We start from the raw sequence: 979,546 nt of genomic DNA on the forward strand, positions 1-979,546 counted from the left end.
ACCGATTACAACTATCCATTATGATTTTGTGAGTTTTGAGATTGATTTCTACCGAAATATAAAACAAACAACAACAAAAAATACAATTGTAAATTAAACAAATGAAAACAAAAAAAAATAAATAAAAAATAAACAAAAAAAGAACAAAACCAACCAATTTGCATTTTTATTATTTCTTCTACATTTTACTTAGTGCTACCCTGTAAATAAACACTCTTTTTGTTTCTTAGATCCTGGTTTCTGCTTGCCTGCGCCTGCCTGATAAATGGGGAAAATGTACCCAGTGAATCTTTGTTTTACTTCTGATTTGGTTTCAGTTGCTGATTTATTTATGATTTGCTGTTCTTGACGATTTCCGGTATCTTTGAGTGATTCGTCTTAGCCGATAATCATGAAAAGCTAATCAAATGTATCTTTCATTCTTTTCTTATTTTCCCATAACTATCCATATGAATTGTCGAATAAACCAACATTTCTTTTGAGTAGTTGATCAAGTTCGCTCTCTAGTTAAAACTAATTTGAATGAGAAATCCTTAAACAAAAACTGAAAACATGTGGGAGAACCTGCTGCTTGATTCGATCGATTGATTGGTTGACTGTTTTCTGCAAACATCATCAAAAAGATAAAAATTGAAATGTAAAAACCAAAAACCGAAATCCACCACCAAAAACGAAAACTAAACCAAAATATAAACCTCGCCCTCGATCAATTCTCCATGAACCCGCCTTGACTAACCAAATCTGATCCAAAATGTGCCCAGCGTCAACTAACATCATCAACTACAACTCCAAAAACAACAATCACTGCAATAATTTACCAAAATAGCTAAAGATATCTACTAACAATCCGAACAGCAATAGCAACATCTACGGTATCTGCAACAGCAACAACCAAAGTAGTCTAATTTTTCTACTAACAAAAGATTTTAATTTTTAGTTTTCTTTTTATTTACTTCTTTTGCATTGGAGCATAGACAAGTATTTGAATGTGATCCCGCTATCATAAAATCTATCTTTGACCTTGAAATTTTACTTTGACCTTATTAAAATTCGTTGATATAACCCCAATCCAATCACAACAACATGAGCAAACCATCAGCCAAGACCTCCAAACTAATTCAAGTGATTTTTGCAATTTATTCTTTATTGCAGGAAAAAGAAAAGGAGAAATTATGATTAAAATTCCTAAGCAAAAGAAAGAACACACCGTATAAAAAATAACAAATTAAACAATATAAATATGAGGAAACCCCACTAACTGAAAGTAAAATGCATTAAAACATTACATAAACTACATAAAACTAGCGAGATCGAGCATGGTAATGATACCGAAATAGGAAAAGCAGTCACAAGAGAACAAGTTGTGTATCCATGTCCCTGTCCCAATTCCCCTGCCCCCGGCAAAACTGCAAAATTTGTTTAGCAAAATTGTATTTTATTAATGAAATATAAAGGAAAAGCAAACAATTAATATTAAACAAGAGGAAACCGAAGTAAATCTAAAATAATATTAAAATGGAAAGTGATAGCAGTTAAACGAACACTAATAAGAGAATATGAATAGACGAAGGCAGATGACGATGAACTTTAGCAATTAACCTTAAACTGAATCGTTAACTCCAAGCAAAAATGTCGCACATGCCACCCCTTTTCCCACGCACCCTCCACCTGAAGAACAGAATAATATTGTACATAACCTAAAATGTTGAGAAATGCTGAAGAATGCCGTAGAAGCGAGTAGCCAAGGCTCTGTCTCTCTCTTTCCTAGCAGAAGGACTCTTTATACGACTATGATTTTTAGGTAGCGATATTTTGAGGTTAGTTTTTTGTTCGAGACGGAACTTAGCAAAGAAAGCAGGAGATGCAAAGCGGAAGCGGAAGTGACGGCGCCACATTTAAGAGCAGATGGCGGAGGAGATCTTGATGAAACTCGATGAAATGGGAGACCGTTTGCAAACGACGTTGAAAGAACCTTGTTTATTTAACTTAGTTAATGCGGTGTATTAAACTGTAAAACTGATGATGAACTTTTTAAAAAATTAAGTAGCGCGTTATGAGTATATTTTTAAAGGATTAATACCACAACTAGTAGCTGATGATGGAGAGGTAGACGAAGCGTTGGAAGCGAGAACATTGTATATTGCATAATTTTAGGAGAAGAGGATGGACGTAAATCAGATGCGTACTGCCAAAACTTGTAAAGTTCAGTACTATTTGCTTAGCCTCATTTTTGGTAAACAAAAACTAAAAAACCAAAATCAAAACACACTAAAAACTAAAAACAAATAAAAGGAATCATAAGCTCTGTTAACTCATTTCTGTTGTTGTTAATTTCGGTTGTTTATGTATGTATAATGTATGTGTATAAAAATCGAATTGCGAAAGAACTAAGAACTAAAGCGGTCTTCAATTCACACCCTAACTCGTAATCATAAATTATAAATTTGTATGATTTTAATTTTAGTTACATCTGTTTTCAAACGTTTTCATTTCCGTGTACCTTTCGTTGTTGATTTTTTCGCCGCCACCAAAGCTTTAAATATTTACATAGTAAACTGTGTTCTCAGCAAAACGATCAAGTTAATGAAATGAAATTATGTTAAATGATAGAAGTCGAGACGATTTGTATAGTAAACTAAATGAGCATAATAAACAGAACCCTTGATACAACCAACAAAGAAATGTTCTTGTTATATATATAAATAAAGAATATATATATAATTACTATATATATACATACATATATATATAGATCACGTGTGTGTGTGTGCATGTTCGATTACATAGTTATATACATATGCGATGAATTACAAAAATAGAAGAAGAGGGGAAAGGTAAATAATAGCCTAGAGAGGAGACTTTTTGGAAACCGTCGATAAATTCTCGTGCATAAGTTTTTTATTCATGTACAATTGTACAGTTTTTGTGGCTTATTTGTGTATAACAACTATTAATGACAACAACAACTACTACTTGTATTACAATTGATCTATTATGCATAACTGTACATTAAAGTGAGCCGAGCCCCACTCTCCCACTTTCGCCTGAGAACCTCCTTCATTTTTTACTTCTGGGCTTGAACCCATCCGACCAACCGACTCCCCTAGAAAACATCCCAGACGTCCTTGAACCTCTTTGAACTGAAAAGCAAACCCAACAACACGAACAACAACAGCTACGATACCTATTTACTGCTATATTGTATGACGCAATGTTACCCACAACAACAACTCAACAACATGAACAAGTAACCATACACACGTAACAAACTTTAAAGCAAACCCAACCAAAATCAACTGCGGAACACTCGTCAACTATGCTATATATATATTTAAATATATATATATACAACTACATACTAACGAAAGGATGCAAAAACCAAACGGAAACTATACATACTTATATAATATACACCTATATACAAACAACCACATACGCAGTATTGTATGTCTTTTTGTACAGTAAACAAACGACAAACTACTAAGCCTGACAACAAACAAATCGAGTATCCTAACTACAACTCCTCAGATAGAACATATGACGCCTCCACAGCACCACTACTCACCCCTGGAACTCCACATCCATCCCCATTTTCACCTTATGGTCAGGTCTCCCTATCATTTACCGATCACCGACCGACAACGATCCGTTGTTTACCCATCAATTGTGGCTAACTATCGAACAGTATAATCAACAAAAGCAGAATTTCTTAGCACACACTTTTGAATCTCACGCGGTAGTCGCTTCATGAGTAGAGCAGCTAGATGTGAACATCGGACGGAGCTCTAGTTGAGTTACACAAGAAGGAACCTTATATATATTATATATATAACATATAAATAAATAATATTAACAATTACATGTACTTTTAATTAGTCGCATAAGCCAAATGTTGAGGGGAGATAAATCACAAGCCGAAACGAAAGCTAAGACTAAACCCAAGCCAGAAAGCGGTTCGCATCGGTTTTCCCGGGATTGATAGATACAATTGACAGGTTAGGTTTGACTTTCAGGAAGGTCCTTGGTTTTATATATGTAATTCCCACGCAGCGCAGCGAAAATTAAATCACAAATGTCTCTCTTCGACTTTCCGAGCAGTGCGTTTCGGAGCTGTAAAACCCAAGATAACAAAAAGGACAAATGCCCCCAAAGTTATACTATCATTGTGCAATGAAACCCACAATTTCCACACTTGTTATGGCATTGAAACTCACTTGCAGCCCCAAAACACATTGTGCGCGAAATCAGAGCCAAATGTATGTTTATTCAAAAATATTCTTTTTGGCGTATTCACTGGCAAGTCACACATTTGTATGAATTCCGGCTCTGGGAAGGAGCAAGCTTCCGATCGAATGGAGATGAGAATATGGTGGAGGAGCCATCAGCCGGCCAGGCTGAGATTCCTGCGAACCGAACCCAGAAAAACCGAACTTTGTTTTCCGCAGGCGCCCAGGGTAGTGTTAATGAAATCTTTAGGAGACACTGTAGGAAAACAAATAATTGCCTTAGGGTTTCAGTAGAAATTAAACAAAACATTAACGAATAATTTACCTTTTAAATCATTTCCCTTATCGGCGACTTTGAGCAAAACGTGTGACTTGGCCTTAAAGGGGGAGTGACATCAGCACTCTATAAACCAGTTAGAACTACGGGTAAACACGGTTCGCCATAAAAACCGATACCGAAACCGAAACCGAAACCAAGAGCCGAGAGTAGTAAAATATTCTGTAATCCACGCTAGTAACCGAATGTCACACAAAACACACACATGGGCCGGCGGAGGCAGATGGAATCCTTCCGGGATGAGTTAGATATATAGGATAGCTAACCGCATAAGCCTTTAGGGGAGTTAGAAGAGAAGCAGATGAAATCAATTAAGTGCCACGCCCACGCCCCTCTCCTAACCAGACTTCGCCGTATGATAACCAAATAGAACACGATACCAGATCCCGAGGAAGGATTCCAGATGGTTCCGGGGGCCCCTGCGAAATGTCTTCAACTAGAGCGAACACAAAGCCGTTTCAGAATACTAATCGATAAAACTATGATTTTTAGCAATTTATAAAAATTACATATATACATACAAATACATAGATAATGAATTATGGAAACCGAAGCTAAAACTAGACCTAATCCTAAATCTAGACCGAAGAGAAATCACAAACAAGTCAACAGGGCACAGCGCTTCTTAACTATATTAATTTCGACAAGCAGAACTTTTTCTAAACCTAAACCTAAACCAAAACCAAAACCAAAACCAAACCAAGAAAATGTAAAACCAACGCTAATCTTAAACTATAACTAACTTTTTAAACTAATATTGAAATTGAACCCAACAAAGTGTTCATTAAACTAAAACCAAAGGAATACATATGTGTATGTACGAACATGTATGTATATGTACTTAAAGTTATACATTAAAGAAACACAACATTTTGTATGGCTATGGCAAAAACAAATCCGAAAAAAACCGAACAAAATAACGAAAAACAAAAAAAAAGAAGTAAGCAGAAGATGGTGAAAAGAACCCAACAATTTAGCTAAGTAATTTAATGTAAAGAGTTTATCGAATAAATTGAGAGACAAACAAAAAAACAAAAGAAAACTTTAATGAAACTTTCATCAGATTTCTAACGAACTTTACGAATTTCCAATAAGAAGAAAACTGCGCTCTTTACGCCTATCTACCGAACATCTCTTTACATAGACATTATATGATATAAATATAATTATAATGGAGGATCAAGTCCAGGGAAACCGAGACCGAGGCCGAATACTTACATAAGCATACACTTGTTTTTAGCACTAAATGAAATCTCTTGCGTTACTTTTGTTTAACAAATACTAATTAAACCAAATAAATTAATATACATACAAAACATACTATAAACATACATACTATATATACATACATTACATATAAATATATATAAATAGAGTTTTTTAGATCGAACGCCCGACGAAGAAACAAACCCCTATCCCCAAACCAAAAACCAAAAATCCCAGAAACTAAACACGCAAATCTCGTCTCATCTCACGGATGTGCTACACTAAATTAGCAACTAAACTAAACTAAAACTAAACTATTGTTAAACCATAAAACACACGCATACATACACGAACACACAAGTCATTAACTAAATATTACATGGCGGAGAACAACCAAGTTAAGAGTTTAAGCCAGTTTAAGCGAAATCAAAGTGGAGAGTGGAGAAATTGAGAATTTGCAGCCGCTGGCAGTTAGAACTTGAAAAATCCCCGAAAAAAGGCAGTTAGTAAATGAAGTGAAAGTGAGCCGAAAGAGACCGTTAGTGCAGTATAATAAACAACAAATTGTATTATATCTAAGCCCATGAAATTAAAATAAAGGTTAAACATAATGAGAACACGACAAAAATGTTAATTACAAGCGCTAAACAAGTAAATAGCTAAACCAAACCAAACAGAAGGAGCAACCAAGGCGGCGTGGCGGCTATTTATTATTAAAAGTGATTTATAGGGCAGAGTTGAAATGCAAATTTCAGCTAATTTAGATTAATAACAAATAAAGACCGAAAAACCACAAAAAAAATATTTTAAAGCAAGCGCTTGAATTGTACATTTTTACAAGGCAACTGTACATTAAGCGCCCACGGCATTAAGTAAAAAATAAAAACAAAAAAATAAAAACCAAAAGAGTTGACAAGCACATAAAACAAAAGCAAAAACATAAAAATATAAAATCCAAAAAAATATACGAGACAGCAACGGAGTGTGCGGCTGCTACCCGACACACAAGAAGTTGCCTAGCCAGAACGGAAATGAGTTTATTAAATATATACATTTAAAAATTCATAAACAAAAATCATGAGAAGGAAAAGAAACCCAAAAATTCGTTGCATAATATTTAAAACGAAGGTAGTATTAAACTCGATTGCCTAATTCTAATATTAAAACCAAAAGAAAACAAAAAACTATAAAAACATTAACATTACAGTAATAATAATAATGAAAACAAGAACAACAAAAAATGTTATTATACTTATTATACCGATTAAAATGAAAACAAAAACAGAAAACCGACAAAAAAATGAAACAAAACAAATTAAAATAAAAATTTTATTTAGATTAAAACCTTGCACTTTCGCTACTCTACATGCACAAGCGGAATCCAAAAGGTGGGTACAAGTCCAAATTGGTAATACCCATTTCCTACCACTCTTACCACTGCTGGTTGTTACATAAGACGTTCTGCTAAACAACGTGATTATCAGTGAGATAAATATTTATTATGTAGTCCGCATACTGTTTATTTTTCAGAACATAATAAGATAAGTAACCCCATTTCGCAAATACAAGCCAGTTGCCAAGTTGAAAGAATTCCATGCGAGGCAGTTCAAGGTGGCTCCCCATTGCGGATGCGATAAGGTTGTTAAGATGTGTGCTCAGGTAACCGGCGAGGTACACTTGACGTCGAGGCAGGGAAATCTGACGTCATAAATTAAGTACGCTTAACAGGTGGTAATAATAATTTTTGCTTTATTTAAAAACGTCACTACAAAGTTGGTTGGTTGCATCATGGTTAATGGTTAATATTTGATTCAGATAACACGCAAGTCTGTACTTTAAAATGCGCTACACAAATAGATCGTAGTTAGATTTGTATAGGTATAGCCATAGCTTATATAGTTCTTTGTCTTTGCGTCTCGAAAAGGTACTAAAGGAATCTGCTGTCTGCGCTTCTGTCCTGTTCCAAGGGGTTCGTAGGGTTTTATCTTGGTTATTCGGCTTCCGGGCAACGCCGGATAGACCTATTGTATACTTCATAGCTCAACTATAAAATACTTTTACAAATATATATATATATATGTTTAGGTATGTATGTAAGTACATAGATGCTTATTCGTTACATCTATGCGAGGGAGGGCTAAGATTAACATTCATAAATTATGCACAAAATAAATATATATTCAAACGGTTCGCGCTTAAACAACTAAGAAAAACATCGCACAGCTGTCACCAGTCTGGATGTGGACTTGGTCTCTGTCTGTGTCTAGGCATACTTTCACTCTTGTCCATTCGATTGTATTACATTGTCGTTTGAGGTGGCCGCTGCGCATGAGCGTGGTGCCTGCAGCAAGTCCGTGTACTGGAGCAGTGCTTCGCGCAGCGATCTCGATACTTCCGGCGACGTTGTTGTGGTGCAGTCCACCAGGTATGGATACAGGCCAATCAACTGATCCCAAGCCGGCTTGTTGACTGCGGGAAACGAAACATGTAACTTAACATAGCACACAATCTTTTTTAAGTTATTAAGTTATTTTTACCCTTTGATGCTGGCGCTTTTTTCATGGATACCACAAGTGTTGCAATGGCTTTTAGCACGAACGATATCTCAGACAGCCGGAACCTGACAAGAAAGTAAATTACATGTTTCATGTGTCTGTGGAACCTTCAATCTAATCTTACCTCGGAAGCGGGCACTTTCCGCTTTGTCTCTCATCGTCGTTAAACCGTTTGAGCACTTCTTGGAAGCGATGCAGCAGGGCGGTAACTGCTAGCCTGCCGGCAAAGTCCTTGCCACCAGCTCCCGTGGCCCCAGCAGCCAGCACATTGGCATTGAGACGATTGTTGTTGGTGTTGGCATAGTCCTCTAGGAGCGAGAACTGCAGAAGGGTCTCGAAACACGTTTTGGCAAAAATCTCACGCAGCTTCCAGTCGGACTCGTAGCATATATTCGTGTCTGAGGCGGAGTGAATAGAGCCCTTGTTCAGTAGCACTACAATCTGCATGATAAACTGGTGCGGCATTTCGTGGGAGTGAGGCAACACCTCGTCCCTCAGCAGCTCAATAACCTGGCAATCGATCGTTTCATCCAGCACGATCTCCTCGAGACCCCGATCCTCAATGGTGCACACACTCGCCGGAAACAGGAACTTGTCCAGGGTGTCGGCCAAATCGTCCCACAAGCTTGCGAAGTGCTGCGGCTTAGCCCGCGCCACCTTGAGACCAGTATGCAGCACACTAATCAGGCTGGAAATGGCCAACTTCCATGTGCTAGAGGACAGGCATTTGTACTTCATTGCCAGCGGCGTGCGCAGAGCCTTGACGATGTCATGCAGAATCTGCTCCTGCACCACCGGATCCTCGGTGGCCGTGGTCTGGTAAAGCTTTACGCAAATACTGATTGACTTCTCCCCGAAAGGTATGTAGTTCATGCTGACCACCTCAACGGAGGCGTTATTGGCATAGTGTCCCGAGGACTTGGCATACTTGTGCTCCACACTTTGCTGGAATGTGGGCGGGGCGCAAGCGAATTTACTGAATATCAGCAATTGCCGGAAAATGGCAGGGATAAGCTGGCTGATGTGGGAATCCGTTTTTGTAGCCTCCTATTTAAAGATTGTTAATCACAAATTATAACGCATTGTCTTGGAAATTCTTGCCTTCTGTATAAGTTCCATGCAGTCGAGAATGCCATCGTGTAGCGGCGTCAGCAGGGTGTCCGACACAGTGGACATGATGTAGGGAACCGCATCGGTCTGGACGGGAATACATACAGCGTTCGTGAGTACCGTACAGAACTTGTCAAAGTCTGTCGCACTAAACCTGAAAGCATTTAAAATATAAATTAATCTTGTTGAAAAAAAAGACCTTAAATATATTAAGCATAATGTATAAATCACTAATATTGAAATGAAAAGATCTGATACATATTATTGGGAAATTTATGACAATGCGTTCTTCCTATGTAGGTCTGTCTACTAACTTGACTTGAATGTGCTGAAAAATGGCGGGAAAGATTTGGATCAGGGCGGTGAGGAAGGCCTGACTGGGAATGTAAAAGTCGTCCTGAGTTTCCGCGCCATTGCTGTTTTGCTGCTGCAACTTCGTTGAGGTCGATGTAGACATTTTGGTGCTCTCCATGCCAATGCTAAGCCAGATGTTCCAGGCAATCTGCTCAAAAATAAGGAAGACAAAAGTCCATTTAGTATAAATGTACAAAAGACAAGGACTTCGGTAGGCAGCTAACGCATCCTAATCTCTAGACTACTCACGGTCCAGATTTCCTCGTCCTGCTCCTGCGCCATCTGAGGATCCTTCTCCGTTCGCTCTGCTGTGTTGTGGTACATGATCTCCTGCAGAGACTTAAGGGCAGCAAGTGAAACTTCACCATTTTTGCTCAACGCAGCATTCTGGATGAACTCTAGGATTAGGGACCAGGCTCGCTCAAAATCACCCAGCATCTGAAGCAGCTCCCGTTTTGTATTGAACACCCTGCAGACGCCCGATAGAGTCAGCACCTGCGTCTCTGCCCACTGCTTCTGGGCGGTGTTGCGCGAGTGATGGATAAGAATGTTGCCACTGGCGTCCACCTTCTCGTTGCTGGCCGAGCTGCTCAGAGCACGCACGTTGTCCAGCAGCGGGAAGAGAACCTGCCAGACCAGCGCCTGCCACGTAGGCGGATTAAGCAGGCTGCCGTGGGCGGAGATGGTGGAGAAGAGCGTCTGGCCGGCCGATTTACGCACCGCCGGACGCAGATCCACACACAGCTCGCCCAGCTTGGCGTACAAACACATCCACAACTTATCGAACTGCGGCATCTTTACTGTGCCTGGGAAGTCGGGCAGAATGGCCACATCCTGCAGCTGAGTGGACATAAGCTTGTCCTGGTTTTGATTAAAAAAGTCTGAAATATTCCACTGCAATCAAATAACACGATTAAAGTCACTCAATAATATTATGCCTGCGATAGTTTATCTAAGATTTATAACATATCTTACCATTAGACCGATAGCCGTTAGAGAAATGTTCAATTCCTGGGTCTGGGAGCCGAACTTGGCAGCAGTGCTGATGCACAGGGGCAGACACCGCCATGGCATCACGGTCAGGAAATCTGTGATAACCAGCTGCAGGCATTGGAATGCTGTGCGAATTAACGGCTCTCCGTGGTGCTCGTTTACAGCACCAATGATCTCAATAATGGCCGGCCAGCCAAAGGAGAGGATTTCCCCTGCAGTGTTTAGGATCTGAAGCACGCAATCCAGCTGTCGCTGTCGAACATCCGCATGCAGGACAGTAGACAACTCAGAGAGAGGACTGAGCAGCATTGTTTGTAGTTCCTAAACGAGAAAGGGCTTCATTTATATTTTCTTGTGGAATTAATTATTTAAAACACTTTTCAGTGACGTTCTACAATAATTGTAAACGAAAAAAGGGGACTAATCTTACCATGTTTTCCTTGAGGGGCGTTTTGTGCTTGAACTGAAGGGCAGACTTAACCAGGTAGGTAATGGCTTCCACGCCCCACTCCCGCATTCGAATGTGGCGATGTTGGCACACCTCCAGCAGGTGATTGGTGAGTGGTCTCCATAATACCTTTATGCGAGGCATGTTCACTAGGCCAGTCTCTAGCAGTTTGGCTACCGCAAAAAGCGACGGTTCCCGATTGGCGTAAGCTAGTTCCATGGCCTCGTGGGAGAGCTTGCACAACGCATCGATCAAATGATGCAGCGCTACATCGTCCAGATATTGACTGGACTCAAACAGCTGGCTAAGCATTTGTGACAGCACTGGAAGATCAGCCATCACCGTTTGAATGCCCACATTAGCCTCTATAGCTGGCTTTGGCATGGCCTGCAGACTGCCTCCGGTTGAAGGTTTCAGCCCCAAGATCCACACTAGGTGCTGCAGCGTCTGCAGCACAATGTGCCAAGAGGTGCCCAAGATACCACCATTGTTGTGCGCCAGGAAGAGAATAGCTCGCATGCACTGAAGATTCTTGTTAGTCAGCATCACCGGCGCCTGCATCACGCTGTGGGGCAGCGATGCAGATGGCAGTGGTGTGCCCACCGCTACGATTTGGGGTCGGAAGTCTCCTGCATCGCCACTGCAGCTATTTATGAACTGGCTGCTTAGATCTTGACTACCGCTGCGCGTGTGACCTGTAAATGATAGGTTTGGTTAGGCTTTGCTTTGCGTAAATGCAATTCGGAACTCACATCTTAAGTCACCATCCGACTGTGTGGTATTGGCAAATATGGACATGGCATAGTGGGGCGGAAAGGAGGCGCGGCACATGGCCATAATAAAGGCGTCTCGGGGCTGTAGCTGTTCCAGCATTCCGCAAAGAGCTGCATAGTTTTGCATAGCCTTAAGGATGTTCTCCGTGGTGGCTTCGTCAATAGACGTCTCCACCAACGGAATAAAAGCGCTGAGAAGGGCAGACCAGCTGGAATTCACTAGTTGGAGGCACAGAGGCTTGTGCTCCTCCTCTGTGATCACTGCCGTATTATGGCTGGGATGAAGCTCTGGGGTTCGCTGAATGACGCCTCCAATCGATCGTGTCATATCCAATAGAATAGCATGTCCCACCGAGATGCCATAACTTTCAGGAATATTCGATGCATCTATCTTATCCAACATTTCCAAGCTGCAAAAAAAAATTGTGAACAATATTTTAAGTAAATAAGCATATATTTCCACTTACTAAACCGCTTTAGAGACGCCTGGTGCATAAGTGGCTACCAAGGGAAGGTAAGCACCTCGAAACATGAAGCCACATTGATTGCTTCCCGACAAGGTTGTCAGCGAATTGGCGACTCCATTCTGCTGGCCATTCAGCATGGCCGACGCATTGATCAGGGAATATCGAATATAGCTACCCATGGCGGCAATCATGTCATGCACAATGTTGGTGGCATGATTTTTTAGGTCGTACGACTTGCAAAAGAATGCAATCAGTGAAGAGCGCGTAACCAGCTTGTGGATAACCTCAAGGGCCAGGGCTCGCTGCCAAGCTGGCTTATCCGGGTCCAAAAACTTGATAATTAGCGACAAAAAGATCTCACACTCTGTTACCAGTATGGTATGGTATTTTTGTATAAGTATAGCCACGAGGCGCAACAATCGCATGCTGATTGGAAAATAGGGTTTCTCGGCCGGCACAGGAGCGTTTCCATTGCTGGGCGCAGGCAGCTGGCGATGCTTCACGTTTGGCGAGAAGAGCTTTATGACCAAGGCACACACTCGTTCCTTAAGTAGCAGTCGAAAGTCGTTACTCTAATTAAAAAAAGGAATCAATTAATATATAAATTTATATAATTGTGTTGTTGTATTTATTAATTAGGTTGTTAAAGATGCTTTTTTTGTAATTGAAAATTAAAAGACAATCGACAATCGACAAAAGACAATTGACACTTCTCTGCCGATTTGTAAACATACCTCGTGAAACACGGCACTGAAGTTGGTCAGCACGGCCTCAAGTAACTCCAGACCAAAGGTGCGCGTCATTTCGGTCATGCCCAACAGCCAGTAAGGCTGATCCGCGTTTACCAGCTGCACGAGATCCTGAAATAGCAGGAATGCATCCGAAGCAAAGGTCTGCACGTCCTGATTTGCGCCCTCTCCCTCAGCTGGCAAACCACTGGCCTGTTGCTGCTGAAGACTGGAAACCGAGTCTTTCTCCAGGTACACCCGCTCGAACACCAGGGACACCAGTTGCCGGATGGTGGCACCGGCTGTATTCACAATTGTGGGATTTTTGGCGTAGTGTAGGCGAAAGCACAGAACTAAGGCCTTGGCCAATGTGTCGCCGTGCACCACCGTATTGGTGGTCAGCAAAAGTGTTACCGTTTGCAGCACCTTCACTTCCTCGATGTTGTTCTCCATTAGGGTCCACAATGCGTTGGTGATGTAAAGGGCGCCTTTCTGGTCCACCACCTGCTGGGTGATGAGACGCTGCATCATGCCTAAGCAAAACTGGGAAAGATGCGATAGGAATTATATATGGTTACTATATAGTGAAATGGCTGATCTTACCTTGATGATCTTGAGGTCCTTGGTCTCACATCCCTGCACCAGCGGATAGAGTATCTGGTTGACGGTGTAGTACACCGAGTTTTGCTGGCTGCTGCCAGCTGTGCAGAGCTTGGAAATGGCCTCCTCGCACGCCTGATTGGGAATTGGAAACGTTAGAGAGTTAATGTGCAGGTGGAAATGTCATAAAAACAATTTCATATGCGCTGGCTATCAATTTCATAATTGCGTAGTGGAAGCACAGGTGGAACCAGAGCAAACCACCCCCGCCCACCGACGTCCTTCCACCACCACCCAACTGGGTTGGTGGGTGACACACACTCGTGTGTCGGCGGATAAGTGCCGCAATTAGACAACCACGGCCGTGAACCACACGTCACCAGGACTCACCTCCTTGATCTGAGGATACTTCTTCTTGGTCTCCAGCGAGAGGGTCTTGAAATCCGCCTGCAGGGCCTCCACAAACTTGTGCACGTCCTGGCCGCCGCACCCGCCCCCTCCCACAAACGACATGGTCACTGGTTGTACTCGCTTCTGATCACTTGACACTCACTGCACCGGATGCGTGCCACCTTTAAGTACCGCAACCGATCCACGCATATGCTATGCAACCGCTTTGGACTCGGGAAAATGCAATAATAATGCACCGCACAATAAAAGCCGTGAAAAAATTGTGATTCGTTTTGACAGCTGACGTACACAGTGCAGAGTTGCTGGTGGTTGGCAACGCGAGCAGGCCATGTTAACTAACATAAGCAGAGCCTTCATTAACAGTGGACTGAATAGGGCCCTTAACAGAGCAGGAGTTTCTGAGAAATTTTGTGGTTTGCCGGAAAACGGAAAATATATATGTAGATATACATACATATGTAGATAATGGCAAGAAATAAGTATTCATACCGGGATAAGGTCCCATTCCCAATAGACATATATATTCCATGGCATAAATTCAGCCAGCACCCAAATAAGACAAGTAAAAAGAATTCACAAACATGATAAGAACAAAAAGTAAGGTGTCAAGTAAGCATTTATTTTATTGTTTATTAATCGAACTTAGTAAACATGACTTTTTGGTGCTTGTGTCAAATCCACCTTGTAGAGCGGACATATTCCCGGCAAATAAGTACTAACTTATAGCCATGGCTGGCCGACTGCTGCGCTGCATCGTCATTCTAATCCTTTCCAGCTTTACGGTCTTCATGTACGTTTCCAAGGTAGCGACAATTGAAAAAGTCGACTATTTTACGAGAGCCAAGCCCGATGTAGTGTCCAAGAGTCCTGGAAAGCAGTTAGTGGACCAAGCGATACGGCTACTATCCTTTCAGGAAACTACTGAAGATTTGAACGGTGGGATCGCCGTTCAAGTTTCAGGAAACAGCAGTGCCAGGCACAACGATATGTCCACAATTATTGATGAGAATATAAATGTTGCGGATTCAATTGCGCTCATTAGAAACAGAAGAATTGACAAGGATAAGCTCCAGGGTGAGAATTATACATAAAATATATAATATAACGTGTATAACTTGTTGCTGAACACTTGATTAAGCCAATCCCTAGCATCACTATTTCATTAGTCGACTATAAATATAAATTATTATTTTGAAGTGGTCACTTTATACGGTTCTTTCACAGATGACAGGCCAAAACAGAAAGTGCTTTCAGAAATGTTGCTAGACTCGAAGCATATTTTAGCTTGGAAATCAGAGCAATTGTTCTCAATAGATACCGAAGTTCCCGTCCGAATGCCGCTCGTAAGAACTATCTACAAGCCTGGTCACCTGGACAGTGGGATTGATATTGAAAGGAGATGTCCCCGCGAAGGGTTATTCACAAAGTTGTTGGTTTTAATAACCTCATCCCTTCGACATTCGGCAGCCAGAATGGCCATACGGCAGACTTGGATGCACTACGGCAGCAGAAGGGACGTGGGCATGGCTTTCGTCCTGGGAAGAAGCAAAAACAAGACGCTGAACACGGCCATCGATCAGGAGGGTTTTATGTACCAGGATCTGATAAGGGGGCACTTCATAGACTCGTACAACAATCTCACTCTGAAGACCATCTGTTTGCTGGAATGGGCTGATCTTCACTGTCCGAAGGCTAAGTACATTCTCAAGACGGACGACGATATGTTTATTAATGTGCCGAAGTTGATGACCCTCATGAACACGCTTAAAGACAATAGATCGATATACGGAAGACGGGCTGAAAATTGGAAACCCATCCGAAACAGGTCGTCTAAATATTACATATCGCACTCTCAGTATAGGAATACTACCTTTCCCTATTTCACCACCGGACCCGCTTACCTGCTCACTGGTGACATTGTTCACGCTCTGTATGTCCAATCGCTGAGTACCGCATTCTTAAAGCTGGAAGATGTCTTCACCACGGGCATCGTGGCTGAAAGTCTTGGCATCCGGCGGGTAAATGTGCGAGAGATGGCCAATAGCCGCACTAAATTCGAGGCGTGCAATATCCGCCAGAAGATTACCATCCATATGATACGGAATAACGAACAGTTTGACTTGTGGAAGATGTTATTAGATGACACCATTAAGTGTGATAACAGGTAAAAAAGGCACCTTTATACTTGCACAGTTTGACTTTTTTGGAAATAAAAATTATAAAACGATTTTTTACAAACAAATAATTATATAAGCTCAACGAAAAAAGAAAATAAAAAGATTTAGAGGGCGCTGGTTGGCTGGTAGACATAGAACTGTTCATCCGCCGATTTGCTGATCCGTAGCTTTCCCTCTTTCTCCAACTTGCTTAGGTGGTGGTTCACGTTGTAGGCAGCGGCGGGCCACAGGTTTTCGGGTGTCTCCTTGTAGACCACCTTCACGACGTCCATAGCCTGCAAGCGTTCGTTGGGCCGCTGTGCGAAGAACTGCAGGATTTGCTGCTCGCGCTGGTTGCGATGGTTAATGTAGTACTCAATCTTGCCAATCGGTTCCTCAATGACATTGCCGTGGCCTGGAAAGATACGCTGCGGCTTGATGCTTAGTATCTTCTCCAGGCTTTTCATGTACTCAAATAGGTCTTCGAAGACTGCGGTGCCCTCGCCCAGGATGCAATCGCCGCTGAAGAGTGTGCCTTCGTTCATTGCCAACACCACATGGTCGGTGGTGTGCCCGGGAGTGTGAACCACCCTCACATTCGCTCCCTCCGTTGTGAACTCTTGATTGTGTGCTAACGGATGGAGTCTGATATCCGTCGGTATCTCGGGACACACATCTGGGGCATCTGTACGCCCGAACTTGAATACCCGGCAATCCTTGTCGGCCAATTTGGTACCCAGAATGCTCTTGACGCCGCCGACATGGTCGTGGTGCCAGTGCGTCAGCAGGATGGTGTCGATGGCAGCCTTTTCCTGCTGCAGGACATCTTCCAGGTGAGCGATGTACTGGGGCACGTCTTCGTCGCCAGTGTCGATCAAGATTCGCCTTCTCCCGCTGCCGAGCAAGTACGTGTTGGTGCCCTGAAGCGTCATGGGGCTGGGATTGCAGCCCAGTATCCGAATTACGGAGGAGGTGAGTCTGGTAACAGCCGGAATCAGCGCCATCTCTTCGTGCACGCAATCTAAGAATGGGAATAGTAGTTTACGTATTCCGATTACTCTGCTGAATAAAGGTTGCCGTAATGATTATATACTTGCATAAACTAAGGAGGAAGATGAAACACTTAAGGAAGATAATATTAAGGTCCAATTTATTCGTGGTTTTAATGAACTTTGGTCTTATCAAGAAAGGCGCTTTTACATTGCTACAAATCAAACAGCTGTTGGATTACAGTGCTGTTAACCGTCATAAAGTGACCATAACATATGCATGTCAACATAGTTATCGACTTATCGAAAGAAAATCATCACTAATGTTGAGCTAATCGCGAACAAAATCGGTTTGGTTTTTGGAAGTGGGAGTAATGGTGTTCCCACAAAAAAGGAGGAAAAAATTGGAATATCTGCGGCCGCTGTAACGCAGCAAATTGTGCAAAGCCCTAAAAGTGTCATAAAGCCGCGTTTCATCTGCAAACTGCATCCGAGAACCTCCCAAAAAAAATCGAGGGCAACGCGAAATAAAATCAAAATCTCTGCTTCGCAGCAACAACAAATCGCTTCGTTTGCCAAGGTGTTAATGCTTATTTATTTATAAAACATGCCCCGCATGACTAATGAAACGGGTTGCCGTTATTAAAATCGATTAATGTCGAAATACGCGCAAAGCTAAAAACAGAAAGAAAATTCCCCAAGGCACTCGATTTCCGTGCTGGCGCCTGGAGTCCAACAACAACAACAGCACACTAGGATAACACAAGTTACAACAGCAACGATAGCAATTCATCATCGTTAATTGTCAACAAAAGGCATATTTATTAACGTTAAATAAGCACTAAAAATAAGCAAACAAGTAATTATGCTTGACCCTGGTCCCACAATAGCACCATCTCAGATTCCAGCGAACGAGGAAGAGAGACGCAGCTAAACCGCACTGGGAGGTATGTTTATAATGAGTGACTCTGGCTGCTCGAAGATTCGTGGATTTCGGAGGGGCTTTAAGCCTCGGCGACGCAACCATGACTATGCGTTGCCTAGGGTTTTTGTTTAGTTTTTTTTTTTTGTTATTTTATTAACACACATTTACGTCTGCTTAAGCAACCGATGAGCGCACATTTCCAAACTCCACGGCCGGACATTGCACCACCAGTGGGCCCAAGTCAAGTGGAGGTTTCATGAACGCCATCCAACCTCCACGTTGATGTGATCTTCCTCGTATCACTGGCTTAGACTCGAATAATGCTCGATTTCTAAGAAATCTAAGAAATCCAAATTATCGGTAATTTCTCGGAGTTCCGCAGAATTAGGTAGAGTTACATATTTGTAGATGCGCTCCCCAGAAGTCCGTACCAAAAACTCTCTTAGCAACTATGATATTTCCGCTTTCTCAGTGATCTAAAGTGTACGATTCATAGTAAGTTTTGCTTGCTGAGAGCACAAAGAAATGGGTTCGAAGAGTCATTTTTATTTCCCGACTTTAATTTGCATATAAAATAATTTGAGAGGAAGTTAAATGCCAAGTGAGCTTTCCCTCTAATTCTTTCAATGCAACTCAAGACTCGCATTCATGTGATTAAGCTTTTTGGTTAACTTAATGACTCAAAAAATTGGGCTGCTATCTTAAAACTAGTAGGAATGCAGGTTTTAGTCGAACTTTATACGACTCTAGAAGCACCTCCTTGGCATTTCTTATGAAGACTTTCATTAGCACGATTCAGAGTCCAGCTGAATCTTCCTGGTCGAAACTCTGATTGATAGTGGGCCGTTGGAGTGAAGATAGTTTCGAGGCGCCCGAAAACCCGTTTCCCGTCTAACCGGCGATTATCTGCGGTTCATTGTACTTATTAGCAGAGCTGGAGTGGGGCCACGAAAAAATATAACCGACCGCTAGCCGGATTGGAAGCTTGGATCCACTTCCGCTCACCACTCGTCTCGCGGACTCTCCGACTTTTTCTGCTGAATCCGAGTTACACTTCATCAAATTACGCGCTCTCGTCAAATTTCACGGCTCTTTGGTAATTTCGCACACAATTACAAGGCACTAAAACAGCTTGCTAAAAAATGTGCAACAATCACAGTCCAAGTTCTCTAAATTGAACAGTTATATGCCTAGTGATTGATGATTGATGTTTTAAAAATCTAATTATGAACAGAAAGCATAGTTTGTGCTGATAAAAAACTTCTTAAATGTGCATTACTTGCTGGAATAGTAATATTAATTAATAATAATAATATTAATATCATGTTTATACTCCGCAAGGGAAATGAAAGTCTGATAAGAAAGAATTACAGAAATTGCAAGTAAGATCCACATATTCTTAAGCGATTAAAGTGTAATTAACCTATGCATAGTTAGTGATTCATCACATCGCACAAGATAAGTCACACTTTCACTCTTGATGGTAAAACAAAGGGTTGTCTCTTATCAATGCGCTGCGCGTCACGCTGCGGATCCAAATAGAAGTAGAATTTCGCTGTACTATGTGTACGTCCGTCCGTTCAGCTTCACGATAAGCCATAAACACGATACGACATTGTCGGATTTAGCCCCAAAAAATTCCATTGTGGCCTTACTCGTGGCTATTCTATCCGCTTTCCGGAAGACAGTTGACCAAACCACACGTCATTGATGAAGTTTATCAGCCCATTTCGCTAATAATAATAACCGTTTAATAGTAGACCAAATATTTGATGAAACTATTTTAATTAAATGTCAGTAATGTGATAGTCAGAATGGCTATCAGTATAGCATTATCTCAATAAAGAATTAATACATTTTGTGGCGCAGCATTTAAGTTGTGTTGCACTTTTTCCAATTTTCTTTTAGTACATCTTAGTATTTGCCATTTTTAAAAAAGAATTAAAAAACGCAAGTACAACAATAATTCGATTAGAGTTTACCTTGCCGAATCGCGACATAAAGTGTTCCTTCACCTCCGCTAAGCAGATAAGATAGTTCCAAAAACAGCTAATTGTTTCCAATGCTCAAAACGATTTTTAATCATAAGTAACAGACAGCAAGATAAGTGAAGTTATAGCAAAAATGTTTTGACAGCATTTTCCAACAGTTATTGAATATTCAGACACGTGTATACAACCAATTTTGGACAAGAGAAGAAGACCCCGCGCTTAATTATACTTTTCAAGAAAACATATTGTACTAAAACAATATTTTCATCAGTATTTATAGGAAAAAAACTAAAATGAAGTTCGATAACATATTTGGCAGTAACAAGCGGTAAATTCTATCTGTTGATATATTTAATTTTTGGTTTTAAGTAATTAGTTACTTACTCAGCAAATATCAAATAATTTAGTATTACGTATCAGATATATGGCGCTTCGCCGCTAGATAAGATTTGTGTTAATAGGTTGACAGGAACTGGCTTATCGACAACAAATAAGGTAGCACCACAGTGACGCAGTGTTCGGGGCCAATTAAAAAGTTGCTACATCGAGCTGTTGCAAATAAATCTATAGGTATACTGGAATACCAAGAGCGCCCTGAAATACCCAGATAGGATTGAACGATTAAAAATCTTATCGGCCAGCCGGCCATGGAACACCATTCAAGTGGTTCGTTCCCTGCCACCTGGAGTAGGGTCTGTCCAGTGCTTGGAATTCTGTTCTGCCACCGTTAGGGATCTCTTGAGTCGCGGAATAGGGTCAAGACTGTTGTTGACTTGTTCCAGCGCATGCAAAGCAGAGACACAGCCGAGGGCGATGTCGTGACGATTCTGGATGCTGTGCGTGTTCTCCTCTTTCTGGCAATTCATTAGCCCACGGAAACTTCCCAATTGCTTTCCAGTTCGTCACTCTCATTACCATACAAAACAGCAAAGCCCTTGCCTTGTGTTTTCCGAAATAAAATCGGATATAGCCCTTGAGATATTCAGTTTTTAAAAAATGTGCAAAATCCTAAAATAAAGCGTTAATTAATTTTAAGTGTTCTTTTGTAAACGATTCGAAAAGTACACAAAAGCGTTATCTTCCACTCGCTCGCTCTCTACACAAATGTTTGCATTATTCCTCGCCAATGGTAGAAAATGCAGTAAAACCGAGTATTTGGCCATGCTCGACTTTAAAATACCATTTTTTATTGGATAAGAAAATATTTACGATTTAATAATATAGCCTTTAAGGAACTTTACTGCCCTGTTTTATTATTTTATTATTGCGCTGAACAGAAGTACGTTTTCATAACTAATAATCTCGGCCCCCTTCGCCCTCTCTCCTTCTATATCTTAATGTGCCCAGGTGTGGGAGCACTTAACAAATCAGCTGAATCAGTTATTTACCTTTATTTCCGTTGTGTTCTCATTGCAGTTGCATCGCATTCGTCGTCGGACTTGCAAGCGTGCAGGGATCGTTTTATCACAATACTCACAAATTGAAGGCGAGAAGCGGAGTCCAGACTGAAACTGAGACCTAGACTGACTGAGATTTGAGAGATTTAGCAAGTGCCACCATGGCGGCCGTGGGCAATCTGCACAACACGCGCATGCTACGCTTCTTTTTAGTTTTAATCGTGGTGATCCTCACCATTTTCATCTACACATCCTACTCAACGACGAGCACCCTAACAGCGAACCATGTGCACCCAGCGGCATCACCGCCACAGCAGCTGATTGGCGGTCATCCTGGGCGACAGCTGATTGACCAAGTGCCGTCAGTCAATAGCACGGACAAGGAGTACAATTCGCCTACTGGTGAAAGTTCGTCAAAGCAGCAAAGCATATCCAGCAGGCACTCACAACAAGCACCCCCGCAACCGGCGGAGATCCACAAGAAGCATCCGCAGCACAGGTTGCCCACCATCGACGAGGATGCTCTGCTCGACGGTGGCTCGGCGGGCGCCAGTCCCCAGGTGGGTGGCCCCGAGCAGACGCCCAATGTCATGGCTGATGAACTGCTGGAGGAGCAGCAGTATGGCCAGGGTGTTGATGCCATAACCGGTAAGTGGGTGCACTAACGCTGCAGCGCTAATTGAGCTAATATTGTTTATTCCACAGGCAACATCAACAGTAGCGCCAACAACAACAGTTCTGCAGACACGTTGGTTGTTAAACCATCGATTCCCAACCAGTCACCACAACAACAGGTCCCCCAGTCGCAGGTGCAGCCAGGTCTCTCCGATGCGGACCTCCTTATACCCACTTCCAATTTGCAAAAGTTTATTGAGAACGCCGATAGGATACTAAAAAACATCACCTCGAACAGTAGCACAGGTTAGTATTACACCAATACTTATTGAGACCTATGTATAGATCCAGGTCACAAATTCGAAACCAGATCGATGAACAGTTTAGTTTTGTATCTCCTTCGAGTTGATCCTCTTTTTGTTTACCTTATTTAACTTGCATAACAATTTCCTTGAGCTATTTTGTTTTATTGATATATAACCCCTCCGAAGACAAACATTTGCTCAGACAAAGACACGCTGACGCCGCACCTATTTGTATAACTCGACGGCAATGGATAGCAAATTGTACAGTCCACTTATTTGGCCAGGTTTCGTATTTCGTTATGAAACCGCTGTAAACATCACGTATTGTTTCATACTATTGAATTACTGTCGAACAGATGTGTATGGGACGGACTAGAATAAGCTTGAGTTTTCAATGTATTTGTATTTCAATTAATGGTGTGGTTTCTACTTCTAAATAAAGGCAATCCATCGGATATGGCTCAACTCAACTCAGTGGACGGCAAACTGGAAGTCTCGGGCGTTGAGTCCGAAAAGCAGGAACCGGAATCCAAGGTGATACAGGAAATTAAGGAAGCCAAGAAAGAGGCGGCAGTTCCGCAGCCTAAATCCGCAAAACCACCATCGCCACCTGTGAAACTGACAAAAGGCAAGAGCATGGTGCCAAGTGCTCCTGTGGATCCCTCGAAGGGAGTGGCCACCGAGACTCTCTACGAGCCAGGCCACCTGGATGAGGAGATCGATGCGGACCGCATATGTCCAAAAGGCGGAGAGTTTATTAAGCTCCTGGTTCTCATTAGCTCAGCGATGTCTCATGATGCAGCCCGCATGTCCATACGGCAGACATGGATGCATTACGGAACGAGAAGGGACGTTGGCATGGCATTTGTCTTAGGACGTGGCACCAATGAAACCATAAACAAAGCTCTTACCCAGGAGAACTTCATCTATGGGGATCTGATACGGGGAAATTTCATAGACTCGTACAACAACCTCACCCTCAAAACGATATCGACGCTGGAGTGGGCAGATGTGCATTGCTCGAAGGCAAAGTACATTCTCAAGACGGACGACGACATGTTCATCAATGTGCCCAAACTGCTGACCTTCCTGGACAAGCACAAGGACAAGCGAACCATATACGGTCGCCTGGCCAAAAAGTGGAAACCGATTCGGAATAAGAAGTCCAAATACTATGTGTCCGTCGATCAGTTCGCGGCGGGAGTGTTCCCGTCCTTCACCACTGGACCCGCCTACGTTCTCACCGGAGACATTGTGCACGAACTCTACGTGCGATCTCTGAAGACCGTTTATCTGAAGCTAGAGGACGTGTTCACCACGGGCATAGTCGCCAAGAGCCTTAATGTTAAGCGGGTGCAGGCGAACGAGTTCGTCAACCGACGCATTTCATTCAACCCGTGCAACATCCGCAACGCAATCAGCGTGCACATGATCAAGTCGAACGAACAATTCGATTTGTGGAAAAAGCTGCTGGATCAGACCACTAAGTGTAAATAGTATTTTAAGTTTAGAGTGTAGTTTTCCAGTATGAAGAACACAGTGTGGTCTTTCGAGAAAAAGGGCAAACATATATGTAAAACGGTAGGAGTAGAGAATGATTAGCAAAGGCAGCTAGCTATATAGGATTATACAATTAGCCTAGTCTCTAAGTCCTAGAAATATCACAAACTTTGTTGTCGCTATCTGCATCTGCCTATATGCATGCGATCCAACAATGATTCGAGTACTTTTAAAACATCTGTAATTTAATTCTAGCATTCTGAATGCCATTATTTAAATGATAATTACTGAGCGATAACTGTGGTTATATATTAACACTAAATACATTAATGTATATCGAGAGAATCATAAATTGCCTTTTTATTTTAAACAGCTCCTTATGGGGGATTTGTAGCTTTCATCAATTAAAATTTTGTGGTAAGAAACAATAGCTTTATTAGAAGTCTGATAGTTTTGTGGTTAATTCACTTTCATTAACAATCTATTAGTAATTCAAAAGTTCGAAATAGTTACCAAACACTTGGGCACTTACTCAAGATAAAAATATTACGAAGTATTTGAAGAAATTGCGGTGATTTTTAAAAAATCAAATTTGTTGAATTTTTCAATGTTCCATTTTGTTTCTTTCTAAACGTCGGTATTTTCGCGACAAAAATACCGCAAAAGAGCAGTTATCGACTATTCGATAGGCTGAAACAGTAATTCGATATATGAAAACCCGCCAAACTTGAAAACAATGGTAGTTATTTATTTTAAAATTTGTTAGACATACACTTTGTTTAACATAAATGTTACAAAGTTAATTACACAGGCGATATTACAAAAATAACAAATAGGTCTCTTCGGTGCCAATCCGATGAATACATAGGTAATTTTGTAAAGCTCGAGAACTTGCTACGGATTAGTCACTCAAACGATAAAGACTTCTTATTTTGATAATACCTTTAACCATGTTAGAGTTGCACATATGGAAAATTCTTTGTATGATTCGGCTATCAAATAACATATCTAAATAAATTGGTACTAAATTTATATATAGTTATCGTGTGTACGGTACGTGGGATCGGTGGATCCAATAGAGCCCCGTGTGGTTTTGTGGACTCACATAGGCAACAGCGAGTGGCTAACACTGCTCTCATGCGAGACGGGTCGCTCGATGGTCATTGACGACTGCGGCACCTGGCTGTCTGTGCTGATTCCCAGACTGGCGTAAATCTCCTTCATCACGAAAAGGATTGTATCTTCGGAGCCCCTGCGTTAGAAAATCCGTAATTGTTAAATACATCTATATTTACTGACTAAATTAAGATGATTACTTACCAGTAGCACACATGGCTGCTCAAGGCGAAAATATATTCGTTGATGAATTCTAGGGGCGCTTCCTGAAGCACGTAGTCCACACGCTTTGAGTCGTTCAACTTACCTAGTGGGAAATCAAGTTCTATAAACTCGGGGTCAGAAGCCGTCGTCGAATTGGAATCGGTGCGATTTCGTAGTTTGTAAGACGAGCTGGCAACTGAACTCTCGTCCTGATCTTCGTTTTGCTTTTGAAAAGCTTGCGATGATGTCTGGCTCGTCTCTTTCTCCAGCGACTCCTCGGCTTCTTTTTTAACCTTCGTCACTGTGGTCAAAAAGTTTACGCTGTCTAGGGTGGTCTTGAAGGTGTCCATAAACCGCTGCTTGATATCCGCACCCACACGTGTCATCGTCTCCTTCAGCTCCAGGTGCATCCGTTTTCGTCCCTTGTGGTGCGGAATCAACACCGGTCGAATGCCGTTCATGTCCGGATTGACAAGGGCCTCGATCCGATAGGCTACGGGATCGAAGGGATGGAATATGTTGTAGAAACCCGGACACGTGGGCAGGTGGAAGTCGAGGCCAAGCTTATCGATCCCCCTGATGGTTACAAACATTCCTATGGGTGAGCCCAAAGCAAAGAATTTCTTGGGGTGGAATATGAGCTGTGTGTATGTAATCACAGGCTGCCCCGTTCCCTCCGGACCCATCGCATAGCTGACTTGTTTTGGCAAAAGATCGCTGGTGGGAAGCTGAACCTTTTGACTCGTTTGCTTTTGGGGAACTTGGTCGGGATTCTCCTTAATAGATGAAATACGTTGAAAATAAGTTGTTTTACTGACCGCTAAAGTTTTACTCACTTTATTCTCCTCCTCGCTTTCCTTGAGCGGTTCCTGATGGCACAGCAAATCGAATAGGATTAGGGAGCCGAGACTGTGTCCTGCCAACGATACTCCCCCATTAAATTCAGGGTGTCGCATTCGGTACTTCAGGTAGACATCGTTAAGCGCATCTGCCACCGTGTTCATGATCTTTTGGCAGTATTTCGGACTGGTGTAGAACAGCACGTCGAGCAGCGTGTCATTGGTGAAGTTTCGCAGGCGAGGAATGGACTCCAAAGTGATGGACTTGAGCTTTTCGTCGATGCCCAACTCTTCAGAGTGCAGGTGACCGTGCCACGAGATGGGCAACACTTCAACGCGACCCACCAGGCCCATATCTGTTGAATTTTTGTAGTGCGATTGAACTAGTTGCTGGGCAATAACACGGAAGTCATCCACTATAAATGAAAACAAATGGTCATTTGCCAGAAAACTTAGAGACTCAAGTATATAACTCACCCACTTCCTCCACGGAGCGCATTTTTAAATCGCATGCTGAACCAATGCCATGGACCATGAAAAGCAGGTGATCGACTCTCTGCGATTCGCCCTGTTCGATGGTAAAGTCATCCAGGTCCCTCTTGACAACTCTTGGGCGCATGGAACCCTGTGTACTGGCTCCCCAAGTGTCTGCATTCTGTTGCGGCAGGAAGTGAACGATGACTGTAGGTCCGTGAAAGACCACCTGTTCGCCATTGGCCAGCATGATCTTCTGATGCCATTCGCCAGTCTCGGCAGATCGCTTGTATTCCGCTTCGAGTAGTGCAGCCGTATCCTCCGTGTAGGGAACATACTTGGAGTCTACTCCCTTGTAAAACCAGGAGCAGCGTCGCACTTCGATGGCCTTGCCCTCCCAGTAAACTGGAATCTTGGTGCGTTCCTTGATGTTTACATCGTAGCGGCCACCCTCAACGGGAATAATCAATGTGGAATCGTCTGGAATTGCGATGACTTTACTTGAAGTTTGCTCAGATTACTAAAAGAATGTGCTTACCAAGACTTAGGCTGGTTTCCAACAAAGCCGAATCGTAGTGGCTGAATGGTGTCCAGATGAACTTTGTGTCCACGCTGCGCTTGTAGAACCAATGGACCACCACTGGTGAGTAAGCCTAAACAAAAAGTTGTTAATTCGTGTAAATAGTTCTCAGGTATTTTTTAACATACTATAGCCGTGGCAGGCGTCGCCACCTGAGCCTTATCGCTGCTGGCACTTGCCATTCTGAGCTCTCTGAGGATCTCCTCGGGCAACTCGCCCAGATGCTGCTGGAATAGATCGTCGCCCGATTGGCGATCGGCTGGTGTTGGTGCTGGTGCAAGGGTCGAGAACTCTGAACAGGCGGACGAAGGCGGCTCGACAAGATTTGAGACGGGCGTCTGTGAGCGCGCTTGCAGCTGCTTTACAGCCACTCCGCTGTGGACGATGTCGTACTTGAGTTCACCTGGTGCAGCGGGTTGATCCTGCAGTGGCGGATTGTTGAAGAAGTTTTGGATGCGCTGATCCTCGTTAGCTTGCTGGATTTGCGACTGGGTCTGGGGAACTTGATCGAAGAAATTGACGGGGTCGCAGTTTGTAACTGGAGCAACAGGTGCTGCAGCTGCCTCGGGTGCGACTGTTGGTGGCGCAATGGCAGTAGGACCGCCAAAATAGCCGTCAAAAGAGTTGACACTTAAATTTTGGATTGAATTATCGACGAAACTTGGTGCTTGCTGGGTTTGGCTTAACAAATCAAACCCTAGAGCAGCTGTGGCTATATTGGAAACACTAGCCTCTGGCGGTGGCTCTAGTGCCAATGGTGGCGGTGCAATACCCTGCTGCACTGGCAAATCAGGAAATACGCTGCCAGGTGCTGGACTTGCGAGGAAATTGAAGTCGGCGGATGTAGCTGTTTCTGTTGCTGTGCTGAAGAAGCTCTGCAGGGGCGAGGGAGCAAGTGGTGGCTGTCCAAGAACTTCGGTTTCGTTATTCGGCGCAAAGAATCCAATCGGAGGTGGTACCAATTCCGGTTTCGTTTCCTGAACCAGAGGTGTAGCTTTAGTTTGTGCAAATGGACTAAAAACCGTTTGGGTTTCGGAGTTGCCCTGGAACAGCTTATTTGCGGTGACCTCTGGTGATCCCTGGAAACCAGGAGGTGCATCAACCAGCTCAGACGATGACCCAGGAACCAGATCTGGTGTAGATGCTGTGGTTGTTGGTATGGAAGCAAACAACGTAGCAGTCGTTGGCGGAGCCGGTGTAAGTATTGTTGAATTTGAAGATGGTGGCGGCGGAGCAAATAACGAAGAAGTAGAATCCACTTGAGCGGGGGAGAAGAACGATGACACAGAAGCAGAACCAGGGACAGGAACAAAGAGTGGAGCACTTAAAGCCACTGGTGGCGCAGTAAAAATCGCGTGTTCGCTAGTGGAACCAGGTGGCGGTGGATATAGTGGTACGCCCTGACTTTGTCCCGACAAAGATGGTACTGGCACGAATAATGGAATCTCCTGCTGCTCCGGGGCAGATGGCTCTGGATAGACTATATCTTCTTGATCTACCTTACTTGCGGGCGGAAAGAGGGGAACACTCGATTTCCGGCTAGCTGCTGGGGTTTGATCTAGAACGGGTTCAATTACAGGAGGACCAGTGTGTGTATCTTCTCCGAGTCCGGTTGATAAGTTCGCGCTTTGAGTAGTTTCTTGTGGTGGTGCAGATGAAAGTTCGTCTTGAATCTCGGATCGCTTGGAATCCTCTATTGGTGTTATTAACTCCTGCTGAAGTTGTGGAGTAATAATATTTGCTTCCGCTTTCACTGATTCTGTCTCGGTCGCTAGATTTCCCCTTTCTGAGGAAACACTTGGTACTTGGTTCTCCGTTTGGGTTTCTGACGGAGATGGGGCGTCAAAGAATTGACTTGCGGCGACTGCTGGAGCAAACAAGGAATTATCTTGATTTAATGCAGGTCCTTGCACCAGAGCTTCCAATATGGTCGATGTTGCAGCGGCGGTTTTCTGTTGGCTCAAACCAGTTGTTACTTCCGCAACTGTTTGTTGCGGATTGAAGAAAGGAATAGCCGTGGAGGATATTGTTGGTGCAGCGAAGAGGGGTACACTTGCAAAGCCCGCAGTTGGAGGGGGATTGGTTATAGATGCAGATAGCGGAGGAGCAGCACTTGCACTTGCTGTCGCCGGTGGAGGGTCAATAGGAGCTGCTTGTGGAACAGCAACAGTTGCACTTGGAGCTGTCACTTGTCCTGGTGAATTATACACTGGCGGCGTAAAGAGTGGAACTCCTTGGCCAGTTTGAGCCTGTAGATGGGCTACTGAGTTGAATCCTGGTGCAGGTGCTCCGAACGGATTAAAAATTGCTGGAGTTCCAGATATGGCCGGAGGAGCGGCGAATCCCAAAGATGCTGCGGTTTCCTGAGGGGTCAATGGACTCTTGTAGAGACGAGTTCCCTTCTGAAGGCGATATGAAGCTTGTCCAGCGGCTGGCGGTGGTGCAGCTGGTCCTGGCAAGGGAATCGGATTTGAAGCTGTTGGGACACCAGGCTGAGCGGGTGCTGGTTGAAAAATCCCTGTAGGTGGACCTGACGATGTAATCGGTATGGTTGGAACTGCTTCTGCTAAGGGACGAACTTCTTCTGGATTTAAGAATCCTACAGATTGCGTTGCTGCTGTCTCTTGTGTTGCAAATGGTCCAACAGCAGGTGGAACTTCACCTGTGGTAAAGAATCCTCCTAGTACCGATGTTGGGGGAGGATTGCCTGGTGGAACTGTTAAAGGTATTGTTGGAACAGCTTGTGTGTCAACAAATGGAACTGCGGATGGAATTCCTTGGGGGATTGTCGTTTGTGCAGGAAAAGCGAGTTCTCCTACTGCAGATGCGGCCGGAGGATTGTTCGGTGGCAATGCAGATTGGTTTACAGTTGTTGACTGCGGGGCAACAGGCGGAACAGATCCTGGAGTAAAAACTGAAGGCGGAACACTTGGGACAGTAGACGTGAAGAAGGCTCCTACAGCTGGGGTAGCAGCTACTTGTGATCCAGGCAAGGGTATCGTTGGCGCGAAGAAGTTTCCTACGGAAGGAGGAACTACTACCTCCGCTGTGGGTAAAGATGTAGGTGCTCCAGGTACGAAATAATTACCTCCTGGCGGAAGCGTTGAATTTTGTCCACCAAATAAGTTCGTCTGTGGAGCTGGTGCCGATGCTGTAGTAATGTCTAAGTAACCTCCTGCTTGCTGGGCATTAGCGTGTCCTGGTTCACTGCTTCGCCCAGTGGCTGATTGAACAAGGCCTGTGATATTCTGAAGGACTCCTGTGGGTACAAGACTGGTCAAGGAGAAGAGTCCTCCACCGGATTTGCGTTCCTCTGTGGGAATTGGAGCTGGCTGTGCTGATATGTCAAATGGAGCAGGGTTTGCTGCGTATGCTGGCTGTGGTGGATATGGTGGCGTCTGGAATGCTGGCGCCGCTTGGGGAGCCTGTGCAGGTTGTCCGGATTGCTCTGAAAATCCAGGAATAGGAGCGTATAGCTTTTTCCTGGCGGTGAATCGGTAAGTATTTGGATTTCCCGATGCAGGCGGTGGTGCAGGAACTCCTACGTTCGGGGACGGCACCTCAGTGGGTGCGTAGAACTTGGGTGGTTCGGGGGCGACCACTTCATTGGCGCCCGCTGGCGGAGCTGCATAAAAAGGAGCGGGCACTGGCTGATGGTAGCTGGCCTGCTGAATGTAAGGGGGCTGTATGTCTAGCTTGGGCTCCTCCGAGGACTCCCTGCTGCCGGCGTAGATCCGCTTCGAGAAGGTGGAAAACACATTGGAGGCCACCGCAGGCAGGGCAGTAAAGGAGGAGGCCGCTTGACTCAGCAACGAATCGTTTCCAGCTTCCGGTGGTGGTTCCAATAGAGGATTGGCGTTTCGATCGCCTGCGCCTTGATATGGACTCGATCCAACTGCGCCAATGGAATCCTCGCTGCTGGTATTCAAGTTTATCTCGTCGAGGGCTTCGCTGTCATCAATGCCCGATGGCTGACCAACGGTGACCAATGATTTGGGTTCTGAAATAAAGACAAAAACCCATTGGTCAGAAGAAGCCTCTATATTTTAATGTTCAATGGACTCCATTCCTATGGAATGTATTATTAGGAGCTGACCAATTCCCCACACTCCCTCTCGTTCTGCACTCAAAAATAAGAAACGTAAACTCGTCAAGAAGTTATGGGTGTACTGAATGCTAATTAATATCGGCACAATTCAAAACGGAACCGCCATAAACGAGTTTACGGATTCGCACTTGGAATCGAAGGTGGAACTGGACTTGGCGATGTGGGTTGAACTAAGCAAGCAAGAGCCGCAATCAAACATGCAGCAGCAGTATTACCAACAAAGTGATTTACTAATTATGTGGGGATGGTACAAAAGATGTTTTGAAAGGTAATTTAACACAAATGTCCTTACATTAAATCACAATTAGTTTGAAAAACCAGTGCTATTTAAGAAACTACTGGGGAAGGTAAGCCATGGTTTATAATTGTTACTGCACCGACTGATTGCTCTCAAATGGTTTCCGGCTTCAATTCGGCTACATATAGTCTTGATGGTTCAACATTTTGATTAACCCATAATAAACAGCTACAGCCATGGGGAACTGGCAAGTAAACAGGTCAGTTAACGTTTTAGCGCGCTTAATCCACACTCCTATTCGGAATCGGGTTTCTCTACTGCATTGGGGGTGTCATAAAAAGCCAAGTCTTGACATTAGCCGCAATATAAATGCCATGGCATTTGTAGAAGCGCCGCGAAGTTCCCGATGAATGTGAAATGTGAAATGAAAGCACATGGCAGCAAAACATGGCAAACGTGTCATTTGGCCAGCGAATACGTCAAAGAATTCACCTCGATCTTGAAACGTGATTGGATCCGAGGCGTATTTGCTGGCCAAAGGTTTTCACACCTCGAGTAGAGACTATTTTAAGAACTGCATTGTTCACATGCTCAAAAGCGAGTTTGGAATTCTTGTCGCAGCTGCATAACCAGATTCCAAAGCCAGGCCAATGATTTAGAATTATGAATATGGCAAATTATGGGATTCTAAATGCGATCTTTGGATCAAACGGGCTTGCTTCCAAGCTAGTCTACCTGGTCTGAAGTCCACGTACAGATGCGTCCGTAATGGTCAGGTTTCATTTGCATATCAGTGTTGGTTTCGACAGTATTCAGTGTGCAATCCAGTCTATTAATTACTTTCATGCATTAGTTATTCAGGCAGTGAATTGCTGCCCATAAATATGCTAATATCGTAATGATAGAATGCAAGTAATCGATATTTGATAAGAGATCCTATAATTTCGACGGAAATATGGTATGAGTTTAATGATAACATTTATTAGAAATAATTGTAGTGCGACCTGAAATGTTACATTAATTAACTACCTTGTTCTGTACGGTTAAACATTGTACTCGATTAAATTATTCTTTCCATTTTGCATTTTTTGTAATCTTTAAATTAACACAAAATATACATTTATTAGCTTGGAAAGTTGAAATATAAATTTCCGAACTATAATTTGATTGGTAACAAGTGATTATTGAATTATTTAACGTATTGATTGATTAATGTGTACTTGTGGCTTCAAGAACTGGTTGGAAAAACATGATTTATTTTGCCATTTTCCAATGAATGTCAAGTAAAAGAGCTTAAATCACGCGCAAAACTATTTTTTGCCGTATATTTTCGCCACTTAAAGGCACTTGACATTGTCGACTTTGCTTTGTCACTTTAAGGGTCGTCATTTGTAACGGCTAGGCAAAGATTAGATATAGCAACTGTCCGAGGTGGGGCTCGGAAAATATAAATAACGACGAAAAATTTCCAGTTTCCAGTTGAGCCTAAGGTGGTTTTTGTTTTAATATTTACAAATGCTCGCAATGACAATGACGCATTACGACAAATGTGTTAAAATAAATAAAGACGCTCTAAAGACGGCTCGTCTAACCGCAATGGTGGAAAAAAGTAGAACAGCATAATTCATTCAAATTGCGACCCTACACTAAAAATAAACACGCACGCACACATCAAAATGTGGAAGAATTTTATACCTTACTTATAAGCATGACATCATAACCAGATTTCGGTCACTTTCGAGCACTCAAAAGAAGCAGCATCTGAGAGATCTTCAGCTCCGTCTTTCTGTCCCAAGTGCCTGCACATAATGGCACTCAAATAAAACAATTAAGGCCCACATGAGGACGTCAAGCACGATGAAATCATTTGCAGGATACCCGAGCATAATGTGTATTCGAGCCACAACAATGCCACTAGGAAAAAGCTGCCCCAAAAAAGATTGCCATCAATTTGGGAATTTAAACGCTGGCCACAGGCTCGTGCAGGTCGCATGCCAAAAACGCGATCCGAAAAACAACTAAGAAAACAAAGGACGGCAAAAATGTTTGGCATTGAACCCCCGGGCCAAAAAATAAAACACGAAGAAAAGAGACCGAAATGAAATCAAAATAAATCTCAATAAAATGCGTGCTTTTTGGAAATGATGCTGAAGAAGCTCCTCGAGACGTCGGCCAGTCTGCGTCTGCCAGCGGCTAAATGGTATAAATAAACCGGGCACGACTTCCAATGCTCTTCCCAGAGGTTTTCTACCTCTATTTAAGCGATTTTGGCGATCCAGTTTATTGGAAAGCCGACAGAGGAATAATAAATAATCGATCTTATTTTCCAAAACGGATTGCTCAAAAAAAATTACTCAAAAATGTAATGTATTGTAGCTTGAAAAAATATATAGAATTCCACTGCCGAAGTAGCTGCCCCATTATCTCAGATTTCTCTAAATTTCTAGTAAATGGTATATGGTGCAATTTATTTATTCTTATTCCATAAACTGTAGAAAAGCAATGCTCTGAATTAAGCAATTTTTCATATTTCTTGGCCAAAAAGCAATTTCTTACTTTTATCAATGGTTTTACCTAGTCTCTCGTCAATTTTTTCAGACACTTTAATTAGTCTTCTGCTCAACTGTGTAAGTTTATCCACCGTTTTCTTGAACAAATGAATCATATTTTTTCCAAAATAAGTGTTTGTGCGTGTCGGTTCAATACCCGAATGCTTTTCTTGGTAGTCAATGAATTCCATAACGTACTGCATTTGTTCTTTTGGGGAAGTAATCCTGTTGGCGCGATCTAGACAGCTCTGAAGAAATTCGACTTGGGAGCTGCACTTTTCCATATTTGATGCCCGTTTGATGGCGTCTTCCAGAGATCTCCTGACGTTAAAAAATATATTTGACCACGAATCGTTGGTATCAACATGCTCCAAAAGTTCGCAGTCATTTCCCTGCTCCACGGGAAACCCACTGGAGAGACTCTAGGATTGCACATGGAATTAGCCTAAAGTTACTTCTACTGCCAAATTCTTACCAATAAATTGAGTGATATAAGTATTCCAGAGAAACGCATATTACGCTGGTTTTAAAAACACTGATTGCCCAAGACAAAATTGTGCTCCTTTTATAGGAGCTGAAATAATTCCCTGAAGGAATTTATTCTTTGAAATCTCCCATCAACTACCTGCATATTATTCTGAGCATTAATAGGCTCTCGACAAAATTATGTTACCCTTTAGTGGAAGTGTGTTGTGGCAGGAGGTTCGAAGAAAATCCAAACTCAGGTAGCCACATCTGAGATGTGGGGACTCCCATATTTTCGAAGGAATTCGATAAGAATTTCGACTTCTTGATGGTGTCAGTCACCCACTGCCAAACCGCTCACTCGGCTACTTTCGACCATGGATTCCTTTCTATAGTATGCATTTAGTTATAATACTATTATATCCTAACGTTAGTGATACAAAATACCAATGTTTTCCCGTTTTCATTTACACAGCTTTCAAAAATGGGTTTTCTTCAACCGGGGAGAGTACAGCGTGGGAATAGAGAAATTAGATAAGGTATTTATAATCGTATCCCCACTCGTATCAATATGTGCCACGAAATTATAATATTCGTTTTGATCTTTCACAGTTTGACTCAATTCGCGTATATCGTCTTTCATTTTTTTTATTTCTGTTGAATACACGTATATATCCTCGTTTTCCTCATCAGCACAAGGACCTCCTTGATATTCCTCTTATGTAGACTTAAGATATTTAATTATTTCTGACCAGGGACTGGATGCACGTAAGTCATTTCCACGATTTTTTAGGTTTTCCAGGGAAGCAATATGTTCCTTACAGGAACGATGTGATTTTTTATATTTGATTTTAGTGTACAAAATAAAATTAGCTAAACTTTTACTCTTTTCCAACCGATCATACTCATCGTCTTGAAATCTGGCAATATTTCTGATAAATTCGCAGACACTCGCATTCGGCTCCAATGGATAACTAATCGCTGGCAACTTGGTAAACTTAGTTTAATAATTTACTTTCGAAATGGTTCCTGCATATCGTACCAGCCAGACAAACAATTAGGAGATGGAAGTGCATTTCCTTAGTCATTTTATAGAACTGAACTCTTCCGATACATACACGCTGCTTTATAGATTTGCGTTGTGACTTTCGCAGTATCGCTAATTTCTATAAGTACACCGAGATTATCTGGACGTCTGGCAGACAAAGAACCGTTTATATATAGCTCGGCCATTGATCTGTGGTAATCTTTAGAGTTTAAGCTTTGGAAAATCGGAGCAGAAATATACACAGAAATATTCACATTGTGATATTTTTCATGTCTTTCACGAAAAGTGCATTCTTTCAGGACGGACTAACAAAAGACTTAGGCAACAAACTCAGGTAGCCATATTTTCGAAGGTATTTTTCGGGGTTTTTTCAACGAACACATGAGTAAGCCCTTCGTAGTAGGGGTATGCTAATTGTGTCAGCCACCCATGCCACACCCACTGACCCGTGACGCATCTGGCACAATCTCGCTTCCTCCGGGTTATTCCGATTGCGGATTCCTATGACTCTGTATCTTATCGATGGGGCGGCCTGAGGTGTGCCATTACTTTTCAACGTTTAGCTACATATATCCATTTGCAACCAATTGTTCAATATTTAAACAATTTATGAGCCACAAAAGCATACAAAATATAACAGTGCGACAAGTACAAAAAGGTCAGTAATTAGTGGAGTTTGTTTTAGTCGATCGACAGTCGTGAAGTGCTCCAGTGCTCCAAAAGTGCGTTCAGTGAATCGAGTGAAAACTGCGAAGTGACACCGAAAGGATTAAGGATATTATTGTAGTCTATACCGCCGTGACGTCAGCAATTGTGTTAGTTAATTATTAGCAAAAAGCTGACACCGCCTTGCACCAGTTCGTTCTTCGAGAGGCTCGTTTGGCTGCCACTGCGAAAACAAGTTGGTAATTTTTGATTAACACTCTTGGGACATGCGTACGTGTTTATATATTCATCATAAAATTAAACCAGCCTCGGCTTCCATATGTGAGCCATAACAACAACAGCACAAACCAAATCACAGGCCGAGCAAGCGGCAAATGGAACGATAATCAAAAAAATCGACACAAGCCGATTGCCAAATATTTAATTTGTTTTATTGAAAGGGTTTTTCTTTTGCGTTCGTTGCCGGAAAGTTGTTAATTGAGGCAATGCTCGAAAGCAGGAGCAACTGCAGAAGAAGGCGATCAACAAAAATTGATTGCATAATTATTAACGAAAGCACGACAACAGCGTAATATTCGCAAAGTGAAAATTGCGTGAGCTGCATAAATTCTGGATGCAATAAATTTGTTTTCAAAACGTGCGGAGTTATCTCCTTGCCATCGACTCTTTGATACTCTTGCAACGTTAATACAGATCTTCAGCAAGTAAAAATATTGTAAGCTCCTAAATATGTCAAATGTAGTAGTGATATACCCTAAACGCTTTCAAACTAAAGTCTTACCAAATAAGAGCTTTGACCACATGCCCATGTCTCTTCGCTGAAGCCGCACAATTAGTACTTAATAATTCAACAAAGTGTTGCTATTCAAACCGCAATACAGAGTGGTTCAATGGTTTCTGCCAAAGACCTTAGTATTGGGAGGTTTTCGAGATAGGCACGTAGGTCAAGATGGGCACGATTCCGCATGGAAAATAAGTCATGTCAAGCTCAAGATGCTCAACAATTTGTCATACAAGCTAAACAGCAACAGAATCATTGTGCTTAAACGTCGTGGTTGTGCTTACATAGTTTTTTGAACAATCTAAGGTTCTGCTGGAATAACAATAACATGTGTTTTTACAACAGAGCATTCTTGGTTGTGTCGCACACATTATTCATAGCCAAAAGAATGGGATAGCTTCGTTTTTCGGGTCTTACAGGTACTGCTTAAGTGACAAGCCCACACTAAACTAATTTCTCTGGAATTTGTAGGCTCAGGTAAAGAAAGCAGGCTAAGCCCTTTGAATAAATAGAGGAAGCCTCAACGTTTCCGCATACAATATTTAAATGAACAAGCAGACGTATTCACTGGCCCACTATATACGTACGCGCTTGTATTTATTATGATTTTGTTGATGCCATCAGCGACTTCCAGTCGGAGTTGTCATATTAAATTCATTTCACGCTCCATTTTAATGCGCCGGCCAGTCGGGTAGTCGAACTTCCTACCCAAGTTCAACGTCGGTCTGTTTTGGATGAGTTTTGACAACCACCAGCTCGACCACTATTACATATTCACTTTGCATGCCACCAATGCGGTTATTATTTGCCGTAATGATTCCCAAGCAAAAAAGGTCAACATGCAAAGAACTCTGCCAAAAAGTTGCAAAATTTTATAACTCTGAACTTGAAAAAGTGTAATTCGATTTGTTTTTAGATTGATTGGTTCGAGGTCACTGTACTTCCTTAGCTTGTTCCTAGGCAAAGATTTTAAATCGTTTCAGCGACCCATTAAAACAAAGATATTCTTACAAATTATAATAATCATCTTTAAATAATAAATAAGGCAAACCCTTCTATTAAGCAATAATATAATTGCTTCGAATTATACTTTGATGAACTTTACTATTAAGAATACCAACTTTCACGGTAAAACCTAAACTTAATATATTATTAAACCGCAGCCTTTGAACTTTCGACAAATATGGCGTCTGAGTTACTAAAAAAACACCAGCAAGTTTCTTTCAATCACAAGCATTACAAAACTTATTTTTATAACATAAAATGAAAAAAAATGTGTGCCTAGTATTCAATAGATAAGGAATATAAATATTAAAAAGAAAGCTGATAAGAAAACTCCTATAAAACCCGGAGGGCGCATTGAAAGAAATGCAGTCACTTTCAAAGATTTGCGAAATGTTATTTCCCCGGATCATTTTTTTCCTGGTGCTGCTGGTGAGTTGTGCCAAGAGGAAACCCACTTTCATAACGTAATCCTCGTTACACTCCTAGGCATTTGCCAGGAGTGATCCTGTGGAAAGGAACTCAGCAGCCATATGCGAGTTTTTCCAAACCGTTCGAGCGATTCAAGAAGACTGGTGGGATGAAACAGTAATACTGATGAAGGCAATGTTGCAGGAAATGATCACTGCCTTAGAACTCTATCCCGAATTCGAAGAGTACAAGAAAACCATGCAGGACTATCTTGAGCATGGAGAGACCATAGTTTCGTCAAGCAGGTTGGAAGATAAAATCAAATTTGTTTATGGATTCAATGAAGACGGTAGCCAGCCAGTTCTAGTCGGATCTCCTGCTAAGAAGCTGGCGCTCAGCAGACCTTTTATCAATTTTCAATCGAAAATGATTTTCAAAGTGCTCGCAGATTTCCATAAAAAGCTGCTTAAGGCTACAGACGACTTGGAGCGAGTTGTGCGATTCCCGGATAGCTCTACTAGCGGGGAACTTTTTAGACTTCTCGAGAAATATCGGACGACTGGTATTGGAAATCCATCTGACGACATAGCTTCACGTATCCTGGCATTGAAGGATAAATACCAATGTGCTTAGACAAGAAATCAAGACCATATCTTTAGTACTAAATACTTTTAGTTTCATAAATCGATTGCTTGTCAACTAATTTTCAATTTCTATATACATCTGTTAGAAGACAATGACTGTTTGTTTGCCGATTAATTATCCAAACTCTTGTAGTGTGTATTTACACTATTACTTTAGAATCTTAAATATATGCAAATGGAAACATATTTATCCCACTACTTGTGACATATTGACACGAAAGGATCTAGACATTTCAGCTGCGGTATCAGCATGTTCAGTGTTGAGAGTGATACAGCTGTGATTGCATAACAGGTTGATGATACCATGGGAACAGAACTGCCATCTGAACGAAGATATTTCCATGGCGCTGCCACCAAACATTCGTGTCATGAACACATCCAATTGTGGCATCAGCTCGGCTGCTCCAGCACGTTGCCTCGGTTTATCAGTGGCACGCTCTTCTAGATTCCAACTTCTGTGGCCATATAGCAATAGCAGCTACAGTGGCGGGTTTACCTATACCCAGACCGCTATCTATATACCTGCTGCGTCGGCCAAATAAAGAGAGCCATGCCAACCAAGCCAAGCCAAGCCGAGCCGAGCTGATCTGATCGGATGGGATCGGTTTGGAGTGGAGTGGAGTGAATATGAGCAACGAACTGCTCCGCTGGTCGCAGCTTGTGTTTCTGCTTTCAGTTTCATTTGAGACGTTGACGCGATCGCCAGCGAAAAATAAAGTCAGCTGCCAAAATCGCAGTCAACAACTACAAGTCGCGCATGAGAAATATATTTAAACGGGTTAATCCAACACACGGTCGCAAATCGAACGCTCTTAATTTAGTACTTTTTTTGTTTCGGTCGCTTGCAATTTGCTGAGCGTAAAATACTGCAGCAAGTGAATTTCTGAATATCTGTGTGGTGGAGTTTTGTTGTTGTCGTGATTTGCATAATCTGCAAGTTAATAAACAATGCAAAGAAGTGGTCAAAAGTCATAAACAAAGTGTACCGCATGAGGTGTAATTAAAATTCATTGAGATTTTTTCGTGCGCACAGCAAGGAGAAAACAAGTTTGTTGCCTAAGTTATTTGTTTTGAATTTCGAAAACTCACAAAACATTTAATAATAAATATTAAAAAACAAGCTAGAAAGCTAAATTGAGTCCAGACCACGTCGACAAGAAGTTTTACAAAAGGCAAGTGAATGAAAAGCAGGTTTAATGAAAACATTTTTATTTCAATCAAATTTAAATATAGTACATAGGAAATACCTAAATGCAAAGTAGGGCAATAAATAGCAAACCGAGTGGGAGAACATGAAATTCAGTAATCAAAAAATGAGAAACAATCCTAAAAAATATTTCCGAATCACAGTTTACACTTCGCCTTCGCCGCCGTTTAGTTCTACAAACAGAATTCCATTAGTTTTGTTATTCCTAGGCCCAACCGAGCCCTTCAAAGCACTAAAAATCAACAAATCAATTGGCTTTTCAATGTCAGGAAAATAAACAACAAATGCGCGTGGGCTCACTGAAGGGTTTGATCCCCCCGATGCCCCGATCCACAATCACAAGTATTCATCACTGATGATCGTCGAGTAAAGCTGCCACAATTAGAGTGCATTTCAAGTCGATTCAGCTGACACGAAGGGGCTGGTCAGAGCGAAAGGGGGGAAATAGGAACGCAATTTGAATTTATAATTTTCTCAATTATTTTTCATTAATTTGTTGTAGCCATAAAAACGGCAGAACAACGTCCGAGTGATATAAAAATATAAAAAAAAATGGCGAAAATAAATGCTTACGCGTCTGTTAATCACATCTCGGCGGCTGACTCCCCGTAATTGCAAAAGCAAAAATACAACAACGAAAAAAAATATGTAAATAAATAAAAACCGACAACGTGCTCGCCTCTCTAATTTGTTTATAGAATGATTTTGTTGGCGCTGTGTGTTTTTTATGAGCCGCAACAAATCAGCTGCTGACGGCTGTGGCGACTGATTGATGAACTGCCCCAGCGGGATTCGCCTTTTCAGTTTTATCTAAGCACTTTTCCCTGATCACAAAATGGAGTGCCTATAGATCATGAAGAATCTCATTGAAATGATGGTTTGTATGGGCCACTCTAAACACTTCTGGGTTTTAATAATCTCAAACATTGGAAGCTAAGCAATTTTCAGACTACCAATCATTATTTGGCTACTCTTTGAAAGTGTATCTAAATCGCATCTTATCAACCCGGTATAACCAAAGGTCATTTCCCTATATGTAAATTGAAACAAATATGTACATAAAGAATCACAAAGTTGATCTTCGTAGAACTTTATTTCCCGAAACACAACTTTCTTTCCTCAAAAGCTTTCATCTTCTCGGAACTGAGGAGTTCCCCTAAACCTAAGGGCAATCTATCAAAGAATTACGTGACACGCTGAGGCAGAGAATTTGAAATAAATAAAAGCCACCCAGCATTCGCCCAAAATGTCTTATGAATGGGGATTGTGCAATGGAGTTTAACATTTAAAACGATAAAAACCAAGTATGGAGACGGCAGACGAACGTGTCTTTCACGAATTTATCATGACAAAGTTTTCGAAAAAAGAGAAAACGCGCTCGCGGAGACCCCAAGAGAGGCCTAAGCTCTGGGTTTTAAATTGCATGATCCATGATCCATGATCCCCCGCTGACCCCCGATTTGGTGACCTTGCAACGCACGAAAATGTACAAATCGATTTGGAGTTGATTCGGGCAGCCTGCCAAACAAGAAAAACGAACGCAGAATATTTTAACTTAATTTATTTCCATTTTACGCATCAATGCGATACTTTTGGATTTCGACTTGAATGTATATATCATTTTATTTTGGTTTATTTATTTGTATTTTTGTTTTAATCTTTTTTTGCGGCTTTGCATATTGTTAATTAATGGCAACTGCTCGTTTCTGAGTTTTTACACTGCAAATCACGGGGCGAGAGCCAAAAAATCAATCACTCAAATTGATTTGTGGGTAATTTGTTATTCAAACAAGTCACAAAAGAAACGGCTGCAAAGTTGCAACCAAAAGTATAAACACACAAACAGTGCAAAGTGCAAAGGAAAATAGCATATCATAAAAACGTTTTGCATGTTGCCTTAACCAATGTGTTAATTGCATTTGCTTAATTAAATATTATAAATTGATCAAATTGAAGCCTCAAAGCTAGCGTGTTCCTCCGGCTTTAATCAAGTTTAAACATTTATTTTTTTCTTTATTCACAAATGGATTCACATGTGTGAGTTTACACAACCACGAGAAGTCGTTTGATTTTTTTAATGGCAAATTTGTTTTATTGTCAACGTCGTCTTCGCTTTCTGTGTTTCTATTTTCCTCACCTGCAGCAGGTTTAACAAAACCTTGACCATAAATTTGTATATGTGTATTTCATACTCTACCCGGTTATTTCCGACGAGCTACTTCGGTTTTTAGTTGCTCTTTGGCAAAACTTTTTATCCCTTACTACTGTTTTACCAGTCCTTAAGTAGTTTGGATAAGTTCGTGATTCAAGGCTTATTTTTACATTATTGCATGCTCATGAACATGACTTTGGCAAAGTACTTTCGGCTCCTCAAAAGCTTTTTATGTTTATTCAGATAGCTTTTTTTGATTTTGTGACTATGTTAGTTAAATGTCCTTTACAGATATAATATAATTTCTTTAGGATGGAAGCCATTAAAGTTAAACTACCAATTACAATCATGCCAACTAGTCTAAGATCATGTTTGAACAAGGTTAGCAGCAGATTAAATTAAAATCAGAGCTAGTATAATTATAGAATTTGTATTTGTATTTCCTGATAGTTCTATCTCTGAAAATGGCAGCATTTCAGTTTATACAAAACCCCTTTGTCTATCGTTTCTCCCATTTCAATCCATATTCAAACACTTTTATGTTGTAAAACTAATTTTAAACAACAAATTCCCCAGAATTTCGTAGTTAAATGGAAATTTCCTGAAAACTTAGCACCGCCAATTTGCTACAAATGTTCGATTTGTCAGTCATAATTATTTAAAATGATTTTAACAACGAACCAGATGATTATCACAATGAGCAGTCATAACATTTCACTTTTCACATTGCGAAAGTGTTGAAAGAAGACCAACAGTCCAAAAACTAGACAAAATCTATAGAAAAACTAAAAATAACGGCTCAACAAAAGTAAACTCGAAATAATAATGAATAATTGCGTCAATTAAGTAAGCGAAAAAAGTCAGTCAATTAATCAATCAATCATTGAACTCCGAAAAGCTTTCCAAAATCGTATTTTGACATATTTCTTTGCTCCATCGTTTTTTGCAGGCTTTTATGCTGACAACTGAGGATAGCTAAGATCATATATCAATCGAAATGATTTTGAGAACGCAACTCTGGCTGGGAGTTCTTCTGGCGGCGTTGCTTCTTAACCCCGTAGTTTCTGGAGAGGATGAGGACTATGGCGGCGAAATGATTGGCTCTAGCCTTGGAGGCAACGATGATATCTACGATCCTGCTCAACTGGACGCCGAGGTTGAAAAAGAGATGGAGCAGCATCGCAATAGCTTGGAGGAGGATCAAACTGAAAGTTCCCAAGTCATGGAGATGGAAATGAGCACCATGAGGCCCATGGAGAGCAGGATGAACACCATGGCTCCGTATTCCGGAGAGCACTCAACCGTCGAAATGATGGACGATGCTTCAACCCAGAAACGTGAGCCAAAGGTGGACAAGCCCGCACGGGATTATTATTACGAAGATGCGCCTGAGGATGAGATGGTGGCCAGCACCACAGCAAAAGTGGCCACCACCATGATTCCGGAATATGTACGCCAGGCCAAGGCAGAGAGATTCCCGCAGCGCGATCAGGAGCACACTGAATCCGACTATATCGAGGAGGAGGCCACCAAGTCGGCGGATGAGCAGCCTCCAGCTGATCAGTTCTACCGAGTTGAGCAGCACGAACCCATTCCACAGGCTCAAGTCCAACAGCTGCCCAGTCGGGACAAACCCAAACCGTTTGAGTTCTCCTCTGAGGATGAATACTACGATGAGCATGCAGATGTTAAGACGACCACAACAACCACTACCACTCAGGCACCTTTGCCCATACTGAGGGCTCGTTTTGGCGGGTTCCCCTGGACCACCCAGGCACCCAGTCCTCCTGCCACTAGTTCAACAACCTCAACGACAACTACTTCGACCACAACAACGACCACCACATCAACCACAACAACGCCCAGTCCCAGAAAACAGCCTAAGCACATCGAAGTGACCGGTGGCTTGAAGCCGGAATTGTTGCCCGCGGATCAGTTGCGCAACTACATCAAGGATGTGTACATTCGCATGCCCCTGGCGGTGATTGTGGATCCTTCGTCCGCATCCTTGGAGCAGGCAAAGCGTCTCTATATCGATGCTTTGCAGGACAAGAACATCGATATCAAGATTGTTTTGGTAACACTTAATGCAGCAGGTAAGTCAAGATTGTTTTCCAACCAATCTTTCTTGCGTGGATACGAGCTTAAATAAGGAATATCTTGAACAAATTTCCATTCTATTTAGGTGCTCCCTCTGCCTTCAGCTTCAACAACACCCGGGAGTTCATCGCTGGCTTGAATAGCACCAAGGAGCACGAGGGCGGCAACTCGTTTGTGGGCGTTTTGCATGCCGCCGAGCTGGTTCCCTACGACAGTGCTGTTTTCATCTCGACCGCAGTCATCCCACCGCACACGGAACTGGTCCAAGATGCAGCCATCACTCTGCTGAAGAAGAGGATCAGGGTGAGTTGATCAACAGATCAAAGAACCTCTAAGTGAACATGTTGTACGATCTAAATTACTCTTTGCAATCTGCCGGATATTTTTGTAGTTATTCCTTTTGTGGTACGGAGAGCGATCGGGCAGCGAAAACGAAACGGAGGACGCAGTGGGCGGCATTCTGGGTGAGGTAGCCATCCGATCTGGCGGCGAGATCATCCACATTGTGAGCACCGAGCACGGACAGCATATAGCTGGCAATACGGTGAGATATAAACGCGATGATAGCAACGAGCAAACCCGACCCGCAATTGGGGTAATTAAAGTGTGCGGGCCAGAGCCAGATTCGGCGGGGAAGGCCTAAGTGTTGAGAAACTGAAAGTGGCAACCAGATCCAGCCGACTGTTGCCCAAGCAGCCAGCTGAGACGGAGCCACTTGGATTACCTCTCCAGTGGCCAGGCGGCAACGACAGCGGCAGCACCGACAGGTGGTGCTCAAGACCCCGCGACTTGTTGTCGATGATGGTGCATCTTTTGTGGCTGTGCGGCCACTGCAAAACTAGGTTATGGAAAGAAAAGTGAAGGGCAAATCTGTTGGTAGAAAGGAAGCCTAGACAAAAATGCCGAAATTAACCCACACAGCTAAAATGGCAAATTGAGTATTTTGTACTCAAATTCTGCGGAATGCGGAATAATAAATTTGCATAATTTCAATTTCCTGTGCTGGGTTTGGGAAACCCAAAAGCAAGGGTACTTTTGTTGTTGGTCTTAATGTGTCCATTCTGTCTAGGGCTTATTAACTGAACAGCTTTATAATAAGTTCAACTTATGTGTTCCTACTGAGAATGGACCTTCAAGCCTGATATTTATTTAGACTACCTACTACTTATCCTTCGAGTTGGATAAATATTGTTAACACATTTGGCATTTATTGTTTTTTCAGCTCACCCTAGTAGCGGACGCGTATCAAGGCAGTCAAGAGCTAGATCTGCCGGTAGACACGACGCTGTCCAGTCTCCATGTGCGAATCGATGCGAATATGAGACGGGCCACGCTGGAGACGCCGAATGGTGGTTAGTGATCCTCGAAAAGCGAGTTACCAAGCACCGACTTCGTTTGCTCTATCGCACTTACTAACGCAGGGTTGTATTTTAGTGTTTAGCGACTTAAATGTGTAGGAGTCTGTGTGCCAAACCTACGTAGATCCTAAGTCTAATCCTCTTGATAATGGCACAAGCTTCGAATAACTTCCCAGATGTATTGACAACTGTACTACTGTGTAATTTATGTCCTTAGCCCGTAAGATCATTGACTAACCCCCGACCAATCGCTGCTCTCTAATCCCAAGTCAGCTATGCTGATCCTTGTATATAGCCGATGTCCCAACGCTTTCCTTAACCAAAACGCTAGTATAATAATAATGCTCAACGAAACCACACTTGACACTAAACTGTAGTACAAAAGAAATTTCAATATATATGTTTACTGTTTTACAGTTATAAAGTAATAAATGTTTTAGCTTTTTAAGGGTCCACAAATAAAACGAATCGATGAAAATCAAAGCTATTTGACACAAAACCACACAAATAATAACGATTTTAAATGCAGACTGTTAGTGGTCAAAAAAAGCTGTATTACAAAAATGCAATACAACTTAGCAATTTAAAATCGAATATTTTCCGTGTGCATCTAAATTATGTTTTTTCGAACTTCACCTTAACTTTATATCAGCACTTTGTGATCTAGTCCCTTCTGTGTTTTGTCCTGTGAGGTGAGTATGTTTAATATATTTCTAATCCGATTTAATCATGGAGCACTTGCAACTGTCCGGCACAAAATGTTATTATTGACTAACTTAAAATGTTGAATGGTTGAAAGAATGGATCAAAAAGAACGAGCGTTCCCTCAGATTAATCATAGCCACGTCGAACGAGTGGACAAAGTCCAATTTTGTATTGTATAGCTAATAAAATGATGATTGCACGGGGTCAGACAGAAAATAATTATGACTCAAAAATTACGGCACAAAACATTTGTAGTCAAAACAGCGACTTATCGCACAAAACAGAAAATGCCCAGTGAAAGTATTGCAATCTTTTTATAACTTATGGAACTTATGGCCGATTATAAACAAAGTTATCTCCCGGAAGTTACCAACACAAACGCACTGCACATGTACAGACTGAAAAAAATCAATTTTTGGGGAGGTTTTTTTCCACTGCCTGCCTCAACTCTCAACAAATTGTGACCTTTCATAAAAGTATTTTAAAACTCGAACAAAAATTTCATTTAAGCGTAGTATTTAACCATAAATTTATAAATATTAACATCCTTTGAGGTATATGCGAACCAATTTCAATATTTTGAATGTTTGAGGCGACGCTTTTTCCCTTTATGGTTAGATATTTTCACTTTTTTTGTGAAGTCGGTTTTTCTTAAAATAACAAACATACATACGTTTTTTAATAACAAAATTAGGCAAATCACATCACTATCAAGGGCAAATTTAGAAACTGACCAGTTTTTGGTGATTTATTGCACTGGGCTGGTATGTCGTCAGCAGTGATCTAGACTGGTAATTAATATGCCTTTTTGACAACACTTAGCGGCCTACAATCGTACGTTATTTGCTAATTTTACAAGAAAAAACCATTGTTTTTGTCGCGGATTTTTGTAGACGTGTTTTTCTTTCACAACAACTACGGCGCAGCTGCCAGGGCAGGGTTGCCAAGGTCTCGCAGTTGGCGACAGATTACGGCGAAATGTGTTTATTTAATGTTCCACTAATTATAATTATTGTGGCTATAAAAAAACACGTTTGATAGCTTACGGATTGAATGTTTATTGCACAATTTTGATGTTTTAATTAAAAGTGGTACGCAATGCTATGGTCTGGCAACGCCGCGCAAATACCTGTAACAGCTGTTTGCGTTGCGTTGTGAATGGCAAACAGCTGTTAGACTTTTGTTTATTTTTGTGTTTTTTTACTTTTTAGAGATAAATTTGAAGAAACTTACGAAATTCGGCGGAGTTAATGTCACCGAAACGTCAAATACACAAGAACTAGACGCCTACGTACCGCTTAACAAACTACGACGCGCGACGATTTTCAAACTAAAGTTGCAGTCCGAGCTGCATGAGAAATACAATGTGTTTGTGCGCGCCGAAAGAAAAGCGGATGTGTTCCTGGGTGAGTTAAAGTGACAAAATAACAAACAACCTGGCGGTATTGATTGCCACACAGAACTGAGCCCCCGTTAGCTAAATAAATGCTGTGAGTCTGCGTTTCGACTGATAAGGCCCGGGATCTGCTTTGTTTGCCCCAATGAATACGAATCTCGACTGATAACCGCACTTCAACCTTGGATGGAATCGTCAGCGTTGACGCCATCATCGATCTAAAAAAACACGTGTGCGGAGCTAATTTACTAATTGTTTTCTATTTTTCCCAAAGGCGACATCATCAAACGCATCGACAGCTACTACAAAACCGGGCAAACCAAGGCCAAGTCGGCCAAAATTCAGTTTCCCGACAAGGAAAAGGATACTGAAAAGCTAGAGGAAGATGTGGACTCACCGAAGAGCGAAATCGAAACCTTTTCGGATAAGGAAATCCAGAGTTCTCCGAATCTGAACCAAACTCAATATGCTCTCAGTACAGGACAACCGAGGAGCACCCTAAATGCCATGCTCCTCCAGCGATGTGGCACAAAAATTGAGTTGGGCACAGAATCGAAGCTGCTGGTGATGGCTGGTCAGACAGCTACGCTGCTCTTTGAGGTCACTAACATGAAAACGGAAACGGTTTACTCAACCATTCAGGTCACCGACGAGCGGCGCTTCCTGGTTCAACTGACTCCTACCAGGTTAGAGCGCTTAAGAGCGATGTCTTTACTTTATACATTATATATATTATATCGCGTACTTTTGCCTTTGTAGATTAAGCCTGCGCGCCCTGGAGACGGCCACAGTGCGTCTGACTGTTCTGGTGCCCACTGGCACTACTCAGGGAACCACAGACCGGATTACGTTCACCAATTATGGCCGCGAAACAACTACTCTGGCGGTAAATCTCAAAGTGGTTACCAGCATAGATGCTCAGGTATATGAAGTGCCGAACAGCTGATTATGAAAGCATAATTGAAATTTTTAAATGTAATTTTCAGGACTCAACTGGACCTACGCTGTCCTGGGAGTTTGGCAGCCGCTGTGATTACCTGACGTCCGAATCCCTGAATTGTGGCGAGCGTTTTTGGACTGTCGATGTAACCGCTCAGGATTGGCAGTCGGGAATGATGCGATTGCAGGCCACGCCACCAGAGGGTCTTTTCTACAGGAACTATTACACTGCTGGTAGCACAGAGCCCCTGAAGGCAACCTACATGGCCTCTTGTTGCGACCCAAAGGTATCCCTTGTCGCTTTTGATGCGGCCGGGAATCAGAGGAGCCTTACCATCGATGTCAGAGATGTATATTTGAACGAGGCCGCCATTGTAGCCATTTGTCTTGGAGTCATTCTGCTGCTCCTGCTTATTGCAGCCCTCATATGGAGCATTGTGTGGTGCTGCAGGCGGAGGAAGACGACGCTGGAGCTGCCTACATATAGATCCCACTCCACTAGGAGCATGGAGTAGATTGTTGTTATGCTATTGTGCCAAGTTAGAATCCAGAGGGACTCGGAGGAGTCTAATAAAAATGCCATGGAAGTATACTATATAAAGAAGCCACAGTTTTACTAAATTTACGCACATACTTAAGTGGTTGTCCCTCATAAAGTACTGAAAAGAACTGCCAAGTAATTTCGGAAATCACCGATGACTAAACTTGCAAAATAGATCCTAATCTACAGCTTATCAGGAAAAACATTATCAAAAAACATTCACATTTAGATTTCACTTCTTATGATTTGGGTGCTTCACAATAACTATCCCAACTTGTTACCACATTGAGTCAAGTATTCACTTCTAATTAAAGAAAACTATTATATCATATCATTACATTTGTTTAACAAGTAAGACATTCCTTTGGTTATATGTACATACATCAACTTGTTTAAGAATGAACCGGTGCTGACTTGACCCATTTCTCTATGCACTGAAAGTGGTTGATCTCTGATAATGTAATTCACAGTTTGGGAAGAGGGTTAGAAGGTCAAGTTCTTGGCTTATCAGCTTATCATTATTGAAACAACCAGCAACAGGTGACCCCCACTCCGCGCTAGATTCCCCATCGTACGGTGACCCACTTACCACGGTTCAAGATGCCAGCGATGAGGACGGGTGCCGCTGGAGGCGTGGCATGGACCACGGGCGGGGCGGCAGGCAGAAGCTGCGGCTTGTTGGGGAAGTCGTCAAAACTCAGGCCGGTCACGGAGGCGCTCAGAAGTGGATTTTTAACGACACGCGTCGCGTTCGCGTTGTTGTTTACGCGAGCGGACACGTCACCTTTCGATCTTTCCGACATGCTAGCCGCCGATCTGGTGCTTTAAATTGGGTTAATTCGATATTTAGATGTGTGCCAAGTGCACAGCTGTCGTAGGGATATTTTTTATTCACAGGATATTGACACCCACGGCGGATTTATAGCGTTAAACCTAAGAAAACTTCCAGGCAGGCAACTTTCTGCTTCTTTCCGCACTTGGCATTCACAATTGAAAGCTTTCGACCAGGGCTGCAACGGATGTAAAATTGAGCAGGCAAAAACTGATAATCAAAATCAGCAAATAAAATATTTTAGAATTCTACACCTAACTATTTTGAACTGGTGCCAAAGAAAAGAGCCATTGAAATAATGTAAAATAACTCTTTATGACAATATTTAGAACTTTTTTAATACCAAAATAAACTGAAAAAAAATCAACAAATTTTACCTGCTACAGCCCTAAATTTTGCATATTCCTGTGAATGGCAATTGGGCAAGAACAAGAGTGAGGCAGGCAAATCTTGGTAATTTGTGGAAATATGAATTTTTAAATAAAATTAATGGATTTGTAGAAATTCTGACCGTCTTAATCGATTTTAGGACTACAAGTGGCGTGAGTCGCGTCATGCCACTGCTTTAGTACAGGTGGAAAACCTTTAGAACAATATTTTTTGGGGAGGAGACTACAACAAAACACACCCACCGAAGTACCATTATTACTCATCGCCGGAATGTCTGGAAATCCTTTCGACAGCGACGAAGATCAAAGCTCGACCAGTGGAGAGATTCTAGAGGGCTTTCTATGTCCTATTTGCAGGGCGGATCTCAAGTCCATCGATGTGCTCACGGATCATTTTGCTCGCCAGCACGCCGAAGAGGAGGCGGCCCTAAAATCCTTCAAAGATATTTTTACCAAGGCGAAAAAGAAAATCCTAAACCCTTTTGAGGATGAAAAAGGAACATCTGCATCCTCGCCCGCAGGCTCCTCCTCTTCAGTGGCTGCCAAGAATCCCAGTGGCAACGGAGATCGCAATGGACCCAGTAATGCACGCTCCCGTCTTAATGTTTTTAACCACATGTCCAGGCAGCAGGCAGGTGCTGAGTGCTCCCATTTCGATTACTTTCAGTCCATTCGCAATCCTCGCCTGGAGCGATATGCTAGCGAAACGAACAAGTTAATCATTCGTTTGCACCGCCTGCTTAAGGATCTGCCCGCGGATTCAGTGCAGCGGCGTCAGCACGAACAGCAAACGGTTGCCTGGCTGGATGGTAGTTCCGTCAAGTTGTGCCCCAGTTGTGCCAAAAGTTTCCACATCGCCCGAAGACAGCACCACTGCCGTTTGTGTGGAGGCATAATGTGCAATGATTGCTCTAAGTTCCTACCCCTGGAAGATGCTAGTTAGTATACCGGATAATTGATGAAAAAGTTTAACTAATTTTATTTTAATCCCGCAGTGCAGCTGGCCAGTCTTTCCACCACAAGAAGCGAGCCACTCCAGCAGCTGCATCAACACGAGAACGCCATTCGGCTGTGCGAGCACTGCCTTTGGCTGCTGGACACGCGAAGGGATATGCACGAAAGTCGCACTTGTCGCCCTCTCCTTGTTCAGGTCTATGAACAAATTCGTCAGCTACAAAAAGAAGTTACCCCGGATCTGGACATGTATCTAAAGATCATTAATAGCCTGAACGAAGGGGACACCATATTCACGTTGGCGGATGCTGGAGCTCTGCGTGGCAAGATTGGACAAGTGGCAGAGGCCATGGACATGAGGAGCAAGCGCATTCTAGCCATATTTTGTGAACCTGGTAGCCGGGAGGAGGCATTGAAGAAGGCTATTCGGTTGGGCTGCATCCAAGCTATTAAGGAGCGCATGCTATCGCTGCCACCACTGCCAGAGGAGTCGCACATACGCCAGATGCAGGAGCGTAGACGCATGGAAACGGAGCAGCGTATCCTTACCGAGCAGCGCATGGCCATGGAAGCCTACGAGCGGAATAACATGGCAGCTAACCAATCAGGCGTTGGTGTTCCGGGTCCGGAAAGCGGATCCTTTGCCCAAGGAGTATGTAAATGATGATTCTCAGCAAGTCTCTATCTCTAACCTCTTTTCAATTTGCTCCACAGTCTGATCTGCAATCCCTGACCAACTGGTCGGCACCGCAGGCGGCTAGCAAGTCCAGCCTAGACGATCCGCTGATTGAGCAAATAAACATCATCAAGGGCTACATCAAACAGGCTCGTCAGGACATGAATTTTGAGGTGGTGGAAACGCTGGAGCTAAATCTTCGCGAGCTACAGCGAGAGGTGTACGAGCGACAACGCCAGTCCCAAGGCAGCACCGCCGCCTCACCCACAGAGGCCTAAGCAGTATCCTATATAGTTTAATGTATATCCATTCCCTCTATGACAAATTACATGGCTTACGTTACGAATTTGTGGTGTATATTGTGCGAAAAATCGAAGTTTGTGCGAAGTTTCTGTAAGTCACAGATTGTGCGTTTGACGACAACTGAGACTATAAAATGCAATATTCTTTCTTGATTAAGTCTAGGACTTCAGACCAACGGCGGCGATCAGTGCCTTTACCTTGGTGATGTAGGCGCCCTGGGCGTCGGCATTGCTCATTCCCTTGCGGTTGTTCCACGCCTCCCACTTGGCCTTGCCCTTGAAGTCCAGGAAGCCGGGTTTATCTGCATTGGATCTGAATTACCGATGGTGCAACGAAGTGGGAACTATGCCCGAGACCCACCTGTATTGCAATCGCCCACTGTAGCCTGTTTGTACAAGCTGTAGAGCTCCAAAAGGTCGTTGTCCCCGGGCGTGGTGTTCAGGTTCTTCACATCTTCGGCCGCCTGGTTGAATTCCTGTGTAGGTTAGGTTTAGGTAGGTTCAGACTTAAGGATTCGATTACGAATTTTATGTAGATTGCCTAGTTCACCTGCAATTCGGACATTTTTGGTACTATTTCTATCTAGCGGAAGTATTGGAAAAAATTGCACGATTTTATTTGACCGAATCTATCGGCGCCTATCGATATATGGTCTATATTTTTGTGTGACCAACAGTTTTGCAGTTTAAAAACGACAAACTGTTGCGTTTTATGTTGCGGGTCTGGCAGCCTATCCTCGAATTAAACGTAAATATCATACATATTTCCAAGTTTATGTTTATATGGCGAACTTAAATTCATAATCGAGGCAGCAGTTTGGAACATATGTTATAATTGGTTAATAGTTTTCTGCACAAAACAAATGTGTAAGGATCAAACTTATGGATTAATAACGCAATATCCGTCTTAGCAATGTGTCCTGAACATTTTTAAGATATTGATAGATATTTGAAATAAAGCAAGTACATTTATGTTTGAATTTCCTCAATTGAATATCTTTTAGCCCACTGTCCTGCACTCTCGAAATGTGACAACGAAAATGAGAGGTTTATGGCATAGGAAACATGGTTTATTAAGTAACATACGAAGTGATGATGTTCGGCAAGGCAACGTTATGAACATATTGTACTTAACAATTTATATATCCCAGCATCAAACTTGTATATAATGTCTATAAATTAAATCTATAAATTAAATGAAACCCAACACATAGCTCGAAGTCGTAAATACATGAACTTAACTTTTTTCATGTTACTACCCTCGCATAACCGACGCGAGAGAGCGTGAGAGCGAGTTCGATGGCTCTTTCGTTTTGCATTTTGTATTTAAGGAGAAGGAAGCGCTAAACACCATTCAGTTCGAAATGTTTTCATCTGCGGTGTACTCGCGTTCGGTGCTCCGCTAAAAGTAACAAAAAGTGCATAAGTTGCCGGGAGAAAATGTTACATTAACGATATTTTCGGTTTCTACTGAGTACACGGATACGGATACCACGCTATATACGCAGTTCACAACCAAAATCTGTGCAATACACAAATTAGCGCAAACACAACGAAACGCCTGTAAAAATCGAAGCCGAAACGAAACAATAACAAATGCGCTAAAGTGCTTACCAAATAATCTGCACCAACAGAAAAAGAGTGGTGAAAAGTGAGCAAAAGTGATCGAAAAGATCTGGAAAGTTTCTTAAAATAAAGAAAGTGGATGGTTCAGTGTGAGTTTTTGGTGATAAATCGGTAAAAATCGTTCGCTTTCGTTTTTGTTGTGGTCGCCGTTCGCAGAGCTTATGCAAATGTGGTAAGACACCGTAGAACTTGGGCATATTTTCTCTGTTTTGCTCAACTCCAAATGCCTAGCAACTCGATAAAAAGGGCGCTAAAAACGTGAAGGTTTCGCCTCGCTTAACAAATTCGAGAATCACAAATAACAAGTGTGAAGAGCAGGCAAACAAGAAAACGAAACGCATTTGATTTCCCATTCTGATTTCCCGTGTTCTAGTTCTTTGTGTTTTTCTCACTTTTCCCTCTCCATCTCCTTCTGTCCCGCTCGCTTTGTTTGACTTTCCTGGCCACTCTTGATCTCGCCATCTCCCTCGCACACCGTGTATTTTCAGCTGTTGATCTATTTTTAATTTCATTAACGTGCACTGCAAGTTTTTAAATCCGTTTCTGTGTCAATTGGTTTGAGGAATTAGCGCAGCCATGAAAAGGCGTCAAATCAACGCAAATAACTTTCATTTGTTTACATTTCTTTGCCGCGATAAGCGTTTCGGCAGGTAACCCCTCTACTTTAAGTAGCTTTTCCTTTCATTTCCAGCGATAACGCCACTGGAAGTTGACCCTCAGCTTTACAGTCAGATTAGTCATGGTCATGGATGAACGCTTAAAAAGCGAGAGATAATCATAATGAGCTTGCAGTTGTTCTTGTCCGTACTAGCACAAAAATATGTATGTACATATGTACTGAACAGAAGTTTGAAATTTTGTATGTGGTGGGGAGAAACCGACCGGATGCCCCTTTGATAAACGCAGCATAATTCCTATTGCATATTCTTCTTGGGATCAACAAATGTGTATTATAATTAGAGTAGTTTTGGAAAAAGAATTATTTTTTGTAATATTTAATGATTCTTGTTTCTAGTAGTGGCCTTCTTGCATATGGTTTAAAAAGAGGGCTGAAGCGTTATCAGTTTTGGGTCTTGAGCACATGGCACTGCTGTTTGTTGTTTGGTGCAATGTAAATCAAGGTGTTTGTTTATTATTTACACACTTCAATTTTATGTCTGTAGCACATGACTGCGGTTAAAATAACCGTCAACAACAAACAATTGAATTCAGGTTTAATGCAAGTTTGGGCTGCAAATGGTTTACTTTTGTTTGTAATATTATTTTTATCTTTCTGAAACTCATTTGTATTTGACAAATGCAAGCCGCAGGGCATTGTAATAATTGTAAATATTTCGTGTTGACTCATTTTCAAATGAGGCATTGCATCCGATTTGGTCTTGGCTTCGGTGTCGCTTGTTGCGTTCCCAGATATTTATTTGCAATCAATAAATGACGCATTTCATTCGGTGGGACCCACGACTATCGCCAGTCTAGACCTGTGGCATTATCACGGCTTGGGAATCTGAATGTATTTGGGTTTTGTTTTCTCAATAAAACACTAATTCCAGATGCTACTGATGAGTTCATGAATATTTTTAAACATTACATATGTATTCAACTGTTTCCTTGTCATAATTGCCTGTATATATTTGATTTCTGACCATATCAATCAATGGTTTTCCACTTTGATTGCAGCGTTTGTTCTTTGGGTCTGTTTAGTGAAAAAAAAGTTTGTATAGATCTTTAAAGAATATTTTGCTTTGATTTGCGGCTATTCGCATTTGAGTTGGTTTCCGAAAAATGCTTGGCGAATATCTTAGAGATAAAAACTCTGAGATGTACACAAATCAAGTCATTCAACTGCAATGCAGTGAGCAAGCCAGGAGCAACATTGATTAATTGCCAAAAAGGGCTAGAAAATCTCCATCATTAGTTCTCATTTCATTTATCAAAGTAGTTTTTTTGATTACTTCTTCGTTGTAAGACGGACGGAAATGTTGTTCCAATTAGTTCATGTTGCCCTTGCAACCTCGGAAAGTTCTCCACAAAATGTTTCAGTGTCAGTGGCTAAAAGTCGTTACCACAGAGCACCCACCCACCGTCAACAGAATTTGGCACGAAAAAATGTCACTTTTATTGTGGAGAACCAACCAACCGAGCGACAACAGACCGTTCACATCTAACCCCAGCTATATGCCATATACTATATGATATATCTATACTATATGTGTGCAGATTGGATAGGTAGCCCTTTTGGATGGAAGAGGATGAGTTGAGGGAGTACGTTTTTGGGGAACCACATTTATAAAACTGCAACAGCTGCACTTATTTTTCCGCTTGTTTTGTTCGTCTCTCAACGATGCCACTGAGATTTTTCTTTTGTGTTCGCTGGAACCCTTTATTTCATACGCACCGTTTCCCGCCTTCAACAGATTGGTTCGATTTTAGCATATAACCTTTTTGAGCGAAAAATCCACTTAAAAATGTAGGAAAATATACATACAAGAACTTAAACAAGTTGTGTTCGAAAACAAATAATTTTTTAAATTAGAAAGCTGGAATCGTTTGACCACTGTTTGCCCCTTTAAAATTAGGATTTGGTTATTGAACTAGCCTAATATTTGGCCATTTCAGTGTAAAACAAATAGTTGTGTTTTTGTAAACCACACCAAAGACATGACCTGTCCTATTTGCTGTCTTATTCCCAATGGCTTTCCCACCCTTCCGGTTTTCTGGCCAGAACACCTGCAGGTAAAGAGGATGCATTTTAAGGAGGCGAAGGGCAGCAGCTGTTATGGTTTCCTCTGCATTTTCCTACCTGCTCTTGGCCTTTGCCTTGCTGTGGCCTTTTTTGAACCGAAATACTTCAACAAAATGCTGCCGCCAGAGGCGAGCAAGAAAACTAAAATAAAGAAAACGAATTCCTTAACATTTTATGCGTTGTTGCGTCATCGCACACGGAATATGTATATATGTATTTAACCCCAAACAGAACTTATATATAAGACAGTATCTAGATACAATAAAACAAAGGTCTCATTCTGCCTGAGAGTCTGGTTTGAAATTTAGTCATCTGCCGGGTTCTCGCCCATAGAACTCGTTTCTAGATGTTGCTTTATTTTAGCGCTTTTTAACGCATACCAACAGCATATTCTACATTTCATGTGAGAATTTCCTTCATTTCCACATTAGCTAAGCTGTCACCGCTTCTAAATGCCTTAATTAAATTTTAGTTTTATCGCAGTCAGTTTCTATCGGAAATAATATACATCTATGCTTATCGTGGCATTGCGGGTCCGCACCCAGCAATCAGAAAATAAAATAAATATAAGTTTGTATTTTATAACATATTTATTCAGACATAGTATTCATTCAAATAGTTCTTGATATATCGAGTATACGTGTATGTAGATAATCCTAGATGGTTGACTTCTCATGCGTGAATGTTTTTGTTTCCGATTTTTCGCACTGTTCTGAAGGCCGTGAGAAACCAACTGAGTCTGGGTTTAGAATTTTCATTGAGTTTTCTTCTCAATTATGGTTCCCTACAAATTGTTGTCTTAGTTTTCGATCTTGAATTCCCCTTTACCAAGTGTGCAATGATGCGCGTGAATGCTTGTGGCCATGCTTCACTGACAGCCGGGAATTTATTTATTTACAAAGAATATTTGTCTGCTTCTACGGCATCTTGCTATCGTGTAAGCAAGATATTTAAATAGTTAAGAAACAAAGTTTCATGATAACTATCACAAAGTATGTTTCGGTATTGATAGCTCACGAGCTAAATAATATTATTTCCATCTAAGCTTTCAACTAACCCATGACCTTAAATACACTTTGGCTAAGATACAACTTTTTAATCGAGTTGTTAGATAACTTTGTACGTCCTTTGACAAGCCCCACCTTCGTTTAAATGAAATGCGCTCCGTTTCAGGGCCAAAACCTGTTGACTCAACTGTATCCCTCGGGTCGAGCTGAGCCAACTATTTGGTAGCATGTTAATGTCAGGTCGTAATCCTAGGGACCGCCTGCCAGGACGACACTCATTTGACATCCTAGCCCGCACTCCCTCCCGCTCCCAATTTTCCCAATTTGCAAAAGAAATGTGTCTGGAAAAACTGTTGCGTGTCTTCTCTGAGGGATTGGGGAATGGAGCGAGGGTCGCACCAACTATTTCGTTGATGTATGATGATGAATGAGGGAAGCATGGCATTTAGCACTTGGAATCCTCCTGTTTATATTTGAAGCAGGGGTCAAATGGCAACGAAACTAGCAAAACTCACTGTCATAAAACGTCCAAAAATGAAATGAAAAGTGGAGAGGATATCCAGTCCATTAACATTTCGCTACATTTGTCACCATTAATGCCACGTTAGCGGGACGCGACAATTTTCCGGGCGGAGCAATTGCACACATGTACGTGCTCAGCGGGCTTTGGCCTTTCAAATAGATTAAAAAGGGCAAAGACATAAAAAGTCCATGTGAAGTAAACCATAAAAAAGGGGAAGCGAAACTAGCTGCTCCTGTTCCTTTGCCCGAATGCATCAGCCAAATTGTTTGTTAATGGACAACAAGGCAGGATCTACGCCGTTTTGCTCCCTGTCCCGCTTTAGACACACGGCACACATGGCGGATGTGTAATATGCTCTGACAGGTCAAACAGAGAGGCGCGCTGCACATTTTATGATATTTGCACACTATAGAGAGAATCCACAGGCCGCAACGCCCACTTGCCCCTGCCACTTTGTAGTCGATGCTCTTGTGCACAGCTGGTGCAGTTTACCGTGGGCCAGATGTATGATTCCACTGGCATTTCGCTGGTTACCCTACCTATTAACTACTAAATTTATGTTGAACTTGTACATTACTTTCGAACACAGCTGCATGGTAATTATTTAAGTAATAAACCCGTTGAGTGGCAAAAGTAGATGAACCCAAGTTCATTCAACAAACTTTCTAGATGTGTTATACTGAATACTACTTTATTAAAATAGAAATAGATGTGACTGAAAATGTAATTCAATTGTATTTATAGACATCCCCAGAGTTTATTCCACGGTAACAGCGGTGAGGGGGCTCGTTCGCCAAGATAAATGTAGGCCAAGATGACGAATATGCATTTTGGTTAGGCCGCCCCCAATGCTCCTCCTGCTCCTCCTTCTCCTCCTGCTCCTCCTGCTCTTTCTGCTCTTCCTGCTCCTGGTCATCTCCTGTCACTTTGAGTGAAACGAAGGCGTTGGCCACAGCTTGTCGGCCCATTAGCTCACTCCTTCTGCCCAGCGCCACACACAAAAACAAGTTAAATGTGTGTGCTTGTGGGGTCGCAACCACTTTGAAATTAATTTCCCTTGTGAAATTTACGTACACGTAATGGCGGGAGCTGCCCTTACCCTGAACTAATACATACATAAAAGAGCGAGGAAAGCGCTGCAAGTGACCCAAATCTTCTCCAGATGAAACGACACTGCTGCCGATGCATGTGAAGTTTACGATTCCATTCGGATTTATCACACATTAACCATAAATTGTGTGATTCAATTAACCCTTGCTGATTAATGCGGGCTGAAATGGTACTCGAAGAATAATTAATTGGGTTTGTGGCTCGTTATGAAATATATTGTGACCTTTTTAAATGCCGGCTGCTATTGGTCAAATAATACGGTGTTAAATTTATGAACATTCGTACTTTTCCTTTTTTGGTTGGATGGTTTAGGTATTTGAATAAGGCTGTATTTTCTAGGCCCATTCTAGACCATTATGTAATCAAAACTACATTACTACTACTTTTCGCTTTAGAAGGACTCGACAACTTCATACAGAACTTTTCAGCAAATAAAAGCGTTTTCCGCTCATTTCTTTATTTTCATCTTATTACAAAATAAAATGGCATGCGAAGTTTTCCTCTTTTATGGGCAAGCTTGCTTTTCAAACGCACACCAAGAATGTCAAATTAAGTTTTTCATTATTTTCGCTACACCCACTTTTCGGAATCAGCATTGCGTGTTATTCAGTAATTATGCTTTGATTCTCGGATAGTTACTTTTTTAAGCTCCCGAGTCCACGTGGCAACAAGGGGTTAACAATTCGCGGAGTAGTGACATTGTCAATTTCCACAGAAGGTGACGTCATCAACGTTCTAAAACAGGAGTCAGAATCAAAAGTAGTGTGACAACTACTGCAGCTAGAAGTAGTAGGAAAACTGGCAGAGGTATCCAGCCCAGCGCAATAATTCTTGGATTACGACGTTAAAAAAAGGACTAAGCCTCCACAGAAAAGCCGACACTAAAAATAGAGCAAGTTGAAAGTGGGCAGAAAAAAGAAAAGCTCAGGCCACTCGCTGGACATTCGTAATTAATGGTAAATTAATGGGCCACAGACACGCGGCAAGGGAGGCAAGAAATACAGACCAACCGGACAGAGATTAGTTGACTTTGTCAACGCTTTTCCGACTTTTCCGTTTCGCCAGTGCACTTGGGAAAATAGAATTGCAAATATTATTGCAAGAGTTGCCGCCCAGACAAAGTTCAAGTGACTGGGGGACTTGGCTATGAAGCTGCTCTAATGAATGCCAGGGGGTTCAGGGGCTCCAAGACGAGCATGAAGGTCGGTCTGATGATGGCAGTCTGGCAATTGAGTTCTTCCCTTGCAGCTCAATTTCGTTATTCATGTAAGCCGCTTGAGATAAAGCGCTTCGTCTTGGTTATTCAGAAAGTTCGAGAGAGTTGAAATGGGTGTTGTGCCAGGGATATGAAAAGGTTCCATTTGGGCGAAGACTAGATAGAGATTCTGAATATATGATTGCAAAGTTATCGGTCATTTGTACTTGAAACAATGATTGTTCAGAAGAAATACTTCAAAATCACGTATACGCCACATGGCCCACACTCTGGGACATTTTGCAACCAGCTGCCTGCGTTTCGTCCAAAACAAATGTTAATGTTTGTTTTCAAGTGCCAAAACATGCATTTCATCTACATTGAGCATATCAAACAAGGGCAACACTGGGAATCTCAATACCGACAGCGACATTGATGTGTCCGCTGCAAATATGTGTGCCAAGTTAACCCAATGAAAGCACACATGGGAATGCTACTTATGTTTAGAATTGAAAGACAATAAACATTCGATCGGAATGGAAATGGAACTCGAATCGAAACTGTAACAGAAAACGAAAACGAAAGCAGCCAGCAGGCCGAAGGAGGAGGCGCCCCCATGATTGCGGACAGACAACAGCAGCTGGTCCCTCGATTGGCACATAGATATCTGGGTATATGAGTATCTGAGTATTATACACATTATAATGCTTATATTATAATCACAAACGGCAGCAGCAGCTCAGCAATCGGCGATGCGTGCATGGCACATGAATTAGTTGCGAATAGCACGCGGGTTAAACCCAGATCTCCTGGCATTTCATATTCATTGTCATTGCGGGCGGGAGGCCCCTTTCGGGTTCCCCAAAAAGGGGGTGTGTGCTTTGGAATGCCTGCAGGCCCATAATCAAGCCCCAAGCATAGAAGCAACACGTGTCCCATTCGATTTTGATGGAACGATGGAGACGAACCCTTCTCTTTCCGCGCCTGAAAGTGCAAAACAGAGCCGATTATGAGCTTACTCCGTTTATGTAACGACCGAAATTGAAAACCCCCATATGGTCCTCGAAAATAGCGCACAAATTAAAGGAAAACGCGGGATCTTTAGCGTTTATCATCGAAGTTCTTGATAAGCTGCATTGTGTAGCTACGAAGTTGTATTTACATCAACTGTAATAGCACGCTTTTCCCCAAAACTATCTCCCTTGTATCTTTTTCTGCCGGGATTGTGTATTAAACATCCATATAGACAGTCGCATTTCCATCAGCATTATTGTGCCATTAGACATCTGCTCAGACACAGAAACCCCGGTCTGCCGCCTCCCCTTAATCCCCAATCCCCAACAGGCAGCATTTACTTTGTTAAAACAGTAGAGTGCTTTTTTTGTTTTTCATATGCCTACCACTGCTTTTTATCGCCACTTGGGGGCAAACCGGCTCGTTGTTGTGGTTCTATCATTCTTTTTTGCCGTCTAGCTGAATCTGTTTGTTTGCCCAAGGGCGGCGGGAAGGGGGTGCTGGGAAGTGGGTGGGCGTGGGTGGCCGTGGGAGGTTGTGGGGTTAGGTGTGGCACCACTTGAGGTTTGTCGGCTCGGTGGCTCAACTGCCAGACGCTCGCTTTTCGAATTTTCTGCCCCTCTTATTAACTGACATTATGTCGGATGTTCGGATATATGTATTTGCGTTGGAGGCGTGGGCGTGGGGCGTCTCTTTTCCCCCCTTTTCGCACTCTTTGTTGCTTTCTTTGTTTGCCCCCTTGTTGTTCTTATTAACCCAGCCAAAAGTGTGGAATTAAAAGTTTTGAACATGCCAAATTACGTCATGGCTGTTGATCTTTTTTCGCCGTCCACTGAAATTAGCAGTTTTGTTTTGCTTTTTTGCTTGTTCTTTTTTGCGTTGTTTTCTGCATTTGTAGTTTCACTGTGCATGTGAGGCATTAGGTCAGGAATTCATGCCGTTTTTCTCTTTTATATGTGACTTGAGCGGTTCTGTAAATTAGCCAAAGAAACGAATTTAATGAAACAACTGATAAAGCTCTTCGGAATAAGTTCTAAATAATATATATGTCGTCTTGGAAAAATTAACAGAAGAAATATTAGAAAAAAAACAGTATATACGTTCTTTTACGAATATTTAAGATAACCAAAACCAAAAAAGTGGTTGGAACTTTGCACAAACTATGTATTTATTTCAATTTATTAAATTATATTATTAAATTTATATTTATTGGAATTCCAACATTGTCCAGTTCTTCTTGCAAAACCTCTCGCAATTAACTTCGTTCAAAAATGAATTTAATAGCCTCTTCAGAGATTTGATATGCTTCTTCGCCATTATCCTTAGCATTCTGTATGGTTTTCTTTCGTTGACCCGACAGTTTCAGCACCATTAGTTTAAATCGTAGTCGAATAAATGCCACATTATGTGCCATTGAATGTCAATTACACAACCTATATAGGGATGGCCCCCACTCCTAGTCCTTACTCCTTGAAGCTTGAGCTGCATGGCCACTCCTCGTTCTTTTTGAAACTGGAAATTGTGAAAAGCGGAAGCGGAAAATTGAAACTAACCCCACCTAATTCAGGATAGCGTGCGACTACCGAGTGCCACGCCTTCTTCTCTGCTTTGGCTGGATTTTATTTGCTTTCTTCGCAGTGTTAATTAAAAGTGTGCCAAAGTTTATATCCGTGAAATATTTTGGCCTTCTTGGGGTCCGCTTAATTAAGGGCTATTAATCTTTAAGTCTTAAAGTGGTAGCAACAGGCATTGCGGGGTTCCTTGGACTGCAACTCAATTCCAATTTTTTGTTCTCTTCATCTTTAAGCTGCTCTGCGCCGCTTGTGGCAACAAATTGCACTCGAAGCTGAGGCTTTTATGAATGCTACTGGGTTGGAGTCGAAGTCTGAGTCCGGAGACGCATCTGGAGGAGAACGGCGCCGGAAGCACCCATCAAAATGGTCTTCAGTTATGCGTGCATGGTGCTCCAGCGCATCGTGGTGCCAGCGGTCCTGGTACTCGGTGAGTATATGGATTTCCAGTGAACCGCTTCACTTTTAAAGATACATTTTGTAATAAAATATCTTTAATCTTTAGCTGCCCTGATGCGACCAGTGGGCATATCCTTTGTGTACCTTCTCATGTTCTTCGTGTCGCCCTTTGTCCCGCTGGCCACGCGACGCAACTTCAAAGGATCTGTGACTGCCTTCTTCATCATCCTGCTGGCGCTGAGCACGCTGGTCCTCTTGGGCCACATAACGCTCCAGATTCTGGCGGTCAGCCTCACGCTGCCAGTCTACAACTGCTCGTTCAGTGAGCGACTGCTGCGACACATTGGCTTCGTGAGCTTTATTGATCTACAGTGGGTGTGTTGGCAATCACGTGGTGCCCGTTTATTAATTCTGTATCTCATTTGCTTAGGCCATTTGCTATCATTGAATGGCTGGTGCCAGAGGTGCTGGTCTTCGCCACCTCCCTGGGATCGTATCTCACCGTGAAGCGAGTGGCCTCTCAGCCGTCCGGCGTCGAGCAACTGGAGAACGGCGATGTGGCCGATGGCCAGGCGGAAAACGCACAGACATCTTCTCAGCCTCCTGCCACAGATGCCAATGCCAATGGAGGAGACGTGCAACAGGCCACGGTCACCACGCCACTGCAGCAACAGCAGCAGCAGCTGCGGAAACGAGTGTCCATGATCAGCCAGCACATTCACTTTGAGGGATTGGTCAAGATCTGTAAGTAGAAAGTACTGCGGGGTATTCTTGAATTTTCCGAATTTTCTGTTGTGTACTTCATGGCTGTTAAAGTTTGTTGTTATGTTCTGACAAACATTATAACAATAAGTTCACTATGAGAATAATTAGCATAAACATTTTCTTTATATACATTGAGACTTTAGTTCCCTCACGGAATTCATGGGCACCCCCAACGAATGTTTTCCAATCAAATTTAATGATTCGCTTCCATCGACAGCTCCTCTGTTCTGCCTGGCCACGCTGTTCTTTGCGGCCGTGCTGCGTCCCTCGGTGCCTGGCGGATTTTACTTTCTCATTTTCCTGCTGGCCGGCACCTACTGGGCAACATGCCAGACGCTGCAACGGTGCGTGTCCCATCAACGCCATCCATTCCGGACGCCCTTCTCACTTTTCCCTTTGTATTCTCGCACCTTTTCTGCAGGGGCTTCGCCTTGTTGCTGCGCTGCGTGATGGTCGTGCTCGTGCTGCACTCCCTGTCCATTGTGTCCTACCAGACGCCATGGATGCAGAGCCACCTCAATCATACCACCCTGACAGCCCGGTAAGTAGGAGCGGAGAGGAGGCGCGTGGAGTTTGCTGTGCCGGGAAATCATTAGATTCTCATCTTTCTCTGCCCACCAGTTTGATTGGACTGGAACCGCTTATTGAATCCTACTGCTCGCCGGATATACGAGTCTTTCTGTACAATAATAAGCTGTCCCTGGACTCGTACCTCAATCCCTTTGCGTTGTTTTTTGCCTACTTCGCACTGGCCCTGACCACCAAGCATCTAATTAAGCCACGGGTAAGTTTCAAGTGCGAGGAATTGATTCCAAAAGACTTCATATGACGGAACAGAGCGTACTCTGGTTTAGACTGCTTTAGAGCAACTAACACGGATCATGCTATCGAACTACAGGCATAATTTAACAAGAGTGAAAGCTAGTTTAAGTAGAATTATTACAAACATGCATTATTTATTGAACGATAAACGTTTAGATTGGATCTTGATGCCTCTCAAACTCATTTTACGTCTAAGAATTGAGTTTAAAAGTTGCTTTCATTCTTATTAAACATCTGGACAACACTGGGATATAGTTTTATCTGCTCTCAATTTCTGCTCTTCTTATGCTGCCATACGCATCCGGATAAAACACTTCAATTTCAATTCTTTTAACACAAAAATCTCTGCACGCCTAAACAACAACATAATAAACACTCCTAACACCTAACAAAAAACCAATTGTCACTAACACACCCCTCTAAACACCTGAACACCCAAATCCACGAACACCGGAACACCGAACTCCTTAGCTGGACCCCAAGCCCGCCACCGCATTTGGGCAGCAACTAGATTGCAATAGCAGCAGCATCAGCAACACCACCGGCAACAAGGTCAACCGCCAGCTATCGCTGCTCACCTCGCAGACATCGCGCGGTCGTCGGGATGGGTCCAATCCTGGCGGAGGTGGAGCCACCATCACCACCACCACCACGACCACCACCACCACCTCCACGGCAATCCGCAATCAGCGCTTGAGTGTAAGCGAGCGAGTGGATTGGGCCAGGGTTTCTGTTTCGATCTCCATTCAGTGTGTGACTGTTGAATATTTCTGGGGATTTCGGGTGCACAATGAATAGATTTAGGATTACTAGTAGGGGGAAAGAAAACTCCCAATAAGCCGGCTTACCGATATGACCTGAAAAGTATAATCCATTAACAAACTCGCTGGAAAATGTAGCTCGCCTTGAACTTTTTTATTTGCTTACTTATCGAACGCGCTTCAGGGTTTATAAACTTTAAAGTAAATACATATATTTATTTGGTTATTTGGATATTCCTTGGCGGATACCATTGCAATCCTTTAAATATGTTTTTGATACTTTACTGAAACTTAAAATCAATATTGTCTTACAAAACATGCGGTTACCAAATTAGATGCAGGCATAGAAATAGGTCAAACACTAAACACAACTAGTGACCTCAACTAAAACCCAACTGAATGTTCGTCTGTGCCTTAACGTTTAACACCAAAACTCTGCCGAAATTTATCCGATTTGTGTGCGCTTTTGCTGAAGGCTGACCTTTATTGTTTTGCGATTTTCCTGCCATTTTCCTTTAGTACGTTTGTTTTTCTTTTGATTTTTGTTTATGCTCTCTCTTTTATTACTTCCGCTTTAGGTTTCTTTGCGCCGTGATCAGCGTGCAACGTTGAATGAACCGACTGAGACGACGCCTGTACGTAAACTAACTCCACTTTGCGCCAATACCTCGTGTATCTTCTCCCAGCCTAACCCCAAATCATTAGACTAGTTCTAGCCTATCTCTCCCTCTGTCTCTCTATGTATCATTTGGATTAAGCTTTTCTAACGTTTGCCATTTGTCCATGTAAAACTGTTCTCGTCTAACATCTTTACCAATCTGTAGTATAAATCGCCGTAGTAGTTCCCCCAAATCAAGGGGTATTCTAACCCATAATGTAAACTAAGCATAGTACTAACTACGCAAGTGTGTCTGTATGTATGTGTTCTGGGCCATGGAGCACCGCCAAAGCGATACAAAATAGTTTGCAACTCTCACCCGGATAGTTACCTATCGCCATCAACACCCGTAGTGCCCTAGAACTTTAGAACTCTATGTACATATCTTGTTTAGTAAGCTGAACTCTCTCCTTTATGTGCGTCTCGTAGTTTCTAATTCTAAACTAATAAGCCGGTATCTGAATCCATAGTTGGTGCGCCAAAGCACGCGCAAGGCGCGCACTCCCCAGCCGCTGGAGAGTGGATCCTCGGTGGCGCCCAGTGCCACTCAGCGCGGCAACGACATCCAGCTGGACTCGTTGGAACAGCGATCGGAGCAGGAGAACACCACCACGTCCATACTGGATCAAATTTCGTATGGATTCGTCAGCGTGGGAGGATTCATATATCAGAACAGCTATATATTCACCAACATTCTTATGATGGTAAGCCTGCGCAAATATTTAAGCTTTGTGTAGTTTAGTTCAGTTATAGAGTATAAGGTATAGAGTGTTTCGAATGTCTAATCCGATTTTCTTGACAGGCGTGGTCCATTGTGTATCACAGTTGGCTGACTTTTGTCCTGCTGCTGTGGGCCAACGTGCTGTGGATGATTCCTAACCAGAGGAAGGCCATGATGCGGTCCAGTCCCTTCATAGTCCTATATGCTGAGGCCCTTCTGATTGCGCAATACATATACGGCATGGATCTGAACAACGAAGAGCTGCCCACGAGCGTTCCCGTAAGAAGGCGACGCTTCCATTACGAATTAAATTTAATTAATTGAAGTATTTGCAGACTGCGGGCATTAACCTGCAACAAATTGGCTTCGAACGACCCATCGAGAACCAAATGCGGCCATGTGTGCCGCTGATCGTGAAGACAGCCTTTGTGCTAATGTTTTGGGTGACGTCGCGGCAGTTCTTCAAGGAGAAGCGTGATCGCCGAAGGGACAGCACTTTGGCGGATATTATTGCCCCACTGCAGATCACTGTGGGATCGGCTGGCTCCAGCTACCTCATCAACGATGGCAAGAAGACCTCAAAGTTCCTAAAGAAGGCCGGCGATGTGATCAAGAATCTACTGGTGCGCCTGTGGATCTGGCTACTGGTGCTAGTTATCTTCCTTTGCGCCATCACCGGCGAGAACATGACCGGCTTCCGCATCTGCTACATGGCTCTGTTCCTATTCTTCTTGCTAGTCTTTCAATCGTCGTCCAAGGCGTGGGTTAAGATCATGTACGGCTTCTGGCTGTTTCTGATCTTCTATGCCATGTCCATACTTATATTGATCTACACATATCAATTCGACAAGTTCGACAAGTACTGGAGCGACTATCTTAATGTGTCCGCGACTTTGTAAGTTAAAAATTGTGGAACTCGGGCACCATACACAAGGTTAAGACAACCAATCTAACCAAAATGATTATATTTCAGGCAAAAGGACATCGGCCTTAAGCGCTACCAAACCAAGGATCTGTTCCTTCACTTGGTCTCACCGACGATAATTGTGATCCTGACCGTCATCCAAGTGCATTATTTCCACAAGCGCTTCATCGCCTCATTGCAACAGCAGCCGTTGGCTGGCGGATCGGCACAGCAGAAACCCACGGAGACAACTGCCTTGGAACCAGCGCCTTCAAAGCGACGTGGCAGCGCTGGTTCACTGCGTAGATCCCAGGGTCCATCGGCGGAGGCCGCTCCTGGAGCCACCACCGATTTCGAAACATCTGTGCGCGACTTGGTGCGCATTTCGTTCCGAAAGATCAAGAACAAGTCGGAGTACATTTTCAAGAACTTCAAGGATGTTTTCTGGCGCTTCCTGGAGCTGCACATCATGAAGGCTGTCTATATTGCAGCCTTCGTGTGCAGCGTCAGCGAAGTCTGCGTACTGCACATTATCTTTGTGGGTTTCTGTGTGCTGGGCGCCACATCGCGCAAGGCCGTCCAGGTGGTGATCAGCCGCCTCATCTCGTTTATTGTTACCATCATAGTTCTGTCGAAGATGATCTACCAGATCGAGTACTTAAGTCACTCGCAGCACAACGTGGTTTGCGTAAGTAAATGTTGTCCGTAGAGGAGGGTAATTATAATTTAATCTTGATTATACTTCGCAGTCTGACAACCGGACTGCCAACAATGCGGAGTGGATTGGCCTCACCAAGGCCGACAAGGTAACGGGTGGACTGATGAGCCTGTTGCGCACCTACATAATCTACATGGTAATTGTGACCATGCACGCAGTGATCACTTTGCGGCAGCTTCAAATGCGCGTTAAGATCGGAGCACTGAATGCTCCACCCACCAAGCTGCTGTTCCCCAATATTATTCGAGCTGATGCTGAGAAGGATCTGGTGGGACTGGTCAAGTATCTGCTCAACTTCGGCTTCTATAAATTTGGCATCGAGATATCGCTCATCGCCCTGGTGTCCACCATCACATATCGCCAGGATATTGTTGCCGTTGTCTATGCCCTGTGGCTGGTGGTGCTCTTGCTTCTGAGGAGATCTCAGTGCGCCAAAATATGGGGCGTGTTTCAGGCATTCTTTGCCATCTCCATACTGACACAGTACATAGTGCTGGTAGGATTGCCGCCGAGCTCATGCCTGGGTATGATATGAAACAATCACTTCAAATTATGTTAGCTAACTTCATTTAATGTCTTGCAGTTTATCCCTGGGATGAAGGCCCCTTCGGTGAGGGCATACAACGCTGGACAATGCTGCCAGGAGCCCTGCACTTTAACCACGTTCCCAAGCTGATCTTCGACTTCATTGTCTTGGTTATTCTGAACCGACAGAAGAGTATCTTCTGCATCGAACAGCGTTATGCCAGTAGCGACGATTATCCTGGTGGCAGCAACCGCAGTGTGATCGCGGATATTGCTCAGCTAGGTCGCGTTCCCTTCGACAATCCCACCCATGACTTTTGCTCTTACATACGGAACTACTCGGACATCCTGAAGAACGGCGTGCTGTGCGGCTTTTACTGGTTCACTTTAGCAGTGGTTTTCCTGGCCGGCACCAATATTGCGGATCTGCTGGCCCTGGGTTATCTGATCGGAGCGTTTATCTTTCTGTGGCAGGGATCCGATTTCTATCTGCGTCCAATACACACCATCATCTTTCGCTGGAAGTGGCTGCTGGCATTCAATGTGGCCAACATACTGATCAAGACGACCTTCCAGATGGCTGGCTGTTTGTTCATGACACAACTGACGAAGGACTGCTGCTGGCTGGTGCACATGCTGGGCATCACCTGTACGAGCAATGTGCTCACAGAGCAAATAATGCTGCCCGAGGAGGCGGAATTGGCGCTTAAGCCAGGCGAATGTCCTAAGATCACCCACCAGGTGGTCCTCCTGTGGGACACAATTTGCTTCGCCTTCATCATCTTCCAGCTGCGCATCTTCAAGTCGCACTACTTCTGTCACATCATAACGGACACAAAGGCGAATAACATCCTGGCCTCCAGGTGGGTTTATTACAAGGCCCCATATTGTAAACTTATCAATTAATTGAAAAATGTCCGTCACAGAGGAGCCGACATCATTGAGAGCCTACGGCACAAGCAGATTGCCCATCGTCACGACCATGAAAAGCAGGTGCTACATAAGATCAAGCGAAAGATGGAGCGCATCCGAGCCACGCAGCAGAAGATGCTTCGACCCTTGGACAAACAAACCCACTTCGATGGTAAGTGCTTACACATTCACATCCAGGGATTTTTCCCCCCTTTCTGTAATTTTTTGGAGCTCGAACTTCTCGTCGCGTTTTTTTGCAATTTCCGCATTTGTATTTTGATCGTTGGAAATTGTCGCGTGTGTGTCTTCAATTAATCTTTGGATTCCTAAAGGGCGACGCACGCCCTCAGAGCACGCCATGTCCGATGTGGCACCTTTGGCCCACAATAGCAGCGTCACCTCTTGTCAGGGCTCTGGTTATCTGACCCCAGATGATCGTAGCTCCGCCACCTCAGCCACTTCATCGCCAGCAAGGGCCTCGATCCTCTCCAGCAGTGGAGGCAGCATGGAAAGCGTGGACAGCGCAGACGCTGCCGTGATTATTGAACCGGAAATCAATGTGATGCCATGTGAGGAGATTACGGATTATTTGGATGTGCAGTCGCTCAGTGAAGAGGAGACAACTGTAGAAATGCCTAAGAAGCTCTTGGAGTCCTTGGCCACTTCTAAGGACTCGCAGTCGAAGGAAGGTGTTTTCAAAAGCCCAGAGCCAACAACGCCAAGTACAGATGCCTTGTCTACTCTCCTGACTGAGGGATTTTTGGAACCGAAGAGGATCTCTTTGGGATTGGCTCCTTCTGAGCGTAGTGCTCCTGTTGGGATGCAGAGCCTGGCTCCTCCGTTGGCTGCCTATGCCACAGCCATGGCTTCCAGTGCGGCCAGTTCCGTGCTGTCCTCCAATCTGACTCCGAATCTTCGCCGAGAACATCGCCGCCAGTCGTCAACCAATGCCGCTGTTTCCTGGAACGAAACTGTTTCTATCAAACGATCTCCCATGAAAAAGCAAATGGTAAAATGTGAAGAGTGTCGGATGCAAACCGTTCAATTGTGTTATTTAGTTTAATTAAAAGATGATTTAGAAATTGAAAATCTAGAAGAATAACTTCATAAATATTTATAAGGGGTAAGGCTTGCAAGTGTTCGGTTTGCATCCGCGGAGAAAAAATCGGTCACTCATTTCTCCCACTTACCAAACAGTCGGCGGATAAGGAAGAGCTGGTAACCATGCGGCACAAGTCGCTCCACCGCCGACACCAGAGCATGGGGAATGCCAGTTACTCCTTGGACGAAGCCAGCCAGTCGCAGTCGCAATCGCAGCGCAAGCGGCTGTCCAGCAACTTATCCGGAACTCGGGACGAGACCGCCCTGCGATCCGCACAAAGACCGCATAGCTGGGGACCCGTGGGTACGACCTCCTATATGGAGTCGCTGATGTGCGCCTTCTACGAGCCTGCTCTGCTGCATGGACCATGTATTGGATGAATCCTTACTATCAGATTATAATGATAATTTTGCTAAACTTTAACGAAACTCTGTACAAAAAACAAAAAACCATTTGCTCCATGTGCGTGATCTTCAATCTCTAATAAAACCGATTGGGGTCCTGTGTAGCAGACCCCAAGAAACTGCCTCCATGAGTCTGGCCTGTAAATAACACTGATCTAGATTTACCTAGCTCCCAATTACTTCTGTTTGGGTTCTTGGTTAAGTGCGCAATCAGAACTGCTGAGCGCTACTACAAGTGTATTATAAATCTCTTCATCGATCTAAATGTGATTGCTAGAATCGATTTTTAAAGCTTCAGGGGGTTTACTTATGTTGTAAATTAAGATTTTTGATCTGCATGGACAATCTATCAAACTTTCCAAATTTTCCTTAAAGCTTTTTATAATACTTTTTCTGAACTTAATTTTATTTCCCTGAAAACGGATATGGAATCTGGGTTTATATTTCCACTGTCTATAAGCATATTGAATGCCTTCGCATCGGTTCAGAAATGGGAAATTTACAACATTTCAGGCATCGGCTAGCCGTTGTTAGATTATGTTCTAATTCCATCTTCATTTCGATTAAAGCCAAATGTCTAAATTCTGTTCGTTTTTCAACATTTTATTTTTGATTGTTTTGTATTTGATTATTTTGTAGAACACGGTTATCCACTTCCTGCACCAACAGTACGCAGAAGGAAGGAAATTAAATTACATCCACATGGTAAAGTTTTAGTTTGTTGTGACTTATTTGTTCGATATTACCGCCCGCTATCTAAGCTGCCCCATGCCATGTATATACATATACTCGTATCCCGATATATAATCTCTTCCCGATTAACTGCATGAAATTCTGTGTGCTGCTCTGTAAATTGAATGCAACAACAAAAGCCTACTCCTAGCAACTATTTCTAATGCTCGTACCTATCTGAATGTCGTTAAACACTATAACTGCTACACTTCGTTGGAGCCGTGTGTGATAATGTTCTTTCCGATGTTCCCTGCAGCTACCCGTGCTGGTGACTACTATATGTTCGAGGAGATGGACGATAAGTTTGAGCTGGACTTGATACACGACGAGATCGACTTCCTCGAGGAGGAGAACATCACCGAGAGCGAGATGAAGATGCAGCGCCGCAAGACCCTCTACGATGTGAGTTTCCACTTAGTTCCTGTTGGGATTTCCTCTGAGTTAGGCCATGCTGCATGCCATCTTTGCCCGCATGACTTTGAACCGTACTTAAATTCTTGTAAATTCCCCCAAAAAAACCAAAACAAAATCCAAATATTGCCCCGACTTGTGATCGAAGGTGTGGAAGGATCTGAATGATGCCGAGTACCGTCGCCACTTCTACATGCGTGAGCGTTCCTACGCCTCAGAGCCGGGTTCTCGCATTGTCCTGAAGTTGGACGACGAGAAGGAGAAGATTGGCCCCGATCTCGGCCTGACCAGCGACGACGATGAGGACGACGATACCATTGAATGCGACCTGGGCATGCGCACCTCGACGCTGTCCGAACCGCTCGACTTTGGTCGTCGCAGCCAGACGCTGCTCGAGGTTGTGAGTCTATGGAGCAGAGCTACCTGCATATCTTGTCTTTAATTGGCGCACCTCCCGTTGATTTCACATATTTTGCTCACGAGCTCAAGTTTTTCAACTGCGCCCGCCATATCAACCTGCCGACCAGCAGTTGGGCGCACTCACCTCAAAATACTGTACAAAAACATACAAAACTACAAACGAATTATTGTATCTGCATATTGTATAAGCTTGGTTTTTCGTTAACATCGTGTAAATGTCTTTCTTACAGCTATTTCCAGCCAGTGGTCTAACTCGCTATATTTATTTGAACCCACAGAAGTCGAAGGACGCACCCACTGGCGATTTCCCCTCCACCAGCAAGGGTATTTCCAAGGAACGTGATGCGGCGGCGGCTTCCAGTTCGGCTAGTCCAGCGCCCACTAGGGATGTGGGTGATCTGCCCGTGATTCCACCACCTTCGACTGGCCTGGGACGCGAGCAAACCTCCAAGGAGACCTCCGATAGCAAGTCAAAAATGGAAGTGGACAGCGGAGAGGTGACGGCCAAGGACTCGGATGAGGACTTTGATACAAATCCCATCATCAGACTGCTCGAGGGCTTCTTGGTCACGCTGACCATAAGACTGAACCGCTTCTCGCGCAACTATCGCTTTGTAAACCGCATCCTGGCCGGCGAAAAGAAGACCTTGAAGGTGGGTGTCCAATCTATGCATCTATGGTACTGCTAACTAAAATGCTGCTGTTGCTTTCTTTTACAGGAGTCGAGTTCGCTGAATCGTCTGGGTCTGTCCACTGCCGCTGCCATGTTCCACTTCCTCAAGTCCAATCTCGAGAGGTATTTAGAAAGCGATGCTGGAATACAGCTCCAGTGTGCGCCGCTTGCGTTAAGTCTTGAATTAAGTTTTGATTTTTGGAAACTGGAAACCCGAACGTCGTAGAGTAGCGTGTTCTGGTCGCGTTACGAAGCGTTCAATTAATTTGTATTTGTATTTGTATTTAAGTTTGTTAAGCGTTGTGTTCGGTTTTTATTCAATATTTATTTGGTATTCCTTTTCTTCTTTTTATTTGCATATCCGTTTTACTTTTGTGTTCCGTGTGTTTGAAACTCTGTACCTGCTTCCACAACATACTACTACTATCGAAACCAACAACACACCTGCCAAAATGTTTCACCACCTCACCTCCATCATTTGTGCCACCATGTTGTTGTTGATACTGATACCCGATCGATCGATGCTGCTGTTGCTGCTGCTGAAGCGATGAAAGTGACCCGCCCGCCTCCTCATCCACCCCGCGGCGGGTGGTGATCGCACCACCGAATGTCACCGAGCACTCAGACCCCACCAGCACCACACTGAACACGAACACGACAACCACACCGCTATCACCACCAGAACCACTGCAACCAACTACAACCAGTACACCGCAGCAACAGCATCAGCACATTCGCGCTGCCGAAGAAATCATCGAACTGCCTGTAGATACCGTTGATGGAGTCGACCCTAGGTAACCCAAAACCACAAGAAAACCGTTCTTTTGAATGCGGCAATTCCAAGAAATGTGATCTTATCTTCTATTCTACTGGACCAGTTCCAAAATTGGATTTTTCAATTGAAATAGAGATTTTTTTTAGCAATGTTCGCCTAACAATACGACTCAAACACAGACAAAATTAAGTTGCCAAATACTTCAATCAATCTGCGCCGCACTATTTGTTTCACATGTTCTTACAAGATCTTTTTAAAATTAAAAAATAATGCATTTACCCTCATTTCATTAGAATAGAAATTAGTTCCATGTGATTATGTATATGTCAGACAACATTTCCAGAATGAACAAAAACAGATCCTTACTAATTTATTTTTCTTACATTTTACATTTTTCTGCGCGCATTTCGATCATCCGAATCAATTTTTGTTTTGTTAGAAAACAATCAATCAATTCATCGCCGCCAGCAAAAGGGTAAGTAGACCGAACCATACTACCAATCTATACCTAAACCGAGATCAGTAAAAACCAACTAACAACACATCTAAGTGGCTGCTCTCTAAGACTCTACTAAGATCTCCGATTACTTGAGCAACTCTCTATATATATATTTGTAAACCTCATCTAAACTGCATTGTGACACCTATTTTCCATTTCACCCCATTCCATTTCTGTTGCCCCTTCCATGCGCTGTATCAATATGTATAACTCGTATATATAGCACGATGCTCAGTCGAAAATCGGATTGCGGCCTGCCCGAGATTCGAATTAAAGCGCCCTCTGTCGAGCGCGGTGCACACTATTACCATAATCACCACAGCGGCGGTGGCTCGGGATCCTTGAGCAAACACTGGTCCTACGAGCAGGTGGACAGGTACAGGTCCCGCCCACTAACTATGCGTAGAGCCCACTATCCCCTAGCCTATTGATGTGCCTATTCATGTGTTGGTGTCTTTCGGTTTGTGCTCGTAACGCTCTACAACTCTTTCTTCACAGGCGGGTCGATCTTACGAAAACTGAAGCCCAGGGTTTATAAGCTTTTGCACCTTTTTTTAAATGGAACTATTTTAATATAAATATAATAACATAATAACAACATTTGTGAAAAAAGTTAAATTTAAAAAATATTTGAATTAAAATCTGCTGGACTTAAGAAAACCTTTAAATATAAATGTATTACCGTTTTTTCCAAATGCATAACTAATCATTGCCGGTTAAATAACATGTACCACACATGAAGTCCAGCCAACCAGTGCAGTGTAAATCGACCCACCCAACTCTATATCTTCATATCTATCTTTTAAGCTCATGCCCATCCTCATGACCATGATCATCGCCCAGACCCATGACTTTTATAAAATCTATCTCTTCCCTCTGTATCTTTTGGTAACTGTAACTGCATCTGTTTCTGTATTTGAATCCGTATCTCCGCCTCTCCACTAAGTTGCATTCGCTGCTATGATTTAAACCTATCTCTATGCGTTCTTTGCTAGTATGTACCGTTGTCTGGCTTCGATTTATCCTAGTTTATAACAATTCTTGTGTTCCACCCGAGTTCCACACGATGCACTCGCATGTAGACTGTGGAGCATGCAGCGCACACATTTCAAAGCGAAACGGCACCCAGCATGTGAAGTTGATAATTTCCACGAATGCATAGGGTTTTTCATCCATGTATCTAATATGGTTCTGACGATCTTCCAGCGCGGGCGAATTCAATCTGGAGGAGGAGAACTTTGCCCAGAGAGATCATCACATCATTGTCGAGGTGCTGATCTCCTCGTGGTACGCCTTGTTGGCCAACACGGATCTCATCTGCTACATTGTGGTGTTCATCAACCAGGTATAGATTGGATTCACATTCCCTGCAGTTCTGTTTGATTTCATTTTCCATTTCCATTTCTAGGTGGTCAATGCCAGTCTCATTTCGCTGCCGCTGCCCATCATGGTCTTCTTGTGGGGCACATTGTCTCTGCCGCGTCCCACCAAGACGTTCTGGGTCACATTGATTGCCTACACCCAGGCCATCGTGCTGATCAAGTGCATCTTCCAGTTTAAACTGATCTGGTCCAATTACCACCAACTGCCCAATCAGCCGTTGACACCTGCAAAAATTTTCGGCGTGGAAAACAAGGCCCACTATGCGATTTACGACCTGATCCTGTTGCTGGTTCTATTCCTGCATCGATATCTGCTTAAGTCACAAGGCCTGTGGAAGTCGGGCTACAAGGACACGGACAACCAGTTCAGCAAGCCCACCGCTAGCATGTGAGTTACAGATTATCTCCAAGGACAGACTGCTTTATTTTACCCTTGCTTTTATTTTAGCGATGAACGCGACGATAGCGACAATTTATCCCAGCCGGATTCCCGCCAGCTAAACGATGATGCCGCTCAGAAGCTGAGTCTCCAAGTGAGCCAGGCCTCCTTACCAGGATCGCCAGAATTCAGCAAGACTGGCATCAATCAGTTAGAGTAAGTGAAGGCAGACTGGCAAAGATAAAAACCCTTAATAAAATAATCGATTTTATTTCAGGCGCACCAAGTACACCTCATCACTATACAAATTTTTCTTTAGTTTGGTACACAAATCCCGTCTAGCCACAGATGTTTATGCTCTGATGTTCCTCTGCGATTTTGTGAACTTCTTTGTGCTTCTTTTCGGCTTCACTGCATTTGGAGTGAGTGCGATTTAAATGATTTTTACAGCTTTTGGGATCATCACCATTCTATTCTCTGCCTTTAGACTCAGCAAACGGAAAGTGATGAAGGTGTGCAGACATATCTCGCGGAGAACAAAGTGCCCATACCATTCCTGATTATGTTACTGGTTCAGTTCCTGCTCATCGTCATTGATCGAGCCTTGTATCTGCGCAAAGCCCTGGTGAACAAGATCATCTTCCACTTCTTCTCGGTAATCGGAATACACATCTGGATGTTCTTTGTTGTGCCTGCAGTTACGGAGCGCACTTTCAACTCCCTCGCACCTCCAATAATTTTCTATGTGATAAAGTGCTTTTACATGCTGCTCAGCTCCTATCAAATCAAATCCGGCTACCCCAAGCGCATTCTAGGCAATTTCTTCACCAAGGGATTCTCGATGGTCAATATGATTGCCTTTAAGGTGTACATGCAGATTCCATTCCTGTACGAGCTGCGAACTATATTGGACTGGGTGTGCATTGACAGCACAATGACCATTTTTGACTGGCTTAAGATGGAGGACATTTTCTCGAATATATATCTTATCCGGTGCACCCGTCAGTCAGAGACAGATTTTCCGGCCATGAGAGCTCAGAAGAAGGCCTCACTTTCCAAGCTTTTAATGGGTGGCACCGTCGTCCTGCTGATAGTGATTTGCATTTGGGGACCACTGTGTTTGTTTGCCCTTGGCAACGCGGTGGGCACCCCGAATGTGCCCTTCCATGTGTCGCTATCAATACGAATCGGACCCTATGATCCCATCTACACTACGAACAACTACGACAGCATCTTCGAGATCAATCCCGAGATGTATTCTCAGATGACTAATGCATACATAAAGGAGAAACAGGCTTTGACGTTTATTGCTGGTTATGATGCGGCGGATGTAGCTGCGGTTCGACTTGCTGGGAACTCACCATCTCTGTGGAACATAGCACCGCCGGATAGGCAGAGACTACTGAATGATTTAAGAAACAGTAAGATATTTTCATATTATTTGGTCGGCTCATACTCAGTGTCATTAATGAACCTATTTCTTATTATTTTAGATCACACGTTGAAGGCCCGCTTCTCTTATTCACTTACCCGGCAGGCTCCTGCCAAGGGACTAAAGGAAAATGTGGGCGACGAACATGCCATAACTCTGGACGAGTCCTTTGAAGGACGAGCAGCACTCATTCACATGCTAAGCGAAACCCACGACGTGGAGCCAATTCACAGCAATGCCACAACAAATGGTACCACTCCCGAAGTCGAGGAGGTGGTGGTCATACCCGGTATGATACCCAAGTTTATCAAGGTGCTCAATTCAGGCGACGCGGCGGTGGTAAGTGTGCTGAGCCCAAAACACTACGACTACCGACCGTTGGTTATCAAAATGCATCGCGACAACGAGACCAATGGCTTGTGGTGGGAGATTCGGGACTACTGCAACGATACCTTCTACAACGAAACTCTGTCGAAGTTTGCATACAGCAACTGCACTTCAGGAATTGTGATGTACACGTTCAACGATAAAAAGTTCCCTTCTACGTTCAGCTTCCTCACAGCGGGAGGGTAAGTGACAGGGCAAATGAATCCCAACAATACATGCTCACACTTTAATATGTACTCCTGTAGCATCATTGGCTTGTACACCACCTTTGTGTTATTGGCCTCGCGCTTCATGAAGTCCTTTATTGGCGGCCAAAACCGAAAGATAATGTTTGAAGATCTGCCTTACGTTGATAGAGTGCTGCAGCTCTGTCTGGACATTTATCTGGTAAATCAAAACTTCATGGTTTTATATTTGCAACGAGCCCTCGATAACCTCTTTTCGGTTCCAAGGTACGGGAGGCGTTGGAATTCGCTCTGGAAGAAGACCTGTTTGCCAAATTACTCTTCCTATACCGATCGCCCGAAACGCTCATCAAGTGGACCCGTCCCAAGGAGGAGTACGTGGACGATGACGGCGACACCGACTCGATTCCCAGTCGAATGAGCGTACGCCGGCCCGAGCAGCTGCAGCCACAGCAACCGCAATAACATAGGCCTAATCCAATCGCTTAACTAAAGTAGGGTTTGTTTACGTATTTAGTACGTATTGCGTTATCGTAGGTTTCATAGTATTTTTTAAAAGTTTTATAAGGAGAAAGAGAACTCAAATCAAAACTCAAATGTACGCATCACCCATTTATAACAGTCGATCGATTTTTTGTCAAAAGTACTGCCCATGTGTATAACTGTGTATTTAGTAAGTAAGCTAAAAGTGTTGATGTTTGTTAATTCAAACAATTGAAAATAATAGTGAATTATAATTGCCTAATCAAGGAAATAATTTATTTAACTTACTGCTAAATAAGTGTAAAAATTGAAGATAAAGCGCGGAAATACTAATAATAATGATGAAAACTCATATTCAGGGAATTTAGCATTTTACAGAAACCGTAATTATAATAACTAATCTAAAGCATCCGAGTTATTAAGTAAAATTAGCGATTAAATAATAAATGTTTTATATTTATACAAAAGAGTATCATGTAAAATTACCCATTGCTTTCGCATACATTTCTATGCTGTTTGCCTAATTGTGCCCTTTACAACTGATTAAAGATATTACGTTTACTGTTTACTAAATAACTAAATCGATACATATTGCATATATAGAGCGTTGACTTTAGTTTTAGGCATATCACTTGACATATTTTTGTATTGAATGCAAATATCATTTGCTTAAACGACTCTTTTCTAGGCAATTCATATCAAAATTAAATGATATAGTGCGTTGGCTTCGAATGGAAATTTCTCCCTTTTGCAATCTCTTAAAATTAGTAAACGCCAATTAGCTCGGTATGTTCTTTTTTTATATAGCAAAACGAATCTAAAATGATAAATGTAAAAATATTTATACTAAGAAACGTTTAATCTAAAACGTAAATGTAATAGGTATGTATTTTTTTAGCGACTAATTTCCAAAACTAGCTTATCAACTGGAATACTTGCAAATTAAAATAAAGAAATAAAATTGATTGTAATAAATATGAAATGTCTAATTGTGTTTCAATTTTATCACATTGTAGTTTTAAAAAATGGCTTTTCACAAATTTCAGAAAATCATAAAAATGTATGTTATTTCATATGTGAGTTGTCATATTGAGTTCCTTATATCAAAAAGTAAAGTAATGTTAAAGTTTGCCAATCTTTTTTATGGTTTTTGGTCGCAAAATAATTTATGAACAATAAAGAATTCGATCTTAAAAGAATTGTGCCATTAAAAACTACATATATTGTTTTTAGACTATTTTATTGTTTTTACTTAATTCAGATACAAATTTAAAGATTATTTATTATTATTAAAGATGGTATATCCACTCAGGGAATACGCGTGGCACAATTTCTATAGTGGGTGAACCGCAGTTCGTTATCCTCACTCATGTCACTCTCGCTGCTCCCTTGGCGAATGAACTTGACGGCAGGATACACCTCCTCCCATTCCGATTGACTGCGACTTAGGACACCTCGCCGTCGCGGCGTTGTGAAGGCGCTCTCCGGCTGCGATCTGGCGGTGGCAGCGGCTGGTGCCGGAGGCATAGGATTGTTGAGCATTTGGGTAACGCTTTTGGACAGTCGGATCGACTGGATGCGGTTATATCCACTGCCCGTTGGCTTGTAGCGTTCGAGCCTTGATGTGAGGCGCGCCATTTCATTGCTCATCCACTCTGGAGCGCGCATGGTGCGGTGTTCAATTGCGACGACTGCTAGTCAAGTAAACCGAGTGAGGAATTGGTCAAGAGCTTTTATAGCCAAGGTAGGTGACATAAGTGGAGGCGAAAATCAATACGGCTTGCCTTAAGCGAGGTTAGGGCTCAGTTGCTCGGGTTTCCACCCCCAGTGTTATTGACCTATTAACTAATCAAACACTCGGCCATGTAACACCTTCGATTATTGCAACAAAATATACATAACATTTAATTAAGAACTAGGCGAACGGCGAGGGACACAGAGAGAGACAAGTTAAATAAGAATAACAGAATAAAATAGCTACAACATTCGAGCTAATGGTGGGTCAGTGCAACAAAGATATGTCAAACTGTGCTATATACATAATCTAGATCCGGCGCTTCTCTGCTTAGGATACCTTGCAGTTGTCGTCGTGCAAACGATCGCCATCGAGCTGAACATCCTCTTCATTGGTGGAGAAGATGCCACCCTGCAAAACCTTGTTGACTGCGGCACGAGCCAAATAGCCCGTAGTCTCGGAATATGGCAACGAATAGAAAGCTTTGAGATCCTCATTTTTGGTTTGCTCATGCTCCGGTTTTGGTTGATGCTGTATGTTGTTGTCCTTGCAGTACATGGCAAACGCTTCCGCCAAGATGCCGTCCAAGTCGAGAGCTTGTTTAAAGTGCAGCTCGGGATTACTGCAACAAAAGGTAATCAATCTCAAATATCTCGATTAATTGGGTGTCTTTTTACCGATTAAGAATGGTGGCCACAATGCACAGAAGCTCCACGGTTATCTGACGCCTTTCCGGGCGGTCAATGCAAATCAGAGTTTCCTCGACCAGTAGATTAAAGGTCAACTCGCCGCGGCTCATATTGGTTAGTGTGGGCGTGGCTGGCAAATGATGTCCCTGGGTGAGGATGCCTTGAGGGGTTCGCTGAAGGATTTCCCAGATTTTGTTATAAAAATGTTTTGGAACACGGCACAAGCAGCCCTCCAGTTGACGACGTTGTAGAGTAGTAAGCCTAATAAATACAAATATATTTAAATGTTGCCTTGAGAACATAAAAAAAACATAAAATTTGAATACTTACTTTTCTTCAACAGCCCATTCGCTAACAGTTAAAACTTTCTGAAGAAGTATGCGGACTTGGAAGGGCGAAAGGTTGTCCACATCAATACTCTGTTGTCCTGAGATTTGCAAATAGATTCGCATAGCCTCCAGCACCCAACCAATACGAATTTTTAGTATACCACGGAACATGGATGGATTGGTGGCTATTAAACGGCCACAATACAGAACAACTTCCTGCTGCAACACTGCCTGGATGACGTCGTAGGGTTGGACACTCGTGTACATGACATTTTGAATCTCCGCCGGCGTCATGGGCTTGTCGAATACCGTCTCCTTTTGGCCAATGATGCCCACTGTCAGTTCCTTGCCATTCACCAACACAGTGGTAATGAATGGACTAATGGAGTCCACAATATGGTGAAGAAGCGAAGAGCAGTATCGCACGGCACGCCAGTAGCGCAAGGAACCTGCGCGGTGGTACAGCTGCGTCAAGGCCGTGTTTACGTTCAGACCGTTTACCTCAAAATGAGGTCCCTCGCGGTTGAGAATAATACCCCACAATTGGCACAAGCAGTAAATGGAATCCGTGCTACGTAGTGCGTTGATTATGTCGGGCGTGGGTTTGGTGTCGAAGTGCTGCAGCATAAATGGGTTAATGAAAAATGGTAATCTTTAATATTGTTACAACTAGAAGCACTAACCGCAACAGAAATCTTTTCCTCCACATATGTCAGAGCTTTGGGCACATCTGTTAGCGATTGGTAGCCAATGTACTCATGGTTTATCTGCGAGAACGCATTCTCGTTGTCGGTCAGATCGCTTTGGTTCATAAAGTCAAGATGCTCGATGCACGAACTGCTAATCAGATTCTGTAGACGACCGATGCGAACTTTCATGCCGTCGCAGTAGCCCTTCTTGAGCATGGCCAGGAGGTCGAGCATCTCCTTAAATTGCGGATCACGCATGTGCTCCTCCCGAATAAGCAGACACACTGTTGGTCTGCCCGATAGTCGCCAGTACTTTCCCACAAACTGTAGCTCTGTCTTGATGTCATCAATTAGTAGAGCCATGTCCCGGTAGAGATAAAAGTCGGAGACCTCAAATATTAGTGGGTAGCAGAGAACGGTCATGCCGCAGATGCGATACACCTTGCTGGTGCCCAATGAACCCACAGGTCTGGACGGACGACCAGACAGGCCCACCTTATTGTTGACACCGAGATGTTGATATACTTTTATGAGCTCGGTGGAGCTCCAAATTTGCACAGGTTCCACCTGTTCAAAAAATGTTTAGATATGCTTGTTTCAAAATACGCGATCTACGTTTCGACTTACCTCGTGTGGCGTCTGTGTTTGAATGCCATAGGTGGCCATCATAGCCTGCAGTCGCATGGACTCGGCAATCAGGACAATCTGCACCACAAGATCAGTGGCAGTGCCCTGTAAGGATTACCGAAGTATTATTAGAAGATGCACTTATTTTTTGACAGTACAACATGTTAGGATGCATGAGGCCAATTCAATATTCTTGGATTTTAATCACATGACAAGAGAATTTGGACTAGCCAGATGCCAAAATGCAAAAACACACAAAGGTAAACATAAATTGAAGAGAGGATGAGAGGAATAATAAACGTGCGGGAGTTGGGAGAGCTTAAGTAAAAGTTGGAGGATATAAACATGCCAAACAAGTATTAGAACTTTATGATATCTTAAAATTTGAAAGCCCCATTAGTAAATTTGGGATCGAATTTTGAAAAGTTTATCATACGTGATCAAGAACTAATTTGAAGAGATAACCGTGGCTTTTAAGGATTTCCAATTAATATATCTTCGTGTTCCTATTCAAAACTAGGCCAGTGAAGACCCAAAATTTCGACCCAAAAATTACCTTTTTGTCATCCAATATTATAGGTATGCGTGGTTTCTATATGCACAATGCGGAATGTTTAGTAGAGGAGCAATGGCAGTTAATTAGTAGTCAACATTTTCTAAGGGCTCAACCAAAGCTGCTGTCCTTTGGCATTTTATTTTCAATTGCTGCCCCGAAAAACACGTGTAATTAAGAATGCATTGCACTTTGGAAGGCGTGATCATTATATTGAACTTTTTAAGGCTAATTCCCAGTGTTAGCACCTTTGAAATATCAAGCCATTTCAAGCTTCTGCGGCCATTTGGTTAATAACATGAATTAGGAACTGCATACTACGTAAATAAACCCAAAAGTCTGGTGACAATTACTTACAGTGCCCGGTTTAGCCTATAGAGCGTGTGTTTATGTTCATTTTTAAACAAAATATGCAGTATATTGATAGGTATATAAGGAGGAAAAGAAACCGAAAAGAGCAGAAAGAAAACTTTTGATTTAGATACCAAAAAGAATTTGTTCACTATATACAAATAAAACGGGAATAGAGAAATAATAATTCATACTGGAAATAAGCAAATAATCATTTCTATAGTGTAGGTGTGTGATTTGATCGTAAAGTGTGTCATAGTTATATATTTTCGATCAGTGTGTCTTGCCATGTCTTGAACATAAAAAGCCACAATGTAAACTAGGTGATCTTTTGTGCGAATGTGTCTGTGGTCTAAAAAGCAAAATTTAGTTTGTACACATACGTATAATTTATGTTTTAGATAATTTTGAATTTGGAAATCAATAAAATAGTTTGGTACAGCAGGACATCTACTTACTTTGTGTTTTTCATCAATAGCTTTGCCCTGTTTTTACGAAACCAATTATTTTACAATTTGGGGTTTGATTTTGATCATATTGGATATATAGACGTGTGGTAGCAGTAGTATTTGGTAGTGGTTGGTAGTAGAGAATGAACAGATGTAGATAGAATTAAGTATCAAGAGCCAATTATAAACTAAACCCATATAATGTACTTAGGCAAAAAACAACTTATGTGTAAAGTATTCCAATTGAGATCGAAGGCAGACACACACGGCAGACACACAAAACTCATCAGCGGCAGCGGCGGCAGAAGCGGAAACTCCCAGATAGGCATTTAGGAACCCTTATAAACCGACGCTCTGAAATGTCTTCCCAATGGCTTAGAAGCAATCAAAGCTTTCTGATTTCAGGTAGGACGATATGAAACTTCAATTCAAAATATAATGCTTTGCCATTGGTTAAGAATTTCAGAAAACACTTCATAGCCTTTAGTACCCTGCAAGTATCAGGATTCCAACTCACCTGAAAAGCCGAATAGCGACCCGCCCTTCTGGGGCGATTATAGCTTGGCAAGTATCGACGGATTGGATCCAATTCATTTATGTGTAGGAGTCCTGCGGTCAGCAGCTGGGCTATGATAAAGAAGGACTGTCCCCAGAGGAACAACGATTGCGATGGAGCACGCATGTAGGAGCCATCTCCATCCGGCGCATAGTACATGGTCACCACGGGATCTCCATTGACGTCAGTACGCAAACAGCGCCTCAGATCGTTTTGGAACTCTTCGATTTGTTCATTGTTATTCTTGAACACGCCATCGATAATCATAGCTATGAAAAAGAGCGGCCATTCACATTCCAGGCCTTCAAATTCCTTTAGCTCGCCAGAGTGATAATAGCGTCGTGATTTGTCCTCGTTTTTACTGAGGAATCCATCACGGGTGAAGCGCTTGAATCCCATTTTGCAGCGCAATCGATTTACAACATTTTGTTTGGTCTGCTCCACCAGACGGTCTTCATGCGAGGCAAAGGCTGGGAAGGAAAGGGTGAGGAGCAGTGAAGCATCCACTCCCTAAAAGTAGACACTCAAATGATGCAAATCACAGATAAATTCATTAGATACCACCTTCGAGCTTGATTCTCTGGGCAGCATGGTTTCGAAAATACTGCGATTGCGGTTATGGGCATCAATGTCCACATAGACAACGCTCCATGAAGCTCCTTTCTCGCCGAACAGATTGCATCCGTTAATTGCCTCCAATGCAGACTTAGCCATGCCAATGGAGGAAGCATGGATCTCTGGGGTGCCATTGTTATATTTGGAGCCACGCTCCCACATGCCGAAGTCGGGCGTACGATAGGCGCGCTCCACATAGTACACAAGATTCTGGACAAAAGCCACCTCGTCGTGGGTGTAAATGATCTGCAGGCCAGAGGTTATCATCTGGACGAGGAACAACAGATAGAGAGAAACCTACGGGAGAAGAATCATTGCGTTTTAAAACTCTTTGATAAGAAATCCTCTAGCACTCACGCAATCGATCTGCAGGTGATTGTAAAACTCATCCGGATAGATCTTCTCTCCGGTGTGCAGCTGGAACTTGCTGTGCAGGGCGTGCTGATTGGACTGGCGCTGCTTAAAGAGCTCCACCCGGGAAGCCTGTTTGACCCAGCACTCCAGAATACCTCGCATGCACTTCACAGTGCTCTGACCCAGTTCGTAGGACTTTCCGCGGTCGTCATCAATCCGCCTGTAGGCCTGGTACAAGCTCCACACGGCGGATGCGCAATACACACTGTCCCGCACGGATCCCACCACCTGGTCGGTGCTCATCACGGGAAACAAGCCGGTGATGGGACTCTGGTACCGCAGCAGTTGTCGCTTGACTGAGGGAAGAGAAAGTGTTAGATTCACCCGGTTATCGCCTCTTAATTGGCTATGCAAATAAACAAACGATTCTGTTTACTATCAAGTGTGGGGCGTCGACATTTCGCGATGTGCGATGCTTATTAATAGACGCCGTCAATTGGTGCTCAATTGCCTGCCCCACAGACGACTCCAAGGTTATATAAATCCTCACCGATGCCATAGTAGATGTCCAGCTGCTTCACCGTGTCCTCGTAGTTAGACGTCTTGAGGAACTGGTCCAGATTGATCTCCTCCAAGCTATTGTGGCGTCCACTGTCCGGAGCACCCGAACTGCCGCCTGGAGTTGTGACCGAGAGACTGAGACTGGAAGTTGAAAAATGCTTTGCATTTATCTGCGACTATTTTCTATGCTTCAATACTTACGATTTCGGCACATCGCGCATTGTTCCTTCAGCAATTGCAAATTATATTGCAATTGCGCTTAAGAAAATGTATCAAAGTCAAAAAAAAGTCAAACGCTTCTAACAGCTGAGCAGCTTTCGATGCGATACGGCAACGCTGCGGGGTAATATCGATTCTGGAAGAGCAATCGTTAAAAACAGAGCGGGTAATTTGAATCGGAAGCAGGTATTTCGATACGAATTAATGTCTGTTAATGTTTTGAACTTTAAATATTTCGGTCATTATATTTTGAAGTCAATATATATCATTTTGATTTTAAATGAAATTCAGAAAAGCTCGTTAAATATCCAATTTAGGGTGACCATTTTGACAAGTGATGCATTTCGCTGTTCAGTGTCATTTTGTACGCTATGGTCACTTTGCTGCCGGCTTTTTTTTTGTATGCTATTTGTTTTTGTGCGATTTATGCTGTGGTCCTGATTGTCCTCCTGTCGAAATGCGTGCGCCTAATGCGCTCGTGCTCCTCCTCGCTCTCCTGCTTCTCCTGCTGACCTACGTCCACGGAACCCTCGCCCCGGACAGCCACAAATCGAAGAGCAAAACCAAGGAAAATGCTCTGCGTGGCGGTCCGCAAGACCAAGATGTTTTCGACCTGGGATTGGTAAGTCCCGAGCCCCTGGCCAAGGACATCGTAGGCAATCACCGAGGGTACTTCAAGGAGACGGGATTGCGTCGCTTCAATGGCACCACCATGGGCTATGTGACTCCAGTAAGCAGAGGACGCACTCGCACTTTTTGTGCATGTGTAGTAATCAATTGTTTACTTTGCTCGTAGTGGAACTCGCATGGCTATGATGTGGCGAAGATCTTCGCCAAGAAATTCGACATCATCTCGCCGGTTTGGCTGCAGATTGTCAAGCAGGGAGATCGCTATGCCGTAGCTGGCACCCATGACATCGATGCAGGTTGGTTAACCGATGTCCGGAGGAAGGGTAAACAGGTACACAATCAGAGAACAGTTAAAGGTACTGGGAAATGATTTCCGCTTTCGTTAGTCTATATTCACGTTTCCTTGATTTCAGTGTATCCCCGTTTTATATTCGATCACTTCACTGATCGGGACATTAAGCTCCTGCTTAGCGACGCCCAGGAGAGGACGAAAGTCAATGAAGTGCTGATTAAGTGCTGTAAGGATAATGGCTTTGATGGACTCGTCCTGGAGGTTTGGTCCCAGCTAGCTGGACGCATAGATGATAAAATTCTGTACACATTGGTCCTGCAAATGGGTGAGTTCAATGGGTTGCAACCCTCGGCTTATTTTAATACAATTATTTTACATAATTTAGCCAAAGAACTCCAGAAGCAACAGCTGCGGCTCATTCTGGTCATTCCTCCATTCCGCAAGGAAACGGGCCACCTTTTCGGAGAAAAGCACATGGACAAGCTGTTCAAGCACATATTCGCTTTCTCTCTGATGACTTACGACTTTTCCAGTGTACAGCGCCCTGGAGCAAATGCACCATTATATTTCGTGCGTAAGGCTGTGGAGACAATAGCTCCAGAAGGTTGTACTGATATGAAGGCAAAGCGGGCTAAAATTTTGTTGGGACTGAATATGTACGGTAATGATTACACGCCCGATGGAGGTGGACCCATAACCTTCTCTCAGTACTTGGACCTGGTCAGGCATGTGAAGAAGCACCTTACTTACGATGAGCGGGATGTGGAAAATTTCTTTGAAATCAAGTGAGTTTTTTATTGAAGGGAGTATAGATTTCGAATATAATAGATTTCGTTCCTTTTCAGAAACGACGACGGTCGCCACATTGTCTTTTATCCCACTCTCTATTCCATAAACGAGCGAATAAAGCTCGCCCAGGAATTAGGCACTGGCATTTCGATCTGGGAACTGGGCCAAGGCCTAAACTATTTTTACGATCTCTTTTAGTTAGCTTGTAAGCAGCATGCAATGCACAATACCTATTCCTAATAAACAACATTATATATTAGCCATAATGCTTCTTACAAATCAATCTGTCTAAGATTCTTCAAATAGAAAAGGAACTTCGTATTAGTACCGCCACCTATGTGTCATTCTGTGAAGTTATCAGCTGGCAAATCAAAATATTTGCTTTGTAAATGTAATTGTTTTCTTGTTCAATAGCTAATCCCATACAAGTGATAACTAAGTTACAGTTTTGTTCAATGTATTTACGTTTCAAGTAGCCTAACTTTCAATAGTGCCCCATTTTGTAACTCTCAGCCGCTTGACAGCACTGTTTAATTTATCGAGTATCGTAAATGTATATCGAGTTGCACACCCGTTTCGATCGATACTATCGTTGATGGTTTTTCAGCTCTAGAATAAATTTGTTGTTATTTTTTAAGCCGGTGGGAAATCCTGAAATGCGATTTCTTTACGCATGCTTTGTGATCGTCCTGTGCGCCCTGATCTTCTGCGAATATGTGGCGGACTTTGTGGTGCTGCAAAAGTGCAAGTGGCCGGAGATAAAGCGAAAGAAGTATGTGGACGATCCGCTTAGGGCAATGATTCTAGCGGATCCGCATCTCCTAGGACCGCATCGTGGCCACTGGCTGGACAAGCTCTACCGGGAGTGGCACATGACGCGGGCCTTTCAGGCTGCATCCCGTCTGTTCCAGCCAGACGTGGTCTTCGTCCTGGGCGATTTGTTCGATGAGGGCGACATGGTCAGCGACAAGCAGTTTCAGGAATATGTGTGGCGCTACCTGAAGATGTTTCACCTACCACCGGGAATTCCGCTCATCAGTGTTGCGGGAAATCATGACGTGGGCTTCCATTACAAGTAAGTGAATACAGTTTTATATTCTACTATTTATTTCACCGCGCTCATGTGTGTTTTCCAGAATGCATCCCTTCTTTATGTCGCGCTTCGAGAGCTATTTAAACAACTCCTCGGTTAATTTGTACACCATTAAGCAGATCCATTTTGTGGTGATCAACTCGATGGCTATGGAAGCCGATGGCTGCATGTTTTGCACCCAGGCCGAAGATCAGTTGAAAAACATTTCGCGGACATTGCACTGCATGAAGTATCCGCTAGAGGCGGAGTGCGCCCGCACCAGGCGGCACCCATACAGCCAGCCAATTCTATTGCAGCACTTCCCCACATATCGCATTTCGGATACCATGTGCGAGGAGCACGATGCTCCGTACATCGAGGCGTTTCGAGAGCGGTTTCATGTGCTCTCCAAGGATGCCACGGATATGCTGGGAGAGCTGCTTAAACCTAGGCTGGCATTCGCCGGCCATTCACATCATTTTTGTCACAGTGTAAATCGGCTGGGAATCGATGAGTACACGGTGGCCTCCTTCAGCTGGCGAAACAAAGTCAATCCCAGCTTTATGCTGGTGGGTATTATATTTGTTCTTACGACTGCAAGCCCTCCGAACTTCTACTAACAAGCTGTTAATTTTAGGCCACTATAACCCCCGATGACTATGTCGTTTCCAAGTGCAAAATGCTGCCACAGCAGTTTGTCTTCAATAGCTATCTGAGTGCTGTCATTCTTTGTCTTATTGTCATAGGGTTCCAGCTGCGAAAGTGTATCCAAGGAAGAAGACAGTCGTCGGCTGCAGTTCATCGGAAGGTTAATTAGTATGTACAAGCATGCCTATACAAGGCACATCCTCTTTTGTGATTGACGCCTAATTGGGGCTTAGTTTAGACTAGTTACGCCAGATTCCAGACTCAGATCCCAGATCCAGACGGAGGTCATATCATTCCTGCTGCTTTGCAATCGCTTAACTATATTCTAGGTGTACAAAATTCGGATAGTATGTATGATCTATTTATTGAATTTATCACAGACATTATGCTTGTAAAGTCATACGGAATACACAATGAGACACAGTCTGCTGACTACAAATCGAAAATGCCAAAAAATAATGCTTGAACAAAGGCTGGAAAGTAAAGAACAGATACAAACAGAACAATTAAATAAAGCTATATTATAATTCAATAATTATATTACGCTAATGATTGTGCACTCGGGATTATGAGATGCAGATTCATAGTTTCCTGTACTTCGGTTGTTTGTTCTCCAATAGCTGGATCGCATTGTACTAGACTAGGCTATCTTTAAGGTAACTACCACAAAGCAACTACTACTACAAACTATGCTAACAAAACAGGGTGTGGAGTTCAATGAAACAGGTATAGGACCACGATTTCTCGATCAAATCCATCTAGTTTGGCACAGGAAGTTGGTGCGTCTATTTTAGGAGACGTTTAGGAGGTTTTTGTGCGCCTGCGCGTGGAGATTGCGACCACTAAAGCACTCTTTCGGAAGGAATCTAAAAGAAAGTATTTACTTAATGACAGAAGTTAAAAACAGGGTTACAATAATTACCTGTGAATCACTGGTGATATTAGATCCGGATCTAGAGTTTTCATATTTGTTGGTTTGGTCACAAGGGAGACTAATGCGCCTACCACTATGACTGTGGCCACGCCAATGGGATTTATCCAGTGGTAGGACAGTCGGTACAGTGGAAAAACTTGTTCCTCATCTACCCATATATTTTCCCGAAGGGTTACATTGCCCACACATCCGTCCACGGACACGGGAAGCTTTTGAGAATTCAATTCACCTGCTGCAATAGTAAACTGCGTACCAAAGGATATCCACCCGGCGAGCAGAGCACTTGCAATTCCGCCCACAGCAGTGCCTACAGTATTGGCCCAGGGAACGAGCATTCCCAGGGTAAACAGACCAAAAGTGGTTCCAGCTGCAATGGCCGTCATTGAAGTGCAAATGCTCAGGATTCCACTCAGTTGTTCCAGGACAAACACCAGCGAGAGGGCCACCACGCCAAGAACTATAATAGTTGACTTGACAAGAATGGTTGAGGCTCTTTCACTTGGTTGCATCTTGAAGCAGCCGCGAACTATATCCTCCAGGATTACCAAGGATGTTGAGTTTAGGACCACGGAAAGGGAACTCAAGGCAGCTCCAAATATTCCAGCTATAAACAAACCAGACATACCATAGATGTGACCCACACTCTGGACGACAAAGAGCGGCAGTAGTTGATCGTCATGCTGCAAAGATAACCGCGTAAGCAACGTTGAAAAACTATTTATTATTTACTTACGGTTATTAGTCCCGCACTTAGAGGGTCACAATCTTTATACATCTCATAGATTAGCAGTCCCACATAACAACAAACAGAAACGAAGGCAGCTACACCAATAGTAAAAATAGCCATGGAAGCACGAGCCTTCTTGAGCGATGGAAGAGACATGTATCGCTGAACCATGGTCTGGTTAACAGCATTGAATGAAGTCCAGTAGGAGAATCCCCCGATGAGAACGCTCCAGACCGTATGGCGAACATAAGGCGATGGGTTTGTATTATTAAAGATCAATCGGCCGCCTTTGGCAGCATCATCAAAAAGGACATTCAAGCCATTTGCATAGACAGTGGCCAAAACAGCCACAGCAAGAACGGAAAGAAACATGACCAGCACCTGCCACGCATCTGTGTGGACCACTGCTTTGATTCCTCCCTGTAATATTCCATTCACACGCCATTAGTATAAACACATAGGTATCAAACTCTTGAAAACTTACGACAAATGTGTAAAAAACGCACACGACCACAATTACCACTGCAATCACATGGAGATTAATGCCCGATACTGCAGGAATATTGAGAGGTTATAGGTGTGTTTGAAGCACTTGACAAACTAAGCTTACCCTGATTTAGAGCTATTGCTGGTACATACACAATGAAAGGCAGAAACAGAATCTAAAATTGGATAGACTATAAATACAACTTAGTAGTCCCAACTTGAATTTGTACTTACCTCATCCAGAATAAACATGAAGGACGCAATACTTCGTACCACCGAATGAAAGCGCATTTCCAAGTACTGCAAACAGAATTATATTTCATTATTCAAATGACTTGCTTTTAGGATTTGAAAACTAGCGTCATAAAGAACAAAATGAAAGCTTATTGCTCGACACAATTGTCAAGTGGCAGCAAAACATATTGCAATTAATCATATCGAGCCCCTGGAATACAGAAAAAAGTCGCAACAAGTGGGCGAGCGCAAAGTCCGAGAAATTCCACTTAGAGGGTGGTCTCCGATTCCCAGTTAATTAAAGTGTTCACTACGTCCTCCGTTCATTGATTGGAAACAAATAGAAAAGTAAAAGGGGGAAGACGGAAGCTTCTTAGATAGTTTGTCATTCTTATCAACCACTACAAACTAACTTGTCTATCTTTTATTTTAACCAACTCGTCATGGAAGGAAATGGTGAGTATTTTGTCGTTCAGCTAGGTACCAAATAAGTAAATATTTCAGTTTAAACCCCATTTACATTTTTAGTTGTGCTCCGGAAGTTAATACTTTTACTATAACCATACGATTCTCGGCTTATTAGATTGTAAATTAATAAATCAGTTTCTAGAATTTACGAGTGTCGTACCTCATAGGAAGAGCCTACTTGAAGAGCCGAGAATACTGGTATGTAGACGTAGGAGACGGCAATGCCTTGGAGCACTATAGCGATGGCTATAAACCAATATTGCGTGCCATAATTGTAGATTTCAGAGGTAGTACCCAGTATGGTAACGCCAGATATATAGCTGAAAATAAAAGGGAACAGATTACAGGGATGTTTGGGTGTGGTAATTACCGTACTCTACCTGGCTATCAGACTCATGGCAACAGGGAAAACTTTCAGATTGCGTGACCCGAGCAGATACTCGCTCATCTTCTCCGATCCGAAATCGTGTTTCCGCCTTTCTGGCGTGGTGGTCGGCAGAGTGGGTTCCGCCTCCTCGAGCTTCACCTTGCTCTTCCTGTAATTACAGCAATTGTTTGGCAATATTCCGACGATTTCTTCAAAGGTCACTCACTTGATGCACCCGAAATAGATTCCCGTGCTGGTGGATAATACGATCATACCCAGGAAAACTGCATAGTCCACACTGCCAAATCTGTAGTTTTCCATGCCATTCTTTGCAACCTAAAGAGAAGAGTGCATTTATGTTCAGCTTATGATCTTTATGCGATAATTACAATAAGGGTTCAGTATATTTTACAAATTTAGTTTATAGTTTCTTCTCATTTTGCTTAGCAGTGAGATTCAGAATCCTATTTTGTTTCATTTGTATGAACAAGTGTGTGAAATTAACTTAAAATTCGTATAATCATCGCACGTCTGGGATTGTGGCCATATACTTGTAATTGCTGTAGTTTTTCTTAAATGGGTCATAAAATACTATTAAAGCACAAGCCGTCTCAAACCCTAAACGAATTTTTTAAAATAAAAGTATGAAAACCTAACAAATCCATGCTAATAACAATTATCTCGCTTTATTTATATATTACCCACAATACATTTTTATCTTCTTTTAAACTGTTTATTTCGCTCGTTCAAAACGCCATGGCTTAATCATATTATTAAAAGTGGGACTTTAGTCCCATGCATCAACAATTCACCATGTGGAGTTATGGGAATCAGGTCTTATCAGCAGGTGCTTGCTTATTATTCATCAAATATCAGATCAAAGCGGTCTGGCCAATCTCAAGGGGGCAGACACTTTAACCTGATTCCCAATGTGTTATTTATTTACCATGTTTAGCAATCGCTTAACAATTACAAAATATTTTATATAATGTATTCGCAATATTATCAAAGGCCAATTTGGCAAAGTAACTCGTTCTGGAGACTGTGCATTATTCAGCTTTGGTTTTCTAGATTATTCAATTTTTTTTTTTGGGCTGAGCATTCACTTTTAGTCTTTCATTTCATAGCTGACGATGTAGACGATGCTTAGCATAAATTACTCATTTTTCCTCTGGAATTTCGGTTCATTGAGTGAATGATCAATCGAAACCGATCGAGTCTCAGAGAAGAGACTTCAACCGTTTTGCGCAATATCTCGAGCAGCATTATCGCCCTGGACTTGGACTTTGTAACCCAGATGCCGGGTCCCCGCTCCCAAGTTCCTAAATAGCTCTGAATATTTGGGACCGGCGAAAGATGCGAATACGTACCGCTTCCATATTGTTGGGGACCGGCAAACGATGGGCTTTACGATGGCGGGGGTGGTTTCCAGAACTGGAGCAGCGGAGGTGAATGGAAGATTGCGCGTCCCTCACGGAAATCAACAACAAAGCAAAGCACGATAAACGGCCAGAAACAGCAAACTACCAACAAATACCGCAAAACGTAATGAAAATTTTCTTGTGGCACAAAGGGTCAACGGATTCCGTGTGTTTCCATTGGTTTGGATAAGGGTTCCATAAACGCACAAAGTCAAAGTTCCAATCACATGGAAGCAGCACAACACATTAAATCAAAACTCGTAAACGTAAGGGAAAGTTTTTTAGGACGGTTCTATGCGCTCTTGCCGATTCTTTGAAGTCGAAAATACGAGGTTACAAAAGGAAAATACTTCGCGTCCGAATCGGAGCAACAATATCAACCGATTCCGCTTCCGAACTGCAACTGATGTCTACGAGCGGGTTGAAAATAAAAGCCACTGGGCCAGCTGCTTGTCAAAACAAGTGGGACAGCTGGAATGAAGAGAACCGACCAGAATATACCCATTACCTTATATATTAGATAGGAACAACTCGGGAACCGGAACAGAAAGCCCATATATAAATAATAAAAATAACAGCATAAATTACTTTTTATAGTTATTGGGCATACATACGATATATTCTGGATAACGGGCATTATCTGTCACAGGAACAGAATATACCCCTAAATACTGCGCTCGAAAAGCTCCCTCTCCCACCCATTTATAGTCCCAGTTCGAGAGAGAAAGTAAAAGAGCGAGCATTGTAATTGTGTGAGGGTTCGGGCGAGAGTACGTAGTAGGAGAGAAAGCTTCCGTGGCTTTTGTAATCTTCAATGTATTATGTCAATGTGAGTGGTTACTTGACCATTCGATCAGCCAACGGAGCTATTAACGGAAGTTTGGAGCAGATGAATAAATACACAAGTGTTTTTCTCCGCTGTTCTTAACCACTTTTATAGGAATCATTTTAAGATCACATATGTACATAGTTACATAAATTATGAATATAAGCGTACCTTATGGTTAAGAAAAATGGTAAAACAAATAAGTCTTTTATTTACTTACAAATACTTGATTTATTGGCGACACCGGGTCCATCTATAGTTTCAGTTCAAGGGTTTTAGGGGGTTACGGGTAAGGTGAGATGACCCGTTCACCCCACTTTCACTTTGGTTACTCCAATGGATTCAAACCTCTGGATTCAGAAAATCAGAAAAGTCAATAGCAAGTGACAGGTTTTCATGAAAGAACTTTTTAGAATGAGCACCCAACAGATAATTGCACAATTGTCAGTGTCAGACTTTTGCCACCTCTCCACTCGCCGTGAGTTTCCAATGAGGAATGTAATTGGATTAGGCAGCAACCAAGTCCGAGACCCAGTCTCAGTTTCAGTCCCAATGGCAACGGGAACACTCGGTAGTGCTCCAGATTGCCACGAATGCGTAGTCAGAGCTGTAGGATTGCATAATTTGGAAGCATGAGCAGGGAAAGTCGCTCGAAAATCGCTTTCAAGCGAAAAACGAGCATCGGGAACAAGAGTGCCCAGTTAATGGATTACGAACGCATCCGAGGAGAGTTGGAAGTGGTGGTCCCGAGCCCTCCTCCTCCTCCAGTTGTGACACCCAGTGCATCCCTAGGAAAACTTAAGATAAAGTTGAGTTCTGCCAAGATTTCCCTACGAAAAAACTCGCAGACTCCGCAGAATAATCTACAGACTGCTCCCTTACCAGACGCAGTGCGTCGCAAATCAGCACCACAGCTTTTTGCCTTCACCATTTCCCCAAAGAGCGAAGCGAATTCGAAAATACAACTCCCATCAGTGCCAAAGCTACCGAGTTTCGCACCAAAGAGCTCCATCCGAAGGTCGAGGACTTTGGGATTGTCGAATGGTGCCCAAGCAGGGACGTCAGGGACAGGGTTGTCCAGTGTAGAACTCGGAGTGCAGGATAGGGACAGTGGCAGTGAGCCCACTAGCAGCTTGGCTGGAGGTGGTAGCTCTACTTCCCCTGAATCCCTACTGGATAACATACTCAGCGGGGCCTCCTCCGTTTCCGTACAAAGTAGTAGCAGCAGCCAGGCCAGCAATGCTACGGTGGCACAACCCATAAAAGCGAAAGAGCAACTGCATCCCAAGAGGCTACTCAGCTTGAAGGCTTCTCCGGAGTTGAGAGTATCACCTCCAACTCCAGACACTACGCAACCCCAGGTGCAGATGCTACCTCAACTTTTGCTTACAATGTCTCCAAGACCAGAGGTCTTCGATGCCCCATCACCACTGACCAGGAGTCCCTCACGATCTCCCGCAGTCTCACCCCCTGTCTCACCATCACCCAGCATTATTCTGAGACCCAGTACCCCTCCCGAGAACCCTGTAATCTTCACAGATGATCTCAAGTGCGGCATCTGCCTGGATGTTTACACTGATCCCAGGACACTGTACTGCTTGCATTCCTTTTGTCTCCAATGTCTGGTCAGCGAGAACTTCAAGGACGAATCTATATGGGATCAGGATCAAGCCCGTAGCGAGGAGCCTTCGAACTATAGCTTAAGGTCGGAGATGGGTGGATCCAGTGCGGAACTTACTGCGACAGTATCACCTGCCAGGCAGCGAGGAGCCAGTTTTACTTTGAGAAGAAAGAAGTCCATGGATCGCCTGGTGATCAGGGTAAGAATTGAAGAATCGTACAAGTCTCCAAAAAGATACTATATCCTGTGCTTCCCTACTTTATTCTAATAGTCAAAAAGTGAAGGAAAGCGCTCGAACAGTTCCATCGGCACCCGATTCACCGGAAGTTTTGTGAGCGAGGTATCCACCCGCTGCATCCAGTGCCATACCTGTAACTATCCCACGGATCTTCCCTTAGGAGGAGTACGCCAGCTTCCACAAAACTATTTGCTAGTGAGACGCATAGAGGTCTTGCGACTACAGGCTGGGGAGGATGTAATCTCCAGGGTCTGGTGCTCTCTTTGCACAGAGGAGATCAGCGTAAGAAGGATGAAGTCATTAAGTGATTTGAGTGCTGTCTAAGGGTCTATAATCTTTTCCAGGCCACCTACCACTGCATTAGCTGCACCTTAAACCTCTGCACCTTGTGCAAAGAGGCACACGAAAGGCAAAGGAGCACCGCAAACCACCGGATGAGAAGCATCCTGGAGCTTAGACGCGCCAGAAAGCAAAAGCAACAGCAGATGGGATTGGGAGACAGTAGCAAACTAGTGCTTCGATGTGGAATCCATACCAACTTCGAACTGAAGGCATTCTGCAGCCAATGCCGACAACTGGCCTGCACCGACTGCTTGGTACTCCTCCACAAAGGTCATCGACATGAGACCATATCCCGGGCAATTGGACATCAGGGAAAACTACTCAAAGACGCTACGGATCAAACTCGTCCCCTCTGTCAGTATGCGGAGCACTCTATCGAAAGGTTGAACGCCATAGCACGTGGAATCAACGACAGGTGTGACGACATCCAGAGTCAAGTGGAGCGGTATATGCAGCAGTACATGGAGGCCCTGGCAGTCCATCGCAAGACTCTGCTCCAGCAAATCAGCAGAGCCAGGGAGTCCAAAGTGGAGTTGGTACTCAAGCAGCAACTTGATTTGGGTAAGACACTTTTCATTTGATTAAAGCCCTAGTTATCTGAGGTAGTCCTTTAGAAAAACGCACTCAGCAGGCCATGGATGCGGTAAGATTTAGCCAAGAACTGTGCGAGATTGGTGCTGATGTGGAAATTCTGAGTTATGTGACTATACTTCTAAGGCGTTTAGAGTACTGTCAGCAATTTAAGCCGCCCGTGGATCCCAAAGTAGGTATCCCACTTGCTCGTCTAAACTTTTCAATTATATAACGCACACAATTGTTTTCAGATATCTGACTCGCTTCACTTCCTCCCAAAAATACGCGCTCCGTCGACAAGGGAGCAGCGCGATATACCTCTATATGGCATCATCACCATGCAAGTGGTGGAGCCTGGCTTATGCACCTTGGAATGGGAGGGATTTTCCCAGCTGCGCCTCCACAAAAAAGCGGACCTTCTACTTCACTCCAGAGATGCCGATGGGGTTTCCCTATGCCACGGTGGCCTGGAGATCAACTGCATGCTCAAGTACAAGGACTCGAGCTCAAAGTTCCTGCCCGTGGAGGTGTCGGACAATCGGGATGGCACCTACAACATATCCTTCACCCCGGATGCCCAGGGCGCATTGATTCTTACGATCACCATTAACGACCGGCCCATCAAAGGAGGTCCTTTCACCTTCCAGGCGCGTCAGGTTCGGCCGCATACGGGCATCTACCACTGCTGCTCCTTCTGTTCCGGAAAGGGCAACCGGAACGTCTTGTGCTCGTGTGAGGGTCACATGCCTGGATATAGTGGCTGCGGTCATGGACATGCTGGACATCCAGGCAGACGACACTGGTCCTGTTGCGGTAATGTCCTAGAGAACTCGGAATGCAATGTGGCAAACAAACTGTTAAATTCTTAAATTAATTGATAGACATTTCTGCTTACAACGAATAAATAACCATATAGTCAGGTTTCGTAATTTTTATTATTGATATTGTGAAATTTCAGAAATCTTTTAATTCATATGCACGCACAGATAGAGAACAAAGTTAGTCCAAGGGTCGTAAACGCTTTTTCTATCTGCACACAATGGAACAAAAAACAACAGGCCCAGATTGCTATGGTCAGAATTATTACCATATGGACAGCATATGCGTATCATATCCTGAGCGTCGGCCAAAAAGATCGAAATATAAGTAACTTATATAGACTCCTGCAGAACAAAGGTTTTTTTATTCATAAAAAAAGGTTAAGATAAGATAAATACAAACACTGACGCTGGACAGAAATATAAATTTAGTCCGATGCTTCGAGTTGTGGGGGGTTTTGTAAGCGCCTGCAAGAGGCTATAATGCTAAGTGTGTGGTTTTTCGTTAAATGTATAAGCGTTTTTATTCGCTCTGTTGATGCCGCAACTGTACCGCAGTTTAATCTTCATTATCCGAATACCAGGACAGGCGCTCCTCGTAGAAGTGGATTACCATCTGCGGGATTTTTTGATTGGCCACAGAGGACGGCACCATTTCGGCCTGGTCCACGCCTTTGAATTGAATGAGGAATGTCAGGCGGCCATTATTGTCGGACGCACCCAGGATCTTCTCGGCCTCCAGGCCGCGATCGAATCCGGTGGATCCAGAAGCGGAAATGGTGTCCTGCTCTGCATCCGTCGTACGTTTTGATTTGTTGCCAGCGGGCGCTAAGTAAATAAGATAAATAATAATAAATACAGTGCGCTCTTATAAATTATGCAACTTGAAAGCTTGACAGTATTAAACTTCGTATTATCTGTATTGAGCTGAAATCTATTTCTATTGCTAGGACCATGGAGCATGCAATTCTTGTGAAGGCCAACTCTTGTTTTTTATTTGTTGATAAGACGTCAAGAGAGGTTTGAGATATGAAAGTTCAATGGTGGCTAAAACTTTTTTGAAACTGCCAATGGATACAGTAGGTACTGTTTAACATTATTTACTTTGAGGTACTAGTTTGCGCGGTCAAATTAAAACTTTGTGTACAGAAAATATTTGTAGATACACTCAATTCTTTTGCTCGCTCCTGGATGGGTTGGGTGGCATACCTGTTGGTTCTTCGGACTTTCGCTTGCTTGCTGCGGACGCCGAAGTACTGGCGCGTCCCGGAGTTTCCTTGGCCTTGGTGCTGCTGCTAGGACGATCCTTTTTGGAGGCCGCTGACTTTTCCTAAGGTTCGAAACGAGATGTAATGTAAATCCAAGCAAGCACAACTGTACTAAGCACATCGCTGTACTGCACTCACATCGTCCTTGCGGCTCGCCTCGTACTGCTGGATAAGGTCTTGGCAGTCAAGATTGTTCTCGGGCTCCCAGGTGTTCTCAGTTTCTGAATAGCCCTTCCATTTGAGATAGTATTCCACCTGCGGGTGGAAAATGCTGTTTTAGGACCAAAAATAATGGGATGTCTGGTTTGGATCACTTACCTTTCCCTTGCGCACACGCCTGTCGATGATCTTCTCCACGGCGTACTCTTCCTCCTCCTCACCGTCAGAACCCTTTACTGAGCTCTCAGGGTTGTCGATTTTCTTGCCCATTTTGTTTTTATTAAAATACTTAACACGGTGTAAAATATAGAAATAACCACACACACGCACGTACTCTTTTAAGTCGCTTCTGTTAACGATGTTTTCGTGACCTACCTAGATTAAATAAGATATACACTTTATGAACCAAATGTGATGGCTTTTTGTAAGCCTGTGTGTTGGCGCCAGGAGACTTTTCCACAAAATGAAAAGTCTGCAAAAAAAAATGCGCGTTCTAAAGTGACGCCGGTCGAACAGTGTGCAAAAGTACGTCTTTGCTGCTAGCACCAAGTTATAATTTATCGATACATTTGCACATTCTAATATTATATATATTTCTATTTTATATTAAATTTAGGAAATATCGGGTACAATAAAAACAGTTTTAATTTAACAATGTAACTATAATATTTAACTGAACCCCATTCAAATCAATATTTGAGGTTGTAATAAATCGATGTATCGATTAAGGATCGGTTCTATCTCAGCTATAAACGACGCGTATTCCAACACTGCATAACTAGCGCGAATTTCCACGCATTTTTTTTCGCCAATTTGCATTTTGTTCCTTGTGTTTTACGGAAATACTATAAAAATGCCCAAAACAAAGAAGCAAGATTCTGGCTCAGATAGCGATAGCGGCCCTGATGACGTAAGTTGACCAGAAATACCAAAAAACTTAGTATAACTATTAAAAAACTTCTTTCAGCGAAACAAGCCGGCAAGCAAAAAGGCTAAGGAATCGCCTGCTCCAAAGTCGGCTCGGCAAGATTCCGGAGGAAATGACACCACCACTTGGACCCTGGAAGGACTTCGCCAGGTGCGAATCAACGAGTTCCGCGGCCGCAAAATGGTGGACATTCGCGAGTTCTATGAAAAGGGCGGCGAAACTCTGCCCGGCAAGAAGGGCATCTCCTTATCTGTAAAGCAATGGAAAAAACTCCTTGAAGTGGCTGAAGAAGTCACCCGCGCCGTCGAGAATTAATTCTAGTTCATCCACATTGCAAACTCAGCCTAGCGGCTTCCATATGTACATACATAGTTACTATAGACCACGTTCAGCATCATTTAACTGGGACTTATCCAGTGAATAAGCGTTATCTTAGGCACTTGTATTCGAAAATCTGTATTTTCACAGATGGCGAAACATTAATAAATGATCAAATTAATTGCCTAATTCTTATCTGCGATTTGGTGGGACTACTAAAAGCACATATGTATGTATATAGATAAGCTGTTCCAGTTGAATTATCTTAATTGCTTCCGTGTATTATTATTTCCATAACTTTCAAAATGTCATCATACTTTATTGCATCTCAGTGCTATTTTGGACATACATACATATACTATATTAAACTACACCACTATATAAACGCGCATTTAACTATAAAATAGAGATATTAGATATTAGAAATAGACGCCCAAAATGATGCAGATGGACAGGAGAATGGCAAACGGCAACCAGGTCTTGATAAAGCCCCATATTCCGACATAGCGTCCGCAGACAAAGAGCCACATACTGAGGATAATCATGTTCCATCCGGTGCTGTTGTTGTAGCGCATATTGATGAGTGCCGTAGCCACATGCGAATGGCAGTTGTCGCAGAAGATATTGTGGATGCGGGTGCCATAGAGCACTGATGCTTTGGAGACCGCCTCGTCCCACGCGTAACTGCCGCCTTCCACGTACTTGGGGTGCAACCTCAAGTACCGAGTGGGTCGCCCGAACGCCATATTATCCTCCGACACGAAGTAGGCACCGGCAAAGTCACGTATCACCCCGGACGATGTGCAAATGCCCATATGTCCGATCATGGGCAACAGCCAGGTGAGCACTGGAATGGGAGTCCAAACGATGCAGTAGGGGAAGCGCTGGTCCTTTTCGCTGATCGGAGGCAGTCTGTCCGGCACGCCGTCGCCGGCTCCTCCACCGGAACCGCCCATCGAGATCTGAACCTCCTCTGAATGTTGCCGCTGCGGTCTTGGGTTTGTCGACATTATTACACTCTATTAGGTTGATATTTGTGCGGGAAAACCACAAGAACAGTCACTCACGGTCTTTCCGGTCGGAATGCTCACGAAACCGGGCGCTAACAATTCCGATGTGGCTTTAATTGTACGATAAGGAGAAAATAAAGCAGACGCAGTTCCCTCACATCTACCTGCGTATTTATTTACATGGAGAGTGACAGTGTTGGAAAGCATTGCTGTATGGCAGCGGCGTCTGAAAAGGGGTCCCACCCTGTACATATTTAGTCCCACGAAATTATTAACTACAAAACACTGAACAAATTATTACTTTTTTTTATGTATATATTTAATTACAGAAGCATCTGTTAAATTGCAGTGCTAACCCCCTAAACTTTAGCTGTGGGTACACCCCTGCTGCGAACAGCTGTTGCAGCATATGCTATTGCGGTGGAAGTGAGAACTGGTGCTGTTCATCGGCTGAGCTTCTATTTCTATTGCGAAATATTCATTAACAATCGTTGGCCATGACACAAGTGTTTATCAACGGTGCCAGGGACGATCCCAATGTACGGGAGTTCGAGAGCCTGGGTACGAAGTCGTGAAGCACTACCATGTCACTATAATTTGTGGTCCGTCCTGCAGATCCTTCGATTAAGGAGCTCATCCTGGCTGCTACGGAAGCGAGGAAGCAGGCTTATTGTCCATACAGTAACTTTGCCGTAGGAGCTGCCCTGAGGACCAGCGATGGCTCCATATATTCCGGATGCAACATTGAAAACGGGGCGTATGCCACCTGCATTTGTGCGGAGCGCACGGCAGCCGTCAAGGCCATCAGGTCAGTAGGTCAATATTCTCGAGGTCACATACGCATGGCTTGAGATGTGTACATATACATACATATATCGGGAGCGATGATGTTTCGCCACTTTTTGTACCCTAGCACCAAAGCACTATGAGGAATTTGACCTGGAACATAACGAACATTTTGTTGGCATAAATTAATATCTCGTAAACTATATAAAATACGATGATAATTTTTTAGTTTTTCTAGTCTTTTATACACCTTAACAATTATTTTGGCAAAGTGGGCGTATGGCTACCGCCCAACACGCCCCCACCCCCCTCAAGAAAAAAAAAATTGTTTTTTTTTTTACTCAATATATTCTTCAGTATTTTAACGTTAAAAAAATGCATTTTCATACATGAGGATCATTCAAACATGTTCAAATTCGCACGACATCAATTCAGTGACTTCTCGCGGAACAGGAAATCGCTTTTCTTTTTGAATGCGACTGCCTAAATTTAGAGATGATATTATGGGGCTCAAAATTTTCGATCTTTTGTGAGACACATCAGTAAAGTAAATTTCCAAGTAAGTTCAAGCTAAGATTGCCTTCCGTCCATGCCGGGTATTTTGCTGCAAACTAATCCAGCTTTCTATTGTATATATCGTATATCGTATATTTAAATTTGAATATTGCATTCAGTTTTTTTTGAGCTAGCGTCACACTTCTACTAGGGCCGCATTGCTAATCGAGAGGTTGCTAACTAAAAATGTAATTTTCGCGAAAAGGCCCAAAAAGTCGTAAATTATGACTATATCCTCGAATAGGAGATTAATCACTCTACAATATGTTGCACATTCAACTCATGTTGCTCATGAGCTAGAACTCTTACTCAACAAATTTCAACAATTTTTTAAATTTCTATTCAAAGTTGAAATTTTCTTTTAAAAGTTGGCCGGACGACACTACTTGCTAAATACACAAATTGCTAAATTTACACGCACAAAATAAGCAACATATTAGTAAAAACACCTAGTACACATTTGAAGAATGAGTATTCATTTCAAATTTGATGGGCTTAGGCCTTGTGGTTGAAAAGATATGAATTTTAGTAGGCCCTAAAAATGAAGCTCACCGATGGCACGTTCCTTATGTCTGCCACAGCTGACTTTACAGCTGTAATTTTTTAACATTGGAGTGTTAATTCAACATTTCCGTTACATAACATATACCTTTGATCAATTCTAAATCCGTTAAAAACAATATTTTCAAAATTTTTAGAAACACATTTTTGCCAAAAATCTGGTTGAATTCCCCATAGTGCAAAGACATTAGAATAATAAGATGCGTAACGTCCATACATTGGCTTTGCACTATGCAGCCACTTTTTTGGTGGCGGCAATACTTGCCTCTCCCCGCTCGCGTAATTGAGAGCATGAAAATCTAAAAATAGAATTCACTTGTTTGTGTGGGTGAAAACAGTAACTAAAAAAGTGTGCATGTGTGCGTAGTTTTGCTAGAAGACGATTTTCGGTCCGAATTTGATTATTGATAAATTTCGTTGTAATATGATCTAATAAAATATTATTTAAAAATTGACTAGTATTTTTTTTTAAGAAGTTATTTTAACATTCGCTCGGTAAAATCGCCGCTCGTATTGGCTACCGTTTACATATGAACTTTACATATCAACTTTTATTGAATATTGAAGGGCATATTTTGTCAAATTTACAAACATGCACGCATGCAGTGAAAGGCACAGCGAATTCCGTATTCTTGCGTTGCCCAAACTGAAATGACTCCCCACTCCTCAACTTCTTTGACTCAACCGTCGTCATATCAACCTCACTCAAGATCGTCCAATCCAGTGTTCTCTTTCTCTCTCACGGAGAGAAGCGAGAACGCTTATGCCCCTCCCCTTAATTAAACAGAAAAGTGTTCTTTCCCGGAATGCAGCAGAAAAGTTTTTTTCCCCGACTTCTCTCCGACATTGTATATACATATTTGGTTCATTATTCGTAACGCTAGCTTACCTCTGTACATATGTATGTATGTATGCATATAGTATTTAAATTAGATTTTAACATATTGACAGCAATATTGTAAATAAGAATGCTAATCTGTAATATGCTATCTGTAGCATATGTTGTTTGTACATACAGAACTTTAACATATGGCCGTACTCTTCTACTAATCTTCCTACATATTATCTTGGCCTTTTCAAAAATTAAACTAAAATATACCTTTCTTTTAGTGAAGGCAAACGAGACTTTGTGGCTTGTGCAGTGGTGGCCCAGCAGGATAATGGCTTCACCACGCCCTGTGGCGTCTGCCGGCAGTTCCTCTCGGAGTTCGTCAACGGCAAGGACATCCCCCTGTACGCCGCCAAGCCGACCAATCTTCCATTGAGGGTGCTCTGCACCAGCGTTCTCCAACTGCTGCCCAACGGCTTCAGCTTCGCGAACGGAAAATAGGAAAGAAGATCCCAGCCAAACCGGACAGGGTGCATCCATGTGCAATAGTTTATGTGACTTTGTAATGTTCTGTAAACCCACCCCTCGTTGTTTGTTGTTTGAATACAAGGCAAGGCATCTGCTTGTGTTTTTACCGCTCTCCGGGATTGTTGCTTATCAGGCTAATACCTACATATGTACTGATGTGGTTCACTCTCACGACTTGACCAAAAAGCTTATTTCTGTCACCACCAGACGGCGGAGAGTGATATCAGCATAGCCAACTTCGCGCGTCGCCGTCACTACAAACCGTCCATTAGCCACCGGACATTCAAGGGAGAAACACTGAGCCACGCACTCACCCTGCTAAAAATACATCAACAATTAAGAAAAGTGCCTCCATTGGACCAAAAGAATTTAAATAATATGACACATCTGACGAAAAATTTCGCACGTCCGGAAAAGAATGAGGAGGTTGTCTCCTTCGGTAGTCTGGGTAAGATTCCTGCTCCAGATTTATCACAAAGCAATTCTTAATGTGTTTTTTGTAACATAAAAAGCCTTTTGTTATAAGTTATACCACATTTACTCATTGACAAGATCTAAGTTTAATTCTTTTGCATGGCGTGCATTGCTTCGACTTCCAGATCCGTCGGTTCAAGAACTTCTGACAGCTGCTTTCCAAGTGCGTCAGCGGGCATACGTTCCATATAGTGGCTTCAAAGTGGGGGCGGCTTTTCGGGCCAAGGCCGGTGGACAGATCTTCACTGGCTGTAATGTGGAAAACGCTGCCTTTACGCCGTGCTCTTGTGCCGAGAGAACGGCCATTGCCAAAGCCGTAAGCGAGGGAGCCACCGAATTTTCCGCAGGGGCTGTTTTGGCCTACGAACCTGATGTATTCACCACTCCTTGCGGCGTTTGTCGTCAGTTTATCCGCGAGTTTGCCAACGGGGATATACCCATCTACGTGGCCCAGGCTTTCGATGCGAGGATTTCTGAAAATAAGGATGTCTTGCAGAGTGAAGATCCCGTCCTGTGCACCTCAATATTTAATCTATTGCCGAGCAGCTTTCACACCTATCGAAAGTAATGTCCACTGCAGGCAAGAAACGAAAAGACACAGAAGGGAGATAGTTCAAGGTTGTCCGGCAAATAGTCTTATCAGTCTAATCTAATCAATTGCAATAAAGAAAATTACACTATTTAAGAGCGTTCTAGCTTTTTCAATCAATAAGTGGGGGTGGTGATATAAATAATGGAAAGTGAAATATGGAGAAAAGGTCGATAAACGACTTGTGATTAATTATTATTAATTAGACCATGTCCTGCACATTTAAAAGTGAAAGATTCTTTAAAAAATTTAAAATCAAACTACTGCCGTTTGAATCACAAATACAAAATATAATTTTTCTACAGCTCTATAGTTAGTTGGGAAAACAAGAAATATCGTTATAGTCGTGGCAATTTCTTTTAACAATCGTGTATGGTCAGTTTTCGAGATCCTGACGTTCTCGCTATCAACCTCGCTAGTAAGCCGCAATCAAAACATGTCACGACATTCCACAATTTTTAAAAATTTCTAAAGGTATGATAATGATAATGAGCAGTTGTTCTTTGGGTAATTGTCGTCTAAGTAAGTATCAACTGTAATTACGTTAATGCAAATTCAGGTAGCGCAGAATAATATATAGAAAAAAAATATATTTTATTTTTTCGATGAAGTGACATTAGTGTGTCTTACAAATTGCCTACAGATTCAGTATTTGATTCTGGCTTTCAAAAATTGTTTTCGTTTTAAAAATTTGAAGTTACCAAAATGACCGAAAAGCGGAAGCTCCTTCAGCGGTACATGCGAAACCTAAACGATCTACAGGATGAGCTCAAGCGGAAAGAGCTGGAGAACAAGATGAAGGAACTGGAAATGTTGCAGGTTAAGCTAGCTCGTCGCCAGGAGCAGTCTGGCACCAAATGCGCTGGCGGTAAGATCAAGGACTTGCGCCAGAAAAAGCTTCGAAAGGTACTAGGCAAATATATGATGACCCTGGAGGGATTTCTTTGCGAGTTGGCCCGCAGGGAGGCGCGTCTAAGTGGCGACAAGGGTCGCGTTAGTGAATCCGAGAACCTGCCACATCCGCAGATGTTGGAGGAGTACACAGTAGCGTTCTGTGCTGTCGGTAAGGGCTGGCTACAATGGTGAATCCTGCGCATTTCTAATCACACCGTCACCTTCAGGTGAGGACGGTCGGGAGCTGTTAGAGGCGGCTCTTTCTGCACGCCGGTGTGCCTATGCACCATACAGCAACTTCAAAGTAGGAGCAGCCTTCCGTGCGAAGTGCGGCAGGATCTACACGGGCTGCAATATCGAGAACGTAGCATTCACTCCAGGTAATTGTGCGGAACGTTGTGCTCTGGCCAAGGGAATAAGCGAGGGCGAGAAGAAGTACACGGCGGGTGCTGTGGTAGCCTATCACCCAGATGGGTTTACCACACCCTGCGGTGTCTGCCGGCAGTTCATTCTAGAGTTCGTCCAAAAAGACATTCCTATCTACATTGCCAAGGCTCCGCCGCCGGAGCAAGAGGACTGCATTCCTGCGATTCAAGACGATGATGAAGTGCTGGTCACGTCCGCTTACCATTTGCTACCTTACAGCTTTAACTCATTTGAATGAAATTTTCCTCTAATCATATTAAAAGGAGTTTGCATACTTATGTACCATTACGTTGTTTTGGGACTAAACAATATAATGATTTTATTTAATGCAATATATATTGCAAATAATTTAAGTTAGCTGCCAAATGAAAACCAAGTCAAAACGATGCGTGGAGAACTGCTAAACGTACTTGATAACTGGTTCCCCCGAGCCGTAGATGCCGTATTCGCTTTTCTCGGCAAACGGAGTGACTTCCTCGTGCACTAGTATGGGCTTGACATCGGGATCGAATTCAACCATTCGGAATTGTGGGTCCGTGAAATTAGCGCGCACCTCGGTCACCATTCCCGAATGCGGCACTCGTTTCGTAAGGTTTTGAAACTCACAACGTCGCTTTGGACAGTTATGCGTATTACCCTCGTCACACATTGTAGGATCCTCTTCGCGGGATACTTTCTGGATGGGCGGCATCTTCTCCGACCAATTCCAGTATGTGATATTGTCGTGGGCAGCCACTCCGCCACTTAAGTCCTCGGGACACCATCGCACATAGGAAAGATTGTATGTGGTTGAGGAGGGATCCAGGTACTTGCTAAATGACGCCTGCGAACGGTCGATGACTATCTTGGTGGCTGCCACCGGAGTGGGCATTGTTACGGGCAATATTTCCTGTTCCTCCGGCAGCTCCTTAAGCACATACGAGTCATGACTGACACTAGAAATGGGCTTCATCTTTCGCTTGACAAAGCGAAGAGAGGCCTCCTCAAATGGTTTCATGTACTGCGTTTTCATGTTCAGCGAGGGATTCCTAAGTGCGTTGGGATCGGCATACTGGAAAATTAAGGTCAAGTTTGACTTTGGTGCAACAAAGGCATATCAATCCACTCACCTTCCACACATAATTGGCCATACACTCAGAAGTCGGCTTCTCAGACAGCAGCGGATCTTTCACATAAATACTCTTATCCGCAAACTTTGCGTTCAGCTTATTGCCCATCCTCAAGTCTGTAATGTGACGATGGCCTCGATAGTACGAGGTCCTCCAGTCGGGATCTGTAGCGCTGGCAGGGCGCTTGTAATCGAAGACTCCAAACTCATCCATGGCGTATGGACTTTGAAATATATCTAACTCTGACAACGAACACAATTTTCAGCGACTATGGCAAAGTGCTCTCCTTGGGACGCCAAATTTGGAAACCCTTGATGTTGCCCGGCTACCGAGTCGACTACAAACAATGCTACTATACTGACTGCTCACAAACAGGCTGCCTTCTGTACAATATTTCTCGTTTATATTCTGCTTCAAATGCAAGTGTTTACAATACAGTTATAGTTTATGCTTTAGAGAGGAATGCTTGTTTGACAAATATAAAAGCGCTCTGTTCACAAAACAAATGAATATTCGTTAATATAATACGTGGGCTAAGATAATAATGTTGCACTCGGTCTGGCCTGTGCAATAATAAACTGTTTGCTTAGCAATTAAACAATTGATTTACTTCGTCTCCCGGGGGTGTGTAATCGATGAGGCGTGCGTTTCAATGGGGTGTGTAAACAATGTGCGGGTGACTCATCCTTCTATTGTTTGTCCACTTCCGGCTCCCCGTCTCAGGCAATCTCTTTGAGCGCTAGCAGCGATTGGCGCAGATATTCATACTGGGTCTTGGCATGCTTGATCTCCAGTTCTGAGAGCTCGACGAGGCTGTTTTCAAAAAGTGATAGTACAATTCAGAGAATAAGAATAGTTTAGCAGCTGCTAGCTTACCTCTTCTTGAAAGCAGCTACCCGTCGGTTGCGGAAACCGATCAGCTCCTCCTTTCCGCACGCAGACATAGATTCGAACTTTTCACAGGCCTCCGCCTGGGCAGTCTCAGCCTAATTGGAGGGTAAACGAAAACGTTTATATATAGTGAACACAAGTTGGCCACAGAAAGGGCATGCTAGAGTGAATACAGGTTGAGCAACGGTGGAGCACATGCAGCAGTTACGTGGGGTGGCGACACATCTACTAAACCGACGGTTAAAACGTTAAATGCCAAATACCTCTTGCACCTCCAACGGCTGCAGAAACAGAACCACAAACACGCACAAAAAGTGAAGAGGGAGGGACAGGCAGATCAGAGAGCAGAGTTGTGGGGTTGTGTACGGTAGAAATAAAATACAAGAAGGCAAATAATTTGTTATTTGTTATTAGTGAAGCGTGAGAATAAACTGCCCCGCTGTAAACTTTTTATAGGGAAAACAATTGCTCTTTAAACGATCTGAAACATAGTTCTGGAAAAACTAATTGTGATCATCCCACAATCTTACCGCATGAACATCCTTGTTTTTGGAGCGAGCCTTCTCCAGGTTTCGATTGGCCGTCTCATAAGCGGCCAAGCACCGCAGTCGCCGGATTAGTAGAGCTTTGGCAGCGTCACTGTCCCGCTGATAGTAGCGCAAAGTGTCGCCCAGCTTGAGATCTTGATCGCTGGCCACTCGGGTTTCCAGATTCTTTAAAAGAAAATATTAAGAACATAATTTGCCAAATATAAGTGTGGCAATAGCTGAGCTAAGCTCACCTTGATTCTTTCGAATATCTCCGCTGTCTTGGCCACAAACGTCTCCACATTGCCCTTTTCCGTAGTCGAAAGCTGCGTCAGAGCATTTGAAATCTTCTGATGCGAGTCGCCTACATCCTTGTGGCGTTGCGTCATTTTCTCCGTCCTGAGTGCTGCCTCGCGCAAGTGTCCATAGTACTCGGTAAGGAACTGCAGTTCGTTCTCAAAAAAGTCATTCACATCCCGAACAGTGGCGCTCAATAAGATCTCGTCTGTGGTCTTGCCTAAGGATTTGACAAAGCCGCCAAATATGGCCATCTTCTTGCGTGGCTTCGCGCACAGATCTTGGTCGTATTCGAGGAAAACTTTCAGGTGTTGATCGACGCGAAAGACGGGATGACTAGCGAGGCGGCGCAGGAACACCTCGTGCATGGCCACCGTCTTTTTGAATGTGGCCAGGTACTCACTAGCAAGTAAAAAATGTACATTTGAATATAATATAAGTATTTGGCGGATTATTTAACACATACGCCTCCAACTCTGACTTCATCTTTTTGAACTCCTCTTTGGTCATGTTGCCCTCGCCTTCGCCAAGGCGCTGTAGCTTCTCCCGGGAGGCATCAAAATCCGGACGAGGTGGACAGGGCGGAATCTAAGAAAGTTATTAAGGTAAGCAGTGGAAAACGTTTTGAGCAAAAACTCACGATGTAGCCAGCATAGTCGTCGTTCTCCTCAATTCGGTCATGGAGCCAGACGAACTCTTCGTGCTGGCGCACTACGTTATTGTCCTTTTTAGAGAATCCCGGCAGTGTGGTGCGGGTGTGCACAGTAAATTTAACCTTCTCCTTTTCGCTGAGAGCATCGGAGATCTCGACGTGAAGGGCGTTTTCGCCTAGAACTGCCGGCGTGGCTGGTGCTGAAGAGGAACTATCCGGCGATGTGGCGGATCCGCTGCCATTTGTGGCTGCACTTGGTGCGGGTGCACCGCCTGTTGCTGATGGATTGGCAAGTGGATTCGTGGGCGAGGCGATTTCCATTGAGGCGCCATTGTTGGTGGCGGGGCTGTTTAGCAGACTTGAGTCATCCGTGCCGTCCTAGGGGGCAAAATAACCATTAGCTTTGTACACTCTTATTACGCCCATTTTTAATGATAAGACTTTCATTGTGTGCAGGCGAGGCGTCATTTGAGAAGCCACGAAAATGAAGTACTACTGAGCATTTTCATTGTTTGAAAAATTCCAATATTGATTTTTATTTGCCTTTCCGTTTGTACTTACCATCATCTTGCGGCCAAGTAAATAACAAATGATTGGGCTAAAAACAAGTTTTTATTACAAATTACAGAGAGCGACTTTCAGCTAGAGGTGGCAACAGGCGGACTATCGAATAAAAAGTAGCGACAGCTCTAAAATCGATATCGAATAGGCTTGCTATCGAATTTGAAATGTGAAAACGAATTAAATGGTTCACAACTGCAACAGAATTAAATGGATATATTTATATCTCAATATATTGGCTCTTTATTACTAATACTCTATTACCATAATAATTAAATGTTACAAAATGTATTATTAGATGTTTGGTTTTTTGAAGTATAGACATCTTTAGAACGAATTTTTGTTTGATTAATTTATCAAAAAATTCCCAATTGTCCTCTTTTTCACCCACAAAGATTTAAGATAAAATTTATTAAGCGATTATTTAGACGACGCAAAAATCGATGAATAAGACCTTGAGTCTTTAGTTACGATGGAAATAAATTATGTGAATAAAAGCCAATTGCTATTGTTATCATACTCATTGTATTTGAGTAGGCGTAGGTACATGTATACACAATACAAGATAAGTTTAATCGCCTTAGACTATACTAAATGTAAAACATGAAATGGCATTAATATTGTATAACATGGAGTGAGTGTGTGGTCTTAAAGCTAGTTCAGTATATTCACAATGCCACTAAGTAGTATTGTTTCTTAAAGGCCCCAAAACAAGTAAGTTGAAATTTTAACATTTTTAAAAGGTTATATCGAGTACTGTTTCATTCTTTTAACAATTATTTCTCCTATGATCAACTAAAGTCACTACGTAAGTTGATTATATTTAAAATTTTCTATTAAAATTTCACTTAAAACTCCAACTGAGTTGCATAGAGGTCTTAAACTTAAGCTAATGGCTCCGGGACGTCCTAATACCTTCGCTGCTCCTTCTCGTTGACGGTGGATAGTGGCTGGTAGCTGGGATTCGAGAAGGCCTCCGTGGCTCCAGCACCCCCTCCACCTGTAGTGGTTTTGCCGGGTATATTCTTTCTAGGCGGCTTCACGTTCACATAGTTTTCGGAAGACTCCCCGTTGACTTTGGTCTCCACATGATGGCGAGGGGACGGAGTGGGCGTGACATATTGCTGCTTGAGGGCCTGATTGAAGCGCCTTCCCTGCTCCGGACTTTCATCCGATCCGGTGGAGCGGCGATGCAGCATAGGTATCTCCTCCGGCGCCTGGTCCGCCACATCCATAGTGGGCATGCCGTTCTTCTTGCGGAGCGGCTTAGACGATCCGCTGTTGAGATTGTTACTCAACGTAGGCGACTGTCGCGCCCCTGGGAAATTGAAAGTGGTTTCGCTAGAGAAGTCCGGAAAGTCGGAGGTCTCGCCTTCGAGGCGTGTGGGTGAGAATATGGCGGTGCTGGCATCGGGATCGGAGTCCGGGCTCATCGCCATGTAGTCATCCGGCAGCTCCTCGATGCCTAAGTTAGTGTGCCAGCGAGAGTGGGTGCATTTGGATGGTCAGATGGGTGTGATCGTGCGCAGTTAGTAACCTGATACATGGCATGGCTGAAGTAATACTCACGTATATCGGGCACTATGTGCCCGTTCACGTAGCGCGGAGCTGCAGGCGCCAGCTCGTCGGGTGAACCCATCAGTGCCAGGTAATCCGTGGACTGCTTCTTCATGTACTCAATGTTGCTCTGCATGTACGGATTGTTTAGGTCTAGGTAGTGCTGTAATTGGGAAATTGGGGAATTGTCCTTTACTATTATTCTTCTGAACATTGAATGTGTTTCCCACTTACACTGGCTACATCCTCGCCCAGCATGTTGCCAAACCGCTTCTCCAACTCAGCAAACAATGGTCTGCTCTCGGGACTGAAAGAATCGAGAATAATATGACGATGGATTCGGATGAAATGATGGGGCTAAACACTTACTTCTTTCGCCAGCACTCTAGCATAATCTCGTAGAGCTCCTGGTTGGCGAACTTCGGCTTCTCCATGCGGTAGCCGTCGTTCAGTTTGTTGAACAGCTCTTGGTTGGGATCGATGCCCGGATACGGCACCTTGGCCAGCGAAAACATCTCCCACAAAACGATTCCGTAGGACCAAACGTCGCTGTATGTGCTGAACACATGATCGCTCAGCGACTCCAGCGCCAGCCACTTGATGGGCAGCTTGCCACTCTCTAATTAATTCGTGTTTATAATATTAATAAATGGTTAAGTAACAAATGGATTCACAATTACCCGACTTCTTGTAGTTATCCCCTCGGTACATGGATCTCGCCAGACCAAAGTCGCAAATTTTAACAACATTGTCTTCGCAAAGGAGTATATTTCTCGCGGCCAAATCGCCGTGCAACACCTTCTTGGAGGACAAGTAATCCATGCCCCTTGCCACTTGGAATGCCCAACTGATCAGGTCAACGGTGGTCACCGTCATCGCCTCTGTGGAATCGGTTTTGTAGTTGGAACGCCAGGCGGGTTGTATGGAGTTGTTGGACATTATCTGATCATCTGTTGATTAAGATTCAATAAGATTGAATTTAATTTCATATAAATTATTTTTTAGTTCAGTATTTCATGTCTCTTGTTGTTTGTTTACTAAAGTATCTTCATTGTAACTCATTCTGCTTTATTAAACAGTTTCTGAACCTACCTTCTGGGACAGTGGTCATCACGGTGGCACAGGTATCCATCTGCCGGTCGTAGCTATAGGTGGCGGTTCCGGATACGGTTCGTCCGGCTCGGGTGCCCGATCGGGGATCATTGTCCGAGTTTCTGCGATGAGGTGGCGGTTGCGTGTTATTGTTGTGCGGCTCATTAATGTAAGAGTGGATCGGGAAACCGACATTGGCGTACTTCAGGCCACCACCATTTGTATCGCTGTTAGTTGGAGTTAGGTCGCCACCACAAAGACACAGTATAGACACACAGAGGCGGGGAGCACAGAGGGGAAGACCACAACCAGGAGCGGGTTCACAAGCACCGGTGCAAAAACATTCAGTGTTTTTAGAGTGTGTGTGTAGTTTAGTTAATTGTATTGTGTTTGGTTGTTAGTTAGTTGTTGGATAAACAATAGTGGTAGTACCAAAACCATGAAACAAAATTTTCAAGAGTTAGTCAACACAAAGGTTATCTTAAGTTAGAGTCAGTCAGCTGTGAGATTCTAAGCCGCGTATTTACAATTAATAAATCGTAATAATACTAATTTGTTAGTCACCTTCCTGGACCCTAATTACTTACCGGTGCAGATCGTAGTTATCGGACATGCGCTGGGTCATGATGCTGGGGTCAATGTGGTCGGTATCTGGACTGATTTGGTTGATAAAGCACTTCCTGTTCCTCAGAAGGAAGTTCTGAATGTTGCCGAAGCGACAGTACTCCACAATGACCATGAGTTCGCCTATCCACAGATTAATAGTAATCATTAATAATCATTATTTAAAAAAGTTTTCCTTGTAAATATTGAACTTTGGTATAAGCAATGGGAAAAACGTGTTTTTTTTTCAAAACAATAAAAATAATGGTCTTCATATGGAATGTCAATCGTTAGCATAGGTAAATTTCAACCTTTTTTCTTGAAACTTACGCTTCGCAATGTTTTTGGTGACGGCACCCAGGAGATTGACCACATTCAAGTGCTGTCCCAGATGCACCATGATCTTGAGCTCGGAGACCAGTGCCCTCACCACCTCATTGTCGGCCGTCGCCTTGACCATCTTGACGGCCACCGTGGTGGTGGGCTCCTCTCTCCGGATGCCCCTGGCCTCGCCTTTGAGCACCACGCCAAAGGCCCCAGCTCCCAGCTGCTTGCCCAGCTTCAGATTGTCCCGCGGGAACTCAAATTCGCGATTGTAGGGCAGCAGTTCGGCCTGCTCGTCCAGGGTCAGGTCGGGGTTAATGTGTCCCACAGCGCCCTCCTCGAAGTTGGCCAATCCAGCTTCCTTGAGGGCCAGGTGCCGCTTGTGCTCATTTTGGTAGCGCACGGCCAGGAAGACGCACAGACCGATCAGGATGAGGAAAAGTATCACACCGAACCACACCCACGTCATGCTAATACCGGGCAGATCTAAAACAAATATTAAATATGAAACTATAATTCCAAACAGCAATTACAACTGAAAACTCACCTGAAATCACCACCGTGAAGGAGCGCTCGATTCTGTCCAACCTGTTTTCGACCACACACTTGTAGACGCCTTCATCTCCGGGATAGAGGTGGGTGATCAGCAGCTTGGACTCCTTTTCAATGAAGTGCCTGAGCTTGGATTCGGTCAGCTCCTTGTCGTCCTTGAACCACCGCACCGTGGCCACGGGAATCGCTGTGGAGGCACACTCCAGCTCCAGGGTTTGGCTAAGCTTTCGCTTTAATTTTGAATGGCTCTCCTGGCCGGCGACTAGCCACTGAGGAGGAGAAGGATCGTGGACGTACAGATCTATCTCCCGACTGGTGTAAACGGCGTCGTTCTCGTTGTGGAATGCCCGGCACTCGTAGGTTCCCCGATCCCTGTCCGATATCGTAGAGATGTGTACAGTGCTCTTGTAGGAGTACTTGGTATGGCTGGTCTCAATGCGCAGCACTGGGGAGCAGATGGTCAATATTAAGGAACTGCACATGTAGAAAGCACTTACGTTCTGACTCCTTCAAGTCCTCTCCATTAATGAACCATTTTAGGTTTCCATCGAAGTGATAGGCCAGCGCCTCGCAGGTGAAGTTCAAATTGTCCTCCTTGGCAATTTTGTGATCCTTGTCGTAGCCATATATGGTCATGTTTTCGGAAATGTTGCCCAGCAGAACGTGCGCCTTCGTCATGGTCCTTCGTTCCTTTCCATCTATTATATTTTGGGCAATGCACGTGAGGATTCCCGGCTCCGTGGGCAGGAAGGATACCTCGTATATGCGTTCCACGCTCAGCTTTCCGGGTCTTGGTCGAGTCTGGAACTGGGGATGGAACACAAAGTGTTGGTAACTGTGCACAAAAGGTTCGGAAATTGCTTTAAACAAATACCTGGTATCTCTCCTGTTCACTTGGCAACTGCAGAACGACAACACCAACGCATGGGACGACACAAAAAAGCAATACAATTATAATAAGGAGGACAACATTAGGTAAGGAACCCATCAGATATACCCTTACACCGGGCTCGAATACATATATTAATATAATAAGTCGGATCGTGCTACTTACGCTGAAGTTCTGATTGAGCACGGAGCAAGTGGGCCATCGTGGTTCCAGGGTGCAGGGGCGGAAGAAAAAGGTGACGATAGCCGGCGGATAGGAGCGTACGGTGCACTCCAGTCGCGCCACGGATCCCACCTGGACATAAGCGTCCGACATCGTCAGCGCCGGGGCGTCCATCACACTGACGTTGTACTCCCGCTGAACGACGCCAAAGGCATTGGATCCTCGGAGGAGGTATGTGCCGCTGTCCTGCAACTGGGCGTTCAGCACCTGGAGTACTGTGCTCAGTTCCGTGGAGAGAATCTTAAAGTTATTCTCCGACTGCCGAACCTCGTTGCCGTCCGGCTTGAACCAGCTGAAGGTGGGCGTGGGAAATCCCTCGAAGTTGGCCATCATCTGTATGGAGCGATTCGCATATTGCTGCACATTGTAATGGCCCGAGGGTTCGGCCACTTTCAGGTAACTTTCGTTTTGCTCTGGGGATTTGGTACACAAATAAGTAGATTCTTCATAACACTTACTACATTCAACACTCACTTAGGACCTTGATCCTGTAGGTGGCATGCTGAATCTTTTGGTTGGACTCGTCTGTGGTCACGCACTTGTACACTCCAGTGTCTGAGGGTTGTGCATTCAATACCGTCAAGGTGCTTCTGCCCGTTTGGTGGGTGACGTTCATGGTCTTGGGATCGGTTATTGACTGGGAGGCAAATATGCGATTCTGCGGGGAAGCATTATCTCAGTGCTGTTCTCTTGAAACTTTAGATTAAGTTTTACTGACCTTATCCCAGGTCGGAGGGAACCATTCCATTCCGTATACCGATTCAGGGAAGGCGGACTGCTCGCAATCCAGGGTGAAGTTGGTGTCCGTGAACACGTGATGCTCCACGGAGGACCTGATCACGGGCTTGGGTAGCGGCTTTCCGTCTTCTTTGGCGTTGGTAGAAAGTTTAGCATTATTAGATACCCGTTGCAAAGGACTGGGACTGGCAAGCAATGCTACAGCTTCATGCAGATGGTTGGGTTAGACATAGACGTGGACACAGATGGGTTAACGTTTCTACAGTACTTAGGCGGTAGGTGGCATTGATTAGTAACGAATAAGGTTAAGCATTTAAATCAGTCCATAACCAACATAAATCGAACACAAAGGATGCAAGAAATAATAGCACAATTAGCACAACCAGGACAAAACAACATGAACAGAATCGACACAAGAACAGATCAACAACAGCCAGGACAACACTTACGCCCTGGTCTGGGTGAGGGCGACGCATTCATCGGAGCCAGGCGGACTGGACTTCGCCGTGCCCGCTCCCCGGATAAGGATCCATCACCACCACGGATTAGTGCCACATTGCCCGGCGATTGGTTAGTAACAGTGAGGACTTCCTCATCGTCATCGGTGACACCTGGTGCGTACGTGTACCCCATGTTAGTCGGGAGGGTACTAGGAATTTCCAATCCGGTTTCTGGAGGAGTTAGCAGATTAACATGACAGTGGGTGTGGGTACGGCAGGGCAATCAATAATTTGAGGACAGGGGGATAGACTAATGCAAAAGTACCATTGCTTAAAACACACTTTTGTTACTTGCAAGCCGTGATTTTTAGCAGTGTGCAATTAAAGTTCATTTTAGAGTTAGTTATTAAGAAATGTATATCTTCATCATTCGGAATTGAGAGATGTTTCGGTGTAAAGAACTCGCTTTATTGTTAAATCCTTAAGCGATTTTTTTACCACAAGAAGGGGACTAGAAGAAACAGCTTGGATTTGAGATCAATTTTATGAACTTTGTGCGAAAGTCTACAACAAAATGCGTGCAGTGTAGTTTCGTGTATGGGCTGTAGAGTGTGATTTAAGGCCATTAATTTGGAAGAGAAGGCAGTTGCATAGATTAGATCCTTGTTATCAGGAAACCAACACCATAACCGATCCAAAAACTGCTTCCGATGATCGATTCCAAATATAATTGAATAGTTGAATAGTGGAAAGCAATATTTACGACATGTATAGACGGAAATCACAAATCACAAACTTTGGGGTGCAAAAACTCACTATCAATGTGACCGTTACCAATAAAGCGCACTTCTATGCTGGTCATCTCCTCTTCGTTGTGCGGGAATGGCGGATTTGGGCGGCAGTAGTAGTCCCCGCCATCTACGATGCTTCGGATTTCGATGGTGAATCCCCGTTGCGGATCGTACCGACCGACCGATTTGCTGGAATGCATCTGCACAGAGGCATATTGGTCAGATATCAAATGGGTATTGAAAGGGTGGCCTAAAATCGGACCGGCTTACTGCTGCCTATCAACAGAATGGCGAACTGGGAGCTGATTTGTTAATACTACGCTATAATAATATACTATTATGTAGGCATGTCTGTACAGTATAGTTCGAGTATATACATATATGGAGCATAGGGGCTTAACTACGAAATTAATTAAAGACAGACTGCGACATACTTTCTGAGTAGGCAACGTAAATCGTGAAATTCTGTCCCAACGTTTTGCAAAGTAAGTATCCGGATACATTGTCATTGACTCGGAAGATGAAGCCCCATCTGGGGTGGTACCTCACGCGAGTAAAGAACTCGGGTCTACCCTGAATCTGACCTTTCGAGCTGATTTTCCACGTGCTCTGCGCGCCGAGAAAAGAAGGTCATAAGTTCGAGAGTAACAAAAGAAATACATAGGGCCTGCATGAATTTTAAGCAATCCCAAAGCAGCCTAATTTTGATATCAAAACAAGAGAGAACGCTTTATTCGCGTTCCTCGACTATCAGATACCCGTTACCGAACGAGAAAGTTGAACAATCATTTTGGCACATCGATAAAAACCGTAAGAAAATTATAATAATAATAATATTAAAGAAAAAAACAAGAATCTGCATGCTTAGTCTCAACTTTCTCTTGAGATCTCGACGTTCATACGGACGGACAGACGGACATGGCCAGATCGACTGCGCTACTGATCCTGATCAAGAATATATAAACGCTATCTATAAACGAATCTAGTATACCCTTTATACCCTTTATTGGGTATAAAAGTCCGAATTGTAGGACTAGGAAGAGTTAAATCTTTGCCTAGTACGTGTTAATTTCTTATAGTTGTTTTCTAATTTGGAAAGTACTTTGTATCTTGTATCCCCTTAATTTTCGTTCCCTGTGGTTATTCATGCAGGCCCTTTCTGGTCGATTAGACTTGATGTTTTTGAAAGAGTTTCCAAGCAGTAGATCCTGCCCACTTACTTCTCCAGTACTGGTCTCCAGCACGACCTCTGTGTCCGGCATGGCTGGTTTGCAGGGTACGACCACGTCGGTGTATTGGCGTGCAACAACCACGAGCTGACCATCGACCAGCTTGGAGTCGGGGTCGTTTACGTACACGTAGATGGAGCTGGCGTGTCCCTGATTTACCAGCTCGATCATTGTCTCGTCCGACTGGTCCTTTACTTCGATCGGGCTGAATTTCGAAGCCTTCACGCAGTAGAAGGCTCCCGCATTGTCAGCCGTCACCTCGATAAGGTGCAGGATGGATCCGAATGGTCGAGCCGGATCCTCCGTATTATCGAACGACTCGGAGGGCGGGTACTGTAATTGGTTGGCCCACCAGCTCATCGGTTCGTCGGCCTCGCACTTCAGCGTGGTGCTCGTCATGGCATCCAGGATTATGGAGCTCTTGCAGGGCGTCATCAGGGGAGCTCCATTCTCGCCGCCGCAGTTCTCCGTGGTGTCGTCGGGATCCGGCGAGAACTGCTGCAATGGCACTGAAATCGTATAACAGAATATGTAAGTAAATTAAATATGTATACAATAATTATTCACTTTATAATATTGCAATAAGCCGTATATATTAGTTCGTCTGTCCATTTGTCCGTATCTCTGTCCGTATAAATTAAATATGTATACAATAATTATTGACTTTATAATATTATAATAAACCGTATATATTAGTACGTCCGTATTTCTGTCTGCATAAATTAAATATGTGTACAATAATTATTGACTATATATATTAGTTCGTCTGTCCGTTCGTCCGTATTTCTGTCCGTATAAGACACATCTATTCCACATCTGCCATCGGTGTACAGCAGGAAGGTCAGCTGAACTCGTACACTCGTATTCTTCATTGATCGCTCGAATGCCCTACAATGGGGCACTTCACATGCCGCTTTATCTATTGCCGGGTTCTAGCCCTCGGCTTCCCCTCTGGTCAACAACATCCCCATCCACTGGTGGCGCTAAAATAATGGCTTCAAGTGATTTGCGGTTGAGCGACCCTCTCGGGGCATCATGGCCGCAGATGCACAATCCTTTGCCGTGGTATTGATCGTGGTATCCCAAAGGCTGCGCGTAGCTACGCCTCTGGTGGCCGCTCAACTAGTTTGTTTGCTTACGCGATAACAATGGAGTGATAGGCATTTTATTATGCTCTGCGCTCAGCCTCGTGCTCTACAAAGTGTAAGTCTTTATAAGTGCACCACAATATCAAATCGTAGCTAATGCAAACGACACTTGAATTGAATAGCCCAAAATTCGGGGATAGATCAACCAAAGTTCAAAGTTCAGAGCGGTGTCTATAAACTGTAGCTGTCGGATCTGTCTGGAGTGGCTCAAGCGTAGAGATGGACAGATTATGGCATCACACAGAGAAAAATGTAAGGCTAGTCAACAAAAATGTTTAATGGTCTGTATGAGGATAAAATACCAAGTGGCATTCATTTTTGAAGACACCAAGGCATCTAAAAAATGGCACTGCAATTATATTAATAATTAGCCAGTTATTCTGATGCAACTGAGATACTCGGTTTTTTTTAGTGTACTTAATAATAAAGAATGCGCGATTGTTGACAGGAAGCAAGCCATACATAAATATCAATGCATATTCGCAGATATGTATTGTTTTTTGAATTGTACAAATGAAAGCGTTATCCGTAGTGTTTCTTTAGCGCTCCACCTTATCAGTTGCATAAAATTCTTTGGAATTAAATAAATGGTCGGCAAATATGTGGCTTTGAATGAAATTTGTACTGGGCTACTTACGAGCACCGCTCCACGTGATCCAAAAAACCAGGAGCAGAGGCCGCAGGAACAACCTCGGAAGCATCGCCATCTGGATTGGTTAGTTTGTTTCCTTTGGGATTATGTATTGTGCTAATTTTACACTCTGAATATTCACAATTTTAACACATTTGGCCCTGCAATGCCATGGTCACGCTGGAAGTCACTTTGCTCACTTAGCGATGCACTGAAAAAAATCAACGGATTTCTTGATTAGAGTTGGAGCCGTGAATTAATACCGTGCGTTTGTTTCCGTATTATTAGGATAGTTAGTTTTTAATTCGTACTTATGGTTTACTGTTAAAACTGTCCCTACATGCAGTTCATTTTCTACTAATCAGTAAACACGATGCTCGTTATTTATTCAGTTAAACACATTTCCTTTATAGAATTTCGGGATTGGACACATTGTTATTTGGGCTTTCGTTATATATCCGGGTTTTCTCCGCTTTTCGGGCCCAAGTGAACAGCTTACAAGTCCGACGAAGAATAAAGCTTTGCTGGGTGGTCGGGGCAACGACGCGATAAGCCTTCATTCAGCCCGATAAATTCAATTAAGCGGAAATAAAAGAAAATAAATCTTGGATGTCTTCGTTCAGATATTGTGCTAACGCATAAACAAGAGGAACAACACAATGCGCGCCATAGTTTTTCGAATGCGTTACATTTTTTGGTGCCACATCCGCATTTTGAAATGCGAGTTTCCGGGAGATATGTTTTTTGGGCACACGGCAAGGCGGCGGGCCACACCCACCGTCGGATGAGGCAACAGGTCAGCCACGTGGCCATAACTCACTGTCACACAAGCTGAGCTAGTCTAAGTCCCTAAATGACAAGGGGACATGCACAATTAAACAAACTGACTAGCCATTGCCCACACAGCCGCAAAAAATACAAATTAAAAGAACAGCGCTTTTATGCCCACATGCCATACCCTCTGTACAGGGTATTAAAGTTGTTTTCAAAGGTTCTGCCAAACAGAAAATTGATAACGATGTTTTCATATGCTTACTGTATGTAGTGAGATTCGACACTCTCCATTGCTTGTTTTCATGTTTTTTATGTTCACTATCCACAGTTTCTTATCAATACAGTATGGGATAATAAACTGCTACTTTTAATATCTGTGTGACATAATTTGATGAATACAATTAAGAGGTTTAAGAAATAGTCGTTATATGGAAAGACGGTTTATTAAAGCAAATGAATACATTTCCATCAAGATTTCCACTTAACAAAACAATTGAACTGCAATTTTTCCAGTGTGCAACTGGCGCCTCCGGTTGCCGGCAATTAGAGCAAACGAGCTGGCTGCTGATGGGCCACTTCCGTGGCCATGTCGTATGAGTGTAATCCCTCCGAGCCTCGGACAACAAGTGTCCGACTGCTCGCCTGACATCAGTAAACTGGAATTTAATTTGCTGGCCCACTTCGGGGGCACTCCTCCAGCGCCTTCGTGATGACATTTTGGCCTACTCGACTCCTGCTGGCTAATTGCCAGGTGGTCAGCCAACAAAGCCATTCATCTTTGTCACTCCCAGGACTCGAGGTCAGTTCTCAGCCCGATTCAGCGTTTCTTGCTGGCCAATTGGAACTGCTCTGGTTTCTCCCGCCCCACATATCCGCAACAGGCGCATTGCGGATTAGACGCAATCAGCCGGCAAATATTGACTTGGTCGCTAATCACCTGTGAGGAGCAGCTAATGGAGCACGAACTACGATACCCTTTCCTTCGAGCAAAGCAAGAGTTGCAATCTGGAACTTATATAACGTACAATTTTGTGCTCAATAAATATTCGACATGACTCATTTTTGGAATTATTTGTTCATTTTGAACAATTTACTGGGTTTCTAAAATATACTGGGCTTTGCCCCGTCGATAAAAGTTTATCTGTGGCTCAAATTGAACACATATGTTCGAATACTATTTCCTCAACTGGCACTGTGTTCCGAATCCATACTTGACAAATCCATTATCGCATCAGGAATGCAAGCGAGTGAAACCCATAACCAGTGGCAGGCATTGCATCAAATGTGTCTAGCTGTGGCACGTTGCAAGTTGCAAGTTGCAAGTCGAGAAGTTGCTGGCTGTCGAGAAAATCTTGGACTTTGACAAGGAGAACTTAAGACTTGCAACTCCGTTTTCCGCCAGTCACTCGCCGCTACACAGTGAGAAAGTGTGCTTTACATCGATTTGCAGGTTTGCAACTCATAAGCGATGGTCGATAGTGTGACGAATTTCATTACCTTTAGCAAGAAATAATTGTGCATAGCACTGAAGTGTGTTTTTAAAGTTATCAAAGCAGCTTTCAAACCTAGCTGGTTTCTTTCAGTGCACCGGTTTGTGTTGTCGCTGGAATGCATGTTGTCATGACGACACGCCCACTTTGGCCATTTTCAAGGGCGACTCTGGGCTGTGGCCTTTTCCTTCAGCCCGATTGCGACTATTTATATCTGGGCAACAGTTTTTCTGTTGCTCTTTTAAGTGCCTCACGTGCCCGTGACGCAAATTACTGGCCGCCCTAATTGCCGTCCCAGCTGCAGGCGAATCCCTTTTCTTCCCAGCTCTGATATTTCTCTGATTGTCTGCAGGTCGTGCAATTAGCCATGTGCATAATGAGGTAGGAGGTTGGTAGGAGGTGGATCTCCAGCTCATCGGCGTATCGCGAGTACACAATTCTGCACTTAGTCATTTTCCGCGGCGAAACCGAGCTATTTGAGCTTTTTGATTTGCAGTGATGGAAGTAGCTGCTTATCGTTCCGTACTGGTTTATAATCTTGTTTGTAATGCCATTGGAAAATACTGGTAATCGATTATATTTTTAGAAGGAAATAAACAAAACGCCGAAAATATGACGTGTCTGGCTTACGAAAACGAATATTGTTGTGATAATTTTTTAAAAATATTTTTCAATCGAAAGAGATAAATGGGTTTCAAAAGTGAATGCTAAAATGAATCTCGTTGAAAGAAGGAAAACACAGCATGATAAATAATTTCTTCGGCATCATTGGCATTTTTCATCTGTCTTGCTTGAGCAAAGAAAATATCATTTCCCAGTCACTCATCTTGTATTTTTTCTGGTGCAATTTGCCTCGTAATCTATTAGATTCTTTAAGTTTTGAGTGTTTGTGTGGGTTGCGAAATTGATACAATTATTCAAGTTAAGCCTGAAGCTTTCATATCATTTCACGACTATCAATCCACAGCGATATACAACATATGTTTAACACACAATTGTTTACCACCATCAAGGGGTATAAATAATAAAGAATGACGTCATTCCATGGTCGAGTGGCGCCGCCTTAATTCGTTCATTCATTCTGCAATGTCCCCCACATATTTAATGACCCCCCTTTCTGCCTTTTATTTATTCATGTGTGACGTTTGCACTCACGTTTTCGTTTCATGTAAATCTGTTTATATAAGTGACGATATTTGCGTACTAATTAAACTGCCTCGCACTCAGACACAAACACATTTATATCTGTTAATTGTTCAAATACGTATTTTACTCATATATTATATTATAAAACTGTATAGCACGCAAAACCGGTTGGAAATCTGAATTTGTAAGGGGAGAACTTTCCTTGAGAGCAAGTGTCTCCTCGCATTCATCATCATCATCATCATCATCGCATTGATCGAACACATATGTATTGCGAAATCTTTTGTTCCGAAGAGTGATCTTGCAGCAGAATATATGGAAGGGAAGTCATTGAAAATCGATTAAGGAGCTGCCGAGGCATTAATAACAGCGGACTATGTAATACAATTACAAATTCAAAAAAATAACCATATCAAGTAGATTGCTAAAAAATTATAAAGAATGCCGTTAAGAATTGTTAAACAAATATGGGTTAAAAATGAATTTCTTCTTTATAAGCTCCAATTATTTACTTAAGTTTTTGTGATTTTCCAAGCCTTATTTAAATACTTTTCTAAACACCTTTTACCCAGAACACAGTACTAGACTTAGGCAAACTTTTGAAGTAAGTTTATGCAATGATACAATGTTTATTTATGGAGAGACAAGTGAACTCTTTCATGCGTTTTTGCCATAAAAACGGATGGCCATTTAGGTTCGGCGAGCAACATTCTTATTAGTTTCATGTTTTCCCAACATAAATAGCACCACCACATTTGTACGCCGAAACTTTTGACAGTTTAACGCCGTGCCGGGAAATTCTTTGAACGTTATTTGGTTCTTTATGGCCAATGAGTGGAAAACTCGAACAGCTCGTGCTTTTCACGCGGTGCATGTGCAACAGATTCATTTCGAGGTTTGAGTGTGGTTTTTGTGGCTTTCCGTCACGTGTTCCTGGAAAATTTCACTCTGAAAATTAGCAGGCTACGTGCCTGGACTTCAACGGCTGACCCTCATCACGGTGAAATTTTCCTGCAGCTTTCCACCTCTGTCCATTTTAATTTGGAACTCCCTTGTACAAATTGAATTTATATGGGCCACAACTCAGTGTTTATTTCTGCAATTATCCCGAGTCGAGAAAAGTGTGTCTCATTGTTCGGACTACCTTTGCTTTTTGTTTTTTTTTGCCTACGTCCCAGGGAAATTTACGACTCTTTCGCCTGAGTTTTCCCGTGCTTTTATTTGATTTTCCCGTTGACCTTTGGCGTTGCGTGCTTTTGTGTTTGTGCAAAAGTCAAGTGTTTTCGCTTGCTTTGCATTACAATTGAAATTTCGCGCCCCACATCTTAATGGAAAGTTGGGCCGTACACGAATTCTGTGATTGCAATTGCAAACATGCCGCTGGCTCCTGGCCAAAATAATGAGCATTCAACCCGGAGGAAAACGAAAAATACTTGTATCGGAAAATATTTTTATCCATCTGCACTGCCTGGAAGCGCAAAAGGGGTGTGGGCTTGAGTTTACTTCATTAAAAATCAAAAAGCGCCACGCTGCCAAATTGAAATTTGCTATTTGGGCCAAGCTGAGATTTGCTGACTCGTAAATCAAACTATTTGTCAATCGGTTAGCAACGGTATCAAGCGATCTGGGCCCAATCTGCCCACCCAGGCCAAAAAACCGCGTGTGGGCCTTTTGGCCAACTCTCGTTTTTCGGCCCGAACCCATTCCAATCGTTCTGCATAATGACGCTACTTTGCCCAGTTTGCGTGTCTCTAAATGACGGAGGCTATGATGGTGCTGACATGGTTATGTTCCTGGCGGGGAATGCCAGCTAATTCCATTAACCAATAGGCTTTCGTCAGGACAACAAATGTCCGTAAGTAGGCGTGAGCTAACCAGAAACGCTAATGAACCCAAGGATGTCATAGGGATAAGCATTTTATTCGCTTAAAATGCGAAAAGATAATGTAATTGCCTTGGCAACCCAAAATATAATATATCTTCAAAAATGCCAGAGAACTTTGAACAATGTTTTTTTGGGGTGACAATAATTTATCATGAACTTATTCTCGTAATCAGAAAAAATAGAAATGTTTGTGAGTTGTGACATATTAATTAAAATTGGCAACAAAAAATAAACAAAAATGGCTGCTGAACAGATTAGCAATATGACATTCCTAGTGTGCTGTAAAAATTTAGATATGGGTCCAAATATTTTTCGGCACATAAACTACTTTAATAAAAGCTAAGGCTAATAATATTAAGCGAGTAAACGCTTTTGACAATTCCAAGGTTATAAGTCCAAAGACGGGAGAATTAATAGATCTCGACTTGATTAATTGAGCAGACGGTTTACCACCCTAAGATTGAGGTCACTTTTCTTGTGGGTGAGCTATCAGCGGGAGCATCTGGTTTAATGTCTCTTGTCGTACTCTAATTAATTGATATATGGTCCCGTTCCAATTGACATTTTTTGGGCAAGTGCAGCGCCCGCTGTGAATTCCGCCCACAAACAAGAGCGAGTTTCGCAATTTCTGTGTTGGCTCCACTGGCGTCGGCCACGCCCCCCAACTACGCCCATGACCACGCCCCCGCCCATTTGGCATTCCACACTCCCAGCTGGGAATAGAAATACGGGCTTCTGTGCGCAGATCTAATGCATTTTGAAGCGATAGCAGCCGGCAGCGGTATCTGCAAGATAAATGCATAAACAACACCAGCTGAGAAAGAAACAAAAGTGACGCCTTGATGGATTGGCAACTGGAAACGCAGAATAATGGTTTACGGAAATCGGCCGCCAGTCCCCGAGAAGCTGCAAGATAAAGTTGCCAGATCCAAGAAACCGTTGCTAAACTGCGGGCGCTCACAAGATAAACTATCTGGCAGATACCGAATTCTCAACGTGGTTTCGCAACGGTCTATCTTTACAGCCAATCTGCTGCGATAAGGGCTAGAAATAGATATGGTTTGGTCGTTAAGTAATAGTTGCGCAGAAGCGGCGAAAATATTTAAATGTGTTTTTGCATAACGCGCAAAGAAAGTCAAATGTCATAAAAGTGAAATTACCGGAGCAGGTAATGTATCTTTTAGATGAGTCATTTGGGAAACTTTTTTAGTTGCGTAACCCTCACTCGCGCGAGAGATTGGGAAAAGTTATTTCTTTTGTTTTCCATAAACTGGGAATTTAATAAAAATAATAGAAAGAGCGTTGCCAGTGAAATTGAATCGCTGGCATTCTGCCAGATATTATACAACTACAACGCGTGGCGACAACAAGTTGTTGGCCAGCTGCTGGCAAATAAATAGAAACGTTATATGCGTTCACTTAATAGCCGACAAGTGTTTAATTTGTTTGTTTTGGGTTTCGCCCGATTAATAAATAAATATGCCCAATGTATATAGCCCATTTCGTGCCTCGCCGTGACCTCAAAAGATGGCTCAATTTTCTTCGATTTGTTTACTCAATGCATTTCTTGTGTGCCTGACTGCCTTCATTTTGTTTTATTCCCGGAGGAAACAAGATTGCAGTTACACATACGAGTAAATTTGTCCTATTTCCCTGATTCGCCGAAGTGCACTTGACTAGATACTTTATGGGGCGGACAAAGTTTTCCAATGAATAGTCTAGGGCCCAGGTGAAAGCTTAGCCTTTTTTGCAGATTTATGTCCAGGTTATTGCCACCTCTCCACGCAGACAGCTCCAATGGACGCGCCAAAACATTTGTTGTCCGCTGTCCATTTATAATTTATTATTTACGTTCTGACTCAGACCACAGCGGATGTAAGGAGGCGAAGGTGTCCATTCATAGAATGCCAAGCCAACCACACAGAGCGGTGTGAAAACCTGTTATATGTTGGTAGAGGCTGGTGGAGATTGTCCACCGAATCGGTTTTATTTATGGCTATTGGCAACCGGCAAATTCAATTAAACAGATATTATCTTAAATGGAAATTTATGAGCCCGTTCGCCCAAAGTTAGGGGGCTTATGTAGCGCTTTTCCTAAGACTGCTTCAGCTGATCCGAAGTAGTGAGAAAAGCGGAGAATGGTATTTCTGTTTGGAAACAAGTCACTTTGCAGTTGTATAACATCCACCCAAACTAAGTTCAAGACAGTGCTTTTATCTAGAAGAGGAAGTCTTCTGTGCATTTCCAAACCTCTTGAGATTAAAAAGAGGTCTGGTGCATTAATACATATCAGCTTTCCAAATATCTCCAGGGATTTTACAGTCGCTTAAATATACACATTCGTTGTCACACATATTCTTCGATTACTTTTAAGTCTATTTTCAGCGAGTATTGCTTTTTATGTACCTAATATTTTGTGTGTGTTTTAAATTAGTTTCTATACATGTGAAAGAAGTACTATTGCCATTTTCCTCGGTGCAGGCAAAGTAATTTATTCGTAATGGAGCTCTCTACTTCAGCATAATCAACTACAGTAAAGTATCTCTAACTTGACACCTACTGAGGGGGAGGGTGTGCGTATCTGGTGGATACTTGGCCGGCCATAAGCCCCATCTGATTAATGAGCCATGTGCATAATGGGAAGGTGTGAAAAAGAGCTGCAAGCAGGCGGAGCGCATTTTCCAGGAACCCCTAGTATCCATTGATTATTCTGGCTTATCACAACAGTGGTTCAATGTTTAATGCCTGGCGAATCGCGAATTGCGAATTGGGCAGGGGATTCCAGTAAATATTTCATCCACACCTTTCGCGGACATTTTTATGACTCGAAACTCCGACGATTCCTGGCTGCCTGCCACCATTTTCCACTGCTGCCCGGAAAAGTGATTGAGAACGGGCAGCTTTTTGAAGTGGTCAGAGATAAATGGAGCAGACGGCGAACTGGAGGTCTGTTTTCAATAAACAAATTGGGCACAGTGTGCAATTGGAGGCAATGAATTATGGGCCTCTGATTCGATCGGAACTTCTGGATCCTGAGTCACATTTAGGGGAAATGTATGAACAGTGTGTTTGGTCAAGAAACGGATGGACTGGAACCGGTTTAAGAAAGTCGCTATAGACACATTCAGTGGACCAGGCAAACAAAAGAAAGGCGAACCCTTCATTTTTATACCCACACACGTTCATACATATAAGCGAACTTAATTTGGGAGTTTCTGGAAGAACTGAGCTGAATGCCTAAGATCGAGAATCGTAGAAACCGTAGGATTACCCATACTCATAGTCTTACGCAGTCTACCGTTCTACCGCCTCAGCTTGGCAACAAAAACAACTCTTGTAGATACAACGATTACAGTCACGATCGGCGATGAATCACGATTTTGAATACCTGGCACCGGAGTTTGCAGCCTCGATTACTTGGAATGCCGCTGACGTATTCACCATAGACACAGACACACTTTTCGTACACCCAACACTTATCAATGAATAATGCCAGGCAGTGATAATACCACTCAAACACACACACGCGCGCTTTGAAAAAGGTCACTGATAATGGATCATAGTGACTATTTGGTGTTTTTCAATTGCATTGCATTGAATTGAACAGCACTGGCATCGAATTCGATTTTCGGGCTTACAATTGAATATCACTCAGAACAGAACTCTTGTCAACCAACCACCTGTGGCCGAGTTTGCATTTGTATTCGAATTCCGATTCGTATCTGTGTTTGTTATTTACTTTTGCGAAGGTGTGGGTGCGCTCACATCGATATCTAAACTTTCGAGTGCGGATTCATTTGCTTAGCACCTTTTGATGCTTCACTTATATACGGCACGATTTTGCTTCGATTTACTATATTATCGTATCTTCGAGCCTTCCAAAAATTACCGCTTACGTTGTGGTTTTTGTGTTTAACACTTGCTGCGTGGGGCACTTCAGAATCGGTTGCTTTTAAAATACAGTATATACTGCGTCGTCGGCAAAGTTTGAACAGTTAGCCGCAGAACACAAGTGGAGAGCCCGCGGTATTTTGTTCCGCACTGACGTCCGAACAGCTCGAGAAGTTAACGTGAACTAAAATAACGAGCTAAAAATTGAACGGAGTCACGCTGTTCGCGGTAGTGCCAGACCGCTGGAAAACAGTGCCATTTGGCCAGACGGCGTGAGCCAGAGCTGTCAGTGATGCCAGAGCTTTTCGCTTGGGGTACTAAATTTCCTAACGGTTTTCGTTTTAGATCGCAGTGCTTAAAATACATATTTCCTTTATTTTTGAAAGTAAAATGCAAAAGTAAAATGCATTTTATTCCGGATTCACGAAGTGACCCTGAAAATAAATGTTTTTCTTATCGCGAATGACAAAGGCAAAAGGATGATCGGCAATAAAATCTATAGGCTGCGGCCTAGAAGCGCTCTTGAACACCATATCTATTTTTGTTATAGCCGCTGCTTCGGCACCTTCTTCATTAACCTCAATGAACGCCTTTTGAAGGACGGACTTCACAAAAACGCCGCCCCCTACCATATCTTCGAAGTTAGCATTAAGTGTGAACGCATCTCGAATGCCCATCTGTAAGTCAAATCCATAAATTATTAGGGTGCAGCAACTGTACCAAATAATCTGTAAATACCCACCGTATTAAGTTCTTCGTTTAGAAGTTTGGAGAACTCCATTTTGAACTTGGGTAGCTTTAAATTCACTTTATCTTCGGAAAGTTTCAGAGGGAATCCAACGATCTCTTTTTCCAACTCTGGTAGACCATCGACCTTATCCGGTAGATAAATGACCATGGAGAGGCTTGAATTTCTGTATGGCAGCTCGATAACGCGTGCACCTAATGCCCCAATATATGCTGTTCGATATATTCCAAGTTGTGCCATCATCTCAACAGGAACACTCTTTTGTTTCGAAATGTGGAAACTGACCTTCTTCGTCTTGCTTGGATCAAATTGGTTCTGCCACTGGCCTTTAAAGTAAATTGCGTTTAAGACGACGATTAACACATCAACCAAGGCATTGGAATCAACTATCTTTGTGATTTTACCACGCGTTTGATCATCTACCCACTTATTTATAATTGAAGCCGCTTTTTTGGTATCGGTCATGTCGATTGCCACCGCTTCAGCTTTAAAGGAATCCTTGACCACCTGATTGTACTGCGGTAATAGCTTTATCTTATTGTTCACGTATATGCGGTTCGCCAGAGTAAGAATGGCTACTTTCTCACGACCTTCGAGTTCAGTCAGAAGATCCTTGGTTTTGGCTGCCACCTCCTCCCTGTTATCGGGCAGTCCCAAAACATTAGTTAATTGTTGGGCTGTCTTTGCCCCGGCTCCCATGTAGATCATGCTCAGTGCGATTTCGAGCGAAAGGGGAGAGGAAATGATATTCTCGTTTGCATATTTCTTGGCCAAAAGTTGGTAGAAATCGTCGGTAAAGCGACAGGTCACCGACGTGGCCAAAAGAAGCAGACCTGCGGTGCAAATATTACTTATTGGGATTTGCTCAATTCGCTTATTATTTAGTTCACTTACACAAATACTTCATTTTCACGTTTGGAGGTAAGAACAAGGTTCGGATTATATATAGCCTGCATAATAATAAAATTGGACTCGCCTTCGCGATATACAATTAAAGCAATTCAATTGGAATTCGTTTGACAATCTTTTACAATTACTTTGCTTAGACAATTACTATTTTGTTTAGACATTAGTCGAACATGCTTGTACCCTTGAAGGAGGTATATTGTTTAGATTAACAACCGAGTCGATATAGCCAGGTCCGTCTGTACGTCCGTCAGCTTGAAAGCTTTCTTTCCAAAGGCTTCTTTCACTGTAGGTTGTATGAAAATTGATACTTGCCGGATGGGACTACTATTTCAAATAGTAGTAATATAGAAATGCTATAGTTTTTTGTCAAAGAGCGTTCCAATTCGGTGCACACATCAGTTTTTGGACAGTATAGAATTTCAGTTTTAGAGTGATCAGCATTGATAAATAATATCATATAGCTGCCATGGAAACGTCCGAAGAATAAGAGAAAACAAATCATATTTTCGTTACTTTTTAGGAACAGGGTGTTTTTGTTCCGTAAACATCAGATACGAAATATGCTTCCGTATTAATTGTATTGAATCCTTAGTAATTGGAAAGCATGGCATTGTATAATGAAACTAACTCGCAAAAATTACATAACAATATACGTAACTTGTCGTATCTAATTTTATTAGTCCACTGAGTATAAATAGTCTTCTAAGCCTTGAAGAACAGCAATAATGAAGTTGTAGCTTGTAAGGTAAGAACCCATAATTTCTAATGAAATACCTAATAAATAATTGGCAGGTCGTTTGTCTGCTTCATTTGTAAATAAGTGGATATGAGATATGGTCGTATTATAATGGCAGAACACATTTAAGGCCAAGAACACGGAGAAAGTTGCATTTCGAAACGAAATTGCCACTATTTGGATCATTTAGGGCTGCTCATATAAGCGAATTAGATTAGATTATCTCCACGGTCATCATATCCTACCGGAAAGGATCGATGGTTTCTCAGAGTTGGAGAAAAAGATCGTTAGGTTCTCTGGCAGCAGAGGTTTTGACCCTAAAACTTATGGCGTTTCTGATAAGAGTTCGCTTTCAAAACTGCCCAACTGATCGCGGGCCCAATTACACTTTTGCTACAAAAATGATGTAATTGTTGTCGAACATCCGTGCCGCTACATTTTTATCAATTGCATGACATTTAATGCGCCACAAGAGTTCTCCTCGACAAAGCAGTGACATGGCACACAAATAACAAGAGTGATGACCACTTATCCATTACAGAAAACTGATTTTAACGGTCTCCTGATGGCTCGGCTTCAGCCACATCTATATGGTTTCGGATGCAAACACATTTCGGGAGATCGGGAGATCAAAAGCCAGCGACACGCTAGAAATACAAACATTATCATGCAGCGAGGGTAATTAAAATTGGACGGCCATAATGTTTCGCAATTCCGACATTTAGAGCGATCTAATGGATGACCGTCTGGCCAGTGGAGTTTCAGCAATCAATTGAGCCGAACGATCGCTGATCGTTGCAGTCAAATACCGCTTAATGCGCAAATAATTGTGGATTTCGGGAAAACGGGGCCAGCGAAAGTTCCATATAAATAGCGGTTGGGCCGTCCAGGAGTTTCCAAATTCATCCAAACTTCCAGTGGACAGAATGCTGCGACTGATTGGCTTGTTCCTGCTCAGTTGCCTGGGCTTCCAGGCAGCCCTGGCTTGCGTAAGTATGGCAGGAGCTCATCTGCAGGCCGATCTATAAGCTATCTTATGCCCAGAATGGCTACAAGGCCAAGCTGGTCAAGATGGAGAACTGCGCTGGCGAGGACGCCATTATGACGGTGGGCAGTGACTTCAGCCTGAAGCTGAACAAGAAGTGCGAGCTGGTTCCCTCGGGCTGCATCAGCAACAAGCCCTTCGGCACCGCCGTGGCCAAATTCAAGGTGCAGAAGGACGGCGTCGTGATGAAGGAGGGCAAGATCGACCTGTGCGCCGCCATCGACCAGGCCTCCACCGAGGGCAAGGACATGCTGAAGCTCTTCGGAGCACCTTCCTCCTGCCCAGTGGCCGAGGAGAAGGTGTGCGCCAACGATCACGCCGTGGATCTGAGCAAGTACAAGGCCATGTTGGGCATGGCTCGCGGCCACCTCATCATCGATTCGGAGGTCAAGCATGACACTGTGAGTCTACTTCCCCCATATGACGCATATTTTGATCACACCTTGTTGTATTTTGCTCCAGGGCAAGTCCTGCATCCATGCCGAAATCGAGATCACCAAGAACTAGGGGCGCAATCCGGTCGGTGGCCTTATGTTTGTATTATGAGTCTTGCAAATCATGTAGTTGTAGATACGCGGGTAATCAAAACTGGTAATGCGGTGCACACAGAGAATAAATACACAGAAAATACCGAATTAAAATTTCTGCAAAACTCATTGCACATATCTGAAGCAAGTTCCAAAGGAATCTATATCGCAGGTGGCGGTGCATCTGCTGCTGGTGCAGCTTCAGTTACTCCTCCCTCCGCTCCGGGGGCAGAAGACGTCCCATTTCCGGGCTTGGGCGGCACTGGCATAGCCATGTGGTAGTGACATGCATCCCTGCACGCCTCTAGAGTGTGGAACTCGTTCCTCCTGTAGAGCTTCCGGCAGTTTGTGGTCACCTTAAATGGTCAAAGGTCTTAGAACTCATGCTCACGCTCGTTTCCCGGTTCTACCTTTATGCAGTCGAAGAGGACTCGATGGAAGGTGAAGTAGACCCGACGCCGGGACCTACAGGAGCTTTCGTGGGCATACTTGTTCCTTACCAGACAGGCACTGTTCCTCGCTAGAAGATCGGTGACTGAGTCAAAGGGTGCCCTACACAACGGGAATCAGGCGGAATCTTACTCCTTCTTCTGGCACCCTCTATAAGCGGCCAACTGATGGCAACAATCGCCCACAACAGCAGTAGCTTCATGACGGATCACCAGACGGGTGGAGACTAAGTGGACGTCCACCCAGCTGGCGGAGCATCAATAATTAACACCGCTTCACACATGCAAATTGCAATTTTCCATAGAAAGCTAATGCTCACATGCTCACTTATCCGAAATGGTTAAATGGCGAAGGCCATGTCAAGCTCCTTAGGAAAACATCGTGACCTTATTAGTAATATCTCTTTATCAGTGTATACAATTGTAACATTCCACAACACTTTCGGCTTACAAATAGGTTTGAGAAACAGTTAAAACTTAAGGTTAGTCCGATACGAGTAGCGAAGGTAGAGTAGTTAAGGTAAGGAAGCTGTTCATCGAAGACCGTCTTGGGCAGAGTGAGGATTTGGTAGCTGTCCAGCTTCAGCTCTAGCAGATTCCGGAGAAGCTGTAGTCGAACTCGGTGTTCTTCTCGTTCAGGCGGCCCAAGTACTGCGAGTGCTTGATCCCAAAGCTGTAGGCGGGCACATGGGAGAGGTTCACCTGCGGGCAGGAGCATTGGGAGAGCAGAGAAACCCACTGATTACTGTGTTCACTAAAGGGATTTAATGGCAAAGTGCACATGCATTCTCAAATATTGTCGTAGGGCTTGTCCGCCCGATTCTCCAGCAATGAGCGAACACATCGCTGCGGAACTGTGACTGGCAATGGTTTCTTGATATACGGGGAGTGCAGGATGCCGAAGGATATGGCCGGCGGCGAACGTTTCTCCCAGTACTGCGGGAGGGATCAGTTTGAGGTGAGATCCATTTGCATTGGGTGAGTGGGATGCCCACGGGTAATGACCCTTCTATGGTATCTTTGTCCCGAATTTCCAGAACTATCTAATGTACCTCAAAACTATCTAATGGAACCTTAAGGTTCTAATAAGACTTAATGGCGGGATGAGGGCTAGTTTTAGAAGCCTGCAAGTGGCCTTCCCCAGACTCACCTTCTCCGGACAGTGCGCTCCGGGTCCGGGCTTGGAGTCCTCGCTGCCCATCTTGTACTTGCCGCGCATGGAGAAGACTGGTGGCTTCGGCTTGACCACCGTGTACTCGCCGTCGTAGTAGCCGGGTCCGGGGAAGATCATCACCGGAATCAGCGGCGGCTTCTCGCGACCCGTAATGGTGTACGCCGGAGCCGAGCGAATCTTGCCCTCCTTGCTGCTGCCCATGACGGTAGGTATTTTGTAGACATTAGGAGCTGTCAATGATGGATAGTTAAGTGATAGTTAGTTGTGGCAGTCAATTCACTGGTTGTTCGGGGGCTAATTCAATGGCTTGACTCTTGGGCTGGTGTTTGAATGGTTCGGGTTAGTTTCGGGTTGGATTGGGTGATCTTGGTCTGGACATGACGTGCCTGCAAATAAACACACGGAACGGCAACGCAGGCACCAAAGAAATTGAGTACTAATATCAGTTGGCATTCGGCAGAGCTCGATAATATTGTAGTTCTTTAAAACAAAATATGAAAACTAAAGTGTGAATGGGTATTCCATATTATACTGTATACTCAAATTTTACTCAAACGACTTATGCTAAATAAACAAAAATATTTTTCTTTTGCAAACAAACTAGTTAAGTACGTTTTTTGCACTAATTCAAAACAATAAAATGTATCTTGAAATAAGATTTATGAGCAAATGCAACGTTGCGTATGAGTAATGCAAAATCTTCTTCGTTTCCGTACTCGTTTTCGTCACTCTTCGCAACTTTCGCTCTTTCATGTCACCCCAGTTACCTGATAATCTTCTCCTGCACGCTGCTCGCCTCCACAGCGTACTTGACCGTCTGCATCCTCGAGGATTGGCCACTGGCCACAATGGCGCCATCCGGCTGCACCACGGTCTGGTGGCTCACGGCCGCCGCCTTGGTGGCACTGGTGTCCGACTTACCGCTGGCCACCACCTTCAGGTTGCCACTCTGCTTTTGGGCGTGGGCAACTTCCTGAATCCTGGTGGTGGCGCTGACCATCTTCGAGTGGTTGCCATTGGAAAGCACACTGCCATTGCTCAGTGGTGCTTGCGATGCGGACCTAAGCTCCTGGTGGGTGCCATTCACCTGCTTGGTGGTTTCCTTCTGCTGCAGCTCCGGCTGCTCCACCCCGTTTATGAAGGTCTTTGTGGTGGTGGTGGTGGTGGTGGTTGTGGTGCTGCTGTTACCAGCATTGTTGTGGGTGTGGCTGGTGGTTGTGGTGGTGCACTCCGCGTTGCTGCGTACTGTGATTTGGCATAATTTAAATCAATTGACAACAAATAAATGCAACAATGGAGCGGGATGTGTACACAAAAGCACATTTTACTTTACACGAGGAAAGCGATTCAAGTAGACCAGTTTTCTTTATCCGCATTAGTAAAACTTCATCGAAGTAACATACAAAACTGGCACTTAAAACGCTGGCAATGATTGAGTGATCTGGAGGATTCTTACCGGGACTGGCCAGACGACGTTCGCGTCTTTGCACAATGCGATCTTCGATGTACGCGCCCCTGGGTTCTGGTGATTCGTGGGTATATACAGAGATGAGAGCATGGCCAGAAAACCGAGGAATGGGTGCGAGCAAACATGGAACAAAGAACAAATGGGCACAACAACAAAAACAGATCGTATGGATCCGGACGGAGTCTGCGGAATCCGGCACCAAAAGCGCAGCTGGGTGTCACCTACCTGGAAGCGAAGCAGTGGGCACTGTCTTCAGGCCAAAGCTGTAGGCCGGCGAGCTGGCCAGCTGGCACTGCTCGGGATGATAGTGACCAGGGGCTAAGTGGGTGGACGGGGAGACAAACAAGGAAGCGGGAGACATGCGGTACACACAACAGCAACATGCAACGCGGTCGGAGCCCGCTACTTACCTGGAGCATCAGTGGTCACGCGGATATCCGACTTGGTGCCGAAGCTGTAGGCGGGTGTGGAGTGCAGTGAGTGCTTTTCCGGCTCGTACGCGGAGGGTGCTGCAATGGTACTGATGCTCGTTAGCGATGGTCGTCCAGAAGTTGGGGATCTAACGCTATTATGCTTCAGCTTCATCGATTCCAGGGGAAGCTACTTGCCTGGTGTATCGGAGATGCGCTCCCTGCCCAGTCGCATGCCGAAGGTGAACGCTGGTGTGCTGTCCTGACGCACCTGGCACTGCTCCGGATGGTAGTCGCAGGGCGCCGGCGTCTGGCGCACGGGATCGGCGGCTGGACGACCTGCAATGGTGTAGGCGGGTGTATGGTCGAGACGAACTTTCTCGGGGGCGTAGTCGCATGGCGCGGGATGAGGGTGCTCCGCCTTGGGGTCGTGCTTGCCGCCAAAGCTGAAAGCGGGTGCATGGTCCAGTCGCACCTTCTCCGGGCTGTAGTCGCCGGGAGCGGGGGATTCGCTCAGCGATCTCGGATCGTGTTTGCCGGCGAAGGTGAACGCCGGGTTGAAGTCCTGCCTGACCTTCTCCGGGAAGTAGTCTCCGGGCGCCGGCGTTTCACTGGGCCTCTGCAGGTCATGGCGACCGGCGAAGGAGAAGGCGGGATTGTGATCCAGCCTCACTTTCTCGGGGTGGTAGTCCCCAGGTGCTGGCGTGTCATTGGTAACCTTGGGGTCATGTTTGCCGGCCATCGTGAAGGCGGGATTGTGGTCTTGCCTGACTTTCTCGGGGGCGTAAGCTCCGGGGGCAGGGGTCTCACTGGGCTTGTGGAGATCATGGCGGCCGGCGAAGGAAAATGCGGGCACATGATCTTGTCTAACCTTCTCAGGGTGATAATCTCCTGGCGCCGGTGTGTTGTTCTCCAGCTTTGGGTCATTCTTGCCCCCAAAGGTAAAGGCTGGAGTGTGATCTAAGCGAACCTTCTCGGGACTATAGTCACCTGGAGCTGGCGTGCCATTGGTGATCTTCTCCACGTATTTGCCAGCCATTGAGAAGGCGGGATTATGATCCTGCCTCACCTTCTCCGGCGAGTAAGCTCCTGGAGCAGGGGTGTCGCTGGGCTTGTGAAGATCGTGGCGACCGGCAAAGGAAAAGGCAGGGTTGTGGTCTTGCCTAACTTTCTCCGGATGATAGTCACCTGGAGCTGGGGTATCGTTTTCAGTTTTGGGATTGTTTTTACCAGCAAAGGTAAAGGAAGGCGTGTGATCTAGGCGAACCTTCTCGGGACTGTAGTCGCCAGGGGCAGGAGTATCATGGGAAACCCTGGAATCGTGCTTGCCGGCCATTGTAAAAGCAGGATTATGATCCTGTCTGACTTTTTCAGGAAAGTAGGCTCCAGGAGCGGGAGTGTCGCTGGGCTTTTGAAGATCATGACGGCCAGCAAAGGAGAAAGCTGGGTTATGATCTTGCCTGACTTTCTCGGGGTGATAGTCACCAGGAGCTGGGGTGGTGCTCTCCACCTTGGGATCGCTCTTGCCCCCAAAAGTATAGGCAGGCGTGTGATCTAGACGCACCTTCTCCGGACTGTAATCGCCCGGAGCTGGAGTATCGTTGGCGATCTTTTGGGTGTGCTTACCCGCCATGGAGAAGGCCGGATTATGATCCTGACGGACCTTCTCCGGACAGTAGGCACCAGGGGCGGGAGTGTCACTGGGCTTGCGAAGGTCGTGGCGACCAGCAAAGGAGAAAGCTGGGTTATGATCTTGCCTGACTTTCTCGGGGTGATAGTCTCCAGGAGCAGGAGTATTGTTCTCCACTTTCGGATCGCTTTTGCCACCGAAAGTGTAGGCCGGAGTATGGTCTAAACGTACTTTTTCCGGGCAGTAGTCTCCGGGAGCCGGTGTACCATTAGTCAGCTTTTCCAACGGCTTGCCCGCCATCGAAAATGCTGGGTTATGATCTTGACGCACCTTCTCGGGGGAGTAGGCTCCTGGAGCAGGAGTATCACTGGGCTTGTGAAGGTCGAGACGTCCGGCAAAGGAGAAGGCTGGATTGTGGTCCAGCCTCACCTTCTCCGGATGGTAATCTCCTGGAGCCGGGGTGTTGTTTTCTATTTTAGGATCATTCTTGCCCCCAAAACTGTAGGCGGGTGTGTGGTCCAATCTACACTTTTCGGGACAGTAGTCTCCGGGCGCCGGAGTGCCATTTAAGGTCTTCTGATCGTACTTGCCGGCCATCGTGAAAGCTGGATTGTGGTCCAGCCTCACTTTCTCCGGCGAGTAAGCACCTGGGGCGGGAGTGTCGCTGGGCTTGTGGAGGTCATGACGGCCAGCAAAGGAGTAGGCTGGGTTCGTATCTTGCCTGACTTTCTCGGGACTGTAGTCGCCAGGAGCAGGTGTATCATTAGTAATCTTAGGATCGCACTTGCCGGCCATGGAGAAAGCCGGATTGTGGTCCAGCCTTACTTTCTCCGGGCAGTAGGCTCCTGGAGCAGGAGTATCACTTGGCTTGTGAAGGTCGTGGCGACCGGCGAATGAAAATGCGGGATTGTGATCCTGCCTAACCTTTTCGGGATGGTAGTCACCCGGGGCCGGAGTGCTATTCTCCACCTTTGGAGCACTCTTCACGCCAAAGCTGTACGCCGGAGTGTGGTCCAGGCGGACCTTTTCGGGGCAGTAGTCCCCAGGAGCCGGACTATCGCCGGACACCTTCTGACTGGGCTTCCCGGCCATCGAGAAGGCAGGGTTGTGATCTTGACGCACCTTCTCCGGGGAGTAGGCTCCCGGAGCGGGGGTGTCACTGGGCTTGTGCAGGTCGTGGCGCCCGGCGAAGGAGAAGGCCGGATTGTGATCTTGCCGGACTCTCTCGGTCTCGTAGGCTCCGGGTGCTGGTGTGTCGCTTGGCTTGTGCAGGTCGTGGCGTCCGGCGAATGAGAAAGCGGGAGTGTGATCGTGCCGCACTTTTTCGGGACAGTAGTCGCCCGGTGCCGGAGTGGAGCTCTCGAGTCGCTGCTCGTGCTTACCGCCGAAGGTGAAGGCCGGCGTGCGATCGCTGCGATACTTTTCCGGGGCATACGAACCGGGCGCCGGAGTCTCGCTCACGGACCTCGTTTCGGGGCGTCCGCACAGGGTGAATGCGGGCGTGTGGTCCAACCGCACCTTCTCCGGATTGTAGGTGCCCGGCGCGGGCGTGTCGCTGCACCTGGCGAGCTCCGCGCGGTGGCCAAAGCTGAAGGCAGGCGTCTTGCTCAGCACGCACTTCTCGGGTTCGTATGCTCCGGGCGCTGCAAGAGATTGGGTAAGGTGTGAGATTGGGCTTGGTGTGGGCTGCGCGCTAAGACTACTTTGAAGTACGAAGCTACCACTCACCAGGTGTGCAATCGACCACGTCCTGAGCGGCCTTTCCGGCGATCGAGTAAGCGGGTGTGGAGTGCAGCCGGGACTTTTCGGGGCTGTAGGCACCGGGTGCTGGTCAAAGGAACATGAAAGCGTGCTCTTCAACCAAGTTACTACTCTCAGCCGAGCGGGAAGCCTTACCTGGGGTGTCGCTGACCTGGCTGTGCTTGCTTTTCAGGCCGAAGCTGTAGGCGGGAATGTGCTCGAGGACAACCTGCTCGGGCTTGTAGGTGCCCGGCGCTGGTGAAGGTGGCAAAGTGGTGAGAGCATGAAGCGGCTATTAATGTGGCCAAGTCCTAGGGACGTACTGTGTACAAACCTGGCGTGTAATCTGGTCTCTGCTCATGGTGCTTGATGCCGAAACTGAACTCCGGCGTCTTGTTGAGCTTCACCTTCTCAGGACAATATGCGCCTGGAGCTGCGGATGGGATGGATATCAGTATTGAGTTGGCCAGAATCGAGGCAATTGAAACGGAAAGCGCTACGGATACTGTCCAATTGGGTTCGCTTGAGCAAGTGTGCCTCGATCAGATACAGATGCAGTTGCAGATACAGATACAGATACAGATACAGTTACTGGAGAACTGGGGTTTATTACCTGGTGTGCCCTGATCGTGTTCGATTTTAGTTCTTCTACCGAAAGTGTAGCGTGGCGCATTCTTTTTTGATTGCGTGACCTTTTCAGGGCAATAGCTATTCGGAGCTGTTAGTGTTAATAAAACATTCGGTTTTAGTCTACGCGAATCAAAGCTAGAGGTCTACACTAGGTGAGCTACGACTAAGGTGAATACGGTGGGTGAAATACAGATGTACAGATAGAAAGATACATTATTTCGGGAATCAGTGAGGGGTGGCATTGAGTCGGGTTAGAAGTTAGAGAGCGGAGCTAGACCAACACCAAAACGCAACGTGGGCAAGGAGAGACAGTTAGTTGGGTTACCTGGATTGTTAACCAAATACACGTTAACCTTAATGCGAAAGGAGTATCGTGGGGCTCGCCGCTTGACGACATCAAGTGGCACCACTTGGTAATGGTTGGGACCTGGGTTTCGATTGGCCACGGCCATCATTCGTTGAAAGAGAAAAACGTTTCAAATTAAATTCAAATCAGGCAACATAAAAACACGCACACAATTACCGAGCCACTAAAGTAACACATATACAGAGAACACTGTAGCTAGGAAAAGCTAAGAATAGGGGAAATAATAATAAATGAGAATTGGAATACGTGTAATCCTAAATGGACATATTTTTGGGAAATTAAGACATCTGGTCCCGTTTCCGTTTGACTCATGAATCATTTGTGTGAATCACTTTGAGCCAAGATGGATGACCTTATAAAGACATTGCCAATTCCTCCTACGCAAATTTTGGTCTATTTTAGGAACACAAAGAAAGTTCAGAGAATGAAATCAAATAAATCTTTTATAGTAGTCCACAAGGTGCTCACCGATAAAAGCGACAGACTTTTGCCGAAGATTTACATTTTAATTGAATACTTTTTAGTAAAGATACTTTGACCAAAGATACTTTTACAGGGTGACATAACTACGATCCCTTCACAAGGATACCAAAGATACAGAAGAATGTTCTACGAAATGCGGTACAACTACACTAGCTACTGAGATAGAGATGGAAAGTGGGAGAAAGTGGGAGAAAGGGGCGTAGCAACTTACGCGCTGCTTGCAGGAAGATGCAACTGGCATGGGTTCGGATTAGTTAATGATCGCTGCTATGTACAATGATGTCCATGATTGAAATTGATTGATGATTTCCTCCTTCCGCGCATGCAACAACAACAACAGCACCAGTGCGAAACACACCGAATTCAACGCCAAGTTCAAATTCAATTTCCAAGTTCCAACTCCGAAATCCAACATCAAGTCCAAACACCATTCAAACACCAGCGGAACAGCCCGAGACTCACCTGGTATCTGGAAGGTCTTCAACGCGACCGGCCGTTGGCCAAAGGTGTACTTGGGCGTGGCATCGATCACCGCCTTGGCCGCCGGAACCACATCGTATTCTCCTGGCCCGGGATTCGAGAAGCGCGTCAGTTCCTTGGGCCTGCTCTGCAGCGTGGCTGCTCGCGGATAGTCCCGACCCTTGGCCCGCATACCCGTCACATTGTACTGAGCCGGACCCGGTCCGGAGGTGTCGTACTTTCCGCCCAGCTTGTGCCCGAAGGAGTACGAGGGGGCGGCTTTCTTCTTCGAGTCGGGCACTTTGCTGCCTAAATGAAGTCATGTAATCACTTTAACGTACTAAGCATAGTCTTCCCGCATCTTACCGATCAAGGTTGGAAGCTGGACGGTGGCTGGACCCGGATTGGTGGTCTCGGCGGCGATCCTGCCGATCCTGACAGTCGGAGTCCAAGGACGCTGCTCCACGTTGCCGCCCATGTTTATCGGACGAATCTTACGCACCCGGGCGCAGGGTCCCTGATCCTTGTTCTTGTTTTTGAACTCGACCTGCAAATGGAACCAAACAACAGCGTCAAGGAATCCATTCGCCCTAAGATCTTTAACAGGCCACCTTATTCATCTTGTTGTCTTAGGTTTACAGGGTATCGAAGTCTGAATACTGTGCCCCAATGTAGAAAAGAATAGACAAATTTTACGGAACTCCCTTCGATGACATGTACACGTGTGAGTGAGTGATAGGCTCGACCCCCAAATTTGGGTAACCTAATAATCCAATTCCGCCCTGCTCCAACAGCCAGTCGATGACACAAAAATCAATCGCCTGGCTCTTGTTTCGAACTTTCTGGGCCAATTCCGTGGGGCGGCTAATAACCAGGCGTGTGGCTGGCTATAGAGCCATGCTATCCGTGGGCGAAGGGTTGCAGTGGAGGGGGCGTGGCGTGTGGCGGCTGTCACTCCTTTTCTTCTCCGCTGCAGTGGCTGTTGCGCGGCATTTGTTGCAGGTTGCTTCCTTTCGAGCCGCGAAAGACAAACACTGGCAACAACTTTGCGGTAGGCTCGTAATTCTCAGGCGCCGCTGGCAGGGATAAAAGTTGGAGGGTGGCATTGCAGCCAAGCCAAACTAGAGGAACTGCAATTGAAGTCCTATGTGTTGGCGTTTCAGCTGTAGTTGGGTTTAAATATAAAGGGCATTCACCCACCAATTATCGTAGCTTAAAAACCCTAAATTGAGTTGGTGAATGGTGCGAAATATTTAGCATCTTAGCAGGACCCTTGGAGTGATTTAAAATTGGATTTCCCAACGAAAAGGAAATAAAGGGATAGATTGTAAACGCATTTAAATGCAGTTACCAGGGCAGACAAGTTTATTATACATATGATTGCCCATAAAACGTAACAAAAGAAGTAAAAAAAGAAGAGTTTCCAGCTACGCATAGTAAATATTTAATGGGAGCCCCCCTCAACAACATTTCTATTCCCCAAAACCGGCTGCCCTGGGTGACGACCTTCTTTCACAGCTCAGCACACGGGAAGCAAGTGTTGCCCATCGACAGGCGGGCAGACCTCGGAAACAGACGGTACCGGCTGGTATCAGGAGTGCCTGCCACGGTCCACCTTTCTGCCTTTCAGCGCCCGGAACCAACCATCTGCGAGTGTAATCGATATGGGGCTGCATTTGGATTCGGACTCGGATTCGGATTCGACGGGCGCCGAGATTTGGGGCCTGGTCAACAAGGTTGCGCCCCGAATCAAAGCGGAGTATGCTAAGTGCTAATGCTGCCCATTTTGTGGGGCATGTAAGCCAACAAAACGATTACTTTTAATGACTTATGGCCGACAATTGCATGACGGACAAAGGGGGCGAAACTAAAACGAGAACCGAAACAAAAACAAACTCAAACCCAGAAGAAATGCCACCCAAAAGCATGCCACTTCTTTTGGCCGTGAAAATTCGCCAGCCTGTGTAAATAATTACAACAATGTTGGGAGGCGTGGCCTGGCTGTTAACAGGGCCAATAAAGCCGTCGTTCTGCTGCCAAGAAAAGCTTTTTACTTTTACCCGCCTGCCGCACTTGTTACTTGCCACATTCGACTCCTGACCTCGCATGCAATTCACATACGAAAAGCAATGTTCTCTTCGCAAGGCAGCACTCATCAGCCGGTCTTATAAGGCAACTCTTACATCACCATCATGAGGTTGGAAAGCCCACACACCGCGCCGCGTGTTCAATTGCTGTTCGAGGCCAAGATCAGCTAAGAAAACTGAAAATCTGCGATGAATCAGAGCCGGCAGCTGAGCCAACAAAGTCAGACATCTGTCAGACAAAGAGTCTTGGCTCCCACATAATTCGCATTGAAGGAAATCTGTCTAGATATTTATTAATATTTCAATTAATATTAAAAAACAATTTGAATTATGTTGAACCCATTTTCCTTTGTTACTTTAAGTTTTCAACTGACTGTGCTAATAGGCTGTCGCAAAAATAATAGTGAATTTTGTGTGTTATGTTTGCTTACATTAATTTAAAATGTTATTAATAAGGTTAGTATCCTATCTTGTATTTGAAAAGCATTTTTAGTTTTCCTGATATTAAGTTTCAAAGACGAGCAGCATAGGGTGTGCTAATCGGTTGTCGCGCAGTGTACGTCTAAAATAAAGAAAAACATAATCGCGCCAGAAAATTGTGATTGAATAGTACCGATTGCACACATGATAACAGCACTGCTGTGGTTTTGGGAGTAGTTAAAGACAATATATTTGTTTTGAGACATAACTTCACAGAACTAAGCAAGCAAAAAGGAAAGTATAATACATCATCATATAAGAATTATATTAAGCTGTCTCCAATTTTTAAGCTAATATGCTTTTTTTCTGAGTGCAGTTTCAATTGAATGTTTGGGGCGCCCGGCCAGGAGGTCGCATTTAATCAAGTTAATAGAGCGTTGGCTCATGCAATTCATTTGCATGTGGCGATCAGATTTCAGTAATCAAATTATAGATGGTGATGCTCGATAGTCTATGCACGGGGGTCAGTGTAAAAACCGGGAAAGCTATATAGCAAAATCTTATCGCCCACACACTCGACTTTCGATCTCTCCTCTCTCCATGTAATTTTGCTTGCATTTTTTGAGAAACAAACAAGGCTTGGCATTCATGATTAGTTACAGAGATACTGACGAGCACATATTGCAGCATTATCTTTGCGACCTTCAGAGATTTGTTTATGATGACTCGTTTGTGTTTGATTTAAATTGATATTCTCACAGTTGACCCGACTGGGAACCCGTGACGAAAACCACAAATTTAGCACGCGTCAGCTTTAATTTGTGATTTCAACTTTAAAAATACAAAAAAATGCTGTAGCCTCAGCCAAAAAGATGAAATACCCTGTATAATAATAATTCCACGACTAATAGTATAGTTGTGCTTATCCAATTTGCTTTTATTGAATAAATCCTGCTTTATTCAATGATAAGGTATTGTATATAGATATATTTAACATTTAATATTGTGCCAAGTTCTAGTAATATTTTAAGAGATCTTAATCATTTTAGGGTTGGTATACCCCAATTTGTACTGAATGTGAGGTATGGGTATCTCTGACCTGATCAACAATCACTCAGTGAAAACGTTTTTATGTTCTTTGGACTCATTTCACGCTCTCCAAGTCGCGAATTAAATATGAGCTCATTCCCAAAATTTAGACAATTTCCAGCCGTCCATTCCGGAGGCTTTACGCCCAAATACGGCGGCCGCCGTTTCCTTTAGCCCACATTGAGTTGTCCGAAAAAGCCAGTTCGGAATTGGGTTTCCAGACGGCAGATCGACCCACGCAGAGCTGCGAAACTCCATGACTCCGCGGTATATAGACATGTAGCAAATAGCCATAATTCGTGTGCTGACTCTATTAACTATCAGCTTTTTCGCCTCAGACAGTGGCGCTGTATATGTTTAATTAACGGCGAACAAGTTGAGCGATTCCCTACCAAAATCAGAAACCGACAGCAAGTGAGCAGCCGGCAAAAGGCCAAAAAATAGCTGAATAAGAGCTGGTAAATGAAAACATGAGAGCCAAAGACAAAACATTCGCCATCCGCACCGAACTGAACTCTCGACTGTGATAAAAGCCAAGACCGACTGACGTCAGCTGTGTGAACTAGTTTGCGATCGGCCAAATCTAATTAAGTTTCTCAACATTCTCGGTGCTCTGCAGCGAACGTGTTTTGGCTTTGAAAACCAGAGAAAGCTGGGAAATGAAGCGGGAAAAATTGGCAAACCTTCTCCGAGTCTTGGTTCTCAAGGCAATGGCAAAGTTTCCAAATAGCAAATGGTTAATTTGCGATTTTAATGGGAGAAACACATCCGCTACCAAATTCTGGAGCCTGAGATCACTGGCTGCCACCATTTGCATGTTTGGATACATAAATACCTGTTGGGTTGGCTAAATATTTATTTAGCGATTACTGCATTTCCCCTTAGCAGTTCAGCTTTCTGTTTAACCTTTTCCCACTCTTTACTTTGTTATTTTGTTTTTGGTTAACGCTTTTTTGTGTTGTGCCTGCCATAATCAGTGACTTTGAAAAATGAGCTGACTCGGGACGACCGGTTATTAGAGCTGATGTCATGGGCTCCATGGGGCAAGTGAAGGTATCAGGAACCGCGGAAGGGTTACATTATGCCAACAAGTGACATCAATACGAGTACGCGAGTGTCATTGACTAAACAATGGGAGGAGCAATGTGGATTTGGGGGCGGAACTGAACAGCTGACTGCTGGGAAACCCAGCCCTACGCCACCAGGAAATGCCAATAGTCAGACAGACAGTCAATGAACTTTGGGGTCGGGTCAGCACGCAATCCACTGGCTGCTCCAGTCGGGCTGCCCCGCCTTGGTTAACGCCTACTCCAGTTTATCCTTACCGCAGGCTACTTTTCGATTTGGGGTATCGCGTCCTGCTTCCGTTGTATCGCTTGATTTCCGCAACTTTCTTTTACACAGTAAAAAACTTCACTGTATCGCGGTGCTAATGGCGCGTAATGCACACAGTCCTTGCCAGGATTAGACGCGATTTTTGGGCGATACTCAAAACATCTGTGCACTCAAAGAGTTGGCTATATTCGTTGTCACTGTAGTTGGTTTCGTGGCTGGTTTATTATTTCGTTGATTCGTTCGTTGATTGGGTTCAAGTGACAGCTGCTTTCGAGTGTCGGTCTCCGACTGGCGTTTGAAGTCTATTGGAGGTTTCCAAAACAAAATACACTTTGCTGATTTATTTATACCGATTGGATTGGCCGCTGTGAGCTGCGTTTTCTTGAGGAGATGGAGCTGGAACCGCACTCGAGCGCTGTCGAACAGAAACTGCCGTGCAAAGTCGCTAACGCTCGCTTTTCGTTTCAAATTTTTGACGTAGCGTATGCTACGTAGCTGCCGCGTTGGCGTTAACAGTCGACGTAATAGTTAACATATGCTGCCCTGTTAATTGGCTAAGGATTCTGCTTGCTGGAAACTGTTGCTGAATACTTTAAAGAGTTTAAAAATCAAAACTAAATTTGAAAATCACATATAAACAAATACACATAGGGGTAATATTTATAGGTTTATATTTAAAGATATCTATTCTCACCAAATTTATTTTGCACATGACCATTAGGTGCCTTTTACCAATTTCCTTGTTATCAATCTATTTTTTTATAATTGTGTTATTGCGTATTATTTCCAATTTAGATGTAGTGTTAGAAAGAATTCATCATAACGCTTAAACTTACAAGGAAACATTCAAATCAAATTTCTGGGAGTGCTATCGACTGACTTTCCCTGCCCAAAACATCATTTCTAAGATCGATTTCCATTTAATTGACTCATTTACATTTTAAGAAAGCCGTATCTAGGGGAAGGTCGCCTTAGATAGACATTGCCCCCGGTCTCCTGCCCACGGTTCAGTCGTATCTTAATGGCTCATTGACTATCTGTAATTCGCTGGGTTTGCGCTCATCGGGAGGCCTATTTATGGCCGTGCTCACAACAAATAACGCCGCTTGACTGCGGTTATGTAATGCGAGACCGCGATCTTGCCTCCGGCGAATCGATCCGCCCGCCGACCCACCAATTTATGGACCACTGCTGCGGTGGCACATAGACAGCCTTCACCCACACACGTGCCTAATGGAGCATGACAAATTATTGGCAGGGAAACCGCGATTAAATTTTATTGGAAAATCGTTTACTGCAAAATTGGGATAGTTGTATTTTTTTGGGAAAAACTATTAAAAGTAAAAAGAAACAACTAAATATGAAACGTACGTATCAAAGTTACTGAAAATAAAAATTGTCAACTTAAATAAAAACTTTCCCCATTGAGCAGAACATTCAATTGTTTTTTGTTTAATTTTTGTTTGTTTATTTCGTTTATTTTCCAATAGTAGGCCATAGAACATAATAAACCACATATAAAAATCCAAAATCCAGTATAAAGATGATGTTTTTATATTTCAGACCTCCATACTTATGTGGCATAATTTCAGGCTAAATAGCAATGTTATCAGCAAGTGAAGCAAAAATGTCTTTAAGCGGGAATAGAGTTTTAGATTCTATGAATTTATAAAATATATATAAAATTTCATGAATAAATTGCATTTTTCTTTAGTCGGCGGGCGAGAAAAACCGCAACGCTCCTCAAAGCTGGCTGTGATATGAATATTGCTGACAACATGTCACCGCCACTTTGAAGACAGTTGAAGTTTTCACTATTGCGAATTGCACGAATCCCCAACTATGCATAAAACATCAGAGAGCAGCAGCAGCAGGAGTATTTTCGGTTCTTTTATTAGCAATATCACGTTGATGATTTTTGGTTTTGTTTTTATTTTTCTGGGAGTGGGTTTCATGGCAATAGACGTATTTCGTATTTATATCGTATCGTTTATCGTATGTATTTATATATAGCTCTATATGCATAGGCGCAAGAAATCAACTAAGCCGCGTATTATAAGTTAGTAGTGTAATGTAGATTGCATACGTGTATGTTGACCGTAGTCTGGATAGTGGCTACTGCAAGGATTTTGCGGATGGGCAGGAGAAGACTCTATCCCCAATCTGCCCTTCGCTCAGCAAAAGGAATCATCATAGATAGACATTACCAGTTTTCTTGATCGGCTAATGCTACATATAGTCGTACGAAGGACGCTTACTAGCTACCACATTCATATAAACATAGACACACCTTTGCGGTTGCTGTGTATAGTTCGTATCTCGTATCAAAATGCTGTATCAAAAGTTTTACAAAATGCGCTTTTGGTTTGCGTGTTGGTGTTTCGGCTTGTTTTGTTGCTTTGTTTGCTTTCTGTTTGGTGTTCTCTTGTATAGTCTGGCTATAAGTCTATTTGAGTTGCATCTATTTTGGTTCTGTTCTCATTGCTTCGAATTCTTCTCGGCTGAACTTGGCTCGCAAATGTTTTGGTGTGAAACCGAGTTCTGTGCTAGCAGTCTCCAAAATTTTGCAAATGAATACCAAAATAAGAGGGTGAATTATAATAAATGTGTATCGTACATTTTATTTGATTTTCGTTTTTCTTTTCTCTTTTGTATTTCTGGTTGCTTAATCAAATGATAAAATTAATTAAGTAAAACTTTCATAAAAATACGATAAAATATGTTTATAGATATATCGATTCATATCGCATAGACATTGAAAAAAAACGAAAGAATTCAGTTAAAATATATAGCATATCGTATAAATTTCTCGTAATTATACCGCATTTGTATTTGATTCATACTTTGAGCGTGGGAAAAGCCATCGCAAGATCAAAATTAAATAAAAATAAAAATCGTCTGCAAGAATTAAACAATAAATCACAAAACTTAAACTAAGCACGTACAAATGTAGTCTAAAAACTGTTTATGTTTCTTGGCGAACTTCTCTTATCATCCTTCGGTTCCTTCATCCTTTATCAGTTGTGCAAACATTTCGCTTTCGACTTGAGGCTTACATTTAATATTTAATGCATAATCAGTTTTCTTGTTTGTTTGTTTCTATCATTCTTTAGGGATAATCATATTTTACTTAGCACAGTGGCTCGCTATTTAAAAAAGCACATTTAAATATCATATCATATGCATGTATCGTTATAATTTTTTAAATCGCTTTCGGTATGTGAAGTGTATCAAAAATTTGACTATTAACTACAGTTTTCCATACTTTATGCATTTCCGTTTTCTCATTTAATATAGTTACTATATGTGACTGTCAGTTGTTGCGCTTCGTATCTCACCGACTAACAGTTAACGCGTTCATAAACATAATGATATCATTCGCTCAGCTCTAATTCTATAAATTAATCCAAATATACCATAATCATATGGGGCTTGTGCCGTAATTTAAACTGGCACGCGCTTAACTAAATCTTATGGTTCATATACAGTATGTGTAAATCTAAATATATCTTTCTTTCGCCCCTTTCGTAACCTTAAATGTAATGCCTTTAACGTTCTTTAATATCTTAAGATGCTTCAGTGTGTTCAGTGCGTGTTAATTTCAGGCGATGGGTGCCGCAATCTGTCCGCTCCTTAGTCGGTAAGCGTCTGGGCCACAAGAGCCAGCTGATCCATGAGCACACGGAACGCGGGACGCTCCTCGGGTCCATGTGACCAGCACAACTTCATGACCTATGAAAAATGATTACCAATTAAAAAACTCTGTCAAGATCTATATGTACAATGAACTCACATCATAAATCTCCTTGGCACACGACTTTGGTTTCTCTAGGATAATTCCGCGCTGCACACGCTCCACAACCTCGGTATTCTTGAGGCGACCGTATGGCATCTTGCCGCAAGTGAAGATCTCCCACATTAGCACACCTAAGACGGCGAAATAATAGATATTAAGTTAAGAATTCAATACGTTAGAGTTTCAGTTGTGCGGGACAAAGACTCACCGTATGCCCACACATCGCTCTTAGAGGAGAAGCGCGTGTAGTTGAGCACTTCGGGCGGGGCCCACTTGATGGGGAACTTGGTTCCGCCAGAGCTGGTGTACTGATCGTCGAGGACGTATCGGGCCAATCCAAAGTCGGCCACTTTGACGACATTCTCGGAGCCCACGAGGCAGTTACGGGCAGCCAGGTCCCGGTGAATGTAGTTATGGCGCTCCAGGTAGGTCATGCCCTTGCTCACCTGTATGCACATGTCCAGGAGCAGACCCATATTACCAATCAGAGTCTTCTCATGCCGCCGCAAGTAATTCAACAAGGATCCGTGCTTCATGTACTCGGTCACGATGTAGATGGGCCGGTGCTTGGAGCAGACGCCATATAGCTGCACAAGATTCGGATGCTGCAGCTTGGTCATCACCTTGGCCTCCTCAATGAAATCGTCCTCGGACATGGTTCCCTCCTTCATCATCTTGACCGCTGTATCGATAGACCCACGCCACTTGCCGCGCCGCACAACACCAAACTGCCCCGATCCAAGCTCCTCCATCAGCATCAGCTCCATGGGATGGATTTCCCATTTGTCGTGGGATAATCCCGCCGTCGGTGGAACTGGGCGATCGCAGGGCGAGGATTTGAGTCGGCAAGCCAATCCGCCAGAGTTGTGCCGATGGTAGTTGATCAGATCCGGAATTGTTTCACAGCAATGCTTCTCACTCAAATAATACTCGCAGCGAGCATTTTGCTTGATGTGGTAGTGCTTCACATGCGACTGTGGACTATGGATAAAATTACATTATTATTCATACTTATTTTGGTTGCTTCGCTCAAACTTACACTTTGGTATGCAGCGATAGTGTGTAGAGACCCTTGGTCGATGACTTCCTGACCACAAAGCAGCCCTCCTTGTCCCCTTGCTTCAGCAGGGACTCGGCTCTCTGTCGTGACATGTCGCCCACATACCATCTAGAAAAAAACAGAAGCAGAATCGTTAGTTTCCAGTCTGATCTTTTGATTTTTTCTTCAATATAATAAATTGCCTCGTTCTTGTATTATTCAATAGTTAGTCGCTAGATGATTTATTATTTGAAAAATGGTTTTACTCACTCATAGCGCTCCAGGCCAAGAAGTGCCTTCGGCTTGACGTAGTTGCTGGGTATATAGCCGACATTGCCCAAGGCATCTTTGACCTTCCACCAGTGCTCCTGTGAGTCATCTATCACTTCGTATTCGGCATTCTGTTAGTAAATCAGCCGTATTAGCTTTGCGCTTACAGGAAAAAGAGGTTTCGTAACCCTTACCTTTTCAAGCGATAAATCACCGCCTTCGATGGCCTTGAATGGATAGAGAGCCACCACAAGCTTGACAAAGTGGGAATTGTCCTGTCCAAGAAGCTCAAATTAGAAAACATTGCTAATACATTTCATAAGTTTTTCTACCTTGGCTTTGGAATTTGGTGTTCCGGGGGTGGGTATACCGCCAGGCATATTGGCATCCAATAGAGTTCCGTTGCCGTTCAATAGAGTTGGGGACTGCTTGAAAGTTGTCAGCGAGGACTGTTCGAATTGAAAGTTGGTTAGATGCGGCTTTAATTATGGGGCTATGTGTCTGTTGAACTAACCTGAGGCTGCAGCGATGTGGGCGTGCAACTGCCGCCACCTCCTCCTCCGCCTAGGCCAAGGCTGCCTCCGCCTCCCAATCCGCCGCCCACTCCTCCGCCGAGACTCCCGGAGCTGTTGTGCTGCAAGCTGAACTGGCTGTTGGTCGTGGAGCTGTTGGGGCTGATGCTGCGCGTTGAATTCTGGGCTGGAGAACTGCCGTTGCCTGCAAAATGCAAAAAGAAAACCAAACTGATTAGAAACCTTGTACAAGTTCGTTGCTGAAGTCTTTTGTTCGCTCAAGTTTGTTGCTTAAGTCTTACAATTAAATGAACGTCTTAGTCTTTCATTTTGCAGTAGCCGTTGCATTAAGTAAATAAAACATAAATAGCATATATATTTGATATAAAATCAAGCTATGCTGCTTAAGCATAACGCGACTATTTTGCTTAGTGTGCCATGTACTACACTCAAATCTACATTTAAACATTTTCAGGCCCCAGGGCTGTCCGATTAATTAGCCATCGACAAATATCGCAAAATCGCCTTATGCTGTCTGGTTTTTTTGGTGGCTTGCGATTCTTGCCAAGGTGATAATTAATTAGACGCTGGCCAAGCGCTGACACTGAACATTGACAAGATTTTCAACGGTTCAAGGCGCCCGCGCGGTCGCCCACAATTCGCAGATAAATCAAAGACATCGGGCATTGGAAAGCTTTTTGATGAGCTGCACGGACTTTGCTCGGCTTAATACGATTTCAGTGTTTGCCAACTGGGGTTTTTCGAGAGCCCGTCAATAATAATAACGTTAGCTCGAAGTGAACTCGAAGTGTAACCCCAATTAAAGCAAAAATAAATAAAGATAAATAAATGAAACTTAAATGCCAGTCGAGAGCAGTCGAGTTTCGGCATTTGAGTGGGCGTCTCTTATGCAATCGCCCTCAGCAAATGAGTCAACTTTTCGCCTCATGATACACATTTTGCTGTCTGCCTTAATTTTTTGGCCTGATATTTTGATTTTCTGGCGCTGCCACCACTCGGAATCCACTTTTGCATCGGATGAGCAAATGGAGAAGTGCTTCAGGTAGGCGCCTGCTCGAGAATCGCGAGCGCCGAGCGGCTAAAACAAAAGTGAAGGTTAATCGCAAAGCGAAAGTGACTGCCAGCGGCTTTAGCGATTTCCCAACCCGCCATCTACACGTATTGCTATAAGTTGATACAAAGTATGGAAGGAGAAAAATTGCCCTGCAGTTTGCAACTGGTTGCCGCCACTGGCTTTCAATTGATAAGCCAATTTTCTCAATATCACAGAAGCACAAAGCAGCGGTGCGCGCATTTTTCATGTGAAAACTTGTTGCGTCTGGCCCGCCCCCTTTTTCCACCCGTTCTCACAAACAAGCCAAACAACAGCGTTACGAGGAAAACGTGCCGGCAAAAGATGACAAAAGGCTGGGAGGCACCACTCCAAACTACGTAGTACGTACAATGCGGCACAATACGGCAGTTGGGTATCCGTACCCGTACTCGTGCCCCTGCATTGATGCAAGATTGAAACCGAAAATAGAAAGTTTTCTTTCTTTCCCAGCCAAATGCACACAATCGCACACTTGCCGGTTGTTAAAGCCGTGTTCAAGCTTTTGTTTGGCCATTTTCCATGCAAATGAAAAGCGCTCCAAGCATTTTCTCTGCTTACATATACTTATAATGAGAAAATTGCTATCTTTGATGTCTGACTTCTTCCGAAAGGTTGCAGTATTTTGTGTTTTGCTTGGTTGGGAAAAGTTCAGATATTCTTTCCAGTAACTTAGTTTGATTATATTGATTTTTAAATTAATTATACTCGAAAAATATCAAATTATTTTTAGTAAGAGTAGGAAGAAAGGCTTAAATTGTTAACCACTTTTTGAATGACAGAGTATTAAAATTCATAAGTCCACAACTGGATTTTCCCGCTGCACAGCCACTTGAGTATTTAAATCATTTTTAAAACACTGGTAAATTGCCAAACGGAAGTACATATTTTATATATGCACATAGCCTGCAACTCTATTGTAAATTTTCTATAAGTGGACAGGGGAGATACTAGAGGTAAGCATGCATTTTCGACTTAGCGAGTGCCACATCAACAGGTGCGTTGCATTTCCAGGCCCACTTGCAACATTTGTCATTACTATTGTACAGGTATTTACAGCTAATTGTGTAATTGTGCTTTGTCTCTGCCCCGCTTTTGCCGCCCCTCCTCCATCGACCCCTTTCAACACTCCTCTGCCAACAATTTGTTATGCAAATTGCTATTCTTGTTATTGCCATTAAGGCAGCTCTTGTTGTTGCAGCTGGTGGTGCTCAGCCTCGAACCGAGTGTTTGTAGAAATCAAAGGCTGCAAGACTTTCAAACACGTGTTTGCTTCTTTGTTCTCTATTCTGTATTAGTAATTCCAAGCAGGTGAAACTTATCAAAATGCTTGTGCGATGACTCAAACACAGCAGCGCAAGAAAACGCCCACAAAAGTTACAAACAAGATCAGGGTCTACAAAAAATTAAGGAGCGCACTGAAAAAAATATTGAAATTAAAATAAATGCCATATAATTGTGTGCATATAATTGCGTGAAAATGGCAAATATGTATAATTGTAAATAAAAAAGGCAGTTCAATTAGGGAAGACTGACTTACATAATATTGTGTAAGCTTCTTGTTTTATTTCATAAAACTATAATTTGGACCACTAAGACACGCAACTACTTTTATTCGCTAGTAAGTGGAACTTCTCAATAAAAAATAGGACCAAAATCAAATCATAAGACCACGATGATCCCATCTTACCCAGCTTCAGTGCCGATAAAAGCATCATAGTTCAGCTTCAGGGAAAATGTGCTGTGAAGACTTCGGAGGCTCCACTCGGTTGAAATTCCACTGTTTGGTCGGCGATATGTTGCAGTAATTGTGTCAATTCACTTTCACATAAATCGCTTGTTCGGTTTTTATGTTTCTTCTTTTGATTCGATTTGCAATTCTTTGAACTACAGTTTCAGGTTGTTGGCAAACTGGTTTCCCAGTTGCTTCCTTTTTGCAATCTGCAGTTGTTATTTGTTATTATAGTAGTTGATGTTGCTGTTGCTGTTGCTGCTTTGCTGTTGACCTTTAAGCGTTTCCCATTCAGCGATGCTGAGCGGCTTTTACCGTTAAAGCGGCCCACGAATAAAAAAAACTCAGAGCTTCCTGTGCTCAAGATTTTATTTCTAGTGATCTCGACTTGCGCTGCACATTTATAATTATTTATTTCAGCAATATCTGATGTCTGCTTTCACGCGATGGCCAAAGGCGTCGCCATCTTGAAAACATTTTCCATAGGCCGTAACTAATTTTCCGTGTTCTGTCATGAGTTATGTTTATAAACTTTGTTATTTCATTTTATTTACGACACAAATCGAATGACAACAACTGTTGGAATGGATTTATTATGTCTGAGAAATTTCTTTCTCCTTTATATCAAATCAATTTTTACTGCGCGACGCGAACTGTTTCAGTTAATGTTTAAAAGCCAACTGACTGAAATGGCAACTGAAATTTTTTTAGCCAGACAGCAGCAACTTGGCCCGGAGAAAAACAACAGCAACAGCAACAGCAGAAACAACTTCCAACACACGGAGGCCATAAACATAAAGTAAAACTTAATTGTAGCAGTGGAGAGCGGAGAGTGGAGAGAATGGAGAGCAAAAGCAGCAGGCTCCACAAAGCAGAAGCCGCCAAGCGAAACGACGACAACTTGAGCAACATAAACAAACACTGGGAGTAAATCTGTGTAACTTGTAACGATTAATCTATATTTATAATAAAATTAATATTTTTTATGCACGACCTAACTTTAATGGAGTAAAATGCCATTGAGGCGGATACCTACTACACTTCCATTTAAATAAAAAATAATACACAAAACCTTAAAATTTATAGAGGTTCATGTTCCAGAAATATACACAAATTTCTAACATCATAAATACAGATTCTTTGTTACAATAACAGAAAGAATGTCCCGTTAATTTATCTTTTCAAGTGTTGTAATTGACATATGCAATGGCAATAATATGTATTTTTTGCCGGTGTATCTACAAATACACATGTGCTTATGTATATACATATATCACCGATCAAGGTGCAGAGTTGAGACCCAGCTCTTCTGTTTTTAGGCTTATGAAGCTGCAACTATGATTTTTAATTTTTCTATTATTTTTTGTTGTATTTACCAAGCGATGCTCCGTGAACTGTAAAATGAATTTTCTTTGAATGTTAACGGTAAAGTTTCCATTATGCTCATACGCCGGAAAAAAACAACAAGCGAGATTACAACAATAACATCAATGTAACGAAACAAAACTTTTGAACTTTGCCTGTACGCCAAAGTTTTTGGAGAACAAAAAGCACGAAAAACTCACTTGTATAATAGCAAAGTGTGTGGAAAAAAGAAAAAAGCCGCAACACACAAGACGAAATAAAAAGGCAGTTTCTTTTGTTACTTCTGCTTCTTTTTTGCGAAGATGAAGCAACAGGCGGGAAATTTAGCGGGCGTGAGCGAGACAGGTGATGTCTGCACACCTGCGCAGGTGTTTTGCAGTTGTGTGTGTGTGTGTTACCGGTAGCTAATGAATATGAATCGGTTGGCAGTAGCAACAAAAGTTGCCAATGCGCCAGCAACATGTGGCTGACAGAATATTGCATGAATATTATAAGTTAAAGTAATTTGTTATAAACAAAAAAACATTTTCTTTAAATATTTATATATTGTTCAACAACAATTTTAAATGTATTTTTACACATAACCTCATTTAATTACCACTTTATAATTAACTTGCATGTGGTACATCAGAATTTAAATTTATCTGTTTATTTTGAGCAACAAAAATATCCTAGTGAATATGGCATTTAAAACTTTACTTTAGTTCTATCCCGTTTTATTGTGCAGCTCCACTCTGCCTGAAAGTAGGCAACATTGTTTTTAAAATATCAATTGTGGCAACAATCAGTCGTGTGGTAAGAAGAAACGAATAATAGTAGAGGTAACAGAGAAAATATGATATCCATGCCAAAGAAAAAAGGCAGTTGGCACACGCTTAAACGTTAGTTACTTAAAGTCCATTTAACGCCTTCAACAACTGAGCTGGTAAATATGCAGGAAAACTCGGAAAAAGACAAGACAGACTGACTAGAATGCAAGTGTAAAAATTAACCGTGTTTCTATACAAAGTAACAGATAAATTTCAAGCATCTTACAGCCATGAAACGCACTTCACGTAAGAGCCGAATATAAGTATAGAAAAAATTAAGGTTAAATGTTTACATCCGAGGCTCATAAAAAAGCGTGTGAAAAATTGTTAACTAATTGGCAAGTTGCATGCGGCAAAGAAAACAAATAATTACACGCAAATTGTTTGAAAAATTGTGCAGTCAGCGACACCAGCGACAACAAATATTAACAATAACTACAACAATGCAGTAATAGCAATCAAACAGGAAACGGCAAAAAGACATACAACAAATTGTAATCGTGGCCGCGACTCTGTTTATGTTTTTGTTTTGGTTTTTGTTATGCAAATGTGGGTTAATAACATTTTAACGCATGCGCCATGAATGCAAAGCTTTGCGGCAAGCAAGATACCCCGTGGAATTCTAATCATTTCGCAGCTATTTTATTCAGCTGGCAGAACATAGTTTGTCAAGTTGATTGAAATGTTTCTCGCGAGTATCTCATGGATTGGTGCTGGGTGTTCCTTTCTCCAATAACTTTACACGACTTGATTAATTGCCACAACTGTAAATGGCTTAGCCAATTTATGGCAAGAAAATGCATCGCATTATGCATTCGATTTGGTTTTGCATTCTGGCATTCAATTAATGCCAGACGGAAGTGGCATTTGAGTGGGTAGTAAAAAAGTTTGCAATAAACAATCAGTCAATTTCTTTAGGAAGATAGTTCCAGAGACTGACAGCCAAAGCTACTGGAATTAAATACTTCAATAATTTACATGTAACTTTATGTAACTTGTACTTTTTATTACGAAATAAAACTTATATAGTAATTTTTAGTTGCAGTAACTCTTTGAAAATAGAAAACTAATTAAATACTATTTATTCAGATAACTATTATATTGAATTTACTTTTTTGTTCTAACTGCAGTAAATGGATTTGTTGAATATATAATTTTAATACTTTGTAAATAGGGTATTTAAGATCGGCAACTTTATTTAGAAACTTTATTAATGTCCCTTGGCCATCCGATTTTCAGTTTGTTGTCACATTATGCAACTTTTTAAATTCATATAAATCCCACGTCCGAATTCCCCCGAAAAACTATATCCCTAGGTGATCGACGCCTGCCTTAAATCACTTGAAAAATGCAAACAAAGCTGTTGGGATTAGGGGCCGCCCCTAAGCGATTGCCACGCCCCCCGTGGGGTTTTATGTCCCCAATTAACACAATATAAAACAAACCTCGAACAAAGGAAGAAATAGTCGGGGACAAAGCGAAATCAATCGGACCAATTTGCATATGAAAAATGACGTCAAAATGAAGCGGGCGTTGCTGCTTGATTTGTTTTTGAATGTGAAATATTTTTTGGGTTTTCTGGTTGATTTCTACCCGCAGCTTGCAGCGGCGAACTATGGTTTTTGTTTTATTTTTATGCATTTTTAATGAAACCCAGAGACCAGAGGCAACAGATGGAAATTGTATTTATGACAACGAGGAATCCCTACGTATACTCGTATGCCTTAAAACTCAAAATCATAAAGTTGATAAGCAACTTTTGAGCTGCGCACTGACCTTGGTGCTTTATGGTTTGTTATTTCGGTTTTTTTTTTTATTATCGGTTTAGCCTGAAAGACATTTTTCCATTTTCAGGCGGTCTTGTCAGTCTTGTCAATAACTTAATGATTCGCATCTCGATGCAAATTGAATTTACAATAAATAAAAGTGGTCAACCGGATGGTAAGATCTTGGGTACTTCGGCATGGCAACTGAACCACTGAGCCAAGAACGGAGATCGCGGATGGGTGAGCTAGCCCAGGTGCAGAATTGCACGTATGGAGCTTCGTGCCCAGAAGCAAAATGAAGCTCCATGGTCTGAAGAGTCACCGATTGCTGTGTCGGGCCAAAGACAATTTACAATAATATTTAAATACGCTTTTTGCAACTGCTTTGACTCGCCAACTGGTTTGGTGGCTGCCCAAGTTAACTTAACTTAACTTAACCCGACTTGAATTGAGTTAAGTTGAGCTGAGTTGAGTCGAACGTGCCATTGCCGGTTCACAAGATTTGCGTCTCTGGCGTTTCAGTTTCAATTTCAGTTTCTGTTTCTGTTTTCGGTTTCGTTTCAGACAAATTGAACTGAATGCGAATCCCGCGAAGGCTATTTGGGGTAAATTGGAAATGGTATCGCACTGGGCTACAATTGGGTTTCCTATCGGTAAAGTGTATAAATTCTAGCTAAACACGAGTAAGATCAATTTTTTTGGTTTGTGACAGGTGTGCCGCCTTAATAATTAGCATCTGCGTCAAGTTTGCGGTGATTTCGCATTGCGACACGAACTTAGTTCTGTGACGTCATGGCAATCAACCGTTTTCACTTAGCAAAATGATGTGAGGTAATTACTACAAATATTCTACATACATTTTTGCACTAAGATTCAAAAGACCACCTAAAAGAATACGAAAATCACCATTATCCACAATAATACACCGAGAAAACGCGTTGAATACGCAGCTCGACATGCACATGAAAACGTACATAGAGCAACAACTGGAAAATAAATTGAATGTTTCTGGTCAATTGATTCGGTCAACTTTAAAGCACCGACACATTCAACAAGTGGCTGTGTGGGACAGAGACAGAAGCTGCCAATGGCTTGTGCTTTTGGCTCAAATTGCAAATGCAAATTGCAAATTTTTGTGGTCATTGTTAAGTAAAGGCCATAAATAGACCCACACAGCCAGTCAGCAACAATGCAATAATTTTATTGTCAACTTTGGCATGCCAATCAGCCGAAAGAAAAGAAAACAAAGCAAAATGAGCACACAGTAAAACCGAAAGTCTAGCTAGATAAAAAAGCACACAAAACGCTCCAAGTGGGGCGTGCTAAAAAAATGGATGAAAAAGGGGGACAAAGTGGGGGCCTAGAGCAGGCATGATGGAGCAGCTTTCAATCTTCGTCGTATCTCATACAAAATTACTATGCAAAAACCGACTTTTCGATTGGCATTGATGCATCTGCCTGGAGAGAATCGTAGAATCTGCCATTTTACCCTCCCCATCGTGGCACTTTCGGTTTTATTGCGACTGGATACTGGATGGATGGATGGCTGGGATCCGCTCTTCGGGTTTTCTTCTGGGCTTGGTCGACGACTGCTAATTGATTTCAATTATGCAATTGCCATGTCTACTCCTTTGTTCTTCTGCCTTTCTTTATCGTGTGCCTGGCATCGTCTCGCCCTGCCGCTGTCATATGTTCTTATGCATGCTGCATTGCTGACGATCATCTAATAACCGCCTGCCATCCGAGCCATGGCCATATAATCATGATAATTGTCAGGGAGCGGAGATCCAAGAGCGGCCAGCACCGATCCCATCCACAGACTGTCGCTAAATGCTGGCTTGGCTCAAGCACTCCGAGAAAGACTCATGTAATAAAAGAAGTTTTCATTTTGTATCACTAGGTCCTCTGATATTTACGAGTAGATATTTGTAAGCATTTAGCAAATTACACATCTGTTTTACATTCGTTGCAATAACTCTGGCTATCTTGATCTATATCTTTTAACATTTTAACACCTTGCCGTTCCCAGTTTAATGTTGAAGCTAGCTGATCTAAAGACCAAGTATTCCGCTCAGTGCAGGATTCGACTGACTGCTGCATTGGAAGGCAATCATCACCAGCGACGCCTCTGCGGGATGACTTGGCCGCATCTGCTATGGAAGTTGAGCTTACGCTTTGCATGCTATGTGGCAATACATATCAGAATTGGATATGGATCCCCTCCTGCAGATGGAATCTTGTTTACAATTGGCATGGCAAAGCCTCTAGAAATGTTTACGCTGCAATATATTTACGTAATTGATGCACTCTTTGCGCCGATTGCCTGCAAAGGATTAAAATCATTTGTTTTCTTTGGGAAAACTTCCGCTTTATGTAAACAAACAAAGAACCATAATACGAATCTTATCGGAAAGAATATATATTTTAGATATTGAAAAGATTGTTTGCACAGTACTTGGATGGACGCAAGAACTTGGAAAATCGCAGAACTTTTTTCGTTTTTTACACTCATGTCAAGATTGCACTGCAGATACATTGACCAAATATTTAATCACAAGTACTCTTAGGCATGACAAAAATTTCACTGGCAGATATTATGTAAATCAATCCCTAATGCTTAAGCCGGTTATAGTCATAAATTTTACTTAAAAATCAAAGCGACAGAACCTGTATATTGTTTTTCTAAGTTATGTGTTAACACCCCAAATAAATGGTGTTAGTACTATAAATTGTTGTCAATTTATCGGTATTGTTCTTCCCGTGATGTTTGCTAGATTAAGCCAAAAATAGTTTTGTACATCTTATTAGAGCCGCGAAGTAAAACACTTTTGGACTGGTAAACGCCATTAGGCGACTTCATATTTACCTTCTTTGGTTTTGGAACTGGTCAGGCTGTGACCAATGTGGTTCCAGAAGTTGAGTCGGCAGCCGAACACCTTCATTTCCTTGACCCGCTCCTTCATGTTGCCAATGACGCTCGTTTCGGCCAACCTCACGCAGGGAATCATTTGGGAACGGATGAGATCGCTACCAAAAACGCTGGCGTTGCACACGCGTTTTTAAACTCGAGTTTTGGGCACTATTTTAATTGAACTTTTACTGCTGACAGGGGGAGAAATAAATTTGTTTGAGCATTGACGTATTCGTGGGTCATTAAAGTTGAGTTGGGCAAGCGGTTTCGAAGCCATTCGAAGCGATTTGTGCTTGTTTTGCTTTTGTTTTGCACCGATTTGTAATTGCGATTTCTTAAAGTCACACATAATGAGCTTCTGCTCAAGTACGACGCGTTTGCGGAAGCAAACTACAACACTACTTAAAGTCCATCAAATTCATGGATGCCTTAATTGCCCAAAAGGCAAAAAATGCCTGGCCATTGAAACAATCAATCAAAACAACAACATAGCCAACAGAAGAAGCCGACGAAATTTCAATTCCTGTTTTGGCAATTGAATACAAATATTGGAGGCATGATTTTAACTACCTCGTGTACACATGAAACCCCCATAAATCAAACACATTCTGCATTTGACTTATGCTTTGTTTGCAGAACATCAAACGTGTCTCGTTTTTATAGCGAATTCCTCGAGACGGGCTCGAGAGTTTCCTTAAAAATGCTTGGCACAGATTGCAGCTGAGAAGCAGATGAGCGAAGCTCCTAAACAATCGGGGTTAGCCTGCTGCAAATGCTAATGATGCTGCAAATGCTGCAGCCAAAGTCGGTTGAGGTTGCCCCCATCATTATCGACAATCATCATCAGCTTCATTGATTTTCGCATTGTAATTGTTCGAGTGAATCGCAGCAGCCGAAGATTAATAACGATTTCCATGCGGTGGAAGCTAATGACGCATCCAAACTTTAAAACCAAAATTGATTTATGAGGCTTTGAAGTAAGTAGAACAATTTTCATTTACTTACAGCACGGTACTACTACAAATTAGGCAAGTGGAAACCTTGAAACAAACAAAACGCACCCAGTCAAGAGAAAAAACGCCATCAATAGCAATCTGAGACAACAATCTATAGCCGTGGGCAGAGGAGACCTAGGCGCAGTTCATTGAGCTCCACTGTAACGCACACACTCGCCTGGGTGTCTCTTCTTTTCATTATTTTTTTTTTCATTTTAGTAGCAACTGTTGGCAACATAATTAACATCAATTTCAAGTCTTTTCTATCCAGTTGGTTCCTTAATTCAGTGGAACAAACCAACGAAATCTAATGAACTTTCAAAATGATTAACGATGCTCGGCGTGCGGTTTACGCAAAATGGGCGAGGTGCGGTTTCTATAATTAAAGTCTATTTACAGACGGATTGGTAGGAGCTTGATAAACAGTTAAACCGATATCTAAATGATCAGGTGTGGACGGAATTTGATTGGAAATGTATCTTATAAAGTGCTCAAAGTTATGTAGTATAAAGGCGAATCAAGGTAATAAACTAAAAAAGCGGTGTAGGTGTACAAACATGATATAATATAAACTGTTTTTATAAGAGGTCCACCGAACTTATTGTTTTGTTGGATAAGTGAAAGGCATTACCCCTATAAATTCTTACTTTATGCCATTAAGTCATAAAGACTGTAACTTCCACGCTTATGTTCAAATACCAAGGGCAGAGAATAGTTTATTTGAGAAAATTCAAAAAGCTTAAAAGCTTCATGAAAGTCGTGGGAAATGTAAAAACAATAGAAGTATTTATACGTGATTGAATCAGAGTTTTTAGGCACAGCTCTTTGTTGTTGATTTGCCAGAAATTAGTGCTACAGATTGCCGCTTGAATCTCGTGTCGAATTGGGAAAATGAAATTTTCACGCCTTACACAATTGGCATTAAGGTTTGGACCTTAATGACGTGTGAGTGTTGACACGAAAAACGGGGGAAAAAGTTCAACTTTAACTTGTCGTAAACTAAAAACAGACCAATGAATAAATGAATAAGTAAAGCGGTGACATATGAACGTCTCATTGACCTTGCCTGACCCTGCAAAAATGCTGAAAAGAGTTAAGATGCCCGCGGGCGAAAGGAAAGCGCTGCCCAAGTAAAACCGAATACAAAATAAACCGTTTGGGGCGTGGCAATGGGAAAGAAAGCAACCGCTTTGACCTGATTCCGAGAGGTAAACGCTAAAGCCGAAAAAGTCCAGCAACTTGAGGAGCGTGAACAAAGCAAATCCGCCAAATAATTTAAGGCGGTCAAGAGGCGGCGGCGGAAAAAGGGAGTGAAAGAAGCTATAGCTTTCGCTTGTCATGTTTTTTGTACATTTTTATTCCCTCCTCTGTTGTGGTCCCGACTTCGTCTTTCGTCTTTCCCTCCAGATTTGCGAATTGGGTTTGGGGTTTTTCGGGTTTACGGCGTGGTGCTAAAAAGCTCCACAAATGAAATGGCACGTAGCTGACCTTGACCCGTTGCTTTTGGGGCTCCCATAAAATGCAATCTTTATGAACAGGCAGCCGCAACAGGCAAAACAGCAAATTGCAATTGAATCTTTGGGCCAATTTACTTTTGGCAAATTGCTAACGGTACCGCAGAGGAAAATAAGCAACAAAAAACTAAGTGCAGGCTTTCGCAATTCGCGAAAAAAAGAGTTTTAACCAGTTCCAAAGAGAGCTGCCTAAGGAAAAGGCAGAGGAAAAGAGATGGGGCGAAAAACTTGTTTCCGATTTTTATTTGCAACCTTCGAAGAAGCATCCGAAAACTACCTTTTCGTATCTGTGTGCCTGACTATCTGAGCCAGGGTGTGTGCATGTGTGTGTACTGCCGCATAACCGTTAGGCGGAGGATCCTTCGATTTTAAACCTGGTTTGCATTATAAATTGAGCCGAGCAGCCACACAAGTGGTTTGGCCTGTTTGCGAGTGGAAAACATACATTTTTCCTACCGATAATTAACATGGACAATGAATAACTCTCTTAGGTACCTGCCACACATAGGCACATACCGCACAGCTGCGGTCAAGAAAACAGTTCAAGGAGGTCAACAATTTTGCAGAATCAACCTAAGATGTGTAAGCCCTTTTAATAAGAAATTTATCACTAAGTATTTTTTGAAAGTAGTCCATGAGAAAAAAAAAAATTATATTACTTATGTATACTTTTTTTAAGACTTTATTTAAAGTTCCAATTCTTTCGCATCTAGTTTACACAATTATGTTGAACTCAACTGTAACTCAGTACATCACATTGTAAGGAGAATTTTTACTGTTTGCTCATTTGCTCAGAACATTTTGCCTCGTTTGTTTTATTTACGTTTTTGGAAAGGTTAGAGATGCCAATCGTATTTACCAGGAATTATCCACACACTCAAGAGGAAGTTAAAAGAAGGCCTCCCGCCTTGTTTAATCGGCTGCCATCAAAATATTTGTAATCCAAACATTTATGACTCGGTAGTTACATTTTGGAGTTACAAATTTAATGACCCGCCATGTATGGGATTTTATATCTTTCACTCACTCCCCGCGTTGATTTCCCCACTAATTTCAGACCCTTTGTTCGGCTTTTTACTCAGTTTTTAATGACAATTTCAAGCTACCTTTTAATGGCATTTTGGTTTGTTATTTTTATGGACCCTCTTTCCATGAAAAGAACACCATGGAAGCGGAGATGAGGAGAAAATATTTTCTATAAACAAAAGCTTCACGAAAACTGAGAAAACACGAGTAGACTTGAATTGATTTCTATTGAAATTCGAAACGGCACTTTTAGTGCTGCCTTTGTAATTTTTTAATGGCCCTGTCTGGATCAACTAAATGCAATGCCATAATAGCTAAACTGATAAGCCAATCGCGAGTTGAGAGAAATGTGTAAGAGCAACTGCAGTGTAAGATTACTGGGGAGCATTGCGAGGAAAACGGTGACAAGAAATTCTACTTGAGATGGTATCATTACCAAAGTCAGTTTTTCAAGATTATACAGTAGGGGCTGTGGAGTTTTTACGTTTTGATCTCCTAAAAGCTACCCATCAAATTATGGATTATTAAACTATGGATACATTAATAAAATTTTTAACAGACATTTTTATTTCAGCACATTCCATGGCGCCTATTACAGGATCATAACAAAAGACGTGCAATAAACCAGATGATTATATGTATCCCCTAAGACTCGATGAAGATTGATACTTCCTTTTCGGCCACTCCCAGGCAATACGTCTTTTTTTATAGTGAGTGAGTGAGTACCTTCTGGCTCTCGGTTTTAAGTCGGTAGTGTTATTCCATGGCTTTCCACGGATTGCTTTTGAGCTGGGTTACGTGATAAGCAGGCTTAAGTATTTAAGCATTTGCCTGAACGTGCTGGCCTCACAAGAGACAACAAAACAACGAAAAATAAACATAAAACAAACGGCGAACGGCTAACAAATTCTCGTTAAAGCAAAGTGACCTAAACTCAAAACTCAAGACTCAATCGAAAGGCAAACGAGGAAAGAAACGAAAAGAGAGCTGTTTAAGATCCTGTTTGGGCAATATACAAATATCCACAAGAACAATATTGAATTACACAACAGTGGAATATTTCGGGATGGGCTATTTGGGCTACCTGCTTAGGAAAATTCTTCAGAGCCGTAAACGACTTTGAAATTGAAGTTCGTTAGGATCGGAGGCGCCCCTCACTTTGCTAATTGGTTTGGTGTGAAAAGGAAAACCAAACTAAAGAAAGACAGGTAGAGATCCTCAAAAATAAAACTGTTTAAGGGGAGTAATTGTCATGTTTCTAAGCATTCGTTTTAAATTAAACAATCAATATAATAAGAAGTTTCTTAGGCCTAAAAATAAAGATCTATTTTACTCGTTAGGAAATAATTATTTTCGTAACTGGCTGATAAAATGGACAAGCTTTAAAGTCAATATAAGCTTGCGTAAAAGAAAAAATCAGACGAGTTAAATATGATAGATTAAAATCTCTACACGTGCCCGAACTAAGAATTTACATCCAATGCTAAATAAAAGAACACAATAGAAGACTATAAACCATAAAAAAAACCTTTGAGGATTTCTTTCTCGTGTAAGTTTTTTGTATTAAGTGTTTTTTTTTCGACAAGTTAATTAAGCAAATGGGCAGAAGAAATAATGAATTTCTGAGAGGGGGTGGCAGGTGACAGGGGGGACTGTTAGAAAATGCGCAAAAGATAAGCACGAAAGCAAAAAGCAGAAAAACTGCTGTGGCACGCCAAAAAGAAACAAGTTAAACAACTTTACTCGGCTCCCCAGAGTTGCCAGATTGGTCCACTAAATAGGGTTTCAACGCAGATATTTGTATTTGTGTGTGTGCCGTGACATAAGCAACTTTTACTGTTAGAAATGAGTTTTGGAGATGAGTGATATCTCCAGCGGTAATAAGTCAAGAAAGGCACAATTTCTTCGCTTCGCCTGGCTGAAAACACTTTTGCCTCTCAGTTAATTCTTTTCTTTTTTTCGATTTGTAGATATTTACATTTGGATTTATTTTTGGGGCTGAGAACACTCTTTGGCCTTTTGAGCAAACTTCACTTCTGCCTGAGCATTTACATTTTGTCGCCGCCGCACGTTTTGGCCGTAAACAAATTTTCTAATTTATTGCACTTTTGCGGCTTAACACGGCCAGTGATCTAGCAATTTGGTTATCGTGGTATGCAGTTGGTACTAAAATCAAACTACTGTGTTTTTCAATGGCACACGCGACAATCGAAACAACAGCTAAATTCGAAACCGCAACCGCTTTTCGATTTGCGCTTTCCGCTCTGCGTTGTGCACTCGACGACGGTTCAAAAGAAACTCGATCGGATTTGGATCGCGCAGGCGTCGAGCGCTTCTCAGCAGCTCAAGAAGAAATGGTGAGCGCAAGAGTGGGAGAGCAGAGTGCACAGTCAAAATTACACCCAGAGAAATACATCTTAGAGTTGTAAAATTTGATTTTCAATATGAATACAATTTTTAAGCAACTGATTTTGTTTTAGCGACATAGCTGATTATCATATTTTAATATAGTTACTAATTAATGTGGTGGTACTAATTAATTAAAGGTGGTAAAATTTAAGGTTTTTTATTTTAGGAAAATATGTATATTCATTAAACCGTATCCATAAAAATTTATAATATTTAATATTTTAAGTAAATTTGTTTTTTTTTTTAAGTGAAAATGGAGTGAACAGCGAAGTGTGGGGAGAGATCTTCTATTCAGCGAAAAAGAGACAGCAGATATAAAGAGAGCTGCCAAGTAGGAGGTAAAATAACAACACTGGAGCCAGCAGAGTGGAGAACAGCTGGTATAGAGAATAAAAAAGCAGAAGAGAGCAGAGAATAAGAGAGCAGAGAGAAAAATGCAACAGAGCCAAAGAAAAGAGCGATTTTAACCGCAAACGTTGTTGCTGTTTTTGTGGCGTAGGCAAATCAATGAGCACTTGTGCACTTAGCCAGTCAAAATTACAGTTAGAATCGCTGAAAAATTAGTTACTCGCGTAAATGCAAGTGGAAACGAGACGCCACGGGAGTGGGGGTTATAACACTAACCAAAAATTATATTAAAGTTTTAAGTCGAAATGAGCAGAAAACGCTTAAGAGCAAGTTTTGTTTATTTTTGTTTTTGGGCAAGGCAACTTGTAATGCAACACACACACGAAAAAAAGAGGTTGTTAGAGCGAGAGAGCGGAAGATGGAGAAAGGGATAGGAAGGCGGGGTGGTGCCTGCATCTTTCGGCTGATGGCCAAAATGGAGTGGAGAGAAAGAAAGAGAACAGACATGGCTAATATCAATTATAAGACGCAATTAGGGAAAACATTTTGTGGAGCACAGCAAGTAAACAAAAACAAGGCGACAGGAAAAGTTTGGGAAACAACTTCAAAAGAATATTTTGGGGATTATTTTTGTTTTCCCAATAAAGCGAAACAAGAAAGTTTGTGATGGAATAGAAATAGGAAATTACTTGATTTCTTATCTAAGGAAAGAAAAAAAAAAACTATTCAATGATTTAGCACAAAAATAAAAGACTGATGGGTTTTTTTTGTAAGTCTTAAGAATTCGCTTGCAGTTGACAACTTTCTTTAGCTTGTATTTCTGAAATGTATAAAAATTCCGCTTTTACATTAACATAAGTATAAAGAGATCATTATCATACCATCCATCAAATGAATTCGACCTAAACCTCGCAATATCACATGATTAAATGCTTCTGATTAACTGCCAAACCTGCTTGGAGAATGTTGGAAATTCTTTCCTAATTTCCTTGGCTTTTTGCAGACATGAGGTAATTACCGGCTTAGCATAACAAATCCTGTCCCAAGACCAGACTTAAGCGTTTATATAATACAAACCATATTGACGATTATGGGAAATCAAACACTTGTCACACGCCAGTTCTTCGTGAAAAGAAATTAATTGGTTGATAAATTTGCCAAGATGTTATGTATGGCCAAAAATAATTATTGCGTGGTCTTTTTCGAGATGGAAAGGTTAAGAGATTTGAGTGAGTTAACAAAGGAGAACGGGCCAAAACGAAATAAATAAAAATGAAGGGTTCAAACCATTCGAAAGCTCGGCTTCTGGTGCCGATTTCCCACGTTTAGAACGAATCACAACAGAACGCATCATTAATCATGGCAGGATGACCAGGGGATGCGGTGGGGATACGGTGGGGATGGTGGGGATGCCGCACTCCGACCGCGAGGCGGCCTAAAACTTTTTGAAAGACCCGACCAGAACCAAGCAGAGCAGAATCCACAGAATGGAGCCAAATGCGAGGCACATTGGGCAGGTCGAAGGCATCCCAGCCACCAGCCACTGAAGATGCATGAACAAAAAGCAGCAGCAACAACTAACACAAGGCGCAAAGGCGCGTTTCTCGTCTGGCAGATTGGTTTTCAAGAACGGGAACAGCAACGCGCTTCAGACTGCATGCACTTAGAAAAACCGTAGCAAACTTCACAATCAACATAGAGAAAGCCATGAAATCAAGGATACACGTTCCTATATAAGCAATAAACTCACATATGAATAAAGCAGGAAATATTCAGTATTAAATGTTTGAAAGTAATTCGTTATGCAACTTGTTTAATAGAATTATAAGTTTGTTCCCAGTGTACTGTGACTTTTATCGGACTCGGAGTTTAGGTTCGTTTTCATGGTCACTCACCCGACGCATTTTGGTGTTCTTTTCCGAGCTGCAGGAGACAACAAGGGGCACCTAATTACAATCAAATGGAAGGAGGCGGACGTCTGGCCAAGATCGGTTAATAGCAAAATTAATCAAATCATCAGGGGGACAGGCGCACCGACATACTGACAGATAGACAAGCCAGTTCCTCCCTATCCACAGAATTCAGAGCCTGCGGCGGCCAAAGAAAGGAAGCAGCATCGGCTCTATGAGTCTATTGGGTTCCATCCTAGTTCTTAAGCCAAGTTCAATGCACGTGCCTGGGCACACTCACACAATCGCAACAATGGTGATACCAAGATACTAGCCAGCAGTTGTTGTTGTTTACTTTTTCCATTCGCGGCTTAAACAATTGGCCCAGGCCAGAGCCAAAATAAAAACCAGTTTGTGTTCGGGTTTCAGCTTTTTTCGTCGGTTTGCGTTTCTTTGGCTGCTGCTGTTCTCTTGGGCACTGCTCTTAAATATCGAACTGGCTGCCTTTTTGGATACATCCGTGGTGGCTAAAAACCGAAACCAGTTTGGAGAACTGGCCACTGGCCAAAAGGAAACCACCCTGCTTTTGGTGGGGGTGTTCTTAGGTTCGGTTTGTCAAAATAATAAAATAAAATAAAAGGAGATACGAAAAAAAGTGCAACCCAAAAACCCAGGTTAAATCTTAATAGAAAGCTCGCTTCTTTGTTTACGAGTTCACTTTTTTATGGGCTAGATATACCCCCTTCCTTTTCACTCTTTATTTTCTTAACCCTGCAGAGCCCAGATAATAATCACAACATGAAACTATTTTTGAAGCACTTAAAACGAGACCCATAAATCTTGGTTTTCGGGAATAGTGGAATAGAACCGAAAATCCGAGCCACAAAAAATCTGGAGAAAGAGCAACGACATCGTTAAATTGCAGCTAGCGGACCCTTCTTTCTGCGTATCGCCTGATATTTCAGCTTAGGTTTATTACTTCATTTATTTTCATCTTTAACATGAATCGGGGAAGATTCCAACATTCTTTCTTTGTCGCCTTCAGAGTGTTATAAATTGAACAATATATTTTATTCTTTTGTATGTTCTTGTATTACCATAATGGTAACGATGATTACGATATATGTACAAACTCGTAGCTAGTTGTTATTCGTAAAGGGTTTTTAACTTGCAACTCATTCCGAGTCAATATTTTATTGCAATATACTCGTATCTTTATGGTTGTCAAAAGCTCAACACTTTTCCTCTTAATCATCTCACCCTCGATTTTTCTGGCCATTTCAAGAGTCATGAAGTGGTTTTAAAATGCAATCATACCAACACATCGCAGGCGATGGCACGCGGCGAAAGTCAAAATGTGGAGGGAAAAGGATTTCGGGTAGCGTAATTAATTTCTGAAGACCTCGGGATCGCGGGGGCGTAGGGCCGTGAGGTGTAGTGAAAGATAACCGAAGGAGAAAATTGACAGGCTAATTTATTGTAACGGCAACTGACAAGCCGCCGCAATCGCTGGCCCAGTCATTCCACTTTCATTGTCTTCGGCTGATAAATGAAGATGAAGGCGACCTGATTTTTATTGTTATTTCCGCTTGGCTCCTTGCAGATCCCTTCGAGATTCTTATTCCACCCAAATGACTGGCCGAAATTGGCAGACTTAACGGCAATTTAAAGTGACGCCACTAATTGATGTCCCCACAGTACGGAAAATAAGAAATGAAAATGGGGAGAATCCTCGTGAAGATATCGCCACCAGGGGCAACTGAAGTTGGTTGGGCTCTGAATCCGGTGAAACTGTCAAACAGTGAGACACAGTGTGGCTGGCCACACATGGCATTTAGGGGTCTGTCTTCTGGTTCCCAGTCTCGTTCCCATTTCCAAATCTAATCTGATGACACAAATGAGCAATCAGAACATCAGCCTCACATCTGCGGGCTGGCGGCGAATGGGAAAAGTTCTCGACCATAATTTCAGCTGCCTCGGGCGGTCAGGGGTTAAGGTTGGAGAAGGTTCCCGGACAATTGGTAATCTACATCAAAATATTTATGACAGCCGATAATGAGAGCAAAGGATTTGGGATATAGTGTCAAGCAAAATGGTGTTTACATTGCTATCTCACACATTAGACCGAAACTATTGTGCTGCATTTCTTTTGGAAATTTGTTTTGGGTTTATTAAAGATAACGAAGAAAGGTGCCTTTCTTAACCATCTTGTTATTTGTTAATTTCCTGGAGAGTCTTTTATCTATTGCTAACCAAAGATTTGTTTTGATGACTCAAAGACTGTGACACAATCTTATGAGATCAATGGTAGGTCTTGTGTGCTTGATAAAACGGGTAAGATATCTTCTCGAGAGTTTAGTGACGAAAGCAGTAGGAGCAATATAATATTCATTTTATTTTAGCTATTATTTTCAAATTCGTTTCTTTTGTGCAGCAAATGTAAGGGTTTCCTGCAATCCACAGGCAAATATGGAAGACAAACTTTTTAGAAACTATTTGCCTGTGGTACGTTATAAGGAATTAGCACCCAGTCAATAAAAAAAAACTTACCGACAGGTGCCAAGTTGCATTAGAGTTGTATACCCAGCAATATGCCCATTTTAGTGAGGTATTTGTTCCGGCCACACAGAAGTATCTGCAAGTGCCTGCCAGTATCTGCGTAACTCAGATACTCAGATACTTCTCTCCAAACTCAGACTCCTTTCGAGCCTGCTCATTAACGGCTTAGAAAAGTAGAAGAGCTGCACTTGAGACACGCACACACAATATAGAATGAAAAAAATCCAAATGGGGAGCCAGTTGGCACCGCAGACAATGTGTCAAATAAGGCCTGACGACAGGAAAAAGGAAAAGCGTTGCAAATGCAGAACATGTGTGTGAAAAACAAGGGGCGATAAGTGAGAAAAAATGTGCAGATACAAAGGAGCATTTTCGAATGGAGCGGGACAGTTCCCCCGAGGCATATCTAGGGGTTTTTGGGGGCAGTGGGGGAGCTCCCACAGTTGACAATGACATTTGCCTGACACGGCAAGGAAGTCGCCAGTCAAGGCTAGCTTCAAGAGGTTCTTCAACTGCGCCAGGGAGTCGGGGCTCGTAGCGCATTAAAGATATAATTCTAGTCTAGAAATCACAACTCGTTTCGTAAAACTTTGTGTATTGAATGTATTGCTGCACTTGCTACACACTTTAATTGACTTAACTAAGATGAAACCCCCTTATTTGATCTTTAACTATATTAATCTTCCCTCTTTATATGCTTTGAAAACATATTGACCATTATACATAAGTTTACATTACTTACTTGGATTATTGTTCGCCTCACGCCAATGGGCGGCTGCTCTGCAACCAAAGGTGGTTCGAGATAATCCCTTGCAGCAGCTCCACTTCTTTCCAGACCACAATCCCGGATGATAGCGATACGATTTTGGAGTATTACTATCCTCACAAACTAAAAAAGAAATAAATATAAATAACAAAGTTTACAGAATTGACAGTATTAAATAATGCCAATTTTTAAGAACTTATTAGAAGCGTCCATGCTATACTATGCACTATAATTTTCCATGATTTTATTGCCATGTCTCCAAAACTGCTAAAGCCATCTGCTTTTAACCACTTAAGCTAACCTGATTATTTTAGGCCACTTTTCCCTAATTTACAGGCGCTCCTTGAACTGAACACGACTACTTCTTATCGATTTCGATGCATCTAACCAAAAACAGATGCAGTTTGGCTCCCTCGCCTTTGTTTATTGGGTCATCATCGACCGAGTCAATGGGGGCTCACCTTGGCGGATGGCGCGGATCCACTCGCTGCGCTCCTTTTCGCTGTTGGCGATCACGTAGAGTGTGTACTGTGGCACCGCTCGCCCACTCTGCTGACCCTCGATTCCGCCCCCGCCGCCGTTCTCCAGCTGATGCGAATTGGCCGACGAAGAGATCTCACAGTAGCCCACTTGGAACGGATAACCCTGGATGGATGAATGGGGATTTGAACGTGCGTTAATGAAATATATTTTCCCAACATTTCTGGCTACTCACATCCGGTGCAAAGGGATCGCCGCCCTCGCCACTGACCGTCGCCTCCTCCACCAGGCGAACGCCCTTCAAATGAATGCGACCACGTTCGCGTCTCCGCTGAAAGTGAATCAGATGAATGGGATAGTTTTAGTTATACGGATAAACTAATTTTGCACTTGGTTCGAATGGAAACGTTGATTTTTATTTTGGAGAAAGGAAATATAAATTTATAATATAAATATCGACGTCAACCTATTTAGGAACTGTAAAAGAAACCGACTCCTCTAAGAATATACCCTAAATTACACTTTCTTCCAATTAAAAGTAAATTAACTTAAATTACTTCCAAGCGTATCCAATTCCCTAATAAATTGTTGCTTGTGGACTATACGAATCGATTAAAAATATAGTTCTGCTCCAATTCATTCTAATTAAATTCCACCACGAACACGGAAGTTCGTTTTCGTTTTCAACACATAAGAAACACTCCGAGCAAACAGACTTTCCATTACAGCATACCCTCGATAAATTGGCTTCTTCAATCATCATCATCGGACCCATTAGCAGCCCCATGTTCATCGGCATTATCATCTTTACCACTCATCGCACTAACTCACACATTAGCAGCGCCAATTTAACGGATCGCCTTGTGGATTTTCCTGCTCATTTTCGAGTGGAGTGCGAGTTTCAATTTCAATTCTCAATTGGCCGCCAAGTTGGCTTTTCCTGCCCCACACACACACACACACATGCATATACGCATTTTCAATTTCATTACGAATTTGAAGTTAAAGTTGAATTTGAATTTCTGCTGGCTCATGGTTCCGTCTTCCCCACTCGCTCCTCTTTTTTCATCCAACCTTTTAGCTTTTGGCTTAACCCAAATAGGTTTTGACTTTTTATGCACAAGTTTTATGTACACAAAGAAAAATTGATCAAAAAATTTTCCGAAAGCAGTGCTAATAAACCTTGAGATGATGTCTATTATCTCTATTTTGTTGTGATGTACTAAATGATTGTACTTCTATAAAGTATGTTTCAATATCTCGACATTATTTTCATTTAAAAATGCACAGATGCACAATTTTGTATCTTAAAAAGGTAAAGCTAGTATTCAGTAACAAAAAAACATTTTGAGCTTCCCTTTTTTCACTGTACTTCTTAAACAACTTGAAGTTTCGAAAGCCCAAGAAGGAAGTTCAATTTCTTTTCTTGAATTTCAGTCTTTGGTTTTTTTACTACACTCCCCCTCTTGCTTGTGTGTTTTGTACAGCTTTTGTTTTTATTTTTTCTTATTTTGAAATTGCTGCTTGTTTATTTGAGGTCTTTGTGTCAACGCTGTTGTTGATGAGGTTTTTATGTTGCGTCTGCCGTTGGTTGCCTCACTTTGTGTTTGGATAGATTTTTTTCTGGGTTGCTGCGATAAGTAGGGGCCAAAAGCTAACCCGACAGCCAACAACGTGCTTATCGGCTGGTCCTCAAAATTTTCACTCTCCAACTGCCTGTGTGTTCCAGCGGATTCCCCACTCCACGCCCTGAAAGTTATACGTCTTAGAAGGCAGCCTTTGTTGGCCGTCGGAGTCAATTAGGCCAATTACGTTGACTTAATTGAGCTGGCAGCGCTTTAAGGTCTTCCCCAATTGTTGCACCGTCTTGGCCGGGACTCTTCCCCTCTCCTCAGCCCCCCAAGCTGCCGTCAAGTGGCGGCACACGTGCAAAAATTACCCTGCGCGCAAAAAAAAAAGGACGTTGACGACGTTGCTCAAGTGCCGTCAAGTGGAATGCCAGGACGATGCCGAAAAAAGGAGCGAGACGAGTTTAAATGGCTGACATTGTTCGGCATTCAGTTAACTTAGTTTATTGAGCCTGTCAGCGTGCGGGAATGATATGCATAGCAGGGAATATCTGAAAAAATTGGATATATGGTAGTTAAGGGACGTACAAAGTAGTTTTTCAATGAAAAGGAGGTACATACATTGATAAAAAGTCTCTACATATGTTTTGCAAAGCTTCCTCTAAACTGTAAAACGAAAAAAAAACTATATATCTTAATTAGTGGAGCGCAGAAAATACCCCATCCTTACTTTAATCTGTAATTGTTTTAATATCGCAATCTGCAACAAAGAATGCCTTATAAGCCAACGCAGCTCATGCCCCTCTCCCTAGAAACCAAAACGAACTTTCAGTGAATTGAAAAATCCAACGTAAATGGAGTGGGCGAGGTATAGTACCATCAATAGGAGCAAGAGGCAGAGATGATGAGGAGGGGCTAGGAAAATAGTCCGACAGCTAGATGACATCCGGCGTCTGTCAGCCCAATTCAACCCAGTTTCAGTATAGTTGGCCAGACGATGCTTCCTGAACACGCCAAGTTAGCTTGGAGGAAAAGAAGGAGCAGGAGGAGCATGTCGTGCCACTTTCTCGTGAATAGCCAACTAACTGAACATAGTTGCGCTGAACGAACTGAACTGAACTGAACCGAAATGGATGTAGAAATGAAAAGTAGAACTACATACATAACTGCAAAAAGAGTATGACTGCTAGTTATGGTTTCTGCTTTGATATCTGCGAACAAAGTTCTGACTTGGAGATATTTTCCATTGGAGAAAAGGTCAATGCACTGGCACATACAAATGTATCTGTATCTGTATCTGTTGCCAAAGGTTGCGCAAATGTTGAGCATGTGTTCCGACATGTGGCATCAATAAGCGAAATGGAGATGCAGCTGCTACTGATTCCAGGCGAAAACGAGCTAAAAATTGCCGGCAATTAAATTGAGATCTTTCAAACCCGTATGGAAATTTCCTATAGTTAAAAACTACAAATTAAAGTGGAATACCCTGTAAAGCAGATTGGCCAAAATTCTGGTAAAAAAATAATAATATACCCTCGCTTAATGAAATGGAAAGGTCCGGACAAAATGAAACTCCTCAAAGTGAAAGTCAATTAGGGCAACATTAATCAAATTGATTAACAAAATGCAGTTTGGCTCTCGAACATTTCAAAAATTGCCTCAAGCCAAAAAATAATGCCATAAAAACAGAATGAATATGGAAATGGAATGGTTTATATCTGAAGCTGGTTTTGGTGTTGAAAGTTGGTTAAGCAAACAGGAAAAGAAAGAAACCAACTTCCTTCGGGCTCATTCTTTAAGTCATGGAAATATTTTACTTCATTATTATGTGCTTGTTAAAAACGCGCTTTTCTTACATAATTTGACAGAAGAAGAACATACTTTTTTCTTTTCTGCTGCACTCTCTAAATGGCAAAGTAATTTCCGGATGCAAGTGAATAAAAAGCCGTCGAGGGACCAACGGTAACACAATATGCCAAAAAGGACAACAGGTTGAAACACGAAACGCACCTGTAAAGGTACCAACGTGTATCCTTATTTAATTCTATTGTTAAAGGGAAAACATGGAGGGTTGGCAACAGAGCATCCTAATGGCACGGCAATCACCTGTGCATAATTGAGAGAGCTGTCAAAGCAAAATGCACCTCAGGTAGGCAAAAACCGAGGAGAAAATACAAAATATAATGAAAAATAGGGGAGCCGGCGCAGGAAAACGCAACAAAGTCCCGGAAAATTGAGTACCAGCAGCATAAAGAAAAACGATTAAGTGAAAATTGCCATTGCCGAGGGTCAAAGTGGAGTGGGTTAGCAGAAAGAGAGAGCGTGGAAACTGAAACGATAATTGAAGAATAGGTGAAGAGAGTATAAGGGGAAAATGTAATTAAAATTATAAGCTACTATGCATTTTCTAGAATTTTTACTGCAGTCTTTAAGAAACTCGCAATGGTGTTCAAGCTCAGTTTATAAATAAAACCCGTTGCAATAAAATAAAGTTACTTAATACTAGCAACAAAAGAACTACACTTAATTAACATACATTAAAGCGCATTCGCACTGTGGAAAGAACACTCCCTAAAACTGATATTCCCACGGTACCGTCCAAAAGTGCTCTTAAAAATAGAATGATAGAAACCCGATTATATTGCTAGATGCACTCCACTGGACAGTTCAGTGAATGCCCTCCCACTCTGCGTCCAAATCGCCCACTCAAGTGCATCCTCGAGGTTCAAGAGTGGAACCTTTACAATGTTGATTAATGAAAACCAAACTGCCCCATGTGGCATGTTAAAATGCCATTTCGGCTCGACTTTGAGCTGCGTAACGAATCGGGCAAGATATGTACTGTGTACACATGTTCACTTCGATTGATCGTGGGGAAACTACATGTATATAGAGTGGGGGGAACCTCCTGACAATTCCCATGATTGATTGCAACTGGGAGGGAGCGCTTCTTAAACTGACCGCATGTGGAGTGCGATTGAAAAATCGCCTCAAATAAATTATAACTGTAATAAAGATAAAAATCAAGTATACAAAATGCCTAGGCGTAATGGTTTTTCAATTTCCCCAACCTCCACGGGTTTTTTTCTAATTATTACAATTTCACGCGTAGGAGCGGCGACGGGCGATAAATTTCAGTTAAAAGAAGTATGTAAACAAAGACTGCCAAGTTGTTTCCATGCCTTGCATCTCATTCCCCAGTTTGGTGGAAAATTTATGCATTCTTCCAATGAAAACGAAAATTTTCCTTCGCATAGTTTTTAGTTGCTTTCGGTGTTCGTTCCCAGCCATCAAAAGGACATGGTTGGTTGACTCGGATGTTCTGTTCTGGTCAAGACGAAGTAATTAATTTTAGTGTGGGTAATTTGTGCTAAATCATTCCATGTTCATCTATGTCGGCTGTCTTCGCCTCTTCCTGTCAACAGAAAAACTTCACTTCCTCTTCGTGGTTTTATCGCTAAATTTGCATTAAATTCAAACCGTGCACCACATAAAAAATTATATTTGTGCAGATTACGTATTGTGAAAAATATTGTTTGGTTATTATAATAGTTAGAATAATTAAAATGCCTGCAAATATATTTTGTTTAGTTTAATATGCACGTATACATATCATAAATATTTTGGATTAATATATAATGATATACGTACACGTATGTATATGGATTAATGTACTAACTTTGAAGAATTTTACTTTTAAAATATTATCTTGAGATATTTATGTATGTAAATTTCTTTATTTTTTGAGATATTTTGTATACCTCAGCTGAAAGAAAAAAGTTTTGCGCTTGCGTCCTGAGAAAAGGCAACAAAGCATAAACTGCTGTTTAGCTGGAATTCCCCAGCACATGGGAGTGATCCATCATTGGGTCGCAGAATAAGAGAAATAACCAAGGAAATCTTGGGAAAAACGAAAAAGCGTTGGCGATGTAATTAACGATAAGACAAAGTTCAAAGTTGCCTTCGGGCAACCCTAATAATTAAATTTATAGAAAAGACAAGGCAACGACAGAGTGGAGAGGAAAAATCGAATCCAGATAGGCATCAAGAAGAGCTTGCACATCCACATACATACAGCTGATCAATCAGCGATCCCCATTCCCCACCGCTTTTCCTCTGTAAACTCTATAAATATGAAAATCGTGACTTGAACGCTTAAAAAGCGCTTAAAACGTATTAAGCAAACACACATATGGAAAACTTGTATGCCGCGGAGACAAAGAAAAAGAGGAATAATTGAAAAGTGAGTGGGGAACAAAGTGCGATAGCAGGGGACCCAAAGAGATAAATGTGCTGAGGAAATTGTCAGTCATAAGGTCAGCGGCGAGTGGATCCGAAGAAAACCCCTATCCCAAAAATTCCTATCCCTCGAAATCTACCCAATATCATGCAATTGCATGCGAGAGGAAAGGGTATTTCTTGACAGCTGTGGAAAACGAAGGAAAAGCCGAAGACGAAAATGTACACATGTATACCCCTACGCAAGAGCATTTTCAAGCATTTTCCTCTGCTTGGTTAGCTGTTTAAATATATATGCACATACAAATTCCTTCGTTGGATATTTTGAGGGAAACATTTGGTCGCTGCGCCCTTTGTCTATTTCTGAAGCAATTCGTGTTTATTTTTATGTTTTGATAAATGCATTTTCCAGCCGCATCCCATTCACAGACATCGGCGAATCGTTGGGGAGGTCGTTAACTGCACTTCAGCTACTTTTTCATCTGTCCTGAATGGAAACTCTAATTGGGATATCAATACAAATCGGATTAATTTTCGAATTCGATTTTGAGCGGAGCCCATTTTGAAATTTCATGGTCTAGGGCTTTCGTAAAATCCTAGAATAATATTACTGATTAAGCAACTCCAGAATTTCGATGTAGGCAATTTAATTTGTATTCGGTTATAACATTGAATTGGTTGGATTTTTCTATAAATAAATCAGTACAATTGTGCATATGCACACAAGTCTAAAAACATCATTTCTTTATTTAGAAACAAAACAAAGTATTGCTAATATTTCCCCTGCCATGTTGAGTTCTTTTTGCATAGAAAATGCAAAAATATTCGCTGTCAGAGAGATGTTTTTATCTTAATAAATTAAAATATTAAACAAAGTTTTAACAGTTTTAAACGGATTATAGGCTTCATTAAGCCTCATTCACAACAGCCAACTTAAAAAGAGAGTACAGAACGGCAGAGCGCCAGAACAGTTCTCTTGATTTTGGCGAGCTTACTCTTATTCCGTTTTTCGCGACCCTGTTTCCATGTGCCCGGGTAGCTCAGTCGGTAGAGCATTGGACTTTTAATCCAAGGGTCCAGGGTTCAAGTCCCTGCTCGGGCGATCTGCTTTTTTACTTTTTAATTCCACAACTTTTTTTAGCGCAGACTAATTCATTTTTATAAATAATTTCCATTCGTGTGGGAAAGAGCTGGAGGCTGTGATTCATTCATAAAAATGTGCATGTGCAACAACATAATTAGGCCAGGAAGAGGGCGTTAAGCTTTTATTTAGAGTGAAGCTTCGATAAAACCAATCCTTACAGTTAACATTGCTTGAAATATTAATATTCTTTGCTTAATATTCTAAATAGCATATCCTAACATTAACAATAGATGTTGTTAGCCAGCAAATGTATGTAATGTTAATACTTTTATGACAGAAAATTTAAAAAAGAGGAAGAATTTATAATCAAGACTTTGAGTAAAAGCCAGATAAACCCGCGTTGAAAGGCAACACTACATTTTACTATAAAGTGCCATTTATCAGGTTAACACTGTAGCTTGGACTGGCGCAACCGCATACTGGAGCTGATACACCAGTAGAGAACACAAGCAACGGCCGCCGGGGCAATTTGTCTGGGTCGAAACTCTGGAATCCTCCTCCTTCTGGCAGAAACGCAGTGTCTGCGCCAATTCCTGACCGATGACTGCGAAACGCCCCCCAAAACTAAAAATGGAAAAAGAAAGAGCCACGAGTGGTCACCACTCCGCAATGGCGGGTGAAAGAGCTGCCTGGGAAACTGTAATGGAAACCGGAAATGGGGTGGATGCCAAGCAGATTGAATCACTGGACATGCCTACATGTGATCCTATGCTGCAGTCGGGAGAAAAGTAAAAAAAAAAAAAAAGCGAAAAAGTGAGTCGCCGGCTGCGTTTCATATCGGGATCTTTTACACGACAGATTCGAGGGAATTTTGATTTGGCAAAATTGCACTGGAAGCGGAAATTAGTTGGAGTCAAAAGCGGCAAACGGCGAAAGTCATTTATCATTTTGGACATTTTTTGAGGCAGTGTGTGAATATTTTGTTGCCCGTCTGCTTGGACAATTGCTCGCATGATTTTACAGTTACGCATTTTATGAGAATGGGTTGATAAACAGTGGAAAAAAAGCTTACTTCAAATTAAATAAAACTAAAAGTAAGAAACATAATTTACATGTTGGTTATGTAAGATGGAAATCGATTTTTTGTAAGTAAGTTATTTTTTGTTAATAGTAAGTTATACTACTTTTAATAGCTTTCCTACTTTGCCAAAATGGCACAAAGCTATTGAAAACGTAAGCTCCTTGTGTTAATGATTTATGCCAAGTCGTAAATGTTCACCGACTTGAAAAAGTAATTTTGAACATTCGCTGTAATTACATTTTTTCCCACAAGGCGAATGCATCTTTTTTAACTGTCCGAGCTTACGTTTCGTTCCATAGTACTCTAGCAACGGCCTTTGTGTGGGCCAAAATAAAAACGGAGGAAAGTAAGTATCGCACGCAGCTTAAACAGAACCGAAACGACAACCCACATTGAGTTATGAACCTAACCCATCCCTCCCCCCTCATGCGATCCAGCGCTCCTATTTCGCCGCCAAAAGGCCATAAAGTACAAAACAGCTAACAACTTATGGCGATCGCTGCTGATGCTGCTGCGGCTGCTGCTGCGGCTGCTGAAGAAGAAAAATATGTGTTTTTTATGATGACTCACGGGGCGAGCGGGCCGCGATAAGATCAATCATCAACCACAAAGGTGGAAAGGGGGAAGCTACGAGCTCTCGACAATCTGGAACTCGGCGACCGGAGCCGCGTTTGCGGTCTGCGTCTGGCCATTCGGACCATCTTTCATGATAACACTATTGAATACGAAAGTAGACAAGTTTTCGGAATCGTTTTCAGATACAGTGCGTTTCGAAAATGAACGGAACTTGGCTTAGAATAAAAAAGCTAAATAACTTGAATAAATATATTTGAATACCAACTTGACATAATTTACTGAAACAACTATACAACTTGGCGACTTTAACTTATTATCTTAGCTTATTGAGAATTTATAATATCGAACCGCACTGTCCCACACATGCTCACACATTTGGATGAAACCGGCTTTGATTTCTAATTATTGGGGGATCGGTTTGTTTTTTCTGGGTCTACGGTTTTTTTTTACTTTTGATATTTGATTCGATGGCTCGTGAGCTTTAAATTAACAGCGGAAATAGCTGAGGCGATAATGCCAATAAAAACGCATAAGACTTTTAGTTTTTCCATAGAAAGGCGTTTATTTTCGAACTTAATTCCAATTAAACGATGGTTTATTGTCTCCGGCCGATAATAAGGCGTAAAGCGTGTTTAGGCTTAGGCTCACTTGCTGTGGGAGCAACGCGATTGGAACTTGGCTTTCTGTTTATGGCCAACTTTAGGGTCGGTTCCCTGTCTGGATGTAATAACTCAATGTCAGCTCGTGGGCGAAGGAAAACAAAGGGAGCCAGGAGGACGAATAGGAGAGATTCATTCAAGCCAGCATAATGAAGCATGAAAAGCTTAAGCTTCAACAGACAATGCGACGTCTGGAGTCCAGGCACAAAAGGTATGATATACATATATGTACATATATATATATATTCCTTGGCCCTCTGGCTATTCCTTCTGGGATTTACAACTCATTAGACGCTGCAAAACCTTCATTTGGCATTCAAGACACGGCGGATAACACCAAAAACACCTCCATTCATCGCATGAATCATCTCGCGGTCTTAAATCCGTTAATAGGCAAATCATGTACCAACAGACCACCACAATTGTCCAACAGGTTTTCCTTATAATTTTATTACCATCATGCTCCGTTCGAGTTTCAGTTCGAATCCGAGTCTGGAGTTGGAGTGTTACCTTTTCGATTGTGATTCATAATTGTTACAAGTGCTTACGAAAAGGGCTTGGTCTCTGCACAATTGATATGTATTGAGCATATGTGCACATGTAAATGGCTCGAAAAGTGCTTGTAATTAGTCAGCATATGTCGGGCTGTCATATGGAAAGGGGAATCAAATTTGGGATTATTGTTTCCAAGAATTTTTAATGCCCTCTTAATTGATTGCTTTTGGGCGTACAAAAACTTGAGTAAATATCGCATTACGTTCAAGGTTACAAAAATAGATTGCCCTATTACATTTTTCTTATATTTCTGCAGAATATCCTTATATACCCTGCGCATTAAGCGGTAGCATCCTTAAACAAGTAACTGTAATCAGGCTTAAACTTCTCGGTCATTTAGCCTGCGGTCATTTGCCACTGCAGCTGCCAACCGCAAGGAAAGTCAGGTTGGCTCCAAGGTCCAGGAACAGAGTCATGCCATCCGATCATTTTCGGATCTGAAAAGAAGGCTAACATATGTCAGAGTCGCGTTCCCCAGCCCCGACCAACAACAGAAGACGAGGCTTATCAAAAACATTTTGGCTTTGGCGCCAATTTCGTGTTAAATAAAATGCAGCGCGAAGATTTATAAAGGCATAAAGACAGCGATTGGAAACGGGACCACCCAACATATGAAAAAATATTCAGCTCCGCTCGCTAATTTGTCAGCATTGGGAGGGTGGAGGAGGGGAGGAGGAGGGGAGGAGGAGGGGTAGGAGAGCGATGCGGGTTTTGTAATTCTACGAAATCAGCTTTAAGCCATTCGGCGGAGGCCTCCCAAAGGTGTCAATTCGTGAAGAATTTTAAAATGCATGCGATGAGTAATAATCGCCACGACAGACACATATTTTTCTTTCACCGAAGCGGCTTAAAACCGGGGTGGAATAAGAAAAAGTTGGCGGCCAGCAAAGTGATAAATTTGAACGTCTAATTGGGTATATGGCTCACAATTGTGGTAGATTGATCAGCAGCTCTAGGCCGGGTTCCCAAACTGAAAAGATACCTTGAAGTGCACGTCGTAAAAAGATAAAAACTCTCCGAAAAGTCGTAAAAAAAGTTCTTCGCTGCGTATTGGCTACTGGACAGGATTAGTCCTCGCACACTCTCACAGGCAAACATCAATAATGGGGAAAGCATTTACAGCATTTACATTTACGAGCCAAGGTGGCAAGGAACTCCATTAGCCAAAGGGCAGTGGCCACTGGCTCTAAAATAGATATATGGAAAGGGTATGCACATTATATACTTATCTTTCGAAGCTATAAATACATCACATATTGGTGGCCAGGGAAAATATCATTGGGTTCAGTTAAAAAGGGGTTAAATGGAGTGCGATTAGAACTGTATCAATGTAAGCATACAATCGATTTCGTTTTTAATAATTTTGTATTCCTCTGATTTATATATTACATTTTTACAGTTTGCTTAATATAATATTAGGTCCTAAAAAGGTAAGATTTTCTAATTCTCCCGCCATCTTTGATTGAAAGTGCATTCCCACATTCGTTATTCACACTTCGCCCCCAGTTCATTTCCCCATTTAACGCGGCTTGCGAGGCGACCCGCCTCCTTTTGGTAAATTGTTATTTACAGCCTTAATCTGTGCAAAATGTATTTGAGAGCAGAACGAACGCATTGGCACGGAGCGGCCAGCGTAGAGAACTGCAAAGTGTTGGCAAACAAAAAGTCCAGGTTCAATTAGCATACCACGGCGGTGAGCCATAGAGGATGGTTCGGCTCTCCAGACCCCAGACCCCAGAGCCCAGCTCCCACCTCACTTCAGTTCACCCTTTTTCCACTCGTGGGACTGCGACTGTAACTGGGACCTGGCCCAAGCTGCGATTTTTATGACAGGTTAATGACACAACTACAACTACGACAATGATGGTGCTGCTGATGATGAAGCCAAGGCGGGAGTGCAATACCCACAACCAGGAAAGGTACAAAAAATGCTAGAACCTTTTTGTTTAATTAGGCAATGAATTGAACATCAACCAAACAAAAAAATTGCTAGAAATTGATTGATTGATCTAAAACGTAAGGCTCAGCGACTTTATATATATTAGAATGAAGTAATGGTGATAAAGCTGCTGCTGATTCACGAGTGATAATATTATACTTTAAATATTTTACAGCTTTGAAAGGACTTAGATATGGATCCTCTCTAAAACAACTAACCCTAGTATGCCAGTACTTATTCATTTTTTGCTAGTGTATAAGTGCAATGACTAGGTGACTACTCGGATGAGTGGGCCGACTCAGCTTGTTGCTGGCTAGCCATTAATCAGTCCGCCCTGTGACCAAGCGACTGACCCCAATAAACATGACAGGCTCGGCCATTGGATTACAAGGCAGGAAGAAAGGCAGACTGAAGAGTGCCAAGTAGCAGGACTTATCCTCAACTTTACAGAAATGGGGTGGGACCACACAAAGAAGCCACCGCGAATCAATCAATTAATTGCACATTTTCTACACGAGTTCATCGAACCCCCGAACTCCGCAGCAGCCCTTAAAATAGGGACAAAAGAAAAGTGCCAAAGGAAAGCCAGCGAAATGAATAAATGTATAGGAAAATGATGGGATCGAGTGACAGGAGTGATTGACACTCGACTGCCGGTGGCTTTGAGGTTCAAGGAAATGGAAAATACTACTAGCATGATATATAATTCGATTTTAATGAAGTAGTTTAGCACTAAAAGTGGGTTATAGCGGTGATACTTTACAAAGAACTCCATTAAAAGCTTAACTCCTTAAAGGAATAAACATTTAAATTTCGGTGAATTTTAATAAAGCATAAAATGTATATTTATTGCATAATTTCAGCCGAATTCCCCAGAAGGAAAACCCCAATGTAATTCAATTACGATATTCAAACTTGGCACGTAAAACTAGTACCTCCCAAGGGGTTTCTCCGTTTCAGTTCAATGCTTACCTAGGACTAAAAGTGCGTCCTTTTGGGCGTCAGGATAATCCTTTTAATTTAGGCACAGGCACACGAAATTCGAAATTCGGGGTGCGGCAAAAGTAGCAAAAGCAATAACAACAAAAGCACTGGGACTCACGCACATACACAAACGCACCACGCACGCACACAAAGGCAGCTGGGTACACTTGAAAAACTTTTGCCTTGGGTGGGGCGTTTTCTTCTCTCTTTTTTCGGTGGCTTTCGGTTAGATTCGCAAAAAATGTTCCAATGACGCCATGGAAAGGATTTGCGATTTAAATGTTTGATTTGGCTGTTTTCTTCTTTTCGGCTATCTATAGGATGCACTGCACTTTTCGAATCATTTATATGATTTAGTAGAGATAAAATATTGTTAGAACAATGTTTAAACAGCTAGAAACAGGGTAAATAAGGGTGGTTTCACTTAGCCGCTGAAAACCAATCCAATTTTCAAGGGTAGCGGCCGGCGCATTAGAAAAATGATTGTAATTTGAAAAGTATTGCAAATAAATACGGCACTCGAGACTTTAACACGCTGTTGTTTATTTGAAATGTCATGCAAATCAGAAATATGTTTTAAAACAACTATAACAAATTCTTTGGGCTTGATTAACAATTTATTCGAACATTTACCGCACGTCCACACGCGACGAAGCCAGGATAGAAACTCCTGCCACGGTTACTGAACTTCATCCAGGATATTCAGAGGGAAACTCAAGGGAAACTCCGCTTCCAATTGGAACGGCATAACGGGATAGGACACCGAGTCTACACCCAAGGACTTTCGAGGGTGGGTTTCACACACATTATGCCGGCTAACAGCTGCTTTTGTGTGTGTATTTTCCATCCCCCACAGTGCTTACGTTCCAGCCGGAGACTGGATGGTGGTACATATACGACCCAAGCCGAGCAGACTGGAGACTTTTCCCGAAAACCACATTTGTTTTGAAACGAATGCAGCCGGTCGCCGGAGCAGAGTAGCTTTTGAGTAGCGGTAGGTGCCGTAATAACGACGCAATAAATGACGAGCCCATGACGACAAGATGAGACGCCTACTTGAACATGCATAATGAAAGGACTCTTCTTAATTCACCATTTTGCCCAATTCACAACGCCCAGTTTCCGGTCCTTCGAATCCTAGGACCTGTCATTGTCAGTCGGACGGCCAACTGGCTAACTCCGATGTGCCTTATGGCTAGCATACTCATACAATTTCCCTGATCTATTATTTTTACAAGATACTTTAAATTAAGTGTGCATAGTGATATAAACCATTTGAAGTATTAGTTAACTTATAGCAATTATCCACCGCTCCACCACTTATAATACAAATTCTAGATTATCCATGAATAATTCCTATGTTATCTACTGATAGATAAGCTATATGAGTTTATTGATTTCGAATAAAAATACACAGCACCTTCTCATAGTATTTTGGGTTTGCCGATGTTATCTACATTGTCATTTTGTTTAAATTATGTTCATTCAATATTTAAGGTGATTAGTGTTTGCCAAATGAAACCTGTTGGCTGAAATACCGAAAGCATTTGAATGACTCACCTCCACATTTTCCACATCGAAATAGCTGAATGTTCGCTTGGTCAACTCAAACCATCGATGTTTGTAATTCACGGGGGTGAAACGTTTCTTGTTTTGGGCCCTTTTGACCATCGATCCGCTTTTAACAACGTCGTACAGCCTTTCAGACATCAGATCCATTTTTGCCTGAAAGGATTTGCTGCTCGATCGCAACGATGATGATGACTTAATGCTGCCATTGACATGTGAATTTCGATGTTTTGTGCCCATCATCTTGACAAGAAAAAGTGTCTGAAAAGACAAGAAACATATTAGCTAACCAAAAATGAATGTTAATATTTACACGCACGCCAAAGCGGTTTTAACCCTTCGATATAAGGCATATTTTTATTTACCTAAAAAAAAGTAGATACATAGTGTAAAACGGCTTTTAGAAATCGATAAGGTACAAAAACATGTTGCCTATGCTTCGATTAATTTTAAGCAATGCATACGTATGAACAGAAAATATTTAATGATATAATTAAACTTCCCATCGGCAAAGAAAAATGTTTAAATATGTAGTTTAATGGACCGATTTGTGGGACGTCAGAATGGATGTCGCATTGGCAAACAGAGGGTTAAAATTAGAAGCGCTCGCCCAAAAAGATTGGTTACAACACACTCTGAAGACAAGGCCATAAATCTATTTTTGGGGGGCGTGGGCGTGCGAATCTTTTCAGCGCCGCTCGAGGCATTGACCGTGGAACATGGAGCCACTGGAACATTGGAGCACTGGGAGTTACCTGGTTGACTAATTGCCGTGGGCGTTCCGGTTGACATCAATCAGAATGGGATGCCGAAAAGTAGGGGAAAATATAGTTATACATTTACAGATACTGCATGCTGGCTATTATTGGATAAGAGAAGAGTGGACAGACAAGCCAGGCAGCAAATCGAACGATTAAACGGACAATTAATTAGCCCCCGACCAGACAGGGCATATAAACCTCGTATATATGTATGTAGACTAGTAAAGATCACTTGCTGACCTTGAAGTCGCGCACAGCGGATTAAAGGATTAGCCCCAAAGCGGGATATTCCCCATTCTCTTGCCGCTTCCCTTTGCCACCTTTCCCCGCCACTTCCATTTCGTGTTGCAAAGCGAGAAGCGTGTACACAAACAAACGGCCCGTTAAAAAGGGGCTCCAACCAGAGGAGCAGCCACCATGCGATCTCTGGCATTATCACACTTCAACAAAAGCTAACAAGACGCAGGAAAGGCTCCAGGAGCGAAGTGCTCTGAATTCGGGAATGGGGAGCAGTGCGACATTTGACCTAAAAATATCGGAGATTGTTTTGTAAGATATAAGATATAATATTTATTTTGAAAATTGTAAATTTATTTTAGGAAGTTTTTGAAGATGATTTGATAACGTCTTAATTTAATAGACCAGAACACAATTATTTCTTCTTTTAAGATGTAGTTTTAAGCTTTCTACTAGAAATTATGAAATTATTTATTATCCTTCTGATTCAGAAATCCGCTCCTGATCTCCAAGGAACATGAACGGACGCGTCTGGAACAGAGCGAAACAAAGCTGGAGCGACAAATGCTCGTGCGACAACAACAACTGGCTGGATCTCCCCCCATCCTCTCTTCCTCTTCCCCGTCTCCTGCCCCACCCCCTGGCACTTTAATCAAGCAGAGCCGCTACAAAAACAGGAGCGGAGTGCGGGGGAATGGCGAACGGAGCGTAGAAAGGGGGGCCCGGAGAATCTTGAGCGCAACGCGCATGGCCATAAGTAATAAAATAAACACGGACCGAGGCACAGAAAGGAAAAAGGATGGCAAAAAGGCAGAAGGCGCAATGTGTACATAAATCTTTTTGGTGGAGCGAGAGGCCCAAAGACCTGGGCTATATGCACAACATACATGCATATAAATGTACATATACGTACGCCTGTATATATACATATAGCGGGCGTGGTCTGGCAACTCGTTTTTGACTTTGAATTTCGCCACGCAAATGGTCGCGCTTAGTTTGTATTCTTCTTTGCATTTAATTTTTGTTTATTGTCGCGCTTTTTCTAGTCAAGAGGCGACGAAGAAGAAGACTGGAAAATCTGCGACCTTAGCAAGAATTTCACTCTATTTTGAAATCAATTTTTAGGTTACTTAATCTACTAATAAGATTAATTTTTATTTTAAAATAAATAAAGCATATTCTATGCTTTTGTCCTTAATTGGTATTACTATTTATTGTTACTATAATATGAAAATGTCTACAATTAGTTTCTAATGTGACTTAAAGCTAGAGTCGCCATTTATTCTTATCAGAAACAAAGCGCTTATTTTTATAAGCTTAAAAAAACCCTAGCGCAAATCTTGTATATTAACACTGATTTATTTTTCGCCTTCCATCGAAAAATGCGACAAAGGCAATATATTCAGAGAATGCGAAATGCAAGGGCGTCTGATTAGAGTGCATTGAGCGCAGAGTTCGTATTTCTTATCAGCCCTAACGAGAATCCAATAGTTTCAAGCGCAGCTTGCTAGGCAATTGAATAAATGCTGATAAGACAAAGAACAAAAGAAGTAATTCGATAGCGATAGAAAGGGGACAGAAAGGAAGAATAAAATTGATAACTGTGCCAGTTCACCAGCTTACCACAAGTGCCGTTGATTGATCAATTTGAAGCAATGACCCGACCGCATAGCAACAACAATAACAGCAGCTACAACAACACCAGCGCGCACCACTAGCAAATCACAATTCTCCAATTGGAGGGGCAGACGCAATGGGCAACAATAACAAATCACTTTCGTTTGCGCGGCGACGAGAGTAAATACGAAATATCAACCGACCGGCTTGTTCAGCATTTGCATACTGCGAAAAAAAAAACTTTATAAACAATATATATCGCAGGCACAGCTGAGACGCTCACACAGACGAGCGGACACCCGCACACACCTGCACCAAATTTCAGAGAGAGGGAGAGGAGCAACAGGCGCAACGTAGGATTCCTGGAATTCTTCACTTAGTGGCGCCCATGGCAGTTGCACTTGCGATCCTTCGGTTTAACTGGAATCTTCCGTTTTCACGTGGCAGCTGTATTAATATTTGATTGGTTTGTTTACACTAATTAACTATAATTAAATAGTAACGATTTAATACGAAACTAAACGCGCCGCCGCAACTTCGTTGGAGTGTGACCGCAGTTCGAGTGGGGAGATATACCAAATTTGATATAATTACTTTTAGAAATGCCGAGACTATAAGAAATACCACATATACTGCCTTTAGTTTTAGTTTCCCGCGTATTTTCTGTCTCAATATTATGAATTAAAAAAAGTCACAATTTTCAAAATGTATAAAGCGGTAAGAGCAATTGAAGAGAAACTGCATATATTTAGAACGCAATAATAATCGTTGCTGTATTCAAAAGAAAAACTACTTGATATTGTCACGTTTTTAAGTTTCTAACATTTAGGAGAACTATGCATGCGCTACTTTAATCAAGTTATTCATTTTTTATTTGAAAAAATACTGTACTTAAGTACTTAACTAGCTAGAATTCATTACACTTTATCAGGCCTACAAAAATAGAGTTTAGAGTTAAAAGAGTTTTGGTAATGCACGACAGCGGAGTAAGTTCGACACAAAATGCTAGTTAATTTTGGGAATGAGACGCCCTTCAAGTCCACTTCACTTCTCCTTCTTCTGTATTGAGGCAATGCGCCAGGCGCCCACCAGATATCGCAGCCAAATCATAAACAGATCCCTTCCCATTTGCAGCCACGACCAAAATGGTGTCAATTTCGAGCCATCGATCTCCGTCCATCGAACGGCAACCTCGGACAAAGGCAGATTCAAATTTTCGGCCAAGTACAGCAGCTCGACATCGAAGGCCCACCGTTCCACATGAAGACTGGTGAAGAGTTTCCTGGCCGTCGTCCGGGTGAACAACTTGAAGCCACACTGGGTATCGCGAATGGATCGCACAGCAAAGAGCCAGACGAGAAAATGGAAGCCGTGCATCAGAATGGTTCTAAGGAAATGTTTTGTCAGCTAAAGCTTAAATGCAAATTTCATATGCCATCTTACCTAAAGAAACTCCTTGTCGCAATGGCATCGTTCTCCAGATGAGCTCTCGATCCAATGGCAATGCCATCGTCTCGCCATTCGGGAGCTAGTTGCTTAAGGGCCGTCTCCAGTTTATCGTAGTCGGGGAACTTGGTGGCTCCATCCGCATCCGCGAAGAGCAGATGACGACCCCGCGCACTTAGCATACCCATGCGAACGGCACCTCCTTTTCCCCGATTTTCAATGAGTTCCAAAACGCGAACCTTCTCTGCTCCGTGCTTTTTCGAGTAACCCAAGGCGACGGAGACTGTGGCATCCTGACTGCCGTCACTTACCACAATTACCTCGTAAGTGAAATTGGGATTGCCTCCAGATTTCTGTTCGAGAAAGGCCAAACACTCGTCCAGCATAGAGGGCACTAAAAATGTATAATTAATACAAATAAGATCATGTTGTCTAACTAATGTAAGTTTTTAGCCAAATTTTCGGAAAAAAAAACTATAGCCAGTGAATGGAGTGAAGTTGCGGTGAGGTGTAGACAGTCAACCATAAATGGACATAAATGAAATGTTGACTGTGATTCATCAAACAAAACAAAAACGAACATACAGCGCTCCTCCTCATTGTAAGCTGGTACAATGACACTGAGCTCCAAACTTGGCGAGTCCTCGAGGCTGGGAAAAGTCACTGTTTTAATGCTGTGCGGATCCAGGAAGGTCTCCTCATCCTTGTGCCGCTTGATGTTGGGATATGGCTTCGTCTTGTAGAGCACCAGAGCTACAATCTAAACGATGGATTATCAATAAAATGATAATGATAGCGAATGTATTCATAATCTGACCAACAGCGCTGCGACTGCAATCGCAGAGAGTAGATAGAAACAGAGCTGGCACAGACAGGTCCACATCGTAGGGCTTTTTTAGCAACTAGTTTGTATGAACAGGTGCGCCTGCTACCTGTCAGCAGACATTACTTCTCCAATTTGTGCGAGATAAACAGAGCCACGTATTTAATTCCAAGAATTTCAGCCCGAAATGCCGCAGCTGATTAGGGTTGTCAACTCAATTTAGGGATGGCACTTCTCAAAGAACTCGTGACTTAGACGCATACACTGTGTATATCGATTAATTGTCTATCGCAGTAAAGAATACTACAATTTTCAATATTTGAAATATTGCAATAATACATTACATATGTTACAATAGGGCATATTAAGTGTTTCTAGTCTTTTATGTACATACAAATAAAAACTTAACCAATGTCTACATCTTCGTACAATCAATCATTTACTATTTTTAATCAAGATACATACATATATGAACTTTATTCCAAACTTTAAATTTAATATAATCATTAAAGCTAATCCGTATCTTTGTAGTCAATGTATTTCAAAACTGTATTTGAAAACTGACCTGTCACAAATTCTCTGCGTTATAATTGAATAGCGCATGCGCGCTCTTTGAAATTCAAAAACAATTATGTAGTTCTGAATATATATGTAGTCCTCTCCCATTCAGATACACACCATTGGAATTTTTTCATCGACTTGGTGCTGGGCGGAATAACAATTTGTTTATAGTCAATTAAAATGTGCTTGTGAATCGTAAAACAAAATACATAAAATACAAAATGAAGTTTTTAAACTTAATAGTGGCCGTATTAGCTTTAATCTGCAAGAAAGTGGAGGGGATAAAGCTGCAGGCAAATGTTGGGGAGCTCTTTACCTACAAAATCGAACCGCAACTCTTTAACTGGACACACCAGGTCATCAGCCAGCAGTTTCGCTACAGACCCTCCCTGCAGAATTACCCCGATTTGCCCAGTTGGATGAGATATATGTATAGCCATGAATACCACGCCGGTTTCCTATACGGAACTCCACCGGCATCGGCGGCTGGCAAATATCTGAGTCTGGATGTGGTGGCCCTTAACCGTCAGAATTACGAAACCCGACGTGTTGTGGTCTCGATGTTTGTGGCCCACAAGTTTCCCACCCCCAATGTCGTGCAGATGAAAATAAACAACCTGAATTGGGTGCACCTAATGGATCCCGGTAGAAGGGAGAATTTACGAAATATATTCCGCAACGATCTGTGGCCGAATAGTAAGGAGGACTTGAGTGTGGTCTTCATGGAGTCGGCTGTAAATATGGGGGGACGACTTCCCCTGCGACCCCAGCAGCGTGAGGGGTAAGCTGGTTATCCCTAACAACTTTAAGTTCATATCTGTAGCCCCCAAAACATACATTGAGATTATATTAATATGCAACCCATTACAGAGTCATTGTCCATGTGGGCAGCTTTGCCCAGTTCTCACCCCGGCTCCAGGAACTCCAGGAGGAAGTGAGACCCCTATACAAGCTGCCCTCTTGCACCTACAAGCGCACATCCGTCCAGAAAATCTTTGAGAATGTGGGCTTCAAGCTGGACTGGTGCGCCTTCCGAATGGTGGGAATGGAATCGCCCACGGAAATCCTCTTCCACAGTGGCAAGCAGAACGAGCAGCAGGTGGCGGAGGATCAGGATCATAGGCAAGAGGATCGCTGGATGGGAATCTCCAGGGAGGACGTGCCCGAGCGCAATTACATCGATGAATTTGCCTTTGCCTTCGCCATTCCTGGCATGATTTTAGCCATTTTAATCGGAATGCTATCCGCTGTTTTGTGTTTCCAGCACGAGAAGTTGTGAGTTCCCAACTGGGAAATTTCGAAATTATTTTCTTTATTTTATAGTTTGTTAATTGCTGTTATCTTTCGTTTCCTTGCTCTTCAGTTACGATCCGCATTCTGAGTTTTTCTTTGCCAACATTTTCCACATCTGCGAAGAGTCCTGTGCGCAAAGCGCGTCAAGCGATTCTGGGGCGGATGATGGTTCCGAGAGGTGATTTCCCAATAAACATATTGTTTCCTTCTTTCCTTTTACTCATATAGAGCAATGTAATTCATATTTTCGTTTTCAGCTCTTCCAACTCGGACTATCCCATGGCATCCACTGTTCAGATGGTTCAGTGTTCGGATAGCAAGTCCAATCAACCCATAACCACACTGAAAAGCCTCAAGGATCCCAACTTTCTTCTGGACAACACTAGCATGAGATCTCAGAGGTTGGGCTGTAAACCTATCTCATTCAGAGCCCTCATGTCTAAAAGTATATTTGTCTATTGCAGTCCCAACAACAGCTTTTACCAGTTGGACTGCGGAAACTCCAGCATTTATGCACGACCCAAGCCACCGCCCTATAAGGGCGGCACTTTGGGACGGAATGGAGTGGACATTTGACAAACATCTCCCCGAGTGCTCTACTGCTGAAGGGCATTGAATACGAACGTATAAAGTTTCAATAAGCAATATCGAGGAGCGTTATATCAATTGCATAAATACTCACACCTGCCGAACTAGACAAACCATATCGTAATTATCATTTTATATAGATATGCAAGCATTAAACTAGCCAATTAGTTTGCCATTTATGAATAAAGGCAATCAAATAAAGGATAATTTTTTAGCAGACTTTCGTCTTTCGTGACCAGTGGTTCATACGGACAAAGGACGTATAAAATGTTCGCGCCTTATTTTAAATTCCTCTAGAAACGATTTTTAGACAGCGAAACGATATTTCAGATTAAGCCAGATATCGATGTATCGATGCGAAAATCGATTTTATTTCCAGCTCTAGAATGAATGTTCCGCAAGTTTTCGTTTTTCGGAGAAAGTTTTTACAGTTTTTGCGGGCATCATCGCGCCGGACCAATTCGCAATGGCGGTACCCGAAAATGGGATCCTTGAGGTCCTCGAGAACCTTCTCGACCGGTACAAAATCAACCTGCTGCAAATGATGTTCGGCACTTTCATTGCAACGATCGTGTTCTTTGGCGGACTTATGACCTTTGTGGAGAAGTACCTGCCCAATAGCATACGGCAGTCGTTTCGGTATGGAAAGCACAGCTTCAAGGGTGAAACGGATCCTTTGGTGGCCTGGTTGGAGGTTCCGAAATCCTGGTTCAAGCATTTCTACATCTTTGCCCTCTTTTGGAGCTGGCTGGCATTTTACATCCTCGTTTCAACTGTACGGGAGCAAAAGGAGGCGCCGGAATATGTCCTGCGATTCCTGGACATCATGGGCGGCGGACGGAGTCACCGGAAGGTGGAGATCGACTCAACAACTGCCTGTGTCGGCGCACTCATGCTCACGTTGCAGTGCACCCGGCGTTTTTACGAGACCAACTTTGTGCAGATCTTCTCCAAGAAGAGCAAGATCAATCTGTCTCACTATGCCGTGGGTTATGTGCACTACTTTGGCGCCGTCATAGCATTACTATCCAATACCTCCGGCTTTGTGCGCGGCTCGAAGCCCTTGGAGTTCAGCCTGGACAAGCTGACAGGCCAGCAAATACTCTACCTTGTCGTCTTCTTTCTCGCCTGGCAGCAGCAGTATGCCAGCAACATGATATTGGTCAACCTGCGGAAGGATCCGCGGACGGGAAGTGTAAAAACGGAAAAGCACCTTCTGCCCAAGGGTGGTCTTTTCAATCTGCTTTCGTCGCCACACATGTTCCTCGAGGTGGTCATGTACTTTTGCATAGCCGACCTCTACATGCCAGTAAGGATTTGGCGACTAATATTCCTCTGGGTGGCAAGCAATCAAACGATCAATGCTCTGCTAACCCACAAGTGGTACCGGGAAACATTTAGGGAATATCCAAAGAACCGACGTGCTATTATTCCGTTCCTGCTCTGAGTCCGAAGACTGGAAACATTTCGCATTTTTGTACAAATAATTTAGTAGTGGAATTTATTAAAGTCGTTTTACACACACGAATAATGAGTGCTCGCTGGTGATTTTAACTACAAAACGATATAGGGTGAACTTGAACTGGAACAGGACTGCAGTCGATTCTATTTGAACAAGAAACTGTTGGGGAAAGAGAAGCAAACTTAAATATTTGGTAAATTGATATTAGGGTAATAATAACTGACCTATAGGGATAGCCCTGCGCCTTCGAACGAAAAACGGACAACAGGAAGGAGAAAAACACGGTGAGGAGCACCAAACCAGTCATCGCCATTATCCTATTCTTGTTGTGTATCTTTGGTGTCCCCGATTCAATCAGCAGAATCATGCCCAGTACAATCATGGCATCTGTAATCAAAGTTAATAAAGTATATATTTTTTAAATGTGTAAAAAATGGTCAACACGCTACTTACTCAGGAACATGACAATATAGGTCTCCACCACTAGCTGACCCTGGGAGGAGCCGTGGATGTAGGCCACGCCACCATTTTGCGACTTGTGTACCAGCGGCGGTCCACGGATATGGTTCCACATCTGGCCCGAGATCATGGCGAAGCAGAAGAATACTGCGATGGCACCCCACAGGTTCTTGTTGTATAAAAACTCCAAGTTATTCCGCCGGATATAGAGAAAACTGCCCACCAGGGCCACCAATGTGATCATTGCCACGGTGCCCGAATAGTTTGGCGGACGGAAGATGCGGATGGTAATGTCCGTTCGCTCGGCCACGAATTTCGCAATAGAATCGGCGGCGAAGCCGACGCGATGGATATCCATGGTGTCAGCTCCCTTTGGCTTGCCCTTGGCCGGGAAGTGCATGAACACCGGGGCGGTGTTCAGGCGCAGAAGTTGGAAAACCTCGGACCCATCATCGAAATCCACCATAGCAAAGAATAATTTGTTGGAGTAAGTCGAGGAGAAGCGGTACGAGTTGGCCACAATGGCGAATTCATCGTGGGCGTGCCTACAGATCTGGCATTGCCTCGATGGAGCCAATGCAGTGAGCATTACGATCATCGAGTAATTCCGGGGTGCACTCTTCACGTACTCCCGGAACTTGGGTCCATTGAAGCGGAGCAGCGGCTTCTTTGCGTTCATGTCCACCAGGTTTTGTACTTTTTCCGACAGCGAAAGTCCCGTCTGAAAAGCATTTGATATCCATTAATAACAAGCTTGATTTACCTCCACCCGGCATTCTAGGACGTGGAGCTAGAATATCCACGGAAAAGTGACGTGGCCACAAACAAACCTTGGATTTTGACTGCGCGGCTGCGTAAATAGCGAATATCGCCACCACCAGCAGACCGCTGAGCAGCGTCTTGTGCAGCAGCCTCATTATGCAGGCGATTTAATTACCAACTTCACTACTTTAACGCAAAATCACAGAAAAACGTTTAATCAAAAATATTTTTTCCGGCGCATGCAGCTGATTGTGAATGGCAAGCGAAACCTGTGCGCGTTTACTGTGAATGGCTACTTTGATTTCCTAGGTGTGGGAGGAATTTATGACGATACATATTACAATTTATTTTGGTAAATTGTTCAAATTTGACTTTAAATCAGCCAACGAATGACACTATAAGTAAAACGTTATAGTTGAATTATTTAAAACTATATTCATATAATCTAGATCTCAACTTATTTAGTTTTATAAGTAAAATAAAATGTTATGTATTTGTGCCGATTGCGTGGGCGATATATCGATATGGTTATCGATACCGCTATTATCAGTATGCCGTCACTAGACGGCAAATTTCGTTGTCTTAATTTTAAGTTTTCTAAGAATTGCGATTTTAAATATAATTTAGCACATTTTTACTGCATTTATTAGTATGAGCGATGTGCTAAAGAGCTCTCAGGAGCGATCACGCAAGCGGCGTTTGCTTTTAGCGCAAACCGTAAGTATTAACGCGACTTAAAAAGCAGTCGGCGTCGAATTTAACTCATAATTTATGTATATGTTTCCTTATTTACTTAGTTGGGCTTGTCGAGCGTCGACGATTTGAAGAAGGTTCTGGGAAATGCCGAGGACATTAACAATAGTCGCCAGCTGAATACCGGTGGGCAACGAGAGGAAGAGGATGGTGGCGCCTCGTCCTCCAAGAAAACCCCTAATGAAATCATCTATAGGGACTCTTCCACCTTCCTAAAGGGAACCCAGTCTTCCAATCCGCACAATGACTACTGCCAGCACTTTGTGGACACTGGTCAGCGTCCCCAAAACTTCATCCGCGATGTCGGACTAGCTGACCGTTTCGAGGAGTATCCCAAACTGAGGGAGCTGATTAAACTGAAGGACAAACTCATCCAAGATACCGCATCCGCACCTATGTACTTAAAGGCGGATCTGAAAGCCCTTGATGTCAAGACTCTAGGCGCCAAGTTTGATGTTATACTGATTGAACCGCCGCTTGAGGAATATGCCAGAGCAGCACCTTCGGTAGCCACTGTAGGGGGAGCACCTCGAGTCTTCTGGAACTGGGATGATATACTTAGTAAGTTCCCAAACAAACATCGATTAATATAACCTAGTAACTTTGTTTCCCTGACAGATTTGGATGTGGGCGAGATCGCTGCTCACCGATCGTTTGTATTCCTTTGGTGCGGCTCCTCGGAGGGCTTGGACATGGGCCGCAACTGCCTAAAAAAGTGGGGATTTCGGAGATGCGAAGACATTTGTTGGATACGGACCAACATTAACAAGCCCGGACACTCCAAGCAGCTCGAACCGAAAGCGGTCTTTCAACGCACCAAGGAACACTGCCTGATGGGAATCAAGGGAACTGTACGCCGCTCCACTGATGGTGATTTTATCCATGCCAATGTGGACATTGATTTAATAATCTCAGAGGAAGAGGAGTTCGGCAGCTTCGAGAAGCCCATCGAGATCTTTCACATCATTGAACACTTCTGCTTGGGTCGACGACGTTTGCATTTGTTCGGCAGAGATTCTAGTATCCGACCAGGATGGTTAACTGTGGGTCCAGAACTGACGAACTCGAACTTCAACTCCGAGCTGTACCAGACCTACTTCGCTGAGGCTCCAGCCACCGGTTGCACTAGTAGGATTGAACTCCTAAGGCCCAAGAGTCCGCCGCCTAATAGCAAAGTCTTAAGAGGAAGAGGACGCGGCTTTCCACGTGGTCGTGGAAGGCCCAGATAACCACATTTTTACTCAACAACTGCATGTATTTTAGTGTATAAGATCAAAATTTGTTAAGACTAAGAATAAGATTAACATTAAAGACTATTGCTGCAGAATGCTGAGTATTCTGTGGATTTTCATGGTTTTCTTTGGATATTGAGCCACCAGCAGCTCTTTATTACTAAACGTGACTATTCTGAAGACTATGGTGATTGCTTAGATGCCTCATGTAGATATCCAAGTCATCTTCGCTGGAGACGGCATTCTCTTCCGCAGTGTGCTCCTCCAATTCCTCCTCATCCTCGCTATCCTCGAAGTAGGCATCTTCTTCATCCTGTTCAATTTGCTTTAGATCATCAAGCAATGTGTTATCATCTACGTCAGTATAATCAAAATCCTTGTCCTCCCCACTCAGAAAGCGTTCTTTCATCATACTCAAGAACTCATTGCGTAGCAGTTCTCGCTCTCCAGGATTATAAAACTCCGGTGTAGAAATCTTAGTTATATTTGTTGGAGCTCGAACTACTGCATTTCGACTCGTTGAACAGGCAACTGGTTCATCATCTTCAAAGCCACCCCACTGCTTTCGGCAAGCTACAGGAACTTCAAAGTCCGCGGGAGGATTGGATTCACTGACCTGCACGCTCTGTTCTCCTTCCTCCTGTGTTTCCTCTAGCAATTCATCTCTTTGCTTTTTTTCTAATGTATGCATTAGTATTCCTGAGAAGCTAGTATTCCGAACATCGTAACTATCCCGAGCCTTCTTTTCCGCCTCCGTTAGGTACTGACCAACTAGCTCCTGATAGAGATCCGGAGCCCTTTGCATCATTTCGTGCTCGCTAAAGTATTCTCCCTTGTCAAGGAGTTGCTGCATAGCATGGTATCTTCGATTTTTAATAGATACCGCACGAGTGCTAAGTTTTCTCCTGAAATCCTCTAGCAGCATACACATCTCCTCCAGATTTTCATCTGGTTTGATGGGTTCCTTGACAGCCAAGTCCTGGAAGGACCCCAGTTGTCTCACATTCAGGAAGCCTCCAAATCGGATGAGGAAGTTCTCACGATTCTTCTCGAAGGCATCGCGTGCTATTTGCTGCTTCTCTTCGACCGGAATTTCAGGATCATCAATTTGCTGCGACTTAAAGACGATTTTGTTGTTTTCGGACAGTGATTTAAAGATGTCCATTAGCTCTGGAGGATGTTCTGGATTTGGCACAATGTCATTCTTGCTCTGGTGCTCGCCATCTCCGTCAGCTTCGCTTCCAGTTGTCATAATTGTTTACACAAATTGCAAAAAGTGTGAACTAAAACGTAAACAAATGCTTCTTCTTTCTTGGCCAATGTCATTCACAAAGAGTTGCCAGGGTTATTATATATTTCGATAAATTGGCGATTGTGACAACTAACCAATTTCAAACTGCCCTTTTGGTTTTGCACTATTTGTATCTCTGTTCGAAAAATATATTACGATTTAAAAAACAATGTATAATTGTTTATAATATAATATAATTATCATTGATAATAATCCATTCAATAGAAGACGAAGAACGGTGCCCGTTCAGCGAATTTCATCACAGTTTTGGTAGTTGGCAACCCTGCGGCTCCACAGCCGCTAGTATTTTCATTACGAACTTTATCTGAGTCCAATTGTTGTGTTTATCGCTTTGTTTAACGCCACTCGGTGGTTCCGTGGTGCAAATGTGCAGGCAGCGATGACTAACTGAACAAAACTAACGAAAGACCGAAGAATCCCTCAACGATTTCGATCGAAATGTCGCCTGTAGATTGGGGCGACTTTGCCTGGAACTGGACGCAGTTCTGTCCCACGGGACTGAAGCCGTTCGCCAACGAGACCAACGACCTGCTGCCCTGCTTCCAGGAGATCCTGCTCCAGCTGCCCGTGTACACCGTCTTCGCTGCCATATCCGCCTACAATTTCGGCAATCAGTCACGACCCGTCGTCCGCAATGGATTGCAACTGCGAATGCTTTGGATCCGGACCCTCCTGGCCATGGTACTGGCCCTGCTCCCGGTGGCCAAGGTGTTCGCCTTCCACCAGCAGGGCGTTGAACTGTTTGCGGCGGATCTGCTGGTAGTCAGTGCCGAATGCATTATGTGGGTGGTTCACAGCGGTGAGTGTGCGGTTTTCCTTTCTCCGGGGGTTTACATCGCATCTATCCCTTTCTAAGACTGCGATTGTATATCCTACTTTCTTTTTATCAATTGCAAATATATATGTGAAAAGTGCTTATCAATTTAATGCTTACCCCTTTTAAACTAGATTTTTGAAAAGAATATCTATTTTATCCGCAATACAACGTTGTTCTTTCGTTCCACCTATCTAGATTTATTCAGACAATTACGACTCCCTTTGTTTTACTTATTTCTTAACAATTATAAACCATTTTCCGTTGTCTGTTATATACAACACACAACATACAACATTTTCTGGGAAAAGCAGAAATACATTATTCTGCAACAAAATGATAAGGCTAAACAATAATTTATGACCCCTTTGATAATCAGTGCTTCTCTTCCTCCCCCACCCACAGGTTTTCTACTGACAGCCCGTCAATATGGAGAGCTTAGTCATCGGGGATCGCTGCTAATCAATGTCGTTTGGCTCACAGTAGTGGTTTTGGATGCAGTGTGGCTGCGGACAAGTCGTCACTTTAGCTGGTGGCCCTGGAGCTTGGCCACGCTGGTCTGCGATCTCCTGTTTGGAGCCACCTTAATACCAAAAGGAAATGCTGTTTACTCCAGTTTGCCCAGAGTAGGAGCCTCGGCCAGAGAGGATGAGGCTCTGCTATCCCAGCGATATACTTATTTTCAATTCGATCTGAATGAGAGCCACTTGGGTCATGCCCAGGACGATGCCAATTTGGGATCGCGTTTCCTCTTCCACTGGGTTCAGCCCCTAATCCTAAAAGGAGTGGCTGGAAAGCTGAGAAAGATTGAGGATCTTTTCGATCTCCCCGACGCCCTGAATATAACGCGACTGAGCGAAAAGTTGCATTTGGCTCTATCGCAATCGCAAAGTTTATGGAGAGCACTGCATAGATGCTTTGGTGTAGAATTTTACCTTATTGGAATTCTTCGATTGATCGCCGACTTGAGTGGCTTTGCTGGTCCTTTACTGCTCGGAGGACTACTCCGACAGGACCACGCAGACTCCAATGAAGTATATTATTATGCCTTGGGTCTATTCGGCAGCACATTGCTGTCGGCTTTGTGTGCCACCCACTTCGACTGGCGCATGGCAATGGTTTCCATGAAAATGCGAGTGGGAGTGATCAACTCCATATACAGGAAAGCACTGGAGGCGAGGGGCTTAAAGGAATCTAAGCCAGATTTGTTAAATCTTATGTCAACGGATACAGATAGGATTGTAAACTCCTGCATAAGCTTTCACTTTTTCTGGAGCATTCCCTTCAAGCTGTTTACCACGTTATACTTGCTGTATCTTCAACTAGGAGCAGCCTTTCTGGCGGGAGTAATATTCGCTGCTCTTCTGATTCCAATTAATAGATGGTTGGCCAAGAGAATAGGCATATTTTCAAGTGGTCTGATGACGGCCAAGGATGCAAGACTATCTGCCACCTCGGAAACAATGCAAGGAGCCAAGCAGATCAAGCTTAATGCCTGGGAGGACATATTCATAACAAAGATTCGAGGACTTCGTCAGGAGGAGCTGCGATTTTTATCGAAGAGGAAATATCTGGATGCCATGTGCGTTTACTTTTGGGCCACCACGCCCGTGCTTATGTGCCTGCTTACCTTTGGAGTATCCGTACTAATGGGAAATCAATTGATAGCTTCTACTACTTATACCAGCGTGGCCTTGCTCTATATGCTCATTGGACCTTTGAACGCATTTCCATGGGTGCTCAACGGCTTAATTGAAGCCTGGGTTTCCATTAAGAGAGTCCAACAACTGATGGATGTCCCCAATTTGGATTATTCGTCGTACTACAATCCCATTATGCGGGGAAGCGGGGGATCTGGGGCAGGAGATGATGCTCCTTTGGATGCTCCTAAAACCAGTGTGCTGCAGATGAAGTGCGCCAGTTTCAGCCACGACAGCGATGAACAGGCATCTCCAACTGCGTTCCGCATGAAGGACATAAATGTGGATATAAAAGCAGGACAGCTTGTGTGCATTGAAGGCCCTGTGGGTGGTGGTAAAAGTAGCTTTCTATCTGCCATTGTAGCGAATCTGCAGTGCACCGATGGCGAGGTGTGCGTCCAGGAACTGACCACTGGATTTGGTTATGTGCCGCAATCACCTTGGCTCCAAAGGGGCACCATCAGGGATAACATCGTTTGGGGCGCCCAGTTTGATGAACAGTGGTATAAAACTGTTTTGCATGCCTGTGCTTTGGAGGAGGATCTCCAAATCCTTGGAGGCGATCTTGTCGGTGTCGGTGAGAATGGAAGGACACTTTCCGGGGGCCAGAGAGCAAGAGTTGCACTGGCAAGAGCTGTTTATCAGGATAAAAAAGGTGAGAACCTCTTCAATAGATTTTTTTTAATATCCGAAGTGAAAGCAAATAATTTACTAATTTCTTGCTCTGTTGACAGTTTACCTTCTGGACGATGTGCTCTCCTCTTTGGATGCCCATGTGGCCAGGCATATTATTAAGCACTGTATTCTGCGACTCCTTAAGCACAAAACGCGCATTGTGGTCACACGAAGTATTCAATTATTTTTCCACGCCAATCAGATCCTTCAGGTGAAGGATGGTCAACTTCTTCCGAGTGAATATATGACCCAAAGCATTGACCTAAGCCTGGATGAAGACGCAGACGATGAACAGGAGCCATCGGCCAGGCGACGTTCGGTGGAGTTATACCACCAGGACGACAAAAAGAGTGTGGATAGTCTACTTTTGGAAGAATCAAGGGAGTACGGACATCTTTCTGGAAACGTTTTTACTTGCTACTGGAAGGCTGTGACTTCCCCACTGGCATTTGCTGTTTTGCTATCAGTAGTACTCATGCAACTGACACGGAATTTAAGTGATGCCTGGCTGGCTTATTGGGTCACTGAAACCACCTTGGATCCCCACTCAAATGACACCTCCCTGGATCACATGCTGATGCGACCGACTGTGGGCAATGAAACGGTGTCTGGGCACACAACAAAATTCTATTTGAGCATCTTCACCGCAATTGCTGTAAGCAATTCCTTGGTGACTTTGGCCAGGGCGTTTTTGTTTGCCTACGCTGGAATAAAAGCGGCCATCTTTATGCACGAAAAGCTACTAAAGAAAGTCATGTTTGTAAGTAGCTGCTGGTCCTAATTATCTCTAGAAATCGTTTAACACAAACCGTTGTTTCAGGCTAAGTTCAACTTCTTTGACATCACCTCAGTGGGTCGCATTCTGAACCGCTTCTCATCCGACACCAACACAGTGGACGACTCCCTACCCTTTATTTTGAATATTCTATTGGCGCAACTTGCTGGCCTTGTAGGAGCTCTATGTGTCAGCCTATATGCGATGCCTTGGCTGGGATTGGTGGTAATTCCCATGGTGCCCATCTACCTAAACTTACAGCAGCGTTATCGGCACGCCTCCAGGGACATCAAACGATTATCGAGCAATGCAATGTCTCCGCTTTACACTCATTTTACTGAGACTCTACAGGGACTGACGACAATAAGGAGTATGCGAGCTAGTCCCAGGTTTCAACGGGATTTCCAAGTGAAACTAGAGGAGAGCATAAAGGCTCAGTTGACACAGTCGGCTGCCCAACAATGGCTAGCTCTGCGACTTCAGTTGCTGGGAACGCTGCTTGTCGGAGGAGCAGGTCTTCTGGCAGCCATTACCGCCTCTCACACAACCAATCCTGGCTTGGTGGGCCTATGCATCTCCTACGCTCTCTCCATAACTGGTCAACTGGGAGATCTACTTCATGCTGTGGCTGAAACAGAACAGGAATTGGTCGCAGTCGAGCGTATAGATCAGTACCTGCAGCTGGAGGAAGAGCAGAATGCCTCCGGCAGCGCTGAGCCTCCTTTTGGATGGCCTACCCAAGGAGTTCTAAGTTTTCGGGAAGTCCAGCTAAGCTACAGAGAGCACTTGGCGCCGGCTTTAAGAGGTATAACCTTCCAAACCGAAGCCTTCGAGCGAATTGGCATTGTTGGACGTACTGGAGCTGGTAAAACTTCTGTGTTAGCTGCCCTTCTGCGAGTGGCACCATTGTCGCACGGAGAGATTCGATTGGATCAGGTGAATCTAAAAACATTGCCTTTGAGTATGCTTCGGGAACGAATCGGAGTTATCACTCAGGAGCCCTTCCTCTTTGAAGGTCAGTGTAACGATTTTCTAATGTAAACTCTTATTAGAAACGTAATAATATATCTTAACGTTCCTCAGGCACTGTGCGGGAAAATCTGGATCCGCGTCATGGGTTCTACGACTCGGAGATCTGGCACGCCATTAAGAACTCCGCAGCGGCTACTCTGCTCGTTCAGCAGTTGGGTGGGTTGGACGGCAAAGTTGAGACATGTGGCAACAACCTATCCGCCGGTCAAAGGCAACTTCTTTGCTTGGCAAGGGCCCTGCTCAAAAACGCCAAGGTGGTGGCCATCGATGAGGGCACTTCCAGCTTAGACGACGAATCTGATCTGAGCATTCAGCAGGCCTTAAGAAATGCTTTCAAGAGTTGCACACTCCTCTTCATCGCACATCGCTTGCGCGGACTGCACGCCATGGATCGCATAATAGTGCTGGATGATGGACGGATTTGTGAGGAAGGCAATCCCCAAAGCCTGGCCTCAGACAGCTCAACTATCTTTTATGGCATGCTATTGGCCCAGGACATTAATCCAGAGGACTTCATCAGATCGAATTAGCACTAAGTAAAGATTATGAACTACCAATTGTATATAAGTCAATTGTTATACAATATTATTTATTATTTCGTTTAATTTATATTATACTTGTGTTCCTAACTAACGATTCCATTATGAGTTACATTCAAAATTAGGAAATTTGATGAGAACTAACATCACTTTTCTCTATTTTTATTTCATTGTACAAATTTAAATTTGATTGACATACTATTATTGTAGTGAATGCAGTTGGATCCGTACAATGTGTACAAAAACGTTATATTATAAATATTACATTATAAAATATAAGACGTGTATTACATGCTGAATAATTGATGCGAGCGTAAAGCAGGAGTTTTGGGTATTGAAGAATCGGATATATATATATATGTATATATATCATGGATTTTACAAAATTTTGTTAAGGCACTGTGGTTCGCTGAATAGATATCGAAATTAAATGAATTTACGCGTAGTTGTATTAAACTGGCGTAATAAGCCACGTGAATCAGTAAACTTTCCGTTGATGACCACGATATCCATACTTGTTCACTCAGATTTCGTAGTTGAACAGCTTTTCGCCCGGCCTGCCCATAATGTGATCGTACTGATTGGGCAAGTGTGGTGGCTTGGACAGCATTTCATTCACGGAGCGCTCGTAGAGGTCAATGTAGTAAAGAAGGTTTTCGTCTGAGTACATCTAGGATATTGATAAAATCAGGATTAGTAATGCATAATGCTGGTTGTGAAAGTGGTTAAGTAGTTAATGGGTGATCTTGTTAATATGTTGTATATGAGATTAGTGCCCGAATGAGACCAGTGATTAGTACATTAGTCCATTAAATGGCCCACTCATACTGATACCTTGTATTGGATACATTCATTCCTTGACCTATAAATGCAGCAGCGGATGGCATTCGAAAACAAAAAGTTGTATAGAGTGTAACAGACGGCTGCATGGAATCAAACCAATACCTTCAGGTAACAGCGCACCGTAAAGATGATCCGGCGCAGATCATGAATAGCCTGATAAATATGATGGTACGAGGCATTCTCGCACTGCACAATAATGGCTCGCACATCTATAAATTCATCCTGGCATTGCTGATAGAAATCTGGGTACTGAAAGTGTAGTAAAATTAATAAACAGCTATAGAAAATAAACTAAGAAAACTGACATAGTTGCGAGTGAACTGCTTTTTAAAGAAGCGCTCCAAGTGATTGAGCTCCATGACGCGGTCACTGAACTCGTACAGCTGACGGGTAACCTCTTTTCCGATCAGGCTAAATGGATTTGTGAACGCCCTTACATCTTGCAGACGCTCCGGCATCGGAGATGCTTTCGGAGTTGGAGCATTAGGAATCTCTTGAGCAGGCAAAGCATGTTGTGCAGCATTCCACTCCACGTATTGGTCCTTCGGCTTTGAAGGCGGCATCTCCAGTTGCTTCGACTCCTTTTGCAGTGGTTGATAGGTTCCGGTTTTAAGATAAGTACCATTGGCATTCACATTGCGTTGGGTTTCCTCCGAGTCCTCAATCATGGTGTACAGATAGTTCAGATTTAAAGCACATTTTGGTTTGTAAAGGGCAGATGATGTGGGCTCTTGACAATCTGCAACTGCATTCCGTATTTGATTCTGCGGTGTACTAAAGGCACTGGGACCTTGCCCAGTAGTCATCCCTTGGTGTTTCTGTCCCAAGCTGCTGCTATCATTGCTATCTATAAAACTTCTTAGAGAGCTGCTACTGTTCACGTTCATAAGAGCCCCATCCTTTCCAGAAAAGCTGTTTTTCTGCTTCTGCAGCAGGTCATCCAGACTCACGAAGGATTTTATAATCATCTGAACAAGGGACAGCGTCGAGACCTGCCAGGAATCAAAGGAAGCCATAAAACCAGTCGGCAGCTCGTCTTTAATCTTGTTTAAAGCATCGGGGGTGTTATAGACATAGCCCTTCAGAATGACCCATGCATTTACTATGCGAGTAAAGACGAAGATGAAGTCCTTAACGGCCCAAGCAATCCCCTGGGAGTTGATGTTGGGCAGCACGCCATCTGGACGCAGCAAATCCTGCTTCAAGCGAGCACACAGAGTATCGATCTTCTTGAAGCACGGACGATTGCGATGAGCATTGGCCAGACGTTCGGCTATCTCACTGCCCTGCAGTGAAACTCTAGTGATGTCGTGGAGGCGCTGTTCCAGCAACATCACCTCCGAGTTGCGCAGCAAGTTTTGGACTCGCAAACCATCTCCTGCACCGCTTTCCAAAGAACTAACGCTCGATTCTTCAGGAACAACACTGAAACGTATGATTTCTAATTATTTAATTCAAAAATATAAAAGTGTTAAAATAATTGAGATTTTCTGCAACTTTTTAAACAACTTAACTATAGTTATTATTTTAGTAGCTTACTACATTAATACATACAATCCAAATATTTTGGGAGATGTTTTAAGAGGATTTAGCCTTACCGGTCTGAAATAGGCACTGGTCCTGGCTTCTTGGAGCTCACTACTTCAAGGCCGACATCCACCTGCGTGGCCACATCGCAGCCGGTCTTAACGGGCTCTTGGGTCTGGGTGTAAGCGGCACAGAACTGCTTTTTCGGCGGGGCATGACTGCAGTTTCCGTGGTACTGTGGCAAATAGAGACCGGCAGAGGCCGAAGCACGAGCGGAATACACCTGATTAGGGCCATAGGCGTTCATCGAGGCTGGAGGGAAGTGGTAATCAATGAAATAGTGTTTACTCTAGGGTAACCAGAACGCACCCGAGCTGGCCGCATAGTACTGCATACCCGGAAAGGGCATATAGGTCGTGAAATGGGGATTCATAGCCTGAATCGTGGCGCTATGATGAGAATGTCCATGGGTACTTGCGGTCATAATGGGGCAATTGGCAATACCCGGTACAAAAACAGCCGATGGACCGGCCGGGCCCATTGACCAAGAACTCTGCGAGACGTGTTTATGCACAAATACATCGGTGACCATGCGATTGCGATCCAAATAGGTTTGCTGGTACAAGGATTGCTGCTGGTGCATCGACTGCATGGTCACCGAGGGCACTTGATATATGGGGATGTTCATGATCCTGCCTAAGAATGAGGTTTAAAACTAAAAAGAAAACAGTTGGGAAAGCAAAAAGGTATGCTTAGAATTTGTTTCTCGATTTTAAGGTTATCCGTTCCAAGTCACATGTGGATTGTGTTATTCTTTGTAGCAACTTACACGGACTAAAGTGTTGGTATTTCCTGACTACACAGTGTCAGCTGCCGAAGATTTAAGACCGGTCTGCTCCCTAGGAATTCAGAACAGAAAAGGGAATTTTTTTTCAAAACGGCCACCAGAGTTGCCAAGCAATCCATGGAGCTATCGCCTTTCAATTCCCACATCGCATGCTTTTAGTAAGACCAAAGCTCTGGATTAGTGTTGAGTGACAATATTTTTACAGGGTATTCAAATATATCGTCTCTTGGATCGACACAGGCTAGCGGTTCTGTACTCCTCGAGACGTAATTGCAAGTTGCTACGAAATATTGTGCCAAATGATTGTGTTTGGTTGAAATTAGATGTTGTAAGCCATTTGTAATAACTTATTAAGGGAGTAAAATAACAGATTACAATGAGAATTTTACACAAATGTTTGTAGAGTTCACATAACTTTTTTTTTTTAATTTTGTCGGTACGAACGGAAACGGAAACTCAAATTTTGAATTTGTGGCTTAACGGCGGCGATAAGTATCGTCTATCGATAACACCAGTGTGACCACTCAACGACTCAGTGTTGTAAAGCGACTGCTTAAGTATCAACTGATTACCTTTTATGCGTTCGGTGCAAAATTGAGAGAAATCTATACAAAATGACAGAGGAAGCCGATTTTAGCGAGCAAATCACAGATGGAAAAAACAAATCAAATGTGCGCTGCCAGTTCTGCAACAGTTTGATGCTGAAAGCCCAGGAGGGCGCCTACAACCAGGAGAAGGTGAGTGCGAGATGGCTAAGCCCTTTTGACTGGGCAAACCATCTAATTGTTTACGTTTCTTTGCGGCCAGGTGGATGTGCCACTGATGATGCAGAAACAGGACCAAACGGCGGACAGCCTGAACAGCGAGCCACTGAAGGACTTCTGGCTGGTCAAGGACATGATGACGTTCGAGAACATCGGGTTCTCCAACACGGTGGACGGCAGAAAGTTCCTGGTTTGTGCAGACTGCGAGCGAGGACCCGTGGGCTACCATGATCTGAGCACCCGCCACTGCTTCCTGGCCCTCCAAAGGGTGGTTCACAAGGACACCTAGCTGCCCCATGCTGAACACTTGTATCCAGTCTCTTGCAATCCATTTTATCATGCCACAAGCCGCTTATCTTTGATTTCTCAGTTTTTTATGTCACGGAATTTAAGCGATTTTCATTTGATTTAGTGAGGGCCTTGGAGTGATTCCAGAAAGATTGACTATTTTGTAAACTATCATCGTATTGTTACCTCAATTATCTATGCTTTTACTAAAGATTGCAAACGAATTTGTTGAAAATCCGAGAAATTTTAAGAATAGTTTGTCGAGTTTAGATTTAAGCGAAATAAAACGCTTTAACGTGTCTGGTTACCGAATGATTTTGAAGCCTTTTCCAATTAGTCGTTTAATTTAATCTTTTTTAATTCTCAGAAATGATCTCTGGCCACTAAACACATTGGTCTTTTGTATTCATATTTATTGTTTTTCACTTTAAACATTTTACAATTTTATTGCATTACAAATATTGCATTTGAGAGGAGATTCTTAACTAAAAAAATTTTTACTATAAACTGTTATTTTGCTAAAAGAACTAAAAACAATGTATTTGTTGCTTTGGTTTCTGTAACGTTTTAATGTATTCCTTTGATTCTGCAACCGCAATTATTGCTACTTTGGACAAAAGGTTTCATTGGTGTTTCCCCTACAGGATATCGCAAATATTTGGTATTCATTTTCTCATTGCTGGGTGGTGCCTATGCGGTAGATGAAACGACTTCAAAGATTTCCTTTTTGGCAGTTGGTTACAACAACGAGTGTTTTTTCCCTTGGGAGTGCGGAGATGTGGGCGTGGTCGTCGCCCCAAGCGTGTCACAACTATCATTTTGGGTTATCCAGGGACGACTATGCTCCCAATTGCTTGCTAATTATTCTACGAAGTGTTCGCCTCGTTGAGCATTACTTTAAAATTGTTTAGTTTTTAATGTTTGCTATTGCCGAAATTTTGCTCAAGTCTTGTGTTAAATAAAAATAGACAAACTTAGGCGAAGAGTGTTAACATTTATTATGTACTACTTTTATTTTGGTAGCCTTAATTTTTAACATCGTTAGCTTTGTGGCCATCTTTGACTTATTCGTTACTTTCGATTTGTTTAATACTTTCAACTGCGGTAGGTTTTAGTTTTATTTATTCGTTATTTTCCTTGATTTCGTTTAATACGTTAGTTGCAAAATTCCTGTTAATGTAAAAAGATTTGAACGATTATATTGGCCAATTGTTACATGCTCTCTTTGGTTTTTATATACACTTCTAGTTAGGGAATTATGTTATCATTTAATACTTTGTATAAAGCTTTTACGGTTCTCCATTCAAAAAATGTTACAAAATCAGGCTGGGCCAGAGCTAAAAATATATGTTTCATATTATAGTTTGCGTTCAGATTAGGTTGCATTCCTATATTACCTGGCTCTGGAGCAGCTCTGCGAGTGGACCTTGTTAATGATGTGCGGGGCGGGGAGAAAGCGTTGAAAGTGTCACAGAAGTCAAAGAGACAGCAGCAATACGAAAGAAAAACTGGGTGGATGCATTGATAAAACAAACAAAAACAACTGAGGGACTCCCTCGATTCCGCCCTTAACGCTGCAGATACTGACGGGCACTCAGCAGGAGTCCCACCATGGCCGCCACGCCCACCGCCGATGCGCCCATCGCTCCGGCTCCGTTGCAGTTATCCGTATCGCAGGAGCAGACCACCTGCCGACCTCCGAACCCGGCGCGCTGATAGCAGTAGTTGGTGGAGGTCTGGTTCTGATAGGCACAGGTCCTAATCACACGGCTATCCGGGGGCACTGCAATACGATTGTTCCGTTCCCATTACTACTATCCCATTACTTGAACGCATCCCATTGTCTACTCACGGCTGTTCACCGAGAACTCGATGATCTGCGTAATCTTGCGGCAGTACGTGGGAATCCCCTTGCCGCGGGACGAGTACTGCTCATCGCAGTCCTTCAGCAGGTTGTCCGGCGGTATGTCCAACGCACAGTTGGCGTCTTTGTGGCTGTTGCAGACGAAGCACTTGATGGCATATCCTGAAACAATACCAAGCAACAAATAACTATCTCAGTGACACCATTTAACAACTTGATGAACGATATGCAAGCACTTGGTTGCTTAACCTTGTTATGTTCCCAGAGTTCCAAGTGCTGCTCTACTGGCCCTACAAAGTAGTTTCCGTAATTGTAATTGCATTTGTGCATCCTGAGTGCACATTCCCTTCCATTAGATTCCTATTAGCTGCCACTTTTTACCCCACTGCAATCTTTCGCTTAAGTGACTCAAAAGCCATAGTTAATGCCAATTAGAATATTTCCATTGGCAGCATATGCTTAACCTTAATAGTTTCACAAAACAAGCGAATCTGAAAGAAACAAGTGTAAACAAATGCGATATAAAGAGATCTCCGGTGCTGGTGACTACTTGTGTAGCGTCGGGCTAAATTGAATTTAAGGTCGTGCGCGACACGAGATTCGCATTATTTAATTTTCCAAATATCCGAGCTGGAAATGCCCAGTGCCGCTTGTCCGTCCATCAGTGTGCCACCTGCTCCACCGTGGAAATACATGTGTGCAGCCTGCGATGCGCTTTTCCTCACGCTGTGCCAAAAGTGGCACAATGGCATGGAGATGCCAGCGATGCCAGCGATGCCAGCGACGCCATCGACGCCTCCATTAGTGCCAGACTGCGAGGCTCTTAGGAGTGCCTTGCTAATTGAGCCATCGGCATTGCTAATGGACTCGAATAACTTGCCCCACCTCGCCGCCCTCTGCATACTCCCAGTACTTCTGTCTATTATTCTCCCTCCATTTGGGTTACATAAGCAGGGCGGAAAGAATGTGCTGCCTACTTCGGGGCGAAGATACTTGAGAACAATGGGAAAGGTCCTCTGCAGGATGAAACACTCCTCGGGATGGTCTAGATACTCTGAGAGCTGGAAGCTCATCGCCACAAAGGGATGCAATATTCTACAAAAGTGCCGAGTATGGAGGCTTCTAAGATGATCCGAAATCATGTGAATAGCTGTTTCTATTTTAGGAAAAAAACATTGCTTTAATTTGAAGTAAAGTAGCTTTAATCATTATACTTAGATCGTGTGCTTAGGTCTTACAAACATTTTCTAAAGAGTTTTCATGCTGACGTTTTCAACATGCCAATTAGACTTTATTGAAGTCTATAAATACTGATAAATTGCCTTGATTGAATTGCCTAGAACGCGAAAATGTGGGTTGCATTAATAGGAATATATATAGGAATTTCCTAAGAGAAAATTTTGGTTTCCTTACGAAACAGTAATTCAATTTTATTTTATATAAGCCTGAGCGGATTTTGGTTTCGGGTTTCGGCCAACTGCAACTGGCTCCCAGGACCTTTAACCAAATAGAGTGCGCATGTCCTACATAATCCTCGCACATACACACATATGTGGGAAAATTTAAATAGGGATTTGCGGTGAAAGGAGGAAGGAAAAACTCGGGGCTAAAGCAAGTTCCTGGCAATTACTCTTTGCGAAAGCATAGCACATTGTGCACTAATTAGTACCTTTTTTAATTGAGATGTCAACGCGCCACGACCCCATGGAAAACCCCTCCTTCTGCTACTCATCCTTCTCATTTTTCCTCTTCCCAGCTCAGGAAAAAAGCTGCGGCAGAGAGCCAACCAATGAAGTAGAGAAAAAAGTTTCCTCCTCGGAGAGAGCTCACGACACCCAAGTTATATCTATATCTATTGAATGCAAATATTACACAGCGGGGTGGCCAAAAAGGCGCCACGTCGACCGGCTACTCTAGATACTCTAGATACTCCAGATACTCGTACTCTGCCCTTTGCTGGGGCGCCAGGACGGCGCCACAAGCTCTCCCATTTCCCAGCGCCCCCAGGCAACAGCCCCCCTCCCTCTCTCCCATATCATAGCTTCCGTTATGTAATCGTGTAATCGCGTCGTCGGAAGTCCGCTGGCTTAAATCCTGTTACCTTGCTGCACGGCGATGGCCAAAATCAGCGCACTAATCACATAGATGTACTGCATTTTGTTGAAATATGCTTGAAACACTTTTTAGCTGAACACTAAGTATTAGTTAAACTAGTCGGGCTACTGGCTCGCTCACAGTCGACTTAATGCACAGATTTTGCGATTCAGTTTCGGTTATTATCGCTGAACATGGGCTGCTTCCACTTAATGTATATATAAATATTTCTTGCAAGAAACTAGCGCTCACGGCAAACGCTGGCAAACGGTTGACAAACGGCAGACGACTGGGCGAAGCAGCAGCCGCACTCGACAAAAGTACCACGAACACGAATTGCGGACGGCCCACGGGGCGGATGAGTCGAATCGGATCGCATCGGCTGGCGGTGGGTGGTGGTGGGTGGTGGTGTTTTGGGGCATGTGGTCGCTGGTTGCTGGGAGGAGGCCCAATCCCAGCCTGAAACTCGGATTCAGTTTTAGCTTGCAGCCAGGGAGCTTTGGCCGCGAAGCTTTCGAGTGTGCGTCCTCCTTGCGATTTCCACGGTGTGTGTACTTTTGCAGTCAGCAGATGCGAATGTGTGGCCGCAAAAGTATCTCACTGGACACTGGCCTGCAGGGTTGGGGTTTCAATAGGTTTCTATTATATTTTGCTACCTTTGGTGAAATCATATTCAAGCATACAAACACATTTTATACATTATCATTAATCTCTACTCTCAAATTTAATTGAAATAGCATTTGATATTAGCCTTCCTATTCTCAACCTATATGTTTTCTAAATTTTACAAAGTTTGAGATGAACATTTTATGTATATCTACTTATTCAATTTTAGTAATCAATCACATAGTAACTAATTGTAGCACGCATTAAAAGTGGGAATTTAAATCAAATCCAACCATGGCCTATCAATTGTTTGGCTGTTAAAGGTTATCTTAGAAGCTAAGCTTACTGAAATATTTGTAAGTACAAGCACATTAATCGTGCTCCCCGGAATAGGTCACCTAATAGCCAGATAACGTAGTTTCAGTTGTGTGGTTTTAAAACACATGTGATTACATATTTTCCAGAAAACTTTAATCAATTACTAATCTGCTCCTAGCCACTTAGCCTACGTTGTGCTCACTCTGGCAGCTCACTGCTTTATTTATGTATATTAAAGTAGCCGCAATTAGAATCTGCAATTAGCCGAAGGCAGTGCACTGCACTATCCGCCATCCACTATCCACTTATAACCCTGAGCGCCATTTCAACTAGGCGTCCAGACGACACTCAATCCGGAGCCGGAGACCAGGAGGCGCACGTGAACAGCCGGAGAAGTCGCGCAGCCCAGCTCGAATCTGCCCGGTGGATTAATTAAGCTTAATCGCAGGCTTCCTCTTGGAGCTTGGAGCTCCAGCCACGTAGCTTATCACACAGTCGCACAAATTGCTGCCCCAAGACGCTGGGCAATTGAATTAAGTCTCTCTTTCACTCGCTATATGTACCATATATAGGCATATATATTTTTGCAGATCGGTTTGCCTGGCTTTTGTGCCCCAATCAGTGCGCGAAATTGAGGAATCCGTGGGGGTGGAGATTTCTCCCTTTGGGGAGATTCGTTTTACCCTGTCTCCCAGTTTCGTTTGTACGTACACTTGACAAAAATGCTCCTTACTTTTCTTTCTTTTCTTTCCTAAGCTCGGCAATGTTGGACTGCATTTACATCCTGGCATCGTTAAATCGGGCTTGAATAATATATTTATTTAATTTGCTGTATATGTATAGGTCTCCAAGAATAAATGGTAAATATTTCTCTGTGTGATGCCCCTCAATTGCTCGCATTAAATAAAGTCTGTGACTATAAATAGCGGCAGTAAGAAAAGAGTTTCGGCTTTGGATTGGGGTTAAAGTACGAGTAATCAAAATGTTGACTAACATATTAGCCAAAAAATTGCTAAATTTAAATAACATTGAGCCCGACTAAAACACGAAGCTTTGCAATCTTGAGCTTTCAAGCTACAGCTTCTAATGAGTTGAAGAACCGACTAAAAGCTTCTTCTAACAAAATACGGGTTATTTCCGTGAGAATTTCCCCTTGTTTCAATTAGAGCATTAGCCCCAAATATATAGGTTTTCTTTATTTACTTTTTGCGTCTTGTGGCTTCGCATTACCATCTCATTTCATGCGCAATTAATCATGAAGTCCGCATTTAAAGTCGCGAGCAGCAGAGATACATTTCCACAAATCACTTGCTAGAAAAAGAAATCAGCAAACCGGTTCCAGCAAACAAGAATCTGTTCATTTGCCTCAGTTTGCCTTTGGGTGAAACGATTCCCAGTCTGACCTCCCAAAAACGCTCGCAGATCAGCTGTTTTATGATTTCTGATTTCTGACTTCGATACGAGCCCAATACTCAATGCGAACTTGGCTGAAGACAAAGATCACATATTCACAGGCCTCAGTTACACGTTGAATTTGCAGTGGACTGGTTCTACAGTCGCTGGGAACTTAACACTTGAAACCAAACAAGCATCAACTAACACAAAAGAGCGTGTGTTGTGTCAAACTTGCAAAGGAAACAAGGTATTCCTTTATTACATTTAATAAATTAATAGGGGGAGTGAGAAGTTTTTCAACTTATTTTCCTAGCAACCACAATTAAAGAACAGATAGTTCATAATTTCTAGAGCAGATGTCCTAATTATAAAATAAGAATTTAGGAATTTATAGACCCCGGTAACCGAAATTTTCCACACGATCACAATCACAACCATTTTATCTACGGCCTTTGACGAAAATTTCCACTTTCATGGAGAGCTGTTTCGACCAAGAACCACTTTAAACTGGCTAAAACCGGCAACTGAACGCGGAGTATGTATATTCAGTGTGGCTTGCTGCTCCACAAGGCGTGGAAATTAAAAATTAGTTGCATTGTTTGCAGAATCGTACACCTAACGAATGCATTGCACAGATACCCCAACAACTATAACTTATAATGATGAGTCAAGAAATCGGCGCTGCCGCTTGGTACCGCCTTGAACTAGGAGCGATAAGCACAACCCACTGATTTCCCCAATTAAGATGAGTATGAATGTCGGACTTCGTCACCGATGTGGACTAGACCAAACCACCACAGCTGAGTTTTTGGAGGTGCGAACCAGTTTAAACTAATCAGCGCCGTTGATAAGGAACTGCCATTATATGGAACTCGTACGGTCCATGTTATGGCGGTCAGAACGTGCTCCTATCGCAAAAACCCAGCTCACCGGAACCAAACCGATCACTCGATAGGAACACACTGCAGAGCCAATGACATCTCGGCCCGAATTCCAGATTTCATTAGGAACTTCCGAGCGCAAGCCACCGTCCACTAAATTTGCTACTACTTTTTTATTGATGTAGTAGGTAATTTGCTCTTCCGATTTTGCATTCCTCACCTCACTTTGTTTTTATTCTAATGGAGAAAGGTGCGAAAATAAACCCAGCTATTTGTTACTCATTATTGGATTTTATTGGCTGGCGCCTCTATTTTTTGTTGCATTTCAATCTGACCCAAAAGTGTTTGAAATATCTCTGTCTGATGGAAGAATAGTTTAAAATACGACCACTGTCTTGTTGGGGGAACCTTAAACAAGGGATATCTTTTAATAATAGTCACAGTAACTGGGTACTCAGAGCTAGGTCAATGTCTAGTGTGGTACGTACATTGCGTACTACTTTTTGGATCTTTTGCGAGTGACGTCACAACTCGGACCTAACCAGTTCGAGCCGGTGGATTCCATTTGGCCCGTGTTTTGCATTCGGGTTAAGAACCAAGCTGAATCCAACCGAAGCTGGAGCTTATCAATGCGGCGAGGGAACTACCTTGTGTAGCATCCCCCTATATACTAGTAGTGTATATATACTCGTATGTGGCACATATGTTGATATAACACGACCCCGTAAAGACGATCGAGTGACGGAAGTTTTACATATTTTCCAATTGCTGGCTTTAGGGCCGATCTCTCTTCGCTCTCTCGGAGTGGCTCTGCTCGCTCTCCGTTCGCGCTGAGCTGGCTTTTTGAAAATCAACGTTTTTCGAAAAGTCAAATACGAGTTTTCAGATTCATCTCGACGGTGCTCGCGTCCAGTTGTCCGTTCGCATTAATCAGCAGTAATTTAGTTGTGCTTTGTAACTTCCCATGACCGCAAAGAGTTGCTTGGCTTTCAATTGAAAATATCAAGGGTAATCACGAGCATTCCAATTCGATTCTGATAGGTAACCTTTGTAGTGAATAACCAGTGCTTTCAATGACTTCGACACCTCATTGTAATCCGCGATGCATATAAGCTAATTAAGCAGAACATAGTATTAAGCTTTGTTTTTAAACTGGTTCAAAACTTCAACTTATTTGGAAATTTTAACAAGAAACACTTAAACTCTCGACAAAAACACTTGTGTTTACTTTTTAGATCTACATACTCGCAGCTTGCAATCCGCCTCATGAGATATTCAAATCTTACAAAATCCCAAAGTTGCATTAGTACAGTACTTGCACTTGTCACGTTTAATGGCCACGTTCTGATACCGGTTTGCGAGTGTATATAAAAGTCGTATACAAGGATTTATAGGTTATTAATATTGCCAGAGGCTGATAATTAAACGATGCGCTGCTTTTAGCGCTAATCAAATTACAAATAAACCTCAAAACAAAAACAGAAAAATCTGATAAATAAAACGGAAAATCTAACACTTCTTACAGCATCAGCGTTGGATAAGTCTATTGAAATCTAGTAACTGCAACCAAAAACCGCAAGATGTCAACCACTATGCTCATCTATGCCGTGTGCCTTGTTTTGGCCGCCAATTTGTTATCAGGTAAATGTCTATATCTATCAGATAAATCGATAGTATTAAGCAATGAAATAGTTACACAGTTTTTTATGATTGTTTCAAGCTGAAACTGTAATTACCTTTTAGTTAGATTTAATCGTAGTGTAAGTGCTGTTCTATGTTTCAAGTAATCAGCCAGCTTTTGTTCTGCTAATCAATTGAAAATCACTTTCGCTACATGGCTATTACAAAAGACCAATTGGCAACACTTTGGGGATTGTTCCAATGGGTCCGTTCGCCCATTGATTGATTTTCCCCCAGTTAAAGTCACCCAAACCAACCACAACAAATCTATCCATATAATCAGCGGGCTGGAAACCGATGCCAAACGCTTTTGTGACTCACCAAAACTTGTGATGAAAACTGATGCTCATTCAAGCGCCAAATTTAATTGTGTTAACCCGGATTGAGCGTAAACTAATTGAACTCTTTTATTTTATTTTCTACGGCAAAGGAAACCAAATATCCAAATGAGGGGGATACGGATATAAGAATGGCAAATTGTCATCCTAAAAAATAGCACTAGATATTTGGATTTATCGCACTGAGAAATGATGAATCAACAAATGTTTTAAATATATTAGGTGCACAGCTCTTTTACAAAAGATTTGCTCTGCTGAATGGAAATGTAGCATCTTTGTAGGCAAGCAAAAACTGCTGTTTATTTGTTTAATTTTTTTCCGGTTCGTGGAAGCACTTGATTTCCTTTATAGGTTTAATAATTAAGCGATGCCCACAGTGTTTGTGGCAATTATATCATCATTCCACGTACCACTTCTGCGTCCACCACTGGGCAAAGTATTAATTTGTTTAAATCCGAGAGTTTTAACTAATTATCCCCCCGATGCACACACGCACACACAATTGCCAGAATCGTTTGTAATCCACCGCCTGAAGTAAATTGATTGTCCAAGCAATTCGGCGACTCGCACTCACTCGTTAAGGGAACATTAAATGGCGTTAAATATATTCAGTATTTGCACGCCTTGTATGCATGTATGTATTTATTAGGTATAGGTATATTACACATGTATATACCCTCGATCCATTAATCGGTTGGGCAAATATGCACGTTTATGGGCATTCCAGGGGCGAGTGAGTAGCACTCGACCTTTTGCCCGGCAAACTGAAGCGCGCGTTTCATTAGCGAACAATTGTCAAGCGAAAAGCTGCAACAGTTGAGAGATGCTGCGCTCCACTGCCTCGATTTCCTCCCGCTTTTCCGATTTCCCTCAAGTTCACTGCAAGCCGCATGAATATGCAGCAAATGTAAAAGGCAAATGCTAGAAATGCAAATTCAGTTTTCCCTGCGCTTGCTGTGGAATTTTAAGGTGGTGACTTTTTATTACTGCATTTTTGTTTGCACTGCCCTGGATTCGTTTAATTGCCAAACGCCCTGCGCGATTAAGTGAATAGTAACCAAAGTGTTATAATATTACCCATACGCCCCGTTAGACATTTGAAATCATCGCAAGCTCAGACACATTCGAGTTTACAAGGACGAGTTTCAGGTTACTGTTCCAACAAGTCAGCATGTCCTTGCCCTTTGGCAATGTATTTTTTTCGCTGGGTTCACTGTGTGCAATGGGTAAATTCTCCTTTGAGTGACGGCTTCAAATGTACCCATCGTTTCCTAACCAAATTGGATGGAGACTGTCAAATCAGCTGAAGGGAAAATTGATATGCTAATAGGCAGGAGCAATGAAACGGATAATTTCCTAATTCGACCAGGTCTTAAGTAAGTTATTTAATTATTTACTTTGACTTACGTCTGTCAAATAAGTCTGGTTAAATAATTTCTGATGGCATAAGCATAGGTACTTATACAAAATATCAACATTGTCATAGCTCATCATTAACTGAATCATAAATTTGTGTATTTAATTTATTATTTAATAAATTTAAATCACGCTCCTTGCATTTTCCATATGCTTCAGTTAGGGCCACGGCACTTTGCATCAATTTAAGCCCAGTTTGTGTGGAGTTCTTGACGGTTTGCGTGCCAAAGTCTGGTTGTTTCGGCATTTATATGTTACCTCCAAGCAGTTGACATGCAATTATTCAGGTTACTGCAGTCGAAAGGACTCAGCTTGTCAGTCAGGAGAGGCCTTAGCTGCCCATTGTTTTTCGTAATTTTTGGGGGCTGGTGGGTGGCTAATAAAACAATTTCTGTCAGTGTGACGGGCACTTTGAAAAGGGCGAAACGCGAGGCATTTGAATGCCATTAGTGGCTGCACGTATCCAATTACTGTCGAGGAGGGGGGAAGTAGTTTAATTAAAGCGGCGGTTTGCCTTATCGCACATGGGACAAAATCCATGCAGCTGGGAGGTTCTAAAGTAATACATTATTAAATTCATTTCTGTACTAATTCGTGGGCTTGAGTTCCCACACATTACACAAAGTTATTGTGTTCCCAGCCATTAAGGCAATAGAAAATATCGAGTTGTATGCCTCTAAGACTCTAACTATTTCTATTTTTAAGAGGACACTCTAGAACAAGTTCGAAAGCTAATGTGTCCGTTTTAAATGCATAAAAAGCAATTCATTAACGTATCCCGTATCCCGTATCCCGTATGGTTGGTGTTTCCTTGCAGTAAGTGCCATCCGGTGCCACCAGTGCAACTCGCACGACAACGAGGACTGCGGTGGCCTGGTGGTGAACACGCCTCGTGCCCAGAGGGACAACCAGTACCTGTCGGACTGCATCCCGCCCAGCGGCAAGGAGGCCTTCTGCCGCAAGACGGTGATCAAGTTCGAGCAGAACAACGAGCACAGGATCGAGAGGAGCTGTGGCTTCATTCCGGAGAAGATCCAGAACGCCTGCTTCACCGCCGACAACGAGGGCTACAAGCAGATCATCTGCACCTGTCCGGAGGAGGGTTGCAATGGAGCCACCTCCTTGCTGGGAGCCCGCCAGGTGGGCTACAGCGTGGTGGGATCCGTGGTCAGTCTGGCACTGGCCAGCATTCTCAGGCATTGAGTCATCGATCAGCTCAGCTCCTACATCCTGCATACTGTATCCTGCATCCAAAACGTACCTTCCTAACTGGTTAAGCTAAGTCCTAAATAATTTGCACTAAGTTCTTTGCTGTTTGCCATATTTAGCTATGTCGTGGCTATTTCGCGTTTAGTCTTGTATTCTGTATTTGTAATTAATTACCGTAAAAATATAAGAATCGTATTTAAATGAAATCTATTGAGTTCAATATTTATGCGTTACCAGGGACCGATATTCTGAACTTTCGCCAATTGTATAAAATCGAATTTTTCATGGAAAATGAGAAGGACTTGCCCACGCACTCCGTCCTGCTCCCACTTCCGGCGTTCTATCTCTGTCTTTCGTCCTGTTACTTGCTGCCAAAATGTCTGCAGAAATTGTTTTGTGGCCCAGAGTCAAAGTCACTGGCTACGCAGGCCAAAAATAATAGGGCAACTTTGTTAGTTTTATTGTTGAGGATGAGCACGAAACCCTGACATGTTAGCCCATTAAGCCAAACACAAGATTACACTGAAAACGAAAGCCAGGAAAGCCTTCCAAATGTATTCGAAATGGTTCAAGCGGATGACAAACTAAGTAAAATTAAAGTGCAATTTAATTACACTAATAATGCATGTAATGTAAGTTTTTTCAATTAAATAAATACAAGTTTTTCAATTCAATGCTTATACTTAAAATACATTGAGTAAGTAGTATCCAAAATATTTGCAAAATATTTGTACATTTTTATGATTGAAATTGTCTAGAATTTAAACATTATATAGCTTGATTTCTCAGGGTGTCGCCCATTTGCTTGACTTTAATGCGCCGCAGAGCGCTTTTTGTTTGTTCTCCGCACACACACAGATGTGAGAACACGCTCACACAGATACGCGGAAGGAGATACAAATACAAATACAACTTCTGGCCGACCTACATGCGTTAGCATTTGTGTTCTGTCGTCGCCAGCTCAAATGCTCAAATGCTCAAATGGCTCTGCAGCTTTTGTCTATGGGTCTATGGGTGCGTTCTGCCGACCGAATGGCGCCTTGTTGCCACCGCCACTGCCACAGCAACAGCATCCGCCCCGCCACGCCCCGCCACGCCCCTTCCACCCATCTGCCCACTGGTCGGGCCACGCCCACCTCCTGCCCAGGCTCATTGGCAGCCTTTCTTCCTGTCTGCTCAGTCGTTGGCTTCCTTTTATTTTCGTGGACAGCCTGGCGCCAACATAAAAACATTGATTTTGAATTCACTGAGCGCCCTCGCCAAAAATGTGGTCCAAATCATTCATTACTGTTATTTCAGCTTGTTACTGGACTTTCCTCGGTTTCCTATTTTCTTTAATTGTTTGATTTGCAGGCAGTATTTCTTAAATATATATTAAAGTAGTACAACAAGTTAGCTCAACTTTAACTTTCTCTCAAGCTGTTCGAATTCCAAATTTTTGATTCAGCGTACTCAAATGAATACCTTTTACATTTTCTTAAGCTACTTATATAGCTAGAGCATTATTTTAAAAATATTGTACGTAAAAGTTTCACACTTGAGTTACCCCAAATTCTGCATCACAAAAGCGAGCTGGAATAAATGTCATTACGCGCCAAATTGCGCATACGCAGAGTTGGCGCAGCTCGGAAAATAACAAAACACCACAAGGGGATAAAGTTGTCGTTGTGTTTTGTTTTCTTTCCAAGCTATTGCGCAAATATGTGTGCACTGCAATGTCCATTGTTTTATGGTTGGAATTTCCATCCACATAGCAGTGGTAAATGTGCTTTATAATTAATGGGAGCTCAAGGTTTAGTTTAAAAATGCAACTCTTTACTCTGCGGTGGATGGTGTCACAAAATCTAGTTGGTAGATGATTTCATCTCCTTTATGTGCTGTTTTTACACAGCACTTAAGCTGATTATGCTGTTTATCTGAACTAAAACCAGCTATGTTTGTTTTGCCAGTGGTGAATCTCAAGAAAGTTTTCCTTGCCTCTGCCATTGAATAGCATTAAAGAGCGACTCGCAGATTTCGCATGTTAATCAGCTGCATGATTTATGCATGGCTTTGTTCTGGCCAAAAGCACATAAATATGTTTTTATTGTTCGAAGAGCACATAGAGTCACGTTTCGGAGCCATCGTGGCGTATACGCAATGCGGAGTGAATATTATCACCAGCCACCTAGAAGTATGCAACGATATTTTGTATTTGTCACGCCCTCTCAGAAGCTGATTGCTGTAGATGCTGATGGCAATGTGGCGATGCCATGCTGCACTTGCTCCCAAATTCGTGTGGCACGTGCAGCACAGGAGACACCCACAAATTGCGGCCATAGTTCTTCGCTGCCTCGCTTCTTCTTTCGGCCCAGCATCCGTGCTCAGTTGGCTCATTGACCTGTGAATCGTGGAAAGGTTGGAGGGGAAAGCAGCAGGAAATCGCTGCATTTTCTTGGTCGCTTTTCCTTTAGCCTTCGGCCCACCTGAGGCGATGGCAGTCAAGTGCAAGTGATTGCTGGAAAAAATGACGTACTTGGGCATTGTTTGCCTGGCAAATTGATTTCACCTGCTTGGCATGCCGGAGATGATCGGCCTGGCAATTGTTCAAGTGACTGAAAATAGGAAAATATATATGAAAAATATTTGTATTGTATCAACATTCATTTCTTAATAACTTAAATATATGTATATAAGTAGAAACTGGAAACTATAACTGCCTAAATTGAACTATTTTAAAGAACTTTAAACTTGTGTACAATCTAATATTTTCACATTTAAATTTAGTAACCCATACCACAAGCAAGTGGTTTCGCACGTCAATTGAAATTTATTTATATTTGAGCTTGAGCCAGTTGAATCCCCCAATCAGCCATTACACATAGTCATAAAATACCTTCGCAGGTACCACATATATATGGTGTAGAGCAAAATAATCCTCCAAACTGTGTGTGGGATTCTATTGCAAGTGTGCAAGAGTTCTTTTTATGTTCCGAGTCTCCAGCAAATCGACCCTCCTGCACCTGCAAAAGTATTGGTAGCGATTGATTTGCCCAGAAGCTGCAGATATAGCCGACGATAAAGTTTTATGTTTATTGCTGGCACGGCAGCTAACTGGTATTGGTAATCTGGCGTCCTTGGCAGCTGTACAAACTAATTGGCTACGGGAACCGGCGGCAAAGTGCGTGGAACGGTGCGTATACGTAATAAAGCTTAATTACACCAGAGTCAACACAGAAGTCCACCGTTTTCCGACTCGGGTTCTTTTGCGACTGTGTGGCTTCAGCTGGGTATGTCTGGAAAGGATTGTCTGGCACAGTTTTACTACACAGCCGTAAATAGTTCATCAATGTGGTGGAGAAGCAAAAAGTTTTTCAATTAGCATGCCAAGCGAAAATTTCAACTAATTAAAGGTCATTTTGCGGATGCAAGTCCACAACAGCAGAAAAACTTTTGACCCAAAAAATGTTGTTGCGTTTTCCCTTATTTTGAAAAACTAAATTTATGACCATGGTAGGGCAGACTGAAAAAAGAGAGAAAATACGATTTCCGACTTGCACGGCTCGATGCAAAGATAAAAACGTTGTAAACCGAAGTAGAGTTCCTACGAAAATGTGTCAAGTTGTAAATGTCGAAAGCATATAAATTATGCCCTGCATTCTAGCGATCCCAATGAAATGAAATGCCAACCGGAAACGGAAGCGTGCATAAACAGTTTTAATTATGTCCTGTTGCTGTTAGCAAATGAAGTGGCGACATGCGATGCGGAGAACCCACCGAACACCTCGGGAATTATGACATCAACACTTGGATGCCATCATGGCCGTTGTCCAGAAAGCCTGGAATGTGCCCTTGTCATTTGCAACCTTATTCGGTGGTAAAATTTGAATCTGGAGTGGATAACATCGACTTACCCCTTTTAATAAAGTTGTTACAGTTAAAACTTTTAATACCCCAAAAGTTTTGTCTTGCGCTGTTTGCTTGAAGTAAATTTTATTAGTTGTTTTTCTCGAACTTCTAGCTCCCCAATTCCCTAATAAGCTTAAGGCTTATGTACAAAAACAATTAAAAATGCGCTATAAAACTAAGCTCAGAAAATATTTTCTAAATTCCACTGAAGCTTTAAAGATCTTAATGATTTTAAGCCACTGCAAGGTAAGTGCCTGGAGGTAATTCCCCATTCACCTGCAACCACACTACTACTCCTGATTATCCACCAGAAACAAGCGGTCCCATTAGCTAACCCTTTTGGTGGGTTTTTGGGGCCAGGGTCGCGACCTACACCAATCACGGTCTGCATTGTTTATGATAAATGGAAACGCTTGCCAGCTGCTCTGCCCCGCGGGAGATATGGAACGGCTCGGATTCGGATTCGGTTTCGGTTTCGGATTCGGGTGGGGATGCGGTTTCCTGTGTGTGAGAACAAGCGTTGCCTGGCGATAAATGGGCGCCCACGCCCAGGATGTCGTCCTGTGGCGATGCGACGAGGTCAGGAGAAAGAATAGGGAAGCCGCATTGCAGGAACGCGGATGAGTTTTCGCTCTTGGGTGCCACTAATTGCTGCGCTTTGTGGCTGCCACCCAATCCTCTGGGCACCTCCCCATCTGCATCCTTTCCATTGAGTTCATTTTTCCACGTTTTCGCAGCTCTCCAGGCACTCATATTCCAGCAGAATCTGCCAAACTACTCTTTTCGCGTTTTTTTATGAATACATAATTTAATTTCAGCTTCAGTGCTACAAACTAGAGTTATTCGATCCACAGCATTAAATTTTGAAAGGCACTTAAAAATCGCATAAAGTATGAGCAATACTTTGGTCATTTTGGAGATAGCCGAACTAAGATGAATTAGGTCGCACATTTCAATATTCAAAAGCACTTACCATTCTTAATATTAGATATTTTCTTATTCAAGGAATATGAAAACAAAGTACTGAAAGGAGCCATTTCTCTCTGTGTATATCCCATTTATTCTATTTACTCAGTTATTTTTTGGAATAAAACATTATTATTCAAATTTCTTGCCATGCTATCTTATTGGCTTTGGTGTTGAGCCGCGATGCGGAGGCCCAGAGTGTTTGGCCACAAGGAAATCGCATTTTTTCCTGCTGCTCCTGCTGCTCCTACTGCTGTTCCTTTGACGAATAGTTGGCATCTCTGGTTTGGGCTGGCGCATTTCGCATTTTGCAATTTAAATAAATTTCCTTTGCTGCCATGTGGGGCGGCCAAGACGTTATTACTGTCGGAATCAGGAGCCACTCAAGCGACGCACCCACGCAGGAAAGGGATCCCAGGACGAAGCAGGAAGGACGCAGGACGAGCAGCTTCGTTTGGCTTCGTTTCGTATGGTTCGGGTCGGGCGAAAACGATGACGTAGTCGTCTTCTCTTGCAGGCAATTGCCTCTGCCAAGTTGGCCACCAGTTTCAGTTTGCCTTTGGCCAACGGCAGCGAAAGAACCTACGGAGCGTCTTGGAGCGGAAAATTCGAGAAAATCGGGAAAATCGCAGCGCGCGAGTGGCAGAAAATATTTGAAAAATCTGCAACCGAAGGGGAAATAAATCAAAGCGAGGAATTTATAGTGCGAAACATGTCGGGAATCCTATTGCCACTGGCCCTGTTGGCCCTCGTTTCAAATGGTGTGTGTTGCCTGCGGCTATGCGGCTTGTAAATTCCGCAATGAAAATGTAAAAAATAAAAATGTATATTGCATATCCCACAGGCGCAGCCATCAGGTGCTATGTCTGCGATTCGAGTGATAATCCCAGCTGCGCCGATCTGGCCACAAATTCCAGCATAGAGGCGGAGGTGAGTTGCCAGGACATTATCCATTAGCGCCTTGATTGATTACTGGCCTGTGACCTGTTGGTGGGCCACTGGGTTGCCAGGTCAAGTTGGCTCAACCTCTTCAAGCCTAATCGCCCTAATCGGATTTCAGTTGACCTTAGTTCTTAGTCAAAAGCGCTCGCCAGACGGTCGCAAATTTAAGCTACATTGCACATAAATTTTCAGCACCAAAATAAAAAATACGAGTAGTACAGGGAAACCGTTGCAAATACAGCCCACAAAAGCGGAAACGGAAACGTGCTCCGTCGTCGTCCACTTGTGGTGGAAACCCACCTTCCGCCGCCCACTTTACTCCTTTTCCGGGCTAAGTGAATTTTCTGTTACTGGCATCTCTCGCCCTTTTTAGGCTACTGCTATTTAACCCGGCCACGTGCCAAACAGTTGAAATACCTTCGCCAGAGTCCAACACCGTAAATTTCGGCTGACAGGTTCTGGTGGAAGTGGGATTACTTTGATTTGAAGTGGCGACACCTGAGCTCAAGTAGCTTATAATGCTGCTAAAAATGCCAAACACTTTTATAAAAAGCAATAAGTTGTTAAAATTAGTCGTGGTAAATAAATAAAATATAAAATTATTTTTACATAAAATATTATACAAAACAAGACGAAGAGTTTCCAGACATTTATTTCTTATAATAGACATTATTCATGACGCTTATGAATTACTTACTTTAGTTGATAAAACTAAAGGTGTTGATTGATTTATTTCCACAAGAACTATAACTGTCCTGGCATATCAAAAATTCACTGTCAAACTCGTGAAAAGTCCCGTGCGACTTTCTTATCACTGCTTAAAGCGATAAACAAATTCGTATTTAAAGTCAAATTACTTCTTAATATTTATTTCATTTGTCAAATCAGAGGTGAAAACGCCACCACGAAACTGCAAATAGCGAAGAGTCTTCTGATAATTCTCTGAATTATTAATCATGGAAATCTTATCTTGTATTGACCGAGAAACTCAATTCTGTGTCAAAATAAATAATGCAGAATCAAATTCAGAGTCAAATTAATCCCATCAAACAGAAGATTTTATTTCGCAAAAGGTACAACAAATGTGATACAGCCATTTAGTTATTGTTATGAAATGGAAGTTTAGGCCAACTAAGAACTTAGAAAACCCTTGTAGTTAGCACACAATATTTATGAATTGCACAATATCAATTCTATCTTTATGTCGAATTAATTTCGTATAGCTCAGTACGATCTTCACACTGCGATCTGTTGTTTATCCACTTTATCGCGAAAACATTAATGGGGTTTCCCCTTTCTCAGTAAATGCGGATACCTAAGTCTTTCCAAGAATCGTTTTATATCACTACTTATGTGGACTAAACAATATGGTTCAAGTGCTTTTGGTCTGAAGCAAGGCCATCTTGAAAGCGCATCGTTACCGATATGGTCGATAAGATAAATTAATACTTACGCACCGAGTGCAACAGCAATTAATACTTTAATTAACCGAAGGATTGCCATGCAATAATGATTGCCATAAATGACATGACTAACAGACTAGTAGGGCGACTCATAGCATTTGACTGATACCATTTTAGGAGTGCACTTTGGACAAAATGAAATCCCTGGACACCTGGCTATTCGACTTGAATAAATTCTCATATTTCGATAATGGCGCCAAAAAAAATCCGCTGATGAATTGCCAAAAAGTGGTGGCCAAGGACCGTGAGTATTCCTGCGAAGCACTTGTATAATTTAATATTGTTTACACAGGCTTAAATCTGAATAGCTTTGCATCTTTAATAGCATCTGAAGAATTGAGTCACATTTTAGGTGAACTTGAGTCATTCTCGCCTTGGCTTATAAGCAATTCTTATCAGATGGTTAGAAATAAATCTGCAATATGCAGTACGAGTAAAATGTCAATAAAAGGAGCCGTAAAGATAAAGAAAATTTTTATAGTTCACGTGAAATGTCACACATTGTTCATTCAAAGCACTTACTATTTATGACACACATAGTGTGGCAATTAAGTTTATTAAATGCCAGTTACTTTCAGTTGCCTTATCAACCCTAAGATTTACTTTCAATTATTTGAACATTAGTGCAAGAGTCATTTTAGGTGGTGAGCAATTAGGAAACCTACAAGAATCACTAGGACGTTGATAATGATTTCTAGCCTTTAAATAAATTCATATATGAATATATATTCATATATTGAGCTCAACTAAAGTAGTTCCTCAATATTGCTATTTTCACCAGCTGATACAAAGAAAGTGGTGACTGCGCGCTTCTGCCAACTGGACACCGGCGACTCGGATGCCTGTGACATCCTGAGGACCAAGCTGCGCATCTCGAGCGCCGAGGAGCGGGAGCAGCGGAATCGCAACCAGAACAAGCGGAGGAAGGGGAACGGCCAGGATGCGGATGAGGACGACGAAATCTCCGCGGAGGATGCCTTCTACTGCGGCATCTGCAAATCGCACCGCTGCAATGGAGCGGCGGCCGTAACGCTTTCCGTGGCTTCGGTTCTGGCCATGATTGCGCTCCAACTGGGCTGCTAAGGAATGGGCGTGTGATGGATATATGTACACAGATAACCGTGGAACGAGTGGTGGCATGATGGTTGCATTTAGGTTGAGTTACCCTTAGCGTTACCCTCACCGATTACTTTGTAAATATTTGAGTGCAATGTCGCTGATTCGTACAGGTGCTCCAAAGACACTCACCTAACCCCATTAACCCCTTCTGCCCTCCACCCTAGAAATGTAAGCACAGCACACACGATACACCGATACATTGCGTACATGGAGGGAAAACTCACACAGAAACTCGCTTTGATTCAGAACAAATTGAAACCTTCGATTTCCAAAGTAAATACCGGAAAATAAAGAGTAGGGGTAGGGATATGTGTGTACCCTGCTTGCAGGGTACTACATCCTATATATCAATGTTTGGCATTCTATGTCATTAGCTCTTCTTGTTCAGCTTTATTATGTTACTATTCGGATGGTTAGTTTTAATGGCTTGGAGCGATGAGAACAGGAATTCACCAATTGCCTTTAATTCCGATATGATTTCTTAGGTAAATTCCAAAGTGCTTAAATGTCTAGTCATGAATTCGTGTTAGAATATTGGAAATTTGATAGTCGTAAATTTACTGTGCAAGCCGCAAGCAAAAACAATCAACTTAATGCAAAACGCGAATTTAAAATTAAAGTGAAACAAATGCAATAAAGGTTAATAAATGTGCAATTAGAGGAAATGTCAACGAAAAGCAATGCAGCAATTATTCCGTGAGCTTCAAATTGCCTAAAAGCCACACACTATATAGTACCATATGTTTTTGCGACGCGTCGGGCTCTCAGTTCTGCTTAGTTTATAAGCGGTTTTTGGAATGGAAACTAAATTGAACATTAAGAGCACACAATAAATGCTGTATGACAGTATGAAAGAGTTTGGCGTACGAATTTTTACTACATGATAACGATGGCGGGGCTTTTATAACAGTTTTGGCATCATGATAAAGGGTATTTGGGTTCTTGCTGGAGTTTTAGTTTTGACGGGCTTGGGAGAGAGTATCTTTGAAACCAAAAGTATTTTCGCTGGCCCATAAAAAGATGTATTTGTTAACACGCCCTTATTTTATTCACATTATGTTCTATGTTGTGATAGATAGAGTATCTTTTAAGACAAATTGCCTTGTTTATTTCCCCAGTTTTTGTGTAATACACGGTATAGAACCCTTCGAGTGCCGAAAAAACCAACCCCATATCACGCATTTTTCTTCTGTTGTGTTTTTCTCCTTTTTGGACTTGTGTTCAGCAATCAATGATAATTTTCCCATTACTCATGTAAGATGCTTCAGTTTTCCGCCCCCACCCGCCTATCAATAGCTCCACCTCTGTCGCTCCATCATGCCCTCCCTGTCTTTCGCCTTTAATTTGAAAGTCTGGCCGATGCTATCGCATGCCGCATGTAGTTTCTTCCTGCGCTTCCCGTGCACTACATGTTTCACCAGCCCCGCAAATCATGAGTCAAACCCCAAGTCCCAGCCCAGCCTTATGGGCATGGAATTCAGTTTTTGATCGAGCAAACAACAGACTCCGGAAGGTTCTTTGTGCCAGTTCGATTTGAATTTTCGGTAGCTGCTGCTGACACGACGGCAGTGCGGTAAAAAATATATATATTTATAAGAATAGTCCATAGAAGGCGGCTCAATCTGGGAAAGTTGCCTGCTCTGACACCTTGACGTTTGGCAAATTGAAAGTTTGAACCCCACTACCTGGCCAGAATGCGCTCCTTGTGGCTTCTACTTCTACTGGCTTTCGTTGGCTGGGGCCCAGGGGCTTCAGGTATGTCATAAATCATCGAATCATCCAATCATCGAGTGGTGTAAGCCCTCCTCATGCTAATTGATTGACCCCGAGGCGAGTTGCAAAAGTTGAGCCAAACATAGGGGTGCGCTTATTGCCTGGGTAATCCAGCTGATAAGGTGAATCTGATAAGGCACACCCTCACGCACACACGGGTAGGCGAAAAGGTCTATCTCAAGGTCATAGGTTCTTCACTTCGACAACTATGGGAGCTGAAATTTGCATATTATTGGCTTCATTAGTTCTTTGTTTAGCATAAAACTGACAAAAATATTAAGGTGCCTTAAAGATTTGTGTTAAATAAGATATGACAATAAGCTTTTAATTAAGCAGAACATTAAAAAATGTTCTAGGCATGAGGTGGGTAGGTATTTTATGTTTAAAGTGCTAAAAATCTAAGTTGGTATAACTTTACTTTTCGCTATTATTTACTTAAAACGTCTTCTTTGCCCAGCGTTGCGTTGCTACAAATGTGAGGACTGCGATGAAAATACGCAGCTAAGTGACATGGATGTGTGTGAAGGTCCACTGATGAGCGGCAATGGACCAGGCACACCTGCCGTCTCCAGTCCGAGTCCAAGTCCTGCTCCCTCTCCATCTCCGTCGCCATCACCCGCTGAATCGAATAATACAAATATTGCTCCTGGCAACTCCTCCGGTGCCGGGGAAGAGGAAGAGGACGACGAAAGCGAGGAGACAGCTACCATAGGCATCATGCCAGCAGGAAATAACCTACTCATCAAGCCCGGATCCGGAATCGGTGGCATAGCTCCTGCAGGCGGAGCACCAGCTGGAGGAGCAACTGGAGGAGCAACCGGGGGAGCAGCTGGAGGAGCAACTGGCGGAGCAACCGGGGGAGCAGCTGGAGGAGCAACTGCAGGAGGAACCGGGGCAGCAGCTGGGGCAGCAGCTGGAGGAGCAACCGGGGGAGCAGCTGGAGGAGCAACTGGCGGAGCAACCGGGGGAGCAGCTGGAGGAGCAACTGCAGGAGGAACCGGGGCAGCAGCTGGGGCAGCAGCTGGAGATGTGGTGAGCGAAGAGGAGGAAGAGGACGAGGACGAGGAGGAGGAGCGACGCAAGCGGAGATCGAGGGCACGACAAGTCGATCTCGATGTGCCAATCGCCTTCTGCTACACAGTGAGGCTCCAACGTAAGCAACTGCCTTTCATTCCCATGGCTCCACATAGAAATCATAAAAGCCGCGTGGTCTGATGCTCCCACCCATGGCGATAAGTTATCTACGACTGAGTCATGGGCAAAAAGCACAAAGTGCAAACTGAAATGCACTGGGAGTAATGATTTGTATATTGATGGGAACCAATTATTATTATTAATAATTGCTTAATATTCATTCCTCCCACCTGCTCCACAGGTAACGAATCGACGATCACCAAGAGGGGCTGCACCACCGCCAGGATGAGCAACCAGACGGGTGGCTGCGAGGGACTCTTCGAGAACTGGACGGTGGCCGGGTGCCAGCTGTGCCAGGACGACGGATGCAACCAGCCCATTGCCAAGGGATCAGCCAGTGGAAGCATTGGACAGCTGTGGACTCCTCTGGCACTCACGCTAATGGCATTTGCCATCCGCCATCCGATATAGTAGACACCAGCAGCCGCGCTGTGGACAATCGATATGATATATAGAAATACAAGATATATGGCCCACAATTCGAATTCGACTTTGGTGTCTGAGTTCATTGTTTTTTGGGAGCGTTTGCCGATCAACCGGCCACATGATTTGTCTATTTATGGGTCGCTTACCACTCGAAGCGAAACGTCTGGGGGCCATGAGCACACCTGAGCTATTTTCGCATAATTGTTTAATTGGCATCGATAAGGCACTGTCCCTTGTTCATTTTACCAGCTAGGGAAAGTGCTTGCTCACTGGGAGCCCGTTCATTCAGTTGCAGCCGTATCGCAATCAAATCAATTAGTCGCTGGCGTTAACTGGTGACGATGTAGACTGGACTTGGAATGAGTCGTGTGCTCCCGTTCATCGAATCGAATGCCATGACTTCATGCAACCCGAAAAAGGCTGATAAAGTGATACGGCGATCAACTGGCCAGCCGTTTGGCGATAGGCGATAAGCGTTAGGAAGTCGAGTGGCAATTGCTGCCTTAAGCTTTTGCCAGATTTATGGTATTATTAGTTCGGGGTCCGGAATTAAGTAAAGTTCTTAATAAAGCGATGAGGAAACGCGGCCGCCAGCCAGGCAGCACTTTAAGGAAACTTGCTCTAAGCCGCAAACGCAACTGCCAATTTCGGTTTGTACATATATGTATGTTATATAAACTCCTCGATTTGTGGGCTCGCATTGTGGGGACTTTAAAACGCTTCCCCGTTTTATTTTCGTCAACTTCCGGGTCGGTAAGTACCTTGTTATGACGAGCAGGCCCAAAAGCCATTCGAAAACCCGGCTTTCAGCCGATTCTCGCAGAGAATCCAAAGAGAATCCCAATGAGAAAGTGCATTCAGCGCTCTACGTGATGTCGTCGACACTTTGGAAGTTATATGGGCAACTTTTCCCATCCACTTTTTGTCTCCGGGGAAGTTATGGTTTTTACCTCCCGTCTGCGCTTTTCAGACAATGCGTCAGTAAGCCAGCCGGCACTAACCAGATTAACTCGACATTTGGCACGAACTGCGGCCGGTAATTGATGAGTTATTTGCATATGGCCAAGACACACGATCTACGAAATGCACCCGTAAGGTTTCAGGGCCGGGCGTTATTTAAAAATGTAGAGTCGACTTCAATAAATAATGTTTGGGTTACTGTGAATTATTGGGCCATTCATACGCCGTTTCTCTTTAAGTGCTAGAATGTATACATACATTTAAATTTGCTGCATGAGTAGATTACAGGCAATTAGGCTATCTTGAACTGGAAATGGAAACATTGAACGAAGAACCCTAACTTTCGAGAACCAACACAACAAACAAGACTCCACGCCTTACCAAAGTTCGGCTTATCAGTCGACCTTGCCCCTTCAGTCTTCAGGCTCTTTTCTGGGTCAGCCGGCGAATTGAAGTAGGTTTCGAGCAAAAATGGCCTTGGGGCTTACTGGACTGGAAAATTTCGGTAGGCTTTGCGAATCGGGGGTTCTAAGATCGCAAAAATAGCGCAGGTGCCAATAGAGTGAGCCAATACGGACCACAAAGAAATCTCTGTTAATTGATCGGCTTTTTCTTATTCGGATTTGTTTGCTGTTCGTGCTCTGATGTTGAATAATAATCATGGGATATCCACGTTGATAAAAAGTGACGAATATTGTGTAATTGAGCGGGCGTTAATTTCTGGATTACGCACGCTGACTAACAATTAACTGCTTAATTATCGGGAAACAACGAATTTCCGCGGGTCTGGAATAAAGTGCAATAAAAAGGTTGTGAAGAATGGTACAAGAATGTGCAGTGAATCCCCAGATTCTGAATCATTTGCTTGGGGGAAATTCAGAAAAGCCGAAGAACCGTAGATTTTAACCCGGAAAACCCATTTTCTTGCATTACCTATTTAAGAGAGCAAAACGCCTCAGTGAAAAGTGAAAAGAGCACAGAAGCTCTCTTCGCGATCAATTAATTTGTTGCTCGTTTGGTATGCATTATAAATTAATTTGTTATCAATAATGAAAACCGGTAAACTTGTTTTACGGCCCGCTCTTCATCTGCCGCCCTCTCTCGCTCTATCGGGCTCGTGCCGTCCCGCTCTGGCAGTCACTCTCTTAGCCATTGAAGCCACTGACGTCGCAGTAGCAGCGCAGTCCGCATTTAAAACTCTATAAAAAGTCTCAAACAAATCACAAGATTTTCAGTTAAATTTCAGAATTCGCAAACTGCGGTCGCCTTGATAAAAATAAATATATTTAAACGAGAAGCGCGAAAACCTAAATGCAAACAGCCCAATTAAACTAGCATAAATACTATACCAACAAGCAATTATTTGAAATATATCTAGAATATATTTATTTCGAAATAAACAAATACCATGTTCAACAAAGGTCACATCGTTTTGGCCAGCTCTTTGCTGTTGCTAATCGCCCTGCCAGGTAAAAAAAGAAGCATTTTGGGTATTTGCGGCTATTAGAATATCGTGAAAAGTGTCGTGATAACTTTGACGTGCTTATTTCACTCAAAACGGTCTAAATCATGGGCATATATCTGATATAAGATATCAGATACCAGATAACGGCAGAAGGAATCATACGATCTGATAAACAAATCGTGAGGATTTTATACCTGCGCTATAAATACACGCTCGGCTCTCAAGTGTTGCTATTGTAAAGATACAGATACAGCTACAGCTACAGATACAGATACATATATGCAGTTGCCAAAAATCAAGCGAAATCTATTCAGAATTCAAGATCACGATCATTTGGCCATAATATCTTGCATATCAAGCAGTGACATTAAAAACGCTACATTTTGTTATTATTATTTAACTGTCATAAATAATGCAAAGATTGTTGCCAATTTGCAGTGATTTTTTCATTCAACAGTAATGCTGTGTTGCGGAAATGTCATAGAAGCAGGCAGCTCCCACCCTTTGATTCGATTATAAATTGCATTATCATTGGGGGAAGGCCCTCCTCTCTAATTTATGCCCAGATGAAAAGGAAAAGTCAGCCGGGGAAATTGTGAATACCGAACAAATATTAGTTGACATTGAAACGGGCTGGCAGCTGCTAATTGAAAATGTTATAGTTACACTTAACACATTTCGCAAAGGCGGACGGCCCGAAATGGAAAAACTCGTCAGGCCATTAGCACCATTCAGAAAATAACCGAACCAAACCTGAATTTATAATACTTTTTCACGATCTTTTGACGCAATTGCAAATGATTTCATTTTTTGAGTCGAGAACGTATATATTCCAAAATCCACTTCAAACTTGTTTGTTTTCTACATTAAACGGGATAGAACGACCCTTGACTTGAGAATTTTAAATGAGTTTTCAATTGCTTTTACGCAAACAGCATTTGCATCACAGATCGCTTTACGGATTTACCCAAGTAAATAACAACCCAACCCTTGCTTGAAGAAAAAGTGGCAAAAATCATCAAGTTGCTCCTTTTTATAATGTGTAAACTATAATAACAATAACTAATTTTTAATACCGCTGTTAATGAGGGGTTCAAAGGGTGCAAAGCAAAAGGTGGCTCTTATCACGTGCCATTAAACCCCAACAATGTTTTCATTCCGCCCCAGAATTTGAGATCCCGCCTTCAGACCCCCAAAACTCGCCATCAATCACAATGATTTATGATTATTATTTCCAATAATAAATCAACAGAGCAACAGAGGCTAGGCAGAGATGTATTGATCCATTTGATTGTGGCGATCTAACGAAATTATTTTAAATATTTGGGCATGATAGTAGCTTAAAGTCAGCTGCAGTTAGTCACTATGCAAGAACTTGCCTTTTCGGCACGAGTTCTGTTCCGATATCAGCTATCAGTATCAATATCATATGGAAATTAACTTCCAAGTCGGATTATCACACACGTCCATGGATATGACTCATTTCTGGTACTCCGTTGGAATTGGGTTTTTGGAGGGTAGCCATCTTCACTGATAAGGCAATTAACGCAATTACGCCAGTGTTGCCACGCCGATAGGTTCCTCTATTTACCTGCTGGCACCTGGCAAATATTTACCGTTTGCTGCGATGACGATAACATGCAAATGTAATCGATTTGCTGGGGAAGGGCGCCTACATAAAACCAGATAAAAACAGCTACTAGCGCTAGATCAAAGGCTATGGAAAAGCACGTACAACGTAATACTAAAGAATCGGCAATTAATACGGCAAATACTTGGGATTCAAATTGATTAATGGTGCTCACATGTTCTTTGGTCCTATTGTCATTTTTTTGTTATCGCAATGTTTCTGTTTGCCAAAGCTGTAAATTGAGCACTTTTAAATAATAGATATCTTGGCGTCCAATAAAATAAGTACGTAAAAAGGGTTTACGCCATTTGCAAGAAAATCATAAAAATGTCAAATAATTAATTAAAGAGGATAGTTGAATAGGCAATGTATTTTCGAATTTGTATTTTCTGGGTATCCATCATAAAATACATACATATTATCATAAAAATATCTATTTAGGTCAACTAATAATAAGACAATATCAAATCATAAACAAGTCTGGACTATAAATTAGGACGATTTACATAATTTGATTGATAAGCAGAAAAATAGTCATGTTATTAAGGCAATGAATTCTTTATATTGCAGTAATACGCGCCGATCTCATGTGCTACGTGTGCGATGACTGTGCCCAGCTGCCTAAGGATGCACCCCTGCTGGCGTGCAATGAGGATTTCTTTAATACTGGCGGCAGCACGGAAGCCTCCACGGTGACCACCACCACAACCACCGAAGCGGGCACCACCACGTCGCAAGAGACCACAACAGCGCCGGAAACAACCACTATGCTCACGAGTGCTCAGACGGATCCACCCTCAACGGAGTCCACGACCACGACAGTGGAAACCACCACCAACGATCCGACCACCGAGAGCACCCAGAGCACCGAGGCTCCGATACCCACGCCCGGAACCGCCGGACCCGTCCAGACGACCACCGGAGTGCCCACGCCACCCGCCGAGGATCTGGCTGCGCTGGCGGCGGCCTTAAACACCACCCGTTTGGTGCCGGTGGAAGCGGAAGCGGAGACCACCACGCCCATTCCATCGCTGGCCATCAGGCAACGGAGGTCGGTGATCGACACCGACTACACCTACCACTGCTATTCTGTCCAGGTTTTAGGTGAGTCTGCATAAATGATAGCCATCCGATCATAGATCGCTGTATTGAAAATATGGAAATACTATCTTTAGTATACGTTCAGTAGAAATCTATAAGAAACTATAATCCTCTTATCTTTCATCTCCGTGTCCAGTCAACGGCACAATGTCGACGGATCGCGGTTGCTCCCGGGTGAGCACCATGGAAGGAGTTTGCGAGCAGCTGAAGATCCTGAACAACAACACGGAGCTGGCCAACTGCAATCCGTGCAGTATGAACGCCTGCAACGGCAGCTCGGCGCTAAAGAGCTCCATTCTAGCCTCCCTGCTCCTGGCCATCGTGGCATTCGCCCTGCAGCGCAACTAGGGAGCAGATCATCATCCATTACCCGGTGCTTTAGTCTTAGTATTCCTCGTTTCTTTAAGGCGAACTCACACTCATCAGTCCGCGCTCATAGTTAAGTGTTTCGAAAATTATGTAACTTTAAGATATGCACAAGCCCGAAAATCGAAATATATACAATCGTATACAATAAACTTAATCTAACCAAATGTAACGCTCCAGGCGACTTAATAAATAATGTGTAATTATTAAAACAAGAAATAGCCCCTTCGTTTTATTTCAACTGTAAAAAGAGTCTGCATTTGTAAAAGATTATATATTGAAAAAAAAGTGATACATGACATCATTCCGTGGCACAGATAAATGAACCCATATATCTAAGCTTTATAGCACTCTCAGTAAATATCTTTAGAAGAATTTTTATGGCTCTACTTTTATATTGTGAAAGATAAATGGAGCTATAAAAGCACAGAGCGATCAAATCCTGTCAAAATGATCGCCTTATACAAACAATCCTATAAATAAATAGTAGGCAACTGAAACGTTCAAGCTATGGCGGGATTTTAAAATATATATTATAAATTAAGTGACTAATTCATTAGAAACTAAATATAGAAAAGAAAACAGTTTACACCTTACCAATGCCAATGTCACGTATACGCCTAGTGGTACGATTTCATTTACTGAACAAACATGATATGTTAAAAAACAAGGCGGTGGCATACTTTTAGGCAATTTATGCTAAACAAATTTGCTTAAGACAAGCCCAAAGACAAAATCAACAAGGAAATCAAACACACAATAACAATGGTTTATCATTGATTAGATAAGACATTGTTACACAATTTTGGAACTTCGAGAATCACTAAATGCAATAAATATGCGACCACGCACTTTTCAATAAAAATATTTTATAGTGCCATATAAATACTACTATAAAGTGTGCGAAGAGCGTAACTATGCTACTATGCTACTATGAATGTTTTTCTTAAATATTATCTAATCTCAAAGTTTAACCAATTATAGCAATTATTAAAACTGACCTGCACGTTTTACAAATTGATAAAATCCGAAATCAAATGGACTTGCCGAATTTCTAGAATTTCGTCATAGATTAGACTAACTTATCAGGTGTAATTGATTTTCAAAACAGCTGCACTCGAAGGCAATCAATAATTAATTTTTAAGTTATTTCTAAATTGTTCACAAGCCCAACAGAAGTTTTAAAAGCTCCAATGTCCAAAGAAGTACCCAAAGTAACTACGACTTGGGTGCTCATCTATTAGGCAGCTGTCCAAAAATGTGTGATTCATGATAAATAAATGTACATAACACTGGTTATTTCCCTTTGCTAGAAAGCAATGAATCATTCTAAGTATATGAATTAAATGGCATTTGGCTGCACTGATATTGCAAGATTATTAAACGATATTATTTTTGCGAACGGCCAACACTTTTACTTTACCAACTTATTTGCTTTACACTCGTAAAAAAACTGATATTTTAAAATCCGTTTATATACAACCAGTGTACATTTATTACTTTTCTTAATAGTATCTTTTGCAGAAAAGAAATATATAGTACAAAGAAAGAAATAAATGTTGTTATTCAAAATGTTGCTGATTGAAACAAGAGCTCTTTTTTCTAAGTGCCTATATTTGCCAAGTTCTTATACATATCTTAGATTTATTGAGCAAATTGGAATTGGATCCGACTGATTAGAAGTTTTCATAGATAAGATTGTTCGAGTTAAAGATATTATGACTAAATGTGGCCAGCAGGACTGCACGCTCGAAAGATTCTATCAGCCAACATTTCCAAGAAACTTTAGCTGTGTTGTGGGTCAATGCCACTTGAGGCGATTCCCTGTGTAGATCGATTGACCAATAATGCAGCGCGGACTTCCATATACACCCAATAAATGAATTTAATCAGACATCCTGAGGAAGTGAATGCCCAGTACTTCCCCGAGGACCGTAAAACTCCTTATCGGCGACTAATGTGGCCAATAATTTTTATTGCTAGACCGTGGGGTTGGCCTACACAATGAGAATGCTCTGCCTTCCTTTGCTGCCGCCGCTTATCAGTGACTGAAAATGATAAAAAAGCCAGAAAAGCCAGGTTAACATTATATTTAATTGGTAGTTCCCTTTCAACCGTCGTGTGGTGCGATTCCTATACTTTGTTCGCTCCGATCCTCGCTGAAAATATTCAACTCGGTTAATATCCTTTCGGTCATAGGAAAAGAAAGGAAAAATGCGTGTGATCACATTCAACCTTTTGCTAATGGCAATTTGTGCTTGCTCAACTCTTTGGCCAGGTTGGACATTTAATACTATTATCTAAAAGTGCAGCGCAACGACATTTGATTGAGTAAAGCAGAGCTTTATATCATTGATTGACGGACGTACAAGTGGAATTTACCAAAAATTTATGAACTTACTTAGTTCGAAAAACAGGAAAAACTAAAACAACCGAGACATCTTATCTGCGTGTTCCCGGAAATTCCAGTCAAAAATAGTGCCATGGACAGTTCCATTATTGAAATTAGTTTTGTTGACGCAGACACCATTTAGCCTCCATATTGAGAATCGAAAATTATCATCAATCTTTTAAATTTTCAAAAAGAGTTTAAAAATAACTTTTTTTCTTTTTAAAAACATACTATTGTAACAGGATTTTTAAAGCTCTACATTTGCTTAAACTGTTCTAAACAGCTTAAGATGTTGTTTTCTATAACTGCTGGTTTTAAACCTGAATTCCTAGAAGTTAATATTCCTAAAGCACAAGTTCACAAGTTCAAAGATAACAACATTACGTGTGTACATTGACCAATTTCAATCGGTTGGTAACACAAGGATACTTGTATACTTGTATGAACAATAAATGTTGTACATACATACATATATGTATTCTGTCGTGCTCCAGATTAAAATGGGACCATCGAGTGTAAAGGTTATCTGATAAAGGAAAATTCAAGCACAATAACCCAAAAAGAAGCACAATGCGAGCGTAGAAAGTAGTCAGATTTGCTTTGTGAGGCAATCGTTCCGATGTTATCTTGGTATTTGATTTATCAATCAGAGTTATTGCCCGCTCTTGAGCGACGAATTTTATCTCGTTCGGCCTTCGGGCAACCTGCCCACTCCTCCCCATTCTACTGATTCACCTGTTAACCACTTTTTTCAGCGAGTGCCCTGGAATGCTACAGTTGTGTTGGAGATGAGTGCCATGTGGAAACGGTTCCGACGGTTACATGCACTCTAGATGCCTCTGCAGCATTTGGATTGGATAAAATCGCCGCATTCAATCCGTTCAAACGGTCTCTTCTTTCTGTGATGCCACGAGCTGAAGACGATGTAAGTTGGATCATACAATAGCATCCTACTAATTGTATTAATAAATCAATGATTTACCCATTTGTACATGGACACAGGACCCCACAACCGCAGAATCCTCAACCTCCGATTCTACAACAGATTCTTCGACAGCCTCCTCCAGCACAAATGGAGATTCTAGCACGAGCTCATTGGCTTCTTCCACCACAGATATTTCAACATCCGGTTCAACTTCAGATTCCTCGGCTGCTTCTTCCACCACAAATGCAGATTCTAGCTCCAGCTCTTTGGGTTCTTCCACGATAGATTCTTCAACCTCCGATTCTACAACAGATTCCTCAACTGCTTCCCCCACCACAAATGGAGATTCCAGCACTAGCTCTTTGGCTTCTTCCCCAACAGATTCTTCAACCTCCGATTCTACAACAGATTCCTCAACTGCTTCTTCCACTACAAATGGAGATTCTAGCACTAGCTCTTTGGCTTCTTCCCCAACAGATTCTTCAACCTCCGATTCTACAACAGATTCGTCGACTGCTTCCTCCACAACAAATGATGATTCTAGCAGTAGCTCTTTGGGTTCTTCTACAACAGATTCTTCAACCTCCGATTCTACAACAGATTCGTCGACTGCTTCCTCCACAACAAATGATGATTCTAGCAGTAGCTCTTTGGGTTCTTCCACAACAGATTCTTCAACCTCCGATTCTACAACAGATTCGTCGACTGCTTCCTCCACAACAAACATTGATTCTACAAGTAGCTCTTCGGCTTCTACAGATTCTTCATCGTCCGAATCTTCCACCAGTTCTACAGCTTCTTCGCCATCTTCAAGTCCTTCACCTACTCCCCCAACAAAGTACAAGGTTGCAGCCTGTTACAGCATCTACAAGGACGGAGGTGAGCACAATGTTTTTTTTGGAACTCAATTGTTATTCAAGATATTCATTTCATATTTTTTAACCGAACAGTGTTAAACCGCGGTTGTGTTAAGGTGCCCGAAGAACAATCCGGCTGCCAGGCTGTGAAAAATGATCTTGGCATAACTGAAGACTCTGCCGATCAGTGCGATATCTGTTTGTCAGATCGGTGCAATGGAAGCACTAGTCTGAAGGTATCACTTGGCGCCATGATTCTTCTCTTGGCGATGGGACTTAAAAATGTGCTGTAAGAGATAGTGGAAAAATACTATGAATTATGTATATACTTGTTAGTAATTTGTATTCATTTTTAAATAATAAATGTTTATCTTGTATCACCTAATTTACTTTGGGACTAGGGGCTTTTTCATACCACGTTGCCAAGGAGCTTAAATCTTTTCATTTGAATTGATTGATGGATTAATCTCATACAGCTATCTTTAATGAAATGAAATTGACTTTTAAACTACATTATTTTTGTGAGAGGGAAGAACCTTTGCTTGTTTCCTAACACAGATATGAAATTAATACAGGCTAATTCAAAGCATTCAAAATTGAATATTTGTGACTTTATATAATTAGTCTCTTCAGTCTCTTCAAAAACAATGAATACATATTAGCAATTCAAAAACCTGGTAAGGAACCACCTCAAACTTGTGTGACGAAACATGGTTTTACACTTAACTAAATAAAAAAAAAAATATAATGCTTTAGTAGAGTTCCCCGGCGATCAGATACCCGTTAGACACTTTTAGAGGTATGCCACTTCAAAACCGATTAAGATAAGTTAAGTTATGGTGTTCGGAACTTCAGCCTTAGGATATTTCTTAATTTTGTTGAAATCAAAAAAATTAAGATTTTTAGAGAATTACGACAGAAACATTTGGAGGTATGCCACTTCAAAATCCGATTAAGATAAGTTGAGTTATGGAGTTTGGAACATCAGCCTTAGGACATTTCTTAATTTTTTTTAATTTCCACAATATCGTAAAATCAAAAAAAATTACAAAAAAAAATTGAAAAAAATGAATTTCTAAATTTAAGTGCAGAATTAAGAGAATTACGATAGAAACATTTCGAGGTATGCCACAAAATCCGTTAGAATAGCATACTTAGGAACAGAAAAAATATTTTATTTATTTTTAAAGGCACTTCTTTGCTCTTAGCTAAATAAATACAAATAGTAGATTTTTAAGTATTTAAAGTATTTAGCATACACACACGGACAAACATATTTACATTCACACAAAATAACACATTCAAAAACATTATGATTACTTAAACTATAATTAATCAGCTTAAGATTCGGTGACAAACACATAATAGCTGATTCTCATGAGGAAAGACTGTGATTCTGGCGGTCTTCGAATGCCTGTAATCAATTTGTAAAGTATTAAACATTCATGGTTTTTTAATGATAAAAAACAAATTAAAAACAAACCTTTTGTGCGATTTTCAGCAGGACCTCATAGGTTGCGTGACCCGTCTGCTTGACCATACCGTGGAATACCTTAGAAGCCGCCAGCGTCAGCAGCTCATAGGGCGTTCCAAACTCCACCGCTCTTCCAGCATCCATCACCAACACTTTGTCCGAGTCCATGATGGTGTGCAAACGATGGGCTATCGTCAGTACAGTGCACTCCTTGAACTTGTTGCGAATGGTGGTTTGGATGAGGCCATCTGTCTGGGGATCCACATTGGCCGTTGCTTCGTCCATTACCAGAATGCGATTCTCACGCAATATAGCCCTTGCCAAGCAGACCAATTGACGCTGACCCACGCTGAAGTTGGTTCCGCCCTCGGTGATTTTGCTCTGCAAGCCACTGGGAAGATCGGACACCACCTCCTTTAGCTTTACCTCCTCCAGGGAGCGCCACAGCTTTTCATCACTGTACTCGTCAAAGGGATCCAAGTTGTATCGCATTGTGCCGGAAAACAGCACGGGTTCCTGAGGTATGATCGAGATTTTACTGCGCAGGTCGTGTAGCCCCATCTCACTGGTATCCCTCTTGTCTATCAGCACGGATCCATCGTTGTAGGACAGTCGGAACAGGGCATTAATTAGCGAGGACTTTCCGGCTCCAGTGCGTCCCACGATGCCTACTTTCTCCTTGGGTCTTATTACAAAACTGAGTGACTTGAGCACATTTTCCGACTTAGGATCCGGCGTATAGCGCAGGCTCAGCTCGTCGAAAACGATTTTTCCCTGCTCGGGCCAGGACTTAGGTGGCTTCTTATCGGCCGGAGCTTCCAACGCTCCTTCCGGTTTAATGTCCTCGTACTCAACCACTCGCTCCACAGCAGTCATTGTATTCTCCAGCTCGGCTGACTGACGCATTCCCCACTGGACCATGCCGGTCATTCCCATGGCCTGTAGAACCCAGATAGGTTGGATGAGTCAACGCTTAAATAGTAATCCGTGTTTGCTTACCTGTGTGATTGCCAATCCCACATCACCCCCGTTCGCAGGAGGAAATATGAAGAAACTGAGAGTGATGATTGCTATGTAGATGACACAAAAACAGTCAAGCCAATATCCGAAGGCTCGCGAGGTGCTAATGAACATATAAAATGCGGAGCTATGCATGTCCTGGTAATTGTCGAACTCCGCCTCCAGAACACGTTGCGCTCCAAAGGCACGAATGGTGGACAGACCGGTCAAAGAGGCAGCCAAATGCGAGTATACTGGAGACCGAGCTATACGAACAAAATTATAGAAATATAAATATAGATGGATCGTATTTTCATAAACGGGCACGTACTAATTGCTTCCATGCGCTTTACATCCCTCGACGTTTTAAGATAGAAGGTACGCAGTTGATAGAAGATAATCCCCAGTACTACGGTTGGAATAAGGAACAGCGGATTAACAACGGCTATAACGATCACAATGCCAGCAAGCGCAAGAAAAATCTGGATGACGTCCATCATCACGGCGGGAAGTATCTCGTCAACTTGTCCCATATCCTTCGAGAAACGGTTTAGAATGCGGCCAGATGGATTCGTATTGAAGAAATACATGGCAGCTCGAGTGATGCCGCGAAACATGGAGTTGTGCAGACGAATTGAGGCTTTCATGGCTAGATTGAAGAACAAAAACGAGCGAGCCACGGTCACCAGAATGGTCAGTACTGTGATCACCGTGAATATATAAGTATCCAGCATTTCAGCGTCCACAGACAATCCAATTTCACGCAACCATGTTGACAAACGAGGCTCAAGTTCTTCAGCGCGAGTTGTATCATTATTATCTGCACGGTAAGCAACATTACCCTTTTTGGTAACCCTAAAATGTAAAGATATATATAATATAGATTTATCAAAGAACTCCCTAGAGCAATTCCTCACCAATACGAGAGAAAATAGTCACCCAGCGAGGCCAGTCCTTGCGAAAGCACACAGAAGCCCATCATCACGAAGAAGGCAAAGAAACCTCCACCAGCTTTGAAGTATTTGCTGTACAACCGCAGGCCAATTTGACCCGCCTCCTGGCGTTCCTGGTTGTTAGCTTGCTCCGCCTCGAGGTCATCCAGGCACGACTCTGCCATGGAAAGCAAAGACTGCTCGCTGTTGCGCCGCTGGTCCGAATGGCTATGAGTGTAGCTGCCCGATCGCGACCGGGATCGCTCCTCTGATTGCTCATCTCGCTCTGGATCGGCTAGCATGGTGGCGAAATCCAATCCGGATTCGCGTAGCGACTCGTAGGTGCCCACGGCGCTAACATGACCTTTGTCCATGATGACAATTTGATCGGCGTGCTGCAAGAACTGGAGCTGATGAGTAGCCAATATAACAATTCGCTCGCGTAGATAGCCCCGCATGCACTGCTCGAAAAGGTGGCGAGCCACGTGGGTGTCCACGGCACTCAGTGGATCATCCAGCAGGTAAATGGAAGTCTCCCGATAAACAGCCCTTGCCAAACTGATTCTCGCCTTTTGGCCACCTGAGAGGGAAGCTCCACGCTCACCAACTATGGTTTTATCCTTGAACGGAAGCAGCTCAAAATCTCGCTCCAGAGCACACTTTTTTACCACCTTGGCGTATCGACGGCGATCCATGGGCTGGCCGAAGAGAATATTTTGCCGCACAGTGCCAGAAAAGAGCCACGGTTCTTGGGAGGCATACGACATGGAGCCATTGACCTTTATCTCGCCAGACTCTGCGGGCAGTTCACCCAGGATGGCTTGGATGAGACTGGATTTACCAGATCCTGTTCGTCCGACGATGCCCAGCATGGTTCCAGGCTGAACACGAAGGTTTACCCCATTAAGAGAGTAATCAGGGGAGTTAACGTCCCATTTGGCCATAAGTCCGCTTATCGAGATTCCCGCCTCCGACAACTTGGCGTTCTCATTAATAGTTGCAATTGGTGGTCCTAAAAGCTTATCCTCAGCTTCGTCGCGTTCCTCATCTCCATCGCCATGAACCGTTTCCTGATTGCTGCCTTGGAAATCATCAGTAAGATCCACGCTCATATCCATCACATTGGTCTCATCGGACTGCATATACTTCTGGACACGCTTAATGGACACCAGGGTCTCCGCCATCTGGGAGATGCCTTGGGGAAAGAATACCGTCATGGTGGTACGCAGGATATTGTAGTAGGCCGTGATCAAGAAGGCCACTTCCGGGGTTAGGAACGCTCCGAGCAGCACATATCCCACCAGGCTCAGAAAAATTGAAACTCGCGTCAGGAAGATGATGAAGGAGAGCAGTATTCCCCGAATGTAGGACACATGGCGAATGGCATTTATCTCCTTCTTACGCGCATAGGCCACCATATGTTCGAATGGTAGTTCCCATGCATACATTTTGATCACCTGAATGCCCGAGATGATTTCGTTCATCATCCGAACCCTTTCATCCGTGCGTAAAGCGGTTCTAAGTCGAAGAACCGATGTTCTCTTTCCCAGATACGCCTGCATGGGGATGAACAGCAACATGAAGGCCACACCAAACACAGCCGCGATTCCAATCTGTAAAATATTTGGGTTTGTTAATCCGGGCCTGTTGGGTTCAAGAGATTATCGCATTGCTCACCTCACGGTACATCAGGTAGGTGATAAAGAGGGTCTCCAGCGGTCCCACCCACAAGTAGTGTACGAATATGGTAGCCAGATCTAGACGTCCCACGTCGTTGGACATAAGGTTCACCACATGTCCAGCAGTGGTGTCTCCCAGTGCCGACTTGCTCAGCTTCAGCGCCTTGCGGTAGATCATGCTGCACATACCAACGCGCATCTTGAGTCCTGCGAAGAAAACAGCATTTGTTAAGGTAACATGGACTGCAAATTATACATATATGAGAATAATAATTGGTTACAGCCCTTATTACAGCAAAAAAAAAAGTTTCAAACTGTTCGACAACAACCAGATTACCTAATTAAATCGGAATTTTTAATTGTTGGTCACCTTTTTATCAATGTATTTTAAAACGTTGACCGGGCATAAATTATCATTTAGACTAACAGCTTTTAGGATGAGATAATAGGTGCTAGTAATATTCTTATATATAAATAAATAATTGTTTACTTAATTTAGGATCGCATTGCTCAGAGTTGTGTACTAAATAAAATTAATTGTAAGAAGATAAAATTACGACTCACCAACATGCATTGTCCCCAGCATATACGGATGCATAATGATGACATTGAGGGCACTGCAAAGGATCACTCCAGCAGCATAGTAATAGGCCGACTCAATGGATTCTGAGCCATGTGTATAGTAGGCGATGAGTTTTAGCAGGAAGATTGGCTGAAGCGTTCGGAGGCCCAATTCCAGCAAGAAAAGCACCAGGCCAAGAAGTGCGAAGTACCAGCCGAAAACCCGGATAAGGGCTCTTAGCAAATTGGGTTTTCCTTTGGTCTTCTCAAGTTCCAACTCCCAGGAAGCGCACAATTTGTTTCCCAGAGTTTCTGCAAAAATTTCACAAGTTAACACAATTTAATCGCAGACAAGGGACTTAATTAATTCGGATTACGAAAACAATGATTACCCACCCATACCCACAGTTATCAATTTGGAAAAAGAAACACAAAATCTCAAAACAATTGAAGACATAAAGCAAATCAATTAAGCCGGTCAACGAACATACTATGTACCATGTACATGCATGCATCGATCAATACAATTTATTGTTCCCGTGATAACTACACACAGTGCGTCCAGAAAATGTAAGTCTGATTGAAGTAGACATTTGGAGTGATCACTTCATTATCTGCTGTCTTTATACACAACTATGACTTGCACAGATAACAAAGAATCTCCAATGATGTATTTATGCTTAAATCGATTTGGAATTTCGCAATTCACCATTAGGTGAATCATAATCACAATTTCACCATACCCGATTTGTGCTCTTTCAAGGCCCTGTAAAGATCCTTGGTATCCAATGTGCGCTTCCGACCCTTGATAAAAGTGGGCATGGTGTACCTATAAACATTGTTAAAAAAGAAACAAGTTACAAATATGTTTAAATTAAATGTGCATATGGTACTACGCTCACCAAAAACATGCTGCCGAAATAAAATTGGAATGTTCCCGGGGATTCTCCGGCAAATCTGCCGTTTTCAGCGACTGCATGTTGGACTCCCTCTAAAGAACTGAAATAAACGGCGTTATAAGCAGCGGAATAGATAAATAATGAACTGAGCTGTATTGGATAAGGGAAATATGTAATTCTGCTGAGTGGTTCTAGAACAATAGTCGATATGAGCACAAACACGACACATCTTAATCAAACAAACATTGCCGTTTTATTTATCAACGGTTCGTATAGACGAAGTCGTTGGCTTGACGACTCCAAGAAACTCGACGTACTTTTTTTTTAGTGGAAAACTCATTGGTTTGGGTGCTAAGGGATGGTGAATGTGTCACTGCTCATGAGTTTGTAGTTCGTCATAATAGGGCTTGATGTAACGACAGGCCCAGGGAATCAGCAATGCTGAAGAGGGGTTTGGTTCCCTAAAACCAAAGTCATTTCGCAGTACAGTGAATACCTGGTAGAAGTGCATGTAACACCGCGTACTTGTTCTACATTCTAAAGTTACAAGTTAAAAATTTGTTTAAATTACTGGAGAGATATTTGGTTTATATTTATTTATTTACAGTCCTTTGCTGTGGGGTGACAAATTTCATACTTTAAAAATAACTCGTGATTTTAAAATTCCATAGCACTGTAGCAAACAAGGGTTTTTCATTAAATTCATAGGAGGCATATTCCACACCTTATTTAAATATAAACACTTATTAAACGTTCCAAAAATATATTCTGTTTTACCGTTTTTTTTTTTTATTAGCCCTGTAACTTAACAGTTGGTTAGCTTACATATGTACATATGTACGTTGTAAAGCGTATATCTTCCAACTGGGATCCACTGTAATTGTCTGTTTCTCACTGTCTCCCTGTTCCACTCACACCCGCCCGAATGACCAGAACAAGCACTTCGAGCATTTACCGTTTACCCATTCGTAATATAAGTGCATATATATGTGTATATATATACATCTGTAAATATACATATATTTATGTGCGGGTGTGCGAAACGTACCACGTTGTTGGTAGCACAAAAAAAGGGAAACTTTTATTCAAACGTACAACTGCAAACACATTACATTTATCGCTGAACAAACAATAATCGCGCGCAGATAAAGGCCGCATCGATGGTTTTTCGTTTGTCTGTAAATTATCTAATCACATGGATTTTTTCAGGCACCCAATTACCAAGCAATCGGCAAGCGCACAATTAAAATAATTGCCATTGCTTGCGAATCTCATGTATTATGTACGTACTCTTGTCTCAATATTGTTTACATTCAACAATATGGTTATTTCTGCTGGCGAACGTGAGAAAATCGCGATAGAACCCGGCAAAGCAACACAAACTACATATATACAAATGTTGTAAATAATAAAACAAACTTCGGTCCGAGCGCCAGAAAGAGCAGCAGGCTACTGAATGCTGAATTCTGAACACTGGCAGTTTCGGTTTCGGCGGCTATCGGCTCCAAATACGAAATGCGCCCCCAGCCCCAGGAGCTCGCGAGCTACAGTGGACTCTGCCTAACAGGAACCACCATAGTTACTTCTTCCTTCTACTAATAATTAATTATAAAAACACAAAGGAGTTTGAAATCTGCTCAATACTTGATATAGCACTTTGCCACATACAACATTTTATCTATCAGCACTGCCTAATCGGAATTATATTACTGTTCTGAGAGCGCACTGTGCATGGCATCATCGTTAAATATTTTTTTCATCTTCCAAGACAAACTCCAACTCCAATCTTAACTATATTTATATGTACATATGTAGGAGCTAGTTTCATGCTCCATTAGAAGCTCCATACGTATGTATCTTCATATAAACATATGTTCATACATATGTATATTAGACAAACGGTAGTATACAGTATAGAGAAGTAAATATACATATGTGAATTCCAAATTTTTAATCTTAGTATTATTAATATCATGATTTATAACGGAAGCGCGATAACCGTTGGATTTTCACAAAAATATCAATGTTAAATCAATGATTATTCGAACATTTCCCCCATCTCATATAATAAATACATATGTAAGTATGTATGTATCTTACATAGGAAAAGTTAAATCAGAGATTCAAACATCCTAGCCATTCCTAATACAGAAGTACCACTGTACAATTGTTCCCTGTGTGCTACCCCTAGAGTGTGGCACATACATGCAAACATTTGTACATAAATATGTGCATATGTGATTTGTAGTTTCTTGCTGAAAACCATGCAACAAGTGACTGTATAGGAGTGGAAGATTCCAATTTCGACATTTGAATAGCTGTAATTGTTGAACCTAATGCCATTTCAAAATTAAAATCACTTCCTAATTCTGAAGAAAAATGTAAAGACCCCTAGAATTAAGTATGAAAATTTAGTATTTCATGCATTGGTAAATTTTACGTTCAGCTCAAAAAATCAAGGCATAAATGAAGATGCGCACTATCAAACAAAATTTTTCATGGTGTTTTTAAAAATCTTCCGGCTGCACATATTTCAAAGCGATCTTGTTTTCAAAACATTTCTATTAAGCTGTTTCAGTCAGCCTTTAGTTCACCAAGTTGTAACATTATTGGAGATGCCACAGAATTTCAATTAAAACTAAGTTCAAAAACTAAGGGTATCTTAAATGCTTTTGGTTTTGAAAATCAAATCCACATTATCCATGTAAATAAACCGCGCAGCAATTGTTTAGTCTATAAAATAGTTCCGATTTCCAGTTTTATTTGTTGGGTTTATTGGTTGTACATTGATGGAAATGTAGTACCCCGCAAGACTTGAAAGCAAACTACCAACTAGCGAATCAAGGACTTAGGCAACCAAGGCGGATGCGGTGCTCGACTCGTATTTCCAGTTGGGGGGCAGGACGCTCTTGGTCTTGTAGTAGCGGGCCAGGCGGTGGATCCTGGACTCGACCAGAATCAGACGGAACTTGCCGTCCTTGTCCTTGCGGTTGCGCTCCAAGTGCTTACGGATGGCGACGGCCTTCTTGATCATATGGTACAGATCCTCGGGAATGTCGGGCTTCAGACCCACCGACTTCATGATGCGGAGGATCTTGTTTCCGTTGACGAAACGCACCTGGGCAACTCCGTGCGAGTCACGCAGGATGATGCCTGTAAAAACCGGAATCGGGATTAACATAACCTCAAACAACAACATAAACGGAAGCACTCACCGATTTTGGAGGGCGTCAGACCCTTCTTGCCCAGCTTCTTAATCTGGTCCTTAACATCCTCGGCGTTCAGTTTCAGCCAGGATGGGACAGTGCGTCTGTAGGGGAGGGCTGATTGGGAAATACCCTTGCTGCGAACAAAATACACAATTGTTAGTACGCGTTTATGGCGGTGCCTGTCAAACACGAATACGTCTGCACCATGTGCTTGCCTTTGCGGTCGATAATGAAACCACTAAAACCCCCGGGGAATTGCATTTCACACATCCATTCGTTCGTCCCGCACGGCAGACACATTTTGCATGCATTCAGGTTGACCCACAGTCATCGAAAACAATAAAAAATTGCATTTTTACCCAGGAGCGTGCATACGACCCATCTTGATAGTCTAGTTTTTGACACCGAAAAGAAGGTGGAGACTTTTGGCACGTTGACAGCTCTACGATTGTGGAGACCTGTCAAAGCAACTATCGATAACAGAATGCTAAGCGATATTTCTTTTCTAATGCGTGGTGTAGTGATATTCCAAACAATAAATTATGTGATTTTTATTTCTAGTCTTATTAGGGCCTAAAGGTAAGTTTTGTTGCTAGGGTGTTATTAATTTAGCGATCGATATTTGTGTACTATCGTAAGCTAAACTCTACATAAATACAGGAGTGCTTTGGGAAGGTTTTATTTCTGACAGCACGCTAAACGGTCACACTATTGTTTTCGGACCAAGAATTTACCATTAAAATGCATTTAGATAAATATAGTGAACTAGTTGAGCGGCTTGAGAATGAGGAATTCGAAGTGAGTGATTGTTTAATATATTCACTGTATATAGAAACTTAAAACCCTTTTCACAGCAAGTCGAACTGGGAGCTGAAGTCTACCAGCAATTACTTGCTATTTATCTCTACCAAAACAAACTGTGAGTGATAAATTTAAAAAAAAATAGATATTTTAATCTTGTGCTAAAGGGCCGCTGCGAAGTTGCTGTGGATGCGAGTTCCGGCTAAACTAAAGGAGGACAAGGAACTGATGCAGCTGAACCTGCTCAATATCGCCCTTCAGAACAATAACTATGCGGATTTCTTCAGAAACATCAAATATGAGTGGTCCGAAAGAGTAAAGTCACCCGTGGAGGATCTTCTAAGTACAGCATACCTTCAATTTTACTAATCGCTTATAATTCTGATAATGTATCCACCTAGTTAAGCAACGCGAGGAGCTGTTTAAACTGATGGGCAGTGCCTATGTGTCCATTTACCAGAATAATCTATTGGAATTGTCACTAATGTCGGAGGACGAACTAAAACATGCCTGTGCGGCCTTAAATTGGACTGAGGAACTGGACGGCGACCGGGTGATCCTCAAGCCCAAGGTTCAGGAAGCCCCGCCAACTCGTGGAAACGATGACCAGTTGCTTAAGTTGACCGAGTTTGTAACCTTCCTCGAGAATTAAACCTCAGTAAATTTAAATACTTTTTATGAATAATGTGTGTAATTCATGTTTATAACTTTCTTTTTGTATAAACTTTTTTTTTGTATAACTTTCTTTTGTATTTTCCAGGAATCTTATGAACAAACAGCCGGTAATACGCTGAAAAAATGACATCGATTAATATTGTTAAATGTTCGATAAATTACCTAAATGGCGCTTTCCATCAATTAGCTTTTGGAAGCATACTAAAAATATTTTTCGAAAAAAAACTTAAAATTTCCCAAGTAGTTTTTGAAGATATATTAACTTGTTCTTGGAAATCTTTAAAAGGGAAAATTCGAATATTCTTTTTCAGTTAAAAAGAATATATGGCAAAAAGACTATCGATGCTACGACCCGCAAACACCGATAGTATCTAATAAGCATCGATGTGTGTTCCACCTCTACCGTTGTGTCACTAGAAGAAAAAAATATTAATTTGCACCAACGACATACGTTTTTCATTCGCAAGGAACAGCAATCAGAGGATAATTGTCTAGATTATTTGGAAATTTAAGGCGACGGAATAGAATACCTTGCAAAATTATTTTGTAACCTTGAAGAATAAGAGAATTGCGATTCGCCAGAGGCCCAAATCGAAACCTCGTCGATTGCCTGCAGAATAGAAAAACCGATTTTCAGTGCGTTTGTGTTTGTGTGTGGGCAGCAGCAACAGCGGAAAAAATGGCAGCGAGCGACAAATCGGTCGACGATTCACTATATCCCATTGCGGTTCTAATCGATGAACTAAAGAACGAGGATGTCCAGGTTTGTCATGTTTTAAAACCCCAAATCCAATTGTGTCTCAAGAAGAATCTGCAGAAATATTCTAGGGCTTAAAATTTTGGGGTAGCGTGCCCAACTCCCTGCTTCATGTGCAATTGTATTTGTGCAAAAATGCGTCACTGTGTGTGTGTGTGTGCATAGGCATTTGTGTTGGTGCGAGTGTGTGCATCGAAATTATACCGAATTTCGATATACACAAGATTAACGCTTTGCGAAATAACATAGAGAAAATTAGTTGCAATTATCGGTAAACGTATTTGTCCCCTCTTTATTTGTGGATTTTGTTATCCTTCATATATGTATGTATGTGTACATATAAGTTTATACGCATTACCTATTTGCGAAAACAATTTACAACTGCGTGTTTTAAAAATAGCACATCTTCAATCAATAGTAATACCATTACTGATGTTAAAATGAGATAGTTACCTCGAATAATCTAATCGTAATTATAATTTCTTAAAGATGTCCTAAATATATATATTTACTACGATATTTTTTTAAATTTATATTACATATATTACATGTATTATATCGCTTTATTAAAAATGTGAAGTGTTGGTAAACTACGCCCTTTATTTAAATAAAACCGACATCAGCCAAATTAAAAATAACCTAAAAATTGTAGAATTAGTTACCCATTTGTCCTACAATTGATCACCGTGTTTAATAAGCTTCTTCAATGACCTTCCTCTCCCGAAACAGCTTCGATTGAACTCCATCAAGAAGTTGTCCACCATTGCCCTCGCTTTGGGCGAGGAACGCACACGGTCCGAGTTGATTCCCTTCCTCACCGAGACCATATACGATGAGGACGAGGTACTGCTGGCCCTGGCCGACCAACTGGGCAACTTTACAAGTGAGCAAAAGAATTGTACATCCTTCTACGAAATATTTCCAACCATTTTCCGCCTTTACTTTCCAGGTCTCGTTGGTGGACCAGAGTTTGCCATGTACTTGATTCCACCCCTCGAGAGTTTGGCCACCGTAGAGGAAACCGTGGTGCGAGACAAGGCTGTAGAATCTCTGCGCACCGTGGCCGCTGAGCATAGCGCCCAGGATCTGGAGATCCATGTGGTGCCGACATTGCAGCGCCTTGTTTCCGGTGACTGGTTCACCTCCCGCACCTCTGCCTGCGGCCTCTTCTCGGTCTGCTATCCACGCGTCACGCAGCCAGTGAAGGCCGAGCTCCGCGCTAACTTCCGAAAGCTCTGCCAGGATGAGACACCCATGGTGCGCCGAGCAGCAGCCAACAAGCTGGGCGAGTTTGCCAAGGTCGTTGAAACCGAGTATCTGAAATCCGACTTGATTCCTAACTTCGTCCAACTGGCACAGGATGATCAGGTATGCAGATACATTTCCAAGGAAATAGATTAAAATAAAAATGTACAATTGGGAAATATGTATTTATATTAAACAAAATATTAATCCCAACCTATTTTTCAGGACTCTGTTCGTCTGCTGGCTGTAGAGGCTTGCGTCAGCATTGCCCAGCTGCTGCCACAGGATGATGTAGAGCACGTATGTTAATCAGTACTGTAATCATGAATACCGTGGCTTACACAAAATATTTCTTTCTTAGCTGGTTCTCCCCACGCTGCGCCAGTGCGCCAGCGACTCTTCTTGGAGGGTGCGTTATATGGTGGCAGAGAAGTTTGTTGATCTGCAAAAGGCCGTGGGTCCGGAGATTACTCGGGTGGACTTGGTGCCTGCCTTCCAGTACTTGCTCAAGGACGCCGAGGCTGAGGTTCGCGCTGCAGTGGCCACTAAAGTGAAGGACTTCTGCGCCAATCTGGATAAGGTCAACCAGGTGCAAATCATCCTTAGTTCCATTCTACCCTATGTGCGCGATCTTGTCTCGGACCCCAACCCTCATGTGAAGTCCGCCCTGGCCTCAGTGATCATGGGCTTGAGTCCCATGCTGGGCGCCTATCAGACTGTGGAGCAATTGCTGCCCTTGTTTCTCATTCAACTTAAGGATGAGTGCCCAGAAGTGCGCCTTAACATCATCTCAAACCTGGATTGCGTTAACGACGTCATCGGCATCCAGCAATTGTCACAGTCGCTTCTGCCTGCCATCGTCGAGCTGGCTGAGGATTCCAAGTGGCGTGTGCGTCTAGCCATCATCGAGTACATGCCCGCTCTGGCCGGTCAGTTGGGTCAGGAATTCTTCGACCAAAAACTGCGCGGTCTCTGCATGGGATGGCTTAACGATCACGTGTACGCTATTCGTGAGGCAGCCACCCTCAACATGAAGAAGCTCGTCGAGCAGTTCGGGGCTCCCTGGGCAGAACAGGCCATAATTCCAATGATCCTGGTTATGTCGCGCAATAAGAACTATTTACACAGTAAGATATCCTAATGAAATTGAAATGATCAATATATGATGATGGTTTTTATAATTTTTAGGAATGACTTGCTTGTTCTGCCTGAATGTTTTGGCAGAGGTCTGCGGCACAGATATCACCACCAAGTTGCTGCTGCCCACAGTTCTCCTGCTTGCCGCTGATCCCGTTGCCAATGTTCGTTTCAACGTGGCAAAGACCCTGCAGAAGATCTCGCCCTTCCTGGAAGCCAGTGTCATTGATGCCCAAGTAAAGCCCACACTCGACAAACTGAACGCAGACACAGATGTGGACGTCAAGCATTTTGCTGCACAGGCCATTGCCGGCATAGCTGCAGGTAAGCATTAATCAGTCTAATACAAGTTAGGGGCTTGACAGGGATCGGAAGAACACAGCATTAATAAGGGCATACTCTCTAAGTTATTGAATAATATATCGAATTTTTGAAACGACAGTATGCATTAACACACGTTTGAAGAAAAGTTGGGAGTCTGAGAGTTACACAAATGCATTACATTTGAATAAATGTCAGATAGCGCAAAGGCATTAATTTTAATTGCAATCCTGTCGTAGAAATGGAACTGAATGTGTTTAGAACGGCAATACCGCCATGCATGGGTGCGAAAATTGAGGCGGCAATGGACTCCAAGCTGATCGTAGAACCGCCCCGGCAGCTGGAGGCAGCTGACAATGACATTTTGCAGGAGATGAATGGCAAGGCTGAGGAGCCGCCCAAGCTTGACTCGGAATGTTAGAGGATGAGTAGCCAACCACAAGACGTGTGACGTGCCTCCCGCTGTCTCCAGCCAGTTCCACAGCCAATTTGTTTAATCCTCCCCGTCTTAACCGTATTCACATATGATTGTTTGTTTGTTCAAGATAACAAAGCTAGATGTCAGATCTGATTTAAGTGCGAGTGCAATGGATCAAGTTATAACCGATACTAATGTAGTACCATATTTTTGTCTCTTTCCCGGTATCATCACCACCGCGTGGTTATCTCTCCATCCCACTCTGTGTTCGTCTGCAATAATGTATTTTGTATATTTGTTTACAGCGTAATCAACCTTCTTGCATCTTTTTTTATTCTATTTTTAAAACTGTATGTATTTAACGCCGGCAACAAACATAATATGTAGCAACAACACTTAAGAACGGAAAATTGTAGTGGATCCCGAAAGGTGTTAAACGCTGCAGCCGATGCTGGATAAGGGATGGATGAAGCCAAGAGTCAGAGGAAATAGAAATCGGAGAAGCGCCGCATGGAGCGCAAGGCGGCCAGCATGGGAGGAGACCCACTAAACGCGACACACAACTAAACATTACTTCTTACATACTTATATTATATATAAATTACCATAGGCATAAAGATCATTATTAAAACATTTGTAGAGTTTGGAACATTTGATCGCATCTGAATGCAAAAATAAAATTGTAGTGAAACAATATCACAAGATTTATTGGAAAGCTTAATGTGCATGAAATATAACTAGGAAGTTGAAGTTGAATTGGTTATTTGTCGATTGTAGGGAAGGTACATTTCTGATAGCTTATACAAATTGATAGATTTGATTCCAAATTAAATTCTTAGAAATACTGGCGATCTTCGTTTAAATAGAAACTGTTGATAGTTTGCTTTTATATTATAACAAGCATATGTAATTATTAGGACCTTACAATCATTAATTTTATTCGATTGAATTTTTCTTTCGCTATTACGAATACACAGATGTTCTTACCGTATACAAATACTGTCAAATTTTCAAAACTTAAAATCACTTAAAAACGATTTGGACTGCAAGTTGCTGATATCGATAGGCCCCAAACAGACACCTGGCGATAGTTGGGGCTTCTTTTTGTTTGGATTGGTCGACGGTGCTGGTGGCGAGCAGTTTCGAGCGAGAGATCAGTTTGACTTTTGCGACGGGGCAATACGTTTGTTTGTTTCGTCGACACGCTGCGCGCTGGCAAATGTTTGCCTAACTCTCGATTCCGATTGCGACTGGACTCGTAAGTGCCATTGAATTATTCGTCTGCCGCTCGAGCGCCATCGAATCAGAAACTGCGTGGAATGTGGAGTCAATAGGGGAATCAGATGCAAATTTGATTGGGCAAATGGGTGGAACCAATCAATTATGTGTGCAAATACAACAAACTTTGGTGTTTGTGTGCCCAAACACAGCCAAATACGGAACTTTATCAGCTTACCCACGGGTGTCGCAATCTCCGCGTCCGTTTACAGACCACTGACCTACGATCCACCTGCCCCCGTCAAAGCAACAAGTGTCCGGTCCGTAAGCGAATATTTATAGTGTATGGGGTATGCGTTTATTACTCACATATGCCAAAAACGCTGAGCTGTTATTACAATTAGTGCTGCATTAATTTGTCCGATTTCCCCAAGTGGCGCGTTTCGCTAAGCGTTATTTTTTACCTTCCGCCAAGCACTTGGCGCCGATCCGATCCCCTCGAGCTCAGTGATACCCCTCGTGCGACACCATTATCTCACGGCTAATTTTCCCCCGATAAGCCGGAATATAAATTGAAGTGCTCTTTATTTATGTCCGCAGTACAACGGCGAAATCGAGGCAAAAAAGGCCGGTACTTAAATTACTATTGCGTTGGGGAGGCAACGAGGGTCAGGGGTCTTCAATTTCAACATAGTATATCTATCTACAAACATTCCGACAGTCAAACTTCCCTCAGTTGGATATTTTGAGACTGAGGAAAATGTGTATAGGTTTTGATCTGTTTTGCTTATATGAAGGTAGTCTATAGAAATCGGCAACAAACACAATGTTAAAAAATATGTACCAAGCCAAACTTCAACTTCTGTTCCAATTTAGGGACATTGGACTGTAGCTTACAAATGTGTTTCAATGGCATTGCTGTAATTTAAAGTCTGCATATTTAACCACTGTAGTTTGTTCACTTAGACCCCGGGGTTAAGGTAATCTGTGGCAATAGACAGCGGGCCCTGTAGCTGGTCGAACTGACAAAAATTTCCCCTTTTTGATAGTGGTATTATTGAGATCAAAGTTACGTGGACCGCCAATAAAAAGAGTATTACTTCTTAATAGTTCAATTAGGTCACAACAAAATTGGCTTAAATAGCTAGTAAATGTATTAAAGAAACATAATTCTTAAATATGCATATTGTAAAAGTACATATATAGTATAGTATTGGTATAAATAAACCAATCATACTAATGGATCAATAATAGTTATGACGGTCTTTAAGTTTCTAATTTGCAACGAGAAAACTTTGTATTATTCAGCTTACTCTTGCTGGGGAAACCAATTATGTTGCAATTTGAAATCGTGAATGGGGCTTTGCAACTAGCTACCTGTACAAAAATTAGTAGACTAACTGGCGACAAGCCTTTTATGGCTTTCATTCAATCACAATTCAATTACTCCTCAAGTGCATAATAGGATTAGCGTTCGATTAAACTTGTACAGCCCGTAGAAGTGGATGAATAATGGGAGATTTAGAATTTTTGATGTGCCCGGAATCGGATATTCCACGGTAGGAGCACATGAATAATGCATGGATAGGCAATAGCTTGGACTACCACACGGACTTTGCTGCCCTTGGTGCCACTCGTGTGATTCACGATGCTCATGTCGCAAGGCTTTTTTGGCCGAATTCACCATTACTATCTTATCCGAAAAAGATTGAAATTTAATTAGAGTTATCAATTTCAATGGGGTTTAGGCCACGCCACAATAATCCGGCTAACCGAGTGCTCGGCCCAGTCTTTGCCAATCACCGCATGGGACCAGAGGATATCCGGACAACCCACTGGCCACGTAATCAATCACTTTATGGACTAATAGCCGACAGCCATCATAAACATGCACAAGGCCATTAAAAACAAATCCAGTAAGTAAGTGTATGTAAATGGAAAATTCCGCTAATACGATTTGGATAATTATTGCACAGGGCTCCTCTGCGGGCTCAAAAACTCCAAGGCGGATCTGACGACAGCTAAGTTTATATTATATTATGGGTAAGAACTATTAATATGATTAATTTATAATGCATGTTGTTAAACTAAAATCCGAATTTTTGTTAAACAATATATTCTAATATATTCAGAAATTCACCTATAGTATTATCTTGTATCCACAGGCCCACGGTGGCAGATAGCGATATCTATGACCTAACTGATTTCCAGAGTCTTTTGGAGGACGAGCATTTAGATTTAGCCAAGAACACTGTGCTCTATTTGCACGGCTACTTGGAAGATCCGGATGTGGAGAGCATTCACGTCATAGCCGAGGCCTATCTGGAGCGCAAAGATACCAACCTTATCGTCCTGGATTGGGGTGAACTGGCCGATGGCAACTACATGTTCGATGCCTTCCCGAACCTCAAGCAGTTGGGCCCAGAATTGGCCAAGGTTCTGCTCAAAATGTTTGACCATGGCCTGGACATTGAGAAGTTCCACATTGTCGGTCACTCGATGGGCGGCCAGCTGGCAGGAGTCCTCGGGCGAGAGATTTCTAAACGCACCAAGGGTGTCAGAAAGCTGAAAAGGTGAGAGGAGCGGGGTATCAATTATCTGCACAAAATGTTATTATATATGTAAACTATTTATTGACGTTTTAGTTTAAAATTATTTTGTCTTGCTTTAATCTTTGGTCACTGTCAATTTGACGACGTCATGATATTTGAAAATTCATTTAAGTGTCCAAAGTTCAATACCTTTGTATCGCAGAAAGGTTTATTTTAAGAAACATAAACCAGTTATTCATAATAGAGGTTTTTGTTTTCAATGTCTAATTCTTTTTCAAAGCTTTTTATAATATAAATTGTTAATTTTATATTTAATACTTTCCTTGACTCACTAATCTTAAATCTTGTTTTATAGAATTTCCGCTTTGGATCCCGCATTTCCGCTCTTCTATCCGGGCACGCACCTGTCTGCCAATGATGCGGAGTTCGTCGACGTGATACACACAGACGCCTGGCTGTACGGAGCACCGACGAGCACGGGCACGGCGGATTTCTGGCCCAATGGGGGATACAGTCTGCAACCTGGCTGTCCCAAGCGGAACTACAAGATGCTCAGCGACAACGATTTGTCCAGTCATCGGCGGAGCTGGTGGTTCTGGGCTGAGAGTGTGTCGGATCGGTATCCCATCGGATTCGACGCTGTGCCCGCCAAGAAATGGTCAGACTTCAAGCAGAACAAAATAGTGGAGAATTGCCCGCCCGTGGTGATGGGTCATCATTGTCCCACGACGTAAGTTCCGACTAATGTGCATAGCGCAGAATGTAGTTTCATCGTTTCTAATCGTAATTTTCAGAATTCATGGCGACTTTTACTTACAAACCAACGGACATACACCTTTTGCTCGAGGTAAGGAGGGCACTGTCTACGTCGACCCCAAGGATCTGCTGGGAAATACCCACAGTATCACCTGTGACTGCCCATCGGAGAAAACGAATTAAATAGACCATTTACAATTGCACTGTGTACATTATGAAATGTATTTAAATTAATGCCTTACACCGTTACGGGAAAAATATACTTAAATTTTGTTGTTGAATATATATCTTTTTATTATCGTATGGTATTTATACATAAATCTTGCAGTTTTAAAATCAGTTTTAATTACTTGATTTTTCACCATAGAGTTTCTGTATTTGTGTTACTTTTAATTACTAAACAGACATTTTCAAATAATTTAAATCTGATGCTGGTTCCGCTCTTGCATTCTGTGCGGAACCAGTCGCAGCTCGGAGGTTCGATATCGATAGGACATTCACTCATCGAGCCGTGAACCCATGCTACCGATAACACAGTCTTGAACAATTAAAAATATTGACAACAAAACGAAATTCGGCGGATAAAAATGAAGATAAAACTAATAGATTCGGTGGTACGCAGCTTCAAGGTGGCCAAGATCTTCCGGGAGAACACGGACAAGATCAACGCCATCGATTTTGCGCCCAACGGTGAGCATCTAATATCGTGCAGCGAGGACGACCAGATCGTGATCTACGACTGCGAGAAGGGGACGCAGTCGCGCACGGTGAACTCGAAGAAGTATGGAGTGGATTTAATCCACTTTACGCACGCCAACAACACGGCCATCCACAGCTCCACCAAGGTGGACGACACCATTCGCTATCTCAGCCTGCACGACAACAAATATCTGCGTTACTTTCCCGGCCACACCAAGAAGGTTATCTCGCTATGCATTTCTCCGGTGGAGGACACTTTTCTCTCCGGCTCCTTAGACAAGACGCTGCGTCTGTGGGACCTGCGTTCGCCCAACTGCCAGGGACTGATGCATCTCTCTGGACGCCCCATTGCCGCCTACGATCCCGAGGGCTTGATCTTCGCCGCCGGCGTTAACTCAGAAAGCATTAAATTGTACGATCTGCGCTCATTTGACAAAGGTCCTTTCGTCACATTTAAACTCAATCAAGAGAAGGAATGTGACTGGACTGGCCTTAAGTTCTCCCGTGACGGCAAAACCATCCTGATCAGCACAAATGGATCGGTCATCCGTCTGGTAGATGCCTTCCACGGCACTCCGCTGCAAACTTTCACGGGCTATCCAAACAACAAGGGCATTGCTATCGAGGCGAGCTTTAGCCCAGACTCGCAGTTTATCTTCTCAGGCAGCACCGATGGACGTGTGCACATCTGGAACGCCGACACGGGGAACAAGGTGTCCGTGCTGAATGGGGACCATCCGGGACCGGTGCAGTGCGTTCAATTTAATCCGAAGTACATGATGCTGGCCTCCGCCTGCACCAACATGGCTTTTTGGCTGCCCACATCCGAGGAGGGCTTGTAGGCAATGATTCCCGCTTGCGTAGCTAATAAGATTAAAGTTTAATTTATAAATAATAAGCCAATTTAACTTAAACAGAGGCCTTTAACTGGATTCCTTGGGCTGGCCCTTGTAGCGGTCGTATCCTCTTCGTATGCTGTTCAAAAGTTGTCCAAGATTGTGACCCATTTTGGCACTAATGCCAAGCACGGGATTTTGCAGGCGACGCTGAAGTTCCTCAAAGTTGCTTTGGCTCTCTTCCACGTCCAGCTTATTGGCCACCACCAATTGCGGCCGACTCGCCAGACGTCCGCCAAACTGGCGCAGCTCGTGCATTAGCTGCTCATAGTGCGTCCACGGCTCTGGTGCACTGGCATCCAATACGAAAAGCAGCAGCGTGCAGCGCTCGGCGTGCTTAAGGAACTGTATGCCCAAGCCCTTATTGCGATGGGCATCGGGAACGAGTCCAGGAAGATCGGCAATGGTGAGCTGGACATGGTCATCGTATTGGACGGTTCCCAAATGAGGACGCAGCGTGGTGAAGGCGTAGGGAGCCACCTTTGGCTTTGCCCTTGTCAAGGCATTCAGCAGAGTGCTTTTTCCGGCATTGGGATAACCAATTAAACCCACATCCGCCATGCTCCGCAGTTCTAGAGTGTATGAAAGGTTTTCGCCCATAGGTCCGTACTCGCTAACTTTGGGACTTGTTTCCTTGTCGGTGGTAAAAAAGCGGTTGCCCTTGCCTCCGGCTCCGCCTCGAGCGGCCACAAACATAAGATCCGCTTGTCCCAGATCCCCGACAATTAGACCCTGGGCATTCCTGATTACCGTCCCGATTGGAACCTTAATCACAGAGTGCTTGGCGTTCTTGCCATGACAGTCCTTGGAGCTACCCGGCTCTCCTTCCTCCGCTTTCAAAACACTTCCCACGTGGTTAAAATTGCGCACATCGTTAGAAGCCTGGAACACCACGTGGCCGCCGTTGCCACCGTCTCCGCCATCTGGACCGGCCCTTTCATTGCACCATAGCTGCAGGAAGGACACGCACCCGTCGCCACCCTTTCCGCCGATGGCACGGATCTTCTTGGCATCGGAGAAGAATTGCGCCTAGAAAAGGGAACAGATAAATGTGTCATTAGTTATGTAAATTCCAATGCAAGCTGAAGATAATACCTCTTTTCGGGTGGACTTCGCCTTCTTTGGACGCAGCGCAGATGCCACCTGGCAGTAGTTGGCTATGAGACCAATTGGTTTTACATTTCTGGATATATCCAATGAAAACCGCGCGAGAAAAGAATTGCCGGTAAATAATAACATTGCAGAAGTCTTGTGAGCATGAACGTAGTCAGAAAAACATCTGTGTAAAAGGGGTCGAAATATAAAGTGAAATTTAGCGGAAACCTTTTATAATATTTTATATAATATATTTAGATATATTTTTAGAGAGGGTACAAATTGCTTAGATTTAAAAAAGTATTCAAATCCCTGTCTACGCCTGTGGTAAGTCACCTGCTGATACATACACATATGGAGAGGACTATCGAAAGCTATCGAACCAGATGGAAATTATGATTTTGTTCTCCAGAGGAGCGAGAAGCTTTCAGCAGTTAAGAAAGATGTCTATTAAAGGAGCACTCATTGATCTCAGTGGCACCTTGCATGTGGAAGATGAACCTACTCCGAATGCGGTTGAGGCGTTGAAAAGGTGCGATAGCAATAGTTGAAACCAAAGTATTCGTAATTACATTCATAATTGTCGTGAAGATTGCGTGATTCTGGGGTAATGGTCAAATTCGTAACAAATACCACGAAGGATTCAAAGGCCACTCTTCACGAACGGCTCTGCAGGATTGGCTTCCAAGTGGACCCTTCTGAGATCTACAGTTCCTTGAGCGCTGCGGTGTCATATGTGGAAAATGAGAAACTGAATCCGTACTATATTCTGTCTGAGGATGCACGTCAGGACTTTCCTCCGGAGGACACTAGACGTTATAAGGATTCGGTTGTAATCGGTCTGGCACCCAAGGCCTTTAACTATGACCAGCTAAACGAGGCTTTTAAGTGAGCATCGAAACAAGGATAATATTAACTTAATTAACGATTATCTTTTAAAAGCGTTTTGTTGGAGAACAAGAATCATAAACTGGTCGCTGTGCATCAGGGTAAGTACTACAAACGGGCCGATGGTCTAGCCTTGGGTCCAGGGTGCTTTGTCAAGGGTCTGGAGTTTGCTACAGGACGAACCGCCAAAGTGATTGGCAAGCCCAATCCTTATTTCTTCGAAGGAGCTCTGGCTGGTCGGGATCCTGCCTCCTGCGTTATGATTGGCGATGTAAGTAGAGTAAGGAATACATTTTGAAACTTACCAAATTGGTTCCCAGGATGCCAATGATGACATTGTGGGTGCCATGAGCGTGGGCATGCAGGGAATTCTGGTCAAGACTGGAAAATATTTGCCAGATGTTAAGCCATCGCCGCCACCAACAGCATTGCTGGAAAACTTTGCCGAGGCTGTTGATTGGATAATACAGAAAAACCTTTCTTAGGCTTTCTTAGTTTTTGAAATTATGTTTATCATGACTATAACATCATACATAGATACTCACAAGTTTTTTTATTTTAAATAGTGACTTGATATGACATTACTTATAAAGTTTAGATATAATTAAATGCTCAAAATAAGTTCAGTTTTGGTTATAAAGTTTGTATGTGGAAAACAATAAAGACCCATTTTTAAAGTGTGAACTATCCATACCATTCCATATCAGTTTTTAACGAATTACGGATACAGCAAAACACATTATTTAATTTAGGTGTATAAATGCTTTTATTTTATAAATAGCCGTAAAAATTCATTTGAAATGCTGTTTAAAACAGATCAACAGATTAAGGTTAAGCATAGTTGTGTATCAAAATTGTGAGTAATTGAAGGTCTTGCCGCTTCCGAATCCTTTATGGTCTTAAGACAGTTTGGATTGAGCGAATTTGCTGGCCAACTGGACAATTTCGTCCACCTTTTCGAAGTTTGTGCCCGATGCCTGGGCGGATTCCGGCTTGCCACCTCCCTTGCCACCCAGCGTAGCGGATACATGCTGCACCCACTCGTTGGCCTTCAGGCCCTTTTCCACGGCACTTTTCGGCACCGAGCTTAGACAGAATATCTTCTTGGAGTCCGCATCCACTGACAAAAACATGGCGGCAGCGTCGGGCAGCTGGCTGCGCACTTGCTTCAGTGCAGCATCCAGTGCCTTGGTGTTATTGAAGGCTTCCAGCTGCTCAACCAACACGGTGGCATTGGGATTGGCCTCGCACAAAGCCTTGGCGCGCTCCACAACAGTGACTGAGACGGCGGCACGCAGGGCACGTTCCTTGTCGTCCAGAGTTTTCTTCAAACCCTTCAGGAGGTTACGCATCTCGTCCTTTTTTACGTAGGGAATGGTGGCATGGGAGATCTGTTCAGTCAGCTCAACAATCTCTTTAACATGCGACTTGGAGTCTTTACCAGACTTATCGGTATCGATGGTGGCCTTAAGCCGAACGATTTCTTGTTCAAAGGCTTCAGATTTCTTCAGCGCTTTTAAAGCCTCGGGTCCTGTAAGAGCCACAATGCGTCGGATACCCTTGGCGATGGCTTCTTCGCTGCTGATAACAAAATCCATGATATGACCCGAGCGCCTCAGATGGGTGCCCCCGCAAAACTCGACGGAGGTTTGTTCTCCGGCTTCAGAATCGGGATTCTGTTCCAGGTCATCTACGGACACTCCGAAAGAGATTACCCTAACGGGATCTGGGTAAACTTCGTCAAAGACAGATCGCAGGCCTCGGATTTTCTTGGCCAGGGCCAGTTTCGACTCCTTTGCGTAGATCGGCACATTCTTGTAGACCATCTCCTTAGTCAGCTGTTCCGTCTTGGCCACTTGCTCTATGGTCATTGCTGCCTTGCTGTTGAAGTCGAAGCGGAGCTTTTCTGGCACTACCAGAGAACCTTTCTGATCGGTGTCCTTACCCAATACTTGCAGCAAGCAATGGTTGAGGGCATGGGTGGCTGAGTGGTTTTTCATGGTCAGCCAGCGACGCTCCACGTCGATGTGCAGTTCCAACTCATCACCTACCTTCAGTGTGCCCTCTACAATGCCGATGTGAAGAATGTAGCCTCCGCGGTTGTAGACACGGTCCACAAGGAATTCGTTTGCCTCGTCGTTGACTTTAACCAGTGCACCTTGGTCGTAGATTTGACCACCGCTCTCTGCATAGAAGTTTGTCTTGTCCAGAACGATGCCCGCCTTCTGTCCGCTGGTGATCTCGTTTACAAACTGGTTTTCGAAACGCAGGGCAACAATCTTGCTATTGCACACGCCGTAGTTGTAGGCGGAGTCACGTTCATCGGACACAGCCTCGTACTTGTACTTGAAGGTGTCGTTGGTTGGTGGCACACCTTGCTCCTGCAACTGCGAAATGGCGTGCACATCCAGATTGATCTCCTCGATCTTGCTAGCACCTTTGCCCTGCGAAAGTACATATGAATTATGCTTAGCTGCCTCGTAGCCATCCATATCGATTTTCAAGGATTTCTCCTCCGCCATAAGCTGGGTAAGATCGACTGGGAAGCCGTAGGTGTCGTACAGCCGCCAAGCCACATCTCCGGGAATGGTAGTCTGGTTACCCAACTTTTCGATTGTGCGGTTCAGCAAATTGCGCCCGCGCGTCAAAGTCTTAAGAAACTGCAACTCTTCTTCGTTGATGATATCAATGATGTGCTGAGGATCCTTTTTCACCTCTGGGAAGGCATCACCAAGCAATTCAACCACTGTGTTCACCAGGGTGGCGAAGAAACCGGGTTTGGCATTTAACTTCTCTGTGGCATAGCTGTGGGAACATAATATAAAGATTATCAATTTTAGCATAGTGCAATTTCTAAACTGATTAAGAATAAAGATTGGGTAATGATACCATTATATACATAGCATTCAAATGACCTATTATGTGTGTATGGCGTAATTCTAAGTTATCTTACCGCACAGCGCGACGAAGGATGCGTCGCAGCACATAACCTCGGCCAGTGTTATCCGGAGTGCCGCCATCAGCCAAAGCAATGGTGATGGTGCGGGCGTGATCGGCAAGCACACGGTAGGCCATGTCAATGCCGTCCACATCGTCGGGACCCACGCGACCCTGGTAAGCTGGGGCACCAGTGCCCGCCTGGATAGCATCGAAGAGTGGCACAAACAGATCGGTATCGTAGTTGGATCGCTTATTCTGAATGACGGACACCAGCCGCTCAAAACCCATGCCGCAATCGATATGCTTCTTGGGCAGTTGCTTCAAGCTGCCATCGGACTCTCGGTTGTACTGGATGAACACGAGATTCCAGATCTCCAGGACATCGGGATCGTCCATGTTGACCAGTTCCGGGACGCTGCGTCCACCGATCCGGTCAAAGTGTAATTCGGAGCATGGGCCGCAGGGCCCAGTCTCGCCCATCTCCCAGAAGTTGTCCTTCATGCTGCCGGGAAGGATGTGCTCCGGCTTCAGGCCCAAGTCCAGCCACATTTGCTTGCACTCCAGATCGGGCTCCAGGCCGCTGGCCTCGTCACCACCAAAATAAGTCACATACAGACGGTCCTTAGGCAGGGCGAGCCGCTTCGTGAGGAACTCCCAGGCCCAGGAGCAGATCTCCTTCTTAAAATAGTCGCCGAAAGACCAATTTCCCAGCATTTCGAAGAAGGTGTGGTGATAGACATCCTTGCCGACATCGTCCAGATCATTGTGCTTGCCGCCGGCACGAATGCACTTCTGCGTGTTGGCCACGCGTACCCACTTTGACATCTCGCTGTTTGGATCGGCGGTGCCCAGAAAAATGGGCTTGAACTGATTCATGCCGGCGTTGGCGAACAACAGCGTGGGGTCGTCCAGCGGAATAGTGCTGGAGGAATGAACATAGATGTGCTTCTGCTCCTTAAAGAAGTCCAGATAGGCGTTGCGCACCTCCTTCGCGGTGAGTAACTTCATTTTGCTGGTTCTGCAACGGACAAATAGTGAGTGCACTTAGCATAAAACGTTGCCACGCGACAATTGGGGCTCCCTAACCCCTCAAAACGGCCAAAAATCGGAGCAGTGAAAGTGCACTCTTCACACTACGTGACATAGTTACACAATTCGGGAGCAAATCGAATCAGAAAAACGTTTTCTTGATCATTTTTTGTATACATTAATAGCCCGGACTTGCACTTAACCAAAACAAGTTATGTATTACTCACGTTTTGAACAGTAAATGCAAATGCAAACAATTTCGTCAGCCGACTGCAGCAACGTGTGAGGCTGGCACCTATACGATAGACAATGCGGCAAACTACAATGTGAGATATCGATAAATTTAGGGATGGCAAAATTAGGCTAAATAACAGCTTTTTTGTGTTTGATATTTAATATGAAGTCCAAATGCCTAATTTATATTTATTGCACTTTATAACCGCCTAGATGATAATCGTAGTTTTCATATTAAAATTGTATCTACTAAATTATATTCTTCCATGCTTCCGATCCATTAAAAAGTCACAAATATTACAAAATGTATTTAGATTAAATTCTGAAATGCGCCTATATTTGAGCTAAGCTAAAAATGTCCAACAATTAAAAGTCCATTCGCTGTGGCAAGTGTTCCTGCTCCAGGTGGTGCTCGATCTCCTTCATGCGCAGCATTAGTTTAAAGTTCTGCTTATCCTCCTGGCCTGTGAGGAACATGGTTAGCAGGGCCTGCAGTCCGATTATGGTTCCCAGGGCCGGGACAATAGGGCGAGTAAATTTCCGCCACAGCTGAAACACCTCTCTCGGACTTTCCGTGATCGAGGGAATGCGGTACGTGTAGCAGCGGGTTGCGAACATAAATGCGGCGAATGGGGCCAGAATTGTGGGATATACGATGCCCAGACTTGTCTGGAAGGCAGCACTGCGCACCTGGATGCACACGGGGCACTCTCCCAGCGGATTTAAGAGGATGGGCCGTTGAATGAAAAACTTGTGCGCCAGCATCGTGAATATGGCGGGAACGGCGACAATCGGCAGGTAACTGGATAACCGACCATGTCCTCCGAGTCGCAGCTTGGTGCGATAATGGTTATTTATGTAAGCTCCCGTTCCCGCCGCCAAGGCACTCAGAATTCCGGGCGTGTAGCGCAACGACCATCTACAAGACAATAATTGGATCAGTTGTTAGGTAAGCGGCTTCTTTCGAGGAATTCCTGCACTTACACATCGCCGATTTTGTCCCAGGCAGTTATAATCTTCCATTGGTATTTAAGGGCCTGATCCTCTGTTATAACAACCGCGTCCTTGGGCAGTTCGCCGGGCTTGGCACGGGATAATGCCATTTTCCTCTAAGTTTTCAAAATATTCGGTTCGCAGCAAACCAAAAACAGCTGATTGTTGGGCAGTGTTGAAAAGTGTTCAAGCCGGCGTGAGAATGCATACAATGGGTATTCGAAAAGAAATATTAAAAAGTAGCGCGAATATTAAACAATAACTTACAATACAAATTATAATAAATGATACATTCTGTATTTTATTCGTGCCAGTACATTTATTTTTGCAGTGTTGTGTTCCACTGTGGAACAGTTGACACTTTACCAGTGCTGTTAAATATACGAATCAGTGTGGCGTGCTGTTTTTTATCAGAGGCGAATTGAAATGTACTACCGTAATTCTTGCGGGCCTGTTTAAAATGCCACACAAACGTAGGAACGTAGTCCATGCCAACCAAAGGAATTCTACAACACGACGCGTCCCATTGGCCCACCTGCCGTCTGCACCGCCGAATGTGCTTGTCGAATCCTGCAACGGTCTTGATGCAGAGATCCGCTCACCCGGCAGTCCGATGGCGAAAGGGGACGCTATGTCTACCGGGAAAAACTTCCCGGCGAACAAGTTAGCCGTGCCCCAATACAACACCACCGTGCGCAAGCAGAACGAGGTCCAAATCATATCCAACATAAAGCTGGACTCGAAACTTCAATCAGGAGCTAGGTCGTCCATCGCACCAAAGGTTAATTAATGCCTTCAATTGTGTAGACTGTCTTTTAAAAACATATTTTGATTACACCCCAAAGGTCACCCAAAAGATGAACTTCGCGCCGAATCAAGCTGTATTTAGGGATCTGGTAACTCTCAATGTCAACGATTCTCTGCTGGCGCCGCACAAGACCAAGAACGATGCCCCAAAGAAAAAGAAATCGAAAAAATCCGAATCAAGCAAGGTCATAGGCGAGCCCCAACTAATCGACTATGCGGAGAAAGTAGATCCCATTGTCATGGAGGTTAAGGAACCTACAATCCGCTTGGATTGGGTACAAGCACCCTTCGATTTTTTCGGCGCATATAGGAGAACATACAATTAGTTACATTTTATTTATAAATATATCCGAGTCGAACAGTACACAGCTTTGTTAACCGATAAAGTTCATGACCACCAGGTGCAGGATCACATGAGCGAAGATGAAGTCGGCGAATCCACGTTCCGGCGAAATGCCGGCAAACACGCTCTTGTTCTGGGGATTGGCCTGCAGGCGAAGGCACACTGCCAGGACGAAGCAGCTGACGGTGCTGATGAACCCGGATAGAAAGGAGTTGAACGGGAAGGTTCCCACCAGGCAGCAGTAAACAAACTGAATGATGCCGGTGAGCAGAATGTAACCTAGGTAGATGTCCACCAGCTTCAATTTCTTGGGGGTGTTCTGCACGTAGTCGTTGTAGAACTTGGAAATAACGCTCGACAGCTCAACCATCTTTCTATTTTATGTGATATTTGTCCGGAAATTTAAGGATTAGGGCGATTTTTTATAAATTAACCGCAGACACGTCACAAATTGGGAGAGAACTCAAAAGTATGACCGTTCGTCTAATTTTAAAATAATACTGAAGCTTTATCGGTGAAGGCTGAAGTACAGTGGGCACTTAATAAATAATGGCTTAAAACATATTATAATAATTATGTTTTAGTTTAGGATATAAATTGATACACATTTTAGATTTTTATTAGCAAAAGGTTATATTTATTAATATTGTCAAGTTGAATAAGGTCTAAAAGGGATGAACTATTTTCATTTTAATAAAGTAATGCAAACTAAAGAGATGAATTCTTTTTCTAAACTATTATAATTCTAACCGATTTTCACTGTACTGCTAATCAGTGAATTAATCGATAAATACGAATATCAACCTCGATTGCTGTGTTTTGCTTTGCATCTTCAGTGCTTGTTTTGGGGTGAGAGGCAATTGTTATTGCGTGTTGAGTTCGAAGAAAGTAGTAACGTATGTATTTAAAACACCACAAAAGGATATCGTGTGCGTTGCAACGTTACAATAAACATTTGCTATCAATTGAACAACAGTGATGCACCGTGTTATCAAACTTATTTCATATGAACACAACATGATTCATTGCTGATGTTTTCTCTGTTCTATTCGCAGACTGGGAGAAGATAATTGGCAGAGCCTCCTCCCTCCACGCACCCCAAATTCTGTAATTAATGAACTTTTTTAATTTGATTGGCTCTGCGCATTGATAAACCAGCGTTGTGACCTTTGCAGGAGCACCCATTTCATTGCCAGTGTCAAGCGGAAAAAAATCAATGGAGGACTTGACACCACTGACCAACCTTCAACAGGTAGAACAGCCACACATATCTGGTCATCAAATTGCGCATGCTGAATGGGCTTATTTTGATTTTGTATCGTACATCTGTTAATTATGTTTTTGTTCCAGTTTTAGTTTTAACATCATAATTTTTGCAACTGTCCAATAGACGAGTTCCTACAACTACGTAAACTCAAGCGCGAACTCGAACATCTTCAGTTGAGATACATCTAATTTCCGATATAGTCAGTGTAAGTGAACAAATATAGTTATGTATCTCTGTAATGCCGCACTTCGTTGTGCAAGTCTGTGATGCAAGATAAAACGAAAATAAGTTCTTAATGCTTTGTTTGGTTTGGTTTATTGCCCTCAAATAAAGATTTCTTGGCATAAGTCTGCTGCTTATCTGGATTTAGGTAGACTTTACGATATAAGCACTGTTAATTCCTCGCATAGAAAATCTCTCCTCTAAAAACTATTTTATGTACATACATACATATATGCACACTTGAATCATTAAATCTTTTGTTCAAAGATATTAAAAGGGGACTATTGAATGCGTATTACATAAATTGACTATATGATGATTGTTCACAGAATGATCCGAACCCAGCATTGATTATTTGATATTTGATCTTTGATTATTTTTTGTATTTGTTAAGCAAACACTTTCATTTCATGTTTATTTGCGAAAACTTTTTTCGCTTTATATGTTCATGCAAGGAAGTATTAAATATCAAAATAATGCCTAATTGTGCTTGCAACTGGAGTACATAATTCCGTCTGCTGACTCAAGCCAATAATCTGAATATAATGGGTGGATATTTCCACCGTCTGGATACACATTATAAATTGTGATTTATGAAGCTCACTGGCTTTGCAGGAGATATGCGGGTCTTATCACCTCGTATGTATTGTTTTTCGCGACTTGTTGGTGTTTTCGACTTTAAAGCTATACTCTAGTGGGAGACTGGACTCGCCAATTTCTCATATGAAAAGTAATGCAATAATCGTATTAAACGTACTTTGAGTCTTAGTCAAGTCCAAGGCTAACTTCGACTATCAGCATGGTCAAAATTTTCCACTCCGCACGGCACGCGTTCACTGTCCACTATGCACCGCACTATCTGAACCTCCTATTATTATAAGCGTGGAAAACTGAGTCAGCGGAAAAATTCCGAGGCGAAAAGCGGGCGTCTCAAGTTGCACTTTCAGTGTGTTTCGTGCAGCCTGGGAGGGCGCATCATATAGTCCCACGCTCTTAGTAACTTACCTACCGCTGTTTCCAGATTCCCGAGGGTCCGCCGCGCAAGAAAAAGATGACGGAACGCCAGCCGTTGCTCCTCCAGAGCGATGCCTCTGACTACGAGGGCAGTCGAGGATCGGCGGCACGACCCGTGCGCAGCTCTCCGCCGAACAACACGCTTGTCAACGTGCACAGCGAGGACAGCTTAGCAGGTGAGTTTGAAAACAGGTCAAAAATCCTTTGTTTAAGTCTTAAGTAGATCTTTAAGTAAACTAAAATGTTACTACAAAGAAAACTGAGTTACGACGATAAACTTACAATTTTTTCGCTTTTTCTCTGTGAGTGCACGCAGCTGCCTCTGGATCGGGAGATGATGAAATTGGATCGACGGATAAGTCCAGCTACAACCCCACCCACCATCGCGACCTGGAGCATCCGACGTCGAACTTCGACACCCTGGTTCATCTGCTGAAGGGCAACATTGGTACGGGCATCCTGGCAATGCCGGATGCCTTTAAGAACGCCGGCCTTTATGTGGGACTCTTTGGCACCATGATCATGGGAGCCATCTGCACCCACTGCATGCACATGCTGGTTAACTGCTCCCACGAGTTGTGCCGGAGATTCCAGCAGCCATCATTAGACTTTTCGGAGGTGGCATACTGCAGTTTTGAGTCAGGACCCCTGGGACTAAGACGCTACTCCATGTTGGCTCGCCGGATCGTTACCACGTTCTTGTTTATCACGCAAATCGGTTTCTGCTGCGTATACTTCCTGTTTGTGGCGTTGAATATCAAGGACGTTATGGACCACTATTACAAGATGCCTGTGCAGATTTATCTACTTATAATGCTTGGACCCATGATCTTGTTGAATCTGGTGCGGAATCTAAAGTATTTGACTCCAGTTTCGCTGGTTGCCGCCCTTCTAACTGTTGCCGGATTGGCCATTACCTTCTCGTACATGTTGGTGGATCTGCCGGATGTGCACACGGTCAAGCCGGTGGCCACCTGGGCGACGTTGCCGCTGTACTTTGGAACCGCCATCTACGCGTTCGAAGGAATTGGTGTTGTCCTGCCTTTAGAGAACAACATGCGCACCCCCGAGGACTTTGGCGGCACCACAGGTGTCCTCAACACAGGCATGGTGATCGTGGCATGCTTGTACACAGCTGTCGGTTTTTTCGGCTACCTGAAGTACGGTGACCACGTGGAGGGCAGCATTACCCTAAATCTGCCACAGGGCGACACGTAAGTCATTAAACTTTCCATTGCCAAAAGGTTGTAGTTGTATGAAAGAGGGATTTAATCAGGCTCTAAGCAAGCAAACCAATTTTGTAAGGTATTTGTAGACTGCACCTTAACTCATACAATTGCCCTCTTTTTCACCTATATAGACTGTCCCAGTTGGTGCGGATTTCAATGGCGGTGGCTATCTTCCTCTCATATACACTTCAGTTCTATGTGCCTGTAAACATCGTGGAACCCTTCGTGCGGAGTCATTTCGATACAACGAGGGCCAAGGATCTTTCGGCGACTGTGTTGCGAGTTGTTTTGGTCACTTTTACATGTACGTATAGATAGTAATTATTCAAAATATTTTAATCACTATCGTATTTTATTTTACAGTCTTGCTAGCCACCTGCATTCCCAATCTAGGCTCCATTATCTCGCTGGTAGGAGCTGTCAGCAGCTCAGCTTTAGCCCTAATTGCTCCACCCATAATTGAAGTTATTACTTTCTACAACGTTGGGTATGGGCGCTTCAATTGGATGCTATGGAAGGACGTTCTGATACTGATCTTTGGACTCGGTGGCTTCGTTTTCGGCACCTGGGCCAGCTTGGCTCAAATTCTGAACGACAGAACTCACTGAGTTTAATCGAAATGAGCAAAACGAAAACAGAACCTGGCTAGTTCTGCTTACAAATGTGTGCGAATTTATGACGAAGGCTTTATGTAGTTACTCTCAGACTACAAATATGTATACCCTTAGTTGTTTACCATTTCCCAACTGGTATCGGTCCAGTCCAGTGGCGGTGCTTTAGTGTGAATTATTCATATTTATGGCAAATAAGTTGCATTTTTTGTTATCAGCCAGTTGCAATCGTACCAGACAATAACTAGCATTTTAAGTAGAAAGTTTTTCAACATTTGTTCAGTTTGTTAGTTGGAGATTATTTCTGTGTTAACTCGAAGACCGCACAATGCCAAACGTGATTTTACGTAGTATTCTTAACTAAATTATTATTTAGCTTTTACTATGTAGTCTAGGTCGGGGCAGATCATTCCAAAGCAACTGCTAAGAATTTCCCAAAACCGAAATTAGCTAATGTTATCTGCATACTTTTATCGTTCGATTATTTGTAATTATATATATATATGTATACTCCTCACCGTACTGGTCCCGAAATAGGGACCTACGAAAAAGTTTTGTAAATACATCAATTCGGTGTATCAGCAAATGTTCTTTAATAGTTCAACAGTAACAAAGACAATAATTAATATAATGTTTATAAAAATCAGTACAATGAATGTCCTTTGATATTCCTACCACAGGGCTTGAATGGTCACTGGAAATGGTATTCCATTGGAATTAGCCACTCTCAATGGACTCGAAGATAGCAAAATCAGTCCTTGAGCTTGTGGGCGGCTCCTAATCTGCTTGGTCAGGCGAGCGGGAGCCTGCTGGATGGGCTGAACTTCCTCTGCATCTGGATCGGGTGTGAAGTCTTGCGGCTCCTCATCGCTGGGAAGCTGCTCAACTGCATCGGTGGGCGGAGGTCCGTAGGTCAGGTCCGGTGGTCCATAAGTCTGATCGGGCACTCCTTCCTCGAATGGCACCTCTGGCTTCAGTTCGTCGGCGGATGGGTAGGGTGCTGCCTGCTGTTTCTGAAGTTGCTTTGCCAGCCTCGCCGGCTGAGCTGAAACCGCTCCAAGTACCAGGATCAGGACCAGCAATGAACAGGATGACTTCACGTAGATACACATATTGGCTTGAACGAATTGGATACACAAACTGATGAGGGAATCGTTGTTGATTGATTGATAACTTGCTGTTCATTACCTGTCTTTTTATATGTTTTTCGGGAACTACGTGGATGGATTAATCAATTTTTGGTGACTGGGTCGTCGATGGCCCTTGTAGTCATTTGGAGTTGTCGTTAATGTCACGTTGCAGGTACCCAAAACGGGAAATCAGTGAGCACATTAATTTCAGTGTCAATGTTAGCAGAACCATTTGCCTTTAAATAAATTATGAAAAAATAGGTTGCATAAATAGGTTTTGATACAAACTAAGTATGTAAAAGTTGCTGACTGCATATCACTAATTCCCATGCACTGCGTTCTTAAAATTCCCAAGTTCTTATTCCGCAAAGCGTGCGTATAAAAGGCGGCAAGCATCCAGTGCAAACGTGTTGTTTGGAAGGAGAGCAAGTTAGCACTCCCCTAGACAAGGATGGAACACATAAATGGTCGGCTAGGCACAAGACAAAGCCGTCCACAATTTTTTTTTTGTTTCGCATGGAAATTGTTTTACTTAGTAGGAAAACAAAAGAAATTGGTGGAATACATTAAATTTTGCAGTTGAAAAAGAAATTCGTTGATACTTATGACTTCCAAAAGCTTTAAGTATCCGTTAATAAAATAGACAAAACATCAAACATATACATTATCTTATATTCCGAAGCTCTACATGTCAAATGGTAAAAATAATCAGAGGTAGAAAAACAAAGCAATTTGGTCTAGAGATTCCCAAAATCGAATGTCCATTATGAGCACATTGATAATTGTAAAATCCGGTTCTTACAAAATATCATTCTGTGCACACTAACTAACTTAGAATCTAATGCCTGTTTAGCCATTTCTGTGTGCTAGGTAGTGGCTGAAGGTGGGATCTATACTCCTGGCACAACTTGGCAGATATGTAAAAAAGGTACGACGAATCCGGGAACTGTTGACAAAGCGCAGGCTGTGCTGAGCCTGCCAGCAGAGACGGGATTGCTTCAGGATGATCTGAAGGACTTCCTCCCGAAACGACTTCTTAAACTTGTTCGATTTTTCCATGATGTCCTTGAAAAGTGCATAAGGTATGGGGTTTTGTTGGACTATCAGCGGATCTATATTAGACAACAGCGGAATCAATTTCTTTTTCATCTCCGACAATTTACTCATCTTGTGCCTGTAGCTTTCCACTTCCGCCCGGGTTTGTGGGCCATATCGCTTACCAAATCTTCTACAAACCCACTCCCGTACCTCCGGAATTTGGTGGCCATTGTGAAGGCTGGCCAGCACCAGCTTGCGATCGCGACGCAGGACTTCAAAGCCATCGCTCAGCATTTGGTCCATAAACTTTTCGTCATCCGGATCGATTCGCTCGCGGTCGTAGACGAGGCGTTCAGTAGAAGCCTTGGGAGTCGGCGTAGTCGGCACCGCCAGCAAACTCTTTTCAAAGATTTTTCTCACACACCGGGAGACAGCTTCGTTGATGTGGCTGCTCCTCATGGTCCCCAATGCAATTCCTTGCCGATGCTCCAGATTTTCGTCAAGTGCTTCCATCAAGGACTTCTTAATGACATCATTTGTGTCCAAAGATTTCGTGCTGTCCCTTTTAAAAATTTGTGCATAGTTGAAGGCGAAGGTCTTGTGGTTTCCGGGTGCCGTAAAATATTTAGGTTTGACCTTAGAAACCGATTCCTTAGCGAGGGCATCTTGTTTGGCATCCTCACCAGCACAGAGTCGCATCATCGCACCACTCCTGTCGTACAGACGTCCCCATTCACCTTGGAGAAGAAGCACCTGGGGCGGAGCCTCCAAGCTCACGTGCACCAATTCGTTGCAGGCAACACACCCTGTTTTCCGGAAAGCAGGCACACCAGGACTATAGCCCTTGTCACCAAACTTTAGCAGGTACTCATCCACGTCGCGATTGAGGTGATGAATAATCCTCTCCCTGGTAAGCTTTACCAGAGAAATTAAAATATAAAGCCAAGGACGAAGCCAACAGTTATTAAATAAATATATGCTACTGTGTTATTAGGACAACTTACTCGCTTTTCAGTCCCTTCCAAGTCAATCATATCCAAATAGCGTCGTCGCTGCGCTTGCAGAAACGCCTGACGCTCCTGTGATCTAGTTTCCTCATGGAACTCGCACAGATCCCTCGCTTCCTGTGCAGGATCAGTGGCAATCTCGTCTATGTGGTCGAACATGTGGCACAGTTCGTAGTTGATAACTGCCTTAACAGTGCGTTGGATGGGATGCAACTGAAAGTCGGCGAACCATCGGTCCTCATCCTCCTTCGGATCCCCCACTTCGTTAGGAATCTGAGTCTTTAACAGCGGGGAGTCCGATAAGAACTGGTTGGACCGACGGACCGTTCTGGGACGTGGCAGCTTTTGAAAGTAGGGCCTCGAGCTCTGTTCCCTTTTACGCAAAGACGATGATTTCTTTCGAGATGTATGCGAGGACAGAACTCTGCTCAGAGCTCTAAATGTAGCTGGGAGATCCATAGGCATTTCTTCATCTATCTTTTTTGAATTGCGCGTAGGATTCGGAGTTGCGAAGGAAGGCCGAGCAGACCGATTCTGGAAGAGCACAAGATTTTTATAATAGTACATCATTAATATGATTAAATTACTAGCCTGTTGATCGTTCAGCGATACTTTTGATTCACCGATTGCATTTCCATGTAGAGGTAGAACTTTGTCTAGAGCTCGAAAAGTTGCGGGCAAATCTAGATAGGCGATGGCCGAGAGCAAGAGTTGTCCATTGACTGTGTACTTTCCGCAAGAACCGCCAGTGTCGTAGTGCTCCTGGAACAGAAAGTAGAGAAAGGCCAGGCTCTGGCCACGACTGAAACGCACAATTCTAACGAGTTGACGGTTCCTGACCAAAGGACGCACTCCCAGGCGCAGCATGCAATCCCGAATGGACCTGATATCGAATTGAAGTGCCATTCCCAGGTCATCAGCTGCTTGCATCTGATCGAGCGACAGACCCCGATACCAACTAGCCATGGGTAGACCCAAATCAACTTCCGGATTCTTAACCATGTTCCCAGCAACAAGATACGTTCACAAGATAAATAAGGAACGAACAATTTAAGAAACTGTGTGAATTTTGTGGGTGATGCAAATAACTAGATTGAGGCAATTCAGAAATAATACTCAGTGCAGACCAGTCGATTATTGTTAGGGAATAGATAAAATATAAAAGATACACATATGTACGTAATGAAGACTGGGGATGAAACGTTGGGGAAAAAACGTTTGACTTAAACTATCTATTTATAATGAAATCATCCGACCAGTTTAATCTTTATAAGTTTATTATTAAATGCAATACATTTATTATTAATTAGATTAAAATATTTTTCCTATATGCTTACGCCCACTGCTCTGCTTGGCAAACGAAAGATTTTTTTTCATAACATTTATCATAGTAAACATCTTTAGCATAGATGTACACGCAATGATGGTGCGTATTTGTGGACTTTTTGGACTTCCATTTCAGAAGTGGAGCTTTCCTTCCGGATAGAGCGGAAAGGAAGGGCGCCCCATCTTCGTGGCGGTTGGTGATGTCCACCCAGTACTGATTGCTGGGGGCTTCTGCGAAGATTTCATTCAGCTCCTTCTCATTCTGGATGCTCGCCAGGTGACCGCCCATTTGACGACACTGGACGTATGCGTCATCCCAGGTGTACATACTTTGCTTTTCCAAATAAAAGTGCCTTAAGCCGCCCTTTGTGAACACTGCCGTGTTGATCTTGTAGGACTTTTTTATGTTTTCAATGTAGGGTGGAATTTGTTGCTTTAGAGACTGAAGTAGTGCGTCCACCTGGCTTTGAAGGGCCTGCAATCGCATCTCTATGCGTTGCATCATGTTATCAATTCTCGCCGAAGTTCCATTTTGTCTTAGGGAATTGTAAACAAACCAGTGCTGCTGGTGCACTCCAAGGTTCTCGATTGTATAATACGGCATTGGTGGCTTGGACAATGCAGCTGTGTGTTTGGAAATATCCCCATTTATTGCACTGGCTCCCCAAAGGTTCCATAAAGCGAAAGCGCACAAAAAACTAGTTGCGTACTTGTGCATATCGAGGGCTTAGGGTCGTCTGTGGGACCAAATGTGTAATTCCTCGTGTGACTAACCCTCTTTTCACACTTCTTAACGAGGTAATCTCCCAGAACATAAACTTTTTAAAGCATTTAATACTCTGTTACAAATTTGATATAGAGCCTACAATTTATGTAACTTTCGAATCAGAAATATCCAAGACTTTTAGTAATTGAACATTGTCGGATATCTTTTGATAAAACAAAATTTAATAAGAAAATGATATTCTGTTTAGAATATGGGTCATGGCGGATACCATTTCCAAACACTTCAATCCACGCAGTCCAATCGAATCGAATCCTGTCCGGTGCTATTGCAATATTTCAATAGTGGGTGGGATCCCAGAAGTCACGGGGAACCACTCCAGAGCGTCCCACGCAATTGGGCACTCCATCGCTATCGGGAAAAAAGTTTAAAGGATATGAGGTCATCAGCAAAACTCACCTGCTTTCATTGTAGTTTTTTCGAGTGATTAAATCCGAATGCGAACGTAACGGTCGACTGTTTATAGCACCCTGCTATCTATCCTTAACATATTGTCAACAACAATCGGCACAATACATGCTATTTCTAAAAGAAGATTTCATGTTCATGTTTAAAAATAATCTCTGATCTATGGTATCTGTGTCCCGACAGTTGGCCCATTTGACGCCATCATATGAAGAGCGTGCCATTCAGTTTCAAACAAACAAGTACATTTTACCAAGTTTTATAGTACACTTGGTTATACAATTATATAATATTAATTAATTTATTCAATTAATTAAGTTAATTAATTAATTGTTCAAAACTGATCCTAATCAAGAATATATGTATATATTTTATAGGTCGGAAACGTTTCCTTCCTGTTACATACTTTTCAACGAATCTAGTATACCCTTTTACTCTACGACTAACGGGTATGATTAGCAGCAGTACAGTCTTAACAGCAGTACAGTTAGTTTTCCAAGAAATTATTTGGTTAAAAGTCTCAAAAAATATATATAGTTCCCAAGAAAGCGAGCAACAGAAACAAAATATAGGTTGAGAACTGGAAGATAGTGCCGAGCTCGGTAGTTCTATAACATTTCAAATATAGCTTAAATATTCGTTAGAGCTCGAAATATGCATAAAAATCCAAACAATATAAGTAATCATTAAGCTTGCAATTTATTTTCATTTTTATTTTATAAAAATGCATTCAACTTAGGGGCAGTAAGCAGTCCAGGACCATTGAGACCAGGGAACGCACTCCTTCAATGTGGGGTCGAATCCGGTGGTCACGCTATCTGCCGACTCCGCGCACACCACAGCCTCGGCTGTGGAGCTGGAGGACTGACACCACCAGTAGCGGGTGGGATCCCAGAAGTTGCGGATTTTCACTTGAACGTTCGATGCGTTGCTGCAGTCGGGCTGGTTGTTGGTATTGGGATCGCATGCGTTCACGGCGGTGAAGAGCACCACAAAGAGGGCAAGGCAGACAAAAGCTAGAGCTATGGATCGGCGGAGAATGGTATTTTAGAATTGGGAATCCTTTTCGATTTCCTCAGTTGACTTACTGGACTTCATGGTGCAGTTGAGTTCCTACTGGTTCTGTAAGTGTGCTCTAACTGGGCAAATTGGCAAGCTTTTATACTCCAGACCGCCACTGATACTAGCTTTCATTAATAGCAGTTATCTCTGGTGGCGAAAAGCCTGTGCAAAATTCTATTTTGGCAGCGACATGAAATCGTTCTAAAATAATCTCACCTTGTATCGCACACTGTATCTCATTGCAGAGTATGAGCCCCTAAGTTTCGGTGACGCAATAGTTCGATTAGTTTGAGGTGTCGTAAAGGTCATGCCGCGTGCAGCCCTCCAAAGGGGGTTGGGCACCTTTCAATAAGTTAATGAACGTAATTTAAAGAGTATGGTCCCGATTATGCCAAATGGATTTCGCTTTTAACTTCCAATACCCACTTACCTAGGGGGAACTCCACATTCTTTCCTTACGAAATTATTTATTTATATTAATCTACCACCCTTAACTTTTAGTGATATCACTACCGAACTACTACTCTTAAGAAATTACCCTACTTAGCTGCATGACCGAATGGGTAATACAAATCGTAAAATATGCTTTAATTTCAAGAGAGAACAACATTTAAAGATCAAAATAAAGCACTCCAAAATAAAATATGAAATCTCAGTAGGTGTGACATAACTAATTATACGCTGTAGTAATGAGTACAAATTTTTCGTGACAGATCTTCCTCAGTAATGGAGTCGAGGGTCACCAGTGGCACAGGTCAGCCGAACACCATTATGATCCAGCTGGTTTCCCAACAGCCGAGTTCTTGTGGACAGATGCAGGCCATGCCCATCTCGGTGCAGACGATTCCCTTGTTTCCCAATTCCAGAACATCGACAGAGCGACCTTCTCGATCGGTTCACATTGCACCGAGTATAAGAGCTCCGCCGGACGGCCCACCTGGAACGAATTCCAGAACCAGACCCGAGAACTATGCTCCACCCAAGCGGAAGCATTCGCAAAGCCAGTTTCGTCATTTTTCCCGTGGTATAAACCAAGCTCCACCGGTGTACTATGTTCTTCGTCCAGAAGACCGAGTTATGCCCATCTACATACCACCTCCTAGGCTTAGCAATGGGCAAGGAGCAAGGATGGGGACGGGGTGTCCTTGCTGTGGCCGTGCAACGACATTGAACACGGAGGAGACTCTAGGAGTACACGTATCGCAGAACCCGTTCGCCAAAGTAGAGGGTCACCAGAAGGAAACCCCTAGACAACGGGATCAATGCACTAACACCACTGATCAGCCGGATCTGGGAAATGTAAGGGCGATTTACGAAACTTTAGGACGTGCAATGGTTACCGCAGCCGTAGAGGCTGCTCAGAAATCCCAACTAGCAGGACCCTCAGACTCGAAGGATTCCACAAACATAATAATGAAATTATTAACACAGATGGGGGAGCACAATCAAACCGCAGGCGGTGGTCAACCTTTAGGAGGAGCAGGAAGCCCGGACGATCAACCACATATGAGCAAGCGAAAAGCCAGCTTTTTGGAAAAACCATCCATTGCTGAAGTGCCATCAGATGACCTAGTTGACCAACCTAAGCTTCCATCTATACAATCTGATGGTCGTTTCCACGTCGAGTACCCCAAAACGCCTAGACCAACACCAGTTTTCTCCTTGGAATCTGGAAACACCCCCAATAGCAATATGTCTTCGGAGAGATTAAGACTCGATTCCGGATCCTCACCAAACGTGGGGAACTCTATTGGACATAGCAAGGCATAGCAAGTTCTCCGGTCGCAAGGGCTTTCGAAGTCCCTCGATCAGGAGGAGGTATCCCACGTATATAATGGATCCCCCAAAAAACATTTTGTCGTAAACAGACAAATAAAGCCGACTTAAGGCGACTATATCTTTTGGGAGAATCAAGCAAAAATCAAATAAAGCGACTTCGAGCACATCGGAAAACAAAATGTTGTTTATTGCGTTAAAGTTATCAGACTGGACTATTACGTTGCTATGAAGCTTAAGTAGACTTTACTTGCCCCAGTTTCAGTTAAGCCCGAACATTACTTAATTCACTATACTGTACGTCGCAATTCATTGTGTAATATCAACGACAAGGTCGTAGAATCAATAAAATCAGGCTTAAGAGAACACCAGTGCAATGCAAAGAGGAAATATTCGAAACGTGTAGCATGATTGGCTTAGATTATGGGAAATAACGTGATAAGTGACAAAAATGTATCATATTTAATTTCACTGGTTTGTGGAGATAGCGAAATTCCGCAAAAAACCAGCGCAATTCCCAATAAGCTGATAAGGTGACACGTTCCAAAAGACTTCCATTTTTGTAATCGGGAATCGTCTGCCGGAAACAAAAGACATCAGTCACTGCCGTTTTATATCGTTTTGCATCTCCCTTCCAAATTGGACATACATACATACATCTAATGAATTGGTCATGTTTTTTTGGCTGAAGTTGCTGCCGTTTTGTCGATTGCAGCCAGCGGGAACGGTGATAATTTCTTAACGATTCTTAGCTGCCTTGTGATTTGGCATCATTTCGAATGACTGCCTTGGTATGAGCAGATTCCCCCTCGGGGTTTCCACAAACATTGCTACCCTCTGTGGTCCCATTACCTCTTCTAAGTGCACTGAAAAAAATACCATTGAAATTTAAATATTTAAGGTTTTTAGAAACGTGACCATAAAAACATATGTATATATATTTTAATGCACTTTTTAAAAATGAAAGTTGTAATTATAGTTTTGAAATAAATTATTCAATGTCTTACAATTTGTTTCCTTCTAAATATTTTTAAATTTGATCTTTGACGGATGAATATCCGTAAACTTAAATACTTTATTTTCTGTGTAGTTAAGTTGAGTTAGGCATTGCTCACTAGACGCTACCTGTTAAGGAAAGTGAAATTCCCGACCAGATTGGCGCAACTGATGATGGACGCAGCGAAGCGGACACTTTTAGCTCCAAATTGCACACCACAATTTGTCGCCACTCGCCTGCAATCCCTCGGATTTGTTATAAAGTCGATGACATGGCGCCGGCGAGCTTAGTCATCATGTTCGCCCGCAATCGTAAGCTTCGGGTCACAATTGGCCTTATCTTCTGGACGAATCTCGCCGTGGCCCAAAATGCAAGTGATGAGCGGGTTAGTGAGCGGTCTGGTAGCCAACTGGACCTGGCTGCCTCGGCCAACGCCAAGAGTTTCGAACCTCCGCCCGAATTCTACAGGGGTCCAGCCTCAGGAGGAGGATTGGAAGTCAACTCACCCATAAGTTCCAGCGGTCATCCCTCCCTGGGAAGTGTGGGCGAAAGTCTGAGTGATACCTACAATAGGTGGCGAGCTGGAGGTGCACATCTCCAGGATCGTATCAGTGTGGGTGAGTGGCCATAAACAAATAACCGGGAATGCGTAACCCTATTCATTTTAATATATATAATATATAATACATTTAATATATTCCTTTTAGTTAAGTATTGTTCTATTATTAGTATTTAAAACAAACTTAGCTAAACCACTTATTTTTTCTTGTTCTATAACTGAAGCGAAATTAATTAGTTTTTTTCCCAAAAAAGGTCCCTATGGAGCCGTAGGAGTAGGGGCATCGCATGCACCGAATGTGGGCAGCTTTGAAAGTAGTTCCCACCCGTATCCCTACGAGTACTCCCATGTCAACGGCGGAGGAGGCATAGGGGGAGCTGGTCTAGCAGGTGGAGCTGGCAGCGGCGCTTATTTCGGCAGTTCCAGTGTAGAGGCTGGTATTCCCTTCGATGTATATGGATCGCGACCGGGTCACGGTGTTGGACATGGTCACTATTCACCGCCCGAGTATGCGTATCCGTATCCGCTGGATCACCACGAGATAGCCACGCACAAGGGACCCGGATACGGCGACGTATCCCCCAAAGCCCTGTTGGCCAAAAGCTTTCTCATCCCGTTGGCCAGCGCTGCAGTTCTTGGTATCGCCGCAGCCCTGGTCAGCAATCCTCTACTCCTCCAGTTGGGCACTGTTTCGGGACTGGGAACCATCGTCGGCAAACGCAAACGGCGTGCAGCAAGTCGAAATCCGCTAGCGAGGAAAGCCCATAAATACACTTTATAAATATGCCATTCATAACATAAATAATGGAAAATAGGCGGTTGCCTTCAATGAATCTCTATCGACAAGTACGATCCGTGATAAGACTTTGTTGTGGTAAATTTTGAGAACCAGTCCTTGTATTCGTAGAAATTTAATTATTGTCATTATCATTCATCAATACGTAATCGCTATGATAATAAATCATTTATCAGCAGAGCAGTTCGCGTAGTATTTATTCAAACACAAAACGCATTGTTAGTTATTTTATACAATATTATATAAAGAAATGTATTAACTAATAAATGTTTAAATTGTTATCAAGTTCTTTAAGATTCAAAATATTATTCGATTTCGATATTACATTTTAAATAATATTATTGGCGCCAATAATTTCGTAGCTCGCCTTATCGATTATTCGATTACCTATCATACGTTATCATTTTGGTGTGGTCACACTGGTTTCCATTCGCGGCTATATAAACTTCATAAAATGTAGTTCCTCTCGAGAAATATGGGCTCGAAACGTAAACATAGATTCCCTTTGGAGGAAGACGATCAGCAGGAAAACAGCCCGGATGAGGATGGTCCAAGGGTCAAGCAGCACTTTACGTCAAAGGACTTAAACATACCCAGAGACAACGAAAGAATTATTTTGGCGGAGTCCACATCCACTCATCAGAAGAACACTCTCTCCAGGTTCCAGACAATGTGGCAGACGCTTAACAAGTCCGGCATGAGCAGCAGTCAACCGGATTCTCCCGGAAACTCCAGTTTCTCATCATGTTCCCAGCATCTGAACACCAGTTGGCCGGGAATGAGGCGAAGAGCAAAAGCATTGCCCCTAGCGGTCCAGAATTTCCCAAGAACTCCTCCCTCAGTTTCATATAAAGGGCGTGAAGCAACCTCTTTATTCCAAACATCTTGGAAATCATTAATGACCCAAACAGCTTCTTGCAACGGTTTGTCAGAGGACTGCAGCATTGACTCTGATCCACCTACTCCTCAACAATTGACAAAGTCTTCATTCCAAAGTTCTTGGAAATCGTTAAGCCAAAGCTCGCTGAACAAATCTAACTGCCCCGGTGTGACCGAGGATAGCTATATTGAATCCTCACCAGCTATTCAACTTGTGCCTTACGAGAGTCCAAGGCAGTACCTGTCAATAAGCCGGAATAGGGTAAATTTGATGTCAAAGCAGCGCTTTGTAAGAGGAGGCTATGCCGAAGAATTCCGTAAAGTCCTGAAAAAAGTGCGAATGGATCAGCGTCAACTGGAAAACCATGCACCCACACACACGGTTCGAATTTTGTCTGTTTCAAACCAGTATGGTGTTACCATGGCCCTAGTAGCACCTGAAAATGGGTCAAGTTTCAACATTCTTCCTCCAAAAGGAGAAACAACGCTACTTACAGTTGGCTCAAAAGTACAATTTTATATCGATCCGAAGATTAAGCCCTTAGAGCTAAAAAACAACTTATTGGTCCACTTTCGTCCATACAATATTGTATTAAAAGCATAAAATACATGTTAGCGCATATTGTATATTTGCAGTATCATATATAATATATTAATAGTATTTTTAAGGACGGAGTTGTATGCCATTAAAGCCATATTAGTATGTACCATACATTCGCCGCGAATTAGGCTTAACTTTATAAAGGAGTTGTATCTATAATTGGTTAAATATAATTGCATTCGCCTCAAAAGAGTACATTATTGCATCGAAAAGTAGTAACGAAAATCAGTCTTTAAGTTCAGAAAGCCAAATCGGATCACCAGCATACTGACTTCTCCTGAAGTATGTTAGCATGGATGCGTTGAGCTAGGAATCTGTAAATATAAATTGATTGAACAACTCATTCTTTAAAGTAAATAATTTAAATCAAACCTCATTGCATGCGAGGGCACCGCTGCGACAAACAACAAAAATATGACATTTCCTAGCTCATCCGTATGGGCATAGCACTTGTGGTAGTCCGAGCAGCTATATTGGTCCACCAAAGTCGTTTTAGTGCTGGACGGCTGTGCTTCAAATTGGTGGACTGCATCCATAGTTTGATCGAAAAACTTTTTAAGAATGTCTAAGCGCTGTAGATCGCCCACAATGATGCGCTTGACACTCGCCGATTGGTTTAGATTTCTGGTAAAGAGACTTTTTCGCGTGTGTCGATTAATAAGAATGATGGCCAGCACATTTCCATCGATCTCCAGGTGCTCGGGCAGGCTACGCGGCACACAGCGCTCGGCGGCTGCCAGAAGGTTGCCTTCATTTCGGTAGGCACTCATAGCATGTGCATGTAACTCTCGGAAGGAGGCATTCTCAGCGCCACACAGGACACACAGAGCACTGTTGGAGGCCACGGGAATGCTGACAAAGCGATACGCTATATGGGGACTTTTAACAGGCAAATAGACCGGCACATCGTGTTGCAGTGTGCTCGATGAATTCAACAGAAACAGCAGAAGCTCGCGGTCCCGAGTGTCCAGATCCCACCAGCCCTCTGTGGCAACTGCGATGCGATGTCCTACAACGAGGCAGCAAAAGAGCGAACCGCAGTGGCCACTAAACTCGTTAAGGCACTGAAGCAACTGGGCGTTTTCCGCCGCCAGCAAGCAATCCGTGTAGCCCAGGAGCTGTGTGCCCGCACAGGCGGCGTCCAGAATGGCGTCCACAATCGGAACATACTTCTTGGCGTCTTTTTTTAGTCTGTCCAGGAGGGTGGCATGTGCCATTTCCGCGGCCCGAGTGATAAACATGCCTATCGCTCCAAAGACAAGATCAGCCAGCGTCTGAAGCAGTTGCTCCGACCCCACGCCGCAACCGCAGACAATCAGGGTGATGGATTCCCTGTCCCGCCATATGTAAATCCACTCCTCGGCATCCGCGGGAGCCTGATTCTGGATTGGCTGCTGTTTGCTGGTCGTTGTGGCCTCCAATTGGATCCCTAGCGATTTAAAGAACATGTGGAAGCCGTTCAGAGAGGCCACCGTGGAAAACGGCAGCTGTATAAGAGAAAGATGATTAGGAGTGATTAGAAACGCAATCAGTTGCTCTTACATTTTCGCATTCTCCCTTCTTTCGTGTAAACACGGGTAATCCGCCGCTTGTTGTCAAACATAACAAATAAATGGACATCGCAGCTCTTCTTCTTTTCCGAACCTGCTACGTATGATGCTTACATCGATTAAATCGATTCTTATTGCAATATCGAAAGTAAACTATTCACCAAAAATCGACCGCTATTCGATCGTTAAAATAAACCAGACAGATAGTGAATTAATACTTTTTGTCTGAATTATTTGCCTGCTAATGAAAACACATTTTATTATTATTTTTTTTAATGTAATAAATCATAAGGTGTTTTTCTAGTTGACTAGAAAAACAGTTACATTTAAGAAATATAAACTGTCCATAATATAAACTGACAATTAGTAACGTATTTAAAGTTCTAAAAGCTTTATAGCAGACTTTGAATAAACTAACAAGCTAAAAATCTTCATTCCATACCATTCAGTTATTTTATTCGATTTCCCATCGATAGCACATCACAGCTATCGATCGCTTTCCGTGCATGTCTGCCACCAGGGCTGCGGACATATGTTTTCACCAAACCAACACTCAGTACAGCACAATACGGGCACATTGTTCACACAAATTGCATTTCGCATTGTCCGTCGTCGTCGTTTTCACACGCTGCTCTTTTCTGGAATTGGAAAAAGGTAAGCTGCATAAGTGAATTGCACGTGTATGATTGTTTATTACGCACCGCGTCCTCGCTGGCGCGTGTGAAAAGCTCCGAAAATTGTGAAATGCCGCCGCAGTTGCTCGTCGCATTTGCGGCGGCGATGCGTTCGCCTGTGCCAGTGTGTGCGTGTGTGTGGTGGGCCGAGCGCTTGTATGTGTGCGAGTGCGAAAAAGTGTAAGCGCGCGCAGGCAGTAAGCGTGTGCTTGTAGTTGTGTGTTCCAAAAAAATGAAATAAGAAAACAAAAAAGAAATAATGGTTGCCTGCCGACAGGCAGAGAAGTACGCAATATGTATAACCAACGGTCTTCTTTCCACAGCTCCAGGTCCAGTCCCGGCACCAGATCCAGATCTCGATCCAGATCGAGAGTCGCCGCTCCTCACCGTCATCAGAGTGCGAAGAAGAAGCAGAAGCCGCCACACACATCCGATAAATAGAATAAAAAACAGAAAAACAAGAAATCCAAAGGGGAAAACGTGAGATCCGAGATCATCCGGCGGAGGAGGAAGCCAAGAAGCTATCAAAATTAACGCGGACACAGCTGCAGAGCGACGCCGACGCGAACGCCGCTTCTACTACAAAGCGATGGCGACAATGCTGACATCGGACGAGGCGAGCAAGCTGCTCGACTTCTCCCAGAAGCTCGACATTAATCTGTTGGACAAGATTGTCGAGGTTGTGTACACAGCGCAGGGTGAGCAGTTGCGGCTCGCCCAAAGCATACTGACCACGTTGAAGGAGCATCCGGAGGCGTGGACGCGGGTGGACAGCATATTGGAGTACTCACAGAATCAGCGGACCAAGTTTTATGCTCTGCAAATCCTCGAGGAGGTCATCAAAACGCGCTGGAAGGTCCTTCCGCGCAACCAGTGCGAGGGAATTAAGAAGTATGTGGTCAGTCTGATCATCAAGACCTCGTCGGATCCCAATATTATGGAGCAGAACAAAGTGTATCTGAACAAGCTTAACATGATTTTGGTCCACATTCTGAAGCGCGAATGGCCACGCAACTGGGAGACATTCATCAGTGACATTGTCGGTGCGTCCAAAACGAACGAGAGCCTGTGCATGAACAACATGGTCATCCTGAAGAACCTTAGTGAGGAGGTGTTCGACTTTTCGCAGGGTCAGATCACGCAGACTAAGGCTAAGCACCTGAAAGACACCATGTGCTCGGAGTTCTCTCAGATCTTTACACTATGCTCCTTCGTGCTGGAGAACTCGATGAATGCAGCCCTAATCCACGTCACACTGGAGACCCTTTTGAGGTTCCTAAACTGGATTCCGCTGGGCTACATCTTTGAAACGCAGCAGATTGAAACGCTGATATTCAAATTCCTTAGCGTGCCCATGTTCCGGAATGTGACCCTGAAGTGCCTGTCCGAGATCGCCGGCCTGACTGCGGCAAACTACGACGAAAATTTCGCGACGCTCTTCAAGGACACGATGGTGCAGTTGGAACAGATAGTCGGCCAGAATATGAACATGAACCACGTGTTCAAGCATGGCTCCGACACGGAGCAGGAGCTGGTTCTTAATTTGGCCATGTTCCTGTGCACCTTCCTCAAGGAGCACGGTAAACTGGTCGAGGATGCCAAGTATGTGGACTACCTGAACCAGGCGCTCATGTATCTGGTGATGATTAGCGAGGTGGAGGACGTGGAGGTATTTAAAATCTGCCTTGAATACTGGAACAGCCTTGTGGAGGATTTATACAATTCGGAGTTCTTCCACCCCACCCTGGAGTCTACGAAGAGGCAACAAGTGTATCCCCGCCGACGCTTCTACGCCCCCATCCTGTCCAAAGTGCGATATATTATGATCTCACGCATGGCCAAGCCGGAGGAGGTGCTTGTGGTGGAGAACGAAAACGGCGAAGTGGTGCGCGAGTTTATGAAGGACACAAACTCGATCAACCTATACAAGAACATGCGCGAAACGCTGGTCTTTCTTACCCATTTGGACTCTGTGGACACGGACCGCATAATGACGCTAAAGCTGCTTAATCAGGTGAACGGATCGGAATTCTCATGGAAAAACCTGAACACGTTGTGCTGGGCCATTGGTTCCATATCCGGTGAGCCATTTTTTGTTTTTTTTTTTTTTTTTGTTTTCCCAGTCTGTACTTGGTTATTGGTTATTATTAATTGCAAATATGAATTCCGTATTTTTTGTGCTGTTTCTACTCTACAGGTGCTTTCTGTGAAGAGGACGAAAAACGGTTCCTGGTCACCGTCATCAAGGATCTGTTAGGCCTGTGCGAACAGAAAAAGGGCAAGGACAACAAGGCCATTATTGCCTCCAATATCATGTATGTGGTGGGGCAGTATCCACGCTTCCTGCGCGCCCACTGGAAGTTCCTCAAGACGGTGGTAAACAAACTCTTCGAATTTATGCACGAGACGCACGATGGTGTCCAGGATATGGCATGCGATACATTTATCAAGATAGCCATTAAGTGCCGCCGCTACTTTGTCACCATCCAGCCGAATGAGGCCTGCACCTTTATTGACGAGATTCTCACAACAATGAGCAGTATCATTTGTGATCTGCAGCCGCAGCAGGTAGTGCCTTTCTTGATTACAACATTTGAAACTTATTAAACAAAATATTTAAGATTGTGATTTGATAGAATACTAATGTTTACATGCGTTTGTAGGTTCACACGTTTTATGAAGCTGTCGGCTACATGATCTCCGCCCAGGTAGATCAGCTACAACAAGACGTGCTCATCGAGAGGTACATGCAACTGCCCAACCAGGTGTGGGATGACATTATATCCCGTGCCTCCAAAAACGTTGACTTCTTGAAGAACATGACGGCTGTCAAGCAGCTGGGCAGCATCCTTAAAACGAATGTGGCCGCTTGCAAAGCCCTGGGACACGCGTATGTCATTCAACTGGGCCGCATATATCTGGACATGCTGAACGTGTACAAGATAACTTCGGAAAATATCATCCAGGCCATCGAGGTGAATGGCGTCAATGTAAACAATCAGCCCCTGATCAAAACAATGCATGTGGTCAAGAAGGAGACTCTTAACTTGATATCCGAGTGGGTGTCTCGTTCCAACGACAATCAGTTGGTGATGGATAATTTCATACCGCCTTTGCTGGACGCTATACTGCTAGACTACCAGGTAACTACCAAATAACATAAGGAATACATTCACTTGCTCTCAATTTGATTTCCGTTTTAATCAAATGATGAAGTTTAGTTTTAAGCAGAAGATTCATAGCTAATGTTTTTTGTTCTTATTTTCTAGCGCTGCAAAGTTCCATCGGCACGGGAGCCAAAGGTTTTAAGTGCGATGGCTATCATTGTGCATAAACTGCGTCAGCATATCACAAATGAAGTACCAAAAATATTTGACGCCGTCTTCGAGTGCACGCTGGACATGATCAACAAGAACTTTGAGGATTTCCCACAGCACCGGCTTAGCTTCTACGAGCTGCTGCAGGCGGTTAATGCGCACTGCTTTAAGGCGTTCCTTAATATACCGCCGGCTCAGTTCAAACTGGTCTTCGACTCGGTGGTGTGGGCATTCAAGCACACAATGCGAAATGTGGCCGATATGGGATTGAATATACTCTTTAAGGTACATTTTTTTTACTTTACTTGCGAAATTTGATTTTAACGCGTCTCTTCTTTGCAGATGCTTCAAAACTTAGATCAGCATCCCGGTGCGGCGCAAAGCTTCTATCAGACGTACTTCACAGATATTCTGATGCAGATATTTTCGGTGGTCACTGACACCTCTCACACGGCCGGCCTGCCTAATCATGCCATCATTCTGGCGTACATGTTCTCACTGGTGGAGAACAGGAAGATTACGGTCAACCTGGGTCCGATACCGGATAATATGATATTCATACAGGAGTATGTCGCGTCCCTGCTGAAATCGGCATTTAACCATCTGTCCGATAATCAGATCAAAGTCTTTGTCACTGGCCTTTTCAATTTAGACGAGAATGTGCAAGCATTTAAGGAGCATTTGAGAGATTTTCTCATACAGATTCGCGTGAGTATTAGTCGAATAATTGCCATTGCAGCGGAATGTAAATAGTGCAGATACAATTGGCAATTTCAACTGCTTTTAAATATCATTAACCGAATATATATGTATAATTTCAATTTCAGGAGGCCACCGGCGAAGACGATTCCGATCTGTACTTGGAAGAGCGTGAAGCGGCTCTGGCCGAAGAGCAGTCCAACAAACATCAGATGCAGCGTAATATTCCAGGAATGTTGAATCCGCACGAATTGCCCGAGGATATGCAGGACGAATAGATGTCGATGTCGATGTCCCTGAGCTAGAATGTTTTAGTTGATGCTTGAGAATGATAAAAGGATGGTGATGTATGAGTGTTTCTCGAGCGAGAAAGTATAAATGTTTGTTTGATTGAATGCATATAAATACGTTATATATATAAATACACCCACACAAGACCCAACACACGTGCATACACATACACCTATACAGATATAGCTGCGTTAAATGGTGAATGAGTAAATGGTTATTCGTGCGCAATTACATACATTAATATGATTAACATATTTTTGCGCATTGTCCTCGACATACCAGCATAAATAAAAAGCCCAGCCAGTTCCCAACTCCCGCCCCTTATTCACATTATATAGTTGTAAAACATCATACTACACGCAACCGATACGAAAGATGCAAACTTTATTGTACTAATATAAAATAATGTTTGTTTGGAATTTTTTAAATGAGTAATTGTAGAAATATCGAGTATGAATGAATATTTGAGCAAACACAAACACACCTCTCAGAGAACCCCACACAAACATAAGCAAAGGAAACAACAAAATGATGAAAAAAACCCTAAAGTAAAATTATATTGTAGTGACTTAAACAGATCAGATGCTGCAGGAGTAACAAAATTATATGCAATCTTTTTGCATAAAGTTAGCATTAACCCGACGTTGAAGACGATGGACGCAATAAGATGATCAAGAAAACACAGCATCATAACCAGAATAGAGTTCATGCAATGTGTGAAAAAAGAGAACTAAAACGCAGATACCCAAAACACAAATACATCAAGAAAAACAAAAATAACCATAGTAATGCGTATTAATGATCATGTTTAAATTTTTACATAATTAGTTTGTACATTAATTTAAATAAAAATCAATTAAAACTACATTGATGTATGATGCAAAGCCACATCTAAGTTTCACTTAAAAATATAATGATTGACCATCTTCTGGATTTAAGGCGACGCATACATATTTAACCACACAAGTTAGGCCTTGCTAAACTAGTGTCCATACATTTTTATTTCGAATATTTATAGACAATTTAGAGAAAGATGTACAAAACATTTGGGGTGGCAGTATTACCGAACAATTTGAAAGTTATACAAATTATTTGTGACCCAATTTTCGAGGCACTGACAATCTGTTGTTATGTAGAAAGAGTGTGTCCTTTGAGTAGGCCTTCCAGGTTTCGAAAATGTCCTGGGAAATAAACCAGGTGTTGCCAACTGGGGTCACTGGATAAACGTCGACTTTGTTGCTAAAAGGCAGTTCGATTTCCTGAGAGACTTTCAGCTTGAAAGCGGTGCCGTTAAAGGGTCGCAGGGAATGCAGGGCCACTGTCACATCTTCCAGGAAAAGTCTCCAGCGAGGCCTATAGTAATCGCTCACCAGGCCGGACCACTGTTTGCACGCGTAGTCCAGAATTTGACCATCGGGACCCCAGGCGGTGATTTGGTTTCTGGCATTGAATTCGTAGTTTCTTTGTTCCCCAGGGTGGGGAGCCGCCTGCTTAGCCTGCTGCAGCCAGTTGCCCAGCAGAAAGTTCCTGCTGCTCGCCAGGATCAGCTCCATATCATCAAAGAGCTTCAACAGCTTGGAGCTAAGGAATTCGAAACGCGATACCTGTCGCTTTTTATAGGCCGACCTTAGATTGACGTACAACTGATCTGCGCTGATCTGCAGAAATTGCCTGGTTATGTCCACCAAATCGTGCTCGTACATCTCGTATCTGTCATCCTCTAGCGGAATAATGGCTCTGGAGGAGAGCAACAGGTGCCAGGCATCGAGCACCGCGCTTGCATTGTACCAGGTGAAGGGTTCTTGCTTGAAGGATGGCCTTCGCGTCACCACATACTGTCCCCTCATCTTCTGCAGACCATGGAAGGAATAGACACTATTCTTCAGCTGCAGCCAAGCCTGCTCCAAACGCTCATCCTTAACGCCATAACGGGCGTGTGAAAAACTTGTGAACCAGCTATCCAGATCCAAAGGTCTATTACTCCAGCCGCGCTCCAAGGTGAATGAATACATCACATAGTTCTGGCCAATTCCCTCGGGTGTGATACCCGTTCCCACCAAACTGCTGTTGGGCAACCGACGCGCCTCTTCTATTCCGGAATTTATCAGTTTAGCTGATCCAAACATTCCAAGTGTGCCGCCAAAATTGTGAAGCATGCACCATATGAAAGGCTGTCCAAAGTAAGAGCGCGTTAGCTCGTATTGCGGAAACTGTTCGCTCTGGAGATCGAGCACCAATATGCGACCACGTGGTGCGGCCGTGAGGAAAGCCTCAGCCATGTCCGTAGTCCAAAAGGGATTCTTCACGAACATCCAGCCCTGAAGCAGCCAAATGGCCTGAGGATCAAGGCGGCGTATGGATTCGTATATCGCCGCCGCCGTAGAACGCATGTATTCCGGCTTGGCCACCGGTGGCTCCAGTTCGTTAAAGGGATCGCAGAAGAAGATGTGATTTGAGCCATAAGCTGTAATAATCTTCTGCAGGAAAATCAAAGCTATCTCGTTGAAAAGATTATCCGTTGGTTCCAGAAATAGGCCGCAGCAATATCGATCTGGGAACTGGTTCCATCGCTGCACTTCCATAAAAGTCGAGCCGGGATGTAGGCGCTTTAGAGCCCGTGGCACATGACCTGCAAAGGCGGGCAAGGCCACACTCATGCCCAGATTTCGCTGGGCAGCGATGATCTCCTGCTGGAGGAGTAATTGATAGCGTCGCCACTCCGGCGTCAGTGGTCCCGCCCACCCACGGATGTTGCCCATGCGCTGCCAGGCCTGAAAAGCTGGTCCAGCCAGATGTTCATCGATCTCCTCCAGGCTGAGGCCCATCTCCGTGTACACTTCCACCCAAATGGCTTCCTGAACCGGGGCTATGGTCAGACTGATGCCCATCAGGGCCATCCAATCCAGGTGACGGCGCCACTGCTCAAAGCCCCACCACACAAAGCTATAGCTCCAGGTGCACACGTTCTGGTGATAGATAAACGGGCTCGCTGACTTGGACTCGATGGTCACATTGGGCAGCTGCAAGTTGGTGGGCAACTCAATGCGCATCTTGAACCAATCCACGTCCTTATTTAAAACGTATTTGAGGTAGTGATGGAAGCCCTTGCACACGGAAACGCCATCCCATCCCATCAGCAGAATCCGGCCATCATCCAACTTGGTAATCTGCAAGGTAGAGCGGAACTTTCTTATTGGCAATATTCAGAGATTGATTCACTTGTTAACCCCTCTTTTCATTATTTGTTTAAGTAAATTTTAAATCTTTGTATCAATTAAGCAAATATTATTGCCATACGTACCTACCTGAAAGCTACGTAAATCCATATGCTTATTAACCTGCACCATAAACAATTGAGAAGATCGTTCGCCGATTACTCTACTGATAACCGCCATGGCGGCGGTTTCCTGCACATCTGTGGGGGTGCTGGGCGCCAAATGGGCAGCCATCTGGCGTGCCATTTCAGCGCCTGAAGCCGCATCCAAGCTAAGTTCTGATCCATGCCCGAGTTGCAGGCGGAGCAGCGCCAGCAAGGCCAAGGCCAGATTCCAATTCAGTTGCATTTTTCCGTCCGTCTATCCAATGCCATGTGTCAATGTCAACTGGCCCCAAGTGACTGACTGACTGACAGCTCCTCCTCTCGCAACTGGAGCTCTCCCGAAGAATGCGGGATCTGAAGAAAGAGCGCTAAGTGAACCCGATGAGCACACAATGGAAGAGAAAAGCTGCTGGATTTGATCACTTTCTTCTTATCGCCAAATTGAACAATGACGCAGTAGAGTTCTGAAACGGGAGGGATCTGATACACTCACTAAGAGTATTACAACTTTGATAATAAGTTGTTGTAATTTATTTTAACATTGTCCTTGAACTCAAAACCCCTAAGAAAGTACTGCTGTTTAAGCTGATATAAAGGTTTAGAATAACAAAAAATGGAAATTCAAAATCAATAAAGAAACAGTTAAATGGTGAATGTACAAAAAAATTATCAACTAAAATAAATTTAAATTGGGAAAATATTTTTATTTTCATTTAGCGATTAAGATTGAAATTTATTAAGCACCGAAAAATCGCATTTTTTATTAGAAGCAAAAAAGCAAGAACTTCAGATCTCGGGAACTAGTCAAATTAGAAGGGTATTTTAATATCGGTATTCATCGAAATCCTTTTGTGATCTATGTTATCTCTTTAAAGAAATAGCGGTGAAGTAAACTCAAAATTACCAGCGAAACCCATGATCCAGATCTGATATGATGGTATGTATAATGCCCACTTTAAAAACATGTAATTTACAGGGTCATTTGAGCTTTATTGCACGTATTCTTCTTAAGTACATATGTGCATACATGAATGCAACTGCAAGAACATTGATTTTATCTCGCTCGTGTAAACCGAAGAATGCTCCTTGAGGCAATCAGTGTATATTACTCTTAACAAATTGAATAACAATTCAGCGATATATGTATATGTAAAAAATTATAAACTCACAGCGGACAATGCAACGCGATGCTTTCTACCATTGTTTTTTTTTTTTTGGCAACAAAATACAAAATCAAAGCCTTGGCCAACAACAAACGTACGTGTACGTCGGTGATGTGTTTTCTGGTGCTTATGAGCTACACTTAAGTATCTACCATGTACAATTTTAATGTTAAAAGCCTTTCGTGTTGCTCACTATTTTATATGCACAAATTCAAAAATGACTAGATCTAAACAGCCGCTGGCTGCGATGTAAGTAATGCTATGTTAATATCCTTAAATACAAGTTATGTACGTATGCAATTCACGTCTATGTGTTTATGGCTTTCTGAGTTTACTGTACTGACTACAAAAACAACCTGGTTATAATATTGTTACTCGTTTGCGTTCTAGCTTGGCGCATAAGGAAGCAAACAAATCTTTGGACAAATCACTCTTCAAATTTCACTTTACTACAATCTCCTGCAGTAAATTCGTTGTGCAACACGTTCTCATCAACCTCCATAGCTTTTCCTTCCCCCATCCGAGAGAGATCCATTTCCATTTAATCATACTCCCTTGAAAATCCCTTGAAAATAGTAGAAAAGTTACTTAGCTCCTTGTTAAGCTTTCATAATCAGAAGTACCAGCATCACGAAAATGTTTCTGAAAAAGTTTAAAACGTTATGAAGCTTATTGAACATTTGATAACTCTAAAATATTGTACGCTTTCATCAATCTCTTCAACAAAATCCTGTTTGATCCCATGTGTGGTTAATTTTAGTAGTTTATGTTCATATTTTTAAACAAGCTATCATTCATTTGATCTGCTCAACCTTCTAGTTGCACAGCTTGTGTTTCAATTCGATTACTGTTCGGAATTTTCATCTTCATAATTGGTCAACATTATTCAATTTGAATCGAACAATTCGGGGTTAATAAATCTTTTGGCCACTCTTCTTTTACGTTTGTACTCTTTTTGATCCGGTTTTTTTCCTTTCGTGGTGATCTTCATTACTTCTGAATTTAGACACTTCCTTACATTGCTTGCAGCCGATCGACAGGATTCTGATTTTGCTATCAAGAGCTCCTTACATCTTTTTGTATTCAGATTTGGCACAAAAAATGTGGGGTTAGATCCTTAACTTAAATGGTCTATTTCGCCAGCGATCTGGTGCCATTATGCTTCCTGTAAATTCGTTGTGCACTCGGTCTCCACCAATCCTATTCCTGCTGCCTGCATTTCACTCACTTATGGAGTAGGCCTTTCGTATGCATTTACTGTGCCTGGTGATCCTCAGCTCCTCGGCATCGTGCGACGAATGCTGGCGATGCGTCACTGTTTCTGGCAGTTCAGTCGAAGACTTGTTCAAGGCGTAAGTGCGGATGAAATCGATGGTTGAGTAGCCTTGGGTCCCGGAGCATTCTGTTACCTTCTTCGCTTGAGTATCTCCCGCATCAGGAGAGATGCTGTTCAGGCTTTGGGACTGCATGGGGGGTGGGGGAACGTCCAACGTATTACCTGACTCAGGCGTCACTGGAGCAGTGACAGGTGCTGGGGTGGAGATCAGTGATAAGCCGCTGCCAAATCCATTGATCGCCTTTGGTGAACTAGCCGGTCCCACGGGACTTCGCGGCTGATCAAGATCAAGCACTATGTAGTTTACTCCGCAGCTGCCCGCCAAGCTGGTGGGCGTGGCCGGCTCTTGAGTGGAAATTGGTTCCCTCGGCAGCAGTGGCAGCTCCAAGCGAGTTACGTTCTCATAGCAGCGCTCATTGCTCAGATCGAAGATCAGAGCTTCCACATTGGCGTACATGTGCACAGCATCGTTGGGACTCAGAACTGGAGCTGGTGCTGGCGCAGATTCCAGGGGAGGCAAGTCCATTGTGCGCCTTCGTGATGACAATCTATTGCCAGAGGGCGGAGTGGACAGCAAGTCCGTGGCGGTGCCCTCCAGACAGCAGTCCTGCAAAGCCCGCAATGGCTGATCCAAATAGGCACTGGGTATCAGGACTGGTGATTGCAAATTGGGCGGAGAGTCTTCCACTTGCGAGTCATTAGCCTGCAGCGGATACGATGAGCTGGTGCTCGAGGGCTCACTGTGGAAGTTGCCCAGCTGCCGGTTCATTAAGGGAGCCGGCTCTAGGTAGTTATTTCCCTCAGTTCTACCCATATTCACGGACACCGAATGAGCGGAGTTTACTCTTTCTCGTTCGCCCTGCACAAAGGCATCTGTATTTACTGCGTTGATGTAGCGCTGGAACATGGGATACAGCTGCTCGGCATTGTGGACTCGAAAAGTGTAGATCCCTGGCCCAGACATGCACCTGCGTCCTGCTTCGAAGGAGAAGAGATCGTTATTCAGGCCATAACGTCGGAGGTGTTGCAGTGCCCACACAATGGGCTCACAGCCCGGCGTCTGGAATATCAGTTCTCGGGGCGTTAGCTCCAGGTAGCCACTCCGGATGATAGGAGTACCCGGAGTTGGTTGCAGGTGAGCCACTCGTACTCGGAACACATTCTCATGACCGCGCAGCTCGTTTAACTTGCTGCTGCTGGTGATGCAGCCCATGGTGTTGCACTGAAGGGCAGAGTATCGGGTATTGAATGGTTAACCATTGTAAGAATGTTCAGTGAATATAAAAATGCACACCTGGACAGGCAGATCCGCCTGGCTCTTATCGCAGCGGGCATGGAAGAAATCATAGGCCGATAAGAGCACCACCCACCGCCACCTCCAGCTGAGACCAGCTACCCAGTGGAACTGGAGACCCTGGGGTACAGGCGAATTGTCTTGGTAGTATCCTGGCTAAATTCTCCTGCTCTGGTTAACTCCTGCTCGTAGGAACTGCTGGCTGATTCTTGTTATTTGGAGAAAGAAATTCCGTTCGTGTGGTATAAAATTTCTTCTGCGAATTTTACCCTCGCCCAGCAAAACGCAATTGTGAGCAACGAGCATGCCAACTTAATTTTCCGAAGAGGACTTACAAGAAACTGTTAAAAAAAAAAAAGAACGGAGCTTCAAATTATTACAGCTTACATTATTATTATCATTTACAGAATATAATGTTAATGTTAATTAAATATTTTTTGCTCTATAAATTTATACAAATTCTGCAATCATAGCTTAATATAAGTTATTCAAAAGGTAAGAGAACACTCTTAATAGAATAAGAATAAGTTTTATTATTTATTATTTTTGCAGTAAGTTATTATAATTATGGCTGTAAAATTCTTAATTGTGATCATTGATGTAAACACACAAATAATATAAAGTTGATAAATAAAAAGTTTATAATTAAATTAAATTAAGTCAATAATTATAAAAAATAAAATGATACGCTTCATAATTTTCAATAACATTTTAAACTTTAAATTATATATAATATTTAATTAATAGATAATCATTCGGCGGGAAATCAGCTTCGTGGACAGCACTATTACTAGACCCGAGGCACTAACGCGTTCTAACACCCTAACGCGACAAAAATACCAGAACCGAGCGGACATTTTTTATTTGTGGAGCGCGCAACAAGAACGAGAAAAGAAACCGAAACGGAAAGCAGGCAAAAAGAGCTGCTGCCAGTGTAGAATCGCAAAGCAAAGAAAGAAGCAAGTGCGTGTGTTTTTAAACCGAAACCGAGAAAATCGAGCCAGGTAAATTGCACTTTAAGTCATAAGATCAGAAAATAAAGGCGTTAATTTAAAAAAAAAAAAAATTAAACAAAAGCCAAGCAGACAGACGGCTTGCGTGTGTGTGTGCGTGAGTGGTGCTACTTTTGAAATTCTGTATACCCGCTCTGAATTTCGCGTTTGTTTCGAAGGAATTGTGATTAAAAAGGAGACAAATAGTTTTCGAAGAAAAGTTAGTAACTTGTTTAAAGAAATGCTAACTGTATTTGAGGCACAAGTGTTTGTAAAAGAGACGCCCGCCGACGCACACACACACAGGCAGGAAAAAGGACGCCATGAAAGGCGGCTTAGTGTGCGTGAACGGTGAAGAATGCTAGAAGCAAAGAGTAAAAGAGATCTTTAAATGAAGTTGTATGCATTTGAGTAGAAATTTCCTTGTCATAAACCCCGCCCCCGCAAAATACATCTTTCGAATTTTGCCACTTTGGAGAAGTTGCCTTTTTACAACATTTTTGGGTGTGCCGCCTTCAATGCGTCGGCGTTGCCACCACGTCGGCGTCCGCAGCAGCGGCGCAGGCAGCGACGGCGGCAGAGGCAAACACCATGCCGGTGTGGCTTTGTATCCGTTTCACTCTGTCTCTCCGGCTCAGTCGCACTCTCTCTCTCTCCTTTTTGTGCCTCGCCTTCCTTCGCCCTGCATGCTCTTCGCTCTGGTCCTTTGTGCCATCGCTTTGCCTTGACTTCTGGTTCATTGTCGTTGTCTCCTCTTTGTTTGCATTGTACGCCTGATTACACTTGCCAACATGTTTCTCATTCTCGGCCAAACATCCTTGTGCAAGGTGCACGCACATAGCGAGTGCCTACTGTGACTATTTGATCTTTGAATGTATTTCGTTCTGCCTTTCGTTCCCTTTTGCGTCTCAGTTTACTCAGATTATCGATACGAGGATCGTCTTTTTGTTTTTTCTACACTTTTGTTGCGAAAAACTGCGTCGCACTTTCTGCAGCGTCGGTTTGTCACTTCGTCCGTTCGTCAGTCCGTCACTCAGTCGTTCAATCGCAGACGGGCAGACAGCCACCGCCCTAACTGGCGTCGCCTACATGCCTTTGTGTGTGTGTGTATGTGCTTGCGTGCCTGGCGTAGTGTGCCTGTGTGCGTGTCTCGCTGCATGTGTGAGTCCTTTACGAATGAAGTGGGTGGGCATAGGCCGAGGAGGAAGAAGCAGAAGCGCAATCACAAGATTTTCGATTGTCAACTGCAATTTATATTGCAGCTAAGGGAATTTTATGAACTACTTGCAACATGGAATGCTAATTCGTTTAACGACTTAAAAAATATATGCATGTAATTAAGATACATTAATTTGAAAAGACTAAAAGTGATTGAATTTCCTAGGTTTGTAAACGCATTTAAGAACAAAACTACGTTTGGCAAATTTAATTGCATGATTGGTGTAGTGAAATCGGCTATTCTGAAATTAATTTTCTTCTTTTGTTCTAACCTGACCCACAATATTCCATTAATTATATTTGCCAGTGACCCAGTTTAGGCATCAGAACTGAAAAAAAGATTCAAAATCGTATTAATTCGATTTGAATATTTGATAGGAATGGAACATGCCTTTTAAATTTCCCCCACTCCCGAAATTACAGCAAATTGAATTATTTCCCTGCGATTTCAGTTAGCGGTCGGCAACCGAAGTATCTTTCAAATTAGTTCATTGTTAAGGAGGGAGGGGGGCGCCTCATAGAAGTTGTGGCGGGTTTTCCTTGAAGTCGGCTCGAATTTCGTGTACATATTTGCCAGTCGTTCACTGGGGAGGAGTATAATGCTTTTTGCTCTCGCCTTTATTGGCGAATTTGTCAACGTTTGCTCAAACTCGAGTAAACATTGCATTGCGATACGGCGGGGAGGGACCGGGGACAAACATACCGTTTCCTCAAGTGCGATTCGCGGTTAACCTGCTAAGCTCGATCGCACAATTGGCCTTAAAGCTGTCGATTGGGGTCTTTAGCTGCGAATTATTCGGAAATAAACAGAAATCTTTTCCGGAATTCCAATACAACCTTAAGAGCGCAGAACAATTTATGGAGGTTCACATACATATGGTTATAGAATTTGTTGGGAAAGTAGGTGGCAAAGCAGCATGTATGAAACATATTTTTGGATATGTACCAACGCATGTACAGTTTATAACTTGATTCTAGGAACAGGGCTTATGTTTATTAACATAGTAATTAGGTATCAATAGTGATTTAGCTACTTCCTGGAATGAGTGAAAGTAGACATTGTGACTTTGAAAGTAACCGATCCGATCTAATGGTTCGCAGAACGGAGACGTAGGTCTGCCAGGGCATTTGTGCTAAACATACGAAGCTCAAAGTCCAAAGCTCAATTGGGGAGCATGGGTTACGTATATGGGTGTGTGTAAGCCAAAGTGTTGAAAGGTCCCTTGTCACCGCTGCCATACATCCGTATCTATATTGTGGGCACAAAAGGCGAGCGAATTTCTCATTTCATATGCAAACATCTGTGTGAAAGATGTTCGAAGGCTGGCCGTTGTGGCTGTGCTGCGAGTGGAAAACGTTTGCAGATTGAGCAGATTTTCATTTCGCGTTTTCTTCTCGAATAACTCGAGTGATATATGTAGCCCTCAGTTCGACCACTTGAGGCCACTAATTCCCCAGGAATTCGGTATGGTTCAGGCATACTATCATAATTGCTGGGGCGCACATTATTTGTGGTGTGGCTGTTGTTGGTTTTAGGAGGCACTTGGCGTGCCGAATAGGCATTGTATAAATGCCAAATCAACAAAAATGTGGAAAATAGAAAAATATGTGTAGTCCGCACTAAAATCAATCGCAGTAGGCCCCAGAAACCAAAATAAACAAGGCGAAGATAAGCACCTCCAATGCGATCCGATCTCCATCATTTCCCCCACTCACCCGATCATGATTTTTATTCAAATTCAAGCTTTTGGTGGCGTTCGATTTCGTTGTTGCGGTTTTCTGATTTGTCATTTTTGCGCTCCTTATCAAAGCCGCTATTTGTTCCCAGTCGGCGAAGGTACAGTAATCGAAACAAGTAAGAAAACATCTAGTATCAATTGTTTCACAAATTACAAACTATCTCATCTGTATATGTGGCGGCCAGTGTGAATTTACATGGTAATACTATGTATGTTTAATTTTATATTAATGTATGTTTGTAATTTCTCTGTACGCAATTTCCGAAACAGATTGGATTGAATCTATTGGATATGATCGCAGTTTTATGGGAACCACTTCCAACAGGAGTCAGTTCCATTAACCCCGCGACCACAGCAGAGATTTATCTTAAATTGGAGTGGAGTACCCCCACGAAATGCAAGCCCATTCCCCGATACACAATTACTTTCCCATTCGAGGGCGATAATTAAATCACAATACAAGAGTCCCGTTGACTGTTACACCACATATTTTGGTATTTCGGTGATTCTTCACGCCTTCTCTTTCTTTTAGTTTTGTCTCTGTGTGTGTGCGAGTGTGAGGCTCCCCCTTGCATATTGTTTATTCCCGCTGCCTGCGCTTGCCTCTGTTTTTGTTGCTTTTGCTGTTGCATGTGGGGTCATTGTGTGAATGGCAGCAAAATAAAGCAATAAAGCATACGCATCGACGCCGCCAAGGCTCATTAGTTTGTTATTGACTAAGGAGTGAGAAGAGGAAGAAGAATCAGATGGAAAATGGCCAGGGGGTTATGGTGGGGTAGGGTAAGTGAGAGGTGGAGTGGCACCAGGAGCACGCCTTTATCTTTATCGGCAGCTGACGGTCAGTAAGTGTGTATGTGTGAGTATGCCCGCATTTCTTTGCTTCTATTTTTTTCGACTCCTCTGCTTCCGGCTGACGTCGCTGCCTCTGCCGGCGCTGACGTCGCAGTCTCTGCCGACTGCAAGAAAAGTTTCTGCTGCCATTGATCGCGACTCGCTCTCTCAGTCATCGTTTTTCGCTCGACTTTAACGGTTCTCGTGGGGTTTTAACTCCAGCCTGCACACACAAATAAAACAAGCTAAACGACGCGGAGTGCCAAACGACTAAACTATTACTCTCACTAGTTAATTGCACAGTTACCACAGTTAGTTTTCACCCAGTTAAGAGAGAGAGAGAAAGAGACCACCCGCGCGGTTGGCAAAAATAGTAAGTACCGGAAATTGAAGAATGAGGTAGAAAACGCAGCACCAAAGGGGTCTAATGAATTATGTATAAAATGAAAGAGGATCCGTTTACAACAGACACACTTCGAGTGCCCACTGTGAATTTCTAATCAGAAAAGCTGTGTGCCGCTGCTGCTCTTTGCGGAAAATGAATGCTAATTGGCCACGCTAGCTAACTTGTTGTTGTTACCACTTTTTAATACACAACTTACAACTGTCGCACGCCTCGGAGTTTTAATTAACCGCAACGATAGAGAGAGAGTGAGAACAGGAGACCGAGAGAATCAGCAAAGAGTTGAAGCAGCAGGAAAAGAGAAGAAAACCGAACCGGTTTCGTGGGCGCTCTGGTTCTTTTTTCAATGCTACTTTCCGCCGATTTACTTTGTCTTCGTTTTTATCCTTTTTTCACTGAGCAATGAAAAAGAAGGAGAAGCAGAAGAAGAAGAGGTGACTCTGCGTGGGCAGGCGACAAATTTATTGGCACTTATTCGCTTATTCCCGCTTTTCCGCCCTTTCTTGTCTATAACGAAAAAAAAAGGAAGCCAAGCTTTGAATATTCAAATATTTATTGTAATTATTTTCAACACCGGCCCACAGCGTAGTTGATTTAAGTGCGCGCTCATTTGATACCCTGTAATGGGTGAGTGGGGAGGGTATATTAGGTTGACGGAAAGGTGTAATAGGCTGAGAATAATTATAAAATTTAATATAAATTAAACAGAATATAGAAAATGAGCATACAACCAAAGTTGTTCAGTTTCCAGTTTGGATTCTATACTATAGAAGTCGTTCCCTATCATACAATTTAGAAAAGTTATCAAAATTAGATAACTACTTCAGACAGAGAAAGTTAATCAAATGGTGTTATCTATTCATATCTGCTTTAACTATGTATTTTATAGCATTGCCGTGGTTTTTTAAGACTTAACGCAAATAGATAACTTCCAACGGAATTGGAAAGTACAAAAAGAACTGTGCACTCATCTTCCATTAAAACCGTATCTCTTGCCTTGAAGTGTAATTTTCTTCGCTACAAAAACTTGGGTTCTTCCATCATTGCTACTTGTCTTCCAGATTACACATTGTTGAAATATTTTCAAGTACATACAGCCCCACGGCAGCATATTTCATATGCCATTTCGGGTTTTGCGCCTTGCAAAAGTTGTTGGTATATGTTTCTAGCCATCATACATACATACTTATATGTATGTAAATGGCAGAATATGAAGGAACGTTCGTACAAAGACATATCGGACGTTCTCAACGAGCTCATAAAATTTTACGGTTCTTGCTGATGATTTTATGCGTTTTGGACCTCATTATATTTCGTACATGTGTGTGATGCCGATTGTGTGGCGGTTTTGATAGTTTTTGAAAGGCAGGCCAAGAGGAAGAAGATATTTTCAAGTGCGTCTAATTTTACGATCGATGCCCCATACCCACAATGTGCCCCATTCTTTCTTCTTTCCATTCTTTGCATGTTTGCTTGTGTGTGGCAAAGTACGAGAATATCTTGAAGATATGATAAAAACCGGCTAGATAAGCCGGTCGTATCTGTATCTGCTGCCATGTTGTGAAAAACTTGACTGGAGCACGTCTCCACAATGTGTACACTCTGCAAGTTCTTATTTCGTGGGGCAGGTAATGTTTGCCAAGATCACCGAGACTGGCCAAACATGCCTAATTTCGGACTAAATGTTTCGCTAAAACATGGGTGGTACATATATTAATCACGTAGCACCCGGTCTTGGGGGTTTTTCTGTTAAAAGTCGCCCGCATTTAGTGAATCACTTGCTGATATGGTTTTTCTTTGTTTTCTTCCTACAAATGCTGCATTTATCAGTTGAAGTGCCGTGTGCCTGCACACTAAACCGCCCACTTCCCAATAGCAGCTAAAAAACGACTTCCTCTGGTCTTATCGTCATTACTAATAGAGCTATAGAAAAATAGGTTCCTGGGTACCGTTAACAATGATTCTATATTTTATTTTTGGCTATGTGAATGTATCCATATCAAATGTGATTGTAAAGACACACGAAACTGAAAAGGGGAGGGAGGTTGTCCGTTGTTCGCTTTCCGTACAGAACATTCCGAATTGACCGGAAATGATAATTGAAAAAAATATTTTCTCTTTTCTTTGGGTCTTGTCAACTTGTGCGTGTGATATGTGTGCAAGGGAGTGTGTGTACTTGCTACTAATTATGGAATGCATTCATTTTACGTATCGTATCATTTTCACACAACTCCACAACTCCAGTACAGCACTCTCGCCCAGCAACAAGGATTGTATCCGGTGGTTACTTGAGACACTCGTCTTGTTGTCAATGTTTTGATATAGTGGCCTGGCCCATTGCTCTTCTCGGTTTCGTTATTGCCTCCTGGTTCTTGCATATTTTTGGCTAGTGGTTTGGCTTTAAAAACCCAATTCGGGCTAAAAACACGAAAAATGTGGAATTGGACATGGGGTATTTGCATGTAAACTTGTTTTCCGGACGAAACAGTCAATTCATTTCATTTTTCTTTAGCTACTGCGATTATTGGAATTGATTTAGTATGAATTTTGCGTCTATTTATACGATTTGATAAGCGAAAATAGCACTTTGATTTTGTCTATAGATGTGATAATACAAAAATCAAACTATTAGTTTATATTTGAACTGAGTCTAGACTAAAAGTTTTTATTTTCTTTATTTTTTGTAATCTATGTATTCTGCAATCTTTGCTTTAAAATGCAAGTGATTATATACTCGTATTAAATTCAAACTGTAATACAATTTTCATGTATTTCTTCTCATTGACGAAAAGAAACGATAAGTGAAGTATTGTATAAATAACAACATTCTTATCATAGAAAGAATACATTTCATCCGCACGCTTTTTGGGAATCATAATCTTCATCTGCTCTTAGCTTGCCAATAAAATTGTATCCGCATTGTGGGTGTGGGTGTGTGTGCATATTTTTTGCGTGGGGGCCTCAACAAGAATGTTTCTTGATGACAATTAAAGTGGACTGCGACGGCACAATACAGTATACGCGCTCAATAAAGCCAAATGCTTCGCCTGATTGCTGCGGCTTAGGCGTGGCTTATCAGAGGCAGCGAAGGCAGCAATGCAACGAAAGTGCACTCTGCTTTCTTCTGCTGTTCCTTCCTCTCCGTCTTATTGTTCTCCCACTCGAAACTTGGGCCTACTTGAGCCTGATTGAGGGAAACTTTCCACTCAATTGAGAGGAGGATGGTTGGACGGACTGACGGAGGGACTGGACAGACGGTTGGATGGATGGATGTTTGATGTGTGTGAGCGATGCCATTAACGATCTCTCTTGATTAGTTTATAAAAGTTCAATTGCGCTGGTGCGCATGCACTCTTCTCTCAGACATTGTCCCTACCACAAATAGTGAAACTTTTCAATTTTAATTGCACAACAATGTACACATCATGATGCCACACTGCCACTGATCTTGGAGGGAGAGCAAATGGGTTTATTGGAATGGAGAACGGAGAATGGGAATGGGAATGGTGGCTCCGCGCCTGCGCTTTAACAAGCCAGCCCGGCATCTCCCAAACGCACACACATTAATTTGTTTGACCGGCCGGGCTGCTGGCCGGCCGGCTAGACATTCAGACGGTCACTCAGCCGGCACATTCCAGCACAATCAATTTAATTTACGTATCAAAACGTCTCATCGCTCCCTCGCGGGCAGGCGAGAATGAGACGGCCAGATGGATGGATAGCGTTGGGATGCGGCTGAACTGTCATCTTGACTATTTTTAGCTATATTCCAAAATCAGCTATCTATCAAATTCGCTGGTCAATATTTTAAAAATCGTTCTCCTGTAGTTTTGCGTTTCAATTTGTAAAGTTAGAGAAATAAGAGTGCATACATAGGGACTGTTTAATTAAGATATAATCCAGTATATTTTCTCAACGTTGTTTACCCATATTATTTAGCTGAGTTTCTTTCGTCAGCACTATTCGCAGAAGAATGCAGGAGCAGCAAAGTGATACACAACAGCTTGGAGTGTCAAAATTGATAGGCGGCTGCGTCCGAAAGGCAGGGGATGGGAACGAATTGAAGCTCACACTCACGCCTCTTTGTGCTGTTGCTTCTTTTATTTTATTTTCGAACACACTCCATTGTTGATAAATGCGCTTTTATTTATAGACTGCGGCTGCTGTTTTGTAAGCTGGGAGCTGTGCCCTGCGTTTTCCTTTGTCGTCCATCGGCTCGACAGCTCAAGGGGAATGGAACTAAATGAGGGGAGGGCGTGTGAAAGTGGGCGCCCATGTCAAAAGCCATGTCTAATTGAATTAAACTAATAAAAAACGAAGACACAAAGACCCCGAAAACTGTCGTTGTCGCCCATTAAGTAATTTTCATAGATTAGATATTTAGCCGGTCTTCCACCCTTGAAGTGACTTCACTCCATAACTTCAAACTCCCCGCCTCCTGAACCAATTTCAAAACTGCAGTGGTACTTTTCTAATTCTAGTTTTAGACATTCAATCAGAGTTAACTCTACAAAGCAAGACATTTTGCAATAATTGCGATATAAAGAAACATGTATTTAAAACAAAAAGTTCCAAAAACATGTTTCCCAATAGTTTTAGGCAAACGAATACGGCTTCAGAATACTCAAGTTCAAGTTTCTCTCTAAAAGGAAGTATTTTCGGGCTGAACTGGCAACGCCATGCATGTGTGTCCTACTGCATCGAATAAACGTTGGACCGCACTCAATTATTTTCACACGCCCCACCACAGGGGGTTGTGGGCAGAGGACGAGGATGGGGACGATGACGATGACGATAAAGGGGAAAAGAAAGGGGGCGAACAACAGTTGTTGCTAGGTTGGCATGGCAACGTGCAATGACCAGACCCGTTAATGTTATTATTGTTGTAGTTCCCTGCCAAATGCCGGCAACCCTCGCACTCTCGAGTCCTTTGGCTCTAACTCACGCTCTCTGCTCTCTCTTTGTCCTGCTCTCGATGTCCTTTTGCTGATGCGTCATGCGCGCCAGTTTACTTGCGCTTTTATGTTATTACCTTCTATGACCAAATTCAGTGGGCTCGTTGGGGGAGTATTCCGACATATTTCGGCCATTACTCATCCGGTTTGGATAGACATAGGCCAGGAATTAATAGCCTCATTCTTTGCCCATCGGATATGTGGCTCGCTCCGCTATCACTCCGATCGAAATACATAACCGAGGAGCTTCAGTTGGCCCGGTGTTGTATGGTATACGTAAGGTATTGTGTCGGGTTGTCTCGTATTAATTGCTGAGCGGGGTTCGTTGAACCTACAGAGTCTTGAAACTTGAGTTCTCTTTTCTTGTTACGTATTTAAATTGATATGATGTACTTGTGCCGAGTGCACGATTGTTTGCTTTCGGTGCAAATTTGAATCTTTTGGTTTTATTTCTAATGGGGATTCCAAAGCCTAAGGGGGTTTGAGGTTCTGATTATTTGTAGTACGAGTTATTGAAGAGCACCGGCATACTCATTCTATTCTTGTTATTTGGTATACATTTATATACCCTAATTGATAAAGTTATGACAAATTGCCCACACCTTTGTTTAGTTGACAACGCCCTTAGACATCAAAAGTGAGTCAAAGCTCTTCGCAGAAACTCCAATATCAGAACGTTTTAATTTGCACCTATCAGACGGGAATCATTCACTTCGTTAATGTTTTTTTGCTTCCTGCCTCGGCCACGTCTTGACTCACGTCAAACTAACTAGGCAATAATAAATTGAAGCTAATGAGTCACTGATGGATTCCCGGAGAATTCTTAATTTGCATATGGCGCTCCACGTGCCGGTGGTGCGTGTGTATGTCTGTAAAAAGTGGAAGTGGAATTGGATTGTGGGGCGAATATGCGGATGGGTCGGATGTGGGAGGCTGTTGATTCACCGGGTCTGATAAAGCTGTCGGAACAGCTGCTCTTTTAGCCTTTGTTGTCTGTGTGGGTCGGGTTTGGTGTGTGTTTGCCGCCATTTTTTAGCGGCACACACCTTCCCCGTTTTATTTCCCACTTACAACCCCTAAAAATGCAAAAACTTCTTGCTGAGCCACCTCTTACCGCCCAAAAATGTTGGTTCTTTGCTACGGTTTCTGTTTCATTCACTCTGGCAAAAATGTTGTGTTTGTAATTCGATTTTGGTTGAACATGACGCATTGCATGCTAAAAACCCTCCTCCCCTTTTCTCTTTTCTTTGCTTTTGTGTCCATTTCGTTGTTTCATATAAACTTCCCAGTAAAAAGAAAAACATTCAAGTGTCGATGAATCATGTGAGGCGCTGAAATTGTTTACGATTACTGATGTCTGGTTGGGCCGTTGCAGTATTAATTGTGTAATTGGAGACGACAGTAGACATTTGATTGCAATTATAATTAATAATTTGCAGAACATTCTTCTCCAGAATTTGGGTAACTTAGTAAATAAACTCATTGCCAAAATTATTTCTAAATATTGCTTTAAGAAACATTTCACATTTATAAAATAATTATATTAATGTAGTAAATACACATCGCAATTGTTTTCTTCATGGGGTCTAGCTTATTTGATAAGCCCTAAGTGTTGGACACAATCGACAATCCTTAATGAGGTCATCGAATTGCATTGAACGATCTAGAGTGCGTCTCAGTGAAAATGTCAATCACAAAAAATAGAAGAAACACTCTAAAAATAAAAAGTGCCGCCGTACTTGTGCCATTTCCCACTCTACAATGTTTCACATTTAAACTAATGACTCACTTCATCTGCTTTCAGTTTACACTAGCGACTAACGGAGGATCTACAGGAAAAAATGGGTAAAACTCAGAGCAAGCGTTCAATCGACATCACCACCGATCCCAAGAAGGTCGGAGAGGGCGATGAGGTCGCCGGCAAGGTGGAGAAAATCGATGTGGACCAGAAGACGGACGCGCCGGCTGTGAATGGAGATGCTGCCACGCCCAAAGAGGGCGGTGATGAAGCGGCGGCGGTAGAGGTAAGCAAATCATATTTTCAAATGTGTACGGGTCATGACTGATGTATCATTTGCCTTGATAGAAAAAGGAAACTGAGGAACATTCTGAAAATGACAAAGATCTGACCACCGAAAAGAATGCAGTCGCTGAGGGTGGCGATGCGGCCGCTGAAACGGCAAAGGGCGAGGAGGGATCGCCCAAGGAGGCTGCTGCAGGTGAGGATATCACTCCGCTGGCAGACGAAAGCATCAAGTCCAAGTCCAAGAAGGACAAGGTCAAGAAGAAGTGGTCCTTCCGAAGCATCTCCTTTGGCAAGAAGGACAAACAGAAACCGGCCAAGTCGGAGGAGGCTACGTCCCCCACCTCTGGCACAACGTCGCCCACGACGGCCGAGGCAGAGGCTGCTCCATCTGCAGATGCGGCTCCCGCAGAACCATCGGTCGTTACAAATGGCGAGCCTGAAAAGCCAGCTGAGGTAAGTCGACAGTCTATGTAGTGCAAGAGGAATTTATTTAACATATCTTAATATTATCAGACGGCCACTGCCACCAGCGAGCCGGCGTCCAAGGATGAGAAGCCCGCCGAGAACGGATCAGCGACCGAACAGGAGAAACAGGCCAACGGAGAAGCCGAAAAGGAGGCGCCAGCCCCTTCCACAGTTGAGGAAGCGGCGAAGCCCAAGCCCGCCGAGGAACCAGCCACAGCCACTGCCACCGAGTCGAACACCACTGCCACCGAAGAAGTACCCGTGAAAGAGAGCCAGCCAGAGCCTAAAGTGGTCACCAACGGACATGGGGACGGCGAGGCGCTGACCAACGGATCAAGCAACGGACTGGCCGAGTCCCCAGTGACCGAGACAGCACCTGTCGCTGACAACATTCCGAGCAACGTTGATGACGAGCAGCCTCACCAGAACGGCACCAATGGCACCACCACGCCCCCACCCACTCCTGTGGCCACGGAGATCGAGAAAGGACAGCAAATTGAGGTAAACAACCACACAAGAACTGACAGCACCACACAACACAACAGCAAAAACCACACTGTAAATACAAGTACAACAACAACAAAAACAACTGAAATCACAGAGAACACTGCACTAAAAACTATAAGTACAGAAACAGAAAGAACTTGCACAAGCACTGTGACCGAGACCGTTGTAGCAGCCGCAGAGTTAGTTCAGACCCAAACAATCCTAACCAAAACAACCAACACGATCCTTCCCACCTCCCACACGCAGGCCAGCAGTGAAGTGATTGAAACAGTAACCCCCAGCCAAGCGGAAGAGGAAGTTGTGGCAGCAATCATCAAGGCGGTTAGCAGCGAACTTGAAGCCGAAACGGAGATTGAGTCGGAGGCCGAGGGATTCGTGGTTGTTGCTTCTGTGTCCACCGAAGTCGAAGTCCCCGTTTCTATTTCCCCCGTTGAACCTGTGGCTGAGGTGTCCCAAGTTGAAACTGAACCGGTGGTCGAAATTCCCGAAGTTGAAGCTAAGTCCGTAGCCGAAGTGTATAAAGCTGAATCTGAATTCGTACCAGAAGTTTCTGAAGTGAAAACTGAACAGGTGGTCGAAGTTCCCGAAGTTGAATCCGAATCCGTTACAGTGGAGACGAGAAGCAGCAGTCCGCCACCTCCATTGCCCAAATCCCCGCCTCCGTCTCGTGTCTCCGCATTTGTGCTGTCCGAGGATGTTATCGAGGAGCAGCTTACCCCGAAGGTCCCTGAAGTAAACGAAATAAAGCCCGATGAGATCGAGCAGCAGGCTATCAGTATGGTGGCTGAAATCACCGAACAGGCAGCAGAAATCGTCACCGAAAAAGAGAAACAAGAGGAGGAGGCCAAGGCGGATTTTGTTCCCGAAACAGTTAAGGTTGAAGTGGAGGAATCCATCTCCACTGTTGAAGATAAGGAAGATTTACCAGTTCACAACGATGAAGTAGCGGCTCCCTCTCCTACTGCTGATGAGGTGCAGAAACTTATTGAGGATGAAGCTACACCCGACAAAGAAGATTTTTTCCCAGTTCCAGCTTCCATTGATCCTGCCAACTTAAGCGATGATGTTGCTGTTACAGAATCTGTAGATTTTGAAGTCCAGAAAGAATCGGTTACCATTAGCTTCAACGTTGCTGAGTCCTCTTCAGTCTCCGACGACCAGGCGGTAATCGAAAATCAGGATGAAATCCTCCAAGAAGAGCTGAAAGCTGTTGAGGAAACCATCGAACAAGAGACATCAGACCAGCAAGTTATATCCGAGGATGCGCAAAGCGATAACGATAAGGAGAATGAAATTGACCTGGTTGAAAACATCATCAGCGATCTGGATGCCCCGATTACCAAAGCAGGTGGCGATATGCTGGTAGAGTTGGATGTAAGACCCACGGAACAGGAGGGCGAGAGCAACAACAAGGTGAATAACAACTGGCAGTGAGTCTTAAACTGCAAACTCAACTGTTCAAAACACATCGACTTCAACACACCATATTACCATTCTTGCATCTGCCGGTCCATTTGGTGGGCATGGAGTTATGGGCGTGCTTCTTCTGCTTTCTCCACTCTGTGTGTGTTTCTCATTCAAATGGCATCAGATATTCTGCTGCTGGTAGCGCGCTTGTTGCCGTAGTTAATACGTAGTTCGTTAGTGTTTGGTACATTGATTGATGTTGATTGAATTGCTCGGGGATTGCATGATTTTTTGGTGATAAAAAGCGAATGAAGTACGTAATACTAAACTGAGGATAGCGACTGCATTGTATTAACCGCAAGAAACCAAGCCCATAAACACAACTTAAACGCATTCATCCTAATCCTCCACACATGCACACCAAAATACAAATTTAGAAAACAGAAAATTACTCCCAACCCATCTACCGCTCTGTCCTAACTCAATATCTGTTTGGCTGTCGTAACTCTTGGCTATCACTAAAACCAAAGACCATAAATACACAACTGTACCTTAATGTTGAAAACACACACAAATCGCTTATTATTACATTCATTATTTTGTATACTATTTCGTTTTGTTCTTGCGCCGACGAATGCCTTGTCATTGTCGTGAACTTTCTTCCCCTTATTGTTGTTGTTGTGCTTTCAGTTTTTAATCTTTTTTTGCGACACAAAAAGCAAAATCCTTGACCAGATAAACAACTAATATTTTCCATTGTTTTTTCACAGGTGGATCTCGCCAAGGATCTGAAGGAGAAGAATGCCGCCGCGGCAGACGTTACAACACAGGAACAACTGCCCGTTACATGCGAATAATCCTACTCATAATTATTATATATAATATTACATATTATTAAAAACAAAACAACAAACGATACAAGCAACAAAAAAAGAACGCAACGTAAAACAACAAACAATTACAAGATAAACGAGATAAAAACAAAACAAAAAACAAGTAAAAATACATTTTTAAACATTTACATATTTTAAATAATTTTTGTACGAACTTCATATCCCTAATCCAAGATATACGCAAACAAAAAAGTCCGAGTTACACGTGACACCACTGCAACCACACCCCACTCAAACACCCACGCGCAGGCATCAATAGTTTTTTTATTGGTGCCTCTGAATTCCAGATTGGGATAACCCCCCAAAACACATCCATCACCCATCAAGCACACATCCACCACACATGCGCATACATACCATTCTCATATTGATGATCTTGATAGAGAAAGAATCAACAAATCATATACGATGAAAAGATGAAAGTGAGGAGAATTTTTTGAATAATTTCTACTATACATTTAACTGTAAGTTCGAAGAAATTTGTAAAGAATTTTTGGACGAAATATTGGATAAAATATATATTATAAAATATAAAACCCAAAAGCGTGCTTCACTCATATCCGCCGGCTGAAAAAAAAGAGAGATACGAAATACGATGAACCGCAGAAAGGAAACACTGTTTTGAATGTTTTAGTTCTGTTTCGAGTCGAGTCCCAATCCTCTTCTTTAATACACTACCAAAATAGTTTTTCTTTACAATATACACGATGTAACAGAGTGTTACAAAAATAATCACTTGTCCTGGTATTTGGAGTAAGCGCTAAGATTATGTTCTAAGTACGTTCTTAATATTTCGTAATGGTTAATTTAACGTAACAAAATGTTACTACAAACAAACTACAAAAGCTCCAACGAAAGCTTCAAAAGCGAAACAAACGATACTAAGAAATGATAAAGAAAAGCAAATACTAACTGTGCGTCTTTTGCAACTAAATAGAAAATCCTACTAAGTACACTAAATGTATTCAATAAATTAAAGCGTTAATTTTACGCTGCGCAACGTAAAGAAATATGGTCAACAAGAATTTGCCAATCAACAAAGAGGCTTATATAGGTGAAACCAAATTGTTTCCAAATCAAATCTAAATCCAGAGGAGCACCTCTCCTCTTCGAAGGTCCCTCAGCATCTGACAAAAAAGCGCTGCTTGTGCAGGTGTAGTTGCTGCTGCTTTCGGCGATAATCCGGCACGTTGCGGAGCATGAAAACGGCTGCGAAGAGCACGTAGAGCGAGGACAGCATGATGAGTACGGGAAAGGAGAAGACGATGTGTGCCATCCGGACCTTCCGCTGCGCTGTTGGGGGCGAGTAGATGTAATCACCTGCAACGATCAACGAGGTTATATGGTTACCGAGCATTGAGCACTAATAGATAGTTATCGTTAGTTGTGTATCTGTATGCCACAGAAATCCGTTCCAACCGAGACCATACAACATTGGAAGAGACTTCGGTAGCAAGCCTGATTACTTTGCTATGCAAGACCACCTACCATTCCAGCTCTTGTAGGCGCACCTTTCTCCATCGTAGTCGTTTACGCAGAGGCAGGAATGGAAGACTGTGTTGTTTACCATCGGATGCTGGAAGCAGTGGCCACCGTTCAGGCAAAAGCTAGTATTGTAAGCTTCGCTGCAGGGCAGCATCTGAATCTCTGTCTCCTTGTCGTTTGGGCTGGAAGTTGTGGAGCCTGGCGTACTGGACGAGCTTTGGTCAGGTGGCGGTTCTCCGGTGTGCGTAACTGTTTCGGGTGTTGTCACTGTCTCGGAATCGGTGATTGGTGTGCTGCTTTCGCTGCCCAACCAGGTGACAGTACTGGATCCGAGAACAACCCCATCCTGTTCAGGATCCGCAGCATTGAAGTCGTCTGCGTTTGGTAGTTGGCTGCCAGCGTCTGGACTGGTATCCGTATCAGGTTGCAGCTGGTCTGCCTCCTCCTGAGCGGAAGCCTCCAGTTGCTTGCGCTGCAGCTCCAGGCGATTGAGCAACTCAACCGCAGTCTCCTGGATCTGCTGCTGCAGCTCGTGCGCATGCTCGTGCATGTGGCTGTGCTGATGCTGCACAATTTTCAGCGTATGCTCTCGGAGAAGTAAGATCCGGCTCGAACAACAATCTGCAGGATACAGAGGCGTGTGATTACACAAAACGGACATTTCTACTGCATTAAAAAAATGTTCACAGATACAGATTAAACAACACTGTAAAATTTAAGTTGAAGTACAGAAAGCTTTTGCGCCAAATTTTGGAAATGCTGGTAAATAACTAAATGATAAATAATCAAAAAAGCAAAGTTCGGCCAATATGTTTCTTTATAAAATACATTATTTTTATCAAACCCAAAAATATCTTTAAAAGTAATTTACAAATCTATTATCTAAAGTTTACTTTAATCAGATTATACTTTTTTTCCCCCAATCGTCATTTAGGAAAGTTTGAATGAATGAGCATTAAAGATATAACAGAGTCAACCCTGCGTATATTTTATGTTTTGTTTTGGCTGTTTTTCATTTTTTCGACGCTAAATATAGCTATTTTTGTAAGAGAACCTGGCAATACTGGCCGTAGTATTCTAAATATCTAAAAATCAGGTGGGATTATGTACTTACCTGTGACGGCGACAATTGTTGAGAGCACGAAAATTACTTTGAAAATCCGAGTAAATGGGATTTGCATCATTGGAAAACGCTTGATGGCGCTCCGAAAAATATTGGGGGGTGGACCGATTGTCCACCACTAGGAAAACTGAGTCAATGAAGGGGTCTAAACGATCGAGGGATCGAGCGGCGTGCTGGCCGCAAATGCAATTTGGCGTCGCAACAGAAGCTGAAACATACTACACACTTGCATCTCCTTGTGGATTTTACTGCAAAATAAAAATAGAACATTTTAGCGCCTCCACATTTTCTGTCGCACGAACGCACACACACGAAAAAAATACAGCATTTAAAATTGGTGATCCAAAAGCTTTTTATAGATTATGTTAGACGTACTGGAGCTGCTGTATCGCCTGTGGAAGGCTTCGACATTATAATTATTATAATGACTCGTGAATCATTTTATATATCGGGCAAGTAATTAATTAGTTAATCTAAAGAGCAGCAAGCGCGGGAAGCGGGCTCTTGTCTGCTCCACTTTGATTTTAGGTGTTGTTGCGCGCACGTCGGAAAAGAGACTGGGGAAAACAGAGCCAGAGAAACAGATGGACCCCATCCCTACATTGGCATTGGCATGCGCCATGAATGAAATCGATCGGTGAGCGGGGAGAAAGAAGAGAGCGCCTCCAAAGAGAGATGCGATTGCGACCGATAATTGTCAAAGAATCATATGGATATGCTAAGAGCAGCAAGACCGCCCATGAACAGTTATTCAATTCGCTAACGGAAATACTCACTGCATACTTCTGGGGCACGATATACATACGGACAAATGTGAAATTTTAGATTCTCAGTTAGACATAAGCAGGACTTCTTCGAGTTTGTTTAAATAGACAAGTTTCAACTGCGACCACTCATCACTTAACTTTTTCTAAAATATTGTTAGGGTGTTTTGACTCCAACCAATGATACTTAAAAACGCAGTATTCCTTTTTTAGGCATTAATTTAGTTAATTTATTGCTTAGATTTATGCTTATCAACGAGTACAAGACTCTAATTTGATATCAACTAATATCCCAGTAGAATTTGAACTATTACGCGCACTTGATAAAAAATAAATTCAAAACAATGGCAACTGTACATTAGATTTGTGGTTCCAGCGGAGCAACGCCCAAGTGACTGTTTCCCAGGAAATCCAGTTCGGCACACTGACTGATGACGCGGCCGATGTCCTGAGGTTGGAGAAACAACGGAGCATTGGCCGCCGCCGGTGGCAACTGTTCCAAAGTCTCCTGTTGCAGCTTCGCCGCCAAGGAGCGGCGAACCAATCTCTCCACAAAAGTGCACAGCACTTGTCCGAGCATCGAGAGGGCCAGTGGTTGGGAGATGCCAGGCGGAGATTCCTCCGGTTCCAGTGTGATATTAATGTCCTTGCACATTTCCTGGACCAGCTGCAAGGCCGAATCCAAGTGCTTCGGCGGAGGTAGATAAAGTAGTTGACGATTGTTCATCATTTTTAAGTTAGTTTCCTTGGGTGCTTGCGCGTGGGGCTTGTCCACACCCAGAACATCGATGAACTCCTTATCCCGCATCTTTTGATCATTCCCAAGCAGACGTTCGGATTGCTTGGTTATCCAAGCTTCCAGCCGAGTGCCGGAACTGAGACTGCTGTAGGCCGATAGTTGCGGTTGAGGCTCGCCCTTGAGTTGCGCCTGAACCCGCTGAGCCAGTTGCTCCTCGTCGCCCAGTTTTTGTTTTCTCCTCTGCACGCCAGGTAAAACATCTTTGAGAGGTGGCGTATAACCATGAACCCTGGCGAACGCCAATATCTCCCGTAAACTCCAGTAGTGTTCCTTCCCACTATTATTAAGCTGTTGCAGCTTGTGGTGCTGCATCAGACAGCGACGAAGGAGACGTGCCCGCAAGTACTCAAAGCAACGTTGTTTCAGAGCAGTTTGCTTGTGGAACGAGTCGAGGGTTTTACATGTAAAAGGGTACTCCTTCTGCTGATCAATCCCTGTAAGCGGCAGGCGGCGCAGCAGGAACTCCACAGCACTGCGCATGTTTCGGAATTGGGCACTTCTAAAGATAAGCTCCAGCCTTCGGGGTCGCGATTGTAAGTAAGTGTCTACCATTGGAGGCAACAGCATTGGCTTTTCCTCCACCTCGCCGCTCATGTTGGCGTACCCATGATCGTGCTGCATGCATTGCAGCACATGCCATCGCGTTTCTGACGGTGGCTTAAGAAGACTCAATTGTGGTTTCAGCAAAGATTGCTGCTTCGCAGCCTGCTTAAGCTTCCGTTGCAAGGGATCGATAATGTACAGCTTTCCTGCTCTCTGAAACACGACATTCTTCTTGCCCTGGTGATGGCCATTGGGCACAGGCTTTATTGGAGGCCGATCCGGCGAGTATTCCTGCCACGCTCTCTGGGGAGATGCCGGTGGATAGTGCATCACTGGCGAAAACTCCTGCCGCTGCCTTTCTGACAAGGATTCCTGCCTAGGACTTCTTCCGTTTACTGGTAGATAGACCACAGAAGGTTTAGAAGCGCTGACCGGAGCCGCATTTAACCGAAGCTGAGGCGTTGGCCTGGGAGGCGTTGATGGAGTAGGCAGCTGCTTTCTGGGACTGTAGCTTAACTTCAGGGGCTCCGAAAACAGAACCGTTGGTTCAATTTTTTCAATGTCGTCGCTGAGATCAATTTTGTTGATGCCAGCAAACAGATTGTCATCCAGTTCCTCCTTATTTTGAGTGATGGAAATGGTGCGCGGTTTGCAAGACTCTCCAGAAAAAGCGAAAATAGAAGGCTCTAAAAGATGCGGTGCAGCTAAATGCGGATCAGAAACTGCAGTCTGCTGTTCGGGGGTAGGAGGAGGTTTAACACTATTATGTTTCGCTCTTAGCCATATTTCCACAGTAGTCTCTGCACCCATAGTGTGCAGGCCACACATTGTTTTATCCAGCACCACTGTGTGCATCAGTTGCACGGGCTTCTGCTGCAAGTGCTCTTGGAAGAATAACTGGATGCGCATCGGAAACTCGCCCCAACCATGTCGGTTGAGCTGAAAGGGAGGATGGTGCACGTCCACAATGTCGTTTGGTCGGTATGACGGATGTAGATGGAAGCGCACCTATAAAGGCCAAGAACACATTGTATCACTGTGTACTTTTTTTTTGGAAATCACTTACCTTTTTAATGTACTTTTCCAGAGGCTCAGGTAAATCCTTGCCTTGCACATAGACCAACCACTTGTAGGTCAAAGCTTGCCCACCTGTGGCATTCTCTCGAGAGCCGTCGCCAATGTACTTAGAGGTATTTCCCACCACAAAATTGAACTTGTTCTTGTTATTAAGCCGCGAGGCGTTAAGCTCCAATTGTTTTTCATGTGCCTGCCGGCTGGTGCACGGCTGCTCGTCCTCCAACTTAACGGAAATGGGAGGTTCCTGCACTGGCTGATCCTTGGTGTCCTTGGAGTGATCGGTTACGATGCCTTGCTCCTTGATCTTCTGCTGTCGCCTTCGTTCCGCACGACGATGAGCCGGATTCCTTAGTCTTATGGTTTCTTTGGCCAAGGTGGCCGCCGTGCGCTCTGGCAAATGATTCTGGATGGGAACAGGGCGCTTGCCAACGATTTTTTTGATGGCTGGATGCAGTGGCAGCTGCGGTGCGGATATGTCGTCCCCAAAAAGGCTGTCGCCACGGACCTTGGCAACGTCGGCACCAGTGAGGGGGACCTGTTGCTTTCGGTAGTATTCGCTGACCACCTGATAGCGTAGTCTGTCCAACATTTGTCTTCCTTGCAACAGTCGTCGGTCGATCTCGGCCAACTGCTCGACCTTTTGAGTGATTTCGCGCTGGAACTCCAGCCGGAGGAGCTCCCGGATGCGCTGAAATTTGTCAGACGAAGTTGGCATCTCCTCCGCCTCTTCCGTCTTTGCCCGTTTTCCCTGAACGTGCGACTCGGCCACCAGACAGGTTTCTTCCTCATCCTGGCTAGAAACTTCTGTTTGCTGATAATCTGGATCGTGGTACTCGCTGTGCCTGCGTTTTTTTGGCGGCGTCGCCTGTTGCTGGTCCATGTGCGTGGTAGCTGGCTCACGCACAGGACTCGTATCACGCGAGTTCGAAGGGGAACAGCTTTAAGTTGGGCCCGAACCGCTCCGTGCACATTTATGCCGGGGTAATTGGCTGTTATTTATAAAAATGTGTAAACAATTGATGCGAACGAGGCGGCGCAAACAGAATTGAGTGGGGGAGTTGCCACATCGCGGATGTAGATGCGTGCACGCTGGCCTTGTCCAACACTGGCCTGCCAGCTGTTTACTCTTTACGCGGGAAGCATAGACGCCTAAACTCAACGGGAAATCAGCAATAACCACGAAATAAACGCAGATAAGCCAGAGCAAAATGGTCGAACGCATCGAGGATCTTAACCTGCCGAACGCCGTGATTGGCCGGCTCATCAAGGAAGCACTGCCGGAGTCAGCCAGCGTCAGCAAGGAAGCGCGAGCAGCGATCGCCCGAGCGGCATCTGTGTTTGCCATCTTTGTGACATCCTCGTCGACGGCTTTGGCCCACAAGCAGAACCACAAGACCATCACGGCCAAGGATATTCTACAGACCCTCACCGAGCTGGACTTCGAGAGCTTTGTGCCCTCCCTGACGCAGGATCTGGAGGTCTATCGCAAAATGGTCAAGGACAAAAAGGAGAGCAAGGCCAGCAAGAAGGACTCCAGCACCACCGAAAATGCCAACGCCATTGCCACAGCAGCCGCGGAGGTAGCTGCCGAGTGATGACGGATCAATTATCCTTCTTAGTCCTTAAGAACAAAGCTAGTATTAAGCATAAGCAAATAACATTAAATATAAGCAGTATCTAAGTACGTCACTTGTGTTTTCTCGCTTTCTTTACTGCTAAATTATATACGTTGGTCACGATTGCCTCCTTTAGTTTAGGTTTGCAAAATGGCCTTTAAATTATTGCTAATCATTAATAATAATCGTAATCATTTTGCATTAATAATCATTGCTAATAAATAATGCGGAATTTCAATTCAGTTTCATTAATTATTATACAGTTTTATTCATGTTAAAGTTATCAGCAGGTATCAGAATGACATTTAGTTACATATTTCAGGTAATAATAGGTTGTCAAATATCTCCCCTCCCTTTATAAAAAGTGTTACAGTGATCGGATTTAGTTCAAATATGCGCCGTTTTGTTCGATAATCTGTTTCCATCTAGACAGCAACTTCATAATACCTTCCTCGTAGAAGGCCCCCTCCTTATTTGCGAAGAATTCGGACAGCCACTTTTCACAAGCCTCTTTTGAGTTCAATTTTACACCACCAAGGGCATTCGCCATGGACAGGAACAGGTGGTAATCACTTGGCGCTATGTCCGGGCTATATGCTGGATGCGATAAAACCTCCCACCCGAGCTCCCGTTGCTTCTGACGAGTCATCAACGAAGTGTGTGGTCTGGCGTTGTCCTGGTAGAACACTACACCCTTCCTGTTGGCCAATTCTGGACGCTTCTGGTCGATCGCCTGCTTCAAGCGGTCCAGTTGTTCGCAGTAGATGGTAGAATTAAGCGTCTGGCCATATGGGAGCAGCTCATAGTGGATGATTCCCTTCCAATCCCACCAAACACACAGCAAAACCTTCCTGGCCGTCAATCCCGGCTTGGCCACTGTTTGGGACGATTCACCGGCCTTCGACTCCGACCGTTTTCGCTTGATATTGTCGTATGTGATCCATTTTTCGTCGCCAGTCACCATCCGCTTCAAGAATGGGTCGAGTTCGTTCCGTTTCAGCAGCATATCGCAGGCGTTGATTCGGTCCAGAAGGTTTTTTTGCGTCAAATCATGCGGCATCCAAACATCAAGCTTTTTTTTGTATCCAGCCTTATGCAGATGGTTTAAAATGGTTTGGTGACTAACTCCCATCTCCTGGGCGATGTCACGAGATGCCACATGCCGGTCTAACTCGATGTGTTCCATGATTTGATCGGTATTTGTCGTCACAGGTCTTCCGCCGGCTGGCTTATCCATGGTGTCGTTTTCACCGGCTCTGAATCGTCGAAACCATTCCTCCGCGGTTCGAAGTGATAGAGTACCATCCCCCAAAACAACATTAATCTCACGGAACGTTTCTCTAGCGGATTTGCCTTTAAAGAAGGAAAACTTTAAAATAGCGCGAATTTCGGCGTTAGTGAACTCCATGTTTACACGTATATAACTGTTGAACGCAATATCACCACATTCCGTATTCCAGCTACATGCCCACGTGCCTTTTTCAACACTACAAACAGCTGTTTAAAAAAGCGCGTCTGGTCGCAACGAAGAGTTTAGTTATTTATTATATTGCATGTTTTATACAATAAATATTTTAGTATAAAATGGGAGTTACGGGCCTGTGGAAGCTCATTGAGCCGTGCGGCAAGCCAGTGCCCGTAGAGACTTTGGAGGGTAAAATACTCGCCGTGGGTAAGCATCGATTTCGTCGCCTAATGAAATATGTACTTACTGATTTGAGTTGTACATGTATTACATGTATGTTTATTCCGCAGATATATCAATTTGGTTGCATCAGGTTGTAAAAGGCTTTCAGGACAACAAGGGATCGGCCCTGAGTAATGCCCATTTACTGGGTCTGTTCCATCGTCTCTGTAAATTGCTTTACTATCGTGTGCGACCGGTTTTTATTTTCGATGGATGCGTGCCGCAGCTCAAAAAGGACACCATTGTGAGTTATTATAGTGAACTATACCGAGATTGACCTCCCAAATTAAATCCTCTTTATGTCATCTTTCAGGCACGTCGTCAGCAGCAGAGAAATAAGCTCAGCAATGAAGCAGATCGAATTCAGGCTTTGCTCCTTCAATCCCTGGCCAAAGAAAAAGTAGTGCAGCAAGCGCTGGGCAAGAATGCGGAACTACTGCTAAAATCTCCGGTTAAGCGGCCGCCTCCAGCCAAGAAGAACGACGACGATGACTTGTTTAAGCTGCCAGAACTGCCGGCTGCATCGGAGGGGCAAGATAATCAAGGTGAAAACGAACAGGACACCAGTGCCAGTGCTTCAGACAGCTCCTTCGACGAGTCAACCGCTCGACATTCTTACAACTCCAGTTTACAGGCCATCGATGTAAAGAGTCAGCACTTTCGGAATCTGCCAGCCGATGTGCGACACGAGATCCTCACAGACATCAAGGAAACGCGCAAACAGTCATCATGGGGCCGACTGCACGAGTTGCCCGCCCGCAGCGATGACTTCTGCTCCTTTCAGATGAAGCGACTCCTAAAGCGTCGAGCCGTTCAGGAGAGCTTAGAGCAGGCGGAACAGGAGATGGGCGGACATACGCTGACTTATGCAGAGTTGTGCGACTTTTTCAGCGAGGAGGGCATACTCACCCCAACTGCCATTGAACACTGCACCCGACAAATCAGCTCGGATGAGCACACACGGTTCCTGCTGGTCAGGGATCTTAAAAAGAAAGCTATGGAGAGCACCAAGCAGGAGGTTAAAATGGAGATGATTGAAGAGGTACCCGCGAAGGAGGATGAGAAGCCAAGCACTTCCACCAAAAAAGAGCCTGCGGAATGTACAGACCTAGGCACGGAGTTCGATGAGGATTTGGCCAAAGCACTGTCTATGTCCATGGAGGAAACCAAGGTTTACGATGAAAAGGACTACGAGTACGACTCGGACCAAGAGTTGCGCCTCAACCGAGCTCAATCCAAGCAGTTGCGTCATGCAGCCAAAGGACCTGCACGGGCTTATATGATTGAGTACGGCGGAATGAACGAAGAGGAAGTTGGCAACATAATGGAGGCCACTCAGTTTAATGACACTCAAAGCCTTGAGCAGCTGCTAGAGGCCACCACGGTCCAGACCGACATGGCTGACAACTCGATTGAGGAGGCGAAACTTATTTCACAAGCTATTGAAGAGAGCAAACAACTCTCCCAAGCTATTGAGGATAGCAAGAGGAATCTTAACGAGGATAATGTGGAGATTATAGATACTGATACCGACTCAGACTTGGAGGAAGTAGTGGAAACTCAAGAGCTAGGTAAAGGCAAAAAGAACCTTGAGATTTGTGTTGATATCACTAAGAACCAAGTGGACTCCAATGATCTGTTTGCGGATATTTTCGAAGATGGAGAGGCAAATAAAATTGAGAAACATAAAAGCGATGAAGAAGACGACGACTTTATTGAAGTAAAAGACAGTGAAGAACTAAAATTAGACTCTGGAGACGAAGCTAAGCCAATCAATAATACAAGTATAAAAAAAATTAATGAAGTCAAGCCGTTCATTGATGAAATTATCGAAGTGAAAGATAGCCAAGAAACGATTCCAGCAGAAGCTAATCTAAGACCTGATCTAGACTCTATTTTAAATGAACTGAAAAAAGAAACGGATGCAGTTAAAAATATTCAACTAAACTTAATTGAAGATGCAAAACCAAAACCAAAGGTTGAACTCAGTTCTATATTGGATGAGCTAAAAATAAAGCTGGCCGACGTTAAAAACATTAGTCTGGATCACGTGAAATTAGGCAATAGTGGCCCTATCGTACTATCCTCCGACGACGAAAGTGCCTTGAAATCGTCGAAAATAGTTCTGAAGGAAGAGGTAATTGAGTTGTGCGACAGCGACGATAATAAAGACAATCGCATATCTCCATGCAAAACCCCCAGCAAAAACAAGTCCATAAAGGACTTTTTCGAGACCAGTTACGTGGTCAAGCGAACGCCCGACAAATCACCAGCGACAAATGAAACATCGCCTGGAACACCCAAGACCCCGCAGCCTTTTTTCAGGAAGAGAACTCCGAAGTCCGGACGTAAAAGAGCTTGTAATGCCAACGAGGACAGTGATGAGGAGGTTTCGCCCACTACAAGGCCCAGTAAGGCCTCGAAATCGCTCTTCGAGCCAAAAGAGGCGGAAAAAGAAAAGACTGTAGATCCTGAGGTAAGTATTGTACTGATTAATTTGCGAAAGTCTCTAAATATTTTATTTTAATAATTTTGTACCCTTACAGGAGCTTATCAAAGATGCAGCAGAGGCCTTGAAATCACAGAAGACCTCAGAAGAGCTGCAGGAGATGGCTACCAACTTAGCCCAGGAGCGAAAGGAACTGGAAATCGAGCGGAACCGGCAAGACCGAATGGGCATGTCCATCAGCCAGCGCATGAGTATCGATTGTCAGGAGCTGCTACGCCTTTTCGGCATCCCGTACATTGTTGCCCCCATGGAGGCGGAGGCGCAGTGCGCCTTTCTCAACGCCACCGATCTCACCCACGGCACCATTACGGATGACAGTGATATCTGGCTTTTTGGTGGCCGAACTGTCTACAAGAACTTTTTTGCCCAAAACAAGCACGTTCTGGAATTCCGGGCGGAACAGATTGAGCAAACCTTTAACTGCAACAGGGGTAAACTGATCCAGTTGGCCTGTTTGGTGGGCAGTGACTACACTACAGGAATTCATGGCATTGGTGCTGTAACGGCGCTGGAGATATTGGCCTCCTTTTCCGGACAGGATGCGAATGGGTCAGGTGTCTGCAACCAATCGGTGTTACAAACGCTAGTAAGGTTTCGCGACTGGTGGCAAGCACACAAGAGCAGCAATCTTCCACCCGGCAGCTCGGCTCGCCTTTCTCTCCGCAAAAAACTTAAGAACATCGAACTGCACGAGGGTTTTCCCAATGGTGCAGTGGTCGAGGCATATTTAGCGCCCACGATCGACGACAATCGGGATGCATTTAGCTGGGGCACACCGGATGTGGAATCCATACGGGAATTCACGCGGAAATCTTTCGGCTGGACTACTTCAAAAACGGATGACATTCTGATGCCCGTTATGAAAAAAATTAACGAGAAGAAGATACAGGGTTCCATACGCAACTACTTTACGGCAAAGAGTGCTCTGCGAGTTCAACAACCGCACGTCAGCAAACGTGTCCAACTGGCCATTGACAAGATGTCCGGGAAGATCGATGAGACGCCCGAGAAACCGAAGAAGGTGACACGCACAAGACGGGCAAAGGAAGCTAAGCCAATAGATGATGATTTAGCCAACGCGGAAGTCGAGCCGAAAACTGCTCGCCCCAAAAGGGGCAAACGCAAAGCTGCACCTGAATCGGAAGTAGTGGATGGGGAAGTGCCTTCCACATCACAGTCAGCACCGAAGCCTGAAAAGTGTCCTCGAATTCCTAACACCGTTGAGGTTATACCACAGAGGGAAAAGGACCTGGAGCAGATGCGCCTAAACAAGGCCAAGGCAGCGGAGATTCTTAAGAAGTCATCAAAATCCAATAAAAAATAAGTTGCACAAAACTATTCCATACAATGTAGTTAAGTTTGCATCGCTTTTGTACTTAGTGTTGCACAGCAACCTTGGCAATCTACGTCAGTTTTATTATTTTTTTCTTTAGCAGAGCTTGTATATTTACTTTAGTGGAACTTAAAGATGATTTTGAAACGAAATAGTGGTCGATCAGCTTCCTACCGGATATATAACAACTACCTTTTTATGAAGGGTTTTAGGGGGCGAAGGACGAAAGCGACTAAATTGCAACAAATCTTAAACAAACTTATGAGTAAGGCGGGCAATTTGATTAACAGGATCCGGAAGATGTCCATGCATAGAACCCGATCCGTTTTAGCTGAATCCATTAAATTGCTAAGGCGAAGAAGTCGTGAGCTTCAAACAAATTATCTGCAAGGTGAACACAATGAAAGAAGGCTAAAGACACTCTTACGAAAATTATATGATCATAAAACACACAGTTCATTTCTTAAAAACATGTTGAGAAATTTGAAGATTCAAATTAATGAGCATGATTGCAGTAATGTTGGAGAAATTTTAAATTCTCAACTGGAAGTAATGACAAAACTAACCACAGGCAACTTAAAGGAAGCTGAAGAATGTATCAATGTTGCAAGCCACTTACGATATATGAGAAGAAGTAGGTCTAAGAGACGCAAACCAAAAAGTTCTTTGAAAAAATCCAAATGGATGTTCTTAAGCTCACTAAAAATGCAGAATAGTGTCGCAACAACAAAGGAAATGAATGACAATAAAAATGTGTTACAACCAAAAGTAGGGACCTTGTCCACGCTGACAAGTCTTAATGAAAAGCCATGTAAAAAACATATTCATAGACGACGCAGTGTACAGTCAAAACAATTAGACACAAAAAACCTTGATTTTATGAAGGATTCAAGTATAGTTTCTCAAAAAATAACCACTCAAAACTTACCAGCATCCAGGCTAAAGGTTAAGGTTTATCCACGAGAAAAGACCGAAACACCCTACACCGATTTAACACAGCCAGATTTAACAATCGCATTTGGAAATATAGTAGTCGATAAAGAAGAGGATCAGCAGGGAGCCTGGAGAAAGCCCCATTATACCGACTCAAAAATACTCAAAGGTAGAGTCAGAAAGAGGACGAAAAATAAAAGAGACTCGAAGTTGATTAAGGAATTTGCGTTAAGGAATACACTTCCCAATTTGAAAATGCGAAGCCACAGAAGAGTCCGAAAAAACTGTAAAAAGATTGAAGCCGAATCCTTGCAGAAAGTTCAATCGGTACAAAGCGAAAAGGAGAGTCATTCAAAAAATGATCTTACTAAGTTTTCAAAAACTCCAACCGTTAACAAGAGACAGCATTCCTCGACGTACGAAAAATTGAAATTAGCGTACCGAGCGGAAAGTTTACAACCAACGGAAAAAAGGTCAGTTCTTAAAAGAAAGGACACGTCCGATGAAAGCCTAGCCAAGTACGATATGACTGTATCGAAATATTTCGAAATCAAATCACAGTTTAATCCTGTTTTAAGCGCATCTCAGATATCCCAAACAAACTCCTTTTCAGTAGCAAAACCGAAGGCTCATTCCGCGCTTTCGGCAAAACCCTCTTTGCGATCATTGGATGGCGTGTCAAAGGATTTAATACAGCCAGCCATTTCATCAATGGCCACTACTATTATCAATCGTTTATTCGAAGACAAGCCAATAGCTTCTGATACACCAAGATTTCACAAAACAATAGACGCTACAAAAATGTCAGCAAACAGTTTCCTGGGAACGATATCCAAGATGAAGCCCTCTGATCAGATAAATGCGGTGTGGAACGATTTGCAGGGGAAATATAAAGAGTGGTGTTCGAGTGCTAAAACGCCCGAGGATGTTCAGAAATTCAGGGAATTTCTCAAGTGGCGCTATATTCACAATGTCCAAAAGGTCCTACACAATCATGTCAAGCAGTTCAAGATGGACGTCGACGGTGGACGATCAGAAACAGAATCTAGAAAATCTGTAACGTCAAGTAGGGTATTACGCCCCCATCACCAAATACCCACTAACTATGGATCTTTAGGAGTGGCCAAAAGGGCATCTAGCACAGACCTTTCCCAGCTCAGGCAAACGCACGACGCCTTCGTTCGGTCGCAAATGGAGTCGTTGAGGTCTAGGGCTTTCGACAAGGATGTGGGGCAAATGGAGCTCATGATCATGAATAGACAGGTACCCATAAGCGAGGAAGAAGTTGAAATCTTTAGGAAGTATACATGCGACCCTCAGCACTACAACGTACTGATACTAACGTTCGGCAAACCCATTTCGGACGAAAAGTATGAGGAAATGCTGCCAGTTCTGGAGAAAAATTTCCAATTTATAAGCCAACAACTAGTGGTACTTTCCAGGGCAAAGAGGGTTCAGAAAATGAAAGCCAACATCGAAATACAAAGAGCAGAGGAGGAGGTAACATCAAAAGTTTCACGTGAAAGCTACCATACGGATCGTACAGACTTTAGTGAAGCATATCTGCAGAAAAGGAGGGACTTGTGGGCAGCCTACATTGCCAAGCAGCCCAAGACTCCCACTGAGATTCTTTTGGCCCAAGTCCGGTATAAGAAGCGAATGGATCAGCTGGCCAAGAAAAGGGACGATCGCGAGCAACGAAGGCTGCAAGAGCAGCGGTTTCACAAAAGGAGAAGGTCACTTAGTGCCCTATTTAGAGCTCCAAGGCAAACGCACCGCGAGCGACAAGCCATCGAGGATATTAAGGAGAAGCTGGAGGTTGGGAAATCTAGGTGCTCGCTTACATCGTTGTGCCAGTGCAGCAGGTGCGGCGTGTCCTGGACACAGAAGTGCTCCGAAGGCTCCAACGATAGCTTGGCAGGACATATCTGTCAAAACGTAGAAGCATAGGTCTTGGACTTGTACAACTTCCGTGGCAAAATCCTACTTCATGGTGGTACAGAAATCTCCTTCCACCAAATTCTAACCGAAAGCGTGTATGATTGTTAGAAAGAGATTTTTCTACTACCAATGATTGTTATAATGTTGATGTGAGAGGTGATCTTTGGAAATACATATCTGTTGAAGATGAGTACGTCAATACTTATAAGCGATTCAAAGTGTAGGAATAATTTTAAACCATTTCCAAAAGGAACTTTCGATTTCCTAACGTTACATTTATTCAGCGCTTAAAAACTGAAATATTTCAAGGCATAGGCAAAAATCAAGGGGCGACGAAAATTAAAAGCCAGCTTCAGACGCCTTGTTTCTTTTTTTGCTTGCTGAGTCTTTTTGAGTCTGACAGTCACAGACTCTTATCTTATCTGTGTATCCTAACTTGGTTGAGAATAGAGCAAAAGGCCCAGTTCGACGAGGCGGAATGTTTCCAGGCGTGAGTGGTTGCTTGGAAATTTAGTTCATTTACTCCGAGTTCTTTGAAAATCTTAAAAAATATTATGTGACTTCAATAGTAACTAGAGAGAACTCTATGGCGGAGTGCGAGGAAGATATGCAACTTTCTAGCTTTTATAGTTTCCGATATGCGGGATTGAAAATGCTTCATTCTACTTGTAAGATACTTTTCAACGAATCTAGTATGCTGTTTTACTAACGGGTAACCAAGTTGTTATGACTTGAGGTGAATTTGTAGCTGAAATTGATCAATGTCAATAAGCTGAAGTTTTAACACCCACCGGACTGTACATCTCTGAACTTTTGCAATTTAAACGTTTTTTTTTACCATAAGTAGATGTGCTTGCAAAACAAGATCTCAAGAAGCTGAGAGATTAGCGCCGCCAGCCACTCACTGTCTTGCAGGATCAGATCAAACATAATCTCACCATCAGCGCCAAGCAATCTTCACATCCGTGAAGATATGGGCTACAACATCCTCGAAGAACGCCAGACTTACGAGGAGCTCGTGGAGATGGGATGCGCCTGGGTGAGGTTGAGTGCCCTTAACTGCGTTTCCTCTTAACCAATCACCTTTGTGTTGCTCCAGACGCATAATCGCGATTGGCACCAACACTAAATGACGCATACACGCGGCTGCGGAGCGTGCCGCTCGCCGAGAGGAGGATCGGATGCCGGATCGGAAATACGTGGGCACTGGGTGTGTGCTCGGCCAGCAGCAGAAGCAGCCATACTTCAAGGTAGTGCGCCAGTACCTGTGGTGGACACTTCGTCATCGCCATCGATCGATGGGCACTCACTCATGTCACGCCTCATATTTGGATACCATATGGCAATTATATTAACGACTGATATAATTCAGGCGACGGCAGCGATAAGGAAAAGCGTATCACGCACGGGCGTCATAAAACCAGTGATAATGCGCACCATGAACGTCACCATGGAAGCTGACCAGCCGGCAGCCAATATGCAAATGCGAACTACCACTACAGTGAAGCTATTCTAGTTCGCTCCACGAAAGTCTGAAATACAAAAGCTATAAGCACTGCATAAATTAACCTTCTTAGGATAATGAAAACAAGTTTATTTTGGAAATTTTGGCCATAAAATATGCTCTCTCTTAACCAAGCCAAAATAGCAAAATAAAAACTTAGGAAGTGGCAATTGTGAACTATGGGAGTTGGACTGTACGAACGATTAAGCTTGTAAGTGTGGCCGAGCAGCGACTTTGACAATATTTCTGACACTTGGACAGGACTTGGAACATTTAGACTTGGACCCCACTCCGCCAGCCTCCGGCTCCATGGGTATTTATAATTGGCCGCTTCCGCCGATCGCAACTGGTTGCCGCTAATTAGAGTTGATCGGTGGCCATGTCGCCAGCTGCAATTGTTGCACGTTGCACGTTGCAACTTCTGCTGATACACTCAATATGTAAACACACTAACCGCTGTGTTTATTCAATTAAGAAGAGTGCGGGGCAGAGATTTCGCGGGGAGCGAGCAGCAAATTGCCACTGCAATTTCCATTGCAATGTACTTGGCCAAATGGCCAACAACGGCTCATTTGTCTGATGGGTGCTCATTCGTTTGTCCGCAGTTGATAAGCAATTTCAGTGGGATTAGGCCCATCGGGGTAATCTGTGCTCATCCACTCCTGGCATACATGGGTTGTTTATTTATAATAAGCCAGGTTCATGTTTACTGTCCAAACAACTATGTGAAGTACTTGTAGGATGCACTGCGGAAAATGGATTAACATAGGTTTTGGCTTGATTTATTGCACTCTATTGGTACTTCAGCTGCAGGAGTTATTCAAATTTAATAAATCCCATCGCAAGATTGATGATTTCGTAAAGTCATGATATTAACGTGAAATGATAATATTATCATTTAAAATACAGCTTAGGCACCAATAATTCCTCTTTATTTAAATTGAATACTTGGATAGAACTTGGTCCTATCGTTGAAGAGCATGTTAGAAGGAAGTTTCCGGCTCTCTAATGTAAACATGCCAAAAAAAGGGTATCGGATAGTCGAGGAACGTGACTATAGCGTGCGCTCTTGCCACTTTAATGATTTTGAATATCTTCCTAATCAAGTTCTGTTTTTTTGGACATCATACATAATACAAAATTTAATAAACGAGTTTGTATTCACAACAAATGAATGAATTCAACTCAAAACAAGTATCTGCCCAAACTCACTTGACAAGCTCATCATGCCTAAGACAGATTTGGCCATTTGCGTAGCAACAATTGATGGGACTAGCAAATATCCCACTGCTTTCAATGCATAGCTAGGTAGTCCCTCCGGACAGCCTGTCCAGTTGCACAACACGATGCCATGCGACATGCAGTTCCAACTGCAACTTTAGCTCCAGCCAAGCCTGAGAACCAAGTGAACCGAAGCAAACGTGGAAACGTATAGAAAAGCCGGGCGGCGCATTTTCAAAGAGAGGTGTCAAAGTCGTCTCACAATTGCCATAGCCTGGTAGAATCCTCCTGCTGGGATTCCTCACGGCATGTCTTTAGCTGCGAAAGGGGTGGCTCAGTCTGGGTTATTTATGTGACACTTACAATCGTGACAACGCTTGCCAAATACGCCGGGGGAATACATATGCATTCAGATGGAAATATCTGAAGAACAATGCGGCAACATTAGTTAACAGCATCGGAGTAGGAAATAATAGGGAGGAGTGACCCAGGTAACGAGTATTTCCTAATATTCGCATAAATCTGATTCCCTCGGCGACGCCTCCTGGCTAAGCTTAGCTCCAGTTTTATCCGGGCATCTCCAAGATTTATAGATTCCGCACGAGGCCCCGAAGCTCGACTTGTACTTGTACTCATTAATAAGCGTTTAGAGCCAACGCTAATTGCCAACGCCTCCAGCAGCAGGCCACAGCAGGAAGAGGGAAAACCCAGGACGGCAAGTTGGCCAAACAATTGGCTATGTGGGCGAGCAGGACATGTCGGGCCGCTCCATGTTGCATGGCCCTCCCATTGTGAGGTTCCACATGTTGCACGTACCCATCGGAACACCGGGACAAAAGGCCGCGGTCAAGCACTGATTGAAATGCCCACGCCTGCCCACGTCCTGCGGCTCCAGAGGCCTCCTGCCCCGCCTCCTTTGTCCCTATCGTGCTGTACGTGCCGGAAAAATTTAACGCCTAGGTTCCAGGCATGAGTTGTGGCCTCTGCCCGCCAGCGACGCGGAAAGTAATGTTGCATCTAGAACAAGTGGGATAAACGCAACGATGAATCGAACCTGCTGTTACCCTATTGTTGGCCATACCTCTGCGGTACATATGTATGATGAATAAAAATGTTCAAATAGAGCATACAATCCATAAGTCAAAACAATATATTACTAGTTTATTGACGTATAAAAAGCTCTAATTCTAATTATGCTGTTTTCTATATTATTTCAAAATGTGTCACCAATGTGTTCATAATAAAGACTTATTTCAAAACAACTCTGATTGCAATTTGCAATGCCTGCTTATCAGGTGATAAATAAGTAACCCCAACATTTTTGTATACCACATCAGATGCATGAATCACTAGGAAAAATGTTATATATATTAGGTGTCATGATTAATTAATTAAATAAAGATAAACCTCGTTTGTAATGTGTGTCATAGAAAATCTATTGGGTGTTTTTATCACTGCAAAGAAACTCCACCAAAGTGCAAGTATACAGGGTATCCGTCCGTGGTGCACGCAATAATTCTTCTATAAAAAAGCCCCTCCTTCCCCTTGTAAAAAGGGGCGATTTACCATGTTGTTCCACGCTATTGTTGTAATTTTCATGCCTTGAAATGGATTTCGCGCCTGAAATTTGCTGGCCAATTTCCATTACAGTCCCGACTGTCGAAAATTGCCAACCCGCTGGCCATTGTCATAGGCAGAAACTATGACCCACCCCTTTCCCCTCTGATGACCGGTTCGGTTTTTGTGCATCTGCTTTCTTCTGAATATCTATTCCCATAGAGTTTCGACATAAACTTGAAGCCATTGACAGAATCTCTCTCCACGCGGAATCAGAAAAAAAAAACTGAAATTGACAGCAGATGCGGGCAATTGAAAATTGGGGAAATTGGGGAATCGGCTGGGGAGGAATGCAATTATGCGATAAAAGCAAAATAAAAAATTGTGTTAATTGTTGAGGAGGCTCGGATCGAAACTTCGGTACGATCCACTCCGCCAAACGACGATGTCTTGTTTGTCTTTCGATCTTTTACGGCCACATCAATCTTTTCGGGATGTCCGAGTGGCCTGAGTGCTGATAGCCGGAATGGTGTTCACTGTACAGTAATAACAGCAGGCGCATTGAGTGAGTGGCACTTGGCTGTCGCTCCGCCTGATTGAGTGATGCATCTTCCAGTGGCTCCTGGTCAATTAAATGCTTTTAATATGCAAAGCATATGCAAATTGATCCTGAGTGCAAGTCTGGATGAGGGGGCTGCGGGGCGAGGTGCCACAGACTAATTAAAAATCACAAATTGGCCCGCTGGCTTTGCGCCGTTGGGTAATTAGCCACAGATCAGATATCTCTCAGCATGGCCCGTGTCCATAAGACAGGTTTCGATATTGGCCAAGTCACCTCCAAATTCAAATGGCTGGCTGGTTGCAAATCCAAAGCCGGTTGCCAATAGTTGGGGTTATTAATCTCTGCTGTCAAGGACACTTCCTTGTGTAGTTTAATAGCTTGTTTTGCTCACTAATTTCGCAATTTCTCACACTGATCATATCAATTGATTTGTATTGGTTCGATCGACCAAAGCTGTCCATTAATCTCTAGAGCCGCTGATTTCAACATTTGCTACAAAACTCGATTTGGCGGGGAGTGTCCTTCTGTGAATAATAATGCATGCAGTTGGCGAACAAGTTGGGTTTTGGAATGCCAAAGATTTCTGTCAAAAGGTAAGAGCATTGAGAATCACTCTTTATATGTTACCTTCCCATTAAAAGTCAATACAAATGCAATGTTAAAACACATAGAACTGAAGTTTATTAAGTAAAATCCTTCACACATAGATAAATAGATACTCCTATGCAGACATGGTCAAATTAAAACAATGATAAAACTGAAATTGCGGCAGATAAGACATCTTTAAGCGAAAGCAACTGCACACGGTGGGTTGAGGGGTTTGGAACGCCCGAAAAGTCAAGGATCCTGCCTACCACATAGTCGACGTCTGCGAAGGAAACATATTATTATAGAGGTCTTCAAGCAAATAGGAATTGCAGAACACACCACAATGACTGCGTAGGTGAGTCCGATGCCAGATCCTGCCAAGACATCGGACCAGTGGTGCTTGTAGTCGGAAACTCTGGTAAGAGCCGTATACCAGGCGAACATAAGCAGAAGGAACTGGAGCAGGTGGCACAGCATTCTCATCTGCTTCCAGTGCATTCTACGATGTAGGTAAATCTGGAAGAGATGGTGATTGATTTACCTCGTTTCCCAGCCTCGGATTGACTCGAACTCACCACCAAGTAGAGCATGGAGTAGCAGGCGAAACTTGCATGTCCACTGGGAAAGGACAGGCGCATGTCCTTCAGCTGCTTCGAAGTTATATCCACCGCCGCACAGGTGAAGTCCTCGATATAACGAGCAGCGTTTATGGGATCACTGCAAGTGGTGCCATTCTTCATGACGGGCTGACAGAGCTGCGGGCACAGTGATGCAAATTAAAGACTTAGGGAAAATATATTAGATCTTTAGCTTACTGTGTAGAAGTGAGGCCTCAGTCTGCCAATGGAATACTTTGCGATATTCGTGGATAGCTGCTCTACGCCCAGCCCGAAGATAAAGATTCCCATCCTGTGGTAGCACTCCACCAGCCAAGTGGGCAACTCCAAGTGGCAGAGCTGATAGCCACTGCCCACCGTGTTCTTCTGAAAGGGACTGTGCAATCGCTTATCCTGGCCCCTAAAGAACTCCACCACGAGCATCTGCAAGGGGTAAGTCCATTAAGTAAGGGGTAAGTAAGTTAAGATAAAGCGCAACTTACCACTGAAAGAGGTAAGGCGCCACACATCAAGTATAGAATCCAACTGGGCATGCTGGAGTCCCTGTAGGGATGTTTCAAGGAAGAATCATTGCAGAAGAATCCGCGGTTGACGGCCTCGCCCCAAAGCGAAAATCCCAGCATAGGTAGACCAACTGAAAGGATAGGGATATCAAAAACACGCTCAAAGATTTATCCTCCATGCCCCACATTTTTATCATTTGCAACCCGAGTGGGGCTTTTTGGGTGGCCCAGCACAGATGTGGTGTCCAATTCATTTATAGGCAAGGTCTGCTGATCCAGCCTTAATTGGACCAGTATAAACACAACGATCACAACCACGTTGATGGTGGGGAAATGAGTTCAGCACAATCAAATGAAAAATGCTCCCCTCACAAAAAGAACTTGCCACAAATTGAATAAAATAAATCAGTCCGAACTCGATGATGCGCGAATAAATATATTTTTTTGTGTAGTATCTCTTTTGGGGTTCGCTCGTGTGAGAAGTGCCTGTTCACTATTGAAACATTGAAACGCACAGCAGAAAGCCACAAAGGAACCCAGTACATCACGCAGTTGGAAACATTTTAGGGCAATTTGGAAATGTTTTTGTTTGAAAACAAGGCGGGAAGAGGCGCTAGCTTACCTACGGTTTATGTATACATAGTTCAGCACGATGATATTGTTCAGGGGCTTTGTTGCATAGATAGCGGAACCCTATCTGGGTGATGGATTCAGATGGGGAATGAGTTTATGACTGGCAAGTGCAGGAGATCAATTGCTGCCACATGATAACAGATCATAAAACGTGTGAAAGGCCGCCGGGAAAATGAGATAATACTTTTCTTGAAGTTTTCAATTCGCTTGGCGGGGCAAGAGCTTTACGAACTGTGGTTGATATAGTAATATGATTTATTTCAGACTTCGATTAGAACAGCTATTCTCAACGGTTGAGTGCCAGGGAAATGGGAACATTTGAAATGCCATTCGGTTATTTTGAGTTAGTATTGAAACAGCATTTTCCCAAGAAGACTGAATAAATCCAAAGTATCTTAACTTATAATGTTTCCACTGACATCTATAGAGAACTAAGAATATCCGGAAAGTTGTTATTTCGCCTAGTTTCCATTTGATGTGTTTAACTTTATTACTTTGTGTGATTTGGCTAACCTAAAAGAGTAACTTTATCAAAGCGTGTTGTTTATTTATTTATTTTTAATGTGCCCGTCTGCTCTGTGAAACATGTAGGCAAGTTTACTACGCATAATATTTATAAGGTAAGCTATAAATTATTCTAAATACTCTGCAGTTTTTTGTTTAAGCATGCGAAAAATGCATAAAATACGAATGTTATCCGAAGAGGAAGAACAGGCGTCTAATAAATATAAGAACAATGAAAACAGGCACACAATAAAAGTGGTTGTTTAACCCACAGTTCTCTATGTGTAACTTCCGCTTTACAAATCGCCATGATTCACTGGAATTTCTCACTAAATCCCAGATACTGTTAATTTGCTCCAAAGCCTTACTCACCGCAGCTAAGCAAACAGAGGTCCATGAGAATCCTTCCGAGGATTTTTCGGGGGCCCCGCAACGGTGACTTGTTGTTGCTGGGTACCGCGTACAGTGGGCCCTGGCTGCGGGAGCTCCCAACGAAGTTGGGCAGCTGCAGGTCCAGTTTCACATTGTTGTTGTTGTGGTTGGGAGTTTGGTTGGAGTCGGCGGCTACGATACTGGAAGCCGTCGGAGAAGAAGGCTCTTCGCCGCTGCTGCTCTGGCTCTCGAATCTCTGGAGCGGCGTGGTATCGCTAACGCTGACCGGTCGCAGGGAGCTCATTGTGACTTAAAGGGGTCTATCTGGCCTCTAATCTCGCCGAGCTTCAGTGTATGGCCCTATTACACCTGGACGCCACTCCGGTGGTCATCTTATGGTCAAGCGGATGCGGAGACACACAAACGAATATTTGGATAATCCTCGGGAGTGCTTTCCTCTTCAGAATGTGCTAATGGGCGCTCCCTCTTGCGCGGCACGTTGATAACGCGCAGGTATGTAAATAGAGCTCACAAATCAATACTGATGTAAGAAGCCACGGCGTCGGCGTTTCGTGGGCGGTACGAAATTGGGTAAGGTAAACGCAAAGGTAACGAAAGGTGAACGCGAACGCAACGCTATTGTGCAAGCGATAAGCGATGAGCGATCATGATAGCGATCGACTAAGTCCGAGTCGAAATGCTGCTCAATTACTAAATACTGCTGGCGACGCACAAAGGTAAATACTGCGAGGTAAAAATCTGTGCACTTATTTGGACTGCATTTTCCCGCTGCACTTTATGGCTGTTTGCATTCGTTTTGTCACATCGAAGGTATTTTCGTTCTTGGTCTAGTTCTTTTCACACTTGGTTCTGTTTTCCTATTTGTTTCGCATGCGCAGCGCCGCTACGAAAATGGTAGGCGAATAAAACTGGAGTAAAACCGCTGACCAGCCCGACGATGATCAACCGTCCGCACCGTTCGACTACGAACGAAGAAGTAAACGCCGCGCTGCCGAAATACAGATATCCAGAAAAGCAATGAATGCAAACAGCTGTGCTCTCTCCCGTTTCCCATTGCAGCTCTCCCTCGCGCTCTCTCCGCCCGGATAACTGAGCGTGGTAGTGGAATATTGGAATGGTAAAGTGCTGATCAGTGATCCTTTAAATAGGTTTAGTAACTTCCTTACAAATTTATCGGCTGAATTCATATCAGAACACCCGAAATATTAAAAGTATATTAAAATATCTAGTATGCGCTGATTGTACATAAATTTATTTTATTTCGCATTTAGTTTCTATTAACATGAATATGCGCCAAAAGATAGGCAATGCTTTGGATTACTATATACTGCTTTGGCAATAAAGTGCACGCTAAAACTAAACTAAAAAGTACCTTAAACTGGCGCGAAACTGCTGTTGTTCTAACCTTCCAGTAAAGTGCACTTTTACATATTTCCAGAGAGAGCGAGAGAGCCTCTCCGCACATATTTTCGCTTTTGCGCCGACACACAAGCCACGACGGTTTATCTTCACAGTCGCCTTTTTCAAGCGGACGCGTTCGGTTCAAATGCTCTGTGTCGCTCGTCTATTCGACCAAAACAAAGAGCTAGTACGAATCGGGCGTATGTACATATATGTAACCCTTATTTGTTGATACCGATCGGGTCTAATTGAATCGGAAAAGCATACTATTGCGCAACAGAAAGAAGGCGGCAACGATGACGGAGAAGTCAAGGCTTGCCTAAAAAAATTTCGCAACGCTCCTGCTCGGTAAAGGTAAATTAATTAAACAAAGAAAGTGTTTATTTGTACTAAAGCGAGTGGGAAATGAATGTGGATATATCTTGGCCATTTTATCGATTTGCTTGGCCGGCAAACACAAAGTGTCTGTGGAGCCTCACAAATTGATGGTCACATAAACAAACTGCGAAAAACCAGCGAACAAAAGTACGTACATATGTGGGAAAATTCATAAATTATGCAGGTGGCAATGGAAATTGCGTGGGCATATTTTGTTTGGCTTAAAATCGATTTTCCCACCTGCAACTGGGTTCTGTTTCCCGATGGTCAAGGTTGCTATTGTTGTGCCAAAAAGGAATTTCACTTATGCGTAAAATCAGACCATTGAGTTCGCGAAACCTTATCACCGATAGCTTATCAATTGTTGAAACGCAAAACCCCGCGCATTTCGACGAGTGGGCCAAACACGGGTAAACAGAATTTGGCCTTTCATGCTTGTTGGGCTTTATTGGCTTATTGGCTACGTCTGTTATGGCCATTATCGGTGAGAGTTTTCCGTCATTTCAATTTCAATTTCAATCCCATCCCAGAATTCTGGCATCTGGCCAAGTGGCTAGCTCTTACAGAACGTTTTCGGGGCGCTCGGTTTTACACTTTTGTCGAATCAAATACTTTACATACTTGTAGCTACTGTAGGGCCATCAATCAAGTCCGAACTATTGTTCATACAATGCTGAGTGCTTTCGGCGTAAAATTTTTGCTCATTCTTTTGGGCAATTTGTAAATGTTTTTAGTGCGAGTTGCTGCACTTGGGCAGAAAACACATATTTTTTACGACTTTGGCATATATGCATATGAAAAAGCTCTATACCTTAAGAGCAGCACCAAATTCAGATTATAGCACTAAACCTGTTACTCAAGCTAATGCCATTGTTTCGAAAACCGTCATGTATTTGTATAATAATATCTTATCTTTATTTGCTTATATTTATTTGATATATGTGTATATTTTTTATTTTTATTTTTCATCTTAATCTGTAGTAGCCCTTTCGTATTCTTATTTTGTGGGCAACGTTTTTGCCAACTCGTATTGGATTTCGTTGTCAAGCGCGTGTAAAATGTTGGCCGCCTTCTGCTGATTTCAGCTAGAATGGAAATGTATTCAATAATAATCGTTAGCAAAGCAAATAAACAAGCATTTACCGGGGTAAATGGGTTGGTTGAACCTGAGACCACGGACACTGTGGCAGGTGTAGATTTCCTTCCTTTCGTCGACAAGTTGTCTGCAAGGTTTCCCCTTGAAATCGAATTCAATACATTAAAATAGTACAAAATAATGTTCTTCGAGTCTGAAAGAAAACCTGAAAAGAACAATCCATTTTGAGACCAAGAGATTCGCGTGCACTTGTTGGATTTTAATGATGCGGCCTGGCGCCTGTTATTTATGTAAATTGTAAAGCATTTCGTTTGGCGATATGCATATTTTTCGAATTTCAATTTATTTCCATCTTGTATGACCTTAATTCGCGTTGAGATATTCCGAAAATGACATTCGATTGGACAAAAGGGAGGGCTGCTCAGCTTGTGGTCGTTGCCCGACAAAAGTTAATCGTTCGGATCTGAAATTAAAATGAAGAGGAGAGGGAATTGGAGAGGGGGCTTCAGCTGCCTGGGATTATCTTGATTTTATAATTACTTGTAATGCAGGGTTAAACCGACACGTCCTGCGACACGACATGCTAATGGGTTCAAACTCAAATTGCACATTAATGGGCTTGCGGTATTAACTTACATGACGACTCTAAGATGGCTTAAATATTTGTAGATAAAGCTTTAAAATCACTTGGGATATGTGGGCATTTTAGTAAAGTCATTTCAAAGTCATGCACACTGCGTATCATAAATTAAAAGTGCTTTAAAATGTACAACACGAATTGGTTAAATATCTTTTAGATATAGCTTAGTCTAGCTTGGCAGACAACGATATCTTTGAAATTTCGAAATTTATTGAAGTAACGAATTTAATCACAGGTTACCGTGGTAGTCGAAATCGTAATTATGACTTAACTATTTCTCAATGGGAAGCGCTCACCCAACTGCCAATGTTATCAGTCCCAGCCCTCTACTTACTATTTTATCGCAATTTTTGTAGAATGCTTGCGATAAGATAATGCCGAGATATGCAGATATAAATGCAAGATTAATCTTCCGATAATGGGTCAACATGGTCGTGGGCCTGGTAGTGAGCAGGCTATTCTTGGCTCGATTGATGACATTTTAATTTCCGGGAGCCGAGCTGACAATTAAAAATAATCTCAAAGCTAGCAATCTCAAGTGCGTGGAAGCACGCTCTTCAATCCGCGGTCGATAATATCGCAGTAATATCGCTGGTCTCTTTTTGTACTTTTAATTAAGATGTTGCCTGCTGTTTTGTCATTTGCTAAGAACGGGATGGAGGGCCGAAAGGCAGGAGAGAACATTCATCAGGAGAATCTGAATCCGAATCTGAATCTCTAGAGACCGCAGACCCCCGGTGCAGGCATTAAATTGGAACGGAGGAGTTCAGGATCGCTCGCTATCTATAAATAGTCGTTGCCGATCGGATGCATTGGCCCGGTTGCCTTGGCCTGGCCATAACCGAAGCTGACAACTGCAATCCCTCCTTGTTTTATGCTGTACAAGTTCTTTGCTCCTTTAACTCGGTCTCTAGTTGGAGAAACGGCTGAAGTACTGACTGACGTTTGCCACTTCGCGCTTGTGGCTTTGTGGCAAATTAAGGCCTTGTTGCTCTGGACCTCAAGCTGTTCTTCAGGAAGGCCCATGCTTGGTCATTGGAACGCCCCGTTCATGGCCAAGTTGATTGCACAAAATTATAGAAATTCAACTGGCTGTAGATAGCGAACGGGGAACAAAAGGAGCTTATGCAGGGTTAGGGCTATTAGAAGCATTCCCCTGTGCTCAATATATATTTCCTCAATATACTTGCACATACTTAGATCCTGTTAATAATGTTAAATATCATTTTTTGCATCCACTATTTTCTATTCTATTATATAGATCATGAAGCCCTGACAATAAAATGATTTTAAAATTCTATTATTATTTTATGCAACCTAGTTTACTAGCGTGAATCAATGTTTTTACTCCAATAAAGTATATTTAGAACTAAAACATTACGCTATTTAGAAAAACAGCCAAATAATCTTGCTCAATATTTGCATGATGACTTAAATTTGTTGACTTAATACATACATATTTAAACACTTGCGTTTCCTAAATAGTTTTGTTATGACGTTTCAGAGTGATGTCACAAAATAAAATATGTTATGTTTTATGTTTCAAGATAGGGGAGTTCGACTGTAGCGTCAGTGTCCATTCAAATGCCATTCAAGGGTAAAAACGGAAAGTTTATTGTTCATTTGAAGCGACGTCACTTGACCCGTTTGAGAGGTACCCCCTCCCAGTCACTTGAGTGCTAATAAATCATGGAATTCCTCAATCAGTCATTAACAAGAAGCGCGTCTTTGTGACAGGGGAAGGCCGACAGGGCGGGAGTAAAACACGTCACAACCATTGTCCGTCATCATCGGCAGGGATTCCTCGGCCTATTACTCACCGAGCATTATTCAACAATTTCACTTAATAATTTATCTCGTCTCCCTCCTCTCCCTAATTCAACAGAACTGAGGGGGAGCCATTACGTATTCCCAGATTCGAAGTGAGATTCTCGCTCTTAAGATCAAGTTCACGTCCAAGCACAGCAGCTTAAAGACAAGCAAAGGAGGCGAGAGCGCAAAAGCTTTTTTTGAGCTTGGAGCTTTTCAACAGCACCCACAAAACGCTACCGTGAAATATAAAAATGAGTAACGAAACGTCGGCGAGCGAGTCAACACCTCTGCGACGGCCGGAAAATCGGACACCCGTTCCTAACGTGGCCCAAAGTAACAGCAACAGTCGCCAAACAACTATTAATAGCAACCACAGCGGCGACAACAATAACTACGGTGACTCGGTTCAAGTGCGTCTGCAAGAGCAGGACAAAGATAGCGACAGCGAGCAACAACGAACGGCCACCATGGACGCCAACAAAAGAATCCTCTGCCGCGTGGGCTTAGATGTTTTAATCTTGCTATGCGGTGAGTACAAATTTCGGTATTTCAATGCCCAAGTAACTGCACTAACTTGGCAGCTACACCTGTTCACCTCCAAATGCTAAACTTCGATCGCATCGCGCTGTGTATTTAAATTACAGGCGGTGTTTATTTTCTGTCGCAATGTTTATTATTTCTTTGGCGTGCTTCTTCTCGCTCACTCCACCCCTGAATTCACATAATAGAAAAAGCTTTGTGGCTCTCTCACGCTCTCTACCACCAGACTCTCTTCGAAAAATCTGCTTTGTTTTGAATTGGCACTGCACTTAAACTTATGGAACTCAAGCTTATACTAAGCCGTATTCAAGTTTGTAAACAATAGAGTTTTTTCCTCACTATTCGTCATCATAGATATTTATAAATGTACGGCAAAAAAATAGTTGAAAGATCCATATTGGCTTATCAGTGTCCACAAAATGAATATACATACATGCATTATTGCAGTATACAAATTTCTGAGGCTCTTTGAGAAATAAACCACTTTCTCGCTGTTGCTATGTTTTTCAGTTTCCTGCCCACCTTACCTTTATTTTTATTTGCAGCGCAAACAAAAGCGGAGACAGTTAAATTGTGTCAGGTAAAGGTGGACAACCTGCACGGGCTGACTGTTGCATTCGATTGGGGGAGTTGCTCAATTTCCACAGCCAGCACTTTCCGCTTTCCCATAAAACGTTATCAGCGAACCAAAGAAAGAAAGCACCACTAAAATTATAAAATACCCATTATTCCTGAACAGGGGAGTCTCGTAGGAGCCAAACTGTTCGACCTTCAGCAAGAAATACTTACCCTATAGCCAAGCTTTTTTGATTTGAGAACCTTTATGTCGATTCCTCCCCCGAATACTTTACGGAATCCAGTCAGTAGCGTGCATTGTAGCGCAACCGGTTTACCTGGCAATCTTCATTATTCAGCTTTGCTGTTTGCTTACCTGGCTGACTCACGGAGCGCCGCCTTATTGTACCAGTGGTACTTTGTAGATTTTTGCAATTGGCACTAGAGGAAAGGCTATCTCAAACCGCCATATTTGAGCAACTGAAAAAGGTAGCTGAACATTCGGTCTTGCCAATCAGCCAAAGCGTGAATTTACGACTGCATTCCTGGCGTAGAATTGGTGCCATTTTCTCCGGAGTTGGATCCAGCATAAATGCATGACACATTATCTTAGCCAGGTAGCCAACTTTCGCATTTCAGTTGACTCACCTTAAGGCAGTAAACCCAAAAAATCCCACAAGAATCATTCACCAAAAACCCCTTTATTAATCTGTTGCCAAAATTAAAAAGATTAAAAACAGTAAACCCTGAATATAAAAGGGTATAATAAACTTCTAATATAAAACTCATGCCGTGTGCACATTGCCAGTTCCCTCAGCCAGAAAGTTTCCATCGATTTATCAACAAATTATGGAGAGGACTGTCCCCGTAGGAGTTCTGTGAATATATTAAACAACTGGGACAAAATATCGATCTGTTTTCCAAATAAATTCCAATTAGTTAAATCTGTTACAAATGTCTGTGGTCTGCATCGGCAGGGAAAATCAAAGAATCCATTTGAGATGCTTGTTTTTAGTGGGTCGAGATTAGTTTGCCAGGTCGCATCTATCTATCGGATGCATCTGATGGCCGCTCGTCTGTCGACGACTAATTTTCGGGTGTAAATTACTTTTGACGCTAGGCAAACGCTGATAAAGTGGTTTTGGGCCAAGGGGCTGACGAGAGTGACGGTGGCACTTAGCCAAACAAATTCCTCGACCTCCGGAGAAACCCCAACTTCAAATTGAAACTCCGTTTGACGTTAATTGAATGCGAACGAGCTGCGGCACCGAGTTCGTCTCCATTCCCCGATTCTTTCACCTTTCTCCTTGAGGTGGAGTCATTAAACCCATAAAATATACACAGAAACGCATATCGGGGGTCGGCTCCCAGAAATTTCCCCTCCACTGCTGCACTTCAATAATTTATCGAGCGTGATTGCGTGCGCGTGTTTGCTTTTGGGGAAAGAAATTCTCCCATTCAGCCTGACCAAAACTAAGTAGAAGGAACAATATTTATGCAATGCATTTTGGGCATGAGGCAATTGTTGGCTCATTGTTGTTGTTTACCTTCCACCCAACGGCAAACATAGACCAAAGACAGAATACAGATACATTTACAGATACAAATATGTGGCCACAATAGATACAGATGGAAACGAAGATACATGGCCTGCCAAGATGGATGTTGATCTTCCATGTGTTTTTTGCGCTACATTTCCTGGGACAAAAGCAATGAACATTTAATTGCCAGCAGCTCATGACTCATGACCTGTCAGGCAGAGAAAGGTCGAATCGGATTGGAAACCGAAATCGTTACCTGTGTGACACCTTTTCAGTTTCTGTTTCGGATATCTAGATGCGGGTGACCTGGCTGGGTCAATAATTCTCGGTAATCATTTTCGATTTCTTGGCAGCCATGAAATTGCCAAATCCCACATCAATAATTCTCGTTTTTTAACGGACTGCGTCTTTGTCCTTCGTCGATCAAATCAATTGGCAAGGCTAAAGTTCAGTCATCCTTAATCTGTGCGAGTGGCGTTGTGAAGTTGTCTTTTAGTTTATCTTGGCACTAATTGGCTTTAATTTGACTTCCGTCATGTCTAATTAATGCGGCAAGTGCAAGTCAGACGTTTTTAATTAGATGCTGCTCCGTATTTGCCGTATTTGAGGTCAGATTTGAGTAGACTTTCTTCTCTTGCAACTCGGCAAACAGATACTGCGATAATAGAGATACCGTGCTAAAAGCAAACATTTGGTAACTTGAAAGGCTGGCGAGCGGCACTCGCAGCATCCGAAAGATACAAAGATGCATCTTCAGCGTAGGCCGGTGGCTTTTGAGCTGGGTAAATCGTAGAAGAAAGCGGCGGCGTAGAGTGATCTTCTGAAGAAATCTGATTCTCGAGCGGGCTGAAGTGGCCGCGCTTACCTCTTTGTTTAACAAACAATTTGTTTATGTTGCCCTCTTCGCTGTTGGTTCAATTACACTGTAGCTTGCAGCAGGCGGCGTCTTTAATATTGAAACGAACTTGACACCAAATGGACAGTGTTTTGTTTGCTATGAAAGTGCGGCATAGGTGCGTTACAATTCGGTTGAATTGTTGCAGTCCCCCTCGAATAACTTAAATTAAGCATTTCCGCTAAGGGTACGGCTCCGGTATGATTGTTCCTAAACGGCTTATGTCACCCTCATAAAAACACAGAAACACGCACAAAACATCAACAAAATTGATTCGTTTTTGTGTCTGCCATTTAACACAATTTTCCCTGTTCAATATTTCCATTTTCAACGCAAAGTTCGAGCTAGTTAATCCCCTGCCTATGTAGATCAGGGTAAATCTATCTCCAAAGGCTACACTTTCGTTTTCCATGCCGCAGAGTCGTAAAAACATTTTAGTGCTACCGGGCGGCTGGCACAGGATTAGGGTTCTGGGGCCGGAGAAAGGGAGGACTCCTAGGGCCAACAATGGGCCACTTGCTGTTTGTAATATGACGCTAATCTCTGTAAGAATTCCAGCTCTGCAACTTTCCCAGCAGCAGCAGAAGCCGTCGGCGATCGTTAAACATATCCGACAATGATTCCAGACACTGATCTAGATTTTGGGACCTGATACAGCTGCAGGCCGAAGAAAGGAAAGAATAGAATAGACCTCTGCTCGGCATTGTGTCACCCACCTTTGTGGGACCTCAGCGATCGCCCTATTCACCCTGCAAAAATGCAATTAAGCGACAGACAAGTCGCCATCGAGTGCCGGCTATGCACTTCACTCCTGACTTCCATCCATACTCCATGCATATGAACAGTATTCCCTAGCTAATGAGCACTTCAGAACGCAGAACTTTCCCAATTTTCAACGCCTCGCTGACTTGGGCCAGGTCGTCGACATCCAGAGTTCTTTTCCGCCTGCGGTTAGTATGGCTCATTGCAGAAAGGCGATTAGGTAAACTGGAGCGCTGGAGCGCTGGAGCCATGGCTAATGCAGTTTTAATTATACACTACATAAATGCGCTGTGTACAGCAAAGCAAATAGAGAAGCCGGGCGGACAGGCGATCCATCAGCAAGTACGCATCACAACTCGTACAGGCTATTATTGATGGCAGCGAATTTTTAATTAGACAGGCCCAGAAGTCGCTGACAGATTTCCCTGGGCGGAATTACTTTATGATCCCCATTGAGACCCCGCACACGTTCGCTTGTCACGGGAAATCTTATCGCCGACTTAGACGTATCATAACTCAATAGCGTCTCTGTCTCCGTTGTCCCCAAGAAGATAGTGCCGCAGCACTTAGGGCCCGATGACCCACTGAGATGAGGGGGAATACACATTGATAAATTGGTGGTGTTTATAATTTCTATTTCCAATTTTTCGCCTTCAGCTGGTTTTCCCATACTGCTGTTCTTCCTGCTGGGCGATCCGTACAAGCGGGGCTTCTTCTGCGATGACGACTCGCTGAAGCACCCGTTCCACGATTCTACGGTCCGGAACTGGATGCTATACTTCATTGGAGCTGTGATACCAGTCGGCGTGGTAAGTGAGTGGGGTGGCTGGTTGATGGACAGCCCGAAATTGTGTCAAGCAGCTGTCGGATACTTGAGCGAAGATTGCGCAATCGCCTCAAGTTCGGTTGTCGGCACTATGGAGCTATGGAGCTATTTAGCTATGATGCAAGCAAGATACCACATGCATGCTCCACTGTCCACATGTCGGCAATTAAAACTAGAGCAACATGTGTCTGGCCCTAATGGGCCTAGAATAGAGATTCGGCCATAAATATTTGCATGTGCGCCCCTAACGACTTCCAGAGAAAAGGGTTTAACGAGCTGCTAACTCGAGGAACTCACTCCCATTCCCATTCCTCTTGCTTTTCCATCCCGCAGATATGCATCGTGGAGGTGATCATTTCACAGAACAAGGCCAGCAAGGACAATGGCAATTCCAGCAGTCGGAGGTACGTCTTCATGAACTACGAACTGCCCGACTGGATGATCGAGTGCTACAAGAAGGTGGGCATCTATGCATTCGGCGCTGTGCTCAGCCAGCTGACCACGGACATTGCCAAGTACTCCATAGGCCGACTGCGTCCCCATTTCATCGCGGTAAGTGCATATCTGCGTGTCCGTGGTTGGCAATTTCTCAGCGGTATCCCCGTTCTGACATTGCCAATTAATTTTAATCTGCAACATGTGCAGCAGGACAGGCGACAGTGACAGCGACAACGAAGACAAATCCAAAGTCGAAGTAGGAGACGAACTTGTGCAGGGAACTCGGAGACAATGTCAAAACTCACACCATGTGGGGATTGGTTATTAATAGTATTTGGCTAAAAGGGGAATAGTGACAGTGCCTTCGAGTGCTGTAGTTGAATACACTGTCTATGAGGGAATAGTTTATGAAAGGTAGCAATAAGCACAGCTTATTTGTAAATACTCCATGGGTAGCTGTGAGCTGCACTAACTAAAACATTTTACCCATATTGATTAGCTTGTGGTGAGAATAGTAATTAGAGAGAATAGTAAAGAAGTTATACAATGACCCTTGATTTAACGTTAAGAAAAGAGTTCAAGTACACATTCCTGCACTTCTTATTCTATGCAAAGAAAAATTATTTGTTTATTTACAACTCGTCAGGGTATTTCTGATTTCAATGAAGCCCCAATAGCCCAGAGCAGTTGGCTTGCTTATTTATGATATTTTGACTGGATGTCAGACAATTTCATAAATATTCGCGGCGGCAAGTGGCTTGTTAGCTGGTTGTCGTGCGCTTCATTTGGGGAGATGGAATAGGGATCGCCATGGGGATCTCTTCAGAAGGGGAGCCGCAGCACAGAGCCGCCCTATTGTTTAGTGAAGTGCGGCAACCGGGCAGAGAGTGCAATGCAACTGCAGCTGTTGCCTCATTTCCAGCAGCGACTTCTCTAATTTGCGGCACATGTGTCGCAGATCCCAGTAAACTCCAGCTCCACAAATAATCCCTAAGCTTAACTCCAAGTCATCATTGGCTCATACCACCAATGCCTCCTTTCCTGCCGTCCACAGGTGTGCCAGCCCGAGATGCCCGACGGCACCACCTGCGCCGATCCCATCAATGCGGGGAAGTACATTGAGGAGTTCACATGCAAGGGAGTTGGATCGTCGGCGCGCATGCTCAAAGAGATGCGCCTCTCCTTCCCCAGCGGCCACTCCAGCTTCACCTTCTTCGCCATGGTCTATCTGGCGGTAAGTTCATTGTCATAGTCACACGATCCTAGCCTCATTGTTCTCCATACTTCCAAACTTTGCAGCTGTACCTGCAGGCTCGGATGACCTGGCGCGGCTCCAAGCTGCTGCGTCACCTTCTCCAGTTCCTGTTCATCATGGTGGCCTGGTTCACCGCCCTGAGCCGCGTATCGGACTACAAACACCACTGGTCCGACGTGCTGGCAGGATCGCTCATTGGCACCATATGCGCCTTGGTTGTGGTAAGTTGAGCCCGGATTAAAAGTCTCTTTTCCATTTGAACCGTTTAGATATTTCCCAACTGCGAACCCAGCCTTTCCAAGCACTACATTAAACGTATCTTAGAGATACGAAATAATTCGTAAGAATGAAAAGACCTATTTGTGTAATGTACGGTTCATGCATGCAATCGCCCCGCCCCAAGTCTTGATTAAGGTTCAATTCAGCTTGCCAGACATTCATATGCAACACTTCCCTCATCTTTTTAGAGCTACGGTTTGCCCATGAGTTGGTTCAACTTACAAACAGTTTGGCCCGCCAAAAGCAAGGCCAAGTAAAAGAGGAGCAGAGACAGTAACAGAATCAGCTTATGACATTGTAAAGAGGATTGGCAATTAAAGCATCACAAATTCTGCATACCCCGACTACTCATTACTAACCTGGTGGTGGCCATTAGCCTTAATTGAACTGCGGGATATGCTCTCCAAATTGGCAGAACTCAACACCTAGTCGCGGTGTCTGTGCGTTGCGTGTGGTGCCAATCAATGCCATCCGCAGCAGGAAGCCTTGTTTCCAGGTCGAGCTGACTCTTCCACCCAGTTTTCTATGCAGCTGTCCAGCTGTAATTTCACGCTTCACTTGGGGCAGGGGACATTCCTGAGGGGGACGCTCATCATACAAGGCAATTAAATAGATATGAAGGGGTACGGATACACCAACGCATACTTTTAGGAGCAGCTGCTTAATGTTTCAAGCGTGGCATTGTGATCGAATGAAACTTCGCACTACAAAATGCCTATCCAATGAGTCAATCGTTTTAAAAACCATCACAACGCTTTCGCTCTAGATCCTACGAGTTATCCCAACTGAGCCATTTATAATATATTTGTATAGAGTAAAGGCAAGGAATGTTTTCTAATGTCTCTGGTAAAGGGTATATTAGATTCGTTGAGAAGTATTTAACAAGTAGATGGAAGAGTATAAAGTATCTATGTACGAGTATATGTTCATTCCAGTTCACTAGCAGAATCGATTTGGCCAAATCCTTCTGTCCTTCCGCATGAAAATCTAGCTGAAAGTTGAGATTTAGCATGTTTTTTCAAAACGCTGCCACTCCCATTCTCCCTTTTGTTAAATGTTTTTCATTTTGTTTTTCTTTTATTTCGATATGCTGAAAAATGTTGCATTTTTTCCTTTGCTGAGTAAAGGGCGTGTGATATTCGACGTACTCGAGTAAAGCGGTTTCTCAGTTTCTCCCTCCCTTACAAGCATATACAAAAATATAATAACATACAGAATTGAGAATTTTTGATGACAATTTAATATAATTTTTTTTTTCAACTTTGTTATATATTTGAAATTAATAAAAGCTCTTTAACGATTTGACAACATGGAAAGTGTATTAATAACACTATTTTCTTCTTATTTGCAGGCCAATTATGTATCCGACTTGTTTCAAAAGCCCAACACAAAGACCTATTTGGCGCGTACAGTGCAAGACATGAATGCATCGCCAGCACAGGGAATTACGATTACTTCAAACTAACCCGCAGAAGTGCAAAATATGAATTATAAGTTCCACGCGTTGTAGCCGAACATTTTTGGAGGATTTCATTATCGGGACAGTGAAGCCTAGCTTTGCGTTAACCTAATTAATGTATTCCTGTACTGGCATTTTAAGAGCTGAGTGTGATTAGCTGGAAGTGCACTGAAGTGCCTTCTTTAATATTTAAACTAGAGCAATTGATGTGTAGAGTAGCTATTTTACTATACTAAATATTTTAAGCTGACGCAACAATTTCCACAAATCAAGTGACCTTCAAAACAGAGCTGCGCAAAAAAAAATGAAAGCAATAAGTATTATGTAGCTAATTTTAAGCTTTGAAAACGATAAGGTAATTAAAATATGTTTAAATGGTAAATTTAATATGTTAATTTATAATTTTTAGCGAGAGTTGACCTGTTTTTCGCTGAAAATATGAAAATAAAATATAATTAAGAAATAAATGGATGTGGTATTTTTATTTAAAGGAAAAAAGAATATCGAGTTTTGGGATGCAAATATATGTTATAAACTTGCGAAAACAGAGGGAGATGCTTAAATAATAGAAATATTAAAGAAAACTCGATGTTTACCTTTTATACATGGATTAGGTTTAAAATTTGCAACAGCTACGCAAAAAAAGAATTTATTTTAGAAATGTACGTTTTGAATTTTTGGTATATTTAATATTTACTCAATAAATACCATACCATCCATATATAAATTCCAAACCATCGGTATTTTTAAGTGGTCGATCAACGGTCACACTGCAGTATTTGTACACAATAAAAACCGGCTCGTTTTTTCGCTGAAAAAGGTAATAAACTTAAGTTGAATCAGGCAAAAGTAACAATTAGAGTAGTTGACTGACAAAGAAGAAGTTTAATCTCACCTCGAGTCTTGGCTAAGACAGGAATGACCAGAAATCGCGATATCCGCACCGCACCCATGACGTGTCACTCGCCCACTTCGTTCTAATCAATTACTTTGTTTTTAACCATAGGACGTTTCTCTCTCCAAAATGATCACCGACGTGCAATTGGCCATTTTCTCCAACGTGCTGGGCGTGTTTCTGTTTCTGCTGGTGGTTGCCTACCATTATATCAATGCCAACACCGGAAAGTTAGTAATCAATGCAGTAAAGAAGAGGAAATCCAGCCAGAAATCAACAATAAAACCGATTCTCGTTTATTTACAGGCCCAGCGCAAAGGCAAAATGATCTAGGATGTTTCCGCTAACAGACTAATGTAGTTGTACCAGGATAATGATAATGCTGCTTCATTCGCAAAATAAATAGTTGTACAAATCTAATCCAGGATATCGTTAATGGCCTCCTTCATGGCCTGGACATCGTCCAGCGTTTCGCCAGATCTCTGATCCTTGCGAGTGTAGAAAGTCCTGTGCGTTTGATGTCCAAAGCTGAAGGCCTTGACGTAGGGCAAACTTCTAGTTTCCACGGGCACCTCGTCCACCTCCATGGAGTTGGGTTTGCTTCTGGGTTGATGCTTCTGCTTGCCTCTATTCTTGCCCTGATCAAAGCGATAGTTGGCCGGAAGCTTGTGCGTTATGATGCAGTGATCTTTGCGCTGTCGGGGAGTATGGAACTTGATGGTGCATTCCTCCAGAAAGCAGGAGAACATTGGCTTGTCACCTCGCTCCACGCTGGCGGCAAAATAACAATCGTGCTGTTCGGTGATGTGCAGGTCCAGTAAATGGGCAGTGGGCAGCACTTTTCGGCATTCTGCGCAGCTGTAGGACTGATCTTTATCCCTGATTCTAACTCCCTCATCCTGGTCGCCCACGATGTCATCGACTTCCACGAGAACTCCAAGCTTCTTGAAGGGAGGCAGACTTGGTGCGGGCGGATCCGTGGGCCTTATGAATCCCGCTGGCACTTCGCTCAGTATCTTTAGGATTTTCTCTCTGGAGAGATATCCTACTCCCGCAGCTTCCGAATCCATTTTGTTTGTGTCCCCAAAATGTTTTGTTTTGGTTTCGACAAGTGATTTAATATGTTTCCACTGCACTGCGTCTTGAAAGTTGTGTGTTTTCCTTTTTTATAAAATGTAAAAGAAAAGTATTTTTTACTTTGAAGTTCAGAATGCGGCTTACACTAAATGAAACCGTAAATTGCTTAACTTTCAATACAAACCTATGTGTGTCCGTGTAATGTTTTCGAATTATATTTACAGCACATTTTAAAAGCGTTTAAGTAAGAGCGTGGTATTTACTGACGAAATGTTGCCACATCGCCAGATTTAGACAAAGCTTTCGAAGCGGTGGCATCGCCGTGCAGCACATGTGAACCTAAACTGGTTCCACCTAAGAACCGGTTCTTTTTGGAATACGAAGCTGACACCGCGTGGTGTTTTTGCTGTCGATTCCGCATTTATTTTCCTTTCGTCGCGTGGAAAATAAACAGATCCTGCCAAGATGAGTCTGTACAACTTCAAGAAGATCATGGTGGTTCCGCCAGCCAAGGTAAGTGTCTACGGGAGCGCCCGTCCCGCGGAGCACCCCTTGGAGCCCCGACATAACCTCACTGCAGGTGTTTACCAAATGCGCAATATGTAAATAATGTCTGGTTTTTCTTTTTTTTTTTCCACAGGACTTCATCGACATTATGCTGTCGAAGACACAGCGCAAGACCCCGACTGTGGTTCACAAGGGCTACAAGATATCCAGAATCCGGGCGTTCTACACCCGCAAAGTGAAGTACACGCAGCAGAACTTCCACGATCGCTTGTCGCAGATCATTCAGGACTTCCCTAAGCTGGACGATGTGCATCCTTTCTACGCCGACTTGATGAACGTGCTGTACGACAAGGACCATTACAAGCTGGCGCTGGGTCAGCTCAATACAGCCAGGCATTTGGTGGACAAGTGAGTGCCCCAGCCACAGACCCTTAAATCAGTTCGATTAACTACTCTTTTATCCTTCAGTGTGGCCAAGGACTATGTGCGCCTGCTGAAGTACGGTGATTCGCTGTATCGCTGCAAGCAGTTGAAGAAAGCTGCCCTGGGTCGCATGGCCACCATTATGAAGCGACAGGCCTCCAACCTGACGTATCTGGAGCAAGTGCGCCAGCATCTCTCGCGTCTGCCCACAATCGATCCCTATTCGCGTACCATCATCATCTGCGGTTTCCCCAATGTGGGCAAGTCCTCGTTCATCAACAAGATCACCCGCGCCGATGTGGAGGTGCAGCCCTACGCATTCACCACCAAATCCCTGTACGTGGGGCACACAGACTACAAATACCTGCGCTGGCAGGTCATTGACACACCTGGGATCCTGGATCATCCCTTGGAAGAGCGCAATGTGATCGAAATGCAAGCCATCACTGCCTTGGCTCATCTGCGTGCCTGTGTTCTGTACTTCATGGACATTTCCGAGCAGTGCGGTCACTCCTTGGAGGAACAGGTCAAACTGTTCGAGAGTATCAAGCCTTTGTTTACAAACAAACCCCTCATCCTGGCCATCAACAAGATCGATATTCTAACACCCGATGATCTGCCAGAGGAGAGAAGGGCGATTATCACCAAGCTGCAGGAGGACAAAAACATTCCCGTAATGCTCATGTCCACCGTACAGGAAACTGGCGTCATGGAGGTGAAGACCGAAGCATGTGAGCGCTTGCTTTCGTACCGCGTGGACCAGAAGATGCGTACGAAGAAGGTGGACAACATCCTGAACCGCTTGCATGTGGCCATGCCAGCGCCGCGAGATGACAAACTTCGTTCACCCTGCATCCCAGAAAAGGCCTCGGCGCGCCTGCAAGAAAATGCCGAAAAGGCAGAGCGCAAGCGCAAGCTGGAGAAGGAGATCGAGGAGGAGATGGGAGACGACTACACACTGGACCTCAAGAAGAACTACAGCGAAATCCCCGAAGAGGAGCGCTACGACATTATCCCAGAGTTCTGGCAGGGCCACAACATTGCCGACTACATCGATGCCGACATCTTCGACAAGCTGGAGGAGCTGGAGCGCGCGGAAGGACTGCGGGAGGAGAGCGGCATTTACACAGTGCCCGATATGACCATGGACGAGACGCTCAAGGAGATCCGCGAGATGGCCAAGCAAATCCGTGGCAAGCGCTTCGAGCTGCGCGACGAAAAGCGACTATCGTCGCGAAAGAACAAGCCAGTCATCCCACGAAACAAGCAGCCCAAGGTGCGTGATCGTTCCGTACAGAAGCTGGTGTCGACGATGGAGGGCCTTGGTGTGGACATGTCCGGCAGCGAGAACGCCAACTTCACCAAGTCCGTGGTGGATCTGCGTCGTGGCCAGGTGGCAGTTGGCTCCAAGAAGGTGCCCATGCAGCCGCTGCTCGACAAGGAGTCTTCTGCGGTGGTCAGGAAGACTGGTCTGCCTCTGAAGCGGGCGCCGTCGCGCGACACACTGGGCATCAAGAACTTGGCCATTCGCAAGAAGGCTCAGATCATGGCCAAGCGGGATATTGCCAAGAAGGTCACAAGCAGGGGTCTCAAGGGCGAGGCGGATCGCTTCATCGGCACAAAGATGCCGAAGCATTTGTTCTCCGGCAAGCGTGGAAATGGCAAGACCGATCGCCGTTAAGCGCAGCAGCCTTGGCTGGTTAAGTAATTCTACCTGGTGGGTTCGCCTGCTCCTCTGTATAAACTAAGCGACTTATCTTTATCCCTCATAACATTTTAAAATACAAGATTGTATTTTTACAAGCTGATCAGTGTCTACTTTTTGGCTTACTCAGTATACTTCGGTGGAAGTATTTTCACTTTTTAACCAAACTTTTGTTTAACCATCAAAACCATAGAGCCTTGCCTTCTGGGAAAGCTCATATGAAAGGGTGACCACATCAAAAGGATTATTGTGTTCATCAAAAACAAAGTTTACCCCTATTGATATATTCTACTTTCTTGCTTCACCTTGGCAACGAAGAAGTTTGTTTGGATTTCACCAATTTTCTTGTCCAATGAGTACAAGTTTTTCGGCACAGCAACATGTCCAAAGCCACCACAATTAAGGAGGCCCTGAAGCGCTGGGAGGAGCGGGAGCAGCAAAACTCCCTGACTGCCAAGGTTATTGATCTGCAATTCCAGTGGCCACCCATCGAAAAAATGGACAGCACATTGGGCACGCTGGTGCAGTGCGAGTGAGCTGAAAAGTTCCTAGTTCTTCGAGGAGAAATACATCTTTTTGTTTCCCCCAGGAGAATCAGCATGTCTACAAATATGATTGAAAAGATATTCGGCCTATCGGGCATGAAATGCCTCAAGGTTTTGTCTTTATCCCGAAACTACATTAAGCAGATATCGGGACTGGTAAGAGAAAGTAGAAGCAATCCTTCAGGACTTCATTGGCTTCTTTTATGTAGGAGGCGGTGGCTGAAACCCTGGAAGAGCTGTGGCTCAGCTATAACCTAATCGAGAAAATTAAGGGATTGACTGGTCTCAAATGCCTAAAGGTGCTGTATATAAGCAACAATTTAATCAAGGACTGGTCGGAGTTTAATCGCCTGGCCGAGATCGAGTCCCTCGAAGACCTAGTGGTGGTGGGCAATCCCCTGTCCGAGGGATTAGACGAGCCCACTTGGAGGGCGGAGTGCATCAAGAGACTGCCCACAATCCGTAAACTGGACGGCGAACCAGTCGTGCTCAACGAGGAGCCTCAGCTCTAAAATCGGTGGCTATTCGGTTGTAATGGATGTTGAAGAGATTGGGTTACCCATACGAATAGATGAGAAAATACAGAAAACAGAAACAGGTTTATAATTGCATTTCTATTGAAATATTGCACAATAAATAGAAGCAATGCAAATGTGGTGACGATAATACATGTCTTCTAAGCTTATGCGAAATATTTGTAAAACAGGTCAGTTGGACGAGCAAGAATTGCGGCTTTGGGATGATTCAAATGCCTGAAACCAGATATAGCATAATGGATTAGCTGTTGGATAATACTAATCGTATCTAACCTCCTTGGTGATTTTCAGCAGTCCTTCGTAGGTGTCTCGACCGGACTGATTGACCAGGTTGTGAAACACCGTGGAATCCGAATTAGTCAGCAGTTGATAGGGCGCTCCAAACTCCACAACACTTCCAGCATCCATAACCATCACCTTGTCGGAATCAATGATTGTGTGCAACCGATGAGCAATCGTCAGAACAGTGCAATCCCTGAACTTGCTGCGAATGGTGGCTTGGATGAGGCCATCTGTCTGCGGATCCACATTGGCAGTGGCCTCGTCCATCACGAGAATGCGGTTCTCACGCAGTATGGCCCTGGCCAAGCAGAGCAACTGGCGCTGACCGACACTGAAATTGGTTCCGCCCTCGCTGATTCTGCTCGCCAAGCCCTCAGGAAGCTCCGTCACCGCATCCTTCAGGTTCACGTCCTCCAGGGAGCCCCACAGCTTCTCATCGCTGTACTCGTCGAACGGATCCAGGTTGTATCGCATGGTGCCGGAGAACAGCACGGGCTCTTGGGGTATGATCGAGATCTGTCTGCGCAGATCGTGCAGACCCATGTGGCTCGTGTCCCTCTTGTCAATGAGCACGGATCCGTCGGTATAGGAGAGTCGGAAGAGGGCGTTAATGAGCGAGGACTTACCCGCCCCAGTGCGACCCACGATGCCCACTTTTTCCCTGGCTTGAATGACGAAGCTGAGTGACTTGAGCACGTTCTCCGTCTTCGCATCTGGTGTGTAGCGAAGGCTTAGATCGTTAAAAACGATTTCTCCCTGCTCTGGCCAAGACTTGGGCGGCTTCTCGTCATCCGGCGCTTCCAATATCCCTTCCGGCTCAATGCTCTCGTACTCTACCACTCGCTCCACGGCTGTCATGGTGTTCTCCAGCTCGGCGGATTGGCGTAATCCCCACTGAACCATGCCAATCAGTCCCATGGCCTGTGGAGAATCAAAGGGACTGGCAGGTGATGGTGAATACCTTTGTATGATGGCTCACCTGTGTTATGACCAGACCCACATCAGCTCCGTTGCCCGGCGGAAAGGCAAAGAAACTGAGCGTGATGATTGATATGTAAATCACGCATATGCAGTTCATGCAATAACCAAAAGCCACCGAGGTACTTATGTACATGTAGAATGCCGAGCTGTGCGCATCCTGGTAATTATCGAACTCCTTCTCCAGAACGCGCTGAGCCTCCAAGGCTCGGATGGTTGTTAGGCCGTTGAGTGAGGCAGCCAAGTGCGAGTAAACTGGAGACCGATCTGTGTGAGTACTAAACTAGCATCAATACTGAATGTATTCCATATAACGACCTCATACTTATAGCTTCTATGCGCTTCAAGTCCCTCGAGGTCTTCAGATACAAGTTGCGCAGATGATATAATATTACGGCCATAATAAGAGTGGGAGCAATCAGCAGAGGATTGGCATTGGCTATAACGATGAGTATTCCAGTTAGCCAAAGCGCAATCTGCAACACATCCACCAGGACCACGGGAAGCGCTTCGTCTACTTGGCTCATGTCCTTGGTAAAGCGATTTAGGATGCTGCCGTGCTTGTTCAGGCTGAAGAAATGCATGGAAGCTCGGGAAACTCTATTGAATATGTTGTTGTGCAATCGAATAGACGCCTTCTTGGCGATATTGAACAACAGAATCGAGGACGACAAACTCATGATAACGGACAATATTATGAACAGCGTGTATTTGAATGAATCCATGCTCTTCGAGTCCATGTGCTCCACATCGCCTTGGGCCACTGCAGCGCGCTCCTTCTTGACCCTAAAAATAAATCGATAATATTTCCATTAAGCTCAGTCTTTTTGAAGCAAGTTCTGATCGAGTTTGGCCTGAACAAAGCCAACGAATATGTCGTTCACTAACCAGCAAGTGAGAAAGTAGTCACCTCCAGTGACGGCCACCTGGGTCAACACAGAGCAGGTCAGCATGACAAGAAAAGCAACCAATCCACCTCCGGCCTGAAAATACCTCCTGTACAGCGCCAGATCGATGCTACCTGATTCCTGGCGCTCCACGTGCTCCTTTGCCGAGCTGGACTTTCCGTTGGTCTGCACTGGGTTTACGTTGATGGGGGTGACTTCGTTTGTGGTGTTGGAGCAATTAAGCGCGGACAAGTCTTCCTTCTCCTCGTGGTAATCTGTCCTTGCCAGGCTGCCCAGACTAGTGATTAAGCCCGTTTTGAGTAGGGACTCATAGTCGCCCACAGCCTTGATCTGTCCATTCGCCAAGATCACAATCTGATCGACGTCCTGAAGGAACTGCTCTTGATGGGTGACCAGAACTACCGTGCTGCCCCTTAGGTGATCCTGCACGCACTGCTTGAACAGGTGACGGGCTACGCTGGCGTCTACTGCACTAAGTGGGTCATCCAGGAGGTAGATAGACGCCTTCCGGTATACACTCCTCGCCAGACTGATCCTGGCTCTCTGGCCACCCGACAGGGAAGCTCCGCGCTCTCCAACAATGGTATTGTCCCTAAGGGGAAGCAGGTCGAAGTCCCGCTCCAGAGCACACTTCCTTACAACCTCTGCGTACCGCTGGCCATCCAGCGGCTGGCCAAAGAGGATATTCTGGCGCACAGTGCCGGAGAAGAGCCACGACTCCTGGGAGGCGTACGACACGGAGCCATTTACTTCCAACTGGCCGGACTCCGCCTTCAGCTCGCCGAGAATGGCCTGCATGAGACTAGACTTACCAGACCCAGTCAGTCCGATTATGGCCACCACATTGCCAGGCTTAATCTGTAGGTTAATCCCACTGAGCGTGTAGTCTGGTGACTTTGCATCCCATTTGGCCTTTAGGTCCCTAATGGAGATAGCTGCCTCTAGAGGAACGGTCTCGGGTGGATCTGCTGCCGCATCCTTGGGGGCACGTTCACTTTTGTCCGGGTTATTCAGCTCTTCGGACAGCATAAACTGCTCCACGCGTTTGATAGAGGCCAGGATCTGGGCCGTCTGGATGATGGCCAAAGGTACGCAGATGCACACGGCGCCTAGCAGTACGTTGTAGTAGGCGGTAATCATGAAGGCGATTTCCGGCGTTAAGACCCTTTCCAAGATAACGTAGCCAACCAGACTGAGGAAGATGGCCACCCGGGAGAGGGCGATTCTGCAGGCGAAACCGAATCCCCGTATGTACTGTCCTTGGCGAATAGTGTGCATCTCCTTTTCGCGGGCATCAGTGACCATCTGTTCAAAGGGCTGCTCCCAGGCATACATCTTCAGCACCTGAATGGCGGAGATAATTTCATTCACCATCCGAATCCGGTTGTCCGTCCGTTCGGCAGCTTTCAGTTGGATCGCAGAGGTCTTAGTGCCCAGATACATCTGTAGCGGCATGATGAGCAACATGAACAACACCCCAAACACGGCAGCGATTCCAATCTGCAGATTTAAGTGGATGTTATCAGTTTCTGGGGAGCGGGACTTTGCTTACCTGCTGATACATCAGGTATGTGACGACCAGAACTTGAAGTGGGCCCACCCATAGATAGTGAACGAAGTAGGATGAACTGTCCAAGCGGGTGATGTCGTTGGAAATCAGGTTAACCACATGGCCCGATGTAGTGCCGCCTAGTGCCCCCTTGGTCAGGCGCAGGGCCTTCCGGAAGATCATGCTGCCCATGGCCACCCGCATCTTAAAGCCTGTAAAATGATCAGCAATGATGTAAAATGAATCCGTTTACATACGTGTAGATGGCAGACTCACACACATGATGTATGCCGAATTCGGTTGGAGCGGAGATCATCACGCTTAGGGCACTGACGAGGATCTGAGCGACTGCATAATAAAAGCCAACACCGACAGCTCCTGAGTCGCCCGAAAAGTACGAAATGAGCTTCACCAGGAAGATCGGCTGCAGAGTACGTAGTCCCAGCTCGACCCCAAAAATTGCCAGACCACGGACTCCGATTTGCCAGCCAAAAACCCGCAGCAGAGCTCTGAGCAGTTTTGGGGATCCGCCTTCATTTTTCAGTTCCTGGTCCCAAGAGGCACACAATTTGTTGCCGAGTGTATCTAGAACGATTGCCAAGGATTAGTCACATACATGTTTTATTATTAGTTCGGATTCGTGTACTTCTTACCCGACTTCTGCTCCTCCAAGGGTCTATAAAGGTCGTTTGAGTCCAAGGTTTTTTTGTAACCCTTTCGAAATATGGGTATAGTATACCTGTTTTGATGCATTATTGTTGAGTCACAAATCATTTGAATGTAAGACTTACTTACCAAAAGCATAAGGTCGATAGAAAATTCGATCGCTCTCGCGGATTTTCCGGAAGGACTTTCTCTACAGTAACAAAAATAGAGTACAATCTTAGGATCATTACTTATGATTAATATCATAGGGATAAATTCGAAGACATCATATAAATTTTGATTCTGTTGAAGCTGGCTGATTAAATGGCTCTCGAAGTAAATTAAATATGCTGTTATTAAATAAACCAAAACTTTGACTTTTACCCTTTTCATTCTGAGCAGAATCAACTTCTGAGCTTTTGTTTTTGCAGTGTTCGGTCTTGTGTCCAAGTTCGAAGCATTTTCGGCATATGAGCGGCAGAGAATTGTTAGCTAACAAAGATTCATCTCGGCTTTTTTTGGTCAAGTCGACCTCACCGTCACTACGGCTATCGAATACTTTCTTTTCTAGAAAAACAGATTCTTCTGGTGATGTATTCTCCTTTCCTGAATCTGAATTGAATGTTGGTTCCAAAACAGATTGCTTGTCCATGTTCGGTTGTTCAATGTGTTTCAATTTCTTTTCAGGCTTTTGAAGTATTATATGCACGTTTATTTTCGCGATTTTGGGCCCATAGCACGTCTTTACTCGTCGAGTTATGGGCAGATACGGAGCTTAGAATTCTCAATCTCACGAATAAGATAACCTCCGCATGCCGAAGTTTTTATGCCCTTTAAGGCAAGTCTAAGATGTCTGGTGTTTACGCCAAGATATGTGGTTCGACTCATGAGCAATGCTAACATGGCTAGATTAGATTAATGTGATGGTGCTGTAAAGACAATATGTTTCTACCGAAAACCGAGAACCGAGAATGTAAAATGATTTTATGGCACACAATCTTTTCACCTGGAGCTTTTCAAAAGCCAGAGAGAGGGAGAGAGAGAGAGAATGATAGGGTGATAGAGTGATAGAGGGCGCTATCTTTTACGCATACACGTGGGCAGTGTATGTGCGCCGCGAATTCTTAAGCATTGTTGTTGCAGTTAACAATTTATGCGTGCGGAGGGTGCTCGTTTTTTTGGCGCCTCCAAATTATGTTGGCTTGACCATGAGAATCTCTATAACCGTCAAGATCTGTTAAAGCGTTGCCTAAAATTGGTGATCAGACAGACGACTTGTGAAATTCCTGTGTGGGCAAGTTAACTTGCATAGTCCTTGCGTTTGTAAAATGTTGTTTTTAACTCATTTATTATTATTATTTTTTAATTAATGAGGTAAATGTGGTAAACCACAGCCATTTATGTGGAATACCACTTGGCGTGTACCCCTTTGTATGTACATAAGCATTCTGTGAAGGTTACCTGATAGTCGACTTACTTTTAATCACCTAGTTTTTAAGTTTATAGTTTTAAGGTAGCCATGCTTTTTTTTTCTTTGGTTCTGGTTATTCGGTTTTTGTTTGTACGTCGTCTCGTCCGCGTAATTTACCGCATCTTACTTTTGTTGCGCCTTTTTTCAGTAATTTCAAAATGTAGTCCCTCCAATTTAGCCCAGTGTACGTGGACAGATTTGTTAATATTTAACAGCGAAGTTTGCCGAGAACTGCGTCAAACGGCAGTTTCTGAGTTCTAGCCACTGCAGTGTAACTGACCTATTGGCCAACTTTTGGCCAGCGCCTGTTAGCGCTCTGTTAACCGGGCTCCCAAGGCTTTCGGCCCACTTGCTGCCGCATTGCTGTTAGTGGTTACATTCCTGCTGGTGTTAAAATTGATGTTAACTTCCCCGCCCACTCACTTTCGATTTCAGTCGCAGTTCGAGGCTCAAAGCGTTCGCAGCTGTTGCGGTGAGATTGCTCAAACGGGCTCGGATATTAATAACGTGCTAGTCGGACATCGAATTAAATACAACTTAGGCTCGTCTCAAGTTTGGGAGCCTCGAAGATGTAATATGCCATATTAAATGGCGCGTGCTCTCCAAATGAAACGCCAATACAAGTGCGTTTAGGTAGGATGTAAATGTTGATGTATTCCCAGGATACTTTGGGCCCGCCATTAGCCAACTTGCTTGTATAAATGTACATGCATATGTATATGTGTACGTGTGTATATTTACATGTTTTTACGCACACAGCACAGCCGACAACAACAGCTTTTTGGAGGCTGCGCGAATCGGCCATTTTTGGTCGGCTTCCATTCTTTGGGCCCCAATTTCTCGGCAACATGTGTTCCCTCTGTGTGCGTATTTAATATACAATTTTTCTATGGGCCGTAGGCTTTGAAGTAAACGCAAAGCACTAGGAGTGCAGAGCAGGCAGAAGAAGAGTGTCCGTAAAATCCGTCTATTATAATGCCCGGAACGCCTGGCATAAACATAAAGTAAGAGTTTTCCGCTTGGGCAGCGGACGCAGCACCATGAAATGTGCTCTCAACAAACAAAACATACCAAACACACCGCGAGAAAGGAGAAACACAAATCGCATGCCTTTGAAATAAATAAACACGAAGTTAAATTTATTTAGTTTAAGCAAATAGCATATCCTGTTCCACCTTATGGCGTTCTAAGTAAAAATATCTGTGTGGAGTTCTTGGTTATTACTAAATTCCCTAATTAATTTCCGAAATGTTGAATATTAAATGAGCTTCTGTTGATATAAATAATGTGCAATTTTTTTGATTTAAATAAATGTGGAAAATGTCTTCAAAAAGTTGCACATGCAGTTTTTCCCAATGTGTTACAAAAACTACAGACTACTTAGGAGCGTGGTCCGTAAACGGAGAGCGCCCAACCACCCACCCACACTTACACTTACACCCACCACCAGCACCACCTATTCCCACCCACACACATGCGTAGAGCAGCAACAAAGTTGCGATAGAAAACAGATGCTTCAAATATGCAACAGCGTATAAATAACAGACTAAGGCTAGCCAGATTGGCCGAGTGCGATGCAGGTGTCTCTGTTATTAGCACTGACCTATAGTGTTAGCTTAGCAGAGGCTGTTAGGCGGGCAGCGGCGCTGACGGCGGCAGCGACGCGGGCAGAGGGCAGAACTGATGCCAAGGGTAATTCAGTGTTGGGCGAGATTTCCATCAGTGGACACGCCGTCGTCGGTTAACGCAGGCTTTCCCGAGCCATACCACAAAAAAAAAAAAAAATAAAAAATAAGCAAAGGAAAAAGACATCGTGTTGGTGTGAGTGTGTGCTGGTGTTGGTTGCCTCATAAAAGATTCAACAGCCTGCCGAGTTAACAAATAAATAAAAAAACGTGTGTTAAAGAAAAAAATTAAATAAATAATTATACATAAATAGCGTAAGAAAGGCAGCACAAGTTAGTGCAAAAAGTGTAAAACAAAACAAGAGTATGGTGAGAGGCCAGAGCATCGATAAAACAGAAAGCGGAGCAGCCTACAATTGAATAAAAACAATCAAATTTTGGATGAAACGAAAATTAACAACATAAAATTCGACAAGGGCAGTAAAAAGGAGACTCCGTGTCTCTTTCTCGCCCGCTCTCCCCACTTGGAGTAGTCCCCGAATATAACGGTAATAAGCAAGCGTGTTTCGGGCAGCATCCTTGTGTGTGCGTATGGAGTTCTGTGGCTCCATCTGCGCCCGCTCTCCCTTCTCGCTCCGCTTTCCCCTCTTCTTCCCCTCTTCCCTCTGGCCGACTCATCTTTTGCGTTTGTTTGCTGCAAGACATTTATTTGCTCTTTAACGTTTCAGCAGCACCAGGCCTGTTTCGTTCCGGCATTCTTTCTGTCGTTCTCGTCCTCCGCTCGTTCCGTTCCCTCCATTCCAGTCTTCTCTGCGCCTCTTCCGCCCCCTCGTCCCCTCGCCCCATCCCCGCGCTGCGTCCTCTCGCTCTTTTCGGCTCTGGCATGCCGCAAAACAGTTAGTCCAACACTCGAGTCTCCGCGTCCGTGTGTCTGCGTGCCTGTGTTGGTGCTTGTATGTAGAGCGAATGCGAAAAAAAATACAGGGCAACTTCATATATCTGCAACTCCCAACTTTGAAATGTGAATAATTTTAAGTTCTTTTAAAATTGTAAAAATTTTACCTTACGCCCTCTGCCGAGTAATTAGCTTCAATTTAAGAAATTAATTTTTTTCTGTATTTATAATCAGCTAGGTATTATTTATATATATTATACTTTCTTTAAAGTTGTATATATAATATATACCTCGATTTATATTTTTTACTTTCCCTAACTAACTAAAAATGACTACAAATTGATAAGCTAGATAAGAACTACTTGCATTCTGCAATCTGATCGGCAGAGCTGCGTAGACGCAGAAATTCAACAATTCAAAAGTTCAACTCCAAAAGTTCAAATTAGGGTGGCCGCACTGTATTACAAATTCGCCCACACAGATACGGAGTGTACATGTACATTCAACAATTTGCTGGCTCCCTTTGCCTGGCGATTTTATTTTTTTCGTCCTTTACGCCCACCACTTGCCGTTTTTCCTGGGATGCTGGATTCTGGCAGGCTGGGAGCCAACGTCAACAAGTTGAAGCTGTTGCCGCTGTCCAGCTAGCCTCGTTAGTACGAGTGGCTGTGTGTGTGTGTGCGTGAGGGGCGCCCCCAAGTATGCCGCAGATAAGGATAAATCATAAGCTGGCCAGGCCTGCTAAGTTCATTTTGGTGTCGCAAAGTGACGAGAATCGATGCCAATGTCATTTGTTAATTAAAAAATTCCTTGGCTGGCGCAGCAATCCTTCCACACGATTAGCCATTTATCTGGGCCCGAGAGGAACGGATCTTAATTAAAATGAATGCACAATTAATTGTCAGACAGCAGGCCCGAGCTATAAACAAAGCCATGTGTGCGTACATTTATGTACGAGCCATATGTAAACAGAGTTTTGTAAGCAGCACAAACAGCTGAAATTCCAAGTCTTTGAAGTGAAATTTGATTAAGGTGTTTATACAATACAGCGAAATACCAAATCAGCGCAGAGTAGGAAAGGAAAATGGGACCACGAAATACTTATATTTACCCATCGATTCCCACTCGACCGAAATGCCTGGATTTGGCCTCGATTTTGTCCCCTGACTGCCCAAAGATGAAGTATGTACGTAGGAAGAAGTTGAGCTTAAGAGGAATTAGGGGGATGCAAATGAATATAGGAATCTGGGTAATGGTAAATTTACTTTTCCCTTTGTGGTGTTCATTTTACGCATTTTTTAATTACGTACTGGGCCAATCAAAGCACTTTATCAAAGCTGACCAACCCTTCCAAACTCCGTCGCCCTATATCTATCTAGCTATCTGAAGCTGACACATCATTAAAACTTTTGGTAACAGATGCCAAAGCGTAGATTACCCAAAGTGAACACTGAGTGTAGAGAACAATTTAACACATCTTTGGGGCATTGCCTTTTTCCAGCTGCACTGGATTTTTGGCATCGGCTTTGGAACATCAATCTCTACGATTTAGCTGGAAAGTGATTGGAAGCCAACATGTCGTATGGACCATATCACAAAAAAGTTGAAACTCTTGGCGATGATGCCTAAGCTCTTGGCTCGTTCATTATAAGCTGTTTTCTGTTCTTTTTGTTGGCCATTTTTGTTGTGGCTCCTGCAGAACTTTCCCTCCGAATTTTTTCCTTTCCACTCAATGTGTGTGTGTGTGCGTGATGTGTGTGTGATATGTATGCATGTGACATGTCTGACGTCTCATTTTCTGCCGCATAAACCCGATGCTGGGATGCTGGATTTTGCCTTAATTTGGCATTAGGGCGTTTCAATGGAAACTCATTTGAAACATTCTCTCGCAAATCTGTGCATAGGCTTCCTGTGCACCCATCAAAAAACCTTAATATTTATATGCGCATATTCGTGGCATTGTGTGTGTGTTTTGCGCCTGACCGAGCACTGCCTCAATATTATTTTTTTCGGCCCGGTTCTGGATGAGAATACGGCAGATGTTTGCCCAGGCTGCGGACCAATGTATATACGGATGTATATGAGGTATGTACTTGCCACAACGCTGTTGTGTTGGCGGGATAAATAATACATATAAGTGAGTATAGTATATGGCTTGCGCGTATCGGCCAAACTTCGCTCCTCTTCGCAGAAATATTGGCTTTCGGAGTCCTAAATCATCGATATTCTCGTATTCTCGTTTTGTCGCGGTCCCATTTATCAAGTATTTTCAAACCTTTGGGCCATATTGAGCATGCTAACCTCGCACATATCCCAGCTGACCGATTTTTGAACATTAAATCGGCATTGACATTTTGATCCGTATTTTACATACGCACTTGTCGTGCCTAATTGATGAGCTCGGCGGATACCTTATGCAGAATATACTGGCCATAAATCATTAGCAAATCATAGCATATTCAATGCAAATTGCATGACCTCTTTTGATCTTGCCCCCCGGTTACATGTAAAATTACGAAAAAAAAAAGTGAAAACTAGGCTAGAATGAACAGCAAATTGTGCAGTATTGAATTAGCCAGCCATTCTGCGGCTTGAATGCGGTTTGCGGGTTGGCCTTGCTAACCAGCTGGCTGCCTCTTGTCTTCGGCAACTATTTTCCGTAATTCCATTTGCTCCGAGCACGTTGGCAGACAAAATGCAATTAGCATTAACAAGGATGGCAGCTTCAGCTACGAAACCCTTGAAGCCAACCCTTGCAGCCGGACAAAAAAGGCAAAAAACCATTTGGGCCACAATTTAAGCAAACATTTAATCAAACAGAACGCTCAAACCAACACGATTTAAGTTTCTCTTTAAAGTGCGCTCGATATTTGAACTACTCGGATGGGGAAATTCCAATTAAGCTAAACCAACATCAGCATTTACATTTGATAAAGTCAAATACAAGCGGATTAAAACGAGGGAAATTCAGGCTATATAAAATATCTTTGGCAGCACCCATTGGATAAAGTTATTGGCTTAAATAACAGAGCAAGATTGATAACTGAGATTATTGTAATTAGGCAGGTGTAATTTAGTACACTATTGTTTTTGACTTACTTTGTTTAATAATTTACTGAAAGTTTCAGGTTAAATGGGTTCTCTTTTTGAAGTAAAGTTTTGGTTGGATTTAACTTCTGTAAATAGTCAACATTTTTCAATGAAGGCTTGAAGCAAATTAATTACAAAAATAAAGGAAAAAGTTTTTGCTATCTTGAGATCTTGCTATAACAAGATTCGTGAAAACTAAATTTTAATAAATTGTTAAAGTTTGGCATAGCCTAATAAATAATTTCTCCCCTGGCTTAGTTGGGATATACCAAGGATAAAGCCTGGCACCAGTTGATGTTTCTCTGCTGAAATTAAAATGAACTATTCTGGCTTGACCCACTTTCAGCTGGTTTGTCTTAAGTCCGGCAGCTGAAACCTCAGCAAAAGCGAGTAAGTCAACTGCCAGAATTTCGGCATTAGGGATTCACAAAGATGGGCAAAAGAATTCCCGCTGAAAATGGCGAAAAGTTTCCTAAAGGTGTTTAACAGGTCGCAAGTTTTAGACAGCTGGGGAATGCAACTGTTGCACCAGAGGGCCTGCAAAGTAATTGTCATGCACCTGCAAGTGCCTGCAGCATATGCATATTTGTATGTGCAACTGGCTCTCCAAGTGCCCCACAAATGTTGCTCATACGTCGCGTGGTACGGCCAACAATTTTCCGTGCCAGCTTGGCGGAGAGACAACAAACCACAAATTGACATAGCTGCGTTGAAGTGCGTGTATGAGACTGGGGAAATACACTGAAAAAATACAATATGGCTCAATTTTGAAATTGAATAGTATACAAAATAAAAATATCTAAATTAACAATCTTATATGCCCTTGCAATGCATGGGATGAAAATTCAATACAAAATGTATATATGCATTCAATAAGTTAAACTATGGAATTAAAGATAAAGATTTGAAAACGTTTTGTCATTGTAGAATATTTTTGCTAAGGTTATTATGGCACCACAATGCCATTTACATATTCCTGGGCCTGGATTTCAGTGGAAGAGCGAAAAAATTCGCACATATTTTAGCCTTTTTGCATTGAAACATTCCGAATCAAAAAAATTACAGTTCGTGTTTGGCTGAGTGCGAAAAGTGCGGGGCAACATGACATTGACTAACGTGCAACGTGGCAGCAAAAACTGACACACACACACTTTTGCGCCCAAGCAGCAGACACATGCAAGCCAACAATTTGCGGCGGTGAAATTTAACACGAACAATTTAATTTCAATAAAAACGCACACAGCGACGCAACAGCAATAACAAAGCGAGTGCAAAGACAAAAGGATTGCTCATACGACACGTGTTCTGTCTGACTGTGAGTGGGTGCGATTGTGTGTGTGAGCAGTACTTGTGTGGCTGTGTTGGTGTGTTGTTGTGTTGGTGTGTTGGTGTGTTGTTGTGTTGTTGTGGGCGAGCAACGTGCATAAATGCAATTTAATTTAATTGCTCGATCTTTTCCACCTGGGGATTCTGATGTTGATTTGCCACCACGCGCTAATCTGTGGCACGTAATTCAGGATTAAAGTGTCAAATAAACTATTCCATTTCCCTCCACTTTTGTTAGACTAACACATTTTTTCCCATCAATGCAATTGACTGAAAAGTGGGACGATAAGGGGCGTGGCACTGGGAGGGCGTGCTATTCCTTTGGTGGAAACGCGTGCTGCAAGGTTACGGCTGCATCTGTTAGTGTGTGTGTTGTGTGTGTGTGTGTTTGCCTTTTGTGCACGTGTCTGCGTGTGAGCTTGTGCTTATGTGAGTGCTATGCATACGGCTGAGTTGCTTAAATGTCAGTTTATTTCTCAAGGATAAGCTGTTTCGCCCCATGGCTCGGTTTGTTGGGTAACTGATGCCGACATCTCCTGTGCCTCCAGTGCCTCCTGCTCACATTTTTGCCTGCAACAAGACGCAGCGCACATAAACATAAATAAAAACATACATACTTATAAGCAAACATGGCCCACAGATACAACTGCAAGCTGCTTAGTTAAGCTTAGGTCGTGCTCACAATCGTTATCCTTACGCCAAGCATTCGTTTTTTTGTAGCTCATGGGGTGTTGGCCTTAATAAATGCCACTTTCAGCTAGCAGCAAGTGCGAGGCTAAATCGAAATGCTAAAATTGGATTCCAAGCGTAGGGTGAGTGGCCAGGTTCCACCTCTACTCCGATCGATATGAGATTTCTACCTCGATTGTCACCGACTTCCTTCAGTCAGACTTTATTCAAAACCACAGGAGAAACAAGAAATGTATACAAAACTACCTGATTTTCGTTTGATACAGAAATAAATTTGAAAGAAATAAAACTTAATTGATATAAAGTAACAGAACTAAATTTAGCTTGAGCTGTAACAATAACATCTTTTATCTTTTTGATAAAATTCTTAATTTTTAGTATTAAAAATAAATGGTGTTATTTGTAGTGAATTACATTACTCAATGCTTTAAAAAGTAGTATATTTTTGTGGTTAGTTTTACTTTATGAAAGTCTCTATTTTGAATGTTGAAATGTGCAAAGCGTTCAAAGCATTTCCCCGAAATTTCTTCTCCCTGAAGCTTGCATTCAGTTATGGCCAAAAATAACTTTTATTTAAACTCTTGTATTCTAATGACATTTGATTGCTTTTCAGCAGAGCTATAAATAAATCAGGAATAACAGTTTTTAATAGCCCATTTCTGCCAATTGAAAGTCAAATTGGCCATTTTATTTTCACCTCTTCTGAATCCGACAATTTGCGAAAGTTGCACTTCATAATTGGAATGCAGTTTATTATCCCTCCAAGGGTGATTCCCTGGAATTCACTCAATTACTGCTTGTTTTTGAGGTCTCACAATTATTTGCAGCGCGTTGAATCTGGGCGAAAAATAATGTTGTTTACTCACTGGAATCACTGAGTATTTTTGTGCACTGCCAGCAGGATATCGGTGGCTGTGGCTGTGGCTGTGGGGGAAGTCACAGGGTTTCATTAGCCATCATCCATCCATCCATTCAACCATTTGCCCATTTATCCCGGCCGGGGTCGTAATGAGCATCCGTTAGCAGGAAGACGAGATAAACTTGTTGCAGCGATAAAAAGCTATAAATTTCGCCAGCTTCGCGGTGAGTGTGTGTGTGTGTGTGTGTGTGTGTGTGTGTGTGTGTGTGTGTTGTGTGTGGGAGCGTTCTAATTAATAGCTTAGCGGAGGAAAAGCACCCAAGCACCCACACACACCATCGCCTGTCCCCCCTTTCCAAGGACCGCTAAATGCCAGCAATTAAATAGTACTAAAAATGCGTGAGAAAGTTTCCATGGCAGATGTTGCCAGCGTCTAATTCTTCTGTTTTCCGTTCGCGGGGCCAAGTCGAAAATGTTGCTTCATAGCCGGGACCATTAAATTTACAAGTGTTTGGGCATTAGCCGCAAGTAAAACATGGGAAAATGCCGTGGCAGAAAGAAAAATCCAACAGCAGCGGAGAGGGGTGAAAACTTTTCTGGGACACAAGAGCGGAAAAGGGGCAACTTTCTGTGGACTCCACTTGAAGTACGGGCCAAGGTCCGACCAGTCCGGCCACAACAACCAATCCTGGCCAGGCCAATTGTGTAATGCATATTTGATTTGTATTTACGCTCTTTGCGTTCGCAAATCGATTGTCATTTGAGTGCTGCCCCACCGCTTTCCCCGTTTCACCCCCCTCTCGCTGCTTCCTGTTTGGTTTGGGAGCGTGAACAAATGTGGCGCCATTACCAACACCAATGGCACAATAACAGCCAAAGCAGCGCCAGCAACAAGGGCCAATTTTAAAACAACAATATAAATACTGCAGTGCAACTTTTTCCCCGAGCCGAAAGTATCTTGCCCTCGTAGAGTCAATAAAAATGATTGCCCCATATTTCAGGGCTTATAGAAAATGGCACGGTTAGCCGGAATGCTGGGAGCATGGGACTAGGATTATTTTCAAGTTCAAAAGATATTTACCGATCATTTGCAGAGCAAAGGATTAGTGGGCCACATGGGCTTTCGTAGTGCTAGGAATTTGTTTCACTTTGCTGGAACTTTGGGCTTACATACATTAATTTGTGACCATTTTAGGTTTTAGTTGCTATCGGGTAGAAACATTCAAATCAGAGTAAAGATAATCAGATAACTGTTCTGATTCTGAGCAAGAATATGTAATTAATGGTGTTCTCAAATATTTGTGAATAAGTCAAGAAAGCAATATGTAGAACAGAAAAGTACAGTATATATGCTTTTATTTTTTGTACAAATTGGAGTTGAAATACGCGATCCGTTTTTCACTATTTTCTTGAAAACAGCACTACCTAGTCAATGAACCCAAATGCATGTTAAGAGCATTCGCAATCGAAGGTACTCATGACTTTCTGTGGAAATTAATGGAAAGCGAGTTCCATTATTTTCCGTTTTTCCTCTGCCGACCTTTCTGTTTCAACGGACAAGGGCAGTGGGCAGCGGGCTTCCAATTATGTGGGCTTCCATGCGTATACGCAATATTTGACCATTTCCCTTTAATCTGCTTGTATTTGCTGCGAACATCTTGTACGACAGCGGGTAAATTAAACAGAAAAAATGTTCCGGAAAAGAAGGAGGTATACATTTAATTGCTTTCGCCCGTTCGTTGTTGTCGGCTAGACAATGGAATTTGTGTGGAGTCCGGAGCCGTGGGCCATTCATAAAAATGCCAAACGCACAATGCCGCAACCAATCGAACTGAAACCGGACGGAGTCGAGCAAAGCGGAACGGAGCGGAGCACAAAGGAAAAGCGGTCGAAGGAGCGGAGGACGGGTTGGCAAGCAAACACCGAATGAAAACAGCCAGCGACGTGTAAATATTTAGTTCGAATCGTGTGTTTATATCAACCCCGACGCCCAAAAACAAGAATCTCCATTTGATGGTTTGATTTGTGTGATATGGACGGCTGAATCAGTCGATCTGGCTGATGTAATTTTGAAAGCTCTATAAATACGAGCGCTGCGACCTGTCTTAGGGAAATAAACAAGAGGCGACGCATTCCGTTGCCAGAATTCCCCCATGGCAGAACCATTACTCATACGCCACGTGAGCCTCCGGAGTTGCGGCCAGGGTTCAAGGTCGGGTCAGAAAACCCGAGATCCCTGCAGCAGTTTGGGAATAGCTGAACTTGAGCAGCAGATGAAAAAGGAGAAAGGAGCAGGGAGGGAGCAGAGGAGGCCGTGTCCACAGTTGTCAGAGTTTCCCTGCAGCAGTAACCACGGCCAGGGTGTCGCAAAGGCGTGCATACGATCCTGTCTGTCATAAAACTGTCAGCCTGCATTTCAGACTCTCCACGAGAGGCAATGCTTCACCATGGGATCGGGCAGGGTATAATTGCAGGGCATCCATCCAATTACACATTTATCTGCATGTAAATTACTTCATTTGGTGCTGGGAAATCGAGTGAAACACAGCTCAGCTGGCTAAGGTCTCTATTGCGTTTAGCATAGGTGTGCATTTGCATTAATGGCAGCCTCAAAATACAGAAGCAGCATAAATTCATTGAGGCCCCAGCATGCTTAAGTCTTGCTAAGTAAATATTTTTTGAACAAATGTTTTGTACATTGGAAACTGTTTAAATATGTTTCACAACTTTACATATATATTTAGATTTTATTAGCTTTATTTGTTTTTAAAACTGCAACAAAGCACAGCTGAACTTTGATTTGAAATATCTCTTTGGTGTTTCCAGAAAGTTCTGGGTTCCTTGCATTTACATATTTCGCCCATGGTACTCTCGCTTTTCACAGGCGTTCTGATGTTCTGATGTTCTGATGTTCAGATGTTCAGATGCTCTGCATTTCAGCTGTTGCCATTGCCAGGGCCGTGGACATGCACGTGGACATGGACATGGACATGGATGTGGATGTGGATGTGGATGTGGCTGTGGATGTGCCTCCGAATATACACGTTGGCTGTGGATGCTGCTGTCGGACCCACGGACCTGGCGACAGACAGACATTTCTTCACAGACAGTTTTCACTAATTATCTGACACAGTGATGGCTGCTGGGCCACGGCAGTTGCACTTGATGCACGCTGCGGCGGCAGGGAGGTCCTTTTTGCTGCAGCTCGTTGCGGCCAAGGACTCATTTGAATGTGTGTTGTTCTGGTCCTCGCACTCACACGAGCACACCAACTTTACGTACACATCTCAGAACTCTAATTTCAAAGGTCGTACTAGTGCCAGTGCCAGTGCCAGTGAAAAGTGGGATGGTGTGCGAAAGGACGCCTGCTGTGTTCAGCTTTATTTTCGTGTCTTTTTTCCGTTTTAGCTTGTCCGACGTCTCTCGTTTCGGTGTCATGTGTTTTAAGCCATGTGCATGTTTTATTTGGCGAACAGCTTTTCCTCGTTTTGTTGTGCTTGGGCTGCATCGCATCGGTTGGCGAACCGAAAAAATGTGCGAAGGACACCAGCGAAGAGGGGCGTCAATAATTGAACGCCCCCGGCCGAGAGTTTGGGGTATCAGCTGCAGTATCCAGTATCCAGTATCCAGTTTCCAGTTGCCAGTATCGCGTGTATGCCACTGGGCAGCTGAAAGTTGATTAAATTTAAGTATTCGAGTTTTGGTCGGTTCACTCCTCCTCCATCCGGCTGCAGCTCCGGCCATTTGCATTTGCTATTCCGTTCTTGATTTGGAGCCGGGTAATTTTGCTGAAAAATTATTAACAATTACGTATTTATGCGGCAGCTGGTGGGCGTGGAATTCGGGCCATCCGTTGATGGGTGTTGCCCCACGTGGAATATGCGAAATGCTCTTGAATATCACGTATACGCCATGTACGCGTGCAAAGTGCGGATTTCTATTTGTAGTTCCGCTTGCGCATACATTTTTATGCACATAAATGGGATGATTGGTGCAAGTAAACAAAGCGTGAATTAACCTATAATTTATGGAAAGCCATTAAATTAGTAATTGCCAATGCTGAAATATAATAATAAAGTGTTTTCGTGTATAGACTTATAAAATCAATCGGAACCATAATCCATGTTGTACCTTTAAAGTTGTATACCTGTGTATATACAATATATATTATCTTTCAATGGGCCAACTCTATTTTATCTTTCTCGAAGTTATGATATATAATATTATATTATATTATTTATTGGATTCTAGCTTAATGCAAGTGAAAAAACAACACATTAGCTCGTTCAGTTCGGTTTTATAAACGCAGCAAATTTAGTTTGTGACTAGATTACACTAAATTAGGATGAGTTTTCCCAATTTCGGTTTCGCAGCAGTTTGGCAACTTTTCGAGTGCCGTTATAAAATAAACCATTCAACGCAAACTCCAACCATTTGGAACCCGGCAATGTGTGTCGCCAATTACGCATTTGTTCAGCTTGTCATTGACACCAAACTCGGCAGCCCTGAAAGTTAGCCGGGCTAACCAGCTGCAACGAGCTACCGAATGCAATCACATAAATCTAATGGAAAAACTGTCAACTACTTGGCTAAAAAGTTCAGATGTCCCATTATAAGCACACACCCGCAGGGGATCATCAGCAGCAAACATTCCTTGAATACGCAGCGCAAACAGCCGCGCAACAAGCAGGTTGTTAACAGCGATGCCAACAGCTTATGCTAAAGTTGGCCAACAGAAGTGGCAGCTGCGCAGAGAGCCAGCGGAGCAAGGACTCTCTCTTGGCCCTTTGCCTTTGCATTTGCCTCTGCTTCTGCACAACTGTTGAATTTTCCGCTGCCGCGGCAACAGCAAACTGTTAACTGTTATTTACTTTTGCGGCAGTGGCAGCAACAGTTATAATTTTTGCCTGGCTTCCCTTTATGTCCTCGGATGATTTATATCCGTGCCGCCTGAGACGAAGGAGCCAGCCCGTTACTACGATACTTCGCAGTACGGCACCAATGGCCCTGGCCATAAGGCATGTGGTCTTTGTTTGGATTTATGCGTGTGTGTTTGCGATGCCCCCCCTTTTCCACCGCCTCACTTTCTTTTCATACTTGCCTCTCTTTCCCCGGCACGCAGTGGCTCTCTTTCATTTGCCTAGATTGTTTGCACGCCTGGCTGGTTGGATATTGTGTTTGGGCCAGAGATAAGACGCTTAGGCTGTGCACTCACAGAAATGGTTATTGTTGTCGTTCCTACTCGCATGTTACTTTGAGGATTGGATGCATGGAAATCGTTTGGTGGTCAGTGAGTGGCTTTAAGCCAATTTTCGGCCAAATCCCATTGGGATCAATGTGTTATTTGCTCGAGTTCTCGCTGGCTAGTTAAGGTAACTCGATTTCTGTTCACAAGTTTCGCTTAGGTCGCTTTTTAGGTTAACTTTTGTGTGCAAAGAAATGGGGCAAATTGAAAGCAAAACAAGTAAGCAAGTTTATGATGACATTCATTGATCCCTATGAAAGTATCATTTTGCATGCGGCAACTTTCAGTGCGCAAGTGTGTGCGCCTGGGCCAAGTATTTGATCCTGTTAACTAAAATTTATGCAAGCTGGCTGCTTCAACTTTTTCTATTACCCGACCATATCGTTTAATTGCGATTGCCTCACGGTTTCCACAGTCGCGACACGCTAGCTGCTCCGCCCTTTGCATGTGGCATGTTGCATGTTGTGTACGAGCATTGTGGGGCATTATTTTCCTCTGCTTTGCATTTAATCATTTTTTAGATGCCCCATCATCTGCTGCTGCTGATGGCGCCCATTGTGGCGACCCTTTTGTGTGCCATTTGCATCACAGCTGGCGTCGACATTCACGAGCCTCCGACTGGGATTGCAATAGCGCCAGTGCTCTGCGGAAATGAAAACAATATCCATTTCCATTGTAGGTCTTTATTCGGTGTGTACGAGTATGCATGCACGTACATATACATTCGGAATGGAGGGCCGTAAAAAGCGCATTGGAGGCCACAAGGGAGTCCTGGCGCTGCCATTTTCCCACGGGCCTAGGGCCAAAGCTCCCACATGTATACGAGTATACGCACATATAGACCCACATTTCACACGGCGACTGGGAGCCTGGCTTTACCAGCAACTCGCACTCCCACTTACCTGTCACAGCTCGATGCTCCCGATTCACTTGTCCCGACTCAGTGATGTCCGCCTGGCTTTGTTTTTCCCTTAGCGCGGATATTACAGCGGCAGATGAGGCGGGAGCCCACATGGAATAGGTGGAATATGCATCGATTGCATCACAGAAATAATACAAAGTAACAAAACTATGCAACTTTTGAGTTGACAACAATTTAGACTGCTCTTTAGGAACTTCGTTTTCAGACAGGCCATACCATGTTCCCTGTGTTTTCCTATCATATTGCCCAATATCCTTTCGCAACCTGGCCATAAACAGGCGAAATAAATGTGGGTCATCACTGACCACTCGACATCGAGTGCTGCTAGAGCGCCATGAATGTGTGGGGTCCTTTTCGCATGAGTGGGTAGCTCGTGGGGGTGGAGGTGTGTGCAACAAGTTGAAATCTGCTACACTCATGCATAATGGAGGCAGACGCGAATCCGCGCCAGAAAAGTGAGCAAAACTATTGGCAAGCTGTCCTCCCTGGCGTGGTGCTTCTGCGTCCCGCGCCCCAAGTAACTGCTCCATCTTTTGTGAGTCCTTGAATGTGGTGATGGGGGAAGGAGGGTTTGGCGAAGGATATTGGGCGATGATTGTCTATTGAATTGAGTGGGAGAGTCGGTCTAATGTGCGGGTGCTCTTGTTGTTGCAGCTGCAGCCGTCGCCTTTAAGCGCCACTTGATGCCACCGTGACACACAAAAGAGAAAGATTTGAAAAGGCAATTGACGAGGAGATAAACGAGAACGAGGTAACCAGGAGGCGGCGGCGATGACACTGAGGCATCCAAAGACGTCGCCACCCAGATGACGGGCAGGCACCAGCAGGAGGAGCCGACGACTCAGGAGCAGGAGCAGAAGCACCAGCACAACCCCGAGGACAAAACAAACCGATCAACGTGTCAACGCGTCGAGTAGAATGCAAATAGGCGCTAGCACCAGCAGCCAAAGCAGCAACAACCGCCTCCAACCACCAGAGCCTGAGCCCGAGCCTGAGCCGCCCATTGAGCCACCACCCACCATCCAACTAGGCCAACATGGCGGATGCGGACGATAGCAAGAGTGGCACTGGCAGCGGGGGCAGTGGTAGTGGTAGTGGCAGTGGCAGTGGTCGTGGGAGTGGCGCCGAATCCCTGCAGCTGCTAACCAAACTGGACAAGGCCGTCTCCACCAACGATGTTCTGCTGGATCTCCAACGGGCGCTCACCTACGAGGCTGTCTTCAGCACTCTGGTGGAGCACAAGATGCAGGCCCTCAAGCGGGACTACGAGGAGCACAAGAAGGCGAAGCGGCGCAAGCGGAAGTCCATCGGTCGCATATTTCTGCCCAGAAAGCTGTTTGGCAGCGGAAGTCGCCGTTCCAGCAGGGAGGACACTCCGCCACCGGAGGATCACCAGGTCCAGCCCTCACCACCAGCCACTAGTAGCGGGAAGACCAAGGCCCAAGCAAAAGGCAAGACCCGGACGGATGACATCGAGGAGGCCTGCGGCTCAGTGGCCAGTTTGCAGCGATCTCATCCGAAGCGTTCGGAGAACTTGGAGGACAGCCTGGCCAGCACGCTGAGCAACTCCTCGGGAGCCCAGCGGCAGTACAAGCACAGCCACAGCTTACTTGTTCGAGCTCAAACGCACACGCCTGCACACCAGATGGACATGGATGCGGACCGGCGATCCATTAGCTCGGAGGCGGAGCTCAGATTGAAGGCCCAGCTCCCAGCCAAACATTCCACAACGATTAACGGCGAGTCGGCACTGCCCCCGATCTCCGGACACGACAATACCTCGACGACTGCCACAGCAACTGCCACCGTGACCGCCACGGCCCACGGAGGAGTCCTCCACAGCTCCACGCTGGCGGACGACAGCCTGACCGCCTCGCTACGCGGCAGCCTTGAAAGCCTCTCCTACAGTAGTTCCCGCTGCACGGTCAGCTTTGGCGGAGCGGAAGTGATCACCGCAGGCGGCGGGGAGACGGAGTCGAGGGAGCGGTCGCGACTGGCCAAGAGACTGAGGATCCTGGAGGCCAAGTCCATCAGCGCCCAGTGCAGCCCCATCTTTCCCAGGCACGTGGTGCGCTCGTTTCCGCTGCAGTCACCCCAACAAGCGGTAAGTATTTGAATGACCAAGTCCAATGGGTTGACACGGAAATGGGTTTAAATCTTCCTTGAAAAAATTATTAAAATTTTTTGTTTTTGCGTTCCCCAGCGCCTGCACATCAATGTTCCCTCCAGTTTGGCCAGAACTCAGCCGCAGTTGCAGGTGCATCAGCAGTTGCAGCCCCACGTGGCCTTGGAGATTGAGACGCTACCCGCTCCACTTCCCCAGCGGAGGCGTCTGCTGCCCAAGCAGATATCCTGCACTGAAAGCGGAGCAGCAGGGGATTTCGGCGTGGGAGGAGCGGAGGCCTACACCAGGTACTTCTCCCGCCAGAACACGTCGGAGGACAGCGCCAATGTGACAGTGAGCACGGTGCTGGCCCAAAGCGACTCCCAGTCGCTGCACGCCACGCCCAGCTATGCAAATACGCCCCCGGCGATGGGCAGCGCGAGTCAGGAGCGCCGCAAGTCCCGCAGCACCGGACTGCTGCCAGTGCGGCCGCCATATGGCTTGGATGGCACTGCCGTGGTGATTCCCATGGAGGACGGGAGCGTGGAGCGAGCCAGGACGAGGGCCCTGGTGCCCGACAAACTACACCGGATGACCTCAACGTCGACGGGCTCCAGTGTGGCCGCCACCGGTTGCTGCAGCGCCACGAAGCCGAAGGAGAGGCCGGGCGAAGCCTTCAAGCCCTCCGCGATGCCCTCCTCCGCAGCAATGACTACGGCCCAGAGCACGGGCAGCGACGACGAATACCGCCGTCGGAAACGGAAGTACAGTAAGTGGCAGCGAGCTGCAGCGAAAGGAGCCTCAATCATTCAGATCTCCTTCCATGCCCTTCTCCCCCAGAGCGCCATCATCGCTGCTCGGATCCCGCCCTGGTCTATCCCACGCCCAGTGGTCTCCAGCACTATGTGCACGTGCTCGGCATCAATCCGGATACACAGCAGCCCATGTAAGTCAGTGATGTGGGGATGAGGAAGCGAAAGGTCGTTGAATTGCAAGGATTCAGATTGCGTTCTGGTCATGGCTTCAATTATTTGCCTTTTTTTTTTTTTTTTTTGAAGGGATAAAAAATACAGGAAAAAATACACACTAATGAAGCTACAATAATTAATGATAATTGAACCAAATGGAGTACTGAAGTAGCAAATATTATAAATGACATGGGTGCTTCTTGTGCTTCTTGTCGTGTAACAGAGAAATCTGCGTGATAATGCAGTTTTTATACCCCTTACTCGTAGAGTAATGGGTATAGCACTCTCTCTTGTTTCTATTTGAAATGAGGATGACATTTTTATCTTGCTGAATATCAAAGGTCATAGCCGCTAATGTGATTTATTATCCGCAGACAATGCCCGTACGGCGAGGACTCGCCCTGCGACCTGCAGCTGGACATGGACATGGACTTGGACCTGGACCTGGACGATGCCGATAAAATCGACGACCTTGAGCAGATGGTGCCCAGTGGTCATCAGCGACATCGCCGAAAGCATCGGTGAGTGGCCACCGGACGTCCCTAAATCCTTTCAGCCAACAAGACATATCGGCCTTGCTGGCCGTTCTGGCCAAAATCGGCTTGAGTTGAGAAATGATCGGAGCGCACATAAATAATGCTGATGGCTGATGGATGAATGGTGGCTCGGTTCGACAGCTAGGACATTCGGACAGGTGCTGCAACAAAGGACTGGCCGTGTCCTTGGGCTGCACTAATAAATGTCCTGCCGATTGGCGATGCGATGCGATGGCGATTGTGATTGCCAAATATGCCCTAATGCGTTGCCCTCCTCCTCTGGCCACCGCCCACATTTCCTCTGGGAAGTTCGCGTGACGTTGAGCAGACAAAAATTGATTGACAGGCTTTGTGCGACTATTTTGTGGGGGGAACGGCAAGGGACTTAGGTGGCTCACTGGGTGGATGGCTGGTGGGTGACTGGGTGACTGGGAGACTGGGTGGCACAATGGCATTGACTGTCAGCAGTGCGATGTCTGCCGCTGCTCTCCTTTTTCCGCCCATAGCCAGGAGCAACTTCCGTTGCAAAAATCGAGCCATGTTGTTTGTAGCGAACGGTGGGTCGGTGGGTCGGGGGGCTGCGGTGTAGGGGAAATTGCGGCAGCTTTGTAATGCGGAAGTTTTGTAAAACCCAAACGGAAATAGAGCAAATATGTTTAAGCTTCTGCTGCACGTTGAGCCCACATATGTGGCTGAAGGCAGGGCGACGCTCAGGCACACAAGCTAAACAGATTAATGTGCAAAATTTCTGCCAGAAATAATCATCAAATAGCATTAAGGGCAATGCCAAGTACCTGCAACTTTATTTCCCCTTACAGGCATTTAATCAATTTATGGCATTCCATTCAACTAGCAATTTCATTAGAAGAACATCTAAAATGAATTTGTGTCCTTATATGCTTTCAAGTCTAAGATTTTTTTCAAATGCCATGTGTATGCCCTTTAAATACTATCCCTTAGAAAATAGATTAAAATTTAAAGCTATACGTTTTCAGAATAAAGTAACTGAAACATTCTTAGGTATTAACCCGATCGTCTTTCTTCCACTTCACAGACATCGCCACAAAAAGCGACATCGGCACAAAAAACCAAAGATTCTGGTGCAGGACTTGGACACAGAAGTTGTTAAGGTGAGTCAAAGCCCACAGCAACAAGCTCAAAGTCGCAACCCAACATTCATGGCATATATCCTTCCAGGTGATCGATCCTCATGATCTGTCCCAGCGTGCCCGCTGGACAATAATTGCCACCGCCTGTTTGTTGCTGCTCATGTGCCTCATGTTGATTGGAGTCACTTTGCGCATGGCTCCGATAATCGATGATATGGGTAAGTCCCTTACAGGAATACCTAATGCTATATCCCATATAAAATACTGTATCGTATGTGTTATACCCCGCTTGTATTGCTTGTATTGCAGTGCAGTTATCCACTTAGATATTAAGCGAACATAACTCTAATGGAACAAGTGATCAGGCCTAGCTTAAGATACAGAATACATAAAATGCGCCTCGTTATTATCCTTGAATGTGGAGTAAAGCCATTGTAAATACGCATTATTCGTAGACACGAACAGATATTATACAAATTTGTGCATTGATATTATGATCTGTTTCTATATTAGAACCAATCGATAATAATGGCAGTCACATTTCTAATGCGTTGCGTATTGTGTTTTGTTTCATTGTATTTCAATATTTAGAATACCTAACGAAATGTAAGTACAAGCACAAAAACAAAAGACAATGCTGGTAAAGTATTACATCGGTAGCTGATATAATTCTGAAAAGTTGTTGAAAAACTGAGTTTTGCAGAATGAGCAAACCCAGTTTGGTTTTGGATGTCTTTAAATGTTAGTGTTTTTTGGAACCCCTTTGAGGGACCTCCATGTTTCGCTGTTACCAAAGCTTTACTGTTACGTTTAAGGGCCGTAAAAGGGCTTTGGGAAAAGCTCAGGTGGCCCGCAAGCTTGTGTTGCATTTTCAGGAAACAGCTTTAAGCTTGGGACACCTGGCGCTTTCAAGCTTGAGTTTGTTTCCCCGCAGCTTGAGCCAGCTTTTCGAGTGTTTTCGAGGGAGCTTTTGGGTGGCGCTCGATCTCAATGCCTTTGCAACACACCCCCCACCCGAAGCGGCACTTTGCCACCCCCTGCTGCGCTTATGTGTGCCATTGTGTTGCATAACAACGCAGTAACGGACGCGGAACTAGGACAGTGTATCACATGTTGCATCTCACACAAATACAGAAGCAAACAACACCACCAACACCAACACACCAACACACCAAGTACACCATGTACACAAGCAGCCTGTGTCTTAGTATTGGTTCTGTGTTTTTGGCATCCCGATTTGCGAACTGCATGATTTGTGTTGCTGTTGTCGTTGCCCTTTCGATGTTGATGTTGGATGTGTTTGGCCCATCAGACGTGCCCGTAATTATCAATCATCAATCATGCATGCCTTGGCTCACCTTCATTAGAGTGGAGAGCGATATAATTAGATGTTGATTAGAAGACGCCGCCCCCTCCTCCGCCGACAATTTGGGATTCCCCATTGCGATGGCAGTGCAAACTTTTGGCTGAAGGCACTGAAATGTCAACAGGCAGCAGCTGCGACTCCTGCTTCCAGTGCTAGTTATATAGTACCCACCATCCCTGGGCTCCCTGCTGCTCCTGGCCCTTTCCCAAGGAGACGCACTTAATCGGCAGCCACGACGGTGGCAGCACAATGGGGCTCACCGCAGCGTGACAGGGCCTGGTTAAAACTAATTTGTGTGCCGGCACGCTTGGCACAGTGGATCTAGGCAGTTGAGGACCCTTAGGAAACTGGCTATCACTTATAATCACAAATAAACAGGAGTTGAAGAAATTAATTTAAAAATTTAAAACGATTGTCTACTCTTACTACTGGCGAAGCACATTAGTATTACACATAACAAATGTTGAAATCGCATATCTGGTATCGACCATTAGGACGACTTAAGAGTAACTCGTAAAGCTGAGTGTTGCCTTCCTAGCATTCAAATTCTTTGGAAGCCCTTGGCCAGGAAAATATAAAGAACCATAATCAGATTAAGAAACGGTTTTGCAGCGGAGGGAGATGATGGCTTCCAGGTAAATGCAACTGCAACTGCAACTGCGACATAAAACCGAAGAATAGAATGGCGTGCTGGCCTTCAGGGAGACCGAAGATAGATATAAATACCACTGCGAAGCAAAAAAGCCATACTACGACCTCGATACACCGAGCAGGTGCATATCTGAAGGCGGATAAATACCCAAAAGCACTTTGATTGGTAGCAGATAAGTCTGGCAATATCCCTTGGATGGTAATAGCTTCGGAATCGGGTGTCAAAGGCTTGAACCACAGTCCGTGGAAAGTCGCTAACTGCAGCACGCACGAGCGCAGTTCTGGCCAAAATGGCGGCTAGGCGCTGCTTCCTGTTCCTTGCTGCTCCTGGCTGCTCCTGGCTGCTCCTGGCTGCTCCTGGCTGCTCCTTGCTGCTCAACCTGCTGAAGAAGCCCACCCATCCAGGTCGCCCATTTCTCCCGCTATTCCTGCTGCTGCGTTCATTGTGAGCGCCGAGTGGAAAATGTGGAATGCTGCCATGCATTTCTTAAACCAAATCAGCGGCCATGACAAAGCAGCTCCGCAATGCCCTACCCTGCTGTTTGTCTTTGCTTTGTGCTGGCTCTCAAAATGGGCGAAAAGAAAACACCGCCCCAAACTCGCAACCCCCTAGCCACCCAGCCACCCAACCACCCCCCCAGCCAGCTGATGACGGTGCAGCCGCTCTTGACTTCGACCCGGCGAGAAAGTTTTTCCACTATGCACGCAATTTCCTCGAGAGGAACCATAGTTTGTTGCACTGCTGCTGGTTCTTTTCCATGTTTTCGCCGCTCGGCTCTTGCAGCTTTGATGCACAGAGACAAAAGCATAATTACTCCATTTACCTACTGCCTTTTGAATTCTCAGCTTGTTCTTTGTTCATGAATAATGGGTTTTCTGAATCCCTTACTTTATTAATATGTATAGTAGGGTATCTATTCAGTGTCTGCAGCTCTCAAATAATTCTGCGTGGTTCCGGAGCATGGGTTAATATATAAATAGTTGCGCAAAATGGTATTTATTGGTATGTTTTGAATAAAATATTTTCTGTATTTTTCAAATATTTGCCCAAGGGATTTTGTATACATTTTGAAATATGTTTAATGCTATGCGATAAAGTTTTTCCTGCTTTTTGGCAGTACCATACTGATGTAGCAAATGTAATTATATTTCAATACCATGTACCATGGTATGTTTTGAATAAAATATTTTTGTATTTTTCAAATATTTGCCCAAGGGATTTTGTATACATTTCGAAATATGTTTAATGCTATGCGATAAAGCTTTTCCTGCTTTTTGGCACTACTAACTTTGGCCTTCTGATGTAGCAAATATAATTATATTTCAATACCATGTACACATAATGAGTAATACCACCCAAATTTAGATGTTTTAATCGTTTTTCTCAGCATTTGTTTTCCTCCGCTTTTACTTGGATTTTTCTCTGTGCCGCTCCGCCTCTACAGTAGTTGGTGTTGTACCGCCCGAGGCAAGCGGTCGCGTTGTCATTTTGGTGGAGCGCGTAGATGCTCTTGCTGCTGTTTCATTACTTTGCCGCATAAAACAAATGCGCATAGTTGCCGTCAGTTATTATCCACTTGCAGCAGCACTTTGTGGCAGCCACCATGTCACCATTTCAGCGTTTCACCAGTTCACGGGGAACACGGAAAACGGCGGGAATCATGGCAACAATGCGCCCCCTTGGCCAGAACGCGTTTTCTTCTTTTGGCTTTGGGAGCTGGCTTAATCAACACGACAACGTTACTGCGAGCCGCAAAAGGCATTCCAATTGCCCAGGCTCAGCATTCAGGCTCGGGCTCAGTTCCAGGATTCAGCCAAAGGACCTAGCCATGGACAGGCCACGCCCCCTGCTCAAGCTGCCCCCCGCGTCCGCCCCGAACACGGCCGCAAGTATTTCTGGGACCAAATTATTTTCATAGCTTTAGCTTAAAAGCTGAAAATTCTGCTGCCCCTCTGGCGCTGGCAAAGAATTAAAAATATTTACAGTATTTCCAAGTGAGCCGCACAAAACAAAGAATACAACAAAAAACAGGAGGAGCTGTATGTAAAAAACAAAAGGAACGCAGGAAACTTGGACGAGCATGAGACAAAGGATATGTCATCTCTGTGTGTGAGGGATCCTGTGCGTGTGTGTGTGTGTGTGTGTGTGTGTTTGGTTACCACAACGGGGAAAATGGAAAGCATTCCAAACAAATATGATAAACCATAATTCCGCTAGCGACATAGATACATAGATACATACTGACATACACACATAGCTAGCCGTCGAGATGAGAACTTTTGTCATTTTCATTTTCCCCAATTTGAGCTAAAACCACAGGCAAATATCGACAGCCCCACAAAGGATAGCGCCATGACCAGGGATTAAGACCGCCCCAACTTTTCATGATTAATGACGCTTTGAAAAGTTGGCCATGCTTTTGCCGTCGCCTTCGCCTTTGCCCTTGTCACATTTCCCACTTCCCATTTTCCATTTTCTCGGTGTGCGTTTGTTTCAGTCAACTGTCGACAATCAGCAGTCGGCGGTCGGCAGTCATCACATCATTTCAAAGCGATTTCCTTAATGATTGCCCATGGATGTGGGTGGCACTGGCTCCACTGCCGCCATGCGACCATTTAACCATCCATTGCCCCGGCTGCATAACTGATTTAATCAGGCCCGAGCTGCATTCAAAAGTATTTCAGCAGCGTTAAGAGCAATGCGCTTTTTAATAGACCAAAAGCCCTAAAACCCTCTTGACTCTCCCGGCTGACTTAATTGCTTTCCGGTAAAGAAAATGCGAAAAGCGAAACGGCAAACGGCGAAACCACCAGGCTGTTTTTGGCAAGCTGCCCTGTCTGCAGCCGAAAATTAAATTGGCCATGTTTAAACAGCAAATTTGGACAAAATTAGGCGGGCCTTTATAGTTTCCCAAGCCCTTTTGCGTTCCGGCCGTGCAAGAGGCAGTGGTCTGCCGGAGAATTATTCAAACCTCGGCTGGCCAGTGAAATGAAGCAAAGCCACAGCCGCAGTTATTTGAGGTGGGCCGTGACCACGTAATACCCTGTGATAACCACTGCCCGAAAGTGGGTGGTCCACATCCACATCCAGGCAGCGCGAAGCCGCGAGTATGCGGACAAATCCCTCCCAGTCCATCAGTCTGAATCCGTAATGAGATGAGTGCACCACGGACAACTTGCGCAAATATTTGGCAATTATCTAGTTCGGTTTCGGTCCAAGCCCTGAGCACGGAAAACAGGACTCGCAGCATCTCGACGAAGCAGCCACACCGGCATTATTATAATGACTGAACATTGCAGCAAATTAGTCAAAACAAAAAAGTTGCTGGTGCGAATGAAAGCGGGAAAAACTGAAATGTACACTCTAGGGGAAAGAACGAACTGTCGCATACCCTATGTGTGGAGAGTTTCCCAAAGAATCCAATAGTATTCCACTTGTGTTACGCTGTAAATATGCTATTGCTCTTCTTGAAGCCAGAATATTTCATTTAAACTATAAGCCAAATATGGAAAAATGAACCGTCCAAATCCCAACCATATTATATGTTCATTTAAATCAAATCTTCTGTTTAAGTAAAAGCCAGACTTCGCCTAATTTTTAATAGACCAGTTCCAAAAAGGGGCTTCGAGATGGAAACTTCTGTGAACAAGTCAGCCCTGCTTCCGACACCATTAAGAGACCCCATATTAGGACATCAGCCATAAATGTTGGTTGCGCATCCTGGGCCATCTCCTCGATGGGGGGCGGGCTGGCGCCGGGGGCGTGGTTGCGTGCTGGCGGACTGTTGAGTGGCCATCGGGCGTGTCAAAAGACAAACACCAGGACGGCGCGCTGCGGGTCCCTTTGTGTTTGCTGTTTGTCCAAATGCGAGTGTCTTTTAAATACTCATTACAAAATGAGTTCGGGGAAAAGTTTTGATAAAAATCCTATTATAAACATAAATAAATAGGCTGGCCAGAAGCGGCGGAGGGCTTTGCGGGGTCAAAGGACAAAGCAGTGACTGTGCAAACAATTGTGAGTGTGCAAAGTGTAACCGGGGCGGGGGCGGGGTCGGGTGTCCTTGCTAGTGAAAGGCAGTGCAAAGCCAAAGTCAAACAATGAGGCAGCGAACTGTAAAGGACGTGGGCCGAGACTTTATTAGTGCTCCTCCACAATGTATGCTGGTGTCGCCTTGCTCCCGGAATTTCGGTTTCTCGTTCCCATGTATCCTCGCCACCCGGATCCCTGCGATTTCGTCCTGAAAAGTGCCGAAATGGTTATAAGGCGTTATGGTTTCGCCACTCGCTTGCGGTTATTCAGCCGCTCAGTCCGCGACTATGGCCATATTCAATATTCATATTTCGCTGGGGCAGGGACATGTATTACCCGCAAAAAAGCACACAAGTGCACTTTAAGAAATCCTCATAAAGTCGTCAATAGTTTTGTTAAAAAAGTTGCTTTTCAGTTGTAGCGTTTTTGCTACTATTGTACTTATAGAAAAAAGATATAGAAAATGTTGTAAGTATGATACATTTCAAGAATGCCCTCCAATTTAACGTTAGAAATGACCCGTTCTAGTGCCAATTGTACCAAAATAATAAAACTATAAGCTCTTTTTCCTGTCTAGAATCATCGATGTGCCATAGGTGACAGGCGAATCGGAGGGCGGGACCCATCGTTGTTGGGTAAACTAGAAAGTCTTGGTTCTGTTTGGCCAACGTTCGGCAGAATTTAATCTCGAGCTGGAACCGAAGACATTTTGCCAGTCAGCTCTCGAAACTGCCGAGCGAAATTGCTTTGCCCGACCATGCCCCCAAGGTGATTTGCATAGCACAGGTGATGGCGAGGGGCAAGTGGATGGGAGGTGGGTGGTAGGTGGGTGGTGGGTGGTGTACGGACGTCCCGGTTACCGCTATTCAAAACGTGTAGTGTCAGTCAAAGAATGGTGGCATATGGCTGTTGGTGTGCGGGATTGTTTGAGCATACGCTCAAATTAAAAGAGCTGGTAAAATTAGGAAATCGAGTTTGAATAATAGACGCTTTACTCTGCCTAGACAAACTTTATGAAAATGTAATGCCCAAGCTCCACCTTGTGGTGCTTAAATAGCTGAAATAGCTAAAACAGTTGCTTAAGACAAAAAACCAGAAATGAGAAAACGATATGGTCTAAAACAACGACTATCAGATACCTGTTACTCGCCCTGCGAAGTCTAAAGAGATTTGAAAGTTGGAAATCGACTGCTTCCGAGAGTGCACATGAGCTCCACCTAGTGGCGGTTACAATAACTGCTCAAGACAAAGTCTTTGCCTCAATATTTAATAATCTTAATAATTTTGTAAGTAACAATGTGAATCGAAATATATTTGATAGTCCGCTAGATGATTTCTTATAAACTCTTACCATCCAAGTAGAATTTAGTTATTTAGTTATTAGATTTAGTTATTTCCGTGCTTGTTCAAAATGTTTTTGTATGGGTGCACAAAAAAAAATAAAAACATTTTGCAAATGTTTTGGCTTTGAATTTGGCATTCGCCATAATACCAAGATCTCAGGCGATACATTTGTAATTAATATAACATTCCACAGAGATCTGGCAAATTTGCTCAAATTTGTTTACCCAATTAAACAGCAAAATGATAGCTCCTCTTTCGAGTTATTCTTTAGGTCACACGCAATTACGACATTATTAATCAGATAATACGGAAAAATAATGCAGAATTAACCCATTAACATACAAACTGATTTAACCATTCTTTAACGCGATCGTTAATTGCCTGGGATTTTTATCTCCTGAGAACCGCAGTTGGGTTACAGCGCTATAAAAGACCAGAAGTGTTGATAGTTTGCTAGTTTCCAATTCAACATGAAGCAGTTCGCATTGTTCAGCATCTTCCTCCTAATTCTGGCTGTGGGTTTGGTAAGAGTTGAAGGGTTCTCAATCAGCCACGTGGCCTGACCAGAGGTTTTCCAGGCACAAATGCCCCTGCAGGTGGCCGCCCAGGGCCAAAATGGACAACCGCAGGGACAGCCGCCAAGACCGCCAAATGGCAATGGAAACGGCAACCAGCAGAGTGGACAAGGACAAACCGGGCAGAACAACTAGAGCTAGAATGTTTCTGGGGGACACTCCTCCTGGCCACTTTCCCCCAGTTACTTAAATAAACACTTTTCTCAGCAAACTAAAACTTCGTTTCTTGAACCCTTTAAATTCTGCAATGGCTAGCGCCACAGGAAAAAGATAAATTCAAGTGTAGAATTTTAAAGCGTATTCAAATCAAAGGGCAAACAACAAGCTTGGAAAACTTCCGCTATCAGTCGAAAACATTAGGCCCACGTTTTTGTTTATGTGACTAAGAAAGTGCTGTGTTTTACACAAGTTCTTGGAGCTTTATTGTTTAACAATTGTTATACAGTCTTTTTCATATTCATGCTCCGCATGGCTTTGTGTATTTTCACTGCGTCTCGGCCAAGCCGAGTTGGCAAACTTTATTAATAAAGTGCACAAATTATGAGCATGAAACTCACGCCCCGCGAACATGGCCGTAGGTCCATTCCTGCTGATGAGGCAGGAGTTACAAAGGGGTTTCAAGGGGTTACAAGGACGGGGTGTTCGAAGCGATGGAAACCTACAAAGCGCAACTTCTTCAGCGACTTGCTCCACATTTTGTGAAATGCAAATGCTTATTACTCGTACCAAAGGAGCTGTGCCGCCAGGCAGGGCATAATTGCATTATGGCAGCCGGAGTCTGGATGCAGCTAACCCTCTGTCCCGTTCGTCCTCCGATCCCCGAAAGAAACACCTTCTAAGCCGCTCCACTTCAGCAACTGCAGTGCAGCCATGTGTGAATGCACCTCGGAGACTAACCGAAAAAGTTATGCAATCGCTATCAGTCAAAAAGGATACATATGTAGCTGCGGTCTCCGAGGAGGCGAACACTGGAAATGGCCATTATTATTCCTTATTTTAAATTAAAGCAAATTCCCCTAATCCTCCTGTTCATTATGACTGCAGAACGAGCACGAGTAGCACATGAAATATGTATGTTTTCGAATCTTACATAACATATGGTTGGATTCCTACACATCCTGTTCTGTGTAAACTTGTGGAAATTAAAAAGTCTGCCAGCTAGAATCAAGTCCTAAAGCGAGTGTATTCTGATAATAGCAAATAGATACACAACGCACATTTCATCCGGGCCGACACAAATCAATCTGTTGTTTCGGTGGCTGTGTATGCAAATCATCCTAAAAGTAAGCCAAACGTCAAGATTTCTGCTGTGTGCCAAAAAACGTAGCCGTCCCCAATCACCAAATGCAGAGGAGCAGGCGGCTGAGTAAAGCGAAGCGCATTCCCTTTGTTCGATGGCAAAGTAATACACATCCCGTCATATATAATTTCCGCTGCGAAGGATATCCAATGTTCGGGAACGAGGACGCAGCTCATCATCGTCATCGGGACGGAAGCTTCCTTGGGAATCCGCGGCGCGGCGCGGCGCGGCGTGGCGGAGCGGAGCAGGAAACCCACTCGTTGGGCGTAGGCGAGCAAAACAAACGCAGCTTTCACTCCAAGCTCCGTCTCAATGCCAGCAAAAGCAACACGTGACGCCACAGGACGAGTGAGTTGCGCTCGAAATTGAGATTTTCTAGGGCCAGGAGCAGCCAAGGATGTGGCTGTGGCTCCAACATGTTGCTTCCCGAGCCCAGGACACGACCACGCACACGGCCCGAACCACGAACCTCCAGGCACGACGCACGACGCACGAGGCACGAAGCTGCGACGCGAGTCCTGCGTGCCGAGCCGAAGGACGAGCTTGCCGAGCGCAGCGCACTGATGGCCGAGCGATTTCAGCCACGAACTGATAAAGCCGCAGCTTCTCTGCTGGTCTACAGGCTAGCCACTCGGTCAGTTGAACATTTTCCATGCTGTGATCAAGTTGTCTTTTCCTTTGAGCGCCGAGCGCTGTGCACGCCTGGGACTTGGAACGTTTCGAAATCGGGCTGAAGAACATTTAGAAAGTATTCAAGAGAATATTCGAAAGTTAAAGCGCAAATATACATGGAGTCCCCGACTTAAGCCACCAGTTTAGTGTGTGTATTCTCGGGCAGCCAGTGTGTGAATGGGTGGCGGCCAAGCGCAAGTGGTTAGCGGATTGTCGTGGCGAAATAGGCGTGGCAGCTTGGTGGGTGCGGCTGTCCTCAGCAAGTGCAACATGCACTTGTTGTTCCCCCAGTTGTTGCAACATGAGCAACATTCATGGCTGGCTGCCACTTTCCCACGATAATTGCTTTTCGATTGCTTGCCCTCGGCTGGCTGCCAAAATTGTTGATGGTCTAGTATCGAGTTTCGAACTTAAGTGCGCCTGGTTTTATTGCAGCAAACAAATCCAATATCCAATATACAAGACACAAAAATGTTGAAACGACGGACTGACTTACATGCATTTTATTAGTAAATAACAAATACTCGTACAACCGAATAAAAACCCAATATCATTACAACCGAAAACACCAACGGAAAAAACAGCCGCAAACATTTTTGTAAAACAAATGATTAAAAAGGTTTCGCCAGCAAGGAAAAACAAACAAGCGCGTGGAAATCGAATGCTGAAAACCGCCCATACATAACTAAACTATGGTCAAACGAAATTAATTAAAAAGGAATGGAAAATCAAATCAGGCAAGATAATTAAAACAGTAAGCGCACACGGCAAATAACACGACGGCAAAAATTGAAAATATCTTGTAAGACGGCTGAGAAAAACGACGGGCTCCACGAACAGAAAGAAAATGAGGTCGGCGAAGGCAAACCCAAAGCCCGGAGTGGATCCCAAAATTGTAATGTACACAAGAAAAGCAAAAGCGATTTGCACAATAATTGAATTCGCATTATACACTTTTTCAAATCCACTCCCAATAAGCAATACACACACAAAGAAATCACCAGCTCATGCGACATTGCAACAAGAAAATAGCAGACTCATCCCAGCGAGTTCTCTGTGCAGATGAAAACATTTTTCATTTTTCAAACATTTCCCGCCCATTGCTCTGCGATTTTCTTGTCGCGCGTTGCCCCTAAACAATTACACATTGTCCGTCTTCGGCACAAACAAAGGCATTTGCAATTTCCATATCATCAGCCTTCACTCTCAAATCGCCCCAAACTCTACGTCTAAATGTTGTATAATCACAATTCCATTTTTATCTGTGCATCTGTGCATCTCTCGAGTTGCCAGGATTCAGCCAAATAAGTCGAGTCAAGATCCATGAAAATTAGCTTTTTATAACTTGTTCTAAATATTGGTAAGGGGTGGAACCCCATTGTAAGCTTATTGATTTATCCTCGCTGATTGTGAATCGAAAATGTTTTTCGCATTGCTAATATTTAATTGCCGTGATTTCGACGTGTCCGGAGACCTTGGCTCATGTCTAATGAATTATAATTTAATTATGCATAAGGTAATTGCAATTTGGGCGGGCTCTGCGGCACCATTAATTACTGTATTTGGTTGGGAGTGGCGGATAATGATAGCTGTGCTGATTATTTAATGGCATTCCCAAGAAGACGGCGGAAAACATTTTCGCTTTTTAATAACCATTACCCGCCCTCCACTCCTCCTGAAATTGCAATTCTGATATGCTTTTGAGTGCAGACCGTTCTTTTAAGAGTGCAAATATGTTGATTGATTTCTGCCCAAACATGTGGGAAATATGAGTGATTTACCAATCATTTTCCTGGGCTGGCCCATATTAATATGGTTTTTACATTTTTATATTATTTTCCTCTTTTTCTTGCAACTTTGGGCGTGTAAAAAATGATATTTTCTGCATGTATGGAATTCTTTCAAAAGTAAAACACATAATTGTGCGAATCAATGAGCAGAACAACTGAAAGCGAATAATGGGTCCGAATGATTTATTCGATGTATAATTTGAACAATTAATTAGCCTGTTATGTTTCTATACCATGCATACGCATAAGGAATCACTTTAGAATTCACGATTTCTGGTCGTGCACAATATTAATATTTTATCCCGCAAAATTATTATGACCAATATTCGCTTGAACCCGCTTACACTCATTGAGTTTGCCATGCATTTATGTTTTATTTTAATGTTGCTGGTGGAAAGCCACATCGAAATTCCGACAAATAAAGTCGAATCCTCTGCCCGCACATAAGTGCGCCATATAATTTGCATAAGTGCTTGCCATGCATGTGGCATCCACGTCCACGTCCACATCCGCTGAGATCCGCTGCAAGCCAAATGTTCAAATGGGTCACACAAAGTCCCATAAAAGTGGGTTAGGGTCGGGTGGCGTAAATCAAAGTTTCCAACTAAGCTGAGCGACTGAGAAAAGCGATTCGGGCGGGCGGCTCGTCTCGAGGGGAAAACAAGTCGATTTGGACAAAGTCCAAAACTGTGGCAATTATGTGGGGAAAAACAGTCAATAAAACATTGTAATCACCGATGCTGTTTGCCCCGCTCATGACGACTTCCGCATGCGGCATTTAAAATGGGATTTAACCAAATAAACAAGAAATTAGGGGCGTTTTTAATTAGCCAAATCCCCGATTAGTCCTGGAGTTTTGGCGCCATTCGCTGTTAGTTCCAGTCACGTTTCATTGTTTACTTGCTGTGCGAGTGTATGTGTGCCAGCCCGTATTAATTAATGCATAGAAATGTGTATTTAAGCATATTTTAAATATTAATTAATGTAATTTCTATTAAAACCGGCTATCTGCCCGCCCGCCGCCTCCCCTCGCCGTTGAAAACCTTTCAACAAGCCGCACAATTTTAATTAGAAAAGTTTCAGCAAGGCCCTGCACATCCGCCTTGTATGCTTAACCGAAAAATATGTTATACAAGTATATACAGATGGAAATAATATAGCTTTGGCAAACACAAGCCCGATTAAAGTGGGACATTTTGGCCTATTTTTGCTTATTTTTTGCTTATTTTTTGCCTATTTTGCGGTAGCCAAAGAGCTGGAATTACCGTGAAAACGCTTGGGTATTTGCATTTAATTTGAATTAGCGTTTGTGTTCGAAAATTTGAATTTCCACTTTCGGGCAATTGAATAAGTTTCCGGCCACTTTTACGCTTTAAAAACTTGCCATTCCATTTACGCATTAAAATACAGATAGTGGCACACTTTTTCGTTTTCTGCATTTCAGGGAATTCGTTGGGAAATTCGAATATCAATTTTGTTGTCAAGCCTCAGGATCTTTGGTTAAATGTAAACCATAAGCCCTGCGGCAAAGCTTGCGGAAAACTACCAGCTGGCCACCTCTTTTTACCAAGATAAAACAACATTAGGACATTTAAGTTCGAATTCGTAGTTTGCATACCAATTTACTTTGCATAAATGTTTGCCCACTGCGCGGCAGCTTTAAGGACCTTTTTGTTCAATTATTAACCATTCGCCCCGTGGTACTGCCCACACAATACACCACAACAACTGCAAAAACAGCAGTGCAGCGAAAGTGCTGCCAGCTCTTTTATCTCTGCCCCACCGCCCACCGCCCACAGCCCCCAGCCCCCAGCCACGCCCACTTTTACTGCTGCCACTGATGCTGATGGAATTATTGTGTGCTCAACGAACTGCAAACAGAATCTGTGCTCCGCTTCGTCGTTTTTGTTCACATTTTTAATACACATAAAACTGTGCTTTTTTCGCCACTATTTTCAGCTCGTGCTGGCCGCCTTATCTTGGCCACAATTTGCTGTAAAGTTATATCCCCAGCGATGGCCAGCTGGCAGGTTAAAGCTCGCGTTTGCTGGCTGTTTGTGTTGCAGGTGCGTGTTGGCCAGGAGCGATTCCCGCTTATTAATCGCTGCTCGTTTGTTTTTCGGAGTCAAGCCAAAGTTGCTGACCAGCGCAGACCAATAAATCAAATGTCAGAGACAAAAATTAATTATGCCCGCAATAGCGCCGTCGTAATTTGCTATATAATCCGAGGTGCCCGCACAATTTGTCATAGCTTTTGGGCAACACGGCGGGCGGCAGTACTGAGTCCATTACATGTGCAAAATACCGACTTGCAAAATTTAATAAAACAAATTCCGACCAGCGACTTGGCCTCCGACCGAATTCAAATCTCGGCAGCAAGCAGCAAGCCAGGAATTCCGTAGCAGGCAACATTCCGCAATTCACGAGGGATAAGGCACCAGGCAGGGTTCTTAGCTCCGCATTCCACCTGATCCTGAGCTGGAGCTGGAGCCTCAGCCTCAGCCCCGAAACTAGCTCAAGAACCGGCTAACCGGCTGAGTCGGACTGGAGCCCGGGGCCACTGACGGCACATAGTTCGAGTAGCAATTTTTCAGCAACTTGTGCCCCACCTGAACGATGCTGTTGCATACTTTCAGCTTTCAGCTTTCAGCTAACAAATTCCGACTCCGACTACCTGGCGCACTCATCTATATACGTACGAGTATGCACATATTGTACACATATCCCTGTCCGCCGGACTGACATCATGGCCACACGCTTGAGCTGGTTGCACAGCTGCCTTTGTGGAATGCGCTCATGAATTTCATATGCCCCTTCATATGCCTGCAGTGGCATCAACATGCGGCAGCAGATCCCTTCGTGGCAGCGGAGCCCGTCAAAATACGCTCGTCCAAATGGCAAGCAGTGTGGAGCGCTAACAGAAAGGACACCAATTGCATATTTGTTGTATTATGATAATTTTTGCTTTCAAGAAGTAACTTCTTTACACCAAGGCCCTGATCCTAAGCTTAGATTCATTAAGTTGGGGAACGCTCAAAAGTCCTTAGCAAGGCCAAAAAGGAGCCCGCCGTTCTGATGACCTGCAACATGCGTGGTTAATATCAGAAGTGCGGCCAAGCAATCCAAAACTCAAGCCAGGAACTCACCCAGAGCAGCAGGGACAGGTCCACATCGAACATGAAGCCAAAAATCCTTGCGGGGCGCTGGGCCCGCATGATCACCATTTGCCAGAGTCTTCTTTGCCTGGGAGCCATTTTTGGCCAATTGCTGTTGCCATAAACTGCGTGCGCAATTCCCAAGCTCTGCTGCTTGAGATATTCGCCGCCATAGCAGTACGAGCTTATTTGGATGATGATGGCCAACAGGAAGGTGGCTCTAAACGGCAGTTGGGCACTCCAGCCACTTCGGCTAAAGCGAAAGGCCAGCATGCAGAGTTGCAGGTAACTGAGCATGTACTTAACGAAGACGATCTCCGCGAAAATCGCACTGAGTTCCTTGGCCAAATCAAGAGCTATACGATGACGACGAACACACTCAACCAGGCGACAGTCTGCTCCATTCTGCTGATCCTTCTCTTCGAGAGCCAGCTCCAGCAGCTGGTACTGAGCCACCACATTGTGAATCAGCCAGGAGAACAGAGTGTCCGTTGCAATGGCCCACCAGGCGGCAGCTGCCACGCCCAGTACGCCCCAGGCGTAGATGGGCCAATAGAACTGGGCCTTTCGCTCATCCAGCCAGAAATTGAAATCCACGGGCGTGGTCGGGGTAAATACACCCGTTTCCACATATTCCCACAGGCCAAGCAACATGGGCGCCAGGGCTGAGGCACAAACCACTCCGTAGGCGGCATTTCTAAACGACCTGGAGACGTACCTATCCAGTTGGTTCTCCCGCTCGATCTTCTCCAGGTGCTTGGGCGTGGCACTGGCCGCCTCGTTCAGCTTGTGCAAGCGGTGAATCAGCGACCCAATGCGCCTTCGCTTCAACACTATGATCAGGAACTTGAAGGTACTCTGAACTCCTTGCAGACTCACCGCCAGATTGTCCGTGAGGCGGGTTATGTTGGACAGATCCTGCAGGGCATAGAATGCCATGGGCCAGTTGTGGGAAACCAGGGACAGCATGAGTATGCCGGCCCAAATGGGATGTTGCAGATTCAGTTGCGGAGTACTGGGATCGAATCCAGCTATTTCCAGAGCTCTTCTCTGGACGGCAAAGTAGCTGGAGTCCATGTTGGGCTTTCGACGCGGTTCCTAGGTTGCACCAACTTTTATAGGAGCCACTGAGGGGCAAGGCGGGGCTCCAACTAAGTGGATGCCGTTGCCGCCCCTGAAATTGTGCCTGAAATATTTATTTCATCCGTTAACTTGCTACGTGACACGGTTACCACTAGCAGTGTTTTGATTGGGAATTTTCCCATTTCCATTTGGGGGGCGTAAATATCGTATTAACAAATAAATACCCAAACAAGAACAACGTCGGGGGACATGTTGTTTACCTATTTGTTTACACGCTATTTGTTATCTATATATTTATTTTCACTTTAATATTTAAATGCCTGCCTGTCGTTAAATGTCGTTAAATGGCCGCAAGGGTTATGATTATGAACAAGTTGTGATAGATAGATATATTTTTTCTGAGGCCTTGACATTTGACCCGTAGGGGCTAGACCCAAACGAAAGCAACTTTTCCTCATGCCCGCCGTTTTTAAAATTGCTTTTAAATTTGTGTGTTTTGTCCCAAAAAGTTGGCGTAAAAATTCCCTGTAAATACAGCAAAATGAAATTAATTTTTGGGCTCCCCAAAAAAGCCCTTTTCCCAATTTTTTTTGCCTTACAACCCATTGGGTCCGCACTTTATTCGCGAGTAATTCAATTACGTTGGAAATCAACAAGTAAATCTGCTGTCGAATTTTATCGCGGGGACTAGGTCAAATCGAGTGAAATAGCCATTTGCCAGGCCATATTATCTGCAACCATTTTCCAATCCGATTTGCGTTTGGGTCCTTTGTTTTTGGGTCCGGCTTATGTCACCTTAACTGCTCTCAATTAATCTCAAGTGGGTGAGCCAAATAAAGACCTTTTCCTGGAATTTTAATAACCGCCATTTGCATTTTCCCCACCCAACCGAAAGATATTTGTAGCTGACGGCTTCTCACTGGCTTGTTCAAAGTTGTGGCTACAAAAGTTATGCAACGTTATTTAGAGCAAGCTATGTTGGCCCCTGGCAAATTGTGAAAACAAAGAGTGATGGCTGGAAAACATGCTCAGTAATTAATTAAATTTACACTTGCAGATTTTTATTTAAATTCCATAGAGTCTGAGTCGTCATTGCAGTCGCACGTTTCACATTCGCCCGTTTGCATGTGAAATTGATATTTTATGCAAAATATTTACCGAAAAGCCACAAAAGCAATAATGCTAGCGGCTGTGTGCGAAAGAGAGGCTCAGGATGCGCGAAAGAGACGGTTGTATGAGGGTGAGAAAGAAAGAAAAAGGGACGATGGGGAAAACGGAGGAGAGCACACCTGCTGCTCGATAATTTTGACGTTGGTCCGGCTTTTGGACTCCTCAGCAATTTGCTTACCATCTGTCTCTTTCTCCTCAAGCATCTCCCTCTCTTTTGCACACCATGTGTCCGTCTCTCTCGCTCCGCTGAGGTTTTCTGTCCTTTGTGGCTTTGTTTATTTCATTGCCTTCATGTAAGTGAAGGTGTGCCTGTGTGTGTGTGTGTGTGCATGTGCGACTCCTTTGTGTGTCACCCATTTTGGAGGTTTTTTATGAGCTTGTGGCGAACCGTAAAAAAACCGTCTTCCAAATGGAGTGGCATGCCAGGCTTAACCAGCTTGCCGAGCTCTTCCCTGCCAGACCCACTTGCCCCATCCGCCATCCTTTGTTCAGTTTAAGGAACTAGCAAAATGTTTCACATCATGTTGCTCATTTGTTGCCCTATCAGCGGGAGTTCAGGGGTATAGATGGGATGTATGGAGTCGGGAGATTACCAAAGATACCATAGGGAAAACATTTTATTTAACACGAGCCGTTGATCCTTTTTGCTGTATTTCATTAGGTTGTTTATTGGAACACAAGCCCCACAGACAAGATAATAAGATTCCGACTTGATAACCTATGCTAAACGTGAAATATTAGCTATTTAAGTTGTTGTTATAGTATGTATTATTAAAATCTACATGTTTCATTTGTTGAATCCCTAATCCTCCATAAAATTTGTTCTTAAAACCAATGCAAGGGTATCTGTGTCTCGAGTGCACTTAATGGCTATCCTGCAACTAGGATGCGTCCTAAGTACTAGCAATTTTTCAGCCACATTACACAGCTGCTCTTGTCCGCCTGAAAATAGAGGGTACAACTGAGAGAGAAAGGGAGGGCAGGATGCAGTTAGAGAGAGACAGGTTGCGGTACATCGAATGTGTGTTCCACATGAGCAGCGAAGGAATTGAATAAAGTTAGCATGCCGCCGCAGGGAATGAGCCACTCTCATCCTGCGTGGCAGTATGCTGGTGGGGAAAAAGCATCATTCAATAAAAAATTAATAGAAAAACATTCAATGAACGTGGCACAAAGGCGCCAAAGGGCCACCGGCAGATATCCAGTTCCCGTTCCCAATCGCTTCGTGCTCGTGCTCCTGCTCGACTGCAACGCTGATGAACAAGCCATCCTGTGTTCGGAAATCACAGGTAATGTGGTTTTACGAGCGCCGTGAGACAGGTGAATCCTGCCCAAACCCCTGCCCCCTCCCACTGATAAGCCCCGGCTGCAGCCCCGCTCCTGCCCCCGCTCCTGCTCCTGCTGAGCCTGACAGCGTACAGGGCATACAAAGCATGCTAATAAAAACATATACTACGTCATCTACATGTTCGAGGGACTTGGCCTCGCTGCGGGTGTGGGTTTTGTAAGCGGATGTGCAACACTTTTTTGTACAGCCCGGCAGGCAGCCAACCGTTGATTATACTAAACTTGTTTACTTATGCTGCTGCCAGTACATGTGTGTGTGTGTGCCTTTCACTGCTTGTGTGTGTGTGTGTGTGTGCTCGGAAAAGTGCAAATTTCAGCATTACCAAGCATCCTCAACGACCAAACTCGCTGTGCCTGTGTAAATTTTGGCTTAGCCACGCGGGCGCTAAGCAGCAGCAAGAGCAAAGCAAGCAGTGGTCCCAAAGCAAGCAGTGGTCCAGAAGGATGGAGGGAACGGGTAGGAAACGGGTAGGGAGCGGGTAGGTAACGGGTAGGGAACGGGTAGGGAACGGGTAGGGAACGGGTAGGTAACGGGTAGGCAACGGGTAGGGAAGGTGGTTTCCACTAGGAAAGGAAGGGGTGCAGACGTGAGTAAGGAAGGTGTGAGAAGTGGAACAGTGAGAAACTGCTATTACCAAGTGCAAAGTGTGGCTCAGTGTGATGAACGACGCCAAAAAATTTGATGGCACCCGATTAACATAATGATTTGCATACGTTTAGCGTGTCCTTGCAGCACGAACATCTCAAAAGTGTCGAAGAAAGCTCCTCTAACGAAGGAAGAGTGTCGTCTTGATTGATGGCCGACTGGGAGGCGGATGGGGGGCGTCAGTGTTGCATTCGAAGCAGATGCAGTAAATGTCGAAGAAGAAGACGTAAACTAGCGTGTGAAGGTCCTTAAAGTGATACATCCTTAAAGATTTGCATATCCATTGCTGTATTCATGAACAGTGGGTAAAACCGGTAAATATCTCTGCAGCATTTTCAAAAGTATATACAGTGTTGGAACAAATAATAGAAACAAGAATCGCTCCTGCATGTAAAACAAAATTACTAATTATGTACGAAGTTGATTTCGCTCTTGTTATAGCGACATAGCGATATTTGAAGTGGTCACGTGTTTGAGCTGGAAAAAATAATAGAAACAAGCTACGTTTCTGCGATTTGTTTGAGTTCTTCCCTGTTAATTTTGTAAGAAAATATTAAATACTTTCATTATTATTCATTCATTCATTCATATATTAAGTACTTTCTTATGTGAATTTTGCAGGATTTGCATGAAAGTGAAGACTTATTTTTGGTTGAACTTTAAACGTATAATGTGTGTGCGTACACAAGTACCCTAATACCAGAACATTTGCACAAATTGTGGGGCATCCATGCAGTTTTCGTGGTTTTCGCTTTTCAAAGTGGTTTCGCATGTTACATTTTGTACGTGAACTGGCATTACCCCCATATCGAGCTATCCGGATGCATACATGAACAGCTATGCACTCTTTCCGTACAGCTCAAATTAATTTGAAGGCAAAAAGTAGACAGGGGCAAACACAAAGCTATTACCTGTGGAGGGAAAGTCGAGAGGATTGTGCTGCAAACGGCATAAATAAATAAACGAACCAAAATCGAACGTACTGCGAGCTGCGAGAGTTGCGCAACTGCAAGAGTTGCGGCAGAAGTTGTGAAGGAGGAACTCCAGCATAAACTACCAAATCGAATAAAGGAAACTTCGTAGACGACTGGAGACTCGCTAGAAGTGATTGCTGTTTGCTTAAAGCCTTAGCTGCAGCGGGACAAATCTGAGGCTCCAAGGGAAGCATATTAATTATAGACAAATATGTGGTAATTGACTATAGCAAGACACACACAGCACCGGAAACTCGGATGCAGCTTGAATCTCAGCTGGAGCTGAGCGCTATCCAGTGCACAATGAGCTAATTTTAAGCAAATATTTATGCAGCAATTAAAACGCTTCACTTGCGCCGAGTTCGACTTGCGCCACGGTGACGCCACCCTGCCGGCTTTCCGTGGAAACTCCACCACAACATTTGCTAAGCAAACAGAGTCGAGGAACAAAGTCTCACTGCAGAAACATGAATGATAAGCACACCCGCTAGAAGCATCCGGATCCGAATAATATTTGGTTTGTTTGCAGCGCAGTGGAAATAGACGATGAAGCGGTCGATGCAAGTTTTTGGTAATTGAAGCTAATGCTAGATTCCATCATACTCGTAGCATAGGATTATCGTTATTAGACCCTCGACGAAATGGCGCAAATGGTGTGATTTCCTTTTAAATGCACCTAAGCGAGCATTATAAGAGTCCAAGTGCTATTGCCTCGAAGGAAAAGCTGAATGGCACTGCCAACGTGGTGTATTGAAAAGTTTGGCCCTAAGCCCCTGGAACTCATCGCTGGGATCAGCAACATCAGCTTAGTCACAACTTGAGGCCAATAAGGCGCCCTCATCCGAGCATGTGAAGTGTCAGATGTCTCTGACTTTCGCCTTTGACTTGGCCAGCACTTTTCCAACGGGCGGCAAACACTCTTACGCCCACATTCATATGGCCACTCATCTGCCTAATTGAATTCCTTAACGCTTCCCCCCCGTTGTGCCGATGAAATCTCGGGGAATGTTTCCTTTTCCGTTTTGAGTGCCAGTGGCATGCCATCTCGACATCCACATCGACATCGCCATCGACATCGACGAGGGCCCTGGCACCCTGCTGTTGGCCACTTTGCACGCCTGTCAGCCAAGTTAGCGGGGCCCACTCTTTCTCGGCTCTGTCAAACTATGCGCCTAAGTATGTCGACGGCTATGTCGTTGCCCGCATGCCTGAATGCCAATTCTACATGTCGTTTTTAATAACTGTGTCAATCGTGTGCTCTGAGCACTACCCAGCAACCCATCCCGGCTGGGAAAGGCAGCAGCTTAGGACCACCCAAAGAGGTCACTCATCTGTGGCCATTATGACATCAAAGCGAGTGTCAGAGGGCGGAGAGATCGCAATTAGTGGTTCCAGATTGGCCATATATCGACCAGTCCAGTCATCTACCAGTGCTCATGCATATGCACTGGACATTTACATTTGGATTAATTAATTGCAATGTCCGCAATTGTCAATACCCACACTAATTGGCCTAATCGACTTGCGGCGGTGGTGTCTACCCCCTGCCCTCTGCCCTCTGGCCTGCTCATTAATAATAAATGTTTTGTGTGTAATAATTGACCAAATGCCGTGCTGCAGGATGGCGGAGCTACTGGCAAGTAGATTACACCGGGGTAAACCAGTGGTCCGTTTAAATTGAGTTAATTAAGCAGGAATATATAGTGTTGCAGCGCAAATATGGTGTCAATGTTTTTCGTTTTCCATTATATTTATATTCCATTCCTTGTTACGTGAGGCATCTCCATGAGGCTGCACAGTTTTTTCCAGTGCCGGATTGCAGTGCGCCTGCACAGAGCAGACTATCAGCTTAATTAAAATCAGATTAGATACCCTGTCAGTTAAGCATCGTTTACCTGAGTGCATGTTGCGAGCGAATCTCTAATTGATTTTAATACACTCTCTCTGGCCAGCATCTAATTGGCCCACCCCCTCGTTTGGTTGCTTTGGTCTCCGAATTCATTCGCCAGCTGCCAGTAGCTGGTGTCCTCCCACTTGTGTTGGCTTAATCGCTTGTCAAGCGACTGACAGTGGGCCACCCACTCGGCAGCTTTCCACCGCTTTCCACCGCTTTCCACCGCTTTCCATGGCCTTCCACTGACCCGACGGTCGGCATGCCAAACTGTTTTTCTCATTACCATGCCTCGATTGGCGCTTGACAAGCGCGTTATTTGATGTTTTATGCCCGGCCTTTGATCATTTATGCGCTTTATCTATGAGAAACGCTGGAAAAATAAGCAACGCGGGCAGATGAAAAACTGCGTTGACAATGGGGCCGGCCGAAAAAATGCGGACGACCTTGATGCCGACGGTTATAATGGGCGCAGCAACAAAGGCGCGCTGCTCCAACAATGGCTGCATTAATCCTTAATAATGGCGGCTAATCTAGCCGAATGAAAGTTGATTAAGCCAGGCCGATAGCGAGGCACAAAATACCAGGGGGACGGGAAAATCAACAGCAGCTGCTGCGGACTGATGTCAGCTGCAGGCCCACGTGGCGTATGCGCAATGTCAGCAGCATCATGCTTACATGTTTGATGTAAGTCTGTAAGTTCTGCAGATGAGTGCTGGGCGCGGGCGAGGGGTGTGGGCGTAGGCGTGGGCGTGGGCGTGGGCGGGGTGGAAAAGCGCTGGGTGCTGGAAAATCCAGCGCTCGCCGGAGAGCAACACTCAGCGTTTTTCTTTTCGAATAGTTTGGCCGGGCCAAGTGGGGGCTTAATTAACATAAGCGAGCGAACGAGCGCATTTCGTTGAAATGGGGCATCCCTTCCTGGCTGCCCCAACGAGCGTGTATGCTTGAAAGCTTTCACCACACACATACTGTGGCACAGATCAGTAGCTGGCTTGGCCAAAAAGGAGCGGCAAAACTGTCAAAATGCGCTTGAGCTGGGCGGAAAAAAACCGCGCACATTTTCAAGTGCAAAATTGTCAAGTGCTGCAAATGCAAAAGTTGCTCGGCATTTTTCGTCTTTCGGTTTTTTTTTTTTGCGACAGACAGACATCAATATGCAACAGGGAATGCGAACAAAGCAATGCGATTAAAAAGGCAACAGAAACAAAGGGCGCAGCGCAGAAAATAGTTATTTATGTGCACTCATTTGTTCCCCTATACACGTATATGCACATAGAAAACGGGCACAATGTCCTTTCGGGGTGTCCTTTGCAAGTGGGGCACAGTCCATTTCCTTGACCGAAACGCAACCGAAGGCTGGCGCTATATGCACTCCTTAATATTTATAGCCGCCATTGTCCAAGTGCAAGAGTGTGTGTTGCTGTGAAGTAAAAATAAATGCACTTGAGTCCTTGTTGTGTGTGTGTGGGTGTGTGTCGGTGTGTGTCGGTGACGTCAGCTGATTCTTATCGAAGCAGCCAAGAAAATCAATCTTCCGCCCGCCTCGATTGAGAAGCGAACTTGTCTCGAGAGCAAATTTGCACACATTTGCAACTAAAATGAGTTTCAGCCGGAGGGCAGAAAGGGAAACTATTCCGATTACACGCCCGAATAAGTTTCCAGCATCAGAGCAGGATCAGTCCTTAAGTCCTCAAAGGAGGTCACAAAGGATAGCAGATAACGGCAGGGTCCTGAAAGAAGAGCAGAGCTAACAGACACAGACTGACAGCTGGCAGAACAATTCCACACGAATCCTAGCACCTGGCCCGAATAAAAGCTGTTACTAATCTGCAGCTAAGATGTTGCTAGTTGCCTTCTAAATATCGCACGCGCTAGATGCAAAGCAGCCAAACCATGGCAGTGAGCTGGGATTGAGGACTTGAGGGGTCCGAAACGGGCAGCCAGCTGGCAAACAATCAACTCCGTTAAGCCTTTGTTTCTTCTGTTGCATTTGTTGACAGACGAAACCGCGATATGCGCGCAGGAAATTGAGTGTGCAACATCCTGGGGCAGTAGCCCACCCACCCACTCGCCGTCATCCTCGTTTTCGGCCTCTTGGACTCCATCCTTCCTGCGCTTGCAATCCGCAGGGACCACAGGCTACACGGAATTGCTTGGCCAGGTGGATTATCTCGACCTTGGCGGTTCATGTGGCCGCAGAAAGCTGCACTGAAACCAATTCGCAACAGATAAGATGACAAAGAATAATTGAATATATTTATAAGGGTTAAGACTTTCAATTTGTATTTGGTACGTTGAAGAGTAAACTCATTTTTTTAATACACTTCACAAGATTGAAACTCATATTAGTTTTTTGGACTTTTTGTACATTCCTTTATGTTTGATATAGTTTTTGGCCCAGAAACAGACAGCCGCATCATCTTCAATCAGCTGCCCACTTGGGCAGCTACTTTCGCCACACTTGATCCCTTTGTTTATGCAAATCAAAAACTGTTGCCCATGGCCCACATTTCAGTGGGTAGGAATCCTTTTCCTACCTCAGGACCCTCCCCGCTCCACGGCACTTTTTCATTTGCCAGTTTCATTTGCGTTCATTGTCAGTTTCGCCTTGGCTCGCTTCCGTCTTCCTTCTTCGCAAGTTATTTGCATCAGGCTGAGGCATTCTTTTCAGTTTCGGCTTCAGTTTCTGCGCCATCTGGGCAAAAAGCGGCGCATTCTTCAAGGCAAGGGCCCAATTTGTTGCAGCCTCTTTGGCTGATGCAGCTGCTCGGCTCGTAATGGCCACTAACTTGTCCCACAAGCTAGTTGTGTGTGCATGAGGGGGGTGGCGGTGGCGGTGGCGGTGGGCAAGCAATTAAGTCTTTGTCTGCGTGAATTGAGCAAGGGATCCCCTGGCAACCGGGTCATTTTAATGTCTTGCGCGAACTTGACCAGGCCAGGACTCAGCTGGCAAGTCGCAGGACTTGACACGCCAGGACAATGCATCAGTCAAGTTGTTTTTAATTAGCCAAGTCGAGTGGAAGGGGCAACTTGTCTACTTACTCACGAGCATTGTCTGTGCTCGCATGCAATATTTGAGCGCCAAGTCCGCTCAAGCAATTTAAGTCAAACAATGCGAATACGAGTCAGAAAGTCAGCTTCAAGTGCCAAAGCAGTCAGCCAAGTTGCTCACATCTCCGACCTGTGCTCAACTTTCGGAACTGTTTAACTCAATAAGAGCAGTGCAAACAGGAGCACAAGGGCGTTCATTGTACAGGGCATCTTCAAACGGAAACTTTGCGCTCGCCATTGTAATCGGAGCCACGGCTGATAAACTTTTCGGCAGCCAACGGACTGAGAAGGACTAATAAAAAATGATTTTAATATGCATAAATCGCTTCTCGAGTGCCGACTTCAAAGACGGACCTTGTGACGCCGGCGTGGAGCTTACACATCCTGCTCGGCCGTCCGTCAAGGAGGATGCTCGTCCGTCCGCCGGAAGTGGTGCTGCTACTGACACTGAACTGACGCAATCTCAGCGGAGGCGGAGGCGGAGGCGGAGGCAAACCTTTCGCGAACCTTTGTTCCCGGGGGAAATGGAGCGGCGAGGGGGGCGGGAGGCATGTGTCAGCTTGGGATTGACCGGGGCACATCCATTTGCGGTCATCATTGACATTCGCTTCGGCCCCAACATTTCCGACGAACGACACAAAGTTGTAGCCCTCATTTCAGCTGGCGATGACAGGCCATCTAATCGGCTCCTGAAATAGAATTCCCCAGCGCAAATCTGTCATCGGCTCGCACTGACAGCCTCCGTTTGCACTTCACCCTTCAATCCGCACCGTCCATCTCGCAGTACTGCAAAAATAGAAAATGCATTTTCCCACCATTTTCCGCAGCCGCCGTCCGTTGCCCCGACGGGCATTCATTTCCCGCACCCTGCTACTCGTATGACACCAGCTGGTTGCGAAATTTTCAGCTCGCTGCGCAAAATTCGCGCAATCCTCCCAAATTGCGTATACGCCACGTGCCACCGGAGTTGCAACGACTATTTGCTCGAATTAGCGAGTTTCTTCGCATTGGCTTGGCGCCCTGACGAGATTAACCACAACGACCCAATTTATTGCTATCTAAATTATCATTATGGCATTTTCATCTTTAAATGCTGACGAACAGGCCCCTTTGTGTTCAATAAAGCCAACAGCTACCTCCTGGTTTTTAAAAAAGCCATGATTTTAAATAAAATAATCTTATTTGTTTAGCCTTCACAGTCATTTCGCAAATTGACTAGTGTTATTCCATTGTTCGATTGTTTGGTTTGCGTAAATCTGGGGATAAAACTTTGAAATATAACTTTTTAATTATGTTTATTTTCTTTGTAAAACGTTTGGTCCCTATTCTAAAGCTTTGCTGTTCATGTATAAATGCACGAAAACAAGTTAAATGGTTCTTTCTACTCCCCTTGCGTTTTTTAATTACTTTAGTTAAAAGGTAAAGGAAAACTTTACCTACACATGCACGTAAAACGCAAGTCGTAGCCATATTTGGCTTTAATTTCCCCAGGAGAGTTGAAACGTATGATTTCTCAAACTTCATCCAGTCGAGAGCTCATTCCCCCTTCTCTTGTATATATTTTTATTTACTTTACGGCGGGAAGTCTTAAGATTTCCGACACGAACACTTAAAAAACGATTCAAGGCTTCCGCCACCGGCCCTCCAGCAGATCCAGCAGATCCAGCATCCTGGTTGCGCTCCATCGAGGCGGCCTAAACGTGCCAGAAGTTGTGCTACATGGCCTAATGTCATTTGCATATTTCGTCCGCCATTTTGCACTCAGACGCACACACGCACACACGCACATGCGAGGCTGCCCCGCCCAGTTATCCTTTTTCGCTTCTGTACTGCCAGGATTTCATTTCATTGTTGAGCACAAGCAAATATTGAAATTAGAATACAAATTAAAAAGCTTTTAATGCAAACAGGCAAAAGGTCTCGGCTTCGGTCGCCGGTCAAAGTTATCGTCTGGTTTTGGTTTCTGGGAAACTCTCCTTGTTTATGGCCGAAACTGCCGCGCCCTTCTAACATTCTGCCAACCGCTGCTGTTGACTCGGCCTTGGCGCCCAGGGGGCCAAAATTTATTTCCCCCAACATATTCTGATATGCCATTTTCGATTCCACTATAAAAACGCAGGCAGACCACAGCGATTTGTGTTTTGGCAGTCGTAAATTGATTTTCACATGGGCTGTGCAACGAAAACTTCAACTGAGTAAATACGCGCTTTTTGAACTGCTTGCAGGCATAGACAGATTTGCAGTATTATAATATTTTTGTATATAAAACAATAGTAAAAACAATTCCCAATGCAGTTTATAGCTTTGAAAATCAATGAACTCGGCTAAAACTGCCTGCTTTATAATTCCAATTTGGCTTACAAAAAGACCCCTCGAAATGCCACAAAAACTGTCCATTTGAGCCGCGACCAATAGATAAAAATATTACGCTTCAATTGCGCGCTTCTGGATTTTTGCCGTATTTATCCAGTGTCGCCACAACCAGTGCCACTATATCCACCCGCATCCTACGTCCACATCCCTTCCGACTTTGCCGTTCCTATCGCCGTTCCTTTTCCTGCGCGGCGGAGAGCAAACTGGGCCTCGACAACGGCAGAATAAACAGGGCAAAGCAAACAAACAAAAAAACAATTTTACGTTTCACTTTGCACAGGACGCGGGGCTAAGGATATCGGCGGGGCGGTGGGCGTGGCAAGAACACAGGACATAAAAGTATTGACCTGCTTTTGTTCACATGATGCCAAATGCGCCGCATAAGTATGTGTGCTCTGTTGGGGGAGTCAGTGTGTGTGTGCGGGTGGGGGAGTCCAATATTTCGTCAATCCTGGGCGCGCCACATGGAGCGGCCCTACATTGATGGCCCCGAGTGTTGCGGGTTGTCCGCTGCGGTTATTGCAAAAAAGCGCAGAAGGGGAGGAGTTGGGGCGGTAAACCGAAACTGGTGGGAATGTGCAGCAGCTGGTCGGCGATAACAGTCTAGTTCTTGTTGTGTCCATAGGCCTGCAGCAGATCCTTTGCCGGAGCATCCATCCTCGAACCCTTTGTATAATTACCGCAACATAAATAATCCATCAGCGCGGCCTTGTGCGCCGGATAATGGATTGTGTTTCGAATTTTTTGCCGCTCGCTGGCTGCTTCTTTATCATTGCACGCAGTTGCATAATTGAATATTAATTATTCACAAATTGTTAAATTGCCAATTCGCGCTTAATGAGCCCAGCAAATGTTTGCCCTCCTGCCCCACGGGGCAATAAATCAAGTGGATGGAAATGCCCCTGCCCTTTGCATACATACATTTACATATACGTGTGTATATGTACTTTGGCCAAGACTGGCTTGGAAGTCTTTTGAAATCCTTGGGAGGAAAGTGCAGCAGTTGATTGATTAATACAATAATGCGCTGATAGACCGATAGGCTGCATTCACCCTGGTGCCTTTTTCCTTTTCCGTGCAGGTGAACAAACAGCTGCCGGCAAGGGCAAACAAAATGAGATGAATATCCATTTCGCAGATTGGCTTGAAGGGGGAAAGGGGCCAGAGGGGTGGAGCTCACCTTTGATGATTAGAGTAATGCACTATGGGAATGGATTTATATGGCTTCCTGCGCTGCTGCACGTGCGGCTAGGTGGCGTGTCCATAAACTGCATCGAATATTAGCAGAAAAAGTCAATTTCGAGAGCCGCTTTTCAGTTTTCCCCTAGACAGGCGACAGAAAATAAAAATAAATGAAATGTTGGGGCCGCGCGCTGCTGCAAAGTGTGTCAAAAGAAGCTGCACAGCTGCAACAAAAAGTGACAGTAAGCCCACCTTGCAAAGCCGAGTTTTGAACACTCTAACAGTAATTTCAAAGGGGGTTTAGCCCCCCTAATTATGTGAAAAGCCCAGCGAACTGGCACATCAAATATGTGGGAGTGACAAATAAATATTTTGTATCATACATCTTATTATATCTTATTTATAGATAAATGGTAACGGGTTTTTCGGGATATGGTATAGTTATAGTACATGGTACAGTTATGGGATATGGTAGACGCATGGTATATGGTATAGGTATAGTATATGGTATACGCATGGTATATGGTATAGTAATAGTATATGGTATAGGCATGGCATACCATAATAGGTATAGTTATGGGATATGGTATAGTTATGGTATATGGTTAGTTATGGTATACGGTATAGTTATGGTATAGTTATGGTATATGGTATAGTTATAGTATATGGTATAGTTATGGTATATGGTATAGGCATGGTATATGGTATAGTAATAGTATATGGTATAGGCATGCTATATGGTATAGTTATGGTATATGGTTAGTTATGGTATATGGTATAGTTATGGTATATGGTATAGTTATAGTATACGGTATAGTTATGGTATATGGTATAGTTATGGTATATGGTATAGGTACTATAGTATAGTAGTATGCAAAATAGGTAGTACTACGGAGTATGGCGAATATACTATCCATATACACCGTATCACTTTGCATTGGTGGCGATGTGATTACTTTTGTGAAAACCATCTGACCGGAAATGGAGGTACACCCTTGGGCAAGAGACAAAGGAAAGCGAAAGACACGTCTTTAATTTAGCCGTGCTCTACGGCGGAAGTTCGCTGGCAGAACGTCGATTTCCATATCCATAACCGTGAACGAGACGGCGAAAGAGACAAGCAGCGAGATGTGCCAGCGGAATTGATGCAAATGAAAAATGTCAACTATTTGCGAAATGAACAGCGACTGTGCGACACAAGGATATTGAGAGGAGGTGAAAGGGCGGCATATGGGACGGCAAAAATACTGCGTTTATGCTTTAAGATTCCCGAATTCGGGCGAGCATGAAAACAAATTTGATGATATCAAATCAAATTTCCTAAAGGCAGTGCTAGCTTGGCTCATATCGCATTATTCGTCCTTAGTTCTTCCTATTTAGAGGCACGAAGTAGCATTAACCATGTGAAATGGTCAATAAAACAAGTTGACAGGCTGAATTCACAGTCAGCGTTCTCGTGCAGGCGTGGTGTGTTTGCACTGGGGATTTCATTTCGTGAAATGCGCATGGCATAAACATAAATACAGGCACACTCGCAGGACCCTGTGTGTAGTACATGTGTGCGTTCGCAGGACCCCATGTTTATTTATTCATTGCAAGTAATAAGCCAGCTTCCCTCGCCAGAGCTCCACGCAGCTGTCCTAGACATGCGAGCGTAATGTAATATTTTTACAAATTTATATTCATTCCATTTGGCGATGTGAATTTTTAAAGCAAACTTTGAACTCATAACGGCGAAGTGGACTCATGTCACACATGAGCTACATTCGGATTGTTTGTCGGCGAAAGACGTGGGGGCGGGTGAGGCGAGGGGCGTGGCAGGACTCCAGGTGGCCAGCAGCACTTGTAATTACGCAAAGAGCATAAGCAATTTGCAGTCTGACCGAGCTCTGGAAACCTGAATACCGGGAGCAGGCGGATTAGCCCTTAAGCTGCTTGGTTTTTGGCCAGCTACCATTAACCGAGTTGGTTACATGTGCATGCATTCTAAATTAAAATGCAGAGAGCTTTGGCAAATTTGAATTGTTATTGCACATATCTGAAAGATACACAGCAGTCCATTGCAGAACAAATGAAGTGCAACATAAATTTGTTTTGAAATGGTAAATGAAAATGGCTTTCATAATTCATAACGTCGCCCTGCTGCTGTAAGCATATTTTCTTTACTAACGCTTTTAATTACATTTTAATTGGACTGAAACCTGAAATCCTTTTAATGTAATAAGATATGGAAGTTAGAGTGTTGCCTTTCACTTCGCAAATGTTTTAAATCCCGACTAAGAAACGCAAATCAAGCAGCTTAACAATCGATCAGCCGGATTAAATTTTGTTATTTGTTGTGTGAAGGACACGTTATGGCAGGATTCCTATGAGTACGGGCTTCTCTTTAAAGTTGGCCAGCACCGTAGAACAAAGTCAAGCCCAAAAGCAGCCGCCCACTCGCTGTTGCATAAATTTCCACCGTGTGCGGATGGTTAAGCATACGCACTGTGTACCCAAGCGTGATAAGGACGAGCGACAGGCTTTGGTATTCATAAATTAGCATGGGAAACATGGAAAATGCAGAAACAGCTGGGAAACAAACTGCGATTGTCTTCGCTATTTTGCATTTGCACTGACGTCATACCGAAAGAATAATAATTGCAACAATATTTCATTTGCCACCCGTCGATGGGCTGCCTTTCACTTGATGGCATCAATTTGCATTTTGCCAAAGCGCTGCAACCTGTCTCTGTGTTAATTACATGCAATTATTGTTTATGGCCGCAATGAAAATGGAGTAATTAATTCGCTCGGCCAACAGGTGACCGAGTTTTGTGGCAGGTGTCGAATGGGCAGCCTTTGGCCAGCCTTTGATTGGACCACCGCAAGCATATCCCAGTCCTTTTTCCCCACAAAGTAATCAGTTCGGTGGAGAAGCAAACAAGCCTGGGCCCCCATATCGCTTTCTGCTCCCAGCCGTAAATTGAATGTAAACAGCTCCTGTTCGCATGACCCCACCCCTCGCGCAGAGCAATTCATGAATTTTCAAATTTTCCAACCTGCAACAGACGTAAACGAGTTACCGCAGGATGCAGGATGCTGGGTGCTGGGTGCGGGATGGCTTGTTCCCCAGCAACCTGCTTCCCCGGACAATGTGGCCGGGCCCATTAATATGATGCAGCAATGCACTGGACACGAACACTGGGCTCCACACACTCGGACAGAGGACACAGATTGACAACTGTGCTAATTCCGCACTCAAATGTAATTTGAGCTCAAATTACATTTCCAACTTGACGCCGAGATTGGATGGCTGTGGGATGCGAGAGCGAATGGGAATGTGGTGCTGTGGCGATGCGGTGGCGTTGGGGGATTAGATTTATATTACCAATTCTAATTTATTTCCCACTTAACTGTTGCCAATTTTAATGCAAATGACTGACTAGCTGACTGACTGGCTAACTAGCTGACTGATGGTGGTTCTCTGTTTATGACGTGCAGTGCGAAAAGTGCCCAAAGTGCAGCTGGCCTTCCCGAATCTCTGGTCAGCTTTTCCAAATGGCCAACGCACTCGATTGCGGACATCCTGCTGCCTTTGTCCGACTATTAATGGAACGGATTTGGCCGAAACGAGCAGCCATGAAAGGGGTCAAGTTGATGAGTGCACATCTCGATTTGGCAACTTCCATGGCCCATTTGAGTATCCCATTGAGCACGTTTAAAGCCGATCAGGCTTCGAGTTCATAATCACTTATTCTTCTGTGGGTAAACAGTTGCTCCCAAACCATGCGCTTATTTTAAATTTATATTTCTAAGAATTTAACCAGACTTTTCCAGTCAGAGGTGTCCAAATTAAGAAACTAAAAGATACATAGAATTCAATTAAAATCGGTTCACAGCGTTAAAATATTCGTTTGCCCAATCGAATGGAAACTAAAATACTATAAGTAGTTTTCCGTTTTCCCTCCCGATGACTGCATGCCAAATGCTATATATTGTATTTTTGCTGGCCCTGGGACAATATTGACTTTCCATTTTCCACAATAATTTCTTGTCATGCCCACGCACACACATTTACTTTTGCGTTAGCTGTGCTAATCCCTCAATGGGAAAAATAAAGCAGACGATATCCTTGAATTGTAATCAGCTTACACGAGCATTGCAAAAATGCTCGAATGGAGAACAGGACAAATAGCTGGAAGCTCAATCAGAAATGCACAAAAAATACAAGTAATACGTATACGCCATGTGTTACAGCATCCCATTCATACGTCGCCTCTTGTAGTTTGATTGGATTGAAATGGGGCGTGGTCGACGCATACAAAACGTGCGCAAGCGGTGAAGTTATTTTCTATTCATAATTTCAGTGCGACTCCGAGTCCAGCAACTGTATATCAGGTTCTCAGTGCACTGAAAAAAAGTAATTTTTACATGTTTTTCCACAATGTTTGTGTGGAGGATTGGTTAACAGTAGGAGAGGAACCCTGCTGCCTGAGAAGAATTATAAAATCCCAAAATACTATAAATTTAAAGAGAAATTAAATTTGAGAAAAGCATTTTCTTCCGTGCATTAAGCGCAGAATGGACACTATCAGTCTGTTTTTTGTAGCTTTTGCTGCAGATTCGTGAGATTTATGCGATTTAGTTCGGCGCCCATTTCTATGCAACTGTCGTTGACAAACTGCAAACTCGCGAGCAGGGAGTCCAGGCGGCAGGAGATGGGTTGGGATGGGTTGATATGGGTTGAATGGAGTCGTGGGCCAGGTGAACGGTTGGGGGCAGCAACAAATGAACATGCCCCTATGATGGAGCACCTGAACGGCAGCGACGACACTTGAAATTGTTTTGCGTGCTGCTGCTGCTGCTGCTCCGACCAGAGACATTCGTCAAAAGCGGCGGAACATCTTCTGGAGACATTCATCACGTCATTCGTGTCAAGCATCAGTGTCAGCGTTTAGAATGCGCTTACTTTAAGTGCGTGTTGCGGTTGTGTGGCGCGTTTTTTCCCGATCCACACTCGCATCCATAAACCAGCTGGGAAATGATGTTGAGAGCTGTTGCGAAAATTCCCAGCCCAAATGCCAAAATAAGATTAATTAGCCGGGGAGCTGTTTAGACGATAGCAGCTGGCAAAGGCGAAGGGAAAGCGGGGAAATCGCGGAAAACGAGGAAAGCTGGGAAACGAGAGGCAGCAACAAAGGCCAGCAAAGCAAACACCTGAGATTTCCGTTTCCGTTGGGAAACGTCCTCTGCTTCGCTTCTGTTTGCCTTTGTTTCAGGCTCCGCGTTTTCCTTTGTTTCCATGTACATGTGCCTTTGCCGCTGTCGTTATGTTTCCTGTTGCCATGCCAATATCCGTCCTCCAGCTCTGTCGTTATTCCGCTGGCCTAATTTATTTATGTTTGTCAAATTACACAACATAAACGAATCAATATGGTCCAGGGAACGAACCCAGATCACGTTCACAGGTTTTTCCCAGCCACTGCGGTCGGTCGTAGCCTTCACAATTTTCCAATTTCGACTGCAGCAGCTGCTTTCTGAGCTGCATCTGAGTTATTGCGAAAAATTGTGCACCACTGGCAGCGGCATGCGTTCTGATTATGGCAAGGAATAATGTCGCACATGGAGAAATTGCTTTGATTTCATCCATTATAAATTTTATTTCAAGCAAAACTAACCAAAACTGTGGATTTCCTTACATTTAAGCTAGCGCTTATAGCTATAGTGATTTATATGCTGTTAACCAACACTTAGTTCCTAAGTCCGTTCAACAACACTATATTTCTGAATTCAATGCGATTAAAAATAGCAAACGGGAAAGTAATAAATATGTTGTAATAATTTACTAAGGCGAAGCTAACATAAGTTAAAGATATTTTAAACATATATAGGAATATGTATAATTTCAAAATAAGATCAACATAATCGTCTTTCTAGGGATTTCGGAATTGCAACAGGGCAAATTTTGGTAATTGTTGTTGATGTTTAGCCCTTTAGGAAAGTGCCCGTTCATATTAGGCTAGAACCAAATGGATTAACAATAGATTTCTTTGCGTGCAGCTTTCCTTTCCATAAGCATTACGTCTACTCTGATGCTGGCGGCATAAATCAATTAATTTCCCCTGTCACAATACATTGTACGTAGCACAAACAACGAATAAGTTTTTCAGGCGACAAGAGCTGCCACAAATCGAACTTGGATACGTGGCACGCATACGTCCCTAAGTATTTATGTGTATTTTTGTACATTTTGTATATTTTCGTATATTTTCGTACATTTTCGGGCATGACAGCCATTTGTTTGCGTTTTCTTATTTATGCGCTGTCATTTAATGAAGTCCTACGACCTGCCCGACTTTCAATATGGCGCACTTGAAGCCATCGTGTGGATTACCTACTTTGGCAAATCCTGTTTGACTGAATTTATAATACATGCGAGGGAGCTGCGGGGCTCATTGGTGTTTTTATTTTTACTTTTGAGCCAAAGTCCCTGACAAAGCCGGTGGAAAGTTTTCAAATCCTTTCCAGGCAAAAAGTATTAATTTGAACGTTGTCTCTCATTTATCTCACTTCTCTCACCTCAAGCCGGAGTTCGTCCTTTGGCAAAAGTTGTCTCGCTCGCCTGGTCGCAGAAACAATTACACAACGCATAGACAAAACATTAAAGAACAATTTGGGGGGCAAAAGAGTCCGTGCGAATTTATGAATCAGCCGAGGGAAAAGCTAAACACATACGAGTGCCGTAAACAAGAATTTCCTTAAGTCCAACACAGGGCCAAAAGAATCTGGATGCCTTCGGGCCGGGCCGGGCCAGAACAGTTTGTTTGTCTTCCGTTTTCCTTGAAGCCATGCTGGGTTTTCCTGGGTTTTCCGACTGTTCTCGTCCTGTTTTTGTTTGGCCAGCATACGGCTGCTACTCTGTCGAAATGAAACTTTATGCTCGAGCCTTCATTACGGATTGGTTCGTGCGGTGCCCAAAAGCGATAAGTGAAATAAAATGATGCCAACCCATACCATCACCATCCTCAACCTCATCCTCATCCTCATTCCCATCCCAAACTCAAATCTCAGCTAGCCGCTCTGTGGTCACTACAAACTCATTTCAACCCGGCCACAGCCTTCAATCCGAGTGGATAAAGTTTCCGGGCCACAGTTTTTAGCTCATTCCGGGCCACTTATATTATTTCTGGTCAACAATTCATCAGACCTGGCTTAGATGGCCGTGGAAGTCGTCCTGGAGCTCGATTCTCGGACCCCACTTTCGGTAGGAACTTTGTGGAATGTTCTTTGCGGCGACAGAATGTGTATAAATTTTGTCAAAAGTGTAGCAAGCATTCAAGAATTTGTTGAATTGTGTTTTGCGAAAGTTTTCTGTGCAGTTATTTAATTGAATTTGCCACCGAAGGCGCTGGTTCAGCTACAACTGCACTGGGAAAAATACCTACGCCCCAGTGCGCTTCGCAAACATTGTTGCAATAGGATTAAACAGCGCCTATTAAAGTTGTGTAAATTTCGTAATCAGTTTACAAGGTTAATATAAGTTTTTTATTTTAAGTTTGCTGCACATTAAATAGAACTTCCCAAATCAGTATCTAAGTAAAATTCTTCCTTATTCATAAGGGCATTCATCAGATTGGCGTTAGGCTTCTAATCAGTTTGTACCGGATGCCTGAAAGATTATCCGGTTTTTCTCTCTGTACCGCCCATCACAAAAGTTGAGTTCTTAGCCTGCGAGTGTGTGTGTGAGTTCGTAATTTCTCGTTTAGATTTGCCCCCCGTTCGGCGGGGGATAAGCGGAAATAATGTGGCTGAAATACAGGACTCTTTGCTGCACTCGCCAGTGCTTCGAAGTTTTTACGATTGTTTATTAAGGAACTAAGCGCACTTAATAAGATTATGGACAGGGCGTGGTCCTGCCGGTGCCTTAGTAGCACTAAAACTGCTTGCCCTCCGCAAACAATTCAAATTAAACCGGAGTCCAGCACGCCCCACTGATGCCCATTCCGTTCGACTTCGGCTTTTGCATTGCCGCTGACAGCAGCCAACGAGGAAAGTCGACACACGCACACCATCACACAATGCGAGAGTGGAATTTTCTTTAAAATAATATTGCATAACTGCAGGCGCCGCTTTCCTTTTCGCAATGCAAAGGAGCTGCTCAGCTGCTAAAAGAATGAGCGAAATGTGGAAGTTGGCCAAAACATTAGCATTTGCTGGGTGCGGATTGTGAATTTGGAGCATGGTGTTTCAGGAAAGCTCAGCGTCGGGAAAAAGGAAAAGCTTGCATTTATGACACTGGAAAATAAGTGGCAAGCAGACAGGTAATTCTGGTAGGGAATATGTCTGCCCGGCTCTAAGTGCAGCTTGTTTGGGCTTTTCAGACTGCAGTCGCAAATGGGCAAATGTTATTCGTATTTAATCATCTTGCGGCTATTCCTGGCACTCAAATTGTTAATGGGGCCCAAATGCCATGCACTGCACTTAGAGCGCTCGGCAGCTCTCAAATTACGCTGATTCCGGGCAATCTCTTGAGCACACTTCTCAATGTGATGGAATCCGAAGAGCTTGCGATTAGAATGATCATTATCCTTGTCACTCTGCTGCGGAATGAAATGAAATCAGCACGAGCTCGCAGTTTTCCATGTGTGAGGGAATTTTAATTGTGCCGAAGGATGAGGATGAGGCTGGAGGTTGGAGGTTCCAGCAGCTCCTTCATCGCTCTCGAGGACATCGCCTTGCCGACAGAGAATGCATTCCCTTGCATAATATTCGTCGTTTAATCGGATTACGGCGACGTCACAGCAGGAAACACAGCCTTTCCACACTCACACACTCACACACTCGCACGTCGAGTCGTCGTCCTTGTGCAAATACATTTATGGCCGAAAAAGATTTAAGGCAAACACGGTGCAGAGATTTAATAACATTAAGTGGCAGCTGTTGTCTTCGCTGGCGCGAGTCGCTTCGGTTGTTTACGACAACCGTAGCCACCAGAAACCAGCGAAATTAATTGGTCGCACTTACTGCCACGCCCCCTCCTGCGGCTGACCCCGCCAACCGAATATCCAGCCAGGTTCTGACCAAGTGCGTGGGCGTGCGTTTAATGCCCCTTTGATTTTCACACCAGCGCGGCCAGAAGCCGCCAACGCCAGCCGTGTGCCTCCTGCTCCTCCTGCTGCTCCGCCTGCTTGGTCTGATTCCCATGAAACTCCCCCGAGGGGGCGTGGCACGCCGAGGGCGTGCCTAATTACGCACGTATGGCTGTTTAAATTGGGTTTGCCGTCGGGTCGGGATGTTAGTTTTATGTTAATTAAGTATTGTTTGCGTCAATTAGGGCGTGCGGAATCGAAGTGGGGCATTGGGATCCAAATCGTATTAGCTGGCTGAAAGAAACGGGAAATTAATAGGGCTCGCTCCTAAGAGGTGGCAACAGACGTCTTAATAGAGAGCATAAAATACACAATTTAGATAAGCTGTCGAGGAAGTAATAGGTGGGGGTTGCCCAGCAATTATAACTTGTTAATAATGGATTATATTCGTCAACCAGACAACCGCCTACCATCTACATCTGCTTTAAGCACTAATCATGTTTGGAGTTCCTAGTCAAATACGAAGGCATACATTTCTTCCTATCCAGCTGGACAGAGTATTATTTTTATGAACTGACATAAGCCATATCTGTTCATTTCCGTCCAACTCATTACTGCATGCTCCTGGACAGCGAGCCACAGTCAATCATCCTTCAACTTTCACCTTTCGCCCGCCTTGCCAGCTGGGCAGGAATCTGCTTAGGATTACGGAGCATATCACAGTGGCGCCTCTGACCCGAACACGATTTTGAAATTAAATCCAGGCCCGGCCAGGAATCCGTCTCGCAAAAATGTGACACAAAAGACCTCGCTGGAGAAATGTGGCAAGTGTCGCTGCACAAAGCGAGCGCCCGAGACATTCGATAGGCAGCCAACCAGAGCCACGCCCACCTGCCCCAGCCGCCTCCAACTTGTGATATAATGCCAGTAGCAGCCGTTGCCATTGACAGTGCCACATGGTTACGCTGGAGGTGGGCTCGCCTCCTGAGCCCCTCACGTACATACACTCGTATGTTTAACTTCCACTTAAGCTGCGTTAAACATATTTAAGGTACGTGATGCTTAGCGTCTTCTGAGCATTTGGACCCCTCCGCCTTTTTGCATAGGCAAATTTTAATATGTTTAACTCGTTTTGGTTGCCTCGGCTGCGCAACCTGAGACCTGGTGGGTCTGGAACTGGGAGGGCGACCAGGCCAGGCCAAGATGGTGGCGTTAATTTTTAACGGGCAACATTTGTGCCAGGCTAGGCGGGCATCGTACATAAATGTCACCGACGCGCTCATCCATCAATGAGCTCTGAAAAATTAACACTGTGAGTGACAGTGGCAAAGGACTTCTGCTCCACGAAGCCTTTTGGCCAACTGAAAGTGGGAGTGGAAGTGGCCTGTCGGTTTAAATTATGCAAAACGCTACAATTCCTCGGCTCGTGGCCTGCCAGAGGTACAGCCGAATGATGAATTGTGTTGGCCAAAGAGTTGCCGGTGCACACGGGGGAGGAGGGCCCGAACTGGGAATTTGCGGCTGCGAGGGCAGTTCCATAGATTAAATTTGATTACGCTACATTACCCGACAACGAGAACGAGTCCGCTACGTGATCGACTTGCGGGAATCGACTTAATCGGAAAAGGCCGTAAAGCCATTCGGTGCAGGGCCAAAAACTAAAGGGATTATCGTTTTAAAAATGCATGAAAAAGTTTCGATGAAGCTCTGGGGCGATTAAGAGTGTGTCCCAAACGGCAGGAGCAAACTGAATTAATTATCTGTTTTTTGAGTGCATTAAAAACTATGTCGAGCTAAAATCGTGCGGTTGGCAAAAGTTGCACAAGTGCTTGCTAGTGAAGCACTTGATTCCTTTGGGATATTTGACAAACAGGATAGCAGACTATTAACTTTGCATTTCCAATTGCTTAAACTCTCACTATGTTTATTTTCCCAGCTTAAATCTTTTTCGAATTCCTATATTAAATACTTTCGCCTAGCTCGCTCAATTTCCAAGCTAAAACTAAAAAACTATAACTAACTAATTAAACTTTGGCTTGCGAAAAAGTTGTATAATTGCTTGCCCTCAGCATGCACTTTTAAATTGAAATGAAATTTAAGAAAGGATAAAGGAGCTCCTAAGCTCACTGGACCATTCGCAATGACTCATTAATGAGAGCTTGACTCGGCTCAATTAGGAAAATCCATGGCGTTATTTTCCCCATTTTCCTCCACTTTAGCTTTTATTCTATTCGCTCTCGGTCTTCTGTGTACTTCCACTTGGTCTCTACAACATTCTGAGGCTGTTTTCCATCACTTACTATGCACATGGCACAAACACCACACGATATCACCGAAAACCACCCACCACCCACTACCCACCGCCCACCACCCCCCACAGACCCCAGCTTGCTAATACGTTTTTTACGAATTTCTCTCTTTACTTCTAGTTGTGCTTTTGTATTTGCCAATTTTAATGAGTGTAGCAAGCAAACCAAGCAAGAAAAACAAAAACCAAATCCAAAAAACAGAAATAGAAACAGAAACCCAAAACTTTAGCAAACAACAAAAAACACCACAACAACCACATCAATAACAGAGCATTTTGTACAACAAGCACAACAAAAGCTAGCAAAGTCCCACCATTATCATCATTAACAACAACAACAACAACAACAACAACAACAAAAGACTCATTTGAATTGCAACAACTAAAAGACAACAAGAACAACCAGCACGTACACAATGTGACAATAAAACAGTGTGGCCAGTAGCAGCTAGAAAGCAAAAAGCCAAAAAGGCATTTAATTGCACGCACTAGACGAGAAGTAGCCATAAAAGAGCCAGCAAAAAAACGCCAAAAACACCAAAAACAGCCAAAACACCGAAATAGTGATAAAAATCGAGAACGAGCGCACAAGCAGAGAGAAATCCATAAGCGCAGCCGAGAAAGCAGCAGTTACATAATATCAATTCAAGCGTACTTTTCCAACTTTCCTCTCTTGTTGTCGAATGTCCTTGCACCGCCCTTAAACTGTCGCTCTGTGTGTGTGCATCCCGTTCACATGTGTGTGTGTCTCCCGCCCCACCAGCCACCTTCCCCCACATCCGTTCCACGATCGGTGACCGTGTTTGTCGTGTAGCACCACCACCTAGAGCAATCCAGCACCACCAAACAGCAATAGAGAGCACCCTCACAAATCTAAATAAGGTCAAAAGCGCAGCAACCACAATATATACCACCTGCAATAGCAATAGCAATAGCAATCGACTCGGCGGTGCAACCACCCAAAGAGCCAGCTGAACCACCGACCTCTGGGGCTGACAGGTCAGAGTGAAGTACCCACTAGCCAACCCACATAGCCTCCTGGTTCCTGGTTCCTGGTAGCTCCCGATAGCTCCCCCGATTGATCCACTCCACATAACCACATACCAGCACCACAATTGCACATTACTACCATAGATACCCCCGGCAGTACTACTACCGCATGGAGCGCGGCACCAGCGGTGGTCAGCAGCAGCACCAGCAGCAGCAGCAGTCATCGCACCACCACCACCAACACCAGCAGCACCAGCAGCAGCAATCGTCGCACCACCAGCAGCAGCACGCGCACCACCAGCAGCAGCAGCGACACCACCAGCATGTCGTCGCCGTGCACAGCTTCGATCCGTATCTGACCGTCGGCGGGGCGGACGAGGAGCACACGTCGGGCACCTCGTCCTTTGACAATCCCGCCACCAAGAAGAAGCCGCCCAAGCTGAAGCCCATCCACCGATCCCTGTCCATGGCCATCGATAATTATGCACCCTCTTCCGGGGATCTCGACATGGATTTGGACATGGAAATGGGCATGGAGATGGGCATGGACATGGACCTGGACATGGAGATGGACCTGGAGGGCGAGGGCATCATCATCAGTGAGAAGCCGCTGATCCACCGCTCGGCCTCGCCCCTGCCCCATCCCCGATCCGGAGCCCTACCCCCGCAGACCCTAGCAATCCCAGCACAACAGCAACAGCAACATATTGTATCCCATCCCAGCCAGCGTGGCGGCGGTGGTGGCACCGGCAGCGGTGCCGTTTCCCCAGCCCTCTCTGCCCGCCAGCAACACCATCACCTCCTCCAACAACAACAACAACAACAACACCACCACCAGCAACAACAACACCAACAACAACAACAACAGCAACATCAGCTGCACTTGCACACTTTCCAGCAACTTGCCGCACAGGCAGCTGCTGCACGGCATCAGACAACCCACCAGCAGCATTCACTATCGCACCGCCAACATCCGCAACAACATACGCATCCACATCAACAGCTTCAACATCCGCATCCGCATCAGCATGCGCACTCGAAGAGCTCACCAACCTCACACGCGGTTAGCCCGGTGCTGGGCCAGCAGCACCGCCAGCAGCCGGACATTTACCTGGTCAGCAGCAGCAGCAGCCTGGGCGATGGTGTCGGTGTGGGTGTGGGTGTGGGCAGCTTGGGCGTGGGCATGGGCATGGGCATGGGGCGATCGTTGGGCGGGAGCACATCGCCCATTCAGTTCATCGACGTGGACGATATGCCCAATCCGACGGTGGCCCCGCATCAGCGCCCAATGCATCCGCTGAAGAAGAACCTGTTCCGGCGATCCGACACCATTGACGTCCATCCGTCTACCAATTTTCAGATGAAGAAAACGCATTCCTTCCACGCGCAACAGGATCCCGCCGCCCTGGACCAAATCCAGCTGGCCGTTGCAGCCGGCTCGGCGACCTCCAGTCGTCGCACCAGCTCGGTGAGGGGCAACTTCCTAATGCCCGGTCCGCCGGCCGGTGCCAAGGAGATATCCCGCTCACCGTCGCCCAGCCGACGGGGCTGCCGCTCCCACCGATCGTTCAACGATCCGGGTCGGAGGCCCAGCGTGAAGCCGGACTCGGTGGTGGAATCGCAGATACGACATCCCTCGCTGAACGACGACCTCATGGAGCCGATGAACGGACGGAATCTCTTTGCGGCACCCACCAACCTGTCGCTGGAGAACGAACTGTTCGTGGACACGCGCTCGCGCAGCAACAGTCACACCAAAATGGAGGAGCTCGGCCTGGCGGAGATCACCGCCGCTGCCGTGGCCGTGCAGCGCTTGCGTAAGAGCTCCGGAGCAGGATCCTTCGAGGATGCAGCCGCCGGTCACAGTGCCACCCACCCGCCTTCAGCAGCAAACAGCATCAAGCAGAAGCGGGACTCGCACCACCCACACACCCGCCAAGTTAGCACGCACAGCTTGGAGCTAGACGGACGACCATCCACCTCTGCAGCGGCAGCGGCAGCCGCAGCGGCGGGCGGACATGGCCTGCAGCTCCACAGCGCGGCGGCGGCGGCCAGTGCAGCGTACCACTTCAAGCGGGGCGCCCAGCACGGACGGTCGCTCTACCTGTCTCCCAGCAATCTGGAGGAGCTGGCCGTCCACCGGCCAGGTGTTCTGGCAGCAGCGGCGGCCTTCCAAGGCACCAACGCCAGTGCCAGTGTCAAGCAGGCCAAGGCACTGCACAGCGCCAGCGTACGACTCCGTAGCTATCGGGAGACACTGAGCGCCTCCAAGAAGTCCAAGAGCTTCATCGGAGACGCCAGTGCTGGCAGCGGTCCGCAGGCGGGCGACGACTTCGAGCTGAGCTCGCCCCACCGACGCAACAGTCGCCCGCTATCCACAGTCGTGCCTGGGTCCAGCATCGAGGAGATCAAGAGGAGTCCACGACCCATTTCCGCTTCGGCGGCGGCGGCTGCCTTCTTGGAGGAGAAGCGACCCAGCTTCGAGAGGAAATCATCGCTGACGTACGACCACGAGCTGAGCGATGCCGCATTTGCGGCCCAGGTGCTGAGGCCCTTTCACCACAAACTGGCTGCCGGACGGAAGGGGTCCGTGACCGGAGGCTCCCACAAGCTGAAGAAGAAGTCGCTGAGCGATGACACCGACGAGGACGAGGCGGCGGATCGCAAGCGCAAGCGGATCGTCTGCATTGTCCTGTCCACGGTCCTCTTGTGCCTGGTGTGCGCCAGCGTTTTTGTGCTGACCATCACGCTGACCTCCAGCTCCGGCCAGGGCGGAAAGAAGGCGCATTCGTTCAGCAGGGACACCCCCGTCCACTGGACGGGCATGCGGCCCTCATGAACTCCAACGCAGAGGCTGTGCTTCGGCCATTTCACCAACCTGCCAGCTGGTTATCCCCTGACTTTGGACTCGATTTCGTTAACGTTTGCGTTTTCGCTTCCGCTTCGATTCCGTGCTGTCGTTCCGCTCTACGTTTTGTTTCCTCTGAGTCTCCGGGTCTCTGGTGGCCCCGGCCCCGGCCCCGAATTGTCCAAATGACGTTTAAGGACTGCGGCAAGGAAGCACCTAGAGGAGTGGCAGCGGCAACTATCGAAGAGTCTGTAAGTAGGCAAGGCCATGAGTTTGTGTTTCCAAAAGTAGAAATGGATGTGGCTCGATTTGCACGAGCATCAAACGGCTGAGAGCTTCGATTGTTGATAAATGATTTGCGTGAAGAAAATAATTATTTTCATGCTGAGTGCAGCCTTTTGTGTGGCCCCACATTGGGCGCCAATTTGTTGTGTTCGTACTTCAATGGCTGCTGTCTCTTGGTATTTAGTGAGTTAAAGCTCTAATATATGTGTGTCTGCAGACGTGCAAATAAATATAAGCGTTTCATTTAATTCATTTTAATTAACATTTGCCCTAAATCGAATACTATTACGTCGAACAGATATCAACAATCGAATATTCCTTGGTTGGAATACCTTAAACTGCATACCATCTCCACCCCATCGATGAAAATCAGTGAACGAGGTCAGCTCGAGTCCATTATCGGGCTTAAAGCACCACAGTCGGTGTGGCCATATTGCAATATGTCCTTACAGACCATAAAACTGTGCAAATACAAATATGTGTGTCAACTCCAACTCCCCTCTGCCCACCAAGCGCCCTCTCTACCCAAACACCGCCCCAAACAGGGCGAACAAACAAACAAACAAACACACGACGCAGCAACTGGGGAGGAATTTTCAAATATTGAGCTGGCAAAAGCTCAGCAAAATCTCGAGCATTACATAACTGACTAACTGACTAACCTGCCAGGCAAACACGCACCCGGCCATAAAAAATGATGCCGTACTTACTTACCATGACTTTAATGACTTTGACTGCATCAGGAGCCGCAGCATCGTCTTGCCGCAAAGCCAAACTAATCAGCACGTGTGTGCGTATGCGTGTGGGAATGAAATGGGCGTAGGGTGGGTGTGCATGTGGGCTTTGTTGTTTCTGTTAGTGTTATTTAGCCGAGGACAAACAATGCTTAACCGACTCCCGGTGGGTGGCAGTGGGAGACCAACTGACCGACTGGCAGGCAGTCAGACAGACAGGCAGGCAGACTGGCAGGCTGAGCAGCCAAGGCCTGCGGAGACCTTTCCCTTGGCCATCCTGCTCTTTTTACACACTCGCTTGATAGTTATTCCCGTTACTCGCTGAGTAGAAGGGTATACTAGACTCGTTGGAAAGTATGTAACAGGTAAAAGGAAGCGTGTCCCATCATAAAAAGTGTGTATATTCTTGGTCAGGATGGACAGCGTCTGTCCGTCCGTACGAACGTCGAGATCGCAGGAACTATATAAGCTAGAAAGCTGAGATTAAGCAAGTCTTCCCAGAGGTTCCACTTTTTAATGAGGCTGCAAGCCGTAACCGCTTTAAAGCATCACTGTAAAAAGCAAAAATCTGCTGTGGTCGGACGATCATAAGGATTTATTATTAAAGCCATCATTATTATTAAAGTTTAGGATAGTCCCGAAAAAGTTTGGCCACGCCTGCTCTAACGTCCGAAAGCCGCCCACATTTGTTTTGTTATTTTTTAAAATTTTATTATTTGCCTTTTTGCCATAGAGAATGTGGAACTTTCTCGTTCGCACTCCCACTGGCTGAGTAACGGGTATCTGATAGTCGAGGAACTTTTCTTTTGTTTGTTAACGTGTGCGTGTGTGTGTGCTGGTGTGCTGGTGTGGGTGTGCAGCATCATTACGGCACGGTGCGCTCGGCTTCCTTTTTATTATGTGTGCGTGTGCCCACAGACAGGAGGCACGCTCACACTCATAGCATTAATTTCACGTTGACGATATGGAAACTAGGTTACTTTTTCAACTGCGCCTCAGTGAGCGCCAAAAAGGGAAAGTGCAACAACTACAGCGATGACAACAGCAAAAATAGCAGCAGCAAAAAATAAACTAACAATTGTTTATTATAAGGCAGCGCCAACTGCAATGCTGATGACTTTGCCGGCCCAGTTGGCTCTGTTGGCTCCGCTGGCCTTGCCAAGTCGGGAGTCCCGTGTGACCGCTAAAGTCCCCAAGTTGCCAAGCCCACCAGCAAGTTGCAGCTTACATATGATGAAGCGGCAAATTGACAGTTCGCCCAAGAAAGTTTGGGGTCTAAATAAATGCAATCGGACAGTTCGCTCCTATCGAAAAGTTCAAGAGAAAAGTGTATAAGAAAGCACTTGGTTGAACCGCAGAAGGTTCCAACTTATTTCTGACAGGATTTTTACCACAAATCTCACATATCCATCACTCAGTGTGCAATCAACTTGTGTTCTAAGCCCCAATCGAAAAGTTGAACAGCAAAGTTTAAGGGCAGGTGGCGCCAACTTACTGCTCATGAGCACATGGGAGAACACAAATAGAGGCCCTGCGTTGGGCGCCATTTAGTTTGGGCAGAGCCATTCGTTTATGCAACACTTTACAATGCCATCTCAGCTCGCTTGGTTCTTATTTACACTTGACGTAGCTCCTATTGTCATATTCATAACTAAAAGCAATGCTGGACGAGTTGTTTCAACAAGCTTTCCATTACCACGGCAAATCTGTTGCATGTTGCATCTCCATCATGCTCCAGTTAAGCCACAAAAGAGGGAAAAAAGCTAAAGCCACTGGCACGCCAGACAGCGGAGGCAACAAAAGTGCATCAATAAATTCAATTTGAAGGTACAATAGATGCAAAACAATCCCTGGAGCCAGAGCTGGTTTCATTCCCAGGCTGCTAATTAGGCGTCGGTTGCCATCCGTCAGGCAAGCTGGCGTGACGGCCAGGACCCACAATCTGCGAGGGGGGGAGAGGGTGGGGTCCTTTGCTTTCAACGCCACATTTATAATTAAACAACATGAAAGACAAAGCGCCCGGCAGACAGAGTGGGCAGCTGAATGGAAAGCGTGGGCGGCGGAGCAACAGGAGCGGTAGAAGGGCGGGCATGGGGCTCAAAGTTACTCGGCAGCATTTATGAGCGCCCATAATGGCTGTTAACAATTTAACTTGTTTACCGGTGGGAAAGTTATATGTTAATTGGTCTCGTATAGCCTGGCACACAGAGGCACGCGAGCTGCTCAGCAACTGGGCACGCACATGGCCCAACCACGTCCTTGAGGACAGATGAATGATCAACTAGGCTATGTCCTGTAGCAGCTAACTTGTTTTAAGGTGGTCAAGTTTTTGGAATTCAAATTGACATCATTAACAACAAAATAAATATCCTGCCGAATTTTGCATTAGCTCCCATAATTGCATAAGGAGCGACCAAGAAATAAGTTTACTGCCTCGCATTTGAATTTACCAAAGATCCTAGAACGGGTCTAAGAACTCCTAGGGGTCACATAAGCTGTTCGCAAACGAAGGATGATTAATACATATTACCAGGGAACCAACCAAATCCGCCCTTCAGGCCACTGGCCAACTTCAGAGCCCGAAAGCAGGCCAATTGCAAGAGGCATTGTGCTGAGTAGCTCCTACTTGCCAGCGCAGCAACAAAGCCGGCAGCAGCCAGCACTTGGCCAAGTGAATAATGGCAGGCATCGTCACCTGTTCCGAGCCACATTCCCCGCCACCCGCCTGTCCCACTGTGGCATTAACACGTTGCGATTACGCCTCATAGGCCATGCAAAGGCACGAGGTGGGGACAGGAGACGGAGCTCCAGGATGCCTGGACCGTCCTGGCCGTGCGGCTGGGAACCACGCCGCACTACGTGGCCTGTGGCCTTTGGCCCATATAGGTGTATGCATATGAATTTGAGGACGACGGCTGCAGCAACAGAAGCGGCAGCAACGATGTGTGATGTTGCAACGCTTTGCAACGGTTGCACTTCCACTCGTTAAAGTCGCTGGCTGCGGGTGGAAATGGGATTACTAATTTTTGCAATTAAATAAGAGCGTAAAAAGGGGAAAATTACTTACATTTTTGCACTAGCCCTGCAGCAGAGTGTGTGTTTTTGTGTGCGCTCGCTTTTGGTATGTTTGCTGGCCGTTTGGGGCAGGAATTTTTTAATTAAATTTCAGCAGGGCGCAGAGTGTGTGCAGTGGCAAGTGTATTGGACGCCAGAGGAACTCTGTGAATTAGCAGCTTTTCCGGTAAATCAATCAAATTATACACACAACACGGAATTCCGAGCTTAAACAGACAAAACAAAAAACCGAAACATTTGCTGGTGTGCAACAGTTTCCCCATGGGAATTGACAACCAAACTTGGACTGAACCGACAACTGCGACCTGCCCCAGTGTCCGCGTGTATGTTTGTGATTGATTGGCAAACAAATTTTGACACTTTACACAACACCCACGGGCAGGTACCCAATGTTTGCCCATCCAATCCAGCCCCACCAATCCCACTCCCGCACCCATCGCCAGTTTGTTGAGCGTTAATTAAAACTGCTGTAAAATGCACAAAAGCGTTGAGCAAACGGCAACCGCGTCGACAATCGCAGGGGGTCATGTCAGGGGGTTTTTTCGAAAAAACGAATGTCGTGTGTGGAAGGGGGATTTACACATACATAACATATATACATACACGTATACTGATACTCGTATGTGCACACATATGGGAACGTGATAACCCAAAGCGGAAACGGAAATGCGAGGAGCGGAAGACGAACAATGTTGGACTGTGTTTAAAGTAAATAGTCTGGATTGATGAAAGTTGCATTCGAGAATTCATCAACAGGCATTTACTTCAACTGCAGTTTGAACGAAATGCAACAGGAAAATAACGAGTGCGCAGTGAATTATTCAGATTATCTACACACCATGAGCTTGTTCCATTAGAGTTATGAACTAGTTTAGAGCAGGAACCGGTTTATTTACGAAATATTGTAAAAGCCCTAACTGCTTAAAGCGCTTGGCTACAGGGCACTCTAACTGAATTTCCCCACAAATTATAACCATTTCAACCTGTGCTATCCGAGATCATTTACACCGATTTCTATCGTTGACAGTGCGACAGGAGAACGAGCGCAACTTCCGCGAGAATCTGGAGCGCACCTGGATGATGAAGAACCGCACCGAGCTGAATCTGCAGCGCCAGCAGATGGAGATGCAGCAGCACGCCGTTCCATGAGCGGAAGGAAGGAAGTGACGCCGCTGGAGCAGATGCGACCGGATGAGATGTCAGCACGAGCTGGAAATGTCAGCGGTTGGCAGCAAGGACAACAAGTTTGTGGCAGGAAGCCGGAGGACCCTTCTGCCCCCCACTTCCTGCAGCCCCCAACTCCCTTCCTGCCCCGCCCAATCAAAGTTATGCGCACAAATGCTACAAAGAATAACAGAGAGTACGAGAAATCGAATCAAAAGAAATTGTTAACTAAAATTTAAAGAGGATGGAGCACTCCGAAGTGCTCGGCTAAACCTAAGCCTGATGCTAATTGTAGTTAAGTCTGCCCAGGCGGTAATCACTTGTTTTATATCTAACTGGGAGGTAGACTCCACTTAGAGCAAGCCCACATAATTCAATGGTCGCGAAAATCAAAAGTGATTCAGTTTAGTCAATAGTTAAAGCGTTGTTTATAGAGTAACTTCGATGACATTTTAAATATTAGATCGGGAACGTTCTGGTACTCAATTCAACCTTCTCCGGTCAATTGTAATCAATTGAAAATGCGTAAAACAGTCGTTTTATCCCAAGATCAAAAGTAACTTGTACGGATTTTCACTGCCTGACCTAGGCACATTAGCACTTGGATTTAAATGAAAAAAGCATTGTATTATAATTTATTAGCTACTTTTCAACTGCTCGTAAAATGATTCAGTTTGATTCACTTAATAGATATGAATTCACCATTGAAGTTGCTTCAAACTTGACGGCTTTCCGACGAAGTTGTTTACCAGAACCGACTCGATTGTCCTGTAATTATTACGCCAAGGATATGATCTACTTGGGGCTGCAGGACGACGCCAAGCAGAAGGAGCAATTAAGCGAAAGGTTTCGATTGTTCAGTTGATTAGCCAAATGGTTTCAATTTTTCTTCAGCCGAGCTTTTCCTTGGTTTTCCCACCCGATAAACACCCCCTGAATGGCGTCGACAGGCAGCTGGAAAAAGAGGAGAAAAGTTGGTCAATAGTTACGTCTGAAACTAAGTTGTTAACTGAAAGTACTCCTAAGTAAATGTTAATAGCAATAAACAAGCGAAAGTTTTTGTATCTCTTAGACGTTAAAGATGTTGAAGGGGAGTTGGCAGAAAAGCGCAAGCATAAGTATCAAGTATTCCACGATACATTTTGAGTAAAACTACAATTCATAGGTTAACAATAATTGTAAAGGAGCAAAGAAACATTCAATAGATTTACTTGAACTTGGAAGTCAACTTGTGCCAATCCTAATGAGAACCTGCAATAAATGTGGCGTAGCGTAACTTAATAAACAATTGAATAACAAAAGCGAGGGGAGTTAGATAATTAGCGGATCGATGTGAAACTGTTACTTAAGTGCAAAACGAGCTTGTTGTCGAATTAATTTTTAAACGGATTAAACTAAGTGAATCTAAGCTAAATGTTAAATGTTTTTTTAGGTGTTCAATGTTACAATTATTTGTGGTGGAGCAGCCGAGGAGCCAGAATTGATTGCCCAGCCTTCACGAAATGAATAAGTTTATGAACCTGTGCTAACTCAGTTGCAAGTCTAACGACAAAATTAGCTTGAAGCAAACTTCTATCGGTTTCAGCCAACAGAGCGTTGCAGGCTTGAAAGCGAAGTTGAGAACGAACTTCCCTGACCGCCCATCCATCAGTCCAGTTAACAATTAGCCGGATATGAGCTTATCAGCCCAAATCTTTCCCACTACTTGCCCGATTGCACAAAGGCTATTTAATAATTGTAATAGGTTTTTGGGCTCTGGCGTTAAATAACTGTGAGACACAAAGATTGTTTGTGTCCACAAAACAAATTTACGTGCATCACAATTTAAGCATCACACGAAAACAAAGGGAAAAATAACAAAGTGCTGGAGTCTTGTTTTTGAAACAAACATATTTTTGCTTTCTTTTCAAAGCTCATACATATATGGTTAGCTTTTAGCTCCAAAACTACCAAACTCTTTGCAAATTCTTTGATTAAAAATATATCTGATTTAAAGCCACATGGTAGAGGACAATGAATTAATTTAATACAGTTTCATTTTTCTGTGCAATTAATGATCTCTGCTTACAAATGAATATAATTTTGGGCCATTCGGGGAGCAGGGAAGCAGAAGTTCAACGATGGGCAGGACGAAAACAAATGGAAAGCTTTAAATTAGCTCAATAAATTGTAAACTTAAACATTTAATCTACTTAGAGCGGGTCGTTGTTAAATGCAATGCAAGTACATCTGAGACAAAGAATCACACACCTCATTCAGATTTGTAAGATACGCATTTTGGCCTAGAAAGCCATTCCAATTTGACCACACCACACACAGAGGCTAAAATAATCAAATTTGCGCAAGGCAGCCACAAAGGATATTTAGTGTAAACAATCAAACAACAATGTACTTAGTAATTGCATTTAACACGTGGGGCAGAGCATATCCACTAGGTTTGCAAAATTGATTTAACTGCATGCTTAAACTAACGAAAGTAAACGGGATATTAAGTGAATGAAGGTAGGGGAGACCGAGTTAAAAGAACACAACTAATGTCTATAATTATGGCTAGCTAAGTGTAAAAATGTAAGCTGAATTATTATACAAACAACTACAACCGAAGCAAGTAAATTGATGTAATTGAAATACTCGTAACGTTCTAGGGCGAAATACCAATAAATATTGAATAGCGACACAGGTTAAACACAAACACGCAGCAAGCATAAATTAACGAATAACGAAATTATTTCTCGAGAAAAAATCAAACTTTTTAGCCTTTGAACGAGAGACTTTTGGTGCCCAATCCAGTTTGAGCAATTATTTACAAGAGAAAAAGTAACGAAACACAAAGAGAGAGACACTCACACACACACACACACACACACACACACACCACACAGCAGATGTAATGTAAATAGAGCCACAAACAAACCAAATGAGTAAATACCAAGTAGGTACATTAATAACTAATGAGAGGGCTTATCCGAGTAAATCAACATTAAATAAATTAACAACGGAATTCAAACAAAAGCAGGTAATACTTCAACTTGTGTGCAAGGCATCAACTTTTACTGTTAATTGTTGCTGGCAATGCAAAACGCAGCGCCGACCGAAAAACGAAAACTACAAAAATAAACCATGAAAAAGGAAAACAAATATATTTAAAATACATTTGAACGCCTTCAGCGTTTTATTCATCAAGCAAGAAATGTTGAATCGAAAGAAAAAGTCAAGCAAAGCCATACAAGCGATAAATCAATTTGTGTCACCTGTGTAGTAAGTATATCTCAGTATTTGTAACTGAACATGAAAACCGTTGAGGTGCAGGCATCAACCACAGAAACAACAAACCAAATCAAATGAAAATAAACTGAATTTACAAGTGCTCTCTGACTATTATTTATTTCCCTTCATTTCCCAAATCAGTTGACTTCTGGGGAGCAATATTTCTCTGTATGCTTCACAATAGGTAAGTACTTGTACTTGGACTGGTCGAAATGTAAAATATTCCTTTAACAGAATCCTCTTGGTTGCGCTTAGGTTAGTCTCCTTACAATAGGCACTTCAGTACAGTTGTCTGTTGGTCTTTAAAACAATTTATTCTTTATTTATTTATTCTTTCATTCTTTAAAAAATCAAAATAACTACATTTCGAGAATAAACAATTCGTTGCATAACTGAAAGATGTTATCTTAACAGCACAGCCCTTCAAATAGGCAAATGCCGTTTTAAAGCGGCTCTTTATGGACTTGAAAGCAACTGGCTTCAAAATTAAATAAGTTGCATGCTCTTGCTTTTGGCAAACCCTATAAACCCCTATGAAATATACTATTAAATAGTAGGGAATTTATTTGTACCATCATTATCAAATTAGTTTTTAACAACCGTAAATAGGGCAAACTTCTAGACCGCCATCTGGTGAAAGCTTTGGGAACCGCGTGCCAGAAATACCGCAACCGATAACTGGCCCCGATTAAATACCAAGACACACCGATGACTGGCCACCCGAAAAGCTCTGACTCACCACAATCGATCGTCAGCAGTTTATCGGAATCGCGATCTGATCTGAAATGTGGAAAAGCTGTGCAGATAAATTAATTAGCAATTAGCAAGTGCAAACAGAGTGTTGTCAGCCGACTAGTCGAAGCAGCTGAGCTGATAGTTCCGCCTTTGGCCCCCGCTTTCGCCCGATGCTAAACGGAACCAAAATAAACAAGCGAGTGAAAGGTGGTGGAGAAAGAGCGCGGGAGAGTGAGCGCGAAGTGTTGTCGGAGGGGGAGGCGGCGGAGGAGCTCAGGAGCGGACATCGAGGCAGAAACAAAAGCACAAAACGGCAGACAGAACCAGTCGAAACAAAACAACAAACCGGAGCGGACGCACTCGAAAAAAGCGAAACGAATTTATTTCTGTGCTTAGGGCGACACTGTCTGCGTGCCACTGACTGTGAGTGTGTGTGAGCGCATGAACGCGTGTGTGAGTTGTGTATATTTAAACAATATTCAAAAAATCATACGCCAGACGAATAAAAAACGCGACGAAAACGAAGGCGAAGATCTCCTCTCGCAGCGGAGCAGACACATAAATAACAACAGAATCCGACACAAAAACAACAACGCGACTGTGACGCGGCAAGGTGCTGGAGGTCACTCGGTCCATTTCGCACCGCACTGAAGCACTAAATCAGTATATCACTATAGCAGTCTAGCAGTATAGCAATATAGCACCACCCCCCGACCACCCCCTTCTAACCAGTTTCAGCTCCAACCGCCCGCAAAAAAGAGCACGCGCGATCGGAAAACTCGAAAAAATACAAGCAGCAAAAAGAAACAAAAGCAACTCACGCGCTTCATCGTTTTATTGCTCGCCGCCCTCTCGACTGATAAACGTCAGTTGATAAATATATATATATCGCATCGCATCTACACTAAAGCAAATCCGCCAGCAAACAAACACCAATTATTCCAATAAAGCCAGCGCCAAGTGCGAATGCGCCCTCGATTTGTATGCCATCAACAGCACTCGGTGGCCCATTCCCACTTTGAGCCCCACGTCCAGCCCCACTCCCACTTCCATCACCAGCACCATCACCACCGCCATCCCAATCCGCCCCACCACCATCACATTTACGGCGCCACTGACGTCAGTTATCGGCGTTATCGCACCGCTAGCATGGTGGTGGCCGAGGGAGTTATGGGCTCCGGGTCGGGATCGGGCACGGGCACGGGATCGGGCTTGGGGAACTTCAACGAGACCCCGTTATCCGCACTGGGCATCGAGACCCGCAACCAGCTGTCCCGCATGCTGAACCGCAAGAAGGTGCTGCGTTCCGAGGAGGGCTACCAGCGGGACTGGCGGGGCATCTCGGAGCTGGCCAAGCAGAAGGGATTCGTCGACGAGAACGCCAACAATCCCATGGATCTGGTGCTGATCAGCTGGAGCCAGCGGAGTCCCCAGACCGCCAAGGTGGGCCATCTGGAACACTTCCTCGGCATCATCGATCGGTGGGACGTCTGCGACGATATCCAGGAGAATCTGGGTAGGCATTAACTATTTTTTGCTAATGGTAGTCGCTATCTACAAATATGTCACTTGAGTTTTGAGTATCATTACTTTAAGATTAGCTTTAAATGATGGTCTGACGATTCAAACGTAGATTGCCTAGATGTTCTATACTCGACTGTTCCAGAGTTGCGCATTTAATTATTACAAGATAAAAAAGAATTTCAAATAATAGTTGGATAACAAACAAACGAAGGGAAATAAACAAAAGATATTTCTTAGCACAATGTATATATGTACATATCCAATGATTATATACTCTGCGCTCGTATACATACATATGTTCTTCAATTAGAAGCATTGGAAAATGACCCATTACATTTTTATTAATAACGAGCAACAGCTATCAATTACTTTTGGCTGATCCATTTATGGATTTATGACCGGAAAATCTGTTTCGAGTTTATAAAAATGGACCTGGTAATCATTACAAAATCGAGTATATGCAGCAAGCGTACTTATTTAACCTTACTATCGCACATTTATCTAAATCAAACAAAGCTTATCTTCGGATACATATAACTATTGAGTAATGATGAATAGAATGGCAGAAACAAAAGTCTCCCAATATCCAATGATTAATTTGTGTTTCTTTCTATTTATTTCCAAATTAAATGTTTCGACTTGTAAGAATTTCATTACCACATCCCGAAAAATCGAAAAAAAAAACAATGAATACAATGACTTTTAATAGCCGCAAGCAACAGAACATAGACTATAGAAAACGCCAATAATTTAGATACGAAGTTTTCTTATTTATTTGCACAATGGGGATTCACCCAACAGAAACTGTTGTCATTCATAAAAAGCCTCGAAACCCCCATTTTTGTTTACGAGCAGATGTTGTATAGAAATAATATATGTATTTGTTTTGACCAAAATGGTTCGAATTAATTAACACACTGCGAAGTTAAATTCTCGATATATGAAAAAATAATTAAAAAGCGTAGAATGTATTTTTTACAGAATTATTTTGGACTCGACCGAAATTCTTCCTAATGACCTTTAATTGGTTTTTTAGTATACGTGATAACTACTAGAATCTAGAATACGCTACCCAATGCTAGAATGTTCTGCTCTGCTGACAACATAATTTTTAATAAAAAGATGTGTTAGACATTGGTTAGTGCTAGATATTTAATAAGATATTTGAATGGATATTAAATAATGCATTGATCTTAATTTGAATCAAGAGAAAACGCTATATTCGAGTTCATCGACTATCAGATATATCTGATATACCTGATACTGAGCTATATATCGATAGAAATTGACAACTAAAATTTTAAAAAATTCAACAGAGTGGTCGTCGGAGGTTTTGGGCGGTTTGTGGGCGCTAGAGTAGGCATGGCCAAAATGTGTTTGACTATCCATAGAAATAGGAAAAGCAAATAATAAAATTAGAACACATTTTTCAAGAATGTGGGCGTGATAGTTTTCAGCTCTAGCTCTGGAATCTCTAATCTCAAATTTGTAGCTTCCATAGTTTCCTAGATCACGACGTACATACGGACGGACAGACGGACATGGCCAGATCGACTCGGCTATTCAGGATCAATATACATATGTACTTTTTACCTGTTACATACTTTCAACGAATCTAGTATACCCTTTCACTCTACCAGTAACGGGTATACCAAACTCCATTTATAATATTAAGTTGTACATACATATATAAATAATACCAATGTATTATGGAAGCTTAAGTGACTAATTGTCTGCAGAAACTAAGATAAACTTTACTATGACATTCCTTTTTCCTCTTATCATATCAACAAAGAGTTATATGCATTATTTAATAAACATAATTTGTTTTTCTAAATAATATTTATGACTTGTATTATTTTAAGAATTATGTTTAAAAAAAGACTTTTATCTAGTTTTTTATGATCATAATTCCTTTAGTTAACGTTACTGTTCATTTTACTGTCCCCAAAAGCCAAGGACACCCAACGCTTCATCATAAAACAGGAGCAGCGACAGACCGCTCTAGTGGAGGCGTGTCCGCCGCCCCCCAGCGACTGCCTCGAGACCAACAACAACTACAGCAGCAGCAGCAAAAACATCACGGTGGGCCAAAGTGTGCAGATCCTCAGCGACGAGGACCAGAGATGTGTGCAGATGGGCCAACCGCTGCCCAGATACAACGCCTGTGTTCTGTACGCGGAGGCAGACATCGATCATGCCACCGAGATCATGAATAATCTAGAGTCTGAGCGATACAATCTCAGGGTGAGTGGGATGCTCGGGTGCTGGGTGTTCTATTGAATAACCATGGAACGTTCTATTGCAGCTTTTCCTGCGCCACCGCGACATGCTAATGGGCGTTCCGTTCGAGCATGTCCAACTGTCCCACTTCATGGCTACCCGCTGCAATCACCTGATCGTCGTGCTCACAGAGGAGTTTCTTCGGAGTCCGGAGAACACGTACCTCGTGAACTTCACCCAGAAGATACAAATCGGTGAGTAGCTGCTACGCAGTTGTATCTCAGAGTCAGAGTCACATAACAAGTTCAACGATTTGCTTTTTCGCAGAGAATCACACTCGCAAGATCATACCGATTCTGTACAAGACGGACATGCACATACCCCAGACCCTGGGCATTTACACGCACATCAAGTACGCCGGGGACTCCAAGTTGTTTAACTTCTGGGACAAGTTGGCGCGTTCGCTACACGATCTGGATGCCTATTCGATCTACTCCACGCGCCAGGTGCAAACGTAAGTGTTTCTACTTTCTGCGATATGTGTATGTATCTGTTTCAAAAATACTTGATACATTTTAGGGGTAGAAAATCTAAAGATACTTTAGATTGCTAGGCAAAAGATAAATAGGATTTGCAAACTGAATAGGAATACATGGAAGTGATCTTCCAAATGTTAAAAGCTGCTTTAAGTTTATACATTTTGTTAGCTTAATGTTTTGCCTTTGGTGTGCAATTATATATTTTTCTACCGCGGGCTGTAGGGACTGCGAAAACGTTTCACAACATACGCAGAAAATGTGCAAAATGTATACCAACTGCTTGTAAACAAATTATATAAGCAAATATCGCAAAGTTTATTAGCGATCAACTTTAGAATAGCCAGCAGGTATTTTTATTTAATTTTCCTAAATACAAATGAGATACGTTTGTTTCAGAAAGATGAACTCAGGCGATTTTAAAATAAGTGCTCAGGAAGTAATGCACTGCATATGAGTAATCAATTTTGAATCAAATTTATAAACGGGAAATAAAAGTATTATATATAAGGGGGAAGATTACATTAAAATTAAATAAGTTTTGCGGTTAATCGTAAAATATGGAGGAATTTAATCACTTAGATAAACACATTTAGTAAATTTGGCATACTCTAAATTTCCCTTATGCAGACCATCGCCGGAGGAAACGTCTCCACGAGTGACCACTCCCAGCATTCGCATACAGATCAACGACAAGGATGTCACTGATATGCCAAACTACAACAGCTGCAAAGTGCCGGAGGCGGAGACCACGATTGTTTCGGTTTCCGGTGATACTGGGTCCCCCCTGCCGGAGCACAAACCGAAGAAAAAGGATCGATTCCTGCGCAAAATCACACACAGCTTCGGAAAGACGGCGCGGAGCGATGGGGCCAGCGCCAAGACCCTGCGCCATGCGCACTCCGTCAGCACCATAAACGTCACGGAACGCGAGAGGACCCTCAGTGCCAGCAGCTCCAATATCTCCACCACGTCGGAGAGCAAGAAGAGTTTCATCAAGTGGCAGCCGAACATTCTCAAGAAGGCCCTCTTCTCACGCTCCAGCAACAAGCTGCAGACGCCGGGTTGATATCATAGTGTTAGGATAGCCATTCATTCGATTCCTCGATTCCTTGATTCCTTATCGTGTGCCCAGTCTAGTTATGGCCGCCGAGTCGCCAATGTCGTCACCCTCCATGCCTAGTGATAATCTTTAGCCTAATCCTTATCAAAGTCAACTAACTTAATATACTTAGACGCACCCGTTAACTTATATAAGACAACAACGAATAAAGACAATACCACATATCCGCACAAATGTATCACTAAAGCACACAGACTACCAAGTACGACACTATATGCTCTATGTATACGACTCTAGACTTGATAAACAGACAAATTGGCAATTGCGTTAAGTGAGGTTAAATACGCGACACTGTTAATCGAAGCGCTCAATTAAATGTTAGTCACGCGTTCGATAGTGACTTACTTAATTTAATTATCTCGCTTGCCGTTCTCGCAACTCAGACCCCATCTCGAATGAGTAATGAGCACATATTACGAATACGTATGGGGCTGCATTGTGTGAGTAGTTCTTTATCATTTTGTAAACTGCTCAAGCCGTTTAGACGATTGCTAGCAATAAGTAAACTGTTTGTTTTCGGTACCGCCATCGGCTGGTTCGCCCATGTGATTAGCTTTAGCTGTTAGCGATTGTTACTGATTGCTGTGAATGCGTGCCTAAACACACTCACTTATTATAAAGCAGAGACCACATCAATACCTAAGATACGTCATCCATCAAATCGTACTTTTCAATGTATCTAAACGCTTTATATATAGTATTATAACTCGGAACAGTGCGTTTCAAAATCATAAAGGGTCGACAACCGTATTGCAAATGTCTAACTTATGTCAAGCGAGATTAATGTGGACAAAACGCACTATATGTACATAAGTCGCTCAATGTCGGGCATCGAACGCAGGAACCTCGACCCTCGCGCCACCTGTCACTTATGGTTATGAAACGCACGGTATCCATATCGGAAATAAGCAAGCTCCAGTTGAGCGGCAATAAACTGTTCAATGTTTGGCTCAATAATTTATTGTTGAATGTAGACAACCTTTAGTTCGTTCATGTTTAATAAACATTGCAGTTGATGTGTAAATCCCCGTATATTTACATACAGTTGTTTGCGTACATATTGAGTGGAAATGTTTATCGACCAGTTCCGGTTAATCTACAAGACAGTTCGAATCGGTTTAAATTTTTTGTATTTTTTTTTGTTTTATTTATTTTCGGTTTTTATTGTTTAAATCGTTTAATGTTTTAATAATAGCTCCTCGCTCACATTCCTCATTCTTCGCAACCTGCGTTAATTTCGCTCTCTGTGTGTTACAATTTACACTGTGAACAAATATGTTTTTTAGCCTTACTGCTCCTCGCGACTTGAGCTTGTTCTTTAAACTTTGTTCTTTGTTTTGTTTTGTTTCGTTTCGTTTCGTTACTTTTAATTGAATTTATGTTTTTGGGTTTTCTTTGGTTGCTTCTCTTCTCAATGTGTGTTTTTATGTGAGTGTGTGTATTTATAAATCGATTTATATATGTTATTAATTTTATCTGTCGTTTGTTATTCGCTTAGCTTTGTTTTCCTTCGTTAGAGTTATTTTAATGATTTCATTATCGTTTAACAAAATTAATAAAAACAGTTTGTAATTTGTTTGCTCTTTGTTGTATGTATATGTTAATTGATCAATTTATCGTAATTCGCATATTAAAACAATGTAACGCATGATGTTGCATCTTCTGCCTCGACTCGCGCTCTATGAGTATTATTTGCAAATTGTTTCGTAGCTTAATTAATGCCTTCTGGGGATGTCTTACATTCGTGTTGACTTGTTATTCATCTTATAAATCTAACTGATTGCATTTACACAGAGTGTGTGACGACGAGTCTGAGTGGAGGGGCAGGGCAGGAAGGGCAGAAAAGGGCAGGGCGGGTCAGGATGTGACACTGAGTGTGGAACTGGAATCTGGTGACTGTAGTGTTCCCGGACTGAACTGGCGCCTCGGGATGGAACAGAACCTAACTAACTCAACCGCAACCAAGGTTCGTGTAAGTGTATGTTTGTTCGTTTAAAGCGTTATCCTCTATAGTTAAGTGTTAACAATGATTATGATTATGGAAGTCAGCTGAAGAAGTCTGTATCGGTTTGGAAGTTGAGTTACCATCGTTTTGTGAGTTCCCGCCTTATAAATATGTTATGCATAGGTATTTCCGTTCTACCTTCCTCAACCTCTATAACTCGACTCCCCTCCCTCTTACTCCGTCCTTTAATCATACATACATACACATGGAGATATATTCATCGGCGAGTTTTGGGTCGCTTGTCGTTCTCGACTTACTAATAAATTAAAACAACGCTAATGAATTTCTTTTTCGCCTCGCTAATTGTGAGTTCTCGTTTAACGTTCTTCTTTATCGCTTGCTTCTCTCTCCTCTAGCTTTTCGTTTATTATCGTTATCAATCAATTATCAATTTCAATTTTCATTTATACATACTAGTTTTTCATTAAATTTTTCCGCTTCAATGCTTTAGTTTTGTGCCTTGGACAAATGTCTGTTAAAAGTCGCTTTCTTTTTCCGCTTCTCGATTCCGTATTACATTTAAGTTAGTTTTGGTTAGATGGGAGTACAGTGTTGGCTGATCTCAGCATTGTCTAAGGATCTGATTGCGCAGCGGAAGTTACTAAATCAAATGCACACAGATCTAATCCAGGGGACAGTGACTAGCAACGTAGACCAGCTACGTTTGCAATGGAATACATGTGAGGAAAGTAAAAACAAGTCTATATAACATTAACAAAACAAGTCGAATTAAGGTTTTACGATACTTCACAAATGTTCCTGGGTAAACAACTATAAAGTGTAAAACTAGAAGCATAATATAATTAAACAATTCACAGAATTTTTAGGTAAACTTGCAGTTCACTACGTGAGAAACCACATTCTTCCAATTATTAAAACAAATTCTTTCTTTCGATAGATATATAGTATGTGGCAAACTTTCTATGTCCTTGCCAAGAATCCTCCAACCCAGTGCTCTCTCAATTTATCCCGATTGCTTGATACCCGTATGGAACAGTCAAAGTTCCGGAAGTCGAAAGCCTAACCCCAATCCCAACGAATGTGGATGCAGGTGCGAATGCTAATGGCGATGTTGGCAGTGTTTTCGCTTTTACGCATTGTTCAATTACGATTTCGTTTGCGATCGTGTGATATCTTCTGATAGATACTCCCAATGGATCTACGGCTGATTCTGGAGGCCACGCGAGGGGGGCGGTCTATATCTACTACACATATTTTAGTCTGTCGTCAGGCATTTGGCGAGCATCGAGCATCGAGCGTCTTGCTTATTGTTTCTATTCTGTGTTTAAATTTAACATTGTGCGCGATTTGTTGAACGTTTGACAACACTACAAATAACGGCAGTTTTACATGCTGATGCGGATGATTTCCGGAATTTCTTTTGGGGCAGAAATGCAACAAGATCAACAAATAATAGGCCTCTTGCTGAAGAGTAACGCTGTCCAGGAACTATACAAATGCGGGGTGGGGGTCAAAGCAAATGAAAATGAGGAACTCACTACATAGGAAACGAGAGACCGACCGAGCTTCAGTTACCCCGTCATCATCGTTTTTCTGGCAACAACATTTTATAGTCTCTGTTATCTATATCTCTTTCACAACTTATAGTCTTTGGGGTTAGATTAGATTTCCTGACTCGAGTGGCAGTCTGTGTGTGGGGCTATCCAACTAAATAAGGCTATTTTGGCACACAATCACAACGGAACACGGAACATCTATTGTACAACAACGATAACAACACAAGGATGGCTGGTACTGGGGCTAGCAACTGATCTGTGGACTGAATTTTGGGGACTTGAAATCGAATCTTACGAATTTTGAATTCGTTAGCTGGCTGCAGACGGTGCAGTGACATTCTATGTGGCAAGCACGCCGCCTGAACGTCTCCAACTAGCCATGCTCCTGCTCCTTATTGTAACGTCGGTCCCCGTCTATGAGAATTCTGGCTAAATGCTACAAAAACGGCTTTTAAGTGGTTCGCGCTTGTTGCTGTTGTTGTGGGCGTGGGTGTGTGTGTTTCTGGGTGTGTGGCGGCTGCATTGCTTTCGCCTTTTTATAATTCACGTTTACGCTTACTTCACTATTGTACAATGTGCGACTTGCATTATTATATTCTCGTAATTATTTTATATAAGTATATATGTATATATGTATGCATGTTGGAGTGTGTGTGTGTGTGTGTGAGTGTTCTTGTGTCGAGCTGCTGGGCTACTCCTATTTTTGTTTTTTCCATTTTTTCGTTTTGGTTTCTGTAAAATGCGCTAGTTTATTGATACCTGCTGTGGCGCCCAACGTGGCACAGTCGTGAACCTGTGGGTTTGCCCGTCTGCCCGTCATTGGCACTCTAAATTCTGTCCTCCTCATCCTCTTCCTCCTCCTCCTCGACCTCCTCGCCGTTCTCCTCTAGCTCCTCCTTGTACCCAGGATGCTCAGAGATGGCATAGTAATTGCCATTGTAAATGACGCCCAGTTCGCGCAGCGCATCGCCGCGTATTGTCGCCTTTATCGTCCAGTTGTAGCAGTCGTCCGACTCGGACTCGCGATCCAATCGCTCCACGTCAAGGATCTTGGAATTGAGGCGTTCCAGTATGATGCCGATGTCTTTGATGCTAAGGTGACGCTTCTGGTCCACCGACAACTGGTCGATCAGCAGCAGAAACTTCTCCGTCGTCGTCTTATCGTCCTCCATCACCGTGTTCTCCGTTTCGCTCTCGGAGCTATCCCGCTCGGGGGCGATGTCCAGGAATCGCACATGGCCCTTGGCGCCTGACGAGCGGCGTTGCATGCTGCCGCTTCCGCCGCCACCGCTGCCGCCCAGCATAGGATCCATAACCGATGGTGCCGACTGCGGCTGGGGACTGCTGCTTCCGTCCTGGATGGGCGACGTAGCCACGCTCTTGTGCACAGCAATCTTGCGCCCCTCCTCGTGCAGCGCACAGCAGTGGAAGTCGCACTCGGTGGTGCTGGGACTGCCCGCCCTGCTGGGCGTGTGGGCGTGGTGGGCGCATTCCGGCGTATGCACGTGGACCGCTCCCACGCCCACACCCACGGTGCTGTCGAAGGAGCTACCCTGCTTGGAGAGTCGCCTGCTGCCGCCGGGTATCACAACTCCTGGCGGCAGAACAACGCCACCGGGATGGTATATGCTCGCCGGTCCGTCGTCGCTGATCACCGTTATTTGAGGGCTGGCATAGCGTGGCTGGGAGGACTGCGACGACACTGACTTGTTGTCCAGCGAGCTCTGAGCGGAGAGGCCCTTCTTTGAGGGCGAGTACTTGTCGGACGACAGCAGCCCATTGCTGCTGCCCAAGCCGGAGCACATGCTCCCCCCTCCGCCACCGCCTCCTCCGCCGCCGCTTCCTCCACCCTGCCGCTGATCCCAGTGCAGAACGACCGTGACACGCCCTTTGTTATCCATGATCTTCCACGACGGTGTCTCATCGTGCAACTCCAGCGCATGAATCGTCTCACAGACGATTTTCGGTATAGCTGATATGGCTGAAAAAGAAATGATAGAATAAGATCTGTACGGCTAGGATATCCCAACTAAGGTTGAGCACGAAAAGATGAGAAGGTCAACTAATATCTCAATACGATACGGACACGAATGAACTTAAGAATCGGCCGACGTGTTTTTGAATGTCTAATGGCTGTCATTTAAATCTCGATGTAGCATTTTCCTTTTGTTTAACTTTTACATGTTACGCTTTTGTTTACAATTAAATGTTAGCAGTGGAAAGCTTAATAGCTTTCCCACAGGGATGATCGCTTTAAAAACATACTGAAATTTATTGCATTTAGAATCGTATATGTATGTCTCAAAACGGAAGTTTTATTTTAAATTGTTTAAATGGCCGTTCTTTAGAAATTGAATAAGCTCAAAAAACTATTTAAAGACTTTAAATTCATTCGCAAACAATTGGCCTTGAAATCAATACAAACAAGCTCCATTGGTGTGATCCAAGGTGTGCTAAGTGCTAAGGTAAATGCTTGCTCAATGAATTGGTTATTTAATTTAAATGAAATGGAAAGAGTCGTATACTCAGGCCTCTGATTAAATATCAAAATATACTTTTTACAATTATTCAGCTATCTCTTTTAAGTGGGAGGCTCATGAGTTACGCAGTAATAACAAATATTGAATCTATCTTGTATCTAAACAGATAGGTCTAAATCTAAATATAACTGCAAGTTCCTGGCTCGCTGACAGACATTTCCCTGGCCCAGTACTGATCCCGAAATGCAGACCAACTCATTAGACCCACCAGCCTTTATGACATCGACGCCAGTGGGATACCAGCGCTCGCCCTGTCTTAACAGCAGCAGCACCGTATTGTTGGCCAGGGTGCGAAAGTATTCGCCGTCCTCGATTTGGGTTCCATCACACTCCAGAACAACGCGCACCGGTTCTGAAGCAGGAACCCCCAGCTTATCCTTGCCGCGGACCAAGAGCTCCTCGAAGGTCCCAACTACGACGCCCTTGCGCACATTCCGCCAGCTGTCCCAGATTTTCAGTGGTCTCTTGCCGCGAGACTCCTGCGAAGAGAAATTCGGATTAGTTGGGTTTTACGAATTACAATTCCAACTGCTGGCGAAGGGAAAGTGAAAGCTGAGATGTGGGAGGCGTAAGGTGGTATGGGGGTGGGGTGATGCGGGATGTGGGATGCAGGGTGCAGGGTGCAGGGTGCAGGGTGCAGGATGGGCGTGACACCTGTGAAACGCTGCGCACGAAAAACGGACAAGTGGGTGTGGCAGCAGGCCCGGGCTGTGTCATAATTTCCTCAGCCCGCTAATTGGGCTTCTCTGGCTTGGCCAAAAAGGGCTCAAGTGTCAAGGCCACAACGGCTGAAGCTCATATTAGTTGTGGAATTTTTATAGATTATAGGTTTAAACAAATCTACTCCCCTCATTCGGAATAAAATAAAGCTAAGTACTAGTCTTAAAAAAGGAAGCATATATATGTAAAGAGGGCCAAAGAAAATTGAAAACGAATCCTTTTGGCTAACAGCGCACACAGCTGTTGGCTAACAGTTGCAGGCAACAACAACGGCCACCCGAGCAGGACGAAAGCTGCAATGTTTAATGTATTGCAAGGACATGAGTGTGGCGCTCCAGTGACCCAGTAACGAGTGCAGCACACGAGCCATATACAAATATCTCTCTTCGGCCAAGCAAGCCCCCAATCCCCCGATTCCCGATTCCCCAGTTCCCCGCCCGTTCACCCAAAATAAAATGTTTGAAAAATTACAAAAAATTCATGTTGACATTTTGCTTATTCCTCCGCACCAAAAACAAGCAGAAACTTTTCATAAAAATATTTCATTTCCCTCGCCCTGCCCAGTGTTTTGGGTGCTCCCTCCTCTGCTCTCCCCGCCCATCCTCTTCCCCTTCCAAACCATCGCACCGATTTTCCTCTTGGGATAGGTCAGTTGCTGCGGCCCAGCACCATATGGCACCGAGGGAGTCCAGCGGGTCGGGGATTTGCTGGCTATTATAAATTATGAAACTGACCATATTATAAACAGCAAGCATTGCCAATTCTAAGGCTCGATAAATAATATTAATGCCCTAAAAGAAGTGTCGAAACCTGGTTGATTCTCCTAGCACTTTAAAGTTTTGTCGCTCACCAGTAACTTTAAAAACGATGGAAAAATAAGATTACCTAATGAACATGTACATATAGCAAAGGTTGAAGGTGATAATTTATCTTTCCTAAGATTAAAAGTATTTTCATACTTTATAAATACAATATGAATTAAATACAATGAATTTACAAAATTTTAAAAAATAACGGCAGCCTATAGAAGTTCTCGATTAGTATTGCTCTATAAGGTTTATACGAGCATATTAGCCAGTGTGAAAAGCGTTTACGCAGGTACTCAGAATTGGCAGTACATTTTGCTGTTGAGCCTCAACTGGAAACCTAACTGGATAGTGGACGGATTAGGTTTTTTTGATTTAGAAATGAAGGACACTTGCATCCGATGAAAGGTAAACACGAAATACGTATGCCCCGCAAGGGAAACATTACCATTGCGGACAGTCCGCCGTTTGTGGCCGACGAGGGTCCCGTTGTGATGGCCCCACCACCCACTCCGGCCCCACCCGCCGCCGCGGCAGAGGCAGCTACGCCCTGCGTGGCCTGGGCCGCCGCCGCAGCTGCGGCTGCCACTTGTCTGATGCTCAGACAGTTGCAGAGCGGCTTCGTCACGCCCAGCGTGCACAGGGCGTTGGACCACATGGTGGTGCTGGTGGTGCTGTTGGTGGTGCTGCTGCTGCCAGCCACTTTTAGGCCGAGTCTCTGCGCTGGTGGCTTGCAATGGTTGGCCTCGTCGCTCCCAAGGTCGTCTTACACTTGGAGCTCCAAGCTCTGGTAATCCATGTCCGTTTAAAAATCCGTTATATAAACTCGTACCCGATGTACGCCTTACAAAATCCGAAGTTTCGGATACTTTTACCAAAAGTTCTACAAAAATTAAAGCTTATTGCTTATTGTTGGAGTCATAAATGCCTTGCGTTCAGGGGAAAATTCGTAATTACAAAAATTGTTAAGGGGGTCACGAAAAAAAACGCACTTTGCACAAAATACAGCTTCTGGTAAAAATGTTTTCTTTCACTTCCTTTGAATTCTTCAGTTTGTTGTAAAAACTTGGAAATTTTAAGTGCCTAGAATTTCGCTTTTCACTGCTCGTGCTTCGCATTCGTATTCGTATTTTTGGGGCAGGTCAGGGCGGGTTGACCTTCGCACTTTCACTTTACGGATACTACGCGCCTGCAGCGCCCTTTTGCCCGTGAAACCGCCGAGTTTTCATTTTCAATAGTCGCTGTGCCCCAGTACTTAGACTTAATTATAGCTCTTTTTTAGAAACTTGATTTTGTAGAAAAACGCTGGATTTGTTTAGTTATAGCACCCAGTGGGAACCTGGTATTTCCACAGGCCAAAGCAGCGTCTTTTGCTGCCTGTGTGCTTGGCAGCCTGGCAGAGCAAACTGTGAGTTTTCCCGACGAGATGCTCCATCGGATTTCACTACGCCAGCAGCTGCTGCTGCTGCTGTTTCTTCTTCTTCGACTATTGGGGCTGGGTGCGTTTCTGCAGCGCTTTAACAGCGCTTGAAATGAGCACGAGGCATCAGCGCGAGAGAAGTGCAGTGAGAACGAGGTGAAATGCAGCGCAAAGCTTTGCGAGAGAGAGTAAGACAGGTGGATGGGGTGGGGGTAGAAATCCCGTTACTACTATTTTCTCAAATTAAAGCCTTCAACGTTTAGGTCCACAATTAAACCGTATTTGTTTTATCCAACCCACTGTCTCTCCTTTACTCTTTTTTTCCCTAATTTTCGATGTTTTAACAGGTAAAGATATTTCTCCGTGCTTTGGCCTACATTTGTATCGATGTGATATAATCAGGACGCCAAAGCGCGCGCACCTTCTCCCTCGAAACGCTTTACCAGCATTCAATTCCATAAGATCCCATCAATTTGATTTTGTAAATATTTACTTCCAATCAACGGCGTTCAATTAATAGAACTGCTATTGGATTGAGTGTCCCAGGAAAATATTGAGCTTTCTTTTAGACTTGCTCAACATGTAAACTCTAATATTAAACATTGAGGTCTTTTAATAAAAAGGGTGATACAGAGAGTAATGCACTTTTATATGAAGCTCTCTCGCTCTCGCAATAGCATTGCCAGCTGTAAATGTAAATGTGAATGGATAACAGAGCTCTAAAATAACTGTAATTGCTGCTGGCCGAGATTTTTAATTGCAGTAAGAAGAAGAGATAATACTGTTTTGTTTATCCTAAGTAATGACAGATCAACTGCCAACTAAAAGCAATCTCGGCTGCATTTTTATCAGCTCTTAAAGAAATTCCTGCTCTTTTGGAATTCGCAACTAATTTATTCTTGGCGACATCCTCTCAAAGCAACAATTTTGGAAAGGCCAGAGAGCGAAATTCCTTTTAGAGGGGGTGGTAGAAGAGGAAGAACAACAACAGTTGCAGCCACATGTGGGGTGGGGGCAGCGGTAAAGAGGGGCGTTGGGGGTGGCACATCTGTGAGGCGTAAGTATTACCTCTGTTATTTGGGTCAAAGCTATTCACTCACCCGCAAAGCAAAACGAAACGAAGGAACTGCATAAAACATGCACAAACACACACATATACACACATGCAGAGCAGGAGCTTGAGGGACACGCACACAAAGAGACTAATGCGGGCCACAGGCTTAATAGGTTCCTCTAGCGGATGCGGACGCGAGTGCGGAGCATCCGCAGCGATACGCCTTGCTAGATACACTCGCCAAAGGTTGTCATATGAAAAACTCAGATAGATGGAGCAGTGTGCCTATACTTTAGGCCAGGCATGAATCGTATCCATTGCACTCAAACCCAAGCAACAAAATAAAAATTTGCCTTATCTTCTAAAAGTTGCATTGCATTGTCATGCATTCTGTTGTGTTCTGTGGCGTCTTTCGGTTATTTCGGACTTTTGAAGCAACTAGGCAGAACAAATAAAACCTTTCAGATGATCAAGATTTTGTTCAGCTGACCAAACAGAATATACACATAGTACTGCTCAACAAAATAAAATATATTATAAATTTTAGTTTGTTCAAGCTGCGTGTAATTAATAAAACCAATTACCTACATGTTATAATTCTAAATCTTTTTATGTTATTATTATTTTTGTTATTATCACATATGTACGTTCTAGTTTTTGGCAGAAAATTTTTTTTGTTGTACATGTGTACATATGTATATGTATATACATATATATTTACATATGTACAAATTGTTTTTAATTACATTATTATTTTCTTGTTGTAGAGTAGAGCTAAACTCTTTTTTTGGAAATATATAGCACAGGGTTAATTGTTCTAATGTTGGGAAAGGCTGAAACCGTCGGTTTTAGATATGGATGATGGGGGGTGGTGATGAAGTGATAACAGCTGATTTTGGCAAAGTAACTTGCGGTACCGTGGTGATCGGAAACTGAAACGGTTAAGCCGTAGTTGCCGGCTTTGCTTTGCTTTTAGCACGTTTGCACTTACCTCTCTGGCCATTACGACATGTTATCACCAGCGGCGCCCGCTTAGAGGGTCTGCCATTTGCTCAGCGGCAACAACAACAAAAACAACGCGGGAGCGCCTCTGAGAGCGAGGGAGTAGGAGAGGCAACAACAAAGCTCACGCTTTTCGCGATACGAGAGCGCTCGTATGTTCGCTTAGGTATGTGTGTGTGTAGGCGGCAAATGGTATAAGCGGAGAGACAGAGAGAGAAAGAGTGTGGGAGGTGTGCGTGTGAGTGTCTCAAAAATTCTCTACTACACGTTTATTTTCAATCTTCTCTTCCCGCACATTTCTCCAACGCGCCGATGCTGCTTCGTTCTTCCTCTTGCTTTTCTATCCTGTCCTTTGGCTTCCTTTACTTCTTCCTCCCCTCTCGCTGCGTGGGTATGTGTGTATAGGTGTGTATTGGAATTCGCAAAGGTATTTGATTAGGACAGCTGGGATTTGTTTAAACAATTAGCGTACATCACTATTTGCAAATTGGTTACAGTAACTTGTCTCTACCCACGCCCACTTTTATAGGTGCGGCTGTTGGGCAGGATTCGCTTTTTGGCAGTGGTGGTGGCGTGCGTGTGCGGTATGCTTCTGTGTGCGTGCGAGAGAGCACATTGGAGTACCGTTATCGCTGGTGGAGCCACATTTTCTTATTTGACATACACTTTTTTATTGCGATTTTCGCCAATATTTGCGGCACACGCGTTTCGTTGTTTTTTCTTACTTAATCAAAATTAATTTTCTTTACTTTCTTTCTTAATAGCTTTCTTTTAACCGTTTTTTGTCCTTATCGCTGGGTTGTACGGCACACACGCTTCACATACGTTCTAGATTTTGGCAGTTGTTCAATTGCTCGAATTTATTTCGATTTAGTAGTGCGGTTGATGTAGCGATTTATGAGTTTTTTCGGTGCGGAAACAATAACATTTAATTCATTTTAAGCCGAGTAGAAATGCAAATCAATTTTTATTTTCGGCAGCACTCGAAGTACTATCGTTATCGATAGCGATTTCTTTTACCTGTGGTATTTCTTGTAACATACTTTTGGGTGGTGCAGAAAAGAATCACGCTGGGCTGCCAACTCTGTTTTTGAAATGTTCTTTGGATTTTTTTTTGTTACACATTAAAAAAGAAATTGTTAGGAAAAAAAATACACGTTTTGAAATATTATTTCCCACGTTAAAATGTATCTATTTGACTATACACGACACTGTGATACTTAAGCCAAAGTTATCGATTACCTTAATACTAAGAAAGTATGCCCAGTTTATGGTATTCCTTACCTAACTATTTACAGCCACACTAGGCTTACCATTTTATCTACTTCATTTGAGTAACAAAAAAAATTATATATCTTACTCGAAGCGTGAAACGTTCCCCACATATAACTTAAGATGGACGACATACGTAGCAGCATAGACGATATGATGGACCGCTTTAACGAGAGTATAACCCACTCGGCGCCCAAGAAACTACTCTTCAACCGGCTTTCAGCCTCTTTTGATCTAGGGGCTTGTAAGAGTTTTTAATGGTTATGTACAGGGACATACCTAGAAACTAATAAGTAACTGCTCTTCTAGCACCCAAAAAGCGTCGCTTGGAGCGGGAATCACCGGAACGAAGTCTAAACGCCAGCGCCACTTCCCTCAATAGTTCCGCCAACGATCCTTTGGGTTTCTTGGAGAACAGCAAACTGCGGACCGAGCTGATCGAAACCAAGGCCACAGTAATCCAACTGCGAAACGAAATTGAACAGAAGAGCCGGGAACACAGAAAGGCCTTAATGTTAGCTGAGAACAAGAGTACGGCCTTAAAGGAGCAGTGCGATATAACCAGCAAGAAGTTCTTGGATGTGCAGGACGAAATAAAGACGCTTCAAAACCGAGAGATGGCCTTCAAGAATGAAGCCAGTCGGACCACCATTGAGTTGAACCGACTTAAGCTGAAGCACGATGAGGCCATGATGAAGTTGCAGAGGGAGAAGTATCTACAGGATGAGGATTCCCGCAATGCCCATCTGTGCATTAACAATGAACTGGCCGAATATCGCCGGATTGCCCAGCGGAGCGATCTCGAGCTGCAGTCTACGCGCAGCGAACTGGACCGCCTACGTCAACGCCATGAAGAGTTCAAGGCCAGGGTTTCCGGTTTCGAGGAGCTTCGCGCCAACCACGAGAAGCAAACACAAAGCTTAAAGGTGGCCAACGACCGCATACAAGAGCTGGAGTTCGAAATTCAGTCATATTGCGACTGGAAGGAGGTGACCAAGACCTCACAAGAGCGTCTGGCCAGTGTTCCAGATTTGCTTGCTGAGGTGGAGCGTCTGCGCAGTCACAACAAGCATTTAAACACTCTGATAGGCGATAAATTGCTACTGGAAGAACAGGTCCACGACTACAAAACGCGACTGGACCGTGAGGAAGGTGCTCGGGCGGAAGCAGCCTCCCTGCAGGTGAAACTGGTTCATGTGGAGCAAGAACTCAAGGAGTGGGTCAAGGTGGCCCAGGATCACTGTTTGGCCAACACTCTGGTCAGCCCAATGGCCCTACGCTCGCGCATTGAGCAGCTGCTAAAAGAGGACATCATTCACGTGGCAGAGAAGACTTCATCGGATTCGGATACTAAGCATTTGCAGGTAGGTTTTGTCAAATGATTCTTAAGTCCAATTTATCTAACTTCAGTTCATAGACCACAGTTCGAGATCTAGAACAGAAGTGCGCCATTTATTTAAAGAACATCGAGGATCTTAATATCGGTCTGAAGCGTCACAAGAACTTCAAAGAGCGACTGCAACGCAAATTAATCACCGTGTCCAAGGAGCGTGACTTCTACAAACAACTGGTAGAAAACTTCGACAAGGACATGACCATGAGTAATGCCAGTGTGGCGGACATGACGCAGGACATGCAGGTGCGGTACCGAATGGAGGTGCTCGAACGCACCGTAACCGGATACAAGGATATGTGCGCCACGTTGGAGCGCGAGATTCAAGCCATGCGCCAGCAGGAACTACTGAACGAACCAGCTGGAGAGGGCTACGACAGCGTCAAAAAGGAACTAGATACGCTGCGGCTGGAAAACGATCGCCTGCGTCGGCGTAAAGAGGAACTGGAGCTGGAGATGATGCACCGTTGCCTGCGGGGCGATTTTAACATGAAGGACTTGAAGGTGGTACACTTCAATGAAAATCCCGCAGCCGAAGCCTATGAATCCAGCAAGAACATGATGGAGAAGCTGCAGGCCGAAATTGAGCGACTGAAGCGCCGCAACAAGAAATTGGAGGACGACCAGGAGCAGAGGCTCAATGAAACCACCAGCACGGGCGGCATGACACTGAACTTTAAGGAGTTCAATCAGCTCCGTGCAGAATTGGAGTCCGCCAATGGCAAGATGCGAAAGATGAAGGATTGCTTTAAGGCGGCCAGAGAGGAATTCCGCGATGTGTGCTACATGCTGTTGGGCTATAGGATCGATCGCATTGGTGCCAATAGCAACTATCGGTGGGTCTCGAATCATTAGGTGCTCCCTAAAAGTTGTTAATACAACATTTTTTTACAGCATCTCCAGCATGTTTGCAGAGGGACCGGATGACTATCTGGACATTAGCCTCAACGAATCGAACTGCTTGGCGCTGCTGGAGTCGCCATATTCCCATACATTCAATCCACCTATTGACCAGCAGCTGGCAGCCAGTAACTTTCCCGCTTTCTTTTCCGCCCTTACCCTAGAACTTTTCCAAAGGGCCACTGTCACGATGACCTAGAAGAACACTATTTTAGTCTTAACTTAAGCTAGCCGAGTTGAAATTTATTCTGGTCCACATCAGATATACGATTGTTATTCTTATTCTACCACAATAACAATAAGCTCCGCCACAGACTGCATTTGAGAATAAATATAATATTTGTCTACTTTTGTATAACATTAAATAAATGGAGAAATATTTATTAAAGGACACGTATACATTATAGTAGTGCACAATAGAAATTGGAATACTCTATCGACTAAGTAGAGGTCAGGATGTGAGCCACCTGCTCGGGCGTCCTATGCAGTAGTTGCTCCGGCTGCTCGAAACCGTTGGCCGGATCATGGACTCGCTCATAAATCTGCTTGTAGATGGCCACGATCACGTTGAAAGACCTTTTCTGAACTGCGGCCCGGTGACTGCTGGACATGATGAGCTGCACTTGCGGCAGGAGCAATACATCGGGTAGTTCCAGAAAGGCGTCCATCTTGGACATGAAGATTTTTAACAGGTTTGTTTCTATTTTGGATTGATTGCTCTGTAGGATAGCGTAAATGGGACCCAGATTGAGGTTCGCCACCAGAGATGAAGCCTGCTCGGAGGTTAGTGTGTCCAACTGGGCATCCGACTGCGCCTGCAGCCGCTCCACACGCTCGTCCATATATTCGTAAACAGCCAGCGAGCTTTGCATGTGATGCAGACAGTTTAAAAGGTACACACCCATGTCCACGGTGGGCAAATGAGCAGCACTTTCTTGCACGGACTGCAACAAGGGATCTATCACGCAGCTAACGATCTTTGTTATGTCTGCCTGCCGACCATCGACCATGGTGGCCACTGAAAGAATCTCTTTGAGCATATTCAGCAAGCGAGCAACACTTGGCGGCGGTACCAGATCCCTTTGCGGGGGTTCCAAGGCCAGACCAGATCCTCCAGAGGGTCGCTGTAAAACACCTCTCACCTGGGCAGCCAAGGCGCCTAGGTAGATCTGCTCACTACTCTTTTGAAGCTCCACCAAGCACTCCTCCAGGCTGCCGCCATGCACCACCTGGCGCATTATTTGCTGGTAGAAGCGCAACAGGTTTGAAATGGTAAACAACACAATGGTGTCCTTCTCCGCCTGCAGTATGGTCTCCACTCGGACCTTGAGAGGATGACATACTCCATCGGCTATGTAACCCAAAGCGTTCTGCAGCTGGTCTGAGATATCTATTGCAAAACAAAGACCATTAGGTTAGTCCCTTAATGGATTCATTTACTTATCTTACCCTGCTTATCACACTTTTTGAACAGTAACGATAGGTTCTCCTTTTCGGTGGGAATGCTCTGATGCAGCCACGCAAACATGTCGCCAATATATCTCTTCGGATCATGGGCATGCAGCTCAATAGGCTTGGGGTTTCCTCCAGGACCACCTTCCGTCAAGGCTTCAATGAACTGACGCACCAAAACAGCTCTCCTCGCAATGGCGTATTCATCAATAACGTATCTGCAAAGCGACTAATTTTACAAAGGAGGCATGAAATACCACAGAATCACTTACTTGAATAGGACTGGACGGTCCTGCAGCCGGCTCATGGCTTCCACAATAAGCGGACCTATTTCGTTGTTTTCCAAACTGCGACAGTGGTTCTGGGTCCATCGGTAGAGTCTCTCCAGAGCGCCCTCCTGGTGCAAAGTCATCTCCTCCATGATGTCGATGGCAGCTGTTTGGTAGCCACACTGCATCAGCAGCCGGCAGTCGGCGTGGATGCTCTGTACTCTGTCCAAGACGCGAAAGAATTCCGGCACAATAGGTGCATCCTTGGCAGCGCCATAGAGCAACTGGTGTTCGGCTCCGCTTAGCTGAAAACGGGCTAGAAAAGCTTGGGCAATCTGCTTATGGACCTCCAAGCGGTCCCTTTCCCGCTGCATGGTGTTGGTCTGCTTGATGAGATCCTTGGTGAGGGCCTTTGAGGTCTCCAGATCCGATTTCATGGTCTCCACTGACGTGGCCATCATGTCTAGATCTTCGCACACGGCATCCAGGGAGAGCTTCACTTGGCGGAATGCCTTCAGAAAGTTCTCGTTGATGCCCACGGAGCGGTGTTCGATCTGGCTACGCAGATTCCTGCGATTCTGCAGGGTATTCTCCGTGAAGAAAGTGGATAGACCACTCAGAGCGTCCAATGTGTCCTGGGTCGTGAACGGAGTTATTAGTTATTGTCTACTCTTGGGACCATTAGGGACTGACCTTGTCCGACTCCAGGCGTGTCTCCAGGATCTTGTTGACCCTTTTTTGGATCCTGTCCAGCTCCTCCGGTTTTTCTTGCGCCGAGCTCATCTCAAACATTTGAGAGTGGCCAGGTTTCCGAAAAGTAAACATATGATTGGAAAAAACTAAATAAACAAATGAGTTTTGTGAAATATATTTACGTTATTAATATTTTACGTTATTCATAAAAAAACACATAGCTAAAAAATGTTTTAAGCGCCAAATCATTTTTGAGGCTTCACACAGAAGACTGTGGCGGTCACTTTTTTATACCAAAAATACCAACAAATGTTTACTGAGGCCCTGGTTCGAACACTATAGAAAAATGAAACAATTTTGTTTTCGACAAATTTAAAGCAATATTTTGAAATATCGCAGCTTTAGGCATCCATAGCTTAAATTCGTCAGATAAAATGGCGGCCCTGGCCAGCTTGACCGCACAGTACACCGATTCCGAGAACGAGGGCGATGCTAGTCCGGATTCCCAAAACTCCACCGCCTCCCAGGTTTAGTTTCACCTTAGTTTTAGTTAGTTTGGCCACAAGTTAAGAATTTTAATAACCGCATTTCCTTATACCCAGGTAATCATACCGCCCAAGCGACCCTCGCCGACGCCCACAAAACAGGATGAAGAAACCAAGCGATCCAAGGAGAAGAAAAAGAAGCGGGCCAAGAAAGTGCGACGGCTAGTGAGCTACCAGGATGACACCTTGATTTCCGACGAGGACGAGGACCGCGCTGCAGCGTCCTCCAGCGAAGAGGAGTCCAGTAGTGGCGAGGAGAGCAACAGTTCTAATTCCCCGAGCGGAGACAGCCTCAAAGCCAAGGATAAAAGCAGTGCTGGTAGTGGTTCCAAGGACGGAGACACCCCCATGGAGGTTGACGAGGAATCTGCGGCGTTCCCGAACGAAGAACGCACGGCTGAGAGCTACGAAAAGGACCCCAAGTACGCCAAGTACAAGTTTCAGCTGCCAGCCGAACCAAAGGGGAAACCGTCCGCGGAATTAGTGGCCAAAATCACTAAGATGTATACAAAGATGAACCAGACAAATATGGATATGAATCGCGTCATACAGGATCGAAAGGAGTTTCGCAATCCCAGCATCTACGACAAACTAATAAGCTTTTGCGACATTAACGAGTTCGGTACCAACTATCCGCCCGAGATCTATGATCCCTTGCAGTGGGGCGAGGAATCCTACTACGAGTCCTTGGCAGCAGTTCAGAAAACGGAGATGGTGAAGCGGCAGAAGGATCGCAAGGACATGGACAAGGTGGAGCAGGCCACTGCGTTGGCCAGGAAAGTCGAGGAGGAGGCCAAAAAGCGGTAAGAATGCATTTAATCCCCTGTTCTTATTGAATTCGTTGTTAATTCGATTTCGTACTGCAGCAAATCCAAGTGGGATCAGCCGGCACCTTCCTCAACCGTTGTTAAGCCCACTCTTCCGGCTCTGACTACCACGGTTACGGGCACCAAGGGCACCGTCATCTCTGCCTTTGGGTCGCTGCCGAAGAAGCCAGCCGTTTAGATTTTATTCTAGAAATAAACTTTTACTTTAAACATTAAAACATTCTCGTTAAAAAGTTTTTATTACGGAGAAGGAATACCCCAAATACCAAAATCACATACGGATATGTACAGTGGTATTTTCTTGGTATATTAAAACTTATTCCGCATATTTTTCTCACTGTGGCGCGGTCACATTGGTTCTAACTCGAACATTCGTGTGTGTTGGGTTGTACTTTTGCGTTTTAGATCACAAGAAAACAAATAAATACAGTGTTTATTCATTGGATGCAGTCGCCGTTATGATTTGAAAAAAAGAGTGCGTGTTACTTAATTAGATTGAAAGTTTTAAAGTCAAATTTGTTGAACGCAACGCAGGGCAAAGCAACAACAACCACACACCGAGAGAAAAGAGAGAAGACAACGCAGCAACGTAAAAGAATTTTTCGATCTGAGCGGAACGAGTGTGTGTGCAAGCGAGATGGCCTAAGATTTGTATAAAAAGATGAAGAAGATGCCGAGATAATTGTTAAACCCAGTGTTCGTGTGTGTGTGCGAGTGGTGAAAAATTTAGTTTAAACAATCTTGGCCGTGCCATTAACACAAGGTGCATTCAAATGCGGATGTGGCCATTTAAACGGCAACCGGTATTTCGTCTGCCCTCGCTGCCTATCCTTTTTTTAGCTGCGCGAGTCGCTATTTTGCCGCAACTTGGGCTGCATCTCTCCTTCCCCTCGCACTCGCTAGAAAGCTTATTTATAAACCCAATTGCAAGAGCGGAACAGAAAAAAGGAAAAAGAAGCACCGTTCAATTGTGGGCAATTTCAATGGGTGAACGCCATTGTCTCTGGAATATGCATAATATTTAGCAACAGAAAAAAGGGGGAAAAGTGGGGAGAAAAGAGCCTAAGGAAGAAGAACAAGAGCAAATCCCCATCACTTTGTTTCGCTCGCAACAATGAGATGCGCTGTCCCTCTCTCCCTTGCCTGCCTTTTCTCTCTCACCTTTCGGTGCTGCCACTTGTTGGTGTGTTTGTTGTTTGCCGTGCGTCTGTGTTCGTGTGTTGCCCTGCCCAAAAACAACTGAAATCTATTCAGCTTGTTGCTTTCTCGGCCACAGGAAATCAAATGAGAGCGCATTTTGATAAAGAAAATACTGTTCGGCATCAGGTGTTAAAGTGCTAAACAATTCCAAAAGGTAAAGGAAAGTAAACAAAAACGCGACGCGTGTGCTTGTGTGTGGCGCCTATAAAAGCCAAAAACAAAATACTGATATCCAAACACAACAAGAACCATATTAATAATAACCAACTAAATACAACAACAAGAAGCTACGGCATCGAGTGATTCAACGCGGCGCACCAAATAAACCATGTCGGATTCGTATTATCAGGTGAGTGTGCGTGCGTATGCGTGCATGTGTGAGAGTGTGCGTCTGCCGGTCAAATCGGTTGCTTAATATTTTCCCTATCAGCTAGCCGCCCCTCCAGCGCCCTCCTTCTCTTTCGTGGAGTCAGCTTTGGTATTACAGACATTCCAACGAAAAATACAGTCCAACGTCGCTAAATCGATCTTTTAATATTCAAAGAAAATACAAAATTGTAAATGTAGTACATTTTATATTTGTATGTGTTTTCCTTCAACTACCCAAAACGCCAAAGGCGAAAATTTAAAATTTTTTTAAATAGTATTGCAAAAAAGGTAGTAATCACCAATGACTATTAGAAAAATTAATTGTCTATGTGAGCACCTCCGATTTAATGTAGAATAACTCCTAACTATTTCGGAACAGGACCCTTTTTACTATAATGTTTCTATTCAGCATCCAACCAAAGCCTTTCATTGATAACCTCTTAATTTTTATAAATTCTGCCAGTATATTTTCTGCAATATTTTGGTTGCAAATTGTCAGATTTTATATATACTGGACAGGTTAGGTGCACTGTTAATTTAGGTTGTGGCTTATCGAAGCCCATTTCTGGGCTGGGTAAAACACCTCTCCTTGTGACACACCTGTTGCGCACCGGTTGTTTCCGCTCCAGCTGACGGAAACCACTTGTGGGTTATCCCTGGAGCTCTTTTGTAGCCCCCTATCGACCAGGAATAATAACAGTACCAATAAGAACAGCAACAAATGCCTGCAAATGACATCACTTTCGTTAGGTGGCGTGCACAAATCGCGTTCCACATTCAAATTCACATCCAGTGCGGCAAGTGGCAATTGGCTTAAGTGCGTGACCCGCAGCCTAAAAATAGATACTCAGCGGTTAACAATTTTATGAACATTTTTAATACCTTCTGGGTAATTTGAACGCCTCGAACGTAAATGGAAATTATAGAAAATGACCAAAGGCAAAAGATCGCGGTTAAAAGTGATTTGCAATTTCTTCAGTTTTAAAATCCTACATTGTAAAAGTACAATAACTACTATTCGATTTCCGTAAGGAATTCTACTTAGCATCAATCTATTTGTAAAAATTCTTTGAGCCTTTTAAATAGATTTACCCTTTGGACTTGCTTGTAAACCTCTATCGCAACTTTTTTCCGTGTAGTGCAATTACTGACGGGTTACAATTAGTGGGGTGCCCTGCAATCAGTTGATTACAGGGTATTTAAGTGTGCAGTTTATAAATAGAATACTCCACCAAGTTGTTTTTTGGTCGATGCGACGCCGCCTTATCTCAGACTCGCTTATCGCTCTTTATAAGTTCTGATTGTAGCTTCTGTAGAAGTAGAATGGCATCGGGAACAGCATCCATCACGTAGTGAGTGACTCAGAAAAATCATTCAGCACTGACCCATTAAGTTAATTTCATGAATTCATTCACCAGACCTTGCAGCTACTTTCAATGGTTAATTTTTGCGGGATGGGATTTTGAAAGTGCAAAACCCACCGAATAATATAAGCCCCCAGTGGTAATCACACTCGGTGTTTAGCCAGAAAACCAGATTCCTGAAGGAGGAGCAGCGGCAGCTCCTACTTACATACTTTTGCCATTTACGGCGGTGCACCTGAGTTGAAGAGGAGACGAAATCTGCCCGCAGGTTCGCTTCTGTCAGATTTCAGAAAGCAGAGAACCGGTTTCGGTTTCGATTTGAGCCATCTTGGCGGTGTTCTATAGCTGCTCGGCAGAACAGGGTCAGCCTGTTGGCATGGAAAACGGCACTCTTGATAAAGGAAAGCCTAGAAAATGTTGCACTATTTGATCCAACAGATTTCTTGTTAAATATTCGATTTACAAATGATTGTTAAGCAGTAAGGTAAATTTAACAAATGCGAAAATAATACATGTTAAGTTAATGCTGCGCTGAACTTCATTTTTATTCCATTTAATAATCTAAACTTTAGAAAAATGTGCTTGCTGGTTTCTTGAGTGTTTTGAGTTTGGTTTTAAGCATTGTTGATTTGTTTAACAAATTTGCAATGGGCAAAAGGCCTCAACAAACACACTTGCCATGCTTGCGGAATGTTAGGCAAACAATTGGTATGGAATGGCGGTTGGACCATCAAGTGTCACGTGTCCCTGCCTCTCTGCCTCGACATCACCCCTCCTGGCCATCTCCTGCTTCATTGTGTGGCCACATCTTGGCCACTGACAGGCTGTCAGAACAAACAAAGGGCCACACAACGGGGTCCGAGCGGCGTGCGAGGAGTTCTGCAGCTTGTTGTCTCTGGCCGTTGTTTACCTTTGGCTCCGACTGCATCCCACAAAGTGCCTGCGACTGCGAGATAATTCCACCAAGTATACCAATTAAAGGTTTATTTTTCCACTCAGAAATGGGTGTACAAAATATAGCCTTTGTAAAGGTTAATTCTGACTCCAAAAGGTAGTGAAATCACAGCATTGGAATAAATTGTGTTCTTTATATCCATTAGTGTTAAAGAACTAACCTTGGAATGCAGGAATGACAGGTTGTATTTGGGATTCAGCTAAGGTAACATGTTTTTGCGACTATATTTATGAGAATAAGATTTTGTGATGAGTAATCATCAAAACATTCCCCACATAATGTATCTTTGTAACTTATTCAGTATTTCTCTATGTATTCGTTTAAAATTTAAATATTTTTCAGCGATGGGTTCTGAAGACGATGCAGATACTGCAGTGAATTTCTTTAATTAAATTGCCACTCAGTCGCCGTCTTGTTTACAGCTTCAATTTTCCTCTGATTCCTCGCTGTGTTTCCGCACATTTGTTTTGCACGAGTTTTCCTCAACCCTGGGATGGGATGCATTTAATTAAATTCAATTTGTATCTATTAGGTTGGCGTGGGGCAGCCTGATGGAGGCTGATAAGCTTATCATACTGCGACTAGTCGTGATTCGTATACGAGTATGTAAATTTCAGCTGCGCAAAAAGTTTTATTTCGTTTGAGCGATGATGCGACTTAGTCTTGAGCTTGCGTAAAAATAAAACGCCTTTCCACTTTCTCTACCCCCCGCAAAAACATTTCCCCTTCTGGGGCGAAGCTCCACAGATTATATTATTTATATTTCATTGGAGCAGCCAGTTGTTGTGCTGATGTTTTGTTATCAATTCGACCCTCGGAGCTGCTTTGCCTGCTTACATAAATTGAGCAATTAAATGTTGCAAAATATATGCATCGCTGCTAGTCAAGCGTTCAAACGGAAACTTTATTACCATTAGTTTTCCCTCTTCGATTTTCCCGAGAGGCAAAAGAAAGTATTTCGTACCGCGGGGTCGACGGGCATTGAAAATCATTTAATTAACTTGCTGCCTATCGCTGGCCTTTTGTTTGTGTTGTTCGCTGGCGTTATATCACACCCATTTGCCCCTCTGCATTTGACTAAGTTAATTCATAGCTCGTTATTGCTGTACAACCCCCACCACCACCCCTTCCACTTCCTCCCGCCGTGGGCACATTTAATTGCTGCAATTGATGAGTTCAATTGCGCAAATTATTGCGCTGACTTTGTGCTACAGCTACAGCTGGTGCTTCGTTCCTTTTCCCCGGCTCCATATGAGTTTGTGGGTGCGAGTGCTTTCGGACTGACAGACTGACTGGGTTTGGGGTCTAAAGCAACAGGTGAGGAGCTAGGATACGTGAATATTACCTTGGTAATCTATTAGAATGGATTTGTGCCGGTGCTTCATAAACACAAGTTATTGGCCTGCGAAAATTAATCAAAAGCTATCGTAAGGAAATCACTTCTGAATTGATAACAATTAGGTGTGCTATGACCTTTTGAAAGGAATGATCTTACCTAGTCACTCGAATCTAAGTCAGCCCTCTACGTGTTTTAACCATGGAACCAAGCCAATGACTAAACTTCCAAGCACAGTTTTCTATGAGTTGTGATTGCAAGACTGAACTATGCATGTGCCCCATTTCGGGTGCCTCACTTTTGGCTTAATTCTTTCTCCTGGATTTTGCTCGGCGAACGGGTTTTCGCCTTGAACTCGAAAAGTGGAAAACTCGAATTCGGCGCATGCAGGTGTCCCCAATTACAGTGGGTTCTCGAAATTGGGACAACGTTAGTTAGCCAGCCTGTTCGGCTCGGCTCTTTTGGGTTGCAAATGATGTGCCCCAAAAGGAGTGTGGCAGGAGTGGAAGCCAAGAACCAAGAACCACAACAAATGCAGAAACTAGTTGCAGAAGTAGAACTCGTCTCGCCTGACACTTGGAATGTGGTGCACCTTAAGCCAGCGTCTTGAACTTGCCACACTCCGTTTGGAGTTGCAGTTGCAGTTGCAATTTCTTTGGCAACACAGCAACCGCTGCACGTGCAGCCGTCAAACAGCTGGGTATTGTTGTTTGTTTGCTTGGATTTGGTGTCTTTGCAGCCGTTGCTGGCCGTTCATTTCCATCCAATTTTCCTCTCCTGCGACGGCTGCTGCGGTAACATTGATTTCTGTATAATTTTCGTAATTTTCACTTTCACTCGACCAAAAACGAACAAATGGCAAACAAAAACAAAAGCTAGGCCGCCACTACGACAGCAACTGCGGCTATTGCCATAAAGCATTTTTCAATCAAATTAACAGCATGTTAATAGCATAACAGAGACATGCCTTTTGCGCATATGTGAGTGAGAAAGAAATAGAGATAGGGTTGACATATGCACTGAGCGTATCTGGGGCTATTTAATATACATTTTTGAGTTGGAATGGTAACAACTTTATAATTTGAAGCTAAATTGCGAAATCAACGATATAATACATTTTATTTCATTAGGTGATTTATCCAAATAATATTTACTACATTTTATACCTAAAACATGGAAATTAACCTTTACGTAAAAAGAATTTAACAAATTCCTTAACCATTAATATGTGTATATGGTCAACAAAAGTACGGCCCTATATGAAATTTTTCTCAGCACCGAAACCATGTTGCAGTAAGAAAGAGAGGAGAGAAAAGCGTGCCAGGGCTCTAATACAATTGTTTGGCAAACACCTGCGATGCTCCGTCCCTCTTCTCATCTCGCGCACTCTCCACGTTTGAGAGCCTCTCTCTGCCAATTTTCCCACTCTAAGCTGGCTTCCTCAAACAAACGTCGCTGTTGCTTTTGTTGCTTTTTTTTCGATCGATGCAAGTGTTGTTGACCGCCGAGTTTGACGCCAAAGCCAGAGCCTCAGGCGCTGCTCTCAAAATGCCGTTGTTCGTTGATTGAATGCAGCAGCAGCAGCAGCAACAACACGCCACGAGCAACAAACAACAAACAATGCTAAAAGGCTGCCCATTTTAGAGAAGAGTAAATAAATTTTAGTCAAACGGGAAATATGTTCCAGGTAATGGCAATAAGTGAGCTCTGTGAAATATTATAATATTCCTCATTTTATGCCATTTCTAAATACTACCTTTCAGGTGTTGCGTTAATTATTAATAAAACGCTTGCTACCGCTGTACTTTTAAATCAAGCAAATGACTACAATTAGTGCAAACTAAATTTTTAAGTATTACATTAGATGCTCAAAAAAAGAGGGGACATTTAGAAACAATTAACGTTGCTGTAACTGATAGTCTGAAAATAACCAAATTAGGTCTTGATAAACTCCTTATTTATGAAGCCCTTATTTAATGACATAAATAAAATTAAATAATGCAAGTGTCTGGAAATTCGATGCATTTAACTCGACCGAGTCATTCCTTTATGCATTAAAGAAAAGTTATGGTTTGAGTTCTGCGAGTTTTCCAATTTGTACCCATTCCCTGCGATAGTTGTAATCGCAGCGATAGGTGCTGCACTAATACCCCTCCTCATCTGCTATCCGCATGGTGGTGTTTGTGCGGAATCTATGTTAATCACATTACGTGAGCTCGGCTAATGCCTCGGCGATTCTGTGGGAATTGCTCTGATTTTTGTTTTTATCGGTGCAGCATTTGCAGTTGCACCTTTCAGCTCTTAATGCAATTAGTTGAAGCCGTTGTTGTGCTCCTCCCTACCTGTGTTTTCCATCAAATTCTCTTCGACACATCAGTTTTCCCACCGAGAAGTAACTGTAATGCACATGCTTTATCATTTTTAACTGTAGCGAAAACTCTGGCATATTAATTGGGTTTCCGTTGCTTGGGATTTCGGGGATAAGAGGCTTTCAACTGGGGCTGCTTTACTCTTTTACTGGCTGTTGAGAAGATGCAAATGAGAGTCGACACCCTTCGCATGATGTCTTGAAGTCAGCCATTCGGAACTTTTCAGGGGAAAAGGCGCCTTCCTCTTTGACGTCGGCCGACACTGTGGGCCCTTTTCCCTGTCTTTCCCTCTTTTTGCCCGCCCAGCCCTTCCCTTCCATAAATGATTCTTCTTGCTATTCTTCAGCCATTGTTGCCGCTGCCCTGTCATTGTGGCAACTTACAGTCCAACTTCTTTGTTGTTAATTACCGAGAACGTAGTTGAATGAAGTGCGTTGGATTTCTTGCTTTAACTAAAGAAATTAGTACCTGATTTTATAAATTAGAAAATAACCTTTGGGCAACATTGCAGTTTAATAACTTCGTTTCCTATGTTACATCATTCGTGTGCGAGATGCTTTACTGTACCTTTCCTGTTATTGTTGTACTTGTTACTGCATGTTGCTGCAGACGACAACGATGTCTTCCCACAGCCGCATCGATGCGACAGCAAAACTCAGACACAGAGCCAAGTTAAAGCTAAAGCCAAAGTTAAAGCCCGGCGACAGCCAGAGTTTTCCCTTTCGTTACGTGACAGCGCCCAAGCAATCACACGGCCCGAAAAGCACCATCCTACAGATACATTTTCAGAGACATCTACGTCTGCAGATATGTACATCTGCAACAGCCGTGGCTAAGACCTGAGACAATCTGCATATCCATTCAGATCTTAACTCGGCTTTCGTTTGCAATGTGGTAAGAGTATTCGCTTTGGCATTGTTCTGGGCTCCGTTTCCCTTTTTAATGACATAATTGACAGGTAGCCATTTTCCGGCTGAACGCGGCAAACTTTCCCGAAATATCCAATCCATTTCCATTTCATTTAAGATCTTACTAAACTGATTTCGAGGTTTATGCAACTTTTTGATAATAATGTTTTCCAGTCGTAAATTGCTGATGTTTGGGAAAGATATATCAATTTTTGTTTAAATAATAGTAGGAAACGCGTTGAATTAATTTAAGAATGTTACTGAAAAAATGTATGTGTCCTATACATACGTATATGCGATAAAGCCTAGGGTACACAGAGTACATAGCCGTCTCTCGGCTTGGACACTTTTCCTTTTTTTCTGCCTTTAAAGAAAAGGAGTTGGAAGAGAAGCGTGTAATTATGACGAAACTGGCTGACTTGTCTCGTTGGCTGGGCAACTTTTTGGGCGCTGTTTTCGAAGCGAGTGCGTGGCAGTGTTTATAGTGTTTTCATTCAGTGATCGGTGTTCGGCGTTTTGGGACTTGGGTTTGTCAACCTCTGGGATCTTGGATCGACGTGGGCTGGGCGACTGGCATGACGCATTCGACGCTTTTTGGTTTGATTGCCGCGTTTCGGTTTCGCTTTTCCGAGCGAGCGAGACTCTTATCAGTCGCTGCACTTGGCATTGGCCACATTTTCTTTTTGGCTTGCCGTTTTTTATTTTGGCTGCACATCCGACATCCGGTTTCGCGTTTTGCCAAGTAATTTCCGTTTTCCCAAAGTGCACAGTATCGGAAAACACACACCCCCACAGCGAGCCACACGTATCGATTCAAAAACCCTTTAATAACGTCATTGAATAGGTCAGCCGGGTGAGTCAGGGCCGCCGAAATGGTTGCCGGAGTGGGCTGAAACGGGACCGCCCTGGGTATGGATATCTAATTAGTCACTCGTTTGAGGGGCTTCTTCACATTTATTTTGCAAAGGGTTGACGGCCTTCAAGTCAGGTGGAGGAACTTGCAATTATTTATTCGTAGCAATGGGAAAAGTTACCAATATAACACTTAGATCCACCTTGTGCGTTTAATGAGATATTCTTAAATATTTTTGTATAAACATGCATATTTTGTGAAAATTTGTTTTTAAACAACAAACAAGAGAGGACGCTTTAGTCAATTTCCCTATCAGATACACGTTACTCAGTTTTGGGCGATTTGTGGGCGCTGGAGTGGGAATGCAAAAATAGTTTTTTGGCAAATCGATAGACATTTACAAAACGAATAAAAAAAATATATCAAAACATTTTCCAACATAGTCGGCGTTAGAGTGGAGTCACGGGTATACAAATGATTCCCAACATACCTGCATACCTAGAAACTAGCAAATAAAGTTAATAAAGATCCCGTATTTGATGGTTTGTTCTAGAAAATGAAGCCTTGGGTGAAAGAATTTCTCTAGAGCGGAGAAAGCCTTGGGCAAAGAATTTTTCTAATTGAAACGGCGCCACGCTGAGCCATGGAATTTCCCTCACTTGCTCTCTTCCCCATTTTTCCATTTTCCAGCTATTTTAAAGCTTATGCAAATGACGATACTTGGCTTATCTTCAGGCTTATTCTCCAGAATAAACAATAAACAAAGTCGTGGCCAGCTTAAATGTGTGACAGTTTCATAATAGTCGAAATATCGGAGAGATGCCGCGAGCATATTCTTAAGTTCGGAAAGGGGAGAGGGGATCTCTCTCAAATGTTAATCAAACATAGCTGTACAATTCCCAGAACTGGTACAATGGGAGTGTTGAGAAAAAAAAGAGGTGCTGGGGGGATAGAGCCAAGAGGAAAACTGAAAAGAATCTGAGCGGAGCCAATTAACAAACTTGAGTTGCAGTTATTCAGCCGCACACTCTCTTTGTGGCTCTGTCTCTTTTTTAGAGTTACTCTTTCCGGAGCATCACTTCATTGGACTACACTGGCAGAAACATGCTTCGGTTTAGTTTATAATTCTTCGAATACCACATAAATTAAGATACATAAGGATCCCTATTCTTGACCTTTTTTGTTCCTGAACTGTACTTTATATTTATTTTGAAGTGGATGATTATTGATCGAACATATCCCACTTTTGCAAGTCCCGACCCTCGACTAAGGTGTTCTTTCTAGCTACTTAGGCCGAGCTTATCCATGTATTTTCATATGAGTATCTCCCCTTGGCGATTGTGGATGCAGTGCTCTCCCACTTTTCAAGCCTTTCTTACGCTCTCCCACCAACTTATCGCTCTCTCGACTTGGAGCTTCGGGCATTGGGTCGGTGTGCTTGTCTTCAGTTCGCTCACGGACTTTGAGTAAGCCGGTTGTGTTGTAGTTCGCTGTGGTTTCGGTCGATGTTTCAGCTTGCTCGCCTGGTTCGTTTGTTATTGTTTGTGTGTGAAAGTAGCAGCGTGCTGCAGAAGCGAGTTGCATAAATTGGGAAGGCGAAGACGAAGCCTTTGTGCCTGGTGATTTTAGCGTTTTTTCCGTCGTACGGGTGTGCAGAAATATATGCTTTCAATGGATGACGCACGGATAAATGCGTTTTGGCCATGTCAATGTCCTTAATTTCGAGAGGCACGCCCACGCAACGCGAGTGCAAAAGAAAAAATACAAATCCGGCAGATAAACTTGAAGATACCTAACCACAATGGGATTAGCCGATTTCGAGCTGAGTGTAAGTTGCTAAACGAATCTACGCGATTTGGACCATTTATTTTACGGCTTCTTCTTCGGCTTCAGCGGATTTCTAGTTAATAATTAAGACAAAAGGCGAAAGATAAAAGACACAGATACAGATACTCACAGATTCCGATACACCAAACGGCGCTTGGGTGAAATTCCATTTCTCTTTTACTTTTATATTTCGTTTGGCTGCCAATCGCTTCGTAAAAAGTGAAAATCCAAGTGACAATCAATTAAAATTCGAGACCAGTCGAAAATCGATTTTCGGTTTCAAGCGGGCCAACATTTTGTTCTAATTTTGCCACAATTTCGGTGCGGCCACCTCGCGCCTCCTCTTTCACCCCTTCTTCATTGCCGCGTCTCTTTCGCTGCTTTTATTGTTATTTACGGTACTTACGCTACCGAGGCTTAACCCCAATTCACTTGTTGCATGTGCTGAATAAGCAAAAGTCGTTAAGAAAAAGAAGTGTTGAAGAAAAATGAAAATTTTCGTTGTTTTTAGTATTGTTGTCACAATCGTCGATGCCTTTCTATGGCTTTGCCTTAATGCCATGCGACTGGGTCAAAACCCCCTGCACCTCCCCCCGTTAGCCATTTTCCATATTGGGTCGAACTCGAATTACGAATTAAAAAATAAAATACGAAATAAGAAGCGTTGACAGCTTCAGTTGTCAACTAAACTAAACAAATTCATCAGCACCAGCACAAACATACTACATATGCCATAATAAGTTGTGCTTGCCTTTAAGCGTTTTTGGAAAAGTTATAGTTGACACTCGGAAAAACTCATTTCCAATTCAGTTCTCCTGCCTTTGCTGTTTTGTAATGCAAAATCTCACACTAAACCCGATTTCAGTTTGTTTAGGCGTTTGTCCAAAATATACAAAATAGTAGCAATAATAACAAAGCCAGTTTCTACCTGTCCAAATTGTAAAGCAGTCTTCTTCTCCTAAATGGTCAAGTAATTTGATTTTTTTGGCACCTTACTTCGCGGAAGCGGGTAACATGAATATGAAAAGTGAATCGGCTTTAAGTTAATTACTTTTTTGTTTAGCATTTCACTTTGTAAGGATGAATCTTCTTTAAAAACATATACTTTCTCTAATGATTTATTGTCTTGATACTCAAGCAACCGATCTTCTAGCCTTTTTGTGTTCTTATTGCAAGTTCAATCGCTAATACCTTGTATGAAGTCTGAAAATTGTGTAGATACATGGAGCGAAGATAAATTAATCAATACTATAAATTGCAATTTTTAGCCATATGTGCAAATTGCAGAGCATCTGCGTTTCTCCATCCCCATAACCACTCTTTATGTAGTTTCCTATGTAGAGTGCGAAAATTAAATCGCTCGTTTGAACCACAAAAATAAAAATACAGGCACAAATATTCCCCGTGTACGTATGTATGTGTTTTGTGGACGTGCGTGGGCCGATCAAGTGAAAAAGCATCGGATCGGCCAAGGGTACGCTATGATTTGATATATGTTTATGTTGATGTGTGCCCGTGGAGTTTATATAGCTGGCGACCTTGTTTTCGGTTTGATTTCATGTGCGTGCGGCAAACGCTTCGGGGTTTCCTGCCCCGCCGAATTCCCTTAGTGCTGGAGCTTAAATAGCAGGCTCGGTTTGCTTTTCTGTATGTTATGATATTTTTCTATTTTTTCGGAGGCAAACGACCGATTAGAAATCGTAAGTTTCATTGTTGCCCATCGGCCATTGCCCGCTGGATCGACCTCTTCACCCCCCGATGGACAATTTCGACTTCAAAGCGGGCGCCAATTATCAATTTATGAATTGCCGCGGGCCGAATCAAAGTGGTCCATCATCATTATCATTAGTTAACTGAATTTACTACGACTTGATATACTAATAAATGTTTTTCTCTTTTCTTCTCGTTGCAGGTAAATGGAAAATGTGTTTGTTTTGAGCGAAATTTGTAGAAGTTTTCCGACAGATAAAAATTCCACATAATGTATCTGGTGGATACAAGCGCACACGTGTCAATATCTGTTTGCACTCGCTTCCCTTTTGCATTCGCATGCCAATTTCAAATGCGAATTTTGTTATTTTTTCCGAAATTATGTGCGCAAATCGAAAAGCTTTCTAATCGCTTTTCCGACGCCAGAGCGTAGCGTTTTTCCTTCCTAGCATTGCAGTTTGCGACTTGGCAGCGCCTTGACATCGTCGCTTTTTATATTCGATACTCGATGTGTCCGATTCGTACTATATACATATAAGTGTGTATATATCATTAGTCCGTCGACGTGGAGGTGGGTGCCTGGTGCTTTTTATTGTGACAAATATTTGGCCAGCTTTCCCACAGCGATACATTTTTTGCGTTGTGCAATTTTTCTTTTGGAAAATGAGTATACAAATTTTCGCCTATTTCTACAGTGAGCTAACGAAAAGAAAGAAATTAAATTTGAATATACTGCAAATGTGTAACTTTCGGTGTACGAATTTCACACTCGATGACATTTGTGTAAAATAAACTAAGCAAATAGTGGAAACCCATACTATGGCATTGACCATGAACATGGTTTTCCTCAAGGACCTACGATCGCGCCTCAAGGGATATCTGCACGTATGTATTCAGGGGTGGTATTTAAACTAAAGATATGTTGGAGTTTAGGCTTATGTAAAATTTCAGTTATTTGTATTATTACCAAAGTCTACTTCCGACGACTTGCAGTTGTAACTGAAAATTCCAACTTAATGTACAGGAAACATTCCCTAAACAAGCTATTGTTATTAATAATTACCGCTATTAAATCGCTAATGTGCTTGTACATTCCGTTAAGCCTTGGTTAATTAGTTCATTAAGACAAAGAAGCTGATAAGTGAGTCGAAAAGGCTGTACGTTCTCGCTTGTTCAGTCCCTTTCTCCACGTATTTTCACTCGAATCTTCATCCCACACAAAAGTGGCGTGCGTCAACAAAAATTCATAAGTTTTTGAAAATTTATTGAAGTTTTCTGACCCCGCCTCTGCACATTTCCCCGTGCTGGGCTGCATTTTTGTGCAACTTTCTCAGTCAGGTGGTGTCATTAGGCATGTAGCGTTTATATATCGCCTTTGTCTCAATGCAACCACACCGAGTCCCGACGTATAATGAACATGTCGCTATATAGCGTATTATGCTGATTATTCAAGTATGTTGTCAGTTTTTTTTCGTTGCTCCGCTATGCTGGGCTTGCATTTTCCTTTGGCTCTCTGTAATCACGTTATGCAATCTCATTTGGCTTTATTACGGTTATCAACATCAAGATGTTTTCAAGAATGCGCCGCTGAAATTTCACATGCGAGCACATTTTCCCAGACAAACATTAGCCACACTCAAGAAAAATATCACACTTAATATATGCAACTAAAATATATTTTAATATGCGACTTATATGGGTCATAATATTCAAAATGTTTATCTAGGTATCTTTCTTTCGGAAGGGAAAAATACTTTTTTAAATTCATAATGCCTAATGCATAATTCATAAAAATTTAAATTCATACCTTGTTTGTATAGCCCTGTTTAAATTGTATATAATAATGTGTTTTGGGCTTACAAATAGTTTTTTTCCTTTACTCCTGTTAGGATAATGCATTTAAAAAAGCGACTACCTTTTTTTTTAGTTTATTATTTTAATTCAGATTACAATTATTTAACAATCATTACAAATCGACTCGTTTACCATAACAGGACGTTCCCATCATGTCTTGGGAACCTACCATATATTTTTTCAAGTGTATTTGCGATTTTGCCTAATAATTTAACTGTCCAAATAGGATGGGAAGGTGGGTGTCTAGCTGGAATTAAGTGTGGATTGACTTTTGGCACTTGCAACTCACTTTCCCGAGTTGGCTGCTTGATGCAGCATGCCGCTCCCTATCGGTTTTGATTTTAGGCTAATTGGCAATTAGCAGAGTCCACTTAAAATCGCATTACCCCATTAAAGATACTTCAGTACGTGCACCATCTTCCTTCGGAAGGAGATCGATGTTTCGGCACCAAACAAGACGGTTGCGTTCGCAGCGAATTGAGTTGCGTGGTTTGAGCTTATCGGCGGCGAACGAACCTGTTGCTGCTAAACGATTGCCGTTCGCCACGATTCGTTTTTCGATTTTTCTCCCTAACAAAGCCACACACGTACACACACACACTGGCGCACACCTAGCCGCTCGGGTAGCTGGATGTTCTCAGTAACTGTTCGGCTATAGACGGGCGTAGTTAATTCCGATTTCCCACCGGAGTTTGATAGCGGTGACTCAGAGGTGTCACCTAAGTACTGGTTATTAATCTGTCCAAGTGCTACAAATATTAACATAACTATTTGTGAAGTGCCAGTGATTCAAAGGGAAAAAGAACTAACAAAAAATGAGCAGTGTGGGTTGAAAGTGAATCAAAATGTATGAGTGTAAACAAACGGCTCGGGAATTCAAAGTTTCCTGCCAAAGTTATCTGTAGGTTCGGTGATAAGAAATCGTTACGCACTCTTTTTATTAGGTTTCTGCCAATTCAGGGCCGTATTTAATGGTGCAAGAACCTCTTTAGAAATAAATAGCAAGTTTGAGGGTCGCTGAAGCCCCACAGTGAAGGAATCCAATACAAAACATTGATTTATTGTGAAAGACGAAATTTGACAGTCATATTTAATAAAATAAGAGAACGTTTTAAATGTAAATCCCTTTGGCGACTTTCCTTACTATAAAATCCCACCAAGCACGCAATTCTTTCGGTGGTACGAATTCAAAAATAATGAGTTTTCCATAAACAATTGTTTATTGTATAGTGTTTACTCTGTACCTCTCTGCACTTGCCACTTTGTTTGGGCATATATATATGCACATGTTTTGCAAATGTAGATTTCAACAGGAATTGAAAATAAACATATTCAATCGATAGCACAACTGGGTAACTTTTGTTGCCTATGGCTCATTGTGTAAATATATACAGGCGGCTCGCCCTTAAATACAAAATTTGTGAATGCGACGAATATAAAAACTCTTAAATTTGTTGTTTTTAAAAACATAAAAATGGTTCATATGTTTCTGACAGATATGAATGAACTTGAACTTTATGAATGAGTTTATAAGATATTATGTAGTACACATTTGAATTCCGTTTTAGATTTTGTTTGAGTATAATGTGGTTGGATAAATATTTCCCAATCAAATTGAGTAATTTTTGTAGCAGGAACTCTGTTTTTCTAGCTCTGTTCTTGGGAAATACTATTTAGTTGAGAAACTGAAGACGGATAAGAAATAACGCAAACTCATTAGTTAATAAAATAAATGATATTAGGCACGTGCATATAATGAATGCGTTTAATTTAATTCCTTTTGATTTTTGTTGCCAACTGACTTTCCATTCAAGCAGACTTTCGCCTATCAAACAGTTAAGTTAAGTTAATGTTCTGATAACTAAATTCGACGAGAAAGTGTAGCACAGACAATGACATTCAATTGAAATCGATCGATTAGAATTCCAATTTGCATAGCAGTTACAGTCGGCTTGTTCGCTTGTTTCAAGTGACACCTTTGTCGACTTTTCCCGGCAAAAGAAACGACGAGTGGCTATCAGACAGAAGCAATCGAGAATCGTTTAATGAGAAAGCCAAAGAAACTTGTTAAACTTCTAGAAAAAGAAGAACAAGGAGGCAAGCAGGCAAAAAGGCAGAAGAACCTGGAGGGGGAGGCAAAAACATTTTCCAGATAAACGGCAGTTGGAGTCGTGTGAATAAAAGTGTGTATTTTTTTGTGGGTCAGGCTGTTCCTAATTACCGTGAACTTGTCAGCGCACACAAAACGGCTGTAAAATGACCAAAGTGAGGTAATAAACCCGGAGGAATTAACGAGAAACTCGAGTGAATAATGTCCAAGCTGGTGAAGAGAATCCGAAGCATGATCAATCCAAGCAACCAGCGGGATCGCGAAGATACCGCCTCGGTATCCACATCAGAGGGTTTCAGTGCTCGCAGGAAGTGCCACTCACTGCCCCGAAGGAGCAATAGACACCCGACCGCTCGACGTTCGAATAGTGGTCTGTGGAATCGACTGGTCACCAATGTCTTTGGAACGGAAGATTCGTTTGACTTTGATAGCGATGACGACAGTGGTGGTGCTATATTTTACACCGACTCGGTTAACGGGTCAAACTATGAGATATCTGCTGAAGTGAGTTAGTAGAACGAAGCTGGAAACCATTTCTAAGATTTTAAAGCAATTAACTTTGGCTTGAGTTTCCAACTTTTAATTATCATTATATTAACCATTATATTTTGGTTACAGTTCTTGAAGTGTATTCATCTCCTTGGATTTTAAATTCTCTGTGCCAATCTGGCACTTGCAATACCATATACCATTCATTTATCATTTGATTCATATTTGAACTTGAACTTTCGACGTTTTATTAAATTAACTGCAAGAGGTGGCGCAGTTTGCAGTACTCTATACGTATCTTAAAGTTTATTAAAATACTGATTGAAGACACTCAAATGTACTGTTCAGTGTTTATGATGACGCCAGAAACTTTTTTAAGTTTTAAATAGTTTAAACAAGTGTATTTACAAATATGTGTAAAACCTTTCTCTTATTCACTCATTTTCTTATCAACAGGGCGAATACATAAAGCATCCCGTTCTGTACGAGCTCAGTCACAAATATGGTTTCACAGAGAATCTGCCGGAGAGCTGTATGTCCATACGGCTGGAGGAGATCAAGGAGGCTATTCGGCGAGAGATCCGCAAGGAGCTGAAAATAAAGGAGGGCGCCGAGAAGCTCCGCGAGGTGGCCAAGGATCGGCGATCCCTCAGCGATGTCGCCGTTCTTGTCAAGAAGAGCAAAAGTAAACTTGCCGAGCTGAAGTCCGAGTTGCAGGAGCTCGAAAGTCAAATCCTCCTGACATCGGCCAACACCGCCGTTAATAGCAATGGACAAGGTGAGCATCCAATAATTCCCACAGAGATTGAGTAACTTTTCCTAGCTCTGACTCGCTTTTCGTTTCGAAAACCCACTGAAAGCGAGACTTTCAAAAACCAATTATAAACTGTTGCAATTATACGAGAGCAAAAGTTTCGTGCAACATGTTTTGTGGGCAAGTGTAACGAGTCAAGTGTATTCCCAATAAAAACGAGGGCGTGGCAAGGGGGCGGGGCGCGGGGTCACTAACGAAGTTATAACCAAAACAAGCTCCAAGAAAAAGTTTGGCCACTGCGATGATGTTGGAAGATGTTCCTTTTTGGGTGGAAGATGAAGATAAGGTTGTGTGGTGAAGTTGTTAGTTAATTCAATTTCGTGCTCGTTGTAAAGTGTAATTCAATCAACCAAAATGTTTGGTGCATTCTGAGTCATGTAGTTTGCGAAGTTTAGTTGAGTACATTTCGTATAAAACTATTTTTATAAACAAAGATTTCTCGAAAATGTATTCAAAATCTTTGATATAAATAAATACATTTTAATAAATATTATTAGGTGGTTTTTTTCTTTGCAATGCATAACTTTGATCGATTTTTAAAACAGTTACTATTTTAAATTGCCAAATAATAGAGCGATAATTTACTAATCAAAACCTATGAATGAATAATAATTCTAATTAACAAACCATTGCAATTTCTTACAAACAAAGATTTCAGTTTACCGAAATAAAAACCAAACAAAAATGAAAGTACATCGTTCAGAAAAAGGGCAACATCAAAACCTTACGAAAGCTGAAATTGTTCAGGGCTTTGGGAATGGTTAAGTTGGTCTTTAACGAGTCTTTGTCACGCATTTGCTTTTGCCACACTTTTCTTGGCCCATCACCTAATGCTTCATGGTGACAAGTAAACATTGTGTTGGGCGTTAAAGATCTGATTATCGCTCGTATCTTTAACAAAACACTTTGTGATAGACTTGGTGACAGACGAAATGCTGTCTTCGTTTTCTTCAGTTTATGTGAGCCAACCTATTGACACAACTGCCTTAAATGTGAAACGTTTGGTTTGTTTACATTTCCGAATGGAGACAGCGTTCTGGCATTCGATATATCTGCTTCCGTGTTTGGCCAATCCCCTAACAGAAGCATTTGGCCCAGAAGAACCCTCCACTGTTGCATTGTGTGGCGCCAGAGTCGACTTTCCATATGTCAGACGATTGACATGTTTGGCAGCTGTCAAAGAATGCTGCACAAATGCCTATTCTCTCTGAATAAATAGATGGTGCATATAGATCTAAACACACATATTTTTAGTTTGTGCCAAACAAATAGCCTTTCAAAAGGAAACAAAGGGAGAAGAAGGTCATAAACAAGTTTTTTTCGCCGGTTTTTTTTTGTTGAGAAAATTTGGATCAGCGCTGCTGATCGCTTAAATTCATTTCTTTAGCTCCCGCTTATTTATTATTAACTTGACAAGCAGAAATGAAAATATTGATGAAATCCATAGCTATGTTATTTAACTTTTCCGTTGGTTTTTCAAAGTCCTTGTCCTACACTGATATTGATAGATTAGAAAACTTCTTGTGCTACAGTTTATGTATCTAAACTGAACAAAAAACGAGTCTAGGATAGAGATTATGCAATAGTTGTTACGAAATTCAGATTAATAATGAACCTAATCGTTCCCATTTCTTTCAGAATCGATCACTGCCTGCATTGACCCCAATGGCGGTTTCTTGGTCAGCGGTGCTGTTGGTGGCTTGGGCGGCGGAAGCACGGCTCTGGAAGGTGGCGTACCGGCCACTGCCAATGACAAAGTGCTCGCCTCGCTGGAGAAGCAGCTGCAGATTGAGATGAAGGTGAAGACCGGGGCGGAAAACATGATTCAGTCGCTGGGCATCGGATGCGACAAGAAGCTGCTGGCGGAAGCCCACCAGATGCTGGCTGACTCGAAGGCCAAGATAGAGTTTTTGCGCCTGCGCATCATCAAGGTGAAACAGAATCGCGAGCAGGCTGATCGCCTCAAGGCCTCGCGCCAAATGATCGACGAGCACGGCCAGACGATCGGCGGGAACAACAGCAGCCAGCCGCAGAGCCTGGAGACGACGCTGGAGGAGCGGATCGAGGAGCTCCGCCATCGACTGCGGATCGAGGCAGCCGTCGTCGATGGAGCCAAGAATGTTATCCGCACGCTGCAGACGGCGAACAGGGCACCGGACAAGAAGGCTTTGCAGGAGGTGAGTGCCATCTTGTACATTTTGGTTTGGTTTTTGAGTATACTTAGGGGAAACTTGCAGACACACTGTCTACTTTAAATAGAAGCTTATATATCTACGGGGAATCATGTGTGCAAACAATGTACAAATCTAAATTGTACTTGATAAGTTAAGAATCCAAACTTTAGATAACTAGATGGTGGCTTCAGTTAACGAAGTTCCACTGTGCTTGGTAATTCAAAAGGAATCGGTATTAATGCTAATACCAGAGTTAATTAGAGCTGGCTGGTAGCCAGGTAGACACATAACCCTGCGAGTTTTCCCCCGCAAAGCTGAAATCAGGTGTGCATGCTTCCATATGGCCACACGACGTATGAATCATGTTTGAAATATACGTGCGTATACGTGATTTTTTTCAACTTGTGGCAACGTCTTGTGAAACGGGGAGCAGGAAGGAGGCAGAGCTAATTATGCGGCTGCTTTAAATATTTTTCACTTCGTCCGCTTTCGTTTTAATTTCAATTTTTTTTTGTCGTTTACTGTCGTCTCATTAATTAAACGGACGTGGAACGTCGTCATTACTAGAGCCCAAGAAAAATGATTTGGCAAGTGTGCTCAGGGCCTGCCCTAATAATTTTGCCATTAGCTTTTTAGTTCATTTAAAATTTTTTAGTTAATGGTATCGCTGACAGAAAAATGGTCTCAAAATAAACGCGAAACGAGTATTTTTTCTTAATTTCACAATGCATTTAACACTGAACGTATGTGCAGCGACATACATACATACATATATGTATGTTCCTTATTTCCCAATGTCTGCTCTTCCTGTCGCGTGGCAAGCTCCCTTTTCTCCTCGCCGTGATTTATCTTTTCACCGATGCTCGTGCGGTTTTGTCTTTGGATTCAACATAAACGTATACGTAGACACTTAGCTTCCGCAGAAGCTACTGCAACAACACGTTGTCCGGGCTGTGGCCTAAATATTCTATTTGCAGGCCCCATTTTCATATTTATTTGTTCTGCGTTGCGGTTGCATCTGTCAGATGCAGAAATAAAAAGCTGAGAGCAGCAGTGCGTTTTATATCAATAGGAACAAGTTTTTCTTTAACAAGACAAGCAATGGAGTTCTCTATTTTGGGATTATCGGATCGTGTTGAATCAATCATTTTTAAGAACTTACCATTGTACTGATTTTTCTAAAGCATACCATAAGAATATTGATGTTTTTTGATGTTTTAATCATAAGCATATTAGTTTGTTCTTTCTATACAGTACTTTTGTTGCTGTGCATCCAAATATCGCAGAAGTTATTACGATCTGCTAAACAATAAACACAAAACTTTGCCGCTGCCCTTTTGGCCATTTGGAAGCGTTTTGCTACACATTTTTAGAACTATGCCGTCCGCTGGCACACAAACATTTAATATATAAACCCGTCTATATGTCTGTGCCTCTGCTTAATCGGCCAAAAACGAGAAACGTATAAAACCGTCATAAGAATCGGAGCGCAAAGTTCTCTGGCCAGCATATGGGAAATGTGTTGTTTCATGTGCGTGTGAATGTGCGTTTCTCTAGTGAATTTTCCCAAGCAGCTTTTCCTTGGCGATCAGTATGAGTTGGATCGCTGTTGGCTACGTGCGATGCCGCATGGTGTTTTCCGATATTTTATAATTATTTTTCAATTGCCGCGTCTTTCGTTGCGTTCGTGTACTTTTGTTTCTTGTGTTAAAATGCCACTAAATGTGGAATGAAATAATAATAATAATAATAATGCAATAATTGAAGTAAGCTCGCAAAAAGCACGCACACACGCTATAAAAGTGGAATTCAGTGGATGAGCTTGTCATTAGCTCTTCGACATTACGCATACGCAGCGTGTGCTGCAGGTTCTATGCGGTTATCCACCCGAAATTGCGTAATTCTCTGTTTAATAGTCAGCTCTTCACTCAGTTTCTCTGAATTCGTTTTGGGGTCATCTTGCAATTTTAGCGTAACGAAAAAATCGTGTTAAAAATAAAATCACATAAATTTAGAAACACGAATTTTACAAAATCTAAGAAAAACCGAAAGTGTTTTCGTTCCGCCCCATCCATTTAGTAACCCCCACGACTATAGTGTGTGTGCGTTTGTCGAATGAAGCTAAAAATAGCGAAAACAAAAAAGCCAAGTTAATATAGTTCAAACTGCCTGTAACGAATTTTTCGGCTTACAAAAAGAAAGTTGTTTAAAAAAGTGTTTGAGCAGAAGTAATTGGATTTTAATAAACACACCGAGAAATTCTGAGCAATATAAACATTAAAAAGAATTCCTAGAATTTGTTTTAACTGTATACAATTCATGGGAATAGCTTTAAAATTGTAAACAATGTGTGGGGATGTTACCACAAATTGTTGATATAAAATTACCCTTAAACATTTGCAATTCAACTGGCATTTAAGCCGTGAATGTACGAAAATTATTTAATGTTTGGTCGACAGTAAGAACTATCAAAACGGCTTCTCGATATTTTTAGCCGGAATATAAATTTCGTGTGTGACGTATATGCAAATATATGTATATACATAGGTATACAGTGCGTGAGTGTATTTATGTGAAGATATCGATGGCACCTTGATCCACAATATAACCACAGTCAAAATGTGTTTATGCCACGACCGCAAAACTAGTGCTTAGGAAGTCATGAGCACGCCCACGCCCACTCCGGGGTCGGTTCAGGGCCAGCAAGTTCCACTGCCCCATGAACTGACCGCCGAGTGGACCGTGCGAGCACATCTAACTTTTGCCCGAGCCGGAGAGACAGTGCAAAAGGAGTTCAGTGCTCCGGACACTGTGCAGCCGGTGCGAGTGGTCTACAAATGGTGTACGCCCTGCGAGGAACCAGAAGCAGAACAGGATGTGGACAAGGCAAGTCGTGACGGAAATCTACCAAACTTTATTTATATCCTTAAACTCCTCTACAGACAGCGGCTACTGCGGGAACTAGCTTCCGTTCCACAAACTCCTCGGCCACCACCAATGCGGACTCGGCATTTGGCAGTCCCCACGCTTCCAGGGCTCTAAGCAAACCATCTCTACCCACTGATTCCGCTCCTCCTCTTGGAGCCACTGCCCAAGTGTGTGGAACCCGCTGCCGGAGCACCTGCAACATTGTGGTGTCCGCTGTGGCCGATTTCTTGCCTCAAGAAGCGGGAGCCGGGTCAGTGAATGAGCCCTTTGTGTACCACAGCAAAGTGCGAGCACAGCAGCTAAAGGACGCCTTCTCGCAAACAAGCGACACGGAGGAGCAGCCAGCAAAGCGACGTCCAGCTTATGAGCATCGAAGGGCTACCACCGAAGCGCTGATGAGTTTCGCCAGCAAGCGACAAGTCGAGGAGGCTAACACCTATGTGGTGGGGTTTCAAATTCATAATTGTGCTTTCAGTTTTTAACTTATTAAAATCCTCAGCCCACCTATTCGCCCACGCCCACGACACCATCGTCTACATTTAAATCGGCCTCGATGTCGAGAATTCCACCGCTCGCTGGCAACATAAGCCAAGGAACAGCTCCTAAAATACCCAACTTGGGCGAGAAGAAACCCCGCACTGTCCACATCGATGTCTACTGCACCGGCTCAGAGGGAGATGAGGAGGAGGAAGCTGATGATGAGAGGCACGCAGATGAAGAGCCCTCTAGCTCCTCCGACTCCGAGCTGGCTGGTAGCAAGCGATACGAACTGGACTCGAATTCCACCCCTCAAACCGTGCTGGACAATGAGCAGATGCTACTGCGCCATCAAAGAATCTCTGGGGGAGCTATGCCCAGGCGTTTGGCTCAGAATCAGGCGAAAAATAAAGGGGAAAACCAGCAGCAAGGCAATCTTAATTTGGGTCATGCCATTACAAAGTGCAGCACAGCCGAGGAAGTGTGCGAGTCCAAGCAGTTGCTGTTCCGCAAACACATTGGTGATCAGCGTGCAGCCAAGTTGGCCAATCTACGTCAGAAATACATGCGCCAGCCCAGCGATGAGACGATCAGCAGCACATACCCCAACTCCTCGCGGTCTACGATGCCCAGGGATGCCACCTGCAGCAGCATTTCCAGCGCCGTGGGAGGAACGGATTGTGTAGATTCATCCTGGAAGGATACAGACGATCTAGATACACCAATAGCATCTTTTGGATTGACCAAATCCGACAGCTTTGACTATGAGAACTCTCTTGATCGCCTGCGGATAAGCCAGATGGAGCGCCTTTGGTCCCGTCAGCACTCCTTGGACCAGAGCCACGCACAAACCCACCTGGGAGCACCATCCCCTCATGCTCTGCAAACAATCACGGAGGTGCAGTCCCAACGAAGTTCCTTTCAGCGAAGCGATACCATCCCCTCGGAATCGGATGGCTTCTCGGATGCCAATGGATTCAATACCTATCCGGGAAGGCAGTCGCAGTTGCAGCAGATCTCGCATTTTCCTCGTAATCGGCCAGGTTTCCTGCAGTTCTTTGGACCCTCCGGTGGGCCCGGAGTTGCGGCACAACCCACTCCGCCAGCCACAGCACCTGTTCAACCCGCTGCGTCTGCTACTACGGATCCGTTCCGACTTCTCCATCCGAGTTTTCGATGGAAGAGCGAAGCCCGCGATAACCTGAGCGTACAGGTTGCTCCCGGATCACCATCTTCCGAGCGTAGTTCCCCCCAACTCCTGTCGGCTGCGACCACAGTGGTGCGTTGCGGTAGTGAGGCGCCGCCAAGCACCACCTCCGCTAGTACTTTTGGGACCACAGTGACGCCTTCGCCACTTCCAGTGCGCCGTTTTGAAATCTCACGCGACAGTCCAAGCCTCGCAAGTGAAGCATCCACTTCCGTTTCCGGGTACACCCACGAACATTTGGAGAAAGCTCGTCGCTTCGGCAACGTGGTGGCCATGAGAAAACCTGGCCATCATGTAGGACCCACCAAGAATCCGAATTGTCAATGCGAAAGCTGTCAACGTTGGCTGGCTGAGAGGTTTCAGCTTCGCGGAAGAGCCTTCTCTCTAGGCGAGAAGCCCTTACTAAGACGTCCACAGCAATAAACAAAAATACTGATCAGTTCGAGCATACTTTTCTTTGTCTTAGGCTTGCATTTAACACATTGCTTTTCAGATTGATACGCCCCTATTAACCCAATACCTAAATCCGAATCTAAATCCAACTTTATTTCCGATTAGTTGTAAGCCATGTAAGCGAATGTTCCTCACGCAAAACAAAACTTGTGCGCTGAATCAATTTAATGTTGTAATAAAATAAAGCAATAGTTTTAACTAGAAATGCATCTTTTACTTCGGTGGTTGAATGAAAATCAAATTTCTTTAACAATGTTTATAAAATAAACTTTTTTTAAAGGTATTTCTTTATTTGACAACTGTGTTTAAATAATTTTAAAATGCTACATGTAAAGAAAGGCTTGTTGAATTTCTTACAAAATATTTGGTAGTACATCAGAGGGGAATAAAATGATTACTTGTATGACCAAACTATTAATTCGATTTATTTTAAAACAGGCCCATGGACGTTTGTCGGAATCGTCGCGAAAACTAGATCTCTTGCGCTACTCCTTGGATCTACAACGCCAGAAGCTGCCCGCTGATTCGCCCGTCGCCCAGCTCTTAAAAACGGAGCTGCAAATCGTCCAGCTATCGACCTCCCCAGCTCCCGTCACCTACACTTCACTGCAATCCGGACAAGCAGGTATACTGGGCGGAAAGCCGTACCAGTCGGTGTCCTCGCTTGGACGCTGTGCCAGTGTCACCGGAAAACTCGAGGTTCGCTTGCTGGGCTGCCAAGATTTGCTGGAAGATGTGCCTGGCAGATCACGGAGGGACAAGGACAACAATTCCAGTCCGGGTGATTTAAGAAGCTTTGTCAAGGGCGTAACCTCACGCAGCAGTTCAAAGAGCTATTCGGTGAAGGATGAGACCTCCATTGAGATCATGGCGGTCATCAAGCTGGACAATATCACCGTGGGCCAGACGTCGTGGAAGCCATGCTCGCAGCAGGCCTGGGATCAGCGCTTCTCTATCGATCTAGACCGGTCGCGTGAACTGGAGATTGGAGTTTACTGGCGCGACTGGCGATCTCTGTGCGCCGTAAAGGTGCTGCGCCTGGAGGAGTTCATCGACGATGTGCGACATGGCATGGCATTGCAGCTGGAACCACAAGGTCTGCTATTTGCAGAGGTCAAGTTCTTGAACCCCATGATCTCACAGAAGCCAAAGCTGAGGCGCCAGCGTATGATTTTCAACAGGCAGCAGGCGAAGAACATCTCGCGGGCCAAGCAGATGAACATCAATGTGGCCACTTGGGGCCGCCTGCTCAAGCGGAATGCTCCTAATCATGTGCACATGGGATCGATGGGATCTGGATCTTCCATAACCGGTAGCTCTCCTATGGTGGTCGGTGGATCTCGCGACTCTGAGTCGCCGATTTCGAGAACTCCCTCATCCGACGCACTGGTGGAACCGGAGCCCTACACGCCAGGAGAACAGGCACAGAACTTGGAATTCGATCCTGATGCAGGCGTTAATGAACACGTCGAGACGCCAGGTGAATACCCAGATCCGGCGGCCAGTGGTCTGAGCGGAATGCGACCCCTGTCCATGCACATGCAGGGAATCAGTGTCTTGCCACCGGAATCGCCACCCGTGGCCGCCGGAGCAGCTGGTCGACCCAATACGCTCAGCTTACAGATGACAGGTGCCAGTAAAGGACAGGCGATCCAAGGTGGCCGGACTGCAGCTCCCACAACGGCGCCACCGCCGCCACCCGTGCTCAAGTCGACATCCACCACTCCGATACTGGATCAGGAGGTAAGTTAGCTCATTTACTTCACAAGCAATCCGTGTACAGTTCAGTACTTGACCGACCCTGTATAAAGATCTGCGTATGTACTTAGCTGTGTACCCGTAGCTGGTTTGATCGTTGTGCCTGCCACTGCTCCTCCGCCTACTCTCTCATGTATTTATCCACCCACCTATGCACACACAAGCACTCAACTGTACAGTCATCACATTATGAAATTTTGGTGTTGGGTTCGCATTAAGTATCTCTCTAATCTGTACATTTGGAACGGTAGTCGCACTCCATACAGAATCATTATTGTTCGAAAAATTGGCAGAACATTTTACGAGCTTGAATTGAAGGCCCAATTTCCTTATATTTGTGTGCAGCTACACAGAAAAGTGTAGTGAAAAGTAAATTGAATGAAATTAAATATGACACGAAAAAAACTTTTTGAAACGGCTTACATTTAAATGAAAAAAATAATTGGACTTATCTTTTGAACTTTTTTTATGCTATGAAAGACCCAAAACGGGCACATATCATATTTTAAAAGTTAAAGAAAATTAGTTTACGCTTAAGATTTTCCCGCCTCCTCTGCCATTAAGTTTTCATCAGATTCATTCATTACTATCGTTCACTTTTTCTCTATATCCTCTCTTCGCTTTCTTCAAGAAAAGCCTTTCTTTTCCTCGCCTACTTTATTCATCTGCCAGTATTATTTTTTTTTGTGGCCCACCATCATCATGTTCTCTACCTCTCTCTGTCTGTGTGTTTTTGTGTGCCCGTCTCGGTTTCCGTTCCGTATCGTCATGATTTCGTTAATCGCCGACAGCTGCAGGATGCCCTGCACGAATTCGATTTCCTGTCGGACCTGGACTCACGTCCCACTACGCTGCGCCGACTGCTAAAGGAGCAGAACATGTCGCTGGATGCCGGGGCGCTGGAGAACCTGCTGCTACAACAGCAGCAGACTGAGCAGCAGGCGCTGCAGCAGCGCCAGCGCCAGGAGCAGTTGCGTCTGCAGCAGTTCCAGGAGGCGCAGCGCCAGGCGATCCTGGATCTGTGCGTGAAGCAGAGAGAGCCCGAGGAGCAGACATCACCCACCCTTGCCAACCAAACGCCGTCGTTCCCACCGCTTGCCAGCAATCAGATCATGCCAAGCTTAAATGCCCGCCCCAGCCCCAGCCAAAGCCAAAGCCCAAACCACAATGAATTTCAGTTGCAGCAGCATCCACATCCCGCCCAGAAACCGACGAATCCCGAACCACCATCCGCTGTGGCACAGCAGCTGCACCGGCCGGTCCTAATCCTGCCGCCCGTGGTGCTCCTGGGTGGTCGGGAGGAGGACCGATCGGTGCCACCATCGCCACTAGTCGAGTATCCCGAGGACGACGATGAGTATCTGTACCGGGGCAGCAACGAAAACCTGGGCAACCGGCTGCACTCCAGCCACAGCTCCAGTGCCGGCGATCGTTTCTGTGTGGAGGTTAGGAGGTTTTTCATTTCCTGGTTTGGTTTCCGGTTAATTTCTGTTCTCGAATTCTGATTTACTTTCCTTTTATTTAATATTTTTACTAACCTTATTTTCCTTTTGATTTCTTACATGTTTGTTTTGTTTTTGTTTCGAGTTGGGTTACCTGTTTCTTCTTTAAATGTGTGTATGTTTCTGGTTTGGCTTTAGACAAAAAACATTTGAAGCCCCAAAAATTGTGTATAAACATTCGATTCACACTCATTTGCACTGTAATCAATGCGCATTCACAAGCACCCCAAACAACTAATATAGTCGTAGTAGAACTAACTAAAAGTTTAGCTTCGAATGTGACTCACCATTTAATTAACAGTGTTTAATAGATTGATGTAGATAGTGGCTTGAATATTTGCAAATTAAATTACACATAGTTCCTATCGAAAGGCAAATTAAATTATATATATTAAATTGTCAATTTTAATGGTACACATGAAAGCGGCACAGCTTAATCTAATGTAGAAATAGTTTTTTTAAATGTTTTTATAACATGTTTTCAAATAATAGGCAACTTGAGAGCTTTAGAATTTGTTTTAGATCTTAAATTTCCCACTTATTTGACGAGGAACAAATATGATCGCCGCGATATAAAAGCTAGAAGTGACAATTTTAAACTCTTTAAATAGACGCGCTTCTGGCGAATGACAGCAAAAAGATCAGAGGAAATAAGAGGTGATATGTCTTGGGAGAATGGGGCCTTAAAGAGGCACCCAAAAGTGCGCCAGTTCACGTGCCAATGGTCGGGAAATGTGTTATTTTTTGTCACCCACGGCCACCTTCCGTTTTCCCCCTCACGTTGCAACGTCAGTGTTCCCCATTTCCATTTTCATCCAAGATGTTTGTCCCTGTGTTCGCTTACCTTTGTATCTATGTGTCCAAGCTATGTACTCATCGTTATGTGCGCTGTTGTCACATTTTCCTTTCGGTTGGTCATTTATAGACCCAAAACAACGACGCAAATGCTTGGCCTCTGGTCATGACTTTGGCACTTGTTCGCCTTCAGTTGGTCGGCGCGGTTTTAGCCATCCCGCCTAAGTGTCCTATCGGTATCGATCGAAATGTAGGAACGTTATGATTGTGCCAACCTTCCATGCGGTCAGCCAGGTCTTAAGGCAGATGTTTGCGGTCCAGCTACAACAGCATCAGCAGCAGCAGCGCACATCCTTCAATCAGCTCCATCACCTTGATTTGTCGCCCTCGCGAACCATCAACCAACTGTTAGTGTGTTCATGCGCATCCAATCCTGTACCTTCTGCTGTATGTGTGTTTCTTGGGTTCAATCAAATCCCCGATCAATCAAGCATACTATGAAGAACCATCCTCTTGCAGGCCCGTATTAGTCTTGTACATATTACCCTCGAACCGATCAATGCCAGCCGGACGACCAGTTGCCTGATCGAGGAGGTAGCCGAGCCGGATTCACAGCCGGAGATTAAGCCGGTGGCAGAAGCGCAATCTGCCAAAGTATCCGAAGCTTCTGTCGAAAGTATTGTCCTCGAGACAGTTGAAAAGTTAGAAACAGCAGACCAGGTCCAGCAGGTAATCGCCAGGAATTTAAGTGAACGGATTCCTTAAGCTCTCAAGTTGTAGCCACTAATAAATGTTTTCCTCCACTCTAACTCTCCATAGTGACTAAAGTTTATATTCTTGTACGTCCTAGGTTATACCACAGTTGGGCAAGCTTTACGTGGGCAGTAGCCAGCAGCAGTATGCGCAGCAGTCTTCGCCCATCATCCAGGAGCCAGCTACTCCTACTATTTACGGAAACAGTACCGCTGCCGGTGCGCCGCAGTTCCCACAGCCCGCCCAAAGGCAAGAGAAGCAGCCCTCACAGCAGCAGCCCATCTATGCTAACCAGTATGAGCTGAATGTGGCCAAGGCGGCAGCAGCAGCTTCAGTTTACTCACTCAGCTCCTCCACCACTAGCAACTCCAATCAGCAGCAGCAGCAGCAGCAGCGCAGGAATGTGGCCCGTGGTCTGCAGTATCGTGAATCCGGAGGACTCGAGACCGGCCGGGCTGGAAAGCAGCCTCCCAATGCTGGCATGTTGTCAATGGACAACTTCCGTTTGCTAAGCGTTCTGGGACGCGGCCACTTTGGCAAGGTGATCCTGTCCCAATTGCGAAGCAACAATCAGTACTATGCCATCAAGGCGCTGAAGAAGGGAGACATCATCGCCCGCGACGAAGTAGAGTCCCTGCTTAGTGAAAAGCGCATTTTTGAAGTGGCCAACGCCATGCGCCATCCGTTCTTAGTTAACTTGTATTCGTGCTTCCAGACCGAGGTAAGTTGAGACAAGCTTGGGAGTTATAAGTTAAAGCATAACTTGTTTTTACTTTATTATTGTGTTAGCAACACGTATGCTTTGTGATGGAGTACGCTGCTGGCGGAGATTTAATGATGCACATCCACACGGACGTGTTCCTGGAGCCGAGAGCCGTCTTCTACGCCGCTTGTGTGGTTCTGGGTCTGCAGTACCTGCACGAGAACAAGATCATCTACCGGGACCTGAAGCTGGACAATTTGCTATTGGACACGGAAGGATATGTGAAGATTGCGGACTTTGGTTTGTGCAAGGAGGGCATGGGCTTCGGCGATCGCACGGGCACTTTCTGTGGCACGCCTGAGTTTCTGGCACCGGAAGTGCTCACGGAAACTTCATACACACGAGCCGTGGATTGGTGGGGCTTGGGTGTGTTGATCTTTGAGATGTTGGTTGGTGAGGTAGGTCGGATGCAACAATCTTTAATAATTCAGTGCATAATCAATTAATGTTTACAGTCGCCATTCCCTGGTGACGATGAGGAGGAAGTATTCGATTCAATTGTCAATGATGAGGTGCGCTATCCGCGTTTCCTCTCGCTGGAGGCCATAGCCGTGATGCGTAGGGTAAGCTGATTGATTGCATAAGTAACTATTCGAAGCAGAACTTAATTCCAATTAATTGGCAGCTTTTGCGCAAGAACCCAGAGAGACGTCTGGGATCGTCGGAACGGGATGCGGAGGATGTTAAGAAGCAGGCATTCTTCCGGTCGATTGTGTGGGATGACCTGCTCCTCCGAAAAGTTAAACCCCCATTTGTGCCGACAATTGTAAGTTAAATTGCAAAATGGTGTATAAAATTGTATATATTTTAACATTGTTTATAACTGCCTTACAGAACCACTTGGAGGATGTGTCAAACTTTGACGAGGAGTTCACGTCAGAGAAGGCGCAGTTAACACCACCGAAGGAGCCGCGACACTTGACGGAGGAGGAGCAGGTGCTCTTCCAGGACTTTTCATACACGGCCGAATGGTGTTAGGAGCTCGTTGTTAGTTCAAAGGTTTATCAATGGGCCTAGCCCGATCCTTATAGCCTTTGATTTTTGCTATTACTTGTGTACGAAATTGGTTTCGAGTAATTTTACTTGGCTTAGTCGATGTGAGTTCAATATTTATACATGAAGACAGCATGATCATACAGATACAGGACATATATATTTATAACTATATCTATATAGGAAATACATCTAATATGATACAACTTTTGAGTGTTGCTCACTGGCCGAGAGACCAACATAAACCAAAATACCTAGTTGTCCACATTGTGGAAAAGCAAGCATTTGTCAATCATCCATGCAACCGGTTCAGCATACAGTCCCTAGAAATCATCCCATATTGCCGTTGCATTGTACAGCATATAAAGTTGTTTCCCTTTCCAAAACACGAGAAAGCATTGAATAGTCTGACAACCCTTAGGAAAGCCTTATACGCAAAGTTGTAGTTTTGGAAGCCTTTTTTAAGACCGGCTACAAATAGAGTTTATAAATGAGAAGTATGTCTATACCCCAGAGCAATCATTGCAACTTATTTTCATAATCAACATACAAGAACAAAAATATATTTTATACATATATTGCATGCACATCCCAGGAATCGTCTTGCTAAACGAGCTCATCTTCTATACGACATATTTATCTAGTAAAGTGAGAGAAAGTGAAATATTTACAGTTTTATCAAGTAAGCCCTGTAAATTGCCTTGCGCGTTTTATCAACTCCCCAGCCCATTGCCCGAGTTGTGTTATAATTTTAACATATTTTTTACGTCATATACACACGCAAACATTTGTTATTTATTATTATTATAACTATTATACAAGAAACTGTATTGCTTTGAGCATTTTTATTCGACGGTAGATCGATGATTGTGAATGATTTGTTTGCATGCGCGGTATGCTTTAAACCATATAAGAGGATCTGAAAACAAAATACCGCTCAACGGGATAGCTTTTGAAAATTCCATTGAAGAATGGCATGCAACCAGATTGTTGTACTTTTAAGATCTATGTTGTATTTAATGTAACTTTTAGTTCTATTTAAGCTTGTAATAATCGATTATTGAAACGTAGTCTAAGCTATCATTATGTGAAGATAATTATTGATAATTACAATTATGATAACGATTTTGCACACCTCATGCGAATCGAAACGAGTATAAACAATGCAGATCTTCTATTGTCATTTTTATTATGATTATGCTCACAACTTGCGGCGATAATCATCGATTTATTTTTAAATCTGTAAAGTCGGATTGGTCCACATCCTGTCACGTTTAGTTTCAAGTTGTGACTGTAATTTATATATATGATATGATTTTAAATAAATGTATCTATCGCTATTATTCAACTGCAGTTTTTGTCGACTGGTTTTCGCTGAGATCTTCGCTCATTTTATAATACAAAATATTGGCGGTATTATCCACAATGGCTAAAAATATGTTGCTGCTTGGGAATAATGGGTTGAGAATGTGAATATAACTTTAAGGATTACTTAAATACCCACCGCTCTTTCAGATTTTCGTGTAAAGATTTTATTATTCTGAAGTCGATCGCCTTTGTGTGCAGAACCGGTACATAAACTGCATCGTTTTTTATTAAATAAAACACTTTTAGGTTGGGATCATAGTTCGGTTGAAAAGCGGCGCCTTGTTCTTCTAATATGTAAGAATAATTATTAAATTGAAAATAAAATATGCTTGCCTTACCATTTTTTAAGTCGTCGTATATTTGAAAACCCAAAGCTGCGGTCAACTCATCGGGGCTTACAGTTGTGAAGTCACTGAATTCCAGCTGGAAGTCGAGCAGTTTGCATTACAGTTTGCGAGCAGCCCGTGATGGGGTATTTACCATGACTAAAATCACAGTGACTGAATTCAGATGCCCTTATTTTCGAGGGTGCTTATATTAAGTATTTATATTAATTTCCGCGATTTAACAACAATTATATAAATAGCAATTACTTTTAATCAAATCTTGGGTTCCGCGTCTGGTTTACAACAGCTGTTGCGAAGCGCTGCCAACTGCGCGCAATGTTAACGTAATGTTGTGTAGTGCTGTAGGGAACCGAAATGTTTGAATGTTGGCGCGATTTTAATATATTTGAATATCAAGCGACTTAAAAGTAAATAAAATATGAAAATACAAAATTAGGACGCCGTTTTGGAAAGAAACCATTTTAATGCTGAGATGTGAAAAGCGTACAAACTGACCATCTGCTAAATGCCTTATCAAAGCATAATCTTTGTATGCAGACATTGTCTTTGTCTAGACAAACTGGCAGCGCAACTTGAGTCAGCGACAGCCAGAAACGCCCGACCCCCAGGATCCGCAACGACAAGTTCTGTGTACGAAGACAGGAAAGAGGCAGCAAATTATGCTAAGTAGATGCAGTTGGCTGGAGAAGGGGCAGCAAGATGTGCATGTGGAGCCGTCTCCAAGCCATTTTCCAAGCTCTCTCCGGAGTTTCCCCAGACCCTCTACGTCTGGTCCTAGTGATAAGGGTTTGGCAGCCGCATCCAAGGGATTTCCACATGCGCATATCAATGGGCGTCTGCGATAAGCAACTTATGCTTACTGAAATATGGAAAACAGTCATCCGCTGCCCCATGCCAAATACAGTAGTACTTATTTTGACATAAAAATGTATGTTTTTGATCACAGTTGAAAATATGTGCAATGGCAAAACTTTTTAATTTCATATTTGAACTTAATGTACACCGATTTCCTGACATTTCACACAGGTGCAAAAAGACCTTGATGCTTTTACCTTTTTGCTATAGGAAGATAATTAATTAATCTGAAATGCCACACATATCAAAAGAAAACGTTAATTTTGGGAATGTAATACATATTAAAATATGCTTTGAAGCTAACTTTTAATACATTGGATTTGAAATTGTGGTATTGAAACCTTCACTTTAGATGCAATTTTCAATTTAGCGAGGCTCGACTGCGGTTGGGAGCTCGGTCAGAAGTTTTGCAAGGATGCCAAGGATATTCAATTAGGCTGCTCGATAGGGGGCTGTGTGTACCTGGGAATCAATGCGAGGAAGCAAAGTTGCTGGGACTCCAAGCGAGTCGAAGCCATCGCAAACTGGCAACGTAAACCAGATGTTGCGGTGAATGGCCATTATGGAGCTTGTCAATGCCAGTTGGCCAGGAGAAGGGCCGGCGGGAGCTGAAGCGAAAGGGGGCAAGTCATCCGAGGCAATTACACTGGGACGACAAGGACACCGAAGGCAGTTGCTACTATAACACCCACACACTCATACCCACCCCGCTGTGCGTGAGGTTACTTAATGCTGTTTACTGGCCAAAGTTTGCCCTGCCATTGGCCATTGGCCATTGACCACTGGACGGAACTGGCTTGAGCCCGGGACTTGGCCACAACATTACTTGCACTGGCTGGGTTTTATTCTCGCCATAACCATTGCTCCACGCAAATGGCCCATTGAAGCATTTATGGCCAAGTTCCATGCGTCGGCATTCCTGCTCCCCGTCTGCATTCAATTGCTGTATCTCACTGGCTTTAATTAGCAATGTTCTTATAAACTCTTTAGCCAATACTTTTATATGTGAAACACTTTAAGATTGGAGTCCTTCAAGATGTATCCCATTTGTACTGTAAGTAACAAATAAAAAGGTTAAGCTCCTTTAAATAATGCAGGGTTAGCTAAACTTTTGCCAGCTTGCATTTGTACCATGCAAGTTTTTCATTTCCCAATGCTTTTGGAAAGCGTTTCTGCACCAATGAAGGGTCGTTGTTGTGGCTCGTTGCTGCCACTTAACGTGCGAGTATGTGCCACGGGTTCACACACATCCCCACCTCTACTGGCTACTCTGACCTCTGACCGCTGATGCAGGAGGTGGCTGCGGTGGCGCTGCCGTCGAGGGAGTTTTAATCGAGCAAACTGCTACTGCACCTGCGGGATCAATTGAGATTTATTGCTGGGTCGTGTCAGTTGTGTTTCGGTGCTAGGGATTCCATTTCCGTTTCCGTTTCCACTGCTACTTCTGCAGTCGTGCACATTTTACGCTGCTGCCAATGGCAAGCAATTAGACAGTTATTTAATTTGCAGCGGGAATTTCCATCTGGCACTTCGGATTAGCCCACTGACCCGGCTCATTAGGCGTTTTGGGCAACCAAACCGACAGCTGCGGTTAACTTTGGCCAGCAGAGAATGCCGACTAGTGTCGTTTGGAATTCAATGAGAATATGCCCTAATTACGACCGAAAAGTGGAGAGCCCTTCAATCACTTTTGCCAGATGATGATTGTGTAAAGCCAATATTTGCATCGAAACTGGAAGTCCCAAATAATTTGTAGCTGCGATTTTCGCAGATTATATTCGAGTGTTCGTGTGGGCCGCTCTTTAATGACATTTTGAGCGTCTTAATGACTTAATGGCCCCTTGGTCGTCAAAACGCTTTTGCCGCATCATTGGCAATGCAATTAACTCGAGCATTTGCTGGTGCCCGCTTTTTGTGTGCCAAGTGTCCTGGCGTAATTAGTTGGCCACTTCCTCGCCGCCTTCGCATCCGCTTGTCTGCGCGAGTCCTTTAATGGATTCCGCCTCTGACTGCGCGCGAAAATTCATTAAAACTCGATAATTGCATGACAAGACAAGATCCCTGAACTTGGCCATCGGGCGCGAGTCCTTGTTTATCCCTCGGCTCACTATCCGGCAAATGGCGTTAAGAACCAGTTGATTTACTTGCGATTGGGATTCTTGTGCGTTCGGTGCACTGTGCAAATCAAATAGCCAAATAATAGATAATAATATTACATTTTATTGATTGCAGTCAATTGTCATGTAATTATTTTTGGATCGGGAAAAGTACATACATATTATTATAAACAAATTGTTTTTGAGCACTTGAATATTGAGAACATTAAGTGCGAACTAAGGAATACATTAATTTAGGCTCGCTTTTGGATGCATTCTAAAGTAAATTACCTGAAACCATCATTACATTGAAATGAAAAGGAGATTATTGAATTTAAAGGGAATTATAACAACGATTGGATGGTTAGTTACGTAATCAGCTGCCAAGCTGACCAAAACAAATATTCCTTTTGCATGACTTACTGCGCACATTACAAATTCGTTCTTCCGAAATGAGGATTTGGTAAGCCATGTGTATGTAATATAAGTTTGTTGCGTCTGCCCTTTTCGCAGACAGTAAGCAATTGTCTTGATTAAATAATTAAATCTGCCGAACGCAGATGAAAGGCAACGGGCACTTTGCCATAGAAAAGCTGCGACCATGTCAGGTGAACGCATTTCATTGGCGCCCAGGAAATCATTGGTTATTAGCCTTCGGCTTGTGGGCATCGAATTGAGTTGGAATACCAGAGATGTAATTTCAGCCTGCGGTTGCAGGGCAGCAAATTGAATTTGGCTGAGGGCAGGATAAACGTGCTAAACGTATAAATTTTCAGCCTGATTGCATTCCAAAGTTTCGGGAGAGCCAGGACGGCATGCCAGAAATTATACACAAAAGATAATGCCGCTGCACAATTGGATTTTCAGCTGAGGGGGAGAATGCAGCACACAAACATTCATTTTCCACTCGACTGGAGTTGAGCGCGTTTCGCATTCGCATTCGGATTTCGTATTTCGCATTTCGCATTTCAGCAAAATTTCAAAGCGGCAGACAAGAGCCACCCAGACAGTATTGTTACGGTTTTGGCCAGCACCAACCTGAACATCCAATGAGTGACATTTATCTTGCGGGGCAACCAGGGGCGTCCTGTCGGAGCATTCATTTGCGTAATTAGTGGCCAAGTGGCATCCGCAACCTGGTTGCCAAATGGCATTTGGCTCCGGGCGCAGCAGAGGCCTCGGAATCACCGCAACTGCTGCTTGATTATTGGCCAGGAGTAAAAGGAGAAGCCGGCAGACAGGCGACGTCAGCACAATTGATAGCATACTTCTCAGGGCAGCTGAAGCTGAGGAGCAGGCGCTCCAGGTGGGTGCCTTGCAGACCACTTGGCTCCACTCCTCTCCGCCCAATTTGAGCTTGTAGTGAATGCGGAACCCCACTTTAATGATATATTTATAATAATATAATTGGCTGCTGCATTTTCAATTTAAAATCCTGATTTATTCAAGATTTTTATGCTGAACATTACATTCAAAATAATATGATCCACCAGTGTGATTTGGGTACTTTGACTCGATAATTTGCCTTTTACTGTTAGTTTAATTGTATACAAGCAGCTATACATGCATGTTTACATAAAATATTACTATATTAAATATAGTTTTCTATTCAAAGCACACGCCTTGTTGTGGATATGCGGAACTAAGTCTTGCGCCTATATCATTTTCAATTGCGGTTTCCCATAGAAAAAGTAATTGATTTTCTGCAATTCACTGCTCCAGTAAGAAGTATCTGAACTAAGGAAGTATAATTAAATTAGTTTTAAACTGGAAACTAACCGAATCAACGTGGCCAGCAAGCGGAAAACTTCATTTGTAGCTGGGGATTGGCCACGTGAGTGGCGGTGTTCTCTGAGAGGTTGGGGGGTTGGGGGTGGGCAAAAGGAAAGCTACGTGAGAGTTACAAGGGCACGCACACAGACACACATCACACATACAGGCACAGCGAAAAGCGAAAGCGGCGAGAGAGGAAAATCGGAAAAGAGGAAAACAGCAACAGCAACAGCAAGAGCAACACCGACTAAGCAAAACATGGGCCAAACCAAAACAAAAACACAGGATTTGCCGGCAAAATGCACGTGACACAACCTTTGGCGAGCTTCGTCGAGTGTGATCCTTCGTCGAGTGCCGAATGCAGCCGAATGCGGCCGAATTCAGCCGAACGAAGCGGAGCCGAAGCTGCGCAGAATCCAACGAGCGGTATAAAAGCGAGACGCTCGCAGAATTCGGGGCATTCGATTGTCGTCGTTCGAGAGAAGAGGTGCCCAGATCCGAGAAAATAAAACTCCGCAAAAGACTCAGAGTAAAAGTGAAACTTTAAAGCCAAAAGCACAAACACACGCGCACACGGTGCATACAGTTTGGCGCGAGTGTGGGTGACTGCTGGCATGCCAGTGTGTGTGTGAGTTGGCCAAGTGGATTTCTATTTTTGGCACATTAAGAAGCCAACGCGAGAAGTGCAGTGGTGTTAGCTTCCGTGCTATTTGAAAGGACTCATCGAATTAAACAAACTAAACAAACGAAACAAAACAACGCCGAAGCTCTGGCAATCTCAATCTGATCCTTGGACATGTGGAGCAGGCAACGTATGCGCCATAAGCCGCTTTGGGCTCTAATATCCTTGACCGTTTTGCTGCTGGTCCTGGACAAAAGCAATGCCAACACGGAGCCCGTCGAGACCAGCACCACATCCGAGCCAGGTGAGTCCTAATTGCTCCGCACACACGTGGGCTTCCTCCGTTTGACCTTCACTCGCTGGGCGGACGAAAATAAATAAATAATAAATTGTTATGAGCTGCCTCGAACTCGGTCACTTTATTAAATGGCCTTCCACGCATCCATGGAAGGCGCCCAGCTCCCAGCGCCCAGCGATTATCACACACGCTCGAGCAAAAAGGAAATAAATCCGGAGTGGAAATGATTCCGGAGCGGGAGGGGAAGCTGCAGAGCGCAGGAGCAAATAACTGGCAGCAAATGAAATATTTCACGGCATCTGCGGCACAAAGGCAATCAAAGCGAGCCGAGAGCCCATGGGCAACCTTAATCCCAATCAGAGTCAACAAACAAGCAAGGGCACCGCGAAAAGGGGCACTGCGGAAAACATTGGACAAAAATGAGTAATAAAAACTATGAATCCAGTAAGCATTTAATATTGAGCTATAAGTGACGAGCTCATTCAGTTTCCTTATTCAAAGCAAGATATCATGGAGTCCTTAAATCTACATCATATGCAAAAGCAAGCACGTACTTTATTTTGCCAGTGAAAAAAAAGAAAAAGAATTCGAGCATGTATAGGCTGATTGAAATGAATTTAGTACAGCATTTAAAGCGAATGTATTTCATCCATTGTACACGATGTGCAAGTATTTGACCTTTATTTCGAGGGTATACGATAATTTATTACTTACGAATTTGAATAAGCATGCAAGCTTGCACTACTCTGCAGTGATTTAATCAGAAGACTAACAGCTTTACGCAACACATTTAACAAAGGCTAACCATACTCACATTATTTCCATGTAAAATAATTAATAATGAACCACACTTAAGAGGATACTCTTGTTCGTAAGAGCTGCGGTCCTGCGGAAGTTCCCAATCGTTTCTCTCAGTGCATCAGGGCATGGGGAAATGAAAGGTAGCTCGAGCAAACGGCAATTGCACGAAAGCCCGTAATGAAGTATGGCAGGCCGTCCGAGGATGGTAATAGAAATTAATAGCGTCATGTGTGAGTTTTGCGAAAGGGAAGGAAAAACCGGCCAGGGAATGGGCGGATATGGGGTAATGGACAGGGGGCTAGCGGATGAAGGGGAGGTGTAAAGTGCCCGACAGCGACACGCAGATGCGCATAAAGTAATTAATTCACTCTGCCTCCATCGGCATCGCCATCCCTCCAGTTGGTTGCCTCCCGATTTCCCTGGCAAACCGACAGGAGCAGCTGTTGAGCTGTTGAGCTTTTGGGGTTTTCGTCCTTCAGTCAGGCAAAAGTGCGGCGCACTTTTCTTTTGTGGCGGAAATTGCGACTTCTTGTTCGGCTGTACAAGTATTTCGACTTTTGATGCGCAGTTTTAATGTTTTGGCAGTCAGTCAGGTGAGGGGTGTAAATTACGCGGGCAACCTTGAGCTGGGGACCTGGTCCTGGCCGATTCAGTTTGCTGAAATCCAAGCGTTTGCTCGGCACATGTGAGCGCGAGGGGAATTTAATTTACATGGCTCACAAATGGAATCCATTTAATGTTGACTTATGGCGACGAAGCACAAGCGCACAGAGCACTGATGAAATATGCAGTAACCGGAGTAGCAGCTAAACCAGAGCTGCCTTTCACCCATTTCCATGTGCTGTCCCATAAATCCTGGGCCCCCAGGATGGGGGCAGATGAAGATGCTGGAAAGAGTTGGGCGCACACTAGAAAATATACGTTTTCGATAATTCTTTTGAACACGCCCCGTAGACCACAGAAACCACATATGAAGGACAAGCAAACGGCATCCTCTCGAAACGGACTGATATCGATATAATTATTTTTTAGAATTTAAAGGCAGCTAAAGGTGGCTAGAACTATCCAAAAGGCGTCGCAGTTCTTTCAGTGCATCACACAGAGTGCATTTTGCGAGCCCATGGTCACATGTCTCTTTGCCACATTTTATGTGCTTAGAACAAAGCTGAGTCTGCATAACACATGCAAATGGTATAACTGAGTAACGAACTGTCAAAATCGCAGTTAAAGCAAAAAGGAGTCAGTGGAAAAGGGCTGCAGCCTCCGCAGGAAGAGAACCAAATGACAAAAAGTCGCCAGCGCATTATGCATTTGCATTGCCATATATGTGAGCTAAAGGACAGAGATTACTTGACTTTTCCTGGCTGCCTCGAAAATAGGAGGGAGGTCCTACTCCCCTACTGTGAGGGAAATGGGAGTTGGAATTGTAATAGCTGCTGGAATAGAGGAGAACTGCTCCTGCCCGCCAGGGCATGAATGATTTATAGGGCGGCAGCTGTCGAGATGCCAACGATTATCGGCCATAAGCCAGTCACAGGACATTTTTACACCCAGAGAAGAAAGGAGTCTTTGGATGAAACTATTGTTCATTGCACTTTATGACTAACAGAGTTGCGTGAATAAATCCATTTCCTTAAAGCTGCTTCATTTTCTTCTCAAGAGCTTCACGTGAATCTGCTTCTGGGTCCGCAGTGTTAAGCCAGTTTGAAACACAATACTCTTTGGATCAGTTTGCGGCAGAATTTGGAACTGCTTCAGAACGGCCACCATTAGGGTTTTCATCTCCTGCATAGCAAATTTTTGACCTACATAGAAGAGTTATACATGACCATTCCATTGGGGAAAGCGATACTACATATGTACCTATGCAATTTCGCTGGCCAGCACTAAATGGAATATAGGCGTAGGTGTGACGGCTCTGCGAGTTTTCGGGTAGGAATCTCTCCGGCCGGAACTCTTCAGGCGCATCCCAGTACTCGGGATTGCGATGGATGTCGAAGATATGAACAGCAAGCTGGGAACCCTTGGGGAAGATGAGACCGTTGGCCAGCTCCGTTTCCCGCGTGGCTTCTCTACCAATGGCGGGAACAGAGGGATACAGGCGCATGGTTTCCTTGATAAAGTACTCCAGGTTCTTCAATTTGTTCAACTGCCCGATGTCCAAGTTGTTTAGCTCATCTGCAAGATTTTATATGCTTATTAAATCGTCCCTTGAGTAATTCCGCTCAGTTAACCATCTATGTGTGCTTGGATCTCTTTGAAGCATTTTTCTTGCTCGTCGGGATATAAAGACATGTTCATTAGGCCAAAGATGAGGCCAATCGATGTCGTGTCGTAGCCCTCAAACATCAGAGTGTCCACCTCCTCACAAATACCAATGTGATCGATGAGGCCATCCTTCTCAGCACGAATAAGGGTGTCCAGCATGGCAAAGCGCTTTTTAGTTGTAAATCTGAAGTAAGCGGTGATTTAGTGGACTCTTGGAAGACTGCCGGATGCATTACAATTCATCATCAGCGGCCTGGGTGTTGCGTCTGTCATCCATGTCATCATTTAGCTGATCTCTCCTCTTGGCAATGATCTCGCTTGAAAATCCATGGACCACGTCGAGGGCAGCAGCGTAATCCTTTTCGGCAAACATCTTGAAGAGTGTATCGCTCCATAAAAGTGGGTTACTCATGCGACGAATGAAGCATTCTTCGATCTGACTGAAGTTCGCCCGGTATCGATCCCCCTTCTCGGCCATCTCGTCCAGCTTAACGCCCATGGACGTCTCTGCAGATATGGATATGAATACGGATTTATTTTGAATACATTCTCAAAGTTCTTTCGATCTCACCACAAATACTGTTGAGAGTAAATCTGGGAATCACTTCGTTCAATGAGATGATTGCCTCATCTTTGTCCTTGAATTGCTGTAGGAACTTCAGACTCTCCGTTCTGGTGTAATTAGTTTGGCAAGTTCTTTGAAACAGTTATTAAGTTAACACTCAAAACTCACATTAAAATATCCTGGAACTGATTTAAAATGTTGAAATGGAAAGTTGGGGTGAGCATCTTCCGCCGCGCATGCCACTTCTTTCCTAAATAGCTCGATATTGAAAGGGAAATGAAGCAATGCTAAGCCAAACTAACCTGTGGATGTCAACAACCCAGTTCTCAGAAATGGATGGAGGAAATAGTAAACCATTCCCTTGTTTATTAGATTTGGATCATTAAGCACATGCTCCGCATTATCCGCATCTATGACATTGTAGATGGCAGTTCCCATTGCGTATTCGACGTAGCTTCTGCCCAGTATTTTCGCACAGTCACGCGAGTGCTCAAAAATTCCAGCTGAGCGTTTAATTAAACACAGCAGTGAGACGATGGCATTAGCATAGATAAGCCAGCAAAGCCCCCCAATAACTCACAGTGATCTTTGCCATACAAGTCGAAGCTGTTGGCGAATATAGTACTGCCCTTTACGAAGGGAGCAATGCTTTCCGGGGGCTGTCCATTCCTGGTTCGAATTCGCTTGGCGAAGAAACCAAGGATGCAGTAGTTCCTATTCAGCCTATAAATCCATCGCAGCAGCACAATAGAAGCTCCGACGAGCCACAAAAATAACATTTTTAGACAACCGCATCCGCGTAAATGTCGCAACCAACTGATCACTGAGATCTCTAGCAGCCGGTTTTGCAAACAAACAATACCGGTATAAAAGCCGAAACTGATTAGATAGATTGCCTCACACACATGGTCGAGTTCGCAAGCGAGTGGCATGGTATGGTATGGGTTCGGTTGTTTAGGTACACTGAAGAATATACTGTTCTAGTTGTCTAGGTACACTGAAGAATATACTGTTCTAGTTGTCTAGGTACACTGAAGAATATACTGTTCTAGTTGTCTAGGTACACTGAAGAATGTACTGTTCTAGTTGTCTAGGTACACTGAAGAATATACTGTTCTAGTTGTCTAGGTACACTGTAACCATTCACTGTTCTAGTAACCATTTTATAAATGTACTCTTCCTCAGTTTATTGAAATGGGTGTTTCAAAATGAGCAAACAGCTTTGCGAAATATGAAATAATGAATAACATCGAGTACAAGCTCAAGTTAGACTGAAGTTTATAATTAAGTGATTCAATTAATTATTATGGCCAAGCTCACTTTCGCCTCACGAGCTTCACGCGAATCTTGTTCCTGGTGCGCAGAGTTATACCCATATGGAATACAATCTTCTGCGGATTGATAGCTTTCACAACCCTGAACTGCTTCAGAAGGACCACCATGAGCGTTTTCATCTCCTGCATGGCATACTTTTGACCTGCAAAATAAAAGCACTGATTAGGAAGTCAATGGATGGAGACAAACGAGCCGCGCTTACCAATACAATTTCTTTGCCCAGCACTGAATGGAACATAGGCGTAGGTGTGACGGTCCAGGACATTTTCGGGTAGGAATCGCTCTGGTCTGAACTCTTCAGGGGAATCCCAGTACTTGGTGTTGCGATGAATATCGAAGACATGCAGGGTTATCTGCGCGCCCTTGGGCAGGATCAGTCCGTTGGCCAGCTCAGTTTCCTGGACGGCTTCACGACCCATAATCGGTACCGAGGGAAACAGGCGCATGGTTTCCTTCATGAAGTACTCCAGGTACTTGAGCTTGTTCAGCTGGCTAACATCCAAGTTACCCAGGTCATCTGAAAACGTTCTCATCAGAGGTTTCCCAATGCTTTAGGCACTTGGCTTACCGTCTATGTGCTCTTGAATCTCCTGGAAACACAACTCCTGCTTGTCAGGGTATAGGGACATGTTCATTAGGCCAAAGATGAGGCCAATCGATGTCGTGTCGTAGCCCTCAAACATCAGAGTGTCCACCTCCTCACAAATGCCAATGTGATCGATGAGGCCATCCTTCTCAGCATGAATAAGGGTGTCCAGCATGGCGAATCTCTTCTTTGAGACAAATCTAACTTACATTCGTAAGTATAGTTAACTTGCATGTTATTAGGCCAATGTACATACCCATCATCATCAGCGGTTTGGGTGCTTGGACTTTTGTCGAGCTCATCCTTTAGCAAAACCCTCCTTTTGGCAATAATCTCGCTTGAAAATCCGTGGACCACATCGAGGGCGGCGGCGTAATCCTTGGCAGCAAATATGTTGAAGAGTTTGTCGCCCCAGAAAAGTGGGTTACTCAAGCGGCGAATGAAGCATTCCTCAATCTGCCCGAAGTTCTCCCGGTATCGATCGCCCTTCTCGGCCATCTCGTCCAGCTTTACACCCATGGCGGTTTCTGAAGATGCGATATACACATGCATTTTAAGGGTGCATCAATGAACTTAAGGTGCTGGCTAACCCACCACAAATGCTGTTTAGAGTAAATCTTGGAATAACATCGTGTAAGCACACGGTTATATCATCTTGACCCTCGAACTGCTGCAGGAACTTTTGACTCTCCGTTCTGAAATCGGAATGCCTCAGTTGCTTAAGGTTCAATAAAATGGAGGCATCTTACTTAAAGATCTCCTGGAATTGGTTCAGTATGTTGAAATGGAATGTCGGGGTGAGCATCTTACGGCGAGCATGCCATTTCTTGCCTGTAATAAAGGAGTAGGAAGAAAGCCGAGTGATGGATCGACATCCCAACTTACCAGTCGATGTCAGCAAGCCCGTCCTCAAGAATGGATGCAGAAAGTTGTAGACGAGTCCCTTGGTTATGAGATTGGGATGATTCATCACATTTTCCGCGGTTTCCGCATCGATAATGTTGTAAATCGCAGTGCCAAAGGAATATTCTATGTAGCTAGTACCCATTTGCGCAGCTCGCTCACGCGAGTGATTGAAAACACCAGCTAGACATGCATTAATGTACGTTCACAAAGATAATAGCTTGGTTATATCAACCAAATGGGGTCAAAGTTCGAATGGGGCCATTTCCACTACTCACCGTGATCTCGGCCATACAAGTCGAAAGTATTGCCGAATATGCTTTTGCCTTTGGGCGTGGGAGCGATGAGCTCCATAGGGGTTCCATCTTTCGAACGGATTCTTTTGGCGAACAAGGACAGGACGTGGTAATCCTTGTTCACTCTGTAGAGCCAGTGCAGCAGCGCACTTAGGGCCAGAACCAGCCACACGACAATCATATTTTCACAACCGCGTTGTCGGAACTCCCATTCCACACTGATTGCACCGATCGCAGGTTTCTATCTTGGCAGCTGTACTATCAGTCGGTTTAATAGCAACAATTACATATGTATATAAGCTGCCGAAACTAGATTAGATTGCACATACTTATATACATACTGATATATTTGCGCTCGACTAGCTCCGATTTGTGATCGAGTTCACATATCATATCAATAACATGGTGTTCGGTGAGTTTGTTTTAATGAAAGCTTAGCAATGTTACATTTGACTGTAGAAAAACCGGTTAACTAAAAGAGTGCACTGCACTATTATCATTGACATATTTTCTGATTTATTCATTGTTAACTTTGGCTTATTATTCTTCTTGCTGCGAGGGTTGGCATTGAAAAGTCAGGGCCAATTAGCCATTTAATATCAGCGAAGTACTTAAATCTACTTGATACTTAGCATAGTGAATATCCTTAAATCGATAATGACTGAGCGCAATTCCGCCTCACCAGCTTGACCTTTATTTTATTTTTAAAGCGCAAGGTTATGCCCACTTGAAAGACAATGGACTTGGGATCGATAACAGGCAGGATCTTGAATTGCTTGAGGATGACCACCATCAGGGTCTTCATCTCCTGCATGGCGTACTTCTGGCCTTTGTGGTTCATAGATGACACATATGAGAACCGGCATTTTGAACACTTTTCACTTACCTATGCAGTTCCTTTGTCCAGCACTGAATGGAATGTAGGCGTAAGGATGCCTTTTCCGGCTGTTCTCGGGTAGGAATCGCTCTGGGCGGAATTCCTCGGGCGATTCCCAGTACTTGGGATTGCGATGGATGTCGAAGACGTGTATATTAATCTGAGAGCGCTTCGGCAGAATTAGCCCATTCTCTAGCTCCGTTTCCTCGAGTGTCTGACGACCCATAATGGGAATCGATGGATACAAGCGCATGGTTTCCTTTATGAAGTAGCTCAATTGGTTCAGTTTACTTAGTTGACTGAGGTTCAGGTTGCTCAAGTCGTCTGGAAAGGTGCGGAAATCGCAATCTATGACTCTCACATTTACATCAACGGACTGAATTACCGCGAATATGCTCCTGGATCTCCTGGTAGCAAAGTTCCTGTGCATCGGCATAGAGGGACATATTCATCAGGCCGAAGACCAGGCCAATGGAGGTGGTGTCGTACCCTTCAGCCATCAAAGTGTCCACCTCCTCACAAATCCCAATATGGTCGATTAGGCCATCCTTTTGGGCGCAAATCAAGGTGTCTAGCATGGCGAAGTGTTTCTTCCTAACCACGCATCTGGTGTTCGGAAAGGGTAGCTTATCAGTAAGAAAACTAATTTCCAAATTAGCTCACATGTCATCGTCAGCCGTTTGAGTGGCTCTCCTACTTTCCAGCTCCTCTTCCAGTAGAATTCGGCGTTTCGCGATTATCTCGCTGGAAAATTCGTGTACCACTCTTAGGGCTGCGTTGTACTTGTGTCCTGCGAAGATGTTGTATACGCAATCGTCCCAATAGAGAGGGTTTACTATGCGCCTGGTAAACCCCTCGTCGATTATGTGAAAGTTCTCCCTGTAGCGGTCGCCCTTCTCTGCCATTTCATCCAGTTTGATTCCCATGGCAGTTTCTATTTGGAAAATCACCGATTGTTAATGGGCACGCAGATATGAAAGGTATAAGTACCACAAATGCTGTTCAGGGTAAATCTGGCTATGTGGTCCCTCAAGGAAACCACACATTCATTTTGTCCCTCGAAGTGATTAACGAATTTCAAGCTCTCCGCTCTGTAAAAATGCATAGTATGTGCAATTCGATAAGGAAAATAACCCAAGTTGAGGCAAAGATTTCAGTTTCACTCACATGAAGATTTCTTGGAACTGGTTCAGTATGTCCAAGTGAAATGTCCTGGTGAGCATACTGCGTCGCGTATGCCATTTCTTTTCTGCAATAGAGAACTTTAGAATCAGCGTTTCCTTTTTAAGTTTTCCATTCTCACCTGTCGCTGTTAAAACGCCAGTTCTCAGGAAAGGGTGTAGAAAGTTGTATATTACGCCCTTCGTTATCAGATTGGGGTGGTTCAGTATGTGCGCCGCATTATGTGCATCTATAACGTTGAAGTTGGAGAATCCCATCGAGTACTGCAGATAGCTGTTTCCACTTTTCCTCGCCAACTGGCGCAAGTGAGTGAATACTTGGTCTCATATTGCGAATCAAACAGGAAGGAGAAGTCTTATAGTGATAGAAGCCTGATGTCAAAGGTCGCCACCTACTCACCAGAGTCCTTTCCGTACAGATCGAAGCAGTTGGCGAACAGAGTTCGACCCTTGGGCATGGGAACTAGGCTGTCCAGCGGTTTTCCGTCCTTTGTTCGAACCCGCCTGGCGAAGAAAGCGAGGATGTAGTAGTCTTTGTTTACCTTGTAAATCCAGTGGACGACCACACTCATGGCCACGGAGAGCCACAGAAGCCAAATCATTGTGGGCGAACTGGCTCGGTGGCCTTCACTCTCAGCACTGTTTTGGTTTTGCTCCCCAGCTCTCGATCCGCGTGAGCTTTTCACCATCAGCAACACAGAGAAGCGCCCAGCTTTGATTAGATTAGGATCTATAAACATATACTCGTGTGAATCTTTGTCGCTCAGCTGGTTGATATTTCAGCTCACGTTCACCCAATAAGCTTTTCATTGGTGTACAATTTTAATCGATACGCCAGACATTCAAATTTGTTTAAGCTGTTTTGTAAGTCTATGTGCACTGGTAAGGAAAAACGTCTTTTTATTTATTTTTCTCAAGCTGATGCACATGTGAAATTTAGAGACGACAATTGGGAATATAAAAAATTTAATTTATCTGATTTTACTGGTTTTGGTGCCAGTTTCTATCTGCACGCTAAGCAAAGCTGAGAAGCGGGTATCTTATAGTCGAAGAACTGACTCTTGTCTTGCATTGAAGTCAAATATCTTTTGTAGCAGTAAAAAAAAGGTTTTTCAACTCATTTTTTCAAGTTGTTACATTTAGTGGCAAAGCAAAGCTTTTGGGGGCACTTTAATCAAACAATCCCTATATCAAACTGCGCAATTGAAAGCCTCAGCTAAGAGATTATATACTTAAAATGTAATGTTTGGTAACTAAACTAAACATTTTGCGTAATAAAATGATGCAATGCATTGCACTACTTTCAGGGAGATACCTCATTCAGCTACCACTCTCGTTTTAGGCAACTTTAAACTTTCCCAAGATTAAATTTAAAAAGCTAACTTGTTTCTTCCAGCTTAATCAACTGAGTGGCAGTGTCCGATGGTCACAGCTCATTTTACTTTGACACTCTGTTGCATTTGCACGGACTGCTAATTGGCGATTGCCATTCATCAATTACAGGACATTCTGTGATTTTATTTGCTATGCCATTATACATTACTCGACCTACTTTCCGACAAAGTGCATGACACGTTGCGAACAAAAAGAAAAGTGGAAAGCGAGAGCTGGGCTGGGAAAACTTTAATTCCGCCGTCGGCGATTACCGAAGGCCGCCTGGAGTTGGAAATGGCAGAAAATGCTGCCACGACTTTAGCTCTCCAGCTCTGCAGCCGACTGAAATCCTTATTTTGATTCCGACTCTGACTCTGTTTCCGCTCGAGTTGCTCCTGGCCCCCACCTCCCATGTAAAATTGAAACTTGAGCAGTGCGTTTGGGCCACGACCTTTACCACCGCCCACTGCGCCCCCTGATTACTTGCCTGCATGCCAAATGCATATTGGAAATTTGCAATTTCGATGGCACTCAAAGTCTGGCGACGTCAAGTGGAAAGTTCCTCCCAGCCAGGCCAAGTTATCAAATTAGATCACATATGAAATATTTATGGCAAGAGTTTCTGGCAGACTTGAAATTGCATTACCTCCAGCCAAGCCAAAGTCTTGGGTGAATTCGTTTGGTAAGCTCCATCAGTGGGCAGGCAACTAGCGATTATTGAATGATTTATTCAAAGGATTGAGACATTGTTGCCTCTGCTACACAATTTCATTAGATTTAAATGGCAATTTTGTGAGCCTGAGCTTTTAATTATTAACACAGTATTTACGCCAACATTAACTACATTTTTCCCAATAACTATATTAAGGGACAATATTTAATAATGTGTGCCACTGTTCATATTTTCCGCTTTCATTATCCATCCGCAGATGCCTCGCCAGGCTGCCGGGCGCCGGATGTGCGCTTCACGATTGTAAAGCCGGAAGCGACGACGGAGCAGCCGCTGGCTAAATTCGAGACCACGCAGATCTACCTGCCGGAGGACTTCACCACGGCGGATGTGGAGTTCGTGGACTCGGTGCCGCGTAACCCCAACGAGAACCATGCGGCCGTAATCAATCCGTATTCGCTGGACTTGGGCGACGACCACCTGCATGTGGGCGATGCAGCCGCCAGCTTGGTTGGCGACGATGATCTGGGTGACGATGACGAGGACCACCACGGGGACCCGGAGGATAAGCGCTTAAATGCCAATCGCAAGCAGGGAAAACGACGACGTGCGGGTTCCGGCCGTCGGCGCAGGATTGAGAATGAAAATGGGCAGACAGGCAGGGGTCGTGGCAGTCGATATAAGCGGCATGCCATCCTCCACGACACAGAAGCCTCACCGGAAACGGATCGCTGGGCGGGCAGCAAGCTGGCAGCCGAGGGAGATGTGTACTATGTCCATATAGCTGATATTCTGAAGAGCCGTGAGCCAAATCGCGAGCTGAAATCCAAGCTGCACAAGCTCAAAATGAAGGCAAGACTAAACAAGTGCCTGGCGGAGGGTGGCAAGGAGAAGTGCACAAAGCTCCTCAAAAAGAAGCCCAAGAAGAAGGTCGTCGACAAGGAGCAGTCGCTGAAGAAGGAGAGCAAGTTGCCCAAAGCAGAGCAGTCCAAGAAAAAGGTACTGGAGAACGGGCAACCGCCAAAGGAGGACGAACTGGAACTGGGCCATCCGGAGTCCACTGCTCATCACCGCCGTCGCGGGGACAGTCACGCTGCAGAGCTCGACCAGCGTGACCGGAGCCCGCGTTGGCGTCGCCGGCGCAGCACCGAGTTCAAGGGCGATCTCGGCCAGCTGCCACCGGAGTCCGGAATCGGGCCGGAGCCGGAGCCGGAACCGGAACCGCTAGCGGACCAGGAGGAGCTCCAGCAGTACGGAAATCAGTCGAGCAGTGCACGAGTGGCCCTGTTGTGGCAACGTGTTAAGCGCAAGTCCGGCAAGACCACGGGTGCACTGAGCCGTCCGAAGGGTGGTGGCGACTCCAGCTCCAAGACCACCAGTCGCAAGGACAAGGGTGAGTGTGCGCCCGCACGGCGGCCAGACACTGGCAATGCCACAGTGCCCAATGCCTTTGAAGCCTTGATTTGCCGTCGCTGTCGCTGTCTCGTTGTCTGTCTGTCCGTCCGTGTCGCGCCGTCCGATCTCACGGAGATCCCACGGAGGTCGGAGTCCACCGCCCGGAAATCCCTTGCAAAGGCTAAAGGTCGCCAAGTGGCAGTTCCAGTTAGAAGTGGTCCGCTGCAAGCCCAAGTCTGTTAACTGTTGGGTCTTTGGAAACGCGCTCAAAACTTGTTGCAAATCTATTTTAAGACTGTTTAAATATTTTTAACTCTTCCATCAGGATGTAATTGCTTTTATCTACACAACACTTTTAGTTAGCCCTTTTAAATGCATATATTAGAAGCATATACGAAATCAAGTATACGCCCAGTTAGCCATTGAACAGTGAATAGTGAACCCCATGCCAGCTCCGACTCCCAAGCGGCTGGCCAGCAGCTCAGGCGCCTCACCATGCCCCAAGCTTTATAATGTGGCAACATTTTGACAATGTCTAGCTGCGAGTATTGAAACGCTTTTGCAAGGGCATTTCAGCCAACAGCAGCACACATGAGTACACACGAACACCCAAACATTAACGGAAGTTGAGAGCGGAGGACACACCGAACTACTCGTAAAAGCTAATCGCAGTCACAGCCAAAGCCACAGCCATCGCATCTGACCATAGCATCCTCTCCAGCCATGGCTCATCCCCCAGCAAAATCACACCTGCACCTGCACCCAACTCCCCACCGAAACTCCACCTGTCCTGGCATTTTCCACCCTCTCTGACGGCTTTTCATTACCCCATTTCCGCCATCGGGCTGCGTGGTTTATTTGCCAGTCCATATCTTTGTCGTGGTTGGAGTTCAGAGTTGAGAGTTGTCCGTTGTTGGCCCTTTGTTCTGGCCGGAATGATTTTCCTTTGCTCCTTTGTTTGCCTTGGGCTTCAGCTGGGGCTCCTTTGTCCGAGTCCTGCTCCGCATCCTTTACTGTTTTTTTCAGCTGGTTTTTTTTTCTATTTTCTATTTTCTATTAGCCAGCATAATATTATCTTTGGTGTTATCTCTGCCTTTTCACATCTCCTTATTTTAGTGCCGGCTTTTGATGGGGTTTCTGGGAAATGAAGTTGTATCCTGTTAAGTGGCCACTTCGCCAGCCTTCTGGTTTTCTTTTAATGCATATCTAAGCACTTGGAGCAACCCATTGAAGTTTTCAGCCGGCAGCACTTTTCGCACGTCTCGTGGTTTCTCGATGGCTTCTCCTTGGCTTAATGTGTGTGCCCAAGGGCGTACTCGAGGATTTTGCAGCGTCTTTCGCACTTTCGGCCCAACTTGGAGTCGAGTTTTGGGTCAACATGGATGGGCATTAAGATCGCTCATTGTCCACCGACACTTCATTAGCATACTCATCTTCATCTGCATCTGCATCAGCATCTTCATCTGCATTTCATTCGCATGCCGTTCAACGGCTCATTAGATGCTTGCTCTATTTGCTCTATCCCCCTCTGAACGTCTATCTACCCCTCCCCTGTTTCTTGGCATGGTACATTGCCCATCTCACGACGCCCACACCTTCTGCTCTTCTCGTCCCGCCTCGAAAATCCAGGTATCTACGACGAGGAGGCTGGCTACACGCCCTTCCATCCGGACGACCCGGAGTTCGACGAGGAGGAGGAGGAGGACGAGGAGGTCGACATCCTGCAGCAGTTCACCGAGGTTTCCGAGATCCGCTTCCCGGGCGAGATCGGACCCATGGGCGATCGGCGGCTGTGCAAGATCCGCTGCGTCAAGGGCAAGTGGGTGGGTCCGTTGTGCGCCACCAACGAGGAGGGTAAGTGAACTACTCCCGCCTCCAGCCACTCACGCCCACGACAATGCACCATCAAATATTGAAGTATTGACATACACACAGATACTTAGTTGCAGTTGCAGATACATAGCTCCAATTACAGGTACACTTAAGCCACACAAACAGTTTCGAATTCATTTATTTACGTGCGCAAATAAAGACTACACAATCAGTACACAAGCGAATACAGCACGCAATCCGATTGTTGTTTCATTTTAACCCAATTAATATGCTCGCCAATTAAAGTTGCACGGCGAAATGGAAACGTGCGTCGTTACTTTATGCACTTTAATTTTCCATCAGAACATTACTTTGCACGCCATTTTGATTCCGAATCCGTATATCTAACCTGAAAAGAAAGAATTGATGCTATACCTTGCATAGCAAAGCAAAAGGTGACATTAACTCATATTTATAGGATTGTTAACTGCTCTGTACGTTCTGCAGTTTTAAAAATATTTTTTTTTAACATTATATTATACATATCACCTCATGAATCTTCAATTTGCATCATCAATTATATAGGAACTGATATACTGCAAGGTAGTATACACTTTGCAACAAAAAACCATAAGTTTAAAGAAAAGTTTTCTTAATATATGACATTAGCTACACCTCTGAGGGCCTCAAACACAATTTTTTAGATGACTTGGTTCTTAAGTTGCCCTAGAACAACCATAGAACCACGTCACACACTAAACATGCTGGCTAAGAATCTGTACAAGTAAACATTTGGTATGATATTTCTCCTCCCTGCGGCGTTGTAATCCCTAGACGATAATGGGAATGTGAAGTTTCAGCCGCTCTACAAAAGCTGCCACGTGAACCGGATACCATCGCACTTGCTGCTCAGCTACCGCAACATTTCAGTGGTAAGTGCTTAGAGGCCGAAGATCCCCGGATCCTTGGGTCAGCTGGCTGCCGCACCACCACCACCACCACCACCACCACTACAGCACAAGAACACCTACATGCAACGCACACGCACACACCGGTACACCCAGAACTCGTACATGCATACGTTTTGTAGATTTCCGGAGATTTCCCGCGTTCATGTCTATAACTCGACTGCTTTTGCGAGGGGATCTCAGCCCAGCTCAGCTCCGATCTCGATCTCTATCTCGATCTCTATCTCGATCTCGATTTTGATTTCGATCTCGACTGCGACCTTGATCTACTATCTCTCTCTCTGCCTGCGCCTCTGCTTGTCTCTGTCTTCTCTCACCTGTCTATCGCTCTATCCTCATCTCAGCCTGAAAATCTCACCTAATAAATCTCAATATCGTAATACGCAATATCGCAATATCGCAATTTCGCAATATCTCCAGACCAGCGACCAAGCCATCTGCATGCCGATGCTCGAGCGAAATCGGGCGAAATACAAACGAAAACGATTCTCTACAGTATGTGTGTTTTTTGGTACTCTCTGATTCTCTCTCTTGCAGACACCGATCCCACCAAATCGCGGCTGGCGTAAAACGCGATTATCCAAATCGACACTTCTCTCAAATACAGAAATTGTGAGTCGTCGTAGTAGCTGTGTAGTATTGTGTAGAATTGCACCCACAAGAAACCCACAGGCCAAGCACCAACACACACAAAACACACAGATACCACCCCCAAACACCCACCAGCAGGGAGCTAACAGATAAAAGATACAGTTTGCCAGATGCAAGATACAACAAACCAGATACAACTACCTACACTCAGATACTCGCACACGGAGAATGTTGAATGCGAGGACTGCACGCCAGAGCGACCTGCGCCACTTTCCCAGTTCGCGGGAACGTCTGATTATTTGATAACTTTCTCCACTTTCTCTCTCTCTCTCTTTCTCTCCCTCTTTCTTCCTCCCTGTGCCTTCTCTCTGCCTATCCCCTCCACCAAAATACGATGTGCACCCTTTCGCTTTTCCTCACCGCTTGCTTGCGATTTGCCCCTGGTCCAGAATGTGGGATGGGATCTGCCGCACGGACACTCGCTGCAGGCGCGCTGCCAGGAGCTGGGCATCTACAAGCTCCTGGGAGAGTCCAGGGTCCTCTGCTCCAACGGCTTGTGGGCACCGCGGATGCCCAGCTGCGTGCCCACCACGGTGCTGACCAACTACTCGGAGGACAGCGCCCCCTCGATCCGCATCAAGATCTTCAACGGCTCCCATTCCTTTGAGCCCTCCGGCGTCATGGCCGTTCCGCCGCACAGCACAGTGCTCATGGACTGCATGTATCCCAGGGTTAGGGGCACTCCGGAGTGGAGCTGGACCAGCTGGTACATGCAGTATTCCACAGGTAAGCCGAGCGCCTATTGCTCCTCTTAAGGGGAGCGATTAGACGCTAGCAACAGGAGAGGTGTTTAACTGGGTGTTTCGACTATCACATACCTGTTACTCGGGGAGTGCGAAAAAACGAAGATGTGCAAAAGAGAAAGAAGGACGGGCTAGTGATCCAAATACTTTATATTGTCGGAAACGCTTCCTTCTGTCTGTTACACATCTTTAACAAGTCTGGTATGGCTGAGAGAGTTGACTCTAGGAATAATGGGTATGCAAACACTAATGAGTAAATAGGTGTTTCAACTGCTTGACAACTCATGATCAAATCTCAGATCCTACCCCGTGTAATAATTTGAAAGCTGCTCTGAAGGCTATAATTCAGTAGAAATACCTCTCCCCTTCACAGGATGGTCTCCCGCCCAGGAGGAGAAAGCGGTGCGCTACCGGCTGAGCATCAAGAACATCGAGAACAACGACTCCGGGACCTTTACCTGCACCTCGCCGCGCGGACTGACCAACAGCATTGCCGTCGTGGTGGCCACTTCGACGTGTCCGCAGCTGACAGAGCCGCTGGCGCCGCTCAAGCTGCGCCTCGAGGGCAACAAGCTGGGCCAGCGGGCGCACTACGAGTGCCCCGAGGGCTTCCGGCTGGACGGCGCCTGGAACGCCACCTGCCTGGCCTCCGGCAATTGGTCATCGCCGACGCCGACCTGCCATGCCATCCAGTGTCCGCGCTTGGAGCTGGACGACCCGCACCTCAGCCTGATCGAGCTGAACACCTCGGCATGGGGGCGGGCGGTGTTCAAATGCCAGTGGGGCTTCAAGCTGACCGGACCGGCGCAGCTGGACTGTGAGCCGTCGGGCGTCTGGAGTGGCCCCGTTCCTCGTTGCAAAGGTGAGCGATCGGGGACTTTTGTGGGCAGTACTGTGGGCTCGACACTTCCTTGAGCAGGCAGTAAGCTAGGAACCTTTCGTTAGGAGTTTTGTTTTGGAATCCAAAGTTCACATAATCTCTCATGGAGCTGTCTAAACTTATGCAACCAGAAATCCCGATTTTGAATGCATACTTTTCGACACTATTTCAAATTGCTACAAATTCTGCTTACTAATTTTCCGTTACTAACATTCGTACAACATTCGTTTGCTGCTGGTGCGCCGCTCCGCCGACCGATCCCCCCGCAGTCATCCAGTGCGTGATGCCAGTGGCGCCGCTCAACGGGCGCATCGGAGGCACCAGCCTGAGCCAGAGGCGCCTCACCGTGGGCGCCCTGGTCACGTTCAGCTGCAACGACGGGCACAGCCTGGTGGGCGAGTCGAGCATCATCTGCACGGAGAACGGACAGTGGTCGCACTCGCCGCCTTTTTGTAAGTAGACCCGCTACTCACCCACACACTCACTGACATAGACACGTATATGTATATGCGTGCGCTGCCGGAGATTGAGAGATTGCCGGCGCACCGCACCGCTCCACCGTTCCACCGTTCCACCGATCCTCCTCCTCCTCGTGGGCCCGCTCACAGATCAACCCAATTAATGACTCTTGTGTTGTATTTCCGCCGAACAAACGACCGATTTCGATACCGATCACGAATCATCATTAACATACCTGATACCTGAAACCTGAAATCTGAAACCTGAAACCACCTGATACAATCCGTACACGCATGTCATGCCCACTGACCATCCACGATCTCAGGCAAATCGCAGTGCCCCTACCCCGGCGATCCGCCCAACGGGCTGATAGCGCCGCTCAAGTTCAACTACGACGCCGGAGACTACCTGAGCGTCCAGTGCCGCCCCGGATTTGTGCAGAGTTACGAGGGTCCGCCCGAGCGGCCCAAGTGCCAGCCGGATGGCCGGTGGTCCGGTCCGATGCCCAAGTGCAAGAGCTACGAGGAGGTGTAACCTCGAGGACCTCCACGACCTCCGGGAGCTCCAGTTCCTCCAGGACCTCCAGAGATTGAAGCCAATTGAAGCCAAGGATTCGCCGCCAAGTCAGCATTACGGGTCCTCCATCTGAGCGGATGCTGTAATTCCGAATGCAGATCGAAACCGAGTGATATTTAGATTAACTTAGTGAGAGGTATCAAAATTAATAGATATTTTATCAGATAGGTTCAATTCAAATCATTGTCTTTCTGTGGCCCACGAATCTTTCAAGAACTCTCCTTTCGAACGCTTTTGAAACTATGTACTCTAATAGATCAAGTTGATCCTGCACACCTACAGATATTTGTTCTTCAGATTGATAAACTTTGCGCTTGCATTTCATTACGAAGTATCCTTGTGCTAACACTAACTATTTAATGAAATATATAATCAACATCTGCGTACAGGTATTTATGTATTACGTATTCTGGTTGCAACTAAAAGTTACATAAATGTAAATGTTTAAACGAAAACAAGCGGAAAACTTGCCCACAGTGCGAATAAAACTAAATATATACGAGTATATAGTGTATACACAGATTAACATTCTATTCCACCATATAAATGTATTACACTGACAGAAATGCGGATTGCAGCAGCAGTTGCTGGACGAGTGTTGATTAGTTAGGAGCTAGCAAATGCCAAGCTAAGTGGCCCTTTAAAGTCATATCCATAGACGATTCCCTGAAAGCCAGAGGAGCACATACTCGTATAGGTATTGCATTGTGTATTGTGGGCAGCTGCAATCCTTGTGTAAAGTAAAGACCGTTTTAAATAAAATACGATATTGTGTAAAATGCAATTCTCGGCCTTAAACTCTTTCGCCTCCTGGCTGTGGGACTTCTCTGAAGAAGTAATGTATCCGTAAGCTCCGCGAAAGTGTGCCAAGGAAATCCATGTGCACGTGTTTCTCTTTCGCCTAAGCCAGCTGCTAATGCGAGCACAGGTGCCACATCCCCTGCAGCGGCCACACACACAGCAGCAGCATCTGGAGCAACTGCAGCATCCACAGCGGTAGCAGCTACACCAGCAACCAGAGCAAACAGTTACTTCACAGGCGTGTGCTGCACTGGGAAAAACGCTGGGAAAGAGTGGGAAATGCTTTTAAGCTTGGAATGTTTAATCTTCTTTCCTAATTTCCATTTGATTTTGATTTACTTCTAAGCTGCTTTGGATTTTTGTTGCAAAATTTACATTTAACATTCTGGTGAAGTTGTGATAATTTCATTTGCGCTACACTGGAAAATTTTGTGCTGTGCACTCCACCATTTCCGAACAGCTGAATGGCAGGGCGCAAAACGGAAGTGAAATTCATTTAAAAGCCGAGAGGGGCGTGGCAATTCAGTTGGTAATCCTCCCAAGGTTTCCTCTTCATATGCGCGCGTGTGTCATCGAGTTTGCCAGCGGAACCCGCAATGTGCACCTGGAAAATGAATTTGTTTTGTTGCTCTGCACCTCGCACGATTGAGGCTTCATTTCCCGCCGCCAGCTCATTTTCCACACATGGCCACAGAACGCCATTGTCGTTTATTCTCAGCCACGCCTCCGCTCGTTTAATGGCAATTTGGATGTGGATATGGGTGGGTGCTCTTGATGCGAAAAGGGGCAAGGTGTCCAAATTGAGGCGCCCCGTTGTCACAGCAGCAGCAACTTGTGTGCTGCTATGTGCGTAATTAAAATTAACTGCTCCTGTTACTCGTACTTTCGGCGCAAATTGGTTTTGCTTGTTTGCCAGGCGCAAAATTAATACAGGAGAGCCGCTGGGGGCCCGACATAAAACTCGCATTTAACTTAAACTGGCTTCCGAGCTGGAGTCTTACCTTAAAGGCCAGCCCAGGCCACATGTAGCACCGATTGTTTGGGGTTAATTAAGGAACATGCAATTAGGCGCACGCGGCTGTGCGGCTGCGTATCCATGGGATGCACATACTCGTCCAGCTCCGATTTGCGCTGCAAGCTGAGCCACTTTCATTAGCACCTCCGCAGTTGCGCTGCAGTAGGGCATCAGCCGCAGTCAGCGACTCCGGACATCCGAGTGAGCTCAAACATATCACAACTGCAATATTTTCCGTCCGTGCTCCGGGGCCAAAGCGATGAACTATGCATGTCACGTAGCTCAGCAGCGGTGTCCCCGCACTTTGAACCCAAAAACAGTGTGCACCCGCCCAACTCGCATCTACACTGCACTCAAAGTGTAGTTCCTTCATGATGCAATACACAAAACTAAAGCAGTTTCATCTTTTTTATTTATACATGTTTCACTTATTCTATTTTATCAAATATCCCTGTCGAATTTATAAACTTTCCTTTGCTTAGAGCTGGCTTTCCTCACTGTAGGTCAGTTTTAAAAAGCGGGCTTGGCCCGGACTCTGGCCTGCCCCCCAGTCGTGTCCTGGTCCGGATGTTAAATGCATGCCAAAGCCCCGACGCTAACTACACTTGAACTCCCACCCGTCACTCCCTTCACTCCTTTCCCCCTTTAACCCCATCCACAGTGCAGGCCCCCATGGAAAAACTCAGTTTTCAGCCCCTCGTTGGTTGGAGACAAAGTGCGGTGGTGGCCATAAAGTCATCTCTGCCATTTATTTGTGCAATTCGCTGGCTTTAAAGTTGGCCGCATAGTTGACAAATTTCCAGCAGCACCCTGGAATGCCAGTTTGGAATATAAGTTAAGATTTTTGCTTGGGCTCCGAGCCCAGTCGCTCATCTGAATATTCCGATTAGTTGGGCAACGAACTTGGCCTAGTCCCATGTGGCTTATGGAGTGTGCGGTGGCAGCCAGCATCAATCATTTGATGTGTTGATTGGCAATCAATTGGATAAAACAAGGTAAGTCATCTTTTTGGCAACAGATGATCGATATTCTTGTTAGCCTCTTTAAATTTCTCAGCTTTAAGTTGCGTTTCCATGGAGTTGTTGCAGCCAATGCCACAAAAATGCAAATCCCCGAGTAAGCCAGCTTTCCGCAAAAGCTAATCGAGAGTCGCGTAATTAGCTGCTAGTTGTGGTTTTGCCCATGACTAGGGCGCTAATTGAAACTTTACACCTGCCGCCGACAGATTCGCCCGGCTGCATCTCTGGAAATCTTTAAAGTGCCCATGGAGCGGCGGAGGAGCAACAAAGCCCGCACTTGAACTTTCGCCGGCAATTGGTCCCCAAGGAGCATTTGCCGAGCACCGAGCACTAATTAATCCGGCAGCCACAGACACCTGGTGAGGGAGTGGATTCCGGGGATGCCCCCGGCGGCGCACAAGAATATCCCCAGGCATTCCATTCCATTCCATTCGATTCAATTCCAACGCACAACGCACAACGCATAACGCATACGCCGTGGTGGCTGCTCGGCTACAAAGTGATTTATTTGCCGCCGGGAAATTAACATTTAGATTAAAGAGCGTGGAATTAACATTTTCCATAAATATTTATTCGATTTGCAGTGGGACTGGAAAGAAGTATAAAATAATTTCATCTTTTAGCTGCAATCCAACTTGGTTACTTCTCTGCCAAAGTGTTTTGCATTTTTCCCAACGTAATCCAAATCGGACGCGAAAACGAAAGCCAGCAGCTGAAAAAGAATACAGGACCAGTGCTGACGTTTTGTCCTCAGCCGGACATCAGCCCTTTTTTCCGAGCTTTTCAGATACTCTTCAAAACGCTAATATGCCAAAACCACAGACAGAACCCAGCAGCAAAATGACAAATTCCTGTCTTGCCTACTGGGCTTGTAAAAATGATTCAAGACTTTGTGAAACTTTATGATAGAATATACAAATTATTAAGGATGAAACTATGTGATAAAGCATACAAATTATTAAGACTAGACAAATTGTCTGTTTTCTTAAAGAGCTTAGCTGCAAGTTGCCCGTTTGCAGCACTGAACTGAATAGTAACAATTTCCTGGAACTCCTGGCCAAGACGCAGCTGCTTCTGGTAATGGTGATAGCCATCTCGTTTCCGTTTTATTCCGTCTTCTGTTATCACAGATAACAAAAAAGGAGAGCCGAAGGAACAATCGATATGGGGCAATCAACTGCAACTGAGCTTCAAACACAATGACGGTTTCCTCGGAGGAGGGAAAATCTACTTCAGGATTTTCCCGCTACATTTTCTGCGCAACTGGGATCTTTAAAGACTTATTTCCCTAATGTTTGGCGGGATCATTTCGTAATAGATAGTATTGGCTTTGTTCAATTTTTAATTACGTTCTGTTTTGTTGAAGAACGTAGCAATTAGATTATCAATTTCTTCAATGTGCGCATTAGTCGTTCACATTCCCTTCAATATTTCTAAGCTCGCATAAAAAGCCAACAATTTGGTATGCAAATTAACGAAGCGAAAGCTTTAAGCCAGCAAAATTCACATACACCCTTGAAGAGCCTGTACTTCGATTCAAACATTTGCATGTATAAATATTTCATCAGATGTACACATGGCTACAATTTATTATACTATGCAGAAGAATCCCGCTTCAGAATCCGTATCTCATCGGCCGTAAATGCAACTTCCGCTTTGATGCTTCCAGCTCAGTGGTTTTTAATAATAAAACGAATTGGAGCGACAACACACAAATTGATAACCCGCTGTGTGCACTTCATAAAGTGGAAAAGTGTAAAAGTGTAAAGGCCGGGGAAAGCGCAGAAAGGGAAACTTTCTACACCTTCTCCCCAGTCTGGTGTAATATAAACAATTCGTATAGCAGCAGGCACAACAGGAGCGGCAAACAATGCCAATAAAAGCGTTACAACTCGGCCAAGACAAAGTCAAGTTGAAGTTGAAGTTGAAGGCAACAAAAGCAGCTTCAAGTACGCAATGACAATTGACACGGGATGGCGGGAAAATGTCACCTCCATCCCGCCCAGCGAAACAGCAGAACACAACGGTACACCTTAACCGGAAAACTCCATGGCCCCGCTTCGCCCCCGGCTTTTCCCGGCTTTTCCCGCCTGCAACGCCCGTCCCGCCTCGCACAATTTATTTTATTGTTGTTTGGCAAACAACTTTCATAAGTTTCCAGCTGTTCACAAACGGCACTCAATTTTGGTCGCCATGGCAATCGTCGTAGCTGTCGCCCCCCCCCCCCCCCCCCCCCGCATTTTCCACCCCCGGCTTTTCCCCGTGAAAAGTTATAAAGAGCGAGTTTTACATTATTAGTTGCTCGTTGGTGTGACTGCAATGGCGAGTCGCAAACTGCCGGGAAAACTGCTGGACAGTCGGACGACCGGACGATTGGACTCCGGCCGTGGAGTTGGCCAGACTCATTTCCATAAGCAGTTGCAGCTGCTGCGGCATTTAAATTTGCAATTCGTTGCGTGGTCGTTCTGCTGACGCTGAAAAAATGAAGAGGATGCACCATGAAATCAATGCAAATTTGAGTGCCAAAAACGCAATTGTATTGCCACAAAAAGTGCCGAGCTTCAATGTGAAATAGTTTCAGTGTTAAATGACCTTTTGCGTACCATCATTAAAATAAATTTCTTAAATGGGAATCATATAGAATTTAAAGTAAATTAAATTTAATTAAATTAATTTCTGTCGATATGCTCAAGAAATGTTGAAATTCATCGTGGTTAACAGCGGTCAGCGCCAATTTAAAGTGCTTTCAACACGGTCAAGAAATTAAAAAATCAATTATTCGAATTGACCCACCTCTACACATTTGTTCGCCCAAACCGTGATGCCCGAAAATCCATCAAAATACGCAAATAATTGCTGGCCAAAACATTTCTATTTGGCATTTACATTCGATGCCAACAAGTCTATCAACTGCAGGAGGTGCAGGCGAAACGAGGGGCTGCAAATATTTGCAGTGGCAGCGCTCAGCCGGTTTTTCCTGGATTTTCCTGGCCCGTTCAATGTCCGAAATCATGTGCACAGCACCTGCCCCGGTTTGCGGTTGCAACCAACAGGGTGCAACCAACAACAAATAAAGTCTAGCCGGAGTGCTCTTCAGCAGAAACAATTATGGCTGCCAGCGGGATATACATCTATATCTATATCTATCTATATATGAATACATACGAGTAGGTGGGAGTGCCCCTGGGTTTTTCGGGTTAGAGTAGGTCACTGCCCACTGAAGTTGGCATTCAAAAAAGTATTAAGAAATCTGTCGAACGGAAACGGAAGTGGCCGCATAAACAAAGCCAGCCAGTCAATAATTGTGCTCAACTGAAAAGTTAAGGAAAACGAAAAGAAGCTGAGTGTGTGCTAAGGCCATATATACGTGTATGTTGGCATAGCAGGAGTGGCGGAGATTCCTGCGAAAAACAAATTCTGGCTCAAAGCCAATTAGATTCCGGGTCTGGCCAAAAAGGTTTCTCCGCCAGCTGTCAGCCGACGTTGCGACGACAGGATGACAAGTTTAATATGGCTCGAAGGCAGCCCACCACAATCAGTTTTCTTGCCTTAAATTGCTCGCAGAGCTGGCTTAATTTAATGCCCGATTGCGGAAAAGAGTGCAGAGGACCCACTCAGACATCCAGCTCCACATCCAGATGCAATTACCCCATTGCCACTCCCAGGCCAAGATCCTGAACCAGAACCAGAACCAGACCCACTGCGCCTGGGTCGTAAATTGCCAGCGTGATATTGAATTACGTGTGACTTTCTACTTCCGCTGGCCGTAATCCGTTTCCGGTTCGCTGGCTGGGTTTACATTTACCGTTAATCTCCTGCTAAGCGTCTCCAATAAATTATTGCCAGCGGAAAGTCCAGTCCAGCCAGTCCAGCCAGTCCAGCCATCCGAGTGGCTGCAACTGTGTGGGGAAAATTTGCAATTAAAATGCAAGCGCTGATAGCCGAGCGAGTCAAGCAAACCAAGCGTTTCGCCCGTTTTCCAATACCCCGCAAGTGAAAATGAAAAGGACACTTTGGTCTACACGTAGTTCGCACTTGAAGTCTGCATAAACCCATTCGATGGAAGCCACTGGGAACGGAATAGTTGGTTCACATAAATCTATCAGCGCACTGCAATGAATCATTTACTGCATTTGTAGATTTTCAATCTCCAGGGACTTAAAATAATTTCATATGATATGTGCATTTATTTATGGTTTATGTGCAGTTGGGAAGCAACGCCGAATTTACCCAATCACGATTAAATTTTTACTTTAATTGGTAGTCAAAAGTCGAATCTGAGTCCCTGCCTCTGGCTTATATCCTTTTTTGTGTGCTCGTGTTCTTTGCGGCACCATTCTGACCTAATTCGGAGCATCAGCCAGAATCCGGCCCGCATTTCGTTCGTTTGGTCAGCATTCAGCACTCAGAGCCCCGAATCCAGTATCCACCATCCACCATCCAGTATCCAGTGTCCAGAGCTCATGGAGCCACGCTAAAATGTGTGCAGTTCCCACACCACCGGAGCCACTGAAGCCACTGAAGCCCGTGGCACCACCAGCACCTCTTCAGCATCATAACATTCGAGCCACGCGAGTTGTGTTTGCCTTTTTCGGTTTCCCACCAGCTCATTCAGATTTTAGGCGCTCTTTTAGCCATTTCTGCTCCAGTTTCTCTCCATTCCGCGCTTTCCAGCTTAATGGGTGATGGAAAAGCATGAGATGTGGCTAACATATAGCTGCATTTCGATTCCGATTCCCATAATTTGTTTGGGCTAAATGGTATTTTTCCAATTATTTCAATCAAAGAGTTAAGCAGGCGTACATCTGTGATGTTCCAAGAAAACTAAGCAAATCAACGCCTAATGGACTCCGAACGCATCTGCAGGATGCATGAACTACGCGTTCATATAGCTTCGCTGCTTCCTTTGCCAAGCGAAGCACTCGGGAAATGAGGAAATGGCTTAAAGCAGTTACCGCTCTCTCTTGGCCACTTCAAAGGCGGCGAATGCACTTAATTGAGTGGTCGTTAGTCCCGGAGGAGGCGGCGTGGCGGAGCATCGGCAACCAGATCAAAGGAGCTCAGACCCACCAGAAAGCTGCGTCAATCGGACACCTCCATTAGCCCAATCAACCTCGGAATGCGCGATGCGGAATGGTGGACGTGGAACTGGAAGTGGCTGCGGAAGCGGACACTCAATTAAATCTTACAGCACATTTCGCAACAATTGGCCAGCTACTTTGCAGCCGGCTTACTGCGTGTAATAGCCATCTGGTCATCCGCCCGGAATCTGTGTCATCGGACCGGATCGGCGATGCGCAGTGCCATCCATTCGGGGGCTCTCATTAAAAGTGGCGTGGCTTTTAAGTACCTTAAATTGCCACTCGCGTGCACACAGACGCATCTATCACATTCGCCGATGGTGCACTGGAAGAAATCGGGATAAAACCACCAAGGAAGTGGCGGAGTGTATGGATTACAATCGCTTCACATAGCGATTAAATCGAATAAATATTATAATTATAACATTATAATACCATCTTACAAAAAATCAACTAGAAGATGGCTCGCTGTTTTTATCCGTGCATCTGTTGCTGATTTACGCCTGGTAGATGCGACATCAGAACTTTTTTCCTGCTCTTATCGCTTTAATTGTGGGTCGGCTGGCCAAGGGAGCAGTTGCGACGGGATGAAGGGGCGAAGGGATCATCTCCGGCTTCCTGTGTCATACTTTTGCTTCCTGTTGCAGGGCTGCGGCGCTGCAGGACCTGCTGCTCCTCCTCCTTCCTTCGCCAGCCATTGCTCTTTCGTCAGGATTGTTTGCCACGCCAACGCGGATGGGATGATGCGATGATGGGATGATGGTGGGCTGGATGCCGGCAGCTCCGCGACGGATTCTGGGGCTGCTGCTGGTGCCACGCTGATGCATCCACGGCTGTTTGGGCTGACAGCGATCCAGGTCACTGCACTGAAGGCATCAATTACGCCGGAGCCGGCATTAAAGTAATTTCAATTTCGCAGCCTGCTCAAACGGATGCATCCCTGTTGCTGTTTTCCTTGGGTGCGAAATTCAATTAGGCTCAGTGACGAAGGCCGCCACCGCAGTGGTAATAATTACAAAAACGAGGGCTAACAGGTGTGGCGCGCTGCAATTAATTAACGCTTTTCTGCGGGCTGATTTAATTCTTTAATTACGTTTTTTTCACCAAAGTTTTGATTTTAAAGGTGTTTCAGCTTATTGCACCAAAACCCCTACTTCCAAACAGCTCAATCGCAAATCAACAAAGCAACAAATGGCCTCTTCCAACTCAATCTAACTAACCAAACAGGCATTAAATTATCATTATCCTACAAGGATAATGGCAAGGCATAATTCAATATCCCATGCCACCAGTGCAACATCAAATGGTTGGTGGAAAATCAAAGTTGTTAACTATTAAACACGATCTCATGGCCATTAGGCCAAAACCGGCCAAAGTCAGAGCCACAGACAGATGCACACAGCCACATCCACAGCCACATCCACAGCCACATCCACATCCACATCCACGTTCGCACATTAAATGATGGCCATGCTCGCATTGTAAATCAAATTACGCATACGACTCATGGGCCGCAGCTCGAAAATTGCAGCGATACAGTCAGGCACTGCAAGAAAAGGGTGCAGAAAAATGTACCATTGTAGTTTCCTTACTCTTAATTTAGGCACTTCACACATTGGCTAACTAGTAGATGCAATTATATGAACTACCGGATGTAAAAATCGAGCAATCTTAAAGGTATGATTCTTTCTGTGCAGATGTATTTGGGGAACGGGCCTGATGTTGCATTAGCTTGAGCTGCAGTTTAATACACATTGCGCAAATAATTCACACAATAAGCTGCCGCCGGAGCTGCTGCTCTGTTCCATGGCCATTATTCATGGCTGGCCAGGAGTGGCGCCGCACATACATATGTCCCAGCACCGCCGGATCAACCGAGAACACGGCAAAGTTGCAGTTGCATTTTGGGCCAGTGGCGGTGGCGGTGGCACTATGGTATCCGACAGTCGGCCCCCGGAGACCAACACGTTTATGGCATTTGCCAATGCAATGGCCGGAGTGCGCTCTTCGCTTTTCACTTTTATTGTGGCCACAGTCGATGGCTGCAAAGTGTTTGCACTGGGTAAGGCCGACAATATATCTGTCTGGCTGTCGGTGAGCACAATCACCGGAGGAGTGGGTCCACCCAGGAGAAGGAGCAAGAGCTGTAGCTGGAGCTGAAGCAGATGCACTTGCCTTTGCCAAGCTTGCCAGCTGCTTTTCCGTTTTTATGACAGCTTCCGGTGAAGTGGCAGGATACATGTGTTCGCATTCGAGTACAGGTTTGCTGTGTTTTGGCACCTGGAAATGCTTCAAAGGAAATAACTCCATCCCAGTCCCAGAAATTGTCTAAGCTGCCGCACGCTTCTGTCCTGAAGGCTTACTTTGTGAGCTGCCGGATTGTGCTGCACGGGAAAATAAAGGAGCATCCTTTTCCGATCGGATATAGTCCGCCTGATTTTCGCCCAAAGGCACCAGCTAAGTTGGCCTTAAAGGTATGACTGAATTAATTTACTCTGAATGGTGCATTTAAAATGTAATGCACATAATTTGAATCTTTAAAGCATGCACACGTTCTGCTGCCCACTTCAAGTTAAGAATAAAAATGCGCATCACGCAGCTGCATTTCCCTTTTCAGTTGCAACTGAGCCAATGCATATGCATGCATTTACCAAACGCATCACTCAAGCGATTGGAGCTTGACAAAAATTTGTTTCCTCTGTCAAAACAGGATATGTCCGTTGCCCAGGACAACGCCAACAAATCTGACAACGAGATTTGTATGCGGGCAGAATTTTACGATTTTATTGCCCATTGAATGGGGCTTGAAAGGGGAAAGATTAGGGGGCGGGATCGAGTGGCATTAATGTGCGGCACTTAAATGGTTTGAAACCGCAAAACAAAACACCAAGGAGCAACAACATCAAAGTTGGGCATTTACATGTTGCCAAACACAAACAACGAGGACGTTTCGGCGGTATAGGACTTGAAGAATACCCCTTAACAACACATTTACGTGGTGGAAAGCACTTACTTACTAATACTACCTTTTTATGACAACTCAACAGCAGGGTGAACATAGGATTTAAACATAATTTCTTCGTTAGCTTTTAGTTGTTTGGTAGCCCAAGATAGCTGCAGTTACCATTGCCCAAACTTCTGGGCAAAAACGGACGCACAATTCGCATTGTTTGGCTTTTGGTAGTGGGAGCTTAGCCAAGGATTTGTCCTATTTTATAGGTCTATGTGAATGGAAGAGTTTCCTCCTGCCTGTGTGTCTGCGAAATTTTCTGATTTATGGTATTAAACGCACACAAAAAACTGTTGAATTGGATTTTATTCGAATTTAATGGGTTTTTAGTGTATTTTAATGGGATCCCTTTGTGGTTGTTTGCAGATTTTCAGATGTTCAGATTTTAATTTGGTTACTTTCCGTACGCATGTGCATTCGTTCAAAATGTGTGGCTATTTGCGGCCAATTCGGGCTAATTCAATTGTTGGGCAGCTAGTTCCCTCAGAAAAATGGAACTGGTTAGAAGAAATTAGACGCTCGTACGCATTACTCAGTTGGAAACTTCAGAAAGCAAACCCAAGTAAAGTGTAACATTGCCCTTTAAATTGGATTGTAAGTACCAGGGACATCGCGCATACGCCGTGTTGCACGCTGCTAAAATAGTGGAATGTATGAAGGAGCCAAGAGGTCTACCGAGCCATATGCACTACCAATTTATGGCTTCAATAAACATAAAGTTCATAAACTCCCGAGGCGATGTCGTTGCTCATCATCTGCAGCGGATTGTCGAGGATGGGCGAATAAATAATGGAAAAGAAAAGTGATGTCATAAAAATTTTATCTCTTAACTGGAATTGAGCAGCATGAGCCAGCTAGCAGCGGCAACAAAAGGTAGCAGGAGCAGCAGCAGGAGCATCCTGGTCAGTCCGGGCAGGGGAAATAATAAGGACAATGCTGTGGGGAAAGCAAGCGGAAAATGTGAGAGCAGCATTTCCCAAGCAGCCGTATAATGGCGACCAGAAAAGCCGAACAAAGCTGACAAGGCTGCACCAGTTGAGTGGAGAGCGAGGGCTTTATAGTTGCAAGTGAGGTATATATGCGATACAAAGTGCTCGGCATGTGGACATCAGAAACTTCAGGTGGCATAAACTTGTTTGCTCCTCTATGGGGTTACACGCTTGAGCTTCTGAACCGAGAAACTTGTCGACAACTATTTTAAATGCTGCAGATAACAGGGAAATAATCCCTCAACTGCAGGGCTCCACTTCCAGTTGGTCAGTTTGGGGCGCACTGCAATTCCAATTAAACTGCAACTTAAATTAATACAAGTTTTATTTACTGACCTCCAATATTTGCCCATCAATGGGGCTATAATTCAATTTCAATGCGCATCTGCAAAAAGGCTCAATTACGAGTTTTGCTTAATACGGACTTGTTGACACTTTGATAGCAGTTTAAATGTCAGAAATGCAAGTCGTACGTTTATATTCAGGCAATTAAAGCTGAATAGCAAGGGAAGTGACAAGCTATAAGGGGAATTTAACAACAGTCAGGTAGTTTTTAAATATTTTATTACCACTTGCCTGTACCGTTCAGTATAACATTTTGCTCCAAGGAAAAGTATTTGTGTTTTGGTCTTACGATTAGTTCGATCAAGCAAGTGAATCAATTAGGTATATTCTTTCGAACTAAGCATAATAATTCAGAGAGATTACACATTTTATAGCTGCAAACAACGTCCTAGTAATTGATAACCCATAAATTGTGAAATGTAATTACTTATTTAGGGACTGTAAGGATATAACCCGGCAAACAAAGTAAATTTCCGGCACTCCGACCATTCTGAACTTTTACTTTTCGGGCAAGAGCGTTTTGCCTTTCGGGAGTGCAGTTCAGCTAACTCATTTCACAATTTGCCAGCTGAAACGGTTTTAATGTGAAAACTTTTGCGGCAACATTGTGGCAACACGAAAAGGTAGGAGCTCAACAAATGCGGCCTGCCAGACAGATGGTGCTGGGTTCTTGGCTCCCAGGAACCCTGCATCCACATCCCTGCATCCCGGTGCTGGCTCCCTGGCCCATGATTAAGTTGTGTAGAAGTTGAGCAGAGTTCAATTTGGGGCCAACAATGTCCGTGGGCTGCGAGTGAAAGCGAGTCAGTGGGACAAATGCAATCAGAAGTACAATAACATTTGCCGGAGCAATTGGTAACCCAGTCCATATAGACGTATGGACTATACGAGTATATGGGCTCAGTCGACTGGCGTGTTTGCGGAGAACAAACAAAATATTGAATATGATTTGCTCACACATGTGCCCGCTGCTCACCCAATCAATAAAGTCGAGGGGAGCAAAGGGGCTCGAGTGGAGATGTAAATAGAACGCCTTTCTATTCCAATTTCCCCCGATGGATATGGAAATCGAAAGCGCTCTATGCAAATCTCTCTCCCTCGTGTCGCCTTTTCTACGCATTTTCACATTGCCACAATGGATTTACATAAAAATGCACTTGATCTGCTTGCCTTCGGTTGGTGTGGATAGATGCACATGTACGTATCTACGGATATATCTCCATTCAGCTGCCAGCGCGATTTATTTACACTTGGTGATGAGCTCGTTCCTCATCCGCTCGCCGTGTTTGAGCTTGTCTTACACCAGTGGGAAAGCTAATCGGCTTTGCCTGGGAAAACATTTACATACGAGTACATATGCCCAATGTAGTCCCCTAAATTTGCATTAATTCCGGTCTTGTCACGGCTAGCTTGGGCACCGCATGATGGGTATTTTTTAATCTGACACTACGTTTAGGTTGGGGATCCTATAATTTGTACCAAATCAAATGAAACAGTCCATTGCCCAACTTATAATATGCTAACAATATGCTTCACAATGAAAAACTCATTAAAAGTTTTCAAATGTTCCGCATTCTCCAGTTTGTTACGCTCACGACGCAGAAATTCCCAACGGCTTCTAGTATTTCGTTCTCTGAGTATACAGATGATTCCTGTTGCGGTTTAGTTTTCCTTACGCCGACAATCGACCTGGAGCTTGGTTGTTAGTAAAAGATACTTTTTAGATGCCTCAAAACCAAGCTGCATGCGAAAACCTCTAGCAAAACTTCCATTTATCATATCGATATTAGCATTTGATATTCGGCTATGAAGCGACATCATTCAATGGGCTAAATTAACCATACATTTCTCTGGATTGAAAGTCCTTGTACATAAAGTTAAAGTCGCATATCAGTAATTCACTTGGCAATGTCAGCGAGGTTTATGAAGTGCTCCCCTCGCTTATCACCCGACCCCTGGTGAACTAATTAATTTCTGGCCCACCTCCCCAGGTGGGCAGTGGACGCAGTGGAAGCGGGTCAGTGGTGGAATTACACGCTCCGGATTACACCCTAAGCCGGAGCTTTGTGCTTCCAGGTTGGCCAGTGCTGCAGTCTTGTGCGGCTCCATGCGCTCTAATCCCCTTGCATGTCATTATGGCTGAGCTGTTGCCTAATTGCCGGACCGCTGGGTAACTGGATGGGTAACTGGGTAACTGGGCAAGTGGGCAGCTGGAGGCAGCGGCTTTAATTTGCTGGGACTTCAGCATGCGCACATCAATAATAAATGGCTGTCGGCAAAAGTTGTAAACCTTTTTCGGCACTTATCTGTCACACGTCACACGGCGCCAACATCATTTGTCAATTGTCATGGCTTCTGGTTTAGCTCGAAATGGAACTGGAACTCGGCCCTTATCGTCTCCGAACCCGTTTCCCCGGGTTCCCTGGGCTGCTCCCAGTTAATTTGCAAAAGCCCGCAGAGAGATAGAAACACAGAAGTTCGGTGTTTGCCAACGCTTCCTTTCCCTCGTCACGCTCAATTGTTAAAAATGACAACTAATTAATGTCTGTCCACCCACCGACCAGCGTTTCTCTGTCCGAACACCAGCTCCTTGGGCCGGAAATCGAAACTCTCTATCTGTGCTGCCAAGTTGCAGAATCCTTCGGCCAACTCGATTGGGCTTAATTTGAGGTCAACTGGCTCGGAATTTGAGAGTGATTTGTCGGTTTAAAGGTTAATGGGCTGAGGTCTGTGGGCTGAGGCTCAGGAAAACTTTCGGAGGACTGAAGCTAAAACCTGGACGATAATCAATCAAATTACCTTTTACTTTTTTACCTTCTACAGGAGAAAGTCAATTAATGGTAAGTGATCAATGCCTATGAGTTATTTATAGGTATATTTTGTATGCACAATATCACTTAGCTGAATGTTCTCATCTTATAGTTAATCATAAACTGTATCCTTGAAGATTGTACAGTCATATTATAGACAAAATACCATCTTTTGTCATTCCTTTAAGAGTCCCCAATCCGCTGCTCAACCTGGAATCCATGCAAAACAGCGTCACAAATGAGTTCATTAGCGCGCTCCACTCGGAATCTCCTTTGAGGAGCCGCTGAATCCGTCGCCCGGTCGGTCGTACTTATTAGTTAACCATGCCCGCACCCTGCAAAGCAGTTCCACATCCACTTAGTGGAGATAAGTACCAGAAATGGGAGGCAGATGGGTGGCGGGAACTCCCGCACTGCACAAATACCGTCATTAACTTTGTCTCAAGCCGGTCGCCCGGCAGCGATTTCATTGTTTTTGGCTTTGGCTTAAGCCCCCCAGATCCGAGCCTCCACTTGGCTCCCAGTTCCACCCAGTTGCTCGTCCTCCTGCTCCGGTGCCTAATGATTCGCACTGTGCCTCAGCTTAATGACAGCAAACGGGCAGCAACTTTTCAAACTGCATTGGGTGCATTTTCCGGCCGTCCTTCTTGTGCCCGTCGAGCAGGACATGTGTTCGAGCACTTGGACTCGCCCCATTCCTGCTAAGTTGGCCACTTCCCATTCCCATTCCCATTCCCATTCCGATTCCCATTCCCACTCCAATTGCCGTTTCTGTTTGTGCCGCCTAATGCTGCAATTTGTAGACCGCTGGGTTTATTACGGCCTGCGGCTGCTGGCGAGGAATGAGCGACACTTTGGCCCCAGGGGTTCTCGCAGCAGGTCGGCAGGGTTAAGAACCCCACTTGCATATAAGTTTTCACAGTTGGGCTCAAACATTTAGTTATAGAACAAGCTTTGACAGGCAAAGCGCCACTGCAAGAATGCCCATTTAGATGTATAAAACCTAAAGCCATTTCCATGTGATACATCCTCGCCAGCTCTGAATACCCTAATGCTGGAAATAGTTCCTTTTTGCTTACTTTGCGAAATAGTTGAAATATTCGCATGTACTGGGATACGGGAAATTACGGAAAGTTCACAACCCGAGGGTGCTATTCGTGTGACCACATCCGTCCAAATTTCCACATGCCATATTACAGCCGGGCGCATAGAGGACTTGCTTTGGGCCTGGCCAGAAACTTTCGGCAGCTGGCAAGTTGGCGACATTTTCGACTGCCAAAAACTTTGCGAACTTTTGCGCCATGGCTGCGAGTCCGCAAAGTGCTCGTTCCGCTTTGAGTGGAGTTCATTACGAATGCCGCGTGTTGACTTATGCATAATTACTGTTTCCTCGGACCCGGCAGCGGCGGATACCCTGCATCGAGGGCTCCCCCGATGTCCTGGCTCGGCAGCTCCCAGGACCCCACTTGGCGCAAGTTTTCGGACCCGCTGCACTCCAGTTGGGTCATATGCTCATTTGTGTGCATGACGCACTGACCTGTTTCTAATGCAACAAAAACGTTAAGCGCCTGCCAGCCACTCGCAGTGCAGTCAACTGTGTCCTCTTGGCTCAGAGAGCACAGCCACCCACTTGAGCGCCGCGCCCGGCCGACCAGGAGCGCCCCAAATCCCATTCACCCGCATACCCAGCGCCACCCATGTTCTTTGCTGCCTTGCAGCCGTAGCACACTTTTTTGCGCTGTCTGCTGGAGAGTTTATTTTACGCACGCCTTGACCAGACGGCAGACGGTCAGGCGGTCAGACGGAGGCGGATGCAGCCTTCCACTTTGGACTCCGCAGGCAAGTGGAAAAGTCAAGCGGATAAACAAGAGATTAAAATGTCATAAACAATGCTTTTTGCCACTCCGGCCAAGCAACTTAATGAACGCCGGAAGAGTGGGTTTCCTCCGCTGCAGTGGCAAACTTTCAACTTCATGTTTTGATCTGAAAGCGGAGTATCTCTCGAAAACCCCATCGATGCAGCCCAATAAATTTCCATTAAACTTTTGATTTGTTTCCACGACTTTTTCGGCCCTGCAAGACCAGAGGATTCAATTGAAATTGTTTTCGAAACGAGCTACACAAAAAGTTGTTAACAACTATTTGGATACCAGCCCATAAACGGGTATTTTGCCTATGTGACTATGTGCGTAATTCCTGATCGAAATCAAGTCGATCTAGTCAGACAGATATTTACACTCATCGTATCTTAAGCTGGTGACCTATTACATCGAAATCTGCAAAGGATTGATGGATTTTCTCTAAACATTATTTATTATCGCTATAGTCATTTCCATTATTTCGAACATTGAAAATATTTATCTGTAGGGCATACGACCATTGACTTCTCGCAAGTAAAAACCTTTAATTTGTAACACAATTGGAAAAAAAACTTTATTTTCATTTGCCTGCGAAGGGGTTTTGCACAAATGACAAACTATCATACAGAGGCATAAATTAGTCTCGCAAACTATAAAACACTTAGATATACTTCAGATTAGATTTACTGCTCGTGTACACACACACACACACACTCGAACACACACATGTGCGTCTTTTAAAGTTCCTTCGGTAAACGACATTTAGGGGCTATTCTAAATGAAATACTGGATGCCAAGTCGCTGCAAGCAAAACCTCGGGCAATTTTCGGCGACAAGAATCAGCAACGCTGTGATGCTGAACGTAAGCTGATCTTTGCCGGCGAAAATTACGGATACGATACAAATTGTGAGGACTAATTTCCCGGTTATGTGTTATGTGAGTACGGTATTAAGTATTGATTCGTTTACATATACATGTGGATAGACTGAAGGAATAAAGGAATGAATATTGAGTGCGCATTGAACAATCGAATAAGGTGTAAGCCGATGAAGTGGGCGGTTTAGTCGGCGGCGGCATTGATGGTGATAGTCTTGCCCTTAGGATCGTCAAAGCGGTCCATCGTGTTGATGTCCATCATCCAGCAGACGCCGACGAACATGATGACCAGCAGCAGGGCGACCACAAACAGTCCCATCAGGATTCCGGGCGTCACGAAGCCCACGCAGTCCCAGGAGTCGCCGAAGGGGAAGTTCTCCTTGTACGAACCATCGAAGGGAGCCTGCAGCTGCAAGGACTTGAAGCTCAGGGTGTTGTACATGTTTTTCTCGGCCGCGGAATCGAGGGTGAGATTGCCGCACGAATAGGAGAACGTGGTTGGGGCATTCACGCCGCTGGAGCGGAACTTGATTTGGTCGTAGACCAAATTGCTCAGACTAAAGTATCCACCATCATAAACAATGTCAAAGGAGATACTCTTGCCGGCTTCAGACGTGTCCATAACAATGGATAACTTGGTAGAGCTGGTGTTGGAGAGCTTGAGGTCTGTGACTGTGATGGGATTGCCATTGAATTGCAGGGCAGTGTAGAAGATCTGAAACTGATTGGTCGATTTCCACATGGTGCCGCCGGTGGTGGCGGCTGTGTCACGACGGGTACGACGCTGCACCACGGGAGCGGTGGAGGGGGCAGCCAGGTACAGATAAGCCACCTTGCACTCGAACTGCTTGCTGATAGCGGCAATGGCGGCGTCTAAGGGGGTTTAAGCATGGTTAAATTAGTGTGTCTTATTGAGTACTTTAATGTTGACCCACCATGTGACTCTAGACTGTCCTCCCGGCTCTTGGCGGCATCCTCGAAGGTCACAAAGAGCGCCGTGCCCACGGCACACTTGGCCGGGGTGGTCAGCCTCCCGCTGGCATCAATGGAGTTGTGCTCCCGCTTGGCGGCCACCGAGCGCAGCGCCTCCGAGGGGTTCTCCACGCTGGTGTAGTAGGTCTTCGGGCTCACTCCTTGCAGCTGGGCGTAGCAGGACTGCGCCTGGGAGTTGGAGCACAGGAAATCCTTGTTGCTCAGCTGGGTTTGGGAGTACACAAGTGTCACAAGTCTAGCTATCTAAGTGGCTACTCAAGCACTTACGCCATTTTCCTCGAAGGCCACGACCATGTGATCTTCCAGCAACTCTGCCAACTGCTCGGCGAACTCCGCCTGGGACACCGTCTTCAGGGAGGGCTTCGCCACACTATAAAAAGGGAGAAAGGCACTCGTTACACTCACATTCAACTGGTTAGGGCGCACACCCACCTGTTGGCTCCCCACAGAAAGACGGGCGTTTGCTCCGCCACGGCAGCCCCAATGACGCACAACGCAATCAGCGATTTCCACAACATCGCGCTGGATTCGCTTACTTCGGTGGGGGTTTAATGGAAACAAAGGAGAACGAAAAAAGCATAAGTAAGGAACCAAGGAGAACACAAGAGGCACAAGAAACGAACCGAAAAGTGAACTGAAACTACAAACGAAAAATGGTGGTGAAAATTTTCGCTTTGCCTTGCACGACGTCGCCTATTCCAGTGAGAAAAAAACCTTATGACGGTCATGTGATGCGGACCAGCTGACCGCAGTGTGGCCTAAAAATACCAAGACTTTGAGATTAGGAAAATACTGGAAATAAATGGTTCGATTCTTATTGCTTTTTGTAAAGAATAAATGAATATTTGTACGATGAATTGGCCCTAATTGGGTTTGCTTAATTAATACTTTAAGGAATATATAATTTGTTAAAAAAAGGTTCACAGCGTTGCTATCACTTAGCGCGGGCACCCACCTTTCAAACTGGTTCCACTTGGTAGTGGTTCCGAAAATTCCACATGTGGATTCTATAAAAACTATTTGTTTATTCTTCGCACTGTATAATATTAGTTTAGTTTCAAATAAAAAAATAAATAATTTTGTAAGTAATGTAATTTCGGAGTAATGATTTTGTTCAACTTCTATAACCTAGTATTTTTAGGCAGTGCTGCCACGGCCACACTGTCCCAAGGAAAAACAAAGTTTGTTATGATTTTACTGCGGGAATTCTGTATAAAATGCGTCATTTGAGGACCTGAGGATGCGCTTGCGCCGCCGCTGGCCGCGAAGGATGCGGCGTGCCATGGAGCAACTGCGACTGCAATCCCGCCGGAAGCTGCTGGCGCTCATGAGTGAGTTCTCTAGCTCACCTTTCCTATTACTTAACAAATAACTATTTTTCGTTCAACTTTAGTGACTGGAGGACTCTGCCTGGTTATCTGGATAGTTGGCAACTGCTTGTCCGCATCGGAGGTTGCCGAAACCGGCAACTTCAGCAGCTCTTGCACTGCCATCGATGCGGTTTACACGTGGGTCAATGGCTCGGATCCCACCTTTATTGAGGACATCCGCCGATTCGATTCCAAGTACGATCCCTCGCGGTTCGACGACAAGAATGAGCTGCGGTACTCTTTGAGATCGCTGGAGAAACACGCCGCGTGGATCAGACATGTCTACATAGTAACCAACGGCCAGATTCCCAGTTGGCTGGATCTCAGCTACGATAGGGTCACGGTGGTGCCCCACGAAGTGCTGGCTCCCGATCCCACCCAGCTTCCCACCTTTTCTAGCTCGGCCATCGAGACATTTCTGCACCGCATACCAAAGCTGTCCAAGAGATTCCTCTACCTCAACGACGACATATTCCTGGGAGCGCCGCTGTATCCAGAGGACCTGTACACAGAGGCGGAGGGAGTTCGCGTGTATCAGGCATGGATGGTGCCCGACTGCGCATTGGACTGCCCCTGGACTTACATAGGAGATGGTGCTTGCGATCGGCACTGCAACATCGATGCCTGCCAGTTTGATGGAGGAGACTGCAGTGAAACCGGACCAGCCAGCGATGCCCACGTCCTCCCACCAAGCCAAGAAGTGGTCGAGGTGGAACCTGTCGTTGTCCCACAAACACGAGTCCACCGATTTCCTCACATGGGTCTCCAAAAGCTGTTCAGGCGCAGCTCTGCTAACTTTAAGGATGTTATGCGGCACCGAAATGTGTCCACACTCAAGGAACTTCGTCGCATTGTGGAGCGCTTTAATAAAGCCAAACTCATGTCGCTGAATCCCGAGATGGAGTCCTCCAGCTCCGAGCCACTGACCACCCAGCGCCACGGGCTGCACAAGGAGGATTTTAAGTCTTCCACCGATATTTACTCCCACTCGCTGATTGCCACCAATATGTTGCTAAATCGAGCCTATGGCTTTAAGGCACGCCATGTTCTGGCGCACGTGGGCTTCCTAATCGACAAGGATATTGTGGAGGCTATGCAGCGACGTTTTCACCAGCAAGTTCTGGACACTTCCCATCAGCGCTTCCGAGCCTCTACAGATCTTCAGTACGCCTTCTCTTACTACTCCTTCCTGATGAGCGAAACAAAAGTAATGAGTGTAGAGGAGATCTTCGATGAGTTTGACACTGACGGTTCGGCCACCTGGTCGGATCGAGAGGTGCGTACCTTTCTCACTCGCATCTATCAGCCGCCACTCGACTGGTCTGCCATGCGGTACTTCGAGGAGGTGATTCAGAACTGTACTAGAAATCTGGGCATGCATTTAAAAGCGGACACAGTCGAACACTCCACTCTGGTCTACGAGCGATATGAGGATTCTAATTTGGTTAGTGCATATAATTATATCTTACAGAATTATATTAATAGCTTACTTTACCTTCTTTAGCCTACAATAACCAGAGATTTGGTTGTTCGATGCCCACTTCTGGCTGATGCCATGGCATCAAACTTTGCTGTCCGACCCATGTATAACTTCCATGTGAGCCCAAAAAGAACTTCGCACAGCAACTTTATGATGCTTACATCGAATCTCACGGAGGTGGTGGAATCACTAGACCGATTGCGTCGGAATCCGCGCAAGTTCAACTGCATCAACGACAATATGGATGCCAATAGAGGCGAAGACAACGAGATGGTGCGTCATCTGCTCGAGGACTTTTACCTCTCCTTCTTTCCGAGACGCAGCAAGTTCGAGCTGCCGCCGCAATATCGCAATCGGTTCGAGTCCTGGCGGGACTTTCAGCGCTGGAAGAGAAGAAAGCGGGCCGTCCTGGTAATTGGGTATGGAGTAAGTCTGCTGCTGGTTGTCTGTCTGCTGCGATTTATGTGCCTCCACAAGGCCAAGTTAGTGAGGCGCTGTGTGCAGCGCTTGTAGGAATCGTTTTCGTGAAGTTCTCTCTCTTCTGCAATGTTGTGATATGTTGTGAACATTTATGTAAATTGGCCATTTCTGCAAGCGATCATAGTCAAATCTAGTTGTAGGCCATGTGTAAGGCTATTTTTCTAGTTCTTTAGGTGCATGCTAGAGGCTACGTGCAAGAATAGTCGTTAAGAATGGATACGTAGTGAAATTTTGTAGAATATTTTGTTAGGCTATTGCAGTCGAACTGCTTTGTGTTCAATTTCATATAATTTAAGTTTTTATACTGAGCGGCGATAGCTACTATTTTTAGTTTTGCTTTACTATGATATTTGCGCTCTCAAAGTACTGAATTACCAGAGGCACCCTAAATAATGTAAAACCTAGTTTATTTCTGTTGGAAAAATTCGTAAATCGATCATTTAATAATAATACATATTGATATAAATTCAATGGAGTTTATTTAGTGATATTTATAAATTTTCCTAATGACTGTTCTTCATGCTGAACAAAATATACCATTTCTATTGATTTCAAATGCTCTAGAAACTGCAAACATTTATTAAATTAGTTTTTTTATGTTCATTGGTTGGCTGCTGTCCAAACTACAGATTGCTGTCAGCACTTAGCACCGGTTCCGGGGTGCCGGGGTCCGTACTCCGTACTCCGAGCTCCGGATTCCCCGGCGCGTCGATGATTACCGCAAAATTTGACCACCCGCTGAGCGGTGGGCGTTGCCGAACAATTCACTGGTGGCTCTCAAGCACTCTAACTACGTCATCACATTTGCGCTCGGTTTTTTACGCTTACGGTCAGGGGCCAGTGGGTGGTTAGTAATTACGGCCGGGAGCCACCCAGGTCCGACTTCCCTGCTTCGTCGGTGGAATTATGGCCACAAAAAACCCAGACTCCGCACTTTGCGGCCCGGAAGCCGGTGGGCGGAACTGGAGCGAGGCCAGACAGACTGACACGGGTCTCCTTGGTCCCCTTTTTGGGGGCGTGGCACGAGCTTGGGCAATAGCTCCCCAGTGTCGTGTACATATGACGATGATTTGCTCTTTTTGCGAGGAACATCTTGGTTTTTTTATTATTCTGCCTTCATTGGATTTGCCATTTTATTTCGCCAACTCATGAAAAGCGGGCCAGGCTGGGAAAGTAGTGGGTGTAACCTATCCGGATGCTGTGGCATAAATTGCGTCCGCCGTTTTTTACCCCACTGGCCGCAAATCCGGGCTCGAATCACTATATCGCAGTGTCTCAGCGGGGGCTCCCCCACTCCCGTTCTGACTCTCGATGGACTAGAATATCAATTACCCAAAACAGCAGCTCGGATCTTATCTGATCCAATCCTTTATCAATTATCTGCACGTGTGTCCAGTCTACGGGCCTGCAAACGTGTCCCTAAATACAGGACACGTAGGCCCAGCCATTTTCTGGCCTCGTAACTCATTCTAAATGATCTCTAGTTGGGCCACCCAGACACTGGGATTCATGCTGAAATACGTGCACACGCCACAATTTGGTTTATTATGGCTTTTCGTGTTCCCTAATCTCGATCCCCCGATTTATGTGGTCTGCCACAGAGCGGAAGTGACTGTGGTTGTCAGAGCTCGGTTCTTTGATTAATGCCGGATCGTTATGCCAAATTATGCAAAAGGTAAGTTGACAAAGTGTGTGGGCTAAGAAAATGTTTAAAATTGTTAAACATTGTGGGGATGCGTCTATATCCTGTTGGTGCCATTGAAATGTTAGGAACGCATTCTTATACGAGCATACATAGTCTCTTAAGATCCTTTTATTACAATTTTATATATTTTAAAGCTGATGCTGTCTTGGTGAAGTTCACTGCAATCTTCAGTGGATACTTCCTGTTTCGCTTCCCAGCCAACCATGGCCATCCCACACCAAACCCTCAGAAGTGCCGACGCTCTGACCGAATCCCAGACAGTTGGACACCCGCTTCTAATATTTTCCTTGGAAACGTTTAGCTTTCTAGGGGATGGAGTAGGTGAATGTAATATATTTATATTTAATTGGCTGGCACGAAGTTGTGGACACATTTTGACAAACGGCTTCCTTCGTGACCAGAAAGTAGCCGCGAAAAGTCTTTTGAAAATTGATCAATTCGAAAATGCATTCTAATAATATTTTCGAAATGCATTATTCCATTTTTGCCTACTGCATTATTCATGCGGTCGGCACTTTGTTCGCTGAACGTTGCTTATGCTCGCAATAGTAATAGTCATAATCAAATTGTTCGAATAACTGCCGCCCCCACGGGAGGGCGAGAAGAGGGGGCGTGGCAGCAGCGACATATATGAAAATGCAGTATAAACAAAGAATTAAGACATTAAATCGCTCATTGCGGCAATTTACATTCATTATTATGACGAGCTCACCGCTACGTGCCCATAAGCCATGGGAATTGGAATACGGACGGACGGCGACGGACGGCGACGGACATCGGTGGACAGAACCGGCGACACTGCCCATGGAGGCGGGCCGATCGTGGTGCAGGGAGGGGCAGGGAGGAGCACCTGGATGGGGCGACAGCCAGAACAGCCGCCCCTTGCATGCCTTATGTTTTGATTTGGGAAATTAATAAAATCATAAAATGGTAATTAATTAATTCGACGAGCAAACGAATTCACTGGGTGCAGTGACGCGGGTGAGGGAAACGTACAGTGTTATACCCTGGAAGTGACGAGGTACATACAGAAACATACTTATTATCCTTTAGTACTTACCCCGTTCCCACAATTTAGTTTCAAAGCTTCTAAAAAATACTTTCAAGTGGTGAGTGGTGAGAATCCAAAACTGAAAGACTGGTGTAAAGTCCTATGAAACTCTATAATAAGAACTGATTTATAAACCCTTTATTTTAACTACACTACCAATATACTAGATGTTTGATTGTTTTTTTCCCATAATGCCAACTCTTCATTTTGGAACTTTTCATACTGTTCCCTGACATTACACTTTCCCATTTGAAAATATATGTTCCTGTGAGATGGAATCCGAATACGCCCCACTTGCTACCGATCCGCATTGCCCCGTTCCCAAACTCGAATGACCAAATGCAGTGCCGCCGGTAGCTGCCGCCTGTCCGCCCTGACGGATCGTCATCGCAGTCCGCGGTCCGCTGATTAGGGATTCAGGTGCGTGAGTGCATTTCGTTTGCTTTTTTCGACTCCCTCTTCAGCGGAATTCCAGCCGGCGGAGTGGCTGTGGGTGCCCGATCGTCCGTCTTTGGGGGACTGACAGATCGCTTGGCTACGCCAGTGGAACCCCTCAAGACTCTGGACGCCCGTACTCCCCCCAGGCGAAACCCCCTTTGTTTACAAGCCGTTTACATCGCTGATTGCCGCTGATTGTCGATGAGTGGCTGCCAATTCATGGGCAGTTAATTCATGGAGACATTCCCGCCGTCTTGGGCCGCTGACAAGTGCACTTTAATGAGTCGTCCTCGGTGCCTTTGAAGGCCTGCGAGCTCCGCTGTTGATGGCCATGGCAACAAACTTGCCGCAATCCAAGCGCAGCCCGGAGATCCAGGCCCGGAGACCCGGAGACCAGGAGCACTCCTCTCCGCCACATGTGTGCCTTCCAAAAGTGGGCGTGGCCCGGCCTTTTGACAAATTATGACAGCGCGCATTTCTGGTTTGATTTATGGACGTCCGCTTAAAGCCCTGCATTCAACTATGACCCCCTTTCGCTGCTCACAGGATCCGGATTTGTATCTCAACCCGGCAAATGTTCTCCTGTTTTTTAATGATTTTAAAGTGATTTTTAACGTGCCGCCTTACGGTTGCTTAACTACTCTGTGCGACACAAATCCCCGCGTAATTAATGGCGATATAATTTACAACAAAGCCACTCCGGCAAGAGGCGAAAAGTGCTATACATGGAGCTACATAGAAGCAATCGGAGGTGGCTGGTTCTATTCCTGCGGATGATGCGGTGACTCGGTGACTCGGCTGCAACGAATTGCCAATGCACTGCAGTGATGTGGGTGCGATGATTAACTTTACGGACTCAAATTATCCAATAATATATTCTACGAAATGTGAGGTACTTTTATAAATGTAGGGATTGTGTATTAGTTCTTTTTGTTACACACATCTATTGCAGCGCACTCACTGAGCCAATGTGGCCTAACCCCGATCCTGCGGCTGCTCATTTGCCGCAGAGTCAGCTTCCATCACCCATCGCCCAGCTACCAGCTTCCGTTTCTGGATTCTGGATGCCAGAGAAGAGAACATCGCTCGGCAATCCAGCAGCCGGCAGCAAATTGCCTGCAAAGTGTTGCAATAATAAAAACCCATGCTTGGAGGCGTGTCCCAACATAAAGCTGCGATACACGACACACGAGGGTGATAGTTCCCAGTTCGAGTCCCGTTCCCTGGGGTGGTTTTCCTCCGTTTTGGCCTTTCGGCCGGGAACAATTAGGCATTTGCGGCGGAGAGGGGCGATCAGGAGCCAATAAGTCGCTAATGCAATTAAAAACTCACACAAAGCAGGGGCTGCTGATGCTAATAAGTCATGAGGGAAGAGTCCTGGAACCAGGATGCCAGTCAGCCCAGTCAGCCCAGCCAGCCCAAGGAGGCGTGACACGTGAGACACCTGGAGTGATTGCTGTTCCCTGCTGCCCTCTCTTTCGCTCGCAGGACTCTCGGAGATCCTTGCCCTGACGCTCATTTCGTGACAATTTGGTGCGTTAAATTACAAAAATTAGTCACAGATAAGTCGACCCGAACTCGAACTGAATGCAACGCTCGATTTTCGACACTCGACTCCAAACGGCCACTTTGGGCCGTGTTAAATCGCACAAATTGGCAGTTTAATTGTTCCAATTGACATCGAGGCGAGATTTGTGCCCGGAGTCCTTGGAGTGGCCCTGCTTCCGGCTGCTGGATGGGCGTGTTTCTGGGCCGGCCGGATTTATGTCCCGTCATGTGGTCAGTGGCACAGGGAAAACAGCAATCGTTTGCTAAGAAATCCACTGAATTGAAAGTCAGAGCTGGTAAAGTAATACACATCGGCTTAAATTTGATTTTTCGTTTGTTTATTTACATAAAGAAAACTCGGCTCGCAGACGAACTGCCTCCACAGGTATTTACACTCGCAAGCTTCAGGAGCCCGACTCCATCAATAGATGCTCCTGGCGAGGGAGAGGGGCGTGGATACCCCCAATCCGACTCCCACGCCTACTCCCAATCCCACGGATCCGCCAGATGTCTGTGAGGCGTTGGTGGAACCACTGAATTTCTCGAAGCCTCCGATCGCCTCCGCCGAGAGCTTTTTGCGCAGATCCGGTTTCGGTCCGCTGAGGCACATCTTCTCCAGCTGCTGGTGCTGGGACCGCACGGCGAAGCGGTTCACGTGCACGGGAATGGGCACCACAATCTTGGTACCACTGGTGCTGCCATTGCGACCCAATCCGTGCGAGGTGAGTCCGGCCTTGACCCTTTTCCATTTGGCACGTCGATTTTGGAACCATATTTTTACCTATTGGTAAGGGATAATCATCAGCTTCAGGTGTCGTTCCTTAATGTAACAGCTAAACCCACCTGAACCTCGCTTAGTTTTAAGCTGGTGGCTATTTGACTGCGCTCCGTGAGACTGAGATACTTCTTGGCGTGGAACTCCCGTTCGAGTTCCAGCAACTGCTCCGAAGTAAAGGCTGTGCGCCGGCGGCGGGACTTGGAGTTCGAGCTGGAGCCATTTCCCTGTGAGTCCTTGCCTCCCATTCCGCCACCTTCATGCCGCGATTGGGCGCCCTCATCGTCGCTGCAATCCTCACTATCCGAATTGGTATAGGCTGAAATAGTAAGGATTTGCATCAATATGTGATAAGATAAGTCCATAAGTATATAAGTATAAGTATCCACAACACATAAGTTAGCGATCTATCACAAGGAAGAACACAGATAATACCCAAGATTCCTAACTCATAAAATTAACGTGATCATGATTCATGATCTCAATATGATATATTGGGCTTATAATATAAGGTGCTTAAGTATTCTTAGTGCTTAAAGACTATAACCTTTCACTACAATAATCATCTGTATTAAACTGCTAGCTTTTCAATCTGTAATCAGCATTATTGCCTTTATGCCAAATGGAAAATTTATCAATATATTTAATATACTTAATCGTACGTCAGAATAGAAGATCTAATTATAAAATGTATTGATAAAGAGGTTAAATCCAAGACCAAGCCACGAATAAACTTTTCCTTAGCATTACACTGCTTTTTTTGGCACTTCCTTTTTCTTTTGAATTATTTCTATCCTGAGATACTGAGATATATCTCCGTCCAGTGCAGTCCCCATCATCCAGAGTCGCTCCAACACATTGTGCTAAGCAATGTCGCCTCGGTCCAGCCCACATCCTGGCTGATTCTCCTCGGGCTCAAGACACTCTCTTGAAGAAGCCCATTAATGGGGCCCTAACGAGTTCGGACTTCTGGTGCAAATGGCCCGTGCCACAACTTGTGGCAAACATATTTATTTATAACTGGATACATGTGTCTGAAGGCTGCCCTTCGCAGAGGAGATGGGGAGTCGTCAAGAATGCTCGAAACTTAATCTGCTTGTTTTGGGTGGACTCCAGTTGAGCGTGCAAGCCAAGTGCCCGCACACTCTACCCAATCCCACTCCCAATTCCAAGTCGAAGTCCACTCCCACTTCAGATCCTCTTAATTTTGAGAACACGGTTAAGCGGTTTTTAACACTTACACGCTTCAAAAGCGCCCGCTGTCACTGATTTATCTGCCCATTTGAACCCCTGTTTCCCCGCCAATCATCCACATAACCACCCCCATGTGAGCCACCCACACCTCACCCCAGTCTGCGCCCACTTGCGTTCAGTTATGAATATATTAGTCGGAAATTTGTTGCGCTCTTTGCTGCTCCGCTGGCAAATTGATTGCGGCACGGATGGCTCAGATTCCAGACACTTTGCCCAGCAGCGGGGGCTCCGGATGATTATGGTGATGGGAGAACACTGCCATTCCATCCGAATGACCAAACTAAATCGCTACGATTGTCAAAACGTCAGCACTCCAGTCACTCTGCTTTGTGGTCGAGTGGCGGGTCTGGATCCCGAAGTCGGAGTTGTGAAAACTTTTCACTGCGTGATTGACACCGAACATTGGGTCTTAATGCACTCTATGCTAATTTTGATTATGACGTGGCAGGCTCAAGTTAAATTGCCGTGACAACATCGCTCAACAAAATGAGCCACCGCAAAGCTGGACAGGATGCGAAGGGGTAAATTATGAGCACTAAGCTCGGATATACCTCTATTGGCAGTGCATTTCCAATAAAGCATCTTATAAGGTATCGGTTTGACTTATGTAGTTGAAAGCACTGATTATTTTTATATTTTTACAGTCATTTTTATTTTATTTTTACTTATTTGCTGGGCGGAGCAGAAAATATTGAAGCTTTCAATATACTTTTCAAAAGCAAGAACGAATGAGTTTGAAATATTTAGATTACCAATTTTATATCATATTGCTAGGTGCATCTTCCCAATTGGCCACTTTATCCTCAATTCATTTCCTAATATCTGCAGTGGTAAAACAACTAATGTTCATATTTCGTCTAAGATTAAGAAAAGCAAAAATTTACCTTAAGAATATATAACTCGTGCCATTAAAACTACAGTTTGAAATTCGCTTGCCCATCTAATCTCGTTTAGATTAAGATAAGACTCTGACACTTTCCTGATCACCGAAGCAATCGAATAAAAACTTTCTCCAATATTTTTTGTAACGATCTGCTTAAATAAAATATATACATTTATGCTGAAACTAACTATTAGTATTGAATCTCTTGCAAACTAAAAACTATGGGCAATTTGAATTTATTTAAAAGCGAAACATTTCTTCTGTAAAATGTATCCGTAAATAGATAGTTTCAAGACAAAGTGTCAAGACAATGATCAATAACAACTATATCGAAGCCCCCGAAACACCCCAAATAGGTGTAAGCATGTCCCTGGTAAGATTGATTGCTTTGTACCCACCTCCATTGCGGCTCTTGTCCATCTCTCCGTGGTAGTTCCTGGGTGACATGGTCAGGCTGATGTCACTGCAGGAGTCGCCGCTGCACTCGAAGTCCTCGTCCACGCCCACATCCAGCGCCGGTTCCATGGGACTGTGGCTGCCGGACTTGGCTGGCGAGGAGTGGGCCTGCGGAGGCGTCGGGTCCTGGAGCTGCGCCATGCCGGTGTTCGCTTGATCCTCGTGCATCCTGCCGGCGGCGGCCATGTGCTGCAGTCGAGCATGGACACTCAGACTGTGCACGTAGTCCTGGTTCATGAGCTCGGCCAATCGCCGGTAGCTGAGATCCGTGGGCGCAACTCCGGCGGCGGCGGGATTGAAGGGCAGAAAACGCGTATCCAGCGGATGCGGCAAGGTGGGTGGAAGCTGTTTCTCCAAGGCATGTGGCGGTGGTGGTGGTTGGGGCGGCAGTGGCTGCTGTGGCTGCTGCGCAGCAGGATGACTAGCTGGACTGGAGGGCAGGTAGCAGCCGCCGGCAATTAAATGCGTTAATCTCTCGTGGTTCTGGGCGAAGTAGCCATGGAGCCAGGGATTATACAGCGGAAACTGGGTGAGTCCCAGAGCGGAACTGGCCACCATGGCCCGGGCACTCAGCTCCTGCTCCTGCTCCGCCTCCTGCTCCTGATCCCGCTCCTCTGGCGGCGATGGTGGTGTGGCAGTGGCAGGCGTTTGGTTGGCGATCAGACTTTCGATCGAGAAGGGCTTGGGAAAGGGCTTGCTGGCCAGCCTGGTAGTGGGCGACTCCATGGTGCCGATCTCTCCATTCTGCAGCAGGGCCGGTCGTTCCATATTGCCCACTCAAAAGCACACTTTCTGAGCGATAAAATGTATCTTCTTTTCCTAATTTCTTAACGCGCTTTTGTTCCGGAGCAGACACGACGCAGTGAACCGTTCAGAGATCTGCGAGCGACTGTCCAAGTGCAGCAGACATCACGTACGCGTACGGCACCCAAGTCGAAGCAAGGAAATTCAGAGGCGACGAGCAACCACCACCACGGTTGTGTGGCTCCTCCTCCATTTCAATATGGCGCATGACAATCTGCTGGTGTCTCTCTCTGGCGAGCGCTCCCATTGGCCAGCTGCTAATTGCCGTGTGGTGCGGACAGCGAACCAGTTTCCGGCAATGGAGCTGCCCCAGCACCACCACCACCACCGCCACCACCCACCTTCCCGCTCCGTAATTGCGTTCTGCTCGAATCGCTCGGTAATCAGACATCGCCGGACTGGCGAGGAGAACGCCCTGCCATTAATGCGCCGTCTTCGCTAGCTAGGACCTAGTTAGGGCGGAGGATGGGGTTCTCGCGAGGCATATTAGTGACCAATTTAAATTCAAACATCAGTTGCCGGTGGGTGTGACTGCTGGGCATCATTAGCAGACACTCCAGTGTGCTCACCGACTTGTATCTGCAACCTAGGTGCATATCTGTATACGGATTTTCATTCGGGTGCGTCTACTTCGTATTTCTGGATTTAATTATCTAAGCACACCAGTGAACAGGTCTATCCAACTATTAATTTTAATTGGTGCTGTAATTGGTATTTGGTTGGTTCTTAAGCACCTTAATGCAAGTTTGAAACAAACTTTGGTTGAAAGGAAGCCTCTATTACTTATTTATCTTATCCCCTTGAAAGTATTCCAATGTAGATACAAAAACATGACCTGCTGATTAAATTATCCCTAAAACGTCAAATTACTCATTTTGAGGAGACACAGGCTACCAAACCTAAGAAAATAAATACCCATAAAAGTTATGCAAATTCTTCAGCTTTTAAATTCAGGCCTAATGCTGATGTTATATTCCAGATTTTAAAGAGTGTATATACATACTTAGCTAATACAAAAACACGTTTATAAAATCCACAAAATCTAGACAACAATTCGTGACCCCAACTGCCTCAAGAAGCAGATGGGTCTATTATTTCCTACATCCGCTGTGGACAAATCCATATCCGTTTCCGTATTCCCCTGAAGCACCCATAATTGATATGCGATTGCTTTTCACGCAGCAGGTGGCAATAATTTGCATGTGTATGGCTTAATTGATCGTAATTGACCAAATTTTTGGCCATAAGTGACGAGGCGTCCATTGATTGGAGCGAAAATTGGCATTGGTCACGTTTCGGTGTTTGAAATCTTTTACGAGCACCGAACATTGCAAACATTTAACCGATTCGACAACGGCATAAATTACAATACAATTATGCGGCTCGTTGATAATTTTGGTTTTCTGATTATGATTAAAGCTGCTGGGTTTTGTTCGGTATTTTGGCAGCTTGTCAAGGATGGGCGGCGATGGGCGGGGTTGGGTCCCCATAGACGGTGCGCGAGTGTGGGTAAATATTTCTGGCGGCGGAAAACGGCCAAATTAACGAATTGCAACGAAGCGTTGAATGCGCTCAAATAAATCAGAGCACTGTTGACACCATCACCATTCCTCATCCCCGATTCGCCATCCCTAGGCCGTGGTCCCCAGTCTTTAATGCGCAGTCCCCAATCCCAGTGCCATGTGCAGAATGCGAAAGATACATCTTCATACAGACACAGATGCAGATACTCTCTTTCGTGTGAGCGAGCGCGTTTTTTAGATTTTTTTAGATTTTTTTGATTGCCCGCAGACGGAGAACAATTCGAAATTATTTACTGACAAATTGTTGCGAATACTTGGCATATTCCTGCCCATGAAAGAAATGCGCACACTGCACAAAACGAACACAATTAAAGCTCTAGCGAAACGTATAATGAGATACCAAAGTATCTGCAACTAAGTACCTCGAATTGCTCGCTGTCTGCGGTCTCTAAATTATATCGTTCGACTAATGAAAATTAAAATTTCATGCCATTCGACGGGATGTGAAGGCGAACATGTGTTCCCGTGACCGCAGAACACGGAGCTATGTATGTACGTGCATATAGCCATATAGATGGTTGTAGCTGTCCGATGTTTACCCAACATTGGCCACGCCCCCACTCAATTTGCGGCGATACTTCGGATCCGGCGAATGGCTACTCCAGCTGGTAATTGTGTCATTTTACCCCTTCTTCCCCGTCCATCTAGCCACTTTTATACCTCTATCCTGGCCCGTTCCGCCACCTGTAATTAAGGACCTCTGGCTTATGCCAAATTGTTTACACAATTTAATTGGAATATCGAAGGTAAATTACAGTTGTCGATGCTCGTTTGTGGGCAAGCATGGTTTATTCAGTAATTAGCGGGTCACCCGATTGCATGACCACTCATTGAATATGCATTATTATATTGGTGCTGAATGTCTTTGCATGGGAATTTGTCGTATTGGCTGTGTTTGTACGAAACTTATTCGACGATTTATGAAGTTTCTAATTCTTTTAATCCTTCTTCCTCCGTATTTGCAACATCATATCAATTGCATTGTATGTAAAATGTGTCCTCTTAGTTATATTTTCTCCCAAAGCTTAAACTTTATACAATACTCAATCAACTTTTTCGAATTTGCAAGCAGTTCGGCATTTCTCTTATATTAATAGGGTTAGGATCTTTTCAAGAGAGGCACTCGTATATTTATAGTCCAATTTAATTTAGCTTATTTTCAGCTAGTGCAGAAATTCCCCAATGCTTGCTTGAAAAATTATTATTATTATTCATTTAATTCGAAACATAATATACAGTAAAATAAAGGGGAAACACCTTGTTTTATTAGGTGTGAATATCGCATTTCTATATTTCGATATGTGTACATTGGTATTTATTTTACTGCTGGCTGGTATTTTTATGATTTCGGCTCTGGCGCACGACTGGTAACACTGTACTGAAAGTCGATTGGCCGTTTTTCGTTCCAGAGCTTGCTGTTCGCATTTAACCGCCTGCTCGCGCGTAGAAAAGTTGTTACTTAATTTCCATTGCTGCTACACGTGCTTGACTATTAATTGCAGTGCTCTAATCAATAGCTTGTCAGGTGGCAGACCACAAAAAAGGAGGCAATTTATCAGGCTGCCCTTTAAGTTTGGCATTACATAAGAAACGAATGGCCAAACGAAAGTAATATTATAGATATTTCGGAGCTAATATTGCATCAGCAATTCTGTACAGCACAAAACGCAAGAAGGGCAGCAATTTGGCCTACAAAGTCTTCATAAACGACAACAAACGAGTGAAAATATGAGCTGGGCAACAACAAAGCAAAGGCACAAATGTTTCAACTGTAGCAGCGGCAGCAACAACAACAACAGGAGCAGCGGCAGCAGCAGCAGCAGCAACAACAACTGTGCGCCTAGCAACAAGATAATTTCGACGAGCGATTTCCTTTGATTTGCGCCCATCTGTCGAATGCCCAAAAGCCAAAGAGTGTAAATAGCACGTAGTTTTAGTACAATTCACAGTAGCAAAAGTGAGTTTCATCCGGGGCAATCAATAAGCCTGCGATAGCAACAATAATACAGAGGAAGCGCACAAGAAATCACCAAAAATTGCACAATGAATCCGATCAAGGCACAATCAACGGGCAGTCCCAAGAAATTCAACGTATTCGCACACGTCAAGTACGAGCATATGGTCGCTGGAGTGTCCGGCGGAGTGGCGTCCACACTCATTCTACACCCCCTGGATCTGATCAAAATTCGATTCGCAGGTGAGTCATCCGCACGCCTCGGGGAATTCCACTCTACACTGGGGGAAAACAAGCACGTAATTCGATTTCCGCGGCCCAGTAGTGCTGTTACAAAATACAATATTAAAACATCTTATAGGGAAACATATTATATTTCAATGCAATAGTTGTACACAAATGTGGTATAAATACTTCAGTTGAATAATCTGAAGCTAAGTATTTTGTTCCGCTTTATTGCTCTATAATATACCTTTCTGATTAAACTGGGCTTAAAATAGAACACAAAAACTATATGTACCTCAAGAAAATTTGAAACTGATAAGAAAAACGTAATTGTCACCAGAGGAACTATTGCTATATTGCTGTGTAGCAAAGAGCACTCGGCACGTGCGGGGAAATGCCGCCTGTCTGGCTGCTGATTATAATTGCACTTTACTCGCCGCTCGCGTTTTGTTTGCGCATTGCTTTACAAATTTTCCATGGAAAATTTGAGACGCTTGGGTATCCGTGAATTCACACTTGCTTTTTTTTTGTCCACCACGGAAAATTTGAGAAGCCTGTGTAGTCAAGTAGTGACGTACATGTTTTCGCACATAAACAAAACTAAATGGGGCCACGAGCACGTGAAAACATAGTTTTTCTTTAATTCGATTGATAGACGAAATTTATGGGTGTGTTGACAATTGAGTGGAACCTGAAATGAGTCTAATCTGGATTTTGCAGTCAGGAAACTGGGCAACAGCAGTTCGAATTGTTTACTCGCTAAAACTTTTATACCGCTTGGGCAAAGATCGATACTTGCTATCAACCTTTGATATACAGATATGACACTAACATGTATTAATGACTTTTATATGAGCCATCAGCTGACTCATGCCATTGTGTTTATGGCTATTTGCTGAAAACTACTACATTGTTCTCGACTTGAATCATATGTATGTTTGGCCTCGAATACGTTTCATGCGCAAAATACATGATACATATTTCCGTATAGTCTGCTTCGGGATTCCAAAACAACAACGAACGGAGGGAGCGGGTTTTGCGATTATGTATTTAATATTGTTGCCATCCAGTTTGCGCGGATCAGTGCAAAAATCGTTAACGCAGTAAGTGAATATGTAAATTCACCAGAAATGTGGCTTGTAAACAATAACAACCAGCACTTGAGTTGTTTATGCGAATTAAAGTCACACCATGCGAGTTTTGTGAGCTGATAAAGCGAACCTAAGTTGGGATGGTTAGAAAATACATAGCAAGTGGTTTCCCCGCAATGAACCTCCTTGAATCCGGTGGCTTCTCGATTTGGCAACAGCTGTTTTCTATTGACTTGCGCAAGGCCTTTATGGCGATGACGCATTTTGGCCAAACGAAACCCGTTTATCTTGCTTTTGCTTTTCTGCTCTTGCTCGTTTTTAATCACGTGACCACTTGACTTGACTGTACATTGCGATGGCTTTGTTAACGGCAACTTTCAGCGGCAACTGTCCGCTTTATGTGGCACAACCGCCAGTTCCAGTGGCTGAAAACGAGTTCCAACTGTTGCCATGCGGGAAGTCGGCTGATTCTGCACTCTGCGACCTTATCGGTGCGGCTTTATCGAGTGCATGTCGAAAAACTCATTAGTATGGCAAAAACCAATGTGGTTAGTCGTAAGTACGACCAAAAAACTGACCTGTTAGGGTGTCCAGAATCGTTCCAAGGTCACCTTTCAGGCAGCTATAAATAGTAAAGATGCTAAGACGAGCCCCTTTCTTCTGCCTGGTGCTGTTGTCAGGCCAGCTCTTATGATTGCCCTGCTCATATAGAATATGTGGTCCCATATAAATAGCTAAGTAGCTGCTAATGGACGTGAAAACAAGTAGAGTGCCTGGTTTCGACGCTGCCAGCTTATCGCATCCGCTGGCAATTAACGCTATCTATCTGTTTTTGGCGAAAACAACTTTGGCCACGGGCCTGGGCTTTTTGGAGTCAACAACTGATATACCTGTAAGCGTACAGTTGCCTAAGTGAAGAGCAATACTCACAAAGTGACGTATTCGCCGGCCCTTCAGTGCCAGTATCCATAGCCGTGCTAGCTCCAAGGCTGCAATGTCTAGACATTTTTATCATTTACGAGCGTGATTCTTACTCCTCTTGCAGTAAACGATGGCCGGACAGCTACGGTACCGCAATACCGGGGACTGAGCAGCGCCTTCGCCACCATTTTCCGGCAAGAGGGCTTCCGCGGACTCTACAAAGGCGTCACCCCCAATGTCTGGGGATCGGGCTCCTCCTGGGGGCTGTACTTCATGTTGTAAGTACTCTGTCGTGCTGATAATGGTAACAAGTATTAATGTAAATACTCCCCTCAGCTACAACACCATCAAGACATTTATCCAAGGAGGCAACACGACCATGCCACTGGGCCCCGCGATGCACATGCTTGCAGCTGCTGAGTCCGGTGCTCTCACCCTGCTGCTAACCAACCCCATCTGGGTGGTAAAGACGCGCCTCTGCCTCCAGTGCGATGCCGCGAGTAGTGCCGAGTACAGGGGCATGATCCATGCCTTGGGCCAGATATACAAGGAGGAGGGAGTGCGTGGCCTGTACCGCGGCTTTGTTCCCGGCATGCTGGGTGTCTCCCATGGAGCCATCCAGTTCATGACCTACGAGGAGATGAAAAACGCCTACAACGAGTATCGCAAACTGCCCATCGACACGAAGCTGGTGAGTACGCAGATCACAGATGAACAACCCATCACATGACCAAGCTGCGCGTGGCGTTGACATCGCCTATATACTAAATTGGGTGAACAGATGCGGTTAACTTAACAGCACAAAATATTCTTCCCATGAATCTATGCGTACGATCCGTAACATTCAAAAATTGAATTTCATATACTATGCTTATAGAGTATTTCACAACGTTTTGTTTTTAATTACTTTTTCGTTAGAAGACGTTCTTAATCATACAAATATGTATTTGTTTGCTTTGTTATATTTTGTATGACCGCATCTGTACAGTATACACAACCACATCCGAATATATCTGGTTATGATGACGTCTCAGCCATTTGGCACCCATTCAGCGCACTCTGTTTCGCCTCACTAATATGTGTTCCCTCTCCCACAGGCCACCACCGAGTACTTGGCCTTCGCGGCTGTCTCCAAGCTGATCGCGGCAGCGGCCACCTACCCGTACCAGGTGGTGCGGGCACGGCTGCAGGACCACCATCATCGCTACAACGGCACTTGGGACTGCATCAAACAGACTTGGAGGTACGAGCGCATGCGAGGTTTCTATAAGGGCCTGGTGCCCTACCTGGTCCACGTCACGCCCAACATCTGCATGGTCATGCTGATCTGGGAGAAGCTGACTAGCTAGATCGAGTGCTAGTACTAGAGCATTGAATCTAGAAACTGACAGAGAATTTAAGCTAAGCACCTAGAATACACGAATCTTTCTCGTTTCCTCCGATGTGCAGCTAACAGCAGAAAATGACAAACTTATTCTGTATTATTGTTGTAACTCGAATTTGGTTTAGCCCTAGCACCTTACTTTAGCATTAAGTGTATTCCATAACTAGTTTATTGTTCAACCTTCACTCCTAACTTCGAAAGTAACTAATGTGATTGGGGTCTCGTCAAAATTGCCCCTGCCCATGAAATGTAATTTCAGAGACGCATTTCTTGCACTTTTCATCGAAACAAACACATATTTAGTTCTTAGTTTAGTTAAATTATTTATTTCATAACGGCTTGAAATTGTGTAAGCACAAGAAAAACCAGTTACTGTTTAGTTGATACAAAATTTCGTTTTGGCAAAAAGATTCTTCATAGTTTTTGAAAATGGTTTATAATTTTAAGGATAAACCTTGACACTTATGTAAATAAGCATAAACGCATTGTGAAACCAACTTAGCCCTACACTGGAACAATCTTATTGAAATCAAAGAAAAGATAAGAAAATGCGACATTACTTACCCATATTAAAATGCCACGATGGCAGACCTAAAAGAAAACCAAGAAACAAACTAAAGCAAACACTGTCAGCGCGTCCAGCCTGCGTCTTTTCATTTGGCCAAGGGCTTATGGCAGCTTGAGTAAGTAGTCCTTGCTCCTTCCACTTTTTTAGTATTCGATCACCCCCTAAATTGTGCAGAATCTCTTTGCTAATCTGAAACAGCCAATGCGCCCTTACTGTAAGTAGATGTAGCTCCAAGTTCTCAGTCACTAACCCCAATGTGTTTGGTTTTCGTTGCAGCTTCGAGGGCTACAGAGGTTTCTACAAGGGGCTAAAGGCGAGTTTAACCCGAGTAGTGCCCGCCTGCATGGTCACCTTCCTGGTGTACGAGAACGTCTCGCATTTCCTGCTCGCCAGGCGGAAGAAAATTGAGGATAAATTGGAAGCGTCGAACGTGTGATTTCCCTTTTTTCGGATTCCTATTAGTCTTTTAAGATACATATATCACCTCTGTGCGACATTTCCATATGTCGTTATAGTCAGCGGGCAGTTGCAATCGTGCTGAGCATGCGCAGCTGCTTTTAGTTTTAGCCTAGTTAGATGTGATTTCCAAGACATCGTTGCAGCTTTCATAGTAAGTTAAGTGATTGTTGTTCCTAGTGTGGTTTAGAATGGATTTGTGATTAAACTCTGACTAAAATGTTATTACACACTTCTGAAAGATAATTGCATAGCCGTACTGTTGCAAGTAAACCAAACCTTTGTAAGCCAAAGAATGTCTTTATTTGGGTTTTGTCCGTCAAGATTTCAGCGTAAAAATGAATCATAATAATAAAATGTGAAACTTGCTGAATAATAGTGGTCCTTTATTTACTATATATGAATGGAAAAAGTGCAAGTTCTTCAAAGGGAATAGAAAATTTTACCATCTGGCATCTTTATAGATCGGGTAAGCTTTGAAAAAAGCAGCAACAGTGGTAGCACACTAAGAGTATAATATATTTAACTATATTTGAATTAATACCGCTCGCACAAAAAAATCGATTTACCGCCAAAAGATGGCGGATTTCCATTTGTGCGACTCGGAGTCCGTTTAACGGTTTTCTATGTAAAGCTTTTTTCGGAAAGCTCTCGCTTTCGGATTCGTTCGTGCGCCGAAGTTTTCCCTTGTTTTCGGTTATTCAGTTATAAACTGGAATTACTGGAGGGAGGACGTCGCCGAGCCTCGCAATCGCAATTGTTGTTGTTTTGTGCCGTCTTGGCCCGTGTTGTTGTTGTCTTGCGTAGTATTGCGTGCCTGGAAATCGAACGTGTGTGAATTTAATTTACGGGTCGTATAATTATCGGCAAGAGCAAACAATAGAAGTAACAAATGACCGTTTAAATCCTATGATACTAAGTAAGTGGTGACCACCGAACTGATCCATTTGCATTTGAAACCAGTTTCCAGCGATTCGAGTGCATGAAATTGTCCAAAAAAGTGCAACGGTCGAGTTCAACAAACCGATCGATTGAGATAACGCCACAAGTAGCTGTGAAACTCGCAAATAAATACATACCTATTCAAATAAGTTCAAGAGCAGTCTAGGCATTGTTTACCGTTAGACCAGAACCACATGTTGCTCGGGATCCGCGTTCCGGAGAGCGATAGTGATTCGGCTGGAGAAGGCCAATAGAGCGCGTGTGAACGACCTTGAAGGCGTGGGCGTGAGATAACTGCGGAGAAGGTCTAAAGATCACACTCACCCGTATCGGTGGTTGCATGGCAACCGGCGTCATCCAGAGCAGCGTTGTCTCCACCTCCGCCGGACGGCGGAACATCTGCGACTGCCTGGTCCAGGAGTCCGCCGAATTGGTCGAGAGCCTGCCCAAATCCAAGTCTGCCGATCAACTCTCCGAACTCACCTGCGCCTGTCTGCGCTGCCAGTACCTGTCCACGGCTATTCAGCAGTCGCACACCCAGGTCGGTCACCTGCCCGTGGAGCACCGGCACAGACCCGTGAGCTCAGGCTCCGGCTCACTGGGCGCCCTCAGCGCCAAGGAGTCGCCCATCTTCGTGCGCCGTCAGATTTGTTTCCCGTCCGCGGGGTCCCAGCTGCATCCGCCCCTCAGCTCCTCGCAGTTCTCGCTGCGAAGTGCTGCTCCGGCCTACGCGGAACCCAAGCCGGAGTTGGATCTCGGCGCCGTCGAGGCGCTGCAACTGACCACGGTCATGCCCGCGGGAGATAGTCGTAACCACATGGACATCAACAGGAACAACGGATACCTGCACACCGGAGTAAGTAACCCCACCATAATCCACAATGGAAAGTGTTTGCTTACGACTGGCCAGCACGTGCCAAAATGCCTTTGTGGGTCGGGCCTAAAGTGGGGAGGAGGGTTACACTTTAAATAATTAGACGGACGTCAACTCATAAGTTAGAGAAAGAAATGTACCAACATACTTGGTAACTTTTCCTAAACTTTAATACTTTTTAAAGTGAGGTTTCACAAAAAACTGTGTATGGCAAAAACGCAGTTTATGGCAAACCAACTGGTATGCAACTTTAAATAGCGTTAAAAGATGACTTTCCAAAAGTGTGTACTACTTTTTTGCAGTGTGGGAATTGCCCAAAAATAAGTTGGCCAAGTGTTGCAATGGCTTCTGCTATTTTGCCTCGTCAGGCCGTTAACACAACCAGTATGTACTCATTAGCCGTTTAAGTCGCTCGGAGAACTTTGCGGAAACCCACCAGATGGGATTACGGAGCGTAAATAATGCACGGAGAGTGGAATATCACAAAGGCACTTGCACTGATAAAAATAATGAAATTGAATAGTAATTTTATTTAAAAATATTTCCTTTTAAATCATATACGTACCCAATCATATACACCAATACCACGGTTGAACAAACTTTTAGGACTTTGTTTTGTTTTCATCAGTGTACGCATTTTATTACGTTTTCCCATCCCATTACGCGTTCCCTCAGTTAATTTGCTTCTAATCTTCAATCAAGCGATTGCCAATGCCAATTTTAACAATTAAATGGTAATGAAATTACAATCCCTGTTTCATTGGAGACCCAGCTTAGTTGTATTTATGGGTATGGAACCCAGCCGATAAAATCCAAACAATGTGAAGCGGGGCTCCCATCGAACATTTCACTCTCCTCGTGGCTACGGATATGGACTTACTGCACATACCACATACAAGGGACGGATCCGGGGGCGGAACCATGTGGGTGTGTTCAGCTACTTAAGTGATTGCCGGTTAGCTGGATAGATATCCGCCACTGTTGAGAAACTATGATGGGGATTGAAGGGCTGCTACGGATTTAGTCGAAAAGACCGATATTATGTCACGTTTAAAGGTCAATTATGGGCCAAGCCAGGAAAGTGTGGGCTCTTTAATTACAGTCTGGCATTTCTCATTTACACATGGCTCATGCATATACATATCTCACTTGATGAATCACAAGGTCTTGTTGCATTTCGGCCACTATCTAATCAGGGGCCTAGCGCTGCCTCTTCCTCCCTTTTCGCTGGTGACTCCATGGGGTGATAAGATATGGGCTGGCACTCCACTCCATGCCACCGATAATACGCCAAGTAGCGTGAGCAGAGTCCATTGAGGGATCGCTGTCCGCCAGGCGCAGAGCATCCTCCTTATGTAATCCAGCTCCAACTCCATCTGCACATCACTGGCGAAGGCAATGCACTCCGCAACATTGTTTGTGTGATTTTACGTTTGTAGGCGACTGATTAATTTACATGACAATTGCCGGGTCGGCTGATAAGCATATGTATGCATTTATTTATTTACTATTATAGCTGGAAAGTATCGCTCTGCCGTAGTGTCACGCAATCCAAGGTGCCAATCTTAAAATTCCATTGCCAACTATCTTTATACACGCAGTCTCCATGTGTATCAATCTGCAATAATTTTCGTTAATATACATAATATTCGTTAATACTTTGGTGCCTTTAAGTAGTAGCTCATGCACGTGCATCGCACTGAAGCAGCGTTCATTAATTAAAATTCGTATATTTACAGGTCAAGTTTTAAATGAGTCGCGTTTTTCCCTTAACTTACGATTTTACAGATATTTCCAATTTCAACTCGTTATTCTACTTTTTACAATTGCAAACCAGATTTCATTGCATACTTTTCGGGGTGCTGTAGAAACCCTTGGCTTAAACGGCTAAAATTGGTTTAGCCATAGAAGTAACATCCCACATCCCAAACTAACTAAAAAGACAGGTGTTGCTCCACATTGCTTGATTTTATGCATGCCGTGATACATGCCATCGCCGTAGGATCCCTTCCAGGAACTCATTCACGAGCTCAGTTCCTTTTGTTGAACTCACTTGCACGTGATTACTGGCAGATGGAGGTGGGCGCTCCCTGCGACTCCCATTTGGTAAGCGATTTACGGGAAAGAAGTCCGTGCAGGACTTCGCCACATCCGGGCATCCGTGTGGCTTTTGTTCGGAATGGGGTCGTTGGGGCACTTGCAGGCGCCTCCGCTGGAGATGGTGGGATTCCGGCTGGATTGCGTGTAAACATCTGCAGGCACAAAGGAACTCTTCCACGTTCGACATTTATGCGAAAGTGAATTTCTAATGTTTTCGGTTTCCATGGCACATTATGGTTTAAAAGCTCTCGGTTCGCCAACTGGAATTTTTAAGGCTTGAGAAAATGTGTTTGCTGTAATCTCCTATGAATTATGTAAGCTGATTCGACTGTTGACTTGTCCCCGATTTCAGAATGTGCATATCGGTGAGGCTTCAGACAGCACTCTTTATAGTGAATTACATTTAGAATACTTTACTTCTCTGTGCAATTGCATTGAGGAATGTCTGGTCTAAATAAACTATAGCTATTGATTTATATGAAAATATGGGCCATCAAAGACAACACTTTCGATGTACAGTATAAAAAAGAACTGCTTTGAAAACAAATGTACTCGTAAGTAGGATAAGTAGTATTGTAGAAATTTTATAAAGGGGTAGTTCTATTTCTGCTCTCTTATCATTCTTACATATAATGTACCTATCTTTTTGTTTTATTCTAAAAGCATTGATACCCCACTTCTCAATGATATTGCACCTCAGCAATGTGTCTGTATAAGGAACTGTAATATCTAATTAAGTCAGACCTGAAGCAACTTCCGTGCATCTGTAAGATACGATCTATTTTGCTAAATGTGGACCCACATGAGTGCCATCCCGCTTGCGTTTCGGGTTATTACTTGGGTAATCGTATATGGGCCACGTATCTCCTTCCCTGTCGCTCTGCTCGATGCACTGCGGCTAACCACGTTTTGTAATAAGCGTAATTCTATATAGTCACGTCGAGCAGTCAGACGACAATTGGCCAAGACAGCGCCCAACCCGCCAGATTGATGTGTCGCCCACTTAATGCCGAGCGAATCTTTTGGGACAAGTTGATGCGGCAAATCCTCAGCTTAAAGGAAGCCCGCCAAGTGCGGCGGAGCACGTTCTGGGGTGCTTGGAGAGGTCAGGTCCAGATATGGACACTGGGCGCCCTGCTCCACTGGTTGTGCCGCATGATTGAGTGCTCTTCATCGCAGCATTATGGCAGCATGGCATCATGGCATCACCTTGATCCCAATGACAGAGCCCAGTGATTCCGGAGCAGGGCTAACCAGCCGGACATTATGTGAGCCACCGGACACTGGCCAATCTTTGTCCGGAGATTGCTTGATAAGCGGGTGCCACCCGTTCAAGCGGCCCATTCAAAGGCCCACCGGCTCTTCTCACGCTCATTTCGCAAGCGATTTGGAGGCGGCAACCAGTGTTGGTAAGCACCTGGGCAGCTATAGCGTTTTTCGTAACTGTAATGTTAAACCTCTCACCACAAAAGGGGGAGGGGCGGGGGCGGATCCAACGGGGCGAATACGAAATTTATAAAAGCCTAGTCGTCGGCACTGGGGATTTCAGTGCGCGTTTGTTTAGTCAGGGCTACGGTTGCTAAAAATTCGAGGCGTGCAGGATCAGGACGGAAATGAATCTGGAGCAAATGGAAGCTTTGTAGAATCGCTAGGGATCATCAGCGTCAGTTGAAAATATGCCCAACGCGGACGAGCAGCGGGTAAAAGCAGCCACAAAGAGAGCGGAATCGGAGCAATTGGAGGAAAGGAGTGACCGCCAGGAGGGGGAGGGGGATCCGAAAGAGGAGTCGGAGGAGGCCACCGGAAAGATCAAGGGCCGTTCCCGATTCTCTGCGGCTCTGCGAAGCCTCTCGAAGACCAAAACCAAAAGGGAAAGGGAGCTGGATAAAAGCACCGACAGGGAAACCCGCAGCGCGGAGGAGGAGGCTCAGGAAACCCCAGGCGAGCTTGAAGACGTGGCCAGCTCCATCTCCACGGATAGTGGAACCCTCTCCAAGACAAAAAAAAAGAGCCTGACTCGCCGCCTGCTACTGGGAGGCCTGAGAAAAAGTGCAAAGACGCCGAAGGGGCGGCCGCACAGCTTGGCGACCAGCGACGACATCAGCGTGGAGCATCTGGAAACCACACCCCTGCCATCGCCACCCGGTTCGCCCTCCTCCGCCGGCAGCAGCACACTTCAGATCACCATCAGTGGCAAGAAGGTGGAGCCAGCGCCCGCCAAGAAGAGCGGGAAGAGTAGACCCAAGAGCGACACGGATTACCTGACACCCGCCGCAGGGGAAAAGAAACCGAGAAAGAAAACCACTACCACCACCGTGACCACGAGAGATACGAGCAGCAGCACACGCACCACCAAGCTGCTGGTGTCGAAGAAGAAGCCCCAGAGCCCCGAGAGAGAGACCCCATCGGCGTCGTCGTCTCCGCTTATCACCACCACCGAGAGTACGCGCGATACGCCGCCCAGAGAACGGGCGCCAGCGAAACCAAGTCGCGTTCAGTCTGCTAGCGGCACCGGAGCTGTTCGCAAGTCCCAATCCTCGAGCGCATCCAGCAGGAAGCTGGAATTGATGCAGCAGGAGCAGCAGCGCGGCCACCGCCTCAACGCCAGACCACTGGCTGAACTAGCGAACACGGAACCCCAGCCATCAGGGCAGCAATCCCTGGACCCATCCATTTCCCCTCCGGCGGCTGAGGACGGCGTCTCCTCGGCGGAAAGTGCCCAGACTATTGCCAATCCCCCGCCCGTTGTCCGTTTTGCCGTGGGCAGCGCAGTCAGGAGTCCTCTGAGTGCCTACGAAGCCGCATTGGCCGCAGCCGCCAGTCAACAGCCCAACTCCAACGAAGAGCTCAGCGACTCCAGCATCCGGCGACTCAGCTTCGCCCAGCAGCAGCTCATCCTCGGCGATCACGACAGCATCGAGGGCAGGCGGGAAACACTGCACTATCATTCGGTGGCTAGTGAATACTCCAACCAGGACTCCGGATCCGAGGACGAGAGCGAAGAGCAGGCGGACACCATAGAGCCAGAGAGCGCCAAACCCATGCCGGCCTTCGGTGACCTGACCATGGATCAGGAAATGGAACCGGTAAGGTCTCGTCGTCGTCGGATTGCCAGTTCGCCAGTTGTCATTTCCCTACGAAGAAGCCCCACAAGTGTCATGTTGGCCCCCTTATAGTGTGTGTACCAGAGTGTCATTCAACTGTGCAGGCGGCGGGCGGTGGTAATTGCCCAGGGGGTCTCGTAAACTAACCAGCAAATCTCAGTGCGACAGAGTGACAAGCTGCAGAAGGTGTAACTAATACCAGGCTTAGAATTTATCAAAGTGGTGATTTCAGTTCTCACTTCCTATATTGATATTGATAAACTTCTATATTATGTGTAATTGTGTGTAAACGTGATAGGATAAACCAATCTATTACTAATTATAATTCGAATTGATACAGTAATGTGTATAATTCTATTAGGCCTTCTACACTCATTATTTATTATTGTGACTTGAAGAACATAGCCCAAAAGTATGTATCTCTTTATCTTGAGATTTCAAGTCACAAATGGGATTCGTTGTTTACTGTGTAACATATATCAAACTATTTTAATGAGCATGGATCGAACGTACAAGTAAATCTTCCAAATCCTTGCTTCCAGGCCATCATGACATCCACCAGCGATAAGCGCGAGCATCTGTACAAGATTCTAGTCATCGGTGAACTGGGCACCGGCAAGACGTCCTTCATCAAGCGCTATGTGCACCAGTTCTTCAGCCAGAACTACAGGGCCACCATCGGCGTGGACTTCGCCCTCAAGGTGCTGCAGTGGGACGCTAACACGATAGTGCGCCTCCAGCTGTGGGATATCGCCGGTCAGGAGAGGTTTGGCAACATGACCCGGGTCTACTACAAGGAGGCGGTGGGCGCGTTCATCGTGTTTGATGTGACTCGCAGTGGGACTTTCGATTGCGTGAGCAAGTGGAAGGAAGATCTGGACTCCAAGGTGCAACTGCCTGACGGCAGTCCCATTCCGTGCATCCTGCTGGCCAATAAAGTAAGTGATAGCTCACAGTTAAAAGACCCCGGATAATGTCTTTATTTTTTTATTAAAACGCTGTTCATCCCTTTTCCAGTGCGACCAGGAAAAGCAGGGCATCATAACGCAACCCGAGAAGATGGATGAGTATGTGAGGGAGAACGGATTTGCTGGGTGGTTTGAGACATCCGCCAAGGAGAATATCAACATCGACGAGGCAGCCCGTGCCCTCGTGAATAAGGTGATAATCGGTGCTAATCCTCGGCCAAAGCCCCACTAATCTTCTTCCACTCACCCGACAGATACTCATCAACGATAAGCTGATATCTGCCGATCTGGCAGATGGCGACAAGTTCAACCTAAGCACGGGCGATGCAACCGGAGCGGATGCCAAGAACAAGTGTTCCTGCTGACCTGGGACCGAGGTCAGGCGATTGCAATTACCATTCCCAGTCTAAAAGCGAGTTTTAAGACAGAAACACCATGTGCCTACGTCCTCTCCATGTTCATGTTGTTAGAAGATAGCAATAACTATGCTTAGGGTTTTAACGTAACATTTGTCTAAGACTTAGGCTCATTCGTATATCCATCACATCATCCCGTCCGACCACCAGTCTGTCTTTATCTTTAACACCGCAACCCGCCAATCGCGATAAAGCTCGTCTGCGGGTCCACAATGTTGCACCGTGTCACTTCGAGAATTTATATAGTGACACATAACTTACCTACGCATACGGCCCTTTATTACTATCACCATTATTGCCCTAGATGCGAGGATTAGCCGGAGGTAGTCCAGCATCCGTATCATAGCATTCTACATTTGTGTAAAATACGAATCGTCTTATTGTTTTGTTTGTTTTATTTGCCGCTGCTGGCGAGATGGTTTTATCTTGGAATTATTATTCTCATATGCAAACACACTCTGCCATCATTATTTGCATTTAGATAACAATACGTACGCATTATGCAATACGAAATCAGAAATAAAGTTTTTAATGGTAGTTTAGTTCAGAGGAAGTGTTTTATTGGCTGCATTAAAACGGACGATGAACGTGGGATGTCATCACGATTGAAGAGTGTTTTGGGTAAGAAAGCACATTTAATAAACAACGATATTTCTTAACGATTTCAAATCAGTTAAGAAATCTGTGTAAGTGTTAATGTGATGAAATTGAAATTCTCTTGCTGTTTGCTTTATTTACTTTTACTTTTCCTTTCTAACGGTAAAACATACAAATGTTTCTTTTTAAAAATATTCAAGTTATCGATAGTATCATATAGGGTATTCCTTAATAAAATCTTTCAAATTCAAATGATATAAGCTCTTTACTTTTTTCTTAACTTAATATTCTTTAAAGCTATTATCAATCATAAAATCATTACAAAAAAAAATTTAGTATTTGCGAATACATATGTAAAGTACGATACTATCGAGTGGTTTGCTGCGCTGTTAATTTGTATAAAAAAAGTTCGGAAACAGTTGAAATTAACCACAATGCATATGTTTAATTGGTATTTGGCTTGTGAAAATCTGTTAGGATTAACACAACCAATTTGACAATATTTTCTGATACCCTCGATAGAACACCATAGATGAAATAAATAAAAAGAATCCGATACTTAACAATTCGAACAATTCGAAGAATACCCTGAATATAAATTTTGTGAGTGCTGCTGAACTGGACCACTATCGATAGAACCATTCAAACTATCGCATCGCTGCAAGACGAGTGCCATCGATACTTGCACCACTATTTATCAGTGTTGTGTAGCCGAGTTACTGCTAAATTGTTTATTGCAAAAATTCCGCAAACGAGAGATATTAGGAATAATAGACAATATAACAAGTGTGCAAAATGTGTTAGATGTTTAAGGTAAGCCACCGCAAATCTGCAGCTCGGCGGACCCGAGCCCAACGGACTGTGCTCTTGGGGCCGCAGCATTCCGCACTCGTCACGTTTACTCCCCTTTTCTGGTCTTTGTTGGGGCTCCGCTGGTACTTCTGCTGATAAGTGCCCAAGTCGACTTAATTAATCAGTGCCCCGGAGTCGGGGGCAAGTCAATTGGATATTTGGAAACCGCTGGCAATGAGAACCAGCTGCACGCCCAAAATACCAGTCGTGAAAAGCCGCTGCTCTGATTGGACTCCCGTTCCCACGCTCCGTATCTCTCACTTTCAGTTGCTGACTAATACTGGCTGGAAGGTAATCAGTAGGAATCGCCACAAGAAACGATGCTGCCACCTAAGGAAAACGTCGACTTGGAGTGCTTCCTGGTGACCAAGCACTCCTGGAAGGGCAGGTATAAGCGCATCCTCTCTATCGGCACGGCCGGCATATCCACCTACAATCCGGACAAGCTCGATCTTACTAACAGGTGGTCCTACTCGGACATCGTGGCTGCAGCACCCTCAAAGACCTCAAATGTGAGTTTTTGAATTATTGGGGAGAGCTCGGAACTAAGTTAATTGATCTTTCAGATACACCATGATTTTGTGGTGACCATCAAAAAGGATAAGAAACTAGATACAATCAAGTTATCGTCGGAATATCGGAACGATATCCTAAGCTCTATTTTAAAATACTACAAGGAGTTTGCGGACAAGCCCAAAAATGCTCAGGTTGGTCACCGTTTTCGAGTTTCACTTTATGTGAAATTTAATTATGTTATTTCATTAAATTCGATTTAAATTTAGAAACACTTAAATTCAGTTCTTTTTAATTAATATTTAAATATTATATTTCGATTCTGATCTCTTCAAATTAGTATTTCTACTGCTTACTAATTAATATCGTTTTGTTTTCAGCGCTTCAGTGCTTACAAGTACCATTGGTCGGGCATCAGTCTTCCGACAGTACTGGAGGTCACGCCCTGCTCTCTGGACCAGCTCGATCCCACCACCAACGACGTGCTGGCCAGCTACATGTACAAGGACATTGAGGGAATAATAGGTAGCTATGCACATTTGACTCGCTTGCATCAATTAATGTGTCTTGTTTTGTCCTCATGTGCTTCAATTACAATTCAAAATGATCGCACCGTGTTTTGTTTTTTTTTTTTTTGGTTACTTGCCGCACTCATCTTTCTTCCGCACACGTTTTAAGCAGGCATCTCGGACTATGAGGGAGGTATTGTGATGGCCTACGGCGGATTCAGTCGCCTCCATCTGTTTAAAGCGCTGAATCACCACGAGATCGTGCAGAACATAGCACAAAGATCGGCTCAGTTCCTGGGCATCGAAACAAAAATACTCAAGAGTCAGATCACACTGGAGCAGTTCGAGAGGCAGCGGTTTGGCAAATTTAGGTGAGTCTATGAGAAGGCCAACAAAGAATTTCTGTACTGAACCATATGATTTTTCAGCGGAGATCAGTTTCAAACCTCGTCGACAGAATTCTCGGTCCATAAGATAACGCCCCGCCATCCGGATCCGGTGAAGCGTATTCTCTGCCTCACCGAGGTAACGCTGCTGGAGCGGGATCCTCAAACCTATAGTGTCTGCACTCTGCGTCCGCTCACTGATGTGTTTGCCTTAGTAAGAGACAAGGACAATCTTCAGCGCTTTAGCATCGAGTACAAGAATGGAATCGTGCGCAACTACAGCACCAACGACCGGGACTCATTGTTGGCAACTGTTCTGGATGCTGTCCGCTCCAGTGGCAACCAAGATGTGCACGTCCGCATTGGCAACACGCCGCGTGGGAAACGGTACGTGCCATTGAACAGCTCGGTGGACGAGGAGACGGAGGCGAATTTGATGCGCCTGGTTATCAACAATTTTCAAAACCCCTCTAAGCGTTATGAGATCCTGGAGCGCTTTAATGCCAATGTGCCTCACAGTGGCCTCAACTATAGTGTAACTCAGGATGTAAGTTAGCCTAATGCCTTTCATTAGTTTGCTGTTCATCCTAATCAATGTTTTGTTTTGCAGAGCTTGTTTGCTGAAAACAAAGATAAACTTATCCTAAGTGCCCTTCAAGCGTTGGCTCAAAAGGAGCTGGACAGCCCTACTGCCCAGCTGAGCAACTTGGAGCTGGAGGCTATATTTCACGCACTTACTCGTCTTCTGGCTAGCAAAGTTGGATACGCAGCCTTTACTAATCTCCCAGGGTAATATATTCTAGTTTCTTATTAAAATCGTTTTTAAAGTTTGAATACATTTTAGCTTTCGTGAGATTATCGGTACAAAGGTTGTGGCTGCTTTAAGACGCAAGGATTTGGCTGTGACGTACTCCGCCATTGACATGATCAACTCGTTAATGCATTCTGTAAATTCTGACCATGATTTAAAACAGGAGCAACTAAATAAGTCATCCATTCTGTCATCAAAATCGTTTCTGGAAACTTTGCTCAACATGTGGACAACTCATGTGGTAATAAAACCATTCTAGGGCACAGCCAACTCGTTTTGCAACTATTTGTGTTTTCAGAGCCATGGCAGTGGAGCTCTGGTACTCTCAGCCATGCTGGACTTCATGACCTTTGCCTTGTGTGTGCCTTACAGCGAGACCACCGACGGCAAGCAGTTCGATATTCTGCTTGAGCTGGTTGCCGATCGTGGACGCTATTTGTACAAACTGTTCCAGCATCCTTCGCTGGCGATCGTGAAGGGAGCTGGATTGGTGCTGCGGGCTATTATTGAAGAGGGCGAGCTGCAAGTGGCACAGCAAATGCAGGCATTGGCTCTGGATGAGGCGGCGTTGTGCCGGCACTTACTGGTGGCACTGTATACGCCCTCCAATGATCCCACCCAGACCACACAACGTCAGTTGTCGCGGCATTTAATCGGGCTGTGGCTAACAGACAGTGAGGAGGCCATGGAACTGTTTAAACGCATATTCGTGAGTTATGTAAAAGTAGCAAGTATCAAGTTTTATTTAAATTATTTAAACTTATCAGCCCGCTGGCCTGTTAACCTTTTTGGAGTCTGAAGAGACTGTCCCAGAGTCGGATGTCGAGGAGGACAAACTCAATTTTCGCGACAATCTCAAATTTGCAATACAACATTCCAACAAAACTCGCAAGAATGTGATAGAGAAGCATTTACAAGGCATTAAGCATTGGGGCATGAACCTAATTGAGAAACAGGATGGAGCGGCTCAGGCGCTAAAGAATCGTCCTGTTGTGCTGAGAAATCGACGCCAGAAAAAAAAGACATCTGATGTTGTAGTGAATCTGCCTTTCTTCTTTTACAGCTTTGCCAAAGATCATAGCTTACCCAATTTAATATGGAATCACAAGGTATTCACATAAAACATTCTAATTTTAATTGATCAATTCTAATAAAATATTTTCACAGACCCGCGAGGAACTGCGTATGTGCCTGGAGAATGAGCTGCGGCAGTTTCTTAATGACCGTGACTTGGCCGGTCAAATGATCGTGGCATGGAATTATCAGGAATTCGAGGTAGCTTACCAATGTCTGGCTGATGAAATCAAAATTGGTGACTACTACATTCGCTTGATACTGGAGAAGGACGACTGGCCGCAGAATCTAGTAAAGGATCCGTAAGTTCACTTGTCTGTTTCAGTTAATTATGGATGTGAATATAGGTTTCTCTCTAGGATTGAACTCTTTAATGCCTTGTATCGCCGAGTGTTGTGCAGACAACGCGTAAATGATGACCAAATGACTGTGTTTTCCCTTCAGGCTTTGGCTAAGGTCTACCGCCGTTACCACGCCGAGATTGGCAAGTTTAACGATATGTCTTACATTCTGCAGCTCAGTGATAGGGTGAGTTTAATACAAATTTCAATGTAAGGCTTTTCATTAATATTACACATTCTATTAGTGCCTTTCTCCGTCAATGCGCGATGCACTGATCAACCTAATTTCTTGCCTGGTGCTGGAGAAATCTAACAGTCGAGCCCTTATCGATCACGTGCAATGCCTAGTAGATCTCATCACCTTGGCCCATCTACACAAGGGACGGGCGCAGCTCAATACCAAAACAAATGTTATTGAAGCGGGTCCCAATATGGGTATATACGAAGAAAAGGATTGGTACTATAACATTGAGAAGGATGGTCAAAAGCCGGAGCGTCAGGGACCTATTACATACTCGGAGCTCAAGGAACTGTGGCAGAAGGGATTAATCACACCAAAGACCCGTTGCTGGGCTATTGGCATGGATGGCTGGCGATCGCTTCAGCAGATCCCGCAGCTAAAATGGTGTCTCATTGCTAAAGGAACACCGCTTTACGACGAGACTGAATTGTCCTCAAAGATTCTGGACATACTGATAAAGTGCACTAGTTTCTTTCCGAGTCGTACCCAAAATGGCGTGGCAGTTCTTATTCCAGGTCCAAAGTTGTCTCGCAAACTTTCGGAGTTCATCTGCCTACCGCATGTGGTACAAGTTTGCCTTACCCATGATCCCGGCTTGCTGGAGCGTGTAGCTACGTTGCTCTACCAGATTATGGAGGACAATCCGGAGATGCCTAAGGTGTACCTTACGGGGGTCTTCTACTTCATGCTCATGTACACAGGAAGCAACATCTTACCTATAACTCGATTCCTCAAAATGACGCATATGAAACAGGGATTCCGTAGCGAAGAGGTAATGATCTTAAAAAATGTTTGATATGATGATGATCCACATTTTCATTTCCTTGGCAGACCTCCCAATCTGGCATCATGCACCGCAGTATCCTCGGTCAGCTTCTCCCCGAGGCTATGGTTTGTTTCCTGGAAAATTACAGCGCAGAAAAGTTTGCAGAAATTTTCCTTGGCGAGTTTGACACCCCTGAGGTAATATGGAGCTCCGAGATGCGACGTCTACTAATAGAGAAGATAGCGGCACACATCGCAGACTTTACGCCTCGACTTCGTGGACATACAATGGCAAGGTATCCGTACCTAGCCATTCCAGTGATCAGTTACCCACAACTGGAGAACGAGCTCTTCTGTCACATATATTACCTGCGTCACTTGTGCGACACTCAAAAGTTCCCCAACTGGCCCATATCTGATCCCGTGCAGCTTTTAAAGCACACACTTGACGCTTGGCGCAAGGAGGTAGAGAAGAAACCACCTCAGATGACAATCCAACAGGCTTACCAGGACTTAGGCATCGACCTTACCAAGACTCCCAAGCCAGATGAGTCTGTGATTCGCAAGAGCTATTATAAGCTGGCGCAAATGTATCATCCCGATAAAAATCCGAATGGTCGCGAAATATTTGAAAAAGTGAATCAGGTGCGTAAATGACCAGCCGACTGGTAGTCCATGCTACAATTCAACGATTATTTTTAGGCGTATGAGTTTCTTTGCTCTCGAAACGTGTGGAGCTCGGGTGGCCCAGACCCCAATAATATTGTGCTTATACTTCGCACACAGAGCATACTTTTTGAGCGGTATCCGGATGGTAAGTGTTCCAAAGATTTTTATTTAGGAATTAAAAATCGATTTAATCATACATTTTTATTTATAGTTTTGAGACCCTACAAGTACGCAGGCTACCCGCAGCTCATTAAGACCATCCGTCTGGAGACACGAGATGATGAGCTCTTCTCAAAGGAAGCCCAACTGCTAACAGCTGCCTCTGAATTGTGTTACCATACGGTTCACTGCTCTGCCTTAAATGCTGAAGAACTGCGGCGAGAGGAAGGCATTGAGGCGCTCTTGGAGGCCTACACCCGTTGCGTGTCAATTCTGGGAGTGGACTCAAAGCCGGACTCGCTGCACTATCAAGTCATATCAAACGTAACACGTTGCTTCGAAGTAGCCTGTAACTTTGAGAAGTGCAAGCAGAAGATCATCCAGCTGCCACAGTTGCTATCTGACGTTTGTCGTGTGGTATATTTTAAACATACGCTATCGGTAAGCCTGGTGACCAGTCTCGCTGCCAATAACTACGACCTGCAATGTCAACTGTCTCGGAACGGCGTTCTCTGGTCTCTGCTGCTTTTCGTCTTCGAATATGACTACACACTTGACGAAAGCGGAGTGGAGGTGAGCGATAAGTCAAACCAGCAGCAACTGGCCAACAACCTTGCAAAGATGGCAGTCCTCGGTTGTATCGCCTTAGCTGGTTACAGCATGGAGCTGCGTCAGAAACCGGTGACTGGAAGCGAGACAAACTCACCAGCGACTAAGGCGCCACCAGCCATAAAACCAAAGCCATCGGTATCCGCAGCTTCAAGCTCAACGTACACGCAGAACGCTCACAATCCCCTGCAAAGCAAGCAGTTGGCCATCACGAGCGGAAAGGAAAAGGAGTCAGACACCTCATCTGGTAGCAGCGACACCGCTAGTTCCACACCCACCGAAAGTGAGCAACAGCAACAGCTTACAAAGACCAGGTCCAGCGTCATCCAGCAGAAGTACATTGTTACGGGGGAGGCTAAAAACTCCCTAATCAAGCAGGTGCTCGATCGTCTGCTAACGCGTTACATTTCCAACCAGTTGGCCACGGCTCGCGACAGTGATGTGCTGAAGCTGCTTACGGCAAACACACGTAACCCCTACCTCATCTGGGATAATGGAACTCGCACTCAGCTTAAGGATTTCCTCGAGCAGCAGCGAACGACCTCCGCCAAGGAGACGCATGAGGACATTGCCCAGGTCTCTGAGCTGGTTTCCAGTTTTGAGTTCGATGCACACAAGTAAGTGATCAGAACATGAAAAAGGTTGCATATAACGTTAATTTTATCCTTAAGGGACGAGCTGCAGATCGGCGGTATATTCATACGCATCTACAATGATATGCCAACTCATCCTATCGCTCAGCCAAAGCTCTTCATCATGGACCTGCTGGAGTACCTAAAGCACGCTTATCAGTTTCTGCAGTACAAAAAGAACCCCCCATCAACTGCCGCTCCTGTCAGCGTTACTCCTAAAATGGGGAATGATGGCATCCTGACCCCCACTTTGGCGCCCAATCATCCTCAGCTTCAGCAGGCTACGACGGGAAAATCGGGCACTACGTTCGACGAGGTTCTAACTGCCTATAACCGATCAAAGAGCCGGAAGAAGCTGGAGACGGATGCCTTGACGGAACAGCAGTTGGCCTTACAGCAGAGCAAATACGACTTCAGTAGCGATGGAAAGATTGAGCTTCACATTACCATGGTGCTTAAAGCATTGATTGCGGTGATCAAGGCAAACGCCGAGGTGGAAATTCAGTGCATCGGAAACTTTGATATGATATTTGGTTTCTTGGCCAGTAACATATTCCCGGATGTAAGGGTTTGGTTTTGTAATTCGTTGAATACTTAATAACTTTCTGCTTTTCAGAACTCTACTGTTAAAACGGTGGCCTTGGAGGTAGTTTCTTTGGTTTCGCGTAACAAGGAGTGCGTCTCGGAGGTGGCAGCCTGTGAGATTCTAGGAAACTATCTAGTGGCCCTCAAGGACCCAGAGCTTCGTGCCAGCCAAGTGAAGGTGTTGGAAACTCTATCAGGACTGATGAACGTACAAGAGATGATTAAGGAGGCCCAGGCCAAGGGTGCCACTATCTACCTGCTGGATATGTTTTGCAACTCACGTAATCCGCAAATACGTGAGATGTGCGCTGGTATTTTGGCCAAGATGACGGCGGATCGTCTGAGCGGGCCCAAAGTGCGAATCACTGTGTCAAAGTTCTTGCCAGCGCTTTTCATAGATGCTATGGTGGAGTCACCAGCTACGTCCGTGCAGCTCTTTGAGTCCATACACGAGCATCCGGAACTGATTTGGAACGATACCACGCGTTCGAATGTCTGTGATGCTGTGGCCGATACATGTCAAAGGTATTTAAAGAAGGAATGCATTTAGTTTTTTTTTTTTAATCTTCATGTTTTGCCCGCACAGATTCTATCAGCTGCAAAAGGCGAATCCCCGGCATGTGTGGAAAGATCCGGAAATACTTAAGGATATTGTATCCAATGAAATCGTTGTGGCCGGCGTCTACCTCCGACTGTTTGTCAGCAATCCCGCTTGGACACTTCGCAAGCCAAAGCAATTTCTTTCCGACCTTTTGGACTTTGTCGTCGAACAGATCGGCAAGAGCTCCTCAGAGCAGGATGTGCTAGACCTGTCCACCACTGCGTTAGTGGAGCTTTTACGGTCGCAGCCCAACCTTGCGGACGATATCCCTGTGCTTGGACATATACCAAAGCTGTTCAATCTGCTCTCAGTGCAGCCAAAAAACACGCTATCAGTATTACATCAGCTCTCGCTGTCTGAGGTTGGGTACTATTAACATTTTGATTGAAGATTCGCTTAAGTTTCGTATATTATGTTTCAGTTCTGCGTGAGTGCCATCTCACAGACGGAATGTGTGGCGCCATTAAAAAAGTGTATGGAGCACAATAGGGATTGCATCGAGAAGGCCTGCGAGGCTCTAAGCCGGCTTTTTAAGCACCAGCATGTGAGTTTTATTCTGAATGGAATTACATTGGTTTAAAGGTTTAAGACTGATTTAAAAACGACTCAGCTTTCAAGATTTCAACTTGTCTACCAATCCTTAAATGTATTATTTACTATCTATCAGGACTCGTTAATCAGTCAATCTCTGGAGGTGGGACTTATACCTTTTCTACTGGGGCTACTGGACAGCCGTCTGGAGTTCGTGGACAATCCATCGGCGGTTAAGGCCCAAATTGTGGCGGCTCTTAAAGGCATGACGCACAATCTCAATTACGGCGATCGGGTCACGCAGATTTTGCTCAAACACCCTGTGTGGGCCGAATTCAAGGATCAGCGCCACGATCTTTTCATCGCCGACACCACAATACGTGGCTATCTGACGGGTAGGTGGAAGATTCTTATAGTACTGCCCTATAAGTATGTATGTATAATTTTTCCTATTAAAGGAGTCAATCCAACGGCTGGCTACCTGACAGCGGGTCCTGCGCAAAGCGTAGAAGTGCTCACCTCACCACCGCCCATCGACCGCGATGATCCTTCGGCCCGTCCACCCATCGACTAACGACGTGTTATCCGCCGGACCAAGGCTAAAGCTTAGGCTGGTATTTAAGATTACGCTAGCATGGAGCCTTCGATTGCCACGGAATCAGAAAACGGACACGGACTTGCACGGGTTGCCCCCAATTATTGTATTAAACTTTCTTTTATTTTGTACACTCGCAGCCAATTGTACGTAGCTTGAAAAAGGCAGATGCGGTAATAGTGAGCCAACATATTATTAATCTGTAACAAAGTTTCATTTTTTATATTTATAAAAAACCAACTGTATAAATAATTAGTTGTTAGTTTATACACCGCGCATAAACAACCTAACTAGAGCATGCATAAAGTGATTATACATATTATGGAATAAAGCCGATTCATTACAAATGAAAACCCCAAAAGTGACTATTTACATACGTTAATTCAATCTTACTGGTTAAAAATCGGAGCCTCAATCAACCTCAGAAAATAATAAAAATAGAGCAATTTCTTGCCACCATTAGGAGTCAACCAGTAACTGGTTTTAATTTTTTAAAGGGGCTTAAAATAATTTACGCTAAATACTCTTTTTTTTGTTAAGTGCAGGGTGAGTATTAAAAGGTATATTTTCGGTATTTTTATGTGGCGAAGAAAAACGCGTTAGATTATTTTTCCCAGCACATTGCTTTGGCTAGAGTTATAAACAAAACAAAAATAATGTCGCTTGTGGCAGATTATAGCAACTCCTCCGAGTCCGATGAAGACAGCTGTAGTCAATCTTCCGAAGACGGGGAAACCAAAAGGTGGCATTGTTTTGTACCTGAAGTATGATATGGGATTCAGATCCTTGTACATTTTCAGTGTGCCACCAGCCGAAAAAGAGAAGACTCCTGCTCCCAAGTTGCCCAGTGCGAGCCAAGCTCTTGCCCAAGGAGCTGGAAAGGGGGATGTGTTCAGCAATCCCTTTCTGGAGGCCGAGCTGCACAAAACCGCGTCACTGGAGCGGCACGTGAAGATGGTAGAAAACGACGCGCACCAAAAGTTGAAGAACGGCCGTAAGATTTGCTGGAACTTTAGACGAGGACGCTGCCGCTTTGGCACCAGTTGTCAGTATGCCCACGATTCTGACTTGTCGGTGGATGAAGCGGCGGAGAAGGTTGCATTACCGGATCATTCAGTGCCTGTGGTCGTAGAGGCTACTCCGGGTAATTCCAACAAGCGTAAGCGTCCGGGTCTGGGCGATGCTCTGGAGCCGGGCAAACGGGTTCTAAAGTCCTACAAACAACACAATCCGCAGAACCCATTTTCCCGGCGTTAAACCACACCTGCATCCGTGATGCGCAGCAGGCAGTGCTTACCATCAGGACCATAGGTGTTCGAGATGACGTACATGAAACGTAGGCCATCGTCCTGAAGGGTGAAGTCCTCTTCCTCTGGAAGCTCCACCGACAATCTGAGCGTGGCAACCGAGCTCCAATAGGTACCCAGCATGGGTTCCAACTGCTGTCGCGTCATTTCCTCATCGTCGCCATCTTTCTCGCCGTCATCACCACAAGTATCTGTTAAGATGAAGTTGTAAATAGTTTTAATGCCGTAATGTACAAGTAAAACAAGCAAAGGTAAAACATACCTTTATCGTTTCCAAAGAATGACACATTCCCGATGATAAAAGCCACGCCCCTGAGAGCGAGCCTCCGGATCCTGCAAGCCAATTCTGTCAGCACTGACTTTTTGACGTCCCGCATCCTTCTGCCGCGGTGGTAAGCAAAGCAAGCGGCAAGAGAATCAATAAGCACCAACTTCGTTTGCATGGAAGCCGGTTCTTCGGCGGTCAATTGCTGATCATAGGATTTTAGCAGTTCATTTATATCAGCACCAGAAGCAGCCTGCACGACCTGGATTCCTCTCATGACCGCTTCACGGGCTTCTACATCCCCTTCCCTGGCCCGGAGCATGTCCTGTATCCTCTTACAGGAGAATTCCCGCTTGGTGTCTATGAATAATACTGGTTGGGTATGCTTCCAAACGAAATTAAAGGCCAACGTGTACAACAGCTGGGTCTTGCCCACACCTGGTTGACCACAGAGCTCCCAGATCCTGCCTGGCTTGAAGGGCTGCTCCACGGAGTCCAACAGTTTGTCTAACCTGGCTTGTGGTAAGATCTATAGAATCAAAGTCCTGGTACAATGTTACAAAAACTTACTCTTCGATTCCCGTCCCGTAATTCAAGTCCGGACTAACCTCACCATCGGAGCCTTTTGGCAACAGAGATAATTCCTTCTTCAATTCTCGAACAGATTGTATATTAATGGCCCATAGCTCGTGGAGTTTCTTCTCATCCGCATCATAAAAGTCGATCAGGGACCCTATGTTGTTTTTACTGAGTAAATTTAATTGGTATTCGGATAGCAATTTCCCCGTGCATGTTTGCAAAATCATAAGCTTGAGGTCCATTTTGGGCGCCTTTATTTTATTTATATTATTTTCAACAATATATCGAAATTAAACTATCGTCGACGATATTTTGCCCAATTTACCAATTATCGATAACAGTGCGGCTAATTTCAAATTCCGCCCATCAGTAAAATAAATGTAATTACATATTTTGAATCTTATAATTTCACTTGTAGTTGTCAAACACAGAACTACATAAATGAAATGAAATTGCGGCTCAATGTGCGACTCTAATGCAAGAGTCGATCATTGATTAACTAATCTAAGTTTGCACTCGATTCACAACATGCATATTAATGAGTGTTTATCTTTTGTTTTGCAGCTCCAACACAGCTCTTAATTCAGATACGGCACGTTGTGCCAATAAAAAGAATTCTAAGAGGAAATGCTCAGTTTGCAACTGACTCACGTGTGGGGATCACAACAGAAATACAGTGGTCTCCCGATATTGGCTGAAAAAATTGGTCATCCAAAATAATCCTAAGATGCTAAATAAATTTTGTCAACACGTTAAGGATGAAATAAATAAATAAACGAATAAATAAAAGTGAATAAATTATTATATTAATTATATAAGAATAAAATATTGAAGTCGAATAAATACTAAAGTGAATAAATGATATGTGAACTAATTTTGCTCTTTTATGATAAGACACTTCACAATAGGAGAGCATACTTTATGTACACATGTGCGCTCTGACTGGAAATCCCTGTAAAGAGAGCTTCCATCCCGTCTCTTTATTTGTAATCTTGTCCCCTCTCGTTGGAAGCAATGAATCAACTTCAAGACTCAGTTGAGTTACAGAGATGAACGAGGAGCCTCACGCCTTTGAAAATCCGGTTGCCAAAGCCCAAAGATCCGGCGATGCGGATCCGGAAGTTGGCAGCACAGGTAGCGAGAAGAGTCGCGGTTCCGAAGCGTCAGCCATTGCAGCGGATGAAGAACTTCCAGTAAATCCCCCCCAGTCACTGGGCATATATCTTCTGGAACCATTTATTTTGATCCTGCTCTTTGCCTACAACTTTTCATGTAAGTCCAGTGAAGTGATCTTAGAGCATTAGTATCAATATAGCTTTGTATACTCCCGCGGATTTCAGCAACTGTTCTGAAGAATAAAGTAATCTACCAAAGCTGCACGGCGGGTTTCGGGTATCCGGACAGCGTTTGCCAGCTTCTGGGCACCAAAAACACCACGAATGAGACAATGGTTGAGATTATAACTCCGGAGAGGGCAATAACAAATCATTTAATATCCTGTTTTCCAGAAAATTGAGCAGCAGGTACAACCATATGCTGCAAAGGTCACGCTGGCTATGCGGTTAGTGGAGTGCTTTATTCCTGCTTTTTGTGGACTCTTTGCTGGATCCTGGGCGGACCGCTTTGGACGCAAGCCCCTTCTCTTGGGCTCCTTTCTAGGTGGGTGTGATGCCCCGCTAGTCAGAAGATGCTTATTCTCTTAATCTGTGAATCAGGCTACGGCCTTCAGTATCTCATTTCAGCTGCGATTGCCTACTGTGCCATGCACACCCAAGGTCTTGTCAGTCCCTGGTGGTATGTGCTCTCCATCGTGCCGCTCTCCTGCTTGGGAAGTAGTGTCACCTATTCAGTGGCTGCCGTCTGCTTTATTGCCGACGTCTCCGACGGCAGAGCTCGATCTTACAGGTAGTTAGCCAAGTAATCCAGTGGATTTGTTACTACTCATATATGTTTATTCACCGTAGGATGATCGCCTATGAATTGGCCATATATGTGGGCCTGCTCCTTGGTAGCCTTGGATCTGGTTATGCATACGAGGCCACAGACGCCTACATTGTGTTCAGCATTTCCGCAGCTTGCGTTTTCACGGCTCTCCTTCTGATGGCACTCCTTCTTCCGGAGAGTTTGCCCGTCTCGAATAGGACACTATCAACTTCATCGACTGACACTAGTGTGGTTTCCATGCTGAAAAGTTTGGGGACCACCTGCTCTAAGCCCCGGGAGCACCACAATCGCTTCATGCTCATTACCATCATGGTAGTACTGCTCCTCACTGCATTTGTATCAGGCAAGTTCCAAAAATTATAATTTAACATGCAAGCGTCGTTTAAAGTCGAGGTGATCATACGGGAAAACCCTGAAAACGTTTAACTACCTATACCGCATTTGCACATTAAGATTTCATAATTTGATTGAAACGCTGAAATGGGGGGTTGTCATTCATTGCCTCGTCCCTTGTTTGCGGATAGGCATTGGCAAAGGTCTCGGTTTGAAATACTTAATTTTGCGATCTGTGCTCTATCACTAGACGGCAGCAACGCCGTGTTCTATAAGTTTATGAGGATAAAGTTCCATTGGACCGTAAAGCAGTTCACTGAATACGAGACCGTCGGCATTTTGGTCCCGGCAGTGGCTGGATCAGGAGGAGTTTTCTTCATTTGGTCCCTCCGCAAGGTGAGTAGTACACGTATGTGGTGCTGACTCATTTTCCTGACCTACCCCTATGACTGGCAGTGCACCAAGTCGGCGGTCCTGTGGCTGGCAATGGTGTCTCTGATGAGCCACTGCGCCAGCAGCCTGATGAAGGGCTTCGCCTGGGAGAGCTGGCAGATTTACGTAGCCATTGGGTTGGGGGTTTTCAAGTCCCTTGCGAACCCCATGTGCCGCTCCATGATCACCAATCTGCTGCCGGCTGATGAACGGGGTAAGTATAGATGGCACTTTATGGCGATGTTCTTCACACACTTCTGTGGTTTCCCTTTCCAGGTAAAATCTTCGCATTGCTTGGGGTCTCGCAAGCACTTTCCCCCCTCATATCTTCCACTTTGTACGTTGCCATCTACACCCAAACACTGAACACGGAGCCGGGCATTTTCAATGTGTTTAGCGCCTTTTTATTTGGCATAGGTATTGTTCTGCTGGGGTACGTTGCTTTGACCAATATACGATTACTTTCCAATATACTCGATATGTGCAATTTTTCAGCACGGTTTGGCAAAAAAACTCGAGAAATCAGGCGTACTATGAGCCGGTTTTTAAATGATTTATGACCGAATCACAGTTTCGAGAGGAATGGAAGAAAGCGCCAGTCATGCCCAGATTTGGCTATCAGTTACACGGTGGACTGCCTTTGGGAACTCCCTCGACTACCTCTTAACGCAAAGTCCACTCATCCGTCTATTCAAACTTATTTACATACTCAATTGCGGCGCAGTAACCTATACAAATTCATGCGGAGATTAGAGTTTTTGGAATTGCGCTTGGCTAGTATCTGGAGATCTTACTCTCCTTCCCTGGGGAAAAATCGTTTAATTACAGAAGCAAAATATTTTCTCATTAACAAAAATGTGGGTTATTATTGCAGCAAAGCTGTGGCGTGTGCGGAGTCACTTGACAATTCTTACGGAATATCTATAAAAATGTTAGGATGTGCATACTTTTGTATGCCCAACGACTGGTGCTAACTACGGATTTGAGCGAACGCTAATTCCACTCGCTAATTTTAAATTAGTCGCCAGGTTTTTTACACCCTTGATCAAGATCGGTATTATGGTCGCCATACGCGAAAACCGAATGAAACTCAATTTACGCACGAATTTAGTGCCCCAACGGAGCAGAACGAAATCCCTGCATCTCCGTGTGGATTGGAGCCGACCCTATCGCATGAATTGTCATCAGCCCAATTAAAACGAATGTACAAAATTATCAACATCAAATACAATTATTACTATGGTATTTTATTCTTGCATAAGCCTAATATTCAATTTTGCGATTTATTTGGTTTATTTCCTGATAAAAACAGTGGAAGTAAATAAAAGCCATTCGATGCATAGACTTTTCAAAACAATTACATGTGGTAAAAAATGCATAAATACCTTTATTTCATCGCTAATTCTCTCCGGTTATTTCGGGCATCGGTCTGTGAAACTACTAACCACTTTTCAGACTCCCATGGCTCCGGCTCGTGCTACTCATTTGCACGTTCCAAAGATGAAATCAAACGAAGCATCCAAGCTGCGTTTCTCACGTTTCCCCTACCCAACTTTCAGTGAGTTGAGCTGGTAAGGTTGGGCTCCGACTCCATTTGGCCAGTCCGGAATGCAGTTTGACCGAGCTCCATTTGCTTGGACTCGAATCTGGCCAAGCGGCATATAACTGCGACAAATTTTCCCATATTTTTCCATATTTTCCGCCGGGGAATGCAATTTCACGTGAATCCAACAAAGCTGGCCGCTGGAACTGATGCGGCCCTAGATGAACAACTGTTCCCCAGTGCGACTGTTTACCTGGAGAGTGCCTATGTGTTGCCGGTTCCTCCGTCGCCGAGAGGCCCGCTATAAAAACACACGGATTTCGCGGTAGTCGCTCATTTCGAGAACGAAACTCTATTTGTATCGTCGCCGTCGGATTGGAAGTGGATTTCGGTTTCGTGTTTCCGACTACCGCGGCATTCAAAAGCTTTAATTATAATCGAACTTGGCATTAGTAAACCATAAATCTGGGGGGTTTCCTCTCGTTGGAACTGCGCTTACGTGACAGTGGTTGCAATGAGCCACTGTGGAGCCAACAAGTTCGGCAATTGAAGTTATTGAAGTACTCAAAAAAGGTCCACTAAGGAAATAACCATGGTCGAGAAGGCTTCAAATGCGTTTACACTGGAAAAGCTTCGCAACCTGCAATGGGACAAGGTGTTTCATATGTTTTACATCGAACCGGTTGTGTTCATGCTGCTGTTCTCGCACACGCTATCGGGTGAGTGACCCGGCAGTCCGCCGAATTTGCTACCTGAAATCTATTACCACATCGGCATCTTGGTCAGGCACTATCCAGCGCAACCAGGTCATCTACCAGACGTGCACGGTGATATTCCACTACAATGAGAGCGACTGCAAGCAGCTGGATGTGAAGAACGCCAGTGCAGAGATCAATGTGGGTTGCAGTACGGCTGAAGCCACAAGTCCACTCTGATCTGATCCTACTCCTCCGCTTTGCAGGCCATTGAGACGCTGCTGCAGCCGTATGTGGCCAATCTGTTCCTAGCCCGCACCCTCCTAGAGAGTATCGTTCCGGCCTTCTGCGGTCTGTTCATCGGCTCCTGGTCGGATCACTATGGACGCAAACCCCTACTGATTGTTTCCATGATAGGTGAGACCTGTTTTTTTAAGTTCTACCCGATCGTGTTAACTGATGATTGTTTTACAATAATGCGCAAAAGCGTAAACACAACCGAGCTTCTCTAAGTAAGCATTTCATAGCGAAAAGTCTTTGTAATCAATTCTATACTTTCTTTATATATATAAAAGTATGTGTATATAAAAGTTTTAAGCCTCGGTTTGAGAAGAGAAAGTGCGTATCAGAGTTTTAATTCCAGTGCAACATATGTTAAAGCTCAAATAAAGTAGATGTGTCGAGTTGTTCAAACGCTGATCGTGAAAAAGAAAATAGACCACTCATATGTTTTTCTTCCTACGCAGGATTCTCTGCATCGTTCCTGATGATGGCCGCCATCTGCGAGTTGTCCAGCTACTATGTGGTGAATCCTTGGTGGTACATCCTGGCTGCAGTGCCCCACTCCCTGCTCGGCGGCAACTGCGTCTTCTCGGTGGCCGCCTTCTGCTTTATCTCGGACATCACGGACTGCAAGTCGCGTCCCTATCGCATGATCTTCATGGAGTCGCTATTTTTCATTGGGCTGACAAGTGGATCTCTGTTGTCCAGCTTTGTGTACGCGGCTGTAGGATCGTCGGCGACCATCGGCCTTTCCGGCTGCATCGTTACCTTCGCAACGCTATTCATCATCTTCTTTGTGCCGGAGAGCTTGCATTACCATAAGGAACAGGAGACCAAGAATGCGATGGCTGCAAAGGGGGAAAAGGAGTGCATCGAAAACAAAGTGCCTATAACCGCCTGTGACCTCCAGTTGGACCGCGTTGGGATTGACTGTCCACCGAACTTCATGAACGATGAGGACCCTGAGAAGCAGAAGAGGATGGAGTTGCCCACACCGGCAACTCCTGCGATGAGCTTCGACGAAGACCTGTTGGCAAAGTATGTGGAGCGGCTGCCTCAGAAGGCGGAGGAGCGCAAGCGCCAGGAGGCCGAAGAGCAGGCCAAGAAGGCGGGTCTGTTCAGTATGGTCCACATCAGAGACATGATCAGCACATGCTTCAAGCGACGCGATCATCACGCGCGCGCCATCATCTGGCTGGTTACCCTGGCCATGTTTCTGTCCATCTTTGTATTCGGTGAGGCTTGGCATGATCTTTCTATTAATTCTTAGCTGATTAAGTCAACCGCTTTCAGATGGAGTGATGACCGTGATGTACCTATTCGTCCGCGAGAAATTCCACTGGACCGTGCGGGACTACACGTTCTTCGAGACGGTCAGCCACCTGATTCCCATGATCGGCGCACTCATCGGGTTTCTTATTCTGCGGAAGGTGAGCTTTTAAAATGGCGCCCAACGTGGGGCATTCGGTATACATATGATTGCGGTTTCCTTTCGTTACAGGTCTTTCGCCTGTCGGTTGTGACCCTGGCACTACTTGCCTTCTTTTCGGAGATTCTGAACAACCTGGCCAAGGGCTTTGCAACGATGCCCTGGCACATGTACCTTTCGGTGACCCTGGGCGTCTTCCGCTCCATCTCAGGTCCCATGTGCCGCACGATAGTATCGAACATAGTGCCTCCCTCGGATCTGGGTGAGTTTCGTGATTGATTGCCACGGGATAAGCCCAGAAGCACAGCTGTTCTTTTCCAGAAAACTAACTTAACTATTTTACCTCTCCCCCACCGCAGGCAAGATTTTCTCCATCAAGAATGTTTTGCAGTCGTTCGCGCCGTTCGGTAAGCGGGGCTAGTGTCGTTTGATTGTTGACTACTTTACTGACTCTTTTGCTGCTAATTGCAGTGGCGGCACCCTTGTACACCCTCATCTATAAGCAATCGCTCACCACCTACCCGGGTCTGTTCAACTTCGTCAGCTCGTTCCTGTACCTGCTTTCGTTCGTGTTTATCGGGTGAGCCTAGCGCCCTGAGTCGCCCCTCTGCAAGCCTGCTAATTGATCACACATTCCCCGATTTCCCCCTCCACAGATATGTCTTGCGGATCAAATACAGGTACAAGCAGCACTACGCCAAGGTTCTCAAGTGAGGCGGCGACCGCAAAATTAGCACGTGATCACCTCAACCAACCAAGCAATAAGTTTTACAAGTGGAGCGAATTTAAAGATGCGAGTCCGAAAGCAGGCGCCTAACTTTGGGGTTCATCAGTTGTAGATGAGTCATATAAAATGAACGAATGGATCTTTAGACTTGTTTGTTAATATGTTAAATTATTTGTAATTTGTTTTAAATTTGTACCTAGCTATTTATGAAGCTATACTCTTAGAGTAGTCAATTAAAAAATCGCACCACTTCACACTTTCATTAGCTGGGTAATATCATTTGAAAAAGGAAATATCACAAGGAAATATCTCTTTATCAGGATCACTAGCTGACTCAGTCTGGCCCTGTCCGTCCATATGAACGTCGAGATTTCGGGAACCGCAAAAGCTAGAAAGTTAATACACTTTATTTGTATTGCCAATTTCTATGGATATGTCCCAAACGTTTTGGCACACCCAATCTCAATAGAATTTATGAAATATCTTCGTCGTTTAAGAGTTCAGGAATAGCCGGGGAACTTCAAGATAAAATAAAAAATTGGAAAATATATTTTACCATTTTTCTCCAGTTCATTTACAAAATAAATTTTCACAAAATAAAAATATATATTTATTAATTAAACCTAACTCTTTGGTGAATGTTCTATGGCTGACCTAATAATTCCTACCCTACAGCTTGCTATTTACATTGGTAAGGGCTTAGCCTAATTGGCCAAGCAAATACATCTCCGCAATAATACTTATATATGTACATACGTATTGAACATCATATTGATACACTGGCCTGTGAATGGTTCACACCTCCATTGGGTTCTATTCCAATGCCTTATGTCTTTCTAGGTCAACTTCCTATGGCCTGGTAAACACTGTTGCTGCCCATTGACTTTTGAATGCCGAAGACCGCGCTGCAATGGGAGGTTGTAGGAATAATACAAATTTCGGATTTCGGGATTCATAAGGAACACTCACGCCGACATGCAGTAACACAGGAAGTACAGTCCCACACTGATGAAGTTAAAGATGCCCGGATAAAAGTCGACTGTGGCCTGGTATACGGCCGTATAGAGAGGCGCCGCTCCTAAAGGGGAGATGGACTGCAGGGAAGTAGTTAAGGAAAAGATTTTACCTATGAGTGGAAGAGGTTTTAGTATAAAGAAGGTCCTTGTGATCCCTCGGACTCACCCAACTCCGAGCTGGGAGTCACGTGCGACAGGATGGCCTTGCACATGGGCGACATGACGCCCCGCATCATGCCCACTATGAGGGCCAAGTACATCTCGCTGCCATATACGGCCGTGGCTCTGACTGTGCTCTCAAGAACACAACAGGCAAAGGCTAGGAGGGTCATCGTGATGGTGGACAGTCCAAGAAGACGACGCAGTAGGATCATGGCGATGGTACTGCCAACCACTTGAATGACCGCCCTTGCCGCATTGAACACACTGTAGTCCTGGACTGTATAGTCGAACTGTTTCCGCATAAACATGTAGTTAACTGTGGACTCGCCCTCTGGAATTGGACCGATATGTCAGTTCCTCGCCGGGAGCAAGCATCGCTCTCAACTTCACTCACCCATGGAAAAAACGCACAATGTCAGCGACATCATCACAAACCAGATGATAGCACGATCGTAGTTCTCGCGTTTCCTGATGCAGGTCCTTACGAGGACCTTAACTAGGTCCAAACGGAAGAACTCGCGGATACGGGACTAGCCGATAATTGCGTAATTTAGCAACAGTTGACAGTTGATAAACAACATATATTACATACCCCACTTTGCAAATCTTCAGACTTCAGACTCTCGGGCACAAAGAAGTAGACGTATATGAGCGCAATGGAGATGATGGAGCCCACCAAGATAAAGAGTGTTGAAGCTCCAGTAGCCGCATAGATGTATCCACTAGCCACTCCGCCAACCAGCATGCCCAGGCCGAGGGCAGCTTCCATTGTCACCATTCTGGACGAAATTCATTTGTGAGTATGAGATAGTAACAAATGGTAAAACGATAATCAAATAAGATTTCCTTTGAACTTAATTTCTTACAACACACATTCCATTATAATATGTTGTATAAGTAGTATAAAAGTAGTATAAGATTACGTAGACGACGGGATCATAGCTACCCCTACTACCATATGTGTATTTAATCAGTGAACAAAAAGGGAGTAACTCGATCATTACCAATATACTTTAAAAGAGTATTATTAGTATCTTATTTGATATATTTCAAATCTATGAAGCGCCTGTCTTGGACATCCACTCACCTCATGGCTCGCTTATTCTCGGTGGCGACATCGGATACATGGCAGTAGAGGATGGTGATGAGGGCGCAGGTGCCTCCGCTAAACACCGACGGCACACAGGACAATAGGAACCACCAGGGACTGATATTGACGGCGGCCGTTATTTGAGTAAGAACTACCAGGATGATGGCGCTGATAAAGTAGCCTGCAAAATAAATCAGATACTTTATAGAGCTCGTTAGATCGAGGGGTATTCATATGGTATTCTCACCTGTAAATGTGGATAGCAGGATGGGCCTTCTGCCGAACTTATCTGACCAGGGTCCCAGGAAGAGGCTTACTACGGCGGGAACGGTGCTCTCGAGCATTGAGCTTATCATTGTGATGGTGGAGGCATACTCCTGAACTTGCCCCTCGATCTTCTGCAAAACGGGAACTCAGTTGATAGGGGATTCTCTACTGCTGATAAGCACGGCAGCCTGTCGTCACGTTTGTATGACTCACTAGGGGTTTTGGCCAGCTTAACTATCTGCACACATGCATGTCGAAATATCACTGCCCATTTGTATACTGCGGTCGATAACTTTTTGTGATAAGACGAGCCATTAGTCATAAAAAATTTGGGTTTACTTTTGTTTTGGACAACTGATAAGCAGATAAAGGTGGAACAAAAGTTCTCCAGTATAAGTTTACTATAGCTACAAGCCGAACGGAAACATAGTAATGGAAACTATAAAGACATACACAGTTTTCAATCCGCATCAAAACATTGCACAACTAAGATGTTTTGGAAATACACATGGAACAAATTACACATGACCACAAAAAACCACAATAACAACGGGTCTTGTATTGAAATGTAAATAAAATAAACTAAATCGAAGATCGTTTTCCCACAACAATGACTGCTAATTGAAATGCAATTATAGAATCACCGAAGTCTCACTCATTAATGTTAATGTATAAAACTACGTATACGCCTATAATTTTCAACTTGCCTTAACCTCATCGGAGGCACGATCCGTACCGAGAAATGGCTCGCATTCGGTGGCATTATATTTCATGACCGTGACGCAGGTCTGGTAGAGTATCTGGTTCTGGTAAACGGCATCTGATGGAAACAATCTGAGTTATAGACGCCCACCACACATTCAGTCATCTATACACACCTGTTAGAAATCTGCCAAAGAAAACCAGAAATACGGCTGGCTCTAAAATAAGCGCGCGGGGTCGTTTCAGCCAGCTACCAAAAATCCGATTGGTGGGTGGGGAGTGCACTTCGGTGTCCAGCGGCTCATCAGTTCCGCCAATGATTGGCTCCTCATCATCTCTGGGCATTCTGCTTCAGTGGCGGTCACGGTCTTGACCGCTCACCTAATGCAACAAAGCGATCGCAGCAATTATCGTGTAGACAAAGGAATTAGCGATTCGTTCAGCCAAGCACTGTATCGAGCGGTTATGTGTTAAACCTCCGCGCGCGCCGAACTCGAGTGATAGACTAACTGGAGGGAGCAGCTGAAATAGACGACGTAAACAAACAAAGCGAGCGATTGCCAATTTGAGCACACCAAACCGCCCGTTCGAGCGGCTCCGTATCGAGAAACCTCACTCCGCGACCCATAATCCGATAATGTTCGATGCATTTAAAGTTTATTCTCACGCTGCAAACATTTAAATCTTTAGATTCTAACTTTATTATGCTTGCACGTGGCAAACATAGTCCATATAGCAGATACATGTACACGGGTAAAAATCATAATAATACTTGCGCAGATACCAGGAGTACAAACACTAGATTAATTTACAAGAAAGTTTTCCAATCTTTTGAAATGAGCGCTCTTTCCAGCGCATGCAGAAAATTTAACTAATGCTTAGTCAGAGCGCTGAGGTGCTGGTTAACTGCCTATGGCCTGGTAGACACTGCTGCTGCCCATCGATTTCTGGATGCCAAAGATCACACTGCATTTAAAGGTATTGCCATTAATATGAACTTGAAATGTGTTCGCTAGGACTTACGCTATCAGAATGTAACACACAAAGTAGAGAACGGCGCTGATAAAGTTGAAAGCTCCGGGATAATATTTTAACGTTGCCTTGTAGACGGTTGTGTACAGAGGAGCAGCGCCCAGAGGCGAAACCGATTCCATGGAGGTTGTCAGTGCAAAAATCTTGCCTAAGTTGTTGCACATGGTTTTAGTTAATGGATGGTATCTCCGGGCTACGCCAAGCTCTATGGGCCACTTACCAACTTCTGTCGCGGGTGCAACATGCGAGAGAATCGCACGACACATAGGTCCCATCACGCCCCGCATCATGCCCAGCGTCATGCCCAGATACAGTTCCTGCCAGTAGACAGCTGTGGCCCGCACCGTGCTCTCCAGAACACAGCACGCCAAGGAGAGCAATGCCATGCTTATAATGGACATCTTCAGAACGCGGCGCAATACCACCATGCCGACGATGCTGCCCACAATCTGGATCACGATGCGGGATGCATTAAATAGACTGAAGTCCTTAATGGTCCAGTTGAATTTATCCAGCACGAACATGTAATTTACAGTGCTTTCTCCCTCTGGAAGTATTATAAATATTATATATATTAAGGGGTCTTAAGTTTGAGTTATGTTACCCATATCAAAAATGGCTATCGTTAGGGCAATCATAGTAAGCCAGATGATTGCGCGATCAAAGTTGGGTCGCCTCTTAAAGCAGGTGTGAATAAGGTCCTTGACCAAATCGAAACGGAAGAACTCGCGGACTCGCGACTAGAATGAGGACATGAGAGTTAAGCTACTAGTTTCCTCTGAGCTAAAGAAACCACTTACTCCGGTGTGTATGTCACCTGGCTTTAGGCTTTCAGGTACAAAAAAAAGCACGTACATCAAGGCAAGCATCATAAGGCTTCCAGCTATGGAAAACAACACCAGTGCATTTGTGGCCGCGTAAATATAACCACTGGCCACATTGCCCATCATCATTCCAGCACAGAGGGAAGCCTCATTAAAGACCATCCTTAAAATAATGGAAAAAGTTGAAATGGCATTCGTTGTATGGATAAATTAGGCTCCACACTCACCTCAGAGCCTTCTTTCGCTCCTTGGCCACGTCGGATATATAGCAGTAGATTCCCGTAATCAAGGCGCACGTTCCACCGCTTAGGACGGAAGGAACCGAGGAAAGGAGGTACCACCACGGACTTATATTCGTGGACCTTGTTATGTAGGAGAGTACCGTCAGTATGAGTGCACTAGTGAGGTAGCCTTTAAAAACATTTAGAGGTAATTATACAATTATTTAGAAAGCCTGACTGGTAATAATGTACCCGTAAAAGTGGTCAGCAGGATTGGCCGCCTTCCGAACTTGTCGGACCAGGGACCCAGGAACAGACTTGCAAAAGCTGGAATAATGCTCTCTAGCAAAGAGGTTGTCATCATAATATTTGCAGAGTACGTTTGTACTATCACTTCGACTTCCTGAAAAAACACAAGTTCACTTTAGTGCACTGAATAACTCTTTATCACGTTTTGAATGGATGAGTCAATATGCCATATCGCGTACGAGCAATTATAATTTAAACGCTTTCCTGAGCAAATACTCCGATACTGCTTCGAAATGCAGTAACAAAGGATTTTGCTTACTTCTGTTGCGGCCGCTGTAAGCCTTGGCTGCCGTTCTAATTACCTTATCTCTAGGCTCAAAACAATGGAATTTTTGCAATAGATTAAAACGATTTGCTAAATGTATAATGCTTTGTCACGTCAGATGCTGATATACAAAAGCACTAAGAATATGTAGGTACGTCTTCGAAGAATGCTTTAATTTCGGCGAGCCAAATGCTAAATACATTGTTTTCTTCAGCAGAGCTTAATAACAAAGAAGTATTGCGATAAATTACTTTTGTAACAAACTGTTTTTATAGTTACTAAATAATTTGTTGAAAATTTATATTTTTCTCATCGCCGCTATTCATAGAATCACAAACCGAAACGCCCAGCAAAGCAGCAAAAACAATTTCCACAGAGATAAAAACCGTTTAAACCAAAACCAGACACGAGAACAGCAACTACACAAAGTACAGATACCAAGGCTCTATGATATGTGTATACTATATGGTTATGGGTCGAATTATACACTTACTTTATCCGCGTCCGATCCGCGATCAATGCCCAGCAACGGTTCACATTGCGTGGCATTGAATTTCTCGATGGTAATGCAGGTCTGGTAGAGGATTTGATTCTGATAAACCGCCCCTAAAACGCACACAAAGTTAATTGAATGATGCACCCAACCGGATTTACTGCTCTGTAGTCGTCATACCAATTAAATATCTGGCGAAGAAGATTAAAAAAACTGCGGGCTCGAGGATGAACCATCGGTAGCTGCTGTAGTCATGAGGCGGGGGAACCGGAGACGGGTCCACCTGCTCACTGCTGGTCGCAGATGAGGCGTCCAGTATGCGTGGCGCCGTATCTTCGCCGCCAGCCTCCACATCGGCCACCAAGGCCTCCGTGTCAGAGCGTTGCATTATGCCGTTCCGTTCCCTATTTGGTAGTTATCGCAAAGGGAACTCGGGAATGCGTCTGGCTTCCACCAGTCTGCCGGAGATAATGGAATTAGCAATTCATTCACCAGAACGCTGCGCAGTTTCCCTGAAAGTCTTCCAAACGCGACGGCGGGTTTTTAGATACTGAAGCTTCAGCTGCTCTACTGCTGATTAACGCGGATTTATCGTTGCTTTAAACCCTGTTACATGTATTATATTCAACAGCACAGCTGGCTGGATTCTCCTCCCGCAGTTGACGTTGCTATTCGAAACTTTCTAAATACAAGCAGCAACAGCTGATTGTCTTCTTCTTCTGTGTTATTGTTTTGATTTCGATTTTCGATTCTTACTGCTAGGGATGCCAACTTGGGGCGAATTAAGAGAGGTTTGATTTTTTTGAGACTTTTTACTGGTTGGTTAGTTAATTCAATGAATTCTTTATTTTAGTAGCGTCGTCGCTCGCGCTCTCCTCGCGAGTCTCGTTCCCGCTGATCATGACGGCCACGGTCGCGTTCTCGATCTCGCTCCCTTTCCCGACGATCTCTTTCCCCGTTCCTCTCGCGCTCTCTTATTCTGTCGCGATCCTGACGCTCTCGCTCGCGATCCTGGCGTCCACTGGTCTGGCGACTGTCATAGTCCTCATTGTGGATGTCCCGATTGCGAACCCTATTACGCTGGCGGTCGTAGTCTTCGAGTTCGTCGTAGTAATCCCGAGAGCGGGCGTTGTTGCCCTGCCCAGATCTCCGCTCGCGCTCTCGACTGCGTGACCTGGACTTGGAGCGAGCTCTTCGCGGTCGTCGCACTGATGTAGAATTTTCCTTAGGCCGGTTGGTCTCGTCCGCCTTCTCCTCATCGCTGGGCAGTTCGTCGTCCAAGTCCTCATCCAGCACAGACACCTTAGGCTCGATTTCGTTATTCTCTTCTAGAATGGAACGCTTCTGGATGCGGGGCAGTATGATGTCGCAGACACGGTCGTTGCGCAGCAGTTCGTCTATGTACTCGTCCATGTAGACAATCTCGAACTGGCCTGCGCGATTCTGACGCCGCAGCTTTCGATTGTCGATGTACAACGGCTCCAGATACTTGTAGCAGTCCAGTGCGGCTCCTGTAAGCCGTAGATAGAAGGCTCCCAGGGCTCGCACGTACTTGAACTCCTCATTCTTGATAAACTCCACTACGATGTCCTTTTCCGGCTGAATCTGCAGCATCTTAAGAGTGAGGCAGAGAAACTGGGTGGGCTTAATGTTGCCGCCGTAGACACCTCCGACGAATCGCAGCTCCATTGCCTTGTCTACCAGAAGCTCCGCCGTCAGGGCAAAGCATTGCTCCTTCCAGTACTTAGAGTCATATATTCTCGAGCGGATGATCTTCTCGATGAGGTACTGCGGATTCGTTCCGTGCACGTTTTTGGCCTCCTTCACCGTGCGGTTGGCCATTTTCAGTTAAACCCTGGTTAGTTGTCAGCCGTAAGTCAGGAGGGACTTTTCAATCCCGAAATTCGGGTATCTGGCTATTGGCAGCAGCGCAAAATATGAAAATGCTGCGAATATATTTATTTATTTTTCGGCGTTTCTTAACCAGAGTGGCCAGCTGCCTAAGAGAGAAATATGCCTCTCCGACAAGCGAATACATAAAGGCGATAACGATAGCACACGGTAATCGGTATCGGGTGACGCATACGAACAACAGCTCCCAGACAACCAAGAAACGCAATAGCAGGAAAAACTCTATTTATTCGCTATATTCAGGTGAAAAGGCAGACCAGTCAGGATGAGTTTCTTCGGGAAGATGTTCGGTGGCAAGAAGGAGGTGGCCCCCACCACCGGCGAGGCGATACAGAAGCTGCGCGAGACGGAGAACATGCTCATCAAAAAGCAGGAGTTCCTGGAGGCCAAGATCGAGGACGAACTGAATATAGCCCGCAAGAATGCGTCCAAAAACAAACGAGGTATGCATGCAGTCCGCCGAGGTCCTTGGAGTCCTAGTTGGTCACTTAGATGGGCCAAGGGGAAATGACTCATTGCTTTGTTTTTGTTGCGGCCGCGAGGCCTCCTCCCAGTTAATCAGTATCCCATACTGCTAGCAACTAGAAAACTCAATAAACAATATGTATCTCTTTGCCCTTTTCACCCGCATACCATTCGATGCCTGGACGTGTCCGCAAATCGCTCAGAACGTAATATAAACATTCCTTTTAATACCCAAAACAAACACAAGCCATGCAGTAGAGTAATTTCAAACCACGCATTGCGAATTGGCCAAATCATAGTTCGAATATATGTATAATCCAGTCCTTGAAACCTTCTAATCCCTCCACTTGACACATTTTCAGTGGCATTGCAAGCACTCAAAAAGAAGAAGCGCCTGGAGAAGCAACTCCAGCAGATCGATGGCACCCTGTCCACCATTGAAATGCAACGAGAAGCTCTGGAGAGCGCCAACACGAATACTGCCGTCTTGACCACGATGAAGAATGCCGCGGACGCTCTCAAGTCAGCCCATCAAAATATGTGAGTCATGGATTTGTGCTATTATAACTGCCAAATACTAACTTTCACTTTCATGCAGGGATGTGGACAAGGTGCACGACATGATGGATGACATTGCCGAGCAGCAGGACGTGGCTCGAGAGATTTCCGATGCCATTTCCAACCCAGTGGCATTTGGCGCGGATCTCGATGATGAGGATCTCGAGCGGGAACTCGACGAGCTGGAGCAGGAGAACTTTGATAAGGAAATCATTGGCATCCCCGAGCCGACGCCCACATTGCCAGAAGCACCCACAGAAGATTTGCCCGAGAAGGCCAAAGAAAAGAAAAAGGCGACAACCACGAATGCAGTGGACGATGATGGTGAGTTTAGTCACCGCATTTGGGTCTACCTTCGATAATTAACGATTAACTTGCGTTACAGATGATCCAGTCATGAAGCAGCTAATATCCTGGTCCAATTAAATCAGAGAGCTATTGAAATCTCCTTACTGTTCTGAAGATTCACCCTATAGTTTTTGTTTTAATTAATAATCAATACTGTTAATTAAGCGAAATTTTAGTTCGAAGCGAGGGGAGAATACAAGGCATTAAATCCTTTGGCAATTCAACAAATGGTACACAACATAGGAATGTGATTTTAAAATAAACGAAATGAGCATAGTCACGCCACGCATCATAAACAGTAGGTATCAACGTAATTTCATATTTTATTTGTTTATATTTCCAACACGACTAAATGGCTCTGAATAACGCTGATCAGCCGTCAAGTGGATGCAGATGTATTATTCCAACAAACAAAGCTTTTTGATAAAACTAAAATATGTTTTGTGGCACTCATCTTTCCGCAGTCTTAGCTTTGTATTGAGCGATTCACGAAAATAAAAATATGAAGCCTCTTGACTGCAGATAACTCAGTAGTCGCAAGAGGCACAAAAAAAATAAGCCAATACATTTTAGTTTAAAACAGTTTTTGCTTATAAAACGGGTTTCGAATAAAACCTCTGGGAAGAAACCATCTGATCTGTGTTGTTTTTCAGATTTAAAAAATCCCACTAATCCAATCACTTTATGAATTTAAGTTGAATGCATTATTGTGTATAGTTTTATTGCAAATCGATCGGTTGTACATCAATATCATTTTAACTATGGCTTGGACAATCTACGTACTACGGACTTTGCTAGTTGGTGGTCAAGTAGGGTGGAAGGCGCTCAGGTCTGCTGCCTCAGACCCTTCACATACCGCACCGGAATCTCTGGCAGGTAAACGCAGACAAAGAACATCAGTGGTCCGAACGCAATCATGCAGACCAGCCAGTAGATGAAGCCTAGGATTGTGATGGCGTCCATATAGGAGGAGGGGATCGATCGGACAGCACGTACAAGTGCGGGGGTAGATGAATGTCTTGTGTAAAATTGTAAATAAATAACTAGTATCACTAAACACCGGACTCGGCCAATGGAGATGGTGCAACAAGGCAAAAGGCGGTTGTTGCCGCTGACGCTCCGATGTTCCTAATAGGGTATCAGATATGTATAGCTGCAGGTAACTTTAGACACGGATCGCGACTCATCCGTCTGGTGCTCCGATCCAAAATCGTCTGGTAATCTTCAAGCGCGCCACCTTAAATGAAATGAAACGAGAGACGTTATTGCCTCAATTGTGATATAGCAATTATCAACGCGATCGCGGATCTTACAGCGTGTTGAGACAATGCCCAATGGTAACTGCCCAGCTGCTCCACTGAATCACGCACTTATGTACACCACCTGGCAAGGCCCACGCCCAGATTGGTTATTTTCGGGGCTATCCCCGGCCACTCACATTCTCCGCGCACGGCTTCCTCAGCTGTTCGCAGCGCCAGTTAATTCGCAACTGATTCTTAACTGGTTATGCCGTTCCAGTCCAGATCCCCCCAAATCTCGCTCAGAACTCTGAACCAACCTGGCCGAGCGATCTACGCTCAAAGCCCGGGTGTTCAAGGTGAGCCAACGAATCTATGACCGCACAAACTGGTTTTCCAGCCCCTAGAGAACGTGGGCTACGCTCTTCAGGCATTTAATTAATTGCATTGCCCGAGCCTAACCCCTGTTCAATCGAAAATTGCAGGCATTGGACGGCTATCTGGTCTGAAATTACTGCACCCACCAAAGCAGTTTACTCATGGGCTACCACGGCTGATAAGGCGGTTGCAAGATAATCAAAATATTCCCTATGCCAAGTAAACAGAGCAATAAACCAGCACATGGTGTGCTTAGGAACTACTCAAAGAGGTGGTACTCGTATAAATGAGGAAACTTGGGACCTTGTGTGCTACTTGGCTGCCTTCTTTGACAACATTGGGGTCATTGATCGAGCCATTCAACTAGCTTACCCACTTCTTTGTTTACTTTCTATAAATAAAATAACATAAAATCAATTCCTTGATGGGGGAAACCAGCTTCCATGCTACAACAGGACTTACATGTTTTTGAAATCGTTCACCTATCATTTGAATCTTATCTTTAAATCGGTTCTATCGTCATCACTTAAAACAACTAAGCTAATCCACTATGAGTCAACCTATTTAGTCCTAAACTATTTTTTTGAGTTATCTGAGTAGTGGCATCTATTCTTACTCCCGATTTTCAACTGCCCAACGGGACAACAAATAAAGATGCCAGTTACATAAAATTGCGCCTATCTAATCTCGCCCTTAAAAGATAGTGCTTCTCGCCACACTCCAAAGATTCTAGAAAACAAACCAACTTACATGATGTAGAAGTAGTTGTCACTGTCCTTGCGCTTCACGTCGCACGGATTTCCGCTCTTGCTGGCGGTGGAGCTGGAAGGTCCTGGCTCGGGATCCGTGTGCTGGGAGCTGGTGCTCCAGCTGCGACCCCAGCGACTGGGGACAGAGGATCCGGGGACATTCGGCTGCCTGTTGCTGGGCAGGCTGCCATCTTTGCTGGAACCGGCGAAGAACGACTTGACGCTATCCATGGTGCGACCCTCGCTACAAATCTGGTTCCGATTGGCTGTGTATATGCGTCGAGCCTCCGCAGAAACGCCCGAAATTGATAAAGCTAAAAATATATATGTACATATATATACATCGGTGAAGACACCATAATTTATTTATTTTGACTGAAATCTTGTTTTTCGGTGGGCTCGTGCCCATACTCTTGCTGTTTCCAAGTAGAGGGATCTTGTCTTTCGGCTGTCGTACAGTGCACATTGAACTTATTTAAGGTGCGGCTGGAAAACAAGTCGAGCTATTGATAAGCTATTGGTATATGCACATCTATTATTATCGTATCTGTTCCAGGTGGGGTGGCCATCTTGGGCGTTTATACTTGTTTGTTTTTCCCCAATAGAGTCTTTGTACTTCATTTGGAGAGGAGATATAATATGTGCAGAGTATTCTCCATTTACGTAAAATGGCAACTAAGTAGAAAGTGCGACGCAGTTTTAGCTCGAATCGAGTGTGCGAATCAAAAGTATATGCATATGTACATATGTACAAGGTGTTGCCCCATACATATTATCAATTAGCAGTTCAGAACAGTTCACTGACTAAGCAGATCGCTGATAACGTGGTCGAGAATCGGCGGAAACACGCGTCGCCCTCGGGAGCCATGGGAAATAGTTAAGTTGTTTGGGATTCGGGCTCTCATCAATGGGTTAGTCGGCGTGGCCAGATAAGCGGGCTGCGGGCCTTGAAGACCAACAAATGCAAAGTGGACCGAGACTGATAACCGGACGAGGTCAGCCCATCGTGCCCATCCAACTGACCTACCTCAAATGCCCAGTTCACTCGTCTTCAACGGGATCGAAGGGTGCGACTCCTTGGGATTTACTCCACTCCACTTGCTTTGGCTCCGGTGGCTCCGGCTTCTTTCAGTGCAATCCCACGAAAAAACTTGATCACCTCCAGTCGCGAGGAGAGAACTGTGAACCGTTTTGCACAATGTCTGCGATCGCACTGAAAACGAAACAAGGCACGGCGTCGGCATCGAGTGTTTTTAGTTTTAATCAATTTGAAATGCGAAGGCGTCGGGTGTTGCCTCTGTGTGAGTGGCGACCACGCAGCTCATACACCGTAAGAAATGGTGGGGCTGAAATGGTTCAAGGTACAAGTTAGCGCAAATCGGAGTTACCAAGCTGAACTTCCTAAAAGCGTTTCCTTCCTAACTAGAGGAACATGGTTAGGTTAATTATAAACAAATAACTAGGTACATATGCATTCCGAAATAAGTCTGTTTTTCCAAGTGCTGCCATATGTTCGGCGTAGCAATGTGTTTTTCCAAGAGTTACATGGGGTGTTGGCAACGTCTGGAAAGCGTCTGGTTTCTTGTGGCATTGGTACCTGACTTTCCGAGGTTCTTCTAGTTTGTTTTGGTCGCTGTTTCTTTCAGGTGCTTCCAAACATGATTTTTGACTGTTTTGGCTGAATCTGTTTGGTGGTACACTTATGTACGTTCTACCTACATAGTACATCACAGATCAACCTTGTCATCGTCGCACTTCCGCCCTGGCTCTTTGTCTCACTTCTCTGTCTTGCCTAGTCTGCCTTTCCACTTTTGCCTTTTTATTGTGCTCCGATGCATGTTGATTGTCGTGGACTTTGCACCCTCAGTTTTCCGCTGTTGTAATGCTTGTTTTTACGCACTTACAGGGGAATAGTCGCCTAGGAAAGCACTCTGTATCTGTTTAATTGTTTTGGATTAGTCAGCTGATAACTCAGTAGAATTTTCATACTAATAGATTAATTAATTCCAATATATTAAATAGATAAACTGTATGATTCACTGTCCCAATTATGAATTGGCTGATATCTTTGAAAAAGTCATTAGACTCAAGCAAATCAACGATGCAATCTATTGTTTGTTTTGAAATGTTAAGAATTGATCAAATGTTGCTATGATTAATGGCTTATAAAATATTAAATGAACGGCAGTCTCATGGATCTAATTACAAGCTTCTTGGTGGTGCTTAAAACCAAACTTTTTTTTGGCAGATCGTCAAATACCAATAGAATCAATTTAAATTCAAATCGAGTGGCAGCTCCGATAACAGCCACAGCTGCTGCGACCAGGGCGGTACAGTGTGTGCTATCGCCCGATAACTTCTTTGTTTTGAACCCCCGGAAAAGCAACCCTGGGTAGGCTCTCGCCAATTGGAACTGCGAATATACTGACCGTATATATGTAAATGTTTATAATTAGCAATTTTTCTACGAAACAAACGATTGAATAATGCAGTTTTCTGCCCACTAAATGCCAAATACAACACACAGACTGCCAGCCACGAACGGTGATGTGATTAGAGTATTAGAGTAATCCAACGAAAACGCGAGTTCAGTTTAAATCAGAGAACGAAGTGCCAAACAAAGGGACTGCGAGCCCCCGAACCCAGTCCATATCCAATCATTATACTCGGTCCGTGACCTGCCGACGAGCCAGCGAGAACGGCAATAAGCATGGGCAACGCCAGCTCCACCGTGCACATGCAACGCGAGCGCCACAAGTCGACCGACTTGTCCACTCCGAGCTCTCCCGCACATTTCCGCGATTCAGTTGGCGGAGGAGGAGCGGCACAGGGCGGGAGTGCTGGCGCAGCAGCTCTGGTCGGTGCAGCGGGGGCGGCGGGTACTGCAGGGGGCGGAGGAGGCGGAGGCCAAGCTTTCTCGTTCGACAAAAAACATACGGCAGTCTTGAACGAGGGCTCGTCGCAAGAAGACGACGACCCGTACTATACGGGAACTGGAACTGGATCCACTAGACGAGGCACCGCCGACGACGCGACATCAGCTGTTCCCCGAGAGCACACCAGTATGGACAACAACGAGGAGGAGGACGCGGCGGCGGAGCCATCGACTGGATCTCAGTTAACCTGCGATGAGGACGACATCCGGAAAACGGCACTGCCCACCGTTCTGCGATGGGATGGAGGCGGCAAGAACGTAACCATTTCGGGTACATTCTCCAACTGGAAACCCATCACCATGGTGCGCAGCCACCAGAACTTTGTGACCATCATCGATCTGCCGGAGGGCGACCATCAGTACAAGTTCTGCGTGGACGGCGAGTGGAAGCACGATCCCAAGCTGGTCAGTTGGGCGGAAAATCAATATAGCAAGCTCATCACTTTCAGTGTTTTCAATTCGGGCGCCCGAATGACGCAGTTACCGATTTTCACCCCGCGGGTTGTGTAATCGTCGTAAACAAAACGAAGTCTCCCAGTAATCAGTAGTGGATTTCAATTGGGTTCAGAGATGCTCATCCAGCTTTAGCTATTTTGAAGGAACCCTTTTGAAGTGATTCATGAACTACAAATATATCTTAAGTTACGAGTTAGGCAAACTGCCATAAAACTTGTATATTACTAATCCGTGAAGACTTCGCTATTTTTGTGAGCACAATTTATCTCAGTGACTTTTGAGCATTACTATCTGGGCGGAAAAGAGCTGAACTATAGAAATATAAAACCTATTCTGGATAATAAATTCCCGATGTGATAAAATTATTGGGACTATGTCCCAATATTATAATTGAACAATTTTGAGCACGCGAAAAGCTTTGATCAGCATATGCATAACTTTTGTTTAAAAACCTAAAATCTTTATAAAGAATAGTTAACGAAGCACAACTCTTAAAAATAATTTGGCTCATTTGCCTTACTGGTATTTACATTAGTTAGCGAAACGAAAGCGAACTACTGAATAAACATAACCAACCAATTTTTGTGTATATAGCAAATGTTGTAAGCCAACAGTTGGTATTGAGTCGAAATTTGCTTAAAACAAATCGTCCCATAGCAACAACGATTCGGTAAATTAAGTTATAATAAAAGAAGGCATTGCTTGGGCACAATTTCATTCAGTATTGCCCAATTTTCGTTTTATCGCCAACTCAGCTATCATATTTCATAAGTTTTATTGAACTCAACCTAAGGCCCACAGATATTGTCCCCAATTATATTTGGGACCCGCCCATGAATAGCTGTTTACCCAACTATTGTTACAGACAATTTGATTAGAGCTTATCGGTTTGCTATTTCAGAAAAGCGTGGAGAATGACGAGGGGCAGAGAAATAACTTGGTGTCCGTGCGGGAATCCGATTTCGAGGTGTTCCAGGCCCTGGCCAAAGACAGCGAGAACGTGACCAACTATGCGGAGAAGGAGTACTCGCAAGAGGTGCCACAGGTGAAGCCCTGGGAGAAGGTATCTGGGCCGCCCGTCCTGCCGCCCCACCTGCTGCAGGTCATCCTCAACAAGGACACACCGCTATCGGTGGGTATTCTCAGTGCCTCGAGAATTAACTCCCTTAACGTTACCTTGTTCTGTTTCAGTGCGAACCCACTCTGCTGCCGGAACCCAACCACGTGATGCTGAACCACTTGTACGCACTGTCCATCAAGGATGGTGTCATGGTCCTGAGTGCCACGCACAGGTATCGCAAGAAGTACGTCACCACGCTGCTGTACAAGCCCATTTAGGCTACTCGCAATTGGTATTTTAGCTGTAGGAACATGGTTTTTATGAGGGGGTACGCCCGGAGCCTTTTTGAAGCGATACGGGAATACCTCGAGCCCAACACGTCTCGCTTGTCAAATTTACCTTATAATGCAGTAAAAGTGTTTTATTTTTCTCTCTATTAAGCGTTGTATTTTTATTAGTTATAAATATACGGAACTTGTAAAAATATAAGATTATTGCATTGTGTCATACATTTGTATTTGAATTTACTACGAATCGTAAAGCTAATTTGCAATTTCAACTTGATATGTCACTAATGTCACGATCTAACAGTAATTTAAGCAACTATGCATATTGACTGACAATTTGGTTCCCTGTTCGCTGTATATGAGAATAACAACACTTTGGATTTTGATCAACGTTTCATATCACATGTGTACGAAAGTCTTCGCTCACGAACATCTATCGGAATACATTCTCGAATATCTACGTGTTCAACTGGACAAAAACTGAGCTAGATAAGAGAACCAGCTTCACATCAGCTTGACCTTTTGGTCCAACTGATCGCTGTCTACCTTCTTGGCAAACAGCACCGGTGACGAGGAGGCCAGCGCCACCGTCTGCTTGGCTAAGAATCGCTCGTGCATCTTGTTGGCCGTGTGCTGGAACTCACCATCCTCGTCGAACAACGCCTTGGTAAAGTACTCCGTGAACAGGCGGCCCATGTACTGATCTTTGGTGGACGGCCACCAGCCCTCGAGGAAGCCGATGTGTCCGCCGCGAGCCGTAATCACGATTGCTACATGGGTGCATTGATTGGCCGCCTTAATGGGAATGGCATCCAGTGGCTGGAACGGATCATCAGCGGCACTTAGGCAGAGCAATGGCACCGAAATGTGATCGAGTTTGTTGTGCAGAGTGGCATCCGAGTAGTAGTCATTCACATGAGCATATCCGAACTGCTTAGCCGTGAAAAGCTCGTCGAACTCTTTGATGGTCTTGCAGCGCAAAATGCGCTGAATATCAATGTCAGAGTCCTGGTAAATATCCCTATAGATGTCCAGATGATTGCGCAAGGTGCGGCACAGACTTCCAGCCAAGTGGCGTCCCAGCAGGCTGTTGATCACTGGCTTTTCGATGCTGGCGCTGCCCTTGTGGACGTCCCACGGCACAGATATTATCTTTGCAGCCGATAGGAAGCTCCTGGCCTCATCGCTCTTTCGGGCTAGATAATTGCCCAGAATCAAGCCCCCCATTGAGATCCCAGTAGCCCCCAGCTTGCATTTTTCGGGCAAAGTACTTCGCACGTGCTGGACGACCTCGCACAGATCCTCGCAGTTGGCGGCGCAGTAAAGACGAGGTGTCTTCAGCTCTATGCCGCCGAGTCCGCGGTTATTAAACACCACCACTCGCATTCCAGCCTGCTGGGCGGCGAAGACCAGGCACTTGATGTACTCCGCCTGCGACTCACCGGTCAGACCTGGCAGGATGAGGATGCATGGAGCACTCGAATCGCAGCCTTCCTCCATCCAGTCCAGGGCCACTTCCCCGCCGTCTTTCAGCGAGAGAATCTCGCGGCGGTAGTTGACGCGCGGCAGACTCTTGGAGCGCAGCAGGCTCGCAAGGACGGTCTGAGCACGACTCTCCACGCACCAAAAAGTAGGCCAGTACTTGTTCTCCAGCGTCGGCACCTTGCGGATCAGATACTGCTTGAACGGCCCGTCCGAACAGGCGATTATCGGTCGCTGTAATTAGAAGCCCAATGGGGTGATTAGTGACGCACCGGACGTGATGTAATCGCTGGTGTTACACTCACCTTGACCACCTGGATAAGGTAATAGACGACGTAGGCCACCACCGCCATGCCCAAAACATGGAGGCGTGGCAGGTTGGACAGGTAGGCGTACATCGAGTAGAACATGGCGTCGTGCTCCGAGTGAAGGCTCCGCACAGACAATTTGGAATTTACTGCTGCACGGGAAAGCGAGCTGAAATAACGAACAATACACACATGAAGTGATTACAGCGCAGCGCGACTTGTTAGCGGTATGAATGAGATATTTCGGGCTAATAAGTACAAGGAGGCATATCTAATCGCCGCGCACTAATGTATGCATATGGATTCTGATTGAACGAGTGGTCGTCCATAACAAAGGCAGACAAAATAGACCACGAACGGGTGCAGGCGGGCGGGTTCAGGTAGCTTTGGCTCGTTTACGGCGCTTATCGCTCACTCACAGCAGGTCTGGACGTTGGGCAGGGTTCTGGAGCTGTGACTGCGACAGGGGCTGCCGGTGATATACTCCTCTTCCGGCGGACAGGCAGCGGATATCGTGCACCGGGCCAAGGAGCTCGGACACGGAGCGATACAGGGCCAACTTGTGGCCGGTGGTTGGACCACGGACAAGGGCGCACATCATGGCGACTCTAAACTAAAGACTATCACTAGTTTGGTGTGCTTAAACCAAAGGTTTGTGTCCGGGTGCTCTGCCAATTGTGCTGGGTTCCAAAATATATGGGTGCTTACCTTAAAAAAAAAGGCGAAATAAATGAATAAATACAAATTTAGACAAGTCGACTTCAAAAACCTGTGTCGGGGCTGTGACACAAATCGAAACTAAGTCCGCAGACCGATAGTATCCGTAATTATTGGATTGACCCCGGCCATTCGTTATTGGGTTCTGACTTCCCAGCGGCGTCGTCACGTGCACCAACAAAGCTATGAATGGGATTGGGTGATGGTGCTGGTGGTGGGCGGTAAATGGTGTTCTATTGATTCGCCTAGGTCGCTGTGTGCAGGTAATTACCGTGCCAAATGTGACGGAATCGAAACTAATGTGTACTATACGCAGTTCTCGCCGAGTGGCCGCAATACGTAGATCGATATACAGCAATCTTTTAGAGGCGAACTGCTTCGGTTACACGCACTTATGTAACCTTATAAAAAATAGTATGCATTTTTCGCGTCGCTGGCGAGAGAGGAACCTTGAGCCAAACGTTTGGGATCCTAAGAAACTCGGGAAAAACGAAGAAGGGTGCACACTACCAAAATATAAACACAATTGCGGGACGCTAACGGTGCAGCTGCAGTGGGACCAGACTAATCCAAAAAGGCGCCCGAAGGGTGCGAAACTGGGGTAGTGGACGCGTTCATCAGTGAAGAAAAGTCACCGCTTTCACTAGACAACCTTATTGTAGATCATTAGAATACGATACGATGTTTTTTACGATAGTTGTGCAGAACACGTATGAGGACTGATCACTATGCGAATAAGTTGTTTATATATATAAAAAAAAAAAACATTAAAATTTTTCACGTAATAACTTCTTTAATAGTTTCCTTAATATTTTATTTGCTTACAACATTCAGACTCATTTGAATTCGTTTAGGAATGCAATAAGTTACATTTTCTATATTTTTACATGTTTTGAGCAATTTACATGATAATTAAAGTATTAAATTACAAATTTAAAATATTTAAAAATATTAATATAGCGGAATTCTTTCGATTTTCCGGCCAAATCCAAATACGGATTTTTGATTTCCTATAGCAACTAATTTACAATCTTTTATAGAAACATCGACGAATACTTTGAGAAATTTAGAAATTACAATCAGAATTGAATCAGATGAATCATGTTAGAATAATGAAGTAACACTCCCCGCAAAAACGATTTTTCAGACACAAACTTCGGCATGTTTGATACTGCACAACAATTGGTGAAGATGCGCTATGTCAGTAGCTTCCAGGAGAGTATTTACTTTTGCCTGTGTGACTATGAATAGTTGGCTAGCGCCATCTTTCGTAAAACGCTACGAATTAATTCCAACACCTAGTATTTTCCCCTTAGTTATTATTCGTGGCTCAGTGACGTTTTCGAACGGGCCAGCGACGGTCACACTGTTCGCGATTTTTGTTGTAAATGTGTTTTTGTTGTGCTTGCTTGCATAAAACTGCGAGATCCAAGTGAAATATCTATTGTTGTGGCCTGAAAATGCCAAAAAAATAGTGAACAGTGGTCCCCGTCCCAAATCCACAGCAAGCAGGTGCCAAACCCATGCGATCGGCGAAAACGAACCAATGACGTCGCGAATCTGAGGCGACAAAGAGCAGCAGGAGGAAAGTGGTCGCCGTACACCCGTATTGTGTCAGCATAATCAGTATTAGCAGCATTAGCAGTCCGGATTGAACACACCAGTCAAACACCCCCACTGACCGACTCAGAAACATGTGCTAGACCTCCTCAAAATGGGATCGCGTATCAAGTGAGTATGCCCATGCCGCCCAGTGCCAGTTCAAAGCAGCAGTGGGCGTTCCGCTCCACTGGCCGCTATCGCAGCTCTCTCACTCCCACGACTCATCGCCCAACCGTCCCGCTCCTTCCCCAGAAATGACGTGAAGAAGCTCTTCGAGTTCTGGTGCGAGGTCTCGCCGACGCAGGGATTAGAGAGGGGCACGAGTTCCAGGAGCGGTGGGCCAGCTGCTCCCGCCGGCGTGATCGTGGAGAGCTTTCCCGAGGGATTCCGCGACCAGGAGGTGCTCACCGGCATCCCATCGTTTGCCTTCCCCTGCGACACAACAAGGTGCGTATGCGGGTGGGGATTACAAACTGGTCCCCAGTCAGTTTTGTTTATGACAGCTGTAGATATACCCATTTGACCTACTGATTCACAGGATGAAAGATACACATCCACCTTTGTGTAGGACGGCTTCGTTAAAACTCATAATAAAGCGTTTAAACCGCATATGGCTACAACATACCAGTTTATGTACGATTTTCTAGATCGAAAAACAAGCTACGTCAGCCATTCATTACTGAAAAATGTTTATGGCAAATATTGCAATTCGTGAAACATTTCCAGCTCGATCTGCCTACATTGAAATAAAAAACCTTTGGACTGTTTCCAATCGCATAGATTCCGACGCACGGGCAATGCTCATCGTCCAAATCTTTACTCTATAGGGTCGGAAGCGGCATTAGTCAGAGGAGAGTCCGTTTTATAAATAATCTGCAGAGCCAGCAGACCCAGTTGCAAACGCAAGACCAGCGATCGTCCATAGCCAGACGGAAAGAGGGTTCCGACGACGATGAGTCACCACGCGACCCGACCACTTCCACCAACTAACAACAGATAGCTTGTCCATGAAACGAATAACCTGTTGTGCCGTTTCTGTTTCTGTTGCTGTTTCGCTTTCGGTGTTTGTTTACACAGCGAGTTCGCGTAATGAACTGTATTATTCAATGGGCATTGTTGGACGCAATCGACTTACCATTTCCTGGAGCACCGGGAACAGTATCAATTGGCTCTTTCGCCACCTGCTTAGTCATACCACTGCCCCCGACAGACTCATCCCATCTGGCTGTCCGTGCGGCAAACTCATCGCCTGATAAACCATTGGCTACATTAGCGATTAATTAACATTTCGCTGCTGGAATTTCAAAGTTAGTTTGGCAGATAACTTTTTCCAGACAAGAATTGGTTTGACCTCATAGCTTATCTGCGAATTCTCGGAAACTACGACTACTTTTGTATATACTATATAATGTACATATGAGCAGAGATTTAATTAACTTACATACAGCTGCGGTCAATGTAATATGACTTAAATTATTTTGTAGAAAATATTTATTGTATCTTTCTCCTAATTTTAACTGGACAAGAGTCAAATATGCCTTCATTACCATTAAATACATATCTATATCTAATTCCCAATTCCGTGCTCATATGCACCATGTACCTATTAGTTCGTGATTTAATGCTATACTAGATTGCGTTATGAGAGGGGTTTCAGAGCAAGGAGCATCTTATCTATAACGCTGCTGTATATTTGGACGCAGAGTGGCAAGGCGATAAAGAAAGTCGAGTCCAAGTCAACGTCCCAACTGCTTAAGATAGCCTTCGCTCCCCAATGCGCCTCCGCCTGACTTTGCATATTAAATTGAGTAATGACACGATCCGAAACACTTAGATCTAACGACTTTATGTAACTGGAAGTAAAGTGAAAAAGAGCTCCAGTCGAAGCTGAGGCCGAACAATATGCAAATCGGCGGACAATGGGAAACGTGCCGGGTAACGAGACTGCGGCGTCATTGTTGCAAAATTGCGATTTATTTAATTTGTTAAATGCGATTTCAACACAATAATTAATGCGGACAACGCGACGCATAAATGGCAAAGAAAATAAATCAAACAAACGGAAGAAAGCAAAAACTAGACTTGGTGGCTTGAAATTAATGAAATGTACATACATATGTATCTCTGTGTATAAATCGGGCTAAAGACCTTTGCAATTGCTCAAAATTCCCACCACAACTTTTCCAACGCAAATCGACTGTTGAATCACCAAAGGTGGATAGTATCGGTTGTCAATGAGTGGCCAACTGAAGCAATATTTTGAAATCAGGATATCAAAACAAGTTGTTTACTACTACTTGTTAGGGTATTACTCAATGAGGCTCTGAAAAATCGCTGAAAGCGGACCGGAAAGAATAATAGAAATCGGAATGATTAGTTGTATGCTTTTACAATTAACCCTACATTCATTGGGCAAATTTGTTTGGTGTCTTGTTTCGTCACTCAAAAGCCATAGTCGTGCGAAAAATTACATTTGTGTGGGTTAGAGTAGAAAACGCGCAAGTCGCAGCATTAGTCATGAAACATCTCAGTCGGGGAAATTCGCTCTACATTGTACTCATCCACAGCTATGGGAAAAAATATATACACAATATACTCTATACACAAGTCCAATGTTTTCCTTGCTCTTATCTATTCGCAATTTATATTTGTGATCAAACGCATATTCTTTCTACTTTTCCAAATCATATATATACTGAACTCGTTTTCATCCACTGCACTGCCAAGTATTAACAACTCATCATGCATAACGTTGGGCAACGCATGATGAGCAAGGCCAGGCAATGAGTAGTCAAAGCAAATACAATTTACAAACCTTGGATATTGTGGAGTTATAACTATTTTCTATAAATGATGTTATTTCATTTGTATTTTAAGATATCACAATATTTACCTATCTATCCACAGCACCTCGGTGCAGACATATTCCTTTGTGCACACTACTGGCGATTCGAAATGGCGCTTTGGCTTCTGTCGACAGGATCCGCGGACGAACACGGCCATGGTTCTGATAACCTACCTGCCGTGGCACGACACCTTCCTGAAGCTGCTACCCGTTCTCGGCGAGCTGAAGCGGACGGACCCCAATGGCTTTCGAACCTTCCTTTCCGAGGCTTACAACCAGGGGATCCCGGATTGTGGCGGCAGCCTTAAAGTCTATTACAGCGCAGGGCAGAGTGTAAGTGGAGTAGCCATGAATAGCTCTGGGCGAGATCCTGATCCACTTGTCTTTGAACAGCACTTCACCTTTGAACGCCCACTGCAGTTCCAGTTACCCAGCATGCCAGAGAATGTGAGTCCTATGCATTTTTATTCCAGTTAAAAAGAAAACTAAGAACTTATTTCGCTATAGCACAACTTGAATTTGTACTACAACTTTGTGGAGCCCAAGGAGATGATTGCTGTGTTTGCTGCTATGCTGGCCGAGCGTCGAATCATCTTCACCTCGAGACACCTGGACAGACTATCCTCGTGCATTCAGGCGGCCAACGCATTCCTTTATCCCATGGTCTGGCAGCACATCTTTATACCGGTGTTGCCGTGGGAGTTCAAAGACTACCTGGGTGCGCCCATGCCATATCTGATTGGTGTGCCAGAACCAGTGCTTGAAACCGTGAGCTTGAAAAGCTGACAATAAGGATTAAGATAATAATGTTTTCTAAAATCAATTAGGTCACTAGCGATGAGCTGGGTGAAGTTGTGATTCTGAACTGTGATACGAAAATATTCGAAAGCCCATTCGACGATGTGCACAACCTGCCGACGGAGATTGTCTCACAACTGAAGAAGCATCTGAATCACACGCACGACCACATCGGCGACCGCATCTCAAAGATCTTCCTAAACGCATTGGTGCAGCTCATCGGTGGCTACCGGGACGCAGTCGAGTACCACGAGAACAGCAAGACCTTTAATTCCCAAAAATTCATTGAATCTCGGCCGGCGCATCTGCGCCCGTTTCTTGCCAAAATGATGGATTTGCAGATCTTTGCGCAGTTCATTGACGATCGCCTAAAGATGCTCAACAGCGGACTCGGCTTCTCGGATGAGTTTGAGCTGGAGACGGTGCGCTATGCGGAAAAGAAGAAGCGCGGGCGAAACTATGCCATCATGAAGAACCTAAAGGACAAGGTGAGCCGAGGACGCTGTCGCTGTCCGCTGGATATCAGCGATTGCCCAATGCTGCTAACCTTACCCTCATGGTGCCAAATCCGCCCCACACCTACACCATCATCCCCCTCAGTTGCCTGGCTTGGAGGGGACCTGGGAACAGGGCTTGCATTTCCGTTTCGCCTCTCTGCGCTGACCCGCTAACCCACTGTACTTTTAAGTTCCTTTACCACCAGGCCACCTTATGATGTTTTTTTATTTGATTTGATTTAATCTATTCCACAGTACTTGGGAAAGCGCAGTTTGTCGCGATTGTTTGCCAAGAGCAATACTTAGACTGCCCACCATGACAAATCCACCAAATCCAATTACCAATATATAAACGAGTAGAACGTTCATTCCCACTCACCTTATTTGCAATGTTAGTTCAAATTATTTCTTATCTTAATGCAAACCAATTACTTAACGTCCTAACAAGCAACTGCACCCTATTATTTATGTTGCTATAAACTAAGATGGAAACGTCTGAATGTTTGTTGATGCCTTCTCAATTTATAAATTTCATGTTTTAGTTAGCTAATTGTTTAATTTTCTTTCTTTTGTTGTGTTTCCTATCAACACCGGTGGCAAAAAACCAAATAACGAAACGTCTCTTAAATTTATTCATACAAATGCTAATCTATTCACTCTGAAGTGGTCAATAACCTTGATCAATTGGTAATGGACCCATGCACTTCAATTTAAAAGAAGTTTCTATACTAACAGCTTTTGTTTACTGGTTCAAGAATAACTAAACACGTAAATAATCAACCAATGTTCTTCTTTTCGAGTGTAGTAATACTAAATATCTTTTAGTCTAATCTGGCTTCTATACTAATTCATTAATTTACTAACATACACCGCAAACAATGACCTTTCACTACAGTGTTGTTTAGAACGCACTCTTTGGTCGCAGATTTTAATCACCAGCTTAACGTGTCAAGCCCCATTGCCCCAGTGATCCCCAGTTCCCATTACCCAAATCAGCATTGTCATCGTAGCCATTAAGTGTAGTTAGTCGTAGCTTAAATAACCCGTTGGTTGTTCTGCGCATCTCATTCACGCCGTTTCTCGCCTGTATCTTGTGTGTCTCTTTTTCATATGCCGCTTGGATCGCTCATCCTACACTCTTCTGTGCTTTCTGCTCTCGCTGCGGTTGTGATCAATCGTTCTCTGATCCAAAAATGCGTCTGTCTAACCATTGCAGACTAATCCGGCTGTAAAGTCTGCCGTCAAATCGGTGAGTGGTCCAGTCCCCGTTTAAAGCCCATGTCTGTGTTGTTCCACGTGCGCTTTTGTGAATCTGTGCAGGTTGTGAAAGATGGCTAACATACCCGATTTTCCATATTCTCAGGTAAAGGAGGGCTCGCGGGGTATGAAGACCGCCTACAAGGGATTCAAGACAAAGCTGCGCGAGAACGGAACCCAGTTTGGTGGTACGCACTTTCACTTTGGACTTGGATCCCCGAACCATTCGGATCGTCCTGACGGCACCAGCGGAGGATACGTGCGTGGTGGCAAGGCCATTGGGGCTGCCCACCACTCGGCGCCCAGTTCTCCAGTGACCAGCAAGCGCCTTGATGGAATTGTCTCCGTTACGGGAAGCAGCGGTGGATCCGGCGCCAGGGAGCCGCGAGAGTTCTTGCGACGCGGTCCTGTCCCGCTGGCCATGTCTAGCTCGAGCAGCCACATTCAGCCGAACGGCCATGCGTACGGTGCGAGTGCTGGTGCTCATTATGGTCATCACCTCGCTGCGTCTCCTGCTGTTAGCTCGGCGAGCTCGCTCTGTTCATCTTCGGAGATGAACCTGTCGCAGGAACTGCAGAACCATCCGCTTTTCAAGACGCCGGCAGTGGACCGCAGTGTAAGTAGTCTGGTGCGGGCTTACGAGCTTCGGCTGCAGCAGCTCCAGTAGGTGCAGCCTAGGAGCTCCTAGGTGCAGCCCTTCACATGCTTGCCGCTAAGCTAAATCGACCACTCATCTTGATGTGCTGTGAATTTATGTTGTTCTCATGCTCTTCTTGTTTTTGTTTTCCTGTCTGTGTCGTGTCTGTGTCCAACTGTATGTCGCCATCGATCGATCGTCTTACCCATGTCATGCCCACAAACACCCCACACTCCACGCCCCACACACCGATATAACCGATCACACTCCACTGACACCTGCACCCACTCCCATCCCGGCATTGCCCATTGGCTCACGCAGCTTAAGCCGAACGCAGAGCACAGGCGAGGAGCAGCACCGCCAGCCCGTCCACCGCCTCCGCAATCTACGCCCGCCTCCTACTACAATCATCCTTATGCCGCGCATCCGCACGTGGAGACGAAGCCGCCAAGGCACACATCCACGCCCACCAGACCGCGTCAGCCCCTGCCCACCGCCGATTCCAGCAGCTTTGATAGCCCGCCGGACGTGCAATCTCCCCCGATTCCGCCCCGGAGGCAGGCCAGCTCGAATGCGATTGTAGCGGCCACAGCGGCAGCCGTCAGTGCGGAGATTGATAAACTGCAACGTAACTGCTGGAAGGACGAGCACACCGGAAATGACTCCGTACGCATCTCAAACGCATCCTCTTCATCGGCGACCTCATCCTCCTCGGGCGCATCGTTTGTGACGGCGGCGTCGACGTTCTCGCATCTTAATGTGTCCGATCCGCCCATTCCGACACCGCGGGCCAAGAGAGAGGTACACCAGCTGCGACGTTAGTTATCTAAGCCCATCCTGGTTGTGGTCCCCGGCAAAAGCACACTAACACACATCAAGGCCCTCATGTAGATTCTCCCTGATTTATACTAGTTGAAGTGTCCCTATCGGATGTCCTCATTTGATATTAGATGTCACTGTTCTAGTTAATAGATTCATTGATCTTTACTAATCACTCTTTCTGAGATCCATTATTTAAGATCGTATACCATTGTTTCATGAAAAACCATCATCATGAAGATCATCAATTTTCCATTACTTGACTTAAAAAACTAACTCAATTACTAATTACTCAATTACAATCCTAGGAAATGTATATTTTATCACCTAAAAATTATTGAATACTTATATTGGCCGTCTGATGATATATGCTTTCCGTGGTTTGACCTGTTGTTTTTGATTACTTATTGTTCATTATACATTTTTCCATTTCGCTGTTTGGCATTAATCGACTGCACCCATTGTAGTTTTTGCTCGGTTGCTTGTCTTGAATGTACTTTTCGTATAAGTTGCAATAAACACCGTAGAATCCTAGACACCCACACCCAAAGCTTTCTAACAACCCGTACGATTGTGCCTCCCTTACCCGCAGCAGCACCAGCCACTGGAGGACAGCATGAATGATCTGATATCGCTGGACGATAGCAACAACACCAGCTTCGACCTGGAGGACTTCGATCCGCTGAATCAGAATGCTCGTCCGCTGCCGCCGCTCACCACGGCGTTTAGCAAGAAGTGCAGCACACTGCCCGCTGGCGTCAACAGCAGTGTGGTGGCCAGCAGCGTCAGCAATCCACTGTACCCGTATTTCGCGCCCAAGCACATGGCCACGGTGGCTGCTGTGACGGGACGGACGCCATCGACGCACCCACCGCCGCAGATGCACCGCAGCACAATAGCCGCTAAGCCCGACGACGACTTCGAGCTCCTCCGGAAGTACGGCCTGGACCAGTTCACCCTGAACGCCAACGGATCGGAGAAGCAGCCGCAACTCACCACCGGAAAGGGCATGAACAACTGGACAACATTCGATTAAAGGGACAGAGCTGGACAACCCGCTTCAAATATGATACCAAAATAAGTGTGATTGATACATTGTGTTGTAAATAGCTAGGAGAGATAGGCAAAATCAAGGACGGGAGACCGATGACAGTAAAATAACCCCTAAATACCCAACATTGTATGTCTACAGTAGTGAGCTAGTTATACTCAGTTGCCCCGTTCAGCAGAGGATCTAATTGAAACGCTTGTTTGTGTAAATAACTGTTTAGTGAAAAGTTTTAACAATTGCATGAATCGGAACTCTAGCTAACTGCACATACATACATATTGTACACTGGACTTCCAAATCAAAAGACACGAGAATCTAGAGTAGCATGAATTTAAGCCAATTAGTCTAACAAATTACCTATAAATATTAAATAAATTCAAATTATATGATGTGGCTCCGCTATATTTAAGTATTAACAGGCGGTCTGAATATTTTGAAATTTAAATTGCACATCAGGGGCACAAAAAGTTGGTTATGTAAATGTGTAACATGAGAACATCATTAAGAACAGCTCTACTGGCTTTTCGCTTTGTTATCGGCCATGCAGCTCAGGATGCGGATCTGCAGTGCCCGTGCACCCTTGAGGTTGATCGCCTCGTTGTCGGGCAACAACTTATCCATACGTTCCATCCATCTCACAGTCTGTGGATACTTCTCCCGGTCGACTGGTATGAGCAGGTCCAAGGTCACCAAAGTGGTATGGATGGACACGTCGGCAACGCTCAGTTCGTTGTCCACCACGAAACTTCCCTTCTCCAGAAAGTGCTCCAAGTCAGAGTACGCATTGTGGCAGAGGGTCAGAGATTGGGGGTTATATTCCCCCTCTCCACCATAAATGTTCCGAGCCACAATGTCCTTTACCACCTGGAACAGCACTCCGTTCTCGTAGTGCATGCGATGGTCGATGTGTGCCCTCCTTTTCAGATCCCGCGGATACAGTTGATCATTCCCGGCGTACTTGGCCACCATGAAGCACACGATGGCGTGACTGTCCACGTAGACCTCGCCATCGCTGTCCACAAACACCGGGACCTGGTGTTGGGGGTTTAGCTGTAGGGAGCCAGCGTTACTTAACGAAATCAACGATTTTCACTTCCGACCAACCTTGACAAATTCCTCGCTCAGGTGTTCCTTCTTGGCGAAGTCAACGGGCCTAAAGATTCGAAAGGAGCCTCCATTAGCAATCTACATATGTAAGTGCACAATTCTTTCGGTTCTTTTACTTGAGGTCTATGTCCAGGCCAATAAGTTTGGCCACCAGGATGCAAGCCCTGGCCGGAGGGCTAAAAAGGGCGTAGTACAGCGTTGGCTTCGACATTCTCCCAAAGAATTCACACTGCAAATGGCGATCAAGGTGAGCAAGAAGCCAACGACATGGGCGCAGAGTAACAGGGAACACACCTAATGGACTTTACAATGTCGACTTCTCATTTCAGTTTTTTTTTTTTACAAAAAACCTTTAAGAAAAAACCAATTTTCCTAAGGGAAAGTAACTAATCACTTAACCCCTCTAAAAATACGGCAACTACGCCCCTTAAAGTTGTATTGGGACTGCCAACCTGTTTGAAAAGTGAAAAACAGCTGATTGGCGCTAAATTCAAAATGCAACAAAATTATTCCAACTAATTTATGTTGTCATAAGCTATTTATTCTCTTTTTAGTCATTCCTTAGCAAATAATTTGTATACAAACTACTGGAAACTATAACATACTTAGAATGCTACAATATTAGTCAACGAATTGTGGACAAGTCTAATTCTTTGGGGTTCCTAAAGATATCGTAGGACCTTACTTGTAAAATCGCGCGTCGGCGGCTTATGGCGAATCTAGAAGATCAATTACGGATTCCTCTTTGGCCTTAGCCATACAGTTTTCGTCATTATCCTCTGCAAGTAAAGAAAAGGGTTCAGGTGGGCTCAATTAGAAACGGGATGCTAAATGAAAAATCAGTATAAACTTAAAACAGAACTTGACCCCCGTTGGTAAATAAAACAGCAGGTCTTGGTTGAAAATTGTTTAATAATATAGTTAAAGTACACATCTCCTTGTACATTGATTTCATATTTGTTCGTTCAGATATTTAGAGGGGTTTGCATCGAATCATAGTCAAAGCATTTTCAATTTAAAATCTTAACATATAAATCCGTGGTGGTACGGTTTGAGCTTAAATACACCAACAAAGATCAGGGGCCTTATCAGGGACGACATAACATACCTAATCCGTCGTTTACACTCGATTTTTATTGATAAAAACGCCTTCGTTTTCTTCCAATATTATGGACCTTTTCTGCGATTCCGCCCTGCCTTGCAACGTAATTTAAATGCGAGGAGAGCAGCACCCTCGAACTCCACTTCACACAACACCGCCTCCAATCCGTACAGAAGCCATAGTTTAAATTAAATAACTTAACTAACTTAAATGTCGGTGCCGCAACTGGCCGCCGTCTGGCCTGTTTCCTCTCGCTCCGAGTTTGGGTATAGGAATAGGTCCAACTCGCGTGGGCAGGACTTCTGACTAACATCTGATTTAGATGTACGCTTAGTCTTAGTTTTAGTGTTAGTAGTGCATAGGGCTATTAATTTCTTCGGGCTCCTCTGTGATCATTGCGCAGACCGCTTCAATAGAAAATAAATTATTTGCGTTTCCTATAGTAATTGCTAATTAATGCTGGTGCTAGTTTGTGTAATTGTAATATCTAGGATTATTTCAGTTGGTGTGTGGTGTGTGTTGCTGAAAGCCCTGGCAAAGCGTAACACAACTACTCGAGAGGTCACGAATGAAAGACACGGGACATAAGCGAAGTGTTTGAGGTGAACCAACTGAAAAGGGGCAGCAACAATGTGGCCGATGTGGGAACACTTGGATTCACTCGGGAGCAGGGCACCCTCTCCTATAAAACCTGTCTGTTCTGCCTGCGTCCTGGAACACAAGAATTACAAGCATCAGTTGGTGGGTCGCCATTGAGAGAGTATGCATAATGAGGTGACTGCGAATGGAACGCCGAAGAATAGCCTCTGAGGTAATATATTGGCCATGCGCCACCAGAAGAGGAACGGAAAACAGAAACTAGGGAGGCCGAATCAGGGACCATAACAGTGAGGTGCGAGCCGTGAGGTGTGCGATTAATGTGTGGGATGTGGGTGCTGCCTACTGGCCGGCATTTTGGCTCTGGCCGGAGGACGCCGTGGCAGCTGCAGCAGCCGCAACCGCAGCAAGATCCAACAGTTGGAAGTGCTTTTGATCCGCGACCGCAGCAGCCAGGGATTCCAGTAGGGAGGCATGGACGGCTGCCGCCGCTGGCTGCTCGTGCTGTTGCTGCTGCAGTTGCTGGTCTGAGACTGGCTGCTTCTCTGTCGATTGGCGACGGGCCTGATGTTCTGGGGATTCTACGAGTTGCATCGGCGGCAGCATGGACGGGCCACACAAAAAGATCAGGGGAAGAAGAGAAAGAGAGAGAAAGAAAAAAGACAAAGAAATGCACAAGTTACTTCAATTATTTCAGTTATTATCATCATATAACCTTGTGGTTAACAGAACAACAATCGGAAAAGAGGCTCTCAACAAAACCTTCACTAACGAACTGGCATGATTTATTAAAATTATCACTTAAAATAAGAGTACATTTTGTGGAATAATTTAGAATCGGTGACAACACAAAATACATAGCAAATGAAAATAGGACAAATGGTTATACATAGAAAAATATTCTATAAACTTTGCTTAGCCGACGTTTGGGCGCCTTGAGCTGTCTGGCTTGGGTTTTCTGTAAGAATGTTCTGATTAAGTATGGGATTCTTTTTCCAAACCCGAACCATCTCACGATTGATCGACGGAAAACATACCGTGAGCGCAGCCAAACTCCTAAATGAACACGCTTGTAAAGCTCCTCCGCTTTTTGAGGTTTCTTAAAAACATTACCACCTACAATACAAGCAACGAAAGCGGAAAGGGTCAAAATTCCAATTAATTTTCTAGCCTTCCTCTGCAGCGAAGATTGATTTGTTGCCTACTTAGTCTATTCGAGTTTTGGCTAGGGAATTTTATAAAATGTACGGAAACCTTTTCTATGCAGGTTCGATGAAATGTCCTACTGGTGAATTTTTAAAACATAAATATATGTTTGTAAATAAGCATGTAAAATATGGTTAAATTGGACTGGGTGTACTCATACTAAAGACGAATTAAGCACTAAAATTATAAAGGAAATGGAGACCTAGTTATATTTGAATAACAATTAGTGATGGTGAAGTCAAAATCGCACGTAATATCTATGCAATTTTCATTTTAGAAAATGTGCATACCCTTTCAAATTCTTGCAGAGAATATTTTCAATTAATTTTTAAGACAATTAATGCACCAATATAATACTTCTATGTTAAATGATGTCCTAGAGCTTTGCGGCAAATTGTTATTTACAATAAAAAGGGAAGCAAACCTAAAAGCCTTAATATGGTTAGGATTTCATTCCTCTGTCTGAATTATTGATGCACGAGTGTGGTTGAGTCAGTATGGATGTAAATGGGATGTGTTTGGATTCTTATGACTACTTTACCCTATGGTCTACAGTTAGCAATTTGTAAACTTAAAGGTTTCTTGGCTATACAAAGTTATAATTCGGTTACTGGCTTATTGCAAAAAGGGATCCAACGTACCGGATTGCTGGGGCTGCTGTGCCGGAGTGTAGGCACGTTGGCCGCCACCGCTACCGTTCGACGTGGAGCTGGCGACGGCTTGCTTGGCAGGCGGACGACGCTTAGCCAGCGGCATGTCGTCGTCTGAATCGCTTAACGTTAGGTCAACCTGTTGCACAGACAGAATACAATCATATGGTAAGACAGTTTGTTAGGATTGCAGCTTTTAACTTACAGTTTCGCTGTTTGACGTGGATGTTGGCTGCTCGTCCGGTGCTGGGGACAAATCGCTCTTTACTGGCTTGGCGTCGTCCGAGATAAGTTCTGGTAATAGCCGAAAAACTTGATTAATGACCAAACAAGTAAAAGGCTGCGTGTGGGCCATTACCTATGTCATCTGAAATAACCTCAACCTTTTGAACGGGCTTTGAAGGCGTATCAAGGATCTGCGCCTCGCTCCGTAGGCCAGGAGTGCTCCAAGATCCATCCTGATGAAGTTGAATCTCAGTATCATCACTCTTTAGAAGCGACGAACCCAACACCTCCTGGAAGTAGCTGGCAAAGAGAGTTAAATCAGTTAACTTTATATACTAAATGAATTGACAGTTTCTTACCCATCTATGACCAGGTTGTCATAAATGGCCGGCTTGTCGCATACGGGGCAGTTCCATGTGGGCTTACGCTCATTCATTTGCAGGTAGAGACTGGCGTCGAAGCATTGCAGATGCGAGCAGGTTGATGCTCGACAAGGCAGCAGCATTTTCATCTTTCCCAACGGACAGTTAAGCGACACCTTCAGCATAGTGGTGGCTATTTCGCAGTCAGCATCCTCAGTTAGCTTCTCCTTGACTGTAAAAAAGGTATTTGTTATAAAGGTTCCGTCTTTGGACCACAGGAAACTCACTCAGGCCACGCGTGTAATCTGCCGGTTTTACGCCCTTGGTCTTCATTCGCTGCAAAAGCTGTGCTGAGGTGAGCTTCTTTACCAGGTAAACGGCCAGGCAGTAGCTACGCGTGTAGTCCGGACACCATTGCACCATGATGGTGTTGGTAACGGTAGGCGACAGCTTTACATTGGATGTGACATTGACGGGTCGCGGCGGACGCTTGGGTTCCACATTTGGTCGGTTTGTAGGAATGACATTCTGCAAGTGAGTGGACGGATATGTTACCAGGTCCTGATTGGATAATCGATAAATACTTACAGGCAGCTGACACAGCTTGTTGTTCACCTTAACGTTAACGTTCGGCGGGAAGCAGTCCTCCTGGTCGCACGAAGTCTCCACCAGACAAAAGCGCAGTTGCACCTGAATGGCGTGTTCCACCTTGGAGCTGTTGCGGATGTCACGATTAGAGGCAATCTCGGTGGCCTGCTGCGGCGTAAGTGTGAAGTAGAAAGGCACCTCTTGGACGCGCTGAGTGTTGCGTGGCACCAGTGTTGAAGGCTTGATCAGTGTCCCGAGTACATCGTAGAAGGCTAGCTTTTTCAGCCTCACATCAGGGTGAATGGGCAGCTGGCTGTTAATGCTGTGTGTGTGAATGAAGGGTGCGCCGCCGACCACATTCATCTGGCCGCCGGGCACCTGCACGCCTTGGCCGCTGCCCACAAGTCCCACCGGATTGGGCTGCACTGTGGGCGGCAGCTGGATGTGAGAGTACATCCTGGTTGGGTCGATGTACTGCAGCGTGGCGTTTTGTTCCTGCACGGACTGGGCGTACACTTCCTGGACCTTTGGGGCGAGCAGATCCAAGTTGGTGCGCAAGAACGAGAGGATGCGGCTCTGCAGGTCGGTTTTTCGTCCAGCGAATGAGATGTTCAGAAACGACAGGATTTTTTGCAGCTCGACCACTCGAAGCATCTGCACCATTTGCTCACATTCCTGAAGAGACGGAGATGGCATGGCGAACAATGAAAATATTGTATTTCGGAAAATTGGGAAGATGTCTATGCCCAAATAGCGGGACTTCACACCAAGCGTTCGCACAAACACACACACAAGCGCGCTCTATATGCAAATATCGCGTTTTCGCACATATGTACACATGCGTATGTCCTCGTGCGGCTTTTTGCAGGAACATATCAGATAATCGCTCTACAGAGTATGTCAAGTAATGCTTTGACAGTCGGACAAAAGCCTTGGTTCCACATTTTTCCCATCTGTCAAACATTTACAGGTCCGAAACTCCCGCATGCCACCAAATCATTACCTAGATGCTCAAACATGGCGTTCTCGCAAAAAGTTTCATTTCATGGAACCGATCGGCTTTCTGTGGCTTTTTACGTGAGAATATACAGAAACTTGAGTATGGTATGTGTTCGTCAGCGGCGGCTTTCCTCCTTTATCAAATTGCACTAAAACAAACGACCGCAAAAACTGCCCCTTTTTTTTGTCACACGAATTTTGTTTTGTCCGCACGGTCTGAAGAAATATGGCGGATACCAGTGTTGCGAAGAGCCGGCTGACTCGACTTGGTTGACCACTCTGTGTGGGGTTTTAGTCACACACATTTTCTGCGGTCACACTGCCTATCAATATCTATGGCCCCCCATATTTATGAAAAATTCCTTTGACTGAATTAACTGGGACTGGCGAAAACTCACCTTGTACTTGCTCGCATCAAAGGGATTAACTGCTATTGGCGCTGACGATGTCGATTGGTGCCCGGGGCTCGAAGATGTTGCGGCATTTTCCGCCTGCGTGCGAGCCGTCTGCGAGCGGGTCTTTCGCATTACTGTTATTTTCTGTTTTCGGCGGCGTTAGGCGTTCAGCACTTGAAGTCGCGGACTCGGTTGCATTTGCCTAGGACGCGCACCACACATAAAAACAAACAATTGCCGCGGTTTTTCAACGAATGCGGGAAAACAAAAATATTTTACGCGGCGTCGTCGCGGTGGGCCGTCTAGAGTTGTCACTATCGATCGACAATGCGCAAATCCCTAACGCCTCGCAAAGTCTCGGCTCACGAAGTCACTAAATATCCTAACGCGTGCGTTTGTTTACTCTGCAAACCGTTACTTTTGCTGATTCCTAATTCGCTAGGCATTTATTTAATTGTACAAATATGGGTCTATCTATGCAAGAATGGTATAAAAGGGGCCCGACGCTTGGCGTGGGCCTAAAAGAAGTCCATGTCCCCGCAATTAACGCTCAGAATGTCGTCGTCGTAACTGATTAAATCCTTCAGTGGCGCTCCCTGAGCCGCCGCTGCTGCTTTGGATGTGGAGGGAAGTTCCGCGTTGTCCACAAGATTTATGTTTATCTCGTGGGTCCTGTACTCAGGGCTATCCTGCTCCTGTCCAGCACCAACAGGGGAGGGTGGCGGGTTGGACACTGAAAACAGAGATATCAAAATAGATAAAGAGATTTAACAACATTAAAAGGATCTTACAGTTGCCCGGTAGCTTATCTTCCCCTTGATCGTCGTCCTGCATGTAGTACTCCTTGCGCTGATTTAACGTGGGCAGTTCCGTGACCTGCTTGCTGAGGCACTTCTTTAACTCCTCTACCTTTCGATCCCGCATCAGCGTTTCGATCTGCTTTCGCGACTTGCTCAAGCTTTGACGGTCCTCACTAAAAATGCTCTTCTGCTGCTCCTGAGTAATGGTATCGTGGTGCTTTAGCAGGAACAAGAATACACCACCTGGTGTACGTCTCCGGTTGCCGTTCTGTTTGATGTATCGTGTTAGTATATTCAAAAGAAGATCTGTCGCTACTCACTTTGATCATCATGCCGCCATCGGCTTCAATGCGCTGAGTTTCTTTGTATAGCTCTAGGCACAAATCTATGCCAAGGACCTCCACAACTTTAACTGGTAAAACTAGCATTACTCACTGCGTACGGCTTTATTTATTTGACATACTCACCAAGTAATTCGTCCTTTTCCTCGTACAGTTTGCTGGCCATTTCGGTTGCCACATCCGAAGGATCCCTCTCAGCCACTTCGTTTAAGTCCAGAATGTGTCTGGGTTCGCAGGAATCGGAAGATCCGCTGGCCGAGGATGTACCACGACGTGACCGGTTTCCCAGTCTACTCTTGACCAATCCGCGCTGTTGATTCCCGGTAATGGGTCGACTAGAAGGTCTTCCCCTTTTCTGGGCTGGATGGGAAAATTCACCGCCGTCTTCCGAAGAGTTTGAGAGACGTCGCTTTAGGCTGTTCTCTCCGTTGAGCCGATATCGCAGTGAGAAGTCGTAGTTCTCTACATTTCGATCCCGACCACTTCGGGTAACGTCACAGCCACGCATATTCTCGCTGAGCGCATCCTCTTGCAGGGCGGAAGCCCACACGTTGTACTTCTTGAAACGGGCTCGATTCGGCTGCATCTCAGCATCCGTGGGCGGAACGCGTCGCATCACCGTGCGCCGAATGCGCTTTTTCTGCTTCTTGTGGGCACCGGGTCCGCTGGAATCCGTGCGCAGCTTCTTGATGCACCCATCCTCGGAGGATTCGGCCGTCGAGGATTCGCTGTTGCTTTGTGACTCGTCCTCCAACGCCGTCTGGATCTGGTGGCAGGTGGTAAGGGGACTAGCCACCTTCTCCGCGCCTGCAGGTCGCTGCAGCGGCGTGTAAACGCCATCATCGTCGCTCTCCGATAGCTGAAAGGCCGGCAGAGATGGTCATTGGAGGCTCTATGATCTGGGTGCTAATGGTTACCTCGCCGTCCTCCAGGTCAACATCATTCGAGTGCAGTTCCATCATTTTTTTCAGGCGAGTCGAGAGAAAATCTTCGCCCAAAGTGCAGCTGTTTGTGCAACACTGAGCGGTAGAGTGACCATACTTACTGGGAAATACTTAGTGCATAATTAAATTATTATGTTTGCATTATGTTTAGCTTTAAATATTGGCAAAATGTAAATTAGATTAACTGTGTTTTATTTAACTTACTTACTTACTGACTAAGAACTTAAACAAAAATGTCATTAGACAAATTCAATTAGTTTCTTTGCATACATTCATTCTTAACTCTATGATGATAAACAACTTTTCTTATATTAATTAATATATATATAATTATATATAAATAATAAGAAAACAGAAATTAAATTTTTATCTTACAATTTAAAAAAATTTTAAATTTAAACTAGGTGAGGCTTTTTCGCTCTACTCACAAGCGGTCACACACCACACGTGCATTTATTTTGCGAACAGAACGGAACGTGGTTAAAAAAATCGTAGTTTTTATATTCTTAAAACGGCTCACTATGGTGCGGCCCAACAACAACCAGTTGCCGGAGAACCTGCCGCAATTGCAGAACCTGATCAAGCGGGATCCGGAGTCGTATAGCGATGAGTTCCACATCCAGTACCAACACTTTCTCAGCCTGCTGGAGGTTTTTGCGCTGAATCCCAGCGAAGAGAACAAATCTCTGGATGACATTGTCATGTTCGTCGCCCAGGTGGCCCAGTGCTACCCGGCTGTCTGTGAAGAATTCCCCAAGCGCCTTTCCGATTTGCTGAAGAACTACGCAACCGTTCTGGATCCGGCGATGCGTAATTGCTTTGTAAAAGCTCTAATCCTTCTGAGAAACAAGAACCTTGTGCCCGCACTGGACATACTGGAACTGTTCTTCCAGCTGCTGCGGTGTCCGGACAAGAATCTTCGCACCTTTCTGCAGACGCACATTGTGACGGACATTAAGAATATGAATGCCAAGCACAAGGATATGAAGCTCAATTCGGTAAGACGCAGCGGAGATCTGATGGTGCAGGCGACTTAATTAATATTAATTTATACCATTGCAGAGCCTGCAGGCGTTCATGTACTCCATGCTGAAGGATGCCAACCCGAAGGCAGCCAAGATGTCCGCTGATATCATGATTGAGCTGTACAAGAAAAACATATGGAATGATTCTAAGACTGTGAATGTTATAGCCACTGTGGGCTGCTTCTCTAAGGTAACAAAAGTGTTGGTCACCTCGCTCAAGTTCTTCCTCGGCCACGACGAAGAGGATGAGGAGGAGGACACTGACAGCGAGAACGAGGTTGACCTTAAGGGTGCTCTGATGGCCAATCGAGTCAATAAGAAAACCAAGAAGCGGACAAAGCAACTGGCGCAGATCAAAAAGCAAGCGGTCAAGGCCCAGAAGAAGAAAAAGAACGCTCCCGCCTTTAACTTCTCAGGCATTCACCTGGTGCACAATCCGCAGGGAATGGCCGAAGGGCTCTTTAAGCAATTGCAGGCCACCAACGAGCGATTTGAGGTGAAACTTATGCATTTGGACGTTATTTCCCGGCTGATCGGTATCCACGACCTCTTCCTTTTCGGGTTCTATCCATACATAACACGTTTTCTGCAACCCCACCAACGTCAGGTGACACGTGTGCTCCAATTTGCCGCCCAAGCGTCCCATGAACTGGTTCCCGGAGACATCATCGAACCTATCCTTAAGACGATCGCCAACAACTTTATAACTGAACGCAACTCCAGCGATGTGATGGCCATAGGACTAAATGCGACGCGTGAGATTTGCATGCGATGTCCCCTGGCCATGGGTGAGGACTTGCTGCAGGACCTGGCTATGTACAAAACGTACAAGGAGAAGTCGGTGATGATGGCGGCACGGTCTCTGATCACACTCTACAGGGAACAGCTGCCGGCCCTGTTGCACAAAAAGGACCGAGGCAGGCAGACAGAGGCCCAGGCTGAACGAAAGGTTCGAGCCTACGGAGAGCGCGAAGTCCACGACACTGTTTTGGGTGCAGAAGCTCTACTCAAAGACTCTAAGACTATTGACATAGAAAGCGAAGACGATACAGACTCAAACGATGGGGAATGGGTTAACGTGGCGCACAGTGATGGTGAGGGAGGTGGAGATGATGATGATGAAGAAGAAGATGAGGATGAGGACGATGATGAAGACGAAGACGAAGAGAACAGTGATGACGAGGAGGATGGGGAGGGAGATAATTCCGATGAAGGCGTGGAAAGTGGCGAAGAGTCTGCAAAGGCTAAGAAGGAAAAGAAAGATATGAAGATCCTAAATCAAAAAGAGGCTGCCCAGGAACTGGCTCTTACACGCATATTCACGGACGAAGATTTCAAGCGGATCAACGCGGCCAATCTTAAGAAGACCGTAACCAGTGCCCGCAAGCGACCACTTGAACAGGATCGCGCCGAGTTCGTCAAGCTGAACAGCATCGAGATGATCTACAAGAAGCGAAAGCACGACAAGGAGTCACGCCTGGAGACTGTGCAGGCGGGCCGGCAGGATCGTGAGCGCTTTGGCTGGAAGGATGGGCGGGTGAACGAGCACTGCTCCAAGACGAACCGTGAGAAGCGTAAAACTAAGAACTTTGGCATGCTGCGACACAAAGCTCGCTCCAAGGTTAAGAAGAGCTTCAAGGACAAGCAGCAGGCGCTCAGAAAACATCTACTGCATCAGAAAAAGATGAAGTAGTACCTTCTTGCGTCCCAAGCCTCGTAGTGCTTTAAATGAATACCAATATAAGATATAATTCTAACCTATTGATTGTATAAAGGGTAGTTGATAGAGTTATCTGATTTATTTCAATTCATATAGACTTTGTACGGTTGCCTATTCATTAACTATTATAAAAAATTATTCTTGTAGCTGGGAGTAGTTTATCTGCGACGCTTTTCGGACTTTTTAACGCGTTTGGGTCCTTTAACGAAGCACCAGTCCACTTGAATGGTCTGTCCCATTATTTCGGCACCGTTCAATGCCTCTTTGGCGGCGAGCGCCTGCTTGTGGGTCTCGTACTCGACAAGAGCGTATCCCTTTGAGAACCCAGTGCGCCGGTCGAGGTTCAGGTGGATGTTCTTGATCTCGCCGTAATCGCAGAACTTCTCCTGGATCTCGTCTTCCTGCGCCTCCTCATGGATAGACGTAACAAACAGGATCCAGCCCTCGACGGACCGTTGCGGACCGGGCTCTAGCTCATCGTCGTCCTCGTTGCGCACACGCTCGTAACTGTGAATCGCCTCCCGGGTATTACTGTCGCTTCCAAATCCACGTCCCTTGCGGTGCTTCGCTTTTTCTTTCAGGCGCACAATGCCCTCTGTTTTGAGCGTAGGGTGCACGGTGCGGCGTGGGAGAAAAAAGAAAGCATTATACCGGTGGTCAATAAAGCCGGCCGCAGCTACTTACGGTCACCGTCCTCGTCCACTTCGAACTCCTCCGCATTGTCAATGTCCAACACATCGGCCATTTCCTTTTTTTGAGTTTAAAAACCAGAATCAATAGGTTTATTTTTATTTCGCTTTCGTTCCGCGTCGGGCAGTTGCAAAAACTCTGCTGGAGATGACATTAACGTCAGTGTTGGTTAATTGCGTTTAGAATACTATCGCCTGGATGTTTGGAAAATAACACTCACAAATGTCAAGAACATATTTTCTTGGAAAACATAATTTCATAATTAGCAGCATCAAATTTTATCAACGTGTCTTTTAATACTAACTTTAAAAAAAAAAACATTTTTTTTAATTCTTGGCTTGCAATCTTTTTATCACACGAATTTTATTATTTAAAGAAGATCAATATTTGGAAAATATAAATGATTAAGGTCGATATGTTAAAGGAGATTTAAGATTTCTGTATGAACATATTCTTATCAGTTACTCAAATCTAAAACACTGCCAAGTACGCGTATACTTCCTTAGTAGTTTATCGCTTTTGATTATGCTGATTTTGTTGGCAAACAATGGGAATTATAAAAAAAGATCCACAAATGAAGGTTAATGCGCCCTATAAAGTCAAAAACCTCTTCTCTGGAGTTTCCTACGCTAGTTGAGTTTAAAATTTGAGTTGAGTTAAACTAAATTTGGTTAATTATTAGTTTACATTTAAATGCGTTGACATGTCTGCATCCCATCACTGATAATCACCTAGTCACGGTGTCATCTCAAACTCACGGCATCAAAAATAAATTTGACGGGGGGCCGCTTTGTCAAAATTTGCCGTATGTTTATAAAGGGGCGTGGCATAATGACTGTGTGTATGTAGCCGCATTAGCGAACCTTATCAGACTAACACTACATACATACGTCGATCGGCAGATCTTCAATTGCGCTCCTAACAGCAGCTCAGTGTGCTTTTCCTTGTTGCCGGGCTGTGACATCACTGTCACCAACCAAGTGCTGCCTTTTCTCCGGTCCCGTTCGGCATTCTTCCAAATTCAACTTGAAATTAAACAGATCTTTTGGCCAAAAAACTCAGCCACCATGTGTCAAGCCGGGGGCCAGATGCTGTGCGAGATCAAGAACATGGTTCTTTCGGGCGATCCGGAGCTAGATGGCGAGATCCGCAAGTGGATTCGATGGGACAAATGTGCCAGCACCGCCTGCCAAATCATGGACGCAGTTCGGGCAAAGGATTGGGACACGTAAGGATAATCCTAGCAAAAGGAATCATAGTTTAATATGCTGAACTCTGTGATTAAATAGGCTGCGCAAAAGGCTGTGCACCCGCATCAGCTTTGGCACTGCAGGGTTGAGGGCTTGCATGCGGGCTGGTTTTGACTCCATGAACGAGCTGGTGGTCATTCAGTAAGTTTGATCTTATCTTACCTCCAAGTTTATTGACCATTTACCTAATTGAATTCGGTAACAGGACGGCGCAGGGCTTGTGCGAGTACATCAAGGAACAGTACCCTGATCCGGCGGACTGGTCCGGGCGTGGCATTGTCTTCGGGTATGACGGTCGGTACAATAGCCACCGTTTCGCCGAGCTATCGGCCATTGTGTTCCTAAACAACGATTTCAAGGTGTGGTTGTTCAAGCGCTACGTGGCCACGCCCATGGTGCCTTTTGCCATCTTGAGGCTCCAGTGCTTGGCCGGCGTCATGGTGACTGCCTCACACAATCCCAAGGAGGACAATGGCTACAAGGTGTATTGGACCAATGGAGCTCAAATCATCCCACCACACGACGAGGGTATACAGGAGGCAATTTTAAACAATTTGGAGCCCAAGGGATCATCCTGGGACGACTCGGCGATGTGTTCGAACACAATGCTGGAGGATCCGTACGACATCGTTGTGCCGCCATATTTCGATATCCTAAAGAAAAAACTGCCCTGTACTATGCTTGAGCCAAACGGAAGGTGTCCTATCTCCTTCACCTATACGGCCATGCATGGCGTGGGCTATGAATTTGTGAAGCAGGCTTTCGCCCGAATCAATATGAAGCCGTTCATTTCGGTGTGCGAGCAGCAGGAGCCGGACCCAGAGTTTCCCACCACTCCGATGCCCAATCCGGAGGAGGGAAAGACCTCTTTGGATTTGTCCATTAGAACAGCGAAAGCCAACAGTAGCCAAATCATTTTAGCCAACGATCCCGATGCCGACCGCCTGGCAGTTGCCGAAGTGCGGGAGGATGGTAGCTACAAGCTGTTCAGTGGCAACGAGGTGGGCGCCCTCCTGGGCTGGTGGTCTCTAGAGCTGCACAAAATGCGAGAGCCCGACTGCGACGTAAGCAACTGCGTGATGATAGCTAGTACGGTGAGCTCAAAGATCCTCAGGGCCATGGGAGAGCGGGAAGGCTTCCAGTTCTTCGAAACACTGACAGGTTTTAAGTGGATGGGCAACAAGGCAATCGAGCAACAGCAGGCTGGAAAGACGGTGTTGTTTGCCTTCGAAGAGGCTATCGGCTTTATGGTCGGCACTGCCGTGCTTGACAAGGATGGTGTCAGCGCGGCTGCCCATTTGGCCACCATGGCGTGCTATCTTCGGTGCAAACTGTGCATGACACTGCAGGAGAAACTTCGTGACATATACGAGACATATGGGTTCCACACGACTATCAGCTCCTATGTCATATGCCGCTGCCCGCCGGTCATCGAGCAGATCTTTGAGCGCTTGCGCACATGGGACGAGGGCAAGGCAGACACCTATCCGACCAGCATCCTTAACGGCGAGTACGAGATCGAAAACGTCCGTGATCTAACCACTGGATTCGACAGTAGCACTGGCGACAAGAAGGCCACCTTGCCGACAAGCTCCAGCTCCCAGATGATCACATTTACCTTTAAAAACGGCCTTGTAGTCACTCTACGCACCAGCGGCACGGAGCCCAAGATGAAGTATTACGCCGAGATGTGTGGCAAACCGGACGAGAAAAACTGGGGCAAGCTGACTAATACTATGAACACCATGGTGGAGGCCATTGTGGAGGAATTCTATGAGCCAAGCAAGAACGGCCTCCAGCGCAAGAAGGAGTAATCCGAATACGCCTTTAAGTGGATAGACTAGGCGACTTGGACGAAGACACGTAGACCTGTCTAAAATTAGAAGTTCTATACCAACAGCACTGACGCACAAGCCAAAAATCAACAGCTGCGCAAGCTGTTGCCTATTATTGTTTAAAGGATATCTGATATGTTAGTACTCCACCCACATTCGGCTTGTATTTATGAAATTACGTAAATAAAAGCGTACGCACCATCCACCAGGCACCACCTAATCATCGGTTTCCCTGGTTTGATATTCGAGTAGTGAGACCAACATGCTCACTGCACTTTAATTATTTGAATTTGATACTCTTATCATGAAAATTCGAGTGGGAGTGATTCAAAGAACTTAAAACTCATTGATTAGCGATTAAATCTACTCACTTCTGTACAATATGGTAGACCAAATGGCTCATTAATCAATATAGGAACTGCTCATTAATCTGGAGCTTGATCAGCGATTAAATCTACTCACTTCTGTACAATATGGTAGACCAAATGGCTCATTAATCAATATAGGAACTGCTTATTAATCTGGAGCTGATAACGTCACTTACAGGCTTTCAAAGGTCCCCTATGAGTGAATTAATTACGTGCGCATTTCTACAATTTGCGTCACCGGAACAACCTCTAGATAGAACAATTCCATTAAAGCTGTTAAAGAAGTGGGTTTGATTTATTTACGGCATGTGGTTTTTATATGCTAGTTACAATTACAACAGTTACAATTCGGGAGTAAATGTATAAATGGTATGCTTAGGTTGGTTTTCCAATTGCTTTAAGTAATTGCTAGATAATTGCAATATAAAAGAGCTTCGACAGAAGACATTTAGCTATAAAACGAAAATAAAATCAAACCTCAAGCAAACGTTTCTAAGTAGTTTTGTAAATAGGTATATATCATATATGTATATATTGGGTTCACTGGAACGTACACATGTTCGAATACGAATTCGGGTCCTTATCACTGTAATTTTGTCTCTAAAAATACACGAGTTTTTGTATATATGTGGTTGCTATGCACAGGTTAGTACATACACCTGCTAGTGGCTGTTGGCAATTTGTGTGTATAAAATGCATATTCAGGCAGTCTTCGCTTATATTATGTATTTGTCATCAGTTGCATTCGAGTTATAGTGTCGTCGTTTCTCAACTTTGTGGCTGAAGAGTTAGGACCATTCGGTTTCGGCTTAAATGTGCGTATTTAAAATCTTATTAAGTCGCGTCAAAAGTGGATAATGCACTTTTTGCGCAAGTCCGATAAAATCCTAGCTAAAATTCCATGGGTTTGCCTTAGCTCACTCCATTCCATCTTAAGGCTAGCGATAAGACTTACGCGTCCCAAATATCGATTACAATTTAAGATATTTCGAGACGAGTAAGCCCAACTTTACACTAAACATATTTCCTAAAATAAAAAAGTGTATAAAAGAGCAGCATTTAAGAGTTAAGATCGCGGTTCTGCATGCCAAACCATCATTCTTATAATTAATACTTTGGGAACTTGTAAGTCATGTTTGCTTATCAAAGGGTGTGATATGTTCGTGTCGGTTAAGGATGATACACTGGGCTTTTGAGCATGAGCATTGTTTGTTGATATTTGGGTCATAAGTTTGAGTTCAGCGCTGATAAGTACGTTGTCTTCTCATCTTATCATTTGTAACAAGATCAAGATTTAGCAACTGGGCCTGCCTAAAAATTTGGTTTTCACAAAAACTTTTCAGTTCTAACCTTCCAACATGTTTTTTTTTTTTCAAAATTCAAGGATCGATCTAAAAATACTCATCTAATTCATACATAAGTAATTTTGATTGCATTGATTGATTGGTTATGGTGTTTCAAAAATTAAAATACCCTGATGGCAATTCTCACAAGGAAGTCATCGATCAGGTTGAAAACTTTTGGAAAATAAGTGAAGGAATTATTAGTTGGGATTATCAGACAAACACATGCAAATAGGATGATTGCGTCTGATTGCTGTGAGTGGGCGTGTTGATCGGAGGGGCGTTTTGGTGGTGTCATACGGATGTCTCGGAGTTCAACTTAAGAACAAATTTGTTGCTTTTGGGATCCACAACCTCCTCGGCCAGGTTAAAGTGTGGCAGCTTGTGTACGGTGACCATTAGGGAGACATCGTTCTGAATTAACTGAAACGTGCATTCGTTGCCAATTGGTCGGGAGACGATCTCGTCGCAGATCAGAGACCACGACTGCACCCAGCGTCGCTCCTTCTCACTCTGCATCACTGGAGACTCGGTCAAATACGGTTCCAAGAAGGCGCGGGGGGACAGATCATGCTTAAGGCAGTGTGCCAGATGCTTCAGTATGCTCTCAAAGGTATGCCGCGGCTGTTGACGCGTAACCCGTAAGTATTTTTGCAGAGCCCTGGCCATCGAGGGAAAAACCGCCGAGGCAGCCTCCTGCGGATCAAGCGGCAGTGCCGGAGCCGGTTCGTTATGAATGCGTTTGATGTGGGTAAAGGCTTCCTCGGCGGCAGTTATAAGACGGGCACGTCGCTTCTTTACACGACGTTCGTACTCGTGCTCTTCATAAAAGCGCTCGTTGTGCGACGAGTCCCGGCGTCGGGCGTTGGCTGCTAGAACTGCTCGACTCTGGCTTTGCTGTTGCGAATTGCTCACCCCATCCACTTCGTAGTACTTGAAACTGTTCGATATCTTGTTTCGCTGGGATTTGGAGACCGATATAGGGATGCGCTCCAGGTAAGGGTTGAAGATGGGGAAGTCCACATAGTAGTGTTGTAGCACCCACACAGCCGCCCGTTGAATGCTCAGTTGGCCCAGCATGTAGGAGCGCGAAACGCCGTCCGGAGAGCGAATAATCTTAATGTAGTAGCAGGGCTGCTGGTGTCGCAGCTCCAGTAACACCACGGCTACATAGTGAATAAATAGCAGAGTGTCCACAAAGTTTGTGGCATAGCCCACCAGTGACTTGTAGTCCACGGCATCGCCGCCAGTCTCTACAACGATCTTCGCCCCGTTTGTGACCTGCACGATGTAGAAAAGCCAGTAAGCAAACGTACAGATGGTGACAAGAAGGAGGACGAGTGCGCGATACAGGAAAATCCGTGGCATGGTAGCCGATGTACGTCGCATGAACACCGCCCACAGACCGATGGCCAGGAGCAGCAACCGGGCGGCCAGCGAGACCAGTTGACCCTTGCACTGCTCACTGCAGGCCAGCAGCTGGGTGCGTACCGTCTGCGTTATTTCCGGGTGATCGAAGGCCGATGGGAAGAAGCCTACATACGGCATTACCACCATTGCCACTGGCGAGAAAAACGCTCCGCATCCCAGCAGGAAGTAGAAGCTAGACTCCACATATCGGCGGCAGGCAAAACCGAAACCCTTGTCGCTCTCACGATGCCACATGTTGTTGATGTCCTCCATGGAGATGCTTTGCTCCGAAGTATTTCCCGTGACGGCGGTAGTGTTCTCGCCCCAATTCTCGTCCTGTGGAAGGATTTGCACTTCGATGACTTCCTGGCCATCGTGGCTGCCGTCTTCTTGTGGCCAAAAAACAGCTGGGTGAATTGGTTTTCAGTGACTACTAGAACCATGAAACTCACCTGTCATATTAACGCTTGTCTGGTAAGGTGCCATGTCGCCCCGCTGAAATCCCTTGCCCGACTTTGAGGAGTGTGTGCTGCGGTGGGAATGTCTGGAGCGATCCCGTTCCCTGTGGTAGCCGTTGTTGACACTGCCACCTCCGCCACTGCCACCACCACCTCCCCCTCCACCGTTGTTATTGTGATTCCGCGAGCGTCTGGAGCGTCCACTGTGTTCCGACTTGACGGATTCGTTTTCCATTGCAATTGGGCTAGCGTGCGTGGGCTATGCCCGATTCCGAATCTCCTGGTCGCGAAGATACGTGCCCCAAATCACCTTGCAACCTGGCCAAATAGCTGGCCGTGCAGCTATTTTAGTGTCTAACTGTAATTGCGGCGGTAGCAGGTTTTTCATACGCAGGTATGCAGGGCGCAGTGCATAGCCTAACGGCGATTTAGAGCTTTATCTATGGCTAGTTATGCGGCACATTGTCACTTTTGGTGTCTTGCATTGCTAGTTCATACACTATTTGACTATTTCACGCACATTTTTCGCTTTTTATTCACTTTTTCGTGGACTTGGCTTCACCCCCGACGCAGTGTGACCACCGCTTCACAACCAGCAGCACGGTCACATTGCCTTGAGTGTTTTCGAGCACTATCAGTTTGGCGGTTGAAATACAAATACATATACATTTTAAAGATCGTTTATTTAGTTGAACAGTATCATGAATTGGCAATCCTGTCGGAAAGTAATTGTCTGGCTCGCTGGTCAGTTGGGTTCAGCCGTATAGCGCGTTGCAACAACTTCATGGATAAGGTCGTGTCTACTGGACTAACCGCCTGACTGGCATATATAGTAGTCAGGGTCTCTTCGCTGGCCAAGATGCTGAATATAAATAAAATCAGTATAGAAATTTATATTGTATAGAAATTTAGTAGACTTACCAATTTTGTTGAGTAGTATGTCCAAGTGTAAGAGCTATTAGACCCATATTTGAAGTAGCCAGTCGGTAGAATTTGTCATCAAAGAAATAATCCAGAAGAAACTTAAGAAATACATTTCGAAGACTTCTGGAATGGGGAAACATTCGGATACGAGTCTGTAGATAACACAACGCTTTTCGGGCACCCTCCTGAAAAGATCATAGTATTATTATTGTAGAACCACAACTTTCACCACTTTCAACAAACATTTATAAGTATGTAGTAAGCCGTTAAATAGGATATATCGGCACAATATTCCTCCTTAAAAGCATACGCTTTCAGCTCCGTCAGTATCGTTAGGGTCGACTCATTATCTCTATGAAGTATGCCTAGGGCAAGGGCTGAGTACAACGCCTGAATGGGGACTTCCTTCAACAAGACACTTTTGAAAATCATAACAATAGAAATGTTGAACAAACAAAAAAATATTGAGCTACAAACCACTGATAAAGTAGGGTTTTGGTGTCTGCTTCGCCCTGAAAGGCGTAGATCATGGAGGCCATAGCCACTAGGATAGTGGCTGCTTTGTCATCGTCATGGCCCACCGCGTTGCTGAGAACGGAGTTGTATATAGAGTAGGATTCCTGCAGATGACCGGATCGGTAATATGCCAGGGCCAGGCCTATGATCGGCTTAAATGTGGCATGAGCAACCGTGTTTAGGGCGTGAGCCGCCTGCTCAGGCTGGTCTATTTTCAAGTACAGGTATCCCAGATTTGTGTACAGCTTGTCACGATCCACTCCAGGTTCGCACAACTTACACGCCCGAGTGAAAGCTTTGATTGCCTGTTGATATAGTTTCTTTCGGGCGTAGAGGAATCCCTGGAACGAAAGCGATGCTGTATTTGCATCCGTCTCCTCATTTTGCACGTACCTTAAATGTTGTGAAAATTATTAGTTGGTTTTAAAAAGGACTTTACTATAATACTAACAAATTAATGGCATCCAGTGCATACACATCAGCGTACATGTGCCTGATGGCATGCTTAATGTGCGGCTTGTCCCGAGATCCAGGATCCGACAGCATTTCGCACACCCAGTGCGCGAAACCCAGCGCCGCCTCCGGATGGTAATCGAACTGCTGGCAGTGACGAAACAGGTCAAAGGCTTCCTCGCGATCACCAATCGACTCCGCCACCATTGCTTGACCAATCCAAGCGTTGGTGTACATGGGACTTGATTGTTGGGCTCTCGTAAAGGCCTCGTTGGCCAATCGGACTTCATTTAGTTTAATATAGAGCACTCCGAGATTGGTCCACGCTGTGTAGCACTTTCTTTCGAGCTCCACAGCTTGAATAAAACAGTGCTGTGCCAATGACAAGTTTTCATATTCGGAGTGCATATTGATCACTCCGAGAAGATTCCAATTTTGCCATCGATTGCCACGCTCTTTAATGGCCATTTTACACGCCTTAGTCGCTGTCTCTAAGTGGCTTTTTGCATTTTCGGGGATAAGAATAGCACTGTAGTAGCTGGCCAACGACAGCTCGTACCACAGGTATGTATTCTGTTTTAGTTTTAAGGCGCATAAGTAGAAGCGCTGAGCTAGCAGTAGAAGATCCTTGCGTGACAGATACGCAATGGGTTCTTCGCGTTTAGCTAGGTTTCCAGCCACATCCAAGTTGGCCAACGAGTGTGGCAACTGGGCTGTCTGAACAAAAATACTGGCTGAGAGGCGCCATAGCCAAACCATGCCTTGAGCTTCCCGCTGGAGAAAGGCGCTGTAAGAAATGGATAACATTTATCAGCAGAATTACTTAATTAATTAATTAATTAGTGGCTGAGCTCATACCTTTGAAGGTGTCCCACAGCCAATTGGAAATGCTCTTTAGATCTTCCGTACAAGTTCTGGCTCTTCAAACTATTTGCAATGCCAATATGCGCCTCAGCAGCACCTCGAAGTCCGGGCAGGTAACTAGGATTCCGATTTAGCAGCGTATCGAAATCTTCAATAGATTCAGTGTACATGTGTATTGTCTATTAAATGTGGTAAAAATTATTTCTGTTATGTTCTTAATTTTGGAATGTAGCACCGTTTTCACTAAGGCTATCTGAAGCAGAGCGTAATCATTCTCCGGTGATAGTTCAAGGATCTTTTGAAAGACTCGAATGGCCGAGTTGTAGGAACCGCGTGCTGCATAAGCATCACCCAATGACTCCCAGTAGATAATGCAACGGGAGTCATTCTTAATGGCAATGCGAAAGCATTGGATCGCCTGCAATAAAAGTGTTATGTAGGATTTATCAATGATCATCAATTTCTTACGTTGTCCCACTTCTTCACATTCAAGAAATGCAAACCAAGCTTGTACTGCAATCGGATTGATTCATCGCTGGCCAAATGGCTCACTGTGTTCAGCAGCAGTGTCTCGTTCAGTTCCTCCTCGCCCAGTTCCTGGTAGATATAGCTCAAAGCATCGACAGCTTCCTCAGCTAGGGGATTAAGGCTTACACACTTCTCGTAGCACTTACGGGCTCGTGAGAAGTCCCCAGTGGCCAGCGGGTACAGCCTGCCCAGATAGTCGAAGCACTCGGCAAAGTGCGGTCGCAGTCGAGTTGCCTTCAATACAGAGTTTAGGGCGTCGGAATAGTTTTTCAGCGCCATATGCAGCTTGCACCGAAGTAGATGTGCCTCAAAAGTCTCACAGTTACCAATTTCTTGAAGAGCTTCAGATGGGGATCTGGTATAACAGATGACAAGGTTGGAAATGACTTCCTCAATTCTTGTATTTTTTACTTACAAAACAAATTCTGCTTTGGACAGATCATCCAAAGGCAAATCTTGCAGCAGCTGCAGTTCACCCAGCTTGAAGAAGCAGCTGCAAATTTTTTAAAATCTTGTTAAGCTTAAAAATTTAACAGTCACTGTAGATATGAAGCTCACCGAGCCAAAGACTTAATATTGCCCTCGGAGTTCTCAAGCGTTTTTAAAATCGTTACAGCTTCTTTTAGTTTTGATACACAGTTTTCGTGCGATAGACACAGAGCATAAGCGTCGTTTTTCTGACCAATCTCCTGCCATAGCTGAAGGGCCAACTTGTAAGCGCCCAGCTCCATGTGGATACGCGCCAGCAATTCCAGCGTTCCTTTGTACGCAGGTTGACTTTTCTGCGCCTGCAATGCCAACTGTCTGGATGCGACGAGCTGCCCCTCAGCAAAGAGTTCCAGGGCTTTAACCAACAAAGCCAAGTTAGAGTTAGGATTTAGCTCCAGAAGCTGCTCAGCGTACTGTTGAATGGGCTGCCTCAGCTCCTGTTGCCAAAAAACTATTTCGGATTGCTCGTGGTGTTCGCAGTAGGTCTTGCATATCCACTCGAAGCCATATACATCCTTGGGATGCGACTCGGTCATGTTGCAGGCGTGTCGCACACATGTCTCATAATCCTGGTTCTTGTAAAGCCACTTTAAGTAGCGCTTGTAAACCACACTCTTTGCACTTGGTTCCGAGGTCTGCAGTAGAGCGTCCATAGTCGTTTTGTACTAAGGAAATGTGTAATTAGTCGTTACGAACTAATTTATGAAAAGGTATTCATCTGTAGGCCATGGATACTTGTGCTCATATAAATTATATTGCTTTATATTTCAACCTTAAGTTTGCTTTGTATAAAAAATAAATAAATGAAAAGGTAACTTACAAGCTGTGTATCTTCAGGTACAATTTCGAAGTCGTTTGAAATCCAAATGCGTCCCAGATACTCCTGAATTTTAATAAAATTTCTATTATCTGGGTCCTTTACTCTAGTTTTTAGTACTGTGAAGCAGAAAGGAGCCACATTTGGGTCCGAGGCCAAGTTAAAAAGCTTTTCCAACCAGTCCAAGGATTGTTCTCTAAAAACGTAATGTAAAGACCAGTTTAGTAGTCATTTCATGACTAAATGGGAGGACTATAAAGAAGTATAGTCGATACTTCAAAAACACAACCAGGGGTTTATAATCTTAAATAATCCACAAAGGCTTAAACTTCAGGTTTCACCTGATTCGAAAAAATCGGTAGTTCCTGTTCTGCATGTATGGATTAAGAGCAGGAGTGTTGTCATGACCAGATTCTTACGGTTGCAGGTCAGCCAACTGATCATAGATTTCAGGCAGTTCGTTGCTGGGCGCGCAGTTGGCGAGTCCGAGGAGCGCGACGGTTGCCGGTCCCTCCGTAAAATTGATGCACTGCCTTAGGTTCTTGGCCGCCTCCGCCTTGTCGATGTTCTGGTAGGCTGCGCCGAGCAACAAGTAGCCCATGGCATTTTTGGGCTCCGATTTCAGCAGGCGCTGCAATAAAGTCATTAGGATGATGCGTAATTGGTATGTCCTATAGTGACGTCACTTGGCACTTGGGTATGGCCTCCGCATGCTTGCCCAGCTTAATGGTCTCCCGGATGTCCTTGATCAAGGCTTTTGACTCTTTCCCGGCGCTCATTGTAAATATAAATCTTTATTTTTCATTTATTCCAAATAGTGCTGGGTAATATGATTTTGTCTAAAGCCAGTGTTGGTTACTGCTGAATGTGAATTAAGTGTGAGTAAAAATGCCCATTAACTGCAAGTCTCAGTGCGGAAATCGCGCTGCTTTGAAGGTAATTCATTAGCTCAACATCCTATAATAAGTCCTATTAATGATGTTTTTCCCGAAGCGCCCCAAAACCGGCGATGCCCTGTGCAAGGAGTGCTTCTTTGCCGCCTTTGAGGCAGAGATCCATCACACAATCTCCTCCAGCAACTTGTTTCGACGTGGCGAGAAGGTGGCCGTAGCGGCCAGTGGAGGAAAGGATTCCACGGTCCTGGCCCACGTGTAAGTTGTACCGTTTCTCCCATCCCACCTCTCTAATCTCAGTGTCCAACAGCTTAAAACTGCTGAACGAACGTCATAATTACGGCCTGGAACTGGTGCTCCTTTCTATAGACGAGGGCATCACTGGCTATCGGGATGACAGTTTGGAGACAGTGAAACAGAACCGGGATGACTACCAGATGCCACTAAAGATCTTGTCCTACGAGGAGCTCTACGGTTGGACCATGGACCGTATTGTTGCCCAGATCGGCCGTTCTAACAACTGCACGTTTTGCGGAGTCTTCCGCCGACAGGCCTTGGATAGAGGGGCTAAGCTGTTGGGCGTAGACAGCATAGCCACAGGCCACAATGCGGATGATATTGCGGAGACTGTCTTGATGAATGTGCTCCGTGGGGACACGGCGCGCCTGCGACGCTGCACGAGCATTCGTACCGGCGGGGGCGAGGATACCATTCCCCGTGTGAAGCCTCTTAAATACAGCTACGAGAAGGAAATCGTGATGTACGCCCACTATAAGAAGCTGGTCTACTTTTCAACTGAGTGCGTATTCGCCCCCAATGCGTATCGCGGCCACGCCAGAGCGTTTCTCAAGGATCTGGAGAAGGTGCGACCTTCGGTTATAATGGATATCATCTACTCCGGCGAACAGCTTCGCTTCAAAGATACGGTAAAGAAGCCTGAGCGTGGCATATGCACCCGGTGTGGGTTTGTTTCCTCGCAGCAGCCCTGCAAGGCATGTGTTCTTCTCGAGGGTCTTAATAGGGGATTGCCGAAGCTGGGCATAGGGAAGAAGTCGAAGGGCGAGCGAATGATTGCAAAGCAGGACCAGGAACTAGCCCTTCGCGAGCGTGCAAATTTAGTAAAAAACGATTTTTAACAACGCAAATTGAGTTTTATTTATTTATGGTTCCACAATATTATAATATTTTTCATCAAAGGTTCCAAACCTGAAAAGACAAGAACAGCAAATTTAGTTTATTTCCTTAAGGTATTAATTCATTTTACAATGCATTATGATGCTCAGTGCCAAGTTTTTAACCATGGCCCATAACCAGTCAAACATGACTCCCTATCTCCAAAAGAATATTGAAGAAGATTGTCAGCGCTTGACCTTTATATGGTGTCTGTGAATGGTTTAAAATGATCATCATTGAAGTCTCTATTCCCGATAAACAGGATCTCTTGAATACAAACCTTCCTGGCCTGGATAAATGAACCATTGGCATTTTTGTACTGCTTTAACACCTGTAAAACAAAATAAACAGTAAGATTGCCATTAATATAGACTAATCGTTTTAGCGATTTCAAAGTCATCAGTTAATTATAATAGAAAAATTTTGAATCACAAGCTTCATTACAGATGTCACAAAAATTTTAAAGCATCAACATATTAATTAATTAATTACCTTTTTAACTGGCTTGGTAAGCTTCGTTCGTCACAGTATTTTTTATCCATTGTGTGTTGTAATGAACTGTAATTAAATATAATTGGATTATTCAAATGTAAAACAAACTTTTAATCACAGATTCTAGAGTGTTAAATTTAAAATTCAGTGAAAACTTGTATACATCAAAGTGTTTTTCAGTCGAAAGATGGTATAAAAGTCATTCATCACGAAATTTCGAACTAATGTTCATAAAATATGAGAAAAATTACCTTTTAGAGATCCCCATTAATATTCCGTAATGAAGTCGAATGAACGATTTGAACGCAATAGAAACTAGGTTTGTAAGCCTCGTGTGACCATTGTGCGATGTAATAAACTGCAATTAAAATATAATTGGATTATTCAAATGTAAAACATACTTTTAGTCACAGATTTTATATTTACAGATTTAAAATTCAGTGAAAACTAGTATACATCAAAGTGTTTTTCAGTCGAAAGATGATGTAATGGTCATTCATCACGAAATTTCAAACTAATGTTCATAAATTATGAGAAAAATTACCATTTTATGAAGAGATCCCCATTAATATTCCGTAACGAAGTCGCATGAACGATCTGCAAGTAAAAGATAAGTTCATAAGTCACGGCCACAAAAAAGATGTATATTTAGGTGAATTGAAAGTGTCAGAATTAGTTTTAACTGATTTGAATCACAACGGTTCATAAGAGATGTCAGAAAATAGAATTATAAATCATCAGATAATTGAGATGGCCTAATTTAAGGTTTGGAGTGAATTCATACCTTATGTCGATCTCTGCCAGAAACACGTGTTGCACATGACTCCATTTTGTTTCTGAAAAAAGATATTTTTGGATTAGCACCTCTACAAACTCTGAACATAACTAGTTAAGAGGGTTAAAACTGTCGGCTTTACGAAAATAATATGCACCGCAAACTCGGGTATTGACAATTTGGGTTATGCTTGGGCAAAGCACATTTTTCTGCGAGCAAGTAAAAAGCACTAGCTAAAGTAGTAGTTTCTTTACACCAGCGACTCGTGCTCGCATGAATATATTTATATTACTTTATAAAAAAAACGTTATATTTATAGGGGTAACATTTAACTTACCAATTTATTCCACACATGCCAGCGCTTGAACCAAGCACCTAGTAATCACTGGTTCACCTACAATTCAAGCAAATGCATCGGTTAGAAAACATTCTCATTAATTTGGATAATTTGTTGAGATTGCAATGGATTCTCAACCACGTGACTGCAATTTGAAGTGCAATCGGTGAAGTGCATTTCCCTGCGAATCACAAATTAATCTCGCAACATTGAGTTCTGCAAACAAGCCAGTAGAACTCGATTCACAGTTATATTCGCTGCATTCACCGGTCGCCTATCATATCTGAATTACTTACATTTTTTAATTAGTTATCTTTCGCAACGCGGTGCTGTTCGCTCCACGTTCTTTGGTAAAGTAAAGAGAAGCCAGTGAAGTTGGCGGCGATTGAGGGTGCAGTGTGCACGCAGCGTGTACTTTCCAGAATACTGAAACGCCTAACGTCAACTTTTGTGGTCTGTTTGCAAGCTGTTACACTGTTTAGCAAAACTTTTTTTCAAATCAAATTTCAATCAATAAATCAATACCTGCTTTAATTTGATAAAGAAAAATATATTAACCAACGTGGATATAGTATAAACATTATCGCACTAGGATAATGGATACATTTGCAAGTACAAATGGCCACGAATAAAACAATAATAAAGTATTCATCATTGATCCATTAGAGAAGGTCCACTGTTTATAAAAAGAATATTTTCAAAATCCCGTAAAATATTCAAAGGACCGTCCCATGCTGCTGTAATTCGATTAACCTCGATTGCAATTCGATTGTTGCCATTGCAGAGCTGCAAGCGCGGCGGTTGTAACTGTTTTTCTCACAGATCAGACTAACGCGGCTCCGAGCTTTTTTTTGTTAAGTGTTTCAATATTTTAGGCTTAGTTGCGGGTGGGAAAGAGCACCATGACGGATTTCAATGCACCCGGAGCGATGCTGCCTTTGGGTGCGTAAGGATGTCTTCTCCATTTGCGATTATCCTCAAAGTAATAGTTTTTTAAACCGACAGATGAGTACTACGAACAATGCGTAGTACCGAAACCCAAAATACCGCCCCGTTACTCTAGTAATGCAGTCCCGCAGAGCGGTAAACGCCAAGCGGGGCACTTGCGGTCCTACAAGGAGCCTGATCAAGGTGGCGACGACGATGTTGAAGATGAAGATTTCCAGAGCTCCGTGCTGAAGACAAAGTTAGTGGAAAATGGCGGCACCGAGATCGATTCTAATGTCGCGCAAATGAACTATGAGATAAATGACTTTGATAAGATGTACTGGGAGCAGGACTCCCACAGCTCGGAGGCCTCCCAAAGCTCCGAAATGTGGCGCCTGTATGGTAACAACGTCTACCGGCCATCAGGGGCAGATCAATTAGTGCCAAATGACCAGGCACGTGGTCACGTAAAATCGCGCCTAGATCTGAGAGATGGCTCTCGATTTCGTAATAATTTAAACCAGAGGCGCAATCATCAGCAAAACGTCCATAGGCGCAACCAAATCCATCGTCGTCAGCACCATGTCCAGAACGCCAAGGAGCAGCACCCCCGCACAGCCTACAATGCCTTCAGCAGCCAAACAATCCATGCCAATCAACAAACTGACGTACTAATGAATGTAAACAATCATTTCCAGTATACTCACCAGGCACCCAGTGATCTACGTCGCAGCACCAACAACATTGAACCTGACCACTGCGACTGGACCGGCTACAGCTCGATAGGCTCTTTAATCGAATCGGTGGCCCATATTCCGGATAATCGAGTCAAGAATCGTTTGCCCTGTGAAACCATCACGCGTTACACGGATATCTCAAAGGATATATTTGCTGGAGAAGGGCAGAAAGTTCATAAGCCGCAGACTGGTCTGGAACCCGCCGCAGTTGATTCCGAGAGCATGAAAGTCAGTAAAATGGCCCATAACGTGATGCTCTTGCTCAAGAGCGTTGCCCAGCAAAACAACCAAGGAGGATCCTGTGAGTTTTTTAAGGTAATGTTCGAAATCATTTATGATCTATTACTTCACAACAGCCCCTGTGTTGTAATATACAAATATATCTTATTATTTCTAACAAACTATACCACTCAGCTGTTACACATAATTTATCTTAACCATTTTTATATAAGTCTACAATTTCCTTATTTAAGAACTGCGACTGGATAAACGGGTCGGTGGAGGAGTTCCCAAGTGTTGCATTTCCTAAACTTGATGGAAGGGACGAACAGCAGCGTTTTAACTAGATAACCGAGATATACTTAGAGGACCTATCTAAATTAAGTTATTTTTAAGTAACAAGCAGCTCATGTTTTAATTTAAATTCGTCGGATTGGCGCGCACTTTCTGTGCGAATTGTAAGTCGACGCAGGCAAGAAGAAGACGATTTCGACGATGATAGTGAATGCCAGGGGTGAATAGTCGCTGTCTGCTTTTTTTATATAGAACACATATTTCGGCTGATAAGAACAGGCTTCGCCGCTTATCAGTAATGCACAACAAGAAGTACACACGGACGAACGAGATGTGAGAGGCGAAAGCGGACGAAAATAGAAACAAGCGGCGATAAATTTACAGCAAAAGCGATTTCATATACATAACCGATGTGCCGGAGAGGAACAGAGTATTAATCAGTTAATCTGCCAAGCCGCTAGAGAGCGGACGTGAAAATGATCATCGGGATCGGATAGCGGGATAGTTAGTAGTGATCGTAACTCCGGATAGTGCTAAACACTAATATCAACCTATGTTTTGGCTATTGTCGAATGTAGAACGGACACTTAGATATTTTGTTTGGGCAATCGCAGTCAGAAGTGGCCAACGGAAGAAAGAGCCATCGATTCTTTTCATTTAGATACTTGTATAGCGTAGTTTTTCTGAAACGATTTTCCCAAAGAATACGAAATAAACTTAACACAGTACCCTAAATGTGCGTTGTTCGTCTTCGGTAGTGCCCAGCATGTTGAAGTCGAAGCAGTTGCTCCAACAGTTTTCCAAAGGTAAGGATGCGTGGGATTTCGGAGCTGAAACGGCACAATTTGAGGTGTTTTATACACATTAGCTATCTGTGATTTCGTTGCCGCCTTCATTATCAGCCTTAGGCATTTGCTGGAGTAAACTAATACTATATCACCAGATCGTAGGCTCGCTTTGACAGCCTTAATCGCTTCTGAGGTTGACCAAGCCGAAGATTATCAGTAAACACTTTTTCGCCAAATTCTTTGTCATGATGAACTTTCCCCACGCACACTGGCTGACGAAATTTTTCCGCCAAAAAGTGGATATTAAGCCAAATCTACATATTTTCGTCTTCTTAATATTGAGCACAGAACAAAAACTGATATTAACTACAAAATCAATTTGAAGAACGTAATTTGTACCTAATTTTGTAATTTGTTTACTTAATGAAAGAACCAGTAATCTTTAAAAATGTCAATTCCAATTCGCCTATGTAATTATAATTATAAATAATAATTATGTTGTGCTGCGTGGTATGTAAGATATGTACATATGTACAACTTTTAGAAAAACTACCAAAAACTAGATTGGTACAAAAATGAATATAAAACTTTTTTCAATAAACGTTTTGGACGAAAAATACTTTCCACTTGCACTGTATCGTTTATCAGCTGTTCCGGGAAATTTCCATTAAAACCGAGTAGTTACACATTGATTTCGGTCGTAAGATGCTCCAAAACGGCAGGAAAATTGTTCCTGAGGGGTTGAGTAAATTTCCCTTGACAAGGAGCAAACATTGATCGGACTAACGAGGTCTTTCGCTTGCAACTTGCCATTTTAAACAGAGTACGCAAAGTATACGCCGACCAACTTCAGGCTTAAGCGGGCCCTGGTCGTCACCAAGTTGTCCCGCTATGAGTTCGAGCAGCTGCGCCACCCGGAACTGTCACCGGATCAGCTCCAGCAAAAGCTCCGTGACCGAGGCACCGACGTGGAGATGGTCCTCCACCTGCACAAGGTGCACAAAGACTTCGAGCGGCGGATCGTGCAGAGCTTCCAGGACGTTGGATGCGAGGTGAAGTTGTCCAGCAGGTGCGTACACACAGTCCTATGTGGAGTGCTGCCTAAACAGGGTGGAGGCCCTGGGTACATGTACTAAAAACAAGGCAGCATTTATTTACAAGGATAAATTAAACGTAAATATTTTCTTACGAATTGGATCTTAAACTACCTACAAATGTCGGAAAGTAATTAAGTAAGTAATTGAGTAATAGATATGATTTCATGGCTTTGAATGAAATCCTTTCTATGACGACATGCACCCAGGTATCCACACCTTCAGGCCTCCAGTCACTGCTCCCAATTTTGTGTTGTGTGTCTCGTCACTTCGTCACATACTATACTCTATATGTATCTTCGATTTGTGACTACTTCCCACTACAATTGATCTCCACCATCTTCACACACTTCGTGTCTCTTATGCGGCCCCTCGCCCTGTGTGTTGACTTTACTAAACGAGCAGACTTGAATTTAGAAGCTCGTTGAGCAAGGACGTCATGAGCTGGGCGGATGTCATCGTGCCAGTGGGCGGCGATGGCACTTTCCTTCTTTCCGCTGGACGCGCCAGTCCGCTCTTCGCACTCAGCCAGCAGAAGACGCCGATCGTCGGCTTCAACTCGGATCCGCTTCACTCGGAGGGCCGACTTATGCTGCCCAAGCACTACTCGGACAATCCGGCCGACGCCGTTTCCCGCATCAAGAGCGTAAGTCCTGCAACGTGTAGGTTATCTTAGTGCATTAAATAAATATCCCCATTCCTGGCAGGGCGATTTCAAGTGGATGCATCGCTCGAGGGTGCGGACAACGATGCTGGGTAGCAATGGCAAGATTCCAGAGCCAACTGACCTTTTCCGGCATACGGAGGTCAAGATGGAGCAGGTCAGCACTGCACCCGAAATTCTGGACCAGGATATGGCTCACAAGTACAAGGCCAAGATGAAACGTGTACTTCCTTACTTGGCCTTAAACGAGGTATGACATGGAAGGTTTTATAATGGACTTAGTAGATCTTTCCATTTATCTACATAGGTATTTATTGGTGAGCATCTATCGGCCCGAGTGTCTCACTTGCAACTGGTGCTGGACCACCAGGACGTGGTAAACAAGACAAAATGCTCTGGATTGTGCGTCAGCACAGGAACGGGCTCAACATCCTGGCACACCAGCATCAATCGCATCACAAGCCGGGATGTTGACGACCTGTTGCGCTCCCTTCCGAATGGCAATTCAAAGAACGTGATGATGCTACGCCAAAATGCAGAGGAGATCGCTCAGAGGTACAACCAGGGCCTGCTGTTCGCGCCAGACGACCCGCGCCTCTGCTATTCAATCCGGGAGCAAATCTGCGTGGGCGTCTGGCCTTCACCAAAGACTTTTAAGGAGCGCGATTTTGTGCAGACCGTGTTTGTCAAGTCGCATTGCATCGATGCCAGTGAGTAGTTGCCTGTCCAGATACGGAATGACATATGATAAATAACAATGGCATTACATCTTCACAGACCTGGTTATAGACGGCAGCATTTCGTTCCCCTTCAACGATGGTGCCAAGGCTTTGCTAGAGGTTCACCCAGAGGATGCCCTTCTGACAATCGCTTTAGACTGATTCTAGTGATGCGCCCCTAGTGCCTGGTCATCTAGCCTTAGCATGTCTGAATTTTGGAAATTATTTAAGTTAGAATTTTGCAACTACTTAGCAGTGTAAGCTCAAAAGTTAATTTGTTATTACATAAAAGTATATTTAAACATCACGCTTTAGCTTCCCCATTGACTTTTTCATAACTCCTTTGCCCTTTTTGGCAACTGGTATTCCTTTAAGCCTTTTCAGCGGTTTTGATGAAGTATCTCCTTGGGCAGCTCTACTTCGTCCTTTTCCCTTTTTCTCAAATCGCCCATTGTCTACAGATTTAAAGCGCTCATCCAGTAGGAGAGCTTTACCCTCTTCGCTGGCTGCCGACTCTGCCTGTTGCAGTTTCCGCTTTCGACGTATTTCCTTTAGTTTATCCTTCTGCTTTTTGCGATACCTATGGATCGGATACAAGGTTTATCTTAAAATACAAAAATAGGCGGATCTTCTACTGCTTACAGTGCTTCCATTTGGTCTGGATCCTTGCCCTCCATAATCCACGTCTTTCGCCTATAATTTTGCGCTCGCTCGTCGAAATCGTTATTATCTAATTGCATCTCAGATTCACGGCGCGTGACATTTACTTGCATAAAGATCCTCTCCACCATGCGCTCTAAAGTATATAAATGTTATTTATTTTGTGTGTCACTAATTCTAACATAACTTACGATCGATGGGATGCTCTGTGAGTTTGGTGTTGATCTCCTCCTCGATGGCGCCCAATAGCTCTAGATCGCGTGGAAAGCGGAATATGGAGATGGACATGCCTTTGCGACCCGCTCTCGCTGTTCTGCCCACACGATGGATGTACTCCTTGGGTGTCCGCGGAAGCATGTGATTCATAACCAGCTCGACGCTGGGTATATCCAAACCTCTGGCGGCCACATCCGTAGCTATCAGTGTACGTACTTGGTTGGATTTGAAGCGACTGAGAGCAGCCACGCGCTCCTTTTGTCGCATGAAACCATGCAAGCAAACATTATCGATGTCCATGTTCTTTAGCGTCATCGAGAGAAGTTGACAGTACCTAAGTGGTTATTATTAAAACGTTAATATATATATTATATTTACTTCCTGTTATTCTGCACTCACTTTTTTGTGTTGGTGAATATCATGACATTAGCGCTTTCGTTTTCCTCGCGATACTTTCTCAGTGCCTCTATTAAAACCATGTCGCGATCGTAGTCGGCGCAAAGCAGATAGCGCTGGTCCAGAGTGTCCACAGTGGCGACGTCTGAGTCCTGCGACCATTCAAAGCACTAAATTCGGAAAAAAAAACATCTAAGAGTACCATTCAATAGCGTGTTCAACGAACTTACATCGCTGGCGATGGGAAATATGCTGGACTCCTTAATGAAGTCCTTCATGGTTGCGGAAAAAAAGAGATTTTGCCTTTTCTTGGGCAGACAACGCTCGATAATAGCTAAGCTCTCGTCAAAGTCGCCGTTCAACATGCGATCAGCTTCGTCAACAACCAAATACTTTAGATTGTCAAAGGAGAAGGTGTCGCAGCCGGTAAGGTGATCCGCGAGACGGCCTGGCATGGCCACCACGATATGCGGCCGCTGCATAAGTTTCTGGCTCTCTACCATTTGGTCTGTTCCGCCAGAGACGACACACACGCGCACACCCATCGCTTGCCCAGCTACCAGGAACTGCTCGGATATTTGGTAGGCCAACTCGTGTGTGGGCGTCAGCACCAGGGCGAAATGGCTCACTGGCTCTTCGCTAAGCCGCTCCAGAATGGGCAGGGCAAAGGCGAAAGTCTTGCCCGAGCCCGTCTTGGCAGCTCCAATGCAATCCTGCCCCGCCAATATCGCCGGGATGCATTTCTGTTGGATTGGGGTTGCCCCTTTCAGGCCTGTAAAGCGCAAAGGATAAATTACTTGGTTCACCACGTGGCCGGCTTGACATTACCCAACTTGGTCAGCTGCTTTACCAACCATGGACGTAGGCCCAGAATCTGAAAAGGATTGGTCTCCTTTCGTTGCATTTAGGTAAATAAAAATACAACGAAATTAAAAAAGAAAACAACGTGCGCTAATATTAGTGATGGAAGAAAAGAATTTCGTATCGGTATGTAACTATCGATACGTTCTTATGTGTGCTCTGTGCGAATGTAAGCTGCATTTAATACGCATTTTGACTTTAAATTCTATTTACTTTGATTTTTCATTTATTCTCAGAATTATATGTGATTTATTTAATACCCATTTTTAATTTAAATTTAATTAACTTTTTGATTTTTCATTCAAATCTACCTTAGATATATGTGTGAAGGAGATAGTTCCCTTTAAATTGATCGATACTAGTCAAGTTATCGACATGTCAGTGTCCCATCTGTATTAACCAATTGGCGCGATAATTTTGTAAACACTGAGGATTTAGAACTTATGCAAAGATGTCCGGGAACAATGATAGCCTGGGTATATCTGTAACCTACAGTGAGCTAGTGACTATAGACCAGGAGGACATCATCCTGTTAATAGACGTAGATTCGGCGATTTCCATTTGCTCAGCATGTATCGCAAATAAATCCGCGAACCCGGTGGATGTCTTGACATTGTGGTTCAGTAAACTATTAAGAGCATACATGGATGAATCTGTGTGCTGCGTACGAGCAGTTAAGGAAATGTGCAAGTGGTTTACAATTGTAGGTAATCGTCACACAATGTGCTTAGTTTATTAATTTTAATTTCGTCCTCAGGAATCACAAACTGACACTGAAGTCCACAGCGGTCATATAAAACTCATGTCTATGGCCCATGTCTTTGCATCCGAATTTAGGGATCATTTACTGAAAGCAGGCGAACGTCTGGTTCATATCCTTGGCTATCTTGTCTTTTTAATGATCGAGTTCTGTTTAGGAAGGTAAGAGCTGCTCGGATAAAAACCTATCTCGAGGATATTATTTTTCATATACTTATGCTTACATCATCAAGCGAACGGAGTCACCATCAGATTGTAGCGGATCTTCAGCTCGCTACGCTTTCTTTACTAAAGGACACCAGCACTAAATCGACAAAAGTCCACCCTCGCCTTGTGCTCTGTAAGTTAGGAACACTATCTTAATGATACTATCGAACTAGCTGGTTTTAGTTTAAACTTTCGGCTTAAATTTGACGAATTTGCTCGAACGATATGTGATCCGTCGAATTTAATAATAATATTTGGTAGTAGCTGGAGTGGCTCTAAAGTAATTTATATTTTTCTATTGTAGTAATGCAAAAGATAATGGAAATAGCAGATTTCGAAGGAACGCGTATTGGTGATCTGCAGTTGTCTGTAAGGACAAGTGAGGCGGTGGCTAACATGTGCTTGCACTTCATGTCCATCTGTCATGGTAATCCTAAGGACGAAAAAATGCCCGATTGGCTTAGGGAAACTGTATTGCATCTATGTGAAATGGGTATCAGTTACTTGGACAGTTCTTTTAGCAGCGTTCGTATAACATATATTATGATTTGTATAACAGTTTATTTAACATAATAGATTTTAATTTTCAGGGCACACCTAATGTTCCTGCGGAAAAGTTAAGAGAGATTATAGTTATTATCCGGACCTATTTTTTAATGCTACATAGTATTCTTCAAAAAGGAGTAGTGCATGTTGATGATGATGTAGCTGCTTGTCTGATGGATTTAGTAATGTGTGAACAAACGTAAGTTTGGGAACTTAAATAGTCATTGGCCATAATTGTCTTTTCCCTAGGAGGTTACCATATTACTCCGACATCGAACAGCAACAGCTAATTTCAACGTATGTAAGACCACACGTAATAGATATGTTAGAGCTGGTTTACTCATTCCAAAAGTGTCAAGATGTAAGATGAAATTCTCCGCGGGCTGCAGAAATCGCTTGCAAATAAGTCAATCGAATTTTTTGCCTTCTGGTAGACTCTATTTGGAACCGATTTATCTATCACCCGCCTTTCAGATCTATTTTAATATAACATTTGACTTTCTAGTATTTAATATCCAGTACCCTTGGTACCCCAGAATCTGACTACTTCGACGTTTGCATTGATTTTTTAAATGCTGTATCGTCAGACAATGCGGATGTGCCTCCAAGTACATGCCGAACATTACAAAAAATATTTGAGTATTTGTTCAAAGGTAAGGAGTCTTTTGGATCACATTTATTTCTTACTACTTACTGAGCCCACAGATGCCAACAATTTTGTCAATGGTGAACGCTGGAATCAAGTACTGCAAGCTTTTGGAAGTGTTTTGTATTTGGTGGGTAACATAGAATTACATAAGTATTTCTGTACCGGCATATTTCAAAATGATTTTGTTACATCGCAAGTGTGTGCCGATATTCTCATGCTGTGCTTCCGGTTAGTAAATATATATCAAATACTCTAAATTTAATAAGCCATTCTGTTTCAGACTAAGAGAGGCTAACAAATGCTGGACAGATCATGCCAAAGAACAGGCTATAGCTTTCTGGCATAAGTGCAATAATTCTTACGCCATGTTTTCCACAAGTCCCAGCCAATTGCACGTGCAACGATTCCTTAAATATTTCCACTGCTTGAGAAAGCACCAACTTCCTGCCATAAGCTTTCAAAACTTCCGGGACCTGTCTGCCGTAGCAAAAGCCGATAGCCACATAGGAATGAAGATATTGAAGCGCTTAGAACTCATATCCTCCTCAGCGCCCACAAAAGTTGAGGTCTACTATGAAATGGTAAGCTAGTAAAAGTAAATTTATAAAATGTGTATACATACGTTTAATTTGTATAACCCAAGGTTGCGCTTCAGGAACTTTTGGTGCAACACGATCAAATAGACTGTTCCCATTGGTTTCAGCAGACATCGGAAATGGCCAAGAAACTTCTCGGCATTGACAAAAGCGTTACCTTTGCTAATGCTTACTTCAAACTACTAGCACGTGGGAATAAGTCCACCCAATTACTGATACTCAGGGGACTGACACCAAATAGTGGATGCACAAACTGGCATGGACAGAAATTCCTTGACTCCTGCAAAGTCAGCGATGACGCCCAACTAAGAGCCTTTAGTGCCCGCCATTCCATAGACCCATTGTTTAAGGCTTTGCAGGACAAACCCAAAACGATGCTCGATGGTTCAATTAATCTCTGTAAATCAAGCTACATTCGGCATGAAGATCACAAATGTCTATGCTCCAGCTTAAAACGTAAGCGGAGTGAATTGGCACCTAAAGAAATCCTTCGTGAAATGTATGAGGCTTCTCTTCAGCTTTGCAGTACGGACTTCGATGCTGCCGATTGGGACTTGCACAAGAAAGTTATGGATAATTTGAGTAGAATCGTACCCTAACTTTGTATACACATTATGAAAATTATACGTTTTCAAACCTGGGAATGATCCATGCTTTTCGTATCGCTCGCTAACATAGAGCAATTAATTACTGTCCGCAAACTCATTTTGAATGAGAATCCCTAATAAATATGATGTGGCGGTTAGAAATAATGTGTAAATAATGTATTTAAGTTTACCTGCAAACGAAGCCGATGTAAAGCTAACAAAACTGCCTGCGAAATAAGATCGAACAGCTACCCTGGTGATGTCTGTTCGTCGCGTCGGCGCCATTGCACTTAGCGAAGCGATGACAATGCCCAGGGATCCGGGATTGGCAAACCCGCAAAGAGCAAAATTGGCAATGGCAGCGCTCCGCGGCTATAAGTATAATAGGTTCAAAATAATGTATACAAAGAAAATATACGGATGTGTACTCACTTCAACCTTTTTATCGTTCATCAATAAGCCTAGGTTCTTATAGGCTACAAACTCGTTGATGAACGATTTTTGGGCCACCACCAGGCCAATTTCTTCACAGTCTTTCCACGGCACTCCCATAACGAAGACAATGGGAATAAAGATCTGGGAGAGAAGGTATAGCAGGGTAATGTTTTGCAGTCCAAGTAACTCAAAAATCCACTCCGTTACAGCGTCTAGGAAAAACACAATGGCTAGGAAGGCAATGATATTTGAGACGATTCCGAGCACAATCAACAAGGCTGCCGCAGCTCCCGCGGCTGCCGCATCCAAAATAGACGTATCCGTCCTTAACAAGGTAGTTAGGCGATTATCAGAAGTTATCTTTTATGAAGAGAAACTCACGATCTTTCCAGCCTAATGTTGTCGGACCTGGTCAGAGATTCCTCGGTCTCGGGGTAGAACAGCTTGGCGAAAGCAAGGGATCCCGGCGCAGCCATCACGCTGGCTGCAATTAGAAAGGCTGCCGAAGCACCGAAGGACACATACGCCCCCAGGACAGTACCCGCCACTGTCGCGTAGCCGGAGGTGCATATAGCGTGCAACTCGCTGACGGTTAGTATTTCAATGTACGGGCGGATGATCAGAGGGCTCTCGGTCATGCTTAGAAAGACGTTACCCGCTGCATTTACACTTTCGCAAACAGTGGTGCCCACCATGGCCTGCAACAAGAAGCCAAAACCGCTCAGTATGAACTGCATCCAGCCAAGGTAATACATTATGCTAGTGATCACGCTGAAGAAGAACACCACCGCCAGAATGGCAAATGCGAAGACATATTCATCGCAGATGCGATCCCCGTATACAAAGCGGGCTCCGTGCCGGGCGTACTGCAGAAAAATCGTCACCTTGTCTCCTAGGCATTGGAAGACAGAGCGGCCAAAAGGGAGGCGCAGGCAGAGTATACCCAACAGCAGCTGGCCCAGGAGCCCGTGCGTCACTATGCGCCAAGGTACTCTCTTGTGGTGCTTGGACACTGCGAATCCGATCAGGACGAAGCACACGGGTCCCAGCAGTCCGACTGCCTTGAACGCATCATTGCGGCACTCGTAACCGAGGTAGGCCACCGCCACAGCGACCACAATCCCTAGCATTACGCCGGACACTACCCTAGATTTGGAGAAAATGGAAGGATGTGATTAGAAGATTTTACTTCTGGGAAGAAACTTCGGGGGCCCTAAATTCATGACTTATCGTATTAAAACAATTGCTGTTGAAGTATGCCGTCTCGAGCATTTGAATGTGAGACTAGTGGCGCTCGTTCCACCGAATGCTTATATAAATCAAAGGGAACCTCAATATACTAAAATTGAGCTTGTACTCACCACTGGCGACTGAATTCAATCCATCTGTCAATGGCTGGTTCCAGGTAGTTATTATACAGCTTGATGCCCACGAATGGCTTAAATACCCAGTAGTACAGCCATAAAATATAAAATAAAATGAACATGACGATGAGGAACCCGTATCCGTGGCACCAGTTAATTTTACACAATATTTTTGGTTTTACTTCTGGCACGGTCTTTTCTGAAAATTCTTCTTCATCATCATCATCATCGTCCTCAGTTAAGTTAGCTATCGATTGGGTAGTGGCTCCCCTATTGGGCCAGCAGTCTTTGGATTCCTTGTCTAGGCTTGTTTATTAACATACGAGTTCATAATTAAGTGTGGTAACTCACCGTACAAGATGAAAATGATTGTGGCTGCCGTAAAGTAAGATATGAATATGACATGAAGCAGCACATGAAGTACTAAATAGGTAATTCGCTCTGTCCTCGATGGTGGAGGTTTTTCTTCCAGTTCACCTCCTTGTGGATCTGCCATTTTGTGTGTAAGTGAATTAAAGTGTGCTGTATAAACAAGAGTGTGATCTACTGACTCAGATCCCACAGCCCCCTTGAAAACAAATAAATAAAAGTACCCCTAAACATATTTAATAAATAAGAAGTGTATTTTGCCTAATTTGATCAGCTAATTATCACGAACTACAACTTCAAGGAACTAAAACTGTGTAACATTCTTTCGACCCAATTTCTCGAATATCCTGTTGTAGTTCGTCCGCTCATCCTCTTCTTGTATAAGGATGCCTGGAATATAGTGAAACTAGTTAAAATAACAAAATACTTTCGATCGGTCATCCACTGACCTGCAAAGCTGGCGGATACGAAGCAGACTATGCTGCCCACCACAAATGCTCGAAAGGCAACTGATGTAATGGTGGAGCGACGATGGGGCGCCATGGCGCTGAGGGATCCGATAAGGATGCCCAAGGAACTGGGATTGGCAAAGCCGCAGATGGCGAATGTGGCGATTCCAGCGCTGCGGGCCTACGATAATTGAAATTTATCTTTAGTTTCCAGATGAGTTAATGCAAAGGCTTTAGACATTATTCTAATGTCTTTGGTTGATGGATTAATGGATTTACACCATCGACAACTCACAGTGATTTGATTATTTTCGATGTATTGACCCAGACGCTCATAGGCCACAAACTCGTTGATGATGGTTTTGGTGGCCACCACCTTGGCGATGATATCGCAGTCCTGTTTCGGCACTCCCATGGCCCAGACCAGCGGGATGAAGAGCTTCGAAAATATCCACTCGAAGTCGATATCCTCAAGACCCACCAGGTATCCGAACCAACTGACTAGACCATTTAGGAAGGCGATAAAGGCGACGAAGGCGACTATGTTGGCGATGATGCCAAGCACAATGGGCACAGCGTTGCTGGCACCACTGGACGCTGCGTCTAACAGAGAAGAGTCTTGTCTACAAGTATGATTGGCAACTAGTTAGCCATTTGGGTTATACTGAGCTACTCAGAAATACGTACGATTTTTCCAGCTCGATTTTATCGGATGAGGTCTGGCTCTCCTCTGTCTCGGGCATGTAAAGCTTAGAGATAGCCAGAGTAGCGGGAGCTGCCATCACCGAGGAGGTGATCAAGTGGGCGGCCGAGGCACCAAAGGACAAGTAGGCCGCCAGCACCGTTCCGGACACAGTCGCAAAGCCGGACACCATGATGGTGTGGATTTCGCTTTTGGTCAGCTTGTTGATATACGGGCGGATGAGCAGCGGACTCTCGGACATGCCGAGAAAGATGTTGGCTGCCGCCGTCACGCTTTCGCAAACAGTGGTGCCCAGGATCTGCTGCAGGATCCAGCCCAGCTTGACCACCACCCACTGCATTGTGCCCATGTAGTACAGGATGGAGATGAAGAAGCTGAAGAAGAAGATCACCGGCAGGATGGCGAAGGCGAACACATTGTTTTTCACCAGGAAGTCACCGAACACGAACTCGGCTCCATCGGTGCCGTAGTCCAGGAACGTGGCCACCTTGTTTCCAATGCACTCGAAGATTTTGCGGCCCACCTCCCAGCGGATGCAGAAAATGCCGAGCAGGAACTGGCACGTGATCCCCGTGATGACTATGCGCCACTGAATGGCCCTTCGATTCGTAGAGAAAACGTAGCCGCACAGGATGAAGAAGCAGGGCGCCACCAGGGACACCAGTTTTTGGGGCTCGTCCCGGCACTCGAAGTACGAAAAGATGGCCAATAGGGTCAGGAGCAATGCGATGCTGGCCAATGACACAACTCTGGGAAAACAAAGAGAGGTAATAATTAAAATAGTAATAGTAATAATAAATATTTTAAGTTTAAATGGTTCTCACGGGACTTTGAACTAAGTTAAGAAATGTTATATAATGCTATACGGTTTTTTTGTAGTTATATATATTAATTAAAATATAATGCCAAACAGTGAGTACGATTTTTTAAATTCAATATGGAAATTTACAGATTTACTATCTTATTATTTTGCCTCTGTATAAGAAAATGCAAACTTAAAATAGATTCGAGGTTTTGCTAACGATTGGCTGAGAAGGTTGAACAAATTAATCCCAATCTGTCTCGAAAATCTGGTTAAATAGGGGTACGGACTTACCTAGTTCTGCTAAAGTTGTGCCATTTCTTCGAAAAGGGCCTGATGTAGTTCCTGTGCAGGCTGTGGCCCACCATCGGCTTGAAGAGGTAGTAGTAGAAGAGACCCAAATAGATGAATCCCAGGAGGAGCAGCAGCATTCCGTAACCCGTGCAGAAGTTGATGCCGCACAACGGGTTTTCTTGCCAGTGGCACTCGTAATTCGCTGTAGAGAAGTAATGGAGTACTTATGTCTAATTACTAGGCGATATACTTACTTATGTCATGGTAGTGATAGGTCGCATAGGAGAAGTATCCCACAACAAAAAGATGCAGAAATACATAAATCGAGATCCTCACAAGTCGGGCTACTTTAGGATTCTTTTCAAAATATCCTCTTTTATTTGGGACCTCGCTTATGTTTTCCAGCGGAATTTCCTTGAATTCCTCCGAGTCCCGGATGTCCAACTCTTTCTATAATAATTTATAATATTATATTAGTTATCATATACGTTTAACGGCAAGCTTACATGATCCAGTTCGTAACCATTGTTAATAGATCCTTTTGAAGATTCGGCCGACATCTATAACGAAAATCAAGAGCGAACGCTGAAGTTAAGTGTTGCGACTATTTTATACCCTGTACAGCAAATGGAGTGTGTTGCGAGCAGAATCCGAAAGCTTTAGCATTACATTTACTTGCTTTATTTTGTTAATATTCCTTTGGTTTTCTCTTAACAACTTTCTAAAGGTTCAGTTTAAGCAATTCTAAGGTGTCTATTTTTGATAAGCTTATCAAAACATTTTTAGACATTGAGCACGTGGGCAGACTTTACCGATAAGAGCGTTGCAACGTTTAGAAACACGTTTTAAGCTGCTTAGGCGTTATGTGCATTACTAATGTCAGAATTCTAGCTCGTAGAGAATCCAACACATCGAATTTCATACGGACGGACGGACATCCGGACGGACGGACATCCTGGTGAAGAATAATTATTCGAAATTAATGATTATTCAACCTGTTACATACTTTTCAACGAATCTATTATACGTAGAGTAAAACTACGAGGTTTGGGTATAACTACCCGGCAACAGGTAATTTACCGCAATCATAATCTGACATTATCTCTATCAAAATATTTTAGTTCTCGAGTGGGCAGATATGCCAATTGTCCAATAGCACAAGATAGGGTTGTGTTAGCTAGGTAAATCAAAGTTCGGATTGTTGGACTACTCATACCACTTATAAGAAAGCGATAAGATCCGAAGATTCTTTTTTTTAAGTTTGCACATGGGCCTGGAGGACTCGAATATGGCATTGGGTACTTGGTTTTTCAGAGTCAATGACTGAACTCAAGCACGTGAATACTCTCAAATAATTTCCGGGCATTAACTTAAAATGTTAAACTTTAGCTTTGGTTGTAAATAACCCACTTCAACTCTCATTCCTGATAAATTGGGCTGTAAATCGCATTCAATATAGTATATGTCCTCGTTATGTGGTCTTTCGGTTCGGAATTTCCATTCAGGGTAATAGAAAAAAAGTTGATAACAATATCAGAGTGGCATTTAGCCAAACACGTGAAAGTTAATAAAGCACTTCTATTTAATAATCCAGTTCTGAGAATACGGTTATAGATTCACCCTTGAGCACACTTGTTTTTCTCGAATACGGTTTTTATTCCACAATAAACTGGAGTAAAGACATACAGAGTTTACATTGAAACACTTTTTGTAAATTCAGTTTGTTTTAAAGTCTATATAATGATTGCACCTTGATTTTGTGGAACGCCAGTTAATTAACTTTTTATTGTTTGTTTTGCTTTGTATTTGATGAGTACTATCGGCTTGTTATGGCCGAAACGGGTTTCAACGTCGTAACTCTCTGCGTACTGCCCGAATACTAATGACTGATAAATGCATCTGTTTAGCCCGACCACAACTTCGTAGCCGTTGAAACTCGCGGCAAGACTAAATTGGATTTGCTCCGAACGGGCCTTTATAATACAATCGCTACTACACGGTATCTGATAAGGGAGTATCAGGTTTAGGATTCGCACTGCTATTTTTTCTATCTACTGATTTATAGTATCTTGATACCATTTGGCCTTGTGGATTTGAGCCTTACCTGAAGTTTACATTAAGTCTCGTATGAAATCTGTAATTCTCCGGTTGAAATATTAAATTGGGTTTTTTATTTCTTCATATCAATGGGTACTTGAGCACCCAGCTAACAATGCTTGGTAAGGTGTTAATTTGGTTTAACTACAGAATGAAATAATTATTAAATAAATATTAGTTGAATTGTACCAACTTAATTTTTACAAATTGAGTTTTAACTTGAAGGGAGCCACAAAATGGCTCAATGATACAAAGTTATTTTTAAATAAAAACAAGAGAGAAAGCTGTAATAAGTGATTGATGATCTTTCTGTTGTTAAAATTAAATATTTAAAAAGCGGACTACACCTGCGATTGCAGTGTAGTGCTAAATAGGCAATTGGGAGACATGTAGCCTGTTTTATCAGCTGGTTGTTAAAAATAAGAGGTTCATGGCATGCGTTCTACACCGATATTAGTGCCAGATAATTTTCGGAAAGGCCATGTGCTCCTCAGCAGATTGCACGCGATAACAATGACGTTTGAGGAATGTGATTGCAATAGAAGAAGGTATACATAAGTGCGCTGGGCTACCGAGATACCAAGTCGTACACCCGCCCATTGATAAAGGCTTTCATTGTTGGTCGGCGATTACGAAAATGTCACAATTGATTGGCCAATCGAAGGGAGTGGTAAAAAGTTGAGTGCAAAGTTGAAGCAGATTTCCAATCGCAATTCTGTGGGATTTTATAAGAAAGAGAATCGTATCTTATCGTCGAGCCCCTCGTGCGACAAGTTGATTTAAGAGGATAATACAAAAAAGTCTGTAGTCAACTGGCTTCATATATTATTTGATTCGCAACTCTACACGTGTGCGACTTAAATTTATTAATAGATCATATTTTTCTTTATATATTTTTTATCGATTTGCAAATGCACTTAGTAGGTATGGAGGTGAAGGATTAGGATAAAATGTGGTTTGACTGGATGAACATGTGGTTCTTAAAATCTTAAAACCAATAGGACAACGGGTTCCAATGGGGAATTTTGAGATTTAGAAAGGCACTTTTAACCTAGTGACTTATTTATGTAACACAACTATATTCAGGGACTATAATCGCTTATCAATAGAATCGAAAATGCTTAATTTGGTTCGTTCTTGGTTTGATTTCGAGAGGATTGTGCGGAAGTCTGGGATTGTAATGCTTCGATAAGGCATTGAATATTTTTGTTTACCATCTAAATGTATTACTTAAATTCGTAATAATTGTGTTCCGGGTTTGCCCTCCTGTTGAGGCTTTTAAATTTTTGTAGGAAAAAATGTGCGACTTCAACCCCATCTAAATCACAGGCTTCTAGTGTAAAGGAGATTTAAAAATAAAATCAAATTTTGACCGAAAATGGGCACTGCTTACAACGAAACTTAAAATATAATTTAAATAAGGTTACGCGGTAGGAAAACCGATGAACTAAAAACTAATTAAGTCAACTGGCCCTAAAGTTACAAATATAAAACAAGACATTATTTTAAGACCAGCATGAGTTCGGGTGAGAGAATATCGGGAATAGATGACGCATGATTGCGACATCTATTCCTGCTTGTGGGTTGGGGTCCTGTGGTGCTTGGTGTGGCGATGGTGGTGGTGGTGATGCTGGTGCAGCTGGTGCGGATGATGGTGGCCAGTCCGATGTCGGTGGTGGTTCGAGATCGGCTCCATTTGCTGTTCACTGTTGCTCGCTGAGGACATCAGCTCCTCCGCCTCGATCTCGGCCTCAAGTTGTGCGGACTCGGAGTCCGATTCCGGCTGCTGGTGGTTGTGGTGGTGCCGCCGGTGGTGGACCAGGTTGCCACGCACCCGCTGCTGGCTCTCGTACTCGCCGCTCTCGTCCAGCTGGTTGTCGATCGTGGGTGAGTTGGATGTGGTGGATTCGATAAAAGCTCTGCTCTTGGGGGTGTTGTAGGTGCTCTTCATCGAGTTGCTACCGTTGAAGAAGATGTCTAACCTTGGTTTTCTATAAAAAATATGGTTTGGTTATTGATAAAAGTCATGCCAAACAATGTATCACTTTTAATATAATTGAGTTCTTATACTTCTAATTTCAAAATATACCTCCTCAATTCCCAACACTGCTGGCAAGATTATCTTCAGATAATTATCAGTTTTTACTTCAGTTTTAATTTCGTATAAAAACGTTTAATTTAAAAGTAAAAAAAGATTCTTCGGCTAAAAAGTTGTTTACTTTTAAGAAATATAACAGTAGTGCAAATAGTGGCGGGAAATAGGTGTTGAAACGACTGCTCTCTTTTAAGTACGGTCGCACACTTTCCAGTGTTACGAAGCGGGAGAAGATAAGCAGTTGACAAGCAGTGCACACGATCGGGTATCAGCAGTTTGGCGCTAAACTTTTGAATGGAAACCCAAAGATAAGCTGAAATTGGATACAACGCTTACCTTGGCAATGTCCAACTCGCCAGATGAGACTTAAACGGTTCTGTTCGGTAAACGCTCCATGGGACAGCAATGTCTGCAATAAACGTGAATCCATGAGGCCATTAAAAGCGGAGTAACATATGTCGTAGGTCATGCAATGCGAATTGGAAAGTGCGCACATGAAGGGCATGCAAAGCAGCAAACATAACAACGGCAAGAAGTTAGCGTAGCAAAAAACGCAACAACTGAACGACAAAGAAAGCCGAGCACAGCGCACAACGGTGCGAATGAGCAATTTTTATTAGTAGCACCTTGAGCTAAATCTGCTTCTGCGATGTTGCATCTTACCGATCCAGGGCAATAGCTTTCAAGACCTGAGTCAATCCTGAACAGATACTCGGGCTTTCGTTACTTCCGCTCCACTTGGAGCACCCAACCCAATGGATTTCAAATATACGGACGGAGGCATTTCGAATGGAAAACGTGCAGGGTATGAATTGTAAATTGAGACTTAGTTTTTGCTGACTGTAGAATCTGACGACTAGGTATTTTTATATTACGTCTACCGATATTCGCAGTCTACGATTACATTGAAAGTACATTTTTTGCCAGCTCAATTTACGTCTGGCTGCTGGCGGGCCCCCGAAGTTTCCTGACTAATGACCCTTTCAGGAATGTAAATAAATTCTGATCGCCGTGTGGTAAAGGTGGTAAAGGGGCCTGTCGCCACCGATTTGGATGGGATAAGAGATATGTGGAGAGTGAGAGATGGAGAGATGTAGAGAGTGACTGATGGGGAGGACGAGGTGCCTCCACTCCGTTCCCGGGCGGTTAGTTGGACATGGCAAACAACACGCTTACCTGCCTGGTCGCAAGTGGGTGGCGCAAAGTAGAGCCCCGGCCTGAGCAGATTCTCCTCGTCGTCGTGCACCTCGATCATCAGGATGCCCACCACGCTGGCGGTCAGCTGGGGCTGCGGCGGCTGCTGCTGGCGGAGCTGCTGGCGGTGCTGCTGCTCCCAGTAGGCGAGGGCGCACTTTACGTCGATCTCCACCCAGCCGGAGGAGGAGCTGCTAAGCATGGCGGTGTTGCAGGTGCGCTTCTTGCGCTCTGAGGATGAAAAAAAGATTTGGTTTCTTCAGTCAGAAAGTAGGCCTTTAAAGAAAGCTGTTTTCTTAAAAAGTTACCAAAAGGAATTTATGTTAGGTCAGCAAAATGTTTTGGAATGCAAGTTAAGGCCGCATTAAAATTGTACATAACTTATTATTAATTGTCTTGACAGTTAATGCAGTTTTTAAAATCTTAGAAACGCATTCTAATAATTGTAAACTGAAATAAATGTGTCCTGTTAGATATGTAACACTTCTAAATTCGTTACATGAAACCAATTTTTTATAGCAGTAACAAATTGGTGATAAAAGTGGAGGAATTGTATTTTCTAAGTTCGACTTTCTGGAGCTCTCCTACCTAACTTACGTTTCTTCCTCTGCTGGTGGACTATGGAGACGGTGACTCGGATTTGAGGACCCACAGGCGGCTGCTCCGCGCAATTTGGTGCCATACTGCCCGGATTCTCAGTACTGATAGGCTGGGCCGCAACCTGGCCGGGGTTTTGTTCGCCAGTCTGGCCGGGATTGGTCTTGTAGAGGCGGAGCAGAGCGCTGCTTAGACGGTCGTCGTTGTTGGAAATGAAAACACTGCTGGCGAACTGGAGAGTCACATTATTGCCCAGCGACCAGTCCTCCGGGCTGGTGGTCTCGGCATTGCAAATGGGAAAGCCGGCCTTCTCCTTGGAGACGCTGCCGTTGGGCTCGTTTGAGATGGCCTTTTGGACGCGCTTGAAGATGTCGTTAAGTCTGCAAAATATTGAAAAGCCCATTTGGATGTTATTAGGAGTAATTAAACGTATGTAAAGGGCAGTGCTTGCTATCAATATGTAACTTAATCCGTAGTGCAAAATTCTGCGTCGTCGGCAGAAATTCAATACCGTAAAATTGTAGTGAAAAGCCGTTTTCCCCATCTTGGGTGCTGGACATCAAGAGCTGGCATCTTTTGATGGTTCATCTCGCAACTATTTGAATGCCCCAGCTGCCCCGACCACAGAATTTAGTTCAAGTGTTTATGTAAGATTCACTTAATTGACATTAGAGCGTTACATTCAGACATTCACAATCGTCAAGAAGAGGCAGGAGATGGGCTGCGAGGAAAACGTGCTTGTTTCCATTTGCTGGGACTATAACTTTGATTCAATTTAGCCCGACGACAGCGACCAAACTAGTTACTGTCGAGGAACTGGTAAATAAGTCACCGCAGGCGGCCAAGTTTTGGAAGGCACCCATAATGAGTAAACTGTTTTCCATAAAATGCTCGGATCTTAGCCAGAGTTCAGTGGACTGCTTGGCCGCAAAACTATTTCCCGGTACTGCGAGCGGTGTATTTTTAGCTTCTATCAACTGATAATCAGCATGTTAAGTCCCGAGATAGTCCACCTACTACTTGGACTGCTGCCCCCGCTATCCGAGATCGCAGATGTTATTGAAGCACAAACACCTAATTGCGATAGATATTTGATATATGTATAAAGAGGCCCAATATCTCCGCGTAAATACAAACTACTCATGCTGCTGGGCTGGGCAATTTAAGAATCATTTTTACCACTAATCTGGTCAGTTAGCCGAGGGCCGGCGATAGCTGCTTATCCCAAGAGCAATCATCCCACTTGGCGGCTCGCCAACTACTTTTCGTTCTACGGCACTACTAAATGCGACTGGCCCGAGTCATCTACGCTGATTAAATGCCTTCACATGATTCGCTCGTCGGGATATTTCCTAAACTTGATTATGAGCTAAGTGTGCGTAGTGGAGCTAACGACAGACCCGTGTCACTTAAGAACCCCTTGAGATCGAGACGAAATTCTGTCGGTGCACGGGGAAAAAAGCCTACCTATAAGAACTGAGTTTTGATCTGCCTTATGGATCCAGGAGTAAACTTCTTTATTTCATCAATATTTGCTCGTAGATTCACACTTAAATGTATGGTTGCAGCCCTCCCATGAATTACTTCTTGAAATCTGTTTTTAGCAAAAAATCTTGATAGAGGATTTTAAAATTAAAAATGAATTTATGCGCAAAAATGTATTTTTGCATGTAAAAGGTTTGCAGACCTGTGAGGATACGACTAGTTTGCATGATACGTTTCTCCAAGTGCACAATCATCGGAATACGGGCAGACAACAATAGTTAGTTAGCTATGATCTAATCTGCCCGCACTCACTTGCCTGGAAATTGGACAATTGTGTGAGTCTGGATCGGCAATTGAGACGCGCCTGACGTTTCGTCTTGTTCCTTTTCCCACACGAAATGCACAAAAAGATACAAAGAAAAACTGATTAATTGTTTTGGCTTTTGGTCTGGCCCGCGGCGTAGTTTGTCTAGCCAAAAAATAAACCCAATTATAAAACCCAGTTTTCGGTCTCTCGGTCTTTTGCTCTGTTCCAAAAGTGAACCAAGCCCCTGGCTGATTATCGGTTCTTGTTTATATTTATGTTTACGCTGTGATCGCATCGATCGAGCCGAAACCGCACCGAATCTGTCTGGCTAGCTGGCTAGCTGGCTAGCGGGCTAGCGGGCTAGCTGGGCTGGCCAAGGAATTCCAGCGTGCGGAGTCGTCTGGAGTTGGCTGTGTGGCATGAACTTGAAAACTCGTTGAGTCGTGCCGTTTGTCTGGCCACCGTCTAGACAGATTGTCGGTCCGTCAGACAGGCGGTCTTTCCGTCCGCTCGTTGTTTGCTCGCTGCCTGACTGTCTCTTTGTCTGCCTGTCTGCCTGTCTGCCGGCCTAGATGCTGCACCGAAAAAAAAGACGCGGAATCGGGGTCAGTCTGAACTGATTCACGCCGAACAGCGGGGTCTCGAGTCGTGTTGGATACGGATATTTTTGGGCCTAGACCTAAAGGAGTCAATCCATAAAGGGACTATTGAAGTACGAGTACAAAGCACTATTAAATTTATAAAAATGTTACATTTGTGTTGGTAGTCTCGCTTAATATTGATTCTTTTGTGCAAGCTGAAGCTGCATTCATCAAGTTATTTGGAACAATAAATATAATTTCGATGGTTCTGAGAAGCAATTCAAATGCATCCACTACAGGAGCCTGGTAAGGCACAAGCTGAAAGCGTAATCCTGTGCTGAGCTGGGATCGCTCCCCCTTTTTTTCCGGTGTGCTGTCGATGCTACCGTGACAATCTGTCAGCTTAGACACTATTTCTGTTCATGCGTGAGTCACGCATGCGCAGAGGCAGGGTGCCATTGGGGGGTAGGTGCCTTGGGGCAGGAGGAAATTCGCAGTGGCCTCCATTCGCTTGGGCAGACATCTCTGAATGCATCGCCTCAGTGTCTTCGTCTGCGGTTTCGCAGTCCGTTGCCTCAGGCTTCAGCAGCAGTAGCAGCAGCAGCGGCAGCAGCAGCAGTAGCGGCAGCAACACCAGTAGCAATTGCTACTGCTACAGCAACAGCAGCAACAACGGCTAGACAGTGTCTAGCCGGCTGCACTTCATTATCATGCAACCAACGGCGAACTGCAGCCAGTCCAAATGCACACGCCTACTGCCGTTTGCCCTGCACCAATGCAACATTGCACCATTGCGCCAGTTGCTGGGGGCAGACATGTCTGCTGTTCCGATGACATTACTCATACGTCATAGGTTTTTTGCCTTTTTTGCCGTCTGTACGGAACTCTGCCAAAGCAATCAAACGAGATGAAACAATTTAGATATCAGCTGTTGGCCCCACGAGTGCCCGACTTGCATAGCAACGACCTACAAAAAGTTCATTACCGGAGAGCCGCAGCCGGAGACACAGACACAGACGGAGTCGCATTCGGAGCCGGATAGCTAGACGTGGCCCAGACTGCTCCCAGACATCAGCCAGACAGCCATAGAAAGACACAGAGGTCGCCGACGGAATTCGCTGCATTCCGCAGAGTGTTGCAGTGTGCTGCAGTGCCTGTGTCAGTGTGTCCGCATTGTGCAGCGGCGTCGCGACTGTTGCACTACAGTATCTCAGTATCTGATGGATACAACAGATAGCATTGATGGATCTGGGCTGGCGCGCCCCCGCCTCTTTGATCTACTTAGACGTTGTGTGGTCAGTTGGGTAGATGCTGGCTTAAGGGCTATTCAGAGCCAGCAAAAATTGAGGGTTTTTACGAAAAAGGGCGCACAATTTCCTAAATATATCTTAAGAATATTAATTAATTTAGACACAGATCTAGGCTTCTAGGCTTGACTTAAACCCTTTAACTACTTGAGATTATTGCACCGTTCTATTATTTTAAGAGTCTGATCAAAACAAAAGACGCAATTTGCGGGCACGCTTCTCGGATATATCTAAAATAATTTATTGACCATAAGTTTCGGTCTGCTAAGCGAGGCCATTACATTTATGACTTTTGGTAGGAACTTCATGCATTTGTCGGAGCATTCAATCAATAAACAAATAATAATCGAGTGCACATGTGGGAAATCTCACGGGAAAGTATTAATTTTCACAACTTATTTTTATTAATTCGGCGAATCGGTTGGCATGGGGAAAATCGTGTTGAAGATAAACCAAATGGAGCAGAGCGTGTACAATGTACTTTTAAGAATATACTCGATTTCACTCGGCGCTACAGATTTTTTGGGCGAGATGCACTAATGTTTTTAGCCTTGAATGAAAGTGGCCTGTGTTTGGACAAATCTCTCTCTTAATGGACGGCGAGTTTTATACAAAATTTGTGAAATTTGGCAGCAGGAATTGTGTTTAAACACAATGTATGCCCGCAGCAGATTGACCATTTAATTGCACAGTGCACTGCCTGAAATTTTTGTATACAATAGGGCAGCTCTTTAAGATGTTATTTTTTACCCAATCTTTTGTGTAGGAGAAGCGTATATTTTGAACGTTTTCTTTCTTAGGGAAAGTGCGTGTTTTGACCCTTTGACCACTTGACCACTGGAAGGTGCTTGGCACTTACCGCTGAGTGGCGACCTGCTGCAGATACTGCTGGTTGGAGGACTGGCCGGAGTCGTCCCGCAGGTTGGGGTTGCTACGGTTCTGAATGCTCAGGATCTGCTCCTCGGTCAGGTTGAAGCGGTTCAGGATGGTGCGGTTGAACGGGTTCACCACCTCCGACTGCACGCCCTCTATGAAGAAGGAGGGATCGAAGGGAGTGGCCCTCGAGTCGCCGGCCATTGTGATCAGCGACAGGATCAGGATTAGTTCTCGGATGCGGCTACTTCCGCACTTTTTACCACGCATAGCATTGGCCATTTTTGTGTTTTGCTCTTGATTGCTAGCACACTAAATGTTTTCACACGGAAATAGGCGTCTTTCTTGTTGGCAATCACTTAAGCTCAATATTTCTTCACTGCATTTTTGCCACCAATTAAAATGTTATCTTTTACACTTCAGCTGGAGACCGACTGGCGAATTTGTTAATTTTGATGGCTCTTGTTCAGCTTCTCGATGTGTTCCCTCTAAGAACCAAGTATGAAGTGATTTGCGCGAGTCGGTTTTTTAGTCTTAAATAAGAAAAATTTGGTTGTGCCGGGCATATCTACTTTGTTATGGTCGTAAACGCTGCGTTGCCGCCGGCACTGCGAGAAAATGCGACCAGAACGCCTTCAGATGAACAAGCCAGTAGTTAGCTAGCAAACTAAGGTTGTGTTAATATTTTAGCACAATAATTTAAAACATTGACAAACAAACAAAGTAATTTTATATCTTTACATAACTATATAAATATTTATATTTATTAATTTATATTTAAAATAAACTTGTTAAAACTAATAATAGTATCTGATTGCTTCTAATTTCAATGGGATTAATATTACAATTTTTACGAGGCTGTTGCTAGAGATTCTTACGTACAATTCACAGTGGCCTGGCTAAAAAGCGGACAGTAAATCTTAGCTTTGCTGTTTAGAGCGGTTTTTTCTTTCAATTTAACAGCCGCATTCGTGCGCCCACTAAGTTTGCAGTGTAGCGCTTGGGGACTTCGGCTGCCGGTTCGGCTGGCGCTCGGATACACGGGGGCCGACCAATCAACGCCGCTTGAGGATCTGCCGGCGCTGCTGACGTCGACGTGCAGCGCTACTGTGGACGCTCGTGAGAAGAGGAACGCGGCTGTATGGGTGTATCTGTATCTTTGGCCTGTGCCTGCGCGGCCGAGATGGGGCTTATCTTTAGGGCCGAAAGCGATGCTCTGGTCCTAACCCAGGTTTGTTTGGCGACTTCCTCGAGTGGAGGCTACCAAACACGACTAGCCGAGAGCTGCTGGGTCAATCTGTCACTCCAAGCACTCGAGGCACTGTAAGCAATCGAAGGCGGCTTGGCACTCATCGGATCCGTTCGAATGTCCGCAAATACGGGAACTTTTTATTCCAATTACTGCGTGCGTGGGCGATTAGATTAAGCTAAGTGATTTCCTCGCAAGCACACAGTTGGTATGACCTAATCAAATTGTTTTGATACGCCAGGCTTGTCCGCTATCGGTCGGTGCTATTTTTGGGGCACGAAGAGCAAGATGCCTTTGCTCTTGACTTTCAACTGTCGCCGGCATTTGTGCGTGCGAACTAATGATCTGACAACGAGATAGGCCTGAAAGTGCGTAGTCCATCAATTGTAAGGTGAATTGGGCGGATATATCCTATTAGAGGTGCGTGCGGTGCCTGGCACGGCGTTGGGCATGGGCTTAACCCCAGAAAGCCCATCCTTTGGCCCAATTCTGGTTCTACGCATGAGGAATACCAAAAAGTTTCGGCGCCACCCCGTATTATTCATTCCACTCGCATACGGAAATCCAAACGGCCAGACTTCAAGGACGTTCTTGATTTATTTATTTATTTGCAACACATAAACATCTTTCCCAGCACTCCGTCTGGACCAAATTGAATTTCAAAATGATTGTATAATTCGCAGCACTTTATAAAGTCTGGACTCGGCTCCTTCCCGCTGCCCATTCATGTGATGTGTCTACACACCGCTTAGGTTCTGAATAGAGTGGCGGAGCGAAGGGGGGGTTCTCCAGACGTCGAGTGATATGTGTTATGTAAAATTGCAATCGCATCAAATGCCCAGATTCATAATCCCGCCGGTGGGTGAAAATGTGGGGGGAAAATGAAGGCAAGATACATATGTACATACGTGTATATGTAGGACGCAATCAGCGCCTCTTGTCGCGAAGTTTATACTTGTATAATAATGTTTGTTTATTTGAGCGCTCGCATAGAATTTGTCCCACTTTGTGGACAATATGGATGTCAGCGACAACAGAAAAAGTGCCAGACATGTAGATATATCTAGACAATACGAATTGGAATGCCAAATGAGTCAAGTATAGTCCGGTTTCTTGGTTTCTTGGTTTCTCGGTTTGATTTTTCATTAACTTTTCAAGGCCGCCCGATTGGGTGGACCTATAATTGGCTAACTTCCTAATACGAATTCGAAATACCTCCGCTTTCTTTTGATCTTGTGAGGCAGGTATTTTCCGCCCCGCATTTCCCTGCGTTTATTTTTGAAAGCAATTTTCCGTCAAATCCGTACTATGTCTCACGCTCGTGCCAATTTGCGGGCCTTAATTTTAAACGGTAGCCGGCAATTGCCGCCAATGAGCAACAATTCCGTCCATGCGTCCAGTTGGATGTGGGCAGGTGAGGCTCTAAAGACCAGTAGCACCACCGGCACCACTATCACCACTATCACCACTCAGTGACCACCACTCAGCACTCAACGCACAGCATCACCGGGCTGGAAAACATCTGGCAATTGGTAAGCTCATGGCCAGTGGTGCTTAAGGTACTTTCTGTATGGTTACAAGTGGGTGCCCTGTTCTAAATTTAGTCGATCACTAATAATTGCTGACAATAACGATTTAACAACGTCTGCAGGGCTCACGCGTATCAGGTGATCGACTCTTGTGATTACTTTGTATTTCATTGATTTTATTTGTTTTTAATAGGTGTATTCAGCTGACAGCGGACAAAACACGGCACTAAATAATTTAATCGTCATTTAAGAAGATGTAAAGATAGTACTTTAGTACGATAGTGCGCCGACTCAGCAGTTTCACTATAAATAAAAGCATAGATTAGGCACTGGAATTCATTAGAGGCAGACCCAAAAATAGCAATCTGCAAAACACGTTCAGCGGATATGGCAACAGACTTATCGGAATGTTATGACCAGAAATCAGTGGGAAGTTCTTATCCTACCGCAGCTTTGGTTGTTATTATAGATTTATAGGCTTTATTGGGGCATGGCAAACCTAGTGAAACTATAAAAACTTTCGAATTGTGCCAGATTTGACCTTGGAAGTTAGTAGTGTAAAGGTGCGGAATTTCTTGGAATTGCTTGGTAAGTAAACTTTTGGCATTATTATGCAGAGCTTGCGAGGCGAAATTATTTAACCATCAACACGTAGTTTACATAATTATCCCTCACTCCCAGAGGCTTCGTTATACCAAGTCACCTCCCTTTCGCAATCAACGGAGCACGGACCGAAAAAATACTCACCAGGTTTTCGATAATGTGCGTCAGATTCAAAAATGCTTGCTACCAGTGCTATTTAAACTAGAAGAATCTCAGTAAGAGATACTAAACATAGAGCCCATTTATGGTTCATTTATAAGGGAATATATAATCGGGTGCCTTATAGTAAGTAAGTTTATGCTACTTATAACAATCGCATGCATTTTTTCTCAGTCCAAGCAGCAGCACGCGAAAGAACATTCAATGGGCTGGTGCGAGTTTATTAAAAACACACGATGTTCGTCAGCCGGCGGACCAGACGTGTCAAGTCAGCAGCGACCAAGAAGAGCCTCCAGACTTGTGGCATGGGTGCTGGTTGGCCGGCCGGTTGCTGGAGGAGCCATCTCTGGGTCTGGGCCACTGGCTCCCAACCACGGTGCGAGATGGCAACTGGTGCCGGTGCAGCCGTCGAATGCAGTTGTCGTGATTGTTGGCTCAGATTGCATGTGGAATGCAAAGACCAGAAGCCAATTTGTTATTGTGCTGTTTTCTGCCCTCCGGGCCGGTGCTACCGTTTATTTGCGGCCGCTTTTGCCTTTTCTGTTTCGGGCATACCCTGCATTTCAGTCGGGGCATCACGCATACGCGCCGTGGCCTGGCATCTGTGGCCATTCTAGTCTTAGCTAAGTTCTGGTCTTTGGTTCTGATTTCAGTTACTGCAGTCGGTAATTTGACTATAACTTAAAGCACCTAAATGTAATAAATGTAATTAAATGTAAATTATTATTATTGGTTGAACAACTTTTGAGCGTTTCCAGAGGCTGGTGTTTTGTAGTAAAATGTTTAGGGTGTAGGCTATTCGCCTTGGAATTGCTACCCCCCGGCCTGATTGTTATTAATTATTGCGCATTTTTATTTTCGGTTTTTAAGACTTTCGCGTGCCGTCGTTTGGCTTCTGTTGGTGCTTCGGGCCCAGCCCCTTCCAGCCAGATCCAGATCCGAGCAGACGAGGATGCAGACTGGGCTGATTCCAAGACCGAGACCCCAGAGCCCGAGAGCCAGACAGTCCGTCGCAGCGACGGCGGCTGGGGAAGCTACACGGAAAGAAATATTGTAAGTTTACTAGCGATGGGTATGGAGTAGTACATTTCCAGCGGTGCTGGATCAAATTTGCTAGCTGTCGAATTAGCCTAGTATATGTACATGGTAAACAAAACGTGAATTCCATTTCGCTTTTTGCCAGCAACAAGCATTTATAAACACTATTTGGCCACAAGCAATTAAAATGCTCACGTGCATATTTTGCGCTGTTTGCATAATTTGTTGAATATATTTAATAAAGGGCAATTACTTTAATTTACCTGATATTTTCGGTTGCAGCATAACTATTCTTCGCCTGTACTCGTATGTGGATGCCGCTGATGCAGCCGCGTCTTGTTGATTGTCAAAATTGACAATGAATGTGTTCGCCGGAGGATGGGTAATGGAGATGGGCAATGGGAATGGGAATGGGAATGGGAATGAGGATGAGGATGGAGCTGCCGCCGGAATGGAGTTGGGGACTGAGGCTGACCCAGCCAGCCGAAGACAAGTGCATGTCTCGCGTCTGCAAAGTGTCTGGAGGCCGACGCAGACACTCGGATCTGGTGGCGATGTCGGAGTTGTCCTTAAGTGATGCAGATGCAGATGCAGATGCAGAGGCTGTTGCATCCAAATATGGACCATGGGCCGATGGTCGGCTCTCCAGCGGCGCAGGCGGAGGCGGCGGTGCAGCAGGTGAGCCGCCAGATAGTGGCTGCAGTTTTACACTTGCAGCGCAGCACTGCAGCAAGTTATTTAAATGATATGCACATGCAGTGCTCCTCCGTCGCGTCGCGTCGCGTTGTCTGGTAGCTGTAAAATGAGAACTGAGACTTCGACTGATTCCCTGTCGTCTGCGATTTTTCCTGGTCATGGGCATGGGCCTCTGCCATTGGCATTGCCTCTGCCTCTGCACTTGCCTCTGCCTCTGCCTCTGCCTTTGCCTTTGCCTGTGCCAGCAATTATGAGCGTCTGGCCGTCTGGCAGTTTACAATATTTTTAATTATCGCGTTTTTTCTAAGCAGAGATAAGCATCTGGGCGGCTGGAGCTGCTCTTTTTCGAATTTCAATTTGAGGCTCCGCTGGCAGGCCGAATTGTCGCCACTGTTTATTGCCTCTGGTCACTAACAGCAATGGCAGGCGGAGCAGTAGCTGGAGGAGCTGGAGGAGCAGGAGCAGCCATCTTGATGACTAAGCGAGGAGCCGGTCTCGGAGCTCGGAGCTTGGAGCTCGGAGCCCCTTGCAGTTGGACTCATAGGCTCCCGGCTGTCTGCCGTCTGCTTTCTGGCCGTCTGACCATCGCAGGCCGTAATTTAATGCAAATTTGGGCAGCTCCATGGCCAAGACCCGGTCTCGGTCTTGGTCTCGGTCTCGGTCTGGAATTGGAATCGGCAATGCTATGCCCATGGCCAGGTAGTAAAAGTGAAAATAACTCCCTGTTCCTGCCGATGGCTGTCAGTGGTCATTTGCTCTATTGATTAAGCACCTGTGCTCCGACTTAGAGAAGCTTCCCATTCATCAGCAAGGTTCAGAAGTAGAATCTCAGCCCTGCTAAAATATTTTATGGGTAAGAAAATCCCTGCGAATATTGTGTGCCTCTGATGAGCTGTTTGAATTAATGTGGTATAACATGCGTGTGCCTTTAGCAAGCAATTCAAATTTAATACTTGGGTGATTTTTTAAAAAGAAATAAAATGATTGCTCAAAAGTGCAGCAGGCAATTGAGTATTTTTTTTTTTTAGCTGTGATATCCAAAGAAGCTACTTTGAGTAACAGTAATTTTTTCATTCTCTACTGCTTTCTTAGGCTTAAAGAAAATGGTAACTTTCTAACATTAGCTAAGGAGGAATAGCTAAGTAGCTAAATCGACAGCACTGTCCCGGCCAATGCGCCTTTCGCTGTTAAAGAACTGCCAAGGCAATCAAATAAATGAAGATGCAACCTGACCATAAATGCCGCAAATACCACTCACACTCCTGCATTCTCCACTGCCAACGTGCAGCTCCTGCCTGCCGTCCATAGTAAATATAGCTATATCGGTTCTGGGTTCAAGCTTATTTATAGGATGCAATGGCTCGAAGATCGAAGAGCACGTGGCGGACAAGGAGTTCCCAGCGTGGAGCAGGATGCATAAATGAATGAAATGGCGTTTTAGGTAATTCGTGTCGACCAAGTTTGTGCTGACAGTTCGCCAACTATGCTAATGAGGCCGTGGATGCCAGGAGCTCCTAAAGCGGATTTCTTGCCGTGGTGCCGTCAGGAATATGACGAAAATGAGGAAGCATTCCGCTCTTTTTACGGTGGCCACACTTCAGTCATTCGAGGAACTCTTGATCTTATTTTTAATCGCGGCTGCTTACGCTATTTATAACAATTATCACAACTTACGAATGCCACGCGCTTTTCATGAACTATTTTGGCTTTGAACCCCATTGTCCAATGCCTTATTGCCTTGGCTCCCGGCACAGTTACCTCAGCTTAAACCCTTTGTTTTTAACCATTATATAAATTATTAATATGTATATTAATTCACCAACATTTCAAAGATGTATCAAACATCATACATATTCTAATGTTCTAACGCTTGTATCTAAACAAGTAGAAAGTGCTCATGAAGAACATAAAAAGAATGATTATATTTAAAAAAATGCAACGATTTGAAATTTATGATGCCGCTGAATGTTTATTATGTGTTTTTTTTTAATTTTCGTTTATTATAAAGCGACGAATCCGTACATGCAGTACTAGTACCATAACATGTCAATTAAACATATAAATAATGTAACCAAACTTCTCACTTATCGCGGGAGGACTAACAATTTACTATGTGTAAACATAATAACTTGTGAAGTTCGATTTTACACTGAGTTTGTCTGTACTTCAGCTGAAAAGTATGCAGCTTTTAAATAATTTCTACTTTCACGCAATCTGCGCTGGCTCAGTTGTCACAAATTCGTAATAACTTTCAAATTGTTTTACTATTGATCATATACACTACAGACCCAGGATGTGCGACGTGGTGCTCCCTTGCGAGTACAATCCGAAGGCATGTCCGCGTCCTGCGGCGGAGAAAAGCCGCCTTTTCACAATCCTGCTCCTCTACTGCTGGCAGCGGGAGTACGACAAGCGACCCTACCGCCAGTTCGAATTCAAAAGACTCGTGTTCGAGGAGCGGATCGGGCGGAAGTACCACTGCATCCGCGACTTCCGGATCATCGTAAACTATCTGCAGCGGCGTCCCCAGTTGGCCGTCAAAATGTCCAGCTTGGTTGTCAGCAACTGGGATGCGCGTTTGCTCAAGGACTTTGTGCGCTCGCTGATCCCCGTCTGGTATATCGATCTGAATCTGATGCGGTTTCCCCACGAGTTCTTCGTGATGCTGCGTCTTAATGCGGCCAAGATGAATGTTAGCCAGCTGAGTTTGGAAGGTAACTTGTGTGGGGTACGAGGCAGTCGACCAAAGCGTTTCCTCATTTGAAACCCCCAGGAACACCCCTCACCGACGACGATGTGCGCATGCTGCGGGAGTTCCTGCTGGTCAGCAAGACCCTGCGTAGGCTCAACGTGTCCAGGTGCAGCTTGACTCAGTTCAACTTCGCTATGATCGCTGACGGAGTGTATAAGTCGCCTGGATTGCGACGCTTGAGTGCCAACAGGCTGCTGGGGATGAGCCTCAGCCTGGACACGGAGAAAATTTGCTCCGTGCTGAGCTCGCTACTGATGCACAATACTCTCTGGTCCCTTTCGCTGGAGCACTGCGAACTGACCGCCCAGGACATGATCCCCATTGCTGAGCACCTGGCCCGGACCAACTCAAAATTTCGGCGCCTGCGAATCGCCAGCAACAAGATCGGTCCGGATGGAGCCTTCTTCCTGCTGCGTGGAATGTCCATGGGAGGAAATCTGGAATTGCTGGACTTGAGCCACTGCTCGATTGGCACACATGGCGGCGAGTGGGTGGCCAAGTACCTGACCTCGTGCCGCAGGCTGCAGATCCTGTACTTGAACTACAACGACATGGGGCCGGAGGCCGTGAATCTCATCCTTTTGGCCATGAAGAAGCAGTGCAAGCTGGAGCGCCTGAACTTGTATGGCAACCACTTCGACTCGCGTACCGCGATGATAGTGCGTCGCTTGCTGGATGCCGACGTTGTGCTACACTCCGAGCTGGACATCAGTTACACCTACGACGAGGATCTCCAGGATTACAGGGTGGTGCCTTGGAGGTAAAAGTGAATAGGATGTTGTTAGTTCTGTTCAGTTCGTAAGTAAATTAAAGTCTACGCCGCCAAAATCAGTTGTGGTAGTACTTTTCGTTGATGTCGGTTGCAGGCGTGTTATGCTCCTTCTGCGATTTCAGAAATCTAGGCAAATATAGCTCCTCATCTTTCAAATGTGACGTATAGAGAGGATTTTATATTAATAAATAAATAATAATATAAACAATCTCGTAGTATTATCGGAGATTTTCGAGCATCACAGACTTTTCGTCACTTGGAGACTTAAATCGCAGACTTCGGCTTTGAATTCGTACTTTATTGTAATTGTTAATAGTTGAGAAGAAAATTGATAGGTAACTATTTACAAAAGCTTTGTTCATATATTAGTATGATATTTTGGAACTATTTTATTTTTTTAATAAAATTTCCCGATATATGCACATATAAATGGATGTTTTGGCCCACTGTGCGGCGTAAGCTTTGCAACCACGTGCCCACTTTCTCTCTCTCCGGTTTTCTCTCGCTTTCCCGATGAATGAAGAGGCGGTGCTGCCAGACTACAGTCGAGTGGGAGGGAAAGCTTGGCTTGGGAGCGAGCTTTTGGGACCAAACAGCTGACCCGACGGAGTGGCAACTTTCGCTTTCGTTTCCGGCTTCTGTTTTGTTATTGTGAGAGCGCCACTCGCGTGCGTGTGTGGGTGCAGTTGTGAATGTGTGGCGATTTCAAAGTCACAGAGCAACAACAACGACAGCATAATGAGCGAAAGAGAAAACGACGGCGACGCGCGGAGAGAGAGGGCGGAGAGGGAGCAGAACTTCGGCAGCGGCGCGACGGCCACAGGACAACGCTTACAGTATCCTTGTTGAGAGTTTCGCAATATATTTTCATTGCTGCAGTCTCATCGAAAGCGTCGAAGCAACCGAATCGCATCGAACACCCGATAAATCGGTTAGACAATGCAAAACTCCATTGAGAAATGCACAGCACAAAAACATAAAAAATAAATCAAAAACACAAGAACAGCGAGTTCTTAGCCAACATTTCAAAATAGATAACCAGTAACCTGGTGTTTTTCGTTTATTTGCTGTTCAGTGGCAGTGAGATAAAATAATGTGCTCCAGTTCTTGTATAACTCTTCATAATTAACAAGGAAACTAAAACTGTTTTGTGCCTGCGGACAACTTGTGTTTTCCCGCTGGCTCTATCTTATTTCAGCTGAAAATTTTCTTATCTGCTTGCAGGCGGCTGCTAGTACATATTTATCCAGCTACTGCAGATGGCCAGCCAACTACCCACCTAAACTAAACCGAAACCAGAGCTAAAACTAAACTGAAATCAAAACTAAAACCAAAACTTAACGCAACTAAGTAAACAAGCTGAACTAAAAAAGAAGCCACTGGCTGTTACAACTTTCCCTATTAGCAAAGTTGGACCAAATAGGCAAAAGAACCCCGACCAAGCAACATGAACATGAACGACAGTCGACGCAACACCGCCACGGAATTCAGCTATATCCTGCAGCGCCAGGTGAGTTGTACCCCAATTACATGCACTTAGTTTGAGTCTCAGAAGCGCCTGTTTCTCGAGTCCTCGCCCCGAAGCACTGAGAGCACCCACAACTCGAGCACTTCCTTGCAGCACCCTAATTGCACACTTCCCAGCCGCAGGAACTCCGACTAATTGCAGCCACACGAACTGACTGATTGCCCAGCTACCCACTGAGTGCATAATGACCGGGATTGTGGCAAAAGTCGGGGTTCTCAGCGGGTCCCAGTACTTCCATTCTGAAGAAACCACTGTCACCAGGCTTCTTATAGTCTAAAAAATTACAAAAATCCATTGAAACTCAAAATTCTTAATTAAATCGATTGGTTAAATTTGTAAAATATTGGCTTGCATCGATATTTGCATAACATAGATCCTACATCTCCTCTTCATATTTTAGTAAATGTAAAAGCCAAGAAAACCTTGTATGTACACCTAGCACAATTTAGATTTTCTGTTATCCCCTTTAGATAGTTTGGAACATTATCCAGAATTTGTCATTCCTTGTATTAGCGAATTTAAAGTCTAAACATCTTAAAACACCCGAAAAGTATTGAACTTCATCCCTTGTCAAATGTTTTATATTGTGACATTTTTGAAATATTGCACAATTATACACATATGTTTTGTGCTACCATTTGAAAATTGTTGTGCACGTAATCAATAGAGATTGAGTTTGCTTTGTGAGGCAAATTAAGTTTTCCAAGTCGACAGCCACAACAGATTTGGCGACACATGAACATGCGTCCGATTCCTTGTCTGCCCAATGAATTGTTAATAAACAAAATGCCTCGTCGATCAATCATGGCTTAATTATTGCCCCGCCTACATTTGCATACGAATCTGGCCAAGCGGATTTCAGTGAGATTTTGGGATATGGCGACGGGTAATGCCCGATAAGCCCTTAAGCTCGTTATGAATTCCATTCCGAAAACTGCTGGAATTGGCTTGCGTGTCTGTCCGTGTGCACATACGCAGTAACACACACTTGAAATCGTGGCCCGCAACTCGTAGCTATCACTGCGAGCAGGACTGTTAAATCAATTTGTTTTCAGCACCCTTGGAACCGCATCCCACCAGCCCACCAGCCCAACATCCCACCTCCCACCGAGACTTAGACAATGACACACGGGAACGACCGAAGCGTGTCCTGATTGAGTGATTATCCAAAACACAATTCACAACATGCTACGACTGATGACAAGCAACCCGAGGATTCGACTATTTATTGTCTCCCCGCTGACCTTTGACGGGCGTGAAAGTTTGTCCGAGAACCCCCAAGCTTAATTAGACGCCCCAAAGAGGTGGTCGCCCAAATGCTCGCGATAACGAAATCAATAAACGGCGAGAAAGTGCTTTAATTACTAGGCACCTACACATGGCGATAAGGATAAGCGGGCGATGGATTTATGCTCCTGCACCAGCCACCGCCGTACACGCATCCACTTAATCGGCGCTTAGTATGCAAGGCATGTGGTGGCAACGTCGCGCATCTCGTACAAGTATCTGGCCTTGGACCGGCTCCGCCTCCACGTCCGCCTCCTCCTGCTCCCGATCCTTGAGCCAGTCCCTCCGCGGCAGCTGGGCCAGCTGAGGCATCAAATAAGAATGTCACCCCCTCGTGAGATAACAGAAATCAATGTCAGCTGCAGCTGGCAGTGCACTTGGCCCCGGGGAGCCCAGTTCTCCGACACCCTGGGCCGACAATTAAGTCTGCATTGGAATTGCGAATTGGCCCGGAAGCTTTTCGCTCGAGCGCCTAACTCAATCCCACCCTCAATTGACCCAATTAAATCAAACATTGTTCGGGGTGATGAGAAGCAGTGGTCTGGCAAACCAAAATTAGATACTGCTAGTCCTTTACAGGGTATCCGGAGCGTGATGGAAAGACAGTGGGCTGGGCCCACGTGGCGTATTGGTAACGTTCACGTTATGCAAAAACTGTTGCATACTCCAGTGCTTCTCGGCCGTTGTGGCTCGCAGGCAATCAAGGTGAATCGCCAAATCCCCTTCGAGACGCGCTAAGTCCATCTCCTGGGCCTCCAGTGGGTAAGTGGGTGAGTGGGTGTGCGGTGTGCGATGGATGTGTTTTAAACGGATTCGATTTCGACGCCTTGCGGACCCACAACTCCCGCTGCTTTGGCGGAACAATAAAAGCAAACACTGTGCGCGTCCGTATCTCGGAAATTGACGGGCAAAGCGATAAAAAGACGAGGAAAACTCAGAAAAGCACTGAGCTCGGGCTCGCAATTTCCCCAGCGATATATGAAAACACGTGTTCCAGAACGATATGTGCGCTCTCCTATAGAAGTATATATGCACATATAGTATATCCATATACAGATATTCGGCATGCGAATAAATTGGAATTTTTTGCGGCATGATACGTGCATGCTTGTGTGTATTTTGCGTTTATGTTTTAAGCGAATCATTCAGCGCGCACTCGATTGTCGTTGAAGTGAACGCGATTTAATGGCTAACAATTTGATTTTCATGCGATCCACCAGGGCAGCGATGTGTCGGTTGCCGAGGCTTATGCATTCGATGACTTCAACAATATAATGAAGGTAAACTCTGACCCACATTCTCCACTGCACTTGCATTGCGAATCGTAGTCGTGTTCACACTCAAGTCCCCTTCACATTCATTAAATTCCGAGCCGAGTAACGCCTACACTCGCGCTGCGGGAAAGAGACGGCTAGTGGGAAAAGAGAGGGACGGGAATAGAGTGGCAGAGTGGATGAGTGGGTGGGACACATCTGGCATTCCGGCCGCGACCTTCTACGGGGTCTTTCGGGCGGTACAAATTGCTTTTGGTCCCTGGACATCAAAAGAATTTTCTTATTAAGAAATACTTCCTTGCCTACTTCGCGAGCGCCTTATTAAATATTGCATCGGACCAAGTCGTGTACGAGTTGATAATGAAGACAAATTACAATTGAAATGTGTGCTTTTATTGCATACTTTTGGACGGACTCGCTGGAGGGAAATATATTATAAAATTTAATGAAAATTAAATGTGCGCCGCCTGATAATGAGCGCTGTTAAATAGAAGTTAAAAGCGAGAAATATGGCAACTATTCCTTCGCACCACTCCTTCCACTTGAGATGGAGCAAAATATAATGTTTTTATTTAACTACTAGTAACTATTAGTACAAGCTTAAGAACAAAGCGGCTTACATTATGTAAGTGCTTATATATTTTATTTTTTAATTTCACTACAAGAAGGTTTACAAGATAACCATTTAATTTAATATTCCCAAATCTGTCAAAGTTCCTACACTCTCAAGGATAAAGTGGTCACTTTGAGCCGTAAGTCACGTTGAGCAGCCTACCTGGGCTTAGGAGGAATAAACCCATCCATCTGGCTTACCTCTTATTAAGGACCAGCAAAAAGTGTACTAAGAGTATTGCAAGCTAGCGTGGCTTTGGGTTGAGTCTAATCCCGGCAACTAATACCAGGGAATGTCTGTCGAAAAGAGCAGGAAAGGATTTCCCGTACATATCCTCGAACATACACAGTAGTGATTTTCCGAGGCAGGGAGCGCAGAAGGAAATGAGGGCGGCGACGTTGGCCAAGAACCTGAAGGGAACATTGTGTAATATTTGATGCATTACCATGCATAAGTAAGGAATGCCAGGCGGCGAGTGGGTTGGGCCTTTGTTGTTTTCTTAGGCCTCGCACCAAACAAAACTTCGGCTTTGTTGTTGGCAAAGCCATTAGGCCAAGTCAAGGCTGGCCAAAAAATTTCAGCATTAACGAGTGGGAGAGGGTGCGAGTAAAAATAAAGCAGCCAAAGAGCCCTGATTGTTTGCCCAACTAATGGTCGCGCCAGCTCAAAGCCAAATTGCCAATAGTTGGGACACTCTGCTGGCTGACTAACTGACTGGCTGGCTGGCTGACTAACTGACTGGCTGGCTGTTTCTCAATTAGGCTAGTTCCAGCCGAAAGTGGAACGGCTCTTGGCCAACGACGAAGGCCTCTCATTACATAGATTGAAAGGGAACTGCAATAATTAAATTAAACTATCAAAGTGCAGATCTGAAAGTGGACAACCAGAAGCGCTCTGTAAAACATTTCATACATTTGTTGAAAAGGGTGGACATTTGCTGGGTAGCTCACTTATAATTTGCTTGTACCACAAAAGTAATTATTAAAGATTTAATTGAGTATTACTTATACTAGCAGTTATTCATTTAAACTTTTATGGGCAAATAGTATCAGAGATTCAATAGTAGTTGGGTAGCTCACTTATAATTTGCTTGTACGACAAAAGTTATTATTAAAGATTTTCATTTTAACTTTTATGGGCAAATAGTATCAGAGATTCAAGGACTTTTGTGTCGGAGGTGCTAGTGCCAGGTGTGGTGAACTAAGAGGTCGATGTGGACCTGGTCAGCCCTTCGTCCATGACCAGGATAAAACCGAGAATGGCGTAGGCCAATTCGAATGAGGGCTGAATTCCGATATACTTTCCCTGTGGAAATGCATGCAGTTATTCGTTGAATGACTTGTAATCATTTAAAAGAAGTTTCTTAATATCTACTGAGTGAATAAGGGATATGTGGTAGGGCAGCAGTTGCTCTGCAAAAACCCTGAACTTCATAAGAGAAATGCAATGCAATCAGTGTCTGGACAATAATTTTGGTCTAAAACTTATTCACATTTTTTTCATAGAATATTTATTAAGATAAAATCATTACATTGCCTTTATGAAAATAGATTTGCCCAAACTGGCGGTTTCTTGGGTTATTTCTCCCTTGCATCCGGTCAAGGGTCAGCCTCTTTTACATTTCCCTAAAACAACACCCCAGCCCATCCCCTCCGGAGTCCATCCCCATCCCGGGCTAAGCCTGACCGGAGGACCATTTGGCTGCCCATGCCAGTGTTTACTTTTTCGCTGTACACGGAGACTGGGGCATCGGGCAAATGGGCAAATGGGCACATGGGCACATGGGCGGATGGGTGGCTATATGCGGTGCAGTAGGCCCTGTTTGTCTATGGCCAGGGGTGGAGGTGCAACCCAGGCAACGGCAAAAACTGGAAGGACAACAATGCCGACGCGACTGTGTCAATAGTTCAGGGGGACTCGAATTGGAATGCAGAAAGGCGGCGGTTCTGCGGCTGGTGGCAAGTGGTATTGTCAACACCGTGCCATTTCATAATTTCAGCTCCCTGGTTAATTGTTTGGCCAAATATGCACCGGTCCTTTCAATCTGGGCCTGAATGTGTGTCTGCTGTTCTCCAAAACGCTTTTATTAAAGTGCAAATGGCTGCTGCCATTGTGTCGGCGTTGTTCTCTAATTTCATTAGGCCAGCCAAATATGTGCCCGGCGTTTTTGCCAAACAACTTGTTCGTGCCCTTTACAATACTTGTACCTTTGGGCCATGTTTGGCTATAAGAAGTATTTGTAACACAGGTAGTTAAACACTTTCTTGTAATGACCTTTGTTTTGATTCATGCAGTACGAAACTTAATTTATTTAATGAATGTGATATTTTTTGGCATGGGCCAACGTATTTCACTCGTTTACGTTAAGATCGCAATTTCAATTAATTTGAATAAAAATTCCCCAATCTCTTTCTTACTTTTCTGGCTTATCTGCACTAAGTTGGCCGCCCCAGCACTGATACCAAACTCTTTGTAACCTAGGTACATTATATTAACATTTCCATTATCTTTCGTTGGACCTTCATAAGCCTTTTCTCCCTTAATGAAAAAAAAAGGGTATTTTAATTCCCTTATTCGGGTGCACGAAAATATAAGTTGGAAGGGAAAGTTCGAGACGCGGCCGAAGGACATGAGTGTTATTAATTAAAATCGTGCAGTGCATAAAATGGGTTGTTTGCCATCAGGACCGGATCCCGGAGTGTTCCAGGATCTGCCTGGTGCCCAGTGGAGATTGCCTTTCGGATGCGGGGTTGCTATTTGTGTTTGAGTTTGTATTTGCCTCCGACAATGTTTGTCTTTTATTAGAAACGCTCTGTTGGACATGTACTTCTGCCAGGTGGATTTCCAGATGGGATGTGTGCACGTGCCCCAAGCAATTTTCGGCTCTTGTTTTTTCCCAATTTTTTCCTTGCTGTTTTCCCGTTTCACACGATTTTTAATCAATTGAGTTTCGGCTGTTTGTTGGTGCCTCATTTGCCTCCATTTTCCTTGTTAAATTATGGGCATTTGCCAGGCTTAATTGCTGACAGGGGAATGCTGCGAAATTATTTATGAGATCACGACGAATCGTAACGTTTTCATGTTGACCACCCAATGCGAGCATACACGTACATATGTGGGTGCGAGTTCGAATTTGACCCAAAAATACGCTCGATTGAGCAGCGGAAACAGATTTATTCATTCATCGATATCATTTATTCAAGCTATTATTTATGACTGCCCGTGCACATCGCTTGGTCCTGTGATGAAAATTAAACGCGCCCAAGGACAAGTGGCCATAACAATTTGATGGCGGCGTAATGTTTCGTATGATAAACTAATCAAGCCAGCTGGCTATAAATTATCCTGTTGAGAGTGCGGAATTTCCACGCCTTCAGCAGTTTTCTCGAGATTAACGTTTGTTCATTTGCCTTCGACGGCGCAATTTGTTTTTCATCTTTTTTTGCCTGTTTTTGTAAGGACGAAGGACTTGTGCCGCTGACAACGGACACTCTGTAATTTCACTGGGCCCTCGTTGCCGTAACCTTGCTCTGCCGATTCGGCCTTGGCACTGAGACTGTTTGTTGGGCTTTGGCCGGGTTTCCTATTGCCCTTCCAGTGGCCGTGCCCCATAATTAGCCACTTTCTTTGACACTCGACGGCTGCTCTGCCCCACCCCAAAATAACAGCAACGCACCTGCGACCTTTGACGCCACCTAATTGAATTGAAAACTCAACTCAGCTCGCGCATAATTTGCCTTTGGAAATGTTCATTAGCCAAACACCTCCAGAAACCATTTTAAAGTAGTTCTGGCAAATGTTTACTCTATACTCACTTCCCTTTTTAGGGGCGTTTGGGGGCAAAGCTGCAGAAGTGTAAACTTTTCCGTTGTTTGTTTGCTGTTGCCCCGAAGTTCAGTTGCGAGAACTTCTTTAATTGCCAGCTGGCTAAACTTTTGCTCCAATTTGGGCTTATCCCTTCGGTTTTTATTATTTTTACTGCTTTATTTTTTAGTTGCCATGCTGTAAATGTGGGCCACAACATTGGCCCGCTTTTCGTGACTTTATGACGTGGCTGAGGAATTTTATTTATGTTTATGTAGGGCCTCTTCATATAAAATTGTCTTTTATGGCAGGCGGCTGGTGCTGGGGATATGGGCAACTTGTATTGCCTACACACGTACATGAACACGTAGAGAAAACAATACATTCTGTTTCAAGTGCACTCTTTATAGGGTGAAAGGGTATTCTATATTCGTTGCAAAGTTGTAGCAGTTGGAAGCAAGCGTTTCCGACTCTATAAACCATATACATATGTATATATTTTTGTCAGAACCTCTATCCAATATCTGGTTATGTCTGCTTGTCCGTTTGGCTGTCCGTCCGCTGTCCGTAAAGATGTAAAGCTGGATTTCCGCTTCATATACGTGAAAAAATTGCTTATTACAAAAAATAGGTAGTTAACGTTTTTTAAGGGACCCTGTAGTAGTAGAAAGTAGTAGAAAACCAAAAGTGTGCTGTATTTCAACCCAATAAGAGGTGAGTACTTCTGAGCGTGGGATAAAATGGCATTTCATGTGGTACTCTCTGTTTTCCCAGTGCACACATAGTAGCTGGGGGAGAATCGTTTTGACAGAACCGCAATTTGCGATACGGATACGAGCTGCCTTTGTCTTTGCCTCTACCTGAGTATTGCGTATACGCACCATTGGCTGCCAGGAGCTGGGTAGTTTGGGGGGTAGTGGAAGGCGGGTCCTGTTGGTTTTGCTTTTGATGTAAAGAGGCACTCGAGGCAATTTTGCTCTCTTATCCCAATCAACGAGCAGTAATGAAGAGCAGGAGGGAGACCGATAGCTAACCTTTGTTGTGTGTTACACCGTCCTAGAACAACCATCAGACACATCAGCAACAGGGCCAGCCGCAACAGCCACATCAGCAGCAGCCGCAGCCGCAGCAGCAGCTGCAGCAGCATCGCCAGCCTTCGCAGCAGCAGCAGCAAGCACAGCAGGATGCCGGACTGGGGGACACGCTGTCCTCGCTGCCACAGGCCTCGTTCAACTACATCAACTCCATCGTGGGCAGCGGCGTCATCGGCATACCCTACGCCCTGCACAGGGCCGGATTTGGACTGGGCCTGGCCCTGCTCATCCTGGTGGCCTACATCACCGACTACTCACTCATCCTGATGGTGAGTGGCAGGCCCTAACCCGATCCCGATGCCTTTCCCAATTCGGTTTCAAAGTTCCAATCAGACAATCTGACCATCTGGCCATCGGCCGGGTGGAGCCACCAAAGTCACTTGCCAAACGCATTTCCGCTCGACTCCGGGCTTAGCATTTGCTGCATAATTAACGAGCCCACTCATTTGCGAGGGCGTGTGCTGCCGTTTAAGCCTCATTTCATTTGCAGGTCAGATGCGGCCACATCTGCGGCCGGTTCAGCTATCCGGGCATCATGGAGGCGGCCTACGGCAAGTACGGATACTACCTGCTCTCCCTCCTGCAGTTCATGTATCCCTTCCTGGGTAAGTGGGGAAGTTATTGCATACTCTGCACATTTCGCTTTTATTTTATTTCTTCAATGCGGTTTTTCTTTGTTCTTTTCCACTTCAGCACTACTTTACATTGCCACTTTGATATTTTTTTGCTGGGTAATCATTTACAAGTTCAATATATTTATTAATTTACTTACTAATATGACTACTGCTATGGTTTCCGATTGTTATAATTAAACTTGTTTAATTTTTGGGTGTCATTTTCAATTGGAAATGTAAATCCAAATTCCCTTATGGTACTGCGCAATTTTATATCCTAAATATATTTCCCTTGATGCCTTTCATCTTTTGTTATCTCTATTAATCAATGTTGATTCGGACTCCCATCAATATACATAACACTTTTATGAAGCAATATAAACTTTATGGGCAATGTTTGTGATATAAACCAAACCCTCTTGCAGCCATGATTTCCTACAACGTGGTGGTGGGCGACACGCTGTCGAAGGTACTGGTTCGCTTCTTCCCCTCCTGGGGCGGATCCATGGGCGCCGTGCGACTGGGCGTGGTCTTCTTCGTCAACGTGGGCGTGGTGATGCCCCTCTGTCTCTACAAGAACGTCTCCAGACTGGCCAGAGCCAGCTTCATTAGCCTGGCGTGCGTGGTCTTCATCCTGTTTGCCGTCATCATCAAGCTCATGTCGGGCGATTATAAAGTGTAAGTATGCCAGCTCGATGCCTCGGATGACTCGGATTTCCTTTTAAATTGATTACGTTTTGTATGGTTATATCCATAAAGTTCTTCATTGTCTGCCTTTTCCATTTTACTGAAAGTTACATACTTAAATCCAATTGTTTTGCTATGAGTGTGAAACTAATTACATACCTAACATTTTCACTGAATTGATGACAGCTATTACAATTAATACCTGATCGCTGACTAATACCATAAATACCTTGTTAGCTGAATTTAGACGGCCAGGAATTTCGCATAATAAATGGGGCTTGCTTATTCAAATTTTTGCTTGTTGATAATAGTTTATTTTATGCATTTGCGTTGAAATGTTTTTGCACCCTTGCACGGGGTATGCTACGTACATATGTGTATATTTGCCACCATATAAAGCACACATATTCTCAATCACTCTCAGAAATGGCCAAAAATAAAGATTTAATTACAAATTAAAGGTGATTTTGTTTTGTAGACCAGAGTCGTATAAAACCATTTAAGCCAACTTCCTCTCTAAATTCCTAGCCGCCAAAGCAATTATAAGCAAGATTGAGTGCTATGGTCGAGTTAACTGACTATCAGATACCCGTTACTCAGCTAGTGGAAGTGCAAGCGAGAAATTTCTACACTTTGTGGAATAGCGGTAGAGATTGGGAAAAAAGTAATAAAATTAAAAAAAATTAAAAATTTTGTAAAAGTGTGGGCGAGAGAGTTTTGTGCGGTTTGTGGGCGCTGTATCTTATATTTATTATTAGTTCCTGAGATCGAGGCGTTCATACGGACAGACGGACGGACAAACGGACAATGCCAGTACGACTCGACTATTGATCCTGATCAAGAATATATACACTTTATATGGTGGGAAAAGCTTCCCTCTGCCCGTTACATACTTTTCAACGAATCTAGTATACCCTTTTAATCTACGAGTAGCGGGTATACAAATACCTAAAGGAATCGCAGAAACAAACAACGCTGGCTAAGCGCGTGAAGATTTATTTACATTTTAATTACAAATAGTGTACTGTTCGCCGATTTTCCCAACCGCAGACAAAGTTGCAGCCAGTTGGAGCTGGGCTGGGAAACAGGGCTCCGGATGGGGTATCCCCATTCCGGGGGTGCTGGTGTTTTGAGTTGCCTTGGCTTGGGGTTGGCGGTGGTGGTGCTGGGCTTTAGTGCTAAGTGCCGCTTTAGCGCTTTCAAATCTGTGGCAACTGCCCTCGGCGGTGGTGCTCCTGCTCCCGCTGGTGGTGCAGATGAATCTGCAGGGTGGCGCAGAGCTCATAAAATTTAGTGTGCCACTTGTTTCCCTTTTATGGCTTTTCATTAGGCGAGTCGAGTCGTGTTCGGCTGAGTCTGTTGCTGTGCAACTAAGTTGCATGCATTCATACATACACGTATGCGCTGGCAACACTTTCCCCCTGCTGTTGCAAGGTCAACGGGGCAGGATTTCCCGCTCTTCAGCTGGGGGAAACCGGGCCTTGAATGCTGCGTCTGCGGCTTGGTATAAAATTTAAATAAATTTCCCATTTGCAGCTGCCTTCACTGACCTTCACTCTCCCTTTCTTATCTTTGGGTGCGCACCTTTTGTTTTACTCATTTTTTATGCGAATAATTCACATTTCCGGGGGTCGTCCGAGCCAACGAAATGTTAATTTGGTGTTAACTTTTGTGTAATGCTTTCCTGAAAAACCTTTTTCCCCTCCTCTGGCCGCGATGATTTGTTTCCAGGACGGACACGGCGGAGTCTTGGCGGTTCGCCAACTCGGATCTAATCCCGGCCACGGGCATCATGGTCTTCGGTGAGCTGGGGGTGGATTTTCCACTTGACTTTCCTCTTGCCTTCCGTATATGTATGCATGTGTAACCATCCATCTATCTTTCCATTGGACATCTGTCCGTGCAGCTTTTATGTGTCATCACAACACCTTCCTCGTTTATCAATCGATGCGCGACGCGACCATGGAGCGCTGGGAGAAGGTCACCCACATTTCGATTGGATTTGCCTGGACGGTGGCGGCCCTGTTCGGCATCGCCGGCTACTCCACCTTCCGCGCCCTTTCCCAAGGTGAGGGATTGACACAAATTGCATTTAATTGCACTGACAGGCAATTTGCGGATGTTTCCTGTCTGCTGTTTTTGGCATTTACTATTTACTGTTTACGGCCGTCCCAATCCCGATGGGATTTGGCTTTCCTCCTTTCCTTCTTGCAGGCGACCTGCTGGAGAACTACTGCTGGGATGACGACCTGATGAACTTCTCGCGTGTTCTCTTCTCTATATCGATACTCCTGACCTTTCCCATCGAGTGCTTCGTGTCCCGCGAGGTGGGCATCCGAAATCCCAGAGCCACACATTAGCAACCCACATTTACTTTCGACTACTCCCCACAGATTGTGCGCGCCCTCGTCCATCGGTTCGTGCTGAAGGAGCCCATCAGCGAGTTCACCCAGGACAAGGACCCCAGCCTGGAGAAGGGAGCCATTATCGATGAGTACTCGAAAGCCATTACCATGGCCATAGTGTTCAGCGCCTTCGTCATCTCACCCATGACCGACTGCCTGGGTTCGGTGCTGGAGCTGAATGTGAGTAGGGTTCCCATGTCTGCAATCCATGTCCGGCTGCCAAATGGGTTGGGTACCCTTGACCAGAAGAGAAGAGTTTGTGTATATAAAAGGAACCTATCCGTTAGAATGAAAAACGTATGACTTTAGGGTTCTTAGTAGTTGTTATTGACCAAACCGCATTTAAAATATGCTCTAAGTACTTATTAAGATATATTCATTTAATTAAATGAATGCAGCCCTCTATACTGTCAATCTTCTTTTTACTTCCTATTAAAGCTACTTGTTTTAAAGATTACCAATTTTTACAAGTTCACTTTATGTCTATATATTCCCCTTTAGGATTTGTGGTATTGCGGTTACACACGCGATTATATACATTTGAGTTCAACCACAATCAGCAAGAGTTTACCCAGAATCTTTAATTTAAAAATTAATCATTTATGTTTCTAATTTCGGAAAAAAACATATTTCTTATCATTTATAATGTGCTCAGGCCATTTATCATCCAGATAACTTCGGCTTTGCAATTTGCAAACATAAAGATTATTTATGACGGCTTTCGTTTTCATTTATTTCTGAGTTGAACCTGTGAATATTTTGCGCAAAGGGGCAGAATTTCACAGCAAGGAATCGACGTATATCAAATGCTTCATTAAATACATCTGAGACTAATTCTGACACAGACATTGGCATTTGCCAGACCAAAGGGAGACCCGTATGGCCAAGTTTATTGTTATCGTCCGCAGCCATTTGTCCCTTGTATTCTGGTCACGGGTATTGGCCACAATGTCAATCCCAAACGGCATATACAAATTCTGGCCTGAACCCGGCTTTGTATTTGCCATGCAAATTTATGCCCCACCCATTAGCCCATCAGCCCATCAGTCCATTTACGAGTCCACCCATTTCAGGGTCTTCTGGCGGCCATACCCCTGGCCTACATCCTGCCCGGCCTGGCCTACATCCAGATGGAGCCGCACGCCCTACTCAGCCGGGAGAAGCTGCCCGCTCTGGGCCTGGTGGTCTTCGGAGCCCTGGTGACCATCCTGGGGGCGGCGGTGCTCCTGCCGGGACTAATGGGCGGCGACTGTCGATCGGACATTGTGATGGGCTACTGCCGGCAGGAGTTCCAGAACACCACCTCCACGAACTAAGTTAACGGAACGGAAGTCAGTTGGGATCGCATTTTTATGGTTTGGGTTTTGGGTTTTGGGTTGGAACTTCTGATTTCACCTTCGGTTAACTCAGCTGCACCACGTCGCATCGAAAGAAACTTGTACCTGAGTCCCAGACGTTCAAAGTATCTGCGTAAGTAAGTTGTAGGCACAGTGTTGAATTGGCTAGTGGATAGTGGATAGCGGATAGTGGATAACGGATGTGTGATACGGGCGAACCTCAGTACAAAGGCCAGGCGTTCTCTCCGATCGAGCAACCCATGTATATTTGCACCGGATAGTCATTTATAGTGTACATTTCGTTGGATCCCCGTTGTTGATGTCGGTATTGTTGAAGTAGTGAAAGTTCCTCGATATATAAGTGTGTACTCTGTACTTTGAAGCCAGCAAGTTGAGTTCGCGATTTGAATTGAATTGAATTGAATCGAAAGAAACGAGCGAGGGCAAACTAAACCAAACTAGAACTAGATGTTATCCGTAGCTTTAGCGTAGTCTGAAACTATTTGGGCACCAATATACACAAGCAATCCTTAGCGGCAACCGACTCCCCAAGTTGAGAAGCGAATCAAAATCGAAATCGAACAAGTATTATATGTACCGACAACTATTTGTAACTATGTATGTATATCTATGGCCCGACGTTACCGAATCGTATTCCCCAGTTTTATATGTATATGTATACAAGGGTAGATAAAAATGCGCTTGAACCGAACTAAAATCAAACTACAAGTATACTCGTATCCATCAACACATCGATTTGAACAACAGTTTTGAGTTGTTAAGGGCACTGAATTCTATTTTGAATTGCATATATACACCGAACACGATCGAATATTTATATATACACATAGATATATTTTTGTACAACTCTTGGTTTATACTGCACGATATTATGTAAATACATGTGTATGCATTTTTGGATGTGATTAAAGTCTTTACACTCACACAAAAGCCATCACCTCTTACTTTCTCTTCGGGCTGAGAGATCGGAACCAAGCTGAAGACCCCACAACTCTGTATTCTAAGAGCTTAAACACTACATATCATGGCCAAGGAACACGGGACATGCCCAGGGCTTTTCTGAGATACTTTTTACAAGATCTAACCAACTAACCAACTGAACCTATCGCTTTTACACAACGAATACGAGAACGGAAACGGAACGGAACGGAAACGGAAACAGCAGAAAACAATTTCCACAGACTTCCTGTATATACACGCTATATAGATCCGCTTGCGTACGATATTGCTCATCTTTTCACTCGCCAAATATCTCGTTGTATCTCTCTTTTTAGCGCTATGCTATATAAATATATGTATATCAAAGCATTAGTAAAGAATTAGGGAAGTGTTGATCGATTGATTATAGCCGAATTGTAATAATTATAATTGCTGTATTATGCATGTAGCCACATATATAAACATATATTAAATTGTTTAGATGGTATGTGGCCGGAAGTTTTGATTTACAGCGCAGGCCTACCCCAGAAATAACCAAATCCGATTTCATTCCAATAGTATATATGTATAGATAAGCTAAAGTAAAACCAAATGAAATATTCTGAAATAATAAAACTGCATTTTAGAAATATGCTAAAACAACACTGCGGTTTCCATACCCCGTCCTTATCGCTGCACGTCGAGTATTTTATTTCCCAGGCGTTCCTGCGGTTTCTAAAACTGATACTAGGAGGAGTACCTCCGAAGTTTTGTATAAATAGCGCAGCTCTCTCGGTGAATAGTCACAGTAGTGAAGCGCCCAGACTTCCAGTGACATTTCCCACTTGGTTACCGCCCAGACCCAGCAGATCCTGACGTTCCATTGAAAATGGCCGACAAGAATAACCTCTTACTGCTCTTCGACCATCCCACCGAGCCCGTGTTCATGGACAAGGGCAAGAAGGTGACCGTGTTCGATGTGCCCGACTCCTTCCTGACCGACCGCTACCGTCCCATTAGCAACGAGGTGCAGAGCCGCGTCGGCGACAAGGTGGAGCAGCGAGTTCCAGTGCGGGAGATCTCCATTCCCGATCTGCGGATCCCCATGTCCCTGGGCCGGGACGAGCAGTTCTCGCTGTTCCTGCCCAAGCACCGCAGGATCGCCGGCCGTCTGATCGACATATTCATGAACATGCGCTCCGTGGACGATCTGCAGAGTGTGGCGGTATATGCCAGGGATCGGGTCAACCCGGTGCTCTTCAACTACGCCTTGTCGGTGGCGCTGCTCCATCGCCCGGACACCCAGGGCCTGGATCTGCCCTCCTTCTCGCAGACTTTCCCTGACCGCTTCATCGACTCGCAGGTGATCCGAAAGATGCGGGAGGAGTCGTTCGTAGTACAGCCCGGTTCCCGTATGCCCATCACCATTCCCAGGGACTACACCGCCTCCGATCTCGACCCCGAGCACCGGCTGTGGTACTTCCGCGAGGATCTGGGCGTCAACCTCCACCATTGGCATTGGCATCTGGTCTACCCCTTCGAGGCCGCCGACCGCAGCATCGTGGCCAAGGATCGGCGCGGCGAGCTCTTCTACTACATGCACCAGCAGGTGATCGCCCGCTACAATGCCGAGCGGTTCAGCAACAACCTGGCCAGGGTTCTGCCCTTCAACAACCTGCGGGATCCCATTGCGGAAGGGTACTTCCCCAAGATGGACTCTCTGGTGGCCAGTCGCGCCTGGCCTCCGCGCTTCGAGAGCACCAGGCTGAGCGATCTCAACCGGGAGGCCGACCAGCTGAATGTGGAGATTGGAGATCTGGAGCGCTGGCGGGATCGCATCTACGAGGCCATCCACCAAGGATTTGTCATGGATGTGAGTTATTGGTGGGTTTTCCCTTAACCAAAAGTCTAAGATTCCATTTTCCGTTTTAGGAGCGTGGCAACCGTGTGCCATTGGATGAGGCCACGGGCATTGATACCCTCGGCAACATGGTTGAGTCCTCCATTCTGTCCCCCAACCGAGTGCTGGTATTTAACGCAACTTGAAAGTGTATTATTGAGACTAACCACAGCCCATTGCTTCTCTAGTATGGTGACCTGCACAACAATGGACACACCTTCATCTCGTACGCCCACGATCCCACCAGCAAGCACCTGGAGTCCTTTGGCGTGATGGGTGATGTGTCCACCGCCATGCGTGACCCTGTTTTCTACAAGTGGCACTCGTACATCGACCGCATCTTCCAGGAGCACAAGATACGCCTGCCTGCCTATACCGAGAACCAGCTTAACTACTCGGGCGTCTCGATCGAGGGCATCCAGGTGGACACCAATGGAGGGCGTCCCAATAACCTGACCACCTTCTGGCAGCAGTCAGACGTGGACATGTCCCGCGGCTTCGACTTCCTGCCGCGAGGCAATGTCTTCGCCCGGTTCACCCATCTCCAGCACTTGCCCTTCACCTACACCATCAGCGTGAACAACAGCAGTGGTGCCCAGCGTTTTGGCTACGTGCGCATTTTCATCGCCCCGAAGAACGACGAGCGTGGCCAGCCCATGCTGATGAGAGAACAGCGCTCCATGATGATCGAGCTGGACAAGTTCGTGACTGCCCTGAACCCGGGACCCAACACCATCCGCCGCCGCTCCACGGAGTCCAGCGTGACCATTCCGTTCGAGCGCACCTTCCGCAACCTGGATGCCAATCGTCCGGCTGCCGGCACTCCGGAGGAGCTGGAGTTCAACTTCTGCGGCTGTGGCTGGCCCAACCACATGCTGGTGCCAAAGGGTCTGCCCGAGGGATTGCCCTGCGTGCTGTTCATCATGGTGTCCAACTACGAGAACGATAGGGTATGCTAACTGCCTCGTAGGGAAGCCAAGCACATCTTTGACCATTATCTCTTCCTCCAGGTTGACCAGCAATTGGTGGGTCGCTGCAGCGATGCCGCTTCCTACTGCGGCGTCCGTGATCGCCTTTACCCGGATCGCCAGTCCATGGGATTCCCCTTCGACAGGTTGCCCCGCACCGGAGTCGACCGCCTGGTGAACTTCCTCACGCCCAACATGAGCATCGTGGACGTGAACATCCGCCACGAGAACCGCACCGTGCAGCGCCAAAACTAGACGATCCGCTCCTGATCCGCTTTCCCGACTCGCCCTGACCCGATTCCATGGCCTCGCCCACTTCTAGATACACAACTCTTGGCAATCTATTGCATCTTTATTGAGCCACCTAATAAACCGACATCATGGCATTCCACAATCCCACTTTTGTTCTCAATTACTGTGGCTCGGCCTCCGAACGAGAATCTCTCGCTGATTAAGCTTATCAGCCGCCAGGGAGAAGCTTTAAATGCCGGCTTCACGGCCGGAGCACCTCAGTCCGAGCAGATCCGGTGTTGAGTGTGAATACGAAACCGATTCTGGAGGAGATGGGCCTGCTGATACTGGTGCTGATAGTGGGCATTGGCGTAAGCACTGTACCGATTAAATAATCTGAGGTTTCGCAAAGATCCCACAAAAATATGAGGTTTTGATACCATTCACCAAAATCATATTTTGCGTGTTTCAAATAAGTCTTACTTGAATTAATATATAATCAGTGGATACTTTTAACATCGATTGTGGTTCTAGTACGAGACTAAGGAGACTTAGGTTCATATAATTGCTAAATTATAAAAAATATAAATTAATTAAAATATAATTGCTTGCTATATGTTTTAGTACGCAACTGCAGCAGCCAACATTGACCTGGAGGCAAAGACGTTTGTGAATCAATCGAGCGATCGCTACTACAGGTTCTACAATGAGATTGCCGCCGAAACGTATTCGGCTAACAACGAGGAGGACTTCGACGCCCTGTTCTCCAAGCTGAACAATGTGAAGCGCATAGCCGAGGAGCTGGTGAGCATCTCCCGGCAGGCTGCGACCTTCGATCTGGACAAGATTCGCAGCCCGCAGACGAAGGTGGCTCTCCAGGAGCTGCGCAGTGCGGGTGACTTGTTCGTCCTGGGGGACGACTACTTCTCCTCCGTGCAGATGAACTTGGCCGCCCTGCAAACGCTCTCCACGGACAAGGACATCGAGCCGTATCTGGGCGGGGCCAATATGCCCAACGAGGACGACAGTCCGCTGGCCTATTTCCCGGACATCCAGAAGATCGTGCAAAGCAGCAGGGATGCCGATGAGCTGAAGTACTACTGGGAGGCGTGGCGAGATAAGAACCAGCTGTGGGCCTCAGTCAACTTCTACACCATAGTGCAGTCTTACCAGAGGGCCGCCCAGATCCTGGAGGTGCCGGTGCACAAGCTCTGGTACCGATATGACAGCCAGGAGATGCTGCAGCAGATGGAGCAGGCGATGACGGAGCTGCGCCCCGCATACCAGCAGCTCCACGCCTTTGTCCGCCAGGAGCTGCACAAGAAGTACGGCTCGGATGTGGTCAATCTCAATGGCCCCATACCGGACCATTTGTTCCAACAGGTCCTCGAACAGGCCTGGGCCAGTGGCAGCATCCTGGAGAACTACTACCCGCGTGCCCAGTTGCCGGAGTTCGATGAGTTCGTCAGTCATTTGACCGCTAAAGCCATGGTGAACGAGTCTGAGAGCTTCTATACCTCGCTGGGCTTCGAGCCGCTGTCCGCGGAGTTCCACAAGAACCAGCTGAAGGAACCGAACCAGGACAGCCCCAACGACGACTGCCGCCCCTCCATCTTCGACCTCACGCCACACGTCTACCTCATGTATTGCGAGAAGGTCAGTTTCCGGAAGCTGATGCAGTACCACAGCCATATGGCCAGGGTGTACTACGCCCAGCAGAAGAGCCACTTGCCCTCCTACTACTTTAAGGCCTACAACCTGGAGTTCGCCGTCGGCGAGGCGGTGGTCCTGTCCGCATCCTCTCCGGCTCACCTGACAGGTCGCCGACTGGCCAAGGAAGTGCTCAGCGAAACGGCCCTCATGAGCCGACTTTTCCGCATGGTGAGTTCGCTACTGGTTGGTCAACTTGGAATATGCCATATCTGATTTATAGGGAAATTTAGAACAATACAATTTGTACGAGAACAACTTAAATTTAGTTATGTATGTCCAAACCAGGCCATCCACACGATCCTTAGTATTCCATTGTACTACGTGCACACCAAGGTGATGCACGATCTTCTCAACGATACTGTGGACATGGACACCGTGAACAAGCACTATTGGAGGCTCATGGAGCAGCATGCGGGAATCGAGGCGCCCTCGGATCGCTCTGAAGGTGCTATTGATTTCCCCTACAAGTTCTACGTGAACATCGACCAGAGTTTCCAGACTCAGTGAGTTCAACTGAGTAGTTCTTCAAATTATAATATAACAAGTAATTTATTTAGGAAATTCATATCGGAAGTTCTGGGCTATCAGTTCTATCGCGAGTTCTGCAAGAAGAGTTTTAGCAGCGGGCCGCTGCACAACTGCGACTTCTTTGGAAGCTTGGTAGTTGGCAATGATTTAAAGTGAGACATAAGATAAGATATATTCGATAAACTAATACAATTTTTTTTCCTAGATCAATGATGTCATTGGGCTCTTCAAAACCGTGGAAACAGGTGGTTGGCAAAATTTTGCCCAATAACACTGGACTTAGTAGCTTGGCGCTGCTGGAGTACTATCAACCTGTGTTGGACTGGCTCGGTAAATACAATAAGAATGCCAATTCGAAAATTGGATGGACCGCCAGCAAAAGAAGTAAGGTTTATTCCAAAAAAATGTGGATACATTACAATAATTTTTATACTTTTACAGAAATTGTTTGAGGCCTTCTGTTGGAAGCGTTCTATTAGTTTGCGCACAAATATTAATAAAATACATTTCGCTGTCTTGCGAAAACTTTAATACTCCAAATTGTTTTCTTATATTTTAAATTTGAATTCGAACTTAAGCCGCCTCGGAAAAATATCTTTTTCAACACTGCCGCTAATCGGTTTTAACGGGTTTCTCTGACTACTTATCTCACTCGCACTTGTGCTCTGGGGATTGAACTGAAGTCCGCGTGTGTTAGAGTGAGATGCCAGTAGCTGTTGCTTGGGCGCGTAAAAAGCTGAATTTCAATTTTAAATAAAGCTCAGTGCACATTAAAATACCTTCATAAGAATAAATAACACCGCAGTTTTGGTTTGATTTCTGAAAAACTCTAATATGTTGCGCAGTGAATCATATTTTTAAGAGCGAGTACTTTTAATTGTTTTTTCACTCTGTTCTTTATTCCCAGCAAATTGAGAATTTAGCAACTAGTTACCAGTCAGCCGGAAAATGAGCTGCGGACGTGGGCAGCTTTGACTTATTCTTTCGATTTCCATCGCAGTTGACCGCATTTGGCAACTTTGGCGACCTCCAAGAGTCCAAGAGCTCTCGAATGTTTCTTTGGCTGCCTTAAAGTGTCGCAATAGATGCCGAAAGCCTGTCCTCCGGCTTAAAGTCCATCCAAGCGCACCGTTCCCCGCTTGATTGCTTCCACTGGCCACTGGCCACATCCACATCCGACCGATCCACTCTTGCAGTGGTTGTCACCGTACAAGATGACCATCTGCGCTTTGCCCACGCCACAGACACTCTTTCCCTGCACTCTGTTGGGAGTATCAGTCATGGTGGTCATCAGCATTGTAATATATATACACATGGTTCATATTTCACTAATATCAAATACCTATCTTATTTTGCAACGAAATATTAAAAATATCTATTCGAAGTTGTTTTCAGCATATTGACCAGTGCACACGGCTGAAAATCTTGAAATAAATCCACATTATTTCGCTAACAAGTGAACAATACATTCGGCCTGGAGTTCCCTCGCCGGACTTGACGACTTGCAACTGGCACGCTTCACTTGCTCTGCGACTGGCGAAAGGTCAGCGGTTCTGCCTGCGTCCACGCGGTGGTCATTAGCCAAGCCAAAGTCCAAGCCCACCGGATTTTAGAGCAGTTGCGGGCGGCAAGGTCGGCGGATTGTCCACCCACCTTTTTGGCCATCTGCCCGGCGGGCGTTACCCATTTAGCTGGACGAATGCTTTTCTCCGACTGGATTTCCTTTTCGCTTTCGAGCGGGGGCGTCTGCGGCAAATGGGCGAATGCATTGCGTGCCGCCTGCTTTTTTTTGTCAGCTGGCGAGGCAGGCGATCTGCAAGTCTGCCTGCTGCTAATTGCGCCAAATTGCGGTGGCGACTCCGCGCACTCGGCGCGGAATGAATGGCCGTGAAATTGAATCATTTCCAGCTGCAGCAGAAGCACACAGCTCCGCACAATCGACTCGAATGCAACTTTGACATGGCACGCCGCCCAACCGTCCCGAAACCAAGTGAGTGAAAGGCACCCACGCCGACATCCAGGTATTTCCCTGGTCTTTATGCAAGCAGTACCGAGTGGTTACAGCTTTTCATGCTCTATACAAAGAAATCCCTTTGAAAATATGTTCATTATTAATAATTTTTGTTCTTTACCATGGTGATGTGTATTGTGAGTACGAGTATTGACACTAAAATGGAATTTGTATAATTAATCTATTGAGAAAGCCGATTTTTACGAAATTTCGCCAGCTAAATTGAATAGTATCGCTGACTCTAGTAAGCTCATTTAACAACAGCATCTTTCCATTTTGAGTTGCAAATCTCGTGCCAAAATGGGCACATCCCCTTGTGGAGAGTATAAAGACTTAAGTGTCCAAATTATGCATAGATATACGGGTATGGGTATGGGTATGGGTATGGGAATGCTGTGTGGCTGGAGAAAAGAGCCGAAACGGAAACCGCAAAGGGAAAACAAGTTAAATGAAATTTGCATGTCTATGTCAGACAATTTGGTGAACTTTTTAAATTGCCCATCAGCAGATGCATTCACATTAACATTAACCCAAAAAGTAAATCCCCATATGTGAGCACTCGTTAACAAGTTCGGAACATGTGTAGGGGTATGCGAGTGTTATATGCGAATTTTGTTTACATATTCATCGGGCACGTTGGAGGCAAATATTTAACAAGCGAACGAGTGAGCAGATATAAACGAAATTCGGCTTAAGCCCGCACAATAGGCCAAATCAGAGGTGAATAGGTTTAGCATATGGTGTGGGAATACGAGAGCAGGGAATAAGACCCCGAAATGGCTTTGTTACGCGAGTCCATTGTCAAGTTCAGATCTGCAAATCGCAAAACAATAGGGCGCTCATAGTGATGTTGCGAGGAGGATCTGTTAGGAAAGACTGGGCGAAATCGTCGTGGTCGATGAGGTGTAAGGCATTGAGGTTCAAGTTAATTGTACGCTAAATAGAATTTCGAATATTATAGGATATACTATATCCTATATCCTATCTATCCTATATTAGATATAGGATATATTATATTATATTATGCTTAGGAGTATATTCTTTATCAAACTGGGCCTGTGAGATCATTCCAAACCTTGACTTGAACACTGCGAACATTTTTCTTTTTCGGAAACGTTTATAGTGCATGTTTTCTTTTACTCATCTCGATTTTACAAATTTGTATTACTTGTCAATCAAAAACGAGATAAACATTTATTTTCTAAAGTGTTAAATATTTGGGTATGGTGACTACCCCTCATTAAGCTCTGCTCATCGATTACTTCAGTCCTGCTGTATGGTAATTAAATTTCGGCGCCAACTTTCATTACGATTGCGGAACAAGAGTCGAAATAGCTGCAAAAAGATCTTCTCGAGTCGAGCTGAGGAAGAAGAAACTGCAGATCATCATTAACGTCACGCGCTCGCGCAAAAATTATGATTATTTGACGAAATCCCATGCTGAGTCTTGTCCAGCTGCCGCAGCGTGACGCCCCAAAAAGACGAAAAAACCACGAAAAACACAAGAGGGAAAAACAGAAGAAGCAATCAGCCATAACAAACCAGGCAAGCATCCATCCATCCATCCGTCCATCCATCCATCCGAGAGCTGACCCCAAGCAATTAAGAAATTATGTATATTATGACGCGCGCTGTGATGGCAGCGCAGTCGAATAAAAAGCAATAAAATGTTACAGCAACAAATGCGAGTGGCGGCCGAGCATTATGTATACGCACTGCTGGACGGCGGGCCCTGCAGGCGGTTGGCTCTGCTCTTTTCACCGCGCTAACCTTTTTTCGGTGCCACTACGATACACTACAATGATATGGCTCAGCCGCAATAACCATTTGTTGCACCTCTTCTGTGGGCAGGGGATCATTATCCGCGCCGCACGCCGAATGTTGCCCAGAATACCCGAGTATTTATCATGGACATGAGGGAGCTTACGCTTCCTGCTGAAACAAAAGACTGAAGACACGAACTCGAGTCCGGGGTCGGCTCGGCCAGCTTTTTGCTCTTACGTAAGCGCGTGCTCGCCTTAAATTAAAGTCCACAATCACGCAGCGACGACAGGGGTCAAAAGAGAGTGAGAAAGAGAAAGAGAGAGAGAGAGATAGAGAGAGGGAGAGTGTAGCGAGGTGGGATGGATGGCCTGCTGTGTAGGTGGAGAAATTATGTTGACATCATCGCCAAAAAATGGCCAAGAAGCGAGCGGCGATCGGGCAGCGGGTGCCTCTTGAAAAGCCGAAAAAATGTAATTTTACTTTCATTTTCGCTGAGGCGACCGCTGACTTCTTTTACTTTTCAGCGTAAGACTCTTTTTAGCCAACGTCTCTGGGTCTATTTTTGTAATTTGGGATTTCGGATTTCGGATCTTGGCTTGTGCCACTTCATCTGCTGACTGCACTTTGATGGAACGGGCACGGATGGGTTCCGTTTGGCCTGCGGATCGGGCGGATTATTTTCCAATCGCTTGGCAGCCTGCAACTGGAGTTGTCCGTTAAGTGGCGGCATTAGCAGGCTAACTGATCGGTGATCGATCGTTGAAGTGAGCGGCTGCAGCAATAAGGAAACGTGTGTTTATGAAAAGCTCTTCGAATGAAAGTCACCAGCGCTGCTGCTTTGAATTGTATTTTAATATGCCAAACGTAAATTTCCTGGCCCGCTGCCAAAAACAGTTTGCTTAACGACTGCTGTAAACGTTCCAATTTTATGGCCAATTTTGGCTGCGCCTTGCGAAATGTCTTGCACTGCCAGCGAATGGGCCAATTTTCTAGGTCGCTTATCGCCATGTATGTGCATTTATACATACACGTATATACGAGTATGACACTTGCGAAACCTGAAATCTCTCCCACGCACTAATCTGCAAATAAAACGCATTTCCAAATGGCTTTGCATATATCATCTGCCGGGCAATTACATTTACTCAACATAATTTCTTGCACTTAACTTTTATGGGCCTCTTAGCCTGCTCAGTCAGCGGATAGTAGTTGGCCTGTCCGTCCCGCATTCGTCGTCTGGCATTTCTTGTCATAGTTTCGAAAAGGAAAACACACCGAAACACCCTCGGTTACGCATGCTCCCCATCGAAGTCTGCGTGTTGTATAAGCCGCAATCTTCCCGCACATGACACAAAAATGTGAAAAAGCTCTGGCGAGACAATTGTGTAATTAGCGAAAAGAAAGAAACCAGAAAAAGTCGGCGCAGGGATCGTCTGAAAATGCCAGACACAAAAAGATCTAAACGTCATTCATAGCGTCACACATTTTTACCTCTACCATACCGTTCAATTGTCTGCAGATGCCATTTGGTAATCCCAATCGAGGAAAGCGCTAACTTCATCTTGAGCTCTTCTGCTTTCGACTGCCGCATCCAAAACTGATTTATGGCATTTCTGGTCTTTAATATTCGTCTGCTCTTCAGGAAGGTATTATACAACTGGTAAATGCCTTGGGTTTTATTTTGGGCTTTAGATTGCATTTATTGTGTTTGTTAAATGCAGTAAGAAATATCTTTAAAATTAAATAGTGTTTACAGATTAAATTTTTATTTATTTTGTTAATGGTGAATAGATTTTTGTTTGATATTAATTGTGATGGCGGCTTACCGTTTAAGATTGATTTTCATAATGCATTGTTTGCAACAACACAGAGACATCTATAGAACACATACTAAACGAATGCACTATATTTAATAACAGCCGATCTCCAGATACCAATCTCATCCCGCTCCTAAGCAATCCTAACCCGACAATATAACAACCGTTCTATCGTTCCTTATTAAATCCAATATTATACATGTTCTATAAAATACATGAATATTGAATATATTTTAAATAATGGAAATACTAAAAATAAATAATACTACTTACCTACACTTCTATAAATAAATAAATAATCCTTATAAAGAGGCATTTAGAATGCATCTTACACAGTCCATACAATAATATTTGTTAAAATACTATATTAATGCCTACTTTTTCTCCTAACGTAGATACATAAGTACTAGTTGTTGAAGACTAGCAAGTTTGAAGTCGCCAATCTATAATAAAGGGTATTTGAGCTTCGCTAATTTCGTATATGCTGTATTAATTTCGTTTTTGTCGTTTTGCACCGCAGTTCACTAATTGCCGCGAGATTGGCGATCGGCTTTGGCTCGTGGCAGAGACCCTATAGACATTGATTTTGTTCCAACCTCGCAGATGTATATGTATATGATTGATAGATCAGTTCCGATTTTGACATATCGAGTCTGGAGTGGAAAGTTTTTAATGTCCTCGCCACGCGTCTCTGCCCATCACCCTACTAGCTGCATTCATTTGGCTCACTTGGAAGTTCTGGAATTTCTTATTTGTTTCAACCGAACCGACATCTGCTAATTGGCTAGCTAAATATTGGCAATTTGTCAAGCTTTGCTAATCGAATTAGAAGGTGTTATTGATAATCGTTAGCAACGATCGTGGACTGGTGCTAAATTCGCATAAACAAAGGGCAGTTTGGACCCGCCAGGCTTCAATTGTTCTGGGACCAGAAAATGGTATTGGGGTGCTAATACTGATCACGAACTTGGAAAACCCACAATGCTTATATCGAATGGGGAGTGCTGTGGAGCATGAATTAAATATTTAGATCATACATATAGAAATATTAAACGGGCATTTTAGAAGCTGAATATTATTCGCCTTTTAATGAATTTCTGTTGTAAGCCATCCGAAAACGCTAGCTAGTAACTTTAAAATTAATTAAAAAATGGGATCTCGAAATTAAGACATGTATTAATCCGACTATAGTGTTTCAGTCGGTCACCTTTCCTGAGGAGCCAACAGATGTTATGTTTGGATCGATTAAACGACTTAGTGCTGCTAGTATCCGCAGTTTATTGCCCTATAGCTTGATTAGACATAGGCGATCATAGGCTATAAAACGGGGATTAGTCGCAGTATCCCACTTTGTGGGCCTGGAAGAGGCACAAGGCGCAAGAGGTGCCGATGGTGACGCAGGCGGGGATCGCTGGGCTGCGTCCATTATATCACCTCTGGGTGAAAGTGATGATGGCATACGCGGCCTGGCACCGATACTCGTTTGCGAGCATTTTCCTGTATGTGGCACACAGGGTGTGCGCGCTCGCCCGCTGACACGCCCCGCAATACCCTGTTGGGGCAGCTATATGCTAGTGCCGCAGTTTTGCATTTCTGCCTGCAAATATTTCTTTTCAATTATCGATTTTCGTTTGCCTGCTTCTCGCAGGTGTGTGTGGTGTGGAAAAGCACAGCCACTTCCTCGTTGCAGTTGCCTGTTGCCGCTGAATTTGGACTGGCAGGGACTGTGGGCAGAGAAATCGCGCCAGCGAATTCCAAACACCAAACGGCAAACGCCTGTCATCGATTAATGAATATTCATAAATGCGCCGAGAGCAGCCGCTGCCCCTCGGAAATTGTGCCACACGAAATTAAGAGCAAATGCTACTCGACTTTGCGGTTGCTGGTCTTCAGCGTCGGTGGTGAGCTGTATGCAAATATTTGCCCTGGCCGCAAAACTTAAACGCGAAATGGCCAAACTGCCAGGCGGCAAACACTTTCCAACTGTCGCAGCATCCGCCAGCAGCAGCTGCTCAAACTCAAGTTGAAGCAGAAGTTGGAGTTGAAGCTGAAGCGTTCACGCGGCAGCGGCATCAGCACCCGCACCAATCCCAATCCCAATTCCAATCCGAAGCCCCAGCTTCCACCCATTCCCAATGCCATTACCAAAGCCAAAGCCCATGCCTCGCAGCAGTGTGGCACTGAAACATAATTTTGTTACTTTAAACACATTTTTGAATAATATAAAATATAGTTTTATTTTTGAAACCTGGCTTTATTCTAAGGATATTTAATGAGTACCAAAGATATGAGTGGTATCAATCGAAGTATTTATTGGAAAAAGGGGGTATTAGATTTAAAACTTAATAATTAGGTATAAAGTACTCTACTTAAAGATAGCGACCACCTAATATGACTTAGGTATGGTCAAATAATAGTAACATATCACAAGTTCACTATGCTGAAGTACTGAACTATTTCAGTTTTATCAGTTATGATCGAAGTTTCTTTCTGTGCATCAGCGTCTTGGCAGCAACTGCAGATACAGATGAAGAAATGCTGCCGCTGCTCCTTTCACTTTCGATTCGTGTGCGAATCGAGAGCAAAACGGACTTTTAGCTCCGCCAAACAGCAAGGGGCAGCAATCAAAAGCAAATAGAAGAAATCCGCCAAAAAAGCCGATGCCGGATGAATCATCTGAAAGCGGCAGCGGATGTTGTGTTGACCGCCTCGCCGTTTCCCAAAGGCCATTCCGCTGGCTTAGGCGACACAAAAGTCATCACATGCCATCCGTCTCGATGGTTTGGCATATCGGGTAAAACCCGTACCACCCCGTTTTAAGATCAAGGCTTCCCGGCCAGCCTTGACTATGAATTGTAAAGTATCCACTGCTTTGAACTGCTCGGGTGTGAACGCTCGAGTGGACCAACCAGATAACAAATGAAGCATTGTGGGGAGCGATTTGCCTTTAGTGTGCCTTTAGTGAGTTGTCATAGTCCAACTGTTGAACTCAGCGCAGGTAATTGTGGGCAGATGCAGAAGGTCTGGCAACTTGAAACTAGGTGGGTTGTATTTATGCATCAACTAAATTGTAATCATCCTTCCATTTCATCCTAGCAAAGCCCATTTACATTTTATTACTTGCACTTTGCCCTAGATTTCTTAATCAATTTCAAGGCTTTCCATTATTCCGCGACTGAAGGTTGGACCTCTGCTGCACCCTTGCGGTACGGATTGCACCAATGTGGACACTCTGCATTGGGTAAGTGTGGTGTCAGCTGGACAAGGCGCACACGCTATGTACGTTTCAATCATATCAACTGCAATTAGCTGTCACGGTGGAGTCACAGCCTGTCACAGTCTGTCAAAAGATATTAAATGTTGCGACGCTTTCGTGAATTGCGGGTTCTGTTTTGCTGTATTTTCTTTATTTTCTGTTTTTCTGGCTATCTGGGTACCTGGCTAGTGGTGCTCTGCTCTGCGGCCAAAGGCATTGGGAAAATATGAACTGAAAATGTTTAATTGGCGGCTGTCATGTTTGGCCGGCAACAAAAACTGAAATAAAGCGATGGTGCTTACTATTGGCCATGGTGGCCAATGATGCTTTACGACTTCATATCATAATAGCAGCTATGAACAGGGTGACGAGGAAAATCTCGAAGGGGGGATGTGTACACCGAAAATAAATCCACTTAATAGAGGTCAAACGGGTGATACTAATTGAAAATTTGATCTGCCTATTTGATCTGGACTTATTTCGTTCGAGTTTTGAATTAAACCTTGTTGAATAAAGTCAATTGTCATTGGATAGTAAAGATTTAGCAACTTAACAAGCTGCACATATCAGCCCACCTAAGTATATCGGTCCCTGCTCGGGCGCCACTCTTTAATGTTTCGAGTTTTCATTGCTTTCGGTGTACGATGTACATCTGCCGGCATTAAGCAATAATTTGTATTACTTGTACAATGCGGTGGCTGTTACAGTACTCCAGCTCCCTGCTCCATCCAAAGATACTTTTATATCTTTTACGCTTCTCTGTGCATTATTTATTATTGCCTAATCGACGCACGGCCAGGGGAGTGGGCAAGGGGCGGAGAGGGGCGCCAGCGGGATGGAAGACAGCTGATTTTTCCGTACCGCCTCGCCGCTGCTTCGTAGGAAGACCAGAGCGGCGCTGCGACCGCGACCGCGACTGCGACTGCGCAGCCGCTCAAAAAGCTCGCGCTCCGCTTGGCTCCGTTTGGCGCCGCTCAGCTTTTGCGCCTGCGCAGACCGTTCAGACTTCTTTGAGACGTCGCTCAAGAAGGTCGTGTTCGCGCATCGTTCGTTCAAGTTCGGCTCAGCCTCGGCTCGCGCTCGTATCTGTGCAGTTGTAAGCAGACCCATTTGGCCGTGATCGCGATCGCTGTAAGTGGCACTGTGTGAGTGGAGTGCAGGATTCAGATATGGCCCAGGACTCCAGGCGAAACATGGCCGAAAACTGCAATTAAAGTGGCACCAATAATAGCTGAAACTCAAGAGATAGAGCGAGCGATAGTGAGTGCTACGGATTGGATTTGGCTTGCAGTTGCCTGCAGTCGCAAACACCGCCCCCCCTTACCCAGCAAACCCAGCGCCTGACAGTGAAAGTGATTTGATTTTGCAATTGGAGTCGCAATCGCCGTACTGTTGCTGCTGCTGCTGCGCTGCTGCTGCTGTTGCGAGCGACTTTGAACAATATTTCTGCTTGTTTGCTGATCCGATCAGCCAGCAGCGAAAAGCGAAAAATAAAGCATTTTTGTTTTTATTATTACTCTCGCCTCAACCGAACGAAACAAAACACGGCAAAACAATAATGAAAAGTGCAAAGAAAACAGCCCAATAAATTGCAGGCAATTTGTAATCGGTATCCTAATACAATTTCTTTCTCTCATTTCGCACAGTACTGCCACTGTGCCCCCCCTACAGCAATCAAAATTGGATTAATTCTCAGCACACTTCAATACAGCCTGGCAGGTAAGAAGCCAAATTTGAGTAAATTCGCTTAGTTAGGACTGGCAAATTGACTTTTTCGCTGGCTGCCGCTTCAAGCGGTTAAATCATTTGGACGTTGCAACATTCGCACAGCGCACGAACCGCAGAAAAAGAAACTACTCAGTTATGGTGCAAAAGTAAAGCGTCATTATCTAATAAATCTTACCATATACCACTCTGCCAAATGCATAAAACGCAAACCTCATGGCGTGGTCGTGGTCGCTTGCAAAATGTGGAAAGTATTTGCGCTTAAATGCTTGCAAAATGCCTGGACACATAATCCACCTCATTCGATGCATCAGGGTGTCCCGTCAGGGGAGTGATCGTGGTTTTGCTATAACACCTGCCATATAATATTCACTTCGATCACTCCCGACTGCTAGAATCCGGTGTGGTGTGATTGTAGTTGCTCTTGCTGCATGCGAATATAATTTGGGGCACAGCTGGGAAACAAACAGGAAAGTTTTGAGAATAGAGTTTGGAAATGATTGTGGAAACTACATTGTAGTATGCATTATTTCAGAAATTCAGTTTTCGATTGGTTGTCTTACTCAATTGTATTACTCAACTGAAACCAAGCTTAGAAGTACCTTTTGTTAGTCAAACGAAGACACAATGCTTGTGACATCAAATTTGAACTTCAAATGTCATAATTGATAGCCCAAAAAACAATGTCAAAATGCGGTCGATTATTCAATGTGTTTCCACATTAACAGCTTGATAATTATTGTATAACCGACACCGACTTGGAATAATAAATAGGTTGGCTCAAAAGGGTCGAAACAAAAAAGCATGTCAAGTCGCCAATAAAACAAATAAAAGCCAACGAAATGCAAAAAGGAAAGAAGCGAGAAACCGGAAAACATAAATACTGCGCCACATACAAAAGTGCGTAAAAGAAGGGCAAACGAAATGTGAAATGAGTCAAAAGGCAAAAGGCAAAAGCCGAGTGGGGAAAAGAGAGGCGCATCGTCTTAGCCCCAATTTGGTTAACTGCAGCTTGGGCCACAAATTATTTGGCAACGTTTTTATGGCTCCGTCGATGTCTTGTGTCGACTACACAATATACTTTCGTACTGCTGTCTGTGTGTATAAGTATGACATGAACTTCATTATCAGCGGCGCCGAACGCCGAGGCTGTCTTTTTATTTTTTGGTAACATCTCTTTACTTTTACGTTTTCCTGAAGTGGTTTTATTTTATTTGGCTTTTTCAATATAGGGCTGGCTTATTGCATAAGCGGAGAAACTCGTATTGCTCGGCTGCTCTCTGGAGCATGCTACTGTGTATACGAATATACTTAAAGGTGCCATATTTATGTATATGACTTGGCTGAGAACTTTCTTTCCAGCAGCCCGACACAAATAACTTAATTTTGGGAGCTGCTGCTGTGCCCTTAAATCCGGTTCGGGATTTTGGACCCTTTTCGTCGTGTAATAAAATCCGAAACTTACGACCCAGGCGCTGGAAAACAAGTTCCGCCAAATTGTGACCATGGCCATGGATTTCTTGGCTTCATTCGCCTTGCTTTTATTTTCTTTTTGATGCTTTATGTAAATGTTTTTCACTCTCTTACCTTCTTTGTGCACTAGTGGCTTATGTAAGCCAATCGAAATGCTCGAAAATTGTTGCTGTATTCATGCAAATGATTTCTCAATTTTTGTTTTCATCATTTTTTCTCCTCCGCTTCGACTCCAGTTTATTATGCATTCAGATTGTTTGTTTATCGGCTTGTTGTTGTTAATTGGTCGGTCTTTTTTTTTTGTTTTGTTTTGAGGGGGAGTCGAACGCAGTAGCTACTGGCTTTGGGTCAGCTTATTATTTAAATTTGGCTGAGCTTCACCTCCGGCAGGCGTAAGTTTGTGCCCTGAGTCTTTTGTATCTTTCGTCACAAAATTTCCCCAAACTTCTTGCAGTCGCTTTGATTTCAATATATTTCCCTGATTTGAGTGAGTTTGTTGCCTAAGTCTTTTGTTTTTCTTCGGTGGAAATTTCGCATAAACGGCTGCTTTGATTTCGTTTAAATTTTCCTTCTTCTTGTCAAGTTCGTTGGCTACATTTTTTAGCGATCCCCTCTTTCTTTCATAATAATTAATATCTTACAGCACGGCACGAGTCATTAGCACGAAATTCTCCAAGAGTTTATTGCGCTTATCTAATCGTCAGTGCTAAAGCTCACACAATCTATTGATTAATATGGCTCATGAGCCGAGTGCTCCTGTCTTGGTGTGAGTGTCTAATTGCATAATCTTCAGTGCTGGTATTGTGCGCGATTTGCATGCCATGCTACATATATAAACCCCTCAGCTTTGTTTTTGCTGTTGCCATGGTCTACACTCGGCCACTTCTTAACACTCTACTGCTGCTGCTGCTGCTGCCGGTGTTGACTTAACACATTCGTAACAATTGCGCATCAGCCTACGTATGGAATACTAATTAACACTCCGCAGTTTGGCTGTGTGTGTAGGGAAGACGTCACAGGGGCCATCTTCTGGCCATCGATTGATTATGTGGACGGGCGTGTTGAAACGCTCTTGGCTGCGGCTTACAACGGCACTTACCTTACCCAACTTTCGGGGCTCTAATGTGTGTATAGTCCGTATGTTGTCGCCTCTGTTTTGGGGCAGGCTGAAATGTGCCAATGGCACGACACCGATTTCCAACTAATTTAGCTTTGGCCAGGCAAGACGAGCGCAGCTGTTTGACCCACTTGAGCGATGGGTGGTGGTGGTGGTGGTGGGAAAGTCAAATGGGTTTAACCTTTCGGCTTGTGCAAACAATTCGTAATTGCAAATGGTAGCAATTCAAAATAATTGAGCAAATCTATTTAAATTCCACTTTGCCAAGACGACAACAGCCGAAAGTCGAAGTGGAACTGGGAGTGGGAGTGGGAGTGTATCGGTGGAGAGGAGCGGCTATCAACTTTGTGGTTTCTGTGATCGTCTCTTGATTGCTTGCTTAAATAAATGTAAGCGTTTAGCCAATGAAAAGTTGGAAAAAACTTGAAAAATGAGTTTGCACTCTGCTTCTCTGTGGAAAAAGTACAGTAAGTGCTTGCTACGAGTATAGCCAGCTTTAATTAACCAGGATTTTTGTATATAAATTCAAATTACTCAAATTTATTTATGGGCTTAATTTCCTGAAAATATATGTAGTTATTTTCATAGCAATTAAAGTTTGTTTTCGAATAGAAAATATGATTAATTAGATGTTGCTTTCCTTTAAGAGCTTCGGCAAGCAGAAGTTTATATACCCTTGTACAAATATATAATAAATATTTACATTTTAATTTGTACATACACTAATTTATTTAAAAATATACCAGCTCTTTGATTTCGAGCCCGCTGGGCTCGTCTATTGCTTACAAATTTTGTTTATGGCACGAGAAATAAAACTTCGTTTACAATTAGTGCAGAGGCATTGTTGTTCGCTGCCGTTTTCTTTAAGGAGCCGCTAACTTGGATCTGGCATGAAAGCAGTTTCATCTCTTTTCATTTGGTTTTCCTAATTTATTAGGCAAACGCTTGGTCCCTCCTCCATAATTTAAGCATTTTCCCCCAATTCAACAAAATGCATAAAAATTTCCTTGAGCCGCCGGCTTTGCTTGTCTCGCATTTACTTTATGCGCAACTCATCAGCCAGCGACAAACGGGAGACAACTAAAATGACAACTTTTGGCTGAGCTTTTGTGTTGCCATTGTGGAAGATGTTGCCGCTGTTGCAGATGTTGTTGGCCATGCTGCGGCTGCAGCCATTACCATTGTCATCCGGGGCATTAGCCATTGTCTTCGGCGGCGGGGAGGATTCATTTGTCGTGAATTATGCGTGGCCAGAAAAAGAAAAGTCTTGGGGGCTGGGGCGCATAATCGAGTGCCCAAATGCAATGAGCGGTGGAATGTCGCATCTGCATACGCAACTGCAACTGCAATCAGCTGCTGCTGCAGCTGCGGTGGCTCATTTAAAATGCATTTATCTCAATTACGAGCAGAAAAGCAACAAAATCTCCTGCTTACAACGAATTGGAAACGAAACAAAGTGAACGACGCATTGTTTGCAGCAGAAAAAAACTTTCACTGCCAGCGCCGAACTAAAACAAAAGTAATGGAGTTGCGGGCGAGGGATATGCGGAATCGGGCTCTATAAAGCTGCAGAGACCCTTGCCGTAGGTTCCAGCCAGGTATTTTTAATTTAAACAAATAAACTGAAAGCGGACAGCACAACAAAGCGATTGTGAATTATGCGTAAGAGCCGCAGAAAGAGAAATGGCCGCAGAAAGCCAGTTTCCGGCGTCCTTCACTCAAGGCCGTTTCCATATGGAAGCAACACGCATGCGCTGGTGATCATAATGATGAGGAGTCACGATGGCAGTCACGATGATGGGGCAGCTGTCAGTGAAGTGCAGCTTACGTAACTCGATCCAGGAGAGATCCAGTGGGCCGGACAGCAGGGATTAGCCCGAACTTAGCGTCCGAGCTGTCCGAAATGTAAATTGAGTTTTGCAACGGTTGCATCACGGTGCGTCAGCAGGGAAAACATCTGTGAAAAAGCAAAAGCAAATGCAAAAGCCCAGGCTGGCAAAACCTGTTAAGTCGCCAAAAAATATTTCATAACCACCGTCTATACATAAAGTGCCGCAAAATGTGTTAACTATTATGCAAAGCTGTCGAAGCGCCGAGTCACGTTTTCGGGAGGCAGCTTCCTGGTACATCGCTATCGGAAAATCGCCAGCCGGCACACCGCAGATCAAGTTCAAAGTGTCAAGTTTGCACAAACTTAAAGGAAGCGCTCGCCGGAGCGGCAAATGGGCAAAAACCATTCGCCGACCAGCTGCCTCGTGGTGCTTGAACTCCAAATGAAAGTGAAAACACGCCGACTTCGGCTGCAACGCTGCCGAGCAGCGCGAAAAGCTGGCTAACTCTTACTTTCGAGTGTGTTGGCTGGATTTCCAGGTGACTAAGCAATCCCCATCGCAGAAGGGGTTCTGTGCTTGGTAGAATACTTACACACAACACATGGGGTTTAAAACACTTTAATTATAGTACAATTTATTATTATAGCAGCTCCATCGCTACAAATATCTATATTTCAAAGAGAAGTGATTAGGAAAATCAATTATTGCCAAGATTGTAGATCATTCAAGATGTCTTAGGCTTATTTCTTATAAAATTCTTCCATCTATTTGAAAATCTTTAGAGAAATAGTAGTCAAATAACCCTCGTGTAACCCATCTCAGCAAAGAAAACTTCGTAATTAAGTTGTTCCGTAATACTGCATTGCAGGAACACCAATATACCTTCAATGCAAGCGGCTACAGGGTACTGAACTACGATTCGTACTTGCTTTTATTGCGCTGCTCACTGCATTCATTCATTTCCTTCTATCGTTAAACGTTAAACGTTGAACGTGAAATGAAAAAGGTGAAAAGAGAAGGGGGAGAAAAGGCCAAAAATCAGACAACAAATTCGCAAAAAGTAAAAAAGAAATTAAATTAAACAAAATAAAATAAAAAACCCTGCGAGCAGCCAGCTGCTGATGATGGTTTTTCCAGTTTTCCGAGATGCTTTATCGCGGCGACAGGTTTCCAAAATCCCAGCTGTGACATGTGTGACCAAGGAAACGCGTGTTGCAGTGGCAAGTGCACCTCAGCCAAACGAGTTTTCGGCGTAAATTGCTGATTTAAAAGTCATTTACTACGGAATTAATGGGAATTTAATGCGCAGCGCTATGATTACAACAGTCATTTTAGTATTTGAGCATGGGCTACACCACCCACTCCGAATTGCCGAAATAAACCGGTCCACCAATGATAATGTTTGGTTTATCCGTTGCAGGCAATTAAGGAAGTGATTCGTGGCCAGAGCTCCTCGTGGACTTCGTCGCGATGCGGTGCAGCATGCAACCGAACTAAGCCGCCTGAAACGCCGCTGTTAAAGCGTCAACAGCAATTGCCATAATTGCCATTGGAGCAGCACAGACCAATAACCGCCGGACCCACGAGCACATACCCAAACATCCCACCATCGTCATCGTCATCGTCGTCGCCACCGCCACCGCCACCGCCATCGCCATCGCCGCTTCCAACCCATCCCAGCACCCGGACCAATTCAACTGGCAACGAAACCGGCAACTTGCCACACGAGCTGAGCTATCGGCGGCAGGCACACAGATTGCTGCAAATCCAGCTGAATTGTAACAGAGCCGCCGCGCCGGAAAAACAGAAAATCGCAAAATCGGAAAATCGGAAAATCCCAAAAGCCGATACCCAGGCCAAAATCCAGTGGGGAGATCAATGAACGCGGCACGCAGCTGAGAGCACTTGGAATCCACTTTTGCAGCAGAGCAGCCAGCGGAGCGTAGGAAAAGCGAAACGGACCAGCTCAGTTGGGACCGGATCGGATTGGGCGGCACTCGGTGCGTTCAGCGTTCAGCGTTCAGCGTTTGGTTTTCAAGTTCAGGCGGCGCCGAGCAGGAAGTTGTGCGGCTGCACCTTAATTGGAGCCAGTGTCATTACCACCCGACAACCACCATTCACCGCCGCTCATCCTGCTCGATGTAAGATGTTAGTGGCCACCGACAAAAACCATACCTACACCACCACCATCAGCCGGAGCACACGCAACACCTGGAGATGGAGCCGTCTGGCGTTGGCCGTTAGTCTCTTCGCCTACTGCTCCTGGGGCTCATCTGCGGCCACGCCCACCACTTCGGGGACCACGGCCGCCCTCCTCACCGGCCACCAGCTGCTGCCCTGGCAAACGGCAGCGGCGACGGCGGCCACCACGCCCTCCTCCGCCCGCAATCTCTACGCGCCACACCAGAGCTTCAGCCGGCAGGACGACATCAGCTTTAAGGACCTGCGCCAGCGGAGCGACGGCACGGTGGTGCAGTCCTTCGGCTCCTATCGCACCGCCCGTCAGTTTGATGGCATATCGAACAGTGCCCAGCGGCGATCCGACGCCGCCGTAGAGATCATTCCCGCGCCCTCCGTGGAACTGCCGCAGGCTGAACTCATCACGGTGCCCAAGCAGCTGGTGCCCACGATGCCGGAGAATGTGACGCGTCAGGGTCGCCGGCGCAACTACATGTACATACCGCTGCAGACGGAGGGGGATAATGGATCCACGGCGCTGCTGCAACTGCGTCCCAGTCGGAACGCCACGCTTTCCGCGCTGGGACCTCCGGCCGACGGAGTGGCCGCCGTGGCCCATGAATTTGCCGCCGACCTGGCCATCCGGGGATCTGGACCGGAGCAGCAGCCTCTTGCATTGGAACTGGGTCCCGAGCGAACCGAACGCAGCGATCTTCTGGCCGCCGCCAGCTCCACGGACAAGTTGGAGTACGCCGAGCCGGAGAACACCAGTCGCCGGGTGGGCTTCCAGTTTCCCAGCTACAGCTTGAAGCCCGCCAGTCCCTTCCACCCGCAGGCCTACCGCGAGGACAACCCCATATTCGGGGACACCAGTGCCGGAGGCTATGAGCCCCAGCCGTACAGCGATGACGCGTCACCCGTTCCGCCGCCCACTCAGTACGAGCAGCACGAGACGCGGCACACCCGGCAGCTCTACTTTGACTCGGACACGTCATCCTCCAGCTTCGAGTTTCCCGGCCTGGTGAGCAACTCCAAGCCGCACGGCCTCAAGCTCTATCGCGACGACGTGACCAAGTTCGGGGACATCAATGGACCGATCACCGCCCTCCCGCAGCAGCGGCCACAGAGAGGCTTCTACTTCGGCGACACTGAGTTCCGCACTGGTCCTCCTGCACCCGTGCGCCAGTTTGGGCCGCAGAAGAACTTCCAGGAGTACGTGGGACCCAGCGAGTACCAGGGAACCCGCAAGAGCCGCTACTATCCCTACAAGTCCTCTCGCAGTCCACGGGTCGTCTTTCCCACCAGCGACAATGTGGGCACCACCGGACCCAGTGGACCCGCCGGCAGCAGCGGTCCCTCCGGAAACGGGGTCTACTTCAGCGATAACATTGCTTTCAGGTAGGATTATACACCTCTGTACGAGTGTGCAACTATATTTACTATAAGCTAAGCTCTCCGATATACTTGTACATATGTATATACTTAATGCGCTGCATCCCAACAGGGACCAAAACTTCGGCATCAACGAACTGGCCGCCGTGCAGGATGTGCGCAATGACTACAGTCTGCAGGAGCTGGACAGCGCCTCGGAGGCGACCAGCAGTCCGCAGTCGGCGAGCACGTTCAAGGAGAAAGGTAAGTGCCACGTCCCGACCCGCTTTCAACCCCTCCACCACCCGCATTTGGTAGGGCTTAGGAAGGGCTCAGTCAGCTGCTGGGAAACTGCTTGCACTAGGCCACGTAACCCCACCCCAGAAAGTCTAGAATCCAGAATCCAGAATCCCAGAACTCACACACGCCCACACAAAACAACCCACCCGCACACGAGAACATACCGATTGCAACTCCGATTCCCATTCGACAGTCGACATCACAACGGACACGGAGTGCCAGCACCGGGGCGGCACGTGCGAGTTCTTCCTGGGCTGCTGGCTCTCCGGCGGCCTCATTCAGGGCACCTGCGACGGACTGCTGCGCGGCTGTTGCCACCGCACGGCCAAGTCGGCCAATCTGGGCAGCTCGGACTTCGTCGGCAATGCCGTAGATCTGACCGATCTGCCGCAAAAGAACTACGGACCCGTGAACAACGAACCCAGTGAGTGTGGCAGGCTCAGCTCGATGAAAGCCAAATTGATTCCAATTGAATCCAATCCAATCCAACCAAGCACGTGCACACTTAACCCCAACCCAAATCCAACTCCCAGTACCAAGTTCCAGTACTCAATAGCCATTTGTAATAAATGGGGAATAGTTGGGAAATAATTTGCATGCCACCCCTAACAATTTACGTATGTTTTGTAGTTCGTTTTGTTATGTATGTTAGTTATGCACTTGCAACTCGCATTTGTTATTGCTACACTGGGTAGTTTTCAGTGCCTAATTAAGCCGCATGTGGACCGCAGATGCCTCTAACAACACACGCCACTAAAACCAAGCAAAAGACACCCGCGAAGGAGGCACCTCCCATCGAGCATCGCATAAAAGACAGCGGAGAAATACTATGAAAAATAAAATATGTTTAATTGCGCGGCATGAGCATGTTAATTACCACAGCACGCTAATGATAATTAAGCCATATATTACACATAGCTTAACGGCATTATGCTCCGCGTCCCAGTCTAGACCACGACGAAACAGAGACCTCAAGTCCCGTCAAGACGAAGACGCTACGACTCGACTCTAGAAAGCTGATCTGAACCCGGCAGCTTGTTTGCCTAATTGCTTGCTTGGTGGTCGCCCCGTTGTTAATGCTTCCACTAACCCCATCCCAGATACCCCAACCCCCTACGCTAAGAGATCCTGGTGCGCGGTTCCAACTCATCCGACTCCTCTCCCTTTCAGGCTGCGGCATTTCGCTGGCCAAGCAGACCGCCCAGCGGCGCATTGTGGGCGGCGATGATGCGGGCTTCGGCTCCTTTCCCTGGCAGGCCTACATTCGCATCGGCTCCTCTAGGTAAGCATCTCTGCGTTGGCTTCCGCTTACTTCCGACTAAGCATCCCACGATTTCCGCCAGGTGCGGGGGTTCATTGATCTCGCGGCGGCACGTGGTCACCGCCGGTCATTGTGTGGCCCGGGCCACTCCGCGCCAGGTGCACGTCACGCTGGGCGATTACGTGATCAACTCGGCCGTGGAGCCGCTGCCTGCCTACACCTTCGGTGTCCGCCGGATCGACGTGCATCCGTACTTCAAGTTCACGCCGCAGGCCGACCGCTTCGACATCTCCGTGCTGACGCTGGAGCGCACCGTGCACTTCATGCCCCACATAGGTGAGTTGTTCCGGACAATTGGATTAATCTTTATAATTTGCACAAGCAAAATAAAGCCATAAAGGAGAGAACTTACACCTACTTGTTTCTACCACCAGCTCCGATTTGCCTGCCTGAGAAGAACGAGGACTTCCTGGGCAAGTTCGGCTGGGCCGCCGGCTGGGGAGCTCTGAACCCGGGCTCCCGGCTGCGTCCCAAGACGTTGCAGGCCGTGGATGTGCCCGTGATCGAGAACCGGATCTGCGAGCGCTGGCACCGGCAGAACGGCATTAATGTGGTCATCTACCAGGAGATGCTCTGCGCGGGCTACCGCAACGGAGGCAAGGACTCGTGCCAGGGTGACTCCGGCGGACCTCTGATGCACGACAAGAACGGGCGCTGGTACCTGATTGGTGGGTGTGGACAGATAGACAGATCCCTGCAGTAAACTAATATGACTGATCTCCTTCAGGTGTGGTCTCTGCTGGTTACTCCTGCGCGTCCCGCGGCCAGCCGGGAATCTACCACAGCGTCAGCAAGACCGTGGACTGGGTGTCCTACGTCGTCGGACTCACGATGAACATCTAATTTATTCTCATCGCAATCGCAATCGCATTCGCATTCGCACCTGCCTGCTAAGTGGGCCACAGATTGTTTTGTACATAACTCACTTCATTCTGCTCCTTGCTCCGCTCCGATCCACGACGCCTAATTTATGGTTACCCAAGAAATACAATTTAGGTTAAGAGACAAATTAGCGCAGTACAAGTAGCAGTTGGGACTCGTAGTGCGTATCTAGGAGATACACGCGTGTGCGACACATCTGCAAGCAACCTAAGCCTTACATTAATTCTAACTGATAATTACGGTTTAATTTACTTAGTCATATGCGCTGTTATGTAATTTTAAAACTATTTATGAACTCCATTTCGTGTGTAAATAAATTATACAAATATTGAAATGAATTCGAACCCGCGAAACGTTTATTCATCGTACAAACGAAGTCCAAATGTCATATTTTTACTTTTTCTATTCGTTGCTGTTGCAGTCTGGAAATGGTCAATGTGCATGTTACTTTTGGATCGGCAGACGCGGCACATAAACATGCTGGAAGGGAACCCCAGCGGCAGTCCATCCATTCTCCGCATCCTGGTAGTAGATGCCGCCCACTCCCCCGTCCTTCGACTGCTCAATCACGCGAAATAGGGTGAAGACCTCGTGGTAGATCTTGTAAAATATAACTGAGGCGGAGATACTCGTACATGATTGGGATCTTTGGGTCAGATATACTCGGCTTACCCAGCACAAGGGTGAACACCAGAAGGCACATTAGAAAGCTCGACAGGTCAATAAACAGACCTGCGGTCGCGTAGAAAACCCCCAAATAAAGACCGAAGCCAAAGATAACGCCATGATAGATCAACCAGGGATATATTAGGCAACTGGAGTCCTGTTGAAGACACTCTTAGTTATAGTATGGCTTTGGATCTTATATTGCAACAATATGGCATCGAGCTTAAGTGGATGCACTAATATACACTTGATTTACTTACCCGGGCAATACCAATTAGCAGCAGCAGACTGACGCCCATGTTGATCAACGAGAGTCCGTACGCAATGGAACTAAAGATGGTCAACACTGGGCCAAGTAATCATTACTAGATGTCCCAAGGTAAGGGCTCCAGATCGGGGACTACTTACAATTGATCAGTAGCTGCTGTTCCGCCACCGGGACCAAATTCATGGGCCACTGGTTGAGCAGCAGCTCGATGTCGGGACGCACGTGGATGGTCAGCGCGGAGCTGCCCAGGATGACGCTGGAAATAATCACTCCCAGCCAGCCGAGGATAATGACGTTGTACTTCAGGTTCTGGCACTGCACGTACGAGATGGTGTGGCTGCCGGCCATCGCAATGGCGGGTGCCTTTCCACCAGGATGCGATGGATTGTTGGGGGCCATAATGCCAACTTAGCGTGATTTTTGCCGGAATGTTCTGTTTTGGGGTTTGTTTTGTGTTTGCAACAGAACAAACAACGATGTACTGAAGGCTGGACGAGTGGAAACCAGGTGACAGGAGTGCTGGGAATCAGGGCCTGCTTCTTTGCAGCACAAATGTATTTGTGTGGCAATCTAAAATGCGGTGTTATTTAATCCAGACTAGAGGAAGAATACAAGAATGACAAATGAGTTTTTCTGCCTCTTAGGATTTCTAAAGCCATTTTCACTTTTCCACCTAATGATACTGAAACAAGCGACACTTAAGAACCCTATTTGGTATGCTAATCCGCCCAGGTGGCGACAAATTAGAAAGTTACATAAATGAATGTGTGGCCCCCATTTGGGCTGGTGGTTCTCCCGTCTCCAGATGGCCTAACCCCAAAAAGCACTCCGCTTGCCGCCAGTCAACTGAGCTGCTCCCATTCCGGCTAGAGATGGCAGCGGTTCTTGCAATTATGTCGCGTAAAATAATTATAATAGACTGGGAGAACATTTCCTGCGCCGCTGGCGGCGTCATCAGCATTTCGTAATAATTAGTGCTGATGATGAAGAAGATCGGGCAGCACATGTGAAGCAGCAGCATCAGCAGCAGCAACTTAAGACAGCAGTCGCTTCAACTGGCCGCAGCAGCCAGATCAACCTGTTGCTGCGTCTTCTTGGCTAATGGCGTGAAGTTAGTTTGCGTTTGGCCAGCGGCGCGTGCGGTTGTGGCTTGTTCCCCGAATAAGAAGAATAGCAGAACACTTCTCGGAAATCGGATTCCAAAAATGCGGTGTGAAACGCAGGTGCGTGGCTGCTGGGGAAAGGAAAACTGAACGGAAAACTGTGTCATCGAGCCAGTCAGCTCGGCCAACAGAATTGGCATAGTTCCCATTATGATTGTTATATAAAAATCCATTAGCCCCGCCATTAGCCAGCGACCCATTTGCAAGCGACCCCGAAACTTGTTCGCCTATCAAGGACACCGATCTCTTTTCCACCGAGAAGCTCCCCGAGTCACCCGAGCGCCGTGAGTCACCCAGACAGGCCCATAAACAGCATCGACTTCTAGTAAAAGTGGAGCAGCAATAATAGGAAACGTAAGAAGAAAACGGCAGAGCAGAGCCAGCTTAAAAGTGAATAAGAAATTGTCATGCTTTCATTGGCAACAAAGGCGTTATAGCCCATTCTGATGAGTGTTTGAGTGTCATCCTCCTCGGGGAGAAGTAAGTGCGAATAGTGACCCCGAATCAGACGCCAAGATGCAGTTGCTCATGTGGCTGTGCCTCCTCCTGCTCCTCTGCCGGTCCAGTCCCAGCCAAGCCAGTGAGTACGCACGTTCTGTAGGAGTTCCACCTCTAGTGACCCAATCCCCCCAGATATTCTGAACGCCCTGCTGGGGGTGCCCGCGGAATGCGTCCACCAGAGCGGCGTGTGGCCCTGCAAGCTGAGCTTCTCCTGCTGGCTGCAAGGCGGCAAGCACGCGAAGGGATGTGGCAGCAACAAGTGGCTCTTCAGCTGCTGCGTCGCCGAGCCACAGCATTCGCACCAGTATCTCTCCCCCTCCTCGCCGCTGGCCAACCTGGCCAACCTGGTGGACTATGGGAAGCTGAAGCTGAGCCTCAACAGCCTGCCCAAGCGGATCATGCTGCGCAGACGTGACGACAACGAGCTGCTCAATCCCAAGGTGGGTCTGCTATGCTGCAGTAATTGAGCCATGGCAACCGCAGAGCGGGATAATTGAGCAATTTCGCTTGACAGACGGGCAGGATTTCCCTAATTAGAGCTAGAATGAAACTGTAACTTATTTTCAGCGGTTTTCTAGTTTGGTGCCTAGATGTGTATGTGTGAATAACCATATAGTCATTAAACAGCATTGACGCATTAAGATACATATTAACATTTATCATATAATATTAAATATTTGATGAGCATTCCCACCTAAACCATATCCAATTCACAGCCCGAGTGCGGACTGCCGCGGACGGCGCAGAACACGCTTCAAAAACGCATTATTGGGGGACGGCCGGCGCAGTTTGCGGAGTATCCGTGGCAGGCGCACATCCGCATCGCGGAATACCAATGCGGCGGGGTGCTCATCTCGGCAAACATGGTGGCCACGGCCGCCCACTGCATCCAGCAGGCGCACCTTTCCGACATCACCGTGTACCTCGGGGAGCTGGACACGCAGGATCTGGGCCACATCCACGAGCCGCTGCCCGTGGAGAAGCACGGCGTGCTGCAGAAGATCATCCATCCGCGCTTCAACTTCCGCATGACCCAGCCGGACAGGTATGACCTAGCCCTGCTGAAGCTGGCCCAGCCCACGTCCTTCACGGAGCACATCCTGCCCATCTGCCTGCCCCAGTATCCGATCCGGCTAATTGGGCGTAAGGGTCTGATTGCCGGGTGGGGCAAGACGGAGGCGCACATCGGCCACGCGGGCACCAATATGCTGCAAGTCGCCAGTGTTCCCATCATAAGTGAGTGCAGAATCCCACTAAGGTGCTCCGTAATTATGCTCCCTTGTATTTCAGCCACACTGGACTGCATTCGCTGGCACGAGAGCAAGCAGATAAATGTCGAGATCAAGGCCGAGATGTTCTGCGCTGGACACTCCGATGGCCACATGGACGCCTGCTTGGGTGAGTTAATGATACTGAAATCCTGGCTATTTCTGCCTAGCGTCCTTGGCAAATACAAAATGTATGTGCTCTTAACATTAAATATATTATGTATGGCTTCGTTAATTAGAAATATTTTTTCTAAAGAGTTTTATTTATGTGCTAATGATATTGAGAGCCTTTAAATACAGTCCCAACCAATATATATATTTACTCTGTGCAAATGGCAAAAATGTTAGTGTAGTGTGACTTTTGTAGTAGTGACTTTTTTGGCAAATGAAATTAGGCCAGGGGCCACAAACGATTCATTTTATAAGACGTTGCCTAGTTCAGCCAGGTATCAATGCATACTTTCAGGCTTAGCTTTAAAAATACAGTGCGTAACTGCTTGTTTTGCCTTGAATGCTTCTGAAAAAGAATTTGATTTTTAATTTTTCAAAACCGTTTCACACAAATCATAAGAGAACTCACTACGTTATACAAAGTTGCTCATGTGATGAAGAGCAACGACTTGCTACTTTACTATTGGTCCTTTAATTTGACATATTGTTGCATTGATGAATTAAGCCCTGTAATTAATAACCTGTTTCAATATCATATCCCAGGTGACTCCGGGGGACCGCTGGTGATCAAGGAGCGCGGTCGCTTTGTGCTTGTGGGCATAACCAGTGCTGGCTTTGGTTGCGGAGTAGATCATCAGCCAGGTGAGACTCGAAAGCCATGTGGTCTATAAAGAGCTATAGCTTTTCGATACCCACGCATAGGCATTTATCACAACGTGCAGAAGACTGTGAGGTGGATACAGGAAGTGGTGGCCCACAACGAGTTATAGCTGCAGATGACCCTGGAAATCCCCTCCGAACCTTTGGCAATGCAACACATCTCATTAGTTTACGGCTCGTAGCATTAGGCAATGGCAATGGCAACGTGCAATCCGCCGCCAGAGACGATTTATTTATTAGATTTAATAAACAAAACAATTAGCCTATTGTGATAGCGTTTGCCACTTGGGGAAGTGGGCTGGAGACCGACCTTGAACGCCGCCGCCCGCTGCCAAAAAGAGAAAACGTGGCTGCCCAAACAAACAAGCCTCTTGTTGGGTTATGTCACTGGTTGTGCCCTATTTGGTGGAGTGCCACAAATGGCACAATCCCTAACTGCCAGGCGGTAATTCGTACATTAGGCGCATTAAGCCCAGGCAGCCTGTGTTACCCAATGTTGCTGTTGCGCAGTGCAACTGCTGTTGCTGTTGCTGCTGCTGCTGCACCGCAGCAAGATGTGCATGAGCATATGTCGCTGAGCGGTGGCAATGAAATCCGAAATGTGTGCCATCGAACGGTCAGTTATTATTGGTAATTGGTAGTGATTAGGCGCGGTTCGAAAACTTCTTTGCGCCGCAAGTAAATGTCACGCTTGAGACGAGGCTCGATGCCGCTGAGTGGTATTTTCCGCCTGCAATTTGTTCGGCCATTGTTGGTTTTGCTAAAACACCAATTTGAGTTTTGATGGAAAATGCGACTTCCTCTTTGGAGTGGAGTGGTGAAGGTAGAGAGGCGAAATTGGATATTAGTCATGGCGACAAAAGCAGCAACATGCAATTGCCAGTTGCGAGTTGCCAGTTGAGCGACAAAACTCGTTGCCTTGGCCACTTTCGTTTTCAATGCGGGTCTCTCGCCGTCTTAGCTTGGCTTAACTTTTCTCTCGATCCGCTCTTTGGTGACTATTACTCAATAGTCGGAGCTCGGCTGGGCTCGCTCCGTGTCGTACCGCTCGCCAGTCGGTTGGCGGTGTTGATGGCATTTTGATTTTGAATTTGTCAGCCCGCTGTTTATTAAGTGCTTCGACGCGACGGCGCAGTGGTTGCGAACTGCGGATGCATTTGGACGACGCGAGGCCGCAGAAAGCGAAGTGTAAAATATTGAAGATACGCTCTAAATTATTGCCAGGCCTGCCGCAGAAGTGAAGAAGTGTACGGTGGAGAAAACTGTGGACTTAATTCCATTTGCCAGGGCCCAGCACTCCACTTCGGCCTGCTATGCAAACGAGGCGCGATTATTCAATCAAAAACTCGCGCCGCTACGTGAATTAAGTGAAACACAATTGCAGAAATCAGTGACAGACGCGGCAACAACAAGTGTACTCAACAAAAAGTACGAAAGTATTGCAAAATGCGCTTGCCGCAGCAACTGCTCGTGCTGCTGCTTGCAACAGTGGCCGCAGCTGGCCACAGCAGCTACAACTCGGTGTACAACGAGGTGATCCCGCCGGAGCTGAAGCAGGCCATCAACCAGGAGTTGCCCAAGGAGGCCAAGTTCTTTGACGAGCTGGACTGTGAGTATTTCTCCCCCAAGCCGCCCTTCCCTGCCTTCAAATCAAATCGAGTTCGTTGCCTAAGTCTTTCGTTCGCCTGGCACAATTTGCATATTAGTTAACACGCCATGCTTAACCTTGATCTTCGCTGCTCCTCCACGTCAAGCTGGGACCAATCCCCGATCGGGGAAGTTGTGAAACCCCCTTTTGAAAATCGGACTCAGGCCTCCGGCGAAAGTTCAGCATTCCGTTCTTGGGCAGCCAATTCATCTTGCTTAATTGGACTTTCCAAAAGAAAGACACGAAAGCCAATTAAGCCCGAGCTTAAGGTGATTACCCATTAACATAAAGGCAGCAAATGCGAGATGTAAACTCACATAGAAAGCCTGCGATTTTAGGCAACTGTGAATGACTATCAAAACGATGGCCAGTCAGGCTAAATATTAAAAATCAAACGCCGCAGCGTGGCGGCTGCACAAGTTCAATGGCAGCAGCAGCTGCCACGGATATATGTAATACGAGTATGAGAAAAGCAAAAGTGTTTCCAGATACCGATACGCGGACAGGAAAATCCACTGCAATTAACTTCAATTGCGCACTCGCTGTATTCGAAAGTGTTAACAGCAAGCGCCGTGAGTCGGCCATTTTCCCAAAGATTATAGATTATTTGGTTTGGCCTTTTATGTAAGCAGAAACCTTGGCCAAAAATAAAAACCAGCGACAAAAAAAAAAAAAACGTAAACAGCCCAATTGAAGTCGAGCAAATCGATGGCTTGGCAACATGTTGCCGGTTCGCTGGCAACACCGCTGCGCAGCAGCTCTGCGCTGCTCCGATTCGAACAGATAAAGTTGCTCTGCAAGTGAAATGGCCAAAAGCGGCATGTCTTCGGGTCTTCGACTGCCTTTCGGACCTGGCTGCTCGGCTCTGGGCTTGGCGTTCGCAAAAGCTTGGCTTAGTTCTGAGCCGATTTTCCCGACGCGCGGTCGCCTTTCCGTTTGCTCGCTCCTCGCCGACTGTGTGCGCATGCGTAAAGAAAGATAATTCCAGAGGCACAAAAGTGAAGTGAAGATTACGATTTTCTTTTCGAGCGTCGAAGCTGCGCATGCGTGAAGAGCGCCAGAAAGCCCCAAATGATAATAAAAGTGAAATCCTTTGTGAACTAGTGGCAGGACTGCAGCTGGTCGCGAGCCAGTGACGGCTAAAAATCAATCATAGGCCAGAAAGCGAAAGTGCCACTACCCCCATTGAAAGTGAAAGTCCGCGTGGGACAACCCCTTTCGTTTCGCCCACTCGCCCACTTGCCCACTCGGCATGCTGCCATTGCCCAGACACTCCAAGGACACCTGGCTGCGGCTGGTGGTTCTCTGTGCCCTGATATGTTTGTCTGCTCCCAGAAGTGCAGATGCTCTGGGCTATCCCAGTGCCCAGCAGGAGCACGACATGCTCATCCTGGACGCCCTGTCGCGGCGCAGTGGAACCGGATACTATGGCGAGAACAGCGTGATGGAGATGCTTTCCCGAAGTACTTAGCCTCGAACCATTTGACCCGACCAGACCCCCACCCTGCCACCCTGCCACCTCTCAACTAATCTCTAATCTCGTTCCCCAACCGCCCCTGTCTTTGCAGTGATACCGCAGTCGTGCCGCTTTCGTGGCCACAAGTTCGAGTGCGGCCTGTCCATCTCCTGCGTCTTGGGCGGCGGCAAGCCGCTGGATCTTTGCTCTGGCGGCATGATCTGGTCTTGTTGCGTGGACAAAGACCTCGACGCCGAGGAGAGTCCGCACGCCGCCCCGGTGAACAACACGAGTGAGTATCCCCCAACGACATCCACACCGTTCCTACTTCATTCCGATCCCCAAAACCAGACACACATTTGATTCTGAAAGACATTTCGCCTCGCGCGATTCCCTGCAATTGGAAAATTGCTGCGCTTGAAGTTATGCAACTCGGTTTCGTATAATAGCGCAATAAATTAGCTTGCATTTCGAAAATGACATCAAATTGCTCTGTGCACTAGCACACAAGCAAGGGCCTTTGGGCTCCGTACGGGGATATGCAACTAAATAGCGCAGAACACTCTATTCCGAATGGGATAATATTGTACGAGTATCTATTTATTTTGGCATGCTAACATATTCTTTAATCTTGCATTAAAACATATTCTTTATATGGTTATAGAATAAGATTAAATGCAAGCCTTTTGTACCGCTTATATGGGTAGAGTCTATAAACAATTTAGCATTATTACTACTCATTTTCTTTTTATCTTTATTTTAATGACCATAATATTCATGATATTTCAAAGCAATTTCCTGAACTTATTGACCAGAGTTCTTATATACAGTTCTGCCAAATTATTATTATTGCATTATTAGTCAGTGACATTATTAGTTGTGCTGTTCATCAATAAAGAAAGTACCATTCACTGTGATCATATGCTTAAATGTTGACAGCCTCTACAATTAATTATAATACAAATTGAAGTGTAAACTATAATTTAAAGGTAACTTAAATATATTTTGGTACATTTTTCTTGGGCGTGACTTAGAAAAATGCATATACTTTCATCATGAATATGATAACTGCTTTTTCTGAGATATTTTTTGGTTAAGAACACAATTGTGCGAAATGTGTAAAGTAAAATAAGCCATATTTAGTTAGAAGCGCAGTTCTTGACCACAGAATTTTGCTTTAATTTGGATCGAATATGCTCACATTCCTAAAACCGATTTAAAGCCGTACTCTATTGCTGCTTTATGGATCGATTGGCTTGCCATCAAGTGCACTGCTTCTATCGTAATCGCAGTAGATGCAATTACCAATTCGGCAATAGTGCAGCTAGAAGACCAAGGAGAAGAGCCATTCCTTTTATATTATGCCACACACGCATCGGTATTGCCCACGGAGTTTTATTTATTTTGCTACTTCAAGTTGCTGTTTTCCATCTTCAGCTGTTCCGCAGCTATTTTGTTGTGCTCTGTTTAATTTTCTAGATTTCTGCCTTTTTTCGAATGCGCTCGTTACGAGCATAAAAGCAAACCTGAACAATAACAAAGCATTACAACATGTTATGAATAATTCTTGGTGGAAAATTTTGTTTTCCCCGTCTCTCACTCGCACATCAATCTCTGTCTCAGCCTCAACCTTTTCTTTTGCCGCAATTTAACTTAATTTTGAGAGACTTTTCCCCCTTTTGGATCAACCTTTTCCTCGAAGCCCATAAAGAAGCGGGTTCTGCGTGCTTTCTTTGGTATTTCATGTGTAAAGTTTTCCCAAGACGTCTGGCGACAATGATAAAGCCAAAAGCTGAAAACCGAAAACCGGAGTCAACCCCGAAATGGGCAAAACTCACTTGCGGAAATAAACGAAGGTGAACGTTTTCGCGTTTAAAAGTGAAATTTTTGGATTTCTTTCTTTGTTTCAATTCGACTGGGCGCCCTGCTCCTCATCCCTGCCCCACCGCAACCTTTATTATTTTGTTTGCTTTCAAATGTGGGAAAAATCACAGCGCCAAAGTTACGGCATACCCGAATCAGGCCGAGTTCCGAGCTCCGAGCTCCTCGAGAGTGTTAATCAAGTCATGACGCCGTTCTGTGTCTCCCCCCAAATGGCTTTCGGATTGTTTTGAATTACGTGCGAAACACCCGGACACCCAGTCTTCGTCTTAATGCCTCGACTGACCACACTGGGCCCAAATTTTCAGCTGACATAATAGCATTCGTGTCTTGGCCCCCCTTTTTATTACGAATGCTGACCAGTTTTTGGGGGAAAGTCTGACACCGACTCCGTTGGCCATGATGACTTCTGGAGTCGCTTGCCAGACCATCATCCTGTATCCCAATTCTCACACACAGGCGACATAATACACTTGCATGACATTTACCCCGACCTGTCGACGAATGCCAACAAGCCGCAGCACCACCTGCACCACCACAGTGGCAACGGCCTGTCAGCGGCCCAGTCCACATCGTCCACAGCGTCCTCCTCCGCACGACCGGCTTACCCCAGCAGCTACTACGGCACCAAGCGACCATCCCACTACAGCGGCTCCAATTCCTACAAGCCAGGCTCCTCCGCTGGCGGATCTGGCCGTCCATCCTCCTCCTCCTCCAACCTGAACAGCTGGGAGCACGAAAGCGGCGGCCACCTGGGCTCGATCAGCGGGATCACAAACCACCTGGACAGCTTCTTTGACGCCGAGTCACAGGCGCCCTTGGACTCCGCCGGCGCGCCACCACCACACGAACCGCTGCCCAACGCCCAGGCCTTTGCGGTGGGCAATGTCCTGGACCTCAATGCTGGAGAGGCAGCGGACGAGTACCAAAGTGGAGGCAGTGGTGGCTACCACGACGCCAGCTATCGTCCAGTGCCGGGTACAAAACCACCACCATATCACACATCTCTCTCTTTTCTGGCACCTCTGCAATTGGTTCTTTTAACCTGCACCACACAACCACTCACCCACTCTGCCACTCTGCCACTCTGCCACCACTCACTATGTTATGTTGCTCTCCTATTTTCTGTAGATCATTTCTCGCCTTGTTTCGGTGCCCCATTAGCCTTACTTACCGTATCATATGTTTATTCCCAGGCTGCGGCGAGGTCTACACGCGATCCAATCGTATTGTAGGAGGTCATTCCACGGGCTTTGGCTCTCATCCCTGGCAGGTGGCGCTGATCAAGAGTGGGTTCCTCACCAGAAAACTCAGCTGCGGCGGTGCACTGATCTCCAACCGCTGGGTGATAACGGCTGCCCATTGTGTGGCCTCGTAAGTACAGCAAAAACAAAAAGGGAGTCTTTCCAATAAAAACTAAGATACATCTTTGGTTCCCTTGCAGCACCCCTAACTCCAATATGAAGATCCGCCTGGGCGAGTGGGATGTTCGTGGTCAGGAGGAGCGCCTGAACCACGAAGAGTATGGCATCGAGCGAAAGGAAGTGCATCCCCATTACAACCCCGCAGACTTCGTAAATGATGTGGCCCTGATCCGCTTGGACAGGAATGTGGTCTACAAGCAGCACATCATACCCGTCTGTCTGCCGCCTCCATCCACCAAATTGACCGGCAAAATGGCTACTGTGGCTGGGTGGGGGCGAACCCGACACGGCCAGAGCACAGTGCCCTCCGTGCTGCAGGAGGTGGACGTGGAGGTGATCTCGAATGATCGCTGTCAGCGATGGTTCCGAGCAGCGGGTCGGCGAGAGGCCATACACGATGTTAGTAAACCTTGGGTTTAGATATCCAGCTCGCATAACTTTTCCCAAAAAGCATCTATGAAAAATCTATATTGACCAATATTTTTCCATACAGGTCTTCCTGTGCGCAGGCTACAAGGATGGGGGCCGGGATTCCTGCCAGGGCGACAGTGGCGGCCCATTGACACTGACCATGGATGGGCGCAAGACCTTGATCGGATTGGTGTCCTGGGGCATTGGCTGTGGCAGGGAACACCTGCCCGGCGTCTATACGAACATCCAGCGTTTCGTGCCCTGGATCAACAAGGTTATGGCCAATGACAACGCGTAGGCGCCAACGCGTAGGTGTGCGTCGCTGCGAAGATGCATGCCGTCTGCCAGGCCATGTGATTCCTCTACGACTCGGGGTTGCTAGTGTGTAAGACCGAGGTCCCTGGGGCCTTGTATTTATTTTACCATACTCCACTTACTAGAGTTCCTCCACCTCAATCAGTCCAACCCTTCGGTACTTCCACCCTTCATTCGACTTCATTGCATTCCCAGCATTCTATTTAAGTTTTCGATATTTATTATACGCTGTTCGAATATGTCCTACATTTGCGGTCCACACTCACTTACATCGTATTGATACCAATAATTATGTTTTAAAAATAAACAAAACTACCAAAATGCAGCAAATGCTTCTCATTGACAAAATATATTTATTAAGTGAATAATATTGTATCTTAGCATCACAGGGTGGGGAAATATTCTTAAGAATTACGAAACAATATATGAAAGTAAGTGAAGTAGGAATTTTACATTGCAATCTGTATTTGACACAATGCGGGGTTCGCGTCCTGGGTGAGTAGAAATACACTGCATACTTTTAGGCAGAATATAAGCCTTACACAATAAAAAAACCCAAAGAAAATGATTTCAAAATGGATTGGAATCTGTGTTTATCTTGTTAGGCAAATAAGAAACAGAGGCAGCAAACATCAGCCAGAAATGCATAACAGGCCCGAACATCAAACAGAGATAACTTCTAAGATAGCGCGGGAAATCCAAACTGGGTCCATGCCGTGCAACAGGTGCCCCAAGCCGAGCATGATCTGAATTTCTAATGAGCCCGACTTCCGCTGGCCACCAACCAGTAACCAATGACCAGTATCATCGCTGGGCATCAACTGGATGGATGGGATGGTGGTGCCATCAAAACTCAATAACCTAATCAGGGGAGAAGAACCGAAAAGGAGCTTATCAGCTGCTCTCTCGCCTGGCGTATCTGCCTCGCTCTTAGCATCCACTTGGCATCCACTTCTTCGGGCGATTGGCCAAAGAATCGGGGATCGCTTGGCTTTCCAGTCTTAATTCCTCAGTTGCTGTGGAGCAGCCCCAGTGTCAAGGTCTCTCGAGTTCAAGGAACGGCCAAAGACACGCGTCATCGCCAAGTCAGTCAGTGGTTGATAGTTAATTGTGCGTTTTGTTTTGTTTGCTTCATTAAACAGAGATGTTGTGAGGCGCGATTCTTGTGTGCCATGTAAATGGGTTTCTTTGGCAGTCAAATGGCCTTTTCCAAGAGCTAATGATGTGTGGATTGGAGCGAGTGAGGCTCGAAGTACCTATACAAATGGAAATTGCTACGATGAGTGCATTAAGGAGCTTTTGCCTCGATTTGTATCAGAAGTTTAATATTTCCCCTCCCAAAATAAGCAAAGTGTTTTTCCCCAGAAGTGTTGCTCCTTGGAAGTTTCTTCCCACACATTTCTGGGAAAACACACTTAAAAGCCGAAGAAGTCGCCATGCAATTCTTATCAGCCAACTGGTTGGCCTGTGAGCCGCAGCATAATGAAGATTGACTTTCTTAACCCGACGACGTGCATAAATTAAAAGACAAACAAATGGTGGCCCCCATACGCACACTCCCACACCCACTGCCACTTCCACTCGCACAGGTGACAAAGAATGGCGAGCAGCGGCAAAAACAAACTCATTTGCACCACAAAATATATGTATTAAAAGAAAAAGCAGCGATGTGTACGTGTGTGTGACCGTGTGTGTGTTTGTGCTGCCTTCTGCTTCTTGCTATTTTAATGTGAAAGCGCTGTTAACCCCAAACCCCCCCTTCCACTGCCAACACCACCCCCCGCCAAACACCTTTGGCCGCCAATCAGCTGTGAGCCGCCTCAAAAAGAGAGAGGTGGCCAGAAGAGAGAGAGGTTCATTTGAATAAGAAACAGAAACAGCGCCTAGCTTTTGGCCGTTCTCGGTGTTGGCCTTAATGAAAACCGTTATGCGCGTAGCGCAGTCGACGCCGACTGCACGCATGCGCACATGTTGCTGGTTTGCTTTTGGCTTTGACCGGAGTAACTTTGAGCCGGAGTGAGCGGGCGAGCGAGCGAGAGAGAGTCAGCTTACTAACCAATTTCGCCTTACCAAGTTCTTCAGCTCTGCCGGCGTGGCCAAATCTCAGTCGCGGCGGGCAGAGGCAGCGACGGCACCAGTGGCAGTGGCAGTGGCAGCGGCAGCGGCTTCACCTGGCTCACCTGGTTTGTGGATCTTTTGTGTGAGCTCCAGTCGGCAGACGTGCGCAACTTGTCGCGCTCTTAACTTGGTCTTCAGCTCGTCTTCCGTCTTCCGCGGGTGTGTGTGCGAGTGTGTGTGCTCGGGGACTAAGCGAGTGTGCGTGTGTATGTGTGTGTGTGAGTGAAATAATTGGCCTGACCCAAAGTCCCGGGCAAGTTCAAGTGCAAGAATACAAGCCAAGCCAACGAAATCCCAACCAAGAAAGGAAACGAATCTGGGGAAACAGATTTTGCCAGCCGGCTAACAGTGCTTTGTGTGATCTTTTTTTGAACGAAACAAAAGATAGAACTGCGGAAAAAGGCCAAGCGGCAGTGTCAAAAGTGAAGAAACTCATAAAACAAACGAGCCACAAACGTAAGAGTTATAATCACACTCATATGGTAACAGCGAAGTAAAAGAAATGACCCAAAATAGCTGGCAGCAGTGAACCGAAGCTCGACGTCAACTGGCAGCCAACGCAAGTAAATGCAAAAGATCCGAGACTCAGATACGCATCCGCCAGATACGCCGGCTCATTTTCCCTGTGCCAGTGGTTGTGCCCAAAGTGGCTGTGCACTTTCTACCGCGTACAAGTCAATTAAGCGCCAACTCACTGCGGTCACAGAAACAGAAACAGAAACAGAAACACATTCAGATGCATGTGCTGAGATACAGATTCAGATACAGATACCGAGCAGCCGATAGATGCGCATAACTGCAACTAACTGCACCAGCAGAGGCTGCAAAACAAGAGCAGCCAGTTCGAGCGCCGCAAACACGGCCAAAGCTCGAAACGAGTCCAAAGCAAAAGTCGCTCCCTCCTCTGTAAATTTATTGAAATTCCTGTAAAATGCAAGCGAGCCAAAGCGGCGTGCCACAGGAGTTGGGGCACCACCACCACCAGCAGCAGCAGCAGCAGCAGCAGCAGCTTAGTACAAGTGTCTCAATTGCGCTGTTACTGCAGACTGCTTCTGCTTTTGCCTCGGCGGCCGAGAAAAGGCAATCTTGAGCAGAACTTTGCTTGCACCAGCTTCCTTTGGCTCTTCGGCCAACGATTTTTGCTTTTCGGTTTAAAGAACTGGTCTGATAGTGGTTATGCCAATGGCAAGGCGAGAGTATCAGGGGTTAGATGGACTGCGAGTTAATTTTATAAAGGATACACGTATATAGGATTTTACAAGGGAAAGGAGAGAAACTGGGGTAGAGGATTATCTCTTAATATACGAACGGGAATATCGTACAAGCTGAGATTGACTTAATGCAACTGTAGTAGTTTTCCTGTTCATTCAAATTTCTCTATGATAGTTTTCACATATTACGTGATGAGTAGCATAGGGTCGACCCTGCGCCAACACACGGCTCTTCCTTATTGTTGGAGGACTGCCAGTCAGCCTGTCTTTGGTCTAAAACGCACTCGACAGCAGGGAGTGATGTGGAGGGCAGTGGCGGGGTGGAGCACGTTTGTCTTGCGGCCACAGAGCCACAGATGATCTGGCAGTAGGAAGCCTGTTGCGTTATTTGCATTTCACGTTCTGGGGCCGCTCTGGTTTATACAGGTTTGCCGGGCAGATCGCCTCCCAGGAGAAGATGATGATTGGGGTGATAGGATGAGGCTGCCTGCGTAGAGTAGCGCAAAATGGCTCGCCGTAATTATTGTAATTTGCATTCGGCATTTGCAATTGAGAAACTGCCGTTGATGGTTCTACTGAACCTGCAATGGCAATGGCAGCTGCTAAAACTATTAGGCGGCCAAAAAAACTCAGCGACAGGCGATGCGCGCGCCTGCCCATCGAGTTCGTGCCCTAAGTCTTTCGTTTTGAGCTAATGAACTGGGCCTCCGCTGACAGCCAGTTGGGGACATGTGCCCAGAGATGCCAAGCCGCTGGGCCTTGGCAGCCCGCAGCTCAGTGGACACAATACAAAAAAAAAAGAAAAAAAACAAATACACACAGAAAGTTTCTCCGAGCACCGTTTTTGGTAAGCAGAAATGAAAGCAGCGGCAAGAGAGACGCACTTCTTATTTGATTACACTAGAAACGTAGTCGATGTGTATGTGGTTTCTTTTGACGAACTAGTCGTTCCATGGCAAATGGCATAATTCTTTTGTTCAGCATTTGAAATTACAAGCCGCTGCTGGCATTTCACTTTTCTTTTAAGTAAATACTAAAAAAGAAGTCACAAAGAAATTCGTTGGCTTTCGCTTTTACGCAGGGCTAACTTAGCTGCAAAAAGTATTTTTAATATCAAACAAAACGAATTGTAATTTCACTTTTAACGAGCAAATGAAATTGCCACTTGTATTGAGTCGCGAGTGGAGATTACTTAATTGCTCATTAAACGAGGTGGAGCTGGAGGGACAGCCCCAACAATCCCGAGATCCCCAGATCCCGAGATCCCGCGATCCGGCGATCTACCGATCCGATGGAAATCATGCAAATCATCCGCTTCTGCTGCTTCTGACCCAGATCCGGCCACATCTCGCTCTTCCCAGGCATTCTGGTTATCGCTCAGAAATTCATGTTAATTTGCACACAGAGCCAACGCCAACACAATTATACAGATACGCATACCGATATGGTCTGAACGTGACCCAAATACACAAATAGCTGGCCAACATTTTTGAGGCTGCGAAAAGCCAAACAATCGTGAAACTGGACTTGAAATCGTGTGTACTAGTAGTGAATGTTTCGGTTCGAATTCAACGTCTAATTGACGCATCCGCATGGATATGTTTTATGGCTTCCGTTCTTGATTACAGATTCCCGATGCCGATTTAGCATTCTGGCTTAATTAAAGCCATTTACTTAGTAAGTTGCGGTCGAAGTTCCTAACAGCCAGGTTCAACGACCGCATTACGCAACTCACAGAAGAGTCGCTAACAATGAGAGTTACTCTGCTCCCTTTCCGCCGCCAAACGCAGCTAATTTCTCAGCGCTGCAGAATCGTGACTTAAAGAAAGACCCAAAGAAACCAAACCAAACAGAACAGAACAGAAGAGCACAGAATGGTCGATCAATGAATGTGTTGTCACCGCAAGATGCCTCCGGGCATGGACACAAGTATGCGAGATATAGACGCGCCTTGTCATCGGATCCCGGAGCAGGTCCAGTTAACTCTAGCCAACTCATCATCGTCATTTGTCGCCGTTTGTTAGTGGTTCGCTTTCTTTGATTGCTCCGGCTTATGTCATCATTTCTGTACATTTTCCAGCGCTGAACTTTCTTTGCCAGATCGAACTGCGGCTCAATTAGGCGTGTGTTGAACCCCGTCTCTCAATGGGATGAGAACCAGTTGGCACCCGGGGCAGCCCTGGGAATAGAAACCCGAGGCTAAGTGCATTTCCATACTGTTATATAAACGGGGCGCAGATTATACAATCAGTAAATGATTCCCCTTCGGGTCGCTTTCTATGCTCACACTTTTGCTTTCCATTTGGAGCATTTTAGGCATGACTAAACAAGCAACCCGGCATATTACACATACACCCTGGCTGCCTGGGCAAATTTAGCTCGTTCGGTTTCCGTTTCTGTTTCTGTGTTTTGTTTCATTTCTCCCCGTTTTTGCATATGCAAGTCACCGAAGAGAGACTTTCACCTACTTGAGTCAGACGAGGCGTATTGCTTCTACGCACTTGTTGCTTCCTCCGTTTGCCCGCCGTCTGCGCCGCTTTTCTCTGTGGTTGTTGGGCCGTGCCCATCGGTTTGGTGTAGAAATATGGATTCGTTAAGTGATCGATTTGAATGGGGCCTTAAAAACGTTTCACATTTCACATGACTCATCCGGCGGGCAGAGACTAACCAACTTGTGGACTCTTTTGCAGATGGGTGCACAACACACGGATACGGACACCTATACGTGCACAGCAGCCAGTAGGGCGGTAGAAGCCTCAGATCTGACCCCCAAAAGAAGTGGAGCATCAGCCCCGTTCAGAATGCCACGCCCCAGCCTCTTCTTCAGCTTTCTCACGCTGGGCAGCCTGCTGCTGCTGACGGTAGACGCCAGTCCCGTATTCGTGGATAATCCCAGCTTAGCACAGTGTAAGTACCCGATCCCCAATTCACCACTCTCACTTCTCCGATAGAATCATCTGCCCAATTGTGTTTATGGGTGTCAGGCAATTGACGCTCTCACTTAACGGGAATTACTCTGCGGGAAGAGATTCCGCTGCTGATGCACATACCGATCCCATCAGTCCCTTTCTTCCACATCTTTTCCCGAGAACTCCAGCACTTTCTCTCACGCAGGCAATTGAAAGTCCGGGATCCCCGGTGATTAAAATGAAACTAAACCCAGATCTTAAGTAGCCGCACCTTAAACCAGACGCCCAAAGAAACTTTGGAAAATATAATAAGCACGTTTCAAGTCACGTAACAACTAGTAATGTGACATATTCCAAATTGCTTTAACAACAATAAGAAAACATCATGCTTTTTTAACAAAGAACAGAAATCTAATAATGGCGAGGGAAAGAAAAAACATGAACAAATGAAAAATAAGAACTGCTGATCAGTAAGAACATAAAATCAATCAAAACATTTAACTTACCTGGTAAACTAATGGAATATAATTAATCTGCACCAATTGAAAAGCTTTTAATGCCCTTAATCACAGGGCTGCCTTTTATTAATTACATTACATTACATTATCAAAACATAAAACCTTCCAACATTTTTGACAGAATACTATGCAGTATCAAGTATGTTTATCTGTAACATAAAGCTAATGGCACAAACCCAGATTTAAATCATAGAAAGCCATGCAAACTTTTAAAACGTAGTCAAATTTCGGGATCGTTTAACTTTATGCTTAGAAAAGATTGTTAGAGTTATTGTTCAGCATCAACCATCTTGAGATAACAGAAGCTTGCAGCCATAAACTTTATTGCCAAACAGGCGAGAGCACGGCAGCAGTAACAAAAGACTTAAGCGGCGAACTCGTACGCAGTGAGACCAAACTTAGAACACAAAGGCGACAGAGCCAGAGCACTTCTAATGAAAGTAATCAAAACTAATGACAATAGAGACAGGCGTTGCCGGGAACGAAGATTAATTGGGTCATAGCCATTAAGAATCAAATTTATACGCTATTAGCACTTCCTCTGCGGCCCCACACAGCTGCCAATTTGTCTGCTAAAAGACAACAAAGCGCAGCCTTTCAGCTGCCAGCGGAGAGATGAAACTAAAACTACGAAACTTTCATATAATCCGAAGCTGGCCAAAGAGCCAAACTGGCGAACTGGCGAACGTCAGCGGGCAAAAGCAATTGAGGTCAGCCATCAAAGAATGTTGCCATAAAATAAGCAACCGCTGCCGCCAGCCAGGCCAGTCCGTCTTGGACATTCGGACGCGGGCCAGGTATCTTATTCGGATTCAAAATCGGAATTATACTTTGGTCAAGAGCATGTTATGTTTACGACTGGACCGCAGCGGCAACAAAGAAAATATAAATAATATGGATCCACTCGGGCAGACAGATACCCGCAGACGGAGACGCTGGCGGAAAGCGGCGGCTGCAGAAAGCGGAAAGTAAATTTGATGGCAAGTGAAAGGGAAATAAGACAAACAAACCCGGAGATCGAACCGAACCCACTGTTCTTGGCTGCCGCTGACCCACATAGCCGCTGCGCCACTCACCCACAATCGGGCCACGAAATTGTGGTGCCGCATTCGCATGCCAAAAGCGAATTTCCTTCATTGCAATGCGGGTCTTTTCCTCTCTAGCCGTCTGTTGCCCCAACTCCCCCAAATCCCCTTACCCCACCGCCTTCGATTCTGGCTGTTTGGTAGGCCAGGCGAGTGGCTAGCGAAACATATGCTAAGCTGTTGACCCAAAAAGCCACAAAACGAAATGCAAACAGAAACAGAACGGCTGCCACTGCCGGCTCGGCCACGATGTATGGAACGTGACAATGTCTCGGGCTGAATCCACTTTTCGATGGATTATTATCGTTCTCGGCTCTGCGGCGCAAGTTCGTGTCTTGAGTCATCCGTTTTTGGGCCGCTTCTGAGGCGTGGAAACTCAATGCCCAAGTGAGCTCTCTTCAGAATTTCGTGTTAATTGCATAAGAAATGCGCGGCAGCTTACGGCTAAAGTTCAATAAACGCGAAACACCAACCAGGCAATTGGCAATATTTATTTAAATACCCTTTAGAATGATAGGGCTATCAACTTTTGGAGTGTTTTAAAACATGTTAGCTCTAAGTTATTCCAACACTCACAAAGATGCCGTGGGCTTGGTAAGTAGTAGAGTAGACATTTATGTCGAGTGTTAAGAAAACTTTTTAATTTTAGTATTATTTTTTAGTGCCACTGCATTTTATCTTATTAATAAGCAGATAATAAAAACCGAAATGAAACGTTGAACATTTATAACCCACAAAAACTAAGTAACGGACAGCTTATAAAAGCCAAGAAATAACCATAATTTGCACCTTCAGTGCTGCTTTATATTTAGGAAATCGCGGTGGTCAAACGATGCGTGATTTGTTTTCTTTGTAATGATCAACAAAGTTCAGGCAAAGTGGCTTATTTATGTGCGAGTATTTTAAGCGGTAAGCCCAGCTTGTTAAGTGAATTTATGAGCAAAAGGGGCACTCAGGACCGCCGACTGTGCTTTCCTTGGACAGTCGGGCTGCTCCACGTTATTTCGCCCTGGCCGCGATTTGTCAGGCCCCGAAACACAAATAACAAATAACCAAATAACTCTTGGCCCCGTGCCGCCGTCTGTAATTATATAAGTTCAAAGCTCGAGCTTTCGGATAATTCTCGGCTCGATTACACAATGACGATGGTGGAGATGATGACGATGCTGGCGGTTCTGGGCGAAGCGGCAGCCGCAGAAGAGCAGAAATCATAAATAAATAACAATAATGCGGATGGGCTACTGTTGCCTCATCGGGCGGTCTTATGTGTATGTTTTGGCCGGGCGATGATGACGCCCTTCAGCGATCTGGTGGCTTTTATGGGCTCTCCTCGTGCTGGGTTTTGGCTTGGGGTTCATACCCGTGTTCGTGCTAGTGTTCGTGATTCGTCTTCGTTTGTTGCCACTTCATTTTCACTTGTGTTAACTGTTTGGCTAACGGTAAAGAGCTGGCTCAAATTGGCGTACAAATTCGAAGGCGTTAATCGCCGCAGCAAACGGAAATGGTGTGGAGCAGTCGATTCGAGGCGCTGGGACCAGAATGGGAATCTTATTTGCTTTGTCCCCCATCATCATCATTACTTAGTGTATAATAAACATTATTCTGTGCTACAATTATACTGATGTTCTGTTCTGGTAATTACCTCGCTGTTGACAGTCCAATCTGGTCGAAATATCCGTCATCTGCCCTGCATCGTTCGCAAATCGGGACGCTCTGGAGTCTGTATGTTTGCCATAGATTGCATCAAGCAGAATGGCACCCACCTGGGCACCTGCATCGATCGCTTTTACTTCGGCTCGTGCTGCGCCATGAAGGTGAGTAACTAGCATCCACTGAAACCCTCCAGAGTCCACTAATTCCTCTGCCCAATTACCAGGAGGAAGCCTCGCTCTTTGCGCCAGAGATCAACGACAACAGCATTGACCAGAACACCATCTCCCACTTTTCCCACGAGTCTACCACGCTGCCCACCAGTGCCCTCTTCAAACTAACCACCGAAAGCAGCTTGTCCAGTAGCAGCAGCAGCGGTAGCAGCACCACCCATCAGCACACCACCAACGAGCTGCTCAAGAACGTCACCCAGTCCTATCTGAGCACTGCAAAGCCGTCACCAGTCCGCCCCACCAGCAACGGGACGCACTCAACCACACGCCGCCCACCATTAGCACACACCACCCACAAGAACTCACACTACGTGGTGCGCACCACTATGAAACCCAGTGCCGCGCCGACAACAACGTTTACGCCAACTATTAAGCCGCCACGGCGGCGCACAACCACCTCCAAGCCGGTGCTAACCACTGCTCCGATTGTGGAGCAGCGCATCGAAACCACCTCGGTGCCCACCAAGTTTGTGACTTTCCAAATTGTGGAGACGACAACGCCTGCGGTGACCGAGCCCACTCTCCTCCAGGAGACAACCACAACTACCACCAGGCGACACACCAGACCAACGGGCAGCAGCGCCGCAGCCAGTAGGACAACCAGCAAAACTACAAGCACCAGCACCACCACAACAACAACCACAGCAGCTCCACCCACAACAACGAGCCCGAAGGCGGCCGCAACCACCCAACGTCCAACACCACCGCTGCGCACCACTACAAGTAAGCCGCACAAGACCCATCCCAGCAGGAGGCCAGCACCTGCGAAAAAGCCAGTGACTACGACAACCACCACCGCCAGTGGAACACAATCCACTCGGAAGCCGGCCGATAGTCTGGCCAGCAGCAGCACCACTGCAAGTGCCACCACAGCCTCCACAGCCACCACTGCGCCAGCTCGAAGGCCCGTGGCTCAGACGAGCAGCAGCAGTACTACCTCCACCAGCGCCACATCCACAACAACCAGCGTCTTCAAGGACGAACTGCCCAAGAACCGCACCACAACAAGGATGCCAGAGCGCACCACTCAAGCTCCGCGGCCCAAGCCCAAGCCAACCGGGGAAATCGTCAAGGTGCCCGCGCTGATTGCCGAATCAACAACAACCACCGTAACAAAGGGTTCATCCAGCAGCGGCAGCAGTAGTTCGCAAAAGCCACCAGCAACTAGCACCACTCCTTTGGTATCCAAAAAGAAGCCAACCACCACCAAGGCTCCAACTACCACTACTACGCCACCCACTACAACCACAACGCCGAAACCCACTCGGAGAACGAAGCCTCCCACAACAACAACCACTACTACTAAGGCAACAACAACCACCACCAAGGCAACGACAACAACCACCACAACAACAACTACTGCAAAACCTCTGATCGCCACCGAGCCACCCACAAGTGCACCCCCAACAACAACCACCAAGAAGACCGGCCTAATCACTTGGACTGATGTGAAAGCTGAGCCACCGACTAATGCCAGTATTTCGAACGATTGGCAGCCGGCACCACCTCCTAATTGGATGCCACTGACCACCGAATCAAGTGGAGCCGCTGACAAAACACCAGCTACAACAGGTAAGCCTTCTGCGCTAAAAAAAAGAAGAATTTCAAGGATTTTATCTTTGACATGAGATGAAAAAACGAACGTGAACGCTTAATAAAAAAAGCTTTAAATACTATATAGCCCTCTTAAAAGCAATCTGTTTTTCCCCGCGCACATGGCGGCTCTACTAATGCCTGTTCTGCATCCTTTCACAGCACCACCTAGCGCCACCGACAAAGTGGTCATCTCAGTGGCCACCAGTGTCAGCGAAGTGGAGACCCACGGCCCGAGCAAGCCGCAGAAGACCACGAAGCCACCGAAACCCACCGGCACAGTCAAGCCCGCAACAACAACCACCGCAACAACAGCAGCGACAAGCACAGTGAAAACCACAGCGGCACCAGCGAGCAGTATAGAATTAGCCTCATCTACATCATCTTACACGGATCTCGGCAGTGATTTGGCAGCCAGCAGCAGCAGCAGCACCACCACCAGCAGCCCAACAACCGCAGCCGAAACCACCGATTACAGCGGCGAAGAACCGAACACAACGACCATCGAGGCTACGGGCAGCACCACCGTGGCACCCGCCAATGCATTGGAGGGCGTCGATTACAAGGAAGGTGAGTTCCATTGCTGGAGTGCTGGAGTGGCAGGAAAACCCGTTCCTGCGGGGAGAAATCTATTAATACCTTGTGGCTGACTTTGGCCATAAGACAAAGCCAACGTGCGTGGCCATTAAATTCAATTTGAAGGCTAAACGCTGGCCTTGAGCCAGCATCATCGGACTGCAGACCAAGAAGCGGAGACATCTTCCGAGATGTCCGAGGTGCTGTCCTGGGCCAGCTCATAAATGATTACACAGAGAGAAAGCACAGCCCAACTCCAAAGTCATAATGAGTTTACATGATCTATCTAAATTCGTTAATACCTATTACTCAGGGTGCTCCCGCAGAAGAAAATGAACAAACAATAGGTTCCTCATAGATTCTGCTCATCCATCTTATAATTAGTTGCTTGCAAAGACTCTTATACTTTCTCCTAAGCTTTTAGCTAAGGTGAGTGATCAAATTCCTCAGTGCAAGAAGGCTCCTATGCTCCTAGGCAGAACTTTTGCTAGACGCAGTCCGCCACAATTTTTACAGCAATCATTTACAATAATGACTGCATCGTGCATGGGATCGCGGCGGTCATTGTGCCGCATGGGTCACGTTGTCGGTCGTCGGCCAAAGCCCACCGAAAACGAGCCAATCCGAGCCAGAACCCCCGCTCCCTGCATCCCGTTGACCGATTTGCAGCGGCAAAAGCAATCTCGATGCACGAATCGAAACAAGTCGCACTGCAGCTCGGCTCGGATCGCTTCGGATGGGCTCGGTCTGAGCCAAGTCGAGTTTGTGGCCATAAAGTAGGCCGTTGACTGCCTGCCTTCGGGCAGGCCAAAGTCAAGGACTGAGCCTCCTTGGCCAAAGCACATTACATTTGAGCCCAAATGACTGAGTGCCAGGCGGAGTGATTAAAATGTTTAAGGCCCTGGCGGGCCCATTACTTTAATTGTGACCCGACGCAGGCCTATTAAGCAAGATCCCGCTCTGAATCCTTCCACTTTTTGTTTCAGTTTGCGGTCGTCGCATGTTCCCAGAGCCCCGAATCGTCGGTGGAGCCAATGCGGCCTTTGGACGCTGGCCCTGGCAGATCTCCCTGCGCCAGTGGCGCACCTCCACCTACCTGCACAAGTGCGGAGCTGCGCTCCTGAACGAGAACTGGGCGATCACGGCGGCCCACTGCGTGGACAAGTGAGTAGTCAATGGCCCAACCCATAGACCCAGTGCTCATGAGTGTTACTTTCAGTGTGCCACCCTCCGATCTCCTGCTGCGCCTGGGAGAGTACGATCTGGCGGAGGAAGAGGAGCCCTACGGCTACCAGGAGCGTCGCGTGCAGATCGTCGCCTCACATCCGCAGTTTGATCCGCGCACCTTCGAGTACGATCTGGCCCTGCTCAGGTGAGTTGGTGGCCCCCTGTGGTAGACTCAATTAACCACAACTTCCGTCTCCGTTTGCTGGCAGGTTCTACGAGCCCGTCGTCTTCCAGCCGAACATCATTCCCGTGTGCGTGCCCGACAACGATGAGAACTTCATTGGCCAGACCGCTTTCGTCACCGGCTGGGGCCGCCTCTACGAGGATGGACCCCTGCCCAGTGTGCTGCAGGAGGTTGCCGTGCCCGTGATCAACAACACCATATGCGAGTCCATGTACCGCACCGCGGGCTACATCGAGCACATACCGCACATATTCATCTGCGCCGGCTGGAAGAAGGGCGGCTACGACTCCTGCGAAGGTGAGTGAATGGCCATGTCTACAACATGACACCTTTCTAAATCGAAACTGATGATTTCCCCAGGCGATTCCGGCGGCCCAATGGTGCTGCAGCGTGAGTCCGACAAGCGCTTCCACCTCGGAGGTGTCATATCGTGGGGCATTGGGTGTGCGGAGGCCAACCAGCCGGGCGTCTACACCCGCATCTCGGAGTTCCGGGACTGGATCAACCAGATCCTGCAGTTCTAGGTCCCGCCCCGGCCCGATCCTTAGTGAATGCCTAGCACGTCTTCCCCACACGGCATCGGAATCCAACTCAGACTCGGACTCGTGCTCCGGTTATGGAGAGATCCCATGGAGCATCAGATCGGCCATAACCCGAGCAACGATTCCAGTTGCCACCATTTACCTCCACCTGCCCGCACAGCAACCACTGACCAGACACTTCCCTTGTCGTAATCGTAATCTTACACTTAGCGTTGCCTAGCCTAGCCTAGCCTAAACTAGTTAGTGAATGTGATTAACCAGAGATCACTGTGCAGTCACGGCTCATGTAACGTATTAACCGATTGGACGGACTCCTAATTTATTCCCATTTGCTGTACATAATTTTCTAAATTATTGCATAACATTTACACTTAGCTTTAGTCCTATACAACATTAATTTAGGGGACTCGACGTCGGTTGGGTCCTTCGGTAGGGCACCATTATCACGTAAGTCGCTTCCACCCGAACCGAACCATGCGGCAGAAGCTATTGTAATTTTATTTTATAACGTACTGTAATTATTTATTTATAGCAGCTCATGCACAACAGAATTAATTCTAATAAAATGTTTAAAACAAACAATTTCCAGTGTGTTTTGCTTAAGACTAAATGTAGCCGTTCGTTCGTAACGTTCAAGAAAAAATATATAAGGATTATGGCTGACCTCATAAAATGAGACTATTTTGTAGGACTAACTTGTTACGTGGAAAATAAATAAATTAAAAAGGTATTCGAAATACGTGGCTCATATTCCCGACAATAAGCGCGATATAGCTTTTTCAAAAGTTTGAATACATATATATAATATATTTTTTGGTGTCTCTACATATTTTCGATGTACGTGCACGATGCAAGCATTAAGTAGTTACAAAAAATTTTTCAAAATTGTGGACATATCGACAGAATCAGAATATATATAATAATAAAACACTGGGTAGCCGCCCTTAGGCTTCCAAACCGTATTAATATTTTTCTTATGTCAATAAACTATTTTTACACAAAATACGTTGGCTCCACCTATCTCTGAAAGTATGTAGAAGATTTGGTTAGGAACTTTGATAAATGACTTAGCCTTGACCAAAACCCCAGCGATGTGAGGCGAATTCAAAATGAATTTAAAAGTATGGATTACCAATTATGGATTATTCCTAAGTCGTCTTTCAAATAAGAATAATATTTTTTTATAGCGCGGCCCAAATAGGCAAGCGCAAAGTACATTACTTATGGAAACATCGAATACGGTCGACGACACAATCTATAAGTACCAGCAAGTGCAAATTACAATGTTTCAAAAAGCATACAAATTTCAAATAATAAAATCGGTAAAATCAAAAACGTAAAAGATTCAGTGTCAAGCATCAAAATTACCATACACAAATATATGGTAATCTAAACTAATGAAAACAAGCGAACAGGAGGAGTTTGTTAGACGAAACACTCGATAGAAGCGTCTCATCTATTTTTTTCTTAAGCCTTAAAATACAAGGTTTTAGTTATTTTATTTTCCTTATATACATATACATACAACAAACTGAAGCACCTTGACAAACCCCAAACGCAGCACTCGAATTCCTTATGCATGAGGCGACACCGACTGTGGCACCGGACTTGGGCGCATTATTTGGCATGTGCCACTGAGGCAAAACTAAAAACTTTCTTCGCCCGAAGGGCGGGCACACGACTCTATTAAATTTGTAGTATTATTAGATATGCGAAACATGTAGCAAGCCGGCAAAAAATAAACCCACCTGAGCTCTATCTGTATCTAGGAAAATATTTTATCGGCGTTTGGTATCTGCTACGAAAAATATGTAATATAGTTATTCATTATTTGCCATATGAAAACGTTAAGAGATCCCTTTTCATCGATGATTAACTGGTTCTTCTGGAATTGCGTAAGACAGCTTTACAAAACCGATTATGTAGTTGATTCCCCATGCAGATGTGTTCCTACGATGAGTTGTTAATTAAACATGAATGGTTTATGTGCCCTTATAAGGAGCTCTGCATTAATATAAATTAGCAATAAAAAAAGACAAAAGTAATCGTAGTACACCTCGGCTAAGAACGCGAACAACGCACTTCTATCGCACTTCTATGAGTTGAATCAACCATGTGGCCTCCAGGTCTGTATGAACGCCCTGCAATTGCCAGCTCGTGAAACTTTCGCTTTCGGTTCATGGCAGATAATTGCTGGTCATTTGCATATGACGACCCAAGTGGCGCTCCTTCCTCCGCCCCTCTGGCCATTCATTAGGGCGTGTGGCGTGTGGGAGCCGGAGCTGGAGCCTCTAGTGCGTTGCAAGTGCATGTCGTGGGCACAACTCGAGATCTCCGGCGAGGGGCATATCATAATTTGTACGGATATCACGTACGCGGACGGGGGTCATGCGTCCGTCCGGATTATCAACGGCTGCGATCACGAGCGGAGCGGCGGTCCTGTGCTTGAACTTTCACATGCGATTCGTGGTGGTAATGGGCCACAGATTATCGGATTAGCCGGCAGGCGATGATCCTCCGGTGCGATTAGCTAGCTTGATCAAAGAAATAGGCAAAAACTGTGCCTAGCGAAAGTGAAATTCAGCTCTATTTAAATTAATTGATCAACCAATCTGGGGATTTATGACACTCGATCGTTTTATTTATGGGGTGCTTTTGATAATGGGTAGTGAAATTTAAAGCATCTTGCATAAGAGATACGTGCAAAATTTGATCGTTATTACTATTGTTATTGGCTTGGCCACCATAAAAGAGCGGACCAAATACAACTCGAACGGAATACAGAGCATTCCCATGGAAAACGAAAGCTATGAAGTAACTGAAAAGTCTTGCATTTAATTTCTAAAGAAACGTTGCACAATTAAAACGCTTCAAGCATCATCCAAAGCCGCACACACGACCACAATGAGTGAGGGGGCAAGTATCGGGCAGAGATCATGGGGCTTCTGGGCCAGAGATGACCACCAACTACTCCGCGATCAGTTACCCGAACCGAATGCACAATGACGACTGTGGCACTTGGACTTTCCCAGCGCGCCGCACAATGGAAATTTCTTCTCTTTCTGGGCAAAAAGATTTATAGGAACTGCCGGCGCTGCCACTTGAGAAGTAAACAAAAAACGAAAGTCCAAGTGCTACAATAATATGTATAAGATCTTTCCCCAGATGTATAGGCCCATCTATGGAAACAATTGAAAAGTACTCATGGACAATATTTTCCCTTTCTTCAATTGGAGGAGGGGGCCGTCGGTGGGAAATGCCACCGTTCTGGTGGTAGCCCGGATAAGGGCCATCTCTCACCTCTCCTCCGGTATCGCTTAATGAAATCGCACAAGACCAAGACTCGAGATGGTCATTAATTTGACCAGCCCATTTGAAACGTAACCCGTAGGAAATTACTGGCCATCCGGTAATTATTGGTCTGGGGTCCACTTCGGATCTTGATAGATCGATCGGCGGACAGATATCCAGTGCTTTTCGGATGCAACCATCGTCTTCCCACCGCCAACGGCTCTGATAGATCTTCATTTGGGAGCAGCTCGTTCACAGGTGTGTCGGTGGAATGTCCAAATATGGAAGTCTCTAGCATCTCCATGAGAATTGCGATTTCGAGTCTCGTTAAGCTGCGGGGGAACCTCTTGGCCAGCCTTTAGCCTTCCTGACTTCTCCATTTCACCGGCAGTCAAAAGAAATCATTTGGCCGTGGCCTCAGGCCATCGATGCTTCCCTGTCCTTTCCCAAAATTCAAACCTTTTTCTGCCCTTTGCCCTTCGGACATCATCAGAAAGTGAAGGCAATTGTACAAAAATATTAGTTTTCGGGCCAACATTTATCAAGAAGAAATTATGAATTTCGCCCTGCCGCCGCCGCATAATCTAAATGAATTTTTTAGTTTCGCTTTCTAATTAATAGCATTATCTGCGGTGGACGCCTACACAAAACGTCTTCGACGTAAAATGTTTTCCCTTTTCAATTTTGCCAATTAAATGGCCGCAGTCAAACGTTGATCACCAGCCAAATAAATAACTAAATAAAAACTAAGAAAAACGAAAAGAAAATACTCGCAACGAAACTGCAGAAAAAACGGTGACGGAAGTCAAATGGATGCTGTGAAAGGTGCCAAATTTTTTGGAGACCCGGCAGACAAACAATGCGCAGAAAAACGCACCTAATGAAGACGAAAGTCGTTGCGCAAATGGAATTAAATTAAAATGGCATCAAAGTGAAATAATGGTGCAATTAGTCGCAAGCTGGCCAATTCGACCACCAGCAAAGCCGTGCCAAAAAGAATATGGGAAACTAAATACCCTTAAGTAAGTTAAAAAAGAGCTGAAATCCAAGACTGGAAAAGTAACTTTTTCACTTTTTTATTTTAATTGCTTTTGATTGTGTTATTAATGACTTTGAATCTGATTTAAAATCATATTGCAACAACTATTTTGTTATAGCTCTACTGTAGAAGCACACTAAAGCTAATGAAAACGAGAAAAATTTAGATATCAATGTAGATACCAATATGGTTATACCTACAGGAAGATCTGTTACGAAAGCGAAGCCAAAGTCAATGAGCTCTGTGTCTGGCCTAAAATGCGTGCCAAAAGTTTCGCCCATTTCTCTAATCGCGAGCGACCCGACTCGTTTGCGAGCTTATTGAATAACATTTGCGTAATTAAATGTGTGCGAAAAGAAACCGAAATTAAATCATAGGTGTACAGTCCAGCGCGATTAAAGAAGACCCTTTTCGTGGGCCAATGACACGCGATAATTGAAAGCGCAAGTTGTCACCGGTGGCGTATGCGTGATTTGTTGTCGCTTTAGAAAACAAGACTTGGTTGGCTGAGGAGGGGAGTCTTGTGTGAGGGGGGGATGGGTAGTCCTGGTCACAGCAATCGTGTCACACAATGGCTTAACAATCATTGGCTGTGTCATTTGTAGTTGCTGCTGTTTTTGCCTGCTACTCACTTTCATTTGTTATGCCGCAGTTTCTTTTCTCTGCTGCCCTGTCTTGTTTGGCTTAGTGGGCAAACATGGCTCGCAACTCGCTAAAAGTGAAATTATTGCCTTTTCAATTAGTCACAGATCCCCAAATACCGAACCCGAGGGCTACTGAACTCCACAGCTCGAGCCCTTTGTGGCAAAAGGTTGCAAAATGGAAAGCCACTGATGGCAATTAATCAAAATACATGTCGACGCCCCGTTTTGATTAATTGGGTCCTAATCTAGCAACGACTTCCAGACAGCCCGGAGACCACTGACCACTGAATTCACAACAGGCCGGCATTGTGATCTTTCGTTTTCCATCGCCGCCGTTGAAAACAAATTAATAGCAGTTAATAAACTGTAAGCCGAGGGGAACTCGCATCGCGAATCGGCAATTTGGTAGGCGTTGACATGGCAACATCCCAGTAGAGTTGTCCAAAATCAAACCTTCACTTTCTGGAGTCGCTGAATGAGCAGCCTGGCAGTCTTGGAAATTGAAATTGAATTTCTCACACTTGTCGCTCAATCACCCATCATTATGTTGATGTTTTCATCGATAGCGATAGCTTTGCCCCCCATCGGAATTTCTGCTTAGTCTGCAAATTACCTGACCAGCTGTGAAATAGAAATTTTGACGGCTCATCTGAGAGATATCTGTATGCAAATCCAAGATCAAGTGGGCATGCCATTAGCACGATAAAACGATACAATTTCGCTATAAAAAGTAATAAAATAGACAGGAAAAGTATGGAAAAATATAAAAAATATGTAGTAATATTATATCTAAGAGGTCTACTGATTCTGGATGGTGGAATTTGAAATCTTACTGAACGCTTTATGTAATATCAAAAACAGTCTGTTTCGAAAAGTTATTAGTTTTACTTTGTAAGAACATGTTTTGAATGGATCATACCGCTTTGTTCCTCAATTTCAATACCAAACTGGACTGCAAATTTTACAATTCAGATTTTCTTTGTTTAACTTGAAACGATCAATTTATCTCCTGGATCTGGTTAGCACAGCCTCGTCTAGCGGTTATATAACCCAATATTCACTGGTCAATGGAGCGGTGGCATCTAAAACAGATGCCGTCGAAGAATGGCTTCAAATATTTCATCGTTTGGTGTGCGAACCGTTGGAGTCGCCCCACTGCCATTTGTTAAAAGTTCGCTAATGGGGTTTGTTATTGCTTATTTTGGCACCTTCTTGGGCGAGCTCCATTGTCCGAGGGCCAATGGACTGGCCAATGGACTGGCCAATGGACTGGCCATGGAGAGAAAGTCAACGCTGCGCAGGGTCTTCGTCTTAGTTACCCTACCGTTGATTATGCTAAAATCATTTAAAATCGTTCATAATTCGGCGCGTTCGCGGCCCTGGTGTCGTAATACCGCATCTAATGAATCATGGGAAGACAACTCAATAAGAAAGCCACCAGCTTCAACCCCAACTGGTTCTGGCCGCGAACGATCCACTGCCACCACCCACGTGACCGGCATGTCCAAATGAGTTGGAGTCCGTGGCTCTCACTGCGTTTTCCATTTCAATGGGCTGACCAAGGGAAAATAAACAAAAAATAAACTGAGAAATGCACAGAAAAAGTATACATACAGAAAAACATTAAGTAGACAGAAAAACAGCGAGCGGCGACAACAATAACGAAAGTGAAATTCTACAAAGATCGTGATGGCGGAGCGGAGCGGAGTCCACGCTTGGCCAGCCACCAGTGCCATGCCAGGCTGGTCAGGCGTTTACCCCGACATTATAGTGCCGACCAGGCCAGGCCCAGCCAAGAAAGCCAAACAATAACAAACCGCTGTGGCCGCCGGATTTTCCAGCCGCTTCGCGTCTCATGTGCGCGCAGTGAAATTTGGGTCAAGGAAATGCCAATCGACAGGTTGCACCTCCTCCTAGCCGCCAGTGGATGCATGGCCACATGGCCACATGGCCAGTTGGACAAATAGCCAGATGACCGTTATTAGTCGCCAACTTTTGCCGGTGTTTTGCGGGCCACTAATTGCCAGGCTCGCTGGGGGAATAACCTCCGTTGACCCACTGCGTGCCAAAGCAATTTTCATGGCTCTGAATTCGCACTTTCAATGCTCACAACTCGGAGTTCAGCATTTCCTTATTATGGTAGTGTATCCAAGGCTCAATAAATGTTCTATATAATAGTTATAGCTTTGACTTGGAGGCTAGAAGATACTATCGTCGATGAGATAACTCCCTTCGCTATATTTATTAGTTCATTGACGGCTGTGCAGCAACTACGGCACAGTCCTATTCCATTTATCTCACTAAACTTACGACTCCTGAAGCATCCGGAAATTTTTTCAAAATGTTTGGAATCTGTTTACTTAAAATGATAAATTATTAGTTTTTACTAATTCATGTTTCATGTAATATTTGTATTAAGCACGGCATAGAAGAGTCCTTTGGCTTCAATGTAAAATTGTAAACTTGAAAATTTCTAAAATTCAGGACATGCTAAACTTGTATGTAATTTGTTTAAATTTATTGCCAATTCCTGGTATTCCAATTTAAGATTTATTGAATAACGTAGACAAAATATTTAGAAACTAGAATTCATTATAAAAAGTTTACTTAAGTAAATTTCTTGAAAATCAATATATTAAAGTAAATCTATATACTAAGATAGGCACTCATTGATCTTCAATAGCAGTTATATCGGTCACATGGCGCGCTGCAGGCGAAAGCTTCAGCGTTCTTCTGCGGGTGACCTCAACATCAGCAACAGTGGCAGCATCAGCGGCAGCATCAACGGCAGTCGCATCTGGCTGCGGCTACAGCGAGCGGCACTGTTAAGTCGGCTTGCGCAGCGCTCTTAACCGCAAGGCCGCGCTGTAAACCGATTCAGTTGGGTTTGAGGCGCGCACGCGTACGGACGCCGAGAGAAAGAGCACGGACTGGGCGAAAGAAAGCAGGCGGAGAAAACAGGAATCGCTGGTCGGTGGCAAAAGCAGCAACAGCAACAGCAGCAGCAGAAGCGGCTGAAGAAGAAGCCGAGCAGACGCCGAATTAGAAATGTTTACCATTTAAGCGACGCCTAATGGAAATACTCTCACGTACCGCTCGCTCTCGGCTCTCTCGAAAACGCGCTCTCCCGCGTTAAAGTGAAAGTTTTCCCCACAAAAGTGGCAAAGGTCCGTTATCTTGGCCGCTGTTCGGGCCAACTCGCAATCAGGCAGTCAGACACACGCGGAGCGTTCAGTCGACCGGACGCATGGTCGCTGATACAAGATACAAGATACAAGATAAACGATATCCCGATAAAGAACCCGATGCCAGATACTATATGTGGTGCAGTGTGTTAGTGTTTTGGTGCGAGCAACTGTAAATTCGCAGCTGACCAAAGAAAGTGCGGTCGTCGCAATAAAACCGAATTAAATTCAATCGAAATCGGAATCGGATCCACAGTTACAACTCAATTCGCGTTCGTCGCCTAAGTCTTTCGTTTAGCGTGCCGCTTTCGCACTCACGCCCGATTTTCGGTGGCGATTTCGAAACAAGCAGGGCGCATATCACAACGAGCTGCCAGACGGTCTAGGCCAAGAACTCCCCGCAGGTGTCCGGCAGTCCAGCAGCAAACATGTTTAAGTGGGTTACGCCGGCCTCAGCGGCGACGTTGTCCCGCTGCACACTGGCAGCCGCAGCAGCAGCAACAACAACAGCGATGGTAGCAACGAGAACAGCAACGACAACGACAACGACGAGAACAACAAGACCACAACTACTTTCCATCGCTTTAACAAGTTTAATAATAATAGTCGCATCATTTGTGCCGACAACAAGTGGATTTAGATCAATTGAAACGAATGGCGGTAAGTGACAGACCATTTAGCTCATTGACTTGCCTGCGCAATGGATCGACGAAAGAGCGCGCAGTGAAGAAAGTTTAGCAAACAATAAAATGTAGAATTAAGGCAAAGAAAATCAATTTGCCAAATTGCAAGCTCATGTCGCTGCAAATCGAATCGTGTCAGCGGCTTTTGCTGCCTCACTTTGGCTCACTTAGCCATCCCATCCCCTCTATCGGGGGCTTTCACTCAATGCCTTGGCCTGGCCAAGTTGACAATACTCGTGGCAAAAAAGCACAAAACTATGCCTTTGTGTCAATAAATGAATCAGAAAAACTTTGGCACAGAAAACTGCGGCTGTAGATGGTGCTCTATGAGTGACTTTCCACACTCCACACTCCACGCACTTGGCAATTATTTGGTTCGTTTTATGCTACATTACGGCCACAAAAGACCTCGAGATGTTAGGCACAGCCATCGACTTTCCTTGTGACAGTTTTTACTGCCTTTCGAGTGGTTAGTGCCGGCTCTCAGCATCCCATTGCCGTTAATGGTCGAGGTCATATGGCTGATTTAAAAAGTGAAACAAATTTCTAGAGTACCTGGTTATTAGTTCGATTCGGATTCGACACCAGTATGAGCCCATTCAATTCAGATTGAGCCCAAGTGCCGGCTAACAAAAGAGCCGAGGTGCAAACTCAGTAAAAAGCCAAACACAATCACATTCAAAAGGGGGAAATAAGCCATTCGTGATAATCGGCAATACCTCTATGTAGCACGAAAAAAGAATCAAACTTCTTTTATATGTGAAATTTCACACACCATTTTCATTTCTTTAAGATCGTTAAAATGGTGAAAACACTCATAAGTACGTTGTTAAGATATTATGGCTGTAGGGAAAACATTACAAAGCTGAGAGCATATACCCCTATACCTGTTTAATCAATAGTTTTCCTCAAGTTCAGAGCCCTACAAAGTGAATCTTTGTTTATACAGCTTACGCTGCAAAATTTACAGACAGGCTTTACAAGTCCTTTGATACTTTGATACACATTAACAAACACCTTTTCGAAGCTTGTTGTACCCTTCAAAATGATATGCGAAAAGCCAAAAATAGTAAAAATTATGTTTGCCTTTAGATTCAAATAAAAACCGATTACATGACAGGCCTCGTTTGAATTCGAAAATTTTTTAGGCATTTAAATAAATAAATATATGTACAAAATGCGGGTACCAAACATATTTACTTTTCTACCCATCACTCAAACGAAGTTAGGTCCCACAATAATGACTTCTTGGGATGCAGTGGCTTTTCTTCGATGCGTTTTCCCAAAGATTCTCTTTGTTGCTCTGCCCGTCCCCGCTTACCCCTTCCGAGGGGTTTGGGAAACCTATAGGAAAAACCTAGGGAAAACCTAGGGAAACCCACGAGGAGAAAATCAATACTTCCGCTGCCCAGCAATCGCAGAACTTTGCTGCGTCAGAGAGGTGGAAGTCGGCAAATGCCAATCATCGGCCGCATACACACCTGACCATTAGTACGAAACACGTAAAACAATTTTCAATTTCTATTCAGGCGTTGTTTGCATAGAAAGAAAACCAGGAAAGCAGTTCAGGAAAAACGCGTGCGAAATGAAAATGTCTTGGCCAGTGGCCGTAGTTGAGTGCAGCCCAGCAACCAACCAAACCAAACCAAACCAAACCACATCGATTCTGATGGAAGCGTGTGCCAGTTTGCGGTGCTGCTTTCTTGTCGCTGTCAGCCGCTGCATTCGTGGTTTCAGCCATGGCCAAGAGCGCCGCTGCACTTGTCGACGTTGCCTGCAGTTGACTTGCGGTAATTTGAGCCTCGGCCTGCGGGAAGGAAGCTGACTTGGAGCTGAAACCCCTGCTGCCACTGGCTGATGGACCGTGTTCGACAGCGATGTAATTTCAAGATCACGTTTTTACCGCTGTCCGATCATCGACTTGGTCAATTGTTGCTCCACATAGATCTCGGCAGCTCAATCACTCTTGGCAGTTGGCTACTTAAAAATCAATTCATAACTCTTTTCTTCTCGTTTGGCTAAATGTCGCTCCGTTATACCTTATACGTTATACGTTATACAATCGGGCCCAGATTCTCGGTCTATGCAAACTACGGATACAAATTCCACATATTTTCGGCTTCTTTCCTCCGCCACATGCAATTAATGTGAAAGCGACATTTGACTTTCTTCTGGGCCGCCGAGAGGGCTGAAACCGTTTTCCCACAGCCATTTTACACTTCATAAACTTAACGCAATCGCATTAAAACTGTGACAGATCATGAACATCGAGTGCCGGGGAGCATTTCACCTGGGCCGAGTATGGATTGCACTTCCTAACGCCGAGCACCCGAGTGAAACTACAGTAGAACTTGCCAAACGAACTAGGCGATGTCAAATAAGGAATAGGAAAACCAAGAAACTTGAAACTTGGTTGAAACCTGAACCAAATACAGAAAAGATGATATCTTCTCAACATACATTTTGACAAAAAATAATATGTTAAATATTTTCTTAGATAAACCTTAAAAGCAGAGTGTGATACCTAAAAAAAGAAAACCACAAATCTATATTTTTATCTATAAAAATCTATAAAACCAAAATCTGTCTATAAAAAAATGAACATAAATGGTTCTGGGAAAAATGCACCAAGCGAACATATTGATCAGTATTTCGTTCGAGTTACAAAGCCAGCAACTAATCGGTTCGACATACAGAGGTACAACTGTGTCAGATGCGAATGGAGTTGGAAACAGTAGCTACTCAATTGCAGAGACTTTCCTGGTACTCACACACATTTATAGTCTGGTGGCTTATCTTTCAAGCTCATCGGCATTGTTTCGAGTGCTACTGGTCGGTATCGATGGCTATGTTGAGTAGTTACAACTTATCGGGCTGTCAGCACGGCTCAAACCGAAAGAGCCGAGTTATGGGATGTGCGGTCTAACAGGAAATAGACGGCGATCTTCGAATTTGTTTTGACTTGTTTGGCGGTGAAAGTGAAATGCTCTTCTCCGAGCTGGCTTCCGCTGCATGACAGCACAGATTCTACGCTGGTTGGGTTTTCGCATGGAAATCGACATCAAGAAAACGCATTAAAGTTCGGACTCAACTCCGTGCATCCATAAAAAGGCCTGAAGATTCTGTGGCTGCTCGGCTCTTTGCTGTTGGGTATCGATGGGGATTGGAATGGGAATCGGGTCTTTTGCCAAAAATGATGTCATTTATCGCGGCCAAGCAACTTTCACTGCCCATTCACACTGCCTCTTTGCAGCAGCTCATCGCATTTGAAATGATTCCCCAACAAATTGGTCGGCAAAAGGCTTCCATAGCGATTCATCCTCGCCGCAAATCTTTTGTCACCCGGAAGGCGTTCAATAAATTTCCCATTGTGCACAGTTTTCACCAAATTGAATCTTTTCCGGCCATCCTTTGTTTGACCGAACAATCCGGGTCCAGAGCACCATGACCACCAAAAATAATAATAGTAACAGTTATGAAAACAAAGTCGTGCACACATGTAACAGTGGCGAACGAAACCAAATATAAATGATTCCAGATGGCTGCCACCCAGAAATAGTATCTCCTCTTGCAAAACGCTGCGGAACCTACCACTTAGAACCTGTTCCAGCTGAATCGGACTAAGCTGAGTTGGCCTCGTGGTTGACACCGTGTGATTACCGTTCTTATTACCAACAGCGCTGCCCACGTGAGGAGCACCCAAGTAATGCCACCGAGAAATGGGAGGTACTATCCACAAAACCAAGCCACAAAAGAGTTATTATTTATGGTCTTGCGGCTGCTAAACTGACCACATTTGACCGCTTGGCTAAGCTAACAAATTGCTCAGCTTGAGAAACCAAACCGCGGTCATTAGAACTTTGATTAAAATGAAATGTCTGGTTAGTTTTACTTTATTTATTGATTTCGCTTAGTAATTTCGAATTAAAATCATACAATATGGGCAAATATGGGACTTCTTCTCTGCTTGGAAAGCAGAGTGTAGTTAAAGTGTTGCCCATCTCTGGTGAGGGTTGTCTTGAATATTTCTGGTTTGGCCAGTGGTAGATTACGGTCCGCATTAGAATTGCATGCGTAAAATTCGTACCTACACCTGCGGTCAGCGCTCTAGTGCCAGTGGACACAGACAGCCGCCACTGGCACATTCACTGTTAGCTTACCGGTCTTTTTGGTCGCCCGTCGCTGCAATTTTATTTGGGTCACTGTTACAATTCACGCTGCTGCGGCGGACGAGGGACCATGGCCACGTAGTGGTCATTGGACTTTGGGAATGGAAGTGGGATTGGGAGTGAGATGCTCCGATGCGCCGATGCTGTGCCCGATTCGCCACGGCGACACTCGAGCAGATCGGAGCAAATCGATGGAAATTGTAGACGCGCCGAGATCGGAGCAACTTTCAAATCCAATTTTATGTAATTCAAGGTGGCTCCCAAGCTCGGGAGTTCGCGTGCAAATCGGTTATAGCCGGGCGTAGTTATATAGCGCACGCCACAGTCCAATTCGCAGAGAGCGTAGTAGAGCATGCAGCGGGTTATGTTTATGCTGATCCAAGCTCATACCCCACACACCACACACCACACCCCATACCCCCACAATTCAATTACAATGCGATTAATGGGTGTGTTTGGTCGCGGATCGGCAGCCATGTGGAGTGGGATCGCATCGGATGGCCAAACGGCTGTTTGAGCCCAGAAAGGTCAAGACGCGCAAGGAAACTTTCCATTTCTCTCACGCAAGGCGGCAACCAAACCTTCTTGCGTGCTGACATCGCGGAAAGATACACGAGTATCTGGCGACGCACAGCCGCACGGAAAGCCCATTAAAATGAATAAAAAGCAAAATAACTAAGCGCATAAGCCGAAGGCAAAAAGATAGCACAAACCTCAGGTAAACTGCACTCGCCACTCTCGTTTCCACCATCCGAAGTCATAATTAGCAGCCCAAATGAAGCGATTCATGGGGAGTAAACAGTTTTTCTCCGCTTTTGTCTAGGAAAAGTGAAATTAACTTGGAGCGAATGAAAAGATGTTTTATGCTAATTCCGTGAAAAGTGACATTGGTTATTTTTTCCTCTTCGTCGCCATCATCCGCTGGCCATCGGATGGGGCTTTTCTGCGGCCAATAAATCGCTTGGGAATTTTTTCTGTCGATAGTAAGAGTTTCTCTAATTAATTGTACCATGGAAGTGACTAGGGGATAGGTCTTGTATTTTCAATCTTCTATGAAGTTGAAACTCCACAACATACAACATTACTGATTTAGCATCCTAAACAATTTAACCCCAATTCTTCTGAATTCTGTAACCCCATAAGAAGAGAAGTTTATACCACTTACTATCTAACTGGAATAAAGGCGTATATGATTGGTGGTAGTTATTTGCGACCACCCCCTTTAAAAGAACTCCAAGAACTCCTTCTTGAACTTGCTAACCACTTTGTTTTTGTTCGATTCAGCGATTTCACTTGACAGGCATTGCCAGCGATCGGCTAATAACTTGTGCCAATTTGGATCAGGAATACTTAACACTTTCACATCGCAATTAGAGCAAGATTCGATAAATGCAGAACTGGCCAAGTTGCGAGATCCGAAATGCGAGATTCCCGATCCCGGAGTGATCTGTGTGCGCGATACACGTGGGGATGCATGTTGGGGCAAGAAAGTTGCTATATTATTTTGAAACTTTTGCAGTCTTGGGCTAATTGATCGATAATAATTTTCCATTTACCGTTAAAGCGCCCCGTTTGTTTACATTCTTCGGACTCCGGCACGTCGAACGGTCGGTCAGTCGGAGATCGGGCATGAAAACAAGTTCTACGAAATACATATCGGAGCAGCGCGGTGCCAAGCGGAGCAGCTCTCTTCTGCCGATCTTGGCCAGCATCAGCATCAGCATCATACTCATGATTTAATTAATTTCCATTCCGCGGCTTGCGCATAAATTTCACTGCACGGAACAATAACTGTTCCGTTGGCCAAAAGGCAGAACACATACAGTATGTGCATATATACACAGAGTACATATATAGATATAGTGCCCCAAGGGCCAAGTGACACACTGCCGTGCAGGGGCATGCCTCAGAATTCGGCTACGGGACCAATTTTCTCGCATGATTAATGGCATTGCCAGCGACTTCTTCGACGGGAAGGCAAACTTGTTATCTCATTTGGCTGGCAGCCGCTTCCCCGTTCGTATTTTTCCCGATCTTGGCCCCCCTTATGATAAGCACCGAAAATGTTTTAAAGCGGCGCGAATTTATTCAGGCGTTTGACACACTTTCGTTCGGCTGCATGTGTGTGTGTTCGCTGATGCTGCTCAGGTGTTTTCCAGGTGCGATGCTGTAACCTATTTTGCATGCGCCACAAGAAACGCCTGCGATTATGGTGCATCGACCCGAATTTCTCGATCCGCCAATTAGGGTCAGAGGATTGGCAGAACACAATCCGACACCTTGATGTGGCATACGGCAGGTGGGCATTTGCTTATTGATTTATTTACTGATTCGAAGCCTCCAAAAGTGCAGGCTGAACAAGGGTCTATGTGAGCTTTAAATTAAACGATTAACACGTTGGATGTACTAGCTAGCTACTAAAACGTGCCCTGGAAAAATGTGGGATACAAAGAGTAAAGATGGGGGCATAAGGTTTAGCTTCTCAATTAACCTTAAATAAATAAATGTATCAACTAAATTCAAATAGTCACTAAACAAGAAGAACAATTAATTAAATGAATGTACGTTTCTCAGGTCTGTTACAACAACTATCAGAAGCGTGATTTTACCGCATATGTGTGTCTAAAGAGCAGCTTTCAACCTACATAATCAGGTAGTACAGCAGCCAATTTGCTCGGCCCAGATCAAATAAACTATGTTAAACTGCATAATTATCCCAGGTTGGTCGTGCTGCCTGCCAAACTCCATTAAGTCAGCCCCGGGTCCGTAATTAATTCATTGACTCCGCAACTCGAGCTGAAGTCTCGTGGGTCTGGGAGCTCTGTTAGCTACAGAACTATCAGCTCTGTTAGCTCTTTAGCTCTGTTAGCTGGAGGTGGTTACGAGCATAGGGCCGCTGTAAGAGCCGTTCTGCTGCTAATCGGCTCTTTCTTCAGCCGCCTGCGGCTACTCTCACGTCTCTTCGGCGACTCTCTTTCGCCCGGTGTGTGCGCTCGTCTTTAACAATTTGCGGAAGAATACTTAAGAGCTCTTGAGTGCCTAATCGTAAAAACGCGAAATGTCCGCAAATAAAGCCGCAAACGAATTGTTGTTATTTTATTAGAAGACGCAAAGAAGAGACGAAATCGCTTTGTAAAGATGAATGGCCAGAGCGAAAATAGAGAAAAGCGGCTGCAGAAACACTATCACTTTTACCCAATTATGTATGTACGAATTTATTTTGACTGCTATTCTAATGGAGGCTTTTGCACTACTTTTCACTACTTTTTCTCTTATTTCTTATTTCCGAGCACTACACTTGACTTTGCTTTACTTTCACTGGCGCTACGTGTCCGGCATAATTTCGATCGGCTTGAGTCATGATTGCCGCTGTTTCAGGCCATTCCTGCAATTTCGGTTTCGTTACCTTCTGATTTTCATTTAATTAGCGGCGAACTAATTGCCACTAAGCCTCCGAATCTAGTTCATCGGCCGTGTTTGCACGGGCCCATGTTCCTATGCTCCAATTTCAAGACCAAACATTGACACAGTCCGCGATGTGGATTTGTGTATTGGGGCCAGCAGTGGAAAACCAGTGCAGCCCCGGTGGAGCACCAGTGAAGCAAGTGGAACGTCCGCGAGGTGTTAATTTGTCAGCAGTCCGCGGGCACTGCTTTCCCACTTCTAGTTTAATTGCTGCCAAAATCATTTTCATTCTATACGTGAAGAGGTGTGTGCATTCCACGCTCGGTTTTTCTAGGAAGTTTCAAACGTTGTTGGGATACTTTACAAACTCAATTTAGGGCTAAATTCAATTTAATATTTTAATCTTTCCAATAAACACAGATTACTTACCCACCGCAACATTAACAATTCATACAATTACTTACATTTTCAAAATATTAAACTTTTGCATTGGAAATGGCTCTTGACCAGAACCGAAAAGAGCCATCGAAAAAAGTGGTGATATAATAGTGTAGTTTTTCCCAAGGCTCCCGAAAGCGTATCAAAACCGCCAGTTAGCCCGAGCTAACCTTTCTCCATTTTCCTCAACCTTTCAGTGGTGGCTGTCGGCATTTGGCAAATGAGGTGGAAATGCTCTCCAGAGCATTGCCCACACCTGGGCCGCAGATGAACCTTGACATCCGAGTGGCTGCTATGAGCCTGAGCACTTGGACTTGCCAGCCAGGGCCACTTTCACTTGGTGGTCTTGGAGTGGTTTTCAGTGGGTTCAGGGCCCACAGAACAGGGAAAATTTGGCGGCTGTTAATTGAGTTTATATACTTTTCTGTCTAGGCTTGTGTGGGGCCTGCTGTTGATGTGTGCCCAAGGCTGTTCGTCACAATTAGCACTGAAAAGAGCAATTATTATAGATGTGCCCGCTCGGCATTGTCACTTTCATTTAAGGAATTTCCCACATTTTCACTACCCCCTCCACTTATAATCCAATCAACTACAGTTGAGCCAAGAAGAGATGCCGAGTGAATGTTAATTAAGCTTTGGCCGAGGGGAATTTGACAGTTGGCTTTTTGGTTATTGGCAAGCGAAATCTGTTTGCATATCTGGGTAATTTGAAATCGAATCTTTAATGGGGGAAATTCATTGCGCCCACTTAAGGTATGTTCGAGCATGCAAAAAAGGTTTAGCTCTGTTGAATTCATTTATTGATTGAAATAAACTGTAATTATTATTGTTTCATTTATGAATAATTTCCTAATCATTGATCTTCTTGTGCTACTTTAACAGGCGGTCGCAAGCTGTTTGGGGGCTACCGCATCACACCGAAGCACTGCCGTGCCACCAAGACGCTGCCCAGCTCGGATCCAAGGGCCAATGGGCCCACCATCTGCATGTTTAACCACGAGTGCGCCCAGCGGGGTGGCGAGGTGGTGGGCGCCTGCATGGACGGCTTCCTCTTCGGCGCCTGCTGCCAGATCCCGCCCACCCACGAGTTGGCCAGCACGCTGATTAACGAGGCGCAGAACGCCTACTTCCAGCAGCACCAGCAGCAGACGAAGCTCCAGCAGTCGGCAGCCCAATCCTCGTTCGAAAGCTACGGCGAGCAGCAGCAGTCGCTGAGTGAGGAGCAGGTGGCGCAGCAGCCGTCGCAGAACATCTACGATCAGCAGAACCTGGACAAAGTCTACCAGCAACTGGGCAGCAGCAGTAGCATCAGCCCGCCCAGCGGAGCCTACGGAGATGAGCCGCAGCAGCTGGAGTATCAGCCGGAGGCGGAGCAACCCGTAAGAGATGAGAATGCTTATCCTACCAGCAGTTCGTCCACCGAGGCCACGCAGTCGCAGTCCTCCTCCGCCAGTGTGGAATTCGAACAGGAGTCCTCCCAATCAGCAGATGCCTCCAACGATCAGACCACTCAGAAGATCAACAAGCAACCCGTCCAGCCACCCAACTTCCACGTCCACAAGCACTCTGTGACCATCAACTCACCCTCGTCGCCTCCTCAAAACGACGACTTCGTGATGCAGGTGCTAAGCACCTTGCCACCTGAGCATGCCGATGACCATCATATTGTCTTCACCACCGAGGTGCCCACCAAGATTGCCAGTGGCTTGCAGGATCAAACGAGCTCTGAGTCCAACTCCTTCGAAGAGGTGTCTTCCACGCCAGCAGCCACCATAAACCATAAACCAAAACCCAAGCCAACCCAAAAGCCAACTCAAAAGCCCACTCAAAAGCCCACTCAGAAGGCCACGCAGAAGCCCACTCCAAAGCCCACACAGAAAGCCAAGCCAAAACCAGTTCCCCAACTGGCGGAGAGCATGAAGCGACCTATCCAACAGAAGCCACTGCAGGTGGCGAAACCTAAGCCAAGCCCCAAGCCTGCCCAGTCAACGAACAACCATCACCACAACCACTTGATCCTGGATGGTGGCGAGTTCACGCACAGTGATATCACCCACCCCGGAGCAGATGCCGATCTCGTGGAGGATCTGCAATTCTCCACAGGCTATGGACCCCAACCCGTGTACGCGGAACCACCGAAGCAACCACAGCAACCACAGCAACCTGCGGAGCAGAGCTACATCTCCTCCAGCACTAGTGCCAAACGCCCAACGAACGGTCTTAACAGCCCCACCACTGTTTCCTCGATTACCACCCACGTAGACTCCATCGAGTCCATCATCCTGCAGCTGAACAACACCAGCCACGGCCCCAGTTATAATGTCGTGAGCCAGCAGACTCCATCCTATGGATATCCTGGAGCAGCGGTGGTTCAGACTGAGCCAGCAACCCAAACTCCAACCTACTACCAGGATAACGAGGCGGAGAAGGTCCAGGAGCCGGACTCGCAGCCTGATTACGGCTACACCACCACAGTTAACTACGAGTCTTTCTACGATAAGGTTTCAGATGAGCAGGATGCCTCCGCTGCTGTCAGTCAGTCTGCTGAGATGCCCACCGCACGTCCTGCATACGGAGAAGATGTTTCCGCTGTGCTGGAGGACCATACGATGCCGGCCAATGGTTACGACGATGCTGAGGCCCCAGTTGCTCCACAGACCTCCGAGTTCAACAAGATGCCAGTGATGGGCATTGCCTATCCAGTGGATATGTCCTATATGGAGGAGGAGGGAAATCTTCCGGCCACTGCAGCTGGTTATGGCCAGATTAGCAGTGACTCCTACGAGGCAAGCACTGAAACCACATACCAGAAGCTGTCAACGGTCCAAACGGAGGAGCCGCAGCCACTGCCCACTTACGTGCGTCCCACAACCAATGCCAATAAGCAGAATCGGCCAGTGGCCTCTTACATTGGTATGGTGACAATGCAAAACTATAACCCGCAGCCCGGAAATGGTGGCTACCAGGCCCAAGTTCCCCCCGAAGTGTCCGTGTCCTCGCACACCACAAAAGTCCAGGAGCACGTGGATGAGACCTCGAATGTCTACCAGCAATCGGAAACAACTGCCGGCTATGTTTCCCCACCAACTGCTGTTCCTGCGCCCGCACAGCGCCCTCAGTATGACGCTGTTCAGGCTGATGCTTCCTCGGAGCGACCTGTCCTGGTGACGGCCAGTCCCAAGCCCCGACCCAAGCCCAGTACTAAGCGACCTGCCGTAAAGAGGCCCATCAGCGCTGAGAGCATCAAGAAGAAACAGCCACAGCCAAGTGCTAGTGCCTACAACCAAGAGAAGATAAGCGAACACAGCACCAGAAAGCCCGTGGCCAGTGGATACGATAAGGTGCCCGAGTCGCCCATCACACACATACAGATCAAGAAGCCATCGGCAACCCAACATAAGGAACAAGAGCAGACTGGGTACCCCAGACCTGCCAGCCCTGCGGGTTACGAACAGACAACCGCCGCAGCTCCTGCGCCAGCTGCTCCTTCTCTCAACTACGACAAGCCGGACGCTCCAACCAGCCAGTACGACCAGCCCTCAGCTCCGTCTGCCAGTTACGATCAGTTGGCGCCGATGCCGTCTCTTGGCTTCAACGATCAGCATGCTAGTTCCCCAGGAAGGAAGCCGTCGACGACCAAGCCCATTTCCACCAGCTATGTGACCGGCCCCAGTACCCCACGACCCCCAGCCACCGTTGATTACCACTACGACAATGTGCCACCTCTGTTTATGGCGGACGACAAGCTGGATGCCTTTATCCAGAGCACGGCGGAGAACATTGTCGGATCAACCCCGGGCAACTACCAGCCTCCGCTGGTGGCTACCGCATCGACGCCCGCCTACGCCCATAGACCAACCAGCAGTGGTAGCTATGGCCATAAGAAGCCTGGCTTCGTGCAGATCAATGGAACGCCAAAGCCTCCCAGACCGACGGTGCTCATTACGCCCAAGCCCACTGCCATAAATCTAGTGACCTACAGCTCTTTAAGCGACGATAGCAACAAGCTGGCCTCCAGCACTAGTTCCTATGTGACCGGAAGACCTGGGGTACAGGGAGTAAGTTCTAACGACTTTGAGGATCCTGGATACTTTGGCAGTAGCCCCGTCCATGTGGCCTTCACGCAATCCACCACGGAGACCGTCTACGCGGTGCCCTCCGATGACAAGCCAGCATTCCCTGGATACTTCGGACCGACGCCCTCGTATCCCGCCTTCTCAGTTCCCGGCGAGAAAGTGGGCCAGAATGTGATGGAGGAGACCTACACGTCGCCCAATGATTTCGTCAACTTCCCGCCGGTGAGGAACCCCAATCTGAACATGTCGGCTGCATCCAGCGCAGTGACCAGCGATCTGGACCTCTCCACCCCCGCCTTCGTGGAGGATGTGGTGCTCAAGGACAAGATGCACACGTTGGTTCACAAGTTGGTGGCCTCACTGCAGGGTAACTTTGAGGCCCTGGCCGATATGATCGATGAGCCGGGAAATAACAAGACCGTGGGCACATACCAAGCCGGAGCAGGTGGAACTGCCAAGCCTGTGAGAGTAGTAACCACACGGAAACCTGTGAGGACAGTCACCACAGCCAAGCCGAAAGTAACCACAAAGAAACCAGTATCCCGGGTCACAACAAAGGCTCCCAACAAGAAGACCTCCGTGGTCAGCACCACCACTCGCAAGCCCGCGACGCGTCGCACCACCGTCGCCGCCAAGGTAACCACCACCACTCGGAGACCGGCTACGAAGAAGCCGACGCGCCGGGTAAGCAGCACCGTGAAGACCACGACCGTAAGTTCGGCCAGACCGGCGGACGACGAGATCGTGGACGAGGAGGACGAAGAGGACGTTAACCCGAATCCCAGCGACAACGAGATTGACCAGGGAGCCACCTTAAGCTCGTACGGCGGAGCCAATGGTCGGAAGATTCGTAAGTGTGGACTGAATGTAGCATGGACTAGCATGGACCCGAAACAACTGTCTTTCTCTCTCTATTTCTTGTTCTCTCACCTGCCCTTCACCTGTTCCTAACCGCTCACGCATCTAACCCACCGTTTCCCCAACCCTAATCCTCCACTGCATTTCCGACCTATCCAAAAATATAGCACGTCGCAAGCACAAGCGGCGCAATCAGAAGACCACTTAGACCGAACCCCATAAAGAAACCCCCTCCTAGCTCTAGTGACCCCCTCCACTCCCCCTCCATTCGATTGTCCCACCAGTTCTATGCTTCCCCAACTCTCAGACTCGACTTCTCGAACACTCCCCACTCCTAACCTCGCATTTCACTCCCCATCAACAGAGTGCGGTGTGCGGCCCCATGTCAAGTCCGGCCGCATTGTCGGCGGCAAGGGCTCCACCTTCGGCGCCTACCCCTGGCAGGTTCTCGTCCGGGAGTCCACCTGGCTGGGCCTATTCACCAAGAACAAGTGCGGCGGCGTCCTAATCACGAGCCGCTACGTCATCACCGCCGCCCACTGTCAGCCCGGGTAAGCTATTATATAAACTTAGGTGGCTTTATTTTAAGTGGTGGGCTTTATTTTAATTCACCGCCTTGATTTCAATCGTCCTCAGATTCCTGGCCTCTCTGGTGGCTGTTATGGGCGAGTTCGACATTTCCGGCGACCTGGAGAGCAAGCGTTCAGTGACCAAGAATGTTAAGCGCGTCATCGTCCACCGGCAGTACGATCCGGCCACCTTCGAAAACGACCTGGCCCTGCTGGAACTGGACAGTCCAGTGCAATTCGATACCCATATAGGTGAGTGTTCCGATCTAGGAATGATACACATATTTCAATATGAATAGAAAAGGATCTTGATTTTTGTAAAGGCTTAATTCTTTTATGTCATATTGCTTAAAAAAGTTTAGTCACTTTAGTTAGAGCAAACTTACTCTTCTTTTCGTCCACAGTGCCCATTTGCATGCCCAATGATGTGGCGGACTTCACTGGACGCATGGCGACCGTAACGGGATGGGGACGCCTCAAGTACGGAGGCGGAGTTCCCTCCGTTCTTCAGGAGGTGCAGGTAAGCCCGCAGCGAACAGAGTGCCTTATGAAATGCGAACTGACCGGGGGCTAATTTAAATTAGGTGCCGATTATCGAGAACAGCGTTTGCCAGGAGATGTTCCACACCGCTGGACACAACAAGAAGATTCTCACCTCCTTCCTGTGCGCCGGCTATGCCAACGGGCAAAAGGACTCCTGCGAGGTAAGATCGAACCCATCTCTGCTCAAGGGAATGTACCATAATCCGTCTCATTCTCCGGCAGGGTGACAGTGGCGGTCCGCTGGTGCTGCAACGACCGGATGGACGCTACGAGTTGGCCGGAACCGTTTCCCACGGCATCAAGTGTGCGGCGCCGTATCTGCCAGGTGTCTACATGCGCACCACCTTCTACAAGCCGTGGCTGCGCAGCATAACGGGCGTGAAATAGGCAGTCGCCTCCAGAGTTTCCATGGTCTCCCCATCCCAGAGATGGCCAACGCCAACCAGCTGCTGAGGCAGGAGCACCAAGTGTAAATAGAACGTAGAGTTTTAAGAGTCGCGGTTAGGAGCGTGGGAAAGTTGGCTCATCTTTTGCGACGTCGCATTTTCGAACCCCTTCCTCGAACCCCCTCCATGCTACCATCATTTCATTAGCTTAATTGAAAATCAACTGCAGCTCCTTCAAACTCAATTCGCCGGGGATTCTCACATTCCGAGGTAGCGATATTTTGCTTGAGCAGGCTGCAGATTCCGTTTTTTGAGTACGCGTGCCTAACACTTGTAGAGTCTGAATGAGAATTACGCTGATTGCAAACCGTAGGCATAAGACATATTTATTCTAGTTCTAAGCCTATTTATTTGAGTACTTATTTATTTATGTGACGTGACGTGACGAAGCGCGGCGATTTGTGCGTTTGATTCAACTAAAAAATTGTTATCTTCATAGGCAAATTGTTGTTATGTTCAAATGAGAGCGAGAGCAAATGTTTTTAGTTCAATTGAATTTACTAATTTATCGGTTTATATTAATTCTTTTAAATAAATATGTTAACTGTTAAGTGAACGAGCACATCGAAAAGAGATCGAAATAAACGACATACATTTTAGTAAAAACAATCAAAGGCCTCCTTTTTTTGAACCTTTATTTCAGGATTTTCCCGGTAGCTGTCCTTAAATGCAACTAAAAGGGAACATTTTATGTCAGTATTTCACCTTCACAAAACTGTAATTCCAGACATACAATGAGGTGGCAGCCTTGATGCAACACGAAGCTTACTTTCCTTTTTGAAAATGCCACTTCAGTAGTCAGTCCTAGCTTTTCCCCATTTGGAATATTGAATGTGCTTGCGCCAGGGAGCTTCTGTTCCAGCTTCCCCAGATGCCAATGCTGCTGCTACACAGAACCTAAAGTCAGCTCTCTTAGCCAGAATTCTAATCACACTGAAAGGGTAGGATTTTGCCAGCTCCACAACTTAATGGAATTGGGAATAAATGTATTACATAATTACGCAGGCAGAAGGAAGCGTTTCCGACCATATTAAGTATATATATTCTTGATCAGGATCAATAGCCGATTTGCAGAAAAACGTTTTGCCATGCCCACTCTAACGCTTACCAACCGCCCAAATCTGCCAAACCCACATTTTTAAAAATGTTTGGATATTTTTTTTACTTACTTTTTTACTTGTCTTGTAAATTTCTATCGATATGCCAAAAATAGTTTTACCACGCCCACTCTACTGCACATTCTTTGCTTTAATTCATAGTACAGATATTAATCTAAATTTGTTTATGTAATAACTAGCCCTTGTGCACTTTTAAAATTAAAAACCAAATTGAAAGATATTTATCATTTAATGCAGATCACGCATACTTATATCGCGCAGCACTAAACATGATTTACTGGCAAACAACGCAAATTAATTATACCAAGTACACAACTGCAACGCTATTTCCATTCCACGTGGCAAATCGAACATTCAGAGTGGCATGAGCATACTAGTATAGCTCTAATTTTCGTGATGCAAGGAATGTCCTGGAGGGCAGACTCTTTTTATCTTGTTGGGGACAGTGAGTTGCGTGTTTTCCATTTAACAGATTTGCCTGCGGGACAGCCACTCCAAATCAAGGATCCCACTTTGGTAACAAGAGAAGGCTCATTAATTTTGCACCGCTGCCACAAATCACAGTGACGTCATGGCCAAAATACCCGTAGCCACAACTCAAAACACACACACATACACGGGTGGACGCCATTAAATCTGAGTCCTAGGAGCTTTGACTGCGCCACAAACACACTTAATTCATAAAAATCCAACTAAAAGCTTCGTAGCCCAAAAGCTCCATGGCGGCAGCTAGCCGACAGGTGTTGTTTAGGGCAAGTCAGACATTCAGTAGCCGACAGGACGCCCAACCAGCAGGTATGTTGTGCGCCACAAGGACCCCATCCCCCACCCGTTCGCGTGCGGCGAAAGTGAAAGTTGACACGTGTATTGGTATAACAATCCATCCTGCCCTCGGAAGGGCGCAGGACAACCATGCATCTGCACTTTAAGTGCATTTGCGGGCGTGTCGCAATCAACTCCGGCCAATAACGGTCTAATTTCCACCGCGAACCGTTTTTTCACACTTTAAAGTGGGTCGAGCGTAGATGAAATTCCTGGCTGAGTTCTGGGTAAGGCGTGGAATAGGATATGCCATAAAAAGGAATACCATTACCGGCAAAGTGCGTAATTTAGAGCTAATTCGACTGGGATTTTATCCACTCCATTTGAACCGTTTAATCTGGTAAGGCGTTGAGTGGAGCTTTGATGAGTTGAATTGCTTTCCACTTAATCTTAAGTCTATTGCTTCTAATTACGCTTGCCTGAGCAATTAATCTCTCGGGATCATGCAAATGTCTTTTCCAGTTGCCAAACTTTGGCAGTCCGCAGCTTATACGCCCTTGAAGCTGTATATAATATGTATATAACAAAAATTATGCAAACTTAATGATCAGAAAGACCGGAACTGTGAGTTATTTGGTAGAATTATACTCGTTACTCATAGAGAAAAAGGCTATCCTACATTCGTTGAAGAGTACGTAACAGATAGAAGAAAGTTATTCCGACCACATAAATTATATATGTATATTCTTGATCAGAATCAATAGCCGAGTCGATCTAGACATGTCCGTCCGTATGAACCTCGATATCTCAGGAACCATAAAAGCTAGGAAATGCGATAAAGTATGCAGATTTCAGAGATTCCAGGATTCCACAAGCCCAAGTTTGTTTACTGATTACGCCACGCCCACAAGCCGCCCAAAACTGTCACGCCCATTATTATTATTAGAATTGCGAATTTAATCGGAATATTTTGTCCACGCTTTTCTGACGCCACAAACCGTCCGAAACAGTCACGCCCACACTTTTAAAATTTTTTGTATGTATTTTCATTTAGTTATTTTTCTATCGATTTGTCAACAACAAATTGTGAAGATTCTTGTTCGCGATTCCACTAGCTAAGTAACGGGTATCTGATAGTCGAGAAACTCTACTGTAGTTCTCTCTTGTTTTCAATTAATTTCCCAATTGTTTCCACGGCTCGTAATGGCCTAATCCGGCTCGTTCCGAAACTTAAAAAATTCTTTTGACAATTCCTCTGAAACAAAATTGGTTTGCCTACGGCTCAGCTTCTGAGTGATTGATTTTTCTAGCTTCTATAGATTCAGAGATCAAACGGACTTGACCTGATCGTCTGGACAAGGTTTTCTGACTAAGAACGTTCTATAGATGCATACTTTAAACGAATCTTGTATACCTCTTACTCTTCATGTAACGGGTACTCACTTTCATTCTACGAAATGCATTAGCCTTTTCAATTAGAACACCTTGATGATCACAATAAAAATCTTTTCCATTGCTGACAGCCAGCATGATTCTAGGAGAAGTTCAAGTTGATGCTCAATTAAGAAACTTTTATCGACTCATCGCTTAAGCGCTTCCAAACTACTCCAATCATTGGCAAAGTTCGGGCAAATTTGTAACTGGAAAAGAAAAATTAATTGAAAAACTTTCCAGTGGCCCAATGCAATTAGACGTATTTAGCAACGGATAGAGAGTCACGTCGCTAGCATGAGCACTTTGGTAAATTAAGGGACGGAAGACACATGGATCAATTATAATTTCCCTAACGGGTGACCAAGAGCACGCCCTTTTTTGGGCTGAAACGCAATTAGTCAAGATTTGATAACAGACTATGGATGATTACTGTTCTCGGCAAAAAGGTCAAAATGCTTGGCAACAAAACCGGGAACTGGGACGACAGGAACTTTGACAAGCCGCGTCCAGTGAAAGTGTGAGAAAGTAATTAAAAAAATTGTTAAGGAGAATCAAAAAGGGACTCAGTGTTGTTTAGTCAACTACACTTGCCTGAACTGCCTTCGAAGGCAGGAACATTAATGAAATTGCACTCCCACGCCAGAAAATTCTGTGACTGCCGGAAAAGGTTTTCCCTGGCCTTCGGTGAACCTACAGCTATTCACCCACTAACTTATTAATGGACGAGTGCTAACAACTGTTGCCAATCGAGCCAAAACTATTAAAGCCAGTTGCATGGTCAACACCACAAAGTGCCACCCCAATAAGTAGTAAATAACAGTCTAGCTGGATTCTATTTAAAAAATTGCTATTTTAGTTGAAGGACGTACACTAAGTCGACTGACATAACCCACAATACAAGGTATTTAAAAGCTGTTTGAGACTTTAAATTCGTTTGCTAGCAGCTTTTGCATAAATGGTTTTAATTACTTCTCCTAGGGAAAGACATCACGAAACTGAATACAATTAAGAACACTTTTAAAATGAAAGGAAAATTCACTTTGAACTCAACTTCCAGATGTGTTATAATTTATTTTTTAACTTGCAAATATGAATTTCCTTTAATGCAGTTAGGAGAAATGCGTAGCTCTGAGTTTAGTAAAATATATGAATAAGCTAAGTCGTTTAAGATATTCCTTTATTTCTTCTTTATTTCTTTTAGTATTAAAATATTCTTAAATTTGTTCCGGTATACAGGAAAGATATTTAGCATAATTTAGTACCTGGTTTATTTGGCTAACGTGCAAAAGCGGGCTATATGCAAAAATGCCATAATTTGATGTAAGAACTGTTACCCACCGACATGTGGCCATTCGAATATATATATGAGCCTTTCATCGGGCAATAAAATGGAGCCACGAGAGCGAACCAAGTCTGAGAATACATAAATTAAGGCACAGCCGGTAATAACACTAAAAGCAAGCCGACAATTTTAATGAGCTGCCCGACGGGATATTGCCGGGAAACGTTAATAGAACCGCTGATGCGACTGCGGGCTGGAAGACAGCGATTTATATGCCGCACGCTCCACTCGAGCGAGTGAACACGGAAGCTTGCTCGTCCCGGAGGGCAGCAATCGATTCCCGGCCAGGCATACGTTTTAATTAAGCGTGTACTCGGTTTTCGTTTTCACAGTTCACCGGGAGAAGGCGGGCGGCCAGAGAAACGGGCTTTCCACTAGTGACGATGTACTAACGTGACCACCATGAGCATTTTTCCGAGGTGGGCAGCCATGCTGCTGCTCCTGGGCCTGGCTCACCAGCTGGACCCCTCGCTCGCCGCGTCCTCATCCTCGTTCGCATCCGGAAACCCCTGGCAGCGTTCCCTCTTTGGCCGGGACTCGCGCAACCTGATGCACCGCAGAGCCCCGTTTTCCGGTGCCGCTGATTTGCGCCTCGACGAATACCTGGTTCCCTATGGCGCCGCCGAGCAGGAGCAGCACCAGCCGCATCCTCCGCCGCAGCAGGTGAGTGCGGGAGTGGTGGGTGTGATTGCACGTAATTGCAGGGCGGAGCTGCAGAGTAAGTAACCACTGAAGAAGATTGATAGGCAAAGTGTGCAGCCAGGAAATTGATTCGTTTATCTGTCGACATTTTAAAAGGAAGGTTCCAAATTATTAGCTAAATTCAATTGAAAATTGCATTTCAGCAAAGATAGTGTGTGTGTGTAAGGAAAGTAATTCAAGTTATATTTATTAGCTTGAAATATTCAAATATTTTTTTTTAACTCTTACTCTTGTACTTTCTTGTACTGATTCAAAAGTAATCTTCTAAGCAAACGAAATACTCAATATTCAAATTTGTGCTGTCGGAAAATGCCAAGTTTTGTATAAGTGTTACGGAATTTGCGTGTAAAATATCCACCAAAAAAAGATGCCTGCCCAAAGCAGGTAAACGCAACCCCTAAGTTCAATAAATGCCAACACTCAAACTCATTTTAAAATGCGAACGCTGTGTTGGCCTGCCACAAATACCCGAAGGCGTTTGGCGCAGTGTTTTGCAGCAATTTGAAATTGGAAGCTGTATGCTTGCATGGTTTTATTGGCCTCCTGGATCACTGGTTTCAATCAACGGAAAATTCAGAGTTCACGTTGAAACTCAAATTAATTACCGCGCGACGAGTTGCAGCGTTATTGATGACCAACTGCTGCGCCGCAGTAACGGGAAACATAGCGCATACGCACCGTACGCCCAACAAATGCCGCACTAATTGCCACCGAATTCCACCTTCCCCGCAGATGCGCCAAGAGACAGAAGTTTACGGAATTGTGGAGCCGCTGATTGAGGACACGCCCTGTGCCGACCGACCCTGCCTGCTCAACAACGATTGCTGTCCTTCCGGAGTGTGCGTCAGCACATACGGCGGTAAGTTGGCCTAATTGCACTTGGTCCTCTGGGGTCCAACCCACGCACTTACACTTGGCTTAGTCAATGGTGTAGCGAAGAAATTGAAATTGGAAGAAAACCTAATTTACGCGTATTAAACATTTATAAGAAAGTTGGCGCCAGGCAAAGGTTGCCATTCACATCGACTTGGCTGGGGATCCTGATCATAACCATATGTATATACTCTGTTGCACTCTTTTAATAGATGGATAATATTCTACCGTAATTAAGAAAAAACTCAGTTCTAACATATTAAACAAACAAATTAAAACGACATTCCTTTTGCAGAAGGCAAATGCGTATACGTGTTTGGCCGTCAGCGGGATCTGTGCCAGGGACATGCGGACTGTCCGCAGGGCAGCTCCTGCATGCTGGTCCCCCAGGAGGGAGTGTGGCGGTGTGAGCCGAGTGTGGAGTCCGGAGGGTCCACGTCGCTGCTGGAGGGCATATTTGGACCGAGGGAGAGGCAACCGCTGGGCAGCGAGTGCAGCAGCAGCAGCGACTGCCAGGTGATCAAGTAAGTCCGAATGGCGCTGGTTAACCAATTTGGGTCTAAATGCTAAATGCTCCACTTTCCAGCGGAATGTGCTGTCAACAGCAGCGTTTTCACCACCGGGCAGCCATCAAGCTGAGCTGTGGCTATTTTCGCGATGCCTTTGACTGCGTGGATATGGTCGGAGCAGAGGTATGATGATTGTCCATTGCAAACACGAACCTGTGTTATCTCATACGTATTCCCATATAGCATCGCCGCAACTGAAGACCGCAGTGCTTGGGTATCAAAGCTCAGGAAACCGAAGAGAAGTAGCCAAACAGAAAATGATTCGGATACCTGATTGAATAGGAATTACTTCGATATTGAAACATATCCAATTATTAAAAGAATACATATCAAGATCAAATTTCTATAGCTTAGAGCATTTGTGTTTCTATAATCTGCATATGAATATTTGCTATTACTCAAACGATCTTAGACATCTAGATGTGTTTTTAGTAGACTCCAAAAATACTGACTGAGGCATTCAATGTTAATAGCAGAAAGAAGATTATTCCAATGCAGTTTTACTTACTTAAGCAACAATTAAATCGTTTCACGTCTAAATGTAAATCGAATACAATAAAAGCATTACCAAATATCTGCATTTTCACTGCAACTTTTTTGCAAAAATACTTTCGTATTGAAATGATAAAGATAAAGGTAAGGCAACGAACTTATATTTTTAGGCCAATTATTTTTGACTAGTGACGAGCGCATCCTCATATCATAAGGCTGTTGATATTAAATGGTGACGAAAACACCAAGTCTGATGACCCAAAATACAGCTACATTTAAAATAAAATTGTATATTGCCGAAACCGACTTAATAAACTATTAATTCAAAATACGCCAGAAAACTGTGAACAAAAAACAGCAGCAAATTCTTTACAAATATTTTCGGTTGGTTTTATTTTTGTAATTTTATTTAAAGTGCCAGTAAAAACGCAGCTTAAAGCTAAAAGTTAGACTCTGTTTACACTTTCAACGCTTTTGTTTTTAACATTACACCCAAGTAAATCATTCCTCCTTTCTTTCTCTAACTCTCTGACATTCCATATATCTCTCATGATCCAATCCATTTACGATTAATACACATTACAAATGCTTTCGCCTCTAACTTTATGGCTGAGACACTTTTCGCTTACTTGAGCCTAACATAAATCGCACAAAGTGCATCGTTTTAGTTCTTGAATTCTTGGAAATTTCGAACCAAAAGTATGTTTTGCCAGCAAAATAGGATTTATTTTTAAAATTAATTTTTATATGTTTTTGCGCATGTTCAAGTCTCTTGTTGATTTTGTGTTCTTCGGTTTAAATTGAATCTTAAACTCAGTTGTTTTTAAGTTGTTTTTGGTTTGGATCAGGGACTAAGGTCGTGGGGTTTAGGAAGTGCCCCCTTTGGAGGTTGTATTGGGGGTTAGTCTTAAGAACAACTTTCGGCTTAAACTTATCTTGGAACAGTCAAACAAATATCAAGTCCGCTATTTTTCGGCACATGTCTCGTTTTTGTTTGACTTGCATGTACAGAATGCACAGATTATTTACAGATTTTACAATTACAGGAATAGTTTCAAAACCTAAATATAAGTACGCGATATAGCGATAAATTTAGTTTAGCTTTGTTTTCCAAAGAAATCGATTGTGTTCGTACAGGATGTGATTAACTTCAGAAAGCTTAAATTAAAATAGGAAAGTAAATTTCGCAGACCGAAAAAATAACAATATGAAGGTACTATTTAATCATAACCCTACTTACAAACTTGCTCGTACAAACTCTTACTCTTAGCTTACATCGAAATGATTTAAATGTTAATTAATGTTTACTTTAATCTCTCAGCTGGCGTGTATTGATGGGCAAAGGAAACATGGATTGTGTTGAAACTACTATTGCATTCTGGTAATGGACTGTGTTTATATGTATACATTAATAATGGACTCATTTAGCTTTATGGCATTTGATGTGAGATTTAATTGATTTATGATGTTAAACATATTGTATTACCCGGAATTAGCACACCCAAGCTCTGTGCCCAGGCTTTTAGGTTTGTTCACGAAACATTTAGTTCCATACAATTTATAATAGAAGCAAATATAGTATACAATTCATATATATGCATATGTATATGTATATAAATATATAGTTTTGTTTACTTATTTATGGCTACAATAAAATAGGAAGAACAAGCTTTGGTTATAAAACAACAAGAAACAGGAGTTATGAAGGGCTAGGTTAATAGGCAACATGAACGTAAATGAAATAACAAAAATAATAAGAATGCGTGACGATGCAACCAATTTTGGTTTTTTGCCAGGGTCGAGAGTTTTGGTGTAGACATTTTAAAATAATTTAAACATAGGATTACAAGAGAAGCGCCCTCAGCAATATGGACACATACTTATGGGAGAAGGGTGGTGTTTATAAAGTTTTAGAGGTACAGCAGCAGCAATAGCGACGTGGGCATGGCAAGCTGTTTGTGAGCAGGCGACGCGCCAATACGTTTGATTCTATTCATTTTATTTTTACGTTACGATTTCCTGAGTTTATCGACTTTATCTGTTGGTTATTGCCTAAAAGAGTTATCTTCCTTGCTGATGATCTGTTGTGGCTGGTTTTGTATAATCATTTGCAGACAAAAAATTGTCTGCGGCTCAAATCTGTTTTCTCACTGCTTTCCACTGCTGCTCAGTCTTGACATAGTCTTACTGTTTTGTATTTATCGTTTTGTTTGCTGGCATATCTCGCTCGCAAACAGGATTTATAAAAAATATATATTGTATATAATGTGTTATTTGGTTGGTTTATAACTAGGTCCTAATTGGTAGCTCTAATGGCAGTGCGGCAGTTTTTTTGGCGCGCCGCCTTGATCACTCTGCCCGGAAATAAGCAAATCTCAGCGAAAATGTCAACGAAGGTTATGTACAATAGTTGAGGATGATGTAACACAAAACTTATAACGAGCTCGTTCTGAACGGAAACAAAGCAAAGAATTGGAAACTTTAAGGATGAGTTAGCACATAATATTTACAACTTCTTTGTATTTAATTTCTTAACGGGTTTCTGGAACTGCTTCGCAAGCGCTGCCAGGACATTTAAGGTAACGCGGGGCCAGGTTACAGGTTACTACTATTTGTCTGCCCCCAATCCCACGGGGCGCGACACGAGGGCTACTCGTCAAACTGAAGCCACAATCAGTTCTTGACCTTGTCCTCCACACTGATGCTGGCAAGTGTCTTTTTGATGCGAAGCGCTGTCAATCGGGCCACAGGATTGGGATACCAGCACTCCTTCATCACCTTGGCCATGTTGTGGAGCACATCGGAGGCATGCCAACGATTTGGAATGTTTGGCCGGCACTTCTCAATGCAGACCACCTTTAGAGAAATTATGAAATGTTAGTTAGCACAAGTCCACATACGTTGTGCTCACGAAAGACTCACTTTCTTCATCTCCTCAATGCTGGGGTCTGGCTGAACGACATCGTAGTACGGCAATTGATACTCATCGTATATCATTCCCATGTTGCAACGACGTGCAATCTCCCAGAGGATCAGTCCGAAGGCATACACATCCGCCCTCTTGTACGAGTCAAAGTGCTGATCATTCATACTCTCGTCCAGCACCTCGGGCGCCATATAGCGCTTGGTACCGACACGATGAGTGGAAGGTATGTCCACAGAGTCGTTTTTCTCCACATGGCGCACGGCCAGCCCCAAATCTCCAATAGCACAGCTAAGGTTTGATTTGACCAGTATGTTTTTGGATTTGAGATCACGATGGGCGATGGCGGGCTTGCCGCGAGTGCCCACAATGTCCATATGGAGATGCGCCAGTCCAGTGGCAATACTCAGCGACATGTTCAGCATGGTGTTGGTGTCCACCGGGTGCGTGGTTAGGTAGTCAAAGAGCGATCCGTTCTCATGGTAGTCGGTTACCAGCCACAGCTGTGTCCAAGTTCCGTTGTCTGAAAGGAGCATGTTTTAAAAGGGTTTTCTTTAGATAAAACTCCTATAAGCTTACCCTTGTTGTCTGCAGCTATAAATCCCAAAATGTTTTCGTGTCGGAGCATTACCGTCTGATAGATTTCCGCCTCACGGAACCACGAGCACTCCTCGCGACTGGAGAAGATCTTGACCGCCACGTTTTCGCCTCGCCAGCGACCGCGCCAGACCTCGCCGAAACGTCCCTTTCCGATAACGTGGCACAACTGCACCTGCCGGGCAATCGAACGCTGCACCAGCAGAGGAAGACCAGCTGAAAAAGAAGCACGAATTAGGCCAAGATGCAGACGGGAACTCCCCATCCCCCCATGGAACTCACCCGAACCCGAACCAGAGGTGGTCATCTCAATGATGTCGTGTATGGTTGTATTACCATTCAATATTGGATCGTACACCGAATCCTCCTTGGCAAACGGCCTTCCGCTGGCCAATCGCTTGCGACGCTGGCAATAATACCACGTACTGGTGCCCGTGAAGCAAATGAAGAGGGTGGCCCCTAGGATTATAGCCACAAACTCCCAGCTGGTCAGTCTATGTGGCACATAATCTGGACAAAACCCACAAAGGCATTTATTATTAAGGGTAGACAAGATGCGGTCCATGTAAATGTGATCGAATTAATGGAAAATAAATACAAATAAAATGCAGAATGTTAGTCAATCAATCGAAAGTGGCATGCATGCAGGAGGCCATTAACAAGTAAATGTGCGTGATAACACTAAGAAATATGGGTGCAAACGAGTTTAAACAAATCCAAGTCCAAAAGCTCATTCCAAACACGATTAGCGGTTAATAATACTTAAATTTAGTAATTTATTTACAAAAACATCACTGACCTGCGTGTGAATATATCGAGTTATTTACAAACCTTTGCATTCAATTCGGCAACGAGCTTACAAACTACTTAATAATGGCGAAAACGTATTAATCAAAACTAACTTTGCGGCTGCTTACAAAAAAGGAAACAAACCAAATCCAAACCCGAGTCCGAAATGTTCCGCAGACGAACTAATCCATACACACATACCAACCTCCAACTGAACAAACACAAAAGTGCAATGGAAATGGGCGAACAACTGCGAAAAACTATATGATTAAATTGACCTCGTAGACGACTGAACACCCTATCTGAAATTAATTTAACACAAAAAAGGAAATCTTAGACAGCATGATTTCACCAGGGGTTTTGAATTTATTATCAGTTCCATCTGGTTCCATAGACTATTAGAAATCGGTCTCAAATATGAAAACAGAAAATGTCACATTTTTCAAGTAAATGTAATCTAATGTTGAATTTAAAGTTTACAATAAAAGTTCAAAAATGTACACGGCTTCATAAAAAACTTGTTAAAGTCTATAGTTTAATTTTCAAACACTAGGTGGACTAATGGAACTTTTGCCAGGGTAACAAGTATGAAAAGCGGCAGGCTGCTGGAAAAAAATGCGGCCATTAATGAATGAAATGAAAGAACGTTGACTGCGACTTGCAGTTGCAACTGCAGCTCTGAAAGCGGCATTGCACATGAATGAAACGGGGCAGACACACGGATACACACAATAACACAGGCACAGACACTTGGGGGTGGGAAGAGGAAGAGTGGACTCAAGGAGGAGGCGAGCAAGGCCACCGTCTGCAAGGGCTTCTTGAAACTCCTCCTGCTCCTGCTCCTCTTCATCCTGGTGGGCGGTTGTGCGCTTGGTGCTGTCACTACTAACGGCCCTTGAGACGGGCTTGTGGTTGCTGGTAAATGCCTTGCTTACTTCCTCCTTAAATGCGTTTTAACAAGTCAATACGATAAAGACGCAAAGGTCAGGTCAGCAGACAAAACCCACAGAACGGTGCGGCACAAACTCAGTCGACAGGTGAAAGGTGGCGGCCTAAACAAAGGGTATGGGTTGAGTGGTGGTCAAGCGGAGGGCCAGCAGACAAGGCAACAATGTGGCCGGTGCGTAAAATTCACGAGAAATGTGGCAAAGGAAGTCAATGTATAAACAAGGACGACAAACCACAAAACAACGAAATGAAAGGAGCAAAATAAAACCGTGTTCCCAATTGGATTCTTAGTTTGACTCTACTTTAAGACTACCTTACTATTTCCAGACACATTTTTAGGCCAGTCTTTACGAAGTCGTCTTGTTAATTTTATCAGAATAAAATTTGTTTAACTAGTTTTAATATTTTAAAAATAAAAATATGCTTGTTGAAAAGCACTCAAGTAAAAGTTACCAAACTAAAAACTCATTGTGACATCAAAATAAAAAGGGCTTTATAATACCTATTCTCCCCTCGAAGGACGTACAAGGACGAAGACGGGGTGGGATATGGGGTGGTTCGCTGGAAGCGTGGGTGTGCGAGGTGTGTGTTAGCCAGGTATGCTTATGCGTGTATGTGTTTCTTGTGTGAATTCAATGTGTTACAAATTTGAGTATACCAAAAAACTACGCAAATGAGGTGGTGCAATGGCATGGGCGTGGCTGCTTCGATGGCTGGTGGTGGTTGAATTGTTTGGCGGTGTTGGCGGTGCATTGCTGGTCTCACCTGGTAGGACACCACTGTAATTCTCACGCGTATTGCAAAAATCTTCGGCGCAGCACTGAGAAGAGCCCGCTTCCGAATTTAACTTGCACGAGGTAGGATCTTCAGGTGGCAACTGGTCTGTTATGCATCTACATACATAATATTTAGTTGGGTTTTGTTTTATCTACTAGGTTGCTTTAGCTTTTTAGTACTACGTCTAAATTAGGTTGGAGATTAGCACTTGTTGTTCTAGTTCTTCTTGTTGTAGTTGTTGCAGTGTGCACTTGCGAAGCAGCTTTGGTTACCACTTACAAGCTAAAATTTAGCAGCAGCCCTTGTTTATTTATTATTGGTGGTAGCTCAGCCAGGAAGGGGTTGGGTGGGTTTTTCAGCTGCAGCAGGTGGATACAATTGTGTTTTGGGTGCAAGGCAGTAAGCGGAGTCGGTCGCGGTCATCAAAATACCAGGGAAAAATGGAGGGGAGCCACTGCCAAATGTGGGAGAGTTCTGGTTTGCTCTTACACCAATTTATCAGAGCAGTTCCGATTTTCACATTCCCACAATTTTGTCATTATTATCATTGCAGTAGAAAATCAAATTGAAAATCGGAACGTAACCATATATTACTAATTATAATATACCAGGGAAAACACCGTAGGGACGTCATGTGCTTTTAATGAGGTTCGGGAGACAGTTCAGAAAATTGGTACGTAAAAAGGAGCTGAAATAATTCTGAGAACCTCGAATATCGGGATATTAAGAACTATAAATCCATGGAAAACTACACATATCCCGCGAAGGAGAGCAGTAACCTCATCGCGAGCGAAAAGCGAAAGGGAAAGCTCAAAGGACGAATCGAATTAACCCCTTGAGTGGAAGCTCTGATCTCTACAAACTACAAAGATATTTTTGCATGCATAAAGATACGTGTAATTTACTAGGATAAGGTGTAGGCTGGATTCCGTATAAGATTTATTGTGTGTGTTTGTGCCACAGGGAAAAGCAGGGAGAATAGAAAATAGTGAAAGGTAAAGAAAAATAGAGGTGGGAATCCGAGAAGCGAAAAAGTGCAAATAGTCAAAGAAAATAATAAGCTAAAGGGAAAACTGGGGAGGTGTGCACACCTGCAGAAAAACAGACTGAACTAAACCAAAAATTATTATTACAGATTATTGAATTGTTATAATTAATCTATTAATCATATTGATGCAGTGCTAATTAGGCGCAGTGAATTAGAGAAGGAGTGCAAACTAAAGATAGAAATTGTATTGTTGTTGGTGGTGTGGTTGTTGTTACTTGAATGCGGCTGTACCTGTTTCAAATATCCTCTTCATAATCTCATTCTTATTGCAGAAATCACTCTTACAGCACTGAATCCTATACGTATCGAACCTTTCGTTACTGGTGAGGCATTCGAAGGGCTTACTCCGCTGCATATTGTACTTGACAACCATGCAACTGGGTCAGCGTACAGCACAGTACACAAATATGTGAACGGGCGGGGATTATGCGACATGTTCGATATATTCAAGTGGAGTCGAAGGGAGCGAAGGAAATATCGGGAGATAGAGAAAAATAACAATTAAACGAAATTAGTATTGCTTGGCATTGGTTGTTGGTTGCTGCTGCTGCTTCTGCTTCAGCTGTAGTTGTTGCTGCCTTCGGCTTGTTGCTAATTGAAGTTGCAGTCTGGTTAGTAGCAAGAATAGTATTATAATTATATTGATTACAATGTGGTATAACGCCGCTCTGGTTTTCAGCAGGCCATCATTAGTAGTGCTCTGCATTTCGGGTTATGATCATTTCAGAACTTCAACTCAACGAGCATAAGTGGGAAAAACAATCCAAAGAACGATCAAAACTGGGCAACTTGTTGTCGAACGGCGTGCGAGTGAACAGAAAAATGGGAGCAGTCAGAGAGGAGGGGTTTGGGAGCGAAACACGTGCATAAGCGCACGCACCTTCGACGGATATCTGCCGGCCTTCCACACGATTACTTGGCTGGTCCTTCATCTTGGGCCACAGAAAACGGTTGCAAAAGTCGCTGTCCTTGCAACAGGCGTGGGCGCCACTTCGACCCACTGGGCGGGCGGTGGGTCCACCGTGCAGCCCGTCGTTGCACCAGATGGAGCGGCCCGGCGGAAAGATTTGAAACTTGTGCAGACATCTGCATGGCAGATCGATCGTGTCAGGCATATTCAGACATCGCTGCTCTGAGGGGCAAGTGCTAACCTAATCAAAGGCCTGCTCCTCAGGCTCTCGGAACTCACCTGTAGCTGAAGATGATGGTGCCATCGGGGTTCTTCTCTACAGACGTGAAACAGAAGCCGTCCGTCTCACATATGTTGTTTGATTCCTTGCAGGTGTCACAGTGGCATTTTATCTTGTCTGCAGAACAAATACGTAAAATTAATATTGGCTTAATTTTGCATAAATCCAAAATTTGAACGAAATTTGCTATTCTCTGAATTTTCCACATTCGAATCCATAAATTCCAATCCAACCCTACTAACCCCATCCCACTCACAAACAAAAAATAATTTCTCTTTTAGCATTATATCTTTACTATTTGTACGTGATCGCGCAACCAATCACGTGTATTAATTAATTTTGAAAATTAATCACTTGTGGAAAAAATTAATTTTAACTAAATGGAAAGCTCCTTTTTGTACCATACATGTTACCCTTCGCCTCATTTTCCACAGTATTTTCCACATGATTGTAGTATTATTTAAACAAATAAACGCAAAAGCATAGCTTAAAGCAAACTTCTCAAATTAAGAAAATGCCCCGACTTCGATTGAAACAAATCAATTAGTTAGGCGCTGGCAGAAATTAACTAATTAGAGAAATAAGAGACCCATAAATCAACCACTTGCTGATTGGCATCTCCTGACCACAAATTCGGATTTGCCATAACCATGCCCCCGGGGCACCTGGCCGGGCACACGCTCGCCCAGACAGTCACATAGACATCCACATCCACATCTACCGCCACCGACACCGCCGAGAGCGTGATGAAACAAAAACAAAACCATTTAGCATTAACAAAGCAGACGCGGAGAAGACAAGTGCAAAGTGGAGGGCCAGACAATGCGACCAGTTTTCCCTTCCCCCAACGGCGAGAAGCCAGTGCTTAGGCCTGTTTTTTTTGCACCGACTGCAGTTGCAAGTGCGCGAGTGCAGCAAGCAAATGCATCCAGACGTGGGGGTGTCTGCTGCCAGGCAGCGTTGGAGTGGGCCATGAGAGCTGTCTGGCTCAGCTCATTGACACCACGGCGAGGTGACGTCACTGTATGGGAACGGAATCGGAGCCTCAGGCGGAGACGAAGACAGCCTTATAGAAGCGTTCAGAGTCTCTGAGGTGTTACAGTCACGCGATATATACACGAAGAGAATATCCCTATGACATCGAAAAGATCGTCAAGTAATTACTAATAAATATCACGAAATTCTGAATTTGTTACTTTAAAAATTTAAATTAATAAAAAAAAAAGACACAGACAAGATGTACGAAACATTTGAGTTAACGCTAATGTATTTCTACATATCTTATTCAATTTATGGATTTGACCTAAAGAAAGGAAAATTAAACAACCTTTACCCTGTTCTTACTTTCCCTGCAACCGATGTCAAGTAAAGTCTTTGAAATTAAATACCGGAACAGGTCTGTAAATCTATCACTTTTTGTTGCTTAGATAATTCGGGGTGCATTGTCCTCAGTGTGCTCTCCATTCGTTAGGCATTTTGAACTTACTTTCTGGCTTTTTCGCGATGGGCTGAGCAATGTAGATGGGCAGCTGGGGAGTAACAGCAGGGGCCACTGCTCCGGATCCGTCACCGTCTTGCGGCAGCAGCATGGACACGGCGCTACCGTTGTTGTTGTCGTGGCTCCTGTTATCAGCGGCCAGCGACGACGATGGCGATTGATAAGCATGTCCAGCTGTTCCAGTTGGAGCCCTCAGCGCCGGCGCTTTGGTCGTCGGTGGCCATTTGCCAGGGTGTGATTCAGTCGCAGGATCAGATCTGGAGCCATTTATGCTGGTGTCCATTACGAATTCAATGGGCGAGGCTGCACAGGGGGAGATTTTAGGTTAGTTTCGCACCTTATCCAGATTAATAGAACCACTGGGGGGAACTCACCGCAAACGGAGGCGCCGAGCAGAGCGCCCAGGAAGATTAGCCGGGGTGCAGATAACATGTTGGCTATTCGCACCGATGATAGTGTGTGCGACCCGAGCTATTGTTATTGTTTGTGCTGCCCGAGAGCTTTTCTTTTGTTTTCCACGATCGCAACCACGCACACGCGCGTCGCAAGTTCAAAGTCTGTTGTCTGCAAATGAGGTTGTTGTTTTGCGGAAGGAAGAGGCGGCAAAAGGACACCTCAGACAGCCACTAATTGGCCCCGAACTGCGCATTTATCGCGTAGGACAGGCGGCCGCGAAGGCTCACATTTGTCGGCGGCATGGCCGGGAATATAGACTGGCGATTCAAACAATTAGCGAATCTTGATGGGGGCCCGCACTGCGAAACTCGAACTCCACACTCCGCCCAAGTTGGTTGGAAAAACTGCTCTGCTTTACATTTCACGGACGAGGGAAACTTCTCAGGCGGATTTTCATCACGTGATTGGGGCAGTTGCGAGAAGGAATTGACACTATTTCATATTCCGCGGGACAGCCAGCAATTTCGGGTGTCTGGTGCAACCGTTTGTTTGTATTAATTGCTGCTATTTTTTGTTAAATGTACAATTTTGTGCAGCGAAAAACCGCGCTGGTATGTGTGGATTTGCAAACAGTGTGACCGCACCTGCGGCAGTGTGCCCAAGCTGGAGTGCCAAAAAAAAACACCCACCCGCTGCAGAACTGAATAAAAATACCCAATCGGTTACGTTCTTATGGACTGTGATTTTTGTTGAAATATTGATGGTTTCCAGATTACATGGCACAATTTTGTTTCTTTTGTAACAGATATTTATTTCCAAGAACTGCAGGTACTGCGCAAGTGCCCAAAAATCCAATCAGAACCAAAATGCGGGGCACCCGACGCAAAAATGATCATGTTTTGTCCAGTCGATAATTTTTATTGCCATAACAGACTGAAAATATTCAAAGGCGGCATGCCAGGCTCAGCTCCCTTCATGAAACCTGCAAAAATATAAATTGGTTAAAATCAATGTCGGTCAACTTGATATTTTCCCGCTGCTTCTTCTTTCCAGCCGCGTGTAGATGACAAAAAACATGAACCATAACTTACCCAAATACAGCACAAGCGGCACGAATCCCCAGTGGAATCCAGTCTGAACCGCCCCGACCACAACTCCCAAACGCTCCTTAACTCCCTCGGAAAGCTCCATTTCGTACGGATATTAAATTTTAGCTCGTTTTACGAATTATGAAATGAAAACTTCTCCGACTGAAAAGGAAGTGTTGGAAAACAGCGCTTTTTTTGGGGGAAAACAGCTGACAGAAACTTATTGTAAGGAAACTAATTCTCGTTCTCTTATTTAGGGATAGCCTTGTCGCAGGTTGCTGGGCCCCAAATAATTGGACAATTCAAAGAATCAGTAAAATTATTTTGAATACACATTTCTGTACATGTGGCAACATCGGCAATTAAGCGCTCAATTCAAATGCCATACAGTCTTGCGCTTTGGTTTGAAATTTGGTTTTATTTAATTTATAATTGTCATTATTAGTCGGTTCCACCAGTAATGTGTACTTTATGACACCCATAAATTTTAATATGTCTGCTTTAATATGAATGGTGGTGTTTACACTGAAGATGCATTTCTGCGTTTGCACACTCTTGTTCCAAAGGAGATTACTTCTCAATTCACCCAGGTTTCACATTCACAAGCCTTTTAATTCAGAAAGCGTTGAAAATGTTAAATTGGAAATTTTTACATAATCATACATACATATCGTATTAACGTTCAAAGTTGCCGTTGATTTTTTAACAAAATGAAGGATGTAAAATAAAGAATACCCTTGCTAACTATCGCATCACGCAAGTGCTCCCTTGATCGATACCATCGCAGATATTCGAAGTGCCAGCTCTAGTCTCGCATCCCTTTCGCTCTCGCCCGCTGCTCACATGCGTTCTAGATCGTTTAATTTTCTTGGTTTTCATTTGCTCGCCAAATTTTAGCAACGTTGCTGGTTTAATCGGCTGCACCTGCAATCGCAAGTAATCAGAGAGCGCCAAGCACCGAGTTCTCATTGCCAAACGAAACGTAAGTGATAACGAACGCCTGGTGTGCCGTTGCTCGCCAGCAATGAGCAAACGCAGAGGAACAAAGTCGGGGAAAAATCAATTCAAGTTATGTAAGCTCGAATAACCGGATACCGTGTCGCTGTTTCAGGTCCCGATTCGCTCGATTTGGAACTGGAGCGGACCATGAAAACAAGCAATCTCGGCCTGTACGCTTTCCGTTTAACCTTCGGTCAGGTGAGCTCTCGCACATTAAACCAGGCAGGCAAGCTGCAGAAACAGCGTGCGCATTCCGGGGGCAACCCCTGAGTTTTTCAGCCGTGGCAACCGCGGCCCACAATCGTCATTTGCAATGGAGCGACTGCAGCCGGGAGACGAATGTCTGGAGTGCCAAAGTGAAGGCAGGAATCACACGCTGCGCTACTTTTACATTAATCTCGAGGAGCAGCTCTTGAAATGCGAGTCCAGAAGCTGTCTGTGGCCACACAACGATGAGGTTTCCTCTGATGAGGATCTGAACTTAGAGGCAGCACTTCCCATCAGTGCTCTACATTCAAAACCTTCAGAATCTCCTGCTCCTACGCTCCCTTCTCAACCGTTTGCATTGTCGTCTAAACCTCCTCCAGATGATGACGACACATTTATACTGGAATTGTTGCAGCAATTGACTCCTGCCACAGAAACTGACTCGGTTGAACCCCCTCTTAAGGCAAATGTGAGTTTCACCTCCATGCCAGATCTGCACTCACCTTCAGAAGAAAAACCATGCTCAGAACTGGAGCTTCCAGACTTAAGCTTTCTGGAAGAAAACATTACCGTAAACGAGGAGCCCCTGCAAGCTTTAAAATCCGAGCTTGAATTACCTTCCAATCGCTTATCCGGCAAATTAAGGAGTCCGCCCAAGACAAAAACCTCGCAAACTCAAGACACTGGAGCTAAGCAGCATGTGACTCCACCCAAGGTTCCTACGGCCCCAAGCTGGGAAAACAAACCTGAAATACCTTTACTACCCGCTTGTGTGAAGGGTACTGTAGGGACGCCTCCTAGCATCAAACCTAAGGGGTCTCCCTTCAGCAGTCCACCCAAGAAAGCATCCACCGAGCCGCAGTTACTAACACCGCCTGCTGTCAATATTGTTATCAGTGTACCGGAGTTGAGACCGGGTATGAGCGGCATGTTCCTAGACGCCATTAAACGCCATTCCACAGAAGCGAAACACTCACGCGGAGGGAGACGCCCCAGGCGCCTGACCAGAGAAACCATCAGCAGAGGCATTCGCACACAGGATGTAATGCACGTGATCAAGCATTTAGAAACCACCACAGAAACGAAATGTCCATCATAATCAGCTGGCATTTACCTTACTCAAGTATTTGAAATAAATTTGCATATGAAATTATGCATGAAACCTCCGGATAAGAATTCAAGTTCATTTATTTATAAACAAGTCCGTTCCGCTATATTTTTGTTTGCCAACGCAAATTGCGAATTATTAATTCGCGGCACGCGTCCAAAGCATGTTCAAGTGGACTGGAGAGATAGCGCTGCTGAATACAGACCGTGCTATCAAAAGAATTGAACTTTGGAAAGGAGGTCGTGGCATGCGGAGATCTGTTTCAAGCCGGGATTAGATGTAGGGGTGACTGATAATGCAGTTGAACGTCATCTGAGCCCTACCGCATTGATAGTGATGTCAGTCACGATAATCTGGCATTACATCGACCCCTCGTAATCAGTTCAATAAACGAGCAACCATGTGGGGTAATCGCATTCGTGTGGTCGGGGCACTTGAACCTGGTTGCCAACGGCCGGCGCAAAATGTTTCTGCTGCGTAGTTGCCTGTGTGGGCGTAGGCGGTCGGGCAGTGGGCCAAGTTAATTGTTTGTTTGGGCTGCTATATATTAATAGCACACAACTAAATCCGTTTCCCTATCTTATCTCCCGCAGGCGCCGCCGCTGTCCGCACAGGCCACTACGCACTGCAGCCATGGCTTCACCACCAGCTCGTCGTCGCCTAACCGTGTGGTGACCCGCTCAGCCACCATGCTGGCGCTTTTCGGCATTGCGCTGTCCTCGTTCAGCCTTAAGCAACTGCTGGCCAAGAAGCAGAAGCACCAGGGCCTGCGCAAGCTCTAGGATGGAGCTATAGTCAAAAAGGTCACAGCGGAGATCATAGCGATGCCAACGCCAACGGCAGAAGCGGCGATGAGGAGCCAGAGCGCCATGTCCTGAGGTCACATATTCGATTATTTCATTATCCGCCATCATCGTGTATATTTTCCTAAGTTAAGTCACCACCTCACCATAGAACCAATCGGAACTCGGACATGGAGGATTGTTTTGTAATATTCTCGATAAATTTAGCGGATGAGAGGATATGTGCGTATAGTTAGATATATTTTCTTGTTTACACATGCACACCATGCATCGCCAACTGAAAGGAATAAATTTGTGATAAATCGTGTATGAGAAAAACCCATCAGCAGACAAACTGAACGAAGAAACGATAGAGAAGATTCGCTAAGCTTTCGGAAATCCCAAATTTTCCTATACTCTTTTGTTGCTCGTTTTAGTTATATATATTTTATGTGTAAACAAGTCTTATATACGTATATTTATTTAATTATTTGCAAACCAGAGAAACGGCTAAGTAGGGAGGGATAAAAACTATAATGACTTCGTTGGACAGCATATCGCCGAGCAGGCTGTGCCAGTGTCCAAGAAACAAACTAGTTCTAGTTCCGTATTCAAATAAATGCATTAAAATATTCAATTCCAAAATATGGATTTTTATTTTTGTTTTTCAGTACGATCTTACACTTTTGCAAAAGTCATCAGTCGACATAGGGAATTGGCTGAAACATATACGGGTAGATCCTAAAACGCGCCGCGATCTTAAAGCGCTACAAGTGATTGGCAGGGGTATCTTTTTCTAGGGGCAGCTATCGTTTTCGCTTTCAGGAGCGAGTAGGAAAGAGTAGCGAATGTATCTCTAACTCGGAGAGGGCATCTTCATAGTCTATGTATCTCCAAGGGAGAGATGCGCTGCCCAATGCCTCCCCAATTTGGTTAATGGACAATGCCTGCTGCGCAAACTGCTAACAAACCATGAACACTTTCTGCTACTACTTTCTGCAGAACACAATTGGATAAGATTGGCTATGCCAAATAAAATTGCTGAAAATTATTTCTTCGTTTTGAAGTTAGCGACTTAATGATTATTTGCGTAAAAAGGAAGTTTTTTTTTAAGATTCAACTGAAGAACGACAACTTTCAGCTGTTAAAGAAGAGGTACTCGATAGTCGATAAAAAATTGAAATTAAAGAAGACTCAACATGGTACCCCTTAAAATTGAATCTTCTTAATAACGTTTTAAGTAATACAAATGGGAGATTCGCTTCAATAATTACGGTTATAGAATCAACCAGGAATAGCTTTAAAGGGAATTCAAATCTTTAATATCACTTTTAAGAAATATATGTTTGTCAACATCCAAAGAGATTTAGTTTTACCTGGAAACTTCTTGCGGACCGCCTTTGAATATTGCGCCAAATGTGGCAAAATTATTGCGAGGCGGCACCACCACAGCTGCCAGATTTCGGCAGCTCCCCGCGAGGGTCACACTGGCAGGGCACACTCCTCACCCCCCGCCCAATGATCAAGTGACGTGCCACCAATATAACCATTGGCCGGCCAACAGCACTCTTTCGGACTGCGGAATGGGCATCAACGTCAGCAGGACGGCCGACCTGGGGTCCAACCAGTGGCTCCAGCGCTTCGTGGGCCGCCAGCACATCGCCCACGATGACGAGGCCTTCTGGAACGGGCTGCTCAACTATAACATTGTGCTGCCGGAGAACAGGTGAGCGAGTGAAGGAGTGGAGCGACAACGTCAGCAGGGCTAATCTTGGGGTGGGATTGGTGTGTTTTTCAGTCAGGACCAGCTCAACCTGGACAGCCGGCTGGAGGCGCTGTGCCAGTCGTTCATCGGCAACAACCTGAAGACGGGCAACTTCGGCTCCCTGGTTACCGTGTTCCTGGAGAAGACTAGCGAGCTCCTATCGCTGTCGGACCAGGAGAGTAACATGCACGTCTGGCAGACCTTCAACGCGCTCTTTATCATCCGCAGCCTGGTCAAGTACATCAACGAGACGGGCTCTGAGTTCCAGCTCCTTCAGCACTTTGAGGCTATGCCGAACGCAGAGCTGCTGCAGGCGGCCTTGGAGCAGCAGCAACAGACGCCGGCGGAAAGCGCCACCATTGCCATGGAGGCCACCGAACAGTCGGCGGCGGTTGCTGTCCCGGTGATTGTGGACGGATCTAAGTTTGAGACCTTCATCGATGCCCTGGTGAACCTAATCGTCGTGATTCCCGTCAAGGAGTTCACCTACCACCTGCACCTAGAGGCCGTTAACATGCTGATCACCCTGCTGTCAGTGCATTTGTTTTCACAGCAGCCCACGGACAAATCGATCGTGTTCCGAACGGTCTTTAAGTGTCAGCACGCCAACGTGCTGATGTCGGCACTACTGCACTTTGTGGCGCGAATGGTGGAGGTGCCGCACACGATGTTTGGGTCCAGCTCTGCCGGATCATTCGTCTTTGGCATCGCGGAGTCCCTGCTTTCCATCTTCACGTTCCGTAAGCAGCCAGACGTACTAAAAGCTGGCCAAGCAGCCGGTGGCGGAGAGCTCTCCCAGCGATTTCGTACTCACTACCCACTGGCCAACCAGAGCCTGCTGCTCATCCTGATACTGACTAACCACTGTACGGCGCAGGATAACGCTTATCGGACTAGCCTATTTAGTTGCGCCGACTCAAAGGATTCACCAAAACAGGGAGCTGTCTCCTTCCAAATCGACTTCTCGGCGGTATATGAGACTCTGTGTCTTATCGTTACCATTGACCAGGCCACGCTGCTGCTCTATCTGCTGCTCCATCGCAACGAGCGCTTCTATCGGTTCGTCATGCAGCAACAGGACTTGGAGCAGTTGGTGATTCCCATCCTCCAGACACTGTACAACGCCCCTGATAGCAACTCACACCACATCTATATGTCCTTGATCGTGCTGCTGATCCTGAGTGAGGACGAGGGCTTCAACAAGAATGTGCACACCATAGTAGGTCAACAGTGCGCGCTTAATAGTTGCATTATTAATCCCGTTTTATCCCATTAGATGCTGAAAAACATCACATGGTATACGGAACGCACCATATCTGAGATATCGCTGGGCGGCATCCTCATCCTGATAGTCATCCGCACCATACAATACAACATGCTGAAGATGCGCGACAAATACTTGCACACCAATTGCCTGGCGGCGCTGGCTAACATGTCCGGCCACTTCCGCGCTCTGCACCCTTACGTGGCACAGCGACTGGTCTCGCTGTTCGAAACGCTCGCTCGGAAGCACACGCGCCTGGATGCGCAGCTCAAGGAGCCGGCCGACAGCGCAGTGTTTGTAAACGTCTCGACGACCCCGGAAGACATGCTCCAAGATCTGAGCGTGCTGGAGGAGGTGTTGCGCATGGTGCTGGAAATCCTTAACTCCTGCCTCACGAACCAGTTGGTTTATTGTCCCAACTTGGTGTACACTCTTTTGTACAAGCGCAGCGTCTTTGAGGGCTTCCGCAGTCACCACGCCTTCCAGGATGTCATACAGAACATAGATATGGTAGGCTCACTAGTTACAATCACATTATTTGATGATCCTCATGCTTTCTTCGTTTTAAGGTTGTCGGTTTCTTTTCCTCGCGTCTGCAGCGTGTCCAGGAGCAGCGAGGCGAGCTTGGGGTCAACGAAGTGCTCGAGGTTATATCTAAAGGTGCCAGTCAGTGGTCCAGCGATCGCCTTAGAGTAAGTAATCACCTCGATGAAGTGTTCGGTTTACTTATTCTGTTCGTCTCTCTGCAGAAGTTTCCGGATCTTAAGTTTAAGTACGTCGAGGAGGACGCTCCCGAGGAGTTCTTCATTCCATATGTGTGGACGTTGGTCTGCAAGTACGGCTGCGTGCACTTCAGCTCGGAGAGTATCAAGAGCGTCACCACGGACATTGCCTGCTAATATTTACTACTCTATCCCTTCCTCTCACGCTCACACCCGGCTCCGCTTTGGTTTTCACCATGTTTCAATGCTTCTCCGTTTGTCTTCTGTGCGGGATTACCCGATCTTTAAGCCATATACCACGCCCTACCTTTTGATCCAAGCCAAAATGTCGAAATGTAATATCAAAAACAAAGCAAGCGAATTATTGCGCTAAATAAGAGGCATACGCATCTCGAACGTTGACGATAAGAGCAGACAAAGCAAACGAGAGAACTAACAATAATACTTAGATCTAGCTACGCTAATACTAATGTGTATGTTAACAAGCAATCCAGTCGGAAATTGTTCAAGTTAAAATATAGCAACCTTGAAGCATGATCATATTTTGCTAAGCCGACAACAAAGATCGTATTTAGAGGGAAGTTAAGCGCCGAACGCCTAAAGATCGATGTTCTAATCAATGGGCAGCAGCAAATCCAATAAAAAGTATATATACATATTAAAGAATCGGAATATATATGCAAAAATATATTTACATTTTAGTCTATGATAATTATATATTGTATTTAGCAATTGAAAAAGTCGATAAATTATATATTAACTAAAGTTCAGGCTCTTGTGTTTCCTTCTGTCTCTGCCAACCTGGCTTCTAATTAGACACGATATGTTATTGTGTTATCTGCGGAAGGCCCAAGTTTATATTGGTTGGGTTTTATCAAAACAAATGTGATTAGATCTGCTTTGCAATTAGTCATCGGAACGTGGCAGTGCTTTATTACAAAAGTAGTTGGTCTTCTGGGATGGATTTTTCTCTGCGTACTGCGCACGTAAATAATTTATTAAATTAACAAGCTTCTGCCTCCAAATTTGCTGGTTTCTTGCGGAGAATGCAATTATAAGATGGCTTAAAAATAATTCTTGAGTTCAGTTAGGGAGTGTTTTGGAAGAAATCGCGCCAAACGGAAGCTTCAAATGAATTTTCCTTTATTACGTATACGCATGGTAAATAATACTTAAGTACCCTGTCTCTAGTCTATCAATTAACATTGCGCATAGGGGCTTCGCCGTTTGCACTTCATTGTGCATATTTGCACTATCACCTGCAACAACAACGATGATGAGCTGCTTTGTTTATTGTTTATTACTACTACTATGTTTTTTTCCCACCATCAGCTTCACCGGCTAAAAAGCCGCGGGAAAAACGATGAACCGACTTTTACTGCCTGCTTGCATCGGGGTTCGTTGACTTGGACGGCTGGGAGGTAAAAGGGGCGGGACTTGGAGGATGGGGGCTCAATCCGCTGAAGGTTTTGTTGTGGTCGCCCGGCTCTCGTCACTGCTGCACTTTTGTCAGCTCTGCGTACGTGTCGTAAATAACTAAATATGTACATAGTACATACACGCACAGCTAAGCATTGCGATAAAAATTGCATTTGTTTTATCGCCGCCGAAAGGCGGAAAATTTGTTATTGTGAGCTTTTCATGGCGTGCTGCATTTTAATTCATTTTAGCCCACAACAAACGGCGAAAATTTTTCAAATTTCTTTACCTCCCATTGTGGCATTAAGTTCTCCATGCTGGCTGCCTCTTTGTGCAACTGTGGTTCGATATGCAGGCTAAAAAGGTTTATTGACTTCGCACTGCGTTTTGTTAGCCATTTGTATTGTGCTGCCAATTGCCAATTGCTCAATGGCTAGAATTTGCCAGAAGCTTAGCCAAGTTCACAACCCGCCTGCAATTGCGAAAACCGAACATCGAAAAGTGGCAAAGAAAACTCGAAAAGCGTTGCGCATGCGCACACTTGATTGGCGCTCCATCCCCCCTCCCCCGCACCCGCACTCACCACGCCAATTGCGGTTTGTTGGGCAAATTTGAGTGCAAATTAGTTAAAGCAACTTAATAAGTAATAAGAATGATTGGGATTGGCGCGAATCAGTCATTAATGGTCGAAGGCGACAACTGAAGCCCACTCCTGACTGGAAGCATTCCTCAAAATGGCCGCAGATTAATTAGCAGCTTCATCAAAAATAGGTTTAAATCACATACATAGGTTTTAAAATCGCCAAGGTATAAGTATTCGTCGATTCGAAATAGAATAGGCACTAGTATTGTATAGTATATACATAAGTATATCCTGTAGGATGAAGTACATTTAAGGTATGTATTGTACATGCAATACATGTACATACATGTACGCCTAAGAAAAGCTTGCTATTTCAAATATGTGTATCATTCGATTGAATTAAAAAAATGTGGCTTGCCTATATGTTTTTTTTTATTAATGACTAATGTTTATCTTCATCCAATAAGAAAAGGAACGTGTAAAGTTCCTAATGTTTTTAACAAAATGATGCATTTAGCTCTTTAATGGAGTATATATTCGAAAACACCATTCTCATTGTAAAATTTTTGTTTTTCCCCCCACCTATAAAAATATCTTGGGAATGGCAAGTAAACATAAGGTAACACCCAATGCTATTATTTCGACTGACCACTGTCCAGAGCCGCTCCGCAGGAGGGGATCGACTCTAATGGAGCTGGAGCAGCAGCCGGTCCATTTGTCGCCGGTGGGAATGATGTTGCAACGACGCGGTTGGGCCCGCATTTTCGCATTTTGTTTTGGCAAACGGCTGCAGGTCGTTGATCCACCGATTTTGCTGTTCGCCAACGAGTCCATGCGCTATTTATACCAACGGGTGCAGGCCCGCACAATAATCTTGGAAAGTTGCCCAGTCCCAGATCGCACATCGCAGATCCCAGGTCGGGACTCAGAGCGAGCCCAAGTCGAGTTCCAAGCATGCACGTTGGCTGAATTAGATCTTGTGGTCTTTCTCTGATGGTCCGACTTTGTTCGACTGGCCTGTTGCCAATCGGCTTAGCATAAATTCGCACCTTTTGGTTGTTTATGTTTACCTGCTTTGACTTTGGCTCGGATTCGGTATTGGAATCGGTTTCTCACCAGTTTGTTTGCTCACCAGATCTGCCGAATTCCGAGTGACTCCGTCCGCGCCACATCCGTGCGTATTTCTGCCGCTGACGCAGTGGTTTGCCTAGACCCAACTACGTGGTCCACTCATCCGTCCGTGCCTGACCTTTGCAGCTGCTGATCTTGTTTGCTATGGTTATGTCTGGCATATCTTCCGATCGATCGGTTGATCGCCGATCGCATGAATGAGCCAATTTTGCATTGAGAGCTCGGGCTGTGCTTTGGACCATTTCCAAGTGAAATCTATGAAAGTTAGGCTGCTACTCGCCTCAAGCAATTGCGCCCAGCGATAAATATCTCGCACTTTTGAGGCCGTTGATAATTGTTTTCGCGACTCTTGGCTCGGGCAACCCAATCAGCAGTTATAACAAAACAAATGTTTATAAATATTCAATAAACCAGTTGTCTATCGTTCAATGCGATTTTGCTAGCTCGATTTGATTGGAGTCAACAAACATTTGTAGTTACCAGAATTTTCTAGAAGTACGGATAAGCGAGCATTCTTTGTTTTCATCGAGAGTTGTAGCTATTTAAGGTTTCCTTCATTCAATGAGTTATATGAATTAAAACCGCATAAGTACTAGAAAATCACCACACATTATAATGATTGCTGGGTTACAACTGAAAGCCCATGCAGCCCAATCCTTATAAGCATAGAATACTTGAGTATTGATAAATAACAGTAAATACTTTTGAGCAACTTTCAAATTTTATCAAATATTAGTGTGCTTCGGATGGTCGTAGACATCCCACATCAGTAATAACCACATCAACTTGGTCGTTATACAAAATTCTTTATTCCATAGAAGTATTTTATCACAATAACTTAAGCTCTAGATGGGTGGCGAGTGCTGGACACCCAAAAAAGTACAAGTAAATGGATCAATGACAGAAACTACATAAATATTAGGTAGAGGAGACGGTTAATGGTTAATCGCATGGATTGTGATGTGCGTGAGTTTAGGAGTGGACAATGCTGCCTTTGGTTCGCTGGGTTGCAGAGCTCGAAGGAAAGCAGCCGCCTTTGGCAACACATCGGCCGTGTAGGACCGATCGCTATCCGGAACAGGATCCGGAATAGGATGCCGAGAGCCTTACATGCCCTCGCAGGTGGACATGCAGTCCTTGTAGCTGGCAAAGTTGTTCTCATTGCCGTCGCAGCCGCCGAACTTGAACTCCACGCACTTCTTCTGCTCCGGATCGTAGCGCCATCGCGGGATCAGGGCACGGCAGACGCCCTTGCGCGCCGGCATGAGGCAGAACTGCTCCGGATGAGTGTTGCGTCCGGTGTTGACCACATCGTCGAGCGAGATGGCGTCGAAGAAGTCGCTCACGTCGTCGTACAGGTCCATGGGCCACGCCTCGCTCTCGCTGATACCCGCCAGAAGGAGGAGCACCACTGCCAGTCCGACGCACTCTTTCAGTTGTCCGCGCATTTTGTGTACTTGATTTGGCTTCTTGTTTTCTTCACTTGATCACTTGGCGATTGGCTTCACGCAACTGTTGGCGCTGCAGTCCAGCTTTTGGATTTATATGGTGGCACCTCGTAGTCCAAAGCGGGGGAAGGGAAGCGGATACTAGATAAATAACCGGAGCTTTCTGCTCGAATCCAACGCTCTTAGGTTACTCTCTCAAAGAGTCCGCTTTTGGCTAGTGGCAAACGATTTCTAGCCGTGTTTAAAAATATTTTTTGTACTGAAAGTCCATGTGCAGCTTGAATATTTATCTTTAACCTATTATTTAAGAAATGCAAACTTAAAGTCTGAAGCAAACTACGGATATGAGCTTAAATATTAAAAAGTATAACCATTTTATGGTTTATTTTTATGTGGTTTTCAAATATATTTTGAGTATAAATTGTGCTATTAAATGCAAAACCTTATTTTATGGCAAACCAACCTGTTTGTGTACTGATGTGTGAGTATTCAAATAAATATCTATATATTTCAATTAAATACTTCTGCTCTTTTACTTTAAACGTTTTGATATTTGTTCATATTTTACAATTGGAAATATGAAATGTTTGTTTCCCCGTTCTGAAACTGAAAATGAAATGTTTTATGGAAAACGGTTTCCCTGTTATCAGTTTTTATGGTAACTTTAAAAGTCACGGCAATTGCAATGTATCCGATATAAAAGCGTGGTGTAATCGGTAATTTTATCGAGTATTTACCATTCCCAATTTGGTAGTTGGTGCAATCTGGCGCGATTTGGTTTAAATCATAAATAATTACTAAAATTTAGTTGGGTATGGCACGCGAATCAATTCTAACCTGGATGCGGAGTCTGGGCGAGAAGGGGCGCCTTGATGAACTGGAACTGCTCATTCAAAACACTCCAATAGAAAAGGTTAAGTCGAGAGGCGGAAGGCCATATAACTATGAATCTTTGTTGATACATATTGCTTAATAGTTAAAGGAAACCCTTAAATCTACAATGACACGCAGCGAGGGGATAACATATTGGAACTACCTTCTCCTTGGCTTCAATCCGGATAGCAAGGATGCCCTGGCGAAGCGATTCGAATGCGTCCGCTGCTTCATGGACGGACTAAACAGCATGGAACTAAGCTACAAACAGACTTTCGATCTGATCACGCGCCTGTCGCAGGACCTGGCCACTTTTCCGTCCGAGCAGCTGGCCTGGATCGTGGAACACTGCATGGATGGGATGCGCCAAGGAGATTCTAAGTGTGTCGGCTGGAAGGATTTGCTGCCGGACGCGCTGTCTCTCCTTTTGGCCAGACCGCGGTTTCTTCTGAACGGCATATCCGTAGATGGAACGGAGTTAAGGGACACCACTGTAAGGAGCATAGCCACCATGCAATGGCCAGCCTCCATCCTTACGCCAATTGCCGACATGTTCAAGTGGGTGACAATCTTAAACTAACCAAAATTTTACCACACAACTCGTGCGTTCTCTTTAGGACCATGAATCTTAGCAGTGGAGAAATATTGACGGTGCTCAACAAATTCTCTGGCGTCCTGCAGGAGCTGTCGCCCATGGAACTCCCAGCCCTGTGCTTCCAGCTGTTTTCGATGTGCAGCACTGCTTCCCAGTTGATTATTCCGTTGCTGGCCTTGGAGAAGTATTTCCATCGCAATTATTACAAACGGTTATTCTCCGATATGTGTAGCAACTCAACAAACCTAGATAGCATTGGTGAACATACATACAATACAAAAGACTAAAGTCCCTAATATTAAGAGCATCTCATCTTTAGACTCGTTCTCGGATAAGGAACTAAGGGAGGCTGAAGAGACTATCCTGCATCATTTGAACTACTGCACCATGTACAAACTTACAGAAAAACATTTGGCAATAATGCTGAGAGTAAGCAGGATTCAAGTAAATCGGTCGGCCACTAACTAAACTATATTTCAGAACTTCCTGCATATGCCCGACGTGATCCTTACTCCGTTTATGCTCAGCGCCATCATTTCGATGACTAGCATTAATCGTGACCCAGAGTCTGCCAGAATATCTCATTCCATTTTGCTACCTTTTCTGCGCAATGTGATCAAAAACAATGAGGAAGAACGAACGTTAGCCGATTATTCCGTGTGGTATCGGGATACATTGCAACGTAAACAAGTCGATTTACAGCAGGTTTTTACGGTGCTCATTGATCAGAACAAAGACGGAAAGGATGTGATTACCCCTGGGCTGGTTCATCTGATATTTTACTTGCTAAAATCGCATTCGCCCAAGATGCACGCCTTGGCCATCACTTTTCTGACAAAGTTCATACGCAAACGTTTCATTTTTGGTCAAGGGATTATTAAACTAATTTCTGAGTGGATGATAGTATTTCAGGATCAGAATCAATTCTCGGGTAGGTAATATTAATTATATAAAAATAATTTTTTATAAAAAGAATAAATATTTGCAGAATGTCTCACACTGTTAAGTGTGGCTGATACGTATACAGTCTCCGAGTGCATAAAGCCAATTCAATCTGTTTTGGAGCACATGCAATGGGCAAGTCAGACAAATGCGATAATTACTCTTTAAGCTAAAGGCGCTGTAACTATTTTAGCTGTCCGGTGAGCAGTCCATGCGCATGATGAACTTTATTCTACCTTTGCTGAAGATTTCCAATCGCGTTCGTGATGCGCTAATTGATGTACTTTGCAAAGCAATGGGCTCGAGGTGGGTCTTATTACCTGCTAGTTATACTATATTTACTTCCTATTTTGTCCTATATATATTAGCGGTATTCAAAAACGGCGAATGGCGATTTATGGGTTCTGTATGATCCTTAAACAACTAAACAACAGCAATGCTGTGCGCCAGACCTCAAGTGCCACCAGCTACTGCACACAACACAGCATCTCTGGCTATTCTATAATGACCCAAAACACACTGGGCAGTCGTAGTAACCCTCAAAGGAACTTCGATATGCTTACGTTGGAAATTATTGGAATGTTGCGAAACTGCTTGCAGCAACAATTTGATATACGATGCTCCCTCTATGAGAGTAAGTTGAACGAAAGAAAGTAATATAAATTAAATTCTTTAAATCCAGCCCAACTTCTAAAAATGTTTTTTATGCAGATCTTCAGAGAGCGGTGGAGCTCAATGCTAAACTAGTGCCCCATGTCCTACAAGTCATTGACTGGCACTTTCGCAGTTTCTTCGACACCCCCTCTGCAGAAGAGGCTGGTGACGATCTAGACACGGTATTTCGCATTCGCTACGATCAATTGGTTAGCTCTAACGATAATCAACATATGGAGATTCAGCTTAAAGACAACCTGGGCAAATTGATTCAGTTTGTAGCCAACTGCTTGGCTGTTTTCGATCGAGCTCCATCGGGCTACGACACTCGTGAGATGGATAGGCTCCTGAGTTTTTGTGTGGACCGTATGGTGGCAAACCGATTGCCTTTGGAAGAAATAGTAAGCAAGATTATTACTTTTAAATTTCATTAAATAAACTTATACCAACTGGTTTCAGACGCCCCCAGCCACACATCTAAAATGCGCCCTCGTCCTGCAACAACTTAATATTATTGAAGGAATCATTTGTCACTTGTTGCTCAAATCCAAGCCTCGAAACGATGCTGTTTCGCAAATCTTGCCTCTTTTTAATCAGCATTGTAAACTTTCGGAGAGCCTTAAAGCATTATCCGATGCATCAAAGAAAGCCCATAAACAGTTGAAGCAAACGGCCAAAAACAATAGTACATCAACGTGCAATTTGACCCTAAACGGCGTCCCGGTAAAGACCATGTGTACACAGCCTGATAACATTTGGGATTTGGCCATATTAGATAAGCTACTGCATTTACTGCTTGAGTTAGTATCCTTGGTGTTAATCCTTTATACTTCTGTTACTGTATTATATTTTTTTAGTGACGTCGTTGCCTTTGCTGCTGCTGAGAAAACGGTTCTCTTGCGGTCCAATGAACTCCTCGTCCGTTATGTTTTATCCGTAACGGCCAGCAGAGTGGAGTCTATACGTCTAGAGCCCGATTATAAGCAGTTGGCCTATAGCAAACGCACTTTTAAGCAGTTGACGGACATTACAAAGGTTATTTACGAGCGATGCATTCAACGCTTGACGGAGATGTGGAAAAATTTTGATATGCAGAGCGCTGCCCTAGCCACTCAGTGTTTCTCGGAATGCCTGCAAACAGCTCATGAAACGTATTCTAAGAAGTTTGAAGAATTTGTCAAGTCATTTGGTAAGTTAAGTTAAATTAAGTGTATGACGATAATATAGACTATGGAAAAACTTTTAGATATGGCATCTATAAAGGGGAGCAGAAACAAGGAGGTGATTTACACTGTTCAGGATGTTTTAGACGACTTCATGACGGAATACGGCACTGATGAATCAATTTGTAAAAATGATTTTGTTTCCAAAGTGCCGATTTACCTTTTGGAGTCGCTTGAAATTCTCTTGGCTCATATAGACTATCAAGATCGTGCTGCCACCGAATCGTACACTTGGCTTTTAAATTTTTGCAGCAAAAACGAGATTCTTAATAGTGAAATGGGCCTGGTGCACAGAATGCTATTCGTTCAGCGACAAAAGACCCATTTAGGTCCCTTTTTTGACAGTGTTGCCAGGCAATTGGGTGTCGTTCTCGGCGTACAAAATGAAGACGCGCCATCAACCTCTGTGGAGCTAAGTTTGAAGTCCATCAGTACAGTGACCGCCGAGAGTTGCCTGCAGCATCTCTACGCTGCGGTCCAAAAGCAGCTGAACGATGTGGATTACTTTGTGACCAAAGCAAACAATCTGAACTTCAAATGCCAAGTGGTTCCCGAAATGGACCAGATATATTGGCGAGGCAACCTAGATTCCATGGATCGTTCCATTTGCACACAAATAATCCACATATCTCGCACTTTGCTGGCGCTTACAAACGTTTGTATTCCTCTTGGTTCTTTAATGGATGGTCTTATGAAATTGTTGATTCAGCACTACACTTGTTTGAAAAACCTTACCAAACACTACATATCGAGCTACACATCAGAAACATCCATTGAAAACATTCGAAGCACCAAGTGAGTCCATCTAGTCGAACATTTAAGGATATCTAATCATCATTTTTTTCAAAACAGATTTGAACTTCTGCTACATGGAGTTGGCAAACAGCTTCCAGCCAATATTTACGAGCTCATCACGTACATAGAAGCTAATACCCTTGATGAGGAAGTACAGCTGCATACAAAAAAGCGAAAGGTTCAAGCAGAACGTGCAAAAGTTCTCAGAGAGACCCGGCTTATCCCTAAGGTTATAATGGTTATCGAGGATTTCAACAAGCACATTATTCTCTTGTCCAAAAAGATCAAAAGCAAGAATAGGCTTACAGACTACCTTCATTTGGGAACCATGCGCGACTTTGATATTAAGTCGACGGATTTGAGGGCAGCTATAGAACGCAGTATCTCAGATGGTCGCAACATTTCCACAGAAGAAAGTACTGCTGAGGATCAGGTTCAAGATGTGGATGAGAATGTAGAGGAAGACGATGACGTTCAATCGACCACATACCCAGAGGACTTGGAGGAGCAGGAAGATGAATGCTTAGTCTTGGAGAAGAAAGGTCTGCGCAGGAAGCGCAGATGCACATCTAGTAGTGAAGCAGATGACCCACAACCAAAGCGAAAGAGAGGTCGCAAGGCTGCAGAAAAGCTGGAAGCCGAAGTACAATGTGAAGATGAAGAGGAAGTCGAGGAAGAGCAAACTGATACCACTTTAAAATTAAAGCGAAACAAAAAAGTACAGCCAAAAACAAAAAAGAGCGCGGCTAAAGCCACTAAAAAACCCGAGGAGCAGTCATCTCACGAGAACCGCTCTACCAAAAATTCAAAAGTCCCAGCGGAAATGCAAACAGAGAATCCAACAAAAGATCTTTCCATACCCGAAATTCCCCCTGAGAAGAAAAAACCACAACCTAGTCGCAGACTGGGAATACCTCGTACTATAAAGAAATAATGATTTATTATAAAAAGTAAAAGGTGTTTCATTAAGAAATATGTATTCAAATCAACAAAGTAAGCCAGTGTTCTTGGTAATTAATTCAAAATAATTACGGATACCGCATTTGCTAATATTGCAGTATCTTTATATGTACACTCTGTATTTGTATTTTCCAGAATTTAACTACTTAAAAAAAAAAATTGTTGAATGTATCAAACTGTTTTTGTGGAGCTTGGTAATTTAATATCTTTGGAATTTCATTACCTAATTTTTAAAGATTATTAAAATAAAAAAAATATATAAGAATATGCGAAACATGAGGAAATAAAAAATGTACTCCATGGCTGCGTGATGATGTGTGATCCATGTGCAGAAACAATAACACTCCCGTCACTGCCCACCGAGACAGTTCGTTCGTACGGACGCTTCCGCGCCGAAAAACTAGCATCCCAAATACCTGCTTGATCGTCACAAGCCACGAAGTTTTCGGCCTGTATGCGGCCACAATGGATGCTCCAGCTGCTCCTTTGAACTAAATTGATAAATTCGGGGTGTGCGATGTACCGCAGGCCTATAAAGGGAATCCCAGAGAGTGAGGGACGTGGGCTGTCCAACAGCTAGACCTTATGCGCCAGTACCTTCAACCTGCTCTCTGTGCACATATGTAGCTGTTTCATTGCTTATTCGTAAAGATGTGTTTCGATGGAGACGATGCGTGCTCGAACTGACCACCTACTCCTGGCACCTTGCACACACCATCGTCATGGCCCCCCGAATGTAGACTTGATTGCCAGGTGTTCCGAAAACATGAGGCCCAATATGCCCGTGAATATATCTGTTGGGGATCGGCAGTTGAGGGAGTAATGAAACGTCGATTAGTCGCTGTTGCGCGGGACCAAGGTGAAGGGCTTGCTCACCAACGCACAAAACACCACAAACTGCATTATGACCTGTGTTCTCAGAGTGAATGCTAGACTCTAATTGGCTTGACTTTATCGTGGTATTTATAGGAACCTGCGCAGTAGTCGAAAATCAGTCATAAAATTCGCGACAGTATCTAAAAACTAATGGGAATTTCTGACGAAATTGGACTCGATCACTGAACGCATTTTCGCGTTTGTCTACCAACTTGATTGTGCATTTGATAAACAACTTAGATTCAGCACATTAACAACCAATTAATAATCACTGATAAGATATACAACTTTTATGTTTTGTTTTGATTTTGTTATAAAGATAGACAAATACAACATGAAATACCAGGGGCTTCATAGCAAATAGCAACGCACTAAAAAAGAATAAAATTGGGAAAAGCCGGGATTTTCAGATCGGTGTAACGTTTGTACTGACGATTACATTAATTATGAGTTTCGTCGAATTGGCAACGGGTTCAGTTACGAATCAGTCCTCTGGGACCTTCCACTGGAGCTGCTTTCCGCGCTCGTAAAGATTCTTGAGGGCGTTGGTAAACTTCTTCTCTTCCTGCAGCTTCAAATAGTGCTTGTAGAGCTGCAAAGTGGTCCGTGCATCTTCGATGGAGTCGTGTGTCTCGGACTGGATCTTAGTACCTTTAGCATTAATAAACCAATCAAACAAAATTCCATATCGAAGATAAATCAAATACAAACCCAAGAAATGCCACGCTAGAAACCTCAGGGAAACCATGCGATGATGTGGCATGTGGAACAGGTGCACCGTATCTATTATCTGCTCTGACGGTACATAGATGTTTATGACCCTGAAATCGCAATAAAGTTAGTGGACTATATGTTCCTTATAACGCAGTGCACTCCACCTAAAGTCGTTCTTCAGACCATGCCCGACAAATATTACTCCCACATCAACGAGGTATTTTAATTTCTGATATGAGTACTTCAAGGCAGTCAGTCGCTTTTTGCTGAAGTTGGCGTCCAAGTCGCCAGGTTTGATTCCCGAGAACTGAGTTAGGTAATCCACTACCTTCTCCTGGGTGGATATGTAATCATCCATGAATGGAATTCCTTCTGCCGCACCTTGTCTGTAAAGCATTTATACAAGGGCTTATCAAGGGGATTATTTTGTTCTTTTGATAAAAGAATTACCCTCGTATACATGAAATCCTGGCCACACTCATGTGGCACGGCTTAATAGTCGCCGTTTTTCCATCTGGGCGGATCTCATTTTCCTCTGGATTTAAGGTAACGAATTCGGCATCCATTGCGACCAGGTCACCCGACTGCGGCATTTCATCCGATTGCAACGGCTTCAGTGTGGCGTCTGTATTTACGTTGCCCAGTATAGGACTGACCATTTCCTAGAGAGATTTAGATTCAGATTAGCATTCGCTAGACTAAAGACCATATTTAACTATTAACCTCTAGAAAAGGGTTAGATAGATTTGTTGGCGAGCCACTGCTGCTCTCTGATGGAATGGTTTCGTCACTTTCCGTGGTCGAGCTAGTGGTACTAGCAGATTCAGAGTCATCCTCTACGTGCCTGTAAAAGAGTATGCAAGGAACTTTCCAATCCAATGTGAACCATACTGATTCTTGTGGCGAAACGGGCGATATGCTGTTGACCAACATGAGCAATATTATTATTATCGAAGGCCATTCACAAAAAAGATCCAACTTACCTGAAATCGTTAAAGATATACCATTGATTCTGAGCGTCCTCTGACGATTCCGCCAGTTTCATGGTGTGGTATGGCCGCTGCACATTTATCAACGATACCAAGTTCTTTTGGGAGCCATCATCGACTTGGCATACCACAGCATGTAGCGCGTACATACGATTGTTCTCCGCGCCCTTTGTTGGTGGCTTTTCCCCTTCCTCATCGTGTTCCGATTTGCCAGTGCTTGCATCTGATTGAGTTTGCACCTGCACCTCACCTTGCTCATTGATGCCCATGGTATATGTTAGAGGAAACCAAGACTTTTGGCGCCCATTAGGGGAACTATTTACGGCATTCGGTTGGCTTGTGTGTGATGGTGATTTACTACACAGTTAGTAAAATAATATTCAATAATGATTCAGTTCCGAATTAACCTAACTCACCGATCCGGATGCATGAAATGGCAGTCACTTCGCGAACAGTTGGCTCCATATCGACATGGCTTACTTGTGCTTAGGGACGCTGCCGCATCAGCAGTCGTCTTTTCGTTGCAACGATTGAGCTGGCGCTTCAGGAAGGTAATGTCTTTTTCGTTGTTGAGGCCACAGTTAATGGACAGAATTTGCGGAAGAGAAGTCACCTGCAATTCAGATAAATTAAAAATGTAATTTCTTGCTTGGTTCGATATGAAGTTTATTCCCGACCTTTACGCTCTGATTGGTTGGCGAAAACTTCTTACATCTCTCACAGAAGGCCTGAATACTCTTCTCGGAGCTGAGAGAACGTTTCAATATGGTGCTAAAGTTGAAATACTGATCACTATCTTTGATATGGGTGGGATACGACATATTGCAGGCAAGTAGAATGTTTTCCTTAACTTTCTCTTCTTGGCATTTGATGCAGCGGTTTATACAAATTTGCTTGGTCCCAAAGATCTTACTGATTTCAGTTTCTGCGTTGATCTTACTGCGTTCTCGATCGTCCTCCTTAGAGTTCTCATCTGTTCATACATGGACATCTGATAACAGTGTTAACTAAAGATTTATTCAACTGCTCACCACATATGGAATCATAAAGGTCCGACGAGCCACTTGTTTCCGAAGAACCCACGTTTTCTGCTGCAAAATAAAATAGAGTAGAACTTATTTGTAACAGAAAATCTTGTTGTTACCGTTCGTCGATGTTTGCACAGATCCGCTGAAGGTGTATGGGTTCTTGCTGGAATCGAAAATTTCGTAATGCATTTGATGCAAAATGAATCGGTTCCAGTTCTAAGAGAGTGCATAAATTAAATATCTGTTCCGAAAACCATGGTATTACTTGCCTGTATGAGAGATATCAGATTGACATTCGATGAGCGGTCAGTGAGAATCAATCCCAGAGCCGAGGCCTCTGGCACAGTGCGGAAAGATCGCAGGAAATTGCTTGCTTGACAAGGTGAAGAAGCTAAGGTGAAGAAGCATACATTAATACTTTATCCAAGGATAGCTTCATGGCACAGCAAACTAACCGGTACTCTTATCGAGCATGTTAAATAGAAACCCTAGTTCGCAGGACAGACAAAACTCCTTAAGGCAGGAATGCTCAAGCAGCTTCACACGAAGCGCATCGGTAAAATATAGTATCTAGACGACGTAGCCATAGTTAGAAAATGTGTATGAATCTCAAAAAATGATTTCGAACCTGTAGCATAGCATTGCAGTACGAATTTGGTAACGTTGCCTCCAGTCCCGCGAAACATGTCTGATTATGCTGGTCAAAGTCGAAGTCCTGGGTGCCCAGCTTCGTGTACTTAAGCTCGACTTTGCGATACCGTCTTGGAATGATTTTCACACCGTTCTCCGCCTTGGTCGCCGCTGCAGCTCCATTACCATTTGAACTGCACACGCCGCCCTGCTCAATCACGTACGGAATTTGATTCCGACGGGCGGTACGCGGGTTTGGCGAATATCCAATGGGTCCCTGCATTTTCATGTTGCTCAGCACTTCGGGATCAATGGTCTTGGGCCTGTGGTAGCGGTAGCGCAGCAGTTCCTCCGGCCAGTCTGAGAACCATTGTGTACCCGTCGTCAAGTGGGGCAGCATGACCGACGACAGTGGAAAGTTGGTGTCGGTAATGGAGACCATCGGCAGCTGTGGCACTACGTCCGCAAACTCTGTGCTTCGCGAAAATAGATTGAACTGCGGCTGAGGCGTTTGTACAGCGGCAATCATGTTGATGTGACCCGACTGGTCACCAAATGCCATGGCCTGTGAAGAGGAGCTGATGTCGAAGCTAAGGCACTGGCTGCCATTGGTGTTAATCTGGTACATGGATACTTGCGGCTCACTGAGCTCCACAGTGTCCACCAACTGAACTTGGCCGTAACTGGACACGACGGCCAGTCGGGATGTAAGCGATGGCAGGAACTTTAGCATCTGGGGATCAATCATCACTTGAACGGGCGCGATCAGACGCATCATACGAAAATCGTAGACCATAAGAAAGCGGTCGATGGCCAGGTTATTTTGCCTTCCGCTGTAGCCGCAAGAGATTAAAAGATTTCCCTGGACACTGAAGTCCGAAAGTATATTAGTGTGCGTCTTGATTGTGTGCTGAACACTCAGGCTGTTCAGGTCGCGCAACGTCACCGTTCCCAGCTGGTCACCGGCAAATAGATAACGTGAATTCTTGCGAAGAACTGTGCAGCCGCCAGCACCCACGTGCTCTATGCGGGTTTCCTTGAGCGTACGCAGATCAAAGTCGATGAGCTCGTCTTGCAGTCCGGCCATGACCAGACGGTGAGGGGATAACTGCAGCATGCTCACCATTTCCTTCATATTGTTCGATCTAAAAGAAATTGAAGCTTCACTTTCGAAGAATCATTGTGCCAGCGTGTGGCTTACTTGAAGGTGAATTTGGGCAGACCTCTACGCATCTGATGGCGCAGCGAGGTCTGTGTAAGCACCAGAACTCCGGAGTCTAGGGTGGAGATCTCGCGCACAATGTCGCTGGCATGGACCTGAAAGGATGTATACTTCTGCATGGAGCTGGTGTAGTACGATGTGACATGGCCCTGCGGGAAGGATTCAAGCTAGGATTAGAATGCCTGGGAGACGGGTCGAGGAACTTACGCCCTGGTTGCCCATCCACAGCAGCTCTTCGTAGTCGTCGAACGCCACGCTGGAAACTCCGAAGTGCTCTCCTCCGTCGGCGAGCACGGGCACAAGCTCCACATATTCCGGATCGGTGGTGCCGATGTTAAATCCATTGAAGCTGGGTGAGAAGTGTCCGTTACCAGGTGCAGATCCCGCGTCATAAACACCTTTTCAAAAAGTAAACAGAAAACAAAGGAGAAAGCTTTAGCTGGCTTGCATGTGTGTGTGCGTGTGGGTGAGCGTTGCCCCAATAGCGACCCATTTGACCCACTTAGTATATCTTCGGCGGCCCCGATTGGGTCGGTGCCGCAATACACGTAATCCATCTGCCGCACGGTGATGGCCTCCCGAGTGCTTATTGTTTATTTTTGAACAAATTTCGCTCAAATCTGCCAGCCGTTTTTGCGTTGCACCAATTAGAGTGACCCTGGCAGCGCTGCGGTGAAAATACTTTCGCTTCTCCAACGACTAGCTAACTTTCCAACGCTCCCCGACGCGACTGTTCGTCGTGGCAAGAAGAAGCACTGAAATGCTGCGTAGAGCTGCCACGACTGTGGGATCCGCATGTAAGAAGTACGACCTGAATTGCACAAAATTCGCGAAGAACAGAAGAACCATGGCCGATCTGCAGCAGATTGCGAGCAACAACGAACGCGCCGAAGCGCTGATCAACTCCATTGAAGCCGAGGCAAGTATTTTCGCCTGTCATCCCCTGTGAACATTCGGTAACCTACTGCCCACCAGATTTCCGGCATCCAGCAGCAACTTGTGGAGCGCCAGAAGCAGGAGCTGATCAAGGAGAACGCTGCACTGGCCAAGGAAGTTGGGGCGGCTCTGGCCCAGCTGGTGCAGCTGGAGCTGCGAAATGGCAAGAAACAGATTCCGGTGCCTGGAGCCCGGGGGCTCTGCACCAGTGCGGCCCCAGTAGTTCCACCGGCAGAGGCTGGATCTGCTCCTGCTGCTCAGGCTCCTAAGCCGGGCAAGGATCCCAAGGAAAAGAAGGTCAAGGAGAAGAAACCGGCCGCCGAGAAGCCCGCCGTCGCTCCGGAGGCTCCCATAGACGTTGGTCGCCTGGATTTACGCGTCGGCAAAATTGTGGAGGTGGGTCGCCATCCCGACGCAGACAGCTTGTATCTGGAGAAGATCGACTGCGGCGAGGCAGCCCCACGCACCGTGGTGTCCGGCCTGGTGAAGTTCGTGCCCCTGGAGCAGATGCAAAACCGACTGGTAGTGGTTATGTGCAACCTAAAACCGGCCAAAATGCGCGGCGTCATCTCGGAGGCTATGGTCATGTGCGCCTCTACGCCGGAAAAGGTAGAAGTGCTCAGTCCGCCGGCCGGAGCGGTTCCCGGCGACCTGGTTCATTGCGAGGGCTATCCGCGCCAGCCGGACGCCCAGCTCAACCCCAAGAAGAAGATCTTCGAGTCGTGTGCCCCGGATCTGATGACCAACGGCGACCTGGTTGCTTGCTACAAGGGTGCAGCACTTCATGTTCCTGGCAAGGGCAACGTGGTCGCCCAAACCCTCAAGAACGTCAATGTGAAATAAGCCAATAAAAGAAACTAAGCTTTGAGCCAATAAACGAAACATCACCGGTTATCTGCACATCAGAGTCCTGCACAAATCAATATAGCAATTACATTTTTTTTATATAAACTTTCATTATCAGATCCATTTGAACTTAGGAAGTACTTCAGTATGTAGCACCACTAAGGAGTAGTCCTACAGGAACATTGCTGTGATGCACATCGGAAGTTCTACTGATCATTGGGATTACTAGTTGATTACAAGTTGAGATTACATTGTCCGAACGGATTTGATTCAAGTGCGGACTCTGAGGCATTCATTTATTCATTAATTTCTCATTTTATTTCTCAGGACAGCAGTACATAACGACATTAAATTTAGCATTAACAAGTCTATTTATATGTGCATAGGAAACAGTGTGCAATCCCTAGACACTTTGGCTGGTTTACGATCCGTGCTCAGCGATTACGCTGCGCTTGCACTGGGATGCGGAGCACGGCATTGGTATTGGTCTCCACCACAATCGTTTTTGTTAGGACGTCGTACGAAGTGCGGTTGTTCTTGAAGAAGATCATCACTATGCAGATGGGGAAGAACAGAGTCATCCCCAGGTTCTTGATCAGGGCGCGGGCGAAGGAGCGCATCACCGTGGGAGTCTGTGCCGGATAAAGCAAAGCCCTCATCGGCTCCCTCTGGGGCTGAAGCACGAACTGTGGAAGGGGCGGGGCCTGAAGCGGCACCACTGCCTCCACATAGTAGATACGTATTTTCATCAGCGACTTGCCTGGCGTTGCCCCATTGTAGAGGGATGTCCAAAGCGCCTCATAGCAGCAGACTGTGAATTTCGTCAGCATCTCCATTAGCAGGAGGTCGGTGGACATCGTTATGAAATCTAGTGAAGTGTCAAAGAAATTCTCAAACAAGTCTTCTTCGTCCAGGGTGCGCCAAATGACGTCCTCATCGAACTCAATGTTAAACAGGTTGACCACTCCGAAGGTTATAATGATTTTCACAATGAAAAGGATGAACATGTCGATGGTCTCCGCTATGGCGCGCTTCCAAAAAGGTGCCAAAACGTAGTCGTAGCCGCCCAAACGCTGTATGATTTCCTGCTGGGCCGCCTCGTCCATGAATCTCAGGCGTCTGAAGTTTGGCGGTGGCGAACGAGCAGCTGCAGCAGGATGTCCCGGCGCACCAGCCGCTTCCTGAACCGATGGTTGAGGAGTCGCCGCTTGGGGATGTCCCAAGGCTGCTGATTGGAAAGCAGCGGAAGCAGGCAGACCCTGGAACATAGTCGGATAGTTGGCCATCAGATAGTACGGAAACATAAGCATCGCATTCTGGGCAAGCGTCGCCTGTTTGGCCCACTCTAAAAGGCTTTCGAAGTAGGCTTCCTTGGTAGAACGCTCCTGAGGCTTCTGCCCCGTCTCCTCGCATTTTACACCCATTGTTTCAGTCTCACAAAGTTCAATGTTTTTATTTGGCTTGGTTTTATTTATTTATACAAGTTGACGTGTATTGCAAGCGGCAGGGCGAGTCAACGTATCGGTGTGAATGGTGAACTCACCGATTCCCTGTGAACTGCAAATCGGGCGGGAAAATTTTAAAAAAAGTTTGTTTTTGATACGAAATATGCGATAGCGATGGAATTAAGATTTTAAGATTTATTATTCTAACTGTTTGTACATTGTAAATATAATCTTAAATAGAAAGTAGTTGAACAACCGAATAGAAAGCTGTTTATCCAATAAAATAAATGTAAGCAATTTTTAGGTCTTAAACATAAATTTAAAGTTATACATAAACAAAAATGATACATTACCCACATTTTCGTCCTTTTGAATCAGCGACACAGAACGAAGCACATACAATTGTCTGAATATTTTATTATTACACAGTTCGAAGTGGTTTGATTTCTTCCTTAGACATAGCAACTTAAGAATCGATACAATACAATAAATCCATTGACAACCCAGCCATGATATTTTAGATTCACATTGACAAACAGGCGTGAATATGTTCTTAAGGATATCAAGCATCTAAAAAGTACTTCGCCAGATCTCTACACCTTACATTCGTACCCTGGCATGGACGATTTTTTAATGCATGCGTATCATATACCTAGCTAATGTTTCAAAATAACATGTACATTTGATTGGGAAGTGCATTACGTTCTGTGGTTCAATTTAATGTAGTTGGGTGTTACAAGTGTATGTACGTTTAATGGTTTAATTGGAATAGATTTGAACGAGCAGACGCGATTTCTGGTGGACATGAACATCGTTTAAAACAGTGGCTTGCTTGACATTGAATTCTGCTATAAATACGAATAGGTTTCCTCCGAATTGTCCCAGGACAACTAACTAAGTTGGCAAGTTGTTGTATAAATCGAATGTATATAAACAAGCATCATCGTCTCACACACATTTTGCAACACCGAGACGAACACTCGTGTCTTACAATTAATTAAAGGAATACAACTACATAAATACACATGTATTTATTGCCACACATTACCGATATTAAGATTTCCAAACTGCTGGTTAAGATTTGATGGTACTGAGGAGGTGGTAGGCCCGTTGGCGGCGAATCCGCCCGATCCTTGTGGTTGGCCTATGTTCAAACCACTGGACAGGGGCTGCATTAAGTTCATGGAGAGGCCGCCAAGCTGTGGGTGATGTTGCTGCTGAAGCTGCTGTTGTTGTTGTTGTGGAACAGCCCCAAAGAGCGGCATCCCACTGAGGATGCTCTGGTTCGTTTGCATAAGATTCGTTGCAGCTCCCTGACCACCGGCAGCATAAGGACTGCCCCCCGTGCTAGGAAACTGGGCTCCGGTGAAGCCATGGGAGCCACCCATGCTCATTGCAGTGGCACTGCTGATAGCAGCGTTGCTGAACGCATTCGGCGCAGCCATAACTGGCGAATTGTACATGCTCACTGAGTTCGGAGGTGTCATGAACTGGTGGGGGATCTGCTGTTGCTGCTGCTGATGCATATAACCGCCTGGTGCCATGCCCGTAAAGCCGCCAAAGTTCATTTGGGGGTTGTGGGTAGTAGGCGCACTGCCGTACAGCGCCAAAATGCTGTCCTTGGACATCTTGCCGGACTGATCCTTCTCGCTGCCGCTGGCGCCCAGTGTCCCCTGGTTAAAGAAGTCCTGCTCCTCTTGTGCCAGCGAGTTCGGCTTCGAGCCCATCAAATTGGCGGCGTCACCGTTGCTGCCGTTCGGCTTTTCCGGTTGTCCGGCAATCGATTCGGCGCTGAGAAAGCTGGTGAAACTTTCGTTTTGCAGGTCTTGGCTGGCACTGGTCGCGACAATGGGCTTGGTGGGCGAGGACAGGCCCAAGAGGTCACTTTCGCCGGCACTGCTGGCGCCGCTGCTGTTCAGCTGGATGCGCTGCGTAGTCTTTGGGCTACAGCCGCCGACCTGATTGGGTTTCGGTTTTGGCAGCGGTGCGGGCAGGGGGGTGTTCTTAAGCGCCGTCACTGATGACCCGGACAGACGCTTGTCGCCGCTGCCACTGGTCACTCCACCGAGGCCCAAAGTGGCCTGGGCCTGCGTGGTCTTCTTCTTGCGCTTCTGCCGTTCCAGCTCCTCGTCGATCTCCTTACCCCAGTCCACTTTGGGCGGCGAGGGAGGCACCCATTCGCGGGCCAGGTACTTCTTGTGCTCGTACTTGGCCCGGATGAAGTTCTCCAGCGCTGTGTCCGTCTGCGGGCGACGGAATCCGTCCGGCAGCTGCGCCTCGTAGACGGCGCGAGCTCGCGAGTTCCCCATCTGCTGCAGCGAGATTACCTGCTCCGGAGTCCAAGTGTCCAGGTTGACGGACTTCACGCGCGATATGTGCACGCCCAGGTTGCGATGGATGCCGGCGCAGCGAATGCAGAGGAACATGCCCAGGTTCCAGGAAGCCCAGCGTGGACCTAGGGAGAAAAGGGTGCATTTAGTGGCTTTCTGCAACACACAAGCTTTTATCGCAGTGCAGCTGCATGTGTGGTGTGTATATGCACGTACATATGTGCGTCACCAAGAGGCGTATCTCTCGCCGAAGAAGTGCAGATCAGTAGACCCTATCTACATACCCTTGGCATCGCAGTCCACGCAGTATTTGTTATCCTCGTCGCGGAGCATCTGCGTCAGAAGGGTCTGGCACTTTTCCTGAATTAGCTTCGTGCGCTGTCCCGCATTCGAGGAGCTCATTTTGGGATAATATTACGGTCTCTGGGGCCTGCTTTTGATATTTCTGGCGGGGCGCGACTGTGCGACGTGGCGTGGGCGACGGGTAGAGTTGGCTTATCTCTGCTTCACATGGATATACAACTACCAGCGAATTGAATTGACAATTTTCTACAAGTTTTTGCTACCGAAAAAGTGATGCGTCCAGTGGGACCGTTTGGCGGTGAAGGAAAAACGGCGATCGGGTTGTTACTAACGCCAAGCCAAGCCATCTTGCCATTCACGGAGAACTCAAGCCACTTTTTAAAAAAGTTGTTTACTTTTGCCTTCGGAATATTTGAACTCGTATAAGCCGGCCATAATGGAAGTTTTGAGGAAGAAGTTAGAGTCCTGCCTGGTGATAGTGAACAGGAACAATGCAGCAGAAACAAACTGGCTAAATGTAAATGGAAGAGGGAAAACTGTCCGCAGGACACTACTCACTTGTTGCTTTGGATTTCAGGAGCTGTGTGCCGTGCTATTGGAATTCGCTACCTTGGCCCACAGCTCATTCTGCTCCCTGGGCCAGTCGAAGTCCTCGGAGTTCGTATGCCTCTGCCTAAGCCAGATTATGATCTGTATTCGCCAGGTGGAAAACACAATGAAACTAGAATGCGGCACTACAATGTCGGTGAGTGATTTGGACATGATTTAGGCATTGCACACTAATGTCTTACCCTCTGAACGCAGGTAAGTCATCAGTACTTCGTGGATCGCATTCGGTGGTGCCTCAAGCGCCTCATGCATCTCTACAGCGAGGAATCGGGTAGCGAAGAAGTTGCTTCGGAACGCTCTTTCATTAAACTGGTGGATGCCGCACTAGATTGTTTGGCTCTGTTCACTTCGCACAGTGAGGATAACACCGATATCTCAAACTGTCCCAAATCTCCCAAGGAAGTCCTATCCCTCAGCCAGAAGTTGCGTGTCAATATTGATTTAATCTTGGGTCAATCCCTGGGATTCGCCAATGTGGCTTTGTCACAGGACAAAAGGGCTCTCAGTGCGTTGTGCCAAAAGGTTGGTGTACTTCTTCTGCAATATTAATTAGTTAATAAATCTAAAAATTAATTTGTTCTTTAGGTTATCCGCGAGTGCAATGCTTTTCAGGAGGAGTGCAAGGAGTCTTCCAGAGCCCACTACATGTCCACCCTTAAGCTAAGGGCAATGACCATGGAACAGGCAATTTACCAATTGGAGGACTTTATAAACGATGCGCTTCTGCGTTTGGTATTTACATGCTTTCTGGATTTTGAGAAGTTTTCGGTGGACAAAATAAGAGCCCTGCTGAGGAACAGCTCAGATAATGATGATATGGCCGATGAACTCATAGCGGACTTTGATGTCAACATCGATCGCGCCACTCAGATAGGCATTTTTGCCATCTCCTTTGCGCCGAACTTGAAAAGTATAATTTATTAATTATATAAGCGCAACTAACGCCAGTACTAATCCCTTTCCAGTGAAAACTATGATGCGCAGCTGCTTGGCTTCCTTTGAGTCACTGGACACTACCCTGATACCTTCTCTGCAGGCACATGGTTCCGTTTTGCACTCGGACATCCTAGAACAGCATTTCAACGAGGAGGTGACCAAGTTTAAAGCAACGCTTCAGGAGATCATCGACAGCCGCGCCATCCTTGGTTGTTGCTTGGAGATACTGACCTCAGGAATAAGTGCAACCGAAAAACTTTACGATAAGCAGCGATTGGAAGACTTGATCCAAATTTGCTTGCTGTTAGTCGAGCACTTTCAGCTGGAAGTCAACCGAAAAGTTCTAACCGAAACGCAGGACCGATTGGGAGAAGAGTACTACCAGCAGTTCATCCGGATACTGCGTGAGTGTAAGGCAATTTTGATGTGTGCATCCCAGGTGGAGCCGCAGAGAATCCTCAAGCGCTTCAAGATCTTGCGTACGATCTTGCGCAAACTGCACGGCACCCTGGGAGTTGGTAAGCAAGAAGATGAACTTCCTACTCCCATGGCTCCCCTCCTAGAGGATGAGGCCAACGATACCAAGGAGGTAAATGAAGACGTAACAAATTACTCTCGCCTTAAAACATCCCGGGGCGGCAGCATTCTCTACGACACAGAGCGTAGGAATAGAGTAACTAGAACAAAGGACAACAAGCTACCGACAAATACCTTGGACATTAAATCGGAAAAGGCAAAATCTAATGGAAATGTTCTAAGAAGTAAGTCGGCTGATGGTTAAATTATTGTAGTATTGTTCTAAAGTTTAGAATGCTATTTTCAGGAGAAAGTTTACGGACTGTTATGTTCAAGCGCCAAAATATAGCGGAAAGCAGAAAGCTATACACTTCTGTGAGTAATCAGTCCACGGATCTCCAAATCACAGGTACCTAAAGATATTACATAACTTGATACGTCTTACCATAAATTCCATTTCTTGTAGATATACTCGACCAACTGACTGGAATGTCCAATGGATACTTTGAATGCTAAAGCATTTTAACCATATGTACATAACTTTTTATTAAGTTTAGTCATTTAAGAGAGTAATTTTGCAATTCAAACTTAACGTACGTCGCCACTTGAATGTCATAGGTCAGTTAGGCATACACACAAACATGTATGGTTTTCGGGTGGCGGAGAGTGTCGCATCGGAAACAGTTTTGACTGTTGTAAAAATAGAGCAATAAGTTCAAATAAAAACATAGAGACAAGCACACTTGTCAGCGCATCCCCCTCGGTAGATTGGCCTTTAAATTACACTGGAAACCCCCTGACGCTCAATATGTAAAGCTGTGAAGGTAATCCCAATCGATTTTCCACCATAAGAGGCAGCCAGGACTCACAGCCAACAGATACACACGGTGATTGCTTGGTGAACAGTAAGCACTCGGCTATGAAATCGCTTACCGGCGAAAAAATTGCTCTGTCCGAAGAGACTAGGGCCCCGCCTTCTCCCAAAAAGCGACTAGGAAGTGCCGTGAGTAGGGATAAGGCTACAAATAACCATCATGTGGTGCCGTTGGGTATCCTCGTGGTGCTCTGCACTGTGTATCTCATGGTAGCCGGGATGCAGCGCCACTACAGGTACTACTTTAAGCCGGGCGTGGCTGCCTTCGACCTGCACCATTTCCAAGCCGCCGACGTCCAGCCGGAAGCCATGGCTGAGGAGTTGGATGCCTCCGCTCCAGATGCATCTTGCCAGAAGTTGGATGTTTTCGGAAAGGAATCCGATCGGATTCCAGCTGCTCAGCCAGTTTCAAGAAGATCCCAAGGCAAGCCCACGAGAAAAACCAAAAATGGCACTGGGAATGGGGTCAGCAAGCAACCTCGTTTGACGAAATCCCCGGAGGGCCACAAGAAGAAGGAGGCCAGCAAGAAGAGTAACACTGCGGAGCCCATTATCTATCTTTTTGCCCTGGTTTTCATCTATCTGCTGCTGAAGGCCGCCTCCGACATCAACCAGCACTACAAGTCGGTAAGGTTAACTTGCATTCCACTCCGTATTGCCGCGTGAATAATCCTTCTTCGGCAGCAGAACAAAGGGGACAAACGACTCCGCCGCTGCTCGCTGCAATCCTATGCCCAGATCCACAAGCAAGATCGGCGGTCATCAAAAGGTATTTCACCAAAATCTTTGCCAAAATTTTAGCTCGCTGGGCCAGGTGCTTATTACACCGTGTTAACGAGGGATCAAGTGAATTGTTATCCTATAAATCTAAATGTATCTACTACTATGTACTGAATTAGCCAATTTTCTGTACTGTAAAGCACTGTCCACCCTTGAATGGGCGCTAGTTTTCTGACTTTTTCGGAAAATGTATTGTATATTGTGTACCTCTAGTCTATCTTTTATCTCTACATCTCTACATCCAACTACTACCGCACTTTTCGGGTTCGATTATGCGTTTGATATCTGTGTTTTTGAACGACCTCCACTGTTTACCTCCTCTTCACCTCTCTGTGAAACTGTACTGAATGTAAGGTTGTACATACTCGAATGTATATTGCTGTCCTAGATGTGCGTAATCGTAAAATAAATCAATTACTATGTGCTTTCCTGTGATCAATTTACGTAGCCATGTTAGATTGCGTTTCATTTCCTCCGTTTGAATGGGCTTTTCCGCAATCCTCTGCGATCTCTCACCCCAAACTGACCGCTCTCCATTTCCCCAATGCATGCCAAAGTGGAGGAGTCCCCGATCTTCCGGCGAAAGCATATTATCAGCGAAGAGCGTTCCGTGTCGGTGGATCGCTACAAGTACACGCTGAACGATGAGGGAGGCTTTACGAAGTCCGCTCCGAGGGTGCAGGAGTATCACTTCAGAGTCGTGTCTCCTTTGGCCGGCCGGCCAAGTCACCAGCATCCAGTTAGGCTTGGCTCAGGAGAAACCCGTATTGGTAAACTCGCACAACAATGTGACTCGTCTCATAAGACCAACTATTTTCTTCTTTAGAGCCCCGTCTAAACCGTCGCTCCTCGGTTCCAATCAGCATTAACTATCAAACAGTTCACATATCGAGTGCACATCCACCCGAAATGGCCAGACGAGGCTCGGTAATAAGCCTCACTGGTCTACCAGAAGTCAGTGGCATGCCAAATATGCCAAGCGGCACTGCGGATCCAAAGCGACGCGTCCGCATGATAAATCGCCATTGAAACCCAGATGAAATCAGGGCAAGGCCCATCGGAACTGCAAAGAGACTACAGTATTTGAGTACACCATTTTCAAATCTCACACTTTGTAGTCCTTCTTAATGCGTTTCTTTTAATCAGTTAATTATGTTATATTATTCAAGTGTTTTAAAAAACGTACAAAGAATATTCTTCTCGAAGACACCGAATTTACGCCCACTTCCGCGGGAAGCGGAGAGCGAGCCAACGTTTGCCATTTTGCCATCCTATTGTACATTATTCTACTTAGGGCAAGATTAAAAAAATCTTAGGCTAGCGTAGTGTTTAGTTTGGAATTCAGTACCTATGATATTACCATTATCTACGAAGTAACTACGAACTTGTGATGCTCATTACAATGACAATTACATACAGCTATGTATCTAGGTTGAAAGACCTGCTGGGCGAAACGGATGAAAGGGTGCAAGATCTTAACTACGGTTAACGCGCTACTGGATCGTGGTGCGGAGATATGGTCGGAGTGGTCCCTACTGCTAATACACGTATTCTACAAGGCCTCCATCTTCATCGAATTTTGCGCTAGTTTCTCCTATTCCATTAAATATTATAATAAATTACGTATTTTAATTGCATGTGGTTTGAAGTTCGTGCCTGAGCCGCATTCAGCTTAGCTCGTTGCCCTCGTATAGGCTCTCGCAGCTCTCCAGCAGGCGCAGCACCGGGGAAATGTCGTAGGGGTAGAGCTGGCGCGAGACGAGGCGAGATATCTGCAGGCGCAGCCGGATAAGAACCCCCATCGCCTCGTCCAGCATGGCGCTTCCCATGCCGAAGGTGTGACAGCTGTGCACGAACATCGTCCAGTTCATGCGGATGTACTTGAGCAGGCGCAGCAGGTAGAGCAGAAAGCAGGTCTCGTTGCTCACCAGCAGGTCCAGCAGTAGGTCCGAGCTGTTCGACGTCATCTTCAGGAACTCCAGGAATGTGTACACCGGATTCAGCATGGCCACCAGCTCGGGGAAGGCGTTGTTGCGGAACGAAATCCCTGACGTGACGTCCAGCGTGCAGACCATGGCCTCGATCAGGTGGTCGTCCTGGTCGTCAAACAGGTGGATCAGGATCTTGCTGAAGTGGCACTCCGGGTGGAATTCCAACGTCTGCTTGATGAACGTCTCCAGCTTGCTCAGTACATCGCGAATAGAGCGCTCGATGAGCATCATATCCTGGAAGGCATCGTAGTCGGTGGAATCAATCGATGAGTCGGATGAATCACTGCGAATCTCTTTCACTGTGACCGCTATCGACTTTAGTACCAACAGGACCATCTTCTGCAACAGTGTTTTGTCCATTTCGATAAGGTCCAGTGGCGCACCGTCTTCTTCACCATCCCCTGATTGCGCGGCATGTGCCAGGGTAATTGTTCCATTGGCATAAACCAGCGGCCTGCCATTGTAGCCGATCAGGCTGACCATGTTGTCAGGCTGTCGGCGCGGCAGCGACTCCAGGATGCGGAAGCCCCGCACATGGCAGACTATCTGGTGAGCCAACTTGCACGTCTCCTCGGGCAGCATGTCCTGCAGCGCCAGCGTGGAACCATAGCACAACGCCTCGTTGAAGAGGCACAGCATCTGCTTGTACACGGTGCAGGAGAGGCTGTGGCTGAGCAGCAGCTCAAACTTGTCCAGTTGGGCATAGTAGGGCCGCGTCTCATCGATGGACAGATTGGCCTTCACCGAGATGATGTTCTCCCAAAGCTGTAAGAAGTTGAGCACACAGTGCTCGGCCGCATCCTGGTGTGTCGGTGCCATCAGCTCCGACATGTTCTTCACCAACGTGGGCCACTTGTGTTCCAGCTTTTGAATGGTGATGCATTTCAGGTGCGTCGTATCGAAGCTTTCCGAATCGGTGAGTGTGACCACATGGCAACCGCTGGGCATGGTCGTGGACTGGGGAGCAGGATGTGGTTCATAGGCAACGTTCATCTCCTCGCCAAAGTGCCGCCGATGCCGGTCGCGGTTGTCAGGCGCTTCCTGCTCCAGCTCTCGCTCACCCTCTGCATCCTCGCGAAATTGCAGTGCAAAATAATTGGTGGCTAGCGGCTGCTCCTGCACGGGGAAGTGCATGTAGCTCACAGAAGCCTCTGCCGAAAGAGGCACAACTGACGAGGATGCGCTTGTACTATTCGCCGCCGCCATCCAATCATCGTCCAGCGGATGGATCTCCATGTCTTTCCACTCGACTATGCGCTTGATGATGTCAAGGCTGAAGTGGATCTTCTGCACGGCTGCCTGGTCAAGCTGCTCGAAGTTAAATAGCTGATCGACGATTTTTTGCAGCCATTCGTCATTCAGCTCCTGCTTGGCAATCACCAGAAATGCGGCTAGCACACGTCCCGCCAGAAATTGCACGTAAGAGTTTTCATAGCCGGCCAGCACGATTATCTCGTCGATAAGCTTGTGGTCATTGCGAATCAGTGCGTCGCAAACGTCCATTATCCGTGTGCAGATGAAGCCCTTTGCGTTCTGCTTCAGGTAGATGTCGAACAGTAGCTGCAGATTGGACAGGAACTGCAGCAGCTTGTTTGTAGGCCACTCCCGCAGGTAGGCTATCCGCTTCTGGCCGTTGGTATCCTGTGAGTAATGCGACTGGAAGGGTTTGCGCAGTGTTCGCTCCGAGACGCCGCACAGGCACTGGCGGGTCAGGGACTGCTCGAACTCCAGCATATCGTCGATGGACGTGGCTGCTGTTGCTTGCATGCAGTTACTCCTGCTGCTCGCATGACTGCCATTGCTATTGGTCGTGTCGAGCGTTAGCAGGTTGGGCAATTTGGCCGCTCGGTCCACTTCGTCATGGGCGGATTCAGGCTGGCTGTGAGGGTCTTTGTCCCCGTTTTGTGGCAAGATATTGTGCAGAAGCTGGGCGTAGGATGCCGCCCGGGAGCTGCAGGGCGTGGTGGTGGGTGAGTTGTTGGCGGTGCTTGGCGTTGACAGCGAGTGCGAGGAGGACGAGGAGAGCGAGGAGCACAGGTGGCTGTTGCTGTTGGCGTCCAGGTCCAGTATGTCCGGCGGCTGTGGTGGCAGCGCCTTGGAGCCCACCTTGATTTGCTTATCGATCTTTTGGCGCTTGGTCTGCGGCTGCTCGTTTGATGCGGAGGTCGTGGAGGCTGCTACCGTGGAGCATGGGCAAACATCGCCCGTTCCGGCTCCAGATCCTGCTGTGGATGTGGTGTCCATCCTCCGCGTTGACGTACCCGACGTCCTGGAAATGGACTGCAATCGAAATTTCCGATGAGCAGCGAATCTAAGCGGCGACTCGCAGCCACATACCTACAAACCCGATTCCGACAAACAGCTTCCGTGCTACGCGCACACAAGGTTACGTGTGCAGACGCTGCTGCCTGGCTTTTCGGAGCGATGCCCGCGGCTTCCTGGGACACAATATGATTTCTTGGGGGCGACGAGGGCGCTCTACCTGCCGCCAGGTGCTCTGACTGCTCCTCCAGACATTTTAAACGGCCGCAATTCGATTTTCACACACTTGTTGCTCTCTTCGGGCCAGCGACATGTCAATGTTTATGTGAGTTTCACTGCACTCGCGCTGCGCTTCGTGTCCGGGAAAGTCGATTGGGTCGCGTGCTATTTTTCACTTTTTAGGAGCCCGTGATTGTTTCTCTGGCACTGCTTTTATTTTGGTTTTATTACATTTTATTATGTGGGAAAAAACAAAAATTAAGTGCGCGTCGCCATCTTTTAGCGAGTTTGAGCTACCTGGTAACCCTACTAGCGCAGCGTTGCCAAATGGCTCTTGGTCTTTGGCGTTAGCGATAGACATATCCAAGTACTGCACCACGACTTTGTGGTCACAACACATTTCATATATGTTTTACTTATTGAAATATACTAATTTGTTAAGAAAATTTCAAGTTTATAGATTGAGCAACAATGTTTGCTTAAGTAATTTTAATAACTATAACTCAGTCTGTTTAAAATTCCCAAGGATGTGCTTAAATAATTAATGGATATTTGAAGATTATAAGATATTAGGAGTTGGTTGCAAATTAAGTGAAACAAATTAGTTAGTTTTTTTCTTTATATGAGGGAACGCGGGTAACTTCAAAATGATATTCATATGAAATCATATTCATGTTTTTGACTAATGCAATAATACATATGTTATACGATAGTTATTGACACCTGTCAGCCCTGAGCCCTGAGCGTTGCCACATCGACATAAAAATGAGACGTTAGCGGCGGTTATTTCGTTTTGAAAATTCCAGTTTACGTCCTTTTTTCAATCTGTGCGGATGATCTAGGAGCAGGGAACTCTCAGTTCAAACCCACTCGGCCCACTCACTTAATTCGCACACACTCCAAACTGATCGGCAAATCAAAACAAGAGCGCGGCCGACGTGGCAACACTCGCTTGTTTTTCATTTGACATTGAAAGGTGCTCGCGAATTCCAGAAAGGACGTTGGAAAATCGGCAGCCGCTCAGTACCTATCAAAAGCAAACACGGCGAAGTTGTGGTGCGGTTTTCCGGAGATTTGCCGGAGCCAATTAAAAGGAACTACCCGACGCCTAAGCAGCGGCATCCGCGTTTATAAGTGAAGTGTCGCGAGTGACTGAAGCAGTTCGCCCGTGCTCTCTTTTCCGTGCGGTTCAAATTTGCATCCAGTGCTAACTAGCCCTCCCCCGCCCTTCTACTCCACATCCACCTGCTCTTCCTGCTTGGGATAACTGAAGTAAGATGGCCGGCCCACTTCCTCCGCTCAACCAGGAGGCTGCGTTCCAGAAGCTGCAGGACTACTACGACTCCAATGGCAAGGATCTGAACATCAAGGACCTGTTCGTGAAGGACTCCAAGAGGTTCTCAAAATACAGGTGGGTTTTTATAGCGATTTCGCCCCCGATGGTGGAAGTTACGTATGTAGTTCCCACATACATACACTCATTTGTGTATCCCACATCGTCAATCGTTTATTCATCGAGTTGCGCTTTGCCCACTCTCACTTTCACCATCGGCTCTCGAGTGTCGGCGCCACTCGATTTGTCCTTGCGTAAGGTCACAGCAACGACCTCCGAATCGTACTTGCTTTGAGGTCAAATGATTTTCGTTTGTTTATCAGTCTGCGCCTGCACACTCAGAACGATGGCGAGATACTGCTAGACTACTCGAAGAACCGCATCAATGACGAGGTCTGGGACTTGCTCCTCGCCCTGGCCAAGGTGCGTCGCGTGGACGCGGCGCGGGACGCCATGTTCTCCGGCCAGCACATCAACATCACGGAGAACCGCGCCGTCCTGCACACGGCCCTACGCAACCGCGGCACGGACCCCGTTCTGGTGGACGACAAGGACGTGATGCACGATGTGCGTAAGGAACTGGCCCACATGAAGGAGTTTACCAACATGGTTATCTCCGGCGTGTGGCGCGGCTGCACCGGCAAACAGATCACCGACGTGGTCAACATCGGCATCGGTGGCTCCGATCTGGGCCCGCTGATGGTCACTGAGGCGCTAAAGCCATACGGAAAGGGCCTCCACTCCCACTTTGTGTCGAACATTGACGGCACCCACCTGGCCGAGGTCCTCAAAAAGGTCAACTACGAGACCACCCTCTTCATCGTCGCCTCAAAGACTTTCACCACCCAGGAGACCATTACGAACGCCACCTCCGCCAAGACCTGGCTCCTGGAGCATTCCAAGGAGGTAAGTACAACGAAAGGTCGAAAATTAATTGTCCTTCATTGATAACGCCTTAAGCAAAGATAACTAAACTAATATAACGAACAATCGGCGCGATATGATGGACACTTTTGTGATTTTTCTTATCATTCTATAAAAGACATATTGATATGTTCGACTTAAATCAATTTTATACTTTCCAATTAAATACTTTTATTTGAGTTTAGAAATATTTACTTATTGGGTAGTGAGAAACTTTAAATATGGATTTAAAATACTTAATATTTAAGATTTAAATATGACTTGATCATAGACAAATTCTAATACAATTTCCCAGTATGAAATAGTATGAATAACGCCACCAAAGCAAATAGTTACATCATTACATTTTCGTCTGACCTATATTTATAAACTATTTTTGATTCGTTTTAGCCTGAGTCCGTGGCCAAGCATTTTGTGGCCCTGTCGACTAACAAGGAAAAGGTCACCGAATTCGGCATTGATAGCACCAATATGTTCGGTTTTTGGGATTGGGTGGGCGGACGCTACTCCCTATGGTCGGCCATCGGACTGTCAATCTGTCTGTCCATTGGCTTTGAGAACTTTGAGCAGCTGCTGGATGGAGCTCATTTCATGGACAACCATTTCAGGACGACACCTTTCGAGAAAAATGTAAGGTTCAACTGAAGAAGTTTACCCAAATGATTATAGCTAATCACTTCATTGGATTTTCAAGGCTCCCGTTATCCTGGCTTTGCTCGGCGTTTGGTACTCCAACTTCTTCAAAGCGGAAACACATGCCCTCCTTCCATACGATCAGTACTTGCATCGGTTTGCCGCCTACTTCCAGCAGGGCGATATGGAGAGCAACGGCAAGTTCGTCAGCAAGGCGGGCAAGGCCGTGAAGTACAGCACTGGTCCGATTGTGTGGGGCGAGCCGGGCACCAACGGCCAGCACGCCTTCTACCAGCTCATCCACCAGGGCACCCGCCTGATTCCTTGCGACTTCATCGCCCCTGCCCAGACACACAACCCCATTGCCGGCGGCAAGCACCACAAGATTCTGCTGTCGAATTTCCTTGCCCAGACGGAGGCTTTAATGGCCGGAAAGACGGTCGACGAGGCCAGGGCCGAGCTTTCAAAGGCTGGTCTGTGCGGCAACGAGCTGGATAACTTGTTGCCCCACAAGGTGTTCGTTGGCAACCGGCCCACAAACTCTATTGTGGTGAAGAAGGTCTCACCTTTCACCCTGGGCGCGTTGATTGGTACGTCTCTCTGCGCCAGCTCACAAACATTAATTTTATTGATTAATGTCAATTGATTTTTCAGCGCTGTACGAGCACAAGATCTTTGTTCAGGGCATCATTTGGGACATCAACTCGTTTGACCAATGGGGTGTGGAGCTGGGCAAGCAGCTGGCCAAGGCCATCGAGCCGGAGCTGGATCACTGCAACGAGGTCTCCACGCACGACAGTTCCACGAACGGCCTAATTAACTTCATCAAAGCCAATTGGAAGTAATCATGTCTGGCTATTTGTTGCAAATTAAAAAGAAATGTTTACACAAATGCTCTAATTGGTAGTAGTTTCTGAGCCGTTATTCAGTAGCCGCTGCTTATGTATACTCGAGCTACAAACCCCCTGTTATTGGCACATTATTCAACTGTATTTATGAATTGGACATGTTTGTTTGCTTGCGTATCGATACAGAATTAGACCAACAATTGGCTCTCACTATTCGTTGTTGCACGTAGTTTAAAACCATAAATAAAAATTTATGAATTCGATGTAAAAGACTGTGTTTTGAAAAAAATGGTAATTTATATTCTCGCGGCTCTACAACCAAGGAATTGCATTTAAACTTAAATTAAGGGGAGGTTGTCTAATCCATTGATACGTCAGAGTCTGTGTCTGCGTCGGCGTTACCATCGTCGGTCGCCAGGTCATCGTCGGCCACCAGCTCATCTTCCAATATGCTCTTCGGGCTGACTGCCTGATCCTCCTCTAGATCGCTCCAGTTGTTTTCTGCAAACAGTGTATCTTCCGCTTCGGGGGTGGGCTCATCTGCAAGCAAGTGAACTTAGTTTCGAGCCTTGTGAAAAGTTCAGATGCTAACTTACCTGGGTCTTCATCCAAGATCAGGGCTTTGTTATCGTTCAGATGATTGTCCGCGTTGCGCTTCATCTGGCTAATTATAAGGTTGACTCGGCCGGTTATTCTGAAAAGAAGGCATTGCAAAGTGGTTAAAATAATACCGAAAATATAACAATAATAGTCTAAGGAGTACATAACTAAATTTTGTCGTAGCCAGATTCCGAAAATGGATCTTTTCCTCAATAATGGCGCTAGCTGTATTGACGACTTCACCATCTCCCATTACAATAAACCATCGAGTCACGGCAGTGGCCCTCCAACGCTGGGACCAGGAGGTGCCCTACCCATTGCCAATGTACCCAGCGTATCCAGCTTCATTAACCAGTGCAACAAGCCGGCCTGCGATGACGCTGATATGCAGTGTATCATTGACCTAATCGACGGCACCATCTGCGAAGCGTTGGCAATAATTGAATCCGACCCGCGCGGTCTTTTCATCTACAACTTTCCAAAAAGACAAAAGATGTCCTCTATCAGCATGACCTCTTCGGCGTTCACTGACACCGTTGTGGTCAGTGGAGAGGATGATCCTTCAACCACAAATCATTACACGGGTGGCCTTGGCATCTCGGCGGACTCTGTATCCAGTGGCTTGGCACGCAAGATGCTGACCATCGGGGACTTTGAATACTCCAACGCCATTGCCGACATTAGGGATTTCGTCAGTCGCTGGGAACTGTCGCCGGACACTAAGTGCGTGGTGATCAGCAATCCGATTCGACATGAGGTGCCCAAAAAAGGAACCATTCTATTTGTGGATGCCCATTTCTCTCGGCCAACACCTCGTTGTCCGAATCCTCTGGCCGTCGCCAAGGTGCGATTCATCATTTCCGTGTCCAAGATTCTACTGAAGCACTATCCCGTGATGATCACCTACCGCTTTGAAGGTTACAACACGCTCTACTACGGCCTGGGCGAACGATGCCTCAATTCGTTCACTTTTCAGCGCTTCTACATCGACACCATTCTGCACACCAAGCTGACCTTCTTCGCTGCGATTTCGGAGTGTCGCCACGGCACCATCGAAAAGCCGAAGCATAATATCAAGCCAAAAAATACCAAGAAACCTGGCTATTGAATTTCATTTCACTATTACACGCCTTGATTTGTGTCTTTCAATTGTACCCATTTTACTTACTGTAAAGCTTCCGATAAACAGTGCATGCGCTGCTCCGCCACGCCGAGGCAAACACCTAGTTTTTCGCGCAGTGCCTCCTTGTCCTCGGACATCAAGACACTAGTATGGGTGGAGGCCAGTATGTGCAGCCAACGCAGGGCAGAGCGGACACTGGAAAATAAATTGCTAAGAAAGAGATTCTATAGGGTTCTGCTGATAACACTCACCTTGCGTGCTTTCCTTGCAACAGAATGGAAAGTTCATTAACCAGGGGACTCACGTAATCGAGTGGTAGCCGATCCAAGGTCAACTGTATCGTCTCTGGATTCTCAGTGCTCAGAACGGCTTGTATCATCCTGAAAACACACTCCAATTAGTAAACAAGCAGTGCCATAGTTCAAAAATTTCTTACGCTTGGTCCTTGCTGTGTAATGCCTGCATTAGCAGCTGCGTTTTGCTCTGCGTCAACAACTTGCCACCACTTAGTTTGGTTCCTTGTATTTTTAGATGTTCTAGTCGAGCTTCCATGGGCACTTCGTTTTGCACTTTCTTTTGCGAGATAGGCAGGGCGCTGTTGTATTCCACATTTTTTTGGTTTACTATAGGCTTTTGGACCTTGGTGGCGGCCTGATAGCCCGGCTGATCCTTTCCTTTCTTTTTCGCATAGAGCTTTTTGGGATCGGCGCGCACAATAACGTTTAGTTTCTCGCCATAGTTGGGAGTAAAGCGTTCAAACTGCAGCTGCTGGCGACTACCGTAGCCAAAAAGGATTTCGTGTGAGCGATTTGAGTCAGTCACAAAGTGAGCCGCCACTGCTAGAAGGGGTTCCACTGTTTCGGCTCCATCGGAAACGATTTGCAGAGAAACCTTGGGTTTAACGAACTTCTCTGCAGATAAACTGTGAAACATAGTTCTTCAGTACTTGTATCGAAAATTAATCACTTGACTTACCTGTTTACATTCAGCAGGTAAATGTGTATAATGCCATTGCGGGTAACACTAGCCACACGTAGCTGACCATCGTCTCGCACTTCGCTGGTCAGACAGTAGGCCAAATCCTCCATGAGAAGCGTGCAGGCGGAGGCTTTGTTCTTGCCCTTCTTGTCGATCTTCCAGAAGCAGATTACGCGCTCCATCTTGGCAGTAGTCAAAACGAATTCAGTGTCATCTGTGCTCGCTACGCTGCTGATGGTGTTTATTTCTCCCGAGTGGCCGGTGAATGTTTCCACAAGTTCCTTTGTCTTGATATCGTACACCTTTAGCTGTCGGGAGCCAATGGCCAGGGTGCCGCTTTTCTGGAGATAGACTATATTTTGGGGCTTCTCGGGTCCGACCTGCCACTCAGCAACGGAGCGCTCCTCCGTCAAGGACCAAACAACAACCCTGCAATCGGCACCCACGGTGTACAGGTGGCCAGCGTTGTCATATGTAATTGAGGTTACTGGTCCATCATGGCTGTCGCCACTAAGCGTTCGAGAAATCTGCAAGGATTGATAGTGGTTTATTTGTCTTTAGAACAAATTTGTCCGACTCACCTTTCCCTCGGCTAAGGAGTATATAACCACTGATCCCTTAAACGTTCCCAGGGCAATGTGAAGCTGGTCACCGGCCGCATCCTGTGCCTGGAGGCTCTTTCGCGACTTCTTGGGCCGGGGACCGGCCACCGAAACCCACGTGAGCGCTGTGCACGACCCGGATACCTGTAGATTGGGCGTAAACTCCTGATTTAGGGTGTTCGTCTCCGTGTTCCATATCCGTAGAACTCCCTGCTCGTCCACCGAGGCAAATAGTTGGCCACCATTGGGCGAAAATCCCAACACGTGCTTCTTGCCCAGCGACATGGTTTTTTATGTTTTGAATTAGAGATGTGCGCTAAGGCTAGTGTTTACCTCGCTCGACTCAACACATCACGCACGTAATGTATGTGAGTCACGCACGACTCACGATTGAAATACATGCATCTAGCGACGCTTCCTGTACCCTTGAAAGATAAAATCAAATTAAATAAATACCAAATTCAAAGAGTAAACGATTTCATTAATAGCTAAGAATTTATATTAGCCTCAAATTATACATGTATTAATTATATATCGTAGAGAAATTCGGATCGATTTTTAAAATTTACAAAATTTCCTCAAATCTAAAATACAAATTATTACTTGGATCTCAAATTACTTTTATACGTAGTATTTAGGGTTTATTGGCTTTTGAAGTAAAACGTGTTTAAAAATGGGGACGTCTACTCTACTGCTGAATTATGATATTTAATTGTTCGTTCATCGAAAACCATGTAAATAAAAAAATATTAAAAATAACACAGAGCCAGTCACCGTTAACAATAATCGATAGGCTAGTGTCATCCCTATCCCATCCAGAATGTTCGCGGCCACTTTGAGGTTATAACTCTAGCTGGAATTTACCGACTGACTCCGTGTGAAATTGAAATCTGTGTACAAAAATGGCTTTATCCGTTCCAAAGGCTCCCGGTGTGTCGCAGATGCTCAAGGATGGCGCCCGGGTGAGTGCAACAAGGAGAAATAGCTCTGCGAGAAGTCCGCCGGGCATCGGTTTCATTGAGATTCGACTGAAAATAAAACATGCCGTCTCTGGGAGGCGCGTGATTAGTCATCCTCATGGAACGGAGCTGGACATATAAGTGAAAAATGACTAATTTGATGGTTTTACTTCTGTCTGCAGATGTACAGTGGGCTGGAGGAGGCGGTGTTCCGCAACATCAGCGCCTGCAAGGAGTTTGCACAGACCATGCGCTCCGCCTATGGACCAAATGGCATGAACAAGATGATAATCAACCACATCGAGAAGCAGTTCGTGACCAGCGATGCCGGCACGATCATGCGGGAGCTGGATGTTGAGCATCCGGCTGCCAAACTGATCGTCATGGCCAGCCAGATGCAGGATGCCGAGGTGGGCGACGGTACCAACTTCGTGGTGGTGCTGGCCGGAGCCCTGTTGGAGTCCGCTGAGGAGTTGCTGCGCCTGGGCATCACCACTGCCGAGATCTCCGACGGCTATGAGAAGGCCTTGGAGAAGGCCCTGGAGATCCTGCCCACTCTGGTGAGCCACAAGATCGAGGACTATCGCAATGTGGAGAAGGTGAAGGAGGTACTTCGCACATCGATCATGTCGAAGCAGTACGGGCAGGAGGACTTCCTCAACGATCTGGTGAGCAAGGCCTGCGTCTCCATCTTGCCGGATGAGGGCACTTTCAACGTGGACAACATTCGCATCTGCAAAATCTTGGGCAGCGGACTCACCAAGTCTGAGGTGGTCCGCGGCATGGTCTTCAAGCGCTTTGTAGAAGGCGACGTGACCTACGCAGAGAAGGCTAAGATCGTGATTTTCTCCTGCCCCGTTGATATCATCCAAACGGAGACCAAGGGTACAGTGCTGATCAAGTCGGCCGACGAGCTGTTGAGTTTCTCCTCTGGCGAAGAGAGCCTGTTGGAGACCCAGATCAAGGCGATCGCCGACACAGGTGTGAAGGTGGTTGTGGCCGGCGGTAAGGTCGGCGACATGGCCCTGCACTTCCTCAACAAATACGGCCTGATGGCCGTGCGTCTCAACTCCAAATTCGACCTGCGACGCCTGAGCCGCTCCTTGAATGCCACTGTCCTGCCGCGCATCACCACGCCCAGTCAGGAGGAGTTGGGCTACTGCGACAAAGTTTGCATCGAGGAATTGGGAGACACCACAATTGTGGCCTTTAGGTGGGATTTTCAATGAAATTGGCCAGAAAAAAAGCATTATAATTTATTCTTGAATCATTAAAGGAACGAGGGCAAGGACTCGCGCATTGCCACCGTGGTTATCCGTGGAGCTACCGACAACTTCATGGATGATATTGAGCGTGCCCTGGACGACGCTGTTAACAACTTCAAGTGCCTGACCCGGGATGGACGCTATCTGCCCGGAGCTGGAGCCACCGAGATCGAATTGGCCACACAGCTGTCCGCCTATGCCGATACTCTGCCGGGACTAGACCAGTACGCCGTGCGCAAGTTCGCCAACGCACTGGAAGTTTTCCCCAAGGCTCTGGCCGAGAACTCCGGCATCAATGGCACGGATATCGTGAACCAGTTGTATTTGGCCCACAACTCCGAGGCCGGAAAGACCATCGGCTTTGACATTGAGGCTGAGAAGGCCAGCACCATCGACACAACAAAGGCGAAGATCTTTGATCTGTACCAGGCCAAGTTCTGGGGTCTTAAGTACGCCGTGGGCGCGGCCGCAACCATCTTAAAGGTGGACCAGATCATCATGGCCAAGCGCGCCGGAGGTCCCAAGCCGCGACAGGCTGCCGGTAGCGATGACGAGAGTTAAGCGGCTCCTCTGTGATTCGTTATCCTTACTCTAACTAGTTTCTCCCGCTCCCACAAAGAGTGCATTGTATTTTCATAAACAAGTCCCATGGAAATTATAAATTTCATTAATCACTCGCACACTCACCCACATACACAGCCATGCACACAGTTTCTTGTATTAATAAACTTAACTTACGAAAACTGAACTAACGCGTGATCATCCGGGGGAATTGGAAATGAAACAACATGGATTTTTCGCACCGAACCCGGTGCCACCGCTAGATAACGAATCTAAGTAAGTTATCGCTTTTTATTTTTGAAATTTAAGCAAACGATTATTCATTTTGTTGAGTACAATATTTCAAATGCTTATTCGCAGATACATTTCAGTAATATTTGTGAGGACTCGTCCCCGTTTGCATCGCAAAAGATTTGTATTAATTTTCGAATAAAATACGATCTCGTTGTCGCTCTTCATTTGAATTGAATAAAAGGTGTTAAAGTGTGTTCGATGACCATGATTGTGAGTACGTGTGCTTCAGATGCTTTTCTTTTCCAAATGCGGTCTACCCTCTATGGATAAGTTATACAAAATGAGACATCTGAGGACGGAGCCGAGCCATCCGTGCTCCATTGGATGGTCCGGCTGTCCTCGGGCAAATTTCGGGTGATAACTAAAAAGTCTCGATGCGAAGTGTCCGTTGAACCGAAAACTGCTCTATGCGGAATGTTTAAGCAGGAACTTGGACTCCCGGACCGACTGCAGTTTCGATTATTGGGGCCCCCAAAGCACCTATCGGATTGGCGGCTTTGGACCACATTTTGCTGTTTGCTCACGACAGCAAACTGGAGCTCAAAGCCTTTTACACAGCTTCCAAAAGAAAATGCCCTCTGCAAAAATGTGTGATTCTTAGTACTAAGTAAACGCTGTCTGAATTTTGCTACGTTAAGAACTAAATCACCGCCAATTCAAAACTTCTAGTTAAATGCAATTTTGGAAGAACCGATCAACTAAACTATACCTTCGTCATTCCCATCAACACTAAACTGGCGACTTGGACAGTCCGTCTCAGCGGGACGAGAATCTAATTTCAGAATGCAACATGTGTGTATGTACGACTGGGTGTGATGATATCATACGCGTGCTCACCATACAGGATAATCATAGCTTACATTCCAATACCGAACAAATGTGCCCTATGCCATGTTAGTTTGTACAAAAATAACTTGCTTGTGTTGTTACTGTTCTGTCATGCCAATAACATTTTAATTAATTGCGCTCAACATGTTTGTATGAATAAAATGGGTGCGGTATGACTTTTTTGAGGGGGAAGAATCACACATTCTTCTCGTCACTTTCGTTAAACTGGAAAAATTGGAGACAGTTTTCGAATTCTAAGGACTTCTGTGTTGTGTTGTTACGGAATGCAATAAATTATTGGTCTTGCGAAACTGTTTGCTTTCATTGAACTGGATATTGGCTTGCTACGCCGTAGTGAATTAAAATGGATAAACTACGCTATAGAGATAAATATTGGTTACATTTTCGAGTTCTTTGGTTTTATATGCTCTGGTCGCTTTACTGCAACGTTCGTTATATATTTTGACTAAGAAAAACTGGATAATAAACGCACTAAATATTGCGATAAGTTCAACTAGTTTGTTGTTGTGGGTAGCATTTCTGCTTCGTGTTAAAGCTTTTAAGTAATTCAATAAGATATTTGCGTACATTTGTTGTTAGTGGTGTCAATTCACCCGCTGGTGGTTAATATTTAAAAAGCTTCAAAATACATACATTTTCAATACAACTTGTCCTTCTTTCTCTCTTCTTTTCATTTTTCAACAAATACAACAGATATTTCTCGAAATAAGAAGGCAAAATATATGTATTTCCGTTTCGACTGAGTTTAAGTTTATTGATAAGTTGATAGTTTTGTATATATAAGTGTTTCGGTTTAGGTAGAGTAGTAGATGCTATAGTCAGCGCATTAATTGTCGTTATAGTTGGGATATTCGTGTACATTAACGGCGTTACTCATCGGGAAGGAAACAACTCTGATATCTTTGGAACAAATGCTTCAATTTAGATTTAGATATACATTTAGATTCGACATTGAGTTTGGGTTTCTGGTTTCGGACATTACTTGTTAACGTGGCTGGTACACATTGATATATCGATTTAAATACATATATATATATATATATTCCTCGCAATTGCAATTGGAATTCAAACTTCTTGTAATGATATTGCTTATGACAATCGTAGTTTTTGTGGCTTTTGCACAAGTATATATTGTTCCAGGTGGCGTTGACTGGTACTGGGGAAGTACTCCACACACGTTTGCGTCCTAATTTATCTTGCTAAACTAAAAATAAACTAAACGTCCGCCGGCGATCGCTGACTCCTCGGCAACGGCGGACCTTCCATTCCGCCTCCTTAGAGGACGGTGCACGATGACTTCTCGCGGAACGGATTCACCTTCTGGCTGGTGAACCCGGTGAGCAAGTAGTCCTCCTGCTCGTGCTCCGTGATGTACTTCATCATCTTGGCGCACGACTCCGAGATCGTCTGGCGGTCGATGGCTGCCTCGCGACGCAGCTGCTCCACCACGACGCGCTGCTGCTGCAGGGATGATGACATTACGTCCATGATGGCTGTCTCGGATAGGCCTATGGTTGAAAAGGTTCTCAGTGTTACGGATACTGGGAAATGCAATTACAGGATAGTGGATTTGGGGTGGTGTGCTTGGTTGCTAGTGCTTGTGTGGCTTCGCCGAAGGGCTTGGTCTTTGGCTTTGGCTTATCTTATCGTATGATTCTGGGTATACTGGATTGGATGGATCTTAATGGCTGGCTGGAAATAACAAGTTTGGTTATATGTAGTTTAGATATCTGATTCTTTGTTCAGGCTTTCCCATACGGGCACAACATCGAACAGGCGACACAAAGCTATATCTATACATTTTCGCGATTCTAGACAGAGATAGTTGGTAGAATGGTGTAGTTTAGTCAGTGTATAGTACTAGGCGGGAAGTTAGGATTGCTGGTGAGTCACTCTACGCATATGTGTTTTTTGTGGCACATGTGAACCCAGGCATTAGTTTCATCGATCGCATTGCTGATTAACTTTCCAGGCGAACTGGAAGCCTTGTCGCGAACAAGTGCAAGGTTATTTACTGGCTGAAGTGGGCGTGGTGGTGGTGGGCGTTGGGCGCTACTTGTGCCAGCACATGGGGAACCCGAGTTATGTACAAAAAACACTATCAATTAGTTGTAGAAACACCCAAAATTATTTTTTTATGTAGAAATAGTGGAGGAGAACACACACAAACACACGAAGGCGTACTGCTCCGAGTGGTTAGCATGGGGATTATAGTGGGAAAGTGAAGATTTCGACGGATGCACACACAACACATAAGTATATTGGCACACTATTTGTTAATTACCAGCTCCGGTTTATATGTTTTTTATTCTCGAACGCAACGGGCCAAAATCGAGCAAAGTTGACGAATAAAAGTGGATACACACCCAAACTAGTGATGTGCCTTGCAGCGATAGATAGCCGCGTGAGCGCGCCCGCGTGCCATCTCTAAAAATTGCGCAGAAAAACATAAAATTCGGCCCACTTTTCAGTTCCATGCTCTCTGCAAAATGATGGCCAAGGACAAGGGTCTGGCTGTAGCCGGATCGGCGGCCCCCTTGCCGGCCCCCATAGACCACGAGTGGTCCGCCGAGGAGGAGCTGCAGCTGTTCCACGCAATGGAGGGCCTGCGACCGGTGGGAATCAACAAGCACTTCTACATGTCCTGCATTGTCCAGCGTCTGTCCAAGTCGCTCAACCGTGAAATGCCCAGCGAGCTGATCTGGCGTCACCTGGGCACCATGTACAAGCTGAAAGAACTGGACGATCTGGAGGCGTTACCCTTTCCCAACGAGGAGCGCGAGTTTAGTCTGCCGGAGCAGGATTACGGAACGCTACAGACCAAAAAGACGGTGGAGGTGCATGGCAACGAAGAGACTGGAGAGGCACAGTCGGCACCTCCAACCACAGAGACCAATGGCAAAGGTAACTCGTGATTTATCATCAAGGTTCACCTCTAAGTATTGTCTTACAGCTCCACCCGCAACCAAAGTGCCGGTACCGGCAAATTCTGCCAAGGAAGGCGACAAGAAGCCCGCCTCCAAGCCCCAAGAACAGCTTCCCAAGCGACCGGCCAAGCGTACACGCGGCTCCATGTCCAATGAATCCATCAGTCCCTCCACCACGCCGCCGCCGGTGCAGAGCAACAAGCGCCGTCGCATATAGGCGGCCCCCACCCGAAATTGACGATTGTTGATCCGTTTTAGCTCACTAGTTTTACTGTACTCTAATAAAAGGATTTATTCTTCGAATTCGTTGTCCTCCTCGTTGGACCCGTTCCCGTTTTCCGGCGCAGGAACTTCGGTAGCCTGCATGTTTTCCAGCAGCGATTTGAGAAGGCGTCGGTTGAGGTGATCCGTCTGCGTCAGTTCCCGGACTGCCTGTGGCGGGGTATCGTTGTCTGCCGGCGCAGGGCTGTTCCCAGCTGAAGTCGGAGTCTCGGCCATGGCTTTGATGTGCTCCAAAACAGGCATTTTTCCCCAGAAAGATTTCAGTTTTTGCTATGACACACAGTGCACAGGGTGACTCATGCTTACCCGTGAGATGTGCTGTGCATTGCGATTGTTACGCTTTGAAACTTGGATAAGTGTAGGGTGCACTCGCTGAGGTATCGATATTTCGTTTTACGTCAGCCCTAGTTCCACCCCTAGTTCGATCGAGCTCCAATTGGACAGATTCTCCCGCTCGAATTTAATTAATTCAGCACATATAAACAAATTCTCTCCAAATGTTTGTGCCCGAAACGGAGGATATGCTGCCCAGATTAGCGCCCAGACCGAGTGCAGCCGTGCCCATGGGCCACACCAATGATATCATAGGGCCCACCGTGCCGGAGGTGTCCATATTGTTTGGCCAGCCGCCACAGGATCCGCAGATGCAGGCGCAGCAGCCACATCAGGAGTCATCTCCTCGTGCTGCACCCACCTTTGCGTCCTGGAAGAAGCAAATGCTGCCCAGGGTCAACTTTTCGCCAATTCTGGCCACGGAACTTGGACCACGCACCACTCCAAGCAGCAATAGCCCGTGCTCCTCAAAGGAATACCTGGTCATGTCCCGGGATCGCCACTACGCAAACGATGTGCAGCAGACTACCAATCATATGAACTGCAATACTGGGGGGTATAATGCTGAGCCCAAGCAACCGGTCTATCAATCTAGGCGCTTGTCCAGCTCGTCCAACGCTGATGTCCTCACCATCTGTGCTGGCACACAGACCGATCCCTTCAACCCATCTCCTCCGCGAAACTCACTGCCCCAGGTCGTCTACTCCGATATCGACGTCAGCAACCTGGCCAATAAAAGTGACCTGGCAGCTCTGGTATCCCTTGTGGAGTCCATGCGCCATGAGCAGCAACAGCTTAGGAATCTCTGCGAGACGCTTTTGGAGCAACAGCAGCGAGCGACACCCGAAGGCATCTCAAAAGCCAGCAGAACCACTGCCAGCCAGTGCGATATTTTGACTACCAATAATGGTGGGTAAATCGAAAGAGTATGCAAAGAATCCGATACAACATCCTCCTTAGCAGGTAGACGCTTATCACCGATTATGCAGGATTACATAGCAGAGGAGGCGGATCCAGTGCCATCGCCACAAGCTCGAGTGATTCCGCAATTTCCGTCTCCCCGACCAAATCCACCAATGGCCCAATCTACGGGTTATCGTGCCAATACGCCTCAGGCCAAGCGAATCCCTCAACTGGCCAAGCCAAACACCGAAAAGAGCCTGGTGATGAACGAGCTGGCGCTGAAGTACTTGCGCCAACCCGTGGATGAGCTGATGAAGGATATGCGCTTGGGGTCCTCGCCCAAGTCCCCCAATCCTGAGCCCCTGCGTCAGATCGACAACATCGGCCACTCGCAGAGCCCCAACGACATTTCCAATGCATCGTACAAGTATCTCAAAAAATACCGCCTGCTGCCCGAGGAGCAACTGGGGCAGGTGACTCCCCAATCCCCCATGGCGGCGACTGCCTCCTCGCCACATATTCAACTGGATTTGGAGAACATCAGGAACCAGCCGAAGCTGTTGTGAAAGCATGTCTAATGTTAGGTTTTGTTATTTATGCATATGTCTATTTGCGATTTAAGTGGAAATATATTTCAATACACGGAATAACGTTGACACTCATCTGGTAATCCCAGCCTACACTTTGTATACAAAACACAAAAGACATTGATATCTGAAGACACAATAAGAATATACGCTTAGTGAGCTTGGCTACGATCCGGCGACGGGGCTCTAGCGCAGAACCAACTGCAGCTCGGATGCGGATTGCAGGAGGACCTTCAGACCCTGCATAAAGCCCGCGCACTGCGCAAAGTCCGTTCCGAAGGCAATTCGCGTGTGGATTTCCAGTGCATTGGCGTAGTCGGATATTTGAATGTACTGTACTATTTGATTCAGATATTGCACCGTCGTGGGAGTAAGCTGGAATAAGGGTAAGTCACATTAGCGAATGCAATTGAATCGATATAAAGCAAAAGCCCACCTTTCCATCTCTTAGGCAGTCGTAGAGATTTTCGAGCCTCTTTACAACATCGACAAACTTCCGTTTTGTGCGCTTCAAATGAAAGCCAATTTGAAATAAAAATATGGTATATGGATCGTTTATTTATTGACTCACCGGATCATTGGTTGCGCCCAGACAGCGGTTCTTCAGCTCCTCCAGCACTGTCTGCAAATATATGTACTCCTCGGGAAGTGGGGGTTTCTCCTTGGGAGGCTCCGGTTGGCGCTGTTGCTGGATGGGGGCTGGCTGCTCAGTATAGCCAATGGTTTGCTGCTGTCCCTGCCAGTTCTGCTGCTGGAGTCCTCCGTGATTCGGAATCCCAGAGGGTGGCTGCTGAGGCTGGAGATATGATTGCTGATGCTGCTGCTGGGGATTGTTGTTGAATTGAGCCGGGTTGTAGTACGTATTGGGCACTCCTCCAGGTGGTGGTGCGTGCTGCTAAAAGTAAAGACATTTTTAATGTACTTAATGTCTCTACCAAAAATAGGCTTTCTAGTCCTACCTGATATTGAGAGGGGTCCACATAACCGTTCTGGTTTTGATTCGGGTCGACTGGGAACAGGGGATGAAAGATTGCAGCACTTGGTTCAACGACCGGCTTCGGTTTAGGCTGATTAAGAAGTAAACACTTGAGATAACGCCTTTGAAATTTCTAATGGCAAGTACTTACCGCTCGCGAAGATTTCAGTGCAGGAGGATCGTTCCAGCCGGGTGGTGGTGTGGGATTGCGTTGTACATTCTGGATGATCGGTGGCGCAGCTGGCGGTGGCATTGTCTCAATGGGATTTACACCGGGCAGGAACTGATTCGGCTGAGCTGCCATGAACGACGAAGGGTTGTAAGGTTGGGCAGCCGCAATCGGATTCGTGTTGAATTCCTTGCTGTTGTAGGTTGGCACGCTGGCCGGCTGGGGTACGGGACCAGACACTCCTCCGCTGCCAAATGGAACCGCTGATGGAACGGGGGCCGGCACAGGATTGTATGGCATGCCGTAGGAACTGGTTGGAGCTGCTACGGATGGATCTAAAACGTATTTGGAGCGGCTAGACAGACCCGATCCGGCGGACGATGATGCCCCTCCTGCTGGCGGGAGACCACCTGAAGAGCTGGCGTTGCTGAGTGGGCGCGGTGGTTGGGCCAAAGGCTCTGGTTTCACAGGCTGCGGATTAAATATCTGCGGCGGAGGTTGAGGCTGCTGGGCTCCTGGGTATGTTGTTTGTAATGGAGGCACTTGCGTTGGCCAGCTGGGCTGTGCATACTGATTGGGCGGCTGGCCATAGGGCATGGGCACCGAAGGCTGCGGCTGCGAGAAAGATCCCCGATTGCGCTGCTGTTGGTAGCCAAGGGGAGCGGCAGCGACTGGCGCTGGCTGGGAGTAGTCCAGGTTGACAGCGTTATTTATCCGGTCTCGCAGGCTTTGCAGAACGTCGCTTTCGCTAGCAGCTCCTCCACCCAAGGTGGTAATGTACTGCAGGGCTGCAGTAAGAGCACCCTGGGACGCAAGAAGACCGCCGTACTCAGTCAGAAAGCCGGCAAAGCGACCAGCCAAGTCCACGGCTACGCCTTGCTGCTCTAACGACTTGCACATCAGCATCACCATCTCAGCCAAGTCCTGCAGCTCTGCGGTGTTGGGCTTGTAGCCGGGGTTCTGCTGCTCCAGCCGCTTCAACTGGTACCAGGCGGTGACAAGTTTGTCGATGCTGCCGGCGCAAATGTAGCAGAGCATAGCATTGCGCGTAAACTCGGCGCTTGAAGCGCACTCACTCAAGAGGCGATCGCCCAGTCGCTCGCAGATGTCCACCACCTTGCGCTCGCTGTGCTTGAGGGCGGCCACCAGGGCTTCCTTCCACGAGTCTACAGTACATCTGTTGACAAAGTCCAGCCAGTCACGGGATACCAATGCGGAGATCACGTGCGACAGTTCGTTCTTCTGCTGCAGCAGGTATCGTGTTTGAGTGCGGGTTAGAGTCTCAATGCCAGCAGTTGAGGCGATAATCAGCGCTTCGGGAATGCGCTGGGCTTCCAGACAGAGCTCCACGGCAGCGTCCACATTGCCTGTGAGTATTGCCTCGGCAATCAGGCTATCGGAGTCTGCAAAGTATACAAATATGCGATCATTTAACAAATGGTTACTAGGCAAGGTACAACTGCTTCGCTCAAAAGAAAAGCTTTTAGGATATTAATGTTTAGATAAAAAGTTATCAATATAAGTTAACATATACAGTATGTATTACCAAAGACACTACAATAATAAGATGCCACTTTTTTGGTGGCGGCAGTAATTGCTCTCTTCCCCACTCGCATAAAAATCAAAAAATTGAATTCACTTGCTTGTGTGAGTGAAAACAGTAAACAAAAAAGATGTGCTAGAATACGATTTTCGGTCCGAAGAAGGTCTAAGAACGAATTTGATTAATGTTTTGGTCAATTTCGTTGTAATATAAGCTAAATATTATTTAAAAATTGATGGCGTGACTATTTTTTTTTTTTTAGAAGTTGTTTTAATATTCTTTACTTAAAATTGCCGCTCGATTTAGCTACCGTTTACATATAAATATTTTTATTATTAATTATCTGTAATATATGTATTTTTTGGTACCCAGGGAACACCACGGGGAGGACATTACAATTGTAATGGGGTCGTATATTAATATGACCTTCGAGTCGACTTGAAATAATAAATGTTAAACATAAAACATTTCCATGTTCCCCAACTAAGCTAGTTTTCTAACTATTGCTTTTCGATATAATTTGCTCCTTTTATTAATTCATTTTATTAAATTTTTGTACTATATATATATATACATATATATATGTATATATTTATTTTTAGTCATCACTAATTTTTCATATTTGAGATGGAATGCTGAGTTTTGCTTGCTTTTTTGTTTATCAGCTGTCATTTCGATATTTTTCGATTGCCAGAGTACAAATAATATAGATTTTTGTTTAGGATCATATTTTCTTGTAGCCCTATAATTCCCAACTAGTTCTAGTGAAGACAGTAAGGCATGTCTTCTAATTTAGAGTCGCAAAATAGTGCAAGTAATCTCTCTTACCCGTCGAGCAGTGAGTGTAGTGTATGTACCGGTGTATGTATGTATGTATGTATGTATGTATGTATATACGTATGTATGTACATGTATGTATATACGTATGTATGCATGTATATATGCATATATGTGTGTATGTATGTATGCATATATGTATGTATGTATGTATGTATGTATATACGTATGTATGTATGTATGTATGTATGTATGTATGTATGCATGTTTGTATGTATGTATGTATGTATGTATGTATGTATGTATGTATGTATGTATGTATGTAGTGTATGTGTTACTTGCACAAAGTAGTAAAAATTGTCTTAAGTAAAGCCTGAAGAATGTTTAACTTACTGTCGGAACACATAGTTATTGCCGCTTTTAAAGAAAAGAAATTGATTACCCTACACTGAAAGGGATATATATTTTTATGTAAAAATTGTCATAAATAAAGCCTATAAAATGCCCGAAACGAATTTGAAACGCATTGGCACAATGGTAACGTATGAATCAAAATCTGTCCTGTTTTTTTCATCCTTTTTTGAAATTTTCAGCCTATTTTTTCCGTTTTTTTTCTCAATATGTTCTTTTTTTTCTCTTGTACAAGAGTGCTGCTGGCTCTAGAGCGCTCTCTCTCTCTCTGGCTCTTGAACAAAAATTCGAGAAAGCCTGGATCCAGCTCTAGAGCCAGCCCGAAAAAATCGTGTACAAAAAAATCGTATGGCGTTACGCATCTTATTATTCTAGTGTCTTTGGTATTACTTACGATCTCCGCTGGGAACCTTGAATTGCGGCCTCGGAGGAGTGGCAAAGTCGTTGTGATTTTGTGAGTCGACTGCATTTCCATCAAACTTGTTATCTTGCGTCTGCTGGGTGAGATAAAAAATTGTATAAGAATACACCTTAAATTGTTCCCAGAAAAGCTGCCATGAATACGTTGGCTTTGATTAAGAGCCTTGCATGTAAGCTCTTACCGAATTATCGGTGCTATAGTTTGTACTCTGATCACACTCAACCTCAGAAGAGTCGCTCTACGGCATGGCATAGCATGAGTTATATTATCGAATAGAAATATACAGATCGAGATGAACATACGTGGAAGATTGAAAGTGTACGCAATGCGGCTTGTTTTTCTGTTTTGGCTGATAAGGCATGCTCTAGCGAGTACTTACATGGGTCAGTGTCGAAATGCGGGTCGTCAGAGTATCCACATCCGAATGCGAGTTCCCATCGCTTTCCTTGATAAACTTGTTGAACTTGCTATCGATGTCGTCTTTGTTGTAGCCTTAAAAATAACTCAAAATTTTAACATATGTTGCCGAGTACGCATTTAGTGGACCTACCCAAGAGGTTCAGCATTTCCTCCTTAGGATTAAGCTCGAAGTTGGCCTTGATAAAGTACCAGATGTAACGTCCATGCTGATCAGGTGTCTCGTCAGCCCGCTGCCGACAGTAATCCGAATAGTTAGCATCGACCAGAGAGCGTTCCAAGGCATTGGCCCGGTCCACAAGTGCAGATTCGGTGGTTAGCTGTTGGACCTTGATGGTTTTCGAGGTTCCATTGAAACTGACCAACTTACCACCAAACTGAAATCGGAAAATGTGATTTTTAAATAGATTTATGAACTTGATGAAGCTAACTCACTCCAAAGGCAACGCCACAGGGACGCTTCATCCATTTGGGAGCGTGTGCCAAGTCATGGTAAACCACTTGCGTGGCCTGCTGCGGAATTGGCTCCTGGGCAAATTGATCCATACCCGGAAACGAGTCGGCAATCTTGTTGGCGGTTTGCACAAGATGGTGAGTGCCTCCATGTAGAGAATAAATGGAAACTGCTCCCTCCAAGCTGGCGCTAGCTATCAGAGCTGGATTTCGTGGGCAGAACTGCACATCGGAGTACCAGGAGGCAGTGGTTGCAACCTCAGATAGGATTTCTCCCTCTGGAATCTTGGTATTGGGGTTCCAGCAATAAATGCGGTTGTCTTTGCCACACGAAACCATCAGATCGTTGTCTTGCAGGCACCACGACATTCCCAGTACTCCGCGCTCATGAATCTGGTATGTTTTAGCTGGAGCCGTGGCATAACGCAGATCCCACAACTGAACCACCGGTGCCTGGTCGTCCTCGGAAGCCAGCCAAACCTGTGTCGCCGCCTCCGGATGCCACTCAATAGCGTGCCACCTCACGCGCGACTGCGAGTCCGAGAGCTTGATGATCTGTTGACTCTTACGCAGATCCCAAATCACGCAGCGTGTGCTGAACACGGAGGCCAGAATGTGCTGCACCTGCCGGTTCCACGCTACGTTCTTTACATCCTCTAGCGGCTGTGTCTTGGCGCCTGGACTCATACTTGTTTCTGGGTTGTTGAGGTCCCAGATTAGGATTTCCGATTCGGAGGCGCATGAGGCCAGCAGGTTGTTCTGGAAGGGATTAAAGTCCAGCCCGCTAACGGCGCCTGTGTGCTTGTCCTGGCGCTTTAGAAGCGGCTCCTCCTTGCCGGCAAGCAACTTGTCGGCTGAGTATATGTTGATCTGCCCCGCCTCGCAGCCGCCCACAATCAGGCCACTTGGGTGTGGTCCCACAGGGCTCCAGATAAGTTTTTGGAACCTGCGGAAGGAAAGGCCAGTTTTATAAAGGCCTCTTGATGCTGAAACTCCCGCAAAACTCACTTGTACTGGCTGGAAACACTGGCCCTCAGCTCCAGATCGTATGTGGCATCGCTGAAGTTCGGGGAGTACAACTCCAGAGTAGAATTGGCATTGGAATCAAATTGTTGGGCGGCGGTACCGGCAGCCAAGAGAATCTGCTGCTGCTGCGCCGGCGACCAGGCGATGTTCACCGTCTTCTGCAGTTCCTTGATCTTCATCTTGCAATGGCCCTTTGTGCTGCACGTGCGAGTAAAGCAAAAAAAACACAAATATTATCGGTGGAACAACCTCAGAACGAAATTGTGTCACGTCCAATTGGAGTAAGCCCCGTCATCACTTTTCCCATTGGCTTCCCCATTGCAGATATGGCCCAGTACTGTCCGCCGGCCCTTAATTATTTTGAATTATGCTAATTGCGCAACTTACACACAATTGAGAAAGCAATTTGTACTCGCTTGCGGTGCACCGACACTTTTTGATCTTAAATTTAACTGGAATAGTTAATATTTTTAAGAACCGTAGGAACGGCCAGTGTGACCGTGCTCTGAGTCAACGTATTATACCATTGGGCACGCATTAAAATACCAAATAAGTGCAGGCGAATCATATTGAGAATTTAACGGGATACAATTTGAATGATACGTCTGTCATTAGAAATTGTTTTTTATCAGTTCTTTACATTCTTAAATCAAATGAACATTCAAAATTATTTTTAAAAATGTTTAACTTTTTTGTATCGTCAACAAATAACTAAGAACTAATTTTAACTTAAAAAAATTTAAAATCTATTTATTTTGCATCGTATTTTGTATTCGTAAGCTTTCTTCAGCAATTTTTATTAATATTTATTCTGAACTCATTTTAGATTCCAGATCACTTTGATTTCACCTTATAGAAAAGACTCGAATGTAGATCTCTTTATTATAAGTATTGGTTTTATAAATATTAGCTATATATAATACGCCTGTTTTACTCATTTAGCAGACGAAATAGTCGCCACGCGCTGTTCCACCTTGGCCACCTTGGTGTTGATGGTCTCCAGATTCTGGGCGAATGTTTCCTGTACGGAATGCAACAGCTCCTTGTTGTTCACCAGGCTAGTCGTGATGGTTCCCTGCTTTTGCTCAATCTCTGCGATGATCTTGGCGAAATTGTTTGCTAAAGTGCAATTTGATGAATTAATAAACGAGCACTAGGTCAAATAGAAATGCTTACCATATTTATGGAGAGCTTCGAGAGCCTGCATGCGTTCGATGACGTGCGGCAGTATTTCCACCACGGGCTCGGTGCGCTTGGCGATGTCGTACAGTTCCGTGATCTTCTGATCCCGCTTTGCGTCCTGGGCACTGCCGCTTGACTTCTCGGCGATTGCATCCATTTTTCCAGCCAGCGAGGTCAGGCGCTGCTCGATGGTGTCCAGTTTATCGGGCTGTATCAGGGCCGCCTTAGTGCTGAGATGACGCACGGCCTCTAGTACATTGGTGGTGTTGGTGGCGGCGGTAAGACGGCTCAGCTTGTCCGGCTGGGCACCAACCACCTTTTCCAGCTGCGAAAGTCGTTGCTCTAGGCTGGCCACGCGGGCAGTGGCCGCCAGATCGGTGCCAGGCGTGGGTATGGCCGTGAGTACGCCGGACTGCTTGAACTCCTCCACCTGGCTGATGAGAGCTTTCACCTGCTTACTGCCAGGCGTCTGCTCCTTGCCCAGCACTTGCTCCAGTTTCAGCGACTCCAGTACCTTTCGGGCCGTGCTGATAACAGTGGCCACTGCATCGTACGACTGCTTCTCCTCGTCGGCTACCTTGCGGTCCACCTGCAGGGCGGCAACCTCGTTCAGAAGTTCGTTCATCTCGATCTGCAAGCGTTGGCACTTTTGCACCGGTGTCTCCTTCTCGCCCTGTCCGACCAGCTCGTAGTCGCTGGACCCGCGGGCATCGTACCCTCTGCACATGCGGCGCCCAATCCGATCCGTGAAGTCCACACTTCCCTCGAGCGTTGCTCCGCTGAATCGCTTGTGGGCGACGCTCGGAGAGATATGCATTCGCTCGATGGCTTCGTTCTCCGGGTCCTCTTCATAATAGTCGGATGTATCGGGCTCCGGGTCATCGGGAGTTTCGTAAACATCCGGCTGGTCATAAGCCTGAAAAACATTAAGTAAGTTAAAAAGTAAAGCCAAAAGTAAAGTAAGCCAAAATCCAAAGCTCAAACGTCACTGCCATGGAAGTCCGCATTCCGACTTACTATTCCCGGCAGATTCTGAAATTTGGGATCGGCCATTATTGTGGGCACGTCGAAGGCGGTGTCCGAAATCCGTGGGCAACGAAATAGTTGTAAACTTTGCAAAAATCCTTTTTTTGCAACAATCAATTCAATCTGATGTCATAAAAAAAGTGACCGTGCGCAATTACCACACAAATGCCATAGTGCAACTTTCATTGGAGAGGGAATTTAAATACAGGTATTGAAAAAATATTCGCTTAAAAAAAGTCGGGTAATATTTGTAACGGTCAAGAATAAGAAGTCTTGAAAAATATCTTCTTTCGGTAAAGTAAAATTTCTAATTGAGCGATTGTAGTTTATACTTCGTTATAAGAGTGTCTTATTTATTGTACCTAATTTATTATATTCATAAGCGCAAAAATTTTTTAAATATGCAAGAGCTTTATGTGCTATTTGAAATCAGTTGATTTTAGGGAATTTTTTTTTTTAATTTAAAATGCTGGTATCTGCAGTAATAATTATTGAGCCTCAAAAAATATAATTGGGAATCTAATGAACGTACATTTTCGTCTGGTATTTTACAGACCAGCTAGAATAGGAAGTCTTTACGGTCATACTGTACCTAGCACAGGGACTAAGTTAGTCAACACTATAGTTTTTGGGTAGTTTGCGGGCAAAGTTTGTGGGCGGTGGGAGCTGCTAGTTGGTTGTGCTAAATTTAACATTTTGCATCTGGAAACAGTATAGTAATGTCTTGTTCAGAGTATGGGCTGCACAGATACGATGATCTGCCGCTGGAGGTGAGTGTATAATGGGAACGGACGGCCGCGGTCCCGTGACCAATCCATCATTTCGAGCGTATCTATATCTACATATCCATATACCTGTTAGGGCAGTCAGCTGATTTTGTTTTTTTTTGCTCCGCCACCAGATTGTTTTGAAGATTTTCAGCTATCTGGGCTACTCGGACCTACAAGCGGCAGGATCCACCTGCCAGCGATGGCATGCGGCCCTGGATCAGGCGGAGTTTAACATGCGCACGAGAGTCTGCTTCTCAAAGGTGGTGCTATCGGACCAATTGAGTCCTGGACTGGACCTGATGCGCTGCGAGCGTCGTTTCCAGCACTTCCTGTTTGAAGACGTGACACTGGGACAAGTGAAGGAGTTGATGCGCTTTATGGGCAGGACCGCTCATTCCCTGGCTCTGGACAATGTGGATTTGAACGACAAACAGTTCTACGGCATGCTGGGCGTGCTGCCCCATCTCCACTCGCTGTCGCTGAAGCGCTGTCTGCCTCTGTTTATGTCCGGCTCTTTCCTGGACTCTTACAACAACTCCTGTCCTGACCTAAACGACCTGGCAAGTAACCTGGCCGGCATCAAGGAGCTGACGTTGTGCGAGAACCAGTACCTCACTGATGCTATTCTGATGCGCCTCACATCTTTCATGCCCAGTCTGGAGGCGATCAACATGTCCGGCTGTCACATAGCCTTTCACAATGCCATTCATCGCAGATTTTACCCTGCTACCAGCTCCTCTGATCACGTTTTGCCCAGCGAATCTGTGCTTACTTTCAAGTTTATCCTCACCATTCTGAACCTGCAGCGTCGTACTCTCCGCGTGCTGAACTTTAGCCACACCCTGATTGGCCAGGCTTTGTTGGCGCTCTGCGACCTCAATCTCCAGCTGCAGCGGCTCTATCTGGCCGGATGCAGACAGCTTAACTGCACCACAATCCGGAACTTTCTAGCCACCCAGCCCCAGTTGTGTGCACTTGATTTGTCGGCCACAATGTGTGTGAACGATGAGAATCTGGCCGCCCTGGTACAAACTAATCCGCAGCTGGAGCACTTAAAGGTGAACGGCTGCCTGAGCATTACAAATGCTGGAGCCATCCACTTGGCCAAGCTGAAGCGACTCAAAAGTCTGGACATTTCAAACTGTGACAACTTGACAAGCAGCGGCATCATTGAAGGCATCGCTAGCGAAGAGAACCCAGTAATGCAGGAGCTGAACGTGTCATACTTACAAATCTGCGAGGAATGTATCAAGGCCATTGCCAGTAATTTACGATGTCTGCGATCACTGCACTTGAACCACTGCGTCAATGGTGCCACCGATGAGGCTATCCAGTCGGTCATCGGCCAGCTGCGTTGGCTTCGCGAGCTCTCTCTAGAGCACTGTAGTGGGGTAAGATTGAAAATTGCGATAAATTTTGATCCTCCTTGTAACTCGTTCTTATTTCCATATAGCTGACCGATGCAGCCCTCACAGGTATAAACATATCCAAGCTAGAGGTGAGTCGCAAGCAGTCCGGATCGCAGGTGTCGTCGATGGATAACTTCTACCCGCTGTACTCGAACACGCTGGCGGAACGAGACAGCCTGGCGGGTTCTCTGCAGTCAATCAAGATATCGCTCAGAAGCAAGGCCGAGGATGAGATTGTTCGGGATGCCCGGCGAAAGCAGGTCATGCTGGCCGCCTACGAAATGAATCTGATACGCGAGGACGATTTCGAAGGTCACAATATTCAGCAGTTGCGTGGATTGCAATCGTTAAACTTGCGCGGCTGCAATAAGATAAGCGATGTATCCTTGAAATATGGGCTGAAGCACATCGAGCTGAGGCGTCTGTTGCTATCCAGCTGCCAGCAGATTTCGCTGCTGGGCATGGAGGCAATGGCCAGCAGCTGTCCATCTATTGAGGAGCTCGACCTATCCGACTGCTACAACATTACGGACAAGACCATCCAGGTGGTAACAGCTAAGTTGCCCCGCCTGAAGGCTCTGCACATCAGCGGCTGCAGCCAGTTGACGGAGCACACGCTGGACGCCATCATTACCAACTGCAGCTGTTTGCAGACGCTGTCAATCTACCGATGCCGGAGCATGTACACAGACTTGGAGGAGCGACTGTCCGGCGTGAAGACGTTGCGCAACCTTAACATGGACAATCTGACAAGCATCGACAATGCCGAGTTTTTCCGCCTGAAGAAGCGGCTCGATTACTGATACTTTGCCGCCATCTTCATTGTCTTGATGCTGTACTACTTTCAGCTGTACAACTTCCGCTAGTCAATCGCCCCAGCCTTCGTAACAACCCCCATATATATTTATTTTTATCTATCGGCCCCCAGCGGGCGGGCTATAGTTGTGAAAGCTTTAGTCAAATATACATATATACAGCATATATAGCTGTATTTGCATATACTCACACTTCAATTTGCACTAACCGCACATGTTAGATTAGGAAAATTACAAGTCTGGATTGTAATGTAATTAAATTTTCATACGTAACGTTTGTCCGCATTCAACTGTGATTTATCGTAATGTTCGAATCGTATGATAAATGTACACGATTGTAAATTATGTGATCGGTTGCCTAAATTAATGTTGAGTATTACATTTGATTTAATTCGTTGGTAGTTGAAAAGTTGAAAATTTGATAATTCAGTTTAAGTGAACAACCAAAAATTAAGTTTTCGGAAATACAATTGTGGTTACTGCAACAAGTCACTGTCACTTCTTATAAGCTTTATACGATGAAATCGTTATTGATACTGAACTTGAAAGGTTAATGTATTTGTAAATAAATAAAAATAAAAGTAAACAAAAACGTTTAAAACTACTAAGTAACTTTATAAATGTCTAGTAAAACGTACAGATAGTTAAATTTATATTTGAAGAACAATATTCGATGTAGAACTAAATATATGTAAATCAAATGACTGTTTTTACAATATGAAGGTGTTCAAAAAATTTACAAGCATTTTCTCTCTTGTAAATAATTCGACTAACCAGCATTGATATCTGGGACTTATCTCAAATTCAAAAAGTAATTAAATATTAACCGAAGCAAAATTTGTTCCTCTTGGCGATCTAAGCGAGAATAAATAATATATCGAATAAATACAGTATCGTTCAAAATGAATAGATTTATTTCAAAATGAGTTAAGAACATTTGTTGTTATACGTGCTAGAATCGTCATCAATATTTCAGTTTGGAAACAGGTCGTACTCCTACGTACATAAAAACGATTGTGTAGGATATTGCTTAAAATACATTGCTAAAGTTGACTAGGTAAAAATTCCAGATGTTGTCAAATTACCGATACAAAAGTGGATCCCGAGAGTCCTTGGACCGTCCAGTGCCCGTGTGATTGTGCCCAGAAAACAGACGCAGCGAATCGTCTTTTAACCGCCGCCGCCTCCGCCAGAAAGCTCATCCTCGTATTGCTTGCGGAAGCAGTCTCCCACCGGGAAGAAGTCCCAGCTGCGTTGCTGGTACATGTTCCACACGTACGTCTCCTGGCCGGTATACTCCGTGTCCGGCTTGTTAATCAAATGCATCAGGAAGAACATGTAGTTGGCCAAGTTGTGCTCCTTCTGGACGTGCGTGTCGAAGCCGTGCGGTACTATGTCAAAGAAGTCCTTGCCCATCCCGCAGATGAAGCAGTTGGACTCCATGTTGTCCTTCACCGACTCCAGTTGGTCACGCAGCTCGCCGAAGGCGTCGATGATCAGACCCTGGATAATGGCCAGCAGGATAATGATCACGAAGAAAAAGAACGTGATGTCGAAGATGATGCGATAGACCTCGTAGTCGTCTCCATCCGGATCCCCGATCTCGTCACCTATTCCACCGCCCGCTCTCACACCCTTGTACAGATGGAACACGAAGCAGGTTAACATGTCGTGGCACTTCTTGTCCACCTCCTCGTCCTCCTCTTGGATGTAGAACTTCCTGAAGAAGTTGAACGCAATCACAGTGTAGATGTATACTATGATGGTGAGCAGCATCACGGTCAGAACCAGTTGCTTGCCGTTGTGGGTTACAGACTGCAGAATGGTACGCAGGGTCTTGAAACCCACGGCCACATCGAGCAGATGGGCGGCAAAGAAGAAGTTGTTGAAGTTACCCATAACCGAGAAGCTGAAGTACCACAGCGAGTAGAGGAAGGCGTTGTCCGTGAAGGTAACGCCAGCCTTCCACACCTGATAGCGCCAGTCGATGTTCATGATGTACTTAAAGATGCCCGTTTCCTCGCTCTCCTGAGCCGCGAATGTGCTCTTTTCCATGCCCAGCAGATTGGAGATCGAGTCAAAGTCGTAGGTCTCGCTGTACTTTTGGCGCACCTTCTTCTTCACGAACTTGTCCCAGTAGTTCACCGGGAAACTTTTCGCAGAAATAACAAGCTTGTCCCAGTGCGACTTGAAGTCGTCATCCTCCGGCTGCTCCGCAATGAACAATCCCTCGAACTCCAGCCGGCGGGCAATCTCCTTCTCCCGCTTGAAGATGGCCAGTGGAACCTTCAGATGGTAGTAGGCAATCAACATGGCCAGAGAGACAAGTGAGTGAAGGCATGCCGCAATGCGAAGAACGTGTTCCATGTAGAAGAAGTCTTCGTCCACGTGCACAAGTTCCGGTATCTCGTCCTCCATTTCGCCATCGCCCGATCCCCCGTCCCCTGATCCGCCAAAGCCAGAGCCCGTGATGTCCGCACCCCCTCCCGACCCGGAGCCCAGAATGAGCTCCTCCTCGGCAGAGCTGTCCGCTTCTTCGGTAAACGAGGTGACTTTGTAGAAAAGTAGCATAAAGTTAATGCTGAAAGCCAGCACCAGGGCCACATACTTAAGGTTGTAAAAGTTCCTGGCCAGGAAGCTAACGGCGCGATGGGTGTACTGCGAGAAGTCGATCTGGTGGACGGCTGGAGTCTCCTGAGGCGCAGATGAGGACTTCTTGGCTTCCGCCTCGATGGAGGCCATTGCGGCCTCCTGAGCCTTTTGCGCCTCCTGCCGCTCCTGTGCCGCCTTCTTTGCAGCCTCTCCACCCAGGAGATCCACAATGGAAATGGGCTCCTGGTGTGGTTCACCTTCGACCAATTCCCCGCTGGGAGCTGTTCCGTCCTCGGGACTGGATTCTCCGCCCTCCTCCATCGAGGAATTGGCTGGAGACTCGTGCACCACCACCTTGTACATGCCGTTATCCTCCTTGTTGATGTCCAGTCCGAAGGCTTGCACTGTGCCCGGCGGTTCTTCCAGCGGCAATGGTGGCAGTGCTCTTCCAAACGTTTCCTCCTCCACCACCGGTTCCTCCTCCTGCTCCGGCGCAGGTCCTCGCATGAGGTTCAGTAGGATTCCGAATATGTAGCGCACCACGCAGAAGTGCGCGTATCCGGTATAGTAGAATATATAAAAGATGATCTTGAAAAAGCCGACAATAAGTTCTGGTATGGATTTGGTCTGCATCACGCCGATCTGGTGCTTGATGTTCGCCGGACTAAGCATGTGCACTCCGAACTTGAGTCCTTCTTTGACGGCGGTGATGGTGCGTCGGATGGGATCACGAGCAGCTCGCTCTTCCTCCTCCTCGCTCATGTAGGAACTATAGGCAGTATCCCGCTTCACATTGCCACCGCCATCATCCGTGGCCATCAGTCCCGAGGCGTGGGTCATCTCAAAGATGGCGTCCTCACAGAAGTTCACAAAGGCCTCTAGTTTCTCCTTGTCGCCGCCCTCGGTGACGATGGAATAGAAGAAGGCACGTTTGGACTCGCGAATCTGGGGCTTCTCCCACTGCTCGATGTTCGAGTCCTTGATCTCGAAGTACACGCGCTCGATGCGCTTGGAGCTGCCGAGAATCTCGATGCGGCCCAGGAAGGGCTCAAAGTAGTTGAGCACCGAGCCGGCGGTCTCCAGGAAGCGCGCCAGGCGTGGTTCGTTTGGCATGTGTTCGCTGAGGTTGGTCAGGAGCACAGCCAGGTTGAAACCGATCTCCTTTGATGGTTCGTGGAAGTGCTCCACGAAGGCCCGGTAATCGATCTTGCCCTCGTGGTTGCGCTCGCAGCAGGCCAAAAGGAAATCCATTTCTTCCCTGTAAAACGGAGCGTTATAATTTGTGACTGCGAGTACTTGATCTTCACTTACGGTGTGTAGTTCTTGGATTGCTCCATCTTTTCTCTAAAGTCTTTGGGGGTCACCCAGCCCTCGTTCTTCATATCCACTTCGTGGAAGCTTGGTGATTCAATAAGGTCGGCGAGCTTCAGGAACATGTCGAAGTACTTGAGAATCAGCTCCACATTGCTGGCGGACTCCACCAGGGTGTCCACCATCTGTTTGCCAATAGTGCCTGTTGAATCGGATATTAATCTGCGTTAGTCATCCAAGGTTGGAGAGCCAATTCGCATACCGTTAACAACATTTCCCTCCAGCATGGAAAGCATCATGGTGATCATGTCCTTTTGTAGATTCAGCAGTTCCTTGAGCAGATCAACTTGGCTGGAGTGCTTCGACAGTTTGTCTTGCATGTGAGAGAACAGGAAGAGGAAGCCACCAACTGCATCCCACAACCTCGAGTGTGCCAAGGCCTGCTGATTGAGGGTACAAGGACCCTGGATGACCTCAGTGAGCGTGTTGAATACTTGGCTGGCCACTTCGATGGCCTTGAAGAAGTTGGCCTTTCCAGCGGGATCGATGATCTCTTTGCTCGAGTAGTGCCAGTAGAAGTCCATGATGGACTCTTGCAGACGCAGCAAGTAATCCACAGTGCAGATGACCACGTTTACGGTGGTGGTGTTACCGGCCTGGGTCCTCAAATAGTTTTGCCATTCTGCAAGGGATGAGCTTGAGGATCACGCGTTCTCAACTCTCTTCACCCACATTACTCACCCAAATTGTGGCCCTCACAGGTCAGCTGGATGAACCGGAACAGCGCACAGGTGAACTCCGCATCGTGCATGTTCTTCTCGCCCGCGGCGCCCTCGGAACCTACACCAAGACCTGCACCCGCACTCGGAATATACTCTTTGTTCGTGTGACAAATTTGGGTGGATTGGTACAACGATAGCGGGAATCACGTACACGGGATTGGTGGGTTGGTGGTTGGTTGGTTGGTGGTAATGGCATGCGAGGCATGGTGGTGTTGGGTGGTTGGGAAATCAGTTGGATGGAAGTAGACACAAATCAATAGACTAATCGAACTAAGAAGTATGCGAACCAAATATAAGGGGCACGGCAACTTAAAGCTGGTGGAGGTGGACGCGTGGGAACTCGGGCGGATGGACTTACCCTCTGCTTTGGTGTTTCGCTCGAAGGCGTCCAGGTCCAGTACACTGCAGGAGTTCATCAGTCCGGCGATGGACGTGAAGAAGCCGACGTCCTTCTTTTCCTTCAAGTGGTTCAGCATGCCCATTTGGATGTCGATGTTGCCACCGCGCAGAATGGCGATGCCGAGATTGAGTGTCGTCATTACCATCTCCGAAGGTATACCTTTGGAGGCGGAAATGTGCAACAGCACCATTTCGGCAACGCCACGATTGGAGAGACGTGCCTGGTGGAAGAGCAGTTTCTGCTTCTCCATCTCTTGTTCCTGTGGAGGTATTAATGAATGGTTTTTTTTATTATATTTTAAGGCCATAATAGTATATGGGAGATTGGGGCCCTAAGCTGAGTATGGGATATATAAAATAGCAAAGCGATTGTTTAGTTATTTCAGCTGGAGGAATAGTTACCATTAACTGCCGCATACGACACTGAGTCAGACATGTGGAGTTTGGGGGTACAAGCTGTTGTTAGTGGGTCTTTGTTAGTTTTAGGGATTGCACTTACATGGATGCTGGTGCCTTCGCCCTCTTCGCCTCCCTCACCGCCTTCCTCGTCGCCGCCCTCCTCCTCCTCTTTGCCCGTGGACTTGGCCGCGATCTGGGCATAGGACATGTAGAGCAGATCCTCCTGGAGGGCACCGCTGCGTTCCGTCATGGCGCCGCGACAGAAGGTGGTAACCAATTGGGTTAGCGGATCAGGCTTGCTGTCCGTCTCCTCGCCCTCCTTCTTGGATTTCTCAGAGTCCTCGAACGTCTGGGTCAGGTCTTCGACCATCACCTCTTGGCCCACGTTCTCCTCCTGCAGCCACTGCTCGTGGTAGGTTCGTGCGAAGATGTTGCAGGCACGGTGTCTGGAGGGGATTGCGTTCAATAGTTAGTGATTTGAGCAATGATCGTTATTAAGAGTTGGAAAAACACGTTGGCATGCATATGGTTAATCAAATCAAGTTAGAGAGCAACACAAAGCACAAATAAGAACTGATGTTGATCCTTGGGGTGGAAAATTAAAGAAACTTAGGAGGCGATGAACCAATCGATGCGACTACGAGAACGAGTACCACCTGCTCATGCGATAAAGATGCTTGGCGCGTAAGCTTGAAATGACTGCCTGGCGACGCGCCACCGAGATCTTTGAACCCCACCGCTTGGATCTGTTCTTGGAGCTGGCTGCCTAAGGGATTCGGAATCGGATTGGCAAGTGGCAAGCAAGCGTGCGGCAAGTCCATAAAAATATACAATAATACAAATGGCGTTTAGAACACGGCGCTCACATTAGTGCATTAGCTATTAGTGGGAATTCAGTATCAGTATCAAAAGGGGTCGGATTAGATTGATGCCATTGAAGACGATGATAAAATGGGCGTTAGGACAGATAAACTTATAGAACACTAGTATGGTTAGTTGGTTCCCACAGAGCTAATCAATCGGCAATCTGCAATCTGCAATCTGCAATCTGCATCTGCAATCTTAAATCTGCAATCTGTGAACTGCAATCGGTAATAACCTGGGTAGAGAATGTAGCGATGTCTGACGGAAGCATGCGATTACGGCACGCTTCCTTTGGATCGACACAACGCTCCTGTAGACATTCTTGCTCTGCTGTTGTGGATGGTCGATCTGTAAATGTTTCGTTCACGGGACGGTCAGCATTTCAGTCAACAATTGTCGGGGTGGATGAAGAGTTGGCGATGTGGGTGCATGTCGATGTCGATGTCGATGTTGGTGTTGATCATGTTGTTGATGTTGTCGATGTTTCGAGAGGAAAAGAAAGATCGAGTGATTAACAGATTAGAGTTGAAAGATTTGAGATGTTGCACAGACAAGCTCGTTCAGTTTCAATAGAGATGAGTTACTCGAACTGATGGCATCAGAGTTGTGCAGTTTGAAATATTAAAATTTAGACAGATCGAGATAGATACGTCCCATCCCGTCGGGGGCGGAGTTGATCCGGCACTTACCATGTGCAGGCCAAACAGAACCTTGGCCATGGCCACGATGCGATCCACCGTCTCCTGGGTCTTGTCCTTGCCCTTTTCGTTGGAGTTTACATTGGCCTTCTCCAGCGCCTGCTCGTCCACCGGTTCCTCCGTCTTGCCCAGCTTTGAGTAAAGGTAATGCTGCCAGGACATCTCGTCCGAGGGGTCCAGCTTATCCGGCAGGGTCAACTGGTTGCGGGCGAACTCGATCACATCGTACTCGGGCATCTTCTTCAGATACCGATCCTTGCAGTGCTGCACCAGCTCCTGCTCTCGACCCGCGAAAAGGTTCAGGCCCACGGGCAGGAGGCGCTTCAGGCAGGCCACCATCAGACTGGCCTGCACCTCCTTGTCCTTGTCGCGCTTCTTGTCCCTGTTCTTCTTCTTCTTCTTTACTTTACCACCCACGGCAGGAGCGCCTTCCGAGATGGCCGACCTCCTAGTGGCAGTTGGCATGATCAGGGCCATGTTGTCAATCTCATTAGCAGAGATGAAGTTCTGCTCCTCCTTAAGGAAGTACTGGCTCTTGGACCAGATATTGAAGATCTCTGCCACATGGTTGTAGAGCTCCTCGGCCTCTGGTATGTTGTCCTTCAGCCAGTGGTTTCGCTGCAGATCCACATACTTTATAAGCAGGGGGTAGAACGAGTATATGTCTCGAACTAGCAGGTTCCAGTCCTCCTGCAGCTGCGTCTCCACCTGTGAAGTGTCGTCTGTGGCCGACTTGATGAATCCGCGCATGCTGTCCTCCTTGTGCAGCATGTTCTCAGTCCGCTTCTTAACCCGCTCCGCCAGCGGTAGGAACGGATCCTTGAGCAGCTCCTCCGACGTATTGATGATGATCTGCTGCGTATAGGCCGCAATGCGTGTCATCCAAGGGGCATTATCGTTGCCGATGTTCTTCTTGATCATTTTAAGCACATTTCGCAGTAACGGATTCATGTGATCGGCTGTGACCATGGTCACGTGGTTGCCGCTGGTGGGACTCACGTTGTCCGGACCCTGGGACCACCAAAATGGTAGATAGGCGCAAAGCAGCGGCAGGATCACATCAATAATGTGCGGTGCATCGTTGTACGTCTTGTCTGACTCCACAAACTGGTCGACCTCGGCGAGAATGGTCTCTAGATTGGGCATACAGCTCTCCATCTTGACCATAATGTCCTGCGCCTCCAGCGAGTGATCCGCAATGCGGTTGAGCAGCGAGTACTGGTTGTGCTTGTTGAGGTGCGGCTCCAAGAAGGCCACCGGAAAGCAGGAACTGTAAGCTCCCAAACAGGAGCCCAGGGCGGGTCTATGCCTCTCAATCTCGGTCTTAAGATACTTCCTGTCGTGCGTCAGGGTGCCATCGGTACCCAAATGATATAGAGCAGCCAGGATCTTGTAGGACGCCACCTGGATCTCGTCGAGAAGCAAATCGCTGCCGTAGTCACAGGCTGCCAAGTGATCAAACATGGCAGTAAGTACTGGCAAAACCACCTGGTTTACATATCCCAACGATGTGGAGGTCTTCAGGTGAGTGCCTCTCAGGTGGCTGTACTTGCCATCCTGTAGGTTAAGGATCGTGTTACCCAAGTCATCGGACGTCTGGTTGAAAAACGTCAGCATAGAGGTGCGAATAAACTCGGGACAATTCTTGGTCAGGGTGCGTGCATCGATGCCCTTGACCAGGACCTGGAGGCACCGTACTGTGATGCGGACATCCGGTCCAAATGCACTTAGTCGGTTACGCAATAGAGCGGCCAGCTTGCAGAAGATCGAGGCCACCATTTCCTTCTCCTTGAGTGAGGCTGCTCCAATATTATTGGTTGCCGTGGCAATGGCGATGAAGTAGTTGCGGTGCGTTGAGAAGTACTTCTCCATCAGGGGCAGCACCACCTTCGAGAAGAACTTGATGTCCCGGGTGGCCGTCTTGAAGGAAGAGCGGCGACTGAACGTGGTCGATGGCTTCAGCAGTTTCATGTTGATGGTGGCTCGGTCCAGATACTGAATGAGCTTCTCCAGCAGGGAGTACGAGAAGCGCAGTTCAACGGCAGCCTGAGTGGCTCCTCCTTCTTCCACAGCTCCTCCCTTTGATGGCCTTGAGTGGGGAACATGTCAAGATGAATTCAGGACTCTGTTAGTCTTCGTCCACTACTCACTTGTGCAGCTTGTAGCCCTGGTACTGCATATACTTGAGGAACTCCTGCGAGCGCTCACGATCCTTCTTCTTCTCCTTGTCGGTCAGAAGATCGTATGGCACCAGTTGTGGATGGATGACGCCACCGCAACCGTTCAGCTCCTCGTTCTTCTTCTTGGCCCAGATGTCGTGGGAGTTCTCCGCCAGGCGCTCGGCCATGTTCTGCATCTCCCTGCTCAGGGTCAGGTTGCTCATGTCCACCGGGTGCGGGTTGTAGTTGAACGGGCTGCCCTCGTTCTGGAATTCGTTCTATCGGTGTTAGGGGCGGCAAGGTATAGGTCGTGGGCGTGGGCGTGGTTCAAAGACAGAAAAGCCAATTGGAAAAGGAATAGATAATTTGGAATATGAGTTAGGTGGTTTTCGAAACGAGGATTAGTAAGAGGCTCTTCGCTGCTACATACAATTTGGGGCTTCGACTGACGTCGCGTCGATCCGCGGTGATTCAACGGCACCTCCACCTCGGAGTGCTCCACGGTCCAGCCAATGGCCAGCAGACCCTTCAGGCACTCCCGCACCGGATCCCGGTACCGCTCGCGTTCCTGTCAATGAGATTTCAGTGGTAAGAATAGCTTCTGTTAAGCCGTATTACTCTATATATTGGTGGAACGATTTTGAGTTAGCTGTTGAATTACGTTGATAAAGCTAGCACAATTAAGATTGAATTATTTAAGTAAAGGTGCATATAAGTTAAGTGTCACAGAAACAAGGGTTTATCTCACAATTAAGTAAGTCCGCCTACGATAATAGTAAAGTTTTTTAATTACTCTAGTTGCCACATTCTTGGTCTTTTAAAGCGAATTAAAGATTAGCCAATATATAAACCTGTCCCTGGGACACCAAATAACCTAAAACATGTAAAATCGATGTTAGAAAACGTAGGAAAAAATAAGTCAATAAAAAATCATTAATTAAGAATGCTAGTCACATAATGATATGATTTAGCTGGTGCTAAATATACAAACTGAAAACAGAATAATGGATTGTGATCATATGTCATTAATTAGTTATAAAAAGCTAGAAAATGAAAACAGAATATCTGGTTAATGGTAAAAGGATTTAGATTAAATATTAGCCTGCCTGGCCAACGGGGGTACTCACATATTCACTGAGCATGTTGTAGGGCTTCAGGCGAGGATGCTTGCGATCATTGTCGGATCGGATGTCTCCGTAGGTCCAGCCACCTTCCAACCGCCGACTGGCCCAAGCATCGTGGTAGTGCTCGCTGAACTTTTGGACGAGCGAGTTGAGGTCGTTGTCCAGATGCACGTTGTTGGTGTCGATCGGATTGGGCATGTACTGCGGCTGATCCGGGGCACCCATCTGGCGGCCGTAGTAGTCCTCGTCCGTGTTCTTGGACAGACTGTAGTCCGGGGGCAGGGCGCAGCCGATGGCGATCAGGCAGGGCAGGGCTTTACCGAACAGTTCCGGGTCATAGTCCATGTTGCTGAGCGAGTCAAAAATGTTCGAGAACAGCAGCATCGTCAGGCGCTTCTCCTCGTCCGATGAGGCTCCATAGGAGCCCTGGCCTTGAGTTGAGCCGTAGTACTTGGCGCAGCGATCGAAGTGCAGGGTGAGAAGCTATCGGAGGTCAAGGGAGTGGCATTAATATGGGAAACTGTCTTGGTAGTCGCTTGCATTAACATGTGTTCTTGGTTTTATTAATTGCATTATTAATTATTATAATTGTGAACGACTTTTAAATTATGTTAAGAAATTAAATGTCAGTTTAACTAGTTTGTTATTTAAGTACCTAAAAAATATTTCCATGTTCTTGGTTTTATTAAATGCATTATTAATTATTATACTTGTTAACGACTTTTAAATTATGTTAAGAAATGAAATGTCAGTTTAACTAGTTTGTTATTTAAGTAACTAAAAACATTTCCATGTTTAGAATATGAATATTAACCACAGAAATATCGTTAAAATTGCGACGCTTTCATAATTATTGACATTGAAGCAAATCAGATAAAATGTGATTAATCGATGAATTCTTTCAATACAATTAATTTTACATGGATATTTCAAATATATAAGTGGGTGCAAAGATATCAGTAATAAATGAGGCTATTTCGATATGTACTCAAATCAATATTTTGCTATATAAAAATGATACAGAAGTTGTAAAAGGCAATTGGAAAGGATATCGATGCTCACCCGGAGGGCCACGGTGGTGTACTCGGACAACTTGGACACATCCACAGTCAACTTGCGCAGCAGCTTGAGCAGCATGGCAGGTTGCATTTGGGATGTGAGGGCCACCAGGAAGTCGGAAACAGCCTCGCGCTGCCCCTTGGTCAGCATACGGTTCTTGGACAGCCGGTAGACCGTGTGCAAAGTGGCATCCAAGAGGCTGGCGTAGTTCTCGGCCTCGTTGTAGAACTTGGAGTGCTTGATGAGCAGCGGAAGGATCGAGTTGCCGATGTAGCGGTTCATGGCCAGTGCCATGTCGCTCTCGGATCCATCGCTCTTGTCCAGAATGGTAGCAGTGCGGAGATCCGGCAGGAAGGCGTCCTCCAGCAGGCGGTAAAAGAGGTCCTGGGCCTCGATGCCGTAGACGCGCTCCAGGAAGAGCACGATGCTCTGCTTGTTGTTGGGCAGCAGGCCGGACGGCATGTCCGACTTGGGCTTCTCCTCGCCGGGCGCCGTCTGTGAGAGGGTGAACTTTAGGCTGAGCACCCCCTGCAAATCCTCCAGTGGCACCAGAGATCTCAGAATAGCTCTAGCCCTCAGGGACTCGTTCTTGCCCTGCTCGATGACCGAAGCGTCCGGAGCACAGCGGCCCAGTAGGTCCACCAGGGTGCAGTAGAAGTTCAGAATGGCGGCTCCGGTATCGATGTAGTCCTCGTCCTCCTCGCCCTCCGGCAGAGGGTGTGTGAAGTTCAGTCCGGCAATCGTGCCCTCGGCCTCGTCCTGCATCTTGCAGCGGTCCGAGATGCGCTCCGACATGCGATTAGCCTCGACGATGGCGCGGAACAGACCTTCTCCTTCTCCTCTTAGAGCCGGTCCCAAGCATTCCGGACGACGGATAAGAAGTCGAATGACAAGGTTTGCATTCTCCTCGACGCTCTCGCCGTTGACCCAAACGCAATAGCGCAGGAAGTCCAGGTACCGCTCACCTTCGACGGGATCCCAACCCAAATCCGGATAGCCCTTCTCCACGAGCTCCGAGTTGCTCTGCAGTCCGCACCGCGACAGATAGACGGCGATCTTCTCCAGATAGTGTTCCCTCAGGGCCAGAGCCAATTCTGTGTTCTCCATCAAACTCGAGTATGCCACATCGAGGGGCGTGGATCCTCGTAGACTGGGTCGTGCCAGCAGGATGTTGGCGTTGTCCAGTAGAAAGTCGAAATGATCGAACATGGCCTTTTGGTTTTGGCGGCCAGTGCGGCAGAAGTAGCAGAGGAATCGGCAGCAAGCCACCACCATTTCGTGGGAGGTGTCCTTTTCCTTGGATGGAGCTCCTTCGGCTCCTTCCGGCTGGGTGGGCGCATCACTTTGAGCCTGTGCCCGCCGCCCGAGTGTGTTCATCATCACTGCCATCACGTTCTCGTGGACGCGCAGGATGCGTATGAGGTCCGGGTGCTGGAAGAAGGTGGCGTTGTTCACCAGCTTCCACAGCCGCTTGCGCATCAGCTCCTCCTCTTCCTGGCTCATCTGAACGGGCAACAGGGCGCGAATTTGGCTGAGGCCCACCCACATCTCTGCCACGTCCTCGCGGGCCCGGGTGTTTATCACGTACGTCTTCTCCAGGGCGCGAACCAATTCTCCGACTGTGTCATACTGCCGCAGCAGCAGACTGAACATCTCGCGCACCAGCTTGGGATTCTCGATCTGCGACTCCTCGGCCCAGCTGACGATCGTCTTAATGAGCACTTTGCGAAACACCTCCTCTGGTGTCTTCTTCTCCGGCTCCTCCACCTCCTTGGGGCCCTCCTCCAGCTCTTTGACGGTGTTGATAAAGTTGTAGATCTTCGTGATGGGTCCTGTCTTTATCTCCTCGATCGCTGTGCCCTCGACGCCATCCGGCTCCTGGAGAGCGTTGAGCGACACCTTTTGCATGAGGGAGTCGTGAAAGTCGCCCAGGCGTCCGCGCAACTCAAGGCCACAGGTGCAGTTGTCCTGGTCATCGGCTTCGAGGTTCTTGAAGCAGAGAATCTGGTTCATCTGCTCTCGCGGCGGACAGCGGAACTCTTTAGTCTTTTTGGCCGCAACAGCACTGGGCAAATCGGATTGCTTGATCTCGATATAACGTCGCAACTGATCGGTCTGCAGATCGCCCACGAAGTCGTGGGAGAACGCGATGATGCTCTCCACTCGGTGGCGCAGTTGGGTGTCGTAGAGATGGTGCAGCAGGTAGCACATCTGGAGCTTAGCGCCCTCGGCCATCTTCATGGTGAGCAAGCCCTTGCGGTGCTCATCCTTTCCCTCTGAAAGCAGCGATTATTCTATAAGATTAGGTTCGGTTTCTTAGGCATTGGTGACTGTGGTCTGCCGGTAAAGTAGGTGTGCTTCTTTTCAATCAATGTTTATTTATGTTTATTCCGGACTATTAAAAAGTAAATGTATTTAATGTCCCTGATTGCCTTGTACTCAAGTTTCAAAATAATCAGTAATGAGATCCTATTGTATTAATTAAGAATTGTTTATACTATTCTCCATACCGGAATTAACCTAATAATGCTAGTGTAATTTTACCAGCCGACCAAAGCTGTGAGCAATTCCCTACTCACCCCTCTCGAAGGCTTGGTCCCAGGTCTCCGGGTCGATCATGACCAACAGCCGCTGGACATCTTCGTCGGTCAGGACGCCGACCAGGAGTAGCCGGTCTGTGAGCTTGATTAGAGGGCTACAAGGCAAGTGGGAATCGGGCTATCACTAAGGACATTCTATGGACCTAGCGGGGAAAGGTGTTACTCACAGGAAGAGGTTCTCGTTGGTCCAGCCAATGGGATCGCGGTTGTGCACCTGATTGATCTCGACGGCATCCTTCAGCGCCTCCATGACGAACTGCCTGACTACTTCTAAGGGGAACTTCGGGGAGTACAATTGGTCGATGTCGGGGATCGGTTCGCTGGAAACACTTGGCATACTAGATGTTGCAATCACAGGGGGTCTGGACGGGTGTAGTTGTAGTTGTTGTGTCGGTTCGATGTTGAGGAGGTTCGATGGATCAGGTGTTGTGTTGGATCAGATGCAGGACCGGGAGATTCGAAACAGAAGGGGATGTGAACAAAATCGAAAGGATAATCAGAATGCCATGTCCCCAGCCCGAGCAGTGATCGGGAAATCTGTGCATTGTGGGTAGAGCGAAAAGCCGTAAATGGTCAACTCACGTGATCTCCGTCATCCGCAGCTGCGGACGCACTGACTCCGTAACCAAGGATCGCAGTGAGTGCTGCATCTCCTCTTCGGAGTACAGTTCCTTGAGCTCGGCTCCCAGCGGTGTGATGTACTCGTTCTTGCACACCTCCATGGTTGTGGCATGGGACTCCAGATGCAGGGCGATCAGCAGGTCGTAAAAGCCCTGTCGCAATGGTCCGCTCATGTACTCCGACCTGATGGCGTAGAGCAGCTGCTTCTGGTCCACATGCTGGCACAGGGCATGGGCAGCTCTGTAATTGGATTGGTAACAAAGAGCCGCATAGAGCGTTAGACTGTGGGCGTGGAAGGACAGAAGCTTGTCCATCTCGATGAGCTCCAGGATATCTATACAGCGATCCTCCTCTGGTATGTGCAGGGCCAGCATGGACACGGGGTCCTCGCATAACATGGACCAGCCCCTCACGTCGGATAGCTTCAGAGCGTGCACCTGAAGTGCGGTATTTGGAACTCTAGCCCACTGATGCGGACGCAAGCACTGGACCTTCAGACGTGGCGGAGACTGTGGATTTATATGCTTGTCACTGGTGGGCAGTACCGCCGCTGAAAGGGGCAGTGTAGTGGGGGTACGTCCCAACTCGATCTGAAGGATCTCCTTGCTGGTGGCCTCTACGAAAATGGCGGGGAAGAGCTTAGTGTCTGGCTCCATCATCCAGCGGTGAGAGGTGTCCTTGCCCTCGCAAGTGAAGCGGATGATGCCGGTGGCTGTGTCCACGAAGCAGCCAACGAACATACCCTGGGAGGCACCCTTGCCTGAGGCATCCTGGGTAACCTCGTTGAAGAGCTCGTCCGCTCGCACCACATAGCAACTCTGCCGGTCGATCCGCTCGATGGCCATCTCGTAGTCATCCTCGATGTAGACTGACCCACGGCGAACCTTGTTCTTGTTGAACTCGCGGCTGTGCAGGTGATACTGCGTGGTCACCCAACCCACGTACACGTGCGTGGGATCCTGACCGGGAAAGATTCTTACTCCATAGAAGTACTCGTTGATCAACTTGAGGCACTCGGCGTCGAACATCTCGTCACCGGAAGTTTCCACCGGCTGCTGGCCAAGATTCGAGCCACTCAACTGCTTTGGTCCCTGGGGCACAGGGCTGGGAGGGATTTCGGCCTAAGAAGAGGTTTCAAATCCAATCATCATCACTAATTAACAGGAAATCATGACTTACATTATTTAGCCGCAGAGTAGGAGCGCGTGTGGTCATCTGCTGGTTAACCACGTTCCGTCCATGAGCCACCGTATTTCGACGCTCCAGAGAGGTGTCCAGGGTGCGGGCGCCCATCTTTTCGCGGCTCTGGTCACGCGACTTCTTCGAGAAGAACTTGAAGGGACTGCGGCCGCGCTTCTTCTTGTCGTCCATCTCCTCGCCCAGGCCGTTCATGTCCAGCACGGACGTGGATCGCTGCATTTCGTCCAGGGCGGCGGACATGTCTGTTTCGAAGGTGATGTTGCGGGTGAGCGAACCCTTGCGAGGCGGACGGTTTGGTCCTCGCATGATGTGGTCTGCCTCTGCATCCGCGTGCTCATCGAAATTACGGGTCAAGCCCTTGATATCGTTCATATTGAAGCCACCTTTCAGCATGTGGTCCATGTGGGCGGCCTGTGTCTGGACCTGCATTTGGGCGGCGATCTCCGCCTCGCGCATGAGTCGGTACTGCCGATTCTTAATCTCGTCCCAGCGTCTGGCCTTCTCCTGCTCCCCTATGAACTCACTCATGCAGGTCACAGGCAGGGAAAGACGCAGGAACTCCCAGTTGGCCTTCTCCATGGTCTCAAAGGTGTTGTGCGAGATCTTTAGGTGCGGCGGGGTGTCAGCACCGCCGGGAATTCGAGTGACATCGATGCGGCAGTCGGGCATCTCCTCGGTGTTCTCGAAAATGGGCTGGTCCTTGGTGTACCAGTGTGTCACCGGTCGACGCATGTTCCTGCAGGTAAAATTTAAATTAAATTCACTTAACTACATATACTTGTACTCCGAGTACTCACACGCAGAAGGGCTCGTATCCCTCTTGCAGGCCACAGGTGGTGAAGAACTTGAGGGAGTCCACGTCCTGGCCGTAGATGAGGCGCGCCTTCTGGCCCACGCCCAGGGTGCAGGCGGGCACGAAACCCACCCCCTCGGCGGTGACGTCGGCAAAGGTCGTCTCGCCGCCCAGCGCGTCCATCAGGAGTTCTCCGTTCAGCGAGAAGCCTGCACAACGATTGATTATGGTTAATGGGGTCGAGGCTTGGTGCTGGCTGGGCGGTTGCTAATGATGAGCATATTGAAACCAAGAACCAAGCAGCTCCTCAATGAATTCCGAACGGGCCTTGGCCTGAGAACCGTATCCGCATCCGGTTTGTATCGTTCGTCCGGAATCCATTAAGCAATTTTAATTCCTCTAGGAAATGCGTGCGTATTAATTGGCGTTTGATTCGCCTTGCAGCATACTTGCATTATATTATGTTATATGGTTATCATGTCTGGACTAGAGTAGTGTTTAACTGGTTGGGTTTCGAGTTAGGAGGCAAAGCTAGGATTATAATGTCAAGCAAGCTATTAGTACTTGTGTTAGCTCTCATGCTAAATATTGTACAACTGGATTGAATTGCTATTGGTTAAGTACGTGTCGTTAGTAATTACAGGCAGTTACGAGAGAGTAAAAAGCTTGGGGATGAGCTGATGTGTCACCTGCTCCTCAGGCGCCCAGGTCTCTAACCAGGCGTCGCGCTCCTTGTTAGGCGTTCAAGGTGTTCAAGATAACAATAGTTGGACATTAGAGCTTGGGAATTGGATGGTCTGGACCGAAAGTGAGAGTCTACGAGAAGCTGGCATTGATGGACGTGTGCATTTGGCGGACGATTCTATGAGTGGGCTTGGTTCGGTGTCTGTCGTGTCTCAAATGGCTGATCTACTTGCTTTGATTACCCAATTGTATGTCCAATTCAAACAATTCAAATTCTAGCGAAATTTCTCACGATGAAGTTGATAAGAGTACCATTTTGAAGACAAAGATAATTTGGATATTTAGATAATTAAAGATGCAAATTAAAAGGTATCAACATGTTAGGTATGATACATCATAAATCAATTTCGACTAAAATGACCTAAAGTTAACTGTAGGCGGTTCGGTCTTGATGGGTATCTATGGGTCGCTTTTGCAGGGTATCTATATTGAGGTGAATATTGAGGTGCGTGGATACCACATGGCCCACGCATCGCTGGACCTGCGGCACTCGGTTATCCGGTGGCTCTGGTTCACATTTAGTAGATATCAAAAGCACGGAGGTGGACATTCCTTGGGGCTGCTTAGAGGATTTGACATTACAACAGGGAGCGAGCAGTTCTTACTAATTGTGTGGTCGGCCAGGTCTAGAAAGACGCCGACTATGTCCCCGGGGCCGCACTGTTTACCGAAGGATTCACTGACGCCACCGTAGACTTTCTCTTCCTAAAAATTGAGTGGCAAGTGCCGAGATTTAGTCGCGGTTCGATCGATCAATATGGCCCTACTCGAATGTTATGTGACTCTTTACTCTGCTGGTAGCTGGTTAATGATCGTATACATGAGAGAGTGTCGCTAAATTAACAAATCAAAAGGAACGAAATCGTTGATTAAGTTGAGAAGTTGAGTTAAACAAAATGCGTTCGATCAAAGTAAATAAAATCAACGTTGAGGCACGCTGCTAGGGCGTCTAGGTCCTTACTGATCGTTTGCTCCTTGACATCGATGAAACAACCAATGACATCGCCAGCCTCATACCGCACTCCGAAGTGCTCAATGGATCCGGCGTGCATTTTGGTCACCTATAATCACGGGGTTGTGGGTTTGGTTTGAGTCGATCTGACATTAGGCGTTACCGCAGTCCCTTCCAACCCTCCCTAGCCTACATCGAATGGATGACCCTCGGCATGGAGACCCCTGACCTCCTCATACTCACATTGTGTCCATCGAAGGCCCAACTGGTGTCCTCGCTGCCCAGCATCGCGCCCGGATAGCAATCAGCCCGGGCCCAACCCACTCGCATAGGTCCGGAGGTGAGGACCTCGAATTCGAAGTACCACTTGCCCGATGTCACGGCGTAGTTGCGCTCCACCCTGTACGTCCGGAATCCGGCGAACTTGAGGCGCTGTGCCTCGGCCAGGAGCGCCTCCGTTCCCTCGCCCGTGGGAGGATCCAGCACATATCCGTAAACCAGGAGCGTTCGCACTGTCTCCGACGCTGTGTCCCTGTTGGCCTTCTTGATAGCCTCGTCCACCTTGGCATAGGGCACCAAGTGTGGACTCCTGTGGTTTTCGCTGTCCTCGTTCAGGCCATAAGTCCAACCTTGTTGGATGCGCTCCCGTGCCCACAGATTGTGAGTGTTCTCGGCCAGCTGGTCCACGAGTTCCTCCAACTTCGGGGTGAGTGTCACGGCGCTTAGGTCCAGTGGAGCCGGCTTGTAGCCGTTGCCCTGCATGAATATCTCGTTGGGAAGGCGCACGGGGCGAATGCGTGCTGGTGGCTTGTCCATGGTTATGTAGTATCCAAGCGAGATAATCGTCCTAGGGAGCAGCGAAGGTCAGTAATGGTTAATTTACTTAAAAGAAAGTCAACTTACTTCAGCGTTTGCACAGCCAGTTGGTTGTCGTACCGCTTCTCCGCCGCCGGAAGCTTCTCGAAATGGGTGAGGCAGGGATGAATGCGGTGGTAGTCATCACGGTGCTCGCCCCACGACCAGCCCGCCTCGATTTTGTTCAGAGCCCACATTTCGTGGATATTCTCCGCCAGCTTCTCCTTGATTTGGTCTACAGAACTGGGCAATGTCACACCCGTGGTATCAACGGGTTTCGGAACAAAAGCATTGTCATCCTCAATAAGCCAAGGACCAGCCAAAACATTCTTGCTCAGATTACCAAAGTAGAAGCATGGGTCCAGACTGAGGATCTGCTGCGGCATGAGACACTGCACTAGGGCAGAGAATCCCATGGGCGGTGCAAACTTTAAGCGACCATGATCGCCTCCGAAAAGGAAACGACAGCTTAGCTTTGATGAGCAGCTCATTACGGGAAAGAACATTCCATCCAGGTTGAAGTCCCTAAAGCTTCCGCGCACTTTTACTCCGTTAAACGTAAACGTGATGATGGGCACAGAAAGATCAATGGCAACGCCCACAACATCACCCTTCCGGATAAAGGGCTCCTCGGGCAGCGCGTCCACCACTAGTGTTCTGCGACCTCCGGTCCACAGATAGGCGCCATCAAATCCGAAGGAATACAGGTCATCGCCTACTCCATTGCCACCCCATTTCTTTCCGCCTCCTGGATACGGTACATACCCGGAAGTATTAGCCCAGCCGATGCGCAGGTGGGGCATCATGTGCGTGGTCTGTTCGATGTGATCCATGGTCACCTCGAAGTACCACTTTTGGTACATGGAAGAGCCGTCCACGCGACCCACGAAGATGTTCGGTCGGATGCTGGCCACATGGTCCACCAGGAGCGTCTGTAGCAACAGGTTCTTGCCTGGCAGTAGAAAGTCGCAAATGTTGTTCTGGGAGGATCGCACCGCCACTCCATTACCGACGCACAGGGAACACAGAACGTCCAGGACCTTGGGGTCCCTGCCATGCTTCTCCAGCAGCGAAATGATCACCTTGATGTGCTCATCCCGCATCATGTTCAGGGCCTCGGGCGAATCGATCAGCACGCAGTGGAGTACGTCCAACATGCCGGAACCCTCGCTGGAGGCCTGGGAACCGAGACGCGAGAATAGCCAGTTGAGTCGGTTGCTGTTTGCGAACTGGGCGCAGTTCGTGTGGTTGCCCTTGATGATGGCGGCCAGGAGTTGGTAAAGATAGGTGGAGATGAGATCCCAGCTCTGACCGGTCTCGTCGCCGGCCAGGAAGCTGGCGAGGAAGCCCTGCGAGGTGATTATGTTGATCTTGTCAATGGCCTCCAGGATCAGATTCAGCACGCCCTCCTCCTGGAACAGATCCTGTCGGTTGCGCAGCGCACGGAAGCGGTTCTGTTTCTCCTCGTGCTCTGGAAATTAATTGGAGGTTTAATTGAACATCTTAAGGATATGTTTCGAAAGGCCTCACCCATATCGTCTTCGGGTTGCGAAAAGTAGTTGATCAAGTCCTCCAGGCACATGACCATCTCGTTGAGGTTGACCTTTTGGAAGAAAATGGAGTGTCGGCGATTTGACTGCAGTGTTTCCAAGGCCCTGAAATGATTACGATAGGATGACGAAACTACTCGAGAAGGACTTCCAGGTCACCTACGTAATAAACTGGGTGAAGAGGCTGCTGCACTTGCGAATGACACGCGCCGTCTTCGACTCCTCCTCCTGGGAGCGCGAAAAGTCGAGACAATCGTCCATCTTGCCCTCTTCGTGCAGGATGGCCTGCTTCTCCTCCACCTTTCCTACGCCCTTCTTCTTGGTCTCGTAGCTCTTGTAACTGAGCCACAAGCTAGTCTCGCAGTGCTGGACGATGACAGTGGTGTCGCCGTACTTGATGATCGGCGAGCCTATCACCTCTAGGTCCTTGTCCTCCAGCACCTTCTTCTCGTCGTCCTTTTCCTGCCGCAGGCAGAAAGTCGTCGTCGCAATTGAAGCCTCCTCCTTCTTAACCAGAATCAGTTCGTTGCTGTCGTTGACGCCTAAGTAGCGTCCAGTGGTTATGTGGCGAATGCGCATCGGGTGGTACCAGTTGATGAAGCCACCAGTCCACTTGGTTCGTGCGAGTTCCAGGCGCCACAGGGACCTCGCCTGTGCCATGACCACGCCGCCCTCGTAAATAACAATACTGTCGGAGGATTGAAACTGGATTAAAGTACTGTGACTGCAGGCATTCCGTGTGATCCACTTACTTTTGTCCCGCCTCACGACCCCATGTACTCGGTATGGTCAGGCACTCGTCGCCACCATGGAAGAAGCGCAGCACATCGCCGCCAAAGACGTAGCCCACGTACTTCATCCTAGAAATGCCCGTGCCGTAGGGCTGCACGGACCAGTGGGTCACGTGGAAGCTGGCGTTTACAATAGACTGCTCGTTCTCCTTGGTGGTATGCAAATAACGTTCGGTGGCCACCGACACCAGGATCAGGTCATCACCGACGCGCACCTTCTCGCCCTCGGAGCGCTGCTTGCTCGCCGGATGAACCGTCCACCAACAGGCCTCTCCCTGGCTGTGCTCCTGCAGGCCCACGTCGAAGGACAGCTTGTCGTTCGACGAGGAGGTGGATAGACAGGCCAAGTACTGTAAAATTTAAGCGTATTACATTTATTCATGCCGGTCAAGTGAAAGTGTTCAAGTACTCACCATATCACTGTTGTGATGGCGCAACAAAATGGCATTGCCGTAGAGCAATGTCCTGTGTCCCGATCCGGTGCCTTTGCCCTAGGAATTTTGGGGAAAGCCATTAAAAATGGTTAGCTCTGTGTGCAGACAGCTGGCTCTAGGGGTTGGTAAGACTACAATCTACAAACTACTGCATAACAGTGGAAAAAGTTAAGTATTTACGAAGTTAGGATGCAAAGTGCTCGTGGTTGCTGATGGTTAGATCTATGGAGTACATCAAACAAAGAAGACTCTGAGCCAATATTCATTGTGTATGAATGTACACTTCAAATAAAATCATTATTTTAAATTTGTAATTAAATTAAATACATTCCTTCGATTGAAAAATGGAATTCCTTTTCCATAAAATTAAAGAATATTTTAGGTTGTGAGGCCTTGAGTTCTTCTTTGCATTGGAAAGGGATAATATACTCGTACAATCCGTAGTCCAAGTGTACTTAATTTTAATCACTGCTGAGTTAGGAGCTGCAAGATCCAGGTTCGTAGGCCCAGTCTTACGCGACTTGAATCTCTGTTCGGGGAAAATAGGTGAGCACAAGCTCAGGTTTAGGGGATTATTCCCCGCAGAGATATGATAAAGAAGCAATAGCGGAGCGAGACAGAACGAGCGCTACTTTACACAGACAGAGTGAGAAAGATAGAGTGTAGAAGAGAGAAAGAAGCGCGATACGAGTAACGAAGAAGAATTGAAAGGTATACTTACAAGTCGACTATCCTGTTTTGTGGGTATTTAGAAAAATTTTGAAAAATAACGAAAAAGTGATAGGTTACAAATGTGTAGAAGAGAAAAACGGAACGGGAAGATCACAGAGTGGGCATGCAAGGAGCTAGCTATCGGGGAACTTATATGACCTTACTCTAGGGACCTTGAAGCGAGAAGGATCACAACACAGAAATGGCGGGACAGACTACTACACGGTATGAATGCTCGGGATTCACTTGGTTTTGCTATGAAAAGACATACATCCGAGTTGACCGGCTTCCAGGGGCTATACTTACAGTCTCGGATCCGGCCGCCGTCACCAACTCCTGCAACGCTCGCACGGACAGCGCCTGTTCTATGACGAAGACACACTGCGAGAGATCCGGTGGCACGTTCTTGTCGGCAATGTTCTCGAGGAAGCAGTGCCGGTTGCCAAATCCCTCGGCGGCCAAGCAGACACGCTCCCCCGTCGCCGTGCAGGAGAGCGTGACCATGTCCTCCTACAATGGCATTCGGAAAACGAAGAATATTTAGTGGTAATGCACCTTATTTAACAGTGTATAAAATATTCAGCTGACCTTGGACAGCTGAAGAAAGTTGCCCTATTGCATGTTTATTAAAAGTTAAGAAATGCTGAGCTAACCAAATATAGATGGCAATATATTTTTGTATTTATCTACGGATAAAGAAGGGATTGCTAATGTCTACCAAGCCGCAGGTTGTGAGTAATAATCTGATTTCCAATATTTTCGGTATATCGATAGGTATAAACATGCTAAATAAATTCCAGTATCAAAATATCAGAATGTTTCAGAGCTAGACATTTAAAGTCATTTGTGTCTACTTATCCTGATCAAGAATAACAAAAATTGGGTCAGGAACACTTACATCTACCTGTAACAAACTTTTCAAAGAATCAATTTTACTCTCTAATCTTATGAGTAATGCATACAATTAAATTTTTTGTATTTGTAGACTTTCTAACTATGTCCTTTAGATTGATATCCGTTGCTCTTTGAATAAAACGTATAATAAACATGTTTAAGAAGGTGTAACATATAAAAAGTTTTCGACCCCTAAAAAGTAAATCGGAATCACTAGCCTAGTCGATCTGGCTATGGCAAAAGTCGAGATCTCAGAAACTAAACAGCTACAGATTACAGAGGCACATACTATTGGAAAATTTGTTTCAAAACCTTGGCACATTAGGAGGTAATGGAATTTATGGTGGTTATAAATCGAAGCATCATTTATAGAACAGCTGCTAGGTGGCGCTTGTGTGCTGGACATCTCCAACTTCCTTGCAGTTTCTTTAGCAGCGTATAGGGTATCACTCTACCGCTGCCATTTCAGCTAGTTCTTGAAAGACGCTTCCCTAAGGTGATGTTCAAGTTAGAAATCCTGGAATCGATTTCTCCATGTGCATGGAGTGGTAGCATTGAGTTAAGGAATGGAGGGATAGTTTAGGCAACAATTAAGTCGTTAAGAGGCCCAAAGTTGTGCTGCAATTTTAATGAGACTTTGGCAACAATTCCGACCGGCAAGCCACCGCAATACCAATTGGCATTTGCCGACACATTCGACTCGCCAGCTCCATCTGCATCCTTGTGGGCATGGAGAATCAGCCGGGCGATGCACACGCAAATTGGGGGAATTGTTACAAAGCACTAAATGTGCAAATGAACGGCCCATGGGTGGGTGGTGTGGTAAGGCTGGTTGTCCACACCCACCTTCCCTCCCACCGGTTGTGATTTTGGACCGGTGATGTTGTGTGTAGTCGAAGTTAAATGAACGGTAATGGATTTCGAATCGAGCAACTTGCATAATTTAAATGCGAATGAAGTGCCGAGTCCTGACACTGCAGCATCATTGTCCCTGGCCCATCTATTTAAAATTTAAATCCGACCACATCCTGGTTTTGGGCATCCAAAAACTGCACTGCTCAATGACTCAATTTGCATCTGACTTCATTTCGATAAATGGTTTTGCAAACTTGCACTTTTCGGGTCCCTCGCTAGTGAACTGTAAAGTTTTCGGGGAGGCATAAGCGTAATTTGACATCGACTTCACTTGGAGGGCGGCGCAGGGACTTCCCTGGGGACCTCGAGTCCTGTTTCCCTGCCGGGTCTTCGGTATTTATTGAATTTCTGTTGCGGTGTGTGGGAATCGGACTTGGGGGCCACAAGCAGATACAAAGATACACGGATGTCCGTGTGGCTGCGATGTGTAAACTCAACTTTTGCCCCCAAACGTATTTATTTATTGCGGCAAGGTGTCGCTGCTGCTGACCTCGCTGACCCCCAGTAGGGGAAGGCCCTTGGGTCGTGGGCAGGAGTGTGGCACGTGGGCGTGAGCACAGGGAAGCAACACTATTTACTTATACCCCATAATGGCTGTCATTTGCCGCACCAGCTGTGGGCATTGATATATGGCGGCATTTGTCAGCTGACGATGTGTTCATTGAGGAATCCTTCCACCCCACCTTCACCACCACCTACTCCCACGCCTCCACCTCCTTCCCGTGCCCAAAACCAGCTGGCTATGTAAAGTGGAATCAGACGAAAAGCTAAAGCCCCTGGTGGCCGTGATTGAATTTGTGACTTGGGCTCCGTATTTATTGTGTGCCATAAACAAAAGTTAGGGGCGCCTATAAATATGCATTACATATATATACAGCTGCATGGCGTAGCCGGGGAAACGAGGCAGGATATCTTTTATGGATGGCCGGATATTTTATGACACCAATTGTGAAAAATCCCCATGGATTTTATTGAGTGGACGTAATTGATTTTAGATGATCTGCTGTTGTCCTTGGCTGTGCGGGGTATACTCCAATTTCAAAACGAATTGGCTTTAAAAATTGCCTTGAAATTGTTTGCCATCCAGAATTCGATTGCTTTAAATCTATCATAAATCCTATTTTTTAATCTACAGCGAGCAAGTAATATTTACTTGTTTTATGTATTTCAACATAAGATTTCCTGGGATACATCAAAATTTATGAATGGAAAGTGCACTACCTTTGCAAATATATCAAGTAGAAACTAGTCTAAGCCTTACTTGAAAATGATTTTAAATATTTGATCACTTAAAAATTGTGGAATTATGTAATCCCAATCAATCTGTCTGGAATCTTCCAAAAGCGAAGGGATTGTGATATCCTGTTGCTGTTACTTACCGTTCTCAGGAATGAAACATCATCCTGCTCGGAGCCTCCCTCCGCCTCAGCCATTTCGTTTGGTTAACGCAACGACCGCAGCGCCTCCAAATCGGAATTTATATCGCAGCGACGTTTGAATTCAATTGTTCTGGGATTTCCCTCGGTCACCCGAATCGGTATAATTTCCTTCGAATGATTGGGAATATATTTACGGTTAGAATTCGATTGTTTACATTCGTCACGGGTGGGAATGGCTGTCGGCGAGAGTTTCTTAATGGGCGGACAGAACTTGAGTGGCACGAACTTTTGTTTATATTTAGGGAATCCCCTTCCACTCGCTCTTTCCAAGGCAAACACACACACGCTCACCCACTCGCGGACCAACGGAGAGTGGAGAGGCCACTTTCTCTCGCACTCTCTCGTTCGGCTTTTTGTTTTGCTTTCGCTGTGCGAACAGCTGATTCACTCGGTATTGCGGATATTTTCGCCTTTGCCTTGCTCTCCGCACTTTCTGTGTCACTTGCCAAATTCGCCGCGATTGTTCGCTCGTATTTTACACTTGTAATTATTCAGGAATTTATGTAGATATTTGTTTGTGTGTTAGATGTTACTAGCAGGCAAAAGGCCAAATAAATGAAAGGAATTGTGCTACTGAATAAGAGTCCTCATTAAAGGCTAAAAGTGAAGTCAACTGCACATTTGTTTGGCCAATTTAATACTCTCTTTTTTAAGATTAATCTATATTTTTTTTTGAATATTTTGAACTATACAGTCCTCGTTAATAAATACAGTATAAAAATAATTCTTTTATAAATCTTTTTTCAGTACGATAATATTTTTATATTGAAGAGATATTTAATAAAATCACGTCGTACATGTACGAAATACAATATCGCCAAAGTTTTTAATAAATTAAAAATTAATTAAAAAAATGAATGTAAATTATTAAAATTTGAAGAACAAGTATTAAGCATTTCAAGTTTCATGGGTATACCAATTCTAATTACTCAAAAATATGAAGATTTTTAAAGGGCTTGAAGATCGTTTGGGCATCAACAAGTTATGAAAACTATACGACTTGAATTAAACCAAACAACCAGAATACCAATATTATTATAATTTGTTTGTAATTTATTACAGTATTGACACTTTAATCGCGAAATTGCATCGTAATTGTAATTTCATTTATTAGGGGTGTTAGGATTTCAGTCATAAATTAAGAGCGCAGTAAAGAAGATTTTTTCGACCATATAAAGTACATTTATTTTTAGTCAGTATCAACAGTCGAGTCAATATAGCCAGGTTTATATGTATGTAAGTCTGTCCATTCGTCCCTTTTCACGCAAGCTAGTCTCTCAGTTATAAAGGTATATACATATCTGGATAAAACTTGGTCAAAGTGTTCTTTCTAGTGCAAATAGTATACTAGTCGGAAATCAAAAGTAGCAAAATCCGGAATCAAACTTGAGCTGCGTCTTGTCTCTGGAATCTGCATGCTTAAACTGCTTTCTAGGTTTTTACGTTCCTGAGATCTCGACGTAAAAATGGACGGACAGAAAGACGGACTCGGCTATTGATCCTTTTCAAGAATATATACATTATAGGTACGGAAACGCTTCCTTCTAGCTGTTACGAGTAACGGGTATAAAAAGTGAGGTCTTTGATGATCAGTGGTATCCGCGGTATCAGTAAATCGCGGTATATATATGTATATATATGTACAAATACATATATGTTCATCGTTTCACGGGCAATCGTGGTAATTAAGTGCCTTGGATTCGGCTAATCGAATGTTTCCGTAATTTCCGCTTTTTAGCGTGGTTTCTTCGATGGGTGTCTAGTATGTTTCTGGGCAGGTGCCAACGTTACTTTGTCGACAAGCTGGCAAACACACGCGATCTATATATTTAGTGGCCGCACTTATATTTAGCCGGTGGATTTGTAGATATATGTGCAACATGTTGCCACTCGCATGATGCGATTTCCCGAGAGTCCCGACGACGAGTTCTAATTGATTGCTTTCTGGCTCGCCGGGTGGGTCTCTCCTTGGGCAAGGACTTTTCTCATATTTTTACTGATTTCACTGGCGGCAGTCAGTCTGCGAGCCGAGGGACTCGGGGACAAGGCGGCCATCGGTAATCCAAGGGTCCGATGGCACACCCCGGGCACAATCCCGCCCTCCTGCTCCGCCATTTGCTGAACCGGCAGCACCCGCACTGAAACGCACATATCCACCATATATCTACATAAATATGTACACCGCCCGGCGCACCACTAGGGATTGTTCATTAGAGAGGTATTTTTTTGCTGTTGTTTTTTTCAAACCGAACGATAGATCTTAGGTTTTGAAAACCCCAACATTTCGTTGGCTTTCAGCGGTGTCGTGTGTTTATTTTTGGTCTCCACTGCGGCCCGAAGAAACCCGAAGACGCGGAGCCGTTGCCGAAGGCGCACACATGTCCAAAAATATCACACGCAAAGGCCTGGGCAGCGCACAAAACTAGAGCACTTTCCGAATTTTTCATCAAATTTTCATATTTTACTTATTCGAATCGTCGGAATTATAATTGCAAATCTTATGCAACGCGCACAACACCGCCATTTTCGCCCTGGAGCCCTACTCCGCCACGTGCTCGTCGAGGGCGCGTGGAAGTGGCCAGCTCTGGCATGGATTTTTCACGTTTTCCACCCGTTTCGAGGGGCTCCGCACATATAGATTCTATACTCGATGCTGGTGGGCCAGCAGAAGCACGGCGAACTTACTTTTCGTGTCGATATTACTCTCTAGACTGACGACGAGCCCCGTCGGCGGCGACCACGAGTGCAGAATGATGGGCAATGCGATGTGGCATGGGTGCCGAGCGGCGAGAATGGCCGCTCGGCGAGCGCAGAAGGCACTGCGGCACGCAGTACGCAGCAGCCGGCACAGTGGGTCGGGTATTGCCAGAATAGAAGTGCCATTGCATATAGAGCAAATGGTTGATATTTAGGGCGCGTTGAAGTTAAGAGGAGCTACAAACGTGTGTGTTCAGTTCCTTTACACCGATAATAAAACTAATATATTTGATATATACTTTAATTATATTTTGGATATCTAACAATTTATATTTTTCTTATTTTTTCTCACGTAGACAAGAAGATTTTTAAATAAATCAATTCACTTAAGAGGGAAACTCATAGTTACATTGTAATGGTAACTCCACAGGTTTATCAATTATTATACCAGCTACAAAACTAAAGGTTTTTTAATTTAGGTGGTGCTTTGATTCATGTGTTTATTATAATGATGGAAGAAATGTACACATTTAGAAATGCATAAGGACACTGTGCGGCGATTCTGCCCGAGGCGATTTTCCGCCGGCTTGCCGTGCTCGCCAACATTTTTCGCCTCGCCGCTTGTTGCTTGGCCGACATCCGTCCATTCCGTTGAGTTCTCGCTCTGATTGCTGCTCTTTGGGCCGGGCTATTTAAATCAGCTGTTTACATGGGTATTGGGGCACAGGGGAAGAACAAATAAAAACATGCCGTGTGCGAATCTTAAAAGGTTTTCGATATTTCTTGTATAATTGCCAACGCCTGTTCTTTTAAGCGTTTTATTTGTTAATTTTTTGAGTGGCTGCCAAGACGCCGGGACACTCGATCACTATGATGCTGTAATAGACGTGGTTAAAAATAAATCATATGTGGCCACCGACAGGCGGCCACCAAATATATCTACTCATTCAACTTGAACTTGTCAGGCTTTTAATGAATGAAATCATATTTTGCAGTCGCATTTGCCGGCGCTATTCATTGGCTTTTCTTCCTGCCAACTGACTCAACGCCATTGGCTTGGATGCGATGCGTTCAGGCGGAACAACTTGAGATATTTTCTATTTAGACGGGCTGTGAATGGGCCAAAATGGTGACTTGCAGCGGCAGGATGGGCATGCTGAGGATTTTCTCATCCGTACTATGCGGCGTATGAGTAATTTGAATTATGGCGCAATTCATTTTGATTCTTTGCAAGCGAGTTGCCTGCAAAACAAACATGCACTGCACAGAGAAATAACACCACAGCCTTCTAATAGCCACCAGTGACACTTTAAAAGGTCCATAAAGTGTTTTAATCTGCTCATAAAATTTGTGTTTTCGATTTCCACGTCGTTGGAAGCTCATTAAGTTTAAATTAATTTTTCGGTAAATGCAATCATATTAAAATCAAATTGAATGATTAGACTCTAGGTCACACATAATTTGTGCAAATTTTCTAAGCAAATTTGTATGTATGTATTTTGAAAAATATTATATTTGATAAGCAAATATTTCTATGTACACACGCAGAGAATGTTTTTTATTGTGGCATTGCAGTTCTATTAATTCTTATATAAATGTAAAAAAATATTGCACTTATTAATTTAAAAAAAAATATAAAAAATAAATGTTTGTGTTCCGTTTTTTGAAATAAATTTGTTGTCGAATAGTACCTTTAAAATTCTACACTTTGGGATAGATAGATAACAAAAAGTTAGAAATAGTATTGGGTGCCAACAAAAGTTTCCATTTTCGATTTTCCATTTTAGTTTAGTTATATTAGTTTTGTTTACTGTGCATGTGGCCGTCGGTTCTAACAGGCATTGTTTTCCCACACAAATTAGCCAAGTGTGATGCTGCACTGTGCGGCTGCAGGGCGGCGATAAACTTCATTGTTTCGAAATGAATTTGGCGCAAAACAATGAACGCCGGCAAAGAAATCGGGTTCTTCTAGCCGCCTGAACCTAGAATCGCTGCAGCAAAAGGATGCATGCTCGTACATATGGGGGCCAGGACCTCCTCACAGCAAGCTAAGGATCCACATTATTGCCCAGGCAGGCGGAAAAGAAGCGGCACGCAAACTTATAATCGGGTCCTTCTGTATCTGTTTGTGTGTTGGGTCGGTTGGCCACAATTCATTACGGAGGAGGGTCTGCGGTTCCAAGGAAAAAGGAGCCGTTGCGGTGGCTCTAAGCCCGGTTTGTTTATGCGTGCGGCCTCTTTGATTGTCAGTCGGCAATTTTGCCAAAGGCATAATTGCTATCTGTGCCCATTATTGCGGTCCCAAGAGCTGTCCCCGCAGGATCCAACCCCGCCTTTAGCGTCCAGGAAAAATGCTAAATTTAATGAAGGAATTTCACAGAAGCCGCTTTAGAGGCTCATGTTGCACACGGACCCGGTCAAGTTTCGTCCCTGATAATTTGCAAATCCTTGCGTCAATGGCCATGACAATGATTATGCCAACGAGAAACTTTTCGGTCGTCATTGTTTCCTTAGTGACTTTGTACCTCGGACCCAGCCCAACTCCGTACTTGCAGCACTCAGGACGCCTTAGCCGGCGCTTTCTTTTCTGGCCGAAAAGTTTACCAAACAAAACTTTTCCATTTACTCGGCCAGATGAACTGTGCGAGTACTTGTGACGTGCATTTCCACGCTGTCGCCACTGAGGTTTGTTCCTTTTGACGGCTCCGCTCGCTGGCCAAAAGCCGTAGACAAAAAGGCCAGGATGTGGGAATGGGATGTGCGGGGTGTTGTCACCTGCATCACAATGGAAGCTGCCAGCGCAAAGTTCCAATTGCAAAACTGAAACTGAAATACTCTTAACTGCGTTCTGCTTTCCTAAAAGTGTATGCTAAAGGTAGGAGCTTTTTGAGTGCACAAACTTAATGGATTTGCAACTATTAGGTAACATTTTGACTTAGATGCTATTATTTTTGTTTTTTAGAACCATGCATTCAAAGTCTTTATTTTGTGTTCAAAAAATATTGAAACTAACTCTAATTTTTTCTTTCTTCATTTTTTCTTACCTTTTATAGTCTTTTCTTAAGAAAACGATCAGAAATGATGCTTCATTTAGTTATTACAATACAATCTTTAGTAAGCCATTTTTGTTAATATAAAATGCAAAACCCTTGACTTCACAAATGGAATATATTTTTGAGAACGGTCAGCTCTTCAACTTAGGGCCAAAGTAAAGTTAAGCCTTCGGTTCTCCTCAGCCGAATTTAGAGAGTTTTTTTAAATATCTTATATCCATCCGTTACATATAGCTCGTTAGGGCAAATCGAGTATTCCGCCGTCTGACAGTTGCCGAGTTACGGTGCGATAAAGTTTCGTGTCCTGGCAGCTCTGCCCGCACTTACTGGCCCCATCCGGATGGCTATTAATTGAAGGCCCATCATGGCCAGGCTTCACTTGTTTGCCGTTTGTTGAATCAATTTGCGGCAACAACTGATGAAGCCGAAGTGGATGTCGAAGCTAAAGCCAAAGCCAAAGCCAAAGCAAGAAGTAAAAGTGGGCGGAGAGGTGGAGAGCAGTAGGTGGAGTGGGAACGGAAACGGGAGAGGGAATAAATCAATCAATTGCAGCAAGGAATGCCTTTGGCCACGCCCTACTCTTGGCCAAATTTTATTTGCCTTTATTTGCTTCGCTCTCATTGTTGTTCGATGTGCGATGTGCGATGAACGCTATACCTACGAATATTCTTTCGCATTCGCTTTGTTTTTTGGCGGAACTAATTAACCCCCATTTAAATGAAAAACGAGCTGCGATTTGTGCCCATCGAATGAGCGTCATAAAGTCAGTCAGGGGAGAATAATGGCCCGACCCGGAGAGTACGCACACATGACCGTGCCCGGCAGGGCGTTCAATGGGACGTATACGTAATTTGAGGCATCCTGGACCCGCCCATCCATCGCCCACCGCCCACCGCCCACCGAGATGCTGTTAAAATTAATGCCAGCTCGTAAGTTTTACAAGGAATTCAATTTTTTGCACCACACCCCGGCCAAAGACGGATAGTCGTCCTGCCCCGGAAAACTTTGGCTGGCTGGGAAAAGTGTCTCATCTCTGGGCTGGAAAGCCAACGTCCTTTGTTTGAGTCCTGCCGCTGAAAATTGATTCGAAAGTTTTGCCATTAAATTGTCCTTTGTGCTGTAATCGGTTGGCCCTTTGTTCCGCAGTGGAAATGCATTTCGTTTTTGGTATTCATCGCTTTATGGTTTTATTATTCATTTGTTAACAGATCTTTTTTAAAAATGCAGTAGGTTTCATATGCATTATTTTCATAGTTTTTCAATCATTTTTTTTCAAAGAACTTGTTCTCATTTTATACAGTTTTCTGAGTGGCGGCTTATGCTTTGAGTTTATAAACTATGCGTTTAATTTATATTCGTTTTTGTTTCGAATGAACTTACGGCCTGTTAATTATTGTTTTCCCCTCGACTGCTGTACAATACTTTCAGTTAATTGTAGTTATAGATATACCCATACAGACTACATAAAATACATAACTCAGTTAGTGTAATAAAAACATTCACATCCACTGCCAAATAATTCGCTCTATACACACGCACACTTACACACTTAGTCGCATAAGTTTCTATTTCGTGTTCGGTTTCGATTTCGATTTCCATTAGCATTTAACATTTAAGATTAGCCTAGGTTCGGTTTTCAAGTCTTGTGTGTCATCGCCATCAGCCGCTGCTGCAATTATGCTACGTTAACGTTAAGGTCGTATGAGGGGATTACCAAAATGAAGCATATGCATAAGACTATAATTCAATCGTACAACAATTAAACACAGCGGAGTGAAACAAGCACACACATAATCTAGCTGCAAGTTATCGGTTCTTTGTTTAACAAATATTTCTTTGGCAAAAGTACAAATTGAACAACTTGATTTCGTGTTTGTTAATTGTTTTAAACGTAATTATCTACATAAGTCTTATTTACTTCCCCCGACAAGTGCGATAGGTCTAAACTAAAGTATGTGTATCTCTTAATACGTATTTCGTATCGAACCAAGGACAATCAACAGTGGTCAGGATAAGCTGGGGAAGACATACAAGATTTGTGAGGACACAGTTCCCTCGTGGAGTATTTAGTTCGAGTGCAATCAATAGTTATCCCTAAGAATACAGCGAGTAGGTTATTCCTATGTATATGCCGAGAACTCCCTGCCAAGCTCCAATCTTTTAGAGGGTATGCTGGGATAGGATTTAAGATTAAAGAGATGCGAAATTGTACGCTACGTTTTACATCTATGAATTGCAATGACTCTCCGTGTATTTGTATCGATATACCTGCATTTGTCCTTTTAATCGTTAATTATTTATCCCTAATCGGCATCCTTGCTTTTCGGCTTCCGCCCTGTGGTATTGTACAATTTGAAGGTTTGGCTTGCTGATTGAGTAGTGATTCGAAATGGTTTCGGCTTAGCTACTTAGGACTACGGATCCAGTTAAATGCTAATTATTAATGCAATTTGGCAGCACTGCTCGTTGAGTTCAGCACAAGCTATACATTCACATATCGGTATAGAGAGGGTCCTTGCCTGTCCTTCCCTGTCCTTTGGCCACCACTCGTCCTCCAGCGCCCCTTCCAAAAAGCACAACAGGTTCCGCCCGACTCTGCACTACAATGCTCCTTATTTTCCCGCTCATTTAACTTTTATCTGGCCACTGCCATCGCCATTACTCAATAGCGGAAAATCCCACAGAAGAAGACACACACCCATGTGTGCCGCCACACAAAGTTGCCCCATCTTCATTCTTAATTTCATCCTCAGTTTTCCGCGCATTTTTCTTCCTTTCCCATTTCGTTCGCAATTGCCTTCGTCTTTGTCTACGCGTGAGTTAATTTCAAAGATAATTTCACTTTTAATTACACACTGTGTGTTGGCACAAGGCCCTCCTGATCCTCCTGCTCCTTCTGCCCCTCCTGCTCCGTCTGCTCCTCCTGCTCCTCCAGTATTCGTATCCTGCTACATCTATGCCCGAAATCAGGGCATTTATTCATTTGCGATAATCCACTGAGAGCTAGCAGCTGCAATAGTGCACTCCCCCGATCCCGACCCAACCCGACCCGACCAGAATCCAGCAATTACAGCCAAATGAATATTAAAACCCACACAATGCTGGTGGCAATTATGCACGGCGCTCGAGGATCTCAAGAACTTGGCTACAAAGTCAAAGATACGGATGTGGCTGGGGATGCAGGGGGCGGATAAGGAGGGCGTGCGCAGCGCCGAGTGTCCTTGGCATTCCGGGACTCCTCTGGTCTCGAACTGGAGGAGCTAATGGCAACGCAGGCCAGGATTGGTATGTCACGCTCGCTGAGCTGCGACGAGTGGCAAATGAAAACTGTTTATGGGCGGCAGCGCCACTCCAATGCCAGTTGGATAGAATAGAGATACAGCCAGCTGTATGCTTCTGCATATAATGGCTCCATGGGCGTGGCCGCCTTTCATCTATATCTTTGCGATATGCGTATAAAAGATGGAGTCAAGAAGCTGGGGAACTTAAATTCCATGGCGTAACCTTGGGAGCGCTTTGATTTTTGCGTAGCTTACATTCAGCAGGAATAGTTAGAAAACGCTGTTCCTTAAAGTCTTTAACTCGGATTTCTTGGCTAACAGTGGCGAATTATCTTTAATCTCCTGTTTAAAAGGGCCAAAATGCTATTCTCCCTTACAATTTCAAATTATATGAAATATAGCAGATATTTAAAGGTAAGCCAAACCCCATTTGGTGCAATAAGAAATGTAATAAACCCACATTTATGCAATTAAACTCTCCGCTCCGAAAGTGTTTAAGTTAAGTAGGCTCCACTGTGGTTGCCACACAGCTCCCAGCTCCCATCCCACGCTCAGATTTTCCATCTGCCTCATTTGAGGGGAGGTGGCGAATCTAGCACTCGCATCTTGGGAACTGGATCTGGGGATGGGAATGGGAATGGGGATGGGGATGTGGCTGGGGGTCGCCGGGCAGCTAGCGGCTGTCAACCTTCAACTTTCGACGACCATGGCCGCCGGCGCCGTCCAGGGCAATCACGTGCCCAGCCGACTTGAGCCAAAGCACGCCCCTGGGAGCTGTCAAACGGATCTGGACCGTTTCGCGCTTTCCACCCAAGGAAATTTCAAATTATTTTCGCCTGCTCCTGCTGCCGGCTAATTAGTAAAACTCTCTGCGAAATTATGCTCACCCCGCAGTGGCTGTGCCTCCTCCGAATCCTTATCTAAATAAACACCCACATTGACGGGAAGCCGTAAGAAGTGGAAACTGGGTGGAAATTTACATAAACTAATTCGCTGGCTGATTTGAATAAGGTAATGGCAAGTGGATGTGGCTGCCGGACAGGGGAAATCAGGCGGACCGAGATGCCGAAGAGAAAGCTCCTAAACTAGCTACATCCTGGCGAGTAGGTTGGATACAGATACGAGTATGCTGGTGTTGGGGGTGTCTAGGGCGACATGGTTGCTCAGAACCGGGGCTCACTGCCGGAGAGGATCCGCACGGTGGTGCTGCAGCTGGTGCTACTGCTGCTGCTGCTGATGATGGCCCCAGTTCCAGCCTACAGCTATACGAGGTGTCCGTCCGCATCTGTGTAGGTCACCGGGATGCCGCCGGCCTGGCTCACTGCCCCGAAGCTGCTCATGCCCACCGCCGTCGGGTCGAAGGCGCTGGTGGTCATTAGCAAGTTGTTGCCCAGTCCGCCGCTTGCCGGCGGCAGGTTGAGGATCTGCAGGCTGCCCAGGGGCGCCGACACCGGCACTCCCACGCCCACCAGGCTGGCGTTGAGCAGCTGCTGCTGCTGCTGATGCTGATGCTGCTGCTGCTGCTGCTGCTTGTTGCGATTGGGATCCTTCAGGATGCCGTGCGGCTGGCGCGGCAGAGTGGCGGTGGCCGTCGGCAGACTGCCATTCAGGGTGGTGCTGGTGGTGAGCGTCGAGGCGCTGAGGTTCACAGGGTGCAGGTCGTGCAGCATCTGCATCGGACTGCCGCCCACCGTCGACGTGTGGTGGGTCACATCCGGCTGAGGCACGCCCACCACCCCGCGCAGAATCCCCCGCCGCAAGGTGCCTGAACCGCCGGCCACCGCTGCCACCGATCCGTTGCCGATGAGCGTGGGGCCTCCATTGGTGGCCAGCGAGGTCACCGTCATGGGTTGCAGGTGCGCCAGGGCCATCGGCTGGGCGGTAAAGTCCAGGGCTGCTGTGTATTCCTGAAATTAGAAGAAAAGAGGCGAGGTTTGACATTGGTGCATTGATACTGGAAAAGTTGGTAGGAGGAGTTGGTAGTGGGCGTTAATTACTTAGCTCGAGCTCCTTTGAGCAGTTGGCTTGTGCTCTTTGCCAATGTATAATAAATATTTCCCAGTATGTTTGCAAGCACACTGACTTTAAAAAGGGTCTAATGATTAATTAACGAAGCTTATCCTTTGTTATAGGAACACTAAAATACGTGGACTTAGCTGTGAGCCAGCCTTAAAATAATTTTTGCAGTCATTCAATTATTACTGTTTCGTAAGTACTATTTCTGTTTTGGGCGCCTCCAGTTTTTCCAGTGTGGATTAAGTGGGTGTAGGCATAGCTAAGCAGCTTCATCTCGAAAGCAGCTCCTCGACGGGATACAACTGCTGTGTTTGCTCAGCGGCAAAAGTTTTTCCATTAAACTGTCGCCCGAGATATGAAACAATGAGGAGCGCAAACAAAAGTCCGCTCTAAGCCGCGCCTCAAATACCCTGGACTCCATCCGCGCCGCGAATCCTTTGGCTACTTTTCCTGAAAGGACGGCATTAAAGCGAGGATTGGCACTAACGATGCCGTAATTATGACAGTGCCTTCTGTCGGAGCTCCTATACAATACAACTTCCTGACAACTTCTCAACTGGGCAGCGGAAAAAAGCAAACTGTCTGCGAGTGGATTCCTGGTTCAATTGACATGACACTTTGTGTCGAGTTGAGGAAGCTGTTCCGCATGCCAGAGGTACGGAGTCAGTGAGTCCAGGAGCTCAGGCCAAGTTTGCAGCACGTACAATTTTCAAGTTGCAAACTTGGCCCGGGCACCTAATTGGAATATTAAGGGGAATCGAGTACCTACGATTGCGGAATTGAAAACTCTCGGGGATTAACATGGCGCAAGGACATCCAGCAACACATTAGGGACACAACACTCAACACTGATTAACAAGGTTGTGGCGGAGATTTGGATAGGGAACGGGAACGGGAACGGGAACGGGTCTTAAGTAGACCAGGGCGGACATTTTGTATCAGTTTACAAAGTTAAATTGTCTTCAACGAAAACTTGGGTCCCAGAGAGCTCCAGAGGAAAGCCGAGGCGATTTGGGTGCTCAGGATGGGACAGGGTGTGAAGTTTTGTATGCGTAAAGGGTTTCCATTGGCTTGCCTGAAAACTTTTGGCCACTTAAAGGCTTTCGAGTGCCGCACTCGCTAATTCTCGGCCGCAGCTCATTATTGTTGTTACTGCCAGAGTTGGAACTTCATACCGGGTAAATAGAATAACCAATTGGCATCTCCACACTGGCCATAAAAAAATAAACTTTCCACATTAAGGCCAACGGAACGGCGCCGGCGGGCCAAGTCTATTCTGAATCCAATTCAGTCTCGCGGAGCGGGCGCGAAAATTAAATTATGGCCCACTAGGAGTGGATCCCCTTATTTATTTAATCGGCTTCAGCTGCGTTCAGCGCTCCCACTGGCCCACCCCTGAATTTTAAAACAAAACACTCTGCTATCTCGCTTTGATGACAGCCACAGCGCCCCAGTGCGTAAAGTATCTGACGGATGCGCCTCCTTTTCCAGTTCCTTTGCAGCTGACAGGCCAGTGGCAGTCAGACAATGGCCAGAACCAGAACCAGATCCGGATCCGCAGCCCGAGTTCGCCCGCACGAAAACTAATTGAATTTAAAACTGTGCAGAACTCAAGTTAACAAAGTGAACCGTAGTTAAGTTGTCCAGCTGAAGTCAAGTCCCTGCCCTCCGGCTGCTCCGGAGCCACATATGCACGTAGTCCAGTCCACATAGGGATTCCAACTGCGTCCGGCAGCCAGCATTTAACTTATCAACGCCAGCCAAATGAAACTCGAGCATTTCGGGGCTGACGTGGGTGGATGCGACTTGGTGTTCTGGCCTTGGAAGCCAACCAAAGTTGGCAATAAAATACAAATTGCCGCTTAAATAGTTACAAGCTGGTTGGACAAAAACACCGCAACGGATGGATGAGTGGGTGTGCTGGCATTCTGGTTCTGGCCCTGCTGGGTGTGGCCACAACTTGTTTTAAATTGCATTTACTTCGGGCCACTTTGCGTGCCAATAAACGGATGTGTTCAAGGCCATGGGGGTCAAAATCATCGAGGTACTGAAGCTGCGACATCCCGTTGCTGCGAAAGGCAAATCCATCAGCTAGCCGTATCATAGATAATATTAACGTAATTCACAGAAACAATCTGTTTCTGTTTAGAAAAAATACGTCAACCAAAAACTACAAGTATAGCTGCAACTTTAAGCTCGATGAAAATCAATAATTCTATCTATCATATAAAATAAACCTAATGCGAAAAGTAATTATCACCGATCTAATAAAATTATAATCCGTAGTTTTTATTTAAGCCAATTAAGCCTTAAAGGACAGAAGTGAGCCGTCAAAGGGAATTAATTGAATAGAAATTACTTTTCCATGATAAGTTTAAAGGTAAGCAAATACAAATAAAATCTGCTGAGTGACAGATTAATAAGATAATTACTTATGAAAGCAAATACATTTTCTGGCAGCCAATAAATGAAAATAAATGTCTAAGAAGTGCAAGGGTATACTAAATTATACGGATTAAGTGAAGGACGACATGTCCCCAAGCAACAATCCATTTCTGAACCAAAAAATGCAGTACGATTGAACTTTAATTGAATTGGACTCTTTGTTTGCGAATTGAAGAAAGTAAACGTTCTCCTAGCCAACTGACTTGAAAATTATATTAAGCTGTACATCATTTTACACTTAAGCACATAAACAAAGTGGAATGCCGAATTAAATCAATTCGAGGAAGCCCATTCCAAATGCTCCCATACATGGCGCTGCACAGCAACAAAACATAAGTTGATTAAGAAGCCGCTCAATAACTTTTCAGCGCTTTGTGATAAACTGGTCGAGCTGAATCGAATCCGCATCCATGGTCAGATTCTTCTCGATGGGCAATTACAGTGGCCCGACGGAGGATTCCGATGGGCAGCTGGGATGGGCTGAGCCTTAAGCGCGCTCCTCTTTGGGGAGCTGTGTGCAAAACGGTGCTCTAACTTTGTTAGATGGCCCCATTTGCTTTGTTTTATTCGCTCTCGATTTTTTGTCAAGTTTTCCAATTGAAATTTAATTTGATTTACTGTTATAAATTGTCCTTATTCATTTACTGTCCGCTCGGACATCGGACGTTCGGATACGTGGCGCTGACTGAAGCTGAAACGGAGACAGATGCGCTTCGAAAAGTAATTTAGAGCTGGCCAAATGTTTTGGGGAAGCCGCAGCGAAGGGACTGCTGGGCCGCTCCGCTCTGTATATTTTGTAATTTTTCTAATGATGTTTATCAAATAATTCAATTTGGCTTCCACACAAAACATTTCTTATGTGAAATGGCAAAAGGCCGGGCGCACAAAGCGGAAGGAGTGGCTGCTCCACATGGGCCACAAGCGAAGTGGGTGGCTGAATGGATGTGTATATAGACATACATCCGCACATATGGGATGTCATTGTTGACCAACTAAACCGAAATTGAATTTTTCTCCCTCGTTGACTAAAAACCGCAAACAAAAGGTTTAGTCCCATGTCGGGCAACGGCAAAGAACGATGACGGAGCACAGGCCACTGGCCAGTGGCAGTGGATACTTGATATGGCCACTACCACTAGCAGTGCCAGTCCCAGTCCTAGTCCCAGTCCCAGTCCCAGTCCCTCCAGCCGACCCACACATCATTTAACTGTGTACTCTCTGGGAGCGGGACACAATTGAATAGCTTAACAAATCGCATAAAGCCCATAAACATGGTCAACTGCTAAGCATAAATATTATTATATTAGCTGTGCAGCCAGATGGTGGTGCTGGTGGGTAGTAATATCCCTTGGATATTACTGTCCACTGCTGTTGCTGCACTTTCGATGCCCCATTCGCCATCCCCATCTAATTTATACAATTATGGAGCGTCAGCCAAGTTGAGACGACACATAACCGGGCTGACTGTCACCCCACGTCGGATGTCGTCTTATGCTGTCGCATTGGCACCCCTTTAGTGCCAGGAGTCATCAAGTCCAAGGGGACGCCGCTTATGCCGTATATTCTCTAACAGGAGCGCCGGAAACATAAATTCCGAAAATTGATTTCCCCATGTTTATTGTAAGATTCTGGGAATTTATATTGGCAGGCAATGCGACAAGCGCCGAATGTGTGGCATCCGCCTTGAAAGGGAATGGAATGGAATGGAATGGAAGGGATCGGAATGGACATCGCATGTCCTTGAGTGGCGGCGGTGGTTTTCGGAGGTGATATCGGGCTGCCGTGAAACGGGGACACAATTTGGCCCGGAATTCCCAGTGCTTTATGAGTGACGCGGGCCACAAACTTTGTCGCATCTGGGGGCGTTACTTCGTCGTAAAAGCCACACTGCCGTCTGCCGTCTGCCGTCTGCCGTACGCGGCGTATGCGTGATATTAAATTGTTGTCTGGGGAAAATAATGTTTACTCTGCGCGCAGTGCAACAACGCAGTGCAACAACGCAGTGCAGCTTGCTTCGAGGGATTACTTATAATGCTTTTAAGTTTGTCATTTGTCTCCACAGTGTTGCGGATTATAAAAGTCGAAGCGCGTTAAATGGCAGAGGACGCGGTTGGGGCCGAGGATGGGGATGCACTCTATGCAGATCGATACTTGGATTTATGGACCCCTCGCATGGCGGGATGCAAAGTGCCAAGTGTCCTTCGTAAAACTTTGGTTAATTGAGCGCAATAAGCTGGGCGCGGACGAGGAATGGCGGTGGTGCCAGATGGCAGCGGATCAAAGAAGGTAACTGCAGATGCGGGCAATTAAGCCTGCATCTGCGTTCGTTAAGCTTGGGTCTCAGCCAAATCCGCGCCAGCGTTGACTCGCCGAGGCGGGTTCATTGATCTCACTCACCATTGGCGGATAGGACAAGTATCTGTCGCTGTTCATGTTGTAGTAGGACCCATCTGGTGGAGGCGCCGGCGACGGGGACGGAATATAAACGCCCTTGCTGATTAGCATCTGATCATCCCGGGTCATGTGGATGGCGGCGCTGCCATTATTGTGCCTCGGATGCGGCAGTGTACAGGCGTTCACTGGAAAAAACAGTATCCGGTTAATATGTGTGTGCTTAAGTCAAAGTGAGCTCGATTTTATATAGGTTGGTGCTATTTTTTGTGGCCTTAAGCCCACTTTAGCCTGCTCTGGGTTGATTTAAAGTGCTTACCAAAACCCCCACTGCCTTCTCTTTTTTATGGGTGTGCTATCCAGTTCTCTGCTGATTATTTTCCTATATATTTTTCCCACATATACGTGCATTTATGTGGACGTAGCTATGGCTTAAGCTTTGATTGCGACCAAAAGCGGAGCACGCCGTTTGGCTGGCCAGCCGCAAATGGGGAAACGCAAAGCGAGTTCAATTTTAATTTTTGAGCTGCGAAAAGTGTGCACCTATGTTCTCATTTCGAATTTCGATTTCTTTGCCTTTCTAAATTAGTTACATTTTAATATTCAATAATATATAGTGAATAATAAAGCCCTTGAGTCACATTTATCTTAAACCCCAGATGGACTGAGGTTATAGAAACCAAGTTCGTCAATGTTAAATAGATGGAAATAACATGAATACACATTTCTTAGGAAATACCCACTAAATATTGAGATATTGCAAGTGGGAACACACCGGTAGACTCGTACATGTGCCGTGCATGTAGCATGCAACAAATTGCTGCTTGGTTCTGGCCAATTTCATGTGCAAGCGCTCGGAAAGGAAAAGAAAACGACGGCCATTAATTGCAATGCTTGCGACATTGGTGATAAGCCCGTCCAATAAATATGCAAATGCCAATGGAGTCTTCAGTTCAGTTGGCCATAAGGCCACCTGCTTGCGGCGTGACAAATTGCCCCGACATACGGCCACGTTCGGTGAAAATCGAGCGACTGTCAGCCGCAGAGGCGTGAAAGCCGCAAACGTAACAAATTTGTAATTTTGTAAAATAGACTGTGACATCGCAGAGTTTCGGCGGGGGAGGGGGCACCTTTAGCCGTCGCAACCATAATTTCCCGGGCAAAGTTGCCAGCCTGCGGCTGCCTGACAACGCCAAATCGAAGGAAACCTTGTGGTAGACTCCAGTTTGGGCCTTGTTCATCCTGCGGCTTGTTTACTTCCGCACATGTGGGCGTGTTTCCCTAAAAGACAGTCACTCATGAATTATTGATTTTTCGATCAGCGCCGCATTGTTGTGGCGAAAAGAAAAGTCGAGCAAGGAACTGTGTGTTTTCCTTCCAGTTTGGGACTGAGCCAGCTGCATAATTGTTGCCCGGGTCAGGAGCCCTGGTCAGGAGTTCCTGGCTCATTCGATATTAATAACATTGGGCCAAGTTGGGGCGAGGTTAAGAAATGCTTTACGTACAAGCTGAAAAATAGTGCTCCCGCCATGAATATGATTTATCTAAAGGGGAGCCTGAGGGATTTCCCAGTGCTCCAGCGGGCCTCTGCACCCGTTCAAGGTCGGAAAGTGGGTCAGCAGCGCGGACTTGTTGCTTTTGGCCTGCTCATTAACGTGGCAATGTGGCAATGTGGCAACGTGTGGAAAAGGGCCTCATTAAAAGTGCGGCTTTGGCGCTTTCCACGTGTAAATGCATAAATGGTAAATGGAATTGCAACTGTTGCCGGGGTGGCAACCAAAAACCCCTCGAGCTGTCGTCCCTTTTTTCGGCCCTTCTTCTGCTGACTTCCACGCATCACGCTCTTCCAATTTAAATTCAACAAAAAACTCTGATAAAAAATGCGACGCCAACTAACACAAAAACAATTTCCGCTAGCCCCGCCCCTCGAGCTCATGTGCATGCCCCGCCCCACAGCTTTTCCAGTTGGTTGGGGGGCGGTGCTGGGTGCTGGGTGGTGTGTGCACCCGCTTTTCCGCCCGCTTGGAACAACAGCCTTGGGCTGGCTTGTTTGAGATTCAGCTTCCGGCAAGCATTTTAATTTTTTGTGCCACGTGGGGGATTCTTTTGCACTTTCCTCTTCGACTGCTCCGCTCTTCCCTTTTCGCTTTCTTCTTCGCCTTTCTTCGCTGCCTTTGTCTTTGTTGTTCTTCTCCCTCGGCGTGTTTTCCTTTCAGCTCGTCCTGCTGCGCTGTGCTCTTGTTGTTGTTTCGGGCATAAAGAACTGGCGGTACTCACGAACACCCGAGATGAACACACACATACGTAATTATGCGTGTCGCCGCAGAAACCTTGGGTCGGAAAAGCGGGCGGAAAAGCGGGCGGCAAGGACTCGTCTTCGGATTCTCTCAGAGATGAGCACGTGATGTGAATTTGCCGCGACTGACAAGGATCAATCGAAATTTGCATATTTAGTTGCTACTAGCTAATTATTGATTTATCTAATGCCAATTTAAATGGTAATACCCAACATACACTTAGTTGAATGATATTTGGTGACTACAACTTTATTAACAAGGAAGCCTCGACTTCTGTTTCGACGGGAAAACTCCGCACCACGCCTATTTGAGGCGGGAGGGGGCTTTCCAAATTTTCATGCCGTTGACACAAGGTAATTGTATTTTTATCCCAGAGTCTCGGGCGCTTTTCCCTCGGGGTATACATTCTGCAGCTAATGTATTTTTATTATTTCTACGCTTTTGCATTTAAAATGCATTTTGTGCTTTTGTTCCAACTGGCCGGATTGTTATTATAGAACTCCTGTTGTTCTTACAGCTTCGATGCTTTGATAGACTGCCACGGTGTCCTGTGTCCTGTGTCCTTTGTCTGTGCCCCAGACTCAGACCGAGTCCTTCCCCGGTTATTATTCTTCCATTTCCATTTCTGCTTTCCTTAAACTGGAGTTTTTTCTTAAATTAGCGCAGGCCGCACGTGATTTGGATTCCGCCCCAAGCGGCTTATATATAGGGTACATACAGCACATATCCTACGTACGTCAATTGAAAATCAAGACTGACAAAAACTTTGCTCCTCAATTACAATTAAGATGGAGATGTTGTGCTGGAATTGAATTTTCAGCTGCACACCTCCCTCCCTCGCCCCAATAAAGCTTCGATTTCGTTTTCTGTATATTTATTTCCTCCTTCCCCCCATCCGCCTCTTCGCCCAGCGATTTTAGTTGCTTCTTTTCCAGCATTTGCTTTGATTGCACTGCAATCATGGCATAAAAATCAAACCAAAACGAGTGCAGCCAAGGGCCGTTGGGGCGACAGAGGGTTAAGGGGCTCAGGGGTTAAGGGGTTGGGGGTCTGCTCGGTTTGCTGACGTCCTGACAGCGCGTGCAAGGCCCCAACTTTGTTTTGTCCGAAAGTTAATTATCTAAAACGTATTTTTGGCTCTTTCATTTTCTACTGGAAAAATAAATCGCTGAAAAATCACACAGTTCTTTCGAAAGTTGTAGAGTTGCGTTGTCAATAAAAAGATACATATTTTTGGGAAACATAGTCTAAACTATCATTATACTTTCTAGCTATCATTATCATTTCTAACTAACTATTCGGCATATGGAAATTTTATAAAATTCAAAACTAAGTTCATTACTCCGTGAGTGGAGGAATTGCAGAATAATTTCCCCCTTATTTCGGCCTGTTTTAGAGGTCGTTTTATGGAATTTGCACTTACCAACATTATTCGGATAGATGACTGGCAGGGTGCCATCCTTTTGATATCTGGGCGGCGGCATATCCGAGCCCTCGACGAGGTACGTGGACGCCGCCTTCTTGCGCGCCTCGTCCTGCGAATAGAGAAGGATACGAGATGAGCTGCCTGAGTTGACTTGGAGTGGAGAGCGGCAGATGCGACGTGGCCGGGTGTATATCAATTTATATTCCCATTCCCACTTGAGTAATGCCCCGTAATTACTCCACACTTTGCTTTTTGGCATACTTTGGGAAAGGCGTTGAAAGTCGTTGGCGCGTAATTGACAGCCACAATGACAGCGGCGACACACGGACACCAAGGACACCAAGGACGACCAGGACACCCGGCTTGGATTGGATTGGATCAGATGGGGGACTGATTTATAACACGCGCGGTCGCAGTTTACGCACTTTACATACTTTCACTTCAACTTCTGCGGGTTAGGCAGTTGCTGCGGTTTTCCTGCCGCTGCAAGATTACGGCGATAATAAATGATTTTAATAATTTGAAACGATTTGTTTGAAGCAGCCCCCCAAACTCAGTCCCAGTACCAGAATCGGGCCCGTTTTATTCTCCGCTTAGCCCACTTGCAGGCTCATCATTATCATCATCAGCGTCGCGTAATTAATCACGACGTCTTAGCGACGACGTCGGCATGCCGCTTCCGTTTCCGCTCCGCTGGTCTGGACTTGTTCCTTGGACTGGTCTGGGCCTGGTCTGGCGCTTCCTGCCTGTCACTCGGGCTGCTCTCGTCTCGAGCATTGGCAATAATTGAAAACCCAGGGCCGCAGGCCAGGAGGCTTGCTCTGATGACCACCCCCAAATTGAGAGTTGGCCAGACTTTCTTGAACCGAATGGATGCCTTGAATTTGTTTTGCGGCTTATTAACTGCTTTGTAGCTGAGTTATGCCTCCTCTAGCATATTTGTTTTATCTTTGCTATCCACCTGAAGCTATTCCTAAGCCTTCAGTCGCTGGCTTCTTGTCTAATGGGCATTAAGGCTCGGACTACTTACTTTAATTGGCTTTTATTAAAGGCCAACTGCAACAATTGCAGGCCTTAAAAAATATATCTTTTGATATATTTTACCGATTAACGATTACCGATTACCGACTACAGATTTTGTATCTAGCGAATACGAAGTAGCGCATTCAAAATCGGCGTGAACGATAAAAGGCCATATTCAAATTGAACGACTTCGGGGAAATCGCACCGTTCTCCGCCCGTGAAAATGGCGCCTGCAGGACATCTATTTAGCAATGGAAAATGCCTAAAACGCCAGACGATTTTCCACAGCCTTCTCCTCTTCCTGCCCCTTTTCGTTGCTTTTGTGCCCGCCCATTCACAAATTGCATATTCATGCTGACACAAAAGGAAAAGTGAGCCAAAAATGGCGAAAAAGTTTTCAAAAAATGGATGCAAAAAACTTCGGCTTATAGGTAGAGATCCTGGCTGTACTCACAATATATTCCGGCTGGCTGCTGCCCTCATTGGAGTAGGACTCGCTCTTCTCCGAAACGCTGGACAGCGTCTCGCCGGTGACGGTGTCATTATACGAACTGGGCGCGTACATCTCGATGGTTGCCGTTTTTGCCGGTTGATTTGTAGTTTCCGCCACTGTATTGCACAAAAAAATTCCGTCGCCACGAGGAGCGGATGGGGTTGGCGAGGATAGGAGCGGCGTGGAGGGAAACGGATCCGCACGCCAAGGTATGCGCACAAATATTGAAAAGGTGTAATTGGCAGTGACATCCCGAAAATTGATGATTCGCAGCGGGGCCAGGTGGAGCGCGGAGCAGGTGGAGCAGTTGGAGCAGTTGGAGCAGTTGGAGCAGTTGGAGCAGGTGGACGGCGTTGGTTTTTTGCGGGCGTTGATGCAGTGCGCCAGGCGGTGGATATGAGGTGGCCAATTGTGTTGCAGTTGCAGGTCCAGGCAATGCAAATCAAATGCAAATAGCCAAGATTGTCAGAGTGCCAGAAGCAGGAGCAGGTGGACGATGTGGATGCCATGGGTGGGTGGATCGATTGGGTAATGGGTGTTTTTCGGGCGGCGTTTGGGTGTTTGCACGGGTCGCCGGCATTGTGTAAATTATTCACATTTGTCGCAGCATTCGTTGATGTGCATTTCGATGCGGAGTGGGAAACAAAGTAAGGCACATCGGGTAATATTAATGAGTTGATAGTCGGGCAAAGGTAAAAATGTAATTAAATGATTTATGGAGGGTTTTCCGCGGAAGTTAACACGTGTTTGCCGCAGTGGAGTCCATTATTGTAGCGCATTCCAGTCACGAGTCGATGGGATATGTAAAGTATATAAAAATAGTACACATTATAGGATATGGCTTAAATATTTTCAGTTTTCCTGGCTCTTGCTGCTGCTGCTGCTGCTGCTGCTGTATACTCGTATAAAGGGGTTCCTAACTCGCTTAACTCTATATTTATGTTAGGCCTGGCGCTTAAAAACTTCGATTAGGTCAAACTTACTGCTGATCGTTTTAGATAAAGCAGGTGTAATCTAAATTACTACATTTTTTTATAACATTCCAGCTTTTGTTGTCCTCAAACGCCCTTCCCACAGAATTTACAACGATTACGGGCTGAGCGGAGTCAGCAGAAAGGCAAAAAGCAATAGACACGTGTGGCTCCATGTGGCCCCCATGCTCCATGTTCCATGTGCCATGTTCCAGCTGATGGCGATAGGTAAATGGGCAGTGGCAAGTGGACATTGCGCTGCCACTCAGCTGCTATCGCCATCAATGCCATCATTGCCATCATCATCGTCCTCGAGCTATGCAAAGATATAATGGCCCTACGGTTTCTTAATAATACATTTTGCAGGATGTGGATTGGGGGATATACGAGTATGTGGGGGTCCTGTGCGGCACGTCCTCCGGTTACGTGACATGCGGGGACTATTAGTCGATAAAATGGCCGTTTTCTGTTAATTTGCACAAGGAACATTGAATGTTTGGCAGTTATCAAAATTACTTTATGCGCGTTTGTGTGTTGCTAGTGGTTCATGTTGGTCGATGCGATGTATAATGAATATTTAACAAATTTAACAAATTGCAGCCGAATATTCGAGGTAAATTGCTTTGTTCTGTCTCCATTTGTTTGTTTTTCCGCTGTTTATTCTGGGCTGCCGATGCTTCAATTTGCATTTTTTATGATCGACCAACATTCAACGGCGTTTGGTTGCGTTTTAATTCATTAAACATATGCCCAACCCATCCGGAGTCTATACACTTTTGTGGGGGCACTCATTGGGAAAAAATTAAAAATTGAAAATGCATTTAAATGCAGGGCGGCACTGCCGCACGACCCATATCCTGGTTCCTGGTCTGCCGATGACAGCGCCCTATATACCCACCTATTCACCTATATATCTAGATGTGTGTAGCCTGCAGAGCTCACTGATTTAATGGCTTAGCGAGTTAAAAACATTTTCGGCATTTGTCAGTTGTTTTATTTATGACGGCAAGCGAGTTTTCCTGCAGAAGGGCGATGGGCGCGGGGGCATTTAAAATAATAGACCTGGCTTTAATCAATTAAGGCAATTAAAAACATGACCGCTTAGCAACACGTTTTTGTGTTTTCGCAAACAGAGAGCCCGCTGCCTTATAAATGAATTTAGCAAACAAAGCTTAGATCACAGGAAAATGAGTGTTCGAAGTGGGTGTACCCTGGACTGAACTAGCCTTAATCAGGTATTCCTCAGCATTAATATTCTATGTACTTAATAGACAGTATCCATCCCAAAATTCGTAGCACCTTAGCCAAATTCACCAGGACTGACCCCTTGGCAGGGTATTGATGTCCGGCGGACGGGCTTATCACCCTCCGCCGCTCCCGGGCAGTGGACACAATGCGGTGGCCACCGTCAAAGCAGATGCTAACTAATCCGCTCCTGTTTTTCTGGTTGCCACTGCACTTTGCGGCCACGCCACGCCGCACGGAGATTACAAATTTTGCACTTATGCTCGGAAAAGCCCGACCGGAACGCTTTCCATAAACCCATGTAGTATGTGTGGGACGCGGCTTAGACAGATGCTGCGGTCATCTGGCCACGTTAATGACGGCGACGTCTGCTTTGGAGGTCTTTTCTGGTAAGCCCTCTGTCCCGGCCACCGCTCTAAATAATTCGCTGGCCGCGATTGTGGTGTGCCCTTTGCTCTCCGGCTGCTGAGCTATTTGGCGCATTGTCTCTGCTCCCGGCGCTGAATTTATGAACTCCCATTCTTCGTTCCATGCCCACTCCCGCTGCAAATGGATCCGCTCTTTCGGCCTGTCATGGCCAGTTGCATAAGCAGCAAACTTTCGACATTGCTGAGCCAGCCCTCTGGCCTCCAACACCCCGCTTCTCGGCCAGATTTGCTCGATTCCCCCGATTTCCTCGATTTTCCCGACCACGACAGCCTGTGCGCTTATCTCCTCAGATTCGATGTCGCAGCTCCCACGCACGCCACAGAAGGCCCCAATCCCCTGGCCAGCTCCCCGGGCCTCCGTCAATTGTTTAAAGAGTGTCAAAGTCAAGTGCTCGCCAGTGGAGCCCGGTTGGGTGGTCTTATCGCTGGTGGCAACGTTGGCAAAAAAGTTTCGGTCCGACCCGCCCGCCAAGTCGTAAAAGTGTCGCACTCAACTATATCCCTATGCCCGAGATCGGGTTGCGGGCCATTTCACTTTTGTGCCGGCACTCGCTCTAAAGTTTCACTCCTGGCCAAAAGATAATACACCCTCGGTGTTGATGGGTGCACTTGCTCGCTCTATTTCCTGTTTGGAGGCCCCGGCAAAAGTTGGCAATTTTTTGGCCTCGAAACCTATTGCCATATGGAGCTGGGCCCATGCCCCTAACTTGGTTAACCACTCACGAAGGGCCTGGACCAATTGTTTGATGCAATACCTCCTCTGACTCTTAAGTGGGCCAGGAAAGTGCACTCGAACAGACCTTTGATTGTTTTGAAAGCAGTTAAGGACAGATGTGCGCTATGTGGCTTCAATGGTGGATCTCAAAGGTGAAGCAAGCTAATTGAAGTAAACAGATAATCTGAAACTAAAGTTGCTACTACCACCTAGTTTATAATACTCTTCCTATTAGTTCGCAGCAAATATTATGCTCAGTGTGAGGTCGCAATCCCCTTTCCACTTTTTGGGCCAGGCGAAAGGCAATAAACATTAGAGATGGCGCTATTCGGGATGTTCCGGCTCAGGCCCAGCTCATACGAGAATGAAATATGTGGCACTGGGCATTGACTGTGGCTGCGGCGATGCGATGGTCACAGCCGCTCCCTTGTCCATGGCAACTGTGGTCGATGACCGGCAACGGAGCGAACGGACAGCGGACAGCGGATGGAGGGCAGGGGACAGGGGACAGCGGACTACGGAGTGCGGACTACGGACGAACATCAGTCGGCGGCGGAGCTGGACCACTGAACCAGCTGCCAACCACAGACTTTTGGCATAGTTTATCGGACAGCGACAACTACAGCGAAAGGCTTCTTAGGCGGCCTCCAGTGCGGTTGGGCTTTGGTTTGCCGATGAGTGGGATTCGGGTTCAGGACAGGATTGGGCGGAGGAAGTGGGCTGAGATGAGATTTGGAGCGGGATGGATTTCCTTTCTGTGCGCCATGCGGCATTTTGACACAAAGGCACAAATGCACATTAAAAATGCATATCCGAGGGCTGCAACAAAAACACAAGTCAAGTTTCGCCAGCGAAAACATTGAAATATGCAGAGAGATATCCCCCGTCAGGGTCCACCGACTCCCACTCCCACTCCCGCTCCCACTGCCACTCCCACTGCCATACCCAATACCATTCCCGAGCCCCCAGCTCCGCCGGCTGGCCAACGCACCAGTTTCTCTGACAACTTCACGGAGAAAAAAGAACGAAATGGATGGAAAAATTGTGAACACTGAAACGGGAAAAGTAAAAATCCTTTTGGGCATTGTCAGTTATCGGCTTTTGACAGGGATAAGGGGATGGGGCTGAGATGGGGATGGGGTTGGGGATGCGGCTGCTCCCCTTGCCACTTTCCGTACATTGTCATAAAAATGTTGTTTCTTCCAGGAGGGTTTTGCTCAGCTCCTCGCATTCGCATTCGCATCGCATCGCATTCGTTTTCGTTTGCGTTTTCGGCTTGGCTGCTGTGTTTGTTTGCAGCAAGACTGAAATATGAATTTTCTTTTGTGTGGAGCGGGATTGCATTCGTATCCCGGCACTCTCCATTTGTTCAACTGTGCCGCACTGGCAGCGAAACGAAGGACAGAAATAATGGAGTCTGGCCCGGCCTGGGATTCTTAGGGAAATTTCTTATTTATGTCCTGCGGCTGTAGTTCATGCTTTTCGTGCTTCCCGTTTGAAAATGTCAAAAAATAACTGGCCCACATTTTGTTCCCCGATTAAGTCAGCTTAGTTTAGTTTCGGGGCGTGTCGCCCTCTTTTTCACTCGCCTAATGAATCAAAAGTTTTCCACTGACAGAGCCCGAGATGGTAATCAAGTCATAACTCAAATGTTTACGAAAACTGCATGACGGAGCACACATTACAGTACCAAATAAGTAGGACTGCAAGATGTTTCTCACTCTGGGCAAAGAGAGGCACTTAGCCTGGCTTGTAAGCCAAAAAAGGAGCGTCAACTTAATATACATTTGTAAGAACTGTTTCCCTCTCTGATTTCGCCTTCGAGACCTTTATTGAGGTGTCATGTGCTCCTCCAGCCGCCGCATTGAGTTCGGCATGCAGCTCCACTTGCTGCCCGGCTCATGCACTCCGGCTCAATGGAAATAATTTGGTTAGCCGGCAAATGTGTTGTGCAAGTCGACTGGTGGCACGTAACAGCGATTCCGCGCTGGCACATTGCGTATACGCCGTGTGTGCTGGCCACGTCTCAAATTTGCCAGCCAGTTGGCTGGAGAGACTCGGCTAAGGAAAGCTGGTAACAATCAGGGCCTCCATTTAAAGTTGGCTCCGCTCTAGTGGCGAAAAATAATTTCGTTTTAATAAACAGCCCTCGGCAAACATGTCCAGCACTTGTCGACACGTGCGCCACGACTGCTGCACCCCGTCCGCAGCCCGGGAACTGGGAAAGCAATCTGATTTCCGGGAGATTGTGCATTCAGCTAAGAAAACGATGCACATTTGTCTTGCTGGCTGTCCGAGTCGCTTGTTCAATAAACAGCAGCTCTTGGCTGCCGGTTGCCCAGGATGCATCATTATTTTCTGTCATCATTATACCCCAGCCGGAGACTGCTTGCCTTGGCTGCTGCATCCTGGCCATGCCATGCTTGGCATTGGTTGCTGGCGGAAATTACCAGCAGCCAAGGCGGAGTGGATCCTGCCCGGCCTGGGTCGTAGGAGCCTGCGTATGCAGGAAATTGTTTAGTGAGCTTCATAAAGGCAGCGACGTCCTCAGTGGGCAGCGGATGCAGCACAACGCGCTCGCTTCCGCTTCCGGTGGTGTCACGGAAGCGGTGCCGGCTGCCGCTGCAAGATGGCAGTGCAATTGTCTAGTGGTTCCCGGAGTGGCACTCGAGTCCCGCTCAGAAGTAAGTAGCCCCAATCAAAGACGGACCCCAACTACCAGCCGCAGCAAATAAAGCAGCGTAGCATGTATACTGCCCAAATAATAGTCACAATAATAATAATAATAAATAATAATAACCTTTCTTGCGGCGCTGATGCACAAAGAACCAGGCAACCAGCGAGGCGTTGACCAGGAGGAAGCCGAATGCCGCCAGAGAGATGCCAATTATGACCAGATTCGGTGTGCTGCTGGAGTCCTCGGTTAACTCGGCTGGCATCAGTTCAAGTCCTTGACAAAACGAGCCATGCAAAAAACAAAGAGAGAATATGGTTGCGAAAATAAAACAATAAATAAATGCGAAATGAAATGAAAAATTGTAATAAAAGGGAATAATATCGTGCGGAATAAAAATATAAAATGGCGCAGAGCATAGCAATGAACGCGCTGCCCCAGTTCCACGTCCGCGTCTGTCTCGGATTCGGATTCCGACTTGGACTCGGACTCTGAATCGGGATTTGGTCATGGCTTCCGAACAAAGGACTGTCTGGGGTCGGGGGTCAGGGGTCAGGGGTCAGCGGTCGAATTCGGTTGGCATGGCGGGCGCACGCAGCGAAATCAAATAAAGAGACCGACTAGCGACCAGCGAGTGACGCAAATCACGTAGAGCCTGCGAAGCGGAGCCGGAACATGTGATGGCAAATGAAATTAGCGACGCCATCGCCATTCCACAGCGATTCCCATCGCGATGTCCAATCCCAATACCCTACCCATACCCATTTTCCCTGCCTTCCCTTACCCGATCCCTATCCCATTCCCATTCCCATTCCCATTCCCAATCCCATTCCCTCCGCAATTTGCTGACCACCGGGCACGTGCGCTTACGACGCCCACAAATTAAAAGAAAATAACGGAGGCGACTGCGAGCCCAGCCGGGGGAATTAGGAATTCAAATGTCCATGGACTCGCGCTCCGCGGTTCCGCAGCTCCGACAATAGCTGCCCATGTGGCAGCACACTCAGAAGATAACTTGGGTTCGGAGGAAGTAATATTTGAAGGATAAGAGATGTATAACACTAGGATCATTGTCTGAAATTAATCAGCCAGAATTATAAAATCTGGTACTTCACTTCGAGGACCTCTTCACTAGACACAAGACATAGGAAAGATGTGGATGCTAGGGCATTTCTCCCTGTGTGGCAGCAGCAGCAGTAGCCGCAGGATTCACGGATTCACGGATCCCCTCACCTCGCTTGAGGCGCTTCTCGTTCCGTTTGTGCAGACAGCAGCCGATGACAAACACGTTGAGCAGGACAACGACGATGCCGGCGCCCACGCCCACCAGGAGCATGCCCGATGTGCCGCCCAGCGGCGTCTGGCTGGTGGTCGGCGGTCCGCCTCCCAGCGACGATGCCGGATGCGAGGGGGGCGGCGCTTCTGGCGGACGGAATGCGATGTGCGAGTGGTGGATGGGATAGTGGCCATTTGCGGTGGTGGCGTCGTCCGTGTTGTTGACGTCGGTGATGGTCGTAATGCAATTCCAATTAACAGCAGCGAGGGTCGGAGGAGATCATTGAGTGAGACATAAAACCGGATTGAGGCGGCTCCATATGAGGCCGTCCTGCAAGCCATTTCTTGCGCTCCATAACCTACGGTCGCGTCCATTTGTATAGCCAAGTTGGTGGTGGTGCAGGCCCAGTTCTCGTATTAAATCTTTAAATCTGTGCATCCCCAGTCTTTTTATACTAACTCCATTTGGTGTTCCCTTTTAGCAAACATCGATGTTAGGCATCGCATTTATGGTTTCTGCTCACTGTGTCTATGGCTGCACCTGGCTAAGCTATCTATTTGTAAACATCTTGCTGGTTAGCTATTTTCATCACTAATTTCGTTTGTGGAACATGTGTGCCTGATTGGAATTCACTGATTTATTTGGATGTGCCTATGTTCCTGCGGAAATAACGAACTCTAGTGCATGGGTTTGTTTTACTTCATCAATTATTTCGGTTGACTCATTCCGTGCGTGCTGCTAATTAGGCTGATAGCTGCTTATCATACTGGCTACCTAATTAATTCCACAAATCTGCCGAATAGCTGCCTGACAACTGGCTGGCACCACCACCCCGCCTGCTAGTTACCGATTCTTCTGTAGAATCGAGTCCCTGCTCCGGCGGCCACTGGCAATAATGGCCAAATGGTGGACTCGCATAAATCAATGTCAGCATTGCTGGTCGAGTGCGGCACTCGCAGCTAATTTGAATGGCTCGCACTGAGGGGCGGACTTACCTTTGGTCTCCGCCCGCGCCAAATCCGGCAGGTAGGAGCTCTGGCCCAGCTCGTTCCAGGACATCACCGAGAAGAGGTAGAGCGTATTCATGCGCAGCCCGCCGATGGTCAGCTTGTGGCTGTTGGGCAGTCCATCGATGTATTTGTACTGCTCGCGGTCGGCCATCCTGCGAATGGGAAGGCGGAGTGCAATTTCATTACTGCCAGGACCCTTGATAATTGCACACGGCGAAAATGTGGAAAACGACCCCTTTTGAGTCTTTAAGAGTAGCACTATTTTAATGAATTCTAACTCCTAACTTTCTTACAAAGCCTTAACAAGTTTTAAGACTTAGAAGAATGGCTTTAAAACTGTTTCCCCTGCATTTTTTGAATGTACGAACACCACTCACCTGTAACGCACTCGATAAGAGGCCTTGAGGCCACCATCGAATCCGGGAGTCCAGGCCACAGTGACTGCGTCGTGGGTGACGTTCAAGATATTCAGGCTGAGTGGTGGGTCAGGCTGCGAGGTGATCTCCAGGCGCACGGTCTCCACCGCCTCACCCAATTCGTTCCTGGCCACGCACTCATACGCGCCGTAGTCCGCGGGCGCCACCTTGTCCACGATGAGGGTGGACTCGTAGGTCAGCGAGTCAATCTTGCGCTCCTCCACCTCGTACTTGTACGTGCGGTTGATGGGGAGGTCCTTCTTTTCCTGCCGCCAGATGAACTGCGGCTTGGGTGAGCCCTGTGCCCGGCAGGGCAGGCGACCCCGTTCCCCTGTCCCACTGGCGGCCCGCAGGAGCGTGGGAGCCTTGGCGATTTCAGGCGCAACTGGAGAAGTGACGAGAAGTTGTGGATAAAGGAAGTGAAGCATGACCAGGTAAGACGACAGCTCTCTGCGACTTTAATAACTTTAATGAACCACTTACACTTGACAATCAGAAGGATATCGCGGTTAGTCGGATTGTCCACACGGTTGTCGGCCACGCACCGGAAGTTGCCCACATCCTCTCGCTTGGCGTCCTTGATGTGGAGGTAGGAGGTGCCGTTCGCGAAGGTCGTCGATGTTTTCACGGTCATGTCGTAGCCCACTCGCTCCCACTTCACGTGCTCCTCGGTCAGCGGCTTGCCCTCCACGGTGCAGGAGAGCATTGCATCCTCGCCGGGATTGACGACGATGTTCTCCGACACCGACTTGATGGTGGTTCCGTCTGCATGGCGATGGCTCAAATTAGCCCAATGAAGGGAATCGCACAAAGCGCAGTACTTACATTCCACCACGACGGTGATGTTGAGGGTGGCTCCTCCCTGCGAGTTAGAGGCGCTGCAGGAGTAGATCCCCGCATCATCCCGGTGCAGCCGTGTGAAGTTCAGGCTCCCGCCATCCGCAAAGATGCGATGCTCGCCGTCCTGCGGTATTGTGGACCCATCCTTGGTCCACTTATAGATCACTGGCGTGGGATTGGCCCGAGTTTGTAGCGACACCTGCAGCGATTCGCCCTCCACGCCCACCGCCGTCGACGAGGGCGGCGGCACGAACTTGGGTCGATCTGGGGATTTTGGACAGACTCAAATTAATTTCTGTCATGGGTCATTGCGATGTCTCTTGTCTATGAAACAGTTAAGCACTACACAATGGACTGATCCTATTTCATAAAAGCACGTTTCTTTATTGAAATATCCGTACCTAGTGGACTTTCATTTCGAAAGCCAACGGATACAGAGATCAAGATTTGCTTAGAGACATCGGACACAAGTTCCACTGCCGCTCCCATGCTCAATTGCTGAAGGAATCGGCCTGCGATTGCAGATCTCGTCTAATTGACCAATTAGGCGGGACGTACTTACACAGAACATCCAGGCTGACCGCCTCGTGGGCGCTCCGCTGAAGAGCCTCGTTGGCGCTCTGGCAAGTGTAGACCTGGCCGTTCATTTCCTGTGTGACGTTCACCCTGAACTCCAGCGTGGAGACCGTGCCGCCCCAGAGACCCGGCTTGGACGTGTTATTAATGCCTGTGGGTTGGGTCATGTCGGGAGTTCCGGTGGGCGGACAGGGACACAAGATCCGGATGGGGCAGGGCAATGGGAACGGGGATGGGATAGGAGCAGGAGCAGGAGCGGAGAAGAAATGGGCGTAATTTTAGTGACTGGCAAGCGAACCGGATGTTGTCGTGGAAACGCCTCGCACCAGCAAAGTGCACTGGTGGCGCCGGCAAGTCCATGGCGAATGGCGATGGGCAAGCTTCCAATTGCCAAATCGCTTGGCCAAGCAGCCATGCCCTTGCATAACGTACGTACCTTCGATGGGTATGCCGTCCTTCCACCAGGACAGCTTCGCCGGCGGATTGCTGGAGCTGGAGTCGCAAATGATAGTAGCCTCCATGCCAGGTCGCAGTTCTTCCGGTTCAATGCGTATTTTGACCGTCTCCGGGGCAACTGGAAGAGCGAGCACACACACCAATGGGTAATAAGAAAGGATGCGGTGGTCGGCAGTCCCCGCTCCCAAATTCAAGGCGCAGCTGCTGCACTCAACAAAACAATTTTACCCTTGATCTGAGCTATAAGTTTCAACTATTATTTTTTTCACTATTGTAGTCAGTTTCAATGGAATTGGTGTCTTTACTTTATCAATTAACTTACATTCATAAAATAAAGAATATTTTCTTAACGTTAGGAAAAGTAATTAGGGGTGTACTAATATATTTCACAAGGAAGCTTGGCTGTTAGAACTAAAAATTTAAAGGAATATTAAAGTGTCAGATCATTCTAATAAATATCTTCAAACTAAACTGGAATAAAACATCTAAATTGTACTGCCTAGTTATATAAGGCACCTCTTCTTATTTATTTATTATCATCATTTGTTGGAATATGAATAAGTAGTATAAGAAAAGTCCATATCTGATATATACTCACAGTGGACGCTGAGCGTGGTGGACTGAAAGAGCGGGATCTCGGTGGCGCTGTTGGAGGCCTCGCACCGGTACTGGGCCTGGTTGTCGGACACATTGGCCAGAATGGTGATTTCGGCCGACACCGATTTGTCCGCCGCCCGTATGACCGAGTTTATCTGCAGCGGAATGGAGTACTTATATTTTTTCTGGGTGGAAAGCGTCTCCGCAGAGCGCAGCTGGCGGATGCATTTTAATTTCGCTGATAAAACGTCGTCTAATCTGGCGGGCGAGCAGCTAGCGAGGGAGCTGGAGCGCAAACACGGCACACAGATGAGTCCCCCGAGGGCGGACATGAAAACTCTGACACCGCAACAAATGGGAAACGCTGAAACAGGAAGCCGCACCTGAAACTGCAGGTGCTCCTGCCACCTGCCACCCACCAAGCACCCACTAAGCACCCACCAGCCACCGCCCAGCAGCCAACATTCCGTCGTTCAAGTGTGTGGGCTGATGAGCTGCGGTTGTGGGCGACTTGTTTTATTTTTGCACCGTATTTACCGCCTTTTGTTCAAAGTTCTAACGATAGTTGTGCTCCCCCGATTATTGGTGGGTGGCAGGTGTGAAAACCGAAATCGCTCTGCCATCAGAAGCACACAGCACGAGGGCACGGCTGCAATGGCTGCAGTGGCTCATTAGCACTTTAAGCCCATAAAGCGGAAGCGGAAATGGTCAACAAAAGCGCCATTATTGTTTTGCGGATGTTTGCTGCCTGCCGTTGATAGTGCTCTCTCCCTGCCGCTCGCTCTTTGTTCCGTTATATGTGTGTGTGTGTGTGTGTGGGTGTGTGTGCGAGTGTGTGTTTGAGTTTTCTGCGCAAAATGCAAACAAAGGGCGGGAAAAAGGGAAATTTGTGCACTCACCCTTTTGTCGTTTTTGTACCATGTTAGCGTCGCCAGCGGATTGCCGCCTGATGAAACGCAGAGCAGTTTTTGCACCGAGCCAGCTGGGATAATTTGTCCCTCCATATAGCCAGAAATTAATGGTGGCGCAGGCGGATCTGTGGGGGCAGTGGGAGAACACAGCACGGGATAAGAAAAACGTACCGAAAAAGAGACAAACAAAGGAGCGCCAAGCAGGGGGAATGGGCCAGCGAATTGTGGGCCCAAAAACTTAGCCACGAGCCAGCAAATTATGGTCTACAACAATAACAGCAGAGGACTCCGGAGCAGCGCCAGGACTAGGACCCACCGCTGTGTCCTTCGTGAGAGCTGCCAAGAGCGGCCGAACAATAAAAATTAAAATTATTTAATTTGCCGCGCATAAAGTAAAAATATCCGCAGGGCGTCCGCATCCTCAAGGCATGACCATGCACATACCATCGCTTCGTCCTCCGTCCTTCGTCCTTGATTGGGCGCTGGGCGGCGAGCTGGAGGACCGCTCATTACCTCGGGGGTCCGTTAGTCATTTTCAGTGCTCATGGTATGGGTAATAAATGTAAATCTCTCGCCGCCCCGCCCCCGCAGCTTTTCCCCTGTGATGTAGGTCAGAAAAATTAATTAGCGCTGCAGGAGGGCGCTCACAAAGGACATCCACCGCAGGGTGGGATTGGCGGAGGGGCGGAGGCTGGATAAACCGAAACTAGAATCGCAATTATTAATAAGCCCCAACATCGGCTTAACTACTGCCCCAAACCGAATCAGCCCCACTCGTCCTGTTGTCGAGTGATTTCACCTGTCAGTCCTTTCATCTTCCCCAGAAACCCGCAATCCCAGTTTCCCGGTGTCCTCCTCCACCGACATCGGTTTTTCCTGCGTGTTTTTTGTCAGTGCCTTCGCTTATAATTGAGTCAAATGAAGAGTGACATCGAACATCGGATAATGGAGTTTGAGACACTTGCAGTTGTCGCGTGGCGGAGAAGTGTCACTCTGCGGCAGGAAAAGGGGGTGGTGTCAAAGCCCGGGATGCGCACATCCAGTTGGACTTTCACGTGGGTCACCCGAGTTGTGTGGGCATAGGAAAGTTGGCATAAACATTGACAGCTTCTCATGCGTGCAGAACGAAAGCTGCTTTAACGGAAATATCGAACCGAGATTGTTGTATGTTGTATGCTTTCAAAGCACTTTTATCACTCTCCTGTAGAAAGAGGATTTATCAACATACTTGAAGTATTTACCACCCACTACCAATTTATTTCACCACTTTAACTGCTGCATACTGACTGTACATCTACATGAAGGGGCTGAATATTTTTGAAAACACTGACTGCGATTTACATGACTAAAAAATATTCCTTGCACATATGAACAATTTACAGGATCCAGCTGCAGACTACAGCAATCCGCAGCTGGTAAAGAGAAGACCCCGGCTGAGCTTTCCGTTCTTAGTGCCGTAACTCTGAATGCACTCGCATATCTTGCTGCCCTTCACAATCCGCCCGAATCCCACACGGGATCCATTGACCACGGTAAGCGGCTTGAACGAGATGGCGAAGGCCAGGTGGTGGGTGAATCCCGTGACGTAAGCCTTGCTGAAGGATAATACGTTGGCGGAGGCCCCGTGGTCAATGACTTTGGCGTCGTACTCCAATGGCTGGTGGAGCAGCGAGTCCGCCGACAGCAGCAAATCGGTTTCCAGCCAGAGATTGGGGAACAGTCGTTTGACCATGAACTTGGTGTGCTGATTGCACATGCAGGACTTGATCAGCTGCAGCACCACCAGCGGAGCAGCCTCTGTGTACAGCTGCACCACAATCCGGCCCAGTGGTCGTGCGTCCTTGAGGTACAAGTCAAAGTAGACACGCGGTCGGAAGAGGCGGCGTAACTCGGCATCCGATTTGGGCAGCGGGATGTTGAAGGCCTCGTACTTGGCCATCGCCTGGGGCGGCAGCTCCAGTGGAGCGGCGGTCGCTGTGTTCCTGGACTCCCGCATCCGCTTGTCCGACAGCCCGGAGTCCACCTCGCTGTTCACCTCCAGAATGCGTCGGCCGAAATCGCGATTATCGCGCTCCAGTTTCTCCAGTGTGAGCAGGGCCATGGGAATGCTGGAGGAGGCGTGCACCGTATCGTAGCGAAACGGATTGATGGCTCCGTGGGTGCGCATCGTCCGCGAAATCTCCACCAGCAGCTGGATGTTGGCCTTGGTGCGCTTCATGAACATCTGCGCTTCGTCCCGGAGGTTGTTTACTCCGGTGATGCGGGCTGCCTGAAAGTTGGGCGCCTCGGCGTCCACCGTGCTGATCGCCCCCTTGATCCGCTCCCGATGCTGGTGCCACATCTTCATGTGGTTCAGCATCAGGAGGCCGCCCAGGATCTTCTTCGGCTTGGCCCTGGCCGCCTTCCTGCGCTCCTTCACCTTCAGCTGGGCGGTCAGGCGCTCCTGCTCCGTCAGTTGGGCCAACTCGCGCTGCGACGCGGACACGCAGATCGGAAAATCAGCCATTTAAGGAGTCGCAAAAAAGTGTTATCCAGAAATAAAACTAGCTAAATCGAGAATTTCTCTACTGGAGCTGTCAACCGAGGCGTTATTTAACTAAAACTAAGGGAAAAACGAAAGCTGGGTGGATATGGAAATCGGAAATTTTCCTTTCCTGCCTGCTTGGCGATTTTAGGTAAGTTGTAAGTTCACTTGGCTGCGCATACTTACAAAGGACATTGATCGTGTGGGTGGACACGACGTTCTCGGTCAGCTGCATGTTCAGTCCGTGACAGATGACGACCAGGGAGCGCTTGTTGGGCTCCACGACGGCGGTGATGTTCGAGGTGGTCGTCCAGCCGCCTGCGATGACAGGCAGAGATGGAAATGGATTAGGCAGGGGATTATGTCACACCGGCAGCAGCACTTACCCTCGGGACTGACAATCGTCTTTGAGGTGGCGTTGCGCACCTGCCGCCCGCCCACCATCCATTTGATCTCGGCGGGCGGGTTTGATGGCGCGGTGGTGCATGTCAGCGGCACCACATCGCCGACGCGCGCCTCGGTGGGTCCCATTACGGTGACGTGGGTGGGTGCAACTGGGGAGGGAGAGGGTTTCGGGTTGATTTCAGTTACCGGGAGCAGCATAATGAAGGAGGCATTAATATGTAATAGGTTTGCGGCGAGGCACACACGAGTATCTCCTGCCCGCCAGATACCAAAGAACCCCCGGGCTTCCCGTTTCCCGCTTCCCGCTTCCCTAATAGCCTTGACGGGAATGTCGGCTCCTGATGCCGCCTCCATGCAAATGATGACTGAGTGACTGACAGTCCGTCCGGCTGCGGAGCTATTACCTAATGCCATCGAGGCGGAGAGCAGGAGCAGCTGCAGCTGCCTTGATGGATAAGTGCATACATTACGTATACGCAGCGTTGTCCTTGGCTCCATATAGGACCCGGACTTGGGCTTGCGAATGGCGCGCGGGGAATACGTAACTTTCGACTCGATATGTTTCGCATATAAATAAACATTATGAATTCTTAACTTCTCGCATCTTTCGTCGGTCCGTCTCAGCCATACATCTTCATTCCGGGCACACACCCTGCCACACACCCTAACACACACACTCGGGAGGGGCAAAAGAATGCTGATGCTGAATGTATTCCTGCTACGTCTTCAGTTTTGTTGTTCCACATTCGTTATACATAAATAATGCGTGTGCTAAGAGCTCGGGACGCCAGCTGAGGCCACATCTGCTGTCTATGCGATGCACAGGACGAAAGGATCCACCACAAAGGCACACGGGTATATGAGAAAGTAATACTAATAAATTTGAATAAAATCTGGTTTTGATATATAGAAAAGCCGTATGCAAAGTGCTCTAGCCGACAGCTCGATGATTTCTCTCAGTGCAGTGTTTCCGTGCGACTGCTCTTGTATTCGTTTGTGCTGGCCACTCAATGTGGCATACTTATTGGGGCAAGATGGGCCGAGTGGGCAGGCCTGACCTGCATGGCGCTTTGATTGGTATGCGCATAAACTGGAAGCTGTCAGCTAAACGAGTTTCTGCCTAACTGGGGGCGGAGTAGCCCTCCACGCACTTAAGGCCCGCTTCAGGTAAAAGATGCCAATTTCAGCGGACTGCCAAGCACTTGAAATTTAAATATCGCGTATGCGCCTCATCCATTTGCATGTGAGGCAAGACACATGAGCCCAAGTGGCGGCTGCTGGGTTGGGATTGGGGCATGCAAATGTTTGCTGGTCTCCTCCGTCCATCCGTCCATCCGTCCGAGTGTCGCGCTAACGACTTTGGCACCGCGTCGTTCCGCCCGTCGGCTTTGTGTGCCTGATTGCAATTGTTGCAAGTCTAACAAGCTGCAGCGGCTGGGTTCGGAGACTCAGAAGTTCAGAGGTCGAGGGACCAAGGAGGAGGGCCCTGCGCTATTTGGCACTTGAAAAGAATTTGCATTGCTTGATTTGACAAAGCCAAGTGGGACGGCGACTGGAGAGGCTTTCAAAGTGCAAACTTAAGCTTAATTGCAAAAGAAAGCAACAGCGAAAGACTCCATTCCCGGTCTCAAATCCAGCAGCATCTGCGAGTGAATCGCCTGCCAAGTGAGGCTGCTGGCTCTGTGGAACTCGGAAGATGTTGCCGGCAAGCCAGGCTGTTGACACCAGTCCCCACAGCTCCCTAACCCGCATCCTGGCCTGCAATCTAGACACCTATTAAATCTGATACGCTACTCAGCCCGGGCTGCATATAAACATAAGGAACGCACAATTAGGCGGCGCAAATTGGCAGCAGATCCTCTGGGAACTCGACTTACACAGCACGGATAGCTCCACCTCCGCCTTCAGCGCATTCTGGGACATCACATTGCTCGCCTCGCAGCGGAACCGCGCCTTGTTGTCGCCCGCCTCGGCGGTAAAGGTATATATGTTCTCGGACAGTCGGCCAGAGGTTCTGCAAGAAGGTGTTATTACATAACTGGGTCCGCCCTGATTGCTAGGATAATAGAAGTACGAATCTTACCTGTAGGCCATGCGTATCTGGGAGCCGTTCTTGTACCAGATGAGCTGGGCAGGCGGATTGCCGCCGCGGCTCCGGCACATGAGCTCCACCGTCTGGCCACGGCGCAGAGTTTCGCCCGGCGAGTATCCTTCGATGTAGGGCGGTCCTGGGGGATCTGCGGGATTAGAACGGAGCACGGTTTGAAAAACACCAAGTTGCGACAGTTTGCTGTGTTTACAGTTCGCATATTTAATGGCGACTGCTGTCCGCAAATAAATTGAATTTACACTAAAGTAAAGTGCGGCGAACGCATATGTGCATAAATACATGGAAATTGGTGGCGTTTTTAATTGAAGTGTTTGCATGCAAATCGTTTATGCGGTCATATGCATTATTTTCCGATTCCGCCTTTTTTGGGCCCCGATTTGGGCGTCGCTAATTTCCCTTGTTGTGGGCGTGGCGCTGGGCGATTAATAATAGTGTACAATACCGCAAAGCAGTGGGAAAAGCAGCGACAGTACGTGTTGAATACATTTGGGAATTATGGGCAGATGGAAATCACTTGGTAGCAGCTAGCATCGACTTTCGAAAGGCATCGGCTCCTAGCCGGCTGTAATATATTTTCCTCATCACAATTTGACAAGCGGTCAACCGTATTGAATCAACAGCAGCCATCAGGTGGGGCACAAAAGCTGCCACGCACACACACTCTTCTGGACGCACGCCCCCCGCAGGCATGCATCGAAAAATTAAATTAAAATCACTTGAAATATGGTACGAGCGCGGGGGAGCAATAATAGCACCATAATTAAGACCCACAGCAAGGGAAAATGAAAGGGGATGCCTCCCGTTCGGGCGCCCCTCCAATCCCGACCTGAATTCGCAGATAGCACGGCTCGATTTTCGCCATTTGCAATTTTTTCGCTTTTTTGTGCCAATTACATCGCGACGAGCTCGGGAAATGGCCAACGAACTGTGGCAGTTGGGGCCACCATTTGCCAGCTGCCTATGCATAAATAACAAACATAATTAATTTGAATGTGCGTGTGCAGGTGGAGCCGTAGTCATCACGGCCATAGTTACGGCCTCCGGCTATTGCAGGTGCCTGGAGCCAACCACCGGCACCCCCAGTGTGCCACCAGTGCCACCACGGCCACCACTGCCAACGGCAACAATCAATAAGAGGACTTTTGGCATTCGTAATGGCCGCTGCTCCCGTGCAGCATCGCAATCCGCATCCACATTGGCATCCAGTGGCAGCTGCGCGGCACATTAGAATTTAAAAACTAATTAATACGCGCCCGAATCGCGCAATTAGCGGCCGTGATGGCAAATGGCATCCGCAACGGGAGCGGCCGGTGGAATCCGGTGCAAAAAATTCATTGCCTGCACTGGACGAAAATCCCATTAATGTTTGAGTTATGGAGCTCATTGGAAAGGCATTTAATTCGTGTGCACAAGCAAGCTTAAAGATACAATAGTATCTTATATAGTAATAGTATAGTATAATAAAAAATGGTTTAGCTTTGCACGGAAAGCGAAAGAGGGGCCAGAAAATATGAGTTTTCCAGTGCATCAAATGGAGCAGGCTGCTCCTTCTTGGAGACTCCACCCACATACACACACCCAGCACGCACGTTCAATTGTACGAGTATAGCAAATTGAGCCGGCTAATGAGGTCACCCACACGAACCCTCCGATTCCAGGCAACCTGGGGGTCGCTTCCGGACGCGTCCACCCCGCCAGGACCAGCCCAAACAGATGGCGATGGAAGGCTGAGAAGCTACTCACACAACACGGACAGTTGGACGGTGGCCCGCATGGGCATGTCCGGCGAGAGGGCCTTGTGCCTGGCCTGGCACGTGTACTCCGTGTAGTCGTCATCTGGACCTGGCTGCAGTTTCAGGCTCGACGTGGTCGTGAACCGCTTGGCCGTCGACTCCTCCACGGTGTCCTCGCGTTTTTCTGCAAGTAGTCAAATATATGCATTATTAAACAGGTGTTTGCAGGGCATGGAAAGTAATTACCTAAGAACCCATTTATTAATTTACACATTTTACAATTTACTATCGATTGATTTGCTAACAGAGCACTCGTATCTACTGCAGTGCCCAGTTTACTGCCTCGGGGCACAAGTATTTCGCAACTCCCATCAATCCCACACCAGCGCAGTACAAGTATTTTGTGACATCATTTTCAGTTATAAATTTTGAACGAGCCTCATCTGCGCGGCCTAAAAAGCGGCTCCCACCCAACTATCTGGTGGGGCAGCAGCAGCACCATTTCATCACCAAGCGGGGTAATCACCAAGATGGCCGTCTGCCCACATTAACCGCCATTTACGCGTCCCCACCACAGATACTCACACACACACGCGCGCCCTGACAGCCTGCAAATGATACGGGACCCGGCCAGAACTGGCCATTCCCGCTCGGAATAGTACGGTTTGGGGTCCGGCCGGAGTGCTGCCGCAACATATTGCGTCATAAACATAATTCATCATGCAGCTTCCTTCCGCTGTCCACATTTCCTTGCGGATTTTCCTACATTTTAACGCCGCTTGGCGAATTTTCCTCCCGCCGCTTGGCTGTTTTTTGCTGCTTTGTTTTTTATATGTTTACCCGAAAAATTTCCATCATCATCGTCGCCGACGCCGTGCGTTTCACATTTTAAGCATTTTTAACGCGCCAGTTGTGCTAAAATGATTCCGTTACTGGCCAAATGGCTGGAAGGGCGCGGAAAACCCGCCACCCGGAAAAAGGGGCAACTGTCGAACGCCGTGGCCGCCCACATGTACCGTTGTAGGGGCCATAATCATTATGAAAATTAAAAGTCGTGAAGGCGGCTAAGCGCCACCGCCCACCGCCCACCGCCCACTCCGTCCGCCCAGCCCATTTACCATTTACCACTCACCCATTGACATTTGCATTTTTCCATATTTTCCAGCAGCTCTGTTTCCCAATTTGCCGACTGCCCAGCAGCGGCTAAATGACAAGGCACAAACACAGGGTCCAGGACGAAGGACGAAGGATTCTCCACAGGACGGGACAGGACAGGACAGCATAGCGAACCGCAGAGCAGATAAGGGCCGAGAATCGACAGTCGGCGCTTTGCCGGAGTATAAAATTATTATTTAAGCACCGTCATCAGGCCGAGAGTCCACGTCCATTTCCCCGTGCACCCCCGCGCGGCATCCTGCGCATCTCCACTCCATCACATCACATGTGCGATGGCCAAACGGTTGACAGGCGTCACTTTGCCCATCTCCATCTGCACCACCGCCACCTTCACGGCCCGGCTCATCCCCATCCCCATCCCCATCCCCATGCCCACCCACATCCGCTTTTATCCCGGCTTAAAGGGCCTGGCCAAAACATTTACACTTTTTTGTTCTGCATAATGCCTTCCAGGAGAAAATGTATATTGTTATGTTCGAGCAACCCATTTTGTTTAGGCAGTCTAAACAGCTCAGATATCTCCGACGCGTTATGTCCAATTGGGTTCCCTATTAAATATTATTCGAGCCTTTTATTGCTTATATTTCAGGAGCATGTTTTATTGCTCTAGATTAATCAATAGTTCGCTTTATACTAGTCATGTATCCGTTTGTTGCGGCAACTCAGATGCAATTTCAGGATCCTCTTTTGTGACCTTTGTGACAGGTGCGGGATGCAACCATCATGCATGGCTGGGTATTAAGTGTAATGACTTAGTGGCTACTAACCTGGTTTGTACTCCACGTTGCCGCGATACCAGACGATTTGAGCCGCCGGCTTAGCATTGGCCACGATGCACTTGAGCTGCAGGTCCTGGTTCTCGCGCACCTCCACCTTGGAATTGTGGCTGTAACCTTTGATCTCGATCGAGGCTGGCGGAGCTGGAAGAGAGGAGCAGTGGGAACAATTAGGGGCCGGGCCACAAAGCAGGGCGGTGGTTGCAGGTCGAAACAAAAGCTAATGGCTGCCAGGGAGCTTTGCTCATTATGGACCACAATGGCATTACAGGGCGTTTTGTGGGCGCGGCTGTGCCTAATGCATTGTGTGTATGCGACGACAGACGACATTGTTGATGAAGGCCCAGGTTGAATGGCCGCCGATGCAGAAACAGAAACAGCAGTTGGAACTGCGAGGGGCGGGAAGGAATGCGCCAAGAATGCGGCATTCCGTCCTTGTTAGCCACCCACTTCAAGCGGCCCATCTGCTGATGCACTCGAAAAAATATCGCCAACATGGCAGTTTCAAAATGTTAAAGGGGCTGCGCGGAGTGTTCCCTAATTTTATGTATAATATGAGCGGAAAGCAAGAGTATGGAGTTCGACTTAATGTTCTAATGTATCTCCATATTTGTAATGAAGCAAGCTAAGCTGTCCAAGCTTTTTCGCGGTGTAGGCAGGTCCCTCGTTAATGTGCTCAAATATGAGTTTCAATATTTGCGCTCAAGAGGACGTATGTAGCTGGCTGGCGGAGCGGGAGTGGGCCATGAGGAGCCTGGCATGCCATGGCAAACTGTTGAAATATACACGAGCCACGGGCGAAACAATGGCGGAGTGACGCCGGGTGGTGCCGGGTGGTGCCGAGTGGGTGGGCGGTGCACGCCGGGTGGTGCAAGAGTGCAGCAGATGCAGAAACGAGGAAAGCAGGAGTGAGCAGCGAAACAAACAACGAGCAACGAGGATAAAGTTAAGTGCACGTGTGCATTATTTTAATGCCACCTGAAGGAGTTTGGCTGCCATTGCCATTGCATCGCACTGAGCGGGAAAACAGCAGGAGCAGGATCCTACACTCCGAAGGAGTTGGCTCAGGGCGTCCTGCATTTGACATGCAACATATGTTGCCGGCTGCTCCGCGAACTGCTCCAGAAGTTGTAGCATGCAAAATGAATGCTTAATGTCGTACAACAAGTCCCTTGGCTCCAGGGGAATGGGGGCTCCACTTAGATGGTGGCTTAGATGGAGGGCACTGGAGAGGTGGCATGTCTGCGACATCACTCTGCGCAGAGGTAATTGCTTTTGTTGCGGCACAAATGAAATCAACACCGCGCGGGCGGTGCTCCTTCCCCTTTGATTAAGCTGAGTTTAGCATCGCCGCAAGCTGCGAATATTATTACGCAACAAATCAAATGCAGGAAAATAATTTCGTAATCAGGGTATAGGGTATTTCCTTTCACCGCTGGCATTCTACCCTCAAAGCCGCTGATTTTCCGCTTTATTAACCAACACATCCAGAGGTGAGATGGCCTAAACATCACGAAGTTGGTTAGGCATTTGCTTCAAGTGCACTTTTAATATTTGATTGACTTGTCTGATTTTCCCTCAGGCCTAATGTATCCTGTGGATTAAAACAATAATGGTGTGCCACATCTTTCTGCAACTCCAAGAGAGTCATGAAAGGAATTACTTCCTTAACAGCATCGAATTTTTGTGTTTAGTGGAAAACAGTCCTTACTCTCAGTTAACTGGCCCTACCTCTGTCTGAGCCTGAATATTCCAGAGACAGAACACAAACCTAGCAATTTTCCGGCGTATTTTCCCAAGGCTGCAGATGCGCTGCTTGTTATGCCAGGCGAAACCCTTCTGCCTGAGGAAATGCCAATGGCAACCGTGGATCATCCCGCTCCTACCAGTTCCCACCATCCCGTATCCTGCTGCAACCTTGACTAAAGGCTTTGTGCGCCGAAATTGGTGTCGCCGTGGCCCCGCTGGCTATACAGATTGTCCCTGGACTTTCGGGGACTTGGGGGCTGTACGTGCATTGAAAATTCATAATATTTGGCACACCGGGGGGCTGGGGGCTGGGGGCGTGGCGCTGCGCGTGCTGCATAGTTAAAATGCAAAATATATGCACATTTTATGATTTTTTCTTGCGCCAACTCGCGGCAATGCAACTCGATTTATTACAAAGCGTGGCTTGCCATCCTCCGCAGATGTATCTGTGTATCTATGTATTCGCTGTAGAGGTGCCCTAGTATGTGTGTATGCGTGTGGATTGGAACGTGGGGTATGTGCATTGTTGATTGGTATGCACATTGTATTTGATTATTGACAAGCGGGCAGGTGGAACCCTTCCATGGGCACATAGCAGCGTCCAGTAGGCGGAGGCAGTCGGAAAAGCGCAGCAACTTACTATAAAGTATCCGTTTCTCAGCTAAAGAAAATGAGAAATGGACAGTTTTTGATGCTCTAAATAGTCTGGTTTATTGTCATAGATCTCTGAGATGCCAAGTAGATGGGGATGGGCGAGCTAAGTACGGATCCAAATGGATTCAGAGATCCTCAAAGCGAGGAACGGACAGGCTGATCAAGAATATAAACAAATTGTTGAAATGCTAACCCATAGATTGCCATTTATCCTAACAAGCTCTAGCTCAGCTGGCGTGTTTTTGCTTAGACCTGCGCCGCTTCAGGTAAAGTTTCGGCAACTGAGCCACTTGGTTGGGGTTAAATGTTGATTAAATTTTATGCATAAGCCGCGCCCCCACATGGCAGTGGGCGAAAAGTAGCCGAGTTTCGGGTGGGTGCAACGCGCTTCTTTGAGTGCTCCATTGGCTGGCATCAAATAATTTATGCAACAATGGCTGCAATAACGGCACTGGTAGCGGCGGAGCTGGAGCTCCAGTCGCCGGATTCCTGGCGAGCAAGTACACAAAGTGCAATTTGCCATGAGCACTGGACCACTCCGCTCTGGATCCTAGCTTCCAGCTTCCAGCTAACCCCGCACAACGACACCCCGGCTAACCCACTAATAGTACGCCTCATAAAAGTTTTATGCGCCGGAATACTTTCCAGCCCTTTGGCACCTCCCACAGCCCATCCACTGCAGCCCAATCTCGATCCAAGGCTAAGCCAGGAATTGGCCATTTTTTCCGTTTGGGCCGAGGGAGCTGGTCGGATGTAAGTTGAGCCATCGGGAGTCCGGTCACACGAGGAGTGCGACCCAAGGAGCTCGGGCTGACTTTAAGGTCAGCCTCACATAACAAATGTGGGGCGATATTTCCCGGGAATGCCGGCAGATGAAAACTTTCCTCATTTGCACTTCAATTACAAGGGCGGCTGGGGCGGCTGGGTGTGATTTTGAAAAATGTGCGGACATTCGAGAATCAATGAAGTGCGTCTATTGGCCAGCAAGGAAATTCAACTTGAATCCGGTCTGCATGGAGCTCCAAAACTGTACAAACGCTCAAGGTGGCAGCTGCAAGTACAGCACTTGGCTCTCCATTTTCCTGGCCATCGCAATTGCCTTTGCCATTGTCCGCCGCCCGGCAAAAAGTTTTACCTTTTGGCTGCGGATTCGGATTCGGATTCGGCATTGGACGCCGACATGGACATGGTCCTTGCAGTTGCTGCCTTGCGGCATATGTGTTTTTGGTTCCATAATTTTTTGTTCATTTTTTGTACTCCAAATTAATGGCATGCGAACATTTTTGGGGAATTTCCATAAATTTGCACGTGGACTTTTGTGTGCGAAAGTTCTTTGCATTGCCAAACTTATAATCTAATTGCGCCCTCACGTTTATTTTAGCCATATATATGTACGAGTGCACTATGTACTCCTTGTGTGGCTGGAATGGCTATATGCACGTGCTGTGGGAGTGCGGAGTAATTTTTGGAACTTTAACATAAGCACGGCCAGTGTTACACCCAAATTGCCTCAGAAACTTTGTAACGTTGTCTGAAAATTTAATTTGGGCAGGACAAAGGTGAGTGCTATTAATTTTTAATAGACTATCTGCAGGAACTTTTAATTAAATCATATCTTACAAGTGCAGAAGTGTGGGAACCGCAGTGCTTCTACTAAATCGTTAAAAAATGTTAAGTAAACGCATGCTCCATGCAAACAAAACAGATAGTCGCCGCACGGAGTAAATCAAATCAATGTAACCTGAACTTAATTGAATTATTAGGCATTTGTCCGCATTTTCCCCTGGCTAATTGCAGCAATAATGTCGCACCCACCCATCCCACCTGCGATGCCCAAATACCTCGCATCTGAGGAAGCCAAGACGAAGATTTCATCTCAAAACAAAGGATGGGACAGGAAGATGGGTGGTGGGCGGTGGGCGGTGGGTGGTGTGGAGGGCAGCACTCACACAAGTATCCACAATTATGAAAAACATGTTATGTGACAACCGACCTTTCGCCGCTCCAACAACAACTGGCAGGCACTTACGAGCTCAGCTCCGCCCCCAGCATCCCAGCTATCCTTGGTCCTTCCTCTTACTTTATTTTATTTCATACACGGTATTTGTAGAAGCCAAGGGTATGCCGAACCCAAGCTGGCTGAGCGCACATAAGCAATAGAGATCTTGCGATGCGAGTGTCCATCGGATACATTTTGTTGTGTACTCTAAATGTTATGTTTAAGGTTTAGAACTATCTGGAATTATCCAGGGTATCTTCAAGTCCGAATGCTTTCTCCTGCCTCCGAAGGCTTTGAGCACACACATCGCCATTGTCACAGCTCATGGTGCGTAATTAACTAAACAAACGTCATTAGGGAGTGCGCGTGTGTGAGTGCGAGTGTGGGAGTGTGGGAGCGCGCTAGTGTGCGTGAGCCTTGGGCCCCGGAATGTGTGCTATACTTATGGCGAGTGGTAGCCATGGAATCTCTTGATGTCGGGGAGGAATTCCTCGGAAGGAGCAGGCGAGGCGAGCCAGATGAAAATCGCTGTCATCAAATGTAGCGCAATTCCTTGAGTGATTACAATTACACAGCAAAGGCAGCAGAACATTCAAAGTGATTGCTAGCCGACAATGCAACAGTCGAAAACGAGGACTAAAACAAAAAGGAATTCATTTCGCATCGCTTGCCTGCAGCGGAGGCACAGCGCCACTTGCAACTCCCACCGCCACTCCTGGTTTTCCGCCCACTTGGGCTCCTTGGAGCAATAAACTGCGCTAAATTCAGCTCAGCTCCGTAATGCTGTAGCTCCGCTTGGCGTTTCAGTTGCTGTTGCTTCTGTTGCTGTTGTTTTGCAAATTGCTGACAATAAATGTTGGCAGCGACAGAGACGGCTGCTGTGCGAGTGGGACAGCTGGAACGGGGAGCCGCATTTAAATTTCACTAGTGGAATTCCGTAGGTGCAATGAGCAGGAAACATCAGGAATGTGCGCCACTGTTTGTACACACATACGCGTATGTGCTTGCCCCTGGTGACAAATTCATTTGTATTTATTACTTAAATTAATTGCAGCCCCCAGAAAAAGGCGAGCCCGACAAAGGGGTGAATCCAATTGAGTGGGTGGGCCCAACACCACACACACACGTACATACATATGTACGCACAAAGCATTCGAAGGGGCAACGTACTTTGTCTGCGGATTTCTATTCTGCACCAGCGGCCCTTGGGACTTTGGATTCAAGAACAGTCGCAGATTGCTGCGAGCTGAATTTGGAAATTTGGTATTCTTCGGAATTCGAGGGATGTGGTAAAAAATTCAGATGATGATATGTTTACATTGCAATTTTCGAATTTTAAAATGGCTTAAAGTTGAGTCACCACGGAACTCCCTAGGTAGTTGATAAGGAACCTCAAAATTAAATACGAAAAAGATGTCTGTGATTGAAGCCGGGGTCCTAACTTCGCATGTATTAACCCAAAGAATCCATACATAATCCATCCATGCTCATGGCAATTTTATACTAAATGTATTCCTATGATAAGAAATTCTTTCAAGTAAGGACTATTTATAAATGATGATTTGGATTACGAAATGGTAAATCGATAGAGAGACAATATTAGCATAAAGCACGAATGAAATAGGATCGCTCAAAACGTTGATGGTTAAATAATTGCAGGGAAAACGTGAAAGGGAACTTGAAAAGCCCTTGCCGCCCATTGCCCGACTCTTCCCTTGTCATTGCCTAATCACGAACAGCTAACAAGGGTCACTATACTCACATATGACGGTCAGCTTGGCATTGGCCCGGATGGCGCTGTTGAGCCGCGCCGGTCCCACCTGGCACTGGTAGTCGGCGTCGTCGTTGATGGAGGCGTTGGAGATGCGGAGGTTGTAGATGCCCTGCTTCCGGTCGCCCAGCACGGAGTAGCGCGGGAAGCCGGGAATGACCGCCGAGAAGCCGAGCGCGAAGCCGTCCTTCGTCCACTGGACGGCGCCGGCCACGTTGGCCACCTCGCAACGCATCATGGCCTCGGCTCCTTCCAGGACCTGGAGGTCGTGCGGCGTGGTGCGGAATTTCTGCTGCTGGGCGTGGCTGGGGACGGGGGCGCTGGCCAGGACGATGACAGCTGGAAGGGAAGAGGGAGAGAGTGATTCATTAGCGATGCACTTAATTAATTGTCCTTGCGGCCGTTTGTTGTCTCCGGTCTGTGCGTCCGTCGGGTCCTCTATTAAAAACGTGACTTTCTATCGCCCAGCGCCGTATGATGAATTATGAAATATGTGTTTACTCAAAGTCCGCGATCCCAGTGCCCAGTGCCCAGTGCCCATGGCCGGGAGCCCAGTCAAAGCGAATCCCGACCGCAATAAAACAGGACATTCTGCAAAGCTCTTTCCTCCGGAGCCGCAGGCTTCGCGGCCCCGAACTTTGACCGTTTCCAGCTGCCTCGAAAAAAGAAGCTGGGCAAAAACTTGGCCAGAGCCGCTTCGCTCCGTTCTTTTTTAATGAAAAACAAACACATTTCCCGAACCCGAAACGAAAAAGCGCGTTTGCCGTGCCACAAAAGCCAATTGTGGGTGTGGTCCGTATCCGTGTCCGTTGTCCGTTGTCCGTTGTCCGTAGTCCCCTGTCCGTGTCTGTTTGCCAAGACACATTGCAGACTGCTGCAGTTGTGGAGTTCATTTCTTGCCGCCGAAACTATTAAATTGTGCGAGTTGGCGGTTGAAAAAGGCACCGGGTGGTGGGAGGTGGAAGGTGGAAGGTGGCGTTGGCTTTTCCCGAGGCAGTGGCGCATCTAAAATCAACAAAAGCATTTAACGCGACGGTCGTCAGTCGAGGCAGCTGCACTTGTTTTTAGTGTCCTAAAATCCACCCAAAAAAGCACTCTGCCCCCACAATAGTCCACCTCCTGCGTCCTGCGTCCTGCGAAACGAGCATTTTATTCGCGCTTTCATAAATTTTCCAGCAGAGACTATTTCTTGTGCCCCGCGCGCGGGCTCTGTTTATTTATAAGCAACGAAATGCAGTTTTAAATCTGGCCAAACCACTCCCACTGCCGCCTTCCCCGCTGGCACATCTAGCAGAAGGGAAACTGGAAATAAAATAAAACTTAGCTCTGGCGCTACCAACTGGCAATGATTAATATGGCCAGCCATTTGCATACGCATCATGTCTGAGGGGCATGGCGATGGTTAAAATAGAATGGGTTGGGTTGGGTGGTGCTTAGGGAGGGGGTTGAGGTGGTGGGCGGTGGGCGGTGGGGCAGAAATGAATTTTAAATAAGAAAAATATCACAGAGCAGCCGGGTTAGGAACTCATTCGTTGCCAAACTCTTTACGATTTCATTATTTTGCCTTTTCGTACATAATTTGTTTGGCAAAAGAATGTGAAGGGAACAAGCTGGGAATCAACAACAATTTGCCCCTCCCCCTCCCCCTCCCCTAAATTGATGTTGCTGTTGTTGTCGAACAGCCAGCAGCATTACGGGCAATTTATATAAATTTGGTTGTTACTCGAGGGGGAAGCTTGGTTGTGCGGGGTGGGCATCTGTCAGAGTCAGACGCGAGCTAGCTCCCAAGCCAGACCGAAACCCTTGCCAGGGGATGCCGGGGATGCGGGGATGCCAAAGTGCCAGGAACATCCCCGGCAGACAAGGATCAACATAACCTTCGGCCTGTCGCACATTTTTGCCTATTTGCCCGCACGCGCACTCACATGTCGTTTTGGGAAGTTCATAGTTGAGTAAATTTTTACCTCGTTCCGGAGGCGAACGAAACGCTCCTCCCAAGGTCCTTGGCTTCCTGGCTGTTTTCGCCGTCTTACCGCCTTCAACGCTCGGCGTTGTCTTATATTTTTCAAGCGAAAAATTTTAATAAAGCAAATTCCTATTTTACGACCCCACACCACACCCCGCCGAAAATGACGACGGCGAGGATCCCGCCAAGAATCCCGCTTGCCATTAGAGTTTGCCATTTCCACCGAAATCCTCTTCATTCCATACGTCATACGCAGTGTGGTCCCCGGAAATAGTCGAAATGGAAATTCACACGCAACAAGCCGCCGGAGCGGAGAACAAGGAGCAGCGCCTGACAGCCGAAAGTGCGAAAAGGATTTAAATGCTCTAGGCGTCGCCCCTTGACCTGCCCTCCACCACCGCTCCGCCGGCGAGTGTCGCCCCTCCTCCCGGGAACGTCAAGTGCCATTGTCGAATTTCTGTGACTACCCCGAAAGGATGAGGGCCAAAACGTGCGTGGTTTTTAGTGTCGCGTTCTCTTGATTGTTTTCCAAGCTGGGTCTGAAACAACAACACATCCCCGTCCGGCGGGAGACACATGAGGACACCAACAAATCCCGGCCAGCTCCGAGCTCCCTGTTCTCGTATCCCCGAAAAGGGTTGACTGGGTCTTATTTTACGAGCGGGGGACTATCAGTGTTATTGTTATGACTGAAATTTGATGGCCCCGACCGCTTTTCGGGCAAAGTGATGTATGTGTGTCCCATCCCATCTGCTGGCCAGATTTTAAGATTCGCCTCGCCCGGTTATCTCGGCCAGGCAGCCGGAGCTGATTAAGCAGCCGGGCATCGGATTAACCAGAGGCTGGCGGACACCTGAGTAGGTCGGCTCAGATTCCAGGACCATTTTCACACATGCAGCACTTAAGTTTTATTTGTTTTTGCTTTAAACGCTCGCACGTATTTGGGATTTGGCGGGATTTGGCGGGCAGACGCAGCTGAATCCTTCGGGGTTGCCAGGCTGCCGGCTGCCGGCTGCTGGCTGCTGGCTGCTTGGAGCAGATTTGGAGCCTTGCGAGATTCCCGACGCGTATTAATTTGACGATTATTATTTCCGCTCACACACACGCAGCTTTAGCTTTGCTTTATGGTTATGGTGCACTGCGGCAAATGCTAAAGACGTTCATCTTTCATTTCAGCATAAAAATATCTAACATGCCTTGAGTATGCGTATCTTAAATCGAAATTCGAAGGCCCTACTGCTTCTACACACGCAGATTACCACTTTCTAGTTCAGATTAAATCGCTGTTAGCCGAAGAAGATTGGTGTACATAAATGGAATGTTGTATGCACTCCATTGTCACTTGAATGAGCAGTAGTTGTAACATTTTAGCTAACATCCTCTTGCCCCAGAATTTATTTTCCTGGTGTACTGCTTTTTCGGTGGGCGTGCCCGCACGTAAGCTGCCAGAAAAGTAAGAAAAAATTAGCGCAGCCTCAGCATATTGTCGCAGCACATCCGCTCCAGCGACTCCAGCTCGGAGCTTGGGAGGACTGGGAGCTGCCACCATCAATCGAACATCCGTGGCACCTTTTGCCGGCGCATCCTTTGGCTCCGGACCGTTCCAGGCGCCACGCCCCTTGTCAGCAACGTGCCTGGCATTTGCATGGAGTTGCATGGCGAGGAGTACGAGCTGTCAAAGTCGGCGGCGAATGCGAATGGTTTATAACGATTTTCGGGGCGCTGCAGTTGGCAGCGTTTGCTCCAATGCGATATAACAATAGTCGGAGCAGAAATGGTGCACGGTGCATGCTGCATGGTGCATGGTGCATGGTGCATGGTGCATGCCAAATGCCAAGTTATCCTGCAGAGGCTACGTGCTCCTCCTTATCAGCTCTCCGCGCCGAAATCCTCCGAAATCCTCCATTTGGGGATTAACTAATTGAATTTGCAAGTCGCCAGCGCTTCGCTTTATTGCGGTTTTGTGTGTTCCTGTCTCTGATTGACAGCATTTCGATTACGGATGCGCTGAAAGTCTCAGCGCGGGTTTGTCCGCTCGCCCTGCTTAATGGAAATCCAACTTAGATTGCTGCAGCAGTGGCAACAAATTGCAATTACTGCCACACTTTGCGGCGCCGCAGGCTGCCGCTTGCTGGCCTCAGTTACGGCTACATCTACATTAACAATGCGGCAGGTCCTGGAGCTGCAGCCATGGAAACGGCAGCAACAACAAGCGCCGTAAATGGTAATCACCCAGCAACATTATTAACATCATCAAGGCGAGCGTTATTAAAACCGAGTAAAGGTCCCTGGCGCCACCTGCTGGCCGGCACTGCAACTCCACTCGACTCGCGCCACCTGCCGACCGAAGGACACCAGTCTCCAGGCCGCAGGACGAAGTTCCAGGACTCGGGAACCAGAAGCCAGAAAGGGAAAAAAAACGAGTACTAGATAATTTGCAGCTTGCGAAGGAAGTAAATTCTTGTTAATAGTGAAACAAATTCGCATTTATGGAAGCGCGTGAAGTTTAAGAGCCGCGGTGATTGCAAAACTGTAATTAACTCGGTAAATCATTGAACCGCTTTTCGCGGCACAGCATTTATAACATCATAGCAACTGAAAATTGGCAAAGATCTGAAAATGTTCAATCCACATTGGACATAAACGCTGCCCGGGATAGGGCCAAATTTTAATTAGCAGTAAAATGTAACAAGTAAACTGCATGAATTCACAAAATATCGGAATATGTACGCTTTCACTTAGCTTAAGCTGCAAAAAACAAGGCTTAAGTGCTTTTTATGAGCAAAACATGGGTTTTATTACTAACACCAAATGTGAATTCATTCGAATTTATCGCCAAACTTTTGCCGTTCATTTTGATCCCTCTGTTGCTCGCAAATAAATAACTTTGAATAAAATGAGGAATCGTCCTGCTGATATTCTGTGTTTAATATGTGCAGTAGTACATTTATTTTTATTTTCCTCCGAGGCCACAACTAGATACAACTCTGCAACTAGATGCTGCTAGACCGAATTTGTTGCATAAATAATTACACGTTTCGCAAAACTGTAAAGCCCATAAAGTCAATTGGCAAAGTAACAGCAAATAGTAGACTCAAACAGGACAAATGATGAAATATATGGCAGCTAACCCATATTTGTAGCCCATTCATTCTGCGCCACTCCTGAAATTCGACCGACAACTGGAAAGTATTCAACGTTGGGGCTTCACCAGCGAATCGGTTGATTACTTTTTCGGTGGTTGGTGGTGTTTGGTTGGGTGGCTGTGGAATTTACGCCATGACCAGTGCGAACTCCTGCTCGGATTTCGGCCAGTGCTGCTCCTGCTGCAATTGAAGGGCTGTGAGAACTGCGGAGCTGCAAAAGTTGTTGACGAGTGAAGTGTGGTGAATGTTGCCGGTGGTTCTGCTGCAGCGTCAAGTGGTTGGTCAGCATTAGACACGAGCGGTTACCTGTTGCCAGTGGGTAGTTCCTGTTGTTTTGTGGGTTCTCTTGCTCCGGGCCCTAATTGTTGGCCGATTCCCAGGCCGACACACGCAATTGCTGTTGCGTAGGTGAGTAGCCGCAATTAACCCATGGAGCCGGCGGGATTGGGGCTTCGGATTCAACTCTTTCGCCCTCTTGACTTGCGGTTTTCTGTCGGTGGGAATTTTTGCCCATTGTTTCGGGTTGACCTCACACAGATTGCGACATGTGAGCAGTGCACAGAGTTCATATCGTTGCACCTTCCACATCCTCAGCGCAAAGTGTCCGGTTTCCAGGGAATGTGGATTTGGCCAATCAATTCCAAGCACCATTTGAATTAAATGACAACTCCGGGGAAGGGCGAGCATAAAAAATAAACAGACGACTCTAAGAGATTGCCACCCAGAATGCTTTATTTATTTATAACACATGCTACGCATCGCATCAACTTATGGAATTCGCCAAATCACAAGAAGCCAATGGCAACAAGGCGATGCGGGTTGGGATGGGATCGGGATAGGGATCGGGATTCGGTATTCGGGGGGCACAAACGACGTAAAAAGCGACATCATCCAATCAATTTATGCGCCAATGTCTCCTGGGCGGCAGACCCAAGTGGGTTAGATATTGGAAAACGGATAATTGGAAGTGGTGGCGGAGGCTTTCAGGATTTTCCTTTACTTGATGGGTTTTTCGTAATATTATCTTTAAAAAATCATTTCGGTAAGAATCAAAATTGAAGTGAAAATAGCAGCGAACCAAAAAGGATTCCTTTTTCGGTAATGTGTGCGTGTTTGGGGGGCTGGTAATTGGGGACATGCTGCCGGTGAAATGGCCATCATCATCATGGCCAGGATCGTTACGAAACTGAGGCGAATTAGGGACCTGGCCGAGACAATTCCCCAGTTGCCATTGTAAACGCTTGCAAAGTTATTTGCTGTCCATTTCCAAACATTAAACCAGAGTGACTTGAATAAATTTCATTTTTGAAAGCCTCGCACAGACACACACATTTCGGCCAGACCGAAATATCCGTTGCCCAAATAAACTCACATGGCTAATACAAGCCAGTTTCTGAGTGTGTGTCGGCCCTCACAGCCTTGAGGTGGGTCAATCCTGCGAAATATCCTGCCTCAGAAGTGTCCTGCCTCCCTGTGCGTGTGTGTGTGTGTGTGTGTGTGTGTGTGTGCGGGCATAAACCAAAAATTCCTATACGCTGATGCAGCAAATTTCCGGACGGAGTGAAAGTGGTGCGTGGTGAGCCAGTGGAACAGTGGACCAGTGGACCAGTCCACCGCCTCCTCCACTGTTATCTCCGGCCGCCAATGGCCACTCAAGAGGAATGTTTCGATTCTTCCTCTTGTCCTGCTGCTCAGTCGTCCTCCCACTCCAGCGTTCTAGGAAACAAATTTCATTCTCGAATATTCATACATTTTCTTTAGCCAACAGCAGTTTCTGCCACAACTTTGAACTTTTTCCCCTTTTGATATTTCTGAATTCGGAGCCGGAGAATCGAGTATGCGACATTTGGTTCATTACAGAAGGCACAACTATTGCTGCAGACCAATGCAGCTTCTTTCCCCAAGTTGTGGGCACAAATAAATGCAAAGTGGGCGCATTTCCACTTTAAAATGCAGTTCGACTTCGATATCTCGACTTAAATTTGGGCAGCACAGCATCGAATGATTTGTATTCTCAGCTAAAATTAATTTTCCTTTCGCACAGATTAAAATGATTCATTAAAATGATTTTCCAGCACTGTTTTCCTCTATCCAGTCGGTAGTTTATGCGTAAACAAATTAATTGGGAATGGGCGAGAAAATAAAACTAGTAAAAATCAGCTGCTAAAAGGAAGGTAAAATCTGCCAATTAATTTTAAGTTTCCTAATTACTCGAAGTCAACACAATAAGCGTTTGCGAAAAGCGCTGAAAATATTTACGCTGCTCTCTGAAGAATAAACATTCAGTTTTTTTCGTACTTTGTCTTTAACCTCTAAGAAGCTAGTAGAGATCTACCGACTTTCGGATTTCGGTGTAGCATTTTCTGCATCCTTTCTGAATATTTCGCTATGCTATTGGCACTCTTTTCGTTTGATGTCCTCAATTGCACAGATGATACATGGACTTCGCCAGGCATTTGGAGGGTATTTACATTCCCCTTTCGGGCTGAACACTCTTCCATTGTTTTCAGCTGGACGGGATGGGGTGGGATGGGATTGGATGCGATGAGTGGCTAAGTGGTGCAAGGAGGACGCCGGCTGAGCAGACATGAGCGGGCAAATTAGGAGCTGAGACACGGACTACCGACTAGCAGTCCTGGATCTTCATCCACTTTGGCAGCCGAGTGTTTGTCGGCTTATTGTTTGCCTTAATTGCCGTTTGAACTGCGGACGCGTGTGTCGCACTCGCACTCGCACTCGCACTCGCACTCGGATTCAGATTCAAATTCAGATTCAGATTCAGATTCGCATTCGCAATCGCATCGGCACATGCAGCTACCTCCATTTGCATTCGGATTCGCAGTGGCGTTGGCCATTGTTTGCCCAAGACATCAACCCAACTCAGCCGCCCTGTTGGCACAACAATGCCGGGCTGCTGGTATGGATGGCTTGGATGGTATAGGGTATATGGTGTGGCATGCCGGGTTAAGCAAAACACTCGAATTACCAGCCGGCATGGGATGGGGTGTGCGAATGCTTTCTTGCTCGTCGAATAATGTTTGCGCAATCGAATGACAAAGCGCTGGTGATCAGCGGGGTTGAGGGATGCAGAGGGGTCCAATGAAGCATGTCTGCGTATGGAACCCGATATGTCCAAGGAGGCGGAGGAGGCGGAGGAGGAGCGCTGCAGAACCCTTTGGTTCCCAGCGAAATTGTTGCAAAGGAAAACGAATTTTTCGCCGTCGCTATTAACCAAGCGACGTCGTTAAAGTTGAAGTTAAAGCTAAAGTTTTCCCAGCAGCGGCCAAATGCCGCGTCACAGATTTCCCGGCGCGCTCGCCGGAGCGGAACCACACGTCAACTGGCCAACTGGACGCCCATCTCCCCATCTCGCCATCTCCCAGCCGAAGGTGTGTGTAAAGGTGACTCTCCAGTGGAGGATTACTGAAGCGTGCAGTGGACATGGACCGACCGCCAGCGGTTCACACGCTGCAGATGGAACCAGGTAGCCAACTCTATGTGGACTTGTTCATTTTACTGCTGGGATATCATTTAATTGTGAAGAACGATTTTTTGAAAAATCTGTATTGAATATTCATAGGATCACAGTATTCATTGGTGTCTTAAAAAGGGAGTAACAAAGTGTATTAAAAAAGCTGAAAAGTTTCTTTTGGTATTTCTGCATGCAACTAATAAGAACATTTACTTAAAAATAAAAGTAAGCTTCTTCTTTTTCGGGAAAAGTGATTGACAATGAAAAAACAATAGACACAGAAAAATAAAAAATGGGAATACAGAATTAAACTTTTCAAACGGTTTAAGTGTAACTTGTAGGATCAGGTGTAATTTAAAAGCCATTAGTACTCAACTACCCTTTCCAAAAAATGTATTTTTTAATAAAACAAAGGGCTTGGAGCCTTCAGCAATGGAATTGTTTTCCAAGATACAGGGGATTGCATCCACTGGAACTGGTGACAACTGCAGCTGTCGATCCGAGCGACTGGACCTGAACCCAAAGGAGCCACGAGCCACGTTTAAACGGCCAACCGGTTGGACACGCGTCTCGAATGAGCGAAATTAGGCAGATGCTGAAGTGGCGGCCGTGGCTGTTGGACTTTAAGTTGCGCAACAGCTGCCACTTCAATTAATCGAAAGACGGAAGGCCGCACAAGTGGGGCTATAAATATTTGCCCGAGCTGATAAAAAATGAATTTTTCAATATCGCCATTTCAACAGAAGGTTAAAATATGCAAGTTGCCACCACAATAATGGGAAAACTCAGCCGTCTCCCTTTGAGTTTGATTTCACTCCCGGCGAGAGAAAAGTATGGGTGTGCGTGTGTGTGGAGTGTGGTTTCTTGGCCCACATATCGATAGCAGGTCCTTCCACACAGACAGAGCGGCTGGGGGCTCGTATCTGCCGGCGCACAAACACAAAGGATATCGACTCCCTTTGAGCAGAATGATGCAATTATTCACACTTGATTAAATACTCAAGAAAAGTGAAAGTGCGTGGAAGGAAGCTCATGCGGCCGCCCGGCGAAAAGCCCGCATTGAGATGTTTTCCAAAAATTCATAAATTTAAATTAGCAGTGAGAATGATGAAGCCATCGTCTGCTGTCGTCTGGTGTCTGCTCCTCCGTGCTCACCTTGAAATGGTTTTTCAATTACGCCACCGAACTGAACAGGCTGAGGGCCCTCAAATGGAATACCATTTGGAGGACTCCGCTTGCAAGCTCATTTCCCCGACTATGACGAGCCTCATTTGGCATCTTGCTTGATTTGCTGTTTTTATTTATTCATTCAACTGTCTGTTTGCGGGGCAGGGAGGAGCTGCTGGGCATCCGGCTGTCCGACAGCTGACTAACCAAATCAATTCGCATCAATATCGAGCAAACCCATCAAAGTCAGTCATCGATTGGCGAGCGGTGGAGCTGGGGGAGTGGCGCAATCATCTATGCCATCCATCCGCCGCCGCCGCCGCCACCGCATCCTTCAGTGGAAATATTCTGCGTAGGAAGCACGCCAGGCTGCACATTGCTAATATCCTGCCGCAATCCCAAACCCCCCACACCCCTCCCTCCCCCTTCCCTGCCGCAGCGCCTTTGTGCGCACGCACACATACATATATGGGTATCCTACTAATTGAAATTCATTCTCAATCTGCCAAAGCCAGAAAAGTGCGCTGGATCTCGTCGATGTTCTCTAAGCCTGCACAGAAGTTCCGCTCTTCGACCAGCCGACACTCCATCAAAATCAAAAACTGGGGGTCTTCACATCTTCACATCCTCTGAAAGCCCATAAATCCCGGCTAGGTGGAGCTATTATTGCATAGATATGCATGTGCACTATGTATCTATCCAAGACGCGTGCAATTACCACATGCCACGATCCGGCGGCGCAGCGGGAGTGCGTCTCTGTGGCGACTTCGATTGTTGTCACTTGACATGTGCAACGCCCGCACTCCGGCTTTCCACCTTGCCACATGCTGTCGATTTATTTATGCGCCGCTCGCATGTGTGTGTTTTAATTTGGTCTCATCTTTCTGTCAACAAGCAGTCGGGAAATGGCCAATGCAATGTCTATTTCGGTCCGAGATAAATTTGTTTGGCTGGGGGGCAGACAAACACACAAACACACAAACACACAGAGCGGCAGCAAAACAAGCTGGGATTGCATAGTTGCTCGCTTTTTAAAAACAATTATTTTGCCATTTCAATAATCCTGCTCATATAAGCCATGGGAAATCCCACAACAACTGGAAAACGTAAGATTCTCTCCAGGGTTTTAAGTCCTGAGTCTTTTTGCTAAGCAAATAATCTTCACTATTTATAAGCTCTTGGAAATGTAAATTAAATATTCAGAGCGAATAGATAGATTCTTTTAAAATGTTAAAGATGTTTTTAAAGTCTAAGAACTGCAATGTTGCTATGCATTTGCATTAATGCATTCGAAGTTAATTGCGAGTAACTCGTTTTGCTCTGCTTTCAATTAATTGTTGATGGATTTTATATCTTGTATCTTAACCAGTCCATCGCCCTATTTGCAGTCCCCTACTTTAAATTAATAATGAAACCCAAATACGTCTGCCTCATTTTCCCCAGCTGCTCCGAGTTGTCGGCGCTCAATGCTTTCAATTTCATTTGAGATTGCAAACTGATTCGGATGATATTTCTTCGCCATGCTGGGATTATCTGTATTTTGGGGACCGAGACCACATTTGATTTACAATTACGTAAGTTCGTTTGGCCCACGCCACCTCGCATTCAGTCGGTGGTTTTGGGGGCGTGTGGGCGAAATCAGTCAATACCGAACTGGTTAGCGGACTCAAGGTGCTGCTGGGGCGAGAAATATCAACTGACCACGGACTGCGTGGTGGTCGTTAAGCCAAGTAGCCGAGTCTGGGGCAAGCATGGGCGTTTTCCAGTTTTTGCTCAGCTGCCCACACTTGCGCTTGCAGTCTGGCAGAGATTCGCCTCTACTTTTTTGGAGAGGGCAGTGCAATTAACTTTGAACCAGCTCGAAAATGACAGGCGCACACAAGTCAGTTGCAGTGGTGATGCTTCCTGCAGATGGGACAGCATCCGAAGATAATCTATGTGCTCCATCCACCCGCAGCCTGTGTGCTTAACACTCTGCCCTTTGAGCAGGAGCAGAACCAGAAGCTCCAACAGCAGCAGCAGTAGCAGAAGGCAGCGCAGCCCCTCAAGTGGAGGCCACCTCCTGCTCCGCCCACCATTGATGGCGCTCTGGTCAAGCTGTACTTGGTTCGTGGTATTGTCAATGCACTTCACTACATTTGCCAACTGTCAGAGACAAAAACGACAAGTCGCGACGACTTGTCCACACTCCCTGGACCCTCTGGCACCCTCTGGCACCCTCCCCCGCCCCCCTGCATCCCCTGCCTCACCGGTTTTCCCGCTTTTCCAACTGCACCAACACATGCTCGCTGTATATCTATTGCGGCGTGTTTGTCCTCCGCTGTCGCTGCCTTCTGCTTCAGTTGCTCTGCTCTGGTGGCACACATTTGGGTCCTGTGTGCTGCTTCTGCACCCGTACCCACACATGGACACACTCGCACTCACACTCACACTCACACAGTTAGACGCACAAGCCGCCACTCACACATGCACGCTTGACAGACAGACGCAACTTTTCTGCGTTCGTGTGTCCTTGTGCTTGTTTTTTGGTCGCCTTAGCCTGGCCTGTCTGTTTGTTGACATATTATGATCCTTGATTATTTTGTGCTGACAAATACATGCTTTTCCTTTTGCCACACTGCCGTACTATACACACACCGCTCACAGCCTACATCTAGATAGACTTCCGATTCCGATTCTGATTCTGATTTTGGTTCTGATTCGGATTCGTGTTTGGCTTTGCTGCTGTTGCTGCCTCGACTCCCAGGGGGCGTGGCACGCCTCGGCCAGGTGCCTCTCAACTAATTGGTCTGCATGTGCTATCCCCAGTTTATTAGGCTCTTAATGATGGGCGGACTCTGTAAATCCGCTTCCATTCGGACTCCAGTCCCCGCACACGCCCACAAAAGCCATGCGAAGCGCTGGCATGAGAAATCAAAAAAAACAACAAACCTGCTCCCCAAGCGAACCTAAAAAAATCCACAGCCGAACTGTGGGCGTCGACACAATATTTTGTAAATTATATTCGATTGTTTGGTTGTCTATTCCCCCCTGTTTTTCAAGGGGGCGGGGAGTAAAGCTGCGCTGGGATTGAGGGGCGGAAGCCCCGATAAGAACGCCAGTACTTGGCGCACAAGTACCGGTTGCCAGCTGCCAGTTTCCAACTCCACACCCAGTTACTCGAAACTCCTCAACCTGTTTTGCGATAATGCGTTTGATTGCAGCGGAAGTGGAGCGCTGTTGTGGTACGTGTGTCCGGTGCTTCTAGCCTTGCATAATGCGTAATTAATAATTAGTTTACCATTCTGGACTGCCCCTTCCAACGCTCCATCAGTCAGCAGGGGCGCTGCCACGCCCACAAATGGCGTTTCCCCCGATAAATGCCTGGAAACGGAGCGAGTCCCTGCGGCCTGCCTCTCGGCCAGACCGCAAGGTCCATTAAAAGGACCCAAGCACATCCTGCAACATGCAATGCCTGCTAATGAACCGCAGCTGTTCGATGGCCAATGCCCCTCTTCCGCCTTGGTCAAGTAGTCCACTCACCCAGGAGGCCCAGGAGCTGAAGATGTTTAATCCAATGCTGACGGCAGCGTCGTCGCTTTGTTGCATGTTGCTGCCACTTGATGTGTTGCCGCTGATGCTGATGCTGCTGTTGCTGCTGTTGCTGATGTCGCTGATGCTGCTGCTGCAAACCCATTTTTGTTGCCGTTATGCTCGCTCTTTTGGCTTTAAGCGGACTGTTCTGGGAGCTGGGGAAAAACCCGATGCTGCACTATAAAGAGCAGCAGTTACCGTTGCTGCCACTCCAGCTGTTGGTGCGACACATTTGTTTGGGGTCACTACTTCAGAGCACTTTTTGTCTGACTTCAGATTATTGGCACACCCGCGAAGTCGCGATTTGAGCCCGGATTGAGAATGGAAATGGGATCGGATTAGCGCCGCATGGTGGCGGCTGTTCACATGACCGCCGGAGCAGGGGCGACAAAAACCGGTGGCATGGGGTGCTAGGCCTGGTCTAGGACTGCCAGTTGGCCACTTTGAGATTCGCACTTGCCATCCGCTGGATGTTGGCGCAGACTCGATAATTTGGCGTTGTAATCGCGGCACGAGTGCTGCCCGTACGAGTGTGTGCGTGTGTGTGTGTGTTGCAGAAGTGTGGGTGAGCGGTAGGCCCCGTGCGAGGTCCCCGAGTCAAATAACGGTACGGAACGCGGAGCGGTTCCTCTGGCGAGCGTCCTCACGGAATCAGAGCTAAAACCGAACTAAAACCTCGAAGCTCGCGACGCGCCGACCGCCAAAGAACGAGTATCTGGGAAATACATCTCCCCATCGCATCGGCATCGTGCAGCAGGAGGCCGCTGAGAGTCGCACACAGAGAGTGCGTTGTGTTCAGACGGCCAGATATAGACGCACAGATGTATAAGAGAGTATCCACAAGATACTCCAAGCCAGAGTATCTGTAAACACTTCACTCGAGCACGTTGTTTGTTGTTGCTGCCCTACGAGTCCGACTCCCAGCCGGTTGTGCCCATCAACTTATACAGGGCACTCCATCTCATCCGGGGGTGGAAGTCGTATAAGTCGTGTCATGCCTCTATATATGTATAAGTGTACCGGGGTATAAGTATAAGATACACTCAGTCTGCTATTTGAGTTTCAGTGTGTTTTGCGACCACTTATACTGCGTGCAAAGAGTAGAAGTATGCGTATCTTATACGGTGGGTATAAGATACACTCAGTCGCTATTTGAGTTTTCAGTTTGTTGTGAGACCACTTATACTGCGTGCAAGGAGTAGAAGTATAAGTATAAATAACTTATACCGTGGGTATAAGATACACTCAGTCGCTATTTGAGTTTTCAGTTCGTTTTGAGACCACTTATACTGCGCATAAATATAAGACAACAAATAATATCTTTTAATTTAAATCAAATACAATTCAAGGGACCTAAAATGGTATCCCTTGGTGGAAATTTTAGTTGTTTTTAACGTAATTTTAATTATTTGTATTAATTAGGTAATTAAAGTCAAAAAAGTTACACAAAAAAATGACAAAATTTATTAAACTGATGTTTTAATGCTAGGACACTGATTGTCAAGATACTAACGATAATATTTGTGAATAATTGTGAATAATTTAATAAGCTGCACAAATAAGACAAGTATAAGTGTATAAAATATACGACAATAAGAAATTATAAGTATACGAATTATACGTTTAATAATATTCGCGAGCTGCTTTTTACCAACAGAGGTAGCACTACACTTACTAGAAAGAAATCATCTTAAAATAAAAAAGATTCATAAACTAATATACATTTTATTAATTTATTTACGCCTAGCAACCATTGTAAGCGAGTTTTATAAGCCACTCTACTGCTTTGGTGCAAGTATAAGTCAAGTCTCATACGGTATAAGCAGCATATTCATGACTTCAACTCAGATATTTTGTATACGAGCTCAATAGCCAACAGGAGTGACCGTATAAGTGGCAAGCTGGCTGCGGTATAAGTATAAGTATAAGTAAAAATGTGCCTTCTACGGAAAATGGTATAAATCCACTGCTACGACCGTCGTATAAGTATAAGCCAGCCGCGAAACTGTTATACGCAGGCCGTTTGAGCTGGTTTGCAGTAGAAGTTCGATGGAACCTGCCTCTTTCCTAGGAAAATGTTTGAAGTTCGAGCGTTTTTGTGGTGGTTTGTCTTTGTTTTGTTTGCCATTTGAGCTGGTTTAGTTTGAGCATCGGGGTTACTCCCTAATTGCTAAATATGACTAGGGAAATGGTCTTCGTCATACCCACTTGCAGTTTTAATCTGCGTTTCCTTCGCGTGCACCAGCCCCTGCCACGCCCCCGCCTTTTACGACAGCAATTTTCATATCATTTGCACGGGAATCACCTTATATACTGGCAGTTAACCATATGAGTGGAATGCTGGCCTCGGAACACTTGTTACACGCAACTCTGAAGTCCCCTGGGATCGCTTCCCTTGCAATTTTCCGCCTAATGCCATTTGCAAACAGAAGACGCGAATTTCAGGGAGTTTGTTGTTTAAAATTAAAGAATTATGTGTAGGGGACTAGGTCTGAAGAGTAGAAGAGCATAAAAACGGGGCACAATAAAACCCAAATTAAATCTATGTATTCCGACGCAATATTCGTGAGAACTCGCGTGGCAATGTGAGCAATTCAATAATCCTGCCCAATTTTCCGGCCTCTTCAATTTGTTAAGTGAACGCTAATCCCTTAAGTAGACGAGAGCGATGCCTAAACGAAAACAGTCTTGATAGCCATTTTTGCTGTTAAAAACGCAATCGAGGAGTTCCTGAAAATCAGCAGCAGAGCGACTGAAAAGCAAAAACGTGTAACAACGCACGATGTGAAGTGGAGATCTTATGTTTGTTAAATCTAATCTCATGTAACAAGAATCTGTGGAGCAAGGAACGATCGATATCTCAAGTTGAGTGACTGTACAGGATCTTACAATATTTTGTTTTTCGAACTATACCTTTGGCGATATATGTGAGTGGACTTTGCAGCCCATGCCTTGCAAAAAACTGGATGTCCTTGAGCACAGCGAGCAGTACAGGAGAAGCAGACCCACTAGGAATGACCCAGCTGAAGGACCGATGAATTCATGCCTCCCATCTTTCCGCACATAGTTCCGCGTCCTCGAATCTTCTTGTGCTTCCCCATTTCCAGATGCAACGGGCGGGGCAGGGAGGTCCTTACTAGTCGGCACCTTTGGCGGCTCTGCTTTTGGGCTATGTATCACCCGCCCAGAACTGCTGGCTTGGGGCAAAACAAATCAATAAACGACAACGAGAGTTATGTACCCAAGGCATTGAAGCCGCCCAGGCTCATGACGTGCCCCCCTCTCCCGCTCCAGCCCGAGCTCGCAAAGCTCCAATTGGGGGCGTCGGGCTTAAGCTACATCGCTTCTAAGCTAAGCCTCCATCCATCCATCAGGACTCGAATACCCTCGGCAGCGCGCTTCCCGTTTGCTGGCAGGATCCGCCACATCAATCCTGAATCGAGGTCTGCATGTAGACCTCACTTTCCCTGTCCCGGAAGCATTTTCCTTTCCGCATTTTCCGCACTGAGTAAAAACACCAATACTAAAAATCTCAGTCATTTTTTTTAAATTGCTTTTGGTACTAGAGTTTAAAAATTCTACAAGTGTTTGGGCTGTCTCATAAAATTGCAATTAGTGCTAGCAATTGATCACAAGAGAAGTGAAAGTGCTCAGGCTTTTCTCGCAGTGTGCTCCCCCCGCGTACTTCACTTGTTTTTCCCACTTGTGTATTGCGTTATTCTTATTTTCGAAGATGGGCCCGAGCAGCAGACATTCGTAATCTTCAGATTCATTTGCCTCCCCTCGATGGCCACTCCCCGTTTTCTTTGAGAGCCTACGATGTTTGCCATCGGTAGGGAGGTTTTTGGGTTTCCCAGGGAGGCCGGCTTGGATGACTAGATGTTGCTCATTGTTGCTGTCCATGTTTGCCCATGGCTGGGGATTCTCTTTGCCGTAGTTTGCGTGTCTGTCTGCTCGAGAGCTTTGCATTTCCACACCTCAATTTTCCTGTCGGTAACTGGATTACCTGCAGAATGCAGTTCGTATTTATTCTTTAATTTCCTTCCGCACACGTATCTAAACATCTAAATACGCTTGCCATCGCACTGTGTAATTTTATAAAAACGAAAATCAAATATTTTCGCACGCATTCCGTACACCGCACAAGTGAAGCATAAATACTTGTTTGAAAAACGAGCTATCCACTTGCTGTTCATAAATAAGATAGAAAAGGAATCCAAACCGAACTGCCGGCCAGCTGAGGAGTCCCAATCCCATCTCCATCCACAGCTCAGACATTTTAGAAGATTAATTTGCAAACAATGTTCCATATACAATTCTGGATTGGCCAGGAGCACACTGGCACGCAATCTCCGGTTCTGAGGAGCTCCCAGACGGATGGACTTCGATTCCGGTCCACGTTTCACGTTTCACAGTTCACTTTTTGTTTGCTCTCTTTTTTTAATTATATTTTAATTTATTTTGGAGAGGAATTGGAAGAAAGCTCACGGAGACATTTTTGCGGTGTTTTCTTTTCATTTTCTTCTGGCACTTTTGCATCTTGAAGATGAAAATTGTGGGTATACACAACAAAATTAACACATTCGCTGCGAATGAAGGACCCACACCCACTGCCGCCCCTCTCGCATTCGCATTTCCACTCAACTCCGCCCAAAACAAACAATTGCAAGTTATTTGTGAAAATTTTATTGTAATTACAAAAGTTTTCCCATGTTGTTTTGCCACGCTTTCACCCTCTTTCGATGCCCTGATACCTTGAATTATACACAAATAGGTTTCCCTCCACATCGCTATTCGTATTCCTATTCCAACTCCACCATCGGCTCCACCGGATTCTGCTCCTGCTCCTGCTCCTGCTGCTCCTGTCCTCCTCTTCGGTCTGGTTCAATTTCGTATTTGGGGCTCGATTCGAAAGCTCAGTGTTTCAGCAAACTTTATCCACTTCATTATTTGCTCGTTTCCATTGCTGTGTTTCGCTGTTTGCCTGTTTGTTCGCCAGTTTGCATTGTTGGCTCGTTTCGATTTTAATTGTATCTGCGTGCAGGGGCCACCATCTCCCACATCGCCCACATCTCACCAACGAACCACCCAGCCCAATGGCCTCCACCCCAAGTACTTTGGAGTATATTAAATGCCGGAAAGTTCTCAGGTCACTGAAGGGCAAACGTCCATGGAAAGTGGAAGGGAACACGGCAGCTGCTAAGCAGGTGAGTTCGCAATGGAACTCATGATGGAAAATCGTGTGTTTGGCCTAAAGGTGTAACCCCCATAAAAATACTTATCATCTATATTCGTCACATTTTTCTATTGATATAAACGGTAAGCAATCATTAGAGTATTGCCAGTTAGCAATCCGACTGGGTGTTTGGTGGATATGAAGAGGGGATTTGGAAAAGGATTTTAGAAAAAGTGTCCCCGTTCTTTCCTCAATAGCAAAGCCTTGTAAAATGCTCTGGAACTTGTTTATTGATCACTCTTCTAGTCGTAGTAAAAGTTGCCGCACAGCCGCTTGCCGCCCCTCAATCTCTTGAGCGGCGACTTGGAGGGCACGGAGTACAGGTGCCGCTGCTCCTCCCGCTGATCCTCGGACACGGCGTCCGGCAGGATGGAGTAGGGGTGCAGGGCCATCTGGGACCTCTGCCGGGCGAAGTCCTGCTGCAGCTGCTCCTGCTGGCACATCTGCTGGTGCCGCTGCTGCTGGTAGAGCATGCGGATGTACTGGTCGTGGTACTCCGGCTGCTGGCAGAGCTTCTCCTGGCGCATCTGCAACTGGCGGGAGTGGGGAAGGCGCGTGCCTATGATCTCGGTGGGCCGGCTGCACAGCGGCACATTGTAGCTCCTCTTGGACCGGCCACTCATCTTGGGTCTCGGACGGTAGGCGTTTCTTTCCGGCCCAGGTGAGGGGTTTTTCAGAAGTTTATCCGCTCCACCAGCCAGGTGCGCCGTTCCTGGGGACCTCTTGGCGTCCACGATCAGGATTATCTTGCGCCGCGGGAAGCCGGAGTGGGATGGCACTTGGGCTGGCCGCTTGCCAGGCAGTGGAGATGGCGTCGTGCCCTTCTTCCACTTTCTCTTCGCTGGTGATCTCGGCTTCGGAGGCGTCTCCACCTGCTCCTGTTTCTGGGCCTTCTCCACAGCTCTTGGTCCCGATGTGGCAGCTCTGCTCGTTGCATCCATCCTCGCTGGCCTGGCCCAAACCTTGCGTTCCAGCTTCTTCCTTTCCCGATCCTTCAATCCCTTGATCCGCTTGGGAGGACGGAGCTCCGACAGATCAGAGGGATCGCTGGCCAACTGCCAGGCGGAGTTCATCCTGGGTTGCTGCATGGGCTCAGCTCCCGCGTAGTTCGGAGGCGTGTAGGTGGGTAGTCTGCCCTGAGTTCCAGCCACTTTGGGTGGCGGGGCGAAGTACTTCCTCAGTGCGTGCCTGGAGTCCAGTATGCCAGGCCAGTTGCTCGCTTTGAATGATTTCGAGTTCGCCATTTCGCGTTTGCTAATACTTAAAATTTGGTTTAGTTTGAAGGGGCCGCGCACATTGCCAATGATTTGATTTGTTGCCTATGAAATTTAAAAAAGCACTATCCCATGGGAGGTAGAAGTTTAAATGAAAGGCCACGGGATGCCAACGAAAGTCACACTTATTTATTGGCCTGAACTCATGTTCGGCGCTCGGTGGTTGTGTTTTGGGCCGCGCCCACAAAGCCGCCCACCGCCCACAAATGGACAGACAGTAAATCGGTTCGTGGCATTAATGCAAATAAGTGGAAACACAAATATTTTCAACGTTTTTGTGGTCTGAACCGAGCGAACGGACGGACTGCGGCAGAGGAAACCTTTTTTTGGACCCATGGCCGTTTTGGGACGACAGCACGAGGGTCGATGGATCATTTCCGCTCTCCTGGCCAGTGGCCCCGCCCCCCGAGTGCCTCTTCCGCTCCCGAGTCCGCTCCATATTCCGATTCCGTATCCGTAGTTGTTGCCGTGCTGTCCGGCAAGCGTTTCCTGTCGGCGGGCGCAGTTAAATATTGAAATTTATATTTAAAATATTTCAAATATACAGTTAAATGCTCGGTTTCCCCCCTTTTTCTGCGTGGCCCTCGCATTTTTCACTTTAGTTTATGTGGGGCATGTTTAATTTATGAGAATTGCTGGTCCCTGTTCCTGTTCACAATCCCAAACCCACTCCATCGCTTCGAGCCCGATGCCAATGAATATAAAAAATCAATTTGAAGTTTGGGACCGTCATTGAAGGTCAAACGGTTGTTTCGGCCCCTTAAATGCCGACGCCAACGAAACGTGGCAAATCGGTTTCTCCACCGGTTTGCATCGGGGGTGGATGATGGCTTCTGGGTTGGTCTGTGCCCTTTGCCCCAACTCGGCCTAATTCGATTGTTACATTCGGCTTAATTTCCTGCAAAAGAACAAACATTTGTGACGCTTCTTGGGCGGGTCAGTTTCTATCTCAGCCGCTCCCCTCAATTTCCAATTAGCAGCAGAAATCACCTTTCCGTCCTTTTCACCGACTTCCAGGTTCCAACAGGACTCCGTTTTGTCCCAGTGCTAATTGAGGATTTGCACTGGCTACGACTTCATGCTCATTGAGGAGGAGCTGCGAAAGGCCAACTTTCATTTCGTGCAAACGCAAATTTCTTTTGCTACTTCGACGGCGCAATAATTGGACGGATGAGGAGGCAGCAAAGGACTCGGACACGCGCAGGATAATTGTAATGCCTCTCGTGCTTAAGGCCGAGATCCTGCGCGAAGGCTGGAGGTCGCCAGATTTTGGACAAGTTTTATGGATAGCGAGGATTGCATTTCCTGTTTGGCAGGCAACGATGCAGGAACCGGAAACGGGAGAGCCAAGATGCCGGTGCGGGGTGAAGTCCTCGGATCCGCGATTTCCAAGCATCCAAGCATCCAAGCATCCAAGAATCCACGAATCCACGAATCCACTTAGCGGCGCATAAATTTCGCTCGGTACATAAAGTACAAGTGTACAAACAATAGGACTTTTGGCGCACGGCATTAAAAACATAAAGCAACCGCATTGAGGGCCAAGGAGCAAGACCGAACCAAGACGAGGTGCACCAGCCCGGGAGCCTGGATGATCCGGGTCACATAAACAGCGGCGAGTGAATAAAATCGCTGCCGCCACTCGAGGAGGCGGAGGATGGGCGCATCCCGGGCCAAGTCAGGCGGCCGGGCCACTGCATTGCTATTTACAAAATGTCCTCGACCAAAAGGAGCGACCGAGTGAATCATAAAGAGTCCTTGCGAGGCTGAAGCTCTGGATCTGAAGCTGAAGCTGGCAAGAGAAATGCACGTAAAATAATAAACAAGGCTTTGCAAACAATAAATGTTGCCCTCGACCTGCCCCTGCCCCTGCACCACCGAACCACCCAACCACCCAACCACCACCCACCCACTCCGCGCCACATCTCTATTCTTACCACATCTGGCAGCTGCAATGCTACGAGTTGTTAGCGACGCTGGCGACGAGATTTCTGCCCGTCCATTGTTAGACTCCTCCTGCATTCTTGCCCGGCTCCGGAGGATCCTGCAACTTCGCCACCGCCTCCTTCTCCATCTCCATCTGCTCCTGCGAGCGGGGCTCGTCTTGTTGTTGCTGCCGCCGCTGCTGCGATAAATGCGAAATGCTTGTAACTGCAATGCAAATGTAATGTGCAGAGGACATTTTACTCGGCTGCTGCAGTCGCTCATCCTGCTCCGCGTCCCTCTCCTTGGGCAGTAAATATTCGCTCTGTGCGCGGGTCAGGCGGCGGCGGCGACGGCGGAGGACTTGGCTACGGGTGTCCAGGGGTCAGCCTCCTGCATCCGCTGATGAGTGGCCACCTCCATCCTCCATTCACAATCCACCATCCACCACTCCGCCCTCCAAGTGGCAACGCACGGCAGACGCCGTCGCTTTTTGCCGCTGGCGACGTCCTTATTAATTGCAACAATAACTGGGCCCAGGCGACGATGGCTCCGCGTTTTGTAGGAGGCGGGACATGGCTGCACTCTGCGAAAGTTCCTGGTCCCGGAAGCCCAAAAATGTAGAAAGTGTATCTTAAAGATCTTAAATATCTGCTAAGATCGTCCGATCCTAACAGGTAACTTGGGGAATTTCACATGTGCCCATTTATTAGAATGCTTAGCGCAGTTTTGCCAGTGCAGGAAATGCAGATCCAAGCATTTTCGGAGGTTTTTATGCCCAGGACACCGCATTTCTTTCACTGCAGCCGGCGTAAATTTCATCCGGAGGTTCGGTAATGGGGGCTGCACCGTAAGTCTTTCAGCTTTTTGCCTGCAAATTTATGGCTCGGACCTGCAGCTTTTTGTGGACCAGCGACCACCGGAAGCGGCACTTAGCTCTTGGCACTCGCACTCTGTGCTCCACTTCCCTGTCCACCAACAGTTCATCATCCGCCGGCGGGTCAGGTGCACTCCACTCCTCCTGCAGAGGATGACTATGCTCGCTGATAAGTAATTGGGGGGTTTTTGCTCGGAGCCTTCAGTGGGCGGAATCTGGGCCAGACGTGGCCCGATGCCTGCGGCTGTAAAAACAATTCGTATATCAAAATTTCAATGCTCCGCGCTTCTAGTTTTTATGGCGAAAGGCTTTGCTGGGCGGCCGGCAGACATTTAAAAGCAATAAAGAGCGATGCAAATGTTATCGGCGAAACTCGCGGCAAAGCCCCGCCAGAAATTACCGAGCAGATTCTCGTCCTCGGCCAGGTATTCAAATTAGAGAGATCTCGCTCAGCAGTGAAATGAGGCGAATGCCACTGCTCCTGGTGGCCGTAAAAAGTGCCGACGACCATAAAAACCCAGCCAATTGGAGGGGGTTTGAGGTTGAGGGGCGGGGGTCGGAGGTCGAGGGTCGAGGGTTGGACTAAAAGTGCCGAGCCGTGATTTCGATTTTTTTCTCGGTGTCGTTTGGCGCGGCGAATAAAATGAAAATGTACTCGCCGAGTGCCAAAGTTCTGTGGAAAAAGTTTATTTTAATGAAATTCGCACCGACATTTGATGGCGCACACTGGAGGGGGTTTCGGGTGTGGAGCGGATTGCGTCAGCCGGAAGTTCGGAAGTTCGGAGATGGGTCTCATGTTTGATTGTTGGTGCCGCGAAATGGAGATGAAGGGTATTTCGGAGCGCCAGGTGAAGGCCAATGGCAAGCCTTTGGTTGCGGATGCGGGATGCGGGATGCGGGATGGCATGGACGCGGGCACAGTCGGCAATTGTCTTAACATTTATTCAATTTGACTACCTAGAAATCGTAAAGTTTATTTGCTGCCACTGCCACTGTGAAGTTTTCCCTCGCCTTTTCCCATTTCCCCCACTTTTGGCGGCCATAAATCTGCGACACAAAAGCAAAAGCAACCACCGCAAACATGGCTAACATTTCGGTCGTTGGGGTGGGAAGTTTGAGTTAAACATTTTTAAAAGCCATAAATTTATTGTTCCTGCAAGTGCTTTTGTTCTTGTTCCCGCTTTTCTCCATGTTGTTGTTGCGGTGCAGTCAAGTTGAAAAACGCACAAGTAGGTCGTGTTGCTGGTTGTTTGTGTTTTTGCTCAGTCGCTTATTTAATTCGATTTGTAAGCTAATTCCTGAAATATTATCTGGAAATGTTCAAGATGTAGCCAAGACTTTGTAATGAGTCAGCAGAGCTTCCTTTCGCAGGCTTTAAATTTATTAAGCCTAATGATATACCAGCTATGAAAACATGAAAGTAAATGAAACCTATATTTAGGTAAATATGAAACCTATAAGCAGTCAAATTGTAAAACTAAATAGGACTTAATTCCACATACAACCGATGCAGACTTAAAGCCTACAAAAAGACAGTCTCGCTAAGAGATTCAAATCCCTGATGGAGGGATGAGCTATCCTCTCAAAGTTCTTCAAGGACGATTCATAAGTGGCGACTAAATAATTTAATTTTAGCACTGCGACTGACGTTGCGCACATTAACTATGCGGAGTAAATGGCAGCAGCCTTGAATCCTATTTTTAATTACACTTTCCACTCACTGGGCTGGGCAACTGGAACCGGAAATCAATAAATATGTTCACCCAGACTCGGCAAAAGCATTTGTTTCATATTATTATCTTACTTGGACCTTGCTTCGCTTTTTCTCGGAAAGGATTTTCCCATTGAGGAAATGTGCATCTCTGTCTACCGCCTACCGTCGCCGTCCCCTGTCCCCCACTTCCGTTTCCACTAAAACAAAAACATCGCAAATAACCAAAAAAAGTACAAAAAAGGAAGTAAGAAAAGGCAGCTGGAGGCGTAAGCTACTTGAAAGTTTAGAGTGTTCGGGGGGAAAGGGGGAAGGGGGAAGGGGGCGAGGAGGTGGCAGTTACTGCCTTTTTTCGAAGCACTCATTCATTCATTCGTAAAGGCTTTAGCAGTAAAATAAACGCGCATTGATGCGGAAAATGTGCTACGCACGACGGTGACGCCTCAGCCGGGAACACGCCCACCCCGCCCCCAACTGGGTGGTTGTGGGTGGCAGGTGGCAGGTGGCATGGTTAGATGGCATGCCAAACTCAGAAGCGATACATTTCCTTTGTGTTATTTTTTGGAAACTTTTAAAGTTGCACTTGAGTGCCTAAGTTGACGGCGGAAGGGGTAAGTCGCCTGCAAGTTAAGGGTACTTACGACATTTGGCAGGTGGGTGGGGTGGCCAGGTGAGGGGCTGAAGGGGGTGCCACTCCGACGCCACTTCATCATGCGGGCGCAAGCCCCACCCACTACGCAAATACGCGTAAATCTTGCTCCGGACGCAGAGGTGACCACCTTGGTGGCCCCACCTCGGTCGTGTTTCATATTTATGTGCATCCTTGGGGGCAGACGAGCGGAGCAGGCGAAGCCGTGAAATTCAATAAACCTGCCTCACTTACTTCACATCATTGGCTTTCCGCATTGTCACTTTTATTATTTAGGGACGCAGCGGTCAAACTTACACATCTGACTGGCAGCTGACCACGATAAGATGCCAGATATGGTACTTTGCCTTAAAATTATATGTTGCTATTGATTTGTTTATATTATTACTAAATGATTGGTGTGTGGCACGACATTTGTGTGGAACCTGCTGAGTGAACTGATTATTTGGGCTCTCTATGATCTGCTAGCTGGTTTATTTAGCTCTATGTTTTCCATGATGGGTAACAATGTAGCAGATCGTCCCTGTTAGTGCCTCCAATTAGCCAACTACTCACTGAGTTCGAATATTTTGACGAGCGAAGAGTATAGATAAGCGTCATTCAGTTTCATTTTAAGATAAATTTAATAAATGTAATAAATTTAATTTAATAAATTAATTAAAGGCAACCAGGTAAAGGCACTTTTTTCGGCTCTCCTCTGGTCTTCAACTAGCAGCTAACAGGACGAGGAGTGGCACCTTATTACAGCACCCCACTTCTTGCTCCTTTGACCAGAGTTTGGGTTAATTCAATTCGGCACGACTCTGACAGATGAGTCCTGCTAATTGCGGCCGGAGTGGAGCCCGAGTGGCCCCCGAGCGGCTGAGAGACAAAACAGATCATAAATATTGTATCTCGCATCTGTGGGCCACAACAGGCGAGTTAGCCAGGCCAGGCACACATGCATTAGGGCGTGGCCGAGCCATCCAGCTGGAGGGTGGAAAACTTCGGCTGGCGTTGCGAGGGCAATAATTGATTAGGCTCGAACGTGATTGTTAACTTTTTGCATATGTAATTTCGATTAGGCCCAACTCCGCGCCAAGCGCCCTGCCAGTGTGTGCAACAGTGCGTATGGGTAATGTGTGGCGGGCTGTGTGGCGCTGCTGCCTAAGCAACATTTGCCCCACTCCTTCAGCCAGGCCCCATGTATGTATATGAGGTTTACGAGTATATGGGCTCACAATGCAAATTTACAGTCACATGGTTCGATTGGCAATTTAATAAGGTAACTCTTTCACACAGGGAAACGCGTCAAAGGAAAGCTTTTTTGCCAGGACGACAGACTGTGTGTCTCTGTGTGGGATTGGGGTTTTGGGGTGAGGACCTCAAAGGTTAAAGGCAATGGATACGGTCAAGGGAAAGGAAAAGGAAAACCGGGTGGAGGGCAGAAAACGCGTTCACACGGAAACTGACGTGCTCTACATATTTAATGTTTAACTGTAAATTAGGTTAAAATGTGTTTGCAAAATGGAGCTTTTTTCCATCTTCATTCCTTCCGGCTGCTGCGGCTGCTGCACCGCTGCTAAATGAGGATTTTCAACGTGGAAAACTTTGGCATACATCAGAGCACGAGCACCCATTCCCGTTTGCCCGTTTGCCCACCAACCCAGTACGCCTGTCCTCTTGCGGCTTTAAGTGTTTGCCTTCCATTTGCGTCTCAGGCGCTCAATCCCCTAATGCCGCCCAGAAATGGGGCATTCTAGCAGCCCCCCAACTGTACGGCGTCAATTTGACCTTCCATGTCCATGTCCATGTCCATTTCCATTCCCTCGGTCATCTGCCCCTTTCCCAGCGGTTCAATCCATGGTTGACGCTTACTTTGCAGCAGCTTATGGCTGAACGGGGCTGCTGGGCATGAATATGGATGCGGATGCGGATGCGGATGGGGATGTGGGGGTCGGATGCCGAGGGCATGGTCGCTTAGCTGGGAAAACTGTTCACGCATTAATTAACAATTTATGATTGTGTCCGTGGGTGGGCAACTGGATGTGAAATGCGGACGGTTGGCCTGCGTTTGAGTGCATTTGCTGGCGCATTACAAATAATTTCATTTGCCCCCGAAAGGCGGGCATTTTAATGAAGCAGCTTAAATGGCCGATTTGCACGCATTAAACTGCGATCCATACCCCGTGGATTCGGCGAAATGGTCTGCCTTATTTTTCGGCAATAAAATCGAACGAATTTTATATTTTTATTTGATTTTTTATTAGCGCTGGCTCGAAATGCAAACAGTAGGGCCGAATGCAATAAAAGTTATTCCTCATTTTGCCGCTCAATACTAGATGTTTATGGACTTTAAGGATAAGCCAAGGCAAGAACATGGAAATGCATTTACATAACACTGGCCCACGGAGGAAGTGGGGAGCCAGCCACGCCCCCTGTTTCTTTGTGTATACATCTATACATATATCTGGACAAAACAGAAGGCAGAAGGCAGAAGACAGAAGACGGCGCACGGAGCAGGAAAATGTAATCCCAGCCAAGCGGAGCAAACTTCCGGCGAACGTTGGAAACGGACGCTTCAATGTATTGGATACGGGAAATGGCAACAATTGGCAACAGTGCAGCGGGCTGACGAGGAGGAGCCATGCTATCGGAGCGGAGGATAACTCCGAGTGGATGCACATATGCAGCACGGCCCCTCTCCATCCAAGACGCTGCATTAAAATCTTAAGCAGCATAATCGCTGGACTAGAACCGGCAACAAGCAAAGATGGTAGCACAACAGACAGAGCCGCCTTCGCCCCACGCCCCACGTTGACAACCCACTTGGGACCCCTCTTCCGTTCCCTTTCCTGATCCCAGACAGACTGGCACATATATACGGATACATCAGCAGCTTCACTCTGCGCGCCAAACGAACGGAGCTCGGAGCTCCAAGTCCGAGAGTGGCTAAAACAAACAGGGCGCAATAATTTCGAGTTATTACGCAAGATCGAGCAAATTTGCACAACAGATTGCAGAATAATAAACTGCACCTAACAAACTGAATGCATTACAGCAGGTTAATCATATAACGAGTGCGATATGGATGCGGATCCCCAATTACGTCCCAGTTTAATAAGGCTTTTGGGAGCAGCCAGTCCATTTTGGTAGGAAGTAATAATGCCTCCTAATTTATGGGTATTTTATTTATTTAAAACAACAGTGAACGGCGTGATACAGTACCTCGACTATCACATACCTGTTACTAATATAGTAGGTTGATCATATAACCAGTGCGATTTGGATGCGGATCCCCAATTACGTCCCAGTTTAATAAGGCTATTAGGAGCAGCCCGTCCATTTTGGTAGAAAGTGATAATGCCTCCTAATTTATGGGTATTTTATTTATTTAAAACAACAGTGAACGGCGTGGTACAGTACCTCGACTATCACATACCTGTTACTAAGCTACAAAGCTATAATAGGCACAAATACTGTAAGCACGGATAACTAAAATTTAAGCATTTCAGGCCAACTAGACACGAGTGGAGTTGAATCCATACAAAGTATGAAAACTATTGAAGAACATATAGAGAGCGCTGTTAGCCCAGAATTCGCCCTATTTTTTATGAACCAAACTTTAATTTGCCAACAAAGTTAAGCCTACAAATTTGACAAAAAAAGGGCAGAGCGTAGAAACTATGCTGGCATGTCCGTTGATCTAAAACACACAGTTTCCGGCTGCTCCACTCCATGTAAAACCCGGCCACCAAAACGCCCTTCAGCCCTGGGCTTGTGTCCTAATAGAATTTGCATTTTTTGTTTACGTCTCTTTTCCCGCCGAAGTTGTTGGCGGTTTTTTTTAATTGAATAACTGCAATACTGCCGCCTGTGGCACTGCCACTGGCTTTGTTGGTACTTACGAGTATGTACCACACTATATCGGATATTCCCAGTGCTACTCGTTATCTATCAGCGGGCTCGGCGGCTTAGGTTAATTCACCGGCAAAACACCATTTGCATTCGGAATTTGATTGGATATCTGATCAATGAAGATTAAAAATCTTCGGTTTGGAAAGTTACTTGGTTTCCGGCACGAGCTGAAACCCTAATTGGATTCAGGTTGCTTTATCCGATTTGTTTGACACAACTTGCTTCGATTTGAACTGCAGGAGGATTCGATATTAGGATAAGCGGCTTCTGCCTCTCAAGGATTATCTAAAATTCATTGAGTTTATTCACTCGGCTTTTATTTGAATTTCGCCCCACCCCGCAGCCATACATAAACCTAATTTATATTGAAATTACCAAAGTTCTGATCGACGTTATGGCCAAACACTAAAACAGACCCAACCCACACCCACACCTCAAACAAGCAAGTGTGTGAGAGTTTAAAGAAGCCAATAAATTATGAATAGCCCTGGCATTGATTGGAAAACTTTTCAAATATGCTGCCACTTTTCTACACGAATAATTTGCGAGCATTTTCCAAAACACACACGCCACTTACTGTTTTCGTGAAGGACATTAAACGGGATAGTGTGGGAAAACCAATCACCCGGTTTATTATTAAATTCAAGTTTCGGCAGGGATTTTCCAGCTTATTTTCCCGCCCTGCCAGAACAGCCACATGGAATCCTGTAAATATTTATTTGTGTATTCTGCGGTGAAATATATTTCTATCCCATTGCCGAATCCGATTCGCATTCAGTTCTGCGGATTTAATTTGTTGACTTCTGCTGCTTTTTCCTTGCGGTCTCACTGCTGCCATAAACTGTAATTTATTTTCTGCAGCTCACAAACTTTCCCGCTTGAATTTTGTGGGGTAATTAGAAGAACCCACACAGGTAGAACGCCTCCACCTGCCACTTGGCCCAGCATTGTTTGGCCATAAATATTACACATACGCCGCATTGTTCGGACCCGGTTTTCGGATTCTGCTCCTGGGCTTATCCGGTGACCAGCTCAAAGGCTTGTCGCACCCACAAAGAAATACTGGGAATACAGATTAAATACGTTTTCGTACACACAAGGACTTGGCTTTTACCGTCTGGCGGGGTTGTGAGGAGCTGCCGTTTTAGCCTGATACTCATAGTTGTCGGCATGGCTCAAAGTGGGCCAAAAGTCCCTAGTTTCGCGTTCAGCAAAAGTGCTACAAATTGCATACGAAGTTGTCGGCAATTTGCATTTGAGTTCTTGGCGCCTTCCTTATTTTTACTGCGTGTCTTCCACATTTATCGTTCTCCTCCGGCTGGCCGTCCAAGCCTTTTCTTTGTTGCTCCCGCCGTATTGACAGAGTTCAGGGTTGAGATGCATACAAAGTGATGTCCCCGAGCTCCTAGCTCCCGGGTCCCGGGTCCCGCATCCTGGATCCTGCATCCTGGATCTCACCTTGCGGCTGGATGGGTGATTGGGCGGAGCGCCGCACTTCCTATCTGCGTCATATGTCACCTGTCAAGTTGCGTTTTCCCTGCTAGTACACGACGGATACACCGGAAGCATTTCGAACTTCAGAAATGTTGAGCAAGCCAAGTTGCTCAGCTCATATTGGTCACTTGTTCAAAATGCTGCAATACTAGGTTATAAACTGGTACACAAATTCTTTCGAATTTGATCTAACTAACTTTAACTTCATCGATTCCAAACACTCTTTTTTCAACTTATAAGATACTTAATTTATTGATTCACTCACGTCAAGTGGCAAATAGTGATAATTGCCCGGGAGACACTTTTTCTTTCTTTTTTGTTATGGATTCATCCATAGGCGGACAACTAATTTGTGCGCAGTGTAGCGGAATAGATTTTTGCGTGCGGCCTTGACAGGTTCCACCTGTCTCCCGACCTACTTGCGGGAACAGATGTGACATTTGGGTTTGCCCATGCCCTGTCCCAGACCCGTTCCCATCCCCATTCCCGATCCCTGCGCCGCCGTCGCGGGCGTTTCCGCATTCGCGTAGTTAATTATTCGCCCATTTTAGTCCATTATCTGGACTGCGGATCGAATCGCTGGCAGAGACGGCGTAGTCCATCGAAATGCAATTAGCGTGTGTCGTCCGCCTATTCCTACGGACAAACGTACATACGGACAAGCGGACAAGCGGACAAACGGACAAGCGGACAAGCGGACATACCGACTTCCATGTCACTCCGTCATGTATGGATGTCACGTGCTGCATTCGGCGGGAGTAACAACAGCAGCAAAGCACAAATTAGTCGGACCTAATTGTATGGGGGAAAATGATCGATTCGCTTTTTTATCGCCCGTTTTGAGGGCATTTCATTTAATTTGAACAAAACCCAGTCATTTTTTGCTCCATATTGAAAATTGAAATTGTTTTTGCCGACTGCCTGTGATGCATATAAATCGTGTTTGACTAGCGGGGCAAAAAATAGACAGAGCTGTGGGGGAATAAAAAACCAAAATACATTGAACAAGTGCAAACAATTATTGTCAAAAACAGAGAGCGCTGCGACAAGGATGTGCAGGACACTCGTGTCGAGTTGGGGTCCTTGTGTGTAGCCATCGTGTCCTGCGAGCTTTTAGTGCTGCATAATTTCTTTAGCAACGTTCATTAGTCTGCGTCCCCGCCCTCGAACACTTAGCCCGGATTAGGTTTTCCGGGCAACGGGACGGCGTTGGAGAGTGTCCTGGTCCGTGTTGATATCATTAACTTATTGCATTTTCAGCTACAACCTCCACCCCTCCCCCAGCCACCCGGTAATATTTATGCATAACATCATCATCATCCGATGACTGCCACTTCCACCAGAAAATATTCATCCATCAAAGGAGTGGGTCACGCACACACGCTCCCCGCCCAGGTGGGGGCTCAAATATAATTTATGCACGTAACTAGTTTGTCATGTTATCCCCTTCCGACCAGGCAACAGTGACGTCAGGCGTTCCTGAAGGATTATTCGCTTGACAGTCGCCGCAACCGCAAAACACCGCACTGAGTCCTCGGAGAGAGTCCTTCCGCCAACACTCTCCCGCTCTTATACGCCAGTTGCTGAATACGGCAGAAGGCAGTTGGTAGTTGGCAGTTGGCCTGAAGAGAGGCAGCCGCAGAGAAGTCCGGCTGACCGTGAAAACTGTTTGGCCAAAAGTGAAAAACAACGGGCAGGCGGCAACTGGAATCCTTCCCAGACCATAACCCTAATCAGTGTCCAGAGCTAGCCGAGCATAAAGTCCACTTTTGGTGCCTCATCAAAATCACTTTATGCTAATGGCCAGGACATTTGCATAATTTGCCTCCAGCATACTCGCATCATACATACAGATGACAAAATAACGAAAACGAAACTTTGGCTCGGAAGCGAGGCCTTAAACGTAATTCAATAAATTCCCTCGTGGAGCGGCGGAGCAACAATTATTGACATTTTCATTGCATGTGAATTATTATAAACGGACATGTGCATGTCCAGGCTCTTCCGCGCAGTGGGTTGTCCCACATTCGGGCGGGCTCTGACTCACCTGCTCCCCACCTCGTCGGCGGAAACTGTTGGTTATACGCTCAAGTTCCGGTAATTATTTGATATAGGCCGGCCGGCAGGCGGGCGGATTGTTATTTTATGTGCGACACCCCGACCCAGAAACAGTTTCGCCAACTTTGTATGGTCACGTAGCGCATAAAAAACCTGTTACGTTTCACTCGCAGCCCGGGGCAGTCCATGTCCGATGCCCGGGGAACCTGGGAGGGAATCGAATCAGTGATTCACTCGAGCATTGATTCATTCCGTCTGTCTCATCAAACTTAATCTCTCGCTCAATTAGTGGCTGCCACAGAACTCGCCGTCGAAATATGAAGTGTCTGGCGGGAGAGACAGGACTTCTGCGTGTCCTTGCAATTAGAAAAGATTTATGCAGGCCATCAAACCCAGCTCTGAACTTTTTTACATCGTCTTCACACCGAGGGCAATGAAGTCATGGGGCCATAAAAGCCGGACGGTCTGCGGTGCGAGCTCCTGTCCTGTCCGCGGCTTTATGGCCTTTAATTTGATATACTCGTACACATTTACATAAACAGCTCATTTGGGCGATATAAGCGCGTGTACAAATCGTCTTGGGAAGCCCGCAAACATCGGGCTTTCACCGCCGTTCAGCTGGCAATTATTAATTACTCGCATTTAGTGCTCTCGCTTTCTGCCCCATTGCCGTGATTGCCTTGCCACTTCAGCTTAATGCATCGCTTTCAGCTTTCCGCTTTCCGCTTTCCGCTTTCAGCTCGGATTGAAGCTTGGCTTTGGCGGCAGCAGCTGAATTCCCTGCTAATTACGGCGACCATCTAAGCCGCCCTTTTCCCCTTTCCCGCCGCCGCTGATCCTGCCCCTCCCCTCGCCGCCAGTCATTGCCACCTGTCTCTGCCGCATCTGCAGTTGTAATGCCGCCACAGCCACCCGTCCAGAAGCATTCGCACTCACGTACATAGGTATTGAGAAATCAAGTAGCTGCAACATCTCGCTTAGCTTCACTTAACTGCACTGCGAGAAAATCTGGCTAGAACTTGCAAAGTGTATACAATTTGGAGAATTACTTAAAATCTGGTGACTACAACGTTTCTTATGGCTTCTGAATAAGTTGTGTGCAGTATTCTAGAATCTGTGGATAACAAAAATACAATTTTAGATCTCAAAGGACATTCCAATTTGTTGCTAAATATAGCATAATTTGCGTAACGAGTGCGCCAGTTCTCTCAGTGCACAGACACAGCCAACTGAATATGCAATGAGGCCGAAGCCAGAAAATGTTGGTGCATTCTGATGCGGTGTGGATGCGAGTGGGTGGTTGTGGGTCCTGCTGGGCGCTGGTGGGTGTGTGGTGGTTGGTGGGTGGTGGTTGGTGGGTGGTGGGTGGCTTGCAGAAGTGGTGCTCTCCAGAGTGTAGTTACCGACGTTGTTGCTGTGCCTCGTTATCATTTGGTAAATAGTAAATTGCCTACGAATGCCAAAGCAATTACAAAGCATAAAAGGCAAAAATTATTAATTATATGTGAGTGTTTTGGGGGCAGGGCTGCCGAAGAGGCGTGGCTGCCTCCACAGGCAGTGGGAGTAATTGGCGTCATTGTGTGCAATTGATTGCATCCATCCGGGGGCGCCAATATAAACAAACCAATTAGGGCTCAAGTGCCGGCCAGCAGGCGAGTTTCAATCACAGACCGACGGATTCCCATGTGTCACTCGGGGTGGTGGCCCCCACCATGGTCCACCACGAGCTCTGGAGCGCTCGAACTCTGGCTGGTCATCGCAGGTCACACAAAATGGCAGGCAATGAAAATCGGAGCAAGTGGAGCCAATTGTTTTATGAACTTACAGCTCTCTCCGTCGCTCTCGCCTTATCTTGGCCAGATTGTCGATGGGGTCTTGCAGCCATAATAGTTTCGCTCGAGGAGAAAAAAATATCGAGCTGAGAAATGCTGATGCTGCAGGACGTCGAGCAGGGGGAGGGGGCCTGGAGCGGAAAATGTATGGCAAACAAATTGTCAAGTATTTTTGTGGCTTACATCTTCGGTTTGCCTCCATGTCGCCTCGCCACAGGAGGCAGCCTGACATCTGCCGGCAGTTCTTGGCACAGTTGGGTTCTGTCACACATGTTTGGCTATGGAGATGTAGGAATGCAGTGCAGTAAGCGGAATCCAGGTTTTCAGGCTTTTAATGGATATTGCAGGGGTCGGAGCTAGTAGCTGCTTAACGGGTGGTTGCGCTTTTAATTAATATCCCATATTGGACACTTTGCAGCGGACATGAACCACACAAAAAGCGTGTGACAAGCTGTAAAATTAAAGAATGCTCAATAAATAATAGCTCTTCCCACTGCAAAAAGTGCCACACAAATGGAAATTGAGTTATTCGTTGAAGGTGGGTGGGTCTCCACATCCTTGAGGAATATGTTTTCAAATGAAAATTTCAGTTCTTCATTGGAGCATTGCTCTACCCAGTTTCGAGTGAGTGAAGGTGCACTGATAACAGGGTAACAAGGTCAACGCAGCCGGCGATTGCGGCTGAGAGCATTGCTCATAATTGCATTGCGCCAATTAATTGCAAACAACCTAAAATTAATTACACCTACTCCGCCCCAGGCAGCTGCCCCCCTCCCCCTCCACCTCACCAGGCCCGCCCCCAAGTTGCCACACCGCTCGCATTGCTCATACGCCAGGTGTGCCGCTTGGGAAAATTATCTTCCGACATGAGCAGCAAAACTTGTGTGTGTCTGCTTAATTATTTGTGTATACACATGGACGGGAGAGTGGATGTGGGGTGTGGGGTTTGGGGTGTTTGTGCGGCTAATCAAACTTTAAATAGAATTTCGGGTGCAGCACGTACGCATCAAAAATGTTTTACAAAGTGAAAATGCATGAAACGTGCGCCGAGGAGTTTGTTTCTTGCCCCAACTTACTTTCGTTGCTAACTTGCTTACTTTTCCATTTCGCTGTTGTTGCTGCGACTGCCACAAAAGAGCATTTTGTATCTGATACAGTGGGTTCTTCGGGGGTCGAGACTCCTATTTCCGAGGTGCCGCCTGCCACACATTGTGAGCGAAACTTTTCCAGGCTGCAGGTTGCACATTGCGCAAGTTGTTCGGGCGCAACAACAACGGAAGATGACACATTTCTAACATTCACCATTGCCCCATTTTCAGTTCCCAGTTCCCAGTTTCACATGCGGCGCTATTCTTTCAGGGCGGAGAGCGAATCGAGCGCCATTCGACATGCCCACCGAGTGGTGCTCCTGGCAGCCTGGCAGCCTGGCGTCCTGAAATCCTGACGTCCTGGACGTAGTTGGTGTCGGCAAAGTGGCTCATAAACAGTAAGCTGCTTAGGAAATGCACGGGCGTAAAAACATACAGCTGCGAAAACAGAACGTGTTGGCGAACACTTGCAGAATACAGGGTATGAGCAGAAAAGCCCCTTTTTAAGACCCAATCCCCCAAGTCCGATCTCGACCCTTTGCTGCAGGAATGAGCGGAAGGAGGCCAGCGACAATATTTATTTTTAAGCAAATAAGTTCATAAATATGCGGCAAGGGGTGGGCTAACCAGCTGCCAGCCGATTAAGCTGTGCGTGTGAATGGTCTTGGGAAAGTGGAAAGTGGAAAGCGCTGGGCTTGAGGGGTATCAGTTGCTGAAAAGCGCTCCCAGCAAGCGTGGTAATGTGTGTGAGTGTGTTGATATCCAAGACAGCTTCATGATTCCGCTAATTGCCTCGTGGGCTTCCAGCGGGGATAAGCCGCGCATGCCTCGGCATTTGGTGAAGGAAATGCCCTCAAGCGGTGGCGAGGGGGTGCACGGGAAAAATTCGGCTAAAATGAACAGCTTTTCTAGTACTTATATCCCTATTTCATAAGCATATATGATACAAGTCTCTTTGAATACCAACTGTCATCTTACATAAAAAATTTCAATTAAATAAACTTTGAATCCAGCTAGAGCTTTTTTCCCAGTGCAGCTGGTGGTGCATGCCACCAAGTGCGCTCCGCACTTCACACTGTTCATGGCCAAAACACGCACAAGCGGAGTACATTTTAGATAAACTCAACAGCTTGAATATTCAGTGAAGGGCTGCCATAAATCAGGCGCATTTATAACTCATAACGCCCGCCAATCAAGTAATTTGTTTGAACAAAACAATTCGCCGTCGCTATCCATTTATCAAGCCGGATTGAACCCTTCTGCCGCCGCCACTCCCGAGTGCATCGATGGTGATGAGCATCAGCGTCTGGCTGGCAAAGGAGCTCCAGCCTTAAAGATGCAAACCTGACAACTGTCAACTGTCAGCGGTGCCAGGGGAGAGCAGGGAACGGGGCACGGGGAACGGGGCACGGGGCACGGGAGGACAACTATGAGACGGAAGCCAAACAATTGTGTCCGCCGGGCGCTGAAAAATTGTTGAGCATTTGTTTTGACAGCGCGTTTTGACAAAACAACAAGGCGCTCGGCGACGACAAATAGCAAACGGTGTAATGACAGTGGATGGGAATGGGTGTGGGTGTGGATGGGAATGGGGGTCACTAGGTGGCATCCCAGCTCGGGTTCAACATATTAATTGTGCCATGTGGGGCGTGCCGAGATGAAAGAGATACGTGAACTACAAAGGGAATAGCAAAGGCAAAACCAGAAAGCCAAAGTGGCGAGTTGAGTTGCTTTTTTGAGTGAAAACAATCAGCAGGGTGTAAATTCGAAATTGCAAAAACGTATTAGAAGTTTAATTAATAAATTAATATTAAATGAGTTGCACAAGCCTGCCAAATAAGCTGTGTTCGCTTTATTAACCAGTTAAACGATGGATCCTGCAGTTAATAATACATTTCACAGTAAGAACGCCTAAAAAAGAGCTGTTCTAACTCACAGCAATCAATTCTATGAACATTGTATGTAATTCTCCTGCTAAAAGTGGATTTTCTGTATTAAAAGCAAACAAACTATAAACAATAAACACTGAGCATCAAAAGTGTGCCCTTCGGAAACTATTTACTCCAAACTATTAATGCAGCATTCAGTTAAACTTGCCTGCCGTTTTAAGTCACTATAAAAACTGGAGAGGCGAGCAGTAAAACAATTCAAGCAGCTAATAACCTTTAGATATACCCGCACATCGCACATCCTGCGCAACCAATCTGATGATCAATAAATCGCATCAACTCGCGCCCGCACTCACTTTTCCGCAAAGTGGCAGCAGTAGAGGAAATGGGGAGGTCCTGAGATATATCTACTCATATGTACGTCCTCGATGGAGTCACAAGTCTTGTTTGCGCAAATTTCAATTTGTATATTACCTCATAGCATCGCATATTGGAGCCCATAACTTATGCACCGTGCAGAAGGAACTTTCGTCGGCAGACAATGAAATTTATGAAACGGAATGCGGAGCACTTGCAACTGTTGCAGGCGAGGAATAATAAGAAGAATATGCTACAAATTTGCTTTATTTCACATGCGAAAAAGTTGTAAAGTTTTGCTCACACCACTCGCGTGTCCTTCGCGCACACGGGGCGTATACGTTTCAGTCAAATTTCGGAATGCCAGCGATCCTGCGAGTGTCAGGTGGGTGAACTTGCCAAGTGGGCGGCCCTCGAGTGGGGAATTGAATTTACTGAATCGGCCATCTGTCAGCCCTTAGCTGGGTGAAGTCAAGGTCGAGCACCGGTCCCCGAGCACCAAGAACAAAGTGTGTAATGTGCTTGCACCAGATTTCAGTACCTACAACCTTCCACTTCCCCTGCCCCACATTGTTGGCAAACTTTGGCGCGTTTTTCACTCGCTCTCGCCCAAGGCAGCGGCAACCTTTGAATAACTTTATTCCCAGCGCCGCTTACCCTTTGCGTGACCCCGACTCCTGGCCACCACCCATCGCCGCCCATCGCCACCCACCAATTGGCGGCTTTCGCCAGCATTGACCAGCAGCAATTTGTTGTGCAATTTGCTGCGAATTTGGCATCGCACGCTGCCCGGCAGCAAAAAGAAAAGCAGGGTGGGGAGCAAGGATGCCAGGATGCAGCGGCATGTGTCCTGGCTGCTGTCCCTCTGAGTGTCCTTCTGGGTGTTCGTGTGCAGAGATGCCCGGGCAGCAGCGCTGACAGGCAGCAGGGACAATGTGTCCTTATTATTGTCGTAATTATCTCTTGAGCGTGTAGCGAGCGTGAAGCAAATGTAAATATAATAAAAATAAAAGCAGTTAAATGAACAAATTGAGTTGAGTCGGAGGGGAAGGATGGGGGTGGTGGGCTGGGAGCGTTGCTACTTTCTCTTTAATTGCGTCTTTTATTTATTTTCCGTCTGTTCAGTGACCCGAAAACCAAATGGGAAAGAGTCGACGGTCGACGGTCGGCGAACGGCGAGCTGCGAGCGACAGCTGACAAATATTTCCTGTCATTTGCCCGACGGACACACAGGGCGTATGCGTAATGAGTGATATCTGAAATTTTAAAGTAGCCGCCTCATGACATTTTAATTGCTGCCTCCGATTTGATCTTTGCCCTGGTAGGCTTTTCATTTGTTTAACGCTCGGCACTTGAACAAACAAATACTCGTATGTAAATATTGCCTGCGAAGTTCCTTTTAATGGAGCAATGCAACGCATCTGTTGTAATATTTTATGTATTCCAACGAACTAAAAATTTGATATTCATCGTTAAATATTTTACACATTTAGGGGACTATTTGAAAATGTCACACGCTTTCCTTCGAGTGTAAAGCCATATTGTTGCAACAAACCCCGACTGCATTTCCGGCTATTTATGGTCAGCTTTGCGGCAATGGCACAAAATTTAATTAGCCCAAGCCCAGCGTCGATATCTCGACTTGAATCGCTTCATGGACGAGGGATTCGGGCACACGGACTTGTTTTATTCACGGCACTTGTCAGTTGAAACCGCAAAAGCCAAAGTGGCGAGCGTAGTGAAATGGCGAAGGGGGTGAATGGGGTGGGCTGGTCAGGTGCCGCAGAATATTTTATGAATCATTTATAACTCAATAATCCCGTTGAGTTGATTTCGACCAATAATTGATTATTGTTTCCGCCGTCCAGCTGCCTTGCACCGCATTACGTGGACAGGCATCTCTGCGGTTGTCGATTCGCAGCCGTAAACTGTTTGCAAATTTATTTGAATGCGACTATCAACTTTTTCAGAGGACATTTTCAAGAGCCCCAGCTCCGCAGGAGGGCTGGCAACTGGCAACTGGGCACTGAACCGAACTGAATTTATGCAAATTTTCTGAGCTGGCTGCTTTTTCTCCGCCCTGCCTGGCGTGAGCGATTTCCATGAATATTAATGAGACAACACATGGAAATTAGGAGAGTGTGCGGCTGTCTAGTCAAACAATCGCCGCCCGGGGTTAACCGGAGTACATATGTATCTCGATGTGATTACCAAAAATCAAAATCCCACCTGTGAAGCCGACAGCCATCAGAGCCATCCTCCATCCTGCAGAGGTGTTGGGCCAGTGAAAATATACACAACTCGTGTCGGCATCCACTGACACCCGGCAACACGGCAACAGACACCAGCCGGGGGCACTTCTCCGGCATAGTGTACGCATTTAAGCACTCCAAATTAACGATGCCCCAAAAGTAGGCAACGGAATTTGCATCTGCAGCAGCTGGCGTGCATAATTAACAGGATGCAGCCAAAAGGACGGAAGCCATCCCTAATGTGCTGGCGAACTGAAATGAAAGCCGAGGTGTGTTCCTGTGTCTGCCTGATGCATCTTGTGGCACATTCCAAAGGAATGCAATACCCTCGGAAAGGGTATTGCGAAAATATTACATTTAAAGAACCATGGTTCCTGAGATTAAAAACAAAACAGCCAGAAAACAAAAATATATCAAATATATATGAATCATATCCTTATATCCCTTAATGCCAAGCTCTTACTTAAGCTGCTCATTTTCAACAGCGAATTTGGTGCTTGCCTTTCAAACAACTTGAAATGAACAAATTAATTTAGCATTAACATGTTATATACTATATTATATACTATTTTGAAGCGCAGCCAGGCGAGCATGCCCATGGTTTTTATAGGAAGCACGCCTCCAGCTGCAACCGCAGTAGCCACAGCTCGTAGGATTGCCCACATATTTGCCCATGTAGCTGGCCATTTCGGTTTGCAGAAATTTGAATTTGCCAGCCACCGGCACAAACAATGAATTATTTTCTGTTAATTCGAGTGCTAGTGCCCGAAGTTTTACCTCCGACTTGCAGTCGGTGTTAATTGAAGCAGAAGTGAAGACCAAGGGAAAGGAGTGGCGCAGGACCTCTGCCATTTCGCCTGCACCGCAGCCGATGTCAAAAAGTTAGTGCTTAAGTATTCGATACCAAAAGTTATTCGAAAGCTACATGGGCCCGGCACTTAACTCGATGCGAACTCCCAGGCTGCGGAGATGGACCCAGTGACATGTGATATATTTGCCTAGAACCAGAGAAGCAGGAGCAGAAGGGCAGAACTGAAGAGGATTAGCCAGCGTCCTTCTGCCGAACAAAGGGCTGGAAACATGCAATCTTTTATTTAATGAGTACGAGTCAACAGCTCAACTTCAAACTGACACTTTGCACCACAATCTCTGGCATCCATCGGGGGCATGGAAATGGGATGGGTGCTCAAGAAGGAGGAGGGTCAGCGTCGGTAAATAGTTGGCTGGGGCTGCCGCTGCCATTGACTGCTTTATTGGGGAATTGGGGACACGCACACACACACACACACAGAAGCACACACACACACTCCCTCACGGATGAGTTATTAAGCCATGTTTGCGCTTGTCTCTGGCTGCCACACATTTTCATTGGAGAAATATTTGCAGTCGCCTGCTGCCTTTCAAAATCTGGCTCTTCAGGCGTGATTTAGAAACTTTTCAAATATGCTGCCATTGGCACTGCTTGGCCCAGGAGCTCGAGGAGTGGCTGCACTGCGAGGAATATTGCGCAGCTATCGTTACACTGAAGGCAATTAAGACAACTTACAAAGCTACGTACATATCCGAAATGAAACATAATAAATACCCACTGTAAACTGATTTTTGGGTCTGCTACAGCTGTACATAAATGTGAGTCGCGTAAGTATTTGAATATGCCACGGAAACTCTGCTCCCAGTGGATGGCCAAGCCATCATCTAAGCGAAGAGCGACCTTCCCGCTTCCGCATGACATCACAGAGTCTGTGATCTCTGGCTGGGCAGCAATTTGATTGAAAAAGCCAGCGGAGCAGAAACACATCGCAGGCGTAACAGGTTCGCATTCGGATTGGAGCACGGATTGGGCACCGAATGGGGCACGGATTGGGGCATGCAACGCCAAAAAACTTGAGCGGCAAAAGTTCCGGGAAGTCTGCCCTTTTCTCTTATATTTTCGGCGAATGTCGGACCCGGTGAGCTCAGTGACCCATTGACACGATATCTATGCACATATATAGTGGATTTGGGTGAGCTCAGCTCGGCGCTTACAGTCTCGCCCAGTCGACCGCAAATTAGTTTCGAGTGTCTGGACATTTTGCAGCCGCAGTTTGCGGAGCAGGCATAAATAGATTTATTGAAATTTATATGTGCGGCACGTATTTGCTTAGCCATCTGTTCGAGTGTTTGGTTTTTGGATTTAATGGCGGCAATTGCAGCTGCCCGAGGCCAGCACACTTCGCCATAATCCAATCGACTATACCACGCATTGGCCAGCGCCTCAAGGTTAGCCTGCCCCGAAATCCTGACCATGGTCAACAGCCCAGCTCCACTTGCTTGGAATTTTGTTTACGTCTTCGGCTGGACGCGACGAACAATAATTTATTTGGCTGCGAAGTCCTTGTGCCCTGCGTGTGTGTGTGTGTAGCTCCTCTTGCCCCGCCTTCCTGCTCCTGTCAGCGCCTGCGAGATAAGCTGACTGCGAGAAATATGTGCCCGCTCCCTAACGAATGTGCGAATAATGAGGAAATGGAAGGCGTTACGAATGCGGTGCTCCTGCAGGACCTCCGCTCCTCCGCTCCCCTCCCCTCCCCCTCCTCGCCACGAGAACACATAAATAAAACGCACAACATCGACTTTAATTGGTCACGCGGTCCATAAAGGAATGCGGATGGAAAGCAGACACAAGCCGGATAAAACTACCACTAGTTAGTATGACCCGCTTTAGAGATGGCAACTACGCACTGGCCATAAGATATCCATTGGATTTAAGCTATTGTCTTCAGATACCTCTGACCTTATCCCAAGAATAACATGGATTTTTATTAAGATTAAGCATAAAGCGTTCAGGAAAAAGTGGTTTACTCGTTGGTTACATCCCTCAAAACACAAATATAATATGATATAGTCGAGAAGAAACATTCTATTTCGATGTATTCCATATTTTAATGATTATTATAGATTCATACTGCACCCTGAATCTGTTGCACTTTTTTTGTATTTAAGCTAATAACTCATATGCGCAGATAGAGAAAATACATTATTGTTGACGGTAGAAACATTTTTCCCAGCGTTTCGTCCAGTTGGTTATCACCACCAATTATGGAAAATGACTGGTGAGCACGAGCACATCCCCAATGAAGTGGTGTGTCCTGCCTGTCCCCTTCCTTCTGGTAGTATCTGGCTGCCGGAGAGGAGGTTAATATGGGCAACTGATTTATGTATGGCAACAGCAGAAGCAGAAACGGAATTGGGTGGTGGAGGAGGAGGAGGAGGAGGAGGAGCGAGCTCCACGGACGTGGCCATCTTCAGTGGCCGGCGCCAGACGCACGCGGCACATCCTTCATCCTTCGCCGCCGAGTCCGCCGAGTCCGCCGAGTCCGCCGAGTCCGCCGAGTCCGTCGGTCCGCCGGATTGCGTGGCTCATCGTCATCGTTCGCATTATAAATGATTTTAATAATTTGAAGCGATTTGTTTAGTTCTGCATCAAGTCGGATAAACGTCGATGATTAATTAGCCGTGGAGGCGGCCAACTTGGAGCAACTATTTCAGTTTAGGAGGGGGATGGAGATGGAGATGGGCATTACATAAGCGTTTGCTACCACTTTTATCGCTACCGTATTTAAATGCCCCCAGTTCTTCCCCGCCCCCGGCGTCCTTAATCAACTTTTTGGTTTTTTCCCCGCCTCTATGTTTGTTGATTCCCAAAGCGAAAATTAATTGGCGCCCCGACGTAGACGATTCCCGCTCCCGGTTAATTGATAAATGGTTGTTTGCTGGGAACGGAGCGACTTCCATTGCCTGCTGCCGACACATGCAAATTTCTCAAATGCTGTACCATCTTTTCCGTTGTTTGAGCGCATAGAAAAACGTCGAACGGCATCTCTATAAGGCTCCTTTGTGTGCCTCAAGCTTACCAACTTGATATCGATTGGAGTAATTACATTTTCAAAAATTAATTATTCACACAATACAGCATTTTGAGACTGCGATTTGTGCAAAACCAATTTACGCTCATGCATACGCAAATATTTGCATTGAAATGCGAACACTACCGAATTGCAATTATTGTTATTGCCGGGCGACTTGCAAATGCAACTGCAGTTGCCATCCGACCGCACGGCATTCACACACTCTGCATCCGTCGGATGCCGAGTCCAAGTCCCAAATCGAGCCGAGTCCAAGTTAGTGGCTTCGCTGCGGTCGCCTCGACCCCTGAACTCTGACCCCCAAGCCCATTCATCTCGGATGGCACGCTGACAAGTGGGCATTAATTCTAAAAATGTTTGGGCATTAATTAAGGCCGCTCCCTCGGCTGCAGGTGGAGGTCTCCAGTTTCTGTGGGAGATGCCTGTGCATTGGACACAGGACGCTGGACACTGGACACTGCTCCTGGCCCGAAAGCAATTTGTTAACACTTGCATTACTGACACATTTAATCCATAATTGTCAGCATTATTTGCCTGGATTAATTTAAAGCCATAAATTGAAATATAAAGGGCAGCAAACGCACCACCATCCGCTTCTGTCAGTGGAAATAATAAATATTTTTAAATACAATTTCACTCTTATTCCGGACAAAAAATGGGATATAATAATTGCCGCCACATTTCGCGTTTCTTTTTTAGGTTTGTATTTCATCATGGCGGCAAAGTCAAATACTTAATGTTTAATAATTTCCATAATTTGCATATTTATCTGATGGATGATGGTCAATGTAAAAGCTGCCTGCTAAGAGTTAATTCGGCATTTATTTCTTTTGCATATTTCCATGTCGCTCCATACATTGACGAGAAAATCAATTAATTTGGGTGATGCGCTAAATCTGCCGCATAATGTGTAGCAAATAAATTAGGTATCTCGATGCCGCTGATATGGAGCCAATTAAAATGTAAAATAAAATATTTGTGCGCCTCATTAAGTGACACTAACTGCTCGCCTCAAAACCATTTAATTAATCGCAAATTTCGATGGCTTTAATTAGGTGCCGAGTGCTGCAAAAACCTGCTAATTGAAATCCACTGGACGGGCAGCCATCGAATACGTGAGTATTCCCTCTGCCAAAAACGTTTAATTAATCAGCTTAGCGAGCTCCAGTTTTCCCGACAGTTTTTTCCTCCATCGGCAAGTGCAGCGTGTAATCTACTGGAGTGTGATCCCCGTATCACTTTTCTTGCACCATTTGCTGCCCCACTTCGCTCTGTCAACCTGCTACGCACTGCAATTACTTAGCAAAATTAAAAACCCTACAATTTTCCCCATTTAACGTTTAACGAACGCTCGCGTGAGTGGGCGGGAAATTAATTATGGCAAAACTGCACCCACGGATGACAGATGATGATTGTCTTCCAGGGACAATAAACATCCACTCGCATTGTGTCCACTTTGTGTCAGCAGTATGCACATATCCTTATGGGCGACAGGTGGGAGGTGCTGATTAAATGGCTGCCTCGGGGTTGATAACAGCCAGCAGGACTCTCGATACCATCCGCTAAGCGGAAACGGAAGCGAGTTTTTCAAATTAATCTTGTTTACGCCAAGGAAATATTCTCAGCAATTTTTTCATTACCGACTGCAGCTTATTTTGTGCATAGTTTCGGGTGGGGGCTCGCCGGCGGATTTCCATATAAAAACAACGCCCTTTGGCGGGGCAATAAATTTATTACTGAACTTTAAAATACCAGCCGCAGCCACTTGCCCTTAACACTTCTCCGCGGCGAAAAGTCGAACGGCAGCCTGCATTCTCGCAATTATCCTTGAAAATGCAGCATCCAGACGCAGGGCGGGTCAGGCCGAAGGAGTGAGTGCAACTGCAGCCAGAAAGTTGCAGGAGCGTGCCGGCGGAAATGTGTTT

General features: G+C 45.1%; 175 protein-coding genes, 3 long non-coding RNA genes and 6 other non-coding genes across 323 annotated transcripts; 94 read left to right on the plus strand and 90 right to left on the minus strand.

Annotated features, from left to right (window-relative positions):
• Positions 1–7,497: 7,497 nt before the first annotated feature.
• On the minus strand, positions 7,498–14,535 carry LOC6542784 (protein MON2 homolog). Its single transcript, XM_001970203.3, has 13 exons — positions 14,188–14,535; positions 13,801–13,932; positions 13,204–13,740; positions 12,470–13,041; positions 11,982–12,412; positions 11,212–11,924; positions 10,764–11,102; positions 10,038–10,682; positions 9,749–9,936; positions 9,426–9,588; positions 8,449–9,371; positions 8,307–8,389; positions 7,498–8,238 (listed from the first exon to the last, which is right to left on the minus strand). Exons 1-13 carry the CDS (start codon positions 14,308–14,310, stop codon positions 8,045–8,047), a joined length of 5,043 nt encoding a protein of 1,680 aa, XP_001970239.1. The 5' UTR covers positions 14,311–14,535; the 3' UTR covers positions 7,498–8,044.
• A 336-nt stretch (positions 14,536–14,871) lies between these two features.
• LOC6541107 (beta-1,3-galactosyltransferase 5) lies at positions 14,872–16,435 on the plus strand. The gene is made up of 2 exons (XM_026978767.1): positions 14,872–15,282; positions 15,433–16,435. Exons 1-2 carry the CDS (start codon positions 14,937–14,939, stop codon positions 16,374–16,376), a joined length of 1,290 nt encoding a protein of 429 aa, XP_026834568.1. The 5' UTR covers positions 14,872–14,936; the 3' UTR covers positions 16,377–16,435.
• Positions 16,368–17,599, minus strand: LOC6542711 (beta-lactamase-like protein 2 homolog). 2 transcript variants are annotated; one of them, XM_001970205.3, is made up of 2 exons: positions 17,462–17,599; positions 16,368–17,385 (listed from the first exon to the last, which is right to left on the minus strand). In XM_001970205.3, the coding sequence occupies exon 2, from the start codon at positions 17,366–17,368 to the stop codon at positions 16,490–16,492; it is 879 nt and encodes a 292-aa protein (XP_001970241.1). In that variant the 5' UTR covers positions 17,369–17,385; positions 17,462–17,599; the 3' UTR covers positions 16,368–16,489. The 2 variants fall into 2 exon arrangements, with proteins under 2 accessions (XP_001970241.1, XP_026834569.1); XM_026978768.1 differs by having other exon boundaries at positions 17,458–17,599.
• Positions 17,600–17,644: 45 nt separating this feature from the next.
• On the plus strand, positions 17,645–24,431 carry LOC6542639 (UDP-GlcNAc:betaGal beta-1,3-N-acetylglucosaminyltransferase 9). 2 transcript variants are annotated; one of them, XM_001970207.3, is made up of 4 exons: positions 17,645–18,300; positions 21,686–22,314; positions 22,372–22,587; positions 23,029–24,431. In XM_001970207.3, exons 2-4 carry the CDS (start codon positions 21,828–21,830, stop codon positions 24,081–24,083), a joined length of 1,758 nt encoding a protein of 585 aa, XP_001970243.1. In that variant the 5' UTR covers positions 17,645–18,300; positions 21,686–21,827; the 3' UTR covers positions 24,084–24,431. The 2 variants fall into 2 exon arrangements, with proteins under 2 accessions (XP_001970243.1, XP_026834567.1); XM_026978766.1 differs by having other exon boundaries at positions 17,645–17,933.
• A 395-nt stretch (positions 24,432–24,826) lies between these two features.
• On the minus strand, positions 24,827–50,632 carry LOC6542851. 3 transcript variants are annotated; one of them, XM_001970208.3, is made up of 7 exons: positions 50,199–50,412; positions 27,428–31,299; positions 27,258–27,372; positions 26,723–27,199; positions 26,243–26,661; positions 25,407–26,182; positions 24,827–25,338 (listed from the first exon to the last, which is right to left on the minus strand). In XM_001970208.3, the coding sequence occupies exons 1-7, from the start codon at positions 50,410–50,412 to the stop codon at positions 25,188–25,190; spliced, it is 6,024 nt and encodes a 2,007-aa protein (XP_001970244.1). In that variant the 3' UTR covers positions 24,827–25,187. The 3 variants fall into 3 exon arrangements, with proteins under 3 accessions (XP_001970244.1, XP_026835120.1, XP_026835119.1); XM_026979319.1 differs by having other exon boundaries at positions 25,188–25,338; positions 50,202–50,632; XM_026979318.1 differs by having other exon boundaries at positions 25,188–25,338; positions 25,407–26,179.
• On the minus strand, positions 34,086–34,767 carry LOC26526116. Its single transcript, XM_015159966.2, has 2 exons — positions 34,670–34,767; positions 34,086–34,616 (listed from the first exon to the last, which is right to left on the minus strand). The coding sequence occupies exons 1-2, from the start codon at positions 34,706–34,708 to the stop codon at positions 34,170–34,172; spliced, it is 486 nt and encodes a 161-aa protein (XP_015015452.1). The 5' UTR covers positions 34,709–34,767; the 3' UTR covers positions 34,086–34,169.
• On the minus strand, positions 35,116–35,747 carry LOC26526002. The gene is given in 2 exon segments (XM_026978372.1): positions 35,116–35,656; positions 35,715–35,747. Coding segments are annotated over 2 exon segments (552 nt in total). The 3' UTR covers positions 35,116–35,137.
• LOC6542804 lies at positions 38,529–39,304 on the plus strand. Its single transcript, XM_001970209.2, has 2 exons — positions 38,529–38,588; positions 38,646–39,304. Exons 1-2 carry the CDS (start codon positions 38,550–38,552, stop codon positions 39,198–39,200), a joined length of 594 nt encoding a protein of 197 aa, XP_001970245.1. The 5' UTR covers positions 38,529–38,549; the 3' UTR covers positions 39,201–39,304.
• On the plus strand, positions 39,840–49,669 carry LOC6541188. The gene is made up of 9 exons (XM_001970210.3): positions 39,840–40,383; positions 43,520–44,666; positions 44,756–44,973; positions 45,062–45,214; positions 45,893–46,022; positions 47,945–48,139; positions 48,404–48,815; positions 48,889–49,051; positions 49,116–49,669. Exons 2-9 carry the CDS (start codon positions 43,568–43,570, stop codon positions 49,581–49,583), a joined length of 2,838 nt encoding a protein of 945 aa, XP_001970246.2. The 5' UTR covers positions 39,840–40,383; positions 43,520–43,567; the 3' UTR covers positions 49,584–49,669.
• Positions 50,633–50,819: 187 nt separating the features above from the next.
• On the plus strand, positions 50,820–52,806 carry LOC6542179 (rabenosyn-5). 2 transcript variants are annotated; one of them, XM_026979320.1, is made up of 4 exons: positions 50,820–50,894; positions 50,971–51,768; positions 51,826–52,436; positions 52,499–52,806. In XM_026979320.1, exons 2-4 carry the CDS (start codon positions 51,102–51,104, stop codon positions 52,736–52,738), a joined length of 1,518 nt encoding a protein of 505 aa, XP_026835121.1. In that variant the 5' UTR covers positions 50,820–50,894; positions 50,971–51,101; the 3' UTR covers positions 52,739–52,806. The 2 variants fall into 2 exon arrangements, with proteins under 2 accessions (XP_026835121.1, XP_026835122.1); XM_026979321.1 differs by having other exon boundaries at positions 50,821–50,894; positions 50,943–51,768.
• Positions 52,795–53,448, minus strand: LOC6541681 (acyl-CoA-binding protein). Its single transcript, XM_001970212.3, has 3 exons — positions 53,313–53,448; positions 53,124–53,238; positions 52,795–53,064 (listed from the first exon to the last, which is right to left on the minus strand). The coding sequence occupies exons 1-3, from the start codon at positions 53,325–53,327 to the stop codon at positions 52,922–52,924; spliced, it is 273 nt and encodes a 90-aa protein (XP_001970248.1). The 5' UTR covers positions 53,328–53,448; the 3' UTR covers positions 52,795–52,921.
• A 640-nt stretch (positions 53,449–54,088) lies between these two features.
• On the plus strand, positions 54,089–80,365 carry LOC6541723 (piezo-type mechanosensitive ion channel component). 7 transcript variants are annotated; one of them, XM_026979317.1, is made up of 31 exons: positions 54,089–54,560; positions 63,788–63,981; positions 64,057–64,321; positions 64,381–64,694; positions 64,933–65,059; positions 65,137–65,256; positions 65,337–65,499; positions 67,427–67,660; positions 67,759–67,956; positions 68,013–68,572; positions 68,651–69,269; positions 69,331–69,823; positions 69,883–70,687; positions 70,751–70,908; positions 71,069–71,745; positions 71,934–72,207; positions 73,231–73,376; positions 73,534–73,785; positions 74,084–74,458; positions 74,525–74,601; positions 75,024–75,272; positions 75,693–75,728; positions 75,976–76,128; positions 76,959–77,097; positions 77,161–77,522; positions 77,583–77,729; positions 77,791–77,935; positions 78,001–78,934; positions 79,007–79,514; positions 79,578–79,719; positions 79,785–80,365. In XM_026979317.1, exons 2-31 carry the CDS (start codon positions 63,918–63,920, stop codon positions 79,980–79,982), a joined length of 8,934 nt encoding a protein of 2,977 aa, XP_026835118.1. In that variant the 5' UTR covers positions 54,089–54,560; positions 63,788–63,917; the 3' UTR covers positions 79,983–80,365. The 7 variants fall into 7 exon arrangements, with proteins under 7 accessions (XP_026835118.1, XP_026835112.1, XP_026835113.1 ...); XM_026979311.1 differs by lacking the exons at positions 71,069–71,745; positions 71,934–72,207; positions 73,534–73,785; positions 75,976–76,128 and adding exons at positions 66,877–66,933; positions 72,882–72,947 and having other exon boundaries at positions 68,004–68,572; XM_026979312.1 differs by lacking the exons at positions 71,069–71,745; positions 71,934–72,207; positions 73,534–73,785; positions 75,976–76,128 and adding exons at positions 66,877–66,933; positions 72,882–72,947.
• An 858-nt stretch (positions 80,366–81,223) lies between these two features.
• LOC6541679 lies at positions 81,224–81,816 on the minus strand. The gene has a single exon (XM_001970214.3). It carries the CDS (start codon positions 81,666–81,668, stop codon positions 81,309–81,311), a length of 360 nt encoding a protein of 119 aa, XP_001970250.1. The 5' UTR covers positions 81,669–81,816; the 3' UTR covers positions 81,224–81,308.
• A 48-nt stretch (positions 81,817–81,864) lies between these two features.
• LOC6541796 (probable phosphorylase b kinase regulatory subunit beta) lies at positions 81,865–87,842 on the minus strand. Of its 4 annotated transcripts, none has more exons than XM_015159337.2 (11): positions 87,710–87,826; positions 87,498–87,649; positions 86,951–87,303; positions 86,543–86,890; positions 85,940–86,488; positions 84,980–84,994; positions 84,070–84,174; positions 83,437–84,009; positions 82,755–83,371; positions 82,413–82,685; positions 81,865–82,357 (listed from the first exon to the last, which is right to left on the minus strand). In XM_015159337.2, the coding sequence occupies exons 1-11, from the start codon at positions 87,727–87,729 to the stop codon at positions 82,066–82,068; spliced, it is 3,297 nt and encodes a 1,098-aa protein (XP_015014823.1). In that variant the 5' UTR covers positions 87,730–87,826; the 3' UTR covers positions 81,865–82,065. The 4 variants fall into 4 exon arrangements, with proteins under 4 accessions (XP_015014823.1, XP_026835123.1, XP_001970251.1 ...); XM_026979322.1 differs by lacking the exon at positions 84,980–84,994 and adding an exon at positions 85,432–85,458 and having other exon boundaries at positions 81,879–82,357; positions 87,710–87,842; XM_001970215.3 differs by lacking the exon at positions 84,980–84,994 and having other exon boundaries at positions 81,881–82,357.
• Positions 87,843–88,087: 245 nt separating this feature from the next.
• Positions 88,088–89,701, plus strand: LOC6541706 (chitinase domain-containing protein 1). The gene is made up of 5 exons (XM_001970216.3): positions 88,088–88,457; positions 88,524–88,713; positions 88,771–88,974; positions 89,035–89,434; positions 89,495–89,701. Exons 1-5 carry the CDS (start codon positions 88,185–88,187, stop codon positions 89,634–89,636), a joined length of 1,209 nt encoding a protein of 402 aa, XP_001970252.1. The 5' UTR covers positions 88,088–88,184; the 3' UTR covers positions 89,637–89,701.
• A 252-nt stretch (positions 89,702–89,953) lies between these two features.
• On the plus strand, positions 89,954–91,693 carry LOC6541592 (metallophosphoesterase 1 homolog). Of its 3 annotated transcripts, none has more exons than XM_015159047.2 (4): positions 89,954–90,513; positions 90,575–91,079; positions 91,148–91,326; positions 91,397–91,693. In XM_015159047.2, coding segments are annotated over exons 1-4 (1,104 nt in total). In that variant the 5' UTR covers positions 89,954–90,094; the 3' UTR covers positions 91,398–91,693. The 3 variants fall into 3 exon arrangements, with proteins under 3 accessions (XP_015014533.1, XP_015014534.1, XP_001970253.1); XM_015159048.2 differs by having other exon boundaries at positions 89,961–90,513; positions 91,392–91,693; XM_001970217.3 differs by having other exon boundaries at positions 89,961–90,513; positions 91,148–91,693.
• LOC6541878 (sodium-coupled monocarboxylate transporter 1) lies at positions 91,665–96,241 on the minus strand. Its single transcript, XM_001970218.3, has 10 exons — positions 95,745–96,241; positions 94,601–94,710; positions 94,388–94,543; positions 94,168–94,327; positions 93,540–93,605; positions 93,430–93,481; positions 93,304–93,371; positions 92,826–93,239; positions 92,081–92,772; positions 91,665–92,024 (listed from the first exon to the last, which is right to left on the minus strand). The coding sequence occupies exons 1-10, from the start codon at positions 95,751–95,753 to the stop codon at positions 91,949–91,951; spliced, it is 1,803 nt and encodes a 600-aa protein (XP_001970254.1). The 5' UTR covers positions 95,754–96,241; the 3' UTR covers positions 91,665–91,948.
• A 1,012-nt stretch (positions 96,242–97,253) lies between these two features.
• Positions 97,254–100,264, plus strand: LOC6542150 (tripartite motif-containing protein 45). Its single transcript, XM_001970219.3, has 5 exons — positions 97,254–98,441; positions 98,514–98,762; positions 98,825–99,383; positions 99,437–99,585; positions 99,647–100,264. The coding sequence occupies exons 1-5, from the start codon at positions 97,254–97,256 to the stop codon at positions 100,262–100,264; spliced, it is 2,763 nt and encodes a 920-aa protein (XP_001970255.1).
• A 294-nt stretch (positions 100,265–100,558) lies between these two features.
• On the minus strand, positions 100,559–102,286 carry LOC6541764 (heterochromatin protein 1). The gene is made up of 4 exons (XM_026978600.1): positions 101,800–102,286; positions 101,620–101,736; positions 101,423–101,543; positions 100,559–101,041 (listed from the first exon to the last, which is right to left on the minus strand). Exons 1-4 carry the CDS (start codon positions 101,908–101,910, stop codon positions 100,773–100,775), a joined length of 618 nt encoding a protein of 205 aa, XP_026834401.1. The 5' UTR covers positions 101,911–102,286; the 3' UTR covers positions 100,559–100,772.
• Positions 102,287–102,367: 81 nt separating this feature from the next.
• On the plus strand, positions 102,368–103,075 carry LOC6541515 (RNA polymerase II transcriptional coactivator). The gene is made up of 2 exons (XM_001970221.3): positions 102,368–102,550; positions 102,608–103,075. The coding sequence occupies exons 1-2, from the start codon at positions 102,494–102,496 to the stop codon at positions 102,881–102,883; spliced, it is 333 nt and encodes a 110-aa protein (XP_001970257.1). The 5' UTR covers positions 102,368–102,493; the 3' UTR covers positions 102,884–103,075.
• Positions 103,076–103,151: 76 nt separating this feature from the next.
• LOC6541226 (transmembrane protein 222) lies at positions 103,152–104,095 on the minus strand. Of its 2 annotated transcripts, XM_015159336.2 has the most exons (2): positions 103,954–104,095; positions 103,163–103,879 (listed from the first exon to the last, which is right to left on the minus strand). In XM_015159336.2, exon 2 carries the CDS (start codon positions 103,840–103,842, stop codon positions 103,306–103,308), a length of 537 nt encoding a protein of 178 aa, XP_015014822.1. In that variant the 5' UTR covers positions 103,843–103,879; positions 103,954–104,095; the 3' UTR covers positions 103,163–103,305. The 2 variants fall into 2 exon arrangements, with proteins under 2 accessions (XP_026834403.1, XP_015014822.1); XM_026978602.1 differs by having other exon boundaries at positions 103,152–104,095.
• A 191-nt stretch (positions 104,096–104,286) lies between these two features.
• Positions 104,287–107,266, plus strand: LOC6541894 (cytidine deaminase). Its single transcript, XM_001970223.3, has 3 exons — positions 104,287–104,457; positions 104,512–104,704; positions 106,909–107,266. Exons 1-3 carry the CDS (start codon positions 104,394–104,396, stop codon positions 107,126–107,128), a joined length of 477 nt encoding a protein of 158 aa, XP_001970259.1. The 5' UTR covers positions 104,287–104,393; the 3' UTR covers positions 107,129–107,266.
• On the minus strand, positions 104,737–106,545 carry LOC113564070. Of its 2 annotated transcripts, none has more exons than XR_003407763.1 (2): positions 106,391–106,545; positions 104,737–104,835 (listed from the first exon to the last, which is right to left on the minus strand). It is a non-coding gene; the product is annotated as an uncharacterized LOC113564070 (long non-coding RNA). The 2 variants fall into 2 exon arrangements; XR_003407764.1 differs by lacking the exon at positions 106,391–106,545 and adding an exon at positions 105,790–105,895.
• An 88-nt stretch (positions 107,267–107,354) lies between the features above and the next one.
• LOC6542688 (cytidine deaminase) lies at positions 107,355–108,314 on the plus strand. Its single transcript, XM_001970224.3, has 2 exons — positions 107,355–107,603; positions 107,755–108,314. Exons 1-2 carry the CDS (start codon positions 107,534–107,536, stop codon positions 108,195–108,197), a joined length of 513 nt encoding a protein of 170 aa, XP_001970260.1. The 5' UTR covers positions 107,355–107,533; the 3' UTR covers positions 108,198–108,314.
• Positions 108,315–108,838: 524 nt separating this feature from the next.
• Positions 108,839–109,816, plus strand: LOC6541935 (cytidine deaminase). Its single transcript, XM_001970225.3, has 2 exons — positions 108,839–109,281; positions 109,340–109,816. Exons 1-2 carry the CDS (start codon positions 108,924–108,926, stop codon positions 109,774–109,776), a joined length of 795 nt encoding a protein of 264 aa, XP_001970261.1. The 5' UTR covers positions 108,839–108,923; the 3' UTR covers positions 109,777–109,816.
• Positions 109,817–109,840: 24 nt separating this feature from the next.
• Positions 109,841–110,998, minus strand: LOC6543098. The gene is made up of 2 exons (XM_001970226.3): positions 110,648–110,998; positions 109,841–110,589 (listed from the first exon to the last, which is right to left on the minus strand). The coding sequence occupies exons 1-2, from the start codon at positions 110,858–110,860 to the stop codon at positions 109,939–109,941; spliced, it is 864 nt and encodes a 287-aa protein (XP_001970262.1). The 5' UTR covers positions 110,861–110,998; the 3' UTR covers positions 109,841–109,938.
• Positions 110,999–111,028: 30 nt separating this feature from the next.
• Positions 111,029–113,711, minus strand: LOC6541142 (sorting nexin-32). Of its 2 annotated transcripts, XM_015159335.2 has the most exons (8): positions 113,576–113,711; positions 113,003–113,392; positions 112,829–112,950; positions 112,320–112,764; positions 112,069–112,251; positions 111,802–111,819; positions 111,524–111,633; positions 111,029–111,460 (listed from the first exon to the last, which is right to left on the minus strand). In XM_015159335.2, exons 1-8 carry the CDS (start codon positions 113,579–113,581, stop codon positions 111,367–111,369), a joined length of 1,368 nt encoding a protein of 455 aa, XP_015014821.1. In that variant the 5' UTR covers positions 113,582–113,711; the 3' UTR covers positions 111,029–111,366. The 2 variants fall into 2 exon arrangements, with proteins under 2 accessions (XP_015014821.1, XP_001970263.1); XM_001970227.3 differs by lacking the exon at positions 111,802–111,819.
• A 370-nt stretch (positions 113,712–114,081) lies between these two features.
• On the minus strand, positions 114,082–133,162 carry LOC6543482 (vascular endothelial growth factor receptor 1). 13 transcript variants are annotated; one of them, XM_001970228.3, is made up of 19 exons: positions 132,983–133,162; positions 123,798–124,002; positions 122,004–122,521; positions 120,827–120,983; positions 120,002–120,223; positions 119,533–119,681; positions 119,289–119,472; positions 118,758–119,227; positions 118,578–118,604; positions 118,201–118,510; positions 117,699–118,148; positions 117,158–117,637; positions 116,812–116,971; positions 116,225–116,451; positions 115,813–116,082; positions 115,502–115,751; positions 115,367–115,439; positions 115,145–115,295; positions 114,082–115,040 (listed from the first exon to the last, which is right to left on the minus strand). In XM_001970228.3, exons 2-19 carry the CDS (start codon positions 123,865–123,867, stop codon positions 114,484–114,486), a joined length of 4,725 nt encoding a protein of 1,574 aa, XP_001970264.2. In that variant the 5' UTR covers positions 123,868–124,002; positions 132,983–133,162; the 3' UTR covers positions 114,082–114,483. The 13 variants fall into 13 exon arrangements, with proteins under 13 accessions (XP_001970264.2, XP_026834389.1, XP_026834390.1 ...); XM_026978588.1 differs by having other exon boundaries at positions 132,976–133,162; XM_026978589.1 differs by lacking the exon at positions 132,983–133,162 and adding an exon at positions 132,475–132,685.
• A 191-nt stretch (positions 133,163–133,353) lies between these two features.
• On the minus strand, positions 133,354–134,645 carry LOC6543442 (serine protease inhibitor 42Dd). The gene is made up of 3 exons (XM_001970229.3): positions 134,620–134,645; positions 133,720–134,558; positions 133,354–133,654 (listed from the first exon to the last, which is right to left on the minus strand). The coding sequence occupies exons 1-3, from the start codon at positions 134,630–134,632 to the stop codon at positions 133,388–133,390; spliced, it is 1,119 nt and encodes a 372-aa protein (XP_001970265.1). The 5' UTR covers positions 134,633–134,645; the 3' UTR covers positions 133,354–133,387.
• A 1,472-nt stretch (positions 134,646–136,117) lies between these two features.
• On the plus strand, positions 136,118–137,056 carry LOC6543536. Its single transcript, XM_001970230.3, has 3 exons — positions 136,118–136,359; positions 136,415–136,816; positions 136,878–137,056. Exons 1-3 carry the CDS (start codon positions 136,297–136,299, stop codon positions 136,920–136,922), a joined length of 510 nt encoding a protein of 169 aa, XP_001970266.1. The 5' UTR covers positions 136,118–136,296; the 3' UTR covers positions 136,923–137,056.
• LOC6543441 lies at positions 136,959–137,599 on the minus strand. Its single transcript, XM_001970231.2, has 3 exons — positions 137,525–137,599; positions 137,353–137,462; positions 136,959–137,298 (listed from the first exon to the last, which is right to left on the minus strand). Exons 1-3 carry the CDS (start codon positions 137,592–137,594, stop codon positions 137,104–137,106), a joined length of 375 nt encoding a protein of 124 aa, XP_001970267.1. The 5' UTR covers positions 137,595–137,599; the 3' UTR covers positions 136,959–137,103.
• Positions 137,600–137,778: 179 nt separating this feature from the next.
• Positions 137,779–151,124, minus strand: LOC6543464 (outer dense fiber protein 3). 13 transcript variants are annotated; one of them, XM_015159328.2, is made up of 14 exons: positions 150,674–151,124; positions 146,119–146,299; positions 145,756–146,061; positions 144,769–144,870; positions 144,427–144,531; positions 144,148–144,246; positions 143,970–144,068; positions 143,802–143,900; positions 140,642–143,716; positions 140,444–140,542; positions 140,259–140,351; positions 140,022–140,087; positions 139,333–139,810; positions 138,744–138,795 (listed from the first exon to the last, which is right to left on the minus strand). In XM_015159328.2, the coding sequence occupies exons 2-14, from the start codon at positions 146,228–146,230 to the stop codon at positions 138,789–138,791; spliced, it is 4,740 nt and encodes a 1,579-aa protein (XP_015014814.2). In that variant the 5' UTR covers positions 146,231–146,299; positions 150,674–151,124; the 3' UTR covers positions 138,744–138,788. The 13 variants fall into 13 exon arrangements, with proteins under 13 accessions (XP_026834565.1, XP_026834566.1, XP_015014816.1 ...); XM_026978759.1 differs by lacking the exon at positions 150,674–151,124 and adding an exon at positions 146,364–146,515; XM_026978761.1 differs by lacking the exons at positions 144,769–144,870; positions 150,674–151,124 and adding an exon at positions 146,364–146,515.
• A 2,604-nt stretch (positions 151,125–153,728) lies between these two features.
• LOC6543471 (tyrosine-protein kinase Btk29A) lies at positions 153,729–195,416 on the minus strand. 6 transcript variants are annotated; one of them, XM_015159324.2, is made up of 13 exons: positions 195,159–195,416; positions 192,226–192,495; positions 178,216–178,311; positions 177,962–178,145; positions 177,477–177,623; positions 156,303–156,505; positions 156,121–156,237; positions 155,983–156,063; positions 155,789–155,919; positions 155,519–155,647; positions 154,688–155,460; positions 154,477–154,610; positions 153,729–154,415 (listed from the first exon to the last, which is right to left on the minus strand). In XM_015159324.2, exons 2-13 carry the CDS (start codon positions 192,475–192,477, stop codon positions 154,317–154,319), a joined length of 2,346 nt encoding a protein of 781 aa, XP_015014810.1. In that variant the 5' UTR covers positions 192,478–192,495; positions 195,159–195,416; the 3' UTR covers positions 153,729–154,316. The 6 variants fall into 6 exon arrangements, with proteins under 6 accessions (XP_015014810.1, XP_001970269.1, XP_026835296.1 ...); XM_001970233.3 differs by lacking the exon at positions 195,159–195,416 and adding an exon at positions 194,856–195,084; XM_026979495.1 differs by lacking the exons at positions 192,226–192,495; positions 195,159–195,416 and adding an exon at positions 190,654–191,403.
• On the plus strand, positions 184,817–184,889 carry Trnak-uuu. Its single transcript has one exon. It is a non-coding gene; the product is annotated as a tRNA-Lys (tRNA).
• Positions 189,468–190,492, plus strand: LOC113564141. Its single transcript, XR_003407812.1, has 2 exons — positions 189,468–189,661; positions 189,857–190,492. It is a non-coding gene; the product is annotated as an uncharacterized LOC113564141 (long non-coding RNA).
• Positions 193,426–194,083, plus strand: LOC113564140. The gene is made up of 2 exons (XM_026979496.1): positions 193,426–193,544; positions 193,724–194,083. Exons 1-2 carry the CDS (start codon positions 193,498–193,500, stop codon positions 194,064–194,066), a joined length of 390 nt encoding a protein of 129 aa, XP_026835297.1. The 5' UTR covers positions 193,426–193,497; the 3' UTR covers positions 194,067–194,083.
• Positions 195,417–195,690: 274 nt separating the features above from the next.
• LOC6543514 (dolichyl-phosphate beta-glucosyltransferase) lies at positions 195,691–197,366 on the minus strand. Its single transcript, XM_001970234.3, has 4 exons — positions 197,113–197,366; positions 196,881–197,055; positions 196,293–196,689; positions 195,691–196,236 (listed from the first exon to the last, which is right to left on the minus strand). The coding sequence occupies exons 1-4, from the start codon at positions 197,176–197,178 to the stop codon at positions 195,894–195,896; spliced, it is 981 nt and encodes a 326-aa protein (XP_001970270.1). The 5' UTR covers positions 197,179–197,366; the 3' UTR covers positions 195,691–195,893.
• A 423-nt stretch (positions 197,367–197,789) lies between these two features.
• Positions 197,790–199,779, plus strand: LOC6543416 (epsilon-sarcoglycan). Of its 2 annotated transcripts, XM_001970235.3 has the most exons (5): positions 197,790–198,460; positions 198,550–198,954; positions 199,043–199,150; positions 199,230–199,373; positions 199,437–199,779. In XM_001970235.3, exons 1-5 carry the CDS (start codon positions 197,901–197,903, stop codon positions 199,546–199,548), a joined length of 1,329 nt encoding a protein of 442 aa, XP_001970271.3. In that variant the 5' UTR covers positions 197,790–197,900; the 3' UTR covers positions 199,549–199,779. The 2 variants fall into 2 exon arrangements, with proteins under 2 accessions (XP_001970271.3, XP_026834480.1); XM_026978679.1 differs by lacking the exon at positions 199,043–199,150 and having other exon boundaries at positions 199,437–199,758.
• A 152-nt stretch (positions 199,780–199,931) lies between these two features.
• On the plus strand, positions 199,932–201,086 carry LOC6543492 (polyprenol reductase). The gene has a single exon (XM_001970236.3). It carries the CDS (start codon positions 200,027–200,029, stop codon positions 201,005–201,007), a length of 981 nt encoding a protein of 326 aa, XP_001970272.1. The 5' UTR covers positions 199,932–200,026; the 3' UTR covers positions 201,008–201,086.
• LOC6543489 (tumor suppressor candidate 3) lies at positions 201,045–202,558 on the minus strand. The gene is made up of 4 exons (XM_001970237.3): positions 202,312–202,558; positions 201,476–202,202; positions 201,247–201,409; positions 201,045–201,181 (listed from the first exon to the last, which is right to left on the minus strand). Exons 1-4 carry the CDS (start codon positions 202,396–202,398, stop codon positions 201,166–201,168), a joined length of 993 nt encoding a protein of 330 aa, XP_001970273.1. The 5' UTR covers positions 202,399–202,558; the 3' UTR covers positions 201,045–201,165.
• Positions 202,559–202,772: 214 nt separating this feature from the next.
• On the plus strand, positions 202,773–204,316 carry LOC6543418 (N6-adenosine-methyltransferase non-catalytic subunit). Its single transcript, XM_001970238.3, has 3 exons — positions 202,773–202,960; positions 203,041–203,557; positions 203,615–204,316. Exons 1-3 carry the CDS (start codon positions 202,895–202,897, stop codon positions 204,223–204,225), a joined length of 1,194 nt encoding a protein of 397 aa, XP_001970274.1. The 5' UTR covers positions 202,773–202,894; the 3' UTR covers positions 204,226–204,316.
• LOC6543462 (coiled-coil domain-containing protein 97) lies at positions 204,241–205,587 on the minus strand. Its single transcript, XM_001970239.3, has one exon. The coding sequence runs from the start codon at positions 205,478–205,480 to the stop codon at positions 204,389–204,391; it is 1,092 nt and encodes a 363-aa protein (XP_001970275.1). The 5' UTR covers positions 205,481–205,587; the 3' UTR covers positions 204,241–204,388.
• Positions 205,588–205,783: 196 nt separating this feature from the next.
• LOC6543500 (multidrug resistance-associated protein 7) lies at positions 205,784–211,381 on the plus strand. Its single transcript, XM_001970240.3, has 5 exons — positions 205,784–206,339; positions 206,760–208,709; positions 208,789–209,489; positions 209,550–210,519; positions 210,588–211,381. Exons 1-5 carry the CDS (start codon positions 205,979–205,981, stop codon positions 211,064–211,066), a joined length of 4,461 nt encoding a protein of 1,486 aa, XP_001970276.1. The 5' UTR covers positions 205,784–205,978; the 3' UTR covers positions 211,067–211,381.
• A 75-nt stretch (positions 211,382–211,456) lies between these two features.
• On the minus strand, positions 211,457–214,363 carry LOC6543451 (protein mitoshell). The gene is made up of 6 exons (XM_001970241.3): positions 214,275–214,363; positions 213,815–214,160; positions 213,517–213,757; positions 212,224–213,343; positions 212,021–212,167; positions 211,457–211,745 (listed from the first exon to the last, which is right to left on the minus strand). The coding sequence occupies exons 2-6, from the start codon at positions 214,131–214,133 to the stop codon at positions 211,599–211,601; spliced, it is 1,974 nt and encodes a 657-aa protein (XP_001970277.1). The 5' UTR covers positions 214,134–214,160; positions 214,275–214,363; the 3' UTR covers positions 211,457–211,598.
• A 445-nt stretch (positions 214,364–214,808) lies between these two features.
• LOC6541554 (guanine nucleotide exchange factor MSS4 homolog) lies at positions 214,809–215,656 on the plus strand. Its single transcript, XM_001970242.3, has 2 exons — positions 214,809–215,029; positions 215,100–215,656. Exons 1-2 carry the CDS (start codon positions 214,907–214,909, stop codon positions 215,343–215,345), a joined length of 369 nt encoding a protein of 122 aa, XP_001970278.1. The 5' UTR covers positions 214,809–214,906; the 3' UTR covers positions 215,346–215,656.
• Positions 215,657–216,318: 662 nt separating this feature from the next.
• Positions 216,319–219,641, minus strand: LOC6543449. The gene is made up of 4 exons (XM_001970243.3): positions 219,310–219,641; positions 217,197–217,370; positions 216,742–217,127; positions 216,319–216,681 (listed from the first exon to the last, which is right to left on the minus strand). Exons 1-3 carry the CDS (start codon positions 219,362–219,364, stop codon positions 216,913–216,915), a joined length of 444 nt encoding a protein of 147 aa, XP_001970279.1. The 5' UTR covers positions 219,365–219,641; the 3' UTR covers positions 216,319–216,681; positions 216,742–216,912.
• Positions 219,642–223,354: 3,713 nt separating this feature from the next.
• On the plus strand, positions 223,355–227,351 carry LOC6543490. 3 transcript variants are annotated; one of them, XM_026978636.1, is made up of 3 exons: positions 223,355–223,543; positions 224,028–224,143; positions 226,754–227,351. In XM_026978636.1, exons 2-3 carry the CDS (start codon positions 224,083–224,085, stop codon positions 227,137–227,139), a joined length of 447 nt encoding a protein of 148 aa, XP_026834437.1. In that variant the 5' UTR covers positions 223,355–223,543; positions 224,028–224,082; the 3' UTR covers positions 227,140–227,351. The 3 variants fall into 3 exon arrangements, with proteins under 3 accessions (XP_026834437.1, XP_001970280.1, XP_026834436.1); XM_001970244.3 differs by having other exon boundaries at positions 223,355–223,510; XM_026978635.1 differs by lacking the exon at positions 223,355–223,543 and having other exon boundaries at positions 223,603–224,143.
• Positions 227,352–232,549: 5,198 nt separating this feature from the next.
• LOC6543460 lies at positions 232,550–236,377 on the plus strand. Its single transcript, XM_001970245.3, has 4 exons — positions 232,550–232,760; positions 232,844–232,929; positions 234,522–234,648; positions 235,186–236,377. Exons 1-4 carry the CDS (start codon positions 232,712–232,714, stop codon positions 235,485–235,487), a joined length of 564 nt encoding a protein of 187 aa, XP_001970281.1. The 5' UTR covers positions 232,550–232,711; the 3' UTR covers positions 235,488–236,377.
• Positions 236,378–236,430: 53 nt separating this feature from the next.
• On the plus strand, positions 236,431–238,980 carry LOC6543432 (circumsporozoite protein). The gene is made up of 3 exons (XM_026978634.1): positions 236,431–237,278; positions 237,754–238,449; positions 238,672–238,980. The coding sequence occupies exons 1-3, from the start codon at positions 237,218–237,220 to the stop codon at positions 238,899–238,901; spliced, it is 987 nt and encodes a 328-aa protein (XP_026834435.1). The 5' UTR covers positions 236,431–237,217; the 3' UTR covers positions 238,902–238,980.
• A 2,131-nt stretch (positions 238,981–241,111) lies between these two features.
• Positions 241,112–244,657, plus strand: LOC6543526 (cell wall protein DAN4). Its single transcript, XM_001970247.3, has 3 exons — positions 241,112–241,345; positions 243,542–244,075; positions 244,209–244,657. The coding sequence occupies exons 1-3, from the start codon at positions 241,285–241,287 to the stop codon at positions 244,418–244,420; spliced, it is 807 nt and encodes a 268-aa protein (XP_001970283.1). The 5' UTR covers positions 241,112–241,284; the 3' UTR covers positions 244,421–244,657.
• Positions 244,658–246,521: 1,864 nt separating this feature from the next.
• On the plus strand, positions 246,522–248,994 carry LOC6543467 (uncharacterized protein DDB_G0271670). The gene is made up of 4 exons (XM_015159193.2): positions 246,522–246,716; positions 247,586–247,755; positions 247,833–248,634; positions 248,706–248,994. Exons 1-4 carry the CDS (start codon positions 246,653–246,655, stop codon positions 248,903–248,905), a joined length of 1,236 nt encoding a protein of 411 aa, XP_015014679.1. The 5' UTR covers positions 246,522–246,652; the 3' UTR covers positions 248,906–248,994.
• A 772-nt stretch (positions 248,995–249,766) lies between these two features.
• Positions 249,767–256,683, minus strand: LOC6543425 (probable multidrug resistance-associated protein lethal(2)03659). Its single transcript, XM_026978965.1, has 10 exons — positions 256,447–256,683; positions 255,160–255,256; positions 255,001–255,086; positions 254,261–254,569; positions 253,695–253,903; positions 252,003–253,630; positions 251,417–251,940; positions 251,086–251,351; positions 250,096–251,025; positions 249,767–250,026 (listed from the first exon to the last, which is right to left on the minus strand). Exons 2-10 carry the CDS (start codon positions 255,234–255,236, stop codon positions 249,988–249,990), a joined length of 4,068 nt encoding a protein of 1,355 aa, XP_026834766.1. The 5' UTR covers positions 255,237–255,256; positions 256,447–256,683; the 3' UTR covers positions 249,767–249,987.
• A 1,197-nt stretch (positions 256,684–257,880) lies between these two features.
• Positions 257,881–258,841, minus strand: LOC6543470 (40S ribosomal protein S13). The gene is made up of 3 exons (XM_001970250.3): positions 258,725–258,841; positions 258,372–258,499; positions 257,881–258,309 (listed from the first exon to the last, which is right to left on the minus strand). Exons 1-3 carry the CDS (start codon positions 258,745–258,747, stop codon positions 258,005–258,007), a joined length of 456 nt encoding a protein of 151 aa, XP_001970286.1. The 5' UTR covers positions 258,748–258,841; the 3' UTR covers positions 257,881–258,004.
• Positions 258,842–259,004: 163 nt separating this feature from the next.
• Positions 259,005–260,504, plus strand: LOC6543537 (COP9 signalosome complex subunit 8). 4 transcript variants are annotated; one of them, XM_026979611.1, is made up of 6 exons: positions 259,005–259,163; positions 259,220–259,284; positions 259,334–259,509; positions 259,568–259,824; positions 259,927–259,948; positions 260,153–260,504. In XM_026979611.1, the coding sequence occupies exons 1-4, from the start codon at positions 259,107–259,109 to the stop codon at positions 259,816–259,818; spliced, it is 549 nt and encodes a 182-aa protein (XP_026835412.1). In that variant the 5' UTR covers positions 259,005–259,106; the 3' UTR covers positions 259,819–259,824; positions 259,927–259,948; positions 260,153–260,504. The 4 variants fall into 4 exon arrangements, with proteins under 4 accessions (XP_026835412.1, XP_026835413.1, XP_026835411.1 ...); XM_026979612.1 differs by lacking the exon at positions 259,927–259,948; XM_026979610.1 differs by lacking the exon at positions 260,153–260,504 and having other exon boundaries at positions 259,927–260,084.
• Positions 260,246–264,423, plus strand: LOC6543494 (serine/threonine-protein phosphatase PP2A 65 kDa regulatory subunit). Of its 2 annotated transcripts, none has more exons than XM_001970252.3 (7): positions 260,246–260,604; positions 261,328–261,481; positions 261,548–261,966; positions 262,069–262,143; positions 262,205–262,970; positions 263,032–263,304; positions 264,025–264,423. In XM_001970252.3, exons 1-7 carry the CDS (start codon positions 260,521–260,523, stop codon positions 264,027–264,029), a joined length of 1,776 nt encoding a protein of 591 aa, XP_001970288.1. In that variant the 5' UTR covers positions 260,246–260,520; the 3' UTR covers positions 264,030–264,423. The 2 variants fall into 2 exon arrangements, with proteins under 2 accessions (XP_001970288.1, XP_015014537.1); XM_015159051.2 differs by lacking the exon at positions 264,025–264,423 and adding an exon at positions 263,541–263,877.
• A 380-nt stretch (positions 264,424–264,803) lies between these two features.
• Positions 264,804–268,530, plus strand: LOC6543466 (inactive pancreatic lipase-related protein 1). The gene is made up of 6 exons (XM_001970253.3): positions 264,804–264,977; positions 266,686–266,853; positions 266,914–266,980; positions 267,103–267,510; positions 267,845–268,219; positions 268,284–268,530. The coding sequence occupies exons 2-6, from the start codon at positions 266,826–266,828 to the stop codon at positions 268,426–268,428; spliced, it is 1,023 nt and encodes a 340-aa protein (XP_001970289.1). The 5' UTR covers positions 264,804–264,977; positions 266,686–266,825; the 3' UTR covers positions 268,429–268,530.
• A 182-nt stretch (positions 268,531–268,712) lies between these two features.
• LOC6540909 (WD repeat-containing protein 82) lies at positions 268,713–269,848 on the plus strand. The gene has a single exon (XM_001970254.3). It carries the CDS (start codon positions 268,833–268,835, stop codon positions 269,784–269,786), a length of 954 nt encoding a protein of 317 aa, XP_001970290.1. The 5' UTR covers positions 268,713–268,832; the 3' UTR covers positions 269,787–269,848.
• Positions 269,811–271,279, minus strand: LOC6541018 (mitochondrial ribosome-associated GTPase 2). Its single transcript, XM_001970255.3, has 3 exons — positions 271,272–271,279; positions 270,936–271,119; positions 269,811–270,869 (listed from the first exon to the last, which is right to left on the minus strand). The coding sequence occupies exons 2-3, from the start codon at positions 271,077–271,079 to the stop codon at positions 269,868–269,870; spliced, it is 1,146 nt and encodes a 381-aa protein (XP_001970291.1). The 5' UTR covers positions 271,080–271,119; positions 271,272–271,279; the 3' UTR covers positions 269,811–269,867.
• Positions 271,280–271,290: 11 nt separating this feature from the next.
• On the plus strand, positions 271,291–272,507 carry LOC6540945 (haloacid dehalogenase-like hydrolase domain-containing protein 2). Its single transcript, XM_001970256.3, has 4 exons — positions 271,291–271,467; positions 271,527–271,823; positions 271,878–272,094; positions 272,144–272,507. The coding sequence occupies exons 1-4, from the start codon at positions 271,322–271,324 to the stop codon at positions 272,306–272,308; spliced, it is 825 nt and encodes a 274-aa protein (XP_001970292.2). The 5' UTR covers positions 271,291–271,321; the 3' UTR covers positions 272,309–272,507.
• Positions 272,508–272,570: 63 nt separating this feature from the next.
• LOC6540842 (alanine--tRNA ligase, cytoplasmic) lies at positions 272,571–276,115 on the minus strand. The gene is made up of 3 exons (XM_001970257.3): positions 276,020–276,115; positions 274,777–275,781; positions 272,571–274,628 (listed from the first exon to the last, which is right to left on the minus strand). The coding sequence occupies exons 2-3, from the start codon at positions 275,769–275,771 to the stop codon at positions 272,723–272,725; spliced, it is 2,901 nt and encodes a 966-aa protein (XP_001970293.1). The 5' UTR covers positions 275,772–275,781; positions 276,020–276,115; the 3' UTR covers positions 272,571–272,722.
• Positions 276,116–276,323: 208 nt separating this feature from the next.
• On the minus strand, positions 276,324–277,233 carry LOC6540987. Its single transcript, XM_001970258.3, has 2 exons — positions 277,011–277,233; positions 276,324–276,945 (listed from the first exon to the last, which is right to left on the minus strand). Exons 1-2 carry the CDS (start codon positions 277,127–277,129, stop codon positions 276,393–276,395), a joined length of 672 nt encoding a protein of 223 aa, XP_001970294.1. The 5' UTR covers positions 277,130–277,233; the 3' UTR covers positions 276,324–276,392.
• A 114-nt stretch (positions 277,234–277,347) lies between these two features.
• On the plus strand, positions 277,348–278,190 carry LOC6540968. The gene is made up of 2 exons (XM_001970259.3): positions 277,348–277,800; positions 277,865–278,190. The coding sequence occupies exons 1-2, from the start codon at positions 277,480–277,482 to the stop codon at positions 278,150–278,152; spliced, it is 609 nt and encodes a 202-aa protein (XP_001970295.1). The 5' UTR covers positions 277,348–277,479; the 3' UTR covers positions 278,153–278,190.
• On the minus strand, positions 278,134–278,681 carry LOC6541009 (dolichyl-diphosphooligosaccharide--protein glycosyltransferase subunit DAD1). Its single transcript, XM_001970260.3, has one exon. It carries the CDS (start codon positions 278,537–278,539, stop codon positions 278,201–278,203), a length of 339 nt encoding a protein of 112 aa, XP_001970296.1. The 5' UTR covers positions 278,540–278,681; the 3' UTR covers positions 278,134–278,200.
• A 254-nt stretch (positions 278,682–278,935) lies between these two features.
• On the plus strand, positions 278,936–283,159 carry LOC6540992 (proton-coupled amino acid transporter-like protein CG1139). Of its 7 annotated transcripts, XM_026979427.1 has the most exons (8): positions 278,948–279,065; positions 279,225–279,276; positions 279,345–279,421; positions 279,520–279,641; positions 280,680–280,848; positions 280,980–281,886; positions 282,033–282,205; positions 282,265–283,029. In XM_026979427.1, the coding sequence occupies exons 5-8, from the start codon at positions 280,710–280,712 to the stop codon at positions 282,507–282,509; spliced, it is 1,464 nt and encodes a 487-aa protein (XP_026835228.1). In that variant the 5' UTR covers positions 278,948–279,065; positions 279,225–279,276; positions 279,345–279,421; positions 279,520–279,641; positions 280,680–280,709; the 3' UTR covers positions 282,510–283,029. The 7 variants fall into 7 exon arrangements, with proteins under 7 accessions (XP_026835226.1, XP_026835225.1, XP_026835227.1 ...); XM_026979425.1 differs by lacking the exon at positions 279,520–279,641 and having other exon boundaries at positions 278,936–279,018; positions 282,265–283,031; XM_026979426.1 differs by lacking the exon at positions 279,520–279,641 and having other exon boundaries at positions 278,943–279,098; positions 282,265–283,031.
• LOC6541023 lies at positions 283,082–283,696 on the minus strand. Its single transcript, XM_001970262.3, has one exon. It carries the CDS (start codon positions 283,622–283,624, stop codon positions 283,184–283,186), a length of 441 nt encoding a protein of 146 aa, XP_001970298.1. The 5' UTR covers positions 283,625–283,696; the 3' UTR covers positions 283,082–283,183.
• A 353-nt stretch (positions 283,697–284,049) lies between these two features.
• On the plus strand, positions 284,050–284,147 carry LOC6540875. The gene has a single exon (XR_046462.1). It is a non-coding gene; the product is annotated as a U6atac minor spliceosomal RNA (small nuclear RNA).
• A 169-nt stretch (positions 284,148–284,316) lies between these two features.
• On the minus strand, positions 284,317–286,780 carry LOC6540706. The gene is made up of 2 exons (XM_001970263.3): positions 285,685–286,780; positions 284,317–285,595 (listed from the first exon to the last, which is right to left on the minus strand). Exons 1-2 carry the CDS (start codon positions 286,687–286,689, stop codon positions 284,492–284,494), a joined length of 2,109 nt encoding a protein of 702 aa, XP_001970299.2. The 5' UTR covers positions 286,690–286,780; the 3' UTR covers positions 284,317–284,491.
• Positions 286,781–287,002: 222 nt separating this feature from the next.
• Positions 287,003–287,743, minus strand: LOC6540800 (accessory gland protein Acp29AB). The gene has a single exon (XM_001970264.3). The coding sequence runs from the start codon at positions 287,729–287,731 to the stop codon at positions 287,021–287,023; it is 711 nt and encodes a 236-aa protein (XP_001970300.2). The 5' UTR covers positions 287,732–287,743; the 3' UTR covers positions 287,003–287,020.
• A 1,135-nt stretch (positions 287,744–288,878) lies between these two features.
• Positions 288,879–289,346, minus strand: LOC6540825. Its single transcript, XM_001970265.3, has 2 exons — positions 289,291–289,346; positions 288,879–289,224 (listed from the first exon to the last, which is right to left on the minus strand). Exons 1-2 carry the CDS (start codon positions 289,298–289,300, stop codon positions 288,938–288,940), a joined length of 297 nt encoding a protein of 98 aa, XP_001970301.3. The 5' UTR covers positions 289,301–289,346; the 3' UTR covers positions 288,879–288,937.
• A 597-nt stretch (positions 289,347–289,943) lies between these two features.
• LOC6540775 lies at positions 289,944–291,406 on the plus strand. The gene has a single exon (XM_001970266.3). The coding sequence runs from the start codon at positions 289,991–289,993 to the stop codon at positions 291,032–291,034; it is 1,044 nt and encodes a 347-aa protein (XP_001970302.1). The 5' UTR covers positions 289,944–289,990; the 3' UTR covers positions 291,035–291,406.
• Positions 291,407–292,315: 909 nt separating this feature from the next.
• LOC6540768 (POU domain, class 3, transcription factor 1) lies at positions 292,316–293,608 on the plus strand. Its single transcript, XM_001970267.3, has 2 exons — positions 292,316–292,654; positions 292,851–293,608. Exons 1-2 carry the CDS (start codon positions 292,333–292,335, stop codon positions 293,375–293,377), a joined length of 849 nt encoding a protein of 282 aa, XP_001970303.2. The 5' UTR covers positions 292,316–292,332; the 3' UTR covers positions 293,378–293,608.
• Positions 293,609–293,783: 175 nt separating this feature from the next.
• Positions 293,784–295,097, plus strand: LOC6540685. Its single transcript, XM_001970268.3, has one exon. The coding sequence runs from the start codon at positions 293,868–293,870 to the stop codon at positions 294,873–294,875; it is 1,008 nt and encodes a 335-aa protein (XP_001970304.1). The 5' UTR covers positions 293,784–293,867; the 3' UTR covers positions 294,876–295,097.
• On the minus strand, positions 294,878–296,604 carry LOC6540694 (protein fuzzy). Its single transcript, XM_001970269.3, has 3 exons — positions 296,415–296,604; positions 295,245–296,359; positions 294,878–295,186 (listed from the first exon to the last, which is right to left on the minus strand). The coding sequence occupies exons 1-3, from the start codon at positions 296,490–296,492 to the stop codon at positions 295,129–295,131; spliced, it is 1,251 nt and encodes a 416-aa protein (XP_001970305.1). The 5' UTR covers positions 296,493–296,604; the 3' UTR covers positions 294,878–295,128.
• Positions 296,605–296,929: 325 nt separating this feature from the next.
• LOC6540668 (exportin-1) lies at positions 296,930–302,183 on the plus strand. The gene is made up of 7 exons (XM_001970270.3): positions 296,930–297,076; positions 297,420–299,177; positions 299,294–299,664; positions 299,760–300,239; positions 300,366–300,698; positions 300,756–301,121; positions 301,241–302,183. The coding sequence occupies exons 2-7, from the start codon at positions 297,686–297,688 to the stop codon at positions 301,388–301,390; spliced, it is 3,192 nt and encodes a 1,063-aa protein (XP_001970306.1). The 5' UTR covers positions 296,930–297,076; positions 297,420–297,685; the 3' UTR covers positions 301,391–302,183.
• A 5-nt stretch (positions 302,184–302,188) lies between these two features.
• LOC6540720 (alpha-N-acetylglucosaminidase) lies at positions 302,189–305,244 on the minus strand. 2 transcript variants are annotated; one of them, XM_001970271.3, is made up of 2 exons: positions 304,709–305,244; positions 302,189–304,570 (listed from the first exon to the last, which is right to left on the minus strand). In XM_001970271.3, the coding sequence occupies exons 1-2, from the start codon at positions 304,964–304,966 to the stop codon at positions 302,492–302,494; spliced, it is 2,337 nt and encodes a 778-aa protein (XP_001970307.1). In that variant the 5' UTR covers positions 304,967–305,244; the 3' UTR covers positions 302,189–302,491. The 2 variants fall into 2 exon arrangements, with proteins under 2 accessions (XP_001970307.1, XP_026835229.1); XM_026979428.1 differs by having other exon boundaries at positions 304,705–304,772.
• A 638-nt stretch (positions 305,245–305,882) lies between these two features.
• On the minus strand, positions 305,883–308,827 carry LOC6540650. Its single transcript, XM_001970272.3, has 2 exons — positions 308,516–308,827; positions 305,883–308,443 (listed from the first exon to the last, which is right to left on the minus strand). The coding sequence occupies exon 2, from the start codon at positions 308,432–308,434 to the stop codon at positions 307,106–307,108; it is 1,329 nt and encodes a 442-aa protein (XP_001970308.1). The 5' UTR covers positions 308,435–308,443; positions 308,516–308,827; the 3' UTR covers positions 305,883–307,105.
• A 502-nt stretch (positions 308,828–309,329) lies between these two features.
• On the plus strand, positions 309,330–324,494 carry LOC6540696 (enolase-phosphatase E1). Of its 5 annotated transcripts, XM_001970273.3 has the most exons (6): positions 309,333–309,519; positions 320,458–320,677; positions 320,740–321,132; positions 321,193–321,645; positions 321,898–323,064; positions 323,829–324,494. In XM_001970273.3, the coding sequence occupies exons 2-6, from the start codon at positions 320,495–320,497 to the stop codon at positions 323,913–323,915; spliced, it is 2,283 nt and encodes a 760-aa protein (XP_001970309.1). In that variant the 5' UTR covers positions 309,333–309,519; positions 320,458–320,494; the 3' UTR covers positions 323,916–324,494. The 5 variants fall into 5 exon arrangements, with proteins under 5 accessions (XP_015014543.1, XP_001970309.1, XP_015014544.1 ...); XM_015159057.2 differs by having other exon boundaries at positions 309,330–309,519; positions 321,193–323,064; XM_015159058.2 differs by lacking the exon at positions 321,898–323,064 and having other exon boundaries at positions 309,343–309,519.
• Positions 324,495–324,958: 464 nt separating this feature from the next.
• On the minus strand, positions 324,959–327,142 carry LOC6540635 (protein gurken). 2 transcript variants are annotated; one of them, XM_001970274.3, is made up of 4 exons: positions 326,935–327,142; positions 326,551–326,807; positions 325,440–326,057; positions 324,959–325,271 (listed from the first exon to the last, which is right to left on the minus strand). In XM_001970274.3, exons 2-4 carry the CDS (start codon positions 326,618–326,620, stop codon positions 325,072–325,074), a joined length of 888 nt encoding a protein of 295 aa, XP_001970310.1. In that variant the 5' UTR covers positions 326,621–326,807; positions 326,935–327,142; the 3' UTR covers positions 324,959–325,071. The 2 variants fall into 2 exon arrangements, with proteins under 2 accessions (XP_001970310.1, XP_026835230.1); XM_026979429.1 differs by having other exon boundaries at positions 326,870–327,142.
• A 399-nt stretch (positions 327,143–327,541) lies between these two features.
• LOC6540679 (YEATS domain-containing protein 2) lies at positions 327,542–330,812 on the minus strand. The gene is made up of 2 exons (XM_001970275.3): positions 329,732–330,812; positions 327,542–329,673 (listed from the first exon to the last, which is right to left on the minus strand). The coding sequence occupies exons 1-2, from the start codon at positions 330,620–330,622 to the stop codon at positions 327,682–327,684; spliced, it is 2,883 nt and encodes a 960-aa protein (XP_001970311.1). The 5' UTR covers positions 330,623–330,812; the 3' UTR covers positions 327,542–327,681.
• Positions 330,813–330,831: 19 nt separating this feature from the next.
• On the plus strand, positions 330,832–331,426 carry LOC6540680 (DNA polymerase epsilon subunit 3). Its single transcript, XM_001970276.3, has one exon. The coding sequence runs from the start codon at positions 330,951–330,953 to the stop codon at positions 331,335–331,337; it is 387 nt and encodes a 128-aa protein (XP_001970312.1). The 5' UTR covers positions 330,832–330,950; the 3' UTR covers positions 331,338–331,426.
• Positions 331,427–332,734: 1,308 nt separating this feature from the next.
• On the plus strand, positions 332,735–336,906 carry LOC6540652 (DNA repair protein complementing XP-G cells homolog). Its single transcript, XM_001970277.3, has 4 exons — positions 332,735–333,030; positions 333,114–333,289; positions 333,359–335,521; positions 335,592–336,906. Exons 1-4 carry the CDS (start codon positions 332,943–332,945, stop codon positions 336,876–336,878), a joined length of 3,714 nt encoding a protein of 1,237 aa, XP_001970313.1. The 5' UTR covers positions 332,735–332,942; the 3' UTR covers positions 336,879–336,906.
• Positions 336,907–337,187: 281 nt separating this feature from the next.
• On the plus strand, positions 337,188–339,787 carry LOC6540660. Its single transcript, XM_015159059.2, has one exon. The coding sequence runs from the start codon at positions 337,188–337,190 to the stop codon at positions 339,768–339,770; it is 2,583 nt and encodes an 860-aa protein (XP_015014545.1). The 3' UTR covers positions 339,771–339,787.
• A 5,616-nt stretch (positions 339,788–345,403) lies between these two features.
• Positions 345,404–348,856, minus strand: LOC6540717 (putative phosphatidate phosphatase). Its single transcript, XM_001970279.3, has 6 exons — positions 347,823–348,856; positions 346,293–346,444; positions 346,009–346,233; positions 345,769–345,948; positions 345,533–345,709; positions 345,404–345,473 (listed from the first exon to the last, which is right to left on the minus strand). Exons 1-6 carry the CDS (start codon positions 348,124–348,126, stop codon positions 345,456–345,458), a joined length of 1,056 nt encoding a protein of 351 aa, XP_001970315.1. The 5' UTR covers positions 348,127–348,856; the 3' UTR covers positions 345,404–345,455.
• Positions 348,857–349,331: 475 nt separating this feature from the next.
• Positions 349,332–361,869, plus strand: LOC6540678 (putative phosphatidate phosphatase). 3 transcript variants are annotated; one of them, XM_001970280.3, is made up of 7 exons: positions 349,332–349,598; positions 353,244–353,698; positions 358,121–358,272; positions 358,623–358,841; positions 359,782–359,961; positions 360,027–360,203; positions 361,613–361,869. In XM_001970280.3, the coding sequence occupies exons 2-7, from the start codon at positions 353,422–353,424 to the stop codon at positions 361,724–361,726; spliced, it is 1,119 nt and encodes a 372-aa protein (XP_001970316.1). In that variant the 5' UTR covers positions 349,332–349,598; positions 353,244–353,421; the 3' UTR covers positions 361,727–361,869. The 3 variants fall into 3 exon arrangements, with proteins under 3 accessions (XP_001970316.1, XP_015014546.1, XP_026834513.1); XM_015159060.2 differs by lacking the exon at positions 361,613–361,869 and adding an exon at positions 360,450–360,595 and having other exon boundaries at positions 349,354–349,598; XM_026978712.1 differs by lacking the exon at positions 349,332–349,598 and adding an exon at positions 349,657–349,769.
• A 591-nt stretch (positions 361,870–362,460) lies between these two features.
• LOC6540719 (dolichyl-diphosphooligosaccharide--protein glycosyltransferase subunit 4) lies at positions 362,461–363,035 on the plus strand. The gene is made up of 3 exons (XM_001970281.3): positions 362,461–362,540; positions 362,727–362,845; positions 362,922–363,035. The coding sequence occupies exons 2-3, from the start codon at positions 362,745–362,747 to the stop codon at positions 362,941–362,943; spliced, it is 123 nt and encodes a 40-aa protein (XP_001970317.1). The 5' UTR covers positions 362,461–362,540; positions 362,727–362,744; the 3' UTR covers positions 362,944–363,035.
• Positions 362,891–363,959, minus strand: LOC6540595 (protein lethal(2)k10201). Its single transcript, XM_001970282.3, has 2 exons — positions 363,877–363,959; positions 362,891–363,776 (listed from the first exon to the last, which is right to left on the minus strand). Exon 2 carries the CDS (start codon positions 363,683–363,685, stop codon positions 363,032–363,034), a length of 654 nt encoding a protein of 217 aa, XP_001970318.1. The 5' UTR covers positions 363,686–363,776; positions 363,877–363,959; the 3' UTR covers positions 362,891–363,031.
• A 65-nt stretch (positions 363,960–364,024) lies between these two features.
• Positions 364,025–366,430, plus strand: LOC6540618 (nucleolar GTP-binding protein 1). Its single transcript, XM_001970283.3, has 3 exons — positions 364,025–364,205; positions 364,333–364,607; positions 364,668–366,430. Exons 1-3 carry the CDS (start codon positions 364,158–364,160, stop codon positions 366,301–366,303), a joined length of 1,959 nt encoding a protein of 652 aa, XP_001970319.1. The 5' UTR covers positions 364,025–364,157; the 3' UTR covers positions 366,304–366,430.
• Positions 366,431–366,462: 32 nt separating this feature from the next.
• Positions 366,463–367,538, plus strand: LOC6540633 (dynein light chain 1, axonemal). The gene is made up of 3 exons (XM_026978733.1): positions 366,463–366,859; positions 366,917–367,028; positions 367,082–367,538. Exons 1-3 carry the CDS (start codon positions 366,708–366,710, stop codon positions 367,382–367,384), a joined length of 567 nt encoding a protein of 188 aa, XP_026834534.1. The 5' UTR covers positions 366,463–366,707; the 3' UTR covers positions 367,385–367,538.
• Positions 367,539–367,573: 35 nt separating this feature from the next.
• On the minus strand, positions 367,574–372,737 carry LOC6540649 (probable multidrug resistance-associated protein lethal(2)03659). Its single transcript, XM_026978732.1, is given in 9 exon segments — positions 367,574–367,624; positions 367,682–368,611; positions 368,670–368,935; positions 368,994–371,076; positions 371,129–371,337; positions 371,402–371,710; positions 371,779–371,864; positions 371,921–371,981; positions 372,155–372,737. Coding segments are annotated over 9 exon segments (4,257 nt in total). The 5' UTR covers positions 372,423–372,737; the 3' UTR covers positions 367,574–367,579.
• Positions 372,738–373,674: 937 nt separating this feature from the next.
• LOC6540739 lies at positions 373,675–443,093 on the plus strand. Of its 2 annotated transcripts, none has more exons than XM_001970286.3 (8): positions 373,675–375,414; positions 388,548–389,997; positions 390,097–390,766; positions 390,838–390,943; positions 391,340–391,486; positions 392,556–392,631; positions 392,699–392,828; positions 441,549–443,093. In XM_001970286.3, the coding sequence occupies exons 2-8, from the start codon at positions 388,930–388,932 to the stop codon at positions 441,668–441,670; spliced, it is 2,319 nt and encodes a 772-aa protein (XP_001970322.2). In that variant the 5' UTR covers positions 373,675–375,414; positions 388,548–388,929; the 3' UTR covers positions 441,671–443,093. The 2 variants fall into 2 exon arrangements, with proteins under 2 accessions (XP_001970322.2, XP_026834756.1); XM_026978955.1 differs by having other exon boundaries at positions 374,941–375,062.
• LOC6540798 lies at positions 400,461–400,787 on the plus strand. Its single transcript, XM_001970287.3, has 2 exons — positions 400,461–400,525; positions 400,580–400,787. The coding sequence occupies exons 1-2, from the start codon at positions 400,472–400,474 to the stop codon at positions 400,709–400,711; spliced, it is 186 nt and encodes a 61-aa protein (XP_001970323.1). The 5' UTR covers positions 400,461–400,471; the 3' UTR covers positions 400,712–400,787.
• On the minus strand, positions 407,356–408,570 carry LOC6540817 (odorant receptor 45a). The gene is made up of 2 exons (XM_001970288.1): positions 407,485–408,570; positions 407,356–407,418 (listed from the first exon to the last, which is right to left on the minus strand). The coding sequence occupies exons 1-2, from the start codon at positions 408,568–408,570 to the stop codon at positions 407,356–407,358; spliced, it is 1,149 nt and encodes a 382-aa protein (XP_001970324.1).
• On the plus strand, positions 433,749–436,418 carry LOC6540813. The gene has a single exon (XM_001970289.3). The coding sequence runs from the start codon at positions 433,749–433,751 to the stop codon at positions 436,416–436,418; it is 2,670 nt and encodes an 889-aa protein (XP_001970325.1).
• Positions 443,094–445,662: 2,569 nt separating the features above from the next.
• Positions 445,663–451,257, plus strand: LOC6540756. The gene is made up of 5 exons (XM_001970291.3): positions 445,663–447,203; positions 449,166–449,458; positions 449,520–449,688; positions 449,762–449,948; positions 450,601–451,257. Exons 1-5 carry the CDS (start codon positions 446,654–446,656, stop codon positions 451,037–451,039), a joined length of 1,638 nt encoding a protein of 545 aa, XP_001970327.1. The 5' UTR covers positions 445,663–446,653; the 3' UTR covers positions 451,040–451,257.
• Positions 451,258–453,192: 1,935 nt separating this feature from the next.
• LOC6540912 lies at positions 453,193–463,222 on the minus strand. Of its 3 annotated transcripts, XM_026978204.1 has the most exons (4): positions 462,630–463,204; positions 462,147–462,540; positions 457,364–457,634; positions 453,193–456,596 (listed from the first exon to the last, which is right to left on the minus strand). In XM_026978204.1, exons 2-4 carry the CDS (start codon positions 462,156–462,158, stop codon positions 455,443–455,445), a joined length of 1,437 nt encoding a protein of 478 aa, XP_026834005.1. In that variant the 5' UTR covers positions 462,159–462,540; positions 462,630–463,204; the 3' UTR covers positions 453,193–455,442. The 3 variants fall into 3 exon arrangements, 2 of the variants coding, with proteins under 2 accessions (XP_026834005.1, XP_015014807.1); XM_015159321.2 differs by lacking the exons at positions 462,147–462,540; positions 462,630–463,204 and adding an exon at positions 459,130–459,427; XR_003407753.1 differs by lacking the exons at positions 453,193–456,596; positions 457,364–457,634 and adding an exon at positions 462,011–462,087 and having other exon boundaries at positions 462,147–463,222.
• Positions 463,223–463,403: 181 nt separating this feature from the next.
• On the plus strand, positions 463,404–466,091 carry LOC6540839 (mitotic spindle assembly checkpoint protein MAD1). Its single transcript, XM_001970293.3, has 4 exons — positions 463,404–463,673; positions 463,739–464,793; positions 464,847–465,658; positions 465,717–466,091. Exons 1-4 carry the CDS (start codon positions 463,553–463,555, stop codon positions 465,919–465,921), a joined length of 2,193 nt encoding a protein of 730 aa, XP_001970329.1. The 5' UTR covers positions 463,404–463,552; the 3' UTR covers positions 465,922–466,091.
• A 2-nt stretch (positions 466,092–466,093) lies between these two features.
• Positions 466,094–468,427, minus strand: LOC6540763 (conserved oligomeric Golgi complex subunit 6). Its single transcript, XM_001970294.3, has 4 exons — positions 468,137–468,427; positions 467,447–468,078; positions 467,172–467,392; positions 466,094–467,112 (listed from the first exon to the last, which is right to left on the minus strand). The coding sequence occupies exons 1-4, from the start codon at positions 468,266–468,268 to the stop codon at positions 466,163–466,165; spliced, it is 1,935 nt and encodes a 644-aa protein (XP_001970330.2). The 5' UTR covers positions 468,269–468,427; the 3' UTR covers positions 466,094–466,162.
• On the plus strand, positions 468,417–469,726 carry LOC6540771 (SAP30-binding protein). Its single transcript, XM_001970295.3, has 3 exons — positions 468,417–468,663; positions 468,739–469,484; positions 469,548–469,726. The coding sequence occupies exons 1-3, from the start codon at positions 468,571–468,573 to the stop codon at positions 469,684–469,686; spliced, it is 978 nt and encodes a 325-aa protein (XP_001970331.1). The 5' UTR covers positions 468,417–468,570; the 3' UTR covers positions 469,687–469,726.
• Positions 469,727–469,817: 91 nt separating this feature from the next.
• Positions 469,818–502,812, plus strand: LOC6540672 (serine/threonine-protein kinase N). 9 transcript variants are annotated; one of them, XM_026978894.1, is made up of 11 exons: positions 469,818–469,983; positions 470,763–471,057; positions 487,309–487,630; positions 489,305–489,843; positions 495,344–496,648; positions 497,455–498,108; positions 499,811–500,434; positions 500,503–500,874; positions 500,932–501,039; positions 501,102–501,242; positions 501,311–502,812. In XM_026978894.1, the coding sequence occupies exons 2-11, from the start codon at positions 471,037–471,039 to the stop codon at positions 501,452–501,454; spliced, it is 4,230 nt and encodes a 1,409-aa protein (XP_026834695.1). In that variant the 5' UTR covers positions 469,818–469,983; positions 470,763–471,036; the 3' UTR covers positions 501,455–502,812. The 9 variants fall into 9 exon arrangements, with proteins under 9 accessions (XP_026834695.1, XP_015014557.1, XP_026834698.1 ...); XM_015159071.2 differs by having other exon boundaries at positions 470,785–471,057; XM_026978897.1 differs by having other exon boundaries at positions 470,785–471,057; positions 497,842–498,108.
• On the plus strand, positions 491,576–495,118 carry LOC26526546. 2 transcript variants are annotated; one of them, XM_026978898.1, is made up of 4 exons: positions 491,576–491,606; positions 492,335–492,726; positions 492,783–493,211; positions 493,268–495,118. In XM_026978898.1, exons 2-4 carry the CDS (start codon positions 492,502–492,504, stop codon positions 494,873–494,875), a joined length of 2,262 nt encoding a protein of 753 aa, XP_026834699.1. In that variant the 5' UTR covers positions 491,576–491,606; positions 492,335–492,501; the 3' UTR covers positions 494,876–495,118. The 2 variants fall into 2 exon arrangements, with proteins under 2 accessions (XP_026834699.1, XP_015015527.1); XM_015160041.2 differs by lacking the exon at positions 491,576–491,606 and having other exon boundaries at positions 491,615–492,726.
• Positions 502,640–503,322, minus strand: LOC26527043. The gene is made up of 4 exons (XM_026978900.1): positions 503,318–503,322; positions 503,176–503,260; positions 502,974–503,124; positions 502,640–502,912 (listed from the first exon to the last, which is right to left on the minus strand). Exons 1-4 carry the CDS (start codon positions 503,318–503,320, stop codon positions 502,810–502,812), a joined length of 342 nt encoding a protein of 113 aa, XP_026834701.1. The 5' UTR covers positions 503,321–503,322; the 3' UTR covers positions 502,640–502,809.
• A 5,041-nt stretch (positions 503,323–508,363) lies between these two features.
• Positions 508,364–527,952, plus strand: LOC6540586 (locomotion-related protein Hikaru genki). 2 transcript variants are annotated; one of them, XM_001970297.3, is made up of 9 exons: positions 508,364–508,834; positions 519,944–521,077; positions 522,709–522,933; positions 523,726–523,823; positions 524,397–524,471; positions 524,900–525,236; positions 525,627–526,115; positions 526,403–526,585; positions 526,918–527,952. In XM_001970297.3, exons 1-9 carry the CDS (start codon positions 508,705–508,707, stop codon positions 527,124–527,126), a joined length of 2,880 nt encoding a protein of 959 aa, XP_001970333.1. In that variant the 5' UTR covers positions 508,364–508,704; the 3' UTR covers positions 527,127–527,952. The 2 variants fall into 2 exon arrangements, with proteins under 2 accessions (XP_001970333.1, XP_015014561.1); XM_015159075.2 differs by lacking the exon at positions 524,397–524,471.
• Positions 511,220–513,261, minus strand: LOC6540615 (probable cytochrome P450 4p3). The gene is made up of 8 exons (XM_026978387.1): positions 513,043–513,261; positions 512,765–512,965; positions 512,631–512,712; positions 512,469–512,569; positions 512,134–512,404; positions 511,864–512,081; positions 511,493–511,807; positions 511,220–511,434 (listed from the first exon to the last, which is right to left on the minus strand). Exons 1-8 carry the CDS (start codon positions 513,239–513,241, stop codon positions 511,274–511,276), a joined length of 1,548 nt encoding a protein of 515 aa, XP_026834188.1. The 5' UTR covers positions 513,242–513,261; the 3' UTR covers positions 511,220–511,273.
• Positions 513,624–515,763, minus strand: LOC113564052 (cytochrome P450 4p1). Its single transcript, XM_026978386.1, has 8 exons — positions 515,565–515,763; positions 515,269–515,469; positions 515,133–515,214; positions 514,978–515,078; positions 514,640–514,910; positions 514,366–514,583; positions 514,000–514,314; positions 513,624–513,939 (listed from the first exon to the last, which is right to left on the minus strand). Exons 1-8 carry the CDS (start codon positions 515,761–515,763, stop codon positions 513,779–513,781), a joined length of 1,548 nt encoding a protein of 515 aa, XP_026834187.1. The 3' UTR covers positions 513,624–513,778.
• Positions 515,991–518,351, minus strand: LOC6540629 (probable cytochrome P450 4p2). Of its 2 annotated transcripts, none has more exons than XM_001970300.3 (8): positions 518,041–518,351; positions 517,763–517,963; positions 517,627–517,708; positions 517,450–517,550; positions 517,123–517,393; positions 516,845–517,065; positions 516,469–516,783; positions 515,991–516,410 (listed from the first exon to the last, which is right to left on the minus strand). In XM_001970300.3, the coding sequence occupies exons 1-8, from the start codon at positions 518,327–518,329 to the stop codon at positions 516,229–516,231; spliced, it is 1,662 nt and encodes a 553-aa protein (XP_001970336.2). In that variant the 5' UTR covers positions 518,330–518,351; the 3' UTR covers positions 515,991–516,228. The 2 variants fall into 2 exon arrangements, with proteins under 2 accessions (XP_001970336.2, XP_026834186.1); XM_026978385.1 differs by having other exon boundaries at positions 516,245–516,405; positions 518,041–518,347.
• A 16,590-nt stretch (positions 527,953–544,542) lies between the features above and the next one.
• LOC6540620 (V-type proton ATPase subunit S1) lies at positions 544,543–546,713 on the minus strand. The gene is made up of 5 exons (XM_001970302.3): positions 546,591–546,713; positions 546,400–546,502; positions 546,235–546,337; positions 545,910–546,171; positions 544,543–545,847 (listed from the first exon to the last, which is right to left on the minus strand). Exons 2-5 carry the CDS (start codon positions 546,483–546,485, stop codon positions 545,159–545,161), a joined length of 1,140 nt encoding a protein of 379 aa, XP_001970338.1. The 5' UTR covers positions 546,486–546,502; positions 546,591–546,713; the 3' UTR covers positions 544,543–545,158.
• Positions 546,714–547,081: 368 nt separating this feature from the next.
• On the plus strand, positions 547,082–549,763 carry LOC6540631 (N-acetylglucosamine-1-phosphotransferase subunits alpha/beta). Its single transcript, XM_001970303.3, has 3 exons — positions 547,082–547,298; positions 547,361–548,781; positions 548,842–549,763. The coding sequence occupies exons 1-3, from the start codon at positions 547,208–547,210 to the stop codon at positions 549,328–549,330; spliced, it is 2,001 nt and encodes a 666-aa protein (XP_001970339.1). The 5' UTR covers positions 547,082–547,207; the 3' UTR covers positions 549,331–549,763.
• Positions 549,764–554,358: 4,595 nt separating this feature from the next.
• Positions 554,359–558,337, minus strand: LOC6540690 (homeobox protein unplugged). Its single transcript, XM_001970304.3, has 3 exons — positions 557,350–558,337; positions 554,883–555,133; positions 554,359–554,820 (listed from the first exon to the last, which is right to left on the minus strand). Exons 1-3 carry the CDS (start codon positions 558,173–558,175, stop codon positions 554,461–554,463), a joined length of 1,437 nt encoding a protein of 478 aa, XP_001970340.1. The 5' UTR covers positions 558,176–558,337; the 3' UTR covers positions 554,359–554,460.
• A 2,806-nt stretch (positions 558,338–561,143) lies between these two features.
• Positions 561,144–566,749, plus strand: LOC6540715 (mitochondrial folate transporter/carrier). Its single transcript, XM_001970305.3, has 5 exons — positions 561,144–561,991; positions 564,110–564,263; positions 564,322–564,676; positions 565,083–565,228; positions 566,214–566,749. Exons 1-5 carry the CDS (start codon positions 561,838–561,840, stop codon positions 566,371–566,373), a joined length of 969 nt encoding a protein of 322 aa, XP_001970341.2. The 5' UTR covers positions 561,144–561,837; the 3' UTR covers positions 566,374–566,749.
• A 343-nt stretch (positions 566,750–567,092) lies between these two features.
• LOC6540663 (ras-related protein Rab-32) lies at positions 567,093–575,344 on the plus strand. Of its 2 annotated transcripts, none has more exons than XM_026978891.1 (4): positions 567,093–568,191; positions 573,956–574,351; positions 574,431–574,574; positions 574,636–575,344. In XM_026978891.1, exons 1-4 carry the CDS (start codon positions 567,676–567,678, stop codon positions 574,744–574,746), a joined length of 1,167 nt encoding a protein of 388 aa, XP_026834692.1. In that variant the 5' UTR covers positions 567,093–567,675; the 3' UTR covers positions 574,747–575,344. The 2 variants fall into 2 exon arrangements, with proteins under 2 accessions (XP_026834692.1, XP_015014563.1); XM_015159077.2 differs by lacking the exon at positions 567,093–568,191 and adding an exon at positions 571,853–573,395.
• A 705-nt stretch (positions 575,345–576,049) lies between these two features.
• On the plus strand, positions 576,050–585,345 carry LOC6541963 (dnaJ homolog subfamily C member 13). 2 transcript variants are annotated; one of them, XM_001970307.3, is made up of 22 exons: positions 576,050–576,207; positions 576,514–576,758; positions 576,813–576,953; positions 577,140–577,284; positions 577,438–577,639; positions 577,697–578,201; positions 578,265–578,443; positions 578,499–578,706; positions 578,764–579,174; positions 579,233–579,574; positions 579,633–579,841; positions 579,899–580,067; positions 580,126–580,893; positions 580,953–581,531; positions 581,589–581,700; positions 581,767–582,940; positions 582,995–583,517; positions 583,572–584,065; positions 584,127–584,502; positions 584,563–584,685; positions 584,809–585,067; positions 585,131–585,345. In XM_001970307.3, the coding sequence occupies exons 2-22, from the start codon at positions 576,567–576,569 to the stop codon at positions 585,244–585,246; spliced, it is 7,227 nt and encodes a 2,408-aa protein (XP_001970343.3). In that variant the 5' UTR covers positions 576,050–576,207; positions 576,514–576,566; the 3' UTR covers positions 585,247–585,345. The 2 variants fall into 2 exon arrangements, with proteins under 2 accessions (XP_001970343.3, XP_026834183.1); XM_026978382.1 differs by having other exon boundaries at positions 577,441–577,639.
• Positions 585,346–585,477: 132 nt separating this feature from the next.
• On the minus strand, positions 585,478–588,176 carry LOC6541584 (DNA repair protein RAD51 homolog 4). The gene is made up of 3 exons (XM_001970309.3): positions 587,410–588,176; positions 586,837–587,351; positions 585,478–586,765 (listed from the first exon to the last, which is right to left on the minus strand). The coding sequence occupies exons 1-3, from the start codon at positions 587,658–587,660 to the stop codon at positions 586,521–586,523; spliced, it is 1,011 nt and encodes a 336-aa protein (XP_001970345.1). The 5' UTR covers positions 587,661–588,176; the 3' UTR covers positions 585,478–586,520.
• Positions 588,177–588,257: 81 nt separating this feature from the next.
• On the plus strand, positions 588,258–591,435 carry LOC6540732 (proton-coupled folate transporter). Its single transcript, XM_001970310.3, has 9 exons — positions 588,258–588,690; positions 588,759–588,868; positions 588,927–589,077; positions 589,134–589,323; positions 589,383–589,705; positions 589,946–590,091; positions 590,152–590,341; positions 590,404–590,560; positions 590,623–591,435. Exons 1-9 carry the CDS (start codon positions 588,468–588,470, stop codon positions 590,678–590,680), a joined length of 1,548 nt encoding a protein of 515 aa, XP_001970346.1. The 5' UTR covers positions 588,258–588,467; the 3' UTR covers positions 590,681–591,435.
• A 538-nt stretch (positions 591,436–591,973) lies between these two features.
• LOC6542329 lies at positions 591,974–595,065 on the plus strand. The gene is made up of 9 exons (XM_001970311.3): positions 591,974–592,389; positions 592,457–592,566; positions 592,632–592,782; positions 593,112–593,882; positions 593,941–594,077; positions 594,149–594,338; positions 594,436–594,483; positions 594,548–594,656; positions 594,733–595,065. The coding sequence occupies exons 1-9, from the start codon at positions 592,263–592,265 to the stop codon at positions 594,788–594,790; spliced, it is 1,701 nt and encodes a 566-aa protein (XP_001970347.1). The 5' UTR covers positions 591,974–592,262; the 3' UTR covers positions 594,791–595,065.
• Positions 595,066–595,431: 366 nt separating this feature from the next.
• On the minus strand, positions 595,432–598,623 carry LOC6542565 (proton-coupled folate transporter). The gene is made up of 9 exons (XM_001970312.3): positions 598,217–598,623; positions 598,046–598,158; positions 597,319–597,469; positions 597,069–597,252; positions 596,574–596,760; positions 596,376–596,511; positions 595,986–596,312; positions 595,773–595,929; positions 595,432–595,708 (listed from the first exon to the last, which is right to left on the minus strand). Exons 1-9 carry the CDS (start codon positions 598,383–598,385, stop codon positions 595,645–595,647), a joined length of 1,488 nt encoding a protein of 495 aa, XP_001970348.2. The 5' UTR covers positions 598,386–598,623; the 3' UTR covers positions 595,432–595,644.
• Positions 598,624–598,680: 57 nt separating this feature from the next.
• On the minus strand, positions 598,681–601,928 carry LOC6540928 (proton-coupled folate transporter). Its single transcript, XM_001970313.3, has 9 exons — positions 601,365–601,928; positions 601,185–601,297; positions 600,370–600,520; positions 600,124–600,307; positions 599,873–600,059; positions 599,677–599,812; positions 599,293–599,619; positions 599,064–599,220; positions 598,681–599,006 (listed from the first exon to the last, which is right to left on the minus strand). Exons 1-9 carry the CDS (start codon positions 601,570–601,572, stop codon positions 598,943–598,945), a joined length of 1,527 nt encoding a protein of 508 aa, XP_001970349.1. The 5' UTR covers positions 601,573–601,928; the 3' UTR covers positions 598,681–598,942.
• A 55-nt stretch (positions 601,929–601,983) lies between these two features.
• LOC6541038 (pre-mRNA-splicing factor 38) lies at positions 601,984–603,231 on the minus strand. The gene has a single exon (XM_001970314.3). It carries the CDS (start codon positions 603,024–603,026, stop codon positions 602,034–602,036), a length of 993 nt encoding a protein of 330 aa, XP_001970350.1. The 5' UTR covers positions 603,027–603,231; the 3' UTR covers positions 601,984–602,033.
• Positions 603,230–605,099, plus strand: LOC6541040 (charged multivesicular body protein 4c). 2 transcript variants are annotated; one of them, XM_026978998.1, is made up of 5 exons: positions 603,230–603,538; positions 603,764–603,766; positions 603,923–604,100; positions 604,159–604,442; positions 604,504–605,099. In XM_026978998.1, the coding sequence occupies exons 1-5, from the start codon at positions 603,361–603,363 to the stop codon at positions 604,542–604,544; spliced, it is 684 nt and encodes a 227-aa protein (XP_026834799.1). In that variant the 5' UTR covers positions 603,230–603,360; the 3' UTR covers positions 604,545–605,099. The 2 variants fall into 2 exon arrangements, with proteins under 2 accessions (XP_026834799.1, XP_001970351.1); XM_001970315.3 differs by lacking the exon at positions 603,764–603,766 and having other exon boundaries at positions 603,231–603,538.
• A 62-nt stretch (positions 605,100–605,161) lies between these two features.
• On the minus strand, positions 605,162–608,171 carry LOC6541041. The gene is made up of 3 exons (XM_015159318.1): positions 607,859–608,171; positions 606,833–607,145; positions 605,162–605,703 (listed from the first exon to the last, which is right to left on the minus strand). The coding sequence occupies exons 2-3, from the start codon at positions 607,060–607,062 to the stop codon at positions 605,691–605,693; spliced, it is 243 nt and encodes an 80-aa protein (XP_015014804.1). The 5' UTR covers positions 607,063–607,145; positions 607,859–608,171; the 3' UTR covers positions 605,162–605,690.
• On the minus strand, positions 605,162–608,171 carry LOC113564101. Of its 2 annotated transcripts, XM_026978999.1 has the most exons (3): positions 607,859–608,171; positions 606,833–607,145; positions 605,162–605,703 (listed from the first exon to the last, which is right to left on the minus strand). In XM_026978999.1, exon 3 carries the CDS (start codon positions 605,427–605,429, stop codon positions 605,292–605,294), a length of 138 nt encoding a protein of 45 aa, XP_026834800.1. In that variant the 5' UTR covers positions 605,430–605,703; positions 606,833–607,145; positions 607,859–608,171; the 3' UTR covers positions 605,162–605,291. The 2 variants fall into 2 exon arrangements, with proteins under 2 accessions (XP_026834800.1, XP_026834801.1); XM_026979000.1 differs by lacking the exons at positions 606,833–607,145; positions 607,859–608,171 and adding an exon at positions 605,780–605,912.
• A 1,003-nt stretch (positions 608,172–609,174) lies between these two features.
• On the plus strand, positions 609,175–611,789 carry LOC6541042 (5'-AMP-activated protein kinase subunit beta-1). The gene is made up of 3 exons (XM_001970317.3): positions 609,175–610,171; positions 611,124–611,354; positions 611,414–611,789. The coding sequence occupies exons 1-3, from the start codon at positions 609,542–609,544 to the stop codon at positions 611,558–611,560; spliced, it is 1,008 nt and encodes a 335-aa protein (XP_001970353.1). The 5' UTR covers positions 609,175–609,541; the 3' UTR covers positions 611,561–611,789.
• LOC6541043 (phospholipase ABHD3) lies at positions 611,712–614,768 on the minus strand. 6 transcript variants are annotated; one of them, XM_026978993.1, is made up of 5 exons: positions 614,348–614,745; positions 614,129–614,284; positions 613,779–614,067; positions 613,357–613,528; positions 611,712–613,285 (listed from the first exon to the last, which is right to left on the minus strand). In XM_026978993.1, the coding sequence occupies exons 3-5, from the start codon at positions 613,958–613,960 to the stop codon at positions 612,074–612,076; spliced, it is 1,566 nt and encodes a 521-aa protein (XP_026834794.1). In that variant the 5' UTR covers positions 613,961–614,067; positions 614,129–614,284; positions 614,348–614,745; the 3' UTR covers positions 611,712–612,073. The 6 variants fall into 6 exon arrangements, with proteins under 6 accessions (XP_026834794.1, XP_026834795.1, XP_001970354.1 ...); XM_026978994.1 differs by lacking the exon at positions 614,129–614,284 and having other exon boundaries at positions 614,587–614,766; XM_001970318.3 differs by lacking the exon at positions 614,129–614,284 and having other exon boundaries at positions 614,348–614,742.
• Positions 614,769–615,372: 604 nt separating this feature from the next.
• LOC6541044 (DENN domain-containing protein 1A) lies at positions 615,373–623,998 on the plus strand. 6 transcript variants are annotated; one of them, XM_001970319.3, is made up of 10 exons: positions 615,373–615,807; positions 615,931–616,125; positions 618,586–618,856; positions 618,917–618,970; positions 619,031–619,291; positions 619,351–619,809; positions 621,035–621,067; positions 621,182–621,691; positions 622,034–622,513; positions 623,124–623,998. In XM_001970319.3, the coding sequence occupies exons 1-10, from the start codon at positions 615,791–615,793 to the stop codon at positions 623,565–623,567; spliced, it is 2,724 nt and encodes a 907-aa protein (XP_001970355.1). In that variant the 5' UTR covers positions 615,373–615,790; the 3' UTR covers positions 623,568–623,998. The 6 variants fall into 6 exon arrangements, with proteins under 6 accessions (XP_001970355.1, XP_015014564.1, XP_015014569.1 ...); XM_015159078.2 differs by having other exon boundaries at positions 623,127–623,998; XM_015159083.2 differs by lacking the exon at positions 622,034–622,513.
• Positions 623,999–624,000: 2 nt separating this feature from the next.
• LOC6541045 (glutathione S-transferase 1) lies at positions 624,001–625,113 on the minus strand. The gene is made up of 3 exons (XM_001970320.3): positions 624,806–625,113; positions 624,687–624,735; positions 624,001–624,632 (listed from the first exon to the last, which is right to left on the minus strand). Exons 1-3 carry the CDS (start codon positions 624,898–624,900, stop codon positions 624,096–624,098), a joined length of 681 nt encoding a protein of 226 aa, XP_001970356.1. The 5' UTR covers positions 624,901–625,113; the 3' UTR covers positions 624,001–624,095.
• A 95-nt stretch (positions 625,114–625,208) lies between these two features.
• Positions 625,209–631,176, minus strand: LOC6541047 (E3 SUMO-protein ligase PIAS1). 8 transcript variants are annotated; one of them, XM_001970322.3, is made up of 9 exons: positions 630,817–631,176; positions 629,420–630,094; positions 629,119–629,359; positions 628,829–629,063; positions 628,603–628,769; positions 628,450–628,538; positions 628,236–628,383; positions 627,426–627,504; positions 625,584–627,346 (listed from the first exon to the last, which is right to left on the minus strand). In XM_001970322.3, the coding sequence occupies exons 1-9, from the start codon at positions 630,943–630,945 to the stop codon at positions 627,304–627,306; spliced, it is 1,806 nt and encodes a 601-aa protein (XP_001970358.1). In that variant the 5' UTR covers positions 630,946–631,176; the 3' UTR covers positions 625,584–627,303. The 8 variants fall into 8 exon arrangements, with proteins under 8 accessions (XP_015014799.1, XP_015014801.1, XP_001970358.1 ...); XM_015159311.2 differs by lacking the exon at positions 630,817–631,176 and adding an exon at positions 630,423–630,710; XM_015159313.2 differs by lacking the exons at positions 625,584–627,346; positions 627,426–627,504 and adding an exon at positions 625,209–625,468.
• Positions 631,177–631,238: 62 nt separating this feature from the next.
• On the minus strand, positions 631,239–633,001 carry LOC6541048 (phosphorylated adapter RNA export protein). The gene is made up of 5 exons (XM_001970323.3): positions 632,872–633,001; positions 632,081–632,813; positions 631,934–632,025; positions 631,605–631,881; positions 631,239–631,546 (listed from the first exon to the last, which is right to left on the minus strand). The coding sequence occupies exons 1-5, from the start codon at positions 632,914–632,916 to the stop codon at positions 631,332–631,334; spliced, it is 1,362 nt and encodes a 453-aa protein (XP_001970359.1). The 5' UTR covers positions 632,917–633,001; the 3' UTR covers positions 631,239–631,331.
• A 301-nt stretch (positions 633,002–633,302) lies between these two features.
• Positions 633,303–635,765, plus strand: LOC6541049 (protein SDA1 homolog). The gene is made up of 2 exons (XM_001970324.3): positions 633,303–633,896; positions 633,961–635,765. The coding sequence occupies exons 1-2, from the start codon at positions 633,420–633,422 to the stop codon at positions 635,614–635,616; spliced, it is 2,133 nt and encodes a 710-aa protein (XP_001970360.1). The 5' UTR covers positions 633,303–633,419; the 3' UTR covers positions 635,617–635,765.
• Positions 635,704–636,518, minus strand: LOC6541050 (RNA-binding protein 8A). The gene is made up of 2 exons (XM_001970325.3): positions 636,328–636,518; positions 635,704–636,238 (listed from the first exon to the last, which is right to left on the minus strand). Exons 1-2 carry the CDS (start codon positions 636,386–636,388, stop codon positions 635,802–635,804), a joined length of 498 nt encoding a protein of 165 aa, XP_001970361.1. The 5' UTR covers positions 636,389–636,518; the 3' UTR covers positions 635,704–635,801.
• A 520-nt stretch (positions 636,519–637,038) lies between these two features.
• On the plus strand, positions 637,039–639,638 carry LOC6541051 (phosphoglucomutase-2). Of its 2 annotated transcripts, XM_026978885.1 has the most exons (4): positions 637,039–637,174; positions 637,236–637,561; positions 637,623–637,724; positions 637,789–639,397. In XM_026978885.1, exons 2-4 carry the CDS (start codon positions 637,401–637,403, stop codon positions 639,395–639,397), a joined length of 1,872 nt encoding a protein of 623 aa, XP_026834686.1. In that variant the 5' UTR covers positions 637,039–637,174; positions 637,236–637,400. The 2 variants fall into 2 exon arrangements, with proteins under 2 accessions (XP_026834686.1, XP_001970362.2); XM_001970326.3 differs by having other exon boundaries at positions 637,075–637,561; positions 637,789–639,638.
• A 415-nt stretch (positions 639,639–640,053) lies between these two features.
• Positions 640,054–643,611, minus strand: LOC6541052 (vang-like protein 1). Of its 3 annotated transcripts, none has more exons than XM_026978887.1 (2): positions 642,992–643,611; positions 640,054–642,925 (listed from the first exon to the last, which is right to left on the minus strand). In XM_026978887.1, exons 1-2 carry the CDS (start codon positions 643,230–643,232, stop codon positions 641,424–641,426), a joined length of 1,743 nt encoding a protein of 580 aa, XP_026834688.1. In that variant the 5' UTR covers positions 643,233–643,611; the 3' UTR covers positions 640,054–641,423. The 3 variants fall into 3 exon arrangements, with proteins under 3 accessions (XP_026834688.1, XP_001970363.3, XP_026834687.1); XM_001970327.3 differs by having other exon boundaries at positions 640,054–642,928; XM_026978886.1 differs by having other exon boundaries at positions 640,054–642,946.
• Positions 643,612–643,661: 50 nt separating this feature from the next.
• On the minus strand, positions 643,662–648,416 carry LOC6541053 (tetratricopeptide repeat protein 37). The gene is made up of 13 exons (XM_001970328.3): positions 648,275–648,416; positions 648,008–648,219; positions 647,592–647,784; positions 646,841–647,436; positions 646,698–646,775; positions 646,223–646,637; positions 645,990–646,172; positions 645,749–645,933; positions 644,889–645,677; positions 644,399–644,830; positions 644,165–644,339; positions 643,919–644,106; positions 643,662–643,859 (listed from the first exon to the last, which is right to left on the minus strand). The coding sequence occupies exons 1-13, from the start codon at positions 648,365–648,367 to the stop codon at positions 643,697–643,699; spliced, it is 3,702 nt and encodes a 1,233-aa protein (XP_001970364.1). The 5' UTR covers positions 648,368–648,416; the 3' UTR covers positions 643,662–643,696.
• A 3-nt stretch (positions 648,417–648,419) lies between these two features.
• Positions 648,420–649,620, plus strand: LOC6541054 (cytoplasmic tRNA 2-thiolation protein 1). Its single transcript, XM_001970329.3, has 3 exons — positions 648,420–648,524; positions 648,582–648,739; positions 648,792–649,620. The coding sequence occupies exons 1-3, from the start codon at positions 648,477–648,479 to the stop codon at positions 649,615–649,617; spliced, it is 1,032 nt and encodes a 343-aa protein (XP_001970365.1). The 5' UTR covers positions 648,420–648,476; the 3' UTR covers positions 649,618–649,620.
• LOC113564090 lies at positions 649,611–651,654 on the minus strand. Its single transcript, XR_003407782.1, has 8 exons — positions 651,555–651,654; positions 651,259–651,315; positions 650,931–650,982; positions 650,691–650,743; positions 650,398–650,504; positions 650,147–650,212; positions 649,935–649,985; positions 649,611–649,687 (listed from the first exon to the last, which is right to left on the minus strand). It is a non-coding gene; the product is annotated as an uncharacterized LOC113564090 (long non-coding RNA).
• On the minus strand, positions 650,050–650,127 carry LOC6541058. The gene has a single exon (XR_046464.2). It is a non-coding gene; the product is annotated as a small nucleolar RNA Me28S-Gm3255 (small nucleolar RNA).
• Positions 650,283–650,361, minus strand: LOC6541059. Its single transcript, XR_046465.2, has one exon. It is a non-coding gene; the product is annotated as a small nucleolar RNA Me28S-Am982 (small nucleolar RNA).
• LOC6541060 lies at positions 650,576–650,654 on the minus strand. The gene has a single exon (XR_046466.2). It is a non-coding gene; the product is annotated as a small nucleolar RNA Me28S-Am982 (small nucleolar RNA).
• Positions 650,809–650,893, minus strand: LOC6541061. The gene has a single exon (XR_046467.2). It is a non-coding gene; the product is annotated as a small nucleolar RNA Me28S-Gm3255 (small nucleolar RNA).
• A 349-nt stretch (positions 651,655–652,003) lies between the features above and the next one.
• On the plus strand, positions 652,004–653,863 carry LOC6541065. 2 transcript variants are annotated; one of them, XM_026978889.1, is made up of 3 exons: positions 652,004–652,204; positions 652,264–653,237; positions 653,396–653,863. In XM_026978889.1, exons 1-3 carry the CDS (start codon positions 652,174–652,176, stop codon positions 653,486–653,488), a joined length of 1,098 nt encoding a protein of 365 aa, XP_026834690.1. In that variant the 5' UTR covers positions 652,004–652,173; the 3' UTR covers positions 653,489–653,863. The 2 variants fall into 2 exon arrangements, with proteins under 2 accessions (XP_026834690.1, XP_001970366.1); XM_001970330.3 differs by having other exon boundaries at positions 652,004–652,200.
• LOC6541057 (NAD kinase 2, mitochondrial) lies at positions 653,791–657,007 on the plus strand. Of its 3 annotated transcripts, none has more exons than XM_001970331.3 (6): positions 653,791–654,241; positions 655,046–655,292; positions 655,723–655,963; positions 656,025–656,231; positions 656,289–656,691; positions 656,759–657,007. In XM_001970331.3, exons 1-6 carry the CDS (start codon positions 654,202–654,204, stop codon positions 656,860–656,862), a joined length of 1,242 nt encoding a protein of 413 aa, XP_001970367.1. In that variant the 5' UTR covers positions 653,791–654,201; the 3' UTR covers positions 656,863–657,007. The 3 variants fall into 3 exon arrangements, with proteins under 3 accessions (XP_001970367.1, XP_015014572.1, XP_026834689.1); XM_015159086.2 differs by having other exon boundaries at positions 653,875–654,241; positions 655,735–655,963; XM_026978888.1 differs by lacking the exons at positions 653,791–654,241; positions 655,046–655,292 and adding an exon at positions 655,355–655,455 and having other exon boundaries at positions 655,527–655,963.
• LOC6541066 (probable ATP-dependent RNA helicase Dbp45A) lies at positions 656,975–658,959 on the minus strand. Its single transcript, XM_001970332.3, has 6 exons — positions 658,801–658,959; positions 658,203–658,744; positions 657,976–658,142; positions 657,552–657,910; positions 657,343–657,496; positions 656,975–657,280 (listed from the first exon to the last, which is right to left on the minus strand). The coding sequence occupies exons 1-6, from the start codon at positions 658,874–658,876 to the stop codon at positions 656,998–657,000; spliced, it is 1,581 nt and encodes a 526-aa protein (XP_001970368.1). The 5' UTR covers positions 658,877–658,959; the 3' UTR covers positions 656,975–656,997.
• A 219-nt stretch (positions 658,960–659,178) lies between these two features.
• On the plus strand, positions 659,179–662,322 carry LOC6541067. The gene is made up of 10 exons (XM_001970333.3): positions 659,179–659,536; positions 659,591–659,754; positions 659,826–659,932; positions 660,104–660,324; positions 660,390–660,544; positions 660,595–660,706; positions 660,851–660,998; positions 661,051–661,222; positions 661,275–661,575; positions 661,638–662,322. Exons 1-10 carry the CDS (start codon positions 659,285–659,287, stop codon positions 662,187–662,189), a joined length of 2,184 nt encoding a protein of 727 aa, XP_001970369.2. The 5' UTR covers positions 659,179–659,284; the 3' UTR covers positions 662,190–662,322.
• Positions 662,269–664,513, minus strand: LOC6541068 (sodium/nucleoside cotransporter 2). Its single transcript, XM_001970334.3, has 6 exons — positions 664,328–664,513; positions 663,974–664,277; positions 662,994–663,758; positions 662,610–662,937; positions 662,369–662,549; positions 662,269–662,311 (listed from the first exon to the last, which is right to left on the minus strand). The coding sequence occupies exons 1-6, from the start codon at positions 664,470–664,472 to the stop codon at positions 662,274–662,276; spliced, it is 1,761 nt and encodes a 586-aa protein (XP_001970370.2). The 5' UTR covers positions 664,473–664,513; the 3' UTR covers positions 662,269–662,273.
• A 57-nt stretch (positions 664,514–664,570) lies between these two features.
• LOC6541069 (solute carrier family 28 member 3) lies at positions 664,571–668,553 on the minus strand. Its single transcript, XM_001970335.3, has 8 exons — positions 668,344–668,553; positions 667,100–667,153; positions 666,848–667,043; positions 666,594–666,795; positions 665,482–666,246; positions 665,090–665,417; positions 664,795–664,975; positions 664,571–664,735 (listed from the first exon to the last, which is right to left on the minus strand). Exons 2-8 carry the CDS (start codon positions 667,151–667,153, stop codon positions 664,650–664,652), a joined length of 1,812 nt encoding a protein of 603 aa, XP_001970371.1. The 5' UTR covers positions 668,344–668,553; the 3' UTR covers positions 664,571–664,649.
• A 938-nt stretch (positions 668,554–669,491) lies between these two features.
• Positions 669,492–677,644, minus strand: LOC6541070 (protein anachronism). Of its 3 annotated transcripts, none has more exons than XM_001970336.3 (5): positions 677,116–677,644; positions 672,577–672,956; positions 671,962–672,210; positions 671,122–671,194; positions 669,492–670,681 (listed from the first exon to the last, which is right to left on the minus strand). In XM_001970336.3, the coding sequence occupies exons 1-5, from the start codon at positions 677,409–677,411 to the stop codon at positions 670,258–670,260; spliced, it is 1,422 nt and encodes a 473-aa protein (XP_001970372.1). In that variant the 5' UTR covers positions 677,412–677,644; the 3' UTR covers positions 669,492–670,257. The 3 variants fall into 3 exon arrangements, with proteins under 3 accessions (XP_001970372.1, XP_015014795.1, XP_026835091.1); XM_015159309.2 differs by having other exon boundaries at positions 672,568–672,956; XM_026979290.1 differs by having other exon boundaries at positions 670,580–670,681; positions 671,966–672,210; positions 672,568–672,956.
• A 6,989-nt stretch (positions 677,645–684,633) lies between these two features.
• LOC6541072 lies at positions 684,634–686,031 on the plus strand. Its single transcript, XM_001970337.3, has 2 exons — positions 684,634–685,117; positions 685,177–686,031. The coding sequence occupies exons 1-2, from the start codon at positions 684,697–684,699 to the stop codon at positions 685,917–685,919; spliced, it is 1,164 nt and encodes a 387-aa protein (XP_001970373.1). The 5' UTR covers positions 684,634–684,696; the 3' UTR covers positions 685,920–686,031.
• Positions 686,032–686,734: 703 nt separating this feature from the next.
• Positions 686,735–702,170, plus strand: LOC6540923 (putative sodium-coupled neutral amino acid transporter 11). 2 transcript variants are annotated; one of them, XM_001970338.3, is made up of 11 exons: positions 686,735–686,858; positions 687,152–687,437; positions 689,963–690,022; positions 695,494–695,796; positions 696,018–696,132; positions 696,567–696,819; positions 698,560–698,630; positions 698,735–698,896; positions 699,043–699,155; positions 699,222–699,413; positions 700,307–702,170. In XM_001970338.3, the coding sequence occupies exons 2-11, from the start codon at positions 687,375–687,377 to the stop codon at positions 700,547–700,549; spliced, it is 1,575 nt and encodes a 524-aa protein (XP_001970374.1). In that variant the 5' UTR covers positions 686,735–686,858; positions 687,152–687,374; the 3' UTR covers positions 700,550–702,170. The 2 variants fall into 2 exon arrangements, with proteins under 2 accessions (XP_001970374.1, XP_015014573.1); XM_015159087.2 differs by lacking the exon at positions 689,963–690,022.
• A 141-nt stretch (positions 702,171–702,311) lies between these two features.
• Positions 702,312–704,771, plus strand: LOC6540855 (phenoloxidase 2). Its single transcript, XM_001970339.3, has 4 exons — positions 702,312–703,382; positions 703,442–703,537; positions 703,598–704,359; positions 704,420–704,771. Exons 1-4 carry the CDS (start codon positions 702,399–702,401, stop codon positions 704,630–704,632), a joined length of 2,055 nt encoding a protein of 684 aa, XP_001970375.1. The 5' UTR covers positions 702,312–702,398; the 3' UTR covers positions 704,633–704,771.
• Positions 704,772–704,889: 118 nt separating this feature from the next.
• On the plus strand, positions 704,890–707,389 carry LOC6540862 (angiotensin-converting enzyme). Its single transcript, XM_001970340.3, has 6 exons — positions 704,890–704,979; positions 705,233–706,489; positions 706,607–706,824; positions 706,879–707,001; positions 707,055–707,233; positions 707,291–707,389. Exons 1-6 carry the CDS (start codon positions 704,941–704,943, stop codon positions 707,299–707,301), a joined length of 1,827 nt encoding a protein of 608 aa, XP_001970376.1. The 5' UTR covers positions 704,890–704,940; the 3' UTR covers positions 707,302–707,389.
• A 9,278-nt stretch (positions 707,390–716,667) lies between these two features.
• LOC6540887 lies at positions 716,668–728,192 on the plus strand. Of its 5 annotated transcripts, none has more exons than XM_026979393.1 (9): positions 716,668–716,842; positions 717,344–717,416; positions 723,265–725,420; positions 725,527–725,657; positions 725,887–726,117; positions 726,864–726,975; positions 727,037–727,290; positions 727,389–727,682; positions 727,742–728,192. In XM_026979393.1, exons 3-9 carry the CDS (start codon positions 723,991–723,993, stop codon positions 727,855–727,857), a joined length of 2,568 nt encoding a protein of 855 aa, XP_026835194.1. In that variant the 5' UTR covers positions 716,668–716,842; positions 717,344–717,416; positions 723,265–723,990; the 3' UTR covers positions 727,858–728,192. The 5 variants fall into 5 exon arrangements, with proteins under 5 accessions (XP_026835194.1, XP_026835193.1, XP_026835195.1 ...); XM_026979392.1 differs by having other exon boundaries at positions 716,668–716,828; XM_026979391.1 differs by lacking the exon at positions 716,668–716,842 and adding an exon at positions 716,858–716,957.
• Positions 728,193–728,224: 32 nt separating this feature from the next.
• On the minus strand, positions 728,225–729,373 carry LOC6540870. Its single transcript, XM_001970344.3, has 4 exons — positions 728,971–729,373; positions 728,823–728,908; positions 728,569–728,719; positions 728,225–728,510 (listed from the first exon to the last, which is right to left on the minus strand). The coding sequence occupies exons 1-4, from the start codon at positions 729,227–729,229 to the stop codon at positions 728,341–728,343; spliced, it is 666 nt and encodes a 221-aa protein (XP_001970380.1). The 5' UTR covers positions 729,230–729,373; the 3' UTR covers positions 728,225–728,340.
• Positions 729,374–729,950: 577 nt separating this feature from the next.
• LOC6542971 (serine proteinase stubble) lies at positions 729,951–732,847 on the plus strand. Its single transcript, XM_001970345.3, has 6 exons — positions 729,951–730,573; positions 730,627–730,934; positions 731,211–731,730; positions 731,785–731,892; positions 732,477–732,575; positions 732,636–732,847. Exons 1-6 carry the CDS (start codon positions 730,510–730,512, stop codon positions 732,701–732,703), a joined length of 1,167 nt encoding a protein of 388 aa, XP_001970381.1. The 5' UTR covers positions 729,951–730,509; the 3' UTR covers positions 732,704–732,847.
• Positions 732,848–733,615: 768 nt separating this feature from the next.
• Positions 733,616–740,263, plus strand: LOC6542981 (serine proteinase stubble). 4 transcript variants are annotated; one of them, XM_001970346.3, is made up of 6 exons: positions 733,616–734,202; positions 735,810–735,989; positions 738,038–738,556; positions 738,775–738,952; positions 739,023–739,401; positions 739,496–740,263. In XM_001970346.3, the coding sequence occupies exons 1-6, from the start codon at positions 734,040–734,042 to the stop codon at positions 739,709–739,711; spliced, it is 1,635 nt and encodes a 544-aa protein (XP_001970382.1). In that variant the 5' UTR covers positions 733,616–734,039; the 3' UTR covers positions 739,712–740,263. The 4 variants fall into 4 exon arrangements, with proteins under 4 accessions (XP_001970382.1, XP_015014575.1, XP_015014576.1 ...); XM_015159090.2 differs by lacking the exon at positions 733,616–734,202 and adding an exon at positions 735,076–735,704 and having other exon boundaries at positions 739,496–740,261; XM_015159089.2 differs by lacking the exon at positions 738,038–738,556 and having other exon boundaries at positions 733,620–734,202; positions 739,496–740,260.
• Positions 740,264–740,741: 478 nt separating this feature from the next.
• LOC6543169 (serine proteinase stubble) lies at positions 740,742–754,154 on the plus strand. 4 transcript variants are annotated; one of them, XM_015159091.2, is made up of 9 exons: positions 740,742–740,838; positions 745,748–745,964; positions 749,226–749,383; positions 749,446–751,024; positions 751,208–751,615; positions 752,608–752,785; positions 752,841–752,993; positions 753,058–753,329; positions 753,393–754,154. In XM_015159091.2, exons 2-9 carry the CDS (start codon positions 745,748–745,750, stop codon positions 753,554–753,556), a joined length of 3,129 nt encoding a protein of 1,042 aa, XP_015014577.1. In that variant the 5' UTR covers positions 740,742–740,838; the 3' UTR covers positions 753,557–754,154. The 4 variants fall into 4 exon arrangements, with proteins under 4 accessions (XP_015014577.1, XP_026835191.1, XP_001970384.2 ...); XM_026979390.1 differs by having other exon boundaries at positions 740,743–740,813; positions 753,393–754,138; XM_001970348.3 differs by lacking the exon at positions 740,742–740,838 and adding an exon at positions 741,888–742,302.
• Positions 754,155–761,406: 7,252 nt separating this feature from the next.
• LOC6543217 (serine protease lint) lies at positions 761,407–777,529 on the plus strand. Of its 3 annotated transcripts, none has more exons than XM_015159092.2 (7): positions 761,407–762,393; positions 771,311–775,354; positions 775,670–775,913; positions 775,999–776,183; positions 776,336–776,451; positions 776,516–776,635; positions 776,697–777,529. In XM_015159092.2, exons 1-7 carry the CDS (start codon positions 762,162–762,164, stop codon positions 776,859–776,861), a joined length of 5,106 nt encoding a protein of 1,701 aa, XP_015014578.1. In that variant the 5' UTR covers positions 761,407–762,161; the 3' UTR covers positions 776,862–777,529. The 3 variants fall into 3 exon arrangements, with proteins under 3 accessions (XP_015014578.1, XP_001970385.2, XP_026834674.1); XM_001970349.3 differs by having other exon boundaries at positions 775,727–775,913; XM_026978873.1 differs by lacking the exons at positions 775,670–775,913; positions 775,999–776,183; positions 776,336–776,451; positions 776,516–776,635; positions 776,697–777,529 and adding an exon at positions 775,530–775,644 and having other exon boundaries at positions 761,408–762,393.
• Positions 777,530–778,792: 1,263 nt separating this feature from the next.
• Positions 778,793–784,294, plus strand: LOC6540793 (ITG-like peptide). The gene is made up of 6 exons (XM_001970350.3): positions 778,793–778,833; positions 781,909–782,239; positions 783,011–783,137; positions 783,447–783,675; positions 783,738–783,843; positions 783,904–784,294. The coding sequence occupies exons 2-6, from the start codon at positions 781,979–781,981 to the stop codon at positions 783,916–783,918; spliced, it is 738 nt and encodes a 245-aa protein (XP_001970386.1). The 5' UTR covers positions 778,793–778,833; positions 781,909–781,978; the 3' UTR covers positions 783,919–784,294.
• A 300-nt stretch (positions 784,295–784,594) lies between these two features.
• On the minus strand, positions 784,595–795,030 carry LOC6540765 (TGF-beta receptor type-1). Of its 2 annotated transcripts, none has more exons than XM_015159306.2 (8): positions 794,357–795,030; positions 793,971–794,285; positions 792,484–792,601; positions 790,235–790,362; positions 788,015–788,242; positions 787,715–787,948; positions 787,135–787,658; positions 784,595–787,068 (listed from the first exon to the last, which is right to left on the minus strand). In XM_015159306.2, the coding sequence occupies exons 1-8, from the start codon at positions 794,412–794,414 to the stop codon at positions 786,886–786,888; spliced, it is 1,788 nt and encodes a 595-aa protein (XP_015014792.1). In that variant the 5' UTR covers positions 794,415–795,030; the 3' UTR covers positions 784,595–786,885. The 2 variants fall into 2 exon arrangements, with proteins under 2 accessions (XP_015014792.1, XP_001970387.1); XM_001970351.3 differs by lacking the exon at positions 790,235–790,362 and adding an exon at positions 791,526–791,671.
• Positions 795,031–795,100: 70 nt separating this feature from the next.
• Positions 795,101–795,732, minus strand: LOC6540772 (mitochondrial import receptor subunit TOM7 homolog). The gene is made up of 2 exons (XM_001970352.3): positions 795,470–795,732; positions 795,101–795,360 (listed from the first exon to the last, which is right to left on the minus strand). The coding sequence occupies exons 1-2, from the start codon at positions 795,567–795,569 to the stop codon at positions 795,296–795,298; spliced, it is 165 nt and encodes a 54-aa protein (XP_001970388.1). The 5' UTR covers positions 795,570–795,732; the 3' UTR covers positions 795,101–795,295.
• A 510-nt stretch (positions 795,733–796,242) lies between these two features.
• LOC6540792 lies at positions 796,243–799,070 on the plus strand. Its single transcript, XM_001970353.3, has 3 exons — positions 796,243–796,448; positions 796,578–796,663; positions 798,374–799,070. Exons 2-3 carry the CDS (start codon positions 796,613–796,615, stop codon positions 798,560–798,562), a joined length of 240 nt encoding a protein of 79 aa, XP_001970389.1. The 5' UTR covers positions 796,243–796,448; positions 796,578–796,612; the 3' UTR covers positions 798,563–799,070.
• LOC26526886 lies at positions 796,670–797,848 on the plus strand. The gene has a single exon (XM_015160084.2). The coding sequence runs from the start codon at positions 796,779–796,781 to the stop codon at positions 797,769–797,771; it is 993 nt and encodes a 330-aa protein (XP_015015570.1). The 5' UTR covers positions 796,670–796,778; the 3' UTR covers positions 797,772–797,848.
• A 961-nt stretch (positions 799,071–800,031) lies between the features above and the next one.
• On the plus strand, positions 800,032–802,850 carry LOC6540809 (dymeclin). Its single transcript, XM_001970354.3, has 5 exons — positions 800,032–800,288; positions 800,361–801,546; positions 801,604–802,101; positions 802,161–802,283; positions 802,341–802,850. Exons 1-5 carry the CDS (start codon positions 800,146–800,148, stop codon positions 802,488–802,490), a joined length of 2,100 nt encoding a protein of 699 aa, XP_001970390.1. The 5' UTR covers positions 800,032–800,145; the 3' UTR covers positions 802,491–802,850.
• Positions 802,851–806,232: 3,382 nt separating this feature from the next.
• Positions 806,233–806,964, minus strand: LOC6540744 (kunitz-type serine protease inhibitor textilinin-3). The gene has a single exon (XM_001970355.3). It carries the CDS (start codon positions 806,892–806,894, stop codon positions 806,553–806,555), a length of 342 nt encoding a protein of 113 aa, XP_001970391.1. The 5' UTR covers positions 806,895–806,964; the 3' UTR covers positions 806,233–806,552.
• A 660-nt stretch (positions 806,965–807,624) lies between these two features.
• On the plus strand, positions 807,625–813,073 carry LOC6540767 (Fanconi anemia group I protein homolog). The gene is made up of 13 exons (XM_001970356.3): positions 807,625–807,807; positions 807,871–808,325; positions 808,385–808,620; positions 808,682–808,791; positions 808,843–809,293; positions 809,351–809,439; positions 809,498–809,610; positions 809,673–809,938; positions 810,016–810,359; positions 810,418–810,758; positions 810,816–811,147; positions 811,205–811,976; positions 812,034–813,073. Exons 1-13 carry the CDS (start codon positions 807,709–807,711, stop codon positions 812,908–812,910), a joined length of 4,485 nt encoding a protein of 1,494 aa, XP_001970392.2. The 5' UTR covers positions 807,625–807,708; the 3' UTR covers positions 812,911–813,073.
• A 947-nt stretch (positions 813,074–814,020) lies between these two features.
• On the minus strand, positions 814,021–819,083 carry LOC6540790 (PAN2-PAN3 deadenylation complex catalytic subunit PAN2). Of its 2 annotated transcripts, none has more exons than XM_001970357.3 (16): positions 818,898–819,083; positions 818,603–818,793; positions 818,375–818,544; positions 817,172–818,318; positions 816,999–817,113; positions 816,813–816,934; positions 816,660–816,759; positions 816,547–816,606; positions 816,193–816,488; positions 815,932–816,128; positions 815,510–815,872; positions 815,250–815,445; positions 814,977–815,188; positions 814,691–814,912; positions 814,524–814,633; positions 814,021–814,463 (listed from the first exon to the last, which is right to left on the minus strand). In XM_001970357.3, exons 1-16 carry the CDS (start codon positions 818,950–818,952, stop codon positions 814,297–814,299), a joined length of 3,723 nt encoding a protein of 1,240 aa, XP_001970393.1. In that variant the 5' UTR covers positions 818,953–819,083; the 3' UTR covers positions 814,021–814,296. The 2 variants fall into 2 exon arrangements, with proteins under 2 accessions (XP_001970393.1, XP_026834349.1); XM_026978548.1 differs by having other exon boundaries at positions 816,547–816,603; positions 818,898–819,078.
• A 45-nt stretch (positions 819,084–819,128) lies between these two features.
• Positions 819,129–820,231, plus strand: LOC6540752 (aminoacyl tRNA synthase complex-interacting multifunctional protein 1). Its single transcript, XM_001970358.3, has 2 exons — positions 819,129–819,314; positions 819,371–820,231. Exons 1-2 carry the CDS (start codon positions 819,156–819,158, stop codon positions 820,172–820,174), a joined length of 963 nt encoding a protein of 320 aa, XP_001970394.1. The 5' UTR covers positions 819,129–819,155; the 3' UTR covers positions 820,175–820,231.
• Positions 820,232–820,410: 179 nt separating this feature from the next.
• Positions 820,411–821,736, minus strand: LOC6542926 (protein FAM8A1). Its single transcript, XM_001970359.3, has one exon. The coding sequence runs from the start codon at positions 821,599–821,601 to the stop codon at positions 820,612–820,614; it is 990 nt and encodes a 329-aa protein (XP_001970395.1). The 5' UTR covers positions 821,602–821,736; the 3' UTR covers positions 820,411–820,611.
• A 283-nt stretch (positions 821,737–822,019) lies between these two features.
• Positions 822,020–824,586, minus strand: LOC6542533 (stromal membrane-associated protein 2). The gene is made up of 2 exons (XM_001970360.3): positions 824,237–824,586; positions 822,020–824,077 (listed from the first exon to the last, which is right to left on the minus strand). The coding sequence occupies exons 1-2, from the start codon at positions 824,352–824,354 to the stop codon at positions 822,654–822,656; spliced, it is 1,542 nt and encodes a 513-aa protein (XP_001970396.1). The 5' UTR covers positions 824,355–824,586; the 3' UTR covers positions 822,020–822,653.
• Positions 824,587–824,591: 5 nt separating this feature from the next.
• Positions 824,592–827,070, plus strand: LOC6540724 (serendipity locus protein alpha). Its single transcript, XM_001970361.3, has 7 exons — positions 824,592–824,772; positions 824,833–825,000; positions 825,060–825,386; positions 825,450–825,774; positions 825,830–826,561; positions 826,624–826,725; positions 826,783–827,070. The coding sequence occupies exons 1-7, from the start codon at positions 824,692–824,694 to the stop codon at positions 826,830–826,832; spliced, it is 1,785 nt and encodes a 594-aa protein (XP_001970397.1). The 5' UTR covers positions 824,592–824,691; the 3' UTR covers positions 826,833–827,070.
• A 60-nt stretch (positions 827,071–827,130) lies between these two features.
• Positions 827,131–829,006, plus strand: LOC6540590. 2 transcript variants are annotated; one of them, XM_001970362.3, is made up of 4 exons: positions 827,131–827,817; positions 827,875–827,959; positions 828,528–828,740; positions 828,797–829,006. In XM_001970362.3, the coding sequence occupies exons 1-4, from the start codon at positions 827,236–827,238 to the stop codon at positions 828,997–828,999; spliced, it is 1,083 nt and encodes a 360-aa protein (XP_001970398.2). In that variant the 5' UTR covers positions 827,131–827,235; the 3' UTR covers positions 829,000–829,006. The 2 variants fall into 2 exon arrangements, with proteins under 2 accessions (XP_001970398.2, XP_026834140.1); XM_026978339.1 differs by having other exon boundaries at positions 827,878–827,959.
• Positions 829,007–829,086: 80 nt separating this feature from the next.
• LOC6543133 (protein lines) lies at positions 829,087–832,776 on the minus strand. Its single transcript, XM_026978337.1, has 2 exons — positions 832,299–832,776; positions 829,087–832,241 (listed from the first exon to the last, which is right to left on the minus strand). Exon 2 carries the CDS (start codon positions 832,203–832,205, stop codon positions 829,638–829,640), a length of 2,568 nt encoding a protein of 855 aa, XP_026834138.1. The 5' UTR covers positions 832,206–832,241; positions 832,299–832,776; the 3' UTR covers positions 829,087–829,637.
• A 383-nt stretch (positions 832,777–833,159) lies between these two features.
• Positions 833,160–836,450, plus strand: LOC6541849 (glucose-6-phosphate isomerase). Its single transcript, XM_001970365.3, has 5 exons — positions 833,160–833,853; positions 834,099–834,681; positions 835,090–835,329; positions 835,394–835,922; positions 835,987–836,450. The coding sequence occupies exons 1-5, from the start codon at positions 833,720–833,722 to the stop codon at positions 836,175–836,177; spliced, it is 1,677 nt and encodes a 558-aa protein (XP_001970401.1). The 5' UTR covers positions 833,160–833,719; the 3' UTR covers positions 836,178–836,450.
• A 7-nt stretch (positions 836,451–836,457) lies between these two features.
• LOC6542376 (WD repeat-containing protein 43) lies at positions 836,458–839,846 on the minus strand. Its single transcript, XM_001970366.3, has 7 exons — positions 839,463–839,846; positions 838,879–839,408; positions 838,340–838,825; positions 838,155–838,283; positions 837,949–838,098; positions 836,777–836,874; positions 836,458–836,720 (listed from the first exon to the last, which is right to left on the minus strand). Exons 1-7 carry the CDS (start codon positions 839,766–839,768, stop codon positions 836,539–836,541), a joined length of 1,881 nt encoding a protein of 626 aa, XP_001970402.1. The 5' UTR covers positions 839,769–839,846; the 3' UTR covers positions 836,458–836,538.
• LOC6541415 lies at positions 836,886–837,929 on the plus strand. Its single transcript, XM_001970367.3, has one exon. It carries the CDS (start codon positions 836,977–836,979, stop codon positions 837,886–837,888), a length of 912 nt encoding a protein of 303 aa, XP_001970403.3. The 5' UTR covers positions 836,886–836,976; the 3' UTR covers positions 837,889–837,929.
• A 430-nt stretch (positions 839,847–840,276) lies between the features above and the next one.
• Positions 840,277–842,455, plus strand: LOC6542208 (T-complex protein 1 subunit theta). Its single transcript, XM_001970368.3, has 3 exons — positions 840,277–840,445; positions 840,625–841,655; positions 841,719–842,455. Exons 1-3 carry the CDS (start codon positions 840,386–840,388, stop codon positions 842,266–842,268), a joined length of 1,641 nt encoding a protein of 546 aa, XP_001970404.1. The 5' UTR covers positions 840,277–840,385; the 3' UTR covers positions 842,269–842,455.
• Positions 842,456–844,134: 1,679 nt separating this feature from the next.
• Positions 844,135–845,833, minus strand: LOC6543110 (guanine nucleotide-binding protein subunit gamma-1). 3 transcript variants are annotated; one of them, XM_026979494.1, is made up of 2 exons: positions 845,778–845,833; positions 844,135–844,919 (listed from the first exon to the last, which is right to left on the minus strand). In XM_026979494.1, exon 2 carries the CDS (start codon positions 844,897–844,899, stop codon positions 844,687–844,689), a length of 213 nt encoding a protein of 70 aa, XP_026835295.1. In that variant the 5' UTR covers positions 844,900–844,919; positions 845,778–845,833; the 3' UTR covers positions 844,135–844,686. The 3 variants fall into 3 exon arrangements, with proteins under 3 accessions (XP_026835295.1, XP_015014790.1, XP_001970405.1); XM_015159304.2 differs by having other exon boundaries at positions 844,135–845,103; positions 845,696–845,788; XM_001970369.3 differs by having other exon boundaries at positions 845,696–845,785.
• On the plus strand, positions 845,824–846,641 carry LOC6542354 (MRG/MORF4L-binding protein). Its single transcript, XM_001970370.3, has 2 exons — positions 845,824–846,315; positions 846,365–846,641. The coding sequence occupies exons 1-2, from the start codon at positions 845,901–845,903 to the stop codon at positions 846,553–846,555; spliced, it is 606 nt and encodes a 201-aa protein (XP_001970406.1). The 5' UTR covers positions 845,824–845,900; the 3' UTR covers positions 846,556–846,641.
• LOC6543496 lies at positions 846,587–846,973 on the minus strand. Its single transcript, XM_001970371.3, has one exon. It carries the CDS (start codon positions 846,861–846,863, stop codon positions 846,630–846,632), a length of 234 nt encoding a protein of 77 aa, XP_001970407.1. The 5' UTR covers positions 846,864–846,973; the 3' UTR covers positions 846,587–846,629.
• An 8-nt stretch (positions 846,974–846,981) lies between these two features.
• LOC6543236 lies at positions 846,982–848,501 on the plus strand. Of its 2 annotated transcripts, none has more exons than XM_001970372.3 (2): positions 846,982–847,862; positions 847,914–848,501. In XM_001970372.3, exons 1-2 carry the CDS (start codon positions 847,118–847,120, stop codon positions 848,420–848,422), a joined length of 1,254 nt encoding a protein of 417 aa, XP_001970408.2. In that variant the 5' UTR covers positions 846,982–847,117; the 3' UTR covers positions 848,423–848,501. The 2 variants fall into 2 exon arrangements, with proteins under 2 accessions (XP_001970408.2, XP_026835294.1); XM_026979493.1 differs by having other exon boundaries at positions 847,917–848,501.
• Positions 848,442–855,160, minus strand: LOC6543374 (protein transport protein Sec31A). 8 transcript variants are annotated; one of them, XM_026979488.1, is made up of 12 exons: positions 855,024–855,160; positions 854,619–854,834; positions 853,593–854,556; positions 853,291–853,534; positions 853,120–853,232; positions 852,922–852,978; positions 852,714–852,813; positions 849,571–850,991; positions 849,403–849,510; positions 849,015–849,335; positions 848,880–848,951; positions 848,442–848,818 (listed from the first exon to the last, which is right to left on the minus strand). In XM_026979488.1, exons 2-12 carry the CDS (start codon positions 854,813–854,815, stop codon positions 848,630–848,632), a joined length of 3,786 nt encoding a protein of 1,261 aa, XP_026835289.1. In that variant the 5' UTR covers positions 854,816–854,834; positions 855,024–855,160; the 3' UTR covers positions 848,442–848,629. The 8 variants fall into 8 exon arrangements, with proteins under 8 accessions (XP_026835289.1, XP_026835287.1, XP_026835288.1 ...); XM_026979486.1 differs by having other exon boundaries at positions 849,015–849,338; XM_026979487.1 differs by having other exon boundaries at positions 852,714–852,816.
• A 252-nt stretch (positions 855,161–855,412) lies between these two features.
• Positions 855,413–857,043, minus strand: LOC6541895 (dynactin subunit 2). Its single transcript, XM_001970374.3, has 3 exons — positions 856,836–857,043; positions 855,813–856,734; positions 855,413–855,755 (listed from the first exon to the last, which is right to left on the minus strand). The coding sequence occupies exons 1-3, from the start codon at positions 856,869–856,871 to the stop codon at positions 855,571–855,573; spliced, it is 1,143 nt and encodes a 380-aa protein (XP_001970410.1). The 5' UTR covers positions 856,872–857,043; the 3' UTR covers positions 855,413–855,570.
• A 397-nt stretch (positions 857,044–857,440) lies between these two features.
• Positions 857,441–860,741, plus strand: LOC6542561 (F-box/LRR-repeat protein 2). Its single transcript, XM_001970375.3, has 3 exons — positions 857,441–857,614; positions 857,746–859,005; positions 859,068–860,741. Exons 1-3 carry the CDS (start codon positions 857,564–857,566, stop codon positions 859,824–859,826), a joined length of 2,070 nt encoding a protein of 689 aa, XP_001970411.3. The 5' UTR covers positions 857,441–857,563; the 3' UTR covers positions 859,827–860,741.
• A 190-nt stretch (positions 860,742–860,931) lies between these two features.
• LOC6542186 (ryanodine receptor) lies at positions 860,932–888,476 on the minus strand. The gene is made up of 28 exons (XM_015159289.2): positions 888,410–888,476; positions 885,665–885,832; positions 882,783–882,986; positions 882,487–882,498; positions 881,745–881,822; positions 881,293–881,681; positions 880,704–881,228; positions 880,521–880,645; positions 879,039–880,461; positions 878,379–878,982; positions 878,145–878,244; positions 876,444–876,648; positions 875,626–876,382; positions 874,408–875,567; positions 873,993–874,187; positions 873,805–873,920; positions 871,229–873,501; positions 870,170–870,649; positions 869,473–869,610; positions 869,034–869,320; positions 866,875–868,972; positions 865,978–866,087; positions 865,422–865,767; positions 864,882–865,182; positions 864,483–864,593; positions 864,004–864,423; positions 863,742–863,943; positions 860,932–863,688 (listed from the first exon to the last, which is right to left on the minus strand). Exons 2-28 carry the CDS (start codon positions 885,716–885,718, stop codon positions 861,009–861,011), a joined length of 15,393 nt encoding a protein of 5,130 aa, XP_015014775.1. The 5' UTR covers positions 885,719–885,832; positions 888,410–888,476; the 3' UTR covers positions 860,932–861,008.
• A 4,165-nt stretch (positions 888,477–892,641) lies between these two features.
• Positions 892,642–948,082, minus strand: LOC6542389 (nephrin). Of its 2 annotated transcripts, XM_015159282.2 has the most exons (22): positions 947,132–948,082; positions 933,850–934,197; positions 927,677–927,829; positions 925,744–925,917; positions 923,974–924,127; positions 923,768–923,904; positions 921,872–922,039; positions 921,672–921,803; positions 918,950–919,086; positions 918,052–918,205; positions 917,434–917,571; positions 916,984–917,148; positions 916,407–916,685; positions 916,065–916,346; positions 915,543–915,966; positions 915,151–915,317; positions 914,113–914,301; positions 913,006–913,155; positions 906,808–906,962; positions 905,328–905,439; positions 901,614–901,795; positions 892,642–896,662 (listed from the first exon to the last, which is right to left on the minus strand). In XM_015159282.2, the coding sequence occupies exons 1-22, from the start codon at positions 947,283–947,285 to the stop codon at positions 896,018–896,020; spliced, it is 4,599 nt and encodes a 1,532-aa protein (XP_015014768.1). In that variant the 5' UTR covers positions 947,286–948,082; the 3' UTR covers positions 892,642–896,017. The 2 variants fall into 2 exon arrangements, with proteins under 2 accessions (XP_015014768.1, XP_001970413.1); XM_001970377.3 differs by lacking the exon at positions 914,113–914,301 and having other exon boundaries at positions 947,132–948,081.
• LOC26526010 lies at positions 920,190–921,579 on the minus strand. Its single transcript, XM_015159942.2, has one exon. It carries the CDS (start codon positions 921,465–921,467, stop codon positions 920,358–920,360), a length of 1,110 nt encoding a protein of 369 aa, XP_015015428.1. The 5' UTR covers positions 921,468–921,579; the 3' UTR covers positions 920,190–920,357.
• A 4,554-nt stretch (positions 948,083–952,636) lies between the features above and the next one.
• LOC6542961 lies at positions 952,637–953,757 on the minus strand. The gene has a single exon (XM_001970378.3). It carries the CDS (start codon positions 953,660–953,662, stop codon positions 952,661–952,663), a length of 1,002 nt encoding a protein of 333 aa, XP_001970414.1. The 5' UTR covers positions 953,663–953,757; the 3' UTR covers positions 952,637–952,660.
• Positions 953,758–979,546: the final 25,789 nt, after the last annotated feature.

The sequence above is a fragment of the Drosophila erecta genome, unplaced genomic scaffold (genome assembly GCF_003286155.1).
Source record: "Drosophila erecta strain 14021-0224.00,06,07 unplaced genomic scaffold, DereRS2 tig00000055-arrow-pilon, whole genome shotgun sequence".
Lineage (NCBI taxonomy): Eukaryota > Metazoa > Arthropoda > Insecta > Diptera > Drosophilidae > Drosophila > Drosophila erecta.

Excerpts from the sequence above, each read along its gene's own strand:
- LOC6540987 (XM_001970258.3), bottom strand. The coding sequence starts at position 277,129 with ATGGCATTATCCCGTGCCAAGCCCGGCGAACTGCCCAAGGACGCGGTT. Across the intron at positions 276,946-277,010 it reads TGGGACAAAATCGGCGATGT|ATGGTCGTTGCGCTACACGC; the intron begins GTAAGTGCAGGA and ends ATTGTCTTGTAG.
- LOC6542533 (XM_001970360.3), bottom strand. The coding sequence starts at position 824,354 with ATGAGCTCCTCGAATGCGGGACAGCGCACGAAGCTAATTCAGGAAAAG. Across the intron at positions 824,078-824,236 it reads CGTGGACTGCGATGCCAAGG|GTCCACGCTGGGCTTCCTGG; the intron begins GTATGTAGATAG and ends TTTTCTCCCTAG.
- LOC6542208 (XM_001970368.3), top strand. The coding sequence starts at position 840,386 with ATGGCTTTATCCGTTCCAAAGGCTCCCGGTGTGTCGCAGATGCTCAAG. Across the intron at positions 840,446-840,624 it reads TGCTCAAGGATGGCGCCCGG|ATGTACAGTGGGCTGGAGGA; the intron begins GTGAGTGCAACA and ends TTCTGTCTGCAG. Across the intron at positions 841,656-841,718 it reads ACCACAATTGTGGCCTTTAG|GAACGAGGGCAAGGACTCGC; the intron begins GTGGGATTTTCA and ends GAATCATTAAAG.
- LOC6543470 (XM_001970250.3), bottom strand. The coding sequence starts at position 258,747 with ATGGGTCGTATGCACGCTCCTGG. Across the intron at positions 258,500-258,724 it reads GGTCGTATGCACGCTCCTGG|CAAGGGTATTTCCCAATCAG; the intron begins GTAAAAATGCAA and ends TTTTGTTCGCAG. Across the intron at positions 258,310-258,371 it reads TCTGACGCCCTCCAAAATCG|GCATCATCCTGCGTGACTCG; the intron begins GTGAGTGCTTCC and ends CGGTTTTTACAG.
- LOC6540690 (XM_001970304.3), bottom strand. The coding sequence starts at position 558,175 with ATGGAACGACCGGCCCTGCTGCAGAATGGAGAGATCGGCACCATGGAG. Across the intron at positions 555,134-557,349 it reads GGACAAGAGCCGCAATGGAG|CCTATACCAATTCGGATAGT; the intron begins GTGGGTACAAAG and ends TTACTATTTCAG. Across the intron at positions 554,821-554,882 it reads TAAAACTAAGCGAGGTTCAG|GTAAAAATATGGTTCCAAAA; the intron begins GTGGGTTTAGCT and ends CCTTACCAATAG.
- LOC6542565 (XM_001970312.3), bottom strand. The coding sequence starts at position 598,385 with ATGCCCAGAGATGATGAGGAGCCAATCATTGGCGGAACTGATGAGCCG. Across the intron at positions 598,159-598,216 it reads CTTTGGCAGATTTCTAACAG|ATGCCGTTTACCAGAACCAG; the intron begins GTGTGTATAGAT and ends TGTTTCCATCAG. Across the intron at positions 595,930-595,985 it reads GACTCCCAGCTCGGAGTTGG|GTAAAATCTTTTCCTTAACT; the intron begins GTGAGTCCGAGG and ends TTCCACTCATAG.
- LOC26527043 (XM_026978900.1), bottom strand. Across the intron at positions 503,125-503,175 it reads ATACGACGACTTAAAAAATG|AAGAACAAGGCGCCGCTTTT; the intron begins GTAAGGCAAGCA and ends CTTACATATTAG. Across the intron at positions 502,913-502,973 it reads CACGAAAATCTGAAAGAGCG|CAACATATTTTTAGCCATTG; the intron begins GTGGGTATTTAA and ends ATTCCCAAGCAG.
- LOC6543467 (XM_015159193.2), top strand. The coding sequence starts at position 246,653 with ATGCGTGTGATCACATTCAACCTTTTGCTAATGGCAATTTGTGCTTGC. Across the intron at positions 247,756-247,832 it reads TGCCACGAGCTGAAGACGAT|GACCCCACAACCGCAGAATC; the intron begins GTAAGTTGGATC and ends ACATGGACACAG. Across the intron at positions 248,635-248,705 it reads CAGCATCTACAAGGACGGAG|TGTTAAACCGCGGTTGTGTT; the intron begins GTGAGCACAATG and ends TTAACCGAACAG.
- LOC6541048 (XM_001970323.3), bottom strand. The coding sequence starts at position 632,916 with ATGATGGAACTGCACTCGAATGATGTTGACCTGGAGGACGGCGAG. Across the intron at positions 632,814-632,871 it reads TTGACCTGGAGGACGGCGAG|CTATCGGAGAGCGACGATGA; the intron begins GTAACCATTAGC and ends CCGGCCTTTCAG. Across the intron at positions 631,547-631,604 it reads AGATAAGCTACCGGGCAACT|TGTCCAACCCGCCACCCTCC; the intron begins GTAAGATCCTTT and ends CTCTGTTTTCAG.
- LOC6541051 (XM_026978885.1), top strand. The coding sequence starts at position 637,401 with ATGTGTCAAGCCGGGGGCCAGATGCTGTGCGAGATCAAGAACATGGTT. Across the intron at positions 637,562-637,622 it reads CGGGCAAAGGATTGGGACAC|GCTGCGCAAAAGGCTGTGCA; the intron begins GTAAGGATAATC and ends GTGATTAAATAG. Across the intron at positions 637,725-637,788 it reads AACGAGCTGGTGGTCATTCA|GACGGCGCAGGGCTTGTGCG; the intron begins GTAAGTTTGATC and ends ATTCGGTAACAG.
- LOC6541849 (XM_001970365.3), top strand. The coding sequence starts at position 833,720 with ATGGCCGGCCCACTTCCTCCGCTCAACCAGGAGGCTGCGTTCCAGAAG. Across the intron at positions 833,854-834,098 it reads AAGAGGTTCTCAAAATACAG|TCTGCGCCTGCACACTCAGA; the intron begins GTGGGTTTTTAT and ends TTTGTTTATCAG. Across the intron at positions 834,682-835,089 it reads TCCTGGAGCATTCCAAGGAG|CCTGAGTCCGTGGCCAAGCA; the intron begins GTAAGTACAACG and ends GATTCGTTTTAG.
- LOC6542329 (XM_001970311.3), top strand. The coding sequence starts at position 592,263 with ATGGTCGAGAAGGCTTCAAATGCGTTTACACTGGAAAAGCTTCGCAAC. Across the intron at positions 594,339-594,435 it reads AGTGCCTCCCTCGGATCTGG|GCAAGATTTTCTCCATCAAG; the intron begins GTGAGTTTCGTG and ends CCCCCACCGCAG. Across the intron at positions 594,484-594,547 it reads GCAGTCGTTCGCGCCGTTCG|TGGCGGCACCCTTGTACACC; the intron begins GTAAGCGGGGCT and ends TGCTAATTGCAG.
- LOC6543492 (XM_001970236.3), top strand. The coding sequence starts at position 200,027 with ATGGCGGTACCCGAAAATGGGATCCTTGAGGTCCTCGAGAACCTTCTC.
- LOC26526546 (XM_026978898.1), top strand. The coding sequence starts at position 492,502 with ATGAGCACGCCCACGCCCACTCCGGGGTCGGTTCAGGGCCAGCAAGTT. Across the intron at positions 492,727-492,782 it reads CAGAACAGGATGTGGACAAG|ACAGCGGCTACTGCGGGAAC; the intron begins GCAAGTCGTGAC and ends ACTCCTCTACAG. Across the intron at positions 493,212-493,267 it reads AGGAGGCTAACACCTATGTG|CCCACCTATTCGCCCACGCC; the intron begins GTGGGGTTTCAA and ends TAAAATCCTCAG.
- LOC6541057 (XM_001970331.3), top strand. The coding sequence starts at position 654,202 with ATGTTGAAGTCGAAGCAGTTGCTCCAACAGTTTTCCAAAG. Across the intron at positions 654,242-655,045 it reads GCTCCAACAGTTTTCCAAAG|AGTACGCAAAGTATACGCCG; the intron begins GTAAGGATGCGT and ends CATTTTAAACAG. Across the intron at positions 656,692-656,758 it reads GTCGCATTGCATCGATGCCA|ACCTGGTTATAGACGGCAGC; the intron begins GTGAGTAGTTGC and ends ACATCTTCACAG.
- LOC6540765 (XM_001970351.3), bottom strand. The coding sequence starts at position 794,414 with ATGTTATCTGCACCCCGGCTAATCTTCCTGGGCGCTCTGCTCGGCGCC. Across the intron at positions 794,286-794,356 it reads GCTCGGCGCCTCCGTTTGCG|CCTCGCCCATTGAATTCGTA; the intron begins GTGAGTTCCCCC and ends CCCCCTGTGCAG. Across the intron at positions 792,602-793,970 it reads CATCGCGAAAAAGCCAGAAA|ACAAGATAAAATGCCACTGT; the intron begins GTAAGTTCAAAA and ends TTTGTTCTGCAG.
- LOC6543169 (XM_015159091.2), top strand. The coding sequence starts at position 745,748 with ATGGGTGCACAACACACGGATACGGACACCTATACGTGCACAGCAGCC. Across the intron at positions 752,786-752,840 it reads GCGGCCCACTGCGTGGACAA|TGTGCCACCCTCCGATCTCC; the intron begins GTGAGTAGTCAA and ends TGTTACTTTCAG. Across the intron at positions 753,330-753,392 it reads CGGCTACGACTCCTGCGAAG|GCGATTCCGGCGGCCCAATG; the intron begins GTGAGTGAATGG and ends TGATTTCCCCAG.
- LOC6541067 (XM_001970333.3), top strand. The coding sequence starts at position 659,285 with ATGTCCGGGAACAATGATAGCCTGGGTATATCTGTAACCTACAGTGAG. Across the intron at positions 660,325-660,389 it reads TGGACAGTTCTTTTAGCAGC|GGCACACCTAATGTTCCTGC; the intron begins GTTCGTATAACA and ends TTTAATTTTCAG. Across the intron at positions 660,545-660,594 it reads TTAGTAATGTGTGAACAAAC|GAGGTTACCATATTACTCCG; the intron begins GTAAGTTTGGGA and ends TCTTTTCCCTAG.
- LOC6541584 (XM_001970309.3), bottom strand. The coding sequence starts at position 587,660 with ATGGACCTCAAGCTTATGATTTTGCAAACATGCACGGGGAAATTGCTA. Across the intron at positions 587,352-587,409 it reads TACGGGACGGGAATCGAAGA|GTTAGACAAACTGTTGGACT; the intron begins GTAAGTTTTTGT and ends ACCACAAGCCAG. Across the intron at positions 586,766-586,836 it reads ATTCTTTGGAAACGATAAAG|ATACTTGTGGTGATGACGGC; the intron begins GTATGTTTTACC and ends TCATCTTAACAG.
- LOC6543451 (XM_001970241.3), bottom strand. The coding sequence starts at position 214,133 with ATGAACATCCCCATATATCAAGTGCCCTCGGTGACCATGCAGTCGATG. Across the intron at positions 212,168-212,223 it reads AGCAGTTCACTCGCAACTAT|TACCCAGATTTCTATCAGCA; the intron begins GTCAGTTTTCTT and ends CTACACTTTCAG. Across the intron at positions 211,746-212,020 it reads CGGTGCGCTGTTACCTGAAG|ATGTACTCAGACGAAAACCT; the intron begins GTATTGGTTTGA and ends TCAATATCCTAG.
- LOC6541068 (XM_001970334.3), bottom strand. The coding sequence starts at position 664,472 with ATGGCAGATCCACAAGGAGGTGAACTGGAAGAAAAACCTCCACCATCG. Across the intron at positions 663,759-663,973 it reads ATTGAATTCAGTCGCCAGTG|GGTAGTGTCCGGCGTAATGC; the intron begins GTGAGTACAAGC and ends CTCCAAATCTAG. Across the intron at positions 662,312-662,368 it reads TACATCGGCTTCGTTTGCAG|GGATTCTCATTCAAAATGAG; the intron begins GTAAACTTAAAT and ends CATATTTATTAG.
- LOC6541878 (XM_001970218.3), bottom strand. Across the intron at positions 93,240-93,303 it reads GCGTTTTTTACACATTTGTC|GGAGGAATCAAAGCAGTGGT; the intron begins GTAAGTTTTCAA and ends GGAATATTACAG. Across the intron at positions 92,773-92,825 it reads TAAGTGCGGGACTAATAACC|CATGACGATCAACTACTGCC; the intron begins GTAAGTAAATAA and ends TTATCTTTGCAG.
- LOC6542150 (XM_001970219.3), top strand. The coding sequence starts at position 97,254 with ATGAGCAGGGAAAGTCGCTCGAAAATCGCTTTCAAGCGAAAAACGAGC. Across the intron at positions 98,442-98,513 it reads TGGATCGCCTGGTGATCAGG|TCAAAAAGTGAAGGAAAGCG; the intron begins GTAAGAATTGAA and ends TTATTCTAATAG. Across the intron at positions 98,763-98,824 it reads TTTGCACAGAGGAGATCAGC|GCCACCTACCACTGCATTAG; the intron begins GTAAGAAGGATG and ends AATCTTTTCCAG.
- LOC6541515 (XM_001970221.3), top strand. The coding sequence starts at position 102,494 with ATGCCCAAAACAAAGAAGCAAGATTCTGGCTCAGATAGCGATAGCGGC. Across the intron at positions 102,551-102,607 it reads GCGATAGCGGCCCTGATGAC|CGAAACAAGCCGGCAAGCAA; the intron begins GTAAGTTGACCA and ends AACTTCTTTCAG.
- LOC6543449 (XM_001970243.3), bottom strand. The coding sequence starts at position 219,364 with ATGCAGTACATCTATGTGATTAGTGCGCTGATTTTGGCCATCGCCGTG. Across the intron at positions 217,371-219,309 it reads GGCCATCGCCGTGCAGCAAG|GATATGCCATCAAGTGCTTC; the intron begins GTAACAGGATTT and ends GTATTGTTTCAG. Across the intron at positions 217,128-217,196 it reads CGAGTTCTCGGTGAACAGCC|TGCCCCCGGATAGCCGTGTG; the intron begins GTGAGTAGACAA and ends ATCGTATTGCAG.
- LOC6543098 (XM_001970226.3), bottom strand. The coding sequence starts at position 110,860 with ATGGATGAGTTTGGAGTCTTCGATTACAAGCGCCCTGCCAGCGCTACA. Across the intron at positions 110,590-110,647 it reads TGGCCAATTATGTGTGGAAG|TATGCCGATCCCAACGCACT; the intron begins GTGAGTGGATTG and ends TTAATTTTCCAG.
- LOC6540768 (XM_001970267.3), top strand. The coding sequence starts at position 292,333 with ATGTTCGCCCGCAATCGTAAGCTTCGGGTCACAATTGGCCTTATCTTC. Across the intron at positions 292,655-292,850 it reads CCAGGATCGTATCAGTGTGG|GTCCCTATGGAGCCGTAGGA; the intron begins GTGAGTGGCCAT and ends TTCCCAAAAAAG.
- LOC6541049 (XM_001970324.3), top strand. The coding sequence starts at position 633,420 with ATGGTGCGGCCCAACAACAACCAGTTGCCGGAGAACCTGCCGCAATTG. Across the intron at positions 633,897-633,960 it reads AGGATATGAAGCTCAATTCG|AGCCTGCAGGCGTTCATGTA; the intron begins GTAAGACGCAGC and ends ATACCATTGCAG.
- LOC6542376 (XM_001970366.3), bottom strand. The coding sequence starts at position 839,768 with ATGTCGCTGGGCAAGAAGCACGTGTTGGGATTTTCGCCCAATGGTGGC. Across the intron at positions 839,409-839,462 it reads ACTCCTTAGCCGAGGGAAAG|ATTTCTCGAACGCTTAGTGG; the intron begins GTGAGTCGGACA and ends CAATCCTTGCAG. Across the intron at positions 836,875-837,948 it reads TGTTTATCGGAAGCTTTACA|AATAACCGGCCGAGTCAACC; the intron begins GTAAGTAAAATG and ends CCTTCTTTTCAG.
- LOC6543537 (XM_026979611.1), top strand. The coding sequence starts at position 259,107 with ATGCATTTAGATAAATATAGTGAACTAGTTGAGCGGCTTGAGAATGAG. Across the intron at positions 259,285-259,333 it reads TATCTCTACCAAAACAAACT|GGCCGCTGCGAAGTTGCTGT; the intron begins GTGAGTGATAAA and ends CTTGTGCTAAAG. Across the intron at positions 259,510-259,567 it reads ACCCGTGGAGGATCTTCTAA|TTAAGCAACGCGAGGAGCTG; the intron begins GTACAGCATACC and ends GTATCCACCTAG.
- LOC6541043 (XM_026978994.1), bottom strand. The coding sequence starts at position 613,960 with ATGATGTGCGCCCTTGTCCGTGGTCCAACCACCGGCCACAAGTTGGCC. Across the intron at positions 613,529-613,778 it reads GCCCAACGTCCAGACCTGCT|CTCGCTTTCCCGTGCAGCAG; the intron begins GTGAGTGAGCGA and ends TCGTTATTTCAG. Across the intron at positions 613,286-613,356 it reads ACCTTATCCAGGTGGTCAAG|CGACCGATAATCGCCTGTTC; the intron begins GTGAGTGTAACA and ends TTCTAATTACAG.
- LOC6540678 (XM_001970280.3), top strand. The coding sequence starts at position 353,422 with ATGAGTAACGAAACGTCGGCGAGCGAGTCAACACCTCTGCGACGGCCG. Across the intron at positions 359,962-360,026 it reads TCGCCATGGTCTATCTGGCG|CTGTACCTGCAGGCTCGGAT; the intron begins GTAAGTTCATTG and ends CAAACTTTGCAG. Across the intron at positions 360,204-361,612 it reads CCATATGCGCCTTGGTTGTG|GCCAATTATGTATCCGACTT; the intron begins GTAAGTTGAGCC and ends TCTTATTTGCAG.
- LOC6540813 (XM_001970289.3), top strand. The coding sequence starts at position 433,749 with ATGGAGCGCGGCACCAGCGGTGGTCAGCAGCAGCACCAGCAGCAGCAG.
- LOC6543217 (XM_015159092.2), top strand. The coding sequence starts at position 762,162 with ATGTTTAAGTGGGTTACGCCGGCCTCAGCGGCGACGTTGTCCCGCTGC. Across the intron at positions 775,355-775,669 it reads AGCCAATGGTCGGAAGATTC|ACTCGACTTCTCGAACACTC; the intron begins GTAAGTGTGGAC and ends CCCAACTCTCAG. Across the intron at positions 776,452-776,515 it reads CCGTTCTTCAGGAGGTGCAG|GTGCCGATTATCGAGAACAG; the intron begins GTAAGCCCGCAG and ends AATTTAAATTAG.
- LOC6541069 (XM_001970335.3), bottom strand. The coding sequence starts at position 667,153 with ATGTCGGCCGAATCTTCAAAAGGATCTATTAACAATGGTTACGAACTG. Across the intron at positions 666,247-666,593 it reads CACAACTTTAGCAGAACTAG|AGTTGTGTCATTGGCCAGCA; the intron begins GTAAGTCCGTAC and ends TTGTTTTCCCAG. Across the intron at positions 665,418-665,481 it reads AAAATCGAGCTGGAAAAATC|ACAAGACTCTTCTCTGTTAG; the intron begins GTACGTATTTCT and ends TCATACTTGTAG.
- LOC6541054 (XM_001970329.3), top strand. The coding sequence starts at position 648,477 with ATGCCCATTAACTGCAAGTCTCAGTGCGGAAATCGCGCTGCTTTGAAG. Across the intron at positions 648,525-648,581 it reads GAAATCGCGCTGCTTTGAAG|CGCCCCAAAACCGGCGATGC; the intron begins GTAATTCATTAG and ends TTTTTCCCGAAG. Across the intron at positions 648,740-648,791 it reads TCCACGGTCCTGGCCCACGT|CTTAAAACTGCTGAACGAAC; the intron begins GTAAGTTGTACC and ends AGTGTCCAACAG.
- LOC6542926 (XM_001970359.3), bottom strand. The coding sequence starts at position 821,601 with ATGGGTGTAAAATGCGAGGAGACGGGGCAGAAGCCTCAGGAGCGTTCT.
- LOC6540793 (XM_001970350.3), top strand. The coding sequence starts at position 781,979 with ATGAGCATTTTTCCGAGGTGGGCAGCCATGCTGCTGCTCCTGGGCCTG. Across the intron at positions 782,240-783,010 it reads CGCATCCTCCGCCGCAGCAG|ATGCGCCAAGAGACAGAAGT; the intron begins GTGAGTGCGGGA and ends CCTTCCCCGCAG. Across the intron at positions 783,676-783,737 it reads AGCGACTGCCAGGTGATCAA|CGGAATGTGCTGTCAACAGC; the intron begins GTAAGTCCGAAT and ends TCCACTTTCCAG.
- LOC6541050 (XM_001970325.3), bottom strand. The coding sequence starts at position 636,388 with ATGGCCGATGTGTTGGACATTGACAATGCGGAGGAGTTCGAAGTGGAC. Across the intron at positions 636,239-636,327 it reads AGTGGACGAGGACGGTGACC|AGGGCATTGTGCGCCTGAAA; the intron begins GTAAGTAGCTGC and ends CGCTCAAAACAG.
- LOC6543490 (XM_026978636.1), top strand. The coding sequence starts at position 224,083 with ATGTCAACCACTATGCTCATCTATGCCGTGTGCCTTGTTTTGGCCGCC. Across the intron at positions 224,144-226,753 it reads GGCCGCCAATTTGTTATCAG|TAAGTGCCATCCGGTGCCAC; the intron begins GTAAATGTCTAT and ends GTTTCCTTGCAG.
- LOC6542784 (XM_001970203.3), bottom strand. The coding sequence starts at position 14,310 with ATGTCGTTTGTGGGAGGGGGCGGGTGCGGCGGCCAGGACGTGCACAAG. Across the intron at positions 12,413-12,469 it reads GGCGTCTCTAAAGCGGTTTA|CTTGGAAATGTTGGATAAGA; the intron begins GTAAGTGGAAAT and ends TTTTTTTTGCAG. Across the intron at positions 8,390-8,448 it reads GGAAAGTGCCCGCTTCCGAG|GTTCCGGCTGTCTGAGATAT; the intron begins GTAAGATTAGAT and ends CTTTCTTGTCAG.
- LOC6543526 (XM_001970247.3), top strand. The coding sequence starts at position 241,285 with ATGTTCAACAAAGGTCACATCGTTTTGGCCAGCTCTTTGCTGTTGCTA. Across the intron at positions 241,346-243,541 it reads GTTGCTAATCGCCCTGCCAG|TAATACGCGCCGATCTCATG; the intron begins GTAAAAAAAGAA and ends TTTATATTGCAG. Across the intron at positions 244,076-244,208 it reads CTATTCTGTCCAGGTTTTAG|TCAACGGCACAATGTCGACG; the intron begins GTGAGTCTGCAT and ends CTCCGTGTCCAG.
- LOC6540615 (XM_026978387.1), bottom strand. The coding sequence starts at position 513,241 with ATGTTATTTTTGTGGCTCGTCGGAGCTTCTATTGTGCTGCTGCGATGG. Across the intron at positions 512,966-513,042 it reads CTTGTATGGCAAAGATCACT|CTGGAATTTTTGAGCACTCG; the intron begins GTGAGTTATTGG and ends TTAAACGCTCAG. Across the intron at positions 511,435-511,492 it reads TGGCCAGCGAAATTGCATAG|GTCAAAAATTTGCTATGCAG; the intron begins GTACATATGTAG and ends TCTTCTATGTAG.
- LOC6540792 (XM_001970353.3), top strand. The coding sequence starts at position 796,613 with ATGAAAACAAGCAATCTCGGCCTGTACGCTTTCCGTTTAACCTTCGGT. Across the intron at positions 796,664-798,373 it reads TCCGTTTAACCTTCGGTCAG|GCGCCGCCGCTGTCCGCACA; the intron begins GTGAGCTCTCGC and ends TATCTCCCGCAG.
- LOC6543416 (XM_001970235.3), top strand. The coding sequence starts at position 197,901 with ATGAAGTTTTTAAACTTAATAGTGGCCGTATTAGCTTTAATCTGCAAG. Across the intron at positions 199,151-199,229 it reads GCGGATGATGGTTCCGAGAG|CTCTTCCAACTCGGACTATC; the intron begins GTGATTTCCCAA and ends TTTCGTTTTCAG. Across the intron at positions 199,374-199,436 it reads ACTAGCATGAGATCTCAGAG|TCCCAACAACAGCTTTTACC; the intron begins GTTGGGCTGTAA and ends TGTCTATTGCAG.
- LOC6540652 (XM_001970277.3), top strand. The coding sequence starts at position 332,943 with ATGGGAGTTACGGGCCTGTGGAAGCTCATTGAGCCGTGCGGCAAGCCA. Across the intron at positions 333,290-333,358 it reads AGCTCAAAAAGGACACCATT|GCACGTCGTCAGCAGCAGAG; the intron begins GTGAGTTATTAT and ends GTCATCTTTCAG. Across the intron at positions 335,522-335,591 it reads AAAAGACTGTAGATCCTGAG|GAGCTTATCAAAGATGCAGC; the intron begins GTAAGTATTGTA and ends GTACCCTTACAG.
- LOC6540680 (XM_001970276.3), top strand. The coding sequence starts at position 330,951 with ATGGTCGAACGCATCGAGGATCTTAACCTGCCGAACGCCGTGATTGGC.
- LOC6543514 (XM_001970234.3), bottom strand. The coding sequence starts at position 197,178 with ATGTGGACCTGTCTGTGCCAGCTCTGTTTCTATCTACTCTCTGCGATT. Across the intron at positions 197,056-197,112 it reads TTGCAGTCGCAGCGCTGTTG|ATTGTAGCTCTGGTGCTCTA; the intron begins GTCAGATTATGA and ends TCCATCGTTTAG. Across the intron at positions 196,237-196,292 it reads GCGACAAGGAGTTTCTTTAG|AACCATTCTGATGCACGGCT; the intron begins GTAAGATGGCAT and ends ACATTTCCTTAG.
- LOC6543536 (XM_001970230.3), top strand. The coding sequence starts at position 136,297 with ATGCTGCGACTGATTGGCTTGTTCCTGCTCAGTTGCCTGGGCTTCCAG. Across the intron at positions 136,360-136,414 it reads TCCAGGCAGCCCTGGCTTGC|AATGGCTACAAGGCCAAGCT; the intron begins GTAAGTATGGCA and ends TCTTATGCCCAG. Across the intron at positions 136,817-136,877 it reads CGGAGGTCAAGCATGACACT|GGCAAGTCCTGCATCCATGC; the intron begins GTGAGTCTACTT and ends ATTTTGCTCCAG.
- LOC6543441 (XM_001970231.2), bottom strand. The coding sequence starts at position 137,594 with ATGAAGCTACTGCTGTTGTGGGCGATTGTTGCCATCAGTTGGCCGCTT. Across the intron at positions 137,463-137,524 it reads AGAGGGTGCCAGAAGAAGGA|CGAGGAACAGTGCCTGTCTG; the intron begins GTAAGATTCCGC and ends CCGATCTTCTAG. Across the intron at positions 137,299-137,352 it reads TCCTCTTCGACTGCATAAAG|GTGACCACAAACTGCCGGAA; the intron begins GTAGAACCGGGA and ends TGACCATTTAAG.
- LOC6540668 (XM_001970270.3), top strand. The coding sequence starts at position 297,686 with ATGGCGACAATGCTGACATCGGACGAGGCGAGCAAGCTGCTCGACTTC. Across the intron at positions 300,240-300,365 it reads CTATACTGCTAGACTACCAG|CGCTGCAAAGTTCCATCGGC; the intron begins GTAACTACCAAA and ends CTTATTTTCTAG. Across the intron at positions 301,122-301,240 it reads ATTTTCTCATACAGATTCGC|GAGGCCACCGGCGAAGACGA; the intron begins GTGAGTATTAGT and ends TTTCAATTTCAG.
- LOC6542804 (XM_001970209.2), top strand. The coding sequence starts at position 38,550 with ATGTTATTTCCCCGGATCATTTTTTTCCTGGTGCTGCTG. Across the intron at positions 38,589-38,645 it reads TTTTTTTCCTGGTGCTGCTG|GCATTTGCCAGGAGTGATCC; the intron begins GTGAGTTGTGCC and ends TTACACTCCTAG.
- LOC6543442 (XM_001970229.3), bottom strand. Across the intron at positions 133,655-133,719 it reads TAAACGAAGAACTTAATACG|ATGGGCATTCGAGATGCGTT; the intron begins GTGGGTATTTAC and ends TTTGACTTACAG.
- LOC6540663 (XM_015159077.2), top strand. The coding sequence starts at position 571,986 with ATGCCCAACGCGGACGAGCAGCGGGTAAAAGCAGCCACAAAGAGAGCG. Across the intron at positions 574,352-574,430 it reads GCATCCTGCTGGCCAATAAA|TGCGACCAGGAAAAGCAGGG; the intron begins GTAAGTGATAGC and ends TCCCTTTTCCAG. Across the intron at positions 574,575-574,635 it reads CCCGTGCCCTCGTGAATAAG|ATACTCATCAACGATAAGCT; the intron begins GTGATAATCGGT and ends CTCACCCGACAG.
- LOC6540633 (XM_026978733.1), top strand. The coding sequence starts at position 366,708 with ATGTCCAAAGCCACCACAATTAAGGAGGCCCTGAAGCGCTGGGAGGAG. Across the intron at positions 366,860-366,916 it reads GGCACGCTGGTGCAGTGCGA|GAGAATCAGCATGTCTACAA; the intron begins GTGAGCTGAAAA and ends TGTTTCCCCCAG. Across the intron at positions 367,029-367,081 it reads TTAAGCAGATATCGGGACTG|GAGGCGGTGGCTGAAACCCT; the intron begins GTAAGAGAAAGT and ends TCTTTTATGTAG.
- LOC6540694 (XM_001970269.3), bottom strand. The coding sequence starts at position 296,492 with ATGTCCATTTATTTGTTATGTTTGACAACAAGCGGCGGATTACCCGTG. Across the intron at positions 296,360-296,414 it reads AGAAGGGAGAATGCGAAAAT|CTGCCGTTTTCCACGGTGGC; the intron begins GTAAGAGCAACT and ends TCTCTTATACAG. Across the intron at positions 295,187-295,244 it reads GTGCCCTCGCATGCAATGAG|ATTCCTAGCTCAACGCATCC; the intron begins GTTTGATTTAAA and ends TTATATTTACAG.
- LOC6540928 (XM_001970313.3), bottom strand. The coding sequence starts at position 601,572 with ATGCAACGCTCTGACACGGAGGCCTTGGTGGCCGATGTGGAGGCTGGC. Across the intron at positions 600,060-600,123 it reads GAGCGAAAGAAGGCTCTGAG|GATGGTCTTTAATGAGGCTT; the intron begins GTGAGTGTGGAG and ends CATTATTTTAAG. Across the intron at positions 599,620-599,676 it reads GATAGCCATTTTTGATATGG|AGGGAGAAAGCACTGTAAAT; the intron begins GTAACATAACTC and ends TAATACTTCCAG.
- LOC6541142 (XM_015159335.2), bottom strand. Across the intron at positions 112,765-112,828 it reads ATGAAGTCAGAGTTGGAGGC|TGAGTACCTGGCCACATTCA; the intron begins GTATGTGTTAAA and ends TTTACTTGCTAG. Across the intron at positions 111,461-111,523 it reads GTAGCTGCTTTCAAGAAGAG|CCTCGTCGAGCTCTCAGAAC; the intron begins GTAAGCTAGCAG and ends TTTTGAAAACAG.
- LOC6540909 (XM_001970254.3), top strand. The coding sequence starts at position 268,833 with ATGAAGATAAAACTAATAGATTCGGTGGTACGCAGCTTCAAGGTGGCC.
- LOC6540800 (XM_001970264.3), bottom strand. The coding sequence starts at position 287,731 with ATGCACAAGTACGCAACTAGTTTTTTGTGCGCTTTCGCTTTATGGAAC.
- LOC6541047 (XM_026979497.1), bottom strand. The coding sequence starts at position 630,945 with ATGCGAAAGACCCGCTCGCAGACGGCTCGCACGCAGGCGGAAAATGCC. Across the intron at positions 628,539-628,602 it reads GGTTATTTCAGATGACATAG|AACTTATCTCGGACGACGCC; the intron begins GTAATGGCCCAC and ends GGCTATTACCAG. Across the intron at positions 628,384-628,449 it reads CCACGTCAAACAGCGAAACT|GTTGACCTAACGTTAAGCGA; the intron begins GTAAGTTAAAAG and ends TCTGTGCAACAG.
- LOC6540618 (XM_001970283.3), top strand. The coding sequence starts at position 364,158 with ATGAGTCTGTACAACTTCAAGAAGATCATGGTGGTTCCGCCAGCCAAG. Across the intron at positions 364,206-364,332 it reads TGGTGGTTCCGCCAGCCAAG|GACTTCATCGACATTATGCT; the intron begins GTAAGTGTCTAC and ends TTTTTTCCACAG. Across the intron at positions 364,608-364,667 it reads GCCAGGCATTTGGTGGACAA|TGTGGCCAAGGACTATGTGC; the intron begins GTGAGTGCCCCA and ends TTTATCCTTCAG.
- LOC6540724 (XM_001970361.3), top strand. The coding sequence starts at position 824,692 with ATGGAAGTTTTGAGGAAGAAGTTAGAGTCCTGCCTGGTGATAGTGAAC. Across the intron at positions 825,387-825,449 it reads TCAGTGCGTTGTGCCAAAAG|GTTATCCGCGAGTGCAATGC; the intron begins GTTGGTGTACTT and ends TTTGTTCTTTAG. Across the intron at positions 826,562-826,623 it reads TAATGGAAATGTTCTAAGAA|GAGAAAGTTTACGGACTGTT; the intron begins GTAAGTCGGCTG and ends TGCTATTTTCAG.
- LOC6541041 (XM_015159318.1), bottom strand. The coding sequence starts at position 607,062 with ATGGATAGCGTCAAGTCGTTCTTCGCCGGTTCCAGCAAAGATGGCAGC.
- LOC6543471 (XM_015159324.2), bottom strand. The coding sequence starts at position 192,477 with ATGATGGGCACAAAACATCGAAATTCACATGTCAATGGCAGCATTAAG. Across the intron at positions 154,611-154,687 it reads GAGCGATGTGTGGGCATACG|GTGTGCTAATGTGGGAGATC; the intron begins GTGAGTCTTTGT and ends TCGCCGTCTTAG. Across the intron at positions 154,416-154,476 it reads GTGCCAAGGAGATTTATGAT|GTCATGAAGTTGTGCTGGTC; the intron begins GTGAGTTCATTG and ends CATTTTTCATAG.
- LOC6540790 (XM_001970357.3), bottom strand. The coding sequence starts at position 818,952 with ATGGATTACGTGTATTGCGGCACCGACCCAATCGGGGCCGCCGAAGAT. Across the intron at positions 815,446-815,509 it reads TATATCTTTAACGATTTCAG|CATATCGCCCGTTTCGCCAC; the intron begins GTAAGTTGGATC and ends GTTGGTCAACAG. Across the intron at positions 814,634-814,690 it reads GGTCTGAAGAACGACTTTAG|GGTCATAAACATCTATGTAC; the intron begins GTGGAGTGCACT and ends TTGCGATTTCAG.
- LOC6543425 (XM_026978965.1), bottom strand. The coding sequence starts at position 255,236 with ATGCAGTCGCTGAAAACGGCAGATTTGCCGGAGAATCCCCGGGAACAT. Across the intron at positions 253,631-253,694 it reads CCTACCTGATGTACCGTGAG|ATTGGAATCGCGGCTGTGTT; the intron begins GTGAGCAATGCG and ends AATATTTTACAG. Across the intron at positions 251,352-251,416 it reads AAAGCGCATGGAAGCAATTA|CTCGGTCTCCAGTATACTCG; the intron begins GTACGTGCCCGT and ends TTGTTCGTATAG.
- LOC6542389 (XM_015159282.2), bottom strand. The coding sequence starts at position 947,285 with ATGGGTTTGCAGCAGCAGCATCAGCGACATCAGCAACAGCAGCAACAG. Across the intron at positions 925,918-927,676 it reads CAACGTGGAGTACAAACCAG|AAAAACGCGAGGACACCGTG; the intron begins GTTAGTAGCCAC and ends GACTACTTGCAG. Across the intron at positions 923,905-923,973 it reads CAGATACGCATGGCCTACAG|AACCTCTGGCCGACTGTCCG; the intron begins GTAAGATTCGTA and ends ACCTTCTTGCAG.
- LOC6540870 (XM_001970344.3), bottom strand. The coding sequence starts at position 729,229 with ATGGCCCCCAACAATCCATCGCATCCTGGTGGAAAGGCACCCGCCATT. Across the intron at positions 728,909-728,970 it reads ACAGCAGCTACTGATCAATT|TGTTGACCATCTTTAGTTCC; the intron begins GTAAGTAGTCCC and ends TACTTGGCCCAG. Across the intron at positions 728,720-728,822 it reads TGCTAATTGGTATTGCCCGG|GACTCCAGTTGCCTAATATA; the intron begins GTAAGTAAATCA and ends TGTCTTCAACAG.
- LOC6541415 (XM_001970367.3), top strand. The coding sequence starts at position 836,977 with ATGGATCTTTTCCTCAATAATGGCGCTAGCTGTATTGACGACTTCACC.
- LOC6540685 (XM_001970268.3), top strand. The coding sequence starts at position 293,868 with ATGGGCTCGAAACGTAAACATAGATTCCCTTTGGAGGAAGACGATCAG.
- LOC6543489 (XM_001970237.3), bottom strand. The coding sequence starts at position 202,398 with ATGAGGCTGCTGCACAAGACGCTGCTCAGCGGTCTGCTGGTGGTGGCG. Across the intron at positions 202,203-202,311 it reads CCGCGCAGTCAAAATCCAAG|ACGGGACTTTCGCTGTCGGA; the intron begins GTTTGTTTGTGG and ends AATGCTTTTCAG. Across the intron at positions 201,410-201,475 it reads CTATATTGTCATGTTCCTGA|ATGCCATGATTGTACTGGGC; the intron begins GTAAGTAGCGTG and ends CTTTGATTACAG.
- LOC6541554 (XM_001970242.3), top strand. The coding sequence starts at position 214,907 with ATGACAGAGGAAGCCGATTTTAGCGAGCAAATCACAGATGGAAAAAAC. Across the intron at positions 215,030-215,099 it reads GCGCCTACAACCAGGAGAAG|GTGGATGTGCCACTGATGAT; the intron begins GTGAGTGCGAGA and ends CTTTGCGGCCAG.
- LOC6540629 (XM_001970300.3), bottom strand. The coding sequence starts at position 518,329 with ATGGTGAAAAGCTCACGCGGATCGAGAGCTGGGGAGCAAAACCAAAAC. Across the intron at positions 517,964-518,040 it reads TCTGTACGGAAAGGACTCTG|ACCAAGTATTCACTCACTTG; the intron begins GTGAGTAGGTGG and ends TCGCAATATGAG. Across the intron at positions 516,784-516,844 it reads GATCCAGGAGCATATTCGCG|ACGACTTGAGCAACCTGAAC; the intron begins GTAATTCAGTCC and ends GCACCTTTCCAG.
- LOC6541226 (XM_026978602.1), bottom strand. The coding sequence starts at position 103,896 with ATGTCGACAAACCCAAGACCGCAGCGGCAACATTCAGAGGAGGTTCAG.
- LOC6540752 (XM_001970358.3), top strand. The coding sequence starts at position 819,156 with ATGCTGCGTAGAGCTGCCACGACTGTGGGATCCGCATGTAAGAAGTAC. Across the intron at positions 819,315-819,370 it reads TCAACTCCATTGAAGCCGAG|ATTTCCGGCATCCAGCAGCA; the intron begins GCAAGTATTTTC and ends ACTGCCCACCAG.
- LOC6540672 (XM_015159072.2), top strand. The coding sequence starts at position 483,219 with ATGGCATTGACCATGAACATGGTTTTCCTCAAGGACCTACGATCGCGC. Across the intron at positions 487,631-489,304 it reads CGTTAATAGCAATGGACAAG|AATCGATCACTGCCTGCATT; the intron begins GTGAGCATCCAA and ends CATTTCTTTCAG. Across the intron at positions 496,649-497,454 it reads CTCCGATACTGGATCAGGAG|CTGCAGGATGCCCTGCACGA; the intron begins GTAAGTTAGCTC and ends AATCGCCGACAG.
- LOC6540586 (XM_001970297.3), top strand. The coding sequence starts at position 508,705 with ATGTGGAGCAGGCAACGTATGCGCCATAAGCCGCTTTGGGCTCTAATA. Across the intron at positions 525,237-525,626 it reads GTACATGCAGTATTCCACAG|GATGGTCTCCCGCCCAGGAG; the intron begins GTAAGCCGAGCG and ends TCCCCTTCACAG. Across the intron at positions 526,116-526,402 it reads CCCCGTTCCTCGTTGCAAAG|TCATCCAGTGCGTGATGCCA; the intron begins GTGAGCGATCGG and ends ATCCCCCCGCAG.
- LOC26526886 (XM_015160084.2), top strand. The coding sequence starts at position 796,779 with ATGGAGCGACTGCAGCCGGGAGACGAATGTCTGGAGTGCCAAAGTGAA.
- LOC6543374 (XM_026979485.1), bottom strand. The coding sequence starts at position 854,815 with ATGAAGATCAAGGAACTGCAGAAGACGGTGAACATCGCCTGGTCGCCG. Across the intron at positions 848,952-849,014 it reads TGGGCGCAACCAATGATCCG|CGCACAAAACGGAAGTTTGT; the intron begins GTGAGTCAATAA and ends TTTCATTTGAAG. Across the intron at positions 848,819-848,879 it reads ACTGCCTAAGAGATGGAAAG|CTTACTCCCACGACGGTGCA; the intron begins GTGGGCTTTTGC and ends CCCTTATTCCAG.
- LOC6540772 (XM_001970352.3), bottom strand. The coding sequence starts at position 795,569 with ATGGAGCTTTCCGAGGGAGTTAAGGAGCGTTTGGGAGTTGTGGTCGGG. Across the intron at positions 795,361-795,469 it reads GCCGCTTGTGCTGTATTTGG|GTTTCATGAAGGGAGCTGAG; the intron begins GTAAGTTATGGT and ends ATATTTTTGCAG.
- LOC6540798 (XM_001970287.3), top strand. The coding sequence starts at position 400,472 with ATGAAGCAGTTCGCATTGTTCAGCATCTTCCTCCTAATTCTGGCTGTG. Across the intron at positions 400,526-400,579 it reads TAATTCTGGCTGTGGGTTTG|GCACAAATGCCCCTGCAGGT; the intron begins GTAAGAGTTGAA and ends GAGGTTTTCCAG.
- LOC6543462 (XM_001970239.3), bottom strand. The coding sequence starts at position 205,480 with ATGACAACTGGAAGCGAAGCTGACGGAGATGGCGAGCACCAGAGCAAG.
- LOC113564101 (XM_026978999.1), bottom strand. The coding sequence starts at position 605,429 with ATGGACGCCATCACAATCCTAGGCTTCATCTACTGGCTGGTCTGCATG.
- LOC6543460 (XM_001970245.3), top strand. The coding sequence starts at position 232,712 with ATGTCGGGAATCCTATTGCCACTGGCCCTGTTGGCCCTCGTTTCAAAT. Across the intron at positions 232,761-232,843 it reads GTTGGCCCTCGTTTCAAATG|GCGCAGCCATCAGGTGCTAT; the intron begins GTGTGTGTTGCC and ends CATATCCCACAG. Across the intron at positions 232,930-234,521 it reads ATTCCAGCATAGAGGCGGAG|GAGTGCACTTTGGACAAAAT; the intron begins GTGAGTTGCCAG and ends ATACCATTTTAG.
- LOC6540720 (XM_001970271.3), bottom strand. The coding sequence starts at position 304,966 with ATGCAACTGAATTGGAATCTGGCCTTGGCCTTGCTGGCGCTGCTCCGC. Across the intron at positions 304,571-304,708 it reads TGGATTTACGTAGCTTTCAG|ATTACCAAGTTGGATGATGG; the intron begins GTAGGTACGTAT and ends TCTACCTTGCAG.
- LOC6542639 (XM_001970207.3), top strand. The coding sequence starts at position 21,828 with ATGGCGGCCGTGGGCAATCTGCACAACACGCGCATGCTACGCTTCTTT. Across the intron at positions 22,315-22,371 it reads GGGTGTTGATGCCATAACCG|GCAACATCAACAGTAGCGCC; the intron begins GTAAGTGGGTGC and ends TTTATTCCACAG. Across the intron at positions 22,588-23,028 it reads CACCTCGAACAGTAGCACAG|GCAATCCATCGGATATGGCT; the intron begins GTTAGTATTACA and ends TTCTAAATAAAG.
- LOC6541963 (XM_001970307.3), top strand. The coding sequence starts at position 576,567 with ATGCTGCCACCTAAGGAAAACGTCGACTTGGAGTGCTTCCTGGTGACC. Across the intron at positions 578,444-578,498 it reads GCCTTTACTAATCTCCCAGG|CTTTCGTGAGATTATCGGTA; the intron begins GTAATATATTCT and ends AATACATTTTAG. Across the intron at positions 584,066-584,126 it reads GTGGCCGATACATGTCAAAG|ATTCTATCAGCTGCAAAAGG; the intron begins GTATTTAAAGAA and ends TTGCCCGCACAG.
- LOC26526010 (XM_015159942.2), bottom strand. The coding sequence starts at position 921,467 with ATGGCTGATTTTCCGATCTGCGTGTCCGCGTCGCAGCGCGAGTTGGCC.
- LOC6540650 (XM_001970272.3), bottom strand. The coding sequence starts at position 308,434 with ATGGGCTGCATCACCAGCAGCAGCAAGTTAAACGAGCTGCGCGGTCAT.
- LOC6540775 (XM_001970266.3), top strand. The coding sequence starts at position 289,991 with ATGGAGTCGAGGGTCACCAGTGGCACAGGTCAGCCGAACACCATTATG.
- LOC6540696 (XM_015159057.2), top strand. The coding sequence starts at position 320,495 with ATGGGTAAAACTCAGAGCAAGCGTTCAATCGACATCACCACCGATCCC. Across the intron at positions 320,678-320,739 it reads ATGAAGCGGCGGCGGTAGAG|AAAAAGGAAACTGAGGAACA; the intron begins GTAAGCAAATCA and ends TTGCCTTGATAG. Across the intron at positions 323,065-323,828 it reads AGGGCGAGAGCAACAACAAG|GTGGATCTCGCCAAGGATCT; the intron begins GTGAATAACAAC and ends GTTTTTTCACAG.
- LOC6541935 (XM_001970225.3), top strand. The coding sequence starts at position 108,924 with ATGACCGAAAAGCGGAAGCTCCTTCAGCGGTACATGCGAAACCTAAAC. Across the intron at positions 109,282-109,339 it reads AGTAGCGTTCTGTGCTGTCG|GTGAGGACGGTCGGGAGCTG; the intron begins GTAAGGGCTGGC and ends CGTCACCTTCAG.
- LOC6541706 (XM_001970216.3), top strand. The coding sequence starts at position 88,185 with ATGCGTGCGCCTAATGCGCTCGTGCTCCTCCTCGCTCTCCTGCTTCTC. Across the intron at positions 88,458-88,523 it reads CCATGGGCTATGTGACTCCA|TGGAACTCGCATGGCTATGA; the intron begins GTAAGCAGAGGA and ends CTTTGCTCGTAG. Across the intron at positions 88,975-89,034 it reads CACATTGGTCCTGCAAATGG|CCAAAGAACTCCAGAAGCAA; the intron begins GTGAGTTCAATG and ends TACATAATTTAG.
- LOC6542688 (XM_001970224.3), top strand. The coding sequence starts at position 107,534 with ATGACACATCTGACGAAAAATTTCGCACGTCCGGAAAAGAATGAGGAG. Across the intron at positions 107,604-107,754 it reads TGTCTCCTTCGGTAGTCTGG|ATCCGTCGGTTCAAGAACTT; the intron begins GTAAGATTCCTG and ends TTCGACTTCCAG.
- LOC6542186 (XM_015159289.2), bottom strand. The coding sequence starts at position 885,718 with ATGGCTGAGGCGGAGGGAGGCTCCGAGCAGGATGATGTTTCATTCCTG. Across the intron at positions 873,502-873,804 it reads GGACCAAGCCTTCGAGAGGG|AGGGAAAGGATGAGCACCGC; the intron begins GTGAGTAGGGAA and ends CGCTGCTTTCAG. Across the intron at positions 869,321-869,472 it reads GTCAGTCGAAGCCCCAAATT|AACGAATTCCAGAACGAGGG; the intron begins GTATGTAGCAGC and ends TAACACCGATAG.
- LOC6543110 (XM_026979494.1), bottom strand. The coding sequence starts at position 844,899 with ATGGACGTAATGTCATCATCCCTGCAGCAGCAGCGCGTCGTGGTGGAG.
- LOC6541107 (XM_026978767.1), top strand. The coding sequence starts at position 14,937 with ATGGCTGGCCGACTGCTGCGCTGCATCGTCATTCTAATCCTTTCCAGC. Across the intron at positions 15,283-15,432 it reads TGACAAGGATAAGCTCCAGG|ATGACAGGCCAAAACAGAAA; the intron begins GTGAGAATTATA and ends GTTCTTTCACAG.
- LOC6540842 (XM_001970257.3), bottom strand. The coding sequence starts at position 275,771 with ATGAAGTTACTCACCGCGAAGGAGGTGCGCAACGCCTATCTGGACTTC. Across the intron at positions 274,629-274,776 it reads ATCCTTCGTCGCGCTGTGCG|CTATGCCACAGAGAAGTTAA; the intron begins GTAAGATAACTT and ends ATGTTCCCACAG.
- LOC6540817 (XM_001970288.1), bottom strand. The coding sequence starts at position 408,570 with ATGGACTCCAGCTACTTTGCCGTCCAGAGAAGAGCTCTGGAAATAGCT. Across the intron at positions 407,419-407,484 it reads ACCTGTCCCTGCTGCTCTGG|GTCATCAGAACGGCGGGCTC; the intron begins GTGAGTTCCTGG and ends CGCATGTTGCAG.
- LOC6541764 (XM_026978600.1), bottom strand. The coding sequence starts at position 101,910 with ATGGGCAAGAAAATCGACAACCCTGAGAGCTCAGTAAAGGGTTCTGAC. Across the intron at positions 101,737-101,799 it reads GGCGTGTGCGCAAGGGAAAG|GTGGAATACTATCTCAAATG; the intron begins GTAAGTGATCCA and ends TTCCACCCGCAG. Across the intron at positions 101,042-101,422 it reads AAAGTCCGAAGAACCAACAG|CGCCCGCTGGCAACAAATCA; the intron begins GTATGCCACCCA and ends TTATTTACTTAG.
- LOC26526116 (XM_015159966.2), bottom strand. The coding sequence starts at position 34,708 with ATGCGTTTCTCTGGAATACTTATATCACTCAATTTATTG. Across the intron at positions 34,617-34,669 it reads TTATATCACTCAATTTATTG|AGTCTCTCCAGTGGGTTTCC; the intron begins GTAAGAATTTGG and ends GTGCAATCCTAG.
- LOC6541018 (XM_001970255.3), bottom strand. The coding sequence starts at position 271,079 with ATGTTATTATTTACCGGCAATTCTTTTCTCGCGCGGTTTTCATTGGAT. Across the intron at positions 270,870-270,935 it reads CGAAGTCCACCCGAAAAGAG|GCGCAATTCTTCTCCGATGC; the intron begins GTATTATCTTCA and ends TCCCTTTTCTAG.
- LOC6540923 (XM_001970338.3), top strand. The coding sequence starts at position 687,375 with ATGAACATGAACGACAGTCGACGCAACACCGCCACGGAATTCAGCTAT. Across the intron at positions 690,023-695,493 it reads ACTTCAACAATATAATGAAG|AACAACCATCAGACACATCA; the intron begins GTAAACTCTGAC and ends ACACCGTCCTAG. Across the intron at positions 696,133-696,566 it reads GTTCATGTATCCCTTCCTGG|CCATGATTTCCTACAACGTG; the intron begins GTAAGTGGGGAA and ends ACCCTCTTGCAG.
- LOC6541072 (XM_001970337.3), top strand. The coding sequence starts at position 684,697 with ATGTGCGACGTGGTGCTCCCTTGCGAGTACAATCCGAAGGCATGTCCG. Across the intron at positions 685,118-685,176 it reads TAGCCAGCTGAGTTTGGAAG|GAACACCCCTCACCGACGAC; the intron begins GTAACTTGTGTG and ends TGAAACCCCCAG.
- LOC6543494 (XM_015159051.2), top strand. The coding sequence starts at position 260,521 with ATGGCAGCGAGCGACAAATCGGTCGACGATTCACTATATCCCATTGCG. Across the intron at positions 261,967-262,068 it reads AACTGGCACAGGATGATCAG|GACTCTGTTCGTCTGCTGGC; the intron begins GTATGCAGATAC and ends CCTATTTTTCAG. Across the intron at positions 262,144-262,204 it reads CACAGGATGATGTAGAGCAC|CTGGTTCTCCCCACGCTGCG; the intron begins GTATGTTAATCA and ends TTTCTTTCTTAG.
- LOC6540855 (XM_001970339.3), top strand. The coding sequence starts at position 702,399 with ATGGCCGACAAGAATAACCTCTTACTGCTCTTCGACCATCCCACCGAG. Across the intron at positions 703,383-703,441 it reads ACCAAGGATTTGTCATGGAT|GAGCGTGGCAACCGTGTGCC; the intron begins GTGAGTTATTGG and ends TTTCCGTTTTAG. Across the intron at positions 703,538-703,597 it reads TGTCCCCCAACCGAGTGCTG|TATGGTGACCTGCACAACAA; the intron begins GTATTTAACGCA and ends TTGCTTCTCTAG.
- LOC6540771 (XM_001970295.3), top strand. The coding sequence starts at position 468,571 with ATGGCGGCCCTGGCCAGCTTGACCGCACAGTACACCGATTCCGAGAAC. Across the intron at positions 468,664-468,738 it reads AAAACTCCACCGCCTCCCAG|GTAATCATACCGCCCAAGCG; the intron begins GTTTAGTTTCAC and ends CCTTATACCCAG. Across the intron at positions 469,485-469,547 it reads GAGGAGGAGGCCAAAAAGCG|CAAATCCAAGTGGGATCAGC; the intron begins GTAAGAATGCAT and ends TTCGTACTGCAG.
- LOC6542561 (XM_001970375.3), top strand. The coding sequence starts at position 857,564 with ATGTCTTGTTCAGAGTATGGGCTGCACAGATACGATGATCTGCCGCTG. Across the intron at positions 857,615-857,745 it reads ACGATGATCTGCCGCTGGAG|ATTGTTTTGAAGATTTTCAG; the intron begins GTGAGTGTATAA and ends CTCCGCCACCAG. Across the intron at positions 859,006-859,067 it reads CTCTAGAGCACTGTAGTGGG|CTGACCGATGCAGCCCTCAC; the intron begins GTAAGATTGAAA and ends ATTTCCATATAG.
- LOC6541023 (XM_001970262.3), bottom strand. The coding sequence starts at position 283,624 with ATGTGTATCTACGTGAAGTCATCCTGTTCATTGCTGGTCCTGATCCTG.
- LOC6541066 (XM_001970332.3), bottom strand. The coding sequence starts at position 658,876 with ATGCAACGAAAGGAGACCAATCCTTTTCAGATTCTGGGCCTACGTCCA. Across the intron at positions 657,911-657,975 it reads ATATTCACCAACACAAAAAA|GTACTGTCAACTTCTCTCGA; the intron begins GTGAGTGCAGAA and ends ATAACCACTTAG. Across the intron at positions 657,497-657,551 it reads CACAGAGCATCCCATCGATC|AGCGCATGGTGGAGAGGATC; the intron begins GTAAGTTATGTT and ends TATATACTTTAG.
- LOC6542961 (XM_001970378.3), bottom strand. The coding sequence starts at position 953,662 with ATGGCGAACTCGAAATCATTCAAAGCGAGCAACTGGCCTGGCATACTG.
- LOC6541895 (XM_001970374.3), bottom strand. The coding sequence starts at position 856,871 with ATGGCCGATCCCAAATTTCAGAATCTGCCGGGAATA. Across the intron at positions 856,735-856,835 it reads TTCAGAATCTGCCGGGAATA|GCTTATGACCAGCCGGATGT; the intron begins GTAAGTCGGAAT and ends AATGTTTTTCAG. Across the intron at positions 855,756-855,812 it reads CGAAGCTCTCCATAAATATG|CAAACAATTTCGCCAAGATC; the intron begins GTAAGCATTTCT and ends ATTGCACTTTAG.
- LOC6543133 (XM_026978337.1), bottom strand. The coding sequence starts at position 832,205 with ATGGACACCACATCCACAGCAGGATCTGGAGCCGGAACGGGCGATGTT.
- LOC6541045 (XM_001970320.3), bottom strand. The coding sequence starts at position 624,900 with ATGTCGAAGCCAACGCTGTACTACGCCCTTTTTAGCCCTCCGGCCAGG. Across the intron at positions 624,736-624,805 it reads GGCCTGGACATAGACCTCAA|GCCCGTTGACTTCGCCAAGA; the intron begins GTAAAAGAACCG and ends TCGAATCTTTAG. Across the intron at positions 624,633-624,686 it reads TGAGCGAGGAATTTGTCAAG|CTAAACCCCCAACACCAGGT; the intron begins GTTGGTCGGAAG and ends GGCTCCCTACAG.
- LOC6540756 (XM_001970291.3), top strand. The coding sequence starts at position 446,654 with ATGCGCCCTCGATTTGTATGCCATCAACAGCACTCGGTGGCCCATTCC. Across the intron at positions 447,204-449,165 it reads CGATATCCAGGAGAATCTGG|CCAAGGACACCCAACGCTTC; the intron begins GTAGGCATTAAC and ends TGTCCCCAAAAG. Across the intron at positions 449,949-450,600 it reads TCCACGCGCCAGGTGCAAAC|ACCATCGCCGGAGGAAACGT; the intron begins GTAAGTGTTTCT and ends TCCCTTATGCAG.
- LOC6541592 (XM_015159048.2), top strand. The coding sequence starts at position 90,095 with ATGCGATTTCTTTACGCATGCTTTGTGATCGTCCTGTGCGCCCTGATC. Across the intron at positions 90,514-90,574 it reads GACGTGGGCTTCCATTACAA|AATGCATCCCTTCTTTATGT; the intron begins GTAAGTGAATAC and ends TGTGTTTTCCAG. Across the intron at positions 91,080-91,147 it reads TCAATCCCAGCTTTATGCTG|GCCACTATAACCCCCGATGA; the intron begins GTGGGTATTATA and ends TGTTAATTTTAG.
- LOC6540631 (XM_001970303.3), top strand. The coding sequence starts at position 547,208 with ATGCGCTTGCGCCGCCGCTGGCCGCGAAGGATGCGGCGTGCCATGGAG. Across the intron at positions 547,299-547,360 it reads GAAGCTGCTGGCGCTCATGA|TGACTGGAGGACTCTGCCTG; the intron begins GTGAGTTCTCTA and ends GTTCAACTTTAG. Across the intron at positions 548,782-548,841 it reads GATATGAGGATTCTAATTTG|CCTACAATAACCAGAGATTT; the intron begins GTTAGTGCATAT and ends TACCTTCTTTAG.
- LOC6542971 (XM_001970345.3), top strand. The coding sequence starts at position 730,510 with ATGCAGTTGCTCATGTGGCTGTGCCTCCTCCTGCTCCTCTGCCGGTCC. Across the intron at positions 730,574-730,626 it reads GTCCAGTCCCAGCCAAGCCA|ATATTCTGAACGCCCTGCTG; the intron begins GTGAGTACGCAC and ends CAATCCCCCCAG. Across the intron at positions 732,576-732,635 it reads CGGAGTAGATCATCAGCCAG|GCATTTATCACAACGTGCAG; the intron begins GTGAGACTCGAA and ends ACCCACGCATAG.
- LOC113564052 (XM_026978386.1), bottom strand. The coding sequence starts at position 515,763 with ATGATTGTCGTGTGGCTGGTTCTGGCCCTAAGTGCGCTGCTGCACTGG. Across the intron at positions 515,215-515,268 it reads GGGCTTGCTGACATCGACTG|GCAAGAAATGGCATGCTCGC; the intron begins GTAAGTTGGGAT and ends CCTTTATTACAG. Across the intron at positions 514,584-514,639 it reads CAAACCGCTGATGATGATGG|ATTTGTCTCAAAGAAGAGAT; the intron begins GTATGTACATTG and ends AATGTAAGTTAG.
- LOC6541188 (XM_001970210.3), top strand. The coding sequence starts at position 43,568 with ATGATTTTGAGAACGCAACTCTGGCTGGGAGTTCTTCTGGCGGCGTTG. Across the intron at positions 44,974-45,061 it reads TGCTGAAGAAGAGGATCAGG|TTATTCCTTTTGTGGTACGG; the intron begins GTGAGTTGATCA and ends ATATTTTTGTAG. Across the intron at positions 49,052-49,115 it reads TTACCAGCATAGATGCTCAG|GACTCAACTGGACCTACGCT; the intron begins GTATATGAAGTG and ends TGTAATTTTCAG.
- LOC6540732 (XM_001970310.3), top strand. The coding sequence starts at position 588,468 with ATGAACGAGGAGCCTCACGCCTTTGAAAATCCGGTTGCCAAAGCCCAA. Across the intron at positions 588,691-588,758 it reads CTTTGCCTACAACTTTTCAT|CAACTGTTCTGAAGAATAAA; the intron begins GTAAGTCCAGTG and ends CGCGGATTTCAG. Across the intron at positions 588,869-588,926 it reads ACACCACGAATGAGACAATG|AAAATTGAGCAGCAGGTACA; the intron begins GTTGAGATTATA and ends CCTGTTTTCCAG.
- LOC6541053 (XM_001970328.3), bottom strand. The coding sequence starts at position 648,367 with ATGAGCGCCGGGAAAGAGTCAAAAGCCTTGATCAAGGACATCCGGGAG. Across the intron at positions 648,220-648,274 it reads AGGCCATACCCAAGTGCCAA|CGCCTGCTGAAATCGGAGCC; the intron begins GTGACGTCACTA and ends ACTTTATTGCAG. Across the intron at positions 645,934-645,989 it reads AGATAGCCTTAGTGAAAACG|ACAATACACATGTACACTGA; the intron begins GTGCTACATTCC and ends CACATTTAATAG.
- LOC6540992 (XM_026979424.1), top strand. The coding sequence starts at position 279,386 with ATGGAGGACTTGACACCACTGACCAACCTTCAACAG. Across the intron at positions 280,849-280,979 it reads CAGCGAGGACAGCTTAGCAG|TGCACGCAGCTGCCTCTGGA; the intron begins GTGAGTTTGAAA and ends TTTCTCTGTGAG. Across the intron at positions 281,887-282,032 it reads AATCTGCCACAGGGCGACAC|ACTGTCCCAGTTGGTGCGGA; the intron begins GTAAGTCATTAA and ends TCACCTATATAG.
- LOC6540635 (XM_001970274.3), bottom strand. The coding sequence starts at position 326,620 with ATGATGCAAATCCCATTTACTCGGATTTTCAAAGTAATTTTCGTGCTC. Across the intron at positions 326,058-326,550 it reads AACAATTGTCGCCGTCACAG|ATTGTTGTTCGAGCCGGATC; the intron begins GTAAGTACATAA and ends TGTATCCTGCAG. Across the intron at positions 325,272-325,439 it reads CGCCTACAAGAGCTGGAATG|GTGATTACATCTACTCGCCC; the intron begins GTAGGTGGTCTT and ends TGATCGTTGCAG.
- LOC6540767 (XM_001970356.3), top strand. The coding sequence starts at position 807,709 with ATGGCACGCGAATCAATTCTAACCTGGATGCGGAGTCTGGGCGAGAAG. Across the intron at positions 808,621-808,681 it reads AACAAACCTAGATAGCATTG|ACTCGTTCTCGGATAAGGAA; the intron begins GTGAACATACAT and ends TCTCATCTTTAG. Across the intron at positions 809,939-810,015 it reads ACGATGCTCCCTCTATGAGA|ATCTTCAGAGAGCGGTGGAG; the intron begins GTAAGTTGAACG and ends TTTTTTATGCAG.
- LOC6541065 (XM_001970330.3), top strand. The coding sequence starts at position 652,161 with ATGACGGATTTCAATGCACCCGGAGCGATGCTGCCTTTGG. Across the intron at positions 652,201-652,263 it reads CGGAGCGATGCTGCCTTTGG|ATGAGTACTACGAACAATGC; the intron begins GTGCGTAAGGAT and ends TTAAACCGACAG. Across the intron at positions 653,238-653,395 it reads GATCCTGTGAGTTTTTTAAG|AACTGCGACTGGATAAACGG; the intron begins GTAATGTTCGAA and ends TCCTTATTTAAG.
- LOC6543418 (XM_001970238.3), top strand. The coding sequence starts at position 202,895 with ATGAGCGATGTGCTAAAGAGCTCTCAGGAGCGATCACGCAAGCGGCGT. Across the intron at positions 202,961-203,040 it reads GTTTGCTTTTAGCGCAAACC|TTGGGCTTGTCGAGCGTCGA; the intron begins GTAAGTATTAAC and ends TTATTTACTTAG. Across the intron at positions 203,558-203,614 it reads GAACTGGGATGATATACTTA|ATTTGGATGTGGGCGAGATC; the intron begins GTAAGTTCCCAA and ends TTTCCCTGACAG.
- LOC6540912 (XM_015159321.2), bottom strand. The coding sequence starts at position 459,339 with ATGTGGTCCAACGCCCTGTGCACGCTGGGCGTGACGAAGCCGCTCTGC. Across the intron at positions 457,635-459,129 it reads ACGGCGGACTGTCCGCAATG|GAGTCTCGCGGCAAGAGACC; the intron begins GTAATGTTTCCC and ends TTCTCTTCGCAG. Across the intron at positions 456,597-457,363 it reads CGTCGATGTCATAAAGGCTG|CCATATCAGCTATACCGAAA; the intron begins GTGGGTCTAATG and ends TTTCTTTTTCAG.
- LOC6540590 (XM_001970362.3), top strand. The coding sequence starts at position 827,236 with ATGAAATCGCTTACCGGCGAAAAAATTGCTCTGTCCGAAGAGACTAGG. Across the intron at positions 827,960-828,527 it reads AGATCGGCGGTCATCAAAAG|TGGAGGAGTCCCCGATCTTC; the intron begins GTATTTCACCAA and ends TGCATGCCAAAG. Across the intron at positions 828,741-828,796 it reads CTCAGGAGAAACCCGTATTG|AGCCCCGTCTAAACCGTCGC; the intron begins GTAAACTCGCAC and ends TTTCTTCTTTAG.
- LOC6543482 (XM_001970228.3), bottom strand. The coding sequence starts at position 123,867 with ATGGCGATGCTTCCGAGGTTGTTCCTGCGGCCTCTGCTCCTGGTTTTT. Across the intron at positions 119,682-120,001 it reads GCCCTCACCCAGACCAGGGC|AAGACGGAAAGCCGCTACCC; the intron begins GTAAGTGTTGTC and ends CCAACGCCAAAG. Across the intron at positions 119,473-119,532 it reads TCCCTCCGACCTGGGATAAG|AATCGCATATTTGCCTCCCA; the intron begins GTCAGTAAAACT and ends GCTTCCCCGCAG.
- LOC6540715 (XM_001970305.3), top strand. The coding sequence starts at position 561,838 with ATGAATCCGATCAAGGCACAATCAACGGGCAGTCCCAAGAAATTCAAC. Across the intron at positions 564,264-564,321 it reads TGGGGGCTGTACTTCATGTT|CTACAACACCATCAAGACAT; the intron begins GTAAGTACTCTG and ends TACTCCCCTCAG. Across the intron at positions 564,677-565,082 it reads TGCCCATCGACACGAAGCTG|GCCACCACCGAGTACTTGGC; the intron begins GTGAGTACGCAG and ends CCTCTCCCACAG.
- LOC6543466 (XM_001970253.3), top strand. The coding sequence starts at position 266,826 with ATGCACAAGGCCATTAAAAACAAATCCA. Across the intron at positions 266,981-267,102 it reads AAGTTTATATTATATTATGG|GCCCACGGTGGCAGATAGCG; the intron begins GTAAGAACTATT and ends TTGTATCCACAG. Across the intron at positions 268,220-268,283 it reads GGTCATCATTGTCCCACGAC|AATTCATGGCGACTTTTACT; the intron begins GTAAGTTCCGAC and ends CGTAATTTTCAG.
- LOC6540968 (XM_001970259.3), top strand. The coding sequence starts at position 277,480 with ATGCCACACAAACGTAGGAACGTAGTCCATGCCAACCAAAGGAATTCT. Across the intron at positions 277,801-277,864 it reads GGTCGTCCATCGCACCAAAG|GTCACCCAAAAGATGAACTT; the intron begins GTTAATTAATGC and ends TACACCCCAAAG.
- LOC6540763 (XM_001970294.3), bottom strand. The coding sequence starts at position 468,268 with ATGTTTACTTTTCGGAAACCTGGCCACTCTCAAATGTTTGAGATGAGC. Across the intron at positions 468,079-468,136 it reads CACGCCTGGAGTCGGACAAG|GACACATTGGACGCTCTGAG; the intron begins GTCAGTCCCTAA and ends TTCACGACCCAG. Across the intron at positions 467,393-467,446 it reads GACCGTCCAGTCCTATTCAA|ATACGTTATTGATGAATACG; the intron begins GTAAGTGATTCT and ends GTCGCTTTGCAG.
- LOC6542851 (XM_001970208.3), bottom strand. The coding sequence starts at position 50,412 with ATGTCGGAAAGATCGAAAGGTGACGTGTCCGCTCGCGTAAACAACAAC. Across the intron at positions 27,373-27,427 it reads CGACGCCTGCCACGGCTATA|GCTTACTCACCAGTGGTGGT; the intron begins GTATGTTAAAAA and ends CTTTTTGTTTAG. Across the intron at positions 26,183-26,242 it reads AAAGCGAGGAGGAGAATAAA|GAGAATCCCGACCAAGTTCC; the intron begins GTGAGTAAAACT and ends TCATCTATTAAG.
- LOC6540717 (XM_001970279.3), bottom strand. The coding sequence starts at position 348,126 with ATGAGCTCCCTGCGACCGGTCAGCGTTAGCGATACCACGCCGCTCCAG. Across the intron at positions 345,949-346,008 it reads TGAGGCCTCACTTCTACACA|CTCTGTCAGCCCGTCATGAA; the intron begins GTAAGCTAAAGA and ends CTGTGCCCGCAG. Across the intron at positions 345,710-345,768 it reads ACTCCATGCTCTACTTGGTG|ATTTACCTACATCGTAGAAT; the intron begins GTGAGTTCGAGT and ends CATCTCTTCCAG.
- LOC6541070 (XM_015159309.2), bottom strand. The coding sequence starts at position 677,411 with ATGGCCAATGCTATGCGTGGTAAAAAGTGCGGAAGTAGCCGCATCCGA. Across the intron at positions 672,957-677,115 it reads CAGCAGGTCGCCACTCAGCG|ACTTAACGACATCTTCAAGC; the intron begins GTAAGTGCCAAG and ends AATATTTTGCAG. Across the intron at positions 670,682-671,121 it reads GCGAGTTGGACATTGCCAAG|AAAACCAAGGTTAGACATCT; the intron begins GTAAGCGTTGTA and ends TATTTTTTATAG.
- LOC6542179 (XM_026979320.1), top strand. The coding sequence starts at position 51,102 with ATGTCTGGAAATCCTTTCGACAGCGACGAAGATCAAAGCTCGACCAGT. Across the intron at positions 51,769-51,825 it reads CCTACCCCTGGAAGATGCTA|TGCAGCTGGCCAGTCTTTCC; the intron begins GTTAGTATACCG and ends TTAATCCCGCAG. Across the intron at positions 52,437-52,498 it reads GCGGATCCTTTGCCCAAGGA|TCTGATCTGCAATCCCTGAC; the intron begins GTATGTAAATGA and ends TTTGCTCCACAG.
- LOC6541042 (XM_001970317.3), top strand. The coding sequence starts at position 609,542 with ATGGGCAACGCCAGCTCCACCGTGCACATGCAACGCGAGCGCCACAAG. Across the intron at positions 610,172-611,123 it reads GGAAGCACGATCCCAAGCTG|AAAAGCGTGGAGAATGACGA; the intron begins GTCAGTTGGGCG and ends TTGCTATTTCAG. Across the intron at positions 611,355-611,413 it reads ACAAGGACACACCGCTATCG|TGCGAACCCACTCTGCTGCC; the intron begins GTGGGTATTCTC and ends GTTCTGTTTCAG.
- LOC6543432 (XM_026978634.1), top strand. The coding sequence starts at position 237,218 with ATGCGCTCCTTGTGGCTTCTACTTCTACTGGCTTTCGTTGGCTGGGGC. Across the intron at positions 237,279-237,753 it reads CTGGGGCCCAGGGGCTTCAG|CGTTGCGTTGCTACAAATGT; the intron begins GTATGTCATAAA and ends TTCTTTGCCCAG. Across the intron at positions 238,450-238,671 it reads CTACACAGTGAGGCTCCAAC|GTAACGAATCGACGATCACC; the intron begins GTAAGCAACTGC and ends CCTGCTCCACAG.
- LOC6540839 (XM_001970293.3), top strand. The coding sequence starts at position 463,553 with ATGGACGACATACGTAGCAGCATAGACGATATGATGGACCGCTTTAAC. Across the intron at positions 464,794-464,846 it reads CGGATACTAAGCATTTGCAG|ACCACAGTTCGAGATCTAGA; the intron begins GTAGGTTTTGTC and ends TTCAGTTCATAG. Across the intron at positions 465,659-465,716 it reads GGTGCCAATAGCAACTATCG|CATCTCCAGCATGTTTGCAG; the intron begins GTGGGTCTCGAA and ends ATTTTTTTACAG.
- LOC6540809 (XM_001970354.3), top strand. The coding sequence starts at position 800,146 with ATGGGCATCAACGTCAGCAGGACGGCCGACCTGGGGTCCAACCAGTGG. Across the intron at positions 801,547-801,603 it reads ACAAGAATGTGCACACCATA|ATGCTGAAAAACATCACATG; the intron begins GTAGGTCAACAG and ends TTATCCCATTAG. Across the intron at positions 802,102-802,160 it reads TCATACAGAACATAGATATG|GTTGTCGGTTTCTTTTCCTC; the intron begins GTAGGCTCACTA and ends CTTCGTTTTAAG.
- LOC6543496 (XM_001970371.3), bottom strand. The coding sequence starts at position 846,863 with ATGCCTGTTTTGGAGCACATCAAAGCCATGGCCGAGACTCCGACTTCA.
- LOC6541681 (XM_001970212.3), bottom strand. Across the intron at positions 53,065-53,123 it reads AGTGGGCGATTGCAATACAG|ATAAACCCGGCTTCCTGGAC; the intron begins GTGGGTCTCGGG and ends GATCCAATGCAG.
- LOC6540887 (XM_026979393.1), top strand. The coding sequence starts at position 723,991 with ATGTTAGTGGCCACCGACAAAAACCATACCTACACCACCACCATCAGC. Across the intron at positions 726,118-726,863 it reads ACCCGTGAACAACGAACCCA|GCTGCGGCATTTCGCTGGCC; the intron begins GTGAGTGTGGCA and ends TCTCCCTTTCAG. Across the intron at positions 726,976-727,036 it reads ATTCGCATCGGCTCCTCTAG|GTGCGGGGGTTCATTGATCT; the intron begins GTAAGCATCTCT and ends GATTTCCGCCAG.
- LOC6541894 (XM_001970223.3), top strand. The coding sequence starts at position 104,394 with ATGACACAAGTGTTTATCAACGGTGCCAGGGACGATCCCAATGTACGG. Across the intron at positions 104,458-104,511 it reads ACGGGAGTTCGAGAGCCTGG|ATCCTTCGATTAAGGAGCTC; the intron begins GTACGAAGTCGT and ends TCCGTCCTGCAG. Across the intron at positions 104,705-106,908 it reads GCAGCCGTCAAGGCCATCAG|TGAAGGCAAACGAGACTTTG; the intron begins GTCAGTAGGTCA and ends CCTTTCTTTTAG.
- LOC6542981 (XM_015159090.2), top strand. The coding sequence starts at position 735,494 with ATGCTGCCATTGCCCAGACACTCCAAGGACACCTGGCTGCGGCTGGTG. Across the intron at positions 738,953-739,022 it reads GCTGCCCATTGTGTGGCCTC|CACCCCTAACTCCAATATGA; the intron begins GTAAGTACAGCA and ends GTTCCCTTGCAG. Across the intron at positions 739,402-739,495 it reads GGCGAGAGGCCATACACGAT|GTCTTCCTGTGCGCAGGCTA; the intron begins GTTAGTAAACCT and ends TTTTCCATACAG.
- LOC6541796 (XM_026979322.1), bottom strand. The coding sequence starts at position 87,729 with ATGCGCGATGTGCCGAAATC. Across the intron at positions 83,372-83,436 it reads AGGAAAAGATTTCTGTTGCG|CACTTCGACACCAAACCCAC; the intron begins GTTAGTGCTTCT and ends TTTATGCTGCAG. Across the intron at positions 82,686-82,754 it reads GAATGGGCTGTTGAAGAAAA|GCTTACTACTCTACAACGTC; the intron begins GTAAGTATTCAA and ends TGTATTTATTAG.
- LOC6543464 (XM_026978759.1), bottom strand. Across the intron at positions 140,352-140,443 it reads CGTGACCACTGATGCTCCAG|CCCCTGGTCACTATCATCCC; the intron begins GTAAGTAGCGGG and ends CCACCCACTTAG. Across the intron at positions 140,088-140,258 it reads GCCCACTGCTTCGCTTCCAG|AACCCAGGGGCGCGTACATC; the intron begins GTAGGTGACACC and ends ACGAATCACCAG.
- LOC6541038 (XM_001970314.3), bottom strand. The coding sequence starts at position 603,026 with ATGGCCAACCGCACGGTGAAGGAGGCCAAAAACGTGCACGGAACGAAT.
- LOC6541723 (XM_026979317.1), top strand. The coding sequence starts at position 63,918 with ATGGTCTTCAGTTATGCGTGCATGGTGCTCCAGCGCATCGTGGTGCCA. Across the intron at positions 75,273-75,692 it reads GTTGATGGAGTCGACCCTAG|AAAACAATCAATCAATTCAT; the intron begins GTAACCCAAAAC and ends TTGTTTTGTTAG. Across the intron at positions 78,935-79,006 it reads ACTGAATGATTTAAGAAACA|ATCACACGTTGAAGGCCCGC; the intron begins GTAAGATATTTT and ends TTATTATTTTAG.
- LOC6540660 (XM_015159059.2), top strand. The coding sequence starts at position 337,188 with ATGTCCATGCATAGAACCCGATCCGTTTTAGCTGAATCCATTAAATTG.
- LOC6540679 (XM_001970275.3), bottom strand. The coding sequence starts at position 330,622 with ATGGACCAGCAACAGGCGACGCCGCCAAAAAAACGCAGGCACAGCGAG. Across the intron at positions 329,674-329,731 it reads TGGAAAAGTACATTAAAAAG|GTGCGCTTCCATCTACATCC; the intron begins GTAAGTGATTTC and ends TGGCCTTTATAG.
- LOC6540945 (XM_001970256.3), top strand. The coding sequence starts at position 271,322 with ATGGAAATTATGATTTTGTTCTCCAGAGGAGCGAGAAGCTTTCAGCAG. Across the intron at positions 271,824-271,877 it reads CAGCTAAACGAGGCTTTTAA|CGTTTTGTTGGAGAACAAGA; the intron begins GTGAGCATCGAA and ends ATCTTTTAAAAG. Across the intron at positions 272,095-272,143 it reads CCTGCGTTATGATTGGCGAT|GATGCCAATGATGACATTGT; the intron begins GTAAGTAGAGTA and ends ATTGGTTCCCAG.
- LOC6540744 (XM_001970355.3), bottom strand. The coding sequence starts at position 806,894 with ATGCGCGGACAACTGAAAGAGTGCGTCGGACTGGCAGTGGTGCTCCTC.
- LOC6540739 (XM_001970286.3), top strand. The coding sequence starts at position 388,930 with ATGGCGGATGCGGACGATAGCAAGAGTGGCACTGGCAGCGGGGGCAGT. Across the intron at positions 389,998-390,096 it reads TGCAGTCACCCCAACAAGCG|CGCCTGCACATCAATGTTCC; the intron begins GTAAGTATTTGA and ends TGCGTTCCCCAG. Across the intron at positions 391,487-392,555 it reads CGACATCGCCGAAAGCATCG|ACATCGCCACAAAAAGCGAC; the intron begins GTGAGTGGCCAC and ends TCCACTTCACAG.
- LOC6541679 (XM_001970214.3), bottom strand. The coding sequence starts at position 81,668 with ATGCGCGCTCCAGAGTGGATGAGCAATGAAATGGCGCGCCTCACATCA.
- LOC6540620 (XM_001970302.3), bottom strand. The coding sequence starts at position 546,485 with ATGTTGTGGAAATCGCTGATTGCGTTGTGCGTCATTGGGGCTGCCGTG. Across the intron at positions 546,338-546,399 it reads TTTCTGTGGGGAGCCAACAG|TGTGGCGAAGCCCTCCCTGA; the intron begins GTGGGTGTGCGC and ends CCCTTTTTATAG. Across the intron at positions 546,172-546,234 it reads TGGCCTTCGAGGAAAATGGC|CTGAGCAACAAGGATTTCCT; the intron begins GTAAGTGCTTGA and ends TCCCAAACCCAG.
- LOC6541052 (XM_026978886.1), bottom strand. The coding sequence starts at position 643,232 with ATGGAAAACGAATCCGTCAAGTCGGAACACAGTGGACGCTCCAGACGC. Across the intron at positions 642,947-642,991 it reads GACAAGCGTTAATATGACAG|CTGTTTTTTGGCCACAAGAA; the intron begins GTGAGTTTCATG and ends CAATTCACCCAG.
- LOC6540862 (XM_001970340.3), top strand. The coding sequence starts at position 704,941 with ATGGGCCTGCTGATACTGGTGCTGATAGTGGGCATTGGC. Across the intron at positions 706,490-706,606 it reads TGAGCCGACTTTTCCGCATG|GCCATCCACACGATCCTTAG; the intron begins GTGAGTTCGCTA and ends TGTCCAAACCAG. Across the intron at positions 706,825-706,878 it reads GACCAGAGTTTCCAGACTCA|GAAATTCATATCGGAAGTTC; the intron begins GTGAGTTCAACT and ends TAATTTATTTAG.
- LOC6540595 (XM_001970282.3), bottom strand. The coding sequence starts at position 363,685 with ATGGATTCGGAAGCTGCGGGAGTAGGATATCTCTCCAGAGAGAAAATC.
- LOC6543500 (XM_001970240.3), top strand. The coding sequence starts at position 205,979 with ATGTCGCCTGTAGATTGGGGCGACTTTGCCTGGAACTGGACGCAGTTC. Across the intron at positions 209,490-209,549 it reads TACTAAAGAAAGTCATGTTT|GCTAAGTTCAACTTCTTTGA; the intron begins GTAAGTAGCTGC and ends CCGTTGTTTCAG. Across the intron at positions 210,520-210,587 it reads GGAGCCCTTCCTCTTTGAAG|GCACTGTGCGGGAAAATCTG; the intron begins GTCAGTGTAACG and ends AACGTTCCTCAG.
- LOC6542711 (XM_001970205.3), bottom strand. The coding sequence starts at position 17,368 with ATGGCGCTGATTCCGGCTGTTACCAGACTCACCTCCTCCGTAATTCGG.
- LOC113564140 (XM_026979496.1), top strand. The coding sequence starts at position 193,498 with ATGGGGAGCAGTGCGACATTTGACCTAAAAATATCGGAGATTGTTTT. Across the intron at positions 193,545-193,723 it reads AAAATATCGGAGATTGTTTT|AAATCCGCTCCTGATCTCCA; the intron begins GTAAGATATAAG and ends CTTCTGATTCAG.
- LOC6543236 (XM_001970372.3), top strand. The coding sequence starts at position 847,118 with ATGTTTGTGCCCGAAACGGAGGATATGCTGCCCAGATTAGCGCCCAGA. Across the intron at positions 847,863-847,913 it reads TATTTTGACTACCAATAATG|CAGGTAGACGCTTATCACCG; the intron begins GTGGGTAAATCG and ends CATCCTCCTTAG.
- LOC6541009 (XM_001970260.3), bottom strand. The coding sequence starts at position 278,539 with ATGGTTGAGCTGTCGAGCGTTATTTCCAAGTTCTACAACGACTACGTG.
- LOC6541040 (XM_026978998.1), top strand. The coding sequence starts at position 603,361 with ATGAGTTTCTTCGGGAAGATGTTCGGTGGCAAGAAGGAGGTGGCCCCC. Across the intron at positions 604,101-604,158 it reads AAGTCAGCCCATCAAAATAT|GGATGTGGACAAGGTGCACG; the intron begins GTGAGTCATGGA and ends ACTTTCATGCAG. Across the intron at positions 604,443-604,503 it reads GAATGCAGTGGACGATGATG|ATGATCCAGTCATGAAGCAG; the intron begins GTGAGTTTAGTC and ends CTTGCGTTACAG.
- LOC6540719 (XM_001970281.3), top strand. The coding sequence starts at position 362,745 with ATGATCACCGACGTGCAATTGGCCATTTTCTCCAACGTGCTGGGCGTG. Across the intron at positions 362,846-362,921 it reads ATCAATGCCAACACCGGAAA|GCCCAGCGCAAAGGCAAAAT; the intron begins GTTAGTAATCAA and ends GTTTATTTACAG.
- LOC6542354 (XM_001970370.3), top strand. The coding sequence starts at position 845,901 with ATGATGGCCAAGGACAAGGGTCTGGCTGTAGCCGGATCGGCGGCCCCC. Across the intron at positions 846,316-846,364 it reads CACAGAGACCAATGGCAAAG|CTCCACCCGCAACCAAAGTG; the intron begins GTAACTCGTGAT and ends ATTGTCTTACAG.
- LOC6541044 (XM_001970319.3), top strand. Across the intron at positions 618,857-618,916 it reads ATTACAGCGCAGGGCAGAGT|CACTTCACCTTTGAACGCCC; the intron begins GTAAGTGGAGTA and ends GTCTTTGAACAG. Across the intron at positions 621,068-621,181 it reads TAAAGTCTGCCGTCAAATCG|GTAAAGGAGGGCTCGCGGGG; the intron begins GTGAGTGGTCCA and ends CCATATTCTCAG.
- LOC6540706 (XM_001970263.3), bottom strand. The coding sequence starts at position 286,689 with ATGGTTAAGAATCCGGAAGTTGATTTGGGTCTACCCATGGCTAGTTGG. Across the intron at positions 285,596-285,684 it reads TGGAAGGGACTGAAAAGCGA|CTTACCAGGGAGAGGATTAT; the intron begins GTAAGTTGTCCT and ends TCTCTGGTAAAG.